Source organism: Manis javanica, chromosome 12 (assembly GCF_040802235.1).
Source record: "Manis javanica isolate MJ-LG chromosome 12, MJ_LKY, whole genome shotgun sequence".
Classification (NCBI taxonomy): Eukaryota; Metazoa; Chordata; class Mammalia; order Pholidota; family Manidae; genus Manis; species Manis javanica.
In genome coordinates this window covers 60854950-62008382 of record NC_133167.1, presented here as the reverse complement: position 1 = coordinate 62008382, position 1153433 = coordinate 60854950, and the positions used below count along the sequence as shown (strand labels likewise).

Sequence of the window (1153433 nt, the reverse complement as noted above, 5' to 3'; positions counted from 1 at the left end):
TTCTATTTCATTGCATTAAATACATCATGCCATTCTCTTCTGGCCTGTAAGGTTTCTGTTGAGAAGTCTGATGATAGCCTGATGTGTTTTCCTTTGTAGGTGACCTTTCTTCTCTCTCTGGCTGCCTTTAATACTCTGTCCTTGTCTTTGATCTTTGCCATTTTAATTATTATATGTCTTGGTGTTGTCCTCTTTGAATCCCTTTTGGTGGGAGTTCTGTGGGCTGCCATGGTCTGAGAGACTATTTCCTCCCCCAGTTTTGGGAAGTTTTCAGCCATTATTTCTTCAGGAACACTTTCTATCCCTTTTTCTCTCTCTTCTTCTGGTTCTCCTATAATGTGGATATTGTTCCATTTGGATTGCTCACACATTTCTCTTAATATTCTTTCATTCCTGGAGATCCCTTTATCTCTCTCTGCCTCAGCTTCTCTGTGTTCCTGTTCTCTGTTATCTATTCCATTAATAGCCTCTTGCACCTCATCCAGTCTGCTCTTAAGTCCTTCCAGAGATTGTTTTATTTCTGTATTCTCCCTCCCTATTTGCTCCTTTAGCTCTTTCATATTTCTCTGCAGGTCCATCTGCATGTTTATGACCTTTATTTTAAATTCATTTTCAGGAAGATTGGTTAAATCTATCTCCCGAGGTCCTTTCTTGGGGTTTGTCTGGGTAATTCTGGACTGGACCAAAGTTTTCTGCCTTTATGGTGATTGAGGTAGCTGTAGGCAGGTAGCGTGTGTGTCAGTGGTGAGAACAGAGTCCTTCCCTGCTTGCTGGTTGCCTTGCCCTTCTCTGCTGCCTGTGTCAGTTACCCGCACTCCTGAAGCAGCCTCTGGGTTAATCCCCTATGCTGCCATGTGCAAGGTTGCCATCAGGGTAGCCCAGAGCCCTGTGGAAAGTGGCAGGCATGCTGGGTGTCCTTTCCTGTGACAGTGGCACCCCTTCATGCCTTGCCCCAGTTACCTCTGCCTGCATTGTGCAGCTGTGCACTGGCGGCGGCCTTGCATCTGGCCTGGGTGGCTGCACACCGGGAGGATATTCTGGGTGGCTGCTGGTGGCATGGCTGCTCCCCAGCTGTTCCACTGCTGCCACAGGCTTATGCGCCCAGTCCCCTGCTGCTCTGCCACTGGTGTGGGCATGTGCGTCCCCTCCCAGACTGCTCAATCGCTGCCATGGTTGTGCGTGTGCATCCACTCCCTGGCTTCTCTGTCACCACTGCGGGCTCACACGCCACTTCCTGGCTGCTTTGCCACCACCGCGGGCATGTGTAGCCACTCTCCAGCTAGTGGGCCGCTGTGTCAGGGTCTGCACTGGCCGGAGGAATGATTGGCAGGCTGCTTATCACCGTGAGGGGCTTCAGAGCTGTGTTGCCACCTAGGGGGCTCAGGCACCTGACATTCCTCAGGATTCCCAGCCTGCTGGGCTAAGTGTGCCAGGATGCTTCCATCCAGCTGTGAGGCCCCTGTCCCTTTAAGACTTTCAAAAAGCACTTGCTTTTCTTTTGTTCCAGGGAGCTGGTTGCGGGGACCTGCTCATAGATTTTGCTTTTCTGTTTCTCTAATATCCAGCACACCATGCAGTGTGTGTCTGTGCTCCTGGTGCAGATTACTGGGGCTGGGTATTTAGCAGTCCTGGGCTCCCTCTCCCTCCCTGCTCCGACTCCTCTCCTCCTGCTGGGGTGGGGGGAGCGCTCGGGTCCTGCTGGGCCATGGCTTGTATCTTACCCCCTTCGTGAGATGCTGAGTTCTTGCAGATGTAGATGTAGCCTGCCTGTTGTACTGTATCCACTGGTCTCTCTTTTAGGAATATTTGTATTTGTTGTATTTTCAAAAATATGTGTGGTTTAGGGAGGAGATTTCTGCTGCCCTACTCACGCTGCCATCTTGGCTCCTCCTCCCTAGGGAGACTTTTATTAAGAGATACAGTGAGAGGACAGGCAGAGCTTCTGGCTCAGGCCAGGAGGGTATAAGAGAGCCTGTAGTGGTGCATTGTGCAGGGGATTTATAGGTGGTTGAGAGACAGAGAGCTAGGGATGCAGACCCACCAAGTGGTCTCTAAATGTTTATTTTTAAGGAGACACTAAGTTTTTTGTCAGGTTTCTGGACTGTTTTTCAGAGTTAGCATAAAAAATTTACTGCTTTGATTCTTTCTTAGAATAGCAGGTTTTTGGTTTGGAAGCATACAATCAAGGCTGCTTGTTTTGTTTTCAGGGTGAGCTGACTTATTGTCTGTTTGCTAAATAGTAAATTAAGAATCTTACTTCTTAACTTTTTATCTTTAAGATGGAATCCTTCCTGCCCTTCACTATGTTGTTTATGGCTGGGCCTGCCTGTTAGATTAATTGCCCAGTTTATATATTATTTGAATAAGGGCTTGAGGGGGAAAAGCAGCATGTGGGTAAAGTTAAAGATAAACTGGGGTTTTTAGCAGGCTAAAGTAAATTTTGCAATAGCCTCCTTTAATTGACACAAATAAGACATGGTCTATGCTAAGGTATTTTCTTATCTGGGAGATGTTCAAACATTCCAAGCCTGTTAATTCCTGGCTTTTTAGTTTTAGCTAATCTTCCCTGAAGAATGCTTATATTCCTAGTTTGGTATTTTACTTTAGAGAATTAATGTGACTCTGACTTTGCTTAATTGTTTAATATGGAGTTTTGGTAGGGGTCTTTTTCTAGAGGCCCTCACTCTACTCTGACTACACCCATGGTCTCTGTCTCAGGAGGGAAGGTTCTGAGTTATTTGAGCATGGATTAATGGGGTAGGGGGTGGGTGAGCAGTAGAACCAATGGCAAAGCCTGGCTGAAGGGGAATTATAGCTGCTCTTGTCATCTGCCTCTCCGATCTTCTCCCCATAACACCTCTCTTTTTGCCATAGTTGGGAAAACTCAAGAGAAGTCTTGGGTTCCCAGAACAATGGGGATAACACCAATTTTCTCCTATGGCTGCTCTGATAGCAACACAGCTTATATGGTGGGCTGGGTAGGATGTGATTCTCTAGAGAAGACCTCCACACCCAGGCAGTGCATCAGGTGCACACACTTAGGTCCTGGTGCTGTTCTACCTGATGATGTAGCCCTTGTATCTATATTCACAGTCTTCATCACTTGGAGGCAGCTACGGAAAGAGCTGGTTCTAAAAAGGAGGAAAGGTGTGTAAGAGGTGGAGGTCTGAGGCCAGAGGAGGGCATGTCTCTCCACAAGCTCCAAGTACCAGGGCCTGTCTTAGTGAGAAATGTGCTGTGGCATCTATGAAAATAAAAATAAAAAATCTGCTGAGATTTTTGAAGAAAAATGGAAATTAATGGAGAACCATATCATGTTTTTTATTATTTTAATGACAAATGTTAGATAGATCTGCCTTCATTAACTACTTATTGCATTTGCACCATGTGCTATGGGCTGGAGATTCAATGGTTAAAACATAGATATGGTCCCCACTTTTATTATTTTACATTTGAATGACAGAGATGGATGAAAAAAGAATAAACATAACAAACTGTTTGCCTAAATACAGCTTGCAATAAGTATCTGAGAAAAATGGCCTTTCTCTTTGACTTCTGTGACAGATCTCCCTGACCAGGCCCTATTTAGTTTTCTAGAGTACCCAAACTTTTTTTGCTATAAATTCACTAATTATACCAAATTTATTGAATAAACATTGAGTGACAATCTAATTTAACTAATAAAATATGCAAGGTGGGTACCCTAAATCACCTCAGCTTTCAGTTATGGGGGTCAGAGTTCCTTGAGGACTGCGTTCTTTCCTTTAAAAGGAAATCTTTTTTTCTTTTTCCTTTGTGTAAATGCATTCTTGGATATGTCATGTGAAAGACAGGGGGGCTTGATTTTGCCTGTTGTCCCCTAGAGATAGAGCAGGACATTTCCAGTTTCGTACTTGCCGAGTCCTGAGAATGCAGTGGTATTTGACTCTGGAGACCGTTGCAGTTCTGTGGACTGCTGTTTGCCTCGAATGGCTAACAAGGGAAGGATGTAGTTTAAATATTTATGCATCATTATTTATTATACAAAATGCCATTAGAGCATAAGGGTGTTGAACTGACTATGGAGATGAATCAGTTTCCAGTGTATTTTCTAACATGTTTTTTCTTCTCCATTTATTACTGATCTCTTATACTTTTCAACTTCTTTATCCTCCCTGGTCACACCTTGGATGAAAGTTTACTGATTTCCTCTACAGTTTCTGCCGAGACCTTCCATCATCTTCTTTCTTCTGACCTGTCAAATTTTTCAAGGGTTTCTGTAGCTGACAGACAATGTCCACCTTCAGAGAGTAAAGGAAGAGGATGACCCTATTCTGCATGGGGTGTCCCTTTGGTGCTCTCTTTATATGGCATGCTAAGTACATATGGAATTAATTTTTCTTTTGAGGCTTCATGAATTGCCAACTGACACATTTGTTTCCTTAAGGAAGGTAAGTATAAGCCAGGTGTGGTGGTGGGTTAGGTCTTAAACAACTTTCTGTTTTGCTGCCGGAAGAGCTGAGGGTGCTCTGCTTCATCACGGGGGCATCGAAGAATCCGAGGACTGTTCTAAGGAGGAGGACTTACCTCTAGCTTTGCCTTCTGGGCCACAGGGAGAGCGCTATCCCAGGAAGCAGGGATTTGAATGATAAACTGTTTGAGCTTGATGGGAACTATAAAAACGTTCATTCCAATTCCTCCCTCTAATTAATGAAGAAACTGAAGCCATGAGAGGTGAAATGACTATCTCAAGGAGGTACTCAATTTTCAGCTCGATGGTGTTCCCAGCACATCTTAGCATCTGTTACAAACTTCAGAAGCTGCTAGTGGAGTCCACTAGTGATCTGAGTGGAGCACTCTGGGGGCAGCCCTCTTCTGTTGTACAGAAATGAGGAAGTTGTATGGCTTCTATTTTCCTTAGAGATGGGAGAATGATTCATCCTAAAGTCACAAAGACACAGTGACAGATTCCTAAAGCTGCACACATCCATGAGAAGACAAGCATATGAGGTGCTAAAGCAGAAAAATGCTCCCAGTGATACAGCTGTAAAGACAAAAATGCCGTACATGTTTAGGCAGGGAAAACACTGATTTCCTTGGAATAAGTGTGTGTTCAACTTCAAGTGCTTCAGGAGGGCCAGAGTAGAAGGCAATCTAAGCCCTTTACATTTTTGGCAAAAACTTCAAATCTCCAGGAAAGTTGAAAGGATGATGAAATTAACACCTATGCATCCTTCGCCTATCTTTACCGACTGCTACCATTTGAAAATTGTGGATATTGTGACATTACTTCAGCATGCATCTCTTGAGAATAATGACATTTCCCCTACATAACCATAGTATCATGATCACACCTAAGAAAATTAGCAATAATTCTGATGTATAATTTATATACAATTTCCCCTGTCTTTTTACAACTATTTTTTTCAATTTAAGATTCATTCATTATATTTAGCTGTTATGTCTTTAGTCTCATTTAATGTAGAATAATTGTTCCCCTTCCTTTTTCCTGACACTAGATTTTGAAGAGACCAGGTCGGTTGTCTTAAAGAGTATATAATATTCTGCATTGGTATGGTTTGTTTCTTAAATTACTTTTAGGGAAACATTTCTGCCAAAATACTAGAGATGAGATTGTGTGTCTCTTTTTGCATCATGCCAGGAGGCACATAATATGTGGTCACTCAGTGATCTGCCAGATAGGGAGGTGTCCCCATATCCTTCCATTCCCACCTTTGTAATTAGTAAGTCCTCTGTGCAGTAGTATTTTGAGTCCACTTGAATATACTGTTCCCCCTCTAGATTTAGTTTTCATTGCTTGAATTGATAATTACATCACAGGTTATAAAAATAATCTTTTTCTAGTCCTGTCAGTCCTGTATTTATTAGTTGATATTCTTTTGTAAGGAAAACCTCTTTTTATCTCTTTTGAGTATCATTGGAGACCATGGATTTTTTAAAAATAATAATTCTTTATCATCATAATTCCATTATTCTTTTTGCTGCTCAAGGCTTAATATTTTTCTGTTTTACTCTTTGGCACAGGGTGGGGACTGCATCTGGTGTGTATCTGTGGTGTGACTACCTGGAGGTGAAGTGTATCTTACCTGAGAGGTAGGAGCCCACGAATAACAACCAGACTGGAGTATAGGTGGCCAGGTTTCAGCCTGGGGGAGGCTAGGGTCTAGGTTACCAAATCGAAATGGTCAGCCTTTAACTAGACATGGATATGACCGGAGGAGCCAGTCCAAGGGCTGGTCACCAAATTTGGTGGTGGTGGTGGGAACTGGAGCTTACAACCAGGAATGGGTAAGTAACCAATTCATGGTAGTGTGGCAAAGGAATAGGCAGGGGTGCAACTCCCTGTGGCCAGGAAAATGTGTGTCTGGGGGCAGACGCAAGGAAGGTCTAACTTTGTGTGCCTTCCTCTGGGGCCTCTCCTCTGCTAGTTCCTTTAGCATCTGTCTGACGGGAGCAGGTGGTGTGGTGCCTCTAGAAAGTGCTAACACAAAAGCTTCAGCAGGTGCAGAACATAGGCCTCCCCTAAGTTTCTTACCCAAAACCAAGGGCACCCTGCCCTCAGTGACCATCTACCTCCTGGACTGCAGTGTCCAGACTTCTCTGAGTAGCTTTATAAACAATTATATGCACTTGGCACTGTTAGGGGCACTGGAGATAAATGAAGAACAAGATCGACAAGGACCATAAACTTCACTCCTAAGTCTAGATCAGAGGCTTGCAGTGCCACACTGAGGGTACAAGGGCGCAACTTACCCCAATGGCTCATTCAGATGTGTTGTTGCTTTGTTTGTTTGTTTTTTTGGTTTAGTTTACTGGGTTTTTTTTTTAATGGAAGTTTCTAATAGTTAATGCTTTAAATAGTAACTACATACTAGTCCCAGACACATCCTTTGCTTTACCATAGATAAAATGAGACTGGAGTTATGATAATGAGTCATACATTTTTTTTCGTGCAGGTTTTTCATTTACTTTTTAAAAGCTAACGTGTGAGATAATAGGAAACTGAAAACCCCAAGAAGCAAAGAACAAAGTCATCCATAATCACAAGCATTTCAGTTTGATGTGTTCTTCTAGGTCCCATGTGTGAATCTATACAACTAAGCATCCATTTTTATGTAATTAAGATTGTAGTTATGTATCATGCTTTTTCACACATCATGAATATTTAACATTTTAAAGCCCCCAAACTATGTATTTTGATAACCAAGAATACACTATACCAACCTAAACTGAAAGAAAAAAAAAACGTATCCTGCCTTTTCATAAAACAAAAATGGCAACAGGCTTCTAGATAAAGATATTGGCAGAGTTACAATTAAAATGCTACATTCCCTTATTGTTCAATTAAAAATTAGACATAAAGCAAGAGAGTATACAAAGCATAATGCTTCTAAGAAAATTCATTGTCCAATCTATACTATTAAAATATTTAGCATGGAGGTTATGTTTTCACTGAATTAACAATGTATTCCTACAACACAGCCATAAGAGATGCACACTCATCAATGGTTATCGCTGAAATGTAAATATGAACATATCTGCATACATTCCTTTCAATACTTCCTCTGCCCCTCAGCTGCCAACCTAATGAACAAATCTTGACATTTTTCATGGTGTGAATTCCATGTCTAAGATGCCTCTTTTCTATCACTTAAAGCAAAAAAATATCTACAAATTGGTTAATTCACTAGTTCTACTTATCGTAATGCTGTCACCTCACGATATCTAAAAAGCTTAATGACATCTAAAAAGCTTAGATGTTGCAAAATAATAAATGTACCTTGTTCACAATAAACACAGGTACTTTATAAGAAGTAAAGATAGACCTATGATTATAACCTAAAAATATCTTTTAAACATGGAGATACTAGCAAAGAGCCCTTCCCTTTACCCTTCCTCTTCACCTTCCTCCACCATTTCAACCACCAAGTACAGGACTACATCTAGCTTCAAGAGGTGGATTAACAAAGTAGCTCACAGAAGACAGTCCTTCCTAAAAACTAACAAAAAGGCTTTTATAAAGGGATTATTTTACTACCTCTACTTTTATTATACTTTGCAATTAGGCCTTGTGTATCTGTTAATGCACAGTAATTAACTAAAATGTATAGACAGAACAATGATTAGACAATCTGATTTGTCTAAAGACTCACCAGGCACAGAACTCCTCTGCATTTCTTTTTCTGCCCCCTCCCCCACCACCCAGTGAAGAGTCAGCACTCTCTAAGACATTGTTTAACACTCTTAACAATCTCCTACTTTAACAATTCCATTCCCTCAATACAACCATTCCTTATGAATTAACAGAAAAAAATACTGTAAGGGTGTTACTTTAATTCCCTACTTTAACATATGTTGCGTACTTCTAAACATCTAGAAAGACTAGATGTTTCAAATAAGGGTTTAAGTTTTTCCACCATACACATAGTAGTAACTTGAATAAACTACACACAAAGGCTATATATAATCTGAAAGTACCTTCTAAATAAGAACATTCCGGCCTGAAACTTCCCCTTCTCATCTCTATCAACCTGAGAGACAAGTATAACAAGCACCTGTAATGCTTAGAGGGGATGTGAACAACTACATTTCCTCAAGCTGTTTTCAGAACAGTCCTATGAATTTTAATACAAAGTGTACACATATATTTGTTTACTAACTCTACTTTTGTCATACACTGGCAACCTCTTTAACATCTAGAAAAACTAGATGTTGTAAATTAGGACTTTTGTCCTTTATATACAATATATATACAACTTAGTAAAACAAAATGCAGACATATGGGACAAGGGTTAATCTTGCATTACTATAAACATACTGGTATAAAGCCCTTTGCACATTCTTCTTCCTTCCTAAACCACCAGATACAATGTGTACTGCTCAGAGGTGGCTTGATAATTTCTATCATTCCATTTCTAAAAGACAGTATTTCATATGAATTTTAACAAAAGGGTATCTACAAAATGTGTTATTTTCCTACCTCTACTTTTAACATACTTTGTGCACTTCTAAACATCTAGAATGACTAGATGTTTCAAATAAGGACTTGTTTGTCCACTATATACACAGTAGTGTTGAATAAACTACACATGTGTAACAATGGTCATATCTGAAAAGGGTCTTCTATGTAGGAACATTCTAGTTTAGAACCCTTCACTTCTCCTAACTCCTCCTCTCCATCACCACATGGGTGAGTACAGGCACATATCATTTAGACATGATTTTACAATTTCATCTCTAAAAGTCCTTTTCAGAAGACAGACTTTCAATGAATTTTAACAAAGTATACAAAATGTGTTAGTTTACTAACTCTACTTTTGTCATACATTGGCAACCTTTTTAATATCTAGAGACTAGATATTATAAAATTAGGAACCATATACACAATATATACAGTAAAGTTAAATGAAATGCACATCACACACAGGGCAATGGATAAGCTGAAATTTCTAGTACACACTAGCAAAACATGTTTTGCAATTTCTTCCCTCCCATCTCCCTCAAACCAATGAACAAGTACAGAGAATATACTGTTCAGAGAGGTGGCTTAACAATTCCACTTCCAAAGACAGTATTTCCCATCAGTTTTTAAAAGCTATTTACAATAAGTGTTACTCTACTAATACTTTTACATATATTAAGCACTTCTAAATATCTAGAAAGACTAGATATTGTCATGTAAGAACTTACTTGTCCACTATGTACACAGCACTGTTAAATAAAATTGCACATGTGTAACAAAGGCTATAATCTGAGGTATCTTCTAAATATTACCATTTTGGCCTGGACCCTTCCCTACCTCACTTCCTTCCACCACCAATCCAAGTACAGGCATGTGTAATGCTTAGAGGTGGTTGAATAAATTCCTATCTAAAAGTCATTTATGAAAAAGCTTTGCTATGAATTTCAACACAAAGTATACAAAATGTGCTAATTTTACTAACTACTTTGTCATACACTGGCAACCTCTTTAACATCTAGAGACTAGATGTTGCAAAAGTAAAGGACTCATTTGTCCAATTATATACACTATATACAAAGGAAAACAAAATGCACATCAAAAAATGATTTTGTCTGAAAATGTCCAAGTATGAACATGTGAGCATATTACCTTTTGCAGTTCTTTCCCCTCCCACTACTTCTTCCAAACCACTGGACAAATATAGGTAACAATACTGTTCACAGAGGTGCGTTTTAACAGTTCCATTCCCAAAGGGCAGTATTTCCTATAAATTTTACCAGCAAAGATTATTTACAAAGTGATATTTTACTACCTCTAGATTTAACATACATCGGGCACTTCTAAACATCTAGATGGACTAGATGTTTCAAATACAGACTCAGTTTGTCCACTATATACACAGCAGTCTTGAATAAACTGCACACATTTAAGTTATAATTTGAAAATGTCTTCAAAATATGAACATTCTAGCCAAGGAGCCACCTTTTCCTTCTCTCCACCAAACCCAACAGGCTAAAATGCTCAAATTTTCAGAAGACAATCTTTCCTAGGAATTTTAACACAAAATGTACAAATGTTATCAGTTTACTAACTCTATGTTTTGTCATACACTTGGCAACCTCTTTAACATCTAGAAAGACTAGACGTTGAAAATTTGGACTCATCTGTCCATTATATACACTATATACATGGTAAAGTAAAACAAAATGCACAACCATAAAGAACAATGGTTAATTCTGTCTCACTATAAACAAACTGGCAATAGAGCTCTTTGCGCTTACTTCTCCCTCCTCCCTTGAACCAGTGCATAAACACGATGTGTACTGTTCAAAGAGGTGGTTTGGCCATTCCCCCCAAACAAACATATTTGCTATGAATTTTCACAAAAAGATATTTACAAAATGTCTTTTTACTATCTCTACTTTTAACATATATCAGGCACTTAAGAATATCTAGAAAGACTAGATATTTAAAAAAAATATTTTTGAGTATTTAGTATTGTCAACTATATACACAGTAGTGAGGAATAAAATGCACACACAAAACAATGGTTATAATATGAAAAATGTCTTCTAAATATGAAGTCTGGCACAGAACCTTCTTTTCTTCCTCATCAAAGTCTTCTACTCCACGTCCTCTAACCCAGAGCACAAACCTGGACGTGTGTCGCTCCAGATGTAGCTCCTGAAGTGGTCTAACTTGCATTTCAAAAAGTCATTTCCAGAAGACAATTTTATTATTTTTTAAAAAACAAATGGGCATTTACAAGACGAGTAGTTTTCGAACTCTACTTTATCATACGTTGGCAACCTCTTTAACACCTAGACGGCCTAGATGTAGTAAGTTTTCTTTTAAAAGGTTGGGGGGAAAGTTGAGAGCAGCTTTTTCATATTATATACACAGGCCTCCTATAAATGGCCAGTAAATCTTCTCAAAGGACACTGGGCACTTCCTATTAGCCAAATGTGGTACGTAAATCTACCATTTTTTTCTTTCCATTAACAAGGTCTGGTAGAACGAGGGCCAACCGCCCGATGTCCTGGTTAACCGTTCCACCGGTCTTCGATCGGGGCCTCCGCTCACCTTCCGGGCCCGCTAAGGCCTTTGTCCATCGTTGTCCGGACAAGGTGAGGTCTTGTCCAGTTGGGACGGATCAGTCACCCAGTTCCCGGATCTACGCGGCTCCAAAGCCTAAGGATGGCGCAGCCTGCGTCCACGTAGACCAGCCTTTGAGGGCCTTCAAAGGCTCTAAAGGACTTCTGCGGCGTTCGGAAGGCCGCCATTCTTCTCGCCCTACCACGCCCAACGTCCCAGCGCCTTGGCGAGGTTTCGCCTAGGCCCCGCGGGGTTGGGCCAGGAGCGCGGGCAGTCGCGCTGGGTCAAGGCTCGGAGCGGCTGCTGCCGTGAGGTCGCACAGGTTGGTGGGGGTGAGGAGGGGGTGAAGGGGCTGGAGGGAGAGGTTCGCCGCTGCGGCAAGGCCTGGGTTCGGTCAGAGAGCAGCCCCGGCCAAGGTTCTAGTTCTCTGCAGGACAGACCCCGCGACTTGTGCCCGCGCCCCCCAGCTCACCTGCCAGCGTGAGGCCGGAGGGCCTAGGGGGCCCAGGGCATAGTGCCGACCTTCGCTTCTCACCGTGTTCTCTGCCGGAACTGAGTCATACATTTTTAACATTATTCTGTAACAGAAGTTTTCTTGGCATCATTTATTACACATTAATACCAGGCATGATTATATGCTATACAAGTTTTTAAAAAAATTGAAGTGAAATTCACATAATAAAATCAATCATTTCAAAGTGAAGAATACATTGGCATTTAGTACATTCAAAATGTTGTGAAACCACCAACTCTATTTAGTTCCAAATCACTGTCATCACCTCAAAAGGAAACCCTGTACCTATTAAACAGTTGCTCCCATTAGCAACCACCAATCTGCATCGTCTCTATGGATTCACTTATTATGGACATTTGATGTAAATGGAACCAAAGAATATGTGACTTTTTGTGTCTGACTTCTTTTACTTGGCATAATGTTTTTGCAGTTCCCCGATTTTATAGCATATATCAATACTCCATTTTTTATGGCTGCATAATATTCCATTGTCTATGCATATAGCACTACTTGCTTATCCATTTATTGATGGACATTTGAGTTGTTTCCACCTTTTGGCTATTGTGAATAGTGCTGTTATGAACATACATGTACATGTGTACATGTATTTGAGCACCCGTTTTCAATTCTTTTGGGTCTGTTGCTTTGTTTTACGTCATTAAGAGGACACAGACTCTGCCTAACCTAGGTCCCTAATGCTATCAGCATTTGGGCATGTCATCCATCACTGTAATTGGGTAAATCTCTAGCCCTGAATAGCCCTTTACCTGTGCAAGCTTCTGGCCCCCAGTTCACTCTTGTCTGGGAGATGGGGTAGGCTGGGAGAGTCTTTTTTACATTTACTGGGATAGCACTTTTACATTTACATACATAGTTCCTGAGAAGATTAATTTGATTATTCATTTGGTCAATCAACAAATTTCTTTTGAGCATCTATTCTGTGAAAGGCACTGTACCAGAACACTTGGAGGATAGGAAGAGATCTAAATCATGGTCTTTGTTCACCAGCACTGTGTTAGCCAATGATAAAGATAATACCTGCATACAAAAAACTCTAAAACAAGTCACAAGTGTCCTGTGCCAAAAACAGAGGGAGGGAGTCCTGGCTAGGGTGACTAGGGAGGCTTTATTTAGGTTACATTACTCAAAATGAACCTAGGTTATTAACAACTAACTAGTAGGGGGAAAGTGTTTTTCATGGCAAAAGTGTGGCAGTAAGAAATTCAGTGAGTAGATGAGTTTGGCTGAAGCAAGGATTGATGTAGGATAGGATTATTGCCATCGGGGAGGAGGGCAGGGCAGTGGGTGAAATAGGTAAGGGTGAAAAATTACTGAGAATGTTGGATATCTCGATCTGGGTGGTGGTTACATGTGTGTATACACATGTCAAAATTCGTTAAGCTGTACACTAAGATTTGTGCATTTTATTGTATGTACTGCAATATAAAAAAATCATTTAAAAAGACAGAATAAAGTTTCAGAAAAACAAAACTGGGTAAGAAGACTGATGGAAATTCGGGCGGAGCCAAGATGGCGGCGTGAGCAGAGCAGTGGAAATCCCCTCCCAAAAACACATAGAGCTATGAAAATATAACAAAGAAAAATCTTTCTAAAATAGAGCCCACAGGACACAGGACAACATCCAGACCACATCCACACCTGCAAGAACCCAGCACCTTGCAAAGGGGGTAAGATACAAGCCCCGGCCCGGCGGGACCCGAGCGCCCCTCCCCCCAGCTCCCAGTGGGTGGAAAGAAACCGGAGCGGTTTTTTTTTTTTTTTTTTTTTGGCGAGTGCTTTTTGGAAGCCTTAAAGGGACAGGGACCCCGGTGCTAGGGAGGCAGGGCGGCGGGACTGGTGAGCGGGTGCCTGGGACCGGTGCCTGAGGACAAAGAATATCCCGTGTTTTTCCCTGCGGGACCGGTGGGCGGGTGCCTGAGACCGGCACCTGAGGACGGAGGAAATCGCGCATTTTCCCCCTTTTTTTCTCTCTTTTTGGTGAGTGCTTTTTGGAAGCCTTAAAGGGACAGGGACCCCAGTGCTAGGGAGGCAGGGCGGCAGGACTGGTGAGCGGGTGCCTGGGACCGGCGCCTGAGGACAAAGAATATCGTGCGTTTTTCCCTGCGGGACCAGTGGGTGGGTGCTTTTTGGAAGCCTTGAAGGGACAGGGACCCTGGTGCTAGGGAGGCAGGGCAGCAGGACCAGTGAGCGGGTGCCTGGGACCGGCGGCTGAGGACAAAAAAAAAAAATCAAGTGTTTTTTCCTTTTTTTTTTTTTTTCTGTTCCCTCTCTCATTGTTGCTGTTGTTGTTTTGGTTTGGAGAGTGCTTTTTGGAAGTCTTAAAGGGGCAGGACAGGTCACTCAGACCAGAGGCAGGGAATCTGGGGATTTCTGGGCACTCTAATCCCCTGGGAGCACAGAGGCCCCTTACGGAGATAAATAGCCTCCCAGACGCTCCCCCTCCAACGGAGCTCCACCATTTTGGAGGAGCAGCCCCAGCCAGGCCACGCCCACAGCAACAGTGGAGATAAACCCCATAGCAACTGGGAAGGAAGCAGAAGCCCTGTCTGCACACAGCTGCCCTGCACAAGCCACTAGAGGTCGCTATTCTCCCAGGTGAGGAAGGCCAAAAACCAACAAGAAGGGAAGCCCTTCAAGCGGTAACTTGTACCAGCTCTGCACACTATCTCTATCACCATGAAAAGACAAAACTACAGGCAGACAAAGATCACAGAGACAACACCTGAGAAGGAGACAGACCTAACCAGTCCTCCTGAAAAAGAATTCAAAATAAAAATCATGAACATGCTGACAGAGATGCAGAGAAAAATGCAAGAGCAATGGGATGAGATGCAGAGAAAAATGCAAGAGCAGTGGGATGAAGTCCGGAGGGAGATCACAGATGTCAGGAAGGAGATCACAGAAGTGAAACAATCCCTGGAAGGATTTATAAGCAGAATGGATAAGATGCAAGAGGCCATTGAAGGAACAGAAGCCAGAGAACAGGAACGTATAGAAGCTGACATAGAGAGAGATAAAAGGTTCTCCAGGAATGAAACAACACTAAGAGAACTATGTGACCAAGCCAAAAGGAATAATATTAGTATTATAGGGATACCAGAAGAAGAAGAAAGAGGAAAAGGAATAGAAAGTCTCTTTGAAGAAATAATTGCTGAAAACTTCCCCAAACTGGGGGAGGAAATAATCGAACAGACCCTGGAATTACACAGAACCCCCAACAGAAAGGATCCAAGGAGAACAACACCAAGACACATAGTAATTAAAATGGCAAGGATCAAGGACAAGGAAAGAGTTTTAAAGGCAGCTAGAGAGAAAAAGGTCACCTATAAAGGAAAATCCATCAGGCTAACATCAGACTTCTCAACAGAAACCCTACAGGCCAGAAGAGAATGGCATGATATACTTAATGCAATGAAACAGAAGGGCCTTGAACCAAGGATACTGTATCCAGCACGACTATCATTTAAATATGATGGTGGGATTAAACAATTCCCAGACAAGCAAAAGCTGAGGGAATTTGCTTCCCACAAACCACCTCTACAGGGCATCCTACAGGGACTGCTCTAAATGGGAGCACCCCTAAAAAGAGCACAGAACAAAACACACAACATATGAAGAATGGAGGAGGAGGAATAAGAAGGGAGAGAAGAAAAGAATCTCCAGACAGTGTATATAACAGCTCAATAAGCGAGCTAAGTTAGGCAGTAAGATACTAAAGAAGCTAACCTTGAACCTTTGGTAACCACGAATCTAAAGCCTGCAATGGCAATAAGTACATATCTCTCAATAGTCACCCTAAATGTAAATGGACTTAATGCACCAATCAAAAGACACAGAGTAATAGAATGGATAAAAAAGCAAGACCTATCTATATGCTGCTTACAAGAAACTCACCTTAAACCCAAAGATAAGCATAGACTAAAAGTCAAGGGATGGAAAAACATATTTCAGGCAAACAACAGTGAGAAGAAAGCAGGGGTTGCAGTACTAATATCAGACAAAATAGACTTCAAAACAAAGAAAGTAACAAGAGATAAAGAAGGACACTACATAATGATAAAGGGCTCAGTCCAACAAGAGGATATAACCATTCTAAATATATATGCACCTAATACAGGAGCACCAGCATATGTGACGCAAATACTAACAGAACTAAAGAGGGAAATAGACTGCAATGCATTCATTGTAGGAGACTTCAACACACCACTCACCCTGAAGGACAGATCCACCGGGCAGAAAATAAGTAAGGACACAGAGGCACTGAACAACACCCTAGAACAGATGGACCTAATAGACATCTATAGAACTCTACATCCAAAAGCAACAGGATATACAATCTTCTCAAGTGCACATGGAACATTCTCCAGAATAGACCACATACTAGCTCACAAAAAGAGCCTCAGTAAACTCCAAAATATTGAAATTCTACCAACCAATTTTTCAGACCACAAAGGTATAAAAGGAGAAATAAATTCTACAAAGAAAACAAAAAGGCCCACAAACACATGGAGGCTTAACAACATGCTACTAAATAATCAATGGATCAATGAACAAATCAAAATAGAGATCAAGGAATATATAGAAACAAATGACAACAACAACACTAAGCCTCAACTTCTGTGGGATGCAGCGAAAGCAGTCTTAAGAGGAAAGTATATAGCAATCCAGGCACACTTGAAGAAGGAAGAACAATCCCAAATGAATAGTCTAACATCACAATTATCAAAACTGGAAAAAGAAGAACAAATGAAGCCTAAAGTCAGCAGAAGGAGGGACATAATAAAGATCAGAGAAGAAATAAACAAAATTGAGAAGAATAAAACAATAGCAAAAATCAACAAAACCAAGAGCTGCTTCTTTGAGAAAATAAACAAAATACATAAGCCTCTAGCCCAACTTATTAAGAGAAAAAGAGAATCAACACAAATCAACATAATCAGAAATGAGAATGGAAAAATCACAACAGACACCATAGAAATACAAAGAATTATTAAAGACTACTATGAAAACCTATATGCCAACAAGCTGGAAAACCTAGAAGAAATGGACAACTTCCTAGAAAAATACAATCTCCCAAGACTGACCAAGGAAGAAACACAAAAGTTAAACAAACCAATTACGAGCAAAGAAATTGAAACGGTAATCAAAAAACTACCCAAGAACAAAACCCCAGGGCCAGACAGATTTACCTAGGAATTTTATCAGACACACAGAGAAGACATAATACCCATTCTCCTTAAAGTGTTCCAAAAAATAGAAGAGGGAATACTCCCAAACTCATTCTATGAAGCCAACATCACCCTAATACCAAAACCAGGCAAAGATCCCACCAACAAAGAAAATTACAGACCAATATCCCTGATGAATGTAGATGCAAAAATACTCAATAAAATATTAGCAAACAGAATTCAACAGTATATCAAAAGGATCATACACCATGACCAAGTGGGATTCATCCCAGGGATGCAAGGATGGTACAACATTCGAAAATCCATCAACATCGTCCACCACATCAACAAAAAGAAAGACAAAAACCACATGATCATCTCCATAGATGCTGAAAAAGCATTTGACAAAATTCAACATCCATTCATGATAAAAACTCTCAGCAAAATGGGAATAGAGGGCAAGTACCTCAACATAAGAAAGGCCGTATATGATAAACCCACAGCCAGCATTATACTGAACAGCGAGAAGCTGAAAGCATTTCCTCTGAGATTGGGAACCAGACAGGGATGCCCACTCTCCCCACTGTTATTTAACATAGTACTGGAGGTCCTAGCCACGGCAATCAGACAAAACAAAGAAATACAAGAAATCCAGATTGGTAAAGAAGAAGTAAAACTGTCACCATTTGCAGATGATATGATACTGTACATAAAAAACCCTAAAGACTCCACTCCAAAACTACTAGAACTGATATCGGAATACAGCAAAGTTGCAGGATACAAAATTAACACACAGAAATCTGTAGCTTTCCTATACACTAACAATGAATCAATAGAAAGAGAAATCAGGAAAACAATTCCATTCACCATTGCATCAAAAAGAATATAATACCTAGGAATAAACCTAAGTAAAGAAGTGAAATACCTATACCCTGAAAACTACAAGTCACTCTTAAGAGAAATTAAAGGGGCCACTAATAAATGGAAACTCATCGATGCTCATGGCTAGGAAGAATTAATATCGTCAAAATGGCCATCCTGCCCAAAGCAATATACAGATTTGATGCAATCCCTCTCAAATTACCAGCAACATTCTTCAATGAAATGGAACAAATAATTCAAAAATTCATATGGAAACACCAAAGACCCCGAATAGCCAAAGGAATCCTGAGAAAGAAGAATAAAGTAGGGGGGATCTCACTTCCCAACTTCAAGCTCTACTACAAAGCCATAGTAATCAAGACAATTTGGTACTGGCACAAGAACAGAGCCACAGACCAGTGGAACAGATTAGAGACTCCAGAAATTAACCCAAACATATATTGTCAATTAATATTTGATAAAGGAGCCATGGACATACAATGGCAAAATGACAGTCTCTTCAACAGATGGTGCTGGCAAAACTGGACAGCTACATGTAGGAGAATGAAACTGGACCATTGTCTAACCCCATATACAAAGGTAAACTCAAAATGGATCAAAGACCTGAATGTAAGTCATGAAACCATTAAACTCTTGGAAAAAAACATAGGCAAAAACCTCTTAGACATAAACATGAGTGATCTCTTCTTGAACATATCTCCCTGGGCAAAGAAAACAACAGCAAAAATGTGCAAGTGGGACTACATGAAGCTGAAAAGCTTCTGTACAGCGAAGGACACCATCAATAGAACAAAAAGGAACCCTACAGTATGGGAGAATATATTTGAAAATGACACATCCCATAAAGGCTTGACGTCCAGAATATATAAAGAGCTCACATGCCTCAACAAACAAAAAACAAATAACCCAATTAAAAAATGGGCAGAGGAACTGAACAGACAGTTCTCTAAAAAAGAAATACAGATGGCCAAGAAACACATGAAAAGATGCTCCACATCGCTAATTATCAGAGAAATGCAAATTAAAACTACAATGAGGTATCACCTCACACCAGTAAGGATAGCTGCCATCCAAAAGACAAACAACAACAAATGTTGGCGAGGCTGTGGAGAAAGGGGAACCCTCCTACACTGCTGGTGGGAATGTAAATTAGTTCAATCATTGTGGAAAGCAGTTTGGAGGTTCATCAAAATGCTCAAAACAGACCTACCATTTGACCCAGGAATTCCACTCCTAGGAATTTACCCTAAGTAAGCAACAATCAAGTTTGAGAAAGACAGATGCACCCCTATGTTTATCGCAGCACTATTTACAATAGCCAAGAATTGGAAGCTACCTAAATGTCCATCAGTAGATGAATGGATAAAGAAGATGTGGTACATATACACAATGGAATACTACTCAGCCATAAGAAGTGGAAAAATCCAACCATTTGCAGCAACATGGATAGAGCTGGAGAGTATTATGCTCAGTGAAATAAGTCAAGCGGAGAAAGAGAAATACCAAATGATTTCACTCATCTGAGGAGTATAGGAACAAAGGAAAAACTGAAGGAACAAAACAGCAGCGGAATTACAGAACCCAAAAATGGACTAACAGGTACCAAAGGGAAAGTAACTGGGGAGGATGGGTGGGCAGGGAGGGATAAGCGGGGGAGAAGAAGAAGGGGGGTATTAAGATTAGCATGCATGTGGGGGAGGGAGAAAGGGGAGGGTGGGCTGCACAACACAGAGAGGACAAGTAGTGACTCTACAACATTTTGCTAAGCTGATGTACAGTAATCGTAATGTGGTTGTTAGGGGGGGACCTGATATAGGGGAGAGTATAGTAAACATAGTATTCTTCATGTAGGTATAGATTAAAAATTAAAAAAAAAAAAGAAAGAAAGAAAGAAAGAAAAGGGGGATTACTCCTTGATAGGATAAAACTATTGGTAAATCAAAGATCAACGCATGCTTTAAATATCCTTAATGTTGATCACTTAAAGGGTGTCCGATGATCAGCTATGGAGGTATTCTTTTCTGATAATATTCCTTTCTCTTATTAAAAAAAAAAAAAAGCAGTTACTGTGTGCTGACCTCCAATTAGTTCTGCACAGTGGTATACAGGGCATGTCAAAGTGTGGGCAAAGGGTCTGTTTGTTTCTATGCAGAAGATCAAGGCCTAGCTTGGATACCCAGAAAATGAACTAAGATATGATATGAGGAGGAGCTTCCAGCATCAGCACTCTCTGGAGGACTTGTGCCAGGGGATGATCATCAAAAAGCCTCCACAGGGATCCGGACGATGCTGCGGTTGTGGCTGCATCCACCCCACCGTCTCCAGGACTTGCCATAGGAATGAGGAGGGAGATGTCTAGGCTGGCATGTGCATACAGTGAGACAACGAATTTGACCGGATCTGTACTGTTGGAACTCAACCAGGAGTTGGGAGGGGTGCAAGGTGTAGCACTCCAAAATCTTATGACTATAGACTATCTACAGTTAAAAGAACATATGGGATGTGAACAGATCCCAGAAATGGGCTGCTTTAATTTGTCTGATTTCTCTCAGACGGTTCAAGTACAGTTGGACAATATCCATCATATCATAGACAAATTTTCACAAATGCCTAGGGTGCCTAAATGGTTTTCTTGGCTTCACTGGAGATGGATGGTAATTATAGATTTGCTTTGTTTATGTCACCGTATTCCTATTATGTTAATATGTGTGTGCAAATTAGTTAGTAGTTTAAAACCTATACATACGTAAGGTACTCTACAAGAAGATATGTCAAAGAAATAATCAATCTTCCCATGTTTCCTTCCATATGCTACATCTGTAGCTTTTCTTCTTTCTTCCTAACTACAACCCTTAAATAGAATTCGTGCCTCATATCGAATTTACCGAGTATCATAATTCCTCCAGGTGGTAAAGATACCTCGAGACAAGTGCTGGGCATAGAAGCCACAGGGCATAAATCTGCAAAGAAGTAAAAAGCTAACCTTTTCAAACAATATGGCTTCTCTCTCACTTACCAACTTTACATTTCCCTGTATGGCCCCGGAAGATGACTGGTTAGCCAGAGACGGGTAAGATTCCTCAAGGGAGGAACAACCTAAGACAGGCACAGTCGCAGGGGGGCCATCAGGTGAGAATTTGGGGATCAACAGAGGTGAGGCTCAGAACCTCACCCCCCCTGCTTTGAGAGAAATCTGCATCCGTGGATGTTTTGCTGCCCTTGTCTAGCCTGGATTAATACTTAGTCCATAGGCACACACCTGATCATCTGATCATCTACATTTGCTCTCTTACAGCACTAAACTATGTTTTCTACCTTTATCTTGCATCTACCTACCACTTCAGCATTTTATTAAAAATAAAAATAATAATAATAACAAAGGGAGAAATGTGGGATCAACATATAAATCAAGTACAAAAATCAAACGAATATTCATATTTGACCTGATTGTTTATAGTTCATAATGCGTGATCAAAACCGAAAGTTTCTGTGATGAATGCCCTTGTGCTGTTCACCATGTAAGAATTTATTCACTATGTAAGAATTCGTTCACCATGTAAGAACTTGTTCGTTATGCTTCAGAAGATTGGAGACTGACGAGAATTAGACCTGAGATGGATTAATGATTGTATATTGAGCATTGACCCCCCTATACTGAATGTTATTGTTGTTAACAACCATTTGATCAATAAATATGAGAGATGCCCTCTCAAAAAAAAAAATAAATAAAGAAGACTGATGGAGGCTTGGTTGCAAAGGATTGGGAATTTGTACTTTATCCAAAATGGAACTAAAATGGAGTCTGGAGGGAGGCAGTCTAATCACTGGGTATAAAACTTTTTTTTTAACTTTACTTAGTGGGGTGTATTGTAATGATAACCTGGGAAATAAGCAAGAAATAGTTTCAACCACCAAACATTCAGGCCTCAAGAAGACTGCAACGTATAAGCCTTAATTTTATTACATTTTATGGCTGTATGATGATGATCTTTTTTTAATTGAAGTATCATTGACATTCAATCTTAAATTGGTTTCAAATATACAACACAGTGGTTCAACAGTTACCCATATTATTAAATATTCACCCCCTCCAGTGCAATTACTATCAAACAACATTGAAAGATGTTACAGAATCATTGACTCAATCTCCATGCTGTACTACTATCCCATAATGTGTGTGGGAATTACTGTGCCCCTTTAATCCCCTCATCCTCTCCACCCACCCATCCCAACCCCTCCTCCATGGTAACCACCAGTCAATTCTCGGTGTCTATGAGTCTACTGCTATTTTGTTCCTTCTGTTTTGCTTTGTTTTTATATTCCACAAATAAGTGAAGTCATATGGTATTTGTCTTTCTCTGCCTGGCTTATTTCACTGAGCATAATACCCTGTAGCTCCATCCATGTTGTTGCAAATGGCAGGACTTCTTTTATTTTTATTGCTGAATAATATTCAATTTTGTATATGTACTACATCTTCTTTATCCATTTATATACTGATGGACACTTAGGTTGTTTCCATACCCAGGCTATTGCAAATAGTGCAGCGATAAACATAGGGGTGCATATGTCTTTTTGAATCAGGGATTTCATCTTCTTTGGGTAATTTCCTGAAAGTGGAATTACTGGATAGAATGGTATTACTATTTTAGTTTTTTGAGGAACCTCCATACTGCTTTCCACAGCAGCTGCACCAATTTACATTCCCACCAGCAGTGTAGGAGGGTTCCCCTTTCTCCACATCCTCGCCAACATTTGTTATTTGTCTTTTGGATGGTGGCCATTCTAACTGGTGTGAGGTGCTATCTCATTGCAGTTTTGATTTTCATTTCCCTGCTGATTAGTGATGTGGAGCATCTTTTCATGTGCCTCTTGGTCATTTGTATTTCTACTTCTACTTGGAGAAGTGTCTGTTCAGGTCCTTTTCCCATTTTTTAATCGTGTTATTTGTTTTTTGGGTGTTGAGGCATATGAGTTCTTTATGTATTTTCAATGTTAACCCCTTATCAGATGACTTGTTTATGAATATATTCTCCCATACTGTAGGTTGCTGTGATGATCTTTAATAGTGATGCATGGTCAAAGTTTAGAATAGCTACACTTGCCAAGTGTTTCAGAGCCTTCAACTGTTCAGTCACCAATTTTAGCTTCTCTGATTATTGATATTCTTTCTGAGGACCTGCCCAGCAGCTGTGCTGTAACTGCATTCTGTGGAACATCATTTCTTTGATGTGAGCATTTCCTAAATTTATCTGTTGAATGGTGGCCCAGCCCCAAAAGATAGTTCCACATCAAATGGAAACTGTGGATGTGACCTTATTTAGAAAATCAAATGGAAAGTGTGGATGTGACCTAATTTGGAAAAGAATCTTTGCACGTGTAATCAAGTTAAGAATCTTGAGATGAGGTCAAGTTGAATAATGTGAGTGGGCCCTAAAGCCAATGACAAGTGTCTGTGTCTATACAAGGGAAAGGTAGAGGGAAATTTGAGATGAACAGAAGAGAAGGAAGACAGAAGAGAGATTATGTGCAGACTGAGGCAGAGGTGGGGGTGATGTGGCCATGAGCCAGAGAAGCCAAGGGTAATTGACAGTTACCAGAAACTGGGAGGCAAGGAAGGATTCTTTCTGGAACCTGTAGCAGAAGAGCAGCCCTGCTGACACCATGATTTTGGTCTTCTGGCCTTCAGAACTGTGAGGGAATACACTTTTTTTTTTGTTTAAGCCACCCAGTCTGTGGCAATTTTTGCTGTGACAGCCCTAGGAAATTAAACCATTTGCCCACAAAACTATTTTCTAAAAAAGCTTTCATGGCACAGCTGTTGTGTATGCTTAAATATGAAGCAAGATTTTCTTCTTTCAAATTGTCCCTCATAGATATTTAAGATATATAATATAAGGTGGAATTTCCTTATATTCAAGGGCTTCCAAGATTCTCCTATTTCAAGCCATTTTTTTAATTGCTTAATTTTGAACACCTAAATACTATATGGGCAAAATTTGATCCTGGAACAATTTTAATTAATGCTAATTTCAGTTGCTGATAAAGGCCATCTGATGGAATTGGTTAAGAAAAAAGAGAGGACAAATAAATATAACCAAAATTAATAATTATTCTAGGGGTTATGGGGCAGATGCTATGGGCTAGCTGGTTCATTATCTATTCTAACTATTTTTTTCTGTTTTCCTGTATTGAAGAAGCTGGAAAGCTAAAAATGAGGTTTTCTGGACTCTGCTGCACTGAGAATTTTGGATGTATATTTTAGGTTCCACAGTCAGATTCATTTGCATACAACTTGACTTAAGAGTGAGGCAATCACTTTGGTTTACAGATGGTGGCAGAGATGACACGCAGCAGCATCTCACCCAGTCCGCGGCTTCCTGATTACAGCGGAGGCGGTACCGTGCTGTGTGCTGCAGCAGCGGAGCTGGATTTGGCTTGTGGCTTCTTGTTTTCTGGCTAGTCCTATGGCTGTGGAATTAGTCCTGGAAGCTCAGTTTAGAGTTTGTTTCTTGCCAAACGCTCCCCCTACCCCCACTTTAGCGATTCTGGAAGTTATATGATACTCTGGAACAAGCCTTCTCTTAACTAGCCAGACCAGATTCTGTTCTCTGAAGTTTAGACCCTTACTAATGACTTCCTTATTCAAGTTTTGGGTGTGTATGTAAATAGCAATGATTAAAAAGCATGACAGTTGGTAAAAGGTTGAAGAGATCACAAATAAAAACGTATAGCACAAATTTGGAAAAAAGAACAACCTAATCTATATAATTATGGCTTGGGATTAAAAATGTCCAGTGACAGCACCATATACGGATTTAAAAAATACTATATGTAAATAAAATTAACTGTTAGATGCTTTAAGAATACTCTTGGGATGACTGAAAGATACTGAAAAACTAAAGGTAAGAGTTCAAATAAAATTGCTTCATACAATGCAAGAGTGGAAAATAGAGCAGCTTTATAGAATCAACCCACCATTTCACAATTGTAATTTAAACTTTTATGTGTAACTAAGTGAATGAATTCGATCCTATACACATTTGATTATCTTACCTATTGCCAAATAATTTTTATTTTCAGCTTAGCCCCAAACCCCCCAAAATCTCAACCTTGTTTTTTGAAAGTCTTTTTCCCTTGCAAATATGAAATCATTATATATTGAGTTACTTGGTATTCAAGTTGTATGATATTAATATGGCCTGAAACTAATGTGCAAGGCGCGATATTTGCCTATTGGATCAAGGCTCAATATATAACAATTTATAATATAAAATACGAAATATATAGAATATAGGAATATATTGCAATAAACTAAGTGAAATTTGTGTGTCAGTGTTGCTGTTGTGACACAGCTTTTTTCTTCTGTTGCTAATGTCTGTATGGCTTCTGTCCCCACCCCCAGCACAAATGAGTAAGATACGGTCTTTGCCTCAAGGAGCCTGTAGGGTTCAGTCACGGGGATGACGGGCAGATTCCATTCATAGCGGAGAGAGTCACACAGGCCTTGACAGCAAGCAAGGCGACACTTGTACTTACTCAAACCAGAGGCTGATTTCCGGAAGGAGGTGGCATGTCGGTTGAGCCTGCTTATAGTCAGTCCTACCATCCATAGATTTTGCTAGATCCTGAGTCACCTTTCAGATAAAGATTGACAGCTCGTTTTTTGTACTTAATAAATTACCAGTTGTTTGGAATTCTGAAAAAAACCCGCGTCTCTCAAACCAGAACTTTCCGGCAAGTGGACTTTCATCCAGTGTGTGTGAAATGCCAAACTAAGACCTGGGAGGTCTGGCAACATTGTCCCAGCAAACAGGTCGACTCCCTGCATTTTCAAAGGAGGCAGGAGACTGCTCCCGTCAGTCTTTGGTCGAAGACCACAGCGGGTGAGAGGCGGTGACTCTCCCGGTCTCACCCCCCGGGTTTCCAGCGGTGGCCGTCGGGCGCAGTTTCCCCGCGGCCCGCTGGGTCGCACTGTGGCCCTACGAATGCGCGCCGGGGCCGGGCAGGGACGCCCCGGACGGAGGGGGCGGCGCCGGGTCAGGGCTCAGGGCCCGGAGGAGAGCTTTTCCGAACTCCAGCAAAGTTTGCGCGAGGCAGCCCTGCGTCCCCCTCCGGGAAAGGCGGGAGCTCCGGCCGACCCGGCCCGCCCCCGGCCCCGCGTCCGCGGAGTTTGACGCCGCGATTTGAGGTCGCCCCGCTCGGCGGGTACAAGCAAGCGGTCGGGAGGGGAGAGGGCCGGGTCCGGGGGCGCCAGGCGCCGTCTGCACAGCGGGTGTGCCTCCGGCGCGGCCCCGCCCCTTCGGGCGCGTCGGGTGCTGGTGGAAAGCGCTGCTCCAAAGCCGTCGTTGCATTGCCTTAATTTTCTTTATTTCTGCACGACGTTTTACATTTTAATTTAAAAAAAGTTGTCTGCCTTTTTTCCTCAGGATTTTACTTTTCGTGGGTATTTATTGTTTGGGTGGGATGTGGAAACCCCTTCCTCCTGACATCAGAGTTCGAAGCACTGTGGATTCCGTGGCCCTGCCTAAATATTCGTTTAATGTTTATTTAAAGTAATTAGCTAGGTTTTAAAATATAAAAGTAATAAATGCTTATAGCAGAAATTGCCCCTTTACATAGTCTAGAGCCGCCTTCTCAGAGACAGCTACTGGTAATACTTTTGATTTCTTTCAGAGCACAAGTATATACATAGCTAGCTCCTTTTCAACGCCCTCCTTTACACAAAAACTGGGTCATCTGCTCCCCCGCCCCCATAACCCATCTTGGAGAGGGCCTTAAGTCAGAGTGTGTGGATCCCTGGCATTCGAGAACGGCTGCCTCCTGTTCTCTTATGCAGCATATCATAACTATTCAATCAGTCCTCTATTGAAAAATATCTAGGTTGTTTCCAGTCTTATGCTGTTACAAACACCTCTGCAGCGAACAGCTATGTATATGTGTTTTGGGCCATGTGTGCAGCTATTTCTACAAGATACATTCCTAGCAGTGGAGTTGTCTCCTTGAAGAGTATTTTTACTTTTAACTTTATAGATCTTTCCAATGAAAGGTACTACCAAATCATAGTCTCATCAGTGATTGCTCCCCATCCCTCACCTCCTCAACACTACGTTTATTGAACTTTTAAAATATTTGCCAATGGGAAAGGTTAAAACGTAATAGATTCATTGTTTAAATTTGCATCTTTTACATTTTGAGTGAGGTTTATTCTTTTTCACATGTTTAAAACTACTTGACAGACTCACAGAACCCAACAATGGACTAACAGTTACCAAAGGGAAAGGGACTGGGGAAGATGGGTGGGAAGGGAGGGATGAGGGATAAAAGGGGGCATAACGATTAGCACACATAATGTAGTGGGTGGGGGGACACGGGAAAGGCAGTATATACAGAGAAGACAAGTAATGATTCTATAGCATCTTACTATGCTGATGGACAGTGACTGTAATGGGGTATGTGGGGGGGGACTTGATAATAGGGGGAGTCTAGTAACCATAATGTTGTTCAAGTAATTGTACATTAATGATATAAAAAAAACTATTTGAATTCTGTGAGCACATGGTTCATCTCCTTTGCCTACTTCTGTTGGAATGTTGGACTTTTTCTTATGTATTGCAAATACTCTTTATATATTAAAGAAATCAGACCTTTGGCTGTCATATTCAGTATTTCAACTTTGTTTACAGTGTTTACCATTCATAAATTTTAATATTTATAGAGTAAAATTGATTAGTCTTTTACTTTATAGATGCCAACTTTTTAATTTTGTTTAGAGAGATCTTTCTGATTCAAATATTACATCTAGATGCTCCCAGATTTTAGGGTAACAATCTCTCCAAAGAGACCCAGATAACATGAAGAGCTTACTGTATGTGAGAACAGAAGAAGGGGAACTGTATTTTTTCCATAGGAAAAATATATGATTTCATGCCAAGCAAGTAGTTTGTCTTTTAAAAGATAACATTCCCCCCTGTTTACAAAAATTATATATTTTCATTGTAGGAAATTTGGAAATGTATAATATATAAAGAAAGAAATAAATGTCATCCATAGTTCTACCAGTTAGAGATAAACAGTGATTTTATATATATATATAAAACTAATATACAGATAAATAATATAATACATATTTATACCATTTATATTTTGTAACCTACTTTAAAAAATATAGCAATATTCTATGGAGTTTTCTCAGGATATTAAATATTCTTCTAAACATGATTTTAATTGTTGAATAATTTTTATTGTGTAAGTAACTTTCTGTGTTTAACCCACCTTGGTTGTAGGCTCTAAGCAGTTCCTAATTTTTCGCTGTTGTAAGCAAGTAAAGATAATATGCATGTCTCTCTCTTTTCTTCCTCATTTAACCAATTCTATAACTGTACCATGCACATTAAAGAAAGGAGAATTTGGATTTAGCCTCAGGATAGAGTTTGCCTGTTCCTGATTATCTTTTTTGCACATGATCAGTTCATCTGTGGTTATAATGTGCCAGAACCCCACTGATTCAGTGCCTTCCTTTAGTATCTTTTGGGGAAGTATTTGTGCTTCTTGTGCATGAAGAGAGAAGCAAGTCAACACTCCAGTTCCTTACAGTTTCATATTGCAGCATTTGCTTGATAGGCTAAAAATTGAAATTTCCTTTTAAAACATACATATAAAATCTCTGAGGGTCAGAGTGAGAAACTTTAAGTGGTATTATTTGTATGTCTAGAAAGGAGGCCAGAGACCATGTAATCTAATCTCTTCATTTATAGATGAGGAAGCTGAGGCTCAGAGATCTTTGGTGCCCTGTCCAGGACTCACAGCTCAGCTGTGTGAGGTGGCAGGGGACGCATTGGTTTTTCTGTTGTCTGTTGTCTGAATTGTACATTCTTTCTTTAAAGTGCTTTTTAAGATGAATCGGCCTTTAAAAGCTGTAATTACAGAATTTCTGAATTTGGTACACGTCTGTAGAATCCTTGTTGTACCAAATGCCTGGCTTCAGAGGAAATGTCAGTTCCACATAGAGTTCTTATCTTCTAGCTCTACCACTTGGGCTGAAGAGGTTCCATTATGAATTTCCTTTCTTGTCCACCATTTTCCTGCTGCAAAGAGTTTAACCTATTCTGGGTTTTTGCCTTGGCTACACATCAGGTTTTTATTTTACTTCTCATTGAGAAAGCAAAACTTGCTGTGAACTCTTCATAAGAGTTTCATTTATACAATGAAATAATGCTTTATGTAAACATTCTGAAAGCCTGGAGTTTTTATCTAATTGACTTGAAGATAAATATAATTAAAAACACTTGGATATACACCTTCTATACCTCAGTTGTTGAGAATTTTTTTGGGCAAGAAATCAGCAAGGTTAGTGTGATCAAGTTCAGCTGGCTGGGAGTTTGAGGAACTTGAGGTTGGTTTATTTTGGTACTGTCTCTTCTACTGAGACATCAACAAAACAGGATCCAGCGCCCCCCCCTTTTTTAAATTTAATTGAAGTTTTATTTTTCAGAATGTAGTTGTGGGACCTCTTCATGCATCTTCACCAGCAGCTGGGGCATTTCCACCCTTGGTGTTTCTGGTGTAAATCACTTGAGCTCTGTGGTTTGAAAGCAATTTAATAAGGCCTCTCCTACGGTGCTCCTGAAGGGCTACCCTGTCTGGGGAACCGTGAGTCTTCAGTCTCTGAGGGACAGCAGCTGGAGTTAGCAGCTTATAGTTGGGAACTTATAGAGCTTGTCTTAAGTTGCTTTGTCAAACAAGGCTGTAATTCTACTCTTTGGCCTTGTCCCCAGATTTGTTCCCTGGATCTTTGTCTCTCTTCGTTGACTTTCTGGGATCTTTCTTCTTCTTGCCATTGTTGGACAGCATAATGAAGCTCAGAGAGCAGGGCCAGCACTGCAGCCTCACTAAAATGTTGGACAAAAAGCCAGAATTCATCTCCCTTTTCCTTCCCTTAGTAGGTTTTGCAGGTAGCTCTCTTCTTTGCTTTTGACACATAATAAAACATCTGTTTTTTTAAAAGAAAAGGTCTGGGAAATTATTTTTGCTCTGGACTTGGCTTCTGAAGGATTGTATGACCCTGGGTGGGGGGTGGTGTGGGGGCGGGGAAAAGGAATTCCATGTGGAATACTCCTTGTACCTCCTTCTCTTGAGGAATAAATAAGATATCCTACCTAACAATAGCATTCAGAATATTAAAATATGGACTTTAATTTTAGATCTTGTTTGTGGCTGATAGTCAGTCATGGAGTGGGTTGTTAAACCTCCAGTGAGAAAATTCAATATTAATTAACTAGGACACTTTAGGTTGTAAGGGAGAAAACAAACAAAATCTACTTTCAAGCCACAAGCGAGCATGTGTTGATTATACAAGTGGAAAGTCCAAGAGTGGAAGCGATTTTGTCTTCAGATATGGCTGAATCCAGAAATTGAAGTGGTGCCTTCACTCTCCATTTTCAACTCCGTTTACCTCTGCCTAGCTTTATTCAAGCCTTTATGGTCTTTACAGCTCGAGGTCCTGGAATAAGAGAGACAACATTTCTCTTTGTTCACATGGCAAATCTTAGGGAAGATTGGTCCAGCTTAGGACACTTACCTATGTCTGAAGGAATAACTGTGGCTGGGAGAATGGGGTGCTCAGATGGGCCAGCCAACGTTGTGAGCCCATTCCTTTGGCAGAGGGAGGTTTGGGGCACCATCAGGGACAATCCTACCAGGATCCCATAGAATCACATGAGGTAGTCCTACTGTTTCAAAGAGGAAATGGATGCTAAACAGGCCAAACCAATACCAAAAGGCCTTTGAATGAAGTGTGAGCGCCTTAGCTATAGATTTGTTCAGTGTTCAGACATGTTTATGTCTCTTTCCATATATAACTTATACATACACTCACATTTAAACTAATTTCACTATAAAGCTTAAGCTTCACTGAACAGAAGCAGCACCATAGCAAGCCTGGCAAAGATGCAGTATTAATATAGGAATGGTATCAGGTTAGAGAGATCTAAGGAAGAAGATAATTTTAAAGCTTCAATTAACACAAAGACATTTTATTTATAATAGTTCTCCTTAGCCTCTTTCATCATATAATTTACAAAAGTATTCAAAGTATTTTCTAAATTATGAAAGCACAAAAAGATATTTAAAAAAGTGGAATTCTCTCCTACTCCCAGAAATAGAATAGTTTCTTTTATATCATTCCAGAAGCTTTGCATGTATTTGCAACAATATATGTATGTTTTATATAAACACATGAGATGAATTTATATGTGTGCTCTGAAGCTTGCTTTCTTCACCTAGTGCCCATCTTGGAAATCTTGGAAATATCTTGGAAATCTTCCTTTGTCAGTACAGATAAAGTTCCTTTATTCTCTTTAACAACTGCACAACTTTCCACAATATGGATGTTTAACTCATCCTCTTAGCAGAGGATTTTAAGGTGCTTTACAAAGCATTACTCTTTGAGCTCTCTTTACTGCAGGAAACTGGTGTGGCTGGAGGACCTGCGGCCCATGGTAGATGCAATCAGAGGCAGCAGTGTCATCAGGGATTTCCCAGAGGGAGCAAGATTCTTCCAGGGTGAGTTAGAACCAGAATCTGGTCTTATCTGCTCCACCTATTACCCTGTCTGGGGTTAACCAGGAAGAAAGCCCAGTGTTGAATAGTTTGATATGTGTCTGAGAAAACTGCAAGGATGTAATGACTTTTCTCTAGCTTGTTCACACACACAAGGGGACTGACAATAATTTCACAGGATTGCTGGGTGGCTTCTGTTCTCTAGCTCCCGAGTGGGCTCTTTGTTGTCCTTTATCTGTTTGCAAATATCAGCACATATTCCTGAGTCATGGTTGATCACAGGTAATTAATTTACATCTGGTTTGGGAATGTTCATATCATATGTAATTTCCCCCAGTGTCTATCCATTTCTTGCCACCAAATTACCAACACTGTCTGTCCTAAAAGGCAGGTAGGGTTGGGGAAATGTGACCTGGATAGGTCAAGAGGGTATCTTGAAGGCAAATGAGTAAGGAAGCCACCTTCAACTCAACTGTCTAACTAAGAAAAAGCCTCTGGTCCTCCTCTTTTCCAAACTCTGCCCCCTGATATTCCTTCCCATGCCCCTTCCTGCTTCACTCACGTCAGCTTCTGTGGAAAAGGAAAGGCTTCCTTAAAAAAAAAAAAAAAAAAAGAACTGCCCTCACTGCTGGATTCTCACAGAGTAGCAATGCCCTAGGAACTACAACTGAAGACTAGAAGGTGTCTCATCCTCTCGTTTTCCCTTGGACTTCTCTCTCTGCCATTTATTGCCATTGCGTAAGTCTTTGCCTACTGAAATTCTTATCCTCTAGGCGCAGCTCTGAGGCTACTGTGAAGGGGTCTCTGGTTGTCCCAGTGAGAGGAGGCCCCTCACTCTGCTGCATGTACCAACTGCCCATTGTCTTCCCCACTGGACCCCTGGATAGTCCTGAAGCCTTTGTCTTGGAGGTGCAAGGGTAGGCAAACTTGTTCTCCTCCACATCGGACTGTCCACCTTCACCCTCAGGGCTCAGAAGGTGTAGGTATTGTATTCTTAGCAACTAGCACCATGCCTGCCCCACAGTAGGTACTCAGTGTGCCTGTGGAAAATATGAACCTGTTTAGTTCAAGATCTGCTTGGACTTACTTCTATAATTAAATCATTAGCATCTTTTTTGGGGTCACTGTATTTGTTCCCTGTGTCAGTGTTTGAGTTCTGGGAATGCTTTAACATTAAAAAAATACATATTTATGTTTTTAAATAGAAACTTTCCTTCATTTTAGTTCCCTAGTATACCTCAAAACTATCAAATCCTAAAGGAAGTAACTGCACAGGAACAGGCTCTGAATTGTTTTATAAATTCTAATGTCAGAGCAAAAAAAAAAAAAAGAAAAGCATAAAAAGAAAAAGACCCCAGGAAATAGCATCTTGCAATGCAAGGTGTGGGGCACGATCCCCATCTTGCCACGATATGTTTTTGGACCCTTAGAAACCCTTCGGAGTTTCTCTCCAACATAAGGAAGAACCTGCGATCACAAGCACAACGGCATTACTCTACCTCCCTAGGGTGGCCCGGGCGCAAAGACCTCAGAGAGGCTCACGTGGGCGCTGGTTTGTGGGTAGAGGAGTGTGCCCTGAAAAGCACATTTGTTTTGTTTCTTGACACAGACATAAATGGCAGCCTCTGAGGCCTTTGTTAAAGTGTACATTTACTCCTTAGGTTTTCCTGTTCTGAGGCATCAATCACCTCCTCCTTCCTGGATCATGGCGATTGTGACTCAAACATGCTATGGAAGCCATCTCTGGCTTTTTATTGTCTACTCTTAGGGGAGTTTTCAGGGCCCCACAAGGCCAACTCTTGCTCTGATAAGTGATTAGAATGGTAAGCCTAGAAGCTGTAGGAGAAGCCATCTCCCATTTCTAAGTGGAAAGGATCAGGGTTTCTCTTATTTTTGAAGACTACTAGCAAAATGTTGGTAACCTCTACTTGGTGACCGGTTTTTGTTTATGACAGCTCTCTCCTGAGGGAAGTCCTGATTGACTTTACCATTATCATTTCCCTTAGGAAGCTCATCATGTGGCCTAGGGATTTACCTTTTTATTTATTCTTTTCAGTCTTTATAAGTAATTAAAAAATGTTTTCCCATCTGAATAAAATGTATGTTCATTGAAGAAAATTAGAAAAACACAAAAAACTTAAAGAAAATAAAAGTAGCCTTAATTTTTCCTGCAAGATTAAAAAAATATATAAAATGTTTTGGGGTATTTTCTTCATGCATGTTTATATCTTGATTTTTCCTTCCCAACTTAGGTTGATATTGAGAGCATTTTCCTACATCAATGATTATTAATACTTCAAATGCTGCACAAATATTGAATATATGAGAAGTTGTTTGTCTTATTTTAAACTCTCCCCTTTTGTTATAAATTTAGACAGTTTTCATGTTGGCAACTAAATCTTTTGTCTGCATTTTCTATTTCCTTAAGGTAGAGTCTGAAAATGGAATCACTAGTTAAGAAGGTACTGCCTTTTTTATTGTGGTAAATATATACAATGTAAAATTTACCATTTTAACCATCTTTAAATGTACTGTGTAATGACATTAAGTACATTCACATTACTGTACAAGCATCATCATCCATCTCCAGAACTTTTCCATCTTCCCAAACTGAAATTTTATACCCATTAAACACTAACTCCCATTCCCATCTCCTTCCAGCCCCTGGTAATCATCACTGCACTTTTGTCTTTATGAATTTGACTACCTCGTATAAGTGGAATCATAAGATATTTGTCCTTTTCTGTCTGGCTTATTTCAATTAGCACAATGTCTTCAAGATTCCTCCAAGTGGTAGACTTTTATTCTTTCTAAGGCTGAAAAATAGTCCATTGTATATATACACCACCAGTAGACAATTGGGTTGTTCCCCTTTTGGCTAATGTGAATAGTACTCCTATGAACATTGGTGTACAAGTATCTGAGTCCCTTTTTTTCAATTCTTTTGGGTGTATATTCAGGTAGGATTACTGGATCAAATAATAATTCTATGTTTAATTTTTTGAGGAACCCCCATATGATTTTCCATAGTGGCTCAGTCATTTTACATTTCCACTAGTAATGTATGGGGGTTCCAAGTTCTCAACATCCTTGACAATATTTGTTATATTTTACTTTAAAAAAAATCTTAATCCTTTGATGTACAAGTTTTAAATTTTGATGTAGATTAGTTTATCTATTTTTTTCTTTTGCTGTCTGTGTTTTTTGTGGTGTATCCAAGAAATCACTGCCAAATATAATGCCATGAAGCTTTCCTCCTATGTTTTCTTCTAAGAGTTTTAGCTCTTATGTTTAGATAATTGATTTTGAGTTAATTGAGTTAGTCTTTATTTTCCATTTCAATTATTGAATTTTTCAACTCTAGTGTTTCTATTTGTTTTTTTTTAAAATATAATTTCTATCTCTTAATTGATATTCTCTATTTAGTAAGATATCATTCTCATACTTTATTTCAGTTCTTTAGACATGGATTGCTTTAGTTCTTTGAATATATAAGGTGCTATAAGGTGAGGGCCCAACTTAATTTTTTTGCTTTTAGCTATCCAGTTTTCCTAGCACCATTTGTTGAAAAGACTGTCATTTCTCTCATTGAATAGTCTTGGCACCCTTGTTGAAAATCATTTGACCATGTATGCAAAGGTTTATTTCTGGGCTTTCTATTTTATTTCATTGGGCTTTATGTCTGTCTGTATGCCCAAACCACACTATTTTGATTACTGTAGCTTTGTTATCTGTTTTGAAATCAGGAAGTGTGGAGTCCTTTAACTTCTATCTTCTTTTCCAAGATTATTTTGGCTATTCACGATACCTTGAGATTCCATATGACTTTTAAGATTGGGTTTCTTTTTTCCTCCAATTTTGAAGGATAGTTTTCCTGGATATGGAATTTTTGGACTGTGGCCTTTTTCTTTCAGTACTTTATATAAGTCATCCCATTGCCTCCTGGCCTTCACAGCTTTTGATGTGTAATCAGTTATATATTATCAAAGACCCCTTGTATGTGATAAGTTGCTTCTGTCTTGCTGCTTTCAAGATTCTCTCTGTGTTTGTCTTTGGAAAGCTTGATTATGATATGTTCAGGAGCAGATCTCTTGGAGTTTATTTTACTTGAATTTCATAGAGAATCTTAGACGTGTAAGTTAATGCTTTTCTTCAAATTTGGGAACTCTTAGTCATTATTCCTTCAAATATTCTACCTGTTTCTCTCTCTTCTCTTCCTCTGGAAGTCCCAATATGTGTATATTGGTATTTTTGAGGTCTTGAGGTTCTGTTTATTTTTCTTCATTACTTTTTCTTGCTATTCCTCAAAATGTGTAATTTCAGTTGACCTATCTTCAAGACTGATTCTTTCTTCTGCCTGCCCATATCTGATACTGAGTCCCTCTAGTGAAATTTTCATTTCAGTTATTGAATTTTTCAACTCTAGGATTTCTATTTTGTTCTTTTTTAAATATAATTTCTATCTCTTTATTGATATTCTCTATTTAGTAAGACATCATTTTCATACTTTACTTTTGTCCTTTAGACATGGCTTGCTGTAGTTCTTTGACTATATTGAAAACAGCAGAATTAAAGTATTTATTTAGTGGTAACTCTCAAATTCCTCAGGGACAGTTTCTACTGACTGCTTTTTTTCTGTTTATCTGCCATACTTTCTTGCATCTTTGCGTATCTGATAATTTTTCTGTTGTTGAGAGCAGACATTTTAAATAATAAAATGTGATAAGTTCGGAAATCAGATTTTTCCTCTTTCCTTGAGCTTGTTGGAGCTGTTTGTTTAGTGACTTTTCTGAACTAGTTCAATGAAGTCTGTATTCTTTGTTGTGTGTGGCTACTGAAGTCTCTTCTCTGTTAGCTTAGTGCTCAACGAATTAGCAGACAGAGATTTCCTTAAATGGTTTGAACCAGTAAGTCTCTAAACCTTTGTTTTGCATGTGTGGGTTTTGTATGTGTGCTGGCATATGCCTTAAATGCTCAGGTGAGTATTTCACATTCCTGCCTCAATCCTCACTTCTTGCTTGTGCAGAGTCTCAAGGTCAGCCAGAGGTAAGAACTTAGAGTTTTCTTAGTTCTTTCCTGGTCATGTGCACAGCTTTATGCACACGTGTGACTTTCTAGATTCCCAGGAATATGTTGAAGATTTCCAAAGTTCCCTATGAATATCTAATTCTCCAGCTTTTCCTTTTTAATTTTTTGGGGCCACTTGTTGATCTGTTGCTTGTCCCAGTCGTTAATCACTGCTTCAGATAGCTGTGATGTTAAAAAATTGCTACTGATTATTTTTGACAAATATAGGCTGGGGGAAAAAGGTTATCTGCACTAGGTGACATCTGGGACTGGCCAAATTAAGACTAGACTTCTGAGTTTTTCCAGGGAACTGTTAGGTAGGTCAAATAATGCCAGTCATCTGTGAGTTGGGCTTTGAAGGAGCTCCAACCTTGTTTTGTGTCCTTTAGAGGCTACTATTGTGGGGCTGATGGTTTTCAAGGTTACCTTGGGCTAGGGTTACCTTGGAATGGGACTAGAGCAGGTTAAAATGAAATAAAAGCTTGCTGTTTTTACCGAGATTCAGCTGTTTTATTACATAAATACTCCCCAGATTTTTGCAAGCCTTTGGTTAATTTCCAGGATTCTGAAAAGTTGATTTTGACAATTTTTGCCTGTGTTCTTGTTGTTTTTATGGAGGAGTTTTCAGAGGTTCTTACTTCGCCATTTCTGCTGGTGTCACCTCTTCCATTGCTTCTTGAGTCTGGTTTTGTCAACAGGAAGTGAGATGTTAATTTGTGTTTTGTTAATTTTAGACACTCTGTTTTTAGGTATTGTGAAATTTCATCATAATATATCCAGGTTGATCCTTTCATTCCAAGGATATGTGTACTTCCTCAGCTCTGAGAAATTTTCTTCTTTTGTTTCTTTGATGGACTCCTTTCTTAGATTCTCTCTTCTGGATATGCCCTCATGTCTATTTTATTTCATTATCCTGTTATTCTTTCTGGGAGAATTTTTCTACCTAATCTATCAGCTTTCTAAGTCTTCTTTCTAAGTCTTCTCCTGTGTCCATTCTGCTATTCAGCCCGTTTACTGGCATTTTAAATATGTGATTTTTTAAAGGGTTCTTCTCTTAGTTGTAATTGGTGTCTCTCTGTCACAGTCTGAAAGTTTGTGATTGTGTTTTCATTCTGATTTGAAAGGCTCAGATTGTGTGTCTGAGGGTGTGTTATCCCCTGGTGGTGGGGAAGAAGTGAGATGTGGGGTGGGGCAGGTTGGGTCAGGAGAGTCTTCTCACCAAGATGCTTCCACTCCTTTTGGGTGAGTCCATCTACCAGAATTGGTAGATGCTTTGATTCTCTGGTCAAAATTCTGGCTGAAAATATGCCTCTGGAGCTTGCCGCTCCTATAGCTTGTGTGTGTGTGTGTGTGTGTGTGTGTGTGTGTGTGTGTGTCTGTGTGTGTGTGTGTGTCTGTGTGTGTGTGTGTGTGTGTGTGTGTGTGTGTGTGTGTACCACCCGCCTGGCTTCTTCTACAGTGATGGTCCAACCAGTTCTGATGGTGGCCCAGGACCTCCCTGTCCACACAGACTCCCAACAGTTTCTCCCTCTAATTTAGGACCCCTTGGAGTCATCTCTACTACTATGTGTTTGGGGTTCATTCATCTGATTCCACCTGTCTTGTGTCTTTCAGGGATCACTCAATATTTCTAGCCATAGAGGCTGCTTTCTTTGTTTACTGTCATTGTTCCTGATTTATTTATTAAATTATTTTCTATCATTTCTAATGATTTGGAATGGGAAGGGTAGGCTGGAGCATGTAGCTTTTTTAATCCAGTCTACTCAGGTGATTTTTTTTTCAGTCAATGAAAGTTTTCCTGTGGACTAAGAATTCAGAATTGATAATCAGAGGAGGAAATAGCTTGATATATATACCTCCCAATATCTCAATAGGTGTTGGGAATTTAAAACCTAGATATAGAGGAAGTATGGTTTTGACCATCTACTTGACTATAATCCAAACTTTCTTTTTTTATAGTTAAGGCTGCTTTCCCTCAGAAACTGCTGTCTTGACTCCTGCCAACCTTGTTGCTGGAGAATTCAGTGGCCTAACCTGAGACAGCATCTCCTTGGCTGGGGGCACTGTTTCAAGGCTCTGCAACTTTAGGGAGTGGTCTGGGTGGAGTGACTTTCCAGGTGCACCCTTTAACATTTCCCACATACTGGCAATGTTGATAGGTGGTGCTGTCTGTGGCTCACTGTTCTGGCCAATGAAGGCAGAAGAATTGCTTGTGTTGTGAAAGAGTTGACTCACCCAGCAGCCTCTGGCTGTGGTTTACTCACATGGGTTTATGGACCTCTGGGGCTGGCATTCCTGTGAATTCTTTCAAGCTCATTCGTGTTCCTTGGGCTCACCTCTTTACAAGTGCTTTCTTGTCCTGCATGCCTAGAATGACAGAAGGACATCAACTCCACATGGTAACTTGTTACTTTTTTCTAGATTTTCCTGCACTACTGTGTTATCACATCCATGTCTGTGCAACATAATACTAAAGATACTTTGCACTTCTATAGAGCCTTTACCCTGAGGAACTTTTGAGTGTCTGAAGACAATAGTTTTGTGATCCTCATAATTTTTCAGTCTGAGGTAAATGTTCCTTTGTTAATTTTTAAGGCAATGACTATAACTGAAGATTGCACAGTGGGCTTTTAATTTTACTGCAGAACAAAATAAATCTGTATCCTAGGCCTGTGTAGCAATATGTATTCTGTACTTATCAGGGAGTAGATATATGTACAGACATCTTTCACTTAACAGTATTTCAGTAAAGTTGATGATGGGCTATTTGTCACAAACTTTATTCTATTTCCCCATGACTTTTGGATATGATCTTAGAGATTTACTTTTCCATAGGGAAAAATTCTAACAGAAAATTTCCAAATTTTGTGAGAAAGGATTGAGGAGAAAGTTTAGCTCTCTGATGTCCAGAATGGTAGTTCTTAACCATGCCTACACAATAGAATCACTTGGGAAACTTTTAACAAATACTGGTGCTTGAAATCCACAGAGACTGGAAGCAGCCCAGTGGTGCCTAGGACTGGGATGAGAACAGGGACTGGCACTGGGGAGCTTTTTTGGGGTGAAGGGAAGGTTCTAGGCTGGATTGTAGTGGTGGTTGCACAATTGTGCATATTTACTAAAAAATCATTACATTTACAGTGGGTAAATTTTGTGGTATGTAAATTATGCCTCAACAATGTTCTTTAAAAAATCCTGCCTGGTATTATTTCAGACCAATAAAATCAGAATTTCTGGAAGTAGGACTCCATCTATGTCCATACCATCCTTAACAAGCTGATCTCATCTGGAAGTAGGACCCTAGCATTATTTTTAAAAAGCTCCCCAACTGATATTAACATTTAGTCATGGTGAAGGACCTAAACCTAGTTTCTTTTAGTAGGACAATCCTGCCCCAGGACCAAAAATCTCCCAAACAGTATTACTTAGTAATGAGACTGGGTTTCTTTGCCTATCCCTTAAAGAAATAAAGGCTCATAAGACTTACATATAAAGATGGATGCTGCAGCTGGGCTGCAGTACAGGACTTTGAATTTAGGTGGTAGTGCTATGTTGGAAATATAAGTGAATGACTACATGAGTTATTGCTATTTTGGGGGAAACCCCAATCTTTGTATGTCTGGTGATTCCCTGTATGTCTAGTCAGGGCTAGGGTGAAGGTAATGCTAGTGAGACACTCAGCTTGGGCACAAAATTTAACGGAGCACCAAAGAACTCAGGAATCAAGATAAATGCTATTTTAATGCAATTAAAAATATAAAATTTAATGCAAAAAAAATCCATGATGAACAGAATATAAAAACTTTAAATAAACAGGGCAGAGCCAAGATGGTGGCATAAGTAGAGCAGTGGATATCTCCTCCCCAAACCACATATATTTATGAAAATATAACAAAGACAACTCTTCCTAGAATAGAGACCAGGGGAGACAGGACAACATGCAGACCACATACACATCTGTGAGAACCCAGAGCCTCGTGAAGTGGGTAAGATACAAGCCCCGGCATGGCAGGACCCAAGCGCCCCTCCCCCAGCTCCCAGTGGGAGGAGAGAAGTCAGAGCGGGGAGGGAGAGGGAACCCAGGACTGCTAAACACCCAGCCCCAGACATCCAGACCAGAGCGCAGACACAGTGCATGCATGGGGTCCTGGATACTAGGGAAACAGGACAGCAAGACCTGTGAGCAGGTCCCTGAGGCTGGCGCCTGGGGACAAAGAAAAGCGAGTGGCTTTTTTTTTTTTGAGAGTGCTTTTGGAAGTCTTAAAGGGACAGGGACCCCAAAACCGGACAGAAGTGTCCTGGGACACTTAGTCCAGCAGCAGGGAATTGGGGTAACTCTGGGCACTCTAACCCTCTGGGCAGCAGGGAGCACGGAGGCTCCTCATGGAGATAAATAGCCTCCAGGCTGCTCCCCCTGCAAAGTGGCTCCACCATATTGAAGCAGCAGCCTGAGGTAAGCCATGCCCACAGCAACAGCGGAGATAAACTCCATAGCAGCTGGGCAGGAATCAGAAGCCCTGTCTGTGCACAGCTGCCCAGCACAAGCCACTAGAGGTCGCTGTTCTCCCAGGAGAGGAAGGCCACAAACCAACGAGAAGGAAAGTTCTTCCAGCTGTCACTCATGCCAGCTCTGCAAACTATCTCTATCACCATGAAAAGGCAAAATTACAGGCAGACAAAGATCACAGAGTCAACACCTGAGAAGGAGACAGACCTAACAAGTCTTCCTGAAAAAGAATTCAAAATAAAAATCATAAACATGCTGATGGAGATGCAGAGAAATATACAAGAGCTAAGGGATGAAGTCTGGAGGAAGATTTCAGATGCCTGGAAGGAGATTACAGAAATGAAACAAACTCTGGAAGGATTTATAAGCAGAATGGATAAGATGCAAGAGGCCATTGATGGAATAGAAACCAGAGAACAGGAATGCATAGAAGCTGACATAGAGAGAGATAAAAGGATCTTCAGGAATGAAACAATATTAAGAGAACTGTGTGACCAATCCAAAAGGAACAATATCTGTATTATAGGGGCACCAGAAGAAGAAGAGAGAGAAAAAGGGATAGAAAGTGTCTTTGAATAAATAATTGCTGAAAACTTCCCCAAACTGGGGGAGGAAATAATCAAACAGACCACGGAAATACACAGAACTCCCAACAGAAAGGATCCAAGGAGGACAACACCAAGACACATAATAATTAAAATGGCAAAGATCAAGGACAAGGAAAGAGCTTTAAAGGCAGCTAGAGGAAAAAGGTCACCTATAAAGGAAAACCCATCAGGCTATCATCAGACTTCTCAACAGAAACCTTACAGGCCAGAAGAGAATGGCATGATATATTTAATGCAATGAAACAGAAGGGCCTTGAACCAAGGATACTGTATCCAGCACGATTATCATTTAAATATGATGGAGGGATTAAACAATTCCCAGACAAGCAAAAGTTGAGGGAATTTGCCTCCCACAAACCACCTCGACAGGGTATTTTAGAGGGACTATTCTAGACGGGAGCACTCCTAAAATTAAACAGATGTCACCAGAGACAATAAAATCACAGAAAAGAACACAGACCAACCAAATACTAACTAAAAGCAAAAAAAAAAAAAAAAAAAATCAACTACCCACTAAAAGCAGTTAAAGGAAACATGAAAGAGCACAGAATAAAACAACCAACATATAAAGAATGGAGGAGGAGGAATAAAAAGGGAGAGAAGAAAAGAATCTCCAGACACTGTATACAACAGCTCAATAAGCGAACTAAGTTAGGCAGTAAGATACTAAAGAGGCTAACCTTGAACCTTTGGTAACCATGAATCTAAAGCCTGCAATGGCAATAAGTACATATCTTTCAATAGTCACCCTAAATGTAAATGGACTGAATGCACCAATCCAAAGACACACAGTAATAGAATGGATAAAAAAGCAAGACCCATCTATATGCTGCTTACAAGAAACTCACCTCAAACCCAAAGACATGCACACAGACTAAAAGTCAACGGATGGAAAAACGTATTTCAGGCAAACAACAGAGAGAAGAAAGCAGGGGTTGCAGTACTAATATCAGACAAAATAGACTTCAAAACAAAGAAAGTAACAAGAGATAAAGAAGGACATTACATAATGATAAAGGGCTCAGTACAACAAGAGGATATAACCATTATAAATATATATGCACCCAACACAGGAGCACCAGCATATGTGAAACAAATACTAACAGAACTAAAGGGGGAAATAGAATGCAATGCATTCATTTTAGGAGACTTCAACACACCACTCACCCCAAAGGATAGATCCACTGGGCAGAAAATAAGTAAGGACATGGAGGCACTGAACAACACACTAGAACAGATGGACCTAATAGACATCTACAGAACTCTACATCCAAAAGCAATAGGATATACATTCTTCTCAAGTGCACATGGAAAATTCTCCAGAATAGACCACATACTAGCTCACAAAAAGAGCCTCAGTAAATTCAAAAAGTTTAAAATTCTACCAACCAAGTTTTCAGACCACAAAGGTATAAAACTAGAAATAAATTCTACAAAGAAAACAAAAAGGCTCACAAACACATGGAGGCTTAACAACATGCTACTAAATAATCAATGGATCAATGAACAAATTAAAATAGAGATCAAGGAATATATGGAAACAAATGACAACAACAACACAAAGCCCCAACTTCTGTGGGATGCAGTGAAAGCAGTCTTAAGAGGAAAGTATGTAGCGATCCAGGCACACTTGAAGAAGGAAGAACAATCCCAAATGAATTACCGAAACTGGAAAAAGAAGAACAAATGAGGCCCAAAGTCAGCAGAAGGAGGGACATAATAAAGATCAGAGAAGAAATAAACAAAATTGAGAAGAATAAAACAATAGCAAAAATCAACGAAACCAAGAGCTGCTTCTTTGAGAAAATAAACAAAATAGATAAGCCTCTAGCCAAACTTATTAAGAGAAAAAGAGAATCAACACAAATCAACATAATCAGAAATGAGAATGGGAAAATCATGACAGACTCCACAGAAATACAAAGAATTATTAAAGACTACTATGAAAACCTATATGCCTACAAGCTGGAAAATCTAGATGAAATGGACAACTTCCTAGAAAAATACAACCTCCCAAGACTGACCAAGGAAGAAACACAAAAGTTAAACAAACCAATTACGAGCAAAGAAATTGAAACGGTAATCAAAAAACTACCCAAGAACAAAACCCCAAGGCCAGACGGATTTACCTCGGAATTTTATCAGACACACAGAGAAGACATAATACCTATTCTCCTTAAAGTTTTCTAAAAAATAGAAGAGGAGGGAATACTCCCAAACTTATTCTATGAAGCCAACATCACCCTAATACCCAAACCAGGCAAAGACCCCACCAAAAAAGAAAATTGCAGACCAATATCCCTGATGAATGTAGATGCAAAAATACTCAATAAAATATTAGCAAACCAAATTCAAAAATATATCTAAAGGATCATACACCATGACCAAGTGGGATTCATCCCAGGGACACAAGGATGGTACAACATTTGAAAATCAATCAACATCATCCACCATATCAACAAAAAGAAGGAGAAAAACCACATAATCATCTCCATAGATGCTGAAAAAGCATTTGACAAAATTCAACATCCATTTATGATAAAAACTCTCAGCATAATGGGTGCAGAGGGCAAGTACCTCAACATAATGAAGGCCATATATGATAAACCCACAGCCAGCATTATACTGAACAGCGAGAAGCTGAAAGCATTTCCTCTGAGATCGGGAACCAGACAGGGATGCCCACTCTCCCCACTGTTATTTAACATAGTACTGGAGGTCCTAGCCATGGCAATCAGACAAAACAAAGAAATACAAGGAATCCAGATTGGTAAAGAAGAAGTTAAACTGTCACTATTTGCAGATGATATGATACTGTACATAAAAAACCCTAAAGACTCCACTCCAAAACTACTAGAACTGATATCGGAATACAGCAAAGTTGCAGGATACAAAATTAACACACAGAAATCTGTAGCTTTCCTATACACTAACAATGAACCAATAGAAAGAGAAATCAGGAAAACAACTCCATTCACAATTGCATCAAAAAGAATAAAATACCTAGGAATAAACCTAAGCAAAGAAGTGAAATACCTATACCCTGAAAACTACAAGTCACTCTTAAGAGAAGTTAAAGGGGACACTAACAAATGGAAACTCATCCCATGCTCATGGCTAGGAAGAATTAATATCGTCAAAATGGCCATCCTGCCCAAAGCAATATACAGATTTTATGCAATCCCTATGAAATTACCAACAACATTCTTCAATGAACTGGAACAAATAGTTCAAAAATTCATATGGAAACACCAAAACCCTGAATAGCCAAAGCAATCCTGAGAAGGAAGAATAAAGTAGGGGGGATCTCACTCCCCAACTTCAAACTCTACTACAAAGCCATAGAATCAAGACAGTTTGGTACTGGCACAAGAACAGAGCCACAGACCAGTGGAACATATTAGAGACTCCAGACAGTAACCCAAACATATATGGTCAATTAATATTTGATAAAGGAGCCATGGACATACAATGGGAAATGACAGTCTCTTCAACAGATGGTGCTGGCAAAACTGGACAGCTACATATAGGAGAATGAAACTGGACCATTGTCTAACCCCATACACAAAGTAAATTCAAAATGGATCAAAGACCTGAATGTAAGTCATGAAACCATAAAACTCTTAGAAAAAAACATAGGCAAAAATCTCTTAGACATAAGCATGAGTAACCTCTTCTTGAACATATCTCCCCACGCAAGGAAAACAATAGCAAAAATGAACAAGTGGGACTATATTAAGCTGAAAAGCTTCTGTACAGCAAAAGACACCATCAATAGAACAAAAAGGAACCCTACAGTATGGGAGAATATATTTGTAAATGACAGATCCAATAAAGGCTTGACATCCAAAGTATATAGAGAGCTCACCCACCTCAACAAACAAAAACCAAATAATCCAATTGAAAAATGGGCAGAGGAACTGAACACAGTTCTCCAAAAAAGAAATACAGATGGCCAACAGACACATGAAAAGATGCTCCACATCGCTAATTATCAGAGAAATTAAAACCACAATGAGGTATCACCTCACACCGGTAAGGATGGCTACCATCCAAAAGACAACAACAAATGTTGGTGAGGTTGTGGAGAAAGGGGAACCCTCCTACACTGCTGGTGGGAATGTAAACTAGTTCAACCATTGTGGAAAGCAGTATGGAGGTTCCTCAAAATGCTCAAAATAGACTTACCATTTGACCCAGGAATTCCACTCCTAGGAATTTACCCTAAGAATGCAGCACTCAAGTTTGAAAAAGACAGGTGCACCCCTATGTTTATCACAGCACTATTTACAATAGCCAAGAATTGGAAGCAACCTAAGTGTCCATCAGTAGATGAATGGATAAAGAAGATGTGGTACATATACACAATGGAAAATTATTCAGCCATAATAAGAAAACAAATCCTACCATTTGCAACATCATGGATGGAGCTGGAGGGTATTATGCTCAGTGAAATAACGCCAAGTGGAGAAAGAGAAATACCAAATGATTTCACTCATCTGTTGAGTATAAGAACAAAGGAAAGCTGAAGGAACAAAACAGCAGCAGAATCACAGAACCCAAGAATGGACTAACAGTTACCGAAAGGAAAGGGACTGGGGAGGATGGGTGGGTAGGGAGGGATAAGGGGGGTGGAGAAGAAAGGGGATATTATGATTATCATGCATAATGGGGTGCGGGGAGAAAGGGGAGGGCTGTGCAACACAGAGAAGACAAGTAGTGATTCTACAACATTTTGCTATGCTGATGGATAGTGACTGTAAAGAGGTTTGTGGGGGTGACCTGGTATAGGGGAGAGCCTAGTAAACATAATATTCTTCATGTATTTGTAGATTAATGATAACAAAAAAAAGAAAGAAAAGGGGGATTACTCCCTGATAGGATAAAACCAACTGCAAATCACCGATTAGTGCATGCTTTAAATATCCTTAATTTTGATCATTTAAAGGGTGTCAGATGATCAGCTATGGAAGTATATTTTTCTCATAATATTCCTTTCTCTTAAAAAAATAAAGCAGTTCCTGTGTGGTGATCTCCAATAAGTTTTTCACAATGGTATAAAGGGCATATCAAAGTGTGGGCAAAGGGTTTGTTTGTGTTTATACAGAGGATCAAAGCCTAATTTGGCTACCCAGAAAACGAATTAAGATACGATATGAAGAAGAACTTCCAACATCAGCACTCTCTGGAAGAGTCATTCCAGAAGATGATCATCAAAAAACTTCAACAAAGATCCTGGCGCTGTTGCAGTTGTAGCTGCATTCATCCCACCAGTTCCTGGACTTGCCATTGGAATGAAGAAGGAGATATCTAAGCTGGCCTGTGCATACAGTAAAACAACAAATTTGACTGGATCTATACTGTCAGAACTCAACCAAGAATTAGGAGAAGTGCAAGTTGCAGCACTCCAAAATCTTGCGACTATAGACTATCTACTGTTAAAAGAACATATGGGATGTGAACAGTTCCCAGGAATGTGATGTTTTATTATGTCTGATTTTTCTCAAACTATTCAAATTCAGTTAGACAATATCCATCATATCATTGATAAGTTTTCACAAATGCCTAGGGTGCCTAACTGGTTTTCTTGGTTTCACTGGATATGGCTGATAATTGTAGGTCTGCTTTGGTTATGTAGCTGTCTTCCTATTATACTAATGTGTGCACGCAATTTAATTAGTGGTTTAAACCTATGCATGCTTATGTTACACTACAAGAAGATATGTCAAAGAAATAATCAATCCTCCTATGTTTTCTTCCATCTACTACTTCTATAGATTTTCTTCTTCCTTCCTAATTACAACTCTTAAGTAGAATTCGTGCCTCATATCGAAATTACAGGGTATCATAATTCTTCCAAGTGGTAAAGATACCTCAAGACAAATGCTGGGCATAGAAGCCACTGGGCATAAATCTGCAAAGAAGTAAAAAGCTAACCTTTTCAAACAATATTGCTTCTCTCTCACTTACCAACTTTACATTTCCCTGTATGGCCCCGGAAGATGACTGTTTAGCCAGAGACGGGTAAGATTCCTCAAGGGAGGAACAACTTAAGACAGGCACAGTCGCAGGGGGGCCATCAGGTGAGAAATTGGGGATCAACAGTGGTGAGGCTTAGAACCTCACCCCCCCCCTGTTTTGAGGGAAATCTTCTGCATCTGTGGAGGTTTTGTTGCCCTTGTCTAGCTTAGATTAATACTTAGTCTATAGGCACACACCTGACCATCTACATTAGCCCTCTTACAGCACTGAACTGTTTTCTACCTTTATCTTGCATCTACCTACCACTTTAGCATTTTATTAAAATAATAATAATAATAATAACAGAGAAATGTGGGATTCACATATAAATCATGTGTAAAAATCAAATGAATAATCATATTTGACCTGATTGTTTATAGTTCATGATGTGTGATCAAAACCGAAAGTTTCTGTGATGACTGCCCTTGCACTATTCACCATGTAAGAACTTATTCACTATGTAAGAACTTGTTCACCATGTAAGAACTTGTTCGTTATGCTTCAGAAGATTTTAGACTGTTGAGAATTAGGCTTAGGGTTGATTAATGATTGTGCATTGAGTCCCCTATACAGAATTTTATTGTTGTTAACAACCATATGATCAATAAATATGAGAGATGCCCTCTCAAAAAATTTTTTTAAATAAAGACAGGATTCTGCTAGTCTTTCCGATGAGGCTTGGTTGTCTGTCCTCTCTTGAGAGTCAGGACCACATCCAGCTGGTTCCGTAAGAAGGAAGGCCTGACGATTGTCTGGGAGACTTACACCTATCCTGGCTGCTGCTTTTGTACCTACTGGGTGCACAGATGTCTTGTCTTTCCTCTTGTTGGACAAGAAGGAAGCCAAGCACTGGGGACCCATGGATTCCTGAGTGTGCACTGAGTCCTACCTGGAGTGGTGAGAAATAACTCCCAACTCTCCTTCTTTCCTCCCCTGGGGCACAGGAGAGTGGGAGTGTCCTTCAAGGTTGCCTCTGCTGTTGTCCAAATTTCGTAGGCTGGTGATTCTCTGCTTAATCTCCAAATCTGGTGCTAGAAAATGAGTCTTTATCAGATAAATTTATGGTTTCATCCAGGGGTAGATCCAGGTTTTGTGGAGTCTGAAGCTTATACCACTTTGAGGGGTCTTCCTTAAGAAAAAGAATACAAATTTATAAATACAAAATTAAATTTAGATCTTTAGAAGAGGCCCCTTGCAACTGAAGGACAATTATGCTTCATTAGCTTTGATAAAATTGTCTCCAGTCTCAAATTAATATTTCATTTTCCTTATGCCTTTGCAAGATCTCTCTCTGATATTTATTAGTTCACAATGCCCACAGACTGTAGGAGTATATTTCAAGTCTCATATTCCAATTTCATACTTTGAAAAGCCTCAGATTATTTTTCCTTTGTGAGGTAGTAAAATGATTAAGAAAATGAATTCTAATGTCAGACTGGCTAAGTTTGGATTCTGGCTCTGCCAAACTAGTTGTATGACTTGGGAAAGTTAACTGGCCTTTTTGCCACCATTATGTCCTCGATTCTTACTTCACCGGGTTTGCTGGTGGAGGACTAAATGGGATAATGCATTTGTGGCATTTAGTGTGATGCTGACACATAGAAGGCAGTCAATAAATGTTATTTAGTGCATCAGCCAGGATTCTTGATAAGCAACAGAAATTTACTCTACCTTAAATGGAAAATAATTTGTTGGAAAGATGCTGAATGGTTCACAGAATTGACAGCAAGTTGGGAAAAGCAGATACTGAAAACAGGTAGAAGTAAAGGAAGCCAGACAGCAGAAATAACCTGATGAGTACATCCTGTTCCTGCTGCTGGACCCAAGCGCACTGCTAGATTCTGCTGCCCCTGTGACCCTAATTTACCGGTCCCTCATCTTGGGCTCTCTTTAGATTCAAAATCACTGTGGTCCTGTCTAATTGGCTGAGCACAAGATTAGGGAGGGGAGGGCCTGGCCAGTTTAGCTTCTACGGTAGAAGTTGGGACTCTTACAGTGGAAGATTACATCCAAACAGGAAGAGGATTTGGATGTTGGGGAACAGAAAACTCTCAAACTAACATTATTGTTTCTGTTGTGGTTATTTTTATTAAACTTAAAAAAAATGTTTGTTTAGGAATACAGTTGGCAATACATTATTATACTGGTTTCAGGTATATCCAATAAATATACACATTAACTAAATGCTCACGACAGTGACTGTAGTTACTCCTCCTACCATATCAAGATATTGCAATATTATTGGTTATATTCTCTATGCTGTACTTCCATTCCTGTGACTAATTTACCTTATACTTGAAATTTGTGCCTCTTTTTTGGTTGTGATATTTTTGGTTTACTCTTTAATGTCTAATAGAACAGAGTTGCAGTATGAAATCCTGCCAGTAGGTGCCACCCTTCGAGTGTGTACCTTAACCTCTAACTTTAACCACTCAGAAGTAATCTGCTATGTATAGAACACGATGATATTTTCCCACTAAAATCAAATGCTAATGGTCAACTATGAGGTCACAGAAAATGGATTCACTTCTTTCAAATGAAAGTTTGTCATCCATAGTTTATGATAATTCTTTGGTACTTGTTGCTATTTATCTGATGATAAATATGAGCATCTAATAAGTTAAACTTAATGGGAATACATCATCTTATTAGGCTTTGTTTATGATTTTTCTTTTCACAGTGTATTTTCAGGATTGTAGTATTATGTCGTCTCTATGTAAAATACTATTATTTTCTGCTAGAAGTATTTTCCTAGGATATAATAGAATTAGATGGGTCAATAAAACATGGCATCTCCAAAGGCCAGGCTTGGAGTGATGCTATTCAGGAGCAATGCTAGTCCATAGTTTCCCCAGGGCCAGGTACTCTATCTTTTATTTATCAGTGCGTACTAAGCACAATTCTTGATACAGGTATTTCTTCAGAGGAAGGAAGGAATGGGCATCACAGATTGCAGGAGCAGTGCCACCTGGAAAGTCCTTAGCCCTTAAATTTGACTCCAGTTCCAGTTTACAGGTGTGATTTTTCTACATCATTTTCTATTTGTCCAGTATCTTAAGTGAAAATACGTGGTCACTTATCATACAACAGCACTGTGCTAGGCGTAGCTGTGAGGATTTGCCGGCAGATCTCTTGTCTTCATGAATTTCATGTTTGAGATAAGGATGGACACAGAAAGAGAACTGTAAAACTTAGAAGCCAGCCCGGTGATAAAAATATTCACATAGAGCAGTTTGGAAGAAGGACACCTCCCCTAGCTTGGGAGGGTCAGGAATGGTCTCCCAGAGGATAGAAATCTAAATTAAATCATAAAATTCTTCAAAGTGTCCAATTTGCACATAATTCAATGGATGTACATTGATTGATCTAATAGGTTTGAGATACTAAGCATCAGTAAGAAGTGAAGAACTTAGCACAGTGCCTGGAATATGGTAAATGCTCAATAATAGCTGTGGATTCATTAATTGGTTTAGGAATATTTTACTATTTAGGCCGGTCTAATCCATAGCATGCTGTGAAACATAGGATTGATTTTCTAGTAACCACAAATTGAAACTCATACACTTAATTCCTGCATCAGTTGGTTACTTACGCACACAGGAAAAGCTTGTTTCAGGTCATAAATTGAACTTCAAAGCCCACTTGATCCCCAGGACAGCAGCAGGGATGTGGCAATGGCAAACTGCCGATCCATTTTCCCTGACAGGAGAAGTGAGAAAAGCTGCATCCTGTGCCAGATGAGTGCCCAAGGGCTGTGTACATGTTCCCATACCTGTCAGGCTCACAACCAGCTGGGCGTCTGTCAGGACGGTGTTCTTTATTTTGAAGACAGGAAACTGACTAATAGCTGTGTAAGGAAGGCCAAAATTAGAAAATTTATTAATTAGATTAAGATTAAGTTTCTATTCCCTCCAATGACTACTTCCATCCATCCCTCATAAACTCCCAAAAGAAATCTTTTCCCCATGGGAATGTGACTTAGAATGTGTTCCCAAAAGATATCTTGGTTCAAATAGATTAGCATGTGGACATGAATTTGCCTTGCTGCAATACTGCTTGAGTTTTAGAAACTTATTTCACAAAATGAAAAGGTTTGTCTTAAAAATTTTCTTTTAAAATAGAAATGTAACGTTAAGTTTTATAACATTTCTATGTTGTTCTCTGCTTATCTACAACACTACAACCTTGGTTTGGGTCATAGTTTGGTGAGGCTTAACTTGTAAGTAATAACTGGGGGATGGGACTGGGGGTGGAAGGATTTAAGGAAAGGATGTAGTGCAAGATGTAAGGAAAGGAGTAAAATTCAGACATGGCTGGTGTAGGACTGAGACAGCTGTGTTTTGTGAAGGAAGTCATGGCCCTGCCCTTGTGTGATCAAGGGGCTGGCTTTCCTTATGCTTCTTGAGCATTGCCTTTTACCTCTTATTTTTGAAAGTTTTGAGTAGAAAACTTTACACTATGTGCAATAAACAATGAAGACCCACCTACATATATAAAGTTCATTGCTGTGATTAAATGAAATTTACAACCCAATTAATCTGATACATGTTCAATGAACAAAAAAAAGATTCTGGAGATAATTAGCACTTCCCATAAATGAAGGTACTTTTTTTCTTTAAAAAAAATTTTTTTTATTAAGGTATGATTGATATACACTCTTATGAAGGTTTCACATGAAAAAACAATGCGGTTACTACATTTACCCGTATTATCAAGTCCCCACCCATATCCCAATGCTGTCCATCAGTGCAGCAAGATGCCACAGATCCACTATGTGCCTTCTCTGTGCTACACTGTTCTCCCTGTGATCCCCCACACCACGTGTACTAAACATAATACCCCTCAATCCCCTTCTCTCTCCCTCCCCACCTGCCATCCCACACCCCTCCCCCCACACCCCTTCCCTTTGGTAACCACTAGTCCCTCCTTGGAGTCTGTGAGTCTGCTGCTATTTTGTTCCTTCAGTTTTGCTTCGTTGTTATACCCCCCAAATGAGGGAAATCATTAGGCATTTGTCTTTCTCCGCCTGGCTTATTTCACTGAGCATAATGTCCTCCAGCTCCATCCATGTTGCAAATGGTAGGATTTGTTTCTTTCTTATGGCCGAATAGTATTCCATTGTGTATATATCCCACATCTTCTTTATCCATTCATCTACTGACGGACAGTTAGGTTGCTTCCATATCTTGGCTATCGTAAAAAAGTGCTGCAATAAACATAGGGGTGCATATGTTTTTGAATCTCAGAAGTTGTATTCTTTGGGTAAATTCCAAGGAGTGAGATTCCTGGGTCAAATGGTATTTCTATTTTTAGTTTTTTGAGGAACCTCCATATTGCTTTCCACAATGGTTGAACTAGCTTACATACCCACCAGCAGTGTGGGAGGGTTCCCCTTTCTCTGCATTCTTACCAGCATTTGTTGTTCTTAATCTTTTTGATGCTGGCCATCCTTACTGGTGTGAAATGATATCTCACTGTGGTTTTAATTTGCATTTCCCTGATGATTAGTGATGGGGAGCATCTTTTCACGTGCCTGTTGGTTATTTGAATTTCTTCTTTGGAGAACTGTCTCTTCATAGCCTCTGCCCATTTGTTAATTGGGTTATTTGCTTTTTGTGTGTTGAGGTATGTTAAGTTATTTATATATTTTGGATGTTAACCCCTTGTCGGATATGTCATTCACAAATATATTCTCCCATTCTGTAGGATGCTTTTTTATTCTGTTGATGGTGTCCCTTGCCGTACAGAAACTTTTTAGTTTGATGTAGTCCTATAAGTTCATTTTTGCTTTTGTTTCCCTTGCTCTAGGAGATGTGTTCAGGAAGAATTTGCTCATGCTTATATTCAGGAGATGTTTGCCCAAATGAAGGTATTTTTAATAGCCAAACTAACATTTCAGATATTATCTTCTTCTTACTCTATTTGCCTAGACTTGTAATATCCCTACTGCCCATCTTTTCTCTGACACTCCGTACCTTTTAATGAAAAAGATCTCACATTCATTCTTGTACATCTTAATGCAGAGGCCCCACGTCTGAGACTCTAAGCTGAAGCTCTCTGGTCAGTCACCTGCCCCAATCCTACTCCCAGAACTGATGTGCCTTGGGAACCCCCTTTGTGTTTCTAGTGTGACTTGGTTGGATACAGGCAATGATGGAGTAGGTCTGGCCTAGAGGAGGAGGTGGGCTCACTTGGGGGAAGGTGCGCATGAGAAGGGAAGGAGTCCAAGCCTCTGGGACCGCCAAGTCCCTAGTTCTCCATCCTCCCAAAGGCCTAAAGGGGTGACCTGAGCCTCCCTTGCCGGTGTCGGCCTACTCTGGCTTCCCTGCTTCTGTCTCACCCGGACCTCTCACATTGCTCCTAGGGGCGAAGTTCCAAAATGTGCAGATTTGGGAAAGAGAAATCCTCTTGTGATCCCTTGGCCTGGCCACTCCTTTTGTCTGGAAAACTCTTTACCCAGGTGCCCCTGTAGCTCTTTCATCACTTCCTTCAAGCTTTTGCTTGAAAGCCCAATTTTCAATGAGGCCCAGGTTGCATGGGGTTAGCAAGCTACACATTGTCAGGAGCCACAGGTCCCTTTGTTTTTACAGTAGCTTGGAAATCACTTGGCGCTTTTGGCCCCAATTAATACACTTTTTTTTTTGTTGGCATGAGAAGTGTTTTTGCAAATAGAGTTCTCTGAGAGGAAGTCGTTCATGAGGGAATTCTGTGGGTTCTCTCCATCTGTTTCATCGTAACTCAAGTGGAAAAAGTTTAGACAACCATAAAATAGCCATGCCCTCAGCTGACAGCTGCTCGGTCATCATGAGGCCCCTCTCTTCCCACCTCAGTAAACGTGTGTGAGGGGGCTGGGGAATGGAGGTCAGTGGGCGAGGGCAGTGTGGCCTTGTAACCTTGCCCTGAAAGTAAGCTCTGATCCATTTTTAGAGCAAAGTATTTCTACTCCAGAGAGTTCTGTAGCTCTCTGCCCTCTCCCTTTCCACACCAGCAGGAAGGATTTAGATGGTTGAGCCAGGTTGGAGCCCTGACTTACACCCTGATGTGCTTACCCACTCCTGTTTCTCCTTGTTTCCTCACTGGGAACTTCATGGGGGTCTGTCTTTGTAGTTTGATGTTCCAGGTGCCTCTTGTATGGGAATGATTAGTATCTTCTTTCAGTATCCATTAGTTTTCATTATTCTCCCAAAATGGAGAAACTATCTTTCACACTATTTCCTGCAAGAATGCCTCCTTAAAATATAGACTCATGGACATATGCAGGGATCCCCTTTCATCCTCATTTCCTTATCTGATTTTCTTTCCAGGGGCAATACCCACCTTCCTCATTTACAGATATCAATTTCCACTTACAGTTATATCTATTTTTAATTTTTTAAATTTTGGTATCATTAATGTACAATTACATGAGCAACATTATGGTTACCAGACTCCCCCCTTTATCAAGTTCCCACCACATACCCCATTACAATCAATGTCCATCAGCATAGTAAGATGCTAGAAAATCACTACTAGTCTTCTCTGTGTTGTACTACCTTTCTTGTGCCTCACACCCTACATTTGTGTGCTAATTATAATGCCTCTTTTTCCCCTTATCCCTCCCTTTCCACCCATTTTCCCCAGTCCCTTTCCCTTTGGTAACACTTAGTCCATTCTCTTAAGAGTGTCTTGTAGTTTTCAGGGTATGTCTTTCACTTCCTTGTTAGGTTTATTCCTAGGTATTTTATTTTTTTTGATGCCATATGGTCAATTAATATACGATAAGGGATCCATGGATATACTGGGGGGAAATGAAAGCCTCTTCAACTGCTAGTTGTTCAAATGCTGAGTCTGCTGCTGTTTTGTTCCTTCAGTTTTTGCATTGTTCTCATACTCCACATATGAGTGAAATCATTTGGTACTTGCCTTACTCTGCCTGGCTTATTTCACTGAGCATAATATCCTCTAGTTCCATCCATGTTGTTGCAAATGGTAGGATTTGTTTTCTTCTTATGGCTGAATAATATTCCATTGTGTATATGTACCACATCTTCTTTGTCCATTCATCTACTGATGGACACTTAGGTTGCTGCCATATCTTACCTATGGTAAATAGTGCTGCAATAAACATAGGAGTGCATATGTCTTTTTCAAGCTGGGCTGCTGCATTCTTTATTTTATTTATTATTTATTATTTATTTATTTTTATTTTTATTATGGTATCATTAATCTACAATTACAGAAAGAACATTATGTTTACTAGGTTCCCCCCTTCACCAAGTCCCCCCCACATACCCCTTCATAGTCACTGTCCATCTGCATAGTAAGATGCTGTAAAATCACTACTTGTCTTCTCTGTGTTGCACAGCCCTCCCCATGCCCCCCACACACTATACATGCTAATCATAATGCTCTCTTTCTTTTTCCCCACCCTTATCCCTCCCTTCCCACCTATCGTCCCCAGTCCCTTTTCCTTTGGAAACTATTAGCCCATTCTTGGGTTCTGTGATTCTGCTGCTGTTTTGTTCCTTCAGTTTTTCCTTTGTTCTTATACTCCACATATGAGTGAAATCATTTGGTACTTGTCTTTCTCCACCAGGCTTATTTCACTGAGCATAATACCCTCTAGCTCCATCCATGTTGTTGTGAATGGTAGGATCTGTTTTTTTCTTATGGCTGAGTAATATTCCAGTGTGTATATGTACCACATCTTCTTTATCCATTCATCTACTGATGTATATTTAGGTTGCTTCCATATCTTGGCTATTGTAAATAGTGCAGTGATAAACATAGGGGTGCATCTGTCTTTTTCAAACTGGAATGCTGCATTCTTAGGGTAAATTCCTAGAAGTGGAATTCCTGGGTCAAATGGTATTTCTATTTTGAGCATTCTGAGGAACCTCCATACTGCTTTCCACAATGGTTGAACTAATTTTACATTCCCACCAGCAGTGTAGGAGGGTTCGTTCCCCTTTCTCCACAACCTCACCAACATTTGTTGTTGTTTGTCTTTTCGATGATGGTGATCCTTACTGGTGTGAGGTGATATCTCATTGTGGTTTTAATTTTCATTTCTCTGATGATTAGTGATGTGGAGCATCTTTTCATGTGTCTGTTGGCCATCTGGTTTTCTTCTTTAGAGAACTGTCTATTCAGCTCCTCTGCCCATTTTTTAATTGGGTTATTTGCTTTTTGTTTGTTGAGGCATGTGAGCTCTTTATATATTTTGGATGTCAATCCTTTATCAGATCTGTCATTTATGAATAAGTTCTCCCATACTGTAGGATACCTTTTGGTTCTATTGATGGTGTCCTTTGCTGTACAGAAGCTTTTTAGCTTGATATAGTCCCACTTGTTCATTTTTGCCTTTGTTTCCCTTGCCTAGGGAGATATGTTCATGAAGAAGTCACTCATGTTTATGTCCATGAGTTTTTTACCTGTGTTTTTTTCTAAGAGTTTTATGGTTTCATGACTTACATTCAGGTCTTTGATCCATTTGGAGTTTACTTTTGTGTATGGGGTTAGACAGTGATCCAGATTCATTCTCTTACATGTAGCTGTCCAGTTTTGCCAGCACCATCTGTTGAAGAGACTGTCCTTTCCCCATTGTATGCCCATGGCTCCTTTATCATATATTAATTGGCCATATATGTTTGGGTTAATGTCTGGAGTCTTTATTCTGTTCCACTGGTCTGTGGCTCTGTTCTTGTGCCAGTACCAAATTGTCTTGATTACTGTGGCTTTGTAGTAGAGCTTGAAGTTGGAGAGCGAGATCCCCCCCTCCCCCGCCACACTTTATTCTTCCTTCTCAGGATTGCTTTGGCTATTCAGGGTATTTGGCGGTTCCATATGAATTTTTGAACTATTTGTTCTAGTTCATTGAAGAATGCTGCTGGTAATTTGATAGGGATTGCATCAAATCTGTATATTGCTTTGGGCAGGATGGCCATTTTGACGATATTAATTCTTCCGAGCCAGGAGCATGGGATGTGTTTCCATTTGTTAGTGACCTCTTTAATTTCTCTTAAGAGTGTCTTATAGTTTTCAGGGTATAGGTCTTTCACTTCCTTGGTTAGGTTTATTCCTAGGTATTTCATTCTTTTTGAAGCTATTGTGAATGGAATTGTCTTCCTGATTTCTCTTTCTATTAGTTCATTGTTAGTGTATAGGAAAGCCACAGATTTCTGTGTGTTAATTTTGTATCCTGCAACTTTGCTGAATTCCGATATTAGCTCTAGTAGTTTCAGAGTGGAGTCTTTAGAGTTTTTTTTATGTACAATATCATGTCATCTGCAAATAGTGACAATTTAACTTCTTCTTTACCAATCTGGATTCCTTGTATTTCTTTGTTTTGTCTAATTGCCGTGGCTAGGACCTCCAGTACTATGCTGAATAGTAGTGGGGATAGTGGGCATCCCTGTCTTGTTCCCGATCACAGAGGAAAAGCTTTCAGTATGTTGTTGGCTGTGGGTTTATCATATATGTCCTTTATTATGTTGAGGTACTTGCCCTCTATACCCATTTTGTTGAGAGGTTTTATCATGAATAGATGTTGAATTTTGTTGAATGCTTTCTCTGTGTCTACAGAGATGATCATGTGATTTTTGTCCTCCTTTTGTTGATGTGATGGATGATGTTGATGGATTTTCGAATGTTGTACCATCCTTGCATCCCTGTGATGAATCCCACTTGGTCATGGTGTATGATCCTTTTGATGTATTTTTGAATTTGGTTTGCTCATATTTTGCTGAGTATTTTTGCATCTATGTTCATCAGGGATATTGGTCTGTAATTTTCTTTTTTGGTGGGGTCTTTGTCTGGTTTTGGTATTGGAGTGATGCTGACTTCATAGAATGGGTTTGGAAGTATTCCCTCCTCTTCTATTTTTTGGAAAACTTTAAGGAGAATGGGTATTATGTTTTCTCTAAATATCTGGTAACATTCAGCAGTGAATCATTCTGGACCAGGGATTTTGTTCTAGGGTAGTTTTTTGATAACTGATTCAATTTAATTGCTGGTAATTGGTCTGTTCAGATTTTCTGTTTCTTCCTTGGTCAGGAAGATTGTATTTTTCTATAAAGTTGTCCATTCCTTCTATGTTATTCAGCTTGTTAGCATATAGATTTCATAGTATTGTCTAATAATTCTTATATTTCTTTGGTGTCTATCATGATTTTTCCTTTCTCATTTCTGATTCTGTTTATGTGTGTAGATTCTCTTTTTCTTTTAATAAGTCTGGATAGGGGCTTATCTATTTTGTTTATTTTCTCAAAGAAACAGCTCTTGGTTTCATTGATTTTTTTCTATTGTTTTATTCTTCTCAATTTTATTTATTTCTTCTCTCATCTTTATTATGTCCCTCCATCTGCTGACTTTGGGCCTCATTTGTTCTTCTTTTTCCAGTTTCAATAGCTGTGAATTTAGACTATTCATTTGGGATTATTCTTCCTTCTTAAAATAGGCCTGGATCGCTATATGCTTCCCTTTTAGAACTGCCTTCACTTTGTCCCATAGAAGTTGGGGTGTTGTGTTGTTGCTGTCATTTGTCTCCATATATTGCTTGATCTGTGTTTTAATTTGGTCATTGATCCATTGATTATTTAGGAGCATGTTGTTAAGTCTCTGTGTGTTTGTGAGCCTTTTTGTTTTCTTTGTACAATTATTTCTAGTTTTTGTGATCTGAGAAGTTGGTTGGTAGAATTTCAATCTTTTTGAATTAACTGAGGCTCTTTTTGTGGTCTAGTATGTGGTCTATGGTGGAAAATATTCCATGTATACTTGAGAAGAATGTGTATCCTGAAGCTTTTGGGTGTAGAGTTCTGTATATGTGTGTTAGGTCCATCTGTTCTAATGTGTTGTTCAGTGCCTCTGTATCCTTACTTATTTTCTGTCTGGTTGATATGTCCTTTGGAGTGAGTGTTGTGTTGAAGTCTCCTAAAATCAATGCATTGCATCCTATTTCCTCCTGTAATTCTGTTAGTATTTGTTTCACATATGTAGGTGCTTCTGTGTTGGGTGCATAGATCTTTATAATGGTTATATCCTGTTGTTGGACTGACCCTTTTATGATCATGTAATGTCCTTCTTTGTCTCTTTTGACTTTCTTTGTTTTGAAGTCTATTTTGTCTGATACAAGTACTGCAACACCTGCTTTTTTCTCCCTATTGTTTGCATGAAATATCTTTTTCCATCCCTTCACTTTTAGTCTGTGTATGTCTTTGGGTTTGAGGTGAGTCTCTTATAGGCAGCATATAGATGGGTTTTGCTTTTTTATCCATTCTATTACTGTGTGTCTTTTGATTGGTGCATTCAGTCCATTTATATTTAGGGTGATTATTGATAGATATGTACTTACTGCCATTGCAGGCTTTGGATTCATGGTTACCAGAGGTTCAAGGGTAGCTTCTTTATTATCTAACCATTTAGTTAACTCACTTATTACACTATTATAAACACAGTCTGATGATTCTTTGTTTCTCTCCCTTCTTTTTCTTCCTCCTCTACTCTTTATATGTTAGGTGTTTTATTCTGTGCTCTTTTGTTTTTCCCTTGACTGATTTTGTGGATAGCTGCTTTTATTTTGCCTTCAGTTAGGTTTTGTTTGGTCTACTTTCTTTACTGTGGTTTTATTTTCTCTGGTGACAGCTATTTAGCCTTTGTGCACTTCCATCTAGAGCAGTCCTTCTAAAATATCCTGTAGAGGTGGTTTGTGGGAGACAAATTCCCTCGACTTTTGCTTGTCTTGGAATTGTTTAATCCCTCCTTCATATTTAAATGATAACCATGCTGGATACAGTATCCTTGGTTCAAGTCCCTTCTGTTTTGTTGCATTAAATATATCATGCCATTCTCTTCTGGCCTGTAAGGTTTCTGTTGTGAAATCTGATGATAGCCTGATGGGTTTTCCTTTGTAGGTGATCATTTTTCTTCTCTCTGTGGCTGCTTTTAATACTCTGTCCTTGTCTTTGCTCTTTGCCATTTTAATTATACGTCTTGGTATTGTCCTTCTTGGGTCCCTTGTGTTGGGAGATCTGTGGACTTCCATGGTCTGAGAGACCATTTCCTTCCCCTGATTGGGGACATTTTCAGCAATTATTTCTTCAAAGACACTTTCTATCCCTTTTCTCTCTCTTCTTCTCCTGGTACCCCTACAATGTGAATATTGTTCCATTTGGATTGGTCACACAGTTCTCTTAATAGTCTTTCATTTCTCGAGATCCTTTTATCTGTCTGCCTCAGCTTGTCTGTATTCCTGTTCTCTGATTTCTACTCCATTAACAGTCTCTTGTACCTCATACAGACTGCTCTTAAATCCTTCCGTTGTTTGTTTCATTTCTGTTATCTTCATCTGGAATTGATCTCTTAGCTCTTGCATATTTCTCTGTAGCTCCATCAGCATGGTTATGACTTTCATTTTGAATTCTTTTTCAGGAAGATTGGTGATTTCGGTCTCATCAGGCCCTCTCTGATGTTTGAGGGATTTTGGACTGAAGAAGGTTCTTTCGCCTTTTCATGGAGATGAAAGTGATCACAGGTGAGTGGCACGTGTGTCAGTTGGGAGAACAATATCCCTTCCTGTTTGCTGGTCACCTTGCCTGTCTCCCCTGCTTGTGCCGGTCAACTGCACGCAGGGAGCAGTGTCTGGGTTGGTCCCTGAGCTGCTGTGGGCAGGGCAGCCCTTGCAATATTTTAGGGCACTGCCAGGGGTTGCAGGCAAGCAGTGCATGTTCAGCGTGAGAATAGACCCCCTACATGCTTCCCAGTCTCCGCGCTGGTTTCCTCTGCCTATGCCAGTCAACAATGTCCAGGGGGCAGCCTCTGGGTTAATCCCCTGAGCTGCTGTGGGTGAGGCACTGGCGGGCGTTCCAGGCGAGCAGCACATGTTTGCGACAAGAATAAAGCCCCTTTGTGCCTTCTGGACTCTGTGCCGGTTTCCTCTGTCTGTGCCAGTCAACTGCAGGCAGGGGGTAGTCTCTGGGTCTGGCCCAGTTAGCTGCATGCTGGGAGAAGCCTCTGTGTGATTGCTGTGGCAGGGATGCTCCCCAGCTGTTCTGCAGCAATGGAAGGTCTGCCAGTTTGCTTGCAGTGCTGGTGGGTGGGGGGGAATGAATGGCAGGCTGCTTATTGCTGTGAGGGGCTTTGGATCTGTGTTGTCACCAGGGGGCTAGGGTGCCTGAAGTTCCTTGAAAAGTTCCTAGCGTGCTGGGCTGAGTGTGCCAGGACGATTTTGTCCACCTGTTAAACCCTTGTCCCTTTAAGACTTTTAACGTGCCTGCTTTTCTTTTGTCCCAGGGCAGCCGGCTGTGGGAACCTGTTCGCAGTCTTAGTCTCAGAGTTTATTTTTCCGTTCCTCTAATATCCAGAGCACCATGCAATGTGTGTCTGTGCTCCTGGGGCAGATTACTAGGGCTGGTTATTTAGCAGACCTGTGCTTCCACTCCCTCCCCACTCTGATTCTTTTCCTCCTACTGGTGAGCTGGGGTGGGGGGAGCACTTGGGTCCTGCTGGGTCACGGCTTTGTATCTTAGCCTTTTCATGAGATGTTGAATTCTCACAGATGTAGAAGCCTGGCTGGTGTACCATATCTTCTGGTCACTCTTTTAAGAATAGTTGTATTTGCTGTATTTTCAAAATATGTATGGTTTTGGGAGTTGATTTCTGCCACCCTACTCATGCTGCCATCTTGAGAATCCCCCTGAAGTTATATCTTATGCTGTCTTACAAAGGCAGGAATGGGCTCAGTTACCATCTGTTTTCTCCCCCAGATAGGTGGGATAGGTAACACAAAGTATTTCAGTGCCTTCCCTTCGTGAAGGGTTTGGCAGACCCACCCTAGGCCTCCTGGTTAGAAGGAGGCATACATTCTCCATCAGAGTTCTTAATCTTGAAGAGGCTGTGGACTTCCTTTTCTCTAGGCCATGGTAAATAAAAGATCTTACTGATTAGGAATGTGTGCTCCTCCCTGAAAGCTGGAAGGAGGCTTAACGAGCCTTCTTGTGGGGGCTGCTCCACTGTGCCTCTTTTTATTGTTTTTTAACTTAAGGGAGCTAATATTGAGTAAAGGCTGAGGTAGCAGAAGAATCTATTTATAGAGCTTTGGTTGTGAGAAACCGAGTTAGAGGAAGAGAAGATTCTCTCTTCTGGGAGGCAGTTTTCAAGGCTATCCATTGTGAAATAGCCTAAAGAGGGAAGTGGCCTTGGTCTGATCCATATCTGACCCTCCTTTCCAAGCTCACAATGGCTGATGAGCCCAGGATCAGGGCTAAGGATGATTTTTGACTTTATGGCTCAATTGTGAAATATTTTGTGCAGGTTGCAGGGTGTGCCGGCTGCAGCTTCTGACCCTCCCAATTCCATTCCTCACTCTTGCTAAATAGTCTCAGAGAAACACTGGAGCACAAAAATGATAAACCAGAGGAAGACATACACTGCTGTGTAGTAGGATATTAATAGAGGATAGAGCAGGAATTAATATCATTTAGAGAGATTTTTCTCTTTTTTTTTCTGTACAAATGCTTTATTAATGGAGACCACATATTATGTACTTTACCTAAGTGTTATGACTTAAAATTTAGGTATCTAATTTCTCTCTGATGAGAAAGGCTTCTCAGTGCAGCTGTTACTTGATTTGCAGCTGGCTGGCATTTTAATTTTTTTAAAAATTAAGGTATAATTGATATACAATATTATGGTCAGGTTTCACATGATCAACATTGTGGTTACTACATTCCTCCCTATTATCAAGTCCCCACCACATACCCCATTACAGTCACTGTCCATCAGCATGGTAAGATGCTATAGAGTCACTACTTGTCTTCTCTGTGCTATACTGCCTTCCCCGTGCCCTCCCATATTATGTACCCTAATAATAGTGCCCCTTAATCCCCTTATCCTTCCCTTCCCACCTACCCTCCCCAGTCCCTTCCCCTTTGTTAACTGTTAGTCCATTCTTGAGTTCTTTGAGTCTGTTGCTGTTTTGTTCCTTCAGTTTTTGCTTTGTTTTTATACTCCACAGATGAGTGAAATCATTTAGTACTTGTCTTTCTCTGCCTGGCTTATTTCACTGAGCATAATACCCTCTAGCTCCATCCATGTTGTTGCAAATGGTAGGATTTGTTTTCTTCTTATGGCTGAATAATTTTCCATTGTGTATATGTGCCACATCTTCTTTCTCCACTCATCTACTGATGGACACTTAAGTTGCTTCTATATCTTGGCTATTGTAAACAGTTCTGCAATAAACATGGGGTGCATATGTCTTTTTGAATCTGTGATCCTGTTTTCTTTGAGTAAATTCCAAGGAGTGGAATTCCTGGGTCAAATGGTATTTCTATTTTCAGTTTTTTGAGGAACCTCCATATTGCTTTTCACAATGGTTGAACTAGTTTACATTCCCACCAGCAGTGTAGGAGGGTTCCCCTTTCTCCACAACCTCGCCAACATTTGTTGTTGTTTGTCTGTTGGATGTTGGCCATCCGAGGTGGTGTGAGGTAATATCTCATTGTGGTTTTAATTTGCATTTCTCTGATGATTAGCGATGTGGAGCATCTTTTTATGTGCCTGTTGGACATATGAATTTCTTCTTTGGAGAATTGTCTGCTCATATCCTCTGCCCATTTTTTAATCGGGTTATTTGCTTTTTAGTTGTTGAGTAAACTCTTTTTCTTAATGATATTTTGGAGATTATTCTAGCCCTTATCAATCTAATTAATTCCTATTAGCCCTTACTTAAACTTTTTATTTGTTTTTATATTATAAAACTAAACATTTGTTCTGAAATATTAAACCAAGAAAAAATGAGTAAGAGCCTCCTCTTCCTTGTCCAGTCTATCTCTTTATCACCCAATAAACTGGTCCATGGGAAAGGCCTACTCAGTGGTGTGGGACAAGTTAAGAGAGGTTTGAAATAATCTGAGCCTGGGATAGTGAGGTCAGGGGTAGGAAGGATTTGACCCTGGCCTTAATGGGGAAGATTTGTTGGGAAGAAGTTAATGGGGAGAGCCTTTGCAGAAAAGGGAATGTCTAAGCAAAAGCACAGAAGTGGAAAAACACAGGGTTGATTTAGGCAATAATGAATGGCTGAAAACAGTGGAAGATAAGCCTGGAAAAGTAAATTGGGTCAGGCAGAGGGTTTCAAAGACCAGGAGTTTGGCTTTAGCAAAAACTGGCAGTAACAGCCAATTAGAGGTTTTTGAATAGGAGACTGCCTCTGTGGTGTGCAGTCATGTCACGTATGGTGCATGATTGCCAAGGTTCCTTCCTTCCCTGTACGCATCTATTATTCTTTCCCTCAAGACATGGAGTCTACTCACCTTGGCCTAAAATCTGGGTTGGCCCTAGTGACTTACTTGACTAACCAAATGTTGTAGAAATGACACCCTGGGCTTCTAAGGCTTGGTCAAAAGAAGCCTTGCAGCTTCCTCCTGAGTTCTTTTGATACTCAGACTTGGGAGCCTCCCTCTTGGAACCCAGACACCATGTGAAAGTTCAAGGCACATGGAGAGGCACCGTGTTCATGTACTGGTTGGGAGCTCCAGCTGAGCTGAGCTCCCCATGTATTAGAGCAGAAAGAGAAGCAGAGCCCAGATCCCTGATAATATAGTGGTCACTAAATCAGATCCAACTCTGACTTTCAGTTATAGCCAGTTTTACTGTTTTTAGCCACTATGAATTTATTTTTCTGTTTCTTACCATAAAGTGTATTCCAAATGATGCAAAGGACTGCTGGATAAGAACTCGTTCCTGTTATCCCCTCTTAGCTGTGTAATCAGAGGTACTGCCTCTTGGCTGACTTCCTTATTACTGCATCTTTCAGGGATGCTGCATGTGGCTGGTCTTCAGGCTGCCATCAAGTGTCCCATTGCTTTTGCTCCAGATAAGAGCATCCCTCTCTACTGGACCTTGTTCCATGCATACTGAGAAGTTTCGCTCCTTGAACTGTCAACTATCTTTACATTTTAGAACCACTTTCTTTCCATTTGCTCCACACATTAATTTCACATACAATATTTGCCATAGCATTCTCAATAATGCAATTTTTACTTAAAAATCTATCCGTATAAAGGCAGTATATACAGAGAAGACAAGTAATGATTTTATAGCATCTTACTATGCTGATGGACAGTGACTGACTGTAATGGGATATGTGGGGGGGACTTGATAATAGGGGGAGTCTAGTAACCATAATGTTGTTCAAGTAATTGCACATTAATGATATAAAAAAAAATCTATCCGTATAGAGGAGGGATGTCCTGGTTAGAACCTGCCAATGTTAAGTCATAGGAAAGGTTTTACTCAGTTTAATTCAATAAATTGGCTCTGAATTAAAAATCAGCATTGACAGAGTTCAGGTAGAATGAATATTTTCCCTTGGGCCTACTTACTTATGATTAAGCTGACTTCTGAAATTCTGAATTTGCAGCTCTGGCACAATCCCCTAATCTGTGAAAACTGGCCAAGATGATACTTAATGAGACCTTGGAGCAAAAGAAGAAGAAGTCCCAGTAGTTGCTTTGTAGCTTATCTGTACACCATGCTAGAGACCTGGCAATTATTTGGTTAATTTGATGTAGACAGATGTTAAGATAATTATAAAGAGAAACATTAGCTGTGGGACATGATTTACCCAGATTGAGTGTCTAGGGTGATCTAATTATTAAGCTAACTAGCAAATCTTTATTTCACTCAAGGCTGTAGAGAGGTATAGCTGGTCTTATATAACTGGGAGCATTCTTAGAAATACAGAGTACATTTCTGGTTTAGTGCTAGAGGAATTTTTTTTCATTCTTTTTTTTTTTTTTGAGAGAGCATCTCTCATATTTATTGATCAAATGGTTGTTAACAACAATAAAATTCAGTATAGGGGGGTCAATGCTCAATGTACAATCATTAATCCATCTCAAGCCTAATTCTCGTCAGTCTCCAATCTTCTGAAGCATAACGAACAAGTTGTTCGTTACATGGTGAACAAATTCTTACATAGTGAATAAATTCTTACATGGTGAACAGTACAAGGGCATTCATCACAGAAACTTTCGGTTTTGATCACGCATTATGAACTATAAACAATCAGGTCAAATATGAATATTCATTTGATTTTTATACTTGATTTATATGTTGATCCCACATTTATCCCTTTGTTATTATTATTATTTTTATTTTTAATAAAATGCTGAAGTGGTAGGTACATGCAAGATAAAGGTACAAAACATAGTTTAGTGCTGTAAGAGGGCAAATGTAGATGATCAGGTGTGTGCCTATGGAATAAGTATTAATCCAAGCTAGACAAGGGCAGCAAAACATCCACGGATGCAGAAGATTTCTCTCAAAGCAGGGGTAGTGAGGTTCTGAGCCTCACCTCTGTTGATCCCCAATTTCTCACCTGATGGCCCCCCTGCGACTGTACCTGTCTTAGGTTGTTCCTCCCTTGAGGAATCTTACCCGTCTCTGGCTAACCAGTCATCTTCCGGGGCCATACAGGGAAATGTAAAGTTGGTAAGTGAGAGAGAAGCAATATTATTTGAAAAGGTTAGCTTTTTACTTCTTTGCAGATTTATGCCCTGTGGCTTCTATGCCCAGCACTTGTCTCGAGGTATCTTTACCACCTGGAGGAATTATGATACTCGGTAAATTCGATATGAGGCACGAATTCTATTTAAGCATTGTAATTAGGAAGGAAGAAGAAAAGCTATAGAGGTAGCATATGGAAGAAAACATGGGAGGATTGATTATTTCTCTGACATATCTTCTTGTAGAGTACCTTAAGTATGTATAGGTTTTAAACTACTAACTAATTTGCACACACATATTAACATAATAGGAATACAGTGACAGAAACAAAGCAAATCTATAATACCATCCATCTCCAGTGAAGCCAAGAAAACCATTTAGGCACCCTAGGTTTTTGTGAAAATTTGTCTATGATATGATGGATATTGTCCTATTGTACTTGAACAGTCTGAGAAAAATCAGACAAATTAAAGCAGCCCATTTCTGGGATCTGTTCACATCCCATATGTTCTTTTAACCGTAGATAGTCTATAGTCATAAGATTTTGGAGTGCTACAACTTGCATCCTTCCCAACTCCTGGTTGAGTTCCAACAGTACAGATCTGGTCAAATTCGTTGTCTCACTGTATGCACATGCCAGCCTAGACATCTCCCTCCTTATTCCAATGGCAAGTCCAGGAAATGGTGGGAAGGACGCAGCCACAACCACAGCATCGCCCGGATCCCTGTGGAGGCTTTTTGATGATCATCGCCCCGCACGAGTCCTCCAGAGAGTGCTGATGCCGGAAGCTCCTCCTCCTATTCTATTTTAGTTCATTTTCTGGGTATCCAAGCTAGGCCTTGATCTTCTGCATAGAAACAAACAGACCCTATGCCCACACTTTGACATGCCCTCTATACCATGTGCAGAACTCATTGGAGGTCAGCACACAGGGACTGCCTTTTTTTTTTTTTTATTAAGAGAAAGGAATATTATGAGAAAAGAGTACCTCCATAGCTGATCATCTGACACCCTTTAAGTGATCAACATTAAGGATATTTAAAGCATGCGTTGATCTTTGATTTACCAATAGTTTTATCCTATCAAGGAGTAATCCCCCTTTTCTTTCTTTCTTTCTTTCTTTTTTTTTTTTTAATCTTTAATCTACACTTACATGAAGAGTACTATGTTTACTATGCTCTCCCCTTTATCAGGTCTCCCTTAACAACCACATTACAGTTACTGTCCATCAGCTTAGCAAAATGTTGTAGAATCCCTACTTGTCCTCTCTGTGTTGTGCAGCCCACCCTCCCCTTTCTCCCTCCCCCCCATGCATGCTAATCTTAATACTCCCCTTCTCCTCCTCCACCCTTATCCCTCCCTGCCCACCCATCCTCCCCAGTTCCTTTCCCTTTGGTACCTGTTAGTCCATTTTTGGGTTCTGTAATTCCGCTGCTGTTTTGTTCCTTCAGTTTTTCCTTTGTTCTTATACTCCTCAGATGAGTGAAATCATTTGGTATTTCTCTTTCTCCACTTGGCTTATTTCACTGAGCATAGTACTCTCCAGCTCCATCCATGCTGCTGCAAATGGTTGGATTTTTCCACATCTTATGGCTGAGTAGTATTCCATTGTGTTTTTGTAACACATCTTCTTTATCCATTCATCTACTGATGGACATTTAGGTTGCTTCCAATTCTTGGCTATTGTAAATAGTCCTGCGATAAACATAGGGGTGCATCTGTCTTTCTCAAACTTGATTGCTGCATTCTTAGGGTAAATTCCTAGGAGTGGAATTCCTGGGTCAAATGGTAGGTCTGTTTTGAGCATTTTGATGAACCTCCAAACTGCTTTCCACAATGGTTGAACTAATTTACATTCCCACCAGCAGTGTAGGAGGGTTCCCCTTTCTCCACAGCCTCGCAAACATTTGTTGTTGTTTGTCTTTTGGATGGCAGCTATCCTTACTGGTGTGAGGTGATACCTCATTGTAGTTTTAATTTGCATTTCTCTGATAATTAGCGATGTGGAGCATCTTTACATGTGTCTGTTGGCCATCTGTATTTCTTTTTTAGAGAACTGTCTGTTCAGTTCCTCTGCCCATTTTTTAATTGGGTTATTTGTTTTTTGTTTGTTGAGGCGTGTGAGCTCTTTATATATTCTGGACGTCAAGCCTTTATCGGATCTGTCATTTTCAAATATATTCTCCCATACTGTAGGGTTCCTTTTTGTTCTATTGATGGTGTCTTTTGCTGTTCAGAAGCTTTTCAGCTTAATGTAGTCCCACTTGCTCATTTTTGCTGTTTTTTTCCTTGTCCGGGGAGATATGTTCAAGAAGAGGTCACTCATGTTTATGTCTAAGAGGTTTTTGCCTATGTTTTTTTCCAAGAGTTTAATGGTTTCATGACTTCCATTCAGATCTTTGATCCATTTTGAGTTTACCTTTGTATATGGGGTTAGACAATGGTCCAGTTTCATTCTCCTACACGTAGCTGTTCAGTTTTGCAAACACCATCTGTTGAAGAGACTGTCATTTTGCCATTGTATGTCCATGGCTCCTTTATCAAATATTAATTGACCATAGATGTTTGGGTTAATTTCTGGAGTCTCTAATCTGTTCCACTGGTCTGTGGCTCTGTTCTTGTGCCAGTACCAAATTGTCTTGATTACTATGGCTTTGTAGTAGAGCTTGAAGTTGAGGCGTGAGATCCCCCCTACTTTATTCTTCTTTCTCAGAATTGCTTTGGCTATTCGGGGTCTTTGGTGTTTCCATATGAATTTTTTAATTATTTCTTCCAATTCATTGAAGAATGTTGCTGGTAATTTGAGAGGGACTGCATCAAATCTGTATATTGCTTTGGGCAGGATGGCCATTTTGATGATTTTAATTCTTCCTAGCCATGAGCATGGGATGAGTTTCCATTTATTAGTGTCCCCTTTAATTTCTCTTAAGAGTGACTTGTAGTTTTCAGAGTATAAGTCTTTCACTTCTTTGGTTAGGTTTATTCCTAGGTATTTTATTCTTTTTGATGCAATGGTGAATGGAATTGTTTTCCTGATTTCTCTTTCTATTGATTCATTGTTAGTGTATAGGAAAGCTACAGATTTCGGTGTGTTAATTTTGTATCCTGCAACTTTGCTGTATTCCGATATCAGTTCTAGTAGTTTTGGAGTGGAGTCTTTAGGGTTTTTTATGTACAGTATCATATCATCTGCAAATAGTGACAGTTTAACTTCTTCTTTACCAATCTGGATTCCTTGTATTTCTTTGTTTTGTCTGATTGCCGTGGCTAGGACCTCCAGTACTATGTTAAATAACAGTGGGGAGAGTGGGCATCCCTGTCTGGTTCCCGATCTCAGAGGAAATGCTTTCAGCTTCTCGCTGTTCAGTATAATGCTGGCTGTGGGTTTATCATATACGGCCTTTCTTATGTTGAGGTACTTGCCCTCTATTCCCATTTTGCTGAGAGTTTTTATCATGAATGGATGTTGAATTTTGTCAAATGCTTTTTCAGCATCTATGGAGATGATCATGTGGTTTTTGTCTTTCTTTTTGTTGATGTGGTGGACGATGTTGATGGATTTTCGAATGTTGTACCATCCTTGCATCCCTGGGATGAATCCCACTTGGTCATGGTGTATGATCCTTTTGATATACTGTTGAATTCTGTTTGCTAATATTTTATTGAGTATTTTTGCATCTACATTCATCAGGGATATTGGTCTGTAATTTTCTTTGTTGGTGGGATCTTTGCCTGGTTTTGGTATTAGGGTGATGTTGGCTTCATAGAATGAGTTTGGGAGTATTCCCTCCTCTTCTATTTTTTGGAACACTTTAAGGAGAATGGGTATTATGTCTTCTCTGTGTGTCTGATAAAATTCCGAGGTAAATCCGTCTGGCCTTGGGGTTTTGTTCTTGGGTAGTTTTTTGATTACCGTTTCAATTTCTTTGCTCGTAATTGGTTTGTTTAACTTTTGTGTTTCTTCCTTGGTCAGTCTTGGGAGGTTGTATTTTTCTAGGAAGTTGTCCATTTCTTCTAGGTTTTTCAGCTTGTTTGCATATAGGTTTTCATAGTAGTCTTTAATAATTCTTTGTATTTCTGTGGAGTCTGTTGTGATTTTTCCATTCTCATTTCTGATTATGTTGATTTGTGTTGATTCTCTTTTTCTCTTAATAAGTTTGGCTAGAGGCTTATCTACTTTGTTTATTTTCTCAAAGAAGCAGCTCTTGGTTTCGTTGATTTTTGCTATTGTTTTATTCTTCTCAATTTTGTTTATTTCTTCTCTAATCTTTATTATGTCCCTCCTTCTACTGACTTTAGGCCTCATTTGTTCTTCTTTTTCCAGTTTCGATAATTGTGATGTTAGACTATTCATTTGGGATTGTTCTTCCTTCTTCAAGTGTGCCTGGATCGCTATATACTTTCCTCTTAAGACTGCTTTCGCTGCTTCGCACAGAAGTTGGGGCTTTGCGTTGTTGTTGTCATTTGTTTCTATATATTCCTTGATCTCTATTTTGATTTGTTCATTGATCCATTGATTATTTAGTAGCATGTTGTTAAGCCTCCATGTGTTTGTGAGCCTTTTTGTTTTCTTTCCAGAATTTATTTCTACTTTTATACCTTTGTGGTCTGAAAAATTGGTTGGTAGAATTTCAATATTTTGGAATTTACTGAGGCTCTTTTTGTGAGCTAGTATGTGGTCTATTCTGGAGAATGTTCCATGTGCACTTGAGAAGAATGTATATCCTGTTGCTTTTGGATGTAGAGTTCTTTAGATGTCTATTAAGTCCATCTGTTCTAGTGTGTTGTTCAGTGCCTGTGTGTCCTTACTTATTTTCTGCCCGGTGGATGTATCCTTTGGGGTGAGTGGTGTGTTGAAGTTTCCTACAATGAATGCATTGCAGTCTATTTCCCTCTTTAGTTCTGTTAGTATTTGTTTCACATATGCTGGTGCTCCTGTATTGGGTGCATATATATTTAGAATGGTTATATCCTCTTGTTGGACTGAGCCCTTTATCATTATGTAGTGTCCTTCTTTATCTCTTGTTACTTTCTTTGTTGTGAAGTCTATTTTGTCTGATATTAGTACTGCAACCCCTGCTTTCTTCTCACTGTTGTTTGCCTGAAATATATTTTTTCATCCCTTGACTTTTAGTCTGTGCTTGTCTTTGGGTTTGAGGTGAGTTTCTTGTAAGCAGCATATAGATAGGTCTTGCTTTTTTATCCATTCTATTACTCTGTGTCTTTTGATTGGTGCATTCAGTCCATTTACATTTTGGGTGACTATTGAGAGATATGTACTTATTGCCATTGCAGGCTTTAGATTCGTGGTTACCAAAGGTTCAAAGTTAGCTTCTTTCGTATCTTACTGCCTAACTTAGCTCACTTATTGAGCTGTTATATACACTGTCTGGAGATTCTTTTCTTCTCTCCCTTCTTATTCCTCCTCCATTCTTCATATGTTGTGTGTTTTGTTCTGTGCTCTTTTTAGGAGTGCTCCCATCTAGAGCAGTCCCTGTAGGATGCCCTGTAGAGGCGGTTTGTGGGAAGCAAAATCCCTCAGCTTTTGCTTGTCTGGGAATTGTTTAATCCCGCCATCATATTTAAATGATAGTCGTGCTGGATACAGTATCCTTGGTTCAAGGCCCTTCTGTTTCATTGCATTAAGTATATCATGCCATTCTCTTCTGGCCTGTAGGGTTTCTGTTGAGAAGTCTGATGTTAGCCTGATGGGTTTTCCTTTATAGGTGACCTTTTTCTCTCTAGCTGCCTTTAAAACTCTTTCCTTGTCCTTGATCCTTGCCATTTTAATTACTATGTGTCGTGGTGTTGTCCTCCTTGGATCCTTTCTGTTGGGGGTTCTGTGTAATTCCATGGTCTGTTCGATTATTACCTCCCCCAGTTTGGGGAAATTTTCAGCAGTTATTTCTTCAAAGAGACTTTGTATCCCTTTTCCTCTTTCTTCTTCTTCTGGTACCCCTATAATACTAATATTATTCCTTTTGGCTTGGTCACATAGTTCTCTTAGTGTTGTTTCATTCCTGGAGATCCTTTTATCTCTATGTCAGCTTCTGTATGTTCCTGTTCTCTGATTTCTATTCCTTCAATGGCCTCTTGCATCTTATCCATTCTGCTTATAAATCTTTCCAGGGATTGTTTCACTTCTGTGATCTCCTTCCTGACATCTGTGATCTCCCTCTGGACTTTATCCCATTGCATTTTTCTCTGCATCTCATCCCATTGCTCTTGCATTTTTCTCTGCATCTCTGTCAGTATGTACATGATTTTTATTTTAAATTCTTTTTCAGGAGGACTGGTTAGGTCTGTCTCCTTCTCAGGTGTTGTCTCTGTGATCTTTGTCTGCCTGTAGTTTTGCTTTTTCATGGTGATAGAGATAGTTTGCAGAGCTGGTACAAGTGACCACTGGAAGAGCTTCCCTTCTTGTTGATTTGTGGCCTTCCTCTTCCTCTGGTGGCTTATGCTTGTCAGCTGTGCACAGGCAGGGCTTCTGCTACTTGCCTGTTTGCTATGGAGTTTATCTCCGCTGTTGCTGTGGGTGTGGCCTGGCTGGGGCTGCTCCTCCAACGTGGTGGAGCCCTGTTAGAGGGGGAGCTGCTGGTAGGCTATTTATCTCCATAAGGGGCCTCTGTGCTCCCTGTTGCCCAGGCGGTTAGAGTGCCCAGAGATCCCCAGATTCCCTGCCTCTGGTCTAAGTGTCCTGCCCTGCCCCTTTAAGACTTCCAAAAAGCACTCTCCAAACCAAAACAACAACAGCAACAATGAGAGAGGGAACAGAAAAAAAAAAAAAAAAAGGAAAAAACACGCAATTTTTTTTTTTTCCTCAGGCGCCAGTCCCAGGCACCCGGTCACTGGTCCTGCTGCCCTGCCTCCCTAGCACCGGGGGTCCCTGTCCCTTCAAGGCTTCCAAAAAGTACCCGCCCACCGGTCCCGCAGGGAAAAACGGGCGATATTCTTTGTCTTCAGGCGCCGGTCCCAGCACCCGCTCACCAGTCCTTCTGCTCTGCCTCCGTAGCACTGGGGTCCCTGTCCCTTTAAGGCTTCCAAAAAGCACTCGCCAAAAAGAGAGAAAAAAAAGGGGGAAAAACGCGCGATTTCCTCCGTCCTCAGGCGCCAGTCTCAGGCACCCACCCACCGGTCCCACAGGGAAAATCCCGCGACATTCTTTGTCCTCAGGCGCCGGTCCCAGGCACCCGCTCACCGGTTCCTTGCCCTGCCTCCCTAGCAACGGGGTCCCTGTCCCTTTAAGGCTTCCAAAACGCACTCGCCAAAAAAAAAAACCACTCCGGTTTCTTTCCACCTGCCGGAGCCGGGAGGAGAGGTGCTCAGGTCCTGCCGGGCCAGGGCTTGTCTCTTACCCCTTTCGCGAGGCGCTGGGTTCTTGCAGGTGTGGGTGTGGTCTGGATGTTGTGCTGTGTCCTTTGGTCTCTATTTTAGGAAGAGTTTTCTTTGTTGTATTTTCATAGCTCTATGTGTTTTTGGGAGGAGATTTCCACTGCTCTACTCATGCCACCATCCTGGCTCTGCCTCCTTCTTTTTTAAGAATTGTATTTACCAAAAACCCCATATCTAATTTCTAGGCCTTCATTGTATTTCCATCTGAGATGTATAGTTTTGACATTGCCCATGCATTTAGTTGGTGTTTTCTGACACTACTACATATATATTTTTTTTATTTAACACAGCTGGCTTTATTTAAAATTCCCCATAGCAGACATACAGTGGCATGAAAAAGTGCTACAAAGGGTTAATAATGCTAGGTTACATATGAATTCAGTAGAAAGGGAGACATAAACCTGGGATCTTCCTTATCCTGACAATATTTTACAGCTTTGGGGGGAAAGCACACAAGAGTATTTGATAAAATGTTAACTCATTACAGGATTTAATAGAAACAATTCCCAGTAATGCTCCTCTTTCTTTCTTACCTAAATTTCAATGCTGACTTTAAAAGGCCAGTCTCAGATAAGACAAGAGGGAAGTTGCGAAAACAAAATAATCTTGGAATGGACAGAAATTTGAGAAATCATTTATCTCAATGGGCAAAGATTTGGAGCCACAAAAAACTTCCACCAGTACAAGGCAGCATACATAATCTGACTCTCAATGCACGGTCTCCTAAACACACACAACTGCTTTCAAACTGTGGTGCCAGGGCTCCTGAATAAACCCAAGTAAGCCTGCAGGATGGTGGGTACTACCACATATTTTAAGCTCCCCCTCACCCTTCTTTCATTAGTGATGAGAAGATTACAGCCTATAGTCACAGTCATCATAAAAAAGGAAATTGGCTGGTTCTTGTCTTATTTATTCACCATCTCAGACTTCCTAAATTTCCCAAATTACTTTTTCGGTTGTGTGCCCACTGGGGTGGTTACATTATGTTGATGTGGGAGTTCACTTCCTACTCACTGGCCTTCTACCTGGAGTGCCATTGCTTTCTTTATACTATACCTCTTAGAGCAGTCCAGCTAAGAGTTGGAGTAATAGACTGTGGGCCTGACTTGCATTAAACTTAGATTCACTGCAGCTACATGGTCTCTGATGATAAAATGGCAGCCCAGTATCCTAAGGGTTGGGGAAGCACAGCAGAAAGCAGCGACATAAAGTAACTCTGCAGTATATTGTTCTCAGGGCAAAAGGCTGTCAAATCTAACAGCACAACAAAAGAGTGAAGAGAAAGTGCTTTTCGCAAAATTCTTTGCCAAAATTCCCCTTTACCTGGAAAGGATGAAGAATTTTTATGAGGTTGAAAAAAAGGCGAGTCCCTATCGCTCCCTTCCCATGTCAGGCCTGCTGTTCCCCGGGGTGCGCAGGAGGGTGCTCATGCGCATCCAACCAATTACAGAAAAGAGGCATTTACCGGCCCTAGTGAGGCATGCTTGGAAAAAACATACGGCCTTCCTTTCCCCCAAGTATAAAATGATAGTTTGGTAGAGGGGAATTTGTTCATTTTGACAGGACAGTAGTAGCAGTGTTCTAATTTCCATTGTATTCTTGCTTGAAATCACCCTCCTTTAATAATAAAAGCCTTCCTGGTACAATGAGTACCATATAAAAATAGACACTAGAAAGACTGTAGATTTCAGATTGTGGGAGATCTGGGATTTAAATTCAAATTCAGGTTATTCAGGTTATTAGAAAAAGACCAATAACAGGTTTCACTTGAAATGGTCTTTTCCCCCCTGCACAGTGATTCCCAGAATTTACCGACATCAGAATCTACTGGAGGGCTGAGCCCCACCCTCCATAGTTTCTGTTTGGTGGGACTGGGACGGGGCCTGAGAATTTGCATCCTAACAAATTTGCAGGTGGTGCCTGATGGTGCTGGTTTGGGAGCCACCCTTTGAGAGCCACAGGTAGAGCAGGGTTAGTTAAAGTGTCTAAAACCCTGCCCTGACTCACATCAAATCTGGTACAAAGCAAAAAGTTGGGTTTTTGGCCAGGTGCTTGTGAGTAGATCTTAACAAGTAAACTGGTATGTATTGGTCAGGATGCTGGATTTGGTTCCACTTGTGCAAGACAATGTCAGAGGAATGATTCTTTTATATACCTTGGGGAAGAGAGATGAAGGAGAAGTGTACAGGGGTTTTGAGGGTGGTAAAGAATACAAACTGGCACAAAAGCTTCACATAGATCTTGTGCAATAGAATATTTTTCTTGTCCTAGTCTTCCCTTCATAATTCTGAATTATTTGAATCTACAAATAGTTTATTTGTAAGGAGGCTTGGATTTGAGGGTATATTCTATGCTGCTCATAGGGTAAGCCTTGTAGTCTCTTGCTCTTAAATGCCTCTTCAATAAGCAGAAAACTGTTCTGCACCAGATTTCAAGAATTTCGAGATTTTTACCTCTGGCTCAATGTAAGGTGGGCAGCAAACATGTCAGAATCCAGTCTAATACAAATGCAAACCATAATAATATCATAGGAGGATAGAGGCTGAAGGGGACTTCAAGGTCATCTCTTGCAATGTGCTCCTTCTTCAGATGAGCAGACCAGCTGACGTGTTGGAAGGAGGTGATGGTGGCAAACTGCGCAGGGTAATGTGGCTGCTGGAGATGTGTCTGGGTGGGGCTGGGCTTCAGGATAAAGGTCCAGCATGTCCTGTTGCCCTGCTTCTGTTGGTGCCACACTGGACGTGTGGCCATGCCCGTGACTTGGCACATGGAGGCAAGGGATTCAGGCTCTGTGAAGAGGAGGACATCATTAGATCTGGCAGCTAGACCCTGAGACCATCATCCCTCGGATTCCACTGAGTCTGTCGTCTCATTGGGAGGCCAGCCAACTTGCTGTCTGCCACTGAGTGTGGGCGAGGAAGTGGGAGGAAAGAACTGGTTGATGAGAGAGTAGGAGGACAAAGAGAAACGTGGAGAAAATTTGTGAAAGGTGGTGAGGGAAAAGCGAGTGAGGAGCAAGAACCCCAGTTTCAAATACACAACTTAAAGGACACTGCCATTTATAGCAGACCAGGCCCTTTGCACTAGTCATCACTTACTCCCTGTCATCCTGCGCTGGCCCTGAGCCTGTTGGCCTCAGACGTAGGTCCTGCTTTGTGCCACAGGAGAGCCAGCTGGTAGGGTGTGTTTCCCAGGCTGCATTTTGATGGCGTGTCCTGTAGAAGGCATTGTTAGGATTGAAAGGTGAGGGGAAGGGAGAAGCCAGAGAATTCTTTTCTCCTGCTTCATCTCTGCCTTGGGCTTCTGGCAGCAGCTGCCAAGTGTGCCCTGGGTGCCCAGCTTCCTCGGTGGCCCTGGGCTTCCATCATTTCACCTCCTCTCTTTGTCTTCTGCCCCAGAGTCGGTAGTGGCTTCCTCCCTCACAGCTCCCCCTTCATCTGTGGAAAAAGTTCCCTGCATTAAGCTCTTTTTATTGAAAATATTCAAAAGTGGTTTCTGGTTTATTGGTTAGATCCTGACTGATACAGGTTAGAATTATTATCCTAGTGAACCGATGAGTAAACTGAAATTTGTATAGATTAAAAGACTTGTCCAAGGTAATCACAACTAGCAAATGATGAAAATGATATTCAGAATGTAAGACTGCAGAGCTCACACTCTTAACACAATACTTGGCATCTCAGATTGAGTTTGAAGAAATTAAGAAAAAGGAAGAAAAGAAATATTTTCATGTATGAAACAGGAGTAATAGTGTGAAAACTTTGCTTTGACCTCAAGGAATTAGGTGATTTCTGTGTTTGAGTAGGTGTGTGTGCCCTGTATTCTGCAATCCTAAACCTTGGTGAATTAATTCAACCCAGACACTGGTGCTAGTCTTTCATTATTCCTTGTTTTCTTGGTTGATCACAAGAGATTACTTATTTCCACTCGTCTAGCTGCAGTTTGTGAAAATGTGGTTTGAGCTTTGCTTTGGAACTCAGGTTACTATAGAAACCCTTGCCTGGAGTGGATGGATCACAAAGGTTTATTAATGAGAGTTTACTCGTTCTATGTCTGGGCTCAGTCTGTGTGAAAATCCAAGAAAGGCTCATTAGTTTTTGTGTTAGTCAGCGTTCTCCAAAGAAACTGAACCAATAGGATGTATACAGCTAAAGAAAGAGATTTATTTTAAGTAATCAGCTCATGTGATTATGACAAGTCAGCAAGCTGGATATTGGGTAGAGTGATGGTGTGGCTCCACCCTGAGCACTGGCAGGCTTGACAGTCACAGCAGATGTTTTATTTTGAGTCTAAAGGCAGGGAAAAATGATGCCCCATCTCAATGCAGTCAGTCAGGAGTTCCTCCTTCCTAGGGACAGGATCAGCCTTTCTGTTTATTCAGGCCTTCAGCTGATTAGATGAGGCCACCCATTTTAGGGAGGCCAACCTGCTTCAATCAGTCAGCTGGTTAAATGTTAATTTCATCCAAAAATATTCTCACAGACACACCCAGAATAATCCTTGACCAAATGTCTGGGCATCCCAGTGGCCAAACTGACACATCAAATTAACTCTCACAGTTTTCATTAATGAAGACTAACTTTTCAGCCTAATTGGTGATCGAAGCTGATCTCTCGCCAATCAGCCCTACATAATGCTGAACTTTAGGCAGCAGAGGAGAGTGTATCTGTGATTTGATTGCTGTCTGGCTCCTTCCGCAGAAATCTATCTTGAATTGATGGTTATCAGAGAATCACCTAACATTTCAAACAGGGAGGGCAGGGCCTCAAGAGAGTGGTCCTGGCAGCACCAGCATGTGTCACTTAGAGAATTTTTAGGAATGTGAATTCTTGGACCCCACCCCAGACCTACTGAATTAGAAACTCTGAAGGCAGGGCCCAGCAATCAGGGGTTTAACAACCCTTCCTGGTGATTCTCATACATGCTCAAATTTGAAAGCCAATGGTCTAGGCTACGGCTCAAACTGCAAGCCACGTAGCCTCTATGGGTCAGCAAATGTATTCTTGGGGACATGAGATTTTGTTAAGAGATTAAAAAATGAAATGTCTTGGAGGTGGAGCCAAGATGGTGGCATGAGTAGAGCAGCAGAAATCTCCTCCCAAAACCACATATATCTATGAAAATATAACAAAGACAACTCTTCCTAAAATAGAGACCAGAGGACACAGGACAACATCCAGACCACATCCTCACCTGCGAAAACCCAGCGCCTCACGAAGGGGGTAAGATACAAGCCCCTCCCAGCGAGAGGAGAGGAGTCAGCAGGGAGGAATAAGGAGCCCAGGACTGCTGAATACACAGCCCCAGCCATCCAGACCAGAGTGCAGACACAGTGCATGCGTGGGGTCCTGGATACTAGGGAAACAGGGTGGCAGGACCGGTGAGTGGGTGCCTGAGGCCGATGCAGGAGAACAAAGAAACGGGAGTGGCCATTTTTTTTTTTTTTTGGCGAGTGCCTTTTGGAAGTCTTAAAGGGATAGGGACCCCAATACTAGGGAAACAGGGAAGCAAGACTGGTGAGGGGGTGCCTGAGACCGGTGCCTGAGGACAAAGAAAATCGTGCTTTTTTCTTTTTTTAAAAAAATCATTTATTTAATTTTTTTTGTTGTTGCTGCTGTTGTTTTGGTTTGGAGAGTGCTTTTTGGAAGTCTTAAAGGGGCAGGGCAGGATACTTAGTCCAGAGGCAGGGAATCTGGGGATCTCTGGGCACTCTAACCCCCTGGGCAACAGGGAGCACAGAGGCCCCTTACAGAGATAAACAGCCTCCCGGCTGCTCCCCCTCCAACGGTGCTCCACCATTTTGGAGCAGCTGCCCGAGCCAGGCCACGCCCACCGCGAAGTGGAATAAACTCCATAGCAGCCGGGCAGGAAGCAGAAGCCCTGTTTGCGCACAGCTGCCCAGCACAAGCCACTAGAGGTCGCTATTCTCCCAGGAGAGGAAGGCCACAAACCAACAAGAAGGAAAGCCCTTCCAGCTGTCACTCGTACCAGCTCTGCAAACTATCTCTATCACCATGAAAAGGCAAAACTACAGGCAGACAAAGATCACAGAGTCAACACCTGAGAAGGAGACAGACCTAACCAGTCCTCCTGAAAAAGAATTCAAAATAAAAATCATGAACATGCTGACAGAGATTCAGAGAAAAATGCAAGAGCAATGGGATGAGATGCAGAGAAAAATGCAAGAGCAATGGGATGAAGCCTGGAGGGAGATCACAGATGTCAGGAAGGAGATCACGAAAGTGAAACAAACCCTGGAAGGATTTATAAGCAGAATGGATAAGATGCAAGAGGCCATTGAAGGAATAGAAATCAGAGAACAGGAACATATAGAAGCTGACGTAGAGAGAGATAAAAGGATCTCCAGGAATGAAACAATACTAAGAGAATTATGTGAACAATCCAAAAGGAATAATATAATATCCATATTATACGGGTACCAGAAGAAGAAGAGTGAGGAAAATGGATAGAAAATGTCTTTGAAGAAATAATTGCTGAAAACTTCCCCAAACTGGGGAGGTAATAATCGAGCAGACCATGGAATTACACAGAACCCCCAACAGAAAGGATCCAAGGAGGACAACACCACGACACATAGTAATTAAAATGGCAAGGATCAAGGACAAGGAAAGAGTTTTAAAGGCAGCTAGAGAGAAAAAGGTCACCTATAAAGGAAAACCCATCAGGCTAACATCAGACTTCTCAACAGAAACCCTACAGGCCAGAAGAGAATGGCATGATATACTTAATGCAATGAAACAGAAGGGCCTTGAACCAAGGATACTGTATCCAGCACGACTATCATTTAAATATGATGGCGGGATTAAACAATTCCCAGACAAGCAAAAGCTGAGGGATTTTGCTTCCCACAAACCACCTCTACAGGGCATCCTACAGGGACTGCTCTAGATGGGAGCACTCCTAAAAAGAGCACAGAACAAAACACACAACATATGAAGAATGGAGGAGGAATAAGAAGGGAGAGAAGAAAAGAATCTCCAGACAGTGTATATAACAGCTCAATAAGTGAGCTAAGTTAGGCAGTAAGATACAAAAGAGGCTAACCTTGAACCTTTGGTAACCACGAATTTAAGGCCTGCAATGGCAAAAAGTACATAGCTCTCAATAGTCACCCTAAATGTAAATGGACTTAATGCACCAAACAAAAGACACAGAGTAATAGAATGGATAAAAAAGCAAGATCCATCTATATGCTGCTTACAAGAAACTCACCTCAAACCCAAAGACAAGCACAGACTAAAAGTCAAGGGATGGAAAAACATATTTCAGGCAAACAACAGTGAGAAGAAAGCAGGGGTTGCAGTACTAATATCAGACAAAATAGACTTCAAAACAAAGAAAGTAACAAGAGATAAAGAAGGACACTACATGATGAAGGGCTCAGTCCAACAAGAGGATATAACCATTCTAAATATATATGCACCCAATACAGGAGCACCAGCATATGTGAAACAAATACTAACAGAACTAAAGAGGGAAATAGACTGCAATGCATTCATTGTAGGAGACTTCAACATACCACTCACCCCAAAGGATTGATCCACCGGGCAGAAAATAAGTAAGGATACACAGGCACTGAACAACACACTAGAACAGATGGACCTTATAGACATCTATAGAACTCTACATCCAAAAGCAACAGGATATACAATCTTCTCAAATGCACATGGAACATTCTCCAGAATAGACCACATACTAGCTCACAAAAAGAGCCTCAGTAAATTCCAAAATATTGAAATTCTACCAACCAATTTTTCAGACCACAAAGGTATAAAAGTAGAAATAAATTCTGGAAAGAAAACAAAAAGGCTCACAAACACATGAAGGCTTAACAACATGCTACTAAATAATCAATGGATCAATGAACAAATCAAAATAGAGATCAAGGAATATATAGAAACAAATGACAACAACAACGCAAAGCCCCAACTTCTGTGGGACGCAGCGAAAGCAGTCTTAAGAGGAAAGTATGTAGTGATCCAGGCACACTTGAAGAAGGAAGAACAATCCCAAATGAATAGTCCAACATCACAATTATTGAAACTGGAAAAAGAAGAACAAATGAGGCCCAAAGTCAGCAGAAGGAGGGACATAATAAAGATCAGAGAAGAAATAAACAAAATTGAGAAGAATAAAACAATAGCAAAAATCAACGAAACCAAGAGCTGCTTCTTTGAGAAAATAAACAAAGTAGATAAGCCTCTAGCCAAACTTATTAAGAGAAAAAGAGAATCAACACAAATCAACATAATCAGAAATGAGAATGGAAAAATCACAACAGACTCCACAGAAATACAAAGAATTATTAAAGACTACTATGAAAACCTATATGCAAACAAGCTGAAAAACCTAGAAGAAATGGACAACTTCCTAGAAAAATACAACCTCCCAAGACTGACCAAGGAAGAAACACAAAAGTTAAACAAACCAATTATGCGCAAAGAAATTGAAACGGTAATCAAAAAACTACGCAAGAACAAAACCCCGGGGCCAGACGGATTTACCTTGGAATTTTATCAGACACACAGAGAAGACATAATACCCATTCTCCTTGAAGTGTTCCAAAAAATAGAAGAAGAGGGAATACTCCCAAACTCATTCTATGAAGCCAACATCACCATAATACCAAAACCAGGCAAAGACCCCACCAAAAAAGAAAATTACAGACCAATATTACAGACCAAAATTACAAACCAATGTAGATGCAAAAATACTCAATAAAATATTAGCAAACCGAATTGAACAGCATGTCAAAAGGATCATACACCATGACCAAGTGGGATTCATCCCAGGGATGCATGGATGGTACAACATTCAAAAATCTATCAACATCATCCACCACATCAACAAAAAGAAAGACAAAAACCAGATGATCATCTCTATAGATGCTGAAAAAGCATTTGACAAAGTTCAACATCCATTTATGATAAAAACTCTCAGCAAAATGGGAATAGAGGGCAAGTCCCTCAACATATTAAAGGCCATTTATGATAAATCCACAGCCAACATTATACTGAACAGTGAGAAGCTGAAAGCATTTCCTCTGAGATTGGGAACCAGACAGGGATGCCCACTCTCCCCAATGTTATTTAACATAGTACTGGAGGTCCTAGCCACGGCAATCAGACAAAACAAAGAAATACAAGGAATCCAGATTGGTAAAGAAGAAGTTAAACTGTCACTATTTGCAGATGATATGATACTGTACAAAAAAACCCCTAAAGACTGCACTCCAAAACTACTAGAACTGATATTGGAATACAGTAAAGTTGCAGGATACAAAATTAACACACAGAAATCTGTGGCTCTCCTATACACTAACAATGAACCAATAGAAAGAGAAATCAGAAAACAATTCCATTCACCATTGCATCAAAAAGAATAAAATACCTAGGAATAAACCTAACCAAAGAAGTGAAAGAACTATACCCTGAAAACTACAAGTCACCATTAAGAGAAATTAAAGGGGACACTAACAAATGGAAACTCATCCCATGCTCATGGCTAGGAAGAATTAATATAATCAAAATGTCCATCCTGCCCAAAGCAATATACAGATTTGATGCAATCCCTATCAAATTACCAGCAACGTTCTTCAATGAACTGGAACAAATAATTTAAAAATTCATATGGAAACACCAAAGACCCCGAATAGCCAAAGCAATTCTGAGAAAGAAGAATAAAGTAGGGGGGATCTAACTCTCCAACTTCAAGCTCTACTACAAAGCCATAGTGATCAAGACAATTTGGTACTGGCACAAGAACAGAGCCACAGACCAGTGGAACAGATTAGAGACTCCAGACATTAACCCAAACATATATGGTCAATTAATATTTGATAAAGGAGCCATGGACATGCAATGGCTAAATGACAGTCTCTTCAACAGATGGTGCTGGCAAAACTGGACAGCTACATGTAGGAGAATGAAACTGGACCATTGTCTAACGCCATACACAAAAGTAAATTCAAAGTGGATCAAAGATCTGAATGTAAGTCATGAAACCATAAAACTCTTAGGAAAAAAACATAGGCAAAAACCTTTTAGACATAAACATGAGTGACCTCTTCTTGAACATATCTCTCCGGGCAAGGAAAACAACAGCAAAAATGAAGAAGTGGGACTATATTTAGCTGAATAGCTTCTGTACAGCAAAATGTACCATCAATAGAACAAAAACTAACCCTACAGTATGGGAGAATATATTTGAAAATGACAGATCCGATAAAGGCTTGATGTCCAAAATATATAAAGAGCTCACATGCCTCAACAAACAAAAAACAAATAACCCAATTAAAAAATGGGCAGAGGAACGGAACAGACAGTTCTCTAAAAAAGAAATACAGATGGCCAACAGACACATGAAAAGATGCTCCACATCGCTAATTATCAGAGAAATGCAAATTAAAACCACAATGAGGTATCAGCTCACACCAGTAAGGATGACTGCATCCAAAAGACAAACAACAACAAATGTTGGCGAGGCTGTGGAGAAAGGGGAACCCTCCTACACTGCTGGTGGGAATGTAAATTAGTTCAACCATTGTGGAAAGCAGTTTGGAGGTTCATCAAAATGCTCAAAACAGACCTACCATTTGACCCAGGAATTCCACTCCTAGGAATTTACCCTAAGAATGCAGCAATCAAGTTTGAGAAAGACAGATGCACCCCTATGTTTATCGCAGCACTATTTACAATAGCCAAGAATTGGAAGCAACCTAAATGTCCATCGGTTGATGAATGGATAAAGAAAATGTGGTACATATACAGAATGGAATACTACTCAGCTATAAGAAGTGGAAAAATCCAACCATTTGCAGCAACATGGATGGAGCTGGAGAGTATTATGCTCAGTGAAATAAGCCATGCGGAGAAAGAGAAATACCAAATGATTTCACTCATCTGAGGAGTATAAGAACAAAGGAAAAACTGAAGGAACAAAACAGCAGCGGAATTACAGAACCCCAAAATGGACTAACAGGTACCAAAGGGAAAGGGACTGGGGAGGATGGGTGGGTAGGAAGGGACAAGGTGGGGGGAAGAAGAAAAGGGGTATTAAGATTAGCATGCATGGGGGGAAGGGAGAAAGGCAAGGGCTGTACAACCCAGAGAAGACAAGTAGTGATTCTACAACATTTTGCTATGCTGATGGACAGTGACTGTAAAGTGGATTATAGGGGGGACCTGGCATAGGGGAGATCCTAGTGAACATAATATTCTTCATGTAAGTTTAGATTAAAGATTAAGAAAAAGATAGAAAGAAAAGGGGATTACTCCTTGATAGGATAAAACTAAGTGTAAATCAATGATTAATGCATGTTTTAAATATCCTTAATTTTGATCACTTAAAGGGTGTCAGATGATCGGCTATGGAGGTACACTTTTCTGATAATATTCCTTTCTCTTAAAAAAAAAAGCAGTTCCTGTGTGGTGACCTCCAATGAGTTCTACACAATGGTATAAAGGGCATATCAAACTGTGGGCAAAGGGTCTGTTTGTGTTTATACAGAGGATCAAAGTCTAATTTGGCTACCCAGAAAATGAACTAAGATACGATATGAAGAAGAACTTCCAACATCAGCACTCTCTGAAAGAGTCATACCAGAAGATGATCATCAAAAGACTTCAGCAAAAATCCAGGTGATGCTGCAGTTGTAACTGCATCCATCCCACCGGTTCCTGGACTTGCCATTGGAATGAAGAAGGAGATACCTAAGCTGGCCTGTGCTTTCAGTAAAAGAACAAATTTGACTGGATTTATACTGTTGGAACTCAACCAAGAATTAGGAGAAGTGCAAGTTGTAGCGCTCCAAAATCTTACGACTACAGACTATCTACAGTTAAAGGAACATATGGGATGTGAACAGTTCCCAGGAATGGGTTGTTTTAATTTTTCTGATTTCTCTCAGACTGTTCAAGTACAGTTGGACAATATCCATCATATCATAGACAAATTTTCACAAATGCCTAGGGTGCCTAACTGGTTTTCTTGCCTTCACTGGAGATGGCTGGTAATTATAGATCTGCTTTGGTTATATAACTGTATTCCTATTATGTTAATGTGTGTGTGCAATTTAGTTAGTAGTTTAAAACCTATACATGCTTAAGTTACTCTACAAGAAGATATGTCAAAGAAATAATCAATCCTTCCATGTTTTCTTCCATCTGCTACCTCTATAGCTTTTCTTCTTCCTTCCTAATTACAACCCTTAGATAGAATTCGTGCCTCATATCGAATTTACCGAGTGTCATAATTCCTCCAAGTGGTAAAGATACCTCAAGACTAATGCTGGGCATAGAAGCCACAGGGCATAAATCTGCAAAGAAGTAAAAAGCTAACCTTTTCAAACAATATGGCTTCTCTCTCACTTACCAACTTTACATTTCCCTGTATGGCCCCGGAAGAATACTGGTTAGCCAGAGACGGGTAAGATTCCTCAAGGGAGGAACAACCTAAGACAGGCACAGTCTCAGGGGGGCCATCAGGTGAGAAATTGGGGATCAACAGTGGTGATGCTTAGAACCTCACCACCCCTGTTTTGAGAGAAATCTTCTGCATCCGTGGATGTTTTAATGCCCTTGTCTAGCTTGGATTAACACATAGTCTACAGGCACACACCTGATCATCTACAATTGCTCTCTTACAACTGTTTTCTACCTTTATCTTGCATCTACCTACCACTTCAGCATTTTATTAAAAATAAAAATAATAATAATAAAGGGAGAAATGTGAGATCCACATATAAATCAAGTATAAAAATCAAATGAATATTCATATTTGACCTGATTGTTTATAGTTCATAATGCGTGATCAAAACCGAAAGTTTCTGTGATGAATGCCCTTGTACTGTTCACCATGTAAGAACTTATTCACTATGTAAGAATTTGCTCACCATGTAAGAACTTGTTCGTTATGCTTCAGAAGATTGGAGGCTGACAAGAATTAGGCTTGAGATGGATTAATGATTGTGCATTGTGCATGGACTCCCCTATACAGAATTTTATTGTTGTTAACAACCATTTGATCAATAAATATGAGAGATGCCCTCTCAAAAAAAATAAAATAAAATAAAATAAAAAGAAAAAAGAAAAAAAAGAAAACAAACAACAACAAAAAATGAAATGTCTTATTTTGACCCAAATCCAAAAAAAGCTAATGTAAATATATCCTAAGTTGCCTATATGATCAGTTTGTAAACAAATATTGTTATTATTTCTTTGTCCCTAATTTGTGTCTGTATTAGTTTTTTTGTTGTTTTTAGTATAGAGTGTAATTCCTTTGCCACAGGTTAATGAGATGCGTTTGTACTAAGCAAAGACTGGGTGAATTGTTGTAGAAATTTGAACCTAGAAAAGTGATGAGGAATTGAACTGTCACATGGTATGATACTCAATGCATGTCAAACCCAAGGTATCTGTGCTTTAGCAGTTAATGCTTATTCAAGTGTGATTCAGTTTCAGCAAATGGCATCATTTCCCACATTGATTTAATCTTGATAACTTGAATTTGATTGGTTTTGTAATTTTGTTTGTATTTAATTTGTAAGGTTGTTTTTGCTTTATAGTTGTTTGTATATATAAGCCCAAAGACCTTAAATTGAAATTTATACTTGTATATATATAAGAAACATAATAATGAAAATAATTTATATTAATTTTGGGGTCTTTTAAATTTGTGATCCTTTTTTACTTTTAAAAGGAATTTGTATTTTTGTATCAGAAAGGATAGGTGAACTTACACAGCAATAAAACATATCTGTTATTGAACTCAAAAGAAGTTGAGGGGTTTTGCTAATTGAGGTCACTTAGGGGCCTAAGCTGATTGAAGCTTTGTTTTGACCTTAGCATTCTTTAAAAAAAATTTTTTTATTGACACAAAATTCATACATCCTCACAATACACCATTTAAAGAGTACAATTCAGTGGTTGTAGTGTATTCATATAGTTGTATTTCAGCCCCGGGCAAGTTCACTCTTGATTCGGTGAGACCAAAAAATGACAATAGAATGTTCTGTGGATGAAAGGGTTATACCCAACTTTATTCCCACAGCGGCAGGTCAGTCACTAGAATCCCCTGCAGTCAGAGCGAATCTGAAGGCAGCAAGCCCGTCTCTGTCTCTGGGTCTCTCTGTCCCTGCAGCCATCTCAGTCTCTGTCTCTATCCTTGGTGCTGCCACCACTCCAGCCTCTGCTCTCCCACAGCTACACATCCCAGAGCATGGGGTGGAGCTCTTTATATAGAGTCAATAACAACGTGTTGCCCACATGTGGGCAGTGAGCAAGCCGTCCAGGTCAGGTGAGAATCCTGGCCATAGGAACTTCCATTTTCTCTACAGTAACCATCACTACTACCTAATTTCAGAACATTTTTATGACCCCCCACAAGAAATGCTGTACCCATTAGCAGTTATTTCCCCTTTTCCCCATGTACCTGGCAACCACTAACCTACTTTCTGTCCCTTTGCATTTACCTATTTTGGACATTTCATACAAATGGAATCATGCAAATGTGGGCTTCACTCAGCATGTTTTCAAAGTGCATCCATCCATCTTGTAGTATGTATCAGAACTGCATTCCTTTTCATGATGAATAGCATTCTATTGTTTGGATATATCACATTTTGTTTAGCCATTTATCAATTGATGGACAGTTGGTTTGTTTCCACCTTTTGGCTATTGTGAATAATGATGCTATGAACAATCATGTATAAGTTTTGTGTGAACTTAAGATTTTAATTCTATTTGGTATATACATAGAGTAAAATTGCTGGGTCATAAGGTAACTCTATGTTTAACTTCTTGAGGAACTGACAAACTGCTACAGTGTCAGCACCATTTTACATTCCTACCAGTAGTGCACAAAGCTTCCAATTTCCCCCACATCCTCCTTGTTATTGTCTATCTTTCTGATTATAGCCATCCTAGTGGGTATGAAGTGGTTCTCCTTTGGAAAATGTCTGTTCAAATCCTCTTATTTTTCAATTGGGTTGCCTTATTTATTCTCGAGCTGTAAGATTTCTTTATATAGTCTGGATATTAGAACCTTATCAGATATATGATTTACAGACATTTCTTCCCATTTTTTTGGTTGTCTTATCACTTTCTTGTTAGTGTTCTTTGATGCATAAAAGTTGTAAATTTTTGTGAGGTCCAATTCATCTATTTTTTTTTCTTTGGTTACTTGTACTTTAGGCATCATATCTAAGAATCTGTTGTGAGCACCTTTAATGACCACAGCAGTGACAAATTCTACCCAGTATTTAAAACTTTCACCTGGAAGTTCCACCTATTACTAATAGTCACATTTCACTGGCCACAGAATGTCACATGGTTTCACCCAACTTAAGAGGACAGAGAAGTGCCATTTTACTATGTGTTTGAAAATGGGGAAAATAAGAAATATTTGGTAAATAGCACTAATGATCACTACAATTTAACTTACACTTGAGAAACACCAAACTTGGGGTCACTAAAAGACAACATAATGTGGTGTATATTAGAACCAAAAGATCTGTCTTCACTGCCTTTTCTCAAGACTCTCTATGAGACATGGTCAAATGAAAAAGCTTTACATCTTTAGCAAGTTTGGGCCAAATTGTATTGTTTGTTATGTTACTTGGTGGCTTTTGCATAAGGAAATGCATGGTTATTCTTAAAATTTAGTAACAGGAAGACTTTTATTTCTAGACAAACTTATGTGCTTCCCATTTATTTTGCAATGGGAAATATGCTTCTATTTTTACTTTTGTTGCTAGGAATCTCAGAGCTGAAATTAGTGACCATCTCATCTCCTCCCAGAATAGCTAACACTCTGTTTTTCAAATGCTAAGATTTTTTCCCCCCATAAATGTTTATTTTAGCTGTCTTATGTCATGTTTTTTTCTTAACTACCTCATTTTTTGCCAGGCAATTAGGAGATAAATTGTAAATAAATTGAATATATTATTATAATTTTCAAATACAGCTCTTAGGGAAATGTTATGCTAAATTTTCAAATTTTGCAGATCTTTCTGCCATGTTCATGCATCAAAACTGTGAACCTAAGGTGCAACATGACTAAGGGGTTGAAAAAATGGGTGAAGCCAGGGTTTGCTTGGAGTAGATAGTTTGGTAATTACACAATGCTCTCAATTTACACTTTTGTGGGAAGGTGGCATAGTAATTATATCACAAGCCTAAAAAATGTGCATACTATTAGACTGAAAATTGAACTTCTAGGTATTTATACTAAGAAAATAATTTGGGAAGTGTGCAAAGATTAATAGCTAATGCTTTTTAAGCTTGTGGTTAGTGCTTTATATATATTATCTCATTTTAAAGATAGGCACCAGTGTTAACCCCAGTTAATAGACCAAGAACCTGAGGCTTAGAGAGGTTAAATGACTTGCCTGGGATTACTTAGAGCTAATAAGGGCAGTGTTTGGGACTCAAACCAAAGTAGTCCAACTCAAGAGTCCGGAATTCTAATTATTATTCCTAGGCAGACATGGAATTTAGAAATAATAAAAATGTTCAACAATAGGGATTTGTTAAATGAATTAGGTCATACATTGGATTATCATGCCACCACTTAGAGTGTCGCAAAATTGATTTATTGATATGGGAGGTCATTCGCCATATATTGAGTGAAAAAGGCAGAAAATAAAATAGCATGCCAGGTAAGACTTAAACGTGTGTGTGTGTTAGTGTGTGTGTGTGTGTGTCTGTGTGTGGGGGCAGGGTTAACACATTGAAAAGTCCTAGAGCAATGATTTCCAACCTTCCCTGAGTCTTAAAATTCCCGGGAGAACCTTCAAAAAATATGATGCCAACCTAGTGAAATCTGAATCTTTGGGGGTATATCCCAGGCTTCACTATTTTTAAAAAGTTTCCCAGATTATTCTGATATCCTGCCAAGATTCAGGATCAAAGGTAGAGTTAGAAGTCCATTAGGTATTAGGAGTGGTTGTCTCAGAGTAGAGTGGGGATATGCTCTTTTCGTTTTTGTAATTAGAAAAAAATTTAATTTGATTCAGAGCCTAGGAAATAAAATACCTTGTTCATTTTATTTTCAACTCACTTGTATAAACCTTTTAAATAACTTTTTTTCTTGAGCATGTAAATATATTTACAGCAAGAGATACCTACCTGTCTGTATGGGTTGTGTTCTTTCATGGTACCTGCCATGGAAGGAAGGGGCAGGGCCGAGTAGACTCCTTCAAGCAACTGAACTGTGGTATAGATGCCTGGGGGACCAAGCCCATTATAACAATCCTGGTTCTCTAGACAGCCTGGGGAGGTAAAACCTTGGCCTGCTTAGGTCCCCCAAGAGCCATCAATTTTCACAGATTGCCTCTCACAGGTAGGCACAGACACATGTGTACACACACACACACATGTACACACAGTGTATCTTTTGCTATAAATGTATTTATATGCTCAAGAATAAAAGTTATTTGAAAGGTTTATATAAGTAAGATGAAAATAAAATGAACAAGGTATTTTATTTCCTAAGCTCTGAATCAAATTAAATTTTTTTCTAATTACAAAAACGAAAAGAGCATATCCCCACTCTACTCCAAGTCAACCACTGGTTTGAGCCCTGAAAGTCTCAAATCCCAGGAAACTCCTCAGTCTTGAGCAAATAGGACGGAGGGTCCCCTGTTCTCGCTCTGCTGGACACCGTCATCCCTAGTCTCACACTCCGTCTCTGAGCCACAGCCCTGCCCCCTTCCAGGCGGCAGCTCCTCATAACCCCCTGACCCAACACGGGCAGTGGTGGAGCAAACCTCAGCAGTGTTTGTGCCAGAACTGGAGTGCAAATGAAAAAAATATATTTCGTTTTTCATCTGCCTTTTGCTTGGAAGAAGGATGTCTCTAAGGCCAACACACCAGGACTTACTCTCTTTGATTCGTTCTCAGCCTTGAACATGCTCAATTTTCTAATCTATAATAGGAAACCTATGGCATTCCTCCTGAGTAGTACATTTCTTGAATATTCCTAAATCATAATACATTTCTAGGGTATGTTAGAAGCCTGTCAGTCAGTCCCTCATTGTGACTTAATTTAGGTCGAATTTTGTAAAAAGCTGGCCTTGATTCTGCTTAGATGACTTTAGAAATGGAATCCATCAAAACAATCTCCCTCTTTTAAATTGTTGTTTAATCTTGTCGTATTCTGCTAAACCTTGAAACCTGTTTCATATTGCACATCACTCTTTTTATATGTTTGACTAGTATAACAAACCCTCCTTATTTGAAATCCACACAGTACATCAAACTTGATTGGTTTCTTATAATATCTGTAGTGACACCATTTCATACATATTATTCTTTTTTCTTAAACTTGGTGCATCAAAATTTCCTCACTCATTTGCTCAAATGTCATTTTACCCATCAAATCCCACTGAATAGTGGCACACAGCTGGCCCAAACCAATTAAACCTAAAGTGTCTTTGACATATTACAAAGGGTGAGATATTACAAAATGGAGGTATTACAGAGCTCCATTCCCGAGTTGCAATAAGGTCTAGTTCATTAGCTAGAACTGAAGATTTGAAGCCAAGTTTGTGTTAGGGATGGTAGGGTTGAATGTTTTCTTTATAAAAATGGAGACTGGACATCATTATAGACCAGAAGTAGGTAAACCATTTACCATTCTTCCATTGTAGTGCTCACTTAGGAAAAACTGATTTCGTTAGGCAAAATTTCCCTTAGACCCCTTTCCCAATTCAGACAACCTTGAGATATTACAAAATTGTTTCTTTTACAAGAGACCAAATAGCTAGTTTTTCTCTAAAAATTGTAACATTTCCTCCAAAATGTGAATGGAAGATACTCCCCCAGCGTCGATTTACTTAGCAGGCATATTGGTGAGTGTGGGACCAATGACTTTTCTCTTTCTGTAAACACCTATCTGGTTACAGACAAATAGGAAGAAAATAAGATAAATAGAACTTGCTTTCCATCCATAATGTCATGGTGGGGCCATGCCCACCTCTTCAGTTGTGAAGACACACTTTCCTTCCAGACAGGTCTGGGGAGTAGAGGGGCCAGTATCCGGGGCCTCTCTTTCAGGAACCTTTGGACCATTGACTACCTTGCACATCTCCCTCCTGTGCCATCAAGAAACACTTCTGTTACATTTCCATTTCTTTTTGGTGAAATGCCATTGTTTTAATATCAATAATTCAGCAAATGTTAGCTCCCTTCCTTAGTAAAGGATGCTTTTGTTCCTTTAATTTCTAAAATTATTTCCCAAAGTTCCCCCCTCACCCCTATAGCAGGGATAGCTGTGTTTAGAAGAAATACTGGGCACTTTCTAAATGTGCGAGATATACTTCACTTCTTTAGTCCTCACTGCAGAGGACTAGTCTTCCAATTCTTGAGACTGAGGCTACCTAACTGCTGTCTTCCTACTCACCTCAAAATCTCTGGGTTTTTACCCATCTTCTCCTCCCTCCCCATATCACAGAAGCAGAAATGTCCATAGTTTCCACTGCTTCTTACATCCCATCTCCTCCTGGCTTTTCTGGGACATCGCATTGTCCCCTTTCTCTTGTATCTTTAATCCTGTGTCTTCATTATTTTCTACTGAATTCTTCGCAACCTATGGACATGTTCCAGCTTCCTCCTTTTAAAAGAAGTAACCTAGCCTAGTTTCACTGCGCTTTCAAGCTACTCTCTTTCCCTTCATTGCAGAACCCCTCCCTGCCTTACTTCAAAAATCCAAACCTTCCCATCCTTCAAGATCCTGCTCAAATGCTTGATGACCTCCAGGTAGGAAGGACCTTGCTTCCTGCCCTCTGCTCCCCAAATCTCTCTCCTAACACAGGAGAGACCTTATTGTCAGAATAACTTCCCCCTCTCCCCAGTCCCCACGACAGGGTGCTAAACCAGAGAAGTGAAACTCCAATCGAGTTTTCCCTTAGTGTAGCCACCACTGAGGACAGTAGTCAGACTGATCCCTGCATTGGTTGACTTGTTAAAGTTAAGTATCTTCCAAGGACAGACAGAAATTGAGGATGAGGGTGGTGAATAATTAGCCTGAAATCACATTCAGAAAATAAATACTGCCACCTTTAGCAAGGAGCCTAGTCCTGTTTAGGGGAGTTACTGGGTTTCCATTACTATGTGGCTTAGCACTTAGTTTCCATCTGTTTAGTTTTTATCTTCAGCCTGGTTGGGGGAGTCTATAAGTTTGCAAGAGCAGCTACATGTCTGTACTAGACCTTTTATTACTCAAAGAAGGGCCCTGGCATTCCATCAAATTTAAGGTTCTTTCTGTTCCATTTCGTTTAATGTTTCTCAGTGAGGGTCCTATGGGTAATATGTCCAGGGCAGTTCTTTGTTGACTGCTATGTAATGTTAAGATCCTTGCTTCCTCTCATGTCCCAATGACCCTGGGGGTAGGGGACCACTGTCAACAATGGCTGAGAAAACACTATTTTTACATAAATGCATACATTTTATGGCAGGCAGAATTCCAAGATGACTCTCAGTGACCTAAATACTCCTCTAGTTTCCTCTCCTTGATGAGGGCAGAACCTGTAAACCCACTGAGATACCATGATTATATTATGTGATATGACAAAAGGGAGATTACCCTCGTGGACTTGACCTAATCAGGTGGGCCCTTTAAAAGCAGAGAGTTTTCTCTGGCTGGTTTTAGAGAGGAAGTCAGACATTTGAACTAAAGGAGGATTCTCTAAACCCTTGCTGACTTGAAGGGGAACGCCATGGGGCAAGGAATAGAGGTGGCCTCAAGGGGCTGAGAGCAGCCTGGCTGACTGTCATGGAGGAAATGGGAGTCTCGCTTTTAAAACAGCAAGGAAGCTGTTCTGCCAACAACTTGAATGAGCTTGGAAGAGGACCCCAAGCTCCAGATAACCCACAGCTGGACCCCAGCTCTGGCTGACACCTTGATTTCAGCCTGGTGAGATGTAGGCAGAGAACCCTGACACTCTGTGCCTGTGCTTCTCACCTACAGAACTGTGAAAGAATCATTTTGTGGAGTTCATTACACAGCAATAGAAAGCTAATACCCATGTATTTGTCTTTAAAAAGTATCTAGATTTCCCTAATAAAATACAATATTCTCAATTATAGGAATGGTACCTGCTTCCTCTTGGTGCTACCACCATGCTTAGGGGGATCCCTCATTGTGGCAGAACTTAATTAATGCCTGTCTAGTGGATGAATGATGTTGTCAGGTTCAGCTTAAAGGTGGAGGGGAGGGAGAGAGAAATAAGTGTTCTTTATAAAGATATCTGAAGTCAACAGAACAACATTGATTTAGTATTTACTTCATTTAAAGCACAAACCTAATGCTGTTATGTAATGATTTCTTTCAGTGGCTGAAATAAGTCAGTCAAACTTGATTTTTCCTTAGTTTCCTTGCTTGGCAAAGATTTAACAAGAAAGAGCCATGTCAGCATACAATTTTATTAGTGTTATCCTATCAACAACCTGTAGCATGTGTATAAGCTATCAGCCTTTTGGAAATGGCAAGGTAATAACTTAGATTTTATAGTTATTTTTCCTAATTCCCAGCATAGTTTCAGGTCCCTGTGGCAGGACAGAAAGCCAGTGGTGTCTGAGGCCATGGCTAAGCACAGGGTTGGCCATCCTAGTGTTCTTTGTCTGTGGGCATGGTGTGAAGTGACAGTGAAGGTGTGACTCTGGTCAGAGTGCTTGGATTCAAGTTGCGGCCCCACCCCTTATTGGTGCATACCTCCATCTCCCTGCTTGGCCAAGAGGATGATAATAATATCTTGTGGGGTGGCTGAGGAATAAACAAAATAATGTATGCAAAGTGCTAATGCCTGGTGTTGGGTAGCTCTCAAATATTAGCTAGTATTGTTACTACTAAATGTGAAAGATTGATTCCTGTAAGTTTGAAGAAATGTTTGTATCTTCCCTTCTGTAGTTTATATTGTGAAACCAATAGTTTTCCAAATACAAAATGACATACTATTAATTATGCTTTTTTTGAATAAAACATCTTCCTGGATAGTCTCATTATGCTTCTCTTGGGGGGCAAATTCCTTTGCTGAGAAATCTCAGTTTCTGTCCTGGACACAGACAAGAGTAAATGCAACTGCCCCAGGGTTAAGTTAAGGTCACAGGTAACCCTGGTCTTTCCCTAGGCTTGGGGCTCAGACTGTTTGAACCAAACTGTTAGGAAAGCTGGAGGAGACTTCCTTTTACAGATGCAGGTAGCCTGAGTGGTTTCGGCTTGTCCAGAGGAAGCTAGGTTCAGGCTGTCGGTCCTAAGTTCTTGCAAAATCAGGTGTCGCCTTTTGTGGATGAATGGCACCGATGACTGAGAGTTGAGTGGTAGGAGAAGCCATACAGAATTTTCATTTCAGAAACCAGGGCAGAGCTGCTTTCCTGGTAGGTTTGGCCCTAGATTTCTCAGGCGAAATGAAAAGGCTTTCCATAGAAGGTGATGTGGAAACACAGAGCTGTTCTCTGTAGGGCTGGGAAGAAGGGAAAGAATTACAGTGAAGAAGAATTGCCAGTGAAACACACTTGCTGTCTTTCAGAATCTTGCTTTGAAATGGTATCTAGGTTTCAGCAACATGTTTGCACTTGAAAAACGAAATCTTTGGGCAGAGCTGGTGCTCACGAGTGTGAACTTGCTCTGGCATCCAGTGTAATTTTTTTTGGCTATGTAACCACCATTCTTCCCATCTGCTCCCTCAAGCAAATCTTTGTGAAAGAGGAGTTCCAGCTGGGGAGATCTTAGCTGCTTTGTTAAAAACATGCTGCTGGGTGAGAGGGAAGGGGTTTCCCTGACTCCAGCAGAGGAGAACGTGACACAGACACTACCCAAGAACAGGAACCAAGGAGAGAGGAGCTGTATATTTGTGACCACGAGATCTCTTTAATACTGATTCATTTACTTTTCCTGGGATACTTAGGGATCAGAAGTGCTTAGCTCAGGTCCCTCCTGGTGGGAAGATACTCTCACCAAGCCCCAATGGAGGACTCCTCTTGTAGGTGCTGTAGGGATTCTCTGGGTCTTAATTCAGGGCCTAGATGGCTGGTTACATCCCAATCACCATCTATGTTATAATTCCTGACTTTCATCAGCACTTCTTTTTGAAGAGTAGTGCTGTACTGGGAGCCCATGCAAGGGTTGTCAGGTAAAATACAGGTCCCTGGGATTTGAATTTCAGATAAACAGCAAATAATTTTTTAGAATAAGTATTCACAACTATTGTATGGGATGTACATTAAAAAGATTCTTGTTTATCTGAGACTTGAATTTAACTGGGGTCTTATTTTGTTCTTTTGTGTTTTGTTTTTGCTAACTCTGGCAACCCTAGTTCACAGGGCCTGGCGACCTGAGCTGAAGTGAGGCAGCAAATGCCAGAGGGACAGTAGGGTTCATTTCCTGGTGGGTTTTCATGGTAGCTCGTGATGACAAAGTAACACCAGGGACTTGTGTCCTCAAGAGGGCTGGTAAGCAGCAGAAAGCTGTTTGGAACCAGGAAGGAGCTCGTCACCTGACTAAGAGAACCAACCCTGTGTTCCCTCCTCCTCAGACTGGCCTTTACTTCTCAGAGGACCAACTCCACCAGCCTCGACCAGTTGTCTGATGGCCTGGCATCAAGTCATAATGGTGCAGGGAGCTGCTTAGCCTACATTTCTGACCTGGGAAATGACTCCCATGCCTAGGCATAGCACCAGAATGTCTTGCTGTTTTGAGGGCTGATCATAGTGAATTCAGAAATCCAGTGTGAAGATGATGTCATTGGCAGCTGTGGCAGGCTGTGTGGCAGTGAGGGACACTTTACGGCCTGGCAGACATGGGTCTAAGACCTGGGGCTGTCGCTCGCTAACTAATGGCTCTCAGGACTGGGGTCAGTTTCCTCACCTTTCAAAAGAGGTTGATGGTGAGTGACATTTCCCTTGCAAGGCTGTGGTGAGGGTGAGGTGAGATGGTACATCAAGGCCTTTAGATAGTGTGTGTTCCTTGTAAGTGCTCAGGGAGTGACAGTGTTTATCGCCACACCCACATGGTCGTCCGAGCCATTCGGCACTGCCCATGTTTGTCAGAACCATCCTCCCCCTTAACTCTCGCTTGTGCCATGGAAATGGGATGTATTAACGTGCCTCCTTTTGACAGAAGAAAGTTGGCTGGCTGGCTTCCAAGGCTTCTTCTAGAAAGGCTCTGGGGTTTCTAGGCACCATAATCAATGGCTGCACATGGCTGATCAGCTGCAGCTCCAAGGTGCGGGTAGGGTTTTGGAGCGTCTCGTGATTTCATGAGCTCCTGTTTCAAACTTTTCCACATCAACATCAAATCTAAGTAAACACACTGTGTTTGCTCCACAAAGCCAGCTTCAGACATGTCTGTTCCCCCAGTCAGACTGCAGCCCAGGGTCCTGTGTGAGACCTCCAGAGCCGCTTCCAGGACGGACCTGGGAGGCAAGCAGGAGACCAAGTGCACCGAGTGGCCCCACCCTGTGGAGCTGCTTAGAGCGCCGGCTCTGTGAGAGGGCAAGTGAGACAAATGAGACCTTCTGAAATTTCAGCATTTGGGAGACAGATTCTCTATGAATATCACGTAGCTGGCTATGTGCCTAGTGGAATGTGCTAATGTATATAATGCAATAGAGAAAACATGGGTAGGTTAAAGGGTAGCTTTAAAGGGATTGGTAGGCTTTTAGAAAGGACATTAAGGGAAAGTTCCAGTGACATTTTAATGCAACTGATTACACATAAGGAAAGGGGAGGCTTATTCTGTGGGCTGGAGCATAGATCATGGGCCACAGAGGCTGGGACTGCCAGAGAATTTGGGCTCTGGGAGAGGACTGGGCCAACGCAGTGCCCTCCACCTCATCTGGCTTGTTCTCCTTAGCCTGGCAGCTGGGGCTGGCCTTGCTGCTTGGTTTGCTGCTACCCTGGAGAGTCAGCTGGCTGGTGGGTTGGCTGACAGGGGTGGTGTGTGCTGAATTCCCTTCCAAGGAAGGGGAGGAGATGCCAGCTACTCCATACTTCACCCTCTCCACCTGCCAAGGAGGCGGCGAGATGCTGCTGCGGAGAGAACAGCTTTTACTCGTTCCTTTGTATTTGGGCCTGAATAAGAGCCCGAAGCAACAGGGTTTGGTTAATAGGTCAGTTGCAAATCATGCTAATGGTAGTGCTATAATCTGGAGCGTTTAGGGCTGGGGAGCACGTGATTGAATGCCGAGACTTTTAGGGTGGTTGTTCCTCCTAAGGTTCCATTTGTGGAGCTGTTCTGGTGTGATCACTTCATCATGGCTGGTGTGAGTGGCCAGCTGTGACAGGGAGGGACTGGCCAGGGTCAGGGTGGCAAACATTTTGAAGTCTTTCTATAATGTGATCATTGTGGGGTTAGCAGGGAACAAGCTGTTGCTCTGCTTGAGTAGTGAAGATGGAGGGCAGAGACATTTTACCTTATGCACAAAGATAAAAAAGCACAGACATTATGAATGACACCCCCAAACACAATCAGACGTTGCTAGGTTGGGTTTTCTTGTTATCTTGTTACCTCTCAAGATGGCCAGATTAAATATTACACTCAGACAAATGACTCACCATGTTCGTGGGGAATTCTTTTGTCCTGGGGGCATTGGGGTCCGACATTGTTTCCCCCATCTGGCCTTGGTGTGTCCTGGTCCTCGTGCTCACTCTTGGCTTGGGTCTGAGTTTCATGCTGCTGCTCCCGTCCGCCCCTATTTCTCCCAGGCATGCCATTACCCTCCATGATGCCGCTGACATCCTCCTCCATGCGGTGCTAGTGGGGCTTGGTTTCCTCAGTAGAGGGTGGGCTCTGCTGAGCCCAGCAGAACTGCTTACGGGGAAGTGTGCAGAGGTTATCAGGATTTTAGCTCCTGGTTTACACAAGCCATCACCATGAAAATTTGGGCTGTCATTTCCACACGACTGTCCAAATGCCTCTCCTCTCCCACCCTGCCCCAAACATACCTGCACCCCTCACTAACCCCTTCTTTCCCCAGATAACTACTAAGTTTATGAGTTAATTATACTTAAAAGGGCCTTAGTATTTTTTAAGCCATGGTGGTAAACTAGCTTCTCCCTACGGCCTGCCTTCCTGAGTCATTGCCCAGTCCAGCTGCCAGTAAGAGTTGGGAGGAGGAGGGAAGGGTGACTAACACATGGGAGAATCTATAGCCTGGAGAGTGATTTCGCTGCTTTCTTTACACCAAGTCATTGTGTGGAAGGAGTGTGTGTGTGTGAGTGTGTGTGTCCGTGTGTGTACATGCTGGAACCTTGTCCAAAAGTGAGTGCTTTTTCAGTACCAACCGCGGCCCTTGCTGCCAGAGGGCGCTCTGAGGTCACGCTTTGTTTTTCCTTGTAGACGTACTTGTGGAGTCCAATGTTAGTTTTGTCCTTGCGTTCAGACAAGGAAACAGACCCTGTAGAAGTCATTTTTTATCATGTTCAATCAGTGTCCTTGGCTTGCTAATCCTAGTGCCTTCCTTGGGTAGATCAAAGGTGACATGAAGTATTTGAAATCCTTTGCATAGGTCTTTTCCCCTTCTTTCAGATTTGTTTTTTCTGAAACTGTAAAAATGAGCATTACTCCTTCAAAATGGAAATCCTTCCACAAATGACTCTACTGAAATAGAAACTAAAATCCTTCAGCAAACTCCTTGCTTCCTGGGCCCTCAGAGAAGGGATCAATGTGGGGATCATGTACTCAAACATTCATCCCATGCACCCTGAAAAGAGGATCTGTGCCTTTATTTATAATGTATTTACACAGCTTGGTGGCCATTGAAGAAGTCTGTTTAATGAAATGCTGGACTTGTAGTTGGATGGGCCTGTGGAAATCATTATGAGTAAACGTGTAGAGATTTATTTTCCTTCCCCCAGAGGTCTCTCCAAGGTCCCTGAAGACAAATATTTGCATGGTGTCCAGTTTGTATTTCCCCAGCTGAGTATGGTGCTGAGGTAAGTAGTTTGCCTTCTTCCACCGAGCTCACTGTGCACAGAGCTGTTCTTCTTCTCCGGGCAGTGACAGTCTCACCCTGCCTCACAGTGCCTAGGCACCAGCATTCCCCCGGCCTAGAGCGCTGGTGCAGGCCAGGGCCTGTCGCTGTTTGAAGCAACCGCAGGCCACTGCGGAGTGGCAATGGCATTAGAGGGCAACCAGCTGAGTTTCGCCTTGTGTTTGGGAATCCCGGTCTCCTCTCCTGTGGGAGTCTGTGCTGCTGCCCAGGCATTCTGGAATTCCAAGGCAGTGGCCATAATGCTCAAGAGTCCTGCGCAATGGAAATCTCTTAAAATTTTAGTGTTCTCTGTGGGAAGCTGATTTGACCTTCCTTTCAAATCATTTTTTTCCTTTAGACCTTTATTCATATTCTAAAACAACCCAGGAGATGTTTTGTATTTCTAAGACCAGGATTAAAACATTTTTTTGATGATTGGTTTTTGTCTCCTTTCTTGGGTAAGAGTGAAGGGAGAAGGAATTAGGGTTAAATGCTTTTAAGATACGTTTTATTTATTTAACTACAAATTAGGAAAGTAGGCCTGAGGTTACTCCACAAAGGATGTAACTGGTTACTTTAGAGTGCATCATTAGCATAAAATGGGGTTAAGGAAAGCTCTGGGATGATTCAACTTATTTTATGGCTCCATGCTTGAAAATGGCAAAAGTCTTAGAAATTGGTGTCTAAATAAATTTAGGAAATACCATCTCAGACTCAAAATATTCTTTACTGTAAGGTATTGATAGTACTGTGACCTATGAAATACTGTATGCTCATGTCTGTAATTTTGAAATAAGCACTCGAATGCACAGACAGGCTTGAGGAAGACTGAAGTCACCTTTCAGGGGCTTGTAAAAGTATAGACAGTTTGAATTCAGCCTTTGTACATATGTCAATCTATGTATCTGTTGCCCAGCAAGCATGGCTGCTGCATCCTGCAAGGTTCAGCAATTGATGTTTTTAAGATTGTTGTTGGAAGTTAAGGTCTGAACGCTATTGTGAAACCCTGCTCCTTGGGTAGCTCACTGTCCACTCTGTGTGAATTGTCCCAGCATGAGCGAACTGAGGGCAGGAGGCCAGTAAACTTCTTGAGAAACTGGCAGCCTGGGAGACATGCTGACGCCAGCAAGACACCAAGGGGACTGACGGTCTTTGTATCGGGAAGAAAAGGCTTCTTCCGTGAAGGAGAGGGAGCCCTGGCACTTGAAGGCCCCTGGTAGGAACTGGGTAGTGAAACTTGGCGGAAGGGCCAGGAGATTGGCAAGTTGCTGAGGGTACAACAGAGGGGGAGGTTTGGAGCTCTCCGGCCTTAAACATAAAGGATGTAGCAATGGCAAGGGGGCGGGGAGAAGAGCTGAAAGCGTCTTTCAAGATGTGTCCCTTCTTGTGGAAACCCCCTCCTGGATTCAGTAAGATCTCTCAGGAACTGCTTCATGCCAGGTTATTTTAGGAACCAGGGAAAGGGCTGCATTCTGCTCTAGGGGAGGTGGAGGAAGCAAGTAACAACGGTCTGCAGACACAGGGGTCAGGCGGACAGGAGCCCCTTTGAGAATGAGCAGGATTGTGGGGGAGGTCTTTGGGTTTTCGTAGACCTTAGACCTGGGGGCTTCACCTGGACCTTACAGGGCAAGGAGATCTGCACCTCACATCTGGGTCACAGCTTTAATAAAGTCCAGATGAGTATTTGCTCTTTAAACTCGTGTCCTATGAGGCTTGCCCATCGACTCGGTCTGAGACGAATGCGGAATGGAAGGGAGGTTCCCAAGGAGCAACCTTTGGAAGCGGCCCGCCCGCCGGGGGGTGGGGGTGGGGGTGGGGGTGTGCCGCCTCCGGCGGGCGGGCGGCCAGGGCTGAGCGGACGGGCCGCGGCGCGGGGCGGGCTGGGGACGCTGGGGGCTGTGGGCGGCGCCCGCGCCGCGCGCTCGCGGGCAGCTGGCGGCTCAGCAGCAGCAGCGCTGAGAGCGGTGACAGGTTCTGCAAATAACAGCTGCGGAGCAATCTTTGTTTGGACAACGTGGGAAGGGCTATTGTTCATAAATTGGTCCTTTCGGCAACACCTGCACGCACAGATAATAATCCATTGTCGGTCTCGGGCTTTCAAAGACAAAAGACAGCCGCGGAGGGAGGGGCGAGCAGTTACTGGTGATAGAACAAGTTGTGAGTCGAGGAGAGTGCAAACGAGGACTCCAGGTTCTGTTCCTGGAACCACCGAGGACAGTAAATCACCGTGGGGTTCTCTCTTTATTTGCCGGTAGTGAGCGTCACCGCTTTTACCCTTGCAGACCACCGCCGCAGTCACCATTTCCCAGGCAGTGGCAAAGCGTGCTTCCGTGCACATCGGCGATCAGTACTGGAAAGGTGGCCCCAGGATAGAAAAGGTCACATGGAAGCAAGGCGCACATGCAGTCTCTCCCTGCAGCTCCAGGAGGGCCTGATCGTGACCCTCTCTTGATTCTCCAGTTTAAAATCGAGTGGTGGCACCAGATGTGGCAACCGTATTAGCCGTGCGTCCAGTATTTTCCGTTTGCTTAATACTTTACAGTTGAAGATTAGTCTTTTTACTTGAATTTTCTCATTTTAGCCTCATAATGACAGTGTGAAGTCTTTGGTGAGTAACAGCCCCATTTTAACAGAAGAAGAACTAGAGGGGCCAAGCCTCTACTATTTTGTCCACTATACTGTTTGACACAACGACAGTATACATTAGGTTATTTGGATCTTATTTTATTTTTTCCTTTTAGTTTTACTTTATTGCACAGTTACTATCAGGCCCAAGATTAGGTAAGGCACATAGCGACATAGGAAATGTATTTCCATCCTCATTGCTCCATATGACAGGGTGCCACTAGCCACATGTTGCTATTTAAATTTAAATTTTAATTAAATTGAAATAAAATGTGACATTCAACTTACCAGTTGTATCAGCCACCTTTAAAGTGCTTAACAGCTGTATATGCCTACTGGATACTGTATGGACAGAGTACAAAGTTCTGTTGGGCCGAGTTGTCTCTAGAGGCTAATAATCTAGTGAAGTTGAAGAAAATCTTCTGTCCTATTTGCTATGTTCTTGGAGTTCACTTGTCTCTTGATGAATATATGCTTCTTACTTTCTAAAAGATAGCATGAACACCTTCAGTTTCTCATAAAGAGGTAAAATATATATGTAAAAGATGTACTCATTCTGAGGCACAGTTTAGTGAATTTTGGTTAATGTAAGCATCACTGTAGTCACTGCCATTATCAAGACACAGAGTTTTGTATCTTTCCTAAATGTTCCCTTCTGCTCCTTCCCAGTCATTCCTCCTCTTAACCTTTGCTCCCGAGGTTTCTCTCCTACTACATTAAATCTGTAGTTTTTAGTTTGATACAGGTGGAATCATACAATACTCATTCTTTGTCTGCCTTCTTTCACTTAGTTTGAAATTCTTCCATATTGGTGCATGTATCACCTTTTTATTGCTGAGTAGTGTTCTTTTAAAGGAATAGAGCAATTTGTTTATCCACTCACTTGAGAGACATTTGAGTTGTTTCCAATTTTGGCTGTTATGAACGTTTGCATACCTGTCTTTGTGAGGGCATGTTTCCATTTCCTAAAAGTGGAACTTCTAGGTCATATGATCAGTATATGTTTAACTGTATGCAAAACTGCCAAACTGTTTTCAAAGTGACTATACCATTTTGCTTCCCATTTAGCATGGTTGCAAGATACAAGGTCAACATATAAAAATCAATTCTATTTCTACATGATAGTTATGAATAATGAGAACTAGAAATTTAAAAAGTGCCAGTTATAATAGTGTAAAATATGTAATATTTTATGTTAAATTTAGCAAAAATTTGAACATTGTATAATTTGAACATTGCAAACTACAAAATACTGCTGAGAGAAATCTAAAAGGACCTAAATAAATGGAGAGATACATACTGTGCTCATAGATTGGGAACTTAATCTTGTTAAGATGTTTTTTCTTCTCAACACTTTTTTTTGTAGAAACTGACAAACTGAAAATAGAAATCCAAAGAATCTAGAATAGTCAAAACAATATTGAAAAGAAGAACAAAGTTGGAAGATTTACATGACTCAATTTCAAGACTTATTTTAGAACTACCATAATTGACATGGCATAGTTCTGGTACAAAGCAATTCTGGGTAGAAAATACTGATGAAGGGCTGGAGCAGAAAAAGATTTAGGATAAAATTTATGGGATAGGGCCAAAATAGTAGCTTTGGGTAAAAGAGGAATTTGTGGGGAAAGCAGGAAAATCTAATGGAGATTTTTATTAATGTGTTTGCTGTCTCGTATATGATGTAATTCTTCCTCAAGTAACAACCCTTTATCTTCAGTAAAGTTCTTAAGCTCAGAGGATGTTTGGTTTAAATAAATTCTAATAGAAAGCTGCAGAGGGTAGAACCAAGAGGGCGGACTGAGACGGAGGAGAGGAGTTCAGGGACAGAGATTGGCAAGAGGACATAGCAAGAGCCAGGAGTAAGTAAGTAGAACACAGTCAGTAAATATGTGCAGTAAGGTCGGGCATTTCGTGAAAGGGTAAGGAAAGCTTTTGGGTGCTTCAAGTTGTGGGAATAGGGCTCAGACCATAGTCAGCCAGGTTCTCCGTACCCAGGTAAAGACATTTCCTATGTGAAGGAGAATTTCTGAGTCCAGTGGTTGTATATTGTACAACTCCAGAGGGCACCCAGTTTTCATGTTCCCGGAATTCTCAGTGGAGGCTGGTCCCCAGAGTTGTACAACCTAACTTAGCAGCCCTCATTGATTGAGTCTGAAACCAGCATCTAAAAAAAGGCTATGGGAGTGTGAGGTTTGCAGGATAATCTCCACAATTATATATTGTCTCTTTTGTGTTCCTCAGCTGTGTCCCTAAAATATGTTCCTTACTTTCCAAACTTCTTATATAAAGATCAGTTAGAAAGGACAGACAAGCCACACAGAGTGAAGCCATATTATCAAATGGGACTCCGAAAAGAAATTCTTTCTTCTCCTTCAATCTTCTCTGATTTAGGGAGTCAGAAAAAAGAAGGAAATGTCTTATTCACACAGCCCAGATTAAACTGCATGTCTAGTTCTATTCTACCTAGGTTTCAATTTCCTATTTCAAACCACTTACAAAGTCCTCTTCATTTAGGTATTCCTGAAAATCATTAGGCGTGTTCAAAACAGAAGAAAAGCTCTTTTCCTGCTTTTTAGTATACGACATCCATTTCCCCTTCCCTAGTAATGGTGTCCTGATTTCCCTCTGGGGAATCATCCTCTCCTTCTCTGTGGGTAGAGCTGACTGTTCTCCCAGGACTGGGGCAGAGCATGCCACTCTGTCCAAGACAAACTTGGCATCACAAAATATCCAGGTTTTCTGATTGGTTCCCTGGTGAGGCGCATGACCTAAGTTGGGCCAATCTGCATGAAACTCATAATGTTGGAAAAGGCTTTCTTCTAAGCCATGCCTAAAGTCAGAAGTGTTGTTAAAAAATCCTTTAGCCTCCTTTAAGTTAGTTTAGGTCATGTTTTATATTACCTCAGAGCAAAACAACCCTAAGTGAAACACTGAATTTATTATCTCATTCTCTAAACCTATCTTGACTTCCTATATTTGTTGTTAAGGTGACACGACTATAGTTTCAGGAAAAATTAACTGCTACAACAAATGACTCCAGAGTGTTAGTCACTGCTATGTGAAGCCCAGGTGGCATTCCTGTTCGGCAGGCAGCCCTCCATGTAGTCATTCAGGGACCCAGGCTCCTTTAGTCTGCGGCTGTGACTTCTTTACCTCTTCATTTATCAGGAGGATGGAGAAAGTGGATGGGAAAGCACACATGGGAGTCTTCTGTGTTCCTCAGCTGTGTCCCTAAAGTATGTTCCTTACTTTCCAAACTTCTTATATAGAGACCAGTTAGAATGGGAATGGGGAGCACATTACCTCTCTTGACATTCTTTGCTCAGAACTCAATTACATGGTACTCCCAACTGCAGGGAGACTTGGAAAGTTGTTCTAGCCATGGAAGAGGAAGAGAAAGCTATACTCAAGCTCCAGGTTTAAAAAGAGTAGTCACTTGTTTATTCTTCTCCTTGAGTTACTGAATAGCCACCAAGTCCAGTTAGTTTTTATTTTGCAAAATCTCTCATCTCTTCTTTCTCTCCATTTCTCTCTGCCACTTCCTTATCCAGCCCTTGGGTTGAATCTTGCTCTCCTCTGCTTCATCCATTCTGCATTCCTCTTTGCCAGGCTCCTCAAAGGTAGATGCTGCCTTTTCCAACTTTGTATTCTTAGTCCTACAAGTACCTCATAGGCATCAATAAATGTTTGCTTTGTGAAAAAGAACCTGACAGACTAATCTTTCATATGCACCAATTTCAGCATATCATTCCTTACTCAGAATCTTCAGGAGATCTTGTAGCTTTCCGCATCAGTCTTGCATTTATCTGCTTGCCTTCAGCCAGCCAGGTGCTTACTTCTACCCTGATCCACACCCATGTTGTCTGCTCTTCAGGCCCAGCTCCAGCCCGGGTGGGTCCTGTCTTCTGGATGCCTAGAGACACTATGCCTCTTTTCCCGCCTCTCTCTCTTTCCAAGTACTATATTCCCTCAAGGTCTTTCTAAGCCTGCCTCCTCCATGAAGCTTTCTCTTTCCGCTCCTGCCCTTCCTGCCCTCTCCCTTCTCTGAACTCTGGCTACTGTACTGTTGATAACCAGGGTGACCTATGTCCTGGGTCTGAGGTCCTGAATGACCATGATCTGTCCTGCTGTCAGACTCATTGGACTCAGATGCTGGACATGAAAAATAGAGAAAGAAGGAGCTGCTTTGTTGGAAAGAGGTAGGCAGAGATCAGTTCTGTAGCACCACACACCCTGCACCAGCATCTTCTTGCAGCCCTTTGAGGAGCAGAGTTTAAAACCCATTTGTCAACTTCAGTCCCTTCATTTTACAGACGAGGACACAGAAGCACCCAGAGAGGCAGACTTGACTAAGATCGTCGCTGGTCAGTGACAGAGAAATAACCGGAGACCCCGGTCGTGACCCCCTACCGCCGGGTCTCTTCCCCAGCACCTGCCTCCTGCCCGCTCGGCCTTGCTTTTTTTTTTTTTTTTTGAGAGGGTATCTCTCATATTTATTGATCAAATGGTTGTTAACAACAATAAAATTCAGTATAGGGGGGTCAATGCTCAATGTACAATCATTAATCCATCTCAAGCCTAATTCTCGTCAGTCTCCAATCTTCTGAAGCATAACGAACAAGTTCTTACATGGTGAACGAATTCTTACGTAGTGAATAAGTTCTTACATGGTGAACAGTACAAGGGCAGTCATCACAGAAACTTCCGGTTTTGATCACGCATTATGACCTATAAACAATCAGGTCAAATATGAATATTCGTTTGATTTTTGTACTTGATTTATATGTTGATCCCACATTTCTCCCTTTATTATTATTATTATTTTTATTTTTAATAAAATGCTGAAGTGGTAGGTAGATGCAAGATAAAGGTAGAAAACATAGTTTAGTGCTGTAAGAGGGCAAATGTAGATGATCAGATGATCAGGTGTGTGCCTATGGACTAAGTATTAATCCAAGCTAGACAGGGGCAGCAAAACATCCACGGATGCAGAAGATTTCTCTCAAAACAGGGGGGTGAGGTACTGAGCCTCACCTCTGTTGATCCCCAAATTCTCACCTGATGGTCCCCCTGGGACTGTGCCTGTCTTAGGTTGTTCCTCCCTTGAGGAATCTTACCAGTCTCTGGCTAACCAGTCATCTTCCGGGGCCATACAGGGAAATGTAAAGTTGGTAAGTGAGAGAGAAGCCATATTGTTTGAAAAGGTTAGCTTTTTACTTCTTTGCAGATTTATTCGGCCTTGCTTTTGTCTCTGGTACAACTGCTCAGGAGATAAAAAAAAACTACTGGGCAACACTTGCCCTCCTTGTGTCTGAGGTTTGAGTGCTGGTAAATGCTCAAGTTATGTTTATATTACCTTGAATTCAATTTCATATCAGAGGCTTTGAAATCTAGTGAAATTAGCCAGGATCTGTGACTAAAACTATGAACCTATTATGAAATATATGGACAAAGATTAGAAGGGAACGCAAGGAAATGGAATTTAATTTGACGGCTGACAGGACTATTGGTAGTTTCTTTTATTTGTGCCACATGTAAGGATGATAGTCTAATAAAATTAATGGGGTCCAGCTATCTTCTATGCTACTGTCAATGCACCTGAGAACAGCTTCTTTTCTCATTTTTTAAAAAAAAATCTTTTTCCTAATTTCTCTTTTTCTAATTTCATGATTCCAATGTTTTATCTTGTTTGTAGTTTCCTCTAATCTTTTTTTTCCATTCAAAACCATTTGAGACTCTAATTCACACCAAGAATTTATTATGAATAATATTAGTGAACTGAAACTGTAATTATATACATTATGATTTTAAACATGGTAGAGCATGTGCAGAAGTGTGGACCTTGCCTGAAGGGTTGTAATGTGCATTCTGCAGGTTGATATGAAGCATATTTAGATAAGATGACTTTTGAATCTCACAGGCAGAGAATTCTTCAATTATGTTTAATAGTAATATAAATCAATTTTTCAAAAGGAGACTATTCCCAAAGGACAGAGAACAAAGGCAAGAAGGAGACTGCTTTGAAGAAAGGCTTGAAAGAGATGTGGGGTAGGCATGGCATGTGGCGAGGAGCGGCCCAAATTAAAGCAACATAGGGTCTGAAGTCACTGGCATCTCAGAGCTACCATCCTTTGAAAGGAAGGATTCCATGGCCTCTCCTGACGGGAATAAGGGAGGAGGACCAGGAGCTGCATGTGTGTGAGAAAGACTAGTCTGATATTCTTATTTCTCAACTCTAAAGGCCTGGGGGGAAGATTTGAGCACCATTATTAGCAAAACTTACCAGATCACAATCTGGTGCAAAGAGAGGAAATAAAAGGCTGCTTTCAAAAATTTTAAATCACAAGGAAATTGCAGTCATCTACAAGTACCTCTTATGGGCCTTTTTGGAATCTTGTTGTATAAACCTTGTGGGATGGGAGGCAGGGCTTCCCCATAAGGCTGGGCAGTTTGTGCACTGCACAAAGGCCCAGGCTGAAGTAGCAAATCAAGCCTGTCTCTACCTACTGGGCTCTGCATTGGCATGAGGCTGTCTCAGTCCAAAGGAAGGGCATTTTTTCTAACTTTTCAAAGCTGGCTTGACAAGCCAAGTGCCCAGAGGTTGTTTCCTTTTCTAACTTGCACAAAGGCACAGAGTAGGCTCATGATGGCCTGGAAAAGTGGGGAGGAGAGGCTGAAAAGAGAGGGTAACAGTATAGGAAAAAGCTAACATGGAGAGAGAATTTGAGTTAGGAAGACAAACATTCAGAAAATATTATATCATGTTATCATTGAAGCATTGCTTCCCAGATTCCATTCTTTTATTTCTACTCTGCTCCCTACCCTCTACCCTCTACCCTCCATCCTTGATTTCCTTCAAGCCCATGGCTTTAACCTCCACTTAGATGCCCAAGACTCCCAAATTTCTATGTCCAGCTCTGACCTCTCTCCTTAACTTCAGGATAACTTGTCTGAAAACCTATATTGGAAATATCTACCTGGGTAGCCTTGATGTGTCTTAGGCTCAACATGTACTAATCTGTATTCATTATCTCCCTGCACTCCAAACTTGTTCTGTATTCTTGGTTTTTCAAACCCACATTATCCTCTTTAGTTTGCCTGCCAGTGCCTCGGTTCAGGCTGATCTGCCTGCTGTTACTTGCTCCTCAGTTTAAAATGTCCTCCACATTTCTGTCAGAGTGATTTTCCTGGAAGGAGAATCTTTTTATACCTCTCTCCTTCTTGAAACTCTACTGGTTCCTTCTTTGAGGCATAAGAGCTTCGTGATCTGGTCCCCGTCCTCCTCTCTCCATCCTCAATCCTTACTTCTTCCTATCATGTCTTACCATGTCTCTGACTCAGGCCATAGTCCGCCCCACCTCTTCATGCCTTTCTCCTTGCTGATCCCTCTGCCCAGATGTCTTGTTCTCCTTGTCTACCAGTTAAACTTGTTATTCACCACTTTGTTTCCCTGAGGAAGCCTTCCCTGACAGAGTTACTCATTCTTTCTTTTGGGCTACTTCAGAGCCTTGTAGTGTTTTTGGAACATGTTTTTTTGTATGTCAGTCTTCCCTCCCTTTATGTGTCATTTTGACTGGGTGAAGAGATGCCCAAATAGCTGGTAAAACACCATTTGCGGATGTGTTTATGAGGGTGTGTCCAGAATAGACTAGTTTTAGCATTTGAATCAGTAAACTGAGTAAAGAAGATAGCCCTCACCTCTGTGAGTGGACATCATCCAATCTGTTCAGGGAATCTAACAAAAAGGTACAGAGAGAGTGAATTTACTTTTTATTTGAGCTGGGAAATTGATTTTCTGCTTTCAGACATCAGTGCTCCTGGTTCTTGGGCTTTTGGACTTGGGCTGGGACTTATACCTATGGTTCCCCTAATTCTCAGACCTTTGGACGAGGCCTAATTACACCACAGTCTTTCCTGGCTCTCCAGCTTGCAGACTACAGTGTGGGACTTCTTGACCTCCCTAGTCACATAAGCCAATTCTAATAATAAATCTCCTCTTATCTTTCTCTCTTTATGTACATCATATTGGTTAAGTTTCCCTGGAGAACCCTGACTACTATAAGCTCCAAGATATCTGGGGTGAAGTCTTGGTCATCTACCTGTAACTGATACCTGTAAGCTTCTGGCCTCATCAGCCTATGCTTTCTCCAAAAAGTCATCTAGTTATGTCCTGTTTTATACCCAAATGGGAATGACACAAATCCTCTCCTGCCATCTTGCCGGAAACAGGCTTTCTTTCAAATGGCCCATCAGTTCTTTTTGATGGTCTTCCAGGAGATTGCTCCACTCTTGCCCACACTGTGGTTTTGGAGTGAAGAAGACCCACACAAACACTAATTTCCAACTTCTACCTGAAATGATCATCCTGAGAACTTCAGGTCAAACAATCTCAGAGCCCCCATCAAATCCCTGTGGGCCTCTATGTGGAGAATCTCTCAGCATCTCCAAGCTAGTGATGGGCTATTTGACCTAAGATCAAGCCACTATAGTCTGGTCCAAAAAGTTTACATGGGAAAGTCAGGTGTTCTTATTTGGGAATTTGAAGTTCAAAACACTGAAAAAAGTTGCCAGATGGTAATAGAGGAAAAAGATGAAAGGATGCTTGGTGGTAGATCTAGGACCCTAGCCAGCCAAACCATGGATGAATTGCCGAGGTTAGAAGCCAGACAAACTATGAGTGAACAGGGGAGGATAGCTGGTGGAGATGGAGAGAGAAACAAATGTCTGGAGGGTAACAGCTCTGTTAATGGTGGGGCACCAGCAGAGGGAACCTGAGACCTTCTGCTGTTAATGCCTCTAAAGACACCTCGAATCCAGAACACCCTGACCCTTTAGTTGCCATGAGGACTGCTGTACTATGGCTCAGTATCAGATCCTGTGACATCCTTGTCTCCTTCCTCACCTCTTATTCATTCTTAGAGAGTAACCCCAACCCCACCCATGAGTAAGACTGAGCAGATCTCTGTTCCTCCCTCCCCAACAATATGGCTCACAGCAGGAGCCTGATTAACATTGACGGAATCACAACATAGGAACATAAAAAGAGATATCTCAGTGTAAGTTGCTGTGGTCAAGCAAGGCTTCTTGAAAGAACTAGAACTTTAAGGATGGCGGGTAGATAGAGGGGGAGATATTCCAGGCCTGAGATGAGGTGCACAGTAAATAATCCCAGGTTATGCCAAGGAAAAGGCTGGTTAGAGAGCAGTAATTTGGGATTGTGTGGGAACACTGAAGGCATGAGAGTCCTCTTGTGATTTTTCAGGCTGCCAACAACCCCCACCCGCCAACTTCCCCAAGTTATCGTTTGGATTCATCTGACCCCAAAACTTGGGAAAGACAAAGAACGACTACTAAAGAAATCACACTATGCCATGGAAGATGGAAAGGTGAAATTGTGCTGTAATAATCCCACAGACAGAATAAATGTTGTAGTGGATTATTATGTTGTCTAAAGACAGTCTTTTTGAATGGTGAATGACACTTGTGAAATTTTCAGCTACTTGCTTTGTAGTGCTTCCCTTTCCATTCTCTCTGGAGTGATGGTCTCTCTTTTCCAGTGCCTCCACTCCTTCTTTGTCGTGGCCGCGGGAAATACCTTGACAAGGTGCATTCAGGAGCTCCTTCAAGGCATAGCCACTCAGAATCCTCGAGACTTCTGGAAAGTTGCACTTCTTCAGTTGTGTTAGTGTGAGGGTGCATGTGTGTGTGTGAGAGAGAGAGAGATGAGGAGGCGGGAGAGAAAGAAACACACACACACACAGAGGAGAAAGAGAGAGAGAGAGACTGAATAAGAGACACAAAGAGAGAGAGGCCAGTTGCCTTGGAGACAGACATAAATGAAGAGGAATTTGTGCAGAAATAGCCCAAGGGTTGAGGACATACTTGAGGATAAAACAAAATCCTTTAACATGCTTGAGCTTTGCAAAACACACCTGCATAGATGTGGCTTAGGCACCCTTCTAAACGTGAAGTTTTACAGCATTTTAAATTAATTTTTAGTATTTCATTAATTTTTTTAAAACAGGTAATATACCATGGTACAATATTTAATATTTACATGAGTGTTTATAGTGAAAATCAAATCACTTTCTCACTTCTATGCCCCAGGCCATTAAGATCTTTTTTTGGAGAAAACCTTTCTTTTTTTACCTGACTTCCAAAGATAGTCCATGCTTTAACCAGCATATGTATAAATAAATATCTTCCATCTTCTCCTTTTAAAGGCAAATGATAGCATGTCATGCACACAATTCTATACTTGAAATTTTCAGTAATTAATATATGTCCTGGAGATAATTCCAGGACATATAATTTCAGGACTTAGCATGTTGCCTTTTTAACAGCTCTATGGTATTTTATTATATGAATGTGCCATCATTTGTTTAACCAATTTTCTATTGGTGGTGATATGGCTGACCGTGTACCCCCAAAATTCACATGTTGAACTTCTAACTCCCAGTACCTCAGAATGTGATTGTATTTATAGAGAGGTTCCTTACAAAGGTAATTTAGGTGCAGCGAGATCATTGGGGTGGGCGCTCACCCAATATCACTGGTGTCTTCATAAGAGAGGAAGTTATGACAAAAACACACAGAGAAGGAAGATGTGAGGACAGGGTGAAGCCCACCACCCACAAGCCAAGGAGAGAGGCCTCAGAGGAAACCGGCCTGGATCTTGGCTTCTAGCCTCCAGAACCATAAGAAAATTAATTTCTGTGGTTTAAGCCACCCAGTCTGTGGATCTTTTTATGGCAGCCCTATCAAACTAATATAGGTGGGTATCTAGGTTGTATTCAGTGTTTTGTTATTACAACTAAATTTTAAAAATTAATTGTTTACATATCTGTAGGATATATTCCAGAAGCAGAACTGTCAGATCAGAACAAACCTGGAGTAAAATACAAACTCTCTTATTTGAAGAATTATATGAAGGGAATTCAGAAAGTAGATCAACCTGTTTTATTATATACGTTGAAGCTATTTTCAGTAAAAAAAAAAAAGCCTCCCAAAAACAGGGCATAGGAAAAAAGAGGTCATAATAGACCATAGAATGTTACAATGGGAAGACCTATAGAAACCATCTAGTTTTAATCTGTTACACACACAAGGAAACTGAGTCTTTAGAATATCACAGTGTGAGCAGAGCCTGGGGTGGACTGCAACACGGCACAGCACAACATGCCTGGGTCTCCTGATATCCTCTGGGCATGATTTTTCACTATACTTTAATAAATAACCTGAAGTTTATTTGGGAACATAAAGGACAGTTTTTGGCGAGAAGGTGGTTGAGATACTACTGAAGAACCATCCTAAAATTAAGTAAATTAGCCCTTCCAAGAGGCTATTTATCGATCTGAATTTCAAGCATCATCATTTAAACTAAGCAATATATTCATCAAGTTCAAAGCCAAATTTCTAGGAACAAATATAACAGCTCATCACTTTTATAATAAGCATAATAGCTGCCATTTGTCAAGCCCTGACTAAATGCCAAATAACAGTAGGTCCTTAAATATACTTTTTCTTGACCTACTTACCCCTTAAACTCTCATTTTTGGTTCTTCATCTGTGAACAGGAGACTGAAGAATGCCTACTTCATCATAAGGTTGTTGTTAGTATGGAATGAGGTAATCCACAGAAAGTACTTACCAGTGTGGTTGGCAACTCTTGGTGCTTCTTAAGTATTAGCTATTATTATTGGTATTTCACTTATTTCCTAAGAGAATACAGTGAAGTAAGTATTTTTGTTCCCATTTTATGGAAGTGAGTTAACCAAGACTCAGAAAGTCAAATAACTTTCTTATATTGTCTATGATTCATTTTTATAACTTCATTATAAACAGTGTGATGCATTTGTGTATGTGAGATAAATTTCATCAACCTGACCTCCTGAGGTGGTTAGTTAACATCTAAGGTGCTCCATTAGAAACCTACTCTTTAAAGGTGGCTATCAGCAGGGGCTTCAAATATCATTGTATCTTCATCAGGCCTTCTGTCAATTAGTGGAAGAGATATTAGAAATAGGTTTCCATTGGTGAAATGAGTGGCATGAAGAGGCCTGTAAGATAGACAGACTGCACAGGCAATTCCACCCTTGTAGGAACAAGGTGGAACAAAGTAAAAGAGCTGGTTTGGCAAACTCAGTGTCCTGACCCTTCTGGAACCCCACCTCCATCCCATGCATAATGAATGGAAGGTCTGTCCCTGGGTCCATGAGAAGACTGGCTGGTCCTGACTTCTGAAGAAGGTTGAGTTTGCTTTGAGTGAAGCAAACATTTTGAAGGTGCATCTAGGGACATCATGCACCTTTTTTGGAACAGACCATAAGACTCCTTCTGTATGTTTTACCAGGAATGTCTGTGTGTCTGAGAGTTGCTTCGACTGAAACATAACACTGCGGGTAGGTTACTGTGGGAGATGTAAGCTCCTGCCCACCTCTAAGAGTGGCAGTCCCCTGACACCAGAGCAATTGCTGAATGGTCAGATTACCTCAGATTGTTGGAAATTGCACAGATTGTGCAGAACTGGAATTAAAACCTCAGCCTGCTTGACTCCAAAGTGTGTGTTCTCAGCCTCCTCATTTTATTACCTGATAGTAGAAATGACTGAGGATACTTTTGATTATTCTGTTCAGGATACTGGCATATCAAATGGCAAAAAAAAAAAAAGTATTGTAAAGGGTTGTTAGTCTCTCTAAGTCAGGAGTTTCTCTACCTGAGAATAATAGATCTTAAGGGACTAGGATAAACTTCAGGATTCTGGGAATCCTGAAAATTGTATGTAACTTTTTTTGAGTTACATGAATATGTGGAGTTGTTTTTCATGATCAACATCCATAACTTTTCCAGAGTCTCAAAGGGTCTCTCTGCGACTGTACTGCCTAGAAATGTGTGAAAACATTTTAGAAAAGCAGTTATAGAATTTTATCTATTTTATCCTCTAAAGACATTTTTATAGATAACAGCACCTGAATTTTCTCAAATAACTTATAGTTAGAGGCAAATGGGAAGTTATCATTGTCCTCATTTTGCTTAACCAGGGATGGAAGTGCCTGCAGAGTCGAGATGGTTCGGGGCTGGGTATCCTGCCTTGTGGTCCAGCCCTGAAGCCGCTCTGGAAGGAGGCCCTCTTGAGGGGTCTGTTTTCTCTGACTGTAGCTCCACGATTACACAGCTGATTTTCTGGCCCCTAACTCTTCCCAAGAGTGCCTCCCGTGTTTCTGCCCGTATGCTGTCTGTTCTGCTACTTGCTTTGCCTGGAAACTTTTCAACACTTCTCAGCCTGCAAGGCCCAGGCAGAACTTACCCCTCTGAGCCGCTTCCCCAGCTACCCGTGCAGAAATTGCTCTTCTCTTACTCTGTGCAGGATAGTACTTAAATCGGTGTAAGCTGTTGAAGGTAAAGCATTTTAACCATGTACTTTGAATTGTTTCTTATATTCTTGTTTTCAACTGTTACCTTCATCCTGTGTTTGTTAACCAGGGTTTGCCAGACCACAGTCATCTGGGGTGTTCATGGAAAGGTAACAATCAGTACTGTATTTCTTAGCCTTTGTCCTCACCTGGTGGGGCAGGTCCTTCTATCTCCCTTGAGGTCACCCTTGCTGTTTCTGAAAGTCTTCAGGGTGGCTCATGTGTTGCCTGAATGCTGTCCTCGCCCTCCTGCACTAACTCTGCCAATGGTGAGGAGCCCTGTGGGGCCCCATACTCACAGAGGCTCTGAAAATCTGCTGCCCATGACGCCTGCCAAGGCCCAGGGGCCCCTAGGAGCTGAGATGCTCTGCATCTCTGTGCAGTGCAGGAACCCCTCAGGGGCTGGCCTGAACTGGCCCCTTGGGTAAGTTGTGGGGAGCCTCTGATTTTCACCTCCACGCTGTTCTTTTGTTCATGAGTCTAGAGCAGTGGAACGTGCTCAATGGCTTGTGGATTGTTAGCTCAATAGCTCTTCCCATTTTATGTGCTGTCCCTTCCTCCTAGAACGCAGCAAGGAGTCCCTGAGGACTGTACCCTCTAATTCTAGGCTACTGTCCCTGATTCAAATTAGTATTTGCTTAACTCTCTTTTAGGTTGAGTTCTTTCTAGGAGACCTCTTGGTAATAATAAGCTGCATGCAGGCACGGACTACCTTCTCCAACAGAACTCTTGCAATTACCTTATGAAGCTGGTACTTCTGTGTCCAGATGAGAAGCTAAAGCTCAGAGGAGTGAGAAGCTTACTAAGGTTGCCCAGAAAATTAGTGGTAGAAACCGGGCTCCCTGATTCCCTGCCTAGTGCTCCCTCCTCAGGTGGGCGGCCTTCCAGCTGTCTCTTTTTTAAAAACTCACTATATCCCTTTCTTCAAATGAAACCATTCAAGAAGCCCAACATGTAAAGTAAATATGGCTGGAGCTGCTCTAGAGGAAACTAAGGTGGACTTGGGGGGTCCTGCAGCTCGGCTGTCCCTTCCCCAAAGGCCCTGAGCTCTGTCTGAGGAGGGACTCCCCAACATTGTTCCCAGAGCACCCAGTCTCACCTGGAACACAGATGAGCTACCCAGTCCATCAAAAAGGGACTTTTCCCATCCAGAGGGGATGTAAGTTCATTTTTACATAGGCCAACAAGAAACGCAATTTTAACTGGTAGTGCTTTAGTCTTCCTCCCTCCCTGCCTCTTCTCTTGAATTACGTCCCTGGTGCTCTGTGTGTTTAACCTCTCCTGTGTCTCTTCCCCGCTGGCTTCTTTAGCTGAGACACTTTCATCCTGGCAGGTGATTGCCACAAGCCTTCCAGGAGTGGTAAAATGAGATGGGGAAGTAGGCAGAGGCGCTAAGGCTGCTTTTGGTGATGCTTGTCCCGCCTCACCCACTCTCCCTCCGAGCTTCAGGTTTTCCACGCAGGCTCATGAATGCCACACCTGGGGCGCTCCAGCTGAGTTCTCTGTAGCTGAGCCAGAGTTTGCAGACAGCTGGGGAAAAAATGTGCTGAAGAAGCAAGACCTCCATGCCCTTATCCTGTTGGGACTCGTCCCGGTAGCCTCGGTCAGGTCTTGCATGAGCAGGCGCTGAAACGGTCTACCTTGTGTAGTGAAAAGTGTGAGAGGAGCTAGCGGCTCCCAGAGCCAGTAGCCTCTCTCCCCCTCCCTTCCTGAGTTGGGAATGACTGCAGAATGAGCAAGCATCAAGGGTACAGGATAGATTGCCAAAGTGAGAGAGGTATGTATGAGCCATTTGAAATGACTCATGAGATTTCCACCTGATAAAGGAATGTTGGCCCTTCCTGGACATGCTCAACCTTAGAAAACCCTTCCCAATGCCACAAACTCCAGACTGTTTCTGTTTTCCAGGTAGGGAAGAACAAGACTATGGAAGGGAAGCTAAATTCCAAAATGCCATTTAGAGATACCTCCTTGTTTCAGGTGTGGATTCTGGTTTAAATGACCATTGGTCCTGGGAGACTGTTCCAAGAGTGTGGCCACTTATCTTTTCCTGAAATTGCATATTCCATGGCCAATAGCTATTCCTATGGCCTCATTCCAGATGGCAGCTCTGGGGGCCTTGATGAATAATCATAAGCCATGTTTCCATAGCAGTTTATAGTTCTAGAAGCACTTTCCCATATATAGCAGACAGGGTTCAGTGCAGTAACAGGACCAATTTAGTAGTTTAAGCAGAAGAGATTTAATATAAAGAATTAGCTGCTTACAATGAGCAGGCTTCAGCCTGGGCCACCAGGTATTCTCAGAGCTGTATCCCAGAACTGGCCTGCCCAGAGAGCACCTACACCTGACACAGTCAGAAAGCCACAACCAGAAATCTTGGCTCCAAAAATATATTACCTTCGTTATAATTTGGGGACCCAGCACCCTGTGACTCCAGTTTTGATCATTATTAGCAGAATGCTTACCTCATGTCCACCCCTCTCCATTCTTAACTTTCTAAATTTAAGCCTTGTGCAAGGATACCTGATTTGTGGAACCTAAATAACATCTGGAAACATAGCTGCAAGGGAGTCTAAAACTAGGTTTTATCTTTCCAGCCTCAGCAGTACAGGAAGGCACACTAGAAAATTGCAGTAGACATCTATTCTGTATCTGCCATCCTGTACTGTACTCACTTAATATTCACAGGAAGTCTGAAAAGTGATGAGAAGGAGACATGGTAGCCTCATTTAGCACAGGAGGAAATGGCACATGATGATGAGGCTACAGAGAGAATAACAGAGAGATGGGGAGGCTGGTGGCTGTTGCTCTGAGCATGTGAAGTTTGTGTGGAGGTGTAAAGAAGGCTAGATGAAGGGCTGAGCAGGAAGGAATGCCAAGGAGGAATGGCATTGTAACTCCGTGGAGAGGAAATCCCGGGGCAAAATACTCAGCTGAAACCGTAATCAGTCAAAGGGAGAAATGAAGTTTAAAACCCGCTTATTGCTTACAAACTGGTCTGGGCCATTTCTCTGGCAGAAGCAATCAAGACCTCCCCCCAAACATCTTAGGTTCAGATAAGCCCTTGGTCACCCAGGTAACTATCCATTGAGATGGAGATGAACTGCTTCTCTCACCCCTTAGAAACGACTGTTCAATATATAGATGCACTAAAACCAGGCGAGAGATTCTGGAATATTACAATTTTACCCACAGGCATGCATAAAGATTTGGAGACTGGGGGGAGAGTGATACAACTGCAGAGCTATAAAAAGAGGGGGTATACCTGTGGGGCAGTGAGAGAAGGTTGTGAAGTGAGGCTGGAGAGGCACCAGGCACCAGGCAAGCTCTGTGGGCCACATTAAAGAAGTAGGCCTTTGTCCTAAAGCAATTCAAGGTTTTTATGGAGGGAGATAGTAGGGAGAAGTGTGCATGGGACATGATCATATTTAATTTTGAAGAGGTCACTGGCTGTAGTGTGTCCTGACACCATGCCTGTGTTTGCTTACTGCAGTTCAGTTTGCCACCAGATTATCACTGTCCTGTATTACTAAAGGAGTTCTTTTTTGCAAAGTTCCTGTTCTTTTACTCCAAGCCATAGGAGGAAAAAAAAAAAAGCATGCAAAAGGAGATCGCAAATCTGGGAAGGCATTTATAGGGGTTTTTACATTTGTATAAATAAAAGCCTCTGGGGGAAACCATTAATTTCCTTTGTAGGTGTTTTGGGATGTTAGGGGGGGCCATTCAGTGTGACCTATTTGAAATGCTTCTGCATATTGTTCTGTGGGTGGAGACCAACAGGGTGTGGAAGTGAGTCAGCAGGCAAGGATTCCGACAGTGCCTCTGGTCCCCTGGAAATTGGCTGGTGCTGAATGCCTGGTGGAGGTTGTGTCTTCTCTCACTGAAAGGCCACTCAGGGGTTTGGTGGCATGTGGTTGAAGCCTGCTTCAAAGAGATCAAAGATCAGAAAATTCAAAAACTGTCTGATGTGACTGTACTCCAGAAAGGCTGCATGTTTTAACTGGGTCCTGAGAGTCCCAGAACTCAACTGCCCCCAGAAGCCTTTCTTCCCAGAAGAACCCAAGTCTGCTGGCACTTTCCCCCAGCAGGTATGAATGCCAGGGCCTGCAGGCAGTCTCTCCTTGATGGAGACCTGGGCTCTGAGTCTTAGCTTCCTAACCAGCTTGTGAACTCCTTGGAGGAAGGGATCACACTTCATGTCTTTGTATTTCTTATAACATCCCTCTTGGTTTGTTTAGGGAATGACACTGGTGAATATCAAACTATTCACTAGGTCTGAGATTCTTGACTTTACTTGGGTCATGGTGGCCATGGGGTAGGATGTCCATGGGCCCCAGGTCAAGAACTTTTGCTTACACTTGCTTACAAGGGCTGCTTAGAAACAAACTTCTTTTGATTCTCCTAAGCTTATACACTGAGGTTGTCCATGCTGGCCTTGAGACCAGTGACCAGGGGCAGGAAGTGTGCTTACGAGGTTCCACCCGGGACAGCAAGCGGAAGCAGCTGCAGTCTCTGTAGGCGGGGCTGCCCCTTCCTGCAGAGGTGTGCAGAGCCAGAGGTGGTCTGCAGATGCACTTTGAGGCAGAGGGTTAGGAACCGCTTAGTGTCTGGGCCAAAGACATCCATGCTCATTGCTTGCCCTGCTTTTCTTCCACTGATTTTGCTAAGATATTTTCAAGAAAGGGAGCCCTATGGATGTGATGTGGCTCATATGCTGCTTTTCAAAGCCACTGTTACTCACTGTTACCCTGAGGAGAGCCCTGAGTTGTGGTAAACTAGTATTCCTTTGTATAAAACCACGGTGTGAGGGGTTGGCACTCTTAAGCCTTTTTACTCAGTTGCAGCACCCCTGGGCCTCTCTGCCTCTCTCTATAGCTAACCAGTAGGAATAGAAACTCCAGAGAATCATTTCCATTTAGGTTTAAGAGCTACTGAAAGAAAGACACCAAGAAGCCAAAGCATTACCCATTTTTTTCCATTAAAAAAAGATAAAAATGAAGTGATAAACAATTAATGGAGTAACATTGACAGTTTAGTCAAATTCATAGAGACAGAAACCACAGTATGGCGGTTACTAGAGGGGAGAAGGGAATGGACATTTAGTGTTTAAAGGGGACAGTTGCAGTTTGAAGAGATGAGAAAGTTCAGGAGATGGATAGTGATGATGATCGTACAACAGTGGGAATGTACTTAAAGCCAGTGAACTGTCCACTTAATGGTTAAAATGGCAAATTTTATGTTATATACATTTTGCCACAATAAAAAAATTTTTTTTAAAACCCGTTTGGACATCACTGTCTCAATGAGGAGACACTAAGCTTGTGGGCCCTTAGCTCGGGTGCTCTGTGTGTGGGGGTGTTTATATTAAAAGTAACCAGTTTCCTGCACACATAATCTACTCCTGGCCGAGAGACTCTTTTCCTGCGCTCTTGTGCATCCTGAACTGTCTCCACAGTGTGCTGTCCGGAAGTGGGTGACTCACAGGGCCTTTCTGACAAGTCCCTGAGACACACACACACACACACACACACACACACACACACACACACACACACACACACACACACACACACACACACACACACACACACACACACACACACACACACACACACACACACACACGAGTGAGTCACACCCCTGCAGGCTTTAAGACAGGCAGTGATTTGGATGCCAGAGAAATGTGCTGGGGGCATGACGGGAGGCCATTCCAGGCACGCTCCAGAGCAGCCTGTCCTGCGGCTTCGTCATGAACTGAGGCTGTGGACAGAGCTCCCAGTCCCGGGCTCAGCCTGACCTCTGTCTCTCCGCTCCTGTTTAAGACCCCTCTGAATGGCGGTGGCAGTGCCGAGCAGCCAGTGCGGGAGTGCCTGGAGTTAACCGGGCACTGAGGCCAACCCTGTTCCCGGGGCCGCTGCGCTCTGCTGGGAGTGCTGCAGGCTGCAGGCATCCAGAGCAGCTGGTGTGTGGTGGCTGCCATGTCACAGAGCAGCTGGTGTGTGGTGGCTGCCATGTCACAGAGCAGCTGGTGTGTGGTGGCTGCCATGTCACGCTGATCCCAGGGCTGGTCTGACAATTCCCGGTGGCCGTGAATCAGTGTGGGAGCCGCTCAGTTTGGGAGTTACATGAACAGACGGAAGGCTGAGCTGGACATTAGGAAACCTGGTTTTTAGTCTGGCTCTGCCGCTAGCTAGTGTGGTCCCTGTGGTAAATCAGTGAGCTCTACGGCCTTGGTTTCTTCCTAGGTCAGAACTGGCTGGCACACCACTCATGTACTCTGTGCCCGTCCTGCACCAGCGGCAGACATAGGTCACTGCTCACCGTACTCTCTCCTTCGGAGCCCAGGTACCAGTTCAAGGTCCTTCTCGGACAGCCCTTTCCTACCACTTTCAACAAAATTGTAGTAGATGTTTCAAATGACAGCCATTTGCCTGCCTAAAGCTAAAATTTCTGGTTCTCAATTCAAACTATGCTTTAGAGTCTCTGAAGAGTATTTACAGAATAATCTACCCATGTGGATTCTGATTTAATTGGTCTAATAGGGTGAGACTTAGATATGGATATATTTTACATTCTCCAGGCACCTCCATTGCATAGCTAGGATTGAGGGCCACTGAGTTAGATGATCACTAAGGCCTCTTTCAGAGTTCATGTCCAATCACTCTGCAAACAAGTGTTGGCATTAGGATGGCAGGCATGAGTAGGCCAGCTGGGCCATGTTCTCATAGCAGGAACATGAAGTTGAGAATCAGGAGACCTGATTATTATTTCTAGTTTTCACTCCTAATCACTTGTGATCTTGAATGAGTGAGTTATTTATTCTTCTTGAGCTTTAGATTCCACATGTATAAACTCAGAATAGTAATCTCTTGAGCTTCCTATTTCACATTTTAGGATGAGATGGTAAAAGATGTATGAAGAAAGTGCTCCATAAATTATTCTATTTTCATAACACAAGTGCCCCCAGATACTTTTAAAAAAATTTGAAATAAAAACTTGCATCTATCCCTTATGGGGCTTTTGTGGAGCTGCAGTGAGGTAGCATGCAGTATGTTGCCTGGTAGGTGTGCAGGAAACATTTGTTTAAAAATTTTGATGGAGATTACTGCAACGATAAGTTACCAGTGGAGTTTTATGGGCCTTCAAAGGAGGATAAGCTTATATCTGTGGTTGCTGTGCTAGAACTGGTACTTTTGTTTTTATTTTTCTAAGGAAAAAAATTATGAATGTTAGTACCTGAAATGTCCTCATTATAAAATATGCAAGTGATAGAGAAATAAAAAGGGCATTTCCCCCACCACACTCCTCGCCAGAAGTAATCCCCAACAGTGATTGAAATGTATTTGTCTAGGACTCTTTCTATGCATTTACAGCAGATCCCCCTGTACTGCCCTCTGTCCCAACACACATTAAAAACTTCTTTTTTTTCTAACAGAAATAGTATCCATTTAATATTCTGCAGTTTGCTTAACAACGTGTTTTAGGGGCTATTATGTGAGTTCTGGCAGGTCATGTAATCTCCCCATGCCTTAGTCTCCTCATCCGTGAATGGGATAATGACATAAGATTGTTATAAGAATTGATAGTTAATATTTATAAGCACTGAAAATAGGGCCTAGCATTTTTCTATGGTAAAGCTCATAGTAAATATTATAGAAATACTTTTCACTAAATTAATGTTTATTGTATAGCAGTTTAAACCTACAAAATTTTTTGTCTCTGTTTGTGCTGAACTTAGGGTTGATTATAAAAAAATCCCCCCCCCCCACAAGTTGAAATTTGGTTAAAAGGCTATTTTGAAAGTGTGTACATCCTTTACTGCCCCTTCATATTTCACATAATCAGTGATGGGCACTAGGGCCCAAGCTTGGAGATTTCAGTGATTTTTCTCTTAATGGTCATTCTGATCTCAGCATTTTCATTCCACTTCTGAGCCTCAGTTTCTCTACCAGAAAGCTAGGTACAGTATTTTCCCCCAGGAAAGAGGTGATGGGAAGAAATGGACTAGAAGTGGTTATAGCTCATGGTAGTTTATGACATCCCAAAGTGTTTGCTTGCATGGCTTATAAGCACTAGGGCATGACCTTGTCTTTAACTTCTCTTGGGCTTTGTGAAGGAAGGTACAAGGGAGGAGAAGGTGCTGGCATTTTGCCTGTAGGAAGAATTTTGATTAAGGATAAACATATTCCAAGATGCTGTGAAGCTGAAGTCACGTGAATGCTAAGTGATTTCTTGGCATCAAAAATCTTTTTCATGTCAGTCCTAAAAAAAAATAAACACTTTTACCTCTTTCCGTACCTAGAATAGCCAGGTTGGCTTCAGCTCTTACAGCAAAAGCTTTTAAAATAATTATTTCTAGAATACGATAATATTAATGATTAGCTTTGTGTTAAAATTGAAGAGATAAGTAGTTAAATACTTGGAATAATAAACCTTGGAAGTGTCATTGTGTAATAAGTTTGCCCTTTAAAAGTATCATTTTTCAAGGATTTTGCTCATAGTGAATGATTCGGGAAAATTAAATCTCTCACTAAATAGTTCTTTTTCTATGATTTAGGTGATTTCTTAAAATGATCTTTGATTTTAATACATTAGAGTCAGACCCTTCAAAACAACAGACTTTTAAAAAGTAATCACACACTTCTTTCGAGAGTGCTAGGCACTGTGCATGAACAATTTCGTGGACTCTGGGGACAGCCCTGTTGAGCGATGATGCTTATTATCACCCCGTTTTAGAGATTCAACAACTGAGATGTACAGAGGTTAAGTAACTGGAAAAATGAACATAACACATAAAGACAGACCTGAGATTAATAGCCAGAGATGTCTTTTATAATGAGGCTAATAACCGCAGGGGGTTGGATGTTGTACAGGTCAAATGGACCCCATGCAACATCAGTGGTATGTAGAGTAAAAAGTGTGTGCATGCACTCGTGCGTGTAAGAATGTGAAGGATAAATGGGGTGACAAGAAAGGGAATCTGGTGGGCTTATAAAATATAGCTCTTGGCAAAAGCTCTTTCAGTGACTTGTTTCTGCCTAGGCAGAGATTGACCTGTAGAGGTTCCATTCTGCTGGGAATGTCAGTTTTGTAATTAAATTAAGAGTAAGGGGGGCTGTACTGAAAATTCTGCTTGGTGGCTCAGAACTTAAACTTCCCATTATTGCTGTAACTAGTATAATAAAAATCAGAATTTCTTTTTCTCTTTTCTTCTTAAAGACACTTACTAAATAAAAAATTTAAAAATCCACATTTGCTTTATCTCTCCCTCTCTTTCTCCACACACATGCACAAAATCATTGTAGACATGCTAAGACTTCACCCGCTATGCAGCACAAATTAAAATTTCCCACTTGTCCCCATATTGTCCTTTATAGGATTTGTAAAAAAATTCTGATCCAAGATCCAATCAAGACTCAAGCTTTGCATTTATTGTCAAGTCTTTTCAGCCTCTTTTAATCCGAAACAGCTCCTCAGTACTTTTTTCCTCTTTTTTATGGCATTGACATTTCTGAAGTGTCCAAATGAGTTGTTTTGCAGAATGTCTCTTAATTTGAGTTCAACTGAGAGTTTTCTCATGATTAAATTCACAAGACCCAGATGATAAAGTCAAGTGATGAGTCTGGTATTTTAATATTATATTTATGTATTATCTATATTTACATGCAAATATAAATATATACATATTACAAAAGTAATATAATTGCATAATTGGAAAACTTAAATGGCTTTAAAAAGTACAACATAACAAATACAGTTCCATGTCCAATTCATTTCCTGAAGGTAACGTTATTTAAAAATTTTTGTTTCTATTCTGAAAAATATTTATGCATATGCTGGCCTATCCATCTCCATGTTTATATGTGCCTTTTTATTTACACAAAAGGAGTCCTACAGTGAAAGCTCAGACCTTTGCACCACTTGAGTGTTTCAGTGGAGGAAAATTCCCAGGGTGAAGTGAATTTTACAGTTTTCCCTGGTTTGAGACAATCTTCTTGCAACTGCTTCCCATTGCCTCTGTGAGAGGCCTTCACGGGCTTGCCTTCTGATCCAGGTCAGTGGGTGCAATAGTTGTCTGCCAGTGGTTTGCCTAATCAGATCATTTCCTTATGGGTTTGATTGGGAAAAACTGATAGTGAATTAACTCAGGGAAGGCTTTAATAAGGTTGAACTCAGGAATTAAGGGTATGAAGTCCTCTGCTAAAGATGATGGTTAGAATGGCTTTTTTTTTTTTTTGTACCCACTCATTGGGCTATTTAAAAAAAAATACGGTAAACTTCACATAGCATAAAATTTACCAGTAGTGATATTTAATACATTCACAATGTGGTGCAATTCACTATTAAATAGTGAATTTAATAAATTCGCTATCTAGTCCAAAACCACTTTCATCACCTCAAGGGTCCCTGCATTCACTCACAGTCACTCCTTACTTCCCTCTCTCCCCAGTCCCTGTAACCGCTCATCTGCTCTCTGTCTCTATGGATTCGCCCGTTTGGAATATTTCATACAGAGGGAATGACACGAGAGGCGGGCTTTTGTGGCTTCTTTCACCTAGCATGATGCTTCAAGCTCTCCCTGCATTATTGCATGTATCAGTACTTCATTCCTTTTTACAGCTAAATCATATTCATTGCATGGAGAGCCACATTTAAAAAAATCTATTCATCCGTTGATGGCCCATTTTTAAATATCACAGCAAACCCCTTGGATGGAAGGTCCCCTCCTGCATGGGACTTCTGTAAATTGTGAAAACCATAAATTCTGTCAATGATTTTCTTAGGTCAAGAGTTTAGTATGCCAAATAAAGTGTTTTAAAATCATTAGGTAGCTGCCACCTAACAGCTGTTAAGTCTCTGAAAGGTAAAAGATAGAACGACTTCTTGAGCACAAAATAGAGCCTGTGAGGTTTATGATGACAGTTATCTGCCTTTTACTTTACAGACCCTTCTACGGCTGCCCCTCTTGGGTGACAGACCCCGAGACCTCCAAGCTACTCAGATAATCGCCTGATCGTGAGTCAGACAATTGAGCAGCCCAGTCGTTCCCTGCAGGGCAGCTTAGGGATGGGACGGCCACAGCCCCACTGGCAACGCCAACCCTCTAGTTAACACCGAGGACTGCTTCCCTTGCATCTCGTTTGCTGCTTACTTGAAAAACTCCAGGAAAAATCCTTTCCTTTGAACAAAAGATTTCAGAACTTCCGCTGCCAATAAAGTACTGCCTGCTGTTTACTCTGACCTAAATCATCTAAACTGTGGCTGTGTGTGTGTGTGTCTAGAATCCCATGGGTAGGGATTAGCAAGAAACTCCTTAAGAATTCATTTGATGGCTAATGATGGAAAATCTCAGGACTTTAAAAGGGGGTGGGGGGGAAAGCCAGACTTGCTTTCCAGGCAGATACAAAACATTCACCTTCCCTGTAATTAAAGTCTTGAGCCCTACAGCACGATGAGGAGAGAGGGAAGTACAGACCCCTAAAGAGCAGGAAGATGATGTCAAACTGCCGATCCCTGGGTAGCTCTGAGCATTGTTTAAGAGATGGAATCTGCTGAGGAATAATCAATGTCCCCTCTCCCCTTCCCAGCTTCTCTCAGGCTTTTCCACACTTATCATTTTAAAGACTTCAGCCAGAAAGGGCGTCCTGCAGGGAGCATCCCGCGTCCTGGAGGGATGCCCCAAGACCTGCCATCCGTTTTTTCTGTGGTGTAAATCCTGCTGCTCCACAGAGATCGTTCCTCCTCCCCCGGCCAGCTGAGCCCTCCTCGCTCACTCCCATCTCTCTCTCTTTTCATTTATCCTCCTCTTTTCTGAGCACCTCTTAGAATCTGACAGTCACATGCTTCCCTAGTGATGGCGCTGTGCCAGAAGGCTGGGCTTGCTTTCTGCATGAGCGTGGGCTGCCCATGACTGAAACATCAGGCGCTGCGTCTACACGAAGCCTCTGCATCAAGGCCAGCTGACAGTAGGAGGGAGGGATTTTGCTTTTACATGGAGTGGCATTGAAGGTTCTATAGCATGTTGAAAACAAATGCAACAGCCTTTTTTACAGCATGTTTTTGAGACCCACTTGGGAATTTGGGTGGGGTTGGAAGGAGACAAGTGTCTGGCCTATCCCAGGAGATATTAGTCACCCAAATTATGTTTCAGGATTTAAAAAATATTAGACATGTTTGTACATGGCAGCAAGTGTCAGACTGGCCACTCCTTACTGAAGCTTGAGGTTTTGGAATTCTGATCTGTTTTCTCAAACAATTTGTTTTTCAAAAGTAAAAAGGTCAGTGGAGAAGGATCCTGCATACTTTTAGAAATGATATTTCCTTAGGAAGTGTAATAACAGTTAAAAAAAAAAAGGAAAGTGGGGGGCATGAAAAAGGTAAGCATGATTAAAATAGGTATAAATCCCAAAGGTAACCTCCTCACTAAATCGAGTGCCATCTACCATTGGACTGCTGAGTGCTGCCTTGGTCCTTGTGCATCAGGAGGGACTGAAAAAAATGGCTGTAAGAGGCAAACACTGAGAGCAGAGGGACTTCAGGCTGTGCAAAAGCAACTGTACTGTTACAGTCTTGGGTCCGTGAAAGGCTGGGTCTCATCACGAAACAACTGGAAGGCCCCATTAAAGGACGGTGGAACACGTCAGCCATTGCCCCAGGAAAGCTCAGGAAGGGTTCACAGGCGTTCATTCACCAAATTCCAGGAGATCAAACAGGGAAGTTCTGATGGGACTAGCTCTGGCTAATTAAAAAATTTTCTGTGTAAAAGGCTATGAAAATGTAGAGGAATTACCTCCAAATAATTGGGCACATTGAAGAAGAGCACATTCAAGCCATGGGTGATAGTTTTCTGTCCTCTAAAGAGGAAAGAATAAGGAAAAGTGGCTTTTATTTCAAAAACAAACAAAAACAAAAACAAACCCTTAGAGCCTCCAAAGTCAGCCCAGGGAAGTGATATTGGGTAGTTACCCTCCTGCCGCAAATCTTCACCTTCCTCTAGACTTGTGGGTCCAGAATGGAAGCCACTGGCCACATGTGGCTATTGAGCACTTGAGATATAGTTTGTTGTACACTTTAAATATATATAATAATATTTATCAATTGTTCTAAATCATTCCTTAATAAAGTTAAAAAAAAAGAAGTGTAGGCAATTTGATTTGAGATGTGCTCTAAGTATAAAATACACACTGGATTTCAAAGACTTAGCCTGAAAAAAGAATATAAACTATCTGATCAATAATTTTATCATATGGTTATGCTAAAATAATAATATTTTAGGTATATTGGGCTAAATAAAATAAATTTGAATTAATTTCACCTTTTACTTATTTTAATGTGGCTACAAGAAAATGTAAATAGTAATAGTCTTACATTTGTGGCTCACATCTATTTTTATTGGAAAGAGTTGTTTAGAGTGTTTTGCGAATAGTCATGGCCATGATCATGCTGAAGGGGGTCAATGGCATGGCTGGAATGTCCAAAAATCAGGTCCTGAAGATCAGAGAACGTTACCAGGGCAGAAGCTCAGAGAATCTGGTTGATGAACACAAAGTTTTTAAGACTTTTCTAGAGCTGTTTTCACTGGGACCCAGGTCTGCGACCTGGGGCCATCTGCTGATAGAGTGCCTTCTTTAAGGCACTCATGACAAGTGCCATACACACTTGTATTACTCATCCTTTTCTTGTGTGACAATGAGTATCTTTAAATAAATGGTTTCTCTGACACTAGTAGTATTCCTTTGTTTTTGCCCCAAATTTTTAGTGTAAGGAATGGTGGCTCCTGCTTTGCCCATCTACCTGCTACAAGGGCCTGCCACTAATTGGGCCTGCCCCAAGTGGTTCTTGAACTGATGGTGAACTCTAGACCCTCTTTCTAAAGAATAAGGCTTGGATATGGTTTGTGGCTCCCCATGGCACTCTCTGGGTGTCTGGGATGCGTTTTATTTCTGGGGCACCTACTTACACACTGCGTGTCATCCCCAGTCTCATGTCCCTCGAGTCTTGCCAGGCTCCTTGTCCTTGTGTGCTCTGGACACCTTGCTCATGGTGTCTGTCATGCTGTGGTTATCCCTTTAGCTGAAATTGTCCTGCCACCCCACCACATAGTCCCTGCTCATTAAATGGGGTCATATTTAATGGCAATTACTTAAAAGTGATAAAGAAATTTGGTTTTGAGCCAGCTACTCGTAACTGCGTAGTGCGGATCTCAGCCATTCAGCTACTTTTAAGATCATCTAGATCAGTGGCTCTGAGCAAGGGAAAAACTTCAAAATGACACTGGGAGCACTTTCAAAGAACACATTCTTGGGATCTATTCTAAAAAATTATGATTTAGTGGGTCTGAAGTGCAGCTTTGACATTTGTACTTTTAAAAAGCTCCCAAAGTGATTCAAGTGAATATATTTGATTGAGAACCACTAGCTAAACAATAATAGAAACAGGTATTTTCCTACTATCATGTTTCCTACTATCAATTGGTATTAACCAATTGATTTATTTGATGTCAAGATTAGATGGCTAATCTTTCAGTGCAAATTTCCCAGGATGACCATTTGTAGACATTTATATAAAATGTTTGTGTGTGGGAAGGAGGGATACTTTTTACATTGTGCATTCCCAGCAAGTAGCACAATGCCTGGCACAGAGCAAGCTTTAGCTAAATGATTGCTGAATTGATGACTATGCATATTGAATACATATTTGTAGAGAAAATATCTTTAAAATGTATTTCCTGAAATATTTTTTCAGATATCTCAAAAGTATATTTAAAAATGTATTGAAGGTTTCCATCATATTTCATGTATTTTGAATAAATGAGAAACGTGTATCACAGGAGTCTGGCAGGTAGTCCTGTGGAGAAAGCTGACTTCAGACTTGGAAGAAGTAGTTCATTCATTTTTGAATGCACGGAGGGGTGCAGCTGCAGGCATGGCCTTTGTTGACAACCAGCTTGTCTGTGTGGCAGTTACTTATTGTGTCCTTCTTGCCTCAGCAAAGGCAACAATGGATGGAGACTCTGCTGTTTGCACCCTCCAACGGGCAGTGTTTAAGGTGGTGGAGATCCAAGAGGCAAGGCTGAGGGCAGGTCTGCCAGTGGAAGCCTGGTCTGTGGGTCCCCCTGCCTCCAGGAATGGTGTCTACAGGTCAGCCGGCCCCGTGGCCTGCCCCGAGGACAGCTTTTGGCCTCTTCGTGCGGCTGGCCTCCTGTGACCTGTGGCCCTCCAGCCCCAGATGTTCCTCAGTGGTTAGGTCTGATGTTTCTGTAGGCACCTTTGTGCTGCCTCTGTACCCCATATAGCCACCCATTTCTTAGATTTTTAGAGAAGAAATAATCCATAAGTCTACCTAAAAACAGTACAACTGTTGTGGAATTCTAAAAATGATTGAAGAATAATATTTATAGGATATGAGCCTGTGTCCAAAGCAGTGTTTTTAAGGGCCCTGTGGGAAATCCACACCCACATGGTTGGCTAATTCATCCTTTTTAACTATATTAGATGATATTGACTTGCTTTTAATTTAGCAAGAATTGGTTAAGTAGCATTCCACTTTCATCACCTCTGTCAGGAAGAAGGGCCATGTTTTTAAATTGTGGGTTCTTTTCACTCTTTGATAAAAGTTCTATTGTCTTGTTCACTTTCTTCCCTGCTCAGGCAGAATCCTCCTCTCCCCAAGCCCCCATGAGCCTTTGTAGCTGTGGGAAAGGAGGAGCACAAATAGTTTGAGCGGGAGGTCAACAGGGACAGGAAGAGAGAGGAGCTGGGGTGCAGACTTGGCACATGTCTGCGCTTTGCATGACTCAGAGCTGCACCTTCACCACCAATGCCCACTGAGGTTTCACTGCTGATGAAGACAGATCAGTGCAAAGTGACCGAGGAACCACAGGGTGCCCCAGGGACTGCTGCCATCTGTGGCCCAGCTGAAAATCATTCTCTGCTGGGAGTAGACAATCTGCAAGCATGGATGGAAAAAACTAGTCTCAGATTCAGAATGTGAGAAGGAGCAAGCAAGGAAGCCTTCACAGATACAAAAGTCCTGGGAACTGGAGACTTACAGATGGGGTGTGGGAGCTTTCTTCCTCTTAGTGCTGGCATTGTCACTGTAGGAGGAACAACTATTCAGTCAACACGTGTCTATTGGGTATCTGCTATCAGTCAGGCCCTGTGCTAGCTGCTGGGGGCACTCTGGTGAGCACGAGGCCCACTGTCACAGAGCTGTGAGCAGTGACACCAAACACTGGTCATTGCACATCCCTACAGGGAAAACTGAGCCTATCTGTGCTGTTTTTATTTGTTTATACATTATGTATTGCTGTATTACGTACATTATGAAATGGACACACAAAATAAATTGAGATAAAAAAATGCAGGTATATATAGAGGTACATTCTAATATTTTTTTCCCACCCTCCAATGGCAGGCACCCATTATGGAGACTACAGATGGGGTTAAAAGTGTGATCTACAGTCAGATTTTCTGGCTCCAGAACATACTTTTTGTGTGACCTAGTAGTTGTTATTTAATTTCTGTAAGCCTCAGTTTTACCATTTATAAAATGAGTGTTATAATACCTTCCCCAGAATTGCAGTGAAGATTAAATGAGATAATCCATGTCAAGTGCCTAGAAGGTTTCCTAGTATTTGGAAAGAGCTGAATAAATGTTAGTTATTATCATAATATTACAGTCTCCTTGGGGAGAAAAACATTAATTAACCAACTAAGCCCTAATTTCAACTGTGGTGAGCACCTTGAAGGGCAAGAATGAGATGCCAAGAGGATGTGCACAAGGAGGGCTTCATCTAGTCAGTGCTGAGCTGAGTTTTGAGTTTAGGAGGGAGCCAGGGTTAGAGCACTTACAGAGTGTTCCCAGCCGAGGGAGCAGGAAAGGACTTATCCCACTGGAGGAGGGTCCAAAGGCCCCAGGAGAAGGGAAGAACACCTCTGGATGCAACAGGAGAATGTTAGGCAAGGTTCAGGAGCGTTGGGTCTCTCTTGGACCTTAGTCACAAACAACAGAACCCACTCAAAGTAGTTTAAGCAGAAAAGGACTTTATTAAAGGATATTAAAACACTCTCAAAATGTCCAGGAGGGCTAAGGAGTCAGGCTTGGAGGTCAGGAAGCCAAAACAATTCCCAGCCCAACAACACATGGAAGCAAATCAGCACTGGGCCTCCGCTGCTACCTCTGGGTCTGAACTCCTCTACCATTCTTTCTAGGAAAAGGATTCTGCACAGCTGGCTTCCCCATGTGGCTCATTTCTGAATGAAGCCTTGTGTAAGAACATCTGATTAGTGGAGGTGAAGCCTAGCTGCAAGGGAAGCAGCAAAGTGTGTTTTTGTTTTTTGTTTTTTGTTTTTGCTTTTACTGAGAAGAGGTGAGCTCCCCTAGGGTGGGACATTCTCCAGATGTAAGAATGACGTCAAGAATTTTGGACTTAATGGCTTTTACATCATCGGATATATGCTTTGTTGTGGTCAGGAGGATCGGAGAGGGGCAGAGAGATTCAAGGGTTCTCTTCGTAGAAATGGAGGAGAAAAAACAAGCCCCAAACAACCAAACTCCAAAGCCAAAACCATTTAGGAAATAAAAAAATTGCTACCTCCTGGAAAACTTTGTCCGTTTATTTGCAGTAAGTTTAACAAATCCTTCTTAAGGAGTGTGTGGAAGGGAGCTAGTGCATAAGTTTGGATGTCTATGCAGCCAACACTGACAAGCAGCCCTGGTTACAGGGTATGTCCTTCCTATTCAGTTTCTCTCAAGCCAATTGCAGGTCTTTTCTCTCAAAGTTACAAACTGGAAAGGCCTGACTCAGATGCCAAAGTTAGGTTTTTCCATGGGGTTGTGGATCACGGACTAGAAGGAAGGACCTGAAGGGATGGAAATTTGAGATAAAAGCATTTTGCATGTCTAAGGACAATAGATCAAGAAAGTAAGATGAAGGTTGAATAGAGAAGGTACTTTTTTAAGAAAAGCTGCTTTTTTTTTTTTAAAGTAACTCCTAATGATATCATTTTTGTTGATTCAGGAAGCTGGTTGAGCTGGCAGAGCTTTTTTATGTTAACAGAAATAAATTATTGCTTAAATTCAAGTAATAAATAATGCATTTCTAAATACACAGCAAATATATTTAAAAAAAACAGCTGCAGGAAAAAAGGTCAAAATGAAACTGAGATAGGATGATTTCTGTGCAGCTCATTATTTTCTGTTTAGTAGTCTGACAGAAGGCCCAAAATAGGATTCTTTCTCAATTGTATTATTCAAAATAAAATGGTCCAGTACTTTAAAAATAAAAGGTTGATAAATACTCTAGTATTATAATACAAGCTATTTTAAAGAAATAAACCATAGATCATTATTTTAATGATTTAATAATAATCAGAAATTCTTAACTGATCATTTAACAAGTTAAAAAATTACAAACCAGTTAAACATAATGAACCTCTTCTTAATCACACACAGACACACACAAATCTTTTTAAAAAAAGAGTGCTCCTGTGGTTGGAAAAAAACTTTGACTATGTTTTTGGTATTAGCATCTTCCTGAGACTTGTACTAGTTTTTGTTTCAGAGCTTTTCTCCCAAAACAGTGGTTCTGAATCTTCTTGGGGGACTCATAGGTCCCTTTAGTATTTGATGAAAGTTATGGATTCTCTGCCTAAAAAAATGCAGTCTCATCTTTCTCCTTCAACAAATTGGTGTGTAATTCAAGGAGTTCCAAGAACCCAGGTTAAACTTCTGCTTTAAACTCTGGATTTATTCCCATAAGCCATGAGGAAGGGAGACAGGAAGCTCAGAGTGACGGCGGGTGATGTCTGAGCTGAAGGCATGGCGGTGGGCTGGTCTTCTTGTACATAGTCCCTTGTAACACCAGATTTGGTGGTGCTGGCTTAGTGGCCAAGAGGAACTTTGCACAAGGAACTAAATCAACTAGTTTTTATTAACTGCACCAGCCTGGGTAGAAGGGAAGTGAGAATGACCACCACCAGTAACCCTCCGGCTCCTTAGGACCCTACCTCCATAAGCAAAAATACCATGCCTTCCTCCCAGGAATCCTGCAGTTGTTTTGCTTTCAAATAAATGACAAAGAATAGCTTTCTTATTGACTTTCTACTTCCAGGTAGACACTTGAGTTTGAAAGGAAAAGGACTTTAATGTCTCAACTCAAAGGGGTGTCCTCTTTCACAGGTCTAGTTGGGGGACTAGGGCCCAGGGCAGAGTTTGGGGATGGTCTCTCTGTCAAATTCCTAAAACTCCTGAACAGAAGACAGAGCCTTTTGATTGTAAAATTACTCAAAAAGGTGAAAATGAAATACTTTTTTGGATGGTTAGCAGGAAATGTAAATTTCTACAAGGAGGAAGTGCTGATACAGTTCTTTTCCAAAGAGGCAAGTAGTAAGACTTCAGGATTTACAGTAAAAAATGTGGTTCTGATCCTGCCTCTGCATCTTACCAACTCAGTGGGGATAGGGGAGTTTCAGAGCTACTCAAAAAGTGACTCCACTTAACATGCCCAGGCCTCATTTTGTGGCTTCAAGTTTTGAATATTGCAGGTGAAGCCAAGGCAGCATTATTAACCCAGAAGGTTTAATTTTGGGCAAACTTCTCCACTTCCTGAGCTCAGTTTCCTCATCTGTAAAATGAGTGTGATAACAACTACTTCACAGTGTTGTTATGTGGAATTAAATGAAATAGTATGTACTATGTATTTCACCAATTCTGTATACACATACTCTTACCTTGCTTCTCCATCCCCCATTAAAAAGTTCCCTGAAATTGAGATGGCATCCAGGAGGGGGTACAGGTTTTATGGGTTCTGAACCTTATATTATTTGAGGACCTTTTTAAAAAAGAGAATGTAAGATAATGAATGCAAAATTAAGTAAGAATGTGATTACTTGTTTGGATGAGAAAAAAATCACAGTCTATTAGAAATCTTAAAAAGCTGACATAAATCATAAATATCATAAAATCTAAAGCACCATAATATTTTTATTAATTAACTTCCTGACACACTTCTAATACCTCTTAGAGTTCTGTGGAGAGAATAGGCAGACAGTTCAGTCTTCGTTCTTTATGGTTGATAGAAGTCTTTTTTTTTACTATAGGTAATTTAGAAAAATAATTTCCAGCTTCACCACTTGTTTTAGATAATGTCAGATAAACGTTTCAGATTGTTGTCAAATTTGGGAAAAACTCTATGAAGTTCTTTCATATGTGAGCTATAAGATTTGGAAGAATTTTCCACAGATTCATTTTTGGCTTCTTACACTTCAAGCTTAATTAAATCTCAGCTAACATAAGTGCACTGATGTGACTGTGACCACATAAACATATCCTACTGAGTCCAGATGAAATGTACCCCCAACTCAACTTCCCTTTTAGAAGGCCCCCAAATTGCCCATGGCCCCTCCTGTGCCAGCCAGCACAGGGGAAGTGTGACAGAAGGGGAGTCAGAGTGGAGAGAGATGGTGGTCTGACTGCAGTTAAAATATCTTTTGCAAATGTTACACAAACATATGTCCATGTGAACACATTTGGGGGCTCCTCTGGCAGCTTGGGAAGGGTCCAGGCAAATGTGGGGCCTTGAGGCTGTTAAGCTTCCTTAGCTCACAGTAAATACACCTTGGATGGCCTCTTTCATGCAACTGTCAGGGTGTTTGCTTTGCTGATGGTGCATGAAATAACAGGTGTATTGCATTTGTAGTGACTTAGATTCCGTAAAATGCTTGTAAAGCATCCCACATAGTGCCTAGTGCACACCAGGGGCTCAGGAAGTGTTCCTTCCTTCTTTCTCTTAGAGAAGAAAAAAAACAACAGAGCTTCATCACTGGTCAGGGGCTATGCCCTTCAAGAGCATTTGTTATTGAAGAATCAGCTTTGTATAAGTTGATATACCATTAGGTTGCCTATAAAAATTTTAAATTGCAGGTTTTAAATTCATGGATCTTGGTTCAAAATCAATAAAAAGTGATTGATGGGTAACCAGCCAGTCCACGGGGATTGAAGAAGTCCTTTGCTTTGTCTGTGGTCGATGATAATGTACTCATTTCCAGCTAATCACAAATGAGGCAAGCCCATGGCTAAGAAATGGGAAAAAAATGGACTACAATGTATTGAAGAAACTGGGCTTTTGCAAAGGAGAGTTTTCCCCCGAGGCCTGGACTGCCCCTCCACCCTCCTGAAGGGCATGGGCAGGACACCTGAGCTCAAACACAGAATCAGGACACAGGGAAAGTCATCGTTTTGTTTTCCTCTCCACTTCCTTCCTCGTCCTCCCTTTGCCTCTTTCCTTTCCTCCGCTTCGCCCACTCTCTCGATTGCTTACTTCTTGTGAGTTCCTGAAAAGAGAAAAATGATTCCACTTTCCCTTGTGTTAGTGCTCTTGAGTATGCTGTCTGAAGACTCCCCACCCCTAAAGCTGTTAATAGATAGACAGACAGACAGATACAAAGGATTAGGGCTTGGTGTGCTGAAATACCAGGAAGCCCCTTTCTGGGCTTATAAATATATTTTTCCTCTGGCACCACTTAAATTTGCCATGATTTTGGGTATGCCTACATGTTTTATGTGTGACTGTATGCTAATGTTGCTCTTAAACACAGCACCCATTTTTTTCCACAGCATAGGTCAAGATAAAATTAGGACAGTGTTATTTCAAGATAAAATTAGAACAATTAGAGGGATTGTGAATAGTTAAGATTCATTCTAGAACGAGCAAGGAATTTATTGGAATAAAGGGATGTAATAAAAAAAAGCCACGTTCAATTTCTAACAAGGAGCTCGATGTGCTTGTAATCTGATTTTGCAACAATTGTTTTCTCTAAAGTAATCTGGATGTTACATTAGTTCTAACTATTATGATATCCTGCTTAGAACCCAGATACTTTCTTGATATGTCCCCAATAGTGTATTTCTGGAAATGACTTCAACCAATTACATTAGCTCTTATTCCCTTCGTGTCAGTGCGGTTGACCAGACAGGAACCAGGCTGTCCAAGTGTGCAGCTCAGATATGCGAGGCAGTGGGGACAGTTTAAAATTACACTAAGGTGCTGTGTGGTCTGAGGTGAAGAATGTGGTACAGCTGAGAACTGGGAGGGGGGCAGGTCTTTGATGTCTCAAATGTCTTGACCAACTGGCCTTTTAGGGATGATGTTGATGATTGTATTTCCTCTGCTGCCAAGTCTACTTCTCGGGTTTGACTGGTAAAGGTGACAGAGATGACAAACGATGATATAAATTATCTTTAAAAAATTTCCCCTCAAATGTGGTAGATGTAACAGTTTTAGGACAAATCTGAGTAGAATCGTTATGGTCTCCTTAAATGTTACTACTATTATAAACTATAAGGCCTTATTTGCAAAGCCCTTTCCCCACAGCAGGTATCATTCTTCCCATTTTACAGATGCTTAAATTGAGGCACAGAAGTTCAGGCATGGATGTAATGTTGCTTACAGAGTAAGCAGTGGAGATGGGATTTCGCCCCAGTCCCTTGACTGCAAATCATCCTATTCTTGCTGTGTGTCCCCCAGGGACATGACACGCCATGCAGCCGTGGTGGCTGGGGTTCATGGGAAAATGACACCGGTCTTCCACCTGCTCTGGGTACCCTCTACACTCTGTGAATCTGCCAGGGGAGCAGCATACTGCGAGACTATCCATAAGGGTGTGCGCCCTCTCCCTGGACCCATATTGGCTGTCAGAGGACTGAGGAAATTCCATATGAGAGGGATTTTTATAATACAGGCATTGACCCACTCAGAGGTCTGGAGGCATCGTCCGGCCACACAGAGTAAGTTGGGATTTAAGGCATTTAATGTAGAGAAAACATATTATTCTCTAGAGTCAGTTTCAGCCATTGTCTGTAGTCTTAACTTTAAAACAGGAAAGAAGAGGGTGAACCTACTGTGGGCCAAATTTAGGTGTTTGTGTATGCATGTGTTTCTTCTTTTGTCCCTTCTGAAATCAAATTTAGTAGCTTATCTGGCAGTTGGCCATTGGAAAGCTAATGGCAGTGACAGGAACCAAAGACAGGAGGCCTCTTCCAGGGTGTCTTGCTCTCGTGCTGCACTGAAGAAATGCACTGCGGGGGTCTTACAGAAAGATTCAGCCTCTGAGAGTACAGAACCAGGGGAACAGGAGACTCAGGAAACAGGGATATCTAAAACCCCATTTGCTAAAACCCATGGGTTAGCTATCCCCCAACCTCCATCTGCACTTTGTAACAGGACACAGAGCTGAGAGAAATTTGTCCAGGAAAGAAGTGGTTATTTACAGCACAGACAATAGGCTAGCAGGTTTAATTTCCCCTCAGTTCTATTAAAGAGCATGTAACTTGAAACTGGTTTAATGAAATAACTCGCAGCTTTCAAAGGCTGATGACTCTGGGCAAGAATGCCTGAACCACCACAGTTACTAAGGATGAGGTGGACAGGGGGCTGGTAACCCATAGGCTGTGGTAGCTGTGGCCGAGGAGTCCTCTTTAATGACCCCTGCAGTAGTGCTCTCCTGGGCCTCCGAGAAGGCCACCAGGGCCACCATGAACCACAGCTTCAGTTCGTGTGACTGTGCTCTGCTCTGGAATCCCAGTTTCTGATGCCATGGACTGCTCAGTGTGAACTGTATAGCGGGTCTTCCTGTGCCAGAGCTGCTGGGGAGGCAAAATGAATCCTTTGGGATTTGAAGCTCAACAGCTTTGGTTTAGGTGAGGCTAAGAGGTCTCCGGATAGAGTCAAGTCCAAGTGTTCATGTGTGGGCGAGGAGTTCTCACTTGGAACAAGTGGTGCCCCTGCTCCGCCTCTCTCTGCTCTTCTGAGGGCACAGAGGGTCCTTGGTAGAGCGTGCTGTTGGTGATAGGTGAGACCCAGGACTTTGGAGTCAGATTAACCTACTTAGTTTCAAATTCTGCTGCCCTCCACGTATTCTGTGCCTCCACAAACTACTTGACTGTGTTTGAACTATCATTTCTTGAACTATCATTTCTTCAAATGGAAAATGGGGGTAATAAGTGACTTTGTAGAATTTCTGGGAAAATGAAATGAAATAAGGTATGTCATATATTGTCAAAAGTAGGCACTTGATCATTTTGGCCATGGGGAGAAAGTACCTGCCCAGCTGGCTGAGGTTTGCCATACACCTTGACACATTAATCTTTGATAGAGGAAATTGGGGAGCAGAGTGTCAATCTCAAATTTTGCATTAATTCAGTTTATCTGACATATATTTTAAGTGTCAGATATGCCAGGTGCTGAGGACCCAGAAGTGAATATGGCAGAGCTCTGCCCTTAGTAAAAGTACCTTCTAGTGCAGTGGGTTTCAAACCGTTTGACTATGAGTCATGGTAGGAAATATCACAATGCAGTGCACACTCACACACACACAGTGTTTACAGGAAAATGGGGATACTAGTTTATTGAAACAATACTTGCTCTTGTGTGCAAAGCACTCTGATATTTTTATGTTATTTTATTTCATTAAAAAGATACTGATGGTGACTCACAAAATTGATTTTATGCCCGCTTATGGGTCACAATCTTCAGTTTGAAAAAGGCTGAGTCTGATCTTCCTTGTAAGCAGGGCTGGCGTGAGCCCTTGTGAAAGCTGTATGGGAGTATATGCAAGTGACCACTGAGAGGGGACAGGAGTGGACCTGGTTCTTGATTATTCTAAGTCAGTCCTGAATTCCTTCCCCTTTACCTGTGATTATTGGTTTAACAATGGACATGACACAGTTCTAGCCAATGAGAAAAGAAGGGATATCTTTGGTGGGCTTCCTTGGAATCGTTTTTCCTACTCTACAAAAGAGGCAGGAGGGAGTGGCACTCCTTTTCTCTGACCCTGGCTGCTGTTGTCTACATGTGCTGCCTGGATCTGGGGCAGAACTATGATTATGTCTGATGACACGACACGTGGACTCCACTCCTGGCCATCGCCGAGTGTGGTGGAAAGGGAAAGCCTGGGCTCCTTAGTGGCATTTTGGAGCCACTGAATCAACCAGCTTGGGAATTGCCCTGCTTCTGGACTAGTCATAGAGAGAATACATTTTTTTATTAAGCTTTTTTTTCATGAGGCCTCTATTATTTATATTACGAATAACAGACTGGTAACTGTCTCTTGCATTTGGAGCTTGTGTTATGGATTTTTAACTTTGAGTCCCCTGGGAGCCAACAGAATCAAATTAAAGCCACTTAATTGTCACCTTAATTATGGTGCTTAGTGGCATTCACATCATATAAAGGGATAACTTCTAATTGTAAACTGTGGAGTGACTGAATTGATCTTAAAATTTTAGGTAACCAATGCATCAAGTAATTCATCTGTGTGATTCTAGGTAAGTTACTTAACTTCTCTTTGTTTCCATTTCTTCATCTGTTTATAAAACAAGAGTATTAGACTTGAGATCATTTTCATAGCTAAGATTTTGTGATGTCTTAGGGCAGTTGTCTGAGTGAAATTCCACAGAGAAAGGAGTTTGCTTCAAGTGGCTTCTGTAACTAACAATGGGACCTTTTTGGTTGAATAGGAAGTTTTATTTTGGAAGTTGTTGGTGGGTTGTTGGCGGTCATGTCCTGAGATATGACATGACAGGTCCAGCAATCACAGGATCTTGATTTAGGTACTGGCTCTACTGTTTGGTGATCATTACAAACCTCATAGGCTACTCCCTTCCCCATGGATAAAGCTGCCTTGGACACTCTAATCTCTATGAGCATCTGTTTTCCCTTCCATAAATTGGAGATAATTGTCAGTACCTTATCTGCTGACTTGTCAAGGTGTTATGAGAATCAAACGAAGGACTATAGATAAAAGCACTTGGTCTGCCATTCATGTGCTATGCAGAAGGTTTAGTTGTTCTGGTGATTTAAACCATATGTGCACATTTAACTTGTAAAATTCTGTGCTGTGTTTCTAATGAACTCTCAGAAACTATTTCGATCCCTAAGCTGGAGGAATAACTGTGCTCCCTGGCTGTGCCCTCTGGCTCTCCCTTTCCTCCACACCCACCTAGTCTCTAAAGAACTAACGGTTTATGGCTGAATAGCAGACATAGTCGGCTGATTTTATTCCACCGCTTTTCTCATTTGGTAATAAATAACTTCCATTGTTTCTATAACAAGGGAACTGAGCAAATGACTTGACGGCTGCAGAGGTATAGTTTCAGGTGAGTATAAACCCGCACAGAGTTGGCTTTCTTTTAGAAAACCCAAATTTTCATTTAGGTGCAGCACTCAGAAACCAGAATACCTAGTGATTCTCAGTAGGCAAGTCAATGAATTAGGCATAAACAAACAAACAGGTTGATCTGTTGTCCTCTGTTAATGTAGTCTGGTTTTAAAATAAAAGGACAATAATTAATATTCCAAGTTAACTATGTGGAGTTAGGTTTATCCTGCCTTTTTTCTCCCAATATAAAATTCTACCAGTCTTACTCACCCTTGTTGGTGATCTAATCTGAAATACTGAGATTAAATGATTTCTCTGACTGGTGAGTGTCTCTCACAGAATCCATCATGAGAGTTGGGGCCCAAAGCCTGGGCTCTGCGCCTAATGACCGAGCCACATGTCTCTGTAAATAGACTGTTACTCAATGCTTTTTTATCAGACTTGGATTGGACAACAATCATGACTCTTAATTTCCCTTCCTTCCCTCTCATCTGATTTTAAATTATCTCTGGGATTCAGGATATGATAAGTCTACTGTGTTCAGAGTTCAGAGCACAATTTTTCCAACATAAGGTAAGCTAGAAATACATATTTTGGACAAAACATGGAAATCCTACCAATTGGTGGTGAATTCCTTCTGAGTTTCTCTCTTCCCTCTCAGGAAATGTGGCTTGGTTCTCCTGTCCTTGTTAACACCAGCCTCTTTGGTCTGGCTCTAAATCATTACCTTGGCAACGCCACTTCCCATGGTCCACTAAGCTTTGGACGGCCAGTCTCTGTTCTGCCTTTGTCTCCTATTCATTGGCCAGTAGGGTACAGAAGCCCGTGACCCTGCTCATCCCAGCTTTGCTTTGTCCAAAGTCCTTTGTGCCAAGAGGAAAATCAGGATTTTGAACCACGCTCTGGGCTGAGCCGGCACAGTGCACTGCAAAATAAATCCTAATTCCTGCATTTTAGGTCATGAACATGAGCACTTCCAATAATAGGAGAATCTGGCCAAAACAGCACTGAGTTGGGACAAGGTCATCCTTTTAGAATGCTGATTTTGGGGTGAGAATACTTCTCTGTTTTTATGTGTCATGAGTTCCCTTCCCCTACAGGCAGTTGCTGAGATGAAGGTGTTTCTGCAGCAAGTGTCCTACTCACATCCGCATGCTGAGCGCGTGGATGGGCAAAGCCTTTCCCGCATTGGAAAGGCTGACTTATCATTAACACTGCAAAAGTCAGGATAGGAGGTTTACTTTAATAAAGTGAATTAAAACCTGAATACAACACAAGTTTATTACTGACAGTTTCATCTTCATTGAGCAAGGCTTTACCAAGTGGTTGCAGAGGAGAAAAGGACTAACATTTATTGAGAACCCACTGTGTGCCAGGCTCACTAACTTCTCACATCAACCCTATGAAGCAGGTACTATATTGCTTCACCCCCACCCCTTTGGGAGTTGTGCCAGGCATGGTGGTGGTGGTGGGTGTTGATGCAGGCAAGTAGCAGGAAAGGGGTTTCAAAAGCAATGCCTGTATACCACTTAACTGTCCTGGAATTTACTCCTGGATAAGTGGATGTAACCAGCAGGACTTTGGTGCCAAGAGTACTGACGTAACTTTCCACATGCACTTGAGGAAACATACTGTATAATCACATGGAACTACACCAAACGAAACCGGTGCCTAGGTTGTGGGATAAAGTTGATTCAATCTCCCATGTCTTGCAATAACCCATTTTTGTTTTGTAAGACCTGTTATCTTACTCAGTTTGGGCTACAATAAAAGAATACAACAGTCTGGTGCTTTAAATAACATTTATTGCTCACAGTTTGGAGGCTGGGAAATCCAAGAATAAGGTACTGGTAGAGCCTGTCTCTGCTGAGGACACTTGTACTAGTTTGCAGAAGACCATACAAAGTACTTACAGTATGCTCACATGGCTGAGAGAAAAATCATCTCTTTTGTGGTTTATAATGATATAAGCCCATTCATGAGGACTCTGTTCTTGTGACCTGGTTTCTTCTCAAGGCCTCGCTGCCTAATACCATCATATGGGGGGTTCGGATTCCAGTATGAATCCTGGAGGGCAGGACATGAGGATGTGGTTTCCATGTCTCTGAAAATATCCGATTAATTTAAAGAGCTTGAGTACTTGAGTGCAGATGCACCTAAGGAGACTGACTTTCCAGTTTGTCTGGTTGGTAACAGCTTAGAAGGTAGGGTAGGGGAGGGAATTTTCCTCCGCAGAAAATTTCTACACCCAAGAGGCAGTAAGGTATAGTGGCTACAGTCACAGATTTGGGACCCAGACTGAGGTTTATTATACAAATTCTCCTATTTATATCTTGTATGATGTTAGATAAGTTACTTAACCTCTTGACGCTCAGTTTCTTCATAACAAAGCATCAACAGACTGGTTGGCTTAAACAATAGAAGTGATTTTCTACTAGTTCTGGAGGCTAGATGTCTGGGATCAAGGTTGGGTTCCTTCTGATGGCCATGAAGGGAGGATCTGCTCCAGGCCTCTCTGTGCGGCTGCAGACGCCTGTCTCCTCTCTGTTTGCATTCAGTCTTCCTTCTGTGCATGTGTCTGTGTCCAAATTTCCTCTTCTTATAAGGACTTCAGCCACATTGGATTTGGGCCCACTCTAATTACCTTATTTTGACCTAACTTCCCCCTCAAAGACCCTATCTCCAAATAAGTTGAGGTACTGGGTGTTCAGAATGCAACATATGAATTTTTGAGGGACACAATTCAGCCCATAACAGTGCCTATACAGGGTTCTTGGTGAAAATCACTTTTGGGGTATATTTTATTCATATAAAGCTGCCTGTTTCTTTTTCCTCTCCTTTTTTTTTTTTAATAATCATTGTAAATGTTCTGTCTTTCTCATGTTATTTTCTACTTACAGACTTAGAAAAGAACCTATTTAAGTATCTTTCTTGGCCAAAGTTCTATGGACAGTGGACAGGACAGATTCAATGGTACCTTGTCCCAAGAGAAAACCCATGGAAATATAGGTCAGGCAGGAACTCAGTACCTAAATTTTTGGTAGCTTTTTTTTGGTGGGCTCAACTGTATTATTTTATTATTGAGAACTAACCATGAACTATCATTTTTTTCACTTGATTGTCATTAGTTAGGAAATATCATGTCAGTCAAGTCCCAAAATGCTGAAGACTGGCACAAAGAGGTACCTCTGTGTGTGGGCTGGGACTGGTCGGGCATGGCTGAGTGCTGGTGGGATTCACTGGGGGGCTGACTAGTACACAGGATGGGTGTGTTAAGTAAGATTCTTTGGGTGGCAAAGATCAGAAACCAACTCCAGGCAGCTTAAGTAGAAAAAGGGATAAACTGGGAAGATACTGGGAAAACTCCCTGAGGCCTAGAAATCACTGAATTTCCAGGTTTCAGGGAGGTTAGGGACCAGGGTGGGAGTTCTAGAATTGTGCTAGGTCTTCCCCATTTGCTCCTTCATCTACCACTTTCCATGTCATCTTGCTCAGTGCTTCTATGAACTGCATCCATGGGCTCTGTGGACTACATCAATGGGTTCCTATTGCCTTGACTTCTGGTTGGGTTTGGCCAATGGTGTATGCTGTCAGGAGATCAGAGGAAGGAACAAGAGTGAGGTCAGAATGTTCCCCCTGCTTACCTCTTACCTTGTGGAATGCCTTGGCTGGACCACATGTCTTGGCCAGTAGTTGCAGGTCATCTTAAGGTGGGCTTCTCAACATGACTCTGTCCTTCCAAGTTCTTTTGACCCCTCTTGCCTTTCTCCCTTCTGTCTTAGTTGTGGTAGCAGCTCTGCTTTTACCACCTCCAAGGAATTGTGCTGCCCCTTGTGGTTTCTCTGCACCTTGATTAGTGCTGTGCTCCGCCACATTGGAGTTTGAGGCAAAAGGAAATACCAGTAATACTGATCCTGTCTTCATTTAAAAGTTGGTATTTTGCTCATCATAGACTTTTTATGCAATAATTTTTATTTTTAAATTATTGTATTAAAATATCATTTATCTTGCTTACTGGGATTTTTGTTGCCCTATTAAATTTTGTACCTAAGGCCCAGTACCTCACTTGCTTTACCCTAGTTCCAACCCTGTACTACATTTTCATAAATTATAAAAAAATCTATATAAAACCCTCCTCCTGAGCAAGGAATTTGGGTCCTGATTTAGATACCTTCTTTCAAAAGCATAAATCATTGGCTTTTAGGCAGTATTTTACCAAAGACATGATTTATTTGCTCAGTATAGTTTTGAAATTTAGTTGACAGCTTAAAAAATTGGAAGACCTTTACAGAAAAATGTAGATTTCTGATTTCTCTTGAAAAAAAAAAAATCAAACAAAGTGATGACACTAGGTCCCTCTTCTGCAAGGCATGGCAACAAATGGCTGGAGCTGCGTAGCAGCTGAGTAGCTTTAGGCTGGCATGTCTCTCCTGTTGGACAGTCTCCTCCACTCCCTATTATCATCCAAACACAGTCTTAGTGTTAGTTGCCATTAATTATCACAGTGACACTGGTGTTTTTATTACATTTGACCAGTTTGCCCAGCTGACCCCTGCATGGTATTGATTTTGAGATGCCTGCTTTAGCTCTGTGTTGTTATGACTCAACTCCCAACTCCCAACCTCTGAGACTTTCAGTTCAAGTATGAAATTTTCAAGAGAATGGATAAGACTGGTTCAACCTGAGGCAGGTAGCCACCTTAGCACCAAGCATCTGTGAGCAGAGGACAGGTTCTTGTGGTTGGGCTCTTGCTGTGGGCCCGTCCCAGTCATGGAGAGTGGGGATTACCAAAGAAGAGGAACTGCTTCCAGAGAAGAGGGACCTACTACACTGTAATGCTAGCTCTTGAGCCAAATATCATTGCACATATTTTGTATTTTACTTAAGCTTTAATTGTTCAGAATACTTAAAGATGTTCCATTCAGTGAATTCTGCAGATTAAATGCTTTGAAATGCAAAAAATGGCAAAATGAATGCAATTTGAAATTTATTCTTTATGTAAGCAGTGTCTGTGGGAATGGAGTAGGGACATGTCACCTAGCCACAGGCTGGTGTTCAAAAATTCCATATAAGACACAGATCTGTGGTGATCTAACACAGCTCACACACATCTGAAATCCCAGGCTAAAGATGGCAAAAGTTTGAATTCATGACTCTGTCTCTTGCCTGGCCCATGGCAGACATTGCTAATACACTGCAGAACTCTTTCTGTTGAGCTTCAGAATCCTTGTCAACACAGCTGCCTGGGAAGCCTGCACTCAGTAAGCAGGTGGCATGTGAGAAACACCAGTTTGCCTCTGTTGTCCAAGAGGTTACCTGGGTGACTTATCAGGGAGCCTCCTTGGATTTCCGAGCCAGCGTTTCATCGGCCTGTGTGGAGGTTTAGATGGAGACTGTTGTGGCGAGCAGACTGGAAGCAGGATGCTCTCAAGTCATCAAGGCAAGTCCACCATCTATAGTCTGTTACAAGCCCAAGACAACCCGTCTAAGCCCACTCTTCTGAGAAGCCTCCAACAAAGGCTACTTCTTACTTAATTTAAGGCAGATACTGATTCTGTTGGGTCACATTTGAGAAGGTAAGGGAGCGGTCACAGGCCTCTGGAGTCAGACAGGCCCAGAAAGGACTCCTCAGAATGTCCAGAAAGCATTTCTTCCTGGGTCCCGAGCAGGGGCCGGCTGAGGAGAAGCCATCAGAGGAGCCTGCTTCCCTCACTGCCAGGCTCTCCGGCCTTCACCTGCAGCAGTGCAGTGGTTGACGGACCCGACAGGCTTCCAGACACAAATATCTCATAGTCAGTTATGAAACCCAACCTGATCTCTTTATTTATTCCCTCCTGCCTACTCCCTGTTTCCTGATAATAAGCAAATAATCAAATGTAGATTGATTTTGTTTGGATGAAAGCCTCAGAATTAAATGCCTGGTCCCCCTCAGGACATTATGTGCCCTGTTCCCTAGGGCCGCCTCCTGACTTCATGATCCACTGTGTCAGTCGCTCCTCAGCTTTGAAAGGCTCTGGAGCACACAGATGTGAGGAGATTTGGGCTGTCCCCATCAGGTTGGGCCCCCCCTTCAAGGGCCCTTGCTTCTCTAGGCATCAGTCGTGTTTCAAATCTGGGGCTTGGACTGGTGATTAAGTTCCCTTTCAGCTCACACAGCTATTAAGCTCTAAGCTATTACTTTAAGTTCTTAATAATAATAATGAACAATTATTGAGACTGTGTGCTTAGAATGAAGCTAAGTTTTATATACATTCTCTCATTTAGTTCTCACAAAAACAGGTTGAGGTTACTGTTTTTAATGTTACCCCATGTATCAGTTAATACTCATTTCAGCTACTTTTATACAGAAATGTCCTAAACAATAGAAGCTTAAATAAGATAGTTTTCCTTCTGGGTAAAGAAAAAATCCCAAAATATCTGGAAGTTGGCCAGGCCACTGTTGATATGGTGTCAGCAAATATCGACCTTCCTGCTTCACGATCCTCAGAGTATGGCTTCAAGGTCACTTCAAAATCCAATATAGCTGCAATTGCTCCAGACATCACATCTCTCTTTCAGGCAGCAAGAAGCAGGTAGAAAATGTGAAAGAGCCATATTTTTTTATTCCTAGAAATCCCAACAATACTTCTTCTTACATTTCTTTAGTCAGAACCTACTTTCATGTTTATTGCTAGCTGCAAGGAGGCTGTGAAATACAGTCTTATTGTTTCCCAGTCAACAATGCAAGTATTTGAGTTCTGTTCTAAGGAAGAAGTTGAGAGTGGATATTGAAGTAAATTCTCAGTTTTTTTCACATCATGCTTCATCAGTGGGGAAGCAGGGCAGAGAGTGGTTAAGGCCTAAAATACAGAGCTGGCTGTTGATTGAGGCAGGATTTAGACCCAGTGCATCTGCACCCAGAGGCTGTACTCCCACATGCTGGGCTACGAGGTGCCCCCTGGAGTTCCCTTGCTACTTTGCTCTCCTTCCTATCAGCAGCTTCATGCAGTCTTTGGCTCTAAGTGTTAGTTCTTTTTCTCTTTCTGGAAAGCCCTTTATTGAGGATTCATGTTCGGTCACCTTCAACATACAGGAAGCTAGGCAGGGCTTCAAGTCCAAGGCCAGACTGCCCTTCATAAAGGGTCCTCTGGTTACCACGGAAGGCACAGTACAGCTGTGGGGTCTCCTCTGGTCCCAGGCTCGGTGCTCCAATCATCCTTGGTCCTTCCCATCTCTGCATCCCTTAGCCTCCTCCATGGTGTCCCAAATACCCCAAATGCCCATGGTTCCTGTCCTTTCCAAATCCTGGGATAAATTGGTATCTCTCTTTCTGGAGTGTTCATGGACTAACTTTTTACTATAAAATTTCAGGTGAGTTTTTCCACACACCCCCACTCCCATCTGCCAACTTTTGAGAAGTGGGAGGTCTTTCCCAAGCAAACTGTGCTACAAAGGTACAACCTCTGTTGACTCCTAGTCAGGTTGGTTTGTCCCTAAAGCTACCAGGAGCTGTCATCTCCTTCTCATCTCTTCTTGTCCATTTAGTGTGGTCTAGGAGTTAGACACTCAAGGTTTGTCAGAGGAGCAGCAGCATGGGTATCCTCTAGGAATTGTTAGAAATGCCCTTAGACCCCACCTTAGACCTACTATATCAGAATTGAATTTAACAAGGTCCAGAGAATTCTTATACATGTCACGGGCTGCCAAAGCTCTGACCTAGGAAAACTGAGATGTGGAGTTTCTAATGAGTGATTATGAATTGAAGAACTTCACCTAAGTAAGAGTTTACTTATTAAATACATTGCTTAGTTTAGAAGAAACCAGACTGTGTAAAAGAGAACAAGTAAAAATCAGGTACTGACATAAATAATTACCATTTTTGGCACAGCTGTGGCCCTTATAGCTATCCCGTGCATCCTGCAAACATCAACAGTTCATTGATTGATTGATATATTAGAAGGGAGAACATGACAAGAGGAGATAAAAATTCTTATGCTTAGATTTCTTCTTAAGATTTCCTTGAAAATGTATCCAAATCAATGCACTTAGGTCTCAAATGGCTTTTGCAAAGCTGATAAGCTTGGCGTTTTGGGTTCACATAATTGGCCAGTTTTGCTAAGAGGTTGCCAAAAGCCCCGTTGTCTAAACAACTATTTTAGTTTAAGGATACAATCTAGGTTTAAAAGCCAACATGTGACTCACTTTCAGACTGTTAAAAGCTCAGAGGAGAGAGTGGTTGTACTCTCAATCTCTTTATTTTTATATCCTATACTAGTTCAGACACCTGGAAGAATACAGAGCTATTTATTTCTATGAGCCCAGGCTTAAATTGTGAAGAGCCTAAAAGAATTTCATGTTTGGCACTTAAAATATGCCCCCTTCCCCCATTCCTGGGTTCTTCATGAACAGAGAGGTTCATGAAGAGATTGTCACTTAAGTAGGCAGCATGACTAAGTGGCTAAAAGTGTGGGCTGTTTGACCATCTGGGTTCAAACCAAACCTTCACCAGCTCTGTAAGGTGGGGAAAATAGCCTGCTACCTTTACAGGGTTGCCATGATTGCTGAGGTAATAAAAGTAAAGGCTCAGAATAGGGGCTGACATGTAGTAAGTGCATTTACTGTTACTATGTCTTCCTATGATACATAAACATCTGGCTCAGGCTTTTTATCTTACAAAAGAGGATATGGAGACCTAGAGAGGCTCAGGATCTGTCTGCTGCCTGGCCCAGGCTGGGGAACCTTCCTTGCCTGCCCTGCTCTCCAGGGGCAGCTCTGTGCTGGGTCAGCGCCTAACCCAGTAGCTGGGTGGAACATTTCATTTCTCATAGGTGCCCTGGGCGACCCAGGTGAGGGTCAGTGGCTAGAACAGAATTGGAGATTGAGTGAGGTCCTGAGATTCTTTGTATGTTGATATCTCCTCTCATAGTCACTCAGCCATTTTCACCTTTTCACCCCCAGCCAGGCATGTATGGTCTACGATGTTGCTGGAAACAAAGCCGGTCTGTGACTTCTGGGAAAAGTGCTACCTCAGCTGCTATTAACAGCAGAACAGTTTTAAGACCAAACTCAAAACTATTCCTTCCCCAGGGTTCTGATAATTTCTCCTGCCAATTACAGCACTTTGCTGAGATTAACTAATTAATCCTCACCGTATACCAAGAGATGAAATTAAAGATAATTCTTTCACATGTGTAAAGAACCTTTTATCTAAGGATTACTAACACGGATGCATTTGTCTCCCATGACAACATTGCAAGTTTCAGAGATGACAAGGAAAATCATTACCATTTCAAGAACTGGGAACAAAGAAAACTCCCCCTCCAGGACACACAGGGGGAGATGGGGGTCGCTGAATAGATACACAATGGCAAGATTGGCCCTGGAATACTACACCCATGTTCTGGGGTCCGGATGGGGACTTCCAGGTGGGGCTGTGACCCCCATCTGTTCATCTTTTTTCACATTGCTCACAATTCTCCAGGGATCGTGGCTGAGAAAATGAACAAGAGGTGGTTCCATGCAGGTATTCGAGCTGATGTTTGCCTTCCTAAGGAACCTCCCACTTGTCTCCTCTATTTGCCAAAGTTCTGCTTGTGATTAAGATGAAATGCAGCCAATAGTCAAATGCTGTGGGGAGGAAAGAACTGGAAAATTATACTGCATGCTGAGGACCTCAAAGAGAAGAGGGGGTGGGCGGAGTGTGAGAGGAGCAGTCAGCCTGCTAAAGCTCTGGGAACAGCTTCTGGGGCAAGAGAAGGAAAAAGAGCGGTGTGAACGATGTGAACCGACGATAGGTTCACTGTTTCTCTGCAATTCCTTTGGCAGTGGACTGACTGTATCTGACCTGGTGGCACAGATGGCTGCTGAGCCCCAGGTGTCGTCGTGAGTGATCCACAGGGGGAGGGTGGCTCAGAGACAAGGCAGACACAAAGGGTCACTTCTCCCAGAAAGGCCAAGCAATTGCATTTCTTCAAAGCCTTAGATTATTGGTACAGGCGACATCCTGGGAACAATTTGCTAGTTTCCCTTACTATTGACAGCTGCAATTCTGGAGCTCAGAGCTCTGGACTTACAGGATCTCACACCCCTGATGTTGCTGCAGCTCCCTCTAGGCCTCTGAGGAGTAGGGGTCTCAGAAGGAGAGGCTCTTGCTTGCCTCTAAATTCAAGGAAGAGAAAGTAAGACCTTTACATTAACAGGGATTTAAAAGAAACTCCTGTAGATGCACGGCCTTATTTAAGTCTATGACAAGCACGTAAAGTTAGGCAGTGAATGTGCACCTCTTCTTTTGCCAGCCCAGCATCCCTTTCTTTGGGAAACTGACTTTTCTCCAGTTGTTGCATTCTGATGGGGCTGCCCATCCCACCTTTCCAATCCCTTTTGCTTTCCCACCTCCAATGTTGGGCGCATGGCTCTAGCTAGGCCACTTGGCTCTATACTGGAGATTTGAATCTTGTTGGGGGAGTCCCCGGGGGAGAAACTGTAAGTTGGAGCTGTGTAAAGAGACTGCCTGTGGTTTCTGGTTACCATGACCCCCAGGGTGGCCCAGAGCTGCTGTTCAGCTCTTCCTTCTATCCTGTGAGTTGTTTCCTCCCAAGAAAATTGTCTTTGGTTTATGTTAGCTAGACTCTACCAAAGAAGCCTAAACTATAAACACCCCCTAGTTTCCAACTGCTAGGAGTCAAGCCCAGGTCTTGTCATCCTAAGCCAGTAACTTTTCATCACACCAAGTAAATGCAAAGTTGCACAGCAGCTCTAAGAAAGGAGAGAAAGCGGGACGATGGCAGCTAAGCAGCTTTTCTATAAACCCGAGAGGCTGTGCATCTTTTCCAGTTGCATCCCATTAGGACCCATCCCTGAAAACGCACTTTGAGTTTCACTGCAGCTGTGTGGCTGGCACATACCCACATTCACCCACAGCCGACATGGTCAGGCAAAGCCTTTTTAAAATTGTGTTCTTGTACTTTCATGGCTTTGCTGGTAGGCTGATTCTTAAGTGTATTTGCCTACTTTTGCCTTTTGTAGACCCAATTGCTTTGGCAAAGAATTAGAAGTGGCGGGTATAGTTCAGATGGAGAGAGAAGGAGGTCAGTGGACGTGGTTAGAAAATAACCACGTGGTATAGTTTTGGCAGGTAGGAAAAATCTTTTCAGGGTAGTATATATGTATGCTAAGACATATGATCCAGCTTTTTACTACTTCATACCAAATAAAATTACAGAATCAGTACTTATGGACACATAAAAGCTTGCACTAAAGCACAAGACTCACTCCCTCTTGAGATTGTTCTTGAGCTTTCTGCAGTGGCATTAAATTAAGGATGGAGTATCTTTTTCATGAGCTGGATCTCTTCTAGATAAAACTAAGAAGTACTGAATGCCTGAACTCAATTCCAGTACGGATTGAGAAGGGGGTCAGAGCAGTCCTAAGACTTTTGAAGTTTCTTATGCATGTAGTTGAATGATTGATTGAATGGAATAGAGTTGGAGCGATCCTAGAGACCTGGAGTGCTAGGTCTGAAAGGGAACCTGATGATTACTCAGTGCAACCCTGCCTTAGTTATCTATGTCTACATAACAGATCTCTCCCAATCTTCTATTTTTTCTCAGAGTTTCTGTGGGTCAGGAGTTCAGAGAAACCGGGATGGATGCTCCTGGGTCAGGGAGCCTCATATGGTTGTGAACAGATATCGCCTGGGCTGCAGTCATCTGCAGCCTTGCCTGGGGTGGGAAGGTCTGATTCCCAGGTGGCTTACTCACATGGCTGGCACTTTGGTGCAGGCTGTTGGTGGTAATTTTCAGTTCCTCTCCCCAGGGGCCTCTTCACAGAGCTGCAAGAGTGTCCTCCAGCATGGCAGATGGCTTCCCCTACAGCAAGTGAGGCAGGAGAACAAGGTAGAAGTCACAATGCCTCTTATGTGACTTCCAGTAGCAGAAGTCACACACCATTACCTAAGGGAAGGAACTACACAAGGGTGTGAATGCCAGGAGGCTGGGGTCACTGGGACTACCTTGGAGTCTGACTAAAAACGCAGTTGAAAAACTTACCATGAAATATTTTCCAACACATAAAAAAGATAAAAAATAAACTGGATGCTTACCTACCACCCAGTTCAAGAATAAAATAGTATCAATTCAAGTGACATCCACTATGTACTTGTCCTGCCTACATCCCCCTCTCCCCCATTCCACTGCTCTTAGAAACTGGCATTCTGAATTCCATGGTCATCTGTCCATGCATTCTTTTGTATTCTTACTACAAATTTTGTGTCCTTAAACAATATGTGGAGTTGTTTGGCATATTTCCAAACTTTATGTGTGGCATCATCTTGTGTGATTTTTTGCAACCTGCTCTTTTTTTTCAGACATTCTATTTGGAAATCCATCTGTATTAATCTTCACAGCTCTAATGCATTTATTTTAGTGACTCTATAGCACTCCATTGTGTTAACGCACTGTAATTGGTTTACCTGTTCACCAGTTGATGGGCATTTGGGTTCGCTTGTAACTTTTTTATTTTTGCTATTATATGCAATGTTGTTATGAGAGTTCTTACAAATTTTCAAATGGTCTGTGTGTCCAGGAGAAAGAGATTTTCCAGGGTATAAATCTAAAGGGGGAATGGGTAGATCATATGATACGTGCATTTCAACTTCACTCAATAGTGTAAAATTCTCTAAAACAGTTACATTAATTTATACTGCTACCAACAGTGATGAATTCCTTTTGCTCTTTATTCTATATTGTCAAATAAAAAATTTCATGCAAAGCTGGTGGATGTGGAATGGTATCTAATTACAGTTTTAATTTGCCTTTCCTCAACTACTCATGAGACTGATTTTTTTTTTTCACTTGTATTGGCCATTTGGGTTTCTTCTGCTCATGGCTTATTCACATCTTTTGCCAATTTTTCTACTATTTATCTTTTTCTTAATGATTTGAAAGAGTTTTTCATAGATTCTAGATACTAATTTTTGTCAATTACATGTGTTCCTAATATTTTTTTCTTGTCTAATGCTTGTCTTCTTTACCTTTTTCTTGTCTCTGTTGAATAGAATTTTTAAGTTAATGTAATTGAATGTATCAGTCGTTTCCCTTCTGGTTTGTTTACTATGGCAGAGACTGCTAACTGTCCACTAATGTTGGCACCTCCTTTCTTTTCTAGTAACAGAGTTTTGTGGCTGGTTGTGTTATATAGTGTCTAGAGTGACATGTACAACATCTGCCTCACTTGCTTCAGAGGCAATTCAGAGATGTCTGCTCTCTCCCCCGGCAGCAGGCCAGAATGGCAGCAACTGGAGAACCTGGAAAGCCTCACCCTGGAGTCAGCAGAACTTCTGCCTCGCTAGCTCTGTGAACACCTGAAACTCTTAGTTATAGCATCTTAGCCCACTGAGGTCACAAAGGTATTTTCTGTGTTTTCTTCCAAAAGTTTTAAAGTTTTCCTTTTTACATTTAGATCTGCTTGGTGTTGACTCTTACGATTGGTCACAAATTATATACTTTTTTCATATGGATAGCTAACTGTTCCAATACCTAAACATTTTTCTTTTTTTATTCCCTAGGTGAATGGAGTTCAGAGAGGTCAAGAGACTCAATCAAGGTTACACAGCTAATCAGTGAATTACTGGTTGTGTGGAGAGCTAGAGTTTATAATGTTCTTCCCTAAAGCCCTACAAAGTAGGAAGTATCATTATTATCTCAATTTTACCTCTGAGAAATGAATGCTACACTGCCAAGTTGTGTACGTCCTCTCTGTGCCCTGGCTCCTTCTGCTCTGCCCTTTGACCCTGTTATCATGCCATTAGAGAGAAAATGCAGCCTAATCAAATCCAACAAATATTTAATAAGCACCTCCCATATCAAAGCTGTGTGCTAAGGGCACACCAAAATGAGTGAGATAGTGACGTGGCCTCTGGTCTAAGGAGCTTACAGTCTGGTCAGGGGGCAAGACAGGCTGACATGAGGGTCAGGGTATGTGTGTGTGTGCACACATTCTGCTGAGAGGATAAGAGTATCAGGAAAATCTTCATAATATTTGAGTTTCCATCAGGCATTCTGGGGGAAGGGCTTTCTAGCAATGAGGAACAGTTTAAACAAAAACACCCAAGCTGGAAAGCACAGGGCATGTTTAGGACATGGGCAGAGGTTGAATTTGTTTGGAGCAAGGTCAGGTGAGTGGCTGTGACAGATGCTGTTGGACAGGTCTAGTTGGATCCTCCACCACCCAGCTGTTTGTGGGGAAGAGCAATACTGGTGACTAGGTGTGGGGGTGCAGGTTACAGGGACTGCAGGGAGAAAACTCGTGGCAGTCAGTTAAAATCATTCCTGCCTTAACTGTCTTTTAAAATGTTAACAAAGTCTACCACTGTATTCTGATAGGGTTTCTTTTCTTTTTTTAAGTATATTTTTTTTTACTGAAGTATAGTTGATATACAATATTATATCACTTTCAAGTATACAACACAGTGGTTCAACAGTTACATACTTATTATTAAATCTTCACTGCAACAAGTGCAGTTACTGCCTATCAGTATAGGAAGATGTTACAGAATCACTGGCTATATTCTCCATGCTGCACTATCATTCCTGTGGTCAACTTATATTATGATTGAGATTTTTGTGACCCTTTATCCCCCTGATCCACTCCAACCCCTCTCCCATAGTAGCCACCGGTCATTTCTCAGTGTCTATGAGTTTACTGCTATTTTGTTCATTTTGTTTTGTTTCTAGATTCCCCAAATAAGTGAAATTACATGGTATTTGTCCTTCTCTGCCTCGTTTATTTCACTTAGTATAATATTGTTTAAGTGCATCTACGTTGTCACAAATGGCAGGATTTCTTTCTTTTTTTATTAATTTTGGTATCAACTTTCTTTTTATATGGCTGAACAATATTCCATTATGTATATGTACCACCTCTTCTTTATCCATTCACCTATTGATGGATACTTTGGTTGCTTCCATATCTTGGCTATTGTAAATAATGCAGCAATTAACATAGGGGTGCATATGTCTTCTTGAATCAGGGAGTTTGTCTTCTTCCGGTAAATTCCTGGAAGTGAAATTACTGGGTTACATTGTACTTCAATTTTTAGTTTTTTGAGGAACCTCCATATTGCTTTCTACAGCAGTTGTACCAATTGATATTACCACCAGCAGTGTAAGAGGGTTTCCCTTTCTCCATGTCCTTGCTAACACTTGTTACTTCTTGTCTTTTGGATAGTGGGCATTCTAACTAGTGTGAGGTGGTATCTCACTGTGGTTTTGATTTGCATTTCCCTGATGATTAACAATGTGGAGCATCTTTTTATGTTGGCCATCTGTATTTCTTCTTTGGAGAAATGACTGTTCAGTTCCTCTGCCCATTTTTTAATCAGGTTATTTTCTTTATTGGTGTTGGGTCTTGTGAGTTCTTTATCTACTTTGGATATTAACCCCTTATTGGATAAATCATTTATTAGTATATTCTCCTATACTGTAGGGTTCTTTTTTGTTCTGCTGATGGTGCCTTTGCTGTACAGAAGCTTTTTAGTTTGATGTAGTCCCACTTGTTCATTTTTAATTTTGTTTCCCTTGGCTGAGCAGATGTGTCCAGTAATTTTTTATTACTCATGCTTATGTTCAAGAGATTTCTGCCTATGTTTTCTTCTAGGAGTTTTATGATTTCATGTCTTACATTTGGGTCTTCAATTCATTTTGAGTTTACTTTTGTGCATGGAGTTGGACAGTAACCCAGATTCATTCCCTTGCATGTAGACGTCCAGTTTTCCCAACAGCAGTTATTGAAGAGACTGTCTTTTCCCCATTGTATATTTATGGCTCTTTTATTATATTCTAAATGACCATATATGCATGGGTTTATTTCTGGGCTCTATTTGGTCCCATTGATCTAATCACCCTGTGCCAGTACCAGACTGTTTTGATTACTGCAGCTTTGCAGTGTAGTTTGAAGAGAGGGAACATAATACTCCCAATTTTGCTCTTCTTTCTCAGGACTGCTTTGGCTCTTTAGGGTCTTTTGTGGTTCCATATGAATTTTAGAATTATTTGCTCTAGTTTGTTGAAAAATGTTAATAGTTGTTTAATAGGGATTGCATTGAATCTATAAATTGCAGGATGGTCATTTTGACAATATTAATTCTTCCTATCCATGAGCATGGGATAGGTTTCCTTATTTGTGTCCTCTTTAATTTCTCTCACCAGTTTCTTACAGTTTTCAGAGTGCAGGTTTTTCACCTCCTTGGTTTATTCCTAGTTATTGTATTCATTTATTATTATTTTTTTGGCAGGCTAAGTTTTATTTTTCCTATAAACTTGATTCCTACTACAGAAGCAAAATTCAGAGCTATCTATCTATCTATCTATCTATCTATCTATCTATCTATCTATCTACCTATTTTAATTTTGATATTGTTAATGTACAGTTACTTGAACAACATTATGGTTAATAGACTCCCCCTATTATCAAGTCCCCCTCCACGTACTCCATTACAATCACTGTCCATCAGCATAGTAAGATGCTATAGAATCATTATTTCTCTTCTCTGTATATACTGCCTTCCTCATGTCCCCACACCCCTGCATTATGTGTGCTAATCATAATACCCCGTTTCCCCCCTTATCCCTCCCTTCCCACGCATCCTCCCCAGTCCCTTTCCCTTTGGTAACTGTTAGTCCATTCTTGGGTTCTGTGAGTCTGCTGCTGTTTTGTTCCTTCAGTTTTTTTCTTCGTTCTTGTACTCCACATACGAGTGAAATCATTTGATACTTGTCTTTCTCCACCTACCTTATTTCACTGAACATAATACCCTCTAGCTCCATCCATGTTGTTGCAAATGGTAGGATTTGTTTTCTTCTTATGGCTGAATAATATTTCATTGGTATATGCACCACACCTTCTTTATCCATTCATCTACTGATGGACACTTAGGTTGCTACCATTTCTAGGCTATTGTAAATAGTGCTGTGATAAACATAGGAGTGCATATGTCTTTTTCAAACTGGGCTGCTGCATTCTTAGGGTAAATTCCTAGGAGTGGAATTCCTGGGTCAAATGGTATTTCTGTTTTGAGTTTTTTGAGGAACCTCTATACTGCTTTCTACAATGGTTGAACTAGTTCACATTCCCAACAGCAGTGTAGGAGGGTTTCCCTTTCTCCACATCCTCACCAACATTTGTTGTTGTTTGTCTTTTGGATGTTGGCCATCCTAACTGGTGGGAGGTGATATCTCATTGTGGTTTTAATTTACATTTCCCTGATGATTAGCAATGTGGAGCATCTTTTCATGTGTCTGTTGTCCATCTGAATTTCTTCTTTGGAGAAGTGTCTGTTCAGATCCTGTACTCATTTTTTGATTGGATTATTTGCTTTTTGTTTGTTGAGGTGTGTGAGCTCTTTATATATTTTGGATGTCAACCCTTTATTGGATCTGTCATTTATGAATATATTCACCCATACTGTAGGATGTCTTTTTGTTCTACTTATGGTATCCTTTGCTGTACAGAAGCTTTTTAGTTTGATATAGTCCCATTTGTTCATTTTTGCTTTTGTTTCCCTTGCCTGGGGAGATATGTTCATGAAGAAGTTGCTCATGTTTATGTCCAAGAGATTTTTGCCTATATTTTCTTCTAGAGTTTTATGGTTTCATGACTTACATTCAGGTCTTTGATCCATATTGAGTTTACTTTTGTGTATGGGGTTAGATAATAATCCAGTTTCATTCTCTGACATGTAGCTGTCCAGTTTTGCCAACACAAGCATTGAAGAGGCTGTCATTTCCCCATTGTATGTCCATAGCTTCTTTATCATATATTAATTGACTATATATGCTTGGGTTTATATCTGGACTCTCTAGTCTGTTCCACTTGTCTATGGGTCTGCTTTTTGCCAGTACCAAATTGTCTTGATTACTGTGGCTTTGTAGTAGAGCTTGAAGTCAGGGAGCATAATTCCCCTGTTTTATTCTTCCTTCTTAGGATTGCTTTGGCTATTCGGGGTCTTTTGTGGTTCCATATGAATTTTAGAACTATTTGCTCTAGTTCATTGAAGAATGCTGTAGGTATTTTGATAGGGACTACATTGAATTTGTAGAGTGCCTTAGGCAGGATGGCCATTTTGACAATATTAATTCTTCCTTGCCAAGAGCATGAGATAAATTTCCATTTATTAGTGTCCTCTTTAATTCCTTTTAAGAGTGTCCTGTAGTTTTCAGGTTATAGGTCTTTCACTCCCTTGGTTAGGTTTATTCCTAGGTATTTTATTATTTTATTCCTTTTGATGCAATTGTGAATGGAATTGTTTTCCTGATTTCTCTTTCTGCTAGTTCATTGTTAGTGTATAGGAAAGCAACAGATTTCTGAGTATTAATTTTGTATCCTGCAACTTTGCTGAATTCAGATTTTAGATCTAGTAGTTTTGTAGTGGATTCTTTAGGGTTTTTTATATACAATATCATGTCATCTGCAAGCAGGGACAGTTTTAACCTCTTCCTTGCCAGTCTAAATGCCTTTTATTTCTTTGTGTTGTCTGATTGCCATGCTCCAGTACGATGTTGAATAGAAGTGGGGAGAGTGGGCATCCTTGTCTTGTTTCCAATCTTAAAGGAAAAGCTGTCAGCTTCTCACTGTTAAGTATAATGTTGGCTGTGGGTTTGTTATATATGACCTTTATTATGTTGAGGTACTTGCCCTCTATACCCATTTTGTTGAGAGTTTTTATCAGAAATGGATGTTGAATTTTGTCAAAAGCTTTTTCAGCATCTATGGAGATGATCATGTGGTTTTTGTCCTTCTTTTTGTTGATGTCATGGATGATGTTGATGAATTTTTGAATGTTGTACCATCCTTGCATCCCTGGGATGAATCCCACTTGGTCATGATGGGTGATCTTTTTGATGCATTTTTGAATTCTGTTTGCTAATATTTTATTGAGTATTTTTGCATCTATGTTCATCAGGGATATTGGTCTGTAATTTTCTTTTTTTGTGGTGTCTTTGCCTCGTTTTGGTATTAGAGTGATATTGGCCTCATAGAATGAGTTTGGAAGTATTCCCTCCTCTTCTACTTTTTGGAAAACTTTAAGGAGGATGGGTATTAGGTCTTCACTAAATATTTGATAAAATTCAGCAGTGAAACCATCTGGTCCAGAAGGTTTGTTCTTAGGTAGTTTTTTGATTACCAATTCAATTTCATTACTGGTAATTGGTCTATTCAGATTTTCTGTTTCTTCCTAGGTCAGCTTTTGAAGGTTGTATTTTTCTAGAAAGTTGTCCATTTCTTCTAGGTTATCCATTTTGTTAGCATATAATTTTTCATAGTATTCTCTCATTCTTTGTTTTTCTGTGGTGTCTGTAGTGGTTTTTCCTTTTTCATTTCTGATTCTCTTTATGTGTGTACTCTCTTTTTTTTCTTGATTAGTCTGGCTTGGAGTTTATCTATTTTGTTTATTTTCTTGAAGAACCAGCTCCTGCTTTCATTGATTCCTTCTATTGTTTTATTCTTCTCAATTTTATTTATTTCTGTTTTAATATTTATTATGTCCCTCCTTCTATTGACTTGGGGCCTCATTTGTTCTTCTTTTTCTAGTTTCATTAATTGTGAGTTTAGACTGTTCATTTGGGATTGTTCTTCTTTCCTGAGGTAGGCCTGTATTACAATGTATTTCCCTCTTAGCATGGCCTTCTCTGTGTCCCACAGATTTTGTGTTGTTGAATTATTATTGTCATTTGTCTCCATATATTGTTTGATCTCTGTTTTTATTTGGTCATTGATCCATTGATTATTTAGTAGCATGTTATTAAGCCTCCATGTGTTTGTGTGCCTTTTCATTTTCTTTGTATAATTTATTTGTAGTTTCACACTTTTGTGATCTGAGAAGGTGGTTGGTATGTTATTGCATTCTTTTTGATGCAGTTGTAAATGGAATTGTTTTCCTGATTTCTCTTTCTGCTAGTTTATTGTTAGTATATTGGAATGCAACAGATTTCTGCATATTGATTTTATATCCTGGAGCTTTGCTGAATCCTGTTATTAGTTTAATAGTTTTTTTTTTGGTGGAGTTTTTAGGGTTTTATATGTATAGTATCATGTCATTTGCAAATGGTGACAGTTTTACTTCTTCCATTCTGGTAGGGTTTCTGCACTTTGTTGAATCTCATATGAAAGCAATTAAGGAGGTTGCAAAAAAAAAGATGTTTTTATCTAAGGATTTTTTTTCCAAAGCCACCTTTTCTTGTGGAGCTGGTATAGTGAATATCTATGTACAGACCCTGAGAGACATGGCTATAGGTCTCTGGTTTGATATCAACTACTCTCAACAAAATTTCTTAGCCCTCTTTGAATTTCTCCACCAGCTTATGCTTATACACTGCTTAAAGTGGTCAGCCTTCTCCAAAAAATCTTCAGAGATTGAGACTTTGCCTTATTCATTGTTATGTTCCCAAAGCTTGGCTCCATGCCTGGCACATGGCAGGTGCTCCACATACATTTGGAGGACATTGGGAGGGAATTAAAGAATGAATTCCTCAAAGCTGCACACAGTGGCTGTTGCAGCACAACTGTGCACAGGACAGCCAAGGAGCCCAGATAGCTGCCTTATGTTGACTTGAGAGGTAGCCAGGAAAAGTTCTTAAAACTCTGTATTTATTAAGATATAGTCTCAGCTGCTGTTAGCGAGACCCAGTTTATACAAAATAGAAGTTTATTTTTCTTGCATGTAGAAGTCCAAGCCAGTATGTGCTCATTTCTATACAGTCATTGGCCCCAGGTCTTTCTGTTCTTTCTCCACCATCTCCAGAGTGCTGCCTTCTACACAGGTTCCCCATTGCATCCATATTCTAGGCAGAGGGAAGGAGGAAAGGCAGAAGGGACAGGCATGCTCCTTCTATTTAAGGGCACAACTTGGAAGTTACAAATATTTCTTCTAATCACAATTATCCAGAACTTAGTCACAGGGTCACACCTAGCTGTAAAGGAAGATGGGAATGTGCAGTCTTAATCTGTGGCCAATACCAAGTTAATGATCATACAATTCTATAGAAAGGGAAACTATCTTTTGGCAAACAACTTGACATTTCTGCTACAAGCTGCTTTCACATAATGTAGCATAGATGTGAGACACAATAGCAGACAGATGACCCTGGTGATCCACAAATAGAAAGGATTTATTTTGAACAAATGTGTCAATATTGGTTCTAAAAAGCCACAGCCTGCAATTATGTGAGCACAGCACCAAGAAATAGTGCTGGTGAAAAATGCAGAGAACCATGGCACGTTCTCCTAAGTTGTGTTAGTCATTATGAACCCTCCATCTACTTCTCAGAGGAGAGGAAGTGGTCACTCAGATATTCTTCTGTTTACAACCATAAGAGCAACAGGACATGAAGGGGAAAAACAGTGCACCAGATTTGTGTAATTGTGTAATTGGACATATACTTTTTCAAGTGATCAGCCCTCTGTCACATTTTCTATTTGAAGAGACACATTATGGCCGGTATTAGTAATTGCCCATCAAATCTGTCTTCCCCTTCTTCCTGGGTAGATGACTACACTGTATTTTCCCACTCCCCTTGCATGTGGTGTGGCAGTGTGATCAAGTTCTTTCCAATGGAATCTGAGTATTGTGTGACATTCTCAGGCCTAGACCAGAACACTGTGCTGCTTCTCCAACACTCTCCTTTCCCTTTGCACCATTTGCAACAGTGAAGTAGAGGCAATTTAGTTTTGACCAAATAGACAAAGATGCTGTAGAGAGTATAGAGCAATAGCTGGAAGGAATGTGGGTCCATGACTGACCTCATAGACCAGAGGTGCCCACCAGGCTAGTCTGCTCGTACCTCAACGTCATATGAGAGAGAAATAAACTTTGTTCTGCACTCCATTGTATTGTTAGGTCTTTTGGTTGTAGCAGCCTAGCCTTTTAGTTTAACTAGTACATACTCCATACGAGATCTTTCACTACCTACCCTGTGAAATATGGGACCATGGATAGGAAGTTGTCCATCAGGGCTGCATTCTCTATTTCCATTAGCACAGAAATGAGGTTGTTCTTCATGATATACATCACAAACTTCTTCCTTATTCTGTCCAGCTTTTTCAATTGTATCCTTAAAAAAACAAAAACTCACAAATAAAGAATTCATAATAACAGTAGGAAGTAAAATTCTTTGGAATAAGCATCTTAAAAGAAATGTACAGAATCTGTATGAGGAAAATGGTAATAATGTTTTTGAAAGACATAAAAGAGCTCTCTAGATTTAGAGACATACTATTTTACAAAAGATTCATTTGTGAAGATATACATTCTTTACAGGTTAATTTGTAAATATTAATTATTTCAATAAAAATACTATGAGATTATTTATGAATTATGATAACAATGGTTTAAAGTTATAGAAAGAATAAATGCAAGAGAATAAATGAGAATGTCTAGAATACTAAGAATTTGGAGGAAGGTTTTCCCTACCAAATATAAAATTACTAAGATGCTCAATTGATATTATTTCAAGTGTAGACTCACAAATTAATAAGCTAGAAAATCCTGGTGATTGTGTACCGAAGCACACACAAACATATATGAATTTTGTACATTACAAATATTAGTAGGAAAAGTTTACACCACTCAATTAATGATCACAGGATGGTAACTCATTGGCTAAATAGAAAAAGAAAGTTATATATTTATCCCATAGACAATAGGAATTTTCTTTAAGGAAACCATTTTTATAATAAATAAAATATAGGAAGATATTTGATACTGCAATGAGAAAGCAAAGGATTAAATCACAAAAGAAATATTGATAATTTGACTCCCTAAGAACTTAACAATTTAAGTAAAAAAAATAAGCAAAGCTTAAAGTTAATTAACAACTGGGAAAAAAACAACAGCAAATAAATAGATAGTCTTTAAATATAAAGAGCTCTCCAAATCAATAAGAAAAAACTTCTCCATGAAAAATGGACAGGACTGGATCAGACAATTAATAGCCAAAAAACATATGAAAAACTCCAAGTTCAGTAGTGATCAAGTAAATGATAATTAAAATAACAATTTAGTAGAAGTCTTCATTTATCAAACTGTCAGAGATTTTTAAAAGTTGTCATATGCAACAGTGAAATGGAAATTCTTATACTTTCAGAGTTATAATTTATCAGTCCTTTTCTGGACAAATTTGGCACTATGTATCAAAAACCTTTTGCATATTTATATTCCTTGATTAATTGCACTTCTAGAAATTTATTGTGTGGACATAGCCAGAGATCTCCCAAGGATTTATGTGTTTAGCAATAGATTTAAGCATCATTCTATTAATAACAGAAAAATAATCAAAATAACAATAAAGAATATTGTTTGAATACATTATTGGTCCACGTGGTGGAATTTTATGCTGTTGATATAAAATTATGTTTTGGAAGAATATGTAATAAAGTAGGGAAAAGCTCACAAAATAACAATAAATGAAACAAAACAGGACAATAGGGGCCTACAGGCCTTCCATATCTGACTCCCCCCAACTCCAGCCCCATTCTGACCCTCTCTCTTCCACTGCCCCCACCCTCATTCCACCCCAGCTACCCTGGACTCCTGAGTGTGCTTCCAACATGCTTGGTGTTTTGGGCGCCAGGACTTTGCTCTTGCTCTTCCCTCTGCCTGGAATCCTGCCCGGGGATACAGCTGCTTCTTCAACTTCTTCAGTCTGTGGTTGGCTCTCCGCTTACCAGCCAGATCATCCCTGGCTACACCAAATAAAAGCAATCACCATCTTCACTGCACCCACTGACACCCACTGCTTCCTGTCTCCTACCCTACCTTACACTTTTCTCTATAGCATTTCCTGCTGCCGGCAATAGTGTATTTTCATGTTTATGTATTTATTGTGTTTCCCCCAGTGGTGCACACCCCACAAGGGCAGGGAGCTTGTCTGTTTTGCTCATTGCTGTGTCCTCAGCACATAATAAGCCATCAATAAGTATTTGTGAGATGAATGAATAAAATATCCAACTATACCAACAATATTATATGACTTTAGTACAAAAATCTTAGGTGATAGGTGGATATAGTTCAAAAGGACAAGGAATGGTACACCAAATATTAGCTGTGGTTATTCTTGAATGACTGACTTGCTGGTGATTTTTTTTAACCTCCTTTTAAAAAATTATGGTTGATATACAATATTATATTGGGTTTAGGTGTACAACAGGGATTAAACACATATACATTATTAAATGCTCACCATGTTAAGTGTAGTTGCTTTCTGTCAAAGATATTACAATATTATTGGCTATATCCCCTGTGCTATAATTATATATTTTCACTGGAAGCTTATACTTTGTCTCCTTCACCTGTTTCACCCATACTCCCACCCTTCTCTCCTTGGTAATCCTTCTCTGTATTTTGAGTCTATTTCCATTTTGTTTGTTTGTTCATTTGTTTTGTTTTTTAGATTCCACATGTAAGCGAAATCATATGGCTTCTGCATTTCTCTGCTGGTGGTTCTGATTATTTTTTTAATACTTTTCTGTGTTTTTGCAACCTTTTACTGTAAACATTTATAAGAGAGAAAACAGTGTTGTCATCATTTTAAAATTCCAAGATTTGCAAACATCATCCACTACCTGAGCTGGCAGAACAATTCTATTTTATTAAAAGTTCTCACTTTTTCCATTTTACAAAGCTGGTGGCTCTTCTATGGGACTGTGTTTTATCAGCCACTGCCTCCTGGCATTTCCTTCCTCTGCCTTTCCCACTTCAACAAGCACCTCAGTGGGGTGGAATTTCTTTGGGGGCACTTCTCAGTTTACAAAAGCCACTATTACTCTCCACATCCATTGCCCTCCGCTCAGGGTTCGCTTGCGAATTGCCAAACCTTCTTGCTCCCAAACCAGCCTTTTCCTTGAGTTCCTCGCGGGCCCTGAATCAGGTGTCCTGAGGCCTGGGGGTGTGGCCTTCCCTGGGCTCTCGGGCCTCCTGGGGAAGAAGGTTACTTAAGGGTAATTACAGAGAGCCGAAGAGCCGGATTTAGGGAGACGGGTTTGTGAATCACAGTAAGGAGACGACTTTGCAGGACTTAGCTCCAGAGGCCCACCCGGGCCGGGATGGGCCGCTAGCGCTTTGAGAAAGCCCTGTGCCAGCAGCCAAACTGGCCAGCAGGGGCCTAAGCTGTTTCCTTAGAAGGAGGGTAACGCTTGGTCCCAAACCTTAGCGCTCCTTTTATTTGTACTCTTTTTTCTAGTCTGTAAGAGAGTGCAGTATCTAACTGCACAAGGTGCATGAGAAGTTACCACCCACGACAGGCACCATTGTTTCACGTCCATAACACCTCACTAATTACTTAAAGGAAATTTTCCAAGTACAAAGAGTAGCCATTCTTGAAAACCAGAAGCACACTCACAGTGACCAGTGGGTGTACAGGCCTGGGCTTGAAGAAAGGAAGTCATCAAAACATGACAGGGTACTGCTCCCCGCCAGGGCACTGACGGCGGCAAGCATTTCCAAGGTGAGGTGGATGACATTCAGTTATTATCTGTGGACTCAGTGGGGAGGGCTGGTGGGCTGCAGGGAAGCCACACAATCAGAGGCAGCACCTGCTTTGAGCACAGACAACTCTGCTGGGTGGCAGAGAGAGAGGCCGGCCACAGGACTCCAGGCAGGCCAGCTGCTCCAACACCTGCCCAGGGCAGGGCTTCCTCTTGGTGGCTCTTAAATTTATGGGTTCCAAGAGTGGTAGTTGCACCTTCTTAGAATGTGCAGCAATGTGCTTAGCAGTCCTTGGTATTTCTGAACCACAACTGCCCTGAGAAGAACCTCAAATGTACCCACTGTCCATTGAAAAGACTAAGAACAACAAATGCTGGCAAGGATGAGGAGAAAGGGGAACCATTCAACCATTGTGGAAAGCAGTATGGAGGTTCCTCAAAATGCTCAAAATAGAAATACCATTTGACCCTAGAATCCCACTCTTTGGAATATACCCAAAGAATTCAATTTCTCAGATTCAAAAAGACATATGCACCCCTACGTTTATCCCAGCACTTTTTACAATAGCCAAGATATGGAAGCAACCTAAGTGTAGATGAATGGATCAAGAAGATGTGGTACATATACCCAATGGAATATTATTCAGCCATAAGAAGAAAACAAATCCTACCATTTGCAACAATATGGATGGAGCTGGAGGGTATTATGCTCAGTGAAAGAAGCCAGGGGGAGAAAGACAAATGCCAAATGATTTCCCTCATTTGTGGAGTATAACAATGAAGCAAAACTGAAGGAACAAAATGGCAGCAGACTCACAGACTCCAAGAATGAACTAGTGGTTACCAAAGGGGAGGGGTGTGGGAGGGCGGGTGGGGAGGGAGGGAGAAGGGGACTGAGGGGTATTATGTTTAGTACACATGGTGTGGGGGATCACAGGGAATACAGTGTAGCACAGAGAAGGCACATAGTGGACCTGTGGCATCTTGCTGCACTGATGGACAGTGACTGCATTGGGGTATGGGTGGAGACTTGATAATATGAGTAAATGTAGTAACCACATTGTTTTTTCATGTGAAACCTTCATAAGAGTGTATATCAATGATACCTTAATAAAAAAAAATGCACCCACTGTCCTAAGTCAGTCCCTACCTCTATTTAAAAATCTTCAGACACCCAAACTGGGCTGTCCTCTGGACTTCCTGAACGTGCTGGGCATGCCTCTACCTATTACCATATATGAATGATCTATTCATTTGTCTATTTCTCCTCATAGATACCATGTCTTAACTAATATTTGTAGGTCTGGTGTCTGACACATGGGAGGTGCTCGATCAGTATTTCATGAACCTATTTTCGGAGTCTGCCTTTGAAAGTTTGTTTTAAAACACTCCAAACAATGGTGATTCCTTGGGAAAATTTTTCATTTAGGGCAAGACTCATGGAGATACTTCTTGAGACTGGCTGTTTCTGAGTCTTCAAATGCTGAAAGGGGGAGGGGCTCTTGAGGGCATCAGGGACACTCAAGTTTCTCAAATTGGGTTTGTTACTATTTGATACAATGATTGTCACAATAGAAGACTCTTATGTGTATCTAACATGTCATAATTTAAAGCCTTTCAATTTTCTTATCTATTATGTTTGGATCTTTAAGGGCATACTTAAAAATCTTATAAAAAGTCAAATATCCTTTGTGATTTATCTGACAGCCTTATATTTAGAAGTAAGCACCATTTTTCATGTATTCAACACACACTTGTTGCACTTCTGTTATGTGCCAGGAACTGTATAAGGCACTGAAGATACAGAGATGAAAAGTCACAATTCTTGCTTGCATTAGAGGCATTGACCCAAGTGCTAGGAACGTTGTGTGAAAGGCTGTTGGGAGCAATGGGCCAGAGCGCTCAGCTCTGCCTGCAGAGAGGTTGGGGGAGGCGTCAGGCCAAGAGGTGGTGATGTTGAGAATGAGGATGGGCTGGTGGTCATGACGGCATCATCAACAATATTTGGCTCACCGTGTGCCAGATGCTCTTCTGGGTGCTTTGCGCATATTAATTTACTTAATCCTCACAACCACCCTCTGAGGTAGGGGTTCTTATTATTTCCATTTTAAAGATGAGAAAATTGAGGCATGCAGAGATTAGGGAATTTGCTCAAGGTTGTACCAGTAGGTGGTAGAGATTATCTATTTCTTGGGTTTCTGGATCAAAACCAACAACAGTAATACTGGCAAAGATCTGCTCCTGCAGACCCACTTCTGGCCACCTTCCTGAGGTCCAGCGCACTTATTTCTTGAGCCAGTCTTTGGACTGGGCAGTATATTGAGGGCCTTCCTGTGCAGGTGGTAAGCCTGGTTGTGACCCTGGCCCCACACACCCAAACAGCCACCATGGAGAAAGGGTAATGGTTAAGACATGGGATTTCAAATCAGACAGCCTTGGGCTGTACTTCTGGTCCTGTCAATTCTTAGCTATTGACCTCTGAGCCTTAGGATCCCCACCTTTGAAATGGGGATAACACCTGTATCTACGCCTCTGTGGCCTCATATGTCAGCCACTGCTTGTTCACCCAATCCCCCTTGCACAAGATGTGGCCCCTGAACCATGCAGATGCTGAAAATGTCCTGGCGTGACTGCAGCCGTTGTTCTGTTGGCAGGGACGGGAAGAGAGAGGGCTTCAGTGCCTTCTGCAGACATCTGCCTCAGATTTCCTCTGCCTGGCTGTTTGGAGACATAAGCTTTTCCTTCAGAGGCTGAAGCAAATGTAGTTGAAATGAACTACTTCATGGAAACAACAGATGTGACGGTTGGAGGGCTGGCAAGAGGACTGGAAGTGGGCTTAGCCTGGGGTTGCATCCCTGGGGTACACCTCAGAGAAGCCTTGGGGCCAACAGTGTGCTCTCTGTTTACTCAGGGGTTTCCTCCCTGAGCCTGCTGAGGAAACAGGTTTGTAAGGAAAGGAAAAACATGTGGGGTGGAGAAGGCACTTAGGAGGCCTGGTGGAGCGCAGTGGCTGCCTACAAATTGCCTCCTATTTTAGCTCTGAGGGGGCGCAGACTCCAGTCAGTTCCTGCCCCACACGGGCTGAGGGTCAGTGGTGCAGCTCCAGGCCCCCTCAGAGGGGCTGGCCTTATGGCAGCCACCTCCTGAGTGCACCTGGTACCTTTCAGGGAGGGCCATTAACTCTTCCAAGTCTTCTGGCCTCTTAAGTAATTTCTGAGAGGAAGAAACTTGCTTGTTTGTGACAGAACTCTGTCTTTTCACCCACTTTCTTCCACCTCACCATAGTGGAAGGGGTTTTTGAAATGGTTATAATATTAGCAGAAAGAGGTTTTTTTGCCTAATGAGGGCTCCACTTGGAAAAAAGAATTTATGCAGCTCTTTCAGAATGAAGGGCAGGCTCCATAGGCCTCACAGCTCTGGGGCCTGGTGATGCTGGTGATGGAGGTGCGTGGAAAGGAGGAGGGGAAACTGAGGAAGCAAGAACTCAGTTACATTCAGTCATATTCTGTAGGGTAACTTGATTGGAAGTAGTTGGTGATCTTGTTTTCTGAACTATCAGCTCCCTGTGATCAGTAATAAGAAACATCATATTCTTTCTGGAATTGGATTGTGGTTTTAGGGGAGAGTAAAACAGCGTGGTCTACCTGAATTCCACACCCCAAGTATCTCCTGTGTGCCCGCACTATGCTTTCTGCAGAAGGGAGACCAAAGGACCTGTGGGTGCCACAGGAACTCTGCCTAAGGATCATAGTCAGCAGTGATCGGTTGGCAAGCAGTCTTCTGTGGGTGGTAGTCAATGGAGGTGTCCCTGTGGAGGCAGGTCTTCCCTGGCCTTTAGGGATGGCAGGATAGAAACAGGAATGGGAATCTGGGCCTGGCCAGAGACGCAGCATTCCGGGGTGGGCTTTTTCAAGGTCTTTGAGGGAAAACTTATCTTTGCCTTGAGATCCTCCTTCCCACCAGGGATTATGGGACTCTGATCAGTCAAAGCATACTGGTCAGGACTCAGTTACACTGAAGGGCCTGGTCTCTCTGGGCTTGTGGGCTCAGGGGATTATCTGGACTCTGGGGTCTTTGGCATCCTGCAAAAGAAGCATGAATTATACATATATACTGGAAAATAAGGGAAGCTGAGGAGACACTGACAGGAAGCTTAAGAAGTTCTTGCTGGCTGCAGAAATAAGGGTGCACTTGCTGTGAGTGTATAGCCTCTCCCCAGAACCTTGCTGGAGAAAGTTACAGCTGAGCAGAGAGCAGGTGGCTGCACTGGGCTGGGCTGTGCTCCAGTATGTGGCTCCACTCGAACAGGATCTGCTGGTGCCCACATGGCTTCAGAATGCCTAGTAAAGCTTTCCAGCTCTGATATTCAGGTTTCCTGGCCCCTCGTCCAGGGACTTCTCCCAGATATAGCATTATATGACCTGGGGTCTTCTACCCAGGACCAACCCAGCTCCCCACCCTGTCTTGTTTATCTGACTCTTCTTCCCATGGGCACATTAAACGTCCTAGAAATGTGTTTGCTGCCTCCTCCCCTCTTTGTAACTATTTAAAAAATGTTCTCCTTTTTATTTTCTCCTTCAAGAATTTCATAAGAAAGAAGGATCTCAGAATGGTTGGTGCAGATAATGAGAAAAGCAGGTTTGGGTAGGTGGTTACAATGCCGGGGAATTTGGAAAAAGAAATACTTGTTTCCCAATATCATTGCATCCATTAGAGATACAGTCTCAGCTATTTCAAGAAATGTGAACAATGCAGAGGGCTTTCTGCGCTTAAATGCTGAAGTGCATCACATTCAGTACCTTATATTCATGAGAAGATTTTATACATAATCAACAATCTCATTTTGAAACCAGAAAAAGGTGTTAGGGATTGATCTTAGACTGTTGGAGGCCTACAGTATACAAGGCATCTTGTTAGAGCTGAGAATTTTCTGGTCTATAGCAAGGGGAAGGATCCAGAGAAGAACGTTTTTTTCACAAATTGAACAGCAGTCCTTAGGATTCATTGCTTTATTCTGCTTTAGAAGACCATTATTGTCATATTCTCTTACACTGTGGACTGTTGAGAATTTTTTTACACTTTTAGAATATCATTTAATGTGTGCTCTGATACCAGATTATTCTATTTTCAGATTTGTTTTTGAGATCTGAGTGCATGTAACTCAAATTATCTGTGTAGGGTCTGTGTGAAGGCCATGGATATTTAGCATGTTTATTTTTTATTTCCAACTGGAAAATCATAGCAACAGAATCTTTTTTCTTTCTTTCTTTTTCTTTTTTTTGGTCAAAACAGCCTTTTCAGTCAAAAAGTTTCAGCAAAATAATGACATTTTCCATTTTTACATAGTACTGGGAGCACACATGTCTTGATACTGGCTCTGCATTTCAGATGCATGGCAGCTACCATAGTTCAGCTCCTTATCATCTCTGCCTTTTATTATTGTAATTATATAACTACTTTACTTAACTCCACTCTTATTCCTGTCTTATCCATTAATCACACAGTACTCAAACTGAAATTCAAAGTACAGGTCTAAGAAAGTTGACACATAGGCAAGGATGTGTGGAAGTGGGCAGTCTCAGAGATGCTAGGGGTGTGAATGGCTGCAGCCTTTTTGCAGGGAGATTTGGTCATGTCTATCAGAGTCACACGAACAGACACCTTTTGCCTCAAGATTCCACTTCCAGGAATTTATTCTATAGATATCCCTGTACATGCAAAGGTGTAATGTGTGACGACATCAATCATGGCACTGTTTATAATGACAAGATATTGGAAACAAGCTAAAGGACCCTTGGTAGAAGCTATTGGAATGGATGATGGACATTGGATGATGAGATTTGTGAAGGCCGTTTGCTGGTTGCTACCCTGGAACCCTGCTCCCTTTGTCCCTTTCTGATGGTTAGTTGGTGTTGACGCCACTCCCACCTCCAGAGACCCAATCAGTGGAAGCCAGTCAGTCCATCATATTCCCCTGGACTCAGAACTGCTCCATGTAAAATGAAATCTTGTAGAGTCAGAATGAGTCAGAATAAATATAAGGCTTGGAACACCTACTGCCGTGAAGGGCAGGCCTGGGGCTCCCCGGAGCCCTGAAGATGGGAGCTGAGGGAGGAGCCAACCCAAGCGCATCACTGGAGTACGGAGCCTGCTGACACCAGCTGGGAGGCTGCCGAGGGCCCTTTGGGCTCGGTTCTCACTTCAGCTGGTTTGTTCTCAGCTGGTCCTTTCCTTGCAGCTTTAAGGATCCGAGGTGCTAAAGAATACCAAACAGCCATGAGGGAAAATGAGGTACATCTACTTTGGTCCATGTGAAATAGTCTCTGTGATGCTTTGTAAAATGAAGGTGTTATACAATGAATATAGGATCTATCCCTTCTATATAAAAAAAGCTGCGAGAATGAATGAGAGCCTATACAGGTGTGTGTATGTATGTCATGGGTATAAATGGTCTTGGCTCACCCATGCAGTCAGTGCCTTTGTATAAATTAGGATAAGATGCCTCCTCTGGTATATGTTACCCCATGCCTGTACATGGTCTGTTCAACACTGTGCTGTGGCCTGTTGTATACATGCTTGTATATGACATGCTGGTAGGATACACATAAAACTGGAAAGAGAGGTTGCTTCTTGTGAAGGGGAGACTTGGAGTTTGGTGATGGTGGGCAGAGAGGAGCCTCACCTTCTGTACTGCTCTTGGGGAGTGTCTGACTTGCTACCATGTACACAAATTACTTTTCAAAATTAGTTCATTTAAATAAGCAGGTAAGAAAGCAAACAAAACACAGATTTGATCTCATTTACTCCTTTGCTTAAAAAAAGCCTTCAACATATCCTCATGGAGAAATTCCAGGTATGTCAGCCCATCAAGCAGCGGTTAGAGCCGGCTTCAGCCTGCTGCCTCCCCCCACTGCACTCGGCCGAGGCCGGACTGCCTGCGTCCCAGCTCCCAGGGCAGCCGGCGGGCCTCTGCCTGTGCTCGCGCGGTCCTCTCCGCTCTTCCCCACGCGCCGCCCCTCTCCAGGGCTTTCCTTCTTAGGCGAGCCCACAGTCCTTGACGCTTTTCCCTTTCTGGCTGCTACTACATTTTGTTTTAACTATTTGTTTACACCATCCACCCACTAGTCTGTGAGTGAGGGACTGGTGTCTAACCGGACCCAGGACAGTACGTGCTCATGACTTGCCGGGAAGAGGCGCCTCATAGCTGTTCCGTGAACAGATGGAGGCAGGTCAGGTTCCAGCTGGCTTTTTACTAAACTGTTCAGTTCTTTTCAGATTTTTTTTCTTTTGTGGCTGCAAATTCTTACCTGTTCTATGTCTCTCTGCCCAGTAGCAATTGGCCAGGTTGTAGCAGAGCTGGGGTGGCCTGCCCAGCCCATGTTGCATTTCCTCACTTTTAGCAGCTCTGGGGGTCCTTTTGCTTCACCAAGGATGCACCTGAGATTCACAGCAGGTCCAGTGAACTGCTTTTTATCTGCCCTGAGACACTCACTCTGTCATGGAGTATTCATCCAGTATATAAAATTTAAAAAGTTACAGACAATAGAAGAGAAAAGAGTTTATAAAATACTGTCTGTCACTCAGGCATCTGTCCCACCCAGTAGGCTGCTCATCGGTGAGCTTGGTGACCTGGAGACTTGCACAGGAGTGATTCCCATGGAACCATCATTCCTGTTAAATACGTGCCAAGCCCAGGAGAAATTTACCAGATCCACACATAAAATCAATGCAGCAGAGTCTTTCCAGGGAGGAGACGCAGTGCGGCAGCGTGTGCTCCTCGTCCCCACAGACAGCTGCCCCGCCTCGGGGCTGCCCCTGGTGGGGCACCATCGGTGCCCAGGAAAGACCTGGCTGGCATGGACTGGCTAACGAGGCACAAGAAAAGGGATGAGCCATCATCCCCACTCCTGGTTTCTGCTTCAGGAGCTTTGAGGGTGTTGACTGTCGGGGTCTGGTATGTGATGACTGACACCCTGGACAGCAGATTCAAGGCCATTGTTGGCCTATATAGTCTTTGTCTGAACCAGCAAGAAAAGCTCCCCCATGGGCTGGCACAGCCCCACACTAGGGCACAGAGCTTCCAAGCTGGAACTGTCTCTATCCAAAGAAAGAGTTTAATTGCTCTGGATGGGCATGGACCTATGCCAGGTACTTGCATCTCAGCTCCCACTTGCCTTCTCAGCTGGCAGTCATGATGCAGCACATGGATTCTACAGCCATATTTGTGGCCTAGAAGGCATAGCTTTGGGGGCTTTGGAAAGGAGAGGTGAGAGAAAAGCAAGCTGATAACTGATGGCTCTACCCTTATTTGGGTTTTTTTCCTTCAAAGTATGGAAATCCCTAGCAGAATCACCTAAGGTACTTGATAAGAATGCCTGTTATTGGGACCTATCTCAGAACAGCCGAATTAAATTCTCTGAAGGGTGAGGCCCAGCAATCTGCATTTTGAACTAGCCTCCTAGATGATTCTAATGCCTGCTAACACCAATGCACTGCTGGCTTAGCAACTGGTCCGTCAGAAGCTCCTGGGACCTGCATATTTAGGAGTCTAGAACTACGTGACTGGGTAGAGCAAAAACAGGCCATGTATTCTCTGAGTTCTGTGCTGTCACCGCCTTGTGTGTCCTGGAGGTCTCCTGAAGGCTGCTTCTCTAGGGTTTGGAGCTCTGAAGTCATTGTTTTTCTTGGCACCACTGCTTTGCTATTTCTAAGAAGCACTTTTAACAGTATCAGCTTTTAGGATAAAAACTCTAGGAATCTTGAAACAAAGAGTGGGGACTCTCAGATAATTTCACACATTTGTCCTTCCTCCTCTGCCTCAGGCTTATTTCCTGCCTCCTGGTCCTGTGGTGGAGAATGTTTCAGGCTGAGTCCTTTTTAAGGAAGTCTTCTAGAGACACCATCTTTCCATTTTATATGAAGATTAAATTACTTTATCCTAAATTCCAAGGGGGATGCTGATCAGTTTGCTTTGTTGAGCAAAGCAACATTCATTTTGAGTGAAATATGAATGTGGTTGGCCCATATTCGGCCACCCTTCTTTTATTTAGAGAGTTTCACTGGAACAGAATTTTACTAAATCTGCATGTGCCTCCTTATGTCATACATTACAGATACCCATTGCTCTGGGCCCCAGGCAGGGTTTAACTTCCCTGCCTTGGGGGATGAAGTCATTCATACACGTCATGCTATAGAAGAGATGTTTGTGTCGCCTCAAAATGCATATGTTAAATCCTTACTTCCAGCATAATGGCATTTGGAAGTGGGCTTTTGGGAAGTGATTAGATAATGAAGGTAGAGCCCTCCCGAATGGGATTAAAGCCCTTGTGAAGGAGAGATCCTCGAGCCCCTCACCCCTTTCATCACGTAAGGACACAGCGAGAAGATGGCCGTCTGTGAACCAGGAAGCCGGCTGTCACCAGACGCTGAATCTGCCAGAGCCTTAATCTTGTGACTTCACAGCCCCCAGAAGTGTGAGAAATAAATGTTTATTGTTTAAGCCACCCTGCCTATGGAATTTTTGTTAGAGCAGCCCAAACAGACTAAGACATTCACATGGTTGCTCTTGTGCCATGCACAGTGCAGGATACAATAAGTTGAGCCCCTGTCTTGCCTTCAAGAAGTTTAATCTAGACCACCGCTGTCCAGTAAGGTAGCTACAGGCCACATGTGGCTTTTGGGCACCGGAAATGTCTGAATGGAGTTGTGCTATTAAGTGTAAAATACCACATTTCAAAGACTTTGCATGAAATATCTCATTAACAATCGTTTTATATTGATTCCATGTTGAAATAATATTTTGGATATAGTAGGTTAAATAAAATATTCTATTATAATTTATTTCCCCTGTTTCTTTTTACCTTTTTTTAATGAGGCTGCTAGGAAATTTAAAATTACATGTGTCTCTCATCATATTATCGTTGGCTGGTGCTGTGCTCGAGGTCAGAAGCACGGGTGATTGACGGATGACCAGAAGGCAATGTGATTGCTGTTAGGGTAGGGGGAGGACAGGGTGAGCTAGGACTGACCCAGCTTAGCCCCGGGAGCTAGGGAAAGGCTCCCGGGAAGAGGCTGTAGGTCATGAGACCCAGAGCTGAGTAGGAAGGAGGCACAGGATGAGGTGGTGAGAGGGTATGCAGGGGGCGGAGCCGTGTGTCTGGGGAGCTGCAAGCAGTTCAGCAAGGCTGCCGTTGAGTGTGGGGGGAGGTGGAGAGAAATAGGCTCGAGAGGGAGGGAGGGGCCCGGATGTGGGCAGAGGAGACTCTGCTTCTTTTTGTGAGGCACAGCTATGACCTCCTTTTCCTGGAAATGGAACTGGCGGTGTTAGAGGTGAATGAATATTTGGTTTCCTTTCTACCTGGGGTGGATAGTGGAGGAAGGAAAGAGATGCTGGGGGTAGTACTGGGGGTAGGAGAAAAATATTTAAAGCGTTGCCCCTTTTGCCTAGTGAGGAACTGATGAGCTAGAACAGTTCATACCAACGAGATTGCATATATGAAACTGCTTTGTAAATGTAAAAGTCCTGTATGAGCAGCAGTTTATTTATTATGCTTAATTGGACTGTGTTCTTACCATAAGAATATAGAAATTATAAATTCTATCTTTGGAAAAGTTGGAATATTTGCTTCAGATTTTAGCCTATTTTATTTTTAGAGATGATTTTCAATAATAGCAATCTTACAAGGATAATAGGATCGTTAACAATCTTAACAACTAGTCCTTTTTAAAGCAGAAGAACCTGAACGGAGTAACAGTTCTGACACTGAAGGTTCAGAATGCTATAGGAATGGTGCAGCTCAGGCCATAACCCAAGGATACTGCACCTTTTTACCTTTTTGTAGGGTGCAACGCATTCATAAGGTAAAGGCTAAAGATTTACACATAAAACAATCATCAGAAGCTCTTTCTTCTTGAATGGTACGTCTGTACTCAGCTGGCTATTATCATAAATTGCAATACAGCAGTAAACGAAATGCTTGGCGTGGGATGTTCAGGAAGTTTCACTTCTAAGGGTGGTTTGGCTTTGCTCTTAACACACAGTGAAATTGTTAGCATCTGCAAGTACACTTATCTGGACATGGTTAGTTTGCACATGACTTTCTTTGCCTTGGGCTTTCTCTAGGGATGCAGGAAAGGCCAAATTTGTCCAGAACAAACAATTTTCTGCAGATAAATGTCCTTTGACTTCCTAGAAGGCTCAGAATTGGATTACTTCTTCCAAGAAAAGAGATTCTCCAAAGAAAGGGGATGATTTTGGATATTTTTTCATTCATTCTTTCCATTTATTGAGCACCTACTATGTGCTAAGGATGGACTGTACTAGTCACCAAAAATGGATGAAGGAAAAAGAAGCTCTTACTTGGATTGAGCTCATAATCAGGTCAGAGTGCGGGACATAAATTCAAATAAGTCAGCTGTGATGTGGTTTAATGACACTGTAAAGGTGAGTACACAAAGCTGTGAAAACCAGTGAAGGGAGGAAGGCGTTCAAGTTCTGTCTGCATGAGGGTAGAAAGGGCAGGAGAGCTTCCTCCCAGGAGGTGATGCTGAACCTGGGCTTTGAAGAGGAGCAGAAGGTAGAGAATGTAAGAGGATATTCTGGGTGGTGTGGAAGTACCTGGCTTGCTTGGGGAGGAGCAGTGGCTGGTGAAGAAGGCTTATGATAGTGAAAGTGCTAGGACAAGATAAGCAGGTCCAGGAAGAACTTGATCTGGCACTCCTGGGGGTGTAGACTTCTTTCAAAAGGAGTGACAAGATCTGGTCATCTTAGAAGAACTACAGCAGTGTTAAAGCCTAGCTTGGAGGAGGGACTGCTCCATAGGCAGAGTCTGGGTGAGCTGGAAAACTACAACTGTCTGCATTTCATTTTCTCCTCCCGGAATATGTCCAGCCAGCCCCTTGGACCACTAGGCAGAGGCAGTAGTGTCTTAGAGCAGAAGAAGCCTCTAGCTTCTTATGCAGGGCATCCGGGTATATGTCGCAGAGATTCAAACAAATTGCCACTTGCCTCCTCATGATGAATTTCCTTCTTGGCTCACATTCTTGCTTTAGAAAGAATGCAAGCACCAAGTGGGGGTGTCTCATTGAGTCAGATCGTCCAGCCTGACACAGCAGGGGTTGACTAGCTGGTGGTTTGAGGATCTGGCTCCTTCCTGGTGCTTGTGACTCTAGGTCTGGCTGGGAGGCTAGACTATCTCTACTGCGTGATGCTGGGCCTAGGGGATCACTGTAGAAGGGTAGGAACCTTGGTGAAATGTGAGTTTCCGTTGGCCACCTGCCACTGTTCCCACTGCACACTCCACCCTGAGGCAGGATGCCCTGCCCTGCAGAGCAGTTGGAAGTGATAAATACATTTGTTTTTGAATTAGAACCTTTCCTGGCACTGGTGGGGGTGGGGGGGTGGGAAATGCATCTGTGGCCCGCCTGGCCTCACGGCTCCTGGTGGTGCTCTACACAGCCTGCTCTCTGGCACAGTCTGGACCTGTAGGTAATGATTACATGGGCCTGCCTGGGCCCAAACCTCCAAGGACGGGGCATTGAGATGAAGGGCCCTTGGTCAGCTTATCAGCGTCAAAGGCACCCTAATCACACCACTCCAGGTAACCAGGCCCAGCTGGGCCTTGCCCCTTATCTCTTTATTATGGCAATATGCTCTGTTTATCTCAACCCTGTGAATGGCAGGTTGTCAGATTGCTCTGTGGTATCCTGAGGCTGCAGGCTGGGCACTCAGGTAGTAAAGGAGCATTTATTTTCTTCACCTGCTCAGGTAAGTCAAGCAGTCAGGTACATTTAAAAAATTCTCCAAGTCTGCCGTGAACTCCAAACCCCAGGTGCAGCCCTGAGACTAGAACTGCCCCTGGCAGGAGCAGGCTGGCCAGAAGAGATGGGCCAGTGAAACAGGAGGGGCTCCAGGGGCTGCTCTGCAGGGCAGCTGGCCCTGCACTATGAACATCCTTGTGCAGCACACCTGTACACAGGTACCTGCTGAGTACCTAGATGTGCCACGTGTTGTTCTTGTTGTATGAGCAAGTTTTCATTTAAGCTGCACTGTATGGTAATAAGCAGACATCTGTCTGGATATCCAATTCTCTTTGGTTGATATGTTTTCTATAATGTCTTAGGAGGGAGAATGGTATTGAAAATCATTTTGTTCTTTATTGTCCCAAGCTGGTAAGATATGTTATTCTTTGATAAAAAAAACAAAACTCAAAGGTCTCCCCATAGTTTTCCAAGTCATGGTTGTTCTGTTTAAGTACAACTTAAAGAGGGCCCAAGGGCCACAGATTTGCCAAGTCAGCAAACAGTACAGAGCTTAAGAACATTCCATCTGAGGGCACACTCTCTAGGTCAGATCTTGCCAAAGCTGTGTGACCCTGGACAAGTTACTCTATCCCCCTAAGTTCAATTTCTTCCTCCGTAAAAGGGACAAACAGACTACCTGCTTCATAAGGCCATTGTGGGGATTAAAAAAAAAACCCAGGTGAAGGTACTGAATAAATATTCAGCACTATTGTTAAGTGCCCTTTGTGAAAATCCTGTGCTAGGAGTAGCTGAGTAGAATATGGCCCCTGTCTACAGAAGCTCCAAGTCTAGTGGGGGCAGCAGGAACTGACACATATACTAAGCATGGAAATACAGTCATGTTCAAAGTGCTGTGGGACTCAGGAGTATCCACTGGGTAATCAGGGAAGACTTCACAGAAAAGGCAACCTTTAGCTGATCATTGAAGGATCATCAGGAGTTCAGCAGGTAGACATAGATGGGGAAGAACATTCTGGACAGTGCCAGCAGCTTGTACCAAGAGAGGCAGGAAAAAGCATGGCCCAGTCGGAGAAACTTAGGAATTATTTTAAAAGAATAAACTCTGACTTCCATAGAATTATAAACTAGAGTGTCTGTCAAAGGTTTTATTTAACTCATTGGTTAATGAGGAAAGCAGTAAGATGTTACAAATGGTTCAAAGGAGAATTCAAAGTACATTCATATGTAAATGATCAGAAATGCTGTAAAGAATGTATGAGTAGAAGCAAAACTGGTCAGTAGCCACAGGGCTGTAGTTTACCTCCAGGGACACAATTGCACTTCTGTGGCCAAGAATCACTTGCATCACTTTTGCTAGTGTACAATTTATAGAAATAAAATATAAAACAACTTATAGAAATAAAATAGCTCAAAACAAGGAATGATAGGACAGTAACCTGGTAGAGTACCCTAAACAGGATATCCAGTAATTTTTTTTGGCCCATTAAAAAAATGTTCACAATTTTTCCTGACAGAGTGGATTAATTTTATTGGAGAAGGAGAGGGGAGGGTGCGAAGTAGATGAAAGGGAGATGGGGCCTGAAGCGTAGGCCGGAACGAGTCCCAAAGGGCCTACTCTGCCATCCTGGGCAGTCTGAGCTCCACACTCTGCAGCCTACGGTGTGAAGGACGGACTGCGGCAGGCAGAGGCGGGGAGGCGGGAGCCAGGGGAGAAATTGGGTGGTCTTGAACCGTGGTGGCGAGAAGAGAGATGAGGCATGGGAGTGAAATAGATGTGAGATGAAGGGCCATCTGGCATGACCCACGTTCCAGGACAGAGGAGGCGATGCAATGAACTGAAGAGGCTCTGTAGGAGGAACCTTCGGTATGGGCACCCAAGGGCGATATTCTCTTGGGAGGTCCTCATTGCGGCAGTGGGAGACGTGGACCTTTGACTCAGACCTGGCTTCTCAGTTAAAAAGATTTCAAACAGAGAGCTTTCTTGGGAGAGAATGCATACCTTGATTTTTCTCTCTGGATTTTCTAAATCTCTGATTCCCAAGATGTAGTTTCTTAGATTCTTATGAATCTTCTCTCCACAACCCATTTGGATTCCTTGATTCTCTCGTGTAAACGGATGGCCATTTTGCTCGTTTTGCCTCTGACCACCCTGTACTGCACCGCCTTTCCCCCGCCCGTTCTCCCTTCCCTGCCCTGTCCCAGGGGAAGGCTGAACTCCCCACCTGTATCCCCTGGCTCCCTTGCCCTCCACTCTCTGGTTGGGTGTAGTGCCCAGAGAGGGGATGAGAGGTTGGAATATTTATTTCTCCGGCCCCCTCCCTGCTTTGGTGCAGCCAGGTGCTGCTGTGTCATCATGCCAACAGCTGTTCTTGGGGTTCAGCTCCCAGCAAGGCTTTCTGATACCCGTTCCCTTTGCTTCTCCAAGACCAGGAGTGTGTTTTGGGTTGAATTGTGTCCCCCTGAAATTCCTATGCCTAACCCCCAGGACTTCAGAAAGTAACCTTACTTGGAATGGGGTCGTTGCATCTGTTACTGGTTAAGATGGGGTCGTACTGGAGCAGGGTGGGCTTCTGATCCAATATGACTGCAGTCCTTCATAAAAGGGGGAAATTTGGACACATATGCACACAGGGAGAAGCCATGTAAGGACTGGATTTATGCTTCCAGAAGCTAAAGAACAACCAGAATCTAGGAGAGGCTTCGCTAGAGCCTTCAAAGGGAGCAATGGCCCTGCTAACATCTTGATTTCAGTCTTCTGGACCCCAGAGCTGTGACACAGTCAATTGCTGCTTTTAAAAGCCTCCCAGTTTGAGGTAACTTAAGATGGTTGCCCTGGTAAACAGCAAACGAATATAGGGTAGTAACAGCTTTCTGCTGTTGCTGGTTCCTTAACCCCACCCACACCTTCAAGAAAAAACGGTCCCTTCATTAAAAAGTCTCTTCAGAACTCCCAGCCGAGGGTGTCATGTTCTGGCCAGGACATCACTGCAGCTTCCCTGCTGTGAACGGGTGTTGTGCCCCCTTTCCCGTTCGCCTTCCTTATGAGAAATGTTATGTTCCTGGTCTTTATATGCTCTTCTGAGTTGTTTTGTATTGGAATTGTTGTGTGGCAAAGTTGGGAGTATTATTGCAGAGAGCATTTGCATTTTCTTAGCTTCCACTTCTGTAAGCGGCAACATGCCAGAGGAAAAGGTGGCAGCTGGTGACACACACACAGCTTTCTTGGTGATTTACACGGTGGCCAGACTCCTGGATGTTAACGCCTACAATCTGGGAGACTTACTTGGCTAGGCCCTCAGGCCTCCATTTCCATATTGGGATCACGTCCGTGTAGGGGTCTTCACCTTAACCTCCGGGAAAAGCAATATCAGACTGAAATAGAAGCACTTGTTTGTGTCTTAGTGTAGCAGAAGGGCTTGTGTGCTGTGGAGTGCTGTATCCCGTCTGTCCCTGCGAGATGGAAACACAGATATCTTTTTATCCAGCAGCCCTTTCCTCTCTTCATGTGAGTCTCTGAACAAAGGTCAGCCTGTATTCTTTGGCAGCATTTCCAGATTTCTCCTCTTCCCAGCACAATGAAAAGATTTCTTCTTAGCCCAGTAGTCTTATTTATTTTTCTCCAGGCAAGACAAGACACATCATCAGTTATTATCAGGGGTGATAAAGTGACACTTAAGCAAGGGCATCCAGATGGCAGATGTCCATACTGCTAATTTTCTCAGACTTGAAATACCAGCATCTATTCTTTTAAATGAGAGTGGCACTTCTGTATTTAAAAGCCTGTTTGATTTATCCCATTCTGGAGCTTTCTCTCCATAGAATATTGTGCCAAACAGGTGGACTAGTGGCCTGAGAATCCTCACAGCAGTGCAGTATTAAAGTTTATAATAATAAAAAACTACTTCCATATTGTTGATCTTTCCCAGTAGTTTTCAAAGTGGTTCTAGTCCTAAAAACTCTCTGGCCTATCAGAGTAGAGTTGATCCTGCGCCAATTTGCAAACCACCTTTTCCCTGATATATAGTTAGGAAACAGGTAAACCTTTTTAATTTTAATATTTTAATTGTTTATTCACAGAAGCCGATTCTGGCTTTCCATTTTGAGAAGGTTATAAAGCTGCTGTTTAAAAAGCACAGGAGACGTGTAAATCTGACAAACATTTTTGAAGGTGGAATAACCAAAAAGTGTAGGAAATCCTGGTTTTTGAAAAAACAAATGATTCCTCTCTCAACAAATAGATCCAGCTCCCCACAAGGATTTTGCTGCAATCCAAATAAAAGTGAAAAAGAAAGAAAAGTCTGAGGCTTTTCCCTTTGCCCAGCTTTACTGGATCTCAGTGCCTGAACACAGGAGCAGTTCTCAGGGCTGTGGCTGACCTGCTCAGGTGGAACTTAGCATCTCATAGGTGCATTCAGAGACCCACCCACCCACTGGTCAGGGCACCTGTCAGCAATCCAGTATGTCCTCATCTGAACTTGATTTCATCTGTAAAGACGTTATTTCCAAATAAGGTCACATTCACAGGTCCTGGCTGTTAGGACTTCAACTTATCTTTCCAGGGCACACAGCTCTACCCAGTAAACGTGGTAACTAGAAGCTATGGCATTTTAGAATTGAAGAATGATGCTTAGGCATTCCAGCATGGCCAAGAGTCAAATCGTGGCTCTCCGCTCTGTCTGTGTGAGCTGTTGATGGCGTTCCATCTCTGTCTCCTTGTCAGCAGTGCGAGAGGATCACAGTAGTGCCCATCCCAGAGTCTGTGTGGGGATTAAGTGAGATAATCCGTGTGAAACAGTGCCTGGCACAGAGCAAGCTGCAGTGAATGTCATGTGACCTTACACAGCCTCTGTATATGTCTAGTTCACTGCCTATGAAATTAGCAGTTGTTAAATAGGATCTTTGACAATAAAAATGACACTTTCACGTTGATCTGGAAAATACAAGTAAACTCTGGGGATTAAGAATATGTGCTTATGCATGGTTATATTTGGATGTGAAAGAATGACCCTTTTGATGGTTATACAACACTGTGGTTTCTTGTATAAATTGTCAGAATATCTTCTATTTGAACAAGGCCTCTCAGTTTTCAAAGTATTTTCATTTGATTCTCACACAAACCTTGAGACATTGGCAGGATAGGTATTGATAATCCTGTTTTATGAATAAGGAAACTGAGATAAGGGTTAAGAGGTTTGCTTTAGATTAGCGAGTGTACCAGAGATGGCTGGCTGCCCACCCAATTTTTATTTTCTTTTTCCTTGGTAACAACACCCCTGTATTGTTCAGATAGTGATATGTCCAGCTAAAAAAGAAAATACCAAGACCCTTTTTCTAAGAGGGTGGCCGGTGAGTGACATGTAAGCAGCAGTGGGGCTAGGGGAGCTTCTAAGATAACCCTTTAAAGAAGGTGAATTCACCTGGCAGGGGCCCTTTTGCAGCCAACCCATCACCACTACCCAGGGGTGGGTGGGTGTGTGTGTGTGTGTGTGTGTGTGTGTGTGTGTGTGTGTGTGTTCATCTCCATCTAAACCCAGGGCTGACTTGGTTAACATTTGAGTCCCTAATCAGGAATCCATACCCCAGGGCACATGTAGGTACTCACGGAGGGTCCTGGTTGGGGGTCTACTCTCCAAAGGTGGCAGAAGACAGCCACCTGAATCTTAACTAGAGAGCCTGTTCATTGCACAAGGATTTTCGTGGGTGAAACATAGATTGGCTAGAAATACTGTCCCCTTGCATTAGTGTGGTATTAGAGTGAGCCCACCAACTTCACCCCCACCCCCCACCTCAGAGAGGTGCTAGGTTGGGGGCTTTGGTGAGTTTTGTACCCTGATGTGCACTGGAGGATTCAACCACAAACTCCACTGTAAGTTGAATGGATTCCACTGTTGGACACTGCCACTTCTACCTTCTTGCGTGACTTTCCACGCAAGGTATTGTCAGTTGCTACTTCTGTGAGCCTATATGCGTAGGTGGTATGATGTTTTTGTGCCTGCTTATTTGCAAAGGTTCGTAGATGTGGCAGAGTTCTTCATTCGGCACACTTCCTTCAGAAGGAGGTGTTGAGGAGGGGAACTATTACTCCCACATACCCCTGACCAGTGGGGTCACCATTATCTACTGAAAGGAACCTGGCAACTGTGAATGGCCAAGCTGACTTAGGTCACTTGTCAACACCCTGTGTGTCATGTGTGAATGAGTGACTGTGCCGCTGGTTGTGGCTGCTTGGAACCAGGACTTTTCTTCTGCGACTTTGGAATTAAGACTGAAAAATACTGTCTCAGACTCTATTTGTTGCTAGAATTGAGGTAATGCAAACCAGGCATGGTGGGGAGGCCATGTAGATGTACAGGGAAGAAGGAAGCTCTGCCAGATGAAAGGAGCAGGGCGCACATGAACAGAGGCAGGGGAAGGGACCTCGTGGCCCCACAGTGTGAGGATGGAGGATGCAGAGGGTGAGTCTGCAGGGAGCTTGCTGGGTTCACAGTGGTTGGCTAGTTCTGGGTTTCAGTTCTTTGGGAATGTCTGACAGATCTTCTTGTCCTGAGGTTTCAGGGTATGCCTTTGTATTTATAATACATTACGCCTTATTACTGCTTATGTGAGTTTGAAGTGCTTTCTGTTACTTCAACAAAAGGACCTTAATACAGTTCAATATCATACTAGAATATATAAAAATACCTTCTTAAAAGGTTTGGAATATCCATTCCTCCTAACCCCATTAACATACATCTTGAACACACACACAATGCATGCGTGCAAACACACACACACACACTGCACTCTTATGCTCAGTTCAACTACCAGATTGCCACGTCCCACATGCCTAGGTGTCTTAGCAGCACATTTATTTCTCAGCCTCCATAATACACTTGACCAGAATTTAAGCAGACAGAATAAACCAAGAAAGATTACTAAGTTCTTCTTTGAGGTGAATCCCACTAATTTAAGTACATTAAGTTCAAGGCCAAGTTTGCCACAGACCTCCCAGCACAGCTCCTGGACTGATTCCAGTCCTTTACCACGCAAAGCCCACACAAGTCACGCGTTAAGAAAGCTTCTGTTCATTTAGTCATTCCTTCATTCCACAGGTGTTTCCTGAGCCTACTGTACCCTCTGCTCCTTGTCAGCTGCCGTCTGTCCAAAGATGAGTGAGATGCAGTCCCAGTGTCAATCATCCTCATGGTGACTTCTTGAATCTAAAGTGCTACCTTCTTTTTCCAGTTGTATTTTCTGGTTTCCCAGTTTTCCCAAGGCACTCTCCTGCCACTGTTACATAGTCTGTGCCTCTAGGTTCTCACTCTTTCTAGAAGTTTTATTTTATTTTCTGGGTCTGCCTAGAGTTGGGGAATGGTAACTCTCTTTTACTCAGGATCCGTTCCCCAAGTACGTCACCATCAGGAAGTGGCATTACCTTAAATAGAACAGGCACGCTGTCACTTGGGGACCTTTGCCCTGGGTATTCCCACTCTGGGGAAGCTTGTGGTGACTCCCTGGGTCACTCCCTCACCCTCTCCAAGTCTTTGCACAAACACCACCTTCCCCTGTCCATCTGGCCTCAGCACTCCCCATCGCCCTTACTCTGCATCTTTTCTTTTTCCACAGCATCTTCTGAACATGCTGTATGATTTACTTATTTTTTTAATGCTTGTTGGCAAGCTCCCCGAGGGCAGGGGTCTTTGTTTTGCTCATGCTGTATCTCAAGGGCCTAGAACAGTGCTTGTCACACAGTAGGTTCGTGGGGAATGTTTGCTGAATACATGAGTAAATGGTGATGTGGGGCAAATCCGTTTGGTTGAGACACAGAAGCAAACAATTATAATCTGCCTACAGTCAGGTGTTGGGATCCGAACTCACTTAGGTGGCCCTGACGAAGCAGCCCTAAGATCAAACTGCACCAAGGGTAGGTGGGCTAAGTTTGTCAAATTTGTTAAATGAGTAAAGATTTTGTAGGACACAAAGCAGTTGGCATCCTTGGGCAGATAATCTGCAAACCTGTGACATGCTTTATGAGGGAATAAATTGATGGAAATATGGATGGAGATCAGTTTTGATTGGATATTATGTTAGGGTATGTACTTAATCTCTAATATTTAAGGCACTAGCTTCTTTCCTGTTGATGTAATTAGCTATCAGGTTTGTGCTAAACATTATTGTTATTACAAGAACAGCGTTTAAAAAGAAAAGAGAAAGTTGGGCAACATGGCGAGAACACAGAAAATAGGCTGTGATATGGCCACGAGATACTGAACATCTGTTCTGGGCAGCATGGCAGAATGGAGGGCACCACTTCTGAGCTGAGGCCAGGTTTTGGCTTGGTCTCTTCCATGGAGTCTTTGGTAAATAATTTCACCTTGTTTGGGTTTGTCTAGATCATCTGTAAAGGAAGAGTGTTGGATCAGATAAACTTTAAGATCTCTTGTAGCTCGTAGGGTGCTGTGCTGTGTCCTGTGGTCAGTGGAAGAATGAGCCAGTCCCAAGCCTTCGTGGAGTTCAGTGTTCAGCAGGGGAGATATGAAGCAAACCTTACTTTGTTTACAAAAAGGCAAAACACTACAGGAAAATATTTCACTCTCTTGAATAAGTATTGACTTAAAAATGCATCAGGAAAAATGAGGCCATTTTAGGTTGGAAACAGAAGTTGATCATCTAAGGAAAGATCATCTACAGTAAAGGTAAGGTAAGGACACAAAGAGAACTAGAATGTCCTCTCCTGCAATGTACTGAATGTGTCCCCGCAAAATTCGTACATGGAAATCTAACCCCCCAGTGTGATGGTATGTGGAGGTGGGGCCCTTGGGAGATGATTAGGTAACGAGGGTGCAGCTGTCAGGAATGGAACTGGGGCCTTATATAGGGGCCCCCCTTGAGAGCTCCTGCATCCTCCTTTCCTCTGTGTGAAGACACAAGAAGTCTGCTGCCTGGAAGAGGACCCTCACCAGACCCCAACCATGATGGCATCCTGATCTCAAACTTCCAGTATCCAAAACTGTGGGAGAAATAAATTTCTGTTGTTTCTGAGCCACGTAGTTTATGGTACTTTCCTACAGCAGCCCAAACAGACACCCGAGTTTTCCTTCCTTGTATGTTCCTAAAGATGATCAGGTAGAACTCTTTTTTTGTTTATTTTTTTCCCCTAAATCACCGCATTTAACTTTTCAAACTAAAGAATCGTCTATTTAATGGACAATCAGGATTTCACATGGAAGATGAAACATAGTAAGATGAGAATCAGGTCACAGGGCACTCCCTCCTGCATGGGGTCAAGGCCACTTTCTGGTAGAACTCATCTGGACAAAAGGGTGCCTATGTAACCACCCCATTGGGTTCTTCTTATGCTTATCATCTTAAACACAATAGGCAATTTAATTCTATGCTAATAATAATTTAACAATTTACCAAAAAAAAAAAAGCTAATACACAGAAGCTGTCCCAATTTTTACATGAGGAATGAGGCCCAGGGAGGTGAGCCAGTTAACACAAGGACACACATCTGGTACCTGGCAGATTTAAGGTTAGAATCTCCTACTTTAATTAGCTCAGGGAAGCCCACCAGTCCCTGTGGAATACAGGGAAGCAGAGGGCTTGTGGTTAAACCCAACAGACTGAAGAATTTATTTTCCAAACCCCAACTAAAAATTCCAGTAGGGGAACAAAAACAGATATCCTGGAAGGGGACCTACATAGATTTTGAAATGGCAACACAGATTTGGCAGATGGAAAGCATATGGAAAGGTGGCCACTGGTTTAGCTGCAAAAGGGCTGTCCAAGGAGGGCCAGTCTAAGTGAGTCCGGACGGACGAAGACACCTTAGTGTTGGGCTTTCCCCTCTGCAGTCTCCAAAACGCTGAGGTTCCACGCCCCCAGGTGTGCAGGAGGCAGGGAGGAGCTGAGAAACTGAATACAGGGGATTGCTTACAAGTGTGGGTTTAGATTCCCAATGTCCTCCCCTACCCATCCAACCAGACAATGTCTCACCCTCCCTTTTTCTGCCACATGCTTGCATAAGGCTAGAAACTTTTCTCTAGAGGTGTTGAATCAAAAAGACCCAAAGACCATAGCCACTTTACCCAAAGCGAAGAGCAGTTACTACGTTTGGCGCTGATACTGGGGAAAGTGAAAGTCAGCACTGATGAATCACTGAATGGTGGTAGTTCTACCACTGGGTCCCTGACTCTGCTGGCAGCCAGGCATTGTCCTCTCTGGCAGGTGGGCAGGGATTCTGGCCAGAGGGAACTGAGTGGCTGCAGAGAAGAGCCCTCCAAAGAATGCTGTTTGGGTCCCACCCTGAAAAGGCTGGCTCTGTTCTCGGTTTCCATCAGTGAACTTCACGAGCGGAGAAGCCCTGCCCCCCACACCCGAGAGCAAACCAGCCCTGAGACAGTCGGCTCTTAGTCTTCCCTAGGAATGGGCATCCAGGGGTCACTTGATTCTGGAGGAAAGTCTTCAACATTAAAGAGACCAAAATCATTCAGGCAGGGAAAAAGATTTAGGAAGAAACAGAAACAATGCAAGGGAGCAGAATAAAACTTCTCAAACGCACAAAAAACGAATACCTAATATTCTTTGGTGGTAAGAGGAAGTGCTGCACCCATTAATCAGAAGCAGGAGGCTTTATTCAGGAAAGATCAAAGAATAAGAAAGAAGATTCCTTAGAAATTAAAAATAGAAGAGTTAAAAAAAGATTTGGCAGATAAAGTGGGAAAATCTCCCAGAAAAATGAACAAAAAGATAAAGATGGCCAATAAGGAAGAAATGATAAGAAAATTAAAGGTTGGTCCAGGAAGGCCAACATTTCCCTAATAGGAATTCTAGAAAGAGAGAATAAAGAAAATGAAGGGGAAAGAATTGGCAAAGAAGTAATATGGGAAAATTTCCTGTGAATTTGGAAACATCCACACCAGGTCACACCACTTTGAAATTTCAGACACTGTAATAAAGAGAAGATCCTAAACGCTTCTCTCAATGGATCAAACAGGTTCTGTGCAAAGAAACAGGAACTGGAGTGGCACCAGACTCCTCAAGAGCAACATGGGAAGCCAGAAGACAAGGGGAATTAAATTATAGTTATAGTTCACTTCTCTCCTCAGCAGTGAGCAATATCTAATAATGTAAACACAGACTGTTGATTTAACAAAAAGTTATAACTTATATGGAAAGAATAGGGGGAGGCAAAATAGGGAAGAGGTTGTAAGAGTCTTTTAATATAACAGAAAACCAATAAATAATGTCCCATATGGATAAATCACCAGCAGTATAAGCTTATTATTTAGAAATCTGGAGGAAAATTTAAGAAACAGCTAGAAGCATACTTATCAGGAAAGAGGAGTGGGAGACTGTCCCTTTCATTATAGGACTTGGCTATTAGACTTTCTAATCTACTTGCAGGTACGAAACAATAAAGTGCACAGGAGGACCTTGAAAAAAGATCCTATTTCCTTTTTCCCATTCCCTCATCTGGTTGCTCTGCTTTCTCAGAGAAAGAGGCCTGACCGTGGCCACCTCCTAACTCCCTCAATGTCTGGGGATCTGGGTTTCCCCTGCTTAGGTTTACGGCCTGTCTTGTGGAAGCGTTGTTACATAATGTGGGAGAAAAAGAAGTTTCCAACATGGCTTTGTGCCTGAGCTCACATGGGCAGATAAAATAAGTGAATGAACATTGTTCTTTGTTTTCATGGCAATATTTATGCAAAGTCCTTCTTGGTGTTTATCTTTTGGCCGGGATTGTAAGGACCAGAATGGACTCAGGTGGTGAGTAATGGCGGAGTCCCACTGTTCCTCCCCTGGTGACCCCACCCTGAGCCTAAACCCAGCAACAACGGTGTGAGTGAGTCTGCTGTCCAATGGGTAAAGCCATCCATGCCTTCTCTGTCTTATGAGTTCTAAGAAATTTTTCCCCTGATAGTAGCATGAATTTGTGCTTGCAAAAATTGGTACAAGACAATTATGTCATGAAGAACTAGAGCTCATCAAGTTAAATGCAATGGAAATAAATCCTTGAAACATGGGATGAAAGGAGGAAGCTAGATTAGGCAACAGACTTGTGGTTCTCCATGGCTTGGGGTGTGTGTGGTGGGGGTGGGGTGGGTGTGTTCTAAACTCAGAGAGCTCTTTGATTTTAGATTATAATGGACTCCACCCCTTGGAAGTGCTGTATAGCTCAGGGGTAGAATTAAAATATATGCTGTAGGTCCTTATCTCTTCAGGGTGTGTGTTCTCACACCCAGGGATGTTTCCCTCCTATAAACTACAAATTTCTAGAGTGCCTTTCGAAAGAGGCTGGTTCCCTGGAGCTTTTCTTTGGTGGAGAGGCTATGTGGGCAGCAGTGTGTGCCACTTTAGGTTGGCGAGGAAGATGTTGCCAGCAGTGGCTGCCAAAGATCAGTGGCCCTCAGGAGTGACTGGGAAGTCTGCAGCCCTCTGCCAGGGCAGTGGGATGGTTCTCCGCCAGGAAACGGTGATTCCTTCCCTCAGGGCTTCCTTCTGCTCCCTGAAGGGCTGAAGGTCTATATTCACCTAGCCAGGTTCAAGAGAACACCCCAGGCCATTTCCGCTCCCTGCAACCTCTCTTTTCCATTCACTCTTTCTGTTTTCTCTCCTTTTCTTATACAATTTGATGAAATTTTCAGCTAAGTGCTGAATCATTTGGGCAAAATTGCTACATGCATGCTTGTGTGTTTGCTGGGACTGGGGAAATGAGGAATTTATATGTCCTAAATTTGTCTTATTAACAATCTTCTTGGTGACTCAAAAGAGAAAAACGATTTTTTTAAAAAATTGGAATGTCTGCTCTTGGATAAGATCCTCACTGGGTTTAATCAAGTGAACTCCAGTCTCCCAGTCTCGCTCAGCCTTGAACTAGGGTGTGTGGGAGGAGAACTCACTGGTGAAAGCCACATTTATCTGATTAAGAACATTCATTAACATTTGAAAAGCAAATCCATGCTCTGCTCTGCTTCTATTTGTCTGACTTAAAGCTTGCCCAGGCCCTGATTTTCTCTTCCAGAAGATTCCTCTCATGGTTCTGTTCCTGCACTTGCCCATGAAATCACTCACCCTCATACTTATACAACTATTCTAGAAGATTCTAGAAGTTGCAAACAAAAGGCCAGCAGTAGCCCAGTCAGGGGAAATTTAGAGTAAGTTTTAACTTGTCCACTCTGAATTATCCTTCCTCTCTGGGGCTTCAAGTCTTCTCAATAATAGGCTCAGCTTCTGAGGTCAAGGAGGCCTTTTCTGGTCTCTCCCATATAGTAAGTTTGCTTTCTTAAGAAAAAAAGGAAAGTATGTACTACTTTCTTACCTGAGGGGTGAAAGGAAAGGAGTGACACACAGCAGCAATTCACCGGAGAATTCCGCTTTATTAGGGAAAGGTGCTGGGTTATATAGGAAGGGGCATGGGGTGATTGTGGTGTTACTTCTACGGGGCTGGTGGCTATTGGCTAGGTGCTGGGATTGGGAGGGGGGCGAGAGGTGATTGGGCTTCAGGTGGCGCCAGCGGGAACTGAGGACCCTGAAGAGAAGCCGGAAGTTTGCCATCTTACTGGTGGGGGCCCTTCATTCCCCCCTTTCTCCTCTATGGGGTTGTGGACGTTGCTTTCTCTCTGACTGCTTCCTGCTGAACGGGGGCGGAGAAGGGAGTAAGGGCTTGAGGATTGGGAGGAAAGGGTTGATAGGACTCCCCACAGTAAGGATGAGTAGATGTGGACTTCTTCAGGTTGGAAATCAATGAAGGTTTCCTGTAACCATAGGTCGAGGACCTGTTGATTCCAATGGTGCCAAGAGGATATGGGTGTCAGGAGCCAGGTGTCTGCGGCCATTGTTTCCAGGAACAGTTTCCAGTGGAGAGAGGGGTCCATCTCAGCGTGTGGTGAGGAGGTCACGTGAGGGTGAGGGATCTTCTGTCGCCAGAAGCTGGTAGTTTCTGAGTAAAAGCTGGTTGAATGCTTGATTAGAGATTTTTCCGACTTGGAATTTGATGAACTTTATTATACAGGGTAAGAAGAGACAGGTGAGAAGAATGATTATTATGGGGCCTGCAATGGGCCAGACCCAGGTAAGGAGGGGGTTTGTTAGTATTGAAGAGAGAATGGGTTGGAATTGGAAGCAGAGTGGAGACTGGAGGCAAGGTCGGTGAGTTTGGTGATGTCAGTTTCTACAATGCTGGATTCGTTGATGTAATAGCAGCACTCTTTCCGGAGGAAGACGCAGGTGCCACCCTTCTCGGCTGTAAGCAGATCTAAGGCCCGCCAGTTTTGAAGGGTGACCTTAGCTAGCGAAGTGACCTGTCTTTGGAGAGAGGCTAGAGAATCGGCAGTGGATGTCAGGGCTCCCTCAAGTTTGGCGTTGAGATCTCTAACTGCCCATAGAGAGTGACCCAAGGCTCCTCCCGAAAACCCTGCCCCAATGGCTGAGGTGGTCAAGGAGATACCGACCATGATGGGAAGGAAAGCAGCCCTTTTTGTGCGCGAGGGCAAGGGAGGTTGGAGCTCAAGAAATTCTGCCATGCTGTAAAGTGTAAGCTGTGGGATTAGGGTGACGAGAATGCAGGGTGTATTGGAGTTGAGAGGCAGTAAGTTAAAAGACTGTCATTACACCAAAAGAAGTGTCCCGGTTGCGTAAAAGTCTTAGAGCCGGAGGTAGGGGTGTAGATAGAGAGGCAGTGAAGTGCGCTGGAGGGGGGTGGAGTTGGGCCTACACAGTGGTGGATGGTGAGATTATCTGCATATTCTGGTTCCCATAGGGGTATGTCTGCCAGGGGGAAGAGGGGTTGTCTTTCTGCATGGAAGGAGTAGTTGGAAATATTAAGGGGCATGGCGGCCAGCAGTGGGCGCTGTAGTGATGCACACAAGAAACAATTGGCGGTGTTGAGGGTGTGGTTGAGAAAGATGGTGGTGTCTTGAATGAGCTGTTACTAAGAGTAGGAGGAATAAGAAGATGAAGAGGCGCCGTCAAGAGTTTGGATAATGACTTTTTTGGAATGTCTGATATCTGATGCAACTTGAGAGATCTGGGAATGAGAGGGAACATACTCTCGAGAGATATGAAGGGTACCGTGGGGGGTCAAGGACCCCCTGTAGTACACTGAGGCTGTGACTCTGGTGGCCCATCGAGAGTCCCAGGGATCTGGGATTGATAAGGAGAATGAGCCGTTGGGATATTTCATGAAACGGTTGGAGGAGTAATACTGTGGGTACTGGAAGTTACCCATGTAGTGAATGGCGCAAGACCAGTAGGGACATCTCCCGTAGGTATCTGGCCATCGCCTGCAATAGGCTTGTTTTTGGTCATAGAGGAAGCAGAGGTAGGGAGAATAAAGGTAGCTGTTAGTGAACACTTCAGTGGAGGGAGGAAAGTGGAGGTATAAAGGCTCAGAGCAGCCTTTCAGAGGGCAGTCTGATGTGGCAATGAGGGCAGTAACTTTTGTTTGATGCTGTGTGTAAGTCTGTCTGACTTTGAATCGTCATACAAAGGAGGCTGGGGTGGCGGGGAAGACAATAGGAATGAGGGAAAAAAGCGAGACAGCGATAAAGGAGGAAAAATCCATGATTCGGGTATGGATGGCAAAGAGGGTGAGCAGGATTTTGGAGGAAAGAGGACAGTAAGGTCAGGAGTCTGGAGGGAGGGAGAGTCTGTAAACTTTTGTAGGTTGAGAGATCTTTTAGGTGATGTGGGGACAGAATGGTAAGGGGTACCCTGAATGTTAGTTTATGAGCTTCCCTGTCCAGTGGCTAATGCCCGTAGGCAGGGGGCCCATCCCCAAACTGTGGGATCTAATTGCTTGGAGAGATAAGCTACTGGGGCAAAGGATGGGCCATAATATTGGCCTAGGACTCCTAGAGCTTGACTGGACCTCTCATGAATGTATAATGAGAAGGGCTTCAACAAATCAGGAAGATGGAGAGCTGGGGCTTCCACAAGGGCTTGATGGAGCTTAATGAAGGAGTGTCAGGGTGAGGGGGATAATGGTTCTTCAGGGGGGCCCTTGCTGAGGTCATATAGGGGTCTTGCCAACAGGGAGAAGTTAGGGATCCATGCTCTAAAATACCCAGCCAGGCCTAGAAAGGAAAGGATTTCTGTCTTGGTTTTGGGAACGGGCAGGTCAGAGAGGAGCCGTTTTCTGTCTAAGGTAATGGACTTTCTTTGTTGAGATAGAAGGAATCTGAGGTAAGTGACAGGAGGGGAAGAGATTTGAGCTTTGATGGGGGATACTCGGTAACCTCTGGAAGCTAGAAGGTTAAGTAGGGAGGCAGTGTCAAGTTGAGACTGTTCTCACGAGGGACTGGAGAGTAGAAGATCGTCTACATATTGTAATAAGGTGGACTCGGAGTGATCATGATGAAACTGTTTGAGGTCCTGAGCTAGGACCTGTCCAAAAATATGGGGACTATCTCGGAAGCCTTGTGGCAAAACTGTCCAAGTGAGTTGTTCAGAATGTCTTGTGTATGGGTCCGTCCAGGTGAAGGTGAAAAAATCTTGGGAGGAGGGGTCCAGAGGGATAGGAAAAATGCGTCCTTGAGATCTAGGACTGAGAAGTGGGATGCCAAGGCAGGGATCTGTGATTAAAGGGTGTATGGATTTGGAACTAAGGGATGGATAGGGACAACGGCCATGTTGATGAGGCGAAGGTCTTGGACAAGGCGGAAAGATCTGTTGGTTTTTTTTTTAACAGCTAATATGGGGGTATTAAATGGGGAGTGAGTGGGTCTGAGGTCATTTTTGTTTAAGAGATCTTGAATGATGGGTTGGAGGCCTATGAGGGCTGAAGTGGTTAGGGGATATTGGGCCTGACAGATATACTGAGAGGGGTCACATAATTTGATAGAGGCAGGGGGACATAGAGCTATGGAGGGGCTTGTAATATCCCAAACTTTGGGATTTACAGGGTGTATGAGGGCAGAACCGGAGCTTTCATTGGGTAGAGGGGGGTCGTCGGCTATGAGGGCCATCAGAAAGGGAGTACTGGGGGCTGTGGGAGTGGATATAGTTATGGAAACGTGGAGGAGAGAAAGGATGTCTCGTCCTAGTAAAGGGATGGGACACTGGGGCATAACCAGGAAGGAGTGGGAGAAAGGTATGGGATTGTCTTGGATTGTGCATAAAAGGGTGGGTGGGGGGTTTAATGGGAAAATCTGTTTACCTCCTACTCTGACTATAGGAGTAATGGCTGGTGTGGTAGGGCCCCGGTATTCTCACAAGACTGAGAAGGTGGCTCCTGTATCTAGGAGGAAGGAGATGGGGTGACCGTCTACTGTTAAAGTAACCCTGGGCTCCTGTTTGGTGATGGAAATGGTCGGGTGAGAAGCCCCCGGGCCCCATCAATCTTCTTCTGCCAGCCCCACTACGGCGGGCTTAGGATGGGGGTTGTTCGTCCAGCCTCCCCTTCGGGTGGTTGGGCAATCAGACCCCCAGTGGCCCTTTTTGTGGCATCTGGGGCATGGGGTGGTAGGAGATCTGGGGGAGGGGCACGCCCTTGACCAATGTCCCTCTTTTCTGCACTTGAAACAAGCTCCTGGGGGGGGCTTGTTTGTAGAGGGGCGCCCAGGTTGTGGTTTTATCAGCTGGGCCAACATCTGGAAATTGGCCTGATCAGCCTTTTGTTTACGGCATTCTTTCTCCTCCTCCCGCTTATGGAAGACTTTAAAGGCCACTGTTAGTCTCAGTCTGTGGGGTAGCGGGGCCCTGTTCTAACTTTTTGAGTTTAGCTTTAATGTCGGGGTAGCCTTGAGCTAGGAAGTATGTCATAAGGACATGTCTTCCTTCAGGTGTTTCTGGGTCTAGGCTGGTATACTGTAATAGGGCTTGAGTGAGTCTGTCTAAGAACTCGGAGGGGATTTCATCTCTCTTTTGAATTATATCTTGGAGCTTTTGAAAATTGACTACTTTACGAGCTGCCTTTTTCAGACCTGCTATTAAGCAGGAGGCAAAAATATCTTGAGAGCGGAGACCCATGGCAGTGTTATAATCCCAGTGTGGGTCTTGTTCGGGGACAGCAGTGGGGCCAGGGGGATAGGTGGGGTCAGTCCTGTGGGTTTCGGTAGCATGCGTTTGGGCGAAGTCCCAAACTCGTCTACGCTCTTCAGGGAGGAGAGTATTGGCCAGGAGCATGAAAATGTCATGATGTGTGAGGCTGTAAGTCTGGAGGGTCCATTGAAACTCCCTGATGTATGTCGTGAGATCAGTGGAAAAGGAACCTAGGCGTTTCTCTAGTTGGGCTAAATCTCCTAAGGAGAAAGGGATGTGAACGCGCATGATGCCTTCAGATCCTGCTACCTCCCAGAGGGGGGCGATAATTTTGGGAGGCCCTCAGGACCGAGTCTGAGGGGGACTGAAGGGTTTTGGCTCAGTCTGTGGGGGGGGAAACAGGTGATGGGGGCAAAGACGTGATAATTTTGGGAGGCCCTCGGGACTGAGTCTGAGGGGGCAAAGACGGAGAGGCTCCTGGAACTTAGTTAGAGGGGGGCTGAAAGGCTCAGGCTTGATCTGCGGAAGGAGGGGAGGTGAGAGGGATGGAGGAGGAGGGGTTGAGGTGGGGGGGGAGTTGGTGGTGGAGGGAGGGGAGAAGGGGGAAGGGAGAGGATGGGAGGCTTCTGTGGGGTGGAGGCAGCAGTGGTGGCAGCGGTGGTAGAGGAAGGGGGAGGGGCTGTTGTAGGAGAAGAGGGGGAAGGAAGAGGACGGGAGGCTTCTGCGGGGGTGGAGGCAGCAGCGGTGGTGGAGGGTGGAGGGGTTGTATCAGGGGAAGGGGCCGAAGGGGGAAGCCTGTATGGCGGAGGCTCCTCAGGTGGGTCAAAGGTAATTGAAGAGGGACTGGGAGTGTGGGGAGGGGAGGGAGAGGGCTTGCAGGCTAGGAGAACTTGGAGCGGGGAGCAGGTGGTGCAGAGGCTGGGATTTTGAGCTAGGAAGTGAAAAGCTTCGATATAGGGAATCTCCTTCCATTTTTTCAGGCACTGGCAGTAGTTAAAAAGATCGCGAGTGATGTTAGGATCAAGAATTTCCCCTGTGGGCCATTGGTTGTTATTGTCTAGGGGGTATGTCGGTGAATCTTGGGAGCAATATTTACGGAGAAGTTTTGGTTTTATATCAGGCATCAGGGAGAGGGTAGCCAGATGCTTAAGTAGGCATTCAAGAGGTGAACTTTCAGGGAGGGATGAGGAGGCTCCCATGGCTAAAGGACAGAGAAGGAGATAAACAGGGGAAGACGAACGGAGATCCTTGGACTGGAAGCAGACCGCAAGGAGACAAAGGGCATCCCCGATGATCCTTGGTGGTCTGTGGAAACTCGTACACGAGTCGGAGTTTCTTAGGAAGTGTGGGTCGTCACCCAGACTTCCCTAAGAGGCAGAGTGCCGGAGTCACGAGGTACCTAGTAGTAGGAATTTTCGGCAGACAGAACAGATTTCGGTGGATGGAACAGAAGGAGGAGGGGGGAAAAAGGGAGCGTTCTCATCTGCAAAGGAGTCTCCTCATTTATGGCTGTTGGAGGGGGGCCTGAGGGTCCACTGCAGCCATGAAGGCCTGAGGTGGGGAGAGTTCCCTCCCCGTCCCCGAGCGTCAGGGCCTTGCCGGATGATCACGGTCAATGGCACTGCGATAGCTTGGGGTAGAGTGGCCCACCCCGCGGAAATTTTGCTTAAAAAGTTTTCGCACTGATGGAAGGGACGGTGAGTGTGTTTATGACTGTCAGAGGAGGGGCCTGAGGGTCCGCCGCAGCCGTGAAGGCCTGAGGCAGGGATTTATGGCTGTTGGAGGAGGGGCCTGAGGGTCCGCCGCAGCCGTGAAGGCCTGAGGCGGGGATTTATGGCTGTCGGAGGAGGGGCCTGAGGGTCCGCTGCAGCCGTGAAGGCCTGAGGCAGGAAGAGTTCCCTCCTCGTCCCCAAGTGTCAGGGCCTTGCCGGACGATCACGGTCAATGGCACTGCGATAGCTCAGGGAAGAGTGGCCCACTCTGGGGGAAAAACTTACCTAAAGGCCAGAGAGGAGTGGTGAGTGTGATGAGCCAGCGCCGGAAAAAGAGGACGAGGGCAAGCTGTTGCTGGTGTCAGGGGGAAGATGGGGCCCAGTTGGGGTGTCCCATCTCCCGGGTTTTGGCACCAATGAAAGGAAAGGAGCGACACACAGCAGCAATTCACCAGAGAATTCCGCTTTATTAGGGAAAGGTGCTGGGTTATATAGGAAGGGGCATGGGGTGATTGTGGTGTTACTTCTATGGGGCTGGTGGCTATTGGCTAGGTGCTGGGATTGGGAGGGGGGCAAGAGGTGATTGGGCTTCAGGTGGTGCTGGCGGGAACCGAGGACCCTGAAGAGAAGCCGGAAGTTCGCCATCTTACTGGTGGGGGCCCTTCAAGGCGAAAATAAACATTCAGTTTGCAATCTGGGTAAAATAGTGTGGATTTAAAAGAAATTTTACAGTTTTACATTGCATTTCCACAGTATTGCCCACAGAATGCAAAAATTTCATTATCCTCTATGTAAAGAAACTGAGGACATTCAGTTCTTAGGACAGTGTTCTTAAACATAACTGGCATCAAGATAACTGGGGAACTGATAAAATGTAGGTTACCAGGTGCCCAGCTGCTGTGGGGCTGCATTTTGAGAAATACCCTTAGACTTGTGACTTACAGTATCACAAAATCGGACAGGCCCTTAAAGCGCAGAAGTTCCAACCCCTCATTTAACAGGGAAGACTGGTTCAGAGACCTGCAGAAATCCTCCCCAGTTTCTGCCACTTCCAAAGCTCATACAGCTCCTCAGGTGGAATGAAGCCTGAGTCTTGGTCCTGGGCTGGGGCTCTCTGAAGACTCTGCCCTGCCCAGTAGCCCTGATCATCCTGTGACCTCATCTATTTCCCTCTCCCCACTCTCCCATTCCTGCTTCTTCCCTTGTGTCCATCCTTACTCAAACCAGAATTTTTAATGTGGGTCTGTCCTTCTCTCTGATTTTATCCTACCCCTGGCCCTGCCCTCCTTACCATCCTTCCATATATTCTACTGTTGTTGGGCAGCTGCATCTGGGGAGGTCTCTCCCTGTGCCCTAGGTGAAACCTCAACCTGGACTGGGGAGGGTTTTCAACTGGTGGAGAAAGAATTCTCAGACAGGTTGGACAAGGGAGGGTGCTTGACTGAGATCAAGGAAAATATCCTTGAACAGGTCAAAAGGGCATAGGTGAGGAAGGAATTCATTAAAGCAAAAGTAGCAGCGAATGGCAGCAACCATGCAGGCAGCAGAGAGCGAGGAAGAGCAGAGGGAGGGAAGGGAAGCTCACTGAACTCCCGCTCAGCACGGGGTAGCAGCCTTGCCTCACCTGGGGACCTGGTGGCCGCTTGAATCTGCACAACATGTGAACTAAGCCCCTACCACCCCAGGATTTGGGGGAACCATAGAGCACTGGATGGAGTAAGATTATGTTCTGAGAACTTTCCAAAGGCAAAGAAAGGAGATTTTCGGGCAGGCTACTAAAGAGCATGGTCATCCAGCACAGTCCTGTCTGGGTCCCCCAGGTGGCGGGAACTTGCAGGCTCAAATCAGAGATCTCAGTAGCCCTTCCCTACTTGTCTGAAGTAGGACACACAGAAGACTAGAGCTTAAGTCTAGAAAATTGAATGAAATAGCGAAGTAACAAAGACGCTTACCACTGGAAGAGACAAAATGCAGTAAGGTGAGCAGTGAGAAGTCTTTATTTAAGGCAAAATATACACTCAAAAAAGGGGAGTGTGTGCAGCATCAGAGAGAGAGTGCACTTAAAGGCTTAGGATTCTGTCTTTTAAGACTTTCAAGAGTGGGGCAAAGGGCTAGGAATGCTTAAGCTTGACATGTGGTTTCATGATGTCTGTCTCTGGTGACCATCCATAGTCTGTCCGCTAAATATTCTGTCAGATAAACTTAAAACAAGGAATTTATTGATCCTCTTCTCCAAGATAGTGGTTGTGTGCTAGCAGTGGGAACATACCTTTTAGACTGATTGCCCTGCCTTAAGATAGGGTTGGTTCTTGGCTGATTACCATGAAATATGTTAGGAATCTTACCTCCTAACTCCCCGGTTTTTAAAATAGAATCTTAGAATCTCAGTAAGATAGAGTCCCTGCTGTTCTTACTATACTATTCATATCTTGGCATTTTTATCATAGTCAGGAAAAATTAATCATGATGCTTGTCCCATGTCCCTGGCTCTACACTACCACTGCCAGAAAGGACCTCTTTTCCTTTACCTGATGAGCTCCTACTCATTCTTCAAGACCTGACTCAACTTTTATTTTCTTCAAGTCCTTCTGAGACCCTATAATAATGGTATTTATAGAGAGAGCATTCAACACTATGTATTTAATTAATTTTTATTGGCTTGCCTACCTCCTCCACTAGAGCATAAACACTTTGAAGGTAAAATCCTAATTAATAGATCTCTCTGTCTTTGCATCCACTGTGCCTCACTATCCTGGCTATCACTGTGAAAAAAAAATGCCCCCAAAACATAGTGGCCTAAAACAGTGAAATTATTAAATTTGCTCATGAATCTATGACATGGACAGAGTTTAGCAGGGACAACTCATCTCTCCTCTAGGGTGGCTCGAGCTGACACTTTTCCAATTACAGCTCGCTCACATGGCTGGCAAGTTGATGCACAGTCAGTTCCTCTTCACATAGACTTCCCAGGGCAGCTTGGGCATCCTCACACAACAGTGTCTAGATACCAAAAATAAGCCTTCTAGGAGAAGCAGGTGGAATAAGCTGTCTTGCCTTTTATAACCTGGCCTTGGAAGTCAAATAATGTCAACAAAAGTTGGGAAAGGAAAACAGAGGAGGTGAATTTCAGAATTACATTGAGAAAAGAGCTGGTGGGATGGGAAATATTGGAAAATGCACTCTCTCACACTAGCCCAGGACCCAGGACTCAATAAAAGGTCAGGAGATGAATGAAGAAATTTATGAACAAGTAAATGGCTAAGTAGTCTCAAATCCTTGCAGCATCAGAAAAAGCAGTGGCTCCTGAGGGGTTCTAATGGGCATTAGTTATTTAGGGCTCTCTTTTTTGGGTAAATATGATTTTCTCAACTGTTTTGGATGTATAGAAATTTTCATATAATTGGGAAAGGAAATGGATGCAGAGAATCTCCAGATACACTCCTTTCTGAATTTTAAGTTCTCAAGCTGAGACACGGGGTGTCCAGGGTCTAGGCATGGGAGGAAGACTTATTTTTGACTCTATCCTCTATTGTACACTTTGGATTTTGAATCATGTAGAAATTATGTACAAGTATATATTCTTTAAGTGTTTTAATTCTAAATGAAATTTAAATTTATTATAATGGGCATCATCACCAACTTACTCTCAAATAATTCAGAAAAAAGATGGAAAGAGAGAGAATGGTAAAACAAATGGGCAAAATGTTGACAATAGGTGAATCTGGGAAAAGGGTAAATGGATGTTCTTGGCATTATTATTCCTTGTGCTTGCACCTTCCCTGTAAAATTTGACATTTTCCAAAAAAAAGTTTTTAAAAATCCCAGTGGGTGAACATAGGCTGAAGCTTAATGCATTAACCAGCACAATGGCTTATTTTTTGGGAGGAAGTCTCCTAAGCCATCTTCTTTGTTGCTTGCTAATGCAAATTTAGGTTTTCATTCATAGACCCTCTTTTAATCATTTCCTGGAATAATCCTTTAGTGAGTCTAATAGAAACAAAATTGGTGAGGAAATCATTGTTAATGTAATGATGTGTTCGGTAAGAATAGGTGGCACCAAGTTTAGTGGATGGCGTAACAGACAGTTCTGTAAGCTTAGTGTATTGAACGTTGTCTTCCTAATATTTAAATTTAAAATTCTCTAAGAGAGAAAAGGGAAAGAGCAGGAGAAGGGTGCTGACATTTCCTTTCCCCTTCCTGAGTCAGACACTATGCAAGGAGTTCTAAATGCATTATCTTATTCACTGCCCTCAAATCCCCAGGAAGCACGTTTTACTTTCCCTCCCTTGTAACCAAGGAAACTGAGACTCACACAGTAGTCATGTGCATTCTGAGGCCCTTGGCTTCAGGTAAGAAAACTCCAATTTGATGGACTCCAACAGCAATGCTATCTATTATCTTTCACTAAGAGGCTGGGAGCAAGAAGAAAGAACCAATTATGAGCCAGGGATTCTGCTAGTCCTGAGAATATAAAGACGTGAAAACCCAGGTCCCTCTCAGGGGAACTCACAGTAGTCATAACACTGGAAAGGCAGACTATGGATTTGCTCTGTGTTGGCCGCCAGCAGGGATTCTGTATTTATGTTACTAGGCATATGTGACTATTATTAATGAACCCATGCCTTTCAGATAGATATTAAGTAAGTCATTGCTTCTAAAGAGAAATATTTGTGCCTCAGATTGATAACATGTTTTCTCTCCAAGATTAATATTATTACAGTTTATTTATATATGATTTTATTGTCTTACATTTTGTGTAATCTGAAATCATTTTGACTCTAGGTTTCATACTTAAATTTATATACATTTTGAGTTAATCTTTTTACATGGTACAAGATAGGGATAAAAGTTTATTTTTCCCACATGGATATCCAATTGTTCCAGTATTATTTGTTGAAAAGATGATCCTTTCGGTTACATGACAATCTAGCTCACAGGGCTTTGATGAGTCCATTACATTCAAGGCCTGTACAGCCTTGACTACCCACTTAGCAGTAGTAGAAGCAGCTGCACATGTCTCATCCCAGCCCCACCTGATGCCATTTCATACCAACTGGTATAAGAGCTTCAGTATTTGTGCAAAGTGCAGCATAAACACTCTCCAGTAGTTGAAAAGACCCAAAAACTCTTGTAATACTGCCACAGTGGTAGGAGTAGGGAAAGCCTGGACCTTGTGTATGACTGCTTCACGAACAACTTTAGTTTTATCCAACCAGACAACCCCCAAGAACTTTAGAGACAAACCAGGTCCCTGAACCTTGGTGCTGTTCACAGCCCATCCTTTCTCCTGTAGACATTGCAGCAGTCTAGGAACTGCCCTTTCTAAATCTTCAAGAGAATCAATCTTGAGCATAGTATCATCAATGTAGTGATACAGCCGCACTGTTTGCAGTTTCTTCCATGTGGCCAAGTCCTGGGCTACAAGTCTGTGACAGATGGTGGGACTGTGGAGGTATCCCTGTGGAAGGTTGGTGAATGTCCACTGCTGGCCTTTCCATGTGAAGGCAAACTGTTCCTAGCTTTCCTGTGCTGGGTCAATAGAGAAGAAAGCCTTAGCAAGGTCCACAACATAACGATATGCCCCCAGTTTATGACTGAGTGTGTCCATAATGGCTGCTATAGAAGGGACAGCAGCATGCAAAGGGGGGTGTGACTTTATTCAATTCCCTGTAGTCCATGATCATATGCCAGGAGCCGTCTGGCTTTTTCACTGGCCACACTGGGGAATTAAAAGGACTATGAGTGGGCTTTATGATGCCCACCTTCTCCATCTCCTGTAGAGTTTCTCTGATTTCCTTGTGCCCGCCAGGCAATTTATACTGTTTAGCATTTGTTACTTGCTGAGGTCCAGGCAGAGCTACAGGTGGGTGATTAGCATGTCCCCTCAGAACTGCCTTTACCACACGTACCCTCAGTCTGAACTCACCTGCAATGGTCTGTAACCACAGGCTCTGCAGGATATCTACCCCCAAAATATATTCTGGGATGGGAGAAATGCACACAGTGTACTCCTTTGGGGGTACATACCCTATCTCCAATGGGATTTAGACTTTCTTCACTCTAATTGCCTTACCCCCATAGCCATCTATCACAGCAGTGGTCCCAGGAAAACGCTCAGGGTTACCATAAATCAGAGAACACTCAGCTCCTGTGTCCACCAGTGACAGGACATGTACTTTCACGGGGGACCAATGAATTGCTAATTCTACATGTGGCCTATGATCCCCACCATGTCCCCCAAGGTGGGGGCCTTGACCCTTCTCTCAGTTGAATTGTTGTCCTGTGGGGGTGAGGGCCCAGGCAGATCCTGAGTACTGTCCCTCAGGAAGTCTTGCAGGGAGACTGGCTGGACATGGGGCTTTGCCTCCGGCTTCTGTGTCCTGGGCCTCAGTGTCTGGAACTGCTGCTCTGGCTCTAACTGGTGTCACAGTTCTAACAATATCCTATTGGGCTGCCCATCGCGTTTTTCTTTCACTACCCGTTTTTATCAAATCAACCCACATCTGGGTCCTCGAGATCTTCACAGGGCCCTTTGCACCTCTCCTTTCAGTCGTAGCTGGTACTTCCTTCCATGCCCTTATTGTTTCAACCTCCCCCAGATCTGCTAAAGTACGAGTAGACTCACTTATGGGTTGTCCTGTACAGGGGCAAGAATAGTCACAAGGGACCCAAAGGGAGATGGGGAAGCTGTATGGAGTACCAAATGCCTCATTCTTATGGTGAACAACTTTTCATTGGGGCCCTGGGTGTCCACACTATAGATGATATTTTTCATGCCCAGTTCCTGTAACCCCTGGTGGAGCTCTGAATGTGTTTTCCAGCTAGTGGGTAAGTATGGTAAATCACCCTGATTAGGCCCAACTGCCCTGATGGCTGCTGTGAGCCAATCCAGAAGCGCCCGATTCCCTGAGGTGTGATGGGCACTTTGTATCTGCTGCCAGAGAGAAGGGTGAGTCATCAGGGAAGCTGGTCTACTCATTTCAGAACCCAACATAAAAATGTTTTCTGCCCCCATAGCCCAGAGATGCAAAAGCCATGTAAGCAGAGATTCCAGTGGCTTCTGCCGATACCGGATGCTCATGTCCACCAGCTCATCCTGGGTATAGGGGCAGAGCATGGAGTGCTCCACAGCCTGGGGAGAGGCAGCTTCTCTCCCTGAGGAGCCCACGGTTGTTGTGTTTTTACTTTCTGAATTACAACCAAGTGGGCCTTTAATGCAGGAGAGGCGGGGGCCTCAGGCGGTGGTCTTGGCAACAGAGCAGCCCTTGGCTGCACCCCCTCATCCTCTCTGCACACCCCCTCTACCGTCTCCGAAGGCACTGCTCTTTTCTCCCCCTCCCCCACAGCCTCCTGCAAAGCAGATTCTCCAGCTGCCTCCTCCCTCACTGCTAACTTATCTTCCAGGAGTGTGACTGTCTTCTCAATAACTGTCTTTCTTTCTTAAGAGCATCCCGTAGGTCATCACCCAGCTCCTCCAAGCAGTGCCCAAGTGTGTCTCTCTCCTGCTGAAGTCTCTCTCTCCTCAATAATGCTCTCTTTCTCCTCAGTAACCCTCTCTCTCTCCTCAATAATATTTTCCACTATCTTGACAAAAAGAGATCCTACAGTCCCAGGTGATTCATGGCCATTCAGGGTCTCTAAGCAGTCTTCTATCTGACAGAGGTCTAATTCTGCAGTTTCTGGTATCTCCATGCTTCCCCAAGGCCCTACCCCTCTAGGAGGTACTTTAGACCAATTCCCCACTAGGGGTTCCCAATTGGAAGTCCCACATATAAGGGGTTCCCAGGTGAGGCTACACCCTCTACCACTGCAGCCACTGGGACCTCCCTGCCATCCTTAGAGTCAGGCAGCCTGCCCGTTGCACCCACGTAGACAGATTTTGGGTTCAGAGATCCTGCCAACTACCACCAGATGTAATTTTGGAGGTGGAAATCCTGGGGGCAAAACACCTTTGAAACCAAAATAAGTCAAAGGGAGAAATAAAGTGGGAGAAATCGGTTTATTGCCTACAGTCAGTCATCCTGCATTTCTCTCGACCCAGCTGCAGAAGAAGAGAGAGCTCCACCAAACCCCACCAGTCCAGATAAGCCCTCACTTGCCCATGTAATTACCTGTTGATATGGAGATGGCTACTTCTATCCACCCTTTGGAAACAACTATTGATATGGAGATACTAAAGCCAGGTGCAGATTCTGGAAATATTGCGATTTTACCCACAAAGGTGTAAAAGATGGGGAAAAGGATAGGGAAATGGGGTTACCTGTAGGTCAGCTTCAGTTGCAGACTGAATGCCCTAAAGATTGAAATGTTCTGAATAGCCGAAGGTACAACTTCATGCGGAGGGGTTCTCTGACCTGAGGAGTAAGTCACTTAATTAATTTCTGGAATTCTGCTGTTACTTAAGCACTCTACTTTGGAAAAATAACATGCTCCTTAGCCCACAAAAGGTTTATTTGGAAATCGGGTGGATAACTGCCTTCCTCCACAACAGAAGACACACAGAGACAGATGAAAGTGCTGTGTGTTCTTCAGAGTGAGACACAGGCACAAAGTGGGGTGCACTGTCAGCCTTCTACTATGGTTAGAGCCAGACTGCAGACTCAAAAGCTATCTCCACCTCTGTCAACAGATGAGGAGTCACCTTTGCCGTGAGAATAAGATTTCCTTTAGTTTCACAGTATTTTGGCTGGCATTTGGGTTTTGAAGGGAGTGTTGCCATCAGCGTTCCTGTGTGCATCTTCTAAAACATAAAGCTGAAATTAGTTCTCAGTATCTTCATGTTATCTTGTTTTCCAAACAAGTAAAATGGAGGACAATGGCTACCGAGACCTTTGCTACACCAAAAGGAAACCATAGATTTGTGCCACCAAAATGGTCACTGAACTTTGAAATTGATCTCACAGGATGGAGTGGGGGCCTAGAAATTCTGTGTAGAGATGGGAATGTGTAAGTCTGGGGAGAGGAAATTCTGGGGCAAAATACCTCTAAAAACTGAAATCAGTCAAAGGGAGAAATAAAGTTTAAAATCTGTTTATTGCTTAAAAACTGCAGCCCTGGGCCGTCTCTCTTTCCTGCTCCAGCAGAAGCAAAACCAGCCCTCCCCTGACCTACAAACTGCAGTCTGGGGCCATCTCTCTCCTCTGCTCTGGAGAAAGCAAGCCAGCAAGCCAGCCAGCCCCCTCCCCTGAACCTCTCAGGTTCAGACACGCCCTCGGTTGCTGCAAATGCCCTAAAGCCATACTTCTCTCCACCCTTGAACGTCTGTTGATATGCAGATATACTAAAGCCAGGCGAGATGTTCTGGAAATATTACAATTTTACCCACAGAATGGAAGGTCCATGAGCCTCTGGTTTTAGGTGTCCAACGGCAATCAGCCTGTCTACTACTGGGACTTGAAGAGGTGAAGTCAGAGATAACAAAATGGATTCCTTCCTTTCTCCAAGAAATAATAATCTTAATAATTAAGTTGACATGTTCAAAGTTCTTTTTATTTTTTTTCACAGATGTTCAAAAGAAAAGACTGGAGGGCGTGGGGAGCAAAACCACAGCAGAGTGCAGATGGGCCTGGGCCGGACCCACACTGGGCCTCGCAGCAGTACTGTGTGTCACGTTCACCTGGGGTGCTTGTCACACAGGCAGATGTCCAGGCCCTGATTCAGAAAGCCTGTAATGGGACTCAACCTTCATTTTTACCAGGCACCCAGCGTTTCTGAGGCAGACCTCACTTTGGGAAACACTGACTGAGGTCTGTTAAGCTAGTCAGTGATTTTACTGATGGTTCAAGTGTTTCTCAGGAAAGAAGCTTTTCAGGGCACAGGAGAACTATGATAATTGAGTCACAAAAGGATAGTTAAAAAGAGCCAATGGACAGGAGAATGCGGATGGTGACCCTGGAGAGAGAAGCCTGGAGCTGAGGCCTGGAGCAGAGGCCTGGAGGCTGCTGCTGCCTCTCCTCCCTGGTCACCCAGCCTCAGGCCCTGGGCACCCTAGGCCCTAGGTGACGAAGTGTCAGGGCAGTGCAGGCTCCACAGACATTCGGGGCACAATGCCTGTGTTGGAACAGTAGGATTTGGAACCTGACCGTGCTTATCACTTTGGCTGAACACGTAGGAGCCCAGCTCGTACAGCTCTCCCACAAAGAGAAGGGCAGCAGGGCCAGCCAGAGAGTCATGGGAGAACCCTGCCTGCAGATAAGGAGCCAAGGTGGGGCCTGAGCTTGGCAATCTCTCCTCTGAAAATTTGTGAGGCATGTTGCCAAGACCTCGCATGCTAGGGCTGCAGCCAGGCCAGGCTGACCTGTCCTATTAGATTGGGAGACAAATAATAATATGGCCAAGGCTAGGGCATCTTTGGTCTAGGATAATTTTTTGAAACCATACTAACCTTGGGTTTCATCTGGAAGTGGAGGGCGTTGTACTGGACGGGGGCTCCCTGAGGTGCTTTGACAGCTCCTTGTTTTGTGATTGAATGAAGTCATCGACATGACAAAGTCCTTATAAACTGAAAGCTGGTTGCATCCAGAAGATGCCAGACAGGGTCCTTGGGCACTGTGTATTTAATAGGTCCATAAACTACTTAAGCTGTAGGTGTTGGGTGGCAATGAGGGGGACTCCAGGGGAACTGGGGACCTGTAGTCAGTGTGCAGCACTGTTGGGGGGGGTGCCTGAAAGTGTATGTGAAAGTGTGGATGTGAGAGCGTGTGAGTGTGTGCATGTTTCTAACCTAATTTTACTCCTGGGGGAGCTGCCAAGAGGAAGAGGAAGGGATTATTTTGCCGTGAGGAATGCTTGGGTTATGCGAAGAAATCTCTCCTAATGCAACTGGTGGACTGTGTTTCAATCGGCTGCCCTCCCCAGCCTTTGTCCTGGCCCTGCAGTGTTCCCACCACACCTGCACCCTGCTCAGCACTCTCCTGCCAGACAGACTGACGGCTTGGCACCTTATTCCTGTGCAGCCTCAGTTTCCTTTCTACATGACTCTTCCATGGAGACTTTTGAACCACACTGGAAACCCTCACTGGCCAGGAAGCCAGCCACCCAAGCATCTTCTCTTACTTCTCTTTTAGGCATTATTTGTTTTATGCATCATCTGAAATGTAATGGTAAACCCTTTTAAAAAGAATCAAGGGGTCTTCTTGCCTCCTGTACTACCTTCTCAGGCTGTCATCTTTTTCGCTTACTGTTGTCAGGAAGAGACCTTAAAAAAATGACCTCCACCAAAAGGTGAGACACGCTAAGCTGGACACAAGGGAGGTGGCTGTGGGCCTGCTGGGGAGGTGGAGGTTGGGAGCACAGGTGCTTACTTGTCCTGTAAGGACCAGAGAGCGGAGAAGAGTGGAGGCCACCGCAGGACAAAGGAAATGGACAGCCTTCGCTGGTCTCTGTCAATCAAGTTAATATTTTTGTGGGCTTGTATTTTTGTTGAAGGTGTTATGAATTCCAGCAATTTAAGCATATCCATTTCATGATGTCCTCCAGAGTAAAAAATGGCTTTGGGATTAATGGCTATTTTGGATCATCTGTAGATTTTTATAAGATGAGGAACAGGTTAGTGCTCAAGTCCGCTTCATGGCTGTTTTGAATGTAAGTGCCTAAGGCAGTGCAAGGAGAAAGGGGAAATTTCACATAGGAAACAGGGACGTTTGGGCAGATAGGAATTCTCAGGGGCCCCATGGGGACCTGGAGCCAGAAAAGGGAAAGTCACGGGTGGCCTCGGCAGCACACAGGGTCTGGAGCCTGAGCCTCCCCGCTCTCTTTCCCCTCCTGCAGTGCCTGCATTTATGAGTGCCCTGAGTCACGGTTCCAGATTCCCAGGAGAGAGCATTTGGCTCAGCCTGGTCAGGTGTCTGCTCCTGGTTCAGTCAGCTGTGGCTGAAGGGCAGTGACTGCGTGTGAACATGGCTGCGGGTGCGGTATCTGAGGGAGGGCAGTTCTCGGAGAAAGCAGGTCTGTGTCCGCCGTAGGCTGGACAGACGGATGTGCCTAATGTAGCCATTCGTATTTTATGTGTAACTTATGCATCCCTTTTCCTTTCTCCCCTTATACCTGTATTAACCATCTGTTCAGCTCATTTCTCCTTCACACTGAGAGTTCCTGGCGACTAGGGACGTAGCCTACTCAGTTGTATAAACCAGGGGTTTGTCTCGTACAATGTCCTGCATTTTACGAGGGTTGCCGTAGAGAATATGAGCAGGATATTTAACATCTTCCCAAACTTATGCTTCACCAAGATTAGAAACACTGTTCTGTTCTAAGACTTAGAATCAGTAGAATTTTAAAAGATCTGTGATTACCAGAGTAACACCTATTGTCCTTAATCCAAGGGTAAAATAATATTGAGTGTTATTTTATTAATTAAATAAAATTAAAGCTGGCTTCTTTGACATTAACCTAGGGAAAACAGCAACTATTAGTAGAAAGGAGTTTTCAGGTTTCCTCCTGGTGGCCAGATTCATGGACCCCACATTAGAAGTTATACACACAGAGATTAAGTCATGGAGAAATCAAGAAGTATGGTTTTGGGGGCAGTTGTTGGCAGAACTGAGGCTCAAATGAGTCCCTCTGCTCAGATCCCCAATCCAGGCTTTGGTCTGCCCCTCATGAGCTGCTGGTGCAGAAGTGACTGTGTTGTGTGATGTTGCTGGTAGACACAATGCTCTGAAAGGCAAGCAAATGACCTTTGGGGCTGCTGATGCTTGCAAACTGTGTGACCTTTCCAATTCCATACAACCTGCAAGCAATTGGAGATCCATTTTTAGAAAAGAAACCAAATAACCACTGCCTTTCTTACTGGATTGTTTTGCGCTTGGTGTTAGCAATAATATATCACTGACGTTTACTGAAATTATTTGACCTTTAAGTATTTGTTCCCTAAAATCACTTAAAATCCACAAGATACTGGAGGAATGAGCTAAGGTCTGCATATCTGAGAATAAATCAGCAGAGTTGTTAATGGTTTATTTTTTGTCATTGAGTGGTCATTCTGCAAGTTGCTTGTGTCTTAAAAAAAAATGGTTTTGAATTCTAGTATTTGAATTGCAGGCCTGGCACATCAACCCTGCTAAAGAAGATTAATACTTATCAGTTCCATGGAAGGCAAATACCGATTTATTTAGTCTTAGGACAGATTACATCTCTTGAAACATAACTATATATAGTGAAGGCTGACATCAAACCCTTCACTGATAAGGCAGGTGTCTGTCCTGTACCCCAACCAGTCTGATGTCTGTGACCCCCTAAGTGCACTAACCTTGGGAAATGACGATTCTCACTCCTTCCATTACCCAGCTCTCCAATGTGACCCTAGTGGTGTTTGCTGCGCTCATAATGAAGATACCTGTCCCTGCCTGACCCTGTGGCACTCTGGAAAGCCACAGATAGTCTTCAAAGCACCAAGAGGTGGCAGAGGAGCAGCACTGGCATGTTGTCATCAGCTCTTGGTGTCTTAGGCTCTCTCCTTCCTTGCCCCTCTGGTCCAGGCTTGAGTCCTTCACACAATTTCTCATGTTTGGCCCCACTGATAAGGGCCAGAAGTATTGCTGTTTTCATTCAGGCAATTCTAAAGCATGGTAAGAGGGATTCAGGCTGTTGCCACTGACAGGAGATAGTGACAGGAGTAGTGTGTGAGGTGCTGACTGTGGGGTGTGCAGAGTAGGAATGTCCCACAGCCTGTGGACTCAGGCAGTAGAATGGGAAGATGAAACAGAGGTCACAGCAGCCCTCTCTGACCATGTCTCCATCTCTCTTACATCCTACCATCCACATAGGAGGAATTGGAGAAGGGCCTGAAATGTCATAGAGTTCAGTGACCCACCTGCCAAACACATTGCCTTCAAAGCTGATCTGTTTCACCCCTGCAGTGGAATACTGCCAAGAGTGGCATTGGCTATGCAGCTGTTAAACTGGACATGACCCACACGTCCAAGAACAGGGGAATGGTTGGATATGGAATAGACATTATGCAGCTGCTGAAAATTGTATTTTGAAAGAATTTCAAAATGTTAGGGAGAGATACTCAAAATACTAGGAAAAACAGGAAATAAAACAATTTACCACATACATATGTGAAAACTTACGTGTTAGCATAGGTATTTATATAAACATGTATATTTGCATTAAAAAGACCAAGATAATTTATTGGCAGTTGATTTACAGAGGATTTTGTTGTGGCAGACACTATTGAGGGCTACTAAAAAGCTATTCTATTTTCCCTTGCCATCCTCACACTACCTAGGCTGAAAAAGCTAGATATTCCTTTTCAGACCCTCTTGTGGGTAGAATTTGTCATACAACCCAGTATGGCCAATGAGATATATGAAGGAACCTGAGAAATTATTTCCTCAAAAAAGGACAAAAGGACAGAGCCATTAAGGACAAATAGCTTTTTGTTACATTGGCTGCTCCCTCACCATCACCCTCCTCCCTTGCTGATTTGTATTGTTAGAGCTTCAGCAGCCATCTTGTGACCATGAGGCAACAGATAGGAGTACAAAACCAGTGTTCTGAGGATGGTGCAAAGGAAGATTGGAAAAAGCTTGAGGCCTTAACACAGCCTACTTCTAGGCTTTTTTTTAAGTAACAGGATTTTTGTTGTTTTTGAAGCCATTATTAATCAGGTTTTCTATTATATCCAGTTAAACAAGTCCTAATGGATCATTTATTTTCTTCATTATATGTTATTCCAGTTTCTCCCTGAAGCAGCCACCTACTGTCCTGGTTTCAGTCTTAAAAATCATACATTGCAAGCCCAAACCCTCTTTCACAATGCAGAATTTTAAATACTTACAGAGAATTTCTACTTTTCCCTTGATGCTTCTCTAGCTGAACAGCACTGTTTCTGCCTTACGTGCTTTGGAGCTCCCTGATCACGATGTCACTCATTCTCTCCAGTCTGCTTCTTTCTTAATGTACAGTGGGCAGACCTGAAGCTGATATTCCAGGGGGCTAGCCAGGAAGAATGAACTTGATTGCCTACTCTGTCCTTTGCATTCTGATTTTCTACCAGAACAGCTTCAGACCCCGATCTGCTTTTAGGGTGCCCTCATCAGAGTCAAACTCCTGACCCTTTCCACATGCTTTGTGCAGATAATTTTTTTTTTTAGAGGGCATCTCTCATATTTATTGATCATATGGTTGTTAACAACAATAAAATTCTGTATAGGGGAGTCAATGCACAATCATTAATCAACCCCAAGCCTAATTCTCAACAGTCTCCAATCTTCTGAAGCATAACGAACAAGTTTTTACATGGTGGACAAGTTCTTACATAGTGAGTAAGTTCTTACATGGTGAACAGTGCAAAGGCAGTCATATCACAGAAACTTTCGGTTTTGATCACGCATCATGAACTATAAACAATCAGGTCAATTATGATTATTTGTTTGATTTTTATACTTGATTTATATGTGAATCCCACATTTCTCCCTTATTATTATTATTATTTTTTTTTTTTAAATAAAATGCTGAAGTGGTAGGTAGATGCAAGATAAAGGTAGAAAACATAGTTTAGTGCTGTAAGAGGGTAAATGTAGATGATCAGGTGTGTGCCTATAGACTAAGTATTAATCCAAGCTAGACAAGGGCAACAAAACATCCACGGATGCAGAAGATTTCTCTCAAAACAGGGGGGGTGAGGTTCTAAGCCTCACCTCTGTTGATCCCCAATTTCTCACCTGATGGCCCCCCTGTGACTGTGCCTGTCTTAGGTTGTTCCTCCCTTGAGGAATCTTACCCGTCTCTGGCTAACCAGTCATCTTCCACGGCCACACAGGGAAATGTAAAGTTGGTAAGTGAGAGAGAAGCAATATTGTTTGAAAAGGTTAGCTTTTTACTTCTTTGCAGATTTATGCCCTGTGGCTTCTATGCCCAGCATTTGTCTTGAGGTATCTTTACCACTTGGAAGAATTATGATACTCGGTAATTTCGATATGAGGCACGAATTCTACTTAGGGGTTGTAATTATGAAGTAAGAAGAGAAGCTATAGAAGTAGCAGATGGAAAAAAACATGGGAAGATTGATTATTTCTTTGACATATCTTCTTGTAGTGTAACATAAGCGTGTATAGGTTTTAAATGACTAAATTGCGTTGTGCAGATAATTTTTTGGTGGTGTTTTGTTTTCATCTCAAGTGCAGGTCATTCCCTTCATCCTTATTAAGTTTCCTCTCATTAAATTCACGCTGGCATTCTAGCTTGTTGAGACTTTCGTGGATTCTAATTATGTATTTGCTGCTCCTTTCGGCTTCCTGCCCTCTACAAATCTGATAAGCATGCCTCCTGTGTCTTCATTTCAGCTCCTTGATAACAAGTGTAACCCAGATATCAGTTGGTGTCACCCTGTTCTTTGAGATCTAAATGCGATTAACTCAAGCCCCCTATCACACATCCTGTGGGAAGTCAGACAGCCTTCCAGAGATCTTTGCAAACTTCCAGGGCTTTCATGAACACTTGCATTTCCACATTCCTCTTCCTGCTGGCCTCGGACTCAGCTCATGCATATCCCACCCCTGCAGCTGCCCTCTCCTTTCAGGCCCATGCCAACCAGGCTCTTTCTCTGATTTCTTTACAGAAACAAGACACTTAGGGCTGTGGCAGATTTTGCTCAAGACTTGATGGGATATTGTAAGGTAGGGGAACAAGTACTCTGATTTAATAGGTCTCTTGTTCTGTCCTTGAAAATCTCTCAGCAATATCACCACTAGGACTTTCTTCCTGGCATCCTTTTCCAGCATGTGTCTCAAAACTACCCAGAGAACCAAGGTCCCGGGATTTCCCATTAACAGCCCTTGTTCTCGCCAGGGTTGGTGGCAGAGACTGGGGGATGGGGAGATGTAAGGGCAGATGCTGGGCAAGCTTGTGAGGAGTCAAAGTGCATTTAGATGTCCCCACCCTACCTTTTTAATTTAAATTTTAATAATGTATTTTATTTATTTAATCCTAAATAACCGAAATATTATCTCACTATGTATTATGGGCTGAAATGTGTTCCCCTAAATTAATGATGAACCCTGTCTCTCAGAATGTGGCTGTATTTGGAGATAAGATCTTTAAAAAGGGGATGTTAAATCAAAATGAGGCTGTTAGGATGGGCCCTAATCTAATTCTGATTGATGTCCTTATGAGAAAAGGAGATCTGGACACACTAGAGAGACATCAGGGATATGTGCACACAGGAAAAAGACCCTGGGATGAGGCAGTGAGAGGATGGCGACTGGGAAGCCAAGGAGAGAGGCCTCGGGGGAAACTAACTGCTGGGACTTTGATCTTGGATCTCTAGGCTCTTGAACTGTAAGAAATAAATTTCTGTTGTTTAAGCTCCCCCTAATATTTTGTAAGGTAGCTCTAGCAAACTAATACACCATGTTATCAATATTAAAAAATTATTAAAGAGTACAGTGGGTTGAAAGGTGGTTCCCTAAAAGTTATGTCCATGTCCTAATCCCTGGAACTTGGGAATGGACCTTACATGCAAAAAGGTCTTTGTAGATGTAATTAAATTAAGGATCTCGAGATAAAATCATCCTGGATTATCTGGGTGGGCCTTAAATCCAGTGACAGTTGCCCTCCTAAGAGACAGAAGAGAAAACATAGACAGAGGAGAAAGCCATCTGGCTACAGAGGCAGAGATGCAGCCATAAGCCAAGGAATGCCTTGCACTTTAAGGAAATGTGGCTCTGCTAACACCTTGTTTTTGAACTCCTGGCCTCCAGAACTATAGAAGTGTAAGGCTGGAGGCACCGGAGGGAGGAAAGCGAGGACAGTGCAAGCGGAACAAAGACAGCACCAAGTATCTCTGTGCCATATGAGGAAGGAATGGACAGCTCTTCCGGGATTCCAGTCCTGTGATGTGCTGACAAACCCCGGATGCAGACCCCCTCCATCCGGAAGGAGGAGACCTCTGGCTGTCCATCACCGGAACCTGAGCCAATAAAAAATTCCCCACATACCCCTAGCCTGGCCCACTTCCCCTCCCTTCCCTGTTCTCTTAAAAACTCCCGCCTCCGCTCCTGGGCTTAACTTGCCCAGCCTGTGTTTCAGACTGGTGAGCCTCGCCAGGAGTTGCGCTCAAATAAACTGCCTGGCCCTTTGTTGCCTCTCATCACCCGCTTATTTTGGCTAGAATTTATCTTACAAAAGAACACATTTCTGTTAACTTAAACCACCAAATTTGTGGTGATGTGTTAGAGCAGTCCTAGGAAATTAACATAAGGAGGTACTTTATATTCTTTTTTCACACTTTGAAGCATGATGTATATTTCATATTTCTAAATGTGTATTTAGAAATATATTCTGAAATACATCTTGTATTTCAGTTCAGAGAAGCCTGAGTTCGTGCCAGGTTATTTGGGAAGTGTTCCTAGACAGTCAGAGAAAGGCAAGGGCTAGAGGGTCAGGAAGGGGGTAAGACGCATCCTCAAGCAGGCCACCACTACACGCTCCCTTCCTCCTGCATCTGAAGCTTATATCCTTATGCCGGTGATGGTCAGCACCTTCCAGGTGCCAGCTGACTCCCAGGGTCCCCACTTCTGCCTGACGTCCCTCCCAGGGCACCCACCTGGAAACTGACCACGACCTGTGTGGTCCTCTCAGGGCGCTGGAGCCCTGCGCTGAGCCGAATGCCTGGCCTTCTGTGGGGTACTGTGAAGCGACGTCCCCACGCTGCCCCTCCCACCGGTAAGGCGTCCACCTTCACGCTCCCCATAGTTCTTTCCCCCTCGTGTTGGTGTGCTAAGGCTGCCATAACAAAGCACCACAAACTGAGGGCTTAAACAACAGGTATTTATTGCCTCACAGTTCCGGAGGCTAGAGGCCCGCAATCAGAGTGTTGGCAGGCCTTTCCTCCGGGGAGCCGTGAGGGAGGGGTGCTGCAGGCTCCCCTCCGTGGCCTGTAGGTGGTTGCCTTCTTCCTGTGCCTCTTTACATTTTATTTTTTCTATGAGTATTTGCCTCTGTGTCCCAATTTCTCTTTCTATGAAGACAGTAGTCATATTGGTTCAGGGCCCACCCTAATGACCTCTCTTTAACTTGATTACCTCTCTAAAGACTCTATGTCCAAATAAGGTCACATTCTGAGGCACTAGGGATTAGGATTCCAACATATCTTTTTTTGGGGGGAGATAATTCAATTCAACAACTCCTTTATGGTCTCACTTCATTATTAGAACTTGTGTCCTTACATCTCACTTGTCATCTATGGGTCACTTTATTTCTCTGAATCTAAGTTTAGTTCCCTCATTTCTAAAATGGAAACAATAATATTTGTTATAAAGTGTTGTAAGGGTTAAATGTGAAAAAATACAGGAACATGTTATACAATATGACTGGTGACATTATTACTTCCCACTACCACCCCTGCCCTCCATTTACCCTGATCAAGGGGAACGATGCCAGTTGTCTTTGGAACCTGTCACCAGCAGTGTGACATGAATCTGTGACAAAATTGGAATTTTTCAAAAGGAACTCTACTATGGAAAAAAATAACACACAAGACACAAGATCACATAACAGAGGAGTGGATAGCATGCCTAAAATGATCCTAATATAGGAAGGATCACCCTAGACTGGAATGGCTGGGGCATGGCTTATAAAGTGGCACCTGACAGCCCTTCCCCTCTGCCATAGCAGGACTCCTTGGCCGGCGCTGATGGCTCAAGAAAAGCCCAGTTCTCCAAACCTGCAGTTTGCGCCCCCCCCCCCCCCCCCCGCCCACTGAAGGCATTATCCTCAGTATGGATTGGCGCCCCAGCTGGGCTCACTCCTCACTTCCTCCCTGGACCTGGGTGCACCCCTCAGAGGCCTCTGGTCCAGCCCAAGGGGGTTCCAGCAGAGCCTACTTTGTGTGGATCTACTCTGTCTAGGTTATTCTCTTGGGTGAATGGGGAAAATAAAGTCTTATTTTCTTCATCACTGGGGAGTCTCAGGACACTAGTTGTGTTGAGAATATACTTTCATAATCTGTCTAGAGAGGGGAGACAAGAGACAGGGTTACTACTAATAGATGTTTGTCAGATATTCTCTAATGAAAGTGTTGGGGGCACTTACTGTCATGCTTATGTATTTATTTTTATTGAGATGAAATTCAAGCAACATAAAATTAACCATTTTAAACGGAAAAATTCAGTGGCACTTAGTCCATTGACAGTGTTTTACCTCATATGAGGAAGTATCTTCTCTGAAAGGGTTGAGTTGCTTCACCTCCTTTGAGATTGGTTAGAGAAGAAAGAACTGACTTTTCTATTTAGATTTGTTCATGGGGGAATTCATTGTATCACAAAAGCACAAACCTTTGGCCAAATTAAGCTTTTCTTAATTTGATTAGGAGCCTGGAGTTCAACATCATTTAGAGCTTATTTTACAAATGAATAGAAATGTGCTGAACTTCAGCTACATAATAGAACAAATAAAATGGTATTTTACTAGGCAAATACATCACAAGAAACAAACCTGTTTCCTTTTGGGGAACTTAGAGATTTGTGATTCAGAGTATTGAGCCCAGATGCTCATTCAAATTCTGAAGAACCAGTAACAGCAGATCACAAAGAGATCAGAATCCAGAGAATGGAGCACACCCTTTCCCAAATTCATCCTCTGCTCTTTGTTTACTACATCTGGAACGCACCAGTTCTGACGATGTTTTTATAGGATTGGCTTGAAAGGCAATAAGCTTACACCATTTGACTTTTACTGTCCAAACTATTCCATCTAGAATATATGTAAAAAGATAGGGTGAGCTGCATTCCACCCCACCTTCCCAACCCTTAATTTCCTTCCTTTCTCATCAGTTAATAGGTCCCAAGAGGTTGCTCTAAGACATTATGTTCAGAAGTTCTCAATTTTGTTCATTCCGTTTGAAACTTTTTTTTTCTCCCAATCCACAATATCACCATTTCACAAAAAAGGCAAAAAGTAAAGTACAGCAATGATCTTACTTTAAAAAGAAAGAGGAATGAGTGGGGGCAAAGGTGGGGCAGAGAGAGGGCCCTTGGCCTTGAAACTTAAGTGAAAACATGTGGTCGATGTGGATTTACAGACCGGCAGGGTGGGCACTCCCTGCACAATCCAGTCTCCATGAGTCACCCGCACCTCTGATCAATAGAGAAGAGACATAAATGCCTGTTGTGAAACTCCTAAAAACTGTACCTAAAGGGCCACCTAGGACTGGATGTTGGTTGACTATTGATACTGACTTTCCAGAATCACTCTTTGGAGAAGGAGGGTGGACAGATGGACTCAGCATATGAATGGGTATGAGCCTGGAACGCCAGGCTGCCGAACACGGCACTTGCCATTCACAGAGATTCTTAGGCAAGGGAACCACATGCCACCTCAACTATGGATTTCCCAGTCTTGAACAACCATGGAGGCGACGACTGTTGTTTGAACATTTATTGATTAAATAGGCTACAAGGAACTCCCAATGGCCAAAACTATCTGGAAGTTTTGCTGTCTTTTTTGGTAAACCCAACATTCAAGGACAGTTTCTATTCTCCCCTGTGTGCCCTGCTCCGGCCGCACCGGCATCCTCGTTGTTCTTGAGCAAAGCAGGGAGGCTCCCACCCTGGGCTTTCACTTGACCTTCCCTCTGTCAGGAAGCCCCTTTCCAGACAGCTACATATTTGCTCCATCACCAACTTAGGTCTTTATTCAAATGTTACCCTTACAGAGAGCTCCATCCCTCCCAACTCCAGGGCACCTCCTTTTACTCTGCTTTATCTTTTATTTACACATTTGTTTATTCTCTCTCTTTCTTCCATAGCATGCAAACTCCCTGAGGGCAGAGAGTTTTGTCTTTTTTGTTCACTGTTCTATCTTCATCACCTAATTGGTGCCTGATATATAGTATATGCACTAAAGAAGTATTCATGCAATGACTAAATAAATGAATGTCCTCCTAAGCCACTTTCCTTGGGGGAATGACATTTCTTCATGTTATCAGCACATCTTTAAGGAAGTTATCATCTAGGGCCTCTAATGTGCTTTTGTTATTTCCATAACCACCCCAGGTAATGAACATAAAACATATCTATTTTCTGGATGAAAGTAACAGAAATATAGGAAATTCTTTTAATTATTTAGCATTCCTTCATTAAATACTCACTTTATGATAGGTCCTCTGCTAGGTGCTGGAGATTTAAAAATTACTTAAGACAATTGTTGCTTTCAAGCAACTTCTAATGGGGAAAGAAAAACAATCAAAGAAAAAGCAAATGATATGTAAGGGTTACAGTGGAGACTGGGCTCTCCCAGGGTAACAGGCTAAGCAGCTATAACAGACTCAGCAATTCCATGGCTTAAAGAGAAAATGAATTTATTTATGTCACATAAGAATGAGGGTGGGTAGGCAGGCTGACTGCTCTACATGGTCACTTAGGAATCCAGGTTCCTTTCGGATTGTTTACCTTCCATCCTGGAACTTTATCATTGTCTGCGTGGTTGAAGTAGATTAGATTATTATTCACCAAAACCTCTGTGCGAGGTGTACTCTGCTTCTCCCCTTGAATTTGGACTCCATCATGTTACTCACTTTGGGCTAAGTTAGAATATCAGTAGGTGTGGCTCAAGCAGAAGTTGGAAATGAGCTTGGGTGGTTAGGTTTGCCCTCCTGTATCTGTGCCATGACAATGAGTGTTCCCTGTATAGCTGTTGCCCCTCCAGCTTGGATCCTAGAATGAGGGGCAGATCAGACTTCAACCCCAGCAAGGAGTCAGGCCCTGCCAGAACCACAGCCTGAAATCCAGCCACCTAGCCAACCCTCTGAGATATCAAATGATCAGTGTTGTAAGCTGAAGCTTTGGGGTGGTTTGTTAAATAGAGACAGTTCACTAATACAATGACCAAAGCTGGTTCATGGTGCATTCATGTTCCAGCCTGCACATAGGAGCTAGAGCATAGAGGAACAATGCATTAAGGCTTGGGAGCAGACAAATCACGTCGGCTCATGTTCTCCGCATGGTCCCACATAGCTGCAAGCTGGGGCTGGAGCTGGGAAAGTCTAGCTACCATTCTATTTGTATTGAAGAAAGGGCAAATGGAGTAGAGGGGACAGCTAGCAGTGTCCAGTACATGGAGACCATAAAAGAAATGCCTTCTTCTGGAGAAGGGAAAGGAACAGTCAGAAAAGATTGTCTGGAAAAACAAAGTACTGAGCTGAAGTTTGAGGAGCTGAGTAAGTTTGCCAGATGGAAAAGGCAGAGAAAAGCACTCTAGACAGGAGAAACAGTATATACAAAGGGGAAGAATATATGGGAAACCCTGGCTTCACCATGGGGTGGCAGAGGGATGGGTGTGATTGGTATGTCTCGGGTGCTGTTGAAAGACGGATGGATGTTAGCACGGTCTTACTATGACTAAAATGTTTGGTAGCTGAGGGAGCACATGGCTTGTTTGACTTAACTTTCTATCCTAATAGAGCATTATGATTCTTACAATGTTACAGAAAAACAGAGGCATAAGTTCTACAATTTATAAGAGCTAACTGTGTGTATTTTTTCCATTCTGATTTTTTCCCCCTAGGATATGGGGAGTTGGATATGTGCTCTCACAAAGATGCTCCAGTGACTTTGACATGGTCTGTATCCTGGGGCTTTGGGAAGCCTCAACACGTCTTTCCCAAACCTCTTCATTCCCATCTCTTCTTCTCCAGGTGCTGTATGGGAAGCACATAGATTTTGTCCCTACCTTGCAGCCCCTGACTTCCATGTAGAAATTAAATTAAGCTGAAAGATTACCCCTAAACCAAGAAATGGGGTTTATCATTTTGAATACTTTAATTCTTGAACAGTAGAAACATGTTATAATGCAGCTTGTTACAGGGGATTCGTTGTATGGAAATCATGTTCCCACCAGCTAGCTGGATTAACACTTTAGTCAATTATCCAGATATGAGTCCTATCCCCTGTACATCCATTATAGTGGGCTTCCTTTGTTTTGGACTCTATTTCTGCTTGCTGTCTCTCCCAGGCCTACTTAACAGAAGCCGGAGCCATGTTTTATGTGGCTTCCTGATCTTTATTCCTTTTAAGTGCTCTCCAGGGGGAGAGCTTTATTGAGAGATGAAATTTATGTAGTGTCACCAGAATCCAGTCCCAGATGCCCCCAAGGCTGAAGGAATTCTATAAGGCAGGTGTGGCTATATGTCTGCTTCACTTTGGTCTGATAAATTGCAGATGTCTTAACATCTGCAGCCATCAACACGAAGTCCAGACACGATTCACTTTGGATTCCTGAATTCATCTTCTTAGCACTCTTATAAAACTGCCCAACTTTCAGTACACTAAGCCAGCCACATTAAGTAAATGGGAAAAATCAAAATTCCTTATAAGCACATTATTTCTACATGAAAGCTCATTCTCCACGTGAATTTTTTGAAAATTTTCCCCATGACATAATATGCCTGCAGCAGCAGCAGAAAAACAGCCCTGTTCTCAGTGCACTCTGCATGTGCTGGGAAGACACGCTTGGAACCCGGCTTTCCACAGCGCTGTCAGATGGCTTCCTCTGATGATTCCACTCAGTGCCTGAGGAACCGGAAAAAGGTGGGTGGGCTTCTTGGGGCTGATGTTGCTGCAGTGGCAACATTAGACTTTCTGTCCTGGAAATGTCCTAGTGGCTGGCAGGCCTGGCAGAGTGATGAGGCAGACAGGCAGCCCAAGGTGGCTCTCAGCCTGTCGCTGATCTGCTCTGCAACCGGTGAGAGCTGATTGGACTAGGAGAGGCCCCTCCCAAGGGTTGCTAACCTACAGGCTGGCCTGGCAACAGCATTGACACAATGGGGACAATGATGGAGACTAACTGGTCCGTTCAAGGTCTTTTCCTCTCAGGATCTGAGTATCAATCATAGCTAAGAGTAACGACTGGGTAAAGAGAACAAATCTGGAAAGAAGTAGAGACAGAGTGAGTGAAGGAATCTCATGACTCTTGGAATCTTGGAGGAGGAACCAATGAATTTCCAAGACTGAACCCACAGAGAAATCATCTGGTCCCCAGAGCTGCACAATATTCTGGTCTAGGGCTCTATCTGCAAAACGAAAATAGCAAATGCTTATACAGGACTTGTGTGCTAAGCACAGTTCTGAGCACTTTACACATCTTGCCTGATTTAATTCTCACAATAATCCCGAGGTAGGTGCTTTTATCATTCTCTCCTAACAAGGAGGAAACTGAGACACAGATCAGGATTAGAAATGTGCTCCAAACCACAGAGTTGGGAAGTGGCTGGAGAAAGATCGGAGGCTTGCTTTCTGTCTCTTAAACCCATGGGTTTCACCATCCCACGATGCTATTAGTCAGTCTCTGGAGGCTTTAGTTTCATAAGCAATTTTTTTCCTATTGCAAAGGTACTATATACATGTTTAAGAGACAACATTCTTTGATTGCAGACAAAGAAACCAATTCTACTAGCTTGAACCAAAGGGAAATGGTCCAGGGGGAATGAGGTAGCTCAGAGAATGTAAGGAAAAACTGAAGACTCAGGCTTGCCCCCCCCCAGAGAAGCCAGAGAGACTCAGATATCTTGGTATCAGGACCAACTAGATGCTGCCGTGGTGGGCTGAATGACCTGACACTCTTCTGTTCTTGCAAATCCCGGGGAGAAAGACCCAGTGGTCTAGCCTGAGCCCCATACCCACTATTTGAACTGGGAGAGCAGGCTGCACAGTGATGGTCCCTCTAAGACTATACACATTTGGGGAACAGAGATTTCCCAGAAGGAAATCAGGGAGCCTTTTCCCTGGAAAGGGAATACACATTGAGTAGGCAAAATCAAAATGTATCCGGTACAGGACTCATTGTAGTGAAGAAGCTGAAAATTAAGGACATGAAAGTCTCTTGAAGTACCACAATACCACCAATCAGAAAGAATCAAATCATAACATTTTGGTTAATATTTTTCTCCTAACTCCCATGTGCAGTTTCATAAAAATGGTAATCACTTGTGTCCACCCCCTTTCTTACTTTCTACCTCTCAGGTCCAGGACCTCACAAATGCTGCTGATCTCTCTGAAGTTTCTCCTTGTCACTGCCTCTAGTTCAGTGTTTCTCCAAAAACAGATACATAATACATAAAGTACATTCTCCAATTTTTAATTAGATTCAACAGACATAAAATTACTCTGTTATAAAGCTTTCTAAATACTCTCAATTTCTGTACTTACCTAAGGAAGACTGTTCACAAATAGACTGAGTGGACACTTTGAGTAGTAGCATCATTCTGGATAATTCCAATCCTTTGTTTCTGTCTCAGCTAAGACATCACTTCCTCCAGGAACTCTTTCTGACTACCCTCCTCCAGCCCACATCTGGCTAGCTTGTCTCATAGAATTCTGTGTGTCTCCTGTTGGAGTACTCACTTAACCAAGCTATGTTTTAAATGAATCTGTTTGGCCGGGCTTGGGGTGCTGCTGGTTACCTCTGAATTAGCAATCCCTTGCAAACATTCAGGGCTCCAAAACCAGGGGCGCTGCCACGATCCTTTCAGCATGTCAATTGGTCCAAGGAGGAAAGTTTGTGTAGACCTGTTTTCATAAGTGAAAAAGACATGCTGTGTGTTGTTAAATTTAAGATGCCATGAATTGTAAGATGCATTCTTAGTTCAGTTATATGAAAAGAAGAATTGTAAGAGATGTCCAGATTTCAGAAGTGGTAAAATGTGGGAATAAGTGTCTTTGATCTGATGAAATGCTGTTAAAATCTCATGTCTATCTTCTGAGTAATGGAAGTCTCAATTGTCTCTGTAGAGAGAAAATTTTGTAGAAAGGAAGAATATACATAGTGAAGCATATTTACATTTCTGACTGTGAATATTCCTGTCAAAAAGAGGTCATTTGTGGCTTCTTATGATCATTTGCAAATCTCGTCACTAATCTCACCTCCATAACTCCAAATTATGTTATGTAGTTGGTATTCTTATTTCCTCATCCTCTTCCCATCAAATAAGTAAAGCCCTGGGTGGTTAAGTTAGTTACACAAGATGTTGTGGGGAGTGACTCAGTGGGGAATGGAATTTCTGTTCTCCTTACTCCCAGGTAACATTGCCTAGAGCTATGCTGGGAAGATCATAATTCAGGAAACTTAGTTAACTGGACGGATCTGCTCTGGCTCCATTTTGTTTTTTTTCATCTTCCAATGGATGTCTGATGAGTAAAGGCAATGATAGAGGAATCCATATTGCCTAGTATGGGAAATAATTTCTTTGAAAGTTCATAAATTGATCTATGATGATTAATGTTTCAGGACTAAACAAAAGCCACAGCTTACAGGCTCCAGTGATATATAAACATAAGTGTATGTTTGTTTAAATGTAAAACTGCCCAGAAATCTCTTTGTGGTCAAATTTTTATGTATTTTTGCTCATCTGTGACAATCTTATAGCTTCTTTAATTACTGTGGGCATCACTGTGTAGTAATTAAAGTGTATTTCTGTACATTAAAATATCTATTAACTAAAATGATTTGGGATTCACCCAACTTGATCCAAAATCAAGTGTGATCAGGGCATTGGGATATTGATATGTAAATAGTTTTTATTAATGTTTAAGATGACAACAAATGGCAGTAATAGTGCCAAGCATCCCAGGGAGAGAAGTGATGCCAGAAGCAACAAAGCAGTACAAAAGCAAGGAACATTTAGAAAATGTGGGTCTGAAAATGTCAGTTCCTTGATACTAGAAAAACATTGCCATAAAAACAATATTAAAGAGACAGCTAGAGTCCCAGGGCTTCCCACAGATACTGTGTACCCAAAAAAGTAGCCACTCTCTTATCCTGGTAACACCATCCTGATTTCTGGCAGCTGGGGATCAAGAAGAGGAAAAAGGAGAGAGAAAGCATTTGCTGCAGACCTTCCTTTCTTCGTGTCCTTCACTTCAGGGACCCCCCGCCACCACCATAGACAGCAAGGTTCTCAAGCTGCTTTATCAGGATCTTCCCCAGGCTTGCTCAATTTCCTCCTGGGCCTTAGCATCTCAGTCACTTCCCTCTCTTTTGCCCAGACAAAACAAAACTCTCATTTTCTCTTAACAACTAGAAGGCAATCTGATTGAATTGATTGGTACCAGTTTGTGTTTGACCGATCACCCCAATACTAGTCTATTTTCTATGTTTGCATTTAAAAAAATCTTCTTTAAACTCTATCCGGTGGGTGGACTTCAGGCACTGAAACAGACAGAAGTGAAAAATACTCAGTGTGTACAGGAGGATAATGTTTAAACACATACCCATAAACATATATAAATAAATATAATGTAAATGCATATACAGTTGTTTTCTGTATCAGTTATGATTCTCAGGTGTCAAGCAGGAGAAACGAATTCTGACTAACAAACAGAAAAGGCATTTACTTGATGGCTGTGGAGTTACTCATAGGATAAAGGGAAAATTGAAGAAGTAGACTTAGGAAGTAGACTTGGGACAGGCAGGAACTGCAAAGTTTGAGTGGAAGCAGCATGTGTCTTCTAAGCAGCAGAGTTGATGGATGCTATTGTATTAGGAAGAATTGGCTTCAATTTAGTTATTTTGTCACTTTGTGTAAAATTTAGATTCCTGAGAGAAACATCTAAATTGTCTCACTTGGGTCAGAGACCCTCTCCTTGACTGAGGGTAGGCAAGGTGCCTTGACTGATGGTCCCAACCAAGGAGAGAAAGTAGTTCAGTAGGGTAAAATCAGGGGACTGCTTCCAGAAGAGTGGACAGACAGTGGTTAGAAGGCCCACCATCTGCCAAGTATCATAGGTGCCAAACTCCTTGACCAGAGATGCCTAGGAATGTGTCTTTGGGTTTAGTCCCCTACTCTCTAGTTTTCACAGTTCTTTCCATTCTTTTAGCACCCACAGCTTCCTAAAAGACTCAAATCAGTTCACACAATAACTCTGGCAATAACAGCAGCTCTGATAAAGTGCCTGGTCAGCCTCTCAGTTCTTAGTTCTTAGTATGTACAGGTCTTTGGAAAATCTGACACATTCCCATGAGCCCAGGGGGAAGGGCTAGGTTGGTTTCCAGGTGCAGCACTCTTCATTCTGGTCCTGTGGCCAGTGTTCCAGTTAAAATGAGAAAGCCAGGATTAAATCCAGTGACATTCCCATCACCCCATAAAACCAGAGTCTTTCATTTGTGACTGCCAAGCAGCTGGCCTCTTAGAACGTGGAGAAGCCCTTGCTTTGTTTAAGGTAGCCTTCCTGGCAGGTGACTCTAGGAATTATTTATTTAAACAAAGTCTAATTAATGCCCAACGGCAGGAACAGCACCACAGATTAATATTTAACTAGTTGGAAGGAGTAACGGAGTGCATGGGGCTTAGTAACAGCTCTGCAGTGCAGGCTGACTCAGTCTGTAGCTTGTCAGCCTCCCTGCTCCCTAACCTGCATTCTCCCCTCGTCTGGCCACTCTCTTTCCCTGCGAAGAACCTGGGACAAACATGGAAGGTGAAGCCTCAAGCTGTGACTTGCTAACCAAAGGCGTAGCTGAATTTAAATTTAATATTTACTCAGCCAGGAAAGGCTCCAATTAATACTAGCTCTTAAATCTCGAAGCCCCACCCTACAAGACAGAAAAGACTTCTCCCAAAGGGTTCTGCCCTGGGGGGTGAGTAATCCCATTAGACAGATGTTCCTTCCAAGACTGAGTAAGAGCATAGGAGCATAACTGGGATTGTGGACTGAATTTTCATGGGATATCCAACGGCTTCCAGAATTAAGAGCTAGCTGTGTAGGTCTCCAGTAGTAGATGGCAAGAAAGAAAATGCCTGCCTGCCTGCCTGCCTTCCCAAAAGTTTTAATCTAGGGTTTCTTTGTTTTTGTTTGCCTGTTCTAATATCTTTATTAATTAGAACTCTTGGTTGCACGTGACAGAAACCAACAAGCATAATTTTGAGGGAAGGCAGGGAGCAGTAATGGTCAAGAGAGAAGTTGGTTAGCTTATGTAGCTGGGAACTGAGACAACTCGGCTAGATCCAGGGAGTCAAACACAGATGCCATGGGCTACTTATTGTTCCCAGAAGGATGGAATACTCTACTTTGGCAGACATGGGTCATAAAGCCAATTGTGTGGTCAGGAGGACTGGGTCAATTACCAAAAGAAGTGTGTACATAAAATTTTTGGACCAGAAGAAAATATGTGACCACAATCTACTACATGAAATAATTGATCAGTGAGAATTAATCCAGCCTCTTCTTTTAAACTCTTTGATCCACAGTCAAGGATATTTTCGGGCTACAGAAATATATTTCTTTGCCAAAAATTTAGATACATAAAGAAAAGCAGTGTTCTCTGATGAGCTGAAAGGTTCATACTAGAAATCTTTGTGCTAGGGTGTGGGGTCAGCTAAGGTGGAAGTGCCTTTTCACTTTCAGTCTGACATTAATCACCCAAGCTCTTACAGCGTCTTGAATTTATACTATGACTTTTTGGGGATCACTCTGGACTCCTGATCACAGCCAATTTTTTGTTCTATCCACCAGGCATTCTGCTTTACTCTGGAATTCTTTTCAAACTCAAACTTCAAAGGCAAAGGCTCTAGTATTGGCACACTCCTTGACCCACAAAGTTTATACTTTGACAAGACTGCAGTTATATTCCATGTGCACACGTGCACATGTGTACATAGAAACAGACACACATGTTGGTGTGCTAGGGCCAGCTCCTAAAGGCCAAGTATTAAATTTTCAGGAACTTTACAAGCCAACAACTAAATACAGTTATTACTAAAATTTATATAAACATAATTAAATATTTTGAAAGCAAAGAAAATAAATACTAAAAATCATCACTTCCTATTTATTTATGTCTATTATATCTGTATGCTGGGAATACTGTATGTTTCCCAGTTTGTTTGTTCCATGTATATCTTCTTTACTGAACTGTGTTCAGTAAAGTTGGTTGGTAGCCTGAAATCAGCCATAACGGGAATATTTACTCATGGAAATTTGCAAACACTACAAGGGCTTTTTATTTCAGAGGTTTGGTTGTTAAACATTTACCAGCATACTGCTATGCACACACCCACACTCACACCCTCCCCCAGTATAGACTTCTTCCATATCCTTTTTAACACAGGTATTACCACCTTTATGTCTCAGTACAACACAGCAAGGAAAACCTTTTCATGCATCAAAGTATTGTGATATATTGCGGTCTGTTAGATGTGTATGTTCAATTGCAGTTTGCAAAAAGCAAGAAATTACATCAGCCGTAAGACTGTATTTATTTCGATTTGATCCTATTTGGGGTTTACACTTGGTTTAATTGTACAAAGCAAGGAAATAATATGACAGTAAAGCCACTGAATTCATAAATATATTTCTATTAGTGAGAAAGGCCAAAAGAGTTATCCAATGAGGATTTCTTACCAAGATTTTGACTTGACTTCTTATTGTGGCAAGTGGATAAACAGTACTAGATATCAGAGGGCTTATTCTCTCCCTGAACTCCCTTTAAAGGATTGCAAATTGTGAGTGGCCTCACCCAAATAAGATTATCTGCATCTACCTTTGTAGGGGTAGCATTTTTCCTCCTCTTATAAAACTGCATTTAAGAACACTGCTGGCACAGCACCAGTAATCTTGCCAATTTCCCAAGTCCTTGAAAGACTAATAACTCAGTAGCCAAGGGTAAATTTACATTGGATAACTCTTTTGGCCTTTCTCACTAATAGAAATATATTTATGAATTCAGTGGCTTTACTGTCATATTATTTCCTTGCTTTGTACAATTAAACCAAGTGTAAGCCCCAAATAGGATCAAATCGAAATAAATACAGTCTTATGGCTGATGTAATTTCTTGCTTTTTGCAAACTGCAATTGAACATACACATCTAACAGACTGCCATTCAGGAGGCCAGACAATGCTGTAGACTTTTAATCTACTTAATGGGATAAAGGTTAGGCATAATTAAATATCTTTGAGCTTGGATCTCTCGGTGAAATAAGTAAATGACTTTGAATTGAATTTATTCAGGAGATAAAATAAAAACATTTATCAAGGTAGTAATTTTGAAGGAATAACTCTCCTTCTAGTCAAACTTAAAATGGCTTGGTGCTTTGACCAAATGCCTGAAAAATATGTATCAGCTTTAGCATACTCCTCACAATGGCACTCAGAGAGAGTGGATGGAAAGATGAGCTACCTCATCTCAGTTTTCCCTTAGCCCCAGGATTTCCCTTGTTTTTTCTTTCAGTTTCCATATTGTCCTCTGAACTTTCTGGAAGAATGTTGGGCCCCTGACAGAGCAAGTGTCTTGGACCAGCAAAAGCCAAGCATTCTGACAGGGACATTGAAGATTTTCCTACTTGTGAACAAAAAGGCAGCATTGAAGACAGGCAAGGCTCTGCTTTGAGATAATGTGTTCCTGGAAGAAAATGCTCAGCTCTTGAAATGGTAAAGGACTCTCATGGTTCCTGAAGCAGAATTTCAGTGAGATGCTTACAGGCATGACATCCTGATGTTTTATTTTATTTTATTTATTATTATTTTTTTACTTTGGTATCATGAACATACACTTACAGGAGCAACATTGTGGTTACTAGATTCCCCCCATTATTAAGTCTCCACCACATACCCCATTACAGTCACTGTCCATCAGCATAGTAAGATGCTGTAGAGTCACTACTTGTCTTCTCTGTGCTATACAGCCTTTCCCGTGTCTTCCCGCTACATTATGTGTGCTAATCGTAATGCCCCTTTTCCCCCCTTATCCCTCCCTTCCCACCCATCCTCCCCAATCCTTTTCCCTTTGGTAACTGTTAGTCCATTTTTGGGTTATGTGAGTCTACTGCTGTTTTGTTCCTTCAGTTTTTTCTTTGTTCTTATACTCCACAGATGAGTGAAATCATTTGATATTTGTCTTTCTCCACCTGGCTTATTTCACTGAGCATAATACCCTCTAGCTCCATCCATGTTGTTTCAAATGGTAGGATTTGTTTTCTTCTTATGGCTGAATAATATTCCATTGTGTATATGCACCACTTCTTCTTAATCCATTCATCTACTGATGGACACTTAGGTTGTTTCCATTTCTTGTCTATTGTAAATAGTGCTGAGATAAACATAGGGGTGTGTATGTCTTTTTCAAACCAGGCTCCTAGATTCTCAGGGTAAATTCCTAGGAGTGGAATTTCTGGGTCAAATGGTATTTCTATTTTGAGCTTTTTGAGGAACCTCTATGCTGCTTTCCACAACGGTTGGAGTAATTTACATTCCCACCAGCAGTGTAGGAGGGCTCCCCTTTCTCCACATCCTCACCAACATTTGTTGTTGTCTTTTGGATGTTGGCCATCCTGACTGGTGTGAGGTGATATCTCATTGAGATTATAATTTGTATTTCTCTGATGATTAGTGATATGGAGCATCTTTTCATGTGCTTATTGGCCTCTTCTTTGGAGAAGTGTCTGTTCAGGTCCTCTGCCCATTATTTAATTGGGTCATTTGCTTTTTGTTTGTTGAGAATGCATGAACTCTATATATTTTGAATGTCAACCCCTTATCAGATATGTCATTTATGAATATATTCTCCCATACTTTAGGATGTCTTTTTGTTCTGCTGGTGGTATCTTTTGCTGTACAGAAGCTTTTTAGTTTGATATAGTCCACTTGTTCATTTTTGCTTTTGTTTCCCTTGCCTGGGGAGATATGTTCATGAAGAAGTTGCTTATGTTTATATTCAAGAGAGTTTTGCCTCCTACATTTTCTTCTAAGAGTTTTATGGTTTCATGACTTACATTCAGGTCTTTGATTCATTTAGAGTTTATGTTTGTGTATGGATTTAGACAGTAATGCAGTTTCATTCTCTTACATATAGCTGTCCAGTTTTGCCAACATCAGCTGTTGAAGAGGCTGTCATTTCCCCCACTGTATATCCATGGCTCCTTTATCATATATTAATTGACCATATATGTTTGGGTTAATAACTGGACTCTCTATTCTGTTCCACTGGTCTGTGGGTCTGTTCTTTTGCCAGTACCAAATTGTGTTAATTGCTGTAGCTTTGTAGTAGAGCTTGAAGTTGGGGAGTGAGATCCCCCTGCTTTATTCTTCCTTCTCAGGATTGCTTTGGCTCTTTGGGGTCTTTTGTGATTCCATATGAATTTTAGAACTATTTTTTCCAGTTTGTTGAAGAATGCTGTTGGTATTTTGATAGGGATTGCATTGAATCTGCAGATTGCTTTAGACAGGATGGTCATTTTGACAATATTAATTCTTCCTAGCCAAGAGCATGGGATGAATTTCCATTTATTAGTGTCCTCTTTATTTCTCTTAAGAGTGTCTTATAGTTTTCAGGGCATAGGTTTTTCACTTTCTTGGTTAGGTTTATTCCTAGGTATTTTATTCTTTTTGATGCAATTGTGAATGGATTTGTTTTCCTGATTTTTCTTTCTGTTAGTTCATCGTTAGTGTATAAGAAAGCAACAGATTTCTGTGTATTAATTTTGTATTCTGCAACTTTGCTGAATTCAGATATTAGTTCTAGTAGTTTGGGAGTGGAGTCCTTAGGGTTTATTATGTACAATATCATGTCATCTGCAAATAGTGACAGTTTGATTTCTTCCTTACCAATCTGGATGCCTTTTGTTTCTTTGTTTTTTCTGATTGCTGTGGCTAGACCTCCAGTACTATGTTGAATAATAGTGGGGAGACTGAGCATCCCTGTCTTGTTCCCAATCTTAGGTGAAAAGCTTTCAGCTTCTCGCTGTTGGCTGTGTGTTTGTCATATATGGCCTTTATTATGTTGAGGTACTTTCCCACTATGCCCACTTTATTGAGAGTTTTTATCATGAATGGGTGTTGAATTTTGTCAAATGCTTTTTCAGCATCTATGAGAATGATCATGAGTTTTTTTGTCCTTCTTTTTGTTGATGTGGTGGATGATGTTGATGGATTTTCGAATGTTGTACCATCCTTGCATCCCTGGGATGAATCCCACTTGATCATGGTGTATGATCCTCTTGATGTATTTTTGAATTAGGTTTGCTAATATTTTGTTGAGTATTTTTGCATCTATGTTAATCAGGGATATTGGCCTGTAATTTCCTTTTTTGGTGAGGTCTTTGCCTGGTTTTCATATTAGAGTGATGCTGGCTTCATAGAATGAGTTTTGAAGTATACCCTCCTCTTCTATTTTTTGGAAAACTTTAAGGAGAATGGGTATTATGTCTTCTCTATATGTCTGATAAAATTCAGTGGTGAATCCATCTGGACCAGGGATTTTGTTCTTGGGTAGTTTTTTGATTACTGATTCAATTTCATTGTTGGTAATTGGTCTGTTCAGATTTTCTGTTTCTTCCTGGGTCAATCTTGGAAGGTTGTATTTTTCTAGAAAGTTGTCCATTTCTTCTAGGTTATCCAGTTTGTTAGTATATATATTTTCATAGTATTCTCTAATAATTCTTTGTATTTCTGTGGTGTCCATCATGGTTTTTCCTTTCTCATTTGTGATTCAGTTTTTGTGTGTAGATTCTCTTTTTCTTTTAATAAGTGTGGCTAGTGCTTTATCTATTTTATTTATTTTCTCAAAGAACCAGCTCTTGGTTTCATTGATTTTTTTCTATTGTTTTATTTTTCTCAATTTTATTTATTTCTTCTCTGATCTTTATTATGTCCCTCCTTCTGCTGCCTTTGGCTTCATTTGTTCTTCATTAATTGTAACTTAAACTATTCATTTGGGATTGTTCTTCCTTCTTTAAATAGGCCTAGATTGCTATATACTTTCCTCTTAGAGCTGCCTTCACTGCGTTCCACAGAATTGGTGCTTTGTGCTGTTGTTCTCATTTGTCTACATATATATTGCTTGATCTCTGTTTTAATTTGGTCATTGTTCCACTGATTATTTAGGAGCATGTTGTTAATCCTCCATGTGTTTGTGAGCCTCTTTGTTTTCTTTGTACAACCTATTTCTAGTTTTATACCTTTGTCATCTGGGAAGTTGGTTGATAGAATTTCAATCTTTTTGAATTTACCGAGGCTCTTTTTGTGGCCTAGTATGTGGTCTATTCTGGAAAATGTTCCATGTGCACTTGAGAAGATTGTGTATCCTGCTGCTCTCGGGTGTAGAGCTCTCTAAATGTCTATTAGGTCCATCTGTTCTAGTGTGTTGTTCAGTGCCTCTGTGTCCTTACTTATTTTCTGTCTGGTGGATCTGTCTTTTGGAGTGAGTGGTGTGTTGAAGTCTCCTAAAATGAATGCATTGCATTCTATTTCCTCCTTTAATTCCATTAGTATTTGTTTCACATATGTGGGTGGTCTTGTATTGGGTACATAGATATTTATAATGGTTATATCCTCTTGTTGGACTGACCCCTTTGTCATTATGTAATGTCCTTCTTTGTCTCCTGTGACTTTCTTTGTTTTAAAGTCTATTTTGTCTGATGCAAGTGTGGCAACACCTGCTTTTTCCTCCCTATTGTTTGCATGAAAGAACTTTTTCCATCCCTTCATTTTTAGTCTGTGTATGTCTTTGGATTTGAAGTGAATCTCTTTTAGGCAGCATGTAGTTGGGTCTTGTTTTTTTTATCCATTCAGTGACTGTATGTGTTTTGATTGGGGCATTCAGACCATTTACATTATGGTGATTATCGATCAGTATGTACTCATTGCCATTGTAGGCTTTAGATTTGTGGTTACCAGAGGTTCAAGGCTAACTTCCTTACTATTTAAGTGTCTAACTTAACTCACTTAGTATGCTATTACAAACACAACCTAAAGCTGCTTTTTTTTCCTCCTCCTTTTCTTCCCCCTCCATTCTTTTATATTAGGTATCATATGCTCTACTCTTTGTCTATCCCTTTTTATTACCTCTGGTGACAGCTATTTAGCCTTAGGAACACTTCCATCTATAAGAATCCCTCCAAAATACACTGTGGAGATGGTTTGTGGGTGCTAAATTCTCTCAGCTTTTGCTTAGCTGGAAATTGTTTAATCTGGCCTTCAAATTTAAATGATAATCTTGCCAGATAGAGTATTCTTGGTTCAGAGCCCTCTGCTTCATTGCATTAAATATATCATGCCACTCCCTCCTGGCCTGTAAGGTTTCTGCTGAGAAGTCTGATGATAGCCTGATGGGTTTTCCTTTGTATGTGATCTTTTTTTCTCTCCTGCTTCTTTTAATAGTCTGTCCTTATCCTTGATCTTTGCTGTTTTAGTTATTATATGTCTTGGTGTTGTCCTCCTTGGGTTCCTGTGTTGGGAGATCTGTGCTCCTCCATGGCCTGAGAGACTATCTCCTTCCTCACACTTGGGAAGCTTTCAGCAATTACTTCCTCAAAGACACTTTCTATCTCTTTTACTCTCTCTTCTTCTTCTGGCACTCCTATAATTACAAATATTGTTCCATTTGGATTGGTCACATAGTTCTCGCAGTATTCTTTCATTCCTAGAGATCCTTTTTTCTCTCTGTGCCTTAGCTTCTTTGTATTACTGTTCGCTAATTTCTATTTCGTTATCGTCTCCTCCACCTTATCAAATTTGCTTTTAATACCCTCCATTGTGTTCTTCAATGATTGGATCTCCATCCTAAATTCGTTTCTGAGTTCTTGAATATTTTTCTGTACCTCCATGAGCATGTTTCTGATTTTTATTTTGAAATCTCTTTCAGGAAGATTTATTAATTCAGTCTCACTTGATTCTTACTCTGGTGTTGAGATTTTGCTTTGAACCAGGTTCTTTTGACATTTGATATTTGTATGTGGCACCCTCTAGTGCCCAGAAGCTCTACTCTCTAGAGCTTCTCAGCCCCTGGAATGATGTCATTGGTTGCAGGGGAGCAGTGCTGGTGCCTGGGGGTGGAAAGAGGTGTTTCCTGCTTCCTGGCTGCTATACCTGTCTCCACTTCCAGGACCAGTGGGCCAAACACACAGGTGTAAGCCTCTGTGCTTTGTGTTTGTAGCTGCCATAGGCGGGGCTTCCCTTTGGCCTGACCCCAGAGCAGGGGCTGCTGGTTTGCAAACCAGATGCAGGATAGCTGGGAGGAAGATGCAGCAGGCTGCATATCATGGTGGGGGGCCTTGAAGCTGTGTAGCCAGCCAGGGGTATGGAGCACCTGAAGATCATTTAAGTTCCCAACCTACTGGGCAGAGTGCACCCAGACAATGTTGCCTACCTGTCCTTTCTCCTGAGCAGTAAGCTCTATGCAATCCTTGCCCCTTTAGCAGCCCTCTCTCATTTAGGAAGTCTCTCAGACTGCCCACCCAGATCAGCCAGATATGAATCCCTGTTTTCCACAAGCAACTGGAATCTCTGTCTCTCCAGGTATTCTTCCTGTCTTAGCTTTCCAACCCCACTAATCACCATAGCACCATGCAATGTAGGTTTGTGCTCCCAGAGGAGATCTCCAGGGCTAGGTGTTCAGCAGTCCCAGGCCTCCACTCCTTCCCTGCTCTGTTTCTCTTCCTCCCACAGGTGAGCTGGGGTGGGGAAAGGGCTTTGGTCCCACCAGGTCACAGCTTTGGTACGTTACCCTGTTCTGTGAGGTCTGCTTTTTTCTCCAGGTGTATGCAGTCTGGTGCAGCCTTCTTTCCTGTTGCTCTTTCAGGATTAGTTGTATTAATTATATTTTAGTATTATATATGGTTTTATGAGGAGGTTTCTGTCTCATCTTTAATACTGCCATCTTTAATCCAATCAATGACATCCCGATGTTTTGGATCCTATCTAGAACCACCACTCCAGTTAACACGGGATCCTCAGTGCTGGTGACAGCCACCATCCATCACTCCCCCTTGCTGCTTTGCCTGAGAGGACTGTGGTCAGAATGTCTGCCTCTGCACACACAGTTTTGCATCCAAACTGAATGCTATTATCTCCTGCCTGTTGACCAGAAAATAATTCATCTGCTTGGTGTCTGATTAAAACAAACCAGGTAAGCAGGATTCATTGCAGATAATTTCCTAAAATAGTCCATGCTTGTCTGCAGAGAGATCTGTGCCTTTATGAACAGTGACATGAAGGCTGGAGGAAGGGAGTTAGAGTGGAGGGGAAAGAGAGGTAAGGGGTTGGGTACACAGGGTCCTGTGTGAAGACAAATCACATGGTATCATGGGACGGGGAAAAGAATTCCCATTAGCTGTACTGATGCCCTTGTCTCTAATGTACCAGAGGGTCCCTCTAGCCTCAAATTTTAATCTTGAGGGCCATTTCTTTTCTTTTTAAAATATATAAGGAAGTGGAGGAGAAAATGGTGGCCAAGAGTTCTTACCCCACCTTCACCTCCATCTCTTTATGCATATACATGTATGTCTGGGTGAGCATACGTATGTGTATATGTACACACATGCACTCACAGATCTGCACTTGTGTGTTTGTATGTGTAAGCTATGATATCAGCTTGTTTGTGACCATGTTTTTAACAGATATTTGAACATATTTTTCTGGATCTCTGTTTTAAGAACATTGCATTTCACTTTTAAATTATAATCTATGTTCAGTACCTTTCACCTCTATGAGTATTTTGAGCCACTGATGCTTAGCACAAGTTTTTAATATTCTACAGTTTAAATTCTATCAGTGTACTCCATGGAACAAAACTTGTTTGGGCCCAATACCCATAAAGAGAGTGTTTGCTTAACCATTGAGCAGATTCTGTTTCCTGGTTGACTCACTTCAAGACTTAGGGAGTGGAGCGCCTTGCCTTCACAAGCTCCCTGATAACCATCAGAGTCACCCTATTTGCCTAGGGGGATGGGAAGTGGATGCAAGAAGAATATGGTATTTAAGCTCTGATGACCAAGTCAAGCCCTCAGTTAAAACTATCTAAGAGAAAATTCTCCCTGAGGAAATGCAGTGATAGGAATTTTCCATAAGATCCAAAGGAAGAAGAAGTGAGTTCATGATGGACAAATGCTGCAGAGGACAGACAGGACTACAGTTTGAAGGAACTGGGCCAAAGACAAGGGCTTCTTGGGTGAGGGGCAAAGTAGGTGAGGGGCAAAGGATGCTCTGCTCCTTTCACCAGCATGGGAGCCCAGTGATGCTGCTTTCCGCCCACTCCTAGACCAGGTACTTCCTACAGGCAGCCCCTGTGATGGCACCATCTTTGAATCCTACTTCTGGAATGTCTGCCCAGTTTCCTGCAGCCTGGAGTGTTTCCCCACCTGCGTTGAAGAAGTATAACAAACTAGTCATCTCGTCTCCTTTGGAGCATTGGTTCTGAAGTAATGGAAATGAAACTAGGAAAACTGTGTGGTTGACATGGTGCCAGAGGGTCTCCATGGCTGTGGGTACCTTTGTCCAGACAAGTGGACATTGATTCTCCTCCCCTGAAGCCTGAGATTCTTGTGACAATGTCAAAGGTGGGACCCCTAAGAGATGGGCCCAGAGTCTGAGATGCAGAGAATTCAGGTGGCAGTGACCAGCTGAGAACCTGAGTTGGTTCAGAGGCTGTGAGATAGAAGGTTGTTCGTTCCCAGAAACAACTTTCACAAATCTGCTATCTTTTAAGAAAAAGCAGATGAAACTCAAATATCTGGGCACTCTCCTGCACAGTCCCGCAAACCTGTGCAGCCCTTCCCTACAGGTGCCCCACTGACAGGGCTTTGTGCTAGGAGGTGATTTCTATTTAAAGGCAAACCCCAGACAGAGAAATCTTTGCCATAAATCATTACAGCAATGTGACATCTGGCTTTGCTGCCACTGTGGTCACTCTGCCATAGGCCTCTTACTTCCTTCTCAATTGCTGTTCATTCCAGAAGGCATCCCCACTTTCAGTAATTCTTGCGGTGCAGAACCACCCACCCAGCTATTTATGTCTGGTAACAACCAGGAGAGTTGTGATCTCTTACATGTCCACACAACAATCTGAGTCTTGGAAGGCTTCCAGAACTCCCTGTCTCCCTCTGCCTGACCAGGGCCTCTTCCTTCCTAAGTGTGACAGATCAGAGTTCAGCTGCAGGGATGTCCTGCTGTGTAGGGTCTTTTTGGTCACAGCCATGTCAGACAGATTCATTAACATAGAAATCCAAGGAGAGTAAAGAAGGCAGAGCAATTCTGGTGAATGCTGAGCCTTGTTCTAAATCCTCAAATCCTCATATAGAATCTTGATAGGCCTGCCTGTGAGGGCTTTGAGGCACTGCTTTGCAAAAGAATTTCAGAGCTGAAGGCATGGGAATGGAGCCATCAGGAAGGAAAGCCACGTGTTGCAAAACTGTGTTGCAAAACTGTATTGCAAACAAGCTTAGCTCTGGGGAGAGGTCTTAACTAAAAGAACAACATGCGGTGGTCAACAAGTTGCCTAGCTTGCAACTCCATTCCAGCAGATGAAAGTATTTTTAAATTTTGAATGAAGGGACGAATTTCTTTTCTCTTCACTGGTGGTTCTGTTAGTTATTCTTTGAGAACACAGTGCCCTTTCTCCAGGCCTGTCTTTCAGAATCAGAGGACCTCCCTGACCTTGCAGACATTTCAATAGTTTTTGATGGGCTCACTCTGGCATTGAGGGTGGAAGCAGGGTGTGTCAGTTAAAACTCCCAGGGGATACATTTCTTGAGGAAGCAGTCCTGAGAGTGCCTACATCCATTCCAGTTCTTACTTTGGATGTGACCTGCTTGTGAGCGGCCTTCTAGACAGGTATCCCTAGTCGGTCCGCATGGTGACCTGTGAGGTTTTGTCTGCCACGACCCTGGGGTATCCACAGCCAAGAGAGAATATTGGCACATAGGGTCCAAACAGTGGATCATCTTGAACTCATAAGAACATTTCTGGGAACAAAAACTGTGCATAGAGATTTAAAGAATTCAGCATCCAGATAAAAGAACAACAATGCTGTGGGTGAGGGCAGGACTCTGCTTTTTGCCCCACCTACTTTTTTTGGCTACAAATTGCTGAAAAGTTTTGGACTTGCTTATTTTAAAAGCCTCAACTGGGAAAACATTTCCCAGTACTATAGACCATTGCTAGCCACTTTCCTGTGAAAGGATATACTTTACAAGTACTAGATGTAGAACTTAAAAAAAAAAAACCAACAAACCAATCACCTTTCCCAACTTTGTGACTACATATGATCAAACACACTAATAAGTTGCATTTTTGTTTTTGAAGTTTCCCTATTTCTTTCTGTTTACAACTTGTTTTGGTAATGAATTGCTGTAAATGATAGATTCATTTGCACTGGACTGATTTTTCCTCCTTAGCAGTCCAAGATTCTTTTGATCAGAGAGCAAACTCAATAACCTGGAGGAATGGAGCACATGAATACCTGCCTCTGGTCCCTCTCTAGGAAGTCCAACATCACATGCCTCTTACTCAGAAGGAGGAAGAGCTGCTATTTGTTTCCAGCTAAAGGTCATGGTCAGTTTATGCTACTGATCTGGGTCCCTCTTATGTCACACCAAAAGGGTCCATAATGGGCGTGGGGAAACGGGGGCTGAGATGCCTTTGGTGTATGAAAAGTGATCAAGTTGGGGAATCTCTTCGAAGTACAGTGCAATGGCACAGGTTGGAGGCACAGGGCTTGGGAAGGGCCCAGGGTCTGCTGATGCTGAGAGAATATGTGTTCTTGCTATGGGGCCTCCTAAAGGGCTACTCATACAACACGGGGGGCCCCATTCACCTGGGAACTGTGTAATGCTGGCCACTGCTTCCTTCCCAGCCTTGTTACCTGAGGGGATGAGGTGACAGGCCTGGGCAGACCTGTGACCCTTCCCTGACTCCACCTGCCTGTGCCAGCGAGCTTTCATTTGGAGCCAGGAGGCTGACCATGGGTCTCTGGGGTGGGGTTGGTTCATCAGGCTCTGAGGACTGGGGATTCTCCAGGCTGCCTCAGATAATAGGGGATGTTGTTAAGGACAGACACGTCGGTGCAGGAGGCAGGGGTCCAGCAAGAGCCCGGACTAGAGGACAGAGGGTCCTTGTGGAAGAGGAAATGGAGCTCAGCACCTGGGAAGATGTGAATTTCTCCAGGGCCTATTTAGCTGCTCCTTCAGGGCACCCCGTGGGGTCTCTGTGCTCTGGTGGCAGAGGCCTTCGTGCCTTCCCTCAGGTTTCCCAAGGACCACCCACCACCTGCATCAGGTTGCACCCTGCGTAGCTTTTTCTTCCCTACATCAGGGATTTCTGCTAGCTCACTGCTCAAGGGCGTTCTTGACTTCTGCTCGCTCCTGCCTGTGGCTCACGTGTGGACTCTGACTGCTTACTGTCCATAAGTGCCCTTGCATCTTACCTGCAAATGGCCCAGATTTGTCACCAATAGGCTTCTGAGCCATGCACCAGTCTGCAGATTGCCTGCTTAGCACTGTCCCTTGAGAAGGGGCTTGGGGTGTTTCCCCCAGCAGAAGACTGTGGGCTAGCAGCACCTGATCCCTTCCAGAATGTAAGAGAAAATATGAAGCAGAAGAAAATGAAATTTTCTGTGACTCCCCAACAACCTGAACGCACCCTGCTGAGGAGGCCTGTTGGGAACCTGCCCTTAACGTGGTCCCATTCCATAGATGGAATTCCTACCAACAGCAGAGCCTGCAGGTTGCTGGCTGAAAAGTAACAGCCAGTCATTAAGCCAGTTAAGGCCCTTTCATAATGCTCATTTTCTTTCTAGGGGCTGAGAAAGCCACTCAAGCCAGAGACAGATAAATATCTTACAAGCACTGAGCATCAGGCTCCAGTATCTCTCTACTGACTTCCCTGGATATCTTCCTGCCATTTTGTAAAAAAAAACAAAACAAAAACCCCCAAATCTTTGCTCAAGGCTGTGAATACTGAAATTTGTCAAAGGAAGTGGTGGAAACTGCATTACTTAAATCCTTTCAAGATTGCTTGAATAAAGCATTTCACTCAGACATTAGGAGAATAGTCTGGCACTGACCCTGCAGGGCATCCATAAGATGACCTCAGAGTGTTTTCCTGTGTCTGGTTTCATTGAAGAGAAAGACTGGAGCTGAACCAAGGAAACAAAGAAGTAAGTTCACACTCCAAACTCTTTAATCTTTAGTTGGGTTCTGATTCCAGATTGTCTCCACCAAGGAAGTTTTAAAAGCATCCATACATAACGTCATCTAAAATATTATCAGGTCATCCTTTCCACTTTCAAGAGAGAATTCATTTCAAAAAGCTTTTCCTGTTTCCATTTCTTCTTCTATAATTACTGCAAATGCTGTCATAAGTGGACTCTGAATAAATCTCCCAATTCCCCCTGGTGCCTTAAAAGGCCCTCCACCTTACAGCAGTCAAATAGAGTAAAATGTTCTCTTGCATGGCTTTGCTGCATCCATCATGGAGTAAGAGCTGTTTGCTCTTTGAGATCCAATTAATCACAGGGCAGCTTCTCAGACAACAGCTAGTATAAAAAAGTAAAAGCAAGGAATGGACATCTTTTGCAGAAGGTGTAGCTTTGCCTTCTTTTCTTCTTTCATTCATTCTTTGTTTAAAAAGCAGGTAAGAAGGTATTATTTATTGAGAAGGAAGAGTGTGCATTAGCTACTATGGTAACTTATGTTACTATTGGCACTGTCCAGGCCAGTTAAGGCCCTTTCATAATGCTCATTTTCTTTCTAGGGGCTGAGAAAGCCACTCAAGCCAGAGACAGATAAATATCTTACAAGCACTGAGCATCAGGCTCCAGTATCTCTCTACTGACTTCCCTGGATATCTTACTCTGCACAATGGAGTTGCAATTATTCCAAGACTCTGGGAGGATCCTGGGCCCTGGACTACACGCCCAGCTCTAGCTGTGGGCAAGAGACCTCCTTTAGCAGGGGTCAGTCTTGCCTCCATACCCTTCTGCACCTGCTGTCCAGTTGCTCTCCGTTTAAATTCTGAGCCTCACTTGTCTGCCTGTGTGGAATCTCCCTTTCCTGGGCTCTTTGACCAGGCCATTGGTCCCTGCTGTCATACTTTTTTGGTGTTTGGTATGTGGCAAAATCAGATAACTGCTTGTCTGCTGGTGTCTATGCATTTATTCACTTACCCATCTACCCACTCATTTACCCAAGCATCCATCCATTTATACCTTCCTACTACATGCCTGCTGCTGTGTTTGGTAAAGGGGATGCATAGTTTCTGTCCTCAAGGAACTTACAGTTTAATGAATGAGGCAGATAAATAAGAAAGCCAGTGATTTTATAGATAGATAAATAAAATTTACATCATATGAAATGTTTACAGTGAAAATAATTCATTTCCACTCCTGTTGTGCAGATCCTCAGTCCCCTCTCCACTAACTTCAGCCAGTTACTTGAAATCCTTTCAGGGATATGTGCATAAGCACATACCAGTATCAGGGTTGGGTGGGCATACAGGGGTGCCTCCTGGACATGGGAACTCATGCAGAGTCACTCTAGCCGGGACCCCATGGAGCTATGTCCCAGTCCTTGTATACTGGCAAGCACACCTTCGTTCTTTTCAACTCTCAGTTGTACAACTATGGGTTAACCTTCCCAGGCTACCATGGTACTGATGGTGTATATCAATCCCTAATTGCCTGCTGATATGAATACTTAACTGTTTCCTTAGCTACGTTTTTGGAGATGGCATGAGGCACCCTAAAACTTGCATTCAAAACCTTACATGAGCCACTTCCGTTACTTCTTGGGAGGCCCAACGTCAGTATTTCATATTTTATTGGCCATGACAGGTGTTCACCATAATGTAAAATAATGGGCAGAAAGAAAGGCCACATCAGGTTAAAAAATGTGGAGGTTACACTAGGGAGTGTAGCTGAGTGCAAGTGGCTCCTTATGTGGAGAGAGTATACACTAATAGAAGGTTTCTAGTGGATACATTTTGTATATGTTCAGCACTCACATTCATCTAGTGTGCACTAGACAGCTACACTGGCTGTTAATAGATAGCGTATTTCTGAGTAGTTGGTATCATGCCATACAGACCAAAACAATTTCAGTGATTACTAGTGCTCATATAAATAGGTACGTCACTGGACAGTTTTAAATGAAGAATGCTTGTATTTTATGTATAATCAATTAGACCTAATAGGCCTGGGATTTTAAAAGCATTTTCTGAGCTCATTTAACCTTTCTTTAGAAATTTCTCAGGGAGAGCTTGTTGGGTAAATAATGGGGCCAAGCAGGCGGGACCTTGGGTCTCCCTGTGGTTGCCTGCACATCCTCAGACCACCTACTCTTTTGTACTGGGTTCTGAGTAAGATTTCTTTTGGGGGGCGAGGCATGGATTGAGGAAAGTTTTCTATAAAAAAGAAAGACTCCTGAGTGTATATAGGGTGGGGTGGGGATGATTCTGTACCTTCCAGGCAAAAGTAGCCACATGTGGAAAGTGCCAGAAGCAAGTCAAAGAAAGTTTAGTTTCTCCAGAAGAGTTGCAAGGCATTTAATGTGGCTTGAGTATTTGGTTTCAGACATGACTGAAGAGGTGAGCTGAGGTCAAACCTATATTCCAGCTTATTCTACTTTGCCAGTTTTACATTCTTCAACCATGATCTGTGCCTCTGTGGTGCCTCCCAAACTATTTTTTTTCAAAAATTTTTTATTAAGCTATGATTGATATACACTCTTATGAAGGTTTCACATGAAAAATCAATGTGGTTACTACATTTACCCATATTATCAAGTCCCCACTGATACCCCAATGCAGTCACTGTCCATCAGTGCAGCAAGTTGCCACAGATCCACTATGTGCCTTCTCTGTGCTACACTGTTCTCCCCATGATCCCCCACACCATGTGTACTAAACATAATACCCCTCAATACCCTTATCCCTCCCTCCCCGCCCGCCCTCCCACACCCCTCCCTTTTGGTAACCAATAGTTCATTCTTGGAGTTTCTGAGTCTGCTGCCATTTTGTTCCTTCAGTTTTGCTTCATTGTTACACTCCACAAATGAGGGAAATCAATTGGCATTTGTCTTTCTCTGCCTGGCTTATTTCACTGAGCATAATGTCCTCCAGCTCCATCCATGTTGTTGCAAATGGTAAGATTTGTTTCTTTCTTATGGCTGAATAGTATTCCATTGTGTATATATCCCACATCTTCTTTACCATTCATCTACTGAAGGACACTTAGGTTGCTTCCATATCTTGGCTATTGTAAAAAAGTGCTGCAATAAACATAGGGGTGCATATGTTTTTTTGAATCTCAGAAGTTGTATTCTTTGGGTAAATTCCAAGGAATGGGATTTCGGGGTCAAATGGTATTTCTATTTTTAGTTTTTTGAGGAACCTCCATATTGCTTTCCACAATGGTTGAACTAGCTTACATTCCCACCAGCAGTGTAGGATGGTTCTCCTTTCTCTGCATCCTCGTCAGCATTTGTTGTTCTTAGTCTTTTCGATGCTGGCCATCCTAACTGGTGTGAAGTGATATTTCATTGTGGTTTTAATTTGCATTTCCCTGATGATTAGTGATATGGAGCATCTTTTCACATGTCTGTTGGCCATCTGAATTTCTTCTTTGGAGAACAGTCTCTTCATATCCTCTGCCCATTTGTTTATCAGGTTATTTGCTTTTTGGGTGTTGGGTGCCTCCCAAGCTCTTGAACCTAACAGCTCATGAGGGTACCATCTGTTCTTCCCTGTTCTTTTGGTGCTGCTGAGCTTTGACCCCAATTGCATTCTCAGAACATGTGTCCCATGTGACACTGCCTGAGAGATTAGACATTGAATCCAGTCAGCTAATGTGTACATTCACTTTTTTGCAGTTTGCACATACCCATCAATTTTCCAGATTCCTGAGCCCTGTCAACCCCAAGGCCTGATTTGTCAAAACCAAGATCTGTATTTGAACCAGCTATGCCTAGTTTTCTAGTTCTCATTTGGTTTTTAATCAAGTCTTTGGACAAGAATCTTGCAGGAGAATGATAGATGCTCAATACTGTACAGCAAGCACGTGTGGCCCCTTTGGGAAGCCAGCGTTGCTTACCGTTTCAGTCTAGATAACCCTCAACAACTATTGTGTTCTCCCTCCAGCTTGCTAAGGTGTCTTGTATACCAGATTATAGTCCAGTTTATGACATTTTAGCTTAAAATCAAGATTCCATTTGTAGGACATATTCCATTTTCTCTTCCTCACATCATACTTCTATTAGTCAAAGATGATGTCCAACTTGTGAGAATTGAAAATGCCAGAAATTTCCTCCCCTTGTGCCCTCTTGAGAACCATGATGGCTGCCAGCAAGGGAACTCTGGGCTTGCCAAATCAAAGAGCTCAGTTCAGAGTCTTTAAGGCACTGTCCTTTTTGGTGGGGAAACCATCGTGTTCCACACTGCTTATTATGGTCTCCAAATTGTTGATTGTGACAAAGCAAGTTTTGTGTACAGGAAACAACCACTTCCCTTCTTCCTGTGAAGGACCTAAAGAAATTTGATCTTAGATAAGAAGCCATAAATAATCACATAAACAATTACTCAGCCTTCGCCTTCTTTCCTTTAATCCTAGAATGGTCCTTTAGCAATAACAGCAAACACTACCATTTCTGTTCAGTTTTCACAATGAATAAAAATAGGAAGAAAATTTAGATATTTTAAGTACTTGGTCTTTAAGACTTTCTTCAGTTGTGAGAAGACACTTTTATTGTTGCATTAATGGTTCCCAATTTGCTCACCGAGCATGACCACACAACTCAGTGCAAGTTTTTTGCTTTCCCCAAGCAGAGAAAAGGACCGTTTTTTATAATATGCTATTGAGGACATAAATTTTCCAGCTATATACAGTGCTTAGATTAAAACTATGCTTTTAGATGTGAACCATAGCTCCAATATTTAGTTTGAACTATCTAAACTTTAAGTTCTCCCAAACCATAAAGATGCTAAAAGCCAGGCAATCTGTAAACAGAGGTTAGGCTTTCTAATATATTGTTATCTTTTATGAGACAAAAAGTGATGGCAATGTTTCATAAATGTTAAGCTGGCTCATACTATGTAGCTGTCCTTGGGAAGTTAGGAATGTGACCCATCAATGTGAGCAATAAATATTTGCCATGTACGTAATGACATATTAGACATTTACTGTCTGGAAATGTTCTGTAAAAAGAAAAGGAGGAGCCATTTTATGATGAAGAATGACTATCCATTATCACAGGAAAAGAATTTCCTGGATTTGAAATGACTCAAAACAGCTGATACAATATTTAACATTAGTATTATATACATTTTTAATATTTTATAACCACAGCAATACCTGCTTATAATTTGATTGTTGTAATGCTGGATAATACACTGTGACTTGTAAAGCTTGTTCTATGAAAATTATCAGGGTGGAAGCTTCATTTAATGCTCTGAGGTAGTTGTATAACTGTATCTTTTATTCTGTTAAGTCTACCTGCCTCATAGTAGTGTTTGCACAGACACACTGCTCTCTGCTTCCCTGTGATGCTTTTGTCATTCATTCATTTACTCTATTTAAATCATTCATTATTCATTCATTCTACAGTAATGCCTGTTGAGCAGCCACTGGGGCCAACCCACTCTGGAAGAGGATTCCCGATTGGGAGATGAACGGGACCTGGTCATTGCCTTCCAGAAGTGAAAAAACAAGTGGAACAGAATGTTTGACATGCTTTGACTCAAGTGTGAAGAGTGCAAAGGACCATGGAGGGAGGGGCTGATCAGATAGACGGAGGCTTGGTCTCTGCAGTCCTACAATGCAGGATTTATCCATGAAAGATGAGAAGGTGTGAAATAGGCCCTGCTTTGGGAATTAGAAGAACTGTGTTTGGTTTCTTGTCTAGGTATTTGATAGATTTGTGATCCTGGGCAATTCACTTCAACTCCCTGAATTTTCTCATCTACAAAGTAGAAATAACAATAGCTGCTTACTCATCTCACAGATTGGGGGTTTTAGGCTCAGATGGGCTAGTAAAAATTAAAATCTTTAAAAAATATATAAAAATACATATATAACATATATACTAACAAATGATTTCAGTACAGTTACAGGATACAAGATCAATACACAAAAAAATCTGTTGTCTTTGTGTATGCTAATAATGAACTATTATAAAGAGAAATTTTAAAAATAATCCTATTTACAACTATATCAAAAATAATAAAATACCTGAAATAAATTTAATCATGGAGGTGAAAAACCTATATATTAAAAACCATAAAACATTAATGAAAGAAACTGAAGAAGACACACATAAATGAAAAGATATTCCATGATCATGGATTGGGTGAATCAATATTGTTAAAATCTCTATACTGCCCAAGTGATCTAGAGTCAATGTAATCCCTATTCATGTTCTAATGGTATATTTTACAGAAGTCAAACAAATAACCCTAAAATTTGTATGGAACTACAAAAGATTCCACAGAGCCAAAACAATCTTGAGACAGAAGAACAATGCTGCCTGATTTCAAACTATATTATAAAGCTAGAGTAATTTAAAAAGCATCGTATTGCCATAAAAACAGACACATAGATCAATGGAACTGAGTGAAGAACCCAGAATTAAAAGAAGCCTGCATGTGCATGGCCAGTTAATATGACAAAGGAGCCAAGAATACATGAAAAGGGAAAAAACAATCTCTTTAGTGACTGGTATCAGGGAGACTGGACAGCCATGTGAAAAGAATGAGACTTGACCACTGTCTTACACCACACACAAAAATTAACTCAAAATGGATTAAAGACTTGAATATAAGACCTGAAACCATAAACTCCCAGAAGAAAACAGGCAGTAAGCTCCTTGGTATTAGTGATAAATTTTAAAATCTGACACCAAAAGCAAAGGCAACAAAACCAAAAATACACAACTGGGACTGCATCAAACTAAAAAGCTGCACAGCAAAGGAAACCATCCACAAAATGAAAAGGTGACCTCCTGAATTAGACAAAATATTTGCAAATCATATACCTGATAAGGAGATAATATTCAAAATATATAAAGAATTCATACAACTCAACAACAAAATAACAATCTGACAAAAAATGGGCAGAAGATCTGAATAGACATTTTTCCAAAGAAGACATATGGATGGCCAACAGACACATGGAGAGATGCTCAGCATATTACTCATCAGGGAGATGAAAATAAGCAATGGCATATCACCTCACACCTGTTAGAATAGCTATTATCAAAAAAACACAAAATAACAGTGTTGGCAAAGATGTGGAGAAATGGGAACCCTTGTTTGCTGTTGGTGGGAATGTAAACTGGTGCAGCCATCAGAGGAAACAGTATGAGGTTTCCTCAAAAAATTAAAAATAGGACTACCATATGATCCAGCAATTCCACTTCTGGGTATTTATCTGAAGAAAACGAATACACTATCTTGAAAAGATGACAGCACACCCACATTTGTTGTGGCATTATTCACAATAGCCAAGATTTAGAAACAACCTGTGTCCATTGATGGGTAAATGGGTAAAGAAACTAGATAAACCTGCCTTGTAGAAGGACTGTGTAGACCAAGCCCTTATCTATCTTGCTTTTCCTCTCTCTCTATCTATAGATATATGTGGATATAGATATTTTCTAATGAAATATTATTCAGCTGTAATAAAGAATGAAATCTGGCCATTTTCAACAACATGGATGGACTTCAAGTACATTATGCTAAGTGAAATAAGTCAGACAGAGGAAGTCAAAGACTGTGTGACCTCTTTTATATGTGGAATCTAATAAAAAGCCCGAGTCAAAAAAACCAACCAATGAAAATCTAAGCTCATAGACATGATAAACAGATTGCTGGTTTGCCAGAGGTGGGGTGTGGGGAATGGTAGAAATGATTTATGGGGGTCAAAAACAGAAAAAAAGAGTGTATATATGTATATATATATATATATATATATGTATATAATATTATTTATTTATATTATATAATTACACACACACATATGTGTGTGTGTGTGTGTGTGTGTGTGTGTGTGTGTGTGTATAATGGACATTGGTGTTCAATTTCAAGTATTATCCTACTTTTGGACTTCATAATGAGAAAGGGATATGGATGTTGGAAGGGACTCAGAAGAGATGGATAAGAAGGTAAAAAAGGAATAAAATAGGAAACCTGAGACCAGCATGTGCAATAAACACAGGAAGGGCTCCAGGTGCTTCCTATCTTTACCAAGAACCAACGAAGAAGTGGATTTAAATCCCAGCCTGAGGTATTTAGGTTAGGAATGAGGATGATTTTATTTTCTCTGAAGAGCTGCTAAAACACTGACATGGCCAGTACAGGAAGGCTCTGGTTTCCCTCCTCTGGGAGTTTTTAAAAAAAGAAAGAATAGAGCCATCTTATGACGGTGGGTCACTGTTCAGCGCAGAGAATATAAACTGGTTTCTAGTATAGGAAGTGCACGGGTGATGGTTGGACCATGAACAGCTTTAAATTATTCCTTTTGGGGAAGACCAGAATCTGGAGAGCCGCATTGGGCTGGAGCGGCTGGAAGAGATACGATTTCTCTTCTGCAGACCTCCATTACTCTTGGTTCCCTTCTTTGTGTGGCTTCAGATGTGTTACGGCCTGAAGGCCACAAAGCTCATTTGCTTCAGGACCAACCAAACATACAGTTGTTCTTCTTAAGCACTTGGGTTGATCCTCATCCATGACTGGGTTCTGTAAGATCATCCTGGTGCCGTGTAGAGTGACACTGGGTTAACTCAAGCCTCTAAGTTACAGCTCTTACCTCAGTGGAGTATATTCCAGGGATTCCTGGTATGTGGTTGGCAGGAAACCAGGTGCTTTGGAACCTAAAGATCATACTTAGCGTGGTTATAAAACAGCCAGTTACAGACCTAGTCTAGGCAAGGGATAGTCTGCAGAACAGCTCAAACATATTTCAAAGTAACCATTTGCATTGTTGGAGTTGTTCTGGAATGTTCTTGAACCTACACCATGACTGAACTGGGCTTCCACTCTCAAAAGAGAGGAGAGCTTGCATATGAGCAGAAGTCTATGTATGGTTAAGTGTGCCGCTCTGGCTGTGGGTTAATCCCACCATTACTCCTGCCTCTGCCCTTTGGCTGTGAGAGGAAGAATTCAGGACCAGTCAGCAGGCCAACGGGTCCTTTGCTTTCCTGGTGTGATATTTGGGTCATAGGCATTTCCCATCTGATTAGACTGTACCTTGGAGTATGTGCTGCTTTTTCCCCACCCTTTATGATTGGAGTCTGCCTCTGTATTTGTATAGCCAACAGGGAACATGGCAGTAGTAGGAGGGAGTTTCTGCTGTAACTGTCTATTTTTAGTGGCTTATAAACTTCTCAATATTCCTTTGGCCTGAAGCTACACATGCTTGGTCTCAGCCCAAGGGAAGTTATTTTGGAATGTTTGAGCAAAATCCTCTCCACTGCTGCTTGGGCTGGTAAGGGAGATAAAAAAAAAATGGGCTTTTGGAAAATCAGGTCTGTAACTTTGGTGCTGGTGTGGACTGGCCCTTAGAATCCTACCTGGTCCATTCCCCACCCCTCACTCCGTTAGAAGCAAAGCTGTCGGACTGAACATGGGGTCCTTTCTCAGGCCACCTTCTAGTCACAGGGAGGTGGCAGCACCATTGCCCCTAGGTTAGGGCTGAGAGCAGGACTGCCAATGGGCTACCCTGTGGTATGAAAGGAGAAAGAACTGGACTCAAATGCAGGAAATTCACAATCTGCCTCTTACTCATTGTGTGGTCTTGGACAGATCTAGTCCCTTCCCTGGAGGTCCTCTACAAAAGGAAGCAGCTAGTCCATCTCTCAGTTCTAACTGCTCTGGAGCAAGATGATAGAAGAATACTTCTTCTCGGGATGGAAGTACTCAAATAACTGGGGGGGAATTATCTCCATCCTTGCCAGGCACTGCTGGTAAGAAGCCACTGAGACCAAAGGCAGGCTTTCCTGTTGCTCATATTGGGGAATATCACCAATTGAGGCTCTAGAGTACAAATACACAGAGGACTTCTTGTTTGTGGAGGGTGGAGATGCAGGAGAGATATAAACACAAATGAAGTGATGGTTTTTATGTGGTCATTCCATGTAGTTGATTAGAAGTGAAGCTACTTATCCATCAAAGCAGATGAAGGTTAAACTCAATTTCCTTTCCTCCAAAAATGTGAAAAAGTTCAATTGTTTATTCATCTGTTTATTTCTTCAGCTAATATTTATTGAGTGCTCAGAAATGTTCACCCTCTCCTCTTGGAGTGAGACAGGAAATGGATGGGGGAAGCAAAAGGTGAAGAAAAAAACCAGCAGACTGTCTGGACCCAGAAGGTGGACTTGGGGCCTAGGGAGTACACTGAACGGGACAATGATGTCCTCCAGGGAGGGCCTAGAACATTGCTGAGCAAACAGTGACCAGTTGCGTAGATGATGTTTGTGCTTCCCATGTACTTCCAGGCTTTGGAGGGAAACCCCTTCTTTGACTAGCAGAGAGGCTGCAGCTCTGTACTCAGGGGCAGGTGGCAGGAGGCCATCCCACCTGCATCAACCTTCTCGCTTCCTTGCTCTCTCATCCATTCCCATGAAGCACTGTGTTCCCACGCATCCTCAGCCAGGAAGGTCAGCATGGATGCATCTGTGTGTACCACAGCGTGTGGCTGATAAGCACCAGCTGCTGGACCCTGCTTGGCTCAGAACACCACATCCTTTTCCATATCAGCTACTGCAACAAAACCACAGACACCATCCCATGAGCCTGATCACAGCCAGCTTTTAAGAAGGGAGGAAAGAAATAGTGCAGGGGTGTGGGGTGTTGACTGGGTTTCTTGCCAACTAGGCAAGACCTGGTGCTGGTATGATGCTGTCAGAAGCAGCAGAGGGGGAGTGGTGGCATCCCTTTTCTGAGGCTTTTGCCTGAAATTGAGAGAAAAGAATGCTTATATGCTTGCCAACCTGAAAAAAATGAAACCAGAGCATAGAGCATCTTTATCAAGCTTTCATGTGCATGCAGATCACCTGGGGATCTCGTTATAATGCAGCTCCTGAATCAGCAGGTCTGAGACAGGGCCTGAGAATTTCCATTTCTAACAAACTCCTAGGTGATGCTTATACTGCTGGTCCCTGGACCACACTTTGAGTAGCAAGGCTTTGTTTTCTTATCCCCAGCAGCCCCTCTCAAGGGTAGAAACATGAACATGAACCCAGCTGCACCAATGATAATATCTTAATACAAGTCAAGGGGTGGCACATGGCCATTGTGTGGTCAGAGTTTTTGCCCTGTTTAAAATTGGGGGTTGGGGGGACTTGATATGGAACTGAGAGAAGGAAACTCTATCCTCTCTAGTTGTCAAAAATCAAGCCTGAGCTGCTGCTAGTAATGATTCCCATCTCACAGAAGAATTGGTCTGAAAAGATGCAGCAGATAATGTGGGAGAGTGAGCAGGGGAACAGAGAGGATGCTGGTGTGCTCAATGTCCTGGTTCCCATTGTCCCTAAGGGCAGCAGCACCTGGCCCTTCCTGTGGTTTTCCTCTGTGAGCCTGAAAATTATCCTCTATTGCTAAACCAGTCAACCTGCTACCCATTAGAATCTGATGCAGCAGCCCCTAACCTGGGGACTCTGATTCAGTCGGTCTAGGATAGGACTGGGGCACAGGTGGTTGTTGAACCTCCCCAGGTTATCTTAATGTGGTGCCAGGGCGAAGACCCACTGAGTCACAGCCATTCAGGCTGGGTACATCACGGCCACACCGAGAGAGTCTTGGAATGGGTCCCTGGGAACCCCCAAACTAGAAGAGTCAGACTGAGCAAAGAACTAAGAGGATAGCTTCTACAGAGGGCTGGATGAAGGGAGGCCGAGGACCGCATTCCAGCCTTCAGTGACATCTCTGCTCCCAGCTCTGGGTGGGCCACAAGATACCATCTCTGAATTATGTGTGGTGCTGTCTTATTTTGGTCTTTGTTTGCACAGGGTCAGTTCTTGTTGCTGATTGTATGCTCTTTCAGGGCAGGAATGGCATCTGATGTCTCATTCATCTCTCTCAAAGCACCAGCCACTGCACCTGTTGGCATTCTCAAATGCTAGGTGATTAATGGGCATCAAGTATGTGCCATAACTGGTTGGCCTCATCTTTCAAACCCAACTCTCCCCCACTTCCTCTTTGATTGTGAAGAATTCTTGGGCTGTTTGCTATGCTCTCAGCATGTGTTTTGGAGGCGGAGAGGGGAAAATTCATCAAGTGCTTATTTTATAGTCCAGACCCGTTCCTTAGTCCAGAACAGATGGAATGTGCCAAACTGGGGAGATCAGGGCTTTGTGGACTCTCTTGCCACTTCAGGTTCCACAACTTGTTCTCTTGAAATAGAAATTGCTGCTAGTTTTCTGGGGGGTCCCCCCACCCCCTGCGAGGTCAGGCCCTGTTCTCAGAAATGCAGTTGCCTGTGGAAAACTGACACTCCCTAATGAGTCCTAAACAGCTGTCAGTCCCACAGTAATTATTCTGCAGGCGTCTTGCTAAATTCCAGTGATGGTGTCCTCCGGGGCCTGGAAACACCTGCACACAGAGGGTAGCGGGAGTTAACGGAGCTCTTTGGGTGGTATTTGCTTGCTCCCTTCAGGAGGACTTGCCCTGGGAGGCTTCCAGAGGGGCGTCACAGCAGATGGGAGGAGACTGGGGAGCGTGTGCTGAGCTCTCAAGCTGAGCCCTAGGGCTGCTGTCCCGGACTCAAAGAATCTGAAGTGAAAAAAAGGCTTGAGAAGATAGCTAGGAAGAGAGACAAGCCTTGCCAAACGAAAAAGAAAAAAGAAATGTACATGAAAGTTTGTTAATGTGCAGAAAATCTTATACAAGTGTAAATACTATCATTCTTTCTTCTTTGTTATTATTGTATGAGTAAGAGCCATAACATATATAAGATCTGACCAAAGCCCTTGGATAGGAGTCCAGAGCTGACTGCAATCCTCTAAGCCAACTTCCTTTAACTTTAAATTAAATAATTTAACTTTAAATTCAGTGAATTTGTTTGAGCCTCAGATTTCTTACAGCTGGATATCTACCTGTTCTTCATTTTTACAACTTGGCAAATTATTCACTAGATATGGTGTCAGTGGTCAACAGCCTTCAAATAATGTGTGTGGGAAACTAATTACAATTATTGGCAAGAATGTTAGGGTGCTATTTCCATGTGATTTAAATCCACATAGGATTGTTAAGTTGTGTATTTTGTGGAGATGTGGCCAAAATAAAAAGTGAATTGGAAAGAAGTTGTAGCCTTGGTATATTAAATGGGTCCTCTTTGGCTTGTGAGATAGAGAATTCATTTTTCTGACTCATTTGAGAAATTCTGCTGTGCTGTTTCTTTCTCCCTGCTCCTTCCGCCAGATTCAGTGACTTCCATGGGGATTTTTACTGGAACACCTGAGAAAGGCATGGGGATCTGGGGCTGTCCTAGTCTAGTCAGCTACTGCGTACAGCACAAGCTAAAAGGGCTTTCTGCAGAGTACGTACGCCTATCCAGAGAGCTGCCTCTCCCGGGCCATTCCCGTGAGATGGAATCTGGCCAGTTCTTCCCAGCTGGCTCCAAAATCCAATGTCTCAGTGATTGATTTCACCATTTGACTCCAAAGGACTTGCATGCTGGGGTAAAAAGGACATATCTCAAGAGTCTGATAATCCACACTTACGAGTATGGTTTCCAAACACCACTCTTCACAGTTTTTTTCTCACTTGGTTGTAGATCTTTCTCTTAAATCTGAAAAAAAAAAACCCTCAATGTTATGATGAAGTGGGTTTTGTACTTTTTATTTCTAGAATGGAAGGGTCCAGAAAGCATAGTTTCCATCTTTCATGTGCCCATGGCACTTTGTGCATTGTCCTGGGTTGCCACAAATCATACTGTAATTATTTGTGTACTTCTTCACTTAACAATGATCTCAAGGGTAAAAACTGTGCCGTATTTATTCCTATAGACTTGGTAACAAACAGCACATAGTTCTTAGTACATAGTATGTATTAACTAAATGTTATTTGACTGCTTTGCCTGACTACAGTGGTGCATTTTAGTGATTTTTTTAGGCACAGGTTTTAATACAGTTTCTGGCCTCACATTATCCTCGTGTCCCCAGATTAGGGCAAATGAGCGGTGCCAACTTTAAGGACTGCTTTGTTGCTTAGGACAGGAAGACAGGTGATGCCACACCTTCCAAGTACAGGGAGCCACCATCTCTGTCAAGGCAAGGCTGAAATTAGAGTGGAGTGAAGACGAGACACACAGTGCAGGGTCCAATCCCTTCTTTATCTGAAATTTTGCTATTTTATTTATTCTGGATTTTTTTCATTAAAATATTAATTGCGTTGATTGCTCACTTCTTTGGCAACCCCTTAAATTTTGACCAAGTCAACAATATTTTAATCACAAGTACTGTCAGATCAGTTAGCTATTGAGTTGTTTCTTTGATAGTCTCAGAACATACCAGGGCCCTGGTACTTCTATAATGTCACAGTGAACCATATCTTCTGAGTTAACATAAAGTAACTGTTCAGTGCAGGTGGGAACTCAACAAGTATATGTTTTTTCTTCCACCTATGTGTGTAAATTTCTCAAAGCTTGAGGGAATCTTCACCATAATTAATATGTTTAAAGTGAATGTAGTAGGTAAGCATGCCTGCAGTCTACTCTTCACCTAAAATGGAAGGGCTGTGTTTACTTCTGACGATAGGAAGCTGTTGGCTTCCTCCTCTGGGCTCCCACAGCACTCCCTCTCTCCTGGATCATAGATCTTGTTCACATGTCTGTTTCTCCAGACTGTGAGTCTCCCTGTGGAGGGACGCTGTCTTACTCTTTCTCCCTAACACCATGCACAGTGGCTGGCTCCAGATCTGCTCATAAGTATTTATGGAGTGAAGGAATAAATTACACAGTGTTTCTGAGTCATGCAAAATATTTTTGGGAGACACCTAGTACAGTGCTTTTTGTTGCCTTTTTGAACTGGAAATTCTTTAATAAATCAGAACTGAGTACTTTTTGTGAATGCTTATCTAGCTCTTAATTTCAATATTTCCATTTGTGAGAGTTCAATGTCTGTAGAGTCTAGTCATTCAGAGAAGTCCTTAGCAACTGGGAGAATGTCTGTCACTTGAAAACATTATTTTTAGTGACTGAAAGTTTTCTTGAATTAACAGGGACCTATTGGGTTGCAAGCAACAGACTCTAACTCAAATGAGCTCAACTGAAAATGGGAATTAGCTCAAAGAACAGAGAAGCCCAGGGATGGACATCAGCTCCAAGAACTGAAATGATATGTCAAGACCCCATCTCTCACCACTGGGGGTAATGGCTTCCCATATCCCGAGGCTCACACGTGCTTGTTGCAGCCCCCAAGGAGAGAGAGCTCCTTCACCCGAACTCCACCAGGAAGGTGCAGGCAAAGCTGCCTGCTCAAGCTACATGACATGCGTGCCGGTGAGCCCATCACCAGGCTCAGCAGGCAGGGCTGCCTCAGATAGGCCTGGGTCATGTTCCTATGGCTGGGGTGGAGGGGGAGCCGGAGGGTCAGCCTCCTCTGAACCACATTGCTGGGGGCCCTCTCAGGGGATGGGTCTGAGCAGAAACAACAGATGCCCACTACACTTCTTACATTGGATTTACTCATTGTCCATTTAGTTTTCATTTTTCCATCCAGTCTTATTCTCTTATCATCACATAAATTATGAATCAGATTATTATTGGAGCAATTTCATGGTTTGATCTTTACCTTTTCTTTTTCCCTTAGGGAAATCTTTTCAGACCTTTCCCAAGGCGGCCTGTTTTCTTGTTTTCCAGCCTCTATCTGTGGTCTGCTTTTCTTTATTTACTAGTCTTTCCCTTTTTTGTCCTTGGCACTGGGGTTGGTTTTCATTGTCCAGGGTGTGTTTGGGGCCTGTGGTATTAACAGCAGTGTTGAGTGTGTGTGTAGCTTCCAGTCTTGACTATCTTCAAATGTCACTTCTGATGGCTTCTTGATGGTTTCAACAGGCAGACCACCTCATCTCACAGGGCCTACTCTGATAAGCCCCACAGAGCACACATGGCCTGGTGCTCATGGGGTGTTGGTGAAGGCGTGCCAATTTTCCTGGCTATGCACTGTGCTCTCACCCCACCAAGTATCTGCATGTACTGCTATCTCTGTCTGAAATGCCCTCGCCTGGTCAATTTCTACTTGTTCTTCAAGTGTCTAATCAGGAATCACTTCCTCCAGGAAGCTCCCTGGTCATTCAGACTGGGCTGAGAACAGGATTCTTTCATAATCAGCCAGTGTAGCCATTTATGGAGCCAATTGTCTACTGCTGGAGTCAGTTCTGATTGGTCAGGTATGCATCTCAAGTACCTTTGGTTACAGCCTGTTCTCTGAGTTCCATTGCATGCCACGTGTAGCCCTACATGGCCCTGTACTACATCATTTGGTACTCATCTGCTCATTTATCTTGCTCTCCTAGTAGAGGGTAAACCCCTTAAAAACAGGAACTACCTTTTAACTCTATTCCTAGTGTGGGGAACACAGTAGGTCTTAGAAGTATTTGGAGAATGACTCATTCCCTTCATCAGAGTCCCTTCAGCTCTGCTGCAGGTGCTTGCTCTTCCCAGGGCACATCTGGGTGTGCGCCACAGCTATTTGTTCACATGTCTCATTTCTCCTATTGCATCGTACATTTCCCTGGGGTAACTGACTAGGTCTTTATTCATTTCTGTTATCTGGTGCCTAAGCCAATGACTGGCATATGTAGTAGGTGCTAAATAAGTGTAGAAAAATATTAAAACTTACACCGCCTTATTCAAAAGTTTCAAATTGGCAGACTATTATATACCCATTTGTTTTATCTACTGAAGTACTTAGCTGTTTTAATGTGAAATAAACCATGTGATTTTTGTCAACACTTGATTTGGATGTTCCTTAAATGTCCTCAGGTCTCAGACTGTTAAGTAGCATGACTAGACTTCTCTTATTCTTGATATTAGAATGAGAACAAACTCTGATAGATCATGAGCACAGTCTAGACATTCTGTGCATCCCATAGTCTTATTTACATACTGGGGTGTTTTTATTAGCCACCTTGCAGAGGGGGCCCAAGACTTAGACTGAGCTGGAATTTTAAGACCTCAGGCTGGTAATGGAGGTGAATAGGGCTGGAGTTTGTGTCCAAACATGAGTGTAGGGGTAGGGTTGGGAAGTCACACTGATTGGTGGAGTGCAAGAACTTAATTCCAAGTAGAGAATCCAGAAGGGAGAAGAGCTAGAGAGGCCCCTGAAAGGAAGTACTGGAAAGATTTCCAAATGCAGCAAGGACCTTGTCACTGCATGTCTGCAGCTGAGCCCGTGGGTACAGAGGGATTGTTTGGGGTAATGGGTGAGCTCTGAAAAAGATAGAAAGCAGTTGGCCTCTTGACTTTGTGCAGCCACGAGCTGGAGGACCACCACAGACACACCATGTGTGTGTCAGAGGGCCTGGTGTAGACAGGGCCACCTAGACGAGTGTGCCCTGAACCAGTCTCAGCCAGGCTACCTTTGGGACCTGAAGCAGTGGAGTTGCATTTGGAAAGAAAGGCTACAAGATGATGGTGTTATTTTTTAACTGTTCTGAGCAGCCCACATTTGGACAGGAAAAGCTCCTCCTCATTCTGGAAGGAGGTAGAATCAGCTTAAATAAATAGGACCAGTAATGTGTGAGAAGCAGTCCACATAAAGCAGCTCAGACACAGGCCAGGTTACCCTGAGTGGTGATTCACACTAACTGAGTGGCAGTGGGCTCACAGCCTGGACTGGATAACTGAGGGGAGACTGGGATGGAACTCCAGGGGAGAGAAAAATGGAATGTTTGCTTCTACTTTTTTTTTAATTGAGGGAAAATTGGTATATACCATTACATTAGTTGCAGATGTAAAAGTAATAATTCAATATTTGTATACACTAAAAGTGGTCATACTAATCGAGTTCAGCAGGATTAAATATGGAGAAAACAGACTTGATCCACTTTCATCTTGGAAGGAGCCACTTTCTTTCCTAGCCAGCTTACGTCAGAGTAGAAGATGAGGATTTGATAAAACAATGTCTTTATTTCCTATGTATATTTCTTTGTTCCAAAAAGAGCTCTGATGTGTTTTCATGCTGGGTTCAAAGAAGAGATTGTCCTGGAAAATCACATCACCCTTTGGAAGGGCAATTGGGACATGAAACACTTTTCTTCTAAATCTTCACCCTATTAAGCTGAGAACTGAATTTCCTGAACCAGGGTGAGCTCTCTGGTTCACGTGGTTTTCAATTAAAGCAATTTATATTCAAAGAATGTGCACACATGCAGCCTCACACAAAAGCAATGAAATCAAGAGAAGAAATAGAAAAAACCCACTAATGTATCCAAGAAGCATGTATGTGGAAAGGCAAAAAGAAATTTTTTTGTGTTTAATTTCTGTTTAAAATATTTGTATATATAGCCTCATTTCAGCCAAAATTCTAAACATGTTGCACACTATTTTCTATTCTCCCCTTCCCTCGCTTACCACCACTCCTTCCGCATCAAAATAAGGCTGAATTTTATCCTAGACTAGGCATTGCTCTTTGTTTTCCTTACATTTAAACAAGTATGAAGTTTGAGTGCCTGCAAATCACAGAACACTTTGCTGCCACTGTCCTACACCAGCTCAGTGGGAATGAGGTATTAATAAGAGTGTCCCCTTAAACAAGCTGCACAGTTCTGTCATTTCCATGAAGCTTGCTGGCATAGAAATATAATCCCACATTCTTTTATGAAATACATAAATGCAGTAAAATAGTTGCTTTGGTTCTTTTCTGGAGGCAGAAGGAGAAAAATGTCAGACTCTCATTGTTCAGTGTTTCTAACAGACCCCTTTTGTAAAACTGCTATGACTTTCCAACACAAAGTTCCAAACTGTAGATAATAGCTTAAAAGACTATCTGAACCCATTCTGTTATATAGATGAAAGGAAGTCTTTAAAATTAATCTATGGCATCTCTGAATAAAACAGAAGGGCACTCATTCAACTCATTTCCTTGGGCCAAAGCAGTGAGCAAGCAGAACAAAAATGCCAAAATTCTGCTGCTCAAAAACCAGAGTTTGACATGGCACAAGCACAGAGATTAGCAACTAGGCTTTTGCTTCTGACTCGTCACTGTTTGGAAATATGAAACAGTGTGTTATTATTCAATGTTATCACTAAGTTAAAGGTTAATGTAAACCATCTGACTAAATAAAATGAAGCTTAAAGGTGAGGAATCTATTAGATTGTTGTTTTATATAAAACGCTTTAGAGAGATACATATTTAAAAGGAGATAAAATAATGCTTATTTAAAAATTAAAAGACTGTCTATTAGAAGACCATCTAAACCATGGGACACAACTGAGAAACAATGTCAAATTGGAATGAACATAGTGGGAACTGTGCATGACACATCATCCTAGAGAATCAATTTTATTGATAAAATTGTATCTCCAAACTTATTTATATTACAACAAATGCTATATTAAGGAATAAATGCAAATATTGGTGAAATGAGATCTAAGGAAATTTTGATTGAATAACTTCAAATAAAATGGCATTGGTCATTTGGGGCATTCAGGTGGAAAGACTTGAAAGTACTCAATTATTAGAATTAATTAATGTTTAGGGGGATTAGTCACAAAATAATTGTGCAGATCAGTAATCTTCCTATATGTATAAGCAATAAATGGAAAATACAATAAAAATACAGATACCATTTACAGTAAGACCTAGGTATGCACCAAACATAAAATGCACCAAAAATAGAAATATGCTAGACCTATGACTAGGAAAAAAACCAATTCCTTTTTGAAAGATTTAAAAGAGGATTTAAATATATGGAGAAACATATTCTATATTTCTACCATTAAAGTCATAGTATTAATAATAAATCAATCCCCTAAATTAAGCTCTGATTTTGAACACATTCAGAGCTTGATAAAAATGTTCTAGGTTCATCTGAAAAAAAAAAATCCAGGTAAGAGTATCTAGGAAAATCCTGAAAAAGTAGAATACAATGTAAGAGTTGCCCAGGTTTAAAAATGTATCATAAAGTTATTTTGATTAAAACATGGTGCTATCACAGGAATAGATAAACAGGACTGAATAAATAACATATTTGGTCACTCTACCAATTGGGCAGATACACTGAGATGAATACATATAGTTGGGGTTTTTCTCCCCAGAAAGGCTTCTCACCTCCCAGGTAAATAGATTTCTACTTATACATTTCTTCAGTTTATCACCCACGCTGTGAACCCCAAAGGTAAAATACTATTATATTCCTCATTCTCATTTCTGAATAGTGCCTGGAGGTATTTAATGTCTGTTGAATGGATAAGAGAATATGTGGGTAAATGTGCATTGACAAAGGAAACTTTGAATAATATTAGGAAGATCCACTAGCTTTAAATCTCTGCCAGAAAGTTGTTACAAAATTATTTTATAATAGCCAACATTAGAATGATATTTTCTATTTAATAATCAAATCCCAGCTAATGCCTTAGTTCAATGTTTTTCAAATTAGATTAACATATAGACTGCTTTTCATGGAAAAAAGTCTTATTAGCCCAAGTGATGACTCAAATTATTTTCTTAAAGTGACATTACTTAATTATAAACACACACAAACTAGGTATATACTTCTTAGGCTTATGACCCTTCAACTAGCATAATATCAATATATATTTTTCAATTAAACATCCATAATTATAAAATCAGTAAAATTAAAATGAGCAACAGATGGTATTTCATGGAAAGAATTGCTGATGCTGGGTTTAATGATAGGAAGATGTGTTTTACATTTCACAGGTTAATTAGATTCTTCTGATCTTGAATATGATGGACTTTTATTTGTCACTGCCATTATTTTAAATTTTTAGTTGGGTTTTTATCTATTGATCTGTAATACTGGTTGTCCGATCAATTCAGCACATTGTATACAGTGTGTACACAGTGTTGTACACAGCACAGAAGGCTTAGCAACAGGTCTCTTGGAAACACAAATGCAGATGCTGAACTCAAGACACTGTTGGGTCACAAAGTGGTCATTCCAATGGTCCAGAACACTCTTAAATTACTTTTCTTAGATCATAATCCAAAGGAAAACCCCAAATTAAAAGATTCTTCCACAATTTGTGAATCTCAGTTTAAGAAACATTGCACCAGCTTATTTCAAATAATAACCAGGGTAACAAGAAACTGGGTAATCTTTTGTGATTGTTATGAATGAGATTTTTGTGGCCATTGACTGGTATTTTCAACACCCATGTTGGGCATGAACTAACTTGTCCTCCTTTGGAGATAGGCACTGCTAAACCTATTTGGCAGATGAAGAAACAGGCAGCGAACAGCACTCAGGGGGCACAGAGAAAGATGTGGTAAAACTTAGATTAGAGGTCAAAGTTGTGCCTATTGAGAGGAAAAATGAGGAGTAATCACACAAATTGCTCAGCATTTGGCTTCCTCCTACAATCATTTAGGCTTTATCTTTTTTCTTTTTTGGGCTAAACAGGACTCATTGGTATCTCGGACCACAGTGCACAGAGCATCATCAAACATATGTGCTAAATATGCACTCCTTGTCCCTCCCTTGTGTGTCATTTAGCTATAAAGGACTAAATGAAAGCTAATCGTTTGTCTGAGACCATGAGAACCAGCAGTCCACTTGCAAGGTAATGGCAGCTGCTTCTAATTATAGGCCCAGAAGGGGTAAATGCTTCCCATGGGGAAACAACTCTTTTCTCCCTTCTTCTTGAGCAGCTGCCTGGTGCTCACCATCTTGGGAGCCCTTCTGATAACTATATCTGAGGTCACACTGCCTCAGATGTGGCATGTGCAGACACAACCCCCAGATATTTGGGCATGGACTTGTGTGGGTCACAGTGAGACTGGGAAGAATGTTCCTTCAAATCAGACCAGGTTATAACCACCTCCCCAAATATCAGGGGAAAGAACATCACCCAAACCATAGTTACTGTTGTAATTGAAAGAAATTACTGGAGAACACAGAACACCAGAGATGTTGTGCCAAGTGGATTCCTAAACAGTATTAAATAAGATGCCATTTGGAGGCGGAGCCAAGATGGTGGTGTGAGTAGAGCAGAGGAACTCTCCTCCCCAAACCACATAGAATTATGAAAATATAACAAAGACAACTTCCTAAAACAGAGACCAGAGGACACAGGACAACATCCAGACCACATCCACACCTGCGAAAACCCAGCGCCTCACGAAGGGGGTAAGATACAAGCCCCGGCACGGCGGGACCCGAGCGCCCTTCCCGCCAGAGCTGTTTTTTTCTTTTTTTTTGTGAGTGCTTTTTGGAAGCTTTAAAGGGACAAGGACCCCAATACCAGGGAAACAGGGCAGTAAGGCCGGTGAGCGGGTGCCTGAGACCGGCGCCTAAGGACAAAGAAAATCGTGCGTTTTTCCCTTCTTTTTTGGCGAGCGCTTTTTGGAAGCCTTAAGGGGACAGGGACCCCAATACTAGGGAAACAGGGAAGCAAGACCAGTGAGCGGGTGCCTGAGACCGGTGCCTGAGGACAAACAATATCACGTCTTTCTCCCTTTTTTTTTTTTTTGGCGAGTGCTTTTTGGAAGCCTTAAAGGGACAGGAACCCCAATTCTAGGGAAACAAGGCAGTAAGACCAGTGAGCAGGTGCCTGAGACCGGCGCCTGAGGACAAAGAAAATCGCGTGTTTTTTTCCTTTTTTTTTTTTTCCTCTTTCGTTGTTGCTGTTGTTGTTTTGGTTTGGAGAGTGCTTTTTGGAAATCTTAAAGGGGCAGGACAGGACACTTAGCCCAGAGGCAGGGAATCTGGGGATCTCTGGGCACTCTAACCCCCTGGGCAACAGGGAGCACAGAGGCCCATTACAGAGATAAATAGCCTCCAGGCCGCTCCCCATCCAACGGGGCTACACCATTTTGGAGGAGCAGCCCCAGGCAGGCCACACCCACAGCAACAGCAGAGATAAACCCCATAGCAAACGGGTAGGAAGCAGAAGCCCTGTCTGTGCACAGCTGCCAAGCACAAGCCACTAGAGGTCGCTATTCTCCCAGGAGTGGAAGGCCACAAACCAACAAGAAGGAAAGCTCTTCCAGCTGTCACTCGTACCAGTTCTGCAAACTATCTCTATCACCATGAAAAGGCAAAACTACAGGCAGACAAAGATCACAGAGACAACACCTGAGAAGGAGACAGACCTAACCAGACCCCCTGAAAAAGAATTCAAAATAAAAATCATGAACATGCTGACAGAGATGCAGAGAAAAATGCAAGAGCAATGGGATGAAGTCCGGAGGGAGATCACAGATGTCAGGAAGGAGATCACAGAAGTAAAACAATCCCTGGAAGGATTTATAAGCAGAATGGATAAGATGCAAGAGGCCATTGAAGGAACAGAAATCAGAGAACAGGAACATATAGGAGCTGACATAGAGAGAGAGAAAACGATCTCCAGGAACGAACCAACACTAAGAGAACTACGTGACCAATCCAGAAGGAATAATATTCATATTATAGGGGTACCAGAAGAAGAAGAGGGAGGAAAAGGGATAGAAAGTGTCTCTGAAGAAATAATTGCTGAAAACTTCCCCAAACTGGGGGAGGAAATAATCGAACAGACCACGGAAATACACAGAACCGCCAACAGAAAGGATCCAAGGAGGACAACACCAAGACACATAATAATTAAAATGGCAAGGATCAAGGACAAGGAAAAAGTTTTAAAGGCAGCTAGAGAGAAAAAGGTCACCTATAAAGGAAAACCCATCAGGCTAACATCAGACTTCTTGACAGAAACCCTACAGGCCAGAAGAGAATGGCATGATATACTTAATGCAATGAAACAGAAGGGCCTTGAACCAAGGATACTGTATCCAGCATGACTATCATTTAAATATGATGGCGGGATTAAACGATTCCCAAACAAGCAAAAGCTGAGGGAATTTACTTCCCACAAACCACCTATACAGGGCATCTTACAGGGACTGCTCTAGATGGGAGCACTCCTAAAAAAGAGCACAGAACAAAACACACAACATATGAAGAATGGAGGAGGAGGAATAAGAAGGGAGAGAAGAAAAGAATCTCCAGACAGTGAATATAACAGCTCAATAAGCGAGCTAAGTAAGGCAGTAAGATACAAAAGAGGCTAACCTTGAACCTTTGGTAACCATGAATTTAAAGCCTGCAATGGCAAAAAGTACATATCTCTCAATAGTCACCCTAAATGTAAATGGACTTAATGCACCAATCAAAAGACACAGAGTAATAGAATGGATAAAAAAGCAAGACCCATCTATATGCTGCTTACAAGAAACTCACCTCAAACCCAAAGACAAGCAGAGACTAAAAGTCAAAGGATGTAAAAACATATTTCAGGCAAACAACAGTGAGAAGAAAGCAGGGGTTGCAGTACTAATATCAGATAAAATAGACTTCAAAACAAAGAAAGTAACAAGAGACAAAGAAGGACACTACATAATGATAAAGGGCTCAGTCCAACAAGAGGATATAACCATTCTAAAAATATATGCACCCAACACAGGAGCACCAGCATTTGTGAAAGAAATACTAACAGAACTAAAGAGGGAAATAGACTGCAATGCACTCATTTTAGGAGACTTCAACACACCACTCACCCCAAAGGATAGATCCGCTGGGCAGAAAATAAGTAAGGACACACAGCCACTGAACAACACACTAGAACACATGGACCTAATAGACATCTATAGAACTCTACATCCAAAAGCAACAGGATATACATTCTTCTCAAGTGCACATGGAACATTCTCCAGAATAGACCACATACTAGCTCACAAAAAGAGCCTCAGTAAATTCCAAAATATTGAAATTCTACCAACCAATTTTTCAGACCACAAAGGTATAAAACTAGAAATAAATTCTACAAAGAAAACAAAAAGGCTCACAAACACATGGAGGCTTAACAACATGCTACTAAATAATCAATGTATCAATGAACAAATCAAAATAGAGATCAAGGAATACATAGAAACAAATGACAACAACAACACAAAGCCCCAACTTCTGTGGGACGCAGCGAAAGCAGTCTTAAGAGGAAAGTATATAGCGATCCAGGCACACCTGAAGAAGGAAGAACAATCCCAAATGAATAGTCTAACATCACAACTATCGAAACTGGAAAAAGAAGAACAAATGAGGCCTAAAGTCAGCAGAAGGAGGGAGATAATAAAGATCAGAGAAGAAATAAACAAAATTGAGAAGAATAAAACAATAGTAAAAATCAATGAAACCAAGAGCTGGTTCTTTGAGAAAATAAACAAAATAGATAAGCCTCTAGCCAAACTTATTAAGAGAAAAAGAGAATCAACACAAATCAAAAGAATCAGAAATGAGAATGGAAAAATCACAACAGACCCCACAGAAATACAAAGAATTATTAGAGAGTACTATGAAAACCTATATGCCAACTAGCTGGGAAGCCTAGGAGAAATGGACAACTTCCTAGAAAAATACAACCTCCCAAGATTAACCAAGGAAGAAACACAAAAGTTAAACAAACCAATTACGAGCAAAGAAATTGAAATGGTAATCAAAAAACTACCCAAGAACAAAACCCCGGGGCCGGACGGATTTACCTCGGAATTTTATCAGACACACAGAGAAGACATAATACCCATTCTCCTTAAAGTGTTCCAAAAAATAGAAGAGGAGGGAATACTGCCAAACTCATTCTATGAAGCCAACATCACCCTAATACCAAAACCAGACAAAGACCCCACCAAAAAAGAAAATTACAGACCAATATCCCTGATTAATGTAGATGCAAAAATACTCAATAAAAGATTAGCAAACAGAATTCAACTGTATATCAAAAGGATCATACACCATGACCACCATGACCAAGTGGGATTCATCCCAGGGATGCAAGGATGGTACAACATTCGAAAATCCATCAATATCATCCACCACATCAACAAAAAGAAAGACAAAAACCACATGATCATCTCCATAGATGCTGAAAAAGCATTTGACAAAATTCAACATCCATTCATGATAAAAACTCTCAGCAAAATGGGTACAGAGGGTAAGTACCTCAACATAATGAAGGCCATATATGATAAACCCACAGCCAATATCATACTGAACAGTGAGAAGCTGAAAGCATTTCCTCTGAGATCAGGAACCAGACAGGGATGCCCACTCTCCCCAATGTTATTTAACATAGTACTGGAGGTCCTAGCCATGGCAATCAGACAAAACAAAGAAATACAAGGAATCCAGATTGGTAAAGAAGAAGTTAAACTGTCACTATTTGCATATGATATGATACTGTACATAAAAAACCCTAAAGACTCCACTCCAAAACTACTAGAACTGATATCGGAATACAGCAAAGTTGCAGGATACAAAATTAACACACAGAAATCTGTAGCTTTCCTATACACTAACAATGAACCAATAGAAAGAGAAATCAGGAAAACAATTCCATTCACCATTGCATCAAAAAGAATAAAATACCTAGGAATAAACCTAACCAAAGAAGTGAAAGACTTATACTCTGAAAACTACAAGTCACTCTTAAGAGAAATTAAAGGGGACACTAACAAATGGAAACTCATCCCCTGCTCATGGCTAGGAAGAATTAATATCGTCAAAATGGCCATCCTGCCTAAAGCAATATACAGATTTGATGCAATCCCTATAAAATTACAAGCAACATTCTTCAATAAATTGGAACAAACAATTCAAAAATTCATATGGGAACACCAAAGACCCTGAACAGCCAAAGCAATCCTGAGAAAGAAGAATAAAGTAGGGGGGATCTCACTCCCCAACTTCAAGCTCTACTACAAAGCCATAGTAATCAAGACAATTTGGTACTGGCACAAGAACAGAGCCACAGACCAGTGGAACAGATTAGAGACTCCAGACATTAACCCAAACATATATGGTCAATTAATATTTGATAAAGGAGCCATGGACATACAATGGCAAAATGACAGTCTCTTCAACAGATGGTGCTGGCAAAACTGGACAGCTACATGTAGGAGAATGAAACTGGACCTTTGTCTAACCCCATATACAAAGGTAAACTCAAAATGGATCAAAGACCTGAATGTAAGTCATGAAACCATTAAACTCTTGGAAAAAAACATAGGCAAAAACCTCTTAGACATAAAGATGAGTGACCTCTTCTTGAACATATCTCCCCAGGCAAGGAAAACAACAGCAAAAATGAGCAAGGGGGACTACATTAAGCTGAAAAGTTTCTGTACAGTGAAAGACACCATCAATAGAACAAAAAGGAACCCTACAGTATGGGAGAATATATTTGAAAATGACAGATCCGATAAAGGCTTGACGTCCAGAATATATAAAGAGCTCACACGCCTCAACAAACAAAAAACAAATAACCCAATTAAAAAATGGGCAGAGGAACTGAACAGACAGTTCTCTAAAAAAGAAATACAGATGGCCAAGAGACACATGAAAAGATGCTCCACATCGCTAATTATCAGAGAAATGCAAATTAAAACTACAATGAGGTATCACCTCACACCAGTAAGGATAGCTGCCATGCAAAAGACAAACAACAACAAATGTTGGCGAGGCTGTGGAGAAAGGGGAACCCTCCTACACTGCTGGTGGGAATGTAAATTAGTTCAACCATTGTGGAAAGCAATATGGAGGTGCATCAAAATGCTCAAAACAGACCTACCATTTGACCCAGGAATTCCACTCCCAGGAATTTACCCTAAGAATGCAGCAATCAAGTTTGAGAAAGACAGATGCACCCGTATATTTATTGCAGCGCAATTTACAATAGCCAAGAATTGGAAGCAACCTAAATGTCCATCGGTAGATGAATGGATAAAGAAAATGTAGTACATATACACAATGGAATACTACTCAGCCATAAGAAGAGGAAATATCCTACCATTTGCAGCAATATGGATGGAGCTGGAGAGTATTATGCTCAGTGAAATAAGCCAAGCAGAGAAAGAGAAATACCAAATGATTTCACTCATCTGAGGAGTAAAGAACAAAGGAAAAACTGAAGGAACAAAACAGCAGCGGAATTACAGAACCCAAAAATGGACTAACAGGTACCAAAGGGAAAGGAACTGGGGAGGAGGGGTGGGCAGGGGAGGAATAAGTGGGGGGAAGAAGAAGGGGAGTATTAAGATTAGCATGCATGGGGGGGTGAGTGAGAAAGGGGAGGGTGGGCTGTGCAACACAGAGAGGACAAGTAGTGATTCTACAACATTTTGCTAGGCTGATGGACAGTGACCGTAATGTGGTTTTTAGGGGGGACCTGATATAGGGGAGTGCATAGTAAACATAGTATTCTTCATGTAAGTATAGATTAAAGATTAAAAAAAAAATCAGTTCCTGTGTGCTGACCTCCAATGAGTTCTACACAGTGGTATAGAGGGCATGTCAAAGTGTGGGCAAAGGGTCTGTTTGTTTCTATGCAGACGATCAAGGCCTAGCTTGGCTACCCACAAAATGAACTAAGATACGATATGAGGAGGAGCTTCCGGTATTCAACACTCTCTGGAGGACTTGTGCCAGGGGATGATCATCAAAAAGCCTCCACAGGGATCCAGGCGATGCTGCGGTCGTGGCTGCGTCCATCCCACTGTTTCCTGGACTTGCCATTGGAATGAGGAGGGAGATGTCTAGGCTGCCATGTGCATACAGTGAGACAACGAATTTGACCAGATCTGTACTGTTGGAACTCAATCAGGAGTTGGGAGGGGTGCAAGTTGTAGCGCTCCAAAATCTTACGACTATAGACTATCTACGGTTAAAAGAACATATGGGATGTGAACAGATCCCAGAAATGGGTTGCTTTAATTTGTCTGACTTCTCTCAGACTGTTCAAGTACAGTTGGACAATATCCATCATATCATAGACTAATTTTCACAAATGCCTAGGGTGCCTAAATGGTTTTCTTGGCTTCACTGGAGATTGCTGGTAACTATAGAATTGCTTTGTTTATGTCACCGTATTCCTATTATGTTAATATGTGTGCACAAGTTAGTAGTTTAAAACCTATACATACTTATGGTACTCTACAAGAAGATATGTCAAAGAAATAATCAATCCTCCCATGTTTTCTTCCATATGCTACCTCTATAGCTTTTCTTCTTCCTTCCTGATTACAACCCTTAAATAGAATTCGTGCCTCATATAGAATTTACCGAGTATCATAATTCCTCCAGGTGGTAAAGATACCTCGAGACAAGTGCTGGGCATAGAAGCCACAGGGCATAAATCTGCAAAGAAGTAAAAAGCTAACCTTTTCAAACAATATTGCTTCTCTCTCACTTACCAACTTCACATTTCCCTGTATGGCCCGGAAGATGACTGGTTAGCCAGAGACGGGTAAGATTCCTCAAGGGAGGAACAACCTAAGACAGGCACAGTTGCAGGGGGGCCATCAGGTGAGGAATTGTGGAAAAACAGTGGTGAAGCTTAGAACCTCACCCCCCTGCCCTCCTGTGTTGAGAGAAAGCTTCTGCATCCATGGATGTTTTATTGCCCTTGTCTAGCTCGGATTAGCACATAGTCTACAGGCACACACCTGATCATCTACAATTGCTCTCTCACAACACTAAACTATGTTTTCTACCTTTATCTTGCATCTACCTACCACTTCAGCAGTTTATTAAAAATAAAAATAATAATAAGGGGAGAAATGTGGGATCCACATATAAATCAAGTATAAAAATCAAACGAATATTCATATTTGACCTGATTATTTATAGTTCATAATGCGTGATCAAAACTGAAAGTTTCTGTGATGAATGCCGTTGTACTGTTCACCACGTAAGAACTTATTCACTATGTAAGAATTCGTTCACCTTGTAAGAACTTGTTCGTTATGCTTCAGAAGATTGGAGACTGAAGACAACTAGACTTGAGATGGATTAATGACTGTGCTTTGAGCATTGACCCCCCTATACAGAATTTTATTGTTGTTAACAACCATTTGATCAATAAATATGAGAGATGCCCTCTCAAAAAAAAAAATAAGATGCCATTTAGTATTAAATACAGCTTTTCTAGGCTTGAACCCTTTCTGCAACTCAGCATACTAGCATTGGAAAATCATTTCAGTTCAACAGTTCTTACTATAAACTCTAGGAAAAACTGGAGTCCTATTTTTAAATTACCAGATTTGACTGATTTGCATGTTTGGTGTAACCTGCCCAAACTAAACCCAGAGAGCCAGGTTGCCATCTTCTGTACTTATATTATTGTTATTATTATTTTTAGGAACCCCAAGGTAGCGTTAATGTATTGTTAAGTGAGAGTTTGACCTATGATCTTTAATAAGGAGCTTCTTAGTCAAGGTTTGAAAGTCAAATATTTATAAACATGTTCCTACATGTATTTAATAGGGAGGATGTAAACCACACTGTTAATAATGATTATCTCAGGGGAGTGGTACTGGACAGGGTGGAAAACGTCACTTTATGTTTTATACACTTGTATTGTCTAAATTTCTTTGTTTAATACTGAGTATGTGACTCATATTTCAACTTTTTGAAAACATTGTTTTTACTTAGAATAATTTTAATCACTTATGAAAAATTAAACTGGATTCACATTCATGTTACAAGCAAGCAGATTCAAGACATATTAGAATAACCTGGTTTTGATTGATTGACTTAAGCAGGAATTTATGAGGATGACACAGCCTGGGATAGAGCTTCTTCTATGAGGAGGAGGGATGCTTTCTCTTAGTTTCTTCTCATCTGAATTCCTGGACTAGAAATAGTATGAGACCAGTAAGACTACAAGGCCCTGCGTGGAACTTGGGTGCCAGTGACTGGCAACCGTCCTGCTGTTACAGCAGCCCCAGGATCTAGCCACACCCAGTGGGTTGTCATGCCAGGACACAGTCATGGGATTGCCTCGGCCTCAGCCAAGTGTTTGCTCTATGACTTTAGGATTTCGCAGTAAATATACCTTCCATGGTTGTGTTCTACTGCAGAGCCCTGTGAATTCTAGTGTGTCAGGTCATTGTTGAGAGAAAGGACGTGCCACTGCTGTGCCCATCTGGTCTGCTGGGGAAAATACTTGATGAGGGAGACTCAGAATTCAATTCTGATTCTGCTCCCAGAGCTCTGAGGGCCTCAGTTTCCTCAACTCTACACACATGAGAAGAGTAAATGTCACATCATCCCTAAAGTCTCTTTTAGCATGAAAAGTTTTATGCCTTGAAAGTGGTCCATGAACCAAGAATTTTGGGTAGTGAGTACTGTACAGTTCCTCTCTCATTCTTTTTTAGAAAAGCCCAACTTTAAGCACAGCAACTCAGTCAGATACAACTATGGTGTATGTCATATGTAGTATGATGTATCAGTCAGAGAAAAGTCAGCCTAACCTGTTTTATTGGAATGGAAATGGGAGAACCGAGAGAAGTGGTGTGTGCACGGTTTCCCATGAAGTAAGTAGGGACTTGGGGTTAGGACAGAGCCCTCCATCCTCTGACTTGGAGACAAGCCTCTTCATCAGCACAGTACCTTAGAAATAAGAACCACGTCGCCCATTCTCCTTCCAATTACACCTTCACCAAGGGGGAGAGCGGTGCACAGCACAGGCAGGGTAGGGGGGCACTGTAACTGATACTCTGAGGACCAAAGCATTAACATCCCTGGGACTAGCCCCGGCCTCAGCCTTCGTCTGGAGCCTGCCAACACACTCTTCCTCACCGTCATCAGCAACGCTTTACCGAAACTTATTCCTACTTCTATGAATACAAGATCTAGTTGTGATTAAAACCTTCCATATTCTTGAAGACAGTAAAAAAGTCACTCCTTAGCTTTCTTATCTTTAGGCAAAATAGCCCCAATTCCTTGTACCTTTACTTTTAAGTCATACTTTAAATTTTTAGTTATTCTTGGAACCCTTGCCACGAGCTCTATATCTTCTTTTAAAGGGGTGGCTAAAATGACTCTGTGTGCTAAGATTTGATTAAAATAAACAAGAGAGTTTTTGAAGAATCTAGCTCTTTAAAAAATCATGATATATATAATAAATTCCTTTTCATATAAGTCAATATTATATTGGGTTTTTAAACAATGGTTTCACATGAGTAAATTATTCTTAATTTGGGGTCATTTTTATTTTCGTTTTTGCACATTAGTATTTCCCAAACCTATTTTAGAGTAGAGGAATTTTGTCCAAAAGTGAACTGCTTTTCACTCATCTTATTTTGGGTTAGGCTCTTCTGTTTGTGAGGAACAAAGACACCCTTGAGTCACCTGAGGCCATGAGGCCAGTAAGAGCCCCTGCGGACCGCAGGTGAGCCCAGGAGCCGCCTCAAGTGCCCAGCCGCTCTCTCCGCACCGCCACCCACCCGTGCGTCCTTCCCCCTGTCTCGTCACTGTTTTTCGGTCTCCCTCTCCTCTCTGACCTGGCCATCTTGCTCTGCTTACCAGAGTTTCTGCTCCCACATAGCTTTGCTCTGCACCGCACATGGCCACATGGCTTCTCGTTTCTCTGCAGGGTAACTTCTCAACTGCAGTTGCTGTTGCCAGCCGGGTCATTCTGTTTCCCAAAGCAAACTCCCAAGCGTGAGGGTCCAATAAACCTAGCTTATCTTTTCATTCCAGCACCCCTGGGTCAGGTGTTTCCCCATATGCAATCATCTGTGCTGGGAATGTAAAGTTGTCATTGAAGAACATGCAGCAGAGAGTGGTTGATGGGGCACTGTGATCAATAAACATCTCTGGCACATTGAAAGTGAACTGAATAGGGTTTTTTTTGTTTTGGTATCATTAATATACTATCACATGAGCAACATTGTGGTTACTAGATTCTCCCTGTTATCAGTCCCCACCACATGCCCCATTACAGTCACTGTCCATCAGCGTAGTAAGATGCTAAAAGAGTCACTGCTTGTCTTCTCTGTGCTATACTGCCTTCCCCATCCACCCCGCTACATTATGTGTGCTAATCGTAATGCCCCGTTTCCCCCTTCTCCCTCCCTTCCCACCTACCCTCCCCAGTCCCTTTCCCTTTGGCAACTGTTGGTCCATTCTTGGGTTCAGTGAGTCTGCTGCTGTTTGTTCCTTCGGTTTTTGCTTTGTTCTTATGCTCCACAGATGAGTGAAATCATTTGATACTTGTCTGTCTCCACCCGGCTTATTTCACTGAGCATAATACCCTCTAGCTCCATCCATGTTGTTGCAAATGGTAGGATTTGTTTTCTTCTTATGGCTGAATAATATTCCATTGTGTATATGTACCACCTCTTCTTTATCCACTCATGTAATGATGGATACTTAGGTTGCTTCCATTTCTTGGCTATTGCAAATAGTGTGATAAACTTAGGGGTGCATATGTCTTTTTGAAACTGGGCTCCTGCATTCTTAGGGTAAATTCCTAGGAGTAGAATTCCTGGGTCAAATGGTATTTTTATTTTTAGTTTTTTGAAGAACCTCCATACTGCTTTCCACAATGGTTGAACTAATTTACATTCCCACCAGCAGTATAGGAGGGTTCCCCTTTCTTCGCATCCTCACCAACATTTGTTGTTTGTCTTTTGGATGTTGGCAATCCTTACTGGTGTGAGGTGATATCTCACTGTGGTTTTAATTTGCATTTCTCTGATGCCTAGTGATGTGGAGCATCTTTTCATGTGCCTGTTGGCCATCTGAATTTCTTCTTTAGAGAATTGTTCATATCTTCTGCCTATTTTTTAATAGGGTAATTTGCTTTTTTGGTGTTGAGGCATGTGAGTTCTGTATAGATTTTGGATGTTAACCCCTTGTCGGATATGTCATTTGCAAATATATTCTCCCATACTGTAGGATATCTTTTTGTTCTGCTGATAGTGTCCTTTGCTGTACAGAAGCTTTTTAGCATGATGTAGTACCATTTGTTCATTTTTTATTTTGTTTCCCTTGTCTGAGGAGATGCATTCAGGAAAAAGTTGCTTGTGTTTATGTTCAAGAGATTTTTGCCTATGTTTTCTTCTAAGAGTTTTAGGTTTCATGACTTACTTTCAGGTCTTTGCTCCATTTTGAGTTTGCTTTTGTGTATGGGGTTAGACAATAATCCAGTTTCATTCTCTTACATGTAGCTGTCCAGTTTTGCCAACACCAGCTGTTGAAGAGGCTGTCATTTCCCCCTTGTATATCCATGGCTCCTTTGTGAATAGTTTTTAATAGAACTGTTTTCCCCATTTTCTGTGCATTAGTTTGAATTTTCATTGTCTTCCAGATATTAACAATTTCACTAAAATCATTATCATATAAAAATTAAGAGTGCATAGTCTAACTCTTTTAATCTACCTAATAAATACTGATGTTGAACAAAATAGATTCTAACAATGAACCCTATGGGATTTTCTTCAGAGCAGCAAAGGTAGACACTCTTCCACTGAACACTACTACCTTGTGAGTTCAACCTGTAAGTCATGACTTTCATATGAAAATACAGTCAAAAGATAATACTTTTTCTTGATTGATAACTTAGAGTCACATATTGTGAGAATCAGTTGGATGCAGAGATCATGCATGCAGGCTCTAGAGCCAGCCTAATTGGGATCAAAATCTGGCTCCAACACTTCTAATCTGTGTACTTTGGGGAACTTTACATGACCCTGCTGCTCCTGACTTTCCTCATGCAGAAAATGGGAATATTTATGATACAGGTTATTGTGTAGATTAAAAGAATGAATCAATATAGAATGTTTGCTAGGAATAGTACCTACTACAGAATCAACATCCCATGAATGTTAGTTATTATTGAAAGGAAGGAGCGACACACAGCAGCAATTCACTGGAGAATTCCGCTTTATTAGGGAAAGGTGCTGGGTTATATAGGAAGGGGCATGAGCTGATTGTGGTGTTACTTCTACGGGGCTGGTGGCTATTGGCTAGGTGCTGGGATTGGGAGGGGGGAGAGAGGTGATTGCGCTTCAGGTGGTGCCGGCGGGAACTGAGGACCCGGAAGAGAAGGAGGAAGTTCGCCATCTTACGGGTGGGGACCCTTCAATTATTGTCATAATTACTTCCATAGCCTCTGTTGAATACCAATTGTACAGCTTATGCTAGTTTCAGGTGGGATTCGGTGAATTTTACAACCATGATGGTCTTTATTAGGAAAATGCAGGTGGGTTTCCTGTCAATTTTTACCAGTCTATGTGGCCATAATTTTATTGTAAAAAGAAATTAGACTGGTTTGTTATGCCAAGCTTTATATAGAATCACACTGGTAATTTTCTGTCATCCTCATACATATTCTTTCCTGAATTTCCTGAAGTGAATGTTTTCAGTTTCCTGAGATCAAATTGAGAGCAATCACATGATTTTTGCTGTCTTCCAAAATATGATATTTAATTTAATTTATTCCAACTAAAGTTTCTTTAATATGAAATATTTTACAAAGCTAATCCTTTGAATTTTGTAATGAGATTTTCTTTGCATTTTTTCCCATTTTACTTCTGGATATAGTGACTTGAAGCTGTGAGTATGTTTGTGTGAGAAGTCTATTAGTGAAACAGACACAAGAGGTGAAGGGTCCCCACCAGTAAGATGGCATACTTCCGGCTTCTCTTCGGGGTCCTCAGTTCCCGCCGGTGCCACCTGAAGCCCAATCACCTCTCACCCCCCTCCCAATTCCAGCACCTAGCCAACAGCCACCAGCCCCGTAGAAGTGACACCTCAATCAATTCATGCCCCCTCCTATATAACCCAGCACCTTTCCCTAATAAAGCGGAACTCTCCGGTGAATTGCTGCTATGTGTCGCTCCTTTCCTTTCATTGGTGCCGAAACCCGGGAGACGGGACACCCCAACTGGGCCCCGTCTTCCCCCGACACCAGCAGCAGCTTGCCCTCGTCCTCTTTTTCTGGCACTGGCTCATCACACTCACCACTCCTCTCTGGCCTTTAGGTAAGTTTTCCCCCCGGAGTGGGACACTCTTCCCCGAGCTATCGCAGTGCCATTGACTGTGATCGTCCGGCAAGGCCCTGACGCTCGGGGATGAGGAGGGAACGCTCCCCACCTCAGGCCTTCACGGCTGCGGCGGACCCTCAGGCCCCTCCCCAAACAGCCATAAATCCCCGCCTCAAGCCTTTATGGCTGCGGCGGACGCTCAGGCCCCTCCTCCGACAGTCATAAATCCCCGCCTCAGGCCTTCACAGCTGCGGCCGACTCTCAGGCACTCCCCTCCAACAGCCATAAATGAGGTGACTCCTTTGTGGATGAGAATGCTCCCTTTTCCCCTCCTCCTCCTTCTGCTCTGTCCGCTGAAAACGCCTAGCGCTAGGTACCTCGTGACTCCGGCACTCTGCCTTCTTAGGGAAGTCTGGGTGACGACCCACACTTCCCAAGAAATTCCAACTCGTATACGAGTTTCCGCAGACCACCAAGGATCATCGGGGACGCGCTTTGTCTCCATGTGGTCTGCTTCCAGTCCGAGGATCTCCGTTCGTCTTCCCCTGTTTGTCTCCTTCTCTGTCCTTTAGCCATGGGAGCCTCCTCATCCCTCCCTGAAAGTTCACCTCTTGAATGCCTGCTTAAGCATCTGGCTACCCTCTCCCTGATGCCTGATATAAAACCAAAACTTCTCCGTAAATATTGCTCCCAAGATTGGCCGACATACCCCCTAGACAATAAAAACCAATGGCCTGCAGGGGGAACTCTTGATCCTAACATCACTCGCGATCTTTTTAACTACTGCCAGCACCTGAAAAAATGGAAGGAGATTCCCTATATCGAAGCTTTCCACCTCCTCCTCTCCCTGCCCGCTCCCAAGTTCTCCTAGCCTGCAAGCCGCCACCCCTGCAGAAGCCTCCCGTTCACTCCCTTCCCCTTCTTCTCCTACAACAGCCCTTCTCCTTTCCTCCCAACCATCTCCTCCTCCATCTCACCTCCTCCACCTTCATTCCCTGCAGATTAAGCCTGAGCCTTTCATCCCCCCTTTAACTAGGTCCCAGGGGCCTCCTCCGTCTTTGCCCTCATCACCTGTTTCTCCCCTGTTAGGGACCGCCTTTGTCTTCTCACATGTTTGTAGAGAGAATGGGAAAGCACCTCCCCCCATGTCTGAACGCAGCATGGGAAAGCACAAGCTAGAGAACAACCGGTGCAGTCCTTAGAAGTTATCTGTCCACAAAAACATATCTTGCCAAGACTCCTCACTCTGAAAATAGGGAGACCTTGAAGATGTGTAGAAACACCGCCCCTGCTTCTAGCTATGCCCTTCCCCCACTTGCCGATGTGGCAGGAATAGAAAACAACGCATTCCATAAGCAATTAACTGGAGCCCTGCTGCAGCTCAGTAGAGCATGGGACTCTTAACCTCAGTCATGAGTTCAAGCCCAACTAAAGCAGCAGACGCAAGCAGCTGGGCTGCTAGCTGGCAACATGTGGGTCCGATTCTATCTTTCTTTATTTTCTTTGCCCCCCTTCTGCACTTCAGGACCTGCTCGACTAGACACGGCTAGACCGCGTCACTCCCCCACAGACTGAGCCAGAACCCTTCAGTCCCCCTCAGACTCAGTCCTGAGAGCCTCCCAAAATTATCGCCCCCCTCCGGGAGGTAGCAGAATCCGAAGGCATCGTGCGCGTTCACGTCCCTTTCTCCTTAAGAGATTTAGCCTAACTAGAGAAATGCCTCAGTTCCTTTTCCACTGATCCCATGACATACCTGAAGAGCGTAGATGAGTTTAAGACTTCACCAAAATGCAGGCTACTGAAACCCACAAGACTGACCCCACCTATCCCCCTGGCCCCACTGCTGTCCCCGAACAAGACCCACACTGAAATTATAACACCGCCATGAGTCTACGCTCTCGAGATATTTTTGCCTCCTGCTTAATAGCAGGTCTGAAAAAGGGCAGCTTGTAAAGTAGTCAATTTTCAAAAGCTCCAAGATATAATTCAAAAGAGAGATGAAATCCCCTCCGAGTTCTTAGACAGACTCACTCAAGCCCTATTACAGTATACCAGCCTAGACCCAGAAACACCTGAAGGAAGACATGTCCTTATGACATACTTCCTAGCTCAAGGCTACCCCGACATTAAAGCTAAACTCAAAAAGTTAGAACAGGGCCCCGCTACCCCACAGACTGAGACTAACAGTGGCCTTTAAAGTCTTCCATAAGCGGGAGGAGGAGAAAGAATGCCGTAAACAAAAGGCTGATCAGGCCAATTTCCAGATGTTGGCCCAGCTGATAAAACCACAACCTGGGCGCCCCTCTACAAACAAGCCCCCCCAAGAGCTTGTTTCAAGTGCAGAAAAGAGGGACATTGGTCAAGGGCGTGCCCCTTCCCCAGATCTCCTACCACCCCATGCCCCAGATGCCACAAAAAGGGCCACTGGGGGTCTGATTGCCCAACCACCCGAAGGGGAGGATGGACGAACAACCCCCATCCTAAGCCCGCCGTAGTGGGGCTGGCAGAAGAAGATTGATGGGGCCCGGGGGCTTCTCGCCCGACCATTTCCATCACCAAACAGGAGCCCAGGGTTACTTTAACAGTAGACGGTCACCCCATCTCCTTCCTCCTAGATACAGGAGCCACCTTCTCAGTCTTGTGAGAATACCGGGGCCCTACCACACCAGCCATTACTCCTATAGTCAGAGTAGGAGGTAAACAGATTTTCCCATTAAACCCCCCACCCACCCTTTTATGCACAATCCAAGACAATCCCATACCTTTCTCCCACTCCTTCCTGGTTATGCCCCAGTGTCCCATCCCTTTACTAGGACGAGACATCCTTTCCCTCCTCCACGTTTCCATAACTATATCCACTCCCACAGCCCCCAGTACTCCCTTTCTGATGGCCCTCATAGCCGACGACCCCCCTCTACCCAATGAAAGCTCCGGTTCTGCCCTCATACACCCTGTAAATCCCAAAGTTTGGGACATTACAAGCCCCTCCATGGCCCTATGTCCCCCTGCCTCTATCAAATTATGTGACCCCTCTCAGTATATCTGTCAGGCCCAATACCCCCTAACCACTTCAGCCCTCATAGGCCTCCAACCCATCATTCAAGCAGACCCACTCACTCCCCATTTAATACCCCCATATTAGCTGTTAAAAAAACCAACGGATCTTTCCGCCTTGTCCAAGACCTTCGCCTCATCAACATAGCCATTGTACCTATCCATCCCTTAGTTCCAAATCCATACAGCCTCAGCATCCCACTTCTCAGTCCTAGATCTCAAAGACCCATTTTTCTATCCCTCTAGACCCCTGCTCCCAAGATTTTTTCATCTTCACCTGGACGGACCCATACACAAGACATTCTAAACAACTCACTTGGTCAGTTTTGCCACAAAGCTTCCGAGATAGTCCCCATATTTTTAGACAGGTCCTAGCTCAGGACCTCAAACAGTTTCACCATGATCACTCCAAGTCCACCTTATAATACATAGACAATCTTCTACTCTGCAGTCTCTCGTGGGAACAGTCTCAACTTGACACTGCCTCCCTACTTAACCTTCTAGCTTCCAGAAGGTACCGAGTATCCCCCATCAAAGCTCAAATCTCTTCCCCTCCTATCACTTACCTCAGATTCCTTCTATCTCAACAAAGAAAGTCCATTACCTTAGACAGAAAATGGCTCCTCTCTGACCTGCCCATTCCCAAAACCAAGACAAAAATCCTTTCCTTTCTAGGCCCTTTCTAAGCCTAGCTAGATATTTTAGAACGTAGATCCCTAACTTCTCCCTGCACCCTGTTGGCAAGACCCCTGTACAACCTCAGCAAGAGCCCCCCTAAAAAACCATTATCCTCCTCACCCCGACACTCCTTCATTAAGCTCCGTCAAGCCCTTGTAGAAGCCCCAGCTCTCCATCTTCCTGATTTGTCGAAGCCCTTCTCATTATACATTCATGAGAGGTCCAGTCAAGCTCTAGGAGTCCTAGGCCAATATTATGGCCCATCCTTTGCCCCAGTAGCTTATCTCTCCAAGCAATTAGACCCCACAGTTCAGGGATGGGCCCCCTGCCTACGAGCATTAGCTGCTAGACAGCTCTTGCAGAAAGAAGCTCATAAACTGACATTCAGGGCGCCCCTTACCATTCTGTCCCCACATCACCTAAAAGATCTCTTAACCTACAAAAGTTTACAGACTCTCCCTCCCTCCAGACTCCTGACCTTACTGTCCTCTTTCCTCCAAAATCCCGTTCACCCCCTTTGCCATCCATACCCGAATCATGACTTTTTCCTCCTTTACGGCTCTCTCGCCTTTTTTTCCTCATTCCTATTGTCTTCCCCACCATCCCAGCCTCCTTTGTATGGCAATTCAAAGTCAGAGAGACTTACACACAGCATCAAACAAAAGTTACTGCCCTCATTGCCACACCAGACTGCCCTCTGAAAAGCTGCTCTGAGCCTTTATACCTCCACTTTCCTCCCTCCACCGAAGTGTTCACTACCAGCTACCCTTATTCTCTCTACCTCTGCTTCCTCTATGACCAAACACAAGCCTATTGCAGGCGATGGCCAGATACCTACAGGAGATGTCCCTACTAGTCTTGCACCATTCACTACATAGGTAACTTCCAGTACCCACAGTATTACTCCTCCAACCGTTTCATGAAATATCCCAACAGCTCATTCTCCTTATCAATCCCAGATCCCTGGGACTCTTGATGGGCTGCCAGAGTCACAGCCTCAGTTTACTACGGGGAGTCCTGGACCCCCCACAGTACCCTTCATATCTCTCGAAGGTATGTTCCCTCTCATTCCCAGATCTCTCAAGTTGCATCAGATAGCAGACATTCCGAAAAAGTCATATCCAAACTCTTGATAGTGCCTCTTCATCTTCTTATCCCCACCCCTCTTCCCATTTCTCCTACTCTTTGTTACAGCTCATTCAGGACACCACCCTCTTTCTCAACCACACCCTTAACACAGCCAATTGTTTCTTGTGCGCATCACTACAGCGCCCACTGCTGGCCGCCGTGCCCCTTAATATTTCCAACTACTCCTTCCATGCAGAAAGACAACCCCTCTGCCCCCTGGCAGACATACCCCTATGGGAACCAGAATACGCAGATAATCTCACCATCCACCACTGTGTAAGCCCAACTCCACCCCCCTCCAGCGCACTTCACTGCCTCTCTATCTACACCCCTACCTCCAGCTCTAAGACTTTTACGCAACCGGGACACTTCTTTTAGTGTAATAGCAGTCTTTTCAACTCACTGCCTCTCAACTCCGATACACCCTGCATTCTCGTCATCCTAATCCCACAGTTAACACTTTACAGCATGGCAGAATTTCTTGAGCTCCAACCTCCCTTGCCCTCGCGCACAAAAAGAGCTGCTTTCCTTCCCATCATGGTCAGTAGCTCTTTGATCACCTCAGCCATTGGGGCAGGGTTTTCGGGAGAAGCCTTGGGTCACTCTCTATAGGCAGTTAGAAATCTCAACGCCAAACTTGAGGGAGCCCTGACATCCACTGCCGATTCTCTAGCCTCTCTCCAAAGACAGGTCACTTCGCTAGCTAAAGTCACCCTTCAAAACCGGCGGGCCCTAGATCTGCTTACAGCCGAGAAGGGCGGCACCTGCGTCTTCCTCTGGGAAGAGTGCTGCTATTACATCAACGAATCTGGCATTGTAGAAACTGACATTACCAAACTCACCGACCTTGCCTCCAGTCTCCACTCTGCTTCCAATTCCAACCCATTCTCGTCAATACTAACAAACCCCCTCCTCACCTGGCTCTGGCCCATTGCAGGCCCCATAATAATCATTCTTCTCGCCTGTCTCTTCTTACCCTGTATAATAAAGTTCATCAAATCCCAAGTCGGAAAAATCTCTAATCAAGCTTTCAACCAGCTTTTACTCAGGAACTACCAGCTTCTGACCACAGAAGATCCCTCACCCTCACGTGACCTCCTCACCACACGCTGAGATGGACCCCTCTCTCCACTGGAAACTGTTCCTGGAAACAATAGCCGCAGACGCCTGGCTCCTGACACCCATATCCTCTTGGCCAACCTATGGTTACAGGGAACCTTCATTGATTTCCAAACCTGAAGAAGTCCACATCTACTCGTCCTTACTGCGGGGAGTCCTATCAACCCTTTCCTCCCAACCCTCAAGCCCTCACTCCCTTCTCTGCCCCTGTTCAGCAGGAAGCAGCCAGAGAGAAAGCAACGTCCACAAACCCATAGAGGAGAAAGGGGGGAATGAAGGGTCCCCACCAGTAAGATGGCATACTTCCGGCTTCTCTTCGGGGTCCTCAGTTCCCGCCGGCACCACCTGAAGCCCAATCACCTCTCGCCCCCCTCCCAATCCCAGCACCTAGCCAACAGCCACCAGCTCCGTAGAAGTGACACCTCAATCAATTCATGCCCCCTCCTATATAACCCAGCACCTTTCCCTAATAAAGCGGAACTCTCCGGTGAATTGCTGCTATGTGTCGCTCCTTTCCTTTCAAGAGGTGCTCTTGAATCCAAGTTCATGAACTGTGAAAAGCCTAATAAACAAAGAAATGTGGTATTGCTAGTGGTCATCTTGAACTAGGCTGCAGAAGTCCTGCTCCAAGATACTGTCACACTAAATACACTTGTCTTGCTAAGTATACATGTCAGATTCACCACCTCTAAACAGGCAGCCTCTCTTAATCTAGTGGTAAACATTTTGATTAGCGAGAAGTGTTTTCACATCTGCTTACTTCAAGCATAAGTGCTTTACTCCTCACAGGAAAATTGGTATAAGGCAAATATCATCATCCCCATCCATTTCCACTTGCAGTTTCAGCTAGGATGTAAATACAAGGCTCAGAGGATCAGAAAAATGTCTCAAATTAACAGTCTTATTTCTGCATTGCCCAGTGCTAAGGAGTGACAGGAAACTGGCATTCCTCATGGAGCTGTGGTGAATGTTCATTTTTCCATCTGAAAACTAAGCATATGAGATTTAAGAAATTGAAAACTGGTGTGACTTCAGTGCTAGACTACATAAACTTTACAATCTTGAGAGTGTAATTCACATTAAAAAATGAATGTGTTGATGTAAAAGTGTACAAATGAGAACTAAATTATTTGATGAAGCTAATTAAGTCCATTTTTTAGAGGTAACTTGGGGAATAACCATGTTAAAAAAATTCATGGGTGGGGATGCAGGACCAAACTTTGATCACTATTACAAGGGGCCATAGAACTTGGAAGTTCTCTGCTCATTTCTCCACAGGATTCCAGTTTCAATAAGAATTGGCAGGATTTCCTTAGAAATTCAGAATATTGAGGAAATGGAAAGAAATCAGTAACTCAAAGACACACCTTATGCAATAAGTAAAATCCTGTAGTTAGAGCTTGGAGTGAGAACCTCCCTGGGGGTTGGGAGCTCCTTCCTCTGTGAGAAGCGCTCTCTGGGTATTAATGGGCTTGGCTTTATATCTCCAACTGTTCTGCACAAATGAACCAAACTGGGAATCAGTTGGAGTCAGTGAAGCTTAACACAACTCCAGCTATTGTTTGCATGGCTCCCATGAACCCCCTGTGCCAAACTGATTAGATTTACAGTTCATTCGATAAGCTTTTCTGCTCATGGTACATAAGGCAGTGAACCTTTTCACAAAATGAAACTAGAGCTGGAGAGGGAAAAAAAAATCAAAGCCTTTAATGAAGAGGGAGGCTAGAGACTTTGGTGGGGGTTCTTTATAAGGTTTTCAAAAGCCTCCTTTACGCTGGGATTCTTATGCTCAGTGTTGGAATGACAGTTTGGGATCTGCCCTCCTGTTTACCAGAAACTCTGCAGTGCCATTTAAAAATTCGTTGTGATACTGGATATGTGTAAAGCTAATGGAAAGTAGGGTCTCTAAAAGACTCTTAAAGATGAAGTGGGTCAGGGAGCACCATCACCAAACATACAATGCTGGACAGAGTGGCCTTCTGTTCTTCCCCTGCCCCCATCCTAGAGGCTGGGGGATCTGTGTAAAGCCTATCCAAGCTGCACATGCTTTGGAGCTATTAGTGAGCCATTGGGAATTAGTCATGGAGTCATGAAGTCATCACCCTCAAAACTGTAGTCACCTTTCAGTAAGTATAACTGATCTCATTTCTGCAAGAGCATGACTCTAAAGCTTTGCCAACCAAGGCCTGGCTCTGTGGACTTGCCCCCAGGGAGAAAGAGGGCAGAGGAGGGGCCAGCTGATGCCCAGGACCAGAGGGGTCCCACACGGGAACTTTATATTACGTCTGTTTTGGTTATCTACTGCTTCATCAAAAACTACCCTAAAACTTAGTGGCTTAAAACAACAACCACTTTATTAATATCTCACAGTTCTGTGAGTCTGGAATTCAAGCAGTGCTTGGCCAGGTGATTCCTTTGCTTCATGTAGTGTCAGCAGGGATTCCTTGGTGGTATTCAGCTGTGGCTGGGGAGGTATGAGGGTCCAGGTTAGCTTCACTCCCAGATCTGCCACCTTGACATGGCTGGCTGGAAGACTGGGCTCAGCTGGACCTTTCTCTCTCCATGTGGCCTTACAGTTGTTCCACTATGGAAGTTGGATTTACATGGCAACTCAGAATCCAGGAATGATCGTTCCAAGGGTCCCAGGAATGAGTTCCTTATGTGTTAGTCTGGAAAGTCCCAGAATGTCACATCTGCTTATTTTTATTGGTCTAGTCACGAAGGCCAGTTCAGATTCAAGTGTAAGGGAAGTAGATTCCACCTCTTGATGAGGGGAATCTCAAAAAAATCTGTGGACATCTTGAGTCTGCCTGAAAGACTTTTTCATAACCGTGGAGAAAGAATTCAGTATTACAAGCCAGGTAAATTCTCAAATCCCTCACCTAATAATGGAAAAAAAACAGACAAAAATTATCAAGAAAGCCTTATGCATACACTGTGTACTTTTAGGAACAATTGAGAGATCCATTAAATGGAGTATATGATTAAGAGTAATTGCACAGGTTTCAAATAGATAACTCCTATCTGACAATTTTATTGTCAACCTTGAATAAATCATGAAGAAAAATGATGTTTATGTAAAACAATATAGTCTGTAAATATTAAACTCTGAGACTCACACATTAGATGCCTTTTCTCATTGTTTACCTCATGGTCTGTCATTTTATTCCTGTAATCATACTCCTCCACACAAACACCCAAGTCTCCAGAATTCTATGTGGCTTTGAATCACATCATACCATTCTTGCAGGTGCAAACAGAGGCACTTTAGTCTTTTAATTTGCATTTCAATAAAGTCACATCTGGAGTGTTGCTTCAAGCTCATAAGCCTCAGTCATGTCTGCTATGACACTCAATGCACACCTTCTCCCAGAAATCTTTTCCTGAGACGGCCTTGCTGGCATTAAGTTTCCTCCCATGTAGGCATGCGCAGTTGGACAGGAGAGAGGGCAGGTGCAGAGACTGACCCAGTTACAGAACTAGGGGGGTGGACTGGTGGGGAAACAGGAGGTTCAGGAAGTCTTCATCACCTGGACTCTTTGTGCTTCACATCACCATGTCTTCCTTCTCTTAGTGACCAAAGGATGAGGTACACTCCAGTTGGTAGCATTATGAACACTGTGGGACAGTAGACCAAAGAGTGAGGAAATATTTTTCCAGTTTAGGCCATCTAGCTCTCCAAGACCATTGCTGCTCTATCTGTTCAGAGGACCTCTGGATTTGCAGCCATTATGCCCCGCGCTCTGATTCACCTTCCTCCTCTCCACTCTCTCTCCAAGCTCCCCAAAATCCTTTGCTAAGAATTTCCACTCAGATCATGCAGGTCACTTTCACTTTTTCCTAGCTGTCTTTGAATTGTTAGCGGAATTATAGCATCAGAGACCTTGACTCCAAAATGGTGCCTTGGTAATTGGCTAACTTGATGCAGTGCTTTTTCATTTCCATGAGAGGTACTGATCTTCAGAGGAATCTGGGTGGGGACGTTGTGCCCTGTGAATAAAGTGCACTGTTGGGTATGCTCAGTTTTAAGCATGCAATACAAAGGTGACACATTTTCTAAAAAACCTCCAACTTCAAAGCAGTCTACTGCCATAGAAGTCATGATTTGTGAAAACCCTTAGATACCACAGTCGGTCATTTTTTAGTGGCCTCTGTGTTCCAGGCCTAGTTATTGGTACCGAGGATACAAAGATGAATAAACCATGCCCCTACTTTGAAGGAACTAACAGTTTAGTAGCAGACAGTTATGTAAGTAGATAAGTCACAGGCTCACTCAGTATGAAGTAGGAGAGAGGTGTTTGCAGAGTACTGATGGAATGTGAGAAGGTGCCTGGGCAGATGGATAGGTGTCTACTAAATGCTACTCTCCCCCTTAAATATTTGTCCTAAGTGGTCAATGACTGGAATCTATATATCTATATTTATGTCTATATAACCTTTTTAATTAACATTTGCAAATATCTCAACTTTGGAATATATTTTACAAATACACAACACTCACACTACTTCTCTTGCATTAGAATTACTTTAAAAAATACAGATTGAAACCATCATAACCACTAAAGCCATCGCTAGATAACTGTAGTCAACACATAAAGAACGTCTCAGAGAAATAGATGCATTTTGGTTATTTACAGAGTGTAAATTAGGAAAGTCTAATAGCCCTTGAAAATCTAAGAGCCCTTGAAAATCCCATACTCTCTTACTTTGTTTTCAACCAACGTGGCATTTACCCAACCATTTCTGTAACCAGCAGCAACCCGGGGTGGCTTGGCTACTTGGGGAAAGTAAACTTCTCGAGCAATGAATGGGGTGGAGATTTTATTCCCTAGTAGGGCCAATGGCTGAAAAAATTCACCCTGGTTCACTGGACTAGGCAGGGCCCAAATCCCTCTCAAGAGCCTTTCTGTCAGCAGGAAGAACTGCAGCACATGTTTATGCATGAATGCCTCCACCTAACTGATAAAATGTTCCTGGTAGTCTTTTCTGGCCAGGGAACAACTTTGATCAAGATCACACTTCCTGAGTTGCTACAATTCCTTATTTGGGAGGCAGGAACTCCGGTTTCGGTGGACTCTTTGTCAGCCAAGGCTGAAGAAGGGTATGAAGGTGTGGTCGCAGTTATGAGATCAGAAGTCGGGATATTCTGGGTCTTAATTTAGTCAAAGCCCCTGACATTTTCTCTTTTGGGAAGTTCCTGCTTGAATGTCTCCAGATACAAAATTAGGACAGTGGTTTTTGCCTTGTGAAGATGCTCTGACTTTCTAAAGATTTTAAAAATGAAATGTCTAAGTATCAGCCCATTTTTCTCCCTTTTCATATTCTGGAATGTCCAGAAATACATTGTATAATGCAGAACTCTTTGGCCCCTTACTTGGGATCATGTGACCTGCGACAGCAAAGCCATTGTTACAGAAACATTCTCAGCTATTAGTTGGTCCAAAATTCTGCATTTTTTTTACTTCTTTCTTTGTTATTTGTTCTTCACAGAGGTATGCTCACAGGGCATAATTTATTAGATTGCCTTCAAATGTCTTGTTAATGTGCCAGGAGAAGTGACATGTTAAATATAGTGAGTACTTACTTCTTCAAGTACAAATGGCTTGCTCTTGGTTAAAAATATTCAAAGAAATGTTGAAGTTCAGGGTCTGATTTCCCTATTAAGTAGCATGTTCTCCTAACTAACCCGCCAATTTACATTAAGTAATACAAGCTGCTTTTATATTAACAGCAAGATGTATTCAGTAAGATAAATCTTCAAACAAAAAACAGTGATTTTCAAGTTGGCCATACATTTAGATAACCCTTAGCATTAACTCTCCCCCTGGCTGAGCAGACTGTGGCAAGAAGAAGATAAGAAGGTGTTTGGAAATATCCTTCAGCTTTCATAGTTTCCTCCCACTAGGCCTGTGAGCTGGATAGTCTTCTGTTTTTCTCTTTTAAATGAATGATACCAAGTCTGGGACTCATTGTGGCTTCTCCAAACACTGCCAAGAGGTGGAAGTGGTCCAGAGCCAGTGTGAAGCACAGACTTGCTTCCACCCAAACCTCAGGCCCTGAAGAACTGTGATATTACAGTGATTAGTTGCCAAGCTATAGGGAAGGAATGGCTTATGCTGACCATCTCCATGAAGTGATTACAGGGTACAGGTGACCTCATTTGTTTATTCTCTCTCCCTGTGTTTAATGCCCATTATCTGAAGCCCTCTCTTGTTTTATTTTCTAGTATGTTTTCTTCTCTTTCATTTCACAGCCACCATTTTATTCAGCACATAATTAATAATAGATACTGTGTTACATACCTCACATATATAATCTCATTGCATCCTTATAACAACATGATGAGTCGAGAATTCTGGCCACTTTACAGATTAGAAAATCAAGACCTAGAGAAGTAATGGAGGAACTTGCTCCAGGTCCTCATTTGCTAAGTGAGTGAGACTGGCGTGCCTTTCCTGAGTGCTTGCTTAGACCTGAATTGATACATTCCAGAGATTGCTGGTTTAGGTCCTGACTCACAGTCAGCTTGTTTTTTTTTTTTTTAACTGAAGTTATTTTTACAGAAAGTAAGAAAATTTTTTCTTTGAAGAAATTATTTTTGAAAATGTCTGCTATAAGTTGGCCTGCCAAGACTGCATTGTGCATGGCATGACACACACAGAGCTTCATGTTTATTTCTGATGATGTGGACAAAAAACACATATTCAAGGTGAGGATTAGGAGCTCAGTTTTAAATTTAACCTAATTCATTTAAGGTCTGAGTTTATTTCTGGATGGCTTCCTGGCTGAGAAAAGTTCCCTCAAAACAAACTTAAAAATAAGAATCCCATCTAAAATGGCACTCGACAACACTGTAATGAGCTAACTGTAAGCGAGTTAGAAACATTCAAATGGAATTTACTCTAAAACAGACCTTGGGGAACAACCTAAGTGCCCACTGATGGATGAATAGATAAAGAAAATGTGAGATGTATTTGTAATGGGATATTATTCAGCTATAAAAAATGAAGGAGTCTTTCCATTTGCAATATAACATGGATGAAACTTGAGGACATTATGCTAAGTGAAATTAGTCAGACAGAGAAAGACAAATACTGTATGATTTCACTTATATGTGAAATCTAAAAAAAAACTGGACTCATAGAAACAGAAAACAGATTTGTGGTTACTAGAGGTGGGTGTAGGGTATGGGGGATATGTGTGAAGGTGGTCAAAAGGTACAAACTTCCAGTTCATAAGTAAGTTCTGGGGAGTTAGGCACAGCATGGTAACTATAGTTAACAAAACTGTACTGTATATTTGAAAGTTACTAAGACAATAAATCTTAAAAGATCTCATTATAAGAAAAAAAATTATAACTGTGTGAGGTAATGGATGTTAACTTACTGTGATGACCATTTCACAATATACACATATACCAAGTCATTATGTTGTGTACATTTAAGTTATAGAATGTTATATGTCAATTATATCTCAGTACAACTGGAAAAATAAGTAAATAGATCTGTGTGTTAAAATAAGGTATTGCTGGCAATTGGATTCTCCTGGTGCCCACCAAACGCAGGACTGGCCCTATAAAATGTACTGTGACTTAAAGCAAATAAACTGTCAAAACAAAAAGCATCAAGGGTCAGTGTGGAGACAAAGCCCTGAACACCTGACATAAAGGGACAACAAAGCAATATGGAAAAACTTGATTTCTTTTTCTGAAACAAAAAAATCTGCCATTGAATAGAAGAATCCCTATTTGAAACAGTTTACTATAAATATATGTAGTTTACAAAGCTATAGGTATAGATACTCACAAAGCTAAAGCTATAGGGATTATAAAGCAAAGGTATGGTTCAATGCATAACTCATAAAAGCAAAATTTTGGAAGTCGGTACACAGGTGAAGCTCTCATTTTGACATAACATTCTAAGTGCTTCAGATAACATTAACTTTATTAATCTTTAAGATAGATTTCTTAATCTACCCTTGGGGGTAGATGTTATCATTATTCCCACTTCATAATAGGGGAAACTGAGGTGAGGAGAGGTTAAGCAACTTGTTTATGGTCACCTGGCCAGTGTAAAGCAGACGCAGGATTTGAAGCAAGGGACTTGGGTTCCACAGACCATGTGCTAATCACTTTGATATATGGTCTTTCATTAAAGGGCTCCAGCGAATACATAAAAACTATTGGTATAATAGAAGGAGAAAAATGTTTTCTATTATAGCTGATCTCTTTTTTTTGCCTAAAAGCAGCAAATGCGATATTCTTCGCAGTTGGTGATGATGAAGTCCATGTAACAGTGAACCTGAGAGCAGAACGAGTAAAGTAGGTCCCAGGAAATGGAAAATAGACCAGGCATGACAAGAGTTCCTTAGAATTCTTCACAGGTGACCAATAGTTAAAAAGTATTTGAAAAGCTCCCTAGCAAAGGGGAGATATAGAACAAATAATTTTCTTTTGAAAAGTGTATTGATAAAACATACAATGTAAGAACTCAAACACACTCATCTGAGCAAATGCCTCTATTCACAGTTTTCACTACCTTTTTAAAATTTTCAGTTTGTAAAAGTTTCTTTTGTGATATAATAGTGTTCTTAGGTATTTTTTGTTTTCTAATCATTCTTTTTTGGAACATGATACACTTTTGTCATAACTGGATTTGTAGACCCTTCTTGCTAAGTACACATCTTGTTTTTTTTTATACGCATGTGTGCGTGTGTGTGCACATACACACACATCTCCCATACCCTATATGGTCAGCACACCCTTATCAAGTATTCTTTCTCCTTTTGGTTCCAGAGAAGTGTCTTCATGTCCCAGATTTTTTTTTGTTTTAACTAAAACTATGTACTGCCCTCTCCAGATCTTCACTTCATAATTTTTAGGTTTCTTGATTCTTTCATTCCTTTGGCCCCAGAGACTGATGTCCTCAGCAGATTCTGAAGGACCCCTAAATCTCCCTTTTGTAAGAATCTTCTCTCTTATATTGGCCTATCTCTAACATGGAAATGACAACTGATTCATAAAACTTGATTGTTAAACTTAGTCAGGAAGAGCTGACAATCTTCAAAGAGATTATTGTTAAGAGTCTTTGAGTCTGGCTCAACTTCCAGTATGTCTGGCATTCTAGGTAGGAGACAGGTGCAAGGCAGAGGAGTGTAGTTGATAAGGTTTTCATCTGTGATGGGCACTTGGCACACTGCAGAACAAGTCTCTGATCCTTGTTTTTTCTTTATCCTTTCCTTCTCCCACACAAGCATCATTCAGTTTAGTAGCACTAAATATTTAGTTGCTATATCTAAATTTAATGTGATTTAAAATTTCAATTTGAACACAATCAGTATTTGGGATCAAATAGATAACTGGATATTCAAACATCAACTAACTAAACATATCTTTGGAAGGAAGTGATGAATGGTACATAGAATAACTCTTGGAAGTAAGGGGTGCTATTCAGTCTAGTTAACAACTGGCATGACATTGGGCACACCCCATTAGAAGTAGCTTTTGCAGTGTTAGAGGTTAAGCCTTAAACCTTTAGTTGCCAGATTGTGGAAAAGTGGGTGGGTCCTAGGAGAGTGGCTAGGTCAGGGGCAGTAGATTTAGGGGAGCTCAGGGCAGAAAACTTTTATCAACCAGTTCAGATGTATTTCAGCAACCTTTATAGCCACACCCAGGGACTCCCCCTGAGTACTGGCCTGCAGTGAGTGAGGTTCACTGTGCTCTGAGTGTAATTGTTTGGACCTGTCTCTGTGGAACAGTCCATGTTTAACATGAAGAAGAAAAGCTAACTTGCATGAAAAATCATGTTGCAATTCTTTCTTAGTTTATTAGATTACAGTCTCCAACAGTTTCTCAACCTTATCAGGGCTCTCATGCATTCCTCAAAACAGTGTGATCTCCAAGTCTGTCTAATGAATTTGAACCCTCTGCTCCCCACTTTGGACTGTATTTGGAATTATAAAATGGCAGAGAAGTGGGACATATACCTACTGTGCTGAGGGACTCACTTTGGCAGCTGTTGATATTGTGGACTCTTGATGACGTTCAGGCGGCTTTTCTGTTGTGGCACAGGCTGCTCCCTTGCTACAATACCCACTGAGGTAAAGGGGCACACTACACCCGCCCCCACGGGCCCATGCAGAGCTCCAGCTCTTTCCTGGGAAGGCACTCTGCTTCTGTTTCCAATGCAGGGATGTCAGATTCCAAGGCAGGTTCCCCAGGGCATGTCAAGAGCCTTCAGGCTAGCACTTTTTAATCTTTTTTTATGCCAAAGGGCCCCTTTGGCAGGCTGCTGAAGACCACAGGGTTCCTTTTCAGAGCAAGGTTTTTAAATGGGTAAAATAAAACACATGGAATTACGAAGGACATCAATTACAATGAAATACAATTAACACAATGTTAAAATTGTGCTATGGCAATATATATACTTTTTAATTGTTATATTAGGTAACAAAAACTAGTGAGGGTCTATCTAATAACTACTGTAACAAGTTATCTGCAACAACTGTGATGTAAAAACCTGTGGGTTCTACTGGAGACTGTCATAGATACCATCCTTCTGCCTCTGTGGAGTGTAACCTATGTTCATAACAGAAGGAAATGCTAAATGCCAGCTGGAAGTTAAGTGAAAATAAAAATTTTATTTTTTCGTTATCCAAATTTCAGACTAACCCTGCATTCTCTCACTCTTGGTTAAGAACTCCAGGGGTCACACCTAACTGGAGGCCCCGCCCTGTGGTCTGGAGACAAGAGTGTTTAGGCCACCCACACAGCTCAGAGCTGCCTCTCGCTGGGAAGCTCTCCTTCCAGCGACTCCTGGGAATTTGAGGGTGGGAAAGAAGGGCTCCTGAGCTCGTGGGTGCCATTAAACAATCCTTTCTTGACTTTTGAGAGTCTTCTTGGTCTCAAAGTGCCTGGAAATCAAGGTTTTAAATTGCTGGAACCACTGTGACCTCTCGGGCGGGCTCTCCTTTTTACCTGGGCACTGATTTCTGGGTGTCCTGGGGCAGGGCTGTCTCGGTTTTCTCATCTGCAAAAAGAAAATACCCACCTCATCGACTTGTTAGGAAGATTAAATAATAACTCTGAGATAAATTGTACAGCACTATCAAAATCTGTGCTGTTCTCATTTTTGACGATTAGATCTTTGAGGGCTGAGAACAATTTATGCAGACCCATTCCGTAACTTTCTGGCGAGAGTTACCGCTCCACAAACATTTGTGGAATGAATGAATGAAGCCTGCATTTGCGCGTGAGCCTCTGTCTGTGAGAACACGCTTCTGAGGACATCCGGGGCCATATCCAGCACTTTACTGACAGGTAGTTAAACGCCTTTCTGGCTCTGTGCCGACCGGCAAGCACAAGCCAAGGGCTTCTTTCCCGGAGGACCCCCGGGATGGGGCTGCCGGGCCGGGAGCTCGCCCGCCGGTCCCCCGCGCCGCGGCTTCCGGGCCAGGTAAGCAGCGGCGGGAGGGCTGCGCCCGCTGGGGAGGAGCAGCGCCGGGACGCACCGTTTGCCCGGCCGGCCGGCGGGCGCGCGAGGAGGGGCCAGAGGCCTGGGGCGGGGCGGGGCAGGCGTCCTCGTCACTTGATAAAACGCCTGCGAGTCTCCAGAGAACAACGGGCTCATTCAGCGGCAGGGAGCTGCCCGCGAGGGGGAGCGGCCGGGCGGAGAGCGCGACTCTTCCCGGGGGTGGGTGGGGTCGGGCGCGGTGGCGAGAGGACCCGAAGGTGGCCGCAGCAGCAGCCGCGCCGCAGCCTCGAAGCCGGCCCGGAGCGCAGGGCGGTCGCCGCAACTCCCGGCTCCCCTCCCCGTGCGCCCGTCCATGGCGGCCGCGGGGCAGCTCTGGCTGCTCTACCTGTCCGCTGGGCTCCTGCCTCGGCTCGGCGCCGCCTTCAACCTGGACACCCGCTCGGACAATGTGATCCGGAAAACGGGGGAGCGCCAGAGCCTCTTCGGCTTCTCGCTGGCTATGCACCGGCAGCTGCAGCCCGAGGACAAGCGGCTGTGAGTTCCCCGACTCTGCCCGCCCCCACCGGGGCGCCGGCCCGCGCGCGAGGAGGGGCGAGCGCGCGCCGCGTTCCCGCCCGCAGCCCCACCGCTGCCGCCGCCCCCCACCGGCTCCGCCGGTCTCGCCGCCCCGCGCTTTGGCTCCCCGCGCGCCGCCGCGCCTGCCCTCCTGCGGCACGGGGACGAGGACCGCGGGGCCGACCCCTGTGGACGGCGGCCAGGCTGCCAGGCGGGGCTGTTCCCGGGCTCGAGAGAGTTTACTTTTTTCCTTTTTTAAAACAAAATGCTTTCCGGCCGCCCTTCCCTCAGGGCGTGTTTGCTGGGAACCCGGCAGGTGGCTCGCTTTGCTGAGCTTCAAGTGTTTGGGGCGGGGGTGACGTGGGGATGTAGGTGGTTCTGTCGTCGCTGTGGGGTTGCTGGGAGCGTTCAGGAAGATCCAGGCCTCCCCCGACCTCACGGAGCACCCAGTCCCCTCGCAGACCCGCGCGCCCCCGGAAGTTGGAAAACCATTTACCCCGCGGCCTGCGTGGCTTTCCTCGCTGGGCGGACGCTCCTGTACGAGATACTTTAGCCACAGCCCCCCACCCACCTTTTTTTTTTAAGTTGGAACTAAGTAAGCACCTGTTCACAGGGCTAGATCAGCTGAGAAAACAAGGCCCTCAGAGTGTTGTGCCCAAGCCGCAATGCGCCCGGAGGCACCCGAAGACCCTCTGGGCACCTTGCATTGGGCAGACGCTCCTCGGCGTTAAAGCAACATGTCCGATCTGGGCTAGGGCTTTGCAGACAAGGTTTGAAGTGACAACCCCCCACTTTAGCATAGCGGTGGTCCTCCCAGGAGAAAGTGGAGACCAGCACTCTTATCTCTTTTTCTTTCTTAGTGTTTGGTTCCCACATAATCAAACCATTTGGACTAGAAGAGGGTATTTGAGAGCTTAGTGGCCTTAATCGCAGTGGGGGCCGCATTCTTGATCTGTGCTGCTGAAAAATAAACTCACAAAAGGCTCCCAACCCCCCAAGGCCTTCAGTTGAACCGGGTTCCTTCCAGGACCAACAGACTGGAGAAAGCAAAGTGCAGCCACAGGAAAGAGGACTTTGTGTTTGAGACGAGAGTGGGATTTTCGAGCTGGAGAAGAGAGACCACTTGATTTCAGCAATTAAAGGACTTTGGAGTTGGTGAATAGTGTGGGTCTCTGAATCTTAGATTTTTCTGATAATACATGCAAGTGAAGCAAAGAAATTAGCCAGGGATGGGGAGGCTGAGGGTGGTGGTCTTCAGGCCTAGCCAGCTGCTTATACTCTGCTTTCTTTCAGTAGAAATAATTGTTGAGCTGTAAATCTGAAGTGAAAGGTGGTTTCTGTTAACTCAGTTAATGGATGACATTTAGTGCCTGAATACTTAAGAGTGTGAATGTGTGTCCACCCATATGGAGAATTTGAACCTGTTAGTGCAGAAATGACTGTGGGCCAGCAGAGGGAATGGAATTGTCTTTTCACCATCCTACTGAAGCTGCTGGCTTTCTTGAAATACTTGCTTTACAAACATTGTGAAGGGCGAGAAATGAAGACTTACGAACTGTGACTTGAGCCAGGAGTCTGTTGTCACTAAACAGCATGCTTGCTAAAGCTTGGTCCTGCTGGTGGGCTTCTCTGCTGTTAGACATGCTGCAAGTCTTCCTGAGGCTAAGAATAAGCCTGTGATTGGGTCTGTTGCTTTCTAGACACACTTCCTTAGGGACAGACAGGGATGTGTGGCTGATCAGACCCTCAGATGGGGAGAGGCCCACCTTAGGGGGACTGTATCTTTCCTTGTAGCTTATAGTGTGGCAGTAACTGTATTCCAGGGGGTTGTGGTTGACGCCCAAGGCTGTCCTCCCAGTTTGGTGTATTCTGGCTTCAGGAGCTGCATTGGTCCTCCCAGAACTAGCACATACAGGCCACATACCACATCAGTTGTCAACTTTTTCTTTAAAGGATGTGTGTATAAAAAACAGCCAGTGACATCGAGACTCCCCAACTTCTGGTTCAGCTTCCTGAAGTCTGCACTTTGTAGAAAAGCTCAGTTGAAGTATTTCAGGGAATTGGTGAGAGACCAAATTCCTAAGCTCAAATTACTTTTTGGCAATTTAGCAGTTGTTAATTTACTTTGAGCCTTAGTTTATCTGTAAAATGAAGATACTGCTGCTTATAGGGTGGTTCCAGGGATTAAGACAGAATGTGTAAAGTGCTTAATTCCTGCCTGGCTGGGTACTTGCTGACTGCATAGTAGCTGTAGAAGCAATACTTGAATTCCTACTTAGTACCAGCTGCTGTACAGGCATTAAACATTCTGTGATTCTGATTGCCACAGAGGAAAGCCAAAGGTTATTGTAGTTTGGGTAATTGATATTTTCAACTATTATTCACATTTGTGAAACTCATGTGCAGAGCAATTTAACTTTAATTAGTTTTAATTAGACATAAAAGTAAATTTACTGAACAAGGGACTTATTGAAGTAGAAGCAAATTATCAAAGATGTGTGGGAATATCAAATGAATGTGCTATGACAGAATTGTCAGATTTTTGTGGGTTAAATTTTCTGAAATTTATTTAAATAATAAGTAGTTACTGCCACATTCTATTTAACACTATTTAAATATTTAGAAACATCTTAAGCTCTAGTTTAAGGTTTTATAACAAAAATATTGTATCTGAGAGCCTTAAAACATGTTGGGTGTTCCTAAAACTTTGGGTCTATAAAACTGAATTAGAGACTGTAAAACTGCACTCAGGGTTTTTAGGCTGTGTATTAAGGAAGTCTGACTCCAAGCTGATTAGGTAGTTGGCTGAGCTGCAGATGTCAGGGTGAGAGCTCCTTGCACTCTTGCATTTCTCTTAGGCAGTAAAGATTGAGTCACCTCCCCTCCCTGCCAGGTAGATAGTATGGGATGATGTCTGTGGGTATGTCCATCCTATGAGTCATCACTCTTAGCTCTTCTGGGAAGAGACAGATTTATATATGACTACAGGGAAGAACATGGAAGAGATCTCTAAGTGATATTCTCATGGAGCAATTCCAGATTTCTCCCAGTCTCCATTACCTTCTTCTGGGGAACTTTCTGATCATCATTGTCTTGTAGAGGTTCTCTAGGCCCACTTTCACTTCTGTTCTGACTCTGTGATGTTTGCTCTTGATTTTTTTATGATTTGTGATGCTCCTGCTTTTTAAAGTCATATTTATTGAACTAGAGATCATCTAGTCCAACTGGGCTTCCTTTATGGATGAAGAAACTGAAGCAGAAAGTTAGGAAATGTCTAAAGTCTCACAACTGTTTCAGCAGAATCTTACCAGAATCTGGATTTGAATTTGCTCTTTCTGACTTGTGCTCATGCCATTTCTAAAAGGGAAAGTCAGACATGCCCTTCATACCTGGAGAAATTGGCCAGCATCTGAGTTTTGGAAATGTATTATATTATGTTGATTTATTACACTATTTCCCATGTGAGTCAGGGCTCTATTTAAACATCTGCTCCTGGACCTTCTTCCTGCTGACCCTTATTCCAGCTGGCCGTGGGTCAGCTTCTGGGTCCTTCTTTCTTTGCCTCTCACTCCCTCCCCTTCTGGAAAGCCCAGTGAGGGGTGACTGGAACCAGCCCAGGAGCAGAGCTGTGTCCAAGATGTGTATGCACCTAAGCACTTGCTTCCTTGTCTTCAGAGTGCCGTGTGGCCTAGGGCCATCGTCCAGGGACTGTGCTCAGTCACCTTGAGTTCTGAGACTGTAGAATAAGCTAAAATGGGCAGAGAAATTTAGAGGAACTCTTGGGACTCTGACTCTGCAAGAAAGCGGAAATAGATAAATTTAATTTTAACACAGGCTCTTGTAAGACCATCCAAGTAATGACTGAGGGTTGAAAAAAAGGTCAGAGTATTAGTATGATAAGAATAATTTGTTGGGAAAAATCAGGTTAAATGCTCATATAGTAAAATTCTCTGTGACTGTAAGGGAGCAGTTACTCTGTGTGCTTAGTTTTGTATACTACTCTGTTTTAGCATAACAATGAGATTAAGATTTAATTTAAGCTTTAGTAACCAAAAGAGTACAGGAACTATGGCACATGGTTCTCTAGGACCTTGGTTCAGCATATCACTGTAGACAGAGTTGGCTAGCGAATTATTTGGCGTTTTCAAGAGGAATAGTGGAAATACAATAGAGAATACTGTTGTTAGCTTAGATGATGGGGTCAGTTTTACTTGGAACACCGATGGTCTCCAAGTAAGCCTGTTTTGAGAAAGGACATAATCATATCTCAAGAATCAGTTTAAATTTCTCCATGAAAGCCTTTTGAGCCCAACCTACACCACAGCAACTTCTTCCTTTGAACGTCTGTAGCATTTAGTATCATGTGTCTGACTGTCTAATGGTTTTGTGTTTAACTGTTACCTACAATTTTTGGATGAGTCAGTCTCTCCCAACTGAATTATAGGTTATGTGAGGGCAGGGGTTGTATGTTCATTTCTTTGCCCTGATAGCACCTAGCATATGTCTTGCAAATACAATGGAGTCATGCCATACACTCAATTTAACTTGTCAAATCAACTCTTCCAGCTCAGGGTCGAGAGGGGGGAAACCCCTTTATTAAGACTTTGCCCTGAACTGCCGAGTAGCCCTTGATGTCTGCTGCCCCCAGGGAAAGGGAAGCTATAGCTGAAACATCTAAAACATTAATTCTTGGTTTCTGAGTTTTCAAGAGCCCAGGTTCCAGCTAATGGATTTTCATGAGTGATTTTTAATTACACTTGACTTTTGCCTTAAAGGCAGACTTAGAGCTTAACCCCAGAAATACTGGCTGACCTGCACTGCGGTAGGTACTCAGGATTCGTTGGTTGTTAATAATGAGACTAGATTGAGGATGGCTATAGAATATGATTCTGAGAGCAACTTTACCAGGGCATGGGGGTCAAAAGGGAGTAAGCATGTGAGGACACTTGTGAATTGATTGCTAAGGCTTTAGTTATTCGAGGATAATAGGGAAATCGTGGATATATGAAACTGTTCAGGTGGAGTGGTGGGAAAGCTCCTACCCCTCCAGTGTGAGATGTCGAATGGCGATCTGGGTGACCACATCAGAACCAGTTTCAACCATGACCTCCTGCAGAGGATGGTCAGAACTGAGCCCTGTTGTAATAGGCGCCAGGGTCAGGGCCAGCCCCCACCGCTTGTTTTAGCTTTCTGTGTTTGGGTACAACTTCAGGATCAAATAACTTTATATTTGCAAGGGAACTGAGAGATTCTTAAACCTCATTGGTGGTCAGGGAAACATGGAAGATCTCTTTATGAAAAGTACAGTTTTAAAAAACTCAGCCCACATCTGTTGCACCAGTTTCCATAAACGTGATCCAAGAATCTATCCTTAAAATTTTCTGGGTTTGAGCTAGATAAGCTTTCCTTTTCTACATAGAAGATAGCATAATGTAGTGGATAAGAGCAGACTCTAGAGGTAGCTGGGGTCAAATCCTGCTGTGCCGTTCACTAGCTGTGACGTTGTACAGGATACCTACCATTCTGCACCCAGGTCCTATGTATGGGGGATTTCCCCAAATACCACCAAGCAATTTTGGACACCAGCTGGGTGTCCTACGATTTAACTCAATTCTGACACTGTTTACCTGGAGATAGCATTGGATCCCACAGGTTAAGGGCTCAGTCCTGTAAGACTGCCCCCACCACCTCCCTCAGACACCAACTGCAAGTTCAGGCCGTCGCTTGTGCATGTGATAAATGAGCTGTAGATTGGAGGTTCCTATGACTCTCTCCTTGGGTCTCATTAATTTGCTAGAGTGGCTAACAGAACTCAGTAACATTTTACTTATTAGGTTACTGGTTTATATTATAAGAAGATAATTCAGGAATAGCTAGATAAAAGAGATTCATAGGGTAAAATATGGGGAAAGGGTTCAGAGTTTCATGCTCTCTCTGAGCTTGCCACTCTCCCCAAATCTACACGGGTTCATCAACCTGGAAGTTTCCAGACTCCATCCTTTTGGGTTTGCATGGGGGTTTCATTACATAGGCACGAATGATTTAATCACTGGATGCTGGTGACTGAACTCCACCTCCAGGCCAGCAAGGTGGGACTGAAAGCTCCAACCCTCTAATCAAGGAGGCTGGTTCTCCTGGCAGCCAGCCCCCATCCGTTAGTGTGTCCAGAAGACACCTCATTAACATAACACACCTTTATTGCTCTCATCAATTATGAAATTCCAAGAGTTTCAGGAGCTCTGTGCCAGAAACAGTTGACAAAGACCAAAAATACATTTATTATATCATAGTACCTAACCTCTCTGGGCCTCCCTTTACTCAGCTGTAAAGTGAGGGTAATTGTCCTTACACTACTCCTGGCCCAGAGTAAACATTTTGTGTTTGTATGATATATGTGGAAACCAGGGTTGTAAGGGGCAAAATGGCCCTGGCATGTCAGGTAAGTTGGATCTAAGTCCATGTCTTCCATGCTTCCTGCTCTGTGTGGTATGTGTGCTGTTTTGGAGGGAGGTGGTGTGATTTGATAATGTTTAAGTGTACATCTTCCCTTTTTAAAAATTTCATTCTACAATTACTGTGTTTGGAAAGTACATCTCAGAAGAACCATGCCTTTTGGTAGCTGCTGGGTGGTAAGTAAACACCAGTGGGGCTTCAGTATGTGGAGGAGATGAATGGCAGACTAGTGCCTGAAGATGAGGCTCTAGCTGGTGGTAACTCCATGCACAGGGTACCCATGGGGCATGGGTTGTGCAGTTATAGGGTGGAGTTATTCATAAGGATACCAACTATCTGGTGTCCTGATCTTCCCAGACCTTTGTAACTTTGAAAGTATCCCCCTGTCATCCCTGGGAGGCTGAGCAATTTGTACTCCACCCAGGACAGGGATGATGAAGACTTATTTTTCTCAGTCTTTTGTTTGGAGCTAATATCTGGTGGGAAGATGCTGGGCAAAGCTGGATTTGATTGCCGATGACAAAGCTGCCTGAGGTTGGAAGCTGCCCAGGTGAAGTGTGGAAGCAGTGTTCCAGCAGATTTCCGTTTGTTTGTTTAACTGGCATTTGGTATTGCAAGCAGTGATCTCTTGGGACTAAGTTAAGAGGCCAATTGTTAATTAGTCTGGAACTGGGCAGGTATATTGGCTCACCATCAGCATCAGTCTGTTTTCCTAATAACAGGGTGGAATGATCACCATGTAATCTGCTGCTGTCTGGCTTTTCTGTTTAGATAAATAAGGCAAGATATTTCCAAATCAGTTTATCTGTTGCAAGGTTGGACACCTGTGCAGAGTGACACCTCTCACAGGCCACAGTATAGCAGCAGACTTTCCCTCCTACACTGATCTGTTCCCCCATCTCATGCACACACATGCTGAATCCCGATGTTGGATGCTAGTGCTATCACAGCACCTAATCTCAAATCTGCAAGAAGACTTTAGAAAACTTTTAAGTCTCTAAAACCAATTACATGATCTAGACTTCTAAATTAGGGGGAATGGGGAAAGTGCCACTCAAGCAAGAGCAAGTGGCACGGAGCCATGAATGTCTGCTTACATTTTATTTGCCAACTAGCTAGACACATTTTGCATGTCATATAATCTGAAGATTACTTCTTTTGAAAAGTCATTTCAGATGTAGTATAGGAAAAATCTTTTAGAGAAATATGCTTTCTAAGTATAGCGATGAAAAGAAACTTTGGAATAATTTGAAAGGGGCACATACGGAGAATAAACAAAGCACAGGGTAATGCCTGCTTAACTGAGGTCTTGCTTGGTTTGCTTGGTGAAACCTGTGCCACTACAGTTTCTTCATTTTGAAAAGGGCATTCATTTGTATTGAAGTTGTTTTAATTGTATGTTATTTTACAATGTGTCATACAAATGATGGTAAACTTTTCAGACTCAGCAGGTAGACTCACTGAATTGTGAGTCTCCTGAGCCAAATAACCTCTTGTCTTTGCAGAATCAGAGTTCCTTCTCTTTAGGATGTAGCTGTTGATCAAACGGTCACAGTCTCCTGTGGTCCTCATAGAGCAGAGGGGTATAAAGCTAAGTAGAGGATCCTCATCAGAGTGAGTCACAGTGTGAAATGGTTGCTCCCTGGTGTGGATGGATGGCCATTGGGCTGCATGGGAGTTTGAAGTTCGGTTTTCCTTCCTCGTTGAGCAGAGTAAGAATCCTTCATAGATCTCTTTCCTATCGAAACATTGTGTATCAGTGTAAGGTGATTGCCTGACTCCCGCCTACTGACAGTGTAGTTTTGTCTGTCTTGAGAACAAAGGTATTTTGAAATAATGAAATAGAAGTGCTTAAAATTCTGTAAGGCTTTGGAGAGGTTGGAGACTGCTAGGAAAAATACATGGGGTGAATGTGAGGATTGAAAACCAATGGATTGGGGCTTAAGGTATCCAGCTTTGCTGTGACACAAATGTCAGAGTTTTCAAACAACCAGTATAAAGAGGTTCAGATGTAATTAGGTGGATATGCAGAGATGTAATTCTAGGAAAATCACATTTGCCACTGAGGCCTCATGACTGCTAATGAGACTAGACTCAGGTGCCAACCTTGGACCATACTCAAAAACAGTTGTGAGCTGGCTTCAAGGTCTGGGTGAAGAAGAGGTCTCACATGGATCCACAAGTGCAAAAAGATATGAGCCTGGTCACTGTTGGGCCTTCTAGGGGCTCAAGGATGGAGGCCCTAGGGAAGACTGAAAGAGAGGCCAGCTAAATTAGATGGTCCGAATCTCACGGGAGGACTTGGGGGGCCCACTGGAGAAATGTTTTAATGCCTAGGAAATGGTAAAGCCATATCAGATCAGCCAGTTTAGAAAAAAAAAATACTTTCCAAGCCTTGTATTATATTTAGAAGGGGTTCAAGGCTGCTCAGATACCAACTGGGAAAGGGTGTGAGAATGTGGAGGAACATCCTGGAGACCCTCACTCAGGATGATCCCGGGAGGGAAGTATTGAGAGATAAGGATCCCCCAAGCTTAGCAGAACCACTAGCCAGAAGGTTTTCACTATCATAGGAAAAAAATTGTCCTTATGTGTATATATGCACAAATAAATGTATATTTTATATTTCAGCCTGAAAGAAGTAGGAATATGTATCCTTACTTGAGCACAAGGAACAACTAAAAACTTTGGAGGGGAATGTGCTCAGGACCTGCTAGAGAAGCCAGCCTTTTGGGGGTTTTCCTGTAGAAGGTTAGTTCAGGAGATATTTGCCTTACTGTGCATTAGACACAGTTTCAGTTTTAGTCCTAGATGTACAGTAGCAAGCAGAATAAAAATCCCTGCTTAGGTTCTGATGGGGGAGGCAATAAATAGGGAGATGAACAAAATAGATAGTGGTCTTATGATAGATGGTAGCAAGTGACACAGAGGCAAATAAAGTGGAGAAAGGGACTAGGGCATGAGAATTCAGTGGGGAGGGTTGGTAGTGGGTCAACCAGGGGAGACTTCACTGAGAAGATGAAGCTGCAGGCCATGTCTTTGGAGCAGGGAGAGTATTTCTGGCAGCAGAAATAGCAAGTGCGAAAGTCCTGAGTCAAAACTAGCATGCTTAGAAACAGCAAGGAAGCCTGTAGTGTCCTTGGAGGCAAATTGTGTAGCACCTTTATAGGTCCTTGAAAAACTCTGGCTTTCCTTCTTGAATGAGATGGGAAGCCATAAAGCATTCTGAGAAAAATGTGACATGTTCTGACTTAGATTTTAAGTGGATTTCTCTAGCTGCTAGTTTGAGAATAGACTTTATGAGGGCAAGGATAGATGTAGTGATGTTAATTAGGAGGCTCCAGTAATAAGAGATGATGGTGGTTTGGACCAAGGTAGCAGTGAAGATAGAAGTGGTTGCATTCTCGATGTATTTTGTATTTTGTAGGATCAACAGAATTTCCTATGGACTAGGTATTAGGTGAGAGAGAGTAGAATGTCTCCAGCGTTTTTGGCCTGAGCAGCTGGAAGGGTGGAGTTGTCATAGGATGGTTTATTGAGGGCTATAAACAGAAGATATTTTGGGGGAAGAGGAGGAGTTTGATTCAGACATGTTAGGTTTGAGATGGCTAGTCATTTGAGTGGAGTTGTTGATTAGGTAGCTGAATAAGGGTCTGAAGTTCAGGTGGGAAGGTTTGGATTGGAGATAAAAATTGTGGGGCCCTGGGCTTTCTGGGTTTTATTTGGAGTGATGGACTGAATGATGGAGGTCATGAAAGGAGTGAGGATAGAGACTAAAGACAGAGCTGTAGGGTACTCCCATGATGAGTCAGGGAGCTGAGGGAGAACCACACCGGGAGAGGAATGGCTGGTAAGGTAGGAGAACCAGGACGTGTGCTGTTGTGATGAAGGCATTTTGGAGAGGGAGGGATAGGTCAGTTTTGTCAAATGACAGTGAGAATTGATACTGGACTAGCAATGGGAGGCCACTGGTTGTGGGAAAGTGGGAGCGATGCCTGGTTGGAATGTGTTAGTGAGAGCTTGGAAGAAGAAGTGGAGACATAGAATGGGAACTCTGAATTTTGTTGAAGGGGGGAGCCGAGCAAAAGCTGGAGGGGAAAATGGAATCAAGAGGGAATTTGTTATTTTTTTAAGATGGGAGAAAATTCTCATTAGCTGGTTTGTTGATTAGGATGATTCAGTAGAAAAGCAAATGTAGGAGAGCAGGGAATTGCTGGTGTGGTGTCTGCAAGCAGGTGAGAGGGATATGCCCGTGGAGGAGTTAGGCTAGTTATGGGAGCACACCTAGCCATCACACCACAGAATAAAGGGGCACTGATCCCAGGGGTAGTTGTCCTGGTGGGCGGCCGTGAGATTGTTCTGGTTGCTTCCAGTTTCTCAGTGAATAATAGAAGATCATTAGCCCTAAGTTACTCAATACCTTGAAGGAGTGAGAAGTCCATGCTAGAGGCAGAGGAATGTGGAGTTGAAACCTGCTTCTTCACGTTCTATTGATTTGACCTTGGCCAAGTTACTTGTCCTCATCAGTAAGATGGAGGTACTGAAAGTATCTACCCCACAGGGTTGAGGAAATTAAAGGTGGTGAGTGGAAAGCATTTAGCATAGTGCTCAGCACATCCCGTAAACATCTGCCTTTACTGTTGTGGGTGCCTTAAAGTAAAAAATACGAGTATATTTCCCTGACCAGGGGAGTTTTTGTAGCTATCTTGTCTTTACAGCAGAAGTGGACAGCAGAAGTTCCCCTATGGGGTCAGGTCAGAGGTGAAGTTACCTCATGGGTGGGGCTACAGCCAGAGTTGAGAGCAGTTCACAGGCAGATGGGGTCCGTAATGCTGCCTTGAAGAGAGGAAGGGAACGTATGGGATTTGGAAGAAGGAAGAGAAAATGGCAACACATCCAAGCCCTTTAATGATCTTCAGTTCCATACATTATATTTGAGCTACAGAGAACCACAGCTTTTTATTTTATTAAATTCTTACAAGGCCCATTTTAGGTGTTGAGTGAACATTTCCCATGTGAGAATATCTGCAGCCCCAGGATCTGGTACTGCCTTGGATGGCACCGTGTCTGTGTGTCCCCCAGGGGGACACCTGAGGACATCACGGTGTTGGCTGGTGGGGTGTGCTGTGTGGGGTGGAAGCACCTGGGAACCCGGATGGAGCGCGCCAAGGCCTTGACTCCTGCTTCTGGGGCCTCATGGATTGTTTTCTAACACTAGTCCATGCATCTAATATTTCACTGCATGTATTGAGTAAAATTGACGTGTGGACTTGTGGAATTGTCAGGAATGTGGAAAACAAGGCCAAATAGCATTTAGGTTCTGAGACATTGCCAATTTTCAATCTCTTCTTTCAGGGTACATGGTCTAGGCTGAAGAGGCAGCTTGAGGTAAATCTGAATCTGAAAGGAGATAGAATATCTCAGAAATTATGCAAGAGAAAGAATCATCAGGCCCTTAGCATCATTGTCCTAGGTGTAGTGCAAATTAGTAACAGAGCTTCTCCCTGAGGTAGCACGGTGGTGAGTTATTTAAAAAAAAAGTTATCTCATTATAATGCAGAATGAAATATATATAAGTTTTTAATATAAAACACAAGACTTTCAGAGTTCAAGCTTGTGGTGATCACTGGGCTATGCTCCATACACATTCACTTCCTCCGTCATTCAAGGCTTTTATAGAAATGGTTAGGAAGCACTCACCAACCCAGCCTTTTCTCCATAGAGGGATGCCTGGAAACCCAGAAAAGTCAAGTGACATCTAGGTAGTGGAAATGTGGGCCCTGAAACCTAGCTGCCTGATGCCCAGTCCACCCAGTGCTATGCCATACACATCTGCCTTTTGGTGAAGTAGCCCATTCTTGGAATTAAACCTGTGCTTAATGGAACAGTATCTCAGTTTTTAAATACCTCCCTGAATAATGACCTGGACTTGCAATAGCAGATACACAGCCACTGTTGCCCTTCCCCCACTGCTAACATGCCAGATGACCACAGTGCTTTTTTTTCAGCTGAGTCTCAGAATTCCCCAGGTCAGCACTGTTAGATGGGTGTTTGCATGTAAGACAATGCCGGTGTGCCCCCTCGGCCTGGCCAAATCCCTTGCGTGTGGAGGGCACTTAATGATGTCTGCCTGGTGGATGTTATCCTTGCTGGCTTGTGAACTTCTTAGGAGCAAAGCTTCCACCTTGCATAGCACACGCCTACCTGCTGACGCCCTGAGGTCCTTGGGTGTCTACCCTGGAGGACAGGCTTGTCCATTTTTGGTTCAAATCTAATAGACAGAAATGGGTACTCAGTAGGTGTTTGTTGAGCTCTTTGAGTTGATTTAATTTCCCAAATGCATTAAAAAATTGAAAATGGGCCATTTCTTTAGAATGATCCTTTACTCCTTGGTACTACTACTTTTTAAAACATTGCGGTAAAATACATGACATAAATTGACCATCTTAACCAGTTTTGAGCATATAGCTCAGTAGTGTTAAATGTATTCTCTTGTTTGTGAACTTGCTGGTACTTCATAAACTTGTTCTGGAGTGCCCAGAAATCAGGTTGTCCTTATTATGAAGCCATGAAATACTGATAAACTAAACTTAAAATAACTAAATGTAGAATTGTACTAAATCATCTGATATGATATTCTAATGTAAATTAGTGGCAACAGAATGAAAGGCTTAACAAATTTATGGTACAAGTTAAGAATTCCATCTCATAGCTCATTCTCATTATGCATTCTGTAATTTGGTGAAGGACTACCTCTGGTTGAATTCAGGGGCTATGCACCTGACTGCACTTGTGGAACCCCAGCATTCCTCATGTATCTACTTTGAGAAACCAAAGCCATTCGTCTTAGGTTTTTGACTCTCAAAAGAAAAAATTGCAATGGACAAAAAGCCAGCTGTTTTCATTTGTTTCGATGTCTTCTGCCCTTACTACCTGACTCCTAGTAGCTTTGAAATGAAATAGCAATTTCAGTGCCACACTGAGTTCAGGTTGGAGCTGACGTTTGCTGTGACAGTGGCACATCTACGGGTCGGAGTCTGAAAGGAAGTGTTTGTTCAGGGAACGTCAGACTAGACTACCAGCCGTAGTAGGCCATCTGTAGCTCATCTGGAAACACTCGCTCATCATGCACTCCCCTCCTCACCCGTTCCCCGGCTTCCTTTACAGGCCTGTGCATCTGTTACCTGGGCGCAGCTTTGCTTCTCGGCTCCTCATCTCTGATTTCTTGATGACTAATTTCTCTGTTGCCCAGATCCTGTTGAGTTTAGTTTAATAGGCACTCTTTATTCTCACTTGTCATCATGCTGTTTCTAATCTCTCTGGGAGCTGTCAGAAAAGAAGCCCTGTGGGCCCCCTGAAGGCAGGGTGTGGGATCTGATATATCTGTGTGTGCCCAGAGCTTTAACATGGGGCCTGACATGCATCATCACTTAAAATTAAAACAAAATTAAAATCATTCCTTAAAATAAAACAAAAACGTACTTTAAAAGAAATCTCAACCCCATGTGTGAGCCAGAAGTGTTTTTATCTGCACTAAAACAGTGGCTGTATTCTGGTAATATTACCCTGTAATGCTTTTGTGGATTTCTTTACCATTGAAAGTATTTGCCACCTGCACAAGTTAGGAAAGAACCCAGGAAATGATCTAGAAAACCATCTTGCCCTTATTTTATAGAGCAAGAAATGGAGGCCTAGTATTTGTTGTAGATCACACAGCCAACTGCCAACAGAACTACACCTACATCCCTCCTACCCCTCGTGTCCAGAGGTCTTACTCCACTTGAACTCCTGACCTTCACCTCCAGTGACCACCCCTCAGCAGTGCCATCTGAAGCTTAGCAGGTCTGTTCAGACTTCACCAAACTTCTCTGAAAATCTTTCCTCATCAAAAAAAGTTGCCATCCTTAGTTCCTGGGATAAGCCTTTCTCGATGAGGAACCAGGCCTGGATTTGTCTTTGATCACAGATCCAGGAGCAGTTGTGCATTCCCCGTGTGGATTCCCACCTGCTCTGTTTCTGAACAAGGAGGCCTGGCTCCTTCCGTACCTCCCATTCATGGCTTAGATGAAAGGTGAGGTGCCTGATTCAGGCTGCGACTCGCCTTGGCTCCCTGCAGCAGGTGGGTTCCGAGGAGGTGCTGGGAAGTGTCTATACCACCTGAGGCTGAAGCATTTGAACCCTGTGACTTTTAATAAATGCCCCTCACTGCACCTTAGCTTTGCACATTGGGATGGCCCCAAACTGGACAGAGTTATTTCCTTTTAAAGAAGGATGTGAGGGGTTGTGTTGAAGATGAGGATTTTGTGTTGATGTTTTCCTGTTGCTAAGATGTTCCCCTGAATGCTGTCAGCGCTGTGGACTCTCACAGTGAAAGGGAGAGTTCCCCTCTCTGATGTCATTGCATTTATTTCTGCACCTCACTTGACCACGGTGGAAAGCTTGAGAACCCTCTCAGCTGTTTGTATTTCCTTTCCTCAGTATATTTCAACCTCTGCCCTTCATTTGCACTTCATTATAATGCCCAGATGGTCAGCACAGTGTCCAGCATATGGTAGGTACGGACTTATCTGCTTCTTTATTTGATGTGTTATCATGCCTCTGGAATGTGCTGTAAAAATCAGTCTTTAACTTCTGCCTGCCTGCATCTGCCTTCATAAGATAGCATGTGTGAGCTTGTCTTACACGATCATGATGATGGTTCTTCATGACTTCTGGGCACTGATGGTAACCTCCCTGATCATTTCTGTCATTTTGTCTGCAGTGTCCACCAGCTGACATTTTTAAACTACATTTAAAATTTATTTTTTACTACAGAATATAGTCACAAGGTACATATACAAAAACTACTAAAAGATGCAGAGTTAAAACTTCCACCCTCCCCCACCAATCACCCTAGTCTTCCTGGAGGAAACCGTTGTTTTTCCAGTTTATTGTGAATCCTTTCAAAGGTACCTATACGTTCATAAAAAAATATGAACATACACACTGTTTGCACATGTGGAAGCATGCCGTGTGTATTGTTCTGCACCTTGCTTTTTTTTCTCTTGGCATGTTTTAGAGCTTGTTAATGTTGTAAAGAGCTTCCTAAGCATTTTTAATGTCTGCATAGTATTCAGTTTTAAGGTTGAAGCATGATTTGTTTAACTAGTTTGGATATTCAGATGATGACTAACCTTTGCCATTAAAAGCAGTGCTGCAGTGAAGAACTTTGTATCCCCCTCATTTCGCCATAAGCAGAGTATCAAATCCTAGTGTGGTGGCTTGCTCAGTGTTGTTTCAGTGATCATGGCTGATTCTGGAGGAGTGACAGCTTGTTCTCTGTGACTTTCTCTCTCAGACTATGTCTGTCTACCCTCTGTTTTATCACAGGCTACTCTACTGGTGGGGTTACTGGAGTCCTTTCAACAACTAGGGTTGACAGTCCTATATACCCAAGCTGGTGGGTTCCTGATTACTTCAGCATTTGTGCCCCACCTGTACCTACACTTGTTTAAAAAAAAACAAAACTTGTTAAAATTAGAATGGCTTGTTGGAATGTGTGTTAACTGGATACTGATAAGAACATGTGTAGTGCTTCATAACTGCATTAGAGTTTACAAGGTTGACATTTTTTCATTTGATCCTTGCAGCACCCTGAGAAAATTTAGATAGAACCATTTAACAGGTGACACCTAGCTAATTGATGGCACAGCCAGGGCCTGAACTCACAAGGCCTTCTTGTAATTCCCTCAGTATTTCTGATTATAGGTTTGGCTTGCCAGTCTGTTATGGAGCAGATAAAAGGTGTGAACTATTTGGGGCTAGTAGCTGCTATAAGCACTGTATACCATATTATCCCAATAATGAGACGCCCAAGTCAGCCAGTGTATACCATCAAAATGTAGTACTAGTTGTTTAAACTATTGAAATACTTCTGGTTGGTACATAGCTCTACCCTAGTTCCCCTGAGTGTGGCCTGGCCACTCTTTCTGTATGACCCTGCCCACCCCCCCCCACACATACATATTCTCCACATTCCAGCAAGTAAAGAGGAAATGTCCTAATACAACGGGGCCTCTGGGATGCAGTTCCATTACTATATCACCATCTATGGTGATTAATGTTCTCCCAAGCCATATTGCTCACTAAATATTTTCAAATACAGCTGCACCTTGAACAATGTGGGGATTAGGGGTGCTGTGACCCCTTGTGTAGTTGAAAATCCATGTATCACTTTGGACTCTCCAAACACTTAACTACTAATAACCTGTTGATGTGAAGTTTTACTGATAACATAGTCAGTTAACATATATTTTGTATGTAATATGTATTATAAACTGTATTCTTGCCATAAAGCAAGCTAGCAAAAAGAAAATGTTTTTCAAATTGTTGCAAAGCTCCAAAAATCTTTCTAATATATTTGTTGGAAACAACCTATGTATAAGTGAACTTGCGCAGTTCAAACCCATGATGTTCAAGGGTCGGCTCTATCATCTTTAAATGCAGGAGTGGAGCCATAAACAATGTAAATGTTTATGAGTGTAACTTCTGTAAATATTGTATATATACATACACTTTCAAGCCTTTTTTTCCCCATAATATCCTATTTCTAAACCTTTTCTTTCTTTTTTTTAACCTGGAAGATCTCTTTTGATTTTGTTTTTAGTTTTCCTGTTACATAAAGGTTTGGGTGGCTGGTGTGAGGTGTCAAGGACCCAGAACTCATTCTCTTTGTTTTGCTCTACCACAAGTAGCCTCAGCCTCACAGTGCAAGATGGCAGCGTCAACGTGACAGGTGGGACAAAGGGACAAAGAAACCCAGGGCCAGAGGCACATGGCCAGAGGCACTGTCTTTTTTTTTTTTTTTTTTAGAGGGCATCTCTCATATTTATTGATCAAATGGTTGTTAACAACAATAAAATTCAGTATAGGGGGGTCAACGCTCAATGTACAATCATTAATCCATTTCAAGCCTAATTCTCGTCAGTCTCCAATCTTCTGAAGCATAACGAACAAGTTCTTACATGGTGAACGAATTCTTACATAGTGAATAAATTCTTACATGGTGAACAGTACAAGGGCATTCATCACAGAAACTTTCGGTTGTGATCATGCATTATGACCTATAAGCAATCAGGTCAAATATGAATATTCGTTTGATTTTTGTACTTGATTTATATGTTGATCCCACATTTCTCCTATTATTATTATTATTTTTATTTTTAATAAAATGCTGAAGTGGTAGGTAGATGCAAGATAAAGGTAGAAAACATAGTTTAGTGCTGTAAGAGGGCAAATGTAGATGATCAGATGATCAGGTGTGTGCCTATGGACTAAGTATTAATCCAGGCTAGACAAGGGCAGCAAGACATCCACAGATGCAGAAGATTTCTCTCAAAGCAGGGGGGGTGAGGTTCTGAGCCTCACTTCTGTTGATCCCCAAATTCTCACCTGATGGCCCCCCTGCGACTGTGCCTGTCTTAGGTTGTTCCTCCCTTGAGGAATCTTACCCGTCTCTGGCTAACCAGTCATCTTCCGGGGCCATACAGGGAAATGTAAAGTTGGTAAGTGAGAGAGAAGCCATATTGTTTGCAAAGCTTAGCTTTTTACTTCTTTGCAGATTTATGCCCTGTGGCTTCTAAGAGGCACTGTCTTTTAAAGAAGATTCCTGGAAGCAATGATGTGCCACTTCGCCATACATCCCATTCAGCAGGACTGAGTTGTACAGCATGTCCAGCTGTAAAGGGAGGCTGGGGTGATTAGTCTTTATTGAGGGTGGCCTATGCCCAGCTAAAAATTCTTTTACTGTGGAAAAAGGAGAGAATTGATACTGGGCAGCAGCCAGCAGCCTCTGGCAGAGCTACTAAACCTGTTGTTTCAGTTATCTCACTTAGAAAATGAACTGTGTGATCATATTAATATCCTTTTCAAAACAGAGAGAAATTTGGATTTCCTACGTTATTGAAGTAGTAAAATGGATATGACCACCTACCAGGTGTGTGCTTTTGAAATATACCCTTTCTCTTTCTGGTTTTTATTAAAAATGTTTTACTGAAAACTGGAAATTAAAGTCACTCTTTTCCTTCGCAAATGAGCTATTTGATAACAGCTTTTAAGAAACGAGTCTTTTTTTTTCTGTTAAGAGTTAGCACTGGTAATATTGATGCTCGGTACACTTGTCATGTAAAAACCTGCTAGGTAACAATATACTCGAGTTTAAAGTTACTAAACACGATCAATTAATTATAAAATAAACTTAATTTTATAGAAATTTACTAAGCACCTACTACGTGCCAAGTACTGTGCGAACGTCAAGGATGGAAGGGTGGGCTCACTGTTCATGCAGGTTCTTAGATGGTTCCTTGAAAGGACAGTTCACTAGAAGGACAAATGTGATTTGATTTGCAACTAGAAAGTCAGAAGCACAGGACAGATCAAACGCCTCATTTTAATAAGGTCTGGCAGCTGCTTTGTAAAACTGAAAGAACAAGATTGTTTAGAGACTTTCATTTTTCCTTCTGCAGTAGATAACAGCACTTTTATATATCTCTTTGATGTCTTCAAGGCAATGAGTTGCTTGGTCAGATGAAAAAGCCCTTTTCAAGGACTGATTTTATTTTTAAAATGAACTGGCTATGTATTTATACCTATACTTATCAGGTTTAGTTGAAATTCTTGGGAATTTTGAATGTTCGCCAGTGTCCAATTGTGTTTTTTTACCTTTTGGGTGCTAATTGTATTGTGTTTTTCCTTGAAATTATTTTGAAGCAAGTGTTGAACCAAGGTCAGTCCAAAAACTGATACCAGGGAAGAACCAGAGTTCCTTCCCCGCTCCCTTCTCCACGTTGCTGATCTGATGATTCTTATTGGCATCCCATTTAAATAGATGAAATTAATGCTGTGATTTCAATTTTTTTTTTTCTGGTAGATGGTAGAGGTTTCTGAGCTGAAAGAGGAGTGAACGTTGTGGATAATAAAAACATGCTCTTCTTTGGGCGTTCCTTTATTGCCTGAGCTCCTTGGTTCTTGGTCAGACACACCCCTAGTAAACTGTACTGAGTCAGGTAAGAACTGGAACCCTCAGGCACAAAACGTTACAGGAGTTTCATAGTCCCTGGAAACTGGGTCTAGTTCCAGCATGTTTCTCTAAGGAGACATGCAAAATGTCTCTTGTGAAATTTTAGGAAGGTCAGGATAAGATTACTGGTTTGTGATCCACATAAAGGCAACATATTCTTTGGCCCCTGTGGCATTGATCTCAAAACGCTTTATAGACCTTAATTATAGCCAGCCACACTCTTGCAAAATAAATACTTCTTTTTCAAAAAGGTGATAGATCAAAGTGTTTTAGTGATGTTATCCAGTTAAGCAGAATGGAGACTTGGGTGTAATGGTTTAGACAAAAGGAGGGAGTGGTGGGCATAGCTCCTATTTTATCACTTACCAGCTGTGTGACACTGGACAAGTTACTTGTCCTCTCTGAACCTGCATCTGCATTTGTAAAAGGGTAGTGGTAACCGTGTCTACTTAATGAGCTCATAGCTGTGTGTCTAATATATCTAATATATTACAAGAGCATAGGAGCTGATAGGTGTCAGTGCATTATTAACAATAGCTTGTTTGCTGTATGTAATATGCATGTAAGTTGTATATGTATCATGTGGTTTCTTGGAAAGTTATTAGAAATCTAGTCTTTTGAAAGTGAGATTGTAGTTTCTAGAGAAAAAGGAGCCTCAATCTTTTCATCACCATTCTGTGTAAACATGAAGACCAGAGTCTAGGAAGTGAACAGATTTGTTCCACTGTGAATTTTAGCTCATAATTGCCCAACTGGATCAGCCAGTTAAGTTAGTTAAATAGGGCTGTGGTTTTTCTTGGCCAAATACCCTTGAGGTTACCAAAAAATGGGACCAGATTCTGCCCTCAAGGAGTTTATAGCCTAATTAAATGGAACTGGGAGAAGTCCTTGCCCAGGGACATTTACTTTGGAGAGGTGAAACTTGAGTGCAGAGTCTTAAAGACAAATTTTATATAAATCCTGGGTCTGGAGTTTGGAAATTGTTGGTGAAGAGAGCTTTGGTGGAATAGGGACAGGAAGGCAGGAAACATGTAAGTAAGCAAAGGCGCCAGGGTCTTCATGTGCTTGGGAGTGAGGGGAGTAGGGGCACATCCTGGTGGATGGCTAGGGTGTGACCAGATGGCTGTGGGATGGCCCCAGCTGTAGGGGAAAGAGTGTGGCATGTGGGAAAGATACTGGCCTTGAAGCCTTACTTAAGTCAGATAGTAAATTTGGTGAACGTGGGAATTCACTCTGACTAGTTATTTAGCTTAAACAACATTCCAAGGCCATTAAGTAGCTTCTTCAAATTAACTGTGAAGCTGCTCAAATGCCTGGACAATCACTGAAACTAACTTTTTCTATGAAGGTCTTGTACTGTAGTTTCCAAGGGTGTTTTGCTCAGGTTGCAATAACTTGGTTGGTTTTGTTTATTTCTAAGATGCAGATACCCACCTCAGATTGCTGATGCATTTGAATAAAAGTATATATGAAGGACTTTGTAATTAGTGTCCTACAAATGTGACTACTTTGCTTCCTACTTAGGTTTGCTGCCTCCCTTGCTAAGAAAAATACTGGGATGCATGAGCAGTATCTGCCTAGGGTAGATCTAGTCAAGCTGCGTGTTGAACGCCAAGGCTCTGCCAGGTCCTGAGCTAGAGAGCAAGAGAAGAGCTGCTACACCCACGGAGCCAGTAGCATTTGGTGGAGGAAAGATGGGCAGTTGACACAAACAACCAAATGTAATTTCAGCTACTGAATAAGGGCTGTGAAGGTTATTAAATAGGGTGAATGTGGAGAGTGACTTCGGGAGAGTTCTGGCTAGGGTGATCAAGGAAGGACCTCTCTGGGGTGGTGACTTTTGAGTTGAGCCCTAAGATATGTGAAGGATGCAGCAAAGATCTGAGGGACACGTGTTCTAACTGAAAGCAACAACCACAGAGATCCTGAGGTGGAAGCCAGGTTGGGGTGGCAGAAGTGCACACCTGAGCGGGGATGAGGCTAGAGGCGGAGAAGGAATAGTTCACATGGGGCCTTGTAGAGCATGGCAGGAATTTGAGTTTCCTGCTAGTGAGAACCCATCGGAGGGCTGTAAGCAAAGGAGTCATATGAGGGATCTTAAGTTGTAGAAAGAAAAGTGGTTGCCTGGGGAGGGTGGGCTGTGGTAGGACAAGAGTAGAAGCAGGTAGACTGGTTAGAAAGATACTACAGTTGTCCAAGTGTAACCTGATGGCTTGGACCACCCTTATAGCAAAGGAGCTGCTGAGAAGTAGGTCAGGGTGAAAGGAGGTGAGCTGAGACAAGGTACTGATGCGTTGGACGTGGGGTATAAGCAAAGTGAGGAATCACAGATGACTCCTAGATTTCTGGCCCAAGCACCCTGCAGATAGTATACATTCACCAGCATAGTGAAGGCTTGTGGCAAGCATGGTGTTTGGGGAAGCTGAGTCTGTTTTGAACATATTAATGTGGATGCTGAGTGGAGAAATCTAATGGGCAGCTGGGTGTCTGAGTGTGGGGCCTAGGGGAGAGGTCTGGGCTGTAAGAGATGTCTTGAGAGTCATCTGTTAATGGCAGGTGTTTCCAGCCCCAGGACAGGAGTCTAGCTGGATACCAGGAAGGAGTCTAAGATCTGGTACAAGAGGAACAGCCAGTAAGGGAGGAGGATAAATCTGCCAAGTATTGGATGGCTCACAGACCCTGCCACCCTTTTTCCAACGGCCAGCCCAGTCTAGTGCCTAATCGGACAGGGTTAGGGGGTCAAAACTGAACTAGACATGGAAAGTCAGACTTATCAGCCCCTCTCCTCTTCAGTAAAGGAAGTGAGCACACAGTGGAAAACTCTTGTGGGGCAATATAGGAATGATCATAGTGGACACAGTTCTAACCTTGAAGAATATACAGATAATGGACACACTCAGTTAAATAGAGGGAGAAAAGGGTACTCTCCTCCAAGAATTATCATTTAAAGCTCTAACAGTGAAGAGGAGCCCCCAGCACTTAATCTCACTGCAAGATTGTGGAGGAATTCGATATTCTGGGGATTCCTCTCAAATGATGTAATGACATGTGGTTTTAGAATTTCGTTCACAAAGAGGAGGAATGTAGTCAGTATCCTGTCGGGCTTTCCTGACCATCTAGTTCCTCTTTCCAGGAGATTCATTGTTTTGACTCTTAAGGTGTTACTTGCAAGCTGCATAGTTGACCATGCGACCTGGGCAGGTCCTCTTTGCACCTCCATCCTTGTTTCCCTAACATTAAGGGTTCAGTGAGATTAAGCTGAGCTCCTTGAGCTCCTCCAGGAAACCAGGGACTGGTGGGGGTTGGTGAACAGTGGGTGCATCCAAAGGGGTGCCAGGGCTCAGGGACAGTACGTGTGGCAGTCAGCGCCTGAGGAGGCAGAAAGGGCTGGGCTTTCCTGGCAGAGGTGATGCTCAGGTGGAGATGTAGGGTGGACTGGGGACTGGGGACACTCTGGGGATTGGCTGACATGCGCAGAGCGTGTAAGTGCTAACAGAGAGACCTTCAGAGGGTCTGGTTGAAGTCTAAGTAGGACTTGGAGGGGAAAGTGACAGGGACTGGCTCCTGTTTGGTGACCCCTTATATAGGAATAGGGTGATTCTCCTATTTTCTCATCTGTAGGTAGCCATGTGGAACACCCATATGGATCAAGACCTTCAAAAACATTAAGGCAGTGAATCAGATCTGCATGTTTAAAACCAAAAACAAAGTTCAAACTTCATTTGACAAGTAGAAGTTTCTAAAGCTTTCTCTCAAAACTCATCTAATGAGTTCATTTTGGTGTTTGGTGTTACAGTGGATGAGGTACAGATAAGGGCATTTATGTTACCTAAAGCTACATTTTGAAATCTCTGAGCCCCTCTTGTGGCTTTAAGCCCTACGTGGTGGGGGTGTTTGGTTGACGCAGACTCGCTGTTTGTACAAGGTGTTGCTAAGCATTCTGTTTTGAGACCAGTTCCTGTGTCTCTTCTGAATGCATTTACCGGTAGGAAATTTCTGGATATTAGAACCACTGCCTTCTCCAGTGGGTCAAGAGGAGGTGGCCCAGTCACACCACAGGGCAGAGCTCTCACTCATCAAGGAGCTCCGTAACCTCTGCTGAAGGAGTGAACTGGTGATTGAACAGTGCTGCTCAAACTGGCAGCCGGCGTTTCCACGTCATTTCACTCTGAGGTTTGTTCCAAGGCAGAACGTTTTTTCGGTTTAAAACAGTTTCATGTTATCAGTTATAGTTTAACTTTTACATACATTAAAAAAATCACAGTACAAACAGAAAGTAAACATTTTTTCAGAAACGAATTAGAGTCCTCAGAGGAGTGTCTGCCTCGCTGGTGTCAGGCCTGAGGACACAGGGTGTGGGCATCAGCAGGCAGTGCCCCCTTTTCCTTTTCCTTTAAAGGGCTACTTGTAGAAAAGGTTGAAGGTTGAAGGTTTCTCAGAGGTTAAATCTGCTGTGTTGAAATTATTAAAAGTGAACTCTGCCTTTTAAGTATGTACATTGTTATAACAAACGTGGTTCATTTGTTAAAAATACCTGTTGAGTGTCCTTCAAGTGCTAAGGACCCAGCTGGGTGCTAGAGGATACAGCAGTGGACAGATGTGGCCCCTGATCCCACAGAGTTGACCCTCTGCACAGGCAGTCATGTAATGATTAACGACGGTCATTGCTGTGAAGGAAAGGTAAATGAGAAATGACAAGAGGTAGCACCTGACCTCTTCTGGAAGGTATGGGAAGGTTTTTAAGCAGTGACCCAAAGCATCAGTAGGAGGATTCTGGGAAGAGAGGGGAACATGTGCAAAGGTCCTGAGACAAGAGGCAGCATGGTGGTTGAGGGCTTTGAAAGAAGCCCAGTGCAATTGAAGGGTTGAGAGTGAGGGAGAGGGTTAAACCCAGGGTGTGTTTCTCAGAACTACTTAACCTAAAATGTTTTTGCTGAGGCTGTCGTCAAAAATTCAAGTTCTCAATATCTGAGTACAATTTAATGTGAATAAGAAGGAGACAGTTTAGGCTTCCTGCTATGACCAAATAATGCCTGCAAAGGAGGCTAGGTCTTAACTCCCCAAACCTGTATTAGGTTAAGTGGCAAAGGGGAATTAAAGTTCGCTAAACAGCTGATTTGAAGATTGGGGAGGTGAGCCTGAATGGCCCAGGTGGTCCTGCCATAATCACAGGTCCTCACATGCGGAAGGAGGAGGCCCAAGAGAGACTGGGATATTCTTGCTGCCGGCCTTGCGGATGCAAGAAAGGGCCATGAGTCAAGGAATATAGGCAGTTTAGAAGCTTGTAAGACAAGGAGACAGATTCTTCCCTGGGGCCTTCAGAAGGGAACTGCTGACATCTTGATTATTTAGCCCAATGAGATCCATTTTGGACTTAGGAACTACAGAAGTGTAAGCTAATTTGTGTTCTAAGGCACTAAGTTTGAGGTAACTTGTACAGCAGCCAAAGAAAACTCAAGGTCTCATTGCATAGATGGCTTGCCACCTAGTCACTCGGTAGTGACCACCTCTGGTCCTTCCTTTGCTGATCACAGAGCAGCGGAGAACGGCTCCTACACATCGTACCTTGAGCTGAGCTGTGATTCTTCTTCAGTGAATATTCATTGCATGTTACCGTGTGCCGGAGCCTGCTCTGGAGCTTGGGATGAATCTGCAGTTAGTGACAGCAAGACTTATCGAGCTTCATTCTGGATGCCTCATAGCCCCTACTTATGCAGAAGGCTGGCGAGGGCAGAGCTTTCGTATCTGGACACCCACCAGACAGTGGGGCGCTGCCGAGTGGTTGTGAACAGCAGTGACTTTCCCTGAAAAAGAAGAGAGTTTCCTTAGCTGAACTACTTCTGGAGAACTAGAGTTTTATCCTACATACTTATATTTAGTTTTCCTTTCCGGTTTTGAATGATGAAGCAGTTTTGAAATGATTCTTTAGGACTGATAAAATAGGACACATCAACTATAATATTTGCTAATGCATAGCTCACTACTGCTGGATGTAAATTTTTATGAGTGCAGAGTTCTGATTTTTTTTTCAGATCTCCAAATAACCAGTTACCATAAGGAAAATAGTTTTTAAAATTCCATAACTAAATATTTTGGTTGGAGAGCCTAAGACAGGGTGTTCGTCTGATAATTGACTGCTTTTTCAGGTTCCAAAGGAGAAAGAAGCAGGCCCTGAAGGAATATGACTCAGAGGCAGAGGTGCTGAGTTCAGATACAGGGACAAGCAAGCTTTAATGCCCCCTTACCTCTCTTCAGGTGGCGAAGGGGTGGGAGGAGGATCCTTAACTAAAGAGTGGAGGGAAGGACACACAACCCAGCCCTGGGCAGGCTAGAGGTTGGCTGGTGGTAGGGGTGAGGGGCGGGTTGGAGGGTGGAGGGGTGTGGACCTTCCATGTTGACAGCTGGTACTTGGCAAGCAGGTGCTTTCCCCTCCAGCCAGAGGGCTGGACAGTGCTTTGTCAGTGGACACATGGAGGGTCTACCTGCCTGGGGAAGAGGGGCTCTCATACAGAGCTTTCCTAACCAGACAAGCTGCCCTGGTCATGTGGAGATTGATTGTAGGGCCTCCCAGGTCAAAAGAACTCACCAGAGCCTGTGAAGCCATGGCTAAGTCGAACCACACAGCTGGAATTTCAAGCATAGTATTTTTAAATCAAGTTGTTGAATTAGTCAATTTTCATTGCTAGTTTACATCTGAGGCTGGGGTGACTGCACAATTTGTTTACCAAACCGGACATTTTTGAGAGTGAAAGAGGGCCCAGGATAGTGGGTGTGAACCAGGCGTGTCCTGGAGAAACCTGGACCTCTTGGCAGCTGAGCTGAGGGGCTGGAAGCTTTAACCACTTTGTGGATGGTCTTGCCAGAAAGGACTCAGTAGGACATGTCCTTTGTGTGGAAAGGCCTAGACCTTCTGGAAGGAAAGAGGGTGTGACCCAGGGGCCTTCCCTAAGGTGCCTGTCAGCAGCATAGAGAGCTCTCAGATGTGAGGGTCTTGAAGTGCTGTTTTCTTTATACCCTTGAATATGATACAAGATCTGTTTTCATCCCCAAATGATTACACCTTATATTTGAGCCCTTATGAAATCATTCACCAATGACAGCTGCTCTGTTGATTATTTCAAACACCAAATTTCCATTGTTACAAACACATTAGCCTAAAAGGACCTCAAGCGTTTATAATTGCGGATGCTGATAGAGGTTAAATTTAGTTTTAAAATATTTTTAATAAGTTGATGTAAAGGAGGCAAGTTTAGCTCACATTTACTAATAATTCCTGAGTACTTGACACTAATTGTAAGTCTTACATGTTGTTATAATCCTTAAAATGTCCCAGAAGTGCTCTGGAAAACTGGGTTAGACATTGCTTTCAGAAAGTAATGTCAAAGAAGCATTTGGAGTTTGAGTAAAATTGCTTCATGAAATACAAATGAAAATACTTTTAAATGAATGTTTAATATGTTATTTAAAATGATCAAATGTCAGTTGACTGTTTCATCTATATTCATAAAAACTTAAACATATAAATTGACCAAAAAGCCTTTAATTTTTTTTTCCATGCAAGGAGTCTTGTATGTAGGCATACATAGTATATGAGGGGTGGTAGTAAGAAGATATGTGGTAACAGTTGGAAGAAAAACAATCACCTTCAAACTGTAAGGAAATAAGGCTGGGATAAAAATCTGATTCCTTCAAGAAATGACTGGATTTTTGACTTATGGTTCGAGGTGCCTGGCTAGCTGTACAGGTTTCTCTTCAGGTGCAAGGCTTCAGATGGCTGAGAAATAACTAAAAGGCAGACAGCAGATGGGGCCTGGCCTTCTGACCTTAGTGAGGGAAGGAGCCACAATCTGGAGTTACATCATGCAGGGACCTGGGAAAGGGGGAGGTGGTCTGCCCTGTGTCAACCCTGGAATCATCAGGGTAAGGCAGGAACTGGGAATGAGGCGTGGATCTCGAAGTGAAGGTCTGACTGCAGGACCACAGATGATACCGTCATTCCCCATCTGTACAGAGTATATAGGCTGCTGGCGTTTAACACTCTGGCCCCAAACAAAACAAAATCCCATAGCACTTTTCTGGGGAGGGTAAGGGGTACAGGCATGTTGACAGGTGCATGTATTACAAAGCTTAAATTGATTACAGGTCAAAACTAAAGAATGGATCATTGTAGAGGCAGACAGGGCAGTTATGGCATTTTTTTTTTTAATTTAAGGCAAAGCTAGGGCTTCTAGTGTGAATGCTGGTACCTCAAGAATTCAAGTCTTTCTCCCCATTTCTTCAGCATTTGAAGAGTGGTTTGCAGTCTGACAATAGCTCCCTACCCACTCGGCCTAAAGTGACTCCTACCATCAGCAGACCCCACCCAGAACTCCCTTTCAGAATTCCTGCTCAGGGTGAGACTGAGCCACAGGTGGAACTTTTTAGATAACAGCAAAGCCAGAGAACCAAAGATTAGCCGTGTGATGAAAGCTAGAAGCATAAAAGAGAATGGCTTAAGTAAACCAATAGAAAAACTGAAAGAAACAATCCAAGAACAGAAGGAGAAATGAGGGGAAAAAGCTCAGGATTTGGGAAACGTGTTAATCCACAAAATAAGAATAAAGTGTGTTATGGAAAAGGCATGATCAGAGCTTTTGAAGATTGCAAATATACTGAAATTTAAAATTTCCAGTTAGAAGTTCTAGAAGATTAAGTTAAAACCTCAGAACTATAGAGAGGGAAGGAAAATGAGAGAAAATTCCAGGAGGTCCAACAGCTGACTAGTTAGCAGAGGTTCCAGAAAGAGAACAGAAAGCGGCAAAGTGAAGTGATCAATGTGCCATACGAGTTTCCTGGAAATTAATGTTCTTATTTTACGGACGAAAGAGGCCATGCAGTGCACAGTGGAGTGAATAAAGGCTCTCATACAGATGTACTGTCATGCTGTTCAGAGCACCTAGGGTCAAGTGGAGAGCCTAAAAGTTGCCTTCAAATACATGAAAATTGGAGTTACATCAGAATTTTAATTGGCAACACTGGATATTAAATAAATTGCAGCAGTAATGTCAAAGTTTTGAAGAAAATGGTTTTCGACCTACAGTCCTACACCCAAACTATCAATTAAGGGTGAGAGCAGAATGGCAGTTTGTATACAGAGGGAATCAGTTTGCCTGTCAGGTACTGTTGCAAAGGATGATATTTAAGAGAATCAAGTAAGAGGAAAACATGGGTTCTCAGGTCAAAGCAGATGAGCCCAGGAAGAAAGGAAAGGGCAGGCCTAAGATGGCCCTGTAGAGCAGGCCCAGAGCAGTCCGTCTGTGTAGTAGCAGGGGGCCAAGGGACTCTGGGAAGGATTTCTGAGCAAAGAAGAGATCTTGATTTAATATGAGGTATGATGGGGAGCTTCGAATGATTGAGGCTAGCATAAAAGCAAACAGTGTAAGAAAAAAAGCAAAGAGCCACCAAGAAAAGCAAAAGTCATGGTCCAGATGTGAAGTGCATCAAGCCATTGCTAGAATGTAAGAAAGATCTGTTTGACTTTGATGCTAGGAACAGTTTTCTTTGAGGCCAAGGGCTTCTGCTCTGGTTCCTGAAAGGAGGAGGATAATTTCAATGCAGTTTGGTTCAGCACTGAATAATATTTACCTGGCTACATAAAAGACCGGATGACCCAACTGTGGTTCCAGGACAATGGGAGTGGTAATAATAGCTCTGATAATAGTGTAAAAGTATAGGACTTGGAGAAACCAAGAGGAAAGTTTGGGGAAAAAAGGTTGGAGTGCTGGTAGTTTTGTCTCACCAATTGGGGAATGGAATTTGTCAGAAGCTGATGTAAAGAGAGATTTAAATAGATTATTTAAAACTTGAAGAACTGAAGCAATACAGTTATTAAATGCAGGAGGAAAAATAGCAAGTAGTGTAAGTTATCACCTTTTCATGGTCTGGGGTCAACAGTTACTGCCTAAAGCTGATAAATCAAGAAACAGAAGTACAAGCATGACATCTAGAGTTAGATAAGTAAATCCAGATAAAAAAAAAAGTATTTTCCCAGAGAGGGGGCTTGTGATAAGTCTCGAATCTGTGGCTTCCCACCATAAGTTCTTTCTTCCTTTTTGGTTTCTTATTTAACAAAAATTAAAGTTGACTTTGAAGTTGGCTAAATGTTAAGGTGACATAACTGCCATTGTAATGCCATCTTCTAATTTTTTAAAGCTTGGTTTGGACAAACTAAGAAGACTGTGTTTTAAATTAAGCAATAATAGTGTCCTTGTTCTAATGAAGCAGTATCTCACATTTCCTGGGACAAAGTTGCATAGCTAGAGGCAGAATCTTTAATCCTTGAGGAAATGAATTATTGCCAAAGACAATGAAGCAAAGCTGCTATTGTCTTTAGAGTTCTAAAAGTGACCCAATATTTAGAACTTTTGGTTGAAGTAGTTCTGCAGAAGTATGTTAGCTCTGTTTGGGGGGGCCTTGATGGTAGGAACCAGGAGTGTGGCTTATTTAAAGAAGTTTTAAATAACTTGTGGTTAATAGCATGATAGTGGGGCCTGAATCTTTGCCAAGAATTCTAATCTAGACTCCAATGACCTGAATTTATATTATAAAACCTCAGTAATACCACACTTGTGTAGTTAGCCTTTTACATTCTATTTTACTCTTTCGAATTTTATTTCTTATCTTTAAAGGTGACGTTGTTTTGCAAGTTTTGAGTTTTGTATTTGAAACATGGGTTTCGAGTCTGCTGGACTCCCTGGGCAGTTTTTATGTCAGTATAGCTTCAGAACAGTAGAAGTGATTGTAATCTAAATTAACTTTATTTCAAACCCAGATTCTTACCCGTCCTTGGTACACTTGTTCTTTTGGCCTGGTGTGGGGATAGGCTTCCTACACCCTATTCTGTTAATTCCCACTGCTTCTCTGTGCAGGTCATAATTTATACCCCTTGGTCTCTGTCACTTTGAATATGGTTGTTACTGTAGTTCTGAATTCCTCTATGCATACTGGGAGAATCAGTAACAAGAGCAGCTGCCATCTCTGTTTTTGAAGAGAAAACAGGCTGGTAAGCAGCCTGGCAGCTGCCGCCCCAGCCCTGGGAGCTGCAGTGGGGCCCCGGGCCGTGCCTGGAGAGTGCCTGCTGCTCTCACTGAACCCCGCCCCCCGGACACAGGCACAATGGGAAGAAAGCCGGGATTTGAGCAGAAACTGGATTTTGGTGTGGCCTGAGGGTCCCCTCGGTGTGGACTGCCCCTCCTGGAGCTGTACTCGCTCTGCTAGCCCAGGAGCTCGCTGCGTTTAGAGTGGCTTCGACTGGTGCCTGGGTCCTTATAGGACTTAAATTAGGAAGGAGATGGGTTGCACCAGGGGTGGTGTCATTGTGTGGCTGGGCACAGCTCTGGTTTTGATTCTTTGTTCCTGTCAGCCAGAGCTTCAGCTAGTGGGCTGTGATTAAGGCTGGTTCTGAGCAGAATTAAGTTTATTTCCTGAGCCAGAGAAAGTCTTTTTACCTGGAGGAATAAGACATCTACCAATTGTAGGGTTTGGTTGGGGCTACCGTATTCTGCCTTCTGAAGGGGTCTTCTTACCTTTCCTATGACTGATTTTTATTTAGCTCTGTCCCCCAATTATTGTTTTCCTCATTTTCCTAAAGCGTGGTTGCCAAGAACCAATGCAGCCAGAGCAGGGGTTATCCGCCTCAGTCGATCTGTGTCTGTTCCTCCTCCCTGGCCGACTGTGGGGCCTGAAGCCACAGACAGGATCTGCCAAGGGCCACAGAGAACCCCTGCCTCCCTCCACCCAAAGTGGGCAGAGTGCCAAGAGGGCTCATTTGCCCTCTGTCCAGGCACCCAGGAGGAAGGGTGGTGCTGGGTGCGTGAGCAGGCAGAGCCCGCAGGGAGGCGGTGTGACAGCTCCTGTGTGCTGTCTCCCTGGCGCTGCCTGCTGCTGCCATCCTTCTGAATGGTTGGCTTTCATCTATGGGGGCTGCCACAGGTAGCATGGGAGACTTCCACAAGAGCTTGGCATTTTTATTTTTAGCTCATGTGAAATTGTGTTGCTATAGCCTCTATGACCAGCTAGCAAACTGGAGTTAAATGTCTCTTTGTCACGTGCTTGTTAAAGGCCTGCCTTAGGCATGGAACAAGAGGCACAGGGAAAGATGAAGGGTGCCAAGGAGAGAGACACCCTGCCTGGCTCTGGCAGCCAGGAGAAAAGGGACTGGAGGAAGCGGCCCGCTCTGTAGGGCCGTCATGGAAGTGGAACAATCTCCGCAGCTTTTTAAACAACAGGAAGTACCATCCCCGGCAGCGTACAATGGTCAGCGGAAGCCAGGGGCTCTGCAGGTGTGCATCTCTGGCCCTTTGCTCAAACCCAGGCAGGGCTCCGCAGACCCGGCCACCTGTCCCCAACCCCTGTTGCTGCATCACCGACCCCCACTCCTCCACATCCTCTGGCTCCTTCCCTCTCAGTCTTTGCAGGGGCCGAGCCCCTCACCCAGCCGCCTCTGGCTCCAGTCGCCCCCAGGTGACCCCCTTCCTCGCAGGCAGGTCTTGGCATCCTCCTCGGGACGGCATGCTGTGTGCCATCCTGCCCTCCAGGGACCTCTGCAGCCCTGTGGTTTAAGGACCTGCTTGAGGAGCCGGCTCCCTCAGGCCAGAGGTGGGAAGGGCAGCAGTCTGTATTCATACTAAGAGGTTTTTGAATGTTTGTGGAATGAGTAAGTGAATGAATGGGCAAGCAGCATACACAGGAAATAACAAGCCCAGTACCTGCTTTAGGTAGCTTAGGCCGCCTTGGGTGTGGGTGAGGAGGAGAGGAAGTGGTCCGAGAAGGTACTGTCATGACCTTGGGTCTCCTGGCTGCTCTTTATCGCCTTCCCTCTAGAGCTGGTAACCTCTGTTGGCAGTCTCTTCCTGGACCTTCACCCCACCCGGCTGCAGTAACGCTTTGACTCTGCTTTCATTCCACCTTATTTTTATCTTATATTTGTCAGTAAACAGAACAGTTCTTCTTTCACCGTTTTATTTATGTAGGTTTTGCCCTTTCAGCTAGGTTGTAAATGCCTTAAAATTCTGGGATTATTTCCTAGGAAGCATTCTAAACAAACGGAAAAAGCATTGTTCCAAAGTAATTTTTGTTCTGGCTACACACTAGCTGTGAGATCTGGGGGGCAGAGTAATTATCCTCTTTCCAAAGGCCTCTGTTTTCTCATCTGTAAAGTTAGAGGACTTAAATGCGCACTCTGGTGCTTCTAGCACTCACGTCCTTTGATTCTGTGCTTCTGGCCCCAGCACCTTGCTGATCCCTCCCAGTCCCTGGGACAGGGTTCCATCTGCCAGGCAGTCGAACTTGCTTACAGTCTGTCTAGCCTGGTTCTCCTCTCAGCTACTTGTTGGAGCTCCTGGGATCAGGGCCAACATTAGTGGAATAGATAGGTGTGCAGCAGCCCTTGGGAGACCCCTGCAGCCCTTGGCCTTGCCTCTGTTCTCTGCCAGGGAGTTCCAGGCAGGCACCAAAGATCCCGCCTTGATCCTGCTGGGTCTCCCTTCCCACCGGCTTGTGCTGTTCCATCCCTTTGAATGCAGGGTGGATTCCGAGGCAGAGGCTGACCATGCCATGCCTGCCATCCAGGGATCTGGAAGGAAGGGTGATGCTGGAGACTCATGTTCACACGCCAGCCAGCCCTGTTTGGTCATACTTTGCTTCACTGACTCTCCCTGGGCAGAATCTGTCTCCCCTCTGTGTTTTCTGAGCATATTTTCCTCTTTTTGGATCCACCGCGTCACATTGGTTTAAAAACATATTAAATCCTTTACTGGGATCCCAGCAGAGACAGAGGTGGTAGGGACTGTTGCGTTTGTGGGTTTGGGTTTTGTTTTCCTTTTGCGTCTTTGCGGGCTTCCTGAAGGCCAGGAGTGGCTTGTGTTCTGTGGGGAGTTTGCTGTTCATTCACATTCGTGCCCCAGCCCTTTGCTACCGCTCTAGCCTCCTTTCTCTCTGTCTGTCAGGTATGTTTTCTTTCTCTTTTTCTTTTCCTAGTTGCCCCATCAATCAGGCAGATCCAAAGATGGTGTAAACCTGATGGTGAGTAAAGAGCATTAGCAAAAGGAACCCCACAGAGAAGTGGTGGGTCTCTAAAGATCCCTTCTGGCTGCTAAGTCGTGAGATTTTAAGGATTGTGGCTTGGTGTTAAGGACTCTTACAGGCACCCAGGGAGGTGGGAAGAAGGAGTATTAGGATGTCTAGTACAGAAGTGGCAGCACCAGATCCTGCCGAGATCCTATGTGTGAGACTGAGTGATGGTGGAGGAGCTTGCTGGGAGGAGTGTGCCCAGAAGTGCAGGAGCAAGGCCCATGCTGCCGAAGAGAGTGATTTGGGCACTGTATTTTGGTCGAAGGTTAGGTTCTAAATCAGTACTGTTAAAAGATACACTGAGGCATATTTTTAAATATGAATTTATTTGAGGAAAAATCTATTTGAATCTGGCACCCCAAACTAGAAGTGTTTGGGGGTGCTCTGCCAACAGGAGTCGGGGGAAAGACTCTTACAGATAAAGTAAGGAAGCAAAGAAAGGAAATTGTTTGGGGCTTTAGTTTAAAATTGACTTCTGTGAATGATTGTCCATAGGGTTTTTGTAACCTTGAGACATTTACAGGTTCAGATTTTTGGCTTATGTAGGCTGCCATGGTATTAAAGCCACATCAGCCTGATGGCTTCCTTGTTTAATTAATTTAAAGGTATATACATATGCTGCAAATCCACAGTATAGTCAAAGTACTCTTGAAATACCTCAGGTTGACATATTACTGCTTGTTACGTTTAATGTGACCATTTTCTGCCCCCAGTGTTTGTTTTGTCTGTTGAGTTCCATATGTCCTTGGCTTAGGTTTAGGGGTCAAGGTTTATAAAAAGTGCCTTTTAAAACTTCAGAGTCATACTCAGCAGAAAGCTGCTGACAGTATGACATGTGTGCATGCTTTTCCCTTTGTTTCAAAGGCCCTTCTTCTTGTGCTTGACCCGGGCAGTTGTGTGTGTGTCTATTGCATGAGCCAGTCACAGGCAGAGACTGCTCCCCTTCACCACCTAAACTGGCAAAGAATTAGCAGACTCCTCGGCAGAGAATAAGCCCACTATCTCTTGGTTCTGACTAATTGAACTGTTAAATGTGCATTAAACTCAAGTGTCCAAATTCTGCTTTGTCAACAGGTTGCTCGTGGGGGCTCCCCGGGCGGTGGCCCTTCCGCTGCAGAGGGCCAACAGAACAGGAGGCTTGTACGAATGTGACATCACCTCTGAAGGGCCCTGCACTCGGATTGAATTTGATAACAACGGTGTGTTCTTCACTCAGTGTTCACCTGACCATCTCGCCTGTACCCTACTTGCCCTTACCACGAAGAAGGAAAAGGGAGTACATGCGGTTATTTTTGGAGAGAGGGCCTCTTTAATTGCATCAGCCTTGACTGTTTCTTGTTTGCCTGAAGACATTTGCTTTCTAAGTCACCTTGGGATGCACTTTCCTGCTGTCCACCCCAGCCAACCCCGCCTGCTTTCTCAGCTGAGACCGTGTGTTGATGTTGCCACCTAGTGGTGTTTTGTGGTTCTACAGGAGGTGGTAGAAAAATTGTATTCCCAGCTGTAAAGAAAATTGAATGTGCATGTCTTGTACTCAGCAGTCAGAAGCTGTCACTTGCTGTTAAAATATTTGGGAGAAAGGCTATTTTCAGTATCAGATCTCTATGAAATGAGAGCTGGCCGACATGGGTAAATTTTGCCCAACTGTCTCAGAGAGAGGCTTGTTTTGTGAGGATTCTCTATGTTGGGCAGAGCAATTAGTGTACTGAGAAGCTCCAGCCAAACCTAATTTGACATACGTGGTCTAAGTAGATTTTCAGATTCATGTTTATGTTCTTGCATTTTCATCTTTTAGAAATAACTTTTTTTCTTCCTGATTAGAAAATAATATATTGATTGTAGGGAACTTGTGAACAGAATTGACCTTAAAGAAAAAGACAAAAAGCCCACTGTAATCTAGACATAATCACTCTTTATTTAACGTATTGGCATTTTTTCCTTCTGTCTGTTTAAAGTTGTTTAGTTTTCATATTTTTTGTAATCCAGGATTGAAAATAATGCCTGCCTTGCTTCTCACTGAGGAAGGCAGAAAGTTGGGTATAGTGTCTGTCACACAGTGGGTTCAAACTGATACTGACATGAACACGTGGTGGTCTTTGTGGTCTCTTTCTCTCTTTTTGTGGGGAAGGCAATAAAAGCAAAGATATCACTTTCCTTTTTGGCACTGATAGAAAGATACAAAGTGAATCTGAGGCCCTGTCCTCCCATCTCCAGTAAAGAACAGTAAAGAACAGTTCATGCGGTTACGTGCATATTGGCAGTATGCAGAGAAGTGGCCTATTTTGTTGGTTGGGCTAGTAGTTTTGAGCCTAGAAATTGGATTTTCCTGTTGTTGCTGTAGGAAGCATATGTTGAAGGGCAACCTCTTCATCTCGCTATTTTCAAATGCCTTTCTGTACTCAGGACACTGGGGACTGGGGTAAAGGCCCACCAAGTAGAGCTCTGTATTTTATGTGAAGAAATTTATGGAAGATTCCTGCTGATGACCACTTACCCATTTTCTTAAGATGAGAAATAGTTTCTCTGGATTGAGCAACTGAATTACTAAGTAGCAAGAATTCAGGTCAAGGCAATTAGAAGCCATTTCTTGTGTTTGTGTTCATCTATTGGTTCACTGCCTGTTCCAGTCACTTTGAAGCTCTAACTGTGTGTGTGTGTAACGTGTGTTGCTTTCCACAGCTGACCCTTCATCAGAAAGCAAGGAAGATCAGTGGATGGGGGTCACCGTGCAGAGCCAAGGTCCAGGGGGCAAAGTTGTGGTAAGTGTACAGAAGTGTGTCATTCCACCATGTCTGAGTGCCTGTTAGCGTGCCAGCACCTTACAGCAGTGAACAAAACAGGCAGAGCTCCAGCCCACATAGAGGGTACATTCTAGAAAACGAACTGCTTTAAAGCAGGATTTGATGTCAAGAAGAAATCAAAAGATTAGTTTCCCTGTGATTCCTGATACACTTTGAAGCAGCCATACAACTTGCTTTTCTTCAGAACTTTCAGACTAAAAAACTTACTAATAAACCTTCATTGAATATCCTTAAGTATTTTTAACCTGTGTTATGTGGAGGGTTAGCCGATATCCTGTGAAATTACAGAGATTATTTGATCTCTTCTTGTAGTATAATTCTGCCTTTTAAAATAAACTTAATTTTCAGAGTTTAGAGTATAAATCAGGACTGATTATAAGGTAATAGTATGTGTAAAAGGAAAATGTCTTTGTGTTATCTGTGTTTGCGTGATCTCTTTGGAAATATGTCCATATTCTTCCCTTTGGTACAAAATTACTTATTTTCTCAAACATACTGATGTGAAAATTTATATAGCCATTTTCAGTTAGTAAATGAAATATTTTCCATTGTTTATGTGACAAGTTAATTGACAAATAAAGTTGCCTGTGGGTTATAGATGGGCATTTAATATTTGAATTTGACCATTATTCTCTGGATGAGAATAAGACAGAAATCTTAGTTTCTGTATGCTAGTTTCTTAAGTGCCACTTGGGGGAAGATTTGGTGATTTTGGATCCAACCCCAGGATGAGGACATATTTAATATCCCACTTAGTATTAACCTCTTTATTATTGACAATTTTATCAATTTGTAATGAAAAACAAAGGTTCATAGACCTGAAGGGGCTACTTTATTCCATCTGTTTGCAGACATGTGCTCATCGATATGAGAAAAGGCAACATGTTAATACAAAGCAGGAATCCCGAGACATTTTTGGAAGGTGTTACGTCCTGAGTCAGAATCTCAGGATTGAAGATGACATGGATGGAGGAGATTGGAGTTTTTGTGATGGCCGACTGAGAGGCCATGAAAAATTTGGTTCTTGCCAGCAAGGTGTAGCAGCTACTTTTACTAAAGACTTTCATTACATTGTGTTTGGAGCCCCAGGCACTTACAACTGGAAAGGTATGACGTGTGTGTTTATGGAAAAAGAAATTCACATAACTACATAATTTCTATTATATACACAATGATTTAGTACATTTTAAGTTAAAACAATGTATTATAAGCATTTGTATATTATAGAAGCAGGGTAGGATATTAAAATCTCTAAGTTACATGATTTTTAAGAACAGTGGTAGAAATGTATGTTTAAATGTTTTTTCTCTCTACCAGTAATTTACATTAATACAAGTAGTTGACTTTTTGTCTCTAAGAATATAGTAATTAATATTAGTAGTTTTAACTGTCCTATATTTGCCTGTTTCATGACGTGGAGAGTTTTAATTTTAGGGTAGTGATCTGAAAATGAGCAGAATTAAATGGTGTTATGCACATATAGACAATTCTTTTATTATATGTTAAAAGGCCATGTTTAGCTATCAAAGCAGTAAAATTAGAAAAGCAGATGACAAATAAGGGCATTTGAGATGGCAATTGTAGATAGCTTGTGGGAAAGTTGTTTAATTACTATTGTGATGCTGGTAAAACAGAGAGGGAGGGAGGGAGGAGAATGGCCCATAGTTCTGACTGATCAGCTTGGTCAGTTCTTGTAATAAACTTTAACTCCTTTAAAGAAACTTAGCAGGTTTAGAAAACCTCTGAGTTTAATAGACAATTAACCTAACTCTAATCCATAATGAAGATCAATGCATCTGATTTGGAAATAAAAGTCTGCCTTTTTTGTATGACATACAATAAATACTATGTCATAACATTTTCATTGGTAAGGAAAACTTAGGAAAATTTACCCCTTTTCATTAAAATATTTCCAAATTAATTCCTATTAGAAGTGACCCTTGGGAACACCTCCCTCTGCATGTCGTCATAGGAACTGTGGGAGTTCCTTCCTCTGGCTGCCCACCCCTGAATGGCCCACAGAGCAGTATTTGTCAGGTTATTTTGATCTGTAACACACTGAATTTAGAAAGAATTTTATTTTAGCAAGAATAGATGCCATATGTAATAAAACAAAACAACAAAAGCATCCATCAATTATGTATGTTTTAGTGTGAAACATGTCTTACCTGCTTTATAAACCTGATCTTAAAGTGTTACCATTTTTCAAGTCGTACAGTGGGCTTACTGTATGAAATCTTCTCTTCTTAGTTATTGTGAAAATTTTAAAAGGTGAAATCTTAGTAAAAGTGATTTGAAGATCAAAATGTTAATTTCACTTTTATACTAAGAAGGTAAATTGATTTAGGATAACACATATCAGTTATATGATTTTAAAAATTATTTTCTGTAGGTTTAGTTAACCAAGTAAACATTTCATTTTCCATCTAGGTCCATGGTATTATATAGATAATTCATGAAAATACATGGAGCATTGTTTTTTTAATCATTAAAACAAATTTCTTTGACATAAAAATTTATATGAACATGATTTTTTAACTTAATTACCTCAGAAGTCACCTCTTTCCTCCGCTTTTTCTTCCCCCAGACCTTCCTGTCCTTAGTGATGGCATGAGGAAGGTTTAGTAGGAACCATCTGTTTTGTTTTGCTTCATCTTCATTCTCTTGTTTTTACCATTTCATTCCTTTAGGGATTGTTCGCGTAGAGCAAAAGAATAATACTTTTTTTGACATGAACATCTTTGAAGATGGGCCTTATGAAGTCGGGGGAGAGAGCGACCATGACGAAAGTCTAGTCCCCGTGCCTGCCAACAGTTACTTAGGTAGGAGTGGGGGCGGCCGCCGCGCCTCCCGCCCGGGGCCCCGGACCTCCGCCGAGATGGGCCGGTGGGCCGGGGACCTGTGGCCGCGCTCGCTGCCATGGAAGGCTTGGCAGTCCTGAGGCTGCCGGACTGATGCTCGCGGCCCTGCCTTCTGCCCGCGAGGAAGGAGGGAGCCCACTGTCCCCTGAGACTGCCCGTCTTCCACGTGGACGTCTGTGTCCTAAACGAGTTCGGCCTCCGTAACCTGACAGGCCACTCATGCAGCTGTGAAAACACAGTGCGCTGAGCTGCCTTCTCTCCGCCTTCAGGGCCTCCTTCTGGAGATGCTCTTGTGCGCTGCGTCCATGAAGGTGCTTACGTGGCCGGTTAAGGCCTCCAGGCCCCTCCTTTGTGGTCGCCGTTCTCCACGGGTCGGCCCTACTCCTGGATTTGGGCCCCCGGGTCACAGGGCCCCCGGTGGCACGGCCGCTTGCCAGCTGAGACTGAGTAGGACCGCTAACGCAGCTTTAAGGACATCCAGATCGCGTCTGAGTGCCAGCTCCTTAACTCCTAAGGCTTGTTTGCACATTACTAATGGTGTCCTAAATTATTCGTGTGCATTACGGTAATTACACAAAGGCTTTTAAAAGCTTTAATTCTTGGTATGAGTTGACATAAAGAATAATTACTTGCATTTCTTGGGAAAAAATGTAAAAAATCTCCTAAACCTGTTTAGGGACCTGTTTTTTCTAACCATATGCTAGAGATATTACTGGAATAATGGAAGGTACAAAAGGTAAAAAGAGGCATAGATATAAGAATAATTCTACATCGCATGTAAGTAAACATATTCTGAAACAACAAATAATGTGTATGAAAGGCACTGTTAATTAAAAACTTGTCAGACCCTTCCCCGTCCCCAAATTTAACCCTGACGTGAAGGCAGAGGAGCGAGAAGACAAGTCATACATCCTACTTGTGAAGCCGCCGCAGGGCCAGGGGGGTCACACCCCCCACGTAACTGCTGCCCTGGTCTTGTGTGAGCCTCCCAACAATATTATAAAACAAGCATCATTGCCCCTCTTTTGCTGATGACAGGCAAATGATTTAGGGGGATTAATTGCCTACTCCCAGGTCACACAATTAATAATCTCCCAGTCAAGGGAAGAAGTTCTGGTGGAAGTGGCCAGGGCGGGGTGGGAGGCACTGGGTGTGTGGCTGCTGCGGTATCAGGAGGGGAACACAGCGCCGAGCAGTTGGCAGTCTCAATTATTAAATACGGTTTTTCAAAGTAAAATCCTTTTCAAGGTAAATATTGTCAACAAGCCAGTATTTTATTTGAATATATTTAAGCAACCTCTCTTCAAATGGATTATTTAGGGGTTACTTATGATGAGAAGTATTTGATGTTAGTGGTTCTGGTCAAGAAACTAACACTTTGGTATTTAAGGTGATGCCTATGGAGTTTATAAACATAGTTGCTATCGAATCATTAACAAATAGTATATATTTTTTGTTAAACACATTTGTACTTTTAGACAGATTTCTTCAAAAGTGTGTGGATTCCTAAGAAAGTCAAGTTCGTATTGTTACATTTTTGTTGTCTATGCTGCCCATGCTGCCATTTCAAAACACCAGTGGGTTTTAGCAATAAAATGACCTGCTTCAAGTTTTGGAGCTGGCAGAGAGGGAGGGTGGCTTGCTGGCTGCCGTGGTGGCCTCGTCATCCAGAGAGAATGACTGTAGCCGTGGTGCCTCTTACCAAGCGTAATTGCTTTTTCTTCAATCTCTTCCATCCCGTGCATGTGTACAGGCCTGCTGTTTGTGACCAGCATTTCCTATACAGATCCCGATCAGTTTGTTTATAAAACACAGCCTCCCAGGGAGCAGCCCGACACATCCCCTGATGTGATGATGAATAGCTACCTAGGTTTGTGACCTCTGAGATGACAAATAAATTGTCTTGCTCATGGTCATTTAAAAATTTTTTTTGATCCATACAGAGCATAAATCTTTTTATTTTCTATTTCATTTCAAGTGAAGCACACATAAAAAGCCTGCCATGGATGAGGCTCTGCTGCCAGAAGGCATTCAGAGCTGGATTCGATTATATCACCCTGTTCTAGACTTACAGCTCATCGTGTTTTTCAGCTCATTTCACAATTTGAGAACTGCAACAATAGTGGTGAAGCTTTTCATAAATAAAACCCAATAAAAAGGGTGAACTTACACCATTCTGCGCTTGCCTTGCCTTTATATAGCAAGCTTTGCTCAATTTGAATGGTTTTGATGTGGGCATTTATATTTGCTTACCACCAGATCTCAGTATTTGTAATCTGACACCATGCTTTATAATAGGTGTTCCAACATTTTCTGCCCTCTGAACAAGTATGTAATTGATATTGGTGACAACTTGCTCACCTCTATTGTTTATACTAGGTTATCAAATACTGTATCTCATTATTCATGGTTTTGTATGCATGTTTTTGCTGAGAATGAAGTGCCCATATGGTGATGCTGTCTGTGGTATGTTAATGATGTTAGCATTTGTTCTTGCCTGATTACCAAGGAGACTGGTAAATATGGGAGTGACTAATCATTACATTATAGCAGAACCCTAAAAAACAGGCACTCAGGTGTGCTATGTCAGGGTGTATCTTTGTGTATATTTCCCCGTGATACTTCAGTGTCTAGCTTGGTCTCTTTTTATCACAGTTCTAGTATTAAAATGGAGTTTGAACTGGTTCTTAAGGTGCATGAATGCTTTGTGATTTAAGTTACACAAATGCTAAACAGTATAGGTGCTCTTCTGTAAAAGTCTTAATCTATTTCCACAGAAATGTATTTTTTATATTTCTACAAAAGCAATGAAATGGCCCACTTCTTTGGACTTGGGTCAAACCCAGTAGCACTGTAACTCTTTAATATTATAAATCTGATAGTTGGGACAGAGGGTCAGAAGGAGAGGGGGTGGAAGCAAAAGGAAAGGAGAGAGATGGAGTCACCAGTGTTAGATACCTCCTGAAATACAGGGTTGATGTAAACTGTGTTCTGTTTTTCTAGGCTTTTCTTTGGACTCAGGAAAAGGTATTGTTTCCAAAGATGACATCACCTTTGTGTCTGGTGCCCCGAGAGCCAATCACAGTGGAGCTGTGGTTTTATTCAGAAGAGACATGAAGTCTGCACACCTCGTCCCTGAACACATATTTGAAGGGGAAGGGCTGGCATCTTCATTTGGCTATGATGTTGCAGTGGTGGACCTTAACAAAGATGGGTAAGAGCGTTTTAGGTGATTTTATATTTCAAAGAAATCATTGCTGCTTTGATTTTTGTAGGTCTTGAGAAGAGCCATTCTTTCAGGTTAGTTGATTCAAAGAATATTTTTGCTGCCAGATCTTTACTATCCTATCACATCTTCATCACTTGTATTTTGGCAGCAGACATTCATTACCCTTCTCAGGGTGTAGGATTACATTTCAGTTTTCATATTTTACTCATGTCTTGGGATCATGGGTCCATGAGAATGAAAATTTGGGAAAAAAAATTAACACAAAAAATGACACCTACATGGTTCTGTTCTTTGTTTCTTAAGAGGCTGTTGGAGCATCCAAGATGTCCTTTTGAAAGTAGGGATTGGTGACAAAGTCCTTGCATGAATCCCTGGATGGTGGTACCAGTTTGGGGTGGGGATAGCGTCTTCACTGGGAGTCTCTCTGCATTGTTATTCTAGCTTGAGGAACTGGCCTCAAGTTCTTACCTGTGATATGTTTCTTTGGGTATTTATTACAGGCTATCTTGGTTTTTTAAAAATGTTTTAATTGATGAGATATAAATTCCAGATTTGAGGTCCTTTCTGTTTTATCTCTGTGTCTTACTACCAGGGCTGGTGGTATTCTTCCTGAGCTGACTGGTATTTTAGCTGGTGGCTCAGTTTTCTCCCTCATTGTGTTTTTAGGTGGCAAGATATAGTTATTGGAGCCCCACAGTATTTTGATAGAAATGGAGAAGTTGGAGGTGCAGTGTATGTCTACCTTAACCAGCGAGGCAGATGGAATAATGTCAAACCAATTCGTCTTAATGGAACCAAAGATTCTATGTTTGGTGTTGCAGTAAAAAATATTGGAGATCTTAATCAAGATGGCTACCCAGGTAGGTAATGGATTGTGAAATGGTTGTAATTTTTATAGGTAATTTGATTGTCTAAGATAATTGACCACTATGGCATCTTATTTTAAAACATTGTGTTGGAATGTATTTAACATGTAATGTTTGTCGACATGTGATATTATCAACAGATATTGCAGTTGGAGCGCCCTATGATGGTAAAGGAAAGGTTTTCATCTATCATGGATCTGCGAATGGAATAAATACCAAACCAACTCAGGTAACCCGATAACCTGGATTTCTATAATAAGGGTCTCAGCTTTTTGCCATGTAATAGAATACTGAGGTATATGTGAATTTTCATGTTGATCATGTTTTACTTGCAAATTGTTTGAATTTTGTTTTTTTAATATTTATTTATAATTTGGTTTATTTATAAATGAACTCTTAAACTTCAGTTCAAAAGAAACTTGTGTGTCCTTTTCAAAAATAGAAGAGAAGCTCATTTTGGTGGCCCAGTGTCCATTCTGATACCCTGTTCATTTCAGGTTCTTGAGGATAGCAAGTCAAATTATTTTGGATATTCAATTGCTGGAAATATGGACCTTGATAGAAATTCCTACCCTGATGTTGCTGTTGGTTCCCTCTCAGATTCAGTGACTATCTTCAGGTATATTATCTCGGACTTCACTCAATCAGATTACACTAAAATTTTGACCTCTTGAATTAAAATTTGTAACATATACTTCAGAGGAAAAGGCTTGTTTGAATTTTGAAGGTTTTTCTTTTGAGAGTAGTGTAACAATGTAATAAAAACCTATTTTGTAAAATTGTATTTTGAACTGAGAAAAAGGTCAGAATTGGTGAAAATTTTTACTTCGTAAAAATATTAAAACCTTATATTTTCATAAAAACTGAAACACATAATATTTGACAGTAAAGAATATAAAGAAGGAAATAAAAATGCCCTATATTTTACTGTCCATTATTAAACTCGAAAATTTTGGTTTATATCCTTCTAGTCTCTTATTTTCTGAGAATATGTACATATGTTTAACAAAATTAAGATTATAATGTACATGTTGTTTCGTAACCTGCTTTTGTCAGTTTGTAACGCCAAGGGCACTTTGTGCATGTGAGTTTCTGACACACAGTGGGGCTTTGCCATTGAGTACCGTTCTGAAGTGACGTGAATGGCGGCCTCTGAGGCCCCCACGACTAGGGCATAGTTAATTTACAGTGTCATTGGATGTTCATGTTACTTTCCAAGTTGTTTTTTTTCCATGGTACGCCAGGCTGTGGCAAACATCCATACTTTGTTCGTGTTCTGGATCATTTCCTTATGATAAATTCCTAAAAGTTGAAGTTGCCGAGTTGAAGGGCATATGTTTTTTAAGACTTACTTTAATTCAGGTTCACCAAAATGACCTCCAGAAAGGCTGTAACAGTTGCCTACCATCTGTGTTTTCAAATCTCCTTTTCCCAGTGATTTCATCATTGCTTTAAAAGTTGTCTTTTAAAAGAAATTTTAAAAGTAGCACCTTCTTGTAGAAATAAATAAATAAATAAATAATACCAAATTGGAGAAAGTGCAAGTTCCCCAATATTCCTATGCACTTCCAAAAAACAACTTTTAATAGTTTTGAGTATTTCTCTACTTCTAGGGTGTCATCAAAAGGCCATAGCTGTTCTCTAATCAGACCCTTAACAATGTAATCTCTTGAGTTGTCTCTCCTTGTCAGTGCTGTACAGTATAAATCAATCTTATTCTTCTTAACAACTTAATAGTATTTCATTATATGAATTTAATTATTCCTCAGTTGATGGAATTAATAGAAAGGCTCTGACCTTGAGCTATTATAAATAATGTATCTATGTAATAGGGTTGTTATTTTTGTCTTAAGAGACATGCCTAGAAATAGAATTCTTGGGATACAGGTTTACGCATTTTTTTTATTAATACATAATACAGAAAAGTTGTAATACAGAAAAGTTGTAACAGTTTATACTCATAGCAGCAGCCTATGCAAATGCCTGCTTTCTTACCCCCTTACCAACAATGAACATGATGAATCTAATTTATGCCCACATGCAAAGAAATCAGCATTTCTTTGATTGCTAGTGAGAAGGAACCATTTATTTTGTTTTTAACAATTTGGCCATAATCAGTATTATCTTAAAGAATATTTTTAAAGAAATGGGCAATAATGTATAGTGAAACCTTAATGAAAAGAGAAAGTGTGTATGTGTGCACACAGTGCCATCATTACCCTGTACATTTCCAGAAGGGTGCCAGGTGTAGATGTAGCCGCAATATTTAATATATAATCCTAAGCAAAACCCCTGGGGATAAGAAACCAATAGACTAGGTTTATAGCATTATGAAGAGAATGCTATAAAAATTAGAATATAGGGTATGTGTGTGTGTGTGTGTGTGTGTGTAATATATGCAATTTAGCATAGAATACTATAGAAAAAGTTGCTTTTTAATGGAAACCTTGCTGAAATAGTTGGTTTTATATATACTCTACCTTCTAAAGACATTGAATATTTTTAGGTTAATCCTATATGATTGTAATATATGCAATTTAGCATAGAATACTATAGAAAAAGTTCTCTGGATAAGTCATTAATGTGACATCTAAGAATCACAGAAGTTACAGATGGCAAAGTAGGAGGTGTGAAATAAATAGAGAAGACTATGTCTGAGATGTGAGTGAGGCTAAGAAGATAAAGTGCAGTCTACTAAAAACATGTGTCTGATTGGGGAAGGGTAGTGGTCAGGGCGATATGGATAGGTCAGCCATGGTTTGTGGTTGGCGATCTCATCAGCCCCAGGAACCTCCCGTCCTTCCAGCTGTTGCCCTGGGGAGTGGTGTCAACTGTGTGCCTCCAAGGCTTTATAAAGTCAGTCTTAGTTCCTTAAAGCTGTCTGTTCATATCTGAGTTTACACACGTGTCTCTCAGGTATGACGTTCCAGTCAAAGCCTTGGTAATATAACCAGTGTTTTTAATTGGTCCTCTTACAAGCAAAGCATTCAGTCTGCATTCTGTCTGGTGACTCTCAATTACTGCCTCTGTATGCCTGTTTCTCTCTGTTCGTATAGGATTAACCTAAAAATATTCAATGTCTTTAGAAGGTAGAAGAGTATATATAAAAACCATTCAACTATTTCAGCAAAGTTTCCATCAAAAAGCAATTTGAACTTCTGGTCCTAATTTGAGGTGTGGTCCTCAGGTATCATGAAGACTTGACATCCTGTACCAAAATTTGGTTACAAAGTCTTTCCCAGCAGATAATCTATTTTTAGTCAGTTAAATATTTGCTTTTGTATGTAATTGACATTTTAATAAACTTTTCTGTTCTTACAAGTAGGTTTACTATGAACCCTGTAAACATGTTCCTTCTTCCCTAATAGATAGTACTGTAAGATAAATTTTAGCCGAAATAAGCAGGTGAAGAGAGGCAACAAAGGGCCAGGTAGTTTATTTGAGTGCAACTCCCGGGTGATGTTCCGCGGTCTGGGTGTTACAGGTCGGGGAAGTCACACCCTGTCAGGGAGGTGGGGGCTTATAAGGGATTAGGAGGGGGAGGAGTGGGCAAGCTATCCTAGGGGGCGTGGAGAGGTATGATTGGCTAAAGGTGACATAATAGACAACTAGAAACTTTTTTCCTTCCAAGAGGGAGGAGGCTGACATCTGGGTCTTAGTTGGCACATCAGAAGGATGGAATTCAGGAAGAGCTGTCCCCTTTCCATATAAGGAACAGACCTTGGGGTCTGGTCTGTTCTCCCCCTATGGCATCTCTCTGTTCTGTTTGCATGTCCTTGTTTTTCCTTCCTCCAGCCTAATATTCCAGCCTTTTGGTCATAATGGGCGATGACTTGATCTGGCTACTTCCAGCTGACCAGGGGCATCGGGGTTTGAGGCTGGTATTAGGCCGAAGGAGGGGGTTCAGTGGGAAGAGGTGCATAATGTTGAAGAAACATCTGGTTGGTGGCGACCCGGGTCTTCTAGGTTAGCTGCTGTTGGAGGAACCTGAGGACACAAGGAGCAACTAAGAGTAAACTACAAACTGTTATTAAGGGGCTCAGTAGGGGCATTAGCCAGGCCATTATGGGGGACTGTAATTCTGGATTGAGTTTACATCTCAATGACTAGTATTGGGGTTTAGTATAGATAAGACTGCATTATTGAAATAATACTTGTCTCTAAAATTACCCTCGTTTTTATTAGAAGTAGCTAGATTAAGAAAATAATTAACAGTTGGCTTGATTATTTGCATAAGTGTAGCAAGAAGAGCAATTGATTATATAGGCTCTTTGAAATATGCTTTGCTGGAACTTTTTATAAGGAATTTCAGTTTGGACTTTTAAAGACTTCTTGAGGTCAGAAAGCCAAGCCAGACTTGCCATCAGGTTGTGCCTGCAGTACCTGTAGATTTGGGTGAATTTCTCTCTTCTCTGAGGTTTCCAAAACATTCTTGAGGTTCCTGCATCTGCCTGGCAGTGACCTTCCTTACTCACCTGGTAAGGCTGCTGGGAACTCTGTAAGCAAGGTACCAGGCCAGTTCTTTTAAGGGGCTTTGTTGGCTTTATAAAGTCAGTCTTAGTTCCTTAAAGCTGCCTGTTCATATCTGAGTTTACACACGTGTCTCTCAGGTATGACGTTCCAGTCAAAGCCTTGGTAATATAACCAGTGTTTTTAATTGGTCCTCTTACAAGGAAAGCAGATTCTTATTGAACTTGTGCAAATAAACATACTGCCATGAAATATAAAAATAGTCACTGAAAGTTTTTAAATTCTGGAGGGATCAGGTAGAGAGAAAGATAAAGTTTCAATTCTGCTTATAAAGGCAGTCATTTACTAAACTGTTGTCAGTTTAAGAGAAAAAGCTTAAAACACTTTATCAACAACATTTGAAACAAAAAACCACAAAATCATCTTTATTTTACTTAATTTTATGTAACTAATACCTGTTCTGCTGAAATCTAGTCCTTTACTAGCTTAAGAGTAATAAAACAGTGACTATAAATAATAAAAGACTTACAAATGACAATGGTTAAAGATTTGACGAGAGCTTACTGTAAGACAGTTGACATAAGGAAATTCTGATATTTCTGTAACACAAAACATTTAGTAACAAAGTTTAGCATTATTCTTTTTGACAGTGCTTTCTAGGTAATTAAGCAGGTAATTATATATCAGATAAATTAGCTAAATTAGCCACATACTTTCTCCAATGAGAAAAAGTTCTTCTGACATGTTCCAGGGGCCCTCTGGAAAATATCAGAGTTAACTAGAGGTAAAAGCACCTTTTGAATTTGATTTTGGGAAGCTGTTAAAAGTTTTAAGGCACTTGCTTAAATAGGATTATAGGTTGCTATGAAGCAATACTTATCTATTTAACCAGAATGACAACAAAATACCTCAAAGGCAAATAAAAAAGGTTACACAGTTGTTAGCAAACTTTAGCTTTTAGTCCTTTTAACATTAAGATCTCATTTTCTTAAATACTCTGACAACTCATTGAGACTTTAAGCATGAGAAACTGCTTTGATAAAACAATTAGAGAACTTTTTGCAATTTTTCAATATTAATAGCAGACTAACAGTTAAGAAAACTTTGTCTTTTTAACTGAAAACAAAATTCTAATTTTGCTGTGTACTGTATACCGAGACTCATTTGCTTTTATTTTATGTAGCATGACCATATTAAATTCTTCTACAAACTTACTACAACGTTTTTTACATTTAGATTTCTCCCTCTAAATAAATAGCTGTACTTTAGAACAAAGTTACTTTCTTTTATCAAAAGACACATTATTTAGCATGCAGAAATCTTTTCCTTATTACTTTAAGTAGTTTTAATTAGAACTTAAAACTATTAGGTACCTTAATTTTTAGTGAACACTGAGAAGTAGGCTATTATAAACTGTTATACTAGCATTCTTTGGATTGACAAATTTATGAACATTTTATAATTTCTGTTAAGTATGAGCTTTACAACACAATCTCTCACTAAGCACAAAGTATATCTTTTTAACTTAGCAAAACTTTAAGGTTTTAGGTTACCACAAAGATTTCTAGGCTGTAGATAGGTATACACACTGTAACACACAATTAAAAAGGTGTTCACTTGCCACACTTATTTAGTTCACTCATACGAATGAGTGACATTCTATGCTAGATTACTTACAAGACCTTTACTGAATATTAGACAAAGCCAAGCCTTTAAGCATTTTATTCTTAAAAGATTTAGCAGATAACATCAACTTAAATGACCTTAGGTAAACTTAGGCAGCTGATAACTACAAGGACATGCCCGCCTCAGCTAAATCCAAATTAGCATTAATGCTTAACATTTTTTATCAGATTTTCTGGAAGTTTTAGAATGCCTAATTTTCACAAGCGCTTGTTTTTTAAATCAATTTTTATTAATACCATCCAGAGGTAGGAAAATATTTTTCATCTACACACCTAGACACACAAACATACAAACTGAGACACAACGACTACAGTCAGCAACATTTTTTACACAAAAACATATACACAGACAGACAAACCGATAAAAAGACTTAAGTCACTGATATCTAACTGCTTTCCTTCTCTGAGCATGTTCCGGTAGGGGAAGAGGGCAGTGAAGGCGGAAGGAGAGGGGGAGGGGGTGGTGCAGCCACCGGAAGAGGAGAACAGGACGACAGCATAGTTGAGAATGTAGGACTTTAAGACAGCGGCGACACGTGTGAAGACAAGGGACTTAAAGATGGTGGTGGAGAGAGGGGGAGGGGATTGCGAGCTGAGGGAGGTGGGAGATCAAGGTCCTCTGGTGAATCTGAAAAGGAAGAAGGACTGAGCAGAGTAAGAGGCTGACAATCTTTAACTGGAGATCCATAAAGGTCTGGATGGGAGTGCAAAGTCCAAAAAGCCTGGACATATGGGATTTCACTCTACTTTCCGCTCCAGTGGCAATAATTAATTAAGGTGGTGAGGAGGCCAAAATGTAAAGTTCCCTCAGGGGGCCAGCGAGATTGATTGTCCAAGGGATACTGAGGCCTGGCCTCAGAGCAAAGAAAGACTAGCTTCTATTTGCAAATTTCTTGGGACAAATATAGAGCAGCCAAATTAGAAATGAGACACCGCAGCGGGGTCTGAGCCTCTGCTTTTGAGGGCTGGTTCCCCATGTCTGTGCCACTCCCCAACTAATCCCACTGAGAGGAGCGCCCAGCATCCCAAGCGCACCAAGTCAGGGGAGATGGCCTGGGTGAGGGATGTCTCTCCCACCGCAGGGCCAGGGGCGGGTATCCCGGATGCCCACAGATGTCCTGGGACCTGGGGTAGGGACGTATCCCCTACCACAGGGCTAGGGGCAGGACGGATGCCCTCAGACATCCTGGGGCCTGGGGTAGGGATATCTCCTGTACTGCAGGGCCAGGGACAGGCCAGATGCCTGCAGAGGGTGGGCCAAATGCCCCACCTGGATGTACATACAATTTCTAACGGACCAGATGAAATGGAGTTAGGGAGGGAAACAGACCAGGGGAAACTGAGGGACTCACCGGAAAATAGTCCATGCAGCAGAGAGCAGGCTGAGGTCCTGGGTCGGGGAAGGAGGGGGTGGGGCCGCTGGTGGCCGGTCGGGGCTCTGCGCTCACGCTCCTTCCCGGGATTTCGGTACCAAATGTAAGATAAATTTTAGCCGAAATAAGCAGGCAAAGAGAGGCAACAAAGTGCCAGGTAGTTTATTTGAGTGCAACTCCCGGGTGATGTTCTGCGGTCTGGGTATTACAGGTCGGGGAAGTCACACCCGGTCAGGGAGGTGGGGGCTTATAAGGGATTAGGAGGGGGAGAAGTGGGCAAGCTATCCTAGGGGGTGTATGATTGGTATCCTAGAGGTATGATTGGCTAAAGGTGACATAATAGACAACTAGAAACTTTTTTTCCTTCCAAGAGGGAGGAGGCTGACATCCAGGTCTTAGTTGGCACATCAGAAGGATGGAATTCAGGAAGAGCTGTCCCCTTTCCATATAAGGCACAGACCTTGGGGTCTGGTCTGTTCTCCCCCTATGACATCTCTCTGTTCTGTTTGCATGTCCTTGTTTTTTTTCTTCCTCCAGCCTAACAAGTACAAAAGTAAATTTCAAAATCCTTTGATAAACAAGAGAACTGTCTTGTTTTACAAATAAGGAGATGGAGGCTTGGGACTAACTTGAACTTTTGAGGCTGGATCCTATGAGGATCCCAATTACAGTCATGGGCATTTTTTCTACTAAAGCAAGCTAGTTTATCAGGGTATTTAGTAAAAATGCCAATTAAACACAAGTCAACAGAGCCAGTAAGATTTGCTTTATATGTTATGACACATATTTCATGATTCATATATGTGCTTCAAAATTGTATGTATGCTGTATGTTTAAAAAACAGAAAAATAGGTTTGGGGCAGAAGTGTGTGTTAAAATATTTCCTTTTGCAATTGTGCCACATTAAAACCTTAATACTATGATATGTAAAAACACTCTAGCTTTAGCAATTGGTTTTGAAATATTTGTGAGCTTTGGCCTTTTAAATATGCTCTCAAAACTTTAGGAATGTTATCTAGTTAGTATCTCAGGAACTAGCAGCTGTCTAAATTGTAGAATAACAATATAAAGCTGAACATTTGAGATAAAAGGACATTAAGAGATGGGGAATGTGGGCAGCCTCGGCCCTTTTCTTGGCTCCTACGTCCCCCACGGAAGTACTGGTGCCCTCCCTAGCCTTCTGACAGACTGATGCCAGAGGGCTGAGCTAGCTGTCTGGGATTTGGAATGTATTTTCCTATCAAATCACTGTTCTCCAGGGTGGCTGCTTTCACCGCAAGCCTCCCACAGTCAGTCTGACGGAATCTGTGCATCAAGGAGACCCCGGAGGCCACACTGAGTTCTGGCTGGGGAGAGGCGCACAACCTCCTCATGCCGTCGGGTCCCTGGCCACTGCCTCCCAGGCCTGGGGCTTCCGGCGGGCACAGGCTGGTGGTGACCCTGCTGGCTGTGGGGAGTAGGGGAGAATAGGTAGGGAGAGAAGGGCTAACAGAGTGGGATTCTAGCTTGAGTGTTCACGAGGTTGGGTTTGGCAGAGCAGAGGCAGGAAAGGTTAAGGGATTCGTGTGTTTGCTTCCAGAGAGGTTTTGAGGGAGAGAAGTTGTAGGCATTTCTGGTAGCAGGAGGTCAAAGACTTCAGGTTGGGGATGGGAGGTTCCGAGGGAGGATAAGGGCGGGCAGGTGTTTGTGAGATGGAGACCTGTCGGTTGAGGATTACTTGTGTGCTAGAATTACATGTATGTAGAGACCCTGGCAGTGAGCACCACAGTTGTTCCATGTGTGTCAGTGTGACCTTTTTGGAGAGTATTTAGGCAAGATCACTCATAGTTAAATATGCACATACTCTGAAAAATTCTGCTAGAGGTTTATCGTACAGTAAATTCAAATGTGTACACATTTGATGCATGTACAAGGATGTTTGTCAGAGCTTAAGGTCCAAAAACAACATAAATGTCTACCAATTAGGGACTGGTTAAATAAATGTCACACTGGCACAATGCAGCACCACCAGCTGTGAAAAACAATGACCTAGACTTGTGCACGTAGATATGAGAAGACGTTTGAAACATTAATGAAGGGGAAAAGTAATATGCAGAATAATAAGCATGAAAATCTCCCATTGGAAAGATTATATGTTTTCATGCTTTAGATATTTTAAACAGAACACACAGGCTATACCGTGTGTCTGAAAGGGCATGCAGGGCTGCCTGGGGATTTGGGTAGCAATCAACTTTCACATCTTGCACTTGTTACTCTTTCAATTTAAAAACTCTCAAACTATGAAATATTTTGTGATTTTAAACAATGTTATATTTAAAGTTTTTAAATATCAAATAATCAGGATTTAAATTATACCTGTTAACAGTTATTTAGCTGTGGGGGACCTTTTTTTTCCATGTGGCTATGTGGTTTTTAAAACGTAGTGGGCAGCCGAGGATGCTCTTTAGTATATGAATTCCTCTTATACTCAAGGTAGCAAAAGGCTGAGCTTGTTTTCACTCACTTTTGTTTCCAGATCCCGGCCGGTGATTAACATTCAGAAAACCATCATAGTAACACCTAACAAAATTGATCTCCACCAGAAAACGTTCTGTGGGGCACCTAGTGGGATATGGTGAGAGTCTCTGCTGGATCCCTGTACTCCCTCCGGTCTCTGCTGTATGATGACCCTGTTGCTCAGAGAAGCCACAGGGAAGGTTAAGACAGAAACGGGCAAAGGGAAGAAGAATCTTGTCTCATGAGTATATAATATTTTACTCATCACTGGCAGTGGCGGGATTTCGAGAACTGGGGAACACGTTGGGTTGTTTCTGCTTCAGTATGCGTCTTTTAAGAAATATGTGTTTGATTTTTATATACAGCCTCAAGGTTAAGGCCTGTTTTGAATATACTGCCAAACCCAAGGGTTACAATCCTTCAATAGGTAAGTACCTAGTACATTTAAAAATTACATAATTTCTGTCTGCATGTTGAAAATTCTGCATGAATAACAAAGAAATGAAACTGCAATGGCCAAAATGTGCCCGTAAATTCTTGTTCAAAGAATTAAGTGTATCTGTTACCTTCTCTTTCATCAGGAGGATGGAGCACAGGAGGGAAAAACTCTCAATTTGGTTCCCATCTGAATTTTCCAGAGCAGATGGTTGAGGACACAATGCCTTAGAAAAGTACTCATTTGCCGCCACAACCGCTTCTTCCATTACTGCCTTTGACAGCAGTGTAGAAAATTGGTTTGTGGTTGTAAGGTGGCACATGGTGGGTGGTGGTAGTAGAGGGGTGACTGCAGGGGCGGGAGCACTGCCCAGTTTGTCCCCTCCTTGCCCCTGGCCCCCCTCAGAGGCCTCTGGGGCCCAGAAAGCCCAAGCGGGTCCCCGCGTGCAGGCCCCTGGGGGGATTTGAAGGCTGGCCAGGGCATTCAGAGACTTGGGCTCTGCCTTGGGTTCCAGCTTTGATGCTGATTGGCCCTACAACACAGAGCAAGCCCCTTAACACTTGGGTTTTTATATTCCCATCAGTTAAGAAAACAATTCCTCTACTAGGAATTACCATATAGAGTTGTGGTAGAGATCATATGATAATGTGGGGAAAGCAGTGTGTCATTTATTTGTAAGGCATTCTTCTTCCTGTCTACTCATCCAGACAGGATTTTTGAGAGAGAATGGTGCTCCAACAGTAGTGCTTATCCCCACGGCCACCTCTGGTAGGTTTTAGTGGCAGTCATAACCCTTGCAGGTGTAAGCTGCCTGCTCCAGAGTGATGCCGTGGGCAGAACATCTTTTCCCCAAGAAGGAGGTACAAAGAGTGAGGGTGCTTCTGTGTTGGGCCAGGGCCCCGGTGGCTTGGCATTCTGGTGCGGCACCCCCGCAGTGGAGGCTTTCTGGAAGGATGGGATGGTTCTGTCCTCCTAGTTTTCAGTGTTTGCTCCACCTTGATGCAGTGAGTTCTCTTAAGGTTTCTCCTTGTTGCCTAAAGTATTACTTGGTTTTCTCTATTAAAAAGGCATCCCTTTTAAACATCCCAGAATTGCGTGTCTCCCTTCACCCAGTTAACACTGTCATAGGGCTGTTTATCCCCCAACCTTCCAGATGTAAGCTGTCCTCACGCCGTTTCTTCATCTCCCTGACCTTTTTAGGCTCTTGCTTGGCCATCTGCTGCGTCACGTCCCTGTGGGGTCTGCAGTCTTGCAGGAAGAAGGCTTGGTGTCGGTGTATTAGGCCTCTGTGCTCAGGGTGGGGGGTGGGGGGTGGCCTTACACTCTGCTTTTTGATGTGGCTTGTGTTTTATTGAGTATAGAAAGCCATTGTTTGTGTGACTCAATGACAAGAAAACGTCCTCCATGATTTCTCACCTCTGTTATCCCTTTAGTATCGTTTGTGTGGTTTTTACTCAAATGTAGTGCCTTACATTTGCCTGCTTGGATGGCAGGCCTTGTATCATTGTGTGGACCATTTGGAGGTAGACTAGAGGCAAGGAGAAAGTGATTCTTTGACTAGGCAAGGAGAGGAAATGGGAAAACACTTTTATTCTGTTAGTTTGTCATTTTTCCAACCACTCTCAGTTTGACTGTAAATGTGAAATCTCATCCAAGCGCTCCTTGTCTTCCCCCAAATCAATCATTTATTTAAAATAAATTACTTTTTCTAGCTTCAGTGTGGCATTTGACACCATGTATATTAATTTTATATCCATTAACCAAGTGTTTATTGATAGCCTATTATAGATAGAACTTTTTTCTCTGAATACATTTAGATTAAAAACTTTTTCATTGCTTGTATTTTCATGATATTAGGAAATTTTAAATCAAACACTTCTACAAAATTGCCTAAGTTAATACATCTAAAGTCTGTTCCTGGTGTGTGAGAATGTGAGCTTATTGTTTGACCAGGCTGTTTAACTCAGCAGTCCTCAGATATGGTGTTCCACATATACAGATATTTATAATTGAGCCTTAATTGAGTATTCTACTTGGCTTGCCTCTCAAAAGGTCAGCAAAGGTGGCCTGCAAGGATTTTAAGATGATGTGAACTGTCTGGAGGGTTAGGGAAGGTTAGAGTGGGTTTGGTAGATAAACGGTTTTAATGAGCCCACACCCTCCCCTGCTTTGGCATTTAGGGGCACTCAGCATGTGAGCCTGTCTGACTCATTGTGAAGTTAGCAGGTCACTAATAAATGGATGAAGTCAAGGCTACAGAGGGCCTACAATGGAGGCCCATTCCATTTGGCAGAAATTACAATCAAAACTGTCAGTGTTTCTAAATTTTCATCTTACATATATGAATAGCTATTGTTTCATCATGAGAATAACATCATATCTGTGTGTGTGTGTACAAACATATTTGTGTGTAGTGTGTGTGCTGGTGTGGTACCTGTTATTCCTGCTCCTGTCCATCTATTCTGCAAGTCACATTGTATGAAGTATTGTGCCATTGCTGGGGAGTAAGTGGCAAGTGGATGCATGTGGTCCCTGGCCAGACTTTGCCTGGGGACGATGGTCAGGCAGTTACAGTGCAGTGGGCCAAGTAGTGGCTGAGACATAGAATATTGTCAGGTCTTCCAGGAGGGGCCAGGAAAGGCTTCCTGGAGGAAGTGAAGTCCATGCTGAGATCTGAAGCTGTAGGTTAGCCAGGCCATCAGGGAAGGTGGAAGAGGTGGGGACCCACTGGCAGAGGAAGAGAGCAGCTCACGGCCTAGAGGAAGTGGGAAGCTGACATCTAAGAGGCTTTATAAAGCAGATGTCTTTTGTGTTTCTCACAGAGACTTAGAAGGTGGTGCTGCCTCTTTCCTTCACTGTATGACCCTGCACCAGTCACCCAGCTCTGTGGCTTTCCATTCCCTTATCTGCAAGAAGAGAGTATTAGAAACTCTGGAAAAGTCTCTTAGAAACTCTACTGTGAATATTAGAACATGGATTTTTCACTTTCTGCATGTCTGGGGGTATGTCCCTTGAGGCCTGCCTTCTCTGGCCCTGCACATGCCATGGTTTGCTCCCCTCTGATGGTCAGTGAGTTGATGCATGCATGTGAGTGATTTAAGTACTGGCCTGTAAAGAAACATAGCAGCTACATTCAGCAGAACAGCAAAGAGCGCATTTTGAGGGCAGGAAATGAGATTGTAATCATCCAACCCCTGGCTTGCCTCTGGGCTCCATGGATATAGATGATCACGAGCAGGCTATGCCTTCTAGGGCTTGGGAGGTGAGGAACTCTGGCTGTCGGAGCTCGCTTAGCCAATAAATGGGCCCTTTAGCCACTGGGAGGAATATGTTCTACCTTTGAATTATTATTATTCTAAGTGAGAAGTCTCATTTTATCGTCAAAAGACTCCTCTGTCTCTCATAAATATCATTCCTCTTAGATAACTATCCTTTATTAGTGCTTCTTAAACTTCAGTGTGTCTAAGAACCACTTGATGATCCTGTTAAAATGCAGGTTCTGGTTAAGTAGGTCAGGCTGGGGCCTGAGGTTCTGTATTGCTGACAGACCTCAGGAGACACTGCTGCTGCTGGTCTGGAGGTCTTTTTTCTGAATATCCAGGTGCTAGAGCATTTAAGCCTGGGACTGTTGAATGGGGAAGTGTTTTAGGCTTTTAGTGGGTGTTGAATCCCCTTGTCTTATCTTTAGTCCTGAGTTCTTACAGTTTAGCCAGAGACTGATTCTTATTTTGACTTACTCTCGAGCTCCCCCAGGTGGCCCAATGGAAATTTAACTTTAAAACACTTAACAGTAACAGGCTGGAAAGGACAGCTTGATTTGAAACTTCATAAATCAGTCAAAATTTACATTACAAGGAGATAGGAGGAGAAACAATGGCAGTGGGAAAAACTGTTCTGCAAGGAACTAAGATATTTTAAAAAGGAACTCACCATACTTCTGGCTGACCTGTGCATGAATGTGCTTTAAGTTCATTTGATTTTGTTCATTTTATTTAGCCATTCTGGGCACAGTGGAGGCTGAAAAGGAAAGAAGAAAATCTGGGTTATCATCAAGAGTTCATTTTCGAAACCAAGGTTCTGAGGCCAAGTATACTCAAGAGCTAACTCTGAATATGCAGCAGCAGAAGGCATGCATGGAGGAAATGCTCTGGCTACAGGTGAGGGCTGCAGACAAGTCAAAGCAGTTTTTTAAAGGGAACCCAAAGTTAGGTGTTATGGTGGCATATGTAGATTCCTGAAATTTATACAAGCAACCCATTTTTCAATACAAAATAAAAAATTCTCTTGGAGTTCCCCAATAGCATTTATACCATGCTTAACTATCTCTACATACTTTTCAGGAAAATATCAGAGATAAACTGCGTCCCATTCCCATAACTGCTTCAGCAGAGATCCGAGAGCCTAACACTCGGAGGCGAGTGAATTCACTTCCAGAAGTTCTTCCAATTCTGAATGCAAATGAACCCAAGACAGTACATATGGATGTGAGTCTTTCTGTGTTTTACCAAAGCTTTTGTTATATTATTCTGCTAAATCAAGTGTCTTTGAAGGCAACAAAACTTATGATTTGCTTTAAAAAGGCCATTCCTCTGTATTAAATATATTTCCATATTCTTCACTAATTTGGGAGATGTGTCCCAAATTAGCGAGGAATATGGAAATATAGGGAATACGATTTGGAGCCAGAAAGTGTTTTTCCTCATAGTTTTTGGCCACTGCAACGTATTGAAACTATAATTAGTAGAACTTACTATCCTTACATCAAGTTTCTCCTATAGCTGTATATAGAAAGAACACATTGTCTTTTACCATTGAGAACATTAAAATGTAGGAAACAAACTGTTAGTTTGATCATTAAAATCAAGGAATATCAAAATTCAGTAAGGCAAAAAAAGATTAGCAATGAAATAGTCATGTAGTGCCTCATGTAGCCTAGGTAATCTTAGGAAGAAAAATCTTTATTATATGGCTTGCTGTGTGTACCTCATATGAGATGGGGTCTGTTTGCTAGAGTTCAGGATGGTTGAGATGCAAGATGAGGGTGGGGAGCTGTGACGTCTTGATCTGGCATTAAGTACTTGCTGTTAAAGTCCAGTTGGTGCTAGAGTGCCGGTTCTGGGGCTTCTGGTTCTCGTGGCCCACTGAAGCAGCTTTTTGGAAGTGAGTACTAGCTGCATTAGGCTTAGGGTCTGAGACCTAAATCTGTACATTGTCACCAATAAAGTTCCTTATACTTTTGTATACTTTTTAAATTATACTTTTGATGTTATCCCATTAACATATCTTATGTATGTTTCCAGCTCTGTGTTCATCCTCCTAAGTCTGTTGTGAGGATTAAATGAGTTAAAATACATACTCCTGTGTTAGGTAGCACCCTTCTTATTACTGGCAGTTCTATAGTAGCCCTATACAGTAGGGTGGTGACATGCCCATATTCCCTATGGCGAAACTTAGACTCTGAAAGATTAAGTGACTTGCCCAAAGGCGTGCAGCTACGTGAGTGGCAGAGCCAGGTTTGGAGCCAGGTCTGTGTGGCCTCAGGGCCCCCACTGTACTGCACAGCATCTCCGTGCCCTGGTCAAAGTGTTCTTAAAACAGTTCCATTAAAGGGTAGAGTGGGCATTAAAGGAAATGGTAAAGTATGTTTGAAGCTTGAATTCTGCTACGGTAATTGTTACTCAGGGAAACGAATGGTATGGGATCAGCCAGACCCCTGTGTGGAGTCCTAAACGGCCTAAACTACACTGGTTTTGTCTTCCTACAGGTGCACTTCTTAAAGGAGGGGTGTGGAGAGGACAGTGTGTGCAACAGCAACCTTAAACTAGAATACAAATTCTGTACCCGAGAAGGAAATCAAGACAAATTTTCTTACTTACCAGTGTAAGAATCGCTCTGTAGTACCAGCAAGAAGGTCTGGCTTTGCAGTGACTTTTTGTTAAGAAAGGGTTACTGAAAATGTATTGAGGACTTTGGTTTTGTTTTTTGCTTTCTTATAGTCAAAAAGGTGTGCCAGAACTAGTTCTAAAAGATCAGAAGGACATTGCTTTAGAAATAACAGTGACAAACAGCCCTTCTGATCCGAGGAATCCCACGGAAGATGGTGATGACGCTCATGAAGCCAAGCTTCTTGCAACTTTTCCAAACACTTTGACTTACTCTGCATACAGAGAGCTGAGGGCTTTCCCTGTACGTATTTTTAGAGACCAGCTGGGTGGAGAAAACCAACACTGTGTGGCAAATGAATGTATTGTGACCTAATGTGTTTTTCTGTTACAGGAGAAACAGTTGAGTTGTGTGGCCAACCAAAACGGCTCACAAGCCGACTGTGAGCTTGGAAATCCTTTTAAAAGAAATTCCAATGTAGGTGATGTCTTCACATACTGTGCTTTACTGTTTAAATACCATTACATTATAGATATGCTTGGCCTGTGTTGACAGCTATTTCTATTTTTTAGGTTACTTTTTATTTGATTTTAAGTACAACGAAGGTCACCTTTGACACCACAGATCTGGATATTAATCTGAAGTTGGAAACGTAAGGGTTATTTCAACCTTTCCATTCAGTTATTTCATGAAAACACAGCCAGTCAATGAATTGGCCTCAATCTAATTCATAAAGCAAGTTTAATTGTAATGAGAAAACTGACTGTTAAAATAAAACCCTATTGTTTCCTTTTTCATCTTAAGAACAAGCAATCAAGATAATTTGGCCTCAATTACAGCTACAGCAAAAGTGGTTATTGAACTGCTTTTATCGGTCTCCGGGTAAGTGTTGTGTTTAGCATAACAAATCAGTGTTTGAAAGAATCATTTACAATCCTCACTAAAACTGGTGTTTTTTAATTTAACAGAGTTGCTAAGCCTTCTCAGGTGTATTTTGGAGGTACAGTTGTTGGTGAGAAAGCTATGAAATCTGAAGATGAAGTGGGAAGTTTAATAGAGTATGAGTTCAGGGTAAGTGGAGCAGTTGGTCCTTTTATTATATATACTGGAAGCTAACATATGCTATATAAAGTCTTGAATATATAATTTTAATAAAAGAAGTAATAATAATTAATAATAAATAAGCATGATAAATGCTCAGTTAAAAGTGAATTTACCAGTTTTTAAACAACCTACTGGCTTATAGTAAAACTTCCGTCCTCTGGGATGGAGAACAGCTGTCTTTCAATAGAGGATTTTGTTTAGAATCCTGTTCAGTTTGGTCTTTTTTTTAAATTAGAGTTTTAATGTACATGTGGTGTAGAGACAAGAAAATACTTGAGTTTTTTTCCCCCAGAGTTTGTCTATAAAACAAAAACCTCAATGTATGTTTGACTTTAGAATGTGTTATGACTTATTTCTCCCTCGATCAGAAGGTCATCTTACTGCTTACGGTAGTAAGAATTAAGGTTCACTTGCCTCTCGCAAGCCTGGCTGTGTGAGGGCGAGTGTGGCTGTGGCATATGACAGTCAGGAAGACCTATGTGGTGTTCACTGGGACTCTCAGTCCCGCTGAATGAACGTAAACGCATGGTATAGAGTTGGCTCATAACTCACACGTGGGTTTGCGTAACCACATTCCTGAAAGCATAGCGACCATCGTTGGAGAGAAAGTCTGAAGTGGCAAGAAGGCGCCTACCCCTCCCTCCATCCAGTAGGATGGAGCTCCCCTCTGTGTTTTTAGCATGACAGACACAGCAGTGACAGGTAGTGGTGGCAGTCACAGCACCTGGCAGGCATGGCTGGCGAAGTCGGGGGTTTCCAGAGCAGCCCTGCACACGAAGACACTCACATGTCTTCTGATTCTGCTCCAGGAGGTTGCTCCATCTCTAGCGTGGCCGTGGAGATTCCTGGCTGCCAGAATGGTTTTCCTCAGAGGCACTGCTCTTCGAAGCTTCCGCTGGGTAGTAGAGGACGGAGGCAGCTTCGTTTTCGCGGCAGGTGGGGTTTCCTGGAGGCAGGTCACTGTGCAGCACAGGCCTTGCCAAGCAGGATGGTGTCAGAGCAGTTCGTATGTGTGGCTTTTCCCAGGGCATGTGGAGGGCATGGCACATCTGCATTGCCGATTCTCTTGCACCCAGCAGTTGTTCCTGGACTGAATGAGCAATCATTTCTCTTTGACCTTTTTTTTCCCTTTGTTTTTGACAGAAATCATTAGGTACAAATCTGTTTTGAATACCCTGTCTGTAGTCCATTTTTGGAGCCTGTACTTTTAATTGTGAGATTATGCCAGATACTTTGTTTTTTTTCCCTTGGCAGTGGGAGTTGCTACCTTTTACATTAAGAGAATTACACTGAGATAATATGTATTTTTTTCTAACAGGTAATTAACTTAGGTAGACCTCTTAAAAATATCGGCACAGCATCTTTGAATATCCAGTGGCCAAAAGAAATTAGCAATGGCAAATGGTTGCTTTATTTGGTGAAAGTAGAATCCAAAGGATTGGAAAAGACAGCTTGTGAGCCACAAAGTGAAATAAACAGCCTGACCCTAAAGGTATGTTGGTGGGTTCATCTCATGTCTCCATGGATGTAAATAAGAAAAGCTGACTTTTGAGGGGGAAAGCAGTGCCTTACTCAGGAAACTGACTTCCCAGCACACTGGCTTTCCTTTGGCATCACAAAAACTTGCCTTCTGTAGTTGCGTAACCGAGTCAGGATGAGGATTTCTGCCGATCATTGACCATTAAGGCACATCAGTCAGAGTCCTTCAGTGTTTGCTGAAGCCATGGCCTTTTCTGGAGTTCTTTGTCCCAGGATGACACACAAGGAGGACCGGGATGTGCTGCTGGGGTAGGCCAGCCAATGTGAATTCCTGGTGGAACAAACCCATTATAAAAGATATTGATACCTTGAAAGCTTTTCATTCTTATTTTTTGAAATAGTAAATATTTATTGAGCATTTGCAGTGTCTTAGGCATTGTGCTAAGCACTGCTTGCATTTTCTCATTTCATTCTCTTGATAGTCCTCTGAGATATTTTTCTCTTCCCCACCATTTCATAGATGAGGAAATTGAGATCCAGAGAGATTAACTTTCTTAGACTCACTCAGCAGTTAAGAGACAGAGTCTGTGTTCAAGCTCAGCTCTGCCTGCTTCAAAGCCTGTGCTCTAAATCCTTCTCTGTACTGCTCCACACCTGTGTGACTGGCTCATCAGTCATGCTCCAATTTGATAAAGATTTGCTGTCATGGCGTGTCTTTTTCTTTTATTTAAAATTCTAAGGTGACTGGGCATACCCAGTGTTCATAGTTGGTGGCTTCTAGAATGATCCTCTGTTCATCAACTTTAAAAAAACAAATGGTCCACTACTCCTTATTTTAAGGAAAATGCAGTTTTGAAACATCTTACATGGCCTAGTTTTCAGAATACTCCCTCGAGTAAGTCATATGCAAGCTCTTTTTGCTTCTTTCCCTGGTCTTTAGTGTCACTTATTTATTCAAGATGTACTGACTTGGGGCCATGTGTTAGGTCCTGAGCCAGGTGCCAGGGATGTGGGAAAGACACTAGAACCTTGGTCTCAGGACGCTCACGGTTTGGTGGGGAGACAGAAAAACAAAGAAAGCCTCTTTCTCTTTTCCTGAGTTTTAAGGTCAAAGTGTAAATAAATGATCTTAATAAACTTGCAGTAAGGTTGGTAATGACACTGCAGATTTTACACTTAAATTAGGTCTGCTCCCTTGGTGATGGGAAAGGGGAGATGTTAATTGTCCCTTGTGTAAATTTGGTGTTACTGGGGAGGGTGTGCCTGAGAGGCTTGTACAGTAGTGTCAAAGAATCGCATTACATGAAACTACTTTGGATATAATTCTTTTTAGGAGTTTCACAGCTCAAGAAAGAAGCGGGAAATTGCTGAAAAACAGATAGATGATAGCAGAAAATTTTCCTTATTTTCTGAAAGAAAATACCAGACCCTTGTAAGTATTTTTCAAGAGTTGTGAATATTTTGAGAGGATGGGAGGAAGGTCCCCCTCAGACTATTGCACTTACTTCCGCCTCCTCTTTCTCCAGAACTGCAGCGTGAACGTGAACTGTGTGAACATCAGCTGCCCACTGCGAGGGCTGGACAGCAAGGCCTCCGTGCTTTTGCGCTCAAGGCTATGGAATGGCACGTTTCTAGAGGTGTGGCCCTGCCCTGAGCCTGTCCCCTAGAAGTCACTTGCCACCTTCTAGGACATTTCTTACTTCTCTAATACATTCAACAACTTTGTCTCCAAACAGGAATATTCCAAAATGAACTACTTGGACATCCTTGTGCGGGCTTCCATTGATGTAACTGCTGCCACTGAGAATATCAAGCTGCCAAATGCAGGCACCCAGGTGAGAGGTTGCCGGGTCTTCATTCAGTTCAGAGCAAATCACTCTTCCCTCTGCCCCAGGGCCTGCAGACAGGCTACTTGGCATTCATTTCCCTCACAGCACTGTTACCCCCTTGAAGGGAAATTAGATAGTGGCTTATGGTGCTGCCACCCCAAGCTGTGTTTTAATCAAAGCATTAAAAAAGAAGTGAATCTAGGCTTACCTAGTTGTGCAGTGCACATGGTAATTTGAGAGCTATTGGCTCCATGAAAGAATGCATGTACCTCCCAACTGTATGGGCACTCCATGTCTTACACTCTCCCTGATGCTGTAGCGTCTGTTGGAATTCAGATGTAGTGCCCCCAAGGATGGTATCTTTGCTGCAATATTAGGTAGCTCATGGCATGTGTGGCCAGCTGCAATTATTAGAAAAGATCTCTTCGTATACGAATCCAGAATTCAGTCTTACAAACTCAATCCCTGGTTATGCCTGTGAGAACAAGTCCAAAATATGTACCATGTCTTGGCCATGTAGCAGTCTTTGACATAATGGAAGTAAACTGCCGTGCTTCCTTGGACATGTCTTTCCTGTTTTCTGCAGAGCTAAACATCCAGGTCTTCAGTTATCTGCCATGCCAAGAGAGCAAAGCTGAACTGGTTCCAGCCTCTCACCTTACTGGGCCACCCCTGTCCAGGCATGACTCCCAGGGGGGGACAGAGAGCTAAGATGTGATCTGCCTAGTTCAGCTCACCCAGAGGCCATTGCCTAACAGTGTCTCAGCCCCACATTGTTGTCAGTCCAGCCTAAAATTTGTTTTTTAAATGTTTGCTGAGAATTGTGTTTGCATTTTTAGAAGTTACTATTTTTGTGTTTGTGTCCTGCTGAAACTTGGGAGTGTTTCATCACAGTTTGTTGTCAAGATATCCTTGAGCAATTTTTAAAAATCTTAATTCATGCCATTAAGTGTATCCTCACATGTTATGTGATTTGCTTTTGGTTGTTTCTGTTTACAGTTATTCTGAGTCTTCATCATTTGCCTTCTCTTTAACTTTTTATCCTTACAATAATAGGCTTTATCTTTTTTCAAAACTGAGAAATGTGCCTTCTATGTCATCAAGGTAATAAAAAAAATATTGAACAGGCCTAGGAATGAAAGCTTGTGGTGGTAGTGAGGAGTGCCTTGTTGGGGGTCTGGAACCTAGGGGTCTCATATCAAGCTCATGAGGTAAAACTAAAATGACTGCATGTCACAGATCAGAACGTTTTGCAAAAGAAACTGAGTGGAGATGAAAGACTGTGAATTATAGTTGCTGTGTTGAAATTGATCTGCTGATCTGATCTGCTTATGGAAATATTCTGGTTTTAGTTGTTTAGTTAGCTGAAATTCAGTGAGTCTCCTCGGTCACTCTGAAACCTAATGACCCTTAACTGTTACAGTTTATCATCTGAACCAGAATAAATTTGGGGCAAATGCTAAACTGGTGGGATGCTGAGACAAGTGGTGTAAACCAGGACTGTCCCAGGCTCACCAGGACATATGGTCACCCTGGCCTTATATCATTTCTGCATGTTACTCCAGCCCACCTTTCTACTATCAATAGGGCTTCATAAAGTAGGAGCCTATTAACTTCTAACTAAACCACAACCTCCCTGAGACTCCTTTCTGTACCTCTCCCACTGAAGACAGCTGCTATGGCTTTCAGTAACTATGTCAGCAGCCTTGAGAATCACTGAGTTTTTAGAGCTGGAAAGGGAATAAACACTTTAGAGGGAAGGGACTAATATTAACAAAGCATTGATAAGTGTACAGTTTACTAGCCATTTTACCTATGTGCTCTCATTTCAACCTGAGAAAAATGTCAAGGTAGACACTTTTTTTTTTTCACAAAAAAGGAAGCTATGGAGAGGGATGTCATTTGGGGTCCTGAATTGAAACCTGTGGCAGTCTGATTTCAGGGCTCCTGTTCTTTGACTGTATAATACTTGCTCTCCATTAAGTCCCCAAATCTTAAATTCAGATGAGCAAACTGAGTCCAAGGAAGTTCCTCCCTCTCAGGGCCACAGGGCCACGCAGACAAAAGACCAGGCCTTGTTTTCTGGAAGATGACGGAACAAGCGCCCTGGCATCCAGTCTGGTGACTGGGCCACAAACGACAGTGAGGTTCTCTTGGGCATTTCTTAGGACTTGGAGAACTCATGCCTGCTAAGTGGGAATTGGAATCTTTGCTGTGATTCTACTTGATCTAGTAACTGGTAGGTTTGTGAATGGATTGCTGGTGTCATATCTTAAGAAGCCATTTCTTTTGAAAACTGAAATATTTTTCTCTAGTCTTCTGATAGCTCTTTAGGTAACAGTGATTTCTGAGATACAGTAGCTGTCATCTACACATTTCTTTAGTGTTTTAAGGTACAGTTCTTCTGGGCCTACAGATTTGTACTGAATTCAAGTGTCAGGGGACCTTTTTTATTCCCTCACTTATTGTTGTTTTCAGTCTCACCTTTATGTTGGTTCATTTTTCTTTGCAGATAGAGGCAAAGGAGGTTGAGTAGTTCAGTTTTGTCTTTTGGTCTTAATATTGAAGCTGCTGCTTTTTATTCTAATTCTAACTTAAAAAAGAAGAACCCCTTCTTGTTTCCTTATAACTCAGTTTAAGGAGCTTTGTGTTCATCTCTTAATAAAACACCATGAAGATATTAGTGTAACAAAGTCAGAGAAGTTCACCTAACTGAACCAATAACATGGTTATGTTTTAGCATCAATTAAATTCAGTCTGTCCAGTTAAAAAGCACTTATTAAGGGCACACTGTGTACCTTCCATGCACAAATGCTAGAGAAGCAAAGTTGAATAAGATACAGAATCAGTTATTGAGAATTTCATGGCTAGATGATAGTGAAACGAAGAGAGAATTGTTGACTTAAGCCAAGGAAGGAGGGGATCATTTATTGCTTGTATTTATATACCCCCACTTCATTCCTAAGGAAATAGGAAGAGACTACCTAAGCATCCTGGCTGCCAAAGATAAAAGAAAATATAGTAGATAAAAGCAGGCACATTATTCATTCTTCAGGGGAATAAGGAGTTTCTTGTTTGTTTGATTTTGGTTCTAAATTCAGAGAACTTGAAATGTGGATCCTTTTATAAGATGGATTTTTGGTATGAGGAACAGTAAGGGGATAGTCTAATAGAGTTCTATAAAAGATCTGAAAATGCCTTCATCAGATCTCTTATACTGATGCTCTGATGAGAGTGGAGGGTATTATGTTACAGAATGATATGGGGAAATGATTTTGGCAGTGGACAAGCTAATGTGGTCTTAGCCCTGTTCACTGGTGGTGGAATTTAATGCATTAGGTGCACATAAGCCCTTTTCCCTCTTATGGGCACATGATGGATGAGGTTCACATGGACAGGTCATTCCTCTGGAAATGCCTGATTTTAATGAAACAAGCAAAAAAATGTTTTTGGAGTAATTTCTGCTCACCTTAACCTGTAACACCTGTAGTGACAAGACGGACAGGGCTTCCCAGAGCTCTGGAAACTGAAGCACACAGTTGGTCTCCCCTTACCCAGTTCTAAGGCCAGCTTCCCACTTACTCCGAATTCCAGCTAGAGAATGACTGTCCTACAGAAACAAACAATGAAATCTTGCTGACTGGCCTCCCTGGGCCTGTCTGTACTGCATGTGACCTTGCACATACACTGGTTTGCAGAGCCCCTCTGCCCTTAAATGTGTGGCCCAACCCGCACTTCAGTCCTCCAAGTTTGATGCCCAGTGGGTTTTACAATTTCTTAAAGGCTCCAAGATTGGGTTTGAATGGTAGCCACACCTGGCTTACAGCTGTCAGCTGGGTTCCCACCCACACCCTCCATCCCATCGTACCCCATTACATTGATCAGGTGTTTTGCTTAGCAGCAGCCATTCTGGGAAGTCATTTCCCCCTCCTGTCAGCCATTTAAAAGGCTCTGATACACAGTGTGATTATAAGGCTGATTCCCCCTGCCACAGACCAGTCTCCATGATCAACTTCCAAATTTATTAAGAACTTACTCTTAAAGATCAGGATGGCCCTTCCAGGCTGTCGCCTTTCCCCCAAGAACCATCAAGTGCCATGCCTGGGCTAGCAAATTTAAATGACACAGCCTGGGCTCATTGAAATAATCTCTTGGTTTTGCTTTAGAGTAGTCAAGCTTGCCAGTCACATCAACTCCATTATTTCTTCCCTGGTCTCTCACCATTCTCTTTTCCCTGCTTCATGGGTACTCCTGTGCTGTGACTAGTAATCTCAAGAAAGGGTTGTTTTAGTTCCCAGCTGGGACACTTGGCCAGGGGACTGGCTGTGAGAGTACGTGAGCCATGGGGCTCCTCTGGGGCTGGGAACCTTGGGGGAAAGAAACCTCAGAGAGCATAACAGGAAGCAGAGTAGCTGCCAGAGGTGTTTGTGCCTGCCTGTTACAGTCACTACAACAGGATGAAGATTCTAAATGTGAATTCGTTCCTATTTAAGTGGTTGAAGAACAGCAGTTCTCTTTATGTATATTCTGTAAGTCTTGAGATGCTGTTTTCTAGTGTAAGTAGAAAGGGAAGTATTTTAACGAGATTTTTAAAAAGAATTATGGAAGTATTGAAGCACAGTGTAGACATAGCAGCATTTTTAGGTAGCATTGAGTTCACTAATGTAGACTACTTGACTACAAACACTTCTCAGAAGTTAAATGCTCTCTTTAAGTTTTGCTTATCCATCACTTTACATTCTCATAATTCAGAAATATCAGAAACTTCAAACTGGTAGATCTCTAATCAGTGTAGCTTACAAAATTATATTAGTAGAAATCACCAGGTCTCTTACATGCTTTGAAAAGTCTCCTGGCATCACAGAAATCCACTTGAATTCTAAGCCTGTATAACCAACTTTTTGTGCATAGTCATAAGCAACTTTTTAGATTTCATTTCTATTTAATTGGTATTTGCCAACTATCAAATGTTTAGAGCTTAAGCTTCTCATCAGCTGCTGCCTAAAACCCTAAGCTGTTTCTGAAAAAAAAACCAGGGTCTAATTTGTCTGCATACATTGTTGTAGAAGATGGTACTAAGCCATTTCAAGAAATTATATTGTTTATGAGGGTCCTTATTTGATATCCTAAGGAAAATTTAAAATTATATCAGTAACACAGCTCTATCCCTACTTGTAGATTTCACAATATCTTTAAGCTCTGAGTGAGGAATGTAGGCCAATTGTGCATAAACTAGCCCTTTTATTTCCACTGCTGAAAACTAAGTAAGAGATGTTGGTGAAACAGAAATGAAAGCAATTTTGGCCATATATTGGTAATTGTTGAAACTCTGACAAGTAAATGATAGTTCATTATTCTCTACTTTTGTTTATTCCAAAATATTTAAAAAGATAGCAAAGAAATAACCATTCTGTGAAAACACAATCCAGGGGGAGGAGCCAAGATGGAGGCATGACTAGGGCAGTGGAAATCTCCCAAAACCATATATATTTTTGAAAATACAACAAATACAACTATTCATAAAAGAGAGACCAGTGGACACAGTACAACAGCCAGGCTACATCTACATCTGCAATAACTCAGCACCTCACAAAGGGGGTAAGACACAAGCTGCGACCCGGCGGGACCTGAGCGCTCCCCCAACCCCAGCTCCCCAGCGGGAGGAGGAGTCAGAGTGGGGAGGGAGTGGGAGCCTAGGACTGCTAAACACCCAGCCCTAGTCACCCACACTGGGAATGCAGACACACACTGCATGGTGTGCTGGATATTAGAGAAATGGAAAAGTAAAATGTGCAAGTGGGTCCCCACAGCCGGTTCCCCTGGGACAAAAGAAAAGCGAGTGCTTTTTGAAAGTCTTAAAGGGACAGGGGCCTCACGGCTGGACGGAAGTGTCCCAGGACACTAAGCCCAGCAGCTGGGAATTCTGAGGAACTTCGGGCACCCCAGTCCCCTGGGTGGCGATGTACCCCTGAAGCCCCTCATGGCTATAGGCAGCCTAGCAGTTGTTCCCCCGGCCGGTGTGGCTCCGACACAGCGACCGAGCAACCAGAGAGCGGCTGCATGCACCCACGGTGGTAGAACAGCCAGACAGCAGCCGTGCGTGCCCGCAGTGGCCAAGGAGGCGAAGAGTGGAGTGCGCGCCCGCACGGCGGAACAGCCGGAGAGCAACCACACATGCCTGTGGCGGTGGAACAGCCAGAGAGTGGCCACGGCCACAGCACTGCCCAGAATCTCCTCCCGGTGTGAAGCCATCCAGGCCAGACCCAGAGGCCGCCGCCGGCACACAGCTGCCTGGCGCAGAGGAAACCAGGGCAAGGTTCAAAGGGGTGCCGTTATCACAGGAGAGCACACACGGCATGCTGGCCACTTCCTGCAGGGCTCTGGGCTACCCTGACAGCGACCTCACCCACAGCAGCTTAGGGGATTAACCTGGAGGCTGCTCCAGGTGGCCGGGTAACCAACACAGACAGCGGAGAAGGGCAAGGTGACCAACAAGCAGGAAGGGACTTTGTTCTCCCAGCTGACACACATGCTACCTGCCTACAGCCACTGCTATTGCCATGAAAAGGCAGAAGAATTTGGTCCAGTTCAGAATTACTCAGACAACTCGGAGAGAGGGTCTGGGGAGATAGATTTAACCAATCTTCCTGAAAATTCAAAATAAAGGTCATAACCATGCTGATGGACCTGCAGAGAAATATGCAAAAGCTAAAGGATCAAGTTGGGAGAGAGAATACAGAAATTAAACAATCTCTGGAAGGATTTAAGAGCAGACTGGACCAGGTGCAAGAGGCCATTAATGGAATAGAAATCGGAGAACAGGAACACAGAGAAGCGGACGCAGAGAGAGATAAAAGGATCTCCAGGAATGAAACAATATTAAGAGAACTGTGTGATCAATCCAAATGGAACAATATTCGCATTATAGGAGTTCCAGAAGAGGAAGAGAGAGAAAAAGGGATAGAAAGTGTTTTTGAAGAAATAATTGCTGAAAACTTCCCCAAACTGGGGGAGGAAATAGTCTCTCAGACCATGGAAGCCCACAGAACTCCAAACACAAGGGACCCAAGGAGGACAACACCAAGACATATAATAATTAAAATGGCAAAGATCAAAGACAAGGACAGAGTATTAAAGGCAGCCAGAGAGAGAAAAAAGGTCACCTACAAAGGAAAACCCATCAGGCTACTATCAGACTTCTCAACAGAAACCTTACAGGCCAGAAGAGAATGGCATGATATATTTACTGCAATGAAACAGAAGGGCCTTGAACCAAGGGTACTGTATCTAGCATGATTATCATTCAAATATGAAGGAGAGATTAAACAATTTCCAGACAAGCAAAAGTTGAGGGAATTTGCCTCCCACAAACCACCTCTACAGGGTATTTTAAAGGGACTGCTCTAGATGGAAGCACTCCTAAGGCTAAATAGATGTCACCAGAGAAAATAAAATCACAGCAAATAAAGCAGACCAACCAAATACTAACTAAAGGCAAAAAATAAAATCAACAACTTACAAAAGCAGTCAAAGGAAACAAAAATGAGTACAGAACAAAACTCCTAACATATAAAGAATGGAAAAGGAGGAATAAGAAGGGAGAGAAATAATCATCAGGCTGTGTTCATAATAGCTTAATAAGAGAGCTAAGTTAGATGGTTAGATAGTAAAGAAGCTACCCTTGAACCTTTGGTGAACACGAATCTAAAGCCTGCAATGACAATAAGTACATATCTTTCAAAAATCACCATAAGTGTAAATGGACTGAATGCACCAATCAAAAGACACAGTAACAGAATGGATAAAAAAGCAAGACCCATTTACATGCGGCTTACAAGAGACACACCTCAAAACCAAAGACATATACAGACTAAAAGTCAAGGGATGGAAAAAGATATTTCATGCAAACAACAGGGAGAAGAGAGCAGGTGTTGCAGTACTAGTATCAGACAAAATAGACATCAAAACAAAGAAAGTAATAAGAGATAAAGAAGGGCATTACATAATGATAAAGGGCTCAGTCCAACAAGAGGATATAACCATTATAAATATATATGCACCCAATACAGAGGCACCAACCTATGTGAAACAAATACTAACAGATTTAAAGGAAGAAATAGACTGCAATGCATTCATTCGAGGAGACTTCAAAACACCACTCACTCCAAAGGACAGATCCACTGAACAGAAAATAAGTAAGGACACAGAGGCACTGAACAACACACTAGAACAGATGGACCTAATAGACATCTACAGAACTCTACACCCAGAAGCAGCAGAATACACATTCTTCTCAAGTGCACATGGAACATTTTCCAGAATAGACCACATACTAGGCCACAAAAAGTGCCTCAGTATATTCAAAAAGATTGAAATTCTACCAACCAACTTGTCAGACCACAAAGGCATAAAACTAGAAATAAATTGTACAAAGAAAACACAAAGGCTCACAAACACATGGAGGCTTAACAACATGCTCCTAAATAATCAATGGACTAATGACCAAATTAAAACAGATCAAGCAATATATGGAGACAAATGAGAACAGCACAAAGCCCCAACTTATGTGGGATGCAGCAAAAGCAGTTTTAAGAGGAAAGTATATAGCAATCTAGGCATATTTAAAGAAGGAAGAACAATCCCAAAAGAAAGGTCTAAAGTCACAATTATTGAAACTGGAAAAAAACAAATGAGGTCCAAAGTCAGCAGAAGGAGGGATATAATAAAGATCAGAGAAGAAATAAATGAAATTGAGAAGAATAAAACAATAGAAAAAATCAGTGAAACCAAGAGCTGGTTCTTTGAAAAAATAAACAAAATAGATAAGCCCCTAGCCAGATTTATTAAGAGAAAAAGAGAATCTACACACATCAACAGAATCAGAAACAAGAAAGGAAAAATCATGACGGACCCCACAGAAATACAAAAAATTATTAGAGAATACTATGAAAATCTATATGCTAACAAGCTGGAAAACCTAGAAGAAATGGACAACTTAGAAAAATACAACCTTCCAAGACTGACCAAGGAAGAAACAAAATCTAAACACACCAATTACCAGCAAAGATATTGAATCAGTAATCAAAAAACCACCCAAGAACAAAAGCCCTGGTCCAGATGGATTCACCACTGAATTTTATCAGACATATAGAGAAGACATAATACTCATTCTCCTTAAAGTTTTCCAAAAAATAGAAGAAGAGGGAATACTTCCAAACTCATTCTGTGAAGCCAGCATCACTCTAATACCAACCAGGCAAAGACCCCACAAAAAAAGAAAATCACAGACAATATCCCTGATGAACATAGATGCAAAAATACTCAACAAAATACTAGCAAACTGAATTAAAATATACATCAAGAAGATCATACGCCATGATCAAGTGGGATTCATCTCAGGGATGCAAGGATGGTACAACATTAGAAAATCCATCAACATCATCCACATCAACAAAAAGGACAAAAACCACATGATCTCCATAGATGCTGAAAAAGCATTCGACAAAATTCAACATCCATTCATGACAAAAACTCAACAAAATGGGTATAGAGGGCAAGTACGTCAACATAGTAAAGGCCATATATGACAAACCCACAGCCAACATCATACCTAACAGCAAGAAGCTGAAAGCTTTTCCTCTAAGATCAGGAACAAGACAGGGATGCCCACTCTCCCACTGTTATTCAACATAGTAATGGAGGTCCTAGCCACGGCAATCAGACAAAACAAAGGAATAAAAGGAATCCAGATTGGTAAAGAAGTCAAACTGTCACTATTTGCAGATGACATGATATTGTACATAATAAACCCTAAGGACTCCACTCCCAAACTACTAGAACTAAAATCTGAATTCAGCAAAGTTGCAGGATACAAAATTAATACACAGAAATCTGTGGCTTTCCTATACACTAACAATGAACTAGCAGAAAGAGAAATCAGGAAAACAATTCCATTTGCAATTGCATCAAAAAGAATAAAATACCTCGGAATAAACCTAACCAAGGAAGTGAAAAACCTATATCCTGAAAACTACAAGACACTCTCAAGAGAAATTAAAGAGGACACTAACAAATGGAAACTCATCCTATGCTCTTGGCTAGGAAGAATTAATATTGTCAAAATGACCATCCTGCCTAAAGCAATCTACAGATTCAATGCAATTCCTATCAAAATACCAACAGTATTCTTCAACGAACTGGAACAAATAGTTTTAAAATTCATGTGAAACCACAAAAGACCCCGAATAGCCAAAGCAATCCTGAGAAGGAAGAATAAAGCAAGGGGGATCTCGCTACCCAACTTCAAGCTCTACTAAAAAGCCACAGTAATCAAGACAATTTGGTGCTGGCACTAGAACAGACCCACAGGCCAGAGGAACAATAGAGAGTCCAGATATTAACCCAAACATATATGGTCAATTAATGTATGATAAAGGAGCCATGAACATACAATGGGGAAATGACAGCCTCTTCAACAGCTGATGTTGGCAGAACTGCACAACTACATGTAAGAGAATGAAACTGGATCATTGTCTTAACACCATACACAAAAGTAAATTTGAAATGGATCAAACACCTGAATGTAAGTCATGAAACCATAAAACTCTTAGAAAAAAAACATAGGCAAAAATCTCCTGGACATAAACATGAGTGACTTCTTCATGAACATATCTCCCCGGGCAAGGGAAACAAAAGCAAAAAGGAACAAGTGGGACTATATCAAACTGAAAAACTTCTGTACAGCAAAGGACACCACCAATAGAACAAAAAGGCATCCTACAGTATGGGAGAATATATTCATAAATGACAGATCCGATAAAGGGTTGACATCCAAAATATATAAAGAGCTCATGTACCTCAAGAAACAAAAAGCAAATAATCCAATCAAAAAATGGTCAGAGGGAGCTGAACAGACAGTTCTCCAAAGAAGAAATTCAGATGGCCAACAGGCACATGAAAAGATTCTCCACATCACTAGTCATCAGAGAAATGCAAATTAAAACCACAATGAGATATCACCTCCCACCAGTAAGGATCGCTACCATCCAAAAGACAAACAACAACAAATTTTGGCGAGGATGTGGAGAAAGGGGAACCCTCCTACACTGCTGGTGGGAATGTAAATTAGTTCAGCCATTGTGGAAAGCAGTATGGAGGTTCCTCAAAAAAATCAAAATAGGAATATCTTTGACCCAGGAATTCCACTCCTAGGAATTTACCCTAAGAATGGAGCAGCCCAGTTTGAAAAAGACATATGCACCCCTATGTATAACGCAGTACTATTCGCAATAGCAAAGAAATGGAAGCAACCTAAGGGTCCATCAGTAGATGAATGGATAAAGATGTGGTACATATACACAATGGAATATTATTCAGCCATAAGAAGAAAATAAATCCTACCATTTGTAACAACATGGATGAAGCTAGAGGGTATTATGCTCAGTGAAATAAGGCAGGTGGAGAAAGACAAGTATCAAATGATATCACTCATCTGTGGAGTATAAGAACAAAGAAAAAATGGAAGGAACAAACAGAAGACTCACAGAACCCAAGAATGGACTAACAGTTACCAAAGGGAAAGGGACTGGGGAGGATGGATGGGAATAGAGGGATTAGGGGGGTGGGGGAAAATAAAGGGGGTGTTATGATTAGCATGTATAATGTGGGGGGGTACAGGGAGGGCTGTGCAAGAGAGAAGATAAGTAGTGATTCTACAACATCTTACTAGGTGGATGGACAGTGACTGTAATGGGGTATGTGGGGGAAACTTAGTGTTGCGGGGAGTCTAGTAAACATAATGTTCCTCATATAATTGTAGATTAATGATACCAAAAAATAAAAACATAAAAAAAAAATAAAAATGAGCTGAACAACAACAACAAAAAAACACAATTCAGTCTTTTCCAGTTCCAGGTAAAGATCTCTAAGAAATTCCTCCTGGAGCAATATTCCATTATTAAAGGAAAGATCTTGCATCAAAAAGGCCTCTCCTCTGTCCACAGGCTTCATTGTCCAAAATGTGTCTAGAAGCAAAATTAGAACTATAAATTCTTTGTATCGATTCTTATACCAGTTTATAACAATGTTGCTTTCTTTACACCCCTTAGGTTCGTGTGACTGTGTTTCCTTCAAAGACTGTAGCTCAGTATTCAGGAGTACCTTGGTGGGTCATCCTAGTGGCTATTCTTGCTGGGATTTTGATGCTTGCACTATTAGTATTTTTACTATGGAAGGTAAGTCATATCTGACATTTGAGTCTCATGATATAAACCTTATTTTATGTTTTAAAGTGTGAATTAACACTGATAGTATTACCTTTTGTTTTTTCATTGCTTTTCCCCAACATGTTAAACTTTTCCAACATACAGCAAACTTCACAATTGTACAGTTGAATACCTGTATATCATCTACCTAATGTTATTTGTTCATTATAAGGAGTTTCTTAAATATATCCATTTTGTTTTTCACATATAACTCAGTGTGTTTGGCAAATAACAATTCTAAAAATTTTACAACTTTAGCATTTTCTTCATCTAAGCCAAATTTTTGGGCATCATATTAATCTGAATCTACATCCCTATTTCAGCTTCTGTGAAGAAATGTTCATTGGGGATTGTTACAGTTGCAGCTGGAGTAGGAGTAGAACAGCATGAAATTAGTGACTCCACCTCAGGGATGGTCATCATAACTTATCAAATGTGATGAAGATTTGGGCTCAGTGTGATGTACTTCATTAAAATTTGGTCTTACAAATACAATTTAACTTCCTACTCTTAAAAAGTCTACATTACAAAAAAGTGCATATGACACAGATGCATACTTTTTTGCCAAAGTTTATGACTTTTAGATTGTGGATTCTCAGGGAGTAATGGGGGTTCACAATCCCTTATCAACAATTCCAAACTGCAAAAAACTCTGAAAACTAAAAGTCTATAATAACTTATTTGGCAGCAAAAAAACTTCACATCTTAAGAGAGGCTATAATCTTTATCCTTTATTATTTAGTATCACTGAGGAAATATCAATATTTTGATTACAGTGGCATTGTGTAGGCAGTGTATTACTTTTCTAAAATGTCAAAAATGGACTTCCAAACATGTCTGTTCCAGGATTTTGGATGAAGTATTTTTATGAACCTCAACCAACAATCTGTACAATCAAACCATTCTTATTTTCTTGGATCTGCAAGTATAATGGACAAGGTTTAGGCTATTCTCACTTTCAAATATTGGGCATTGCTTTTTTGCTTTATTTTTTCAAGTAACCTCCTTTTGACAGTGAGATAATTTTCTGGTATCCTCCAAATGTGTGACTGAAACTTGGTATCTGCTCGTGGCAAGATTCCTTCATGCAGGGGATATAAGCCAGTCCTGACTACTAAAGGCAGTAGGTTTCTCTGGTTAAGCACAGCCAGCCAATATAGAAGATGCTCTGAAAACTACTTTGGTATCAAAAACTGAATTTGAGGATGGCCTTGCTTTTTGTAAGAGGTCACCAGAACTACTCAGAGCAGGTATTATGGGCAGTCTTTAATGAGAGTGATACATAGCAGTGGGTTGAGAGTTAAGACATCCAAAGCTATGCCTGGGCAAATCATTTCACCTCCCTGGGGCACTGGTTTGTCTTAACTGTTTAATATGTGGGTTGGACTAGATGATCTCAATATTTTTTTTGAAGTTCTAAAGTATACATACAAGAGGAACTCTAATCAACTTCTATAGCCCACACATGAAAATCATTATTACTTTATACACTCCTTTCTGAAAAAAGAACTATTTGTTTTTATGTGTTAAAAATCATAGGATTTGAGGTCCAGAAAAGACTACACAGTTCATCCTTTTGAATTGGGTTTTGCACATCCGTGTAAGCACCAATATTAAGCTAGGTGGGCAAGGGCCAATATCCCCACTTTCACCAGAGCTGATTTTATCTGCTTTAAATAAAGCATTCTACATAGGATTTTGGGGGGAGGTAAAGTCCTATGTGCTGATCCAGTCACATTTATCTTCATGCCCATGGATATTAAGAATGTTGCCAAGTTGGAGGCAGGACTGGGACTCCTGGTTCCTGACTTATTCCTTTTCCCACTTTATTGACTCGCATGAGTTATTGAAAGTTGGCTGGGTGTGTTCACTGTTTTTTGTTTTATTTTTTCAAGTAACCTCCTTTTGACAGTCTGAGATAATCTTCATCGAATTGAGAGTCACAGTTATCAAGATAAATAGTTTAGATCAACACTGCCCAGTAAAATTTTCTGTGAAAATGGAAGTGTTCTGAAGCTGCACTAGTCAACATGGTAGTCACCAGTCCATGTAGCTACTGGTCACTTGGACTACAGCTAGTACAACTGAGGTGTTGACTCTTTAATTTAAATTTGAGTAACTATATGGACAAAGCAGATCTAGATTTTTATCTTTGTGAGGTGCCAGACTAGCTAGCAGAATTTTCTAGGAGGGCAGAGAATTATTCAACCAAGTTGTATTTCAAAGGGCAGTTCTGTGACCCTTATAAACTAAATAAAAGTAAATAAAGTTCTCCATTGTTGAATGAAGGAAATTACAGTAGAAAGCAGAATCATACTTTTACACTCCTTTAGAGTGACCTAACCTGAGGAGCATAGGTTCCTACCACTTAAGGGTTACAGAATTTGGTGGTTCAGAATTTGGGGAAGTGACAGCTTAAGACAAACCAGTGCCCCAGGAAGGTGAAATGATTCTTTCATGATGATATATTTGAATTTATACTGTGATTTACCCCACAAATCCAAAGTATGGCATTTGTTTCATAAAATCTACCATGAAAGGCAGAAAAATACAGTATTTTATTTGGATCTGTGCTAAACTTAAAGTACACTTTAACCTTTGTCTCAGTAAGCTGCAAAAGTCAACCTTTTGCCTGAAGTCCATATTCTCCTACAAGAAGAAACTACCCAAAGAGCTATAATCAGATGTGTATATATTCTCCCTTTTAGGATGATTTTTGGCTTCAGGATTTCTGTTACAAATAGAAAAATCAATTAGCTGATTAATGTCATCCATATAAATATCTGACCAGAGACACACGGTGCTAGAGCTGGGTGGGGTGATTGTCACAAAATAACATACTGCAGTGGCTGCTCACTTTTGGTTGATCCATAGTAACCTCTTTGTAAACAAGCTATAAAATAGAAAATAGGTTCAAATCTGAGATTTTAATTTGTTCGCTCTTATGCACAAAACTGTGAAACTGACTAAATACCTTGCTTCCTTGTAGTGTGGTTTCTTCAAGAGAAATAAGAAAGATCATTATGATGCCACATACCACAAGGCTGAGATCCATGCTCAGCCATCTGATAAAGAGAGGCTTACTTCTGATGCATAGTATTGAGCTACTTCTTTAATTGGTAATTGATCAATGTTTTTAATTGCTAGCTGTGGGACCTGCTGTGGTTGTGGTGGCTAACTTTAAGAGCAACAGCTTGCTATGTGTGTGTCCCATTAACAGATGTTTCCAAATGTCCACACTGGCTTGCCTTGCTTGGATTTATTTTATTTCATTTCAAGGCTCAGTTTTTTGAAAAATGCACAAAGAATCTTTCATTGCAGGTGAGTTATTTTGTTAGTTGTTAAACATCACCCACAGCGATGAAGAAAACTGCCATATATTTCCACACCAAAGGAGGCTTCAGACCTCCATAGTGTACCTGTTTGCCACATATTGTGAATCTATTATGTAGCATCCCAGTTGGAATTTCAAAGATGCCTTGAGAAGTCATTCCAGATTTCTTTTCCATTTGGAATTTCCCACAGCTAGAAGTTTGTGTTGACTGTCTAATTAACCTATTGCATGTTGGAAACACTGTTTCTTTTGATGAGAAGGCTTCCTCACTGTCATCTTTTTGATCTCCTTGCTATAAAGTGATGGTGGAAGGCTTGGAATGCTTTTGTTGCTCAGAAATTGTCTTATGCTACCTAAGCATGCAACTTCCTTTTCCTGCATATCTATTATAGGTCAAAGACCATTGCAACAAACTGACTATTGGCAGGTGGACATTATGGTCAATTTCAGAAGGTTCTTTACCAAAGTGACTTTCAGTATACAAAACTAAGATAAAAATGCTCTGGTCAGTTTTTATTTCGGTATGTTGTAATGGAGCTTGACCTTGTTTCATGTTCCCAGATTTTATTCAACCTTGGGTCTCAGTTGATTTTAAGCTCATGTTTTGCTTCTCTTATGTGTAAATCCATGGAAACAGGAATTGGCAATGAGTCCATTTTCCATTTCTGTGGGCATAAGAAGATAGAATTACTCCTATAATCCCTCACTGTGGTACTGCTATGATGAATCCCATTTCCTTTCCAGTTTTATATTTTACCTTTGATTTACTCCTTTGATTAAATGGGGGAAAAGCCATATTTTTTTAACAGATAAAGGAGTCTAGCAAGTAAAAATGGCCGTAGAACAAAATTTCTTGGTCCATTTTCCTATTAATTTAGTGATAACTATGCATATTTTATTTTGCCCCATGACATTTTTATACCATAATATCATTCAACATAAATGTCCTGTTCCTACTGTTATATAATACACATATTAATCATCCATTTCATATACCCTCTTCATCATTTTTTTAAAAATATGTACATTTTATCATTAAAAAAATCAATCTGATTAAGAAATTTCCAGATTATGTTCTCAGTAAAAACCTACTTTGGATCAGATTGAATAAAAATGAAATACACATTCATTAATATAGTAAATGTCTTTCCTTTTGCAAAACAAGAAATTAGGGGATGCTCTGAAATTCAGTATAGTGATCCTTTCCTAAGTTCTCTGCAGTACATGGTTGATTTTATTGCAGGACACAATTATATGATTTATTAATTTGGAAGCACAAGAGCAAATCCAGGTAGTTTAAATTACCTTCTAGCTAATGAGGGATAGGTACTGTAGCCTTGGAGGAGAGAATATTCTTAAACTGACCCATTTGAGCATGGCATATTCAAATAGTAATTTGTAAAATATTTATGACCGTATTTCCATTTTGTTAGTGGGAAAAGGGTATGCAGTATCTTTGGTTTATGGCCTTTAAAAAATTTCTTTAAAATGACATGCTAATAATCTGAAAATTAGACTTCACATATAAGTAATGATTATAAATCAAAATGGAAGCACTGTTTCATTAATTCAAATTGTTAGTAAAGAGGTAGCCTATCTACACTGTTATCAAATGTGAAAACAAGAAAAAAGACTTTTCTTTCAGTTTCACGGTGTTTCTATACATCCCCACTGGCTGTTATTTCTTTTTGACCTATTAGTTCCTTCTTAAAAGCACTACCATTTTCCTTTGTCCAAAGGTAGGCACAGCTGAACAGAAAGCTTAGACATTCTCCAGGGGTGCACTCACTTTTCTTGAGATTAATTTGTTTCTCTTTCCCCCTTCTTCAGTGTGGATTCTTTAAACGCTCCAGGTACGATGACAGTGTTCCCCGATACCATGCGGTAAGGATCCGGAAGGAAGAGCGCAAGATCAATGATGAAAAATATGATAACCTTGAAAAAAAACAGTGGATCACAAGGTGGAATGAAAATGAAAGCTACTCCTAGGCGGGTGGAGGGGCAGAAAAGCTTCGCAGTACCTATGCTGTTTTTTTTTCCCCCAACTCAAATTCAAATGGATTTAAAAGCCTGTTCAGTACCTGAATATTGAGTTCAGCCAGACTACATACAGTATGAACCTACAGTTTTAACTATGGATATCGTTATGTGGCCCGAGGTTCTGTTTTGCACAGCCAAATTTCAGACTGTTGGAATGGATTTTTTTCTTTAACTGCCTTAATTTAACTTCCCAGTTTGCCTTTGTCTTTGTCGTGGCTGACTCCCCTGTGCTGGGGAAGGGCTTGCCGCCTGCACCCAGTCACTGCGCTCCCAGAATGGCCGTCCCCACCCTCAGCACTGCCCTTGTGAACACTCTTTCTTCCCAGAGGACTGAAGACCTACCCATTAACTGTCCTGCGTCTCAAGACTCTGCCGTCAGGGTAACTGTGTCTCAATGTAAAGTGCTTTCTTAAATGTGCAATAGAAGGTAACATTGCCATCCCGCGATCTTCCTCCATTTCCTAGATGTGTGAATACTTGTTCACACCAGATACGTACAGGTTTCATTCCCCCTTCTCACCAAAACACACAGGTGCAAGAGACTTGAATGCTAGTTAAACTTATTTGTATATGGTATTTATTTTTTATAAATCATTTTGTTATTGACTAACAGGCCAAAGATTCTCCAGTTTACACTTTAGGTTGGATTAAACAGTCGAATTAGAATATGGAAGTCACTGGTTTGACCTAACCTATTTACTGCAAAAAAGAATATTCTTTATAAATATACACATAAGTTATTAAGACATCACCCTTCACGACAGTCCTCACCTCCTCCCTCCAACCCAAAAGGTTTAAAAAATAGGATTTATCCATAAGATGTTTAATTCTTACCAGACATCGGGTATTTTTTAGGTTAGAGCCCTGTGTGATTTCTGAATTTCATGCTGTAACAATCAGGAGCTCTTAGAAATAATGGTGTGTTTGTTGAACTTCAGTGCTGTTTAGTTGCTGCTGCAAATACTATATCTTTAGGACTTGAAGGAAATGGTGAGTGCCCATGGTGGACCTGAACCGATCTGGTATAAGACTACTGAGTCACATAGAACATCATGGCTTTTAAGTTTTTAAATGTTCCTGGAATCATTTAATCAGTGAGTTGATGTGCTGTTTTTTGTTCTGTTTCTCCCCCATCTGGGCCCCCGAAACCACTTTGGGACTGCTCCAACAAGTACTTTTAATTGTTTAATTGTAAAAATGAAGGTGGTGGGAAGGCAGACATTCTATACATTAAATAGACATTGAATAGATATGAGGGCTGAATTTTAATTATTGCATTTCCAAATATTAAGCTATATTAGGAGCAACAGCAAACGGGCTAATTTGGATATAGTATAAGCAGCGTCTCAGCCACAGCTGCATGTGCCGTTTTGCTTTGGAGGATTTTTCTTTTTTTTTCCAGAAATCTTACTGCCCTTAAGATACTTAGGACATTTAGTTGTAATTTGGTATGTTCATGCACAAAAATTTCTCCAAGATAGGTCATAACAGTGTTTAAAATCTCAGTTCTATAAGTAACTTGGAGCCTACTGCACTGGCTCTACAGGTTGCTAAGAAGCTGGTATTGTGAAAGTGCTTATAGACCTCTGTTATAAAAACAAATGTCCTGAAAAGTGGGGAGTGGATGGTTCAACAACAGAAATAAGAATGTAGTGATGTTTAAATTTAAACATGTCATCTCAAGTCAAATCACTGGTCTGTTTGCCTTTGATACATTTTTATACTAACTAGCATTGTAAAATTATTTCATGGTTAGAAAATACCTGTGGATATTTGTATGGAAGTGTGAAATAAATTTTTTTATGAAAGTGTTCATTGCTTAGTAATAGCATTACATATGTGAAACGAACTCTAAAATTATGAATAACCTGAGCTGTCTTTATTTCATCAAACCAAACAAGTTTTTGATGTTGTTATTCTTAGTGTCCCATATGATCTCAGATCAGCCAAAGGCGTTAGTGCCCAACTGAAATGTAAATGTGATCAGGTTTGTTTTCTTTTTGGCTCTACCATTTAGTTGACACTCAAATCTTAAAGATGGTTTACTCAAGATACTTACAAATTGAGAGAGATCTGTTCATGATGATTCATCTGCTTCAAAGGCTATGCCTGGGAAGGACAGGGTATTATACTTAGTAATGGTGCCAGGGCATGAAGCATAAAAGTTCTTATGGTTAAGTTGCTTTCTCCTTAGAACACATTTTGGATGTGAGAGCAGCCCAGCAGTGACGTGTCATTATATTGGTCTCCAAGACTGATTTCGTAGAATTGACTGATCAGAAAATACTTGCTTTACCTCAGGAATTTTAAATTTTTATGGAACTTCTCTAGCTGAATTATTACAATAAATGAAGATAAGGCATGTATGTAGTGTCCCCTGGACCGAATAAGTTTCCCATGTAAAGTGTATTGTTACCATCCAAAAACATGTATGACTGGTACTTTTTAATGACGTGACTGTGACTTTTTTTTAGCCACAGTCTCACCTCGTGGGTATATCCAGGTTAAGTCACTACAGCAATGTGTAATCACTATAACCCCTGAGAGTGTCACTAGCTGTGGCCTGGCCACGGCTATGGCATAAGTGACCTGGGCTGGGGTGCAGGGCCGTGCTTTATGTGACTCCCATGGTTCTTCCCGTCTCTCTCTCTCAAAAAATCACACAGGAAAGCCTTGGAGTGATAGTGGTATGGCTGACACTTCAGTACCAGTTGTCTATTACTTGCCACACCCTCACAGTGGGTCATGCAATCATGGCTTATAGTCATGTCCTTCTGGTTGAGAATATTTTAGAATGTGAGGCAGATGTAGATGGGAAATGCTTTCAATTTTCCAAACCAGAGAAGTAAGGAAAAGACTGAGATTACTACCGTAAATAAAAACATCTTAATGAAAAACTGATTTCTAGGATGCTAACCTGTGATAGGACAATGGACAGTGTGGAAAAAGACATTGGAATTGACTGGTTTCAAAGGAGGAAAAGAGTTAAAATGCTGTATGTGGTTGGGTTCCACATAAATCCGTCCTCAGGCCTGAGAGAATGGGAATGTGGAAAAGTAGTTTGAATGCTATCCAAGCTGATGAAAGGCAGCTCCTTCACACCGAAGGACAGGGTCCCACTGCTTGCATTAAGCAGGCAGGTTTACAGAAGAGAATGAACAGAGTGATGTCCGAAGAATGGCTACTGCAAAGAAACATGTGGACATCTGCTATTCCAGTAGTTCCTGACTATAGCCAAAGGGCAAGTGTTTTCTTTCCCTCTAGTACCTTACAAAGCATGTTTGCTGACTGAGAAGACACTGGATCCAGCCATTAGAATGTGGGAATCCCATATACCAGTGTCTGAGGCCAGGCCTGCAGAGGTGTTAACAACAGACCTATCTAGAAGGGAATTTACAAAGTAATTCACAGTTAAGTCCTCTAAGTGAATGTATAAAGCAAATCAGAGTGAGAAAAGTGCCCTAGTTCAGTGCAAGCATGGACCAGGTGCCGCCAAGGACAACACTAACCAGGTAAGAGCTGATGATTACCCTGGAAAGAATTTCTGTGGCAGCACAGCTCAAGTGCCTCGGTCTGCCCTTCACCCCTACCCTGGCCATCTCAGCCTGTGCTGGGGGCATGGAAATGGGCGGAGATAGACACTTATTATCAGAGATTAGATAAAATTTCTCACATGCTATTCTTCTAAAATATCCACTACAAATCCCAAGAAACTATGGGGATAGATTGTGCTTGCTCTGGTTATCCAGGAGCCTAGCAGACAAGTATTCAATTCACCAAACCAAGCTAGACAGACCTGAGTGTTTAAGATCCTGTCATTGTGAAATGGAGATTGTTTCCAATCAGAAATAAAATTTCTAGGGATGGTTACTAGTCTCTGGGGATATACATACAAATAAGATCTGGCTTTGACCTTTTATAGGAAGCAACACGAAGGAGCCTGAATCCATTTCCTCCCAGGTATGCACAGAATCTATACCTACAAACACAGCAGTTCCTTCTGAGAAGAACTGAGGGTAGAATGAAGAGCTGCTGCACACAGGGATAGACCACATTAAGAAAATAGCAGGAGAGATGGAGACAAAATAATGGTGGGAGCCCCATCCCCAGTGCTGTGACCTGCAGCACAGAGGGACATCAGTGATGGAGCTGCGAGTGGACTCACCTACCCTTGGGTATGGAAAAGACCCTACAGTTTAACAGGCAACTAGACTATGTGGAAGAAGCTGGTTTTCAGAACTAGAGCACCTGCCAAATAGCAGGAAAACTGCTAGAACTCTAACTGGGAAACATTTATGTTTCCCTCCACCCCACCCCAAACAGTGACAGCAGTGACAAAAGCAGGGTCTGGAGGCCCACACTACCTCCAAATGTACCTTGAGACAGCCCCACCACACACACCCCAAAACTCAAAAGTGCCTGCCCATGAGCCAGCAGTCCCACCAAGGTGGCATCAGTATGGCACACAGTCTCCACCCACCCACACCAAATCAGTAGGAAGAAGTAAAATTGTCACTATTTGCAGATGACATGACATATATAGAAAGTCCTAAAGACTTCACCAAAAGACTGAATTAATCAGTAAAGTTGCAGGATACAAAATCAATATACAGAAGTTTGTTGTGTTTCTATATACAAACAACAAACTAGCAGAGAAAATAAGAAATCAGTTCCATTTATAATTGCACCAAAAGGAACAGAGGTGAAACACTTGCATACTGAAAACTATAAGAACATTTATGAAAGAAGCTGAAGATGATACAAATAAATGGGAAGATATTTTATGCTCATGGAAAGGAAGAATTAAATGTTAAAATGGCTATACTACCCAAAGCAATCTACTGATTCAGTGCAATCCCTATCAAAACACTAATGGCATTTTTCATAGAACTGGATAAAATAATCCCAAAATTTGTATGGAACCACAAAAGGACCCATATAGCCAAAGCAATCTTGAGAAAGAAGAACAAAGCTGGAGGTATCATGCTCCCTATTTTCAAACTATACTACAAAGCTACAGTAATCAAAACAATGTGGCACTGGCACAATAGACAGGATCAATGGAACAGAATAGAGGACCCAGAAATAAACCAACACTTATATGGTCAATACAGGACAAAGGAGGTAAGTCTATACAATGGGGAAGAGTCTCTTTAGTAAATGGTGCTGGGGAAACCAGACAGCTACATGAAAAAGAATGAAACTGGATCACTGTCTTATGCTTTGCACAAAAATAAAGCTCAAAATGGATTAAAGGCCCTAAAGGTAAGATATGAAACCATTAAACTAAAAGAAAATCGGCAATAAATTCTTGAACATTGGCATTAATTTCTTTCTGGATCTGTCTCCCCAGGCAAAGGAAGCAAAAATGAAAATAAGTGGAATTATGTCAAACTAAAAAGTTTCTGCAAAAGAAGCCATCAACAAAAAGGCAACCTACCAACTGGGGGATATATTTGCAAATGATATATCCGATAAAGAGTTAATATTCAAAATAGATAAACTAACACCAAAACCCCACAAATACTCTGATCAAAAAATGGACAGAGGATCTGAATTGACATTTTTCCAAAGATGACATCTAGATGGCAAATAGACACATGGAAAGTGCTCAACATCACTTATCAGGGAAATGCAAATCAGAACCACAATTGAGGTACCACCTCAAACTAGTCAGAATGGCTAAATAACAAGATAGTAAATATGTGTTGATAAGGATGTGGAGAAAAGGAACGCTTATACACTGATGGCGGGAATGGAAAGCTCTATGGAGGTTCACTCAAAAAATGAGAGATAAATACCATATGACCCAGTGATTCCACTTAATGGGAATTTAACCAGAGAAAACAAAAAACAAAAAGACACATGCGCACCTATGTTCACTGCAACATTGTTTACAATAGCCAAGACACGGAAGCAACTTAAGTGTCTATCGATATATGAATGGATGAAGAAGTTACGCATGTACACAACAATATTACTCATCCATAAAAAGAATGTTGCCATTTGTGAAAACATGGATTGACTTAAAAGGGTGCAGAGAAAGACGAATACCATATGGTTTCACCTATATTTGAATCTAAGAAACAGATAAAATAGAGACTCCTAAACACAGAGAACAAACTGGTGATTGCCATGGGGGATGGGCAAAATAGGTGAAGGGGACTGTCTTGCCAATGGGTTTCAGACCCGGACAAGTTAACTATGGATTCAGTGAGACCAGAGAAATAACAGTGGAATGTTCTTGGGGTGGAAGGGTCTGTACCCAACTTTATTCCCATGGTGACAGGTGAATCACTAGAATCCCACCCACTCAGGGCCAGTCTCCATATACCAAGCCGGTCTCTGCCTCTGGACCTCTCCACCCCTGCAGCCGTCTCAGTCTCTGTCCTTGGTACTACCACTACTCCAGCCTCTGCTCTCCTGCAGCCTTGCAGCCTTGCCACCGTGTCGTGCAGAGCACTGGGTGGAGCTCTTTATATAGAGTTAATAACAATGTATTGTCCATGTGTGTAGTGAGCTAGCCAACCAGGGCCAGGTGAGAATCCTAGCCATAGGAAACTTGTCTTTATTCACAGGGATAAAGAAAAACAAACTTCCAATTATAAAATAAAGTCATGGGGTGGAGAGGGAGCCAAGATGGCGGCGTGAGTAGAGCAGTGGAAATCTCCTCCCAAAAACATATAGAGCTATGAAAATATAACAAAGAAAAATCTTCCTAAAATAGAGACCACAGGACACAGGACAACATCCAGACCACATCCACACCTGCAAGAACCCAGCGCCTTGTGAAGGGGGTAAGATACAAGCCCCAGCCCGGCGGGACCCGAGCGCCCTTCCCCCGGGCTCCCGGCGGGTGGAGAGAAACCGGAGCAGTTTTTTTTTTTTGGCGAGCGCTTTTTGGAAGCCTTAGAGGGACGGGCCCCCGTTGCTGGGGAGGCAGGGTGGCGGGACCGGTGAGGAGGTGCCTGGGAACGGCGCCGGAGGACAAAGAATATCCCGCGTTTCTCCCTGCGAGACCTGGGGGCGGGTGCCTGAGACCGGTGCCTGAGGACGGAGGAGGTCGCGCGTTTTTCCCCTTTTTTTTTTCTCTCTTTTTGGCAAGCGCTTTTTGGAAGCCTTGAAGGGACGGGGACCCCAGTGCTAGGGAGGCACGGTGGCGGGACTGGTGAGCGGGTGGCTGGGACTGGCGCCTGAGGACAAAGAATATCCCCCGTTTTTCCCTGCGGGACCGGTGGGCGGGTGCCTGAGACCGGCACTTGAGGACAGAGGAAATCGCGCGTTTTTCCCCCTTTTTTTTTTCTTTTTTCTGCGAGTGCTTTTTGGAAGCCTAAAAGGGACAGGGACCCCGGTGCTAGGGAGGCAGGGCGGCGGGACTGGTGAGCGGGTGCCTGGGACCGGCACCTGAGGACAAAGAATATCCCGCATTTTTCCCTGTGGGACCGGTGGGTGGGTGCCTGAGACCAGCACCTGAGGACGGAAGAAATCGCGCGTTTTTCCCCTTTTTTTTTCTCTCTTTTTGCCAAGTGCTTTTTGGAAGCCTTGAAGGGACAGGGACCCCGGTGCTAGGGAGGCAGGGCGGCGGGACTGGTGAGCGGGTGCGTGGGACCAGTGCCTGAGGACCAAGAATATTGAGCGTTCCTTCCCTGCGGGACCGGTGGGTGGGTGCTTTTTGGAAGCCTTGAAAGGACAGGGACCCTGGTGCTAGGGAGACAGGGCAGCAGGACCAGTGCGCGGGTGCCTGGGACCGGCACCTGAGGAAAAAAAAAAAAACCGCGTGTTTTTTCTTTTTTTTTCCTTTCTGTTCCCTCTCTCATTGTTGCTGTTGTTGTTTTGGTTTGGAGAGTGCTTTTTGGAAATCTTAAAGGGGCAGGACAGGTCACTTAGACCAGAAGCAGGGAATCTGGGGATCTCTGGGCACTCTAACCCCCTGGGCAGCAGGGAGCACAGAGGCCCCTTACGGAGATAAATAGTCTCCTGGCTGCTCCCCCTCCAACGGGGCTCCACCATTTTGGAGGAACAGCCCCAGCCAGGCCAAGCCCACAGCAACAGTGGAGATAAACCCCAAAGCAACTGGGCAGGAAGCAGAAGCCCTGTCTGCGCACAGCTGCCCAGCACAAGCCACTAGAGGTCGCTATTCTCCCAGGAAAAGGCTACAAACCAACAAGAAGGGAAGCTCTTCCAGCGGTCACTTGTACCAGCTCTGCAGACTATCTCTATCACCATGAAAAGGCAAAACTACAGGCAGACAAAGATCACAGAGACAACACCTGAGAAGGAGACAGACCTAACTAGTCCTCCTGAAAAAGAATTCAAAATAAAAATCATGAACATGCTGACAGAGATGCAGAAAAAAATGCAAGAGCAATGGGATGAGATGCAGAGAAAAATGCAAGAGCAGTGGGATGAGATGCAGAGAAAAATGCAAGAGCAGTGGGATGAAGTCCGGAAGGAGATCACAGATGTCAGGAAAGAGATCACAGAAGTGAAACAATCCCTGGAAGGATTTATAAGCAGAATGGATAAGATGCAAGAGGCCATTGAAGGAATAGAAGCCAGAGAACAGGAACGTATAGAAGCTGACATAGAGAGAGATAAAAGGATCTCCAGGAATGAAACAACACTAAGAGAAATATGTGACCAATACAAAAGGAAAAACATTCGTATTATAGGGATACCAGAAGAGGAAGAAAGAGGAAAAGGGATAGAAAGTGTCTTTGAAGAAATAATTGCTGAAAACTTCCCCAAACTGGGGGAGGAAATAATCGAACAGACCATGGAATTATACAGAACCCCCAACAGAAAGGATCCAAGGAGGACAACACCAAGACACATAATAATTAAAATGGCAAGGATCAAGGACAAGGAAAGAGTTTTAAAGGCAGCTAGAGAGAAAAAGGTCACCTATAAAGGAAAACCAATCAGGCTAACATCAGACTTCTCAACAGAAACCCTACAGGCCAGAAGAGAATGGCATGATATACTTAATGCAATGAAACAGAAGGGCCTTGAACCAAGGATACTGTATCCAGCACGACTATCATTTAAATATGATGGTGGGATCAAACAATTCCCAGACAAGCAAAAGCTGAGGGAATTTGCTTCCCACAAACCACCTCTACAGGGCATCCTACAGGGACTGCTCTAGATGGGAGCACCCCTAAAAAGAGCACAGAACAAAACACACAACATATGAAGAATGGAGGAGGAGGAATAAGAAGGGAGAGAAGAAAAGACTCTCCAGACAGTGTATATAACAGCTCAATAAGCGAGCTAAGTTAGGCAGTAAGATACTAAAGAAGCTAACCTTGAACCTTTGGTAACCACGAATCTAAAGCCTGCAATGGCAATAAGTACATATCTTTCAATAGTCACCCTAAATGTAAATGGACTTAATGCACCAATCAAAAGACATAGAGTAATAGAATGGATAAAAAAGCAAGACCCATCTATATGCTGCTTACAAGAAACTCACCTTAAACCCAAAGATAAGCATAGACTAAAAGTCAAGGGATGGAAAAACATATTTCAGGCAAACAACAGTGAGAAGAAAGCAGGGGTTGCAGTACTAATATCAGACAAAATAGACTTCAAAACAAAGAAAGTAACAAGAGATAAAGAAGGCCACTACATAATGATAAAGGGCTTAGTCCAACAAGAGGATATAACCATTCTAAATATATATGCACCCAATACAGGAGCACCAGCATATGTGAAGCAAATACTAACAGAACTAAAGAGGGAAATAGACTGCAATGCATTCATTGTAGGAGACTTCAACACACCACTCACCCCAAAGGATAGATCCACCGGGCAGAAAATAGGTAAAGACACACAGGCACTGAACAACACACTAGAACAGATGGACCTAATAGACATCTATAGAACTTTACATCCAAAAGCAACAGGATATACATTCTTCTCAAGTGCACATGGAACATTCTCCAGAATAGACCACATACTAGCTCACAAAAAGAGCCTCAGTAAATTCCAAAATATTGAAATTCTACCAACCAATTTTTCAGACCACAAAGGTATGAAAGTAGAAATAAATTCTACAAAGAAAACAAAAAGGCTCACAAACACATGGAGGCTTAACAACATGCTACTAAATAATCAATGGATCAATGAACAAATCAAAATAGAGATCAAGGAATATATAGAAACAAACGACAACAACAACACTAAGCCCCAACTTCTGTGGGATGCAGCGAAAGCAGTCTTAAGAGGAAAGTATATAGCAATCCAGGCACACTTGAAGAAGGAAGAACAATCCCAAATGAATAGTCTAACATCACAATTATTAAAACTGGAAAAAGAAGAACAAATGAGGCCTAAAGTCAGCAGAAGGAGGGACATAATAAAGATCAGAGAAGAAATAAACAAAATTGAGAAGAATAAAACAATAGCAAAAATCAACGAAACCAAGAGCTGGTTCTTTGAGAAAATAAACAAAATAGATAAGCCTCTAGCCCAACTTATTAAGAGAAAAAGAGAGTCAACACAAATCAACATAATCAGAAATGAGAATGGAAAAATCACGACAGACTCCACAGAAATACAAAGAATTATTAAAGACTACTATGAAAACCTATATGCCAACAAGCTGGAAAACCTAGAAGAAATGGACAACTTCCTAGAAAAATACAACCTCCCAAGACTGACCAAGGAAGAAACACAAAAGTTAAACAAACCAATTACAAGCAAAGAAATTGAAACAGTAATCAAAAAACTACCCAAGAACAAAACCCCGGGGCCAGACGGATTTACCTCGGAATTTTATCAGACACACAGAGAAGACATAATACCCATTCTCCTTAAAGTGTTCCACAAAATAGAAGAAGAGGGAATACTCCCAAACTCATTCTATGAAGCCAACATCACCCTAATACCAAAACCAGGCAAAGACCCCACCAAAAAAGAAAATTACAGACCAATATCCCTGATGAACGTAGATGCAAAAATACTCAATAAAATATTAGCAAACAGAATTCAACAGTATATCAAAAGGATCATACACCATGACCAAGTGGGGTTCATCCCAGGGATGCAAGGATGGTACAACATTCGAAAATCCATCAACATCATCCACCACATCAACAAAAAGAAAGACAAAAACCACATGATCATCTCCATAGATGCTGAAAAAGCATTTGACAAAATTCAACATCCATTCATGATAAAAACTCTCAGCAAAATGGGAATAGAGGGCAAGTACCTCAACATAATAAAGGCCATATATGATAAACCCACAGCCAGCATTATACTGAACAGCGAGAAGCTGAAAGCATTTCCACTGAGATCGGGAACCAGACAGGGATGCCCACTCTCCCCACTGTTATTTAACATAGTACTGGAGGTCCTAGCCACGGCAATCAGACAAAACAAAGAAATACAAGGAATCCAGATAGGTAAAGAAGAAGTTAAACTGTCACTATTTGCAGATGATATGATACTGTAAATAAAAAACCCTAAAGACTCCACTCCAAAACTACTAGAACTGATATCGGAATACAGCAAAGTTGCAGGATACAAAATCAACACACAGAAATCTGTAGCTTTCCTATACACTAACAACGAATCAATAGAAAGAGAAATCAGGAAAACAATTCCATTCACCATTGCATCAAAAAGAATAAAATACCTAGGAATAAACCTAACCAAGGAAGTGAAAGACTTATACTCTGAAAACTACAAGTCACTCTTAAGAGAAATTAAAGGGGACACTAATAAATGGAAACTCATCCCATGCTCATGGCTAGGAAGAATTAATATCGTCAAAATGGCCATCCTGCCGAAAGCAATATACAAATTTGATGCAATCCCTCTCAAATTACCAGCAACATTCTTCAATGAATTGGAACAAATAATTCAAAAATTCATATGGAAACACCAAAGACCCCGAATAGCCAAAGCAATACTGAAAAAGAAGAATAAAGTAGGGGGGATCTCACTCCCCAACTTCAAGCTCTACTACAAAGCCATAGTAATCAAGACAATTTGGTACTGGCACAAGAACAGAGCCACAGACCAGTGGAACAGATTAGAGACCCCAGAAATTAACCCAAACATATATGGTCAATTAATATTTGATAAAGGAGCCATGGACATACAATGGCAAAATGACAGTCTCTTCAACAGATGGTGCTGGCAAAACTGGACAGCTACATGTAGGAGAATGAAACTGGACCATTGTCTAACCCCATATACAAAGGTAAACTCAAAATGGATCAAAGACCTGAATGTAAGTCACGAAACCATTAAACTCTTGGAAAAAAACATAGGCAAAAACCTCTTAGACATAAACATGAGTGATCTCTTCTTGAACATATCTCCCCGGGCAAGGAAAACAACAGCAAAAATGAGCAAGTGGGACTACATTAAGCTGAAAAGCTTCTGTACAGCGAAAGACACCATCAATAGAACAAAAAGGAACCCTACAGTATGGGAGAATATATTTGAAAATGACAGATCTGATAAAGGCTTGACGTCCAGAATATATAAAGAGCTCACACGCCTCAACAAACAAAAAACAAATAACCCAATTAAAAAATGGGCAGAGGAACTGAACAGACAGTTCTCCAAAAAAGAAATACAGATGGCCAAGAGACACATGAAAAGATGCTCCACATCGCTAATTATCAGAGAAATGCAAATTAAAACTACAATGAGGTATCACCTCACACCAGTAAGGATAGCTGCCATCCAAAAGACAAACAACAACAAATGTTGGCGAGGCTGTGGAGAAAGGGGAACCCTCCTACACTGCTGGTGGGAATGTAAATTAGTTCAACCATTGTGGAAAGCAGTATGGAGGTGCATCAAAATGCTCAAAACAGACCTACCATTTGACCCAGGAATTCCACTCCTAGGAATTTACCCTAAGAACGCAGCAATCAAGTTTGAGAAAGACAGATGCACTCCTATGTTTATCGCAGCACTATTTACAATAGCCAAGAATTGGAAGCAACCTAAATGTCCATCTGTAGATGAATGGATAAAGAAGATGTGGTACATATACACAATGGAATACTACTCAGCCATAAGAAGTGGAAAAATCCAACCATTTGCAGCAACATGGATGGAGCTGGAGAGTATTATGCTCAGTGAAATAAGCCAAGCAGAGAAAGAGAAATACCAAATGATTTCACTCATATGAGGAGTATAGGAACAAAGGAAAAACTGAAGGAACAAAACAGCAGCAGAATTACAGAACCCAAAAATGGACTAACAGGTACCAAAGGGAAAGGAACTGGGGAGGATGGGTGGGCAGGGAGGGATAAGGGGGGGGAAGAAGAAGAGGGGTATTAAGATTAGCATGCATGGGGGGGAGGGAGAAAGGGGAGGGTGGGCTGCACAACACAGAGAGGACAAGTAGTGACTCTACAACATTTTGCTAAGCTGATGGACAGTAACCGTAATGTGGTTGTTAGGGGGGACCTGATATAGGGGAGAGCATAGTAAACATAGTATTCTTCAGGTAAGTGTAGATTAAAAATTAAAAAAAAAAAAAAGAAAGAAAGAAAAGGGGGATTACTCCTTAACAGGATAAAACTATTGGTAAATCAAAGATCAACGCATGCTTTAAATATCCTTAATGTTGATCACTTAAAGGGTGTCCGATGATCAGCTATGGAGGTACTCTTTTCTGATAATATTCCTTTCTCTTAAGTAAAAAAAAAAAAAAAAAGCAGTTACTGTGTGCTGACCTCCAATGAGTTCTGCACAGTGGTATAGAGGGCATGTCAAAGTGTGGGCAAAGGGTCTGTTTGTTTCTACGCAGAAGATCAAGGCCTAGCTTGGATACCCAGAAAATGAACTAAGATACGATATGAGGAGGAGCTTCCGGCATCAGCACTCTCTGGAGGACTCGTGCCGGGGGATGATCATCAAAAAAGCCTCCACAGGGATCCGGACGATGCTGCGGTTGTGGCTGCATCCAGCCCACCGTCTCCTGGACTTGCCATAAGAAAGAGGAGGGAGATGTCTAGGCTGGCATGTGCATACAGTGAGACAACGAATTTGACTGGATCTGTACTGTTGGAACTCAACCAGGAGTTGGGAGGGGTGCAAGTTGTAGCACCCCAAAATCTCATGACTATAGACTATCTATGGTTAAAAGAACATATGGGATGTGAACAGATCCCAGAAATGGGCTGCTTTAATTTGTCTGATGGTTCAAGTACAGTTGGAAAATATCCATCATATCATAGATAAATTTTCACAAATGCCTAGGGTGCCTAAATGGTTTTCTTGGCTTCACTGGAGATGGCTGGTAATTATAGATTTGCTTTGTTTATGTCACCATATTCCTATTATGTTAATATGTGTGTGCAAATTAGTTAGTAGTTTAAAACCTATACATACTTAAGGTACAATACAAGAAGATATGTCAAAGAAATAATCAATCCTCCCAAGTTTCCTTCATATGCTACATCTATAGCTTTTCTTCTTCCTTCCTAATTACAAACTTTAAATAGAATTCGTGCCTCATATCGAATTTACCGAGTATCATAATTCCTCCAGGTGGTAAAGATACCTCGAGACAAGTGCTGGGCATAGAAGCCACAGGGCATAAATCTGCAAAGAAGTAAAAAGCTAACCTTTGCAAACAATAAGGCTTCTCTCTCACTTACCAACTTTACATTTCCCTGTATGGCCCCGGAAGATGACTGGTTAGCCAGAGACGGGTAAGATTCCTCAAGGGAGGAACAACCTAAGACAGGCACAGTCGCAGGGGGGCCATCAGGTGAGAATTTGGGGATCAACAGAGGTGAGGCTCAGAACCTCACCCCCCCTGCTTTGAGAGAAATCTTCTGCATCCGTGGATGTCTTGCTGCCCTTGTCTAGCCTGGATTAATACTTAGTCCATAGGCACACACCTGATCATCTGATCATCTACATTTGCCTTCTTACAGCACTAAACTATGTTTTCTACCTTTATCTTGCATCTACCTACCACTTCAGCATTTTATTAAAAATAAAAATAATAATAATAATAGGAGAAATGTGGGATGAACATATAAATCAAGTACAAAAATCAAATGAATATTCATATTTGACCTGATGGTTTATAGGTCATATTGCATGATCAAAACCGAAAGTTTCTGTGATGACTGCCCTTGTACTGTTAACCATGTAAGAATTTATTCACTCTGTAAGAATTCGTTCACCATGTAAGAACTTGTTCGTTATGCTTCAGAAGATTGGAGACTGACGAGAATTAGGCTTGAGATGGATTAATGATTGTACATTGAGCATTGACCCCCCTATACTGAATTTTATTGTTGTTAACAACCATTTGATCAATAAATATGAGAGATGCCCTCTCAAAAAAAAAAAAAAATAAATAAAAAAAATAAAGTCATGGGATGAAAAGGAAAACACAGGGAATATAGTCAATAATTTTGTATGGTGACAGCTAACACCCACACAGTAACAAGCATTTCATAATGTATATAATTGTTGAATCACTGTTGTACACCTGAAACTAATATAATACTGTCTATCAACTATACTTCAATAAAAAAATAAAACAGATGGTACTGATAAATACAGGTGAATTCACTTACAAGTAAAATGCACTGAGGTTGAGACTGCTTTAGAGGTCGTTGGATGGCCTGAACATTTATGGTCAGGTATCGACACTTGGAAATTCTTCATTTCTGCTTGTGGTTCTTCCACTGCACCAGTAACAAAAGCTGAGAAGCTAGAGGCGTATTTGCAATAAAGGATTAATAATAGTACCCATCTCATAGGTTTTTGTAAGGAGCAAATGAGATAATCTGTAAGTGCTCATTAAATGTGAGCTATTTTTATAATTGTTATGTAGAAGCATAAAATGTTACAATAGGAAGGAAGCATGGAAATCTAGTTCTATTTCCTCATTTCACAGGTGGGGAAACAGTTTATTTTTATTGCCATTGATGTTTGTCTCTTCACTCTTCAGTGTCTCTCATACCCCATGACTTACGAGTGGGTGTTAGAGCTACTATGTGCAAGCTAGTGCCCTTATTAACTAACTAGAAAACACTGTGAATCTCACCTATAAATGTAAGTAGCTTAGCAACATAGGTAATTTTGTACAACAAGATTGACCTTATTTCTATTTTAAATTGTCTCAGCCTTTATTACAATGGCCATAATGCAGGTTTGGGTTGGGGCAGACACAGAAAGTCAGTGTGTAGATATCTTGTCCTGACTCTTCATTTTTTTTTTTTGTCTTTAATGGAAGAGTGTATGTAAAAAGAGCAGACTCTTTTTTGAACCGTTTCTAAGTTCTACACACACACACTGTCAATTCTCTGGTTCCCTTAAGTGGAAGGTGCACTGCAGTTTTCTACTGCTAGGTAGAAGAAGCAATACTCAGAGAGTCCACCCTGTGCTTGAGTTAAATCATGTATATTAAGCTAGAGTTTATCATCGGAAGAAGTGTGAAAACTCCCCACTTCTCCCTCCAACATGTCACAATGCATTGACTAAAAGACCTGTTAAAGGCAAAAAAAAAAATTACGCTTTTCCCTAGGAACACTGGGGCCTGTTGATTCCAAAGTGTCACCAAATTGTTGACAGAACTGAAGTCCTAGGGCTCTTCCCTATCTGAGGAAACCCCATGTGGTTAGAAAGTCTTAACAGAGTGCTTATGAGCAGCCCTCTTTGTCCTTTAGCATACCCAAGAACCACCGAGGGCTTGTTTGGATGCAGTTCTGATTCAGGCAGTCTAGGGCACTGAGTCATTTTTAACAAGCTGCCGGTGCTGCAGTGCAGCTGGTCCATGGGTTACATTTTGGGTAGTAAGGGTCACTGGAGTCTCTTCATTTAAGTTACTTCTCTGCCACTTACTACTTGAGTGACTTCGGGCAAGCTTAGTAGCCCTTAATGGTTTGATTTTCTGTAAAACGGAATATGGAATAATCAGAATTATAGCCTCGGCTTCTAGGAAATAGGCACCATCCAACTCACATCTACACAACTTCCAACCTCCTAATATCCTCAACCAGTGGATAAAGAGCCATCATGGCACATTTTAGACTTTGTTACATCTGAATATATAGCTTTTAGTTCTGACAGGATAGATGACAGTAGTCTTAGACTACTCTTGTGGGCCATGCCTCCCCTGCTAGAAGCAAAATCCATTACAGTGAATAGCATTACACCTGAAAGGGAACCAAAATGCCTGTTAACAGCAGCTGACCCACAGAAGCTTATGTTGGTTTGGTTACAGTGACTTCTTTAAGTTAGTAACAAAACAAAAAGATTGAAATATACAGTTCAGGCTGATTCTAAGGGTTAAGCTTTTGCCATTTGCCATTTCCTTTCTCAAGCAGCAACTATCCTTCAATTTTCCTTTGTACATTCACAGCACAAACAACCCAACTACACCTGCCAGAAAACAAACAAAAGTAAATGGAAAAAACACCAAAGCTGTGGGGGCAGATCCCTGTGGATTGGCTTGCTCAACCTCTATTCTAGTAGGAAGACCTGAAAAGCTAAAAGAACTTTTTCCAGATGCCCTTGCACCAAGGTTTTTCATATGAATTAGATTTTGTGAATTGCATGCCTTCATTTGAGATCTGAAAGGTGGACTCATGGTGGGTATTTCTACCAGCAAGCATGGTTATGGACACTTAAGGTTCAGTATTGTGTTTTCTAGCTTTCTGAGTATCAGAGAATGATTAACTGGTGGTGTCCTCCTAATCCCTTTTCCTGACTGGAATGAAGCTACAAGTAGTTGCCTTTAACTCAATTTCCAGTGACTACCCCAGAGATCTCCAGGTGGGTCATTACTCTAGAGATTATCTTCAGAGCCCCAGCCTAGGCCCCATTTATTCTTTTTTTAGTCTCCTGAATTAAATCCCTTCATGCCAATATCTCAAGTGGCTTCTATTTTATGCACTGATCCCGACTGATATGGTCATTTACCCCCCAAAATGCTAAAAGATCTAGGAAACTAAAAGAGAAAATAGGAAATACCTGCCTTCTTCCAGTTAATGCTGGATTCAGAATACTTTTACTGCCTTTAAGATCAGCTTGATTCTCTAAGACTTATATTCAATAACTTCATATCAAGGTGAATCTTGGTTCCTCATTTTTCCAAATCTCCTCTAAGAGAGGCTGGTAATATCTATGTACATCACTTGATTTAAAACAATCAGGGAGAGAGGTCCGAGCTGGCTGCACAGAATGAGTCTGGACCCACTTCCACCTACACACTGAATCTACTGTACCTACACACAGAGCAGTTCCTCCCGAGGAAGTACCAAGGCCTGAGTGAACACCTCCTGCAATGAGGGCTACAAAGACCAGACTGAGAAAACAGCAGAAGAAACAGATACAGTGATGGTGGGGAACCTTAGCCACAAATGCTGTGAACTGCTATAAGGAGGGACGTCACTGAGGGACTGGAACAAGGATTTGCCTGCCTGAGGACATGGGAAAAAACCTGTGATTTCAGGGGCATCTAGACTACAAGTGAAGGAAGCTGATTTTGAGAACTAAAGCATCCACAGATGGCAGAGGGACTGTCAGAACTCTCTGGGATAGGATGTGCTAATGAGCACCATTATTTATGGTCCCCCTGCACATTAATAGTGCAGACACATATGAGCTCCAAACTCAACTGAAGTTGGCCCGCACCTGCACCAACACACCCTCACTGGTGATCTGGCAGTCCCACCAAGACAGCACTAGAGTGGCGCTCACATGGATTTTCTCTTGTCCACCTGGGAGACCCCAAAACAGCACCCCTCTGCTACAGCCACAACTGCTACCCATCCGGGAGCCCCCTGACCATACCCCTCTACAGTGATGATCTGGGAGACCCCTGAACAGTGCCCATTTGCCCCTGGCTGTGTCACCAGTCCAGATCCAGCCAACACACACACAGGAGACTAGCAGAACATGCTCCCAGCTGCCCTAACCAGTGTGGGCCCAGCTGGCACCAACACAAGAGACCAAAGACCATGCCCCTCCATCCACAGCCACTCTGCCAGTGCAGCGCTGGACCAGTGCCCACACAAAGGCTCTCTAGATCATGTCCTGGGAGCCACAGCACCAAGACACCCTGGGCCATGCCCACCCAGCCTGCAGCTAGCCAGCCAAAACAAGCAAGAACACACACTCCATCTAGGGGACATTCCTATGCAAAGCCCTGACTTCAAGATTAGGAGAGGTAGTCCTATCATCTAACCATAGAAATAAACAGAAAATCAAGCAAAGTGAGGAGACAGAAGAATATGCTCAAAACAAAAGAACAAGTAAAAACTTCAGAAAGTGTAGTGGCACTGTTAGAATGCATTCAAACACAGGTGACTACCAACACAACAGACTGCTATATATTTAGGATGTCATATATGAACCCCATGGCAACCAAAAACAAAAAACAAAAAATAGATATACAAAAAATAAAGAGAAATGATCCAACCAAAATACTAAAGAAAGGCATCACATACAAGGGCAGTTAGCAAGAGAAGGATCAGACATGAACAAAAATCACAAAACATTTAACAAAATGGATGCAGAGAAAGGGGAGCCCTCCTACACTGTTGGAAGGTAAATTAGTTCAACCATTGTGGAAAGCAATACAGAGGTTCCTCAAAATACTAAAAATAGAAATACCATTTGACCCAGGAATTCCACTCCTAGGAATTTACCCAAAGGAAACAAGATACCTATTTAAAAAGACACATTTATCACAGCACTATTTACAATAGCCAAGGTATGGAAGCAACCTAAGTGTCCATCAGTAGATGAATGGATAAAGAAGAGGTGGTACATATACACAATGGAATATTATTCAGCCATAAGAAGTAAACAAATCCTACCATTTACAACAACATGGATGGAGCTAGAGGGTATTATGCTCAGTGAAATAAGCCAGGTGGAGAAAGACAAGTACCAAATGATTTCCCTCATCTGTGGAGTATAACAACGAAGCAAAACTAAAGGAACAAAACAGCAGCAGACTCACAGACTCCAAAAAGGGATTAGCAGTTACAAAAGAGTTGGGAGGCTGGATGGGGAAGGAGGGAGAAGGGGATTAAGGGGCATTATAATTAATACACATAATTTAGGTAGATCATGGGGAAGGCAGTACAGCATGAAGAAGACAAGTAATGACTCTATAGCATTTTACTATGCTGAAAGTGACTACAATGGGGTGGGTGGGTGAGGACTTACAACAATATGGGTGAATGTTGAAACCACAATGTTGCTCTTGCGAAACATTAAGATTGTATAGCAATGATACTTAATTTAAAAAAATGTGTGAAGGTGGAGCCAAGATGGCGGCGTGAGTAGAGCAGTGGAAATCTCCCAAAAACACATAGAGCTATGAAAATATAACAAAGAAAAATCTTCCTAAAATAGAGACCACAGGACACAGGAAAACATCCAGACCACATCCACACCTGCAAGAACCCAGTGCCTTCCGAAGGGGGTAAGATACAAGTCCCGGCCCGGCAGGACCCGAGCGACCCTCCCCCCGGCTCCCGGCGGGTGGAAAGAAACTGGAGCGGTTTTTTTTTTTTTTTCTTTGCGAGTGCTTTTTGGAAGTCTTAAAGGGACAGGGACCCCGTTGCTAGGGAGGCAGGGTGGCGGGACCAGTGAGCGGGTGCCTGGGACCGGCACTTGAGGACGGAGGAAATCGCGCATTTTCCCCTTTTTTTTTCTCTTTTTGGCGAGTGCTTTTTGGAAGCCTTAAAGGGACAGGGACCCCGGTGCTAGGGAGGCAGGGCAGTGGGACTGGTGAGTGGGTGCCTGGGACCGGTGCCTGAGGACAAAGAATATCCCGTGTTTTTCCCTGCGGGACCGGTGGGCGGGTGCCTGAGACCGGCACTTGAGGACGGAGGAAATTGTGCATTTTTCCCCTTTTTTTTCCTCTTTGTGGCAAGTGCTTTTTGGAAGCCTTAAAGGGACAGGGACCCAGGTGCTAGGGAGGCAGGGTGGTGGGACTGGTGAGAGGGTGCCTGGGACCGGCGCCTGAGGAGAAAGAATATCCCGCGTTTTTCCCTGCGGGACCGGTGGGCGGGTGCCTGAGACGGGCACCTGAGGACGGAGGAAATCGCGCGTTTTTCCCCTTTTTTTTTCTCTTTTTGGCGAGTGCTTTTTGGAAGCCTTAAAGGGACAGGGACCCTGGTGCCAGGGAGGCAGGTCGGCGGGACTGGTGAGCAGGTGCCTGGGACCGGCGCGTGAGGACAAAGAATATCGCGCGTTTTTCCCTGTGGGACCAGTGGGTGGGTGCTTTTTGGAAGCCTTGAACAGACAGGGACCCTGGTGCTAGGGAGGCAGGGCAGCAGGACCAGTGAGCAAGTGCCTGGGACTGGCGCCTGAGGACAAAAAAAAAATCAAGTCTTTTTTCCTTTTTTTTTTTTTCTGTTCCCTCTCTCATTGTTGCTGTTGTTGTTTTGGTTTGGAGAGTGCTTTTTGGAAGTCTTAAATGGGCAGGACAGGTCACTTAGACCAGAGGCAGGGAATCTGGGGATCGCTGGGCACTCTAACCCCCTGGGCAGCAGGGAGCACAGAGGCCCCTTACGGAGATAAATAGCCTCCCAGCCGCTCCCCCTCCAACGGGGCTCCACCATTTTGGAGGAGCAGCACAAGCCAGGCCAAGCCCACAGCAACAGCGGAGATAAAAACCCATGGCAACTGGGCAGGAAGCAGAAGCCCTGTCTGCACACAGCTGCCCAGCACAAGCCACTAGAGGGCGCTATTCTCCCAGGTGAGGAAGGCCACAAACCAACAAGAAGGGAAGCTCTTCCAGCGGTCACTTGTACTAGCTCTGCACAATATCTCTATCACCAGGAAAAGACAAAACTACAGGCAGACAAAGATCACAGAGACAACACCTGAGAAGGAGACAGACCTAACCAGTCCTGCTGAAAAAGAATTCAAAATAAAAATCATGAACATGCTGACAGAGATGCAGAGAAAAATGCAAGAGCAATGGGATGAAGTCCGGAGGGAGATCACAGATGTCAGGAAGGAGATCACAGAAGTGAAACAATCCCTGGAAGGATTTACAAGCAGAATGGATAAGATGCAAGAGGCCATTGAAGGAATAGAAGCCAGAGAACAGGAACGTACAGAAGCTGACACAGAGAGAGATAAAAGGATCTCCAGGAATGAAACAACACTAAGAGAACTATGTGACCAATCCAAAAGGAATAATATTCGTATTATAGGGGTACCAGAAGAAGAAGAAAGAGGAAAAGGGATAGAAAGTCTCTTTGAAGAAATAATTGCTGAAAACTTCCCCAAACTGGGGGAGGAAATAATCAAACAGACCATGGAATTACACAGAACCCCCAACAGAAAGGATCCAAGGAGAACACCAAGTCACATAGTAATTAAAATGGCAAGGATCAAGGACAAGGAAAGAGTTTTAAAGGCAGCTAGAGAGAAAAAGGTCACCTATAAAGGAAAACCCATCAGGCTAACATCAGACTTCTCGACAGAAACCCTACAGGCCAGAAGAGAATGGCATGATATACTTAATGCAATGAAACAGAAGGGCCTTGAACCAAGGATACTGTATCCAGCACGACTATCATTTAAATATGATGACGGGATTAAACAATTCCCAGACAAGCAAAAGCTGAGGGAATTTGCTTCCCACAAACCGCCTCTACAGGGCATCCCACAGGGACTGCTCTAAATGGGAGCACCCCTAAAAAGAGCACAGAACAAAACACACAACATATGAAGAATGGAGGAGGAGGAATAAGAAGGGAGAGAAGAAAAGAATCTCCAGACAGTGTATATAACAGCTCAATAAGCGAGCTAAGTTAGGCAGTAAGATACTAAAGAAGCTAACCTTGAACCTTTGGTAACCACGAATCTAAAGCCTGCAATGGCAATAAGTACATATCTCTCAATAGTCACACTAAATGTAAATGGACTTAATGCACTAATCAAAAGACACAGAGTAATAGAATGGATAAAAAAGCAAGACCCATCTATATGCTGCTTACAAGAAACTCACCTTAAACCCAAAGATAAGCATAGACTAAAAGTCAAGGGATGGAAAAACATACTTCAGGCAAACAACAGTGAGAAGAAAGCAGGGGTTGCAGTACTAATATCAGACAAAATAGACTTCAAAACAAAGAAAGTAACAAGAGATAAAGAAGGACACTACATAATGATAAAGGGCTCAGTCCAACAAGACAACATAACCATTCTAAATATATATGCACCCAATACAGGAGCACCAGCATATGTGAAGCAAATACTAACAGAACTAAAGAGGGAAATAGACTGCAATGCATTCATTGTAGGAGACTTCAACACACCACTCACCCCGAAGGATAGATCCACCGGGCAGAAAATAAGTAAGGACACAGAGGCACTGAACAACACCCTACAACAGATGGACCTAATAGACATCTATAGAACTCTACATCCAAAAGCAACAGGATATACATTCTTCTCAAGTGCACATGGAACATTCTCCAGAATAGACCACATACTAGCTCACAAAAAGAGCCTCAGTAAACTCCAAAATATTGAAATTCTACCAACCAATTTTTCAGACCACAAAGGTATAAAAGTAGAAATAAATTCTACAAAGAAAAAAAAAGGCTCACAAACACATGGAAGCTTAACAACATGCTACTAAATAATCAATGGATCAATGAACAAATCAAAATAGAGATCAAGGAATATATAGAAACAAATGACAACAACAACACTAAGCCCCAACTTCTGTGCGATGCAGCGAAAGCAGTCTTAAGAGGAAAGTATATAGCAATCCAGGCACACTTGAAGAAGGAAGAACAATCCCAAATGAATAGTCTAACATCACAATTATCAAAACTGGAAAAAGAAGAACAAATGAGGCCTAAAGTCAGCAGAAGGAGGGACATAATAAAGATCAGAGAAGAAATAAACAAAATTGAGAAGAATAAAACAGTAGCAAAAATCAACGAAACCAAGAGCTGGTTCTTTGAGAAAATAAACAAAATAGATAAGCCTCTAGCCAAACTTATTAAGAGAAAAAGAGAATCAACACAAATCAACATAATCAGAAATGAGAATGGAAAAATCATGACAGACACCACAGAAACACAAAGAATTATTAAAGACTACTATGAAAACCTATATGCCAACAAGCTGGAAAACCTAGAAGAAATGGACAACGTCCTAGAAAAATACAACCTCCCAAGACTGACCAAAGGAAGAAACACAAAAGTTAAACAAACCAATTACAAGCAAAGAAATTGAAACGGTAATCAAAAAACTACCCAAGAACAAAACCCCAGGGCCGGACGGATTTACTCGGAATTTTATCAGACACACAGAGAAGACATAATACCCATTCTCCTTAAAGTGTTCCAAAAAATAGAAGAGGAGGGAATACTCCCAAACTCATTCTATGAAGCCAACATCACCCTAATACCAAAACCAGGCAAAGACCCCACCAAAAAAGAAAATTACAGACCAATATCCCTGATGAATGTAGATGCAAAAATACTCAATAAAATATGAGCAAACAGAATTCAACAGTATATCAAAAGGAACATACACCATGACCAAGTGGGATTCATCCCAGGGATGCAAGGATGGTAGAACATTCGAAAATCCATCAACATCATCCACCACATCAACAAAAAGAAAGACAAAAACCACATGATCATCTCCATAGATGCTGAAAAAGCATTTGACAAAATGCAACATCCATTCATGATAAAAACTCTCAGCAAAATGGGAATAGAGGGCAAGTACCTCAACATAATAAAGGCCATATATGATAAACCCACAGCCAGCATTATACTGAACAGCGAGAAGCTGAAAGCATTTCCTCTGAGATCGGGAAGCAGACAGGGATGCCCACTCTCCCCACTGTTATTTAACATAGTACTGGAGGTCCTAGCCACACCAATCAGACAAAACAAAGAAATAGAAGGAATCCAGATTGGTAAAGAAGAAGTTAAACTGTCACTATTTGCAGATGATACGATACTGTACATAAAAAACCCTAAAGACTCCACTCCAAAACTACTAGAACTGATATCGGAATACAGCAAAGTTGCAGGATACAAAATTAACACACAGAAATCTGTAGCTTTCCTATACACTAACAATGAACCAATAGAAAGAGAAATCAGGAAAACAATTCCATTCACCATTGCATCAAAAAGAATAAAATACCTAGGAATAAACCTAACCAAAGAAGTGAAAGACTTATACTCTGAAAACTACAAGTCACTCTGTTGGCAGCCGCGCTCAGAAAATAGCGCCCAATGCAGGGCAGCCGGAAGGCCCCGAACTTCCTAATGACAAATCATCCCACACCACTAAACTACATGCTAATTGCGCCTTGGCATAAGGACCAATGAGACCCACCAAATGGTTATGCTAATAAGGCATATGGAGCCGCACCAACCAGGTCAGAGCATGAGAACTATATAAGCAAGCCTCTCCTTCCCCTCTGGGTCCTGCCCAACTCATTTGTTTCACAAAGAGCTGAAGAATAAAGCTTTCTGCAGAAGAATCCTGCTGTTGTTGCATGCTGTTCTTGCCGGCGAGGACAGGGCACGCGACAAGTGGTGCCGAATCCCGGGAACCAGAACATCACCGGCACAGGGAGGACCCTTCAGACATCTGGAGAGGATTCAGAACTGCAGGTCAGAAGAAAGCCCGGAGGGGTAAGTTCCGAGAGGCCCCTGCTTTTTAGGATGATGGTTGATGGTTCTCTGTAAATAAGGAGGCACCATGGGGAATGCACCGTCATTAGTCACGGCGCTGCAGACAGCTCTCAAAGAGCGAAACTTGAAGGTCTCCAGCAAAGTCTTAGGATCTTTTGTGAAGGAGATAGACCGTGTGGCCCCCTGGTTCATTTGTTCAGGGTCCCTCTCAATCCCGAGCTGGGACAAACTGGGGAAAGATCATGATAGAGAGGAGGAGGAGGGTAGCCTGAGGGGAGGCACCAGGCCCCTCTGGAAACTGATTAGAGCTTGTCTACAAGATGAGAGATGTGAAAAGGTAATAAAAGAAGGTCAGAGAGCATTGACAGATATCCAAGAGAGCATGTCAGAAACGGAACGGGAAACAGAGAGCGCGCGCGGCCGAAAAAAGGCCACAAAAACGAAGGTAAAGAACCTTCAGAGTGAGGGAGAAAGCCCGCCTAGGGCAAAAGCGAAAGAGCCCCGAGAAGCGAGTGACGATTGCCTCGGAGAAAATAGTAAATACCCCTGGAAAGAGTTGAGGGACCTCCAACTCTCCAACAGGGAATCTGAGGAGGAATTAGCATCCGCAGAGGAAGGGGAAGGAAATAGAACCGCAGAGTGTAGAAGTAAGGGAACCAGCAAAGTTGAAAAGCGGACCAAGGAAAAAATGAAAGCAGGGTGACCCCCGACGCCCGTTGCCCCGCCACCTTACGTGAGTGGCGCACTCTCCTTTTGCCACCCAGATACTCTTCAGGCAATTAGACAAATGTTTCCTGTATTTGAGGATAATGGCGTACGCTCTCACCAGCCCCTGAGCCATAAACAAGTTAAGGAGTTAGCAGAATCCGTTCGGGCTTATGGAGTCAGTGCTAACTATACCATAGCACAAGTTGAGAGATTAACAGAGACAGCCATGACACCCGCAGACTGGCAATATGTAACTAAGGCATGCCTTTCTAGTATGGGGCAATACATAGAATGGAAGGCATTGTGGCATGATATCAGCATGACCCAGGCACGCGCAAACGCGGCCGAAGGACAGCCTGCGTGGTCATATGATATGCTGACGGGCCAAGGACAGTGGGTAGCCAACCAGACCGCCTTCCCCTTACAGGTATACGCACAAATAAACACGTGCGCCGCCAAGGCATGGAAAGCCCTCACCAACAAAGGAGAAGTATCAGGCAATTTGACAAAAATTATTCAGGGGCTGAGCGAGCCATTTTCTGACTTTGTCGCTCGTATGATGGAGGCTGCAGGCAGAATATTTGGAGATCAGGAACAAGCAATGCCCCTAGTGGAGCAATTAGTATTTGAACAATGTACCAAGGAATGCAGACAGGCGATAACACCCTGGAAACAAAAAGGGATACATGCCTGGTTGAAAGCCTGTAGAGAAATAGGAGGGCAACTCACCAATGCGGGCCTAGCCGCAGCCATATTACAGAGCCACAAACAAGCCAGGATCACTAACAGAAGTATCAAATGCTTTCAATGCGGGAAATTAGGACATATAAAGAGAGAGTGTAGGAGCCCAGCTTCAGAACAAACAACCCAAAAGACCCCTGGGTTGTGCCCTAAGTGTAAGAAAGGCAGGCATTGGGCCAATGAGTGCCGGTCTATTAAAGATATAGAAGGGAAACCCTTAGAGTTGCCAAAAAACGCCCAGAGGGGCTCCCGTCACCAGGGCCCGCAAATATATGGGGCAACCAGCACGCAAGTGTCATTCGGGAACAACCAGGCCCCCCAAGGAGAGCCACTTCAGGTTCCGCGGGATTGGACATCCGTGCCACCACCAGAATAGTGTTGACTCCACAGATGGGAGTTCAGCCTATCCCTTCAGACTTTAAAGGCCCCCTACCACCAAATACCATTGGGTTACTCCTAGGGCGCTCTTCTGCTGCATTGAAAGGCCTGGTAGTTCATCCCGGAGTCATAGATCAAGATTATGAAGGACAGGTAAAAATCATGTGTTCGGCTCCCAGAGGAATCTATCCTATATCCCCGGGAGACCGCATAGCCCAGCTCTTAGTTTTACCTAGTCTCCACGCCAATTATCCTGCTACCAACACGGAGAGGGGAGAAAGGGGCTTCGGCTCCTCTGACTGGGATTCAGCCTTCATAGTATTAGATTTAGCAGACAGACCAAAATTAACTCTTCAAATAGAGGGAAAGAGCTTTGAGGGAATCCTAGACACTGGAGCAGATAAAAGTATTATCTCTGCAACCTGGTGGCCCTCCAAGTGGCCTGTGACCCAATCCTCACATTCATTACAAGGTTTAGGATATGAGTCAAGCCCTTCAATTAGTGCCAAACCATTGAAATGGCGAGCCCCTGAAGGACAAGAGGGTACAGTCACCCCTTATGTACTCCCTCTACCGGTCAATTTATGGGGGAGGGATGTCATGAGAGACTTAGGCCTCAAACTCATTAATGAATACTCCACCCCCGCCCAAGGCATGATGATGGACATGGGATACATCCCTGGCAAGGGGCTGGGGAAACACCAACAGGGACACATAGAGCCCATCCTGCCCAAAGTAAAGAATGACCGTCACGGCCTGGGTTTTTCATAGGGGCCATTGAAGATGCCATGCTCATACCTTGGCTCACAGAGGAGGCCGTATGGGTTCCTCAGTGGCCCCTATCCTCTGAAAAATTAGAAGCAGCTCATTGCTTAGTGCAAGAGCAGCTCCAAGTGGGACACCTAGAACCCTCTGTGTCCCCATGGAACACACCCATATTTGTAATCAGGAAAAAGTCAGGATCATGGAGGTTGCTTCATGATCTGAGAGCAGTAAATGCTCAAATGAGAATGCTTGGACCCGTACAACGGGGACTGCCACTCCTCTCTGCCTTACCCAAAGAATGGAAAGTGCTCATAATAGATATTAAAGATTGTTTCTTTTCTATACCTCTAAGCTCCAAGGACAGGGAAAGATTTGCTTTTACTTTGCCAGCTATTAACCATGAACAACCCGATGCCAGATTTCAGTGGAAGGTCCTCCCTCAAGGAATGGCAAATAGCCCCACCATATGTCAACTGTACGTTCAGCAAGCGCTAGACCCAATTCGTAAGACCTATCCCACGCTAAAGATCATCCATTACATGGATGACATCCTTCTTTGCTCCCCACAACCAGCGGAAATAGAAGAAGCATATATAGATCTCACTAGATCCCTAGAAAATTGGAGACTGAATATAGCAAGCGAGAAGGTCCAAAAATCTAGTGTTAGCAAATTCCTAGGAGCAACCATTTACACAGATGTAATTTGCCCCCAAAAGCTTGAGATAAGACATAATCAATTGCGAAATTTGAATGACTTCCAAAAACTCCTAGGGGATATTAATTGGTTGCGCCCATACTTAAAGATACCCACCACTGAATTGACTCCACTATTCAAAACCCTAGAAGGAGACCCACAACTAACGTCACCGCGCTCCCTCACACCTGAGGCATTACAAGCCATTCGCAAAGTAGAACAGGCTTTGATGACAGCACAATTAAATAGAGTGCAATCGAATGAACCCTTTGAGTTGTGTGTCCTTCCCACCCCAGAGCTGCCAACAGCAGTCTTATGGCAGCACGGCCCACTGATCTGGATTCATCCCCAAGCCTCTCAGGCTAGGACAATAGAGTACTATCCAGCAGCCGTGGCCAAACTTGCTTTGAGAGGAGTAAAAACCTCCATGACACATTTCGGAGAGGCTCCAGCTAAAATTATAACCCCTTACAGCGTAGAACAGATACAAGTATTATGTGCTATGAACGATGATTGGGCCATACTTGCTTACAGTTTCTCAGGAACCTTTGATAATCATTTCCCTAAACATCCCCTCATCAACTTCGCCAAAAATCATCTCCTAGTATTCCCTCGGGTCACTAGCCTAACCCCGCTGCCTCATGGAAAAACAGTTTACACGGACGGGTCTAAGACAGGCACAGGTGCCTATGTCCATGATGGCAAAGTTGTGACAAAAGGCTACACGCCTGACACTCCACAAATAGTGGAATGTCGCATAGTCTTAGAGGTCCTACAAATCTTTCCTGAACCTTTAAATATTGTGTCTGACTCCTGTTATGTAGTTAATGCAGTCAAATCTCTAGAAGTGGCCGGGCTAATTAAAGCGTCCAGCCCAGTAGCCACTTTGTTCAAACAGATACAATCAGCACTACTTCATAGGCAATCTCCTTTGTATATAACTCATATCAGAGCACATTCAGGCCTTCCCGGGCCTATGACCCAAGGCAACCACCTGGCAGACCTCGCAACCAGAAGCATAGCCTTTCCCCTGCTAGACCCTGTCACCACAGCTTCAAAATTCCACACACAGTTTCATGTCACTGCCGAAACGCTGCGCAGGCGGTTTAGCATAACCAGGGCCGAAGCTAGGAACATTGTCCTTAGCTGCCAACATTGCTGCAGCTTCCTTCCCACACCTCATGTTGGGATCAACCCCAGAGGTATTAGGCCTTTACAAGTTTGGCAAATGGATGTGACGCATATTTCGTCTTTTGGGAAACTGAAATATGTACATGTATCCGTGGATACTTGTTCAGGAGTCATCTTTGCCTCCCCATTGTCAGGAGAGAAAGCTTCCCATGTCATCCAGCACTGCCTTGAGGCTTGGAGCGCATGGGGGTTACCACAGATTCTGAAAACAGACAATGGCCCAGCCTATACCTCTACAAAATTTGCTCAATTTTGTCATCACATGGGGATAAAACATATCACTGGCCTTCCCTACAACCCACAGGGTCAAGGGATTGTGGAACGCGCGAACCGCACGCTCAAATCCTATTTACTTAAACAAAAAGGGGGAATTGAAGATATACCCCCCACACCAAAAACTGCCATAGCCCTAGCACTTTTCACTATAAATTTTTTGAATCTGGATGCTCAAGGCCATACAGCAGCGGATCGCCATAATCAGTGGCCAAAAGACCCACAAGAACTAGTAAAATGGAAGGACGTGTTATCTAACCAATGGAAGGGCCCGGATCCAATCATAATCAGATCCAGGGGAGCTGTGTGTGTTTTCCCCCAGGGTGAAGAAAATCCCTTCTGGATCCCGGAGCGCCTAACGAGGAAAGTCCTAAACAAAGGAGATGACTTCGCTGTACCTCCTGACCCTGCTCCTGACACTGGAGACCCCGACTCAGGGAGTATTGAGATGGGGAATCCTGTCTGCCTTTCCTAAGCCTATGCCTGTCCATTTCAATGCAGCCGTTTTTCCCCGCTTTTTCACCACCAACTCTAGTATGAACTTGCCCTACCTAGTTAAAGACACCCTAGTAGCTCCCCTGGGAGAAAACCGATCCTTCGTAACTAATGGGTCATTATGCTTCACCACTCAGAATCTAGCTGGCTGTATCTCCCTGAAACGGAGGAAATACGGATGGTTCAGTGACATAATTCTAGAGGCCAGTAGCCTCCCCGTTATGTCAGCTAAATTTGAAGGGCCTAATAAGGAAGGGAGCCCGTCCTATAAGAACATGACTATCCACCAGATGGTTCTCTGGATCAATGGCACATTTGTACACTCTCCCAGGAACAATTCCACCGAAAGGCCTCGTCAACCCAAATATGCCTCCCATTGTGTGGGCGACTATGAGGGAGAGCTGTGGCCCTGGACTGACTGTCAGTCAACTGTAGTAACGTGGGCAACTGAGAGGCAGGAGTTTACCATCTCCCCAGATATGGAGGGACGGCCAGCCAATGAGGCTTGGTGGCCAGTAAAGGTGCTCGAAGGCGAGTTTCGTCAGCAGCTGAGCATGAACCCCTTCCATAAATGGATGCTGTGTGGAGTCAATGGCTCGTGTACCGACCTCTCCCCCTTTTCCGCCCTCCAGGGTGGGGGAATCGGTGTAAAAAATATCACCTTTTGGTGCGAGAATAACCACATGCGCGCACACTGGAACATGATCATGACCCATAACAACGAGAACTACACGTGTTCAGCAAAATCAGGTCCAGAGTCACCTAATTCCCTTTTTCCACCTTCTCCAGTATGCGTATACCCCCCATTTCTGTTTATCTTATCCAATAGTAGCTTTGACTCCTGCTCCAATGAAACCTGCTTTCTGTTTCAGTGTTGGGATGCGCGTAACTTTACCAATGCTTTGGTAGTCCGCATCCCCCGTTGGGTCCCTGTTCCTGTAGACGCCCCTAACACCATGACTCTGTTTCGAGAAAGGCGCGATTTCGGTGTTACAGCTGCCATAGTGCTCCTGATCTCCGTGACCGCGGTCGCAGCCACCGCCGCTGGTATAGCTTTAGACACCTCCATCAAATCGGCTACAGAGCTCAATAACCTTGCAGCCTCAGTAGCTTCTGCCCTGGACCAACAGTCCACACTTGATGGCAAACTGAAAGGAGGAATAATGATCCTCAATCAACGCATAGATCTCATGGAGGAACAAATAGAGGTGCTCTGGCAAATGGCCCAATTGGGATGTGAGCGGAAATATCGTGCCCTCTGCATCACTAGCATTCAATATAAAAATTATACACGGGCAGCTAATCTGTCACGAGACCTGTCCCAGTATCTTTCAGGAAACTGGTCCCAAGACTTCGATGGGACACTAGAAGAGCTGCGGCGAGAAATTATCCACATCAACTCCACCCATCTAGATATCTCCGTAGCGGAAGGACTCTCTTCCTGGTTCCTCAGAGCTCTCTCCCACATCAAGGAGTGGGCGGGCATGGCTGGGATGGGCGTGTTCCTGCTTGGAGGTCTCATGCTCTTACTCTGGTTGTTATGCAGACTCCGCAACCAACACAAGCAGGACAAGGTGATCCTTGCTCAAGCCCTAATGGCGATAGACATTGGCGCCTCTCCCCAAGTGTGGCTCAACATGCTTAAGAAGGAAGCTCGGCTTTAGCTTGAGGTAGCTCTTGCACCCTGAGCCCATGTGGCACTGCACCAGGCCCGAGTACCTCAATGCTTAATCACAGCTTTCTTTAAGAAGCTCATGGTGCAAGAGGGTTGAGAAAAAGGGTCCAAACCCTTTGTACCAAGCGGTCCCAACGCCAGCCAGAGGATGCGAGGCAAAGCACTGCAAGAGGTCTTGGACCCCTCTGAGAGGCATGCCTGACTGCATAGGGGTAGATGCCCAAAACCCCTCTCCAAAAAGGGGGCATCAGGAAGTATGATGGAGGTCAGGCCTCTGTCTCCGCCTCTGCTGGCAAGTTCCGCCTTGAGCTTCTGTTAGACAAAAAAGGGGGAGATGTTGGCAGCCGCGCTCAGAAAATAGCGCCCAATGCAGGGCAGCCGGAAGGCCCCGAACTTCCTAATGACAAATCATCCCACACCACTAAACTACATGCTAATTGCGCCTTGGCATAAGGACCAATGAGACCCACCAAATGGTTATGCTAATAAGGCATATGGAGCCGCACCAACCAGGTCAGAGCATGAGAACTATATAAGCAAGCCTCTCCTTCCCCTCTGGGTCCTGCCCAACTCATTTGTTTCACAAAGAGCTGAAGAATAAAGCTTTCTGCAGAAGAATCCTGCTGTTGTTGCATGCTGTTCTTGCCGGCGAGGACAGGGCACGCGACATCACTCTTAAGAGAAATTAAAGGGGACACTAATAAATGGAAACTCATCCCATGCTCATGGCTAGGAAGAATTAATATCGTCAAAATGGCCATCCTGCCCAAAGCAATATACAGATTTGATGCAATCCCTCTCAAATTACCAGCAACATTCTTCAATGAATTGGAACAAATAATTCAAAAATTCATATGGAAACACCAAAGACCCTGAATAGCCAAAGCAATCCTGAAAAAGAAGAATAAAGTAGGGGGGATCTCACTCCCCAACTTCAAGCTCTACTACAAAGCCATAGTAATCAAGACAATTTGGTACTGGCACAAGAACAGAGCCACAGACCAGTGGAACAGATTAGAGACTCCAGACATTAACCCAAACATATATGGTCAATTAATATTTGATAAAGGAGCCATGGACATACAATGGCAAAATGACAGTCTCTTCAACAGATGGTGCTGGCAAAACTGGACAGCTACATGTAGGAGAATGAAACTGGACCATTGTCTAACCCCATATACAAAGGTAAACTCAAAATGGATCAAAGACCTGAATGTAAGTCATGAAACCATTAAACTCTTGGAAAAAAACATAGGCAAAAACCTGTTAGACATACACATGAGTGACCTCTTCTTGAACATATCTCCCCGGGCAAGGAAAACAACAGCAAAAATGAGCAAGTGGGACTACATTAAGCTGAAAAGCTTCTGTACAGTGAAAGACACCATCAATAGAACAAAAAGGAACCCTACAGTATGGGAGAATATATTTGAAAATGACACATCCGATAAAGGCTTGACGTCCAGAATATATAAAGAGCTCACACGCCTCAACAAACAAAAAACAAATAACCCAATTAAAAAATGGGCAGAGGAACTGAACAGACAGTTCTCTAAAAAAGAAATACAGATGGCCAAGAGACACATGAAAAGATGCTCCACATCGCTAATTATCAGAGAAATGCAAATTAAAACTACAATGAGGTATCACCTCACACCAGTAAGGATAGCTGCCATGCAAAAGACAAACAACAACAAATGTTGGCGAGGCTGTGGAGAAAGGGGAACCCTCCTACACTGCTGGTGGGAATGTAAATTAGTTCAACCATTGTGGAAAGCAGTATGGAGGTTCATCAAAATGCTCAAAACAGACCTACCATTTGACCCAGGAATTCCACTCCTAGGAATTTACCCTAAGAACGCAGCAATCAAGTTTGAGAAAGACAGATGCACCCCTATGTTTATCGCAGCACTATTTACAATAGCCAAGAATTGGAAGCAACCTAAATGTCCATCGGTAGATGAATGGATAAAGAAGATGTGGTACATATACACAATGGAATACTACTCAGCCATAAGAAGTGGAAAAATCCAACCATTTGCAGCAACATGGATGGAGCTGGAGAGTATTATGCTCAGTGAAATAAGCCAAGTGGAGAAAGAGAAATACCAAATGATTTCACTCATCTGAGGAGTATAGGAACAAAGGAAAAACTGAAGGAACAAAACAGCAGCGGAATTACAGAACCCAAAAATGGACTAACAGGTACCAAAGGGAAAGGAACTGGGGAGGATGGGTGGGCAGGGAGGGATAAGGGTGGGGGAGAAGGGGGGTATTAAGATTAGCATGCATGGGGAGGAGGGAGAAAGGGGAGGGTGGGCTGCACAACACAGAGAGGACAAGTAGTGACTCTACAACATTTTGCTAAGCTGATGGACAGTAACCGTAATGTGGTTGTTAGGGGGGACCTGATATAGGTTAGAGCATATTCTTCATGAAAGTATAGATTAAAAATTTAAAAAAAAAAAAAAAGAAAGAAAGAAAGAAAGAAAAGGGGGATTACTCCTTGATAGGATAAAACTAGTGGTAAATCAAAGATCAACGCATGCTTTAAATATCCTTAATGTTGATCACTTAAAGGGTGTCAGATGATCAGCTATGGAGGTACTCTTTTCTGATAATATTCCTTTCTCTTAATAAAAAAAAAAAAAAAGCAGTTACTGTGTGCTGACCTCCAGTGAGTTCTGCACAGTGGTATAGAGGGCATGTCAAAGTGTGGGCAAAGGGTCTGTTTGTTTCTATGCAGAAGATCAAGGCCTAGCTTGGATACCCAGAAAATGAACTAAGATACGATATGAGGAGGAGCTTCCAGCATCAGCACTCTCTGGAGGACTTGTGCCGGGGGATGATCATCAAAAAGCCTCCACAGGGATCTGGACGATGCTGCGGTTGTGGCTGCATCCAGCCCACTATCTCCTGGACTTGCCATAGGAATGAGGAGGGAGATGTCTTGGCTGGCATGTGCATACAGTGAGACAACGAATTTGACCGGATCTGTACTGCTGGAACTCAACCAGGAGTTGGGAGGGGTGCAAGTTGTAGCACTCCAAAATCTCATGACTATAGACTATCTATGGTTAAAAGAACATATGGGATGTGAACAGATCCCAGAAATGGGCTGCTTTAATTTGTCTGATTTCTCTCAGACTGTTCAAGTACAGTTGGACAATATCCATCTTATCATAGACAAATTTTCACAAATGCCTAGGGTGCCGAAATGGTTTTCTTGGCTTCACTGGAGATGGATGGTAATTATAGATTTGCTTTGTTTATGTCACCGTATTCCTATTATGTTAATATGTGTGTGCAAATTAGTTAGTAGTTTAAAACCTATACATACTTAAGGTACTATACAAGAAGATATGTCAAAGAAATAATCAATCCTCCCATGTTTCCTTCCATATGCTACCTCTGTAGCTTTTCTTCTTTCTTCCTAATTACAACCCTCAAATAGAATTCGTGCCTCATATCGAATTTACCGAGTATCATAATTCCTCCAGGTGGTAAAGATACCTCGAGACAAGTGCTGGGCATAGAAGCCACAGGGCATAAATCTGCAAAGAAATAAAAAGCTAACCTTTGCAAACAATATGGCTTCTCTCTCACTTACCAACTTTACATTTCCCTGTATGGCCCCGGAAGATGACTGGTTAGCCAGAGACAGGTAAGATTCCTCAAGGGAGGAACAACCTAAGACAGGCACAGTCGCAGGGGGGCCATCAGGTGAGAATTTGGGGATCAACAGAGGTGAGGCTCAGAACCTCACCCCCCCTGGTTTGAGAGAAATCTGCATCCGTGGATGTCTTGCTGCCCTTGTCTATTTTGGATTAATACTTAGTCCATAGGCACACACCTGATCATCAGATCATCTACATTTGCCTTCTTACAGCACTAAACTATGTTTTCTACCTTTATCTTGCATCCACCTACCACTTCAGCATTTTATTAAAAATAAAAATAATAATAATAATAGGAGAAATGTGGGATCAACATATAAATCAAGTACAAAAATCAAACGAATATTCATATTTGACCTGATTGTTTATAGGTCATAATGCATGATCAAAACTGAAAGTTTCTGTGATGAATGCCCTTGTACGGTTCACCATGTAAGAATTTATTCACTACGTAAGAATTCGTTCACCATGTAAGAACTTGTTTGTTATGCTTCAGAAGATTTGAGACTGACGAGAATTAGGCTTGAGATGGATTAATGATTGTACATTGAGCGTTGTCCCCCCTATACTGAATTTTATTGTTGTTAACAACCATTTGATCAATAAATATGAGAGATGCCCTCTCAAAAAAAAAAAAAAAATATGGGTTCAATAGGAGGTCAGCCTTGGGCACAAATGGATGGCTCTCCATAGCAAAAAGGGGAAAAACATCAGCTTGACATTTAATTATAGGGCCCCTTGGAATCTGGAGATTCTGAGTACTGTTAACTGGAGGGTTATGAGCTGATCTCAAAGGACTGTTGATACAATGAAATCTTTTAATGTTAACATTTGAATATTAAGAAAAAGTAAATGAAAATCATGTAATGCTTGTACTGTAAAAAAAAATATGATCTTTATGTCTAGAGGTATTAAAAAAAAAGCAGTTTACAAAAAATAAAAAATAAAAAATAAAAATAATAATAATAATAAAGGGAGAAATGTGGGATCAACATATAAATCAAGTACAAAAATCAAACGAATATTCATATTTGACCTGATTGTTTATAGGTCATAATGCGTGATCAAAACCGAAAGTTTCTGTGATGAATGCCCTTGTACTGTTCACCATGTAAGAATTTACTCACTATGTAAGAATTCGTTCACCATCTAAGAACTTGTTCGTTATGCTTCAGAAGATTGGAGACTGACGAGAATTAGACTTGAGATGGATTAATGTTTGTACATTGAGCATTGACCCCCCTATACTGAATTTTATTGTTGTTAACAACCATTTGATCAATAAATATGAGAGATGCCCTCCAAAAAAAAAAAACAATGACTTTGCAAATTTTAAGTAAAAATAATAAAATGAACATTATTCACCAAAAAAAAAAAATGTGTGAAATTGATGTGGACAGACTTGGGTTGGAATCAAGGCTTTTCTCCTTTCTGTGTAACTTTGAGTTGCTTGTCTCCAATGACTATGGCTCTTTCTTTTACTGAGCACCTTTTATGGTATAGGCACTAACCAGTGAAATAGTTATTTTACAGAGGAGAATGCTGAGGCTATGTAAACCGTGGAGAGAATGTGTGTTTAAGTTAGACCAATGGCAAATCTAGGCAGGAAATTGAGGAAATCCCTACATGATAATTTACATTTTTTTGTGAAGAAGGAGGCACCACATAGCTGAAGCTAAGGAGAAAGGTGACCAACTGTCCAGTTGGCATGGTATCATGTCAGTACCTACAGAGTCAAAGTCTAATAGACAGCCCAGCTGTCAGCACAGACAACTAAGGAAGAAGGCTCCTTCCTGGGTGACCATGAGCCATACTGCCCACAACTCACCATTGGCTGCTCTTCCCCTCTCCATTCTCCATCAAAATTGTCTCAGTCTTAGGATGGAAAGCCTCAGCCCTCCATTTTGGGGGATGCCCACGACTGGAGCCCTCTGTGTACCAAGCATCTTCAGGTATAGGGGCTTTTCCCTCCTGATAAGGAGTCTTGGCTACCAATGGCTCAAAATCAAGTTCTTCCTGCCTTCCACTGGTATATGTCACTGGCCCCCATAAGCATTGGAGTTCTCCACTTAAGGGGCTAGCGGAAAGGGCACTGTGCTGCTATAAAGCTGCTGTAAATACATGCCCTGCTTGGCCAGTGTAGACATCTATGTCATGTCACTCTTGGGGGTTGTCTCGTCAGGTAAATCTTAAGTTATCCCAGAAGCAGTCATAGACAAGGCCCAGGCTTTCCCCACCGCTGCCACTGTATTACAAGAGTTTTTGGGTAGCTTTTGTACTACTGGACACCCAGTAGTACATCCTGCACTTGGCACATATTCTGAAGCCCTTCTACCGGCTGGTACAAAAGAGCATCAGGTGGGGCTGGGATGAGACATGTGCAGCTGCTTTTACTGCTGCTAAGCGAGCAGTCAAGGCTATACAGGCCTTGAATGTAATGGACTCATCAAGGCCCTGTGAGCTAGATGTTCATGTGATCGAGGATGGTTATGGATGGGGTCTTTGGCAGTGGTTTGAATGGACGTGCCAACCTATTGGGATTCTGATCACAACTATGGAAAGGAGCAGAGGTCCAGTACACCTTAACAGAGAAACAACTGGCTGCTGTGTACCATGCTGTGCTGGCTATGGAGTCCATTACTGGAACACCTCCAACCATCGCGGGGTGGGTGGGAGACTGGATCCAAAGGCTACAGAGTGGAGAAACCCATTGAATAAGCCATGTAAAGAAGTTCAGAACAACCAAATGTTTAACTTCAAAGATTTGTCTCCCTACAATTTCCACCTACAAGTCTTCTATCTGCTGTGCGGGCCACTCAGAACAAACCTAATCCTTCATTCACTATGCAGGTTTTCTAATATTTGAAGATATGGTATATAATTCTTCTACCATATTGGACCCTATAACAAATGCTTTGCAAAAGCAGGCAGATCTGAAAGGGATCCTGTCTGAATTGCATTTGGCTTTACTTCCAGCCACCTAGAACATTACCTGGTACCTATAGTAGGCATTCAACGAACATTCATAGAATGGATGAAGGCAGGCCAGACTGGGAGGGTACAGAGAATGGATGGTGGGGCAGGAGATTACTTTCTCTATATATCTCAGTGTTAGATTCATACTGTTCCCTGTAAGATATTTTTACCAAAATTTTAATTGCCACATTAACATACCTGAAAAAAGAGGTACCACTTCTGGAGCACATGTTTAAGTGCAGCATCCACTCCATTCCCTCAACTACTTACACTGTTTCCACATGGTTAATGTTCTTCACACTAAACTTTTGGGACTAATACACCCTAAAAAGAGACTCTCTCATCTCACTCTATACGGATCTTATTTTCATACAACCCAAGATGGACGACCATGGAGAAATGAAGTGTTACTCTATACCAGTTATTGTGGATACATATAATAAACTACTCATGGAAAAGTAATTCTGTTGCACCTAAGACATACCAAAGCTATAAGAGGTGGCAGTGGAGATTTTCACAAGACTGTGGCCTTTGCAGCCCTGTGGTCTCGTCTTGTATTCACTACGTAGAAACCTGGAAAGGATGGAGCAGCCAAACTGCGATGCTAAGACAGAGAGAAGGGCAGTCGGAGAGGAGGGACCCTTTAAATACAGTGCGGATTCTGCAGCAAGCTGGGCCACCAACCGTCCTGCCCGGGACCGCAGCTGCTGCTACTATGAGGATCGCTATCACTTAGCACTCCTCGGTGCTCACCGATTTACAAACCACCGCTGGGCAAAGGTCGGCTCCTGAAGCCCTCTGGGGCTTCAGTTCCCTCATCTACAGTAAGTGGGGCTAGAATGGCAGACGACGGTTCCCGCACCCACGCTCTCAGCAGGACCTCGTGTTGTGCGGAAGTGGAGCGCGGCCCGGTCCTGGAGCCTTTTGGCTGAGGCCGGCAGGGCAGAGGAGGCAGGAAGGTGACGATTTGTTTCAAAAAGGCGAGGGACGGGGGCGCACCTCACCGCGAGCGGAACCTAGCGGCCCACGGCGCTTCCGGCGGGCGGCGGGCAAGGCCCAGGCCCAGGGGGCGGCCCGAGCCGCCAGGCCTCGCGGCCCAGTGGGCGGTGCCCGGGGTCGGCCTGGCGCCCGCCCCCCGCGCTCGCCCGGGCCCTCCCGGCCGCGCTCCCTGGGTCCCGCCCAGCGGCGCTGACAGCCGCTCCCCGCCCCCCGAGGCCGCCACGTCCCTCACGTAGGGCCCCGCAGAGGCGCAGAGCGGCGACCTGGCGCCGGGGCTCCGGCTTCTCCGGCGGGGCTCGGCATGAGGCTGGCGCGGCTGCTGCGCGGAGCCGCCTCGGCCGGCCCGGGCCCCCGGGGGCGCGCCAGCAGCAGCCTCACCTCGGATTCCGGCTCCGGCCCGGCGCCGGAGCTCGGCGTTCCGGGCCAGGTGGACTTCTACGCGCGCTTCTCGCCGTCGCCGCTCTCCATGAAGCAGTTCCTGGACTTCGGTGAGTGCGGCCGAGTGCCGGGTCTTGGTGCGCGGCTGCGGCCTGGAGCTGCGGCCGCTGACCCCGGCCGAGCCGCGCAGGTCCCGGCGCCCCTCCTCCCCCCTAACATCGCCGCCGCGGCGCCTGAGCTGCCCCTTCTGCCCTCGCGCACGGATTTTTCAGCTCTGCAGGTGCGGGCGCTGGTAGGCCGGGTAAATAACAGGGGGCACGTGCCTTTTTATCACGATTGTTAAAAAACAAGCCTGGAGTGCCGCCGGCAGGATGACCTCCCGCCTTTGAGCGCACGAGTGCAGATCCGCGCTCGCTGCCAGGCCCTTGCCGGAGAACCGTGCTCGGGAGACCCGCAAGTGTGTGGACACCCGGGAGTCGTGTTCGGATTCTGCAGTGCTAATAAGTGCTCAGTTTTGCATACGATGATTGCATAAAATTGGCGTGATGATAGGGGAAGCAGGTTAAACAAGTGTTTTATAGAATGTTTCTCTTGCCACTTGCGTAAGATTGTTTCCACCAACAGCACGTTCATTTCATGAGCAGCAAGTAAGTCTTGAGCACATGTAAAGTGCTTGAATAAAAGTGGCTGTGGATGTTTTTCACATTTCACCCCTTTGGAAGCGATGATTCACTTTCTTCATCCTGATTGTGCTTATTGGTTTTCTCTAGAAAGGATGCAAAGTTAGGCATTTAACTGACTTTTCAGATGGGTCACTGAGGGAAAAAGGGAAAACTAATAAAGTAATAAAATTTGAGTAGAAGAAAGTTTTCTTCTGCATTGAGAGTGCTGTTAAGTCACTAACGGATCACTAGTGAGCTTCAAAGATAGCAGCTTGCTGGCAATTTATCTAAAAAGTGTGGTTTACTGTGGCATTTTTTTTAGGCTCACAGCCCTCGGTTTTTGTTTCTACTTTAAAATGACTCATGTGGTGAAGGGATGATTTGCCGTCATTGACCAGAATGCCATTAAACTTTCACAAGAAAATGTTTTCCTTTAATACTGTAATTCCTGCTATCGACAATCTAATTTTTGCTAAGGTTGTCTCTTGTTATTTTAGCAAGATTAAATTAGTGAGTACAAATGCATTGCTGAAATAATGTGACTTTCTATTTCAAATGGAACTGCTTCCCAAGGGATATTATACAAACGTGCCGTGCCTAGCATCTTTATTCAGGAATGGAGGAAGAGCAGGCTGCTTCTCAGGAATCAGACTACTGAATAGAGCTGCTGAGGCATAAGCTTGTAAATGGTTGTTGAACAGGCATTGGTGTTTTTTGTTTTTGTTTTGCCTTCAGTTGCCTGAAAAAAACCAGAAAGCCCTCCTCTACATTTATCCTTTGTTTATAGTATTTAGTACAGTGGTTCCCACGCGCATGTCAAAATTTTGTTTCTTAGATACTCACTAAAAACCTAGAGTTAGGAAACAGATTTTCTAAAAGATATCAACAAAGGGTTGCATAGATCAGCTTTTACAGGTCCTACTGTTAATTAGGCCCTGCACCTTGCTCAGACTTGCTCAGGAGCTTAGTTTTGAGATAGGTGATCACAGTAAAGATGCAAGTAATGGAGACAGGGAAGTATCTTCGTTGCTCTTCAAAGCTATTGAAATGCCAGGAATTGGAAAGTCATTCAGAATGATGCCTCACAACCCTAGAGATGGGTTATGGCATCCCTTGCCTCCTCTTTCTTGCCCTGTTATTATAGTGATCCTACCACTCTGACCTCATCAAGTAACCCCCTGTGTTCTCCCTGCTTCTCTGCTTCTGCAGCCTAATTTATGGCTTCCACTTACTGCCGTTCCCACCGTGTTTGGTTTCAGGATCTGTGAATGCTTGTGAAAAGACCTCATTTATGTTCCTTCGGCAAGAGTTGCCTGTTAGATTGGCAAATATAATGAAAGAAATAAGTCTTCTTCCAGATAATCTTCTCAGGACTCCTTCAGTTCAATTGGTACAAAGCTGGTAAGAGTCCTATCTTGTGTTTGTAATTTTGATAACAGTTGCGGACTTTACTCAAGGTTAAAGCAAATACACTTTTTTACTCTTCAGTAGAATCTTGAGGTAGATTCTACATTCCTCCTTTTACTGGGTTGGGTGTGTCTGGGCTTGTCCCTTGAATCCTGGACTCTTACAACTTCTTGGTTTTGAAACAAACAAAAAAAACTGTACAGAAATTTAAGATTTATGTTATTAAATCTGCAGGGATGGGTTAGCCTATGATTTAATAAAAATATCTGCCATTTGTTAAGCCTGAAGGATTTACATGCATTACCTTTAATCCCTTCAACAGCCCTACATGGTGGTATTATAATCCCCATTTTACAGATGAGAAAACTGAGGCACCTACAGGTTAAGTTCTTTGCCTAAGGCAGTACCACTCATAGTGGAGCTGGGATTCATACTCAGATTTGTTTCTGCTACCACATGCTGTAGTCAGAATGATGAAATTTATATTTTAATAAACTTATTTTATTGGACTATATCTTTATAAATCACAAATTTAAAGTCTTTATCTACCATTTTAAAAGAATTAGTTACTGGAATCATTTAGAAGCTATGTTCTCTCTTCCAAAAATCGATAGTAGAGGTATATTGAAGGTGTGCATACATATGTGGTCACTTATATACGGCCTTTCTTGTCAATGTTCTTAATTTAAAAGTGTTACTTTCTTAAGAGTTTGTCAGAGTTCAGTCTAAGGTGGAAGAAATACAGCTATAATATGTTTCCCAATTAAGATCCATGGAGGTCCTAGCTTTCCTAGCATTACAGTTTATGGGAGAAGCTGATCTAATATCAATTTAAAAAAAAAAGTTTGACTGCTGTCTGCTAAAGGTACAGATACTATCTAGTCTAAGCATGGAACAGTTATAACAGGGTTTAAGGAAAAGGCATTTGTCGGGGAACTGTGATGGGATTTAAAGGAGAACATATAATTTTCTATGGAAGTTTATTCCATAGAATAAATTCTTCATTAAAAATAGAATATGCTGCATTTAACAATCTGATCTGTCCCTAACACTTTGTAGGTACTCAAATATCTCTGGAATAAAGAGCATAGTTTTTTTTGCCAGTGAAAAGAAAAACAAAGGGTTAAAACAGAACAGTAGGTATCAGAATCACTTTACTTTGGAAAGCTTTGGACTAGAGGGGCCTATTGCTTGTTGGGAACAGCTTTCTAAGCCAACATACAGATGTACAGATATTTAAAACACTCGCATTGCCCTTGGACGCCTACTGAGTTAGAGTGCCAGTAGACAAGCCAAAGCAGACCTTACACTGTTGAAGGTCATGGATTGTTGTGAGGTGTTTCTAGCTTGGGCACTGCCCTGCCATTGTGCTTGGCAGCATGACCTTGAGAAGCTCATTTGGCGTTCCCCATTTTGCCCCTCTCTTAACAGGGGATTTGCTCCTTGTATTGTTATGGAACTTAAAAAGCTACATTTTCATGACTTTTGGTTTTGTCCAGTTCTGTTTAAAAGAATTATGTAGAAAATTGTAGGTTTTGAGCAAATATTTGTTGACTGGACATAAACATTTAGGTATTAAAGCAACAGGCATTTAAGTTAGATTCTTAGACCAATGTAGGCTGGACTCCACATTTCACTGAGACTGAGACAGTTAAGTCATTGCCCCAGGTAATATAGTTATTGGTGACAGGCTGTTTTATGACAATCAGCATTTATGCTGTAACGTAAAGTAGCAAATTTATGAAATAGAAAAACTCTTTTACAGTATAGAACTTAAAAGTAGGGAATTAAAAATTCTTAAATTTAACCTATGTTTTTAGAAGAAAATTTGCAGCTTCTGCTACTTCATGTCAGACACTTTGCTCAAATCTGAATGGGTATAAAAATCCTATTTCAATCATAATTTATAGTACTACTCTAAAAATTAAGAGATGTTACAAATACTTTTTGATGTTTTTCACAATATTGAGCTTTCAAAATATAAAAGAACAAATGTCCCCATGGAATTGCATTTTAGGTATATCCAGAGCCTTCAGGAGCTTCTTGATTTTAAGGACAGAAGTGCTGAAGATGCTAAAACTATTTATGAGTAAGTACACTATTTTGACTCTATTCTGTACAGAACTTTTATACTCTAAGCATCATATAGAAAGCATCATGTAAATGTCTTAAGCTTAAACCCGTTACTGGGTGATTTTAGGGAAACTGATTAACTTTTAGTTTCGTACTAACTCTAGAACAGATAGTAGTTTATTTGCCCCAAGCAGCTTGTTCAGGTAAGCAAGTAACGTGAGCCAGTAAACTGGGCTGCGTGTAAGAAATGCTCCACGTTCCTCTTATACCTGCCATAAGGGAAGACACAGTTTAAGTGTGATGATCAGTAGAAATCTTAGCTGTAGGTAGGGGACAGGTGAGGACTGTCACCTGTGAGTGCATGCTTCTAAAGGGCAGCCGTCTTCAACTCTAGCTGATCATTGCCATACAGAAATGTTTCCCAGATCATCTGATTTTTTTGTGTGCGTCTTAGGAAAAGCCACAAGTCTAGATTTTTCATGTAAAATCTCTCAATTTTGAAAGATTGAGACTAATTAAAATTTTTTTCAAAACACTGAAAACCTATAAGAATATGACTGTAGGTCTCAGTTCATGACCTGTAGGTTCTAAGATAATGTAAGTAATATGACCAATTTAATAACCAACATACCAGAATTAATAAACTCATGCAGTCCCCTCAGGCAGTTACCTGCTTATTCCAATTGATGTTGTTCAAAACTACCTTTTCTGTTGTCCTTAGAGACATTTTTTGACTGTCTTAAAGATGATGGCAACATTTTACTTTTTAAAGATGATTTTGGTCTGAAAATAACATCAAGAATTTACTCTTTGCCTACATATGGAGCACACTTTACATGAACGATATTTAATCTTTTAAACAACTCTATTGAGATAATGATTGTGCACAAAGAAGTAACTTAAGCTGGCATTAAGGTCACATAGCCAGCAAATCGTTGACCAGGATTTGAATCCAAGCAGTCTTACTTAAAAGTCAACATTATACTGTAGAAGCTTCTGGAAATGGTTAGTCACTCAGAGCTGACTCTAAAAAATAATGTGATCAGTCAAGAGAATAATGTTTTAGATTTAAAAAAAATAGGTGAAATAAATGAAAGAGGTGACTAGAAATGAGTTGTTTGTTGTTTCTGAGGAGTTTTATTGTTTATATTCTGGATTAACAGTTTGATTTTGAAGCCCATCACAAACTAGGAATTCCAAAAATGTTCTGAGCAGCAAGAGCATCATTGGAGTGAGTTAATAGTACTCAAGATACGATGACTTTGAATGGGAAAGCACTCATTCAGAAGTGTAAATTCTGATATGCGTGTTACAAGATGGATTTTGTTATTTCAAATTAAGACTTCTTCCCTTTCTTATTTAGTTCTTTAGAATTAGCTGTGGAGTAATGTCTCCAAGGTGAATGAAATTGGAATTATTTTTTGCTTTTCCAAGTGTTTCTCTGTCTCTTGGAATCCTAGGGAATAGTCCCCAGACAGGCTTTACGGGCTCATTCAACTTTGTGTCTTACACAGTTTGTGCTCCTTGGTGGGTGCTCTGTCTTCTTTTATGCTGAAAACCATCCTCCTAGTGGGCGCCCAGATGACTTTACTGATATGGTTAAAGAAAACCCTTAACATTTTTAGGATCATGTTTTCTGGCAGCCTTACTGTAGGAGTTCCACGAAAATAATTAAGTTTCAAAAGTTTCATTTAGGAAGTCATTATACCTTTATAGATTCCATCTATTTTATAATGTCAGATATATTTAAATATGTGTAGGAAAACATGCACTGATGCTCCTTTTACTGAATTAGGGATTTCTTGTCTAGTATAGTTGGTTAAACTTAGATTTTAGTATTAAATTCGCTTGTCAAAATATTTGGTTTTTTTGATGGATAGGTTTCTTTAGGTTTACAGATGCTGTGATCCGGATCAGGAACCGACACAACGATGTTATTCCCACAATGGCCCAGGGTGTGACAGAATACAAGGAGAGCTTCGGGGTGGATCCTGTCACCAGCCAGAATGTTCAATACTTCTTGGATCGTTTCTACATGAGCCGCATTTCAATTAGAATGTTACTCAATCAACACTGTAAGTGTCTCAAGTCCAGAGAAGCAGCTAAGTAAAATGTGTTGGCATATTTTATTTAGGAAACTTCCCTTTAGTAAACATTTAATTTTATTTTTTTGAAAAGTATTAAGAAAAGCAAATAGACTGCCATACAAAGGTATTTTTGTTGAATGGAAAATACTGTATGTTTAAGGAAAATACTCTACTGTTTGGTACCATTTAGAGAAATGGTAGAGGAATGGGCATTCAGTAGTTTAGTTCATTTTGCTTGTTTTTGTTTTCAATTTTTTGATAGCTTTATTGTTTGGTGGGAAAGGCAAAGGAAGCCCATCTCATAGAAAACACATAGGAAGCATAAATCCAAACTGCGACGTAGTTGAAGTCATTAAAGGTAAATACTTACATTTCTCTTTTCAGAAAGAATGCAAAAATATAAATTGTTGAGTTTTATTTCTTGCTTTTAAAACAACTCTTTATCCCGAGATAAAAGGCTAGGAGCAAATGCATGGATTTGAAAATAATTTTGTTATTGTGCATTCTGTATAGGATGAATTTTTTTTTATTATAATGCCTTGTTAGGCAAAGTATGGTGACCTGTTTCACCTCACAAACTTCAAGTTTCCCCTCCTTTCTAAGTCCCTGTCCTATGAGCCATAATTCATAATAGTTTGGTTTGTGTCTTTCCACCCTTTCCTGTTTATGCTATGTACAAATTTACAAACATTGTACCATGTTCAGTACATAGGGTTATACCCCAGGTTTTTGAATGGCTGTTATGTATGTATCTATGAATATATAAATCCACCCTCTTGTTGATGCATATTTAGGTTTTTAAAATTATTTTTGTTACCAACAGTACTGCAGTAAACGTCTTTAGGTATGTGCTGACTTTTGCTAGTATTTTATTTTAGAAGGCAAGATTCCTAGAATTAAAGATATATAAAAAGCATTTAAAATTTTGATAACTCCAAAAAGGTATCACAAAAAATGAAAACGCAATGAATGAACATGTCTAATTCCTAAACCCTCCCCAACTCTAAATTTTGTTATATGTATTGTAAATGTTTTCTTCAGCTTGCTGTTCTTCTTTGAACTTTGTTTATGGAGCCTTTTTTCATATAGATGTTTTTATTTTTTGTAATCATATCATTGTTTTTCTTTTATGGCTGTTAAGCTTTGCCTTCTCTTACTTACAGACCTTACCTAAACTGTTAAAGCATATTTTCTTCTGTAGAGAGTTTTAAAATTTCATTTGTCAATACAATTACCATCTTAATGTGTAAAACAGAAGTTAATTTATTTAATGCTTTTTTGTTTTGATTCATACTAGATGGCTATGAAAATGCTAGGCGCCTGTGTGATTTGTATTATATTAACTCTCCTGAACTAGAACTTGAAGAACTAAATGGTAAGCCTGATGTTGCTTTCCTCAATGATTACTGTTATGATTATCTGAAAAGGAATGATAAGAATTTAGTTTTGTTTTAATATAAAAAGTTTTCATCAACTTGTTCTTTGGATACAAAAGCTGAGAGAGAACAATCATGTTAAAAATATGTGTGTGTGTGTGTGTGTGTGTGTGTGTGTGTGTGTGTGTGAGTTGGATTCTTTCTGAAAAACATTTTGGCTTTTTCTTCCCCATTTTCCTTATTTTTAATTGGTAACATTGGTTCTTTGCTTAGTTTGATTTTTGTGGTTAGTCATAGCGAAAAATGATGCCAAGAAAATTACAGTTGACTTTTATATGCACTTCAATAATGTAAGGTTTATCCTTTACCATTTCTACTTTCTGAGATGTAAATCATTTTTTACTGTGGAAGCAAAAAGACTGGAGGTGTTAAAGAGGAAAGAGCTCACCTATTTGAGAACTGTTTATCTCTGATGGTCTTTTCACCCTGTCTAGTACCTTTTGGATCAAAAAGGTTTAGAAGCCTTGGAAGGAGATGGATGAGTCTCATTGTATTCCTAGAGGTAGGGTAGCTTGGTAGAGGGCAAAATATTTCATAAGTTAAGATGACCCTTTAAGAAGAATAAAATTAGATAGGCATTCACTGGATATTTCTAAATAGTGGTATACTGGACCTTATAGTGGGACAGCAGTGGAAGAAGTTACCTAATTAAAAATAGAACCACTTAGTGTTTTCCTAAAGTCATCTTAACTCCTTTAGTCCATAATGGTGCTGTTCAGTAAGTAACCCAATGCCCAGGTGATAGTTTTGGAACCTGAGCTGCTGTCAGCAGCTTCCAGATGTTCCATCTGTATTTCCAAGGAGCAGTTATGCATAGGAGAATCCAGTTTATTGGCTGAAATAGAATTCTAAGGGATGGTGAGTCTTACTCTTTTACTAAAAGTTCTGTTTTACACTCTGTCCACTGTCCTCCATCCACAGCTGGGCTCCTATTAAATGTTTAAATGTAGAGTCAGTGTCCCCTTGAAAAACTGATGCTAGCTTACATTTTAAAATTCAAATCTATATTCATAAAACAGCTTGAAATAAAACAGAAAATGCTCTGCCTGGGTAAGACATTTAAAAAACGGCTTTTATGAAAAGAATATATTGATGTGAATTGGACCATAGAATTTACAGACTAGCACTTTTTTTTGGAAAGCAAAATTCCAACCTTAAGGGTGAATGTTCTTTAAAAGATGCTCTGTCATAGAGAATAATGGGAAGATGTTTGGTTAGATTATTATGCAGGATTGCAGGAATGACTACAGGACTCATGTTGTCACCAGCAGTTACAAATCTGTGAGCGTGGGCTCAGAAACTAATATAGTGAAGAACTGGTGTGCAGTTCTCCCCTAAGTAATACTATCTTCCATAATAAATGTTTCCTTTCATCACTACACAATATATTCTTAAAAATGCTGTAAGTACATCTCTCTGTACGTTTATATTTTTCTCTTCTGCTCTATAGCAAAATCACCAGGACAACCAATACAAGTGGTTTATGTACCATCCCATCTCTATCACATGGTGTTTGAACTTTTCAAGGTTTGTAAAATGGTATTACATAACCTTTACTGGTCCTTTCCTGAGGTTAGGAATCTTCTGTCAAAGTTACTCTACCGGTTTTCCCTCCATTTCATTAAAAGATGTCATTTCATGTTCAGTGTCATGTCACATTGCTGGAGGTCAGCCTTTTGTCAACACTGATGGGCTCCTCAGTATAGTGGTAAGCTCAAGCATGGAATCAGAAAGACCTGGGTTTGAATTCCAGTTCTGCCACTTAATCTGTGTATGACCATGGGCAAATCACTCAGCCTTTTTGAGCCTCAGTTTACCTTCTGTAAAATGAGGGTAATGCTACTATCCAGGTTATTTTGAAGATTGTAAATAACATTAAATGTCCAATGTGGTGGCAGCACACTAAAGGTGCTCAGTAAAGTTATACATGTACAAAACAAAATATTTAAAAGAATAACTCCCAACTTTCTGCCCTTAAAGGATCAAAGTATCATTGTTATATGTTTTTTTTGAGAAAATAATTTATATTGACTTACACAGTTTTTGCTGTTATATTTGCTCTTTAAGACAAAATTTGAAAACTAAATAAAAGTATGCTACTAATATTATGTTAGTAATGTCTTCTCCTTAACGTAAACTAATTAATGTATGCTAGTAATGTTGAGGGTCCTTTTTTCCCAATAACACTCCTCAACACTTGTTGGTCAACAGGAAAGTGAGTGATGAGGAGATACAAGTCCCTGTGGCTGGAAATCACTGCCCTAAACCAAGCCTATTATTTGTCTTGCTTTAGTTACTCCATGTATTTAGTCAGTTGTAAACTAGAAGAGAGAAGAGGTAGCTTTCAGCCTGATCATGAAAAAGAAAATACACTGAAACACAGAAAAATTCACTGAATATCTTAGAACAGCAAGTGCTAGTGAGGGAGGCTCTTTTACAGTAAGAACATATCTACTATGTTAACAAAAATCTATCCAAGTGGTTAAAAAATAAGTGATTGGCACTTCATTAAAACTAATTTTTCCTTGAAATTTCAGGCACATAAAGATCTTGTTCCCTTGATGCTTACTGAAAAAAAAAAAATTACCATGTTATGTAATAGATTTTATATCTGTTGCCTAATGTGAAATGGCTTCTGGCAGAGATGATAGGTCTTCTCAGGGATTCTCAATCCTGACTGGTGTGCTAGGGCACACACTCTTATTTTCAAATTCAGTCCTGTCTTTTGTCTTTTTAATTGAATCTAGTCTTATCAATTTCTACTCCAACAAATTTCTACATGTTATGTTGTCCTTTAGTGCTTACTAATATGTTGGCATTGTGTATGCTATAGCCTTTAGAAATTGATCAAAACAGTTTTACAATGTATATTTCCTTAGTTTCTAACTAGTGGTAAATTGAATTTGTTTCTGCATTATAATAGGACCATTGCTGTTAATACTACTTGAAAATATTTTTTCTTGAAGCTATTTGTGACAATTAAATGGTTCATAAAACTAGACAAAACTGTTTTCAAAAATAAGGTTTGCCTGTAATCCACTAAATTATAAAACTTTCTGGATAGAATTTTCTGCTTAATGTAAACTAGTTAAAAGCATCCAGACATCTGGTTTTGGAAATATGAAGAATTTAGCTGGACTTTTAAAATCAAAATACCTTACAAGTCCTGCAAAACTAACTTAATAATTTTATTTTTAAAGGAATTCTTTAAATATGGTTATAAGAATTATAATTCTTTGGCGTATTTCCACCAAATCAAAAAAACTTTAATTTCAAGTAGTACATATATACTTGAAAATTATAATTTGTTTCTTTGTCCTTTAAGTTGTATTTTTTATATAGCCCTAATGTATTTCAGAATGCAATGAGAGCAACAATGGAACATCATGCAGACAAAGGTGTTTACCCGCCAATTCAAGTCCATATCACACTGGGTAATGAGGATTTGACTGTGAAGGTAATGCTTTTGTTTTTTAATTGATGTACAGGCATTCACATAACTTGTAGGAGACATAATTTATTCTTAGAAATTCTACCCCTAATAGCTGGTAAGCACATAGCTGATATGCTGATCTGGCAGATGATGGAATTATCCCTTGAGTCTGTTTCTATTCCAGTTCCTAATGATTGAATGTAAAGTAAATCTAGGAGACAGACAATTTAGCAGTAATCATGAATATCCAACAGAGAAGTCCTTAGATTCCTTGCTCAGTTTTTTAATTGCCTTTTTATTGTTGGATTGTAATAGTCCTCTCTTTATATATTTTCTGTTGCAGGTACTAGTCTCCAATGAGATATATCATTTTGCAAATGTCTCCTATTGTGTGACTTGACCTTTCACTTTCTTGATAGTATCCTTTGAAATACAAAAGCTTGTAATTTTGAAGAATTTTAATTATTTCATTTTTTCTTTTATTGTTAATACTTTCATGACACATCTAAGAAACCATGGCCTAATCCAAAATCATGGAAATTTACACCTGTGTTTTCTTCTAAGAGTTTATCGTTTTAGTTCTTACATTTAGGTCTTTGATCCATTTCAAGTCAATTTTTGAAAATGGTTTGAGGTAGGGATGAAGTTTCTTTTCATGTAGCTGTCCAGCTGTCCTCATACCATTTGTTTAAAGACTGTTCTTTCTCCATTGAATTTTCTCCTACCTTTGTTAAAAATATACATGTATTTTTTTTTTAACTCTCAATTCTATTCCATTGGTCTATATGTCTGTCCTATGCCGGTCTTGATTATATTATAGCTTTGTTATAAGTTTTAAAATTGGCAAGTGTCGGTCCTTCAACATTTTTTTTCTTTTTCAAGATTATTTTGGTTATTGTGGGTTCTATGCATTTTCACAAGAATTTAGTATCAGCATGTGAATTTCTGCAAAAAACTGGCATTTTAATGGGGATCACATTCCAGGTGAGGATGAATTAAGTCCTCTAATTCAAGAAGAGGCTTTTTGTCCAATTATTTAGGTCATCTTTAATTTCTTTCAACAGTATTTTGTGATTTTCAGTGCACAAGTCTTATACTTCATTTGTTATGTTTATTCCCAAGTATTTTGTTCTTCTTTTTGGGCTACAGTATAAATGAAATTGTTTTCTTAATTTCAGTTTTGGATTGTTCTTTGCCTGTGTATAGGAATATAACTGATTTTTGTGTACTGATCCTGTATCCTGCAGCTTTATTGAGCTCATTTATTAGTTCTCACAATTTTCTGTGGATTCCTTAGGATTTTCTACATATAAGATCATTTCATCTGCAAATAGAGATAATTTTACTTCTTTTTTCCAATGTGGATTTTTTTCCCCTTGTCTAATTGATACAGCTAGAACCTCCAGCACAATCCTGAATAGGAGTGGAGATAGGAGACATCCTTATCCTTTTCCTGATCTTGGGAAGGTTTCAGCCTCTCACCATTAAGTATGATGTTAGCTGTGTTTTTCCTAAGTACCATTGATCAGGTTGAGAATGTTCGCTTTTATTCCTAGCTTGTTGAGTGTTTTTATCATGAAAGGATGTTGGATTTTGTCAGATGCTTTTTCTGCATAGATTAAGATGATCATATGGCTTTTATTCTTTCTTCTAGCAGTTCATGTATTGCATTGATTGATTTTTGTATGTTGAACCAACCTTGCATTCTTGGGATAGATCTCATTTTTTACATTTTTTGTTTGTTTATAAAGGATTTTGTATTGATATTCATAGGAGATACTTATTGTTGTCTTGTGATGTCTTTGGTTTTGATATCAGAAAGGTAATATTGGCTTTCTAGAATGAATCGGGAAGTATTCCCTCCTTTTCTGTATTTTAGAAGTTTGCAAGAGATTGGTATTGATTCTTGTTTAAATATTTGGTAGAATCCACCAGTGAGGCCATCTGGATCTGAGATTATTTTTGTGAGATTTTGATTACTATTTCAGTCTCTCCATTTGTTATAAGTTATTCAGATTGTTTTTTCCTGAAACAGTGTCTGTAGTTTGTGTCTAAGATTTTGTCCATTTTACCTAGGTTATCTAATTTGTTGACATACAGTTCTTCATAGTATTCCTTCATAATCCTTTTAATTTTGTAGGATTGGTATCAATATCCCCAGTTTAACTGGTTATTTAGGAGAGTGTTATTTAATTGCATGTATTTGTTAATTCCCCACATTTTTTTCTGTTACTGATTTATAATTTCATTCCTTCATGGTCAGAAATACAGTTTGTTTGATTTTATTCCTTTTAAATTTATTGAGACTTGTTTTATGGCCTAACATAGTCTGTCCTTATACTTGAGAAAAATGTGTATTCCACTCTTGTTGGATAGAGTATTCTATAGATAGATGGTAAGTAAGCCTAGTTGGTTTATAGTACTGTTCAGATCTTCTGTTTTCTTGTTGATCTTCTGTCTAGTTGTCATCCATTATTGAAAGTAGGGTGCTAAAGTCTCCAGCTGTTATTGTTGAATTGTTAATTTCTTCCTTCAGTTCTGTCAGTTTTTGCTTTATGCATTTTGGAGTTGTTAAGTGTTATAAGAGATATATGTGTATAATATTAATATTTTATGTTTTCTTGATGGATTGACCTTTTCTCATTGTAAAATGTCCTTGTCTCTATTAAGAATTTTTATCTTAAGGTATATTTTGTCTGATAATAGTATAACCATTTCAGCTCTGTTTTTGTTTCTGTTTTCATGGTATATCTTTTTCCAAGGTTTTACTTTGAACCAGTTTGTTTCTTCAAATCTAAAGAGTTTTTTTTGTAGAGGGGGTAAGGTTAGATCATGTTTTTTTATCCATCCTACCAATGTTCATCTTTTCATTGGTTTGTTCAAGCCAGTTACATTTAGCAAAATTACTGTTAATGTAGGATTTATGTGTGCCATTTTGTATTTGTTCATATCTTTCGTCTCTTTTGATTCTTTATTTTTCCATTATTGTTGCCTGGTTTGTTAAAATATTTTCTAGTGTACTATTTTCATTTCTTTCTTGTTTATTTTATTTCTTTATTTTCTTCATGGTTGCCCTGGGATTAAAATTAGCATCTCAATTTATTTATACCAACCTAATTCAGATTAATAACAACTTAATTGCAGTAGTATGCACTGACTTTGTTCCTATATAGCCTCATTCCCTCCATTCATCTTTTGTGCTCTATTGTCATAAAATGCATCTTTATACATTGTATGTCCTTCTATACAGATTTATAATTATTGTCCTATGCAATTGTCTTTTAAATAAAAGTTTCCATTTGTTATAAGTTATTCAGATTGTTTTTTCCTGAAACAGTGTTGTAGTTTGTGTCTAAGATTTTGTCCATTTTACCTAGGTTATCTAATTTGTTGACATACAGTTCTTCATAGTATTCCTTCATAATCCTTTTAATTTTGTAGGATTGGTATCAATCCTATGAAAAGATGAACATTGGTAGGATGGATAAAAAAACATGATCTAACCTTACCCCCTCTACAAAAAAAACTCTTTAGATTTGAAGAAACAAACTGGTTCAAAGTAAAACCTTGGAAAAAGATATACCATGAAAACAGAAACAAAAACAGAGCTGAAATGGTTATACTATTATCAGACAAAATATTACAAAAAAGTTACAAATAAAAAATACATTCATACTATCCTTTATATTTCCCAGTGTAGTTACTTTTCCTGGTGCTCTTTTATTTTCTTCATGTGGATTTGATTTACTGTCTAGTGTTCTTCCATTGCATACTAAAGGATTCCCTTTAGTAGTTTTTGGTAGGGCAGGTCTACCAAAGATGAACTCTGTTTTTGTTTATTTGAGAATGTCTTAATTTCTCCATCATTTTTTAAGGGTCATTTTGCTGGAAATAGAATTCTTAGTTGATAGTCTTTTCTCTCAGCACTTTGAATATCTTTTTTTTTTATTTTTTTATTTTGGTATCATTAATCTACAATTACAGAAAGAACATTATGTTTACTAGGTTCCCCCCTTCACCAATTCCCCCCCACATACCCCTTCACAGTCACTGTCCATCTGTGTAGTAAGATGCTGTAAAATCACTACTTGTCTTCTCTGTGTTGCGCAGCCCTCCCCATGCCCCCCCACACACTATACATGCTAATCGTAATGCCCCCTTTCTTTTTCCCTACCCTTATCCCTCCCTTCCCACCCATCGTCCCCAGTCCCTTTCCCTTTGGTAACTATTAGTCCATTCTTGGGTTCTGTGATTCTGCTGCTGTTTTGTTCCTTCAGTTTTCCTTTGTTCTTATACTCCACATATGAGTGAAATCATTTGATACTTGTCCTTCTCCGCTTGGCTTATTTCACTGAGCATAATACCCTCTAGCTCCATCCATGTTGTTGCAAATGGTAGGATCTGTTTTTTTCCTATGGCTGTGTAATATTCCATTGTGTGTATGTACCACATCTTCTTTATCCATTCATCTACTGATGGACATTTAGCACTTTGAATATCTTAATCCTACAGCCTTTTGGCTTCCATGGTTTCTGATGAGAAATCACCTATTAATCTCATTAGAATCCTTTGTATGTGATGAATCACTTCTCTTACTGCTTTCAAGATTCTTTCTTCTTGGCTTTGACAGTTTGATTATTATCTTAGCAGGTGTGGATCTCTTTGAGTTTATTATACTTGCAAGTGATGAGCTTTTTTCTTTTTTTTTCCCAAAAATGGGAAGTTTCAATCCACTTTCTTCACATATTCTTTCTGCCCCTTTCTCTCTTCTCATTCTGAGGTTCTGAGTACATACATGCTGCTACACTTGATGGAGTCCCACAGGTCTCAGATGGTCTGTTCTTTTTTCTTCGTTCTGTTTTCTTCCTGTTTCTCAGACTGGATGATTTCAATTGACCTGTCTTTACTATTACTGATTCTTCTCCCACATGTTCAAAGATGCTGTTGAGTCCTTCTAGTGAATTTTTCATTTCAGTTATTATACTTTTTAACTCCAGAATTTCTGTTTGATTCTCTTATATAATTTGTATTTTTTAAACTGTCTTTAGTATTTGGTGAGCCCTCATCTCATACTTTTTCAGTTCTTTGAAAATATTTAAAAGAGCTGATTTAAAGTCTTTATTTAGTAAGTCTGTTTTCTGTTAGTACAGTCTCTATTGATTCCTTTTTTTCTCCTGTGTATGGTCCATACTTTCTTACTTCTTTGCATGTCTTATAATCTCTGTTGAAAATTAGACATTTAAAATGATATAATGCGACAACTCTGAAGATCAGGTACTTCCCCCCTCTCTAAGGTTAGTTACTGTGGTTTGTTTAGTGACTTTTTACAGTAACTCTGTAAAGTCTGTTTGTGTGTGGTCACTGAAGTCTCTGGTTAGTTTAGTGGTCAAGTAGTGATTGTACTGAAATTTCCTTAGGTGCCATCTTTCAAGCAGCTCTATGTGTATTGGGGCACACCTTCAACACTTAGCTAAGTAGTTGACAACTTAGACTTAACCCTTAGGTCCTACTTGTACAAAGCCTCAAGGTCAGTCAGAGGTGAAAGCTTAGGACCCTCTCAGGTTTTTCCTGAATTATGAGCATAGCCCTGGGCATAAGCATGCCTTTTTAGTTTCTCAGAAAATCCTTGAGCTCTATGCACGTCTGATTCCTTAGCTTTTCCTATTAAGCTTTTTGGTTAGCCTATTATTTGCCTTAACTGTTGGACATTACCTCAGGCAGCCCTCAAATCAATCAGTTACCTCTAATTGTTTTTGACAAATGTTTCTGAGGATGTGGGTGGGTGCACTGGGTATCTTAGACTCAGATCAAAGAAAGTTTTCCCAGTGGCTGCCAGGCTGTTGCTTCCACTCTGATTCCATGTTGTTGATGGGAGTGAGGATGGGGGTAGAATAAGCCAAATTAAAGCATCAAAAAGTCCATTGTTGTTTTTCTTGACTAAACCCTCCCCAGATTAATTTGAATTTCTAGAGATCTGAACAAAGTTTATTCTGACAATTTTTGCCATTTTCTTGGTGCTTTGATGGAAGGGAGACTTTCTGAGTTCTTGCTGTTTTTGCTGACATCACTCCTATTCCTTTTGAGAAGACTTACGCTCATTCCGCTTCCTATACCTTTGTATGCAACCAATTTTAGGTGTCATGCTTTGTTGTTTTGAAATTTCATAATAATGTGATTTGATGTGGGTCTTTTTTTTATTGATTGGGTTAGGCCTCTTAGAATTTTCTGTTTTCCTTAATACTTTCTTTCCTATTGTTTTTCTCTCTGATAGTCATATTTGGAGGATGTTGGACTTCATGAAATGCTCCTCTGATCTTTATCTTTTTAACTTTCATTCTACTCTATGAGAGTTCCTCAACTTTGAATTCCCAGACTTTCTATTGAATTTTTGTTTCCATTACCTTATTATAAATTTCCAGGGACTCACATTTTTTATTACTCCTTTTATTATAGTACTCTGTTCCAGTTTTATCTTTTATCTCTGAGGACAGATAGTAATGATAATTGTTTTTTTAAAAAAAATTAATATGTCTTAGCTCTGTGCACTGTTTCCTCTGAATTTCTTTTTTCTCTCTCCCTTGGCTGTTCATTTAAAAGAATAAGGCACAAATAAATACATGGCAATACCATCTGTTTGCTGAAAAAGTAAGGTGAATGCATCACTTTTCCCAAATGCTAATTTTGTCTGTTTTTTGGTTAGTTATATATCAACTACTTGCTTATTAAGGTTTGCTTGATTGAAAATAAGTCCATATGTCTTCTGCTTTGGGGCTTCAGCTCTGCTCCAACATGGTCTTTTTCATACCTTTTTCTGCTTCTGTTTATGTGCTTTAATGGTGGTCTGCAAGCTGCTTTCCATTACTTGTGGTCATCCATCCCTGCATGGATCAAGGTTCACTGAACAGCTCTTAGGTATGCAGCAGAGACTTGTTCTGTGCTGATGGACAGGCTTTGCTTAAGGAATTGCTTACCTATTTAAAGAAAAGAAAGATTGATAATAGCCCAGCAGTTCCACTCCTAGGTATATACACCAAAGGATTGAAAATAGGTATTCATGCAAAAACTTACACATGAATGTTCATAGTGGCATTATTCACAATAGCCAAAAACCAGAATCAACCCAATATTCATCAACTAATCAGTAAATGAATAAAATGTGATATATCCATACAATGGAGTATTATTTGGCCATAAGAGGAATGAAATATTGGTGAATGCTACAACACAGATGCCACAACATTGAAAATATGATAAGTGAAAGAAACCAATCACAGAAGGCTACTATCATATAATTTGTATATGTGCAATGTCCTCAATAGGCAAATACATAGGGACAAGAAATAGATTAGTATTTTAATCAATAAAGAATCCAGGGTTTCTTTTTGAGGTAATGAAAATGTTCTGAGATTGACTGTGATAATGGTTGTACAGATTTGTGAGTATATTGAAAAACATTGAGTTGTATACTTTAAATGGGTAAATTATATGGTATGTGAGTTATATTTTAATTAAGCTGTTCTTTAAAAAAAAAAGGCTCATAAGGGTCTTGAGCAGACTGTTCTAGAAGTCCTTATAAAAGCCCTACCTGTTTTAGGGTGTGCCTCTACCTATTGTTCTTCCTTCATTTTTCTAGAAAGTTGTCCATTTCCTTTAGATTATCTGGTTTGTTAGCATATAATTTTTCATAGTATTCCCTAATAATTCTTTGTATTTCTGTGGTGTTTGTGGTGATTTTTCCGATTCTGTTTTTGTGTGTACACTCTCTTTTCTTGATAAGTCTGGCTAGAGGTTTGTCTGTTTTGTTTATTTTCTCAAAGAACCAGCTCATGCTTTTATTGATTCTTTTTGTTGTTTTATTCTTCTTGATTTTATTTATTTCTGCTCTAATCTTTATTATGTCCCTCCTTTTACTGACTTTGGGCCTCATTTGTTCTTCTTTTTCTAGTTTCGTTAGTTGTGAGTTTAGACTATTCATGTGGTATTGCTCTTTCCTGAGATAGGCCTGTATTGCAATATACTTCCCTCTTAGCACAGCCTTTGCTGCATCCCACAGATTTTTGCGGTGTTGAATTATTATTGTCATTTGTCTCCATATATTGCTTGATCTCTTGTTTTTTTTTGGGTCATTGAAACATTGGATGGAGCAATTGTTAAGCCTCCATGTGTTTGTGGGCCTTTTTGTTTTCTTTGTGCAATTTATTTCTAGTTTCCTACCTTTGTGGTCTGAGAAGCTGGTTGGTATAATTTAAATCTTTTTAAATTTACTGAGGCTCTTTTTGTGGCCTCGTATGTGATCATTTCTGGAAAATGTTTCATGTACATGTGATAATAATGTGTATCATGCTGCTTTTGGATGGAGTGTTCTGTAGATCTCTGTTAGGTCCATCTGTTCTAATGTGTTGTTCAGTGCCTCTGTGTCCTTACTTATTTTCTGTCTGGTTGATCTGTCCTTTGGAGTGAGTGGAGTGTTGAAGTCTAAAATGAATGCATTGCATTCTGTTTCTCCCTTTAATTCTGTTAGTATTTGTTTCATATATGTAGGGTGCTCCTGTGTTGGGTACATAGATATTTATAATGGTTATATCATCTTGTTGGACTGACCCTTTTGTCATTATGTAATGTCCTTCTTTGTCTCTTGTTAATTTCTTTGTTTTGAAGTCTATTTCATCTGATACAAGTACTGCAACTCCTGCTTTTTCTCCCTATTAATTGCATGAAATATCTTTTTCCATCCCTTCATTTTTAGTCTGTGTGTCTTTGGGTTTAAAGTGAGTCTCTCGTAGGCAGCATATAGACGGGTCTTGTTTTTTTATCCATTCAGTGACTCTATGTCTTTTAATTGGTGCATTCAGACCGTTTACATTTAGGGTGATTATTGATAGGTATGTACTTACTGCCATTGCAGGCTTTAGATTCATGGTTACTAAAAGCTGGAGGATAATTAACTGTCAGTGATTTTTACAAACTTGACATGGAAAAAACTGTTGGTAAGAGACTTGAGGAGCTCTAGGTGAGTTCAGAGTTAGTAGATTTCCTGCCTTCAGAGCTCTCATCCCATTAGTGGTGGTTCATTTCCCTTGAGCCTGAAACTCATGAATGAGCCCAGAGAGCCCAGTGTTACAGGGAACAGAGAGTTGGCGTGGCAGGTCTTGGTTAGATGACACTGGGAAATGGTGATTTCATGCACTGAAGAGAAACTTTTAAAAATAATTGGCAAACTTCTCTTCCTCAGCCTTCTTGATATTACTCCTTATCACCCATTCCCTTCATAATCACTTTCCTTTTCCTTGACATAGACTTATGTTCTCATGATTCTACAATTTTTCTTCAGATTATCTTAACCTGAATTTTTTTGACTTTCATATGTCTTTCTCCATATATTTGTCATCAGAGTGCCATTTTTGTCTTAAACATATATAGACCAAATGTCTCTCTCTCTCCTGTTAATCCCTCCTTCCCTTTTCTTAAAGAACTCACATCCTGTGGTATATCATCATCTGATACAACTCTTCTGACTGCTTTAAAAGTGTCTTCGTTCCAGTTTATGGTGTTTTTGTTTGCAAACCAAAGGAGGTCACCTTTATGAGTTTCTAACTATACTCCTGTGGCTTAGCTTACCCCCTTCACCTCTAATAAGATAGCTCTTCTCAGAGCTGTTGCCAACCTTTCTGCTCAGCTCTCTGCTTATCTAATACTACCCTACAGCTAGAGGTCACTTCTTGTTTCACACTTGGCTGTATTGCTATAGTCTTCCTGGCCAAAAGGTTAAGGAAAACCAGGGAATACTTATTGAAGTCTATCTGTTCATATTAATATGTAATCTAGTATGTTGTTTACTTACTTAGTATTTACACAGCATCCATACTTCTTACGTTACCAGAAAATGTGCAGCAAAGCATTTAAGGATAAATAATTAACATGTTGATGGATCTCAGAAAATGCGCAGAATACTCTATAAATCTCACTAAAATAAATCTTTTCACAGGGCTTTGAATTCAAAGCCAAGAATAATTTCAAGCATAATGCTACATATAAGTTGTTTAATAAAGTCCTTGCATATTTTTATACTGTAATTATCTAATTGTAGATGTGTTATAGGCAAGTCTTCAAATGGTATTTCAAAATAGATTTTAATTTTAAAAATTAAAAATTGCTGTGTAATTTCCATTATGAAATCATTATATATACTTACTATAGAGATGTTTAGACTTCATAAATACTGAACTATTATTAGCCATCCAATTTATTAACTTTTTAATATAGCATTTAACATTATTTTCTCTCTGTATATATTTCTATACATATATTAAAAGCAGATTTGTTTGCATTTGACAACTATATTAATGTTATAAATAGTGGAATTGATTTAGATTTTGTGACAAAAGGAAATGACTATAGTAGATTAGAATATAAACTGTACAATAGGAAAATAAGTCTATATTAGCTATGAAGGAAAACAGAATGAAAATAGTCTGTAAATAAACTACTAAATTGATCCTACCTCATGATTTGAGTTGGAAAATGACTTAAGAACAATATAAGGTCCTCTATACTTTACAAACTCATCAGGAAGTTGTCTGAGGGGCAGTCTATGCTACTTAACAATATTTTGTGGACATCTTTAGTGCGAATACCTATAGTTCTACATGATATTTAATGGCTAAATAGGATTCTGTTTTAGAATGTACATTAGTTTACTATTTAAGTAACTTAAATAGTATACTATTTAAGTCCCCTGTTTAGGTTGTAATCCAGTTTTAGCTTTTCTACATAGTACTGTCATGGATATTCTCATACTTTGCATACTTTCCTGTTTTCTTAGGATTGACATTCATGGGTCAAAGGCTTTGTGCATTTTTTTAATCTGATTGGCAAACTGTCCATCCAGAACAAATTTATTGTTTGATCTAAGGTAGACTAGTTTATGCCCCATTCTGTACTATACTGCACTGTTAGTGTGACTTCTGCAAATATATGAAGCCACAGCATTGAATTTATAGTATGATGGAGCTTATTAGAACTCTGCATATTAGAGGAGCAGCGTTAGGACCACCAGTGAGGGAAATGTTTACATTTGCAACTTGGATTGCATGGTATTCATTTTGAAAAGCAGTACTCTTCTGTCAGCAGTTAAACTGTGACACTATATGTATTGGTATTTGCTGTTTATGGGACTTGTTCATAGGGCAGGATTGTTTCTTATCTTAGATGAGTGACCGAGGAGGTGGTGTTCCTTTGAGGAAAATTGACAGGCTCTTCAACTACATGTACTCAACTGCACCCCGGCCTCGTGTTGAGACGTCCCGAGCAGTGCCCCTGGTACGTGTTCAAAAAATAATGGTGTGTTTTTGTAAATTGCCAGAGAAGTATATCAGTTACCAAATAAGTGAGTTAAGCCATTGTATAGGGTACACAAGGAAGGGAAGCTATTAGAAAAAAATGCTTTTCTCTAAATTTAAACAGCCTCTTGGCTCCGTTTTTCTTTTGATTGAAAAGAGCACGAGACGGAGAGTATGGCTGTAGAGTTCTTGTTGCCAAGCTTGATGGTGATAAGCTGTGGTAAACAGCCTTCCTGCGGTAAACCACATTTTGATAGTGTTTCTCACATGAAGACTAAATTACAGGTTTTACTAGTATTTGGTCAACACTGATTTAATCTTCAGTGTTGATTTTTTTTTTCCTTAAGGTTATATAATTAGAAATTACTAGATGTTCTAACTGAGAAATAAGACTAGAGTTCTGATTAGTTGAATCACCAGCCTGGAAATGGCTCAAATTATAATTATTTTGATGGAATTCTTTATTGATCTTAGTCACCTATTTTCAGGTTTAATAAAATTTGCTTTTGAATTGGTTCTATCCTTTGCCTCCTACCCCCAGAAAAGCCAAATCTTTGACCTGAAATTCTAGAAAATGTACTCTTTCTAGGCTTTGAAACTTCTCTGGCATATGGAACACTAGGGTTATACTGTAACATGATGAAATACAGAATTAAATGGATCTTGTTTTGGCTTCTTCCTAGGAAGTTACTTGAAGGACTTCATTCTAATAGCTTTACCTATAATAGCACAAATTCTGTGGCTACAACTGTAATATGGGTCATATACTACCATACTTTATAATGATTAGTAATATGCTTCTCAAATTGAAGTATGTGACTCCCAGATTAGGCATGCAGGTGCTAAGGCCTGCAGGCAAGGTCAAATAATAAACATAAGCATCTTCTTAGATTCTGATTTTACCCTAAGAAGTAAGGGGAGAGAAGGGATATACAATAGTTCCCCCTTGTCTGTGGGGGATACATTCCAGAACCCCAGTGGTTACCTGAAACCACAGATAGTACCAAACCCTATATATACTATGTTTTTCCTATACATACATACCTGTGATAAAGTTCAGTTTATAAATCAGGCAAAGTAAGAGATTAACAACAATAATAAATTGAACAATTGTAACAGTATACTCTAAAAGTTATGTAAATGTGGTCTCTCTCACTCTCAAAATATCTTACTGTACCATACTCACCCTACTTGTGATGTTGGGAGATGATAAAATGCCTACGTGATGAGATGAAATGAGGTGAATGATGTAGGCATTATGATGCAGTGTTAGGCTACTGTTGATTTCCAACAGTCTGTCAGAAGGAGGATCCCCTGCTTCTGGACTGCCACTGACCAAGGGTAATGGAAACCGAGCAAAGTGGAACTGTGGGTAAAGGGGTACTGCTGTACTGCTTCTGGAGTAAACAGATATTGTAGGATTTTTGTGGAGAGTGGCATAGTGTTATAGTCCAGACTAAATCTAAATGGTCTGGTTCCATTCCCAAACCATTATATCCTAGCTGTGTCACTTTGGGAAAATTATTGACCTTCTAAAACCACACTTTCCCCAACTTTAAAAATCAAGTGCAGATTAAGTTAATATATACATAAATACTTTTTATAGTGCCTAGCACATAGTGAATGCCACATATTGTGTTGTGCTGTTCAGGATACAAAATTTTTGTGAATTTTTAAGAAAACAGGTGTGGCATGGCAGGCTCCACTGTATATCTATATAGACTTACCAAAGATAAGACTTTTTAAGCTTTACAGAGTATCCTTCCTGACGTCATGACCACATTGTAAGTGGACCAAGTAAGGAAGCACTGGGCAGCTGGAGAAAGGCGACTTGACTTGGATAATAGCGGTTGTTTTGTCCACCTGATTCCTGAGAGCTTCCTCCATGTGGCTGCCTTTGGTGGGCATTCAGAGAGGACCATCCACGTTTATCTCTTCCAGACTGCCTTCTCATCAGTTACCAATTTTATTCTTTCCGAGTCCCCAACCGAGCAGCCAGCCTGCCTGTTTGCCAGTGCCCATGAGTCTGTGAAGGTCTATCACTTCAAGTTCTGCCCCTGCAGGATTTACTTTCACTCCTATCTTTTAGGCTTGCCCCTGAGAGAGGTTATAATGAAAAGGCAGTCCATATTTGGCTGGTGCTGGCACACTATAGATCCATCAGTGGACAAGCCCGTGCTGTTTTTCTTCCCTGTTAACTCTTTATAGGAGAAGCCCCATAAGTCCATAGGTGTACTTAAAGGAGAGGCAATGGTAAAGTAGATTCAGGCCCTACTGCACCTGCTCATGGTTTTCTTGGGGCCATTTCTGGAACCAGTTAACTTATCAGGCTCCTAACAGGAAAGTGATAGCTCACTCAAATTATGATAGTTCAAGGAAGGCTTATTTGTGAAGAGACCAATTACCGAGCTATAGGTACAGATAGTATGGGGATCCAGGGCTAGCAGCAGTAGGCTCAATTCTAGCAGGCTAGAATCAGTAGAATCAGTCAGGCTAGTGCCACCCTGAATCAAAGGGAGAAGGAGCAGTTAGCAGAACCCAGAGGGAAGGAGTTGCAGAGCAGCTGCATACACTCATGGGGCCCACCCAAGGGGAGCAACCTCAGCAGGAAGGAAGCAGGGGAATGAATACGTGACTTGACTGAGTTCCCCCCTGGCTGGACCCACTGGAAGCAGAGGGCACGGGACTCCATTAACATCGTCCATTCAGGTTAGCCTCCCTGGGCAAGGAGAAATGTGTAGTAGTAGAATGGGTAGTGGATTTTGAGGGGCAAACAGCAACGCTAGTGGAAGTAGATGGTGGAAGTAGGTAAAGCCAGAGCCTGGATTTGTTAATAGCACTCTGATTCCTGAATCCACATAAGCTCTTAACTTAAAGTGTTATATGGAATGTCATTGAACATCTGACTTGGTGATAAAAACGGTTTTTAACATTTATCCAGGTGTTTTGCTTTGCTATAAAGAATTTGTAAAATTTATCCAGGTAAAGAAGGCCATTCCAGATACTGGGAACAGGATGAACAAAGACACAGAGTGAAAAATAATGTTTGAGTAACTTAGAAAGCAGGAGGTTTAGTTCAGCTGAACTAGAAAGTAAGAGGCAGAGACCTGATCTTACCAAGTCTTGAAAACTCTTTAGAAACTTGGATTTGTATCTCAAGGCCAATGGATTGAGGATGGTGGTGGGGCTGAAGGGGTGGGTGGGAGTGGGCATGTGCTCCAAAGATTTTATAGCAAGGAAGTGACCTGTCATTGAGTAGGAAAGTAGACCTATTAAGCATCTCTCCAAGTTCAGAACACAGGCTGGAAATTCATGGTGTGAAGTCATGAGATAACATCTCTTTAGCTGCAACAGGCTTTTTCTACTCTTGCTCCTAAAAAAGAGAACGTGTTTATGTGAAAACTGCCAAAAGCAGAATTGGGATGCTCTAGAGTAGGCCAATGAAGAAAAGCAACATGCTTCTTCCAAACCCCCACAAGTCCTCTTATAGAAAAGAGAAGAATGGGGAGCTTTAAATGACCAGAGGGGAGTTAGTGTAGTACTCATCTTGGCATCGGCTTAGTAGATCCCTTAGATCTGGACGTATTAGTGGATCCCTTAGATCTGGACTATGATAGCCTGAGGTACTCAGTAGCATTTACTTTAATTAGAGCAGTACTTCAATGTGTGGCATTCTGAATCGAATTTCATTTTTCTCATCAAACAGGCTGGTTTTGGTTATGGATTGCCCATATCACGTCTTTATGCACAATACTTCCAAGGAGACCTAAAGCTATATTCCTTAGAGGGTTATGGGACAGATGCAGTTATCTACATTAAGGTAATAACTATAGTTGTCTTAATTAATGATACTTTCTTCATTATAAGAAAAAGTGCCAATATTTAACTGTTAATGAAATTTTCCTCTACCTCATGCTGTGAAAATATATGAATATAGGTTTTTTTACATATCTCATCTATTTTGATAAATGATCTCTAACTGTGGGAAAAGAAGTGTTTTTATCTGTAATGATCAAGACTGTGGTCATTAATAGAAAAAAAATTGGGTTAAAGCGAGGAAGATATTTATCTTACAAATTTAATTTTAACATGAAACACATGAAAGGACATTGATGCACCAATCAATCTTTAATGTCCTGCCAAGGCCTTTTCTTCATGCATGGGTCTGCAGTTTGAAGTTGCAATAGTCTTTCCTGCAGAAGCTATACTTACAATGCATTGTTTTGGTTTTTTTAAACAAAGAAATAACCAAATGCAGAATCCCCCTTGATTTTTATGCTGTCTTTTACAGCATAAAAGGACTGATTTAACCTAATTATTTAGTGACTCTAGTTTCTTGTTCTGGCCACCAGATGGCACCTATTTTATACGAAATACTGAAGACTTTATATGGGAAAAAAAAAAATTTGATGGAAGAGGTTAAATTCCTTCAAGATAACGTTCTTTTGTTTTTTTAAGCCATCTGAACCATTAGGAACTTAGAAAAGACAATATAAAGGCAGTTTTCTTATCACCAAATGGAATATTTTTAGTCTAGCCTATAGATGAAGGGGTTCTAGCATTTTGGGCATATTTAAAGAGAATATATAGGTGAAAGGTTTTTAGTTCCATTTTGGAAAAAATAGAAGGCAGGAAGTCTTCTAGAATCATTAAAGTCATCATTAAAGACCTTCCTTACTGTTATTAGAATGAAATTTCTTATTCAGTATTTTCTATACCTTGGGGAATGTCTGTGGCTTAAGGTTGAAATCCTACTGACATATCCTAACTTGAAGATAGCAAAGAGCATAGTTTATCTCAGGTTCTAGTGATTTACAGGAAGCTGAAATAGAACAGACAATTAATGGTAATGATGTGTTGGAAACATGAAATTATGCATGATGCAAAAATCACAATGTTTGTAACCAAAATTGGTGGCTTTAATGGCAGGAGAAGAAGACACAATGCCCAGGATCAAACCCAGGTCCAAGAATTTTTCAGGCAAAAGCCAAGATGTCTTAGAAATAGTTTTATGTTTATTGACAATGATATTAATATGATGACTTTTTTAAAGTATAGTGATTATACTGATAAAATATTTCTTCTAATAAATATTTCATTAAATGATGTACAATTACATATGTTGAGGTACATATTTCAACTTTTATGCTTTTACACTTTTTCAATTGTGTATGAAATTGAATTGAAATATGCCTGACTTTTTTAGTTAACCACTTTCTGTCCTGGGTTGTGATTTATAAGAAGTATCTATCACACCTGTGTAATATTTCGATCCAGCAACTTCCAGGCCAACAGGAGAATTACTGCAAGCAACAAATTTGGTCATTGTGCACACCAAGGAGTGCCGTAGACTTAGTGAATATATATGCTCTTTTAAAATGTATGTAGATGGTATTATGAGGAAGAAAATGAATACCCAATAAAGTATTGTTTAATTGTAATAACCATTTTGCCATTGTATATGTTCTCAAATAATGGATTCTAAAAAAATGTCACACTTAGCTCTTGTTTTTTCTTTCAGGCTCTGTCAACAGAATCAATAGAAAGACTCCCAGTGTATAATAAAGCTGCCTGGAAGCATTACAACACCAACCATGAGGCCGATGACTGGTGTGTCCCCAGCAGAGAGCCGAAAGACATGACAACATTCCGGAGTGCCTAGATATACTCGGAACACCTGGAAAATCCCAGCATTGCTTTTGTATTAGATTTGGAAGGGATGGTGTTCAGAAGTGTATTATACCAAATACTTAATGTGTCATCTTCACAATTAACTATTTAGGTAGAGTAAAGGAACAGTGAATTCCATTTATGCCTGTTAAACTTTGTAGAGGATGAAACTCTACCTATTTTACACTTGTATTTTCACAATTAATTGGACATGTTTTTAAACAACTTGTTTTGGTCAACCTTCCTCTTCATGGTGGCCTTAAGAAGTGCAGAAGGCTTTGTGTTTCTACGGGAAGCTGTGTAGCTTTCAAAAATACTTTTATGTCTGCTAGAGACATTTTCTTACTAATAGTGATTAGCTAGTTAGCCATCTTTTTGTTTTTTTGGAGGATGCTACCATCATTTATTTAGTAATGACAGGCATAATAATGTGGTCTTCAGATTTGCCAGTGACTAATTACAAGTAAGGCAGAAAACAATTGCCCTGTAAGTGTAGAACCAGCCACCTTTCAGCATCTACATGCATTGTTTTCACTCTGAAGTGAATTTATCATTTTAAACTTTAACTCCAAAGGATTTTAATGACTAGTTCCCTGTTGAGCTAAGCCAGAATCATGGGCAATCTACTTTAAATGTGCTTGTGATCATGCAAGGGGAAATTTTTATAATAAAAACGAACTAGCAGCTCCTCATTTCTAGAGAAGAAATTGAGGGCAAAGCAGTAGTGAGTCCCAAAAACTGAGCTATTGATTGTTGAGATTATATAATGGAGCTTTTGAGAAGCAGAGTTTTTTTGGGTCCTACTCCAGACATACGAAATCAGACTAGGACTGGAGCCCAGGAATCTCAGTTTTTAGAATGCTTCCTAGGTAAGTCTGAATGCTTACCTCGTTAGGAAACCACTCTTTTAAAGTGAGAAATGGTGATACTACATTTGCTAAAGTAATAGATCTTTAGGTTTTGGTTTTTACCTATTGAAAGTTCAGACTTCTGGACTCCAGAAGAGAAAAAGTGAATTTCAGGCCTGATGCTATTAGCATAATTAGAAGGAGGAGACAGATTAACCTTCGGAACCATAAATGCACCAGTATTGACAAAGAACATTTTTAAAATAGCTAGATCTTTGTTATTAGGAAAAAGTTAATTGGGGCTAGCACAACAATCCTTTGCATTCATATGGTGATTTGTACTTTACAAATATTTTGGTATAGTATGATGCCTCCCTTGAACTTTAAAATGGAGTATGCAGCAGGTGGTATCATCCTGTTTTTGAGACTCAGAATGTGGCCCAGAGATGCACAGAATTGGATCTGGAGCCCAAGCTGTAACTGCTGGTCACTGTCACCTGCCATGTCTGGGAGACCATTAAGTTGGGAGACTGTGTTGTTAGGCATACCTCATCTTTTAAGGTGACAGAGAAATACACTGAAAATAAATTTTAAAGTACGATTTTAAAAGTTTAAAGAACAGATTTACTACTTAAATAGGGAAACTATTTATCTGGAAAATACATTGAATTGAAACACCTCATTCTCAAAAGGATTTCATAAGCCTAATAATTCTATGTAAATGTATTCATTGGAAGAGATGTTAAAGGGTAGTTAGTCCAGGCTCTTTATTTGAGAGATAATCCCAAGACTCAGGATATGTGGTTTGCCCAGGACGACTTAGCTAATCCAACCAAATGCTTGAAAAAGAGATCTTTTACTTAATCTGTCATTCCTTAATTATGGATTTTGTGAAAAACAATAGGACATGCTAGTGGATGATTTATATTGATTCAATGTATAACAAGTTTTTAGCTTTAAATTATACTTGTGAAATGATGAAATAGTTTAGAATTTTTTGAATCAAAGTATTCACTTTCTTAAATGAGACATTTGTATAGCTGACATAAATTTGATGTTTTTACTTATGTTAGCCTGATGGGTTTTCCTTTATAGGTGACCTTTTTCTCTCTAGCTGCCTTTAAAACTCTTTCCTTGTCCTTGATCCTTGCCATTTTAATTATTATGTGTCTTGGTGTTGTCCTCCTTGGATCCTTTCTGTTGGGGGTTCTGTGTATTTCCGTGGTCTGTTCGATTATTTCCTCCCCCAGTTTGGGGAAGTTTTCAGCAATTATTTCTTCAAAGTGACTTTCTATCCCTTTTCCTCTTTCTTCTTCTTCTGGTACCCCTATAATACGAATATTATTCCTTTTGGATTGGTCACATAGTTCTCTTAGTGTTGTTTCGTTCCTGGAGATCCTTTTATCTCTCTCTATGTCAGCTTCTATATGTTCCTGTTCTCTGGTTTCTATTCCTTCAATGGCCTCTTGCATCTTACCATCCTTCCAGGGATTGTTTCACTTCTGTGATCTCCTTCCTGACATCTGTGATCTTCCTCCGGACTTCATCCCATTGCTCTTGCATTTTTCTCTGCATCTCATCCCATTGCTCTTGCATTTTTCTCTGCATCTCTGTCAGCATGTTCATGATTTTTATTTTGAATTCTTTTTCAGGAGGACTGGTTAGGTCTGTCTCCTTCTCAGGTGTTGTCTCTGTGATCTTTGTCTGCCTGTAGTTTTGCCTTTTCATGGTGATAGAGATAGTTTGCAGAGCTGGTACGAGTGACCGCTGGAAGAGCTTCCCTTCTTGTTGGTTTGTGGCCTTCCTCTCCCCCTTCGTGAGGCGCTGGGTTCTTGCAGGTGTGGATGTGGTCTGGATGTTGTCCTGTGTCCTCTGATCTCTATTTTAGGAAGAGTTTTCTTTGTTATATTTTCATAAATCTATGTGGTTTTGGGAGGAGATTTCCACTGCTCTACTCACGCCACCATCCTGGCTCTGCCCCCCTGTTTTTACTTATGAAACCCTCTTCTCCCCAACCAAAAAAAAAAATTAAAAGTTTTTCACTCTTTGAAAGCTAAGAAATGGTATGTCTTAGGGAAAAGTGAAATATTTTCCTTTAGCTTCTAAGGCATAATGGCTTTTTTACTTTATTGCAGTAATGGACAGAAAATTGCATATAAAAATATTTGGAGGGAAACATTCTCCCTGTTGGTTTTAAATCATTATACTAACCTGAAAAGTTTTTAGATTCTTATACTGTTTTGTCCACCAGCATTTAATGTGATGCCATTTAGATATAAAATTATAGTGAAGGATAAGAAGTAGATCCTAAGTGGTTTTTTATAACCTGAACATTTAAGGAATGTGCTGACATTTTTTAGGAAGAATTGCAAAAATCTTCTACCCTATACTTTCTTACATTGTGAAGTTTTACATGAAGATGTTGAGCAGAAACCTGCCATATTTTATGAAATGTGTGTATGGCAAGAAGCTGAAAATACAGATAAACTCTTATTTTGAAAATAAATTGGGTCAATTTAGGCTTTTAAAAATATAATTTTGTTTTTTAAATTAAAGTCTCTTCCATCATTAAGGGCCAGTGTTCTATAAACATTCAAAAAGTTGGACCTCTGTGGCTCATGCTAAATCTCACCATCTTCAGTGGAGGAAATGTTTGCAACTTAGGTCTCCAATGTGTATGTTCTAATAGAGAAAGCGAGAGGTAGAGTTTGTATGGTTTACGTAGAGTTATCCTAGGTATTCGTTATCCATACATCCACAAATGACTGATAAATGAAGATCTGTGTGATTATTGAAAGGTGAGAACAACGCACCCTTTGAGTAACTCTTCACAGTATAAGTAATTGTAGGAAAAATTTATTTACCCTCTGTACTAGTTGAAAGTCAGAACTAAGCTCCTTTAGTTCAAGATTGATTTCTATCCTATTCCTGATCAATGGAATATGACAACTTCCTTCATTGTTAAAGGCAACAAGTTCCATAACGAAACATAGGTAAGGAACTGCGGAAACAAACTGTTAAGTGTTGAACAGTCCTTTTCTGGCCTGTGAATGGCTAATCAGAGAGGAAGCTAAAAATTAGTCCCAATTACAGTTTATGTTTTCAAGTGCTGTGACATAAATATGAAGCTTTAACAGTTGGGTAATCGGAGTTGAGTTAGCTGGTTTGCAAGCATGACTTTTCCTGGAGGAACTTTTCATCACATATGATCTAACTTCTGGCCCCAATAATTAATTTTCTTACAGTCAAGTCCAGTGCCCTTGAAAACATAATGGTGTGAAGGATTTTATGTATATTAGAAAAACAACACACCAAAAAAAGCAAACACTAGTTTGCTTAGGTCTTCCATCCTTTTGTTCTATTCACATGTTTGGAAAGAACAGGACATATTGCCCACTTTTATCTAGTGTCTTCGCATTTCTTTAACGATCACTAACCTTAGGCTTTTAACAGCAGAAAATAAGACTGCCAGCTTTTTAAAAAAATTTACAACATGAAATTTAATCTGTTCCTACATTCACACGCACACAGAAAAAACTGCCTGTCACATAGTAAACACAGTATAGGTGTGTATTATCATTGTCATTAACACTTTCCTCACTGGGACCAATAATATAAATAGTCCAACTGTAATTCTTAAAAGTTCTTCAGAATAGAGGTTCCATTTTAGTGGAGTTTGGAGTGTGTTTTAAGATCCCTTCATTCTGGTGCAAGATGGCCAGTTTTGCTGCAAAACAGCCTTAGCCTTTATTTTTTTGTCTTGGACAAGCTGTTACTTATATTGGTGGATAGTGACAGCTTTTACTTTATTTAGACATTAAGCAAAAATACACAATTACATTTCAGCAAGCTAAACCAGAGAAACTTCCATTTGAGAGTTATATTTATTCAGGAGTTACATTCTGAAAGTCTAGAAGTGTACTTCCTGCTATTGTCGCATAGAATATTGTCATAAATTTTGTAGTTCTGAAATGTTATCTGTTCATAATAAAAATGGTGAAAAATTTCGTTAGGAAACAGCTTATGAGGCCAGGAGATTTTTTTTTTTTTAAGGAAGACGTAAAATTGTCATTATTTGCAGAAGGTATGATATTATATATAGAAGAGCCTAAAACTCCATCAGAAAACTATTAGAATTAATAAATGAATTCAGTATAATTGTAGGATACGTAGTCAATGCACAGAAATCTTTCACATTTTTTTTCTTGAGAGGGCATCTCATATTTATTGATCAACTGGTTGTTAACAACAATAAAATTCTGTATAGGGGGGTTAATGCTCAATGCACAGTCATTAATCCATCTCAAGCCGAGTTCTCTTCAGTCTCCAATCTTCTGAAGCATAACAAACAAGTTCTTACATGGTGAACGAATTCTTACATAGTGAATAAGTTCTTACATGGTGAACAGTACAAGGGCATTCATCACAGAAATTTTCGGTTTTGATCACGCATTATGAACTATAAACAATCAGGTCAAATATGAATATTCATTTGATTTTTATACTTGATTTATATGTGGATCCCACATTTCTCCCTTTATTATTATTATTATTTTTATTTTTAATAAACTGCTGAAGTGGTAGGTAGATGCAAGATAAAGGTAGAAAACATAGTTTAGTGTTGTACGAGAGCAATTGTAGATGATCAGGTGTGTGCCTGTAGACTATGTGCTAATCCGAGCTAGACAAAGGCAATAAAACATCCATGGATGCAGAAGCTTTCAACACGGAGGGGGGGGGGGTGAGGTTCTAAGCTTCACCATTGTTGTTCCCCAATTTCTCACCTGATGGCCCCCCTGCGACTGTGCCTGTCTTAAGTTGTTCCTCCCTTGAGGAATCTTACCCGTCTCTGGCTAACCAGTCATCTTCCGGGGCCATACAGGGAAATGTAAAGTTGGTAAGTGAGAGAGAAGCCATATTGTTTGAAAAGGTTAGCTTTTTACTTCTTTGCAGACTTATGCCTGTGGCTTCTATGCCCAGCACTTGTCTCGAGGTATCTTTACCACCTGGAAGAATTATGATACTCGGTAAATTCGATATGAGGCACGAATTCTATTTAAGGGTTGTAATTAGGAAGGGATAAGAAAAGCTATAGAGGTAGCATATGGAAGGAAACATGGGAGGATTATTTCTTTGACATACCTTCTTGTAGAGTTCCTTAAGTATGTATAGGTTTTAAACTACTAACTAACTTGCGCACACATATTAACATAATAGGAATATGGTGACATAAAGCAAATCTATAATTACCAGCCATCTCCAGTGAAGCCAAGAAAACCATTTAGACACCCTAGGCATTTGTGAAAATAAGTCTATGATATGATGGATATTGCCCAACTGTACTTGAACAGTCTGAGAGAAGTCAGACAAATTAAAGCAACCCATTTCTGGGATCTGTTCACATCCCATATGTTCTTTTAACTGTAGATAGTCTATAGTTGTAAGATTTTGGAGCACTACAACCTGCACCCCTCCCAACTCCTGATTGAATTCCAACAGTACAGATCCGGTCAAATTCGTTGTCTCATTCTATGCACATGCCAGCCTAGACATCTCCCTCCTCATTCCAATGGGAAGTCCAGGAAACGGTGGGGTGGACGCAGCCACAACTGCAGCATCACCCGGATCCCTGTGGAGGCTTTTTGATGATCATCCCCCTGCACGAGTCCTCCAGAGAGTGCTGATGCCGGAAGCTCCTCCTCATATCGTATCTTAGTTCATTTTCTGGGTAGCCAAGCTAGGCCTTGATCTTCTGCATAGAAACAAACAGACCCTTTGCCCACACTTTGACATGCCCTATATACCACTGTGTAGAACTCATTGGAGGTCAGCACACAGAAACTGCTTTTTTTTCTTTATTAAGAGAAAGGAATATTATCAGAAAAGAGTACCTCCATAGCTGATCATCTGACACCTAGGAGATTTTTAAGTTTAACTTAAATATACCAAGCCACAGTATTCTTGCCTTCCTATTATACTTTGATGTCTTCCATTAAGAGATTCAAAATATAGCAGTTGTACTGTAACAGGACTGTATGAAAATATCTATTTGGTCCAAAAACTTCAAAGTGAGTCCATCTGATTGTATAACTGACATAGAATGGGGGAGAGAAACAGTGTCACTTATTTCACTGTATTACAATATAAAAACATTACTGATTTAATATGAATTATTTTTATTCTTTACTCTCAGTATTTCCCATAAAACCCAGCACACTTATAACTATGTTCTGTAACTGCCTAATGAACAATGAATTTAACAATATTGTGTCCTTTCTCAACATGATAACTCAACACAAAAAATGCATCAGCACCGTTAAGTAAACTATGGATAGTAACCAACACAAGAAACCTAGCAAAGGATAAAATACAGAACAAAACAATAGGAGCAAAACAGCATTACTAAAACTATGGATTTATTTTAAAGTATAAAGAAGTAAATAAGCAAACACTGTTAGAGTAGGTAAAGCCCATAGCCACAACAGCAGGTGGCAGGTTGGCAGTACCCTGAGGAACACTTTCTAGGCTGCATCAAGCGTTACTTCAAGAAAAACCTCTAGCAAGGACGTATATAAATAAAAACAAGAAGATATAACTACAGGGATTGAAAATAATTGCAAGAATACCATTATGAAGAGAGGTGGAGCCAAGATGGCGGCGTGAGTAGGACAGTGGGAATCTCCTCCCAAAACAGGTATTTTTGAAAATACAACAAATACAACTAATCCTAAAAGACCAGAAGACACGACAACAGCCAGACTACATCCACACCTGCGAGAACCCAGTGCCTGGTGAAAGGAGTAAGATACAAGCCCCGGCCCAGCGGGAGCCCAGCGCCCCTCACCCCAGCTCCCAGTGGGAGGAGAGGAGTCAGAGCAGGGAGGGAGAGGGAGCCCAGGGCTGCTAACCACCCAGCCCTAGCCATCCTCACCAGAGTGCAGACACAGTGCATGTGTGGAGTGCTGGAAACTAGGGAAACAGGACAGTAAGACCTTTGAGCAAGTCCCAAAGCGAGAGCCCCTGTGACAAAGAAATGTGAGTGCTTTTTGAAAGTCTTAAAGGGACAGGGATGCCACAGCTGGATGGAAGCATCCTGGGTCACAGTCCAGCAGCTGGAAATTCCAGGGAACTCCGGGTGCACTAACCCCCCGGGCAACAGCTCTGACACCCCTCATGGAGGTAAACAGCCAAACAGCCCCCTGTCCATTACCCCTCTGGGGCCCCGCCATAGCAGAGAAGCAGCCTAAGGCTGGCCATGCCCACAGCAAGGGAGCTTCCTCCATACCGGCCGGGCAAGATACAGCGACCCAGTCTACACGCAATTGCCCAACACAAGCCACTAGGGGTTGCAGTTGTTCCAGTAAAGAAAGGCCAGGACCAAGTGGAAAGCCTTGGCTCTCCCAGCTGACAGAAAGTCAATAGCTCACCATTGCACCTATCAACATGAAAAGGCAAAAAAAATTTGATCCAGACAAGACTAACCCAGACAGCTTTGGCATCTGCTACATCTTCCCCTGAGAAGGAACCTGGGGAGATAGATTTAACCAGTCTTCCTGAAAAAGAATTCAAAACAAAAGTCATAACCATGCTGATGGACTTGGAGAGAAATATGCAAGAACTAAGGAGGGAGAATACAGAAATAAAACAAGCTCTGGAAGGACTTCAAAACAGAATGGATGAGATGCAAGAGACCATTAATGGACTAGAAAACAGAGAGCAGGAACGCAGAGAAGCTGATGCAGAGAGAGATAAAAGGATCTCCAGAGAGCTGAGTGACCAATTGAAATGGAACAATATCCACCTTATAGGGGTACCAGAAGAAGAAGAGAGAAAAAGGGATAGAAAGTGTCTTTGAAGAAATAATTGCTGAAAACTTTCCCAAACTAGGGGAGGAAACAGCCTCTCAGACCACAGAGGTACACAGAACTCCCATGACAAGGGATCCAAGGAGGGTAACACCAAGACACATAATAATTAAAATGGCAAAGATCAAAGACAAGGACAAAGTATTAAAGGCAGCCAGAGAGAAAAAAAAAGGTCACCTACAAAGGAAAACCCATCAGGCTATCATCAGACTTCTCAACAGAAACCCTACAGGCCAGAAGAGAATGGCATGATATACTTAATGCAATGAAACAGAAGGGCCTCGAACCAAGATTACTGTATCCAGCATGATTATCATTTAAATATGAGGAGGGATTCAACAATTCCCAGACAAGCAAAAGTTGAGGGACAAACCACCTCTACAGGACTTCAAAACAGATACAGCGACCCAGTCTACACGCAATTGCCCAACACAAGCCACTAGGGGTTGCAGTTGTCCCAGTAAAGAAAGGCCAGGACCAAGTGGAAAGTCCACAGGGACTGCTCTAGATGGGAGCACTCCTAAAAAGAGCACAGAACAAAACACCCAACATATGAAGAAGGGAGGAGGAGGAATAAGAAGGGAGAGAAATAAAGAATCATCAGACCGTGTTTATAATAGCTCAATAAGCGAGTTAAGTTAGTAAGATAGTAAAGAAGCTAACCTTGAACCTTTGGTAACCACAAACTTAAAGCCTGCAATGGCAATAAGTACATACCTTTCAATAATCACCCTAAATGTAAATGGACTGAATGCACCAATCAAAAGACAGAGTAATAGAATGGATAAAAAAGCAAGACCCATCCATAAGCTGCTTACAAGAGACTCACCTCAAACCCAAAGACATGCACAGACTTAAAGTCAAGGGATGGAAAAAGATATTTCATGCAAACAACAGGGAGAAGAGAGCAGGTGTTGCAGTACTTGTATCAGACAAAATAGACTTCAAAATAAAGAAAGTAACAGAAGATAGAGAAGGACATTACATAATGATAAAGGGCTCAGTCCAACAAGAGGATATAACCATTATCAATATATATGCACCCAATACAGGAGCACCAGCATATGTGAAACAAAAACTAACAGAATTAAAGGAGGAAATAGAAGGCAATGCATTCATTCTGGGAGACTTCAACACACCACTCACTCCAAAAGACAGATACACCAGACAGAAAATAAGTAAGGACACAGAGGCACTGAACAACACACTAGAATAGATGGACCTAATAGACATCTGTAGAACTCTACATCCAAAAGCAACAGGATACACATACTTCTCAACTGCACATGGAACATCCTCCAGAATAGACCACATACTAGGCCACAAAAAGAGCCACAGTAAATTCCAAAAGATTGAAATCCTACCAACCAACTTTTCAGACCACAAAGACATAAAACTAGAAATAAACTGTACAAAGAAAGCAAAAAGGCTCACAAACACATGGAGGCTTAACAACATGCTCCTAAATAATCAATGGATCAATAACCAAATCAAAATGGAGATCCAGCAATATATGGAAACAAACAACAACAACACAAAGCCCCAACTACTGTGGGATACAGCAAAAGCAATCTTAAGAGGAAAGTATATAGCAATCCAGGCATATTTAAAGAAGAACAATCCCAAAAGAAAGGTCTAAAGTCACAATTATTGAAACTGGAAAAAGGAGAACAAATGAGGCCTAAGGTCAGCAGAAGGAGGAACATAATAAAGATCAGAGAAGAAATAAAATTGAGAAGAATAAAACAATAGCAAAAATCAGTGAAACCAAGAGCTGGTTCTTCGAGAAAATAAACAAAATAGATAAGCCTCTAGCCATACTTATTAAGAGAAAAAGAGAGTCAATACAAATCAACAGAATCAGAAATGAGAAAGGAAAAATCATGACGGACCCCACAGAAATACAAAGAATTATTAGAGAGTACTATGAAAACCTATATGCCAACAAGCTAGGAAGCCTAGGAGAAATGGACAACTTCCTAGAAAAATACAACCTTCCAAGACTGACCCAGAAAGAAACAGAAAATCTAAACAGACCAATTACCAGTAACAAAATTGAAGTGGTAATAAAAAAAACTACCAAAGAACAAAACCCCCAGGCCAGATGGATTTACCTCAGAATTTTATCAGACATACAGAGAAGACATAATACCCATTCTCCTTAAAGTTTTCCAAAAAATAGAAGAGGAGGGAATACTCCCAAACTCATTCTATGAAGCCAACATCACCCTAATACCAAAACCAGGCAAAGACCTCACCAAAAAAAGAAAACTACAGACCAATATCCCTGATGAACATAGATGCAAAAATACTCAACAAAATATTAGCAAACCGAATTCAAAAATACATCAAAAGGATCATACACCATGACCAAGTGGGATTCATCCCAGGGATGCAAGGATGGTACAACATTCGAAAATCCATCAACATCATCCACCACATCAACAAAAAGAAAGACAAAAACCACATGATCATTTCCATAGATGCTGAGAAAGCATTTGACTAAATTCAACATTCATTCAGGATAAAAACTCTCAGCAAAGTAGGTATACAGGGCAAGTACATCAACATTATAAAGGCCATATATGATAAACCCACAGCCGATATCATACTGGACAGCGAGAAGCTGAAAGCTTTTCCTCTGCAATCGGGAACAAGACAGGGATGCCCACTATCCCCACTGTTATTCAACATACTACTGGAGGTCCTAGCCATGGCAATCAGACAAAACAAAGAAATACAAGGAATCCAGATTGGTAAAGAAGTTAAACTGTCACTATTTGCAGATGACATGATATTGTACATAAAAAACCCTAAAGACTCCACTCTGAAACTACTAGAGCTAATATCAGAATTCAGCAAAGTTGCAGGATACAAAATTAAAACACAGAAATCTGTGGCTTTCCTATACACTAGCAATAAACTAATAGAAAGAGAAATCAGGAAGACAATTCCATTCACAATAGCATCAAAAAGAATAAAATACCTAGGAATAAACCTAACCAAGGAAGTGAAAGACCTATATACCCTGAAAACTATAAGACACTTAAGAGAAATTAAAGAGGACACTAACAAATGGAAACTCATCCCATGCTCTTGGCTAGGAAGAATTAATATTGTCAAAATGGCCATCCTGCCCAAAGCAATATACAGATTCGATGCAATCCCTATCAAATTACCAACAGCTTTCTTCAATGAACTGGAACAAATAGTTCAAAAATTCATATGGAACCACCAAAGACCGCGAATAGCCAAAGCAATACTGAGAAGGAAGAATAAAGTGGGGGGGGGGATCTCACTCCCCAACTTCAAGCTCTACTACAAAGCCATAGTAATCAAGACAATTTGGTACTGGCACAAGAACAGAGCCACAGACCAATGGAACAGAATAGAGACTCCAAACATTAACCCAAACATATATGGTCAACTAATATTCGATAAAGAGGCCATGGACATACAATGGGGAAATGACCGTCTCTTCAACAGATGGTGCTGGCAAAACTGGATGGCTACATGTAAGAGAATGAAACTGGATCACTGTCTAACCCCATACACAAAAGTAAATTCGAAATGGATCAAAGACTTGAATGTAAGTCATGAAACCATAAAACTCTTAGAAAAAAACATTGGCAAAAGTCTCTTAGACATAAACATGAGTGACCTCTTCTTGAACATATCTCCCCAGGCAAGGGAAACAAACGCAAAATGAACAAATGGGACTATATCAAGCTGAAAAGCTTCTGTACAGCAAAGGACACCATCAATAGAACAAAAAGGCATCCTACAGTATGGGAGAACATATTCGAAAATGACAGATCCAATAAAGGCTTGACATCCAAAATGTATAAAGAGCTCACACACCTCAACAAACAAAAAGCTAATAATCCAATTAAAAAATGGGCAGAGGAGCTGAATAGACAGTTCTCTAAAGAAGAATTCAGATGGCCAACAGACACATAAAAAGGTGCTCCACAGCACTTGTCATCAGAGAAATGCAAATTAAAACCACAATGAGATATCATCTCACACCAGTAAGGATGGCTACCATCCAAAAGACAAACAAAAACAACAGCAAATGTTGGCGAGGTTGTAGAGAAAGGGGAACCCCCCAGCACTGCTGGGGGGGATGTAAATTAGTTCAACCATTGTGGAAAGCAGTATGGAGGTTCCTCAAAATGCTCAAAATAGAAATACCATTTGACCCAGGAATTCCACTTCTAGGAATTTATCCTAAGAATGCAGCACTCCAGTTTTAAAAAGACAGATGCACCCCTATGTTTATCGCTGCACTATTTACAATAGCCAAGATATGGAAGCAACCTAAGTGTCCATCAGTAGATGAATGGATAAAGATGTGGTACATATACACAATGGAATATTACTCAGCCATAAGAAAAAAACAAATCCTACCATTCGCTACAACATGGATGGAGCTAGAGGGTATTATGCTCAGTGAAATAAGCCAGGCGGAGAAAGACAAGTACCAAATGATTTCACTCATGTGTGGAGCATAAGAACAAAAGAAAACTGAAGCAACAAAACAGCAGCAGAAGCAGAGAACCCAAGAATGGACTAATAGTTACCAAAGGGAAAGGGACTGGGGAGGATGGGTGGGAAGGGAGGGATAAGGGTGGGAAGAAAAGAAAGGGGGCATTACGATTAGCATGTATAGTGTTGGGGTTATGGGGAGGGCTGTGCAGCACAGAGAAGACAAGTAGTGATGTTACAGCATCTTACTATGTTGATGGACAGTGACTATGAACGGGGATGTGGGGGGGACTTGGTGAAGGGGGTAGCCTAGTAAATACAATGTCCTTCATGTAATTGTAGATTAATGATACCAAAAAAACAAGAATACCATTATGACAAATTTTTAAATTCATATTATTATCATTAATCTGCAATTACATGAAGAACATTATGGTTACTAGACTGCCTCCTTCACCAAGTCCCCCCCACAAACCCCATTACAGTCACTGTCCATCAGCATAGTAAGATCCTGTAGACTCACTACTTGTCTTCTCTGTGTTGCACATCCCTCCCTATGCCCCCCCCCACATGATACATGCTAATCATAAGGCCCCCTTTCTTTTTCCCTGCCCTTATGCCTCCCTTCCCACCCATCCTCCCCAGTCCCTTTCCCTTTGGTAACTGTTAGTCCATTTTTGGGTTATGTGAGTAATATTCCATTGTGTATATGTACCATATCTTCTTTATCCATTCATCTACTGAGTGGACATTTAGGTTACTTCCATATCTTGGCTATTGTAAATAGTGCAGCAATAAACATAGGGGTGCATCTGTCTTTTTAAAACTGGGCTGCTGCATTCTTAGGGTAAATTCCTAGAAGTGGAATTCCTGGGTGATATGGTATTTCAATTTTGAGCTTTTTGAGGAACCACCATACCGCTTTCCACAATGATTGAACTAATTTGCATTCCCACCAACAATGTAGGAGGGTTCCCCTTTCTCTGCAACCTCACCAACATTTGTTGTTGTTTGTCTTTTGGATGGTGGCGATCCTTACTGGTGTGAGGTGATATCGCATTGTGGTTTTAATTTGCATTTCTCTGATGACAAGCGAAGTGGAGCATCTTTTCATGTGTCTGTTGGCCATATGAATTTCTTCTTTGGAGAACTGTCTGTTCAGCTCCTCTGCCCATTTTTTAATTGGATTATTTGCTTTTTGTTTGTTGAGGTGCATGAGCTCTTTATATATTTTGGATGTCAACCCTTTATCGGATCTGTCATTTATGAATATATTCTCCAATACTGTGGGGTACCTTTTTGTTCTATTGATGGTGTCCATTATGACAATTTTGAAAGTGTAGAAGAAAGAAATTGATATGCTTTTAGAAAAACAAGTATTACTGAAATTCATCTAAGAGATTTTGACTATTTAAATCAACCAATAACCACCAAAGAAATGGAATCACAACTGTACCTCACCAAAGGTAAGCTTTAAAGGTGGATTTTATCAAAGTATCAAAAACTGATAATTCCTATCTTACAGAAACTTTCAGGGAATAGAAAAGAAAGCCACCCAAACCATTTCATAATAAAATCTCAGATCTAAACCTCATCAAGGACAGTATGAAAAACTAATGCATATACTAATCTCACTTGTAGACATAGATGATAAATTCAGCAATAAAATGGTGGTAGATTCATAAAATAATGCATAAAAAGTAATGCATCATGAATCAAGTAGGGTATTTCACAGGAATCCAAGGATGTTTCACGACCTGAAAAAAATCTGTGAAATTCATTGTACTAGTGATTAAAAATAAAAACCACGAGATTACATCAACTTGGAAAATTCAATATCCAGTTACTATTTTGAGACAGAGTTTAGTTGTAATTGTAAGTGCTTAACTTACACAGGTCATGGGTGGATGTTACAATAAACCTTGGATGGTGTAAGAGGCAGATGTAAGTCGGATACAGTGGAATTGTCCGTTGGGGTGGGTGCATGTTAGCTCTGCTATGGAAAATGTGCTTAGTACTATGTCCAGAGCTTCACCATCTGTCAGGTAAAAGTTACTGGCCTGGAGATTTCTCCTAACTCTGGCCAATACTTTGAGACATAGAGGAAAGGAACATCTGATGTCTTTGTGTTGGATAAATGTAAGGCTTATAAAATGGCCTAGTGTCTTTGACAAGCACATTTGTTTGATAAAGCCTAGCTTTTCTTGCTTTGAGGTGGCAAATCCTAATCATTCTGGAGAAAAAGGTTCCTTTGTCTCCTAACCAACCCTCAGTGACCAAAACAAGTAACCAGTGGGAACAATCACCAATTAGGGAACATCAGGCCATTGCTCCTTTTCTCTGGTGCACAGTTGACCTTGACTGTTGCTCAGGATATATCTTCACAAGGCCAATGGGAAACTAGTTAGGAAGTAGTTAAAGTCCTTGTAGTTAAGTAAGCCCTGCTTCTCAAACTTCAGTGTGCACGTGAACCACCTAGAGATCTTGATGAAATGCAGATTTTGACTCTGAGTGTCTGCAGTGGAGTTTGAGATTCTGCCTTTCCAGCAAGTCTCCAGGCAATACTGATGCTGCTGGTTCATGGACCACACTTTGAACAGTGAGAGTTTAAAGGTTGTGTGACAAACTGCTATCAGCCTCCCAAAGGACTAACTGAAAAGATCAAAACCAGTTGCAGTATGAGTGGGGAGCCAGGTAGATCTGGTAATCTGATTCCTAGAGTACTAAGAAGGGCCAGGAGGGATCCATTCCCGATTCCCAGAGTACTTCATGGGTGTATCCATGACCTCGAAATCCAGATCATATTAGTTAACTCATCTTTGGTGAAATCTGGGTTTAAGGATCTTACTCAATGGGACATGTAACTTGTGGAAGTCCTGGTTAATGCAAGGAGGTGCTGCCCGTGTGTGATGTTTATCACCGGGTCCATTTCCTGGGAGGGTCATGGGCCATGATGGCAAACTTTGGTAGATAATGGTAGCTTCACTAACCTTATTGTCTGCACTAGGCAATAAAAACGTCTTCTGGTAGTGGGAAATAGGACCCAAGACTGAAAGGTCGGCACTTTACAGCAGTGTGGGGTAGGCAGGACTTGGTATAGGTCCTTTTATGAAAGTCCAAGTAATGGTTTCTCAATGTGGATCCCATCCCTAGCGGACAGATCCTGACAGGGCACACCAAAGTCAGTTGTAAGATCTCCTGCACCTGTGAATGGAACACTTCATTAATGTTTTACAATAATCTAGCAGATGACTGCAGTAATTTAGCATACATCTAATACATGGTTGATCTGTAAGTGGGCAGCTGGGATAGTTGATGTTCTTGTCACTACTAATGGGCAAAGATATTAAAATCAATATCTGGGAAAATCCTGCTGATTTTTTGATTGTGTTAAATTTGTAGATCAGTTTGGGGAGAATTTACATCTTTACATTTACATCTTTAAATTTACATTTAAAATATTTTTGTTTCCAATTATTTATTGCTAGTATGTGTCACCTTCAAATCTCTAGTACATCCCCTCTGAGCAAATCATGGCTTCTGGAGCTTTCCTGAGGACTTAGGATAACTGACCAGTTCCTCCTGCCCACCCTTCGTTGATGTGGCCCTCACCGCTGTCCAGTCCCTGTCATGCTGCCCTGGACTCGGTCATGTCTGCCCTTCCAGCCTCCATCTAGACTGCAAGTTGTTTGACTTTGCTTGGGAGGGTCAGCTGCATAATTTCACTGTCCCCACCAGGGCTGTTTGAATTTTCTTGTCTGGTGCCACAGTATGGCGTGGCCAGGCCAATCTCTTGTTTTTAACTGAGATTATTCTGGAACTTTATATTGATTATATCCTTAGCCACGCCTCTTCCAGGTCACTGATCTCTGATGCCCTTCTGTCACTCATCTCCAAGGTGAAGATAGGGGATGGCTCAGTCAGCAAGCCTAATCATGCTCTCAGCCCCATAGTCGTATTTATTGGTTTCATGCTTAACATTCCTGAGTCTGTCAGAGGAAAGTTTTGCCCCATAGACTCCCCTCTTTAAAAAGGTGATGTGGGACTTGGTAGGCCCATTTAGTTACTGAAACACCTATCTTCCTCTCCTCAGCATCTTATTCCAGCCCATCCATTTGCATCTGCGTCAGTCTTCTGTCTGTAAGTGAGGGTCTAGTTAACAGGAGGCGTGGTTAGAATGCTGTAATGCCCCCTTCCGTTCCACTCTGAGTGGTCAAGGATGCTAAAGGCCTTTGTGCACGATGCACATGCTTTCAGGAGCCTCGCAGCTTAAAGACGTCAGATGGATCTTATAGAGTGCCCACTGATCCACCCGTTCCTTCTTGAGTCAGGGCACTGTGCTCATTAAAGCTGCACCTAACAGGTTTCTTTAGATTTTAATATTCATCTTTGCCCCATTAATGCCAATACTGCTGGTTAGGAAGTAAACTCACCCACTTTGCTTCTCTCTGGCAACACGGGTAGGAAGTGTGGAAAGACATCTACCATCTGTTTGAAAAGGTGTAGATGCATATGAGCACGTTGATGTTCACCACACCTATTCCCCTCAAGAACATGGTATATGCTATAATCTATGTAGCCCAGATCACTGTTAGCCCCAAACCCTGTGAGCCAGGTTATATATGTACTATGTGTGACCATGAACCTCTACATTATTAAAGATATAAAACATTTAATTTTTTGGATAACTCCAAAGGTGGCATGTCCAGTAGCCCTCTTAGATACCATAGCCAATACATCTAAATGAATCAACAGTTAATCACACTTCACAGGAATGTGATGCCTGGGAGAAGAATGCAGGCCAATTGAAGAATAAAGAACAGATTTGAGTATATACTCCAGTAATGATTGAAATATAGTGATGTCAAGCAGAAACTGGTGCTATAGCAAAACCAAGCTTTTGCTTGCCTCGTCTGGGGAGTCAAATATGCAAAATCTTCTCTCTCATAGAGCTGAATCAAATTCTCAGTCAGTATCCACAATATCCACATGGCAAGGAGCATGTAATGAATACTTACCATCTTTGCGACAGCCTACTGTCTCTTGAATGGCCTTTCTGTATTTTAGTACACCTCCATGTGAGTTTTGCTTTCTCAGGTCTCCTTTGCTGCGTGCACACAGACAGTAACTTGGGTATTGGCAGTTAGAACATCTGCACTAAGCAGCATGAAGAGCAGCTTTTGCACAGTTTCCCATAAGCTGGCCTGAGTTGTGGCATATGTATCTGGTCTTCAGAGGGCCTCCCGGTTGGCATGTCCGCTCCTGAAGCAGAAATGGTGTCAGTATTAGTGCTGGCAGATGCTGCAGCAAAGTCAAGTTCCCAGATTTCAGTGCCCAGTGGGGGCAAAGAGAAGGGTGGTGATTTATTTTTTCCCTCCCCTACCCCCTGTTTTTACCTTTTTTTCTTGTTGACTTAAACTAACCATTTTAAAGTATAATTCAGTGGCATTCAGGACTTTCACAAGGTTGTGCCACCACCACTACCTAGTTCCAACATCACTCCAAAAGGAAACCCCACACCTACCCAGCAGGGGCACTGTCTTTCTCCTGTAATTTTTGTAGCATGGTTTGGAATATTATTCTTGGGAACTTATCCTACAGTTGTTTTCTACAGAGGTATAATTATGTAAGTGTGAAAATATACAAGGGTAAACCTAAAGAAACAGTTTGTGCCTAAATTATTTCTTGGACATATTGTCTTCAAAGGAATGTTTTAAACCAACCAAAGGCTAACATCCCCATGCTTACACTGGGAGTTCATTTTAAATTAAAATCGCAAATAGTACATGATTGGTTTTTTATTATTTTGGAGTTCAAATCAGACCATTGTGAAAATATAATGCAGTAAGCTATGTGCGCAGTTCTTTCCAAAACCCCTACTGCTCATACTTTTCTCTAAGATGTAGTTGAACCAGTCAAGGATTATGGCTTCAACATGATTCCAGTCGTCTTGCCACCCCTGGGCTCATGTCAAACCAAAATAAAAGGCGTCATCACCCCGAGGCAAGGCAGCTCTCACTGCATTGGCAGGGCCATCGCTGCACGCAGGCTGTCCCAGTGCCCACTCGCGCTTCCCGACCACTGGATGGACAGTCGTGGGATGGCGAACCGCAAACTGTGGCGCTAGGAAGAAGGTTGTCCGAATTCCAAGCAGCGGCGGGTCCTGTGCCTGGCTGCAGCAGGGCCAGCCCTAGGGGAGCAGCTCCAGCAGCAGCCGACCTCAAGGACCCAGCAGATGGCAGGGAAAAGCATAGAAGCAGTGGGTGAGGGAGCTCCTGGGAGGGGAACAATAGCTGGCAACTGACATCTGGGATCTGCAGCTTCCAGGTCAGCCAAATGCACCATATCCAGTGTGTACTTACTTTCCCATATGTTTCTTGGGCAATTATCTAGAAAAAATATTTTTAAAAGGAACTGTGTTCAGTGTTAGACTATCTTTGTCCAAGTGATCTCAGACAGTATGTGGTTTTTGTACTTGTAAAGCAAAAATCTGAAAAATTAAGGATTACTATTAGTAGCCTAGCAATACTCTGAGGCTGAGACTCCTGATGCAAAAAGGTGAATTAAAAGGTAAGTTTAAAAGTTCCATCATGCTAAATTGTACATGTTTATGATTCACTGTGCTTTAGGTCTATGTGAAACCAAATCCATGGATTGACCAATGGCCATTTTACCACCTCCAAACTTATCTTTTATTGTTTTGCATTTTATCTCTTTGTTTACTTCACTTTCTTCTGTTTGACTGCTATCTGTACTATTCTCCTCTATCATATATCATTCATCTTTGTGTGAGCACCTAGACCCTTTGAAAAAAGCTTTTAATCTATTTAACTAGTGATTGCTTATTTATTTAAATGTATTTGTGATGTGAGTGCCTACTGTATACCAGGCATTATGAAAGGCACTGAGACTAAAAAGACAGTAAGACAAGGACCATACTCAGAGAGCTTTTCTAGGCCATAGAATTACATTTCTTTTTCCCTGTATCATTTAACAGACACTCAGTTGATTAGGTTCTGTTTTTATTTAAAAATTTGGAGTCTTATAGATAACTGGTATTTTTACAAACCACATTAAATTGCATATATAAGTTTGAATTTTATGATGATAAATTATTTAAGTTCCCAATCTCAAAGGTTACTGTGACTTATTACAATAGGCAAAACTAAAAATATATTCTTGCCTGAGAACCTGTCTTCTACAGAGATAAAATAAATAATGGTGTTTTGAGATAGCATTCTAAATGCACTTTAATTTCCAATCAGCAGATAGTAGCACTTGATTTCATTTCAAAGAGAAAGTTACACTGGAGTTCTGTGTTACATTATGACAAGTACACTCAGAGCTTCCAGAAAATGATCCCTAAAGTGAAAACCAAACATACTCAAATTGCAGATTCTCTGGTTTGTCTCAGAAGGGGGAACATTGTGGTACTTTGGTCAAGTATTTTTAATTTAACAAGGTAAAGGGCAGCCTTTACTGCTCCTCAGTGTAAACAAGTGGCCTTTTTCTTTTTGATTATCATACTAAACACAATCTGAAATTTTACTTACTATAAAGGAAATAGATTTTATGTTTTTCTCTGATTAACTTTTCTCAGGAGCATTTTAAGTGAAATGAATTTGATTTATGCTAATTTCTACTATTATTGCTGCAGGCACTAAATTATCTGCTACATTCTATAAAATAAAGACCACACAGAAGAAATTCTTCCAAACAACCAAAAGTAAAGAGAAACATTCCTGCATACTAGGTTTATAAAATGGGTATATGTATTTTCTTAAATGCTCATCATGATTGGAAGGCATGATTATCCTGCTGTTTGTATTGTAATATTATCCCAAAAGGAAACAGAACTGTCCATGCAACAAATGTAGCAGGCCCTATACTATAGTTCCCAGATGGTGAGCACAAGTCTCTGTAGACATTCACTTTCAGTTTGTAACTTTGTAGCTGAATTATCTCTTGACCATATATATTCTTTAGTGTGATTTTGTAATGCATTATTTCAGGTTTCGGTCCACTCAACAGGGGCTCTTCTTGATTTGTCTTGTCTGGAATGGACCTAGTATGTCACTGCCTAGTTGTCCCTCTTTTTCTAGTAGTTATCATTTGACAAATAGGTGTCTAGTGTGTCTAGGTATCCAGGACCAGGCCCCTGATGCCCCCTCAGAGCCTGAGCGCCAGCCACATGACACCTCCTTGGGGGTTCCAGAACCAGCCACATGTGCTCCTAATGGTACCTGAGCTTCTGTGTATCACATCTTCCCTTTGGTTCTCCAGTCCTGGGTGGACTGATAAATTATTTTGCAGTTATTATTGTTTGGGTTCCTCTTTTGTTCTTTCAGTTTTCTACCATCTGTTTAATCAAGTCCCTGCATTAAATCTCCTCTGTTTGAAATACTTAATTTCCATCTTATTATTCCTGACAAACAGAGGTATAAAAAAGCAAATGCATGTCTAAAGTATTATTTCAACAGCAGAAGAAGGTTTTTATTTTCTAGATTTCATATATGATTTCAAGTGAAATACTTGTTAGGGTCTTGGAGTTTTGGTAGCATAAAAATTGAGTCATTTACTTTCAATAATCCAAAAATAGAGCCAATAAAATCAGAAATTTAGGGTGGATGAAGATAAAACCCCTCAACATTGCACTTGGTAGTGCTTTAGATTCATGATTAACAGTCCATAGTTAAACGCTGAGTATAAAATACTTTATACTTCTTTGCCCTTCTTATGAAATTACTAAGAAGAGCTCCATATTATATGTGACCCTCTCAATGAATGTTTTCCTCTCTCCCTTCAAAACAGCCAGGAGAAAACCACAAAATAACAAAACTCAACCGGGGAGAACTAGATAATCTGCAAAGGCCTTTAACCATTAAAGAAACAGAATTTGTAATTTAAAAATTTCCATAAAAAATCACCAGACCCAGATGGTTTCACTGGAGAATTTTACTAAACATTTAAATAAATTAACATCAGTTTTATGCAATCTCATCCAGAAAATGAAGAGCAGCAGACACTTCCCATCTCATTTTTTAAGGGCAGTATTACTCTGATATCAAAACCAAAGACAGTACAAAAAAACAAAACTACAGACCAGTATCTCTCATGAAGTTAGATGCAAAAGTCCTTAACAAAATATTAACAAATCAAGTCTACCAATGTATTTTAAAAGTATATACTATGACCAAGTGGGATGATTCCATATGTATAAGGCTGGTTCAAATTTTTAAAAATCAATTGATGTAATCCAGGGAAAAGAAGAAAAATCATATGTTAATATTAATTGACACAGAAAAGTATTTGACAAAATCAAACCCCATTCAAAATAGCCAGGGGTCCCTACTTTGGGATCTGATAGTGTTGACTACACCCTCAGGCACTTTTCCCATCTTTGATACTCCCCTATGTAGGACTAATGCTTCTCACATCTCATTTGGTGAAGCAAGGGACCAGATTTTAAAAGAAATACATGGACAGAAATGTGATAAATCAAATGTAGTTTATTGTTTCTTAGTCACAATTTACTGTTTCCAAGCCACAATTTTAAAAATGTATTTTCTTATAAAGAAAATAGTACTTTTCTAAATAAATAATGTAGTTGGAAAGTTCATAATTACTCCCATGGTAGACACTTTACTGGACTAAGCTAATAAGTACCTTAACAGTCCTGTACCCAAGATCTTCCATTATACATTAATATTTGAATTCATACATTCATTATATAGTCAGGATAGCAATTTCTAGATACAGTGCTAATGTACTTCCTGGCTCAAGCTGAAATACTTAAGAGCAATGAACTAATTCATGGATTAATATTGTTTAGATATCAGCCTCTATAATTAAATAGGATAATGTAAAATGCTTAGCACACTTCCTGCCATAGAGTCATTGCTCAATAAATGATAGCCATTAGAATCTGCATTATAAACTAATGATATCATGAGGCCTTCTACATTGATTACTGCCATGGGTAATTTTTTTTAAAGAAAATCATTTTCAAGCTATTGGTAAATTTTTCAAATGCAAGATCCTTATGTGGTGGAAACATTGTTATGCTTTCAAAAGTCCAATCACAACTCTATTAATCTAAAGTTCGATTACCAATAGTTTTTCCCTGCCATGGATTTCAGCCATATACCTGCTGTCTATCCAAGTCAGTTAAAAAAAAAAGTGCTGCCATCTAGTGTTAAATTAAAGCCTCTGCTACAGAAAAGTTGTGTGAGTTGGATGCTCTGGGGAGCATTATTGAGGGAATACTAGAACAAAATTTAATTTTGTTGATGAATTGTGGGGGAAACAGCATAGGCCGAGAGAGCGTGAGACTATGACACAGGTCTCCCAGTCTTGCCTAAGATAAGGAGTTACTCAGGAGCAAAGAGTGCCATGAGGACCCCTCCCTCCGGGCAGGAAGGGCTGGTAGCCACCCTGAACTCAGTCATTGGCTGGGGGCAGCCTGGCAGAGTGGCCTTGGCTTGGAAGGTAAACAGAGCCTGAGCACCCACAGATGGAGGTTGTTGGCTATTTGCACTCTATAAAGCTAAACAGTAAGTTCTCTTTCGAAGGGAGACCTGGGCAGCACACCTCCATGACTTGCTCAGAAGAAATGCTGGAGAAGACATAGAGAAGTAAAATTCCTGTTTGACCTATTTTGCTGCCAATTACTTTTTTACCTATCCAGACTCCTTTAAGAAAGGTGGTTTTAAAATCACGCTTCTGTGAAACACACAACAGCTAAAACTATGTAATAATAACCTATTTCTAATTTGGAAACATTTAGAACAGTAATTCATAGAAATTAAGGCAATGGATAGAATTTTCTCAATATTAACTTTTCTATTAATTTTTCATAAATTTGATACCTTATATGACTTATTTGCCTACAAGTGTTAGTAAACAAGAGTGACAAAACAAGTTGTTTATACTTTTTCTGGAACACAGTTTTGTGTATGTGATTTTATACTATTTACTTACAGTGGTCATTTTCTGTTAGAAAAAATATTGCTAATTTGTTTGTTGGAATTATATAGAATATTTCATGTTTTTCTGAAAAAATGCTTAATATTCTGAAAGCAGCAACACTGTTTGCATTGCTTAACCAGTAGAATAAAATTTACAACTCCTCTGTTGCCATTAAAATGAAATAATAGAAGCAGGGCACTGTTTCCCCAAAGATAACTAACGTCTCACAGAAAATCATCTTTAAGATTATATGAACACTTTAAAGAAACAGGTATGCTAAAGAACTGGTTCAGTTATCAATTAGCTACACTAAACTGGCTATATGATTAAAGTTTATTAAACTACAACATATGAGAAATAAGGCCTGTGGACCACTGTGGTTAAACATCTTCTTAAATTAATAAGTCCACCTCCTAAGCCTTATTTTGCTATGTGGGGATTCATTCACTTATTCAACAAACATTTATGGAGTGCCTACAATGTAAGATGTATACAGCTATGAACAGGTGCTTTACAAAAGAAAAGCCCAAGTGGCCATATCACATATAAATTAAGTGCTCAACCTCCTTAATAAACAAAGAAATGCAAATGAAGAGCACATTGAGATACTATTTTATATCTCTTACATTAAAAATCTAACAAAGCCAAGGGTGATAATGTGAATCAATGTGAACTCTCAATGCATATTATGATGTATATGTGAATTTATAAATTACGTCCAAAACCAATTTGACAGTGTCTTGCAAAGTCACATTGACATCTGTGACATAAAATTCTGCTCCTAAATATATATGCTAGATAAACCTGCACATGTATTTGAATGCTTTTATCAACACTTTCTGTAATATCAGAAAAAACTGGAAATATTCCCACAATCCAGTGACAGGAAATAAATGAATTTTGATGTATTCTATTTATTCAATAAAGTAATATACAGCAGTGAAAGTCAGTGAACTCTAAGTATACACATGGATGAATCTCAAAGCATAGTTTTGAGTGAAAAGCAATTCCCAGAAGACTCATACTATATGATACCACATCTAGAAGCTCAAAACCAAACCAAATAAAGCAATGTGTTGCTCACGGTTAGAAATGTAAAGCTCAGACTGATGGTTACAGGGATGAGATGGAGGAGCATATGACTTATTGTTAAAGTTGAAAGTTTTGTGCTGGATAACAGGTTCATTATATTATGCCACATATTTTACATATATGGTATATATGTTCTTTTATAATTTATGAATATTTTTAAATTATTTGGATAGATTTAAAAGCAATAAAATAATTCTCTCAGTAGACCTGACAGTGTAATCCATATTTTCTGTATCTCAGGCTAGTGGTCTTGGAAATTCCACTTCAAAGCAAGTAGAAAAACAGAACACAACATCAAATACTATACTTTCCCACTAAAGTATTCTTTTCCTTTCTTTTTAATTCATAAAAGTAATGATTTGTTATAAAAATTCAAACAATACTTAAAAGTATTAAATGGAAATAATTTTCCCCTCTGCACTTCTCAACTCCTTCAATTCCACTGCCCAGATAGTATTGTTAATACACTTATGCATTATTTCTGACATTTCAATGCATATACAAACATATGTATATTTATATACACACACCAAACATGCATCCTTTTAAAAATAAAAACACAAAACCTATTTGCCTATAAATATTCTTCAAGAACTTATTCTTTCATTTAACATTAACATTTTTCATGTCATGATTTTACCCCTAAATCACCCTGAATACTTTTAAGGGCTATATGGTTTTTAATCATAATGTATACATCATGATTTAATTTAAACACTCACTCAATGTCAGGTTTATAAGTTATTGCCAGTGTAACAGGACATTCAATGAGACTCTTTCTATGTCAATTTCAGCTGAGGCTTCCAAGTCTACAAATAAAACAAAAGGTGCCAACTACCTGTACTTTCTAAAGTAAGACATGACACTACTTAGGTAGAACTTACAAAGGAGGTCCCTATAACCTGGCTGAGATCATGAAGTCAGAATCTATCTTACAATATAAAATTATGGAAGCTTATAAGCTCGAAGAAGAAAAGCTAAAACTTTAGAATGAGATGAGATTTTGAAAAATGCTGAAGACAAAGCAGGGGTTCCTCTTTAGTTTACTCAAAAGAAGATGGCCAAAAGGTACACATCCAGTTATAAATAGTAAGTCATGGGGATATAATGTACAGCATAGTGACTATAGTTAATAATAATGTCTTATATATTTGAAAATTACTAAGAGAGTAGATCTTTAAAAAAAAAGAAGGTGGCTGAGGAGACATTGATCCATTATTTGGACAATGATGGTCACAAGCAATACAGTAAAGGTTAAAACACTCCATTCCTATTTTCATTTCACTTTCATAATCACTATCAGATAGGAAAGGGTAGAAATGAAATTGATATGAGAGAACTGAAGCTCAGGATGAGTAAAAAGTATAATAGGGCACCAAGAATTTATAAAGTAATTTATCCTCAAATCTGGAAAAGTTATGTTTGAAGCAGAATTATGAATTCTCAAGTTACAAACTCAGGTGTGTAGATGTCTTAGTTGGATTCCCTGGAAACAGAATGCAGGAAAAATTAAGTTAGAACATTGATTGGGGAGCGTTCTTGGTAGATAAAATGGGAAGGAAGTGAGAGAGGCAGGACTGGGCACAGCAGGAAGCTTTCCTGCTACATGATTACCACTGAGGTCTCAGTCAATCATTTGGAGAGTTCTGGAACATGGATGGCTCTTCAGGGTTGCCTCAAACTGCGGCGAGAGGGCTAGGCCTTGTTATTCTTGCACCAATCAGTCAGTTGTTGGGCACAGGCCACCCTTCTGGCAGGGGCGTGTTAACCTCGGGTGAAACATTTAAGGTCTGCAACTAATATTCTCAGCAGCAGGCGTGGTTAGAGGAATTGGCACTAAGGAGAGAATTGGGCTGAAGTAACGTAGTATCCACTACAACAACAAAATGTGTATTTTTTCCTTTCTAGTACTCTTTGATTTCTGCTTGCAGTCTCCATTTTAGCATGACTTGAACAACTTCTGTGATACTCTCAGGCTCATAGGGAATCATTCTGCCATTCCCCAAGCTGCACCGGAGAGAGTAGGGATGTGGGAAGTCGTCTTGGGTCGCCCAGATTCATCACTTAGACACTTGCCCTCACCCTGCTCCTCTGAGTATGAGGAAACCGCACGCCTGGCCTTTTTTTCCAGGGGTGCCCACGTTCTCTTCTATTTGTGGATTTCCAAATGTACTGAGCATTTCTCTGGTCTGAACAAGTACACATAGCGCAACAGACCGCAGGTGGAGACAAGGAAGTGGGAGGCATAACAGGATCAAGAAAAGCAGACTCTCACTGCAGATAACACAATTTTTCCTCATCTAATTTTTATAACTTGAGTTCCCTCTACACCTCGGTATTTTTATGTCCAAAGGCATAGCTCAGAAATTTTAAAAGCCTTTTTTTTTTTTACTTTTCTCATGTAACAACCTTTCCCTGAGGAAATGAACATGTTGACTAAATGAATAAAGAACAAAGAGTGAAAGAAATTCAGAAAAGAAAGTCTTAGGTAACATCTTAAAATATTATCTTGCCACGATTATATCCAAGAATCTTAACAGAACCTGTGGACGAGATCAATGAAGCTTTGTTACAGTCTTTGATGGTTTAGGGAGAAGGGAAAAGGAGTAAATGATCAAAGTCAAGGAAATGTCTCCATTTTTTTTAAGATGTAAGAAAGAGAATGCCGGAAACCATAGATTGGTAACCTTAAAGTCCCACACAGGGAGAATTTCGCACAAAGCTTATCTCATTCCCTCTTTTTGATAGTTTCTCTTGGCCATGCAAAGGACTTGAAATAAGCTATCTGGACTCCAGCAAATAATTTAAGTCCTGAGATACCACTATGAATACAGTACATAAATGGGGCCCAGAAAACACAAGGGCTAGTCAATTTATAATACGATGAACAACCATCCCCAGTGAGAACTGGAACATAGCCAAATTCAAGTGGTCCAGACAGAGGTGACCATGTGTAACTCCAGGGGGAAAGTACTCTCCCAGCCCGGGGCAAAATACCTTTGAACTGAAATCAGTCAAAGGGAGAAATAAAGTGGGAGAAACTTGTTTATTGCTTACAAGAAGTTGTCTACTTCTGCTTGCCCGTGTCTCTCAAACTCTGGCTGCAGAAAAAGGGCCCCCACGCAACCTTTCTGGTCCAGATAGGTCTTTGCTCGCCTGTGTAATTACCTATTGATATGCAGATGGACTACCTCTCTCCACTCCTTGGAAACACCTATTGATATGGAGATGCACGAAGACCAGATGGGAGATTCTGGAAATACTGCAATTTTACCCACATCCACCCCTCCAGAAATATCACCACAGAGTCCACTCATTCACCATCTTCTGTAATGACCCCTGTGTGAGAAAACCGGAGCATTGTAACCAGACTAATGACATACAATAGCAACAGCAATAAAATCATTATAATCCTCAAACTGGAAGATTCAGCTAGGTTCAAAGTCCTATGCAGATTAAATCTACAGCTCCCCCATTCCACAGGCAGTCAGTAGCTGAACAGGTAGGGATTTCAGAGCAATCATCACAGGGTAGCTGCAGCCAGGAGATGGGTCCAGGCCATAGGCACTGTAGAAGGAAATAACCTTAAGGGAGATAAGATACATGTTCTAATGACACCAGCATAGGCAAGTCTTGTTCATCAGGTAGGATGCATGCAAGACAGTGATCCTGTGACAGGACAGTGACAGGAATGGGATCTCATCCTGGTCTAGAATACCAGACTTTCACCCCACTCCCTGTGGGAGTTACAGATGGGTCAATATATAGGGCTACAAGAGGTACATGCACTGGCCATAAACATAAAACAAAACTTCCCCGTAAGATGTTCTTACTTCCTGGACGTTTTGGGTACACTACCGTGATCTTTGGGGGCCACTCTGCTGTTACTCCAGGAATACACACAAGGTCAGCTTCCAGGCCTTGTCCCCAGGGTGCCAGAAGGGTGAGCCATCACTGGTCCATGTGTCAAAATGTCCAGGGCCACATCCAGTCAACAATGTCTCCAGGGTTTAATGCAGTTGGGGCTGACAGCAGGATGGTGCTCTGCTGGCCATATCCTGGCTCCCATAACTCCTCTTTGGTTTGCACATACAGTTGTATAGGAGAGGCAGCAATGTGTATGAGAATGCCCACAGGGCTCAAGGCTCCTTTTCAGGGCTTCTCATTCAAATGCCATAGTACTGTCCATAAATGAACTGACCAGCCCCATTGACTATTGGTGTCTGACTTCAGGCCAGATTTCAACAAACCATTGTACCTCTCTATCATGCCTGCCCCAGTAGGGTTATATGGTACATGACACTTACACTTTATTCCCAATTGCTGCACCCATTCTTGTAACACATATCCAGTAAAGTGGGTGCCTTGATCACTCTCAGTCACCTGCAGCTGGCCATAGGCTGCAAAGAGATGCTCCAGGCACCTTTTGGTGGTTTGCTGATCTGTACAACATGCAGGAAAAGCAACCCACAGCCCAGTAGCCATGTGCACACAACTCATGGCATACTAATGTCCTTCTGATATGGGCAGAGGCCCAATATAGTCTATCTGCCACATGACAAAGTGTATCAGTCCCTTTGCTATTGTCTCATGTTGCTGCGGGACTCAGTGTTAAGTCCCTCTTAGAGCACACAAGGCACTCCTTCCTGGCTTAGCTGACTTTTTCAAAGGTCAATGGGAAGCCCCACCTATGGGCTGCAGCCCACATTGTCTTTTGCCCCACATGCAACAAATGCTGATGTAACCATTGGGCTACATCAGAGGCAGGCTTTCCTTCTAGCCAGCGCACCTGGGCCAGTGTGTCTGCTTCCTCATTCCCCGGGGATGCCAAAGGCAAATGGCCAGTCACATGATATACAGTAACTGTTTTAGTCTGACCAGAGGACCATAGGTCTTGCCACAACTCTTGCCCCACAGGGCAGGTGACCAACCATCCAGTTGGCATGGTACCATGTTGGTACCTACAGGGTCAAAGTCCAATAGAGGGCCCAGCTGTCAACACAGACAACTATGGAGGAAGGCTCCTGGATGCTCATGAGCCACACTGCCTGCAACTCAGCCCATTGGCTGCTCTTCCCCTCTCCATCCTCCATCCATATTGTCTCAGTCTTAGGATGGAAAGCCACAGCCCTCCACTTTGGGGGTTGCCCATGACAGGAACCATCTGTGTACCAAGCATCTTCAGGTATAGGGGTTTTTCCCTCCTGATAAGGAGTCTCGGCTACCAATGGCTCAAAAGCAAGTTATTCCTGCTTTCCACTGGTATAGGTCACTGACCCCAATAAACATTGGAGTTCTCCACTTAAGGGGCTAGCAGAAAGGGTGCTATGCTGCTGTAAATATGCACCCCATTTGGCCAGCGTAGGTGTCTGTGCCATGCCACTCCGTGGCCTTTGGGTCCAAACTCGCACCTACCCCATGATGGGATAGGTAGTTATTAATTTGGTCAGAGCTGTTCTGGTGATGGGCTCTGTAGCCAGCAAGGTGTGGTGCACGAGTCAGTTGCTTCTCTGTCAAGGTGTAGCTGACTTCTGCTCCTTTCTTAGTCGTGAGCAGAATCCAATTGGTTGGCATGTTCATTCAAGCTGCTACCAGAGACCCCATCCATAACCATCTTCTGTTACATGAACATCTAGCTCACAGGGCCTTGATGAGTCCATTACATGCAAGGCCTGTATGGCCTTGGCTGCCCACTTGGCAGCAGTAAAAGCAGCTGCATGTCTCATCCCAGCCCCACCTGATGCCTTTTGTGGCAACTGGTATAAGGGCTTCAGTTTTTGTGCCAAGTGCAGAATAAACACTCTCCAATAGCCCAAAAGACCTAAAAACTCTTGTAATACTGCCACAGTGGAAGAGGTGGGGAAAGCCTGGACCTTGTCTATGACTGCTTCTGGGAGAACTTTAGTCCTACCTGACCAGACAACCCCCAAGAACTTTACTGACAAATCAGATCCCTGAACCTTGGTGCTGTTCACAGCCCATCCTTTCTCCTGTAGACGTCGCAGCAGTCTAGGAACTTCCCCTTCTAAATCTGCAAGATAATGAGATGCGAGCATGATATCATCAATGTAGTGAAACAGCCACACAGTTTGCAGTTTCTTCCATATGGCCAAGTCCTGGGCTACAAGTCCGTGACAGATGGTTGGACTGTGGAGGTATCCCTGTGGAAGGACGCTGAATGTCTACTGCTGGCCTTCCCATGTGAAGGCAATCTGTTCCTGACTTTCCTGTGCTATGTCAATAGAGAAGAAAGCATTAGCAAAGGTAATAATGATATGTCCATAGTTCATGACTGAGAGTGTCCATAAGGGCTGCTATAGAGGGGATAGAAACATGCAAAGGGGTGTGTGACTTTATTCAATTTCCTCTAATCCACGGTCATATGCCAGGAGCTGTCTGGCTTTTTCATTGGCCACACTGGGGAATTAAAAGGACTATTGGTGCGCTTTATGATCATGCCTACCTTCTCCAACTCCTGTAGAGTTTCCCCTATTTCCTTGTGCCTCCCAGGCAATTTATACTGCTTAGCATGTGTTATCAGACAGGTACAGGCAGAGCTACAGGTGGGTGCTTAGTATGTCCCCTCAGAACTGCCTTGACCACACATACCCTCAGTCTGAACTCACCTGCAATGGTCTGTAGCCATAGGCCCTGCAGGATATGTACCCCACAAATATATTCAGGGATGGGAGAAATGTACATGGTATATTCCTTGAGAGTAAATGCCCTATCTCCAAATGGCATTTGAGCTTTCTTCACTCTAATTGTCTTGCCCGCATAGCCATCTATTATAGCAAGGGTCCCAGGAAAATTCTCAGGGTTGCTGTAAATTAGAGAACACTCAGCCCCTCTGTCCACCAGTGACAGGACACATTGTACATTCATGGGGGACCAATGAATTGCTAATTCTACATGTGGCCTCTGATCCCCACCACATCCCCCAAGGTGGGGGCCTTGATCCATACCCCCCTCAGTTGAACTATAATGCCCAATTGTCATCCTGTGGGGTGAGAGCCCAGCGAGATCCTGAGTACTGTCCCCCAGGAAGTCTTGCAGGGACACAGGCCAGACATGGGACTTGACCTCCAGCTTCTGTGTCTTCAACCTCAACAACTGGAATTTCTGCTCTGGCTTTAATTGGTGCCACAGTTCTAACAAGATCCTACTGGGCTGCCCATCAAGGTTTTCTTTCACTATCCCAGTCTCTATCAAATCAACCCACATCTGGGTCCTCGGGACCTTCACAGGGCCCTTTTACCTCTCCTTTCAGTTGTAGCCTGTACGTGCTTCCATGTTCGTATTGTTTCAACCTCCCCCAGATCTGCTAAGTACGAGTAGCCTCGCTTATGGGTTGACCTCTGTGGGGGGCAAGAATAGTCACCACAGACCCAAAGAGAGATGGGGGAGTTGTACGGAGTACCAGATTTCTCATTCCTATAGTGAACAACTCTTCATCAGGACCCTGGGGATCCATATTATAGATGATGTTTTCCGTGACCAGTACCTGTAACACCTGCTGGAGCTCTGCATACGTTTTCCAGCTAGTGGGTAAGAATGGTAAATCACCCTGATTAGGCCAAACTGCCCTGATGGCAGCTGTCAGCCAACCCAGAATTCCCTGAGGTGTGACGGACACTTTGCAACCACTGCCAGAGGGAAGTGTGAGTCGGCAGGGAAGCCAGTCTTCCTATTTCAGAACTCGACATCACAATGTTTTCAACCCCTTTATCTCAGAGACATAAAAACCACATAGGCAGAGGTTCTGACAGTTTCTACACATACTGGACACTCATGCCCATCAGTTAATCCTAGGTAAAGGGACAGAGCATGGAGTGCTCCACAACCTGGGGAGGGGGCGGCTCCCCCCCCTGAGGAGCCTGTGGTTGTTGCATTTTTATTTTCTTAATTTCAATCAGGCGAGCCTTTAATATGGGAGAGGCTGGTGCCTCGGATGGTGGCCTCGGCAACAGATGGTCCCTTGGCCCCACGCCCTCATCCTCTCTGCTACCATCTCCAGGGCTGAAGTCACTGCTCTTTCCTCCCCCTCCCCCACTGACTCCTGCAATGCAGATTCTCCTGCTGCCTCCTCCCTTGCTGCTAATGGATCTTCCAGGAGCATGACCCATCTTCTCAATAACTGTCTCTCTTTCTTACAGGCATCCCATAGGTCATTGTCCAGCTTCTCCAAGAGATGCAGAAGTGTGTCCCTTTCCTGCCAAAGTCTCTCTTTCTCCTCGATAACCCTTTCCACTATCTTGAGTAATAGACATCCCACAAACCTGGCTGCTACACTGCCACTTGACCTCTAAGCAGTCTTCTATCTCACGCAGGGCTAATTCCACAGCTTTCCATGTCTCCACCCTTCCCTAGTTTGGCGAAGGCCCCACGCCTCTAGGAGGTGCTTTACCCTAGACCAATTCCCCACTAGGGGCTCCCCAGTTGGAAGCTCCACAGATAGGGGGCTCCTGGGTGAAGCTGCATCCTCTACCGCGGCAGCCACTGGGGCCTCCCCATCATCCATGGGGGTTCTGGGCATCTCCCCACTTTCTCTAGGGGCAGCCCACCCAAAGGTCACACCCATGTAGACAGATTTCATGTTCAGAGGTCCTGCTGGTACTGCCAGATGTAACTCCAGAGGAGAAATAATACCTTTGAACCGAAATCAGTCAAAGGGAGAAGTAAAGAGGGAGCAACCTGTTTACTGCTTACAAATAGTCCTCCACTTCTGCTCACCCATGTCCTCTCCACCTGGCTTCAAAAAGGGGTCCCACCCATCCTCTCAGGCTTAGATATGTCCTCACTGCCCCTGGGCCCCACCCCATAGTTACCTATTGATATGGAGATTCAGTACCTTTCTCCTCTCCTTGGAAACACCTATTGATATGGAGATGCATGAAGGCCAGGCAAGATATTCTGGAAATGTTGCAATTTTACCCACACTGTGGAAACCATGACTCATGAAGAAAGTTGGACAGAACTGGGTACATGAAGCTAGAAGGGAACCAATGATTATATGAAAATGAAAAGTTTTGCACCCATTATGTGTAGGCTAATTCTATGGGGCTGAAAAGGAAAAGAAAACTAGGGAAAATTTTTGATAGGATTTGTCTCAAAGCAAGCACAATTGAGTAACAACAAAAAATCCCCAGGATGTTGTGAAGCAGTAAGTTTGCCAGCAGCGTTACATGGCGGAGATTCATTCATGCCACTAGATGTACAGATTGCCTACTTGCAGCTCACAGAGAAATGCAGAATGGGACTAAAGAAAGAGTGACTTCTAGGAGCGCCCACAGTTCTGAGCAGCTACAATTCGACTCTTAAAAAATGCAAAACCAAAACCAAGTGAAATGCCACTCTTTTACAAAAATGTTTCATATGATTTACAGAAAAACTAGTGATTCAGAAAGAGTTTTGTAAAAGCCTGTGAATACACTCAGAGTGATTTTATGGCTCATGACTGACAATATTAGTGGAAGCACTAATAAAAGTCAGGAGATATAGTAATAAAACACATAAGCATGGACTCATAAATCATATTCCAACAGAATAAGGAAGGCCATTTTTTCTCTACAATTTAATACAGAGTAAGATTTTACATTAAACTTAGCTTTCCACAGGAGACCTATGAATTTCAGTGTAGGCTAGAGCCTGAGATTAAACTGCTGTTTCAAAGATAAAATAGCAATGAACATATACGTATGAAAAAAATGTGACATTCTAGATTTATGAAGTGGAGATGGTTTAGTCACTCCATCTGATAGCACAGAAGCACAGGATGTTGGCTGCCCATTGGGCACTCCTAACTTCAGCTTCCATATGTTGACTCTCTCCCATTCAACTCTACCAAGATTCTAGAAGGTTGATGAGGAAGTAAAACTTATACTAGGCTTTGGTCACAGCTGTTGTTTTTGCAGCTCAATGACTTACCCCTGCCATCTTGTATCAGAGCCACCCTGTTCCACTCAAGAACTACTCCTCTGACACCTGATGTAGTAGCCAATCATAAGACTTTACCCCACTGCCGCTCAGGCTGGCCAAAGTTCCCATCCACCTTGTGATAGTTAATATTTTGTGCCAACTTAACTGGTCTAAGGGATGCCCAGATAGCTGGTAAAAGATTATTTCTTGGTGTGTCTGTGAGGTTGACTATGGAAGAGATAAGCATTTATTTTGGGAGATTGTGTAAAGAAGGTGGTCCTCACCAAGTCAGGTGGTCATCATTCAATCCTCTGAGAGCCCAAGTAGATCAAAGAGGCAGGGTAAGGGTAAATTTTTTCTCTGCTTGAGCTGAGACATCCATCTTCTCCTGCCCAGAGACATTAGTGCCCCTGGTTCTTGGGCTTTTGGACTCAGACAAAGACTTGTATCATTAGCTGCCACCCTCCCCCCACCCCCACCCCCACAATTCTCAGGCCTTTGGACTGAACTGCACCACCAGATTTCCTGGTTCTCCAGCTTGCAGGCTGTAGAGCATGGTAATTCTTAGCCTCCATAGCTACCTGAGCCAATTCCTATGATAAATCTCTTATATATATTTATCTCCATATATGTCATTGGTTCTGTTCTCTGGAGAACCCTGACTAATAACACTGACTTGCCTACTGAGCCCCAAGTCTGAAACAAATAGGTCCAGAATCCTTTTTCAGAGATTTTCTAGGGATGCTAAGAGGAGGCTTATCTCCTGAGATCACAAGCACTAGAGACTGTTTGAGCCTGCAGAAGCTGGGGACCCATCCGTGAGACAAGGAAAGAACCTTCCTGGGAGTAAACCAGTGGAGATAAAAAGAAGACACAGACCTAATAATATCTTTTGAGTCCCTGACTCCAGGTATGATTTGTTTAAAAACTTTTTTAAATTAAATTATTATTGATATAAACTCTTATGAAGATTTCACATGAAAAAACAATATAGTTACTACATTTACCCATATTATCAAGTCCCCACCCATACCTCAATGCAGTCACTGTCCATCAGTGCAGCAAGATGCCACAGATTCACTGTTTGCCTTATCTGTGTACACTGTTTTCCCTGTGACCCCCCACACCATGTGTACTAAACATAATACCCCTCAATCCCTATCTCCCTCCCTCCCGATTCAACCTCCCACACCCCTCCCCTTTGGTAACCATTCTTGGAGTCTGTGAGTCTGCTGCTATTTTGTTCCTTCAGTTTTGCTTCGTTGTTATACTCCAAACATGAGGGAAATCATTTGGCACTTGTCTTTCTCCCCCTGGCTTATTTCACTGAGCATAATATCCTCCACCTCCATCCACGTTGTTGAAAATGGTAGGATTTGTTTCTTACTTACGGCTGAAGAGTATTCCATTGTGTATATGTACCACATCTTCTTTATCCATTCATCTACTAATGGACACTTAGGTTGCTTCCATATCTTGGCTATTGTAAATAGTGCTGCGATAAACATAGGGGTGCATATGTCTTTTTGAGTCTGAGAAGTCGTATTCTTTGGGTAAGTTCCAAGGAGAGGGATTCCTGGGTCAAATGGTATTTCTGTTTTTAGTTTATTGAGAAACCTCCATATTGCTTTCCACAATGGTTGAACTAGCTTACATTCCCACCAGCAGTGTAGGAGGGTTCCCCTTTCTCTGCATCCTCACCAGCATTTGTTATTCTTAATCTTTTTGATGCTGGCCATCCTAACTGGTGTGAGGTGATATCTCATTGTGGTTTTAATTTGCATTTCTCTGATGATTAGTGATGTGGAGCATCTTTTCATGTGTCTGTTGGCCATCTGAATTTCTTCTTTGGAGAATTGTCTCCTCATATCCTTGGCCCATTTTTTAATTGGGTTATTTGCTTTTTGGGTGTTCAGGCATGTGAGTTCTTTATATATTTGGATGTTAACCCCTTGTCAGATATGTCATTTACAAACATAATCTCCCATACTGTAGGATGCCTTTTTGTTCTGTTGATGGTGTCCTTTGCCATACAGAAACTTTTTAGTTTGATGCAGTCCCATGTGTTCATGTTTGCTTTTCTTTCCCTTGCTCAAGGAGATGCGTTTAGGAAGAAGTTGCTCATACTTATTATATTCAGTAGATTTTGGCTTATGGTGTCTCCTAAGAGTTTTATGGTTTCATGACTTACATGATCCATTTCGAGTTTACTTTTGTGTATGGGGTTAAACAATAATCCAGTTTCATTCTCTTGCATGTAGCTGTCCAGCTTTGCGAACACCAGTTGTTGAAGAGGCTGTCATTTCCCCCATTGTATGTCCATGGCTCCTTTATCGTCTGTTAATTGTCCAGATATGGTTGGGTTTATATCAGGGCTCTCTAGTCTGTTCCATTGGTGTATGGTCTGTTCTCGTGCCAGTACAAAATTGTCTTGATCACTGTGGCTTTGTAGTAGAGCTTAAAGTTGGGGAGCATAATCCCCCCAGCTTTATTCTTCCTTCTCAGGATTGCTCTGGCTAATCGGGGTCTTTTGTGGTTCCATATGAATTTTAGAATGATTTGCTCTAGTTCATTGAAGAATGCTGTTGGTATTTTGATAGGAATCGAATTGAATCTGTAGATTGCTTTAGGCAGGATGGCCATTTTGACAATATTAATTCTTCCTACCCATGAGGATGTGATGTGTTTCCATTTATTGGTATCTTCTTTAATTTCTTTCATGAGCGTCTTGTAGTTTTCAGAGTATAGGTCTTTCACTTCCTTGGTTAAGTTTATTGCTAGGTATTTTATTCTTTTTAATGAAACTGTGAATGGAATTATTTTCCTGATTTCTCTTTCTGCAAGTTCATTGTTAGTATATAGGAATGCAACAGATTTCTGTGTATTAATTTTGTATCCCACAACTTTGTTGAATTCAGATATTAGATCTAGTAGTTTTGGAGTGGATTCTTTAGGGTTTTTTATGTACAATATGATGTCATCTGCAAACAGGGACAGTTTAACTTCTTCCTTGGCAATCTGGATTCCTTTTATTTCTTTGTGTTGTCTGATTGCCATGGCTAGGACTTCCAGTACTATATTGAATAGTAGTGGGGAGAGTGGGCATCCTGTCTTGTTCCCGATCTTGAAGGAAAAGCTTTCAGCTTCTCACTATTCGGTATAATGCTGGCTGTGAGTTTGTCATATATGGCCTTTATTATGTTGAGGTACTTCCCCTCTACACCCATTTTGTTGAGAGTTTTTATCATGAATGGATGTTGAATTTTGTCAAATGCTTTTTCAGCATCTATGGCGATGATCATGTGGGTTTGTGCTTCTTTTTTGTTTATGTGGTAGATGATGTTGATGGATTTTCTAATGTTGTACCATCCTTGCATCCCTGAGATGAATCCCACTTGATTGTGGTGTATGATTCTCTTGATGTATTTTTGAATTCAGTTTGTTAATGTTTTGTTGAGTATTTTTGCATGTATGTTTGTCACGGATATTGGTCTGTAATTTTCTTTTTTTGTGGTGTCTTTGCCTGGTTTTGGTATTAGAGTGATGCTGGCCTCACAGAATGAGTTTGGAAGTGTTCCCTCTTCTTCTACTCTTTGGAAAACTTTAAGGAGGATGGGTATTAGGTCTTCACTGAAGTGTCGATAAAATTCAGCAGTGTAGCCATCTGGTTCAGGGGTTTTGTTCTTAGGTAGTTTTTTTCAATTTCATTGCTGGCAGTTGATCAGTTCAGATTTTCTGTTACTTTCTGGGTCAGCCTTGGAAGGTTGTATTTTTCTAGAAAGTTGTTGATTTCTTCTAGATTATCCAGTTTGTTGGCACATAATTTTTCATAGTATTCTCTAATAATTCTTTGTATTTCTGTGGTGTCCATAGTGATTTTTCCTTTCTTATTTCTGATTTTGTTTATGTGTGTAGAATCTCTTTTTTTCTTGATAAATCTGGGTAAAGGTTTATCTATTTTGCTTATTTTCTCAAAGAACCATCTTTTGCTTTCATTGATTCTATTGTTTTATTCTTCTCTATTTTATTTACTTCTGCTCTAATCTTTATTATGTCTCTCCTTCTACTGACTTTGGGCCTCATTTTTTCTTCTTTTTTCTAGTTTTGTTAATTGTGAGTTTAGAGTGTTCATATGGAATTGTTCTTCTTTCCTGAGGTAGGCCTGTATTGCAATATACTTTCCTCTTAGCATGGCCTTCACTGCACCCCACAAATTTTGCAGTGCTGAATTATTGTTGTCATTTGTGTCCATATATTGCTTGATCTCTGTTTTTATTTGGTCATTGATCCATTGGTTATTTAAGAGCATGTTGTGAAGCCTCCGTGCGTTTGTGGGATTTTTCATTTTCTTTGCATAGTTTATTTCTAGTTTCATACCTTTGTGGTCTGAGAAACTGGCTGGTAGAATTTCAATCTTTTTGAATTTACCAAGGCTCTTTTTGTGGCCTAGTATATGATCTATTCTTGAAAATGTTCCATGTGCACTTGGGACACTTGAGAAGAATGTGCATTCTGCTGCTTTTGGGTGTAGAGTTCTGTAGATGTCTATTTAGGTCCATCTGTTCTAATGTGTTGTTCAGTGCCTCTGTCTCTTTACTTATTTTCTGTCTGGTTGATCTGTCCTTTGGAGTGAGTGGAGTGTTGAAATTTCCTAGAATAAATGCATTACATTCTTGTATTTCCCCTTCTAATTCTGTTAATATTTGTTTCACATATGTAGGTGCTCCTGTGTTGGGTGCATAGATATTTATAATGGTTATATCTTCTTATCGGATTGACCCCTTAATCATTTTGTAATGTCCTTTGTCTCTTGTGACTTTCTGTGTTTTGAAATCTGTTTTGTCTGATACAAGTACTGCAACTCCTGCTTTTTTCTCCCTATTAATTGTGTTCTTTTTCCATCCCTTCACTTTTAGTCTGTGGATGTCTTTGGGTTTGAGGTCAGTCTCTTGCAGGCAGCATATAGATGGGTCTTCTTTTTTTATCCATTCAGTGACTCTATGTCTTTTGATCGGCGCATTTAGCGTCCATTTATATTTAGGGTGATTATCTGTAGGTACATACTTGTTGCCTTTACAGGATATTTGTGGTTACCAAATGTTCAAAGTTAACTTCTTTATTATCTAAGAGTCTAACAACTCACTTAATATGCTATTACAAACACAATTTAAAGATTCCTTTTTTCTTCTTTTCCTTCCTCGTCCATTCTTTATATATTAGGTATCATATTCTGTACTCTTTGTCTTTCTCTTCATTGACTTTGGGGATAGTTGATTTAATTTCACATTTGCTTAGTAATGAACTGTTTTACTTTCTTTATTATGGTTTTATTACCTCTGGTGACAGCTAAGCCTTAGGAACACTTCCATCTATATCAGTCCCTCCAAAGTACACTGTAGAGATGGTTTGTGGGAGGTAAATTCTCTCAGCTTTTGCTTATCTGGAAATCATTTAATTCATCCCTCAAATTTAAATGATAATCTTGCTGGATAAAGTATTCTTGGTTCCAGGCCCTTCTGTTTCATTACATTAGATACATCATGCCACTCCCTTCTGGCATGTAAAGTTTCTGCTGAGAAGTATGATGTTAGCCTGAAGGGTTTAGGGTTTTCCTTTGTATGTGATCTTATTTCTCTCTCTGGCTGCTTTTAATAGTCTGTCCTTTTCCTTGATCTTTGCCATTTTAATTATTATATGTCTTGGTGTTGTCTTCCTTGGGTCCCTTGTGTTGGGGGATCTGTGCACCTCCATGGCCTGAGAGACTATCTCCTTCCACAGATTAGGGAAGTTTTCAGCCATTACCTCCTCAAAGACACTTTCTATCCCTTTCTCTCTCTCTTCTTCTTCCAGTATCCCTATAATACGAATACTGTTCCATTTAGATTGGTCACAAAGTTCTCTCAATATTCTTTCATTCTTAGAGATCCTTTTTTCCCATCTGTGCCTCAACTTCTTTGTATTCCTCTTCTCTAATTTCTATTTTATTTATCATCTCCTCCACCGTATCTAATCTGCTTTTAATGCCTTCCATTGTGCTCTTCAACAATTGGCTCTCCTACTGGAAGTCATTCATGAGTTCTTGAATATATTTCTGTACCTTCATGAGCATGTTAATGATTTTTATTTTGAAATCCCTTTCAGGAAGATTCATGAGGTCGATTTCATTTGAATCTTTCTCAGGTGTTATATTCATAATTTTACTTTGAACCAGGTTTCTTTGGTGTTTCATATTTGTATATGGCACCCTCTGGTGCCCAGTAACTCTAGTCTCTGGAGCTGCTAAGTCTCTGAAGCAATGTTAGGGGTGACAGGGGAGCAGTATTGATGCCTGGGGGAGGAAAGAACTGTTTCCTGCTTCCTGGCTGCTATGCCTGCCTCCACTGCCAGAACCAGTGGGCTGAGCAGAGAGGTATAAGCCTCTATGCTTTGTGTTTGTAGTTGTTGTAGATGGGCCTTCCCTCTTGCTGGCCTAATGCCAGGGTTGGGTGTGCCAGTTTGCAAGGCAGGTGGGGCTGGCCAGAAGAAAGGCACAGTAGGCTGTGTATCATGGAGGGGGTCCTTCTAGCTGTGTAGCCAGCCAGGGATCTGGAGCACCTGAAGATCGAGAAAATTCCTAACCTGTTGGGCAGAGCCCACCCAGACAATTTTGTCTACCTGTCTTTTCTCCTGAGCAGTAAGCTCTGTGCAATCCTTGCCCCTTTAGCAGCCTTCTTGATGTTAGGAAGTCTCTCAGACTGCCTGCTTTTCTTTTGCCCCAGAGCAGCCAGATATGGATCCCTGTATTCCACAAATGACTGGAATCTCAGTGTCTCCAGGTATTCCGCCTGTCTTAGCTTTCTAGCCCCCTAATCATGAGAGTACCATGAAAGCACCATGAAATGTAGGTTTGTGCTCCCAGAGCAGATCTCTGGAGTTAGGTGTTCATCAGTTCCAGGCCTCCACTCCCTCTCTGCTCCATTTCTCTTCCTTCCACCAGTGAGCTGGGGTTGGGGAAGGCCTTGGGTCCTGCCGGGCCATGGCTTTGGTAAGTTACCCTGTTTCGTGATGTTTATTCTCTTCTCCAGGTGTATGCATTTTGGTGCAGTCCTCTTTCCTGTTGCTCTTTTAGCATTAGTCATATTAATTATATTTTCATATTATATGCGGTTTTAGGAGGAAGCCTCTGTCTCACCTCTCATGCTGCCATCTTTAATCCAAAGTCCCTTACTTTATCCAGCTATGATTTCATCCATCGGAAGCTCTGGACTTTTCAGATTCAGAGACATCAATTTTTTCAGCTGGAGTCAGCTGCTTTTCCTCTACCTCCCAACAGCTCATCAACCAACTGTCTTGTGGATTTACCTTTTACATAAATCCTCTTTCTCTACCCTTGCTGCATTGCTGTAGTTCAGCTTTTTTGGGGATTCTGGACAGATTTTATAGTTCTCCATGCTCACTCTATAGGCAGAATGATATTTCTGAAATGTTCACCTAACCATGTCATGCTCCTCTTTGTAACTTTCTCCCTCCAGCTTCATGTCTTGTTAGTCCTTGCTATGCCTCCCTGTGCCTGGAATGTATTCCTCTTATGCTCTTGTTTGCTATAGAACTGAGGCATCTTTCAGGGCTCTGTTTTAATATCCTTTTACTCAGTAAGCCTGACTTGAATCTCTAGTCGAATCTAGTCAGATACCTCTGCTGTCAGCTCCCACAGTGCTCTTTACTCACCTTAGAGGAGCACTTGTGACACCTTATTTAAACTGTTTACTTGTTTCCCCTACCTGGATTGTAAGTGCTATAAGGGCTTATGGATATTGCAGTCCCAGGTTCTAAAACAATGTCTGGCACATAGTAGGAAGTGTATAACAATATGTCATACATATGTGTATATAAATACGTTATACACACATACACACACACATATATATATATGAGTGACCAAGACTTGGGAGTCGAGTCATCTGAAGGCATGTTCACTTGCATGTCTGGAAGTTAATGCTGGTTGTCAGCTAGTTCCTCTTTACATGAGCATCTCTGTGTAGATTGGTTTGAGTTTCCACATTGCACAGAAGATGAGTTCCAAGGGCATAAATATGTCATATACACATATTGATGTACTTAATGACATGAATGAATCAATGACAAAAAAACAAAGCAAAAAAAAAGAAAAAACCCAAAACCCACAAAGATCCTTCTCCCATGTAGTAAGTAATGTCTAACTATAGTTAGCAAGCCTGCAGCAGGTAAAAACATATCCTAGAAATATTTCAAAGCTCAGTCATGTATTGGATTCTCTTCAGCACTCTTTTCTTTCCCTGGCTTGGGTTATGCAAAATAATTTTGTCAATTCAGAAACTAAGTTTTCTTTTTTAAGTCTGAAGTTGATTAATTGCTGAGGCTCTATTCTCTGAAATGTTAAGTCTTTAAAATTTTTCAATAGCCTAAGTCATATATATGCTAAATTTGATTTTTTTTGGAGGTGGGGTGATAATTGATAATAATGGGAGGTAATGAAAATAGATTTGCATACCCAAAATTTCTGTGAACATATCATATTGCCAGTATTCAAGAGGCGTACTTATTTTGCAGAACAGGAAAGCTTTCTAAGGAATGAAATGAAATAACTGCTCTTCTGGCTGTACTTTGGAAATCCATATGGACATTAATTTCCATAACTTTAAAGATATACTTTGAAACTGAAGCATTACATATTATTTTTGGGGAGGTCATTAATTTATTTAACATATCAATTAAAAAAATAACCTAATTTGCAGAGGTTGTGGTAATAACTTATAGCAGGTGTAGTAAAATACAACATTATCCAATCACTTTCTTTTGCAGCTCTAAACACTTTTGAATTTATTAAAGACTTATAAGATCAGTTTCTACATAAAGAAAAAACCCCACAAATCCATTCTCACAAAATTCTAACAGAGAATCAGAAAAAGCTCTTCAAAGTTGCCATAGAAATTAATCCCATACCCAGTCACATAATTATGCAAATTATTTCAGGTGCAGAGAATTAACAAAACACTTGGCTGAGAACCTTGTCTGAAAGACCAATATGTAAACCTGCACCCGGAGCAGCCACTGTAGGCTCCATAAATTGTCACCAGCTTTTTTCTTTTGGGTCCTTTCACTCTTCAGTTCTTATCGTTGCAATTCAGATTCAGATATTTTCTGCAGTACAGGTTTCACAATGCATTATGTTTTTTAGGGGAATACTGGAGTGGAACATAAATAAGTCTGTTGTACAAAAGCAATAGCAGCTTGGTGGAGTTCACAGAAACCAGTAGAGCCCAATATGAGTTATAAGCATGCTTGTGTTTAAAGCAAGCACTGACATAAAAGAGGCAGCCAAAGACAAAATGTGCCTCTATTTAGCTCATGAAATATGCCCGGTATCAAGAAAACCACAGATGGTGATTAGATGATCCAGGACTTTCAGGTACCGGCCATATTTTGCTGTTCTGTCCTTTGTACAACAGTTACAAAGAGTTAAGATAATCATATTTATTAATTATGGCATATTATCATCACTATTCTTTGCAGCAGCCCTCTCTTTTTCTTCCCTTTAACTTCCCTTCCACCCTCCCTCTCATAGCCACCGAGAGTGATCTATTTAATATTTGTCCTTGGATATGTAAGCATCTTGAAAAATATAATACTGTTTCTGTGTGAGTTGATGTTGAAAATATACATTAATAAGATTATCCTACACATCTCAATCAGCTTCTTGCCTTTTTCATCAAAGACTGGGTTTATAGCTCTGTCTATGTTGCTGTACATAGTTCTGGTTCATTGTTTCTGACGGTAGTCAGAAATGGACTATGTCTCCCCTGCATTTTAATTCTCTATTTCCACCATGATGAATTTGCAAAGCCTCTAACTCTTTACCACCATAAGCAACACTGTGATGGACATGCACCTTGTTGATGACCTAGGGAAAGTGAGATGGACTGATTGGTTATTTGATATACACATCCTTAATTTTACCAGATTGTTTTCCAAAATGCTGCATGAGTTTATTCCCAACTTTCAGCAGTTAATGAGTGGTGCTTTACCTCACATCCTCACCAACACTTGGTATTTTATGATTTTCTAAATTATGGCATTATTATTTTATGATTTGTTTTCATTTTTCCAATTATTTGTGATTTTGGATATTTTCATACAATTGTTAGCTGTTTGGGCCTCCCTTCTGTCAACTTATTTATATTTTTATACAGGAAAATCTTATATTTTTGTTGCTGCTTTGCTAGGATTCTTTGAATATTTTAGTTCTGCACTGCTCGATAAGGTAGCCACTAAACCACATGTGGGCATTTAAATTTAAATTTAAATTAATTAAAATACACAAATCAAAGACTCAGTTCTCAGCTACATTAACCCCATTTCAAGTTTTCATGTGGGTAGTGGCTACCCTATTAGAGAGCACAGGTAAAGAACATTGCCCATCATTACAGAAAGTCCTATTGAACAGCAGCACTGTTAAATTGTAATCTCTTGTCAACTTTCAACATTATAAATTTCTTCTCCAAAAGGCCAATTGACTATGAATCTTACCTATTGTGCCCTTCACTGAATAAAAGTCCTTCACATTCATGTAGTCATATGTATTTTTTTACACTCTTATGGAATCTTAAGAAGTCTTCCCCCACTTTTACAAATTTTTCTATTCACTTTATAGCTTTACCTTTCACACATAGGGTCTTTTATCCATTTGGAAATCACCTTTATATATGAGGTGATGTAAAGTTCCAATTTTATTTTTCTCTGTGCAATGGGCCAGTTTTCCCAATACCATCTCTTAAACAATCCATCCCTTTCCTACTGATTTGTGGGGCCACCTCTAACAAGTTCCCATACACATGGGGTCTATTTGGAGCATTCTATTCTGTTATTCTATCCTATTCTATTCCAGCACAGCCCAGCCTGGCCCATCTCATACTATTGTGTTCTGTTCCATGGTCAACTGGTTTGACTTGTGCCAGAAGTACTCCGATGGTTTGCTTGGTTGTTTGTTTATTATTAGAAGAATAAGTCCTCCCTTAAAGCAGACCCCTAATTACCTAGTCAATATCCATTCTCCTTCTCTTTTTTATAAACTGAACTCCAGTTTTCATTAGCACAGCAATATTCCTAGCCAAAAATATTCATATTCACAGCCTCTCTTGCAGCAAGGGTTGACCACATGATACAGTTATGAATGATGAGATGGAGGCAAAACTCTCAAAGGACAGTTTCTTTTCCTAAGTAAAAAAAATTATTATAAGAAAACCATTCATCTCCTTCCCTTTTTCTTGCCTCGACTGTAGATACAAGGCCCAGAGGTAGAATCCTCTGAGGTGCAAGCATAGGGACAAAGGTCTACAAATTAAGAATGACAGGAAAGGAAAACTGAAACAGCCTGGGTCGTGAAGAGCACTCGTCAGCTGTCAATATCAACCCTAGACAGCCTCTGGGCTTGATGTGTGGTCAAATCATCCAACATGTAAGCTCCTATGGTAGGTTTTTCTGATATTTGTATATGAAAATATTTTCTATTGGTCTATTGGTACAGACTTGCTTCCTCCTTTTTTTTTTTTTTTTTTACAAAATTTGCTTAACTTAGACTTTGTTTTTTCATATGAACCTTAAAATAAGTTTTCAAGTTCCTTAAAAACCTTCTCTGGAATTTTGATTGAATTGCATTATACTTATAGATTAATATGGGGAGATGTAGAATCTTTATAATATTGCCGTTCCAATCACCAAAATGGTATATCTCTCCATTTATTTGGGCCCCTTTTATGAAAGAGTTTTAACTGGTTTTAATATATTTTCCTAGTAAAAGTCCTGTGCGTTCTCTGTTGGGTTATTTTGTGACTGACCAGAACACCAGCTTATTGCATTTGGCCAGTCCTAAGATGTACTGCGTTTTGTTTTGCTTTACTTTGAACATCTTTGCCATCTGGATTCATCTTTGGATTGGTGATGCCTAACAGCCATAATTGGCAATTCCCCCCTCTACCTTGCCCCCATAGTGGTACATAAAATTGATCTATAGAGAGTTTCTTATTCCTAGAAATATAGCATATATTTTTATTTAATATTTTTTACTTGTTGCTTCTCTTTCCATTGGTTTCACTTGTCCACTCCTTTGGAACTCTCAACTGTTCAAAATCAAAATTTACCACCGTTAGGAAATAATCATTAACTTTCCAAATTATTACATGCACTCTTTATTCTAATAATTGATGATACTAAGGGCATTTATACATTTTTGGTAAATAAAGTTAATCTATTTTCTTGTTTTGCTTGTAGTTTTTTTAATGAAAAGTTTCCTAAAAAGTGCAACAGATAATATAACAAACTTTCATAAGCCAGCCTCCCACATGAACAAATGCTGACTTTTTTTATTTGGTTCAATTCAATTTCATCTTTCCTTTATAATTATAAAATTTCTATTTTTTTTACTGATTTAATTTATTTTATTTAATCAGTAACATAATTATTATTACAGACAAAGGTAAAGTTCCCTGTTTTCCCCTTTCTATGCTCATTTCTCACCCTCCTCTGAGAGAGCCACTCTCTTGAAGTTGGAGTGTAGCCAATCCACACTTGGTCTACTTTTATTATACATGACTGGATTCACAAGTAACATAGGATATTGTGTTGTGGATTTAAAATTTTTACCTATCTCACATCCATGGTACATGGGATTTCTGTAAAATTTTCATTCAGTATTATTTCTAAGTTCCTCCTGTGTTTGTGCATAGAGATATAATCTATTTCAATAGATGGAAATACTTTTTTGGGTAGTATTTCCTTTTGTAAATTTCTTTACTGAGAGACACTTGGGTTTTTTCCATTAATTCATTATTATAGTCAGCACTGTGATGAACTTTGAACATATTTCCTTGTTCATGTTCAGGTATAAAGAATTCCTTAACCACATTTATTTCTTCAATAAAGGCAATCTGTTCTTTAAAAGAAAAAAATAGATAAGTTCTCTTACTCTTTTCAAAAAGAAAATATAATTGACAAAAGCTCTAAGGATATCTTTCCCCTCTTTGTAAGAACTAACTACAGTCCGTTAGTGCATTATAATGAAAAGATGGTCATTGTAGTTACAGTCCATGGAAGGTCTTATCAGAATGTCAGCTTTCTTTATTCCACTGGAAATTTTCTTTTTTAAAACTTCCTTTGTGCTTTTCCTCCCCGCAAAAGCAAGTACAACCTAATCATTTTCCATAGGATTCCTTTGGCAAACAGACTTGCAAAACTGTTGCATTAGAAATACTGAAACTCCCATTATGTACTTAAGTCTATAATATCACTGCATTGTTCAATATGTAAATCTAGTATGTACTTGAGCATTTACATTACACCCACTTCTGTAGCAACAGGGTAGATTTATAAAATTGTACGTGAGTTTCATTGTAATCATTTTAAGAACTTGAAAATAGACCTGGCACTGTTTTCTATGAAAAGCAACTTTTTACATAACTTTATGAAAATGGTTGGTGTTTCAAATTATTTCTTGGTCCCACCTTGACCAGCTGCAGAGTAGCTTCCTGTCATCAACAGTTAAGCACCTGTTATGGAGCACACTTTCTAATGAGTGGGTCCCTGCCGCTGTGCTGGGACATACTACTGCTGGATCTCCACACAGATCATGCATTCTGCCAACTTCCCTTCATTGGCTGTTGTTTCAGTGTCTACCAAACTTCCAGGTGACCCCACACTCAGTACACCATAACCCCCTTAGAATGTACTCTTTTCTCAAAAATGAATAAAGGTTGGGACTTTTTGTTCTAGGAAATTCTTTATGATTCTTAGGCAACTTTGAAATGGTATCAATCAATATTTTTGGTTTGTCCCCATTCACCTCTCTAACTTTACATTTTTAAATTTAATCAGGTGAATATAATTTAATTGATTTTAAGTAAATACATAAGTTGGTACTTTTCATTATGATCTGTCCCCTTTTCTATTTCTACATCAAAAGTCTGCATTTATCCTTTAAAAATGGTTTAAAAGAAAAGGCTGATAAAATCAACATTAGGGTAAAGAAAAGAATTTATTAATATTTGGATTTTCATAATTGTTAACTGCATATTTGTTAAGTGTTCATTGTTAACGGTCATGCAGGGAATTGGTTGCCAATCAACAATCCCAACCATGGATCCCAAGAAAGAAACATCATGGACTTCTGGCATGGTCATGCATGACATTTTTGTTAAAAAGTGAATTCATGAAGAAAATAGTACTTCATAATCATGTATGGATTGCCTTGGGTGATGTCAACCATTACTGCAAACCAAAAATAAAACGCATAATAAAGCAAATAAAAACCAACCTTTAATTGCCATTTTACGTTTTTGCTCAGACATTTCCAAAGACAGATAATTCTCCCTCCTGTGATGTCAGTAGGAGAAAAAACTCTTTCTAAAAATTATTAATTTAGTCCAGGAGAAATATTAACAGGCAAATTATATTATTTCTTTGGTAAAATTAATCATACAGGCAATCTGTGTAATGGTTTTTATGTACAGAAGAACTCATAGCATGAAACTAGAAAATATTCCTGCTAAAATCTTATTAATAAAAGTTTGAGTGACAATTTGAATTTTAGCTGTAATTTATCTATAATACTGTATTTCTCTTTTCAATTACCTGTTGTCCATTACAGTTATCTTCTGTAGTCATTCATTTATAAATTGAAAAGTCATTATCTGAGGGCAGAGGAAATAATTTCAAGTTCTTAAATTCAATCCATGTGCCTTCATTTTTCTCCTCTTCCTCTCCCCACTCCCAGACTGCACCCTCTGCCCCAGCCCTGAGGTGACCTGGTACAAAACCCAGAAGAGGAGCATCTGAGTCTCTCTCTCCTAGTTAGTTAGGTGGAAATGTAGAGAGAATGGTTCAGTTGGCATCAGGAGAAGAAGTTAGAAGAAATATAGAGAAGGGGCTATGAAAGACCATGTGTACACATTGGAGTTAGGACTAGGTGAAAAACACCTACCAACAGAGGGTGAGGTAGTCCCTGGCTGCAGCAAGAGCAAGAACAGCAGACATAGCTGGTCCCCTTGTTTAAAATGAGTCACTGGTTCCCACTAGAGAGGGGCCAGGGCCAGCTCCATGAACATGTGACGATGAACCCAGCCCAGTGCTTGATTTAATGTTCAGCTGTCACTGTCTTGAAATTTTTATTAATCTTATCTTTGATATAGCTGTAATATGCATGTCTGTCACTCCTTACAGCCCCATTTATAAACAGTGTTCATGATGCCCCATGAGCAGAGAATTCTAGTGGACCCATGATACACAGGGGTGCAGAGACTCAAGGGGACCACAAGGGAAGGTGGTATGCCTGAGCCCAGTAAGCAGGACTCTCACAGCTCCACCAGAGTGCATCACACCAGAGGCAGGGCCCGTTTTGAAAACACAAAGCATAAGACGTTGTAAGTCTGGGGAGAGGAAGTCCTGGGGCAAAATATCTCTGAAAACCAAAATCAGTCAAAGGGAGAAATAAAGCTTAAAACCCGTTTATTGTTTACAAACTACAGTCCAGTGCTGTCTCACCCCCTTGCTCCAGAAGAAGCAAGCAAGCGAGCCCCTCCCCTTAACCTCTCAGGTTCAGACATGCCCTCAGTTGCCTAGGTAATTACCCATCCACATCGAGATGAACTCCTCTCCAGCCCTGATGATATGCAAATGAACCAAAGCCAGGTGAGATTTTCTGGAAATGTTACTATTTTATCCACAGGCCACCCCTCCAGAAATCTCACCTTCCAATGTACTCATTCCCCTTCTGCCACAATAGTCCCTGGGTGAGAACACTGGTGCATTGTGACCAGACTAATGACATAACAATAGCAACAGCAATAAAATCATGACAATCCTCAAGCCAGAGGATTCAGCTAGGTACAAAGTCTTACTGAGATTAAATCCACAGCTCCTCCATTCCATAGGCAGGCAGCAGCTGAGGGCTCAGAGCAATCACCATGTAGCAACTGCAGCCAGGGGGTGCCTTCAGGCCACAAGGACTGTAGGAGAAAATAACCTTAAGGGTGATAAGATACATGTTTTAATGACACCAGCATAGGCAAATCTTGTCCATCAGGTAGGATACATGCAAGTGAATGGTCCTGTGATAGGACAGTGGCAGGAATGGGATCTCATACTGGTGTAGTATACAAGACCTTCACCCCCTACCTGTGGGAGTTACAGATGGGTCAATATATAAGGTTTAGGAGGTACATGCACAGGCCATAAAGATAAAACAAAACTTCCCCGCAAGATGCTCTTACCTCCTGGATGTTTTGGGTACACTACCGTGACCTTTGGGGGCCATTCAGCTGTTATCCCACGAATACACAGGAGGCCAGCTTCCAGGCCTTTCCTTTCCCCCAAGGTGTTGGAAGGGCCAGCCATTGCTGGACCATGTGTCAAAATGTCCAGGGCCAGGTCCATTCAACATTGTTGCCAGGACTTAATGCAGCAGGGGCTGGCAGCAGGATGTTGCTCTGCTGGCCGTATCCAGGCTTCAATATCTCTTCTTTGGTTTGTACGTACAATTGTATAGGACAGGCAGCAAGGTGTGTGAGCATATCCACAGGGCTCATAGCTCCTTTATGTGGCTTCTCAGTCAAATGCCACAGCACCGTCCATAGGCAAACTGACCAACCCCATAGACTATTGGGTTAAGTCTAACCCCAACCAGAACCATCTTCTGTTACATGAACATCTAGCTCACAGGGCCTTGATGAGTCCATTACATGCAAGGCCTATACAGCCTTGACTGCCCGCTTGGCAGCAGTAAAAGCCAGATTTCAGCAAACCATTGTTCCTCTCTATCATGTCTGCCCCAGTAGGATTATATGGTACATGAAATTTTTGCTTTATTCCTAATTGCTGCACCCACTGTTGTAATGCATGTCTAGTAAAGTGGGTGCCTTGATTGCTCTCAATCACCTGAGGCAGGCCATAGGCTACAAAGAGATGCTCCAGACCCTTCATGGTGGTTTGCTGACCTGCATGAAGTGCAGGAAAAGCAACCAGTAGTCCAGTGTCTGTGTCCACACAAGTCATGGCATACCGATATCCTACTGATACGGGCAGAGGCCCAATATAGTCTATTTGTCACCTGACAAGGGGTATTGGCTCCCTTATTATTGTCCCATGTTGCTGTGGGACTTGATGTAAGTTCAGAGATACAAGGCACTCCTTCCAGGCTCTGCTGACTTCTTCAAAGGTCAATGGCAAGCCCCACCAACAGGCTGCAGCCCACATTGTCTTTTACCCCGTGTGCAACAAATACTGGTGTAGCCATTGGGCCACATCAGAGGCAGGCTTTCCTTCTAGCCAGTGCACCTGGGCCACTGTGCTTCATCATTCCCTGGGGATGCCAAAGGCAAATGCCCTGTCACATGATATACAGTAAAAGTCATAGTCTCACCAGAGGCCCATAGGTCTTGCCACAGCTCTTGCCCCAAAGGGCCAGTGACCAACCATCCACTTATCATGACACCATGTGTGTAGCCACAGGGTCAAACCCCAATAGATGGCCCAGCTATGGGGGAAGGCTCCTGGGTGATCACAAGCCACACTGCCCACAGTTCAGCCCACTGGCTGCTCTTCCCCTCTCCATCCTCCATCTGCATTGTCTCAGTCTTAGGATGGAAAGCCACAGCCCTCCATTTTGGGGGATGCCCATGACTGGAGCCATCTGTGTACCAAGCATCTTCAGGTATAGGGGCTTTTCCCTCCTGATAAGGAGTCTCAGGTACCAAGAACTGAAAAGCAAGTTCTTCCTGCTTTCCACTGAAATAGGTCACTGGCCCCAGTAAGTGCTGGGAGTTCTCAATTTAAGAGGCTGGTAGAGAGGGTACTGCACTGCTGTAAATATGCACCCCATTTGGCCAGTGCAGGCATCTGTGCCACACCACTCTATGGCCTTTGGGTCCAGTCTCGCACTCACCCCATGATGAGATAGGTGGCTATTACCTTGGTCAGAGCTATTCCACCAATGGGCTCCATAGCCAGAAGGCATGGTACACAGCAGCCAGTTGCTTCTCTATCAAGGTGTACTGGACCTCTGCTCTTTTCCATAGTTGTGACCAGAATCCAATAGGTTGGCATGTCCATTCAAACCACTGCCAAAGACCCCAACCAGAACCATCTTCTGTTACATGAACATCTAGCTCACAGGGCCTTGATGAGTCCGTTACATGCAAGGCCTATACAGCCTTGACTGCCCGCTTGGCAGCAGTAAAAGCAGCTGCATGTCTCATCCCAGTCCCACCTGATGCCCTTTTGTACCAACCAGTATAAGGGCTTCAGAATTTGTGCCAAGTGCAGGATAAACACTCTCCAGTAGTCCAAAAGACCTAAAATCTCTTGTAATACTGCTACAGTGGTAGGGGTGGGGAAAGTCTGGACGTTTCTATAACTGCTTCAGGAACAACTTTCGTTTTACCCAACTGACAACCCCCAAGAATTTCACAGACAAACCAGGTCCCTGAAACTTGGTGCTATTCATAGCCCATCCTTTTTCCTGTAGATGTTGCAACAGTCTAGGAACTGCCCTTTCTAAATCTGAAAGAGAATCAGACATGAGCATAATATCATAAATACAGTGATGCAGCTGCACTGTTTGCAGTTTCTTCCATGTGGCCAAGTCCTGGGCTACAAGTCCATGAAAGATGGTGGGACTGTGGAGGTATCGCTGTGGAAGGACAGTGAATGTTCATGGCTGGCCTTCCCATGTGAAGGCAAACTGTTCCTGGCTTTCCTGTGCTATGTCAATAGAGAAGAAAGCATTACCAACGTCTACTACACAATGATATGTTTCTAGCTCATGGTTGAGGGTGTCCAGAATGTCTGCGATAGAGGGGACAGCAGCATGCAAAGGGGGTGTGACTTTGTTCAATTCCCTGTAGTTCACAGTCATATGCCAGGAGCCGTCTGGTTTTCTCACTGGCCACACTGGGGAATTAAAAGGACTATGAGTGGGCTTTATGATATCCACCCTCTCAACTCCTGTAGAGTTTCTCCAATTTCCTTGTGCACCCCCCCAGCCAATTTATACTGCTTAGTATTTGTCACCTGCCAAGTTAAAGGAAGAGCTACAGGTGGGTGCTTAGCATGTCCCCTCAAAACTGCCTTTACCACACATACCCTCAGTCTGAACTCACCTGCAGTGGTCTGTAAATCACAGGCCCTGCATGATATCTATCTTCCAAATATATTCAGAGATGGGAGAAATGTACACAGTATACACCTTTGGGGGTACACACCCTATCTCCAATGGGATTTGGGCTTTCTTCACTCTATTTGCCTTACCCCCATAACCATCTATCACAGCAGGGGTCCCAGAAAACACTCAGAGTTGCCATAAATCAGAGAACACTCAGCTCCTGTGTCCACCAGCGCCCGGACACATTGTACATTCACAGGGGACCAATGAATTGCTAATTCTACATGTGGCCTCTGGTTCCTACCATGTCCCCCAAGGTGGGAACTTTGACACCCCCTCAGTCGAACTGTGATGCCCAGTCATCCTCCTGTGGGGGTGAGGGCTCAGGTGAATCCTGAGTACTGTCACCCAGGAAGTTTTTCATGGGCACAGGCTGAGCTTCAGGCCTTGACTCTGGTTTCTGTGTCCTGGACCTCAGTGACTAGAACTGCTCTGGCTTTAACTAGTGCCACAGTTCTAACAGAATCCTATTGGGCTGTCCATCAAGTTTTTCTTTCACTACCCCGGCCTTTATCAAATCAACCCACGTCTGGGTCCTTGACACCTTCACGGGCCCTTTTGCACCTCTCCTTTCAGTCGTAGCCCATGCTGCCTCCCGTGCCCTTATTGTTTCAACCTCCCCCAGATCTGCTAAAGTACAAGTAGCCTCACTCATGGGTTGCCCTAGTGACTACTAGGGACCCAAAGAGAGATGTGGGAGCTGTATGCAGCACCAGGTTTCCCATTCCTATAGTGAACACCTCCTCATTAGGGCCCTGAGAGTCCATATTATAAATTACATTTTTCAAAACCAATTCCCACAGTACCTGTTGGAGCTCTGCATACATTTTCCAACTACTGGGAAAATATGGTAAATCACCCAGATTAGGCCAAACTGCCCTGATGGCAGCTGTCAGCCATTCCAGGAGTGTCTGATTCCCTGAGGTGTGACAGGCATTTTGCAACCATAAGGGAAGCCAATCCACTCATCTCAGTACCCGACATAACAATGTTCTCCACTCCATATCCCAGAGACGTAAAAGCCATCTAGGCAGAGATTCTGATGGCCTCTGCATATACCAGACACTGATGTCCACCAGCTCATCCTGGGTGTAGGGGCGGAGCATGGAATGCTCCACAACCTGGGGAGGGGCTGCTCCTCCCCTTGAGGAGCCTGTGGTTGTTTCATTTTCATTTCCTTAATTACAACTGGGTGGGCCTTTAAAACAGAAGAAAATGGTACCTCCAGCAGTAGCCTGGGTAGCAGATCTGCCAGTGGCCCCGCCTCCTCCTCTTCTCCCTTGGGCCTCTCCACCACAGCTCCTCCTCCACCATTTCCGGGGCTGAAGGAACTACTCTCTCCATGGCCTCCTGCAATGCGGCTTTTCCTTGCCACTAAGGAGTCTTCTAGGAGTGTGACCTGCCTATCAGTAACTGTCTCTCTTCTTTTTTTTCTTTTTTCTTTTTTGTTATCATTAATCTTTAATTACATGAAGAACATTATGGTTACTAGGCTCTCCCCTACCCCAAGTCCCCCTGACAAACCCTATTACAATCACTGTCCATCAGCTTAGTAAGATGCTGTAGATTCACTACTTGTCTTCTCTGTGTTGCACAGCCCTCCCCTTTCCCCCACCCCCCACATTATACATGCTAATCATAATACCCCCTTCCTTCTTCCCTGCTCTTATGCCTCCCTACCCTCCCATTCTCCCCAGTCTCTTTCCCTTTGGTAACTGTTAGTCCATTCTTGGGTTCTGTGAGTCTGCTACTATTTTGTTCCTTCAGTTTTTCCTTTGTTCATATACTCCACAGATGAATGAAATAATTTGGTATTTGTCTTTCTTCGCTTGGCTTATTTCACTGAGCGTAATACCCTCTAGCTCCATCCATGTTGTTGCACATTGTAGGATTTTTTTCCTTCTTATGGCTGAATAATATTCCACTGTGTATATGTACCACATCTTCTTTATCCATTCATCTACTGATGGACACTTAGGTTGCTTCCATTTCTTGGCTATTGTAAATAGTGCTGTGATAAACATAGGGGTGAATCTGTCTTTTTCAAACTGGGCTGCTGCATTCTTAGGGTAAATTCCTAGAAGTGGAATTCCTGGGTCAAATGGTAAGTCTATTTTGAGCATTTTGAGGAACCTCCATATTGCTTTCCACAATGGTTGAACTAATTTACATTCCCACCAGCAGTGTAGGAGGGTTCCCTTTTCTCCACAACCTCACCAACATTTGTTGTTGTTTGTCTTTTGGATGGTAGCCATCCTTACTGCTGTGAGGTGATATCTCATTGTGGTTTTAATTTGCATTTCTCTGATAACTAGCGATGTGGAGCATCTTTTCATTTGTCTGTTGACCATCTGAATTTCTTCTTTGGAGAAGTGTCTGTTCAGCTCCTCTGCCCATTTTTTAATTGGATTATTTGCTTTTTGCTTGTTGAAGTATGTGAGCTCTTTATATATTTTGGATGTCAAGCCTTTATCGGATCTGTCATTTATGAATATGTTCTCCCATACTGTAGGACACCTTTTTGTTCTATTGATGGTCTCCTTTACTGTGCAGAAGCTTTTCAGCTTGATGTAGTCCCACGTGTTCATTTTTGCTTTTCTTTTCCATGCCCAGGGAGATATGTTCATGAAGAAGTCACTAATGTTTATGTCCAAGAGATTTTTGCCTATGTTTCTTTTTAAGAGTTTTATGGTTTCATGACTTACATTCAGGTCTTTGATCCATTTTGAATTTACTTTTGTATATGGGGTTAGACAGTGATCCAGTTTCATTCTATTACATGTAGGTGTCCAGTTTTGCCAGCACCATCTGTTGAAGAGACTGTCATTTCCCCATTGTATGTCCATTTATTGAATATTAGTTGACCATATATGTTTGGGTTAATGTCTAGAGTCTCTAATCTCTTCCACTGGTCTGTGGCTCTTTTCTTGTGCCAGTACCAAATTGTCTTGATTACTATGGCTTTGTAGTAGAGCTTGAAGTTGGGGAGTGAGATCCCCCCCCACTTTATTCTTCTTTCTCAGGATTGCTTTGGCTACTCGGGGTCTTTGGTGTTTCCATATGAATTTTTGAACTATTTGTTCCAGTTTGTTGAAGAATGTTGTTGGTAATTTGATAGGGATTGCATCAAGTCTGTATATTGCTTTGGGCAGGATGGTCATTTTGACGATATTAATTCTTCCTAGTAAAGAGCATGGGATGAGTTTCCATTTGTTAGTGTCCTCTTTAATTTCTCTTAAGAGTGTCTTATAGTTTTCCGGGTATAGGTCTTTCACTTCTTTGGTTAGGTTTATTCCTAGGTATTTTATTCTTTTTGATGCTATTGTGAATGGGATTGTTTTCCTGATTTCTCTGTCTATTGGTTCATTGTTAGTGTATAGGAAAGCCACAGATTTCTGTGTGTTAATTTTGTATCCTGAAACTTTGCTGTATTCTGATATAAGTTCTAGTAGTTTTGGAGTGGAGTCTTTACTGTTTTTTATGTACAATATCATGACATCAGCAAATAGTGACAGTTTAACTTCTTCTTTAACAACCTGGATTCCTTGTATTTCTTTGTTTTGTCTAATTGCCGTGGCTAGGACCTCCAGTACTATGTTAAATAACAGTGGGGAGACTGGGCATCCCTATCTTATTTCTGATCTCAGAGGAAAAGCTTTCAGCTTCTCGCTGTTAAGTATGATGTTGGCTGTGGGTTTATCATATATGGCCTTTATTATGTTGATGTACTTGCCCTGTATACCTATTTTGCTGAGAGGTTTTATCATGAATGAATGTTTAATTTTGTCAAATGCTTTTTCAGCATCTATGGAGATGATCATGTGGGTTTTGTCCTTCTTTTTGTTGATGTGGTGGATGATGTTGATGGATTTTCAAATGTTGTACCATCCTTGCATGCCTGGGATAAATCCCACTTGGTCAAAGTGTATGATCCTTTTGATATATTTTTGAATTCAGTTTGCTAATATTTTATTGAGTATTTTTGCATCTACATTCATCAGGGGTATTGGTCTGTAATTTTCTTTTTTGGTGAGGTCTTTGCCTGGTTTTGGTATTAGGGTGATGTTGGCTTCATAGAATGAGTTTGGGAGTATTCCCTCCTCTTCTATTTTTTGGAAGACTTTAAGGAGAATGGGCATTATATCTTCTTTGTATGTCTGATAAAATTCCGAGGTAAATCCATCTGGCCCAGGGGATTTTTTTCTTAGGTAGTTTTTTGATTACCACTTCAATTTCTTTGCCAGTAATTGGTTTGTTTAGATTTTGTGTTTCTTCCTTGGTCAGTCTTGGAAGGTTGTATTTTTCTAGGAAGTTGTCCATTTCTTCTAAGTTTTCCAGCTTCTTAGCATATAGGTTTTCATAGTACTCTCTAATAATTCTTTGTATTTCTGTTGGGTCCATCTTGATGTTTCCTTTCTTGTTTCTGATTCTGTTGATGTGTGTTGATTCTCTTTTTCTCTTAATAATTCTGGCTAGAGCCTTCTCTATTTTGTTTATTTTCTCAAAGAAACAGCTCTTGGTTTCATTGATTTTATCTATTGTTCTATTCTTCTCAATTTTGTTTATTTCTTCTCTGATCTTTATTATGTCCCTCCTTCTGCTGACTTTAGGCCTCATTTGTTCTTCTTTTTCCAATTTTGATAATTGTGATGTTAGACTATTCATTTGGGTTTGTTCTTCCTTCTTTAAATATGCCTGGATTGCTATATAATTTCCTCTTAAGACTGCATTCGCTGTGTCACACAGAAGTTGGGGCTTTGTGTGTGTCCCACAGAAGTTGTTGTCATTTATTCCCATATATTGCTGGATCTCCATTTTAATTTGGTCATTGATCCATTGACTATTTAGAAGCGTGTTGTGAAGACTCCATGTGTTTGAGAGCTTTTTTGCTTTATACAATTTATTTCTAGTTTTATACCTTTGTGGTCTGAGAAGTTGGTTGGTAGAATTTCAATCTTTTTGAATTTACTGAGGCTCTTTTTGTGGCCTAGTATGTGGTCTATTCTCGAGAATGTTCCATGTGCACTTGAGAAGAATGTGTATCCTGTTGCTTTTGGGTGTAGAGTTCTATAGATGTCTATTAGGTCCATCTGTTCTAGTGTGTTGTGCAGTGCGTCTGTGTCCTTACTTATTTTCTGTCTGGTGGATCTGTCCTTTGGAGTGAACAGTGTGTTGAAGTCTCCTAGAACAAATGCATTGCATTTTATTTCCTCCTTTAGTTCTGTTAGTATTTGTTTCACATATGCTGGTGCTCCTGTGTTGGGTGCATATATATTTAGAATGGTTATATATTGTTGGACTGAGCCCTTTATCATTATGTAATGTCTTTCTTTATCTCTTGTTACTTTCTTTGTTTTGAAGTCTATTTTGTCTGATACTAGTACTGCAACACCTGCTTTTTCCTCATATTGTTTGCATGAAATATCTTTTTCCATTCCTTGACTTTTAGTCTGTGCATGTCTTTGGGTTTGAAGTGAGTCTCTTGTAAGAAGCATATAGATGGGTCTTGTTTTTTTATCCATTCAATGACTCTATGTCTTTTTATTGGTGCATTCAGTCCATTTACATTTAAGGTGTTTATCGATAGGTATGTACTTATTGCCATTTCAGGCTTTAGAATCGTTGTTACCAAAGGTTCCAGGTTACTTTCCTTGCTATCTAAGGGTCTAATTTAACTCACTTAGTATGCTCTTACAAACACAATCTAAAGGTTGTTTTCTATTTCTCCTCCTTCATTCTTTATATATTAGATATCAAATTCTGTACTTTTTGTCTATCCCTTGATTGACATTGGGGATAGTCAATTTAATTTTGCATTTGCCTCACAATCAGCTCTTCCACCCTCCCTACCATGGTTTTACTACCTCTGGTGACTGCTATCCAATCCTAGGAACACTTCCATCTATAGCAGTCCCTCCAAAATAGACTGCATAGATGGTTTGTGGGAGGTAAACTCTCTCAGCTTTTGCTTATCTGGAAATTGTTTAATCCCTCCTTCAAATTTAAATGATAATCTTGCCGGATAAAGTAATCTTGTTTCCAGGCCCTTCTGCTTCATGACATTAAATACATCATTCCACTCCCTTCTGGCCTGTAAGGTTTCTGCTGAGTAGTCTGATGTTAGTCTGATGGGCTTTCCTTTGTATGTGATCTTATTTCTGCCTCTGGCTGCTTTTAACAGTCTGTCCTTATCCTTGATATCTCCCATTTTAATTACTATGTGTCTTGGTGTTGTCTTCCTTGGGTCCCTTGTGTTGGGAGATCTGTGGATCTCCATGGCCTGAGAGACTTTCTCCTTCCCCGTATTGGGGAAGTTTTCAGCAACTACCTCCTCAAAGATACTTTCTATCCATTTCTCTCTCTCTTCTTCTGCTGGTATCCCTATAATGCAAACATTGTTCCGCTTGGATTGGTCACACAGTTCTCTCAATATTCTTTCATTTTTAGAGATCTTTTTTCTCTCTGTGCCTCAGCTTCTTTGTATTCCTCTTCTCTAGTTTCTATTTCATTTATCATCTCCTCTACCGTATCCAACCTGCTTTTAATACCCTCCATCATACTCTTCAACAATTGTATCTCTGACCTGAATTCATTCCTGAGTTCTTGGATGTCTTTTTCTACCTCCATTAGGATGTTGATGATTTTTATTTTGAACTCCATTTCAGGAAGAGTCACGAGGTCCATATCATTTAAATCTTTCTCGGGAGTTGTATTAATAATTTTACTCTGGACAAGGTTCCTTTGGCATTTCATGTTTGTATATGGCACCCTCTAGTGTCCAGAAGCTCTATTCTGGAGCTGCTCAGTCCCTGAAGCAATGTCGGGGGTTGCAGGGGAGCAGTACTGGTGCCTGGGGGGAAGAAAGAGCTGTTCCCCGCTTCCTGGCTGTGTGTCTGTCTCCACTGCCTGAGCCAGTCACACAGGTATATTTTTGTTCCAGAGAAGCTGGGTATGGATCCCTGCTTTCCACAAGGGCTGGAATCCCAGTCTTCCCAGGAACTCTGCCGGTATTAACATTCCAACCTGGTAGTCATGTGAGTCTCATGAAAGCACCATGAAATGTAGGTTTGTGCTCCCAGTGCAGATCTCTGGAGCTAGGTATTCAGCAGTCCCAAGCCTTCCACTCCCTCCCTGCTACATTTCTGTTCCTCCCAGTGGTGAGCTGGGGTGGGAGAGGGGCTCAGGTCCTGCAGAGCCACAGCTCTGGTACGTTACACTGTTCGGTAAGGTCTGCTCTTTTCTCCAGGTGTGTGCAGTCTGATGCCATCCTCTTTCCTGTTGCTCTCTCAGGATTAGTCGCACCAATTAAATTTTCTAATTGTTTCCAGTTTTAGGAGGAAGCCTCTGTCTCTCCTCTCACGCTGCCATCTTTAATCCCATCTCTATAAATGTGGTCTGTTTCCTACTCTTAATATGTTTCTACATCTATTTTAGTTACTGTACATGTACTTATATAAGAGGATAGATTATGCACATATGCTAAAAGAAAAAACAGTTTAGACTGTGCCTAGAATACAGGGCATGGAGATTGTTGTCACTGTAGCCATCAAATTTGGAGCAGTTACTGTGACCTTCTCCATCTCTACCAGACTCCTGTTCATCTTTACTTGCCCCAAATTTTGCACAGCATCTGGCAGAGTGGATGTTTATTGGTTAAGTAATTGAGTAGATCAATTGGATTATGCAGTAATAAACTAATGCATATTATTGGTTATATATCACATAAAAAAGTAATTTTTAGAGGATGTAACTGGTTGACTGAGTCAGGCTACTGTGGGTAAGCCTGGTCAAAATACCCATTATTATCCTTTCCTTTCTCTCGAAGCATCTACCTTTAATAATGAAGCAAATAACATCTAATTTTAAAATACTAAATGTAATTGCATAATTGCACAGTGTGTACTACCTCAACTGGGTTATTACAATTTACTGTGGGGCTTGCCATGATAGATATAATGTACACACTTAATAAATTAAGGCACAAAAGGAAAGAAGACTTCTTATATATGTATGTCAGAGAGTGATTCTCATTGAACAAAAAGACTTTCAATTAAATGACATCTTAATTCTCATTTCCACTATGTTTTGTGTGTGTGTATGGAGTGTGTGTGTGTGGGGGGGGTAGTGTGGTGTGTATGTTGGTGTGTGGGTGTGTGGGGGATATTGTTTCTTCTGTGGGGCAGACACTGGAAACCAAAGTAAAACATCGGTAGCGCTCTGTGTCAGAACATCTGTCATTCCCTGCAAACAAGAATCCAAAATTATCCCCTCTGATTTGACAGCCTCCTAGAGGTGCTGACTCATATGTGTGGAACAATTAGGATGATGCCCGAGAAAAAGACAGCACTGGATTATGGGAATCTTGAGGAAAGCACATCCTGGGGTAGGTGCTTTTGGTAGGGTTTAGTCTGGAGGGCTGACCTGTGTTCACTTGCCTATGATTTTTACCAACTACAATATAGTATGTTTGCAGCACTTTTCACATTTCAGCATATATAAGAATCCCCTGAAGAGCTCATTAAAATGCTGATGCCTGGGCCCCACCCCAGAGATCTTGCTTAAATCTGAATGAGGCCCAAGAACTTTGATTTCTAACATGCTCCTCAGTGATGCTTCTGCTGCTGGTCTGCAGACACGCTTTGAGCAGCACACTTAGAGGCCAGTAAGGAATATACCCCCATAAGCTGTGGACTAGAACAGTGATTTCCAAACATGGCTGGCTTTAGAATCATCGCCTAATGAGTTTTTTACAAAATCTAGATATAATCCCAACATCAGACCTGCTAAACCAGAATCTCAAGAGGTGGAATATGATGCATCTGAGATACTGCAAAGTCAAGAGGCTCCCATCTACTTACTTGTAGGAAACCACGTGTTTCATTAGGGCAGATGAAACCACATCTGGAGCACATGGTAGAAGGAGGCAAACCATAACATTCAAGTAGAAACTGCTCAAAAAATAATGGAGGCATGTCAAAAGGACACAAGAGCCAATCAATGGCCACAACAATACTAATTTTGGCAATGAAATAAATGACAACATTCCCTTATAACCCTCAGAAAAAAGTTAAATATCCATGAATCCATGTGGGCATAAATAATTGAATAAATAAGTAAATTAATTAATTAGTTAATGGAAGAGAAAAAAGAATGCTTTCTTAAAGAAGAATCCCCATTAATAAATGTAAAAGGAATGAGAGAAATGGAAAATCACAGTTTCTATGTTGTAATGTTAAGCAAACATTACAGCAATAATTATTGCAGGCAAGATTCGCTGATGGATGCTAAAATTAGTACATGAGAATTGATGAGATACAAGATATTTGCATAGTCTCAAAGTATTTCCCCACAAGATATTTATTATTTTCTTAGGAAATACAGTAACTTTACAGCAGAAAGACGCAGCAGACACCTCCCTAACCAAGTATCAAGGTCACTATCACCAGTCATAAGATATTATCATGTATCCCCTGCTATCATGCACTGAGAAGAACATATCATTTCTATTATATTTGGGCATAAAATGCTTTATTGCACTCTAATCATAAGAAAATATCAGAGAAACCCAAAATGAGGTTATAAAATAACTGTCCATAATCTTCAAAATGTCAAGGTCATAAAAGACAAAGAAAGTCTGAGAAAATGTCACAGATTAGAGAAGACTAAGAAGTAATGAAAACCACATGCAACGCGGGATTGGATCCTGGGCCAGAAAAAGGACATTAGTGGGAAACTTTATTTTTAAATCTGTGCAATTCAAATAAGGCCTATGGTTTAGTTAATAGTGTTGTAATAATGTTAATTTTCTGGTTTCAAATCATTGTATTCTGGTTATATAAGATGTTAACATTAGGAGAAAGTTGGTGAAATACACATGTGGTAACTTTTTTTACTAGTTTTGCAACTTTTCTGTCAGTGAAAAATTATTTTGAAATAAAATTTAAGATTTCAATGCTCTCTACCTTGTGAGAACCAGTCACCTGAGCAGCTTGGCCGCACAGGCCCTTAGACGGCAGTGCGGGTATTCCCCTCATGCTGCTGTTTCATTAGGCAACTGATTGTTCGAAGTCAAGCTCATTCATTTCCAGGGGCTGCATTTTTCATTGCCCCTTGATATTCCTAGTAATAGGAACGCTATTTGATGCCCTCTGTTACATTTCTCATTTGCACAGACAGGCTTATATTTTGTCTTACTTAACTTTCCCTACACATAAGGAGGCTAAAAGGTGCCAATCATATTTTCCAAGGTATGGGACCATTTGCTGGTCATTCTGGGAAAGTGGCGTGATGGAGGAATTAGAGGAGGTTGTGAAGATAGGTTAAATTGGGTTTGATTTCTGCCTCTGATGTTTACTAATGGTCTGACCTTACACAAGTCATGTTCTGAGTCTAATGCCCTCAGGTACAAAACTAGGCAAACGATACATATAAACTGTTGAAATTATAATGAGAATTATATGAAATAATTTAGGTGTAGAATTAAAAATTAGCCTCTCACTTATTGGATATAATAAATAATATCTAAGCTTCCTTTTTGCTCAGACTTATTGAAGAAGGGAACATCTAAGAAAAAGGAATCTTGCAGAATGAAAGTTGCCCTGGGGCCCACTTGTACTTTACTTGTGCAAATGATCTGCCGTCAGTGGCCTTTCTTTGAGCCCAAACAGGAAGCTAAGCCAAGAGCCAGGTTCCAATGAAACCAAACTTAATCATTCTTTTTGATTCCTGCCCAGCCCGACTTTGGGCAGGGACATACCCTGCAGGTGCAGGGACTCGGCCGCAGCACACTAAGCAGCCCAGACCTGAGTTTCAGCCGACGCTCACATGCTGGAACGGAGGTGGGACAGGAATGAGCGCTCTTTGCGATCTTGACTCTAGGGGATAGGGATGTAGACAGCTTTGATAAAGGCATACAAGGAAAGACAAAGATGAATTCCTACCGGCCTTGGGGATTGAGTGTGTAGGTGGTGGCTGTGCGGCCCTGCAAGATGAGGGAATTAGGAGGTCAGGAGCTGAAGAGACACCTCATCCGGAGTGAGGGACCAGTTTGATCAGCAGCTGGGGCTGGGCCTTATGGTCTTCAGTTTGAGGCAGCTGTGCTATCGGGGTCCCAGCTTCTTTCAGCGGGCCGCGGTGTGCTGGGGTTGGCCAGCTGTGCCATTTTCAGGAATTCTCAGTCTGTGCAAATGCAACACAGCCATTATCCAAACTTAAATTATATATGAATATTATATAAATTATATACAAATTCTGTATACAAATTATATATACATTAAATTATCTAAAATTAAATAAATTAATTAAAAAGAATTTAAAAATATCAAAACTCATCACTTCTTAATTGTCTTATCACATTTTACTACCACTCTTGAGGTTATTGAGTACCTGTATGGAGAAAAAGTCACACAATGGTATGTGCTATGCATCTCTGCCCAACTCCACATTCAGTAATATCACACTGGTTCTTGAAATTGGCCATGTTTGGAGTATCTACACCATGGAAATCAGCAAATGCTACAAATCAGGCCTTGACTTTCTATTTTTTGATTGTCTAGACTTACGAAAACATTGTAGAAGGTGTTAATAATGCAGATTAAACATAAGTGTGCCCTGCTATAGCCATTACAATGTGAATGACACACAAAAAATGAAGAAATATTCTTCCTAATTTCAAAAACTATTTGATTCAGGCAAAGAAGTCACTCACATCACTGATGAATGACTAAAGTTTCAACATATGTTTTCATTGTCTTTTGTCTTATTCATTAAAGTAAATGAAAACCCCAAGCAACATTCACGGTGGAACTATACTCAGAGCTACATTTGCCAGCCCACCACTGTTAGGAGGCTGCGATTCACTGTAACATCTCAGTGCTGATTAGCTCTGCCCTGCACCACCCTCTGTGGATAACAGGGTGCTTTTGCTCATTGTAGAAAATCTTAAATATGTGTAGACAAGCTAAAGTAAAGAAAAAATCCCCTGTAATTTCCCTATCCAGAAATAACACTCATATGTATAAACATTTTAAAAATAACATATGAGTATAGTTTTAAGTGCACACTATTTTTCCAATCCTTTCATGTATATGTGTGAAAACAACATTTGGAGAGCATCATCTCATGTCATTAAGTATCCTTCTAATGTCTCAATTTTAATTATTTCATAGAAAGCCACTGTATGGATTATCATAGTTTATTTTACCAGTCTTCAATGGCCAATTATTTAGTTTGTTCCCAATTTGTTGAGATCAAAAAAACACAACCCTAAAAGAAAAAATAAAAGAGCAAGAAAAGAAAAATAATAAAACAAATAAATAAATACAACCTTGCAAGGAACTTCTTTGTAGCTAAATAATGGTCCCTCTGTTTTCCTTAGGAGAACTTTCTAGAAGTAAGGCATGCATACCAGTAAGGCTTGAAAACATCTCCCCTAACAAACTGGAAGCTCTATGTGAGTAGGACTGTGTCTGCAAGTTCATCCCTGTATCCTCAACCCTTGGCCCAGTGTCTGATGTGTGAACACATTCAACATATACTTGTTGAATTTGAGAAGAAGAGAGAAGGGGTTGGTGTATTAGTTTGCCTGGGCTGCCATAACAAAATACCACAGACTGGGTAGCTTAAGCAATAGAAATTTACTTTCTCACGATTCCAGAGGCTGCAGGTCTGGTATCAAAGTGTTAGGCAGGGTTGCTTTCTTTTCAGGCCTCTCACCCTGGCTTGTGCACAGCAGTTTTCCCTTTATGCCTGCCTGTCTGTGTCTCAACTTCCTCTTCTGTGAGGATCCCAGTCATATCAGAGCAGGAACCCCCAATGACCTCACTTTAAATTAATTCCCTCCTTAAAGATCCCATCTCCAAATATAGTCACATTCTGAAGTACTGCATTTAGGAATTATATACATGAAATTTTTCTGGGGTGTGCATACAGTTCAGCTCCTAACAGTTGGGTAGATGGCCACGGTGATAAGTTAGAGCCAAAATGGATCCATATCTTTAGATACTAAAGTAACAGATAGTTAAAGAAAGGTGATGATAGTGGGTTGGTGAGAGTGGAAGTTAAGTGCAGGAAGAGAATAGGTATACTTTTTTCTGAGTGGAGAATTAATGCTTTAAGTCAGGGGGTACTTTAATTAAAAAGGAAAAAACACTTACCAACAACAACAACAAAAAAAGCTTTGGGCTTATAAATTTGACCCTGGCTCTACTGTTTGTCATGTTTGTAAGGGCAAACCAAGTGCCCTTACATAAGGGCATAAGTTTTCCTCAGCTCTATAATAAAGATTGTAATGCCTACTCCCTTTCCCTCACAGGGTTTCTGTAAATCAAAATGAAATCATTGATGTGAAAGTGCTTTATAAAATGCTATAAATTTTATAGATTTTGATAAATTCTGTGTTTATTCCTAACATGAGTCTTTTTTCTTTAAAAGAAAAACAAAAACAAAAACAACATCTACACAATATAGAATTATTCCTACCAAGAGAAAGCTACTTACTATGGTTCTTAAAAAAAAAAGGAATGGACCATCTACCATTAACATTCATTTTATTCATGCTTTTGCTTGATTTTATATTTCTAGAAATAAATCTAGTATCTTTGATTATGTTAGTTGTGCTTAAATGGTTTGTAACTGGAATAATGATTTGTACTTTGGGTAATAAAGAACAAGCTATCTGTATTGAGAAGGTTATAAACCAAAAGTTGTGCTATTGCCAGAGTAGTGATTTAAAATAAAATTTCTTCCTTCTGCTGGAAATACAAATGACATTAGCCTGACTGGTTGTCAATCAGTGAAACAATCTTCACCAAGGTTGTTGACATCTGGTTGCAGCCTGCAGAGCAACCATCCAAAGAAGCCACCATTTCCTGTGAGGTGTAAGATGAGAGATGAAAATAATTATTAAAACAACAGTTTAAACACATTCATACCCAAGTTTCTATCTGTAGCTAAGCAGCAAGGGTGGGCCACTTGAGTTCAAAATTAAATCATGAAGGGTGTATACAGTTTATTTAGTTGAAGAAAAATAATAATCATAGAACTGAATCACAAGGTTCATGACTCACAGATAATTACTGTTTTGCTGTTTTAGGCAGTAGAGATATAAGAGGCACATGTGGGAACTAATAAAGATACGACCTTGAAGAATTCTTTGGGTCTCTTAAACTCTGTTTTGTTGCCAAAAAGTGGAGAGACTGTCATCCCAGGGGGCTGGGATTTCCCTAATTGCTCCAGCAGCAGCTGGCTTACAGTTGTTATTGATTCTTAGGAGACTACCAAATGTCTAGATTTTGATCAGGCTTCCACGATTCATATTTGGGAAGTAACAGAATAGGACATTGCAAGTCCTGAAGGTAGAAGTAGAAAAGACTCTTCCTGGGACATCCCCTAAATCCCCCAGAGTCAGTCTTTTTGAATAGGCTAGTGATTTCTGACCAGAAGTGAAATGATTTTTACCTAAAGTTTATTATTTAGACTTTCTGAAGACTAGACTTTCACTCCAGTCCAAGTATGATCTTATTGTACGATAAATTCTAGCCCAAATAAGCAGGTGACGAGAGGCAATAAAGTGCCAGGCAGTTTATTTGAGCACAATTCCTGGGTGAGCTTCACCAGTCTGAAACACAGGCTGAAGGTGGGGAGTTTTTAAGAGAACAGGAAGGGAGGGGGAAGTGGACCCCACTAGGGACATGTGGGGAATTTTTATTGGCTCAGGGTCGGGTGATGGACAGCCAGAGGTCTCCTCCCTCTGGATGGAGGGGATCTGCATCCGGGTTTGTCGGCACATTATGGGACTGGAATCCAGGAAGAGCTGTTCATTCCTTCCCCATATGGCACAGAGCTATTTGGTGTGTCCTCGCCCTTCTCCCTCCAGTGCCCCCAGCCTTACATTCCAGTCTTTTGGTCATAATGGGTGACAACTTGATCTGGCTACTTCTGGCTGACAAAGGGCGTTGTGTCTGGGGGGTTTCCTAGCATATAGTTACATTGCTCTGACTGCAAATATCCTGCCTTACTTTCTTCAGAGGCTCTCACCTTATTCTGTCTAAACCTATGGTCCCTGTCTCATTCTCCCCTCTGCAGATAGAGACTCTAGCTGCTGCTAGTGAAAAGGGGTGGCGACTGCTCTGGCTGCTTCATGCTGAGAGGGGGTGCAGTAAAGGGTGCAGTTAGGTTTCCATCACTGGTCAGTTGAGAGGGCCTCAGAAGGTTGGTGCTTCTATTCTGGGTTTCATTTCTATTGCTATTGCAGTTTTGCGGCTTCTAGGCAAGATAGAACAAATTGTGTTATTAGGTTAAGTAGCAACATCTGGAGTAGGATTTTCTATTCTGGAAGGACAAACTTGATGAGATTAAGAATGCATGGCTGAATATGAGAACTAGAAATATGGAAAGTCTAATTGAGAATCATAGCCAGGTATTACGGGGAAACTAGAATTCTGGATCGAGTTTACATCTCAATGACTAGTATTAGGATTTAGTATAGATAAGACTGCATTATTGAAACAATACTTTTCTCTAAAATCACCCTCATTTTTATTAGAAGTAGCCAGATTAAGAAAATAATTAACAGTTGACTCGATTATTTGCATAAGTGCAGCAAGATGAGTAATTGATTACATGGGATCTTTTAAATGTGCTTTGCTGGAACTTTTTGTAAGGAATTTCAGACAGAACTTTTAAAGGCCTCTCAAGGCCAGACAGCCAAGCCAGACTTGCCATCAGGTTGTGCCTATAGTACCTGTACACTTGGGTGAATTCCTCTCTTCTTGAGGTTCCCAAGACATTCCTGAGGTTCCTGCACCTGCCAGGAAGTGACCTTCCTTACTCACCTGGTAAGGCTGCTGGGAACTCTGTAAGCAAGGTACCAGGCCAGTTCTTCTAAGGGGCTTTGTTGGCTTTATAAAGTCAATCTTAGTTCCTTAAAGCTGTCTGTTCATATCTGAGTTTACACACGTGCCTATGTGCTGTCTTTCCCCCTTCAGACCTAATGAGGTGATTTGCAATCTGGGCAACTAATAATGGCAAGCAAACCCAGCCATAAACAACATGGCTTGCCTCCTGGAGGACAGGGCCCCACCCCAGGACTGGAGGCAAGTGGAGGTGACACCTGAGGCAGTAGGGGTGGCCCTTGGTATAGTAAGCAGATCCTTTGAGAATCAGTGCTCACGAGACAGCAGGAACTGTGTGTTGGTTGCTTCTCACAGTATTAAAAAAGTCTACAGAGGAGACCCAAGAAATGGTGGCATGAGAACCCGAGCTGCAAACTTCTGTGGATTCCCTGAAGAAAGAGATGGCATTGATACAAGAACACTGGCAGCAAGGTGCCATTGGAGACGAGACGGCAGTGCTGCCAGGTGTTCTGAAGGAGGAAGAGGCCATCAAGGAAAAAGATGAACTCTTGAGGGAAGCACAGGCGGAGGTGGTATAAGAACATCAGCTGTAAAGTATTGAGCTGAAGGTAAGAGACCCTCTGAAGACTGAGTTGGCATTGCTGTGAGGCACTGTAGAAAAGGTAAAGGTTGTAGCAGAGGAGGGACTCAGGGGAGGGGAGGGAAAGGTGCCATCAGCCCCAGAAATGGAGGAGCTGGAGAAGGACAAAGCATAGTGCCCTCTGTAGTAGCCCCTTGAGTGAAGAACTCCAATGCTTGTTGGGGCCAGTGACATATACTAGTGAAAAGCAGGAAGAACTTGCTTTTGAACCATTAGTAGCAAAGAGTCCCTATTGGGAGGGAAGAGCCCCTATACCTGAAGATGCATGGTACACAGATGGCTCCAGCCATGGGCAGCCCCCAAAATTGAGTGCCATAGCTTCCCATCTTAAGACTGAGACAATATGGATGGAAGATGGTGAGGGGAAAAGCAGCCAATGAGCAGAGTTGAGGGCTGTGTGGCTTGTGATCAGCCAGTAGTGCTCCCCTATAGTTGTCTGCACTGACAGCTGGGCTGTCTATCAGGGCTTGACCCTGTGGCTACCAATCTGGTACCATGCCACCTGGCTGGTTGGTCACTGACCCCTTTGGGGGCAAGAATTGTGGCAAGACTTATGGGCCTGTGGTCAGATTAAAATAATTACAGTTTACCATGTGACAGGTCATTTGCCACTGGCATCCCCAGGAAATGATGAGGCAGATAAATTGGCCCAGATACATTGGTTAGAAGAAAAGCCTGCCTCTGATGTAGCCCAATGGCTACATCAGCATTTTTTGCATGCAGGGAAAAAGACAATGTGGGCTGTGGCCTGTCAGTGGGGCTTGCCTTTGACCTTCAAAGAAGTTAGTAGAGCCCGGCAGGAGTGTGTCGTGTGCTCCAAAAGGGACTTAAACCGAGTTCCACAGCAACATCAGACAATAGCTAAGGGGCCTGTACCCCTCATCAGGTGGCAGATAGACTATATTGGGCCTCTGCCTGTGTCAGAAGGATTTCGGTATGCAATGACTTGTGTGGACACAGCTACTGGATTTCTGGTTGCTTTTCCTACCTGCTATGCAGACTAGCAAATGACCAGAAGAGGCCTGGAGCATCTCTTTGCTGCCTATGGCCGACCACAAGTAATTGAGAGTGATCAGATCACCCATTTTACTGGACATACACTGCAGGAATGGGTGTGACAGCTGGGAATCAAATGGAAGTTTCATGTGCCATACAATCCTACCACAGCAGGCATGATAGAGAGGCACACGGCTTGTTAAAATCTAGACTAGAGTCAGATACCAATAGTCTGTGGGGATGGTCAGTCTACTTATGGACTGTGCTATGGCATTTGAATGAGAGACCCCGAAAGGGAGCCCTGAGCCCCATAGACATGTTAACACATATGGCTGCCTCCCCTATACAACTGCAAGTACAAACCAAGGAAGAATCACTGAAGCTGAGGTTTGGCCACCAGAATAACATGTGGCTGCTAGCACCAACTTCACTGAACCCCAGAGACTCCATGGAGTGGACGTGGCCTTGGACTTTACGACACATAGACCAAGAATGGCTGGCTCTCCTGGCACCTTGGGGACAAGGCCTGGAAGCTGGCCTGCTGTGTATTCCTGGAATAAGAGCAGAGTGGCCCCCAAAGATCACAGCAGTATATCCTGAACAGCCAGAAGGTAGGAGCATCTTACCAGGCAGTTCTGTTTTATCATTATGGCCAGTGCATGCACCTCCAGTAGCACTATATATAGACCATTCAGTAACCCCCACGGGGAAAGGAGTAACAGTATGGTATACTAGACCTGGAAGGGACCCCCTTCCTGCTACAGTCGTATCACAGGACCACTCTATTGCATGCATCCTACCTGACGGACAAGATTTGCTTATGTTGGTGGAATTAAAACATGTGTCTTATTACCCCTAAAGTCTTTGTGGATTGAGAACTTCCTCTGGCTTGAGGATTATTATAATTTTAGTTATTTGGTACATCCTCTGGCTTGGGGATTATTATAATTTTTGTATCAGAATCTTGCTGTATCTTAATTTTTATTATCACTAAGTTGTTGTTATCCTCTGTTGCTATTGTGGAATCTGGTTGAAGTGCTCCAGCTTTCATGTACAGGGACCATTGAGGAAGATTGAAAGCATGTAGATTGTAAGGCTAGAATCCTGGAGGGGTGGAGTGTGGGGAAGTTGGGGTTCCTATGGCCAGGATCCTCACTGAACTTAAACCACCTGATGATGTAACTGGACTGTTGCTGGGCTGCTGCTTCCACACCTTTAGGCCATAAGCTATTATTGCGCTACATAGAGAGCTCGGCCCAGTGCTCTGGGCAGAGGCAGAGATGCTAGTGCTCGACCTACCAATGGAGAACAAACTGGGCAATAAACCCTTTCACCCCAAAGAACGTTTTGCTGTCAATTTCTTTGGTCACATTGAATCCATAGCTAACTTGCTTGGGGCTGAAACCCATTGGCAAGACAGATGAATTTCTGTTTACTAGTGTCCTCTTAATTTCTCTTGATTGTCTTGTAGTTTTCAGAGTATAAGCCTTTCATTTCCTTGGTTAGGTTTATTCTTAGGTATTTTATTCTTTTTGATGCAATTGTGAATGGAATTGTTTTCCTGATTTCTCTTTCTGCTAGTTCATCATTAGTATATAGTAATACAACAGATTTCGGGGTAGTAATTTTGTATCCTGCAACTTTTCTGAATTCAGATATTAATTCTAGCATTTTTGGAGTGGATTCTTTAGGGTTTGTTATGTACAATATCATGTCATCTGCAAACAGTGACAGGTTGACTTCTTCCTTACCAGTCTGCATGCCTTTTTTTTCTTTGTTTTGTCTGCTGTGGCTAGGACCTCCATTACTATCTTGAATAAAAGTGGGGAGAGTGGGCATCCTTGTCTTGTTCCTGATCTTAAAGGAAAAGCTTTCAGCTTTTCACTGTTAAGTATGATGTTGGCTGTGGGTTTGACATATATAGCCTTTATTATGTTGAGGTACTTACCCTCTATACCCATTTTGTTGGGAGTTTTTATCATTAATGGATGTTGAGGTTTGTCGAATGCTTTTTCAGCATCTATGGAGATGATCATGTCCTTCTTTTTGTTGATGTGGTGGATGACGTTGATGGATTTTTGAATGTTGTACCACGCTTGCATCCCTGAGATGAATCCCACTTGATCATGGTGTATGATCCTCTTGATGTATTTTTGAATTTGGTTTGCTAATATTTTGTTGAATATTTTTGCATGTATGTTCATAAGAGATATTAGTCTGTAGTTTTCTTTTTTTGTGGTATCTTTGCCTGGTTTTTGTATTAGAGTGATGCTGGTTTCATAGAATGAGTTTGGGAGTACTCCCTCCTCTTCTATTTTTTGGAAAACTTTAAGGAGAATGGGTATTATGTCTTCTCTAAATGTCTGATAAAAATTTCATGGTGAATCCATCTGGTATGGGGGTTTTGTTCTTGGGTAGTTTTTTGATATTCCAATTCAATTTCATTGCTAGTAATTGGTCCATTTACAGTTTCTGTTTCTTTCTTGGTCAGTCTTGGAAGGTTGTATTTTTCTAGAAAGTTGTCCATTTATTCTAGGTTATCCAGTTTGTTAGCATATAATTTTTCTTAGTATTCTCTAATAATTCTTTGTATTTTTGTGTTGTCCATCATGGTTTTTCCTTTCTCATTTCTGATTCTGTTTGTGTGTGTAGATTGTCTTTTTTCTTGATAAGTCTGGCTAGTGGTTTATCTATTTTGTTTATTTTCTCAAAGAAGAAGCTTCTGCTTTCATTGATTCTTTTAATTGTTTTATTCTTCTCAATTTCATTTATTTCTTCTCTGATCTTTATAATGTTCCTCTTTCTACTGACTTTGGGCCTTGTTTGTTCTTCTTTTTCCAATTTCAACAATCATTAATTTAGACTATTCATTTGGGATTGTTCCTCCTTCTTTAAATAGGCCTGGATTGCTATATACTTTCCTCTTAGAACTGCCTTTGCTGTGTCCTAAAGAAGCTGGGGCATTGTGCTGTTGTTTTCATTTGTCTCCATAGATTGCTTGATCTCTGTTTTAATTTGGTCATTGATCCATTGATTATTTAGGAGCATGTTGTTAAGCCCCCATGTGTTTGTGGGCCTTCTTGTTTTTTGGACAATTTATTTTCAGTTTTATACCTTTGTGATCTGAGAACTTGGTTGGTACAATTTCAATATTTTTTAATTTGCTGAGGCTCTTTTTATGGCCTAGTATGTGGTTTATTATGGGAAATGTACCATATGCACTTGACAAGAATGTGTATCCTGCTGCTTTTGGGTGGAATGTTCTATAGATGTCTGTTAGGTCCATCTGTTCTAAGGTGTTGTTCAGTGCCTCTGCCTCCTTATTTATTTTCTGTCTGGTTTATCTGTCCTTTGGAGTGAGTGGTGTGTTGAAGTCTCCTAAAATGAATGCATTGCATTATATTTCCCCCTTTAATTCTGTTAGTATTTGTTTCCCATATGTAGGTGATCCTGTGTTAGGTGAATAGATATTTATAATAATTATATCCTCTTGTTGGACTGACCCTTTTATCATTATGTAATGTCCTTCTTTGTCTCTTGTTACTTTCTTTGTTTTGAAGTCTCTTTTGTCTGATACAAATACTGCAACTTCTGCTTTTTTCTCCCTGTTAGTTGCATGAAATATCTTTTTCCATCCCTTCTCTTTTAATCTGTGTATGTCTTTGGGTTTGAAGTGAGTTTCTTGTAGGCAGCACATAGAAGGCTATTGCTTTCTTATCCATTCCATAATTGTTTGTCTTTTTTTTCATTCTCTAAGATTTTTTTGTGTCATTAGTATACAACTACATGAGCAACATTGTGGTTACTAGATTTCCCCCTTTTTCAAATCCCCACCACATACCCCATTACAGTCACTGTCCATCAGTGTAGTAATATGCTATAGAATCACTACTTGTCTTCTCTGTGCTAAACTGCCTACAAAGTATCCTCTCCTACATTATTTGTGGTAATTGTAATGCCCTTTTCCCCTTATCCCTACCTTCCCACCCATCCTCCCCAGTATCTTTCCCTTTGGTAACTGTTAGTCCATTTTTGGGTTCTGTGAGTCTGTGGCTGTTTTGTTCCTTCAGTTTATGTTTTTTGTTACACTCCACAGATGAGAGAAATCATTCAATACTTGTCTTTCTCTGCCTGGCTTATTTCACTGAGCATAATACCCTCAAGCTCCATCCCTGTTGTTGTAAATGGTAGGATTTGTTTTGTTTTCTTCTTATGGCTGAATAATATTCCATTGTGAATATGTACCACATCTTCTTTATCCATTCATCTACTGATGGACACTTAGGTTGCTTCCATTTCTTGGCTATTGTAAATAGTGCTGTGATAAACATAGGGGTGCATATGTCTTTTTCAAACTGGGCTCCTGCATTCTTAGAGCAAATTCCTAAGAGTGGAATTCCTGAGTCAAATGGTATTTCTATTTTGAGTTTTTTGAGGAACCTCCATACTGCTTCCCACAATGGTTGAACTAATTTACATTCCCACCAGCAGTGTAGGAGGGTTCCCCTTTCTCCACATCCTCGCCAACATTTGTTGTTGTTTGTCTTTTGGATGGTGGCCATCCTAACTGGTGTTAGGTGATAGCTCACTGTGGTTTTATCTTCATTTCTCTGATGATTGGAGATATGGAGCATCTTTCATCTGTCTGTTGGCCACCTGAATTTCTTCTTTGGAGAAGTGTCTGTTCAGATCCTCTGCCCATTTTTTAATTGGATCATTTGCTTTTTGTTGAGGTGCATGAGCTCTTTATATATTTTGGATGTCAACCCTTTATCAGATATGTCATTTATGAATATAATCTCCCATACTGTAGCATGACTTTTTGTTCTACTGATGGTGTATTTTGCTGTATAGAAGCCTTTTAGTTTGATATAGTCCACTTGTCCACTTTTGTTTTTGTTTCCCTTGTTCAAGGATATGGATTCAGAAAAAAGTTGCTCATATTTATATTCAGGAGATTTTTGCCTTTGTTTTGTTCTAAGAGTTTCATGGTTTTATGACTTACATTCAGGTCTTTCTTTGATCCATTTGGAGTTTACTTTTGTGTATGGGGTTAGACAATAATTCAGTTTTATTCTCTTACATGTAGCTGTTCAGTTTTCCCAGCACCAGTTGTTGAAGAGGCTGTCATTTCCCCATTGTATATCCATGGTTCCTTTATCATAAATTAATTGAACATATATGCTTGGGTTAATATCTGGGCTCTCTATTCTGTTCCACTGGTCTATGGGTCTGTTCTTGTGCCAGTAGCAAATTGTCTTGATTACTGTGGCTTTGTAGTAGAGCTTGAAGTTGGGAAGTGAACCCTGCTTTAGTCTTCCTTCTCAGGATTGCTGTGGTTATTCAGGGTCTTTTGTGCTTCCATATGAATTTTAGAACTATTTGTTCCAGTTCATTGAAGAATGCTGTCAGTATTTTGATGGGGATTGCATTGAATCTGTATATTGCTTTGGGCAGGATGGCCATTTTGATGATATTAATTCTTCCTAGCTAAGAACATAGGATGAGTTTCCATTTGTTAATGTCCTCTTTAATTTCTCTTGAGAGTATTTTGTAGTTTTCAGGGTATAGGTCTTCACTTCCTTGGTTAGGTTTATTCCTAGGTATTTTATTCTTTTTGATGCAATTGTGAATGGAATTATTTTCCTGATTTCTCTTTCTGCTAGTTCATCATTAGTGTATAGGAATGGTATAGATTCCTGTGTAGTAATTTTGTATCCTGCAACTTTGCTCAATTCAGATAATAGTTCTAGTAATTTTGGAGTGGATTCTTTAGGGTTTTTTTATGTACAATTTGTTATCTGCAAGTAGTGACAGTTTGACTTCTTCTTTACCAATCTGGATGCCTTGTATTTCTTTGTTTTGTCTGATTGCTGTGGCTAGAACCTCCAGCACTATGTTGAATAACAGTGGGGAGAGTGGGCATCCCTGTCTTGTTCCCAACCTTAGGGGAAAAGCTCTTAGCTTCTCACTGTTAAGTATGATGTTGGCTGTGGGTTTGACAGACATGTCCTTTATTATGTTGAGGCATTTACCCTCTATACACGTTTTGTTGAGAGTTTTTATCATGAATGGATGTTGAATTTTGTCAAATTTTTTTCAGCTTCTATGGACATGGTCATGTGGTTTTTGTCCTATTTGTTGTAGTAGTTGATGATGTTGATGGATTTTCTAATGTTGTACCATCCTTGCATCCCTGAGATGAATCCCACTTGATCATGGCATATGACCCTCTTGATGTATTTTTGAATTCAGTTTGCTAATATTTTGTTGAGTATTTTTGCATTTATGTTCATCAGGGATATTGGCCTGTAGTTTTCTTTTTTTGTGTGTGATGTTTTTACTTGGTTTTGTTATTAGAGTGATTTAGAGTGATGCTGGTTTCGTAGAATGAGTTTGGAACCCTCCTCTTCTATTTTTTGGAAAACTTTAAGGAGAATGGGTATTATGGCTTCTCTAAATGTGTGATAAAATTCAGTGGTGAATTAATCTGGCCTGGGAGTTTTGTTCTTTGGTAGTTTTTTGATTACCAATTCAATTTTGTTGCTGTTAATTGTTCTTTTTAGATTTTCTGTTTCTTCCTTGGTCAGTCTTGGAAGGTTGTATTTTTCTAGAATGTTGTCCATTTCTTCCAGGTTATCCTGTTTGTTAGCATAAAGATTTTCATAGGATTCTCTAATAAATCTTTTTATTTCTATGGTGTCCATTATGATTTTTCCTTTCTCATTTCTGATTCTGTTTATGTGTGTAGATTCCCTTTTTCTCTTAGTAAGTCTGACTAGGGGTTTATCTATTTTCATTTTCTCAGTGAATTAGCTCTTGGTTTCATTTTTTTTCTATTATTTTCTTCTGCTCAATTTTATTTATTTCTTCTTTGATCTTTATTATGCCCCTCTTTCTGCTGACTTTTGGCCTCATTTGTTCTTATTTTCCAGTTTTATTAATTGTGACTTTAGACTATTCATTTTAGATTGTTCTTCCTTCTTTAAATAGGCCCTGATTGATATATATTTCCCTCTTAGAACTGCCTTCCTATGTCCCACAGAAGTTGGGGCACTGTGCTGTTGTTTTCATTTGTCTCCATAGATTGCTTGATCTCTGTTTTAATTTGGTCATCAATCCATTGATTATTTAGGAGTATATTGTTAAACCTCCATGTGTTTGTAAGTCTTTTTACTTCTCTGTAGAATTTACTTCTACTTTTATACCTTTGTGATATGAGAAGTTGCTTGGTACAATTTCAATCTTTTTTAATTTGCCGAGGCTCTTTTTGTGGCCTAGTTTGTGATCTATTCTGGAAAATATTCTATGTGCACTTGAGAAGAATGTGTATCCTGCTGTTTTTGGGTGTAGAGTTCTGTAGATGTCTGTTAGGTCCATCTGTTCTAGTGTGTTGTTCAGTTCCTCTGTGTCCTTACTTATTTTCTGTCTGGTTGATCTATCCTTTGGATTGGGTGTTGTGTTGAAGTCTCCTAAAATGAATGCATTGCATTCTATTACCTCCTTCAATTCTGTTAGTATTTGTTTCACATATGTAGGTGCTCCCCCATGTTGGGTGCATAGATATTGATCATGGTTATATCCTCTTGTTGGACTGACCCCTTTGTCATTATGTGATGTCCTTATTTGTCTCTTGTTACTTTCTTTGTTTTGAAGTCTATTTTGTCTGATCCAAGTACTGCAACACCTGCTTTTTTCTCCTTATTGTTTACATGAAATATCTTTTTTCATCCCTTCACTTTCAGTCTGTGTATGTCTTTGGGTTTGAGGTGAGTCTCTTGTAAGCAGCATAAAGATGGGTCTTGCTCTTTTGTCCTTTCTGTTTCTCTGTGTCGTTTGATTGATGTATTCAGTCCATTTATATTCAGGGTGATTATGGATAGATATGTACTTATTGCCATTGTAGGCTTTGGATTTGTGGTTACCAAAGATTGAAGGGCAGCTTCTTTACTATCTGTCTAACTTAACTTACTTATTACACTATTATAAACACCATCTGATGATTCCTTTTTTCTCTCTGTTCTTCTCTTTGTCCTCCATTCTTTACATGTTAGTTGTTTTATTGTGTACTTTTTGGGTATCCATTGACTGACTTTTTGGATAGCTGATTTAATTTTGCATTTAGTTATTCTACTTCCTTTGCTGTGGTTTTATTTTCTCTGGTGACAGCTGTTTAGCTTTAGGCATACTTCCATCTAGTGCAGTCCTTTAAAAATATACTGTAGAGTTGGTTTGTGGGAGGTAAATTCCTTCAACTTTTGTTTAACATGGAATTGTTTAATCCCTCCTTAATTTAAAGGATAATCTTGCTGGATACAGTATTCTTGGTTCAAGACCCTTCTGTTTCATTGCATTGAATATATCATGCCATTCCCTTCTGACCTGTAAGATTTCTGCTGAGAAGTCTGATGAGAGCCTTATGGGTTTTCCTTTGCAGGTGATCTTTTTATTCCTCAGGATGCTTTTAATACTCTGTCCTTGTTTTTGATCTTTGACATTTTAATGATTATATGTCTTGGTGTTGTCCTCCTTGGGTCCCTTGTGTTGGGAGATCTGTGGACCTCCATGCTCTGAGAGACTATTTACTCCCCCATTTTGGGGAAGTTTTCAGGAATTATTTTTTCTAAAACACTTTCTATCCCTTTTTCTCTCTTCTTCTTCTGGTACCCCTATAATACTAATACTGTTCTGTTTGGATTGGTCACACAGTTCTCTTAATATTCTTTCATTCCTAGAGATCCTTTTCTCTGTGTGTTCCTCAGCTTCTCTGTATTCCTTTTCTCTGATTTCTAGTCTATTAACAGTCTCCTCCACCTCATCTAGTCTGCTTTAAAATCCTTCCATTGTTTGTTTCATTTCTGTTATCTCCCTCCTGAATTCATCCCTTAGCTCTTGAATATTTTTCTGTAGCTCCATCAGCATGCTTATGACTTTTATTTTGAATTCTCTTTCAGGAAGATTGGTGACTTCAGTCTCACTGAATTTCATTTTTGGTGTTTGATGGATTTTGGATTGAACAAGCTTCTGACTTTTCATATCAATGGGAGTGGTTGCTGGTGAGTGGTGCATGTCAGCTGTGAGAACAAAGTTCCTTTCTGCTTGCCAATCACCTTGCCTATCTCCACTGTCTGTGCCAGTTAACCATGCACAGGGAGCATCCTCTGGGTTAATCCTCTACTCTGTCATGGATGGGACAGCCCTCGGGATAGCCTAGGGTACTGGCAAGTTGCAGGCCAGCAACGCATGTGTCTGCCACAAGCACAAAGCCTTTTTGTGGCTCCCAGCCTCAGCACCTGTCTCCATTGTCTGTGCTAGTCAACCACATTCAGGGAGCAGCTTCTGGTCTAATCCCCTGAGCTGCCATGGGTGGGGCGACCCTCAGAATGGCCTATGGCACTGGTGGGGGCCGCAGGCCAGCAGTGCATGTTCTGCTGCAAGAATAAAGCCTCTTCATGCCTCCCATCTTCATTGTCTGTGCTGTTCAACCACACGCAGGGAGCTGCCTCTGGGTTATTCCACTAAACTGCCCTGGACGGGACAGCCCTCGGGATGGTATAGGGCACTGGTGGGGCTCGCAGGTGAGTGGTGTGTGCTCTTCGATAAGAAAAAAGCCTCTCCATGCCTCCCAGTCTCCACGGCCATCTGTTCTGTCTGTGCCAGTCAACTGCATGCAGGGAGCCGCCTCTGGACCTAGGCCTGTTAGGTGTATGAGGAGAAGCCTCTCTGTTAAGCTGTGTGGATGGTGCAGATGGGGCTGCTCTCTGGCTGGTCTGCAGCAATGGCAGGGACAGCTGGCTTACTTACAGGTGCCAGTGGGGAGGAAGTAATGGCAGGCTGCTTATCATGGTGAGGGGCCTTGGAGCTGCATTACCAACCATTAGAATAGAGTGCCTGAAGCTCCTTAAAAATCCCAGCCTGTTGGGCTAAGTGTGCTAGGATGATTTTGTCCACCTGTTAAACCCTTGTCCCTTTATGGCTTTTAAACACTTGCTTTTCTTTTGTCCCAGGGCAGTCGGCTGTGGGAACCTGTTTGCAGTCTTAGTCTTGGATTTTGCTTTTCTGCTCCTCTAATATCCAGAGCACCATGCAATGTGTGTCTGTGTTCCTGGGGCAGATTACTAGGGCTGGTTATTTAGCAGTCCTGTGCTTCCACTCCCTCCCCACTCTGATTATGTTCCTCCCTGTGGTGAGCTAGAGTGGGGGGAGTGCTTGGGTCCCGCCAGGTCACAGCTTTGTACTTTACTCTTTTCTGTGAGATGTTAGATTCTCACAGATGTAGACTGGCTGGTGTACTGTTACTTCTGGTCACTCTTTTAGAATCAGCTGTATTTTCTGTATTTTCAAAATATATATGGTTTTGGGAGGAAATTTCTGCCACCCTACTCATGCTGCCATCTTTTCTTCTCCTAATGTTTTTTTATATGAACCAAAATGTTCCATACTATCAGCAAGAGGTTGTATCTGAGTTCTTCTATAATACTGATAACCTATTCTATTGGCCTTGACAATAGGTTTCAGCCCCAGGCAAGTTCAGTCTTGATTTGGTGACACCAAAAAATGACAATGAAATGTTCTTGGGGTGAAAGGGTTTATACCCAACTCTATTCCAATGGTGGCGGGTCAAGCACTAGAATCCCATCCACCTCGGAGGAAGTCTGCATGCATCCGGCTGGTCTCTACCTCTGGACCTTTCCAGGCCATCTTAGTCTTTGTCCTCAGTCTCTGCCACCACCCCAGTCTCTGCTCTCTGGCAGCCTTGCAGCCCTGCAGCTGTGCAGTAGCCATATGGCCATGCCACCGTGTTGTCCAGATCACTGGATGGAGCTCTTTATATACAGTCAGTAGCAATGTATTGCCCAAACGTGTGTAGTGAGCAAGTTGACCAGGGCCAGGTGAGTATCCTGGCCACAGGAACATGCACTTTATCCACAAATAGGTTGTGAAATTGCAGCTCATTCTTTCGCAACATATTTGTCCTGTAAGTTGAAATTATTATGGAAAAAAGGGGGAAGAAAAAAAATGAGACTGGCAGGAAAACAGAAACAAGAAAGAAAAGAGGTTAATAACTCAGGCTGAACTAACTCAGGCTGGAACCAGGTTGAGCTAACATACCTAAGTTGATCTTATTCATTAAAAAAATTTCCTGCTAAAAACAAACACAAAAAAATCACTCTTCTTAACCTAAAACTTTTTTTTTTCTCAGTACTCAAGGAAGAACTTATATTGCATCCATTCTTACTAGAGTTACACTGTGAAGCTTTCCTTGACCTTCAACTGTGTCCTCTAATACACCAAATTCTGGGGGCAGGTGCTTCTCCTGTGATTAGCATCACAGACTTTATCACTCGTATGTAATTGTCTGTTTACTTGTCAGTGTCTTTCACTAAATTGCAAGCTCCAGGAAGAAGCTATTTTGTTCTGTTCATCATTGAATGTCCCACACTCAGTTCTTGGCACATAGTGGGTACTCATCAATATATCCTGAATAAATGAATTTTGTTAGTCTTTTTACTTTATATCTACAGGAGCCACTGTCTCTGGAAACATGCACTCACTGAAGATTTGACTCTGACAATAAATTCGTGAATTTGGCAACTATCAAAGCTCTCCAGCCAAAGGGAACAAGATAGTGGGCATTGTGATAGCTTGCTTGTATTTCTCCCAGCTTAGAGGTACTTAAGGCAAGTCTCTGGAGCAACTCCCAAGAGGCTGGGGCTAATCAAACAAGGATAAAACTAGGATTAAGTTAATGCATTGACATCATTCTTTCTTTTCAGTGACTTAGCTCATTGTCTAAACTGTGAAGCAACTCAGGGGAAATATAAATTATGGCAAGAAACTGCACAATATCCTTCACTTGGCAACAGCCTCAGTGATTCTGGCTTATTTCTAAACTGGTATATGCTGCCCAGATATTCTGATCTTTCTCTTGCTTCAGATTGTAATGGCCATGAGAGTTTCTCATTCTTTTTGGTAACATTTCATTAGCAATCATTTAGATTAGTCACCATTAATTGATTTTATTGGGGGAGGGAACTATTTAATTTACTGGGGGAGGAGGTGGTGGCCACAGGGAAAAGGAGTTTAAAAGAAGGGTAAGTGATGCTCTGAGCCAGGAACAATGCCCTAATTTACTACATAATGTGCCCCAGTGCCAGTGAAGATGACACTTCAGCTCACTAGTAGTAGACATGTACATTATTTAATTTTGACTATTTTTGTTATTGTGGTGGGGATAGACTTGTATCAGTCTATTGGTTTTTCCTTTCTTGATTCCTTTTGTGAGATTTCACATACATAGGAGGTAGTAGTTCCTAACTATGAGATAGGACTTGAGTTATCAGCACCTACAAGTATTGGATCCCTCTCCTGGCTTCTGCCATTCAACAAATATTTATTGAGAATCTATTATCAGACCAGCCATTATTCTAATTGCTGGGAAAATAACAGTAAATAAAAGATAAATTATATTTTAGTTCAGTGAGACAGACAATAAACATTAAATAAGTAAACTGAATAGAATATTCAAAGATGGTAAGTGATAGAAAAATCATGGTGATTGTCTTGCCAGTGGGTTTCAACCCTGGGAAAGTTCACTATGGATTCAATGAGACTAAAGAATGACAACGGAACATTCTTGGAGTGAGAGGGTTTATACTCAACTTTATTCCCATGGTGGCAGGTCAGTCACTAGAATCCCATCCACTCTGAGTGAGTCTGCTTGGAGCAAGCCGGTCTCTGCCTCTAGGCCTGTCTTGCCAATGGGTTTCAGCCCCCGACAAGTTCGTTATGGATTCAATGAGACCAAGAAATTGACAGCAAAACGTTCTTTGGGGTGAAAGGGTTTATTACCCGGCTTGTTATCCTGGCAGTAGCGCAAGCACTAGCATCTCTGCCTCTTCCAAGAGCACTGGGCCAGCCTCCCTATATAGTGCAATAATAGCTTATTGCCTAAAGGTGATGAAGTGGTAGCTTAGCAAAAGGCCAGTTACATCATCAGGTAGTTAAAGTTCAGTGAGGATCCTGGCCATAGGATCCCCAACTTCCCCACACTCCACCCCTCCAGGATTCTTGCCTTACAATCTACATGCTTTCAATCTTCCGCAATGATCCCTGTGTGAGAAAGCTGGAGCACTGTAACCAGATTCCACAATAGCAACAGAGGATAACAACAACTTAGAGATAATAACAAGAATTAAGATACAAGAAGATTGTGATACAGGTAACAAAAAAATTATAATAATCCTAAGGCCAGAGGAAGTTCCCAATCCACAAAGACTTTAGGGGCGATATGACACATGTTTTAATTCCACCAACATAGGCTAATCTTGTCCATCAGGTAGGATACATGCAAGAGAGTGGTTGTGTGATAGGACTGTAGCAGGTCTCTTCCAGGTCTAGTATACCATACTTTTACTCCTTTCCCCATGGGGGTTACTGAAGGTCTATATATAGTGCTACTGGAGGTGCATGCTCTGGCCATAATGATAAAACAAAACTTCCCGGTAAGATGCTCCTTCCTGCTGGCTGTTCAGGATATACTACTGTGATCTTTGGGGGCCACTCTGCTGTTATTCCAGGAATACACAGGAGGTCAGCTTCCAGGCCTTATTCCCAAGGTGCCAGGAGAGCCAGCCATCATTGTTCTGTGTGTTGAAAGGTCCAAGGCCACATCCACTCAAAGGAGTCTCTGGGGTTCTCATTGCTTCAGCTTCTCCTAAGTCTGTTACTGTATGTGTCATCTCACTTATGGGATACCCTAAGTGAAGGGAAAGAATGAGACAGAGACCCAAAGAGGGATGTGGAGCCTTTTGAAACACAATATTTCTCATCCCAGTAGTGAAAATCTCTTTGTCGGGGCCATAATTCTCTGGACTATACATGGTATTCCTTATGCCTAACTCTCATAACACCTGTTGGAGCTCAGCATATGTCTGCCATCTAACAGGAGAGGATGGTAGATTGACCTGATTGGGCCATACAACATGAAGTGCAGCCATAAGCCAATTGAGGAAGGAGTGACTCCCTGGGGTCTGATGTGCATTTTGTGATCGCTGCCTCAAGGCAGGCTGCATTGTCAGGGAAGCCAGCTTTCCCATCTCTGATCCCAACAGAAAAATTCCATCCACCCCTAAGTCCCACAGATGCAGGAGCCAAGCTGATACTGACTCTGAGGGCTTCTGCCTAAACCAGGAGCCCAAATCCACCAGCTCAGCCTGAGTATAGGGACAGAGCATAGAGTGCTCCATGACCTGCGGAGGGGGCTGCTTCTCACCTTAGGGAACTTTCAGCTGCTGGGTCTTTATGTTCTTTACAACCACTGGGAGTGCTTTCAATACAGGAGGGGCCAGTGCCTCTGGCACCATCCCTTCTTTCTTCCCCAGCTCCTCCATTTCTGGGGCTGATGGCACCTTTCTCTCCCCTCCCCCGAGTGCCTCCTCTGCTACAACCTTTACCTTTTCTACTGTGCCTCGCAGCAATGCCAGCTCAGTCTTCAGCAGCTCTCTTACCTTCACCTCATTGTTTCACAGCTGGTATTCTCGGGCCACCTTCCCCTGTGCTTCCCTTAGGAGTTTATTTTTCCTTGAGGCCTTTTCCTCCTTCAGAGTACCTGGCAGCAATGCCATCTCATTCTGTAAGGAATCTTTTACTCTTCAATGGCGCCTTGCTGCTGGTGTTCTTATGCTGCCTCCTTTCACATCAATGCCATTTCCTTCTTCAGGGAATCCACAGAAGTTTTCAGCTTGTGTTCTGGTGCCGCCATTTTTTGGGTCTTTTTCAGGAGCATGTCCTTCTCTTCTGTAGAGTTTTTTAATACTGTGAGAAGCAGCCAACCCATAGTCCCCACTGTCTCACAGGCACTCTGTCTCTCAAAGGACCTACTTACTATACCAAGGGCCACCCCTACTGCCTCAGGTATCACCTCCACTTGCCTCCAGTCCTGGGGTGGGGCCCAGTCCTCTAGGAGGCAAGCCACCTCAGACCACATACCCATTGTCTCCCCATTTGCAGGGGCAGCCTGCTGAAGCACCCCTCCCATAAGGGCAGCCTGTCTCTTTCCTTGGTCAACAATGAACACTGCTGACTTCACCAATTGTCTTGCCAATAGGTTTCAGCCCCAGGCAAGTTCGCTATGGATTCAGTGTGACCAAAGAAATGACAGCAAAATGTCCTTTGGGGTGAAAGGGTTTATTACCCGGCTTATTCTCCTGGCAGTAGGTCGAGCACTAGCATCTCTGCCTCCACGCAGAGCACTGGGCCGAGCTCTCTATATAGCGCAGTAATAGCTTATTGCCTAAAGGTGTGGAAGCAACAGTCTAGCAAAAGGCCAGTTACATCATCACGTTGGTATAAGTTCAGTGAGGATCCTGGCCATAAGAACCCCAGTTTCCCCACAGGGCCTTTCTGCTCCCACAGCTGTCTCAGTCTCTGTCCTCAGAGCTACCACCACTCCAGCCTCTGCTCTCCTGCAGCTGTGCAGCCCAGAGCACCAGGTGGAGCTCTTTATATAGAGTCAATAACAACATATTGCCCACATGCATGCAGTGAGCAAGACAACCAGGGCCAGGTGAGAATCCTGGCCACAGGAACCTTCATTTTCTCCACACAAGGCCATTGTATTTCAAGTGGAGAAAGTGAGGGGGACAGTAGAAGGAAAAGAGATTTAGAGAATAAGGCTCAGATGGCACAGGGGCTTGGAAAGCCACTGGGAGGGTTTTACTGTGGCTGGAATGGGGTACCCCTGGAAGACTGTGAGCAGAGGAGTGATTGTATCTGAGCTTTGTTCAAAAGTCGGGCTGCTCTGTTGGTAATGAACTCTAGGGACTATGGTGGAGAGGCCATATCCATGGTCCTTCTGCAGTGTAGAGGTGTCATAGGAGGAAGCTGGCCAACTGGGACCACATTTCCTACCCATTTAGCATGCAGGTGTGGGCATGTGACTAGGAGACAGCAGAGCAACCATTGGCCTGAGAACTGAACGACTGTGTGATGGAGAACTACTTTGAAGACATGAACCTAGCCCTTGACTGCTACATAAGAAAGAAACAACTTGTTCTTTAAGCCACTGAGATTTGGGGGTACATTTGTTATGGCAATCTAGCTTACACTAAGACAAAAGTCCAGTACAGAAAAAGGAAGATCTATCAGGTGGTTATTGCACTAACTTAGGTGGGAGATTGTGGTGGTTTGGCAAAGGTGGTAGGAATGGAGGTAAGACAAAATGAAATCCAAGATATATTTTGAATTTAGAACCCACAGCATTTCATGACTGATTGGGTATAGACTATAGGAGATAAGGGAAAGACAAGTTTGATTTCATGATTTGGGGGCTGATACATTTCAGTTTGGGAAGACAGTAGATATAATAGATTTGAAGGAATAAATTAGAATTGACTTGTGGATGTATAAATTTGAGATGATTTTTAGTCTCTAAGTGAAGATATGAAAGAGATATGTAGATGTATAAGCTTACAGTTCAGAGATGTCTGGCCAAGGCCTTAATTTGGAATCATCAGTGTGTAGAATACATTTAAAAGATGGGATTGGATGAGATCACCATTGGATGATAGTTAAAAGAAGAGGCCAAAGGACTGAGCCTTAGGGCACTTCATCTTTAAGAGGTTCTGCAAATGAGAAATCAACAAAAGTGAGTAGGTGTGGGTGAAATAGCATATTTCCAGAATTTTTCACATGGCTTTAGTGCATCTGCATATCAACAGGTATTTCCAAGGGGTGGAGAAAGAGGGAGACGGGATGACTGCATGTAAAAAATAAATGGGTTTCTTAAACCTTATTTCTGTCTTTGACTGATTTCAGTTTCAAAGGTATTTTGCCCCAGCATTTTCCCTCCAGAGTTACAGTTGGAGAAGTGGGTGAAAAAGAAAGATAAGCAGGAAAGTGTTGTTAGCTGGAAAACACTGACCTACCATGCTTAGATGTGCAGAGCTCCCTGCTAAAGATCAAGGCCCAAAAAATGGTTCCTTGCTTCTCAGGAGCAGGAGAAAGACATGTCAACTAGTAAGATTATGACAACACGCCTGGAGGCCTAACAGGAAAGGGTTTACAGGGTGTAGAATGTCCTAGAGGCAGTGGTGGCAGGTTGGAAAATTTCTGGATTCTATTCCTTGAAAGGGAAGAGGGAGATAAAAATATTTTTTGAGCAACAGTGATAATCAGTTCTATATTTTACAGAGACAACCTGTGGCAAGGAGAAGGATGTATTTTCAGGGAGAAGATGAAAATGTAGGTATTTCCGTGATCAGTAAACTAAGCTTGAGATGAGTCAGTCATCTCAAGTGGCCTTGAGATCGATACCCCAGTGACTCTAATCAAGCTTGGATTAAGGGATTGACTGTGAGTGCAATCTTCCCCTCTAGACCTAGTCCTTCACCTGTGCCCTTGATCTCAGTAAATGGCCTCATTATCTACTCAGTTGCTCACAACAGAACCTGTTAGTTATTTTTAATACCCTTCTCTCCCTCACCCCATGTCTAATCAGTTGCCAACTGCTGAAGATTTTGGCCTCCTAAGTATCTCTCAAATTTGTCTACTCCCTCCATCCATGACCACCATCCTCCCACCTGAACCGCCCCAATAGCCCCCTGATCAGTCATGTGAAAACAGCCCCTGAGGGGTCCCTCTGTTTACTGGAGACAGCTGGGCTTTTAAAAATGGAAATCTTATAACATCCCTTCCCTGCTTAACCTTCCTCCTGGGTTAAAATCTGGAGGCTGACCTCCAGGGCTCTACATTGTCTGTTTACTACCTCCCTCACCAGCAACACACAAAGGAACATTTGCTGAATGAATGAATGAATGAACAAAAACTAAACTATAGCCTCAGTCTGTGTAAGTCACTTAAATATTGTAAGTCTCAGTTTCCTCATTTGTAAAATAAGAATGATAATAGTTTCCTCCTTGGAATGTTGATAAGTTAAACAGTAAAACACCACACTAATAAAATATGTTTAACATTGTGTGATACATTTGATAAAATGAGCCAGATCAGCACTTAGCATAGTCTGATGCATATGTCCAATACATATCTTTTGTTCATGATAAATTAGTGCTTTGTAATTATCTTGGGTGAATTTTTATTTCTTTAAATATAAAATTACCTACAAAAAAATTACCTACAAAACTCCACAGCACCTCATTTGATGCTGAGCAGACAGCTGGACGTGGTTACTTGCATCATATTGCTGCTCAAAAACTCTTCATTATCTCCATTGACTGTGAATTCAAGTTCAAATTCCTCAGCATGACATTCACATTTCCAATCTCTTCAGTATATATCCTGTGCTCCTGAGAAATTCATTTCAAACAAAACTTTGAGTTTCGAAAGTATTCCAGAATCTGTTAAGTGCTGGATGTTTAAATTAAACTATTGAAGCCTTATATACTCAAGCACCATTGCATTTAAATAATGAGTCCAAATTGGCCAAAATATTGTTATAAGGAGTTTCATTCTTTGCACAGGTCTCTAAAAGGATGTTAAGAGGAATCATGATCCTGGACACACCTCCTATGGCCTGTGACAGCCACGGAGGTACAATGCTCACATGTTCATTCAAGAGAACCTGCTGCAGGAAGCATAACTGACAGCCTCCAGCTGCCAGAGTTACGGGTTCTGCACAGTGTTCATGATGAGGCCACCTTTTGCTGGGCTGCTCTCAGTCAGTGAACGACCAGGAGGGAGTTCTGAGTGGTGCACGGAGGGCCAAGTCTCTTCCCCTAGCTTTCTTCCGTTCTCAGGAAGACGTGAAACTTCTCTCTGCCTCCTTCTCCTCTCTCCTCCTACATCCTTAAAAGGCATTTCCCCCAATTCATCCTTTGCACATCCAATTCCATCTTAGCATCTGCTTCTTAGAGAACCCAAACTAACACAGATTGTACCACAAGTGATTCAAGACAACAACTGGTAACATGGGGCTTTTATATCAGAGAATTCTATATGGTACTGTGTGCTCAAAGGGAAAAATGCATGAAAGCAAAAGTAACCCCGATAGACCATCATTCTTTTTTTTTTTTTTTTTGAGAGGGAATCTCTCATATTTATTGATCAAATGGTTGTTAACAACAATAAAATTCAGTATAGGGGGGTCAATGCTCAATGTACAATCATTAATCCATCTCAAGCCTAACTCTTGTCAGTCTCCAATCTTCTGAAGCATAATGAACAAGTTCTTACATGGTGAACGAATTCTTACATAGTGAATAAGTTCTTACATGGTGAACAGTACAAGGGCAGTCATCACAGAAACTTTCGGTTTTGATCACGCATTATGAACTATAAACAATCAGGTCAAATATGAATATTCATTTGATTTTTATACTTGACTTATATGTTGATCCCACATTTCTCCCCTTATTATTATTATTATTTTTATTTTTAATAAAATGCTGAAGTGGTAGGTAGATGCAAGATAAAGGTAGAAAACATAGTTTAGTGTTGTAGGAGAGCAATTGTAGATGATCAGGTGTGAGCCTGTAGACTATGTGTTAATCCAAGCTTGACAAGGGCAATAAACAATCCACAGATGCAGAAGATTTCTTTCAAAGCAGGGGGGATGAGGTTCTGAGCCTCACCTCTGTTGATCCCCAATTTCTCACCTGATGGCCCCCCTGTGACTGTGCCTGTCTTAGGTTGTTCCTCCCTTGAGGAATCTTACCCGTCTCTGGCTAACCAGTCATCTTCCGGGGCCATACAGGGAAATGTAAAGTTGGTAAGTGAGAGAGAAGCCATATTGTTTGAAAAGGTTAGCTTTTTACTTCTTTGCAGATTTATGCCCTGTGGCTTCTATGCCCAGCACTTGTCTCGAGGTATCTTTACCACCTGGAGGAATTATGATACTCGGTAAATTCGATATGAGGCACGAATTCTATTTAAGGGTTGTAATTAGGAAGAAAGAAGAAAAGCTATAGAGGTAGCATATGGAAGAAAACATGGGAGGATTGATTATTTCTTTGACATATCTTCTTGTAGAGTACCTTAAGTATGTATAGGTTTTAAACTACTAATTTGAACACACATATTAACATAATAGGAATACGGTGACTTAAACAAAGCAATTCTATAATTACCAGCCATCTCCATTGAAGCCAAGAAAACCATTTAGGCACCCTAGGCATTTGTGAAAATTTGTCTATGATATGATGGATATTGTCCAACTGTACTTGAACAGTCTGAGAGAAATCAGACAAATTAAAGCAGCCCATTTCTGGGTTCTGTTCACCTCCCATATGTCCTTTTAACCATAGATAGTCTATAGTCATAAGATTTTGGAGTGCTACACCTTGCACCCCTCCCAACTCCTGGTTGAGTTCCAACAGTACAGATCTGGTCAAATTCGTTGTCTCACTGTATGCACATGCCAGCCTAGACATCTCCCTCCTCATTCCAATGGCAAGTCCAGGAAATGGTGGGGTGGACGCAGCCACGACCGCAGCATCGCCGGGATCCCTGTGGAGGCTTTTTGATGATAATCCCCTGGCACGAGTCCTCCAGAGAGTGCTGATGCCGGAAGCTCCTCCTCATATCGTATCTTAGTTCATTTTCTGGGTATCCAAGCTAGGCCTTGATCTTCTGCATAGAAACAAACAGACCCTTTGCCCACACTTTGACATGCCCTCTATACCACTGTGCAGAACTCATTGGAGGTCAGCACACAGGGACTGCTTTTTTTTTTTTTTTAAGAGAAAGGAATATTATCAGAAAAGAGTACCTCCATAGCTGATCATCTGATACCCTTTAAGTGATCAACATTAAGGATATTTAAAGCATGCATTGATCTTTCATTTACCAATAGTTTTATCCTATCAAGGAGTAATCCCCCTTTTCTTTCTTTCTTTTTTTTTTTTTTAATCTTTAATCTACACTTACATGAAGAGTACTATGTTTAATAGGCTCTCCCCTATATCAGGTCCCCCCTAACAACCACATTACAGTTATTGTCCATCAGCTTAGCAAAATGTTGTAGAATCCCTACTTGTCCTCTCTGTGTTGTGCAGCCCACCCTCCCCTTTCTCCCTCCCCCCATGCATGCTAATCTTAATACCCCCCTTCTTCTCCCCACCCCCTTATCCCTCCCTGCCCACCCATCCTCCCCAGTTCCTTTCCCTTTGGTACCTGTCAGTCCATTTTTGGGTTCTGTAATTCTGCTGCTGTTTTGTTCCTTCACTTTTTCCTTTGTTCTTATACTCCTCAGATGAGTGAAATCATTTGGTATTTCTCTTTCTCCGCTTGGCTTATTTCACTGAGCATAATACTCTCCAGCTCCATCCATGTTGCTGCAAATGGTTGGATTTTTCCACTTCTTATGGCTAAGTAGTATTCCATTGTGTATATGTACCACATCTTCTTTATCCATTCGTCTACCGATGGACATTTAGGTTGCTTCCAATTCTTGGCTATTGTAAATAGTGCTGCGATAAACATAGGGGTGCATCTGTCTTTCTCAAACTTGATTGCTGCGTTCTTAGGGTAAATTCCTAGGAGTGGAATTCCTGGGTCAAATGGTAGGTCTGTTTTGAGCATTTTGATGAACCTCCAAACTGCTTTCCACAATGGTTGAACTAATTTACATTCCCACCAGCAGTGTAGGAGGGTTCCCCTTTCTCCACAGCCTCGCCAACATTTGTTGTTGTTTGTCTTTTGGATGGCAGCTATCCTTACTGGTGTGAGGTGATACCTCATTGTAGTTTTAATTTGCATTTCTCTGATAATTAGTGATGTGGAGCATCTTTTCATGTGTCTCTTGGCCATCTGTATTTCTTTTTTAGAGAACTGTCTGTTCAGTTCCTCTGCCCATTTTTTAATTGGGTTATTTGTTTTTTGTTTGTTGAGGCGTGTGAGCTCTTTATATATTCTGGACGTCAAGCCTTTATCGGATCTGTCATTTTCAAATATATTCTCCCATACTGTAGGGTTCCTTTTTGTTCTATTGATGGTGTCTTTCGCTGTACAGAAGCTTTTCAGCTTAATGTAATCCCACTTGCTCATTTGTGCTGTTGTTTTCCTTGCCCGGGGAGATATGTTCAAGAAGAGGTCACTCATGTTTATGTCTAAGAGGTTTTTGCCTATGTTTTTTTCCAAGAGTTTAATGGTTTCATGACTTACATTCAGGTCTTTGATCCATTTTGAGTTTACCTTTGTATATGGGGTTAGACAATGGTCCAGTTTCATTCTCCTACATGTAGCTGTCCAGTTTTGCCAACACCATCTGTTAAAGAGACTGTCATTTTGCCATTGTATGTCCTTGGCTCCTTTATCAAATATTAATTGACCATATTTGTTTGGGTTAATGTCTGGAGTCTCTAATCTGTTCCACTGGTCTGTGGCGCTGTTTGCCAGTACCAAATTGTCTTGATTACTATGGCTTTGTAGTAGAGCTTGAAGTTGGGGAGTGAGATCCCCCCTACTTTATTCTTCTTTCTCAGGATTGCTTTGGCTACTTGGGGTCTTTGGTGTTTCCATATGAATTTTTAAATTATTTGTTCCAATTCATTGAAGAATGTTGCTGGTAATTTGAGAGGGATTGCATCAAATCTGTATATTGCTTTGGGCAGGATGGTCATTTTGACGATATTAATTCTTCCTAGCCATGAGCATGGGATGGATTTCCATTTATTAGTGTCCCCTTTAATTTCTCTTAAGAGTGACTTGTAGTTTTCGGAGTATAAGTCTTTCACTTCTTTGGTTAGGTTTATTCCTAGGTATTTTATTCTTTTTGATGCAATGGTGAATGGAATTGTTTTCCTGATTTCTCTTTCTATTGGTTCATTGTTAGTGTATAGGAAAGCTACAGATTTCTGTGTGTTAATTTTGTATCCTGCAACTTTGCTGTATTCCGATATCAGTTCTAGTAGTTTTGGAGTGGAGTCTTTAGGGTTTTTTATGTACAGTATCGTATCATCTGCAAATAGTGACAGTCTTCTTCTTTACCAACCTAGATTCCTTGTATTTCTTTGTTTTGTCTGATTGGTGTGGCTAGGACCTCCAGTACTATGTTAAATAACAGTGGGGAGAGTGGGCATCCCTGTCTGGTTCCCGATCTCAGAAGAAATGCTTTCAGCTTCTCGCTGTTCAGTATGATGCTGGCTGTGGGTTTATCATATATGGCCTTTATTATGTTGAGGTACTTGCCCTCTATTCCCATTTTGCTGAGAGTTTTTATCATGAATGGATGTTGAATTTTGTCAAATGCTTTTTCAGCATCTATGGAGATGATCATGTGGTTTTTGTCTTTCTTTCTGTTGATGTAGTGGATGATGTTGATGGATTTTTGAATGTTGTACCATCCTTGCATCCCTGGGATGAATCCCACTTGGTCATGGTGTATGATCCTTTTGATACACTGTTGAATTCTGTTTGCTAATATTTTATTGAGTATTTTTGCATCTACATTCATCAGGGATATTGGTCTGTAATTTTCTTTTTTGGTGGGGTCTTTGCCTGGTTTTGGTATTAGGGTGATGTTGGCTTCATAGAATGAGCTTGGGAGTACTCCTCTTCTTCTATTTTTTGGAAAACATTAAGGAGAATAGGTATTATGTCTTTTCTGTGTGTCTGATAAAATTCCGAGGTAAATCCGTCCCGCCCCGGGGTTTTGTTCTTGGGTAGTTTTTTGATTACCATTTCAATTTCTTTGCTCGTAATTGGTTTGTTTAACTTTTGTGTTTCTTCCTTGGTCAGTCTTGGGAGGTTGTATTTTTCTAGGAAGTTGTCCATTTCTTCTAGGTTTTCCAGCTTGTTGGCATATAGGTTTTCATAGTAGTCTTTAATAATTCTTTGTATTTCTGTGGAGTCTGTCGTGATTTTTCCATTCTCATTTCTGATAATGTTGATTTGTGTTGATTCTCTTTTTCTCTTAATAAGTTGGGCTAGAGGCTTATCTATTTTGTTTATTCTCTCAAAGAACCAGCTCTTGGTTTCATTGATTTTTGCTATTGTTTTATTCTTCTCAATTTTGTTTATTTCTTCTCTGATCTTTATTATGTCCCTCCTTCTGCTGACTTTAGGCCTCATTTGTTCTTCTTTTTCCAGTTTCGATAATTGTGATGTTAGACTATTCATTTGGGATTGTTCTTCCTTCTTCAAGTGTGCCTGGATTGCTATATACTTTCCTCTTAAGACTGCTTTCGCTGCGTCCCACAGAATTTGGTGCTTAGTGTTGTTGTTGTCATTTGTTTCTATATACTCCTTGATCTCTATTTTGATTTGTTCATTGATCCATTGATTATTTAGGAGCATGTTGTTAAGCCTCCATGTGTTTGTGAGCCTTTTTGTTTTCTTTGTAGAATTTATTTCTAGTTTTATACCTTTGTGGTCTGAAAAATTGGTTGGTAGAATTTCAATATTTTGGAATTTACTGAGGCTCTTTTTGTGAGCTAGTATGTGGTCTATTCTGGAGAATGTTCCATGTGCACTTGAGAAGAATGTATATCCTGTTGCTTTTGGATGTAGAGGTCTATAGATGTCTATTAGGTCCATCTGTTCTAGTGTGTTGTTCAGTGCCTGTGTGTCCTTACTTATTTTCTGCCCAGTGGATATATCCTTTGGGGTGAGTGGTGTGTTGAAGTCTCCTACAATGAATGCATTGCAGTCTATTTCCCTCTTTAGTTCTGTTAGTATTTGCTTCACATATGCTGGTGCTCCTATATTGGGTGCATATATATTTAGAATGATTATATCGTCTTGTTGGACTGAGCCCTTTATCATTATGTAGTGTCCTTCTTTATCTCTTGTTACTTTCTTTGTTTTGAAGTCTATTTTGTCTGATATTAGTACTGCAACCCCTGCTTTCTTCTCACTGTTGTTTGCCTGAAATATGTTTTTCCATCCCTTGGCTTTTAGTCTATGCTTGTCTTTGGGTTTAAGGTGAGTTTCTTGTAAGCAGCATATAGATGGGTCTTGCTTTTTTATCCATTCTATTACTCTGTGTCTTTTGATTGGTGCTTTAAGTCCATTTACATTTAGGGTGACTATTGAGAGATATGTACTTATTGCCATTGCAGGCTTTAGATTCGTGGTTACCAAAGGTTCAAGGTTAGCTTCTTTAGTATCTTACTGCCTAACTTAGCTCACTTATTGAGCTGTTATATACACTGTCTGGAGATTCTTTTCTTCTCTCCCTTCTTATTCCTCCTCCTCCATTCTTCATATGTTGTGTGTTTTGTTCTGTGCTCTTTTTAGGAGTGCTCCCATCTAGAGCAGTCCCTGTAGGATGCCCTGTAGAGGTGGTTTGTGGGAAGCAAAATCCCTCAGCTTTTGCTTGTCTGGAAATTGTTTAATCCCACCGTCATATTTAAGTGATAGTCGTGCTGGATACAGTATCCTTGGTTCAAGGCCCTTCTGTTTCATTGCATTAAGTATATCATGCCATTCTCTTCTGGCCTGTAGGGTTTCTGTTGAGAAGTCTGATGTTAGCTTGATGGGTTTTCCTTTATAGGTGACCTTTTTCTCTCTAGCTGCCTTTAAAACTCTTTTCTTGTCCTTGATCCTTGCTATTTTAATTACTATGTGTCTTGGTGTTGTCCTCCTTGGATCCTTTCTGTTGGGGGTTCTGTGTCATTCCATGGTCTGTTCGATTATATCCTCCCCCAGTTTGGGGAAGTTTTCAGCAATTATTTCTTCAAAGAGACTTTCTATCCCTTTTCCTCTTTCTTCTTCTTCTGGTACCTCTATAATACGAATATTATTCCTTTTGGTTTGGTCACATAGTTCTCTTAGTGTTGTTTCATTCCTTGAGATCCTTTTATCTCTCTCTATGTCAGCTTCTATACGTTCCTGTTCTCTGGCTTCTATTCCTTCAATGGCCTCTTGCATCTTATCCATTCTGCTTATAAATCCTTCCAGGGATTGTTTCACTTCTGTGATCTCCTTCCTGACATCTGTGATCTCCCTCCGGACTTCATTCCATTGCTCTTACATTTTTCTCTGCATCTCATCCCATTGCTCTTGCATTTTTCTCTGCATCTCTGTCAGCATGTTCATGATTTTTATTTCGAATTCTTTTTCAGGAGGACTGGTTAGGTCTGTCTCCTTCTCAGGTGTTGTCTCTGTGATCTTTGTCTGCCTGTAGTTTTGCCTTTTCATGGTGATAGAGATAGTTTGCAGAGCTGGTACGAGTGACCGCTGGAAGAGCTTCCCTTCTTGTTGGTTTGTCGCCTTCCTCTCCTTGGAGATTAGCGACCTCTAGTGGCATATGCTTGTCAGCTGTGCGCAGACAGGGCTTCTGCTACCTGCCCGTTTGCTATGGAGTTTATCTCCACTGTTGCTGTGGGGGTGGCCTGGCTGGGGCTGCTCCTCCAAAGTGGTGGAGCCCCGTTGGAGGGGAAGCAGCCGGGAGGCTATTTTTCTCCGTAAGGGGCCTCTGTGCTCCCTGTTGCCCAGGGGGTTAGAGTGCCCAGAGATCCCGAGATTCCCTGCCTCTGGTATAAGTGTCCTGTCCTCCCCTTTAAGACTTCCAAAAAGCACTCTCCAAACCAAAACAACAACAGCAACAATCAGAGAGGGAACAGAAAAAAAAAAAAAAAAAAGGAAAAAACACGGGATTTTTTTTTTTTCCTCAGGCGCCGGTCCCAGGCACCCGCTTACTAGTCCTGCTGCCCTGCCTCCCTAGCACCAGGGTCCCTGTCCCTTCAAGGCTTCCAAAAAGCACCCGCCCACCGGTCCCACAGGGAAAAACGCGCGATATTCTTTGTCCTCAGGTGTCGGTCCCAGGCACCTGCTCTCCGGTCCTGCTGCTCTGCCTCCCTAGCACCAGGGTCCCTGTCCCTTTAAGGCTTCCTAAAAGCACTCGCCAAAAAGAGAAAAAAAAGGGGAAAAACGCGCGATTTCCTCCGTTCTCAGGGGCCGGTCTCATGCACTCGCCCTCCGGTCCCGCAGGGAAAAACACCGGATAGTCTTTGTCCTCAGGCGCCGGTCCCAGGCACCCGCTCACCAGTCCCGTAGGGAAAAACGCGCGATCTTTGTCCTCAGGTGCCGGTCCCAGGCACCGCTCACCGGTCCCACCGCCCTGCCTCCCTAGCAACGGGGTCCCTGTCCCTTTAAGGCTTCCAAAAAGCACTCGCCAATAAAGAAAAACGCTCCGGTTTCTTTCCACCTGCCGGGAGCCGGGGGGAGGGGCGCTCAGGTCCCGCCGGGCCGGGGCTTGTATCTTACCCCCTTCGCAAGGTGCTGGGTTCTTGCATGTGTGGATGTGGTCTGGATGTTGTCCTGTGTCCTCTGGTCTCTATTTTAGGAAGAATTTTGTTTGTTATATTTTCATAGCTCTATGTGTTTTGGGGAGGAGATTTCCACTGCTCTACTCACGCCGCCATCTTGGCTCCGCCTCTCGACCATCATTCTTAATGACCCACTGTGGGATTATGTGCTTTCTATCACCACAATTCTAGACTCTGCAAGGTTGGAAGACAGTTCCTAAAGGAGGTGAATGTCCAAGCCATCACTGCTGCCAATGACCTTTCAGCTCTGGGTTCATGGGCCTGTAGGAAAGACAAGGAGTCACTGTCTCATCAGGGGTGACTGACCCTTATCTGAGGGAGAAGGTAGGGCTGCTGCTACACAATGTAGATAGAGTATGTGTGGAACCTAAATTATCCATTTGGGCACCTTGTGCTATTCCCTTGCCCAGTGGTAACTGTTTGTGGACATTTATAGCAATCCCAGCCAGAGAAGAATATGCTAAACCAAGGGCTCAGACTCCTCAGGAATGAAAGTTTGTGAAACACCACCATGTAATCTACCACCTTGCTGAGGAGATAGCTGAGGGAGAAGGGGACTTAGGGACTTAGAATGGATAATGGGAAATGAAGAGGGTGAGAATCAAGATGCCACCCAGACCGACTGCAGGGACTTCCTCTTCCTAAGCTTCACCTCAGGAAAACTTGGAGGACACCCTAAAAATGTAAAAAAACAGGACACATATTGAGAGAAGCGTTTGTAATGCATTTAACTGACAGAGGAATCAAACCCACAATATATAAAAAAAAATTTGTTACATCTGTAAGACAAAGGGTAAGAACTTCCTAAAAGAAGAGTAGGTTCTGAGGATCTAACGTACAGCATGGTAACTATAGTTAATGATACTGTGTGTGCTTGAAATTTGCTAACTGGGTAGATCTTAAACATTTCAATAAGAAAAAAAAAAAAGCCCAAAAAGTAACTATGTGAGGTGATGGATGCATTAATTAACTTGATTGTGGTAATCATTTCACAATGTATATGTATATCAAATCATCACACTGCACACTTCAAATATATACAATTTTATCTCAATAAATCTTCGAGGGAGAACAAGAAGCAACCTAATAGAAAGATGGGAAAAGACAGGAACTGGTATTCACAGAAGAAACAATATAGGAAATAAACATGAAAAGATGACAATCCTCATTAGTAATAGGGGTGCTTCCAATTAAAATCAAATCAAGTGTATTTGGGGGAAAGCAAGAAATAGTTTATTAGGCCATAGTATTCTCTCTACAACTTCTACATACTATATACTATTACTAGTCTACATGGTATATTACTGCCAAACAAGTTTTAAGACTTCTTGTGGAATCTCAGTTATACATATATGTGCTTATATAAATTATTACAGAAGTGCATACATTATTCTCTTCCTAAAAATATTAACTCTGACTTTAAAAAATACTGAATTTTCAAAGGTAAGTCTCTGATTTTAAAGAGGAGGTCCAAAACAGATGTTATGTGATTATAAAATCTATTTTATCTATTTAACAATTACAATCTTATTTGGGTCATGATAGATACACAGATGATGATGATGGATAAATAGGTAGGTAGATAGATGATAGATAGATAGATAGATGATAGATAGATAAATTTAGATCAAAAGACATTGGTGAAGTTACCCCTTGGTTTACTTTTAAACAGGTAGATGGATTCCTCTGCTCACCAAATACACACACACACACACACACACACACACACACACACACACACACATGCACACACACAAAGCTTTGGCAAGAATTCTACTTTGGGTACTGAAAGGAGTCGATGACCCTTCATACCCAGTATGTCCTTGCTTGGAGAAAACTGATACAGGCACCCAGAATCACCCAACCATTGGTGGGGTGGAGAGGGATGTGCCTGAGAATAAGTGTACTGGGGCTTTAAGGCATTAGAAATATTCTATGTCTTAATCTGTATGGAGAAAAATAAAAGTTCATTTTATTATTCTTTATATGTTATGTATTGTATTTATGAGGAAATATGCGATAAAAGCACATTTTGGAAAAGACTCAACTACAAGGCACTGCTGGCCCTGGAATCTTATAATAATACTCTACGACCTCTTTATGTCTGCCACACTTTCAAAATTTAGAGTTCTTTTCTGTTCATTTGAAGGTCTATCTAAAGACACTAAACTAGTCTGCGAGACTCACAGCCCCATCACTGCTCGCGTCTGACGGCCTCGCAGAGCCTGCCAGAGCATCTGCAGGCAGCGCGCCCTTCTCCAGGCCGCCCTCAGCTCACGCGGGGGCCTGCCTACAGAGCTGTCCACCGTCCCGACGGGGTCCTTGCCTCGGGCCATGCAGGACCTTCCTTGAGGACCAGCCTCATACTTTAGTGAGCCTCTTACCTTCTGCCACCTTCTTCTCTGCCCTCCTTCAGCCCATCTGACACACCACTGCGGTGGTGGGAAAAATACGTTTTACTCATGAGTCAGAATGTGGACGCAACCTGGAAGTGTCAGGGGCACACTGGCTGGAAGCCATTATTTTACAGAAAAGGCTGTGGAGTGGAGGGTTAGGAGGATCTGCTTTGAATGGCGCTACCCAAGTTTAAATTCTGGCTTTGCCATTTACTGTTTGGCTGACCTTGAGCAAGATACTTGACTGTGCCTCAGTTTTCTTCTCTGTAAAGTGGGAATAATATTAGTACACCTACTTGTAAAAAGTAAGTGTGTTGATGTATGAAGGATACTTAGAAGGTACCTGGCACGTGCTGCTTTATGAATGTTAGGTCTTTTCTGTTTCTATAGGAATAGAGTAGCTCCCCCTAAGTATGTCCCTTAGCAGCCCAAATGGCACAGTGTCAGTTCAGGGTTGTGGGAAAGGATAGAGTTGTCTTTCCTTTTTTATGTCTTGATGAAGATGTAATAAAGAGGATGACTTCTTTTGACCACTGAGAGCTGTCGAGCCTCACCCCGCCTCTTTCTCTCTCATCCCACATTGGGGGCAAGCAGCTAAGAAAGCCCATCCACTCCTTCTCTTGGTGCGTCAGGCAGTTCAATTCATACTAGCCCCTTCGAGTGGAAACCCTGTCTAGCTCCACCTCTTAATTACAATAGAAACCAAAGCCAGTCTCCCTTGATCTCACTGAGCCATTTTTAGTCCTGCTTGGAAGCCTGCCCTGCTTTCCCCGGAAGGAAACATACAAGCATTTGCATGCTCTGCCGGTGCAGCCTCATCAATCCAGACACCTGAACCAACTTTGCGCGAGGGGTCCATCCACCTCTGCAGGGTGACCACAGCTGAGAGATAAGAAGTTAGGAGACAGGTGAGGGCAGAGGATCTGGCTAGATGTTTCTTTTCTTGCCTTAACTCTCTTTACCTTCAACTACAGGAAATGAATCCCCCAGTCTCCAGGTAAAAGCTGCCCTGACCCATAGCACTAAGTTGAGACTATTGTATTTTGCACTACATTCACTAACCTAAAGCTATATTCTCAAAGGGGAAGACCAGAGACTCCTCCAAAAATTTAAGAATTTAGCATCTTGATTTTGTTTTTTTCACAGAAGCCATCAGGATCCTGTTTCTTTAAGGAACTAAAGAAGAATGGAAAGGTAGGAAATAAAAGAAATTCTCTATCAGTCTGTGGGGGAAAGGGAGGGGACGGAAGGGGACAGAAGAGTTAACTGTTGGGTATTAAGGGCTACTATTTTCCAGGCTCTGTATCCTGTTATTTAAATACAAACAACGGCCTGTGGGCTAGAGATTATAATTCTTGCTTCACACATAGGGAAAAAGAAATGCAGTCAGGTTAAATAAATTACCCGTGGGGGATGGACTCTAAGGTACCTCTCCATTTCCCATCTTCACCATGATCCTGTTTCCTTGTGTTCACACTTTTCTGTAATCCTCTGTCTTGGAGTGTGGATGGGATCTGGGACTTGCTTCTAACCAACAGAATATGGCAGAAGTGATGGATGTATTCCTGTAATTATGTTATATTATATAAGATTCCAACTTGATAGCCGACTTGATCTAGACACACTCCTTGTGGGCTCAGTGAAGTAAGCATCCATTTGGACAAAGCCCAGGTGGCTTCTAGTTACTGAGGACAGCTGGCTGCACAAAGCTGGGGCTCTTAGTCCTACAGCTGCGAGGACATGAATTCTGCCAAAAACCTGAGGGAGCTTGCAAGAGCACTCTTCTCCAGTTGAATCTCCAGATGACAGCAAAGCTTGACTGACACCTTGAGTGCACAACTGTGAGACCCTCAAGCAGAGGACTCAGCTAAGCTGTATCTGCACTCCTGACCCAAGAAACTGTGAGAAAATTGTGTTGTGTTAAGTCACTAACTTTGTGGTAATTTGCTGTGTATCAGTGGATAACTAATACATCGCTCAACTTCCAAATAGGTTTTTACCATCTTCTCATTTTTTAGTATATAGAATTCCACATTAACAACCTACAAAGTGTTGATAAAAGCATTACTATAGAATATCTTTGTGGTCCGTTTTGATTTAGTTGCTCTAACAATCCGCTTGAGAGCTTGATTGTTGAGAAAAGTACATAATGATCATAACATGCATTAATAAGTTCACACAGAATCATTCACATATGAGAATTAAATAATATCCTTATTGACTTATTTTCTTCCTATTCATACATTCCATCTATCTGTGACATTTCTCCAATTTCTGTACAAAGATAAAACTTAATTTTATTGGAGTGTTTTTTGTATTGCTAAAATTATTCCAGCCACCTGGTTTCTCAATATCCTCCACAAGACTACTTAGTAAGACATTTAAATATCCTTGTATGTATAAAATTATTCTAGAGTATTACACACCTTCAAAAATAAATACTTTATAAAGGAAAGGAAAAGTGCTGACATTTGTACAAATCAACTAAAAATTCACAAGTTATATACTACATTCTAATTTATCCCTATATTTCTACTCCAATTACTATATTTTTCTTTTATATTTTATAAAAATATTTTATTTTTTCTATTTTTAAGTATTTTTACCGAAAGCATTTATACTTGGTAAATTTGTTACAGAAGATGTTTCAAAGTATATTTCCCAATTTATCCTGGCAATAACATTATCCTGAATAGAGAGGGCTTCTTGTGTTAATGCTACTCATTTTCTGCCTTAAGGAAATCTAGTTCTCTCATTTGCCAGCTCCAGCTGGGAAAACCCACTGGGACAATATCATTAAGCCAACAAATAATTCTGTGACCAAGTCCCCAAGATCTCTGTCCCTATCTGTATAGTCCAGAGAAACACCACAGGAAGCAGTAAAGATTAAATATTGCATTTAGTTTTAAGTTTGCTGGCAAGCGATCCAGGAAGATTCCTGCCATTATTTTCTCCTGCCAATATCCAGCTTTAACAGGCCTCTGATGTCTCAACAATATTTTTTCTGTGGATTTTGATTATATCAAGCACAGCACTCATCATAGTAATCATGGATTGAGCAACTATCCTCATTATCTTTTGAGTATGCTGACTACTGATGCTCTAGATTCCAAACTCAACTCCAAATGTGTCTGCTAATTAAAGTACAGTCTTCTGAGATAAAGATGTTAATTAACCCCAACAATTAAATTAGATTCTCCCCAAGATAGGGGATCTACTTAAAAACAATTTGTGACCTTAATCTTTCAATAAATATGGGTAATCCTTGTCTTGAGACCGCATGATGGAGGAAATGTCCCCATTCCCAAGGCACTAACTCCACTCAGCAGGAGCTGAGCTGCCTCTATGCCTCCATTTCTTTCATATTGCATGTGGTCTTAGTTATTATTTTAGCAAAAGCTGCACAGTGGAACTTCACCATGTGCTACTTGCTAGTGAAAAGAAATTAAAATACTGTCCAAAGAGACTTACCATGGCAACAATTAGAGTGCCACATTGGAAAGCTGAAAGCCCTATAAAATGATCAGAATTTCAGCATTTGTTCATCCTGAAGTACTGTCCATTCATCATGAGATGAATGACCCTATCTTTGTCTGAAGGGACTCCCGGTCTACGTGCACTTTTTATGGTAGAGAAAAAAGTCCATCGGGGCCTCTCTTAAAGAGCTAGATGAAATATTTCCTAAAAGCAGCCAACTTACTTTTGCATTCTGTTTATGCGTGTCTACATGCAGGAACGGATGGTGCTCTCCCACTTGGTGCTACCTAACATTAGAGCTCCTGATTTCATGCTTTCCAGATTTCTGATCATATTCCTGCCCCTTCCTTTTCTTTCTCCCAAGAAACTCCCTCATCTCAAGCAAAAATACATAATATAGGTTCAGACTAGTTTGCTAGTGTGACTCATTTTATCAAGGTCTGATGAGTTGGGGGTAAACTTGTTACGGATAATCCTTGAACAGTGCAGGGGTTGGGGTACAGGAGTTGGAAATCCCTGTGTAATTTTGCCTCCCCCAGTATTTAACTATTAATAGCCTACTCTTGACTGGAAGGCTTACTCATAAACAGTTGATTAACACTTATTTTATATGTTATATGTATTATATACTATATTCTTAGAATAAAATAAGGTAGAAAAAAGAAAATGTTTTTCAAATTATTGCGAATCTCCAACAGTTTTTCCAATATTTTTATTGAAAAAAATACACACATAAGTGGATCTGCACAGTTCGAAGTCATGTTGTTCAAGGGTCAACTGTCTATAAAAAAATTGTCTTCATCAGGAAGGTCTGCTCTTGCACTCAAAGTACTACAGAGCTTCCTGCACTCCAGGAAGAGAGCTCAGCTGCTTCTGTCCATCCTCATTCCTTACCTCCATTTTCATGACAGTTTCTGTTTTTACGTTCTCTGGTTCAAAATAACAGGTTACTGAGCTCCTCCCGAATTTGCGATTCCCTGGGGTGGGGTGGGCCTCAGGATTTGCAGAGGTAACAAGTTCCCAGATGGTGCTGATGCTGCTGGTCCAGAGTTCACTCTGAGAACCACTGTTTAGGTGATGGTTCTCAGGCCTGACTGCACTAGAACCATCCAGGGACATATTTAGCAACACACATGACCAGCCTTCCCCCATGAACCAGGAAAGCAGAATCTCTTAGAGGTGGGTCCCAGGGACTCTTTTGTGTTTTCTTTGGTTTTGTTATTGGTTGTTGCTCTTGTTCTAGTAGAGGAGTGGTGCAACAGAGGACTGGTGTTAAACAGAAATGCAAGCTGGGGTGAGATTTGGAAAATTGCCCTGACTCAAAATCTCCTTTAAAGACTTTGTCTTGTAAGTGAAGAACACATATTTTAGAAACATTTAAAATATTTCAAAAGCTACTACACATTAGTATATGTGTTATTCAATAATAAATATTTATAAATAATTATAGTGATCCTAATAACAGAAATATTTCACTTCTGGTTGCTGTAATTCGGTGGCTAGAAATTTGATTGTGCAATTCCTTATGGTAAAATAAATTTACCATTTTCTGTGAACGAACACAAATTTGCAAGATAGGAACACAGCAAGAACTTAATAAATGGCATGGGAAACTTATTATAAAGAGAGTAGTTATCAGGAGACCTCCACTGAGTAAAATTAGGTTTTCTCAGAGAATCTGACATGTAAATAAATTTGGACTTGGAAACATCCCCTAATTCTTACAAATAGTCAATTGGGTCTTTCACAGATTTTCTAAAACACCTGATTTCAAATACAGACTGTGGCTGAATTATTTTTAATGCTCTGATTGTAAAAGTTAAAAACTGCACTGAACTCTCATTTCATGAGACCATTCAGATTCTGTGGGAGTGATTCAGGCAGCTGTAACCTATATGCAGGCATGACTTCAGTCTTTCCTGGTTTGTTTTCCTGGTACCTAGCACAGCACTTGTCACATAGTAGATGCTCCACAAATATTTACCAAACTTAACTGAATATTGTTGCCCTACTTCCAAGGACATGAATGTAATATTTTCTTTTTCTTTTTTAATTTGATTTTTATTCCTAATGAAGTGATAGCTTTACATGGTTTAAAAAGTCATGGCTTATAATTAAAAAAAAGTCACTTGTTCAATTCTCTATCAATCCTGTTTCTGCTCCCCAGACTAAAGCAAATTCTGCTCTGCCAGCTACTGCTTCTGATATTTCCATCCATACTTGTGTGACAAAAACTGTCAAGATAGAAAACTCATAATCTATTTTTATTTAATGGAAAAAAGCTGACTTTAATGGAAACTTGTCAGGCAGATGGTAACTGTCCAAATGAATTCAGTCAAATGAGTTCCCTAAGGGCTCGAATACCTGGGTTGCATAAGGGTAGTTTTGGAGGCAGTTTAGACAGGAGTTAGTTAGCAAGTGGAATCTGAGCAGTGGAGATCTGTACCTAGCACATCCTAGGTAACTGGTCAGGTACCCCTCTGAGGTGAGGCTAGTTGTTGGAACTGTGTGGGTACAGTGTATTCTTCTAGAGCATGTGAGTCCCAAAGAGCTGCTGTTAAAGGAATTCTTTGAGATAATGACATGGAAAAGGCAAAAATAACATGCTGGAAGCAGATCCAAACTTAGAAATGAGCCAAGGTGTAGAAAAGATGCTTGTTTCTTATTGAAAGTTCTACAATGAAGAAGGCAAGCACTGTTCAAAGTACTCCTGGTTTTTGTTTTTTTTACAAAGAATAAAACACTTTAACCTCAGTATTTTTAATTATAATGTACAAATAAATACTAATTTTATTATTATTCTATTTCCCCGTATATGTATGACTGACAGTAAGGAAGTTTTAATATTTTGACAAAATTTTAAAGATCATGGAGAAATCATAATTTTACCATCCATTATTAAGATTGCTCTGCACAGTTGCAGCTTGCATGGCCATTGTTATGGTCCTGCACTATGAGGACATGGCAAAGTAGCAAAGCGACGCTGCCTGTAAAGGAAATTGAGAAACGCGCGTTTCCTCTCTACCTTAGACCTGCCTGCCCTCTGCTGGAGGTGCCAAAGATCAGCGAAGCTGTCCAAAGACTCAAACTAGGCATAGGTGATTCTCAATCTTTTATTCTGCCCTGCCCTAGCTTCACTGCCTCCCCTGAGAGATGCAAAGCATTCCCATCAGCAGCAAGGATGCGCTACTCTCAGTTGGAGTATTCATTGTATCCACAGTGTAGAGAAGACTGATGCCGTTAAGCAATTACCATCATGTAACTAAATTCTCTTCATCTAATTCCGTGCATAGAGTGTGTAACCTTCTAACATAAGCCTGTTGTTGGAAGAGTCAGAAGTTATTTAGTCCAGCTGCTGGTTGATGTCTGCTTAACTAAAATTCTTACTTTTAATGCATAACTAAAACTTTTTCTTCCTATGTTGTAAATATGAACTCACAGATAATCATCTTTAAGCCTAGACTGGATTTTTGACTTATGCCAAATTTCACTTGACATTTCCTTATTTTGTTCAATTTCCACAATGTCCTCATTGACTGGACAATTACTCCCAGAAATCTTTATAGTAATAGCTACTGAAAGATGTCTCTTGAGACTGAGATTAAGAACTATACAGTCTTCCATTTTCTTTCCAGAACTTCCAGACTATTTGTGTTCCAAGATACTGTCTTCTTTCCCCTCAATGCTATACCCACCCCAACAGTTCACATCCCATATAAGGTGCTACACTTCTCTGCCTAGTGATTTAGCGCAGGCTAGGTCCACAGGAAGCGCTGACTAATTTTTTGTTAAATGTGTGAATAAAATAATATATATCATTTCCTTAATGAAGAAACCATTGTTAGTATCACTTGATAATGGAAATAGGAATTAAGGTGCAGGCAAAGTATATATCTATAAACTTGTGGAAGGTTGTTAAGAACTCTTCTTTGCTCAAAAAGAGGGCCAGGTATTATAGATTTATGAATATGAACTTTTAAAATTCTTTATCTGTCTATCTCATACTTTTGTTGTTGTTATGTGTTATATATATGTGTGTGTGTTTATTTGTGTAAAATATAGCCATGTTAAGGCAGTTAAAGGGAATAGGTTTAAAAGATAAAGTTAGAAGCTATTGTCTTAAAGCTCTGAGATTCTTAATTATCTCTTTTGTTAGAACCCTTGGACAGTAGCCAGTCATTTATTTTCAGATTTCTCTATAATAAAGTCTAACAAATATAAAAGGACAAAGTAAGTGAATGTTTTTAATTCCAACCTGTCAGTAGTTCACATGTAACTTAACATACATCGTTTATTATTCCACACATTTTTTTTCTTGCAAGAATTCCACTGAAATATCTGAGCACAAGGAAAGTTATTATCATGCCCATTTTACATTTGTTGAAATAAAAACAAATGGAGAAATTAAAGAAATGCCTGATTTTACAATAGATCTGGGGACAAAACACTGAGGCCAATGATTTATTTTATTTCATTAGAATGGTGGTTCGCTCCCTCCCTCCTTTCCGTTCATTTGCTTGTATACTTACTAAAAGAGCTTTGAAAAATGATGTGCCTTCTCACACACTTTTATGTTAACATCTGAAATTTTTCCTTACAGATTTAAGTAGTAGCAAAGATGTAATCATATTGTAAATATTTACACTTTACAAAACCTATTATATCACTCTTCTTAATGCATACAATATAATTACAGGGGCAAATTTATATGCGCAGTTATTACTTTAAAAAACATACGAACATGCCACTTGCAACAACACAGATGGATCTTGAGGGCCTTACACCAAATGAAATAAGTCAGAGAAAGACAAATATTGTATGAGTTCACTTATAGGTAGAATCTAAATTTTTTAAAAAATGAGCTCACAGATACAGAGAACAGATTGGCAGTTATCACAGGCTTGGGGGGAGGTGGGAAAAATGCATGAAGGTGGTGAAAAAACACATATTTCCAGTTATAAAATAAATAAGTCCTGGGGATGTAATGTGCAGCACGGTGACTATAGTTAATACTGTATTGTGTGTTTGAAAATTACTAAGAGAGTAGATCTTAAAAGTTCTCATCCCCCCCAAAAAAACTGTAACTATGGTGACTGATGTTAACTAGACTTACTGTGATGAACATTTCACAATACATACAAGTGTTGAATAATTATGTTGCCCACCTGAAACTAATATGGTATTATTGTTAATTATATATCAATAAAAAATATGAAGTCTCTTCTAACATTAGGAAATTTTACATTGTTCCTCTTTCCCCTTGAACTTGAATTTCCATTTCAGTTTACCCACATAGTTTTGTTCTTTATATTTCCAAGTTAAAAAAAAGTCATCCTATACATTTATGCAATAAAAATATGTATATGTTGAAATTTAAAATATATGCTTCCTGTATTGATAAAGCTGAGTGTTAAAATTTCTTCTGTATTGTTATAATTCCAGTTTTTAGTATACAATTGAACATAATAATATAAACGCATTATTAAATTTGATAATTATTAAACATGACATGTAAAAGATTACTGGAACTATATCTTTTAATGAGATGGATGGAGTTCTTTTCCTTTTTTAATTAGCCCATGTACCAACAGGTATATATATTATTTATTACTAGAATATGACTAGATTCTGTGGAAATTGACAGCAGAAACAAATTACTGGCTATTTTTTGTGTAGGGCTTACAAAAATAGTATTAATGGCTATTTCCAATAGAACCCAAAATCCATTCTCATAAAGCTACTATATGTCTAATAAGTACATCCTAGAATAAATGGGTAGAAAGTAGTTGACCAATAAGAACAAGCAGGATATACATCCAAGTAAAAACTCAATTCCTTAACAAATTATCTCCAGGAAATAGTTAATTACACATTTTCTCTTATGAGTTTGAGTGAATATTTAAGAAAATATAAAACATGGACTCAGTTCCAATGTTTATTCCTAATACTCGAAAAATGTAATATTAATCACTGGAAGTACTTATGGGAGTTTTTGTCTCTTCTTCCTTGAAATCATGGGGCTGAGACACAAGTGCTTTGTCCACGGCTGCTTCCCTGGAGTCAGGCCCCATCATAGGATTCTAGATGAGTGGGAGGCTTGTGTTTATTTTGTGGAGTAGGGTAAAGGTGACTGGGAATGAGGAGCTGGAAAGAGCCCAGCACAGCGCCTTGAAGGAAGTATGCATTCTCAGGCAGATCGGATTTAAATTTCAGTAATAAGGAATTTGAAGACGTGGAAATTAATCCCCTTAAAACTATCTAATATACTCAACTCCCACATCAAGTTTGAAGACCAGCATAGAGACCTCTGAGATTCATAGTATACTTTAAGTTTACCTAAACTTTTTAGAAAGCCCATGGACACAAAGCCTGGCTAGGCTGTTCTGTAAGAGATCGTCACTTAAACTTGAAACATTATGTGACAACTGCCTTCCTCAAAGAACTACAAGCGTTCTGACTAGACACTGAACCACTAGGGTAGACACAGGACAAACAAAACATGATGGAAGACTAGTCAGTGCTTTTAATACCTTCCCATCTTTGAGTGAAAGTTTATTTCCATAAGGGAAAAAAAAAGTTTGTTATATGGGAACTGGCTGTCCAACATGTAGTATAACAGAAACCAGAAAGTAATGGAAAAATTCAGACAAGGTCATTATTGTCTCAAAGATCCTTTGAAAGGCTGAACTTCATTGGTTAAATAAGCATTCATTTTAGCAATAGAGAGATAAAATAAAAGTACCATGCTGTTTTTCCTAAGGTACTTAACAAATGTGTATTTTAGAGTATCATAATAATGATGAATAATTTTTAAGGAATTAAAGAATGTTTCATTATATCTTAATGATTTTTAGTCTCTATTTCAAAATTGCCTCAAATTTATAAGGCATTTATACATTAAAAAAAAAATTCAATCCAGTAGCAAAACTAAACAAAACTGAACATCTGCCCTGGAGATTAAGGAAGTGAAGAAAGATGAATATGTAGCTAGCATGTTAATTAATAATAAGAAGGTAGAGCTACATTAGAAACAGTGCTATAATTTTTAAACTATTTACTTGGCCTAAACATTCAGCTTGATTTTTCTCAGTGTATACCATTTCTATGTTTCACTAAAATATACACATTACTAAAATAATTGATTAAGTTGACCTAATCATCTGATTTAATAAACTGTTTTCTTATGGCTAAAATTCATATACAAGTGTATGTTCAAAAAGTGTGTTTTTCAGATTTACTCATACCTATTATCATGTTAAATGGGTCTTATTCACATATAACTGTTGAATAAATCTAAAATACGGAGGTCAAAAGAGACATTGGATAAACTGTGATTCTGAACCTAATGAAAATGATATTTTCATGTTGCTAAGAAACAGTTTCCATTTAGTTGGAACCAAACTTCATCACTGTTTTCTTTTTCTCTGAGTTCTATGAAACAATTCTTTACAGATCATAAAATTACAACCTGAGGATGGGTTAGAGTACTTGTATTTATTTACAAATGCAGAGGTCCCTGACTGGTCACCAGCTTCAGATGGCACCAATACTCCCCACCTCCTGTCATAGCCAGTGGTCCCCTCCTGCATCATACCGGGGTTGGCCAACAAAATATGGCAGCTGAAAGTCTGTTACTTCCAAGACTATGTCAAAAGACACTGCTTCAGCCCCCTCTCTCATCACTTGCTCTAGGCTAAGCCCTGTTGTAATGGCTTTTAACACTGAACTAATGTTCTGCTCCTGTGAGTGAGTTTAGAAGTAGATCCTTAAGCTCAAGTAGTGTCTTGAGATGGCATAGACTTGCCTACAAGCTCATGGGCAACCCCGAGCCAAAAACACCCAGCATTTTTTCAAGGCAGTATACTAGAGGATTGAAAAAAGTTTGTAAAGCAGTTTGAAAGGCAGAAAAAAGTTTGTAAGGTAGTTGAATATAGTTTGCTACTTTACTATCATACCTATTATATTTTTATGCAATTGTTTAGTGTACAATTCTATGAATTTGTATAAAAGCATAAAGATGTACTACTACCACTACCTTAAAGATGTAGAACAGGACTTAGAGATTTTCTCAAGATGGCTGCATGAATAGGGTGGCAGAAATCTCCTTCCAAAACCATATATATTTTGAAAATACAACAGATGCAACTATTTCTAAAAGAGAGAACAGAAGAAATAGTACAACAGCCAGGTTACATCTACATCTGCAAGAACTCAGCATCTCATGAAAAGGGTAAGTTACAAAGCCATAACCCAGCAGGACCCAAGCACTCCCCCCACTCCAGCTCACTGGAGGGAGGAAAAGAATCAGAGTGGGGAGGGAGTGGAAGCACAGGACTGCTAAATAACCAGCCCTAGTAATCTGCACTGGGAGCACAGACACACATTGCATGGTGCATTGGATATTAGAGAAATGGAAAAGTAAAATCTGAGACTGACACTGCAAACAGGTCTCCACAGCTGGCTGCCCTGGAACAAAAGAAAAGTGGGCACTTTAAAAGTCTTAAAGGGACAAGGTTTAACAGGTGGACAAAATTGTCGTGGCACCCTCAGCCCAGCAGGCTGGGAATTTTAAGGAACTTCAGGTGCCCTAACCCCCTGGATGGCAATGCAGCTCCAAAGCCCTTCACAGTGATAAGCAGCCTGCCATTCCTTTCCCCCCGCCGGCACTGCAAGCAAACCTGCTGACCCACCATTGCTGCAGACCAACCAGGAGCAGCCATGACCACAGAAACCACACAGAGTATTCTCCCAGCACACAGCTAACCAGGCCAGACCCAGAGGCTGCCCCCTGCATGTAGCTGCCTGGCACAGGCAGAGGAAGCTGGAACAAAGTCTGAAAGGCAAGAAGAGGCACAGTTCTCACAGGAGAACACATCTGGTATGTCTGTGACCCCAGGCAGTGCCTTAGGCAATCCCGAGGGCCACCCCACCCATGGCAGCTCACAGGATTAACCCAGAGACTGCTCCTTGTGTGTGGTTAACCAGCACAGGCAGCGGAGAACAGCAAGGCAACCAGCAAGCAGGAAGGGACTTTGTTCTCCCAGCTGACACACATGCCACTTGCCAGCAATCACTTCTATCACCATGAAAAGGCAGGAGAACCTGGTCCAGTCCAAAATCACTCAAATTCCAGAGAAGGCCTGGGGAGACTAATATAACCAATCTTCCTGAAAAGGAATACAAAATAAATAAAAGTCATAGCCATGCTGATGGAGCTGCAGAGAAATATGCAAGAGCTAAGGGATAAAGTCTGGAGGGAGATAACAGAAATGAAACAAACAATGGAAGGATTTAAGAACAAACTGGATGAGGTGCAAGATAATGTTAATGGAATAGAAATCAGAGAACAGGAATACACAGAAGTTGAGGCAGAGAGGGATAAAAAGATCTCTAGGAATGAAAGAATATTAAGAGAATTGTGTGACCAATCCGAATGGAACAATATTATCATTATAGGGGTACCAGAAGAAGAAGAGAGATAAAAAGGGATAGAAAGTGTCTTTGAAGAAATATTTGATGAAAACTTCCCCAAGCTGGGGAAGGAAATAGCCTTTCAGACCATGGAAGCCCACAGATCTCCCAACACAAAGGACCCAGGAAAGATAATGCCAAGACATATAATAATTAAAATGGCAAAGATCAAAGACAAGGACAGGGTATTAAAAGCAACCTGAGAGGGGAAAAAAGATCACTTACAAAGGAAAACCCATCAGGCTATCATCAGACTTCTCAACAGAAACCCTACAGGCCAGAAGAGAGTGGTATGATATATTTAATGCAGTGAAACAGAAGGGCATTGAACCAAGAATACTGTATCCAGCAAGATTATCATTTAAATTTGAATGAGGGATTTAAAAAATTCCATGATAAGCAAAGGTTGAGGGTGTTTACCTCCCACAAACCACCTCTGCAGGGTAGTTTAAAGGGATTGCTCTAGATGGAAGTACTCCTAACACTAAATAGATGTCACCAGAGAAAATAAAACTACAGCAAAGAAAGCAGACCAACCAAATACTAAACAAAGGCAAAAAATAAAATCAGCTATCCACAAAGCAGTCAAGGGAAACACAAAAGAGTACAGAATAAAATGCCTAACATATAAAGAGTGGAGGAGGAAGAATAAAAAGGGAGAGAAATAAAGAATCATCAGACTGTGTTTATAATAGCATAATGAGTTAAAGTTAGATGGTTAGATAGTAAAGAAGCTACCCTTGAACATTCAGTAACCATGAATCCAAAGCCTGCAATGGCAACAAGTACATATCTATCGATAATCACCCTAAATGTAAACGGACGGAATGGACCAATAAAAATACATAGAGTAATAAAATGGATAAAGAAGCAAGACCCAAGTTGGATTCAAGATGGCGGTATGAGAGGTGAGACAGAGAACTCCTCCCAAAACTGCAAATAGTACAAAAATATAGTTAATACAACTCACCCTAAAACAGTAACAGGAAAGAAGGTTAAACCAGGCTGCATATGGACCTCACGAACAGAGCAGACCTCATGAAACAGGGTAACATACCAAAGCCTTGATCCAGCAGGACCCAAGCCCGTCTCCCACCCCAGCTCACCAGAATGAGGAAGAGAAACAGAGCAGGGATGGGTTGGAAGCCTGGGACTGATGAACACCTAGCCCTGGATATCTTTGTGAGCAGAAACCTACATTGTGTGGTGCTCTGAAAGTTGGGGAGCTGGGAGAGGCAGAGTGCTTGAGAGACTGGGATTCCAGCTATTTGTGGAGTACAGGATCCACACCTGACCACTCTGGGACAAGGGAAAGGCAGGCAGTCTGAGAGGCTTCTTAGCAGCTAGAGGGCTGCTGAAGGGGTGGGGTTTGCACAGAGCTTGCTGCACGGAAGAAGGGAGAGCTGGACAAGGTTGTCTGGGTGCACTCTACCCTGCAGGTTGGGAACTTTGAGGAGCTTCAGGGACTCCATCCCCCTGGCTGGCTGCTCAGCTCCAAGCCTCCCCATGGTGATACACAGCCTGCCAAGCCTTTCTCCTGGCCTGACAGCACTGGCTCACAAATTGGCAGTCACTGTGCTGGCATCAGACCAGCCAGAGGGAGGTCCCACCTACAACAGCTAGAGACACCAAGCACAGAGGCATACACCTGTGTGATTGGCCCACTGGCTCTGATACTGGAGACACGAACTACAGATGGGAATCAGGAAACAGATCTTTCCTCCCCCCAGGCACCAGCTCTGCTCCGCTATGATCCCCAACCTCACTCTAGGGGCTGAGCAGCTCCAGAGACTGGACCTTCTGGGCATTAGAGGGCACCACATAGAAATATGAAATGTCAAAAGAACATGGTTCAGATCAAAACCTCACAAACCCCAGAAAAAGGGATAAATGAAACTGAACTCACCAATCTTCCTGAAAGAGAGTTCAAAATAAAAATCATAAACATGCTTATGGAGGTACACAAAAATATTGATGAACTCAGGAATGAATTTAAGATGGAGATTCAATCATTAAGAAATTCCATATCTGAAATGAAACATAAAATGGAGGGATTTAAAAGCAAATTAGATGTAATAAAAGAAATGGTAAATGGAATAGAAATTAGAAAAGAGGAATACAAAGAAGTTGAGGCACAGAGACAAAAAAGAATCCCTAAGAAAGAAAGAATATTGAGAGAGCTGTGTGACTACTCCTAATGGAACAATATTCATATTATAGGGGTACCAGAAGAAGAGAGAGAAAGGGATAGAAAGTGTCATTGAGAAGGTAATTGCTGAAAGCTTCCCCAGTCTGGGGAAGGAGATAGTCTCTCAAGCCATGGAGGTACACAGATCTCCCAAAACAAGGGACCCATGGAAGACAACATCAAGACATATAATAATTAAAATGGCAAAAATCAAGGATTAAGACAGACATTTAAAGGCAGCTAGAGAGAGAAAAATCACCTATAAAGGAAAACCCATCAAGCTATCATCAGATTTCTCAACAGAAACATTACAGGCCAGAAGGGAGTGGCAAGATATATTTAATGCAATGTAGCAGAGGGCCTTGAAGCAAGAATACTCTACCCGGCAAGGTTATCATTTAAATTTGAAGGAGGGATTAAACAATTTTCAGATAAGCAAAAGCTGAGAGATTTTATCTCCCACAAACCACCTCTACAGTGCATTTTGTAGGAACTCCTATAGATGGAAGTATTCCTAGGCTAAATAGATGTTACCCAAGGGATAGAAAAAGAATACAGTATATGATTCATAACATACAAAGAATGGAGGAGGAGGAAAAAAAAGAACCTTTAGGTTGTGTTAGTAATAGCACATGAAATGAGTTAAATTAGACTGTTGGGTAGTAAGGGAATTACCCTTAAAACTATGGTAACCACAAATTAAAGCCTGCAATGGCAATGAGTACATACCTATCAATAATCACCCTAAATGTAAATGGTCTGAATACACAAATCAAAAAACATAGAGGCACTGAATGGATAAAAAAAAAAAGACCCATCTATATGCTGGCTACAAGAGACTCACTTCAAACCCAAAGATATACATAGTCTGAAAGTAAAGGGATGGAAAAAGATATTTCATGCAACTAACAGGGAGAAAAAAGCAGGAGTTTCAGTACTTATATCAGACAAAATAGACTTCAAAACAAAGAAAGTAACAAGAGACAAAGAAGGACATTACATAATGATAAAAGGGTCAGTCTAACAAGAGGATATAATTATTATAAATATCTATGCACCTAACACAGGATCACCTACATATGGGAAACAAATACTAACAGAATTAAAGGAGGAAATATAATGCAATGCATTCATTTTAGGAGACTTCAACACACCACTCACTCCAAAGGACAGATCAACCAGACAGAAAATACATAAGGACACAGAGGCACTGAAAAACGTATCAGAACAGATGGACGTAATGGACATCTACAGAACCTCCATCCACAAGCAACAGGATACACATTCTTCTCAAGTGCACATGGAAGATTTTCAAGAATAGATCATGTACTAGATCACAAAAAGAATCTCAGTAAATTTAAAAAGACTGAAATTCTACCAACCAGCCTCTCATATTGCAAAGGTATGAAACTAGAAATAAATTACACAAAGAAAATGAAAAAGTCCACAAACACATGGAGGCTTAATAACATGCCTCTAAATAGTCAATAGATCAGTGACCAAATAAAAACAGAGATCAAAGAATATATGGAGACAAATGACAACAATAATTCAACACCGCAAAATCTGTGGGATGCAGTGAAGGAAATAAGAGGGAAATATATTGAAATACAGGTCTACCTCAAGAAAGAAGAACAATCCCAAATGAACAGTCTAAACTCACAATTAATGAAACTAGAAAAGGAAGAACAAATGAGGCCTAATTTCAGTAGAAGGAGGGACATAATAAAGATTAAAGCAGAAATAAATAAAATTGAGAAGAATAAAACAATAGAAAGAATCAATGAAAGCAGGAGCTGCTTCTTCAAGAATATAAACAAAAGAGATAACCCCCTAGCCAGACTTATCAAGAAAAAAAGAGAGTCTACACACATAAACACAATCAGAACTGAGAACAGAAAAATCACTACAGATACCACAGAAATACAAAGAATTATGAGACAATACTATGGAAAATTATATGGTAACAAACTGAAAAACCTAGAAGAAATGGACAACTTTCTAGAAAAATAGAAACTGCACTGTAAAACTACTAGATTCTACCTTCTAATGCTGAAACTGGAAGAAACAGAAAATCTGGGTAGACCAATTACCAGCAAAGAAATTCAGTTGGTAATAAAAAAACTACCTTAGAACAAAACCACTGGACCAGATGGCTTCACTGCTGAATGTTATCAAACCTCCTTAAAGTTTTCCAGAGTAGAAAAAGAGGGAATATTTCCAAACTCATTCTACGAGGCCACCATCACTCTAATACCAAAACCTGGCAAAGAAACCACAAAATAAGAAAATTACAGACCAATATCTCTGATGAACAAAGATGCAAAAATACTCAATAAAATGTTAGCAAACCAAAAAAAAAAATGTTAGCAAACCAAATTCAAAAATACATCAAAAAGATCATCCATCATGATCAAGTGGGATTCATCTGAGGGATGCAAGGATGGTTCAACATTCGAAAATCCATCGACATCATCCACCACATCAAAAAAAAAGGACAAAAACCACATGATCATCTCCATAGATACTGAAAAAGTATTTGACAAAATTCAACATCCATTCATGATAAAACTCTCAACAAAATGGGTATAGAGGGCAAGTACCTCAACATAATAAAGGCCATATATGACAAACCCACAGCCAACATTATACTTAACAGCTAGAAGCTGAAAGCTTTTCCTTTAAGATCAGGAACAAGACAGGGATGCCCACTCTCCTCACTTTTATTTGACATAGTTCTGGAGGACCTAGCCATGGCAATCAAACAACACAAAGAAATAGCAGGCATCCAGACTGGCAAGGAAGAAGCCAAACTGTCTCTGTTTGCAGATGATCCAATATTATATACAAAAAACCCTAAAGAATCCACTCTAAACCTACTAGATCTAATTTCTGAATTCAGCAATGGTGTGGGATACAAAACTAATACACATAAATCTGTGGTATTCCATCATTCACTAATGATGAACTAGGAGAAAGAGGAATCAGGAAAACAATTCAATTAACAATTGCATAAAAAAGAATAAAATACCTAGGAATAAACCTAACCAAGGATGTGAAAGACATACTCTGAAAACTACAAGACACTCATGAGAGAAATTAAAGAAGAAACCAATAAATGGAAACACATCCTGTGCACATGGATAGGAAGAATTAATATTGTCAAAATGGCCATCCTGCCTAGAGCAATCTACAGATTCAGTGAAATCCCTATCAAAATACCAACAGCATTCTTCACTGAGCTAGAGCAAATAGTTATAAAATTCACATGGAACCACAAAAGACCCCAAATAACCAAAGAAATTCTGAGAAGGAAGAATAAAGCAGGGATGAATATGCTCCCTGACTTCAAGCTCTACTACAAAGCAACAGTAATCAAGACAATTTGGGACTGGCACAAGAGTAGATCCATAGACCAGTGGAATAGACTGGAGAGCCCAGAAATAAACCCAAGCATATGTGGTCAATTAAAATATGGTAAAGGAGCCATGGATATACAGTGCGGAAATGACAGCTATTTAACAGCTGGTGTTGGCAAAACTGGACAGCTACATGCAAGAGAATGAAACTGGATTATTGTCTAACCCCATACACAAAAGTAAACTCTAAATGGATCAAAGACCTGAATGTAAGTCATGAAACCATAAAACTCTTGGAAAAAAACATTGGCAGAACTCTCTTGGACATAAACAGAGGAACTTCTCCTTGAACATATCTCCCTGGGCAAGGAAAAGAAAAGCAAAAATGAAAAAGTGGGACTATATCAAACTAAAAGGCTTCTGTACAGCAAAGGACACCCTCAGTAGAACAAAAAGACATCCTACAGTATGGGAAAATATATTCATAAATGACACACCCAATAAGGTGTTGACATCCAAATTATATAAAGAGCTCATGCTCCTCAACAAACAAAAAGCAAATAAGCCAATTAAAAAATGGGCAGAGGAGCTGAACAGATGCTTCTCCAAAGAAGAAAGCTGGCCAACAGGCACATGAAAAGATGCTCCACATCGCTAATTATCAGAGAAATGCAAATTAAAACCACAATGAGATATCACCTTACCCCAGTTAGAATGGCCAATGTCCAAAAGACAAACAACAACAAATGTTGGCTAGGATGTGAAGAAAGGGGAACCCTCCTACACTGCTGGTGGAAATGTAAATTAGTTCAACCATAGTGGAAATCAGTATATGGAGGTTCCTACAAAAAACTAAAAATAGAAACACCATTTGACCCAGGAATTCCACTCCTAGGAACTTACCCTAAGAATGCAAGAGCCCAGTTTAAAAAAGACATAGTACTCCTATATTTATTGCAGCACTATTTACAATAGCCAAGAAATGGAAGCAACCTAAGTGTCCATCAGTAGATGAATGGATAAAGAAGATGTGGTACATATACACAATGGAATATTATTCAGCCATAAGAAGAAAACAAATCCTACCATTTACAACAATATGGATGGAGCTAGAGGGTATTATGCTCAGTGAAATAAGCCAGGTGGAGAAAGACAAGTATCAAATGATTTCACTCATCTGTGGAGTACAAGAACAAAGAAAAAACTGAAGGAACAAAACAGCATCAGATTCACAGAACCCAAGAATGGACTAACAGTTACCAAAGGGAAAGGGATAGGGGAGGATGGGTTGGAAGGAAGGGATAAAGGGGAAAAGGGGGCATTATGATTAGCACACATAATGTAGATGGGGGCATGGGGAAGGCAATACAACACATAGAAGGCAAGTAGTGATTCTATAGCATCTTACTAGGTTGATGAACAGTGACTGTAATTGTGTATGTGGTGGGGACTTGATAAAGGGGGGTGTCTAGTAACTATAATGTTGCTCATGTAATTGTACATTAATGATACCAAAAAAATAGATACTTAGAATAGAATTGTAATAACTTTAGTGAGATGAATAATTACTGTGATGGAAATAAAGATATGGAAGCATGAAGAAATATATATAGAGAACAGATCCCTCACCCCAAAAATTCCTTTCTTAGTCAGGACCTCCACCAAACCCCAAACTTTAGCAAGCTCCAATCTGTTTTCCATCTTTATTGTTTGGCCTTTTCCAGAATGCCCTGTAAATGGAATCATATAGTATGTAGCTCTTCTAGCTTTTCTCCTTTTACTTAGCATCATGTATTTGAGATTTATACAAGTTGCTGGGTATACCAGTAGATTTTTCTTTTATTGCTAAATAGAATAGATATACCACAATCTATTTACACATTCACCAGTTGAAAGACAACTGGACTATGTAGAGTTTTTGGTGATTATATATATAGTCACTATACATATTCACATACCAGTTTTTGGATGACTATTGCAAGTATACATTTAACTTTATCTTTGAAAAATTGACTTTGGGTGGGTGAAGTCCTTCTTCCTGGTCATCCTTAAAATGATCTAAGAGCCAGTTTACTTCACAGTGCTTACATACATATGATTCAATCACAGTCTAGGGCATTGTTATGGATGTGATGTGAGGACTTGATATTTAGAACTGTTGCAACCATCTAACCACCATGAGACCACCAACCAGAGGGGGAAAAGCTCATGTGTTGAGGAGACCAGAGCAAAAGGATCGAAGAACCTGGGACCTGGATGACATCACTGAGCTGCCACTGAGCTCAGTGTGGCATTCAAGAATTGGTGCCAGCTCAGTGGCATAAGAAGAAAACAAATCCTACCATTTACAACAACATGGATGGAGCTAGAAGGTATTATGCTCAGTGAAATAAGCCAGGCAGAGAAAGACACATACCAAATGATTTCACTCATCTGTGAAGTATAAGAACAAAGAAAAAACTGAAGGAACAAAACAGCAACAGACTCACAAAACCCAAGAATGGACTAACAGTTACCAAAGGGAACCCATCCTCCCCTATCCCTTTCCCTTTGGTAATTGTTAGTCCATTCTTGGGTTCTGTGAGTCTGTTGCTGTTTTGTTCCTTCAGTTTTTTCTTTGTTCTTATACTTCACAGATGAGTGAAATCATTTGATACTTGTCTTTCTCCGCCTGGCTTATTTCACTGAGCATAATACCCTCTAGCTCCATCCATGTTGTTGTAAATGGTAGGATTTGTTTTCTTCTTATGCCACTGAGCTGGCACCAATTCTTGAATGCCACAGAAATACCTGCCTAACATCTATAAATAATTACAGGGTGGAAAAAGATGGCAGAGTAGAAAGAAAGGCAGAAGCCTCCTCCCCAAAACACACAAAACATGAAATTAGAGCAAATACAACTAAACCTGAAAATGACCTGAAGACTGCAAAACAGACCACCTACATCTGGAAAAGAAGAGAAGACCCCACAGAAAAGGGTAAAATGGCAAAGCTGACCAGGGGGGACTCAAGCCCTACCCTGACCCCAACCCATGGGCAGGAGAAAGAGGAACAGAGCTGGGAGGGTATAGGAGCCCAGGATCACTGAACACCTGGTTTGGAGATCTGCTCTGGGACTACCAGCCCACATTACATGGTGCTCTGGTGATTAGTGGGGCTGTACAACAAAGAGAGGCAGAACATTCAGGGAGGCTGAGATCTCAGTTGCTGGTGGAGAACAGGCACACTTCACTCATCCCTTGAGACAGAAGCAAAGAAGGCAGTTTGAAAGACTTTCCAGCAGTGGGAGGGGTGCCAGAGGGGCAAGTGTTGGACAGAGCTCTCTGCTCAGGAGAAAGGGCAGGTGGATGATATCTCCCCAGCCCGCCCTTGGCCCAACAGGTCAGGAACTCCTGGGAGCCCTAGACGTTCCATCCCCCTTGCTGGCAAAGCGGCCCTAAGGCTCCTCACTGTGCAAGCAGCTGGAAGACAACCCACTTGGCCTGGAAGTATTGTCAGACTTTGCTTCAGGGTCGGCAGAGAGAGACCTTCCCAGCTTTCTCAGCTCCATGTAGCCCAACTGTGGAGGTGCCTGCAGGAGCCAGCCCCAAGAGCTCCACTCTCCCGGCAAGCACAGGGTCCTGTGCAAAGGGCCTAGGAAGAAACACATAACAGCCCAGCCACCCCATTAACCCTTCAGCTCCAGCCATTACTGCAGGTGAGGCAGAAGGTGGCCCCACCCACAGCAATTCCAGCAGAGACTTCTGTGCTGATCACAAAGGCACAGCCAAAGCAAACTATCCCCTAGAATCAGACCACTACAAGCCAGACAGAAAGATGGCCCTGCCCACTGCATATTAACAGGAATCCTGCACTGGAAAGTACAGAGTCTTGAGTTTCTGGGCACTAGACGGTACCTCCTTCATAAAGTTATTATTCCATAGGAAGGAACACAGAAACCTGACAAAATGAAGAGGCAGAGGAATATATTCCAAACAAAACTACAAGACAAAACACCAGAAAGAGGGCTAAATGAAACAGAAATCACCAATCTTCTTGATAAAGATTTCAAAGTAAAAGCCATAGACAACATGCTCACAGATCTACAGAAAAATATTCAAGATCTCACGGAGGACTTTAACAAAAAGATAGGAGATCTGCAAAAGAGCCACTCAAAGCTGAAGAATACAGTGTCTGAAATGAAGCATACAAAGGAGGGATTTGATAGCAGATTACCACAGAAGAAGCTATAACTGAAATGGAAATTAGGGAACAGGAAAACAATGAAGCCAAAACACAGAAAAAGGGTCTCTAGGGATGAAGGAATAATAAGCGAGCTATGTGACCAATACAAACAGAACAATATTCACAATTATAGGGGTACCAGAAGGAGACAAGGGAGAAAAAGAGATAGAAAGTCTCTTTGAGGACATAATTGTTGAAAACTCCCTCAATTTGGGGAAGAAAATAGACACTCAGGTCATGGAAGCACAGAGATCCCATAACAAAAGGAACCCCAGGAAGACAACAAGATAAATAATAATTAGAATGGCAAAGATCAAGGATAAAGAGAGAGTATTGAAAGCAGCCAAAGAGAGAAAAAAGATTACTTATAAAGGAAACCCCATCAGGTTATCAGCAGACTTCTCAACAGAAACTCTACAGGCCAGAAGGAAGTGGTGTGATATATCTAATATCCTGAAACAGAGGGGCCTCCAACCAAGAATCCTCTACCTGAAAAGATTATCATTTAAATTTGAAGCAGGTATTAAACAATTTTCAGATAAACAAAAGTTGAAGGAATTTACCACCACTAGGCCAGCCCCACAGGATATGTTACTGCTGTAGATGGAAATGTTCCTAAGGCTAAAGAGCTTCCACCTGTGAAAATAAACCCATTGTAAAGGTAGTAGACCAATTAATTACTGAGCAAGTACAAAATTAAAATGAAAGAAGCAAAGACAACTGCTCACAAAATCAATCAAAGGATACACAAAAAGTGCGAATTATGACATCTAATACAATAAAATGTGGAGAAGGAAGAAGAAGGGGAGAAAAATACCTTTAGTTTGTGTTTGAAACAGAGTAATCAAGAATTTCAGATAGTAAGGAAGCTATCCTTCAATCTTTGGTAACCATAAAACTAAAATCTAAAATAGATACACAAAAAGGAAAGAAAGGTGGGGGACAGAAAGAGAGAGGGAAAAGAAGGAAGAAAAGGAGGGAGGGAGAGAGGGAGGGAGGAAGAAAAGACTGAAGGAAAGAAAGATCCAATCACAACACTAAAGAAATCCATCAAATAACAAGAGTATAAGAGAGGGAAAAAGGAACAGAGAAGAGATGTAAAAACAACCAGGAAACAATTAATAAAATGGCAATAAATACATATCTATCAATAATCACTTTAAATGTAAATGGAATGAATGTGCCAAACAGAAGACATAGCATGGCAGAATGGATAAAAAAAACAAGACCCATCTATATGCTGCCTACAAGATACTCATTTCAGACCCAAAGACATACACAGACTAAAAGTGAAGGGATGGAAAAAGATAGTTCATACAAATAATAAGGAGAAAAAAGCAGGAGTAGCAGTACTTGTATCAGACAAAATAGACTTCAAAACAAAGAAAGTAACAAGAGACCAAGGACATTACATAATGATAAAAGGGTCACTCCAACAAGAGGATATAACCATTATAAATATATATGTACCCAATATAAGAGAGCCTAAATATGTGAAATAAATATTAACAAAATTAAAGAGGAAAATAAACTGCAACATATTCATTTTAGGAGACTTTAACACACCATTTACATCAATAGACAAATGAGCCAGACAGAAAATAAGTAAGGAAACACAGGCACTGAACAGTACACCAGACCAGATGGGCTTAACAGATATATACAGGACATTCCACCCAAAAGCAGCAGGATACACATTCTTCTCAAGTGTACATCGAACATTTTCCAGAATAGATCACATACTAGGCCATAAGAAGAGCCTCAGTAAGTTCAAAAACATTGAAATTGTGTTAAGCAGCTTCTCAGACCATTTGGTAGGAAACTAGAAATAAATTACACAAAGAAAACAAAACACCAACAAACTCATGGAGGCTAAACAATCTGCTATAAATAATCAGTGGATCATGAACAAATTAAAACATAAATCAGGCAATACATGGAGACAAATGAAAACTCAACAGCCCAAAACCTGTGGGATGCAGCAAAGGCAGTTCTAAGAGGAAAGTACATGGCAATACAGGCCTATCTCAGGAAACAAAACAATCCTAAATAGTCTAAACTCACAATTAATGAAACTAGAAAAAGAAGAACAAATGAAGCCCAAACTTAGTAGAAGGTGGGTCATAATAAAGATCAGAACAGAAATAAATAAAATAGAGAAGGAAACAATAGAAAAAAATCAATGAAACCAGGATCAGGTTCTTTGAGAAAATAAACAAATAGATAATCCCCTAGCCAGACTTATCAAGAAAAAAAGAGTGTACACATATAAACAAAATCAGAAACAAAGAAGGAATAATCACAATGTATATCATAGAAATACAAAGAATTATTAGAGAATACTATGAAAAATTATATGCCAACAATTTGGACAAACTAGAAAAAATGGACAACTTTGTAGAAAAATACAACCTTCCAAGGCTGCCTCAGGAAGAAATAAAAAATCTGAACAGATTAACAGCAGTGAAATAGAATTGGTACTCAAAAAACCATCTAAAAGCAAAACGCAGGTCCAGATGGCTCCACAGCTGAATTTGTTCAAAGATATAAAGAAGAGCTAATACCCATCCTTCTTAAAGTATTCTAAAAAGTAGGAGAGGAGAGAATACTTCCAAACTTATTCTGTGAGGCCAGCATCACTCTAATACCAAACCAGACAAAGACACCACAAAAAAAGAAAATTATAGACCAATATCCTTGATGAACATAGAAGCAAATATCCTCAACAAAATATTAGCAAACTGAATTAAAAAATACATCAAAAAGATCATCCATCATGATGAAGTGGGATTTATTCCAGGGATGCAAGGATGTACAATATTCATAAATCAATCAATATCATACACCACATTAACAAAATGGACAAAACTCACACAATCATCTCAATAGATGCTGAAAAAGCATTTGACAGAATTCAACATCCATTCTTGATAAAAACTTTTAACAAAATGGGTATAGAGGGTACATGCCTCAATATAATAAAGGCCATATATGACAAACACACAGCCAACATCATACTTAATAGCGAAAAGTTGAAATCTTTTCCTCTAAGATTGGGAACAAGACAGGGATGCCCACTCTCGCCATTTTATTCAACATAGTACTAGAGGTCCTAGCTACAGCAATCAGAAGACAAAAAGAGATAAAAGACATCCAAATTGGTAAGGAAGAAATTAAACTGTCACTATTTGAAGATGACATAATGACATGTTAAACATAGAAAACCCTAAAGACTCCACAAAAAAGCTATTAGAACTAATAACTGAATTCAGCAAAGTTGCAGGATACAAAATTTATACAAAGAAATCTGTCACATTCCTATGTATTAACAATGAACTAGCAGAAAGAGAAATCAGGAAAATAAGTCCATTTACAATTGCATCAAAAAGAATAAAATACCTAGGAATAAGCCTAACAAAGGACGTGAAAGACCTTTACCCTGAAAACTCTAAGACACTCATGAGAGAAATTAAAGACACCAATAAACGGAAATCTATCCCATGCTTATGGAAAGAAAAAATTAATATTGTCAAAAGGGCCATCCTGCCCAAAGCAATTTAAAGATTCAATGCAATCCTTATCAAAATTCCAACAGCATTCTTCAATAAACTAGAAGAAATTGTTCTAAAATTCATATGAAACCACAAAAGACTCAGAAGAGCCAAAGTAATGCTGAGAAAGAAGGATTATGGGGGATTATGTTTCTGACTTCAAGCTCTAGCAAAAAAACACAGAAATCAAAACAATTTGGTACTGGCACAATAACAAATCCATAGATCAATGGAACAGAAGAGAGAGCCCAGATATAAACTCATGCATATATGATCAATATATGGTAAAGGTGCCATGGATATACAATGGGAAAAAGACAGCTTCCTCAACAACTGGTGTTGGCAAAACTGGACAGCTACGTGCAGGAGAATGAAACTGGATTATTGTCCAACCCCATACACAAAAGTAAACTTGAAATGGATCAAAGACCTAAATGTAAGTCATGAAACCATAAAAGTTTTAGAAAAAAACATAGGCAAAAATCTCTCGAATGTGAGGATGAACAACTTTTTCCTGGACACATCTCGATCAAGTGAAACAAAATAAAAAATGAACAAGTGGGACTATATCAAACTAAAAAGCTTCTGTACAGCAAAGGACACCCAAAACAAAAAGGCACCCTACAATATGGGAGAATATATTCATGAAGGACTCATCTGATAAGGGTTTAACATTCAAAATATATAAATAATTTACAAGCCTCAACACCCAAAAAACAAATAACCTGTTTATGAAATGGGCAGGGGACCTGAACAGACACTTCTCCAAAGAAGAAATATAAATGGCCAACAGGCACATGAAAAGATGCTCCACATTGCTAATCATCAGGGAAATGCAAATTAAAATCACAATTAGAGATCACCTCACACCAGTTAGGATGACGACTATCCAAAATAAGAAATAACAAATACTGGCAATAATGTGGAAAAAGGGGAACCCTCTTACACTGTTGGTGATCATGTAAATTGGTGCAACCATTGTGGAAAGCAGTATGGAGGACCCTCAAAAACCTTAAAACAGAAATACCATTTGACCCAGTAATTCCACTCCTAGTAATTTACCTGAAGAAAACAAGAACACAGATTTGAAAAGATACGTGCATCCCTATGCTTATCACTGCAGTATTTGCAATAGCCAAGTATGGGAGCAACCTAAGTGTCCATCAGTAGATGAATGGATAAAGAAGTAGTGGTACATATGAACAATAGAATATTATCCAGCCAGAAAAATAGAAGAAATCCTCCCATTTGCAACAACATGGATGAATCTAGAGGGTATTATGCTCAGTGAAATAAGCCAGGCAGAGAAACACAAATACCATATGATTTCACCTATTTGTGGTGTATAAAAACAAAGCAAAACAGAAGGAACAAAATAGAAGTAGACTCACAGACACTGAGCATTGAATGGTGGTTACCAAAGGTTAAGGTAGGGGTGGAGGGAGGGTGAAGGGGATAAAGGGGCACAAGAGTTCATAGTCACCATATAAGTTTTTCATGGGGATGGTAGTATAGCACCGAGAATACAGTTATAATGATTCTGTGACATCTTATTACATTGATAGATAGTGACTGCATTAGAGGGGGTGAGGATTTAACCATATGGGTAACTATTGAACCACTGTGTTGTATATTTGAAACCAACATAAGATTGTATATCAATACTTTAATTTAAAAAAACGCTGCCAACTGTATTCTAAAGTGTCTGTATTATTTTGAATTCTTATCAGTGATGTGGTAGGAGATTTTTGATGGCACTGGTACAGAATTCTGAGCTCAGCACTGCTCCCAGTCTTTCCAGCAAAGATTGGGTGTATGTTTTATTTCTCCCTTTTCCTAGTTGCAGTGAGTCTTCCCTGGCCCTGTATGTCATTCGTAAGAAACACTGTTCTAGGCCCTTGCCATTCATGTGCAAGTGAAGTTGAAAAGCTAAAAATGAGATGAAATTTAGAAAACTATTTTTTTTCTATTAAGCATTATAAAGATCTCACCTCTGTATCTACTTTAAATTATTATTAGTGGCTGCCTTCAGTGCTGTGTTGGAAATTTTCTGAGGCAGTGTCCAGGCTAATAGAAAAGAACCACTATGATTAATTAGCAGTAGCTGTCACAGGCAAGCGAGGTAAGAGTGATGGCATGATTCAAAACTTCATCATCCCTGGGATTAAGCCAGTGCCCTTGGATACATTCAGTAGGCTGTTCCTAGAAATATAATACAGATTTGTAAGTATCAGGTAAAAGGCACTTACCATTCAGACAACTCTTATTTGTATGAATTGCGTGATTTATTGGCTGCCTTGACAAGCCAAGTTATAAATGAATTTAGACTTTACTCTGCCTCGATTCTGCTTATTAAAGTCAGAAATCAGGTATTTTCAGGGCTCAAAAATTCTAGTAAAACAATTTTAAAGGCGCAAGTGTTGCTATCCCCTGAGCAATGTCTAAGTGTCGCGTGCCCTGTCCTCGCCGGCAAGAACAGCATGCAACAACAGCAGGATTCTTCTGCAGAAAGCTTTATTCCTCAGCTCTTTGTGAAACAAATGAGTTGGGCAGGACCCAGAGGGGAAGGAGAGGCTTGCTTATATAGTTCTCATGCTCTGACCTGGTTGGTGCGGCTCCATATGCCTTATTAGCATAACCATTTGGTGGGTCTCATTGGTCCTTATGCCAAGGCGCAATTAGCATGTAGTTTAGTGGTGTGGGATGATTTGTCATTAGGAAGTTCGGGGCCTTCCGGCTGCCCTGCATTGGGCGCTATTTTCTGAGCGCGGCTGCCAACATCTCCCCCTTTTTTGTCTAACAGAAGCTCAAGGCGGAACTTGCCAGCAGAGGCGGAGACAGAGGCCTGACCTCCATCATACTTCCTGATGCCCCCTTTTTGGAGAGGGGTTTTGGGCATCTACCCCTATGCAGTCAGGCATGCCTCTCAGAGGGGTCCAAGACTTCTTGCAGTGCTTTGCCTCGCATCCTCTGGCTGGCGTTGGGACCGCTTGGTACAAAGGGTTTGGACCCTTTTTCTCAACCCTCTTGCACCATGAGCTTCTTAAAGAAAGCTGTGATTAAGCATTGAGGTACTCGGGCCTGGTGCAGTGCCACATGGGCTCAGGGTGCAAGAGCTACCTCAAGCTAAAGCCGAGCTTCCTTCTTAAGCATGTTGAGCCACACTTGGGGAGAGGCGCCAATGTCTATCGCCATTAGGGCTTGAGCAAGGATCACCTTGTCCTGCTTGTGTTGGTTGCGGAGTCTGCATAACAACCAGAGTAAGAGCATGAGACCTCCAAGCAGGAACACGCCCATCCCAGCCATGCCCGCCCACTCCTTGACGTGGGAGAGAGCTCTGAGGAACCAGGAAGAGAGTCCTTCCGCTACGGAGATATCTAGACGGGTGGAGTTGATGTGGATAATTTCTCGCCGCAGCTCTTCTAGTGTCCCATCGAAGTCTTGGGACCAGTTTCCTGAAAGATACTGGGACAGGTCTCGTGACAGATTAGCTGCCCATGTAAAATTTTTATATTGAATGCTAGTGATGCAGAGGGCACGATATTTCCGCTCACATCCCAATTGGGCCATTTGCCAGAGCACCTCCATTTGTTCCTCCACGAGATCTATGCGTTGATTGAGGATCATTATTCCTCCTTTCAGTTTGCCATCAAGTGTGGACTGTTGGTCCAGGGCAGAAGCTACTGAGGCTGCAAGGTTATTGAGCTCTGTAGCCGATTTGATGGAGGTGTCTAAAGCTATACCAGCGGCGGTGGCTGCGACCGCGGTCGCGGAGATCAGGAGCACTATGGCGGCTGTAACACCGAAATCGCGCCTTTCTCGAAACAGAGTCATGGTGTTAGGGGCGTCTACGGGAACAGGGACCCAACGGGGGATGCGGACTACCAAAGCATTGGTAAAGTTACACGCATCCCAACACTGAGACAGAAAGCAGGTTTCATTGGAGCAGGAGTCAAAGCTACTATTGGATAAGATAAACAGAAATGGGGGGTATACGCATACTGGAGAAGGTGGAAAAAGGGAATTAGGTGACTCTGGACCTGATTTTGCTGAACACGTGTAGTTCTCGTTGTTATGGGTCATGATCATGTTCCAGTGTGCGCGCATGTGGTTATTCTCGCACCAAAAGGTGATATTTTTTACACCGATTCCCCCACCCTGGAGGGCGGAAAAGGGGGAGAGGTCGGTACACGAGCCATTGACTCCACACAGCATCCATTTATGGAAGGGGTTCATGCTCAGCTGCTGACGAAACTCGCCTTCGAGCACCTTTACTGGCCACCAAGCCTCATTGGCTGGCCGTCCCTCCATATCTGAGGAGATGGTAAACTCCTGCCTCTCAGTTGCCCACGTTACTACAGTTGACTGACAGTCAGTCCAGGGCCACAGCTCTCCCTCATAGTCGCCCACACAATGGGAGGCATATTTGGGTTGATGAGGCCTTTCGGTGGAATTGTTCCTGGGAGAGTGTACAAATGTGCCATTGATCCAGAGAACCATCTGGTGGATAGTCATGTTCTTATAGGACGGGCTCCCTTCCTTATTAGGCCCTTCAAATTTAGCTGACATAACGGGGAGGCTACTGGCCTCTAGAATTATGTCACTGAACCATCCGTATTTCCTCCGTTTCAGGGAGATACAGCCAGCTAGATTCTGAGTGGTGAAGCATAATGACCCATTAGTTACGAAGGATCGGTTTTCTCCCAGGGGAGCTACTAGGGTGTCTTTAACTAGGTAGGGCAAGTTCATACTAGAGTTGGTGGTGAAAAAGCGGGGAAAAACGGCTGCATTGAAATGGACAGGCATAGGCTTAGGAAAGGCAGACAGGATTCCCCATCTCAATACTCCCTGAGTCGGGGTCTCCAGTGTCAGGAGCAGGGTCAGGAGGTACAGCGAAGTCATCTCCTTTGTTTAGGACTTTCCTCGTTAGGCGCTCCGGGATCCAGAAGGGATTTTCTTCACCCTGGGGGAAAACACACACAGCTCCCCTGGATCTGATTATGATTGGATCCGGGCCCTTCCATTGGTTAGATAACACGTCCTTCCATTTTACTAGTTCTTGTGGGTCTTTTGGCCACTGATTATGGCGATCCGCTGCTGTATGGCCTTGAGCATCCAGATTCAAAAAATTTATAGTGAAAAGTGCTAGGGCTATGGCAGTTTTTGGTGTGGGGGGTATATCTTCAATTCCCCCTTTTTGTTTAAGTAAATAGGATTTGAGCGTGCGGTTCGCGCGTTCCACAATCCCTTGACCCTGTGGGTTGTAGGGAAGGCCAGTGATATGTTTTATCCCCATGTGATGACAAAATTGAGCAAATTTTGTAGAGGTATAGGCTGGGCCATTGTCTGTTTTCAGAATCTGCGGTAACCCCCATGCGCTCCAAGCTTCAAGGCAGTGCTGGATGACATGGGAAGCTTTCTCTCCTGACAATGGGGAGGCAAAGATGACTCCTGAACAAGTATCCACGGATACATGTACATATTTCAGTTTCCCAAAAGACGAAATATGCGTCACATCCATTTGCCAAACTTGTAAAGGCCTAATACCTCTGGGGTTGATCCCCACATGAGGTGCGGGAAGGAAGCTGCAGCAGTGTTGGCAGCTAAGGACAATGTTCCTAGCTTCGGCCCTGGTTATGCTAAACCGCCTGCGCAGCGTTTCGGCAGTGACATGAAACTGTGTGTGGAATTTTGAAGCTGTGGTGACAGGATCTAGCAGGGGAAAGGCTATGCTTCTGGTTGCGAGGTCTGCCAGGTGGTTGCCTTGGGTCATAGGCCCGGGAAGGCCTGAATGTGCTCTGATATGAGTTATATACAAAGGAGATTGCCTATGAAGTAGTGCTGATTGTATCTGTTTGAACAAAGTGGCTACTGGGCTGGACGCTTTAATTAGCCCGGCCACTTCTAGAGATTTGACTGCATTAACTACATAACAGGAGTCAGACACAATATTTAAAGGTTCAGGAAAGATTTGTAGGACCTCTAAGACTATGCGACATTCCACTATTTGTGGAGTGTCAGGCGTGTAGCCTTTTGTCACAACTTTGCCATCATGGACATAGGCACCTGTGCCTGTCTTAGACCCGTCCGTGTAAACTGTTTTTCCATGAGGCAGCGGGGTTAGGCTAGTGACCCGAGGGAATACTAGGAGATGATTTTTGGCGAAGTTGATGAGGGGATGTTTAGGGAAATGATTATCAAAGGTTCCTGAGAAACTGTAAGCAAGTATGGCCCAATCATCATTCATAGCACATAATACTTGTATCTGTTCTACGCTGTAAGGGGTTATAATTTTAGCTGGAGCCTCTCCGAAATGTGTCATGGAGGTTTTTACTCCTCTCAAAGCAAGTTTGGCCACGGCTGCTGGATAGTACTCTATTGTCCTAGCCTGAGAGGCTTGGGGATGAATCCAGATCAGTGGGCCGTGCTGCCATAAGACTGCTGTTGGCAGCTCTGGGGTGGGAAGGACACACAACTCAAAGGGTTCATTCGATTGCACTCTATTTAATTGTGCTGTCATCAAAGCCTGTTCTACTTTGCGAATGGCTTGTAATGCCTCAGGTGTGAGGGAGCGCGGTGACGTTAGTTGTGGGTCTCCTTCTAGGGTTTTAAATAGTGGAGTCAATTCAGTGGTGGGTATCTTTAAGTATGGGCGCAACCAATTAATATCCCCTAGGAGTTTTTGGAAGTCATTCAAATTTCGCAATTGATTATGTCTTATCTCAAGCTTTTGGGGGCAAATTACATCTGTGTAAATGGTTGCTCCTAGGAATTTGCTAACACTAGATTTTTGGACCTTCTCGCTTGCTATATTCAGTCTCCAATTTTCTAGGGATATAGTGAGATCTATATATGCTTCTTCTATTTCCGCTGGTTGTGGGGAGCAAAGAAGGATGTCATCCATGTAATGGATGATCTTTAGCGTGGGATAGGTCTTACGAATTGGGTCTAGCGCTCGCTGAACGTACAGTTGACATATGGTGGGGCTATTTGCCATTCCTTGAGGGAGGACCTTCCACTGAAATCTGGCATCGGGTTGTTCATGGTTAATAGCTGGCAAAGTAAAAGCAAATCTTTCCCTGTCCTTGGAGCTTAGAGGTATAGAAAAGAAACAATCTTTAATATCTATTATGAGCACTTTCCATTCTTTGGGTAAGGCAGAGAGGAGTGGCAGTCCCCGTTGTACGGGTCCAAGCATTCTCATTTGAGCATTTACTGCTCTCAGATCATGAAGCAACCTCCATGATCCTGACTTTTTCCTGATTACAAATATGGGTGTGTTCCATGGGGACACAGAGGGTTCTAGGTGTCCCACTTGGAGCTGCTCTTGCACTAAGCAATGAGCTGCTTCTAATTTTTCAGAGGATAGGGGCCACTGAGGAACCCATACGGCCTCCTCTGTGAGCCAAGGTATGGGCATGGCATCTTCAATGGCCCCTATGAAAAACCCAGGCCGTGACGGTCATTCTTTACTTTGGGCAGGATGGGCTCTATGTGTCCCTGTTGGTGTTTCCCCAGCCCCTTGCCAGGGATGTATCCCATGTCCATCATCATGCCTTGGGCGGGGGTGGAGTATTCATTAATGAGTTTGAGGCCTAAGTCTCTCATGACATCCCTCCCCCATAAATTGACCGGTAGAGGGAGTACATAAGGGGTGACTGTACCCTCTTGTCCTTCAGGGGCTCGCCATTTCAATGGTTTGGCACTAATTGAAGGGTTTGACTCATATCCTAAACCTTGTAATGAATGTGAGGATTGGGTCACAGGCCACTTGGAGGGTCACCAGGTTGCAGAGATAATACTTTTATCTGCTCCAGTGTCTAGGATTCCCTCAAAGCTCTTTCCCTCTATTTGAAGAGTTAATTTTGGTCTGTCTGCTAAATCTAATACTATGAAGGCTGAATCCCAGTCAGAGGAGCCGAAGCCCCTTTCTCCCCTCTCCGTGTTGGTAGCAGGATAATTGGCGTGGAGACTAGGTAAAACTAAGAGCTGGGCTATGCGGTCTCCCGGGGATATAGGATAGATTCCTCTGGGAGCCGAACACATGATTTTTACCTGTCCTTCATAATCTTGATCTATGACTCCGGGATGAACTACCAGGCCTTTCAATGCAGCAGAAGAGCGCCCTAGGAGTAACCCAATGGTATTTGGTGGTAGGGGGCCTTTAAAGTCTGAAGGGATAGGCTGAACTCCCATCTGTGGAGTCAACACTATTCTGGTGGTGGCACGGATGTCCAATCCCGTGGAACCTGAAGTGGCTCTCCTTGGGGGGCCTGGTTGTTCCCGAATGACACTTGCGTGCTGGTTGCCCCATATATTTGTGGGCCCTGGTGACGGGGGCCCCTCTGGGCGTTTTTTGGCAACTCTAAGGGTTTCCCTTCTATATTTTTAATAGACCGGCACTCATTAGCCCAATGCCTGCCTTTCTTACACTTAGGGCACAACTCAGGGGTCTTTTGGGTTGTTTGTTCTGAAGCTGGGCTCCTACACTCTCTCTTTATATGTCCTAATTTCCCGCATTGAAAGCATTTGATACTTCTGTTAGTGATCCTGGCTTGTTTGTGGCTCTGTAATATGGCCGCGGCTAGGCCCGCATTGGTGAGTGGCCCTCCTATTTCTCTACAGGCTTTCAACCAGGCATGTATCCCTTTTTGTTTCCAGGGTGTTATCGCCTGTCTGCATTCCTTGGTACATTGTTCAAATACTAATTGCTCCACTAGGGGCATTGCTTGTTCCTGATCTCCAAATATTCTGCCTGCGGCCTCCATCATACGAGCGACAAAGTCAGAAAATGGCTCGCTCAGCCCCTGAATAATTTTTGTCAAATTGCCTGATACTTCTCCTTTGTTGGTGAGGGCTTTCCATGCCTTGGCGGCGCACGTGTTTATTTGTGCGTATACCTGTAAGGGGAAGGCGGTCTGGTCGGCTACCCACTGTCCTTGGCCCGTCAGCATATCATATGACCACGCAGGCTGTCCTTCGGCCGCGTTTGCGCGTGCCTGGGTCATGCTGATATCATGCCACAATGCCTTCCATTCTATGTATTGCCCCATACTAGAAAGGCATGCCTTAGTTACATATTGCCAGTCTGCGGGTGTCATGGCTGTCTCTGTTAATCTCTCAACTTGTGCTATGGTATAGTTAGCACTGACTCCATAAGCCCGAACGGATTCTGCTAACTCCTTAACTTGTTTATGGCTCAGGGGCTGGTGAGAGCGTACGCCGTTATCCTCAAATACAGGAAACATTTGTCTAATTGCCTGAAGAGTATCTGGGTGGCAAAAGGAGAGTGCGCCACTCACGTAAGGTGGCGGGGCAACGGGCGTCGGGGGACACCCTGCTTTCATTTTTTCCTTGGTCCGCTTTTCAACTTTGCTGGTTCCCTTACTTCTACACTCTGCGGTTTTATTTTCTTCCCCTTCCTCTGCGGACGTTAATTCCTCCTCAGATTCCCTATTGGAGAGTTGGAGGTCCCTCAACTCTTTCCAGGGGTATTTACTATTTTCTCCAAGGCGATCGTCACTCGCTTCTCGGGGCTCTTTCGCTTTTGCCCTAGGCGGGCTTTCTCCCTCACTCTGCGGTTTCTTTACCTTCGTTTTTGTGGCCTTTTTTCGGCCGCGCGCGCTCTCTGTTTCCCGTTCCGTTTCTGACATGCTCTCTTGGATATCTGTCAATGCTCTCTGACCTTCTTTTATTACCTTTTCACATCTCTCATCTTGCAGACAAGCTCTAATCAGTTTCCAGAGGGGCCTGGTGCCTCCCCTCAGGCTACCCTCCTCCTCCTCTCTATCAAGATCTTTCCCCAGTTTGTCCCAGCTCGGGATTGAGAGGGACCCTGAACAAATGAACCAGGGGGCCACACGGTCTATCTCCTTCACAAAAGATCCTAAGACTTTGCTGGAGACCTTCAAGTTTCGCTCTTTGAGAGCTGTCTGCAGCGCCGTGACTAATGACGGTGCATTCCCCATGGTGCCTCCTTATTTACAGAGAACCATCAACCATCATCCTAAAAAGCAGGGGCCTCTCGGAACTTACCCCTCCGGGCTTTCTTCTGACCTGCAGTTCTGAATCCTCTCCAGATGTCTGAAGGGTCCTCCCTGTGCCGGTGATGTTCTGGTTCCCGGGATTCGGCACCACTTGTCGCGTGCCCTGTCCTCGCCGGCAAGAACAGCATGCAACAACAGCAGGATTCTTCTGCAGAAAGCTTTATTCTTCAGCTCTTTGTGAAACAAATGAGTTGGGCAGGACCCAGAGGGGAAGGAGAGGCTTGCTTATATAGTTCTCATGCTCTGACCTGGTTGGTGCGGCTCCATATGCCTTATTAGCATAACCATTTGGTGGGTCTCATTGGTCCTTATGCCAAGGCGCAATTAGCATGTAGTTTAGTGGTGTGGGATGATTTGTCATTAGGAAGTTCGGGGCCTTCCGGCTGCCCTGCATTGGGCGTTATTTTCTGAGCGCGGCTGCCAACATCTAAGCAGACAGTTTAATCCTCTAAGACTGCAACCTGGTTTATTTGAATCTATGACCAGCTGACTCCCTGCTTGGCCTGCAGACTGGCCTGACAAATACAAGCAAAGAATAGGAAACATTCCTTTGATAAGGACAGTGGTGAGTGGCTGAAAAGCAGATAGTTACTTTGCTTTGCCCAAAAATAGTTACCCTACATTGCTTTCCCCGCTGCTGTGGGAATTAGTGCTTGGATTTCTTGAACTACATGGTCTTAGTTACTGTTTTCTATGTGGCAAAATGGCGAAGTTCAGATACACAAACCTGAGTCCAACTAATACTTCACCCAAACACAATCTCAGCTTAATCTTTAAAACAAACACATTAAAGATTTTCTATTTTTACAGGAAATGGAAAGAGCAATATCTTTTCATCATAAAGAAAGATTGATAAAATTAGCTGACATTCAGGTAGTTTCTAACCTTGAGGAAATAGTCTAATATCCAAATTAAAGGATATTCTGCAAAATAACTGGTTTAGAGTCTTTTAAAAATGTCAATATCATGAAAGAATTTAAACAAACCACTGTTGAGGGGTTACGATCCAAAGAGACTAAAGAGATATAACAACTAAACTGAATGTGACTTTCGATTGAATCTTGGATAAAATAGAACAAACAAAAGACAAAAAAGATTTTATGGTTGTGGGAAAAACTGCAGTATTTCCAGAATCTCTCACCTGGCTTTAGTGATTCTCCGTATCAACAGGTATTTCCAAGGGGTGGAGAGAGGTAGCTATCTCCATATCAATAGGTAATTACATGGGTGAGGGAGGGCTTATCTGGATCAGAGAGGTTTGGGGGAAGGAGAGAGAGAGAGACACAGCAGGAGAGATGGGGAACGACTACTTCTAAGCAATAAACAGGTTTTAAACTTTATTTCTGCCTTTGATTTCCGTTTCAAAGCTATTTTGCCCGGGATTTCCCCTCCCTGGAGTTACAATGGTTAAGTGGAGAAATTTGAACATAAGGTTTATATTAGATGAAAAGATTATATCAATGTTAAGTTTTTCGAGTGTGATATTTGGAGAAGGTAGAAGATTGTCCTTGTTTTTAGAAGATACATGCTATAGATTTAAGACCATGGTGTCAAAATGTCTGTCACTTACAGATGGTTTAGAAAAAAAAAGTGTGTATATTATACATGGGGAAATAAAACAAATGTGTCAATAGTTGGTGAACCTAGATGAAAGATATACAGGCATTTATTGTCCCAATTTTACATCTTTTATCTAAGTTTGAAAATATTCAAATTAAAAAGCTGAGAAAAATAAATGACTTGAAAAAAATTAAGATGATGTACATCTAATTTTCATTTTACAAATTCAATATCTAAGGTAGGAAGGGCAATTGGTAATTTTAGATGTTTTAATTATAAATTCTAAAAATGTACACTTATAAAAAATATAGAGAAAATTTGGAGATTGGGGAGGGAATTTATGCACTAGCCAACATTTCTAATACTAACAAAAGATACATCCTTTCCAATCCTCTGTAAATTCATAAATGGCATCACACTGTAACAATTTTCATCTGGTTTTCCACTTAATATTGTATCTTAAGTATTTCCTATAATATTGTTGGATTCCCCTGAGGAAGGCGCCGCCCCAAATCACTCACCAAAGACGTTTCTTGATGCAACAAGCAAGAGGAATTTATTCAGAAGCCAACTAGCTGGGGTCCACGTCAGCCCGTCGCAGCGGGTCTCAACGAGGACCCCGAGCACACTAAGGCAGAAGGTTTTATAGCATTTTCAAAAGGGGTAAAATTTTCCATAATCACAATACAGAGTTTTTTCTATAGGCTCATAAATCTTTTGCTGGCGCCACATCCTGGGGTCTGATTAGATGAGATCACCTACGGAATGTCTAGGGTGGTTCTAGTAAGATAAGCTAGGCGTGTATGATTAACTGATTTATGGTTAGCTAACTAAAGGTCACTACAATTGACACAGAAAGGTCACTACAATTGACACAGGCTAACTAGCTTGTTTTTCAAGATTCTAATGATTTTGCTTCTTCTGGGTTAGGGGGTGGTATTTAGGCCTTAAGATGGCTGTACTTATGCTAACTTTTGATTCTTCAGATCCTACAATATTATATCTTAAGCAACTATAATGACTACTTTTAATAATTTCTTGGTCCTCTTTTGAGGGAATATGTATTATCTTTAATAATTCCACAACTTAGGTTTCTAATAAACAATCTTCAGTGAGCATCTTGTATGTAGCTTTTCCCATATTGTGGATTTAATCTTGGTATAGATTTCCACAGGTGAGGTTGCTGGATACAACGACCATTTATGGAGGGCTAGAAACATTCTATTGTGATTTGTTCTTTTAAACTGTTAGTGAGGTAGTGGGAGCTTAATAAAAGTGACTGTTTCAAACAGTTACATTTCTTTGAGCCTGAGTACCTTTAGATTTCTAACACCACTTCCTTGTCCCCCAACCCTTGCAACTAGTTGTGGGACCTTGGGTCTCTCTTTTCTACCATCTATTCCTTTAGATGAGTTTTTTCAAACTGAGATTGTGGGCATCAAGAGGTCAGTGAGAGCCGTAGGGGGTCTTTAATCTTTTCAACATTTCATCAGCCTAACTAAAATCATACATTTACTCACAATGGAGCACATGTGAGTGAGCTTAGAAGTGTAGTCCCTGGCCCCAGTTGAGCCTTACTATGATTACAACCCTGGCCAAGATCTCAACTGTAACTGAGACCCTGAGCCAGAAGCTGACTAGGCTACTCTCAGGTTCCTGACTCTCGGACATAATGTGAGATAATAAAGGTTTGTTGTTTTCAGCTGTCAGGTTTTAGAGTAATTTATTATCCAGCAATAGATAACTGATACCAATTTTGGAAATGAAGCGTGGCCTTAAAAAAAACATAAAATGTGGACAAAAGACTTGAACAAGTACTTCATAAAAGAAGATATCTAAGTAATCAATGGGCATATGTGAAGGAACTCATCTTTAGGTATCAGGAAAATACATATTAAAACCACAATGAAATGTCACTACACACACACAAGAAAGGCTAAAACTAAAAAGACTCACAATTCCAAATGTTGATGAGGAGGTGGAGTAACAGACTCTAATACACTGATGGTGGGAATATAAAATGGTGCAATCATTTTGAAAAATTAATAAGGTTAACAGAAACCTACCCCTATTGATCCAGAAAGTATACTTTTAGGTCTATACTAAGAGAAATGATTGCATATATCCAAAATGTATGTACTTAGAGCTTCGTTCATTATAGGCCTAAACTGTAAATAACCCAAATATTCATCAACAGGAGAATGGATAAGCAAATTGTGATATATCCAGATGATGGAATACTACACAGCACTAAAAATAAGTGAAGTATGCATACAACAACTTGGTTGAATCTCAAAAGCATTATTTAAAGCAAAAGTAGTATGTAGTATATGGCTCCATTTATGTGGTATTCATAAACAGGTAAAACCAGTCTATAGTGATAAAATTGAGGGAAGTGGTTACTTTAGACTTGGTAAGTTGTATTGATTGGAAGAGAGGAGGGAATTCTCTGGGGTGATGAAAAAGTTCCATATTTTGATCTGGGTAGTGGCCATACTGGATGTAACATATGTGTCTGTGTCATAGTCCATTTGGGCTGCTGGGTAGCATATAAACAATGGAAATTTATTTCTCACAGTTCTAGAAGCTGGAAGTCTGAGATTAGGGTGCCACATGGTGAGGTCCCTCTTCTGGATTGCAGACTACTTCATGTATTTATCCTCACATGAGAGAAGGGGGCAAGGGAGCTCTTTGGGGCCTCTTTTATAAGGGCCCACATCATGAAATATCCACCTTTATGATTTAATCACCTCCCAAAGGCTCCCCCCACCCCCAATCCTAATACCATCACCTTGGGGGTTAAGTTTTAACACATGAACTTTGGGAGACACATTCAGACCATAGCAATAGGTAAAAAAAATTCATAAAACTATACTCTTAAGATTTGTTCATTTTACTACTATATGTAAATTATATCTCAATAACATGTTAAAAAAAACAAAGTCCTTTCTGTGGACTTTTAGGTTATTACAGTGGGCCTTCAGGACACCAGTCATACCGGATGAGGGCCCACTCTAATGAACTAAAAACCGAAGTCCTTTCTGTGGCCCATAAGGCCCTAGGTTCCCTCTTTGACTTCATCTCTTAACAGCCTTCCCCTTATACACTACTCAAATGTGCTGGTTTCCCTCCTGTTGCTGTAACACGTCCACTTTTAGGGCCTTCACATAGACTCTTCCCTGTGTCTGTAATCTCTGTCCTCAAATATCATCTGTCACTGTATTCAGATCTCTTGTTGTCATAGTCACAATTTTCTGGAAAACAGCCTCAGGCAAAGACTGTCTGTGCTTCATTTGGGAGGTGCAACCTAACACAGCTGGTTGTCGCTCAGTGTATTAGTTTCCTAAAGCTGCTGGAACAAAGGACCACAAACTGGAGGGACCTGAAACAATAGAAAGGTATCGTCTCATAGTTCTGGAAGCTAGAAATTGGAAATCAAGAAGTTGGTAAGGCCTTCCTCTGAAACCTGTAGGGGAGATCCTTGCTTCCAGCTTCTCGTGCTTGCTGGTAATCCTTGGTGTTCCTTGGCTGGTAGAGGCATCACTGCAATCTCTGTCTCTATCATCACATGGCCATCTTCTGCTTGCATGTCTTTGTCTTTTCTTCTTCAGGACATCAGTCTTACTGGATGAGGGCCCACTCTAATGACCTAAACTTAACTTTATTACAACTGCAAAGACCGTATTTCCAAATAAGGTCACAGTCACAGGTACGGGGGGTGGTTAAGACTTCAACATCTTTTTGGGGAACACAATTCAACCCATACTACGCAGTGGCACCCAGGCATGGTCACTCAGTCAACTCTAGACAGGCTGTATAGAGAAACTATGGACCGGAACAGTCCATCAGAGAGGAAAAGGGAGAGGAAGTTTATTTGCCCAGTATCTTCCAATCTCTTGTTTCCCACTAGTCACAGTTCATCCAGAGGGAACTAAATCCTCTGTATTTCAGGGTTGTGTCGTTCAGCCCCACTGACAGTTGCTCAAGAAATAACACCCAGCAGTTGGGCATTTCATCTGAGTTTGGTAAGAAGAGCCAGATATTTAAGGCCTATGGAGGCTGATCCTCAGGCAGGGAAACTGCAGGGGCCTGCATGAGTCTGTTAGCAGCTGTGGTCGCTGAGGAGGAATAAGCAGTAAAAGATGAGGCAGGTGGCGTGGAGATGGGTCCCATGCTTTGCTCAGATGTCACCTTTTCAGGGAGACTGTCTCTGACTGCTTTACACCAAGTAGAAGCCCCCTCTCTACCTCTGTTTTCCCTTATTTTGATTACTTGGTTTTCATAGCATTTATCCCTGCTGAGCATATGATATATCTATGTGTTTATTTGCTTCTCTCTCATTTTACCCACTACAGCAATGCTCCTTGCAAGTAGAAAATTCATCTGTTTGTCCTCTGCTCTTTCCTCATTGCCCAGCACAGTGCATGGCACATTTGTAGGAGCTCAATAACTATTTATTGACTTGAGTGATGAGCTAAACTAATGGGTGTAAAGAAATGAAAAAGGCCCCATTTCTACAGTCTGTTGGTAGGTAACTGAATGAGTGGCACCAGGGTTACCTTAGGCACGGGCAGTCCTATCACAAGTAGGTCAGGACCCAGGTCCACCGAGGGGGGAGGCTCCATTTCTAGGGTTTAAATTGTGCAGCACCAGAAGGAGGCACATTGCTGCTGGAATGAGGGCTGCAAGGCCACTAGGTCATCAAGCAGAGGAAAGAGCTGACAGAGTTGGAGTCTCCCTCAGGTGAACTTGAGAGGACTGGAGGGCTGTGGTCCTCCTTGCCTGCAGTCACAGTGGGTAAAAAACCCTATCGTTGCTTCTTGACCTTTTCCTAAACTCCTGAGTTATTTACTACCTGTGGAATTGAACTAATATACTTCTAAATCCAGAAATGCCAGAAAATGTATCTTCTTCAGTAATGTGGCACTACCATAATTTTTATGTGAAGATTAGTGCCACCTAAGCAAAAGAAATCAACTCTTTATTATATTATTGCCTAGTCAAGATTTTAGATATGTCTCACTTTAAATGAAAATTCTTTGTCTTAGTTCTTTCAAGTTCCACATGCTCTTGGTTTAATATAATCAATATGATTTTTAGTCACATTTCTGTGCTTATTTTCTGTGTGGAATCTCCTATTTAGAGTAATCTAATTTTCAAATATGCAGAAGTCCATATTGGATGACAGATGAAAGAAGTGAAATTGTAACAAAGGCTAGGTGGCTATAATTCATGTGAAATTGTTTTTATGGTACTTTTCTCTATTAATGTGAAAAGTATGTATAATAACACAGGTAGAGATTTGGTGAGTTGAATAATGTACTATGCTTCTCTCACACAGTATCAAGAGCAATGATATTTTGGTGAAATAACAAGCAAAGGCAGCTTGTTATTTCACCAAAATAGATGCACTCCAGTAAAAAATAGGCCTCAGACTAATGGAGTGACATGGTGACAATTTCCTCACCCCAAATTATTTATCCAAGTTCATCACTACCACTTTACCAACTTAACTTCAAGAAGCAGCATGCAGAGCACTTGAGCACATAAGGCAGAGTCCAGAGAGGTGGGAATGCTTCAGCACGGGTGGATGCTGGGCCTGGAGAGTACTTGCGCCTAGTTGGATCCGAGTGATTTGCATGTCAATGACTCTCACCATTCTTGGTTCTAGAGGAACTGTTCCTTCTGGAAAGGTGGCCAGGTGAACATCCAAGCTCTATCACAGCCAACTCCTCCCAGGCAGGGAGTTCATTTTTAAATGAACTAATACAAATCACCTCTAGTTTTCTTATAGAGGTCAGTATGCTTCTATAGAGCAGAAGATATTTTCTTTTAGGACTTGCTTCCATAGTAAGTCACAGATTTTTACTCTGTTAGGAGAAGGTTCATTGTAACTGTGTCTCCTGACTGTATACTTTATCCTCCTGTAAAACAAGGGACTATAACTACACACAGACTCTTTATAGGGAGTATAAAAACTGACAACTTAAAACATTACATTAGTCCTTTATGAATATGGCAATTGGAAGGCAGTTATTAGATAATCCAAAACCTATTTTTTTCTTGCTTTAATAACATTTTTTGCTTGCTTTAACTGCAGTGTCCCCAAGTTGGATATATCTAAAGTGCAATTAAAACTGCATAGCTAATTTTCCTCTATTTGTTTGTTTTTTTTTTTTTTTAATTTCTATAGATGCCTTTTATTAATTTTTAAGATTAAGATATAATCACATGCCATAAACTTCACCAGTTTAAAGTATACAATTCAGTGATATTTAGTTTATTCACAAGATTGTGCAACTATCACCACTATCAAATTCCAGAACATTTTTATTTCAAAAGAAATCCCATATCCATTAGCAGTCATTCCCCAGTGCCCCTATTTCTATTCCTTGCCAACTACTAATCTGCTTTTTCTAATGGATTTGCCTATGCTACACATTTCATATAAGTGTAATCACACAATATATGGCCTTTTGTGTCTATCTACTTTCACTTAGGATGATGTTTTAAAGGTTCATCCATATTGCAGAATGTATCAGTAGTTCTTTCATTTAAATGGCTGAATAATATTCTATTGCATGGAAATCCTATATTTTACTTATCCATTCATCAATTGATAGACAGTTGGTCATTTGATTCTTTTGGCTGTTACAAATAATGGTGCTATGAATATTCATGTACAAGTTTTTGTATGAGCATGTATTTTCATTTCTAATGAATATATCTCCAGAAGTGGAATTGCTGAGCCATATAGTAATTCTATGTTTAAGTTTTCCACAGTGGCTGCACCATTTTACATTTCCAACAGCAGTGCATGAGGGTTCTGATCTCCACATTGGAAATTATACATATATATATTTAACAATCAAAATAAAGGGATTAAGGTAAACTTTGACTTTCTTTTATTGATGTCAGACATTTTTTTCAGTAGCTTGAGATGATTGTGAATCCTGGTTCTCCCAATCTTATGTTTTTATTTGGTTTATTGATGAATATATTATATAGAATATCAGCCTGATTGGAACTAAATGGGAACCTAATCCATACTCCATTACTCCCACAAAAATATCATGATGGATATCAAACACATGCTTATATAAACAAACTCTAGATCTTCCAAATTCTCCAGACTATAGTTACAATATATAGTTATTATTGATATAGTTATAACCAGATCATAGTTAAAACATAATTCACAGAAAGGAACTTAGGAATCTAAGGAATACATACCAAGGTCACTAGGTAGTGACAGAGACAGTACCTGAATCCAGTTCCATTTTTCAACCGGTTATGCCTGTTGTTCTTCATAGTGTCACTCATAGCATAAGTGAAGGGAACAGTCACTAGACTGTTGACAGGGAACAGACATTTAGTTTGCTGGCATAGCAAACATCTCTAGTTCTTCCCTCTATATCAGAGCCACACTCAGCTATGGCATACCATTTCTGGTGAACCAATTCTGGTTTCATCTATCACAAATATTACTTTAAATCTTAAAAAAAGAGTATGACATTTTAACTTTTTAAATGTTAATAAACCATCTTTTTAATAATGTATTTTAAAACTTGTGAACAGAAAACTTTACTAGTCTGTGTTTTCTATAACCTACATTTCCCCTTTTATTTATTTATTTATTTATTTATATTTTTTTATTGATATTGGCATTTATTAAAAGGCTTTAATGATGAGGTTAAATGCTTATAACGTTTGGTCAAGATTCAATATTTACAACTGCATATAAGAAATGGTCTCAAGTATGTAAGACACATGACAAAATAAGCAAAAGTTATCTCTGCTACATAATGATTATTTTCTTTTCTATATTTTTCTGTACTTTCTAAAATGAGGTATGTATTCCTTTTACAATCAGAAAAAGGTATATTAACTTTTTTTTTTTTTTTGAGAGGGCATCTCTCATATTTATTGATCAAATGGTTGTTAACAACAATAAAAATCAGTATAGGGGGGTCAACGCTCAATGTACAATCATTAATCCATCTCAAGCCTAATTCTCGTCAGTCTCCAATCTTCTGAAGCATAACGAACAAGTTCTTACATGGTGAACGAATTCTTACATAGTGAATAAATTCTTACATGGTGAACAGTACAAGGACAGTCATCACAGAAACTTTCGGTTTTGATCATGCAATATGAACTATAAACAATCAGGTCAAATATGAATATTCGTTTGATTTTTGTACTTGATTTATATGTTGATCCCACATTTCTTCTATTATTATTATTATTATTTTTATTTTTAATAAAATGCTGAAGTGGTAGGTAGATGCAAGATAAAGGTAGAAAACATAGTTTAGTGCTGTAAGAAGGCAAATGTAGATGATCAGATGATCAGGTGTGTGCCTATGGACTAAGTATTAATCCAGGCTAGACAAGGGCAGCAAGACATCCACGGATGCAGAAGATTTCTCTCAAAGCAGGGGGGGTGAGGTTCTGAGACTCACCTCTGTTGATCCCCAAATTCTCACCTGATGGCCCCTCTGCGACTGTGCCTGTCTTAGGTTGTTCCTCCCTTGAGGAATCTTACCCGTCTCTGGCTAACCAGTCATCTTCCGGGGCCATACAGGGAAATGTAAAGTTGGTAAGTGAGAGAGAAGCCATATTGTTTGCAAAGGTTAGCTTTTTACTTCTTTGCAGATTTATGCCCTGTGGCTTCTATGCCCAGCACTTGTCTCGAGGTATCTTTACCATCTGGAGGAATTATGATACTCGGTAAATTCGATATGAGGCACGAATTCTATTTAAGGGTTGTAATTAGGAAGGAAGAAGAAAAGCTATAGATGGAGCATATGAAGGAAACTTGGGAGGATTGATTATTTCTTTGACATATCTTCTTGTAGAGTACCTTAAGTATGTATAGGTTTTAAACTACTAACTAATTTGTACACACATATTAACATAATAGGAATACGGTGACATAAACAAAGCAAATCTATAATTACCATCCATCTCCAGTGAAGACAAGAAAACCATTTAGGCACCCTAGGCATTTGTGAAAATTTATCTATGATATGATGGATATTCTCCAACTGTACTTGAACCATCAGACAAATTAAAGCAGCCCATTTCTGGGATCTGTTCACATCCCATATGTTCTTTTAACCATAGATAGTCTATAGTCATGAGATTTTGGAGTGCTACAACTTGCACCCCTCCCAACTCCTGATTGAGTTCCAACAGTACAGATCCGGTCAAATTCGTTGTCTCACTGTATGCACATGCCAGCCTAGACATCTCCCTCCTCATTCTTATGGCAAGTCCAGGAGACGGTGGGCTGGATGCAGCCACAACCGCAGCATCGTCTGGATCCCTGTGGAGCTTTTTGATGATCATCCCCCGGCACAAGTCCTCCAGAGAGTGCTGATGCCAGAAGCTCCTCCTCATATCGTATCTTATTTCATTTTCTGGGTATCCAAGCTAGGACTTGATCTTCTGCGTAGAAACAAACAGACCCTTTGCCCACACTTTGACATGCCCTCTGTACCACTGTGCAGAACTCATTGGAGGTCAGCACACAGTAACTGCTTTTTTTTTTTTTTTTTAATTAAGAAAAAGGAATATTATCAGAAAAGAGTACCTCCATAGCTGATCATCTGACACCCTTTAAGTGATCAACATTAAGGATATTTAAAGCATGCGTTGATCTTTGATTTACCAATAGTTTTATCCTGTTAAGGAGTAATCCCCCTTTTCTTTCTTTCTTTTTTTTTTTTTTTTTAATTTTTAATCTACACTTACATGAAGAATACTATGTTTACTATGCTCTCCCCTATATCAGGTCCCCCCTAACAACCACATTACGGTTACTGTCCATCAGCTTAGCAAAATGTTGTAGAGTCACTACTTGTCCTCTCTGTGTTGTGCAGCCCACCCTCCCCTTTCTCCCTCCCCCCCATGCATGCTAATCTTAATACCCCCCTTTTTCTTCCCCCCCTTATCCCTCCCTGCCCACCCATCCTCCCCAGTTCCTTTCCCTTTGGTACCTGTTAGTCCATTTTTGGGTTCTGTAATTCCACTGCTGTTTTGTTCCTTCAGTTTTTCCTTTGTTCCTATACTCCTCAGATGAGTGAAATCATTTGGTATTTCTCTTTCTCCGCTTGGCTTATTTCGCTGAGCATAATACTCTCCAGCTCCATCCATGTTGCTGCAAATGGTTGGATTTTTCCACTTCTTATGGCGGAGTAGTATTCCATTGTGTATATGTACCACATCTTCTTTATCCATTCATCTACCGATGGACATTTAGGTTGCTTCCAATTCTTGGCTATTGTAAATAGTGCTGCGATAAACATAGGAGTGCATCTGTCTTTCTCAAACTTGATTGCTGCATTCTTAGGGTAAATTCCTAGGAGTGGAATTCCTGGGTCAAATGGTAGGTCTGTTTTGAGCATTTTGATGCACCTCCATACTGCTTTCCACAATGGTTGAACTAATTTACATTCCCACCAGCAGTGTAGGAGGGTTCCCCTTTCTCCACAGCCTCGCCAACATTTGTTGTTGTTTGTCTTTTGGATGGCAGCTATCCTTACTGGTGTGAGGTGATACCTCATTGTAGTTTTAATTTGCATTTCTGTGATAATTAGCGATGTGGAGCATCTTTTCATGTGTCTCTTGGCCATCTGTATTTCTTTTTTGGAGAACTGTCTGTTCAGTTCCTCTGCCCATTTTTTAATTGGGTTATTTGTTTTTTGTTTGTTGAGGCATGTGAGCTCTTTATATATTCTGGATGTCAAGCCTTTATCGGATCTGTCATTTTCAAATATATTCTCCCATACTGTAGGGTTCCTTTTTGTTCTATTGATGGTGTCTTTCGCTGTACAGAAGCTTTTCAGCTTGATATAGTCCCACTTGCTCATTTTTGCTGTTGTTTTCCTTGCACGGGGAGATATGTTCAAGAAGAGATCACTCATGTTTATGTCTAAGAGGTTTTTGCCTATGTTTTTTTCCAAGAGTTTAATGGTTTCATGCCTTACATTCAGGTCTTTGATCCATTTTGAGTTTACCTTTGTATATGGGGTTAGACAATGGTCCAGTTTCATTCTCCTACATGTAGCTGTCCAGTTTTGCCAGCACCATCTGTTGAAGAGACTGTCATTTTGCCATTGTATGTCCATGGCTCCTTTATCAAATATTAATTGACCATATATGTTTGGGTTAATTTCTGGGGTCTCTAATCTGTTCCACTGGTCTGTGGCTCTGTTCTTGTGCCAGTACCAAATTGTCTTGATTACTATGGCTTTGTAGTAGAGCTTGAAGTTGGGGAGTGAGATCCCCCCTACTTTATTCTTCTTTTTCAGGATTGCTTTGGCTATTCGGGGTCTTTGGTGTTTCCATATGAATTTTTGAATTATTTGTTCCAATTCATTGAAGAATGTTGCTGGTAATTTGAGAGGGATTGCATCAAATCTGTATATTGCTTTCGGCAGGATGGCCATTTTGACGATATTAATTCTTCCTAGCCACGAGCATGGGATGAGTTTCCATCTGTTAGTGTCCCCTTTAATTTCTCTTAAGAGTGACTTGTAGTTTTCAGAGTATAAGTCTTTCACTTCTTTGGTTAGGTTTATTCCTAGGTATTTTATTCTTTTTGATGCAATGGTGAATGGAATTGTTTTCCTGATTTATCTTTCTATTGATTCATTGTTAGTGTATAGGAAAGCTACAGATTTCTGTGTGTTAATTTTGTATCCTGCAACTTTGCTGTATTCTGATATCAGTTCTAGTAGTTTTGGAGTGGAGTCTTTAGGGTTTTTTATGTACAGTATCATATCATCTGCAAATAGTGACAGTTTAACTTCTTCTTTACCAATCTGGATTCCTTGTATTTCTTTGTTTTGTCTGATTGCCGTGGCTAGGACCTCCAGTACTATGTTAAATAACAGTGGGGAGAGTGGGCATCCCTGTCTGGTTCCCAATCTCAGAGGAAATGCTTTCAGCTTCTCGCTGTTCAGTATAATGCTGGCTGTGAGTTTATCATATATGGCCTTTATTATGTTGAGGTACTTGCCCTCTATTCCCATTTTGCTGAGAGTTTTTATCATGAATGGATGTTGAATTTTGTCAAATGCTTTTTCAGCGTCTATGGAGATGATCATGTGGTTTTTGTCTTTCTTTTTGTTGATGTGGTGGATGATGTTGATGGATTTTCGAATGTTGTACCATCCTTGCATCCCTGGGATGAACCCCACTTGGTCATGGTGTATGATCCTTTTGATATACTGTTGAATTCTGTTTGCTAATATTTTATTGAGTATTTTTGCATCTACATTCATCAGGGATATTGGTCTGTAATTTTCTTTTTTGGTGGGGTCTTTGCCTGGTTTTGGTATTAGGGTGATGTTGGCCTCATACAATTAGTTTGGGAGTATTCCCTCTTCTTCTATTTTGTGGAACACTTTAAGGAGAATGGGTATTATGTCTTCTCTGTGTGTCTGATAAAATTCTGAGGTAAATCCGTACGGCCCCGGGGTTTTGTTCTTGGGTAGTTTTTTGATTACTGTTTCAATTTCTTGGCTTGTAATTGGTTTGTTTAACTTTTGTGTTTCTTCCTTGGTCAGTCTTGGGAGGTTGTATTTTTCTAGGAAGTTGTCCATTTCTTCTAGGTTTTCCAGCTTGTTGGCATATAGGTTTTCATAGTAGTCTTTAATAATTCTTTGTATTTCTGTGGAGTCTGTCGTGATTTTTCCATTCTCATTTCTGATTATGTTGATTTGTGTTGACTCTCTTTTTCTCTTAATAAGTTGGGCTAGAGGCTTATCTATTTTGTTTATTTTCTCAAAGAACCAGCTCTTGGTTTCGTTGATTTTTGCTATTGTTTTATTCTTCTCAATTTTGTTTATTTCTTCTCTGATCTTTATTATGTCCCTCCTTCTGTTGACTTTAGGCCTCCTTTGTTCTTCTTTTTCCAGTTTTAATAATTGTGATGTTAGACTATTCATTTGGGATTGTTCTTCCTTCTTCAAGTGTGCCTGGATTGCTATATACTTTCCTCTTAAGACTGCTTTCGCTGCATCCCACAGAAGTTGGGGCTTAGTGTTGTTGTTGTCATTTGTTTCTATATATTCCTTGATCTCTATTTTGATTTGTTCATTGATCCATTGATTATTTAGTAGCATGTTGTTAAGCCTCCATGTGTTTGTGAGCCTTTTTGTTTTCTTTGTAGAATTTATTTCTACTTTCATACCTTTGTGGTCTGAAAAATTGGTTGGTAGAATTTCAATATTTTGGAATTTACTGAGGCTCTTTCTGTGAGCTAGTATGTGGTCTATTCTGGAGAATGTTCCATGTGCACTTGAGAAGAATGTATATCCTGTTGCTTTTGGATGTAGAGTTCTATAGATGTCTATTAGGTCCATCTGTTCTAGTGTGTTGTTCAGTGCCTGTGTGTCTTTACTTATTTTCTGCCCGGTGGATCTATCCTTTGGGGTGAGTGGTGTGTTGAAGTCTCCTACAATGAATGCATTGCAGTCTATTTCCCTCTTTAGTTCTGTTAGTATTTGCGTCACATATGCTGGTGCTCCTGTATTGGGTGCATATATATTTAGAATGGTTATATCCTCTTGTTGGACTGAGCCCTTTATCGTTATGTAGTGGCCTTCTTTATCTCTTGTTACTTTCTTTGTTTTGAAGTCTATTTTGTCTGATATTAGTACTGCAACCCCTGCTTTCTTCTCACTGTTGTTTGCCTGAAATATGTTTTTCCATCCCTTGACTTTTAGTCTATGCTTATCTTTGGGTTTAAGGTGAGTTTCTTGTAAGCAGCATATAGATGGGTCTTGCTTTTTTATCCATTCTATTACTCTATATCTTTTGATTGGTGCATTAAGTCCATTTACATTTAGGGTGACTATTGAGAGATATGTACTTATTGCCATTTCAGGCTTTAGATTCGTGGTTACCAAAGGTTCAAGGTTAGCTTCTTTATTATCTTACTGCCTAACTTAGCTCGCTTATTGAGCTGTTATATACACTGTCTGGAGATTCTTTTCTTCTCTCCCTTCTTATTCCTCCTCCTCCATTCTTCATATGTTGTGTGTTTTGTTCTGTGCTCTTTTTAGGGGTGCTCCCATCTAGAGCAGTCCCTGTAGGATGCCCTGTAGAGGTGGTTTGTGGGAAGCAAATTCCCTCAGCTTTTGCTTGTCTGGGAATTGTTTAATCCCACCATCATATTTAAATGATAGTCGTGCTGGATACAGTATCCTTGGTTCAAGGCCCTTCTGTTTCATTGCATTAAGTATATCATGCCATTCTCTTCTGGCCTGTAGGGTTTCTGTTGAGAAGTCTGATGTTAGCCTGATTGGTTTTCCTTTATAGGTGACCTTTTTCTCTCTAGCTGCCTTTAAAACTCTTTCCTTGTCCTTGATCCTTGCCATTTTAATTACTATGTGTCTTGGTGTTGTCCTCCTTGGATCCTTTCTGTTGGGGGTTCTGTGTAATTCCATGGTCTGTTCGATTATTTCCTCCCCCAGTTTGGGGAAGTTTTCAGCAATTATTTCTTCAAAGACACTTTCTATCCCTTTTCCTCTTTCTTCCTCTTCTGGTATCCCTATAATACGAATGTTATTCCTTTTGTATTGGTCACATATTTCTCTTAGTGTTGTTTCATTCCTGGAGATCCTTTTATCTCTCTCTATGTCAGCTTCTATACGTTCCTGTTCTCTGGCTTCTATTCCTTCAATGGCCTCTTGCATCTTATCCATTCTGCTTATAAATCCTTCCAGGGATTGTTTCACTTCTGTGATCTCTTTCCTGACATCTGTGATCTCCTTCTGGACTTCATCCCACTGCTCTTGCATTTTTCTCTGCATCTCATCCTACTGCTCTTGCATTTTTCTCTGCATCTCATCCCATTGCTCTTGCATTTTTCTCTGCATCTCTGTCAGCATGTTCATGATTTTTATTTTGAATTCTTTTTCAGGAAGACTAGTTAGGTCTGTCTCCTTCTCAGGTGTTGTCTCTGTGATCTTTGTCTGCCTGTAGTTTTGTCTTTTCATGGTGATAGAGATAGTTTGCAGAGCTGGTACAAGTGACCGCTGGAAGAGCTTCCCTTCTTGTTGGTTTGTAGCCTTTTCCTGGGAGACTAGCGACCTCTAGTTGCTTGTGCTGGGCAGCTGTGCGCAGACAGGGCTTCTGCTTCCTGCCTAGTTGCTTTGGGGTTTATCTCCGCTGTTGCTGTGGGCTTGGCCTGGCTGGGGCTGTTTCTCCAAAATGGTGGAGCCCCGTTGGAGGGGGAGTGGCCACGAGGCTATTTATCTCCATAAGGGGCCTCTGTGCTCCCTGCTGCCCAGGGTGTTAGAGTGCGCAGAGATCCCCAGATTCCCTGCCTCTGGTCTAAGTGACCTGTCCTGCCCCTTTAAGACTTCCAAAAAGCACTCCCCTTTGCAAGGCGCTGGGTTCTTGCAGGTGTGGATGTGGTCTGGATGTTGTCCTGTGTCCTGTGGTCTCTATTTTAGGAAGATTTTTCTTTGTTATATTTTCATAGCTCTATGTGTTTTTGGGAGGAGATTTCCACTGCTCTACTCACGCCGCCATCCTCTCCTCTATTTGTTTTTTACATGCTTATAATGATACAAATACCAAAAACAAACAACTCTGTTTCTAAAACTCAGAAAGAAACCTAATACTGATCCTCTAAATATGGGTCATTGGCAATTTTGCCTTATTGATAAAATTAAAAACAATATTTGTGTTACTCTAAACAGAATTTTAGCCACTTTACTATGACTGCTTATTGTTGTTTTAAGATTTTAATGCAAATATACTCCCCCCAATTTGACAAATCTTCAGTGTTAAATCAAAACCACGGAGTTTTTACATTATAACTCACAAATTGGGCCTCTCCTGATCAGAGAATTTTAATTACGCATTTCTTCTTTAGAAAGCTCCAGGAACCATGTGAACTATACTTTCCTAATGAACATGGGTGAATAGCCCTGCCTAGAAAAGGCAATTGTCTTGGTTGAGTAGGTATTAATGTTGGAAAGTTATGGAAAATGAAGTTGACTTGATCAGTTTCACCAGCCTGTCACAGATGCTAAATTCGTTTCACCTGAGGTGTTGGATTCCCCTGAGGAAGGCGCCGCCCCAAATCACTCACCAAAGACGTTTCTTGATGCAACAAGCAAGAGGAATTTATTCGGAAGCCAACTAGTTGAGGTCCAAGTCAGCCTGTCGCAGCAGGTCTCAACGAGGACCCTGAGCACTTACAACTAAGTGGTTATATAGGATTTTCTGAGGCATTCAGCCCTAGAGGATTACCATGGTTACAGATTGTGTTGTAGTAACAAGATAACAATACTACATAGCAAGATAACAATACTACAGAGGCAGTAATTTTTCAAACCTACGATTTCTGGGTTAGTGCCACGTCCTGGGGGTGTAGCAAGGTAGGGTCGTCATTTATGATTAACTAACCGAGAGATTAGCGCTGCCAGCAGTCATGATTGATTAACTTGTTTTTCCAGAGGAGTTACCTGGTTTCAGTTGTTCCCTCTGAGTCATATATCAGAATGGCTTTTTGGGCTTCAAGATGGCTACTCTTAGGCTAACTTATTTCTCAGGGAGGTTGGGGTCCTACATTCCCCACTTCTTTTTCTGAACATTCTAATCATGGAATGTTGGTGTCTTCTTGATGTGTGAGGGTATGATACTGTTGTCTCAGCATTAGCACCTGCACAGCACTTACTCTTTCTCTAATAAAGGTTATTACTCGATTTAAAATGCAGGGACCTAAGGTGAGGAGCAATATAAAAATAAGCAGGGGTCCTGCCTAGGTGGATATTAGAGTTGTAAGCCATGGGGATCTAGAAAACCAGGATTCAAACAGGCTCTGGTTAGCTTCTCGTTCTCGCTTTCGCTGATCTAATCTTTCTCTCAGTTTAGACATTGAGTCTCTTACTACTCCAGTATGGTCTGCATAGAAGCAACATTCTTCTTTTTGAGCTGCACACAATCCACTTTCTTTTAGAAATAGTAAATCTAACCCTCGTCTATTTTGCAGCACTACTTCAGAGAGAGAGGTTAGGGACTTTTCAAGTTTAGAAATAGACTGTTCTATAGTTCTCAAATCTTCATCGATAGCTATTCTTAGTCCTTCGTAATGTTGGTTTCCTTGTATAATTGCAGCTGCCCCTGGTCCTACTCCGGCTGCGACTCCTACTCTTAGTAATACAGCTAGAGTGAGTGAGACTGGCTCTCTTTTATACCTTAGTTTAGGTTCTAATTCTGCCACGAATGATAAGTCATCATGATACATTAGTCTGGGTACTAACTGGACCATGATACAGAAATCACGGGAGGAGTTGAAGGCAGAAGTAGAGACACATGGGGTCACTCCAGTGTTACAAGCCCACTATCTCTTGGGAGGAGGGATTAAATACCTGTTTTTACCAGGGAAGGCTATGGGTATGGTCTCATTCTTTCTTCTACAGATAGAGACTCTAGCTGCTGCTAGGGAAAAGGGGCGATGACCGCTCTGGCTGCTTCGTGCTGAGAAGGGGGCGCAGTAAAGGGTGCAGCTAGGTCTCCATCACTGGTCAGTTGAGAGGGCTTCAGAAGGCTGGCGCTTCTATTCTGGGTTTCATTTTTATTACTATTTGCAGTTTTGTGGCTTCTAGGCAAGATAAAACAAATTGTGTTATTAGGTTATGTAGCAACATCTGGAGTTGGATTTTTTATTCTGGAAGGAGGCTACATTATTGAAACGATACTTCTCTCTAAAATCACTCTCATTTTTACTAGAAGTAACTAGGTTAAGAAAATAATTAACAGCTGGCTTGATTATTTGCACAGGTGCAGCAAGAAGAGCAATTGATTACACAGGCTCTTTTAAATATGCTTTGCTGGAACTTTTTGTAAGGAATTTCAGATTGAACTTTTAAAGGCCTCTTGAGGCCAGACAGCCAAGCCAGACTTGCCATCAGGCTTTACCTGCAGTACCTGTAGATTTGGATGAATTCTTCTCTTCTCGAGGTCTCTGCACCTGCCAGGAAGTGACCTTCTTTAGTCACCTGGTAAGGCTGCTGGGAACTCTGTAAGCAAGGTACTAGGCCAGTTCTTCCAAGGGGCTTTGTTGGCTTTATAAAGTCAATCTTAGTTCTTTAAAGTTGTTCACATCTGAGTCTATGCACATGTCTCTCAGGTACGACATTCCAGTCAAAGCCCTGGTAGTATAACCAGTGTTCTTAAGTAGTCTTCTCACAAGGAAAGCAGATTCTTATTGAACTCGTGCAAATAAACATACTGCCATGGAATACAAAAACAGTCACTGAAAGTTTTTAAACTCTGGAGGGATCAAGTAGAGAGAAGGATGTTTCAATTCTGCTCATAAAGATAGTCATTTACTAAACTGTTGTCAGTTTAAGAGAACAAGGTTAAAACACTTTACCAGCAACATTTGAAACAAAAAGACACAAAATCATTTTCTTTAGTTTATGTAATCTTATGTAACTAATACCTGTTCTGCTGAAATCTAGTTCTTTACCAGTTTAGGGATAATACTATAAATGACAAAAGACTTACAAATGACAATGGTTAAAGATCTGATGAGAGCTTACTGTAAAACAGTTGACATAAGGAAATTCTGATATTTCTGTAATACAAAACATTTAGTAACAAAGTTTAGCATCATTCTCTTTGACAGTGCTTTCCTGGTAAATAAATATATATATATCAGATAAATAAGCCAAATTAGTCAAATACTTTCTCTAGTGAGAAAAAATTCTTCTGACATGTTCCAGGGGCCCTCTGGAAAATATCAGAGTTAACTAGAGGTAAAAGCACCTTTTTGCATTTAATTTTTTTAGAACTATCATTACACATTTATTGTCTATATACTCAGCACAGTAAACGAGGTATCTTAAAAAGTGGGGCAGCAGGGGAGACTGCTGCTGTCAATTTTTAAAGACAACATACAGAAAGTCAAACTAATTCTAGGTTACTAAGCATTCTTGAGAGAATGGTAGCAGATGGTAGATTCTTCTGCTTTCATCTTCAGGAGGGGAAAAAAGCTACAATAAGAATTCATATTTAGCTGAAAGAACTGTCTAAACTCAAGGCAGAGTATAATATCACCAGGCATACAAAAGACTTGTTAGAGATACATACAAAGAATGAATATGGCTATAGTCAAATTCAACTTAAAAGTTTAAGCAGAATCTCAAATTTAAATGTCTCTTTCTTTCACACAGATTTTCAGATATGACCAGAAATATGATTTGAGATGAAAGAGATCAGGCATTTTACTTCTTCATTTAGGGACTGAGAAATGATGACCTTTGGCTTACAATCAATAGCTTACAAACAGTGAAAATAATAAGAACATAACTCAGCATAAGTGTCTAAGACCAGATACAAAAAAGCAGAGAAAGTGCTTAAGTTTACAGGTCTTCCCTGAAAGCTTCAAGAATGTTTTACTCTTTAATAGTAGATATAAGCTGCTATGCAAATTCTATTAAAAGCTCTAAGATTATTTGCATTAAAAAATATGGAGAGTCCCCCATGTTTTTTTTTTAAAACATACAGCATATAAATTAAACAAGAAGACCTGGTGGTTCTCAAAAAATCTATTACAACTTTTCTCAAAAGTGGTCACACGTTCGTCTATCTAAACTTTTACAGTGAAACCTGTTTTTCTGGGAGAAACGTCTAGATTCTACAGTTTAATAAATTTTGGTTTGTTAACTAAGTGCATTTAATCAGCTGAAAAAAGCTTTGTTACTATTCTGCTTAGGAATTCAATTTTTCAGGCCATGCAATCAATTTTAATAGCAAAATATTTCAAAGGCAAATAAAGGTTATACAGTTGTTAACAAACTTTAGCTTTTAGTCTCTTTAACATTACGACTTCATGGCAACTCACTGAGACTTTAAGCATGAGAAACTGCTGTGATCTTTCAACATTAAGAGCAGACTAACAGTTAAAGAAAACTGTTTAACTGGAAATGAGATTTTAATTTTGCTGTGCACTTGATATCAAGACTCACTTGCTTTAATTTCACTAGGCACGACTATATCTGTAAGAATATAGTAATTTATTCTTCATTTGCCCCATGGTCCCAAGCACATAAGCCGGTGAGAATTATGCCTGGGCTTGCCTGCGGCTTGACTGGGTTTATCTCCCTAACCCTTCCCCCAAAGCAACAGGCTGAGCGGATCTTCCACAACAAAAGGCACCACGCTGTTTTCTCTCTTTGTCTCTCTTTAAATAAATAGCTGTACTTTAGAACAAAGTTACTTTCTTTTATCACAAAACACATTCTTTAGCATGCAGAAGAGTTTTCATTTTTTATACTTTTTCTTATTAAAACATGCATCTTCTAGCATAGAGAAATGCCCTCTCTATCACTTTAAGCAGTTCTAACCAGAACTCAAAACTATTAGAAACTTCAAGCTCCAGTGAACACTGAGAAGCAGGACACTGCAAACTGTCAAACTAACATTTCCTAGACTGACAAACTTACGAACACATTCTACAATTTCTGCAACCATGAGCTTCACAGCACAATCTCCCAGCAAACACAGAGCACATCTTTTCAACTTAACAAAACTCTAAGGCCTTAAAGTTACTACAAAGATTCTCAGGCTGCAGGTAGGCATACACACTGCAACACACAATTAAAAAGGTGTTCACTTGCCACACTTATCCAGTTCACCTACCTGCAACAACTATGCTAGCCTACTCACAAGACCCCCACTCAACACTAGACAAAGCCAAGCTTCTAAGCATTCTATTCTTAAAAGATTTAGCAGATAACATGACTCAAATGACTCTAGGTAAACTCAGGCAGCCGACAACTACCAGGACATGCCCGCCTCAGGCAAACTCAAATTAGCATTAATGCTTAACACTTTTTTATCAGGTTTTCTGGAAGTTTTAGAACACTCAATTTTCACAAGCGCTTGTCTTTAAATCAATTTCATTAATACCATCCGGAGGTAGAAAGATATATTCATTTACACACTTAGGGGGTTGTCTGAGTCTGTCCCATTGTGAGTATAACAATTATTAGGCACATGAAAGACACAAAAAACAGAGACACAGATTAGACACACAGCGGCCGCTTTTTGTTTTTTCTCAGATTTTCAAACAGAAACCGAAAGGAATCAGAGGGTTGATATTCCTGGCGCCTGAAAATCAACCCTATCTCATCAGATTCACCTTGCCAGAAAAACAGACGGGAGGCTACCAGGCGTCCCTGGCCTCCCAACCTCCCCAAGGCGTCCCCCAGGGTTGCAGCCTGCGGTGCTCCTAGTACGTCTACCGACCGCAGTCTCGACCCCTTTACGGGATCGGGACAGCTGCCAGACAGTGGGTACCCCTTTTCAGAATTCTGACCGGTCTCACTGAAAAACAGAAGACAGAACACAGACAACTCAAGGCGCCACTAATCTTACCTCTTCCTCCAAGAGCGACTTCGGGAGTGAAGCGGGGTGAGCGCATGATCCCGGATGAGCCCCCAAATGTTGGATTCCCCTGAGGAAGGCGCCGCCCCAAATCACTCACCAAAGACGTTTCTTGATGCAACAAGCAAGAGGAATTTATTCGGAAGCCAACTAGTTGGGGTCCAAGTCAGCCTGTCGCAGCAGGTCTCAACGAGGACCCTGAGCACTTACAACTAAGTGGTTATATAGGATTTTCTGAGGCATTCAGCCCTAGAGGATTACCATGGTTACAGATTGTGTTGTAGTAACAAGATAACAATACTACATAGCAAGATAACAATACTACAGAGGCAGTAATTTTTCAAACCTACGATTTCTGGGTTAGTGCCACGTCCTGGGGGTGTAGCAAGGTAGGGTCGGCATTTATGATTAACTAACCGAGAGATTAGCGCTGCTAGCAGTCATGATTGATTAACTTGTTTTTCCAGAGGAGTTACCTGGTTTCAGTTGTTCCCTCTGAGTCATATATCAGAATGGCTTTTTGGGCTTCAAGATGGCTACTCTTAGGCTAACTTATTTCTCAGGGAGGTTGGGGTCCTACAGAGGCACCACCATAGCATAAATATGAAATTCCAGAGTGAGGGCAGACTTTCAATCAATATACCAAGGACCAGTTTTATGAGCCTAAAACTCCTCACCCGATGAGGAAATAAAAGTGTCTAAGAAGTGGAAACTGAAGGAGGATTTGGGGAGGAGTATTTTCTTGGTCAGAGCTGTGCTGTGTTTCCTATCTCCAAAGGTAGGGAAGGCAGGGCTTCATCTGGCCATGCACAGAGCAGTTCCTGTCTTGCCAATGGGTTTCAGCTCCCGACAAGTTCACTCTGGATTCAGTGAGACTAAGAAATGACAGTGGAATGTTCTTGGGGTAAAAGGGGTTATTACCTGGCTTTGCTATCCCAGTGATAGGCTGAGTGAGCACTAGAATTACGTCTGCACCTAACAGTCTGCAGGTCTATAATCCTCCTCCATCTCTGCCTCCACCCAGAGCACCGGGCAGAGCTCCTTATATAGTGACTCAGTCAATAATTGCTTGCAGGTGTGGAAGCAGTGGCCTAGCAGTAGGTCATTATATCATCAAGTAGTTTAGGTTCAGGTGAGGATCCTGACCATAGGAACCCCAATTTCCCCACACCCTCCAGGATTCTCGCCTCACCATCTACATGCTCTCAGTCTTCTGCAATGGTCCCTGTGCAACGAAGCTGGAGCATTGTAACCAGATTTCACAAGAGCAACAGAGGTAATAACAAAAATTATGATACAGCATTTTTATATAGGTAACAAAAATTACAATAATCCTCAAGTCTGAGGAGGTTATTTCTGCTACATTCAAAACCAGTTCTACTCAGATGAGTTCACTCACACTTAGTAGTGGTACAGATAGGGAGCTCCATGCATCCCAGAGAGTAACAGTTTTTTTGCTAGGTATGTGTCCAATCACAGGTGCTAAAGACCTTAGAGTGATAAGACACATGTTTTAACAACACCAACATAGGCAAATCTTGTACATCAGGTAGGATGCATGCAAGAGAGTGGTCCTGAATTAGGACTGTGGTAGGAAGGGGGTCCCATCCAGGTCTGGTATGCCATACCTTTACCCCTCTCCTTGTGGGGGTTACTGAAGGGTTTATATATAGTGCTACTGAAGGTGCATGCACTGACCATAAAAATTAAACTCCCTAGTAAGATGCCCTTACCTTCTGACCATTCAAAATATACTACTGTGATCTTTGGGGGTCACTCTCCTATTATTCCAGGAATACACAGGAGGTCAGCTTCCAGGCCTTATCCCCAAGATGCCAGAAGGGCCAGCCATTGTTGGTCCATGTGTCAAAAGGTCCAAGGCCATGTCTACTCAATGGAGTCTCTGGGGTTCAGAGCAATTGGTGCTGGCAGCAAGGTGTTATTCTGGTGGCTGAACCTCGGCTTCAACAATTCTTCCTTGGTTTGAGCTTATAACTGTACAGGGGAGGCCGCAATGTGCATTAGCATGTCTACAGGGCTCAGGGCTCACTTACAAAGTTTCTCTTTCAAGTGACATACCACTGTCCGTAAGTGGACTGACCATACCCATAGACTATTGCTGTCTGACTTCAGGCCAGATTTTAACAGACCATTGTACCTGTCTGTCATGCCAGCTGTGGTAGGATTACATGGCACATGAAACTTCCATTTGATCCCTAACTGTTGCACCCATTCTTGTAGTGGCATGTCCACTGAAGTGGGTGCCTTGATCACTCTCAATTACTTGTGGTTGGCCAGAGGCTTCAAAGAGATGCTCCAGGCCTCTTTTGGTCATCCATTGGTCTGCACAACATGTAGGAAAAGCTGTGTTCAGTAGATGTGTTATTTTTTTTTTTACAACCACTGGTATGCTTTCAATAGAGGAGGGGTCAGTGTCTCCACCATCATTCCTTTGTCCTTCCCCAGCTCCTCCTCCATTTCTGGGACTGATAGCACCTTTCTCTCCCCTCCTCCAAGTGCCTTCTTTGCTGCACCCTTTACCTTTTATACAATGCCTTGCAGCAATGCTAGCTCAGTCTTCAACAGCTCTCTTAGCTTTACCTCAATACCTTGCAACTGGCATTCTCATGCTGCCTCTTCCTGTGCTTCCCTCAGGAGTACGTACTTCTCCTCCATGGCCTTTGGATCCTTCTGAGCACCTTGCAGCACTGCTGTCTCATTCTGTAAGGAATCTTTTACCTCCTCTACTGGACGTTGCAGCTCACATTCTCGCACAGCCTCTACTTGTGCTTTTCACAGGGGTCTATCTTCTCCTTCATGGACTTTACCTCTTCCACAGTACCTCACATCAACACCAGTTCATTTTTTAACAGATCTTTTATTTCCTCACAGCACCTTGCAGCTGGCATTCTTATGTTGTGTGGAGAAGTTGGGGTTCCTATGGCCAGGATCCTCACTGAACTTAAACCACCTGATGATGTAACTGGCCTGTTGCTAGGCTACCGCTTCCACACCTTTAGGCAATAAGCTATTACTGCACTATATAGAGAGCTCGGCCCACTACTCTGGGCAGAGGTACAGATGCTAGTGCTCAACCTACCTCCAGGAGAACAAGCCGGGTAATAAACCCTTTCACCCCAAAGAACGGTTTGCTGTCAATTTCTTTGGTCACATTGAATCCATAGCAAAATTGCCTGGGGCTGAAACCCACTGGCAAGACAACTGGCAATATCAGCAGGATCCATTGTAGTCTGAACAATGGAACAGGCTGCCCTGATGGGAGTGTTGCTGCCCCTATGAGTGGGGAGACATCGAGTGTCCCCCAGTGGGCATGTGCTCTGAGGTGCCTTGCCTCCTAGAGGGCTGGGCCCCACCCAGGACTGGAGGCAGGTGGAGTTCACACCTGAGGCAGCAGAGGTGGCCCTTGGTATAATAAGGAGGTATGTTGAGAAACACAGTGCCCATGAGGCAGCGGGGACTGTGGGTTGGCTGCTTCTCACAGTCTTAGAAAGGTCTACAGAGGAGACCCAAGAAATGGTGGCACAAGAACGCGAGCTGCAAACTTCTGTGGATTCCCTGACAAAGGAAATGGCATTGATGTGAAAGGAGGCAGCACTAGAACGGCGGCACATGGTGCCATTGAAGAGGTAAAAAGGATTCCTTACAGAATGAGACAGCAGTACTGCCAGGTGCTCGGAAGTAGAAAAAGGCCATCAAGGAAAATGACAAACACCTGATGGAAGCACAGCAGAGGTGGCATAAGAATGTCAGCTGCAAAGCGTGAGGTGAAGGTAAGAGACCTGATGAAGACTGAGCTGGCATTGCTGTAAGGCACAGCAGAAAAGGTAAAGGTTGTAGCAAACGAGGCACTCAGGGGAGGGGAGAGAAAGGTGCCATCAGCCCCAGAAATGGAGGAGCTGGGGAAGGATGAAAGGGTGGTGCTGGAGGCACTGACCCCTCCTGTATTGAAAGCACAGCCAGAGGTTATAAAGAACATAAAGACCCAGCAGCTGAAAGTTTCCCAAGGAGAGGAGCAGCCCCCTACCCAGGTCGTGGAGCACTCTGTGGTCCACCCCTATACTCAGGCTGAGCTGGTAGATTTGGGCTCCCAGTTTAGGCAGAAGCCCTTGGAGTCAATATCATCTTGGATCCTGCATCTGTGGGACTTAGGGGTGGATGGAGTTCTTCTGTTGGGATCAAACATGGGAAAACTGGCTTCCCTAACAGTGCAGCCCACCTTGAAGCAGCAATTACAAAATGCATATCAGACCCCAGGGAGTCACTCCCTCCTCAATTGGCTTATGGCTACACTTTGTGCTGTGCAGCCCAGTCAGGGTGATCTACCCTCCTCTCCTGTTAGATGGCAGAGTATGCTGAGCTCCAACAGATGTTACAAGAGCTAGGCATAAGGAATGCCATCTATAGTCCAGAAAATTATGGCCCAGATGAAGAGATTTTCACACTGGGATGAGAAATTTTGTGCTTCAAAAGGCTCCCACATCCCTCTTTGGGTCTCTAGTGACCATTCTTTCCCCTCACTTAGGGCATCCCATAAGCAAGGTGACACATACAGTAGCAGACTTAGGAGAGGCTGAAGCAACCTCCTAAGGAAAGAAGATCTGCTACTCACAAGAAGAATTTACAGGGCTCCATGAAGGTTATGAGGATCCAGATGTGGGTTGATTTAATACAGGCAGGGGCAGATGGAAGGAAATTAGATGGGAAGTCAGATAGGATCTTACTAGAGCTATGGCAACAACTAAAACCAGAGCAGCAGTTCCAGTCATTAAGATCAAAGAGGCAGAGGTCAGAGACAGAGCCACGAGTCTGGCCTGTGTGTTTGTAAGACTTCCTGCTGGAGAGCGAGCCAACCTCACTTGAGCCCACACAGGAAGATGATTGGGGAACACGGTTTGACTGAGAGGAAGGTCAAGGTATCTGCTCTGGGGGTTCAGGGGGTGACCAGAGGCCACATATTGAAATAGCCATCCATTGGTCCCCAGTGAACATAGAACATGTCCTGGCTCTGATGGACACAGGGACTGAATGTTCACTGATTCATGGTAACCCTGAGCGGTTTCCCAGGACCCTCACTATCATAGATGGATATGGGGGTAAGGCTACCAGAGTGAAGAAAGCCCAAATCCCTTTGGGAATAGGGCATCTACCCCCAAAAGAGTATACCGTGTATATATCTCCTATGCCTGAGTATATTTTGGGGATTGATATCTTGCAGGGTCTATGGTTGCAGACCACTGCAGGTGAGTTCAGACTGAGAGTGCGTGTGGTGAAGCAGTTCTGAGGGGACATGCTAGGCACCCGCCCATTGCTTTGCCTGTGCCTCAGCAGGTGACTAATACCAACAATACAAACTGCCTGGAGGGCATAAAGAGATTGGAGAAACTCTCCAGGAGCTGGAAAACATGGGTATTATAAAGCCCACCCATAGTCCTTTCAATTCCCCAGTGTGGCCAGTAAAAAAGCCAGATAGTTCCTGGCATATGACTGTGGATTACAGAGAACTGAATAAACCCCCTATGCATGCTGCTGTCCCCTTTATTGCAGACCTGATGGATACCCTCAGCCATGAAGTAGGAATATACCATTTTGTGGTAGATCTTGCTAATGCCTTTTTTTCCATTGACAGTGAGCAGGAAAGTCAGGAAAAGTTTGCCTTCACTTGGGAAGGACAGCAATGGACTTTTACCATCCTTCTATAGGGATACCTCCACAGCCCCACCATCTGTCATGGACTTGTAGCCCAGGACTTGGCTACATGGGAGAAAATGCCAACAGTGTGACTGTACCATTATATTAATGATATCATGCTCATGTCCAATTATCTTTCAGATCTAGAAGGTGCAGCACCTAGACTGCTACAACATTTACAGGGGAAAGGATGGCCTGTGAACAGTATCAATGTTCAGGGACCTGGTTTGTCTGTCAAATTCTTGGGGGTCATCTGGTCGGTTAAGACCAAAGTTTTACCAGAATCAGTTATAGATAAAGTCCAGGCATTTTTGTACTCCTATAATTGTAGCATTGCTATGGGAGTTTCTGGGTCTTCTAGGCTACTGAAGAGTGTTTATCCCACACTTGGCACAAATTCTGAAGCCTTTATACCAGTTGGTATGAAAGGGTGTCAGGTCAGACTGGGATGAGACATGTGCATCTGCCTTTACTACAGCAAAATGGACAGTCAAGGCTGTGCAGTCCTTAAGTATGATAGAACCATCAAGGTCCCATGAGCTGGATGTTCATGTGACTGAAGACAGTTATGGCTGGGGTCTCTGGAAGCAGCTTGAAAGAATTTGCCAACCTATTGGATTCTGGTCACAACTCTGGAAAGGGGCAGAGGTATGATACACTTTGATAGAAAAACCACTTGCTGCCATGTATCGCACCTTGTTGGCTACAGAACCCATCACTGGAATGGCCCCGATAAAAGTAATAACCATCTATCCCATCTTGGGGTGGGTATGAAACTGGACCCAAAAGTCAAGGAGTGGTGTGGCACAAATGCTCACACTAGCCAAGTGGGGTGCTTACCTATAGCAGCATAGTGCCCTCTCTAGTAGCCCCTTGAGTGAAGAACTCCAATGCTTATTGGGGCCAGTGACATATACTAGTGAAAAGCAGGAAGAACTTGTTTTTGAACCATTAGTAGCAGAGAGTCCCTATCAGGAGGGAAGATCCCCTATTGTCACGACCCTAATCTCTCACGGCGGTTACAGCAGTTGTTGGGAAGCTTCTCTCCTTCCCAGCGGGCTCCCTTATATTCAGTCACCCAACCAATCTGGGACAGTATCATGCGTGACCTTTAAGCGGATAGGTGTCATGCGCCACTCTAAGCGGGCAGCACGAGCTGTGCACGGGTACGGAAGTCTGCTGGGCCAATCCCCAACAGGGAAGAGGGGAAAGGGTGGTGAGCAGGAAGCAGGCGCCATCTTTAGGGTGTTGTCCAGCTAGAGTGGGGCTCAGCCTTGGCCGTAGGCCAGGCCCCCACATCTCCCCCTTTATTGTTTTATAAGCAAAGGTCTGTCGGGATCATGCCTGTCTTAGGTCGTCCGCAGTCTGCGGCATTCTTACCCGTCCTCAGGCAACAGACAGCTTAGGTCTGCGCCCTGTCTTAGGTTGATATGCGCAGCTCCCGATCTTACCCGTCCTTGACTACTGATCCAGCATATACTCTAGGGGAGATGCCTTCCTCTAGCGCTGCCATGGCCTGCAACAGGACCTTCCGTTCTCCCTGTTGCTGTTTTTGTATGGAACAGACTTTCCTCCCAACCAGGAGGAGGCCCACAATTAGCAATATTCCTATGACACCTACACCTGACCAGGCTTTGGTGGCGTTTAACACAGCTTTAGCTATTTGAGCTACGGAGAGCATCTCTACCTTCTGGAGCTAACATTCAAAATTTCTAACCATAGCTGAGTGGTGAGCTTGTCAAGCTCACTGGACCAATTTGTGGTTAACATCTTGCCTAACTGTCTGGACAAGTTGGCAGCTTTAGAATAATTATGACCAGTAATACACCCCCGTATAAGAATGAATGCAGCTCACAGACAAAACCTCCCCCAAGAGGTCTAATTGTTCTTGAAGAAGGTTCATGCATTGGTTGACTAAGGCCATCCCATTCTTAAAATGGCCGTTGATGACGTTCTGCATTGTCATTGCCGAGGCAGTGGCCTGGGACAGACCATTCAGCGTCTCTGCCATAGGAATGGTGATAGTCAGCGCGGCGGTGGCTGCAGCTGTAGCTCGGCTCTGCCGTCGCCTGCTGTAGGATCCATGGCAGGAGCAGAAGCAGTGCGATCATCTTGTACCTCTGCTCTGGGGTTTTCCACTCTGTGTATCAGACGTTCAGGCACCCAAACGGGGTTCTGCTGGTCCTGTGGAAAAACACAAACCGAGCCTCGGGTCCAGATTATCACTGGGTCCGGGCCTTTCCATGTTCCTTCCAACACATCTTTCCACAAAACTTTAGGCATGTGTTTTGGATTGGATTGTTGGCCGTGCCACTCTGCTGCACTGCGGCCATTTTTGTCCAGTGCTCTAAAATCTTCTCTTATTCCCCCTTTTTGTTTATATAAGGCATTCTTGAGGGTGAGGTGGGTGCGTTCCACTATACCTTGACCCTGAGGGTTGTCTCTAGCTCCCTGCTGCTCTCATGACACAAAAGGATGTCATCCATATAATGATAGATGATTATCAGGGGAAACTGTTTCCTGACAGTTTGTAAGGCCTTCTTTACATACACATGGTGGGGCTATTAGCCATGCCCTGTGGCAATAAACCTTTGACAGAAACAGTCTTTGATATCTATCACTATTGAATTCCATCCTCTGGGCAGGGCCACAGGGAGAGGAAGGCCTAATTGTACAGGTCCCATAAGCTCTATCTGTCTGTTCACTGCCCTGAGATTATGGAGTAATCTCTACTTGCCAGACTTTTTCCTAATTACAAAAATAGGTGTGTTCCATAGCGAGGTAGAGGGCTGGAGGTGACCAGCTGCTATCTGTTCTTGTACTAAAGTGTGGGCTGCTTCCTTCTTTTCTTTGGTGAGGGGCTACTGAGGTACCCACACGGGCCTTTTTGACTGCCATGTTATTTCTATAGGCTGTTTTCCCTCAGTGGCCCCGAAGAAAAACTCAATCTTGGTCCTCCGGGCCCTTTGGGCGGTCTCCCTGCTAAAAGGATTGGTTGTTCTTTCCCTTGGAGATCCTTCCCTAGTCCTCTAGTGCCTGCGTATCCCTGTTTTTTCATTATGGCATTAGACTGCTCACTGTAAAAAGTCTCTGTGGTTAGTTTAACTCTGCTATTAAACCTGTTCTCTAGCTCGTCCCCCAAAAGTTCCCCATCTTCATCCTCATCAGATGGCAGTCCCTGTTCAGATCCCCCTTCTGATGCCTTTGCGAAGGCACGCTCTTCTCGTACTGCCTCTAATATTTCCTCCCCCTCTTGGATGGCCTCTCGGCAGCTTGGCTTCTGTCCCTTCAGGCAATTTTTTACTCGACCCCAAATAGGGATTGTCCCTGGTGGAAGGGGCTCCCTCTTGTCTGCCCGGCGTAGGTCATCCTCCAGCCTGTCCCATAAAGGGCTGGTGATTTTTCCTTCATCTAAGAACCATGGGGCATGATTCTCTACAGTGTTCAGGAATGCCTTGGCAGTCTTTGTTTTCAAAGGGGTTCTATTAGCTCTAAGGAGCACTTTCAGAGGTTCCTCGGCCCTAACCCTAGAGGCCTCCGTCCCCATCCTCTCTCTAAAGGGGCAAGTATCCTAGTTATGATTTAGATGGACTACGTCGCTAATTCCGCGAACCTTTTGATTTCATCGCCGCTCTGCGAATCTTCACTGGCGCCTCCTCATTCCATATATTATAATAAACAAGGTCACAAACACTAACAGGACACACACACTACACATAAACACCCACCACAACTGCCTGCTGTCTGCCCTGCCACGTATACTTTCAGTTTGCTCGCCAATCCACTCACCCTCCTCGGTTCCCTCTCCCAGTCTGGCCAGCCAACCGAACGGCGTCCAGCGACGTTCCTGAAGAGTTACAAGCTCTACTTCATCAGCAGGCGCCAGGGTCAGCGGATCAGGTCGCGACGAGGTTTAGCAATTCCTGGGTTTCGACACCACTTGTCGCGACCCTTCAGGGACTGAAGCAACACGCCCAAGGTCTTGATTCTTCTCTAGGCTTTATTGTCTAATCTTTTACGGCGGTTACAGCAGTTGTCGGGAAGCTTCTCTCCTTCCCAGTGGGCTCCCTTATATTCAGTCACCCAACCAATCCGGGACAGTATCATGTGTGACCTTTAAGCGGATAGGTGTCACGCACCACCCTAAGCGGGCAGCACGAGCTGTGCACGGGTACGGAAGTCTGCTGGGCCAATCCCCAACAGGGAAGAGGGGAAAGGGTGGTGAGCAGGAAGCAGGCGCCATCTTTAGGGTGTTGTCCAGCTAGAGTGGGGCTCAGCCTCGGCTGTAGGCCGGGCCCCCACACCCTATACCTGAAGATGCATGGTACACAGACAGGTCCAGCCATGGGCAGCCCCCAAAATTGAGTGTCATAGCTTTCCATTTTAAGCCTGAGACAATAAGGATGGAAGATGGTGAGAGGAAGAGCAGCCAATGGGCAGAGTTGTGGGCTGTGTGGCTTGTGATCAGCCAGGAGCCCTCTCCTATAGTTGTCTGCACTGATGGGCTGTCTATCAGGGCTTAACCCTGTGGCTACCAACCTCGTACCATGCCAAATGGCCGGTTGGTCACTGACCCCTTTGGGTGCACGAATTGTGGCAAGACTTATGGGCCTGTAATCAGACTAATAATTACAGATGTGACAGGTCATTTGCCTCTGACATCCCCAGGAAATGATGATGCAGATAAATTGGCCCAGATATGTTGGTTAGAAGGAAAGCCTGCCTCTGATTTAGCCCAATGGTTACATCAGCATTTGTTGCATGTGGGGCAAAAGACAATGTGGGCTGTAGCCCATCAGTGGAGCTTGCCTTTGAACTTCATATGGCCAGGATCCTCACTGAACTTAAACCACCTGGTGATGTAACTGGCCTGTTGCTAGGCTACCAGTTCCACACCTTTATGTAGTTCAAAAATAGCTTATTGCCTAGAGAACTTGGCCCAGTGCTCTGGGTGGAGGCAGAGACACTAGTGCTCAACCTACCACCAGGAGAACAAGCTGGGTAATACACCCTTGCACCCCAAAGAACATTCTGCTGTCAATTTCTTTGATCCCATTGAATCCATAGCGAACTTTCCCAGGGCTGAAACCCATTGGCAAGACAGTTGCCTCCTTTCATATCAGTGCCATTTCATTCTTCAATGAACTCATAGCACTTTGCAGCTTGCATTTTCGTGCTGCCATTTCTCGTGTCTCTCTCAGGAGCATGTTTTTGTCATCTGTATACTTTTTTAATATTGTGAGAAGCAGCCAAACCACAGTCCCTGCCGCCTCATGAGCACTCTGTTTCTCAACAGACCTCCTTATTATACCAAGGGCCACCTCTACTACCTCAGGTGTCACACCCACCTGCCTCCAGTCCTGGGGTGGGGCCCAGCCCTCTAGGAGGCAAGCCACTTCAGAGCACATGCCCACTGGGGGACACTCGATGTCTACCCATTCATAGGGGCAGTCTGCTGAAGCAACACTCCCATCAGGGCAGCGTGTTCCATTGTTCAGAGTACAATAGATCCTGCTGACATTGCCAGTTGTCTTACCAATGGGTTTCATCCCTGGACAAGTTCAGTATGGATTCAGTGAGACTGAGGAATGACAGTAGAACATTCTTGGAGTAAACAAGTTCAATTACCCAGCTTTGTTCACTGGCAATAGGTCGAGCACTAGAATTCCATCTGTATCCAATAGTCTGCAGGTCTGTGATTCTCCTTCATCTCTGCCTCCGCCCAGAGCACTAGGCAGAGCTCTTTATATAGCGACTCAGTCAATAATATCTTATTGCCTACAAATTTGGAAGCAATAGCCTAGTAGTAGGCCAATTACATCATCAAGTAGTTTAGGTTCAGGTGAGGATCCTGGCCATAGGAACTTTGATTTTTCCCATAATGCTCTATAATTGAGGGCACAGGGAATTGATGTCTGATGACAGCACTGGAATCTAAAGATCAGGAGAGAGAGGCTGCTGAGTTTCTTAGGCAATGGGGAGAAGTGCTGTTGTTAGGACTGCTCTGTACTCTCAGTTTATTGCAGCAAAGTAAACATGAGTGTTTCTATGGGCCAGATGTGGACACTCAGGAGAGAACCATCCTGAAGCCTCATTAAGTCCTGTTCCAGAAGACAGCTGGCATGTGGGTGGTGGATAAACTGGGACTCCTATAGAGGGAGGCAGTTTGGAGGGGACCTCAGGAAAGCAGCTCTGAATGGGGAGCAGGGAGCCAAAATAGAGGCACTGGCCTATGCTGAAGGCCAGAAAGGAAGCTGCCCAAGAACCATGAAAGCACCCACAAGAGAAAGAGTTGGCTTGACACATATGCCAGGCCTGGAAAATATGGGGCTATCTTACAACTCTCCCAGCCAAGCAAGAACTTTCCTGCCCTCCTTTTCTCTCCTCCCTTCCTTACTCCTCTGATTTGCAAAGGGTATAAGCCAATAGGTATTAGGTAGGGGCACAGATGAGAAAAGAAAAAAGCTGACCACATCCTCTTTCCTAAAGACTGGAGGCTTACCTGTAAGCAGCTCGGTAGGAGAGGAGGAGAGGACTTTCATCTTTGAAGAAAGACAGAAATATTTAGTAATATATTGGTTTGGACAATCCAATAGAAGGATTATAGTAGTTTCTATTACGTATACATAAGTCAAAAAAAAAAGCTATATCCAGTGGCAGGGATAGAATTTAAAGGGATAGCAAGAGAAAACATTAAAGTTACTGTCTTGCCAATGGGTTTCAGCCCCGGGCAAGTTCACTATGGATTCAATGTGACCAAAGAAATTGACAGCAAAATGTTCTCGGGGTGAAAGGGTTATACTCAACTTTATTTCCAGCTGGCAGTTCAGTCACTAGAATCCCATTCATTCAGAGTGAGTCTGCATGCAGCAAGCTGGTCTCTGCCTCTGGGCCCCTCTGTCCACACAGCTGTCCACTGGGCCTCTCTGCATAGTCGTCCCACACAACTGTCCTCTGGGCCTCTGCCCTCGGTGCTGCCACCACTCCAGCCTCTGCTGCTGTCCTGCAGCCTTGCAGCCCTGCCACTGTGTCATGCCCAGAACACTGGGTGGAGCTCTTTACATAGAATCAACAACCATGTAATTCCCACAGGTGTGCAGTGAGCTAGTCAACCAGGGCCAGGTGAGAATCCTGGCCACAGGAACTCTCATTTTATCCACAGTTACTTTAATTTGTTTATTTATTTAAATGAGGTATAATTGACATATAGTATTATATTGGTTTCAGGTATACAATATAATGATTTAATGTATGTATTGTGAAATGATGGCCACAATAAGTCTAGTAAACATCCATCACCATATATAGTTACAAATTTTTTTCTTATGATGAGTAAAATTGCTTTCATAATTTCATTGTAGAAGTGCTGCTTCTTAATGAATTGGTTATATCAACCAGCAGTAGTGATGGATGCATTTTTATAATCCACCTTCTAGTGAGGTACCCAAAATATGGTGAATTAGATTCTCCCCATACCCAAATATGGATGAATGCCCAATCTATGATAGAATTCTCAGGGATGGGAAAATGTAGGGCTCTATCCTGCTTCTATCACTGTGCTGTTGATCTACATATTAAAATAACTACCCAGTGGGTATGTACTTGTAGCTCTCAAATGAAGAATGACAGAGCTAGGTAGGTAGGCATAGAGTCAACAGAGGAAAGATTGTGAGACCAAGTCTTGGAAAACTTTAGTGTTTCTCCGGGAGGCAGACCTATCCTTGTATCCTATACAGTCAAAATTGCAATTTACATATGCCAAGGCCCCTTAGAATAAGAGATCTCAAATGATTGTCATAAGGTCTCTGTGAAATGCAGAGGGCAGATACTATTTATCTGCATTGTACAGAGAATAATAATAATAACAATAGCTGAGAGTTACTGAGCCTGGCACTTATGCTAAATATCCTACAGGCATCATATTCACATATAATATCAGTGATTTCTCCACTTTACAGAAGTTGAAACAGGGTCTTCAGCTAAGTAATTCATTTGAGGTCAAATAGTAGAAAGTGGAGCTGTGATTTATCTTGGCTGTCTGTCTCCAAATTCCTACCTTTGAACCTCTGCTCAGATGAACAAAATAGAACTTGCATATTATGAAAGCCATTCAGGGTTCTACAGCTAGTAATGATTGGCATTAACAGACCTGGGTCTTGTGCCTTGCGTTCCTCATCTCATTGGAGATCTTGAGTGTAGATGTTTAGGTCTCATAGAAAAAGAATTCATGAAACTATAGGAAGGAAATAAAATAGGAATAGTTCTGCCAATAAAAGAAAACAGTCCTCAAAAGAAGATAGTTTAAGAGAATTATAACCATAATTAGGATATTTTGTAGCCATTACAAATTTTTAATGAGGACTTTTTAAATATGTAAAGTGTTTTCTCATCCCAAGTAGAAAAAGTAGCCTATAAAATAGTAATGCTTTCAAGTCTGTATGAATGCGTGTATCTAAATACAGGTATACATAATTGAATGTAAGTAGCAAGTTATATGCATGCTTTTATGTGTGTATATATAACTGTATCTTTTTAAAATAGAAAATTTAGACTGAAATGCACTAAAATATTAGTAATGTTATCTCTAGGTAGTATAATTATGTGTAATTTTACTTTTTCTCCCATGCTTTTTTAATTTTCCCCCAAAAGATCAATACATGTTCATTTACCCCCTACCAGACAGCTTTATTTTTACTTTTTGACAGTTTTATTTGAGATATAGTTTGCATACCACAAAATTCACTCATTTTAAATATAACATTCGATGATTGTTAAATTTATAGAGGTCTGCACCCATCACCACAATCCAATTTTAGCACATTTCCACTGCTCTAAAAAGATTCCTTGGGCCCATTTGCAGTCACCTTCCATTCCCACCCCCTAGACCTAGCCAATCCCTGACCTGCTTTCTGTCTTTATAGACTTGCCTTTTCTGGACATTTTATATAAATGAAATCATAAAATTTGTGGTGTTTTCTGGTCTGGTTTGATTTTCTTTTAAAGAAAGAAAAATAATATTCTGTGGTTCTTTGCTTTTCCCATAGAAACTAAACAAAATCCTTCATTTCATTGATCTTCATAACAGCATAATCATCCAATAGCTTCTCCTTTACTTGTGTAGTTTCTGACTAACGATCAAATCCCTTTCAGACCATAAGAATAATTTGTAGAACAGTAAAGGTATTTCTGACATTTCAAGGATCTCTTCTATCTGGATTCCTCAAGTTTTCCTATTTTTACAATTAAAAAAAAACAATTTATAACCATTTTGTTCTTATCAACTTGCGTAGTCATTTTTGACATGCTTTTACTTTCATTCTATTGACAAAGGTGCAAAGGGCTTTGTTACAGATAGAACCAAATCCAGTACAGGGTCCCCCACTCCAGGAGCTGGGTCTCAAAAGCAAGATACTGTCCTTTCTGGAGGCTCTGTGTCTTAGTGAGTACATTGAAGTTACTGGTACCTACCTCCAGGACTGAACTGGGGACATGTGTGGGCTCTGAGTGAGCTAATAATCATTGGTGCTCCTTTGAAAGGATGTTCTTTAAATAAGTCTTCAGTTTCTATTTAGAGGATAGGCAGGGTCCCCACACAGTAAAACAAAGGCTTTGTAATTCCTCAGACCTATGATCCTTAAAATGCATATTAGAGTTCTTGGGCTTTCACTCCCATCCAAGCAGCTCATTGACATGTTCCTCCAACCCAATCAACACTCTCCCTGAAAGTACTGATAAAATAATTTTCTCCGTTTCATTACATTTTCAAAGATATTTGTCCCTTCTTGTGGAGTAGTCCTGCTGGCTCTTCAGAATATTCTGAAGGTTGAGATAACACAAGTAGATAACTCTACAGAATCCTAGGATTAAAGGTAGAGGAATAGGAAGGCAGATGGAAACCTCTTCCCAAAAACACATAAAAGAGGAAAATACAGCAAATGCAACTAGACCTGAAAATTACCTGAAGACAGTAGAACAGACCCCCTACACCTAGAGAAGAAGAGAGAATCATACCAAAAAGAGCAAGGCAGCAAAGCTGAGATCGAGTGGGACCCAAACCCTCCCCGCACCCCAGCTCAAGGTGGGAGAAAGAGAAATGGAGCAGAGATGGGGTAGGCGCCCAGGAGTGCAGCACACATGGCCCTGGAGATATGCCCTGGGAACATGAGCCTACATTACAATGGGTTCTGGTGATTATCAGGGCTGGACACCAGGGGCAGGCAGAACACTCTGGGAGGCTGAGACTCCAGCCAGTGTGGAGGGCAGGCATGCTCCACCAGTCTTGAGGCCTAAAGCAGAGGCAGCAGTTTGAAAAACTTGCCAGCAGTGGGAGGAGTACCAGAGTGGATGAGGGCTGGACAGATAGAACTCTCTTCACAGAAGAAAGGGCACATGGAGCATACCTCCTCAGCCCTTCCTGGGCCCAACAGACCAGAAACTCTTGGGAGCCCAGATGCTCCATCACCCTTACTGGCAATGCAGCCCCAAGGCTCCTCCCTTTGTGCACTGTTGACAGACAACCCACTTGGCCCAGTGGCACCATCAGACTTTGATGCTTGGAAGGCAGAGGAGACTCTTCCAGCTTGCTTGGCTCCATTTCAGTCCAACTGGAGAGATGCCTGGAGGAGCCAGCCCCAAGAGCTCCTTCCTCCCTGTGAGTGTCCAAACCTGGTGCTGCACGTCAGATCAGGGTACATCGGGCCACACACCCCATTAAATCTGCAGCCCTGCCATTGCTGCAGGCCAGGCAGGGGCAGCCCCACGCACAGCAAGCACAACAGAAATTCCTGAGCTTATCACAAAGACAGAAGCTCAAGCAAACTTCCCACCAAGACTTAGACCACTACAGAAGCCAGACAGAAAGGAGCCCTGTCCATGGCATGCCAACAGCTGGGGCCTCCACAGAACAGAATGAGGAACTAGAGAGCAAATAATCTTAAGCTTCTGGGCACAATAGCACACCTTCATCATAAATATATTACTCTTGAGACCAGAAAGTATAGCAGAGACATCTAATACAAGGGAATAAACAGAATCCATGACAAAATGAGGCAGAGGAATTTGATCCAAACAAAACCATAAGATAGAACACCAGAAAGAGGGATAAATGAAACAGAGATCACCAATCTTCTCAATAAACATTTCAAAATAAAAGTCATAAATATGCTCACAGATTTACAGAAAAGTATTCAAGATCTCAGGGAGGATTTCAACAGAGAGATAGAAAACCTGAAAAAGAGCGACTCAGAGCTAAAGAATACAGTATTTGAAATGAAACATACAATGGAGGAATTTAAAAGTAGATTAGATTATGTAGACTAGAGAGTAAATGAAATAGAAATTAGAGAATAAGAAAACAAAAATGAGGAACAGAGAGAAGAAAGGATCTCTAGGAATGAAAGAATATTGAAAGAATAGTATGACTAATCCAAACAGATCAATTTCGCATAATAGGGGTATCAGAAAGAGAAGAGAAAGACAAACAAATAGAAATTCTCTCTAAGGAAATAATTGTAGAAAACTCCTCCAATCTGGGGAAGGAAATAGACACTCAGGTCATGGAAGCTCAGAGAACCCCTAACAAAAGGAACCCCAGGAAGATAACACCAAGACATATAATAATTAAAATGCAAAGATCAAGGATAAGGAGAGAGTTTTGAAAGAAACCAGAGAGAGAAAAAAGACTACTTATAAAGGAAATCCCATCAGGCTATCAGCAGACTTCTCAACAGAAACTCTACAGGCCAGAAGGAAGTGGTGTGATATATCTAATGTATGTACTGAAACAGAGGGGCCTCCAACCAAGAATCCTCTACCTGGCAAGATTATCATTTAAATTTGAAGCAGGGATTAAACAATTTCCAGATAAACAGAAATTGAAGGAATGGCCACCACTAAGCCAATCTTATACAATATGTTAAAGAGATTGTTGTGGATGGAAATGACTGTAAAGCTAAGTAGATTTCACCAGTTCAAATAAACCCACAGTAAAAGTAGTAGACCAACTAATTACCAAGCAAGTATGAAATTAAAACAAAGCAAAATCAAGTGTACATAAAATCAGTCAAGGGATACACAAAAAGTGCAGATTATGACACCTAATATGAAAAATGTGGAGGAGGAAGAAGATAGAAAGAAAGGTACCTTTGGAATGTACTGATTGAAGTAGAGTAATTAGCAATTTAAGATAGACTATTATACTGTGTCCTTGAACCTTTGGTAACCACAAAACTAAAGCCTATAAGTACACACATACAAAAATAAATAAATTTAAAAAAGAGAAATACAGCTACAACACTACAGAAAACCATCAGTAACAAGTGAAGAGTATAAGAGAGGAAAAAAGGAACAGAGAAGAGATATAAAAACAACCAGAAAACAATTAATAAAATGGCAATAAGTACATATCTATCAATAATCACCTTAAATGTAAATGGATTGAATGCACCAATCAAAAGATGTAGAGTGGCAGAATGGATAAAAAAACAAGACCTGTCTATATGCTGCCTACAGGAGAGTCATTTCAGACCCAAAGACATACACAGACTAAAAGTGAAGGGATGGAAAAATATAGTTCATGCAAATAATAGGGAGAAAAAGCAGGAGTAGCAGTTCTTATATCAAGCAAAATAGATTTCGAAAGAAAGAAAGTAGCAAGAGACAAAGAAGGACATTACATAATGATAAGGGGGTCAGTCCAACAAGAGAATATAACTATTATAAATATCTATGTACCCAATATAGGAGCACCTACATATGTAAAACAGATACTAACATAATTAGAGGAGGAAAAAGATTGCAACACATTCATTTTAGGAGACTTTAACACCCTACTGACATCAATAGACAGATAAACCAGACAGAAAATAAATAAGGAAACAGAGGCACTGAACCATACATTAGATCAAACGGACTTAACAGACATCTACAGAACAGTCCACCCAAAAGCAGCAGGATACATATTTTTCTCAAGAGTACATGGAACGTTTTCCAAAACAGATCACATACTAGGCTACAAGAAAAGCCTCAATAAATTTAAAAAGGTGGAAATTGTATAAAGCAGCTTCTCAGAATGGTATGAAACTGGACATAAATTACACAAAGAAAACAAAAAAGCCTACAAGCACATGAAGGCTAAACAACATGCTTCTAAATAATCAGTGGGTCAATGACCAAATTAAAACAGAAATGAAGCAATACATGGAGACAAATGAAAACAAAAACACAACAGCCTGAAATCTGTGAGATGGGGCAAAGTCAGTTTAAGAGGAAAGCATATAGCAATACAGCCTTACCTCAAGAAACAAGAACAATCCCAAATAAACAGTCTGAAATCATAATGAAAGAAACTAGAAAAAGACTTAAAAAACCCAAAGTCAGGAGGGACATAATAAAGATCAGAGCAGAAGTAAGTAAAATAGAGAAGAATAAAACAAGAGAAATCCACACAGTATCTGACACCCAGTGGATGTTCAATAAATGGCAACTATTATTAGTATCATGGCCAATAACTATGGTAGCTCTGAGCTCTGTACAGCCACTGTACAAGTCATGTACAGTGTGTTTCCCTCTAGTTCCTTACCTATACGCATTCTCTGACTAAAGACATTTTGAGAAAGCATTTGGCGACTTTGAAAAGTTCTCAAGAGCTCTCTGATGCCTTTATAAATGAATCTTAATAAATATAGGATACCCATTTCCTCATACAGACCTCTATCCTACAAAAAGCGGCAACAGAATTACCTTTGGTAATCTTTGTATAGTATAACATTTAAAATATTATTTACCTTAAGCATGATAGAAGTGGACAGGATGGAGGTCATCTGGGGGACAGGCACTGAGTGGGGAAGTGTTGCTGAGGAAACATGGTGACAAGTCTGTAACTAGATCCTGGCTAGTGAGCAGAGGGGGAAAGGCCTATTCTTGGGAGGAGTGTTATTAAGACGAAAGCATCCCCGAACACACCTTGTGTTTCAACCTCTCCAGTGTCCTTGAACCTCCTAGGAGCAGGGGAGTGAGGGGAGGGAAAACAAAGCGAGGTGAGCGATGCGTCTCTTTATTCACTGTCTATCGTATGCACATCATAAATATCAAAGCAGCTCTCCGTAGTAGTAGTCTGCAAGATTTAAGCTGTCCCCAAATTCCTAAACAGCAATTTGAACATAATGCGATTCTTGGCAGAGTGTAACAGAACAACTTCTAGGCATAAAATTTGTTGTGCACACCTAGCAGGCAGGCAGTAGTGACAGCCCATTCAACACTCCAGCCATGAAAAGAACCGTCTGCGGGACCAAGCATCCAAGTTAAACCAAGTGCCTCGGGATCTTGGCCCTCAGTCACCAAACCTCGGATCTGCCTGTGGCCCCACTACTCCTTGTTCCTAATTGTGTTTCATCATGCAGCCCAAGTAGGCCCAAGGTTCAAGGTCAGACTTCAGTTTGTCACCCCCTCAGTGGTCTCCGTCACTGTTTCGGGCCCCTCCCTATTTCCAACCATGCCTGCACTGCCGCTGCATTCCATCCCGGCCCTTCCACACTCTTCAGGAGAAACTGCTCGGGACTGTGCTCAGTACCCATCCCAAGCCATGGTAGCCTCCTCTGCATCCCGTTTCAAAGAGAAAACAGGAAGGTGAGCAATAAACTGCCAGCAAGTTTGACAGCTGCTGAGGAAGATTAATGGGTTTCTAAGGCAACAGAGAAGCAGCAGCCATTTTAGTGGCATTTGCTGTGTGAAAATCATATAGACCCCGACACCCCCTTCCATCCCCCAAACTGGGGCCCATTCCTCCCCCCACGCTTCAGAGGCCCGAGGTGAGGGGTGTGGCCCAGGCCCTCCAGAGACGCAGCGCCCTCTTGCCGCAGGTGGCCCGCTACCCCGCGTCGCCACTTAGCTCCCTCCCGCAGCGGGCGGGCCGCGGGACTCCCCACCCCCGGGCGCCGCAGTGCAGCGCGGCGGGCGGCACGGGCCCCACCGGTCCCCCGCGTCGCGGGCCCCCCGCTCGGCAGGCCGCGAGAGCCCGCAGGGAGGGCGGAGGGCGGAGGGCGGGCCCGTCGCGGCCGCGCGGGTCGCGAGCGGCCGGTGGGGAGCGGGTCTGCGCTGCTGGCGAGGCGGAGGCGCAGCTAGCGCGGGAGGTCGCCGCGGCCGGGGGGCCCGCGCGCCGCTGCCCACCATGGTTGCTGCGCACACTGCCCATTCTTCCTCCTCGGCCGAGTGGATCGCCTGCCTGGATAAAAGGTAGCTCGGCGAGGGCCCCGCGCGGCCGCCGCTCTGCACCTTTGCCCCTGCCGGGAGCCCGCCGGGGGCACGGCCGCCGCGCGCCGCAGCCCCGCACCTGGGCGCCGCCGCCGGGGCTGCGGGAAGAGGGTCCCCGGCGGGGGAGGGGGCTGGGGCCCTCGTCCGGGTTGAGGGGGACACAGACCCCTGCCTCTCGCGGGGCTACACCTGCGCGAGATTTTTACACGTGGAAGAGAAAAGGTAGCGCGGTGTGTGGGGGGCACCACCTCTCCTGTCCCCACCTTCGCATTCCCTGCGCCCCTCACCCACCCGCGACTCCAGGCGCAGCTCTTCGGTGGGGGCTGATTATCTCTTGGCATCACGGGACAGAAGAATCTATTCATACCCTCTTCCGGTTGTTCAGACCTTGGGGGTAAATGTAATTTAAGTTTCAGGAGAGGTGGGGGGAGAGGCAGGTGCAGAGTAATATTCTTTTTTTGTTCCCGAAAGCCAAGTGTGAGGGACCCAGCAGAGCTGTCAAGTGCCTTGCTGAAAATTTCAGCTTCTGCCCCCGCAGTCGCTTGCTCAAGGTCTGTGGTAGGAAGGTCACGGGGGCGCTTCTTTCGGCCTAATAACCGCTCCTCCGGAGAAGATCCTTACTCTAAAAAAATTAAAACCTTAAAGCCTTGTAACTGCCGTCGACAGCCCTATATAGGGAGGTTGTTGCGTGTAACTGCGGACTGCAGTTTCCAGGCTCTGACAGCATAATTTTCTGTTTGTCCAGATTGTGGGTTGAGCAGTAAACATTACACAGTATGTTAGCAATTACAGTTTATTACCCTTATTAAAAGGTGATACATCTGAACTTTCAAGAACTGAGCGAGAATCTTGCAGAGTGAACTGCCTCTGAATTTTTGAGTTTAATGCAGCAGGGCAGTGATTCATGTCTTGCAGCTATCTGCATGACAGCTCTATTTGCATTTGTGTGAAATATTTTGCGCTCTGCCATATTGAAAGTCTTACAATTAGCAGATTCGTAACCAGATTAAACTTGAAAATCTTGTGTGACATGCTCTGCATACTTTATTATAGGCCCTTGTTGAAGGAGATTAAGTATTTTGAGAAAAGCTAAATGTGGCTCATTTGAAAAATTAATATATCTGAGTAATAATCTACTTTCAATTACCACACAGTAGCAAGATTTTTTGGCAGGCAGTGCCCTATTTATGAAAATGATTTTTACTAATGTTAGAAGACTTGCATGCAATAAAATGTAAGAAAACTGAAGTGATGGTTAAATCATACAGAATTATGAAGAGGAATTACAAGCATATTTAAATGAAGAGTCTGTTAATGTGATAAGTAATCTAAATTTAATACTTTAGGAAACATGAATTATGAAATAAGAGAAAATCAAGCTCTTGTACATAACCAATAAATAGTAGTGCTAACTCCAAAGTGAATTTTTTAGATAGTAGATTACATATTTCTATTTGCAGAAATGCATGGCCTGCCATTTTTTGAACATTCAATAATTCACTAGAAACCCTTCAGTCAGTAAGTACTTACGGCAAAATCATAGAGCAACACTAACACCAGTGGGATATATTTGTCTCTTTCTTTTCATAATGTGTATCTGCCCAACAGATTTTGTCTGAAATGGATACTTAGAACATAGTGCCACAGTCTAATACCATCATTCATAATAGGGAGAAAAATCTACTGGGGGATGAAAAAACATCCCTTCAAAAATACTGAACCTAGCTTTCATGGCAAGCAGGAGAGTGGACAGATCAATAAGTTGAGGGCTTTAGGCCCAGAGCTGTCACCAGCTCTGATCTTGGACATGCCACTTTGATTTCTCTAAGTATTTGAAAAATAAGGATAGAGCTATGGTATCTGTCTTACCAAGGTTTAGTGGACCAGATGGAAACAAAACAAAACAAAACAGGAAAGTACTTTGAATTGTGAGGTGACATGTAAATATCTTATTTTGTGGTGTTAAGAGAACCTTGCATTTTCCAGTGTTAATGCTAGAATTCCTTTGAAAAACAGTTTAAAAGTAGCAATCTCATTGTAAGATGGCCTTGGGATACTTGTTTTGAAGTTGCATCTGTACTTAGATTGTCCATTAATTTTTGTGCAGAGAAGGAAGATGAAAGGTGCTGATGGAAGTGGGCTGGGGAAGCGCCATGAAGTCACTCTTTAGTGGGACACTGACTTCGGTATTTCCAGGAAATGCAATCTGACACCCTGCTGCAGGCACTGTGTTGGGCACTGGGATGTAAGAAAAAAGATTAGAGTTGCTGTTGACCTGGGGGGTGGGACAGCTACATAAACAACTAACCACATGCAGTGGTAAGTGCTTTCATGGAGACGTGTGAAGTACTTTAGGAATGCGAAGGAGAGTGGTCAGCTCTGCCAGGCAGGGATGGTCCCCACAGTTTCCTGCCTGAACCTTGGAGGTTGAGAGAAATCTTATCAGGCAGAGAATTTGGGCTGGGCAAGCCAGGCAGAGGGAACAATGTGAGCAAAAACACACAGGTGTGGCATATAAATATGCTAATTTCTTCCCAGCCACAGATTCTTCCTGTGACCAAATCTAGAGGATAGGAATGTATGCTGTTTTTCTAAAACTTTTGAGTATGGACATTTTAAAGCATACACACACAAAAAAGAGGGAATGGAGCAGCAAACCCCTATGTACTTTTTGGTGATAAGATGCTGGGACCTTTTCCATAGCTAGGAAATGTAGTTTGGATATAAACTTCGTGCAAATGACCATTGTTGGGGACAGCTAGATAAAGGGAACCAGGAGTTGGAAATAAGTAGGGGAGTTAAAGTAGAAAGTCTGCAGGAATAAAGTACACAGTGAAAATTGAAACAAACTAGAACAAGGAAAATAAAGCCTTAGAAATGTTTGTTAGGTGAGCCGAGCAAGTTGTCATAGACAGGCAATGCTATATAAACTGGCACATGGGGAGGGGATTGAAAAATATGTAGATATGTGGGTTAGGTTAAAGAAAGGAAATCTAAAGTTTTGTATGTGTCAGGCATCCACTTTCTTGGACTCTGGTAGGACCAAGGAAATGAGAGTATATGGATACTGATCTTAAAATCAGAGAGACATTGAGTATTTGGATGGATAAAAAGACATTGAAAAGTGTATTGGCAGATATATATTATTAAAGCAAAACAAACCACTGTCTCATTGACCTCACAGTTTTATCTGAGCAGAGATGGTAACTAGAAATGTAATGCATCATACCCACTATTTGTGATTTAAAATATGTAAAATGTCTTTTTTCTTTTTAGTGTGCTGACTATTGTTTAATTTTAGTGAAAATACTTTTCCTGTAAGATTTTAAGTTTGAATTAAAGAATCACTTATAGGTCATAATTCTCATGGTTGGTAAGGGAGTTATGAAGGGGCCACACATTTACGTGTGTGTAGTAAAATTGCTGGTATTCATCACGACTAAGCAGCAGTTGGCAAACAATGGCCTGTGGGCCAGATCTGGCAGCTACCTGGTGTCTCCTGAGCTAAGAATGGTTTTTACATTTCTCAATGGTTGGCAATAAACCAAAAGAAGATTAATGTTTCATTAGCCATGAAACATACATGAAATTCAAATTTCAATGCCCATAAACAAAGTTTTATTGGGACACAGACACACTCATTTGGTTACATGTTGTCTACGGCTGCTTTCACAGCACAGTGGCAGAGACAAGTAGCTATAAAGTAGAGTGTGTGGCCCACATAGTTTGAAGTATTTACTATGCAGAACTTTGAAGAAAAAGTGTGCCATCTCTGTCAGAGATCAAAGGCTAAGTGATAGAGAAACCACTGGAGATGAAAGAAATTGTCTTCGTCTAGGATGAAGAAATTGGTTTCTTGTTTTGCAGTTAGGAAATGTAGCTTGGTAGGGAGGTCTTCAGTTGATTGACTTATTGGGATCCCTGGTGATCACAGGCCAAAGCAGAAAATGAAGTTAACATGGTATATGGATGGGTAAAAAAGGTGATTATCTTTCAGCACAGCTGAGGAATTTTAGAAATCATTAATGTCTCATCTTAAAAATGCCTCTTACATAGTATCATTGCATTTGATTTAATCCCCAAATAGATGTTAACTATTTTGATGTGATTGAATGAAAGTGAAAGAAAGCAAGGAACAAATCTGTTAAAAACCGAAATGCTTTGTAGCAGACATGGTGAGAGAGGACAACTCAGATACCAAAGAAGCATCAAACACAATCCCACCCTTGAGGAATAGAAAAGATCAAAGAAGCATGTAGAGCAGAAGGCTGTGACTGGGGAAGGCTGGTGTCTACCCAGCAGGTTCCAAGGGATGACATTTCCATGGTGAATTCTCAGGCTTCAGGCTGGTCTTGCAATCTCAGAATCCTGATTTGTGAGCACATCACGAATTAATACATTTTTTCAGGGTCACGTATACAGACACCAGACTCTCAGAGACTGTAAAAACCAGAAAGACAACTCATTAATTTGAAAATAATATCAGAGAAGTAGTCACTCACATCCTTTGGGTAATGTATTTCTCCCCTAGGGAAGCTGTGTGGGGAGTCCAGTTGTTACCAAAGTCCATGTTGTGCATGTACAATGAGAAGCAAACCTACCAGGAGATCAGGAAACTTAACTTCTGGCCAGATCATTCTCTTCCTAGAGTGACACAGTCCAGGGAATTGAATTATAATCAGAAAATAGTTCTGGGATTCCTTCAGGACAGCTTGGCCATCACCTCTTCCAATTATATGATAGCACACTTTGTCCAACACTGTAATAACACAGGTCAGACTCCATCGCAATTGCTTATTTACTTCTCTTTTTATATCACTTGACGTCAGTTATTGTGTTTTATTCATCATTTAATCACCAGCTTCAGTGCAGTGCCCTGGTGGTGGAACGTGCTTCTGGGATCAGAATGAGACGGCCAGATGCATTCCCCTGGTCAAGGCTGGAGTGCCCTCAGCAGTCTTGTAGGTGAGCCCTTTCAGGGGCCCCCTTTGCCTCAGCAAGGGCTTGGGTGGACATCGTTAGCATCTGTCTCTGCAGCTCCTTCCGTTTCCTCGGCTGATGTGAACAGTTTTTTAAAAAATGACATTGTACAGCCCTATTCTAATCTATTATTCAAAAAAACTTACTATGGAAAATTTCAAATACATAAAAAGAGGAGAGAATAGTATAATAATTCTCATATTGCCCCTCCCTTTCCAGCTATCATGGAACTCACAGCAATCTTGTTTTATTTATACCCCTGTTCATTCTTCTCTACCCCCAGGGTTGTTTTGATGCGAGTCCCAGGCATAATATTATTTCATCTGTAAAGGTTTCAGTATATATCTCTAAAAGGTAAGGAATCTTTATAAGGAAAACAGCACCATTATCACACATTTAAAAATCTGATATTAGTTCCCCAATATAACCAAATATCCACCTAGTGTTCAAATTTCCTCATGTATCTCATAACTTTTTCGTTTTTGCAATTTCATTTTGTATTAGGATCCAAATAAGTGGTATTTAGCTGATATGTCTGTAAGTCTTTTAAAATTTCTGGTTTCTCCATTTCTCTTTTTCTTGCTTGTAATGAAACAGGGTTTTTTTTCATAGTTTGAATTTTAATTATACTTGTATGGTGTCTTTGAATACATTTCCTGTAAGTTGGTATTGTATCAGAGCTTGATTAGGTTTACATACGGGTTTTTTTTGGCAATACTTTACAGAAGTGTTATATACTTGCACCATGAGGCACATAATGTTAAGTGATCTGTTTTTGTGATGTTAGCAATGCATTTTTTTAAAGTCTAATGCTTGCGGCTATTTTACCTGCAACTTCTTGGGGCACATCTCGTTGTAGCCACAAATATATGGGAGCACATGGCACATATATATATAGTAATTGGAGGACAACACAACCTAATACATAATCAGGGTTAAATTCTGTGGTGCTAATTCTACCTGCCTTAGGATGTTAGGAAAAGAAAGGTTCAACCAGAGCTGGTGTCCCTTGGACTGGAGGCACATGAAGGCTGGTGTGTCCATAGGGCAATGCGCCTGAGAGAAAGGTGCCTGGTGCACCAGACCCTTGGCCCTACAGTCTGGTCTCCTGGTGCATGTGGACTGTTATTATTTGTAAAATTTCATTTAGTACTTTCTTCATAAGAGAAAGCCTGGGAGCCTCAAATTTCTGCTCCATTTAATCCCACACACAAGCTTCCCGTAGAAGCAGTCTTTGTGTCTGTCTTGATTAACCAACCACCCCACCTGCAAAGCCCAAAAGAGTCTTCAGCAGAGGAGTGGGGCTTGGCAAAGCAAATTCTGCTTCCTTGTGCTCAGTCTGGGTCCTCCTGCATGGAATGCTGGCTCATCCGATGAGGGTGGGACTGGGAGATCTCTTTTAGTCTGAATTTCCTATAAACTTCCTATGAATTTATAGGATTTCATAGCCCTTCCATAGTAGCTTCTTATTCTCCTGGATCACCTTTCCTAACCCAGGACAGCTAGTTTCTCTTTAGTCAGCCAGACTTGTGGAGGAGATTACATCCTCATTTGAGAGCCAAACACAGACATATGTCTTAAAGGTGGTATAACCCTTCTTTGTTGTAAAGTGGGGGCAAGGGTGTATTCTCAAGGAGGAATGTTGGTGCCACTCTGACACGTAGACAAGTGGTGGTCAGAGACCATGGGTTATGCCACAGAGCATGGCCCCTTTCATTTTTAATATGGAAATAAAGGAACATGTATTAATTGTACTGAAGCAATCTTAAAATGAGTGATATAATCTGAAAATTCTTTCATGAAATAAAATTATAAAATGTAGGCATATTAAATAAGATGACCTGTCCTATAGGAGTATAAATTGGGTTTAAAATTTAAGAACTTCTCTTTTATTTAATTAAATGGGGAAATAATTTTAAAAGGCCATTAGAAAAGGCTTAATTGTTGGAGATGTTGAAAACAATTAGATGTTGGTGGGAAGCAGACATTACTTGGAACTTAATCATTTGATTCTTGGTACTGCATTAGAAATTTCAATTATTTTTAAACCTGAAATGAAGGCATTAATTTCTTGCCTGGTCTTCAGGCTATCACGGACTTGTTCTTTTAGTCATTTATTGGTTACTTGTTGAACATGCTACAGAAAAAGTTGAGTTCTTGAATCTTGTACATTTTCTTTAGTTGAGTTCTTGAATCTTGTACATTTTCTTTATTAACTTTTTAAAACAAACTTGGGCTAAAGGAAGTCCTATCTTCAGTGTCCTTTGCTACTCTTTTGTCACTCTTTTACCTGTCTCCCTCTCCATATGTCATGTTCTCTTTCTCCTTCTTCAACCCAAATGTGCTATAGGAAAAGGAGCTGGCCCTAGTCATCTTTCCTACTGTTCATTCATTCATTCATTCAGAGATTTTGCTCTCTGCTTTACATGTGCCATTCATTCTTGCTGGGGATAGGTTAGTAAAAAAAACTGACAAGGCCCCTGACCTCATGGATTTAAATACTAACTGGGAAGACATTAATTCAGTCAATTCTGCAAAAAACACTATTGAGTACCTATGAGGTGCTAAATACTATTCCAGGTGGTATGGAATACAGTGGTGAACAAACAGGAAGAGTTAGGTGGTACTAAATGCTATGAGGCCAAAGGTAAGAGGATGTGAAGAGATGGAGTGGGAGAGACAGGCAGTTCTGTACCTCAGTGTCAGGTAAGGGTAAGAGCAGCGAAGGAAAACAAAGCAAGGGAAAGGGGAAGAAACCCAGAGGTGTTGCTATCTTAGAGATCAGACCTTTCTGCAGAAGTAATGTTTGATCAAAGACCTTGAATGAACTGACAGGCCACCTAGTATGAATTTAAATCAGTGTAATCCACACAATACTACACAGGCGAGTGAGGTATTTTAGAGAACATGGGTCAGGCTAGTGTCTTGTGATAAGGACACAAGCTGAGTAAATATGGTACCACCCTTTTTTTGAGTAACAAGGCTTTTCTTGAGAAAGTCCCTAGAATTTATTATTGCTCTTGTTGGTGTAATAGAAAAAGGCAATTTCAGAAAACGGTGAAAGGGATATATTTGGAAATTTTGGTTTATCCTTTAAGTATTATTTAAAGATACTTAAAATACTGTTCATGTTAGTTTTTCTTTATAATAGTTTTTGAGGAAAAAGAAAGCTACCTCTAGAGAATTGATGAGTGTCATACAGATCAGAAAAAGTACCATCAGTCAAATGATGTTAAAAGGATATTGTGTGTGTGCTTTTGACTGTGGTTGCTGATGACTGATGGATGGTGGTATCAATATCCCCATCAGGCTGATGGACTTTTGGGTTTCATATTTAGTCAGTTTAGTTTTATCAGTGATGAATCTGTTTGGTACTTCTGTGGGGGGTTGGTGTTCTTAAGAGAGTCCCCTCAGACAAATGTACCAGTGCAAAAAAATGGTCCTGGTTACCTGGAAACCCTAACATGTTCTCATTCTGAGGATTTGTTAATACCTTAAGTAACTTTTCTTTCATCATTCTACCCTCTGTCTTTTGATAATGTTTTTATATTGAATTCTTATAATATTTTCCTCTCAACAAATTAAATGTTATGGCAATATGTTTGTAAACTATTTCATATAAAAAACTGAAGACAACTTGACAGTAGTCTCTGTGGTGATGTTAAGGAACCATGTGTGCAGTGGACTCATTTTGCATATTCCCTGGTGGTATTTAAAGATCTGATTTGTAGAGTTAGAGTTACGTAGTTTTACATTTTATTTACTGAAAATAATTTAAATGCTTAGACAAGGAGTCCTGTTTAATTGTTCAAATCATCAGATCATAAACAAGGGAGCTCTCTATTGATAGAAAACAGTGCAGTTACAGAAAATAGCAATGGGACCATATAATAAGCCAGATCTCGGAAGCATGGACAAAGCTGGATGCCAACAGGTTGAATGAGAATAGAATACAATTTTAGTGTGCTCTTCCATCTCCTTGTGCTGGACGTTATCAGCTTGTGAATGTGCTTATCTTTTCCTCAATTGAATTTTACATTATCTCTGCTGCTTTGCTTCCTACCTTTTTAGCACTTTATTGGATATTTATCTTAACAATGTTGAAGGTTCACTTTAGAACTCAATACTCAACAGGTTATGGATATCAAAGTAAAGCACATTAAAAAAAACCCCTTTGTGTTTAGATGACTAATATTATCTTTTGTCTCTACTGTTAGAAATCCTAGCCCTAAATATCCACAAGAAAAATGGCAAATTTTTCCCTACTGCTCCTCAGAGGAGCTTACAGAAATCAAAAGTGGTTACTACTTAAGCCTGGTACTGTTCTGTATTATATGAAAGAGAATCAAAAGTAGTTAAATAGCAAACTTGAAATCATTTTCAAATATGTATGTTTTATTCATCACTTTTAGGGAAAGAGTATAAATATTAGGGAGCAGACAAAGTGAACATTAATAAAATAAAACAATAGGATGGAATGAGTTTTAAAATGCTGGAAAATGATCTAAAAGCAAGCTTCTCTTCTTTCCATTTTAGTTGAGCTAACTTTTTCTTTTACTTACTGAGTTTCCTTTTGAATTTATTGATTTTACTGTTGAATTTTGTCATCCAATTCTGCTTCACAAGAATGCTGTACAAATAGAATAGCATTTGAATCTATTTCTTTTGAATCAGGACAAGAAACTTAACGTATAGTTGATTTTATGTGCTGAACTCTACTTACTTCTGTAATTATAGCAGAAACTTCATTAATGGGAGGTTTATCTCCTAGGATTATTCTGAAGGAATTCAAAGAGATTTTAAAAAATGAAAATGAGTAATGAAAGAAATTATAGGGGACAGGGAAAACATAAAAAGAAAAAAGCACTGTTTAGATGCTGAAACAGGTATCTGGGACACCAGCAAAGCTCCTTAGCACCGTATGTGCCATGGCTGCCACTGCCACATCCCTTTCTCTTCCATTGGTTTGTGAGAGCTGTTGCTGGCTTGCAGCTGAGCGCTGACAATACACACACACACCCTACTTCCTTCTGAGAGTGTTCCTTGATGACATGTGTTGACATATCTTTCTTCATGCCTCTTGAAATGAACATTATAGGATGGTCATTTCATAGGTTAATAAAAATTCTTTGTGAATGTAATTTTTATTAGCTTAAATCATATGGATCATATGGCTTAAGTTTTTCCTCATTGGACAATTAAAGACATTTAAAAATGATTGCTCTTGTTATCAGTCATGTTATAACATTCTACATTAAATTTTTCTTATGTTTTAGATTACTTCCTTAGGTTAGAGATAGCCATGAACTAAATTAAGTAATGTGTGAAGAGATTTAAGATTTTTGATACATATTTTCAAATTACTTTTCAGGAAGACAATAAGATAGCTGCTGTTATCTGTATTTTACAAATGAGGAAACTGAGGTTTAGAAAAATTAACTTATTTGCCCAGGGTCACACAGCTGGTAAGTGCCAGGGACCAATATGGGATGGAACTCTATTCCCTTTGCGCTCTGATGTGTTTGCAGTTTGTTCTTTGTAATATTAGTAGATAGCGCAAGGAAAAAAGGACTCATGATTTAAAAAAATCTGAAACATTTCAATTTAAAATTAAGTAAGATCTTTTTAAAAGGCCTCAGAGCCCTGGGCATCACCAGAAAGATTATCTTTGGCTGCAGAACGCTGGAGAACTCTGTGCTCCAATGCCCCTCCCTGCAGCCCTCTGCTCTCTCACTGCATTCTGTCTCACCTCTCTGTGCACCCTTCAGAGACCTTAAGAACCCTGGGGTTGCCAGGACGAGAGTCTCTTCTCTTACCCTTAGCACTGCTCTTCCCACTGTGAGTGATCTTCCAGGCCATGCACAGAGCCATTGTCAACCCAAGTGATTTGCCCAGGTATCCCCAGTGGATGATTTCTGATCTCCTTCTCTGTCCAGTCTCTTTGGGTTGATATTTCTCCCCTGAGCTCTATCTTCTATCTCTCTTGGAGGCCAATCTCTGAACAGGATGAACAGAACAGACACCTTGACCTACATCTGAAGGTGGGCACAGAATGATAGGACCCTGTACTTCTCTGCCTTGTATCTGCTTCTGCAGAGCCTGACAGTCACAGGCTTCCTAACCATTGATAAAGTAATTTGAGCTAATGTGTTAAAGAGGTGAATGTGCTATCCATCATGGAAATGTTTATATTTTAATAAACAATTCTTAGCAATGTCAAAATTTTAACCCAAAGGAAATCAGGATGAAATTCACACAGTGAGAATATATGTCTCAGGGTTTTTCTAGGTCACATCCTCCACACGTGCACCTTCCAAAGTAGCCCTGACTCTAGCACACCTACAAAGGGTATGCCATTTCTCTAGCATTTTGGCCAATTAAAGATTTTCTGCACATGGTTTCTAATAAGAATCTCATGTTACCCAGAGTGCTGAAAATCTGCTGAAATCTTCAAGTTGATCAGGCCGCTCTGTTTTAGATCACAATATTAATTTCTGGATGCACAACAATAAACAAATGGCTATGCCAGGGTGGTTATTTATAGTGAGTCTTTTGTTATCCAGCATCATAGAGATGTTAATGTCATACAAATTTATCCCAATTAATCCTCCAAACTTGATATAATTTAATAATACTGGTAGAAGAAAGTATTTAATGGTATGTATAAGTAGTATTTAATATGATTGCTTTTCTAAAGCATACTGAATATCATTTTTCTTTTACTTCATGATGGAGGCTCAGTGTCCTGAACATAAAGTAGTGTCCTGGGTTACAGTATGGTGATTTTGAAGTATATGGATGATCTGTTTTAACACCAGATGCTCCCAGTGTTGCTTTTTTTTTTTAAGTTCTGCTTTTGTTTTATTTGCCTGTCTCTTCCTTATTGCCCAGAAACTGTCACTCCTTGCTTGCTGTCTCCCAGGTGTCTGTTCTGTCTCCTTCTCTTGCACAACTTGAATATCCTGCTTCTAATCCTTTGGACTTAGAAACCAGGTTGAGCAAGCTTATGGTGTTGTATGTATAATATGAGTACATGCATTTTGCCCCTAACAATTTCTCTTTTGAGCAGTGTATGAATTTCAGAGTTTTAGTATTTTAACACCTTCATCTTGGTTACACAAAGCCTTTTAAATTAACTGACATCTATGGGTTTTTTTCTTAGTAACTGAGATTTCAGATAAATATTCTCTGAATAGTTGAAGTATTACTCTAATGAGATTAATTCCTTTACTCAACTAATATTTACTGAATGTTTAGAAAACACCTTCTTCCTTAGGATTCTCCAGTGAGCAAAACAGAAGATCCCTGTTCTCCTAGACCTTACATTCTAAGAGGATAATAGATAACATTCTAAGAGGAAATAGATAAAAGACTATAGATGTAATACACAAATATGTTACAGGTTATGTTTGAAAGTAATATGTGTTATGGAAAAAAAACCCCAAACAAAACAAGTAGAGCTCAGTGAGAAATCAGGAGGGATAGTGGGAATGGTGAAGATTGTAATATTAAATAAACCAGTCAGAATATGTTCACTGGGAAAGTGTGATTTAAGCAGAGGTGAGGGAATTAGCCAAGCATATGCTTAGAATAAGAATATCCTGGCAATGGGAACAACCAGTGTAAAGGCCCTGGGGTTGATGCATATATAGATGGCTCAAGCAATACTAAAGATGCTATTGTGGCTAGAGTGAAGTGACCAAGGGAAAGATTAGGAGAGGAAGTCAGAAAGAATGAGGGCAGATCATGTAGGGACTTGAAAGCGCTTTATGGACCTTGGCTTTTGCTCTATGTAAAAGGGAGCCACTGAAGGGTTTTGAGCAGAGGAATGATTAACCTGACATATGCTTTCACAAAATCACCAAAAACAATGTTGAGAAGATGCTGTGAAGGAGGGAGCAGTGGTGGAAAAATGAGTATCTTTTAGGAAGCTCTTTCAATAATCCAGGTCAAAGATGATGATGGCTTGGATCAGAATTGACAGTGTGGAGATAATGAAAAGAAGTAGGATGGATTTTAGAGGTAGAACCAATAGGACTTGCTCATGGATTGAATGTGAACATTTGTGAGAGAGGAGTCAAGGATAATTCTAAGGTTTTTGGCCCAGGCAATTGAAAGGATTGTGGAACCATCTGTTATATCATAACAGGCTAGAGACAAGGCATGATTGAGGGGAATGAGGAGTTCAGTTTTGGACATGCTGAGTTTGAGATGTCTATTAGACATTCAGCTGGAGATGTTGAATAGGAAGTTGGATATGTGACTCTGGAGTTTGAAAGAATGATCTGACTTGAGATATAAATATGGGAATCATTAATATATAGATGATATTTAATGCCATGAGGTTGGAGAACATCAAGGAAGTGAGTATTAAAGAAGACCAAAGATTAAGCCCGGCCATCCTCTAAGAAGTATTCAGGGGTAGGGGGCATACCCAGCAAAAGAAGTTGCATAGGAGTGACCAATAAAGTAGGAGGAAAACAAGAGAATATGGAATATGTCTTGAAAGGCAAGTGAAGATATTTCCAAATATTCAAATAGTTCATATCATGTTGAAAAAACAATGGGAAGAAGAAAGACCACAGTTCAGGTTTGCATTTGAAGTTTTTATCTTGCAGATGGCATGGCAAGTAGGTCTACTTTTCCAGCCTGGTTGACAGTTGGGTGAGTTGCAAACTCTGTGCCAGGTCTTGGAATGTTGTTGTGAGGAACACAGCAGGGCTGAAAACAAAAAATAAATATTTCACACACAAGGTGCAGGGCAAATGCATAGCCTGTGGTGTAAACTAGAATGAAATTATCCATCTAAAATTTGGGTAAATGGGAAAGTCTAGGTAAAGAAAGATAAAAAATCAAAATCTGTCAGGGTACAGAGGTATAGAGAACAAGAGATAGAATAACATGAATGCAGTTATGAAAAAATAGGATGTTATATTTCTGTAACAGATGGAGAAAAGAACAGGGAGTCAACATCATCATGATAAATACTGAACAGCAAGGCAGCAAACTATCACAGCTGAGGCATGCAGACCGCTGAGAAACTCAGAAGTGATATTATCAATAAAGCCAGAGTTGGCAAGTGATTAACAAATAAACAACATATGGCTCATTGGTTGCTATGTCCCTCAAAACATCTCCTCTCAGGAGATAGTGTGCCTCTATAAATGAGTTTCTGGTTGGTGCACATTTGCTTTCGATACATAAGGCAGTTGTGAAATTGTAACTAACTAGCTCACCTAAGTAAAAATGCTGCTAGAAAGAAGACTGTAGAGTTCTGGTTCTGGACAAAGAGACTCAGTTCTTCCCACTTCTCCCACTAAATACAATTAAAATTTCTGGACATTTTATATAAAACAGAAAATGGTTCTGAAAGATGAAGAACGTAGACTGGCTTGGGACTTCTCAAGCTGAAGAATGGCAGAGTGGTGAGTTCCTTAAGTTTTCTTTTTGCCTCCTCTGTCCCAGACTGTTTTCTGGAGTGGACAGCAACCCAGAAATGCTAATTGACAGACAAAAAAGGCTCAAGAAAAGCCTGTTCTCTTGAGGACAAGCAAAGGGGCAGTCTGGCAAAATGGAAAACTTTAGATAATAATTGTTCTACTTTAACCAAATACCACAGCAGACACTATAGGCTTACTCCCATCTCTATCATAGAAGACTGAGTTGGAGCCTAAATTTTCACCTTACCTGACTGTAATGAAGCAGCCCTTCCTGCCTAGATTTTAAAGTAGCCATCATAAAAATGCTTCAGTGAGCAATTATGAATGTGCTTGAAACAAACAAAGAAATCAGATGTCTAAGAAAAAAAGTAGAAATCCCTAGGAAAGAAATACAAGAAATTAACAAGAGCCAAAAATAAATTTTAAAACAGAAAAATGCAATAACTGAAATTAAAATCTCAATGGGTGGCTCAACAACAGAGAAGATAAGACAGAGGAAGGAATCAGTGAACTTGAAGATAGAACAATTAAGAATTACCCAGTTTGAGCAATGCAGAGAAAATAGACTGAAAAGGAACAGAGACTCAGGCATTGTGGGACATAACAAAAGACCCAATATTCATGTCCTCTGGAGTCCTGAAAGGTAAGGAGAAATAAAGTGGTGCTGAAAAAGTAGTAGAAGAAATAATGGCTGAAAATTGACCAAATTTGGCAAAACAAATAAAGCTACAGAATCAAGAAGCTAAGTGAACTCACAATAGGCTAAACTCAAAGAAATCCATGCCAAGATAGTCAAATGTCTGAAATTAGAAAGAGAAAAAATACTTAAAAGCAACAAGAAGGAAATGATACCAATCCTATAGGGGGAAAGCAATTAGAATGACAGTGCATTTCTCATCAGAAGCCATGGGCCCATAATGAAGTGGAACAACATTTTTCAAGGCCTAATAGAAAAGAATTGTCAACTCAGAATTTTATACCGAGTCAAAGCCTTCAGGAATGAAAGGGAAATCGAGACATTATTAAATAAAGGAAAACTAGGTTTGTCATTAGCAGATAGACCTGCACTAAGAGAATGGCTAAAGGAAGCCATCTTAGAATATCAGGAAGAAAGAAAAAACAGTGGAAAGAGTAAAAATATGAGGCACAGGAGAGAAAAGAGATTGAATGACAACTGCACAATCTGCAAAACAAATGCACAAGGAGATCAGTGGACAGTAGGATGATAACTCTTAATGCAAGTGCCCTCCTATTTTATACTCTCTTTCTAAAACATGCTGTTTCCTCCTATTGCATCAGAACTCAATATTTTAAAAGAAGCCACCCCAAAATACTCTTGCACCACCTACTTGGGAGAAGACTGATGTTAAATGATGAGTGTGTACAGTCTCTTCTGTTTCCTGTCGTATCCAGCATTTCTCTCTCTTTAGCAATCCTGCCAACCCACACATAAACTTCACTAGCACATAGCTTATCCTCATCTTGGTCCCTGCTATTTCTTCTGACAGACTCTGATGAGAGTCACACCTTGATCACTTCGAATTATTTATAGAGTCCTGAAAGTGCTTTAAAAAGTTACTTGGTTAGCAGGCATCCCTTCGATTCAACTCTCATTCTCATTCTCCCTCTTTAGGTGATAGTATTTAATTATTAATTATCTGGGATTTTTGGAACCCCAGAGGCTGAATTTGTCTGTATAAAGAAGCCTTCCTTCTGGGACTGAGAAATTGTCACCTACTAGGGACAGAAAACAGAAGAAAAAGAGGTGGCCAACAATATTCCCTCCCAGCTTCTGAGTGACAACTCCATCTCCCCTGGCTTCAAGCTTCCTCTGTCCCTTCCTTGGATTTGGACCCTATCACTGTCTAACACAAGGCCGTAAATAGGAATCACAGGTGTATGTTGGGGAGTGGACATCTTGGCATGTGCGTGGATTCACTGTCATAGCTGATGTGCATAGAGAAGGTAGGAGTTGACCAGTGACAAAACATTAGCTCTGGATGTGCAAGCCTCTGCTCTGAGTGACTTTGGGATGTGTGATTAGGTAACAATGTACTTATGAGACCGTGGAGACCAGTGCGCTTGCTATGGGAGTCAAGTGGTGAATGTCAATGTTGCCTTCTAGTTATTAAAAAAAGAAAGGCCTTAACTTACTTTTTTGAAACCAAGATCTCCAAGAAGAGAGACTGGTGTGATTTTATGGGTGGCAAGGTTAACCTTATTCCAGCTGGATGAGCCAATCAGTTGAAGAAATGCTGGAAAGAAATGAAGACCTCAAATCCCAGTACCTCACTTTGCCCTCAGGTCTTCCTCAGTAGTGTACATCCTCTTCTGTACACATGTAACATTTATATTGCTGTGACAGACTAAATCAGGTTATGAGAACATACAAATGGGTGTCCTTGGGAGATCAGATCAAATTTCCCCAGAGTAGGTGGAATGAAAGGGGTAAACAGAAGCAGGAGTAGTTGAGAAAAGAGCAGAGTGCCATACGTATTAAATACATTTGATTATCATCTCATCCAGATGATGAATTCTCTGCTCTTGAGAAGCCCTCATTTACCTAGGAACATATAAATTATGAATTGATTATTTGACTGAATAATATATGGATTAGGAAAAAGTGACCTACAAATTTCTGTGGCTAGAGAATATAAGTAGGTCTTTTGAATGTATTTGATATAAATAATTAGTGCCTTTTCTAGTTTTATGTAATGAAAATATTGTCTAGTTCATCCTCTTTTTAAAAACTTTTGTATGCTGGTATATGTTACAAAATGTTTAGGGTATACATACTCATATTTCCCTTTTTGATTTTTTTTTTACCATGCTAAGAAGAACCTTTGTACACAAATTAGTAAAAACATTTGTAAATTTGTAATAACTAATGCTATCATTTCATAACTCAAGTCTTTCTTATTCACCAGTGAACACACTTTTATCTCCTTATACATTTCCTACATAAAGTAGGTGCCACATTAGGTTTTGTTTGATGGTTGAGTAAACATAGAACCTCCAGAAATACCATCCAAAAATCATACTTAGATCAGTAAATTTTCTGCTTTTGTTTGGCTTTTCAATGGAAATTCAGTCAAATGACAATAGGTGAAATGGGTGTGGCAGGTGGAAGATGTGATCTCATCTGTCCAATAAAAGGACAGCAGTCAGTCCAGCTCCTGTCAGACACAGCAGGAGCATCCATGGCTGAACTCTGGAGAGCAGGGACCTTTTGTGGGGACTGCTTTGGGGATATGTACTCTATGGTGTGTGGACACAGCTGCCTTCCTTCTTGGTTAAAGAGACTAACCCAAGGCTTTCTAATCTGTCTAGAGTGCTTCCAGTTTCATGGAAGAAACCCATCTTTGAAAGCCTGGCCCTGGGCAGTTTGGTAGCTTTATCAAAGAGCTGGAGCCAAGGGCTTAGAATTTGTGCTGGAATGGTGAATTTTTATGTGACCATGTATTAGTTTCCTACAGTTGCTGTAACAAAGCACCACAAACTGCGTGGCTTAAAACAACAGAAATTTATTTTCACACTATTCTGGTGATTAGTAGTTCAAAATCAAGGTGTCCACAGGGCTATGCTCCCTTTAAAGGCTCTATGGGAGGAAGGATCCTTTCTTGATTCTTTCTGGCTTCTGGTGGTTGTAGGCAATCCTGGGCATTCCTTAGCTTGCACTGCAACTCTGCAGTTTCTACCTTCATTGTAACATAGCCTTCTTTCCCCTGGTCTGTGGCTATGTAGATACCAATCATATTAGATTTAGAATTCAGCCTTTTATAGAATGACCTCATCTTAACTAGATCTGCAGAGACACTATTTCCAAATACCATCACATTCTGTATTTGAGATGGACATGTAAGTTTTTTTATTTTGGTATCATTAATCTACAATTACATGAGGAACATTATGTTTACTAGACTCCCCCCATGATCAAGTCCCCCCCACATACCCCATTACAGTTACTGTCCATAAGCATAGTAAGATGCTATAGAATCACTACTTCTCTGTGTTGTACAGCCCTCCCCATGCCCAACCCCCAACATTATGCATGTGCCCCCTTTCTTCCCCCACCCCTGTCTTATCCCTCCCTTCCCACCCCTCCTCCCCAGTCCCTTTCCCTTTGGTAACTCTTAGTCCATTCTTGGGTTCTGTGAGTCTGCTGCTGTTTTGTTCCTTCAGTTTTTTCTTTGTTCTTATACTCCACATATGAGTGAAATCATTTGATACTTGTCTTCTCCCGCCTGGCTTATTTCACTGAGTATAATACCCTCTAGCTCCATCCATGTTGTAAATGATAGGATTTGTTTTCTTCTTATGGCTGAATAATATTCCATTGTGTATATGTACCACATCTTCTTTATCCATTCATCTACTGATGGACACTTAGGTTGCTTCCATTTCTTGGCTATTCTAAACAATGCTGCAATAAACATAGGGGTGCATCTGTCTTTTTCAAACTGGGCTCCTTCATTCTTAGGGTAAATTCCTAGGAGTGGAATTCCTGGGTCAAATGGTGTTTCTATTTTTAGTTTTTTGAGGAACCTCCATACTGCTTTCCACAATGGTTGAACTAATTTACATTCCCACCAGCAGTGTAGGAGGGTTCCCCTTTCTCCAAAACCTCACCAACATTTGTTGTTGTTTGTCTTTTGGATGGTGGTGATCCTTACTAGTGTGAGGTGATATCTCACTATGGTTTTAATTTACATTTGTGTGATGACTAGTGATGTGGAGCACCTTTACATGTGTCTGTTGGCCATTTGAATTTCTTCTTTGGAGAAGTGTCTGTTCAGATACTGTGCCCATTTTTAAATTGGATTATTTGCTTTTTGTTTGTTCAGGCATGTGAGCTCTTTATACATTTTGGATGTCAACCCTTTACCAGATCTGTCATTTATGAATATATTCTCCCATACTGTAGTATGCCCTTTTGTTCTATTGGTGGTGTCCTTCACTGTACAGAAGCTTTTCAGCTTGATATAGTCCCACTTGTCCATTTTTGCTTTTGTTTCCCTTGCCCTTCATGTTCATGAAGAAGTCACTCATGTTTATGTCCAAGAGATTTTTGCCTATGTTTATTTCCAAGAGTTTTATGGTTCCATGACTGACATTCACGTCTTTGATCCATTTCAAATTTACTTTTCTGTATAGGGTTAGACAATGATCCAGTTTCATTCTCTTACATGTAGCTGTCCAGTTTTGCCAACACCAGCTGGTGAAGAGGCTGTCATTTCCCCATTGTATGTCCATGGCTCCTTTATTGTATATTAATTGACCATATATGTTTGGGTTAATATCTGGACTCTCTATTTTGTTCCACTGGTCTGTAGGTCTGTTCTTGTGCCAGTATCAAATTGTCTTAATTACTGTGGCTTTGTAGCAGAACTTAAAGTTAGGAAGTGAGATTCCCCCCTGTATTATACTTCCTTCTCAGGATTGCTTTGGCTATTAGGGGTATTTTGTGGTTCCATATGAATTTTAAAACTATTTGTTCCAGTTCATTGAACAATGCTGTTGGTATTTTAATAGGTATTGCATTGAATCTGTAGATTGGTTTAGACAGGATGGCCATTTTGACAATATTAATTCTTCCTAGCTAAGAGCATGGGATGAATTTCCATTTGTTAGTGTCCTCTTTAATTTCTCTTAAGAGTGTCTTATAGTTTTCAGGGTATAGGTCTTTCACTTCCTTAGTTTTATTCCTAGGTATTATTTTATTCCTAGGTATTTTATTCTTTTCGATGCAATTGTGAATGGAAATGTTTTCCTGATTTCTATTTCTGCTGGTTCATCATTAGTGTATAGGAAAGCAACAGATTTCTCTGTATTAATTGTGTATCCTGCAACTTTGCTGAATTCCAATATTAGTTCTAGTAGTTTTGGAGTGGAATCTTTAGGGTTTTTCATGTACAATATGTCATCTGCAAGTAGTGACAGTTTGACTTCTTCTTTACCAATCTGGATTCCTTGTATTTCTTTGTTTTGTCTGATTGCCATGGCTAGGACTTCCAATACTATGTTGGCATCCCTGTCTTGTTCCCAATCTTAGAGGAAAAGCTTTGAGCTTCTTGCTGTTCAGTATGATGTTGGCTGTGGGTTTGTCATATATGGCCTTTATTATGTTGTGGTACTTGCCATCTATACCCCACCACATTTTATTGAGAGTTTTTATCATGAATGGATGTTGAATTTTGTCAAATACTTTTTAAGCATCTATGGAGATGATCATGTGGTTTTTGTCCTTCTTTTTGTTGATGTGGTGGATAATTTTGATGGATTTTCTAATGTTGTACCATCCTTGCATCCCTGAGATGAATCCCACTTGATCATGATGTATGATCCTCTTGATGTATTTTTGAATTTGGTTTGCTAGTATTTTGTTGAGTATTTTTGCATGTATGTTCATCAGGGATATTGGTCTGTAATTTTCTCTTTTGGTGGGGTATTTGCCTGGTTTGCATATTAGAGTGATGCTGGCTTCATAGAATGAGTTTGGAAATGTTCCCTCCTCTTCTATTTTTTGGAAAACTTAAAGGACTATGTGTATTATCTCTTCTCTATATGTCTGATAAAATTCAGAAGTGAATCCATCTGGCCCAGGACTTTTGTTCTTGGATAGTTTTTTGATTACTGGTTCAATTTTGTTGCTGATAATTGGTCTGTTTAGATTTTCTGTTTCTTCCTTGGTCAGTCTTGGAAGGTTGTATTTTTCTAGGAAGTTGTCCATTTCTTCTAGGTCTTCCAGCTTGTTAGCATATAGATTCTCATAGTATTCTCTAATAATTCTTTGTATTTCTGTGGGGTCAGTCATGATTTTTCCTTTCTCATTTCTGATTCTGTTGATGTGTGTAGATTCTCTTTTTCTCTTAATAAGTCTGGCTAGGGGCTTATCTATTTTGTTTATTTTTTCAAAGAACCATCTCTTGCTTTCATTGATTTTTTTCTATTGTTTTATTCTTCTCAATTTTATTTATTTATTCTCTAATCTTTATTATGTCCCCCCTTCTGCTGACTTTAGGCCTCATTTGTTCTTCTTTTTCCAATTTCAATAATTGTGACTTTAGACTGTTCATTTGGGATTGCTCTTCCTTCTTTAAATAGGCCTGGATTGCTATATACTTTCCTCTTAGAACTGCCTTCACTGTGTCCCACAGAACTTGGGGCTTTGTGCTGTTTTTATTAGTCTCCATATATTGCTTGATATCTATTTTAATTTGGTCATTAATCAACTGATTATTTAGGAGTATGTTGTTAAGCCTCCATGTGTTTGTGAGCCTTTTTGTTTTCTTTGTACAATTTATTTCTAGTTTTATACCTTTTTGGTCTGAGAAGTTGGTTTATAGAATTTTAATCTTTTTGAATTTACTGAGGCTCTTTTTGTGGCCTAGTATGTGGTCTCTTCTGGAAAATGTTCCATGTGCACTTGAGAAGAATGTGTATACTGTTGCTTTTGGTTGTAGAGTTCTGTAGGTGTCTGTTAGGTCCATCTGTTGTAGTGTGTTGTTCAGTGCCTCTGTGTCCTTACTTATTTTCTGTCTGGTTGGTCTGTCCTTTGGAGTATGTGGTGTGTTGAAGTCTCCTAGAACAAATGCACTGCATTCTATTTCCTCCTTTAATTCTGTTAGTATTTGTTTCAAATATGCTGGTGCTCCTGTATTGGGTGCATATATATTTATAATGGTTATATCCTCTTGTCAGACTGCCCCTTTATCATTATGTAATGTCCTTCTTTATCTCTTGTTACTTTCTTTGTTTTGAAGTCTATTTTGTCTGATGCAAGGCCTGCAACCCCTGCTTTTTTCTCCCTATTGTTTGCATGAAATATCTTTTTCCATCCCTTAACTTTTAGTCTGTGCATGTCTTTGGGTTTGACGTGAGTCTCTTGTAGGCAGCATATAGATGTGTCTTGCTGTTTTATCCATTCCATTATTCTTTGTCTTTTGATTAGAGCATTCAGTCCATTTACATTTAGGGTGATTATTGAAAGATATGTACTATTGCCATTACAGGCTTTAGATTTGTGGTTACCAAAGGTTTAAGTTAGTATCTAAGTGTCTAACTTAACTCACTCATTAAGCTATTATAAACAGTCTGATGATTCTTTATTTCTCTCCCTTCTTATTCCTCCTCCTCCATTCTTTATATGTTAGGTGTTTTATTCTGTACTCTTTTGTGTTTCCTTTGACTGCTTTTGTGAATAGTTGATTTTATTTTTTGCCTTTAGTTAGTATTTGGTTGGTCTGCTTTCTTTGGAGTGATTTTGTTTTCTCTGTTAATGTCTATTTAACCTTAGGAGTGCTTCCATTTGGAGCAGTCCCTTTAAAATATCCTGTTGAGGTGGTTTGTGGGAGGCAAATTCCCTCAACTTTTGTTTTTCTGGGAATTGTTTAATCCCTCCTTTATATTTAAATGATAATCATGCCGAATACAGTATTCTTGGTTCCAGGCCCTTCTGTTTCATTGCATTAAATATATCATGCCATTCTCTTCTGGCCTGTAAGGTTTCTGTTGAGAAGTCTGATGATAGCTGGATGGGTTTTCCTTTGTAGGTGACCTTTTTTCTCTCCCTGGCTGCCTTTAATACTCTGTCCTTGTCTTTGATCTTTGCCATTTTAGTTATTGTATGTCTTGATGTTGTCCTCCTTGGGTCCCTTGTGTTGGGAGATCTGTGGGCTTCCATAGTATGAGAGACTATCTCCTCTCCCAGTTTGGGAAAGTTTTTAGCAATTATTTCTTCAAAGACACTTTCTGTCCCTTTTTGTCTCTCTTCTTCTGGTACCCCTATAATGCGAATATTGTTCTGTTTGGAGTGGTCACATAGTTTTCTTAATATTGTTTCATTCCCAGAGATCCTTTTATCTCTCTCTGCCTCAGCTTCTCTGTATTCTTGTTCTCTGATTTCTATTCCATTAATGGTCTCTTGCACCTCATCCTGTCTGCTCTTAAGTCCTTCCAGATATTGTTTTATTTCTGTATTCTCCCTCCTGACTTGATTCTCCCTTAGCTCTTGCGTATTTCTCTGCAGATCCATCAGCATTGTTATGACCTTTATTTTGAATTATTTTTCAGGAAGATTGGTTATATCTATCTCCCCAGGCCCTCTCTCAGGTGTTGTCTGGATAATTCTGGACTGGACCAAATTCTTCTGCCTTTTCATGGTGATAAGGTAGTCACAGGCAGGTGGCATATGTATTAGCTGGGAGAATGAAGTCCCTTCCTGCTTGCTGGTCACCTTGCCCTTCTCCACTCTCTGTGTTGGTTACCCGTACACCAGAGCAGCCTCTAGGTTAATTCCCTGAGTTGCCACAGGGAGGGCAGCTGTCAGGGCAGCCCAGAGTCCTGCGGGGAGAAGCAGGTACACCAGGTGTGCTCTCCTGTGAGAACGGCACCCCTTCGCTCCTTGCCCTGGCTTCCTCTGTCTGCACCGGTCTGCTGTGCACTGGTGGTGGATTCTGGGTCTGGCCTGGGTAGTTGTGCACTGGGAGGGGTCTCTGGGCAGTTGCTATGGGTGGGGCTGCTCCCTGGCTGCTCTGCTACTGTGGTGGCTCAGCACCAGCCATGGGAACAAATGGCAGGCTGCTTATTGCCATGAGGGTCTTCAGAGCTGCATCGCCACCAACAGGGCTGGGGCACCTGGAGTTCTTCAGGATTCTGAGCCTGCTGGACTGAGTGTGCCAGGATGATTCTGTCCAGCTGTGAGGCCCCTTTCCCTTTAAGACTTTCAAAAAGCACTCTCTTTTTTTTTTGTCCTGGGGGAGCCGGCTGTGGGGACCCACTTGCAGATTTTACTTTTCCGTTTCCCTAGTATCCAGCACCCCACGCACTGTGTCTGCACTCCTGGTGTGGATGACTATGGCTGGCTATTTAGCAGTCCTGGGCTCCCACTCCCTCCCCGCTCTGACTCCTCTCCTCCCACTGGGGAGCTGGGTAGGGGGTGCTCAGGTCCCACTGGGCCAGGGCTTGTATTTTACCCCCTTCGTGAGATGCTGAGTTCTGGCAGGTATAGATGTAGCCTGGCTATTGTACTGTATCCGCTGGTCTCTCTTTTAGGAGTAGTTGTATTTGTTGTATTTTCAAAAATATATATGGTTTTGGGAGGAGATTTCCACTGCCATACTCACACCACCATTTTGGCTCCTCCCCCTGGACATGTAATTTTGAGAGACACTTTTCAGCCCAGTATAGACCCTGGTAGAAAAACTCAGAAAATAGTTGACCATTTGCCTGAACTCTTTTGAAGACCAATGTTTTAATACTCTGCAAACCCAACTTTTGCCTCACTTCTCAGGAGAGAACCAGGATGGTCACTTTGTCCCTGGTGCCTTGCCATCTCTCAGATGCAGAGGATTCTGAACTAACATGGCCCTGAGGGGCCTGGTAACTGAGATCAAAGTGATTATGCCTGTGCTGAGTATGTAGTGCTGGATGCCAAAGTTCTATGCATATATGAGTCAGGGGTCCATGACCAACGACTTTCTCATATTTTCTAATGACCTGAAGAGCATCAGATGTGGGTATGTCCAGCAGGATCACAGCAAACCCAGAGATATTCATGTCTTCTGCTTGCATACTGGGTTCCCTTCTCTTCAGATCTGGCTGCCACTATTAGGAAGTGGAAGTGGGAGAGACAGCTGAATGGGCTGTTGATATTTGCAGGGAATCTGCATATTATTAAGGAACTTTCTTTGTACCTTCAGACTTTGGGTTCTGGATTGTGAGCCTCAGGGAAGGACATGAAGTAGATGTCACTTCTTGGAGAAATGCGGATTTTACCAGACTGTGATCTGAAAGTCATTTTGAGTGTCATATGTGAATTAGAGTTCTTGTACCTTAATAGTGGGCTCATTATTTCTAATTAAACAAGATATTTGCAAATTTGTTATCCTTTAACATATTTTAGTTCAGTTGAGAAACTGACTTCTGACTTTTGTGTTCATCAACAGCCTTATTGATGTAGTAGATCACACAATAAAGTACATATATCTAAATTACATAATTGAGTAAATTTTGGCTTGTGTATCACATGTGAAACAATCACCACAATCAAGATAGCAAACATATTCATCACCCCTAAATTCTCTGGTGCCCCTTTATATTCTCTGCTTCCAGCCCTCCCAACTCTCTCTTCCTCAAGCAGCAACAACTCTGCTCTTGTTACAGATTAGTTTGCATTTTCTAGAGTTTTATACAGATGGCCTTATATAATAGGTAGTCTTTGTGGATGGCTCTTTTCACTCAGCATAATTGTTTTGATATTTATCATTGCTGTTGTGTGTTTCAACAGCTAACAGCTACCTTTTCATTTCTGAGTAGTATTACATTACATGAGTATACAGAATTGGTTTATGCTAACATCTGTTGATGGACATTTGGATTATTTCCAGTTCTTGGTTGATACAAATAAAACTGCTGTGAGCATTTGTATAAAAATATAATAGACTATTATATATAAATAATATATAAACATATATGAGGTATATATGGATATACATAATACATTTATATAAAGAAAAATATATAAATATAAAAATATAAATATTCCATTGAGAAGTGCAAAAATAAAGAATGTACATATAAGGACCCATACCATTCCCACTTTTCCACAGAACTTCCTCTGGCAAAGTTACCTTTGAGCTAGTAACTGCTGAATCCTGCTAACATGGGTACGTCTTACGTCACATCACCTCTGTAGCATTGGCCTGTTGATCATTCATTCCTGCAGACCACTCCACAATTAGTTCCGTCCCTTTGTTTCTTCTAACTCTTCTTTAGCCAGTGTGAACTCATTCCCTGTCTTCATGCTTCCTAAAATAGGTGTGCTGCTTTGTTTTCTTACATTTGGTAATTTCTTCTTTTAGTGTTTTAAACTTCTTGTCACTGACTACTGCATTGTCTTTCTTTTCCCTGGTTTGTGTTTGGAATTCATTGATAGCTGACTTTGAGATAGTATTTTGAAAATTCTTGCACCTTCCATGCCTATGGATTCTTATTTCTAAGGTGTTGGAAATAAAATAAAGTGGGCAGCATGACCACCTGTCTTTTCTGAGAAAGCAGAAAGTTCTCTGGGTTCCATTTTCAGCTTGATTTTCTTATCAGTCAACTTCCTCTCTCTGAACAATCTCACCCTCCTCAAGGACGCAGCTGGTGTGCGTGTTGATTCCTTGCCAGTGGGAATCTCCAGCTCAGCTCTGCTGACCTCCAGGCTCCTTCCTGGTAGTTCTGCTGTCTGTCATTAAAGTGTGTGCTGTTGAAAATTCATAACCACCTTTGGTTTGTTTTTAACCCTTAGTTGCTGTCCCTGTGAATATATGTTTAGTCTATACCATGAGAGGTATTTAGTGGAAATAATTTATGTTCCCGCTTTTATCCAATTGCTTGATAAAGAACCATGTTAACCTCTGTCTTTCAGCCAGGTCAGCCATGCTTTTTGAGTCTAACAAAATTTTCCTGTTTGATGGAATTGTTTGACAGGATAGTCTTTTCAGCTTGTCTGTCTCTTTTTTAGCCAAAAAAAGACTTGGACATAGATGTTGGGTTCTCTGTTTTTACCCTTTTTTTCCTGTCCTGTGAGTTTTACCTTCCAAGACAATTCTGAAACCATCTTCAAGGAAATAAACAGGCAATTTCCATATTTTTGGCTTTGGTTTTGTTTTGACTGTCTTACTTCTAGCCAAGTCTTTAGCTGCAGAAAATTCTGGCAACTTTCCTTCAAAATGTGCATAATTGGCTTTTGGATGTTGTTGTAAGAGTTGTATTTTTGTATAGTTATAGCTCAGAATTTTCTCATCCTTGATATAAAAAGTCTTGGGCTCATTTTTATCTACACAAAGATGAAACCTGTATCTGAAATGAACATACAAGTGTACCCTATACTTTTTAAATCTACTTTTGCACATACTACCAAATACCTGTGGTCAGTTATGCCAGCATCTTCACTGCCAAGTTCACTGTGAGAAGCTTGAAGAGTGACTCTAGGTGTCATGGTTTTCGGTGATTCATGTTGTTTTGATGTATGAGTTTTTTATTGATTGGGACAAAATGTGTGTACTGCATGTGTACAGATAGGCCCAAGTCTCTACTAGGTGAAATCCCAGATGCTATAAAAGTCAAGATCATTGAAAGAATGAGTGCAGCAACAGTCACTCATACAGGAAGTGCATTGCCAATTTGAACATTAAGAAGAAAAATACATCTAACATTAAAAAAAAACCTCTTAATTTTGATGGGATTTATGTTACAGAGACACTCACTAAAACAGAAAATGGAGGTATTTATAGTCTTGTGTTTGAAAACAAACATCTGATTTATCACATTTTTGAGTGATTCCAGTAGGAAGTTGAACTAGTTTGTGGGAGCCAGTAGATTTTTTGCAGCCAAAAGCGGATTGTTTTGAGAAATCACACACTTCTATGGATTCATCAAGAAATCACACTTCCTACCATGAATTCTCAGCGGGAGAGCACCAGCTGTACTCTACTGGTGATGTTAGCATAATCAGTTCTTGCCAGTGACATTGCTGGCTGTTTCTGCACGGCAGTGCTGACTCTGGGGATTCCCATATCCCTGTAAAGTACCAATGTGCAGGGTTTTTACTGCACAGAAAAATGTTGTGTCTTCCTGATTTTCATGAAAAAACTTTGACATTGGCCAAGAGAGAAAATCAGAAATCTTATGCATATTGCTGGTGCTCTAGGTAGAAGCCTTTGCTTCTTGATGGCACAGCTCTCGTATTCTCACACAGCGCTGGGTGGCAGCCGGATGGTGAGCAGGCGCCTTGAGAGCACAAACATGGCAGTGAGGAGCACAGGCTTTGGACCACCCTTTCCATTTCCTGCGTGTAAATGTGAAAAGAATCTTGATATTGTGGAGGAGGTAGAACCAGAGCTGGGCTAAGCTGAGACTTCAAGGCAGTTGTCTCAGGGTACCAATCTATAAGAGGTTCTAAAACCAACAGAAATAAGAGAGGGAGAAAATTGGGCTTACCTACGTTTCTCAGATAAAATACAAGATAACTCAGGTAAATTCGAATTTCAAATAAATGACAAATAATTTTTAAATATAAGTATACTCTGATTATTGCAATGGGACATAATTAGGCTAAAAATTATTCAGATGTAAGTGTATGTCCTGTATTTGTACTTGCAAAATCTGGCAACTCTAGGCTTACCACTCTCCTCACCAAACAGAATGGTGTTTAGGGACGGGAGGTCCACTCTGATATGGTGCTAAGAGAGTGGATTAAGAAGGGCTCTTGATGAACCGCAGATAATGTAACTCCTTTGGCAGAGGGGGCACCGACCACTTTCCGGGGGAGGTTTTGCTGGTATTGCTGGCAACGTATGCACAGAGCCGGTTTGCGTGTGTACTGAGCAGGTGTGCCAATCTGGACCGGCCCGGAGCTGCTTGGGGAACACAGGAGGAGCCGAGAGTTTACCTGGTCTTCTTCCTCTGCCTTCCCCTCCGCTGCACTCAGCCTCTCCGCTGAGGAAACAACGAGCTAAGAGCCAGAGAATGTTTGAAGGGGCCCTTAGTTTTCAGCCTGCCTGGGGCAGTCACACATCTCTGTGTGGCCCTGAATAAAAATATGGTGGGCAAGAGGGCAATCAGTGCACCAGGTTCCAGCTCTGGTGCCAGGCACTGTGCTAGGCAACCAAAGTATCAAATGGGGTCCCTGTGCTAAAGTTGTCCATGGTCAGGGGGAAGAGTCAAGCTTATTTTCTTATGAAATATTTTGTGTTTGTTTTTTATTTGCACTAGTTGTATTACAAACCTAGAATTACTCATTTAGCATAAGCACCCAGGCCATTCAGGAAATGTCAGTAAGCACTTCCCTATCTCTTTCTTGGGGCAGGCTCGTCAGGCTGACTCCCGCCTGCATGGCTGCAGTGTTCTCCTCTCATTCAGTGGCCTTGGCCCTCCCAGACATGCAGCCACTATTTGCACATTTATAGTGGCTCTGACAGATCATGCCTGTTGGCTTGGCATTTTCTTTCTCATAAAAGTTCATAGGTATCTGAAAAATCCAGAGCTTTTACTGTATAAAATGATGTATTATATTAGAAGGGATCAATATTATAAGCAAGTGTTCATGCTGCATGAGTAACAAACCACAATTATAAACACATATGGAGAGTTTATTATTATAACCAAATGAAGCTACAATAAAAATGACCTGGAACCTTTCATGATTTACATATTTGTTCTTGGACATCATTGTAATTAAGGACAAATGGTTCATATGATGATCGAATAAATGACTATAATTAGGATTACTTTCATACAGTCAAGCCACATTTTTAGTTTTCCTCATACCATGTACCCTTTCATCTTCTTCACACACCCACTGACACTTGCAGATGAGAAAAGACAAAGGTCTGAAATCTTACTCATCAGTAGCTTACTCATCATAGCCCTGTCGTCCATCTCTCCCTGCCCCTAGTGTCCCTATGTCCTCTTCCTGTGCCTCCTCTGCTGTCCCAATGTCCCCTCTCCAACACCAGCACTTTTTCAGTCGGACCTGTGTCTTGCTCTGCTCCATGGTCCTGGAGCTGCAGAGCAGCAGACTCTGTAAAGCAAATGAATGGGGATTACCTAGTGGCGTGGGGAGGGAGACCAACCACCACATAATCACTGTTCAGTGAGGGAGGGAAGAAGGCTGTGAATTGTATGAATTGGCCCCACATCCCTGATATCTAGGAGAGCACCTGCAAAAAGGGGGAACAAAGAAGGCTACCTAAGTAAGGTGCATATGTAATATATTGTCCAAGTCGGGATACTTTTGAGAGTGAATGGGAGATTATTAATAGTTTCACCATAACTATAGGATTAAGCCATGACTATCCCAGGAAAAACTAGATTTAGTGTCACTTGACTTCTAAATGGACATTGGAGAGGAGAAGAGAGTTAAGGCTGTTGTCACACCTGAATGAACATGACATATGGGGCCCAAAAGATCTGTCCTAATTAGACTCCGTACCTTTTGTTCCTTTCTCCAGTTCATTCCCTGCTAGAAGACTAATTTTCCAAAATGATGGCTCTGGTTTTCTCTGCCTCCTTAAAAATCTCTGCTGGTCCCATGGTTAACAGAATAAAGTCTATATGCCTTCGCTGGCTGGCATTCCAGCCTTGTACCTGTAGGGTTCCAATCTTATTTCTCAGTTTTCCTCTTTGAGAAATAATTGGAACCTCAAACCATTGAAGACTACTCTTGGCCTGTAATTTCTTACCTCTGTGTCTTTGCTCATGCCTAGTTATCTTGTTACCTGGAAACCTTGTACCCTCTGTTTGTACTTAAACAATTTCTGCCCATTCTCTATGACCCAAAATGCTGTGGAAAGCTGAAAATTGAAAGAAAAAAAGTTATCTGTGAAGACATCTTTACTCACTCTTGCCTTTTCTAGCTCAGAACCCCTGGGAATTTTTGCATAAACTTTTGTGTACTTTTCTGTGGACCCAAGCGACTGCTTTCATCCTTGCATTATTATCATTTAGATCTCTTTATAGATCAGAAGTTGTTTTCAGACAGAATCAAAAACTTAATCTTTCTGTAAATCTCAAAAAACTTTTCACTGTACTTTGCACTTAGACAACATGCAACAAACTTTTTGGATGAATGCAATTAAAGACTAAAATTCAGAACTCTGATACCCTTTATCTCTGATTGGGCAAATAAGAGCTGTGAAACAAAGGAGTTTCCTGCTTGGCTTGCTCAGAGACTTGGGACTGGGACGGGTGTGAGCATCAGATTCTTGCTGGTCCTGGAGAGTGGCTCCCTATTTCCCCTAGGAGGGCTAGAAGAGGTGGGCCAGCTTCTGGTGTTTAAGAAGTCTGTTATCATCTGTCAAACTAGAGCTGCGTCTTCAGTGTGGATGGGGAGTCACAATATTCTATTACTAAATGGGCCATTATGATAGTGGTATTGGTCCGTCACTGGCCTTCTGGGAACTCTCTAGGCATCTTATTACCTGGGTAGTTGTAAATTCTGGATGCAGTAGTTCAAACTGTGCCTGAAATTATATGCAAGGCTGGGTCTTTCCTTTTTAAAAAGAGACACCAGCCTACCTAGCCTGGACTGTTAATTCTGATCACTTTGAAAACCAAAATGACTAACTGTAAAAAGAAAGGCTGTCTAATTGAATCTTCATCCCTAACTTATAATAATCCCTGCCATATGTCCTTGGGCTGAATCATGTTGCTGCCTGGAGTGTTCCATTGTCTGTAGCGAGAGTGCTGGAAATTTATGCTGTTGAGCACTGCCCTTGGCATTTTCCCTCTGAAAATGTTACCAGAAATTGTTTCCAAAAAGAATGAAATTCATGGCATCTGTTTCCCCTGGCATTTATAGTGTTGAAACTATGGAAATGAGGTGTCTTAAACTTGGTGGATATGGGAAAGGTTTTAGTCTAACAAAAATTTATCAAACAGTCATATGCAGTATTTTCTCTATTAGCCAACTCTAGATTTATTTAACAGTCTATTCACTATTAAATCCTAAGAACTGTGGGAAAAAAGAGAATTTGACTATATCTGCAAGAATGTATCTTACCATACTCTAACTAATCTTTAGTTTACTAATGACTTCAGCTGGTAGAACCCTAGACTATTTAATCTTTAGTTTATAGGCCATAGCCAGGTATGCTACAGAAACATCATTCCAAACAAATTCTTGAGTATATTTTGACTTGCGATAGATCTGGAAGGCCTGGTCTCATTTTGATTAAGATACTTAGATATTGAGCTGCAAAGTAATTATAGGGCAACACTTTGGAAGAGCACCCTTATTTATTTTTATTATTTATTTATTGGCTCAATATATAATTCCTCTTAGAACATAGACTTTTCTAAAGGTGGACTGAATCTCAGACATAATATAGCCCTATGGTTCCCTTTTGGATATGAGGAAACCAAGGCCCAGCATGATTAAGCAACTTGTTCAAGGCAGTATAGCTTGTTAGTGACAGTACTAACGTAAGTGACTTAGTATCATTTCTACCACATTCTATTGGTAACAGGGCCAGCCTAGATTCATGATGAGGGAGAATAAGTCCCACTTCTTGACAGAGATAATGACAAAACATTTGTGGCCATCTTTAATATACCACACTACAAAGTAGAAATTTTGTTTCATAACATTTTAGACTCTTCAGAGTATTTACTGCCTTTTTTAATGGGAAAAATTTCAGCAATTCTTCACATCTTTTTCTTTCCCATTTTCTCTCTCTTTTCCTCCTGAGATTTCAATTATATGTAGATTAAATTCTTGATACTATCTCATAGATCATTGAGTTTCTTAATCTTCTTCTTTTCTCTCCATGCTCCAGTTTGGATAATTTTCTACAGGTTGCCTTAAGATATACTGATTTTTTTTTTTTTGTAGTGTCCAACCTACTCTTAAGCCCAACCAGTGACTTTTTTTTTTCATTTCATATTTTGTATTTCTCTACAATACAAATTGTTTTAGAATTTCCATTTGCTTCTTTCTTGATAGTACCCATCTCTCTTCTGATATTTCATCTGTTCACTCATTATGCTAATCTTTTTTATAAGTCATGAAACATATTGATAATGGCTATTTTAAAGTTTTTTGTATTTTCATTATCTTTGTTATCTCTGGGTCTGTTTCTATGGATTGTTTCTGGTTATGAGTCACATTTCCTGTTTTCTCACATATGTTGTAATTTCTGGTTGTATGCTCGATATTATGACACGGTGATAATGATAGTCTAGAATTTGGTCTTTTTCTTTAAAGCATGTCAACTTCTGTGTTTATGGCAGACAACTTACTGACCAATCAGCTTGATTCTATTGAGGCTATCTTTAAGCTTTGTTAGGGAAGTTCTAGGTCTTGGACTACAGTGCCTTTTTGGAGTCTCAGTTGAATGTCCAGGGTGACTGATAAGTCTGTCTACTCTGGCTGCTCAGAGCTGCTGTATCTCTCAGATTTGTGTCACCTCCAGAATCTCCATTCAGCTTCTACTCTGAGGAGCTGTCATCTGCTAGGCCTCTCTTGTAGGTAATGTCTGAAGAAGACCCCCATGCTAAATTTTGGAGCTCTTTCTGTGAACAGCTCCCTTGTCTTTGGTTCACTTCACTGCATCCCAGCCACTTTAGCATCCCTGGATTCTAAATGTTGCCCTACCAGCCCCATGAGACCGCCATGCTCTGCTGGCGCTCTCCCTCCCTGCCTATGTTCCAGAGAGTGTCTCCAGGCAGAGTACCATGGTAATTGTGTGGATTACCTCTTGTGTTTCCCTCTTTCTGGGATCATAGTCCTGTGCTACCTGTTTTCCAATGTCTGAAAGCAGTTGCTTCATGTATTCTGTTCCACTGTTAAGTGTGGGAGGGTAGTCTGGTACCAGTTACTCCATCATAGTAGAAGTAGATGTTCTTTTCTTTTTATATTGAAATAATAGATTTTTTTAACAAATAGAAAATTCCTTATGTTAAAAAAAAATGCCATTGTATGCAGTGCTTAAGTGACCAATCTACAGCATCATATATAAAAGTGATTCTGCCTGTGAACTAAAGATGTCTCTTGGGATTTCTTTGACTATTGCTAAATATAATATGTGTAGTTCAACAACAGGTTGGTGAGCTATTGAGATAAATTCTAGTTGAAAACCCTTGGTGAAAATGATGACTGACCTTGACATCTGAAGTTCATTGTTCTGTCCTCTCTTAGGTTCTTTGCTAGAAGCCTTGAAATTGCTCATTATTTAGTCCTTCTGCCTGAGTTTTAATTCCTTACAAGAACTAATTACTTAAGCTTCCATATTCACATCACTAATCTAGAGACCTGTCTTTACCCAATGTATCAATATGCTAACTTTTCTATTTCTGTCTGTTTTTTATCAATTAAAGTAAATTCAGGCCCATCTTCCCCCAATTTAAATATACTTATATCCATTACAAGTATTATGGGGTAGAAGAGATTAGTTATCACAAGAATAGCCTGATTATCTCCATGAAGGAATAATAAACTCCCTTGTATTTGTTGGTGCTATGTCATATATTCTAGTTTTGAACCATTTTCAATTTGGGCCTAGTTTAATGGATTTCTTTGAGTATTATCTTTTTAAAAAATGGTACCTGCCCTCTTTGTGTCTGGATATAGCTTTAGAACTGCATTTTTCCATTTCTCATATGGTTTTTACCTTCACAAAAGGCTGAGTAATAAAATGTTTTTTAATATTTGCATTTACTAACGTAGTCATGAAAGTTAACAATGAGGGAAAATATGAATGGATCCCACAAGAAATTTTGGTGTGTATAAGTAAGCTATTATTAAAAAAATTAAATGATTCTATATATTCTTTCATTCAGAACATTGGTAGTCTGAGGATTCCTTATTACTCTGATTTGGTAAGTGTGATAGGGAACAGCAAAAATTTTGCAGACAAAGTTTCTTAACCAAAAAGTACTCTGTTTTTCTTTGTAATACTACTAGCTTTCAACAGTAATACATTCACATGTACAAATACAAAAGGCACAAAAGTATATTTATTCTTTCAACAGTGTTCATTGGGCACCTCCTGTATGTCAGACATTGTACAAGGTACTGGAGATGCAGCAGGAAGCCAAACAGGAAAAAAGTCCCTGCCTTCATGGAGCTTACTTAGTTGCTAGTGGAGGCAATCATTGAAATAAAGAAGTAAATCATTGTTATTATAAATATTTTGTTAGGAGGTGTGGAGTGTTATGGAGAGAAAAGAATGTGGGCAAAAGTAGGTTAGGTGCTGCTGAGAGGACTGGGAGGTAAGTAGGGTGGTCAGGGTAGGTTTCACTGGGAAGAGAGTTTGTGCTCAGCCTGTGAAGGGGGAGTCATGCAGGTATCTGAGGAGGAGCCTGCTTGGCAGAAGGAACAACTATCACAAGGGCTCTCGGGGGCTCAGAGGCCTTCAAGGTGCAGCAAAGGCATGTGTGGCTGGAGAAAAGGGAATGACATGAGAATAGCAGAGGAGTTTCCAAAGGAAATAGGTAACAGGTGGGACACAGGGGCCAGGTTATCCACCATTACAGTCTCATACCCACTTCTCTTTTGAAGCCAGGGACTTTCAACCTGCTGATTTAGAGAAGGGAAGGCTCAGAGCTCCCCTGCGAAAATGTGCTTTCGTCTGCTGCTGCCGGATCCTGTCCTCAGGCGGGTTGTGATGGATAAAAGGTTGAGAATCACTATTCTAGGTGAAGCAGCACAGCACCCCCATCCTCAATATTCTTCCTTTTTTCCACTTTCTTTCTCCTTCAAGGATCTCCTAGTTGCCCAAGAACAGAGATGACTGAGGACAGATTACCAGAACATCTGACTTAAGAGATGACCATTTTCTAGTCCTCACAACCCAAGGCCCTAAGGGCTCTCCAAACATTTAGTTGTAGCAGTGGCAATTTTTTGAAAGGAGTCTTCTCAGATTTGAGTGTAGCATTAAGTACTATGGAATGATTTTGGAGAGGCTCTGCTTGCTATGGTGAGAACTACAGAGGGAAAAAAGTCACTAGTTCAAACTTATCTGGAAAACATTCAAAAGAAACATCAGTTATCTGAGTCATCCCAGAAGCCATTCTAAAAGTTTAAGGAGCCAAAAGAAATTATTTTTAACTTAGTGCTCGTAGAGTACATGTATTACCTAGGGAAAGTTATGATAGAGGTCTACTTGATGTGATGTTTGGGGCCAGTAAGCATCCCAGTTTGGCTGGGGTCTGGGGCCCTGTGGCTGGGCACGTGCTGTGGGGAGACTTTGGCTCAGCTTGGTGATCCTGTACTGAGTTTACATGTTCATGTACAGAGAAGATTTTTGAAAAGGGCCTGTTAAAATTGGACAAGGCTGTACTTTGACTTTGTATTTTTGTTTTAATTGTAATAAGATAAATTGCAACACACTGAGCATGGTCAAAAAGGTTTCCCTCTCACTTTTCGCTAACAAATGCACGGTCATCATTATTTAGATATTGCAGGACTATTCCTGCCCTCTGCCTGAAGGCAAGCTTTTTCAACTCCCAAATAACGCTGTGCCCCAGGCATCAATCTGTGCCACAGGACAGATCACAGAGCACTTGTCTGACCCCTCCTATTGTTCTGCTAGGGCCCAAATGGTGGTTCATAGTGACCTCTGGCCACAACTGTCTTATCTTATGTGGGATCCCAAGGAAGCAGTTTTCTCTTCACACTTACAAAGACATAAAAGCAAGCAGGCATGATTTCCAAACAGGGAAGCCTAATGGCCGTTAGTTTGCTGAAATCACACACTGTTCTCTGGTGGCAGCTGTGTGTGTGGCCATATTTTGGAAGGGGCACAGAAGTCTTGGAGCACATTGTGACAGTCAGTCTCAGCTGTGAGGATAGAAAGCTGTTGTTGTTTCTGGGATCTCCACATCCGTCAGGGGAATTTTTCTGAGTCACCTGGAATGTTGGCAGAATCAAGAGCTGAGAGAGAATGTTAGCAATCAGTTGAGTTGAGGAATGTGTGCAAGTGTGTGTGTGTGTGTGTGTGTGTGTGTGTGTGGTTAAAGAAAAAATATTCACTGAACACTTTTCAAAGAGGGTAAGCAAACTTTATTCAGGACCATTGCCATACGTATAGGGACTTTACACTGCAATGGGATTTTACAGTGTGGGGAGAGAGAGATTGGGCTCCACTGCAAATACAGTAGAAATGTATAGCCCAGGAGCAGAGTGGTAGGCCAGGGGATGGAAAATTACTAAGAGAGAACATTGGGGTAAAGAGGATTCTGGCTGAACTGACCTAACAGTATTCTTTTTGAAGATGATGGTGATCACCTGGGGTATGGTAGGATGAACCCAATCAGATGTTGAGGGTGAGCAGTTCTGGTTAAACTGACTTAGTAGAGTTATTGCTAAAAATTCATTTTACAAGGAAATGCACAGATGGGCCTAGGAAAAGGTTCAGGAGTCTTGACTAAAGCTTGGTTAACAAAGAATCTTTGTCAGTGTGTATGTCTGTGTTTGTGTGTGTGTCTTTGTGTATGTGTGTGTGGTTGGGAGGTGGTGGATAAAAACCTCATAGGGAGAGGAGCCATAGTGATTAACCAAATTTTTAGACTAAATGACCAAACAATGGTGGTCCTGTAATCATAAGAAGAGACATGAGAAAGAACTGATTTTAGCAAGAATTTACAATAATGCCTTCACATAGTCTTCATGGAACTTTCATCCACAAGTGATGTCTGTTCATTTTCTGAATTCCTATTCTTTCCTTTCCTATTTTAAGTGTGCTTCTCGCCACATTTCACCTTGATCACTGCTGTACACAATCTCTCTAAGTCAGTCTTAATTCCTCCTGTTCAGGAGCACTCTTGTATCACCAAAGTGCTTTATTTTCTTCTTGAACGGATACTCAGTAAATAGTTGCAGATTGAATGAATGTTTCTGAATTTTGTTGACATTGTTGGGAAAACTTGTAATCAGTAAAGAGTAAGCATTTCAGTATTTTAAGCGGTTAATAATCATATAATTAAAATGACAACATGGTAAGTGGTAAACATCTTGAGTTTCAGACTTTTGATATATCCTTGTCATCATTGACATTACAAATACACATGATTTTAGCATACTAATACTCACCTAAGACTGTGTCAAATGTTTTTTGCTGGTAAAATAGGGTTCATAATAACTGCATCATCTAACAGAGCTGTGATGATCAAAATTTTCAAAGCCCTTTGAAAAGTTAATAGTGTTACAAAAAGGCTGAGATTGTCATGGGAGTGATATCTCTACACTCTTGCCGTGTTCTGTTGACTAAAAGCAATTTCAGCTTCTGTTCACACTCAAGGGGATTATACAAGGGTGTGGGAGTCCACCAAGGATTCTGCATACCACAGTATCTTCTTTCATAAATGATTTTTACTGTTATTTGAACATGTTTTAAATGTGACGTTTTTAAAAAAGTGATTTAAAAAATGGGCCCTAGGTGTCAGATGCTAGGCTAAGGAAAAGAACTTCTCTGAACTTGGAGCTTTTACTTACTTTTATTTAGGGGACAAGCTGTATGCAATCACTAAGGGAATGTAAAGAAACCTAGAGTGAGTTATACTTAAAGAAACCCACATCATCATTTTGAAATACTTCAAGAGCTTCCTAACTGGTCTCTTGGCTGCTGGTCTTCACTCTTTTACATCTGCCTATGTGCAGTCAAGGAGATCTTTCCAAAGTGTACATCCAGTCATGCCTCTACCCTGCTTAAAATTCTTCTGCTGACTATTAGATGAAATCTGTGCTTTCCAGCCTCCTAGGAAAGGACTGCTGATCAGCTTCATGTCCTAACACATGCTTCCTGTGCCCTTCATTCACACTCAATTGAAGCATTTGGCAGGCGGGGTAAAGAGTGGGGGATGGATTTGAAAGACATTGAATAGGGAGAATGTCCTGGATGTGGTGAGGGAGTATGAGCCTGCTCCATGCATGGGACCGAGGAGTGCAGGTGCAGTAGCACAAGTGGGAGAGAAGATGAATTCAGCTTGAGGTCACCATGGAACATCACACCCAGTGAATTTTTACATGTTTGGATCTCTACTGGGTACTATGGGATTTATAAAGCAAGTGCCAGGCATGACCTCTACAAAGATGAGAATCTTTGTGGCATTGGGAAATTATAGTACACCAGAGAAGAGGGACAACACAAAGATTATCAACAGTGGGGTAGTAAAGATAGCTGAATGCAATTTCCCTCACTCTATAAAGTATCCAGTAAAAGTAATGACAGGTAAAACATTGCATCTCGTTGCTTCCATGGCTTAAAATTTGTGTGTCTATTTTAACAGTGGGACACATTATTAGGACCTAATCTGGGGATATCCAAAGAAAATATCAGGAAGAGAGGTTTCACAGTTGTCCTGGTCATTTCAAATTGACTTTCCCTTTTCAAATGTCTTTTGTTACTTAGCGTCACACAACCAGTTACACATCTTGAAGTTCTTTTGTGCTTGTTTTGAACTGTTTGGAGGTGTGTAAGTTTTTTTTCTGCTATTCTGTTTCTGAGTCATTTCTTCTGTAGCGTGTTGGGCCAAAAATATTTTTAAGCTGCTTTGGTTTGCCTTCCTAACAAAATGGGGTACTGCTTTCCTTCTTGATGAAAAATGGATCCTAATCTCCACTTCTCATTTTCTCTGTAACTAAGTAGAATCCTCTATATCAATGTCCAGTCAATGTTGGATGCATCTGGTCCTTATTGTTCCTCTGATGGTCATTTAAATGCTGCCTTTGCTTTGGGCCTGCGGGCTAGTGCCAGTGCGTGTGGCTACACGTGGCTCTCTGCTGGCATGCCCTGCTGGCCTGGCTTCTCACTGAGGGGCACCTCTGCCAGTTGCTATTGACCTTACTGCCTATGAAATTCCTTCCAACTGGGAACACAAAGGCTCTTGTTGGAAGTGTCTGTGCCCCATTTTTAAGTGCTGAAGGTCTAGCCCCTGACTCAAAGCCACTTACCTTTGAGAATGTAACTTCTGTCAGGGAGTTTATAAAGTCCTTCTGAATGGCTGGTAGGTGGAAAGAAGCCCTGGTACTGACGTGCTTGCCCTTCCCTGACAAAGCCTGCAACCCTCTCAACTCTTTCAGGCCCTTGGTCATCTCATAAATGGGCAACTAATACATCAGGATTTCCCCTCCTCTTCCACAGTAAGCAGAATCCGAGCCCTTTCAGTAGAAAAGTGAGTTAGAAGGCTGGCCATGGTTATGGGCACATACTTTGAATCACTTTTCTTGGGCCTGAAAGTGTGATGTGGACAGTGAGGACCCTGCAACTAAACTAATGAAAGCTTGTGTATAGGGTCTTCCTCTAAGTGACAGGTCATCTGCTCATGTCCTCCAAAAACGTTCATCTCTCGTGGTGGTATCTGTCTTCCTCTGACAATGTCCCAAGTTCCTTGGGGCTCTGGCACATCTAGTCCTGGCCTCTGTGTTAGTCTAGCTGATGTTAGGTGATGCTGCGGTAACAACACTCTCTTCCCCACATCCAGATCTCAGCTTCACACAATGGTGGTTTATTTGTCACTTACACAAAGTCCCCAACCTGAGACTATAGTGTCTGAAACACATGCCTTCTGTATTAATTTCCTAGGGCTACTGAAACAAGACACCACAAATGAGGTGAATTAAAACAACAGAAATTTATTCTCCCATGGTTCTTGAGTCTGGAAGTCCAAAATCAAGGTGTCAGCAGAGATATGTTCTACTGCAGGCTCTAGGGGAGGATCCTTCCTTGCCTCTTTCTAGTTTCTGAGGATGGCCAGCAATCCTTGGCATTCCTTGCCTTGTAGAAACCACTCCAGTCTCTACTTCTCCACCACAAATAGCCATCTTCCCTTTGTCCCTTTTTTTGTCCAGATTTCCTTCTTCTGTGGATACCATTTCTTGGATGATGGCCCACCCTGATCCAGTATGACCTCATCTTAATTTGATTATAGCTGCAAAGACCCTATTTCCAAATAAGGACACACTCACGGGTGCTGGTGTTATGATTTCAACAGTTTATTTGGGGGGGACACAATTCAACCCTTAACACTCTATGAAGTTGTGGTTGAGGAAGAGAGAGAAGAAAGATACCCCCTGGTTCTTAACAGTCTCAAAAGTGACACATGCTAGTTTTGTTCATAATCCACTGGCCAGAACAGAGCTCCAACATAACTGCAAGGGAAGCTGGTAAATTCAGGGGAGCACAGCGGTGTTCAGTGAGAAATACCTGTCTTGATCACATCCTTGCCCAGCTAATTTCCTTGAATCCTAGAATGCTCTGGGACACATGCAAAGTTAGATAGTTTCTGTCTAATGTGAAATATCTATCAAGGAACATTATATGAGCCTGCAAAAGCATGTTGAAGAGAGAGACTTGAGAAGCTGCTCAAAGAAAAAAAAGAAATTCGTTTATATAATCTGTAAAATGATCCCATTTTAATGTGGTTCTTTGGTTTATCTTAATCCAAAGAACACAAAATGGTGGTCAATAGGTTGAATCTAGTGCATAGATGTTTCTTGTGTGACCCACACAATGTTTAAGAAATGTGATCAAACATCTAGACATCTTTCTTTGAACAATTAGAAGATGTGACAACTTCTGGGCCTATGTTTCCATGCAAAACAATAATAAGGAAAATAGCCAAATAAGGTCTGTCCCCTGTAGACAGCCCCATTCTGCAGTTCACTGTGATCCCCACTGTCCCTAGAGTATCACCAGCACTGAGGCTCTGTATCAGTTCTCGTCTGTCTGTTTGCTTTCACCATTGCTTTAGTATAAGAAATTTTTTTCCTTGAATTTGGCTCTTTCCTCACTGTATCTGATTGGCGGCATTTGTGTATGTGACCTCAATTTTAAGTAAAATCTGCATTTTCATGCACCTTCTCACATCCTGGTTTCCTAATGGATTAAACACTACCTAAAATCATCTCCTTAAACTCATGACTCTCAAGCTGATTCCTTCAATAGCCATCTGTAGAGGAAAACCACCTCCTATGTTTCCTTTACTCTCACACTACCACACCTCCAATACCGCTGACACTAGGTGTGTGGGTTTTCCACACGTCAAGCAATTCTGCAACACCAGTAGGTATCCTACAATTCAACTTAATTCAGTTCAATTCAGACACTACCTGGAGGTAGCATCAGATTCCACATGTTACGGACTCAGTCCCACAAGACTGTCCCCGCCCTCACCCCTCCACTTCAGATGCCAATCATAAGTCCAGGTTGTCACCCATGCCTCTGAGAAACTAGTATTAATCAGAGAGGTTTATACCATCTTCTTCTCAGGTTTGAATAATTCGTTGGAGTGGTTCACAAAACTCAGGAAAATAGTTTAGTTACTGGATTATCCATTTTGTGTAAAAGGATATGATTCAGGAACAAGCCAGATAGAAGAGATACATGGGGCAAGGTATGGGAATGGAGACAGAGCTTCCTTGCTCTCTAAGTACACAAGTCTTCTCAGATCTCCCTGTGTTCACCAACCTTGAAGCTCTCCAGACCCTATAGTTCAGGGACTTTTATGGAGACTTCATTATATAGGCATGATTGATTAAATACTTGGCTTTTGGTAATTGAACTCAATCTCCAGCCTCCTCCCCAGAGATTGGGGGTGGGTTTGAAAGTCTGAACCCTCTCTTCACATGATTGTTTCCCCTGGCAGCCAGCCTCCATCCTTAGGGGCTTCCCAAAAGTCACCTCATTAATAAAAACTCATACAACTCATAAGCTAGCTGTAGTCAGAAAGCGCTAGTTATGAACAAGAAGACACCCATTTCATCTTTATGGCTCTGAAGCATTTCAGGAACTGAGGACAAAGATCAAATATTACAACAAAGGATGCCCATATGGCTCTTATATAGGAAGCTATAAGTTCTAGAGCTATGTGCCAGGAACAGTGGACAAAGACCAAATATATATTTCTTATTATTTATCACAATATCACACAATCTGCAGTAGTTGTGATTGAAGGAGAATAGTTGACAAAACCCTGGATACCTGTGACGGGATAGGTGGATAAATATTAGCAATGAGATACTTCAATTGGGATAGTTGCCTTAATTTGAATATAATTAGAATAATGCACGTTAACTCAAGTGAATCCCTACTGATACAGCTTTTTGTGTCTTTTCTCCCCTTCATAGGCCATTGGAAAGATCCAGTGAAGATGTGGATATAATCTTCACACGGCTGAAAGAAGTTAAAGCTTTTGAGAAATTCCACCCAAATCTCCTTCATCAGATTTGTTTGTGTGGTTATTATGAGAACCTGGAGAAAGGAATAACGTGTAAGAAATGCACCTCTAGTTGTGTATTTCATGTATGGTTTGTGCTCATTTGTGGTCCTCCTATGGCTGTCTATATCCTGTAGACAGAGGGGGCATATTTGAGCTTCACCCAAAAGTGTTAGGCTGATAGTTTCCCCTGCTCTATCAGCTCCAGGAAGGCATTTCTTTAGCTCCTTTGTTCACAGCATGTAAATGGTTTTTTTAGGGTGGCCTGCTTTCCAGGTGGAACTGGAGGAGGTACTGACTTATATATTCAGCTATACCTTAAGAAATTTAAATAATTGTTTTCTCTAACCCAAGAAATTTGTGAACCAGTAGGATATTGAACAAAGATAAAAAAAAAAAGACTCTTAATGAATGCTAATAGTAAGTTTTGAATTAACCTGAGTGATATTGTCTATGCTAGGTGTGAATAAGGGGCTGAGGGGATGACAGCTGCATAAAAAAATAGTGACTTTTCATTAAAAAAAGTTAAAAATTCTATCTGTTGGGATGACTCTCATCTAATTGGCCTGAATAATCAATTACTCCTAACAGGAGGGAAAAATCAATTACTCATATACAGGAAGTCCTGAGACAGGATGGCTCCAGAATTAGTTAATTAAGTGGTTCAGACATTACTAAGGTCACAGGTCCCTCCCATCTTGTTTTTGTGTTTGTTTTGCAATGCATTCTCAGGTGCTGGCTTTTGCTCAGACTTGACCCAGATGATTTTAAGATAGCTACGGGAAACCAGACATTAGCTGGGTTTGTCACAACATCGCTGTAAAAATTTAGAAGAAAAAATAAAAATCACATACAATCCCCAAACACAGAGATTGCTATTAACACTTTATATGTATCCTTCAAGATGTTTACCCATGTGTGTACCTGCAAACAGTCACATTTCTATTAAACGAATTATTTTCTAACCAATATTATTTTTTTACTGATATCAGAAACTTCATTCTTTTGGGGATGAGACTATTTTCTGTTTCTTAAAGCAGTTTTCAAAATGTATCTTCTGTGATATGTACGTGAATTTGTTTGGCAAGTGTTAATGTCTTTTGGGGCCAAGTTCATGAAAGGCAAAACCTGAACTCTAAAATAAGTCAGATACAAAGGCTAGGAGCAGCAGAGTTACTGAAGAGGCCAGTTGTAAACTCATCCATCTCCTATCTTAAGCTTATCGTTGTACTTAGTGGGGTGCCATTGTTGTTCTTTGCTTTTCCACAGCAGGCCTTAGGGAGCTGAGAGCAACTTGTCATTAATCATGGCTCCCAGAAGCTCGCTTGTGTGCAAGCTAGCCTTGCCACACTGAGCTGTCCCACTGAGTTACATGCAATTTTTTCACTGAGTCACTTGATCTCTGACTCTGAGAAAAGAATTGAACAATATCAGATCATTCCAACTAGTTATTTAAATAGGGTATCTAAAAGGATAGTTTTGTGTGAAATTTTTGAACCAGTGTTTCAGAATAATTATCCAAAATCCTGGGCTTAACATGATATGGACACTAAGGTTCTATCTGAATGTTTTCTCTCTGAGGTCACAAAAGTAAAGCAAAATCAGCTTCAGAAATTTCTGATGAGAGTCATTTCCAAAAAGTATTTAACTCCTAATGCCTAAAATTAATGAATTTATAAAACAAACAGGAAAATAGACAAAGACAACATAGTACAATTTGTAAAGCAAATTTTATGTTTCTTAATCATTTATGAAGTTATCATTTAGTTAGCTTTAAAGGAGAAATTCTTTTCTAGGAAATATATTGCTTTTAATATGAATAGACCTGGGAAATTGGGTAGTGGACTGGTATTTTGCTAAGTCAAATAACCTTATTAATATGTACCCCATCTAGAGTATTAATTTTTCAAGAATCACAAGACAATGAAATGTATTTAAGATAAATGACATAGAACATCAGTCATGTTGAAAAGATCTTATAGCAGTAAGGGTTATATACATCCCTTATTACTGCTCTATACATATAGAAGGGTTCTGTTAATAGAGTTCCACTTCATGGAATTTTGAATAAATAGGACATAGCTTTGTTGATAATGAGGAAAACAAAAATATGTCATGTTCTTGTGGGAACAGATAGAGGAAGGGTGGTAAGCTCAGCTAGGTCCAAGTCATGTGTTTAATAACCAATGAGAAACTATTAGGTCATATGGTGAAGCCCACGTATATTTAGTATATTTACCCTGCTGTTTCTTTTTCAGTATTTCGCCAGGGTGATATTGGAACCAACTGGTATGCTGTCCTGGCGGGGTCTTTAGATGTTAAAGTATCTGAGACCAGTAGTCATCAGGTAAGATGCCTTATTCTTTTTTTTTTTTAATTTTAAAGTGGGATTTATAATTATTTATTAAAAAAATTTTTTTTGTGGTTCTTGCCATTTGTTTTTTGTTTGGTCTTTTTTTGCTGTATTCTTTTTTTTATTGAGCTATAATTGACATATAACATTATATTAGTTTTAGGTGTGCAGTGTAATGATTAGACATTTGTATACACTGCAAAATGATCACTAGAATAAATTTAGATAATATCCATCACCATACAAAGTTACAAAACTTTTCTTATTATGAGAATGTTTTTTTTTTTTTTTTTTTTTTTTTTGAGAGGGCATCTCTCATATATATTGATCAAATGGTTGTTAACAACAATAAAATTCAGTATAGGGGGGTCAATGCTCAATGTACAATCATTAATCCATCTCAAGCCTAATTCTCGTCAGTCTCCAATCTTCTGAAGCATAACGAACAAGTTCTTACATGGTGAACGAATTCTTACAGAGTGAATAAATTCTTACATGGTGAACAGTACAAGGGCATTCATCACAGAAACTTTCGGTTTTGATCATGCAATATGACCTATAAACCATCAGGTCAAATATGAATATTCATTTGATTTTTGTACTTGATTTATATGTTGATCCCACATTTCTCCTATTATTATTATTATTTTTATTTTTAATAAAATGCTGAAGTGGTAGGTAGATGCAAGATAAAGGTAGAAAACATAGTTTAGTGCTGTAAGAAGGCAAATGTAGATGATCAGATGATCAGGTGTGTGCCTATGGACTAAGTATTAATCCAGGCTAGACAAGGGCAGCAAGACATCCACGGATGCAGAAGATTTCTCTCAAAGCAGGGGGGGTGAGGTTCTGAGCCTCACCTCTGTTGATCCCCAAATTCTCACCTGATGGCCCCCCTGCGACTGTGCCTGTCTTAGGTTGTTCCTCCCTTGAGGAATCTTACCCGTCTCTGGCTAACCAGTCATCTTCCGGGGCCATACAGGGAAATGTAAAGTTGGTAAGTGAGAGAGAAGCCATATTGTTTGCAAAGGTTAGCTTTTTACTTCTTTGCAGATTTATGCCCTGTGGCTTCTATGCCCAGCACTTGTCTCGAGGTATCTTTACCACCTGGAGGAATTATGATACTCGGTAAATTCGATATGAGGCACGAATTCTATTTAAGGTTTGTAATTAGGAAGGAAGAAGAAAAGCTATAGATGTAGCATATGAAGGAAACTTGGGAGGATTGATTATTTCTTTGACATATCTTCTTGTATAGTACCTTAAGTATGTATAGGTTTTAAACTACTAATTTGCACACACATATTAACATAATAGGAATACGGTGACATAAACAAAGCAAATCTATAATTACCAGCCATCTCCAGTGAAGCCAAGAAAACCATTTAGGCACCCTAGGCATTTGTGAAAATTTATCTATAATATGATGGATATTTTCCAACTGTACTTGAACCATCAGACAAATTAAAGCAGCCCATTTCTGGGATCTGTTCACATCCCATATGTTCTTTTAACCATAGATAGTCTATAGTCATGAGATTTTGGGGTGCTACAACTTGCACCCCTCCCAACTCCTGGTTGAGTTCCAACAGTACAGATCCAGTCAAATTCGTTGTCTCACTGTATGCACATGCCAGCCTAGACATCTCCCTCCTCCTTCTTATGGCAAGTCCAGGAGACGGTGGGCTGGATGCAGCCACAACCGCAGCATCGTCCGGATCCCTGTGGAGGCTTTTTGATGATCATCCCCCGGCACGAGTCTTCCAGAGAGTGCTGATGCCGGAAGCTCCTCCTCATATCGTATCTTAGTTCATTTTCTGGGTATCCAAGCTAGGCCTTGATCTTCTGCATAGAAACAAACAGACCCTTTGCCCACTCTTTGACATGCCCTCTATACCACTGTGCAGAACTCATTGGAGGTCAGCACACAGTAACTGCTTTTTTTTTTTTTTTTTTTAATTAAGAGAAAGGAATATTATCAGAAAAGAGTACCTCCATAGCTGATCATCTGACACCCTTTAAGTGATCAACATTAAGGATATTTAAAGCATGCGTTGATCTTTGATTTACCAATAGTTTTATCCTGTTAACGAGTAATCCCCCTTTTCTTTCTTTCTTTCTTTCTTTTTTTTTTTTTTTAAATTTTTAATCTACACTTACATGAAGAATACTATGTTTACTATGCTCTCCCCTATATCAGGTCCCCCCTAACAACCCCATTACGGTTACTGTCCATCAGCTTAGCAAAATGTGGTAGAGTCACTACTTGTCCTCTCTGTGTTGTGCAGCCCACCCTCCCCTTTCTCCCTCCCCCCCATGCATGCTAATCTTAATACCCCCCTTCTTCTTCCCCCCCCTTATCCCTCCCTGCCCACCCATCCTCCCCAGTTCCTTTCCCTTTGGTACCTGTTAGTCCATTTTTGGGTTCTGTAATTCTGCTGCTGTTTTGTTCCTTCAGTTTTTCCTTTGTTCCTATACTCCTCAGATGAGTGAAATCATTTGGTATTTCTCTTTCTCCGCTTGGCTTATTTCACTGAGCATAATACTCTCCAGCTCCATCCATGTTGCTGCAAATGGTTGGATTTTTCCACTTCTTATGGCTGAGTAGTATTCCATTGTGTATATGTACCACATCTTCTTTATCCATTCATCTACAGATGGACATTTAGGTTGCTTCCAATTCTTGGCTATTGTAAATAGTGCTGCGATAAACATAGGAGTGCATCTGTCTTTCTCAAACTTGATTGCTGCGTTCTTAGGGTAAATTCCTAGGAGTGGAATTCCTGGGTCAAATGGTAGGTCTGTTTTGAGCATTTTGATGCACCTCCATACTGCTTTCCACAATGGTTGAACTAATTTACATTCCCACCAGCAGTGTAGGAGGGTTCCCCTTTCTCCACAGCCTCGCCAACATTTGTTGTTGTTTGTCTTTTGGATGGCAGCTATCCTTACTGGTGTGAGGTGATACCTCATTGTAGTTTTAATTTGCATTTCTCTGATAATTAGCGATGTGGAGCATCTTTTCATGTGTCTCTTGGCCATCTGTATTTCTTTTTTGGAGAACTGTCTGTTCAGTTCCTCTGCCCATTTTTTAATTGGGTTATTTGTTTTTTGTTTGTTGAGGCGTGTGAGCTCTTTATATATTCTGGACGTCAAGCCTTTATCAGATCTGTCATTTTCAAATATATTCTCCCATACTGTAGGGTTCCTTTTTGTTCTATTGATGGTGTCTTTCGCTGTACAGAAGCTTTTCAGCTTAATGTAGTCCCACTTGCTCATTTTTGCTGTTGTTTTCCTTGCCCGGGGAGATATGTTCAAGAAGAGATCACTCATGTTTATGTCTAAGAGGTTTTTGCCTATGTTTTTTTCCAAGAGTTTAATGGTTTCGTGACTTACATTCAGGTCTTTGATCCATTTTGAGTTTACCTTTGTATATGGGGTTAGACAATGGTCCAGTTTCATTCTCCTACATGTAGCTGTCCAGTTTTGCCAGCACCATCTGTTGAAGAGACTGTCATTTTGCCATTGTATGTCCATGGCTCCTTTATTAAATATTAATTGACCATATATGTTTGGGTTAATTTCTGGGGTCTCTAATCTGTTCCACTGGTCTGTGGCTCTGTTCTTGTGCCAGTACCAAATTGTCTTGATTACTATGGCTTTGTAGTAGAGCTTGAAGTTGGGGAGTGAGATCCCCCCTACTTTATTCTTCTTTTTCAGGATTGCTTTGGCTATTCGGGGTCTTTGGTGTTTCCATATGAATTTTTTAATTATTTGTTCCAATTCATTGAAGAATGTTGCTGGTAATTTGAGAGGGATTGCATCAAATTTGTATATTGCTTTCGGCAGGATGGCCATTTTGACGATATTAATTCTTCCTAGCCATGAGCATGGGATGAGTTTCCATTTATTAGTGTCCCCTTTAATTTCTCTTAAGAGTGACTTGTAGTTTTCAGAGTATAAGTCTTTCACTTCCTTGGTTAGGTTTATTCCTAGGTATTTTATTCTTTTTGATGCAATGGTGAATGGAATTGTTTTCCTGATTTCTCTTTCTATTGATTCGTTGTTAGTGTATAGGAAAGCTACAGATTTCTGTGTGTTGATTTTGTATCCTGCAACTTTGCTGTATTCCGATATCAGTTCTAGTAGTTTTGGAGTGGAGTCTTTAGGGTTTTTTATGTACAGTATCATATCATCTGCAAATAGTGACAGTTTAACTTCTTCTTTACCAATCTGGATTCCTTGTATTTCTTTGTTTTGTCTGATTGCCATGGCTAGGACCTCCAGTACTATGTTAAATAACAGTGGGGAGAGTGGGCATCCCTGTCTGGTTCCCGATCTCAGTGGAAATGCTTTCAGCTTCTCGCTGTTCAGTATAATGCTGGCTGTGGGTTTATCATATATGGCCTTTATTATGTTGAGGTACTTGCCCTCTATTCCCATTTTGCTGAGAGTTTTTATCATGAATGGATGTTGAATTTTGTCAAATGCTTTTTCAGCATCTATGGAGATGATCATGTGGTTTTTGTCTTTCTTTTTGTTGATGTGGTGGATGATGTTGATGGATTTTCGAATGTTGTACCATCCTTGCATCCCTGGGATGAACCCCACTTGGTCATGGTGTATGATCCTTTTGATATACTGTTGAATTCTGTTTGCTAATATTTTATTGAGTATTTTTGCATCTACATTCATCAGGGATATTGGTCTGTAATTTTCTTTTTTGGTGGGGTCTTTTCCTGGTTTTGGTATTAGGGTGATGTTGGCTTCATAGAATGAGTTTGGGAGTATTCCCTCTTCTTCTATTTTGTGGAACACTTTAAGGAGAATGGATATTATGTCTTCTCTGTGTGTCTGATAAAATTCTGAGGTAAATCCGTCCGGCCCCGGGGTTTTGTTCTTGGGTAGTTTTTTGATTACTGTTTCAATTTCTTTGCTTGTAATTGGTTTGTTTAACTTTTGTGTTTCTTCCTTGGTCAGTCTTGGGAGGTTGTATTTTTCTAGGAAGTTGTCCATTTCTTCTAGGTTTTCCAGCTTGTTGGCATATAGGTTTTCATAGTAGTCTTTAATAATTCTTTGTATTTCTGTGGAGTCTGTCGTGATTTTTCCATTCTCATTTCTGATTATGTTGATTTGTGTTGACTCTCTTTTTCTCTTAATAAGTTGGGCTAGAGGCTTATCTATTTTGTTTATTCTCTCAAAGAACCAGCTCTTGGTTTCGTTGATTTTTGCTATTGTTTTATTCTTCTCAATTTTGTTTATTTCTTCTCTGATCTTTATTATGTCCCTCCTTCTGCTGACTTTAGGCCTCATTTGTTCTTCTTTTTCCAGTTTTAATAATTGTGATGTTAGACTATTCATTTGGGATTGTTCTTCCTTCTTCAAGTGTGCCTGGATTGCTATATACCTTCCTCTTAAGACTGCTTTCGCTGCATCCCACAGAAGTTGGGGCTTAGTGTTGTTGTTGTCATTTGTTTCTATATATTCCTTGATCTCTATTTTGATTTGTTCATTGATCCATTGATTATTTAGTAGCATGTTGTTAAGCCTCCATGTGTTTGTGAGCCTTTTTGTTTTCTTTGTAGAATTTATTTCTACTTTCATACCTTTGTGGTCTGAAAAATTGGTTGGTAGAATTTCAATATTGTGGAATTTACTGAGGCTCTTTTTGTGAGCTAGTATGTGGTCTATTCTGGAGAATGTTCCATGTGCACTTGAGAAGAATGTATATCCTGTTGCTTTTGGATGTAAAGTTCTATAGATGTCTATTAGGTCCATCTGTTCTAGTGTGTTGTTCAGTGCCTGTGTGTCTTTACTTATTTTCTGCCCGGTGGATCTATCCTTTGGGGTGAGTGGTGTGTTGAAGTCTCCTACAATGAATGCATTGCAGTCTATTTCCCTCTTTAGTTCTGTTAGTATTTGCTTCACATATGCTGGTGCTCCTGTATTGGGTGCATATATATTTAGAATGGTTATATCCTCTTGTTGGACTAAGCCCTTTATCATTATGTAGTGGCCTTCTTTATCTCTTGTTACTTTCTTTGTTTTGAAGTCTATTTTGTCTGATATTAGTACTGCAACCCCTGCTTTCTTCTCACTGTTGTTTGCCTGAAATATGTTTTTCCATCCCTTGACTTTTAGTCTATGCTTATCTTTGGGTTTAAGGTGAGTTTCTTGTAAGCAGCATATAGATGGGTCTTGCTTTTTTATCCATTCTATTACTCTATGTCTTTTGATTGGTGCATTAAGTCCATTTACATTTAGGGTGACTATTGAAAGATATGTACTTATTGCCATTGCAGGCTTTAGATTCGTGGTTACCAAAGGTTCAAGGTTAGCTTCTTTAGTATCTTACTGCCTAACTTAGCTCGCTTATTGAGCTGTTATATACACTGTCTGGAGAGTCTTTTCTTCTCTCCCTTCTTATTCCTCCTTCTCCATTCTTCATATGTTGTGTGTTTTGTTCTGTGCTCTTTTTAGGGGTGCTCCCATCTAGAGCAGTCCCTGTAGGATGCCCTGTAGAGGTGGTTTGTGGGAAGCAAATTCCCTCAGCTTTTGCTTGTCTGGGAATTGTTTGATCCCACCATCATATTTAAATGATAGTCGTGCTGGATACAGTATCCTTGGTTCAAGGCCCTTCTGTTTCATTGCATTAAGTATATCATGCCATTCTCTTCTGGCCTGTAGGGTTTCTGTTGAGAAGTCTGATGTTAGCCTGATTGGTTTTCCTTTATAGGTGACCTTTTTCTCTCTAGCTGCCTTTAAAACTCTTTCCTTGTCCTTGATCCTTGCCATTTTAATTATTATGTGTCTTGGTGTTGTCCTCCTTGGATCCTTTCTGTTGGGGGTTCTGTATAATTCCATGGTCTGTTCGATTATTTCCTCCCCCAGTTTGGGGAAGTTTTCAGCAATTATTTCTTCAAAGACACTTTCTATCCCTTTTCCTCTTTCTTCCTCTTCTGGTATCCCTATAATATGAATGTTTTTCCTTTTGTATTGGTCACATATTTCTCTTAGTGTTGTTTCATTCCTGGAGATCCTTTTATCTCTCTCTATGTCAGCTTCTATACGTTCCTGTTCTCTGGCTTCTATTCCTTCAATGGCCTCTTGCATCTTATCCATTCTGCTTATAAATCCTTCCAGGGATTGTTTCACTTCTGTGATCTCTTTCCTGACATCTGTGATCTCCTTCCGGACTTCATCCCACTGCTCTTGCATTTTTCTCTGCATCTCATCCCACTGCTCTTGCATTTTTTTCTGCATCTCTGTCAGCATGTTCATGATTTTTATTTTGAATTCTTTTTCAGGAGGACTAGTTAGGTCTGTCTCCTTCTCAGGTGTTGTCTCTGTGATCTTTGTCTGCCTGTAGTTTTGCCTTTTCATGGTGATAGAGATAGTTTGCAGAGCTGGTACAAGTGACCGCTGGAAGAGCTTCCCTTCTTGTTGGTTTGTAGCCTTTTCCTGGGAGAATAGCGACCTCTAGTGGCTTCTGCTGGGCAGCTGTGCGCAGACAGGGCTTCTGCTTCCTGCCCAGTTGCTTTGGGGTTTATCTCCGCTGTTGCTGTGGGCTTGGCCTGGCTGGGGCTGTTCCTCCAAAATGGTGGAGCCCCGTTGGAGGGGGAGCAGCCAGGAGACTATTTATCTCCGTAAGGGGCCTCTGTGCTCCCTGCTGCCCAGGGGGTTAGAGTGCCCAGAGATCCCCAGATTCCCTGCTTCTGGTCTAAGTGACCTGTCCTGCCCCTTTAAGATTTCCAAAAAGCACTCTCCAAACCAAAACAACAACAGCAACAATGAGAGAGGGAACAGAAAGAAAGAGAAAAAAAAAAAAGGAAAAAAAAGGAAAAAACAAGCGATTTTTTTTTTTTTTTTTTTTGTCCTCAGGTGCCGGTCCCAGGCACCCGCTCACTGGTCCTGCTGCCCTGTCTCCCTAGCACCAGGGTCCCTGTCCTTTCAAGGCTTCCAAAAAGCACCCACCCACCGGTCCCGCAGGGAAGGAACGCTCAATATTCTTTGTCCTCAGGCACTGGTCCCACGCACCCGCTCACCAGTCCCGCTGCCCTGCCTCCCTAGCACCGGGGTCCCTGTCCCTTTTAGGCTTCCAAAAAGCACTCGCAGAAAAGAGAAAAAAAAAAGGGGAAAAACGCGCGATTTCCTCTGTCCTCAAGTGCCGGTCTCAGGCACCCGCCCACCGGTCCCGCAGGGAAAAACGGGGGATATTCTTTGTCCTCAGGCGCCGGTCCCAGCCACCCGCTCACCAGTCCCGCCACCGTGCCTCCCTAGCACTGGGGTCCCCGTCCCTTCAAGGCTTCCAAAAAGCGCTCGCCCAAAAGAGAAAAAAAAAAAAGGGGAAAAACGCGCGACCTCCTCCGTCCTCAGGCACCGGTCTCAGGCACCCGCCCCCAGGTCTCGCAGGGAGAAACGCGGGATATTCTTTGTCCTCCGGCGCCGTTCCCAGGCACCTCCTCACCGGTCCCGCCACCCTGCCTCCCCAGCAACGGGGGCCCGTCCCTCTAAGGCTTCCAAAAAGCGCTCGCCAAAAAAAAAAAAAAAAAAAAACCGCTCCGGTTTCTCTCCACCCGCCGTGAGCCAGGGGGAGGGGCACTCGGGTCCCGCCGGGCTGGGGCTTGTATCTTACCCCCTTCACAAGGCGCTGGGTTCTTGCAGGTGTGGATGTGGTCTGGATGTTGTCCTGTGTCCTGTGGTCTCTATTTTAGGAAGATTTTTCTTTGTTATATTTTCATAGTTCTATGTGTTTTTGGGAGGAGATTTCCACTGCTCTACTCACGCCGCCATCTTGGCTCCGCCCCGGTGCTTCATGAGAATGTTTTTTAAAGGATCTTTAAGATCTGAAATATACTTGACATATAATACTATATTAGTTTCAGGTGTACTGTTATGAGAACTTCTAAGGTTTACTCTCTTAGCAACTTTCAAATATGCACTACAATATTATTGACTATAGTCACCATGCTGTACATTGCATCCCCAGCGTATTTATTTTATAACTGGAACTTTGTACATCTTGACCCCCTTCACCCATTTTGTCCACCCCAGAACCCCACTCCTCCCTGGCAACCACCATTTTGTTCTCTGAACCTATGAGCTTTGTTTGTTTTATTTGTTTTTTTTTTTTTGCTTTTTTAGATCCTCCATATAGGTGAGATTATATGGCATTAGTCTTTCTCTGTTTAACTTATTTCAATTAGCATAGTACCCTCCAGGCTCACCACATTGTTGCAAATGGCAAGATTTCATTCCTTTTTTATGGCCAGATAATATTCTTTATCCATTCATCCATTGATAGACACATAGGTTGTTTCCATATTTTGGCTATTATAAATAGTGTTCTATATGGAAAATACTGTTTTCCATAGTAGCTGTACCAGTTTACATTCCCAACAACCATGCATGAAGGGTCTCTTTTCTCCATATCCTTGCCAACACTAAGTATTTGTTATTTCTTGAATTTTTGCAAATAGCCACTTCTAACAGGTGTGAAGTGATATTTCATTGCAGTTTTGATTTGGATTTCCCTGATGATTAGTAATGTAGAGTATCTTTTCATGTGCCTGTTGGACATCTGTATGTCTTCTTTGGAAAAAAATATGTATTTAGATACCCTGCCCATTTTTAATCAGATTGTTTGTTTTTTTTGCTGTTGAGTTGTATGAGTTCTTTATATTTTTTGGATGCCAAACCCTTATTGGATATATGATTTATAAATATTTTCTCCCATTCAGTAGTTCAATAGGTTACCTTTTCATTTTGTTGCTTGTTTCCTTTACTGTGCATAATTTTTAGCTTGATATAGTCTCACTTATTTATTTTTGCTTTGTTGCCTTTGCTCTGGAGTCTGATCCAAAAAATCATTGCCAAGATAGATGTCAAGGAGCTTGTTGCCTACATTCTCTTCTAGGAGTTTTATGGTTTCAAGTCTTACTTTCAAGTCTTCAATCCATTTTGAGTTAATTTTTGTGTATGGTATAAGACAGTAGTCTAGTTTCCTTCTTTTGCATATGGCTATCCAGTTTTCCTATCTCGATTTATTAAAGAGGTTGTCCTTTCATCATTATATATTCTTGACTCCTTTGAAATAAATTAATTGATCATATATGCACAGGTGTATTTCTGGGCTCTGTATTTTCTTTCATTGGTCCATGTATCTGGTTTTTCCAATGCCATACTGTTTTGATTAGTGTAGCTTTGTAATATAGTTTGAAATCAGAAGTGTGACGCCTCTAGCTTTGTTCTTTACCAAATTGTTTTGGCTGTTCAGAGTCTTTTGTGATTCCATACAAATTTTAGTATTGTTTATTCTAGTTCTGTGAAAAATGCCACTGGAATTTTGATAGGTATTGCATTGAATAAGTAGATTGCTTTGGGTAGTACAGACATTTGAATAACTCTAGTTCTTCCAATCCATGCACATGGTATATCTTCCTGTTTATTAGTTTCTTCTTCAGTTTCTTTCATCAGTGTCATAAGTATACAGGTCTTTCACCCTCTTGGTTAAATTTATTCCTAGGTATTTTTTTTATGCAATTGTGAATATGATTTTTAAAAATTTCTCTTTCTGATTGTTAATGTATAGGAATGCATCAATTTTTTTAATGAAGTATGGTTGATATACAATCTTATCTTGGTTTCAAATTACTACTGTGGCTCAACAATTACCCATATTATTAAATCTCACCTCCTCTACTGCGTTACTATCAATGTAGAAAGATGTTACAGAATCTTTCACTATATTCCCCAATACTGTACTACATCCGCATGACCATCTTATATTGTGATTGCAAATTATTGTGTTCCTTTATCCTCCTCACCCTTCCCCCCACCTGCCCCAAACCCTCTCCATGGTAACCACTTGTAACCACTAGTCACTTCTCAGTGTCTATGAGTTTACTGCTGTTTTATTTCTTCTAATTTTGCTTTGTTTTTATATTTCACAAATAAGTGAAATTATACAGTATTTGTCTTTCTCCACCTGGCTTATTTCATGGATTATAATACTCTAGATCCATCCATGTTGTTGCAAATAGCAGGATTTCTTTCCTCTTTATTGATGAATAATATTCCATTGTGTATATGTACCACATCTTCTTTGTTCATTCATCTACTGATGGACAATTAGGTTTCATATCTTGGCTACTGCAAATAGTGTGACGTTAAACATAAGCGGGACTATATCTTTTCAAATCAGGGATTTCGTTTTTCTCAGGTAAATTCCTAGGAGTGGAATTACTGGGTCAAATGGTATTTCTATTTTAGTTTTTTGAGGAACCTCCATACAGCTTTCTACAATGGCTGCACCAATTTACATTCCCACCAACAGTGTAGGAGAGCTCCCTTTTCTCCGCATCATTGCCAGTATTTGTGATTTCTTTTCTTTTGGATGGTGACCATTCCGAGTGGTATGAGGTAATATCTCATCGTGGTTTTAATTTGCATTTCCCTGATGATTAATGGTGTGGATTTCATGTGCCTGTTGGCCATTTGTGTTTCTTCTTTGGAAAAGTATCTGTTCAGGTCCTCTGCCCACTTTTTAATCAGGATTTTTGTTTTTGAGTGTTGAGGCATATGAGTTCTTTATATGTTTTGGATGTTAACCCTTATCAGATAAGTCATTTATGAATATATTCTCCCATACTGTAGGATGCCTTTTTGTTTTGGTGATGGTGTCCTTTGCTATATAGGAGCTTTTTAGTTTGATATAGTCCCACTTGTTGGTTTTTTATTTTGTTTCCTTTGTCTGAGGAGATGTGTCCAGGAAAAAATTGCTCATGCTTGCATTCAAGAGATTTTTACCTATGTTTTCTTCTAAGAGTTTTATGGTTTCATGACTTACATTCTGATCGAACTCAATTTTACTTTTGTGGATGGAGTTAGACAATAATTCCGTTTCATTTTCTTGCAGGTAGCTGTCCAGTTTTCCCAACACCAGTTGTTGAAGAGGCTGTCATTTCCCCAGTGCATATTCATGGCTCCTTTATCATGTATTAATTATATGGTTGGGTTTATATCTGGGGTCTCTATTCTGCTCCATTGATCAATGGCTCTGTTCTTGTGTCAGTACTAAATTGTTTTCATTACTGTAGCTTTGTAGTAGAGCTTGAAGTCAGGGAGTGTAATCCATCCAGCTTGTTCTTCTTTCTCAGAATTTCTTTTGCTATTCAGGCTTGTTGGTGGTTCCATATGAATTTTAGAACTATGCATCAGATTTTTGTATGTTGATTTGTATCCTGCAAGTTTACTGAATTCATTTGTTAGTCCTAACAAATTTTTGGTGGAGTCTTTAGGGTTTTCTTTATAAAGTAGCATGTCATCCACAAACAGTGAGTTTTACTTCTCCCTTTCAATTTGGATGCTTTTTATTTTTCTTGCCTAATTGCTGTAGCTAGGACTTCCAGTACTACGTTGAATAAAAGTCATGAGAATGGGTATCCTTGTCTTCTTCCTGATTTTAAGGAAAAGTTTTCAGCTTTTCACCATTTATGAAGTTATCTGTGGATTTGCTATATATGGCCTTTATTATGTCGAGGTATATTCCCTCTATGTCTACTTGGTTAAGAGTTTTTATCATGAATGGATATTGGATTTTGTCAAATGCTTTTACTGCATCTCTTGAGATGATCTTATATTTTTAATCTTTCATTTTATTAATATGGTGTTTCCTGGCAATTGGTTTGCAGATGTTGAACCATCATTGTATCCCTTGAATAAATCCCACTTGGTCATGGTGTTTGATCCTTTTAATGTATTGTTGAATATGGTTTACTATTATTTTCTTGCGGATTTTTGCATCTGTATTCTTTAGGGATATTGGCCTATACTTTTCCTTTTTTGTGGCATCCTTTGCCTGCTTTTTGATATTAGGGTCACACTAGCATTGTAGAATTAGTTTGGAAGCATTCCCTCCTATTCAATTTTTCAGAAAGTTTGAGAAAGGTAGGTATTAAATCTTTATGTGTGGTAGAATTCACCAGTGAAATTGTCTGGTCATGAGTTTTTCCTTGTTGCAGGGTTTTTCTTTGCTGACTCAATTTCCTTACTAGCAAAGTTTATTCACATTTTATATTTCTTGATGATTCAGTCTTGGAAGATTGTATGTTTCTAGGAGTTCATCTATTTCTTGTAGGTTGTACAATTCATTGGCATATAATTGTTCATAGTACTCTCTTATCATCCTTTGTATTTTTGTGGCATCAGAAATATAATTTCTTCTCTTTTATTTCTGATTTTATTTATTTTAGCCCTATCTGTTTTTCTTGGTGAGTATATCTAAAGGCTTGTCAATTTTGTTTATCTTTTCAAAGAACCAGCTGTTGTTAGTTTCACTGATCTTTACTATTGTTTTTTTAACCTTGATTTCTTTTCTTTTTTTTTTTTTTTTAGCCATTGTACTTTTATTCACATTGCATAGTTTGCCATTTTCCAGAGGACAGAGAAGAGGCAAGGTGGGAGAAGGACTGAGGCAGGAGGGCAATGGGGATCCCTATCTCCCCCACATCCCTCCTTGTCTGACCACACACAGGCAAACACAAACGGGATTGGAAGGCACGGATGCTCCTTCTATGGAAGAGGCTGCACAAAGCTACACCCACACACATTCACACAAACAAGCGCCTCTCCACACCAGGGGCCAGGCAGGATTACACAGAGAAGCAGAGTGCTGTGGATTCAGGGGGGTGGGGAAGCAGCAAAGTCTCCTTACAGACAAGTGCTGTCCTGTCCTGTCCCCTTCTGGTTCTATCCCCAAAGTTTCTGAGTGCCTCCCTCTCCCACTTTGCTTGGCCAATCTCCTATGGCCTCTAGCATCTTCCCTGCTGCTGGAGACCTAAAAAGGGTACAGAACAGGGGATGACATCAATCCTGCAACCCCTATCCCTTATGCCAAGTCGTCTGTCCCCTGTCCCCACTGGTAAGGGGTCAGGGCAGGCTCTTAGCTGGCCACTCTTTGGTAGAAGTAGACGTAGCCCAGGTCTTTGGGCTGCTTCGCAGAGGCACACACTTTCTGGTCATTGCAGAGCACCCACCTGCCTTCCTTCTTGATGTGGTAGAGTTGCCATGTGATTAATGAAGGCAAAGAATTGATACTTACTAAGACTATCCTGGACTTTAGGTCTTACTGGCAAAGACTCAGAGATTAAGTTGGCAGCTGATTGGCCCTCCAAGATGTCCATGGCAGTTTCTGCATGCCATTTGCCTCTGTCCCTGAAGAAAGTCCCAACAAGGCCCTGCCCCTCTGGTAGATGCTTTAAGATTAGTGAATGAGTCTCTTTAACATATAGTTTAGGTGCTTTTCAAACTTCAGGTTTTGTGCTGGGGCTGGGGATGAGTGAGTCTTTGTGCCAGCTCTTTCAAGAAAAGTATCTCAGTTCTCTCCAGCCTTTGGGTCTCCTGGATGTGAGCTAGTTGGTTTTCAAAGCTGGATGTTTTGGGGGTTTGTGTCTCTATTGCAAGGCCCAAGGGTTGGGGTGCCTAATATGGGGCCTGCACCCCTCAGTCCTCAGGGAGAAGTTCTGGATTCATGAGTTCCCTCACGTCTGTCCCTCACGTCCATCACAGAAGCAGGTTTTTGGTGAGACTGCATCTCTATCTCTCCTACCCACCTAGATGTGGCCCTTTTGCCATTTGCTGTTCAGCTAGTTTTCAGGTCTTTTTCAGATGGAAGTGTTCCTTAGGCAGCTGTAGATTCACTGTGTCTGTGGGAGGAGGTGCATTGAGGATCTTCCAATGCCATAATCTTGGACCCACCCATTCTATTATTATTATTTTTAAAGACACATGATGTTTTTATCTTTTATGCCATCAAAATAACATTTTCAAACTCATTTCTTCTTTCCCATGGAAAGGAGTTCAACAGGTGTTTGTTGATTTCCTTTATTAAGTTATTCATCAAACATATATATTGAATGCCTTCCCTGATGTGAGTGCGGTGCCAGGTGTTAGAATACGGGATGCAGGAACACATTGCCTGCCTTCTAGGAGCTTGCCATCTATTGAGGAGTGCAAACAATTTGATTGCAGTGTGATAAAGTGCTGTTGTATGAGGTTAAATGTGAGGAAAGGGGAAGGAAAAGCAAATCTTCCTAGGTTTCCTCTCAGATTGTTCCTCCATCTAGTATAGTGGTTTTACTTTGTTCTAGCAGTGATCCCTTCGTGAGGCTTGTAGGAGATCCAGTGACACAGGGAAAATGGGTGGACACAGTCCCCCTAAAAACTGTCATTACTTTTCTACCTCATTTTTTCAATGTGGAAGGGCCCATAGTGTGTGTGTGTGTGTGTGTGTGTGTGTTAAAGTGCAGTACCAGCCTCCTTCATTTTCGTTAGTCACCTCTGAGGAGCTTAGCATTCTAGTAAATAAAACCCATATTCTCTTTTCCCCCACAATATTTGTGAATATTGAAAATGGGACCCAGAGACTCCTTTCACACGTGCTCCATCTTTCCTCCACGTGGCCTAAACATGCAGAGCCCTGCTGTTCGGAGAAAAGAACTGCAATTCCCAAAAGGATGGTCCCCAAAGACCGTCTTCACACCTCAAGGTGTAAATGGTCCAAGTTTTCTATCCACATACTCAGGATCCAGATAAAAACTGAGAGAAGAGAATAGGTAGTTGCAAAATTAGAAAGAATTATTGAGAAAAAGCAAAAACTCAGTTAAAGGGACAGATAACCTACAGCCAAGCACCACGCTGAAGAGAGTGCTCCCGAGCCTTTTTCATATGTAACATACTTCGGATGTGAGAAACACTTGTGACCCACTAAATTTGAGATTTAAATTTAGTAGAAATGTGTACATATTGGAGTTGTGGGAGGCCAGCATCTTAAAAATGGAAAAGTATCACAAAAGATCATTTGTGAGGTGCACATGTGGAGTTTGAAATGTAATCGCCTGTGTTGTTCCCATTGTCAGGGTAGGTCAGAGGCTCAGGCCAGAGCCCAAGTCCTACTGGGCCCACTGTGTACTTTTTCTATGCACCACTTCCCTTAGAAACTGTCCAGAGCCTGGGCCACCCAGCTTTGGTGGGGCTGTCCTCTTCCCCTCTTCCCCTCCGTCACAGCGCCAGTTTTCTTGCATCTCAGAGAGGGCTAAGGTGATTCTCGTGAGCTGCCTCAGCCTCCCAGTAGGACTGGGAACAGCGAGTGGTCCCTGGATGTCTGCAGTGTGCGAGGCAGTGTCCTCAGCGCCCCACAGGCATTGTTTCCTCACAGCGACCCTCTGGGATAGGTCACACGATTCTTCTCCTCTTACAGACAAGGAGACTAAGGCCCCAACTAAATGGTTAAATATTTTGCCCCAGGCAACGTGTCTAGAAATGAGAGGAACCAAGATAAAAACCCAAGCAGCCAGGTCCCTGACATGGGCTTGCAGCCATGCTGGGCACCTTCGACTCAAAAGGAACATGGTGACATGTGCAACTCCCCTCTCTATGCTGTTTGCCATCCTTCCCTAGGATCCCATGTCCCTTATCTCCGCACACCTGCCTGCAGACTGCTGTCCTGGGGGGTCCCCGGGCCCCTTTGCTCAGAACCGCCCCTGGGGCTCACCAGCTCTCCCCTCGTGGCTGTGTGGAGGACCAGGGCCGACAGGATGATTCTCCCTGCTCTCCTGGGTGGTCCTGAATCATTAATGGTGGAGAAAGTGGAAAAAGTGAGAACAGAAGGGTGAGCAAGGAGAAGGAAGGTGAGAATGAAGGAGGAGGAGGATGAGAAGGAAGGGGAACACTGGGAGGGAAGGTGGGCAGTATGAATGTAAAGGCAGAGCAGATGCCCCTGCGGGACGACAAGCAGTGGCAGCCTCCATGTGCTGGTACACGGATGCATGAGCTGCATGAGGTTTTGATGGTATTAAAATAGTATTTGGCTAGAGGCTCACAGGATATTGGCCTGAACTAATTATCTCTCACCACGGGGTCCTAGCAAAGAATTGCTGACTAACACTTTGTTATTACCTGTGGGTTTTCTTAATTTTAATAGACTTTTAAGTTTAGATTTTAGCTGTGGTTTTGACCTCAAACCCAATGCAGAGAACTTCCTTCAGCTGGGCTCGGTCTTCTCTTAAGTTTTAAGTATTAGCCTCACACCAAAGCTGGCTAACTGTCTCCTCTATGTACTTCATCTCACATTTTCCAACCAGGGTTTTCTGAATAGATTCATATTACTAAGTATTACAAGGAATTGAAAGCACCTTTTCCTCTGTATCCTCCAGCCCTCCAGAGAGTAGCCTGAGACAGACAGAGGGCCTAGCTGTCTAGTCCGCTCTGATGTGCAAGATGTGGTTGCAGCCACATGGGAGGGAGAAGCTGCAGAGAATGAACAAGGTGACTGAGCCTCCTCCCATGGCAAGTTGCATGAGAGGGAGAAACAAAAAAGCCATTTCTACCTGTGCTTGTCTGGGTCTCTGCCCACTAGAAACGTGGCCAAGTCAGGGTGAATAGTTAGCCAATCAGCAGTACACTCTGTAAGTCAGGGCTTTCCAGATAAGTGGTACAGATAGGAGATGGGTAGATAGATGGATCAGGGTTTATTTAAAGAAATTGGCTTATGTGATTGTGGGGGCTGGCAAGTTTAAAATTTGTAGGACAAGCGGCGCACTGGAGATTCAGGTGAAAGCCGATGATGAAGTCTGGATACTCAGGCAGAATTTCCATGTTGCCGTCCGGAAGCAGAATTCCCTCTTTGGAAGGGTAGTCTGCTTTGCTAAAAGTCTACTGATTATAAATGGTAAACATATCTAAAAAATACTTTTATAGCAAAATGTGGGCTAATGTTTGACTTAACAACCGGTCACCATGGGCAAGGCAAGTCGACACATAAAATTGATCATCAGTCACTCCAAGAGGGATCGAAATGGGGTTTGGAACTCCTATCCCTGGAGCAGGAACAACACCGTAAGTGCCTTTGCAGGGTCCCCCCTGCCGTGGGTTCCGTGGACATTCGCTGACCTCGTTTTTAGGCATTCACATCCTATTTTGCAATCGGGTTTGAAAACAGGGCTCGGCGACATTCGGTACTTTGTCCTGGGCCACACAGGTGTGCACAGCCAAATTAAGGTCTGAATTCATATCTGGCATACTCCAAACCTCATGTTCTTCCTCATGCTCCCCCAGGGAGGACGGTGAGCAGGGGGCAGTCAAAGAGAAAGGAGAAAAGTTAAAAGAAACCAAGAGAATTAACAAAAGGGAAAAGAGGTAACAGCGCCAACTGAGTCTTTACAAGGGGGTAGAGCAGTTTCCTGTTAGCCTGTCCTTCTTTCCTTTGCCTACCTGCGTGTCTGTCTTCTCATTCGAAAGTCAGAAGTCCGAGATGGTAGTGACAAATTCCAAACTTATCTCTGAGTTTCAGCCCCCCAGGGAGCCAGAAAGGTAGGAGCTGGAATAGTGACTGGTGACGGAGCGCCCCCTACAAACAGCTATGTGAAAAGCACCTTCTGACCATTATTTCACTGGCTGTTCACAGCCTGATGGGCTCTCCCTTTTTAAGTGCTGTTATTAGTTTGATTTTACAGGTTGTATGTTAAGTAACCTGCCCAAGGTCACACAGCCATCAGGTATAGAGCCAGTTCTTTGTGATTCTAGGGCTCAATTTCTTGACCATTATGGTTGTACAGGTGCCATCTAGAGGGAGTAATGCCTGTGGGAAGGTGTTTTTCCCTCGCAGCTCCAGCAGCCATGCTCCTGCAGTTCTGATTCCGGCTCAGAGCACCACATCTTTCACCTCCAAGCCCACCTCGCAGGTGTTTGGAGAAGGCCTGCTTCTCACACTCTGCTGGGCTGGTGCAGGGGTGAGGGGCCCTCCTTCCACCACCTTTTAGATCTGGAGATACACAAATGAGCATGGTCCATCCCTTCAAAGGCTCCTAGGTTAGAGGATGGGAGAGGTAAGTGTGGGTGATAAGGGAGGGAGATTGAGGCATGGTATGTACTAGTAGAGGTGAAATGGTCAGGATGGGTGTTGATGGGATATATGGGTAGTTGAGAGAAAGGGGGGGTCCTGAACTGGATGGAGGGGTGGGTGGTGATGCCACTGATTGAGATGAGGAACAGATAGAGAAGAAAGCTCTTCACAGATTCTGGTGTAGTATTTTTATATCATACATTTATTAGGTATTGTTGATTTGATGGAATTTTTTTTGTGAACAGAATCACTCTATTTATTTTATATGGTAATAGGAAGATGCAAATGTATATAACTTTTAAGAATACATGGGGCATAAATATTTTATTTGGCTCATAAATTCATGTTACCTTCCTGACTGTTTTAATATAATATTAATTTTTCTCCCTTTCCTTCATTCCTTCATATGTGTTTGCTCACTGGCTTAAGACAACACAGCTTCTTACCCTCTGTGTGATTAGTGTGGCAGGTTCTTTGGACTCTAGGTTGAGGGTCACATTTGTCTCTAATTGGTGATATTCTACAAGCACAGTAGTAGTAACATCACTTACAAAGCATTGCACTTCCCCTCACTCGAGCCGCCCTCTCAGGTACAGGCCCAGCCACGTTGTTTCTTGCTCAAGCCTCAGCTGGACGAGTGACCTGCTGAAGATGACATAGCGGGGGCCCGTAGAACTGGAAGTCTCCATGATTTCCTCGCCCAGGCCAGCGTGCTCAGTTCTGGTCCTTGGTGTGGGTCAGCATGTGTGCCCCTTGGCCTGGGGGCCAGTTAAGGGCTCTGGAAAGGGTGTGTGCTCCCAAGTGCCTCCAGTGTCCATGGCGGGGGTGGTGACGGTGGTGTGTGGGTCCTTCTTTGCCTCTCAGATCACTGATGCCTAAGATTCTTAAAAAGAAAGCCATCAATTTTACATTTGGGAGAAATATTAAAATATAAACACTCTGGTGAGTGGTAATATAAACTTCAGACCCTTTCCTGGGAGGGGAGAATGGAGAACAAAAGCCCCTGGGCTGTGGGGGCCAGTTGGCTCACCTCCCCGTGTCGCTGCAGGTCGCCCGCCCGGGCAGTCAGGAGTCACAGGTCTGCCAGCTGGGGCGGCACGAGTTGGTGGGAGGCCTCCTCATCTCGTGGGTTGGCCCCTGGCTCAGAACACCTTGGTACAAAATGCTGCCAAGGGCTGGTGGGAAGTGACTCCTCTCCCTCTCACACAGTGAGGCTCTGCCTGGAAGAGGGAGTCAAACTGTTCTGCTTCCCTGCCTTCCATTTGGCTGCATCTCCCCTGTGCAAGTCCTCAAGCCTGTGGGCAAGGAGAGGGTAAGGGCCTCCCCATCAGTCCATCCCTGAGGAGCTGGTGTGCTTTGTTCTCCTTTCTTTTCTTACTGCCTTAAACCTGGGTTTTTGCTAAGAATTCTGGGAAATACATAGACTATTCTGTTCCTATTATTTTGATGAACTCTGAGAGACTGCTATCCTTGGAAGTATCTTCCTTTATATCATATTGATACCACTACTTCATAAAACAAAACCAACTTCCTTCTCATCGTGACCCTGTGTAATTGTTCAGAGGCACCTCTGCCAGCTTCCAGACACTTCTCCCGCCTAGACCATTCTTTGTCCTACCCCATGATACTTAGAGGGGGCTGGCCCACAGGCCACTTCATCCCACGGGGTCCAGCTGGTTCACCTGCTCCCATAGATAAACACTTGGCAGCACAGATTCTATCAAAGATTAATCCTTTGGTTCCCTGTGATACCTGTCCCCACCCTCAGTCTCTTACCTAAGCTAACAGCCAGGACTCATGCACCTTCAGATACTCACAGCTGAACTCTTGTGCTTAAGCACCTGCCTGTCTTGGGTATCTATTTAACTTAATGTGCTAAAAGTTAGAGATTTTACATCATTCCCATTGGAATGAATAATACTATGGGTATACTCTTTTCTCATTAATATTTAGATGGATATCTAGCATGAGAAGTGAACATTGGAACAAGAAATAAACCACACTATATCAGACAACAATACCGAACTCTGTGTGTGTGTGTGTGTGTGTGTGTGGGTGTGTGTGTGTTTAGACAGAGACAAGGTATTTTTTTTTTTTTTTGCAGATTTTACAGATGAAGGACCTTTGGGGCATGTTAAGTATTTAAATCCTAGAAATATTTAAGGTTTCAACTTAATTTTTACAGCAAAAAAATATAGTATTCCAGTCTTATGAAAGAATTTCTGATGTTTACTGAGTGAATAGAAGCTCATGCTGCAACATAGAGACTGGGACAGGGTATGAATTCATAAAACTTCTGTATTCTTATAACAGATGCTTATTTAAATGCAACACACAGTGGTTAAAACCAGATCTCTTTTGAAATCCTCCCTGACCTTAATTTGCTGTGGGTCTTACCTATAAGTTGGGGATAATAGTTCCAACCTGAAATGAGTTTCTCTTACTGTTTCCAGAAAGAAAAATTAGTAGCCTAGAGTGGAAAGCCATCGGTTGCAACCCCTGCAATGCTGCTGATTTATCACAAGAGGGCAGTGCTAGCATAGAAAAAGCAGGAAACGTACTCGGTGTGAAATGGCAAGTTTAGCAATATTGTTCAGCCATTTCGTGTGATCACAGAAGCTGGGCTGCATTTGGTATTTGCACTTTATCCATCCTCTCATCTGTCTCTGTGAAAATCTCTGGCAACTTTTAACGCAGGTTTGGAAAACAGTCTTTACTGGTATTCCCCCAAAGTAAAAAGTGCTTTTATTTACTCTCTCTTTGTCTCCATGCCAGAGATGGTTTTAAGTGTTGCATTTTTGTTGATAGAATTTGAAGACAGGCATGTTTCTCCATCATGTGGATCTCTCTTTCTCTATCTTCCTGCCTTTGCCAGTCTGATTCTTCCAATAAGTCAGATTATTTTCAGACAGAGAACGTTGCCATCATGAGGAAACGTTTCCTGAACACATTTATAGGGCCTTTAATACGTGAAAGGTGCCAAATCTGCAGTGGTTGTTTGTAATGTCTTACTATTTGTCTCTGTCGAGGGCGTGCCATTTGTTAGGGATCGACCAGGAGTTTATTTCCCAGTCTGCACCATGCACCTGCATTCTATATTTAGTTTTGTTGCCATGAAATTCTTCATTCGAGTGGATGCAAGACGGAGCCGCGATGCAAGACAGACCGGCTTTCCGCTGAACTTGGGGCTGGCCTGCCTGATTCGGTTACGAGAACGCTAGCGCTAGTTCATGCCCAGCAAGCCTTCCCGCAGCCCCAGCCGGCTTGCCTGATCTTGTTCAGCTGTGTCACCTGATTCTAGAGAAGTGCTGTAAAAGTAACAAAACTTGTCTTTGCTGTTTGTTAGGAAAAAACAATTAGACTTAAAAGTGTTTTTGTTTTTGTGCTTGGCAATAAATCCTTTTAGACAGCACATACTAATGTCTTGGACAAATTCAAAGATGAGGTTCCATTAAACTTTTATTTTTTTTAGAGCAGTGAATTCCAGTACTAAAATCAAGCTCATGAAATAAACCCAAGCACTTAAAGGCAAGTATTGCCTATAGTTCTAAAATAAAAATTGTAAACATATTTGCTTTGTACGAATTTACAATTTGGGGTTTATGCAATCAAAAGACCAGTTTGTTCTTTGATGTTAACTCAAAAAACAGTAAATATGCTGTGAGCCAATAAACTTCTTGAGTCATTAATATGGAAGTGAGTTAAACACGCATACCCCTTGAAGTTACAGGACAATTAAAAAAATAATCTTGGTATACTTACCACAGAGAATTCTTATGTCTATTTTACTGATGGTTAGGTATTTTCAATTTCATCAGGCTATTTGTAACTTGTGTAAGTTAGATTTCAGGGGTTGCTTATAGGCACATGTTTATTAGCTTGGCTATCAGTGACACATAACCATTGGCTTTTTTCACAGTGTTTCCATTTTCACACTGTAGCTATATTTATAATGAAACAAATAAAATGCCTTATACAAGAAAGTCTGCTTTAAGAAAACCCAGTATACCATAAATCAGATGCACAAAGCAGATAAAATAAGGGGCAATTGTAGCAGTGAAAAGGATTCTTTGACTTACAGCAGGATTCATCAGAAGGGTTCCATTGAATACAAGCTCCCCCAGAGAGCTGAACTGTTTTTTAGATCATTCAGACCGCTTGACATCCATACCGGGGGACAGAGAGACTGAGAATTTAAGTGTTGGAAAGCTATTGTTAATTGAAGATTAACAAAACCTGAATATAGGGATTCTATTATTTAAATAATCAAAACTATAATTTGTTAGAAATGTAGATGACCTATATATGCATATAAATATAGCCAAATCAGAAATCATATTTTCCATTATTTATGGAGTATGTACTGTGTGCTAGAAACCATACAGAGCTCTTCCTGTATATTATTTAATTTATATTGATTCCTACTAATTATCTCAAAAGAAAGATTGGGGCCATTTCACAAACGATGATGCTGAGGCTCCAGGAAGCATTCTCCAAAGCCACAGGGCTGGTGGCTGTCAGAGCAGAGTTGGGGATCTGGGTCTGCAAGGCCAGCGCTCTTCTTACTGTGCTGCCTCCTGACGGCTGTGCTGCTTGGCAGGGGCTGTCCTGACCCCGGGCATCTCCGGGTGTGCTCCTTGTCTTCCATCGGGGCAGCTTTGTTGACATCCTTGTTAACTTACCAAGTATCAGCTTTTATGCTCAGAGCTAACCAGACCGTTCCTCTCCTACTGAAACGCATACTGTGCCAAGGTATCGTTCATGACTTCAGTGAGTGCTTCGCTGGGCCGAGAAGCAGCTGTGAACTGGGGGTGCCCGGGCTGGAGGTGGAGCCATCTGGAGGATGTGTTGCAGCAATGCCGGCAGGAGGTGGGGAGCAAGATGAACGTCGGAGCAGCACAGCCCCTGGGCCAGCATGGTGAGGCCCCGGCAGGTCTCAAGGGGTGACATGTTAGGATGTGGCTTACTGATGGGCAGGCAGGCAGGCAGCAGCCCCAGTGATGGAAGTGGGCGGCCAGGAGGGCTGATGGAGAGGCCTGGTGACAGAAGGATGCCTGAGGGCCTGTGCTCAGGGAGGTCGTCAGAACAAGGTGACGGGCCGTCTGCAGAAAAATTAGGATATCAGGCAGGTTATCAAGGCAGAGTTGCAGAAAGACAGAAACTCAACTTCTCCAACTGAAGTAGGAGCTTCATTATTAGAACTACGATCAGAGTAAGAAAGACGGATATACTAATGTGACTTTAGTTTCCGGCCTAGGATTGCTTACATTTCTCCTAATGAGTCAGAGGATTGCTGCCTCAGCCTGGAATGGACTAGATCCTCTAGGTGAGAGTCAAGTGGACCCCAGTATTGGATTGGAAGGTTAGAGGGGAAGCAATACCAAATGTTTTCTATTTTCCTGGTGATGGTGACATATTCGGTTTTCAATAAATATATAGATAGGCTGATTGAAAAAAGAACCTGTATGGATTTAATTATTATAAGTGATTTTCCTCCTGAGCTTTGAGGAGTTACATTTTCATATGACTGAAGAGGTATATGGAGGGGTAATTACAATCACTACTTTCTTGTCTCAACTTTAGCCATTTTGGGGCAAATTCCTGAGTATCTTTGAGCCTGATTGTCCTCAACCTATAAAATAGCAATAATAATAATACTGATGTTACAGGATTGTTTTAATACTATGGTCAATAAGAATATCCATAATTTCTTAAGCACTTTTGAGTCAGGCATTGTGCAAAGCAGTTGAAATACATTATCTCATTTAACTGTTGTGGGGAGTGAATGAGGCATCATAGTCAAGACACCTGGCTCAGTGCACAGCACAGTGCTCCACTCACACCCGTGGGGATCCACATGTACACTGATGCACAGTAGGAAGTGTATTATTAAGGGTCAGTGTGTAAGTAAGTGTTTTTAGAGGGTAGGAGGTGGAGTGATCAGGTAGACTGAGAGATGAGAGAAAGCCAGATCAGGTTGGCGGGAGAAACTAGATGGCGTGTCAGTGACATGCCATGGGTAATTCTTTTTTTGAGAGTCCATCATCTCTAGTTACATAGTAGAACTGGTCTCAGAGACCCAGTACACTTTACGAACACGACGAGGTCTTCCCATGTGTGTCACCCAAGCGATACTGCCCTTATGTGTGATGCCGTGCAGTAAGGGGTAAGCTGGTCTCTGTCCCTATTACAGACATCCTTTGGGGAATGCTGGTTCGACCCAGTATCTCTCCAGAGGTCTCAGTGTAACTCAGGACTCCTGGCCATGTTGGCTTAACCCATTCTCTTGTTTGGGGTTTACCAGATGTGGAGACAAGGATTTTGCTGCAAGTGGTTTTTTTGGAGTTGATCCCAGGAAGCACTGTAAGCAAATGGGGAAGTGAGACAAGGAAGGAAGAAAAGCCTATAAAAGTTTGTTGAGAGGAAGATTTCCATGGTGGGTGACTGGGCTCACTCCTTCAGGGACCTTCTGAGAAGCTGTGAAGGGTCTGGATCCTGTCGTACCTCGTTGGGGGAGGTTGCATTTTACAGGCATTAACTGCCCAGCACTCTGCCCTCAGGTGGAATGATGAAGGTGCCCAAGAGAGGAAGCCATAGGTGTGTATGGCAACTGTCCCGAAAGCTGCACGTGCCTTTCCAGGGAGAGGTGGGGTAAGGGGGTTGGTGGGGGGACTCTGGTAGGACCCCAGCAGCATCTGCTAAACCCACCTTCATATATTGAAGACATTCAAGTTTTTAAATCTTCTTTTCCTATTTGAAAGTCCTTAAAATAAACTGCCATTTTATCACAAAATAGGGCATTCCTTCACTCTTGTTAATACTTCATATTCCCTGAGTAGGTGCTGTTTGCCTTCTTCAGTCTCTAGTCGCTGTAAATATTTTCTTTCAGGTGGCCTTTCTGAACATTAATCTGCAAATGAGCAGAAAAGAAAGTCTGAATAGTCTCTATTAAAAAGTATTGAGGCATGAGCAGATCTCTGGAGTATGTAAGCCTAAAAGAAATAGTAATATTACATTCAGAAATGGACATTTTCAGCGAAAGGCAAAGGCGTGCACTAAGCATATGTCCCGGGGTTCCAGCTTGAAACTCGGGCTGGAGGGATCCTATTAGACGTCAGTGTCGGCACAGAGTCCTGCTCGCGTTTACCCTGCCTTCCAACCTGTGTACTAGGCAACAATGTTGGTTCTGCTAAATGAGAGAACATTTGATTGTAAATTTCTTTATTTGATGATTATCTTCTAAGCACACTGCAAGGACTCTGGGATTCATTGACTTTAAAGATAGTGATTAATCTTTAGAGTGAAAATGTTCTTGTGAGGACCTTCTTTCCTGTGCACAGTTGTCCCAGTACCCAATCCATACTTGCCATATCCATTCAGATTTCTAAGTTTATTTGTCCTAAAAATAATCTAACTTTGCTGAAAGTAAGGTTTGAACTTGCAAGTAAACCTCCTTCTACTTGAGGTTTTACAGTCCTAGTTTCAAGATCATGTCTTGTATTTGTGAATCCCTGTTCTTAAATTTGGGAGGATCAGGTATGAAGGAAGAAATGAGAGAAGGGCGGACCCCATACTCAGTCTGGTGGGAGAGTGTGGGATACTGGACATGAGTTGCTTGATTCCACGGCCAAAGCAGGCTACGTCCCCTTACAGGGGTCCTGTTGCTGGGACACTGAGAAGGGCACTGGGCAACATAACAGGACTAAGCTTTGTTCAGTGTGGTATGCATGGGTAATGCTAAGCTCTCCAGGGGAAATCCAAGGATAATTTCAATCTTTTGTCTTTTTTACAAGACCTGTTCAGTAGCAAGAAGACTGGCTCATGGGACTTTCACAGCCTATGTCTTTCATTGTATACCTTTTGGTGACACGCTACCTATGTCAGGGAGAGGAGGTGAGAAAGGAGAAGACTGTTTATCCCTAACAGTCTGCAACTAGCTCATGGAGAACAGATCTTCATAGTTGTTTTTCATTATACTTTGTGGATAACTTCAGATGTTTACAGACCTTCATAGTTACTTTTTCATTATACTTTGTGGATAACTTTAGATATTTAGGCTTTGTGGATAGTGACAGGCGTAATATTTGTGGCCCATTTCTGTCAAGTTTCAAAGTAGAATTTTATACTAGAAAGTACAAATTAGGCAAAAGAATTCTTTCTGAAGGCTTCAGATGATAAAAAAATGAAGTAAGCTGGTGGGATTCTCAAGGGAACATGATGTTCTAGAGAATTTGTGAAAGGCTGTGATTTGTCATAATCCATTTTGTCTTTACTAGAATTTGAAAATTACTCAGAGTTACCCAGCTTGCTGAGTATTGATATTTCACTTCTGGATATATTTTTTTGCACTGAATTTGTTTACCAGTGCCTTTCCGGAATATTTATTAGTAGGTTTTGTTAACAATTCCCTCTGACATGTAATATCTCTTTCATTCCTTTCTGAGATATTATTGATTTTATTTTCCTGAACACAATTTTATATGGTAATATCTGTGCAGAAGCAATTTGCCACGGTTCAAGGAACTGGATTCTTATGGACATTTGTCTTAGTAATGTGGCTACAGAGTCACTAACTTGATCTTAATAACATTTACCTACTACCATGTATTAGATGTATGAAAGGAAAACTGTGCTTTCTAACATAGAGGATTACCCTTGTGTATCTCCCTTAGTTGATAATGGTCTGCAAAATTAAATGTCCAGGTGATTTTGAGTGGCTATTGGCATTATTTGAAACTAGCTAGGATTAAATACAAGTAATTATCATCAATGTTGCATGCAGAGAGGAAATTACTTTCTTAGAACAACTCACAAAACTTTCAAATCATTGATTTGCAATATTTTGAGCCACACTGTACTTCATCTGATGCTGTTTTTACTCTGTTGTGGCTGCAGGAGGCAGCATGATACAGAAACTCAGAAACTCTAGTAAAACAGCCCTGGTTAGAATCTCACTGAATTATTCATCGTCTGTGTGAACTAGGGCCGTGTTCATCAACTAGCCTGGCCCTCAGTTCCCTCCTCTCTTCAAGGCAGCCTGACATAACAGCATCCATCCCTTTTCCTGTTTCCTATTTAAATATTGTAACTGCATCCTCTCATTGAAAAAACTCATTTCATTTTCAAAGTATTTCCCCTGTTTTTCTCTTAAAGCAGACAGTATTCATTTAAACAGATAACCCTGTCTACAAAAAGACTTGCACAAGATTATTGCTAGCAGCTTTACTTATGATATCCCCGAACCAGAAACAACCTACATGGTCACCAATAGGACAATGGATAAGAAAACTGTGGCATGTCCATGTGATGGAAAATTACTGGTCAGTAAAAGGAAAAAAACTACTGATCATCCACAAAATGGATGAATCTACAGACTTTATGTTGAGCAAAAGGAGCCAGATACCAAAGGGGGCATGTCTTTTTACATGCCTTTCTAAAACTAGCAAAACTCCTTTAGGGTGACAGGAATAATCAGAACACAGGTTACCTCTAAAAAGAGGGTCTTGACTGGAAAAGAGTGTGAGGGAACTTTTGTGGGTGAGAAGAATGTTCCGGGTCTTGACTTGGGGTCTGCATTTCTCAGAACCTGTTGGACTGTGCGGCTGAGTGTTGTACTGTGTACAAATTATACTTCAATTCGTAGAAAAGACAACTCACCTGTTGGTTCAATGTTTCATTTTCTAATGGCTAGCTTTTGGGATTCTCAGGACGCAGTGACCATCTGTACTCTGGGGATGGGGACAGCCTTCGGAGAGTCCATCCTGGACAACACGCCCCGCCATGCGACCATTGTCACCAGAGAGAGCAGCGAGCTGCTCCGCGTCGAGCAGAAGGACTTCAAGGCTCTCTGGGAGGTGAGCCCCGGGGCTTCTCTGTCAATTAATGTAGCTGCAGAAAGGAAAAGGGGCCGCCCACGGACAATGGCATTACAGTCAAGCCTTAATGTGTACTCTTCTGAGCCAGTGGATGGAATTTAATTTTAATAACTTGTTTTTGAAATGAGTGAGTGAAAAAGCCATTTGACACAAGACATTCCCCCCACTTTTTTTTTTAATTTAGTGCTTGCTCAATTTTCTGTAGTTTGACATACCTTGTAATTATTTCTTGAATGACCACAGAGTGTTTTATGTATTTCCTCCCTCCTATTCCACAGATGTATTCTTAACCAGGGAACAAAATACTTTGACATTTTCTTTTACATTTTAAAAATCATCACTGACATGTTCTCTGGTACAGTGGAATGAGTGGGGTTAACATCTGCTTCATTTAAATGCTTTTTAAAATGAAGTGCCTGTAATAAAGTATAGGAAATGAAGGACATAAAGGCATCTGGGTACTTGCCAACTTCAGAATGCAGAGGTGGCACAGCAGTGGGTGGATACAGCCGGTCCTGGTGGCTTTTGCATTTCCCGCTGCTTCCCGGAGCCCCTCAGAGCTGTGCGCTCATTTACAGGAAGTCCAGGGAGTAATTCATCTTAGAAGCAGTAATGGCAAATGGAGCACTTAGAAAGGCCCACTAAACCTTGCATTTTTTTCACTCATTCCTTTTCAGTCCTTCAAGCTTCTCACAGGAGCCTGCGGTCATTCCTCATGCATGTCCTTGGCTCAGTGTGTCCAAGTGTTAGCCCATCGGGCTGCAGGCCACCACTTGTCCCAGTGTGGCCAAGATTCCAGACTTGATCTGAAAGAATTTTGTGTAATCAAATAGTTTCCTCCAGAGACAAATAAATGACAGATGCACTAAGGGAGCAGACCTGCAGGTGAATGAGCGATGCTTTGGCTTAAAAATCCTGCAAAGCCTTGGAAGGCCTTGGTGGTGAAACCTGTTACTTTTATTCTTGGTAGTAGTGAATAAATTGCAGGGTTACTTGTTTGAAATGTTCCTCTTAGAAAATATTAAAGAGCTCCAACTGCTCTGCAAAGTTCAGAGACAAAGCCTAGTTTTAGGAAGGCAGAACTAATGCAGGTTTGCACGAGGTGTGTGTGGAGAGGTTTTCTGTCAATTAAAAGGGGCCACGCTTGAGGGAAATAAGCCATTTGTTCCATCTTTTATTTTAAAAGGTAAACTGAAAAGTCTGTTCCAAAAAGAAAATTTGGATAACTGTTTTAAGAACAGAAATGATTCCTACCTGTGATATATGTCATTATAACTGCTTTTGTGTGTGACTTATTCAAGTTGCTGATTGAGGATGGTTTGTGGAAATATTTAAGTTTATTTTAATTAGAAGCTCTCAGTACTGTGAAGGAAGGTCCTGAGAAGTTGCAACCAGTGAGCATTAAAAAAAAAATCTATTATTAAAACATTTTTCAAACATACAGAAAATTGAAAAAGATAATACAATGCACATTCGTATACCTACTTAGTCCAGCAATCACTAACATATAGCCATATGGGTTTCATCTTTGTTTTTTGCTGAACTACTTTAATATAAACAACAGACATCATGATGTTTAGTTATAGCTCCAAAAAATTAGAATATCCTGCTATATACCCATAATTCCATTATTTCACCTGCAAGACTAAAGATAATATCCTAATATCTAATATCCCTTCCACAGTTCAAGTTTCCTCACAAACATCCACAAATAAATATTTATTTATTCCATAAATATCATATCTGTTTTATTTCAAACCAGGCTCAAATAAAGAACCATGTCTTACATTTGCCTGTTGTATCTGCCAGTCTCTCTCTCTCTCTCCCCAACACCCTTTGTCTCTACTCTGTTTCTCTCTCTGAGGTACTGGCTGACTTGTTAAAAAGGCCAAGTCAGTTTCTCCCAAATTCAAGATTTGTTTGATTGTTGTCTCATGGTATCTTTTTTGTACCCCTACCCCAGGGTTTCCTGTAAATTGAAGTGAGAACTAAAAGTTTGATTAGATCAAGTCTAACATTTTGGGCAAGAAAATGTCAAAAGTGATACTGAGTACATCTCTATTGGTGATACATTAGTTTGATTAGTTGGATCCCTTGGTTAGATTTTATCTGAGTTCATTTTAGGCCTATTTTCACAGATATTTCCCTTAGAGGAAAATTACTAAATGAAGGTGTCAGTATTGAGGCTGGTCCTTGGTATCCCCAACGCTGCCACATGATTTTGCAGCTCTGTGGGTCCAAGCCCTCACTTGTAACCTCAGAGGATGATTACTGATCTTTCCTGGCTGAGAGTTAGTGATCTTAAAGGATGGATAGAGTTTTTAGTCTGATCTTTTTATTTTACAGGTAAGAGATGGAACCTCCTAGTGAGAAAAAGATTAGTCAGATGCTCATTTTAGTTTCCTGTTCATGCAGCTAAGCACACAGTGCAAATTAGGTGCTCAATCAACATTTTAACTGGCTAAACTGAAAATGCAAGGAACTCCATTATCTAGCAATCCATGTTAGTCAGAACTTTATTAATGGACACACTTGTGTATATATAGTACATGATAATCCCAAGAAATCATAAAACTAAAAATAACTTCTGAATAAAAAAGATTCGCTTATGTTTATTCTATTGTTCAGTTTTCCAACACATAAGTATCGAGCATTCCCAGTGAGTCAGACATAGCTATGGCAGTGGAGACTGCCAGCGGAGTGCCTGCTTTTTGGGTCAGGGCTTTTGTTCTACTTGGAAGAGTCAGAAAATAAACTCACAAGTCAGTAATACTATTTCAAGTGTAATGTATCATTATCACTAAATAAATTTTATTTCTATTCTTGGAATATGGGTAATCCATTTATAACATATGTATCACTACTCTGCTAGCAAAATAACTGATAACCAGGAAACCTAGTCCTTGATTTTATCAGATAATAGAGTTTATAATTTAGCCATTCATTACACTGGCAAATAATAATCTGTTAACAAAACTAACCCAGGCTCATATTATTAGCTGAAATCCAAGTTAGGTCCGTTAGCCAAATATCTGAAGGGCAGGATTATGTAGGGAAGGATTACATAGATTCAGGAAATCAGGTAGAAGCCTCACTGAATTGTGAGATAGCAGGAGGAAGGCACACAAAGGTAAGATGGATAATGCCTCTTTCACTGGCAAGCTAAGGAGCTGTGTGTTAGGATATAGGTTTGAATAGTAAAAATTAGATAATCTGAATCATGGGTCTAAATTGTATATTCATCTCGTTTGACTGCTTACTTTTACGCAATGTCATGGTGGACCCATTGTATAGCAGACACCCCCATACTTAGCTTTGTCTCCTTACCTGTGTCCTGATGCCACCCAAAGGGAACAAAGAATAAGACACCAGGACCAGGATTCAGAGTTACTTCTGACTGAAAACTTGGTCCCTAATCACAAACTGTAGCTCTTTGATAGGCTGAGCTAATAGTCTGCTTTAAGTCTATTTTAAATCACTGTGACTTCAATGGTGGCACAAAGCAGGGGAATCCTGCTTCCTTTTCTGACCACAGGCATGGCTCCTAGGCTCTTCTGCAGATATACCTCAGAGAACTACATGTGAGATTTTGAAATCCTACTCAACTTCATCTTTAATGCCTCTTACTCTTTGTCATGTTGTGAGTCAAATTGGTAGCACCCAGAGTATTAAAAAAAAACTATCATCAGAAATGTGACCAGAAGCATTACTCAGTAGTTTCTACAAATACATCAAATAAGGTAATATTCCCCAAGCTGTAACTGAAGTAGCAGCTCGATGCTGTTCTTTGTGTCTATATCTCTCCTAAGGAAGATCACTTTCTTTCCTCCTCCCTTTCCGTGTTTCAGTGGCCAGTCAAGGGTCAGATTTGGGGGCACTGGCTTGCTCCGTCTTAAAGCCAGGTTATATTTTCTTAGCTTAAATGAATTACAGTAAGTTTATTTAGAGTTAGTCAACAGTACTTCCCTCTTTTCATGCCTCTTTGATATTAAACTTAATAAAATATATTAACTGGGTATAAAACATCTTATTTTTCAGGTAGTATCTGAGGGTAGTATCAGAGAGAGAGGACATAGTTATGTTTCTGAATTTCACTCAGAATAAAATTAATTAAGTCTTGAATACCATTTTTAGTTCTTGAGACAGTTATGATTTAAACTCCTGACACTAGTAGCATTGTACGCCATCAGTAAGCATGTTAAATGGCAAAGTAGTCAAGTGTAGGATTGGGAGTTTGAAGGCAGTTATCAATATTTCTTCCAGGATTATGGGTATTTATGATTGCTGGTGGTTCTTGGGATACATAAAGGACTGATTTACTGTCTAATTCCCTGAATTTCTTCTCAGTGCAGATGGTATAAGAAGGTTTCCTATGGTTAGAACAGCAATAGTGAGGGGTATTTTGGTTTTCTTTTTGACTTTTTGCCTAACATTGTGTCTGTCTGAAGATGCTTTCAACTTTCTGGCATGTGTTGACATCTTTACATGGATTATTCCAAATACATGAAATTGAATGAGATCAGTCCAGTGTTTTCAGAGTAGATTAGAGAGGCACTCTTGTTCAAATTCATAATAGACACTACTGAGAGGTCCTTGAACTAGTGGTCTACTGCCATTGTACTTGTGTTTCAGTCATATGATCCTCATTTTCTGGACAAAAATTTTCTTTCACTGAGCCACGTTTGAGCATGTTTACAATAATAATACATATATATGAATAAGTTATTTAAAATTCAAAGACTACAATAAAATTAGTCTTTAAAAATAAAGGCAGTATTTTAAATCTGTAGTCTGACCCATGCCAAAATAAAAGTTGTTTTGTGGCTATAATTGTTACCCAGAAACTTCTCGTTTCATATTGATCCTAAGCAGAGCATCCCATATCACAGAGAACCATTGCTTGCATGTAATGCTTGAAATAGTAAAGTTTATTCCCCAGATGTGTCTGTGGCCTCAGCAAACATTGTGAGCTGACCAAAACAATTTATTTCATGCTTTATGGGATATAAAACTGAATGGTAAAATCAGAAATAGGTACATGCTTCTGTCTTAGGAAAATAATGCAGTTTGTAAACAGGAATATTTCTAAAAGTAATGAATATTGTTGAAAAAATATATTTACATCTATGTATCTCTATTCCCTATTTTTCAGAGTGTTTTATTTCTCAATTCTACCAGATATATATTGGCCATCGTGGGACTGAAAAGCTTTTAGTTTCGTCTGTTTACTGCCTCTTTTAGAGTACACAGGGAGAAAAAAGCCCTTTTCCATTAATAATCTTTCCAGCCACTAGGAGAACAGGAATTACGGAAATAACAACAGCTTAGTCTTAGCTGATGTGGTTTTAGAATGATAATTAGAATAATATACTTCTCAGGGGCATCTGCTCTGCTTGAGTAGACTTGATGTTCCTATCTGTCGTGGACTGTAATAAAAATTAAAACCAAATACTTAAAACATAATATCCCAGAACATAAAAATCCCAGAAGTCCTTTGGGTGAGTTTTATTACTTTATTTAGCATGCAAACAATTTCAGGTTGTTTCACTCTTACATTAATGGTAGGCCTTCCAGGTGGACGGGTATTTCAGGTGAATGTTTAGTGGCCCTGGGTATTGAGGGGGGACTGTGTGACCCCTCCTTAGACAGGCAGCCCCTTGCCTGCCTGTTGATGTACAGGGACCCACACCCTTATCTGAGGAGTAACTGGAGCCTGAAAGCTAAGGGACCTGCTTTCTCCCAAGTTAGAAGCCTGCCTTACTTTTTGCAACTTCGGAGCTAGTCCTGTAGGGTTACTTCCCAGGCCAGAAATTTGCATCAAAGGGCTAAGAAAAATACATCCAAAAATAAACATGAAAGTCAAGACTTCATGCCAGGAACTCCAGCCACACACATCCTGTTGGCTGGTTCTCTTGCCTCTCTCCTCACAGTTCTGATTCTTTTCAACCAAGCGGAAGCCTGTTCCGATGACTTGGATTTCATGTCTGTGCCAGGGTCTCACGTCTCTGTCCTCAACTCAAGCTTTTCCATGTAGTGGTGAAATGATTCAAATCCAGAAAGGAAGGGAGTGAAGTTATTTGCAGCTAACCAAAGTTAAAAATTATATATTTAGAAGTCTTTTCCTATTACCTTTGGCTGCCTGAGCTTCCTTGGAGAACCACCAGCACTGGTTTTCTCTCTGTGGACTGAGATCCTCTCAACAATAACAGATACGAACAGGGAATTATCGGCGATGAAGGTGCATTTTGCTGTCCAAATAAAGGACAGATATTCGCTGGATGTCTGAGAACTCTGAGAGGCAGAACAAGGAGGGCGCGTGCCCTACAAGGTCAGGAGGGGTCTTTTCTTATTCTTTAGTGGGGGAGCAGTATTACATGTCACAGTTGGAAGTATGGTTTGAAGAATTATACTCTGAAATGTCTCTGGTTTTTCTAATTATGTTCTACCAGACCTAAATATTTACCATGGCACTAACATAATTTGATTTCATCTTTATTTGTGGTGTACTGGGTGGGTGGGGGCGTGTGCAGTGGCAGCTCATCTTTTCTGATTGTGAAGGATATGTTTGTTTAGGCTGATGATCTTAACTATGTTTCCAGAAGATAAACAAAGATAGTTGTGTAGGCAGTGACATTTATCACATTAATATTAAATATATGTATTTATCTGGTGACATATTTGAATAACATATATTAAAAATGAATTTCGGGCAAGGAAACAGATTGGGAGTGATGGTATTTCAGCCCCTGAATGTCCAATAGGTTATCTTGCCTGCTGCTCTCAAACCATATGAAGTCCTTAATGTTTATGGGGATTCTGTTACATTATTGATGACTTAAAGTCCCACCAGCTTGGCAAGCTATGCTCTCACTATTCCTCAGAAGATGAACGGGGTCTGAACAGACCACAGCCTGGCTGGCAGGTCCCAGGAATACCCAGATGTTGATAATGGACTTGTTGGCAGGGCACTGCGAGCAGAAGTCATTCCCTCCTGGCCATCGGGCATTCATTACAGGGGTGTGCCCTGGATACTTAGGGCTTTTAGGAGTTGCTGTTAGCAGAGGTTTGAAATTCGTCCCATGGTGGTGCACCTGGGGACACTTCAGCTACACAGCCCCTGCACCCTGGTTTTGCAGGGGCCCGCTTCACTCTGCTTGCCTGCGAGGCTGTGTGCCTGCTGGAGTGTTGCTCCACTCAATGTCAATTGATGCCACTTTGAAAATTTCATCTCTAAGAAACTTTGTCATATTCAACAAATGTACTTGGTTCTTAGCATGTAGAGGTACAAAACTGTACTAACTACATCTGTCTTTCTGGTTTACAATCTAGTGGAGAAGACAGACAAACATAAATGCAAATCACCCTGAAACAGGACAAACTGAGAAGGTCTAGGGTAAAGGTACAGTGTGCTGAAGGACCTACCGGGGAGGGTGAGGAGAGATTCATTTCCACCCAGGGTACTATTTCATCCAAAGACAAAGTGATCTGGTTCTGAACCCTTGTGTGGCTAACAAGGCTGTTTTTCAGCATCCCTAAAGGATTGGGGTCAGTTAGTCAAATTACGGCATTTGAGGCAGCCTTGTTCCAAAGGGCTGGCTGCACTGAGAAGCATGGGCTTCTTCCCTCTTGCTGTGCTGCGTTCTGCCTTCTCTTCCTGTACCAGGCCTCTGGGCAGGCTGGGCTAGGGGTCTGCCAGCCCCGTGAGGGTGTCATTGCATTTTCAAATGCCTGGCATTGTGTCTTGTTTGTTCAGCCATCATCTGGAGAAATCTGCTTTGTGGGTGAATGGGTCCCCTGGGGCAAAGGCAGTTACAGTTGGGAGAACTTTAAGAACTTGAGACTTTTCAGAAGGAACTTGTGGTATGGACTGGGGGATACTGTTAAGCTCTTCATGTATAGGAAGCCTTGTAGTCATGGGATTTTCTTGCTCTTATCAAGGCCAAATTCTACTCCTGTGTAGTCTCCAGGCTGCCGCCGAGAGGTTAGAGCAAAGTTACTGGGCAGGGCATCTGACACCGAGGAAGGAGCAGCAGGAAATTCTGTCACAAAGTCAGCCACTCGAATTCCTACAGTCCTGCCTGTGTTGATCTCACTGACCTCAGTACTGTGAGCCATCTACTCCAAACCAATACATGCAAGACAAACCCTCTAAAGAAACTACTGATGTGACAAGTGGTCTGGCCTGAAATTCTGACCTATTTCTGGTTCAACCCAACTCTGCTAGATAACTTTTTGGAAAACTCTCTAGCTTCCCCAGTCACCTATTTGTAAAATAAAGCTACCTTTACTTAAACCTGCCTTCATGTTGGGGAGTGGTTCAAGTTCATGGTGATTGATTACTTAGATACCTTATGAGTTGAAAGATGTAATGCTCCCCTCCCCTTTTGGTTTGCAAATTCAAGAAGGCAAAGCCACAAATTATGTGAATGGAAAGGATAAAGTATAGGGCAACAGTTGAAATTGCATCAAAACATATTATTTGAAGGGCAAGAACTTTTGTGTATCTTTCATCATTTACTGTTGTAGTTCTTAAAACTAGTTTCACAATAGAATTACCTGGAAAGCTATTTAAACCTTCACAGGTGTGGGGTCCCCTTAGAGCTATGAAGCCAGAATCTCTAGAAGATGGGCTTGAGTGTCGGCACCTTCTTAAAGCTCCCCAGATGGGTTTACTGAGCAGCCTGCCCTGAGCACCTCTGTCTTCCAGCAGTGGCCTTTGATAGGTGGGCACTGCACTTGCTCCTTCTGTATATACCTGGTATCCTTTTCTTTGCCTTGTGCTAAGGCTAATCACAGAGTTCCTTAGTGTTGCTGGGCAGCTGCATCTGGGGAGGTCTCTCCCTGTGCACTAGGTGAAACTTCAACCTGGTCAGGGGAGAGTTCTTAACTCTGATGGAGAAAGAATTCTTGAGCAGGTTAGATGAGTGTAGGTAAGGAAGGAATTCATTAAAGTAAGAATGCAGGGGACGGTAGCTACTTTGTAGGCAGCAGAGAGCAAGGAAGAGCACAGGGAGGAAAGGGAAGCTCATTGAACTCCTGCTCAGCATAGGGCAGACCCCGTGCCAACTCCTAAAGCCAGGGTCACCTGGCGTCCCATGTCGCTTGAATCTGCATGGCATAGGAAATCGGCCCCTACTTGAATCTGCATGGCATGGGAACTACCCCAGGATCTGGGGTAGCTGCAGTGCACTGGATGGAGTGAGATTATGTTCTGAGAACTTCCCAAAGGCAAATAAAGGAGATTTTTCAGGTAGGCTCCTAAAAAGCATGATTGTACAGCTATAGTCCTGTCCAGGTCATCTATGGGAACTTGCAGGCCCAAATCAGAGCTCTCAGTAGCCCCTCCCTAGTTATCTGAAGTAGGACAGAGAGAGTGAAGAATTGTGCCTAAGTCTAGAAAATAGAATGAAATAGCAAAGTAAGAAAGATGCTTACCACTGAAAGAGTGCAGAGACAAAATGCAATAATTTGAGCAGTGAGAAGTCTTTATTTAAGGGAAAAATTACACACTCGAAGAAAGGGAAGTGCAGGCAACTTCAGAGAGGAGGCACCCTTAAGGGCTTAGGATTCTGTCTTTTAAGGCTTTCAAGAATGGGGTCAAGGGCAGCTGGGTGGGGGTGGGGCAGGGTAGGCTTGACATGTGGTCTCATGATATCTTTCTCTAGTGAGAGACATTGTGTCCCCATCCACAGTCAGTCCTTTAGATGATTCTGTAAGATAAACTTAACACAAACGTATTGAGCCTGTTCTTCATGATAGTGGTTACCCTCAAGCAGTGGGGACATATCATTTACGACTACTTGCTCTGCCCTAAGAAAGGATGGGTTTTGGCTGATTACCAAGGAATATGTTAGGAATCTAACCTCCTAACTCCCTGGTCTTTAAAATGGAGTCATAGCCTTAAGATGGGGTCCCTCCTGTTCTTACTATACTGTTTATAACTTGGCATTTTTCATCACAGGCAGGAAAAGTTAATCATGCTATCTGCTCTATGTCCCAGCCCTACTTCATTACTAGTCTGTGTTAAATCTGCTAGTGTAGTTTTCTCTTTCCTCATTTTGACATTCTGCTTCCAAATGGAGGTTTCTACCAAATATAAGTGATAATGGCAAGTTAGTACTTCAGAGGCAGAGTGAGTAGAGTTTATTTGAGGCTTGGTGATTAGAAGTTGCCTGTGTAGTGTGGTTGTTGGAAGTGGTAGAATAAGGTGGAAAATCATGCCCAAATCCCACCATCCTGTGATCCATGTTCTCTGCACTGTTAGAGCTGTGGTGTTACCACACATCGTGGACCTCCTGGAAAATCCCACTGCTCACTTGTGAGAAAATAAGAGTGAAAAGGAGAAGCAGTGTCTTAGTATTATTATGAAAGAGTTTTAAGCTCATGAACCCCTGAGGATGCTGAGATTCCCCACCTGTCCTCAGACTACACTGTGAGAATCACTTCTCTAGGATATAGTCCCGAAAAAGGAAATACTAGATTGAAGAGTATGAAAACTTTCATGGCCCTTGATAAATATGATCACATTTATTTTCAGTAGTTTATATGCTGCCGTCAAGAGTATTTGAGCATGCCTATTTTATCCAGCGGGACTATTTTATACATATTTTTCCACTATAACAGGCCCTGTTGTGTCATTGTGTTTCTCTGATTGCTGCTAAGATGGTTGAACTTTACTTATATATTTCTTTACTGATTATATTTTTTCTTTTAGGATGTGTTATTCATACCTATATTGGCATTTCTTTATCAATTTATATTATGCTTTATTTGATCAAGATAGTAACCCTTTGTTGTAATTCCTGCAAATACTTTATTGTGGTCTGTTTACTCTTCACTTTTCATAATATTTAATATACATAAATTCTAAATTCATTAAATCCACCACAAGTCTGGCAATTTTGTGATTTAAATATTTTTAAGTTTGTTTTATAGAGGTATTTATCCTACTTTCATTCATAGCTGATTTGGAAAAATCATGATATAGGCAATAATGTGTTTTAGTCAAAGATGCTGTCTGCATGAATTGAATGAGTTTTTTTTAACTTTTTAAATTGCTTCTCTGTTTTGCTTCAATTTTTTGGAAATGCTCTTACAAATTCATATCTTGCCTTCATTTATTTCTTATAACCTTTATGTGAACCTTATTTTAGCACCTGCAACAATATTTTCCTAAGACATCTTTCCTGGATTTTCGCACCTGATCTGTGTTCCCTCCACTGCTCACCTTCTTGCGTTTCTATAACGCTTCCAGTGATTTGGTGGTGGAGCATTGCTCTAAGCTTGTCTGAGAGAAACATGAGTAGTACTAAGATGTCTTCTGAAGTTAATAAAGTAAGTCTTCTTTTTTGTGCATCCATAACTGTTTTCTCTTTTCCACTGTCCAAACTCGTATCTACAGTAGTCCCTCCTTACCCACAGGGGATTCATTCCAGGACCCCCAGTGGGTGCCTGACACTACAGATAGTACTGACCCCTATAGACACTATGTTTTTTCTATACGTAGAAACCTATGGTAAAGTTTAATTTATAAATTTGGTATAGTAAGAGATTACAAACAAGAGTAATAAAATATAACAATTATAATATAGTGTAAATAAACTTATGTGAATGTCATCTCTCAAAATATCTTATTGTACAAAAGTACAATAAATATTGTACTGAACTCACCCTTCTTGTAATGATGTGAGATGATAAAATGCCTACAAGATGAGATGACATGAGGTGAGTGATGTAAGCATTGTGATGGAGCATTAGGCTACTACTGACCTTCTGACTATATGTCAGAAGTCATCTACTTTCAGATCATGGTTGACCACAAGCAACTGAAACCACAGGAGGCAAACCTCAGATGAGGGGGGTGACTATACCTCTTTAATTGTCCTGGTGAAGGCACAGAAGCTCTTATCGTAAGTGCTAATGATAATAGATTTTCATTTTTAGGCCTTTCCTAATTGTTGTGGGTTTTAGTTTATTTGTTGGTGGGCATTTTTGCCCATGCTTCACTTTGTTTAAAATTCATAGAATTTCCTGGTACAAATATTCTGAAAAAGAAAAGAAGTCTCTATAATAAAAACATATGTATAATCCCTGTTAAAAGCATTTTGGAACTTGAAAAAGGGAAATGTAGTAAAGTGATCAGACACTAAATTTAATAAGAGATCCACCCACTCAGGAACATATACAACTTTGTGAACAACACTGTAAAAGTATTTGCTTATCAAAAAGGTATAAAGTTTTTAGTTTTAAAAAAATGATAGTGTTTTAGTTCTGCGAAATCTGTACTGATTATGCTGCCTCCATCAACATTTTCTTCCCTTAATAACCAAAAGATTTTTGGAGAAAGACAAGTACCAAATGATTTCCCTCATTTGTAGAGTATAATAACGAAGCAAAACTGAAGGAACAAAATAGCAGCAGACTCACAGACTCCAAGAAGGGACTAGTGATTACCAAAGGGGAGGGGTAGGGGAGGGTGGATAGGGAGGAAGAAGGGGATTAAGGGTCACTATAATTCACAATCACAAATATAGGTAGATTATGGAGAAGGCAGTACAGCATGGAGAAGTCTAGTAATGACTATAGAATCTTACTACACTGCTGATAGACAACGACTGCAATGGGGAGAGTGGGATGAGGCCTTGATAATGTGGATGATCGTTGAAACCACAATGTTGTTCATGTGCAACTTTTGTAAGATTGTATATCAATGATACTTTAATGAAAAAAAATAACCAAAAAGTTTCACCATAAATAGCAGAGTATTTAACAAGGTGATAATTAATGAATTAAAATTAACAAATTAAAATTCTTCTATGACTACCTGATAATGATAATTGTAAACATGAGAATAAGTCTAAATGGGTAAGTCTTGTGTTAATAAATTTTTAAAGAAGTTTTAGCACAGTTGGCAATTCATCTTCCTAAAATTCACTTTCTTGCTTTCTGCTTGTTGCTTTATGTTTTCTTTGCCCTTATCCCAGCCCCTTCTCCAGCCTTACTTAGGTCTGAAATGTCAGACTTGTCTTTTTTCCTTGCAACTTTTTGTTCAAACTGTCAAACATTCAGAAAAATTGAAAAAACAGTTCTTTCTGTTTCTCTCCCTCCATTTATGTATTTATTTATATTTGTGTGTATACACACACACACACACACACACACACACACACACGCACATATACACATATTTATTTGTGTGCCAAACCATTTGAAAGCATGTTGTGGACACCATTACACTTAACCTTCAATATTTTAAGTGGGCCATTTCTCCTGTTCCTCTTTTCCTAACCAGGCTCCTTTTCTAATCTACTGTATGTTTATCTCTTTCTTTTCAATTCCATCCCACCAGCACTGTTACCTTCCTTCTCTCCTCAAGTCCAGCCAGAGACAGGGTGGCTGTGTAGTTTTTAAAGATGATGGCCTGTAATCAGCCAGATCACAACAGTAGTCCTGGCCCTGCTTCAAACCAGCTCTATGACCTAAACCTAAACCTCTGTCCTCATTTGTGTAATGGGGGTAACAATAATCCTATCCCAAATGACTGGGAGGAAGAAATGACAGGATAAAGTCAACCAAATCCTTATAGTTCAAAGCATCTACCTTGGCATTCAAAGTTTTCTTAAATTTGTCTCACATCTTTTTCCACTATATTGCACTTATTACGTTATACAAATATTTTTATCACCCTAAATCACATCAGCAAGCATTAGTTGAGTATCCAATAAATGCCAGGTGCCATGCTGGGCACTGGGGACACAGACATGAACAGCATGTGGCCCTCAAGGAACACACCATGTAATGAAGATAGATAAGTGAAAATAAATTTTTAAGTGTGATAAGCTATGGACTGCAGCAGAGGAGCACACAGGGGCTGGAAGTGGGAGGAAGAGAGAGTAACAGGCAAGGAGAGTCAGAACAGCTTCCAAAGAAAGTCCCTGTCTGTGGGTTGTCATCATAAGACTGGCGGGAATGCAACTGACAGAAAGATGCCAGCAGACGGAGGCAAAGGATCCAAGCGCCACTGATGGGACTTACCTGTGTTCTGGCAGAGCACAGAGTGGGGGGTCATAGTGCCCTTCCCGGTGCCAGGGCAAGCTTCTGTCATCCTCAAGTTCTTCATGGAGACAAGAGCCCATCAGAGCCTCCTAACCTTTCTTGAGAACAGAAGATTTTTTTCTCCTTCTTTCCTCTCTGTGAAGCCCCCGCCTTAACTCTTCCCGAGGCTGGCTTTGTACATGCCCGCTCCCTGAAGCAAAAACGCATAATAAGCATGGAAGTGTTAGCCAAGAATCTGAAGTTTGCATCCTCAGTGAAAGACCCCCCAGCAGACCCCAGCTGGGGCCTGCTAACTCCTGCCTCTGCCTTCCCTCTTCGCTAGTGTCTCCTCTGTCATCTCCCAGGCTGTCTCTTCCTGATCAGGTGAATAACATCAGGAAGGTATGATGGCAGCCTGTTAGCATAGGTGTTACCTCTTGGCAATTCATTTTTAAAACCAGATCTGACTGTGGATGAAAGGCTGGGAGGAGGCTGAATTTTCTCATGAGGAGATGAGGGTCCAAATGATCAAAAAGAAAATGACCCTGAGAAATACACTGCAGTCAAAGCAGGAGATAGGGGTTGGGAAGGCTGACATCTGGGATTGCTAAGATACATGAAAAATGGAGGCCCACAGAACTGCTGTTCCTCTGAACAGACCAAGAAACTGGGAAGCTAAGAGATCCTGGGGCTGACAGAGCTCAGCGCAGGAGGCCAAATGTTGCTTCAAAACTGACCTACAAGAAACTCAACACTGTTACAGACATGCTTCGGGGATCCATTTGGTTTCCACAGATTTGGAGGCCATTAGGTCTCTATCAGTGGGGGCTTTCAGCAGACACCCTACTGATGCTGGTGCAGCAAGGGTCCGGTCCTAGCAGCTGTCAGGCTTGGGGCTCCGGTCACAGAAGGCATGGAGAACTCTACATTACTCCCCTCCATCTCTGTTCCCCTTAGGACTTGGGGGAGTCATCTCTGACCTCAAGTAGAAGGAAGGTGAGCATCCTAGAATATCCCATTTAGGAGGTCCATGACATATTCTGTCTAAAGGCCAGATTTGACACATCCTGGAGATTTGGATTATACATTTACATGGTGGGTCTCCGTATATGAATAATATGTAACAATGCAAGAGGAGTTTTATTGCTGGAAGTCATACTAAGTGCTGGAAGTCATTCTAGTGTTTTTTTTTTTCAAATATGAAATGCTTCATGAATTTTTGTGTTATCTGTGCACAGGGGCTATGCTAATCTTCTCTGTATTGTTCCAATTGTAGTGTATATGTGCTGCTGAAGTGAGCACATCATTCCAGTCTTTTTACACATATTAATTTGTTAGTACTAAGTTATACCAGCTTAGTTTCAAGAGTATATTTTAAGTATTCAGAATTCAATTATGGGAACTTTTGGAATAAAAAGAGGTTTTTGTTTCCTTATGAAAAATTTAGGATTAGACAAAAATGTTAGCATTTGCCCTGTATTTACAGAATAATTTATTTCCTTCATTGGCAGATAGGTCCATGTGTAGTGTCAGAGAAGAGGACTGGCCCACAACAGGTGCCTCTAATACATGCTACACGAGCCCCGAAGAGTTCGTGGATCAACTCCTGAGAAACCGCAAACCTCTGATATTTTTTTTGTGTGTGTATTTTTCTGAAAAGAGTGCCCATAGCTTTTAGTCTAGTCTGAAAGGGGTCTGTTATCTCCCAAAAGATTAAAGACCATTTTCTATAGAATCAGAAGGATACAAACCACATCTAGCCTGTTCCCTTTAAGTGGGAGAATATTGAGCATTTACTCCCCATTTAACACAGCTGTACAGAAATTGTGATGGTGAGAATGGAAATGATAGAAAAATACTTTTTATTGTGGCTTTCAGGCAGAGACTTGTATCCAGAAACTCTTTTTGTAATGAAAAAGAAATCATGAGGAAAAACGCCAAGTTCCAGGCTCAAAACAGAAACGCATTTCAGTAAGAGGTTCTACCAAAGCCTGTTTTCAAATAAATATTCTAATTTATGATTCCATTGCTCCTCTAAAGAGAGTACATTTGAGTATTTTGTATCCAGTTCCATAGTGACTGAACTTTAATGGTGAGTTTTCATGGAAATGTGGCTTTGTATTTTCAGTTCCTATCCGCCTACCCCTAAAACTGTCCACCTGTAATAATGTCCACAATGTTAACTGGACAACTTCAGACAATGGTACTTTTAAAATAGGCTATAGCACAGCCCATTAGGCAAAGCAAGAATTGTCTTCACTTTTATTTTAAAGAAATAATTTATTGAGACTAGGTAATGAATGCATTTGATAAAAAATTTTAAAATAGGGTGTATATATAATGAAAAGTATGCTTTTCTCCCATCCCGGCCTCCAACCACAAGCTCCCCTTGCCAGAAGCAATCCTCTGTTACTGGCTTCTATAGAGTATTTTATGTAAAATATTCTCCTTGATTGGTTACTAGGCAAGACTTCCAAAGCCTACATTTGACTCTTTTTTTCAACCTATACTTGAGAAAGAAAAAACAAAGTTTAAAGTTCTAACAGTATCAAGACATTTTGAATCACAATTTTCACACAAATTAACTCTAACATACCTTCCAGGGTTTAGTTTACTTTTTTTCTGCTTTACTATTGCTCTAAATTCCAACAACTTGAATCTCCTGTCAGTATTGCCTGATGTAAATCTGAGAATATTATTGCAGATTGTGACTATGTTTCAAATAGAAAATTCCAACCAAGCATATATAATTTTAATTCTTAGTTATTAAGAACTAAAAAATTTGATTAAAATTCAAAGTAATATGGTATGGTTAGCAATATTAAAGGTACAAGAGGTAAATATAAAAATAATAACCAACTTCAATTTCAATAGAAATGTTTAGTCATTGTAGCTCTGGTTATAGATCTCATGTTGATACTCTCCTAGTCAATAAAACATGGGATAATCTTTTGGCATTACTTTTTCTAAGAAGTTATTCCTGTAAATAACCTCTGCGTATCTCCTACATTTCCTGAGCTGATATATACAACCCAATCAAGGCAAGCATTCCTGTGGTGTAGATGACCTTGCATCCGTGGCCCTTGAGAGAATAAATATTTATGTTGACAATGAGCTATCATGAATTGAGTTCATAAAATTGGATTTGGGCTTTTTAATCTGACATATTATTCTTGCTTGACTTCATTGTGCTGACTATGGTTCCAGTGCTATAAATCAGGGAGAATGTTTGCCCATGAAAGAAAATGAGAGCAGGATAATATGAGAGCCTTTGCCTTATGAAAGTGTTTCTTGTTGGGGTACCTGTCTTCTTTCAGCTGGATTCCCTGGATCTTATCATTATTTTTTGTAAGTTTTTTTAAAAACTAATCTATGATGATTGGACATAAGGGGTAGCATAAAGCTCATGAAACTTAAATATGAAATAAATGAATTTAGGGGGTGTGATAAAGAGTTATTTTTTAATACAAAAAAATAGGATATAGATATTCAAACAAACAGTAACCACATGCTTTGTAGGGCCCAGTACACAATAAAAAGCTAAGGTCCCTTGTTCTCCCTAGAAGAAAAAAAGTCATTAATGATACTAAAACAAAGCTTTTTCCCTTATTCTGAGTTTTATATCTCAATGCATCATTTCTTATTTGCTATTTAATATTGTTCTAAGTAAAGAAAATTTTAAATTTAAATTTAAATTATTAGCATAAATGTATCTTGTCTTTCTATGGTGTGGTGCCAGTTTTAAATGCAAATATAAGAGCATTTAACTTGTATGTGGAATCATCTGTGTTACATCATTTGTATTTCCTAGCTTGTACATGCATATGTATTTCATTCTTACCAGAATGGTAGAAACCAAAGCCAATTCAACTGCATTTCAGTTTTTGATGCAGACACCTTCTACCCCTACCGTGTATTTTCAGTTACAGGGAATAAGGAAGGACTGGAAGGAAAGGAAACTATGGGCTGCCCTGGCTTTCCTCTCCCTTTATATCATTCATTAAAGTGTAATGGTTGGCTAAAACAGGGCAGGAACATGAATAAGAGAATATGATAGATTTCCTTTATCAATCCCATTGTACTCTTTCTATGTTTAAAAAGTAAGTTCTGGTTAGAACAGAAAATGGGGCCTTTGGAGCGGTCAGCACCTGGATTTGCTCACTGGAAGATGTGACATGATCCCTTGTCCTTGCTTGGAGTCGTTCTAAGCCCCCATGCATTATGGATCCGCCACATCCTGTCCTCGTGTGGCACTGTGCCTGCTGTCTGGGTAGGTGCCAAGGAACAGTGGATGTGAATGTTGCAGGGTCTCCTCTGCTCATACACATACTCCACTGACCCATTGGACTTCACTTAGAAAACACATGTTTCAAAGATAAAATTATTAAGAATTTCAAGATGGTGACAGCAGAGCATTAAACCAAAGGCTTGGGGCCCTCGTGCATGGGCCCTGTGTGACTGAGCAGGTCTCATGCCCTGAGGGCAGCTCTGAGTGTAGAAATGCATGAACTGAAAAGTAAGTTTCTTGCTTTTCCTTCCCCACTCACATTCCCAGCTCCTCTCCCGAAGAACTTATTTTAATAGTCTCTTCAATAACATTTCAGGTACTTAAAAGATGTATCTAGCTATGGATAGCTAGATATGTAAATATATAGAGCGGTAGATTAAATATGACCACAGATTCTCTGCAGCTTTGTCAATCAAGAGGTGGAGTCTGCTCTTCTTAATCCAGAGTGGTGCTGAGATATGCTTTGATCGATAGAATTGAAGCACACTGGGAGTGACTTTGTTTATCTTCTAGTGTTGGCCTACGGAGACCCTGCAGGTTCATTCTTGCCCTCTGGGAGTGTTCCTCCCACTGTGTGAAGACACCTGAGATTAAGATCCATGTGCTTCATTCCAGTCTTAGGCATACCAGTTGTGGACCCAGAAAAATGAGTCCACCTAGCCTCTCCCACCCAGCACCTGCAGACTGAGCCACCTGAGTGCGCTGAGGCAACACCAGCAGAATGGCTTGGGAAGCCCACAGAATTGTAAGAGTTAATAAACAGGCATTGCCTTATTCAACCAAGTTTTCGGGTGTTTTGTTATGAGCAATAATTATATAATGGTATGTACATTAAAACATTTAAACCTTTATCCTTCCATAAATGGTCTTACATCATTCATATTGTCTATATTTTGCTTTTCTCCTTTTAGTTTTTCTTAGAGATCCTCCTGTCTGGGTCCTTTCAGATTAACCACATTATGTATGCTACAGAGTTTTCCGCTGTAACTGGATTCCTATAATTTATTTAACCTATCCCCTATTGATGGGCAGTTACATTAGTTTTTGGTCTCATAAACAGTGCTGCAGTGGACGTTCTTGTACTCGTATCTTGATGTACTTTGGTATTTTTAATTACACTCCAGAAAGTCTGCATAAGTTTATACTCCTCCCAACAGTATATGAATATACTTGTTTTACTATTTCTTCAACAATAGATGATTTCAAACTTAAAAAATTTTTCCAACTTAAAAATAAAATGGTATCTTACTGATACTTTGTTTACCTAATAGTGAGTGAGGTTAAGCATCTTTTAAAATATTTCCTGGCAGTTGTATAGTTTTGTCTGTAAATGGCTGGCTTATATCCGTTGTCTAGTAGTCTACTGAGTTGCATCTATAGTTTATAAGATTATATGAGCTCCTTGTAAACTAAAGAAACATGTCCCTTTTGTCATATGTATTAAAATGTCTTTTACAAGTTTTTGAGCTATATTTTGTAACCATGCATTTAGGACTGGAGAAACATTTACTGACCTTGCTTATGATTTTCTCCCCCAAGACATTCCATTCATTAATTCTTTTCTTCTAATCTCTTTCCCTTGAACTATGGTCCAGTTACACATCCCTAAGGACATAGTATATGAAACAACTCTTTTAAAAAGGCATTTTGTTGTCTACCACTTCTTCTGGAAATTATTTAAATTCTTCCATTTAATGATGTGGAAACATTTCCTTTTGCTATTGGGAAGATGTTACTTAAGGAGGTTAATCCTTAATTAGTTAGTTGCTGGCTACAAAATACAGTTCCCAGCAGCAATAATTCATCCTTATTTATTTGGGGGAAACTAAAGGGAAGAATATATTTTGAAATGATAACACATGCTGTTTTTCTTGGCCAGATCAATGGCTTAGCTGTTCAGTACACGGTCTCTCATTCTCTTTACAGATCAGATACTGTTAGTGGGACTGTCTTGCAGGGTTGATGCTAAAGAACTCTGGATGCAGAGACAAAGTAATTCCACTTTTGTGCCTGGATCTAATCATTCCCAGGTACTCAACACATTGCTCTCCAGTGGTTCTAGAAAAACAGGATATTCCATGTGTGGAAAAGAACGGAGGCAGCTTCAAAAATCCCGGAGGAAAGAGACTGAAAGGAGTATCTAGGACGAGGTGCATGCTGTGAAGGTAGAGGAGAACTGCTTTTAATGAAACATTTGATTTGGAGCTCATGCTAAAACTGTGGGCAAAGGTAAATGGTGGTAAATAGCAAGACGGAGCTAGGGGGCTCCTCTTCCAAAAAAGCTTGGTAACCTCTTTTATACACAGCATCCCATTACAAATAAGTAGGACGTTTATTTGTCAGAAAACAAGCAGACCTCTTTCATATGAGAAGCTCTTCAAAAGATTGGTTTTCAATAAAAGAAAGTATTCTTCCTTAAACATAAAAACATTTTTGGAAGAAATTTTTATCAATTGCATTATGTTCTACTTCTCCCACTTTTTCTTAGGTAAAATATCAAATTTTGTTTTTTTCTGACACAATGACTGTCATCCTTATAAGCTTACCGTCTTATTCTGTGCTTCAGCTAACTGATACTCTCAGGGGCCTCTGGGCTGGTAGTTTGTACCCTACTAAATGGCACCAGTATAGCTGAGCATCGAACAACGTGGTGGTTAGGGGTGCTATTGTGAATCTGTGTACAATGTTTGACTCCCCAAAAGCTTCACTACTAATAGCCTTCTGTTGAGCCGAAGCCTTACTGATAGCATAGTCTATTAACACATATTTTGTATGTTATATGTGGTATATGTTGCTTTTTACTATTAAGTAAGCTTAGAGAAAAAAAATGTTTTTCAAATTGTTGCAAGTCTCAAAAGAATTTTCCAATATGTTTATTGAAAAGAATCCATGTATAAGTGGATCTATGCTGTTCAAACCCATGCCATTTAAGGATCAATTGTATTTTATGAAATTCCTGTAGTTTTTGTTTTACTCCAAACTCCCAGCTCTCACTTTTCACGAAAATCAATATTTTGTCTCTAGAAACTCTTGTTTTGCTTTCCCCTGGTGCTTTTTCTCTGTTAGATGTTGTGACACAACACAGCTGCCTTTTAGCGTGGTGTCTAGAGCAGGAGTAAATAGACCCTGAGGAAGTGAGATGTACAGCTCATCGTGGTGTCATTTACCAGCTCTGATGTAGAAAATAAATGTCACTTCCATTCTGGTGGCATAAACGACTTATTTACAGCTTCTGTGTACAAGAGACCTCTGCATTAGGGATGTAGTGCTGAGGTGAGTTAAGTCTGTATAAACATTATTTCTAAGTTGTTCATTAAGCTACAAACATATCCTACAATATTCAAGCTCATTCTTGTAGAGAGGGCAATTTCTAAGGTGGAAAGCACATGGTATGGGTGTCAGACAAATTTGTGTCAAAAGGAGATTTTACTGCTTCCTGGCTGTATGATATTAGGCGAGAGGCTTGTTACCCTAGTTTTCTTGCCTATAAAATGAGGTAAAATATAGCTTGCAAGTAGACATGAGACTCTAGCATGTAGGTAAACAATGAGTGAAAGAATATCATTAAATGAGAACAATTTTAGATATATATATAACTTGATATAACTTAAATAGGTCTTATAAATGTGAATCATTAGTATCTATTCTCAGTATTTATGATAAATTAATCTCTTTCCTTTAGTGATACATAAATAAATATGTAATTATAAGCTACCTTAAAAAAACCTTGCACAATTGTGTAATAATAAAACCCTTAACCTTACCATTTCCAATCCAGAAGTCAAATTCTCAGGGGCAGTGGAAGGTCGGGTCATGAAAGCTCTAAGGCTAAACAGCTTTTCATTCCTCTGAGGTATTCATCTCCAGACTGGAATGTGGGTCTAGGGCTGGAGAAAGGATGAAATTGTTCTTCACTCTTCCAAACTGTCCCTGGCCTTGAATGAAGGTGATATTTCTGGTCACTGCAGACTTTCTGAATGGAAGTGGGAGGTGAGGTAACTTCTGACCCATTATAATGGAAATAGAGAGTCTCCTTGCAATTAAATATGTCACATCTCAGTGTCATCTTATTTTGAAAAAATAGCAAACAATCTTGGCCAAAAAAAAATTCGCTTTGTGTGCTAAAAACTTCTTATGTATGGACATGTATGTTTGCATAAATGACTATCACTTCCAAGAGATGTGCCAGAATAAGCTGAAGGGGGCTTAGGTACTCTGCTTTGAGGTTAGAGATTTGGTGCTTTGAAGCCACCAGAAGTCAGCTGGGTATGAGGTTGGTCAACAAGCTCTTGGAGGTAGCTCTTTGCCGCATAGGGTCTGACATGTGAGACTCCAGTGTGTATTCACAGGTCTCACCTTCATTTCTGCTGGTGTGATTAAACATGCTGTGTTTGGGTGTTGTCTGGGATGAGAATAATACCCTGCTTGGGTAAGAAAGGCATTGTCCTGAGGTGTGGCGTCGTTTTGACTTCCTCCGCCAAATGGAGCACTTCCTGCTTTCCAGCTGGGTGATGAGTCATGTGAAGGGACTTGAGGATGTGGCACAGGAGATCAGTCAGGCTGTAATTATTTGAATGGCATGGGTGACAAATCTGCTTTCTGCACATATCCCATCCAGGTAGAACCAGGAAATGCAGGAGAGGCTGGAAATAGCCCGTGGCTACATGGCAGCATCCTCAATGCCCATCATTTAGTGCTTTCAGTGTCTAGAAGGGCCAGTCGAAGGAATCATGTTTACCAGCATTCTCATTGCAGATCTGAGCATTCTGCGGCTTAATTCTACTTTTTGTGATTTTTGACAACTGGGAAATATTTTTTGAGTGAATTAAGAGTGAAAGATTCATGAAGTATTTGGTATATACCAGAGATAGACCAATGTATGTACTCTAGGAGAACCATCCAGAGAGAAAAGCTCCCTGAGGGATACAAGGAAAGTGGCTCATATTCTATATTAAATCATGTTCTTCTGTAACATGAGTATTGACATTGATTATCTGTCAAGCACCATGTTAAGTAGTGTTCTTTTTTATTTCATCCTATGACTTTATGAGATAATAATAATAATAAACATAAAATTAGCGATATGCCTAATGCTTACTCTGTGCTTGCCATTTTGATAAGTAGACACTATATATATATATATACATTGTCTCATTTAATCCTCCTAAAATCCCTGGCCAGTAGGGATTATTATCCCATTTTATAAGTAAGAAAACTGAGACTTGGAGAGATTAAGGAACCTGTCCAGGGTTGGATGGCTAGTAAAGTGAAGGAGTTACAATTAAGCTAGTCTTGTCTGACTCCAGACCTCATGATGTTTGTACCACATTATTTCTCTCTCCTACTGTCCTATGACCACACTTAAAAGCAACAAATCAGCAACCAACCAAACAAGCCAATAAACAAATCAACAAACAATAAAAGCTCAGTTTCAACCTCCTTTAGTGGAATATATGTGAGGAAGATACTTACATTCACTTGGAGAGCAGTAGCCCAAATATGGTATAGGGTACCATTCTCACTGTCACTTAGAAGAAATTGGAACCTATAATATTAAGTTAAATTCAACAAACTTGAAGTGCCTACTGTGTTGATCATGCTTCTTATGAGACCCTGAAGTGAAAGATCAAGAGATTCTTAAGAGAAGAACATCCTTTTACACAAGAAAGCTTCTGTTCTTATTTTAACCCCTCATGTTATTACACATCATTTCCTGTAAGAAGTGGCCTCTTGGAGGATCTTCCCTCTGAATTCCTGAGAGATGATCCCTGAGAGATTTCTCCATACATATCACGATATGGAAGAACATCCTCCTAAACATGTCTTCCCCACTCCGACCTCAGCACACTTCATACAGAGATCCAAGTCATGGTAACGACCTGTCACGCCAAGATGATCAAATAGCCCAGCCTCTAAGTGCACTGGGAAATAAGGCTAAATAGGAATCTACCATTTCCTACCTTTGTTTTTGTTTTAAAGTGACTGACTTAGAGAAAATGAAGTAAGTTAATATTATATGAGTCAGTGTTTGGATATTTCATTTATGGCCACAAGGAAAGAAGAATCCAGAGGCAGCTTTGTCTAAGGAAATCTCATGGAAGGAAATAAAATGAATGTCTATAAACTGAGATCTTTCTATGTATACTGGTGATGAGGTCCACGTCTAGCTCTTTTTACTATGTAGGCATGTTTTTTATTTTAAGATCTCTCTTGGTGTGGAGACTTTGTCTATACATTTTTCATGTAATTTGAAGATATTGTGCATCCCAAACACATTTGCTGCCCTAGGTGTTTTTTTTCACATATGTCTAAATTTATCTAAAGCCCAGAATGGTATGGCACATACACAGTACACCAAACACACAATCATGGGGGTGGTCAGGAGGAAGAACTGCATGAAACACTGGAGAAAAACAAACCCCGTTTATTTGTACCATATGCTGGTTTTTTTTACGGCACTTATTATTTCTTAAGAAGCCCAAATTATTTAGCCACAATTTCCAAATATGGGCAATAAGATTGTCTCCTAACCTTTCCCCTGACACCCACACACCAAGCAGAGAACAGCTTCCTCATTGTATAGACTTAAATGCCCCCACCCCCAAATTATCAGCAGCAAACTGAGGATCTCCTTTTTTACTTTTACTTTTAATGAAATATATTGAAGAAATAATAATGGAGAGTTAAAAGAAATTATTCAGCTTCCTTTAAAACTAGATCATCGACTTTACCACCATCTTAGGCTTTAAGGAGAAGCTTCCATTTATTCATTTATAGAATATTTAGTAGGGACATATCATCATTCAAATGACATGCAATAAAATATAATATATGGGCCTTAGGCCCAAGGAGGTGACTGTCTAACTCAAGAACTAAATCATAGATATATGAAAGATTGAGTATTAATATAAAAGTTTAAAAATATTAACATTAGGAAGAAATTTAATGGGCCAAAGAATGACAAAATGATCAATTTCTTAAATGCTGAAAACCTGTTCTTTTCATACTTTGTCTTGTGTTTCATCTGTAAATGAGAGCTTTTGTAAAATCTTAACTTCCTCCATTGAAACCTTTGAGCATGAGGAAAATTATTGTCAGACTGCCTTTGGATCCAAATTACTTATTATGTGTCTTCCTTTCCATAAGCATCTGTGTTTGCTTTCTTTGTGTTTGTTTATGACCCTATTCCTGTGAGAGTTGGTTCAGGGATTCTGAACAAGAGTGTACCTAACAACATGTCTTTAAAGAAAGACTCTCCTTCTGGTAGGAAAACTGTTCTCTTGATTGAACATGCAGTTCTGGGAGGCGAAGGAGCCATTGGACACCCACCTGATAGGACAGATCAGCCAGGTCCACCTGGTTATCAGTGAAGTGCTATGTGGCTCGTTCATCTCCTGCACAGCTCCTCTTCTGCTCACCTAATGATGGATCACTGGTTTTTTTGGTCCTCTGTGCCATTCTGTTTTTTTTTTTTTTATTAAGGTATCACTGATATATACTCTTATGAAGGTTTCACAGGAAAAACAATGTGGTTACTACATTCACCCATATTATCAAGTCCCCCCCATACCCCACGGAAGTCACTTTCGATCAGTGTAATAAGATGCCACAGAGTCCCTATTTGTCTTCTCTGAGCTACACTGTCTTCCCCATGACCCCACACACACTATGTGTGCCAATCATAATACCCCTCAGTCCCCTTCTCCCTCCCCACCCACCCTCCCCCACCCCTCCCCTTTGGTAACCACTAGGCCCCTCTTGGAGTCTGTGAGTCTGCTGCTGTTTAGTTCCTTCAGTTCTGCTTCATTGTTATACTCCACAGATGAGTGAAATCATTTGGTACTTGTCTTTCTCCGCCTGGCTTATTTCTTTTCTTTTTTTTTATTTAAATTTTTTAAATTTATTTAATTAATAGAAGTACAGTAGTTGACACACATATTGTATTAGTTTCAGGTGTACAACATAGTGATTTGACAAGTATATACACAAGTATATTCGGCAAAATGCTCACCATGATAAATGTAGTGACCATCTGTAACCATACAAAATTATTACAGAATTATTAACTATATTCCCTATGTTGTATTTTCATCCCCTTGGTTTATTTTATAATTGGAAATTTGTACCTCTTAATCCCTTTCATCTATTTCACCCATCCCTCTACCCTTCACCCCTCAGGCAAACACCATTTTATTCTCCGTATTTATGAATCTATTTCTGTTTGTTTTGTTTCTTGGATCTCATGTATAAGTGAAATCATATGGTATTTATCTTTCACTTTAAATTCTTAACCACAAGCCTTAAAATGGCATTAGACTTTTCCTCGAAATCTTACTGAATTTCCCTAGTTAGTTCACTTTCCACTTGCAGAAGTAGTGTATTTCATGCTTTCTCCATTCAACTCCTGCACCTTCACTCACTCCACCATAACTAATGACTTCTCATTTCTTTGAGAAAATAAAAATCATTGGAGAGGAGCATTCTCATCCAACTGGAAAGCCACAAGCCTATTGCATTGGTACCCATTTTCTCTGTCTTTCTTTCCTGTAACCATGAAAGATGTGTCTTTGCTCCTGTCAAGGGGCAAACTCCCACTAGTGCTATGGATCCCACTCCTCATGCCTTAAGAATTTTCCCATGCTGATCATCAACTATTTCTACTGGATCATTACCATCTTAAAGATAAAGTCTTCCCCTTATTCTACCAGCTCATTTCTTCACTCCTCTTTGCAACGAAACTACAAGTTGCTACTAAAACTCTCCATTTGCTCACCTTAATTTCCTTTTCAAAACATCCCAATCTGTCCACCCTTCTCTTAAACTTGCCAAGAATACCAATAATCCATGTGTTGCCAAGTCAATAAACACCTCTCTACACTCATCTCTTTTTACCTGTTGGCAACATTCAATGCAGACAGTATCACATCCGTCATGAAACACTTCTTGCCGACCCCTGTGATGCCACACTCTCCTGATTTTCCTGCTGTCTCAGTGACCTGTCTCTTTGCTGACTCCTCCCTCCTAGGGCCTCTGACTGTTGAGATATTTCTGGGCTCATTTCTGAGCCCTCTTTAATAAGCTCTCTCCTTACCAAAATCTCTTCAAGACTTCAAACACCATCTAAATGTTAATAATCTTCAAATGTGTATTTCCCATGGTGTAGTAGATCTCTGAGTCCCCAACTCATATATCTAATTATCAGATATCTTCACTTGGAAGTCTAGCTGTCATATAAGATTTAATATGTCCAAACTGAAGCTCTTGATTTTATCAACCTAACTTGTTCCTTCCCCCAATTTTCTGCAGCATAGTATCTGCCTGGCTTATTGCACTGAGCATAATACCCTTTAGCTCCATCCATGTTGTTGCAAATAGTAGGATTTCCTTTCTTCTTATTGCTGAATAATATTCTGTGTGTATATGTACCATATCTTCTTTATCCATTCATCTACTGATGGACACTTAGGTTGCTTCCATATCTTGCCTATTGTAAATAGTGCTGTGATAAACATAGGAGTGCATATGTCTTTTTGAATCAAGGATCTTGTTTCCTTTGGGTAAATTCCTAGGAGTGGAATTCCCAGGTCAAATGGTATTTCTATTTTTAGTTTTTTGAGGAACCGCTATATTGCTTTCCACAATGGTTGAGCTAATTTACATTCCCACCCGCAGTGTAAGAAGGTTCCCCTTTCTCTCCATCCTTGCCAGCATTTGTTGTTCCATGTCTTTTGAATGTTGGCCATCCTAACTGGTGTGAGGTGATATCTCATTGTGGTTTTAATTTGCATTTTCCTGATAATTAGTGATGTGGAACATCATTACATGTGCCTGTTGGCCATCTGAATTTCTTCTTTGGAGAATTGTCTGTTCATATCCTCCGCCCATTTTTTAATCGGGTTATTTGTTTTTTTGGGTGTTGAGGTGTGTGAGTTCTTTATTTATTTTGGATGTTAACCCCTTGTCGAATATGCTGTGTATGAATATATTCATTCTCTCATAGTGTAGTATGCCTTTTTGTTCTACTGATGGTGTCCTTTGATGTACAGTGGCTTTTACTCTGATGTAGTCCCATGTGTTCATTTTAGCTTTTGTTTCCCTTGCCTGAGGGAAATTGTTCAGGAAAAAGTTGCTCATGTTTATATTCAAGAGATTTTTGCCTATGTTTTCTTCAAAGTATTTTATAGTTTCATGACTTACATCTTTGATCTTTGATCTTTGATCCTTTTCGAGTTTACTTTTGTGTATGGAGTTAGACAGTAATCCAGTTTCATTCTCTTACATGTTGCTATCCAGTTTTGCCAACACCAGTTGTTGAAGAGGCTGTCATTTCTCCATTGTATGCTCCTTTATCATATATTAATTGACCATATATGCTTGGGTTTATATCTGGGCCCTCTAGTCTGTTCTGTTGATCTATGGTTGTGTTCTTGTCCAGTACCAAATTTTTCTTCGTTACTGTGGCTTTGTAGCAGAGCTTGAAGTTGGGGAGCATAATCCCCCAGCTTTATTCTTCCTTCTCATGATTGCTTTGGTAATTTGGGATCTTTTGTGGTTCCATATGAGTTTTAGAAATATTTTTTCTAGTTTGTTAAAGAATGCTGTTGTTATTTTGATAGGGATTGCATTGAATTTGTAGATTGCTTTAGGCAGGATGACCATTTTGACAATATTAATTCTTCCTATCCATGAGCATGGGATGTATTTCCATTTATTGGTATCTTCTTTAATTTGTCTCATGAGTGTCTTGTAGTTTTCAGAGTATAGGTATTTTACCTCCTTGGTTAGGTTTATTACTAGGTACTTCATTCTTTTTGATGCAATTGTGAATGGAATTGTTTATCTGATTTCTCTTTCTGCTAGTCCATCATTAGTATATAGGAATGCAACAGATTTCTGTGTCTTAATTTTGTATTCTGAAACTTTGCTGAATTCAGCTATTAGTTCTAGTCATTTTGGTATGAGTTCTTTAGGGTTTTTTATGTACAATATCATGTCGTCTGCACATTCTGTTTGTTTTTGATAGTTTTAGTGTCTATGCCACCTCCTAGACTTATGTGCAGCATTGGGTGGACTGCTCAGCAGTGGCCAAGTCATAAAGGACTGTGTAGAAAGTCCATCACCAGTGACTGTCACATTGTGGGCACTCAATATTCACCAAGTACACTATTGTAAATTCTTAGATATAGATTGTAACCAAAATTAGTGTTACAGTTCTTTTATAGGAAAAGAAATCCAATGGAAAAACAGGAGCTCCAATAGTGCTCTCCCTCCTCTTCAAGGCCATTCTTGGGGAAACTGTCTGGTTAGCTCTAGTGCATCTCCTGTTTTATAGTTAAGAGGTCCAAGAGTGGCTCCAGAGAGTTTATTTATATTACAGTCCCCAGGACAACCATGTGAGGCAGTGGTGGAGCCAGACTGGCCTGGATATTTCCCCATTGGAGGCCCAAGCCATCTCCCTTTTGTTTAAAAGGTAGTTTTTAACTAATGGGTGTTAAAATCAAATGTAATAGGGTAAAACCTTGGTTTAACTGTGTTTCCAAAACCATTTTGAGAATCCACTGAAAATTATAGACCCCTTCCTTAGAAAAATGTATATACAAAACAGCATTTTTTATATAATTTCAGGCATGTACTTCACAAATTTCATACTGTGACAACCATCCCCATTTTAAGAAGTCTTGATACAGATGGTATTTGACAAGGAAATATTCTATTTCTAAACCCTCCCGTATTCCAATTACACTCAACTAACTGCAAGACTGTTGAATGTGGATAGTTTCTGCCACTTCTCAAAAGGCACAAAAGAAGCTAATTATTATTGAGGGACGAATTCCCAAAGTGAATGTCCAGATCTCTGTGTTGGCTGAAGACACACAAATACACACACACCCTATTCACACCCTCTGTACATCCACTCCTAAATATAAACTGTTAATTTAAAGAGCATCTACTTTACTCAATATAAAGACTTGAAAAGTTTGAATTTCCTACAACTACCTAATCCTCCATTTAAACATATTTATCATCCCTCTTCCTATCATATTTTTTTTATTAAACACCTGTCATCATGTGTATCATTTTTTAAGTACCTACTGTGTACATTTTACTCTAGAGGCTAGAAAATTAGTTATCCAGCAAGTATACATAGACCATCAATGATGGGAAAGGGGTCCCAGAAAGATACAAGCATGGTCTTTTCTCTCAAGGAGGTTGTAGTGTATCTTTATTGAGTGCTATGCAAGCTTCAAGCAAGAGAGAGACCAAATTTCTCTTGGGTGAAGCTTAACATGATGTAGGAAGGAGGTGAGGTCTTTAATAGGCTTTGAAAGGTAGGTGGGATTTGAGAAGGCCAAAGAGGAGAGGGTATTCTAGTCAATTCCACTTATCTATTGCTACCTAACAACTACCCTAAAATTAGTCACTTAAAACAAGCACACTCTTATTTTGCTGTCAACTGTGCAATTTAGATAGGGCTTGGCAGTGGGTGGGGCTGAGGATGGGAGGGAACAGCTCATCTCTGCTCTACTTGGGATCCTTGGGGGCAGCTCAGGATAGCTCTGGGCTGGAATCAGTTGAAGGCTCACCGTCTGTCAGCTGGTACTGACCAGCTGGAGGTGGTCACCAGAACACCTGCTCATGGTCTATCTTCCTCCCAGCAAGGACACTGGTAACAAGAGCCAGTGTCCCAAGAAAACCAGGCATAAACTCCTTCAGTTGTATGATCTACCTTATAAATCATCCATGGCTACTGTCGTCATAGTCACTAGTGTACCAGATCCAAAGGAAAGGACACTGGCTCCACCTTTAACATATTAGTCACATTGTAGGAAAAGCATGTAGGATGAGAGATCGTGTGTGGCCGTTTTGGAAAACACTGCCGCACCGTCCATGGATTTATAGGAGTGAGGTTGCAGAGGTGGTGAAGTTAAAGGCATTTAGGGAATCAGTTTCGGAGGAGCAGAGAACTTCTGGATAGGAGCCTGGGGAAATGGGTAGGAATCTAAGCCAAGGAATCTGGAGTTAGACCTGCTGACACTGCAGTCTTTAGAATTTTTGACATAATCACAGTGATTATTAGCGAGGATGATCTGGCTATAGAATGCAAGATAGCTTGAGGGGGAGGTGGAAGGAGGCACATTAATTGAGAATTTACTATTGGGAATTCACTACAGCAATCTAGATATGCCATGATAAAACCTTACATAGCAAGAATATAGACTGGAAAAGGTGACAAGTATGAGAGACATTGCCCAGGAATGTAGGATAGTAGAAGTAATTATGTAAGAAGAGTAAAGAGGGAAGAATAAGAGAGGGATAATATCATTCTTTTGAGCTAAGAAAAAATATAGATTCTGCTCTTAAGGACATGAGGCTATTTATAGGCCCTATTTATCCTAGCTATGTGACTATTCATATAATTCATGGCAGATATTTTGATTTTGTGTTTGATTTTGTGATTGTGGACATGAATCCCCATTTTAGAGATGAGGATACTGATGCTCAGAAAATTAAGTCATTTAGCCAAGGCTCCTACGCTAGTATCTCATATCTGTCAAGGCGTATCTGTGAAGTCCTTCTCTGTGACCACCAACTCAATCTCGAAACCTGTACACATGAAATATTTGCAGAAACAGGTCTTGCTCTGACACTGCATGGCTAGTTTACCTCTGACAGTTGCTGGTGTTTTTGCCATTAAATTGTAAATCTTTTTAAGGCAAGGTCTGTGTAGTAATTGTGTTACCTGCTTTCATACAGAAGAAGCTTATTCTTTGAAGTTGACTGTAACTGATATAAATGCAAGGCAAAATCTCCTTCTTGCACATACCCCCAGTGAGGCTGTATTTTACAGTTGGTCAGTAATGCACCAGGCAAGTCTGTGCTATGTCTGTTTCTAGCTCCCTGGGAATCTGGGAACAGACACAGTCTCCCAAGGGCAGAATAGCTGTGGCCTCACCCTGTTCTTTCTTGGCAACCTCACGTCAATGTCCTAAGCAGGGCCTGTGAGACCTGGGGCAGAGGCCAGGGTGTCTCTAATGCCTATTGATGGTTTTCCAGCACCACATGAGAGAATGGGCCTTGGAGAGTGAGGCACTGGGGAAATGAGGACACACTTCCACCTCAGGCTTTTCTGTTGTGAAAGCAGGAGAGAAAAATCCTTCTGGACCTCTCTGTCCGTCTCCTGCCTCTGTTTTCTCCGGTACCCTACGGTGAATCGGGTAGGTGCTCTCAAGCATGAGATTCAATTCATTTTATTGCTAGGCTTGACTATGATTGTCTTTAGTGGTCAGAAAATTATCCAGCATCTAAAAAACACAATAAAAAAATTCAGCTCCAGTGTGTCCCTGTGAGTTTTGGCTGCCAGTAAAGAAGTGTTTCCTCTGAGGAGCCCTTTTGACATTTGGCCTTTAATACTTCTCTCCAAATTTTATTTCACAAATGGAAACCTGAGGGGTTCTTTTGTAGTTCACTCAATAACAGGTGTATTTTAGTCAATCCCAAAATGGAAAAATCAGTTTAATGTCATCTTGGAGGTACAAAATATTTTATAGCTGATAATCCTTACTTTCTAACATGAAATTTACCATTTTAACCATTTTAAGTGTACAATTATGTGGCATTAAGTACATTCATAATGTTTTGCAACAGTGACCACTATCTGATTCCAGAACTTTTTAATCACCCCAGAAGGAAACCACATACCCGTTAAGTAGTCACTCCCCCACTCCCAAGCCTGGCAACCATTAGTCTGTCTGACTTCTATCTGTAAGCAGACTTTTGGGAAGGAGAGTGAAAGGCACAGAGGTTGGGAATTAGGAAATGGAGGGGGGTGTTTCCAAGTGTCTTTGTTTTTTCCAACAACATGGCAGCCCCCCTCAGAGCAGAAGGAGAACAAACCTGTAAGTTATGTCTCCCTTTGCAAAATTTTAGAAAAACTTCATTAAATTGTATTTATATAATATCTACCCATTTCAAGTGTACATCTCAATGGTTATCTTTGCAACTATTACCATAGTCCAGTTTTAGAACAGTTTTCATCCTCCTAGTAAGATTCCTTGTGTCTATTTACAGTTAACCCCATTCTACCCCCAGCCCCAAGCAATCACTGATCTACTTTCTGTCTCTATAAAATTGCCTTTTCAGGACATTTCGTATCAGTGCAGTCATATGCTGTGTGGTCTCTGTGTTTGGCTCCTTTCATTGAACGTGATGGTTTTGAATTTCATCCCTGATGTAGTATGTGTCAGTAGTTCTGTCTTTTTAAAAAATTCAATTGCCAAATAGTATTCCATTGACTGGGTAAAGTACATTTTAGCTGTCCATTCACCTGCAAACATTTTTTAGGCCCAGCACACTACTGCATAGCTCTGCTGTTCTGTGCAAACAACTTAAAAGAAGTGTCTTGTCTGTAAATTCTAGAGGGTGAATTTTTAGATGACCTCTAAGATCCTCAGTGGCCAAGATTCTGTCCAAAACAAGTCCCGGGGCAGATCCAAATTCTTTGATCATTCGTTTATTCAGCAAGTATTTCTGGAGCCTTCACAACATACCAAGCTCTGTACTAAACCCAGGGAGTATGGTCCAGCACTCTTGGACCCCATTCTTTGCCTAATGTAAGAAGTAAAGTTCTTTCCACACCTCCCAGCTCCCCTCTGGCAGGTCAAAGGAGGAGACACAGCTAGTGGTACTGCTGCTGTCCACCTGCAGGCAGCTTCTCGGCCCCCTCCCCTGACCTTCTCATCCCCCAGATGTTCTCTGCTCCCCCAGCTTGCTCTCATTCCATCCTGAGTTGCCAGCAGCTCTGTGTAATTGTTTGTTTGCGTGTCTGTCCTGTCTATGGAATGTCAGCAGCATGAGGACAGGCTGGTCTCTTTCTATGCCCTGAACATGATCCAGGGCTGGCATGTCTAGAGTGCCCAGTGGTTATTTGATGAATGAATCAGTGAACCCCATGCTGGCAAGGGTCAGGAGCAGGTAGGAGAGACAGAGGCACACCTCAGGTCTCCTGAGCTCTAGCCAGCCTTGCTCTGCCCTCTCTGGTCACAGTGGCAGCAGCTGCTTGGCTGCCACTCCCGAGTGCAGGCACGAGAGCAGGAGAGGAAGCGCAGTGATCTGGAGTTCTTTGGGCTCCTTGGAACACAGGCTTGACACAAACCTCATACCACTGTCGTTAGTATTTTGATAGTATGCCTAGGGTCACTCTGAGGGCAGACTGTTCAGGGAAACAGCATGAAAATGGTCTTGTGTGGCAGGATGAACCAACCAGAATGGCTTCTGCAGCCTGTCTCCAGGCCCCTCCCCACTCCCTCCTGTCGCCCCCTGGCTTATGCTCTTCGTGTCCTCCTTGGCTCCACCCCTGGGTCATCCTGCCTGACCAGAAAGCCAGGAGCCAGGGGGCAGGGCGTGTCGTGTGTATTCCTGTGGGACACTGGGCTGGCGGTGAGGGGGGAAGACCCAGAAGGCTAAAGTGGGAGCGGTGCTTCGTGTGCAGAAGACAACAGGTGCTTCTGCGAGGGCTTTGCTGCCTGCCAGTGCTGGTGGCTGAGATCTAATCAGAATTCCATTAAAATTACTGGGACAAAACATTAAAAAGGGAAGAGACATGGATATGTCTAGTTTCAGAGATTTCTTGAAGCTTGTAAAATAAACCATAACTATTTTAAGATTATATTATTCTGTAGGACTAAATGCAGATGTGTGATCTGCTTGAATAGGACCATGTTTTAGCCTTGTCCATCTTGGGACTACCAGAGGTCTTTCTCCTTCCATGGGCACATTTATTTAGATGATCATTGATTGGGGACCATTGGTTGGTCCATCATACAAATGTATTCCATGGGTGGTGGACGTCTAACATCTGTGGAGGGTCTGCTATGGGTCATTATGTCCCTCCATTCCCTACAGAAGGATTCTTAATCCCTGGGTAGGCAGAGAGTGATTGAGATGCTGGTTGGAGAGAAATTACCTTGGGTTTAGGTTGATTCTTTTTGCTAAGCATCTTTACCACTTAAAATGTGCTCATGCTTGAGGTACCCCAAATATAGTCTTTCAATTCTAAAATTCATGCACAGAGATACTTCTCTCTGAGCTAGCTCTAGTGAAAATTCAGAAACACTTGGTCCTAATATTGTGAATCAAAAGTCAGACTGTGCATTCTCTTTTCTCCTTCTTGAAACTTTGCCTTTTAATTCACACTGGATTACTTCTGTTGAGTTAGTAGTTTCATTTTTAGTATAGAAATCAAGTTTAATTAAAGCTTACTTGCCATTTAAAATAATTTGTTTGATTTAGCATTCTTAATTACTTTGAGTAAATTGCCTTTAGAGGTGCACCCAATTCATTTGTTTGTTCAAATTATTACTGTCATTTGCATATTTTGAATGACACCACTTTAATGAAATACTGGGGTGGAGTCAGGGCAGGTGATACTTCCTATGGCAAATGCTGAAGAGATGGGCTTCCGCCCTTGTCTGTTCAGCTGGAAGGTTTTTATCATCTTACTGAGTTTTTGCAAAAGATCAGCATTTTTAAAAGCTTCAGTGTTGGAAAAATAATTAGGAACGAAGTGTCTGGGAGGGATGTCAATATAATAAATATGAGTGGCATTCAGATCCAACCAGGGCCTGCCACTTAGACATCTCCTTTTAGCTTCTTACAATGAATGCTCTTGTGCCTCTCCTTAACCCCAGATATATTCCTGCACATTTGAGGGTATGTGTAATGAGATCATATTTTTAATGCATTTGAGGAACTTACAATAATTGTTAGAAGGCTTGTCTGTTATTAATGAAAAAATGTGGTATTGAATAAAGGCAATAATTTTATTCTGAGTACATTATAACCACTAATTAGTGTTAATAAATAACCACTTAGGGGACTGGGGTTTAGAGAACTTAGACTGAGAAATAGGTAAGAATTATTTCTGATTTGCATATCAATTACTTTAGGTTTTATGTATGGGTTTTAGCTCATAATCCTTGATGTACTATTTTGACTGCTCTTTGGAAGTTCTCCTTTACTAACAGAGAGGAATGAGGAATATCTTCACAGTTCTGGACAAGTTTGCAGGACAATATGACTGAATCCCCTCTGTACCTGGTCGAGCCTGCATCCTAATATACTTTCCTTGTTCATGAAGGCACAGACCCTAGTCCAGCATCAATAGGGCATGCTCTTTTAGACCCTCTGTCTGTAGTTAACAGAAAGGATGCTTTCCTGAGGCTTGAGACCGACTGTGGTCACTTAGTTACCTTGTGATCTTGAGCAAGTTCCTGCTCTGGACTTCAGTTTCCCTACCTGGAAAGTGGTTGTCTGTATATGAATTAGACATTTGCTATGGTCATTCTAATTAAAATTCTCTGCATCCAGGGGTAATGGATTGTCTCTGATCCATATTTTTCTCCATGGTGTCCATGCTGTAAGGTGGGAAATGGGGAAATCAATTCCTGGAGTTAAGGTGCAGTCAGCAGATGTGAATTAAAAGTGAAGCAGAAAGGTTAACAGGGTCATCAAGCCCTCTGTGTTGTCAAGTCCTCTGGGTTCTGATGAGCCTGCCTGTAATGACAGACTTATACCTTTCACCTGACTGGGAGTAGAGGAAGTAGGCATGCTGGGAAGGACCTTGCAGACAAAAACATCTGGAATATGCACCCCTATGTTTATCGCAGCACTATTTACAATAGCCAAGAAATGGAAGCAACCTAAGTGTCCTTCAGTAGATGAATGGATAAAGAAGATGTGGTACATATACACAATGGAATATTATTCAGCCATAAGAAGAAAACAAATCCTACCATTTGCAACAACATGGATGGAGCTAGAAAGTATTGTGCTCAGTGAAATAAGCCAGGTGGAGAAAGACAAGTACCAAATGATTTCACTCATCTGTGGAGTATAACAACAAAGAAAAAACTGAAGGAACAAAACAGCAGCAGACTCACAGAACCCAAGAATGGACTAACAGTTACCAAGGGGAAAGGGACTGGGGAGGATGGATGGGAAGGAAGGGATAAGGGGGAAAATGGGGCATTACAATTAGCACACATAATATAGGGGGGAGGACATGAGAAAGACAGTATATACAGAGAAGACAAGTAATGATTCTATAGCATCTTATTATGCTGATGGACAGTGACTGTAATGGGGTATGTGGAGGGGACTTGATAATAGGGGGAGTCTAGTAACTATAATGTCATTCAATTAATTGTACATTAACGATATCAAAATAAAATTTAAAAAAATGAAAACAAAAAGACTCTAAACATTGTGACTTATAAATGTTGATATATTTTTTACATTTATAAGGGGTTTTCCTTATTTTCTAAATTTTACAATAAAAATATCAACTGTTAATAAAAATTTAAATTATAAGCAAAAGGTAATAAGTAAAAGAAAATCCTTTTTACTTCCACTATCTAGGGCCATTCACTATTAACACTTTTGATAATTCCAGGCATTTTTCTATGCATATATCAGTGCAATTATCATACATGCATATCTTTTTTTCCTTTTTTTTTAATGAAATTATCATTGATATAAGATCTTATGATGGTTTCACATAAACAGCACTGTGGTTTCAACATTCATCCACACTGGAAAGTCCTTTCCCCCTCTATTACTGTCAGCATAGTAAGATGCTGTAGAGTCATTATTGTTCTTCTCCATGCTGTACTGACTTCACCATGACCAATCTATATTGTGATTATAAATTATAGTGCTCCTTAATCCCCATCTTCCTCCCAATTCTCCCTAACCCCACCCTTTTGGTAACCACTAGTTCCTTCTCCATGTCTGTGAGTCTGCTGCTATATTGTTCCTTTAGTTTTGCTTTGTTGTTATACTCAACAAATGAGTGAAGTCATTTGGTACTTGCCTCTCTCCACCTGGCTTATTTCACTGAGCATAATACCCTCTAGCTCCATCCATGTTGTTGCAAATGGTAGAATTTCCTTTCTTCTTAAGGATGAATAATATTTCATTATGCTTATGTGCCATATTTTCTTTTTCCATTCATCTATTAATGGACATTTAGGTTGCTTCCATATCTGTGGGGGTGGAGCCAAGATGGTGGTGTGAGTAGGACAGTGGGAATCTCCTCCCAAAAACATATGTATTTTTGAAAATACAACAAATACAACTAATCCTAAAAGAGAGACCAGAAGACACAGGACAACAGCCGGACTACATCCACATGTGCGAGAGCTCAGCGCCTGGTGAAAGTGGTAAGATACAAGCCCCAGCCCGGCGGGACGCAAGCGCCCCTCACCCCAGCTCCCAGCAGGAGGAGAGGAGTCAGAGCGGGAGGGAGAAGGAGCCCAGGACTGCTAAACACCCAGCCCCAGCCATCTGCACCAGAGTGCAGACACAGTGCATGCGTGGGGTCCTGGATACTAGGGAAACAGGGCAGCAGGACCGGTGAGTGGGTCCCAAAGCTGATGCCCCTGTGACAAAGAAAAGCGAGTGCTTTTTGAAAGTCTTAAAGGGACAGGGATGCAACAGCTGGATGGAAACAACCCAGGTCACAGCCCAGCAGCTGGAAATTACAGGGAAACCTGGGTGCACTAACCCCCTGGGCAACAGCTCTGAGACCCCTCATGGAGGTAAACAGCCAAACAGCCCCCCGTCCATTACCCCTCGGGGGCCCAGCCATAGCAGAGAAGCAGCCTAAGACTGGCCACACCCTCAGCAAGGGAGCTTCCTCCATACCGGCCGGGCAAGACACAAAGACCCAGTCTACATGCAATTGCCCAACACAAGCCACTAGGGGTCACAGTTGTCCCAGTAAAGAAAGGCCAGTAGCAAGTGGAAAGCCTTGGCTCTCCCAGCTGACAGTCAATAGCACATATCAACATGAAAAGGCAAAAATATTTGATCCAGACAAGACCAACCCAGACAGCTTCGGCATCTGCTACATCTTCCCCTGAGAAGGAACCTGGGGAGATAGATTTAACCAGTCTTTCTGAAAAAGAATTCAAAACAAAAGTCATAACCATGCTGATGGACTTGCAGAGAAACATGCAAGAACTAAGGAAGGAGAATACAGAAATAAAACAAGCTCTGGAAGGACTTCAAAACAGAATGGACGAGATGCAAGAGACCATTAATGGACTAGAAAACAGAGAACAGGAACGCAGAGAAGCTGATGCAGAGGGAGATAAATGGATCTCCAGGAATGAAAGAATTCTAAGAGAGCTGAGTGACCAATCAAAACAGAACAATATCCACATTATAGGGGTACCAGAAGAAGAGAGAGAAAAAGGGATAGAAAGTATCTTTGAAGAAATAATTGCTGAAAACTTCCCCAAACTAGGGGAGGAAATGGCCTCTCAGACCACAGAGGTACACAGAACTCCCATGACAAGGGATCCAAGGAGGGTAACACCAAGACACATAATAATTAAAATGGCAAAGATCAAAGACAAGGACAAAGTATTAAAGGCAGCCAGAGAGAAAAAAAAGGTCACCTACAAAGGAAAACCCATCAGGCTATCATCAGACTTCTCAACAGTAACCCAACAGGCCAGAAGAAAATGGCATGATATACTTAATGCAATGAAACAGAAGGGCCTTGAACCAAGACTACTGTATCCAGCACGATTATCATTTAAATATGAAGGAGGGATTCAACAATTCCCAGACAAGCAAAAGTTGAGGGAATTTGCCTCCCACAAACCACCTCTACAGGGCATCTTACAGGGATTGCTCTAGATGGGAGCGCTCCTAAAAAGAGCACAGAACAAAACACCCAACATATGAAGAAGGGAGGAGGAGGAATATGAAGGGAGAGAAATAAAGAATCATCAGACCGTGTTTGTAATAGCTCAACAAGCGAGTTAAGTTAGACAGTAAGATAGTAAAGAAGCTAACCCTGGACCTTTGGTAACCGCAAACTTAAAGCCTGCAATGGCAATAAGTTCATACCTTTCAATAATCACCCTAAATGTAAATGGACTGAATGCACCAATCAAAAGACACAGAGTAATAGAATGGATTAAAAAAGAAGATCCATCCATATGCTGCTTACAAGAGATTCACCTTAAACCCAAAGACATGCACAGACTTAAAGTCAAGGGATGGAAAAAAGATATTTCATGCAAACAACAGAGAAAAAAAAGCAGGTGTTGCAGTACTAGTATCAGACAAAACAGACTTCAAAATAAAGAAAGTAACAAGAGATAAAGAAGGACATTATGTAATGATAAAGGGCTCAGTCCAACAAGAGGATATAGCCATTATCAATATATATGCACCCAATACAGGAGCACCAATATATCTGAAACAAATACTAACATAACTAAAGGAGGAAATAGAATGCAATGCATTTATTCTGGGAGACTTCAACACACCACTCACTCCAAAGGACAGATCCACCAGACAGAAAATAAGTAAGGACACAGAGGCACTAAACAACACAGTAAAACTGATGGACCTAAAAGACATCTACAGAACTCTACATCCAAAAGCAACAGGATACACATTCTTCTCAAGTGCACATGGAACATTCTCCAGAATAGACCACATACTAGGCCACAAAAAGAGCCTCAGTAAATTCCAAAAGATTGAAGTCCTACCAACCAACTTTTCAGGTTGCTTCCATATCTTAGCTATTGTAAATAGTGCAGCAATAAACATAGTGGTGCATATGTCTTTTTGAATCAGGGATCTTGTTTTCTTTAGGTAAATTCCTAGGAGGGGAATTCCTGGGTCAAATGGTATTTCTATTTTTACTTTTTTGAGGAATCTACATACTGCTTTTCACAATGGATGAACCAATTTACATTCCCACCAGCAGTGTAGAAGAGTTCCCTTTCTCCACATCCTCACCAGCATTTGTTGTTCCTTGTCTTTTGGATGTTGGCCATCCTAACTGGCATGAGGTGATATCTCATTGTGGTTTTAATTTGCATTTCCCTGATGATTAGTGATGTGGAGCATCTTTTTATATGCCTGTGCATTTCTTCTTTGGAGAAGTGTCTGTTCAGGTTGTCTGCCCATTTTTTAATTGGGTTATTTGTTTTTTTGGGTGTTGAGGCATGTGAACTCTTTATATATTTTGGATGTTAACCCTTTATCAGGTAAGTTGTTTACGAATATATTCTCCCATACTGTAGGATGCCTTTTGTTCTGCTGATCATGTCCTTTGCTGAACAGAAGCTTTTTAGTTTGATATAGTTCCACTTGTTCATTTTTTATTTTGTTTCCCTTGCTTGAGGACATGTGTTCAGGAAAAAGTTGCTCATGTTTATATTCAAGATATTTTTGCCTATGTCTTCTTCTTAGAGTTTTATGGTTTCATGATTTACATTCAGGTCTTTCCATTTCATGTTTACTTTTGTGTATGGAGTTAGACAGTAATCCAGTTTCATTCTCCTACATGTAGCTGTCCAGTTATCCCAGCACCAGTTGTTGAAGAGGCTGTCTTTTCCTCCTTGTATATTCATGGCTCCCTTATTGTATGTAATTGACCACATGTGTGTGGGTTTATATCTGGGCTCTCTATTCTGTTCCACTGTTCTTGTGCCAATACCAAATTATTTTGATTACTGCGGTTTTGTAGTAGAGCTGAAGTCAAGGAGCATAATTGCCCAACTTTGTTCTTTTCTCTCAGGATTGCTTTGGCTATTTGGAGTCTTTTTTGTTTCCATGTGAATTTTAGAACTATTTCTTCTAGTTCATTGAAGAATGCTATTGGTATTTTGATAGCAATTGCATTATATCTGTAAATAGCTTTGGGCAGGATGGTCATTTTGGCAATATTAATTATTCCTAACCATGAGAATGGTATACATTTTCATTTATTGGTGTCCTCTTTAATTTCTCTCATGAGTGTCTTGTAGTTTTCAGGGTATAGGTCTTTCAGTTCCTTTGTTAGGTTTATTCCTAGATATTTTTTTTTATGCAATTGTGAATGGAATTGTTTTCCTGATTTCTCTTTCTGCTAGTTCAACATTAGTGTATAGGAATGCAACAGTTCTCTGTGCATTAACCTTGTATCCTGCAACTTTGCTGAATTCAGATATTAGATCTAGTAGCTTTGGAGTGGACTCTTTAGGGGTTTTATGTACAATATCATCATCATCTGTAAACAGTGACAATTTAACTTCTTCTTTACCAATCTGGATACCTTTTATTTCTTTGTTTGTCTGATTGCCATGGCTAGGACCTCCAGAACTATGTGGAATAAAAGTGGGGGCAGTGGGCAACCTTGTCATGTTCCCAATATTAAAGGAAAAGCTTTCAGCTTCTTGCCATTAAGTATAATGTTGGCTTTGGGTTTGTCATATATGACCTTTCTTATGTTGAGGTTCTTGCCCTCTATACCCATTTTGTTGAGAGTTTTTATCATGAATGGATGTTGAATTTTGTCGAATGCTTTTTCAGCATCTGTTGAGATGATCATGTGGTTTTGTTCTTCTTTTCTGTGGCTGTGGTATATGATATTGATGGATTTTTGAATATGGTACCATCCTTGCATCCCTGGAATAAATCTCACTTGGTCATGATGGATGATCTTTTTGATGTATTTTTCAATTTAGTTTGCTAGTATTTTGTTGGGGATTTTTGCATCTATGTGCATCAAGGATATTGGTTGTAATTTTCTTTTTTTTTATGGTGTCATTGTCTGGTTTGGTATTACAGTGATGTTGGCCTCATAGAATGAGTTTGGAAGAATTTCCTCCTTTTCTACTTTCTGGAATATTTTAAGAAGGATGGATATTAGCTCTTCTTTAAATGTTTAATAAAATTCAGCTGTGAATCCATCTTGGCTAGTTTTTAGGTAGTATTTTGATTACCAGTTCAATTTTATTTCTGGTAATTGGTCTGTTCAGATTTTCTTTTCTTCTAGGGTCAGTCCTGGAAGGTTGTATTTTTCTAGAAAGTTGTCCATTTCTTTGAGGTTTTCTAATTTATTGGCATATAGTTTTCCATAGTGTTTGCTAACAATTCTTTGTACATCCGTGGTATCCATTGTGATCTTTCCTTTTTTCAATTCTGATTCTGTTTATGCATGTTCATGCTCTTTTTTTCTTGATAAGCCTTAATCGCAGTTTGTCTATTTTGTTTATTTTCTCAAAGAACCATCTCCTGCTTTCATTGATTCTATTTTCTTAATCTTCTACATTTTATTTATTTATTTCTGCTTTGATCTTTATTATGTCCCTTCTTCTACTGACTTTGGGCCTAATTTGTTCTTCTTTTTCTAGTTTCATTAATAGTGAGTTTAGACTGTTTATTTAGGATTGTTTTTATTTCTTGAGGTAAGCCTGTATTGTTATATTCTTTCCTCTTAGAACTGCCTTCACTGGATCCCACAGGTTTTGGGCTGTTGAGTTGTTGTTTTCATGTGTCTCTCTATATTGCTTGATCTCTGTTTTTATTTGGTCATTGATCCATTGGTTATTTAGGACATAGATCCATTGGTCATTAAGCCTCCATGTGTTTGTAGGCTTTTTTGTTTTCTTTGCATAATTTATTTCTAGTTTCATACCTTCATGGTCTGTGAAGCTAGTTGGTACAATTTCAATCTTTTTGAATTTATTGAGACTCTTTTTGTGTCCTAGTATTCTGGAAAACATTCCAAATATACTTGAGAAGAATGTGTATCCCGCTGCTTTTGGGGTGGAGAGTTCTGTAGGTGTCTGTTAAGTCCATCTGTTCTAATGTGTTGTTCAGTGCCTGTGTCTCCTTTCTTAATTTCTGTCTGGTTGGTCTGTCTTTTGGTGTGAGTGGTATGTTAAAGTCTCCTGAAATGAATGCATTGCATCTATATCCCCCTTTAATTCTGTTAGTATTTGTTTCACATATTTAGGTGCTGCTGTGTAGACATTTATAATGACTGACCCCTTTATCATTATGTCATGTCTTTCTTTGACCTCCAGGGCCAGGTTTCCAGCAGCCCTGGGCTCCTACTCCCTCCCCACTCTATTCCTCTTCCCTGCCTGTGATCCAGGGCTGGGGGAGGGCTTGGGTCCTGCCACATCATGGCTCTGCCCCTTTACCCCTTCTGTAGGCTCTTCCCTTCTTCCCCAGATTAGGTGGTCTGTTCTGAAGTCTCAGGTCAATTTCAGGCCTAGTTGTATTTGCTGTATTTTCATGTTCTATGTGATTTTGGGAGGAGGTTTTTGCCTTGCCTTCCTACACCACCATCTTTTCCCCTGTGCATATCTTTTTATATAGAAAAATCGTAAGGAGAGTAAAATGGCAATTGAATTACACTGTAAATACAATTATGCAACTGATTTTTGTTTTTCATACTTAAATGTCTTTCATAGATATTCTCCCAGAATACCTATGAATCATAGCAAGATTATGTTCTTTAAAACAACAGTTAGATTTGTTATGATAACTATGTAGACATATTCGATCATATATAAAGGCAGTAGCTCTGTAGACAGTGTCTCACTGTAATACATTTGATCTTTCTATTTTAGGAATGTTGGTGAGAACTGTCCATTCTCTAGGTATTCTGATGTTACTTGCCTTGGACTTTTTCAGAACTTGAGCCCAAGAATAAAGATAATTTTATTCCTTAAATTATCTTTCTATTAGCTATTCTGATGAATAATCTGTATTCATTGTTGGTTAGCTATTATGTAATCCTTCCAGATTGTATTAACTTAATAGTTATATAGTGCTTACTGTGTGTCAGGCACAGTTCTAAACACATTTCAAATTTAACCTTATATGATTCTTATAACAACTATGTGAAGTAAATATTATTTTCTCATTATAAACAATCATGTTATTGCACATAATGGAAGTCTTATTTCTTCCTCTCTCAACTTTATGCACTTCATTTATTTTTACTTCCTTATTGTTCTGGTTAAGATCTCCAGCAAAAGGGTAAATAGAAATGATTGAGAGTGGACATCCTTTCCTTGTTAGTGATAAGGGGAAAACATTCAATATCACCATTAAATATGATTTTTATTGCACATTGGTGAAATCCCTTTGTAGTTTAAATTTTCTGAGTTTTCTATCATGTATTGGTATTGAATGTTGTCAGATGCTTTTCCGGAATGTAGTCAAATTCTACATGATATTTCTCTTTTATTATGGTACTATGGTAAATTATATAATTGATTTTAAGTGTTAAAACTGTGTTATATTCCTGAGATAAACCCTGCTTGGTTATGATGTAAAACAGGATGATTATGCTCTTTATATATTCCTAGATTTCATTTGCTAATATTTGTTAAGGATTTTGGTGTCTATATTCATAATATTGAGCTATAATTTTCTTTTCTTACAATATCTTTATCAGACTTTGGTATCAGGGTCATGCTGGCCTCATGAAATGAATTGTTCATGGAAACAGTAAAAATAATGTATTGTAAGTCAGTCTCCTAAGTGACCACTCTCCTTTGGTTTCTGACTACTCTTGGTCACTCTCCAGGGTCTTGAGATAGTTGTTGTTTTTTAATATCTTATCCAGAGCTTATAATTGTTAACTATGAGAAGGTTGGTCTGATATGAATTACTTTCATGACCAGAAGCAGGATTCTCTTATACTACTTTACAGATGAATTTAAACATGCTCACACTACATTAAGTTACTCACCAAAAGTCCTTCAACTGGTAAGTGGCAAGTCTGTGATTTATATACAGTCAGTTTGGTTCCAGAGTCTTAAGATTTCTTCTAAGGGGAGAATTTAATGGTGTGAATTTTTAGGACAACAGCAGGAAGTATAGAAATACTCTGGGACTTGTAGGGGCCTTATGGTGTCAATTCCTTATGCACTGGATCAGTCTCAAGATCTCATTACTCAGTGGATATTTCACATGTCTTTGGGTGTTTACATTATTTTATGTATCATTTACATACAAGTTACATTAAAGGATGTGTTGTTCTTGGTTAACTGCAAAGTAGATCTTTAGTTATACAAAATCCCTTATTTTCAATGGGTCCTGCATTGTTGGGCTAGTTGGGACATCTTTTGCAGAAACTGGTGATGCTTATCATGTGGTTCTTTTAGTGCTTAAAATAAAGACAGCTCTTGAGGAAAAGTAATATCAACAGTAATGTAATATAACATATAAGAATTGTTTATTGAATAAGCATTACCACAATTATGAGATAGTTGACTTTAGAAATGGAAGTCTAAGATTAATGTAGCTGGCATGAACCACAGACCTTGGAAGCATAGCAGTGGGACCAAGCTCGAGCAGTTCTTGCTTTAGAGTTGGCTCCTTGTCTTCCTTTGTCTCTTCTAGTCAGTTTTAGTTAATGTTCATCAGATGATTCATTTCATCTTATCCTCATACTCTTTGATTTTATCTCTGCTTTGCATTTTCAAGTCTGGCTTGCTTCATATTGATTTTGTCATAGTTGCTTTGTAGTAAAATTTTATTCATGTATATTACTTTCAAACCAAAGGGAAAGACCTATGTATTTGCTTTTGGAATTCTCTCAGTATCCCATACCAGTTCTCAAATCATACTCAAGCTGACTGGCTAGTAGAGAATAAGGGTTCAATGCTTGATTGATTGATGGTTCTGAATCCCAGCCAGTCAGTTCTGGAAAGGTGGGCTTATGTTCCGAGTGAAATAAAACCGAGTCCTTGAAGACCATGATAAAGATTTTGGCTTTCTTCCTAAGAATAATGGGAAGCTATACAGAATTTTAAGTAGGTAAGTGGCAAGCCCAGATTAAAATTTTAAAATAATTATTCTGGATGTTTGTGGAACATTTCAGAATAACCAAGTTCTAGAGTGTAGAAATTAATATGAATGTTTAAAATTTAGCCATGGATACAATCTAGAAAAACTGATACCCTGGATAGTCTTTACGTAGCCCTGCTGAGTATTATATCACCCAACTGCAATGCTAAAAAAAGAGAAGCAGAAGGTTGAGATTCAATTTTTGGGGGAGTGGGTTGGGGGGGACAGCCAAAGGCCTGGAATGTATTTTGCATTTCTAATAAGAGGCATTTGATTTTTATAATGAAAAATTGAAGCAACGCAAATATCAAAGAATTAGATAATCGAATATGATAAAGCTACTAAAAATGGCAAGTGTAAATTTTATGCCTGTATGGAAATGGATGTCATAATGTATTACTTTTAAAAAGTAGAATTAAAATCATAATTTGCAAGTTTAAAATTATGAGAACAATTATGTTTTCTCTTAACAAAAATATATAAAAATAGTGATGAAACTTATGCTTTATTATCCACCATATTCTGTTGCTTAAGTTTAAAGTTTTGTTAAAAACTCTTAAAAACGTTGCTTAAAATGAGAAACCAAACCTAATATTATTTCAGTAATCACTGGAAATCTGAGTTAAAGGCATATGATGCTACTATGACAGCAGAATTTTTAAGATACTAAAAACTTTCATATGGAAGTGAACTCTGATGTTTCCTCTTCCCAAAGTGTGGAGATTGAGGAGATTTTAAATGTGTCTCAAAGAAGTGAATGACAAGTCCTGAATTAAACTTAGCTTTCTTTCCTGCTTCAACTGCTGTCTGCTGATGGAAGGTTACTACATTAATGATGTTTGATTTCCCCCCAGTTTTTATAAGATTTTATGCTTCTCGGATGCAACATGCCAAATCACAGCATTCGTATTCCTCATTAAAATTAACGTTAAATTATGCATATGTAAAACAAACACTGGTGGAGAAAGGAAGAGATTTCTCAGAGAAAAAAAAAAAAAGGCACCAAAAGGTGCACTGCACTGAGGGCAGTAAGTAGAGGATCTAGTTACCCTGTTTTTATGAATAGTGTCAGCTCTGTATTCTTTGCTGAAAACTGGCAGATGACGGCTCTTTCTAGTATTTCTTAAAGCCATCTGTACTGTTTTGAAGAATAAATCATAAATAGACCTTTGAACTGAGAAAGTCTCGCTGGACCTATCCTTTTGCGGCTGACTTCCAGTCTCAATGGGATGCTGAAGGGGAGGCTCAATAGAATAAACAGTAGAATCCTTGTCCGGGAATGACTGCCTGGCAATTGTTTCATGGAAAACGGGAGGGGAAGGGGACAACAGCCCTGCTCTGTTCCCTGGCTCTTTAATTTAGATCACCAATGATAACGCCGGGGCTACGGCTAAAGAAAGGTAGGATGCATACGCAGAAACATTAGCGCTAATATGCTGCAGAAAGACAAGATAAATCAGCCCAGCTCTCATACATCACTGAGGGAGAAGCTGATTGCAACTTGACCATGTGCCTGAGTATCCCCATCAGTGAGAAGAGCAGAACATGGATTAAAAAAACTAGAATATACTGTTAGGGCTACAGCCGTGCTGGACCTGGGAGAAGTGTCGGGTGTAAGTTTCAGCTTGTTTTATCCACCTATTTAGCAGTGTGTTCCCACGCAGGGAGCTTGTTTCTCCTGTGTTTTCATGGAAGCTTCAGGCATGTTTATTTACAGTTGTAGACTTCATTTTGTATGCCTGTAATATCAACCTAAAAAAGTTCTTAACAGAGGACAGTTTAGCTAAGTGTTCATCCAGGAAAGAAATGTGAAAAGTGGTGGTTATCCTTACTGTCTATAGGAAGCCTGTGGGTGAGTTTTGTTTTTTTGTTTTGTTTTGTGGGGAGGTGAGGGCTAGTGGGGTGGATTTTAAACTAAAAACTCAGTTATTTTGCCATTCATTTAAAAAAATATATTGGTAACCCAGCATTTCACTCCTCCTGTGGTCTTTTGTTTTGAAAAACTGTGTTTGCATATGTAAACCACACTGCTCGAAATGTGTTATATTTATTAATGGGGTGTTTGTATTGTTTCATATCTGTTATTAGACAAAATAATCATAAAGGGTGTTTTCTATGGACCTTTTTATATTCCAAAATTAAGTACAGATGGTAATTTCCAGCAGTTTTAAAATTTGACAATTATTTAATTTAGCATCACTTAGGCGTCTGCACAGGGAGAAAAAGCTGAGATGATACAAAACTGAATAGCATTGATTGCTCGTCTGAATTGCATCCTTAAAGTTTTTGCCTCAAATCTCTGATTTCACAGCTTATTTTTACTAAATTAGATTATCATATTTCATTATGGAGACTACGAATGGGTGGAACTTAAATACCCTTACATTTCCTGTTAGAACAGTGAGAAAGTGAAGCACCTGCTGATTGTTACTCTGAGGGAGATTCTCATGCCGGCTTCCTGAGAAGATTGCTTAAATAATGCATGGGCAAGCGCAAGGCAAGATGGAATTTATGGCCCAGACACTGGGTTCGGGCTATTATTCAGAGGAGAGACTACATAATTGTGAGCATATAACATTCTCTGAGACTCCAGGAGAAGGGTGTAACCGAGTGAAATGAGTGGTCACATGGTGCTGTTCATATGTTATTTCAAAACGAGCCTTAAAACAGCCCAATGAGACGATAGCATGGTTTGAGGGAGGGAGGAAGTGTTGCAAAAGAGAATCCCCTGATTGAGAACTCCAGAAGACAGACACATGGGGTGCTGGGTGGCCTTAAAGAGAGTGGATGTTTGACTGATGAAAAGCAGCATGGCAGTCTGGTTTAGGGAAGATGAAACCTTGACCAAACTGCAGCATTCTATATACTATGTCTTCCGTCTTGTCCTAATTAGAGGAATGTGTCTGCTGAATCCTAATCTCCTTAATTGTTGATAGAGCAAGCATGCGATTTGCTATAAATACACATGAGCATTCATTTCTGAAATAATGGCTGTTGCCAAATATATTAGACCGACAGGAGTGCTGGCCTAGGGAAGGCTGTGCTGAATAGTTGAGTTTTGGAGGTAATGGACCAGTTGAGAATCATTGCACAGCTGGGCCAGCAGCTGCACCCAGTGCTCTGTCAAGTTTGGCCTCTAATTTCCTTGAACTTGTCCTTGTTTGCCAAAATGATGAACGTAGCAAGAACTTGTTTTAAATGAGCCTGCTGCAAGCAAAAAAGAACCTTCCTAAGGAGTCTTTGCAGAGGTGTGTCGTCAATAGCAGCAGTGGCCAAATGATGTATTGATAAGGAAATGGGAAGTCTGAAGAATCAGAAAAATAAAAACCAATGACAAAGTTGTAGAATGAGGTGAACTGGCAGGAGACCAGAGTACATTAAAAGGCTGCATTGGATCATCACTGTCCTAAGTAAAGGACATATGGAAGAATTCCATAATAATATCCAACAATGATTATCTTGTAGTTAGGAAAAAAATAAATAGGCCTGTGGGTTGGAAGGAAGCCCAGTAATCACAACGCCTTTTTTCCTAACATTGTTCTGATATTCTTTGGGAATGGGTCAGGAAGAAGTGTCAGAGAGAGTATTTTATATTAAGAAGCATCCTATGATTAAACTGCAATTAGTGGCAAACCAAAATGAGAGCATAGGAAGGACTTTTCTTCCATTTCTTGGTCCTGGCTTGAGCAGGTATTTATTTAGCATATATTATGTATCTAGTATTTTCTAGATACATACTTTAACCAGCTACTTTCTGAGAGCAAACACTTGGATTTATACTTCTTTTGTATAACTCCCATCCCTTGAAAACTCTTGGCCTTGATATGGTAATGATAGCAAGTCTGCCTACTTCCTTGACGTTGAAGAGATTAAATATCAAGTCTTTGTTAGGCAAATGATTTATTTTCCTGTTACAACACAGAAGACTCTTCAGATTTGAGGGTTAGTGGCTTGAACACTTACAAGCTGGGTGATTTTGGACAAAATACCCAATTTCTGGGAAAGTCAGTTTCCCCATTTGTGAAGTGAAGAAAGTAAGATGCATCAGGCAGGATGGTGAGACTTCAAAGAAATGTGCCTAAAAGCGCAGGAGGTACTTTCCTACCCTCACAGGGTGTAAGCAGGATAATTTACCATATGGATTGAGTGTGTGGTGGGGTAGGGGGTAGGAATGGGGAGATAATAAGTAAGGGTGAGAGCAAAGTTGGCTGGAAGGATGTAACAAAATATGACCTGAGACAGACAGAAATTTGGAGAAATGAATGAATCTGAAATATGTTTTAAAGGGAAAAATTGGCAGAATATGGCAGTTAATTATATAAAGCACAGTGAGGAACAAGAATGAAGATTATAAAGAGCTAGTCATGATGCTGAGGCAAAAGATTATGGATTTGTGACAATGGCAAGGTGTGATGTGTGTATGTGCGTGCGTGTGTGTGTGTGTGTGTGTGTGTGTGTGTGATATAGCCCTTCAGGGGCTTATAAACTACGGAAACATAAGAGAGAAGAGGATATTGGAGTGTCTAGTTAACTTATGTAAGGGAAAGAAAAAAATCAATGATAAGCCAATAATATAGGACTATTGCTGACAATGGAGTGAGAATTCAAAGGATTTGCTTATAATGGCAAATCTATCTTTGGAGTTTTTCCCGGACAATCACCAAATAATAAGGCTCTTCTGCAATCTTGGAACTTATTTAAGCTTTCCTGAGTTAAAAAATGCCACTGAGGGAATACAAATAGTGTAAGGATTGGGATGAAAAAGAGCATGAGGAATAGAAATTCTCAAAATAGCTTGGTTTAAAGCGGAGATGAGAGCCAAAGGCGGCCGGTCGACCTTTCAGGACATAGCCATTCATTATGACTTGTCAGAAAGCTTGACCACTGTTATTCCTTAAATAACTCATTGTGATTTTTCAGGAAATTCAAACAGGAGTCCAAACTATCCCAAACTCCCAACTGGCGTATAGGTGTGGCCCAAAAGCTCATTTGCAAATCCTTATCAGAACAACATTGTAATGGGTTTGGGCTATTTTTCAAAAGTCTAATCAACTCACTGCAGAAATCACATATATTTGCCTTAAAATACTGTAACTCCAGGGAGAGGAAATGCTGGGGCAAAATACCTCTAAAACCGAAATCAGTCAAAGGGAGACATAAAGTTTAAAACCCGTTTATTGCTTACAAACTGCAGTCCGGAGCCGTTTCTCTTTTCTGCTCCAGCAGCAGCAAATCAGCCCTCCCCTTCACCTCTCAGGTTCAGATAAGCCCTCAGTCGCCCAGGTAATTACCCCCTTGGTATGGAGATGAGCACTTCCTCCACCCCTGAGGGATGCCCTGTTGATATGCAGATGAACTAAAGCCAGGCGAGATATTCTGGAAATACTACAATTTTGCCCACAAATATTAAGAGACAAGGGAGGTTGTTACTGAAAGTTCCTTGAGAAATCAACCAAAACCAAAAGAGGGAGCTAATCTCAGAACACTTAGCCAGATTTCCTAAAAATTGTTACTACACATCTTTCCTCATGGCAGCTATCAATTTATAGACAGTCCCCAATGTATGATAGTTTGAACTGTGAGCTTTTGACTTTATGATGGTATGAAAGTGATATGCATTCAGTAGAAATTTTGGATTTTGATCTGTTCCTGGATCAAGCTGTTGCCCCCATTCAGCCTCAGAATATGAGGGTAAATAACCAATACATTGAACAACCATTTTTTCCCCACTTCCAGTATAATATTCAATACATTACATGAGATATTCAATACTTTATTATAAAATAGGCTGTGTGTTAAGTGATTTTGTCCAGCTAGCTGTAGACTAATGTAAGTGTTCTGAGCATGTTTAAGGTGGGCGAATCTAAATTGTGATGTTCAGTAGGTTAGGTGTACTAAATGCATTTTCAACCTATTGTATTTTCAACTAATGATGGGTTTGTCGGGACGTAACCCCATCACAAGTCAAAAGAAGATCTGTATTCTGTACCTCTCTCCTCCTTCTCTGCCTCCTCCCCTGCCCCCACACTAATTCACCTCATCTTCTTTCTCCTGTCTGTCTTCTCTCATCCCTTCATAGGTAGAGCAACTAGTCTATCTTGGTGTCTGTCATTTTCCTTGCACCCTTGACTTTAGCACAAGTCAGATAATTCAGCAAGCAAATTATCCTTTTTCTGAGTGAGATGAGGAAGGTATTGCAAATATTGGTAATTTAATATGTATGTATTTTTAAATTGTCCGTTTCTATTCATTCCATCTTTTCTCAGGTTAAAATAGATTTTCCTCTCCTAATTCCTCCACCTTTGTTCTGTACCCCATTCACTGCCATCTTCTTGGGGTGCTTGCTTTATGCACAGTTTCCTCTATGTCCGTATCTTTTACCTCTTTATCTCTAGTGGATCCTCCGCATCAGGTCCTCCTCATCAGGGTTGCAGCTACTCCAGTCTTAAAAATAAGACAAAACAAAACCTTCATCTTCCCCACATACTGTTTCATCTACTCTCTGACATTTTTCTCCCCTTTTATAGCCAAACTTCTTAAAGGGATTGCCTACATTTTTGGGATTTATTTCCTCCCTTCTGAAACATGCCTTAACCCACTATTATTTAAATTCTACTCTAAACACTTCATGAAAATCCTCTAGCTAAAGTCATCCACTGCCTGTTTGTTCTGAATGTGAAAGGAGGTTCTCATTCCTTGCTTTTTCTACCGCAGTTGACATTATAGGTCAGCCTTTTCTTGAAACAGCTTTCCTGTAGCTTCTTTGTGCTTTCCTATGTCTTGGTCTCTGCGGATTTATCTTTCTTTACAACTATTAAAATATAGATGATACTCAGGGGCACTGTTCTTTTCTGACTTGAGGAGGAATAGGGGAAGGTTCCATGTACTCGATGATATGGACTTCCCATGCTTGTGTCACACCAGTCCTCACCTCAGGAAGTAAGACACCGATTTCTGCTTGGAGGTCCCTCCATACTCAACCAAGATTTGACCTCAGGATGTGGCAGTCAGAGGGTGGGCCTCTTTCTCTGACACGTACCAATAAGTTGCTGAATTGTGCTTCTCTCCCAAAACATCTCCCTCAAACATATTCCACCACCATCATCAGTTTTGTGGTACTGCTCTCTTTTGAGGCTGAAACACTAACTCTGAAATCTTCTTACAGTCTTTCTAAGTCTATTTTTTATAGTATAAACTTCATGGAATTTGTCTTTCTGAGTAACCCAAAGATTTGAACTAAAAAGGCTTGTCTGTCCCCAAACTGGTTATTAAAATAAGAAATGCTTTCATCTCTTGTGCTTTGGATTTAAAAAGAAAATCTGTTTAGACACTCATTTGGCTATTTTGTCTCTTTCTGGTCTTTTGTGTTTTTGGGGTGCTTGAATGATCCTAAGGCAATGCAGGGGGAGGGGGCAGAATATCATAGAGGCAAAAAGTTACAAACTCTTTAATATTTAAATCTACACTGGTAAGTAAAAGGGAAATGAGTTGGTTTTCCTTGTGGTCCAAGGAACCATCCAAGAGAAAAGATTCTTGAACCTCAACTGGAAGACCCAAGAAAACAGCCCTTTCCTTATCTAAATAGTTTTCTCATCATCTGAAATGGATCTATATCACTTTAAATTCAGAAATGATCAGAAGATTCTAAATTTTCAGTACTTCATAAGTAAGATGAGTTTATGACTGAGGATATGGCTTTGTGGTGGGTCTCCATATTAAATTGCGGTAGAAGAGAAAGAACTTAATCTATTGGTATTATCCAGTTTAATCCTGCTCAAATAGGCAGAGACTAATGTTCATCTAAGCCAATCTATAAAGGTAAAGGGGTAACATTTAAGAACTTGTTTTAAACCTTTGAACTCTAACTACATTTTGGAAAGGTTTCAGGTGACATGGAAGAAGTCTAGTGATTTGGATCAGAAAAATAAATTTTTACATTGCTTATTTAACATTTTTAAGCCCATTTTTGTTGAAAATACAGAATATATTTGAACTTTCATGACAAAAAGAAAGTTGAATATGTTTTATAAATTCAAATCATGTCATACCTAAATTAATCCAAATTTTAACTGTTAATCAATAACGGAGAAACTGGAGAAGGTGTGACATACTTCAGTTGTTGGTCTCTTATCCTCCAGGCATGCAATTGCATTTTGAACAGATTGGAATCAATGAACAGATTATTGAACCACCTAACAAAACAGGCATCCCAGTAATCAATCTATGAAATAATAAAAGCATGAATTAAATGTTTTGATCAATATTATTCACACAACTCATATCCTTAATAATAATGCTTAACTGAAGAAAGACTTTGCTTCAGGTTCATTTGCAATTCACAGAGAACTCTAAATTTGGTTTGACATCCAGTGCTTCTGTATTTCATTTTGTGCAATTAAAACAGACTGCATAATAATCGTATTAGCACATACCATCTCTACTTTTTCATTCTAAGTTTTAATAAGAGAAAACGTAGAAGGGCAGGCAGAGGGAAAGGAACTTTGGGAGCAGGGGAAGAGCCATGGTATGATTCTCTCCTTTTAGTTGCGCTTATGCCCTCTTTAAAGGTGTGCCTCTTGCAGAGATCCAAACACCATAGGCAGCTATTTGCCTGAAGCTGACCCTTCCTGTTAATTCAAGGATAAAGTTATAGTTCTAGCTTCATCTTAACTAAGTGGGCTTCTAGAGTTCTTTTCTCTTCTAAAAGGAGAACATGGGAAGTGCTTTAAAGTCTTAAAAAAAGAAACTTTAATTCTAATATTCAATGGTGGAGTTCCTATTAAGTCATCTTTGGAGCACTGCAGAAGGAAAGGTCTGTTGACCTGGTGTCAAGGCAAAATACTAGTGTCAAGGCAGATCCATCAGCAGCCTCAGGTCTCTCTGAGGCAGAGTGGCATGTTAAGCTACAAAGACAAGCAACTTGTCTCCGCCACTTATTGTTTCTGCAAAATTTATTTAGCAAGGTTGCAAAATGAGTCCTGTGGTATTCAGCTTATTCGAGACCTCTGGTAAAGATGGCAATTCTTCCAGAGACCTGAACAATGCTATAATCATTCACATCTGTCATTTTGCCTTTAGAACTAACTGTGATCCTTCACAGGGGTTTTTGAGGTTTGTTCAGAAATTGGAGAACCATTTTGTTCAAGTTCATCAACAGTTGAAAGCTGGTCTTAAGTTTGAACAAGACAGAAACACATTATCCTGTCTTTAATTAACCATAACTAGTAGCATAAACCTAAGATCCTTAATTTATTTTGTCACTCTTGAGGCCTAACAGACACAGTGTTCCTAGCTAATAGTATGTAACTCCAGGGGGAAAATATTTTCCCAGCCCAGGGTAAATTACCTTTGAAACTGAAATCAGTTAAGGGAGAAATAAAGTGGGAGAAACCCATTTATTGCTTATAAGCAGTCGCCCACTTCTGCTCACCCATGTCTCTAGCTGCCCTGTTGCAAAAAGGGACCCAACCCAACCTCTCTGGCCCAGATATACCCTAGCTTCCCCTTGTAATTACCTGTTGACATGGAGATGGACTACCTCTCTCCACCCCTTGGAAACACCCACTGATATGGAGATGCACTAAGGCCAGGTGAGGGATTGAAGAAATACTGCAGTTTTACCCACATAGTATTAGCCAACTAATTTCTTTCAGGTGTGAGGAATGGCATGGCATCTTTGTTCTTTGAGATATCCCTCAGTCTTGAAGGGACTGACTTCAGATCTACCCTGTGTTTCTTAAATTATTCATTCATTTATGTGCGTCCATTCATTGACTCCTACTGTATGCCAGACATTCTGGGCACAATCTTTAGAGCAGTGAGTAAGACAGATCCCTGATTGTCCCGACCCGCGGGATTAACGTGGAGTGTAGCCGGAGACGCCTGCAGAAATGAACAAGCAAGGGACACAAAGAACGACCAGCAAGACAGGGTGTCTGATCAAGCTGGCGCAGTTTATTTGCAGCAGGCTTAATTTATACCGATCAGCAAGGAAGGGGAGGGTCGGAAGATGATTGGTCACCAGGTGGTGCTAGCAGGAATGTGTACAAGGGTGATTGGGTCTCGGTGGGCACTGGCGGGAATAGCAAACCCGGAAAAGAAGCAGGAAATCCGCCATCTTGTGGGTGTGGGCCCTTTTGGTCTCCGGCACCTGATGATGGTAAAGTGTACACCCAAGAAAGCCTCTTCAAAGGCATTGTTACTAACACAAGAACTCAATATTGTCAGTTTATATTGTCCATAGCTTTCGTGGAAACAGAATTTTTTCTTCAGCTGAATCATGGACAAAGAAGGAACAGGAGGTTTTGGATCCTTGGTTTTTAAAGTCCCCAAAGTGCTTCTTCAACTTGTGGCTACATGACACTTAAGTGGCACAACCTAGATCTCATCCTTGTTACTCATTCTTTAACTTGTAGGACATGTGAAAGAGCTTAGAGTAGCTTAAGGAAGAAGAACAGCTCATAGGTAATTTTCTTCTAAAAGCATGGGTATTTACTTTCAATACAGTTGAATATCATTACTCTTAAGTTTGCACACTTTAGAAAAGCTTGACTTCCTGCTAAAGTGTTTGCCAAAAGATGAAAAGTAATGCAAGGAAAAACATCCAATCAAAGGCCTGGCATCTTGTGGCTGCTTAATAAATATTTGTGTCCAGAATCTGAAGCCAACAAGGTTCTTAATCAGAAGCCAAAGGTTAAGTTAATCAACAAAAAAACAAGAAGCCAAAGGTTAAGTTAAAAAACAAAACAAAACTGACATTCCTCCATTCTAAGTGAATCTCTAGAATGATTCATTTCCTTTTCTGTAAAGTATGAATACTAATCCTTACCTCACAGGGTTTTTAGGGAACCTAAATAAGATTAACACGGGAAAGTTCTTCATAAACAAGTTCTATCCAAATAGAAAGTTAATCATGTAAAAAAAAAAAAAACCCAAGGCCTTGACAAATTCTTAGGTATTGTGTTCTTGTTGAATAGTGATGAGCTGTTTCAAGTTTTTAGAAAGAAAAAACATAATATGTATTATTTTAAACCTCTCAAATGAAAATATTGAAAATCTTTTTGTTAAAAGTTCTTTACCTGTGGTTAATTTTATACTTGTATACTTTGGGGAAAACAGTAGAAAGCAAAAGAAGTCCTAAATCTTGAATAGAGTTAATGCTAAATTTTGTGTATTGAAAATCACAAAAAGTTAGTTTCTGATATTTCACTGTACTTCACGCATGCAGCTGTGTGTGGAACATGGGTTGGGCACAGACACAGAGCAACTGGATACGATCCTTAGGTTGTCAGCCCCATCTCTAAGCCCATTTGGCCCCTCACTGCATTTGGTGATTTTTATTAAGTTACACCATACAAAATTGCTGTTTATTCAACCACTTATTTTTTATTAAGGTATTATTGCTATACACTCTTATGAAGGTTTCACATGGAAAATATTCACCCATATTATTGAGTGCCCCCACATACCCCATGGTAGTCACTGTCCATCAGTGTAGTAAGATGCCACAGAGTCATTATTTGCCTTCTCTGTGCTACACTGTCTTCCCCATGATCCCTCCCACACCATGTGTACCAATCATGATACCTCTCAATCCCCTTCTCCCTCTCTCCCCACCCATCCTCCTACACCCCTCCCCTTTGGTAATTGCTAGTCCCTTCTTGGAGTTTGTGAGTCTACTGCTGTTTTGTTCCCTCAGTTATGCTTCCTTGTTATACTCCACAAATGAAGGTAATCATTTGGTATTTGTCTTTCTCTGCCTGGATTATTTCACTGAGCATAATACCCTCCAGCTCCACCCATGTTGTTGCAGATGGTAGAATTTGTTTCTTTCTTATGGCTGAATGGTATTCCATTGTCTATATGTACCACATCTATATCCATTCATCTACTGATGAGCACAGTAAATAGTGCTGCGATAAACATAGGGGTGCATATGTCTTTTTGAATCTCAGAACTTGTATTCTTTGAGTAAATTCCTACGAGTGGAATTCCCAGGTCAAATGATATTTCTGTTTTTAGTTTTTGAGGAAACTCCATACTATTTTCCACAATGGTTGAATTAGCTTACATTCCCACCAGCAGTGTAGGAGGGTTCCCCTTTCTCTGCATCCTCACCAGCATTTGTTGTTCTTCGTCTTTTCGGTTGTTGAGGCATGTGAGTTCTTTATATACTTTGGATGTTAACCACTTGTTGGATATGATGTTTACAAATATATTCTCCCATATTGTAGGATGCCTTTTTGTTCTGCTGATGGAGTCCTATGCTGAACAGAAGGTTTTTTGTTTTTTTTTCTCTATTTTGATTTGTTCATTGATCCATTGATTATTTAGGAGCATGTTGTTAAGCCTCCATGTGTTTGTGAGCCTTTTTGTTTTCTTTGTAGAATTTATTTCTAGTTTTATACCTTTGTGGTCTGAAAAGTTGGTTGGTAGAATTTCAATATTTTGGAATTTACTGAGGCTCTTTTTGTGAGCTAGTATGTGGTCTATTCTGGAGAATGGTCCATGTGCACTTGAGAAGAATGTATATCCTGTTGCTTTTGAATGAAGAGTTCTATAGATGTCTATTAGGTCCATCTGTTCTACTCTGTTGTACAGTGCCTCTGTGTCCTTACTTATTTTCTGTCTGGTGGATCTGTCCTTTGGGGTGAGTGGCGTGTTGAAGTCTCCTAAAATGAATGCATTGTATTTTATTTCCCCCTTTAGTTCTGTTAGTATTTGTTTCACATATGCTGGTGCTCCTGTGTTGGGTGCATATATATTTAGAATGGTTATATCCTCTTGCTGGACTGAGCCCTTTATCATTATGTAGTGTCCTTCTTTATCTCTTGTTACTTTCTTTGTTTTGAAGTCTATTTTGTCTGATATTAGTACTGCAACCCCTGTTTTCTTCTCACTGTTGTTTGCCTGAAATATGTTTATCCATCCCTTGACTTTTAGTCTGTGCATGTCTTTGGGTTTGAGGTGAGTTTCTTGTAAGCAGCATACAGATGAGTCTTGCTTTTTTATCCATTCTATTACTCTTTGTCTTTTGATTGGTGCATTCAGTCCATTTACATTTAGGGTGACTATTGAAAGATATACTTATTGCCATTGCAGGCTTTAGATTCGTGGTTACCAAAGGTTCAAGGTTAGCCTCTTTAGTATCTTACTGCCTAACTTAGCTTGCTTATTGAGCTGTTATATACACTGTCTGGAGATTCTTTTCTTCTCTCCCTTCCTATTCCTCCTCCTTCATTCTTTATATGTTGGTTGTTTTATTCTGTGCTCTTTCGTGTTTCCTTTAACTGCTTTTAGTGGGTAGTTGATTTTATTTTTTTGCCTTTAGTTAGTATTTGGTTGGTCTGCTTCCTTTGCTGTGATTTGAGTTTCTCTGGTGACATCTGTTTAGTTTTAGGAGTGCCCCCGTCTAGAACAGTCCCTCTAAAATACCCTGTAGAGGTGGTTTGTGGGAGGCAAATTCTCTCAACTTTTGCTTGTCTGGGAATTGTTTAATCCCTCCATCATATTTAAATGATAATCGTGCTGGATACAGTATTCTTGGTTCAAGGCCCTTCTGTTTCATTGCATTAAATATATCATGCCATTCTCTTCTGGCCTGTATGGTTTCTGTCGAGAAGTCTGATGATAGCCTGATGGGTTTTCCTTTATAGGTGACCTTTTTCTCTCTAGCTGCCTTTAAAACTCTTTCCTTGTCCTTGATCTTTGCCATTTTAATTATTATGTGTCTTGGTGTTGTCCTCCTTGAGTCCTTTCTGTTGGGAATTCTGTGTATTTCCGTGGTCTGTTCGATTATTTCCTCCCCCAGTTTGGGGAAGTTTTCAGCAATTGTTTCTTCAAAGATACTTTCTATCCCTTTTTCTCTCTCTTCTTCTTCTGGTACCCCTATAATATGGATATTGTTTGAACAGAAGGTTTTTAGTTTGATTTAGTCCTATGTGTTCATTTTTGCTTTTGTTTCCCTTGCTCAAGGAAATGCATTCAGGAAAAGGTTGCTCATGTTTATATTCAAGAGATTTTTGCCTATGTTGTCTTATAAGAGTTTTATGGTTTCATGACTTATATTCAGGTCTTTCCATTTCAGGTTTACTTTTACTTTTGTGTATGGGGTTAGACAATAATCCAGTTTCATTCTCTTACATGTAGCTGTCCAGTTTTGCCAACACCAGTTGTTGAAGAGGCTGTCATTTCCCCATTGTATGTCTGTGGCTCCTTTATCATATATTAATTGACCACATGTGCTTGGGTTTATATCTGGGCTCTCTGGTCTGTTCCATTGATCTATGGGTCTGTTCTTGTGCAAGTACCAAATTGTCTTGATTACTGCAGTTTTGTAGTAGAGCTTGAAGTTGGGGAGCGTAATCCCCCCAGCTTTATTCTTCATTCTCAGGACTACTTTGGCTATTTGGGGTCTTTTGTGGTTCCATATGAATTTTAGAACTATTTGCTCTAGTTCATTGAAGAATGCTATTGCTATTTTGATAGGAATTGCATTGAATCTGTAGATTGCTTTAGGCAGGATGGCCATTTTGACAAAATTAATTCTTTCTATCCATTAGCATGAGATGTGTTTCCATTTATTGGTATCTTCTTTAATTTCTCTCATGAGTGTCTTGTAGTTTTCAGAGCATAGGTCTTTCACTTCCTTGGTTAGATTTATTCCTAGGTATTTTATTCTTTTTGATGCAACTATGAATGCAATTGTTTTCCTGATTTCTCTCTCTACTACTTCATCGTTAGTGTACCAGAATGCCACAGATTTCTGTGTATTAATTTTGTATCCTGCCTTTTTGCTGAATTCAGATATTAGATCTAGTAGTTTTGATGTGGATTCTTTAGAGTTTTTTATATACAATATCATGTCATTTGCAAGTTTAACTTCTTCCTTGCCAATCTGAATGCCTTTTATTTCTTTGTATTGTCTGATTGCCTTGGCTAGCACCTCCAGAACTATGTTGAATAGAAGTAGGGAGAGTGGGCATCCTTGTCTTGTTTCCAATTATAAGGAAAAGCTTTCAGCTTCTAACTGTTAAGTATAATGTTGGCTGTGGGTTTGTCATATATGGCCTTTATTATGTTGAGGTTCTTGCCCTCTACACCCATTTTGTTGAGAGTTTATATCATGAATGGATGTTGAATTTTTTCAGAAGCTTTTTCAGCATCTATGGAGATGCTCATGTGGTTTTTGTCCTTCTTTTTGTTGATGTAGTGGATGATGTTGATGGATTTTTGAATGTCGTACCATCCTTGCATCCCTGGAATAAATCCTACTTGACCATGTTGGATGATCTTTTTGATATATTTTTGAATTCAGTTTGCTAATATTTTGTTGAGTATGTTTGCATACATATTCATCAGGGACATTGTGTATAATTTTCTTTTTTTGTAGTGTCTTTGCCTGGTTTTGGTATTAGGGTGATGCTGGCCTCATACAATGAGTTTGGAAGTGTTCCCTCCTGTTCTGCTTTTTGGAAAACTTTAAGGAGAACTGGTGTTAGGTCTTCACTAAATGTTTGATAACATTCAGCAGTGAAGCCATCTGGTTCAGGGGTTTTGTTCTTAGGTAGTATTTTGATTAGCAGTTCAATTTCATTGCTGGTAATTGGTCTGTTCAGATTTTCTGTTTCTTTCTGGGTCAGCGTTGGAAGGTTGTATTTTTCTAGAAAGTTGTCCATTTCTTCTAGGTTATCCAGTTTGTTAGTGTATAAGTTTTCATAGTATTTTCTGATAATTCTTTATATTTCTGTGGTGTCTGTAGTGATTTTTCCTTTCTTATTTTTTATTCTGTTTATGTATCTGGACTTTTTTTTCTTGATAAGGCTGACTAGCGGTTTATTTAACTTGTTTATTTTCTTAAAGAATCGGCTCCTGCTTTCATTGATTTTTTTCAATTGTTTTATTCTTGATTTTATTTATTTATGCTTTAATCTTTATACTAACTTTGGGCCTCATTTGCTCTTCTTTTTCTAGTTTCGTTAATTGTGAGTTTTTACATGTTCATATGGGATTGTTCTTCTTTCCTGAGGTAGGCCTGTATTGCAATATACTTTCCTCTTAGCATGGCCTTTGCTGTGTCCCACAGATTTTTGCGGTGTTGAATTATTGTTGTCATTTGTCTCCATATATTGCTTGATCTCTATTTTTATTTGGTTATTGATCCATTGGTTATTTAGGAACATGTTGTTAATTCTCCATATGTTTTTGGGCTTTTTCATTTTCTTTGTGTAATTTATTTCTAGTTTCATACCTTTGTGGTCTGAGAAGCTGGTTGGTACAATTTCAATCTTTTTGAATTTACTGAGCCTCTTTTTGTGACATAGTATATAATCTATTCTAGAAAATGTTCCATGTGCACTTGAGAAGAATGTGTATCCTGCTGTTTTGGGGTATAGAGTTCTGTAAATATCTGTTAGGTCCATCTGTTCTAATGTGTTCTTCAATGCCTCTGTCTCCTTACTTATTTTCTGTCTGGTTGATCTGTCCTTTGGAGTGAGTGGGGTGTTGAAGTCTTCTAGAATGAATACATTGCATTCTATTTCCCCTTTCTATTCTCTTAGTATTTGTTTCACATATATAGGTGGTCCATGTTGGGTGCATAGATATTTATAATGGTTATATCCTCTTGTTGGATTGACCACTTATTCAACCACTTTTAAGCTACAAAAATGGCAGTTTCATATATTTGGCCAAATACAGTTATATTTCTCTTATTAAGTGGGCATTTATTTGTCTGCTCAGTTTGACATAGACGTATGGAGGGCAGGGATTGTATCTGATATCTAAATTGAAGTCAGGAAGTCTGAGCTCTCACAATGTATAATATGAAATGTACATACCATAAAAAGTCTTTTCATGTGAGCTGCAGATACTATTACTGACACCTTTTCTGGAGGCAATGCAGCGGAACTCATGGGTTCTTCATATTTGGGGACACCGCAGAGGTAAGTGCCTTGTTTCCAGGGAGTGTTCAGCTCAAAATGAACAGCCCAGACTAGGAGCAATCCTGAGTCACCTCCTCATTCCTCAGTCCTACTTCCTTCCCTCCATCCCTTGCTTCTTCTGTTATTGTCACCACTGTGCAGTTACTTCTGCTTTGACCTGCAGCTCACCCAGTTAGAAGGATTGGGGTACCCCACTGTACTGCTTTTCAAGCCTTTTTTATGGTCCCCATAGTGTGGTCACCCATAGGAGGAATACATTTTACATGAGGACCCCATACACTCTACTATAATCCATATGTATGTATATGATATATTTATGTCTTATGCACCAGCCAATTCCCAGTTTAGAGAAGTTATCCCATAATGTCTTCTTTGAAATGAGCATCTAATTAAATCTGTGGAGACTTTTATGCTTCATGGGAAGGAGAAAAATGTACCAGCTCAATCTTTAAGCTTTTTATCCCTCCTAAGCAGCTGTGGTCTGTATTGGTTTATGTCAGGATTTGTTTTCCTATTCCCATTTCTGAGAGGCCACAACCTTACAGACAAGCCCCAAGATGGGGCTATGGCTTCAGTAACAAAACTTTGGAACTCATATACTGAATTCTCGGTGGTAATGGCTCATTCCAGTTGCTGTGAAATAATTTAAAATGACCATGACTACCACTAGCAATCTGCTGCTGTCCACATGGATATTAGCTGGGTGAGATTATTTATCTTTATGCCTGTTTATTATTCCTAAGATGACTTTATGATTTTATTTGAGCTATAAGTTAAGATTAAAATTTATCAAAAAATCCTATGAAAAGTCATTTAACTGAATGTAGACTAGGGGTTATACTAGTGGAATCAGCAGCTTGAGAATATTTAGGTTTTGATCAAAACTTTTTAAATGTCTTGAAAAGAGCTGAAGGACATTTAGCTCAATTTTTAAATTTGGTATAAAATTTGTATATTTATTTCTATTAGAATTAAGAAAAATAAATACCACTTGCCTACTTTAAGATTCAGATACCTACTTAAATGTGGCTTTTCTAGTGACCCACTTCTTTTAATTCACAGAGAATCACATATATTTTCTAGGAGGAAAAAAGGAGACAGCTACTTCTTACAAGGCTCCATAATTGTCAAACTAGACTGTATCATATCTGGAACCCTAATCAGGCAGGAATGCGAAGCATGAATAAGACTTTCTTATTCAGGTGACTTCGGAATGGATTCAGATGTTGCTCAAAAGGGAAACTTGTGAACTCACCTGCCTTCCATTTTCCCTGATTTCTGAGGTGTAGAGGCTCTCAGCAGAGTATTTTGATGGGATTGACATGCTGTCCGCCAGTGAGAGAGTCGACTCAAGTGAAATGTGGCAATCATAGGAAATTTCTTTACAAGAACTCAAGAGAAATGCCTCACAGAGCCCAGGGTTAGGTGGAGTGCAGTGGAGGGCAAAGCACAAAATCTAGATGATTTATCTCAGCTTCTGACCTGTTTTATATCCTTGAGCAGACCGCTTAATCCCTCTGTGCCTGGACTTTGCACTGTAAAATGGAAATAAAGTCCCCATTTTCTAGACCTCAAGAACAGGGATAGTATACATTTTGGCAAAAGGAGGAGACTGATTGCTTTTGGCACCAAAAGCCATTCTTAAGGGGAGTTATAACAATATTTTGATATGACAGCATTATTGAAATAAGCAAATGTCCATCCTATGCAAATATATACTAAAACTAAGCAAGAAAAGTCCTTCACATCCAAAAAACATTCATTGGGAAGATATTCTGCGAGACACTTTCCAGTTTACTCTTACATGGTTGATTCATCCAGTAGTGCTGGGTGGCAGTTGATTATTGTTTTACTTATGATTTTATGAATAAAGAAATGGAGGGTAAGAGAAGTAAGCAACTTGTTTCAAATCACACAGCAAGGAAGTAGCAGAGCCCAGGTCAAGTCTTCTAATGCTGGGTCCATCATTCTTCTCAGGGTACTTTACGTGCTTTTGATGTCATATTAAAAGGTAATGGAACTTCTCTGTCTAAAATAAATCCAGTTTCTGAGAAAACTGGATAATCGAAGTACCTATATTTGGTTTCTAACTTGTATCTCAATTTCCAAATTTGCTTCATTCTCTACCAGAGTCAACTGTGTATCTTTGATGTATAGATTTTCATGCTGTTTCAGCCTTCTTGTTTCTGTCAAATGCATCTGTTGTTAATGATTTTTACTAGTACTTTTAGTACTTGTTACCAAAGCTCTTCCGGGGCGTATATATGCAATACTATTATCCCTTTTCTAAATATATGACTGACTGACTTCTGGTGAGCAATCTTCACAGCATTGTTATGCCTATGTTTATAATTTATAACTTCGTGGTTAAGGAGTTTTCAAGCCACTGCAGAGCCTAGTTTCCAAGCCCTAGTTACGTATATTCATGATCTGTGATTTAATATTTGTGGGGGTTCTGATGCAATCATACTGTCTGGCTCAAGCACGTAAAAGCCATTGTTTCATCAAACATGCCCTCCCTTTGCCACAAGTTAGACGTTGTGTTTTAAAAATCTTGTCTGAGAGGATTAAAAGCTGAGCAAATACCTGCTTTCCCTTCCAGCTTTGCAAGCAGCAGTGGTGTTGCAAATCCCATCTCACTCAAGCTCTCTGCTGGGAACAGGTTAGACTGACTGGAACACATTTATTGAATGCCAGTTACTTGGGTGCATTAGTCAAATGCAATTGATTGTTGTAAAACACCCCCAGCTCAGGCAAGGTAATCGGGATCTTTAATTGAAGATGCTGCTTTAGAGGATAGAGTGTAAATCATTGAACACAAAGTCCAATAATTTTTTCACAGTGAATATAAAGTGTCTTGGGTTGCTTCCTCAATATAGCCAGACCAAAGAGAGATGGCTGATATTCAAGACTAGGCATTGGGAGATTCCTAAGAACCCTTTCAAGACTCATCCTATTTTGATCTTGTCTTGAATATTCTCATGTTTCCTACTGAAACCTTGGTTCAGAGAGATGCCACTGTATATGTACATACATATGCATTTAAGATTACAATTAAAATATAAGATAATGTATTAGAGGATACTTTGGAAACCAAGACATCTCAGCTGTTATCCATTTGTTACAACCTTGGCATAGTGTTGAGACTGTATTTGTAGAAAATATCAGACCAGTTCCAAGTCTTTCCTCTGTGTTCTTTTAGCTGCTACCCTTTCTTTCCTTATTCAACAATAATATGGAAACATTCAGCATTAACTAAAATTTGTACAAATGCAATAGTTTAAATAAAGGCCTTCCTGTTGTTACCACTGAGTTTAAAGAAGAGTTTAAAATCCGGTCCCAGACCTGGACCACAAACTGCTCCCTGTTTCTGCCAAGCCTTGTTCTTCCAAGTTCTTTCACCTTGCTGGGCTATGGCACCAACGGGACCCAACCCTCCTACACACCCTGGACCACCTTCTCAGATTAAAGACATTTCCCTTCTGCCCTCTCTTCCTGCACCCTGGGAAACACCCAGCCAAGTGCGGGTCTGAAGCCGTTCCTTCAGTACCTGCTCTTACAACCCTGGACACCATTAGATAGAAGGGACCTTCTGCCTTGGGAGAGCAGTGAATCTCCTACCTGTTGAAAGATGGTGCTGTATGATGCCAAACATACTAAAATCTACACTATGAATAAACATTATTATTTTTTTTTCTTTTGCTCTGAGATGATTCCTAAGAATAGAGTCAAATAGACTCAGAAACTTTGTCTGTGACCCCTCCATGACTCAGCTAGCATTACTAATTGGCTGTGGGAGTCGAGGCTTTCAATCTGTTAACAAATTACTGAAGTTGGTGCTTTTTGCATTAGAATCTGCACTTTAAGTGAATTAATTTTGCACTACCTTGTGTGAAAAGCAAAGCATAGGGTTAGAGAGGTGGTAAACTGGGCTAGAGATGGGCAAATGACACTAAGGCTATCTCCCTCCATCATTCTTTTCTAGGTCCTTCCCTCCCAGCCTCCTTGCCTGTCGACAAGATTTCCTCTCCACATCATTTTCTTTTCCCTTTGTCCCCACTCATCCACAAAGTGATGATGCATGGTTGCTAATGGGCCCACTCACATTCTCACCTTTTTCTTTATATCAAGACATTCTGATGTCCACATGAGCTTATATCCACAAGGATTCTCTGTGCACCAGCTGTGAGGGACTAGTCTAGTCTGTTTATTTCCAAGAAGGACTAAAACTACAGCTAGGCTACATGGCAGCTTTCTAGACTGTGGTGTAATTATGCCTGTGATGACATCCAAGGTTTGCATCCCCTGGAGGAGAAGTCTTACACATTAAATTTTCCTCTAAAATAAAAAAGTCAGGCATCTTATCAATCAACAAGGAATGGCCACAAGCTAGAAAAATAGGCAAACAGTATGTACTGGTAATTCACAAAAGAAGAAATATAAATGGCCAATAAATATATAAATATCACTGGTAATCAGAAAAACATGCAGTAAAACCATTAGATGTGCCCACTTTACCCATCAGATTAGTAAAAATGGGAATAATTAATAAATATCCTATGGTAAAGAGGCTGTGGGAAAATAGGTATTCTCATCTATATGTGTGGGTACAAATATGAATCACATTTGCTAGCTGACTTGCTAGAATCTAAAAAAACTTAAATACACACAGCATTTGGGACAAACATTTCTAAGGTCTAGATATCTATCCTTCAGAAATACTTGTACATGTTCACAAAGATACATGTATAAGGGTTGTCTTGTCAGTATTGTTTGTAAAAGAAAATCATTGGGGAAACCCTAAATGTCCATCAGTGAATTAAATTATAATTTAATTTAAATAAAATTAAATTAAATTGTAATTCATCTAAAACTTGAAATACTATACAGCTATTTCAAAAGCTAAGGGAGGTCTGTATATAGTGATATGGAAAGATCTCCAGGCCACATTGTTAATTCAAAAACAGATAACTGCAAGACAATAAATACTGGTACAATTCCATTTATTTTTCAAAGTAAACCTAAAGTCACAGATCTATGTAGTTACTTAGATATGTAGGTAAATGTTCTGAAATAATATATACCAAACTGTTAACAGTAGAGAGAGGAGAGGGATTGAGGTGAGGAGCTGAAGTGGGACTGTTACTTTTTACTCTGCATATTTCTGATCCTTTGATTTTTTTTACAGGGCGAATGTATTATTTGTAATTCATAAACATATATAAAAATAGGAAAGTTGCAACTATGTTTTCTGGGAAAAGTACACTGAGTTGTTTCCCAAAGAGACTGTTCAGGAAACCAAATGTGGGTGGAATGGAAGTTTTTCTTATTTTCTTTTTGTAGCGGTTGGTCTATTTATATGATGAGTCAGGAGAGAGGTTTTTTCCATGTAGTTTTTAGGAAACATACCTGCATAACCTGCAGATAATCAGGCATCATACAGAGCTGGCCAAGGCAGTTGCTTACTTGCAGGCTGAAGAGAGCTGAGGGTCTCATGCCCACCTGCTGACTAGGACTGTCAATAAATATGGATAGACATATGGATAGATATGTCCATATCCCTACCTGCTGCCTCTAGAGCTTTGGTGTACTTAGAATCAGTGAAGCTTACAGAGGCTCAAGGGGCAGGGCAATTATTAGTTTCATTAGAGCCCAGGCTCTATGAAAAGCCCTTCTCTAGGCTCCTAACCACCAGGCATGCCACTGCATCTGCCTTGACACCAGGGTCTTAACTTCCATAAGCACACATTGTACAGAAATTATTTATATGTCAGCCTCCCTCTTTATCCTTTTAGCTAATTCAGGGCAGGAGTTGTGTTTTGATCATCTCTACCCCAGCACCCTACACAGTGCCTGGCAGTTAATGTTCAAGAAATGACTGTTGAATGAATGACATGAAGTACAAATTCCAAACCACTGATTTATAAATGAACTTTGGATAACTGGGGTTTTCCTGTGGTTGGATATAAGAGAAAGGCCAAAACACAGCAGTTATAAACAGGTACAGTTCAATGCAGAAGACTAATTGGCTCGGTGTTTTGGCTTTACAGTGAACAGCCTATGTTCCAATCCTGGCACCTCCAGTTACTGCCTGGTGACTTGGGCAAGTTCCTTAACCTCTCTGTACCTCAGTGTCTTTCTCTCTAAAATCGAGATACCCTAATTATCTGCCTCCTAGTCTGGTTGTTAGGCTTCAGTGAGAAAATTAATGCAAGGCTTTAACAGACACCTCACTCATTCTTGCTTAGCAGTTGTTACTATACAGAACCTTTGAGATGTGATTCATTCTAGCTGGTCAAGTTTTCTGAATACCCTTAAAATGCCAAAGTGTTCTTATTTAACTGATTTTGAAATATATATTTTAAAAATGGCTTCTGTTTCCTGAAACAATATAATGAGCATTTTAATCTTTAATGCAGGAACATTGTCATAAGCCATCACTATTGTCCTTGGCTTATCACAGAAACACTGCCTCAGCTTATGGAGGTGTGTATAGCTGTCCTGCTTTTTACGTGCTCTGCTTTTCTGTCTGACCTTCCTAAATGGTCAGCTATCAGTTTTTACTCCTCTCAATGGCCTGCTTTTAGTACCTTCTCTCACCTTTACAGTTTTCTTTTCTAATCTGCTACCCACTAGGAATCACACGGCCAAGCTTGTTTCCACTGTGTATAAACAAGAGTGAGTTGATGAGGCTGTTAATGAGCTCTCTAGTGAATAAAGTGAGTGATATCTGCAATTTCCATACTGGTTGTGTTACCTCCTATTTGCCATCAGTACTCCATATAGTTAAGGCAGATGACATCTGACCATACATGAAAATTTTTTATTCTATTTTCTGTTCTGTGGTTTTAACTGGAATGCAACATAATGCCCTTGGACTGGACTAGAGCTTTTAGTACTTCCTCTAAACAGAAGGAAGCAGCCTGTGCTCTTGGGTTCGAATCCTGGATCAGCTACTTAATTTCTTCTTTCACAACAAAGAAAGTAAGACTGGCTCTCAATTGTCAGTAGGACTTAAATGACATAGGTATATGTTAATTTAAGTAAAAGTGCTTTGTGACTAAAAAAGTGTACTTACCACAAGCCAGAAGCATTTTTAGAAAATATGGCAGGGCCTGTATTCAGCTGGTTCATACCTGTTGCCCTGAAAAGGTTTTAATGCCAGGCTTCACTCTGAAAGGTTGTGCCTTGGCTGTTGCGCTTGCTAAGTGTGAGCGTGGCCCCTGTGACAGGACGTTCGTTTTGTTAGATAGAATACATGTGAAACATATGCATAGTTCAGCTCAGTAGACTTCAGTCTTTGACAAAAAGGGAGACTTTTATTTAGGAAATTTTGACAGTTTTTGGAAATCATTTGTATTTTCTTGCTTTTTCTGTTTATTTTGTAGTAAACCCTGCTGATGCCCAATCCCATAGCCCCTTGGTCCATTTCTGAATTCATCTGCAGTGCAGTGGCCTGTTTGCCTGCCCTGGACACCTTCCCCCTCCAGCACCCGTGTCTCCCTGCTTCTGCCTGCAGATTTCCTTTGGTGCTGAGGGGTCTTCATGGCCCATGTGCCAACTGAAGAGAGGCCAGGATCTGATGCCCCCAGGGTGGCATTCAGCAGATGAGGGGTGAGGGCTGGAAGATAAACACCCTGGCTTCCACATCCTCCTGCATGACAGTGTTGAGGTGCACTGTGTTCACTTCCTCAAGTGGGCCTCCAGTGGGATAAGGGCCCAGTTGCCCACAGCAGAAATCCACATATTAATACACCCCTGGTTGGCTTTTCTGTCTTCTCTTTCCGCACTTTCCCCACTTCCTTCCACATGCTTCCTGAGCTCACCTTCTAAATACAGTCTCTGACCCCAAAACCTGTGTCAGGTCTGTCCTCAGGTGGGATTTTTCCCTGACCTATGGTTTAGGTTCCCAGCTGGTCTCCCTACAAGGCCTCTTGCACCCACACCTCTGAATCTGTTAGAAATGCCAATAGATCAAGTCCTTCCTCAGCTCCAAACCCTGAATGGCCCCCTGGACCGGGGGTCCTCTTGGCTCCTCATTCCCCCCTTGCCTCTGCTCCCTTGACCTGCGGCTCCTCTGGTGGGCTTGTTCCTGCCCACACCCTTGTTTACTATCCCTTCTGGCTCTCAGCCTCACAGGAGTCTTCTTGGACCTTTCCAGCATTAGTCCAGTTCTTCTCCACTGAATCCATCTGCACTTACATTTTCTAACGTGTTTTCCTAGACTGTGCTTGTCCTTCATGGAGCTCTGCATATTTGCAGTGGTGTAACTGATTTCCAGTTCTGTAGTTTATGTTCCTCTGTAGTCCCTAATGTAGACTAGGCATCTGCAAACAATCATGGTTGTTTTGGAACACAGCCACACCCACTTATTTACATGTCATTTATGAGTGCTTTTGTGCTACAGCCAGAGAGCTGAGTATTTACAACAGAGACCATATGGATCATAAAGTGTCAAATATTTACTATCTGTACCCTTACAAAAAAGTTTGCCAGCCCCTCTAGACCCTGTACTCTTTGAGTACAAAGGCTCTCACTCTTGTGACCTGGCACCCAACACAGTCCCTGACAAAAAACAGCTAAAAATAAATAAATATACTTATTTTTTTACTGTCTGACTAAACAAAGTTTCTGTGGCTGCTGCCCTTCTTCCTTCCTATTTGCCCTTTCCCTTAGGGCTTCTGCATGTGCCTGTCATGGTGCAATTCACAGCAAATAAAACCTTTCCAGACAGACCAGTAGGTGAGTAGGTAGAACTGCCTCCTTACAGCTCTATTAGACATAAGTCAGATTCCTGTTTCCATGGTAACATTACTAGTTCTATAAGCAATACTTTTACTGAAGAGGTAAAGATTTTACTGTTTTTTTGGGGGGCCAGGAGTTTCAGACCAAGTGGGACATGATGTCTAAAAGTGTTTTCTAGATGCTTATTTGGTTAAAAATAATCCCACTTCATTTTCTTAGAAAAGCATGCCCTAGCTAGTTTTAATTTTAGCGTATCAGAGTACAGTGAAATAAAGAAAGACAATAGCTTTTATTTTAATGATACAGGGCATGAGAATATACATACTCCATACTGCTATTATTGTTTTTAGCACAGAAATTTTATCATCTTGCTTTTTTACTTTAACTATTTCCTGAAGCATCTCTAATACACAGAGGAACTTCAGTCTGGTTCTAACTTACCTGCCTGTGTAATTTTATGTCCTGTTATGCTCTAGGATAGTGGATGTAAAGCTATGGGGTGTGGGCCAAATTCAGACTGCTGCCTGCTTTTGTAAATAAAACTTAATTGGAGCACAGCCATGCTTGTTTACTCGCATATTCTTTCCATCTGCTTTTGTAGTATAGAGGCATAAGTAAGCAGTTGCCATTGAGACTGTATGGACTGTAAAGGCTAAGGTATTTCCTTCCTGACTCTTGACAGAAAAAAAAAAAGTTTGCTGATCCCTGCTCTAGGAAACCCCTTATAAAAACCATGACCATCTGCTCTCACCATTTTCTCTGCTTGCCATACTTTTTCAGTCCTCTGAGCCTTTGTATGTACTGTTCCCTTTGCCTGGAAGACCATTCTCCTTCTGCTTTGAAACGAGCTATCAATGTCCTGCTTGGTTTTTGTCTCCTTTACAAACTTCTGAATTTCTCCAAATACATTTCTTCCTTTTCTGAGCTCCCACAGCACTTTGCACAGATGCTTGTTTGTATCATACATCCTAGTTTTGCGAGTATTTCCTAATAGAATACGAGCTGTAGAGGCTGGGACTCTATCCCTTTATTTGGTGCATCACCCGGGTGCTGGGCACCAAGGAGATACCAGAAAGGGACTGATTGATACTAGAGTGTTGCATGTTATTCTCTAGTGCACAGGAATGGTGTGGGGTTAATCAGAGACACAACATTTGGAGGAATTACAGAATTTTTAACTGTAAAGTATTTAGGAATGATTTTGTCCTACTTTTTCCCTGTCCTGCCTTTACAAATGGAAAATAAAGGTGAGGCTCAAGGAGGGGACTAGCCCAAGCTGCCTGAGCTTTCCTGAATCTCAATACATTGCTCTTTCTAAGTTGTGTGGCACCACCTCACAGAGACCTTTCAGTGCAGATTGACTAGATACAGTGTGTTAAGTGGAGAGTTAACTCCTTAGTAAAATTATTAGTACTTATTTCCATGGTGAAGGAAGCAGGGTTTTTGATGGTATACTGACCTCCAGGAGCAGAAATCAGATTGGAGAATTTTAATATTAGCTCCATTTTTCATTTGCAGACAAATAAGTTGATTTTCTATCTCCCTCAATTTTTTGGTTTGCAAAATAAGGCTAATTCTCAGTCCCTGATGTTGTCTCTACTTTATCTGTAAATTAAAAAAATTTTTAAAGCTGCTTTGAATCCATAATGACCTTGCAGTAGCAGATTGATGACCTGGTTGCCTTGATCAGCTTAATATTTTTCTTCTCTTCTATGAAAGATTGAACTCAAAATGGAAAGCAGCATTTTTCAAGAGTTTCCCATATTTATTTAAGTGATAGTGATTTCATGTTACTAGAGCCAGTTCACTGCTGGGTGCATCAGATTCTCCAACTGCCTAATGGAGGGAATTGGATCTGGCAAAGCGCCCAGTTGTCCATCTTCCAGGGTCTGGCAACCACTTACGGGGGAGCGAGGATGAGCTTTAATCGACTTCCTAGACACGTCTTTGCTGAGGGAAAGAGAAGAGGAAAGGAAAGACTGAAAGCTGATAAGCAATTTCCAAGATTGATAGGCAGTTTGGACCTAATTTTAAATACCAGGAAAATCATATTTGTCATGTCAGAGATCTATCTGAATGAGAATTCACAAAACAGAGCCTCTTTTTTAATTTTTATTGTTATATTTTAGGAGTCTTGGCATTTATTTATTTTCCCTTACTACTTAGTCAGCAGAGATCACATGACAATGTCAACTTTCAAGTTAATGGGCTTTTAACATCTTTTAGGCATGTTTTCTAACGAAAGACATCCATTTTTGCTGTACTTTCATTGTTCAAGCTTTGGCAATAATATTATGAATAGTAATAATGTCAGTAAAGAGGTCTTGTTTGCTTACAAACAGATTTCAGTTGTTGAGAGAAAAAATTATGTCCTGTTGCTAGAAACATGGGCAGTATTTGGTCTCTGTTCATCGAGCTACTTTGTAATTAGGATCATGTCCAAATAACAAGTGCCTCTTTTCCCATGGAGGTGAATTCAACTTGCAATTTCCACTGACAGAACAACTTTTCATAAGAGTACATATCTATACACAAGGATGAAATTAATCAAATACATATGTGTGTACATATATTCAGGGCAATCAGTGCATCTCTGTTTGTGTCTGGCTTATTACTTATTAATGTCAGTCAGCAAGGAAAATTTTAAAAATATGGACAGATATTTTGTAGAATTCAGGTCCAAGCCATATTTAAATTTCTAGATAATAAGTGGATTCTCTTAACAGATTTTGCAGAAGAAAATTTACTACCACATGCAAAACTCTTTACGGTTGGTCTGTATATCTGGGGTTGCATCCACCAGTTTTGGGGAATGCCTCATGGTACAGTGTTTTTTGTCTATAGCCCTAGGAGAGTGTATGCCTCAGTATTTTACAGCTGTCAAGCTAAAAGCCACTAGGGCCAGCTCCTGCTGGATTGAAAGCAAGACTTGAACAAACACCATACAGGTAAACATTGAATCGGGAGCATGTAAGGAAGGTAGGTCTGACATGAACTGAAAGTAATTTAGAGGGTTTTTGTTTTGGCAGCTGAGCTTCTGACGCCAAATCCCTGATACTGTCCTAGGAAAGTTAGTGGTGACATTTGTAGTGCCTCTATTTAAGGAGCAGAAGTTCGATGACTGATAAGAGCCAAGGCTCAGAGTCAGGGACTGGACGGCTGACGACAGGCATTTCCACGTTTGTCTTTGGGTACTCTTGGAAGACTTTTTGGGGCCTCTTCTGCCCTGTTTTAGGAGACAAGACTTCTAATCAGGCTATACTGTAGGAGACTCTGAAAGCACTTCCTTCACAATGAACTTATATTTTATATAACTGACTATTATTTTGAGGTAGTATTTTCCCACTTCTGCAAATAAGGAAATGCAATGAATGGGGTTTAGAGTCTCCTCCATTTAGAACTTCATCAGTAAGACTTCCTGCTCTCAAAGCTGGTTCAGCAGGGTACCAAGTCCTTCCTGCATCCCCCTGCCCCACACATCAGTTCTCTGACTGCATGTGACAAGGCACACAGAAGTTCGAGATTCCTAGCATCTGTAAGCTAAGTAAGCCTGTGCAATGTGCATCAGTGAGAAGCACTGGAGAATGACCCTGCTTTGATACTTTTTGGCTATGTTTTGGCCTGCAAAGGAACAATCTTTTCATGAAATTCCTGTTCTTTTCCTCAAGACTGGATGTATAACTTACGGGGATCCAAAGCAAAATGGAAACATGGGACCTTTGCTTAAAAATGGTTAAGAATTTCAAGATGTAGCAGCTGAGCATTAAGCTAAGCAGCACAGGTCACACATCCATGAAGACAGCCCTGGTTTTATGTTCTTCCTTATCATCTTTATTTAAGATCTTACCTGATTTTAACAAATATTGCCCTGTGACACCTGACAGACACTAAATTTCAGGCATGTGTCCCTGCTATTTTCTGATTTCTTGCAATTTCTTGACATATGCTATATCTCCTTTTCCTCCTATTCCTTCTCTTCTTTCTTTTCCTATTTATGAGTTTTTGAAATAAACCTTACTTTTTAGAGTAGTTGTAGCTTCATAGCAAAATTAAAGGGAAGGTTCAGAGACTTCCCAAATATCCCTTGACCCCCATATACATAGCTCCCCATCATTATCAGCATCCCCCACTAAAATGGTGCATTTGCTACCATTGATGAACCTTTATTGATACATCATTATTACCCAGAGTCCATAGTTTACATTAGGGTTCCCTGTTGTTGTTGTGTATCCCATGAGTTTGGACAGATATACAATGACATGTATCTACTATTATGGTATCATACAGAGTATTTTCACTGCACTAAACATTCTCCATGCTCCTCCTACTTAAAAGGCATTTTCTTTAGAAGCCAGCTTTGATTTCTGCTTCTATGTCCCTTTTCCTCCTCTCACTGCCATGACATCTGCTTATCTCAAAATTCTGGGCCAGTATTAAGCTAAAAGGCTCATGTTAGAAAAGTGAGTCTGATTGCAAGAAATAAAGAGCCAAATTCATTGGCAGTCCTTCTGTGTGGTGGGAGCAGAGGCAGGTGGGAGCATCTATGGGGGGCACATGTGGGTCAGGGAGGGGTGGGGAGGGCACTCAACATCATCCTTACCAAATAAAGAAACAGTGCAGCACGGAGACTCAGGTAAAAAAGTACAAAGGCACCGCAGTTGGTCTGTTGTCCTCTTTCTAATTGGCGTAGAAAAGTCTGGTAACAAGAAGCACAAGGAGCCTTATCAAATATAATTGGAGAAAACTAAGTGTGTAATTGCTGTCATTTGTAGTAGGTTCCCCCAACATTAAGGTAAATGGAATTCTTCCTAATCAATCATCACAACCTAAGAGTGGAGAGGAAGCTGTCTGTGAATGATTGAACTTCCTCAGATCAGCAAGTCCCTCCTTCTCTCCTCTTTGCTGTGTGACCATCAGGCCCATTGACATGGTGCGAACAGGCTGCCATGCTAAGGAAGAATGTATGGCAGTTCTCAGCTGTTTGCTTGCCCTGTGAATGGCCGGGGATGGGAGGAAGGTAGAGGGTGAGAATCAGGCTGGTCGGGGTGGGGAGAGATGTGTAAATCTCGGTTGTTACTGAGCGTGAGCCAGCAGTCACCCGTTCCCCCAGGAGCCCCGTCCCCGAGGTCCAGCTAGGGTAACATTCCATTAAGCAATTTCTTTCTATTGATTAATGGGTTGTATTTTGGATCAAGTTTTTTATCTAGCCATATAATCCTGGAAAATATGATGTAGGGCCTTAATTATTTATGTTTGCTGCCCTTTCCTTAGCAATAGCTGATGTGTGCCGTGGCCTACCTTCCATGTCAGCTCCATCTGTCACGGACAGTTCCTGTGCACATCAGAGCCCCACCTCATTTATTCCATCTTCCCAGCTTCTCTGCTGTGGGACTTCTTCCTCAATCCCAATAGCTTATACAACCTAAATTCAGGATAGCTGGTAAGTTTGGGGGGAGTTGGTGCCTATGGAGGTACCCTCCCAATAATGGGGGATGGGAGTCTCAGATAAATGCCCCCATCTCCTATGCTTTGGAGGCGGAATTCTGAGATGCACTCTCTAAGAGACCCCAGTGGGTTAGCCCAGTGTTTGGTGCCTTTTCTTCCTTCCTTGTTTCAATTTTCCTGCACTTTGCTCCTGCTTTCTGAGAGCACCTCCCCAATGAGTCCAAGTCCTAGTTTCCATCTCTTCTTTCGAAGGAATACAAATGAAGAGATGTTCATAAAATGAAGAGCACGCAATGTTGGCCAGGCTAGCATGCATGTATGCCAACCTTCTGGTGTCCTGGGTCAGCTGTGGCATTCCTTGGAGCACAGGTCTTTAAACTTTGAACTGAAAACTTAAACAAAAAATTAAAAATATTCTTATGTTGAACATTTTTCCATTTATTTATGGCATGTTGTCACACATGCAGTCAACTTAATCAAGGTCCCTCTCCCTCAGGCACCCTGCTGCAGGCTGGTGCCAAACAGAGAAAGATGGTTATGTTTCCTACCTGACAGGGAGAAAGGGGTCTGCTGGAGAGGTGATGCTGGAAGTCTGCACAGAGTCTAATGAAGGCGCAGTGGTGTGGCCATTTGTGCATCTAGAGTTAGGAGCTGTGAAGGGTAATGAGTGAGAGCCAGCGGGGCTGGCAGAAGAAGGGCATGAAAGACCAGAGGAGGCCTGAGCAGGAGACACACTTGCTGGGGGGCATGAGCAGCTCAGGCCTGGGGGAGAACCACAGGCAGTTGGAGCAGTTTGAGGTTCACTTAGAATCAAGAGATGAAAGCATCTACCTGCCATCCTGTGTGAAAGACAGTGGAAATTGGCAAGGGGCCGGGAGCTTCCCTGAAATGCAGGACCCTAAGGCACCTGCGTTCTGCGGCAACCTGCGCTTTGTAAAGCAGGTCGCAGATGGCTGCGCCTCACCCAGGGAGTTGAGCACAAAGCTTTTGCCTCAAGATTCTAGATTCTTTTTTTCTTTTTAATGTTGTGGCAACTTAATTTTTCTAAATGAGTTTCTTGATTTAGGGTATAGGACATTAGCCTCTGTCATAGTCAGTATGATGCATTTGTTCAGGGCAAATCTCAACCTTCTTTGTCTTCTTCAGAAAAAAAGGCTCCAGGAATGCCTAAAAGGCTTGAAGAAATGTGACACTAAAGCACCTTTCCTGAAACCTGGTTCCTTTTAGGCACTGTGCCAGATTCCCTGCCACCACCAGTATGCTTTTCTCTTCCAATTCACTTCCAGTCTCAGCCCTACTCATTGGAATTTTGATGTTTACGATGCCTCAGTCTGACCCCTTGGGTCCAGGCCAGGGGAAGATGCTGCCCCAGTCCTCGGCAAAGATGCCCTTGACACTTCCTGTTTGACTTCGTTATTCTGCGCAAAGATCTCTTCTTCATTCTTGAATTTAAAGACATTAAAAAAATCAGAGAAAGCTTCTCTGTGCATCCAAAGGACGCACTATGGGAAAGACCTGTCACAGCTGTACAGAATTCCCAGGGTGGTAAGAGCCCTGCTGCCATAAGCCGTTGCACACCTTGTTTTGCTTCATCCATGACCCAAGGAACGTGCCCATTGCCCGTTCCCTGTGGGGCAGTCTGTGGAGGACTGTGGAGTCTGAAGGGCTCCCTGAACAGGTGTGTGTACAGGCCTTTTTAAGTTCATTTACAGCTGCATCATGGGTATTGCCATGTAAAAATGGTCGCCTCACGTTAGTACACACGCGGCCAGAGAGTCTGGGCTCTTCATGCTCTGCAATATTGCTTTCCTGTAATGAATTCCAGGTTTTAAACTCTGCTTTACTGCAAGGCTTACAGTAGAGAATTGGGGCTTTGCTTTATAAAAGTTTCAATTCTAGTTCTTACACCTTTCTTCCTTTGTGTTTTTATTCCAAATGAAATGATTTAGTGGTAGAGAGTAGAAGAGTGATTTCTAAAAAAAAAAATGAAGATTTATTTTGGAAGCACACATAAGTGACTCTGTCCGGAGAAACAGGAAAAAAAAAACATTCATTTCAGTCTGAATAGGGATTTAGTCTGCCATGAGCTTTTAGACTGACTGCAAGAATGAGCATTTAATGAGAAGAGAAAATTCACCTGTGGCTGCGAAAAGTGGGTGCTGAAATCTGTCTTGGTTCTGAAGGGGCCTTTCAGAGAAGCCCAAAATAATGGTATTGACGTCTTGCCATCTGTTTTCTTATTCCAGTTTGTACCAACCTTTTAAAAAACACTCACACTTACATAGGCATCTGCACACACTACTGTGGCCTTTGAAGCAGGCAATGAACATTGCATAATAATTGTTGCAAAATTGGAGTTGAACTGTCTTGAACTTTCTGCGTGTTCATCGGCTGATTGATGCTTTGTACATTGAGTGTCTTCAAAGAATACCAACCAGAAGAACTGTTTTTTGAATTTTCTTTAGAGAGCTCCCTATAGCTTCTGGTATGTGAGGGAAGGTGGTGGCGCGAGGAGTGATTTGTCGTCACTTTCCGGGTCTGTTCTAAATGCTCCCTTGGCAGCATTCCTCCAACCCTTTTGCTTTAATGTCTTCTGATCCTCTTTGTTTTTCATCTTTTTGAGACAACAGCTGGATTCTGCTTTTAGTACCTACTCTCGATTTCTGTCCTGTTGTGAGCCATTCTGGTGGTTTTTTTTTTTTTTTATAAAAAAGCATGCAGCATCCTACTTTTCCATAATATTTAATTAAAAGTTTGGCTTTTTGGAAATTGTCATTGGCAGTTGCTAGAAAATGGAGCCAGTGAGTATTTCCAAGGAGTCTCAGATCCTATTTTACCCAGGCAGCCTCCTATCCAAGGGTCGAATGCCTTCAGCCAACTTCCTTCTTTGGGTGAAAGTTCACATTGCACACTTTACCTGAGACAAACTGCATTTGTACCTTACATGAACATGCCCCAAAAGGCATGTTTTCTGAGTTATTGTTTGCAGTTCTCTGTGATTTTGGTTATTACTAAAATGGTTTAATTTTATATACAGCAAATCTACTTCTAACATCATTCTTGGAGACTGCCAATTCTGAATTTTATGAGGACGTAATTTGTCCCCGAAATATATATGCTTGGGTCACCAAGGGCATTCAGAGATGAATATCTCATTTTTTATACGGGAAGGAGGTAGTTAGGAAAGCAAAGGGATAAAAATAACACTTTCTCAAAAAATAAGTAAATAAAACTAACAAGAATTTACCCCAGAGCCATTCCAAATGATTGGCTTGTCCAGATAGTGAATTTATAGGATGAGCTATATATTTATGACAATTTAAAAAATTAATCCACTTTTGATCAGATTTCTCACAGTCCTCATTGCCACGGTATCTCCTCTATCACAGATTTACTTAGAAAATTTATAGTGAAAATGGAGCTTTTCTGGGAAATAACTCAAAAGTGAGAAAGCGACACCATTAAGACATTTTCTGAGGAATCAAACTTTTAAACATTTTTTTCAATCCTCCATTTTTATGCCAGGTTATATGAACTGCTGAACCTCACACAGAAGTTAATATACAATAAGAAAACAGAACCAATTGAAACTGTCAAGATTTATTAACCTTCCTTTTGAGGCCTTTGATTCTAAATGTCCTTATGGAGATAGGACAGAATAAAATTACCCAGTGAATGAAGCATTTTTGGATTTGTGAGAAAAGTTATCTTAATCAGCTTTTAATCTTTTTTTTTGAGATAACACAATTTTCAGGATAAATCATTATGGCACATTGAATTATAATCTACAAATTAGAATATAATTGTGCAATTTGTGTTTAATTCTCTTGCTCACATTTTATATTAAGCTTATTTCTTTGCAGACTTACAGTATTGTGAGTTTTTCATAAACAGCTATTTAAATCCACTTACATAATCAAAATAATATTTATAGATATTCAGAAAATGATTAATCTTAGGATTGTGGCAAAATAGAAAACCTTACTGTGTGGGTTTGCCACCTCCCCCAACAAAAAAATTCAAGTTTTGGTTAAGTTCCCTGATTGAATGTAGTGAAAATTAGTTTCTTTTGGAAAGATCATACAATTGAAAGACTAATTTAAATTGGGAGGGCACACTGGGCTTGGCAGAGGGCGTTGTGAGAAAGCAAAGCATAATTTTCCTCCAAACAAAGACAAGCTTGTTGGAGAGCATGCTTTATTGCCTGGAAATTCTATATATATGCAAAGTTGCTCATCAATTCACTGTTGGGTTTTATGTGCTTGGTTTCTCCTTTTGTCTGGAAAAATCAAATGCTGAGAAAAGTAGGCGTAGCTCTGCATGCTATAGGCACAGAGAAACCTACACATGCCAGTTCGCTTGGAGTGCAGAGTTGCTGCGTGGGGAGCTGCCTAAGGGGGGGATGATCGGACTTGGGCTTCATGCAGGTAAATCAGGGTATATGCTTCCGCAGAGCCCACCCAGAATTTCCAGAAAATTACTTTCCAGCATCTTTTTCTGATCTTCCCTCTAGTAGCTAGGTGGATATAGTAGGTAACTTAGGCTTACATCCTGAAATCCACTCAGTGTTTTCCCTTTTAAAAAACATCTTTATTGAGACAAAATTCACATACCATACAGTTTTCCCATTGAAATTCAATAGCTTTTAGTATATCATCATAATCAATTTTGGAACTTTTTTTTCACCCCAGAAAGACTAACCATACCCCAGTTAGTGTTCTGCTGAGACCCAAATTTAGGCAAATTAATTCAATGCAAGGAATGTGAATGTTCTGTAGGGTGCCTTTACATGGGAGTTCTCATCTTTGGAATTACCTTCTTCACTCTGTCTTACTTTGCTGGCATACCAGCAACATTCAGTACCTATAAATAGATATGCGCAGGGCTTTACAGTGTGCAAAGCACTTCCTATTGAACTGTAACTGAGAGGCTGGACTGGCAGCCTGACAAGGTTGGGGGCAGGAGATTCCCAGGTGACTGGCCTGGAGGAGAGGAACTGTAATGGGGCAACATCTGAGGGCTGGGCCTGCGGGCTGGACCCTGGGCGTTTGTGCGGCTGGAGCACAACTGGGTGGGGTCTGTTCTGTGGTGGGGCGGCCAAAGGAGGCTCCACGCTGAGAAAAAGGATGTGGGCACCAGGAGAACTTCCACTGCAGGTTTGGGGGTCAAACTCCAAGGCAGAAGACTCTTAAAGCAGGGACAGGATCTGAAACGGAAGTGGAGTTCGTAATAAATATCCAGATGGGGATGAGGTCCCATGGCTGAGGAGGGAGAAGCTGGAGTGGGCACAGCAGAGCCAGGAAGAAATCCAGTGCAGCTGCTGCACCCTGCACCCTGTAAGTGAATCCCACCTGCCCACACAATAAACACCTCACACTCAGCATTGCCCAGACCACTTCCTCTTTGCTCTGAGTAGTTCTAGGTCTTGCTTTTTGCTTTCCAACCATCCCCATTCCTTTCCTCAGGCCACCTCACTCTTTGGACTCATTGGGGCAGGCTCCTCTGTCAAAATTCTCTCTTAGACTCAAATCCTCTCCTTTGGCCAGCTCCTTACATGTGTAGATGCAATGAAGGGGCACCTAGCCAGGCATCTAGCTCCCTGGGATACAGGTAGGTGGACTAGCCCGCTTGCACCTGGAAGAAAAGGCAGAGGACGAACCAGCATATTATCATTTGGAGGGGTTGGAGATGGCTGGAGAAGCATCAGACAAGATTCCTGTGAGAGCTGGGGTCCGGATTCAGAGTCTCTCACCTGGGTTCCCTACTCCTGGGTGTCCCCACGTCTGCCCTTAAAGGTGTCACTTTCAGGTTGACACTTTCACTGAAGGAGAGAGAATCCTTTTTGTCCACATTAACTGTGTACCATGTTAGAAAGTAGCTGGCAATATTTCCTGTTCCAGTGAGGCTTCTAAGGAATTTTTAATAAGGCACTCCTCTACTCCCTAAAGTTTCCTCCTCCAGATTGTCCTGACTCTCTGATGCAATATGCTAGATTTTCCCCAATTTAAATATATATCACTGTATTCAATAGATGTTGCATAAAGTTATAGAGAGAGAGGTTTGGAGAATAGGTAATATTATTTTGAAAACATCAGGAATTTCATTTAAATCTCTAATAAAAAATACCTGTACATTACAAATATTGGCAAATGCACATTCATCTTTTATACTTTGGGTTTTCATAGGCATGGCACACCTGTATCTTTTTGTTTAGATTTTTGTGGTGACTGGTAGAAAGGTTTTTCTTTCCTAGCCACTATAGAGATAACTTTTAGGAAAGTCCAATGTAACTGTTTTCTGACTTGGAAACTGATATTTGAAGTTGAGTTTCTAGATTGCAGCAGAAACCTCTTTCTGTGTGTGATCAAAGGTTAATCTATGCAGGACAGTTTGACTCTTCAGCTCTGTTAACATTGGAGATGGGACATCTGGTGTCCTTGAGCCTCAAGGCAGCCCAGTATGAAGAGTGCAAGGAAGCCAGAATGTACTTCCCAGAAGACCTAGTTACAAAGGCTGTAAGGGCAGTGGCCTACAAACAAAACAACATGCTAGAAGAGCCTAGAAAATCCTGAGTTGATATAGGATGGCATTGAGACCAAGGGGATTCTCCGGTCTGGTGGGTAGGGCCTGGAGAACAGCTTTGCTGGCAGTGAAAGAACAAAACACTGGACTAGGCGAGTGCGCCACACTTTTGGCTCACCTGTGAAGGGTGCACATCAGTTCAGGTGAGAACTAGGGGCAGAAGGGACCAGAAATATACCGTAGGGAAGAGAGGCACACAGGGCAGGGAAAGGTGTGCACTGCTTCGAGGGCCAGCACAGGAATGGACACACTTGTCAAGGAGTTAAGGTCACAGCCCAGGTGTGAGCGCCCAAGCACATGCGATGGGTTAGAGGAAACCTGTGGCCCTGAGGTACTGCCTCTCCACCCTCCTCACCCCCCACCCCACATGCCAGGTACCGGAACACGTGGTGCCCAGGGGCAGCCCTGGACCTTCCTGTTGGTGGGGACAGAGCTCCCACTGATAAGGACTTGCTGGAGAGGCAGAGGCAGCCGGACCTGCACAATGGGGACAGAGCCTGTGATCGAGTTGAGTTGGAGAGGCACATGTGAGAGACACCTGCATCAAGGGCAATCATCTGAAGTTTCGACTCCAACTCTTTTCACCTGTTGGTAACTTTTAATCATCTTATAATTTTAAATATACCCAGGAAGGCTGCCAAAAGAGTATAGAGAGCCCTCCCCGAGAATCTTTCTCTGATTCCAATTGTTTACATTTTGCCCCATTTGCTTACTGTCTCTCTCTCTCTCTCAGAGTCATTTGCCAGTTGAGGCATTACACTCCTTCATCCCAAATACTATTTCAGGGCATACTTCTTAGAACAAGGACATTTTCATATATAACCACAACACAGTCATCAACATCAGTAAACCTGTCTCCTTTTAACACTAATAATATTCAAACACCATCCATCATGTTTTATAATTTCCATCATATTATTTTTAAACTGTCAGAGATTGAAATTTAATTAAATCTCTTCTTTCTTCTTGCACTATTGGAGAAGAGAGCACACACAATATTTTTTCTTCAGATGTATTACTTGGGAAGCCTTTGCCAAATTTGCAAAAATACAGTTGGCAGTCAATGGAGTTACAACATATAATGACATCATTAGATAAAGTCATCAAAGAGATCAAAGAAATGTTCCGAGTAATATGCTTGCATATTTTTAGCCTTGGAATTAAATTTTATAGTACAATCTCATTTTTAAGAATAAAACTGAAATCACCACTTCATAAGACCTGTGTATATGATCCTTATCTTTTTGCATTAAACTCAGGGAAGACTCTTTGATGATATGAATTCAATGTATTTTCCAGATTTCCCTCTGTTGGGTTAAATGGGTATATGGCAAAAAAAATGAGGCATCTTAACAAGAAAGCAATAGTGAAATGTGTTCTGATAGCAAAACCTACTCAAGATATATTATTAGAGAGAAAAAGAAGGTTAAAGCACCATGTGCCATATGATCCCATTTGTTTAAAGCCAGTTGAGATATCTCTGTCAGTGTGGCATGCAAACATTCCAGAAGCTACAGAGGAAATGAGTGTCAGCTGTGGTTAACTTGGCAGGGGGACTGGGTAGGTCAGTTGGTTGGATGGCAGCAAGGAGAGAGAATTATTATTATTATTATTTTTTTTTTTTTTTTTAGATTTTCCCCCCTTTTTCTTTTTTTCTTTCTTTTTTTTTTTTGAGAGGGCATCTCTCATATTTATTGATCAAATGGTTGTTAACAACAATAAAATTCAGTATAGGGGGGTCAACGCTCAATGTACAATCATTAATCCATCTCAAGCCTAATTCTCGTCAGTCTCCAATCTTCTGAAGCATAACGAACAAGTTCTTACATGGTGAACGAATTCTTACAGAGTGAATAAATTCTTACATGGTGAACAGTACAAGGGCATTCATCACAGAAACTTTCGGTTTTGATCATGCATTATGACCTATAAACAATCAGGTCAAATATGAATATTCGTTTGATTTTTGTACTTGATTTATATGTTGATCCCACATTTCTCCTATTATTATTATTATTTTTATTTTTAATAAAATGCTGAAGTGGTAGGTAGATGCAAGATAAAGGTAGAAAACATAGTTTAGTGCTGTAAGAAGGCAAATGTAGATGATCAGATGATCAGGTGTGTGCCTATGGACTAAGTATTAATCCAGGCTAGACAAGGGCAGCAAGACATCCACGGATGCAGAAGATTTCTCTCAAAGCAGGGGGGGTGAGGTTCTGAGCCTCACCTCTGTTGATCCCCAAATTCTCACCTGATGGCCCCCCTGCGACTGTGCCTGTCTTAGGTTGTTCCTCCCTTGAGGAATCTTACCCGTCTCTGGCTAACCAGTCATCTTCCGGGGCCATACAGGGAAATGTAAAGTTGGTAAGTGAGAGAGAAGCCATATTGTTTGCTGGAGGAATTATGATACTCGGTAAATTCGATATGAGGCACGAATTCTATTTAAGGGTTGTAATTAGGAAGGAAGAAGAAAAGCTATAGATGTAGCATATGAAGGAAACATGGGAGGATTGATTATTTCTTTGACATATCTTCTTGTATAGTACCTTAAGTATGTATAGGTTTTAAACTACTAACTAATTTGCACACACATATTAACATAATAGGAATACGGTGACATAAACAAAGCAAATCTATAATTACCATCCATCTCCAGTGAAGCCAAGAAAACCATTTAGGCACCCTAGGCATTTGTGAAAATTTATCTATGATATGATGGATATTGTCCAACTATACTTGAACCATCAGACAAATTAAAGCAGCCCATTTCTGGGATCTGTTCACATCCCATATGTTCTTTTAACCATAAATAGTCTATAGTCATGAGATTTTGGAGTGCTACAACTTGCACCCCTCCCAACTCCTGGTTGAGTTCCAACAGTACAGATCCGGTCAAATTCGTTGTCTCACTGTATGCACATGCCAGCCTAGACATCTCCCTCCTCATTCCTATGGCAAGTCCAGGAGACGGTGGGCTGGATGCAGCCACAACCGCAGCATCGTCCGGATCCCTGTGGAGGCTTTTTGATGATCATCCCCCTGCACAAGTCCTCCAGAGAGTGCTGATGCCGGAAGCTCCTCCTCATATCGTATCTTAGTTCATTTTCTGGGTATCCAAGCTAGGCCTTGATCTTCTGCATAGAAACAAACAGACCCTTTGCCCACACTTTGACATGCCCTCTATACCACTGTGCAGAACTCATTGGAGGTCAGCACACAGTAACTGCTTTTTTTTTTTTTTTTTTAATTAAGAGAAAGGAATATTATCAGAAAAGAGTACCTCCATAGCTGATCATCTGACACCCTTTAAGTGATCAACATTAAGGATATTTAAAGCATGCGTTGATCTTTGATTTACCAATAGTTTTATCCTGTTAACGAGTAATCCCCCTTTTCTTTCTTTCTTTCTTTCTTTTTTTTTTTTTTAAATTTTTAATCTACCCTTACATGAAGAATACTATGTTTACTATGCTCTCCCCTATATCAGGTCCCCCCTAACAACCACATTACAGTTACTGTCCATCAGCTTAGCAAAATGTTGTAGAGTCACTACTTGTCCTCTCTGTGTTGTGCAGCCCACCCTCCCCTTTCTCCCTCCCCCCCCATGCATGCTAATCTTAATACCCCCCTTCTTCTTCCCCCCCCCCCTTATCCCTCCCTGCCCACCCATCCTCCCCAGTTCCTTTCCCTTTGGTACCTGTTAGTCCATTTTTGGGTTCTGTAATTCCACTGCTGTTTTGTTCCTTCAGTTTTTCCTTTGTTCCTATACTCCTCAGATGAGTGAAATCATTTGGTATTTCTCTTTCTCTGCTTGGCTTATTTCACTGAGCATAATACTCTCCAGCTCCATCCATGTTGCTGCAAATGGTTGGATTTTTCCACTTCTTATGGCTGAGTAGTATTCCATTGTGTATATGTACCACATCTTCTTTATCCATTCATCTACCGATGGACATTTAGGTTGCTTCCAATTCTTGGCTATTGTAAATAGTGCTGCGATAAACATAGGAGTGCATCTGTCTTTCTCAAACTTGATTGCTGCGTTCTTAGGGTAAATTCCTAGGAGTGGAATTCCTGGGTCAAATGGTAGGTCTGTTTTGAGCATTTTGATGCACCTCCATACTGCTTTCCACAATGGTTGAACTAATTTACATTCCCACCAGCAGTGTAGGAGGATTCCCCTTTCTCCACAGCCTCACCAACATTTGTTGTTGTTTGTCTTTTGGATGGCAGCTATCCTTACTGGTGTGAGGTGATACCTCATTGTAGTTTTAATTTGCATTTCTCTGATAATTAGCGATGTGGAGCATCTTTTCATGTGTCTCTTGGCCATCTGTATTTCTTTTTTGGAGAACTGTCTGTTCAGTTCCTCTGCCCATTTTTTAATTGGGTTATTTGTTTTTTGTTTGTTGAGGCGTGTGAGCTCTTTATATATTCTGGATGTCAAGCCTTTATCGGATCTGTCATTTTCAAATATATTCTCCCATACTGTAGGGTTCCTTTTTGTTCTATTGATGGTGTCCTTCGCTGTACAGAAGCTTTTCAGCTTAATGTAGTCCCACTTGCTCATTTTTGCTGTTGTTTTCCTTGCCCGGGGAGATATGTTCAAGAAGAGGTCACTCATGTTTATGTCTAAGAGGTTTTTGCCTATGTTTTTTTCCAAGAGTTTAATGGTTTCATGACTTACATTCAGGTCTTTGATCCATTTTGAGTTTACCTTTGTATATGGGGTTAGACAATGGTCCAGTTTCATTCTCCTACATGTAGCTGTCCAGTTTTGCCAGCACCATCTGTTGAAGAGACTGTCATTTTGCCATTGTATGTCCATGGCTCCTTTATCAAATATTAATTGACCATATATGTTTGGGTTAATTTCTGGAGTCTCTAATCTGTTCCACTGGTCTGTGGCTCTGTTCTTGTGCCAGTACCAAATTGTCTTGATTACTATGGCTTTGTAGTAGAGCTTGAAGTTGGGGAGTGAGATCCCCCCTACTTTATTCTTCTTTTTCAGGATTGCTTTGGCTATTCGGGGTCTTTGGTGTTTCCATATGAATTTTTTAATTATTTGTTCCAATTCATTGAAGAATGTTGCTGGTAATTTGAGAGGGATTGCATCAAATCTGTATATTGCTTTGGGCAGGATGGCCATTTTGACGATATTAATTCTTCCTAGCCATGAGCATGGGATGAGTTTCCATTTATTAGTGTCCCCTTTAATTTCTCTTAAGAGTGACTTGTAGTTTTCAGAGTATAAGTCTTTCACTTCTTTGGTTAGGTTTATTCCTAGGTATTTTATTCTTTTTGATGCAATGGTGAATGGAATTGTTTTCCTGATTTCTCTTTCTATTGATTCGTTGTTAGTGTATAGGAAAGCTACAGATTTCTGTGTGTGAGAGAATTATTTTTTTCATTTTATATACCTTGTAGCTTAAATTTTTTATCAAGTGCTTTTATTTTTTTTATAGAAATAAAAATTTTTATACTAGAGAGAGAGGGTGAGAGGGAAGGAGGGAGACAGAGAGAGACCGGTAATTAGAACAAAACAAAAAAGCAACCTTATTAAATATAATTTGGCCTGGAAAACAACAGCAATACTTGGAACTTGGAATTATGAAAAAATAAATTATGTATGTGAAATGAGTCATTTTCTATCTTCAGCTATTTATATGTGGCTGCCAATTTTTTCAGCAGATTCATACCTGGGTCTCTTACCGCTGAATTCTCACCAATAGGTGTATTTTGGTTCTAGTTTTGGTAGAGCAGACTGTTCTATCCCTCTGTATTTCCTTTTAAATTACAAAATTGATTAGTATTTATAGATTTTGATTATTTAGATTTAGGTTTTGTTTTTACCAGCATCAACTGATCTGCATGTTTCAACTGTCCCTCCGAAAGAAAGAAGCTTAATAAAGAGCAAACAAAACATGTATTTCATATGATTTCAAATAGTGCTTTCATCATATTTCCAAATCATTAGATTTATTTTTGTAGATCTTCCTGCATTAGACTTGTTTTTCTTTCAGGTATTAATTTTTTAAATGGAAATGTGCCACTTGGCAGAACCAGTATGAGAAGAAATCATGACGTAGAGGGAATGGGAACAAATGTTTATTGTGTGCCCAGTGGGGAGGAGTTTACCTGGGTTAACTTGCCTAGTCCTTCCATCAACCAGGAGGGCAACAGGATAATAGTTCTGGTTTGTTATTGAAGAACCTGAACCATGGAGTGGTTAAGAAATTCTATCAGTAATTCATTCTCGCTTTCTCATTCACTCGACAAATATTCATTGAAAGTCTGCTGTGTTCCCAGCCCCATGCTAGGTTCTAGATATGCAGGGAAAGAGAATATAGATGTGGTCTCTGCCCTCTTTTTGTCTGCCATGGAACAGAGGAGAAGGTCATTGAACCAGCACACTCTCACATATAGTACATAACCACACATTACCTGGCCACAGTGAAGACAAAGAGGCAATGTTAGGAGAGAGAATAACAAGATACTCAACATAAACTGGGGACTCAGGAAAGGCCACTCCCAAGAGAACGTGTATAAATGCAGTGAGCAGAAATTGGCAAGGCAGAGTGGTGGGAAATGTATTCCAAAGAATAGGAGGCCTAGAGTGGAAAGTTCAGGTGCTGGAGGAGCTGCAGTTCTTGTATGGTTGGAAACAGTGACCAGGGGAAGAGTGTGATAGCTAAGGCTGCAGTAGCCGGTAGGGATCAGGTTGTGGGAACACTCACAAGTCTTGACAGCACCAGTGGAGGTTTGCAGAACTGGATGCAGAAAAAGTTCACATTTGCCTGAATCTCGAAGCATGTATCCCTTCAACTCTTTCAGCTTTGCACTCTCTCATCCCTTGTTGGACACATGGCACTATAAGGTTCTTTTCCACCTTATTTTCCAGAATGGTCAAAGCACCACTTTCATTATTGACACCTTGGAGTTTTCATGCTTGGAGAAATGGGCTTAAACTGTTATTTGATGATATAGAGGGGAATTAGAAAGTACACACCCTGCAGGGAAACCTGAGTTCAGATTATCTAGAGTGGAGAGATGATAAAACCGGGAACTATGTAGAGGATTATGCAATAACCAGAAGCTTCCAAAACACAGAGCTTCCCAAACCACATCACCATGATTCCCCAGGTAAATGTAGGTACATGTTGGATTAGCTTGACAAGAATATTTCAAGGTTGTTTTATGGCTATATAGAGCAGAAATAATAGAAATGTTGATGATGAATGGGGAGGAAGAAAGTAGGCACAAACAACACATGTGGGCAGAAAAGTGTAGGAGTTCAGAACGAATCAAAGTGAAAAGTCTCCAAGTCAATAATGGTTGAAGTTAAGAAGAAGCCTACTGCAAGCTGTTGAGTTCCATCAATGTACAAAACAGATAAAAGTCGCTGCCTCTCTATAGTTCCCATTCTAGTGGCCAGTGTGCCTGACTATGGCAGAGGCTGGGATAGTAGGTACCCACTGGAGGTGACAGGGTTGGATTGGAGTTAGGGAGATAGGACAGGTGAGTCATAATATGGATATAGATGCTCTAGAAACACCTGGTCAGAAAATGACCAGAGAAATGCATAGTACCTATGGCCCAGTGGTTTCTTGAGGAACAAAATCAGAAACGAAAGCAATATCTCTTTACAGTGGGAACTTCAGATCCTACTTGGGCCAGGAAAGTCTTCCTAGCCCCCCGTCTTAATCTTTTGGAGCTGCTATAATAAAATACCACAGACAGAGTTGCTTTTAAACAACAGACATTTATTTCCCACTGTTCTGAGGGCTGAAAGTCTGAGGTCAGGGTGCCAGTGTGGTTGGGTGAAGGCCCGCTCCTGCATCGCAGACTCCTTGTATCTCCACGTGGCAAAGGGCAGGGGGAGCACTGTGACATCTGTCACATGAGACTGGCCCCATTCCTGAGGGCTCCACCCTCATGACTCAAGCACCTCCCAAAGGCCCTGCTTCTTAATGCCATCAGCATATGGATTTAGGGACGACACAGCCAGACCATAGCACCCCCTGAATCACTACTCGCTGTCCCTCTCCTGCTCTACATACTCCCTTTGTAGAGCAGTACATTGAAGAGCAAAAAGGCAAAAACAAGAAGTTTGTAGTTTGCTCTAATGGAATGACAGTCATGGGCCATTAATTTAGATTTTTAAATGATGGAAGCATCCTAATTCTGTATTACCAATACTTAAGCACTCTTTTGAAATTTGCATGTTTCCATAATATGTATTACTGATGTTTCCAATAGTTTATAAGACCTTGTCTTGATCATTTTAATTCAGAACAATTATACTTAGTATCCATCATACTTTGAAGAGATATATGGTTAACAAAATGTCAATCAGTTGTTTTTTCTATGAACAAGGAGGCAGCAGCTATTTTCTTCTGTATTCATGGTTGCACTTGCACATCACATGCACTGTAGTAGGTTTAGGTTTAGCTAAAAGAGAACTATTAGGACTTGCTATGCAATAATAGCTCAGGAGCAAATTATCCAACTAAGTAGCATTGACCTACTATGTGTGTGTGTGTGTGTGTGTCTTGCTTTCAGTTTGAGTTTCTCTGGGAGAAGCTCATGGTTAATTTAATTACTTGAATATGCAGAGTGTGCCTTAATTTAAATTTTAATCATTCCCATGAGCCCCCTGAAATCTCTGAACATTTTAATCATATTAAAAGTATGTATGTGTTGACTGTGCTTCAATAAAATATCAGAACCTTAATATCTCTAATGGTGTACAGTTGGAGATTGTTTTGCCCCTAGGGATGAAGTGTCTTTATCCCCTACTACACATCTCTCTCTTCTCTCTCTCTGAGTCCAGGCCCTGTAAGGGGTCACCTTCAGGCCTGCCCTCCTCATCAGGCCCAATGGCTTGCTTATTTCTCCTTCAAAACAGCTCTCCTCGCAAGCAGACAGAAGGATCTTTTAAAAGCACCTATCCATTCTGTCACTTCTCCACTTAAACTGCTTCCCATTGCACTAGAATGATGTTCAAAATCTTCATCGTGACCAGCTAGGCCTTCTGTTCAGCCCTGCTGAGCCTCACTGCCTCCAGTCCTGACTCTCTCTCTGGACTTGCCTTGTCTCTTAACACCACACCTGTTCCCTCCCCACCTGGAAGGCTCAGTACCCCTGCCCCCTGCCTCCTGCCCCTTACCCGCTAGAGTCCTCAGCTCTGATTCCATGTCTGCACCCTCGTTCCCTAGTCTGAATTTGTCCCACCCACCACCACATGATTGCATTTTCAGTGTGCCCCATACTTTTCCTTTCTAGTCCCCAGCACCTCTGCACTGAGATTGTATAATCACATGGGAGTGACTGCCCCTCCCTAGGCATGGCCCCAGAGGACCCTACTGTGCAGACTCCATCATGCTTCCCTTGTCACCATGACTGACTAAGTGAATGTGTATTTATTCTCCTGTTCCTTCAGGGTTAGTCTGACTTTTCTGACTGGGTAAGAGCGGGCTGAACAATTATTCTTGGCAGTGAGTATTCCACTCCCACTTGAGAGTAATTTAAGGCCCCTGCACTTACAGGTTGGAACCTTGACACCTTCACAGGCCAGTTGGAGAAAGAATGTAAAACAGGTGGCTTTTGAGTGAGACTTTACTTGCTTACTTGTAGCATCATCCCACTTGGGCTTTACTCCAGGATTCTTAAAGTACTTGGGTTTGGAAAACTCTGGCCGGTAGAGCTGTAGTTGTGATGATCACACCCCTAGCTACAGCTTCTGCAGGTTGGTCATGAATTAAAAATGGCCAGCAGTTAGCAAGCAGTTTTGCCACCATTTAGAAATATCTATATTAGGGTCAAAGGATGCAATTAAACATCAGTAAAGATGTGGTGATGGATGTTCTTTATGTTCTGTTATGCTGATGCTACAGAAATCAAGAAACAAGAACATGGAACAACTTGGCATAAGATGTAAACTCGGTCTAGCCAGTGATCTGCTGTGGGACAAGCAGTACATCTGGCTTTAAAGGGGTGAACAGGAAAATTCTGCTTGAAGGTTTCCATTAACTTTTTCCTTCTTTTCTGTGCTTCACATGTTTAAGAATTCTCTAGCTCTCTTAGATTGCAGAGCCATGTGTGTTGTCCATTTGCACATCACACAGGCACATCATACAGAATTTTTGAAAGAACTCTTGCCAAGAAACAGAAAATAGGGGCCTACACCTTCTATCCCTATTTTAAGCTTTTTACCATACCAAAGCATAATCAGAATGCTTTCCAAGAAAGTACAGATGACCTGTTTGTCATTACATGTTTTGAGCTTGACTTTAATAGGTTGGGAGAACCTAGTAAAGATGTAATGAATGGGGCATTATAACAAGGTATGTCCCAAACTCCCAGAACAGTCCTCTTTTATTCTTCCCCAATTCTGGATGCTGCCCACCATGAACTCTCATTACTGTGTCCCTGCTCTGAGCACAAGCCTCCCCAACCCAGGGGTTCACAGCAATGCCTGTCAATCATGCTCATGGCTTCCTGTTTGTAATGCTTTTTTAGTGCTGATATCCCAACCTAAGGATATTATTTTTGCTTTTCCTGCAGCCTGATGAGCATCTAGGCAGAGGTGGGTTGGGGGAATTGGCAGGGGGACTGTTGCTGGGAAAGGGTGTGCCCAAAGCCCAGGTCTCCACATGGCTGCTTCTGGCCAGGCAGGAAGGTGGCAGCTGTCACATGCTGCACTGGACTCCCCGGGGAGGCCCCTGCTAGCAGCCTGGACAGATCTTGGGAGTGAGCAGTAGCTTAGAACACTCAGAAAAAGGTCTCATAGGAAGACCTTGGCCTCCAGGGCAGAGAGTCCTGCTCTGTTGGGACCCTGTTTTCTCTTGTCATTAAGGTGGACATCCAGCTAGAGTTCAAGCTGCCAGCCTGCCTTTATTCTGTTGGTCCTGCTTTGCAGAGACTGGCCTTTCAGAAGGTGACCTATCTGTATTATGTCTCATCCCCCAGCAGAAGCCACCCAATTTTTGTTTTCCAGTTCCTGGGCTGCAGCTGGGCAATATGGAGCCTTTGTGCAAATTAGGGAAAGGGACTCCAGCTCTGGGCGGGAGCAGCCCCAGGTGGGGGCTCAAGGCCATGGAGCCAAGCTGGATTTGCCCCCAGTGCCCCCTCTGCCTGGTGGTTGCTCTGCCAGTCTTCCACAGTGGCCCTGGTGGGGCCAATGAATGGGATGAGAAATAGATCCTGTTTTAAGTTTTCTGAGACTGTCATCTTTTGATTGAAGGACAAGCATCTGACCTCCGTAGCCGAGACGCCTTCCCTCACTTCTCTCTCTCCCCTCCCCTCCCCACCAATACTGACTTCCCTCTTCCTTCTATGTTGAGCCACAGGCACTGGCTTTGCTTTATAAACTGACCAGTTGTAATTTACATATTATTAATATTTTTAGTACTGTTAGTAATATTCTGTTAGTTCTAATGGCCAAAAGACTTTATTTTTATTGAATTATTTCTGAGCTTACCTATTATCTTGTGTTCTTCTTTTCTCCTTGGACTGTTTTACCATGTGAATATAAAAATAAGTGATATACTATGAAATTACTTAATAAAGTTTATTATTTAAATTCTTTTTTCTCCATAGCCCCATTTAATAGATAGGTTAATGGATGTATTGTTGGTCCTTATATTGTATGGATATCAACAGCCTCAGTAATGGGAGGTTGTCCTATAATGTTCTTTCCTAAAGCTGAAGACTTCTGTTTGGGAAATGTCATCAAATATACTGTGATTATCTTGATTAGCCCTTGGCTTATTATTATTATCAGCAACCATCTAAGTGCCTAATGTGTGCTGGGCACCTATAGATTTTACTTCTCATCCTTCCAATAGTCCTGAAAGATGGGTGTCATTGATCCAAGGTTCCTTACCCAGGAAACTGAGGTTAGACACTTGGCCCAAGTTCAAATGGGTAGTGTATGGTGGAATCGGAATTCAGGCCCATTGTGTGATTCCAAGTTCTGCACGCTTTCCATAATGTCAGAGGTTCTTGTTTTTTTCCACTGAAGTTCCCTGAATGCAGAGGAAATCAGTACATACTGCCCAAGATCTAGACCCTTTGTAGCTAGAAGTAGCCAGCAGCAAGCTCAAAATTTCTTTGAAGTCTCATGCTTTAATCTTTAAAATGTATGCAAATTTAGCTTTCTACTCCACAATGTAAGAAATATTAAAGTAATCCTTTAAACTACTTGACATAGAATAAAATTTAAGTTCCGGGAACAGCTCCATCTCTCTTTCATCCCCTCCTGCCCTGCTGGCTGTGAGGGGGTCTGCACACCTCACTTTGAAAAGGTGGTGCATCTCAGTCAAACTCTGAGTGCCACTTCCATTGATAAACATTCCAGGTACAGAACAACCAGTCTCTTGGCCAGTCTGCAACCACAGAAGTCTTCCTACAGAGAATAAAATCCCTCATACTTCCTATACAAACCCTAAACTGGTCTTTACTGATTCTTCCTGGAGATCTTTGATTTACATCTGTCTGGCTGGAAGTTTAGAGATTATTTCATTTTATAGTTCGTAACCTTTTATTTTTTAGAAGCAAAAGTCATCTTTCAAATGAAACTGCCTCTAGAAATCTAATTTATAAACCAGATAAAGATGAAGGTACTGTAGTTGCCATAGGGGCTCAAAGCTCTACTTGCTCAGTACCCTTGCCTGGGGGTCCTCCAAGGAACCCAGGGTTCTGCAGAACAAGGTTCGAAAACCTCAGATCTAATTCAGAGCACCCATTTTATGGACGAAAAGACTGAAGCCAGAGAGCTTGGAGGCCTGTGCTTGAGGGGACCCAGCTGATTAGTGACAAAGCCAGGAGCAGCTCTGAAGAATGAAGCCTGCCCAATTCTTCCAAGACCCTTGAGGGTCCCTGTGGTCTTTCTTGTCACATGAATAACTGATTTCCTAACTGCCCTTAGAGGTCCTGGAGGGTTGGGGAGTGGGAACACTGAGGCGTCCTCCAGCCAGGGGCCTTCCACAGTGCGGATCTGCATCTGTGGCTGTTAAAGGCACAGTCCTTTCCCCAGTGCATATGCAATTTAATAATGGTTGAGGGAGGCCACTGAAACTATTGAGGTGTTGGAGTACATTGGGATCTAGGAAAAGGCTTTGTCGGCAGCAGTCAAGCAGAACTCCAAAGAGAATATTTTCAAGGGACTCAGCCAGGCCATGTGTACCCCAGCAGCAGGGGGTAGGAAGTGTGTTGGGTGACATTAAGTAACCACCATAAAAATATGCTGGGTCACCTCTGAAAAACCACCAAGCTCAGGGTTAAGCCGGCCTTGTACTGACTTTCCTGTGGGGGTCTTATTAAGCATGGCTCTGGTTCATTACCTTTAGTTTTATTCTGTTTCTCAGAAAGCTTCCAGTGACTTTTAAACTTCTATGAAGATATGAACTGCTCCACCATCTAGGTTTACTAATTTCAGTCATCTTTCATTTTTAAATTCCTCACTGAAGCCCCAATATGCCCTATTACAAGGTAGCCCTGTATCTAACTCCCCAGTTTCCCCACCTCTGGAAGATTTTATAGTTGAAGGGAATTATTTGCACTTCTACATGTGAAACTAAGGGAGAAGGGCTGTTTGCTCATAGCAGTGCCATCTTTATCCCCTGCCACCAGGCCCCACACACTGTGATGATTGACACTGAATGCCCTGGTAGGCTAACCCTGCCAGTCCAGCTCCTGACAAGCAGACACGGGTGATCCCGTGGCCTCAATGTTGGCCCAGCCAAGGATGAACTTCCCCTTGATCCTCAGCCACTCAGATCTCTTCCCCAGAGGCAGCTTTTGTTACTATTTTCTTGTGTATCCATCCAGAGACAGTCTAAGCATTTACAAATCTTTATGAATATTCACATACACATTTCTATTCTCTCACCCTACAAAATGGCAGCAGACTGTACAAACAGTGCTTTTGAAAAATGTAACCAGGTATTGCAGAGGCCAATCCATGGTGACACAGCCAGAGCTGCTTCGGTCTTTTTCACGGCTGCATAATATTCTAGCATCTGCTTACCAGGGAATAATCCACTTCATCTGTTTATGAGGTGGTAACTCAGATGCCATCTACTTGTGGATGTTTGGATTATTTCCTGTTTGTTGTTCTGTTTGCTGTTACAGGTGTTTGTACAGATTGCTTGCAAATGTATTCAGGTATTTTAGGAGGCTCTGCCTCTGCTGTCTAAGAAAGGTTCCTTGCTCAGTAAAAGGAAATAGACATTTTAAAATGTGATAGATACTTCCAAATTTCCTTTCACTGAGGTTGTACAATTTTAAACTCACATAAGCAATATATGAGAGAACCTGTTTCCCCACTCTCACCAGTAGTGTGTTAGCAAACTTTTCAAACATTCAGGGGTCAGGAAAGTACTTTCCTAGAGTCCATGGGAACTGACTTTGAGGTGCTTGAGACAAAGAATACTTGCCACATCCCAAACATTTCTAGGCAAAACAAAATCACTCCTTTAATTTAACATTAATTATTTTTTAGGAGCCTGGTAAGGAGTTGTTTACAGTAAGAATAACTTCAAAGACTATGGGGGTCACAAAACCTGCTTAGCACATAATCCAGGCCCTGTCTGCTCCCTCTGTGCCTTTGTTCAGAGTCCAAAATGACATCATGCTCAGAAATGTGCTTAATCAGTGTTCTCTCTTTCTTCATAAGAAAGAAGAAAGAATCAGAATTGGGAAGTTATCAAAGGAAATGTCAGGAATTCAGGGTGATAGATTAGTCCTGTGGGTATGTTTGAGTGATTAGTTAGCTCAGAGGCAGAGAAAAATCATGATTTTTAATGTTTGCATGCAGGTGTTAGTATAGTTGCCTCAGAATGAGAAAAATAAAGGATTTCAAAAAAAGCTAGTCACATCTTGACTAGAAGAATCCTCTTTTGAGAAATTGTCAATGTTGTATTACAAGCACCATTCAAATCTACCAAATGGGCCAGATGGTTGCTCCATTACTGCATGTTGCCAGCTGCCCATTGCTACAGATGGAGTCTTTTCTGGTGGCGCTTGTGTAACCCACAAGCACATCAGAAGGTGTTCTTTTGATGCTGTTTAACATTTATGTGTCATCATAATTATAAACCATAAATATACATGACACCATGAAATAAATAAAATTGCCCAGCTTTCATTTTGAGAGGGAAGGAGGCTGTATGTATCACCTGAGAAGAGAGGATGTCTGATACTCATTTTCCATTCTTTGTAAATGTCACTTCTCTCTCCTTAGACGCTCTAGAATGCTTTATGATCATCAAGTCTTATCTCTTCAAAACAGCACAGACTCTGGGGGCTAATATATATCACAGTGGCCCAGGTTTTAACACATGCGTGGACCAAAAGTCAGGGGTTTATGACTCAGGGGAATCCAAATAGTTCTAAGTGAGATCAAGCTGTCCTATTTGGCAAAATACCTAAAGTTCTTGGGAGGTCACATAACGGGCAGGTGTACAGTTTAAAAGGAAGTAGTAAATAGAAGTGAATCAACTTCTTTCAAAACAGATACTTTCTGGGGAAGCATTTCTTCTTGCTTTGAAAGAAAACTGATTCAGTGCCATTCAACTTTGAAGAAAGTGGCACATTTATTTGTATTTGCATCTATAAAAACCAAGTGCCTTCTCCCTGTACAAAAACCTGAGCATGTGTGTTTGCAGGAGTGAGAAGCAGGGCAAGAGGTGGAGGGAGGGTAAAAGCCCATGACCTATTAACTTGTGTTAATGGTCACAAATACATGACCACAATGGCTGAGGGAGGACCTACTCCCCAGGCAGGGGGCACTTTCAGTACCACCCAGGAAGACCTCTTTAGAGCACAGCATCTTTATTTTAGACCACAGATCCCAGACAGCATGTTTCATGGCTCTGTAGATACAAGACTCAGATGCTTCCTGACACCCAACGTTTCAGCTTTGCAATGTGTAAATAAATGAATGCTCAAAGTGAGTAAATGTCTGTATATTGAGTTTACAATCTTGTCTTTTCAGAAATATCGACAGTACATGGCAGGACTTCTGGCTCCTCCTTATGGTGTTATGGAAACAGGCTCTAACAATGACAGTAAGTGAAAAATGGGAGATCTTGCATTTGAAAATTTGTTGTGTGCTGTGTGTTTTCATGTGACAAAAGAATATGTCCTACGCCAGCTTGATGGAGTAAGTCTCCAGACTCTTTTGTGGATAAATAGACCAGGCAGCCCATACTTGAGTAATTGTTAAAACTGTTAATATGGTATGATTCTGTGGTCTTAGCTGATAGAGGGAGGTATGCCCAGCATACTTTGAATGCTTTCTCTAAATCTCATCATTTTGTAGTGAAATCCAGTGTTGTTTTTGTGCTCTTTCAAAAATGAGGTTTGTGGACTGTATTTGTTTTGGTCACACATAGACTCCTGGAAGCCCCACCTCCTGCTTTGTTGATCAAGGAAAGAAGCACCATGAGTCATGATCTATTCTTCTTAAATCCTGGCCTCTTCATATTCCAGGCCTTTTATGAGACCAGTCTCTGTCTCTGGCTGATTGTAACAGAAAGGAATTTTTTTCTCTGCAATCCTCTTTTCTAGTGCCAGCCCACTAGACTCAAAGAAACCCACATCCTGTGTCTGTTTCTGTCTTCATGGGTGCTGGGGGCATCTCTGTAGAGCACATCGCCGTCCCCAGGGGCCGCGGCTCTGAGTCCTCTTACCAGCACTGGTACCCAGCCGTGCAGCGAGGTGCCAAGGACTGGGGTTTTGAAGCTGCATCACTTCAACAACTCGACCTGGTGATGGATCAGCAGCACTCCAAGCATCCTCAGCCAGTCACTCTTCAAATCCCCTTTCCAGCTCCTTAAATTCTCACTTTCACTCCCAGACCTGTCACACTCTATAGGCAACTCTTTCCGCAGCTTGACCAGGGTCTGGCATGAGCTTCCTCACTGTCTTTGTTTCCCAATTCCAGGCAGCCTCTGCTCTCTCTCTCTCCATTTCTCCCTGTCTTTCCTTTCCTTTCTTCCCATGTTCTTGATTTTTCTCTCCTGGCTGATCTAGGGGCAACCAGCTCATAAGGAGTACCTGAGCTGAAATCTCCACTGTGCCATCTCCTAGCTCTACAAACTTAGGCAAGGCACTTAGTCTCTCTGTGCCTTGGTTTCCTCCCAGGATTGTTGTGAAGATTAAATGTGGCAAGACATGTCAAGGGTGTAGAAAGGTGCCAGGCATATAATAAGCACCCAAATTATATTAGCTATTATCTCCTCAGCACCAGTCACCGTCGAACCTCTCAGAGTCTAGCTTCTGCCCCATACTTCTTGACTCAAGCCATCTAAAGTTTCTAGTAACCAACCAGCAGCTAGACTTCGTCGTTACTGTCTCCCATTCTCTCTGACTTGAATAATAAGACTTAGCGTGTTCATAGTCCATTCTCTGGTTCCTGGGCTCCACTGCTTTATCTTGGGTTTCCCATGTCTTTCTGGCCACTAGTATTATTGTCTCTTTTGAGATACTTCTTCCCCTCAGCCAAAAGCTTAGGTATTTCCCAAGAGTCTAGCCTGGGCTGCTTTTCTCTGTTGCTCTATATACTTTGGTCTCATCCATCCTTTCTTCGAACTGATACAAATACTTCCCAAACCAGTTCCTCTGCTTCCTCCGAAGGGCAGCCTAGCTTTCCACTTGACTCCTGATTCTCTTCCCACCTGGATGTCCTACTGGCCATTTGAACTCAAAATGTCAGTAACAGAACACATCCTGATTCCCACTGAACCCGACCCCCTCCTGAAAGCCACATTTCTGTCCATGACTCTGCCGCTCTGCTCCCAAACAAGGCTCCCGGCCTCAGTCATTTTGGAGTCCCCCGCTCCACCTCCACCCACCACAGTTTATTGTCCAACACATCCTTCCTGCAGGGCACGTATTCTTTCCTCTCTGTCACCTCTGCAGCCGCCTCATCACTCTCGACCTCAGGGCAAAAATGACTCAGCTGGCTCCGCACCTTCAGCATCATCCTTGGTCTACCTACACCTGACTTACACAAAACTTTCCAAATTTGCTTTTTATAGTGAATAAAGCAATTTCAAACATACAGAATGATAGTTACCAGTTACCACCCATCTCTTCATCACTTAGATTTAATTACTATTAGTATTTTTATACCTAAAAATGATGTTTATTACTAATATCAATATGTATTTTAATATTAATATTTTGTAATATTTCCTTCTTCTAATCACATACACACATTTTACCCCAAATACTTCAGCAGGTATTTTTTGAAAATAAGGACTTTTCCATGCCTAACTACAGCACCATTTTCACACGTAATAACTGGTATACTTTTCCTTAATAACATCTACTACTCAGTCCAAATTCATATTTCCCCAACTGAATGTTTATATGGCTGATTGCTCACACTGAACTTCAAGGATCATGCCACTGCATCTGGTTTTTATGTTTTAAATATTTTTTTATTTCAAACAGTACCTTCCCTCCTTTTTCCTGACATATCACTCGGTTGTTCAAAGCCTTCTCGTGCCTGCCCATGGCCTGCATGAAGGTGGAATTCCAAGGCTGCCAATGGCTTAGCCAACTCTGAATTTTCTGCATTGCCCCAAATCACTTTTTCCTACAGATAGCCTAATTTCCAGCCACTCAGATATGGGGATTTGTGCAACTGTGCATTTATTTTATTGAAACTCTTAGAAACTGAGCTTCTGTTATCTTCCTTTATCTTCTGTAATCAACTTCAGTCCCTTCAAATGGTTGTTGAGTGGATGGGTGGAAGGGCTCAGAGTGCTGCCATTAGTCCACCTTTGCTCTTTCTGACAGATGGGGGACGTGATGGCAAACAGGTTCATTAATACTCTGTTATTCATTAATGACTCTCTCTGTCCCCTGATTCCTGCCTGAGCTTTTATGTCCTGGTACCATCCGAGTTTGGTTGTTAAAGTTTAATTAGGGAACATTTCTAAATAGTCTCTTCCATCCTTACCCTTTCTGTGTGCTCTACTGCTGCCTATTAACCTGGACATTCAGTTCTTTTAATGCCAGTGTTGTAAATCTATGTGGCCCCTTAATAAACACAGAATGCATTGTTCGCTCAGAATTTGCACATATCTTATTTTGACATTGCAAACCACCTCTAACTGCCCCAGTGGTTGGAAGCTAGAGGCAAGCCACACATAAAAATCACCTGGGCTTCTGTCTCTCAGTGTAAGTCCACTTGGGTCCAATGCACTGGGGACATTAGGTTCTGCTGGGGCTGTGGTCCTTCCAGTATGGCCACCCTTACCATGTCAGTCAGAGTACAGCACCAGAGGAAGGGCAGAGGACCAGGACCTGCCCGTAGCAGATGCTCATGCAATGTTAGTTAAGTGAATGAACAAATGAGTGAATGAATGAATGATTAACTTTTTCAATAGGAAACTGAAATAGCCCTGGAAACAGCCACTGCTGTGCTAGGACCTGGCTTGGTGACACCAGGAGTTTGCTTTGCTTCAAATGGAAGTTGTGTTCTGGTGGTTTTATTTTATATTTATTGTTTTTTATACAATTTTTTTATTAAGGTATTATTGATATACAATCTTACAAAGGTTTCACATGAAAAACAATGTGGTTGCTACATTCACCCATATTATCATACCCCATACCTCCCCCATACCCATTGCAGTCACTGCCCATCAGTGTAGTAAGCTGCCACAGAGTCACTACTTGTCTTCTCTGTGCTACACTGTCTTTCCCATGATCCCAACACCATGTTTACTAATCATTAATATGCCTCAATCCCCTTCTCCCTCCCTCCTCCCCCACCCTCCCCCACCTATTCTCTTTGGTAACCACTAGTCCTTTCTTGGAGTTTGTTAGTCTGCTGTTATTTTGTTCCTTCAGCTTTGCTTCATTGTTATATTCCACGAATGAGGGAAATCTTTTGATACTTGTCCTTCTCCACCTGGCTTATTTCACTGAGCAAAATACCCTCCAGCTCCATCCATTGTTGTTGCAAATGGTAGGATTTGTTTCTTACTTATGGCTGAATAGTATTCCATTGTGTATATGTACCACATCTTCTTTATCCATTCATCTATTGATGGACACTTAGGTTGCTTCCATATCTTGGCTATTGTAAAAAGTGCTGCAATAAACATAAGGGTGCATATGTCTTTTTGAGTCTGAGAATTTGTATTCTTAGGGTAAATTCCTAGGAGTGGAATTCCTGGGTCAAATGGTATTTCTATTTTTCGTTTTTTGAGGAACCTCTATATTGCTTTCCACAATGGCTGTACTAATTTACATTCCCACCAGCAGTGTAGGAGGATTCCCCTTTCTCTGCATCCTCACCAGCATTTGCTGTTCTTAGTCTTTTTGATGCTGGCCATCCTAACTGGTGTGAGGTGATATCTCATTGTGGTTTTAATTTGCATTTTTCTGATGATTAGCAATATGGAGCATCTTTTCATGTGCCTATTGGCCATCTGAATTTCTCCTTTGGAGATGTGTCTATTCATATCCTCTACCCATCTTTTAATCAGGTTATTTGTTTTTTGGGTGTTAAGGCATGTGAATTCTTTATATATTTTAGATGTTAACCATTTATCATATAAGTTGTTTACAAATATATTCTCCTATACTGTAGGATGCCTTTGTCTGCTTATGGTGTCCTTTGCTGTACAGAAGCTTTTTAGCTTGATGTAGTCCCACTTGTTCATTTTTGCTTTTGTTTCCCTTGCCTGAGGAGATGCGTTCAGGAAAAAGTTGCTCATGTTTGTATTCAGGAAATTTTTGCCCATGTTGTCTTATAAGAGTTTTATGGTTTCATGACTTACATTCAGGTCTTTGATCTATTTCAAGTTTACTTTTGTGTATAGGGTTAGACAATAATCCAGTTTCATTCTCTTGCATGCAGCTGTCCAGTTTGCCAACACCAGTTGTTAAAGAGGCTGTCATTTCCCCATTGTATGTCCATGGCTCCTTTATCGTATCTTAATTGACCATTTATGCTTGGATTTATATCTGGGCCCTCTAGTCTGTTCCATTAATCTATGGGTCTGTTCTTGTGCCAGTACCAAATTGTCTTGATTATTGTGGATTTGTAGTAGAGCTCAAGTCAGGGAGTGTAACCCCCCAGCTTTATCTTCACTCTCAGGATTGCTTAGGCTCTTCAAGGTCTTTTGTGGTTCCATATGAATTTTAGAACTATTTGCTCTAGTTCGTTGAAGAATGCTGTTGATATTTTGATGGGGACTGCATTGAATCTGTAGATTGCTTTAGGTAGGATGACCATTTTGACAATATTAATTCTTCCTATCCATGAGCATGGATGTATTTCCATTTATTGGTATCTTCTTTAATTTCTCTCATGAGTGTCTTGTAGTTTTCAGGGTATAGGTCTTTCACTTCCTTTGTTAGGTTTATTTTTAGGTATTTTTTTAATGCAATTGTGAATGGAATTGTTTTCCTGATTTCTCTTTCTGCTAGTTCATCATTAGTGTATAGGAATGCAACAGATTTCTGTGCATTAACCTTGTATCCTGCAACTTTGCTGAATTCAGATATTAGATCTAGCAGCTTTGGAGTGGATTCTTTAGGGTTTTTATGTACAATATCATTTTATCTGCAAACAGTGACAATTTAACTTCTTCTTTACCAATCTGGATGCCTTTTATTTCTTTGCATTGTCTGATTGCTGTGGCTAGGACCTTCAGTACTATGTGGAATAAAAGTGGGGAGAGTGGGCATTCTTATCTTGTTTCTGATCTTAAAGGAAAAGCTTTCAGCTTCTTGCCATTAAGTATAATGTTGGCTTTGGGTTTGTCATATGTGGCCTTTCCTTATGTTGAGGTTCTTGCCCTCTATACCCATTTTGTTGAGCGTTTTTATCATGAATGGATCTTGAATTTTGTCGAATGCTTTTTCAGCATCTATGGAAATGATCATGTGGTTTTTGTCCTTCTTTTTGTTGATGTGGTAGATGATGTTGATGGATTTTCGAATATTGTACCATCCTTGCATCCCTGGAATAAATCCTACTTATCATGATTCTTTTTTATGTATTTTTGAATTCAGTTTACTAATATTTTTTGAGTATTTTTGCATCTATGTTCATCTGGGATATTGGTCTATAATTTTCTTTTTTTGTGGTGTCTTTGACTGGTTTTGGTATTAGAGTGAGATGGAATGAGTTTGGAAGTATTCCCTCCTCTTCTACTGTTTGGAAAACTTTAAGGAGGATGGGTATTAGGTCTTCACTAAATGTTTGATAACATTCAGCAGTGAAGCCATCTGGTTCAGGGGGTTTTTTCATAGGTAGTTTTTTGATTACCAATTCAATTTCATTGCTGGTGATAGGTCTGTTTAGACTTTCTGTTTCTTCCTGGATCAGTCTTGGAAGGGTGCATTTTTATAGAAAGTCCATTTCTTCTAGGTTATCCAGTTTGTTAGCATATAATTTTTCTAGTATTCTCTCATAATTCTTTGTATTTCTGTGGTGTCCATAGTGATTTTTTTCCTTTCTCACTTCTGATTCTCTTTGTGTCTGTAGACTCTCTTTTTTTCTTGATAAGTCTGGCTAGGGCTTTATCTATTTTATTTATTTTCAGAAAAAAACAGCTGCTGCTTTCATTGGTTCTTTCAATTGTTTTATTCTTCTCAATTTTATTTATTTATGCTCTAATCTTCATTATGTCCCTCCTTCTACTGACTTTGGGCCTCATTTGCTCTTCTTTTTCTAGTTTCATTAATTGTGAGTTTAGACTGTTAATATGGGATTGTTCTTATTTCCTGAGGTAGGCCTATATTGCAATATACTTCCCTGTTAGCATGGCCTTCGCTGCTTCCTGCAGATTTTGCGGTGTTGAATTATTGCTGTCATTTGTCTCCATATATTGTTTGATCTCTGTTTTTATTTGGTCATTGATCCATTGGTTATTTAGGAGCATATCATTAAGCCTCCATGTGTTTGTGGGCTTTTTCATTTTCTTTGTGTAATTTATTTCTAGTTTCATACCTGTGTGGTCTGAGAAGCTGGTTGGTACAATTTCAGTCTTTTTGAATATACTGAGGCTCTTTTTGTGGCCTAGTATATGATCTAGTCTTGAAAATGTTCCATGTACACTTCAGAAGAATGTGTATCCTCTTGCTTTTGGGTGGAGTGTTCTGCATATTTCTGTCAGGTCCATCTGTTCTAGTGTGTTGTTGACGCCTCTGTCTCCTTACTTATTTTCTGTCTGATCTGTCCTTTGGAGTGAGTGGAGTGTTGAAGTCTCCTAAAATGAATGCATTGCATTCTATTTCCCCTTTTAATTTTGTTAGTATTTGTTTCACATATGTAGGTGATCCTGTGTTCGGTGCATAGATATTTATAATGGTTATATTCTCTTGTTGGACTGCCCCCGTTATCATTATCTAATGTCCTTCTTTGTTCCTTGTGACTTTCTTTGTTTTGAAGTCTATTTTGTCTGACAAGTAATGCCTGCCTTTTTCTCCCTATTATTTGCATGAAATATCTTTTTCCATCCCTTCACTTTAGTCTGTGTATGTCTTTGGGTTTGAAATGAGTCTCTTGTGCATATAGATGGATCTTGTTTTTTTACCCATTCAGTGACTCTATGTCTTTTGATTGATGCACTCAGACCATTTAGATTTAGGGTGATTATCGATAGGTATGTACTTATTGCCACTGCAGCCTTTAAATTCATGGTTACCAAAGGTTCAAGTGTAACATCCTTACTATCTAACAGTCTAACTTAACTAACTTAGTGTGCTATTACAAACACAATCTAAAGGTTCTTTTTTTATCCCTCCTTTTTCTTCCTCCTCCATTCTTTATATATTAGGTATCATATTCTGTACTCTTCGTCTATCCCTTGACTGATTTTGGAGGTAGTTGCTTTAATTTTGCATCTACTCTGTAATGAACTGTTTTACTTTCTTTACTGTCATTTTATTTCCTCTGGTGACAGCTATTTAGCCTTAGGAACACTTCCATCAATTGAAATTTTTCCAAAATACACTGTAGAGATGGCTTGTAGGAGGTACATTCTCTTAGCTTTTGCTTTTCAGAATATTGTTTAATCCCTCCTTCAAATTTAAATGATATTCTTACCAGGTAGAGTATTCTTTGTTTAAGGCCCTTCTTCTTCATTGCATTAAAATTATCATGCCACTCCCTTCTGTCCTGTAAGGTTTCTGTTGAGAAGTTTGATGATAGGCTGATGGGTTTTCCTTTGTATGTGATCTTTTTTCTCTCTCTGGCTGCTTTTAATAGTCTGTCCTTAACCTTGATCTTTGCCATTTTAATTATCTTGTTATCTTCCTTGGGTCCCTTGTGTTGGGAAATCTGTGCACCTCCATGGTCTGAAAGACTATCTTCTTCCCCAGATTGGGGAAGTTTTCAGCAATCACCTCCTCAAAGACACTTTCTATCCCTTTTTCTCTCTTCTTCTTTTGATACCCCTATAATGCAAATATTGTTCCATTTGGATTGGTTGCACAGCTCTCTCAATATTCTTTTATTCCTAGAGATCCTTTTTTCTCTCTGTGCCTCAGCTTCTTTGAATTCCCCTTCTCTAATTTCTATTCTATTTACTCTCTCCTCCACTATATCTAATCTGCTTTTAAATCCCTCCATTGTATGTTTCATTTCTGATACTGTATTCTGTAATGATTGACTCTCCATCCGGAATTCTTCCCTGAGTTTTTGAATATTTTTCTGTACCTCCATGAGCATGTTTATGATTTTTATTTTGAAATCTCTTTCAGGAAGATTGATGAGTTCAGCTTCACTTGACCCTTCTTCTGCTGTTTGTGAAATTTTTGTTTGAACTAGGTTCCATATTTGCATGTGGCATGCTCTAGTGCCCAGAACCTCTACTCTCTGGAGCTGCTCAGCCGCTAGAGCAATGTCAGAGGTCACAGGGGAGCGGTGCTGGTGCCTGGGGGTAGGAAGGAGCTGTTTCGTGCTTCCCAGCTGCTATGCCTGTCCCCACTGCCAGAACCAGTGGGCCAAGCACACATGTGTAAGCCTCTATGCCTTGTGTTTGTAGCTGCCATAGGTGGGGCTTCCCTCTGGTTGGCCAGATGCCAGTGCAGGGGCTGCCGGTTTGCAAGCCATTGCAAGCTGGCTGGGTGGAAGGTGCAGCCAGCTACGTATCATGGTGGCAGGCCTTGGAGTTGCATAGCCAGCCAGGGGGATGGAGTGCCTGAAGCTCCTGAAAGTTTCCAACCTGAGGGGCAGAGTGCACCTGGACAATTTTGTCCACCTTTCCTTTTTCCTGAGCAGTAAGCTCTGTGTAATCCTTGCCCCTTTAGCAGCCCTCTCACTGTTAGGAAGTCTCTCAGACTGCCCACCTTTCTTTTGTCTCAGAGCAGCCAGATGTGGATCCCTGTTTTCCACAAGTGGCTGGATTCTCTGTCTCTCCAGGTATTCTGTCTGTCTTAGCTTTCCAACCCCACTCATCTCCAGAGCACCATGCAATGAATGTTCATGCTCCCAGAGCAGATCTCCAGGGCTAGGTGTTCAGCAGTCCTAGGCCTCCACTCCATTCTTGCTCCATTTCTCTTCCTCCTGCCAGTGAGCTGGGGTGAGGAAAGGGCTTGGGTCCCACCAGATCATGGCTTGGTACATTACCCTGTTCTGTGCTGTGTGTTCTTTTCTCCAGGTGTATGCAATCTGGCACAGCCTTCTTTCCTGCTGCTGTTCAGGAGTAATTGTATTAATTATATTTTCAAACTCTATGTGGTTTTGGGAGGAAGTCTCTGTCTCACCTCTTGTGCCACCATCTTTAATCTCTCTGGTGGCTTTATATACAGCATGAGCCCAGGTTCAAATCCCTGAGGCAGTGTGACCTAGTTCAAAATGTAAAAATACAGTATATGCAACTTATGAATTGATGTGTCTCCAAGATTCTGAGTATTCTGGTGCCCAAAGCAGAGGAATTACATGTGTAAATGAATCAGGGATGGATTTTTACCTCTGGGAGACAAAATCCTATGGTAGAAAATAAAAATAAACATGAGATTTTATTGTCTGGCACACAGCCCTACTCCTGATTCACTTAAGTATTTATGTTACAGATTTTGGTGGGTGCTGCTCTTTTTCTAAGCAGCGTTATGTAAGTGTTTATGGAAACACAAGTTGAAAACTCCAAATTTTTTCTTGGTTTGATATAGCAAAGGATTTCAGTTCCATTTTACATGTTGATATTACAATTTGTGCTCTCTCTTTTTTTCATCTTCTAGGAATTCCTGACATGGAGAACGTGAGTAGCTTCTCTCTGTGCCTACCTTCTAAAAACTCTCCTAAAGTAAAAAATAATCATGGTAACCCTACCAGCAAAGAGAGCTCTTCATCCACATTCAACAGAGCAAGAAGTATTTTTCTAATCTTTTCTGGTATCTTTGGTGAGTCACTTTGCAATATAAAGGGGAGAAGTTTGAATCCTCCAACATTATCATTACATTTTCTTGATATTAACTAGTCTGAAGAAAGGTTATTCTAGGGGTGAGCAGTACTATTGTTAAGTGTTTGCTTCTTCCCCAATGCACACATGGCAGTAGACCAAATCATTAGTTTATCAGCATATAGGAAATAAGTTGTTTTTCCTTAGTAGGAATACAAAATATGAAATTCAGGGTCAGTTGATTATACAATTGTATCCAAGTGCATTAAAGTAAAAACCTCTCCTTGGAAGCCAAAAATAATTAATTGCTCTAATTGTTCAGGGCAAACAGGTAAGGGAGGGAAGCTTTAAGACAAACCTTTCACCAAGAACCAGTGCCAGGTAAGCATGCTAAGAATGGTAGTGGTGGAGTGGCATTGTCTTTGCATGCAAATAATATTAACTGTATTAACTGGAATCTAAATGTAGATAACAACATGAAGGGGTTAATGGTGGAAGTATGTAGTGGTTAATCTGCAGTGTTCTTGGTGGCTCTCAGAGGCATCACCTTGTCACTGTGTGCCCTAATCACTGTACCCAGGTGACAATGTTACAGAATTGTTAACTTTCATTTCCTTTTCCTGCTTTTGGTTCTGTGTCTGTGAGCAGAGACACCGTCTTAATTATATTCAGATGATTTCTTATCCCTTTTCAGAGAGCTTACTCTACCTTTCTTCAGGTCTTCCTCTTCCTAAAGGGCTGGTTGGGAATTCTTGCCCACTGCTGTACCACTTCGGATTTGGGTTCAAGACTTAGCAATGTCACTTGAAATACCACACAAAAATTCACTTGGTTGGTTGAGCAAGGGATTTTAGTTCCTAGCTGTGGGACTTTGCATGAACTACTTGACTTCTCTAAACTTCCTTGCCTCATCTTTAAAATGTGACCACCTCAAAAGGCCATTATAAATATTGAACAAAGTGATCTGAGGAAAGACCCCAGTACAATAGAGCTCAGTAAATGTTAGACTATTATTGTGATTACTGTTTTCTCAAGCCTTATATCATTTTCTAGCTATCTTTTGTTCTCTGAAAAATGTCCTACCCTTTATAAAGTAACTGTCTCTTTCCTCTTACGACTCTCCTTAAATGCCTTTCTTTAACAAACCTTTCCATAGAGCTTTTGCTACCAAAAAAGATCTTTGTTAAATAAAACTCCAGATAGTCAGGTTCATGGAGGTTCTAAAGAAGTAGCCTTTAGAGTCTAAAGTAACAAACTGATCTTGCCACCGTTTTAGATGCAAATGTCCCAAAGCACACTTTAACAAATAATATACAGATCACTAGCCAAGTAAAGAGAATAAAAGGGCCTCATGCTTCCTCATGTGCTTCCCTCAGTGATGTGGGTAGCACACACAGAATGGCCAAACCCTAGGAGGTTGAAGATGTTCTAAGCTTCAAAAGGAAGCTCTGTTTCTCTTGGGCCCCACAATGACCTTTAGGTCGGACCTCCTTGCAGTGGGAGATGCCTTGCAGGCAGAATGTTCTAAGCAGAGAGCCTACCAGCTGTCATCATATGACAAAATAGGAATTCGAAGTTTGCAGGAAGTTAGAGACAATGAGCTGTTATCAGCATGCTGTTCTGAAAGATTTAGTGGGCAGGGCAGGCTGTCTCTCCAATACTGGCTATAATGTATACTTATTTGTATTTGTGTGGGCCATTCTATGTCAAATTCTCTAGCAAACAGAAAAGCACACTTTTTCTCTATCAGCAAATAGAGTTGATGTAATGTCACCATGCATGGTTAGGAAAGCTCTCCAATGCCATCAAAGAAAACCAAATGAGATGAAAGGCATTCATGAATAGAGTTGAAGCTCTAGAAAGATAAAAAGAAGCCTAAGAGCCTTAAAGTGGTGCTAATTAAAATTTTTCCTTTATAAGAGATAAATTGTGTTATGATGATTTCTTTTATCTTCTACCTTCTTTAACTACATGCTGGGCAATATTATATTCCCTTTGTGTTTCTAAATAGCATAATATGCCTGTGAACTGAAATAAAAGCACTTAGACTATTGTTTCAGTGTCCAAACAGATTCTTTGTGGAAAGAATATATTTTTTCCAGCTCCTACTCTTGATTTTGTTAATCACCATGTTTAACTTTTAATCAAATATGCAGATGTCAGTAAGTGGTGTTTTTAGCTGCTTTCCCAGTTATATTTTATTTCTAAACCCAGCCTTACCTTGCATAAAAAGAACTTTCTTTTCATAAACTGCAGTTTTATAGAAACAAATGGGCTGGTAATTAATGTGCTAGATTATTTTGTCTACTGCTTAGTGTAATTGTTAGGGACATCATTTAATTTTAGATGACAAAGAATCCTGGAGCCTATAAATTAATTGATAAAGATATTACAAAAATGACCATAGAGTCAAAAACAAGTAGACTATTTTGGTAGGGTTGTGATCGGTTGGGGCTGTTGGTTTTCTTTTTGTTTTTGTTATTGTTTTTATTAAGGTATGATTGATATACACTCTTAGGAAGGTTTCACATGAAAAAACAATGTGGTTACTACAATTACCCATATTATCAAGTCCCCACTCATACCCCAGTGCAGTAACTGTCCATCAGTGCAGCAAGAGGCCAGATCCACTATGTGCCTTCTCTGTGCTACACTGTTCTCCCTGTGATCCCCCACACCATGTGTACTAAACATAATACCCCTCAATCCCCTTCACCCTTCCTCCCCACCCACCCTCCCATACCCCTCCCCTTTGGTAACCACCAGTTCATTCTTGGGAGTCTCTGAGTCTGCTGCCATTTTGTTCCTTCAGTTTTGCTTCATTGTTATACTCCACAAATGAGGGAAATCATTTGGCATTTGTCTTTCTCCCCCTGACTTATTTCACTGAACATAATATCCTCCAGCTCCATCCATGTTATTGCAAATGGTAGAATTTGTTTCTTTCTCATGGCCGAATAGTATTCCATTGTGGATATGTACCACATCTTCTTTATCCATTCATCTACTGATGGACGCTTAGGTTGCTTCCATTTCTTGGCTATTGTAAAAAGTGCTGCAATAAACATAGGGGTCTATATATCTTTTTGAATCTGAGAAGTTGTACTTTTTGGGTAAATTCTAAGGAGTGGGACTCCCGGGTCAAATGGTATTTCTATTTTTCTTTTTTTGAGGAACCTTCATATTGCTTTCCACAATGGTTGAACTAGCTTACATTCCCACCAGCAGTGTAGGAGGGTTCCCCTTTCTCTGCATCCTTGCCAGCATTAGTTGTTCTTGTTCTTTTCGATGCTGGCCATCCTTACTGGTATGAGGTGATATCTCATTGTGGTTTTAATTTGCATTTCCCTGATGATTAGTGATGTTGAGCATCTTTACATGTATCTGTTGGCCATCTGAATTTCTTCTTTGGAGAACTGTCTCTTCATATCCTCTGCCAGGGCTGTTGGTTTCTTTTAAAGAAATTCTTTGATTTGTTTAGGCTGTATTTTTCCATGTTCCATATGTGCCATAGCTAACTGACCATGTTTAACAGAAGCTAAAAATCACAATTAAAAAAAAGCTTTATCATTGAATGTTATGGTTGCCTTTTGAAGGAATGAATTTGTCTATAATTTTTGTTACTTAAGTAGATTTTGTTGCTAATTGTGATCTATCCTTTATAGTCAATTGCTGTGTAGGTTTATAGTTTTAGAAGTTTACACTTTTATTCCTCACTGTGAAAGGATCCACACAGACTCAGGAAGATATTACAAAACAATCCCATTTCCTTATTTACAAACATCTTGTTTCCAAGAGGATCTTCTGAGGTCCTCATTTTTTTAGACAATTATAGAATTGATAGCATGATTAGCAAGCTTCTTGCTAAATATGGAAGAGTACTTTCCCAATATAAAATTCTGTCATCAGTTCAAAGCTCAAAGGTTTCCCAGGCCCTAGAATTGATGCTACCAATTAGTAATACGCAAGCTTGGGGGTCTTGTAAAACTATTTGGTAGGTCTCATTTTAAGAAGAATACTTTTAAAGCAGGAGCTTCTCAAACATTTAAAAATCAGGGGTCACTTAACATGAAGAACATTTCTTGGAAATTATTATAAAGACATAAGGTTTTAAGTGGCAAATAGAAAAAAATTATTTACACAGTTTGCAAAATTCTCATTAAAAAGAGGGCAATAGAATAATGATAAGCAAGTGACTATTAGGGTGAAAAGGTTAGACATTTTAGGTGTCTTTAGGGAATATAATAACACATCTGTATTGCTGGTCTTTTTCAAAGTTAAAGAAAACAAATTACATTATTTTCCACCTATTAAATGACAACATCTTATTTTACTGTTATAGATTGGCTACAATTCTGGATAAGATAAAGGAAAAGGAAATTTTGTTTCCTTGTACAAACTTAAAATATAAAAAACTTAGGTAACCCCATAAATGCCCTGTAAAACCTTTCAACTCCAGCTTTCAAATATCTACCTTGTACAAACTTAAAATATAAAAAACTTAGGTAACCCCATAAATGCCCTGTAAAACCTTTCAACTCCAGCTTTCAAATATCTACTGAATTCAAACCAATGGCTTTCTGTGAAACAGTGTTTAAAATCATGCTTTAAAGCATGCCTAATACATGTCCAGAGCTTATCAAAACATGCTGGCTATAATTCCCAGGTTACCGCGGGCGGCTGCTTTCCTCTGTGCTACTGTGACCGTAGTTTACCTAAAGCTGCCATCACTCTGAAACACGTACATGTAACTGGCTGAAGGTGTGAAGCTCTGTCTAGGACAGCAAACCGACCAAATGAGAAAACCCTGAGCCCGCTCATTTCAATGTTGGAGGACACATTGCTTATAGCCCAAGTGAAGATTAGATGTAGCAACGTGCTGGCCCCATCCTGCGAGTCGTGTGGTGTGTAAATACTCATTTGTTTAGCTGGCTTATTAGAACGCATAGCTCAGTGAGCCAGCACTTAACTCTGCCCCACCTCCTGGAAAACAACAGCGAGTTAGTGTCGGAGGTGCAAAGCACTGCTTCAGCTCTCAGTCTCTGAAGAAGTATTTGTTTTTGTGTTTGTGAATTACACATTTTATGGGGCGGAACCTTGCGGAGTTTCTTCCTGCTTTTCTTTTTGTCTGTTCCTCTATAGCGTTACAAAAGCTGACTGTACTGTCTTCCTCTGTAGCTTCTATACTGGTATATTGACTGAATTTTTAAAATGGCAGGTAGCTGTCCTTATGTAAATAGTAAATAGTAAATGTGAGTAACATTCTAAAATCCGGACACCTCTGTTGTCAATCAGGCCCTAAGTTTTTTCCCTTGGACCATTCTCAGCGATGTTCACAGAGCCGGTTGATGGTGAGGTTGCCTGGGGAAAGAAAGGGTGCACAGTGGGGTGTGTTTAGGTGATGATTTGTGAACATACTTTAGAATTCTTTCTGTAATACTATGAATTACATTTGCTGATTATTTCAGTGTTCTAATTTTGATTTCTCTACATTTAAAACATTTCTTTAATAGAATAGACCTTTTTAATGTTGCTGACATGCTTCTGAATTATAATCCTGCTTTGAGTATGTTCTCTCAGTCTTTTCCGTAATCAGAATTTGACTTGGGTAGTATTTAATTGTTTAAAATAATAGTAATGAAAGAAACGAGGTTCTTGAATTGCTCTAGCCAACAGGTGCTCCCTCTTCTCATTTTAAAAAATGACATGGCCTTGAGGTAAGGCTGCTCAACATGGGCTCTGCTAATGAGAATCAGTTCCACTCTCAGCAGAGGCAAGGAACATAATTTCATGTTGATAGTAATAAACTCTACGGCTGATTCCAAAGTTATGGGAGAATATATTGCTGTCTTCAGAAATATTTTATCCTGTGCTGCAGGCAATAACATTTATCACCAGTAACTTTGGGCCACTAGCATGTTATCTCAATTGACTGTGAAAATAAAATAGATAGTATCACTTACATTCGATGTATTTAAATTTTTGTTGTTTTGAGAAAGTGAAACCAAATTATTTGCAAAATATTTCTATGTTTAGGAGTGAAAACTGTAGTGTTTTCAGATTAGATAATTAATATAGTGATTACATGTCATTTAGGATCTGGATTATTTTCTAGTAACCATTCTGTGTTAGGCTCCCCTGAGTCCAGAGATTCTAAAATATTCTGTAGTCATTTCTTTACTTTCAGTAAAATTATGTTGAAGATAAGTAGATGATAGATGCACATGTAAATATGCTAAGTATACATACATATAAGTCATATACATGTGTACACATCTATTATATATATGTATATATATATATATTTAACTCTTTTCATTCTTTAAAATTTCCAGAAAAGGAAATTATAAAACCACCTTTAATAATATGATACGACATTGTTCAGAATTCTCACTGCCAGTGCTTATAAATGTTTAAATTCGCTTCACTTTAACTTGGCTTTATTTTCTTTCCTTTGAAGGATGACTCAAAAATACCCATAGACTAAGCCACCTATTTTCTTGAAGAACTTTAATTTAATGAATATGTATTACTCAATCCCAGGCCTCATGTGAGGCTATGAAAATAGATAAAACATGGTGCCTTCCTTCTGGAAGCTGCAGCCAGTGCGTGGAGGCAGATGTGTGAGCACAGAAGTGCAGGGAGGTGTCGTGGGTGTATGCAGTCAGCAGAGCCCGGTGTGAGGACCTGGGCTTAGGAGCTCTTTGGGCTCCAGCTGAAGTCCCAGCTTTGCCACTTCCTAAAGATGTGAAGGTAGACACGTTAGTTAACCTCCTTACTCCTCTGTTTCCTCATATACAGAGTGGGAATAGTAGTAGTGTCTTACCCCAGGGGTCCTCCAGGAGGGTCAATGAGATGATGCTTGCAGGTACTTAGTGGTATATCCTCTCAGGAGAAGCTGTGGGGGTCTGTATCTGCAGTTGCTGGGGGTAGGAAATGCCTGTGTGCATTCCACATGGAAGGTAGATGTTACCCAGTTGGAAGAGAAAGGATAGTGCAGGCCACAAGCAGTGAGTGAACATAGAAAGGAACAGATTATTAGAATTTTCTTTTTTGAGGCTAATTTCATCAGACCTAAAATTAAAAGGTTTTCATTATTTTGGACACTCTGCTTTCTAGGATCTCTTCCAAACTTATCAAAACCTGGCATCTAAGCTTCAGTCATTTCAGGGTCCCAGCAAAACACTATATTTTCTTCCCTAAAACAAGATCTGTTTTGAATTAGATGGAGAATTAGCTTGCATTTCTTCCCATTTGCAGCCTCCTCGTATCATGCATCTTCCTTAAGGCGACACCTGTAGATCGCTGCTGCCCTGAAGCCTGTCGCTCACTCAGCCCCCCGGCGCTGCTCTGCTCTGGTGGCCCTGTCACTGCTCCCTCAATTCTGTGGCTCTCCTGTGTTTCCTCCCCATTTCTGAATGAATCACTCTGCAAAGCTTTCTGTTAAATTTTGTCCTTTTTCCTTTACCGTTTGTCAAGGTCATTTTAAATGTTATTCCAGTTCTCCTAAGAACCAGCCACCCCTACCCAATTGAGTATCATTGTCAGATTTAATAAGAATGCTTTTGATTTCATACTCAAGGCATTAATAAACATGTTAAATCTAGCAGCGTTCAACAGAGGACCTAACCTTGTGGAATTTGTTTGTACTAATTTATTTGCACACATGATAAAATTACCCTGTATGGATATGAAAAATAAACCTAGAAAAACATACCTTGAAAATGCTGGGTAGAACAAGTGCTGAGTCATTCAGTTCACTTCTGTCATGATTTTTCCCTCATTTGTAATGTGAGGGAAAAGGAAGATGGTAATTTTCCTTCTGTCTCAGAAGACATTAATATGACTGAACTCAATACTCTTTCACCGTTACAGTCCATGTGCCCATCAGTTTCTGCCTCTGACACTTAATAGCCAGTGACTTCGAACAAGTCACTTACCTCCCATTTTCTCACCGACAAAACGGTGGCCCAGACTCACCACAGTAAGAGGATTGTTGGGAGATCAAATAGGATAAAGCAAGAGTAAGATTCTGAAACTTGATACTGCTTTCAAATTTAAAGCAGTGTCTTAAGCTCCCCAGGAGCTTAATTCTAAATAAGATCACACCTTTGTCTGTAACCTCAGCCCCAGGACATTTATCCAGCCTTAGTGGGCAAGGGGTGGTCACGAAGGCAGGCCAATGGATTCTGTTTTACATGCATACTGGGTCTGGAACACGTTATAGAGGTCCTCTTGAATCCTGTTAGGACTTGGTCCAGTCCTCAGTTCTGGGAAGACTTCAGGATGCCAAATGGAAAGTCATTCATCTTAATGTCCATATAATTTGGCTCAGCCAGGAGAATGAAAAATTCCCTGTCACACCAAGTACTCACGTGGCACTGTAATCAGACAGCTTGATCCCAAACAAAGCGAGGAAACCACACCCAAAGTCGACCCCACAGATGGACCAGGATGGAGAGTAAGAGCAAGCGCAGGAGGAGAGCTGGAGAGAGCTCCTGGCTTGTTGGGGGGCACAGCAGAGAACCATGGATGTTATCACAACAGTCTACCCTGGACCTCCTAGTTTTAGGGTATGTGAGGTGTTTTAATAGTATGTTTAACCAATTTTCCTCTTTAAAAGGTGCCAAAGCTTGCAATGCACAACTGCCTGGCAAAGGCATTTGTGACATAAATGCTAAGAATGGCTCTGTCATTCAATAAGATATCCTTTTAAATGACTGAAACGGGTATAGTACCTCTGCCCCAATTCCCTTATAGTATTTTGTTTGTGGTGGTCTGGTCTCTTCTTTGGTGTCTGTTGTACTCAGAAAAACACTTGGGCTCCCTCTGGTGGCCCTTCCCGTGTTTCTGCATGTCTAATCTTGAAACTGAAGTTCTTGTTACATGCCACAAAAATGTTTGGATGAAAGTGGAAATAATGGTAAATGTTATTTTATTTTGTAAAATGCCTAGTGCGTGGAAACCTCCAAATTAGCCAAAATATCCAGTTCATTCATTCTTTCATACATGTACGTGTCTTCTAATCTAATGTATTGTTGGTATTTGGCTTTTCTAAATGAAAGGGTATGTGATCTGCAAGTCCGTGGAAAGATACTGAGTTCCAATTCTGTAAGTCAAACAAATTTTTCCAAGAAATGATTCTACTAGTTTTTATAGCATGCTTACTGTGTATTAGACCAGAGTTAGGCATCATGAGAAACAATTTGTTACCATTTTTAAACTGTATGAACAAGGTCTTTAACAGTTGGCAGTGTTGTAGCATTTCTTTTCCTTCTTTTAAATAATATTCCTGTTGTATTTCCCCCATAGAATTTTATCCTATTAAATTCTTTTTTTCCAGGCCAGATTACCTTTAAATTGTGTCAGTTAGTAGTTGATATAGAGATTCAGCTACAATAACAAAGACCAAAACATAACGGTATCTTAAAAGAAAATGATTTTTCCTTCACGTTTAACTGTCTAAATGTGAGTTGTCCAGGGTTATATGGCACCTTCATGTTTTAATGCATTTTATGGTTGAATGTCTCTTATTGAACACCTGTTTATACATTCATGTATCAAAAGAAGTATACAAATATAAATCTTACTATTTTAAAGCCTCTTGTGGACATAAGTCTTCATTAAAATTTTTTCTTCTGGACTGAGTTATGACAGTCATAATACAAACTGTCAAAGTAAATAGGTATTTTATAGATTTTTAAAATAATTACTAAATATTAAAGTAAATTATTATTGGCAATGCCTCATTGAAGCACATGAATGCCTTTTAAAAATATATCTGTTGTCTGTATGTAATAGGAATTTAATATTGATTCTTTTCCTCTTCTTGGTTACACATGTAAGTGCTGGGAAAGTTCACTCACATAAAATACACCGATCGGAATGGAGGTAGTTTTAAATAGCAAGGTCACTAAATTTTCTGACTCCTAGGCAGCTAGGGTGGTCCCTCATGGAGAGAGAGAGATGATGGTACTCACAGTGGAGGTTGAGGGAAGGGTTGTGTTGTGTTCTGGATGGATTTTGAAAAATTTTGAAAAATGTTTCTGATGGATTAAAGGTGAGGTGAGAGAGGAGAGGAGAGACGACTGAGTGCATGCAGGGCTTTGGCCTGACCACGTGGGAGGATGCAGTTACTAAGAAAGGGAAAGCTGGCAATAATGTAGTTTGGAGACCTTGTTTGAAGGTGATTGTAATGGGTAGTATCCAGGAATAAGGTGTAGTTAGTCTTTTGTATTGTACCTCTGTCCAGTCAATAGTTGCAATAATGAGACTGGATGTTTGGTTTTATACTGAGTAGCATGTGTCTGGAGCATGAATAAAATTAGAATGTGTCTGAAAGAAATAAAAATGAGACAAAAATCAGGAATACTTGTATTTGGTTTATCTTTCCACCTCTGCTGTATTTTGTAGATTTTAAGAGGATTTATGTTTGTAAGTCAACTCTATGTATAACTGCAGAAGTCACCTTTTGAATTAAAAGGTTGATTTATGGAATATATCAAATACAAATAATAAATGAATCAAACTAAGAAAGTGTTGCTTAATAGATATCCTCAGGGACCTGACTTAATGAATAGTTAGAGGGATGTTATTTGTAACTTAGCCCACAAATTATTTCTATATGAATCAGTGATTTTATATGGCTACACCTGCTTGAAACAATTTGTTTTCTTAATTATTTTAATCATTCTCCTTATAGTTTCTTATACTACTAAGTGGTTTAATAACCTCTTTTTTCTTAAATAAATTAATTTTTCCAGTTTACCTACAAATTTCCAATTAATAAAGTTTGAAGGTATGCAATAATTCTGTAATAGGAAAAACGATCATATTATTTAATCCTTTTAAAATCAACTAACATTTTTAAGTAACTATTATGTGCCATGTAGTGTGTACTCTGGCACTAGAGATACAAAGTTCAGTAAAACTAATTCTTGACTTCAAAGAGCAAACAGTCCAATAGCGTAAACAGCCCAGGAGAGAGAGGTAAATGGATAATTAGATGGGAATGTGAGAGACATTGGAGGCAGTTGTTAAAATACTTCATGCACTGATAAGAGCTGCAGCACTTGAACACAAAGGATTTCTGAGAAAAGAATGTTTCACTGTTCACCCTGTTCATCATCAGAATGCAGAGTTACTAAGTTAGTTACTGTGTAACTCCAGAGTACGTATATTTCAGGTGGCCCAAGCTCATATGAAGCCCGGCCTCAAAAGTAAACAACAGAGGAAGTTGAGGACTCCCATCCCTCATGCACAGGAAGAGCAGACACAGGACTGGCCTTTGGCTAATAGAAGCCAAGGGCTCTCCTGTTTCCAACTTCTCCCCAAGCCTGGAAACATGGCCACCACCACTCCTGGTTCCTCCCCACCAGCTACAGTTAGAAAACCTTGGGGAAGGGCACTGACTAATAGTTCATGTGGTCCCTGCATCCCAACTCTGAGCTAGTATGGATGAAATACCACTGTGGGCTCAGGTCTGAACATGGGGAGAAGGCCTGTGCCTAGGAAAAGGGGAAATGGGAGCTAGCAGTGGCTCACTACTGTTACACAGTAAGGTGCACTCAGCTGACTGCTAAAAAAAACAGTCTCCTTTGGTGCACCCAGATAACATCATAATGCAAAGCAATATTTCATTTGAGGTTAGTCTTTATCCCTTGTTTATGAAGAAAAAGGACAGAAGTATTTACAAGAATAATGTTGATATCACATTTTGCAATAGCTTTGACATTGTGTTTTAGAAATTCCATGCCTTTTTTGCAATCAGAACTATAATTTCTTTTTCACTATCTTCTTAACATGTATGGTGTGTAATTAACAAAATTCGATCTTATTAAATTAAGTCTTTTGAGCTACTTAGATGTGGGTTCTTAACCAGAAGATGACATAAGCAGTACTACTTGTTCTAGAATATTATAGGAATTCTTTTCATCTATTTAAGTCTTTAAACTCTCTGAGCCAAATTTACATTCAGATGAGTCATTGAAGCTTATATTGTGTGCCTAAAAGGAAATGTTTATGCCAAGAGTCTAAAATGAAGTCTAGCGAGACACTGGATTTTTAAAATAATGACTGTTTTTTACTGATCATATATGTAATAGTGCTTATGTTGAATATTTGGAAACATTAAAGTATTTTTTAAAATCTCCCATAAATGTCACCACTCAGAGCTCCGTGTGTTTTCTTATTTAACATACAGAAGCAAATATAGAAACAAAATTTAATTCACATTGTATGTATAGCTTCATATCCTGCTTTTTCAATTAGGTTTTTTAAAATACTTTTTTTATTATTTAATATTGTCTCAACCATAGTAGAGAATGAATTTGCTCTGCAGTAATTTTTTTTCAAATAGCTATATAGATCTTGTCAAAGTTAGACTTTACACCATCTCCTTCCCATTTCTAGAATTACTTTCGGTTACATTGCTGTTCTTCCTTCATTTCTGATCTTTTAAGTTTCCGTCATTTCCCTTCTATCTAAAGAACTTCCTTTAGAAATTTTTGTAGAGCAGATCTGGTGGCTATGAATATTCCTAAATTTTCCTTCATTTGAGAATGTCTCTATTTTATCTTCATTCCAAAATGATATTTTCACTGGATAAAGAATCGTGGATTAACACCTTTTATCTCTCAGCATTTTTTAATGAACCAATATCGATACATTATCATTAACTCAAGTCCACTGTTGATCCAGATTTTCTCTGTCGTGCCCTCCTGCCCTTTTCCGTATTCAGTGGGCATGCTCTTCAGGCTCCCTTCGGCAGTCACGGTTCTTCGGGCATTCCTTGTTATGATGACTTTGACAGATTTAAGGGACACTGGTCAGCTGTTTTGGAGAATGGCACCCCTCAACTGGGATTTGTCTGATTTTTTTTTCAAGATTAGACTCAGATCGGGTTTTGAGTAAAAGACCACAGAGGTAAAGTACAGTTTTCACCACATAATATTAAGAATACATACTATCAATATGACTTATCACTCACTATTGATGTTGACTTCGATTACCTGATTAAGGTAGTATTTGCCAAGTTTCTCCACCTGTAAAATCACTCTCCCTCATGCCCTTTCCATACTGAATGCTTTGGAAGGAAGTCACTAGGCACAGCCCACACTTCAGCAGGGAGTTATGTTCCACCTCCTCAATAATGAATACCTATGTAAATTATTTGGAATTCTTCTGCATAGGAGATTGGTTTCTTCTCCTACATTTATTTATTCAATCATTTATTTATATCAATATGGCCTCATGGTATTTATTTTATACTTTGGGTTTTAATCCAGTACTGTATCTATTTTGTTGCTCAAATTGTTCCGGTGTTGGCCATTGACAGCTTTTCCGACTGTCTCTTGTTTTCTTTGACGTACTCCCATCGCTGTGTTTCATTTTTTTATACTTTCTTACTTTCTGACACAACTAGATGCTTGTAAATTCCCTGTCCCCCTCTTAGCAACAGCCATTTTGCCAAGGATTCCTTGGTTCCTTTTATGAAAGAATGGAAACATAAACCAGTATCTGGGTGGTATGCATACTTGTTGCTACTGGGATGTCATTGCTTCTAAGCCTTTTCAATGAGTAAGCTAGGAAGCATGCGGGTATACCAACCCATGCACATACATACACATATCTATTAATATGTGTGTGTGTGTATTTAGCTAAGTGTGACCTAATACTAGCTTCTCTTACTTTATTCCATTACCATGTGGATCATTCTAGCCTTTTCTCCTTGCAACTTCTCACTCCAACAGTGAGAAATTTGAGTCACACTGTCTGCTATTTGCCTAATTCCATTGTGTATGTATAGTGGTTGTGAGAAGCAAACTTTATCCCTAAGAATAGAATACTTATGTTCAGTGTTTTTGCCTTTAGTCTTATATATTCCACTCAGTTCCAAAGTGATTTGGTAGCACCTTCCCCAACTCCCTTGCCTCACTCCCTTCAGTGAGGTTATTTCATGAATTTTTAAGATAGTCTAATTCTTTTTTATCATCTGCATTCCATCCTGAGATTCCCAACCTCCTAAGTGACTTTTTAAAAATCTACATATATTAATTTTCACTTCTTGTGCTATAAAACTTTGTGAATTTTGACAAATGCATGATGTCATGTATCCACCTTTGCAGTATCACATAGAATAGTTTCACTGCCCTAAATAACTTGCTGTGCTTCACATATCCATCCCTCCTCCATATATGAAGCCCTGGTAAACACTAATTTGTTTATGCTCTAGAATTTCACCCTTTTCAGAATTTCATATAAATGGCATGATACAGCATGTAGCTTTGTCAGACTGGCCTCTTTCACTTAGCAATATACATTTAAGATTCAATGTCTTTGCATGGCTTGATAGCTCATTTCTTTTATCACTGAATATCACTCCACTGTATAGATGTAGCCCAGTTTGTTTATTCAATATCATATTGAAGGACATGTTGGTTGCTTCCATTTCTTGGCAATTGTAAATAAAACGGTTATAAATATTTGTGGGCAGGTTTTGTGTGAACATACATTTTCACATCAGTTGGGTAAATACTCAGGAGTATGATTGCTGAATTGTAGTGTAAGACTATGTTTAGCTTTGTAAGAAACTACCAAACTGCCTTCCAAAGTAGTCATAGCATTTGGTGTTTCTATGAACAATGAGTAATTGTTACTTTGCTCTACATCTTCACTAGCAATTGGTATTGTCTTTTTCCTGGGTTTTAGCCATTCTTATACGTATGTAGTACTATCTCATTCTTGTTTTGATTTCCATTACCCTACTGACAAATGATGTTGAGCGTCGTTCATATTTTATTTGTCATCTGTATATCTTCTTTGTTGAGGCATCTGTTAAGATCTTCTGCCCATATTTAAATTTTTTTAAAAATTATTTTAAGGTGTCTGTGCATTTTGCATACAAGTTCTTTATCACATGTTTTGCAGATATTTTGCTCCTAGTCTGTGGCTTATATTTTCATCTTCTTAACAATGACCTTCTCAGGGCAGAAGTTTTAATTTACATAAAGTTCAACATCATTATTTTCTTTCATGAATCATGCTTTTGGTATTATGTCTAAGAAATCATCACCAAACTGAAGGTCATTTTGATTTCTCCTGTTTTCTTCTAGGAGTTTTTTGGATTTGCTCTTAATTTATGATCCATTTTGAGGGGTTTTGTTGTACTGTTTATGAAGGTGTATCGTCTATGCTTAGGTCCATTTTTTGGCTTCCAGGCATCCAAAATTGGTCCCTTTGTTGAAAAGACTATCTTGTTCCATTGAATTGCCTTTGCTCCTTTAGAAAATATCAGTTGGCTATATTTATATGGGCCTATTTCTGGGCTACCTATTCTGTTCCATTGATCTGTGTGTCTATTCTTTCACTAATAATACACTGTCTTAATTACTGTAGTTTTGATGTGACTTTTAAAATTGTGTAGTGTCAGTTTTAATAGTGTTTGCTATTCTAAATCCTCTTCCTTTCCATAAATTGTAGAATCAGTTTTTCAATATCTACAAAATAGTTTTCTGGGATTTTGATTGGGATGCATAGGATGTATAGACCAAGTTGAGAAGAATTGACATTTTAACAATATTGAAACTTTAATCCATGAACATGGAATATTTCTCAATTTATTTAGATCTTTGGTTTCTTTCACCAGTGTTTTGTAGTTTTCTACATATATATCCTATACATATTTTATTAGATTTATACCTAAGTACTTCAATTTTTTCTCTTGGTGCTATTGTGAGAGGTATTGCTTTTGAAATTTAAACTCCAATTGCTCATTGCCTATACATAGACAAGTAACTGGTATTTGATTATGACCTTATACCCTACAGCCCAGCTATACTCACTTATTAGTTGTTCCATAAGTTCTTTTATAGATTCTTTAGGATTTTCTACATTGACAATCATGCCATAGTTTCATTTCTTCCTCTCCAATCTATACACCTTTTACTTATTTTTCTTGTCTTGTTGCACTTTTAGGATTTCCACTATGATGGTGACTAGGAGTGGTGAAAAAACTTTACAATAGGTTTCTAGTGTAATCATTTTTACTGTGTATTTAAACTCTTCCATTAAACACTACTTATAATGGCTGCAAAATATCCCCCAATTCTGATGTATCATCACTTATTTTTTGACCATATGTGTAATGTTGCATATTTTGGTTGCTTTTAATTTCTCTATTCTTCAGTTTTATTATCTTTACAATATGCAAGACACCTCATGAAGTTCCTGTGAAAAGTAAACAAAATAACCCATGAGAAGTTCTTATTGCCATGTCTGACAAAAGTAGCATTTGATAAAGTGCTTTTTGGTTGTAATTATTATTAACACTTGTGAAAAATAAGTGATTAGGGAAGTTGGGATAGAGCCTGTGTTTATGGGCAGAAATTTCTCTTTGCCCTTTTGTGGAAGGTGTATTACGTAGGATTCCATAAGAGGAAATCAAACCCTTGGAGCCAGACTGCTGACTTTAGGTGCTGATTCTGCCACTTTTTAGCTATACGGCCTTGAGCAAGTTACTTCAGCTCTTTAAGACTCAAGTTCATCGTCTAAAAAATTGATTGATAACAACAGTATCTACCACGTAAGTCTGTCATGAGGATTAAATAAGAACATGCATGTAAAGTTCACATACCATGGTAACTGGCACATAGTGTGCACCAGCAAACATTATATTCTTTTAATTATGAATAAGATAAGGTTGATTTGCCTCATTTATATCTCTGGTAATATATTTGTCTTAGCCAAAACTCATCACTAACATCTCCTTTCTTCCATGCCAACATCAAGACTTAAGGGCCACATTCACATTTTATGCTAAAGGTGATAGTATTTTTGCTACTTTCCTTTTTCCAACTAACACCTACCTTTTGTTAGCGTCCGTTACTTTAATTACTCAACTAAGGCACCTGAGCCAGCTGCTGTCCTCAGCACTGAAGTACCAGGGGAAATAAACCAGACATGACCCTCTTTCTTAGATCTTATAATCTGATTTTTAAAAGTCAAATAGTAAACAAGTAATTATAACCAAAAGAAGTGCCATATCCCTAAATAGCACTGTCCAGTAGAAATACAGCACTAGTCACATGTAATTAAAAAGTTTCTAGCAGCCACATTTTAAAAATAAACAAGTGAAATTAATTTTAATGTTTTATTTAACCCAATATATCCAAAATATTCCCTCTTCGACATGCAACTAATGTCAAACATTATTACCAATATATTTTTACATTCTTGTTCTTTCACTTTGTCTTCAAACTCCAGCGTGTATTTCATCCTTACACCTGAATTCAGAGTAGTTACATTTCAAATGATCAGTGGTCATGTCCTTCTAGTGGCTTCCACGTTGGACGTCACAGTTCTAGAAATGTAAAGTAGCAGACCTCACACATTTTGCTGAGACTTGAAGGATGAGGAAGCCAGGAAAATCGATGGTGCGTGTTATAAGCAGAGGGAACAGATTGTACAAAACCTCCAAAACAGAAGTTAGGTGTGTTTGAGGGACTGGAAAACATTCTGAGCAATTGGAGCAAGGGGTTAAATACTGGATAATGAGGCTGGAGAGGTAGGAAGAGTAAAATTATGAAGAGCCTTCTAAGTAGTGTTAAGAAGTTTGGATTTGTTTCTGGACAAATGGGGAGCCACTGAAGGGTTTTCAGTAGAAAAGTATCGTGATCAAGATTGGCTTTTTAAAAAATCACCTCTGGCCTAACCTCAGAGGGAAGAGGGCAAGGACATTGTCCACGGAAAGTTAACTGAAGGATTTATGTGCCAAGCTATTATCTTCTAGCCATGTGACCCTTAGCCTCATTTTCCTCATCTGTGAAATGAGAATAATAAGGGTGCCTTCTTCAAAGGGTTGTGGTGAGTATTCAATAAGATAATTCGTGTGAGGCACGTAGCACACAGCATGTTTGTTCTTATTCTCTCCTGAGCCTAGAATAGTCTCTTGTACGATGAATCCACAAACCTTCCTTCTTCCTCTTCTTTACTGAGTTCCTATTCTAAAGCACCCTAAACGGATGAGATAAGAATGGATAGCTTCCCTACCCCATAGCTCAAGAAAGCCACTTTCACTGTTTTGCCCTTCACCCCAGTTTGTGATTGCGTTTAATATCCTGAGAACATAATATCCTATACCCTCATCTGTATTCTGGAGGGAACCCCTTTATGTAGGAAGAATTAAACTTCCAGTTCTCAAAAATTCTTTTAAGTGGTAAGACAATAGCATATTAAAAGTTAACTATTTACTTGGAAAAGAGATTTATTTTAAAATGCCTCCTACCCTTTCTTTAATTTTAAGGTGCACGAAGCAGATATTTCTAATATTCCCAATGCCAGATAGAGGTAGAAACAGGAAAATAGGTAAACAGTCTTCTCTTACCATCTTGGGGTGGGTGCCCAGGGTGGGCCTGTGTCAGCACTACTTCCAGTCGTGACTGCCTTCCCATACTGAGGTTGTTCTGGCTACAAAACCCAGCTCTTTCAGAATTTGGAGCCATTACCTACCTGTGTAATGGGAGCAGATGGGTTGAGTTACTTGGTGATTTTTCTGAAAACAGCCTGTTAATCCCCCAGTCTGACAACATTTAACCCCCATCTGCCTGAAAGTTGTGATCAAGGGGCTGTTGTAGCTTTGTTATATGCCACCTAACACTTCTCCGTCCTCAGAGAGATACTGTAAAAATCTCTTCTGAGGGTGAGCTGTAATCCTCATCTTACTTCCCCAAAAATTATGTCCACGTTGAAGTTTCTAGTCAGTAGAAGAGCACAATAACATTTGATTCCTTCTCATTGTACTTGCAGTTGTTTCAAGTATGTCTAAAGCTTTTCAAATTACTTTGATTTTAAAAACCGACCCTGAGGTAGAAATGCCAGGTTTCTTAAGTATGCTTAAGCCTCCATCAGCTTATTTCTCCCATAATGGTAAGGCTTTAAAATGTGGATATCTTCTTTTTAGGCACACTCTGGAAAATCAGAAAAATACAGAAAGGGAAAGGAAGAAAAATAAGAGTGTTATCAAATTTTGAAAGTTTAATATATCACACTATTATTTCTCTGGCCCTTAAAAATGCACAGTTTGCACATCAAATTGAAAACGTCATCTGCACTAGTGCAACTTGATGGTTAAGAAGAAAAGAGAAAGAAGCCTGTGTTTAGAGAACCTGGTTTCTGGGCCCTCTGGGAAGTGAGCGTGGTGTCTTCAGGCAAGATGCTACTTTTCTGCCTTGTTTTTTATACTTTCTATGATATGCCTTTTAGAACTTTGGTTGTTTTTATTTTGATGAGCTTTGTAAGGGCTTAAAAAGGTTTCTTGAAAACATTAACAGATTTTTGCTATTCAAGGAATTTTGCACAACATAGATCAAATACACTGCTATTCTCAGGCTCCTGAATCCCTCAAGGTTATCAAAATCATTTGTATGTTCTTGTGCTGTATTGGTACTAAAATTGTGTTTATTATATAGCTTTAGCCTACTGTGTTGTTTGAGACAGAAAAAAAATCTTTTTAAATTTCTAATCAATACAGAAAATACACCTACATGTAAAGACTATACAAAAGTCAATTTAATCCATGATTTTCAATTCAAGTGTAGGACAAAGAACTCTTTTTCATGGTAATTATTTCACCTTTCCCAACTAGGAGTTACTATGCTATTAAAATAATGGCTTAGGGCATTTTGCAAAGCATGCATTTAAAAGCTAAGAAAATGTATTTATGTTTTCCTATTGGAAATTTTTGTCTTAATTGATTAATTTGTTTCACATTAATATTTATTAGTCTTAATACACAAACCATTGGCTCTATCATTTACTACCATAAAATACACATAAATCTATTATAAAAAGTTAAAATTTATCAAAACTTATACATACACTTACAGACTGTACATGGCACCATTCGCAATTGAGAGAAATATAAACAAATTGTAAATCTCCAAAAAATTGTCCAATGTATTTATTTAAAAAATGACACCACAGTTGAGGTGCCAACAGAGGGCTATTGTTAATTAAGTATTTGGGGAGTCAGAAACCATACTCGGATTTTCAGCTGCACTGGAGTCAGCGCCCCAACCCCCCATGCTGTTCAAAGGGTCAACTGTATTACGTTTGTGAGATTTAACTACATGGTTGCATGTACCTGTAAATTGGTTTCTCTCATTCCGTTATGGGAATGTACAATTTACTGTCCCTTTTGTTGTTGACGGGCTATTGTGAATAGCTCTGCTCTGAACATTCTAGTGTATTTTTTTGGTGAATGTACACACATACACATCTGTTGGGCTTTTATCTAGCAGTGGATTTCTGGGGTGTTAGGGATATACATGTTCAGATTTAGAATATGTGTATGAACTCCTGGAATTCTAGTAATACCTGAAATTATAAGCAGAATTTTGGATGTGTGTATGTGCATCTTGAGATTTCCATCACCAGTGTGGAATTCTCAGAAGTATCCAAAAAACACTCAGAAATACTTACCAAACAGTGAAAACTCAAAATAGATGTTGTGTTTCTTGAGGAAATAATGAGAGGCAGTCAAGATGTCAGAGAGAGATGGTCTCACGTCTGCAGGACAATCTGCTTCCTAGGACTTCCTTGATCCAAATGAAATACAAATACCAACTTGAAAGTAATGTTTTGCCCTCCCAACCTAAAACACCTTAGTGTAAGTAGATTTGAACTGAAGAGAAATGTTGTTCCCAGGAAGGAAGAGGCAAAGGGAAAAATAGTCCATAAATTAATTCCAATACACAATAAACTTACTCCCTCCATATCTAACTATGAAGAGCAAAACTGGGATTTCAGAAATGAAAAGAGAAAAATTATTTCCACACTATAGCCAGGTAAAAGCTCCTCAGAGATTTCCTCACATATTAATCAAATAAATATTTAATGAGTGATCTCTATGAACAAAGCACTACAAAGATTCCAAGATACCAAAATGCAAGTTTTGATTTTAAGGAGCTCTTGCTGGTACTTGGAGAAAAATCTATGTAAATAACTGTGGCATAAGCTGTGAGGTATTGGCAGTGACAGAGACTCAGGAACTGCAGAGACTGAAGGTCAACCCAGGACACCGCTGACGTCTGCAGTGACTGCATTCCATAGATGCCTCAAAATCAAGAAATTCAGAAATACTTTTACCTGATCATTAATCTTCTCAAATGGTTCTTTAAATTGTTTCATCTAATGTGTTGATTATGAATCTTCAAAGCACAAAGGATAAGAAAAGTAATCTATAGTTGGCAGATTTTTTTAAAAAACTAGTTTCTATAGCTTCTCAATTGTATCAAAGTGTGTTTCTGTAATTGGGCCAAACTCATTTTTAAACATCTTGTGACCCAAATCTAGCATTATAACCCAAACTTAGAATCATTTACCAGAATAATTCCCTTTGAATTCTAATGAATCAGCTTAACACAGTAAACAGGACATTATCAAATATTCATCGAATATCTTGGTATTTACACATTTTTATTCAAAATAGAGTTGCATAACATGATAATTCATTATATGTTATATATATAGTATAAGTGTGTTGTTATGTTACATAATTTTAAGGGTTAATCTATACAAAATAGGTTTGTAAGAGTAATTGTTTGAAAATACTTCCAAGTTTCTAATAGGAAATTTGCTTTTCTTTGAGGATGTGTAAGATAACTGTAATATTGAATATAAATTACATAAATACACGTGTTTATATTTATAAATCTGTTCTTTACATTTAGATTTCAACAACCCAGGTTAGTAGCCATTTCTCCTGCTTTTTGGTGGTAAGGGAATGCGAACTTTGGGGTTTCTCAAGTCCAGTTTTTGAAGTCCAATCCCACAGTTAAAGCTCCAGCAGGTTACCCGAAACAGACTGCCAGTCTCCACAGTGTTTTGGTGAGGGTAGCAGGGGGGGTGCCGGTCTGGGGAGGAGCAGTGGCTGAGTTTCTGGGATCCATCGTTTATATTTTGTGAGTCTTGGTGATGCCCCGCATCTGAGGGAACCTGCGGTGTGATCTGGGCTTCATTCCTAACAGGCTCATTTCTCAGCCTGTTTCTGGGCCCTCCCAGAGACTGTCTTGAGTTTTTAATTATCCATTAGTTAATTAATTTTCTGCCTCAACCATCTAGAAAAAGGACACAGACTGAGGTACCCAGCAAATTCTAAAAATACTTCATGCTATTGATATTTAGATTCACATTGTAAGCAGTTTCTTTGTTTTCAAATACAAACCTCAGAATAGCCTGTGATTATTTGCCTTGGTCTCTGAGTAGGCTCATGTAAGGATTATGTTACATCTAGTGCTTGGAAACCTTATTAAATGTTTATATAATGAATTTGGTTGAGATGAGTTACTTGTAATTTAGAAATTTTGAGGTACATTATTTGTGAATCTTAAGTATATTATTCAAATACTAATTAGAGGCCAAGTATATTTTCTTTACTAAATTGTAAGCATTTAATTTTCCCATCAGATATTTGGGTATTCAAATATATAAAAATTAAAGTGATTTGGGAATGATTCCTTAACTTAGAATACAAGCTGGTTTATTTGGGTAATATGAATGTTGCTACAGTGATGACCTTACAATTTTATCAACTAGACCCAGTCTCTTAGGAAACACTTACATTTTAGTAAGGAATTATGCAGTTATAGATTCAGAAGCTGCTACTGGTAGTCACCTAATTCTCTGATGCTCAAAGTGTGGTTCACAGCAAACATCATTTTGCAGAAATGGAGAATTTCCAGTCACACCCCAGACCAAAGGAATAAAAATCTATATTTCAATGAGACCCCCAAGTACTCATAGAGATATTAAAATTTGAGAAGCATTGATTGTATTCCTCATTTTATACAGCACAATACTCAGTCCATTAACAAAACAAAAGGCATGACTTCATAGTTCTATCAAGAGGTCCCTACTCACTTGCAAGTCACTGACACTGTTTCTTCATGCCAGTGGCAAAGGGAACAGCCAGCCATTTTCTTCTCAGCACTCCTTCAGATACTGAACCTCCCCAACTCCTCACAGACCCTACCCTGAACACATGAATTATCCCTCACCAACTTCATAGAGAGTTTTCACTCACCCACAAATGCAGTCTGCCAGAATGAATGAATCAGCGAAGAAAATTTCTGTTCCTTCAGTAAGTGCTTGTTGAGTCACTGCTGTGTGCCAAGAGCTGGGGAAGAGAACAGGGGGCAAAACTGAGTGCTCGCCTTCATGGAGCCAGCGTTTCAGTGGAGAAGACAGGTAAACAAAGACATAAAACGCCAAGTGTGACACACACTATAGGAAGAGGGATAAAGAGCACCAAATGTGGGGCAGGGACGTGTGGGGTGGCCGAGCAGGCCTCCCTGCGAAGGTGTGTTTGAGCAGAGACCTGAAGGAAGTAAGGGTGTGACAGGTAGAAGGAAGAATGGGGAGCAGACTGAACAGGGTGGGTGGAGAGGGGAGAGAAGATCAGAGAGGACACACGAAGCCGAACGGATAGCCTGCACATGGTGCAGAGCTTAGCTTTCACTCTGAGTGGGAGAGGAGCCAGTGGAAGTTTTCAAGCAGAGTGACATGATCAGACCCATGTTTTTATAGGACCATCCTGGCTATGGGGTTGGGAATGGTGGGGATGAAAGCATGCAGACCTCTTAGGATACTATTATGATCCTAGACAAGAGGTGACCACAGCTTGGACAAGGCACGTGTTGCTATTGGCAACTTGAAACATAGCTAATAAGACCAAGGAATTTTCTTTTATTTTGATTGATTTAAATATAAATGGCTACATGTGTATGCCAATTTGGTGGCTAACATATTGGACAGCTCAGTTCTAGAAATCATAGATAATATCATGTTCTTTTCTCTCCAATATTAGTGTAGAACTGGGCAGATAGGCTGTGCTTAATAAGTGGATTAATGACAAAATTATTTCTCTGGCTCCTTCTAGCCCTAAAATACCTATGATTCTATGCACCCAAGATAGTTCTGAGTCCTTTCTGACATGACCCTTGTATTTTTTTTATGGCTTCCTTGCTATCTTGTATGACAAGACAGTCCAGGCTCATCTTATACATGTCTATCCCCTGGAATCAGCCATTTCTGCCAAGAAGACTTGAGTTCAAACCTCAAGATGTTCATTGCTATTGTTTGGTCATTGTTTCGAAGACTTAGATACATGTCATTTCTTCTACAGTGAGAATCCTGGGTTTTCAAAGACACAGAGTTGATAAAATTAGATTATTCCACATTTTCTCATTTACTCTATCCTTCACTGTGTATACCATAGACTCAGGTTAACAATGTTAAATCTCTATCCAAAAATGATTGTTGAGTAAATATGGCATTATCTATACAATGGCATAGCATGCAGCTACCCAAAAGTACCTCAAGCAACAAAAGAAGGGTGAGATAGCTCTATTCTGACATGAAAAGACCTCTAAGATACATTAAGTAAAGAAAGCAAGGTCAAATAAATGTATATACCATTTGTGTGGGAGAGGAGTTGGGGACAATATATATTTATATTGGCTTGTATGTGCCGGTTAATTTAGCACCTTCAGCACAAGAGCTTTTTTCTAAAATGTGTTTTATTTTCTCCTGCCTTTGGAATATACCCAGCAGGAGTCCGATCCCCTGGCTTCAGGGAAAGTAGATTTTCAACCATAGCATGTCTACATTCATTCTATTTTAAAGTATTAAATGTTTACTTTGAGTATCCACCATGCCCAGGTTTAAATTTGAGAGTATAAAAGGAAATGTCAGGTGTTTCATATCTTATATTAACAAGCACTAACCCATAGAAGTTTCAAGAATTGAACTATGTATCTAAATCAAAACAGACACTTTGTTGCCCAGAAGTGCTCAGCACTAGTCCCAAGTCTGGAGCAGGTGGCCAGGTGGCTGTCTCTGTTGGTGGTTTCTTGCACTGGAAGAGAGGGGGCATGATGAGGCCAAGGCTGAGACTTGTCAAAAGAGGAAGGCAAGGGGCTTAATGATCCATCACAGAGTTGTATGTCCATGAAAGTCGCAGTTGTGAGGGTAAGCATGTGATAGTGGACAGGGACCTTTGTGGGATATTTTGGTTGACTTTGCATCTCTTAGTTCCTATTAATAAAATGAACTTTTAACAGTAATGTGTTGGTGTTATTATTATAAGAAAATCTGGGCCTGGTCAGGCCAATTTATAGGGAAAAAATGAACCACTTTGTATAAGAACTCGAAGAGAACCATTCTGGCTCGTAAGAATGGGTGCCTCCCCCAAAAGTTAGCATGTTATTTTTTGGCTCCGGTTATCTGGCTTAGAAGTGTCTAATAGACATACAGACACACCTTCTAGAAAGGAAACACTCAGAAGATCCTATGTGTTAAAAGGAAGATTAGTGGCTAATTGAGGCTCTCTCTCACTACTGGAAGAAACCAGAAGTAATCTTTGTTGTAGATCAGGGCTTGACACAATCATTCTAAAAAGCATACCATCCAGCAGCATTCCATTAGGATATGACGAAGAGAAACTTGAGCCATTTGCTAGCAACTGCTAGAGAATGTGCTCCCAGACCAGTTAACAGAAGCACCTGGGCAGCCTTTTTCCTGTAGGCATTTCTTTGTTCCAGTTTCATGGACTCCCAAGGAACCTTTAGTACACTTAGGTCTCTTCTGATCTCTAAGCCTGACCAAATGGACTACAGGCTGAGACTAGAGACATCAGTTCCCACAATGTAAAGGCCACTTAAAAAAAAACATAAACATGTATATTCATTTGATTTGATAGCTCATTTCCTTTTAGTGCTGAATAACATTCCTTTGTATGGATGTACCACAGTTTATACACTTACATATTAAAGGGTATTTTGGTTTCCTGCAAGTTTTGGCAATTATAAATAAAGCTGCTATAATCATCCATGTGCAGGTTTTTTATGTGGACATAAGCTTTCAACTCCTTTGGGTAAATACCAAAGAGTGTGATTGCTAACTCATATGATGAGAGTATGTTCAGTTTTGTAAGAAATTGCCAAATTGTCTTTCAAACGGCTGCACCATTTTGCCTTCCTACCAGCAATTAATGAGAACTCCTGTTGTTCCACATCCTTGGCAGCATTTGGTGCCACATTTGGTCATCACTGTTTTGGACTGTGACCATTCTAATAGGTATGTAGTGGTATCTCGTTTTTTAATCTGCATTTTCCTGATGACATATAATGTGGAACATCTTTTCATATGCTAATTTGCTATTTGTGATATCTTCTTTGGTGAGGTGTCTGTTAGGGTCTTTGGCCCTATTAGGTTGTTTGTTTTCTTACTGTTCACTTTTAAGAGTTCTTTGCATATGTTGGATAACAGTTCTTTATCAGATGTGTCTTTGCAAATATTTTCTCCCTGTCTGTGGCTTGTTTTCTTATTCTCTTGATATTGTCTTGCACAGACCAGAAGATTTTAATTTTAATGAAATCCAACTTATCATTTATTTCTTTGACTGATCACATCTTTCGTGTTGTATTTATAAGGTCATCACCCTACCCAAGGCATCTAGGTTTTCTCCTATGTTATTTTCTAGGAGTTTTATAATTTTGCACTTTACATTTAGGTCTGTGATCCATTTTGTATTAACTTTTGTGAAGCGTGTAAGGTCTGTGTCCAAATTCATTTTTTTTGCATGTGATGCGCAGTTGTTGCAACACCATTTGTCACAAAGACTGTCTTTGCCCCATTGTATTGCCTATGCTCCTCAGTCAAACATCAGTCAACTGTATTCATGTGGGTCTATCTCCAGACTCTCAATCTGTCCCATTGATCTGTGTCTATTCTTGCACCAAGACCAGACTGTCCTGATTACTGTAGATTTATAGAAAGTCTTAAAGTGGAGTAGTGTTAGTCTTCCAACTTTGTTCTTATCTTTCAATATTGTGTTGGCTATTCTAGGCCTCTTGATCTCTATATAAACTTTAGAATCAGTTGTTAATATCACAAAATAACTTCTTTATTCATTTTCTAGACTTCTAGCTTTTGTTGGATTTGAATCTGTGAAGAGACTTGGCCAGAGGCTGTAAGGGTGTGGTCTTCCCTCTCCCACCCTGTTTCTGCTCCTCCTCTTGCTGGTCTGTGGAGAAAGGAGAAGGAGAACATTTCTTCCTTAGAGCTTCTATCCCTCTGCTTACATTACACAGTATATGTAAGATAAATTCTAGCCAAAATAAGCAAGCGAAGAGTGGCAACAAAGGGCCAGGTAATTTATTTGAACGCAAACACCCGGGCGAGATTTCCTCAGTCTACAGAAATAGAGGCTGGGGAATTCACACGCGTAAGCAGACAGGCAGCGAGTTTTTAAAGAGGGTAGGGGGAGGCAGAGCTTAGATTTACAGCGGTGCGAGGATTGGCTAACGTATCAGGTTGGGAGGGGGCAGCAGCCAGGGACTTTGACATGTCATCAGGGTCCGACGTGCTTGCTCCTCCCGTCAGTGCTCTCAGACTTACATTTCAGCCTTTTGGTTATAGTGGGCGCCGACTCGATCTGGCTACTTCTGGCTGAGGAGGGGCGATGTGGGGGGATTTAAGGCTGGTTAATGGCCTGAGGCTCAGTCAGGAGGGGTGAGTACTCGCGCAGCAACAGTTGATTAACTTTTATGTGTGAAATTTTGGCTATGCGCTGTTGAAGGAACTTGAAAACACACAGGGCGATTAAGAGTAAACCACAAACTGTTATTAAGGGGCCTAGCAGAGGCATTAGCCAGACCATTATGGGAGACTGAAACCACCCATAAGGGCTGCCTTCAGGTACTTGTGTTTTGTGGAGGTCTTTTTGTAATTCTTGCAGTTTTTTTACGCTTTGCTCTACGACCCCAGACTCCTTGATATAGCAGCAGCATTCTTCTTGCAAGAAAATACAGGTTCCGCCCTTTTCTGCAGTAAGCAGATCTAAGGCCCGCCGATTTTGAAGGGTGACGACCTGGGCAAGGGAAGTAAGTTGTCGCTAGAGGGAAATAAGGGAGGTTGAGGTTTCTCCTAAGGTTAGGCTCACTCTGTTGTCTAATGCTGCCAATTGACTTGCTAGACTTTGAGAGCTCATTAAGCTATGGTCTAACGCTCCTGCCCCTGTGGTGGCTGCGGACACTGCAGTAACTAGACTCACTCCCACCAGCACCAGTAGAAAAACTGCCCTCTTCTGTCTAGTGTTTTGATATATAGACCATTTGTCTAGTGCTTGTCTTACCTCAGGTTTGCTGTACAAAGTTAGTTGGGGCACCAGCATTACCGAAAAGCAGGGTCCTACCATGGTGCTGTTGATGCATTGGGTAAGTGTGCTGTTGCACCAGAAGAATCCGCCTCCTTGAAGGGAAATTGGAGTGTCTACAGTCACCCATCATCGGCATTGGCTTCCCATTGGCCATTCTGAGATAGTGGAATGCTGGGTCAGGTAGCAGGTGAGCGGGGATGATGGCTTTTTGTGCTGTTTTCTGGTGACCCCAGGCTTATGCCGAGCTTTGGGCTCAAGGCTTGTTTTCCACATCGGTACTTCACTTAAAGTGAGGCCGCAGTCTTTTTCAGAGTTTACTGGTTGAGCCTGGAAAAAACTAATGGGAACTGCAGCTACTGGGGGGGTGTTAGAGGGAGACACAGAGGAAACAATTAAGACACATTGTGGAGGATATGTGAAGCATTAAGAAACTGCACTGTTTCTCTAATGACTCTGGCCCAGGAAAGTTGTGTTCCTGCTGGTCCTAGAGAGTGGGGGTAGGGGCCTGACTGGATCCTCTGTTTTAGTGCCTGTTCTGTTTTTAAAATATTAGTTGATACCCATGCTTGGGTGTTTAAGACCTCCGTGAGAGTGGGGTTTACAGTGGTCCACTCTCTTTTGATGTCGATCATGCCCCGTGGAAAGGCTTGACCGCTTTCATACAGCTTGCCCTGTACTCCTTTTTCCCAGCGTTGGTCCCATGGATCACTAACTGTAATGTATAGCCTATTTTGTATCTTAGTAAACATTTTGTCATTGGTTTCCCTTGTCGTGTCTCTTACTGTATGGACTTTACATTTTTTGCTTCAGTATGGCATCCTCCATACATGTTGGACTGGAATGTACATGTACTAGAGGTCTGGTCGTAAGGTAAGCATAGCGTTGTGTTTGAGAAGTTATTTAAGATGTCTGTGTATATTGGTATTTGAACTGGTGCCTGACAACCTGCATGCTGGCAGTTTTGGGTGCCTACTTCTCGGGCCTCAGTTCCATGAGGAAGGGTTAGGTTAAGCCTGAATTTCCATGCCAAATAGCTCTGCCTGGAGACTATAGGGTCATCTATTTGGCTGGCTGTGCTTGACACGACTAACCCATAGCTTAAGAGGACCCATTTCACAAGACACCCACCCATCACGTCTGGGTAGCCATTTGAGCCTAGAAAGGTGATACCAGGAGGAGTGCCTGTGTTGTTTGGCTGCTGAGGGCGTAGTGAGGATTACTGTAAAGGCCCTGTCCAGCGGGGTTGGAGAGATTTTGACTGGAGTTCTCTTAGGAATACCTCGTCTGCTGGCTGAAGGGTCGCTACATCTCCTGGGTTGTTGGATGATGTAGGTTGAGGTAGGTGCTGGTCTGTGTGTTCCCTAAGAAGATGTCTCAACAGTGTAAAGTAAGGAAGGTAGGAGGCCAAAGGAGGAGAGGTAGCGGTCAGGCCTGTGTTCAGTAAGAGGGACCTGCCATACATCAGCTCAAATGCACTTAGTCTAGCTGGTCCCCGGGGGGCAGCACGCAGCCGAGCGAGAGTGATGGGGAGAAGATCGGGCCACGAGAGCTTTACCTCTAGAGACAGCTTAGTTAGTTGGTCTTTTAAGAGACTGTTAGCCCTTTTGAGCTTACCTGACGATTGGGGGTGGTAGGGTATATGGAGGTTCCAGGTGATATTGAGAGCCTCGGCTATTAGCTGGGTGACCCGAGAGACGAAAGCAGGCCCGTTGTCCAAATGTAGTGAGGCAGGCAGGCCAAAATGGGGGATGATATGCACTACCAATGTCTGTGCCACCACCAAAGCTGTCTCTTCGTTGGTGGGGAAGGCTTCAATCCATCCTGAAAAGGTATCAACCAGAACTAGTAAATACCTGAGTTTTTTATGTTTAGGCATGTGAGTGAAATCGACCTGCCAATCTTATCCAGGGATTGTTCCTCTCATCTGGTGGAGGGCCATCCGGATTTTTAGAGCACCTTGAGACGAGACGCGATGACAAGTAGTGCAGCCTTGGTGTACCTCATCTATGGCCTTGCGGAGACCATAAGGGGCAAATATGGGGGAGAGAAACTGGTGCATGGTTTCCAGCCCAATGTGTAGAAACTGATGAATTTTGGATATGACATCCTTGCCCTGGGCTTGGAGGAGGGCAGTTCATCCCCCGAGATATATCCATCCCTGATCTCCTAACACTCCCCCTTGATGTAGGAGCAGTTGTCGTTCATCATCGGGGTATTGGGGCAGCAGAGAGGAGGAAAGAAACAACACAGAGGGTGGGCTAGACCCGGATGTTAACTGTCAGGCTGTGGTGTCTGCCAATGCATTACCTCTGATTACCAGATCATTTCCAGTTTGATGTCCTTTACAATGCACGATGGCCACCTCCTTGGGGTCCTGTAGGGCCTGTAGCAGGCAGCCGATAGCCCTGCCATTGATGATTGGGGTTCCCTTGGTGGTGAGGAAGCCCCTTTCCTTCCAAATTGCTTCATGAGTGTGTGTAATCAAGAAGGCATATTTAGAGTCAGTATAAATTGTGGCTCTCTTCCCGGCTGCCAGCTGTAACGCTTGGGTAAGAGCTACTAATTCGGCTTTCTGGGAGGTGGTCCCAGACGGGAGTAGGTTTGCTTCTATCACTTGCAACAGAGTTACCACTGCATAGGCTGCCCTTCGCACCCCATCACTCCCCTTCACTGAGCTTCCGTCTATGAAAAAGGTCAAGTCAGGGTTTTCGAGGGGCATGTCTTGTAGGCCCTCTCTAGGTTTTCTAAGAGCTTCTACAGTCCCTACACAGGAATGAGTGGGCTGATCTGCCTGATAGCTGATGGGAAGCAAGGAGGCTAGGTTAAGGGGTGGAGAGACTTGTAGGGTTACCTGTGGATGTTCAATAAACAGGAGGTGAAATTCTTGCATTCTTGAAGGACTCAAGGAGGCTAGGGATTTATGACTCAAAAGATCTTGTAACTGGTGTGGGGAATACACAGTAATGGGCTGTTGGAACATTAATTTCAGGGCTTCTCGGGCCAGACTTCCCGCAGCTGCCAGGGCTCGGAGGCAAGGCTGCCACCCTCTAGCGGTGGCATCTAACTGTTTGGAGAGAAATGCAATGGGACAGCACCCTGGCCCCACTGGCTGTACCAGCACTCTGTTGGCCACTCCTGCCCTTTCTACTGTATATAGGGTAAAGGGCTTGGTTAGGTCGGGGAGCATCAATGGGGGGGATGAGAGTAATGCATTCCACAACTGATTGAAAGCAGAAGCTACCTCGGTGGATGAAGTTAGGGTCCCAGTAGGAGTCTCTGTGGCAGCCGCATAGAGTGGTCTGGCCAGAAGGGCAAAGTTAGGCACTGAGTGTCTGAAAAACCCCACTAATCCTAGGAAGGATAGTATCTCAGCTCCTGAAGTAGGTGGCAGGAGAGCTTTAATCGCAGCCGCTCTGTCCGCCATCAGGGCTTTAGTGGTGGGAGTTAGAGTCAGCCCAAGGTATGTAACTTGAGGTAGAGAGAGACAGCTGTGCTTTGGCCGGGGATACCCTGTACCCCATGTCTGCTAGGAAATTGAGAAGGGATGTGGTGTCTAGGACCGAGGCCTCCTTTGAGGGGCTGCAAAGTAAAAGATCATCCACATATTGGAGGAGAGTACTCTTGCCTGTTGAATGTCACGAGAGGTCCTCTGCCAGGGCCTGTCCAAAAAGATTGGGGCTATCTCTAAAACCTTGAGGTAGAACTGTCCAGGTCAGTTGTCTAGATCGACAGGTATCAGGGTCTTCCCAAGTGAAGGCAAATAGCAGCTGCGATTCTGAGTGGAGGGGTATAGTGAAAAAGGCATCTTTAAGGTCTAGTACAGTAAAATGAGAGGTACTGGATGGGACCTGAGATAGAAGAGTGTATGGATTAGGCCCACTGGGTGTAAGGGAATAACAGCCTGGTTAATTATTCGGAGGTCTTGAACGAGGCGGTATGCTCCAGAAGGCTTTTTTACTGGCAAGATGGGAGTATTGCGTGGAGAGTTAGTCGGTACTAAAAGCCCTTGCGAGAGTAGACGATTAACAATAGGCTGTAGTCCCCTTCGGTGAGCCTGCAAAATAGGAAATTGAGGCCGAGAAGGGAAGCAGGATGGGTCTTTAAGGCGTATTAAAACTGAGGTGTGGTGGGTTGCCACCACGAGGGTGGAGATGTACCACACAACTGGATTGACAGCAGTCTAGGGAGTTGGAAGACTTAGGTCTCTGTCGTCTAACTCTCCTTCGCCGACTAAAGCAATGAGGGAGTTTCTGGCATTTTGTAAGCATTTAAAAGGTGGGAGGGAAATAGAGACTCCTAACTTATAGAGCAAATCCGTCCTAACAGAGGAGTAGGACAGGAAGGCATGACAAGAAAGGAGTGAGTAAATGGGATGCTTTGAAAGGTGCAGGCTACGGGGCCCGTCTCCAAAGGCTTGGAAGAGGTTCCTATGACTCCAACTATGGAGACCTTGGCAGGGTATAGAGGCCCTTTAAAGGAGGGAAGAACAGAGTAGGTAGCCCCCGTGTCCACCAAGAAAGAGATGGACTTACCTGCTACCCACAGGTTAGCCCTGGGCTCAGCGAGGGTGATCAGGGTGTCCGAGTCCAGGTGTCTTCAATCTTCAAGGATGCCCAGCAGTTCTGAAGGGTAGTCCTTCGAGTGCGTCTGCCCCCCGCGGGACTCTGCTGCCGGGGGAGGACCACCCTCTAGAGGACAGTCTACTTTCCAATGACCTCGCTTACCACAGCTGGGGCATGGTTTGGTTGGTTTGTGTGGGTTGGGGCACCTTCATGCCCAGTGCCTGTCTTCACTGCACCAAAAGCAAGGGCCCAGAGGTTTGAATCGATCTTCAGGGACACCCCGACAATCTCTATGAGCTGGCCACAGAGCAGCTGTTATGGCACAAGTTTGTTCTGCCATTCGGGCAGCTGACTTCCTCTCGCTTTCGTCCTCTCGGGCATGAAAAACTTTAAATGCCATATCTACTAGGTCTCCTAGAGGGGTTTGGGGACCATCTTCAGCCTTTTTAAGCTTGCGCCTGATGTCGGGAGCTGACTGAGTTATAAAATGCATGGCTAGGAGAGAGGAACCTAACCCTGAGGCTGGGTCAATCTTAGTGAAAGCTCCTAGAGTTTCTTTGAGGTGCTTGAGGAATTCTGATGGGTTTTCATCAGGTTTCTGGGTAATTTCTCTAAGCTTATCGTAATTGATAGCTTTTTGGGCAGTAGAGTTTATACCTGCCAATAAGTAGCGAATCATGCAATCTCAGCATGCTTCACCCTTGGGAGAATTATAATCCCACAGGGGTTCTTGTAGAGGAAAAGCTTCTCTGCTCATAGGTTCCTGCTCATCTATGGCATGGGCTTCATTGGCACAGTGCTGTGCCGCTGATGTGACACGGTCATATTCCTCTGGGGTTAGAGTGGATTGGAGGACTACATGTACATCGTGCCAGGTGAGCTTGTAAGCTCGAGTAAGATATTTAAACTGTTTAGCGAACATTACGGGGTTGGAGGAAAAGGATCCCAATCGCTGTTCCACTTGGGACAAGTCTGCCAGGGAAAAGGGAATATGAACTTGCACCACTCCTTCAGCTCTCGCTACCTCTCTTAGAGGAGCTATCACGTGAGCCCAAGACCTCTGTGACTTAGAGTGAGTTACAGGAGGGCTAGGCCATATGGGTGCCAGCTGCAGCAAGTAAGACGGTGGTGGATTTGAAGGAGGGGACAGAGGAGGTGACTTTGGTAGTGGGGGATACAAGTTGGGAATCGGTGCAGAACTTGAAGGCAGGGGACTAGGATATGGGGGAGTTTTATCCGAAGTGGAGTCAGCACTTGTGGAGTAAAATGGTGGCCAGACTGGAAGAGAAGGGGAACAAGGCAGAGGAGAGACCGGAAGAGAAGGAGAGCAAGGTGGAGGAGAGACCGGAAGAGAAGGGGAACAAGGTGGAGGAGAGACTGGAAGAGAAGGGGAACAAGGTGGAGGAGAGACCAGAAGAGAAGGGGAACAAGGTGGAGGAGAGACTGGGAGAGAAGGAGAACAAGATAGAGGAGAGACCGGAAGAGAAGGAGAGCAAGGTGGGGGAGAGATTGGGAGAGAAGGAGAACAAGATGGAGGAGAGACCGAAAGAGAAGGAGAACAAGATGGAGGACATGAACAATGAGGAAGGGAGCTGGCCCCCACGGTGGGCCTGGAGGAGCGGGACCAGGGGTAGCCGAGATCCTCCGCCGAGCCTGTCAGAGAAGAGCCTCCCAGTAATAGGGGGGGGTAGAGATTGGCGGTCTTTGGCGGAGGCCTGGGCCACAAAACTTGGGAAGGAGAACACTTAACATATAGATCTGGACAGGAGCGCAAAGTCCAAAAAGCCTGCACATATGGGATTTCACTCCACTTTCCGCCCCGGTGGCAATAATTAGTTAAGTCGGTGAGGAGGCCAAAATCGAAAGTTCCCTCAGGGGGCCAGCGAGATTGATTGTCCAAGGGATGCTGAGGCCCGGCCTCAGAGCAAAGGAAGACCAGCTTCCATTTGCAAACTTCCCGGGACAAACATAGAGTAGTCAAATTAGAAATGAGACACCATAGCAGGGTCTGAGCCTCTGCTTTGGAGGACTGGTTCCCCATGTCTGCTCCCACTTCCCAAAAAAAATCCCGCTGAGAGGAGCGCCCAGCTTTCCGAGTGCACCAAGTCAGGCCTGAGAGCCTGGGTGAGGGACATTTCCCCCACCGCAGGGCCAGGGGCAGGTATCCTGGATGCCCACAGCGGATGGGCTGGATGCCCAGGGGCAGGATGCCCCAACCTGGACATAGCTATGATTTCAGAAGGACCAGGTGAAACAGAGTTAGGAAGTGAAGCAGACCGGGGGAAACCAAGGGACTCACCAGAAAATAGTCCACGCAGCGGAGAGCAGGCTGAGGTCCTGGGTCGGGGAAGGAGGGGTCGGGGCTGCCGGTGGCCGGTCGGGGACCACGCTCACACTCCTCCCTGGTTTTGGCGCCAAATGTAAGATAAATTCTAGCCGAAATAAGCAGGCGAAGAGAGGCAACAAAGGGCCAGGTAATTTATTTGAATGCAAACACCTGGGTGAGATTTCCTCAGTCTACAGAAATAGAGGCTGGGGAATTCGTGCACGTAAGCAGACAGGCAGCGAGTTTTTAAAGAAGGTAGGGGGAGGCAGAGCTTAGATTTACAGCGGTGCGAGGATTGGCTAACGTATCAGGTTGGGAGGGGGCAGCAGCCGGGGACTTTGACACGTCATCAGGGTCCAACGTGCTTGCTCCTCCCGTCAGTGCTCTCAGCCTTACAGTATATTCTTGCATGTTGTCTACTTTTTTATTAGTATTATTAATGGAATACTATTTCATACTTAACATATTAATCAGAATTAGTTTAAATTTCCCATCTGACAGTTCCAAAATCTGTGTCATATCTGCATCTGGCTTGATGTTTGTCTCTTCAGACTCAGTTTTCCTTGCCTTTTTAGCATTCCTTGTAATTTTTGGTGAGAAGCCAGACATGATAGATTGTGTTATAGAAACTGAGCTAAATAGCTCTTTACTGTGAAGTTTTATGTTAGTCTGACTAGGACTTGGACAATGTTAATGTTTGTGGTAGCTGTAGAGGTTAGAGGCTTCAGAGTCTTCTAAAGTCTTTGTTTTTGTCTCCTCTGCTGTGTTTGGGCTTCCCTAGAACTCTTCATTAGATAAGAGTCTGAATCTTGCAGCTCTTTTGGCTGTAATTCACTATTGTTACGCTGGCCTGGTGGGGGAAGGAAGTGTCCCTGTAACCTTCTCATTAAATCTCAGTAATTTGGTGGCTCTGTGACCTTCACACCTGTTTCTTAGTTTCTTTTTCCTCCCTTAGATGAGACAGGAAGGGCTAAAATCAGTGAAATGTCTTTCCCCCCAGGTGGTATAAAACTCCAGTAAACTTTTCCCTGGAGAGAAGGCATTTGTTACAGAGAATGCTTTGGGTATATTTCTCAGTGCTTCTCTTCCCCTCCCCCTGCCAGAGCCACAAAGAGATCTTCTCTGGCTCTTCACCCAGAGAACCTAGTGGGGTTCCAGGAGACAAAACTCATAAATGTGGGGGAGCTCACCGAAGACCACTATCCAGGAGTTTATCACTCTTAAGCTACTCCACATTCATCCTCCAGCTATTCATCAAAATTACCATTGTTAAAAGACAAATTGGGGCATAGTAAAAACTTTAAGAGTTCATTTGAACAAAAATTAATTTGAATCTGGAAGCATGGAACCAGAAGTGGTTAGGAGTGCTCTGCTGATGGGAGCTGAGGGAGACACTTGTCTATAGAAAAGGTGGAAGCAATGTAAGGAAATTATTGACTGACTGTAGCTACAAGCCTAGTTGACCGTTTGTGGTTGGTTGCTTTAAGTTTAAATTTCATAACCTTGAGGCATTTACAAGGTCGGATTTTGGTTTGCTAATGCAGGCCACCAGGGCGTGAGAGCCACATCAGTATAATGACTTCCTTATTTAATTAATTTAACACCACGTGAGTGTTCCAACCAGTTTGTGGCTTCTGTTCCAGGTAGGAACACCTCAGCTGTGACTCTCTGGATTCCCCATCTCTCCAGATTTCAGGGTAGCAGTTTGCTCTGTAACCTCAGTTCTTTAACTGACCCTAGAGAAGTCATTATTTTCACTTTGTTCAGCTTTTTCTTGTAAGGATGGATAGGAGTGACAACTTTCAATCTCCTTACATGTGGAAGCTGAAACTGGAAATCAATAGGCCAGTTTTGAACTAGGAAAGACTTTTTTTTAGCCTACAGATGGAAGCCAAAGAGCTCTATAGATGAGTTTTCTGTTATTTAACTAAGGGAAAACTTACGTAGCTATTTCAGAGTGATGAAATCTATGAGTTTGACTTAGTCCTTAATTACAACCAAAAAGTGATGACATTGATGATAATTATTACAAGCACGACCTTAGTTGTATTGTCCTGAAATGCCAAAACAAGGGAGTATAACCCTAAAAGTATACCATCTTCACCAAAATATTGAATATCAATCTTCCTACTTTCTAGAGATTTCCTCACCTGAAAGGAGCACGAGGGAATTTGAAATGCAGAATGTTGTTGCATTTATTTATTGATTCATATTTTCTAATTGCTTAACCCATACAAGTTTGCTTTCCCCAAAACAAGAACTTTTCCTAAAATCAAGAGCTCATTTACATGAGGTACTATATCAGACTCTTCTGCTTTAGCCTAACACATTGTTCTGCACACAACACACCTTCATTAAATACTTGTATTAAACTGGATGTGAATATAGATGACTTTTTATTGCACTGGGCTGCCAGCATTCTGCCATGATCCTTGTGTCCCAGTCTAGCTTGTTATTCTTATCTCTTGGCTTAAAATGTTACGCCTTGCAAAAGGCTTCTGTTGAGAAAATACTTGAGTGAAAAATATGCCCTTTCAAAAGGCCTGAATATGGTTTTTCATGAGGCCTATTACAGTGCCTTATACTTCATCATAACCTACTGGGGAGTTATTGTGCTTCCTGTAATGGAGGTTAAATTCATATTTTTATCACCTGATTAGTATTTCTAAATTGGCCCTAGTACCAAAAGGAATATTTTCCTTTACTGTTTCTCCTTTTCAGTAGTAATAGAAACATAATAAAAAGCAGTAGAATGCATCCCTTCTCCAGAAACAAACAAAAACCAATCACAGTCAGTCCTGAGGGAAGTCTTCAGCGGAGAGGGCCGAGAGAAGCAGAGAGAAAGCTGAATGCCTCTGCCTTTATCTGCTCTTTCCGCCTAGCTTTTTAGGATCGTGTTTTCACAGCTCATTTTGAATTGTTTCATGCCCAGGTAGGGAGGAAGAGTTTTTATACTCAACACATGATTGATGTGCTGAAATGTATGAAATTAAATCAGAGAGGGCTTCGTTCCCTTTAGGGCCCAGCTGTGATATGTTTTCTGGCTATTGGTCAAAATGTAAGAGCAGCCCTGTGAAACAAACAGGAAGCATTAGTGAAAGCTCGCTCTGTGCCAGCTCCTGTCCAGCTTCCTTGACTATAGCCCAGCAGCAGGAGTGCTGGGGAGGGTATGGAATGGTAGAAGTGGGGGAGGGCAGGGAGGTACACACGTGACCGCTGGTCCCCACTCTGTGGCTACTGCCACCGCCCTGCTCTGCAGGTCCTAGGTCTGTTTACCCAGAGAGCAATTCCTGCCCTTGCTGTGCTCAGCTGTGCATTGAAGGAGGCCAGCCTCTGGACAGTGCGCTTCCCAGGCTCCTCTGGCCTTGGTTTTGCCCTTAGGGCTAGTTTGCTTGCTTTGATCATCTCATTAATATCACCGCGCTACTTCTTTCCCTCTTCTGTTTAATCTGTTCATTTATAAAATGAACTTCTCCTTATTTCTCTGGCTCTGGCTGGGGGGAGATAGGCTGTGGAAAGGTCCTGCCTCCCTCTGGGCAGCAGGAGGGCGGGCAGCTTCCGCAGCAGTGAGTGTACTGCTCGGTCCGGAGCCCTGCCGGCTCCCCGCTCACCTCAGGACTCCCGGCTCAGGCTCTGGTAACCCGTCCTCCTCCCTCTGTCCCCTTAGCGAGGGCTTCCTGCTTGGCTAACATCTGGGTCACCTCCCAGGTGCCTGTTTGGCTTCTCAGCTCTTCAACTACCCAGAAAGCTCGTTCCTGGCATTAAATTCCCTCAGTGGTTCCACTCTCCTGATTAGTTGACTGCTATCCACATCCCTGGTATGTTTGTCTTGGCCCTGGTAGGGTAGTTCCTCAGTGTCCAAATGTTCTATTGTGACAAAGTTGCTTTTTAAAAAGTTAATTCAAACAAAGTATGATGCATGGTGCTAATAGGTCATCTCAGTAGGCTGCTGTGAATACTTATTGCTGGAAACTCATAAGATCAAGTCTGATACCTGAACCTAGTAGGGCTTAGATGTTCTTTTCTTACTGAACCTTAATAAACAGAACATGAACTCTACCAAATGGTGAAGAAAGATGCGTCTAGAAGAAAAGCACAGGTGGCATGGGATCATTGTACCTGCTACATAGACACGGGAATGAGAGAAACATGGGTTTAACTCTCAGCTTTTCCAACGATTAGCTATGTAAGCTCAGTCTCTGTGTGTCTCTGGCCGTAGTTTTCTCAAAAAAAAATAAATTAGAGGAGTAATAAGATAAACAGTTAACATGCATGAAGGCACATAAGCAGACATCATGTATAAGGGGGAAATGCTTGGTCTTGCTTTTAGGGTTACTTTTCTTGTTGATTGTAATAGTACATGCTATTTCTTTCCCTCACCTGTTTAACTTCATCATTTATAAAATGAGACATGTTTTCTCTCATTTCTCTAAAGCATAACTAAAGTGAATTCTCCAAAGGAACATCACTTGAAAACCAAGGGAAACCAAAAAGGAAATAAATAAGCAGATTCAAAAGTAATAAAGTCACACTCATAATGCAGGGGGCCCTGGACAAGTGCTGGCCAGTGACTTGCTTTCCCAGAGAGCTGGCCTGCCTATGGCAAATGCTGTCTGTCTCACTGCTTAGGCATCAAAGTAGTTCTTAGCACGCAGAATCTTGGCCTAATGGAATATAGTGTTCCTTTCAAAGACAAAGTCCCCCAAAATAAAACTTTCCCTGCTTTCACCCTGCCTGTGTTCCTTGTAATTTTTATTTAAATAAAAAGACTGTCCCCTTCTCAAAGAATATGTTTCCCCTAAACCTAAAATCTCCGAGCCAGGGAAGGATATGAGAATGCTGCCTTTCAACAAATTCAACAGCCTCTTGGTCCTGGAACTGGTGCTAGGGCTATCTAGCTATAAAACAACCTTGCATAAATTTAACCCCTTTAAAAGTTACAAATCAAAGGGACAATTCTGGATGAAGCCTGTTGCTTCCATAATACTTTTCTTTTCAAAGGGTTCCAGGAACCAAAAAGGGAAATATCCAACCAAATTAACTAACCCAGGGACTACTTGTTAGCATTTTGTTAAAATACAGCCATTTCTGTAGAAACAAATAAAAAGGTGCAACGTTCAAATTATGTTTCATTGCACCTACCAAAGAATAACTATTCATCAGTTAATCTCATATGTGGGCATCTTCTTTACCTCTAGTTCAGCCAGCCTCTCAAATATGACTTCAAAGGAAAACAGAGTTTGTCGTAGGAAAAAAAGGTTATCTCAGAAGCTAATCCCACATGCATCTAGACTAGACCACATATACCTGCACCTCTTTCTTCCAAGGCAGAAAGAAGAAATGGGTTTATCGTATTATTTTAAGAAGAATAACCAGAGGCTTCTATAATTTGCATACATAACTAGGCACAGTCCTAGACATAAACACCAAGCCATGTAATTTAAAGATGGGGCAGCATGAGCATGACTACTGAGAACTCAGAAATAGCATGCTTTAATTGCAAACATTTCCCTGGCTCTGGTGCCTGCTGGTCTTGTGCTTTTGAACATTTTTCCAGGGGAGTTGGCATCACAGAATTCTCTCTGTCATCTTAGAGGAGACGATACAAGCATGGACTCTGTGACCTCATGCCCCTGTCCTATCAAAAGGTCTGCTGTGAGGGAGAATGGGCTATCGCAGGGCAAAGTTGGTCTCTTGTTTAAAGCTGCTATTGAAATGGACCAGATCGATGTTCCCTAGTCTGTTGTTGGTTGTAAATAGTATGCTGTTAAAATACTATAGTACTGCTTGACACCTGTGCTCCAGTGACTTAAAGAGGAGGAAAAAAGTCTACTATATTCCAGAGAAGTGATAAAAAGGTTTAAGTAGGTTCAGTGAGATTTCATTCTAAATAAATCTGTATCTCATCTATACTTTTCTTAAAACTTTGTATTATTTTCTCTTTTTCCTTAATTCTATTATAATATTAAAAGCAGCAGCCCATCTGAAATTTATTGTTGGTAAAAAAGGAAGGTGTATGTTTATACACGTGTATTTGTATTTATGTGCATAAATTATTTTTAATTAATATTGACTTTTATTTCCCCCATTGATTATATTTTTTAATTAGGACTGGAAGGGAAACCTAATAATTTATCTTTAATGTAATGGCTCCTATTTTGCAAAAAGTAGGGTTTTTGCATAAAATATAATAATATCCATATTAGTTTTGTGACTGCTGTAATAAATTACCACAAGCTTAGTGGCTTAAAACAACACAAATGTATAACTTTACAGTGATGTAGTTTAGAAATCTGGAATGGGTCTCACAGGCTAAAATAACAGTGTTAACAGCTAGTTCTTTCTGGAGGTTCTAGGGGAAAATCCATGCATTGTTTTACCTTTTCCATCTTCTACAGGCTGCCCTCATTCAATGGCTTTTGGCCTCTTCCATCATCAAAGTGAGCAAAACCAGGCTGAGACCTGCTCACACTGCTGTCTCTCTGGTTGTAACCCCTCTGCCTCCCTCTTCCATCTTTTAAGGGCCTGTGTGATTACAGTGGACCCACCTGGAAACACAAGACTAATCTCCCTGTTTTGATCCATAACTTAATCACACCTACAGAGTCCCTTTTGCCATGTCTAATATAGTCACAGTTTTTGAAGATAAGGATACAGACATCTTTGGGGGACCAATATCCTGCCTGCTTCATAAGTAAACCTACCATCCTTGCATACCTTCTGGAAATGGCATAAATAGTGCTGTACTGATGGTTCTACCACCATCCTTGACTGGATATATCTTTGCCCTCCATCTGGAAACACCATCACCAAACATTACTGAGAAGTAGAGGAAAGTGGTTTGGGTAGGACTAGGTGACTTAACTGTATAGGTAGTATAGCAAGTCATTTCCCTGTGATTCTAGTTCAGCACCTTCACCGGAAGAATGTGGGTAATAGGAGCTTCACCTAGATCCCAGAGCTGGTCCTACAGTTGGGGAATCCTGACAGCTGTGTTCCACTTTGCAAATGAAAAGAGATGATACGTGAGCTGCTCCAGGGGATTCTAGGAACTTGAGTGCAGGAAACCACCAAGAAGCATCATTTAAAAATTAAAACTTTCTTTCTAAAAACAAAAATTCAGGAAAAGAACATCAAGTACATGAGAGAGGATGAAATTGCTCATTTCCATTCTAAATCAATACTTTATCCCTATCCCCTGAGCTAGGTCATTTTAATCTCTATTCATGTTTATCTTGTTTTTCTTTGTCCTCTGCTCTGATGTTTGTTATGCTTTGAGTAGATGATATTGATTCCCTTCTCATTAAGCCTACAAACATCTAATCATTCCTATTTTTTTTCATTTTTAATAATTTATATTTAAATTTTGGCAAATTGAATGATCTAATTTTGCCCTTTGAATGCCTATGCATTCAAGTTCTATAGGCAGATTTTGTGTCTTGTTTTTTTAATTCTATTTTGAGTTTCATAAAAATGGATATTTCTTATTATCCCCCAAACCATAATTTTCTTTAGTGAACTTTTTCTTTAATTTTCTTTTGCTTTAACATTTTATTTTTCAGACACCTCTCATTGAACCTCATGTTCCTCTTCGTCCTGCTAACACCATTCCCAAGGTAATGGGATGTAGGTGGGTTGATAAGCCATCGGAGCTAGCTTTTTAAGTAACCCCTGGAGGTGGTTGATATGTCAGAGCATCACATCAGGAAACCTCAGATACATTTTCTAGAGACAATAAATACTCAGTATGTCTCTGGTCTCAAATAAAACAGTGACATGTCACACAGTGAACAATGTAAATGTATGAGTGAGTTGCATTTTTCAAGCCAGAATCAAATTGGAAAGTAATTTAAGGATTCATCTGGTTTGGTTATAAACTCTCCTTCTTTCTTTTCCCCTCCTGCCACCTGATTAAAATCTAGGTACCTTCAGAGAAGATCCTCAGAGCTGGAAAAATTTTACGAAATGCTATTCTCTCTCGAGCACCTCACATGATAAGAGATAGAAAATACCACCTGAAGACATACAGGTATGGTGATAATTCTAAAAGCTGCAGCCCAGTCAGTTTCACTCATATTTCGTGACGTTGAAACAAACTTGAATTTCCCTGTTTTCCAACCACAAGCAGCATGTTTTCTAATGCCTCAGGTTCTAGAAGATCTAAGCTTGTCTTGGATCCCTGTATAACTTTAATTATCCTTAGTATTCCCAGCACTTACTCCTGAACTAATGTGCTTGGACATTGGCTTAATTATGATGAACAAAGAGAAGAAAATGTTTGTATTTCTGTTTGCTAGGTCTTTCAGAAAAATTACTATATTTATATGGGATTCCATTAACATTTCCTGAGCATTTGTTTATGCTTGAAGCCCTGTACCAGGCCATTTTCCATATATTATCTCACTTTATCGTTACCACAGCCCTGCAAAGATAGGTATATGGCCATTTTTCAGATGATAAAACTGAGGCTCAGAGAGATTAAACAGTTTTCCTTGTCCAAGTCACACATCTAGTAAGTGACAGAGTCAGGATTTAAACCAAGGGTTGGTTGATTCCCAGATTCAGGGATCTTTTCATTCATTCTGTCATTCATTCATTGTACAAACAGGCACTATTGTGTTCCAAGCCCTAAGGATACAGGAGTGAACATAATATGCAATGTCCTTTACAGAGCTTACTTTCTAATGTAGGATATCATTCTAGTTTGTATATGGTAAGATATGGAATCCTATATCACATCTTTAATCATACAGGATAGGATTCATTATCGTGGTCATTAGAGTTAAGAAATGATAAAGACCAGGGCTACATGATTTAGATGAGTTTTCATTAGAGTTGTTTCTAATGAAACAAACATGGTGGATCAAATAGAGATTCATGTCTAATCTTTAACTTTTGATTTCATCAATTCAGCAGGGCTTACAAATGACCTACATATGGCACACAAGCCTTCACTCTCTCTCCCCACAGCCATCATTCAAGCTCATGGCCCTCTTCCAGGCAGGCTCTCTCTCCCATTTAGCCCAGGCATGACCTCAGAACACAGAAGATGTGGCATGAGTCAAACCCATTCGATTCACATGAACCAGACTCATAAGGCACAGTGAAAAGCTAGAATACAAATAATAAAGTTGCTGTGATGGATACATATCTTTATGGGAACTATCGACTATGATAGAACCTGTAAAACTGAACCTGGTTCACCCTACAGCAAACTTTTGCATCTATGTGCCTCCAGATGCAGTCTCTTTCCCAAAGACGGACATGGAAAGCATTGCAAATTGTTCCTCCTTGGTTCACTTTTTCTGCACTCCATACAAACTAACACTCTTTTGCTTGCATTTGTTGTGAATCTGTTTATAAGATCAAACTGAGTTTATTTGCATTGGCCTCTTCTTAATAGAATTTTGGAAATGAGATGGGATTTGAGAAACACTCTAGTTTTATCAGAAGCACATTCTTCTTAAAACACATTCCCTCTCTTAAGACAGATTGTTCATGGAGCCCTTTCAATGTTGATATTTTCTAGCTAATATTTTGGATGATCACAATTTGAAGTTTTCTCCAACCCTGAATGTTCATTCTTTTTGGAGTCTGTGGTACCTACACACTGATATAATTTTAAGGGAAGTAAAGGTTAAAAAAAAAATCATGTGTCACATGTTCCCAGAGGGAGTTGAATCACTTTAACTCATTAATTGCTTCTTAAAATCTCATGGCTAAAGGACCTTTTTCTTTTTAAAATTTTATAATTTTTTCCTTCAAGAAGTGATTATGCTTTTTCAAGTGTTGACTTGCATTAGGGAAATTCCATTAAAAGATGTCATCTTTGGTGACAGCTAGTGGAAACTAGAAGTCAGAAATATAATCTTTCTTGCTCTGCGGTACTAAGGTTTTAAATCCCTGAAATATAGGTGTTATGTCTATTCCACACCCTATGACACAAATTAATGGTCTGCTGGTAATGACCCATGGATTCAACTGGAAGCCATGACTTCCTTTTCTGTAACACAGTGTGAGTTCTGCTCTGGATCTTTTACTTTCCAGTTCCATCCGCTCTCTCTTGTGCTCCTCACCCCCTTCTATTAGGCATTGAAGTATCCCCAGAGGCAGTACCGTCACCACCCCCACCCCCACCCCCCACCTAGCCTGCACTGATCTCTATTCCAGAGGTCTGCTGTCAGTTCTAAAGTGTCTATAGGTCATTAATGGGGAGAAAACCCAGCGATTCCATTAGCTACAAGTGGCCCAGCTGTGTGTCTTTGTTCCTTATTCTGACTGCAAGATTCTCATACCCTGTACAAGGGTCCAGGTACTCTGGAACCATCTCATTTCCTTTTAGTAAAGGTAATCATTGAATTAAAAGCCACATAAAATTGATTTTTTATACTTTTATAATACTTTTCTCATTAATAAATTCTCAAATTAGAAGAGGACTATTTGGATAGGTCATGTGTTCATCATAAATAATAACTAGGTGCATCTGCCCACTGAAGCTCTAATGTGTGGGTGTAGACTGCAATCTGAGCAGTCCTAGAATCCAGTGGCCTTCTCAGTACATCCTCCTTGTGAAATATTGTAGGTTCAGACTGGAATCAGGGCATTCCAAAAGTTGTGATAGATTTCAGAGTTCCTAAAATACTAGAATTAGAAATGGCCTTTGTCTTGCCAATGGGTTTCAGCCCCAGGCAAGTTCACTATGGATTCAATGTGACCAAAGAAATGACAGTAGAACATTCTTGGTGTGAAAGGGTTATGCCCAACTTTATTTCCATGGGGCAGGTCAGTCACTAAAATCTTGTTCACTCAAAGCGAGTCTGCATGCAGCAAGCTGGTCTCTGCCTCTGGGCCTCTGCCAGCACAGCCACAGCCATCCTCTGGGCCTCTGTCCTTGGCGCTGCCACCACTCCAGCCTCTGCTCTGCTCTCCAGCAGCTTTACAGCTGTGCCACCACGTCACTCAGAGCACTGTGCAGGGCTCTTTGCATAGAGTCAATAACAACGTATTGCCCACACGTGTGTAGTGAGCCAGCCAGCCAGGACCAGATGAGAATCCTGGCCACAGGAGCCTTCATTTTATCCACAGCCTTCAAGGCCATATTTTCCTCCTCCTTTTTTTTTTTTTCCAGAGAGTGGAAACAATATGGCCAAAGTCACATTGCTCCTAAGTAGCAGCCCTGTGCTGTACTTCATGACTCCTTCCAGGCTAAGCCCTTTCCTAAAGGTACATAGCACCAGAAATCTCCAGTTTGAACTAGAGAGGAGCTCTCTGAATTTAACCTGAGAGATGGCGTGATCCTTAGCATGGAATGGGAGGCCACCGGTGACTCAGACTCAGCTGCCTGTGACTCTGTGCACTGCCCCTTGGGGTTCATCCCTAGGACTTCACTATTCCATTTCCTCCCTTGAACCATCATTCCAGGAACACCTGCCCTTCTGTCTCATGCCACCCAAGGTTTCAATATTTCCTAATGTGTGTGTGTGTGTGTGTGTGTGCGTGTGTGTGTGTGTGTGTGTGTATGTGTGTGTAGAATTACATGTTTCCGAATTAATACATGTACTTGGCTCACCCCAACCATCTCACCACAGAGGGACATCTTAGGGACGAAGTGTGATGTACAAAAAGCACTTGGAGCTCCTCCTCCGACAGGCTCTGTAGATGTGCTGATGCTCACTACATGGAACTTTTTCAGAGATTTGCATCGCTAATTGTTTGTTTCTCCCAACACCCCTCTGAGGAAGGTCAGTAGTATTACTTGTAAACATAAAGTGCTATATAATTTTGTACTTACACAGCGCCTTTCTGGAGCACCTCTGAGTGCGTCACAAACATTAACTTATTCCTCACAAGGCTCAGGTGAAGGAAGTCAAAATTTTGCTTTGCCTTCACTTTATCCTAAGATTTTCTGGGACCAGCTCGAGATGGGAGAGTTTCAGTCCCTAGGATCAGCTTGCCAAATAATGCTCCCTGCTTAGCGGCCACTCAGTCTCCCCTGGTGCTGCAGGCTCACTGAACCAGCCTCGCTTAGCAGGTGCCTCATGACTGAGTGCCCTTACTGGTTCGTATGAAAGTTTGAGAACCTGAGGCCACACCATGGTACATCGTTTGCAGTGAGATCTCTTACAACAGAAGAGCATTCATCTCTTTGGGAGGGCCTCTCAAAAACCATCTCCCATCCTTCATCTGCATGGGGGTGACCCCCATCCTCTGTGTCCTGCCCCTCTGTAGACAGTGCTGTGTGGGAACCGAGCTGGTGGACTGGATGCTGCAGCAGACTCCATGTGTTCACTCCCGAACGCAAGCTGTGGGCATGTGGCAAGTGCTGGTAGAAGACAGTGTTCTCAACCGTGGTAAGATGAGCCACAGTCCCTGGGAAACCTTCAAGAAATGCTAAGTGCATTTCCCTGTGTAAGTTGTTGCTGAGCTCCCAAATACGCAAGAAAAAGTTATGATCCCTTAAGGGATCTTCTGTAGCAGTACAAAGGCAGCATGTGGTGCTAGTGATTGCTGTGTTCCACCATTGCACCTTCCTAACTTGGGAGAATGTATGAAGAGAAAATGAAATTGCAACCCAAGTGCATCAGTTCCAATTATGTTTATTAGTTTGCATTCACGGTTCATTGACAGTGTGATTATACTCTGAGCATTGCGTAGGGATCCTGATGCAAGGGCAGAATGAAGAGCAATGAAATGTATGGCTGGGCTGATGACATGAAAGAAAGTAATGAATTCAGAAGCTGCCTTTTAACAATTGTGCTTTCTGGGGGAGCCAATTAGTATACCCACAGGATGACCATATTTTAAATCAGGAATGTGCTCTGTAATTGCAGCTCCTGATATCCGCAGGGGCATTAATTGAGTTGAGTAGCTATTCAGGACCAGAGTGTAGCTGTGGTTAAACTACTCATGCCATTTGTTTTAAGTCCACTTTTCCAAACCAACAAATTATTAAAATCATTCATTTAACTTACTAATACCTGTGAATCTAATAATGGTTCTGCCAGCGTTTCTCAGACTTTAATGTGCATAGAAATCACCTGGGACTCTCCTTAAAATGCAGAATCTGGTTCAGCAGGTTTAGGATGGGTCCTGAGGCTCCGCATTTCCCACAAGCTTCCAGATGCTGTGCTGTTCGGGATCCCTTCTGAGCAGCAAGGATCTACCGCTTCTCCTTATCTTTTGACAGTATTGATGCTCCATCTTGAAAAGGGGCTTAAAATCTTGAAGACACACAGAGGAGGGATTCTGAGCCTAGTCCACTGACTTTGTCCTACTGAGATCTAAATCTTTTTATTTAAAAAGAACAAGAGAAAAAAAACTTTAAAAAATCAGAACCAGAAGGAAATTACCGTAAGATCCTTCTAGGCTTATATGACCTACAAGATTGATCTAATCAGTTTTGTTCAATTAATTTTATTCTAACTTTTAAAAAGTGCAAACCTGTTTATAAACAGTACATTTAGAAGGAAAAACATGAATTCTGACCTTTACAAAGTAGGGTTTTTTTAAGTCTGTACTTTCAAAAACCATTTACAGAGCATGATCTGGCAGTTGGTTGTTTTCCTGTCTGGGATTTATGTCCCGCTAGAAAATGTCACCAAGGCAATTTTTGCTGGTCAAGAGGTCTCATGTCAGAGAAGTTGGCAGGTTCTCCTAAGTCAGCATCCAGTGCAGAGAGTCCCGAGGCCGCCCAGGAGATGGGCGGGTCAGAGAGCTGGGAGGACAGGACTGCTGCCAAGGGCCTGGCTTCCGCCACCCAGCCTGGGGTGAGGCAGGCAGCAGGCTGAGGAGGCATGCTGCCTGGCCGCTACTTGGCTCTCTCATGGGACACCATCCATTTGCTTCTGGTTGACAGGGCTGTAAGGCAGACGTGCAACAGCTGATACTTGCCTCCATGTTTCCCGTAGTGGACCAGGAACACTATTTCCAAGACAAATATTTATTTTATCGATTTCTGGACGACGAGCTTGAGGATGCCCCTTTGCCTACTGAAGAGGAGAAGAAGGAGTGGGATGAGGAGCTCCAGGACACAATGCTGCTGCTGTTGCAGATGGGCCCTGACGCCCACTTGAGGATGACTCTGCGGAAGCCGTGAGTAGGGGCATGGTGCCCATGCCCTGCAGGCTGCTGGGCCACGGAGCTCACAGGCCCCCACACCCGGGCCAGGGGGAAGAGGCTCATTACAAAAGTCCTGGCCTTCACCCCAGGCCAAAGGAGAGACCCTGAAGGGTGACACTGCGGTGTTTGTCTTTTCCCTATTTTACTTTATTTGTAAGCCAGGTGACTCCATTTCCCTTCTGCATAAGGTAAAATTAAAGGGCATTTTAGTGATCGGCTCAGTCTGTCACAACTGAGTCCACATATTAAAGGACCTTTGATCAATGACAAACAGAAACTACTGTTTCTATGCCAGACAGAGACAGCCCCTTTCTTTCTAATGCAATAGGACAGAGGTTGTCAGAAGCACCGACCTCATGCCTATGCTTGCATTCATTCATTCAGCCCATCCTTTCAACCCATTCTGAACCTTACACTCTTTAGCTGAAAGATGCATCCCTAGGAGAACACCACTGCTCCATTAGCGCTTTGAGGCCTCCATTCAGCCAGTGAGGCACTCTCCATCTCAGCTGAAAGCATACACTGAGGGTGAAGACTCTGAAATATTTGCTCAGATCAATTCAGAAAGCATATACTGAGCTCCTCTTCTAGGCAGGAGCTCTACTAATTGCTAGGGGGCATACAAAGAAGCCTATGCCACAGCCCCAATCACAGGAAAATCTTTTTAGAATCGCGGTATTTTGAGTTCCCCAAGCCCTAAGGATTGGTGTTCATTTGAGTTACCTGAGGCCTAAGGTGGTGTTCATTTGAGTTTCCCAATGCCCCCTCTTCATATTATATTCTATTAACACACACTGCATTTTCCTTTGTAGCATGTTATGCAGCTGTGATAAAAATAGCTGTTTGCATAATTATTTGTCTCCTACACCAGATAGAAATAAGGAATGGCTTGCACTTGGTTCTGAAATCACCACACACACGTTTATGCTCTTCTGCAGGAAATGAAGCCGCTCGCCACCCCACAGCCAGTGCCGGCCAGCTGCGATGTCGACTGACTCACTGGCCTGGCCAGCCTCCACCTATGAGTGGGTCTCGACGAGAGTGTTAAACTTTGCATGTCTGTGTGTTTCCTGGGCACTTTCCAAAGCTGAGGTGCCCATCAGACCAGCTTCCCAGTTCTACCCCCTCACACCAGCTAACAGCGGCCTCCAAGTGCACTTTTATTTATTTCCTTTCCCTAGGATTCTTCTCCTTCACTTCCCCTTCCTCAATGCTGCAAATGCCTTCAACCCATTTCATATTTTGTCACACTGTGTCCTTATCAAAACTTTCTCTTGGCTCTTAAAGTCTCCCACCATGTGTCCCAAAAGGCCTTCCCTCATCCCAGCTGGCACCATCATCCTCAGCTCTAAGACCATGGATTTCAGCTCCTTTAGCCTCAAAAACCTTTCTTTAAACAAAAATTTTACTGGAAAATCCAAAATATCAAACAGAAAAACCAGTTTCACTGACCTAATCATGAGTAGCACTCAAGAAGCCTGCCCAGCCAATTTATGCCCTCTCTGCTCTGGAGAATTGTAGGGTAGAGGTGGGTGGCTGAAGGGGCTCAAGAGAATCCTAGGGCTTGGGGAACTCAAATGAACACCCTGTTCTAAGCCATGCTTTCCTTCCTGTCAGACTGCTTCCCCTCTTTCTTCTCCACACCCCCTCGTCCCGCTTCCCATCATTTTTTACTTCATCATTTCTGGATCCATCCCCTTCTTGCTGTTCTTGCTGCCACTTTGATTCAAGTCCATACCATACTTGGATGGTTCCGAATGATTCGGAAGCAGAGGTGGGAGAGCCCCCCTTGGGGCATTTGGAATTGTGGAGGATGTTGTGGTTGTCTCAGTGTATGAGAGGGCACACTGCTGGCATTCACTGGGCAGTGGCCAGCACCAAGGGATGCTAAACATTCCCCAGTACTTAGAACCTTACAAAATAAGAAGCTGTCCTGCAAATAACACCCCTGTTGACAAACATTGCTGTAAACTGTGAGTTTCCTAAAGGCAAGGACATATCTCATTTTACTTCATACATTCATTTATTCACTTAACCATATTTATTAAACACCTGTTTTGTTCTAGATACTGCTTTAGTTGCTAAGGCTGCAACATTGAACAAGAGGGTTGCACCTCCTTCCTGGAGCTTTCTGTCTGGTGCAGGAGAGAGACAACTAGTTATGCAAACAGCTATTTTTTCACAGCTGCATTACATGCTACAAAGGAAAATGTAGTGCGTGTTAATAGAATATAATGTGGAGAGGGGATATAACCTGGTAAGGAAGTTAGACAAGGCCTCTGTGCTTCACACCAAGTAGACCATCAAATAAACCTTTGCTGAGTGAATGACTGAACAAATGAATATATAGCCCCAGCTAATTTTCCCTCAGCTCTTAATTGCTTCAAGGGAGGCAGAAATTCCATTCAAGTCACAAAGATTTTTGCACATGTACCAAAGAGGTTTTAAAAAAGACTAATAAAATGGTTCCTACCTTTGGGGAGTTTATAATCGTATGGGAGAGGCATTCCCAAATTAGATTCAGATGCAGCAAACATTCAGGGCCTGCTCTGTACCTGGCACCATGCTAAGAACATTCATGCTAATTGATTCACCCTCACAAGAGCCTGAGAGCTGGTTTTACAAGCCACCCTCAGGATTAGGAACCTGTGCTTGTGCTTCTTTTCCCTACCACAAGGCATTGAATTGCACGATCCTTGGCAGCCCAGAGATTCTTCAAAGAAAACTGCCTTCCAAAGACCAACCTTTCCCAGCCTGTCCCTGGCTGTTGAAGCACAGGTCTCATCAGTATTCTGAGGCACATCATTTGGGGTGCTCTTGGGATTTTCCCATCTTTCCATGTTTTGTGGAACTGCAAACCCTGAGATTGGGCTGGTAGTTCTTCTGAGTCAGTTCTCTTAGATCATCTTTCTGATGGAATGACAGCCCCTAAGATACAGGGAAGTGAAAATTTTATGAGACAGACTGTTCAACTTGACACAAACACACTCTTATTAAAAAATCAGAGAATGACCTAGAGAGCTTCTATTTTAAGTGGAAAGAAAATAAGCTTACTGTTGATCAAAACTTGTCAGTATCACTACCATCCTTGCAGGGGCCGGCTAGGCACTTTGCCTTTGAAAACTGGACAGTATGTTCAAAGGTCCCAGAAATGCTGACTTTCTACTGCCCAAACAGCCAAGCCATTAAGAAATGTGGAGGCATGAGATGCACTGGCTCCGTATCGACCAGGGCAGGACCCCCCAATTTTTTAACTCGGCACAGCTGCATTTTATAATAGTCACCACTGCCAGAGAGGTTGCAGAACTCTGATAATTACTGGGAAAGAAATAACACAATATTCTTTGATGAGAAGATTACTTTGAGAATTTGATTGTATAATGAAGATGTTGCTTTGAAAGGTACTTCCTATTGTTCTGAATCTGAGACTCGCTAGCAAAAAAAAAATGTCACTTGTTTTGACAGGCTACTTAGAAAAATTCTCTGTTTATTACATTAGCTGCAGCATTTTAACTGTCAAACTATAAAAGAATGTTCTGTAGTTTAAAAAACAGAATAGAGCTTCAGGGGAAATTTTTTGGCACACTCTTGTTGCTATTGGTATTGAAAAAAAACATACATTCTGAATGTGAAATTAGCTTTTTATGTGATGGCAGGCAGAGTGACTCACAATGCCCATCCTGGTTTCACAGGTGCAGACCTGGATGGCATTTGGGGGCAAGTGGTGTACAGCAATGACACTTTGACGGCACTGCTGTTGCAGCCCACAGACAGGACCATTAAACCTAAAATGAGCTCTTGGAGCTTATTGTTTTGATTTTGCTTTGTTTATAAGTCTAAAAACAAGAGGTTGCCCTACAGCAAATAGACACAATGGAGACCTTACCAGTAGAAATGTGCATTCTGCCTACCTTTGAGCAGATACTTTGGATAGGGGGCCATGGACAAAATGATGTGAAGTGACCAGGTGAACAGAATGTTATGAATGGGAAGCTAGCTGGATGAAAAAAGGCTTCAAGGAGACAAAGAGCTCTTGCCTTAAAAACCTCCTAACCTCTTCTTCCAAGTAAAGTGAGGCATAATGCTCCACTGTGATTTAGAATTTAGAATGGTCTTTCAGAAACCAGCCTAAAGGTGAGAGGGAAATGAAATAGATGCTCTTTCCCAAATCTAACTCTAGGTAGGTCTGCAATTCTGAAATTCCCTAAAAGCCTAGAAGCTTAAGTAGTTTAAAAAGAGATAAGTTAGTTGGGCCTTAGCAGAAGGAAAGAGAGAGAGAGAGAGAGAGAGTGTGTGTGTGTGTGTGTGTGTGTAACATAAGCAAATTGTTGGCAAGTTCTGGACTTTTTTCCAATGGGCCAGAAACTTGAGTTCATTTATTTCATATGATAAATGAACATTTTTAACATACATTATGGGGTATAATGTTGAGAGGAAACCAAGCAGGGGTGGGAGTGTATATCAGTCGTTTGGCTGCACTGACAGCCCACCCCTGCTGCTCTATACACTTGCTTCTAGAGGGCATTGGAGAAGCCGTATATTGTCTCTTCATTAGCGAGCCTATGCTCTTTTTGGGGGTGTGAGATTTGAAGTCCTAATAATTATAGAGAAATTTGCTTCCTCAGAAGAATCCAGATTAGCAAACCTAAAATCAGTGGAGCCTAGGGTTTTGATTTCTGTTGGGTTAGGCCAAGAGAATGTTCAAAGATGTAAAGTCCATCACCAAATCCAAGTCAGATGAAAAGAGAAACAGAACTAAGAGAGCCTAATCTTCATGAAATAAGAAATTCACTGCGAACATTTCCCTTTCCTGCCTGACAAACTTTGCCTTTGTTTTTCCTGGAAATACTGCTGTGTACTGGAAGCAAGTACTGGAAGATATGAGTGTGTTAAGTGGGCCATTTCTTGGGTTTGGACTTGTTGCCTTCCTCCCATAAAAGCAGTTTACCACTCACCCTTCAGTTTGTATGCCCCAGAAACCAGACACTGGATCACTGCCATTAGGATTCAGACTTGGGAGAGGGGTGGACAGATGCAGCTGCTTATTTACAGTTTAAGGTTAATTATAAGATTACCTGAAGATTTTAATGACTTTTATTATTAAAATCAATCTGCTCATTTTAGAAAATTTGGAAACCACTGAAAAGAGTTAAAGAAGAATAAATAATGTCTGCAATCACATCTCCCAGAAATGATTACTATTAACATTTAGGTGCCTATCCCTCTAGTTATTTTTCAATTCCTAACTTTTTACACTTAATATGTCACAGCATTCTCCCCTTAACCTTAAACCTATTTTAAGGATGTAATAGATGCATAGTAGTCTATCCTCTTAGTGTTCCTAATGCGTTCAGTTGGTCATTGTTGGGTGTTTAGGTTGATTCTCAAGCCCTTTCTTCTTATTAGCAGCAAAAAAAGCACAATATTTTAGTGCTCTTCCTCCCAGAAGGGCTGCAGGGGTGGGGGAAGGGCCAGAAAGCTTTCAGGAAGTTCCAGCAGGGAACAGTAAGCTGTTCCAGGCTCAAGGAATGTGGAGACCAAAAGTGCTAAGAAACACAGCTGTGTCCTCCTCTGTGCACCTTGGATGTTATAGCCACTTGGGACATCACTGAATGACTTTAAAGGGAGCTGTGGTATGGTCGGCTTTCAGTAGATGAGTTTCTCTGGTCTCTGTGGAAAATGGTTTGGAAGGGCTGAGACTAAAGACAGAATCGAATAAAATGAAGTTTTATGAGATTAAAATTAATTACATTTTGGGAATCCTATGACTGCATTATGAAATACATGCATTTGACCCAGGAGTCTGCTAAATAAAGTGAAAGTAGTACTGAGCACAAGAGCCCTGAAGTCCAGTCTTATCTATTTACTAATAAGTCACCCAACATGTCCATCACAAATCTCTTAAGCTATAAAATGAGTTTAATAATACCTGCTTACCCTCTCCCAACTTTACAAGGGGATTGTAAACAGAAAAACAAATGCAATTGTATGTAATCATAGCCAGTATTTATTGAGCACACGTGTGCTTGGTACTATGTGCAACAATTACCCAATTCAATTCTTTCAATAGACTATGAGGTAGTTATTCATTTATCCTATTTTATGAATTAGGAAACAGGCTTGGTTTAAGCCACTTGCCTGTATTTATCCCAAAAGGGCTGGTCTCAGAATTCAGTCCAGGTCTGTCTGATGCTGTCCTTTACTATGGTCCACCACTTGTCAGGCCATGAAGGACTCAAAACAGCCTCCTGGCTTTATTTTTTGAGCATTGGTGAGGAAAGATGTCACAGAAATCTGATTTAAAAAATAATTATTACAGAATAATCTCATCTCATTCAATTATTACCATATAGCCCTGGAGTACAAGTATACCATCTACCATAGAAAAAATTTACATCAACCCACTAGCAGAATTACAAACAAAACTTAATAGCTAACATACGAATCACACTCTATCGTTTATTTAGTGACCTCATATACATCACCTCTTTTGAGCCTCAGAATTACTCTGTGAGCTCAGTAGGACTTAGGTTATTATTCACAATTTACAGATGAAGAAATTGGGCTTAGTAGAGTGCCTTCTTTAACATTGCACAGGAATATATATGTAGCTGAACCAAGAACTGAGCCCAAGTCAGTTTCCTCCAAATCCAATTTCATTCGTATTTTTTTTTTCATGGATAGTATTCTTTCCTCTCAGCTACATTGCCTCAACTTCATCCTCTCTGGTAGATTTACTGAACAAGTGGTGGAATCCAAAGAAATATGGATAATCCATCTATCCTTGATTAAGAATTAATTTTTGCAGGGAAAAAGTAATAATGCATCCACATAGCACTTCCTCAAGAACCATTTGCATTTTCCACCTGACATACATATATATGCCTTGTACACAAAGGCAGGTAGTTATTCCATCCCAATGTGTTTGTTTTTCTCAACTTGCTTCTTAGGTGGTTTAAAGGAAAAATATTTCTACTTGCACTTTTTAAAAATTATAATGTTAAACTTCTTGCACTGTATGTCCATGAAGTAAACACTTTTCCTGGAAGAATGTTGGGATGTATTCAGTTTCTAAACATGAAAAACCTCAAATCACAGTGTCTTATAAATACTTAACACTCAGGGCCATAATTATGGAACTCTTATCCTATATCCTAATGGGGATGACATCTTTTCTCAACAATATTCATAAAGCATTTGCCCTTTACTGCAGTCATAAACTGTATTCATTTATAACCTTACAAAGAAGGAAAGAATTGCCATGTACACAATCTTTGCTATTAGAACTGAAATATGCCTAATTGCATCTGAAAGCTTTAACATGTTCTTTCCTGGGTTAAAGATAAGGTGAAGGGTGGCGGCATGGCAGGAAGGCAAGCAGACAGAGCTGGGCAGGACACTTTGATTGTCTAGCCCAGCCTCCCAAAATGTCTTTAACACTTAAGATCTAATCCTTAAGGAGCAAGAGTCCTAAAATGTGAAGAAAAGAAACACATTTTGCTGGTTTGTTAGATAAGGAAGTAGGGAACCGCTCCAAATTTTCCTTCAGGGGCAGTGGAAGAGGTGAGATCTCAGGAAAACTTTAAGTAAGAGTGTTGTGAAAGGATCCAAGTTGGAGAAATGACTTGTAAGCAGGAGAAGCACTGGGCTGAGATGGAGTGTTGCATCAAAAATAAAGCATTCCTGCGCACTCCTGCCAAAAAAAAAATAAAGCATTTCCTTTATTTTGAAGCATGACAGTGCTTGCATAGCTGTTATACCACAGACTTTCCTGGGTGTTTTCCCCATGCCCAGGGAATAGGTCTACTAGGTGACGAGTCTAGAATAATGAGGTTATTTGCTTTCTCACCTGCATGTTTTACCGCTGGCCATGCCAATGTGCTACTTGGTGGCTGGACAAATCCCTCATTTTATCCACATTCCAATAACTGAGGAGCTCTGTCTCTGACCTTGATAAATTCCTTGATAAAACTGTATTTACCAGCAGCTTCCAATATCACCTGAGCCCTCCCACCCTTTAATGTATAAAGTACTTCTCCATCCATCCCCGTTTATTATCTTGTCTGTAACTAGACATTGCTGCCAGAATGCATTCTCTGCAGAAACTAGGCCTTTCCACAGCAGGATCCGGCAAATCCACATCAATGTGGCACCACGCAGATTTGTAAAGAGGCAGGGATGCCTAATCTCTCTCCCTGGGACATCTGGAAAAGGACAAGTAAGGACCAGGTCCATTCACTGGCTGCCACTCAGAGCAGCCAGAGGGTGAGTTCACTTCCCCAGGCTCGCAGGTTACTCTGTGCAGGTGCACAGGGCCCCTCCGCCTGCTCAGGCACAGTGTTCCCTGGACTCTTAAAAGCCCAATTGCCTTCAGTCCTTGGGGCTCTTTCATTACTGTTTGAACAGACTGGGCCCTGTTTTACAGGATTTCTTCCCCACTTTTTCCATCACCCCTTAATGTCTAAAGCATGTGCTTAAAACCACTGTTAGCCATGAGAAGCCTGCTTTTAAAATGCAACTTTGTTCAGTGATTGTGGTGGGGAAGGCTCAGTGTTAGATGTTATCGGGAGCTCTTTGCAGGGTTGGGTTAGATCAAGATCAAGGTAGAGAGATGTGTCTTTTCTGAGACACTAGGTGGCAGAGAGGCTCTGAGCTGTTGGCCTCAGGAGAGGCTGGCCTTGTTCTCTGTCACTAGTGTCACAGACACAGAGCCACTTGAGGTGGGAGAAGGGCCCATACTTGCATTCACCTCAGTGGCACAGGTTGGCCACACTGACTTGTGCTCCATCTGGACTCCTCCCTGCAACTTCCCTCAACTTTGAATTCCAATGTCATGTTCCCAGGGGAACGGTTAGTTCGCTGTGGCGATCCTCGCGTGAATGCTTTTGTTGCTTTGCTAACTGTGAATATACTCATTTTTAAAAGTAAGTCTCTTCACACACCACAGTCCTAACTTCCCTCACCTCATTAAAACATTTGATGCAAACAGGACAGCAAAGTTCATTGCTACCTAGGTGGAGTGCCAAATGACAGCAGCCTGTCCTGTGATTACAGTGACCACTGTAGACACAGGGTTGGGTTTTTTTTCTTGCTTGTTTGCTTTTTTCCTTTCATTTTGAATGTTATTTAGGACTCAGAGACTCAACTCTTTTTAGGCTTTGTTCCATTCTGTTTCAAACGGCTACCATGGTTCTCTCCGCAGCATCCCGCAAGTCCCTGTGGAAGTCTATTTCTCCGTAGCAGAGATCCATTGAAGGCCAGATGGCAGGGAGAGCTGCCACATGGGGTTCTGTGCAGGTGCGGCAGTCCACCCCGACAGAGCCACCCCTGAGGGCGGTGGAGACCATGTTCCCTGGCACACTTGGCTTTGGGAGAGGCACATGCAGGCAGGCTGATGCCCTCCCGCCCCCTTCCTCCCACCAATTGCCAAACTAAGGAGGATTTCCCAGAGTGGAGACCTTCTGGGTATTGCCTTCCCGGGAGAGCTACCTGCCCTTCTCCTCCTTGTGTCTGGCAGGAGGGCCCAGGGCTCTCACATGCTCGGCCCTGCTTCTCTGTCAGGCTTCTCCCTGGGCACTGTCTTAGACAGCAGGTCTCATATTTTAGCCTGGCAGTGAACTCTGTCCCTGCATGCTGCTCAGTGTGGGGCATGGGAGAGGGCACCCCACTGCCCACTGACCCAAGGGTAGCTGTCTTCTGATGAACTGCTCTCTCCAGCCTTGTCTTACCAGCAGTGCTTTCTTCTTCCTGCGGTGGTTTCTTCTGTGTTGAGCTGTGACTGCTTCCAGTCATTTCACACACATTTTATTCCTATCTGCTTTCTGTTGTCCAAGAATGCCTAAAACTCCCTCGTCTGCCAACAGTACTATTTTGTTGTCAGTGGTGGTGGTGCTTCTTTTCAATGTTGTTTTGGATTTTAAAATATCTTTCCTATCAGACCTTTAGCATGGCAGACAAAAATCTGGCCCCAAATGGCCAACAGGGGTTACTTGGTCTTGGGTGGTGACTTCTATCAAGGCCCCAACTGACCTTGACTTAGACTGAGTAACTTCAGCTGGTCCAACATGGTAGTTTCTTCCTCACAGCTGGATGAATAAATCTATAACCCTATGGAAAATACACATTTTCTGTATATTTTCTACAAATATTTGATGGGATTTGGAATAAGAGGAGAGGCCCAACATTTTCGTCCTATCTCCTCCTTCCTTAATAATTAACTATTTGCCATGAGACAGATATGTGCTGTACCAAGAGTAAGCAGTGTCATGGGCACCTTGTCCTGCTTGACCTTCAGGAGGAAGGATAACAGAGCCATCCCCCTCAGGCCACAAAGCAAGAGCCAGTCCCTGACACTGCTGCCATCTCCTTCACAGCCCCTGAGTTCAGCATTAATTGTGGGGACTCATTCACTGAGGAGCCCTATCGAACATCCACCCTGCCATCCTGCATTTGTGCCACATTTTCAGTGTATTAATGCTTCACGTGTATTGACTCATTGATCTTTTCAACAATCCTGTTTATTGTTACATTTTACAGATGTAGAAACCAGGCTTAGACTAATCGAGTACCCAGCAAGCTCATAATTTAGGTCTCAAATGCAGTGTCTGCTTCCAATCCCATGCTTTTTACACTACCAGATTTTGCTTTTCTTGAGAAGAACAGTCCAGAGTTATGGACATTTAAGCAAATAATATCATTCATAATATGTTGTAATTACACAGCAGTAGGACCATAAGCCATGGCGGAATAAAGGTTGAAGAACCGGTTTTACCTAGGAAAGATGACAGCTGAGGTGGGCTTGAAGCAGAAATAGAATATCCTAGGCAAAAAGAGGAGCATGTAGAAGCCTTAGATACATGGAAAAGTATGGCACATTCGTGGAGTGGGGAGATGTCCAATATGGCTGGGCAGAGAAGAGAGCCACAGGGAAGGTGTGAAGAGAGGGGAGATAGATAAGTCTGGAAAAGTAAACTGAGATCTGCTTTTAAAGAGTCTCATGTGAGGGTCGGGGAGCACTTCTGGGCAGACCGAGCTCATGGTACCTGTGGGTTATCTGGGAGGAGATGGTGGGAGAGCTCTTGCAGCTCAGGACGGAGATCTGTTTGGAGCTACAGATTTAGGTCTTGGCATTATACAGATGAAAGCTGGGGAGTTTTCCCAGGGAGAGAAGACAGCACAAAATGAGAACAGAACTGAAGGCAGAGCCTTCAGGCACAGCACAGTTCAGGAGGTGAGCAAAAGAGCAATGGACCAAAAGACGTGAGAAGAAATTTTAGGAAAGCAGAAAGAGAGCCAGGGGTGGGGCAATATTGGGGAGGGGCGCTGGGGCACAGCTCAGTGGTGTGCGGCCCCTGGAAGCAGTAGGTCTCACCCTAGCTTGAATGTTGCCATCTTTGCCTCTCTTCTCCCACACTTTGGTGCAGGTCTTTGGACTTCTTATAATGGCTCAAAGAGCAGTTTTGAGCCACTGGGTCAAATTTTTAGTATGCTACATTGAGGATCTGACAGAGTCCTTCATATGTTTTAACTCTTGGATGAAATATAATCATGTTTAATGTAATGGGATTTGTAGTTCTAAAGGCAGCATCTCTTTAATTTTTAAAGTGTTGATCAGTATGCATTTCATACTGATACTGGTAAACACTCCTAAACGCATAGAAATCTGCTTGCAAAATGCCAATTTTGAATCCTTCAAGATTTTAGAGCTAAATCCTAACCCTCTTCCCAGCTGAGCTTTTCTCCTCCCTCTTTAACAGCCCACCCCATGGAGGTGAGAATGAGATTTGACAACTGTTTTCTCTTTTAGCTAAGCTTCTAGGAGGGTCCATATTATTTGCAGCTCATGTCAAGTAGCAAGAACAGCAGGCTCCTCCTTGTGCTGAAGAGCCGTAATCCTATTATGCCTACCTTGAGACTTTCACATTAGCTGCCTCTATCATAGTGGATGGACTGAGGTGATTCAATTGACTTTTAAATCCACAAGGGTCCTAGTTTCAAAATTCCCATGTCTAAGTCAAGTAGTGGATTAGGCCTCTTGCTAAGAAGGCCTGCTCCTTCAGTGCCTCTGTAGCCATAGATTTTTCTTTGGTGTCTTGGGGCCTGTACTTCCTGAGTCCCACCATGAAGCACTGGATGGGTGCCCAGTGTGTCCTTCAGTGGTAATCCTTGGCAGCGGGTAAGCCAAAGTCCCTGAGTCGTGGACTTCCAACCTGTCTGGATAGTCAGGATTCAGAAATAGATCCTCCACTGATGGTATAAGAGAAGACTGATCATATTCTTTAGTTCATGTTAAATCTGTCCTTGAGACATGTGCAAGGTATGCAAAGAGTTTTCTTACTCCAGTAGCCCTACTTGATCTGTCAGCGACCCCATGTCATGTTATGGATGCAAAATTATTTAATCCAATTAACTACTTCAGAATACTTGTAATTCAATTTTGATTGCACAGAGTACTTATATAATAACTGACAAAGTTTTACATATAATTTGCTGGCCCAAATGTCATACTTTACTGATAAGTTTGGTTAACCTGTTAAGCAAAGTAGCAAGAACCCTGAGTTTTGAATGTCACTTTGCTGGGTTATTTTTACAAATAAATATACAGGTACCTTCACATTCACTGCTCCCTTTAGCTCTCGCATCTGTCTCAGGAAGGTATGCTTCCCAGTTTACAGATGAGACTGAGGCTCCAGTGTCACAGGCTGGTGAGTGATTGTACTGAGGTTAAAACTTGATCTTCATATTTGCGACCCAGCACTCTGTTCAGTACACCAACACTCTCCGAATTTATTTGACCAAGGAACGCTTCCAAAAATATGATGTAAGTAAGGGTGGAACACCATCAGTAGCTCAATAAAGTTTAAATGCTTAATATTAGTAACATTTAATAATACCATAAGTTGTTGATGTTTTAGGACAAAATGTACAAAATAGACTGATGACTGTGTAATAGGTCACATGCATGAGCACAGCGGTTAGCTAAGATTGAACGGTGCCTGTCCATCGGTGTGGAGATTGACTTCCTAGCACTTTCAGAATTGATAACCCATTTGTTTGTTTTTAAGTTTCAAAAACATATTAGTCAGGGTTCCTACTGTTGCTGAGAACAATTTACTGACCAATCATATCCATTTTCATTGGTATAAAATTAAACACTATTAGTGATTACAGAATAATTATAGACACGAAAGATGTTGAGAAATCCACCTCGTCCTCCCATGCCAAAATGTCCGTAACACCCCCATACTCCATGCTTTAAGGCAGATTATTAGTTACTGGTTTTATAATAATTAATTGAAAAAAACTTTAGATGGCACGTGGATTAACATCTCACTGAGCTCTAGTCACCTGTGGAATGGAGTTTGGGAAATAGCCCTGTGTGCCTCCGTTTTCCCTCTCTTACTGACTGAAGCACTGCTATTTGCCCTCTGCTCATCTCATGCTCTCATCTCCTTGAGGACAGATAAGGAAGTGTTTAGTCTGTATACATCCTTTATTTGAGTCCTATGGTAGAAACATATTACATAGCCCGGAACAAGAGTAATAGCAGGACTGTTATTCTAAGACAGCATGTAGGAAGCCAAGGAATTTGGATCAATCATTCAGTTGATGAAAACACTTATTCTTAGCTGTGTTAACAGATGAGTTTTGTTGTTGTTGATTAAAATAGTAATGAAAAGCAGGTTTTTAGAGCAATCACCAGTGAAGTGAGAACTAAGCCAGCCAATAACAAGGTGAAAGGGGATGTTCTCCCTGAGACGGGAAGGGAAAGGGCTGTGCACGTTTTCCCATCAAGAGACACATTCATCTCAAAAAACCCTCTGGAGATTATCATGGCACAAGCTCTCCCTCTGCCGATTATCTTTTTACAGGGATTTCTCCTAAGGAATCCCTTAACGAGGATACTGGCCCCTGAATCCATTTCTGTAGTTGAAGCTTTAGTGAATGTTTTCTCACTATTTCCTTGCTGCTCCTTTCACTGCAGACCTGGCCAGAGGACAGTGGATGACCTGGAGATTATCTATGAGGAGCTCCTTCACATTAAAGCCTTATCCCATCTTTCTACCACAGTGAGTTGTCTCATGGGGGAGCATGGTCAGGGGGACTTGAAATGCACTGTTAAGACTTGAAGAGAGTATTATGGTATGGGAGGAGGTACAGGAATGTCTGATTCTACCTTATAAATCACCCCTGCTCTCTCTCTGAGATGTTAAGGAAGTTACACCCAAGAACAGTCACTGAAAGGGGGTCATTATCCCATTAGTAGTAGTTGTCCTTATGCCCTAAACACCAAAGCAGTGTAGTGTGAGTAGGATTGGAACATGTGCCTCATCCTCAAAACCTGCATTTTGGAACCCACATACTCCGGCAAGACAGCCAAGTCTTAAGAGGGGCTCCAAGGCCCTTCCACAAACTGAAGAACCAGGGGGAAGCAGGAGAGAAATCGAAGTGTCCTGTCCTGGCCCAAGGAGCCAGCGTTGTCCAGGTCTGCTGCCTTATTGAGAAAGGATGCAGAAGGTTCAAGAAAGCAATATTTGAGATATATTAGGGCACAAAAGCAGTACCCACTGGTGAAAATGGCCCAGTAGCTGTATGTGACTCTGGCCTTTATGTGCCTAGGACATTTAGGAAGGCAAAAGACAGAAATTAGACCTCTGAATGGGAATAGAAACATTTCATTCCATAGAAGGAACATAGGAATATGATTTCTAGGCAACACTGTCTCCTATATGCTAATAATTCAGTAACAATAATAAAAAGAAGTTGTGTCTGTGTTCACAGATTATATACTAAGGCCCCTCAGCAATATCCACATGCCTAATTTGCCTTGTGTTTCCAGCTCATTAGGAGGCAAGCGCTGTCACATGGTAGTGGTGCCTGCATTCTGCTCTGGGGGACAGGGGACAGGTCTCTGCTGAGAGCAGGAAGGCATTTGCCACAGCCTCAAGCAGAAGGGCTCCAACCCTTTCCTCTTCAGTGCAGACGGAGCTGCCTTCAAATCCCACCCCCCACCACAGTGCTGGGGGTCCGGAAGTGTGCTCACAGACCTGGGGTATCCAGGGGTGCAATCCAGCCCAGCCTTCCTTTCTGCTCCCCACCACCCCTGTTATCCTCACTCTGCCCATGGGAGCCTCACCTGGGGAGCCCCTGGCACCCCACGAGCTCAGTACAGAGGGGAGTGCGGGAAGACCCCTCTTCCCTCCCTGTGCTGCAGGTCCCCAGCCTGGCCCCGTTCTGACTCCCCCAGGCTGGTGGAACTGGGAGGACTGTGGGCAGCCTCCTCTTCCATCTCAAGCCCTAGGTACCCAGGTACTGTGGGAAACCCTCAGATTAGTTAGTTCTTAGGAAAATTAGTTAGTTCTTAGGAAAATAGAGCCATAATTTGGGACCAAAATTGGAAATTTAAAAAATAGTTTAGCTACCTAGGAATATAAATTTGCTCACACATTTAGGCTTAATTATTCACCTTCAAGACATTGCATTCCCCACATGTGCACAGCGTTGCCTAGTGTGTGATGGAAGGAAGAGCCTCTGAAGCAGCACCGTCACAGGGCGCTGTGGCTGCTCTCGCCGTCTCAGCCAAGACGAGTCAGCCAGAAAAGTGGGCTACTTCATACGCATGAAACCATGTTTTAGATGGTCCCTGGGGGAATTGTCTTGCATTAATTAGCTTATAAAATAGCTTTTGTAAAACTTTTGAGAATCTGGTGGCAAATCTACTAAAGTGGTCTAGATAGGACTGGCAACAAGTGAAATGGGAGAGGGTCAGTGGGAGAGTGCCCATGGGAGAGGGTCAGTTGTAGAGAGCCCATGGGAGAGGGTCAATAGGAGACGGCCCGTGGGAGTGGGTCAGTGGGAGAGGATCAGTGGGAGAGGACCCATGGGACCGGGTCAGTGGAAGAGGGTCTGTGGGAGAGGGCCCATGGGTGAGGGTCTGTGGGAGTGGGACCATGGGAGAGGGCCCATGGGAGAGGGTCAGTGGGAGAGGGCACGTGGGAGAGGATCAGTGGGAATGGGCCAGTAGGAGAGAGTCAGTGGGAGAGGGCACGTGGGAGTGGTCAGTGGGAGACGGCCCGGGGAGAGGGTCAGTGGGAGAGGGCCCGTGGGAGAGGGCCCATGGGAGAGGGTCAGTGGGAGAGGGCCTGTGGGAGAGGGCCCGTGGGAGAGGGTCATTGGGAGAGGGCCCATGGGAGAGGGTCATTGGGAGAGTGCCCATGGGAGTGGGTCAGTGGGAGAAGGCCTGTGGGAGAGGGCCTGTGGGAGAGGGCCCCTGGGAGAGTTCCCCTGGGAGCTGGTCAGTGGGAGACGGCCCATAGGAGCGGGTCAGTGGGAGAGGGCCTTTGGAGAGGGAGTGTGGGAGAGGGTCCTTGGGAGAGGGCCCCTGGGATTGGGTCCGTGGGAGAGGGAGTGTGGGATGAAGGGCACTGGTAGTGCTGGGCAGGAAGAGAACAAGCCCATTCTGACTGTCTGGGTTTTCCCCATTCTCTCTTTTGTTCTCGTAGGTGAAGCGGGAACTAGCAGGTGTTCTCATTTTTGAGTCTCATGCCAAAGGAGGAACTGTGTGTAAGTGAAAGCTACACCCAAACATGGCACCTGGCCAGCCCTCTCACCAGCAGAGGCCACAGGAGCCTGACTGCAGATGTGCCCCTTTCTTGGGCCGGGGTCAGACCTGGCAGGATGTCATGTGGCACTCTTGTGTTTGGGGCCCTGTGTTTATTCTCAGTGTGTGGACATTATTCTGTAGCACCAGTTGCAGCAGCTGCCTGCCTGGGTCACCACGTCTTCCTACTTGCTCAAGATAGTGTTTAAAGAAGACAGAATGAAGTCACTGCTCCTCAGGCAGGACCCTAAGGAAGACTTTTCACAGTGGCCTCACTTCAGTTTGGCTTTAGAAGAATGGTCACTCTTGAGCTTGCTAGTTAAAATGATAAATTACCCGAGCTGCCTTTCCTTCTTTCACTTCCACTATCAGCTCCAAGCCTGAAAGAAGTTCTTTACCCCAAATACTTATGCAGTATTAATATATAGTACCTTTCCAGAACCCAATCTGTAGTTTAGTTCTCTGATCATATTTGGAAGCAAGAAATTGAAATTGATATTAATAAATATAAACAAAATTATTTAGACTGTCATTTCCCACAAGTTCTACCAAATCCTTCTTGACAGATGAGGTTAATGTGGTCTGCTGTGTCAGGAGATGCCGCCTGCTGTCATCTGTCTTGGAGAATCCTAAGACACATCAGCATGCTAAGGTTCTCCGAAGTTCTGCAATAAAGAAAAATGGTCACTCCATTTAAACCAAAACTTCCTAAACCCCTGTTAACTTTTCAAGAGATGTTCTTTAGAAAATCTGGCTCACTCTTCAGGCTGTGTTAGTCAAATAAGCAGGCAGAATGAAATGTAAAACAAAAGACAAAATTATATTTCAAAATGTTTTACTTTCAGTCATCAAAAGTGGTATTTCTGATTCTGATGTTTATTTTAGTAGGGATGGTCTTTCTTTTAATTTTAAAGATTCATTTTTTTAATATTTATGATCATGGATGACTTGCAACTTCCCTTTTATTCTTCTAATTTACACTTACTAGTTTTCATTTTATTATGAAACATTTAAATAGTTCAAATAAAAATAGATTATTACAAGCACCTTTTTAACCTTTGTCAAACACTAACATTATGCCACATTTTTCCATATTTTCTAAAGAATAAAATTATAGACACTATTGATAGCTCTTTTACCTCATTCTTTCCTTTCCCTCCCCACATGACTCTCATCCTCCGTGTAGTGGTTATTGTTCCAACACATTTTTAAAAAATATGTATATATGCATCCATACACAACCTGTGGTGCTGATTCCCATGTTTTCAAACTTCATATCACTGGTCAGATTACCCTGTTTTCTGTGGCATAATAAGTTCTGCTGAATTGTGGGGGAAAGTATATTGCTTTAAGAAATGGGTTGCTGGTGAACTGATGTCTAGTAAACACCTGTCTTTAAGGGCATAGCAAGTAGTGCAGTATTTCTGTTTCTTTCATGTTCTGTAGAAAAAAAATCATATTCCATCTGAATAAGTTAGTATTTGCCATTAATTTTTTTCCCTCTGGAATAAATGAGTAATTCTGGGGACTTAAAAATGACAATTTGATAAGCTGTAATTTATATTGATGTGCTTCTGTTCCTGTCATAAGTCTTTTTATCTTTTTGTATGTAGTGTTTAACCAGGGGGAAGAAGGCACCTCCTGGTATATTATTCTAAAAGGATCAGTGAATGTAGTCATTTATGGCAAGGTATGTATATCTTTTTCTTTTTGAAACTTTATTATGCTCCATTTATTAGTGTGGCTCTGAGTGTTAACAATGCAGTGCTACAGTTAAATTTGGAACAACATTGTTCCTTGATGTAGAAAAGGTATTACAGGGTCTCTAATAATAAATTATCTTAATTATTAAATTCAGAGTAGCATTGAACTTTCTGGTGCCCTTTTATACATTATAATATATATATGTAAATTAGGCCATAGCCCATATTCCCCAATGAAAGAAATGTGAGACATTATGGTTTAATTATGTAGCTCCCCCTGGCATCCCTGGGTATAGCCCATGTATGACCCAGTGTCTGAGGGGAAGTGGGGCTCCTGGTCTGCAGTGAGCGGGGACCTGCTGTATTTTGGGAATTGTCTTCATTGAATTTCCCATCCTCTCCAGGGCGTGGTCTGCACCCTGCACGAAGGAGATGACTTTGGCAAGTTAGCACTAGTCAACGATGCCCCGAGAGCTGCCTCTATCGTCTTGAGAGAAGATAATTGCCATTTCTTAAGAGTAGACAAGGAAGATTTCAACCGGATCCTGAGGGTGTGTCCAGAGCAAAGTGTGGTTGAGGGGCATCCCCTGTTTCCTTTTGCCAGAGAAGCAAAGATTTGACGATAGCATGAATCGAGCAGTGCCATGATTAACAAACGTTCTGAGAACCAAAAGCCTTGGGCACAAACCTGGTGTGTTCAGCGTGCGGTGTGAGTTCCAGGGGCCAGAGGTGGTATTCCAGTAAAGCTGCAAGTGTGGTACCCTCTACTGGACCAAATAGCCCTGCACAAACAGGGACTGGCCCTGGGGAACTGAAGAAAAAGTGGGATTCCCTTGGCAAAGCATCAAAGTCTGAGCTGTTGCTCTTTGGCAGTTCTATAGGCTTCCCTCATTCTTTCTGTCTCTCTCTCCTAGACCCTCCTCGCCTCCACCTCCTCTTGCTTCCCAAATCTGAATCTTTCTCATATATATCATCACACACTCTTGAATTATTGAGGGATTACTGTTAGTGGGAATTAACATCAATCATCGTTACCCCAAAGAAGTGTTTTCATTTCAAGTGCTTTATGTCAAATTGATTCATGCTAAAGGCATTTCAGACTTCAGCAAGTAGGTGAAGAATAACTGGGGTGGTAGAGAGAGCCATGGAATTGCAGTTGAAGTTGGTTCTGCAGATGAGCCTCAGGATCTAAGCTTCTTAAGGTATTTGTGAGAGTGGGTGATGTTTAGAAGAGATGGTTCCTGGTCTTTCTCCACCATGCCTGGTTGCTCGGGAGGGACGGCCCAGCTTTGGCTGGTAGACCTGATTGTGGACTGCTGGGGATGATGATGGTGTCCCATCACCCCGGCCTTTCAGGTGGCCTGTCGCACATCCTGCCTAAGCTTGAGTTCACTCAGGGAGACCATACCCTCTAGGGTCACTGGATCCCCTTTCTGCTTCCCTGCTGGCTCGCAGTGCAGACTCCCTTCTCTGCCTCTCCCAGTTTCAGCAACTCTCTCCCTCCTACCCTAACATCCCAAATGCAGCTTCTGTGCTTTCCGGTACACTTGCCATTATTTACAGATGATTTACAATATAATTTTCCATTCCTTAGGTACAGACACCTATATCTACACAGCCTTAAGCATTTGACTTTGGCGGAAAAATTTTCCTGCAGCAAAGTTTGTCTTAGGAAAGCATTCATTCTCTTAGTACAAAGAAAGTTAAATTAAAAATCACACATTGAATAATATTGAAAAAATAACATGCGATTTGACTTGGTTTTTATCTGATCTCTTTTAAAATGGGTACCAAATAATAAGAAAAGCACATTAAACATTTTTAATTGATTATTAAGATGATGTTGAAATTTAGAGGTAAGCTTTACTAATACTTTGAGGTTTACACACATGGAATTTATACTCTGAAAGAATTATTCTTTGAAAGAATCGGACCATTATCATTGATGCAGTTTGTAAAACTATTCGAAACAACTGAAAAATATTTTTGACTAATTTCAAACTGATTTTTTTAAATTAAGTCTTTTTATTAGAGAGAAAAAGGTACCACTCCTATGAAAACTGAATACCCTCAGAAGAAAATCAGGATGAGAAAACTTCTCTGAAGCTGAGTGTTATTTGCCACATATATTTATAAAGAATATGTGCATTTACTCCCCTACCTTCCTGCTATACCACACTCTCTAAAAGCTTTCTCTGAGCATAACCGTCCTCCTCTCTACTCTGCTGTTTTCCTGTATCTGGGGTAAAAGCAGTTTTAAAACCATATGCCTCAAACCTCATCTGATCCTGTCTCTGACCGTTCCAGCCCTGACTTTGAAAATGACTTCATTTGTAGATGCAACAATTAGCATCACAAGTGCCAAATGAGTTTCTGAAGCATCTGAAATTTTTTTCATTGTCTGAGAAAAATGGCAGCATCTGTATGTGGTATAATTTGTATTTGCAGGACGTTGAGGCGAATACAGTCAGACTTAAAGAACATGACCAAGATGTCTTGGTGCTGGAGAAGGTCCCAGCAGGAAACAGGGCTTCTAATCAAGGAAACTCACAGCCTCAGCAAAAGTAGGTTTGCCTCCAACACTGCAATCGCCAGACTATGATTAACCTTTTCACATGGTATCATCATTTCTACAATAGCATGTTCTCCCTTCCTGTGGAAGATGGCAGTGTGGGGGACTTTTTTCTCCCTATTGACTAATCACACATCTTGTGGAATATAATGTATCAGTTCTGGCACTGCCTTGAGCTTGGTGCTGCCTGGAGTAATTCAGGGAGTGGGGGATGTTCCCCTACTCTGAAAACGCTCTCTATATACATGGTTCAACTGTAATAGCTTTGCAATAGAAGGCATTGGTGAGCACAGTGGAAATAGAAATGCCAGGCAGCTCACAGGATACATAGGCCCTGGGTGACGAGAGCCTTTTTTTGCATATGTAGAATTTCTCAAGAAGTGTTTTCATCTTATTACCAGAATGAGCAACTTTGACAGAAACGTGGACTTCAAATATAGTGCAGTCTACTGATTGCATCCCAGAAGCATCCATTTGTCCTCATCCACACTTATTCCTGTTAATGTCAAAGGGGCATTTGCTTCACATCTCTCAGGGCCCCTTTTTAGCCTGAGCCTTTTTCAGTGTATCTATGTTCAGTTCCATCTTTTGCTGCAACTTCCCCCATTTTCATCAAGTGTACCAAAATTTGAATAGCAAGATAGGAGAATTAGGAAATGTAGCTCTAAGAAATTGTAGATATTAACAGAAGCTCATTTTTAAAATAAAGATTAATTTTCAGTCTTAGTATAATGAAAACACCAATTTTGTAGCAAAAAAAAAGTCACCAAATAATGTGTTGAAAAGAATACATCCCAAATAATTTTCCTTTGTTTGACACACAAATGGAGTGTTCTCTTTAATCAAGACACTCACTATGACCAATGAATTTGTATTGTTTAGACTAAAAGCCCAAGTAAGGCTCAGACATTTTCATCTGCGTGAATCTATATATTTGCAAAGAATACAGGAAGAATTGTAATATTATTGAATAGCCAAGATGTATGTTGCCTACTTAATGTAATCTTTATTACAAGCCCTTTTAACAGATGGAGAAATACAGGCTCAGCAAAAGCAAGTTACTTACCTGAGATTACAAAGTTTGTGATGGTAGAGCCGGGATTAAGTCCAGCTTAACCAGCTTCTATGCTTTTGCTCCTTCAGACTCACAATTCACTATGGCAAAATATGTAACTCAATGCTATCCAATAAATATTGCAAACCAATCTGTATTTCAAACGGGCTGACATGAAATGGACTATATGGAGAACTGTCCTGTCACTTACAAACCTGTAAAATTGCCATCCAGGGTTCTTTTTTTATTTTTTTGTTTCACTACTATTTATTCTTGAAAATGTTCTTGCTCAAATGGTTTCAACAGTTGTCCTTTCTGCCCACAGAGAAGGATGTGAATGAAAACATTTTTTGTGTGTAGGTTCAGACTACCCTCAGTGATTTTCTTTTGTGCTCTTAAATATAACTAGAGCATTTCATAGTGGTAATCTGCATTCTTTAATAATGCCTCAGATGTGTTCAGAAAACTTTGCTACCTGAAAGAGTGAGCCTTGAAAACTCTCCTTAACCTTGAAACATTTTGCCACAAAGTCCCCCTGAGGCCTCCTTCCTTCACCTCTTATACCATCGGGGAAATGATCAAAAGCATTTGCTTGTTACAACAGCTTCTATTCAGAAAGCCTTCCAAATATAGATTTTTTATTAAATCAAACTGAAGAGAAGAGAAAAGGAGAGGCCACGTGTATTCAATTTATTTTAGGCCTGGATCTGATTTCTGTTGTATCTCGTGTGTTCTGCAGACCAAATCCAGAGTCTTATATAATGCAATAACATGTGCATACTCACAGCAAACCATTTAAGAAATGTCAGTGAGTATAAAATCATGCACCACAAAAATCAGTTTCTGAAAGGTAAAGAGTCACTCTCTAACGGGGTCACTCTCCATGTTGAGGTTTCCCCGACCAGACCAGAGGTGAAAAAGGGGGTGGAACACGTAAGTGAATTTCGGCCTGATGTTCTGAATAACTTCAATAATAGGGCAACACAGTATTTATAGATAGACTTAAAAGTTTAGGAACTTTTAGGGCCTCTGTCTCCTCAGAAATTATTGTTTTTGAGCTCAGAGAAAGTCATGTTAGTGGTGATAATGTTATTTTTCTGATTTACTTTCTCTCTAAGAAATCCAGAATAATATATGTATACATTTTAAACTTTCAAAACTGCCTGACTGTGCCCAAGCCACTCAAATCTGAGTGTAATATTAAAACATAAATAGCCAGACAGTATTTCTTACGATGGCTCAACTATATGGAGCCCTCAAATATTTACCATTTTGGATATTTTCTTCTCTGTGGTTATCTGGTTTTAGAAGAATTTGAAATGGCTATTCTAGTTCTAGTTACTGTGTTGCTTTTTCCTTAGACTATCAATCACCCAATTGATCAGCTCCATCCTGTTGGCAGAAAGTCACTTTTCAGGGTCCCCTTTCACCCCTGCCTCTTGTGGTGCAAAGAGAAGTGTCTTCATATCCAGACTTGGTGTTAGGAAAAGATTTTCAGTCACAGGCTTAAAACTTCAGGTTGGATGATGTAACCAGTGGGCTTCTCTTTAGAGTAGCTCCTTTCTGCACTGAACTGAAAAGACCGTGCTGTCTGGTCTTCAAATCCCTCCTTTAAGCAGAAGTCAAGCCTTTGGTGCCTGTCAGTGTCCAGCCTGAAACAGAGCAGTAATGCAACGCTCCTGCCAAGCCTGGCCCTGCGAGCTGACTCACCACTGTGGCCCGAAGCTCCTGGCCCTGTCTCTTCAGAGTTCTCTGCCCTAAGAGAATGTCACCACCTGAGCAACCTTCTGTGTCGCTGAGAGGAGGGAGAAGGGTGGGGCGCGGCAGCCAGGGCAGCTGTACCACTAGAGGGAGACTTTGGTAGCAAAAGAAAGATCTGCCGGTGTCAGATGGACCTGGTGGGTGGAGTTCAGAGCTGCCACTGCTGTCTGGTCAGGTGACACCCAGGTCGTTATTCTTTTTGACCAGATGTAATACCCCAGCTCAGGGATGTCCAGACCAAGAACACTAGAATGTGAAGCCAACCCCTGTCACAGTTAAATATTTGACAAGGGAACAAATTTCCAACTGATCAATCAGTTCTGTAGTTCTTTTTGTCCTTTTTGAGCTTACAGTTTACTAGCATCTACGTAACACAGTTACACTCATATTGAAACAAAATTTGTTTTTAGAAGCAAACAGACAAACCAGCCTTCAGAGGGGATTTAAATCGCATGATGGACTTGCTGTTCAGCTGAGCTCCAGGAACATAAACGCAGCAGCCTGCGTCTGGAACACCTTGCTGTGGAGGCAGAGCAGCACCATAAGATACACGCTTGTCCTTCCAAGCCAGGCCTGTCTCACAGCAGAGTTCTCACATTTACTGACCTGTGACCGTGCGTCTGCTGCCTCCTTTTGCTGAGCACTTACCCCATCTGCAGAATAAGGATAATACTTAACTAACGGGAGTAAACGTGACAGCATTGCTGGGTGCCTGCCTAGCTGTCCAGGGCATAGTAAGCATTCAACAGATAGTGAATGCCCTCTCCAAGCCCGATTCCTTCTTTGGGTGGGTGCTATCAAAGTCATGTATCTCAGGACTTCCTGAAAGAGCTCAGCAAATTTCTCTACATAAGTGTGGCAAGTCTTTTACAGACATGCCCTCTCCTTTCATCAAACAGTCATTGCTGACAGGAGGAAAAGTTCTTCTACCTTATTTACTTTGAGAAAGGGGCATACTTTTGAGATTAAAGTAGAATAATTAATTTTATTCCCTCACTCCTCCTCTAGGCTCCAAAGCCAGGTTTTTCCTCCAAGATTTAACCCCGCAGCTTCCTTTTGGTCCCGAGTGCGTGCACACATACACAGGATCGTTCTAGCTAATGGCTACCTCTCCTTCCCATAGGCTTGTGTTTGCTGTACCTCATTCAGTACCCGGGTGGCTTCATTCACTCTCTGTTTTCACCTGCACAGGGTCCTGTGCTGAATTACCTCTTCACTCCCTCAGGCAGGAGGGTAAGACCCTGAGTTTTAATATATCAAGAGATATTCTTGGGATTCCAGCACATGTCCTGCAAGGTCTGAGAGGCAAGAAAAGGTGCTGGTGAGGAGACAAAGAAATGGGGAACTGAGTTATATATACCACTGCTTTCTGAACATAAGAGAATTTCATTTTCATTGTTGCTTTTCTGTCCTATCATTTTTCTTTAAGGGAAATGCCGAACAGAAGAGCAGAGTAGGAGTTTTAGGGTAGAAGCGCCCAGATCACCTTAATGTATTTTGCCTATAGTTTTCATTCACTGTTTTGTTAGTATCTTCAATACAACTTTGAAATAACCCACTTCAATTTAAAAAATAAATTCTCCCTTATTGATTGAAGAGCCCCATAGATGAGTCTTCTGAAATAATGACTAACCATCTCCCCAACACACACATACTCCAAATAATGTGTATTTGATAGTGAAATACATTACATCGGTTTCTGCTGATTTTTCTTTCCTGTTTAGATGTTCCTGTAGTGTGTTTCCTCCTTGGTGTTTAGGGATTTGTTTTTCTTTTCTCTTGTTTTATTCTTAGCTGCATTTCCAGAGCACATACCAATGTACAATTGGGAAGACAGAGCATTCCAGAAATAGGCAGGGGAATCCAATGTGGGACTGAAATTTTGCTACAAGTAACCCATATATGGATAACCTAGTTTACTGTCACTTCCCCTCTCGCCTGTTCCCTCTGCCTGACCCAAACTGCCCTGGGATTTACATGTTGCTCTTCATTCCCCTGAACAAGGTTGAAGTTGCTAGTTCTCAGCCTGACAGAGCCACTCTCTAAGAAGTTCACTTCAGTTCCATGTAGGGAAAAAAAGATTAACATTTTAGGCACTACTTTAGTTTGTGGATTTTACATCGTCTTCCTGTTGGACTTTGACAAAGTAGATGATCTCTGTTACCTTAAGGAGAATATGAATATGGGCTATAAATTAAGTCAGTATGGTTCCCTGGAATCTCAAAAAAAAACACCCAGAAACAAAAAAACCAGACGTATGAAAAGTTACTTATTAAGGCTTTGCCCTCTTTTGAAAAACTAATGATGTTTTTATTTCTTGTCCAGGTATACTGTTATGTCAGGAACACCTGAAAAAATTTTAGAGCATTTTCTAGAAACAATACGCCTTGAACCAGCTTTAAATGAAGCAACAGGTAAACACCTAGAAGAGTTTTATGTGCCCATTAAATTCATCCTGAACTGATTTTCAGTGTGTAGCCAAAACTGATTTAGAAGGGGGTTGTGTTTATTAACAGAGAGCATCCCTGTGTGGCCCAGTGGGGAGCAGTCCTTCTGACCCTCTTCTGCCCACTCCAGTCCTGGCTCTTTTGCAGATGGCTCAGTCTTATTCATAATAGGAATAGTCTTCCTTAGGCATCTCTTAGGTTATCATTTAAATCCCACCCTCCATAGACATCTGTTGGGTTATAATTTAAATTCTACCTATGCCCATAAAGGTTTTAAAGCTGACTACATAAAAGGTACAACTTTGCTCTAACTGGAAATCAGAAGTGGTTCTGTTTCTGCATGTACATTCTTGGGCTGACCCAGAGTATGACTAAACACTCACCTTTATGAGTTACCTAGGGGCTACCATAACAAAGTTCCACAGACTGAGGGCTTAGAGACCAGAAATTCATTGTCTCACAGTTCTGGAGGCTAGACGTCCAAGATCAAGGGCACAGCAGGGTTGGTCCCTTGCAAGGGCTGTGAGGGAGAATCTGTCCCATGTGTCCAGCCTGGCTGCTGCTGGCTTACCGGCGTTCTCCAGCACTCCCTGTGTCTACAGATGCATCACTCCCATCTCTGACTTCACATTCACATGGAATTCTCTCTGGGGCCTTCTGTATATCTGCCTCAGTGTCCAAATTTTCCCTTTGAGCAAGGACACCGGTCACTGGATTAGGGCCCACCCTAATGATCTCTTAACGATATCTACAAAGACTCAGTTTCCAAATAAGGACACATTCTAAGGTGCTAGGGTCTAGGACTTCAACATATCTTTTGGGGGGAACAAAATTCAACCCATAATAACACCTTATAGTGAACCAGTCCTTTTTTTTATTACTAAGACTTTTTTTTTATTACTAAGACTTTATTACTAAGGACTTTTTTTATTACTAAGTCCTTTTTCAAATTACTAAGACAGATTTGAGGATGAATGAGATGAATCTCACTAGTGAACTAAGTATTCAGAGTGATAATACTCTCCACTTCGGTTGCCATCCACACATGACTTTGAAACTGCCTACACTGTACTTTTTTTAATCCTATGCTCCTGGCCTATCTCAGAATAATCAGTTAATATTTTAAGTACACTGAGATCATAGGACATTTCTCACTGAAAGAAGTTCAAAGCTTCATCTCAAAAACTTAATGATAATTCAAAGTCCACTTACATGATGTTTACAATATACTAAGGTAAAGCTATCATTATTATTATATGTATTATATCACTGATTCACTTATTTTATCTCCTTATTCCAGTGTCTCATTTTGTAAATAGATTATCTGAGTTTTTTTACGTAGTTAATTCACTGGGGAGCAGTAGAGAGAGAAGCCAGGGTATCTTGCTCCAGGGGAGTTATTTTCCATTCAGTAGTTGTTGAGTATCTTGTTGGGCAGGCACTAAGCTGGTGGCTTTGGACTAGGCAATGTGAACAAGAAATCATCCTCCTCTCCTCACTAAGTTTATAACCTGCCAGAGGACCTAAAAGAATGTGCAAACCACTTGAGCATAGGCAGAATGTGGTCAGTGCTTCAGGAGCACTGACTGGCTAAGGTGACCCAGCAGTGTCTTGGAGAAGTAGCATTTGAAGTGCTCCTGAAGGAAGGCTGGTGACTAGTAACTAGAGGTTGGGGACAAAGCCTTCCATACAGAGAAACAACAGTAGTACTGACCTAGAAATGGACAAGGAAGCTCAAGTGGCCTGGCTTTGTTAGACTATCATATACATAAGTGGGAAAAGGAAGGTGAGGTCTAAGAATTTGGCCACAGATCTTGCAATGTCCTCAATGCAAAGCTAAGCGTTGGGGAATGGTTGAAGGCATCTGAGCAAGGAGAAGGTGGTAAGAGCTCTTCTTGAGAAAGGAAATGCTTAAGGGACCCATTAAGAAGGGATTACTTGCTTCCAAGGGGCAAATATAACCTCAAACAAACCAGATTTATGGAAGCTAAGGTCAGGAAAAATTCAGCAGGTTTTCCCTGTCCGATTAATTATTTGCACAGAATTGTGTGATTGTACAATTTGAGAAACTGCATCTTCTCTGAATTGAATGCTGCCTGAAAGGAAGATGCTGGTACATTGGGGACAGTGGCATCTAAGGAAGATCTGTGAGGTATTTACAACCTATGAAGACAAATATGTCCTTCCTTTCAAGCATCCTCTGAGGTGGGGACTACATTATTGCTTCTTTAAAAATTGAAGCTAGAAATTAGTGTGTTCTATAGCTGGCACATGGGATATGATTCTTGACCCTTCCATCTTTGATGTTAGAACTAGGTTAATATCTTAATTTATTATCGAACAACATACCTCACAGTCTTCCTTATTTTTATTTCTTATAAGTAATGTTCATGTCTTGGAGATAAAGAATAAGTCAGTATTTCTCTCATAGTCAAAAAATATGAATCTGCCCCACAGTCATCCTGGACCCTAAAAGTAATCCCATGAACCTCATGAATGAGGAGGAATTGGACACCCATTATATTTATGGATGTACCATACAGTGAGAACTGTCAGAGTAGACAGTGAAACTGGTTTACATCATAGAAATGAACATCCCTGGATTTGACAGTACATTGTCTTAATTTACTAAAACATCTATTTTCTGCCTAAGACCTATTAGTTTCCTAGACTTTTTCCTTCTATGACTAGCATTAGTCATTGAGTGACTTGGAAAATATTTTTAGTTGGAAATGAGTTTTTTGAATCAGTTCTCAAGAATTACTGCCTATGAGTAGAGAACAAGAAAGCCACACTGTAATGTGAATGCTAGCTGGTTACCATCCTAATTGCCCAGTTTGCCAGCCTCAAATCTCTGCTTGAACAAAATTTAAACTACTATTTGGGAGCCTGGTAAGTATTGCATCCCTATCCTCAGAGAATAAGTATCTGAAACAGATAACAGGGACCCTAGGTGTTAAAGTTAGGCCGAAGTCCTTTTGAACTTAAGGAAACAAGTTTTATACAGCTTCTGTCTGACACCTTCTCTGCTTCTCTGGGACTGAAAAATGGGATTGAAATGACTGGTAACACCTAGTGGTGTTACACTCATCACTGGTACTTATATGAGTACAATGGTATTATGTGATGTGAGAGAGGTGTTAGCTAACACTATGATGGAAGTCATACTACAGTATGTAAAAGTATCATAACACATAGTACACCTTAAAATTACACAAAGATATATGTCAATTATATCTCAATTTCTAAAAATGAGTGTAAGGGTTAAACCTTTAATCATGATTCCAACTTTGCCAATTTAAATCAATTTTAAAAAAGATGTTGGAAATCTAATTTATATAGTAAAAATTTTTCACATTTCTTACCATTTTCTATTATGTGGTAAGTTTCTACTATGAAAAGTTATATGAGTTTCACAAATCTCAGCCAATAGAGTTCATTTTGTCATTGAAAATCCCCTTACAGTTAGATTCCAAGTTTCAACGGAGTGTTCCTGAGGCCTTTAGATCTGCCTTCCTGTCCTCTCCCACCAAGGCTGACTCCACAGTGCTGTCTTTGCAACAAAGAACCAGCACTGAATCCAAAATGAAGCCAGTAATGCTTTTCCTTGGCATTGGCCCTGTCTCCCTTGCCATCTTCCTACTCTCCTGCCTACCAAGTAGCTTCAGATACTGGACATTCACTAATTTGATCTACCAGAGGGCTTTTGTTTTACTTCAGACATAGCCTTTATCCTGTCTTTTTTTTTTGTTTTCCTGCTTTTGTTTCTCTCACCAATTCTCTGCTCTTACCACCAGCTTTTTCTATAATTCCATTGTCTCCTAATGCTTCATTGTTCCCTCTGGAAATAGGAGGTGAAAAATAAATAAGGGGAAACAAATATTGACAAAAGACAAAATGTAAAGTAGACAAAGAAATGCCCATGTGTTAATTTTGCATGCATTGTGCTGTCCTGGATGGCTCTTTAATTATATGTATTTTTTTAATACATTGCAGCTAAGATGGCCTTCGGCATTTGTACAGGCTGCCTATTTTTAAATACTATGTTTTTTGTCCACTGTCCAGAGAAACTGAGTTTTGGTCTCAAGGTCTGTCAATGTTATTGTTTATATGCAGTGCTTCTACATACAGTAAAACCACAATACTCCAAGCCAACATATAAGAACCATTGGCCAAGAACAAATGAATAGACACTCTTGCTTTCCTAAAGATTTCTCTAAGAACCTAAGTTCCTTTTTTTTACTCTTTGCCCCCTGCAGATTCAGTTTTAAATGACTTCGTTATGATGCACTGTGTTTTTATGCCAAATACCCAGCTTTGCCCAGCCCTGGTGGCCCAATATCCTTTTGTTGTGGAAGGTCCCTATTCCTTTGAAGACACCCCACATGTATAAGGCCGTTACCTCATCTCATTCTCTGGAGGTAAGTTGTGGCCCAGGCTGAGCTGTGCTTTCTGCCTTGTCTAACCCTGAAACATCAGCAGTTCTGCCAGGCTCTCTCTGGCTGCTTTGGCCGTGCCATGTTCAAGGATTTCCTCCTCGGTACCCGGAGTAGAGGAGTGAGCCAGGTTACCACGGGGAGGTGATGCTGGTGAGAAAGGTCTGTGCCTGCGTGGTGGGCCAGAATAGGTTATGGAGAAGAGTATTATTAGGGAATACTGTTAGGGGTAGGTCCCTATCCTTGGAGACAGTTCTCCCTGAAGGGGACCTGTCAATATGGACTGTGTGTTCTTCCTCTGAGCTATAGTATGAATCAGACCAGTAACCTGCTGAGACATGTACACCTTATCATGTGGGGTAGCTTTTCTTTCACATTCCTTCTGGTCTATCCTCTCCTCTGGATACAAAATGTATTCCTCATTGCTGTTTTTATTGTCATCACACTGACTTAAAGACACAAAACTTGAAATTCTAATGGCAGTTCCTCTAGGCCGCTTGAACGCTGAGTTTGTTTGGGGCAGCTTTTCAGCAGTCCGTTGAACTGGCCGATTGCTGCAGGGTCTGGCACAGAGGGAGCATTCAGAAAATGTAAGCTGAATTTAACAAGTGAGTACCACTGACTTATACACTCAACTTTGAAGGACATGTGAAAGTGTATTTTCCAATTCCACATTATTTTAAAAGCAACAAAAATTTAGACCCCTAAACACTCTGGCTTCTTTAAGCAGTTAAATTATTGAAGGGAAATGGCTTTCTTTTTTCTGAGCAATCCAATCAATGTTGGCATGTTTTCCTTTTTCAGAATTATAATTGCCCTACCTGATTCTCATTTTCTTGTTCATCCATAATTCTCTTTGAAGTCAACAGAATGTGTGAGGATAGGAGATTTGAGTTGAATGTGTTATTCAGAAGGAGCTGCAAGAGTGAGATTTGGGTGTTTATTTCCCTGGAACTATCTTTCCAAGTAATGACAGCTTAATGAGACTTACATATATTATATATTGTTTCTGGCTTATATTCAGTTTTTCTCAAGTAAAATTAACACATTCAGGTTCTCTCTGTGTTTTCTTAACACCATACATGGTAATCATTATTAGATCTTTAAAATTTGTTGGAAGGATAAAGAAAGACCACCTTTGAGTTTAGACTAATTTTTTTGACAAGCTTAAGGCAAATGACACCACAGAAGAGTGAGAGAGCATAGTGGGCCAACTCATGTCATCTTTAAGACTCAAAACCACGAACACTAAGCTTGTATTTCTTTTTAAATTCTGGTTTCTTAATGTATTCACGTGTTCTCCTTCACAGTTGATTGAGAACATTCATTTCACTGGCCTGTGTTTTTAAAATAGAAGCTTCTAGAGGGAAAGTCCAAGTCATGCCAGGTAGGGAGGCACGGGGACAGTGCGCCTGGGGGAGGGGAGGAAGATAGGCAAGTGAGCAGTACAATCAGGGGAGGCCTGTGATATCCGATCCTAATTCTTTTTGCAGTAGGTGGAGGGAATCCAGGAGGGCTGTGCATCCTGTACACTCCCTAGTACTCTCAGACCACCTCCTGCATACCTAGCCCAGTGGCAACTTAGATTCTCTTCATTGTTCCATTTTGAATCAACTCTCTATGTGTCAGGCACAATGCTAAGAGCATTGACCCATATTATACCACTTTGTACAGGAGTCCATTGGGTTAATATTAACTTTATTTTAAAAATGAGGATTCTGAGAATCAAAAACCGTGGAGTGACATGCCCAAGTCAAGTGGCAGAGCCAAAATCCATCCAGGTCTTGGGATTCCAAGCCTGAGGTATGTCACTTTTTTTTCTTCACAGTTTATTTCTTTAAAAACTTATCCTTTAGAGTTTAAGAACAATTCTTGACAACGTATTGCATGATACACATTCATCTGTGCTTCAGTTGGCTAAAATCAGTGTAGGCCTAATTGTTTCAACCAAATAAATAAAGTATCCAATAGAACTTTTTGCAATCATGGAAATGTTCTGTATTTGTGCTAGCCCAGTGGCCACTAACTAGCCTTGAAGTTGGTTACTGTGACTGAGGAACTGAATTTTTTATTTTATTTAATTTTCATTCATTTAAATTTAAAAAGCCACATGTGGCTCATGCTCCCACATTGGACAGTATAATCTAGTCTTTAGATACTGGAAAGAAGAGCCTCCACCAAGAATTGCTGTTCTGTAATGCCGAGGGAGGGTGTCCAGGGTGGACAGGAGCTCATGCTGCTCAGGCAAGCTGACGGAAAGGGGTCCTCTCTGAAGGTCGTAAGCGTGTAAGTGGCCCTGCACTATGCTGAGAATTTCTAGTTGCCCTAGTTGTTATCTGGGCTCCTTACATAAGCAATGCTTTTTAGGTCACAGGGTAACTCAGAGAATTGGAGAACCCTTGAAGAGCCCGGGCCTTTGAAAGGGGTCTCTAGGGCAGCAACTAAAGACCCTGCTGTTGGGTAACCCTGCTCCGCATCCTGGGCCCTCACCTCGTTCCCACATCCCTGGGAAGAAGCGTCTAGTTGGCCCAGCTCAGGTCAGTGTTGACATCTTGGCCAAAGGAAGGCACACACTTTACTGAACAGTTTCACAGAGATTGTCTGTAAAGAAAAACCGAGAAAGCAGAGAGAGAGCTGATAACCAGGCAAAAACAACAAATATACATAAACAGCTGAACACCACATCCACAGGGACAGGGAGATACAATGTAAAACTGAACAAGTGTGTTACCCTCACGTTGTTGAGGTGGGTTATAGGAAGAATAAAATACTTAACTATGTTCCATTAAATCCCTCATGTTAAAACGAGTTGCTTTAGCTGAATGTGTTCAAAGTACTTAATATCTGTAACTTTTCCTAGCAGTCCTGTGAAGAAGTCAGTATTTCGCTGCTCTTTTTCCAAATCAATATACTAGGATAATGAAAAATTATGATTTGCTCAAAGAAAGGTAATTACTAGTACAGAAAAGATTTGAGCCCTGAGCCACTGACACCTATTTCTGTCCTTAGTCCACACTGTATGGCTCCTCCAATTTTGCTCTTAGCACAGAAGAAGATAGTAGAACTCTGTTTAACATTAATATTTCAGGCCTTTTATGTGCTAATGAGAGAGGCTTTCTATTCATTAGATGTGCTTGGAATGGTTTGACCTGATGAATACAAGTGCTTTATAATGAATTTTTAAAATTCTATTTGTTCAGTTTCTGTACTTTTCACCTCTAGTTTCTTCAGTCTTTTTTAAATCTGCACTTAAAATTCAGTTCAATTTTCCATTAGTCTTTAAAAAGAAGATTAAAACAACCTATGACCCCCACCAGATATTGCTATTGTTAACCTCTAGATATGTATCCTTCCAGTCTTTTTTCTTTACATGTAGATATATACTTTTAAATATGACTATGGGATCATACTATAAGTAATTTTATAGGTTTTATCACTGAACAATCTTTCTCTGCTGTTAAATACTTTTCCACAACATTTTTCTAAATATGATAGAATATGTTCATGTAACAGGATGTTGTAGATATCTTTTCAAACCAATCTATATGTAAATAAAACTACAGTTTTTTTCAGATAATTCTACAAACATTTATTAAATACAATGTGTCATACAGTGCTAGGCAACAAGGTAACAAGGATGCATGAGAAAAAATATGTATTGGAATGTATTATATGGTACATACAGTGCTAGGCAACAAGGTAACAAGGATGCATGAGAAAAAATATGTATTGGAATGTATTATATGGTAGATATGTCATAATTAATTTTCTTAGCCTCTTCCAACTGTATCTTCAGGTCCACATTTTTCCAATAACAAATAGAACAGATGATTTGGCATCATTCTAGTTAAATCTTTTCCCATGTACATGATAATTTCCTTTAAGTTTCTAGAAGTAGGCAAAGAATATGTAATATTTTAATGCTTTTGATGTTTATTGCCAAATTGCTCTCCTGTTGGCTTAATTTTATGTTTTATGATTAAACTCGGCCATATTTTTCTTTGTACAAATCAGTCAGGCCTTTGATTCAGTAAGTAATCAGAACTAAGTTAATATTATTTTAAATTTTAATAATTGCATCTTTGTTTTGGAGCATTTTCACATAATTTATTTCATCTTTCTAATGCCCAGTCCCCTCATATGAGGCAAAAAAAGAACTGTATGATTTTATTTCATTTTACATGTAGGAAAAATCAAGACACATGGAAGCCAAATAACCACCTAAGATTCTCTATGTGCTGGCAGACGTTTGGAGAAACTCCATGCAGCACTAGTATAATTCTAGTTGCAGTGGACATTGTAGTTAACTTCCAATGTCATTGCCATCTCAGTTGGTCTGTCTAGCTACTCAGAGTAATTGGCTGCCTTTGACCGTGATTGGTTCACAAATTACAGGCCAGTGAAATTCAAAGAGAAGCTTCCCTGGGCTTTGGGATGAAAGCTCTCCCAACATTTAAGAGAGAGAACAGGAAGGCTGTAGCTCCAGTGGCAAGCGATACCATTCTACAACCAGTAGGGGCATGAGCCATCTGACAAAGCTGTAATGAGTGAGAGTCAGGAAAACAATGGAGTCTATGATGATACTGTTGTACTTGGACCAATCCTGAAGCTTACTCAGCCAATCGATATCTCTTATGTCAACAAATGCAAGCCTTTGTTGTCTAGGACAGATTGTTACCATACCTGAAAGAATATTAGGTAATAAATTGCTTATATTTAAATTTATAAAAATTCAAATACAGCAGTAATTTTAGTCAAATATTTTGTCTTGGTATCCTAATTTCTTTAGGCTTAGTAGTCAACATGAATTCTATGCTTTTGGAATGGAAATTATTTAGTTTCTTGATTTAAAAAGAGAAAATAGAATACAGATTTGCCACTAAGTTTTAACCAGAACTGCCTTATATGCATTATGTCTCTTATACAGAAACAAATTAAGAACAGTTTCCCTTACTGAAAAGACAGGGTCGCCGTCATTTCTCTGTGAAATTAATCTGGGGATGTTCTCCTTACAGGTTGACTTGGGTCTCTAAGAGGAACTTTAACCAAAATTTGCTTTTCTTATTGATGAAAGAGTTACAAAACAGCATCAGGTTCTTATTCTCTAGATGAAGCCAAGTCTTTAGAAGTATTCTTTAACTTTCTAAGAAAAATTGTAAGCTTAAATTTTGTTGAAGCCAGATTTTACCATTGTAGTCCTCCAATTAGTTCTGAAAAGTGTGTGGTCCATATGTCACTGTGACAGCAGTTTACTTGTGCAGATATGCAATATCATTTCCAATAAGGATAATTTGATTTGATGATATAAATGTGGTATCCTCTTTCGAAGATAATGACTCTATTATCAGCTATTCTACCAAGTATTTCATATACATCTTCCCAGTTTCATATCAACACTATGGGTTATGTACTCCTTTTACGTTAAGGAAGTGAGACTGAGCAGGTAAGTAATTTGCTCCAAGTTATATAGCTAGGAAGTGTTACCCAATGTTTGAACGCAGCCGTGTATTGGATTATGCCACATCCTAACTGCTTTGCCATACAAGCAACTGATTTAAGATTAAAAAGAATATCCAAGAAGTAGAGGCTCCTAAAAACAGAGGATTCTGAAAATCGGTGATAAAAAAAATATTCTGAGCAAGAAATAGGAGGCACATAAAGAAGATAACAGTACAGAAAATGCCCCTGTGAACTCATAGTGAATAAACACCCATGAACATAGGAGCAGCTGTGTCAGTAGTAGGAATAGTATCACAGAGTTAAATCCAGAAATGACAGGCCTTATGAAAAAAATTCCAAAATTGTCCATTTAAAAGATTCAAAATTATTTCCAGAGGTGGATCAATAATGATGATGATAGCTAAGTTTTACTTAGGACCTAATAGTCTCAAATACTGTACTACTTGGTTTACCAGTACTGTTTTATCTCATCCTTAACGGCAGTCCTATGAAGTTTACTGATGAAGAGACTGAGGTCTAAATTGTCAGTTAACTTACCAAGGGTCTCCCAGCTTGTAAGTGGAAAAGGCAGAGTGTGAACCCAGGTGGTCTGATTCCAGAACTTGCATTCCCAAGCACATGTCACATCAAGGGAAGAATAGACTTGGTACTCAGGATGCTGAGATGCTCCACAAAGGCAAGCAGGGTAATAAGGAGGCCCCATAACATAGTGGGAAAAGCAAGGGCTCTGAAGTCAGAAGACCTGTGTTTAAGACCTACATCTCACAAGCTCTATTACTCAGCAATTATCCTTAGCCCCTCTGAACCCTGTCTGTATTATAGAGGTAATTATACCTGCTTTACCCACCTCACCAGGTTGTGAAGATCAAATGAGACTATGTGTGTGAAAGTACATTATAAATCTTAAAGTCCCATATAAATATTGCCTCATATATATAAATTATCGTACCATCACAAGAGGAATATGATAAATGCCAAGAATATACAAAAGCTTTGTCTAGTCATTGGGTGGATGACCCCCAAAGTTTGTTTTCAGCTGCAAGCAGAGATCTTGTATGCAAAGCAGGGTTTTAAAAAACAACAACATTGAAGAGTATCAGTTTGAATGTTGATAAGTGTTTTATAAATAGCTGCATAATTAGCATGTACTTACTGCAAAAAGTATACATAATATTTTAGTCCCTCTTGTAGGCTGTAATGAATCTGCTGTTTCTACATCCTAGGAGGTTTTCACTTACTTTCCCCATGATAATTTTAATACATGGAACCATTATTAACTGAATTAAGAATAAGTAAATGAGCAGTAAAAAAAAAATACAGAAAAATTACAGGTGCCTGTGGTGAGTAAGATAATAACTAGGTAAAAGTATATGAAATAATTACAGTGTTTGAACGGCAGAGCCGGCATGAGGAAAATGACTCAGTGGAATATTAAGCCTGCTGTTGGCAGTGTGGAAAGGCTGGAGCCTACACACTGTGGCCTCCACCGCTTCGGATTCTGAGCCCTAGTGCATCACTGAAAACAGATCTAATTTGTCCTCAGCTATGTTCATGTGATGCCAAAGCAGCTGGTCCAATTCACAGATGATTTAGCCATTTTGATTTAACTGTGTGATCCTGTAGATTAAATGCCCAGTAACTAAAAGGTTCTGTTTAAAAGACGTGCAGACATTTGACATCTGTGTAGATTTAGTGAACCTTGTGACACTGAGTCCAAACATTCTAGAGTGTATCTCTGATCTGTATTTGAGATCTCAACAGAAGGGACTTTCAAGTAATTTAGGTAAAGGATTTTAAACAACTGTGATTTTTTTTTTACTTTTTTTAAATTGAGTTATAGATAGAATTCCAGTGTTCTTGAATTGTTTAAGGTAAAGTCCATCAGTACTCATTTGAGGCTTATTGTTGCCTGTACCCAGTCCTTGACCAGAAAATGTATATTTACAATGAATTCAAGACATGGTTCCTGCTGTTAAGGATTCTGATTTAATGCTTCCATTGGGTGAAAATCTTATGACCATAACAACAGAAATCTCAAGTTAGGATCTGAATGGTCAGTAGATTTAAGAATATTTGGTTAGTAGTGGTGAGCTACAGCTTTCTAAGTTGATCAGTGTTGGACAAGAGAACTTGTTGAAACTATAGCAGAAAGAGTCTAGCTCAGACATGAGAAATCCCATACCTCCCTGACTACCAGATTGTCAAGGCTGCACCAGTGAACTCTTGATTTTCTGTAAGTGCTTTGTCTTTTTGAGGATTTGGGGGGAATCAATTTTTGTATCTCAGATGGATTTCCCTGTTAACCAACAAACTTCTAAGTCACCTACTTCTGCTACATAACATACATAAGCATAAATAAATCTTAACATCAGACAAAATACAACCGTATGGGTAAGCAGAGTACTGGAGAGAGAAATAAAAGAATTGAGATCTAGTCCTAAGAATTCCATTAATAAATTTGGGAAAATCACTTAGCCTCATTGTATCTCAGTTTCCTTACCTCTGAAATGGTGAAGCTGATTGCAACTCATAGATTTATGATTCTGTGAATCATCTAAAATCAGCTCAGTGTGTTAGTGATAAATTTGGCCACTTCAACAATTATGGTCTTTTCTTAATTGGGTTTAAAATAATAATTCTAAATTCTCTTTCAATTAGCCCTTTATGAATTACCACAACCATGTTATCTTCCTGTATCTTTTCTACCCATAAAAATTCAAGCATAACCATATTGCTTCTTACCTGAACCCAACTGTCATGTTATCAGGAGTCATGGCCTTATTTATTACAAGTATGTCCTGATGATTTGAACGTCATTGGATTATTATGTATTAATTTTCTCAACTAATCTGCTCTTCATATAGACATTGGCCCATATGTATTTCAGATACTGTTCTTCAGATATTAAAGTATCTTCTGTATGTGGTATGCACTGCTAATCCTTTCTAAATTGTTATTCATCCCGGAGAAGAGTTAGATTTTTATTCTATGTATGACTTTCTCTATCAAGTGGTTAATGCATTGCTCCAGTTTTAGCCAGAGAAGGTATAGTGGTTGCTGCAACCTTCCTGATGCGTTTGAATTTGTGAACATAATTATATTTGAAATGTTACTCCTTTTGGTTGCATTTTTGACATGTTAAGACCAGGGATCTAGTAGGATGTTCTTATTCTTTGGCTGCTATTTGAAGGGAATATAATTTTTTCTCTCTCCCTGCATTTTTTATAGGAGTTAAATAAAATCTGAAAAATTACATGAATCTTCTAAAGCTGGGAATATTGTCATGGGAACAAATAGAAGCCCCAGCCTCTCACCAAGTCCAAGTCAAGATAACCTGAAAGTAACCATTTCATGTATAATCACTTCCATAAAGCCTGTTCTGTGTCCCTTAAAAATCTGATTCAATAGACTGTTCAGGAATGGAACACTGTGTTCCCTGTGAAGGGCAGAATCCTTGAGCACATGCCTGGATTCAGATTTCAAAGTAGTATTACCCCTACCTTCAAAAACATCTGTAAGGGGAAAAGCAAGACTTTGTGAAACAAATCAGTGCCTACTTTTATTTTTTCCAGAGACAAAGCGATGAACTTCCAAGAGAAAAGAAAGCAAGCCTCTTCCTGGTCTCTCTGGATTAGGTCAGTTCTAGCTCTCAGGAGGCTGTGAAGTTGCTCATGAATAGCAGAGGGCACCCAGCGCTGGTTTAGGTACTGGTCAGCTCTCAGCTCTGGGAAACTTAGAACTTTGGGGGAAAAAAAACAAAAACATCTCTTCCAATGGGATTTTTGCTTTCCAGATGTAATTATTCCTACAATTTCATGAATTCAACCACTAATGTCTAAGTCATTGTGGCTATAGTTTGGAGTCATGGGGGTAGTGATAACAGAGAGAGCCCTGTCTGGATTTGTAAGCCCTGCCATTACTCACTGAACAACCTTGAGCAGATTTCTTCTCTCTGACCTGTTTCCTCATCTGTAAATATTTTCCCTACAGGTTTAGAGAGACCATTAAATGATCATGTGAGCACATTGAGCATATTTATTATAAAGCTACAAGCATTTGAAGTGTTATCCTGTTCCTCCTTCCAATCACATATTCTATCTTTTATTACAGACAAAAAACAGCTTTCCCAAGCAGGAAAGAAGTCAAGAAAAATCTTTGTCCCAACCCACAGAGATAATGTAGATTCAGTTATCCTATCGTATGGCCTTGCAGATTGGCCACAGTGTGCTGTTGATATCACTGTATCCAACACAAGCATTTGCATTGCTTCCTTGAGACCAAGTAAAGACAACCTGGAAAGTTAGAATGATATCTACTTGATATCAACACAATACTTCAAACCATTCCAATCTCATACAAGTAGGAAAGAATCAACCAATCTCTCTCCCACTCTCTCTCTCTGACTCTTGGGCAAACTAGTACAAATTGATTAGTTAAGAATTTTTCATTTGGTATTGCCATGTGCCTGATTATGCTGGTAGGTACCTTAAAAGATAGTGGTAAAATGTAGTGCCCAGCATTGTAATTCTTTGGAAAGAAAAACTGAGTTATGAGTGCATACAACCAAGAAAACAAAGAGTTAATCAGAAAAGAAATAATTTTCACATAATGTGATCTTTCTTCCCTTTTTTTTTATTGTAAGCTCAGAGAGAATTGTGGCAATACAGGTTGAGCAATTTTCTTTTTTACGAATCCTGTACTCAATCTATGAAAGCCATTTTGCAACCCATTTACATGCAGTAAACCTTTGCTTTAAGGTTCCTGTCATTTACCTTGATCGTGATTATTTATAGTCCCTTTAGGAAAGGCCCTTTACTGGTTTAGCTCTCAAGCACAGCACTGTCATGAGGCAGTTTTCTACAGTGACTTTTAAGTCATGGTCATAAGCTAAAGCACGGTCAGTCTTAGACCAGCCATGAGGCATTGGGGTGTTGTGTAATGGGGAAGAAAACTAGTTGGCATTGGGAGTCCTGGATTTGAAACCAACTCTGCCCTCCTGCTATGTAATCCTGGCCATTTATGTTTCTTTACTGTCAGTTTGCTCACCTGTAGAAGGGGAATGATGCTTTCATTACAAGACTATATATAAAGTAGAGCTTAATAAAGGTACTCTATATGCAATTACAATGTAATTTATAAAGAGGGAATTGTTCTATGCACTAATTGTCTATAATATGAATTACTATAAATCACTGAAAAAGGAATGGTGTATTTAATCTAAGATCTTTCTTGATATATTATCTCTACTATAATCCACATGAGAATGTAAATGAGAACAGGAACTTTTCCCTGACACATACTAGACACTCAACTGTTGTATTAATGGATAAATAAAATTTCTAGGTGAAAGTCACTGTGCACTTGATATGGTACAGGATACAAAGACAAACAAAGGAGCTTGTAGTTTGCTTAAGATGGCTAGCCATAAATTCACAGAAACCCATTATGAGTTGAGTTTGTGGTTCTAGATAGCATAAGAAGTTATGGTATAAAAAGTGTGTCTGAGTTTCCTACCAGATCAATGGAGCAGGAACCTTTCCTCTTCCCAGCACTGGGTGAGCTTATCTTCCTCCAGCCTCACTACCCCCACACCCCCACCCCCACACCCAACCCCATGCACTCTTTGTTTCAGTAATGGTTCCAGCAGGACTAGATCCTACTAGATCCCATTTGAAAGGGTTAATTGAAATGTACGTAATGAAGGGGATATAGAGACGTGTGCAGAATTATGGGAACCAGCCGGAGATGGCAAGGCACAAGCAACAACAGGAAGCACCACCCCTAGTGGCAAAGGGCGGGCGAGAGGGAAGGTGGCAGGGGTCACCACCACCCCTAGTGGCGAAGGGCGGGCAAGAAGGAAGGCAGGCAGGGAATGCGATGAGAGAGCCAGAGCTTGGCTCAGCCAGAATCCTCATCAACACCCAAGTCCAAGCAGAGCCGTGTGAGTCTAATTCCTTAGGCTACTATCAAGTTCGCAGCTATTAACAAGGATTGTATGCATTTGACCCAGAAGCTTTTTGTGGGTGGGGCTTTTCTTGAGAGTCTATCGGAGGAATTCCATAGTCCAAAAGACTGGCTTTCTGAAGCTGGAATCTGTCACTTTCTGCCTTTGCAAGCAGCACTGTGAAATGAGTGTGAAGTGGCTAAATGTCTTCCTTGACTCCTGGCACTTACCATGCACAGCCTTCACAAGGTACAGAACAGGAGAAAATGGATTATGCCCTCAACAATAAGAGGAGAGTTGTCCGCCTGGTTTTGCAGTGGGCCGCCATGTATGGAGACGTCCTACAAGAGGATGACGTGGCTGTGGCTTTCCTAGAGGTAAGTGGGAGTCATGCCTTCCAAGAGTGTATCTTCGTCTTACAACACAGGGACTTCCCATGGCCCCGCAGCTTCCCTGGTGAGACTGCAATTGCAAATCTAGACTTGTTAACATGTTCATTCATTGGAAAGGTACTATAAGAAAAGTAAAGAAAAGCATCATCCATTATCCTGCCATTCTGATTCAAGAACTGATAGCATTTTAATGTGTTTTCTTTTGGTCTCTTTCTCTTTGTATTTTTTCTGTAGTTGTAATCACATAGTATCCATTATTTTGCAGGCTGCTTTTTCCACTTCATATAAGGATTTTTCTGTGTCAGTACAGTCTTTCTAATAAACCTTCGAGTAGCTGTACCACAGATATACTTATTTGTTCCCATATGGTTGAATATTTACATAATTTCCAGTTTTTACCTTCCTAGAATGGTAATACAGTAAGCATTTTTGTGTAAGTAGGTCTGCCCTTGGTTACATTCCTTAAAGTGGTATTACTAGATCAAATAATAAATATTTTTTAGGCAGAGGACAACAGATAATTCGGCTGACGAACCACTAGGATCATGAGGTAGTTCTGAAGGGCCATGGTTCATTTCATAAACACTGCTTTAAGCTGAACTTCCCTTTTCCTTCCCATAGCTCCAGCCCCACATTGCAGCACTGACCCTGACATTTAACCCTGAATGACTCACTCTGTCCTCCAAAACTTAGATGAGGACCTTACCTCTATGCAGCCAAATGTAATATGGCTTGTACTTCAAACTTTACCAGTCTGTATGTTCAAGAATGCATTATCCAAAAGAAACGTACCCTCTCTTCCTTTTTTAATCATACTGCTTGGCAGGCAGAGAGGTGAGGAAGGGAGGAAAGGTGGACCAGGAGTGTCCCTCCAGACTGTGGGGTGAAGAACTCTGACAATATAAAGGAATAATAGCTTGGGTCATATGCTTCTGACTCATGGACTCTACCTATTAGAAAGGGACCATTTGCAGATGAACCAAAATGGTTTGTAGTTAAGCTCATAGTGCGAACAGCTCTCCTCTCCTGCCGGTGGGCCCTGCTGCAGAAAAGCACACATAGTTGTTGCTGATGCTTGGTGGTCAGGACAGCAGCAAAGAGTCCTGAGCTGGTGGCACAAACTCCGTGTAGCTTCAGTACAGGGCTGGGGACCATGCCTGCATGTTTACCACCAACAATTAACTACAACTTGTGGTAAATATTAAATAAACAACAAATACTAAAATAATATGCAAAATAAATATTAAAATTTCCCTGAAAAAAATATTGAGTTGAAAAAAGTGCTCTTAACACACAGACTATAAAATGACCTGTTCCAAAACATTGTATTACATGCCATTCGTTATAAATGGTATATAAATAATTTATTTTCAATTAAAAAAATTTTTTTTGAATTTTTTATTGTGGTGAAACATCAAATATAAAATCTGTCCTTTTAACCATTCTTAAATGTACAGTTCAGTGTGCATTAATTACATTCACAATGTTATGCACCCCTCACCATGTATTTCTAAAACCTTTCTCATTTGTAATTTTGAATTTAGACATATTGTAATGTTTTTCTTTTTCATCTCTAGTCCCTGAAACCATGGTCTAGAGATGCTAGTGAAGCAGATGATATAGGGACACATCTTTATTGCTCTTTACAGAATTGTGTGTCTTTTGCATTCTTGTTAAAAGTCTGTGACTTTTGCCAATTACAGGAGTTTTATGTGTCTGTATCAGATGATGCCCGGATGATTGCTGCCCTCAAGGAGCAACTGCCGGAGTTGGAGAAGATTGTCAAGCAAATGTAAGGAAGGAAGGGCTTGGCTTTGGGGTGTGCTTTCCTCAAGTAAGTGCCTGCTTACAGTCAAAACATCCTCTATAAAGTCCTTTGCTCTCAAAAAAGTGAAAGCTGGCTTTTCAGCAGTAGAAGTGTTCTGATTTGAGTGGACTGAGCCTCTGCATAGGTGATGGTGTGATGGACAGCTGCCAAGAGGAAGTATAGAGAAGCACAGATTGTCCTCTGGGATGTCTAAATCAATAAACTTGGGTCCCTTTGGTTCAAGGCAGTGAATCCAGTAATAAAACGGTCAGTAGCAATTAAAAAAAGTTTGAGGGGAATTACTTATACCAAAAATTCACTTTCTGCTGTCAAAGCTGTTGATAGTGAATATTTGTGTCCTCTCAGTAAAAACTTGAAGGTTTTCATATGCCGTTCTTTGAGCCATTGATTAAATACTGACAAGAATGTATGCTACTAGATAGACTTTTAAAGCTGGAAATCCTGGCTTTTAACATCAGTTCCTCTTGCCTGTGACAGGAGCTGATCTCTTTGCTGTTCCCTCCATACTTTGGTCACTTGGTATTAAAATGAGGAGGTTCATATTGCCTCCTGAAGGGATGCTGTGGTTTCATTTTCTAATGTAAGAGTAAAGTTTACATGCGAATGAAGACATTTAAAATAATAGTACTCACGGTAATAAATAATTTGCTTTCTCTATTTCTTGCAGTTCAGAAGATGCAAAGGCTCCACAAAAGAAAGTAAGTGGCAATGGATTAGGATTCTCTAATTATCTTTGTCCAATGGAATGAAAATTCTCCAGAAGTATTTTTTTGCAAGAATAAAATTGATGTTTTTGCAAATGCAAAACATGTTTTCTTCATTTCTTGATAGCTTCCCAGGTTTGTTTCCTCTGAGTTGCAAATGTGCATTGATCATTCTCCCCTTATGGTAGTTGCTGTTGTTTTTATTTTTACAGCACAAAGTTCTTTTGCAACAGTTCAACACAGGTGATGAGAGAGCACAGAAGCGCCAGGCTATCCGAGGCTCTGATGAAGGTGAGAATTCCCTTCCAACTCATGGTTGTGTGATTAAAGTCAGCATAACATCTTCCCCCTGGGAATCATCACTGTAGACCCACAGAAGAGCTTTCCTTTGCAGTCCAAATAGTTTGTTTGGAAGTGCCCTTTTGCATTCCAGTTATTTATGCTCTTGACCTCTGTGCCTAGAGCTGAGGAGCTTATCCACATCTCCGTGGCTCTGCCTGTCCCCTGCTACTACCTTTCCTTGAAGGAAAGAAAGGTTATCATAGAAACCAGCTGTCAGGTTTGCCTACCTTGCGGGAGAGCTGGCACGAAGCTGGCTGGCACTCTGCAATGTCTTGCAGGGGTGGAAGGCCAGGGTCACCTGCAAAGCAGGACTTCTGCCTCGGGAGAGTGCTCTGGCCCTCAGCACATCTTCACCAGTGGCCATCAGGGAGGTACAGGTGCTGGCTATTAGTGGTTGGTTGGTTAAGAGTTAGTTCTCCAAGTATCACAACCAACATAAAATGAATGATAAAATTTTCATTTTAAGCCACAAATGAATCTTGTAACTTAGGAGTACCTCTAAACCCAAGAATTATAGTAGCTGGAATTGTTTCCAGGATTTGTGTGTTCAGAGTTAAGTGTGTGGGTGCCATATATGGGTCTGCTGAGCTAAATACCACCCAAGCTATATGACCCAGCACCAAAGTACACAAACCAAGGAACAAGCGAGCAGGAATGCCAGCGTAGTTCCTGGTCCCGGGCGAAAGCACTCCTGTTTGCAGAGGTGTTAATATTGGCTCCCCACCACCACACCAGACAGCAGTAATACAGTAATCAGCCCACAACACAGCACTTCCTGTACTGTGGAAAAGAAAAGCTTGCAGACAAGGGCTGTCCCAGAAAATTAGCCTAAACTTACTTTGTCTTTTTTCCATTACCTGTTTATAGGTTTTTTCAAAAATATCCATTGTTGTTTTTTTAATTGGGGATGTCAGCCCCGTGCGTACCTATCCTTAGACCAGCACTAAAGTGAGGAGTTTTATGAGGGGCACAGACACAGACCGGTGCAAATAAATACAGTAGTGAGAATGGCAAGATGAAGCAAATTTTTGAGGATGTCTAAACATTTTGCATAGTTTATGGTTTTTTTAAGAATTCCCAAAACCAACTTACCATATTGTTCTGCCTTCCCAATAGTTCTGTTTAAAGTCTATTGCATGGACCACACCTACACAACCATTCGGGTGCCAATAGCCGCCTCGGTGAAGGAAGTGATCAACGCAGTTGCCGACAAACTAGGCTCTGGGGAAGGCCTGATCATTGTCAAGATGAGTTCCGGAGGAGGTAACCACCTTAATTAGTACTGTGGGCTTCTACAAAATAGAATATCCCATCCAGAAACCCCACCAGTAGTTAGTATGGCCCTTCCAAGCTGATCTGCAGGGACAAATTGGTGCTTGTGCTCCCACAAATAACAGAAATAACATAGTTATTGGTGACCTGGGTAAGTGTCTAATATGCCCTGTCTTAGGTACCCAGTTTAAAGCAGAAAGAGGTGAAATGATCAATCTGAGGCAGCTAGAACTGAGGGCTCGGTACGGATGTCAGTCTGGAGTTCTTTCCATATAAACCTGAAGCAGAAAAGCTGCAGGCCTTGGAGCTCTGAAAAGCCTGGACCCTTAGAGGGCATCTGGCTTGACAAGCTAAAGGCCATAGGTTTCCACAAGTTAGAAGTCAGAGGTGGTCACAGGCTATTTCTTTTCAACGGGTGCTGTTTTCCTCCTTACCTGGTACAGAGGGCAGGAATCCAGCTCATGGAATGAAACAAGGACTGTTTTACCCCATGGGATCACTTGGTCACTCTGTGCTTTCATGAGGTGTCATTTACTCATTCACCATGTATTTACTGGTCACTGAGTATGACTGTGACAAGAGAGGATGTGTTAGACACAGCCTGTGCCCCCAAGTTACTCCCAGCCTGGTGAGGAAGTAGACAGTAAATAACAATTAACAATAAACAAAACACAATTAACAATCCATGATAGCAAGAGTTTTGGAATGTGTTGCAGTGAGAGCCTAGAGGAATGGAGCAATACAGTTATATTATCCAGGAATGATTTGATAGCCATTGGGGGATCCGCCAGGATCAGGTGAGCCATTTCTGCCATGTTTATAGGCAAATGGTTTCACTGATGTAGGATTTTAAATACATCTTGGGTTCCTAAGATCTCCCCTTCGATTTCTGCCTGAGTCACAGGATGCAGGATATCTGTCCCTGCTCGTCCTGCTGGCACATTCTTCCCAGAGCAACCCCATGTCCCTTCCTCACTTTCTTCAGGGCTTCACCCACATGTCAGTGTCCCACTGAGAACCCCTCCTTCTTTTCTTTGACTCCCTTTCTAAATTCATAACTTCTCCCGCTTATATATGCTGCTCCCTGCTGTATTTTTTTCTCCTTATCAATGCTCACCCTCTAATCTATTATCTTGTCCACTGTCCACCTCCCTCACTATGATGTAAACTCTTTGGGGACTGGGATTTTTTTTTCTTTCCTTCTCTACTGTATCCTCAATGCCTAGAGCAGTGTCCAGCATATAAAAAATGCTAAGTAGATATCTATGAACTGAATTAATTTTTTTTAATATAGGAGGCTTAATCTAGGTAATTCAGTTGCTCTCCAAATTAGGGAATAAGTGAAAAATAATAATTAATTTTACATCTAAAGTCATGTGGTATCTCAGAAAACCCCTCAGTTTTCTAAAAGTGATCTTTCCACCTCCAAAGTACTGAACATTTTTACCACATGGAAAAATAACTTGTTATATAAATAGAAAATGTGGTTTTTGTATATAATTCTGGTGGCAGCACAGAACTGGGTGAATTAACACTCAGATATTTCCATTCCTGTTTTGTGGTCATTCCTGATGGCATCCTGCATGTCGTGTGCCTGCGTGAATCCTGTGTCTTTTTTATTCAGTGGGTCCTCTCAGTACTATATTTTATGCAGTCTCTCTGTGTGTTCCAGTAATTCACTGAGCTGGCAATTTGTTGGTGTGATTAGAGAAGTGCAGCAAATCTCAGATGCATTTAATAGGCAATCTCATGCTTTTTATGTTCACAGAAAAGGTGGTGCTCAAACCTAATGATGTTTCAGTATTTACGACGCTCACCATTAATGGACGCCTATTTGCTTGCCCACGAGAGCAGTTCGATTCACTGGTAGGTGTGGATGGCCTCCTCAGAGCAGTGTCTGCAATCAGAATAACTTGTCTGGAGCTTAATTTTGCAGTTACGTTGAACCTAGTTGCAAAAAATTTCTGGAACACTACTTGACTTTTTCTTTTCCTGTGGTCTATTAGGTGAGCCTCAGGTGTTCATTTGATGTGCTCTGAGCTTTAGATTTTCTTTTGCAGAAATTAGCCAAGTAGCACCACTATCAGGGCATGATTCACCTTTCAGAACTCTTTGTAAATCACCTCCTTGCAATGTTCCCAATTTAAATATTAATATTAAAAATCTGAATACTTAGACCAGAATAGAAATTTTTTTTTAAGACAAGATACTGCAATTTATCATACTCCTTAGGAGATTGTAGAAATGTTTCGGTAGCAAAGCCACTCTCTGGTTTAAGAAAAATGCTGTTCCCTGAAAGCACTCCAGCTTGTGTAGGAAATATCAGAGACCAGCAGTCTTCCCTAAGGCTCCGAGACACTTGTTCCCAACCTCACAGAGCTCTCTGTGGATAAAGGATTAATTGGCCCATGCTAATAATTGAGTAGCCTACTCTTCTATGCAAGGGGAAGGGTTCATTTCTATTTATCGTATAAAAATTAGACACAGACATAAGCAGTTATTACAGTATCTTTGAAAACCTGTGGGGCCAATTCAGAGGGTAGAGGACTCATTTTTTCCATCTTTGGACACAGAGCTTCTTTAGTAAGAAAAATGCAACTCAAGAGCTGGTGGTAAACCTAGAGTTTACCTACATAGGTGCTGCATGAATGTGTTCAAGTTTAGTCAGTTCAGGCCTCATAAATAAATCAAAATTCTTCTTGAACTTGTTAGAGTTTGTTTTAGTCTCATGGTAGTTCTGATTTTCTGGTTTTGTGTCATTTTGTGCACTCTAGTGCAGTCAAGCAGATTTTTGCACCGTCGCGAATTCATCTGGAGGGGACTTAGTGAAGGTGGTATCAGTGCTCTTAGCCTCATCCATTGCTGCCCATGACACCCTTGCCTCTCCTCAAGTATTACTGCTACAAGAGCTGAGTCTGCTCACAGCCCTTTTCATATATTTTTTAGTCATTTGTATTCATTCTTTTCTAAAAAATCAGTATTTCCCAGCATGGGAGGAATGGGGGGCAGGGGCAGGGGAATGTCATAAATGAGTGGTGCCGCCCTGTCTTGGAAAGAAATGCCATCCAAAGCCAGCTCAGCTGGAGCCCTGCTGAAGGCGTTGCGTGATGTGCTTGCCGCCAGCACTCAGGCCTCTCTCACCGGCTGGCTCACAGCTACAGTGCCGACAACACGGTGTGTCAGCAGATAGTGTGGACTGTCTCCAGCTCTGAGTGGGGCAAATACTGACATTTTAAGCCTCTGTTTATTTGTATGTCAATCTGCAGCCTTACAAATTCTTAGTCCTTGCTACTCTTCCATTTTAAGACCTGAGAAATTGAAAGGAACTCACTTGCAACAAATAGCTGGGCTATGAACCTGTTTCCCATCGTCTACGTGAGTGCTTTGTCATCCACTGGGCTGTGAGTTGTGTCATCTACTGAGGAATGGGCAAACCCTAGCCCTCTCTTAAAATGATAGACACAGAACGCCGTTTCTGGCTTCCTGAAGATTTCTTTAAAGACAGTCCATCTGGGAAGAGTTGGACACAGGAGGATTCTGCAGTACAGAATGTTGGCCAAACCCTTTGATCCATCAGCACATACTTATGAAATATGCTTTGTGCTCGGTGCTGTGCTATCTTCTATGTGAATTACACCAGTGTCTGGGAGCCTCTGTCCTTATGACAATTATGGTCAAGTTAGGGAAATGAGACTGACACGAACAACCCAGAACAGAACAAGTTATAGTGGTAAATTGGTTGTCTGGAATTAGTAGAATGCCAGCGGTTTATCCTCTTTGGTTAAAGGCTTGGATTCTGGAGCTTTACTCTCTTGACATTTTGTTTAAACATGTTAGTATGGAGCAAATTAAAATAAAATCCCATTGTACTGTAATTTGGTTCTACTTTTATCCATTCACTAGCTCCTTAGACATTTATTTAGGGCCTACTATATCATTCCAGGCATTGTAGTGTTTCTGGCTCTGGGATGGTCTTGAAGATAAATCCATCAAGATCCTTGTATCCCAAGTCACTCACAGTATAGTGAGGACACCACGGTGTAATGAGAATCCAGTGGGACAAATGCCATTGAGAGCCAGGCAAGACGGTATGGGAGCACGTGGAAGGAGGGCTGCAGGGGTGGCAGCTTCCTTCAGCCATCTTTTTGTCATTGACAATCAGTACATCTTTTTTATGTCTTTGTTTCCTCATCTGGAAAAAGGGAGGTAACAATGCTGTTCTCCCAATCACAGCCATCTAGGCTTAACAAAGAAGCCCGCTCTCAGGAAGAGATGAGTCTGTGAGAGTTCTGGGCCTCTGTGTAGGCAGTTTTCAGATCTGTCTGCAGCACAGATCCTCCATGAGCTCGGCCATGCCTATTTGTAGGAAATTTCCAGAGAGATATCTGTGACAAAATAGAGGAAGGAGATGCTTCCTATGGGACCCAGGGTCAGCATGTAAATGCCCACTTGAGAAGGAGGAGAACACGTGGCTGCTCAGACTGCCTGCTCAGTGGCTCCTGGAGGAAGGGGTCAGCCTGCATGTGGTCAAAGAGGGGAAGGCTTGGTGGGCCCTGCCCACCCAGCAAAGTAAAGATTCCATAGGGCCTTCTGTTATTCTCTCAGAAGGGATGCAGGAATGACAGATCACATCTGCTATTAAAAGAATTTTGTGTATTTCTTAAAATTGGCATCATCTTAAAATTGGCATCTTCCCTGTCGTTGTTGGTTAATTTCTTCATTGAAAAGCCATAAGGCATCATGAGAAGAGGTGGGAAGTGAGATAGATTAGGAGAGAGCAAATCCGAGGAATGGAGTGACAGGCAGTTCCACAGCAGGAGCTACAAGAGGGAGGGGAGAATGTGGAGAGCCCGTCTAAGCCTGAAAGGGAGTCCTCAGCCCTAGCATTTAAAAGCTTCCCCAACTTTAGGACCTAAGACCCACCCCACCTGAAGCCATTCTCCTTCATTGCTTCCATAAGCTGCTTGCCCATCCGTTTTAGGTTGGTTCCCTAAGCTTCAAAACGTTGAAATAATTGTTACTCTTCCCCTGCCCTCTGTCCCTTGCATAGAGTAAGTCCAAATACAGTGAACAGTACTTAGCTCACACGTCCCAGGGCTATACTGATCTCACTCTCCTGTGCAATTGCGTGGCTGCACCATGTCTAGGGAGGGAGCTGATTTGGAAGATGATAAGAATGGAGGCCTCCTCTGTGCCTGCTATGGTGCTTATATGCTATGCTTAAATTATTCCCATCTAATCTCCATAATGAGCCTGGGTACCAGGTACTATCACACCAACTTTCCAAAGCTAGAAACGGACATTCAAAAGATTAGGGAATCGATCCAAGTCTGTGTAGTTAGAGTGGGGTTTACATTCAGAGTCTGTGGCTCTCTAAGCTGGCATCAACCTGGTCTCTTACTAAACCCCAGCCCCTCACCCAGTACTCAAACACTTGCTAAAGCGGTCCAAGCTGTCCCTTTGGTTCCCCTGAGCTCTCTATTCCTGCCAAGCGGGTCTCATCACAGCTTCCTCACCTCCATGCCTCTCCTGCCATTCTTCAGCCTACAACAAGCTACCCTGGATGCCCAGGGAAAACCTTATTGTTCTAACCCACACAAGGCTGCCTATTTATGTATTAAAGCCCAGCTTCTTTCTCCAAACCTCTTTAGGCCGCACATTTATTCCAAATGTCCACTAACTCTCAAAAAGCCCATTATGTTCTGTCACCTATTTGTCTGTGTATCTGGCAACCAGGTGTGTGTTGATGCTCCTGTCTGCCCTGGTATGGTCACACAGGAACGCCGGCAGCCCACTCTCAATTCATGTGCAGGCAGGGCAGTGCCTGGTGGCTGGGGTCGGCTCCTCTCTCAGACTGTAAACTTGCAGAGACCACCTACATCCTGAATGTATGACTTCTTTAGTGCCCAGAATGCAGTGGGAATTTACAGAATGTAATTGGCTATGGGTGATGATGACAATAATGGAGATGATAGAACTTGTACAATATTAGTACTTCCACCCTAAATAGTGAATATACATATATGGTTAGCATGAAATTATGACAATTCTCTTTCATGTGACTTGTGTAACTTTGTACATATATTATAGATCCATAGGTATTAATGCATATGTTTCCAATGTATGTGGTGTGTCATGCATCTTACTAAGGAAAAGCACTCAAGGTTATTTCTCATAAATAAAAATGAGGTAAGTAAGTTGGGTAGAAAGTTTTGACTAGGGGTCTTTCAGAAAGTAAAAGTGTTTGGTTTTCTGATGCCTAGCCCGAAACACCATAGCACATGAAGACCGTTCCAGCTCAGCACTTCTCAGAGAGCAAAAGGACCAGACGTGGTCTTTGATCTCAGTACACAGAGCCCTCTGTCACCTCGTAACCCCAGGCAATGTGTGGTGAAAGATGGGGGGCCAGCAGCTTTCCTAGCCACCAGCTGCTACAGTAGTCAGTAGCCGAACCCTGTGGCTATCTACCCACTACTGCCATGCCTGTGTGTGCTTTGGAACGGCGTTAGTGGGAAACAGAAGGAAAAGTCTCCGGAACTCCTTGCATCTTTACCAGAGAAAAGAAATCATTTACAGGAATGTGGCAGGCCCAAGCAGAAAAGAAGCCTCCAGGGGTCACTAGTCAGTGAATCTTACTTGCCACGGTCCCCATTTTCAGTCCGTGGAACTGATGGTAGTGACAATGACTTACATAAAGATGGCACTGAAGCGAGTGAGCATTAAGAGCAAACACATCTTTCTATTCTGGGTTAAATAAATGTTTTGGGATATTCCCAAAAACATTTCCAGATCCTTTCCTCTCAGAAATGCCTTAAAACATTCAGCTCTAAGTACTTGTCTCTTTTGAGATTCTGATGTATTTTTGCACTATTGTTCATAGACTCCCTTGCCAGAACAGGAAGGCCCAACTGTTGGAACAGTGGGAACTTTTGAACTGATGAGCTCCAAAGATTTAGCATACCAGATGACAGTTTATGACTGGGAACTCTTCAACTGTGTGCATGAGGTAAGGTGCTCTTCAGAGAGCATTGGGAGGTGCCATAGCAATTCTGGATGAAGCCTGCTGGCGTTGTTCAATTGCAAACGTTAATGTGTGCTGCAATATAGAAACTACATGATAATTTTTTAAAATATTGAGCTTATTAATAAAGTCACTTATAAAGTGTTTGAGTGTTAAAGGAAAATCTTCATGATTCATAGTAAGCTATGTCTTCCTAAGTATGTTAAGTCAATAGCACCTAGTTTATAGTTACAAAATTAGCAAGCCTCAGTGAACCCCTTCAGACCTGTGGTACAACCTGGCCAGTGATTGTATTCACATTCGCTGACCGATGTCAGTTTGTCTGGACAGAGAAACCTCGCTGGTATTTTGATTTCAACATGAAGAAGTGAAATTGTTTTCCTTTCTTTTCTAGCTGGAGCTAATCTATCACACATTTGGAAGGCATAATTTTAAAAAGACCACAGCAAACTTGGATTTGTTCCTGAGGAGATTTAATGAAATTCAGTTTTGGGTTGTCACTGAGATTTGCCTTTGTTCCCAGCCCAGCAAGCGTGTTCAGCTCTTAAAAAAATTTATTAAGATAGCAGCCCAGTAAGTATCCTTACCTTGGGAGGAGATAAACGTTTGAGAGGCATTTTCATTTTGATCCCTTAGGCTATACCTTAAAAAGAAAAACAAGGTAAAGGATCTCCTTATGCACAAGGACCAACCACAGGTTCTTAAGAATAACCAAGCTCCTTCTTGTAAACCATTAATTTCATCTAGCTTTTGTAATATTTGGCATCAATATGCAAATTAACACCTTACAGCATAGATGCTGGAATCAAAATTGTGACCTCTTTTTGCTCTGAAACTACTCAGATTTTGTGCCTCCTCTGCTTCAGAGTCCTTTAGCAAACAAAGTTGTGTTTTAGAAAGTTGTAGAAAGCAAGCTGCAGTCCATGTCCAATGTGACACATTCTCGCCAGTAGAGGGCAGTGGGAACATGCATGTGCACCCGTACACCCAACTCAGCCAGAGTAAAATCGGTAAAATGCATAAAGGCGAGCTAACCTGGAACATAAAAATTATCTCCATAAACATCAGAAAAAGCAAGCATCTCATAGACATTCTATTTAACAGCACTTTATGGGGAACAATTTATTTACTGCAAGGGCCAGTTAGATTTCTCCCTGGCATGAGCTAAATCTTCTCCTGCTATTTAGATATGCCTGACAACCTCCTGTTTACTTCCATGTTTTTGGTATCACCACAATGCTAAAAATAAAATGCTAAATGCGGCCTGTGGCTGGGAGACTTCTTTCCTTTCTAAATGCAGGGTACTCTAGCCCAGGAAGGTGGGGAGCACAGTGACCCCAGCTAGGCAATTTTCTTGAGCCAAGTTGTTTCAATCCCATACAGTCTAATTTCCAGAGCTAAACAAAGAAGTAAATGCTGCTTGACATTCTATACCTACCAGCTTGCCAAATGCTTTAAATTGTTTTGCCGAAAATTTGAGGGTTCAACGGGACATCCAAATCATGTGGTTTAAAAATCTGGTGTCTCTTAATTTGGAAAAGCTGCCTTTTTAAAAAAAGATTTGATAAAATGTTGCTCATTAATTTCTTCTGGTTCACAGTGTAGCCAACTTTCCGTAGGAGTTTGAACAGCCTTGTTACAAGATGCCTTCACGTATTTGGAAAGAGATGATTATGGAAACTATGACATATGTGCTTTCCTGCCTTAAGGAGTACATTCTCCCTTCACCTTAGGCTGGCAGTGCCAAGGGCGACAAGGAAAGGGGCAATCTGCACAAGATTATGGGGGATCAGAAGACCGTTTGGGATTTAATCCTGCTATTTTATTGCATCAACGTAGGAGAGCCTTTCAAACACTCGGGAATTATTTTGAGGGTTTTTGCCTTATCTCTCATCCTGTGATTATGGGAATGAGTAGGTGGGTTAGGCCTTCAGCACAAACTGGTTTATATTATTTAATCATTATTAAGCTGTACTGGCCTATAGTGGAGCTAGATACATAGCCCAGCCAGAGAAGATTGTAGACTTTCAAACCAAGATGTCCAAGAATGAGATCTAAACCCACTGGCGATAGCATGTTTGCCTGAGATCTTTAGGGAACTTCAGCACAGTCTATTTTAGGTCTTTGACCTGCCCAGAACTTTGTGAAATTGGGGGTCCAGGTATTATCATCCCCTCTTACAGGTGAGCAGACTGAGGTGTGAATAAATTTCATGACTGACCTAGGGTGATAGAGGTCGTTATTAAGAGTGACCAGAAAGGAGGGCCTGCAATCCTGCATGAGCTGTCAAGATCATGCAGATAGGACAGAGGCAAACGTGTGTGCATGATCCTACTTTGCCTTCAGCGCCTGATCTGAGAGCCGCCACCGCAGCACAGCAAAGGCCTCGCTTGCTTCCTCACCAGAGGGCGAGACACACCATAGCTTCTCTGAAATCTGTTCTCCCATTTCTACATGGACCATTTAAGAATCATTCATTGTTACCTCTGCAAAGAGAACATGGGCAGCAGATGCAACAATTTAATTAGCTTTTTGCAAAAATGTTAATCCAAACAGAATTTAATTATGATGTAGTCAATTTAGATAGCCAGATTGATTTGGGTGAAGGATTTACGCTTGTTGCAAAATGAATTCTTTCCCTTTTCAAGGAGTCAGACTGAAGAAATGGGGGATTCCTTTTTTTTTTTCAAGTTAAACCAAGTACCTGGGCTAAATATTGCCATTCTAATAAGAATCTTTTATCTTGTTACACAATATTCTTATTCCCAAATATATATTCATGAAAGGTAATAGTGGCATAAGTACAAATTCAAAATGATCAGCTTCATCCACATTAGTAAAACAGAAAAAACAAGGTTATTTTCAGTCAATATTTTCAGTTATTTCTCAGCTCTATAGGGATCATGACTTGCAAATTGATATTTTCAACAGATTAGAAGCATGTGCGTGGCAGTGGAAGCCACAGTGGCTGCAGCAGTATGATTTCCTAAGTTCCCTCCCAAGCTGCCACAGGAGGTGCCCTGCTCAGGCTAAAAGTCTAGGAGTCTTCAAGGGCATTTTGCTCTCTTCCTAGCCCATGAGATATTTCCCTCTGGGTCCAACAAGGCTTTTAGCAATGGATGGAATTGTAATAACAATCCCTAAGATAGGTGTCCACATTCCTTCTCAAAACCTGAACCTAGATGGCCAAAACTAACCCCTTTCTAAAAGCACAGTGAGAAATCAAAGAGCAGAACACGGTCACCCAAGTGGAACTTACAGTGCATTAAATCTATCAGTGCCTGTTCTCATAAAGGAGTCCTGACGAATATTAATGACTACCAAAAAATAGAACTCTATTTTTTTTATCTCACTCAGAAGTGACATTCTACTCAAACACGCACCTCTTATGTTTCAGCTGTAAGGAGTATAAAAATCTGAATTCCTTTTTTGCCATCGTCATGGGACTAAGTAATGTTGCTGTGAGCCGCTTGGCACTCACGTGGGAGGTAAGCTTCAGCTGAGATCCAGCTGTGACTTTGCCTTAAGAATAAAAACACAAGCTCACTAGTCACTTTTTTAATAGAAATATCACTCACACTCATATAACAATGGAAAAGGTAGGACACTTTGAGGGAGGTGACCTGTCTCTTTTTTCCAGTTGCCTCAGTGTGAATTTGAAAAGGTATTCTCCTTTTGTGGATGGGGGAATGAGGGGAGTCCCAGTTTCTCTGTCTATACAATGCAAATAATAGTAAGTCTTGTTCCTAGGTATAAAATGAATCAACAGCATTGCACGGATGACTTCAAAGACTTCACTCATAGATTTCTATTGTTCTCTGGAATGTCTGCTTATTGCTTTTGCAGTAAGCCTTATCTATAATTAAGAAAGAACATAAGATCCATTTTCATCCAAGTAGTCATTTTGGTTCAGGGAGAATTAGCCAGAGTACTAAGTATCTCTTGGCTGCCTGGCAGACCTCTCTGTATGGAGGAACAACAGTTGGCTAGTATTCAGTTTGGGACAAAATATATGCAAGTGTGCTGTGAATTTATGTAGCAAATATGATTAGTGGTTTGTTGATAGTTGGCTATTTGTGCTAGGGAACATCTTCACATTCCATTAGCAAAATACTCAAAATGTGCCTGACCCCTTAAATGTGGTATTATAGTCAAAGAAATACTAGTCCCTAATAAAACATAGACACAGAAATAGTCTGTTACTAAAAATAAAAAAGTATGTGTGAGTGGGACACAAAAGAGGTCAAGGAGTAGATGACAGAGACTTAGTTTGCAAGATGCCTTAAAAAGGCACCAAAAGCAGCTGTTTGCATCTCTGAATGTTTTCCTTAAAACATTTCCTTCCCCACTTCCCTCTTGAAACTGTTTTATTACCCAGTCCCTCCTAAATGTTTTATTGTTTATAGGACAGGTCTTCACAAGTTCTGTCTTGGGTTTCTCTTAAAATTCCAGGAGATGCACATGCGGCAGCTCATCCCCTGAATATAGGAGTGAGGGAATTGGTGAGGCCTGCATGCCACCAGCTGTGTCATCTTCCAGCTAGTAAAGGGTGGAGCTGGTGCTGCCAACACACCTCAGCCACGAACGATGCCATAGTACCGGCCCCCCTGTCTTGTAGCCCTGGGCTCTTGGAGTCTCTGGGGACTTACGGTTCCCTTTCAGATAGTCTGTTTTCCCCAACCTGTTTCCAGATTCTAACCCCCCATTACCTTGGAGTCCAAATGACTTGATTGGCAAAATCAGAGAAGGTATAATGGCTCACAGAGGTCTGGGAAGGCCAGTTGTAGGGACCACATAGCAGCCAGACATTAAGGCCGCAGCACGGTCCCCTTTCCTGGTCTACAGCGAAAAAGAGGACTGCTTGGTGGGGGACGCATCAGCAGAGGGAGAGAGTTCATTGGCCAGTGCTTCAGCTTCATGAGGGCTAGAGAAGTACTTCAGTCTGGGAGCTTCCAGTCTCACCCTTGCATGTTGCTGAAAAGAGAAGATTGACCTTTCATCATTTATAAGCCCTTACTTTTTAAGTTGAAATGTAATTCTATCATTCTGTAGGAAGAGCTTTCATTCATAAGCAGAACTTCACTTTTGGTTTATCCACCTGTACTTGCTGAGAACCTCCCCAGGGCTTCCCATACCTGCCCAGGGAGGAGCGCGAGGGCTGCGTGAGCGGAGTGGGAAACAGTGTCTGCACTGGGGACTGTAGGACAGTGGGAGGCTGCGGGTGGCCTGAACAAACAGCAAAGTCAAACTGCACGGCAAAAGGAATGGTTCAAGACAGAGGGGAAAGGCCAGTCTGAGATGGAGCAAATGGGAGTGAAAACCTGGGGCAGAGTGTCTCAGCTCCCGTAGCATCGGCATCTGGGGCAGGACACTCCTTGTTGTGCTGTGGGGTGCCTGCAGCCTCCCTGGCCTCAACCTGCTCTGTAACACCTCTCACTCCAGCCCACCCCAGCTGCGACAAGAGGAAGTGTCTGCAGATACTACCAAATATCCCCTTGGGGGAGAGGGGGAGGGGGCTGTGAAATTGCCCCGACTGAAGTCACTGCTCCGAGCCATAGGGTGTAGGTAGATAATAATATTAAGTCCCACAAGATATTTTATTACCATATGCCTTCCTGCCTTTGACCCAAAGCCAGCTAAGTCAAGAAAGAGAACCAGATCTAATGAAAAAGTGAGACAGATCTCACTCCTGATTTTTAAAATGGTCTGTGTTCATGGCAAGCCAACACCTGATGGTGACTTGGGCACTCCATGTGGGAGGAAATCCCGGCCTCCCTTGATGCCCAGCCCAGCTTTCATCCCTTTGGACATTCCCTCCGAGCAAGGTTATCAGGTTTCCCTGAAACCTAACTGGAAAAGAGGTAGTAGGAAAATGAATTTGAAGGCTCTGCAGGAGACTGGTTCCTAGAAACAAAGTAAGACTTTTGTAAATGTTTCAATGAGAATATGACAAACTGATTCAGATAAGAGAAAGAAGAGAGGACTGTTTCTGTGATTACAGAGGCCTGATAGGTGCATCAGTCGTTGACAGTAGACTTCACTGCGCAGAGCAGACGGGGAGTCTGTGAGGCTCAGGACCTCATCAGTGCTAATGGGCTTGAGAGAAAAGTTCCGTTTTACTAAAAGCTCAGTACCTAAGCAAAATGAGATTGAAAGATGATTCAGTATTGATCTACTTGTGCAGATATATGGGGAATAGTCAGTAGTGTTGAATCATGTGCCAAAACAGAAATAGGAACTATCAATTTTTGTATTACGGCAAGGCAGAGGAATTACGCGAGAGACATGCTTGTGTAGAAAAACACAGCATTTAAGAGGCAGTAGAAGAGAAGGCAGGTGGTGTGAATTACAGAGGCTCTAAATGTCATCAGCTGTGTGACTTTGTGCATGTCATTTAAGCTGTGAGACTTATCTTCTTCCATCTATAAAATATCGGTTTGATCTATTCAAGCAAGTGTTTATTGAACACTGCTTAGGTACATGACACCCTTTTGTGTGCTGAGGATATAGCAATAAATGAAAATGATAATAAAAAAAATCCCTGTTCTCATATAGCCTTACATTGTAAGGGAGGAGGAGGGTTGAAAAAATAATAACAAATAGTTTCTCAAACTTCTAATCCTAATATTTTCTGGCTTAAATTCCTAATTGTGGGAATCAGAGAGTTTAAAGGTGTTGGGATGGATAATTCCAAACCACTTGTAGGCTGAGAATGCAGCCCTTTTTATGAATAATCCATCTCAGAAAACCTTATGAAAGCGTGAAGACCAAAGCATCTGTGCTTACATTTGGTTCAACGATGTGAAGACTTAAACGCAAGTTCTCTGTATTCCAGATTATCATCAAATGGCAAGCCAAATTAGTATGGTCTATTTTAGAGATGTTTGATTAAGAGCCAAAAGAAATACATTTCCCCTAGAAATGGTAACACGTGATACATATCTAGATATTGCATCTGACATTTGAGTGTGGCATTTTCATTTCATTAACAGAAACTGCCAAGCAAGTTCAAGAAGTTCTATGCAGAGTTTGAAAGTTTAATGGTAAGTGACAGGGGTTTCTTTATTCTGTTCTCTGTCTGCATTAATCCAATTTCTGATTAGCTGAATTGAAGTTCTCATTTCAGAAATTTTATCTGTCCTTGTATGACTTTAAGAAGTTTATGATCCCGTTTTAGTGCTGCTAAAACAAGCATGTCTGACTAATGAATGGCACCCTCAGGAAATAACTTAAAGAGGACTTATGTCCCACATAAGGTCAATTTGTGTAACTTAGAAAAGCAGTGTAATAGGATCCTCTCCATCTAGCACAGGTTGGCTATGGGTTGGAAGCTGCATTTACCTTGACTTGCCAAAATTATTTTTCCCCATTGGCTGGGAGGTGTTCCTGGATGGAAAAGGAGTGAGTGGGGCTTGACAGGAGGGATGGGGTGGTTTCAGAGAGGGCAAGTCCGGACTGGCTGTGCACAGCCACGGGAGGGTGGATGGACTGCCCGGAAGGAGGCCTTGCCTCCGGAGAAGGGCAATCTTGTGGGTGGGGTTCACCTTATATGTTTCATGTGTGCCCTCAGAGGGACTCACTCCCCTTTGACCCCTGTAAGCAAATCCTAAGGAACACTTCTAAAAAAGAAAGTAAACAAAAATAAATTATTTTCACGTCAAATGGGAAGTTGTTTTAAAACACAAAGTGCTTTGTTTAAGTCTACTTTTGTTTTGTAGCTATACTTGATTCAAAACTACTTTGTGGACACGGGGGCTGGGTGTCAGGGAGAGGGCGGGGGCCAGTGTGTGTCACCAGTTTTTAACCAGGAACTCTTTGTTTCTCTAAAGGATCCTTCGAGAAACCACAGGGCCTACAGGCTGACAGTAGCTAAGCTGGATCCTCCTCTCATCCCCTTCATGCCTTTGCTCATTAAAGGTATCTTTCTAAAGAAATGACAGGCCAGGCCAGGCCAGTGATGAGTATGTGGGGCAGAAAATGAATGAGAGACTAACCAGATGATCTCCCTGGAAGAGTGATCCCATCCTTACATCTTCTTTATCATCTTCTCTCAGTCCTGACTTTTCTGGAAGAGTTGGGAAGATTATTGGAGGAGTAAGGATCCATGATTTGGAAGCGTTGATAGTGAAACAGAGGGTTAGCTTGGCAGTTTTACTAATCTCAGGTAAAGTGCTTTAGAAAGTTAAACACCTGACATAAAAGGAACTGTTATCAGCTTTTTTCAACTGCAGTGTTATGCAAATCCTCCAGCATTATCTAATGGTGCTATTGTGGTTTCTTTGTATGACATATTTCTGTTAATGATTAGAATGTAACTTTTATTTCTTTGCAGATATGACATTTACTCATGAGGGGAACAAGACGTTCACTGACAATCTAGTAAACTTTGAAAAAATGGTACGTATAGTATTATAACCTTAAACGCAATGTTTTTTAAAAACGAAATTTGCATTTGCATTTGCACTAATAAAGGAAATAATTTTCATGTACACTGTGGTGTTAAAAAAGGTAGTTACACATAAAGGAGTTTTGAAATATTTGGTTCAAATTGGCTACCTATTTTAGTCTGCCAGTTCTCTTTTGTGGAATGAGTAGTAGTTGTGCAGTGGCTCACAGCAGCAGCCAGCTTTCATGCTGTGTGCTTCTTCCTTGGCTGCCTGTTGCTAAAATGTGCAAATGTTCCAGAGTGACTTCCATGTTGTTGTTTTGTTGTAAGGTTTTTGGAGCTAGACTTCCCCAGGATGCCTTTGAAATATTTATCTGCTGGGCCTATGACTTCAGGGCATGGAGGTAAAAGGTTAACTCTACAGCAGATCTTTATTATGGAGTATGAATCTAAATATGTAAATAAATGAAGTTCACCCAAGTTCAGAGAGAGACCGTGAAAATCTTTATAACCAAAATCAAAATCTTTTTTCAATAACAGATATGGAACTGGCACATATTCAGTATTTCTAAACTGCTGCTCCTCCCCCACCCCCCAAAAAAGTTGTGTTATCTGGTACTAGTTACTTTGCAGTTTATTTTCTTATCTTCTATGAAGCAATAAAGCAGATCATGCCAAAACCTATCTTTAGCTGCATAGTGCATGTTAATGGAATTCTCCATTGTCTCCTAACTTCTCTGGCTACAGCCTGGATAGGTGGGCTGTCACAGTGTTATCTCTGTGGGCAAGCATCTGCCCGGGATTTGGTGTGCGGTGGTGAATGTGGTCCTGCAGGAAAAGCTCAGGACTTGGAGTTCAGCAGACTGGTTCGGTGCTCAGCTTTATCACTGTGTAGCTGTCCCTTAACTTCTCTGTGGGTCAGTTTCTCCAACTGAAAATGGTGATCATGCCTGCAGCATCTGTCTCAGGAAGTTGCTGGTGCGTCCAGAGTACATGAGTATTCTTGAAAGCCATACAGTACTATGGAATTCTTATCAGAAAACTGTTCTTCTAGTTGTTTCTTGATATCCAGCTAGTGGGTATGACGACAGGAGAATTTGAAACATCTTGCAGTAATCCTGTAAGGGTCACACCATTCGTTTTGGGAATGCAACCAGCCTGGTAAAGAAGTATAGCAACTGCTGGGCAATAGGTTCCCAGGTCTTAAGCTTGTTAGGAAATAGCACATGAGTCCACACTCTTCAAAGACATTCTCTATTAGAGGGTAAAATATTTTCTCAGAAATCTTCCCCTCTTCCCCTGACCCCACACCAAAGGCAGGGTAAGAACATCTCTATTGCTGTGCCAATTTAATAATTCTTTGATCAAAGTGAAAAACATTCTTTGCTCACTTATTAGTATGGAGAATTAAACATATTTCTCTGATTTCTCAAAAGAAAACCTGTTTTCCAGAAATGAGAGAGCGGGCAAATCAAATAGGCAAAGAACCTTCCAGTTCACTTACGCAGAAGTGCAGACTGAGGGGTAGCTAAGCCAACTATTTGACTATTAAAATGTCAGGGTTTCGTAAGAAGCTGACTGGGCTTTAGAACTTTTGATCATTAAACATAACTAAACAGAACAAATAAGAAAACAGCAAAAATATCTGTCAAAGAGGATGCAAGTTGTTTCTTCTGGATTTCTAGATGCTGGTGTTACATCCATAACCTACAAAGGAAGAGTGAAGATCATATTCAGTGGCTATTAAGAGAGTCCCCTTTCCTATTTGCCCACAGCTAGGATTCTTGTGTACCTAGCAGTGAGGAAAGAGGTCTTTTACTCCTTGCTCTCAGGGGGCCTGTCCAGTTACCCTTACAAGCAACTGAGTAGCTGGGATAGCAGTTCAGCTTCAGTTACAGAAACTTAAACTAATGATGGCTTAAGCAAGATAAGTTTCTTTCTCACTTGAGGGTCCAAGTGAATATGGTAGCTCTGCTCCAAGGAGTGGTCAAGGTTCCAGGCTCCTCTCTTGCCATTCCACCGTCCACACGGTCCATGTTGGTGGGCCCATGACCTCATTCTAGCTGGAGAGAAGGGGAAGGGAAGTGGGGAAGGCGAGCTTCTCCCCTGAAAGCATATGACCTGAAGTTGCACACACCTCTTGGCTCATATTTTATTGGCCAGAAACTTCATCACATGAAAGGAAAGTTAGAATATATAGCCTTTATTTTGGTATCCATGTGCCCCACTAAAAATTAGGGATTCTATAACTCTGATGGAGAAGGGGAGAAAGGATGTGAAAGAGGAAGGAGTATTGTTAGTTCTCTGCTCCAGCAACTATAAATTTGATTTAATTTGATAAATCATACCATAAGAAAGTTTAATTTTACAATTGTCCTTCCATGAGTTAGGTGTTACTGGGAATTCAGAGAGATTTTATTACGTTTTTTAGACCTGACCAACTTGGCACTTGCTGCCATCTTCCAACCTTTTCTCCCCCTGCCAGTGCCTCTTACAACCCCCACTGGCGGCCGCCTTCACTACTCTGCATTTTGGGGAAGGACACAGCTCCCTCTTTAACATGACATCCCTGCTGTTTCCAGTCATTCGTCAGCAAGGCCAAGGTGGTGAGCAGAGCTGGCAGCCTTTGTGGGGCTGGTAGGCTGTGGCTCCAGAGGGAGCCTGGCAGGGCCGAGTCACCAGAGTAGCCAGGGACACGGGTACATTTTCTTGGTGGCAGCATTGCACAGTCCCAGCAAACTGCTGTGCCAACCCTAAGTATTTTTTCCTTTGAACCCCTTTACCCTTGAGGTATGAAATGGGGATTAGAGAATTCGTTGCATATTGGTTTTCAGGATTTATGAGTATGAACAAAAGAGAATTCACACTCTGATCCTTACGCAAAAAAAGGGCAGATGCTCTTGCATTTGGGGGGAACATAAAGGAGTATTCAAAAAACTGCTTGAATGAAGCCCTTTGTAGCTTTCTATGGTGTACATGAATATTTATAACATTTAGGAGGTGGAGTGGCAATGGATTAGAGGATGATATGCTGGCTGGCTGCCACTACCCCAGGCTGCACAAAGCATGCTGATAGCCACTGTTGCTACTGTATTAGGAGGTTGGTTCTATTTCAGACATACCCATATTTAGGTATATTTGTTTATGAATATTATTTTAAGATAGTCATTTTATTTGTACTGAAAAGCATGGGGAAAGCTTCTACATTTCTTTACGAAAGCATTATCAGAACTAATTCATTAAAGAAGAAAAATGTTTGAATCCTTTTATTTTTGTATCACTAATCATACCATTACACACTTAGCCAAAGTATGTTTTCTATCACCAATAATATTAATACAAGATTCTTACAGAGAGAGCACTGGACTTGTACTAAGCTTTGGAAAAAAGAATGTCCAAGCAAAAATCTAAATGTTTAAATTCATCCAATTCCAATACCTGTACAACACAATGGAAATCTATAAGAGAACTTTGAAAGTTTACTTCTTTATATAGAATTCACAAACTGAGCTAAATGCAGATTTTACAAAGCAGTATGATATGTACAGAGTGTCCAGGCAAAGAATTTTCCTGGGAAATAAAAAGAAATCCAAAAAGTACTCCTTGGCCTTTAGGAGATTTTATGCAGTTGAGAAGATAAAATATGAACACATGAAATATTACAAATCAACAAAAGATATAAAAATGAGTTTATAATAATAATAAAAGATGTCAAAAAGCAAACTGCACAGGGAGGTAACTTCATGCAGCTGTATCAGAGGAAAACAAAGCCATATTAAATACAAAAGCATAATGTAAGCAAATCCAGACTTGTTACCCTGAGCATATCCAGCCTCCTCTCAGACTTAGCTTCTCTGCACTCTGTCCAAGTTGGCATGACTAACATTTCTTTTCCTGCCTGCCTCAGGACCTTTGCACTAGCTGTTACCTTAGCCTAAAATTGTCTTCCCCATAGTCTTTACCTGTTTGGCTTCTTCTTATCATTCAGGTCTCCATTCATGTGTCCCCACTCCAGGTGGTCTTCTGTGACCACCTTTGAAACATTCTAATACCCTGCATACCCAGTCCTCTCAGGTGGATAACCTTGCCTTGATAACTGGTTTCACAATCTGAGATGATCTTTACTTGCCTCTTCATTGTCTGTCTTCCCCACTAAACTGGGTAGCTTATCTGTTTGGTTCACTGATACCTCTCCAGCACCCAGAAAGGTTTCTGGCACATCATAAGTATGCAAAAAGTATTTGTAGAATAAAAGAATAACCTAATCATATTCCAATGTTGGACTTGGTGAGATAGGACAGTATATGAAAGCATTTTTAAAGGATTTTATGTAACAACTTAATCCATAAGTATTTCCTATTTTATTAGAAAATTTGATTATACAGAATGTACCAAGCATTTTGCATTCCTGATACTTTCTGCAAAATGACTCCCTTAGCTTTCTGTTCCCAGCCGGACATTATTCTATCTCCCCTCCTCCCTGTGGTGCTAACTATGTCTGTCCTTCAGTGTTTTTCCCTGAGTGCAGAGATGCATAATACCATGCATGTTCCTGGACAGGCACCTGAATTGCCATGTCCCGTAGCCCTAACACATACAGTATACCCTGAGCATCAGGTGTGCGTGTCACACACCTCCTGGATATCACAGACCGAGAGCCAGGGGACAACGCTCAGGGTTCTCCCTCAGTGATGCATATAGCAAAGGCTGGATCAGCTCCTGGGCCTTTTTCTCTTTTCTCTCTTGTCCCTTGGTTACTGTCATGGGCACAATCTTCGTAGGTGAGAGACTATATAATTTCTATATCTTGTTGTGGAAAAAAATCCTGTCCCAAATATGTGAGGGTTTGAGTGAAATAATCCAGTGGTGTAAATGTGGTTTACACATGCTAAAAGATGAATAATTCAGATCCTGTATGTGATAGGCATACACACAGGCAGAGTCAAATTGACAGGGGCAGAAATAAGAAAGGAAAAAGCCATCAGGCAAAGCAAGGCTGGCAAAGATCTCAAGAGGCCGCAGAAGGAAACAGAAGCATTCAGGGCAGGCACTGAGGCAGGCCCGAAGCCCAAGAGCTGCTCCGCAGGGGTCCTGGCGCAAAGTGGCAGTGCAGCAATGCTGAGGAGGCTCTCTGGCAGTTGTCTGTGGGTGGGAGGCCAAGGTGACAGTGCAAGGTGGCACTGCCGGGATGGCCTGCAGGTCTGAACTTGAAAGACATAAAAGTTCATTTTTCTTCAACCAACCATGGAAGAGCTGCGGAGAGCTTGGACAGGGGGACGAGAGTCAGTTCAGTTCTGGCTAGAAAAGCTGCAGACAGTTGCAGAGTCCTGGTGAGTTGCTGACTGCCTGGGTAGGAGTAAAGGTGTAAGTTCCCAGCCCGCTCCTGAGGGGAAGGCGCCACCGGAAGGCAAACAGCATGCCCATCCGCCAAGGGCCCCATTTGAGAAGAAGCCCCTCTGATGCCTCAGTGGATTCAAGGGCAAGTGCTTGCATCAGAGCTTGAGGGAATTTGTGTTTGGGACTGTAGCCTTGGGGCCTCTTTCCTGTGCCGGGCTGGAGGGCAGATGGCTGGCTGCCCTTCCCCTGGACGGCACCTTCGCACTGGTCACTGTACATACAGCTCCGGCCCCGGGAAGGCCATCTATCTGCTTCTGAGGTGCTCTGTTTTCAGCTAGATAAAGAAGGACGTCCACAAAGGTAGTCATAGAGTCCTTTGCTTGCTACCTCATGTTTTCTTTCTGAGCTTCCGAAGTTATGTCTAAAGGGAAATTCATCAGCTTTTGGTTGGCCCCATTCTTAGCCCTGTAGGTGAGAAACTGTTTGAACATAGTAAATTTTGCAAATAAGCTCTGAAGACCTACATTTAGATTTTGTCTCAAAAAAAATGGTGGCTGTGTAAAATTTGAAATGTGGAATCCCAAGGGGAATCCCTGCATTCTAACTGTAGATTGTTCTTTTGGTCAGAAGTCAAAGGCACATTTACAGAGAAGGAAGTTGCATCCACACGGCAGCCAGCTCAGTGAAATAGGATTATTGGCTTAATTCACTCTTAGGTTGAATGCCAGTCTGATGAGCAGACTCTAAGGTGGTGATTCTCAACAGGGGCTGGTTGCTCATCTGGATCAGTTCAGGTGGACTCACAGCACTGATTCAGAGCACCTCATAAAGGATCATTTCTCCTCACTTTGCTCCTAAATTACAACTCACTCTTTTAATAAGCCGGTTGCTGAGGGGAGTGTTTCATAAACCTCAGGTTTGCTGGGATGGAACAAAAACGAGAAGCTTTGCTTTAGAGTAATCAGGTATTTTCCCACTGGCCTGGCATTACAAGGAAGTGGCCTGGCTGCTCCAGGCAGGCCGACTTGCTCTGGCAGGACTGTGAAGCCTAGGGTATAATTTTTGGCTCCATCTCTGCTGTGGCAGTTGAATAATAAAGCCTATGTCTCTTTAACCTTAGTTTCTGCCAACCTTAGCTGAGAACACCAATGAATAAATGGCTCTGTACCATCAAGATTACCATGTCAGGCTTAAGCCTGTGGAAGGATAGAAAGACTCTAACTAGGTGACTTTTTGTGGAGGTAAAGGCAAAATCCTCCAGTTTGGTCCAAGAAATCAAGTTCACTTCTAAACAGTGGGAAGCCAATGCTTAAAGGCAGACTGGGAAGCCAGTGGGCACCTTGGAGACAGCTGAAGGAGGGGACATCTGAAGTCTCTTTTGACAAGCCAGGAAAGGGCCTTGTCATTGGGTGTAGTTGTTAGGAGGTTTAAATATGGCCTGTATCAGTGGGTTCAGCAGAGGGCGTAGTCAAAATATCAAGTTGACCCTCCCTTGGCCTAGCGACAGTGTTCTCTGCGCTGCACTAGTGGGGTTCCCACGCGACTCACAGGGGTCCATAGCACGGCATGCTTATGAGGACCTCACACAGGAAAAGAACAGATCTCATTGCAAAGCCAGATTTGGACTTCAAAGTTAAACTGAAGTTATCTTTGAGTACAATTAAAAAGGATATGTCAAAATTAAAACCATTGTTAAAATTAATCAAAGATTTAGAAAGGTAGAATGAACTCCAGAGCTGGAAATTACTGATTTAAACAATTGTTCTCACATTTTAAACTACATAATGAGCTAAAAATTATGAAGCCTAAGAGTATAGCTGTAAAGAGTAGTCTACAACCAAAGTCAGAGTGAAATGTTTTAGCTTTCAAAACTAAAAAGCAGAACAATTACTCCCTACAAAATGGTATAGGAAGAGGTTTCTGACCCCTGCTAATTGTTTTATTATTCTTCAGAGGGGCATACTGGCAGCATTTCCCAGGGTTTTCAGTAATTACACTCCATTCAATATCTGAAGAATTACAATAATTCTACATGGAATATACTTGTGCCCTTCAGATGCAAAGCCTTTAGAGAAGTGAAAAAACAACTTAAAGTAAATTAGCAGGAAAATTATCATAGTTACTGTTTATTTCAGGGCTCCATACATCAGAGGCTAATTATACATTGTATGTTACATTTTCTTGGAGGTATTTGTAATATATTTCTCATGCTGATCAACAGACGTGCTGGTTTTTAGGATCCTTTATGAAAGTAAAGTTCAAACTTTTCCGATTATCTCTTTGTATTTGAGAAGTTATCTGGTACGGACACATGTCACTTAATGCTTACTAGAATCCTTCAAAGCAGTAGTATTCAGGGAAGTATTATGAATGTTCACATGTATATACTTATGAAGCTTTGACTCATCTAAGTTTTTTCCTGCCAAATAAGTTGATTCTTTTTTAACAGTATACTAGCTTTCTCAAAGTCATTTTCTATACTTTGGCAAGCCAAGGGTCCCTGAAAGGCACGGCAAGGGCTGGAGTTACATGGTCACTGCAAGATTCAGAAAGGCTCACTTCCCAGCTAGAGCCTTACAGGTTTCCTGCTCCTGTGAGGATTGACCCGCCATCTCCACAAGACCCCCTTCAGAGACTGAGCAGCAAAGGTGGCCTGGAACAGCACACAGGGGCTCGAGGGCCTGCCTGCTGCTGAAAGTACTGTGAGCAAGAAATGTACATCCCGGCTAAGAAATGGTGCTTGGGTCTCACTGATGTTTTTCCTCATGTTCTCTGTCTTTTTTTTTCCTTTTCTTTTCTTCTTTTGTTTTTAATTGAGTGCAATGGAAAAGAGGCCCTTAAAATTCTTTATGGCAATCAAAACCTCACAAAGAAATTAAGATCACTTAATAACACAATGAACAAATGTTCAATAAATTATAGTCCATCCATGTGATTGGATACTGACACGGTTTTAAATGTTTTAGAATGTAAATGGCATGGAAAATAGTCACAATGCATGTGAAAATCTTAAAACAAAAATGTGTATGTTAAGTATGACTTCAGTTTTTTGAAAAATATGCTTTTATGTATTTATCTTTAAAGCATTAGAAAGAAATGTACCAAAATATTAATGAAGTTACTCTGCGAAGTGATATTCTAAGTGATTTTTACTTGACTCTTAACATTTTCAGTATTTTCTGATTTTCTAAATTGTGTGTGTTAGGGTAATAATCAGAAAGGAAGAAAAGGGAAGGGATAGGAAGGAGAGAAGAAATCACATCATTAAAATGAACATTAAAACACTTTTGCTGGAAGACTAGAAAGGTCAGGAACGATAGAGAAAAGTGTGTAGGAGAATATTTTGGCTGTGACTGTTAAGTCAATATAAGCGAATGCCCCATTACTGAGCCATGTTTACTGCTGGGAACTTGACAAGCTAACTAATGCTTCTCCAAACATAAAATAGTTACAAAATCTCACAAATTCCCAGTGACCTCAAGAATGGATAGTGAAAACTAGTTCTGAGGAGTAAAGTACAGCTTCAAGAACAACAGACTGCTTTTTATGTCCTGAAGATCAAGCAAACAATTAGACTGGAGTAGGCCATTAGCATTCCTCCCTGAAAAATGCCTTGTATGTGTGAGGGTGTGTGCCTCTTTCAAGCAATTAAGCCAGTTATACATCAGTCAGTGCCTCCAGATAGTCAGCCTTTCAGAATGGGCTGTTTTTCGTGGTCCCGGGTGTTGCTGAAATAGGTAATGGTTTGTTTTCCTTTTTGGATTATATACTAAGCTTTCTTGCATTTCAACCTTTTCTTTTTTATTTATTCTCTTTAGCGCATGATTGCAAATACTGCCAGAACAGTGAGATACTGCAGGAGCCAGCCCTTCAGTAAGTAAAATGCCGCTGTACACTGCAATATGGATCTTGGTGATTAAGGTCTTTTTAATGAGGCTACTGAGACATTCTAGAAGTCTGGAAAATATTTGATTGCGTTAGAGACACTTTGGACCATGGATTCCATGGGACAGGAGCCTTGAGTTTTAGGACTCTCAAGTTGTAAAACTAGAAAATAACCATAGGAATATTATTTTATGAATGAACTTAAAGAGAATTAATTTGCTCTCTCCAGTGTGGCTAGAGATAGCTAAGGCATCATTGCCAACAAATCCTGCTTCAAACTGACTCTCTTTATGACTCACTGCTTGATGTTGAGAAATTCACATCAACTCTTGATTGACTCAGGTCTGTCACTGAGAATTGGGAAAGATAATATTTGTTGTCTCTTGGGGTGTTGCAAGAGTGCATTAATGTGTACAGCACATTTGTAAAAGGTCCCATAGCAGGAATTCATATCCTATCTTTAGTATTCCTGGTTGAATTTAAGGTGCTCTTCTTCAATCTGAACATATAGCACAATAACTGATATACTACAGTGCTTCAATATGAAACTATTAGTAATCATAAATAGCAATTTTAAACTGTTGAGAGTTAATTGCATCAGAGTACCAGATCATCAAGCTAGACCAGTGCTACTGTCTCCTCTCACTGGGACTTTGGGTCAGGTGTGGAGCTTGGGCTCCCTCAAGCTGGGCTGGAAGAAGGTGGCCCCTGGAAAGTTTTTCGCTAACTTCATTGTATGAGTCACTTTGAGTCATTTGGCTCATTAAGTCAACATGACAGTTTGATATGGACATGACTGTGAGGCTACCAGTCCCACTCTCTCCAGTAAACCTAGTGCCGAGAGACTAAAGGATTCTCATCTAATTCATTGGAGTTGCTGTTGTTCTTCCTGGCACAGGACAGGCCCGAAGTGAGGGTTTGCTAATCTGGGATGCTGGAACTGATTATGGTTCATTTTGAAGGTACAACAGGAAAATCTAGGGAAAATAATCTTAACTTGGGGAGCAAGTAGACCTCTAAAAAATTGACTCAAATGATTGGGCCTCCTCTTCCTTCCAAAGTGCAAATAGTCTTGCACATCAGCAGCCATTCCCCTCCATGTGGATGTGCCAGGATTAAAATGTCTCATATCACTTCCTCTAGTAATTTACTATATGTATAAAGGCATGGTCATAAAGCAGTTACACAAGTGAAAAGGAGACAATGTAAGTGATGCCAGTCTACAACAAGGGTTTATTATCTAGAATCCATGACCCTTCAGGGAGGTCTAGGAAATTGCTGATATTAAACAAAATTTTGTGTGCCTGAGAGGCTTATAGCTTGGAGAAGGTTTTCAGTGAGGGCCAGGAACCAAAGAAGAACCGTGATAGAATATGTTTTGTTCCATAAGCCACTTTGGAAGTAAATCCTACATTCTCCTACATCTTCTCCCAGAGAAGTGGAGGAAAAAATATATATATACAAAAAAAGTCTCCCCAGCATTTGTTGAAGTTAACAGTAACTGCTGGTAAACAACAGCTGCTCGGCTCTGAAGTCAACAATCTATAGATAAAGCTATAGGAATAGATTCATAAACATTGTGGGAATATGTACAATGTAATTACAGTATATTGTACATGTAGAGTATACTGCCAGTGAGAAGCGAGGAAATTAAACACTGTGGTATTATTTATATGTGATAATTATACTAATGAGTTTCTTCTTAGAGCAAGTGAGGGCCTTTGTATCTTCTCTCTGCTTGTCTGTGTTCAGACCTGCAACACTCCCCTTCACACTTCATGCAGATGGCGTTCAAATTGTCTTTAGAGTGGCTTATGGATCTAAGAAGAGCAAATGGGCTGCAAGGAGCAGTGTGCTACAGTGGAAAGAGCACTGGTGCAGAGTCCAGACTCAGGCTTGGCCACTCCCAGCATCCTACTGGTCTCGAGCCCCTCACCAGTAGTCCACAGAGCCACAGCAGAGGGATGGGTCTAAACAGAACGTTTTTTTCCCCCCATTTATTTTGAAAGAATGTCATCATTTAAAGACTGGGAGAGTTCATGGGAAGAAATCCGGATTTCTCATTTCTCTAGAAAAACAGGAAGATCTGGCAATACTGGGTGTAGGTTCTGAGGGGCAGCAGCATGCAGAAGCTGAGCAGTCAGGTCCAAAGGCACTTTTTTCCAGTTCACCACTGTCAAATTTGGCTTTCCTCATTCATGTACATTCCCTGGGTAGGCCTCTGAGCATTTGATTCTTCTTTCAGCCTGTCTTTAAGGAACGGTGCCCATAACTCTGTTGCTCGCGTGCTTGGGGAATGGCTGAGAGCAGAGTGGTAACTGAGATTACAGAACAAGTAGCATCAGAGAATGGGAGGTCTAGCAGAAGTCATGACTTCAGCTGTGAGTCGGGTTTTTTCCTGACTGGGCAGTCTCTAAGAACACACAATATATGCAGTAATGCTGTGTATTGTATGCAGGTAACAAGAGGAGTCAGACTTACTAGTCTCACTGGCGTGCTTCAGTTTAGTTCAGCCCAGGTGTCAAGAGCTTTTGCCAGAAGCCAATAAAAACTGTCTTTTGTGTTTAGACAAACATCTGGATCAAAGGGGCTGAGAGCAGAGTGTGAGACACAAGTGGGATTGTTAAGGGGAAACAATTTTAATGTACAACCAGGGGCCATCAGGAGATGCTTTCACTTTTATTTGGTGCCATTTTTTTTTTTACAACAAGCTATGCAAAGGAAAATGATCAAAATAGACCATTCCAAGGAAGGAAAGGGTAGAAGGGAGAATGGAACATCCAAGTGGAAACATCTCAGTGAATATGGCGTGTTGAGAGGCCTTGAAAGAACCTAGGGATCAATGATAGATGTAATATGTAGTTGGAGAAAATAAAGCTGTATCTTATATGCATGTATTACACAATGCCAATTCCGCTTTTTTCTCTTTTGACAGATCCTGATGCAGCTCAAGCTAATAAGAACCACCAGGACGTCCGGAGCTATGTACGGCAATTAAATGTGATTGACAACCAGAGAACTTTATCGCAGATGTCGCACAGATTAGAGCCTCGTCGGCCATAGACATTTAAAGTGCCCAGAACGATGTCTGTCTCCAGTCCACAGTCTTTCAGAAATGCCATTAATGCTACTACTGACTAATTGTCTCTCGAGATTTCTCCAAAACAAGCAAAAACACATCCTGAGACATCTCAGGACTACATTCAGCTTACCAGCATCATGACAAAAGAGGAAATTATTTGACTTGCATAAAGCTTGCACACTCTAGCTTAGGAATAGCCAGTTGGTAGTCACTCTACTTTATTTCCAGTTGTGCCATTTTCTTTGCTGAAACATAAGACTCACAGGAAAAGTTTATCGCAGAAATATCAGAGTCAAGACAAGTATCAAGCCCCTGACATTTTTTCTAAGGGTGTTTACAGGGTGAGATGTGCTGCAGATGGTATTTATTTGGATATATCAGTGGTGGTATAGCTTAATATTTTTTAATTCAGCATCTTGATTTGGAGCATGGGGTTTGGGAAGGTACTGAAGAATCCACTGAGTCCAGATTTTAGGCTTCATTCTTCCATCTTCACGGTGTCTGCCTCTGCAGGAACAGAACCTGACCAATTACTGTAAAACACTATGGTTATTTAGTAATTTTCAAAGGACTGGTCTGTAATTTCTGCAGGATATATAGAATACTGTTTCTGTTTACAATGTATTTTTTAAACTCAAATCAGGATTACGTACATAGGAATTCCACTAAGAAACTCCAAGGTTCTTAAAGTTGCCAGCATTAAGTTAAGAAAATAACATTTCAAAAGAGCACAAAATACACAAAACATTTTTCAAAATTAAAATATTTTCCTGGGCATTAAAAACCTTTATTATTGGCTAATTATTGTTACTGATTAAAAAAACTCATATTTTCTGGACTTAAATATTATTACAAACATCTTAATTTTCAGCAATTGTTTTGCACTTTCAAATAGATTGTAAATAATTCATTCAATCAATGATACAGTTATTTATTTGCTACATATGAAATATTGTGCCAAATAATTACTTTTTATTTATTTTATTTAGTATGTAATTTTGGAGTACATTTTTTCCTGTTTTCACAATTAGGCTACATTTAATGTGTAGGAATTGTATGTATATATATCTACTGTAAATAACAGCTGGTATCTTCATTAAACATAATTGTTGACAAGAAAAGGTTATGTTGTTCTCAAATCCTATATATGGGAGGGATGACCACTGGTGTGATAGGGTCCTGTATATTTTTTAATTGAATAGAATTCACATCCTCTAAAAGTCATCATTTTAAAGTATACAATTCAATGGTTTTTAATATATTCATAAAGTTGTACAACCATCATCACTATTAATTCCAGAATATTCTCATCACTAAAAGGAACCCCATAACCGTTAGTAGTCCCTCTTCATTCTCCTCTCCACACCAGTTCCTAGAAACCACTAACCTGCTTTCTGTCTCCATGGATTTACCTATTCTGGACATTTCATATAAATGGAATCATATAATGTGTAGCCTTTTATGTCTGGTTTCTTTCACTTAGCATAATGTTTTCAAGGTTCATTCATGTCACAGCCTGTATCAGTGCCTCATTCTTTTTTATGGTTGAATGATATCCCATCATATGGCTATACCTTCTGTTTGCTCATTCATCATTCACGGACACTTAGGTTGTTTTAAATTCTTGGCTATGGAATACTTAGGAATATTGCTGCTATGATGGGGTACTGGATATTAGAGCTGCCTGGTATGGGGCCTCATAACATTTCTCAGTGAGTTAAGCATTTGATAAATATTTGATGAAGAGATTTCTAAAATTTTAAAAATTCCAGACATGTATATTTTTTTCAGTTTCTTCATTTTGTTCATTTCATTTACTTTTTTATTGAAGTATATTTGATACACAATCTTATACTGGTTTCAAGTGTTCAACACAGTGGTTCAACAGTTATCCATATTATTAAATCCTCACTCTGATTAGTGCAGTTGACATGTATCTTTTTAAATGTCATAATTTTCCAGAGTATATTCCATGCTATAGTAGTCCCACAGGGTCACAGAATGTTCCTCCAAACCCAGACATACAGCTGCAAAGCAAAAAAGGAAACCAAGGTAGTATCTTCAAATAAGTTTAAAAACCATTGCATAATATACCCCATTCCTTGAAATGATTCCCAGCATTCATTAACATCTTAAGGGCTCTGAGAAGTCCTGCTATCATCCCTTTTAGCATCCCATAGTCAAGCCTGCTTTGAGAAGTGCTAAAGCAGGCTAATTAATGCCTTTATGTATTCCATTGCATAATACTTCAAAGTTCCCAGGGCCAGGGGTGTTGTTTTATGTGGTGTTACAACTCCTACTCAGACTTGAACACAATGCCTAAAATTTACTGGAGACTTTTTTTTTAAGTCACTGAATGAATTTTCTTGAAATTGTTGTTCAACATTTCTCTATCTGGTAGACCTTAATATCAGCTGCAAAGTTTTCACAATTATATAGTTTCCCTTTTTTAGATAATTTTAAAAGCTGGCAAATGAAGCTGATAGTCTATCCTTCGGTCATCCTTGCTCTTGTTTCCTGTTTACTCCTACCTTGGCCTAAAAGCTGGTATCCTGTGTCTGACAGCTTCTTTTCCCCAATTCCTTGGTGACTGACATCTTATGATCTTATTTAATTTAGTTTCAACAGTATTCAAAATTAATACATATTCCCCCATATATATTCCCCTTGGTCTTCCAAATGAGATTTACTATTGCTATACTTTATAATAAAGATGAGATTTTTAATTATCTCTGGCTTCTTTGAAAATGCATTAAACTCCATTATTCAAGGTAACACTGGTGAGGTAAAAGAATTCACACTCTGGAAATGTATAGTAGTAGCCAAGCAACCATTCCTGAAGCAGGATACACAGTTAATATTTTTAAACTTGCTAACAAACCAAAAGAAAATGAGATGACTACAGGGTCACAGGAAAGATAATGAGGTTTGCTGGAAGATGCGAAGAAGAAAAAAGAGTGTTTTTACCAAAAACGTCTGTAGAAAATTATACATTTAAGTGTTTAACATACCTGCTTAGCAAGGTCACTGGCATGGTGTACAGGAGCTAAGCTTTTCCAGCAATTTCGGAACACCATGCAGGTTAAATAGATTTCTCCTGAATTCAGTGGCATTTCCTCTTAAATACGTGTGCAGATCAATGACTACCAGTGTGTGAAAATTAAATGCCATTCTGGTTTCAGTCTCTGTTTATAATATATTTTTTTAATCAGCATAGAATACACACTGTGGTAAAAATGAACCTCTCCTTTGAATAGCTTTCCTTTTACTGGCAACTTAGAATATATTACTCTCTTGCTTCAGAATCATCTTAATTTTCTCTATTTGTCCTACATGGAGAAGAGTGTGGTATTAGATGGGCAAGTTAGGGCACCATTGACTTACAAACTGGAAAAGAACCCTTCCTGTAATTAGATATTGTTAGTTAACTTTTTATTCATTTCATAGCAAATGCCAGGCCATCTTTGAGCTCAGGATGCAATGGCGAGAAAAACTAGATAGTCCTGCCATTTTGGAGCTGGAGGCCGCTGCAAGGGCCTGGCCAGGCCTTTAAACTTCCAAGGTGCTTGCTTCACATGGCTAATACAGTATAAATAAACACAGCTGAGCCTGGAGACATCAGAAGGTTCTCTCATTAAAGAAAATAAATGTCCTAAAACAAAACAAAACAAAACTAGATAGTCCAATCAGAGTGGGGGAGAGAGAAGAGTAATCAAATAATATAAAACACTTCCAAGAAGGAATGTGGTGTTGTAAACACATGTAGTAAGGGGATTCAAGCTGATCTGAGGTGAGGGAATGTTTCCCATGGCAGCTGCAGTTGACCTGAACGTTGAAGCATGAGCATGCTGAGCAGAGAGAGAAGAGTGTGTCTAAGCAGGAAATAACCCTGGCGTGTGAAACACCAGAAGCTCCCTGCAGGGGAGCCGAGAGAACGGCGACATGCTGCACAATGTGCTGGAGACCTCAGTGTGCAAGGCCTTGCAGGCCTTTCTAAGGAGTTTCATCTTCTACCCCAAAGCAGAGGGCAGCCGGGAAAGTGGTTGAGGCAGGGGTTGCATTCCCAATGGTAGAGCAGGGCAATTGCTTTCTGTCACCACACTACAGATGAAGCCTGGCATCATCCCTAATACCTTAATTATTTTATTATGCAGGTTTAACAGTGGGGCCGAGGGAATTGCAGATATGGCAAATATTAAAAAGCATTGGTGGACCCAGATACCAGCCCAGAGTCAAACACCATCCCTCCTCCTGACTTAGTCCACACTGGGCCAATTTTTAATTTTCTGTTGTGGTAAAATACACATATCATGAAATTTATCATTTTAACCATTTTCAAGAATACAGTTCAATGGCCTCACCACTATCCATCTCCTGGACTTTTCATCAACCCAGATGAAAACTACCTGTTACACAGTGACTCCCCACTTCCTGGTAACCACAATGCCGCCTTTGGCTCTGTGAATTTAGAGATTACCGCACAGGAGGGGAGCTGCACGGTGTTTGTTGTCCTTTTGTGTCTGGCTTGTTACAGCACATTTTCAAGGTTTATCCATGTTAGAGCATGTGTCAGAATTTCCTTCCTTTTTAAGGCTGAAAAATATTGCATTTCATGGATGTACTACATTTTGTTTATCCATTCATCCATCATTTGGTTTGTTTCCACTTTTTGGCATTGTGAATAATGCTGCTATGAACATGGGTGTACAAATATCTGTTTGAGTCTCAGCTTTCAATTCTTTGGATATGCACCTAGAAGTAGAACTGCTGAATTGTATGGTATACTGTGTTTAATTTTTTGAGTGACTGCCATACTGTCTTCGACAGTTGCTGCCTCATTTTATGGGCTCTATTTGACATAGCCCATGCTCACCTACATCATCTCCTTGGAGACCGAGGCTGTCGATGTGAGGCATAGCTGCTGGGAAAAGCAGTGGCCAGGGGACCCAAGGTTCAGTATGTGAATGTCCAAGCACGGAGCAGAAGCTGCTACTTGGAACTGCTCCTTTAAGCCATGGCAGCCCTCAAGGCAGTAACAGCCCCAGAACTTTGATTACCCTTGCTACCCTGTTGGTTATTATATGAGACCACCATTGCCTGTAGCCTGACACTACAGGAGGGGAGGACTGGAGGAAATGTTACTAACCCCAAGAGACTAAGGGCATGGGAATGGGGAAATTTCCTGTCTCACTTCAGTTCCTTTGCACAGGCTTGTCTGGCAGCTAAAGAAATTCAGGGGTGATGTTCTGGGAAGCCATGATCTTTGTTCTTGGGGCAATTTAAATTTGGAAAGATTGGAGCCATAGCCCTGCTCTAAAGCTAGGTGATCACTAGGCACTCTGAGCTCATGGGTGCTACTGGCATGGGCACACCTGGGGAAGAGAGAGAGGCTGGGGCTAGAGCATTGGAAAGCTGCCCAATTCTGTAATAGTCTCCTGTCCTCAGCACTTGCAGGGCGGAGTCAGACCCTTAGGCAAGGAGAGTCAAAAAAAGTGGAATTCTACAATAGCAGGACCAGCATTGGAGAATAATTGGAGAAATGTCAGCATAAAATTCTTTAGAACAGGTTTTTGCAGCTCCTGAGAATAAAGATGATTGGAAGACCCTCATGAGGTATCCATTCACTTAGCCAAAGGCAGGTGGCAAGAATCTCTAGCATGATAATAATAGGGACCTGGCATGAATGGAGGAGAACTGATGGTTCCAGTAGTAGTCCTGACATTTTAGGACCCAGAGGCAGCCTCTAGTGATTCAGCCTCCCCAGAGGAGAGGAAGTCTCCAGGCAAGGAGACACAGCAGTTCTGGGGATAGGCTTGTCCTGCACCAGCCAAGGTGCAGCAGCTTTAGGAGGGTGAAGAAAGAGGTGGTTCAGTGAAAAGATAAACCATATTAGCAAGTGTTTCTATCACTGTGTGCATTAGAGATGGTTCTCTGGAGAAACAGCATCAATAGAATGTGTGTCTATATTGAAGGATATTTATAATGAGGAATTATGGATTCTAGAGAGTCCAAAATCTGTAGAGTGGAGACATAGGGGAGTCAATGGTGCAGATGAAATCCAAACCAGTTAGCTTGAGAATTCCCTCCTGCATAGACAGGCCAGGTTTTTTGTTTTATTCAGGTTCAACTGATTGAGTAGGGCCCACCCAATCATGGAGAGTAATCTGCTTACTCAAATTTCACCAATTAAAATGTTAATCTCATCCAAAAACACCCTCTAAGTTAACACAGAAAATTAACCATCACACTGTGTAACAAACCACCCTAAAATTAGCGCCTTAAAGCAACAGCAGTGACTCTGTGGGTCAACTGTTCAGTCCTGTCAGCCTGAGCCAGGCTTGGTGGCTCAGGGCTGGGTTCCGTCATGACCTGCCGTCAGGTAGAGGATGGCCTCAGATGCAGCAGTCCATGTGTGCTCCGCATACTCCCTCACCCTCCAGTAGGCTAGCCTGGGCTTGACTAGGAAGGGTTCCAAAGGAGTGCATATAAGCAAGAGCTCTTGAGGCCCAGGCCCATCCCTTCCACAGCACTGTGCTGGCCAAAGTGGGTCCAGAGGCCAGCCAAGACTCAAAGGGTAGAGAAATAATTCTGTCTCTTGATGTGCAGAGCTTCAAAGTTGCATTACCAGGATTGTGGATACAGGGAAAGGAAAATTACTGCCTTTTCCCAAACAGTCTACTAGAGGGTAATACATAATGTGCATGGCTGGAAGGTGAACTTCTTTAGTTTGAGGAGAGTTTTCCCAGGCTTGGTGCTGGCTGGTGTTTGTAAGTGCTTCCCTGAATCTAGTAGCACCAGGGGAAGGGACGTGAAATAGCAGAAAGATTATGGGCTTTAACATCAGACAATCTGGATTTGACTCAGTCAGGGTCACCTCCAGTCTACAGAGCAGTTCGTGTGTATTGAAAAAAAGGCCACCCTTCACTCCAGCTGGCACTGCCTCCCAGAGAGCACCCCCTTCAGCCAGGCTTCCTGTGTGTGCCACGGCCTGCAGCACGGTGCCAGAGCCCTTGGCTGTGAACACTGACCAATGTACTCAACTTCTGAGCTGCAATTTCCACTCTGCTGATGGGAATTATAAGACCTCCACACAAAGGCTGTGCGCAGATTCAATGAGTTGAGGTATATAAAATGCCTAGCACATGGAGGGCTTGGCACTCAAGAAGCATTAGTGCCATTCCTGCCTCTCTGCTATAATGAGAGGCCAGAGTAAAGAGTACTTTAGAACATTCAAGGACGCTGGAGAGTCTTCAGCCAAACCAATTCTGAAAGAATGTAAAAGCAAAAAAAAAAACTTATATGGGGGCTTTGTCATTGAAACTAACTTGGGCTGGAGAAGCAATTCGAAAGGCCTGTCTTTTACCCTCATCCTTTGCCCCCAAACTTATACCAGTTTTGCAAAGTTCCTGCTGCAATAATTGACTCTGGATACCATTATCCTGTATAGTTCCAATTTAAAAGTCATTGGCAGTGGAATAGAAAGCATTCCAAATTATTTAGGGAGAGAGGGGAGAGGTGGCAACAGAACTAAAAGACTCTTTCTTCTTACCCATAGATAAAATGTCCACATATGAAAGAGTAGGTCAGAAATGAGACCAAGGCGTAACACAAGCCCCACATACACAGATCCCCTACGAGTCAGATTTTAACCTAACCTGCATGTTCATTTACATGCTTAGTCTATGTAGCCTGGAAACAATTATGCAATGTTATGAGAGTCCCTCTAAGAAAGTATCTCTTCATCAGTGGTTCTAATCTTCTCACCTGATGCTCACAGACCATTATAAAAGCCATTTATATTTCTGGCTCCAGAAATTAAATTGAAGGTAGGAGAGCAAAGGTGTACGTTACATTAAGGATTATTGTTTGTGGCACTCTATGTGAGCCAGGTGATTCTAGGCCGTTTTAATTAAGAATTCATTTTCAATAACAACACAAGCAAATGAATAACATTAAGTCAACACTGAAACAGTTGTTGGTGGGGTATTGTGGGAATAACCGCGATACGTGGTTATATTACAGGCTTACTGTGCAGAGTTCACTTATGCAGTAGGAAAAACATCTTTGGAGCAACCGAATAAATCTGTCATACAGATCATGGAAATCTTTCGAGCACCAGGTGGAGATGATTGCTAGGGGAGAAAATGGAAATTCTGTCATTTCTATTTAAAATTAGAAGAAAAACAAGACCACTAAAGAACACAGAGCCTTAAGTACAGAGTTTTCTGAATGGTGACTTTGGAAGGGAGTTTTTTAGGATAGATTGGTTCAATAATTGTGCTTTCTGCCTGTCAGTTCACCTGCCACTTATAGGACACCTACTATGTGCTAGGTACATACACACAGTACTTTAGTGTTCTAAATACTAAAGGGATGAACAGTCTCACTCTTGATGCACAAGGAACCACCTAGAGAAATGACTTGCTCAAGGTCACTTGTTTAGATTGTGGCAGAGTTGGGGTTTCCAACTAAGTATATATGATTCCAAAGTATATGTTGTTAACTATGAGGCTGCACTGTCTGCCTCTCCTTTTTGTCCCTAAGAAGATTGATTTTTCAGGCTTTTGGGTCCAGAAACTAAAAATAACAGAAGGATTTTTGGAACCAAAGCATGAGATTAATATTGCCAAAATATTGGCAGTTAAGTTTAGAAAAGAGATATGAGGGTATTTTTCTCTAAAGTTTTGTCTTTAAAATAGAAGTATGTGTGTCCCTTCTTTAATATCCTATATATCGTATATACCATGCAAAGCCTTTATTTTCATAGGATATACCATTTCTCTGCATTCAGCATAAAGAATCCACACATATTCAGGAAGGAGCTTCCTTGTACTTGAAATGATTTATCTCTTAAGCTGAGTGGTTGTTTTCAAATGTATTTTCATATTATTTTCTATGCTTTATTTCACTAAAAATTGCTGAAATCAAAGCATTTTTGAACTATGTAGATGTACTGACTACTTTCTAGAAAAGATGGAGACTTGGGGTTTCATTTTTAAAAATCTTCATTGAACATATCTTATCTTCCAAACCTTTCTTTTTTGCAGCCCATCATATGGTCTTCTCTTTCTACCCCCAATTCTCTCCACCCCATTGGGTTTGCAGATCATCGTTGGGGACCCTAAGCCATGTTTTCTTTTTTATGTAAATCAACTTAATTTTCTTATAGCTCTAGCTCCACACTTGAAAATCTCCACTCTGACTGAAGATGAAGATAATGTTTGTCTTGAGCAAACAGAAGACCCCCTTGTTCCTAGAGTTGCTCTCTTTAGAAGGGTAGCATAAGTGACCAAAAATAGCAAAAATTGTAATAATAGGGAAAAGAGTCATTTAAAACCCAAATTGTCTGCAACTCCTTCTGCCTCCTAAGGGTGGGTTCATACCTCTTATCTGGGGAAAGTAAACCTCTCTCCTCTTCCTTTTCATTTCAGAAACTAGCAAGGAAGAAAGAAGGAAGGACTGAGACTTCAAAGCCTTGCCCAACGCCACAGTGCCTGGCACACTGCCAGTGGGGGGTATGAGTGCAACTAGGAACCTGGCCTTACTGTGCCGAGATAAATTCCCTGAATACACGTGCACCTCAGGCTTCCTTTCCCTTAAAATCCCTGAAGTCATAATAAGCTTAGGGGATAGTTTTTTTCCCTGCTGTTTTTAACAAATCCTCAGAGAGTGCAATGATATTTTTGATCCCCTTCATAATATCAAAGGATTTCCACCAGTTCCTAATTTTTGCCTGATCTTTACCTTCTTGATCACTGACCTCTCAAGCTGTAGCAAAATTTTCACTTAACTACCCAGTGGGCTACTCCTCCTGGGTACTTTTGGTCACCTCTAGCACTACCCCTCACTCATTTCATTTAGCTGTCGTGGGTTATAACTTCACAAAATGAGAAAGAAACAACCCGAGGCAGAGAACACTAGTTCTGTGGTACAGGCTGAGCCACCTGGGAACACATGTGCAAGTTACCTGTGTCAGAAAGCCAGCCTGGCACTTTCATGTACTCAGGTTCCTGTAGAACCTTCCTACTCAGGGAAGTGTCGTAAAGGAGAAAAACCTACTTCACAACAGCAGAGGAAGTCCATGCCAGCTACCTAAAATGGTCAGCACAATCCTTTGTTCTTTAATATAAACCGTAGCTATTGATCATCAGAGATGCCTGAGGAAGCTAGTACCATAAAAGAGAACAATAAAAAGAAATAAAGAGAAAAACTGACTCCAGAGGAAAGAAATAATTCAGGTAACTGAATGATAATAGTAACAATGAATGATACTAATCTAGAAAATGTTTAGCATGTGAAATATGACCACTACCAAGAATAATAATAATATGTATCATTACTGAACACTAACCCTGAGCCAGGTCCTGTTTTAAACACTATATATATATTGACTCATTTAATCCAAACAAAAACCCTATTATTATCCCTATTTTACAGATGAAGAACTGAAGCTCAGGGAGGCTGAGTAAAATACCCAAGGTCACATACTTCATAAGAAGCAGACCTCCATATAGGTCTAAGTCCAAAGCCCAAGTTCTTACTCCCCATGACTTTGAAGTCCTCATTAACATTTGTCTCAAGGGATTCATCAAATTATGTATAAGACCACTCAAGTTCCATCCTGACTTGCATAAGAGTCTAGGAAAGGGTGAAAGCTTGAATTTGGTCCTTATCTACATATACTAAAATCAGGCCTATAACTTCAATATTTTTGAGCTTCATTCTATAACAGGATGTCAACACTAACACTTGTTGCATCCAGATTCTTCAGGACCAGAAAGAATCTGATTCATCTGGAAAAGTAACTTCCTCCAGAGACTGGGGTTATTGGTCATAGATTTCAAGCTGTGCAGTGTAACACTTGGAAACTTGTTAAAGAGGTTGATGCAATTCAGTTGCATGGCAAAATGATGCAGAAAAACTGGTTGTCTTGACAGGCCAATGTTGGGTAAGTGAGCCTGAATTTTGATTACTCAACTGAAATAATTCAGTAAGATTTTGCAAATCTCATTTACAATTATTTTGAAATGTCTACCACAAAAAATTCAGTAAGGCTTATTTTATATTAATGAAGTAAAACACTAAGACAAGTATACAGTTATTTCAACTCTTATTTTTTCCTGACATCCAGTATAAGAAGAGTTTTGATAAAGATATTTAAATAACTGAGCAAAAATTTTGTATGCATATGAGTCAGGGGAGGGGTTACCAGTTGCATGACCATGCTAGATAATCTCTGCCCTCCACCTCACTGTGACAGAACATTGCTTCCACTGAAGTACTTCGTATTAGTCAGCTTGGGCTGCCATAACACAGTACCACAGACTCAGTGGCTTAAACAACAGAAGTTAATTTTTTCATAGCTCTGGAGGCTGGTGGTCTGAGATCAGGGGGCCAGTGTGATTGGGGTTGATGAAGCCTCTCTTCCTGGCGTGCAGACTGCCGCCTCCTCCCTGTGTCCGCGCATGGCCTTTCCTCAGTACGCACGGGTGGAGATAGACAGAGATAGAGCTCCCCATTCCTCTCCTTATAAGGCCACCAGTGCTACAGGAGTAGGTCCAACCCTTATGACCTTATTTAATCGTAATTGCTTTCTAAAAGCCCAAATACAGTCACATTGGGGGTTATGGATTCATTAAATTTTAGGGGGTACACAATTTCTACAGCAACTTCATACCATGTACTTCTGTGTCTACCACTCTGATGATACATTCCCTCCATTGAAATACTTCTTTCCATGTTGCTACAGGTCTTGGTTTTTTTACTCCCTGTCAGGGAAAGGCCCACCGTAACATTGTTAGATATTTTTAAAGAAAAATATTGGATCATTTCTACAGAAAAAGTTGAAAGTAGAATTATATAGAGATTTATCATTCAACATGATTGGTAATGAAAAGAAGGGTAAGTGGTAAGAGATTGAATTAGTGAGAGGAGAGGCTGACTGGTAGCGTCCTTCTCAAGAATCAACTCTCACAGAAGCTCCAGAAATTTACATACAACTAATTGTCCTGGGTGGAAAATTAAATTAATAAATAACCAAATTAATGTTTTCAGACAAAGTTTAAGACTTCTAAAGTAAAAGAAAAGAATGAAATACAGCTTCCCATAGGAAAATGAATTTTACTTGTTTTTTTTTGATGTCTTGCCTTTTTTAACTCAAAGGTTTACTATGGAATTATTTATGAACCTGGAATATAAAATTCTATGTTGTTTAGTTAGGGAAATCCTACAATGCAGATATTTTTCTCTTAAAATCTTAGATTCAGTGGCATTGAAAGTTAGTTTTAGAAGTAGAGCATGTCTTTTCCCATAAAAATGGACATTTACTAAAAGTTCAACATGGAAAATCTTCTGGAAAAAAAAACACAACTTTTATTTCTTAGTGAAAGCAACATCTTGTACTTGCCTTTATGATGTTTCCATAAAAACAATACCTTTTGTTTTTATATCACATATAAAACAATTTGCCTAAACTATCTCATTTGAACTTGACAGTGACGCTGAGATGAGCAGGCAAGTCATGAAGGACTCCTCATAGATGGGGAAACATTTAAAAGTCAAACAAATTTCTCGGTGTAGAAAATTAAAGACATTATCATGTATTACATTCAGTTACTACTCAGGGACAAAAGAGGAATTGAGAGGAGAGGAAAGAAAATATTTCCTGGAAATATTATGTGGAAACATGAAAACTAACCTCATGCATAATGATTTAAAATTGCAATTCGTGAACATAAGTACTGAAGTGGCATATGGGAAGCCTCATCTCATTGGAAAAGAAAACTGACACTGGAGAAGGCCTAATAAGTAGGGTGATGGGTGACACAAAGTGAAGCAAAAGCTTAATGAATCTCATTCTTGGATTTGAAGGTGGCATGTCTAAGTCTATTATGAAAAACAAAGTCACCCCAGATTGTTTAGGAGTCAAGGAGTCAGGGAGCAGATTTATAAGAAAATAAAATATATACATACACACATACCCCTAATATATATATATATATATTATAAATTTATTAACTATATATTTATATAACATAAATGTGATATATATATATACACACACATATATATCTAGAATATATATCATTTTGGAACCCTGGTACCATGTATAGAAAATCAAATATTACAGTTATAAAATAATTTTTAATGTATAATTTTTTCCTATCAGTGGAAGAATACCCACTGAGAAAAAAGACTTAATTTCCTTTTGTAAATAGCTGTGGTAACAACAATAGTTCTAACTCTGCTATTGCTGCACATTTAAAGCCAAGATGATGACTGTATTGAAAAAGAGGAAAGAGAAAAATCAATAGATTATTGCTTCAATGGAGCTCACAACAGTGCTGATTAGAGAACACAAATGGATTGCATAATAGTAAAATAACTATCAACTGGGTATGGATTTAGGCCTATGTTAAGACCATTCTTAACTGCATTGTATCTTTAGAAAACATGCATTGAAATTACAACAGCAAATTAAATCTCTTCGACCGCAAAATTTAATACATAAGAAATGGCATTTATTAATGATCTGGAAGAGGGAGTAAATAGCATGTTAATGAAATCTGCAGCTGATACTAAATTGGAAGGTGTTACAAACAACAATGAGGACAGGGACTTAATACAAATGGACCTTAAAAAGTTAGGGGAAAGCCAGTGGTGGCAAAAAGAAAAAAAAAAGTAGAACTTATGAAAATATTCATTGAGAAATTTCAACTCGAGGAACAATAATATAATAGAAATATGGGTGGAAAAGTGACTGAATTTTGATCAGGATTTTCTGTTTGAAAGTCTCTGGCCAGCTACTGGGAAGTAGTCACTCTTTTACTCCCCTGTCCTCTCTCTCGGTAGACCAGGGTTGTAGAGTTCAGAGACAAGCAAAACGTAGAAAACAGAGACCAGGTATGTCAGTTAAAAAACCTGCATATTGAAGAGAAAAGAATGATGATTGAAAACACATGATTCTGTATTGGTAGAAACATTATCTAATGGTGTTTATCATAAAGAGGGGCCCATGAAAAATCTACAGATAACCTGAAAATCTTACATAAAAGATGGTTGATGCCACTTGTTGTTTATGAGCACTTGTTAATTGCAACTAATAATTACTTTATGAAATATAATTCTTGCTTTTCCAGATTTTAGCACATAGAAGAATTCTCCTTCCTAATCACATGTGCCTAAATCCAAGAAATTGGTAATATTCTGAATGTCATATGAGATGATATTGTGGGCCACCTTAGAATGTCTGGACATTTGGGTCTGAGAATTTTGTTTATCCAAAACAATGTCAAGATGTGTCTCCTGGAAGCTCTAGAGAATCTAAGAAACTAATGTATGTATAATGTTTTACCAACTCACCTGGGGTAAGATGTAGTTTTCTGGGGATAAAAGCTCATCTCTTTTTCTTGGATCTGTTAATCAGAAACCTCAATTTCAGAAACTTGACTATTTTCATAACATTTTATGTTTCCCTTAGATTTCAGTAACATTCTCTGTGAGTAGAATGTGCCACTGCCACAAGTGATGGAGGAGGAGTGTGGTGTGTAGCCAGGTGGCCAGGCGTGAGGATGAGACTGCGAGGGAGGTGAAGGTGCTGGGGGAGAGCAGTGCGAGGCCCATGAAGATGCGAGATAACACTGGGGAAGAATGTTGGGGTTAAATAATGGAGGGTGTCGATGTGCCCTCAGGATCTGGAACTTCATTTAGTAGACAGTAAGGTGTCAACAAAGGTTTTGGAGTTTTGATATGATTATTCTATTTAATATGTTAGGTATTCCTTTCAAATATATTTTACTTCCTAATTAGATGGACACGCCACTGAGGTCTTCTTCCACGTTACAGAAATGTTGAACAGGACAGGACAGAAGAGAGCCCAGCAACATACCACCTCTGTCAGGGAAGCTGCCCCCGAAGCAACAGCGGCACTTTGGGTGTATAACCTTCTAGGATATTTTCAGTCTAACAACAGTTGGCTACATTGTACTGTCATCAGTTAAAACCCTTCCTGATTTATAAAGTCGTCATGAGAAGCTTTGTCATGTTTCACTGACAAAAGTCTTTACTGTCTCCCCCATAATCCTGGTAGAGAAAACCAGGTTTGCCTGGTACATCTTGATTTCAATGAGTCCACACTGGCTTCTAGCATCCACATTCAAAGCGATTACCAGCTCTTCATTTAATAATAACTCTAGGATCTTCCCAGAAAGTCACATCTTTTGCAAAGAAGCAAATCAGGTTCTTGGAATGAAGTAGGGCTAAGGGCAAACAGGGAGTATGGCAATGCTCGGTGCTCCAGGGCTGTGACAGACTCAGCTTTGATTCCATCCAGATTCAGAGATAGGACTGTAAAGAACAGCATAGCAAACAAGGACAAAGGGTAAGTGGTGCCTAGGACCCAAGACTCTGATAAGTAGGCCTTTATCATCCCACACAACCATCAGGCAGTATGGTCCCAACTAAGTGACAGCTAGTTAGGGACTGGGCTGGTACCACATCCCAGATTTTGTGATGTCTAGCAAAGTGCTCTCTTCCCTGCTTCACACAGCCACCCTGTGGTGCTGCTTCCTGAAGTAGAGCACAAGGTCACTGCCTGCCTGCAGCTCAAGGAGCACCTATGAGTCCCTAAAATAGCAGGTCTCAAAATGCAGTCTGGGAACCCTATCAGGAGGTCTGCAAGGTCAAGTCTCCTCATAAAAATACTAAGATGTTATTTTCATTGTGCTGTCTTATGACTGTACAGTGGAATCTCCCAAAAGGTACATGTAGTGTGATACTGGAGTAGAGGAAATGCAGAAGCAGATATGTATGACAGGCCAGCTGTCTTCTATTAGGCCAGACATTAAAGATATTTGCAAAAATACAAAAGAATGACACTCTTCTAATTTTTAAAATTTTGGACAGTATTTTTCTTTGAAATATGTTGTTCATGCTAACATAAATGTGTTTACTGTCACTTTTAAATTAAACGAGCATAAGATTTCAGTTTTAATTTCTAATATGACCAGTTTCAATAGGTATAACCTACATAAACAAAAGTTATTTGGTTTTCTCAAGCTAAGGGATTTATTGCTTGAATTTGTTGAATGCTCTTGGGCCTTTGTTCTTGTGCCCTTTGCCTGTAATACCAGTCCCTCTTTTATGTCCAGCAAATTCTCTTCGTTCTTCTCGTATGGACTTAGAGGTTCTTTGCCTTGGAAGCCTTCACTGACCTCCCCAAACAGTGTTAGGTGTCCTGCTGTAAACTCCCCCATTTGCCCCCTTAAGAGCACACTGCAGTATAATTGCTTTGTCTTCTCTGGCTTTTCCACTGCACTCTGAAACCTGTGAGAGCAGGGACAGGTCCTGGTCACTGTTATAATCACAAAGCTTAGCATAGACCCTGCCATTCAGTAGATGCTTATTGAATACATTTGCGGAAGTCTCCAATTTCTTTTCTTGCCCTACTGTTCCTTTCATGCCCTGGCACCCTAAGCTGATTTTGTATCCAAAATATACTTGGGAATTCTTTGGCTCTCAAGTTAAATGTGAAAACTAAGCTGAAACAATGACCTGGGCTTCGTTGGTGATTTTTAAGTTCATGGCTACTTACTTAAAGGATGTTTGTGTATCTTAATTTTCCATGGATTTAGAGTTATGCAGGAAGTAAAGCATATCTTTGTATAAAAGCTAGTTAATTCTTACTTATGAACTAGACACAGACTACTCACAATCTAAGAGGGAGAATTGAGATAGCTAGAGAAAATGCTCTTGAGTACAGCCTTGCACCATAGCTCTCATCACTATAAAGGGAGGGAAGGATAATTATAGAATGCTTTCTTCCTTTTAAGTTGCATTTCTTTCTATCCTTAATAGAATTCATGCCTGCATTTCTCTGATCCACCGATAGCTGGTGGCAGTGCCAGAATTTCTATTTAAAAGGAAGTTAGGGACAACAATCTGATTGGGGGGCTAGGAGACTTGTTCTTTAAGCCATATTTGCATAGCAAATGCACTCTTTTTACTTACATTGCATGTTTATTTTGGAGGGTGTTCTTGGATATAAGAGGGTGCTAAGGACTCCCAATCCACCCCACTGCTGAGAGTACATCTATTTTTAGTGTGGAGACATTTGAAGTAAAGGAATAGGAAGGCTTGATGAGAGAGTTTTGACTAAGTCTCTTTTGTTATTGCTATTTACATTTGTAAACCTATATGGTGAGAATTAACCAATATGCTTTCAAAAAATCTGAAAGTTTGAAAAGCAGTCAGCCATAGGAACAAGCACTGGACTATATTTATTAGATCTGGGGCCTAAGAGATCATTACAGGAATAAGGAAACAGGCCCGTTAACCAAAGAAGAGGCAGGCTAAGGCAATCAGTTTATCACACAATTTATCAGCTTGGTCAGTTTATCACCCAATTCAACTATGGACAGAAATAATAGAATATAAGATATGACTTCAAGGAGCTTGCAACATAAACAGGAAGAGATGAGAATGCCTACCAGATTATCATTTAAGCATGTCTGTGAGACTGCTCTTTAGTGTTCACTGTCCCTGCTGGTTATTCGCCTAGCCTGATTATGTGGGGTAAATAGAATGAAGGAGAAACGGATGGGAAGGAAGCGGAATGCGGCTAAAAACATTTCAGGGCAGTTACAATTGTAAAGCTGAAACCTCTAGTGAACATCTAATTGGGCCCTCTTATTTTTGCAGAGGAGGAAACCCAGGCCTGTCTAGTCTAGCAAAGTACACTAGCTGATAAGTGGCAGGACTAAGACAAGAAGCCACGTTCTCTGATTGCCAGCCAGCCTAGTGTCCCTTCCGTCACAGTGTAATGCTTTTGAAGGTAAGGTAAAGTGACTGGAGTCACCTTATACCTCGGTCTATGCTAAAGAGCCTCAGTGTTTCCCTTTGATGTTTAGATTTTTTTAAGAATTATTTGATTACCTAAATTAGGATTTTTTTTTTAGCTTGACAGTTTTCAGCAATCCTAATTTCTCAGTTACTAAAACAGAATCCATCAATGATAAATTCCTAGTCCTTGTCCAAGGGAAAATTAAATAATCTGAATAACAGACTTGGACGTTGTTCTTTCACCTTTATTTACCCATCCCTCCACTTTCATATCTTTAACTATCTGAATGATTTACAATTGTATTTTCCTTCTGACCTCTTCTAAATTTGTTTCATTATTTCAACTGTTGCATCTCTACCTGTTTTTCCACCCATGACCTCAAACTCAACAGGAAGCCAGCTTTTCTTCCACACACCCCTATTTCTGTCCGTGACACCATCGTTCTTCCAGTTACCCAGGTCGGCAATCTTGGCATCATCTCTGACTCCCTCTCCTCTATATCTGCTGGGTCATCAATTTCTGTGGCCTCTTCCCGAAACATACCTACAAACTCCATACCGTCTTTTCTAATTGCATTTGTACACTCTTAACTCAACTCCTCACAATCCCATTTCCAGGTAGTGACAATAATTACCATTAATGCTGCTTCCCAGTTTTGCCCTAGCAACCCATCCTACAACCATGTGGACCGCTCTCTCTATAAATCACCATTAAAACAAAAACACGAACCCTCCTTTATCTCTTTGATTCCAGCTTTCCACAGTTCCCCAGTGTCCACAGATGACAGAATCCAAATGCAACCCCTCGGTAATGTTGCAGCCTCATTTAACTTTGCCCCTAAGAGCCATCCTTCCCAGCCAACAATTACTTTTCTCCCCACTGCTTATCTCCACCTTTTGCTCACACTTGGGATGGATTCTAGTCTCCTCATGTGAACTCAGCTTGTTAAAGTCACCAACCAGGGCAGTAAACCATGACCCCTCCTCAAACTTGCGTAGATATCTACTGGTAGTTCCACCGAGGCAGCCTTCAGCTCTGCCTCCTTAGAAATATCCTTACCGGTCTGTCCTCTTCCCAGCTAGATAATTAACTCCTGTAGCGGGGGAAGCAGCCTTGCATCTCTGTATTCCACAGGAAATGTTTGTTGGTAAGGGCTGAGTTGAGGAAATAAGTGGTGTTAACTCGTTCAAAAGATGTGAAGGTGCACAGCGCACAGAGCCACCCGCCTGAGCCCCCACGGCAGGGCAGGTGCCACCTGAGGGCAGGCGCACCCGGGAGGACCCCGGGGAGGCCCGGCGCCTTCCCCAAGCCCCGCGCGCCGCCCGGCCGTTCCGCGCTCGGAGGTAGGTGGTGCTGTTGCGGGCACTGTCTTCCTCATTGGCGCTGGGCGGAGAGGCGGAATGTTCAACTCCTGACTCGGGCGGAAGCGTGGGAGCCGCGCGGGCCGCCGTCCTCCCGACCCCCAGTCGCCGCCCCCGGCTGCTGCTCGCGTCCGGCCCGGGACCCAGGTAAGGGCCCGGGGCGGGGGCCGCCGGGCGAGAAGGCGGGAGGGGGCCCGCAGCGCTCGCGAGGCGCCCCGGCGGGTCGGGGCCAAGGTCCGGGAGCCCGCCGGCCTGCGGCTCCCCGTGGGCTCCGCTCTCCGACCTCGGCTCCGGGCAGGCGGCTGAGGCCGCAGCGAGCCTTCCCGGCCCCGGCGCGGCCAGGAGCGGCCGGGGAAGGTCGCGCAGCCCCCACGCACAAGTTGGCGCCGGAAGAGCGGAGGGCCTCCGGCTTTCTCGGCTCCGCGCGCGCGGCCGGGCAGCCCTTCCTGGGCCTCCGCTGGGCCTCTCCGGACGCTGGGCCCCCGCCGGCGGAGCCGCGACCTCGGGGCGTGCTCGCCGCGGCGCCGGCCTCGCAGGGAGGGCCCCGCGCACCTCTCTGGAGGCGAAACTCGAGGCTTCCGAACCAGGGTGGGGTGCGGGCCACTTTCGCGCGGACGTCTGGGCTTGCGAGGAGGGACCGTGACTTCTGCCTCTCCGCCGGGCCTGGCCGGCCGCGCGCGGGGTCTCTCACCAAGGGCTGCCGCCCCCTGCGCTCCGTCGGGCAGCGTGGAGCTTGCGCCCACCGGCACCCTCGAGCGTCCCTCTTCCTTCCACCGGAGCGTAGGTGCCCCCGCAGTCTACCGTGGGGCGCCCCCCACTCCCCGGTACTGTGCTCTGAGACCTGCCCCCAGGCCCCGAGGTGAGCGCCGAGGCCGCCGCCACGCCTCGCCTTCTCCTGACAGCTTGCGGGAGAACTGTAATACGGAATTGGCGAGATGACATCGAATTGCCCAAAATAATGGGGCAAACATTGTTAGACTGCAGAAACTCTGTTTCTGATGCGCCTTGAGACCTTGCATAAGCACTGTTTATGGGTGACTTAATTACTATTTTTGTTAGTTTCTTTAATAATGAAAGCAGTACCATTTAGTGGCCGTTCCAGTGAGATTACAGCAAGCAATTCTCTCAATAATGGTGTATTAGAATCGATTTACATAATTAATTTGAGGGTTATTTAACTTAAAATGGTTGTCCAAATATATTCCTGTTTTAACCCTGAAGCTGTTTTAGGAGAGCCTTGCTTTCCTGACCTCATTTGAACAGCTAGGATTCAGTGGATCTGAATCTACACACACATTTTAAAGACAAGAATAAACAAGTGGTTCAAGACAGTTAATATCTTCTTTCTAGTAGGCTCATCTTCACAGTGAAATTTCATGTCTTTTGATTTTCAAAAAATAGGTAATGGCTGCATTTTAAGTATGGTTTTGGTCATTTGTAGAGCCTTTGTTTTAAACTTCTGCAGATTACAAGTGAATGTAAATTTAGTGTGAGATTTGGCAGATTACAAGTGAATATAAATTCAGTGTGTTTGGAAAGAGAGAACTAAGATAAAGAAAAATGGTCTTTTAGAGCAAAGGTACAGTTGATTTTTAAACTTTAGCAACTTAATTCCTACTATAACTTTTTTGGGAAATAGGGATTATTCTAGAATTTTTTTAAACTGGAGAATATTGTTTCAATCAGGCTTTAGTTGTAGTAATTGTAAAGGATCATAATGCAATGGAAAGCACATTTTTTTCTTAGGTCTAAGAATGCAAATAGATGATTGATCTCTTTTTCTTATTCTTTTAGGGAACACATAGGACATGTAAAAAAGAGAGAGAAATATTCAAATATTAAGCATGAAGATTTAGATCTAAAAATGGATAGTCAAAGATCTTGGGAACTAAGGGCCCTTCTTGCCAAATAAGGAAACTTGGCAAGCTGTACTGTGTATTTTGAGTTAGCACAAGAGTAAGTGTTATTGGCAATATATTGACTGAGTGCCTATCTGAAATGGGCAGTGAAACTGACTTTGATAGGGCTACAACATTATAAATGAGTTATGAGGGGCATGGAGTGAGTAATCTAGTTATCAGAGAAAACACCAAAGAAATTACAGTGACGTTTGGTGAAAAGAGGTCAGGCATAAAGTGAAGCTATTAGTGTGGATTGAAAGAGAAAACAGTTGATTTTAGGAATTGATAGATTCAGAGAATAGAGAGGAGAGACTAAATGATTTTTTTTAAACCAGAGCAAGGAGTTTGTGGTGATATAGTACTTGGAGAAAGACAACATTATATTCAGAGATGTTGGAAATAAAAATCAGCTTGGATCATTTGTTTCCATTTTATTCTACCCAGGACAGATTGACAGGGAGGATGTCTTATCTATCTAAATGTAATGGGAACAGATACGCCACCTTTTGGTCTTACTGCAGGGAAGATTTAGGCTACCTTTTTTGTGGCTATTAACCTTGCCCCGCTACACAAATAAGCAGAGTTCTAGCTGTGACCCAGAAACTGTACCTGTTAAGGAAAGAGAGCTACAAATGCTGGAGCTTAGATTGGATAGACTGATAGATGGGTCCTTTTGTGTCAGACCCTCCTACAGACAGCTGAAGCATTGATTATGTACTAATAGCGGTTACATAATCCCAACACGGTAGAAGATTCTGTGAGAACAAAGCAGCCACACATGTAATACCCTAACGCCAGTATTACGATCGCTAATAGGAATTTAAAGCCTCAAAGTGAACTTTAGGTGGAAGGTAAGCAGTCTAGTGACATTAGGTATTAGAAGGAGGAGACAGAATGATGCCACGGAAAAAAGATATGGTAGAAGAAATGATACCACTCTGAGTCAGACCTGAGTTTGAATCCCAGTTGCATCACTTGTAAGGTAGGTAGTTCATTTGGGCAACTTTCACAGCTTTGATCCTCAGTTTCCTCCCACGTAAATTGGGGACAGTAATACCTGCTTCATAATCATAAGTATATGAGACAGCATATGGAAATGCTTGAAACAGTGCCTGAAACCTCAGCTGCCATAACTGGGTGGTAGAGAAGGGTGTGTTTCCACATTCCTGAGTTACACCTGGAGAAAGCTGCTTGTCTTCCCTCTTCCCATCCACGGCTTGCCCTTGGGCGCTTGCCCTGTTCCTGTGTCATACTTAACTTGTGTATGTAGGGATTGGGAGGATCTTACAAGTACTCGCCTGATTTTAGTTTTCCTTTCACCTGATTTAGTCTTCCTTTCTCAGTTCTCATGGGTTGAAGTGCCCATGTTTGAGGAGCATGGATCTGGTTCTGCTTAATGGTACTGCACCATCAAGCTCTGTAGCCCGGCCCGCTGTGTGCAGTATTGCATTTCTGTTTTGCTGAGAAAGGAAGAGAGGTAAATCATCATTCAAAGAGTTTTTCTTTTCTGTAGTTATGCTCTGGTTTTCAATGTGAACAGAGTTCTTTGCTTTGGAAATAGGGAAGAAGAGGAGAGAGGAAAAGATAGTTGTAGGATAGAAATCTGGAATATGACTCTCACTTTCCTAGCCAGTTTGGGAGGGGAAAGTTAGGAGGATGGTCCAGTCACCTCCATTATCGCCATCACTGATGCTGATCACTGCTCTCCTCCACAACGTCAAGGGGCTCTTTTTGTGAGGTTCATGACTATGTCCTTGAGAAGAGAAGGGTGACCATCCATACTTTATAGTAGAATACTTACAAGGTTGGAGTGAATCTTCAAGAAAACACCCATTCATTCTGTTCTAGCTGATGCTGGAATCTCCTCTACATGCCCAACTCCCATTGAACATTCTCAGTGATGAGAAAGTCACTACAACACAAAGTGACAGATTTTGTTAGGCAACTCTAACAAGGAATTCTTTCTGCAACTTGTATCCACAGATACCTTTGCCTCTGGATCAGCGATGCATAATATAGGGTCGTCCTTTGGTCTTTGATAGTTTTAATATCCCAATTTCCTTTCATTTTACATTGAGGTTACCAGGTTTTAACCTTTGTATTTACCCTACTCAGCCAACTTTATTCTAGGTAATTAGTCCAAAGTAGTACCTGTTCGTTAGCAGCCATGATGGTCAGATACTTTCTATTTGACAGGAAATGATTCAAGGGTAGAGAGCTGAGGAGTAGCAGGACCTAGTGCTGGGTGGGCCTGCTGGAAGCCTGGTTTATTCCTGAGCAACTGCTCTCTGCCCCTGCCCCTTGCCCCTCCTCCCCCACACCTGTGAATTCCTCTTCTAGCTGCCCAGAGACACTGTGCCCTCTCCTTGCTCCTTTACTTTATTCAAACTCTGGCCCAGTTCTCTTCCATATGCCTCCAATCATTCAACACAAACCCCCTGCAGTGACCCATGTCATGGATGGTACCTGCTTTGTGTTCCTAGTTGAGCTTCTGTTTGAGCACAGACACATTTCCACACAGCATTTCTGTGGCATAAGTGCCCCTACCCCTACATTCCTGTTCCACTTACATTTTGCCTCTGGTAACAACATTTCTGGGAAGGAAATGTGCCATAAAAGTTTATCTTCCTTAATTGAAATATTAAAATACAAATAAAAATGTTTCATTTATCTCATTTTTAACCTTTGCTCTAACTATGGTTATATGGTAAAGCATAGAGTAAAAAAAATGAAACAATAGTCCTTTTTAGACTCTTAAAGTCAGCTTCTCTCAGATATCCACGAATAAAGATCCTATTCACCGAGCCCAGCCAATTATATACAAGATACACTGCTTTCCCATGGCAGCTTTGGAAGAAAGGAGTATCTATGGTAAACATAGTACTCGTTAGTTCTGTTTGTATACCTACTCTCCTCCAACTAGTCTTACAGATCTTATCTGTTTTGAGTGGTTTAAAAATAAAGATAACAGTACCACAGAGGGCCCATGTAGGAATAGAATCTTTGAATCTTTGACCTTGGTGTTAAGAACAAGTACACCAAACCAGAATGGAAGGGATTTCAAATTTTTTACTTAGTGGATCTGGAAATGTCATTAGTCAGAAAATATTCGAGGTTCATGGTTACTCAGAAGTGAAGACAGAATTCAAACTCATATCTATCTAATTCTAAGCCTTGTTTTTCTGTGTTAGAATGTTAGTGGTGTCTGTTTTGTTTTTTCTTTTTAATTCAGGACAAAAGTATTTTTTTTTGGACTAGAAGGCTAGAAACTTTAGAAAGTAAAATAACTCGCTTTATTTGTCTCTACCTCCACATGGTTTCACTCTTGATGATTAGCTGATAGTGTTAACATATATTTGCTTTCAGCAGTTTAGTTAATGGTTGAAAATTCTTTTTTAATTTTAAGGAAATTAAAATTGTTTTACTACTCAAGTACTCATGATGGAATTCAACCATGTTAGTGATTTTCAACATTTTCAGAATTTTTGACATCCTGTTATACTTTGATTTTTGTGATATCCCTGTTCTACTCACTTTTCAATGCTGTATAGTAGATCCTTACTATTAATATTTAAAGCAGTTTTGAGAGTTTATGAAATAGAAGTTAGAATACTACAAAATTTGGGACTTGTTGCATGAAGAAACATTTTTGCCTTTCTTGTGTAAAAGTAATTATTTTCACCTGATGGGATGAAATTTGACTAGGTATATGATGTAAATACATTTATACAGAAGGCTCATTATTACATTCTGGTGTATTTACTGGAGCACATGTCTAACATTAGAACATAATTTAATCAGGTAGCAGTTTCCCCCAATATTCTCTAAATGTGATTTCTCAGTAACTCACATTTTCTGTTTTTCTGGTCATAAGTTGATACTCTTAGAAAAATAATTTTAAATTAAAGGAGAGAAAGCTCAAGGGGGAAAATAAATGCACAAGTATTCCTGCTTTTCAAAAGTTTACATTAAGCCACTTTGCTTTTATAAAAGATCTGCATTAGCACGTATTTTCACTAACTGAAAGAAATCTAAAGAGGATTTTTTGCTTTTATGAAAAAGGTGAAAAGTAAAAATAATGTGCAGTGTGTGTTTTGCAGCAAGCTATTATTCCCATGAACTAGATTCAGCATCTTCAGCACCAGCCTGCCATAGCCTTGAACTGTGGCTGCGAGAATCTATGCTTTATCTGAATTTATTTTGTGCATCGGTTAGTAGTACGTGTCCTAAGGTATCAGAAAAGCCTAAAAGAAGCTATTTTTTTGGATCCAGGAAAACTTAAAACATTTTCCATATAATTTAATGGTAATATTTTTTACTTCATGCCATTTAGGCTTTGAAAGGTTTCTTAAGAATGCTCTACTTTTGATAGCAGGAGAAACCTGTGTGTTGTCTGACACTCATTTAGATGGCAGTGGAACTCTTAGTCAGGTTTTTTTGGCTAAGGCCATGATGCTTTGCCAAGCTCACTGAAGTTACAGCCTGTACTTGTACACCCCAGAATTGTTAGTCTCTTTGTTAATCGGATGGAGCATATTTTTTTAATGGTTTCAATAAAAGATTCAAGTAATTACATAGTTCTGTTCATATATAGCCACTTTCCAAATGGCAAGATATATTACAAAGTTAGTAACAGTGATTCTGGGAAGAACATGACTAGTTGCTTCATCTCCAAAGGTGAAGGTCCTGGAGAACTATACTTCTCAAAGGGCAGTCTTCTAGCACTCTTAGGTCAGTTTCATATGTGACTGACTCTACCTCAGTTCATCCCTGACTGGCTCTGCACCAGAGGGTTTAGATGTATTCATAGTGACCTCATCCTGTTTCAGATCTCTGTTTTTCTCCTCCTCCTTCAGACTTAGAGACACCCAATCCTTGAGGTCCCAGACATACTCTCCTTGGCAGCAGTTTCCAAATCAGGACGTGCCTCAGAATCCTCTAGGAGGCACTTGCAAAAACTACAGTTCTCAGATTTTACTTACTCTTGATTGGGATTTTTCCAGCTGCAAAAGGTACAATGGAAGAATAGATAGAAACTATTTATTCACCAATTTGGTCATTCATTCATTCATTCAACAATATTTTTGAATGGAAAAGGTACATTGTTCCTGGCTGTGTACTGGGTGCTGAAAATCCAGGAATAGTAATGAGGTTTGCCCTTACAGAATTTATAATCTGGTGGGAAGTTACAGGGAAAGATGATGTGTACAGAAAGATGCTCTGGCACAGGAGGAGAATTTAGCTCTGCTCACGAGGCTCAAAGGACAGGAGTCTGCTGGACAGAAAAAGGCATTTTAGTCAGACACACTAGCTCTGTGCAAAGGCATGGAAATGTGAAAAGAAGTCAGCACGGAAACTGCAAGCAGTTCCTCAAATGTGTGTAGAGAATGAGACAAGAAGTGAAAGTGGCTGTAAGTGGTAAAAGAATAAAACAAGAAAATTTCCCAGAATTAAAAGACATGCCTGAGACTCAGACTGAGAGAGTTCAGTGCGTTCTTTCAATGAATGAGAAAGATTCACTTTTAAGCATATCCTATTAATTTCAGGATTCCAGAGGTGAATATAGGATCCCAACAGCTTTCAGAGAAGAAAAAAATAATATAAAACAGATTAGTTACCAGAGTAGCATCAGACTGTTTTGCAGCCACATTAAAAACTAGAAGACTGAAGTAATACTTTTGAAATTATAAGGAAAATTATTTCCTACCTAGAATTGAATTGCATATCCAGCCAGGCCACCAGTCAACACCTCTTAAGACTCACAAATTCTCAAAAAAAATTATGCTCTGGGCATTCTGTTCATGTAGCTAATGAAAGATGTGCACTGTTAAAACAAGGCAATAAACTAAGAAAGAGAAGCCAAGAGATCCAAGGACAGGGGTTCCCACAGAGGAGAAGGCGAAGGAATTTCCTTAGGATGATGGTGAAGGGAAGTCCCAGTCCACATAAGGCCTAGAGAGCAACCATTCCAACCAGATTAAATCAAGATGCAGGGTATAGGAGGAATGTCTAGAAATAAAAGGTGAATCTGCCCCTCCTCCCAAGAAAAGTGACCTGTTTTAACTTTATTGAGAGGACTTTTGCAGCGCTTGGGAGAGCTTGATGAGGTTAAATGTTAGGTGCATAAAAAGCTAAGCAAACAACAAAAACAGAACAACCAATAACTCTAGGAGAAATAAAAAGTTATCCGAGAAAGGAAGTCATTGAATTGAAGCCTACATAGCACTCATGAAAATAATATTTAGTTTGTTAGACAGCTATAAACCCTGAATGTAGACTTAACTAAATGTTACACTATAGCTGGAAGCTGGGAGGATTGGACAAGTGTAACATATTGTATGCAAAGAGGTAAAGGGCGCACTATGAGAACTAAATCCTTATCTTCCACAGGAAGAAGGGAATAGGTAGTATCCAAAATGGAACAATCAAGGAGCAGCAATGTAAACACATTATTTAGAAATACGGAGGTAAATTCCAGAAGAAAATGCTAAAGGAGTTGAAATTAGTTCCCTCTGGAGAGAGAACTGGGTGTGGGGAGGAGTGAGAGAGGAGAGTTCTATTTTTTATTATATAAGCTTCACAGTCTTATTTTACTTTTATACTTTGATAAAATAAAAATGATTAATAAAAAGAGAGGTAGCATCTGTAATCCTGAGGGAATCTTGCAAATGGTGTTTGTGTTTTGTTGAATATACTTTTTAGCTTGTATATTCTATGTACCTACCTTTGGCACATTCCTCAATTTTATCTGAACTTTCTTCTTTTCTGTGATTGACAGAGTATGAATTGAATCAAAAGTTACTAAGGTAAATTGCTGACTCAAATATGTGTATAGATTGTGTCTGGATACTATGGTTTTTCACCCCTGTATTTTTATGTAGACTCTAAGCTAGCTTTTAAACTTAAGAGGATAAACAAATAATCTCTCTTGCCTTCTCCCAAAGTAGAGCAGTTTGACTCTGCATAAGAAATCAGCATTCTTCAGTGACCTGATGTTTCTAAAATGGAATTGCTAGTCAGCTGCACGGTAAGATCTGTGAGCTGACTGTGTACATCACTCAGCAAAGCCTAAAATATTTCTGAAGAAATTTTGTCAATTTATATAGATACAACTGCACGCTCCACCTTCTTGAAAATAATCAACTCCCCCCCCCTCAGAAAAATGGGAAGAGTAGTAAAATGCCTACCCATGTAACTTTCACCTAGATATGCCACATTTGCTTCCTTTTTCTCTTTACCTACACACTATTTAAGGAGGGGGAGGGGGAGTTGAACCATTTTAAATTAAGTTACACATAGCCCACTTTAATACATCTTCCAATCTATCTCCAAAGAATAAGGACATGCCCCTCCCTATAAAACCAAAACAGTATTATCTTCCATTTATAAAATAATATTATATAATATGTAGCTGTTATTCAGATTTCTTTAAAATCCCAATAATAACTTCTGTAGATTTTTTTGATCCAGACTCCAGTCAATGATCTAGCATTCCATTTAGTCATCTTATTTCTTTCAGTGCTCTTTAAAGCTAGAAGTTTCCCTGCTTTTTTTTTTTTAATCTTCTATGACATTGACAATTATGAGAAGCCCAGGGTTCTGTAGAATGTCTTGTGCATATGGATTTGTCTTTTTGCTCCCTCATTATAAGATTCTGGCTTACAGTATTGGCAAGGATATGTATGCATACTTTTTTATCCACTTGTTTATGCAGGTTCAAAATTTTAGTCCTTTGTTTTCTTGTTTGTATGTTTTTGTTTTGTTTTTCCTGCTAATTTGTGCTTTGGCATGGGGTATGAAAAATGACCACTTACCTGAATAGTAAAACTCCTTAGACTGCAGAAAATATCACTGTAATAATCTCTGGGAGGGGTAATCTGTTCCTCTGGAAACAAACATAATATTTTTTTTAAACATTCTTGGTGGAGTTCTTTGGATGACTTAATATATTATAATCAAGGGCAAATTTTCTACTCTTTAATTAAGTTCTGCTACAGTATACAGTCCAGGGAGCCACTTCTGGAAAACACTTGGCCTATTTTTTTATCATCCCTCGGCTGAACATTTTCTTTTGGAATTTAAACACTGAATACATGTTTAGTTTGCAGCATTTTGGCTCTCCTTGTGCCCGGATGTTCAGTTGCTTAGGTTATGTGTATTTTGTGTGAAGTGAGCACAATGCAGAGAGATGGCATGCCTCAGATGCCAGAAGAGCTGTTCAAGCTTGCTGTTGAAAGCATGCTTCCCGTTCGTCAGGGCTTCCGGATAGACCTGGTGACACAGTAGCCTTTAGGCAGAGCTCCTCGGGATGTGCAGGAAGTGCAGCTGTAGGTTTTGTCAGGGGAGAAATCGGAGCCATTTCTCTGTGGACAGCTGTGTTTCAGTCTGCACAACTTGCTTTTGAATTTTGCACGGGCTGCCAGGGTAAGTGTTTTCATTTTGATATTTATAGTCTTGCTTTTCTTTCTCCTAAGTCATCAAGGTTCTTTCTGGAAGTTTCACAGGATTGTTACACATTATCTAAAGTGGGATTCAGAGGATTCATTTTAATATATTTATAATCCAATTATTTTCTTTCTCTGCAGATTTTGTGGAAGTATAATACTTTGTCATTATGAGATGTCGTCTCTCGGTACCTCCTTTGTGCAAATTAAATTTGATGACTTGCAGTTTTTTGAAAACTGCGGTGGAGGAAGTTTTGGGAGTGTTTATCGAGCCAAATGGATATCACAGGACAAGGAGGTGGCTGTAAAGAAACTACTCAAAATAGAAAAAGAGGTAAGGTCTTTTCTTGCTTTCAGAAACAGTCACAATAGCACTTAAGTAAGTTTTTTAAGCTAGAGTCAGAGGTCACAGGCTACTGGGGACCAGGCTTTGGGGCTGATCCATGAGGCGGTTTCCCAATTTCCATTCTGGGAGCCCCATAAATAGAAATCACTGCAGCGTGTGCTTTAGGGTTGAGTTCTACTAGGGATCATCTGAACTGAGAGGATTTCTTTCCATGGCATGAAAGACCAAATGTTCTCTGAGCTCTTCTCTCGGGAGGGAGAGATTTCACACGTTTTGAGGCTTCAGGCTTTTCTTTTCCCTAGGTCAGCCAAGAGGGGTCAGTAAAGAGTAATGTGTAAAGTTTTCATTCAATTTCCATTTTCTGTCTATTTGTGATCAAAGAGTTGTCTTTTAAAAAAGAAAAACCAATTATTTTTCTACTGAAACATGGGCAATATTTCTAGTGAAAAATAAGCAAAAAAAAGAAAAAATCTTTTTAGATTTCACTTCTACTTGAAGCCAACAGTGATGGACTTTGTTTCATGAAGAATTAACAGGGACTAGCCAGAGAGCTACCCTACTTTTAAAATCAGAAAAGTTTCTTGGCTTTCAGAGTCTGGAATTTATGCTGATCCTTGTCAAGCTCTAAATTCATATACAGGCCCTTCATCTTTTTTAGGAAGATAACACAATATCGTCACCACATTCAGTTTGATACCTGGAGAATAAAACTAATTGGGGGGCTGACCTGCAGGGGCTCAGTGGCATTGATAACGTTTAATAGCTACCCTCTGGAGCTTGTTTTGGTCATTTCTATTTACGTCCTGTTTTGGCTAATTGTAGTTCTTTTCAATATCTTTTTAAAGTGAACTTTTCCATAAATATCTGTTAATCTCCTTCACTTTTTTCATTAACTGCTGCCAGTGAACCATAGGAATTGATTAGAGAAAGAAACCCAACCGGTGGCGCTTTGCGGCGTCACCTCCCATCAATGCTGTGTGACTGTGTGATCACCAGCTGTTTCCAACTGTCAAGCCAGATTGGAAGGACTAAGCTATCTCTGTCTTGGGGTATCTGTAGATTGTGGAGAACATGAAGAAGTGACAGCTCTTAAACCCAAAGTGTGTAAAACAGAAGGGAACCATGTAGGAAAAGTTCCGTCCCCCTCATAACTTGATAAAATTTTTAAAATAGTAGCCAAGTAATAAAACCATTTATTTTCTCTAGCGGACTTTTAAGTCTTGTATATGTAGGCATTATTGTGTCTATTTTATAGACTGGAAAATAGAGCTTTGAGAAGTGTATTAAGCTGCTCCAGGAGGGGCAAGTGAAATTCAGGGTATTAGACCTTCTGTTCTTTACTTTTTAGCTCTGAAATCTCTAGTTGACCAGTTAAGAATTGAAAATAAACCAATTCCATTAAATTTATATTCAAAAAAGTATATAAGTCTGCTTATATACCTACATCTTCTTATATACCACATCTTTAAGTGTTAGGTCATATAACTTCAGTACAGCACATGATTCAGTACATGATTGTTGGATGTGACAGAGACTTTATGAGACATGAAATAGATATGATAGGAAAATAATAATTACAACTCATGCACACCACCTTCCACCTGTACGTAATACCTTTTTTACTATCTTTGAGAAAGCCAGGAAAATGATATAGGAAAGTGCAGGGTGAAAGCAGAACTGAAAACTACCAGGTCCTGCTCTTGGTAGTTATTTAACCTGAGTGGATATTGTTCAGAAATTGAGTTGATTACAGTAAACTGCAGAAACGTAACTCATAAATTACCAAGTAGGAAAAACAGAAACCCATTTCAGCTTTGAGGTTTGGTCTAGTCAGTGATTGTCAATGATTAAGAGACATGGTAAATTATTGCAAAGCATACCCACACTTAATCATAAGATATAGAAAATTTTGGCTAGGGGTTGGCAGTTATTGACAGCAAAACATGCATTTTTTAATGTAAATATTTCTTATACTTTATGAATTATGTGTTGACTTGCTGACTAGGTGTTTTCTAAGTGATAAGATGAGAGTAATAAGCTCTGGATTTTACCAGTTTGTGGATTCAGTGCTATGTCACTTGGTCATTTTTGCCAATAAGTCTTAGAAGCAATGGAACATTTAATATGTTTGTAATTTACTCATATAACACTTTAAGAATATCCTGATATTTGATTAAATATATATTTTATGAACTTAGTAAAAGTTGAAGAAAATATATACCAAGCTCTTTAATTTTGCCTATGTGAGAGGTAGAGACTTTATTTTCATTTTATTTGTAGACCTCTAGCTTAGTGAATATGTATTACTTTCTTCTGCTTTAGTGAGTATGTATTTTGCAATTTACAAAATAAAAGGAATATACTTAAAATCTTGGTAGTTCTCTAAAGCTTTATTTTGAAAAAACTTTTACACCTAGGGAGAACCTACAAAAATTTAGTACCATGAACTCTAGTGTACGCTTTCCCTAGAATCCCCACTTACTAACATTCTACATTTGTTTTCTCTCTGTATATTATGATTTATATGTATTCATACATATTTTGTTATTCTTTACTGAACCATGAGAGTAAATTGCAAATGTTATGTACCTTTATCCCTAAATATTTTAGCATCTCCTAAGAATTTGACCACAGTATAACTATCAATTTCAGAAAATTTAATATTGATAAAATAATATTACCTGTCTTGCAATCTGTATTCATATTTTCTCAATTGTCCCAATAATGGCTTTTTCTGGCAATTTTTTCCAACCCAGGATCATGTGTTGCATTTAGTTAATGTACCTGACTGGTATGCTTTACTCTGTAATAGTTGGTCTTTCTTAGTCTTTTAAACTTTGGTATTTTTAAAGAGTGCAGGATAATCTTGTAGAATGTCCTTTATTTAGGGTTTATCTGACTTTCACTCCCTCTTGCCTAATATAAGGTTATGTAGTTTCGTTAGAAATGCTACATAGGTCATGTGTCATATGTTAGTTGGAGACCTACAATGTCAGTTTGTTCTGTTTTTGGTGATAATAATTTTAAATCCTTGATTGAGAGGGGCTCACCGAATTTCTCCACATTAAAAACCCTGTTTTCACTTCATAGTTAATAATTAAGCTGATGGTAGGTACTTTGAGGCTGTGCAATATCTTTTTTCAACAAACATTACCTAGTGTTTTTAGCAGCCACTGGTGATTCCTGTTTGAGTCAAATATTATGACAGTTACTGTGTAGAAAGCAAAAAGTTTTAACATAACTGAGAGCCTTCCTTCTTTCCTTCCTTCTTGACTTAGTTATTCGTCCATTAATTAATTTATTTATTGTTTCATTGTAGGTATATGGGTTCTTTTTCAAATTCAAAATGTTATTGTTACTCACTTTCATGCTTAAATTGTCCCTGATTTAGTAAGTAATAGTCCCTTCAAGTTGAGTCTTGTGTTCTTTTGATTTGTGTCCATCATTTTTTTAGTATTTTCATACTTTCTGGCACAAAAAGATGTTCCAGACTCATCTAATTCCTGCCCCACTCCTCAAGACAGCCTATTTCTTCAAGAAGCCCTGATTCAGGGTACCTGATTTGGAAGTAAGATATTTAGAAACCATGATTTGGGTACTAGGTTTGCTTGTTGTAGACTTTTAAAAAAAAAAACCTTCGTTCTTCTGGGAGAGTGGTTATAGATAAATTTTATTTATGGAAACATTTAAGTTAAAATTTAATATCATTTGTGTAGATAGCTATGATCTGTGATATGCTCTTGTTAGGAATGCAGATTGGTAAAATTTTTGGTGAAGATTTTAGGAAAATGTACCAAAAATCTTAAAATAATTATTTCCTTTTGTCCAGACATTTCACTTTTAGGACTTTATCCTAAGGAAATAATCAGAAGTGTGCAGAAAGATGGATGTAATAGGCTGCTCATCTCAAATATATAATTGCAAAGAACTGAAAACAACCAAAGTGTCCTATAACAAATTTTCTTTTAAATTATGCTATATCTTACACATATAAACACAAAAGGTAAATATGGAAGGTTGACAAATGTGTTAATATGATTATAGGCATCCGTTCACAACATGTACATGTGTATTAAAATCATAATGTACAATTCAAATGTATTAAAATTTTGTCAATTATACCTCAGTAAAGCCGAAAAAATTATGCTATATTTGTATAATGCAATTCCATTGCATTTGGAAGAATACTTAAAGAGCTAGGAAAATGCTTATAATATATTGTTGAGTGGCAAAAGCAAGCTACAAAATATATATAACATGATACCAAGTGTCAGTTTGGTGCCTCTATGGGTTTTTGTTTTTCTTATATTTTCCTTTTTTTAATGATGATTTTGTATTTCTTTTTCCCCCAACATTTTCTTATGGACGTATTCAACATAAAAAAAAAGTTGAAAGGGTTTTATAGTGAACATCTGTATATCTACCCTCTAGGATCTGCTGTTAACATAAATACTTGCTTTATCATATATATATATATATATATATATATATCCATCAATGTATCCTTTTATCCATCAGTTAATTTTGATGCATTTCAAAGTAAATTGCAGGCTTCAATACATTTACCCTTACATACATCAGCATGCATATTATTATCAGAGTTTGGTATATGTTTACAGTTTTGGGTTTTTTTTAGGTAAAATTTACAATGAAATACACAATATACATTTTGACAAATGTGATCACTGTGTGATCCTGTATATATACTTTTATTATCAGAAAAACATAATTAAAAAATGTATAGCTCTGATAATCTGTGCCACTTTCTAAGGATGGTCAAAGTGAACTGAGTTTTAGAAACCTCTTTAGTATGCCAGAAATGACTAATTTTCTGCTCTACCTCTAAAATGCTTACTGTTTACTCTTCCATTGCTTTTCCATAGCAGTGCTAAAGGATTTTCAATGGTGATTTAGCTTATTTATGTTAATTGTAGATTTAGTTACAGGGCACTGTTTATTTGTTTATTTACTTAATTTTTTTATTGACATGCCATTGATATACAATCTAATATTGGTTTCAAATGTAAAACACAGTGGTTCAGCAGTTACTCATCTCATTAAATCCTCACCCAAACTATTGGCCAACATAGAAAGATGTTATAAAATCATTGACTATATTCTCCATGGCATACTACTATCCCCATTAACAACTCATATTAAGATTGAGTAGAGCACTATTTATTTTTGTTAAAAAAAAATTAGTTTCAACAGAAAAAAGTAATATGATCTTAGGGATATATACCAAATACAAGAAAAGAAGCCATTATCATGTTTTTTTGATGAATTCCAGCAAGCTGAGATCAAAGCAAACTGCTGGCAGAATTAAAGCAAGGAGTGGAGGCATAGAAAGACATTGTAGACCAGTGTCTTCTTTTCAACTACTGATGGAGAGAAGAGCCCCCACGTAGCACGTAGTTCATCAGCTTCACAACGAGAACTCTTAGACGGGGTTAATCACAACATCTTCATTTAAATCTTATAATATATTTGATGATATGTTGAACTAGATTTGTCCTTGGTATTTTTTTTTCTGTCTGAGATATGGAAACTTGTAAGCATTTGTGTTAAGTTGAAAGCTGTTGATATTCAACTGATTGTAGGGAACCAGATTTAAGTACGAAATACATGAAAGAAACATGACTCCTTGTTATTTCCACTGAAGAACTGAAAGGAAGCAGAACCCTCAAGAGGTGAAATAGGAGGTCTTTTCTTCATTTTTCCTGCTGTTTTCAAGGCACTACAGTCTTTATTTAAAAAAAAAATCCTACCAAATTGGCTGTAGAAATGTTGAAAGCCAGATAAATTCAAGTTTTGTCCCATGTTGCAAATGTTTATAGATAAAGAGAGAAGATTAAAATGTCAGAACTGGTCATAAGAACAGGAACTGTCAATAACTTTTTATATAAAGGGGGAAATATCCATGTGAAATAGAAAATACAAACTTGTAATTGACAAGTCAGAAAGAGCTGAAACTTAAAGCTTTTATTTTGCAGATTTTATCAGCATGACAGAATTTACTGCTTCATAGAAAGCTAGGTAATGTTATCACTTTATTAGGTCATGGGAGATACTTTCTCTTTGCAGTTCTGTAACTGACTTCTTATTAATGAATTATTTGCATTTGCACTACTTGTAGAAATGCTGTTTTAATATTATTCCTTGTCCCTGAGTGCAATAAGGAATAATACTACATTTTTCTTTCATTGATAGGACCAAAACAAAAATTAAATTACTTTGGGTCTTCACTTTGGCATCACATACAGTAAAACTGGAACAATACAGAGAAGATTAGTATGGCCCCTGCTCAAGGATGACACTCAAATTCTTGAGGTGTTCCATATTTTTAAAAAAGTACTTTTAGATTGTGTTTGAAATAGAGAAATCAGCAACTGAATAGTCAGACTGTTATATAGTCAGGAAGCTATCCTTGAACCTTTGGTAACCACAAACCTTAAAGCATATAGTAGATACACAAAAAATTTAAAAAAAGAGAAATCCAAACACAACACTGAAGAAAACCATCAAATAACAAGAGAAGACTGTAAGAGAAGAAGAAAGGAACTGAGAGGAGCTATAAACACGAATAGAAAACAATTAATAAAATTTCAGTAAGTACATACCTATCAATAATTATCATAAATGTAAATGGATTGAATGCACCAATCAAAAGACATAGAGTGGCAGAATGGATAAGGAAGCAAGATCCATCTATATACTGCCTATAGGAAACTCATTTCAGACCCAAAGACATACATAAGCTAAAAGTGAAGGGTTGGAAGAAGGTATTTCATACAAACAATAGGGAGAAAAAAAGCAGGAGTAGCAATACTTATATCAGACAAAATTGATTTCAAAACAAACAAAGTAACAAGAGACAGAGAAGGACATTACGTAATAATAAAGGGGTCAGTCCAACACGAGGATATATAGTAACTGTAAATATCTACTCAGCCAACATAGGTGCACCTAAATATGTAAAATGAATACTAAGAGAATTAAAGTGGGAAATAGATTACAACACATTCATTGTAGACTACTTTAACACAACACTCACATTAGTAGATCAACCAGACAGAAAATAAATAAGGAAACAGAGGCACTGAAAAATAAATTAGATCAGATGTACTTAACAGACATATGCAGAACACTCCACCCAAAAGCAGTAGGATACACATTTTTCTCAAGTACACATGGAATGTTCTACAGAATAGATCACATACTAGGCCACAAAAAGAGCCTCCATAAATTCATAAAGATTGAAATTGTATGAAGCAACCTCTCAGACTACAGTGATGTGAAACTAGATGTAAATTGCACAAAGAAAACAGAAAAGCCCACAAACACATGGAGGCTAAACAACATGCTTCTAAATAACCTATGGGATCAATGATCAAATTAAAACAAATCAAGCAATACACGGAGAAAAATGAAAACAAAAATACAACAGTCCAATATTTCTGGGACACCTCAAAGGCCATTCTAAGAGGGAAATACATAGCAATACAGGCCTACCTCAAGAAACAAGAACAATACCAAATAAACAGTCTAAATTCACAAAGAAACTAGAAAAAAGAACAAAAGAAATCCAAACTTAGTAGAAGGAGGGACATAATAAAGATCAGGGCATAAATAAATAACATGAAAGAATAAAACAATAGAAAAAATTAATGAAACTAAGAGCTGGTCCTTTCAGAACATAAATAAAATAGATAACCCTCTAGCCAGACAAAATGAGATAGTACACAAATAAAATCAGAAACGAAGAAAGAATAGTCACAACAGATACTACAGAAATACAAAAAATTCTTAGCAAACACTGTGAAAAATTATATGCCATAAACTTGGACAACCTAGAAGAAATGCATAATTTTCTAGAAAAGTACAGCCTTCAAAGAAGAAAACAGGGAATCTGAACAGACCAATTACCGTTAACAAAATTGAATTGTTAACCAAAAATCTCCCAACAAACAAAACTGCAGGACCAGATGGCTTCACAGCTGAATTTTATCAAAAGTTTAAAGAAGAGTTAATACTCATCCTTCTTAAAGTATTCCAAAAAGTAGAATAAGGGAGAAAGTTCCAAATTCATTCTATAAGGCCAGCAAGGCCAGCATCACTCTAATATGAAAACCAGGCAAAGACACTACAAAAAAAAAAAATTATAGACCAATATCCCTGACGAACATAGATACAAAAATTCCTAACAAAATATTAGCAAACTGAATTAAAAAATATACCAAAAGGATCATCCATCACAACAAAGTGGAATTTATTCCAGAGATGCAAGGATGGTACAATACTTTTAAATCAATCAATATTGTACACCACATTAACAGAAAGAAGGATTAAAAACCTTATAATCATCTCAAAAGATGATGAAAAAGCATTTGACAAAATTCATCCATTAATGATAAAAACTCAACAAAATGGGCATAAAGGATACATACCTCAACATAATAAAGTCTATATATGACAAGCCCACAGCTAACATTCCACTTAATGGTGAAAAGCTGAAATCTTTTCCTCTAAGATCAGGAACAAGACAAGGATGTACACTTTCACCACTTTTATTTAACATAGTGCTAGAAGTCCTAACCATGGCAATCAGACAATACAAAGAGATAAAAGGCAAGAGCTCACATACCTCAACAAACAAAAAGCAAATAATCCAATTAAACAATTGGCAGAGGATCTGAACAGAAACTTCTCTAAAGAAGAAATTCAGATGGCCAACAGGCATGTGAAAAGATGCTCCACATCGCTAATCATCAGAGAAATGCAAATTAAAACCACAACAAATTTTGTCGAGGATGTGGAGAAAGGGGAACCCTTCTACACTGCTGGTGGGAATGTAAATTAGTTCAACCATTGTGGAAAGCAATGGAGGATCCTCAAAAAACTCAAAATAGAAATATCATTTGACCCAGGAATTCCACTTCTAGGAATATACCCTAAGAATGCAGGAGCCCAGTTGGAAAAAGACATATGCATCCCTATGTTTATCGCAGCACTATTTACAATTGACAAGAAATGGAAGCAACCCTGTGTCCATCAGTAGATGAATGGATAAAGAAGATGTGGTACATATACACAATGGAGTATTTTCAGCCATAAAAAGAAAAGAAATCCTGCCATTTGCAACAACATAGATGTATCTAGAGGGCATTACGCTCAGTGAGATGAGTCAGGTGGAGAAAGACAAATACCATATGATTTCACTTATTTGTGGAATATAAATATAAAGCAAAACAATGAACAGAACAGCAGACTCACAGACACTGAGAAGTTACTGGTAGTTACCATAGGGGAGAGGTAAGGTGGGTGGGTGGGGAAGGTGAGGGACTTAAAGGGGCACAAAAATTCTCAATCATAATGTAGGTCTGTCATGGGGATGGTAGTACAGCATGGAGAACATAGTCAGTGATTCTGTAACATCTTCCTATGTTGACAGATAGAAGCTGCACTAGTGGGAGTGAGAATTTAGTAATATGGGTAACTGTCAAACCACTGTGTTATAAACTTGAAACTAATATAAGACTATCAATTTAAAAAAATTAAATATTTTGGGTGTTGAGAACTGCCATTGAGTTCTGGCAGTTTCTGTGATAGTTTGTATAAAATGGTACTGAAGAGTAGATTCTTAGTATTTTCAAGCCTCAAGAGAGCATACTTCACTATACTGGAGCTAACATTTTAAGTTACTACTTTCAAGTGTCTGTATCACAGTGCTTAACTTCTATGTTATAGTATCTCCACATAGTCTCTTCCCCTCCTCGAAAGTCTTTTCACAAGTTATTATTTAAGACAACCCCATGAAAAATTTTTCTCTCCAGTCAGAATTTACCCATTCTGGATTCTATTCTTTTAGGTTAGTGATTCTCAAAGTGTGCCCCTGGACTGGTAGCATTAAGCATCAACCTGGGAACTTGGTGGAAATGCAAATTCTTAGGCCTCATCCTATACCTACTGAGTCAGAAACGCTGGTGTGTGGGTCCTGGCAATCTGTGCTGTAACAAGCTTTCCAGATGTTTCTGGTGCCCAATAGAGTTTGAGAACCACTGACTTAGGTGGTTCCTAGCCAATCATATGTCAGATACAGATGGTCAGAATGTTTATTTCAGTTTAGAATGTTAGCTACCTTGTCAAGCTGGTGGTGGAGAGATTTTTGTTATTAGAGGCTTTTAAAAAAAGACCTTAATGTACATACTCAGGAGGCCACCTGTGCACAGGCCCTAGTTGGCAATGTCTCTGCGCATAGTGAACTAAAGACTGACTTAGGAATGGCACACACACATGAAGCTTCAACAAGCACTTTCAGATTCAAGATCTTCCCACTCTGGTTCTTGCCTGACTTTCTAGCTTTGTCTTTTATTTTCTGACCTGAACTCCCCACTGTGTCCAACTGTTCTACTGTCCCATTTCTGTAACCTTGTTCACAGTGATACCTTTGTCTTCTCTGCCTGGGCAGACCCTACAAGCATAACTTTTTTCTTTCTCTTCTGAATTATACAATTTATCCACATACCACTAATTTGACATGTGGTTAAAACTGCCACACCACTCCAGTATTACTGTTAAGTATTGCCAGTTACTGGCAACTTTTTGTATGAACATGCCATGTTTTCTCATCTGGAAAGGGGGGCTTATAACAGTACCAACATCATGGAGTGGCTGAGAGAATTAAATGAGATAACATGCAAAATTGGCAGAGGAGTGCTTGATATACAAGAAGTTATGGATAACTGTTGACTATCAGTTGTATCTTCACAACAGTACTTTAAAGCCAGGATAGCAGGCAATAAACTTACTCCAGTAAAAATGCTAATTCCTGAAAAACTGGTGTTATACAACGCTAAGCTCTTGTTGCTACAGGGAAAATAGCATGAAGCATGAATCTGAATTTCTGAGACACTCAAAGCCTATTATACAGAAAACAGTTGAAAAATTGGAAGAGAAGAACCATCCATGGGTGTTTCAGATAATTTAAAAATAGATGTGATTAGCTCTTAGTCTTCAGAATGAAATTATCTCACTTAGGTGTTAAAAAGGTGCCTAGAATTTTCTTTTCTGCTTTCTAGTGAAGTTAGAGAGTCACTGACATGAAATTCAAAATAGAGACCATTTTACCTTTTTCTTTTTCCACTCGTGCTTGATTCCTACTCCTGGTTAGGACATCCAGTTTCTGTTTGAGCACTACCATTGCCAACATGTGAAATGCAGGTTGTTCAATTCTGTAACAGTTTAAATCTTAGAAAGTTATTTATAATACAGCCTCCAGCCATTGATACTGATCACAGTTTCTGAGGCCACACAGAGCAAGCCTTAGCCCTCTCCCACATGGTAGCTTCTTGAGCACAGGAGCTGTATTTTTTACTGATCTTTGGATTTTCTGAGCTCTGCATGGTACCTGGCCACACTCACTGTAAGCAATCAATAAATACCTAGAGCATATAAAACAAAATAGTAAACATGGTGATCCATATCAACTCTCCTTCTATAAAATTTACAGAAAAGTTTTGCTGTTCCTGAGTATACTGAAAAGAATATAGCTTGGCATTCCTAATCTACTTCAAAGCCTTTTCTTTTCCATGTTTGGCTGATTTTTTGAGTTCTTAATATTATTTGTCTTTGAATGAAAAGTTCTGTTCTATAGCATCTAGGAAGGGTCTTCCTGGACATAGTTCTTATCTGGTTTGTTTTTTTAACATGTTTCTAAAATAGGAATCCAGGGGGCTTTTCCTTAGCTCTATTAATATCAGATGTTCACTTATTCATGACCTGAAAAAAATTAAGGTGTCCTAAATGAAATCAGACTGCCAGAATCTTAATGGCTTGAAAATGTGACTCCTATCTGCGATACTGTTCTTCAGGAAAATCGTGCTTAGTAAAAGTAACTATGTTAGGGCAGCTACACTGAAAGGAGGGAAATGTCTGGTAAGTGTTTGCAGACTGATAAAGAAGAAGGGGTCTGTAGGACTGCTCTGCTTTCAAAGAGAGACTATATTAAGCAATTAATGAACAAAATAATGTTGGCTCACTGAATTTTACAAGTGTGCAGACCAGTGTTTCCTTTAGTGGGAAACAGAATCTGCTTCTGTTATTGGAATAATAATCATAGCATCTACATCAAGAAGTATAATTCATGAAATTTTAATCATTGGATGGGCATTAAAAAATAATACATAAATTAATTAACACCTAAACTAACTTCTAAAGTAATTAGCTGCTGAACAAATCTTTAAAGTTATGAAAGTGGAGACTTTTTCCCTTTAAAATCTCAGGATACTTTCTTAACCACAAAAATAAGGCCCTTAAGTGTGACCTACATTCTTCCTTGGGAAAAATTTTATACTCAAAGAAATCTGGGAATTGTGGTTAAGGGCAGGGTAACACTGTCAGAACAGTGAGGATATGTGGGAAATCCTGATTCTAGATAAGACTTAACTTCAAGTGCTGATCAGATCAGGAACAGATTTTTTTTTAAAGTAAGATCAAGAAATTAACTGGATTTGGGGTGTGAAGTGTTAAAAATTTATATTCTGCCTTGTTTCAAAACTAATTTGAGATTGTTAGCAGGTAGAATAAGTATCTTTTTGAGGTACCAAGGAAGGTCCTCTGTACCCTCAACATCTCTCTTACTGTAGAGTAAGGAAATAGAAAATCAACATTTTTTACAGCCACTACTATAAGCAGTTTGTGTATATTCTTTACTTAATCTCAAATTTAGCATATATCTCAAAATATCTCAAATTTTAGCATTGTAATTTCAAGTTTCCCCTAATAAAACTGCAGATCTCACTGAAAAGAGTAACTCAACATGCTAGTAATACCTCAGAGTGAATGACATGAGTGATTTTTTTTTCTTGAGCACATACTTTTCTAGAGGGGAGATACTGTAGGAAACTATGACCTGAACAGATTTCTAGGAAACCTCCTTCTCTGAATTCTGTCATCCAACAAATACTATTACATGCTAGGTACTATTCTAGACACTGGAGTCACACTGGTAAATAAAATAGACAACAATTTTAGAACTTCTCTCCTAATGTGGGAAGTAAAAAAATGAATTAAATAGTATATTAAAACATTATAAAGACCCTTACCCTCTTAAATATTAAATATGAGCTTAGTGACTCATTCATGAAGATTAGAGTATAGAAAAAAACTTAATAACTTTACAGTGTATGAACCTGGCAGACACTATCTTACCCAAGTGATCAGGGTTAACATCACTGGCAGGAAGACATGTTGACAGCATGTATCACAGAAATGATGTGATGAGAAAAGCACTCCATTTCTATGATCTTTTTTTTCCAAACCAATAACGTCCATCTAGTCTTGAGGAAAACATCAGATAATCTCAAACTGATGGGCATTCTACAAAATACCTGGCCAGTACTCTTCAAGGTTGTTTAGGTCTTGTGACTGGGAAACTGTGGCAGCCCAGAAGAGACTGAGGAGCTGTGATGGCCAAATGTAAAGCAGTGTCTCCTGAACTGGGCAATGGACTAGAAGAAAGGGACATTGGTGGGAAAAATGGTGAATCCAGATAAAGTCTGGAGTTTAGTTAATAGTAATGTACCAGTGAGGGTTTCTTAGTTTTGACAAACCTATCCTGGTGATGAAACATGTTAAAAACAGGGTGAGAGGAACTATCTGCATTATCTTTTCAACTTTTCCATATATCTAAAATTACTCCTCAATAAAATGTTTAGATTTCATAGCAAAAGAAACCATTAACAAAATGAAAAGGCATCCTGCTGAGTAGAAGATATTTTCAAATGATATAACTGATAAGCAGTTAATATCAAAAATATATTTTAGAAAACTCAACTTTAAATATCAAAAAACCAAACACTCCATTTAAAAGTAGGCAGAGGACCTGAATAGATATTTTTCCAAAAAAGACATATAGGTGTGGGAGAATATATTCATAAATGACAGATCCGATAAAGGGTTGACATCCAAAATACATGAAGAGGTCATGCACCTCAGCAAACAAAAAGCAAATAATCCAATTAAAAAATGGGCAGAGGAGCTGAACAGACAGTTCTCCAAAGAAGAAATTCAGATGGCCAACAGACACATGAAAAGATGCTCCACATCGCTTGTCATCAGAGAAATGCAAATTAAAACCACAATGAGATATCACCTCACACCACTAAGGATGGCCACCATCCAAAAGACAAACAATAACAAATGTTGGCAAGGTTGTGGAGAACGGGGAACCCTCCTACACTGCTGGTGGGAATGTAAATTAGTTCAACCTTTGTGGAAAGCAGTATGGAGGTTCCTCAAAAAGCTCAGAATAGAAATACCATTTGACCCAGGAATTCTACTTCTAGGAATTTACCCTAAGAATGCAGCAGCCCAGTTTGAAAAAGACATATGCAGCCCTTTGTTTATCACAGCACTATTTACAATAGCCAAGAAATGGAAGCAACCTCAGTGTCCATCAGTAGATGAATGGATAAAGAAGATGTGGTACATATACACAATGGAATATTATTCAGCCATAAGAAGAAAACAAATCCTACCATTTGCAACAACATGGATGGAGCTAGAGGGTATTATGCTCAGTAAAATAAGCCAGGTGGAGAAAGACAAATACCAAATGATTTCACTCATCTGTGGAGTATAAGAACAAAGAAAAAACTGAAGGAACAAAACAGCAGCAGAAATCACAGAACCCAAGAATGGACTAACAGTTACCAAAGGGAAAGGGACTGGGAAGGATGGGTGAGAAGAGAGGGATAAGGGGTGGGGGAGAAAGAGGGCATTATGATTAGCATGTATAATGGGGGAGGGCACGGGGAGGGCTGTGCAACACAGAGAAGACAAGTAGTGACTCTACGGCATCTTACTACACTGATATACAGTGACTAATGGGGTTTGTTGGGGTGACTTGGTGATGGGCGGAGTCTAGTAAACATAATGTTCTTCATTTGTAGATTAATGATACCAAAAAAAAAGGACATATAGATGGCTGACAGATATGAAAAGATGTTCAACATCACTAATCATCAGGGAAATGCCAATCAAATCCACAATGAGATATCACCTCACAGCAGTCAGAGTGGCTAGTATCAACAAGACAAGAAATAACAAGTGTTAGTGAAGATGTGGAGAAAAGAGAACCCTTGTATGCAGTTGGTTGGAGTGTAAATTGGTGCAGCTGCTATAGAAAATAGTATAGAGGCTCTTCAAAAAACTAAAAATAGAACTACCATATTACCCAGCAGTTCCTTTTCTGGGTATTTATCCAAAGAAAAGGAAAACACTAATTTGAAAAGTTATATGCAGCCCTATGTTCATTGCAGCATTATTTACAATAGCTAAGATATGGAAGCAACCTAAGTGTCATTGATAGATCAATGTATAAAGAAGATGTGTGTACACACAGACACACATACACATCACATAATGGAATATCGCTCAGCCATAAAAAAGAACAAAATCTTGTCATTTTTGACAACATGTATTAGAAGGTATTATGCTAAGTGAAATAAATCAGACAGAGAAAGACAAATACCATATGATTTCACTTATATGTGGAATCTAAAAAACAAACCAACCAAACTTACAGACACAGAGAACAATCTGATGGTTGCCATAGGGAGGTGGTGGGTAGCAGGATGAGCAAAGTGGAGGAAGGGGATTAAAAGGTACAAACTTCCAGTTATAAAATAAGACATGAGGATACAATGTACAGCATAGGGAAGGTAGTTAATAATATGTAACAACTGTATATGGCGACAGACAGCAGCTAGAGTTATCATGGGGATCACTTTGTAGTACATAAATGTTGAATCACTATGTTGTACTCCTGAAACTAAAGTGCATGTCAACTACACTTTAATAAAAAAAAAAGGTTTATATAAAAATGTAAGGAAAAACATAGAGCAGAGTAAGGGAGATACCAAGAGGGCCAGTGTGGGGCTAGAGTTGCAAATTTAAACAGGTTGGTCCAGGTAGGCCTCATTGACAAGATGAAATTTGGGTAAAACCTTGAAGGAAGTAAGGGAGAGAGCCATATGCTTATATGGGGTTAAAACTTCAAGGCAGAAGGACCAGCAAATGATAGGTGGGTGCTTAATTGATATGTTGGAGAAATAGTTGGAAGGCCACTGTGACAGAAATAGAGGGAGGGAGGAAATGCAGGAAATAGGACCAGAGAGGTAACAAGGCCAAATAATATAAGGTCTTGTAGGCAATTGTGAGACCTTCTGATTTAAACTGGGAGGAAATGGTGAGGAATGGAATGCTTTGGAGTAAGGAGTAAAATTATTTGATTTATGTTTTCCTATCTGAATACTCTGTTAAGAAAAAATGAAAGACTGTATGGGGCAGAGGCAAGGGCAGTTAGGATTATAATCCAGATGAGAGATGTGTGTGGTGGGGACAATGAAGGTTGCAGTGGAAACAGTAAGAGGTGGTTGAATTTGGGGTGTATTTTAAAAGTGGAGCCAGCCAGATTTGCTCACTGATTGGACATGCTGTGTGAAAGTCATCAAGGAAGTCTCAAAGATTTTGCATGGAGGAGATGGAAGGATGTATTTGCCATCATGTGAGATGGGGAAGATCATGGGTGGAGCAGGTTTGTGAGAGCAGATCAAGAGTTCATTTTTGATACATGCAAGGAACAGTGGGAATTAGCCATCTAAAATAATACTGTTTACAATGCAACAAAAATATGAAATAGTTGGAAACAACCCAAATGTCCATCATCAGATGGATAAACAAAAAATGAAATATTCACACAATGGAATAGTATACATTCCTTAGAAAGGAATGAAATTCTGATACATGCTACAACATGGATGAATCTAGGAAACAATATGCTAAGTGAAAGAAGCCAAACACAGAAGAGCAAATAGTGTATGATTTTACTTTTACATGAGGTACCCAGAATGGGCACATTCAGATACAGAAAGCAGAGTAGTTACCAGGGGCTGCGGAGATGGAGCAGTTACTGTTTAATTGGTACAGGGTTTCTGTTTGGAATGGTGAACAGATTCTGGAAACAGATGGTGTGAATTTAATTAATGCACCATATACTTTATATAAAGTTCTATTTCTTAAAAAGTATGAAGGAATAGTAAGGAATAAATTTAACAAAAGATTTGTGCAAATCCTTTACACTGAAAACCATAAAGCAATGCTGAGAGAAATGAAAGAAGGCATTCATAAATGGAGAGATAGATGTACTGTGTTCATAGGTCAGAATATATGCTGTTAAGATGTCAGTTCTCCTGAAATTGATTTGTAGGTTCAGTACAATCCCAATTATAACACCAGCTAGTTTTTGGTAGAAATTGATAAGCAGATTGTAAAATGTATATGGAAATGTAAAGAACCTGGAATAATCAAAACAGTTTTGAAAAAGGAGAACAATGTTGGAAGACTTACTACTTACTATAATGCTACAGTTATCAAGACCGTGTGGTAGGTATCATGTCTAGCTAGACCAGTGGAACAGAACAGAATCTCTAGAAGTAGACCTATACATATTTGGTCAATAGATTGTTGACAAAGGTACCAAGGCAATTCAGCAAATAAAAATAATATTTTCAACAAATGGTGCTGGAACCATTAGTATCTCTATGCAAAAAATTGAGAATCACTGATAAGGGAAATGTAGTATGGTTTCTGGGCAGTGATAGTGGTGTGTGTTTTCTCTAGCCATATTCAGCTCAGCAGGCATGGAGTTGGATAAGACAGGAGTGGAGTGGAGCAGATAAATTGGATTTATTCAGAGTTGTGGTTTTCCTGAGTACAGTGAAATAAAAGCAGAACAAAGGAGCTAAGGATGGATGCAAGGAAAGGATTCTCTGATTTGCTGTGGAATGTAAGCTAGGTGAGGAGGGCAGGAAGACATTGGGGAAGAGTGGGGCACTGAAAAAGAACAGGAATCGGTTACTGCAGGTGAGGGCTTGTTGAAGTTCAGGTATGAGGAGGGAACTGGAAGCAAAGCAGGCATAGGAAATGGGCTGGATGGATTCTGGATTATAGAGGAGTGCGGCTATTGGTAATGCAGCATCTAGGGTGTAGCCAAAAGAAGGCACAGCTGAAGTGTGGTGAAGGATTAGGTCCTTGAAGGGGAGTTCAAGGACTTGAGAGGACAAATATCAGAGGCTGGTTTATGTGCATGTAAACATTCCCACACTATGAGACGTGAGTAGTAGTTGGAGAAAATGACAGCTGGGGCTAAAATCATCTAGAAATGAAGGGGAGCTATCTGGAATTGTTGGTATATGTTGGCAACAATGAGGATAATGGCTGCTGCAATCTAATGACATAAGAGTCAGCTTTTAGGAAGGAGGGAGGGAGAGCTGTCCAGAAGTGGCACTGAGGGTCAAGGAGGACACCTTGCTCACCTGCAAGCCCAATGGAACAAGGCCTGAAAGAGACAGACTAGCTGCTGTTGAGAGGCCTGCAGAGGACAGCCTGGCTTCTGTCAGAGCAGATGAGGAGAGTTCAGAGAAGAGGTTTAGAAAAGATGGGGTCTAGCTGATGAGGGAATGTGAGGGCTCAGTGGCAGGTTTCAGGAATTGGGGAAAAGTGGGAATAGGTTCTAGATGGGATTAACATGTGAGAGATGAAGAAGGGGCAGCCTGGGGCCTGGGCTGTCCTGTGTTGGCATAAATGGGGACAGTGGGTACCACGAGATTATTTCTGGAGTTCTCAAGGCAGATAGCAGTGGCCGGGCTGTGGTGGTAGGAAGGAGTAAGTGTTAGGGCCCTCCTGGCCTTGGGAGTTGGGCATAAGAGACTACGGGAGGAGCATATTGACTATGAAAACCTATTTAACAGAAGAGGTTTTTCTTAACTTCAGGTTGTATGATTTGTGTGATCTGGAAACTCAGTGGCTCTCTAAGCAGGTAACTGTCTGAGAAGACGACCATTCTGGAGAAACTAGGAACCTACAACAAGGAAAAACTGTTTGTCAGCATGTCCGTAATGGGGGAAATCAATCTACCAACAAAGACAGCAGTCAAAATATTTATGAAAAGTACAGAATGAATTTTCATCTGCATATTTTAGACAAAGCCTGTTGTCTTCTGTTGAAAACGGAGGCATTCATTCCCAGAGAGCTGTATAGCTTGGAGTTCAGAGCTTGTACTCTAGAGTCAGCCCATGTAGATTTAGATCTGGCTGCATGACTCATTGGCTGCATGGGCAAGTTACTTAACCAAGTTTTAGTCTCCCCTTCTATAAAATGTAGATAATGATGGGGCCCTCATCATAAGGATGCTGTGAGGACCAAATGAGGGAATGTTTGTAAGCCCATTCAGCACACTTTCTGGCACCTGGGCAGCTGTCAGTATTTGTAACTGTTGTGATTACTATTATTTCAGCAACTTACAGCCAGAACACACCCATGGTTTGTACTCTTGTCTGTGGCTTGTTAGCACATATTTCGGCGTAGCTTTCTTTTTTAAGACCTGTAGATAACTAGCTGCTTACATTATCCTGTAGTATGTTTCCCAATCTTTTGAAATGCATGTTTTCTATGGTGTTTTTTCATCCTGTTTTTTCATTTTCTCACCAGCCAACAATATTTTATTATTTATTGAGTGTATTTTGTTATGAACTAGGACACTGTAACCTTTCTTTGTATATATTCCCACCCTTCTCCCTGTCCTCCAGAATTCAGTATCTTCTCCCAGTCAAGAATCAGTGTCATAGGATCCTTCTGATTGTATAAGAGAACAGTATGGAGCTCTGTCCCACATAGAAGATTGGCAGGGTGAGACGGAATAATAATACTTAGTGCTGGTGAGGGTATGCAGTCATGGGCATGCGCAGTCCTTCAGTGTAAGGCAGCAACAGTGAAGGATAATGAATAAGGCAACCCAATGATATAAGATTCAGTTTTAAAGGACGAGGTAGGGAGAGCTGTCTGGAGGTGAAAATGAGGGGCAAGAGGGCAGGCACCTTGCTCACCTCTGGGCCCAATGGAGCAAATACTGAAAAAAAAACAGACTAGCTGCCATTGAGAGGCCTGCAGAGGACAGCCTGGCTTCCTTCAGAGAAGATGAAGGAAAGTTTTGGGAAGTTTAGACTTTTGGTGGAAGTCTAAAGTGGCATATAGCCTTCTGGAGGACAGTTTAGGAGATAGACAAAGTCTTAAAATGAGATGCCTTTGAGCCATTACCCTCACTTTTAGGAATCTGTTCTAAGGAAAGAATTAGAAAAGTGCACATGCATGTGTTAGAATTGTGTATGACCATGAAAAATGGGAAACAGTGAACATGTGCTACTTTTATAATGAGACAAAAACAACAAAGCTGACCAAATACATGTAATTGCACTTAGAGCCTAGAGATGTGAAACACATCTTTATAACTTAGCTGTTTTGTACACAAAGGCAGTTCACCCCATGTTTAGTTTTGAATTATCCAAAGTACCTTGACTCATATGCTTTTGACATTTTCTGCTTTAACTCTCCTAGAATATTAATGATGGCTGAGAATTTTAATTTCTTTGTTTATCTTAACCACCCCCCCACCTCCAATTTCCTTGTTATTATGAAGATCTGCATATATGTAGTATAAAGTAAATGTGAATCTACTTAAACGTTTCTCTAGGTCTTAGTTGATAACTGAAGAAATACTGTATACATTTACAGTTAAATGTAATTTGAATTTATCTGGGCACTTGGCACCTTGTTTTATTATTGCCTAGGAATACAAATGGAACTTTTGGTTACTAACCAGTAAGGCCTTAGAATTTTGCCTTTGTTTGTAGCTTGCTCCACGTCTGGTAATTCTAAGGGGAAGAAATGTGTATTTGCTCTGTAGTTGAAAACATAGAATATATAACCCAGTATTGGGTGTCTGAAATATGTCTTTTTCTTTACTGTGGTGGATTTTTTTTCTTTTTTCTTTAGCAAACTCATAAAGGTTCTGGGATGTTTACCCGCAGCCATTTGTCAGGATGAGTTAGAAAGAAATTTTCCTTTTTAAGGTCAGTATATAAACAAAGAAAAACATTTCACACCTGCTTAGCTTAGCAGGGCTGCAGAGAGGGGGGCTAGATTCTCCATTAACCCTTCTGTTCACAGAGGAGTCTAGAAGAGACACCTTGTCAGATTTGGATAAGAGCGCTCAGAGCCAGATGGAGGGGCCCACCATATGCATCTACAAACAAAAACCTTTCCTAAATTTCTCATTTCTCTTTTTTGAGTTCATCTTTACAGTTCTTTGAACTCACCTAGCTAAACTGTCTGTGTTCACAAGATACTTCTATAATACATTTTCAGAACCACACTTAAGGGTTTAGAATTATTTCTTTAATGAAAATAGACTTTCAGTTTGATCCTATTTGATGCAGTAAATGTCTCTTTCTTTCTAGTATATTAAGAAATGTAGGTGGGGGTGTGGTGTGGTATATTTCTCTTGTCTAAAGGAGTGTTTGATGATCTTTTTAAGATACTGTTAATTCAGTTCAATAGTAAGATATAATAAGTAAAATCAATATCTTTTTATTTTAAAAAGGAGCAAAGTTCTTTTTTATATAGCTTCTAAATCAGATTAAATAGTGTCCTCTTTGACTGAATTGTTCATAAGCTATGTAAGAAAATTAGTCTATTTTTTCATTTGCTGCCACCCCTTATCTCTTTCCTCACAACTAATTAAACCACTTAATTTTGCAGACATTCCACCTTCCTTGATTTCAGTACCTGCTTCAGTTATTATCTCTGACCTGCCTAGGGCCATGATCCTGAGAGGATTTGTTAACCCCTTTAAGTACTTCTATCATTACCACTTCTGTGACTTTCAGCTCCACTTCCTTTTAGCCACTTTGGGGGAAAACCTTCAACATCTCCTAGCTTAGACCTCTACCTTCAAGTTAGCCAGCCTGAGCTTCCCTTCTCTGCCCAAAATGTATCTTACTGTTTTTCTTCATCCTTATCATGGCATCTAGCCTTTATTCTGCAAGCTCAACACTCCTTTTTGGATTCATAGGCCTCCAAGCCTGCAGTTTCCCACCATGAACTTATTTCTGTGCTCACCTTCTAATCCTGTTAAATCCCTTGTTATTTCCTTGACCTCCTGTACTTGAGGACAAAGACAGTGACTCTGTGCATCTGTGCATCACCTGGCTCAGTGTTCATTCTTTTATTAATGGGCAAATGAATGTTAACATAGCTATTCATATCTGACTCTCATCTGTGTCAAAAATTAAACCTACAATCAGAGGACAAATATTTACAACATCGAGGAACCCAACTAATAGAATTGCAGGGCCTGTAGTTTTAAATTAGGGCTGCAGAGTCTGGAGTCTACATACAGCAATCAAAGGAGTGAAGTCAGCCAGGCACCGCCAGAGGGGAAGTGGAGAGAACTGGGGGACTCAGCGTCCCTTATGGAGCCCTGAGGGGCAGTCACTGTTCAAAACATGGTATAAACTAGTAGCTCCCGGGTGTATCCGTCTTGCAGATGGGTTCTCCTTGGTCCAAATAGTATTTAACTAAAAAAAAATTGTCAATGTTTAAAACTCAAATGGTTTCACATGAAAATTCAGATTTCCAGTTTCCTTGAAAAGAGAAGCAAACTGAGTCTCTTGTTGAGAGGTGACTCCAATGGCTTCATTGATGAGGGCAAGCCTCATTTGGAAGTATCCATTCTAAAATTTAGTAAAGTACTATAATTTTATAAGTGTGTCTTATATAATAGGATGCAATTTTTATTAGTATTTAACAATGTCAGTAAGGTAAAAGAATTGGTCTTAAAAAAAAAATTCCTGTGAAGTATATTTGAAACTCTGAGGAATATTAAACTGAATCTTTTAAGAATGCCGAAAGAGTTTCTTTTATGAAGTAGGGATATGTTCCTTTAGATTTCTAAAGTTTCTCATTTTTTTTCCTAACAAAACATACTAAAATTAATTCTTGGAATGGACTTTTAGAACAAAAATTTTAAGTACCAATATAAAAACACAAAACATAAAAAACATGAGCTGAGATGTATATTTAAGCTGGGAGTAGCTTTCTGAATTACAAATATCATGTCCATGTTTCCTGAATCATTTCTGATCTGATAGCAGTACATTCCTTACCTCTGTTCGTTTTCCCAAACTATAGGCACAGATGATTATTTTTACATGGCAGAGTGCTAATGTGGTGGTTCCTTTGTTCCAGCCCCACAGTCGCAATAAAGGAATGGGACAAAAACCAAGAACAATGATAATGGAAAGATCACTGTCTCTTTTCCATTTTCTTTATCTCTCTGAAGCTCTCTTTTCAATCCTTAGCTCTGAGGAAAGCTACTCTAAAAAAGAAAAATCTTCCCTTTGAAAGTTCTGGAATGATCAGGTAGTACATACCTCTCTTGTTTTTTTACTTCTCTGCTCCTATGACAGCAGAAAAATAAAACATGTAACATTTTATACATAATAGAACAGTATATTAACTGGCATTTCCATTCCGTTTAAAGACTTCTCCGACCCCACATCTTTTGGAAGTTTTTCCCAAAATATAAGAAGAGTTAGTGTGTTGGTTTATTTAATTTTTTAATTCATTGAAGAGAAGGTTTATTAAAAATGAAGTTTGTGACAATAAAAAGATAATGAGTTGGCTCCTTGATGGTTTACCAAAATGAAAATAATACCAAGGCTCTTGTACATCTTACCTATTTTGTTATTTATTTTTTTAATAAAATTTCACCCTTAGATTGTAACCTATCTTTCATTACACAAGAAGAACTTGTTAATAATTTCCAAGATTATGTAATACAGAAGAGAAAAAATGTTAGGATGGTCTTAGAGGAGTGATCTGGAAAATGCATCTGAATGAGGCAAACAGACAAATCATTTTTGTCTACAGAAATTTTTGTTAATCTCTTCTGGCACCTAATACCAGAGACACTCCCCTCGTTCCTCCTAAGGTATATTAGAAAAACACCTAAGTTATATAAAGGACTTATTTGCTCTGTAAGAGTGATGTACTTGCCATTCCTAGGGAGGGTGGGAAGCTGGTGGCAGATGCTTGGGGGAATGGAAAACAGAGAGAAGTGACAAGAATACAATATCTAAATCCCTGGTCTGACGGGAGACTTGCTCCAAGGGGTTTTCTGTTCTTTACACAGAAAATTTTCTGTTTATCCTTTAGTCTATTAATTATTTTTCATCTTTTTTCTCTTTGTAATTCCATTTTCCTCCAATCAAGTCAGAATATTTCTTAGTTTATTATATTATTTATATTTAAAGAGATAAAATCTTTCTTTAAAAAGAGATGCCCAAAAGAATAAAATCTGAAATTAATAACATTAATGAGTCTAGTTGGGGGAACAGGAACTAACCAGAGTTTTATGGACCTCTTAATTTAAAAAAATTACTGCCACAGTCTCATCCCTGTGTCATGGGTTTGTGGTAGGGGAGCAGTTCAGAAAAGCAGCAAGTAAAAAATATAACATATAAAATCTTATGTGTTGCCTCCTTGGATTGACTGTGTGCCTGATTTTGATCCCTGTGGCTGTGAACACTCAGGAACCACATGTACAGGCATATACACACAACAACACGTTCCCCCTTAGGTCGTCACAAGACTTGTTCCAGACACAGTGATTTCACAATGTAAAGCATGGAATGGAGAATATATTTGACAAAGAGACTTACTGGATCCCTTGAAGGTGAGAGAGTCCTTCATGGCAGGTTTGACTTAGAACTTGGTAGTAATTATATTGCCATAATTTTTTACATCTTCATCATGATGGTATATTGGACTTCATTTCAAACTACCTTCTTTCAAGAAATGACAACTTCCAGTTTTTACTTAAAATATTATCAAAATAATAGTTTTAGAAATACCTGTAACTAAGTTTTAAAAGTGTACAGTTAGTAGAGTTAGTAAATCCTGTCCAATGGGTAACACCATGATATAGGACATGCTTTAGTTTGAAACAGTAGATGATGTCAGTCAGGCCCAGTCAGGAGACAGAATCCACACCAGTAATTTGAACAGTGAAAATTCAATATTATATTGTTAACTAGCAAAAGGTCAACTACTATTAACTAGGAAAAACCTCTAAAGAAGGTAATAGCAAATGTAGGGGTTAGCTGCCACCTCTAGAGCTCAGGAAGAATGTTACAGGAAGGAACAGACTTGCAGGATAATCCCCAGGCTGAAAGGCAGACTTCACTGGGAGCACATGGCCTGCAGCTCTGGGCAGTGCGGGGGTTTGCCGTGGGTCACTGCTAGAGCTGGTCACAAGAAGCCATCTTCTGGGGTCCCAGGGAAGTTCTCAGGGGTTCAAGTTTCAGTCAACCAAACAAGCTATTAGAGACGTATCCAGCTCATGGGCTAACATTAAATCTGGAATCTCTAGTAAATGCATCCATATCCATAAAATCAGCCTGATCTGTTGTATGTTCCCACCCTCTTCTACCTAACACCATTGATATTTACTGCCACATATATTTCCTGGGTTTTTTCAATGTGTGGATTTTAACAAAATCTTGCAGGGGTTTTTTTTTGGCCTATAAGCTATTTCCTTCTGGGTGGTAACTGTTAACCTGACTCCCTGGGGCATGTTGAGATTTGGGAACATTGAGTGGCTAAGGTAGATTTGGAGGAGAATGAGCATTCCCTTGCAAGGCATTGACTCCAGGTGAGGCTGTCCAGCAAGTATCCCAGCAAAAGGACGCTAGTCTCAAGACATAGAAAGGCAAGCTATTTCCATAGGCAAGGGAGCCCCAGAGTGACTTTGGGGTTTGAAATTGTCAGCTGCATCTTGAATCCAACCATATGTACCACCTTCCAGGTTTCAGATCCCATTCTTTCCCAATCAGTACACTAACTTTAATATAAGGAACTTGGTTAGGTGAATTCAACTGATTTTGTAATTCAGCAACACAGTAAATTTTGTTCTTGATTTCTGGAAATAGTAGCCCTGTGGCTACAGGAAATGAAAGATCCCATTAAAGATGCTATGGAAGATCTCTGTTTCTTAGCCCATGGCTTGGGCTGGGGATTAAAGGACCTAAACTTGTCATTTTCTTTTGGCAAATATGTCATTGCAATCAAAATAATTTATAATAAATAATACCCCTACAATCCTTTTACCCTTCATTACTGATATAACTTTGACTTTCAGGCCTTCTTTCAATTGGCATTTCACTGCAGTTAATCACAGATGATAGCATGATTAATTTTGATACCACTTGAGGCTATGGATTTTACTAGCATCCTATTTCCCTATTGTCAGGGAACTTAGCACTGCACTCCAGTCCAAGCTCATGACCAAACTGTAACCCTAAAATCCTATTTTTGAGGGTCTGTAATTTGGAACCACACTTGGTACTAATTCTGTTATCAGTTAAGAAAATTAATGCAAAAAATTATTAACTAGTAGTTAACTACTAAATGGGTGAAGGGAGACTTAGGAGTACATGAATAACGAATACATGGGGGATCTACGAGCCCTAAAACTGAGGGAGAGTGTTCAAGGAAGGAGCAGACTTGGGAGAGGGCCTGCCCCCCAGGCTGTGATTGAGACTCATGGAGAGGCTGCAGCTGTGAATAGATGACAGAGGAGTTTTTTGCACTTCCATGGGCTGGAGTAGGTTCACCAGGGGGCAACCTGCGGAGGTGTTGGTGAAGTTTGATCTATTATCATAGGTTGGAATTGTTCCACAAGCATGCGCTCTCTGGTTTACTTGTGGGCCAGAGCTGGTGTCTTGCTAATGGGTTTCAGCCCTGGGCAAATTCACAATGGATTCAGTGAGACTGAGGAATGCCAATGGAATGTTCTTGGGGTGAAAGGGTTATACCCAACTTTATTCCCCTGGTGCCAGGTCAGTCACTAGAATCCGGTCTACCCAGAGCAAGTCTGCAAGCAGTAAGCCGTTCTCTGCCTCTGGGCCTCTCTACCCGCGCAGCCATCTTAGTCTCTGGTCCTCGGCGCTGCCATCATACCAACCTCTGCTCTTCTGCAGCTTTGCAGCTTTGCAGCACAGAGCACTGGGTGGAGCTCTTTATGTAGATTAAGTAACAACGTATTGCCCACACGTGTAGTGAGCCAGCCAACCAGGGCCAGGTGAGAATCGTGGCCACAGAAATCATCACTTCCTTCACAGCTGGTGAACATAAAGCCACCTACTTGGGTGCCAGTGGGCCAGAGCTGGTAGGTAGGAAACTGCCTACTTATGGGGTGGCGTGCTAGAGCTTGTTCTCAAGAATCCAGCTGCTAGGATGCGAGAGAAACTTGCTGAAGTTTGAGTGCCCCCAAATCTCCTGCCATACTGTGGCAGCTGTATTACAAGACGGAAAAAAAGAGCACCAAGGAGCCAAAAAGAGAAGCCCCTTCTTCTGGTGCGCCTTGCGGCGAGCCTCCAGTGCCTCCATTAGCAAAGCCTAAGACTATATCGACTGACTAAGAAATGTGTACAGGGTCCAGCTCAAGTATTACAAAGGAGAGCAAATTGTGGGAAAGAGCTGAGAGGCAATTAATTCATAACTGGCACATATTCTTAAGGTATTAGTCATTCTGAGAAGAAATGGATACACCATTTTTCCCTACATTGAAAAGCAACTGCCTAGTCCTTAGTTTATGTATTTTGTGAAAGATATATATATATATGTTTAATTCACCTTTAAATATATAGCCTTTGTAGGTCTCATAGATAATACCTCCTAAAAGAAAGAACTTCCTCAGTGCAATAAATTCTTGTACATGTATTTCAGATTATTAATATATCCATGAGTCCTGGGACTACAAATAAAGAACATATATTGTTTTTTAGCTTTTTAGCTGGGTGAGACTGCTCATCACAGCAAAACAAGGGTCTCAGATGACCTTTTTTAGCAATGTTACTTGTGTTTTTCTGCTGGATGTCTTTACCTTACAGTTAGAAACTAGAAAAATGAAGTTAAATTTCAGATATGTTCTTTAAAAATAGAACCTTATGTTATTGAATATACTAACTTTTTTTTGAGAGGGCATCTCATATTTATTGATCAAATGGTTGTTAACAACAATAAAATTCTGTATGGGGGGGGTCAATGCTCAATGCACAATCATTAATCCATCTCAAGCCTAATTCTCGTCAGTCTCCAATCTTCTGAAGCATAACGAACAAGTTCTTACATGGTGAACGAATTCTTACATAGTGAATAAGTTCTTACATGGTGAACAGTACAAGGGCATTCATCACAGAAACTTTCGGTTTTGATCACGCATTATGAACGAATATACTAACATTTCTTATCCAATGCTAAAAATGTCAGGACACTGGGGAATGGAAAAGAAGATGCATTTCATTCCAGAGAGGAGTTTTCTCAGGCTTTCTTTTCTTTTATTTCCATTTAATTTTCTAAATTGAGAGACATATACTTTCCAATTCTGTTTTGTAGTAATCTGTACATTATAAATGAGCAGAAAATTATACCACAAGGATGATTTAAAAAAATGCTTTTAAGCAATATAATTAAGTTTCGTTATAGAATTTTAGTATGTTTAATCGAAAGAATGAGACATTGTTTCTAAATACATGTATTTTAAAAACACTGTGTGTGATATTTTTGCCTCCGGCATTTATATAGGATTTATATAAATTAGGGCATAGAATTTTGGGTTTTGAACTATATCTTTTAGACAGGGAAAAGAATGAGCAACAAAAGGGGAGAAAGAGATAATGGTCTAGTATTCTAGTGGTGGTGTGGAGGGGAGGGTGGCATCCAAAATAATAAAGCATTCTTTACAAAGACAATATTGATTTTCTGTCTTTATTGTCAGTCCAGAAGGAAGGAGATTGAGAACTGCTCAGATTGCAAAATGCTCTCAAAGACTTTTGGACAGTAAGGTTTGCTTAGAAAAGCAGGATAAATATTCAGGTGGGCAGCTTCTGAATTAAACATAGTTTACCTCTGGTGTTGGCACTGCAACAAGTAGGAAATTTGTGTTTTCTGGATTCTTTTAAATAAAGTGGAGCCTTGCAAGTCTTGTTTACGTACGTGACAACCATGTGGTTTTGGAATGGTCGTTTATTTTCTTGCCAAACCACAATCCTATCTCGGTTGGTTTTGTGGTTTTCTTTGAAGATGCAACTGAAAGTTGGGACTAGCATTATGACCACTCAGTGAACATCAAGATTTTGATTGCAAAATGAATAAAACAGAATGAGGAAACAAGTTTCTACTGCAGAGGACCACCCAGTGGTATTTCCCCCTAACTTATTTCGGTGAGTCTAAGAACAAATGAAATGATGAATGAATAGATATACACCGATTATAAAATCTCTGGAGGTTAGGTTCCCATTCCTGCATTCCATACCCTATCTCATTTAAACTTTCTGTTTAAATTTAAATAATTTAAATAATGACTTACTACTCTCTTATCCCTTCTCTTAAGATTTGCTCTGCTCTTCGTAATGAGGGAGAGAGAATAAATGTACTTTTATAAATAATTTGTTTAGAAACAAATTCTAAAGGATTCTGTTAAAAATCCTTTAGAATTAGCAGCACTGTTCAAATTTATGAACTCAACTAAAAGCAAGCATGTTCACATTTAGAAGAGTTTTTGACAGGGAAAAAGGTTGGTGGAACTGGTATGAATATGAGGGAAAAAAACTGAAATGTACTATACTTTAAGTAAACAACCAGACTTTCTTGGAAAGCTTTTAAAAAAAATTGTGTAATTCTTACATGAAATGGGTATAGGGATGGGGAGGAAGGTGCTAACCCCAGAAACATGTATGTTGGTTTGGAATGTAATAGTAAAATTGATCCTAAATTAGGGCAAAAGATATGAGATGAAGTCAGAAGCCTTATAATTTACACATATCACCTTGTAGTAATACCTGCAGTCCTTTATTGAATTCATCCCACGTGTCAGTGCTCTGTATGCAGAGGGTAACACCCCAGTGAGTGAAGTGTTATCATCAGTCTACAGGGGAGAAATGGAGAGAAGTGCACTTACATGCACAAAGACCCATAGTAAGTGGAAGATCAAGAATTTGAATGCAAACCATCCTGGTTCCCATGCACACATTCTTTTAACACTACCTCTGTTAACTGAAGCATACTTTAAACTGTCCCAGAGCTAGTTATAAATTTTTTTCTGACTTTAACAAGAGCACTATAATGAATTAATATTGAGGCAAAAACTAATGAAAATTACTGAAATAACAAGAGAATGAAAGTTGTCTTTTCCTCTAATGCGAAGTTTGCGTCACACTCTTCCTTGATGCTTTCTTCAGTTTTTTTCATGACAGTTTTCTAACTATAGCTCCCAAGGAGCAGCAGGCAGCCCTGGTTTGTGTTTATGCATCTGCAAAAGATCTTGTGACAGAGCAGCAGATGGAAGACATGATTATACTGACTTTAAAGTTGCCATGCTGTTTTTTGCATTATTCCTCTCATAGCTATTTGGAAATTTTGCTTAAGATCATGATATTAGGATGTTATTAAGCTGATTCTTTCCTGAAAGTGCAAAGTAATTGTTTCCTGCTCAAACAGAATTTCCTTTAAATTCCTTTCAGTAAGAACCTATGTTATCTATGATCATTTAAAAATGAAAAATTTTGAAGTATTTTATAATGAAATATGCTTCAAGGAACTTAAACATTTTCCAACCCAATTTTAGATATCTTAAACATTGAAAACAAAATTATAAGATGCCTTTGGTTTAAAATGAGCCCTTATTGTAGGCACCACTAAGAAAGAAAAAAAGCTGCCAATGAAAACTGTAAGATGACATCAGTTGTAATACAATGTTAATTTCAGTGATACCTGAAAAAATTAATGAACATCTTGGGAGTCATGAAATACATTATTATCAGTTTTACATATCAGTAAACTGAGACACAGAGAATTAAATAACTTGCCTAAGATCATCGAGCTTATAGGTAGCCAACTTGGGATTAGAGCCCACATTTCTTGACTATAGGTTTTATATTCATATCTTACACTTGTGCTTCCACAAGTACTTTAGGGATTTGGGAGTATTTACAAGGGAAACTTAACTGGATAATTGATCTATATTTGACCTATTAAGTTGAAATTGCCTTTTCAAAATTTATGCACAATGAGAAATTATCACTGAAACTCTACTAAAGCAAAGTCAAGAATTGAGGGCTCAATACACTAACAGAAACAAGGCATGAAGAGATATTTCACAAAAAAAATAGACTATTTACTGTTGATTAAAAACTAATGCAAATTCTCACCACTGCTGAGGATTGGGAAAATGGATACTCTCTCAAATTGTTGGCAGAAATGTAAGTTGACATAGTTTTAAAGTGCTTCTTTGCATTATGTATCAAAATGTACCTACTTTTGACCCAGGTTTTTCACAGCCAAGAATATATCCTAAGGTTATGGGAAAACAAGACCATCTGGTAAATGTACAGTGATGTTTTTATAGGCATGAAAAATTAGAAATAACCCTAAATGTTCAACAATATAGGACTGGGTAAATACCGGTATTCCCATTTAGTGAAAATTAAGCTGTTATGGAAAATGAAGCTTTTGTTCTATCAAGGAGAAAGGAGCATTCACATTTTTATCCTAGACTCTGGAATGAGGCCCTTCAACTCCCTGGTTCCTTCCTTTGTAAAGCAAGAGGGGTAAAAAATAGAAAGATTAGAATCTTTCCAATTGTAAAGTTTAAATGCATAAGCACTCAAGAGCAGAATTAAATATGGCCTGAGAATGTGTTGGATCCCAAATAAAGTGCACTAATTAATAACTGAGGTGCCAAGTTACGGTGTGATGGGGCAAGGACAAGTGCTGAGCAGGTAGCTAGGGAAAGTGCTGGAATGGACTTGCATTTCTGTTGCCTGCCTACTTTGTAGTAGATAAAATGAGATCAGCATGAGAGAGAGAGGCTAAGTCAGGCTGATGGCTGGTACTGCTGCTGGGGTATCATCATATCAGTGTAAAATGAGAACTTTAACTGCACCAGGATTTGGAGTTTGGTAAGATTTTAGAGCCTACCAAAATTCTACTGAAGCATGTGGCTATGACTAAAATGAGATGCTTTCAAAACAGATTTTGACTTTTCTATCAGCACCTTTGAAGACAATGTGCATGCACTTTCTTAGAGATTATAATTACTTCTCAAAGCAGTGGCATTTGTATAGAGTTTTTGTCTGAGTGGATAAAACCTTTGGCTGTGTCTTGTAACTTGTTGAAAAAAGCTGAACCAATGGCAGCCCAAAGATCTTAAATCATCCTTATGCATATACCCATTTTGTTTTTCTGCTCTTTGACTGACTAGAGGGGATAATGCATTGTCTCCAGGGAATTTAGAGACTATCCTATGTGCCTTATAGAATATAAAGGAGGTTTAATAATACACACATATGAAGTTACATCTATAGTAATTAACAAATGCAACATTAAACAATGAAATGCCACAGTATACCAGTTCTTCAAGACATGTTGCCATGGATACTCAGTGTGATGGAGATGGGGAAAGAGTTGCTAAGGAATTAAATGATTTCATTTTGAGATGGAATGAAAAATAAACTGTCCAGAGATAGGAACCATTAAGCCAGTCATATATACAAATAAGCATTTTCAAAATTGTCAACTAAAATGTAAACATGTTTCAAATGGAGTATCACTTAATGACAGCTGTTTATATTGTTATTTTGTAAGCCAAAAGGCTGGGCTGATTCTTCATTTCATCTAGGAAATATGTGGCAAGTACGTATTCCTAAGAGAAAATGTTTTGATTAGAGTTGAATAAAACTCAAAGAATCAAGTGTAGAAATACAGAAGGGTGGCAGTAGGATAGTAGGAGGCAAATTGTCTGAGTGTTCAGATGCACTCAGTATCACGAACTGCCAGGTAGCCTTTGGATTGATTACACAGCAAAGATTTGGGAAAGGGGTAAGTTTTAAGAACTAATAAGATGTGATTGAAAAAAGAACTAATAAGATGTGATTGAAGCAGTAGAAGGGATGGCAACTAACTAGTTTGATGTGATTTCATGTTCTCCCCTGTGTCTCAGTAGTTTTCAACCTGGACTAATTCTGATCTTTGGTTTCCTGGCACTATCCTTAATCTTACTCCAACCCTCCCCTGTGAAATTCTTATCTCTCATTGAGTGGATTCCAGAACAAAGTCCATCTAGCTATCTTCTTAACCATGTAAGTTTTATTGACAATCAAAAGAACTTTTAGAATTGATACTCTTTTATCTCCATCTCTGCTTCCCTTTTAATTTCTCCTTCCAGCATCCGGCTGTTTTCCCTTTCTGGTCCATCTGCCATATGGACACCAAATTAAAAAAATAAATGAAAAGATCAGTCAGTAATATTTCAATTTAAGAAAGATCAGATCATGCTATTTCTGCACCAGAAACATCTGATGGTTCTCCATCACCTATAGAATAAATTCTAACATTAATATGACATTAGGCCCTTTAAAAAAAATTTGCCCCCAAAGAAGCTTTTCACCCTCTTCTCCTGCTACCTTCCCTTTATGCAGGCTATGTTCTAACTTCATGAGAGGACACAGTGTTCTCCAAATGGCAGTGTACTTTTCTGCCTCCAGCTGTGTTGCATCTTTACCAGCTCCCAGTCTGTCTTAAGCCTGTTGTCCTTAAGATACCCCTCCCTAAAATATCTTCTAGCCCCCTCCCCTCTCCCCAGTAGAGTTGAATTTCCCTCCATGTTTTCATAGAACTCTGTTTCCACATCTACTGAGCAGATGGCTTGGGTTGCTTTTGAAAGACTTTCTCCTACCCATATCTAGATGTGTAGTGGTTAGAAGTTCAGTGGTTAGAAGTAGTGAAGGAGTTGAAAGTACAGTCTCAGAAGTGGTTGTCCTGGGTTTGAATCTAACTTTGTGACCCAGGGCAAGTTGCTTAGCCACTGAGCCTCATTTTCTTCATTTGCAAGCTGGAGATAATATTGAAAGCTCTCTCCTAGCTTGTTAAAGCAACTGGAAGGTGACACACAAGAAGCATTTAGAACAGTGCCTAGCACACAGTTATGTTAGAAATATGTACTGTGCATATCTTTTTCTCTCCTACCTCCCAGCTCCCCACATGTAGCAGGTGCTCAAAAATATTTATTGGTTAACACTAGCTCGTTTCTGCAGGGTTCTCAGGAAGTGTTTCTCTACTATGCAGGTGATGGAGATGTATAAAATTTAGAGAGCAAAATTTTTAATGCTTTACCTAAATATTTGTGTATTTTAAGAGGGGAAGTGTGAAGAATACGTATTTTATATGTAACTCCTAAATTTTTTAGCAGATTTAATAGCAAAGCAATGTAAACTTTTAAGCCCTTTACTGCAGAACTGATGTCATTGTTTTTATCCATGGTAATTAAAGTGGGTATGATCTGAAAACAGATTGGGTAACATACAGAGAGATGACACAGAATGTGGAAACTCCAAATTGACACTGACTTCCTGGAAACAGTGCTCTCACAATAACCATAGCAGAAAGGATGCTGTGAAAGGGGAGACAAGACCAGAGTTTGCTGTAGAGAATGAAGTTCATTCAGGGACTTTAGCAATTTTTAAGTTTTAGAATTTTAAATCCTTCATAAAAAATGAGACACAATTGAGAACATGCCTTCAGAAACTTACAGGAATTTAATGTTTAAAAAGACCTCACAAGTTCAGTTTTCCTAATTTTGGCCACATGTCAGAATGATCCTGTGGGCTTGTTAAAATGTACATAGATTGGCCCTACTTCCAGAAATTCTGATTTATAGTTCCAGAATAGAACCTAGACATCTCTCTCTCTCTCTCTCTCTCTCTCTCTCTCTCTCTCTTTCTCTCTCTCTGTGTGTGTGTGTGTGTGTGTGTTCAACATTTATCCTGATGTAGGAGATTAGTGAACTGACACTTGGGAATCACTTATCTACTCTAACCAGAGATTCTCACTGTGGGTTTATTTTCTGCATTATCTGATTACCTGGATATTTTAAATACCTCTGGTAATACCAGCCTTATATTTAGACAGTGTTTTCCTTTTGCACTGCTCTCTTTTAAAGGCCTTACTTGCTTTTAGTTAAAATTTGCTATCCTTAACTCTGCCTGTTGGTTCTATTACCATCCGCTTGTGTCATAGAACTTTGGTTCTGACACCTCCTTCATCTGGCAGCCTCCAGATATTTGGACACAGCTATGATGCCTTTCTAAAACCTTTTATTTAGGTTGTAGAGCCCTCTCCACCCTTTCTGTGCTGTGGTTTCTACCTAATTCAGAAGCCATTTATTAAGTACTGCTGTATGCCAGAGTTCTGCTCGAAGTTGGAGGAGCCGTGGGGTCTAGTAGTGGAACTGGGGGAGGTAACCTTGTAAGGAAACACCTTGCCTGCAGAGGTATGTGTGTCTTGGAGTCACACCTATGCTGGGATCCCTAGCTGGGTCGCTTGACCAGCTTAGCATATAGGCAAGTTATTTGTGCTCTGCTTTCCTCATTTCTAAAATGAGGATACCAATAGGATCTACTTCAGAGTGCCTTTGGGGGAGTTAAAGGTTTTCAGCATGATGCTTGGCATGTAGTAAGTGCTCAATTTATTTTGGCTAAGAAATATGCTAAAGATTCTAATAGTGATGGGAACAAAGAGGATGAATTACTATTTGGAAGGCAATGTTTATCTGGTACTGAAATAACATACCCATGTAGAAATTAAATGAATCTGTATACACTTTAAAAGTATATAAAGAATACTAATCCTTGTGGAATTAAATTAAATTAAACAATTTCACTCATGTCCTATTCAACACATTAATAATTTAGGTAACATCTGATTTAGTTAATATAATCATGGGAAAAGTAGTTGGCATGTTAAAAGGCACAATGATAAAGTAGAAAGAGAAAAAGAGAAAAAAAAAAGGCACAATGAGAACAAGAACCTGAAATGATTTCAACAGATTAGAGCAATGAGCCAATAGATGGAAATGAAAAATCTTACACATAAACTGTGTAAAACAGAGAGAGAGAAAGTGTGTGTGTGTGTATTTAGAAGTTGAGAAAGATAAGGCTTAACAGAAGGATATTTTATTTTTGACTTATTAGAATTAAAATGTGATATGATATATTTGCCAGAAAAGCTAATATGATTTTCAAACTCTGATAAGAGAAATTTAGGATCCTGAATGATGGTGATCATGCCCTGTTCTTCTGTTTAAAGCTCTGGATCAGCCGTTGGATGTAGGGCAAGTCAGCTAACCTCTCTGGAACTTAGTTTTTTCACTTATAAAATGGGGTAACTCCTGCCTGCTTATATTTCCCTCTAATTGTAAAGATCAAATAAATGCAAGTGGCATTGTCACCTTAGAGAATTTTGTCTCATTTTCTTCTATGATTCTAAACCTTTTTTTCCCTGAAAAGACTGACAACATCACTAGGTCTTATTAACCATCCAGAATTTTGACTAACTGAAATTTAACTAAAATCAGAGAGATTTTAGCATGTACATTATTGTTCATCTTGCTTTACATTCAGTAGGAATATAAGCATCGAAGTGGTTGGTTAATGGTGAATTATTTTTTACCTCATTTAGTTTGTATATTCACACTGACAAACTTAACCAAGGTATTTTAGAATAATGACCGAGGTATTTTAGAATAAACTATACTAAACTGACCGAGGTATTTTAGAATAAACTATACTAAATACCGTAACAGCATCAGTGCTAAGATTGACTGTAGCAATAACAGCATGAACCACCTCATTGAATAAGCCTGTGTTCCACTTTTAGGGGGAAAAGGATACTCCAGGAATACAGGAAAACAACAGTGGTAATTTCTTTCATAGTATTGCTGCTGGTGACCTGTGCTTTCTTGAGAGGAGGGGAGAAGGCTCCTTTTTCCAGTTCTTTCTCTGTCTCTGTCCCTTTCTTATTCAACTGTTACCACAACAAAAGTGCATAATGTGGAAATCAAGATCCTGCAGATTACAGTTCTTTCTAACTGTGTTTTAAACCCAAATATGAAAATTAGAATCCTTTTACACAGAATATGACAGTTTTCCATCAGCCTTAAATTGGCATTTTGGATTGTGTTCTCTGTAGCTGCTAGAGAGCCTCAACAGAGAAGGAAAGAGACAGAGGTTGAGAAAGGAAGATTCTAAATGACAGTCTTTTGAATAGTGTTAAGTTCAATCCCTAAAACAAAAAGCAAGATCTTTTTTCCCCTAAATAATGTGCTCTCCAGCTTCACCTTTCATCCTGAGAAACATGAAAGAGAAAGTAAAAGAGGTGACCCAAATCACAGAGTGCCTTTGATAGGAGAAATTCAGCTGTTTTGAACACTTACAATCAAAGGAAGTGGTTTCCCTAATTACATGAACTATGTGAAATCTCTCAGAATAGCTCTTCCACCCCAGGATTCCTTGCACTTTAGAAGTTTGCATAAAAGCTCACATGGAGAATCAGATGCAAAGTGTTTGATTCAGATTTTATTAGGCAGAAGAGTGCCCACATCCATCCTGCAGCTTACCAGCTGCTCAGGTTAGGACCAGTCTACCTGGTTCTGATGTGGATATCTTTCAGACCTGCAACATTAAGACCTTTGTTCTACCTTTTTCTTGTAAGAAGCACCACTTTTCAGGGGCAGTAGCTGTGAAAATATTCGGAAGATTGGTCTTCCTAATTTCTCTCTCAACCCAAAAAAAAAGGATCTCTAGCTATGTTTGTGAACTTTGCATGGGAAAACATGATTTCCTGTGTTTGTTATTGAAGAGTGTTAGTGTTAGATTTTATTAGGCTCTTTGTTATATTTTTCATATTTTAAATACAATAATGATTTGCCATAAAATTTATATGCGAAATTCCCCATTTTACTCTCAGGATCTAGACTAGAAATCTGCCAAACCACTTGGCCTAAGGAATAATAGTGATTATGGCTGTAGTAAATCTTTCGTATTTTGATAGTCACTTTGTTATTGAGGCATACAGTGTGGTACAGGTGAGTAAGGAAGAGAATTATAAATATCCTACATTCTCTGTTTGGTGAGGCAGACATCAGTATGAAGGCACAAGAAGACAGAAGCATCCATTTTAATTAAAACATCAGCTTGAGAAGATTTTTTCTGGATGAGCAATTGTATATGTAAGGGGGATTGTCTAGTAATTATACGTAACAGTAAAAAAGTGTGTGTGTTTTCTTTTGTCTCTTTCAGTGAATAAGTGTGTTGCTATTATTTGTATTTCATATTCTTTTGAAAATTTGTGGGTCCTAAGATAGAAATGAGAGTCCCTGAGCAGAAATATGAGGAAATTAATTGTGTCAAATGTTTAAAGTACTGACTTAAATCGTAACCCAAATAAAACTTCCTCATATTAGGACTTGGACAGCAAGATTTAAATAAAGTGTTCTTCAACCTACCAAACTACAAAAACCTCTTTAAGGAAATTAGCAACTTCTTTCTACTCTAATAATCTTCATTTATTCCAGATAAATAGCTTATTTGAAAAGATACATAGATTAATAAATATTTGTAACTTTAGGGAAAATATTTAAAATCTGAAAGTCTTCATGATTATATCCTGTGGGATCTTTTCCTTTTTGTGTGTTGCGAACTCCTAATTTTGGATGGGTCAAGATCTGGCTATTTTGTACATAGTGACATCAGTATAATAAAGGAGATTTGAAAGGTAATGGAGGATTGATACTGTGGTGGCTTTTTTGCTTAATGAATAGGTTTGTACATAATTATGGGAAGGTCTGTTATCTTAGAAATCTAATGTAATACTCAAACTGAAATTTTAATAACTATTTTAGTCCAAGAATCCCAAACCCCTACTTAAAAAAATCAGTAATTTGAAGTTCAGAACAGTTATGTTGGACGGCAGTAAATTCAGTTGTAGGGCCCAGGTATTTGGTTTGCCAGTTTGGAGCTTCTTATTAGGAACACACTGTCAGGGTCCTACTGTGTCTATTATTTTTAAAATGACATTCATCTGCCTACCCTGTGCTTTTAAGAGAGAAAGTTAAATATGCTTGAATGATAGGCATTTGATAACACTTCAACATTAGCAGTAAAAGGTCATTTCACTTTTCTTCTTTATAGTATTTCTATCAGCTAGGGAAATAGTGCTGGATATACATCACAGTTCAGCTTCTTGTTGTAGATCAAGATTATATCTAAATCATCCCAGATACTCAGAACTACATATCTTTTGTTAAAATTCCACAGCCTCTCTGGAAAGATGGATTCTATAATCCTTACCATTCAGAAGTCTGCTTAATGGCTGGCTTAAATCATTCTATTAGGGTTTTAACCCACTATTTTTTGCATTATCCTCAAGTGATAATAAATAATATTTATATAGTGCTAGTCACATATACAAAGCACTGTTACTTGTATTATTGCTTTACAAATGATGAGACAAGTTTAGTTATGATTCCCAAAATTATACTGAAGAAACCAAAGCTTAATCTTAGGTTTTCTGTCTGCAGATCCAGTAAACTTTACCCTTTTTAGAATTTCAGTTTTGGAAAAGACCTTAATTGACCGTATTTCTGATGCCAGAATTTCCTCTGCCATATTCCTGCCACAAATGGGTATTTTGCTTCTGCTACAATTCTGATTACTTATGATGGACAAATTACTTAATGATGGAGAACTCACTAGCCTCCTGGGATAATCCATTTCACCTTTGGAAACCTCTAACCGTTAGAAAGTTCTTTTCAGAATTATTCTGAGTGTATAGCACCTGCATCTTGGACCAAGCATAAAAGGAATAATGTAATACTACAATGTGATTCTAAAAAAAATTACAATTATACTCCTCAGAAGATTCTTAACAAAATATAAGCTTCGTAGCTTTTTGGATTTCTGTGAAACTTTAAAGTTTTTTCTTGGTTTTTGGAATCTCTTCTTTAGTTTTAAAAGTGACCAGTTCTTACATAAGTAAAGGAACCTAATTTGGACATAGCATATTAATAATAGACAAGTAGGTTCATAAATATATTTCATTTTATAAACTTTAGTATCTTGCCTCTTGTGTAAGTTTCTGCCTTAACTTACTTGTTCACTGGGACCCTGTTATACTTACAAAGATATTTCCATGCTATGTTTATTTTACAGATTTTATTTTTTCTGTTTAAAAATGATGCATGTTCGCTGTAAAAAAAAAATTAAGCATTTAAGCAGTTTATTAAAGCAAAAAAATGCAAAAATTTTCTCCCTGAAATCCTATACTCTATACTTAGCCATTCCTAAGTAGTTTTCCAGATTGACATTTTTCTCTGCACTTAAAAATACACCAATAACCACCAAAGACCCCTAATAGCCAAAGTGACCTGAGAAGGAAGAATAAAGTGGGGGGGGGCTCGCTCCCCAACTTCAAGCTCTACTACAAAGCCACAGTAATCAAGACAATTTGGTACTGGCACAAGAACAGACCCACAGACCAGTGGAACAGAATAGAGACTCCAAACATTAACCCAAACATATGTGGTCAATTATATACGATAAAGAAGTCATGGACATACAATGGGGAAATGACAGTCTCTTCAACAGATAGTGCTGGCAAACTGGACAGCTACATATAAGAAATGAAACTGGATCACTGTCTAACCCCATACACAAAAGTAAATTCGAAATGGATCAAAGACCTGAATGTAAGTCATGAAACCATAAAACTCTTAGAAAAGAACATAGGCAAAAATCTCATGGACATAAACATGAGTGACTTCTTCATGAACATATCTCCCCAGACAAGGGAAACAAAAGCAAAAATGAACAAGTGGGACTATATCAAGCTAAAAAGCTTCTGTACAGCAAAGGACACTATCAATAGAACAAAAAGGTATCCTACAGTATGGGAGAATATATTCATAAATGACAGATCCGATAAAGGGTTGACATCCAAAATATATAAAGAGCTCACATACCTCAACAAACAAAAAGAAAATAATCCAATTAAAAAATGGGCAGAGGAGCTGAACAGACAGTTCTCTAAAGAAGAAATTCAGATGGCCAACAGACACATAAAAAGATGCTCCACATCACTTGTCATCAGAGAAATGCAAATTAAAACTACAATGAGATATCACCTCACACCAGTAAGGATCGCGATCATTGAAAAAACAAACAAGCACAAATGTTGGTGAGGTTGTGGAGAAAGGGGAACCCTCCTACACTGCTGGTGGGAATGTAAATTAGTTCAACCATTGTGGAAAGCAGTATGGAGGTTCCTCAAAATGCTCAAAATATAAATACCGTTTGACCCAGGAATCCACTTCTAGGAATTTACCCTAAGAATGCAACACTCCAGTTTGAAAAAGACAGATGCACTCCTATGTTTATCACTGCACTATTTATAATAGCCAAGGTATGAAAGCAACCTAAATGTCCATCAGTAGATGAATGGATAAAGAAGATGTGGTACATATACACAATGGAATATTACTCAGCCATAAGAAAAAAACAGATCCTACCATTTGCAACAACATGGATGGAGCTAGAGGGTATTATGCTCAGTGAAATAAGCCAGGTGGAGAAAGACAAGTATCAAATGATTTCACTCATATGTGGAGTATAAGAACAAAGAAAAACTGAAGGAACAGAACAGCAGCAGAAATCACAGAACCCAAAAATGGACTAACAGTTACCAAAGGGAAAGGGACTGGGGAGGATGCGTGGGAAGGGAGGTGTAAGGGCGGGAAAAAAGAAAGGGGCCATTATAATTAGCATGTATAGTGTGTGTGGGGGGCACGGGGGAGAGCTGTGCAACACAGAGAAGACAAGTAGTTATTTTACAGCATCTTACTACGCTGATGAACAGTGACTGTGAAGGAGTATGTGGGGGGGACTTGGTGAAGGGGAGAGCCTAGTAAACATAATGTCTTTCATGTAATTGTAGATTAATGATACCAAAAGAAAAAAAAGAAACGAAAAAAAATACACTAATACTTTTCTCCTAAAAAAAAGTAGATCATACAAAAAGGGTAACATGAGGGAAATTTGGATGGAAGTGTCTATATCTTGGCTGGGTAGTCATCACTTGAATACATGTATGATAAAATTGTGTAGAACTAAACACACACACAAGTGCGTGTAAAACAGGTGAAATATGAATAAGATCTGCAGATTGTATCATTAATTTTATGGTTATGATATTGTACTACAGTAATGCAAGTTGTTACCATTAGGGTAAACTGGCTAAAGAGTATATGGGACATCTCTGTACTGTTTCTTAGCCTTGCATGTAAATCTACAATTACCTCAAAATAGAAAGTTAAAAAATTGTATCATGCTATCATATCCATACACACACACACACACACACACACACACACATACACATACACTATCTTGCAACTTGGGTTCTCAATTTAGTATATTGAGGCACCATGTGACTTATTCCTTTTATCGTATATATGGACTTATTCCTTTTATGGTATATAAAAGGAATATACCTTATTCCTTTTAATGGTATTTATTTTGTGTTTAAATAGTATTTATTTGTTTACCCTTACTTTATTGTACGACATTATATTCTTGGCCAGCGTGCAATAAAAAATTACTAGACGTGGAGAAACATGAAGATGTTTCAGTGGTAGCAACATGAGATGACTCAGATGTTGTAATTAGACAAAGACTCTAAAGAAGCTTTTATGAACATGTTCAAGAACTTAAAGGAAAACATGATTGTAATGAGAGAACAGAATGGGATATTGAGCAGAGAGGTGGAAACTAAAAATTCTAGATCTGCAAAACTGCAGCCTCTGAAATGTAAAGTTTACCAGATGGAGCTTAACAGCAGATAGCGGAATATAAAAGGAAGAGTCCATATTTGTGAAGACAGATTAATAGAATGTATCCAATCTGAAAAACACAAGAAAAAAAAAAAGACTGAAAAAAGTTGAACACTCAGTTGTATGAGACAATGTCAATCAATCTAATATACATGTAGTTGGCATTTCAGAAGGAGAGAAGATGGACAGAAAAAAATTGAAGAAATGATAACTTAAAATTCCCCAACTTTGGTCTAAAACATTTACTTATAGCTTCAAAAAGCTGAGCAAACTCCAGCCAGGATAAATTAAAAACAAAAATCAAAGCAAAAAATACAATACCCAGTCACATCAAAGCTTAACTAATACAAATCAGAAGTAAAGAGAAAAACATCAAAAACAGCCAGAGAAAAATGATACATTACACAAAGGGGAAGAATAATATAAATTTCTGATAACTTGTCATTAGAAACAGTGGAAGCCAGAGGCATATTTAAAAAGTGCTGGGGGAAAAAAAGAACTGTCAACTTAGGATTCCATATCCAGTTAAAATGGTCTTTAAACTGAAGGTGAAATAGAGACATTTTTAGGTAAATGAATATTGAGACAATTGCCAGCATATCTACACTACAAGAAATGATAATGTTACAGTTAATGTGAGGATAAATATTAAAAAACCATCTTTTTATTCTGTGAATTTCTTCAAAAGACAGCTGTTTAAAGGAAAAGTTGTAATGTTATGGATTTTATAATGTGTGTACATTGAAGTATATAACACAATGGCACAAAAGATGACATAAGCAAACTTCTTGCATTTTATTTATAGCATAAAACTAAATCTAAGTAGGCTGTGATAAAGGTACATTTTGAATTCCTAGAGCAACCACTAAAAGAAAGAAAAAAGAGGTATAGCTAAAAAGCCAATGGATAAATGAAAATTAAGCTGGGAAAGAGAAAAAGAAGACCAAAAAGCAAATGGAAAAAATTACAAGATAGTAAACTCAAACCAACAACATGCATAATAACATTAAGTATAAAAGAATTAAGTGCCCCAGTTAAATGTCAGAAACTGTCAAACTAGATTAAAAAAAGCAAAACCCAACTATATGCTATTTGCAAGAGATGTATTTTAAATATCAGGCACAGATCTGTTGAAAGTAAAAAGATGAAAGTGGAAAGTGTAATAAAGGTAGTGAGCTTATTTTAATCAGAATATAGACTTCAGGAACCAGGAGTATTAGCAGAGATAAAGATACCAATGTAATAATGCTAAAAGGATCAATTCCTTAAAAGATATAATAATTATAAATAACCAATAACCAAACTTCAAAATATGTGAAACAAAACCAACAGAAGTAAAGATAGAAATAGACAAATTCATCATTATATTTGTAAATTTTAAAATCCTGCTCTGAGCAATTGAGAACAATATACTTAACTACAACTTATACACTCTCTTCAGGAGCATAAAGAACATTTTCCAAGATACCCTATATGCTTGGCCATAAAATGTTTGAATAATTTTCAGTCTTATAAAGGACTTCTACCAAAAACCCTACAGCTAACATCATAACTCAACAATGAAATATTAAATGATTTTCTCCCTAAGATCAGGAATAAGGCAAGGATGTCCGCTTTCACCATTTCTGTTCAGTATTGTACTATAGAGGTCCTAGTCAGTGCAGTAGGACAAGAAAAAGAAACAAAAGGCATAAAGATTGGAAAGGAACAGGTAAAACTGCCTTCATTTGCAGATGAAATGATTTACATAGAAAATCTTAAGAAATCTCAAAACAGCTACTAGAACTATAAATTCAGCAAAGTTACAGAAAACAAGTTGATTATATTTCTATAAATTAGAAGCAAACAAAAAGAACAATTTAGAAAACACTTTTGTTTGTAATAGCATCAAGCAAAATATACTTAGAAATAAATTTAACAAAAGATATAAAAAAATACCTTTATGATGAAAACTACAAAACATTGCTGAGAGAAATTAAAGATCTAAATAATGGAGAAATATATCATATCCATGGATTGTAAGACACCATTGTTAGGATGTCACTTTCTCCCCAAGTTTGATTTGTAGAAGAACATAGTTGAAGGATGCACACTACTTGATTTCAAGACTTATTACAAAGGCCCGGTAATTGAGACTGTGGTATCGGCATAAAGACAGAAAATATATCAATACAATGGAATTTTGGATATATACCCAATCAGTTCTATTTTAACAAACATGCCAATGCCAATTAAATGCAGAAAATAAGATGTTTTTAATAAACAGCTTTGGAACAGTAGGATATACACATAAAAAGTTAGCCCTGTTCCTACTTTACACCATACACAAAAATTACTTCAAGATCCATTATAAATTTAAAAGTAAAAATTATAAAGCTCTATGAGAAAATAAAGGAAATATTTTTACAAGCTTATTGTAGACAAGTATTTCTTAGACAAATCTCAAAAATGCTAATAAAATAAGTAAAGTTAATAGAGTTTTACCAAATTTAAAACTTCTGCTCATGAAAAGAAATAATTTAAAAAATAAATAGGCCACAGGGTGGGAAAAAATATTTATAATTGATTTATCTGTCAAAGGACTTGTATCCAGAATATTTAAAGAACTACAAGTCAATATGAAAAAGATAAATAACAAAATTTTAAAATAGAAGATTTGAGCAGTCATCTCATAAAAAAAGATATATGTGGGTAATCAATAAAGCTTGTGTGAAGGTGCTGAATAGCATTAGCCAGTAAGGAAATGCAAATTAAAGCTACAGGGAAATCCATTTCCCATCTATGAAAGTGGCTAAATTTTAAAAACCAGCAACAACAAATGTTGATAAGAATGTGGATCAGCATATTCTCATAATTTGTTTAGGAGTGTGAAATACAACTACCTTGGGATGTTTTTTGGCTTTTTCTTCAGAAATTAAAGAAGCACCTACCTGTGATCTAGCAAGTCAACTTTTCAGATATTTACCCAAATAGGAGATTAGAATGTATATTCAAAAAAGACTAGCATATGAATATTTTGAGCAGCTTTATTCATAACAGCCAAAAATTGTGAATAACCCACGTATTCATTAACAGGAAAATAAACAAATGATATTGATAAAATGCAATTCTAAATACCAATAACAAGAATGAACTACTGTAAATGTGACAACATATAGGTGAATCTCAAAAATATAATGTTGAGAAAAGTCACACATACAGTATGATTCTGTTTATGTGAAGTTAAAAAGCAAAACTAATTTATGGTGGTAGAAAACACAACAGTGCCTGAGAGGTGGTATTGGCAGGAAGGCACATGGGAAGATGGAAACATTCTATACCTTGATTGGGATGACACATAAATGCATACATTTACCAAACGTCTTTACATTGTTCACTTAAGATCTGTTTATTTTTGATATATAAACTATAACTCAGTTAAAAAAAAGCCTGTTTTTTTTCAAAAAGGCAAAAGAATAAATCTGTTGTCTTTTAAAGGACTTCTCCCAAAGCACCAATAATTTCATATGTATATATACATACATATGGACATGTATATGTATATTTTACATATATGAATGAATATATATGTAAAATTGTAAAATCAAATTCAATACCATGTAATTCACTTAAAACATACAATTAAGTGGTTTTTAGTACATTCACACTTATGCAGCTATCACCACAATCACAATGCATTCCTGGACCCCAGTTCCAGGGTGGAAAGGGTATTCCCCACACAAACAAGCAATTCTCAGACACTAGTAGAGTGTCCTGCAATTCAACACAATTCTAACACTATCTGCCTGGAGATAGTATCAGGTTCCATAGGTTAAGCACAACGTCTGGTCGCCTGCCACTCTTCTTCAGATGGAGTCGCAAACCAGGGCTGTACCTGTGCTTCTGACCGACTGTCATTCAGAGGTTCTCACCAACATGCGTTTGATTAATTTGCTAGAGTGGCTCACAGATCTCAGAGAAACATTTTGTTTACTAGATCACTGGTTTATTATAAAAGTATATAACTCAGGGACAGATGGAAGAGATTCATGGGGCAGGGTAGGTGTAAGCAATGTGGAGCTTCCATGCCCTCTCCAGACACACCACTCTTCCATTCCTCAGTGTGTTCACCACTCCAGAAACTTGCTGAATTCCATCCTTTTGGACTTTTATGGAGACTTCATTACATAGATGTAACTGATTAAATCACTGGCCATTGGCAATTGATTTGACCTCCAGCCCCTCTCCCTCCCTGGAGGTCAGGAGGATGGGACTGAAGTTCCAGTGCTCTAATAACTTGGCTGGCTCTCCCGGCATACTGACCCCATCCTTAGTACTTTCCAGCAGTCACCTCATTAACATAATAAAAGACTTTTATCACTCTCATCATTTAGGATATTCCAAGGGTTTGAGGAGCACTATGCCAGAAACAGGATGAAGACAAAATATGTATTTTATCATTATGCATCATAATATCACATGCTTTATTCCTTTTCATTGTCTAATATTCTGTCATATGGACAAACCACATTTCATTTACCCATTCATCAGTTGATAGACCTTTGGATTGTTTCTACTTTTATGCTCTTACAAATAGTGCTGTTCTGAGCATTTGTATACAGACATATGTTTTTAATTTTCTTGGGTATATAGCTAGGACTAGAATTGCTAAATCACATGGTAACTGTGTTTATTATTTGAGTAACTGTGAGACTTTTCTGAAGTGGCTATACCATTTTACATCCTGCCAGAAGGTTGTAAGAGTTGTAATTTCTTTACATCCTCACCAACAGTTGTTATTCTGAAAAAAAAAAAAAAAAAAAGCTTTTTCTTCTTATAAGCATTCTAGTGGGTATGAAATGGCATCTCATTATGGCTTTGGTTTGCATTTTTCTAATGAACCATGATCTTGAGCATCTTTTCATGTGCTGCTTGGCTATTTGTGTATCTTCTTTGGGGAATTACTCTTCATATTTTTTACCTGTTTTTAACTGGGTTATTTGTCTTTTTATTATTGAGTTTTATGTATTCTAGATACAAGTACCTTTTCAAATATATGGTTGAGAAATATATCCTCCCATTCAGTAAATTGTCTTTTCATTTTCTGTATGGTGTCTGTTGAAGCAGAAATATTTTAAATTTTGGTAAAGCACAGTTTACCTATATTTTTCTTTTGTTGCTTGTAGTTTTATGTCATATCCAAGAAGGCTTTGCCTAACGCAAGCTCCTGTAGATTTACTCATATTTTCTCCTGGGAATTTTATAGTTTTAGCTGTGATCCATTTTGAGTTAATTCTTGTGTATGGGGTGAAAAAAGGATCAATTTCATTTTTTTTTTGTATACGAGCAGTAGCTTCTTATATGTTATTAGCTAGAATTGTCTCATATGGCCACATATAGCTGCAAGGGGGGTTGACAGATGAAAGTTTGGTTAGAGGCACTGCTGCCCTAAACAAAGTAGAATGCAACCAGAAGCAACTGCCATAGCATGTACTTGTACTTTTCTTTTTCTGATATCATTAATGTAAAATTACATGAGCAACATTATGGTTACTAGACTCTCCCCATTATCAAGTCCCCACCACACACCCCATTACAGTCACTGTCCATCAGTATAGTAAGATGCTCTAGAATCACTATTTGTCTTCTCTGTGTTGTACTACCTTCCCTGTGCCCTCCCCCACTGCATTATGTGTGCTAATCATAATGCCCCTTTTTTCCCCTTATCCCTCCCTTCCCACCCATCCTCCCCAGTCCCTTTCCCTTTGGTAACTGTTAGTCCATTCTTGGGTTCTGTGAGTCTGCTGCTATTTTGCTCCTTCAGTTTTTTCTTTGTTCTTATACTCCACAGATGAGTGAAATCATTTGATACTTGTCTTCCTCCACCTGGCATATTTCCCTGAGCATAATACCCTCTAGCTCCATCCATGTTGTTGCAAATGGTAGGATTTGTTTTCTTCTTATGGCTGAATAATATTCTGTTGTGTATATGTACCACATCTTCTTTATCCATTCATCTACTGATGGACACTGAGGTTGCTTCCATTTCTTGGCTTTTGTAAATAGTGCTGCGATAAACATAGGGCTGCATATGTCTTTTTCATACTGGCCTCCTGCATTCTTAGGGTAAATTCTTAGGAGTATAATTCCTGGGTCAAATGGTATTTCTATTTTGAGTTTTTTGAGGAACCTCCATACTGCTTTCCACAATGGTTGAACTAATTTACATTCCCACCAGCAGTATAGGAGGGTTCCCCTTTCTCCACCATCTCACCAACATTTGTTGTTATTTGTCTTTTGGATGGTGGCCATCCTTACTGGTGTGAGGTGATATCTCATTGTGATTTTAATTTGCATTTCTCTGATGATTAGTGATGTGGAGCATCTTTTCATGTGCCTGTTGGCCATCTGAATTTCTTCTTTGGAGAAGTGTCTATTCAGCTCCTATGCCCATTTTTTAATTGGATTATATGCTTTTTGTTTGTTGAGGTGCATGACCTCTTTATATATTTTGGATGTCAGCTCTTTATGTATTTGGATTATGAATATATTCTCCCATACTGTAGAATGCCTTTTTGTTCTATTGATGGCGTCCTTTGCTGTAAAGGAGCTTTTTAGTTTGATATAGTCCCACTTGTTCATTTTTGTTTTTGTTTCCCTTGCCCGGGGAGATATGTTCATGAAGAATTTGTTCATGTTTATGTCTAGGAAATTTTTGCCAATTTTTTTTCTAAGAGTTTTATGGTTTCATGACTTACATTCAGGTCTTTGATCTGTTTCAAGTTTACTTTTGTGTATGGGGTTAGACAATGGTCCCCATTCTCTTACATGTAGCAGTCCAGTTTTGTCAACACCGAGAATGGGTATTATTTCTTCTTTAAGTGTCTGAAAAAATTCAGCAGTGAATCCATCTGGACTGGCGGTTTTGTTCTTTGGTAGTTTTTTGATTACCAATTCAATTTCATTGCTGGTAATTAGTCTGTTTAGATTTTCTGTTTCTTCCTTGCTCAGTCTTGGAAGGTTGTATTTTTCTAGAAAGTTGTCCATTTCTTCTAGGTTATACAGTTTGTTAGCATATAGATTTTCATAGTATTCTCTAATAATTCTTTGTATTTCTGTGGTATCTGTCATGCTTTTTCCTTTCTCATTTCTGATTCTGTTGATGTGTATAGATTCTCTTTTTCTCTTAATAAGTTTGGCTAGGGGATTATCTATTTTCTTTATTTCTCAAAGAATCACCTCTTGCTTTTACTGATTTTTTTCTGTTATTTTATTCTCCTCAATTTTATTTATTTCTTCTCTGATCTCTTTATGTCCCTCCTTCTGCTGACTTTGGGCCTCATTTCTTCTTCTTTTTCCAGTTTCAATAATTCTGACTGTAGACTATTCATTTGGGATTTTTCTTCCTTCTTTAAATAGGCCTGCATTGCTATATACTTTCCTCTTAGAACTGCCTTCACTGCATCCCACAAAGTTGGGGCGTTGTGCTGTTGTTTTCGTTTGTCTCCATGTATTGCTTGATCTCTATTTTAATTTGGTCATTGATCCATTGATTGTTTAGAAGCATGTTGTTAAGCCTCCATGTATTTGTGAGCCTTTTTGTTTTCTTTGTACAATTTATTTCTAGTTTTATACCTTTGTGGTCTGAGAAGTTGGTTGGTAGAATTTCACTCTTTTTGAATTTACTGAGGCTCTTTTTGTGGCCTAGTATGTGGTCTATTCTGGAAAATGTTCCATATGCCCTTGAGAGGAATGTGTATCCTTCTGTTTTTGGGTATAGAGTTCTGTAGATGTCAGTTAGGTCCATCTGTTCTAGTGTGTTCAGTACCTCGGTGTCCTTAACTTATTTTCTGTCTGGTTGATCTGTCCTTTGGAGTGAGTGGAGTGTTGAAGTCTCCTAAAATGAATGCATTGCATTCTGCTTTCTCCTTTAATTCTGTTGGTATTTGTTTCACGTATTTCGGTCCTCCTGTGTTGGGTGCATAGATATTTATAATGGTTATATCCTCTTGTTTGACTGACACTTTTATCATTGTAATGTCCTTCTTTATCTCTTGTTACTTTCTTTGTTTTGAAGTCTATTTTGTCTGATACAAGTACTGCAACACCTGCTTTTTTCTCCCTATTGTTTGCATGAAATACCTTTTTTCATCCCTTGACTTTTAGTCTGTGTATGTCTTTGGGTTTGAGGTGAGTCTCTTGTAAGCAGCACATAGATGGGTCTTGCTGTTTTATCCATTCTATTTCTCTCTGTCTTTTGATTGGTGCATTCAGTCCATTCACATTTGGTGATTATTGATAGATATGTACTTCTTGCCATTGCAAGCTTTGGATTCATGGTTACCAAAGATTCAAGGGTAGCTTTTTACTATCTAACTGTCTAACTTTACCTTACTTATTATGCTTTTATAAACACAGTCTGATCATTCTTTATTTCTCTCCCTTCTTTTTCTTCATCTTACACTCTTTATATGTTAGGTGTTTTATTCTGTACTCCTGTTTCCCTTGACTGATTTTGTGGATAGCTGATTTTATTTTGCCTTTAGTTAGTATTTGGTTGGTCCAGTTTCTTTGCTGTGATTTTATTTTCTCTGGTGATATCTATTTAGCCTTACAAGTACCTTCCATCTAGAGCAGTCCCTTTAAAGTACACTGTAGAGGTGGTTTTTGGGAGGTAAATTCCCTCAATTTTTGCTTATTTGGAAGTTGTTTAATTCCACCTTCATATTTAAATGATAATCTTGCTGGATACAGTATCCTTGGTTCAAGGCCCTTCTGTTTCATTGCATTAAATATATCATGCCATTCTCTTCTGGCCTGTAAGGTTTCTGTTGATAAGTCTGATGATAGCCTGATGGGTTTTCCTTTGTAGGTGATATTTTTTTTCTCTCTGGCTGCTTTTAATACCCTGTCCTTGTCTTTGATCTTTGCGATTTTAATTATTCTATGGCTTGGTGTTGTCCTCCTTGGGTCCCTTGTGTTGGGAGATCTGTGGATTTCCCTTTTCTGAAAGACTATTTCCTTTCCCAGATTGGGGAAGTTTTCAGCAATTATTTCTTCAAAGACACTTTCTATCCCTTTTTCTCTCTCTTCTTTTTCTGGTACCCCCATAATGTGAATATTGTTTCTTTGGATTGGTCACACAGTTCTCTTAATATTCTTTCATTCCTAGAGATCCTTTTATCTATCTCTGCCTCAGCTTCTCTATATCCCTGTTCTCTGATTTCTATTCCATTAACAGTCTCTTCCACCTCATCCAGTCTGCTCTTAAATCCTTCCATTGTTTGTTTCATTTCTGTTATCTTCCTCCAGAATTCATCCCTTAGCTCTTGCATATTTCTCTGCAGGTCCATCATCATGGTTATGACTTTTATTTTGAATTCTTTTTCAGAAATAGTTTACTTCTGTCTCTCCATGCCCTCTCTCTGCTGTTTGAGTGATTTGGGATTGAACCTGGTTCTTCTGCCTTTTCATGGCGATAAATGTGATCGCTGGCAAGTGGTGTATGTGTCAGCTGGGAGAACAAAATCCCTTCCTGCTTGCTGGTTGTCTTGCCTGTCTCCGCTGCCTGTGCCAATTTACTGCACACAGGGAGCAGTCTCTGGGTTAATCCCCTGAGCTGCCATGGGCAGGGCAGCTCTTGGGATGGCCTAGGGCACTGGCAGGGGTCACAGGCACGTGGCATGTGTTCTGTGAGAATGGTGCCCTTTCATACCCTCCGGACTTTGTGCCAGCCTCTTCTGTCTCTGCTAGTCAACTGGGTGCAGGGAGCAGCCTCTGGGTTGATCCCTGAGCTGCCATGGTCGGGGTGGCCCTTGGGATGGCCTAGGGAGTTACAGGTGAGCACCGCGTGTTCACTGCAAGAATAAAGCCTGTTTGTGCCTTCCAGGCTCTGCGCTGTCTCTCCGCTGTCTGTGTCAGGCAGCTGCACAGTGGGAGAAGCCTCTGTGTGGTTGCTGTGGGTGGGGCTATGCCCCACCTGCTCCACAGCAATGGCAGGTCAGCTGGTTTGCTTGCAGTGCCAGCAGGAGGGAATGAACGGCAGACTGCTCATTGCCGTGAGGGGTTTTGGAGCTGTGTTGCCACCCAGGGGGTTAGGGCTCCAGACGCTTTCCTACATTTAATTCTTCTCAGGCAGCTTGGGACTTAGTCACTAACTCCACTGTCAGGAGAATGGGTTGCATGAGTAACAGGGATCCTGGCTGACCTTTCTCTCAGGCAAGTTAACAAGCTCAATGCACTGAAGAATGAGGAAAACCGTCACTTCCCTGCTTTCCCCTCACTGCAGGTCACCTTATTTTTTTTTTTTTTCGTTCATTTGAAAATCAACTTCATTACTTTTTATTGATGTATAGTTGATATGCAATATTATATTGGTTTCAAGTATACAGTGTAGTGCTTTGACAGTTACCTACACATTATTAAATGCTCACCCCCACTAGTGTAGTTACTATCTGTCAACCTAGAAAGATTTTACAAAATCATTGACTATGTTCTCTATGTTGTACTTCCATTCCCATGACTAATTTATGACTGATGATTTATTGATAATTACTAATTTATAATTGATATTTATAATTCCTAATAATTTATGTTTGAGATTTTTGTGCCTCTTTATCCCCTTCTCCTATTTCACCTACCTGCCCCAACCCCTCCCCCAGTGGTAACCACCAGTCACTTCCCAGTGTCAGTGAGTCTATTGCTGTTGGTTCATTTTGTTGTTTTGTGTCTAGATTACACATATAACTGAAATCCTATGTTTTTATCTTTCTCTACCTCCCTTATTTCACTTAGCATAATACCCTGTAGGTCCTTGCACATTGTTGCAAATGGCAGAACTTGTTCCTTTTTATGGCTGAATAATATTCTGTTGTGTGTATATACCTTTTCTAACCTCATGGTGCTTGGAAGCTGTGTACAGATTAACAGGAAATGTGTAAATGTTTGTGACTTTGCTGATTTCTATGGAATGTCCCCTCTTGAATTTCATAGCTCTTTGGCTGCGGAGCTCTGTCACAGGACCAGCATTTGATGAGGTGAAATCTAGGTGGCTTCTGAGGTTCCCTTAATGTCTCTTCCTTTACTTGTCTTCCTTTTCTTGGCTTTCCAGCTCTCCTAGATTGAGGAACTAGAAGAAAAGCTCTCCTTTTGCTAACTCAGTTGTGTAGAACAAGGTGGTTTTGAAGATTTGGTCAAGGGCTAACTCTAGAAAGCTGACTTCCTACAGAGAAAATAATATCTGTAGCTGTAGAATTCTGAACCCCAAGCAACTGTTGAAGACTTGGAGGATTGATTACAATGTAGGAGAGGTAGAAATATTTATAGTGATAATGCTAATAACCAATATTTGGAGCTAATCTGTTCCAGTCAGTTTTCTTGGTGCTTTACATGTATGAACACACTTAATGCATACAATAGTAAATTACATTCTGTTGCTCCTTTTCACTTCACAAAGTGTTTTCACATTTATTGGATTCTTATTACAGCTCTGCGATATGAGGCCAGAGACATGACAGCCAAATGTGATATGGAGTGGGTCCTCAAACACAAAGAGGACGTTAGTGGAGAAACTGGTGAAATCCAAATGAAGTTTGGAGTTTAGTTAATAGTAATGTACTATAGGAATATAACAAGTTAACTGGGTGAGGGCTAAAGATTCTCTGAATCCAAATGTACTGTAAAGCACAGCTTTTCTCTGATTCTAAAAATCATTCCAAAACAAAAAGGTTACTTTTTTAAAAGTTTACGGAAAATGTTTTTATTATCCTCCATTCCACAGATTTCTAATGTTCTAAAGGCTAAATACCTTGCTGTATAGCATACAGAGGATTTGGTGCAAACCCAGGTCCAAAACCCTAGTCCTCGCATTCCTGGCTTGGTTCCTGTGTTCAGTACTGGCTCAGTAAGAATGCATTGCTTCCCATGTCATCCTCCCAATGGCCTTTTTAGAATTGGGAGATAGTATCCTCATTTTACAGATAATAGATTATGATCTATGTTTGCTACTGGAAAAATAACTCAGAAGATTTTTTCCCATTGGCTTCAAGTTAGTAGTCCTTCCATGTTTGAATGGAGACTACACTCATTTATTTTGGGGCTTATTTGATTAAACCAATACCACAGAAACCTCATTATGATGAATGATAGCCCAGATCAAAGACAGTTGTTCTGAAGAAGAATGATGGGCAGTGTGGTCTTCTGTGACCTCTGGGACAGACATCTGAGAATAGGCAGCAAAGAGAAACACAAGAACTGTCCCATCAAGTTCGGATTTGTTCTGCGATGCAGTGATTGTGGGGCTAATGATGGTAAGCCAGATTCCTTAGCCTGTACGTGGGAAGGAGAAGTAGTGTTCAGTTTCCTTCAGCTTGCCACTTCAGTGACTTAGGCTTGAACAGCCTGAGGCCATCTAGGTATATTCTGTTCTTTGAATTTAGAGATTCTTCTACTGCTGGGGGTGGATATTCAGGATGACTTAGGCTGGATGTCTTTTCCTGTCTGCATTCACCAGATTCCCTCTGGTCTGGGTCAGTGTCCTCACAGACCTGTGTTTTGGCCTCTTTTCTCCTTCAATGAGTGTCACTGTGCTTTTGTTGTCAGTCTTTGGATCTGTTTTCCAGCAATTCATAGTTGTAGTAGGTGTTGTTATATATGACTTCAGTTCTGTATATCTTAAAAATTTTTTTTTCTTTGCTCACTCCACGTATACTTTCTAGTACCTAACATTCATTGAGGAAATCCATGTGCTAGTGCTCACCTTGCATGTAAATTTGGTTCTCACAACTGTTTAAAGTAGATGCTAGTTTTCTTATTTTATAGATGAAGAGCGAGCTCAGTGATATTAAGAAACTTACAAGACAACACAGCTCATATATTATAGAGCTGAAATGTAGCCCTAGGGTTTTCTGACTCCAAAACAACTAGGCTACAGTTTAGCTTGCCACAGACCTACTCTTCAGACTAGTAGGTCTAAACTGGGTCTGCACATCAGACTGACCTGAGAAGCTTCTAAGAAGCCCCCATCCCTGGGCCCCACTCCATACCAATTAAATCATATTTAAGTAAAAGTGTTAGAGTTGAAGAGACTTTAGATCAGTCATTCTGTCCTTCTTACTTGCACATTTTGACACTTTATTATATAGGTAAGCTGAGCCCCCAAATCACGCAGCTATCATCTAAGAACTAAAGCTAGTAGGTAGGTCTTTAGATTCTGATTCTAGAGTTCTTTCCATACTCTGATCAAATAAATATGAGTACTTCCTATGTAAAAAGTCCTACATGTATGTGTGGTCACAAGTGACTTTGTTTATCCATATGTAATATCTAGACGTGTGTGCACATACATCTGTGCCCATGCATGAACATGTACATCTGTGTGATTTTGAAAATTGATTCTGATTTATGAGAGAGGCAGTATTGTGTTCTGGTTGAAATCATAGGCTTTACAGCCAGACTGACTGGTTTGGATCTTGGCTTTACTACTTCTTAACTATCTGACCATGGGCAAATTACTTAACTTCTTTGTTCTTCAGTTTCTTAGAGATAAACTGGAGACAATAGTAGTACTTAACATAATGGGTTTATATATAGTGTGTATGTGTGTATATATATACATATATATATATATATATATGATGAGACAGTGTTGATACATACGAAGCCCCCCCATAAACATTTGGTAATATGTGAATGAGGGTGTACTTAGCTTACAACTCTTGCAAATCAATAGTTATTACATTAATTGATTGCAAAATGAATATTGTAGTGACAATATTTATGTGATCTGGTTCATCTGTGTCATATCTCCCAGCCTTGAAGAAATCTGTATGCCTTGTTCTAGGCCTTTCTGTAGGCCCTCTATACTCTCATGCTTCATAGCCCACAGTCTCTGTCTCCTGGAAAACATGCTGATATTTTAGTTTATTTTCTTCTCTTACATCTCAGCTATATTCAGCAATGGCTTTCTATGTATTTGTTAATAAATATCTTGGACTGCCAGAAATGTCACTCTGATGCAGGTTGATGTATGCCATCAGTCATCTCCAGATTTATATTTGTTTACATGAAAAATGATTCTTACCTCTTGGAGGTCCTGTGCAGTTGATAAGCAATACAGAAAGTCTTGAATTATTTTTTCTGACACTTCTAGTAGTGATAATAGTCTGTTGTTTAAGAAGAGTTACACCTAGAGAACTCAGACTATAAACTGAAGCCTGTGTCTGCTCTCTCCAGGGTTCTAAGCATTGTTGCAGGAAATAAAAGGAATCTGTTACACAAACACTACTCCAGACAACAGACATGGAAGAATGGATCCAGTTACTCTATATGTTATTAAGTACCATTGGTTAAGTACTTTTAAAGGGGCACCTTTTGTTTCATTTTGCTCAGAAGCATTAAGTAGAGTCACAGTTAGATTAAGGATACCAGCTGACTCTTGAGGCAAAGAGAAAAATGAGAATTTGGGGTAAAGCTGTATTTGGAGATGAGATAAAAATCTGAGCTGAAGTAGATATAGCAAGCAAGTTCTAGTCAGGAACACAGGAAGTTATGTAAGTCAACTGTAGTAATTTGAGAAAATAAAATACACTATTTTGAAAAGTGGTTTCCTACTACAGGAGATCTAAGGCTTCCAATGATAGATACAGTGAAGGTACCTCCTAGGGAAGCTGGTACTGCCCAAATAGGTCCACAGTAAGGGAGCTCCTGCTTTACATAGTCAGGAATTTCATCTTAAGAGTTCAGAGTTGAGTGGACTCAGGATGCTAAATCACACTAAGATATTTGACTGCGACTGAAGGATAAAATCACCTTGCTAATTTTAAACTTTTCTATTTGTAGATGAGTTATAAGGGAAACAAACCTAAAAAAGACATTGCCTCACAAATGTGGATTCAGAGCAAGAGGAGTAGTAATGGATTTTGAATATGTTCTGATCCTGATTTTCTGCTGATAATTTGGTCTATCTACCCTTCAACAGAAGGACCTGCCTCAGTGGGGAAGTTATTAGGCTTTATTCCCCTATCCCCCACCTCTTCTCCCTGCCAGTACTTATTACCTCTTTCCCATTTTTCCAGGCCATTATGGCTGACCATCTCTAACTACCATTAAATACACACATATGCATGCACACACACACACACACACACACACACACACCTTTATTAAATGTTACTACTTTCAATCAATTTATCTCCTATTATCCTGGCCTGAGGATCTTTAACTTTAGGGTGACTGGACATATCTCTGCTGTCACCCACTTAGATCAGCCATTTCCAAATTCCCAGCAATACATCATTGTTTCCCTGCTATTAACCTGTCATTGAGGGTGGGATGCCTCTTTCCTAGAGTATTACTGAGGGGGTTACTTCGTTAGAAGGACAATTGGAGCAGATGACCTTTAATTTACAACTGGTTGTAAGTTAATAATTCTTTTGCCTCTGTAGGCTTTATTAATCCTAGCAGGTCTCTTTGAATCTAGCTTTCTCACTTTCTAGGAGGCACTTTTACTGAAATTCAATATTAAAATTAGCTTGGCATGTGTTCTCATATTGCTGTATGTTAGTAATTCCATTACCTACCTGTGTTCTCCCACATTCACTCCACATTCCAACCAAATAAAAGTGCTGCTGTTTCTCACGCATGCTGTCCCATGCTGCCTTCTCCCCCAAAGCCTCTGCTATTCGCTTGGCTTGGAAGACAAGCCTCCCCCAACTCGCAGTCAGAAGGTAGCCCCTTCCTCATGGTCTGCCTGAAGCATTCCGTTTCCCCCAAGTTCACTGGATCTCCGCCGGGACCCTCCACTGCACTTTGTACTTCTGATGGTGCTTGTGTTGCATCTTACTATTAGGAACTTTTATTTTCCCCTTGATATTGTGTTAAGCCCTTGATGGCAGTTTATTTACTTCTATATGACTTACAATGCCTGCCTCATCATTGTTTTTATTCACACTAAGAACAATAATACAATATTTAGGGGAGGCATAGTTATTAACTATTTAACTTATTTAACTAAAAAACTGAGAATAGGACCTATGTAGGATATTTAAAAGAAAAGATCAGAATTAAGAGTTAGCTACAGGAACTTTAACAATAAAAATCAGCCAAATATAATGGGATTAAACAGTGAATACAAAAGTGAGGAAATATAATTTAGTTTAAACTACTGTTTCTAGAAGTTTTGATATTCAGGAAGGTAGTTTGAGAAGGAAATGAGGGTGAAACTCAAGTATTTTTGTGGGCCTATAGGATAGAACTAGAATGAGATGAAAGATTCTGAAAGGATACAATCGATGGGGCACGATATCCTGAGAGAAGAAAAGGAGATATAAAAAGCACATGTGCCAGGGGAAAATCTGGGGGAAGGAAGGGCACCTTTTCATTGGGGACAGAAAGAAAGGCAGTGAGTGTGAGGAAGGGGCCCTGAGGGTAGCTGTGCCTGTGTCCTGGTGTACGAGAGCATAACACTCATAGTGATCTGAGACTGGGAAAGGCAAGAGCAGTGAGGACATGGGAAGAGGCAAGGTTTATTGTAGCTGACTCACAAATCATCTTACTTCTTGATGACATCATCATCTGTCTGCCCCCACTGAACCTGTAAGCTCCATGAACTCAAGGGTTCTCCTATTTTGTGCATCACTATTCTCAGCACCACAAATTGGTGCCTGGCACATAGTGAGGCACTCAATAAATATTTGTTGGATGAATGGAAAATGATAAAGGAAGCTAACTGGAAATTCTCGAATTATTGCTAACATTTTTTTAGCTTTTAATGAATATGCAGACCATAAATATACCATATTAATTGTCTCAGATCAGTTCTATCATAAAAGCTTATCTAAAGCAGTGAGGAGCATAGAATGGCAATTACTGTATTTTTCCATACTTAAAAATTAGTAGGACAGGACTATAGCTTTAGAGTTTTGTCACTGTGTGACCAAGGAGTGTAAAATGATGTGCAGCACTCTAAAGACCCTTTCATTTGACAGAGTCTTAATCATCGGTAGCATGGTAGATAAGGCATGAATAACTATTAATTGCCTGTCTGATATATATTCTCCTTGTCTTCCTTAGGATTCAGATATTGTTAAATGTGCCACTGTAATCAGCTTAAAACTACGTTTCCCAACCCCCCTGAAAATATGTCTTTCTAGTGAGGTAAAAGCAGAAATCATTGGATGGGACTGCTGACACTCCTTCCTCCTTCTTGCTGCCAGGAATGTGAATGTAACTGCTGGGACCCTCGGGGTCCAAGGTTATATTGTGACCATTGGGTAACCTTGAGGATGCAAACCAATGCTAGGGATGGTGGAACAGAATATAATTGCCCTTCCTGCAGCCTTCATATTTTGAGACAATAAAAAATATTTTGTTAATAAAATTATTGTTACTTTGGATCTCTGTTTCTTTCAGTGAGCCCAGATGAATAGAAAGGAAAAACTGAAAGGAATTAAGGGTTAAGAAAGTGCAATGTTGCCAGCCAAAGAGTAGGTTTAATGGGAATAAGAAGAAGTTGTGATCCCAAAGGGGTTCCTAAGTTTGGGAAGGGTGGATAAATGAAAGAATCCTAGGGATGGTCATAGTTTGCTGAAGTAGAATGCTGGTGAAGGCTCCTGGAGGGAGAAAAGCAAAGAAATGGTATTTGTATGCACAGATAGGTACCCAAGAGGTAACCCTTCAATTAAACTAGTGTTTCTTTGAATTTTGACTTCATGGGCCACCAAGGACCTGTCTGTGGACCAGGAATCTTACCTTAAGTACTCCAATTTGAGATACACCACAAAATGTTATATTATTGTATGGATATTATTTTGTATGGCCTTGTTGTTATAAGATATAAGGCAGCTAATGAAGACACAAATAAATTGTGAGATTAAATAAATTAAAAGTAGGAAAATGATACAAAGGGAAAATAAGGTGAAAAAAATCAAATGGAAGCAGGAAGGAAGATAGTGTGATAAAAACACATCCATGAGGTTCTCTATACTTTATAGATATAGGCAGCAAATTTGGGTTTAAGATGTCTAGCAATCTACTTGAAAAATGTAATATGATAGGTTGTTAAACAATTACTGGAGCAGTGGGATTAAAACAAATTTGTTATTCAGGAAAATCAGAAATACTCCTTTTACTAAGACTATTTTACCTAAATTATACTTTATATGATTGAATTAAAGAATAGCATCAAAATTTTTCTTTTAGATAGGAGGAATATAAAGTGGGTTTTTAGGGGAACCACAATCCCCCAGTTTATACCACACCCCAATATCAGAGTGAAAAGTGAATACCTTCAGTCAGGTGGCTCTGCCTAATTATTTGAATATGTCTTTGGAATGACTGATGTCTTTGCATAGATGTAGGTAACAGAGCCAAAAGACTGAAAAGTAAGACATGTAAAAAAAATTGATAAGAATTAGAATTTTTATGCTTAGGAAAAACAATAATGTGATATAGAAATTAACCTTCAGATGTTATATTTTACTATCTCTACTGAACACAAAGACTTAGGTTTCAGCGTGAAGGTTAGTGAAGAGAAAGGTGCTGGTGCTTGGTGGTGACGGCTGTTAGGTTTTAGAGAGCCCACTTGAGTGGAAGCCAAACCTTAGGAGATAATCTTCTGCCTTCGAGAGTGGCATTGCTTTAAGGCGGGGCTGTAGTCCTGGACGAGGAAGGGAAAGACTGGAAGATTTAAACTCCCTTCCGTTATTCAGGGTTTATGATTCCAGGTTGTTTTTACTATGTATTTGTTAAGGCAGGGTACTTTTTAAAAAACATCAGTAGTCCAGCAGACATCACTTGCATGCTTTGTCATCAATTACTGTTTGAGTATGCTGGCAGAACCCAGAAATAGTAAAATCATCAATTTAGCTGAAGAATCCAGGTATTTAGGATACCTCCTAATTGAAGTCTACAAGATGCTAAAGGACTTTTCAGACTGTTTTAAAATTAAATTTGCCTGAATTCTTCTAAATGATTTTGCAGATTTCCATAATAAATGTGGCAAACATTTCTCTTATGGGATGTAAATAATCAAACTCTGTTGCACTGTGGAGTAATATTATAAAGCACTTAGCTAATCAGATTGTGAGAGTCGCTCAAAATTCCTAACCATGTAATTTTTGCATAGAGAGAGGGTGCTTCATGCTGTGCAATTAACTGGTTTTATTAGCTATAAATTTGGTTGTTGCTAGCTGGCCTGATGGCTTAGTGCCTTTAGAGAATTAGATCTTGGTTCTTGACTTGATCCCGCACAACTGAATGTCAGGAAGGCAAAGAAATACTGTAGTGGGGGCAGTGGCTGAGGCTCTAAGGGAGAGTCACTGAGGAGCTGTTTCTCACACTTCTCTAATGAACTGAAGAGCTTTAGAATTTGCTAGGCCTGTTGTAATTTTTGCATCTTCTATAAGCTAACGTTCCATTCTGTATTCAAATTAGGTTTGTAAAGTGAAGTGGGATAGTTTAGTGATCATAAACAGGGCTTTGACATCAGATTACCTAGGTTAAAAACCTGGCTTAGCCATTCACTGTGGCCTTGAGCAAGTTTTAAAATTTGTCTGTGCCTAGGTTTCTTCCCTTGTAAAAGGGTAATAATAGTAGGCCCAAGGCTTACGGTGTGCTGTGAGGATTTAAAGGTTCAGTCTACATGAAGTTCTTGGCCTAACTCATAATAGGCACTCAATAAATGTTAGGTATTATTATAAAGGAGACTGCAAATTGGAATCTCTTTGAGTAAGGGCAGTTTTTTAAAAATGTTTAGATGAAAGGACATATTTTTATTGTACTCTTTTTTTTAAAGTGGGAAGTAGAGAGGGAAATATATAAAATGAGGTAGAGGCATGGGACTTAGACTCAAATTTTATTTCTAACATAAACTAGGGTCCTGGAAAGTGAGCTTGAAAAACCAAAGACCCAGTTTTCTTAACTCTGAATATGATACAATATCTAACTTATTTATGAGGCTCAAATAAGATAAGTGTTTTGAAAATATTAAAGTGCATATTTAGGTAAAAACATAAACATGGTAAGTCAAATATAATGAATACATGAAGCTAATTAAAACTAGTGAAGTATGAAAGTAGAACCCATTGCTAGAGATCTTAATTAGCTCAAAAGCTTGACTCTGAATGATAAGTTGATTATAAAGGAAGGAGAAAGTTATCAGAGAAAGGAATCAGTGTTGGTTGAGCACCTGGCATTTGCTGAGCACTGGAGTGAGATTATGATCCCATTTCACAAATGAGGAGACTGAGGCCCAGAGAAGTTAAATATCTTTCGAAGTCTCTTAGCTTATAAGTGGCAGAGCCAATTCATGCTCAAGCCTGTTTGACTCCGAGGATGTCTTAGTACACTATTATTAATTACCTCAATTCAGTTTATCAAATATTTATTGAGTATTCACTCTGTGGGAGATATGGTTAATAATAGTAATTTTGTTTTTTTCACAGAAATAAATAGGAATTTAAAAACAATGAAGGAATATGAGATGTAATTTTTTCCAACCAAATCATTTTCTAGGAAGAAAACAAGGTCCACAGTGACTAGGTGGCTTTAGGGCCATCCATTTTGGAGCTAGAATTTTAATTTCCACTCACCTCATGTAGTATTTGATTAAATTATATTGTTACTTGGTTTTTAAAAGGCCTAATCCTTCATTAGTACATACTTTAAACTTTGCTGAAGGGCTTTCTTTGGGGCAGTGTTCTGAGTAATTTTAGCACCAAGCGATCTCTTTGACCAAGTTTTATAGGATGTTTGGTGGAAAGCTGGATGCTTGTATGTGCTTTGTCACCCAAACTGAATGCAGATTGTTCACAACATATTTGACTTTTTCATGTCATAACAGTGACATTCTGTTGTCAGCATGAAGAATGTAAAATCTCTTAGCCTTTTTATGTTTGCAGATTGCTCTTAAATCCCTTTTCTTAAATGTTCACCTTTTGTTTCCTTCAGTATTAGCTGCGCTTCCAGCCCACCACGTTAGTCTGCCCCGGTTAGTCCGCCCCCATTAGTCTGCCCCTCATTGGGCATGTACTTAACTAGAAAGCAGCCTGATCCACAGAAGGCCTACCTGTGGCGTGTCTGCTGCAATCCACCGGGGAACATGTTGAGAGCAGAGACTTCCTGGCACTGGTAATGCTTGTAATAAATCTTGCATGGCTCCATCTCATTGTTAATGAAGAGTGAACAGAATGACTGGTTTACTTTTTCTTAGTATTTCCAACTGTTTTGCTTCACAAAAAGTCTTTGTAACATCAAGCTGCATTAGGAACCCAGGCTATATTTTGTTATGGAACCTGAATTCAGTTCATTTATCCTTTATTTTCCTGAAACCCTAAAAGACAGCATTTGAAAGAGAAACTAGAGAACTGTGAGGCTTGCTGCTTGACATGTGACTCCTGTTGAATGGGTCTCATTAAGCCTGAAGTGACTCAAAGAGCATGACCTGTGTATGACACTTTGGTGATTAAATACGGGATTAAAAATCATCGAAGCCTATTTTTTTTTTGGTATCATTAATCTACAATTACATGAGGAACATTATGTTTACTAGACTCCACCCATCACCAAGTCCACCCAACATACCCTATTACAGTCACTGTACATCAGTGTAGTAAGATGCTGTAGAATCACTACTTGTCTTCTCTGGGTTGCATAGCCCTCCCTGTGCCCCCATAATGCCCCCTTTCTTTTTCCCCCCTCCTTATCCCTCCCTTCCCACCCATCCTCCCCAGTCCCTTTCCCTTTGGTAACTGTTAGTCCATTCTTGGGTTCTGTGAGTCTCCTGCTGTTTTGTTCCTTCAGTTTTTTCTTTGTTCTTATACTCCACAGATGAGTGAAATGATTTGATACTTCTCTTTCTCCACGTGGCTAATTTCACTGAGCATAATACCCTCTAGCTCCATTCATGTTGTTGCAAATGGTAGGATTTGTTTTCTTCTTATGACTGAATAATATTCCATTGTGTATATGTACCACATCTTCTTTATCCATTCATCTACTGGTGGACACTTACGTTGCTTCCATTCCTTGGCTATTGTAAATAGTACTGCAATAAACATAGGGCTGCATATGTCTTTTTCAAACTGGGCTGCTGCATTCTTAGGGTAAATTCCTAGGAGTGGAATTCCTGGGTCAAATGGTATTTCTATTTTGAGTTTTTTGAGAAACCTCCATACTGCTTTCCACAATGGTTGAACTAATTTACATTCCCACCAGCAGTGTAGGAGGGTTCCCCTTTGTTGTTGTTTGTCTTTTGGATGGTGGCCATCCTTACTGGTGGGAGGTGATATCTCATTGTGGTTTTAATTTGCATTTCTCTGATGACAAGCGATGTGGAGCATCTTTTCATGCTTCTGTTGGCCATCTGAATTTCTTCTTTGGAGAAGTGTCTGTTCAGCTCCTCTGCCCATTTTTTAATTGGATTATTTGTTTTTTGTTTGTTGAGGTGCATGAGCTCTTTATATATTTTGGATGTCAACCCGTTATTGAATCTGTCATTTATGAATATATTCTCACATACAGTAGGATGCCTCTTTGTTCTATTGGTGGTGTCCTTTGCTGTACAGAAGCTTTTCAGCTTGATGTAGTCCTACTTGTTCATTTTTGCTTTTGTTACCCTTGCTCAGGGAGATATGTTCATGAAGAAGTCACTCATGTTTATGTCCAAGAGATTTTTGTATATATTTTTTTCTAAGAGTTTTATGGTTTCATTACTTACATTCAGGTCTTTAATCCATTTCAAATTTCCTTTTGTGTATGGGGTTAGACAATGATCCAGTTTCATTCTCTTACATGTAGCTGTCCCATTTTGCCAACATCAGCTGTTGAAGAGCCTGTCATTTTCCCATTGTATGTCCATGGCTCCTTTATCATATATTAATTGACCATATATGTTTGGGTTCATGTCTGGAGTCTCTAATCTGTTCCACTGGTCTGTGGCTCTGTTCTTGTGCCAGTACCAAATTGTCTTGATTACTGTGGCTTTGTAGTAGAGCTTGAAGTTGGGAAGTGAGATCCCCCCTACTTTATTCTTCCTTCTCAGGATTGCTTTGGCTATTTGGGGTCTTTTGTGATTCCATATGAATTTTAAAACTGTTTGGTCCAGTTTGTTGAAGAATGCTGTTGGTATGTTGATAGGGATTGCACTGAATCTGTAGATTGCTTTAGTTAGGATGGCCATTTTGACAATCTCAGTTCTTCCTAGCCAAGAGCATGGGATGAGTTTCCATTTGTTAGTGTCCTCTTTAATTTCTCTTAAGAGTGTCTTGTTGTTTACAAGGTATAGATCTTTCCCTTCCTTGGTTAGGTTTATTCCTAGGTATTTTATTCTTTTTGATGCAATTGTGAATGGAATTGTTTTCCTGATTTCTCTTTCTGCTAGTTCATCGTTACTGTATAGGAAAGCAACAGATTTTCTGTGTATTAATTTTGTATCCTGCAACTTTGCCAAATTCAGATATTAGTTCTAATAATTTTGTAGTGGAGTCTTTAGGGTTTTTTATGTATAATATCATGTCATCTGCAAATAGTGACACTATGACTTCTTCTTTACCTATCTGGATGCCTTGTATTTCTTTGTTTTGTCTGATTGCCATGGCTAGGACCTCCAGTACTGTGTTGAATAACAGTGGGGAGAGTGGGCATCCCTGTCTTGTTCCCGATCTCAGAGGAAAAGCTTTCAGCTTCTCGCTGTTCAGTATGATGTTGGCTGTAGGTTTGTCATATGTGGCCTTTATTATGTTAAGGTACTTGCCATCTCTACCCATTTTGTTGAGAGTTTTAATCATGAATGGATGTTGAATTTTGTTGAATGCTTGTTCAGCATCTATGGAGATGATCATATGGTTTTTGTCCTTCTTTTTGTTTATGTGGTGGATGATGTTGATGGATTTTCAAATGTTGTAACATCCTTGCATCCCTGAGATGAATCCCACTTGATCATGGTGTATGACCCTCTTGAGGTATTTTGTTGAGTATTTTTGCATGTATTTTCATCAGGGATATTGGTCTGTAATTTTCTTTTTTGGTGGGGTCTTTGCCTGGTTTTGGTATTAGAGTGGTGCTGGCTTCATAGAATGAATTTGGAAGTATTCCCTCCTCTTCTATTTTTTGGAAAACTTTAACGAGAATGGGTATTATGGCTTCTCTAAATGTCTGACAAAATTCAGTGGTGAATCCATCTGGTCCAGGAGTTTTGTTCTTGGGTAGTTTTTTGAATACAGATTCAGTTTCGTTGCTGGTAATTGGTCTGTTTAGATTTTCTGTTTCTTCCTTGGTCAGTCTAGGAAAGTTGTATTTTTCCAGAAGTTGTCCATTTCTTGTAGGTTTTCCAGCTTGTTAGCATACAGATTTTCATAGTATTCTCTAATAATTCTTTGTATTTCTGTGGGGTCTGTCGTGATTTTTCCATTCCCATTTCTGATTCTGTTGATGTGTGTTGATTCTCTTTTTCTCTTAATAAGTCTGGCTAAGGGCTTATCCATTTTGTTTATTTTCTCAAGGAACCACCTCTTGGTTTCATTGATTTTTTTCTATTGTTTTATTCTTCTCAATTTTATTTGTTTCTTCTCTGATCTTTATTATGTCCCTCCTTCTACTGACTTTGGTCCTCATTTGTTCTTCTTTTTCCAGTTTCAATAATTGTGACTTTAGAGTATTCATTTGGGATTGTTCTTCCTTTTTTAAATATGCCTGGATTGTTATATACTTTCCTCTTAGAACTGCCTTCACTGCGTCCCACAGAAGTTGGGGCTTTGTGCTGTTGTTGTCATTTGTCTCCATATATTGCTTGATCTCTATTTTAATTTGGTCATTAATCCATTGATTAATAGGAGCATGTTGTTAAGCCTCCATGAGTTTGTAAGCCTTTTTGTTTTCTTTGTACAATTTATTTCTAGTTTTATACCTTTGTGGTCTGAGAAGTTGGTTGGTAGAATTTCAATCTTTTTGAATTTACTGAGGCTCTTTTTGTGGCCTAGTATGTGGTCTGTTCTTGAAAATGTTCCATGTGCGCTTGAGAAGAATGTGTATCCGGCTGATTTTGGGTGTAGATTTTCTGTAGATGTCTGTTAAGTACATCTGTTCTAGTGTGTTGTTCAGTGCCTCTGTCTCTTTACTTATTTTCTGTTTGGTTGGTCTGTCCTTTGGAGTGAGTGGTGTGTTGAAGTCTCCTAGAATGAATGTATTGCATTCTATTTCCTCCTTTAATTCTGTTATTATTTGTTTCACATATGTAGGTGATCCTGTATTGGGTGCATATATATTTATAATGGTTGTATGCTGTTGTTGGACTGAGCCCTTTATCATTATGTAATGTCCTTCTTTATCTCCTGTTACTTTTTTTGTTTTGAAGTCTATGTTGTCTGATACTGGTACTACACCTGCTTTTTTCTCCCTATTGTTTGCATGAACTATCTTTTTCCATCCCTTGACTTTTAGTCTGTGTATGTCTTTGGGTTTGAGATGAGTCTCCAGTAAGCAGCATATAGATGGGTGTTGCTTTTTTATCCATTCTATTACTCTGTGTCTTTTCATTGGTGCATTCAGTCCATTTACATTTAGGGTGATTATTGAAAGATATGTACTTACTGCCATTGCAGGCTTCAGATTCGTGGTTACCAAAGTTCAATGGTAGCTTCTTTACTATCTAACCGTCAACTTTACTTGCTTATTAAGCTATTATAAATACACTCTGATGATTATTTCTTTCTCTCCCTTCTTATTCCTCCTCCTCCATTCTTTATATGTTAGGTATTTTATTCTGTACTCTTTTGTGTTTCCTTTGACTGCTTTTGTGAATAGCTGATTTAATTTTTTGCCTTTAGTTAGTATTTGGTTGGTCTGCTTTCTTTGGTGTGATTTTATTTTCTCTGGTGACATCTATTTAGCCTTAGGAGTGCCTCCATCTAGAGCAGTCCCTTTAAAATATCATGTAGAGGTGGTTTGTTGGAGGCAAATTCTCTCAACTTTTGCTTGTCTGGGAATTGTTTAATCCCTTCTTCATATTTAAATGATAATCTTGCTGGATACAGTATCCTTGGTTCAAGGCCCTTCTGTTTCATTGCATTAAATATATCATGCCATTCTCTTCTGGCCTGTAAGGTTTCTGTTGAGATGTCTGATGATAGCCTGATGGGTTTTCCTTTGTAGGTGATCTTTTTTCTCTCTCTGGGTGCCTTTAATACTCTGTCCTTGTCTTTGATCTTTGCCATTTTAATTATTGTATGTCTTGGTGTTGTCCTCCTTGGGTCCCTTGTTGGGAGATCTGTCGGCTTCCATGGTCTGAGAGACTATTTCCTCCCCCAGTTTGGGGAAGTTTTCAGCAATTATTTCTTCAAAGACACTTTCTGTCCCTTTTTCTCTCTCTTCTTCTTCTGGTACCCCTATAATGCAAATATTGTTGTTTGGATTGCTCACATAGTTTTCTTAATATTCTTTCATTCCTAGAGATCCTTTTATCTCTCTCTGCCTCAGTTTCTCTGTATTCCTGTTCTCTGATTTCTGTTCCATTAGTGGTCTCTTGCACCTCATCCAGTCCGCTCTTAAGTCCTTCCAGAGATTGTTTTATTTCTGTATTCTCCCTCCTGACTTCATCCCTTAGGTCTTACATATTTCTCTAAAGATCCATCAGCATGGTTATGACCTTTATTTTGAATTCTTTTTCAGGAGATTGTTTATGTCTGTCTCCCCAGGCTTTCTCTTGGGAGTTGTCTGGGTGATTGTAGACTGGTCCAAATTATTCTACCTTTTGATGGCGATAGAGGTAGTTGTAGGCAGGTGGCGCGTGTGTCATCTGGGAGAACAAAGTCCCTTCCTGCTTGCTGGTCACCTTGCCCTTCTCCGCTGCCTGTTTCGGTTACCTGCACACAGGGAGCAGCCCCTGGGTTAATCCCCTGAGGTGCTATGGGCAGGACAGCCATCGGGGCTACCCAGAGCCCTGCGGGGGTTGCAGGCGCACCAGGTGTGTTCTTCTGCGATAACGATGCCCCTCCGCTCCTTGCCCTGCCTTCCTCTGCCTGTGCCGGGCAGCTGCACACCAGCACCGGCCTCTGGGTCTGGCCTGGGCGGCTACGCGCCAGGCAGCTGCTGTGGGCGCGGCCGCTCTCTGGCTGCTTAGCCACTGTGGCAGGGCAGCGCCAGCCAGGGGAACGAATGGCAGGGTGCTTATTGTCATGAGGGTCTTCAGAGCTGCACTGCCTCCCAAGGGTCTGGGGTGCCTGAAGATACCCGGGATTCCGAGCCTGCTGGGCCGAGTGTGCCGGGACGCTTCCATCCAGCTGTGAGGCCCCTGTCCCTTTAAGACTTTCAAAAAGCACTCGCTTTTCTTTTGTCCCAGGGGAGCTGGCTGCGGGGACCCACTCGCAGCTTTTACTTTTCTGTTTCCTAGTATCCAGCACACCATGCAGTGTGTGTCTGTGCTCCCGGTGCGGATTCCTAGGGCTGGGTATTTAGCAGTCCTGTGTTCAACTCCTTTTGCACTCCAACTTCTTTCCTACCTCCAGTGAGCTGGGGTTGGGGGAGCACTCAGGTCCCTCCGGGTTGCGGCTTCTATCTTACCCCCTTCATGAGGTGCTGAGTTCTTGCAGATGTAGATGTAGCCTGGCTGTTTTACTGTATCCTCTGGTCTCTCTTTTAGGAATAGTTGTATTTGTTGTATTTTCAAAAATATGTATGTTTTTGGGAGAAGATTTCCGCTGCCCTACTCACACCACCATCTTGGCCTAGAGTTTTCCATCCAAGCCTATTTTTTAAATTGTTCTTATAGCACTGCATTTTTAGAAGGAAAGGGACTGGTTTTCTATCTTGCCATATGTGTAAGAATCAAGTTTATATTTTAGGAAAGTGCCTCTAGCCATGATATTCTTGGGGTTAAAATGCAAAGAATTAAACAGGATTTCCTTGTTTTTGACCCTGGTTTTTGTGATCTGATGCATATAAATCTTTTGAGACTGAGCATTCTGACTCAGTCACCTTCATAAACAGAGCCTGCAACAAGGATCTATGCCTTGCCTCAAAGACCCAGACCTAACTGTTTTGACCCTGCAGATTTGTAAATACTAGTATGAGTTTTTAAATCAATAAATTCCCTTTTTATTACCTTGCTGCTGAATACAATCTTTCTGGGCTGTGTGTGTTGAAGATAGGAGGTGTGCTATACAGAGAAAACCGGTAACTGTCTTCTCAACCATACCCTATTCATGAAAGAACTGGTTCAGTTGCTGACTTTTATGGCACTGGCTCAAGCCTAGGAATAGGAATGTCTTAGTCTGTTCAGGCTTCTGGTTTGGTAACAAAATACCAAACACAGTGTGGCTTATAAGCAAGAAACATCTATTTCTCACAGTTCTGGAGGCTAGGAAGTCTGAGACTAAAGCATGAGAAGATTTGGTTTCTGGTTTCAGGTGAGAGTCTGCCTGCTGGTTCAGAGGGCCATCTTCTTGCTGTGTGCTGTCATGGAGAAGGGGGAAGGAGCTCTCTGGGGCCTCTTTCATCAGGGCATGAATCACATTCAGGATGTCTCCACCCTTACAACCTAATCATGTCTCAAAGGCTCCCCATCCAAATACCATCAGGTATCAACCATCAGGGGATTAGGTATCAACATAGGAATTTGGGGGGAATACGAGCATTTAGTTGGTAGCAGGCAGCCTGTTGATGTGTTTTGCCTGGCTGCTGGAATCAGGACCAGGTACGTGTCCACGATGGCAGAGGAGGTCTGCTGCAGTGTTCTGCCCACACTGCCGGCAGGAAGAGTGCAGACTGACAAAGGCCAGCCTCCCTGCAGAGGTGAGTTTGGAAATAATGGCAAGATGTATTGGGGAGAAAATTGAAAATGGAAGATTTAAGACTAAGCAGGCTTCTGCATTCTGCATCTGAAAAAGTACAATGGCAAAGCAAGGACGTGCTTGGAGAACAGCAAAGCAGGGAAGGTCTCTCAAGAAACTGCACTCATTTGATTACTTTGGACTGCAGAGCCTCCAAGAGGCGAAGTCCAGGTCTGCATTCTGGAAGTTTAAATCAACAGTGAGCTTGTGAACATAAATTTCAAATGAGGCCTCTACTGTGGTTATGTATCGATTGGCTGTCACTCTTAGGAAATAATAGCCTTTGCAGTAATAATAATAATAACCCGTATGCAGGTAAAGGAACATAATGAACACTGAAGCAGCCAGACTTCGGCATTTTACATTTCTCCTTGTGTTGTTTAGAGTAAACATTTACTAGCACAGACTCTCTATAGCAGTTGTTTAAACACACTAAATATCATTATCATCAAATACTGTTTGTTAGTTTATCCTTCAAATATTATTGAGTGCTTCCTGTATATAAAGTATTTGACCCTTCTCCCTCATGTGGTGTTACACTAGACATTTTACAAGATGAGCAAAGTAGAAAAGCCTTTCCTGGGGGCAGCAGGACACAGGAGTCAATGTAAGAAGGGAGAGAAGATCATTTAATAGAATACTGAACCAGCTACTAAGTAGGTTGAAACTGATCTAGAGTACACTCAGTTTCCAGTACCCACATCTCTGGTCTCATGGCCTTCTTCCAGAATAACCCAGGCAAACACTAGTTTGTTCCAGAACTAGTCAGGAGAAACTCATAGCTCAGAAGTTAACTAAACTGGTTTATTTGTGCCATGGCCAGTCCTGGGAAGATAAGGAAAGAGTTTTACTTCTTCATGATCCAGTCCTAGGGAAAATCAGAATTTCATTGCAAATAAATATTTTTCATTTTATATTTACATATTCTGGCTATATATATTACATGCATATATTGCCTTTTCTGATGAAAAAAATCATATAAACTTATTGTAAAGAATTTGGGAAATACATTACAATTTTAAATCATTCATGATTCTTTCTGCTACCTAGAAATAGCCATATTTAATGTTTCATTTCTTCTCAGTATCTCTTCCATCTATATATATATATATAGATATATATATATATATATATATATATATATTCCCTTTGTCTTACTTACCTTGCTGCTATATATATTATATATATATAATTTTTATTTTTTAAAAATGTGGAATCATCTCATATCTTCTTGAATTTTGAGGGGAATATTCTAACCCTGGATCATACTGGTATATTTGGTATTTCTTTGGAGAAAGCTTTGACCTTGAATGCACAGTACAATAAGGAGACTGCTTCCTCTGAATGACTGAATGAGCCACACTTTTCTTTCTTTGACTGTCATACTTTGATGGAATCATACAATCTTGGAATTGGTGAGAACTTGGAGATCAGGATCCTTGGTGTAGTGTTTTAAATACTACATGCCTCAGGGGAAAAAAGGAGCAATTGAATTTGTAAACATAGAAGTATACCTTGTATCTTTCTACATCTACTGTCTTTGTTGTCAGTACCACATCACGGGCACAAGGGTGGACCCTGTGTGGCACAATCCTCCCGTTATGTTGAGGGTAACAGCTGTTGACAGCAGGGAGAAAGGCCTATTCCCAATATAAGATATAAGTAGCGCCTGCCAGGCTAATGATGTGGGTCTTCATAAACTATTTCTTTCATTAGAGTACTGTTGCTAGATCAATAAACAGTAGATCAATTGAAGGCTATCAGTGCCTTTACTTTCACAAAAGGGATTGAATTGAATTTTATTTATCATATATTTATCATAAATACATAGAGACTATATATATATAAATATACAAGCTTTTAAAACAGAATCTTTAAGGATTTTATGGCAACTCTCCAAAATTAAAGAAACAAATAGAAATTTGGAATTAGGTTGGAAAAATTTCCACTTATCAGATAATAAATCAAGGGGTTGTAGTATACAGCGTAGTGACTATAGTTAATAATACTTTATTGTATAGTTGAAAGTTGCTTAAAGAGTAGATCTTAAAAGTTCTCATCACAAGAAAAAAACTTGTAACTATGCATGGTAACGGATGTTAACTCTAAGACTTACTGTAGTGATCATTTCACAACATACAAACATTGAATCATGTCATACATCTAAAACTAATATAATGTTATATGTCAGTCATATATCAATTTTTAAATAAATTACCAAAATAGAAAAAGAAAAGGTTTGCGTTGAAGAAGAAGGATTGCTCTGAAAATGAAGACACTCATTAATTTAAATCTAATTTAAAAATTTTTGAAAGTTCTTTAGAGGAAGAAATTAAAATTAAAGTAATCTTATTTTATTATATTTTATTATTAAATTCACTTAAATTTATTTACAAGATGATATTTAGTTTAATTTAGTTAAATTGTATATAACTTCTTACTCTTTCTGACTGAATCAGTCATTTGGAACCTGTGTGCTGGTTTACTTCTGGAAACATGGCAAACCGCTAATGGCTCATCTCCCCTTATATGTGTATAGATATGCCAAATAATGTAAAATAACAAAACCCCTACCTTCTCCCCAGCTCTAATAACAAACTAAAACCCCTGTAATTTTTCCTATAAAGAAAGAAGTAGAGAGGGAGGGAGGGACAGAGGGAGGGAGGGAGGGAAGGAGAGAGAAACTGGCTCCAGCTGAAACAATAGGTACTGTCACATATCTTAGACCAAACACAGTAATCCGAATAGATATTTCTGTGCTCTGATAAGGATATTATTATTAGCTCTTTTTATGGGTAGACCTGTGGTTACTCAAATTGGGAGGGACCCTTTATCCTATGGAGAACCTTCGGGCCCGAGTTAGAATTGATGGAGTTTATCACAGTCTTGTCTTAGAACCTTAAGTCTTACTCTGGAAAACTACTTATTTATCCCAAGGATATTTAGACCTTGGGTTGTGTAATTTGGGAATAATTATTATTTTATATATGTATATGAGAGAGAGAGGCTATATAACTATACATAAATCCTCATTCCTTCCTTTCTCCAACCCCTGGTAACCTCTAATTTACTTTATCTCTGAATTTGCCAACTAGAGATATGTCATGTAAGCGGAATCATGTAATATTTGTCCTCTGGTGTCTGGCTTACTCACTTAACATAATCTTCTTAAGATTCATCCAGGTTGTAGCATGAATCAGAACTTAATTCCTTTTTATAGCTGAATTAATACTCTACTGTGTTTATGTATCACATTTTTTTAAGTCTGTTCATCAAATGATGAACACTTGGTTTGCTTCTGTCTTTTGGCTGTTGTGAATAAGTTGCAGTGAACACTGGCACTCAAGTATCTGTCTGAGCCCCTAGAAAAGCATTTTGCAAACTGAGAAATGTACAGATTCTTTTTTTAGAAATGATTGGTCATCTGAATTTCCAATGTTGACTAAAATTATTTCAGTGTAACTTGAATATACACAAACATAAAACTAAAAAATTCTTATGCTATTGCTCTTGTAAAATCAAAACAAACTTTTTAATTGAATAAAAATAAAACTATAAAGTGAACAATTTTCATAAAATTATATTTACTGAAAATAAATGGATTTTGTTTAATAGTGTAAAAAGAAAAATTTATGTTTTTTGGCACAGTGGACCATTATCTTAGCCTTCATTATTATTACATTTGCTTTTTAACAGTGAACTTATTAAACCACTAACACATTATTTTGATGAGCAGTCTATTTGCAAGAGTGTCACAGAATATATATCTGGAAGAAAATGGGGAAACAACAATTTAAGGAAAAATTATTTGTATATTTACTACAACAGTTTCATTAATGAACTGTTGGCAGGTTCCTATAAAGGCAAATCCACAGAATATATCCACTTTCTATGAGGTAGTAGCACAGTGTTTTAGTGCAGAATTTGGTTAATTTCACTGTTATTTCTATTGGAGTTTGCTTGAATTGTGAACATCATGATATCATTTGGCTTTCATTTATTGCAAAGACCACTTATGTATTTAGTTTACTTCTGTTTACTATTAGCCCATTTCCCTGAATCTAGTACAGAACTCTAAAGTAGTATGTTGTTTTCATGATAAATCAAATTCTTAGTTTATTAAATTAGAATGTAAATTCCATAAAATATCTTTTACTTGCAAATTATACTGCAAGAGTGTAGTTTTTCATAATTATGAAAATTCTTAAATGAGTACATCAGTGGGACACAAGATAATGGTTGTTATATTGACATTAGCCTGTGCCTACTCAAGAGCTATTAGATATGCTTCCTAGCACTTAAAAAGATAAATTCTGTCTCTCCCAAGTTAGCACTTGGCATTATCTTAAATGTAAACATGCAAATTAACTAGTACATTGAAAATCCCATGTCATACAGAGTATAAGATGCAATCCAAGGATTCAGAATATTCTTGCATTTTTTCTTTTTTGATATAAACATTTTTAACAGTCACAGCTTAGATACCCCAAATATACCAGAACATCCCAAAGATAACATTTCCCCATTTTGACAAATGCTGGTCCAAACATTAATGCTTTATTCACATTGAACTCTAATGCTATATGCACAAAGAGTTGCTCTGCCAGTTAAAAATGAGGACCTTATGAGTTTCAAACTTCATTTAGTAATTCTTGATGAGAAATAGATTTTCCATACAGATAAATAATCGCACTGCTTAATTAATGCATTTTCTTCCTACTTGGAGAACTAAGTATGAGAAGAAGCTTGTTTGATGGACACGGAACCTCTGTACACAGTAAACACTCGGTGAGGGAAGGTGTCATTTTGCTACACCAGCTTCAACACCTGTGTTACTAAAAGAAAAACATTGTCAAATCTGGATAAATGTCTCATCCAAAAAGTGGTAATTTTCCTTTCTCTCTATTCCACATTGACTCTGCCAATCCTCACACTTCTGTTTTCTACTGAGTTACACCACCTAAGCAAGCTTCATAGTGTTTTTACTAAGTTTAGTAAATATAATTTCTTTTTTTACCATGTCACCCTGCAGGACTATTTTCTAGTATTTAATACATTTCAAAATGTAAAGTATGGCTTCCCAGTCAAATCACCACTGAAGGTCAAGAATCCACCTTTATACCCTTTACAGTGCCTTGCATGTAGTACAAGAGCAATAATTTACTTTGAATGAATTATTAGATAAATAATATAAATGGATACTACCTGAATCTAACTAAATTTTGTCATGACGACTCATCCAACTGATAGAAGTTCAGTCTTCCTGAAGTTAGGGACATTATACAGAAAAATATATTTGACTATCAGGAAGATAGTAAATATGGTATCTCCTCTCTTCAGAGATCCTCCTCCACTACTAGTCACATCCCGCTGGCTTGTGAGTAAGCACCTCTGTTGTTGCCACTTTAACCCCATTTCCTTTTTCAATTTTCAGGAAACTTCAATAGAAATTATTAAACTTTCAAGAATACTGCTAGGCAGCCAACTCACAGACTCCAAGAAGGGACTAGCGGTTACCAAAGGGGAGGGGCCGGGTAGGGCGGGTGGAGAGGGAGAAGGGGATTGAAGGGCATTATGATTGGCACACAAGGTGTGGGGGAGATCATGGGGAAAACAGTGTAGCACAGAGAAGACAAGTAGTGACTGTGGCATCTTACTACACTGATGGGCAGTGACTGCAGTGGAGTATGGGGGGGACTCGATAATATGGGTGAATGTAGTAACCACATTGTGAAACCTTCATAGGAGTGTATATCAATGATACCTTAATAAAAAAATATATACGTCACATCATACTATTCTTAGTTGTAAAATCCTCCAGTGGCTTTTGAATAAACTAAGGATGATGTTTAAAAAAAAAAATCTAAACAGTGCTGCTAGGGACAGTTTGCAGCATCACATACATGTTGAGCACATATGTATCTTGTAAATGCATGTAAAAGAAAACTGAATAGGAGAGCTATTGCATAATATTTTTATAAATGTGAAATTTCATGCAATTTTGTATTTGATTTTGGTGCAGGCAGAAATACTCAGTGTCCTCAGTCACAGAAACATCATCCAGTTTTATGGAGTTATTCTTGAACCTCCCAACTATGGTATCGTCACAGGTAGGAACTCATTATTAGATTGTTTCTTTCCCCAATTACCTAGCTTTAGATTCCTTGATATGGTAAAATGCTTAATATTAGGTTCAGTAATGAATTGTGTGCTACCGTCAGATACCACTTTTGTTGCTATAAAGCATTAATAAAACTGATTATATCAATATAATTAAGAATAGTGTTTCCACTTCTACCCATGTTTAATTGTGCTAATTATATCTGTGTAAATGCTATTTAAATGCACTTGCAGCTGCAATACCAATATTTAAAGGTGTCGTTTAACTAAAATTTCATTTAATTAGTTGAAATGAGTGATGTTTTTTGTAACTCTGTGACCTTTTTACAAATTAAGATTTCTTGAGCTATTCATGTCATAATTCTTTATGAGGCATTTTAATCCCATTAGAGCATTTTTTCTGCAAGGTCTCTGACATAAGAACAATATTTTTCAGGTTTGGTCATCTGGGTTGGTAATGACCTTGAGCTAAATTGTCACATAATTTGGAGCAGCAGTTTATATCTGATGGAAATACCCTTTCCAAGAAGGAGCACACAGAAAATTTTACCATTAGAAAAACATGGAAAGACATATTTTTAAGACTTTATACTCACATTTGCACAATCCAGTGAGCAGCTTTGTCTATACTAAATACAGTGTTCGCTTTTACAATAAATAACTTTAAATAGGTTCTTTATCATGGCAGTTCATTTATTAAAAAACAAACAAACAGGAAAACCTTAAAAGATTAACCCTGTCTTCTACAGTACTGGTAAGAATTTGGATTGTCTTTTCTTCTTCTACAGTAGTGGTAAGAATTTGGATTGTCTTTATAGCAAATAAAAACAAAATACCCTCAATAAAAAGGATTGGATTAGGCATTTTCTTATAAATTATCTCATCTAATACTTACAGTAACCCTATGGGAAAGGTAAAATAATTTCTATTTTACAAATAAGAAACTAGAACTCTATACTTAGGTAACTTTCCCAAGGTCACCCAGCTAGTGCTGACCCAGAATAATATAAATTTCTCAGAAGCATTTTTATACAGAAGCTCTTCTTATATGCAAATAGGTCCTAGAAAGCTGGGAGCATGTTGTTTCTTAAGCTTGAAGCGATATGGTTGCTGTTGCTTCTATCTTCTGATGGCATGCAGTTTGACATGCTTTTACTCTGATAACACTTTTACCTAAATTCTTAAATGGGTGGAGTTTTATTCCCAGTTAGCTGTCTTCAGATCAATGCTAAAATAGGGTATGTGGGAGTTTTATCTTGAGCCTATACATTTCCTGTTGACGTGAATTCCAAAGAATGGGTTATATTGTTAGGATGTAGACAATGTTTAACTTTTTAGGCCGTATTTCTGATTTAAAGCTAAACCCTTACTCTGATCCAGTTACCATATTGCTCCTCCTTTCCTGTCCATCGTATGTACTTTTTATTGGTTATTTCTCTCTACCTTACAAATCTTGAGTCCAGCCTTCTGATCATCATTTGTGGCTTTAATTATCCCTCTCTAGCAGATGAAAGACAGTGTGGCCTTCCAAAGAGAAACTCTGCTTCCTGTCTGTACTCTTGATGTTTAATCCTTTACAAGGGAAGATTTTAGCTTTAACTAACTCAATGGACTATTCATCTAAGATTATCATTGTAATTTTATGCCATTGGACTGATAACTATTATATAACTTTGATACCAAAATAAAAATTACACAAAAACATAAATAAAAATACAATTCTTATCCCCTGTGATAATTAATATTTTGTTATGAGTATTAGTATTTTTCCCAAGGAATAGTTTCTCACGATAGCGTACATTAATTACATGAATTGCTTTAGTTTCAGAGGATCATTGCTACACCTCGTATTGTTACAGAGAGAAGAAACTTTATAAAGCTATTTGTTGAGATCATATAGATGTTACCATTATTATAAGTCATTAAAGATAGAATGGGGTAATTTTCAGCCTCCCAAAATGAGATTCATTTGTAGAACATCTTTCTACAAATTGGCCTTTAATATATAAAATGGAATTTTCTGGAAGGGACATGCAGCTATGGATGAATTAGGTCAGCAGATCCTCTCTCTGAAAGCATCTATAAACCTGCACAAAATTTTTGGCACCCTGGAAACTGACCAAACACATATATCAATCTAGGAAGTGTTTATACTTTAAAAACTGCTAAATTTTGGGCAATAATAGTGGGATTCAGCAGTGCTGCTATCTGGGATCTTTCTTGTTCTTCTCCTACTCCCACCCCGCCTCAGCAGGAAGGGCAGGCTGTGAGGATGGGCGGCTTTGTTGCCATAGTCAGTGTGTGCTCACTGGATTTAGAACAATGAGTAACGCCCACATCGCAGCATTGTTAAGAGAAGTAACAACCCTGGTGGCCGGTGAGCAGAAGGGCCAACGACTCTGTCAGCCTGAAAAGGGTTGTGATTGGGGCAAATATATTCCAGGCTGAGGTCATACATATGCAGAAAGGATAATGAAGAGGGCCCAAGCTGTCCATACACCCTTGTCAGCCCTGAGGCTACATGAATATGAAAAGGAGACAGAAAAGGTCTGGTGGAAAGTAAAATCTAGGGTGTATTTTAAATGTCCTTCCACTACTTAAACACAGATCCATCAACCCAGGCACAACTTCTTTATAATCATCAGCTTATTATTAACCTGTGTAGATACAGGACAGCGCCTATAAAAGGCCAGGCTTTAGAAATAAGATTAAAAAATAAGCATAGAAATGTGTGGTCCATTGTAGGGAAGACAGATTTCATAAACTTAGCCCAAGCAAGTATTATTAGCAAACAAGAAGCAGAAAACATCAAGAACAACTTTCAGGGAAAAGTCAAAAGCCAGAGTTGCTATATACATTATGTGAACTGTACAATTTTTTATTTTAATTATAAGACATGTAAAGAAACAGAATGTTTGACCTACGTTCAGGACTAAAGGCCCCAGATACTGGTTTAACATATAAAGATTTCAAAGCATCAATAAGTTCAGAGAACTAAAGGAAAACAATGAATCAAACAATAGGGAATCTTATCAAGTAAATAGAAATTAATTTTTTTACGAAAGGACCCCATGAAAATTCTGAAGTTGAAAATGACAGTAATTAAAATGAAAATTTCTCTGGAGTGATCTAACAGCAGAAGGAAAAAAAAAAATCAGTGGACTTAAAATTGGGTCAACAGATATTACCCAGTCTGAAAAAGAGAAAAAATCTGAAGAAAAATAAATGGAACTTCAGAGACCTATAGGACATCAGTATACCAGTTAATGTATAATAGAGAGGAGAGACAACAGGTAGAAAAATATACAAAATGAAAAAAGTAGAAAAACATTTGAATAAGTAAAGGCCAAAAAAAGTCCTGCATTTGATAAAATACATTCATTTACTTACTTGAGAAGATCAACAAAATCCAAGTAGGATAAATGCAAAAGAACCTACAACTAGACACATAGTCAAACTGTTGACCTTTAAAGACAAGTGAAAATCATGGAAGTAATAAGAGGGAAACCACTTCTCACATACAAGGGAACACCAATATGATTAATGGCTAACTTCTCATCCACAACAGTAGAGGCCAAAAGGCAGTAGACATTTAAAATGCTGAAAAAAAATGTGTCCAGCAAAAGTATCTTCTAAAAATGAAAAAAAGTAAAAACATTCTTGACTAAAGATGAGAGAATTTGTTGCTAACAGTCCTGCCTTACAATAAATAGTAAATGGAGTTCTTTAGACTGAAAGAAAATGAAAACATGTAATAGTGCAAGTCCATGGGAAAAAAATAAAGGGCACTGGAAATTATAAATATGTGGGATAATATAAAATTCTCTGTAAACATATCTGTTCTCATTTCTTCTTTTAACATCTTTAAAAACATAAGATTTCATAAAGCAATAATTATAATGCTATTTTGTTAATTTTAAAACATGTGGAGATATGTTTCATAGTAATAGCATAAGCAGTGAGGGAGAGAATGGACCTATGTTAGAGAAAAGTTTTTATATTTGACCATAATTAAATTAGTAATAATCCTAAATAGATTGTGTTAAATTAAGATGCATTTTATAATCCCTTAAGCCACCACTAAGAAAGTCCACTCAAGAAATACAAAAAAAAATAAACTGAGAAATGAAATGATAAATAAAAAATATTAACACAGAAATGGGTGGTAAAAGAGGAACAGAGGACTGAGAAGGACAAGAGACATGTAAAAAACAAAATGGCAAAAGTAAATCCAAGCATATCAATGGTTACATCAAATGTAAATGGTTTAAATGCCCCAGTCAAAAGACGGAGATTATCCAGCTGGATAAAAAAGCAAGTCCAACTATACACTGTCTATAAGAGACACACCTTAGATTCAAAGACAAATAGTTTGAAAGTAAGAAGATATTAAAAAACATATCAAGCAAGCAATAACCATGAGAGAAATGGAGTAATTGTATTAATTTCAGACAAAATAGACTTAAGACAAGAAATATTACTAGAGACAAATAGAGTCATTTAATAATGATAAGAAGATCAAGACTTTAGGAAGATACAGCAATGGTAAATGTATATACATAACTAATAATTGGTCCTACAAGTACATGAAGCAAAAAACTGTCATATAAAGGAGAAATTGGAAATTCAGCAATAACTAATTTCAAATATGCCACATCAAATAATTGATAGAATGAGACAGAAAATCAACAAGGTATGTAAGATTTGACAAATACTGCCAACCAGCTCTACTTAACTCAAGGGGGCAAAGAAAAAAATCGTAATGGATTTTGGAATATTTTGGACAGAGAGAAAATTAAAATTCAGCATATAAAAATTATAGAAGGTAGATAAAATAATACTTGGAGTGAAATTTACAGCTTTAAACACCTTTGTCCAAAAATGTCTGAAACTGACAATCTAAGCTGCAACCTTAAAAAATTACAGAAAGACCAAAATGAATGCAAAGCAAGCCAATGAAAGGAAATAATAAAGACTAGAGCAGAGCACAATAAAATAGGAAGGAGAAAAATAAGAGACAAAATAAATGAAACTAAAAATTTGGTGTTTGGAAGTATAAATAAAACTGACAAACCTTTAGCTAGATTGACCAAGAAAAAAAAAGAGAATATACAAATTAGCAAAACCAGGAATGAAAGAGAAGACAGTACTATGGCCCTTACAGAAGATTAAAAGGATTATAAGGGAATTGTTATGACCAATTTAATGTCAACAAATTAGACAATTTAGATGCAGTGAACAAATTTCTAAAAAGATACAAATTATCAAAACTGACTCAAAGAAACAGTAAATCTGAACAACCTATATAGTAATTAATTTGAATTGGTAATTAAAAATGTTTCCATAATGAAAATACCAGACCCAGATTATTTTACTGGTGAATTCTATTAAATGTTTATAGATAACACCAGTCCTTTCCACTCTTTATCAGGAAATAGAGGAGGAAGGAATTCTGTGAGGCCAGTATTATCCTAATACCAAAGCCAGGCAAATAAGAAAACTATAGATTAATATCCCTCATGAACATAGATGCAGAAATATTTAGCCATATATTAGCAAACTGAATCCAGCCACCCATAAAAAGGATTATAAACTATGACCAAATGGAATTTATCCCAGAGATGGAAGATTGGTTTACCATCTGAAATCAGTTAATGTAAGGCACCATAATAGATAATAGAATAACAGAGAAAAACCTTTTGGCATACTGTAGCACTCATTTATAATAAGAAATTTCAACAAGCTAGGAATATAAGGAAATATTCGCAACCTGATAAATAACATCTACAAAACCCCACAGCTAATATACTTAATGATGAAAAATTGAATTTTTCCCCTAAAATTGGGAACAAGGCAGTGAGGTTCTGCTCTTATCACATCTATTCAACATTGTACTCAGTGTTATAACCAACACAATCAGGCAAGAAAAAGAAAATAACACATCCAGATTCGAAAGAAGCAAAGCTGTCTTATATGACAAGATCCTGTATGTAGAAATCCCCAAGGAATCCACAAAAATCTAAAGCTTATAAACATGTTTAGCAAGATCACAAGGATTCAAGATCAGTACACAAAGATCAATTCTGTTTCTATATATTGGGAATGAACAGTCTAAAAATGAAATCAAGAAACATTTCCATCATAGTAATATCAAAAAAGAATAAAATAGAAGAGAAACCCTCCTACACTGCTTGTGGGAATGTAAGCTAATTCAACCATTGTGGAAAGCAACATGGAGGTTCCTCAAAAAACTAAAAGTACAAATACTATTTGACCTGGGAATCCCACTCCTAGGAATTTACCCAAAGAATATAATTTCTCAGATTCAAAAAGACATGTGCACCCCTATGTTTATTGCAGCACTATTTATAATAGCTAAGATATGGAAGCAACCTAAGTGTCCATCAGTAGATGAATGGATAAAGAAGAGGTGGTACATATACACAATGGAATACTACTCAGCCATAAGAAACAAATTCTGCAATTTGCAACAGCATGGACAGAGCTGGAGGATATTATTCTCAGTGAAATAAGCCAGGCAGAGAGAGAGAGAAGTACCAAATGATTTCCCTTGTTTGTGGAGTATAACAACGAAGCAAAACTGAAGGAACAAAACAGCAGCAGACTCACAGACTCCAAGAAGGGACTAGCGGTTACCAAAAGTGAGGGGTAGAGTAGAGGGAGGGAGAAGGGGATTGAGGGGTATTATGATTGGCACACATGGTATGGGGGGGATCATGGGGAAGACAGTATAGCACAGAGAAGGCAAATAGTGACTCTGTGGCATCTTACTACACTGATGAGCAGTGACTGCAATGGGGTATGGGGGAGACACGATAACAGGGGTGAATGTAGTAACCACATTGTTTTTTCATGTGAAACCTTCATAAGAGTGTATATCAACAATACCTTAATTAAAAAAATGGAAAAAAAAAGAATAAAATAGGCATAAGTTTAACAAAAGTGTAAGATTTATATAATGAAAAGTACAAAAAAAACTGCTGAAAGAAAATAAGGATCTAAATAAATGGAGAGACATGTGTTCCTCATTTGGAAGATTCAATGTTGTCAAGATGGCAGTTCTTCCCAAATTGATCTATGAATTCAAAACAATTTCTATTTAAATCCCAGCCAACTTTTGTAAGAAATTGACAAGGATGATCCTAAAATTCATATAGAAATGCAAAAGACTGAGAATAGTCAAACCACTTTTTTTTTTTTGAGAGGGCATCTCTCATATTTATTGATCAAATGGTTATTAACAACAATAAAATTCTGTATAGGGGCCTCAATGCACAATCATTAATCAACCCCAAGCCTAATTCTCAACAGTCTCCAATCTTCTGAAGCATAACGAACAAGTTCTTACATGGTGAACAAGTTCTTACATAGTGAATAAGTTCTTACATAGTGAACAGTGCAAGGGCAGTCATATCACAGAAACTTTCGGTCAAACCACTTTTAACAAAGAACTAAGTTTAAAGACTTCGACTGCCTTATTGAAAAATTTATTATAAATTTGCAGTAATCAGCATCATGCGATTTGGAACAAGGACAGGCATATAGATCAATGGAACAAAATAAATAATCTATGGGAAAAAAACCTTACATTGATTGTCAGTTGATTTTCAACAAAGGTGCCAAGACAGTTCAGTGGGTAAAAGGGAGTCTTTTCAACAAATTATGCTGGGACAGTTCAAAATCCACATGTAAAATAATGATCTTAGATCTTCACCTCGAGTCATACACAAAAATAAACTCAAAATAGGTCATAGACATAAATGTAAGAGCTAAAACTATAAAACTCCTAGAAAGAAAATAGTAGAAAAACTTCATGCTTTTGGGTTAGGCAAAGAGGTGTTAGATATGATACGAAAATCACAATCCATAAAAGAAAAAAAATGAGAAATTTGACTTCATCTAACAAGAATTTCTGCTCTTTGAAAGATGCTGTTAGATAATGGACAGACAAGTTACAGATTACAACATTCCTGACACCTGATGCCATGGTGTATTTCTTCCCTACTGATATGTATAACAGTAACAATATATACACAGCAGTTACAGTAGTATGACTTCATTTGGCACCTGGACCTGATTCCAATGTATATTAATATGTGAGAGGGGATTTTCCCACACATACTTACACCAAGCAATTCTCAAACACAGCAGGGTGTTGGAGAACTTAACTCAATTCTAATGCTATCTGCCCGGAGACAGCACCAGATTTCCAGGTGAAGGGCTCCGTCCTACAAGACTGCCTCCACCCCTGACTCCAGACACCAGTTGCAAGCCCCAGGCTTCTGTCCTACTAGCTACAGACTGGAGCTTCCCATAACCTCTCCCTTAGGTTCAATTAATTTGCTAGAGCAGCTCATTGAACTCAGGAAAACACTTATCTTTACCAGTTTACTAAAGGATACCATAAAGGATACAAGTTAACAGCCAGGTGAAGAGAGACATAGGGCAAGGTCCCCGATAAATGAGCTTCTATCCTCGTAGGGCTTGGGGCCTGGCTCCGTGGCACATGAAGGCAGTCTGGTTCCCCAAGCATAGAAGCTCTCTCCGACCAAGAAGTAGAATTCAACTGAGCCAAGCAGGCAAGGCAGAGCACAGAACAGAGTGGAGAGAGAGCAGAGCTCTTCTCTTAGGTTTTTGTGAGGGCTTCATTGCATAGTCATGATTGACTAAATTATTGGCCATTGGCTGATACAACTTCCAGCTCCCACCTTTGGTCCGGGGTCCAAAAGTCTCTCATTAATATGACAAAACACCCAGTTCACCTTTAAGACTCTGCAGTCTTTTCAGGAATTGTGCATGAAGACCATATATACTTGGGAAAAATATATTTGGTCATAAAAATGATGAAATATGTATTTCTTACAACTTATTATATCATACTGTCTGTGAGAAAATATAAACATAAATCTGATAAAGGACTTGCATCAAGAATAAATAAGGAATTCTTAAAACTCAATATTAATAAAGCAACCCAATTTTAGAATGGTGAAATGACTTCAGTTGACATTCTGGCTAAGAATATATACAAGCGGTAATAGGCACATAAAAAGATGTTCAAGTAAAACAAATACTAACAGATCTAAAGGGAGAAATAGACTGCAACTCAATAATATTAGGGGACAGATCATCCAGGCAGAATATAAATAAGGAAACAGATGCACTGAACAACACATTAGATCAGATGGACTTAGCAGATACATACTGAACATTCCACCCCAAAGCAACAGGATACATGTATTTCTCAATTGCACATGGAGCATTCTCCAAAATATATCACATACTAGGCCGCAGAAGGAACTTCAATAAATTCAAAAAGATTGAAATTGTATGAAGCAACTTCTCAAACCACAATGACAGGAAACTAAAATTACACAAAGAAAAAAAAACCCTACAAACATGTGGAGGCTAAACAGTATGCTTCTAAATAATCAATGGAGCAATGAGAAAATCAAAGTAGAAATCAAGCAATATAAATGAAAACAAAAATACAAGAATTCAAAATTGTGGTATACCACAAAAGTAGTTCAAAGTGCAACACAGGCCAACCTCAAGGAACAAGAACAATCCCAAATAGTCTAATCTTACAACTAAAGAAACTTGAAAAAGAAGAACAAATGAAACCCAAAGTTAGTAGGAGGGACATAATAAAGATCATACCAGAAATAAATAAAAAGTAAAACAATAAAAATAGTCAATGAAGCCAAGAGCTGATTCTTTGAGAAGATGAGCAAAATAGACCAAGCCCTAGCCAGACCTATCATGACAAAAAAGAGAGAGGACACAGATAAACAAAACCAGGAAAGAAAAAGGAATAGTCATAACTGACACTGCAAAAATATAAAGAATTAGTAAAGAATCCTATGAAAAATTATATCCAATAAATTGGACAACCTAGAAGAAAAGGACAAATTCCTAGAAAAGTACAACCTTCCAAGACTGATCCAGGAAGAAACAGAAAATCTGAACCGACCAATTACCAGTAACAAAATTGAATTATTAATGAAAAAACTCCTAACAAACAGCCCAGGATTTGGACTTTATCTTTTTCAGCTAAATTCTACAAAACACTTAAAGAAGAGCTAATACCCATCTTTCTTAAAAGTATTCCAAAAAGTAGAAGAGGAGGAAATACTTCTAAATTCATTCTATGAGATCAACACCACTCTAATACTGAAACCAGACAAGGACACTACAAAAAAGAAAAATATAGATGAATATCCTTGATGAACATAGATGCAACAATCCTCAATAAAATATTAGCAAACCAAATTAAAGAATACATCAAAAGGATTATCCATCACAACCAAGTGGGATTTATTCTTGGGATGCAAGGATGGTACAATATTCTTAAATCAATCAGTCTGATACACCACATTAAAAAAAAGAAGGGTAAAAAACCACCCTTTTTATGATCATCTCAATAGATGTTCAAAAAGCATTTGACAAAATTCAACATCCATTGATGATAAAAACTCCCAACAAAATGGATATAGAGGGTACATACCTCAACATAATAAAGGCCATATACAACAAACCCACAGCTAACATCATACTTAATAAAGGCTGAAAGCTTTTCCTCCAAAATCAGGGACAAGAAAAGATGTCCACATTCACCACTCTTATTCAACCTAGTACTGAAGGTCCTAGCTACAAAAATCAGGCAAGATAAAAAAAACATCCAAATTGGTAATGAAGAAGTAAAACTGTCATTATTTGTAGATGACATAATACCATATATAGAAAACCCTGAAGACTCCACCAAAAAACTATTAGAACTAATAACTGGATTCAGTGAAGTCACAAGATACAAATTAGTACAAAGAAATCTTGTATTCCAATATACTAACAACAAACTAGCAGAATGAAAAATCAGGAAAACAATTCCATTCACAATTGCATCAAAAAGAATAATACCTAGGAATAAATCTAACCAAGGAGGTGAAAGACCTGTACTCTGAAAACTATAAGACACTCATGAGAGAAATTAAGAATACACAAATAAATGGAAATCTATCCCATTTTCATGGATAGGAAGGATTAATATTGTCAGAATGGCCATCCCTCCCAAAGCACTTTACAGATTCAGTGCAATCTCTATCAAAATACCAATGACATTTTTCAATGAACTAAAGCTAATAACCCCAAAATTCATATGGAACCACAAAAGACCCTGAGTAGCCAAAGCAATCCTAAGAAAGAAGAACAAAGCTGGGGGGATTACACTCCCTGACTTCAAGGTATACTACAAAGCTACAGTAATCAAAACCATGTGGTATGCACGAGAGCAGACCAGTAGATCACTGGAAAAGAATAGAGAGCCCACACATACATGGTCAATTAATATATGACAAAGGAGCCATGAATGATAAAATAGGGGAAATGCAGTCTCTTCAATAACTGGTGTTGGGAAAACTGGACAGTTACATGCAAGAGAATGAGTTACTGACTAACTCCATATGCAAAAGTAAATTCAAAAGGGATCATAGACCTGAATATAAGACATGAAACCATGTAACTTTTAGAAGAAAACACATGCAAAAATCTCTTGAACATACGCATGAGCAATTTTTTCCTGGACACATCTCCTCAGGCAGTAGAAGCAAAAGCAAAGATAAACAAGTGAGACTACATCAAACTAAAAAGTACTGTACAAGCTGGACAATATCCATCATATCATAGACAAATTTTCACAAATGCCTAGGGTGCCTAAATGGTTTTCTTGGCTTCACTGGAGATGGATGGTAATTATAGATTTGCTTTGTTTATGTCACCGTATTCCTATTATGTTAATATGTGTGTGCAAATTAGTAGTTTAAAACCTATACATACTTAAGATACTCTACAAGAAGATATGTCAAAGAAATAATCAATCCTCCCATGTTTTCTTCCATATGCTACATCTATAGCTTTTCTTCTTCCTTCCTAATTACAACCCTTAAATAGAATTCATGCCTCATATCGAATTTACCGAGCATCATAATTCCTCCAGGTGGTAAAGATACCTCGAGACAAGTGCTGGTCATAGAAGCCACAGGGCATAAATCTGCAAAGAAGTAAAAAGCTAACCTTTTCAAACAATATGGCTTCTCTCTCACTTACCAACTTTACATCTCCCTGTATGGCCCCGGAAGATGACTGGTTAGCCAGAGACGGGTAAGATTCCTCAAGGGAGGAACAACCTAAGACAGGCACAGTCACAGGGGGGCCATCAGGTGAGAATTTGGGGATCAACAGAGGTTAGGCTCAGAACCTCACTCCCCCTGCTTTGAGAGAAATCTTCTGCATCCGTGGATGTTTTGCTGCCCTTGTCTAGCTTGGATTAATACTTAGTCAATAGGCACACACCTGATCATCTGATCATCTACATTTGCCCTCTTACAGCACTAAACTATGTTTTCTACCTTTATCTTGCATCTACCTACCACTTCAGCATTTTATTAAAAATAAAAATAATAATAATAATAATAAAGGGAGAAATGTGGGATCAACATATAAATCAAGTACAAAAATAAACGAATATTCATATTTGACCTGATTGTTTATAGGTCATAATGCGTAATCAAAACCGAAAGTTTCTGTGATGAATGCCCTTGTACTGTTCACCATGTAAGAATGTATTCACTATGTAAGAATTCGTTCACCATGTAAGAACTTGTTCGTTATGCTTCAGAAGATTGGAGACTGAGGAGAATTAGGCTTGAGATGGATTAATGATTGTACATTGAGCATTGACCCCCCTATACTGAATTTTATTGTTGTTAACAACCTTGATCAATAAATATGAGAGATGCCCTCTCAAAAATAAAAAAAGTGCTGTACAGCAAAGGACACCATCAGCAGAACAAAAAGGCAACCTACAGTGTGGGAGAATATATTCATAAACAATTTATCCAATAAGGGGTTAACATCCAAAATATATAAAGAATGCATACAACTCAACACCAAAAAAGAAAAATTAATAATAATAATAATAATAATAATAATAACCCAATTAAAAAATGAGCAGAGGACCTGAACAGACATTTCTCCAAAAAAGAAATAGAGTTGGCCAACAGGCACATGAAAAGATGCTCCACATCACTAATTATCAGGGAAATGCAAATCAAAACCACAATGAGATACCACCTCACACCAGTTAATGACCACCATCCAAAGACAAGAAATAACAAGTGTTGGCCAGGATGTGGAGGAAAGGGAACCTTCCTACACTGTTGGTGGGAATATTAATCAGTGCAGCCATTGTGGAAAGCAGTATGGAGGTTCCTCAAAAAACTAAAAACAGAAATACCATACAACCTAGTAATTGTACTTCTGGGAATTTACCTGAAGATAACAAATCCCTGATTTGAAAATATATATGCGTTACTATGTTTATTGCTGCATTATTTACAATATGGAGGCAACTGAGTGGCTATGAATAGATAAATGGATAAAGAAGAAGTGGTACATGTACACAATGGAATATTGTTTAGCCATAAAAAACAAAGTCGTCTTGCCATTTGCAACAACATGGATCTACCTAGAGGGTATTACGCTAAGTGAAATAAGCCATGCAGAGAAAGACAAATACTATGTGATCTCACTTATTTGTGAAATCTAAAAACAAATTAAAACAAAATGGACAAAATAGTAGTAGACTCATAGACACTGAGAAGTGACTGGTAGTTACCATGGGGGAGGGGTTGGGGTTGGTTAGTGGGGAGAGTCAAGGGGATAAAAGAGCAAAAATATTAATCATAATATAAGTTAGTCACAGGGATTGTAGTACAACATGGAGCTAATACAGCCAATGATTCTGTAATGTCTTCCTGTGTTGACAGATAGCAACACACTAGTATGGGTGAAGGTTCAATAATATGGATAATTGTTGAACCACTGTGTTGTGTATACTTGAAACCAATAAAATATTGTATATCAACTATACTTCAATAAAAAATATATAAATAAATAAGTTTTAAGAAAGAAGTGGTACATATACACAGTGGAATTCAGCTATAAAAAAGAAGGAAATCCTTCCATTTGTTGGATACACCTAGAGGGTATTATGCTTAGTGAAATAAGCCAGGCAGAGAAAGACAAATACCGTATGATTTCACTTACTTGTGGAATCTAAAAACAGAAGGAAAAAGAAAAAATGCTCGATGTCATTAGTCACTAGGAAAATGCTTATTAAAAATGAGATACCACTAAACTTATAACCACTAACATGGTTCTAATCAAAAACATAGAAAATACCAACTGTTGGTGAGGATGTGGAGAAATTGAAACCCTCATAGATTGCTGGTAAGAATATAAAATAGTTCAGCCCTTTCTGGAAAACAATTTGACAGTTTCTTAAAAAGTTTAACTTAGAAACTTAGTATGTTACCCAGCAGTTCCATTTCTAGGAATCTAGCCATGAGAAATGAAAATATATTTCCTTGCAAAGGCATGTACACAGATGTTCATAGGAGCATTATTTATAGTAGCCAAAACTAGAAACAATTCAAATTTCTAACAGTGAAGGAGTAAACTAAAACAGGAAGTCCATACAATGGAATATTATTCAGCAGTAAAAAGGAATGAAGTACTAATACATGCTACAACATGAATGAGTCTTGGACATGTATCTGAAGAGAAAGGTGTCAGACACAAAGGCCACATGTTGTATGATTCCATTTATATGAAATATCCAAAAAGGCACATTTGTAGAATGAGAAGACATCATAAGCTGGAGTTGAGAGTAGTGTTTAACTGTAAGTGGGCTCAAGGGAACAGTTTGGGATGATGGAAAGGTTCTAAAATTGGATTGATGGTTCCTCAATTCTATAAATTTGTTTTCAAAATCATCAAATTGTATATTTATAGTACATAATTACATCTGAAAACCTTTTGTAAAGGAATTTTCACAACCAAGAAAGGCGTTTTATGCTTAAATTTTGAGGGTTCTTCTAAACCCTGATGCAACAAGGATTGATTTGTTTACATTGTCACATAAACCCTCTGACTTATGTGTTTAATCTTACCTGACTCACAAGAATAATAATCTTTAAAGAAATAACTATTTACATGCCAGCCTTTGTATCAAACACATTCTTCCAACACCTTTTTGTGTTTCTTAGTTCTACATAAATGGCTTTGGATTTCATCTTCAGCTGAAGTTTTGCTATTCATTCTGTTAGTGGTCTTGTCTTTGACAGATTTCTTACCAGGATGATACAAACTTTTAAATGGAACAATTTTTATATGCTTTTAATGTCTCTGGTTAAATTCTTTGATACACTTACCAATGAAAATGTAAAGTCTCATTTCTGAAATGCAGCTTCGGTTTTACTTGTATGTTTATCTTTCCTTTAAAAATAGAATATGCCTCTCTGGGATCACTCTATGATTACATTAATAGCAACAGAAGTGAAGAGATGGACATGGATCACATTATGACCTGGGCCACTGATGTAGCTAAAGGTAATAATGCTTCATATATTCTTATAGAATTGGTAGAGACTATTCCCATCCTGGCATGGTGACTTCAGTTAGATTTGTTCTTCTGTGTCTTTAAATGTTCTCCCTTTTTCAGACCAAAAGCAGCAAGAAGTCTGCAACTTACTGTATAGATAATATTTTAGGTAATTTCCTTTCCACTCTTGCATTCCTTTTCTCTCTTTCCTTTTTCTTTCCCTAAACTAAGGCCCAACAAAATCAGTGGCTCAAAAGCAGGCATTCTTGACACACTTTGTGACACTGAAATTGACCAGCTTGTTTGACATTTTAGATGGAAAGATCATAACACTGTTGATCTAAAGGTCTCCTTAGAATTAATATCCAGAAAACATGATTTATTGTAGGATTAGTTCTACTCATTTTGTATACATAATAATATGTTAAAAATAGTAATCACTTACAAAAACAAAGTTTTATTTGTCCTGCCATGTAAAAGCAATTCAGAATTTATTTTATATTTAATGTAAACTTGGAAATCACCCTTGGAAATGAAATATTTTTAATACACAAAGTCCCTAAACAAGATGCCCAGTTCTTTTTCTCTCATAAATTCCTGTATGGACTAATGCTTTTTAAAGCAATTTAAATTCCATTTTTTTTAATCTTTTTTTCCCCATTTTCTAACTGATCATTTATGAGTTCTATTTATAGCTAAGTTGCTTTGGAAACAAATTAATCTAAATAATGAACACTAATAGTTACATTTGTATTCTAGCAACCCCTAGAAAGTAAGTTTGTCCAAATATTACTTTTGCAATTAACTCCTTTGCATTTTGATACTCCAGTCTCTACAGGCATCTCTTTACAAAGAAATTGAAAGGGTATTTAGCACTCAATAAGGAGAGCAACTCATACTTTGCTTTCACTGAGAAGTCACACAGTGACTTTCAAATGTAGTCATCTTTCCTTTGGAGAGTTATCTTGTCTCTGTTCTAAGTTTCATCAGCACCTGCTAAATTCTTCAAATAGAGAGAGTGAATTTTTTAAGTTTATACTAAATGCTTCTGTTGAGAGATACTTCATTACCTTATAAGACTAATAAGCTGTATATTTTGGATGGTGTACTTAGGGCTTTGGCTGTGTTAATTAACTTAATTGTGTATTCATTCATCAGCCCTTTCAAATCAGCCTTAAAATTTCGCATTCTTCAAGGCATTTTCATGTAACATCATAGTCATTACTCTGCATGTCAGTACAACACAGGGACCACTTGTTTGTAGTAAGCAGAGTGATGTGCTGTTACTGGGAACTGCCTGAAGCATTGTGAAAATAATTAACATAAATGTAAACATACACAAGCAACTTTGACTTAAAGCACTTTACCTTACAGACATCTGCGTTTAGGGTGCTCAGCCAATTACACCCATTTTATTACTTAATGGCACTTAGGATTAGATAGACAACAAACAAATCAACTGATATCAGTCACTCGTCTTCCTGTTGTGCACACTCTACTTAAGCTTCCCTGGCCCCCAGCCTGTAAACTGTGTCCCTCCTGACCCGTTCCCCTGCAAGAGTCTCTGTCTGAGGAATGAGCCCCTTAGCTCCAGCTCAGTCATTCCTGGGGTTTGTCAAGACTACTTGCACTCTGATCAGAAGGACAAAGAAGAGAAGGAACAGTACTAAGTAGCAAACTGGAACTAGGGATGGGGAGAATGGGAGTAGACCATGGGACAGTGTCCAGAGCTACAAGGTAATAAAATCACCTTTTTGTGGCTGGTGAATTGATTTGAAAGGCAAATTCTAATGTGCTTGGCCTTAGAAGAGTGAGGCAGAGAAGAGACTTGTTTGTTTATAGTCATCAGTAATACTTAATATTTAAAATGACCTATACAAAGAAAAAGAAATCAATGCTATTAGAATGATTTCAGCCTTCTCTGGTAAAGCCATGTGTAGAACTTGGAGATTAAATAGGAAGGCTTGATTTTTGTTGTTTCTGTTTCAAATTCAGCTACATACCTTTCTGACCATTATTGAAGCCACTGAAGCAACAAGATGTTGGGAAATCAAAGAATGAATAATTCATTTCAAAATAAGAGTTGATTCATGAATTTTGACATAGGCATTGCTTGACATCACTGCTCAGAGAATACTTCCTCAAAGCCAAAAAAGCTGCTTTTCTTTCTGGGTGGAAAGGGAAGGGAAGGGCTGACCAGCAAGTTTATCTGAAATGGCTGCCAGTCAGTCAACAGCATGTAAAAGGAGCCGCTGAAGCAGGTGCCCCCAGCTTCAGTCTCACAGTGGTCATCACTGGATCCAGATCTCTCCCAGATGACCTGTCAGATCTTTTAGGAAATGCTGAGTCTTAAAACCAATGAAGGTATTTTCAGCCTTTTGAACTATTTGCAATAAAAATTAGGCAAAATTATAGATGGTTCTATAAAAACATAAAATTTCATATGAGTGTACTATGATTATATACACTAAATATACTGTGAAAGTATGCTATAGACAGATAATTTATAGTACTTTTTTTCATATCTGCCATAGGGAAGAAAAGTGCCTATATTTAATACTTGAGTGTAGTTTCTTTAAATCCTTACTTGCCAACAAGTATAAAAATTGTCTAGCTCTGCCTCTATAGTAATTAAATTCTACCTGAAAAGTTATTCAGGAATTTGATTGATAAAGCCAGAGAGAGGTAACTATGAAATTCAGTCATAAAAATTAGTAAGTTATACAAGTTGTAGCTATTCAATTGTCACAGTTTGTAGTATGTAGAACTTCATATTAGAAGAAAGATTTCCTTTATTCCAATTACATCTTGTTTAAGATCATTTAAATTACTAATATATGTTAACTTGACTCTTTTCTGTAATATCCTTATGTGGCAGGAGTTTATATGTTTTTATTTTCTTTGCTCTTTTATGATTCTTCAATATATAATAATCAGAATAATAGAAAAATAATCATTTTAAAAATTAACCTTGTAAAATTGATATTTTCTATGTACTTAAAAAAAGGAACCAAAGCCTAGTTTAAATTATGTTTAATAGATAGTTCATTAACAGAATGAGCCTGTTTTTGATTTGGGGCAAGGGGCTATTTCTCCCATTATTTAGAAAAGACAACTTGTGAAATAAAGGGAGAGAAAATATTTCAGTAGAAAATGTTCTTTTTCTTTATTCTAAGGCTGCAGGCAAAACATAAATATAGAAAAAGGGGAACGAACATGTTAAGGAGATAACTGAAATACGTGTCTTTTAAAGTATAATTTTTTTGTTCAAAAATAATGAAACTCTACTTAATGTACATCCAGTTTACTGGAGTAACTTGATGTACATTCTATATACGTTGGAGAGAATTTTGGAGTGCATTAACATAGATTACCTGAAAGATTTATCCATGTAAAAAGAAAAAGTATTTTGTAACTACAGTATATTTTTCCATCTGAAGATCATAACCTCAGCTAATGAATCTGACCAGTTCTCCCCACCCTGCCCTGCCTCCTTCCCAGGGCCTTACTGGAGGGAGTACTGAGAAAGTAAGCCCAGCTGCAGCTGCGTAACTGCAGACATCCAAATGCAAACCAAGCACCTGCTCAGAGCCTTGACTCTTTGGGAAGTGGTGGTAGTGAATACCTTAGTCACTGGAGCACTTCTTCAGTTGTAACTGCTATTTCCGTGCAGACTCCAGAAAATTAAGGTGCCCTTTTTACGTATTGTAAGAAGTTAGCTTTGCCCACAACCAAATTCAAACTTCTAAGAGAGTAAAGCACATAAATTTTCCTTAGCATTAAATTTTCCTAATGTAGACATACCTTGTCTCTATTTTATCAATCATGTGTGAACAGAACACATATATTTTAGTTTCTGCAATTGAATGCTTTGCAAAGATATGAAAAGTAATACCAATGCAGTATTAAAAAATGGTACTAATAGGCCTTTCTTCCTTCTTGCATGAAAAGGAATGCACTATTTACATATGGAGGCTCCTGTCAAGGTGATTCACAGAGATCTCAAGTCAAGAAATGGTAACGTAGTCATGTTTTCATTGTACCTAATGTATTAAAAGTACATACACCTGTGTATAGAAATAAGCATCATGCTTTCCATATCTTTTGGAACCTGCTGGTTTGACTCACCACTGATACCATGAAAATCTTTTCCACTGTTAATGAATATCAAAATTCTCCATTTATTTCAAGAAGATGCATAGTATTCTGCTGTATAAATAGCACAGAAATATGGACAGTTGGTTTGTTTACATTTTTTCTAGGATTAAAAAGGTTGAGCTTAATACTTTTCAGCAAAATTTTTCAATACATCCTTAATTATTTCTCTAGAATTATTTTCTGAAAGAGATAACTCTTTCATAGTCTGTAGTCATTTATTTCTAGTCTCCTGTTTTTAGATGGTTCTCTGTACTAGCACTTTTGAGTTTTGTTCTTACTACTTCTGAATTCTTTGGTGTAAATTTTTGTTTGTCATATTACCTGGAGTAGTATGCAAAAATGATCAGCATATTTAGAAGTCTGAAAAGTTAAGGCTTTCTTTTTCTTCTTTCTCTTCTTCTGTACTCTTTAAAAGTTTGTTAATGGTCCCATCTTCTATAAGTTGGAGATTGAGCATTTTAAAATGACTTGCAGGATTAGAAGTTACTGAAGGGCCCCCACCAGTAAGATGGCAAACTTCCGGCTTCTCTTCGGGGGTCCTCGGTTCCCGCCGGCGCCACCTGAAGCCCAATCACCTCTCGCCCCCCTCCCAATCCCAGCACCTAGCCAACAGCCACCAGCCCTGTAGAAGTGACACCTCAATCAATTCATGCCCCTTCCTATATAACCCAGCACCTTTCCCTAATAAAGCGGAACTCTCCGGTGAATTGCTGCTATGTGTCGCTCCTTTCCTTTCATTGGTGCCGAAACCCAGGAGACGGGACACCCCAACTGGGCCCCGTCTTCCCCCCGACACCAGCAGCAGCTTGCCCTCGTCCTCTTTTTCCGGCTCTGGCTCATCACACTCACCACTCCTCTCTGGCCTTTACGTAAGTTTTCCCCCCCGGAGTGAGCCACTCTTCCCTGAGCTATCGCAGTGCCATTGACCGTGATCGTCCGGCAAGGCCCTGAAGCTCGGGGATGAGGAGGGAACTCTCCCCGCCTCAGGCCTTCACAGCTGTGGCGGACCCTCAGGCCCCTCCTCCGACAGCCATAAATCCCTGCCTCAGGCCTTCACGGCTGCGGTGGACCCTCAGGCCCCTCCTCTGACAGCCATAAATCCCTGCCTCAGGCCTTCACGGCTGCGGCAGACTCTCAGGCCCCCCCCTCCAACAGCCATAAACGAGGTGACTCCTTTGCGAATGAGAACGCTCCCTTCCCCCCCCTCCTCCTTCTGCTCCGTCCGCCGAAAACTCCTGCACTAGGTACCTCGAGACTCCGGCACTCTGCCTTCTTAGGGAAGTCTGGGTGACGACCCACACTTCCTAAGAAATTCCGACTCGTATACGAGTTTCCGCAGACCACCAAGGATCATCGGGGATGCCCTTTGTTTCCTTGCAGTCTGCTTCCAGTCCGAGGATCTCCATTTGTCTTCCCCTGTTTGTCTCCTTCTCTGTCCTTTAGCCATGGGAGCCTCCTCATCCCTCCCTGAAAGTTCACCTCTTGAATGCCTGCTTAAGCATCTGGCTACCCTCTCTCTGACACCTGATATAAAACCAAAACTTCTCCATAAATATTGCTCCCAAGATTTCCCGACATACCCCCTAGACAATAACAACCAATGGCCTGCAGGGGGAACTCTTGATCCTAACATCACTCGCGATCTTTTTAACTACTGCCAACACCCGAAAAAATGGAAGGAGATTCCCTATATCTAGGCTTTCCGCCTCCTCCTCTCCCCGCCCCCTCCCAAGTTCTCCGAGCCTGCAAGCCACCGCCCCCGCAGAAGCCTCCTGTTCACTCCCTTCCCCTTCTTCTCCTACAACAGCCCTTCTCCCTTCCTCCCCCACCATCTCCTCCCCAATCTCACCTCCTCTGCCTTTGTCCCCCGCAGATTAATCCTGAGCCTTTCAGCCCCCCCTTTAACTAGGTCCCAGGGGCCTTCTCTGTCTTTGCCCTCATCAACTGTTTCTCCCCTGTTAGGGACCGCCTTTGTCTTCTCACATGTTTGTAGGGAGAATGGGAAAGCACCTTCCCCCATGTCTGAACGCAGCTAGGAAAGCACAAGCTAGAGAACAACTGGTGCAGTCCTTAGAAGTTATCTGTCCACAAAAACATATCTTGCCAAGACTCCTCACTCTGAAAATAGGGAGACCTTGAAGATGTGTAAAAACACTGCCCCTGCTTCTAGCTATGCCCTTCCCCCACTTGCCGATGTGGCAGGAATAGAGAACAACGCATTCCATAAGCAATTAACTGGAGCCCTGCTGTAGCTCAGTTAGTAGAGCATGGGACTCAACCTCAGAGTCATGAGTTCAAGCCCAACTAAAGCAGCAGAGCCAAGCAGCTGGGCTGCAGGCTGGCAACACGTGGGTCTGATTCTATCTTTATTTTCTTTGCCCCCCTTCCGCACTTCAGGACCTGCTTGAATAGGCACGGCTAGACCGCGTCACTCCCCCACAGACTGAGCCAGAACCCTTCAGTCCCCCTCAGACTCAGTCCTGAGAGCCTCCCAAAATTATCGCCCCCCTCCGAGAGGTAGCAAAATCCGAAGGCATCGTGTGCGTTCACATCCCTTTCTCCTTAGGAGATTTAGCCCAACTAGAGAAACGCCCAAGTTCCTTTTCCACTGATCCCATGACATACATCAGGGAGTTTCAATGGACCCTCCAGTCTTACAGCCTCACACATCATGACATTTTCATGCTCCTGGCCAATACTCTCCTCCCTGAAGAGCGTAGACGAGTTTGGGACTTCGCCCAAACGCACGCTACCGAAACCCACAGGACTGACCCCACCTATCCCCCTGGCCTCACTGCTGTCCCCGAACAAGACCCACAATTTAATTATAACACCGCCATAAGTCTCCACTCTCGAGATATTTTTGTCTCCTGCTTAATAGCAGGTCTGAAAAAGGCAGCTCGTAAAGTAGTCAATTTTCAAAAACTTGAAGACATAATTCAGAAGAGAGACGAAACCCCCTCCGAGTTCTTAGACAGACTCACTCAAGCCCTATTACAGCATACCAGCCTGGACCCAGAAACACCTGAAGGAGGACATGTCCTTATGACATACTTCCTAGCTCAAAGCTACCCCAACATTAAAGCTAAACTCAAAAAGTTAGAACAAGGCCCCACTACCCCACAGACTGAGATCCTAACAGTGGCCTTTAAAGTCTTCCATAACCGAGAGGAGGAGAAAGAACGCCGTAAACAAAAGGCTGATCAGGCCAATTTCCAGATGTTGGCCCAGCTGATAAAACCACAACCTGGGCGCCCCTCTACAAACAAGCCCCTCCCCAAGAGCTTGTTTCAAGTGCGGAAAAGAGGGACATTAGTCAAGGCATGCCCCTCCCCCAGATCTCCTACCACCCCATGCCCCAGATGCCACAAAAAGGGCCACTGGGGGTCTGATTGCCCAACCACCCGAAGAGGAGGCTGGACGAACAACCCCCATCCTAAGCCCGCCGTAGTGGGGCTGGCAGAAGAAGATTGACGGGGCCCGAGGGCTTCTCGCCCGACCATTTCCATCACCAAACAGGAGCCCAGGGTTACTTTAACAGTAGACGGTCGCCCCATCTCCTTCCTCCTAGATACAGGAGCCACCTTCTCAGTCTTGCGAGAATACCGGGGCCCTACCACCCCAGCCATTACTCCTATAGTCGGGGTAGGAGGTAAACATATTTTCCCATTAAACCCCCCCCCCCTTTTATGCACAATCCTAGACAATCCCATACCTTTCTCCCACTCCTTCCTGGTTATGCCCCAGTGTCCCATCCCTTTACTAGGACGGGACATCCTTTCTCTCCTCCACATTTCCATAACTATATCCACTCCCACAGCCCCCAGTACTCCCTTTCTGATGGCGCTCATAGCCGACGACCCCCCTCTACCCAATGAAAGCTCCAGTTCCGCCCTCATACACCCTGTAAATCCCAAAGTTTGGGACATTACAAGCCCCTCCGTGGCCCTATGTCCCCCTGGCTCTATCAAATTACGTGACCCCTCTCAGTATATCTGTCAGGCCCAATACCCCCTAACCACTTCAGCCCTCATAGGCCTCCAACCCATCATTCAAGATCTCTTAAACAAAAATTACCTCAGACCCACTCACTCCCCATTTAATACCCCCATATTAGCTGTTAAAAAAACCAACGGATCTTTCCGCCTTGTCCAAGACCTTCGCCTCATCAACATAGCCGTTGTCCCTATCCATCCCTTAGTTCCAAATCCATACAGCCTTTTATCACAGATCCCTGCCTCGGCATCCCACTTCTCAGTCCCAGATCTCAAGGACCCATTTTTATATCCCTCTAGACCCCTGCTCCCAAGATTTTTTCATCTTCACCTGGACGGACCCATACACAAGACATTCTGAACAACTCACTTGGACAGTTTTGCCACAAAGCTTCCGAGATAGTCCCCATATTTTTAGACAGGTCCTAGGTCAGGACCTCAAACAGTTTCATCATGATCACTTCAAGTCCACCTTATTACAATACATGGACAATCTTCTACTATGCAGTCCCTTGTGGGAACAGTCTCAACTTGACACTGCCTCCCTACTTAACCTTCTAGTTTCCATAGGTTACCGAGTATCCCCCGTCAAAACTCAAATCTCTTCCCCTTCTGTCACTTACCTCAGATTCCTTCTATCTCAACAAAGAAAGTCCATTACCTTAGACAGAAAATGGCTCCTCTCTGACCTACCCATTCCCAAAACCAAGACAGAAATCCTTTCCTTTCTAGGCCCTTTCTAAGCCTGGCTAGATATTTTAGAACGTAGATCCCTAACTTCTCCCTGCTCCCCGTTGGCAAGACCCCTATACGACCTCAGCAAGAGCCCCCCTCTAAAAAACCATTATCCTCCTCACCCCGACACTCCTTCATTAAGCTCCATCAAGCCCTTGTAGAAGCCCCAGCTCTCCATCTTCCTGATTTGTCGAAGCCCTTCTCATTATACATTCATGAGAGGTCCAGTCAAGCTCTAAGAGTTCTAGGCCAATATTATGGCCCATCCTTTGCCCCAGTAGCTTATCTCTCCAAGCAATTAGACTCCACAGTTCAGAGATGGGCCCCCTGCCTACGAGCATTAGCCACTAGACAGCTCTTGCAGAAGGCAGCTCATAAACTGACATTCAGGGCGCCCCTTACCATTCTGTCCCCACATCACCTAAAAGATCTCTTAACCTACAAAAATTTATAGACTCTCCCTCCCTCTAGACTCCTGACCTTACTGTCCTCTTTCCTCCAAAATCCCATTCACCCCCTTTGCCATCCATACCCAAATCATGACTTTTTCCTCCTTTACTGCTCTCTTGCTTTTTGCCTCATTCTTATTGTCTTCCCCGCCACCCCAGCCTCCTTTGTATGGCGATTCAAAGTCAGAGAGACTTACACACAGCATCAAACAAAAGTTACTGCCCTCATTGCCACACCAGACTGCCCTCTGAAAAGCTGCTCTGAGCCTTTATACCTCCACTTTCCTCCCTCCACTGAAGTGTCCACTAGCAGCTACCCTTATTCTCCCTACCTCTGCTTCCTCTATGACCAAAAACAAGCCTATTGCAGGTGATAGCTAGACACCTACAGGAGATGTCCCTACTGGTCTTGCACCATTCACTACATGAGTAACTTCCAGTACCCACAGTATTACTCCTCCAACCGTTTCATGAAATATCCCAATGGCTCATTCTCCTTATCAATCCCAGATCCCTGGAACTCTCGATGAGCTGCCAGAGTCACAGCCTCAGTTTACTACGGGGAGTCCTCGACCCCCCACGGCACCCTTCATATCTCTCGAAAGTATGTTCCCTCTCATTCCAGATATCTCAAGTTGCATCAGATAGCAGACATTCCGAAAAAGTCATTATCCAAACTCTTGATGGCGCCTCTTCATCTTCTTATCCCCGCCCCTCTTCCCATTTCTCCTACTCTTCATTACAGCTCATTCAGGACACCACCATCTTTCTCAACCACACCCTTAACACCGCCAATTGTTTCTTGTGCGCATCACTACAGCGCCCACTGCTGGCCGCCTTGCCCCTTAATATTTCCAACTACTCCTTCCATGCAGAAAGACAACCCCTCTGCCCCTGGCAGACATACCCCTATGAAAACCAGAATACGCAGATAGTCTCACCATCCACCACTGTGTAGGCCCAACTCCACCCCCCTCCAGCGCACTTCACTGCCTCTCTATCTACACCCCTACCTCCAGCTCTAAGACTTTTACGCAACCGGGACACGTCTTTTGGTGTAATGGCAGTCTTTTCAACTCGCTGCCTCTCAACTCCGATACACCCTGCATTCTCGTCACCCTAATCCCACAGTTTACACTTTACAGCATGGCAGAATTTCTTGAGCTCCAACCTCCCTTGCCCTCGCGCACAAAAAGAGCTGCTTTCCTTCCCATCATGGTCAGTAGCTCTTTGATCACCTAAGCCATTGGGGCAGGGTTTTCGGGAGAAACCTTGAGTCACTCTCTATGGGCAGTTAGAGATCTCAACGCCAAACTTGAGGGAGCCCTGACATCCACTGCCGATTCCCTAGCCTCTCTCCAAAGACAGGTCACTTCACTAGCTAAAGTCACCCTTCAAAACCGGCGGGCCCTAGATCTGCTTACAGCCGAGAAGGGCGGCACCTGCGTCTTCCTCCAAGAAGAGTGCTGCTATTACATTAACGAATCCGGCATTGTAGAAACTGACATTACCAAACTCACTGACCTTGCCTCCAGTCTCCACTCTACTTCCAATTCCAACCCATTCTTGTCAATACTAACAAACCCCCTCCTCACCTGGCTCTGGCCCATCACAGGCCCCATAATAATCATTCTTCTCGCCTGTCTCTTCTTACCCTGTATAATAAAGTTCATCAAATGCCAAGTCGGAAAAATCTCTAATCAAGCTTTCAACCAGCTTTTACTCAGGAACTACCAGCTTCTAGCCACAGAAGATCCCTCACCCTCACGTGACCTCCTCACCACACACTGAGATGGACCCCTCTCTCCACTGGAAACTGTTCCTGGAAACAATGGCTACAGACGCCTGGCTCCTGACACCCATATCCTCTTGGCACCATTGGAATCAACAGGTCCTCAACCTATGGTTACAGGGAACTTTCATTGATTTCCAAACCTGAAGAAGTCCACATCTACTCATCCTTACTGTGGGGAGTCCTATCAACCCTTTCCTCCCAATTCTCAAGCCCTCACTCCCTTCTCTGCCCCTGTTCAGCAGGAAGCAGCCAGAGAGAAAGCAACGTCCACAACCCCATAGAGGAGAAAGGGGGGAATGAAGGGCCCCCACCAGTAAGATGGCAAACTTCCGGCTTCTTTTCGGGGTCCTCAGTTCCCGCCGGCGCCACCTGAAGCCCAATCACCTCTCGCCCCCCTCCCAATCCCAGCACCTAGCCAACAGCCAACAGCCCCGTAGAAGTGACACCTCAATCAATTCATGCCCCTTCCTATATAACCCAGTACCTTTCCCTAATAAAGCGGAAGTCTCCGGTGAATTGCTGCTATGTGTTGCTCCTTTCCTTTCAGTTACCTTCAAGTAGGAGTGTTAACAGAATGCTTCTTCGATTGCATCACTTGCAAGTTAATAGGAACAGGCAGTGGGATTATTTAGCTAGCCAGCAGCAGCTAAAGTAGACATCAGAGTACGCTACTTAAAAAACTATCTTCCTGTCAATTCATACATGCTTTAATTATTTACATGCTTTCTTAGTGATTCTTCTAAGAAAGGAGGAGGAGAGCCATTTATTTGTAAAAAATCTTAAATTACTGTGGTTAACATGGGTATTTTGTACTAATTTTAGTAATAATGCAGTCCTTCGAATGGGTAGTCACGGTAAGCAGAGGAAGAGGAGGGAATGGACCAGCTGCCTTTGCTTACATGTCAGGACTGGGAGTTTTGTGGGGGTAGAGAAAGGGAAGTTAGGGGCAGCTGCCACTCATCAGTAGTCTAGGTTGGACCACCAGCTTGACACCACCAGTCAACTCTGGCTGATTGTTCTGCCTTTTTTCTAGGTCATCACTTACCACTGGCTCTTCGTAGACATGCTTCCTGGAGCTAAACACATCTGATACAGCTGGCTAACAGGAGCTAATCTAAAACCTGTCAGAGTTTTATGACTTTGTAAATTTTCAGTTTATGCTCAGAATTTCAATCTAAACAATTTATTTGATTTCTCTCCTTTTTATCCGCTTTATCAGTATATCCTAAATATCACAAGAGGAGAATGATTAAATTATGGGTTTATCCATGTTGTCCTGGAAACTAAGTAACAATGGAGACTGTCCCCATTTTACAGAATTACAACTTACATAGTTACTTGATGAGAAAACACATCCATATTGAAACAAGATAGACCTAACTTTCAGCAATTTTTTTTTTCTGGGATGGGGAATAACAAGACTTTTGTTTTCTATGTTAATACATTTTTAAATGTTAGATTTTTTTATATAAATTAGCACTTATTAATCTAATACTGAGAAAAAAGTAGTAGACATATTTTTTTAAATAACTGAATATAGTATTAACAATATTTACATTTTTAATTGAAAAAGTTTATAGGTTATTATATATAGTATCACATTTACCTTAGGCTATTTCTATATATTAGATCATGCAAATTATTTTCCCCACTTATCAAAGTTGTTAGAAGCAGCTGATAAGCATTGATCATCCACCATGTTTAAGGCACCTTTTGGCTTACAAAAGAAATGCCAGAAACAGTTCTTCATGGTTCTGTCCTTGGCCTCCTCATCACCCACTCCCATGAAGACCACATCTACATATTAACATTTCCCAACAGATCTCAACTTCAGAGCTATACATTTAACTGCAATTGGACATGGCCACATAGGTATTTTGAGTGACTCTAAAATGTATCCAAATCTGTATTTTCATCTTCTCTCTGTCCCCTAAAAAGTTATTCCTGCACTCCCTTTCTCAGTGAGTGGTAATACCAGTTGTCTGAGCCATAAATTCAATTAAAAGGAATCAAAGTTTGATCCCAGAGCTCCTGTTCTAACCATTATGCTGTATTGCCTCTTTGCTTGGTTTCATCCTTGGGTCCTCCTGCCTCTCCCCTCATGTCTAGTTATTCAAGCCCAGTGGATTCTGTGCCCAAGTGTTTTCTGACCCTGTCCAATTCTCTCCTGGCCTTCGCCACACAGCCTTCTACGTGTGCTGATCACTCTTGGACTACAACTTGTGTGCACAATGATCTTCTTGCCTCCAGTTCTCCTCCTCTCTAATATACTCTCCCCTCTGTGCATTTGACCATTTTCATTTCTCCATTTAAAATTGTTCATTGACTGCATTTCTCACAAAAACGCTTCTGGACTTGGCCCCCACCTTCCAAAACTGTGTGCCTTTTCCTCGGTTCCTGGCTTTTCCAAGGCTCTTTCTTCTGCCTAGAAAACTCCTTTCCTTCCCCAGCTCTCCTCTTTTTGGCTAATTCCAATTCATTCTTCAGGCTTTTTAACGTAAGCATCATTTCTTCCAGGAAAATTCCTCTGCTTTCCTTAGACTTAGATATCCCTTGCTCTTTGGTTCCATGGCAATCAATCTCTATGTCTCTTGTCATGGAATTTATCCCGCTTTACATGGATATTTGTTTCGTTGTCTCTCCCCTTACACTCTAAGCCCATGAGAGCTGAGGCAATCTCAATCTTGCTCACCTTCCTCTTCTAGAGCATAGTATATGGTCTTGCCCATTGTAGGTGCTCAACAAATATTTGTTAAATGGATGAATGTACAAGTAAGTGAATGAATATATATTGTCCTTGCCTTCAAGAAAGTTACTCCTCAGTTGGGAGGAAGAACCACATACACCGTGAAGTGCGCTAATGACTTCCTCGGTAGTCTAGAGGCAGAATCCAAGTAAAACTTTGGTTCTTCTGACCACTCTTAATCTCTACTACTACTGGACAGTGCTACTATGTTTGATTTAAGCAAATGTCCTGAAAGCCTCCTTATTCAGCAGCTTATGGGATTCGTTTTTTGTTTTTGGTTTAATATAAATTCCTTTTTGCAAAATCTTCAGTGCACTAAAAACTTCAATTTTACTTTTCATAGTACCGTAAGGAAGATAGAAATTAAAGTTTATGATTTTTTTCAGCATAAAATAACTCAAATAGATGATTCTGGTAATTGATTTATGATTTCTGTTTGTTTTTTTTTTAGTTGTCATAGCTGCTGATGGGGTATTGAAGGTAGGATTGTTTCTTTTAATTTTTTATAACCAAAATTATTGATTTCAGATATAGGCTTTTGTGACTGATAATTCTGTTATTAGTCAATAAGGAGAAAGTTAGTACTTGTTTTTCTTTTCTCAGATCTGTGATTTTGGTGCCTCTCGTTTCCATAATCACACAACACACATGTCTCTGGTCGGAACTTTCCCATGGATGGCTCCGGAAGTCATCCAGAGTCTCCCTGTGTCTGAGACTTGTGACACATACTCCTATGGTGTGGTGAGTTCATTTCTTGTTTTTGTTGCTAAAGGAAATACAAAAAGCAGACAATGTACATAAGCAGGTTACAATTTAACAGTTTTAAGACAGTGATGCTGTTTCTGGGGAGATGTCCAGAGCAGTGGTGATAAAGAGAATACTTCCCATTTGCTAGAATGTTTACTTTGATCACTTCTGTGCTTCTGAGTTCTCTTGTCCTGTGTTGAGAAGAAACCAATGGCACTTCAAGAAGCAAATTAGGTAGAACCTAAAATAGTGTTAGGCCTGATGTGCTTCTGTGAAGAACGTGCTTTCCTGGATGGACATACATCTGTAGAATATTTCTGTAAGTCAGTGGAAATGTGGTTACTTGGAACAGGCCTTCATTATAAGTTGCTCAAAAACACCAATAGATCTGCCAAATGAGTTAATTAAGAAGAAATTTTTGAGTATCAACTATTAAACTGATTAGTGAGTTCCTGGAGAGAACAGAGGCAAATGTACTTAGCATTTAGCACATGGCCTTGCCCATGTCTGCTTCAAGTCCTACAAAGGAGAAGTGGCTGTCTGAGACATGAACCTAAGGTGTCATGTAAGACTCACAACAGAGCAACATAGTTGCAAGAACAGTAATAGGGGAGAGGGTGTGATGCCCAAGGAATAGAGACCACAGGAATGAATCAGTTAAAGAAGAAGCTTATAGAGAAGTTTTGAGACAAATCGTTCTTATTTTCTTTTAATTGAAGCATAGTTAATATACAGTCTTATACTGGATTCAAATACACAACACAGTGTTTCAACAGTTACCATAGCACAGTCCTCACCTCCACTAGTGCAGATACTGTCTGTCAACATAGGGAGATGTTACAGAATCATTGGCTGTATTATCTTCTGTGACCAACTTACATTACGATTGAGAAGTTTTGTGCCCCTTTATCCCCCTCACCTTTCCTACAACCCACCCCAACCCATCCCTCATGGTAACCACCAGTCACTTCTCAGTGTTTGGGAGTCTACTGCTGTTTTGTTTCTTCTGTTTTGCTTTGTTTTTATATTCCACAAATAAGTGGAATAAGTTCTATCTGACTTAGCAGAGAAAGAAGTGGGGGCAGGGGGGTTGGAGGGGAAAATGGACATTTATTTGTTGCCCTTTTTTGAGGATAGGTTTTGTTTGTTTTTTCTCTAGGGGATAAATTTTTTAGCTCTAAAAATATAGTATATGCTTTAAAAGGTCCAAAATAATATTTGGAACACCCCGTGTTCATGTCTCATCTCCCAATCATACTGCCTCTCTATTATTATTACTACTTAAAAGACATTTTCATAATGGGTAAAGAAGTTGTTTTGACCTTAATCAACATGCCTCTATTACTGAACTTCTGTTTTCGACTAAAGATGATAGCTGACCGTACAAGAGAAATCACCATTTTCAAGCCCATTCCTTTTCCTCTAGAGTTCACCAGTCTCAGTATTTATTGCTGGCTTAATGACTTAAGTTTTGGGCTTGTTTCAGTTGGCTAGCTAGTTCTAAATAAATCATAATACAGCTTACATATACCAGATTCATTTAATATAATGAGATGAGTTTTGTTGGCTATTGAAAAAAATCATTTCAAGAATGAAATACATGTTTTTGGCCAAAGTCTAGAATTTTAAAGGTTGGAAGACAGCATTAGTATCAAGCTGAATATGTTATTTCCCTTAATTCTGTGTGTTTCTAAGAATGAAAGCTATACCTTATTAGAAACAGTAATCAAATAATTCTCATTGAAAAAGGGAAAAAAGCCATAAGTTCCTGAAAAGACTAGATTCCAAAACAGTTTCCCTATCTCAAAAGTTAACTACATTTTGGTAATTCTACAAATCATCTACTGGGGAGTCTGAAAAAGGGGGGGTTTATTGCAATATAAGACTTTTTGTGAGGTTTTCTCTTATGAAGTTATGTTCCTTCATTCTTAAGCAAAAATCTATTGTGTGAGACACTGTGCTACTAGAGCAACTTAGGGTAACTTAAATTTACTTTGCCTGTTCCTTGGAACCAGTGTCTTATTTTTTCCTGTGGAACAGGAAAACCGAACTTTTTCTGTAAAGAACCAGATAGTAAATATTGTAGACTTTGAGGACCATTTAAAGCCTCTTTTGCATATTCTTTTGTTTTTTACAACGCTTTAAAAATGTTAAAATCACTCTGTATTCTGCAATAGCCTGTAGTTTGCAAACCTCTCTGTGTAACAAGAGGGATGGGAAGACAGCATAGCTAAGGAAGGTCACAGTATTTTAGCAAGAGACTACCATTCTCTCTCCTTTCACTTGTGTGTGCATATGGATATATATAAACATACTTACACGATTATAATCTTTTAATTATTGTGCACATTTACATGAGGTAGAGGATTGTTGAGGCTTATTTTAGAGCTCTACAAGTTTGTGTACAACGCTTTTGCTTTTAAAATTCTCCCCAAGTCCTGGAATTTTCCGATCTCAGAAATTTTGACCTGAAAACACAACTATGAGTTATGTATAGAGTAAACTTTTGGTTTCAGTACTATTTCATTTATGAAAACAAATTTCACACTTCCTTCTTCCAAAATCTTGCAGTTGTCAGAGGTGTGAAATGCACGCGCTGCTTTTCCTAGCTGAGGGAGAATCCTAGCTGCAGAAACCAAGAGTGAATCCCTTTTCACACGTAAAAGATGTTAGAAGGTGACTTGTTTACAGGTCTTAAATTTTTTTCCTGTATCTTTCACTCATTACACATTGACTCCTCATGTTAAACATAATTGGAATCAACCTTTCCAAGCTGTCAATGTTCAGTTTTATTTTACTAAAAAGCTTTTCCGTCAAGTAAATGTGTACTACTTTTTAGTCAGTGGGCCTGAACATTTCTCTTTATGAATTAGGTTCTCTGTTTACTCGTTTACTGACCTTGTCCTTGTTTTGTTTTAAGGGATTTAACAAGTGCTTAACAAGTCATTCTATAAAGTAATTTAACTTACAGCAAGCTTTATAGGCAGTTGCTGAACATTTCCAGTGTTGCTCTATATTTACACACCAGATGTGGCTCTTCAGAACCTGTTTGCCCCAGTCACATGCTTTTGAATATCAATTTTACATTTATATCAGTCTTTTTTTAACTGGTGAAAGCAGAAATGCCTTTTCAGTGAATCTGTTTGTTTTAAAAGAGTGTCTGCTTTTTTCTGTATCACTGGGAATGCCAGTTATCCTAACCCTATCCTGTCAGCAGAATTCCACTCAGAAAAGTGCATATAGGCTAATTTAATTATAAATGAGAATTCTGTTCTCAATAAACATCGTTAGTGAAAGAAAAGGTACAAGGCATGCTTTCCAGAGCTTTTTTGTTTAAACAATCACAGATTTTTTTTGTATCATTAATCTACAATTACATGAGGAACATTATGTTTACTAGACTCCCCCCTTCAACAAATCCCCCCCACATACCCCATTACAGTCACTATCCATGAGTGTAGTAAGATACTGTAGAATCACTACTTGTCTTCTCTGACAATCACAGATTTTTTAAAGATGAAGAAAACATTACATAGTCAAAGTAGGTATCCCCTAAAAGAGAAGGAAAGGACAGTTGTTAAGGTAGGGGCCATGTTAATTTTCAAAGTTTGTAGTCCATGAGCTTTGTAAATGGTACCTATCTAGGAAAACAATGTGATTATTTAGAATCTCTGATGTCCTTTTAAAAATAAGTGAGTAGCCAAGACTCATTTGTCAGTAGGAGCTTTCTTTGTATGAAATATCCCATAGTTCCTTTTTAAAAGTCTGTTCTGTTAGTTGAGCCCCACGTACAGAGCAGTCACACACAGATGAATAAGACCACTAAAAAGAAGCTGTGCTTTTTTGAAACAGCCCCACAAGAAAAAACAATATACTTTTGCTTTTTATTTTTCTATTTCCTCAAACTTGCTGTAAACATTTAGACCCTGATTATTATCAATGTACGAAGCCTTCCCCAGCCTGATAAGCCTGTGTGCTTCTTAACACATGGAAAAACTAATAAGCATGGTACAGCCTTAAAATAAATGTGCTACAAATGCCAGGCATAGATCTTGTGATCCTTGCTTCTAAGATGGTAAACTTTGCTAGGCAGGAAATTATTTCTCACTCCGTGTTGTAAGACAGGAGATTTTCCTATCCCGTATGATGACTTCCCTTAAAGGAACAAGCCAGAGTGGTGGTTAATGTTATCCACAAAAAAGAAAAGGGTTAAGGAAAATAAAAATCATTGGAAGAATAAGCCATCTATCTGAGAATGAAGGGCTAGCCACTCTTTAAAAACAAAGTTATCCTAATAACAATGCAGAAAGGATCACCTTCTTAGAACCTTCTCAGCCAAAACCAGCTTTGGAAAACAGAGTGGCTTAAGAGAGAGCATCACTGCCTTATTTGTCTGTGAGCCTGTTCCAGAACATGCCCAGCTCAGGTAATGGCTTTCCATTGTTTGTAAAAGAAAAGGCAGGAAAAGTACACAGGCTTGTCCAAGTTTCTCTTCTGTAAACTGAAAATAGAAATTTTCCTTTTGAGCACAATTTCAACATGAGGATGTTTCAATACAAAATGAGTTGGGAAATATTTTTAAGATGAAAGGTCACAATCACGTTTGGCCTGCATCCCCATAACTAACATTTTCATATTCATAGGCATAGTTTAATGTATTTTTAGATCTCCAAATGACTTCCTCAACAAAGCTAGTTTTTTATGCCAAATGTCATTGTTTTTAGTGCAGGAAAAACTGGTGGTATCTTGTACCAGCTACTTTTTGATACATTCTTCGGTCTGACAAATCAATAACAGGAAATCGTGAGATGTGCTGACGTAGAAAGAAGCTAAGCCCTTTGGGCCTCAGAGCCCAGTGGCTAGTGATGCCATCCCTGACAGCCTTACCTCCCTGCAGTGGCCGCCTCAGCAACAGCTGAGACACAGAGAGCCAGTAAAATGAAACTATTATTTTCCAGTGTTAGAGCTCTTAGAGAAATTCGACTTGGATCTTACTAGACTTTGAACATTTCCCAACTGAATATTTTGGAATGAATGACATACATCTTTCCTGTTGTTATTTCCCTGGTTCTTAGTGTTTGATTTTACCTCTCAAAACGCAGTCCATCTTGGTGTTGGTCTTACTGTGCGCCAGGCCAAACTCGGAAAGGAGGGGTGCAGTGTAGAGCTGCTCATCTGAACGTTTTGGGGTCTGGAGCATTTGATTTAATTGAGGCTGATTCACTATTCCCATTCTCCTTAGGAATGCCAAATCCATTAATTCACTTGCTCTTCATATCCTCTCCCTTCTCCAGCCGCCGCGCCCGGCAGGTGGGGGGTAATTGCACCAAGTCAAGGGGCTTCATTTCCTGCCATGCCACCTCCCGGCCCCTGCCCTGTGCAGGCGGTGCTTCGGGTGATGGCATACCTGTTCTGGTTCATGCCCTCCCTTTGCTTACAGTGTTCATGAGGACGGTCCCCTTCTGAGATGCCCCTTACCTTTCCCTAATCATTTCTGTGACTCAAATAGAATTATTCAGCAGCTCTTCTAAAAGAAGTACCTTACACACTTGATTAAAAGCCCAAAGAGGCTTCAGTGAATTTTTTTCTCCTGCTTGAGCAGCATCTGCCAATTTCCCTGATTTTCCTGCTAATTATCTTCATATTAGCCAGAATTTATTTAACAGGTTATGACTCAAATAAGACTGAGCTCTGGTTGAGGAAATAGAAACAGAGTTAAAGATTTTTAGGATTTGCTTGAATAAAGTATGTGTCCTCAATCCACATTCTTACTTAGAACTGGGTTTTTGTTTTTATAGCAAGAGAAATCGAAATCACAACTGCTGAATTCATTTGCTCCTCACTTCTGCCATGGTTTCATACTTAAGAGTGCGGCATGTCACATTGTCTCTCGTTTTGCTCCTTTTCCCTTCTCTAGAGTTACATGCGGTTGAGAGCTTGATCTTCAGGGTGAGAGCACAAGTTCATATTCTAGCTCTGCCACTTGATAACTGAGTGTCTTTGGCAGGTTTATTAACATTCTTAATCAAGCCTTAGTTTCCTCATCTATAAAATGAGGATAATGTAGTCCAATGGAATTAATATTAATCATGGTAACATATGTAAAAGTTTTAACAGAGTATCTGGAACATAATCAGTAAATGATAGTGGTTATTGCTCTTATTGATAAAATTATAATTGTTTTTGCACTTCATAAAGTATTGGTAGACTCAAATTTTGATACTTCCTTGTAAAAATAGAGAAAGTAACTGAGTGTAAAAATCTCCATTACTCGGTATTTAAAAAGAACCCAAAATCATTGGCTGTTACGAGCATTCCCAGCATCAATTTGCTTTCTTTGGGCATTCCAGTGCAGATTTATTAATTGTGCTGATCTTAAGGATTTCAGAAAGAAGCACACAGATAAATTCACACACACAAACACACACTCAGCCTATGTATATGTACATAAAGTGTTTATTACATTTCAGAATACAGTACAATAACTTATATGCAGATGGAAGTGAATTCCTTAGGCTAACTCATTTTGAGAGAGATTTCTCTACAGCACGAAATCTGAACATGATCTACCATTATGGGATAAGTAGTTTAGCCAGTGATTTGGATTTGGGGCTCGATTTTTTATTTACTTATTTTTTTTCACATGAGACCATTATTGAACCTTTGAAAGTATGGTTGAATTGCCAGTCATTATCTTATAGAGAAATTTATCATAGATTAATGGTGGAAAGAGTTTGACTAACAAAATATAAAATCTTAATTTGTGGCAATATGTGAGAATTTCTAATAACAAATGAAACAAAGTTAAATCACTTAGGGCCACTGGTTTCATACAATTTTAAGTCTGGCTGTAGATGTTTTAATTTCTAAACCAGATTTCTTTCTTTATAAAAAAGAACAAAAAATGTATACACATAATATTTGGAAGAGGTTCTGTGCATGAATATATACCTTTTGCCCAAGTTCTGTAGATGGGGTTGGTTCTGTCTGGTATTGGATACAGTTATGTGTTAGATAAAGTTTCAGTAATATACCAAAAATACAAAGTACAAGAATAAAAATTCCATTTTCTTTTTGTTCCAGGTTCTCTGGGAGATGCTAACAAGGGAGGTCCCCTTTAAAGGTTTGGAAGGATTACAAGTAGCTTGGCTTGTAGTGGAAAAAAACGAGGTAAGACTACGATACTCCATTCAGGTGCATAGATCAGAAAACAGTATTGGGGTTTTGCAAAAGACTTTTTCATCTTCTTCAAATTGAAAGTAAGTTCACGCTTATGGAAAGATTAGCAGTAGGAGCTAACACAAAGGGTCAAAGTGATGTTATTCCTCATGAATGGACCCTTTACATCTAATTGTTGCAGCTTCACGTCGTGATGCTGTAGATCAAAAATTGTACAAGTACTGTACTAGTTTCTCAGTCTCAATTGTAAAACCTAGGGGTTTGTTCTTAGTGATGAAAGAAGCCATTGCGTCCAAGGTAGGGGAACAGTTTAACTCCATCTCCTGCGTTTAGGACATCTTTTTTACTGGCCGGGAGTTGATATATCTGTAAGAGACCTTCAGCTACTTCAACTTACCTCTCCCAGCAGGAGTCACTATAGTACAAGAAACTGTCGCTTAGATGAGAATTTCAAAAATAAAAGAAGAAAAAATAGTTTCAAAAGAGGGAAAAATTACAGTTTTGCCACCTACGTTGAACACTACATTGAAGATGAGCTCCTCGCTGGAATCGGCGAGGCAGTGGCATAGCTGTTCCCTTCCTCATGCAGAGCTTTTCCACTTCAAAAGAACTTCAGTGGCGTAAACACCGTTTGTGCTGTGTCCCCAGCCTCGCTTTTCTTCTTCCCACAAATTGAGGCTTTCAGTTAGTTGGACCTATGAGCCTACATCAGAGAACATGGTACATTCATATCAAAGAGAGCAACTACATTTTGAAAGGTTTAAAATTGTGACTGAAATGCACAGCCATGGAAATTCTCAGCATAAGAATGAAGCATCCAATAGCAAGGTATTATGAGAACTTAGATCAAGTAATGGAAGCATGCAGTTGTCTTTGCAATGCAAAACAACTTTATTTCACAAAACTTCTTCATTTCCAGATTTTATCTGTGCCCTCCGCAAAAGGTAAGAGAGCAACCTTAGGATAAAATAATTTGCAAAAAGGTGAATATATAGAGATATTCTCTTTTTAATGCTTTAAAAGAATTAGATTGATCTGTTCTCCATGTGAGTACAGGAACAATCTAGACTAATCAAAAAAACCACTATTGACCAAGAGAAACCAAGTTTCTATATTTTAGATCATATAATCCAGAGTTACCTTATTAATTTGTCCTCATGAGCCATTGAGAATGGATGAAATGTTCATGACAGCTGAACTTGATGGGAGAGAGCTGCCAATTTAAGAAAAATGCAAAGGAGTTATATTTAAGAATGTGTCTTCCTCATTGTTTCACAGGAGCTGTTCTGTTTTAATTTAATGTGGTAGTTATTCCTGGTGTACTGTTAGATCAGACCTCCCATGCAGGAGAACTGATGTGTTCATGAAGCCAGAACCCACTTGTTACTGTTCTGTTTCTTTTGCCAGTGAGATGATTAGATGTTTGGTTCTGGGTTTACAAATGAGAGTGAAGAAAGCTATTGACCTTCTGTTGACTTGGGAGCAGACCATCAGTGTAATTTTTTCCCTCTATATCATTTCAAGATAAACTAAAAGAAAGGGTTTTGTTTTGTTTTGTTTTAAGCTAACTGGACCCTCCAAATACATATTAAGACAGAATAATTTATTATTTGAAGTGCTATTTCATTGAAAGGATGGCAGAGAATACGTCTGAATCTAAAACACTTCCAATATTTTGGCATATCCATCAAGGATTGTTAAGGCTGATGAGAAAAATGAATTCACAAGCTGCCTTTGGATAGTTGACTCAAGGGCTGGGGATGGCCCATAAATAACCTTCAGAACCCGCTCAACATGTATTTAAGGAGGCTGTCTCCCCCTTTCCCCATGGATCCCCTTAAGTAGAGTGTACTGTTTTATCCATGGTGTGATCTGATGATCAGCCAGTAAGTGATGGAGACTATTCAGATGCCTCCCATACTGTATTTGTTAACTATAAGAGTAAGTTGAAATGGTGAAATAAGTTTTCTCAGTTTTCAAATGAACTTAAGGAAAATTGGGTATCTTAAGGATATTTATCCATCTATTCTTATTCAGTACAATATTTATTTGTCAAAAATATGGAAACCAAGTTTAAACGTAGTTTCTGTTGTTATCATTCAAGATGGTTGTCTTCATTTCACCCCATAAATGGAACTTACTACCAAAACAAATTCTGTTGCTCTAACATTGAAATAACCCTCAAGGAGTTTTCTCATTTCATAATAAAATGGAGGCTTTGACTATAATTTATAAAATTCCTTCAACATCTTATTATTTTATTTTATGTATTTTTACTTTGGAATACCTTGGGTTATTGATTTGAAAACAGAAAGCTGTATTTTTACAGGCCTCATTTAATATCTCATAAAAAATGGTGTGTTTAAACTTTCTGGAAGACATTTTAAATGTGAGCTAGTCACTCTAGAATGCACCTATTTTGAAATAGTAGGTTTTTCTTTTCCTTATATAACTTTCTATTCTGAAATAATTACAGACTCACAGAAAGCTGCAAAACTATTACAAAGAATTTTGTATACCCTTCACCCAGCTTCCCCCCACTGGTGAGATATAAGTATGATATAATGTCAAAACAAAATTGACACAGATACATTATTCTTAACTGCTCTAGACCTTACTCGGTTTCACCATTTAGGATTGCTCTTTGCATCTGAACCCTTAATAATGAAGTAAGACCTTCAAACATTAATTTTTCCTAACCTTAAATCCTATTAAAAGTAGATCCTTAAAGCACTGTTAAACTTAACAAAGCAAACAGTGAATGCTTACAGAAGGCATGAATTAAGAGGACATTTACAGATACGTAGATTTGCCTTTGTAATTTCCATGGAATTCATTTAGTGGTCATTCAGAATGTTCTGGCAGCATTATTTCTATCTTTGAAAGTACTTAGATTCTCATATAAAATGTGTTTTGTTGTACACAGCAAAACTACTATTCTTGGGTAACATAGAAATTCTTAAAACACTTCATCCATTGTTCTTGACTGTAGAAAAAGATAAAAAACTTGACTTAAAAAATAATTTTTGCATCTTATGTAGAAAATGATACAAAAAGGAATATGTTCTTCACAAAATGTCATGCTAACTTAACCACTAACCTAACTTAGTGGTTAGGAGGTATTTTAATTTTAAATTGGAAATTGTTTTACTTTAAATTATTTAAGTTTTAAGTAGTGTTGCAAACCCAGTGCTGATACCTGGTTATTTCAGAATGCTTTAATGCATTAGGAATGTACACAGTTATGTAATCAATATTTTAAGGTTTTTTTTAAAGGTATTTCTTAATGTACCAAAGTAATCTCCTACATAAAGTATCTGAGTCTAGATTTAACTGATATTTGACCATATGTCAGATAAATTAAAATAATCATGTCTCCTCTTATAATGTCTCAGATGTGGTATCTAAAAAGTTTGTCAATAAGAAAAGATGATAGAAATGACCAGCATCCGTATTCATCCAGTTCACATTTCAATTCTTGGAAAAATGTGAGATAAAGTTATATACAAAATGTAACCCTTTTTGGAAGCTATTTTTCATTACACATGGAGGACATTCAGTTGCATAATTGCAGTCACTGTCAGTTTTTATTAGTTGCCACAACCATATTTTTAAAAATAAACACCTGATTTTTCTTTTGACCTTCATCAAAAGGTTTCTAGTTCACATTACAGTAAGATATAATATAGTTTACTACATCTTGCTCTATTCATAAAACACAAAACTATAAAGTTTAAAATTCTTAGCATATTCTCTAACTTGTTTTGTTTTTCTTAATTTTGAGGTTTTATTTCTTTTGATTGATTTTAATTTTATCTGTGTTTCCAAATACAGATCATCTATTTCTTGCCAAGGCAGCTATTTTTCTAGTTTTACACATAGCCTCTCCCAAATCCAACTTAGTTTTAAGGGTTTTATTTGCAAAGCTTCTTTGGCAAACAATACTGTAGAATAAATCTTAGTACTTCTTGATACAGTGGTTCTCAACTCTGTCACACCCAGTGCCCTTTTTATAACAACTGTCTAAAGGCTCCTTCTACTTCCCTCACATGGAATTTGGAGGTTGTACAACTTACCTGTACACAACATATTGGAAGTCAACATAATGCTCTAACCATAATATAAAGAAGAAATCAATGAAATGTGTATTACTGTGTACAGGTGCTCAGGTATGACCATGGTGGAGGGGATAATGGGACAGTTTTAGATGCTTGCACCTAAGGACAAATAGAATTCAACAGCTACAAATGCAGAGTAGAGTTGGGTTGTGTTAATGATTCCAGTACCATGAGCAACACTGTTGTAGGTGACATTTTCCAAAAATCAGAGTAAGGTTATAAACAATGCAAAATCAACCTGCCCTTGATTTATTTTATTATTTAAAAGTTCAGTGCATTTTTAAACTGTTCAGAAAATACTTTTATTTATTTATAAATCAGAGTTAGATTCCAAGCTCAGAGAATTATAAAGCACCGTTTGCTTATTTTACTTACATGAATGCACACGGGGCATTTGAAGTTTGGTAGAATACAAGAGAGTTCTTAATTAGGGCTTTACAATATATTGAAGGATATCTAGCATTCTTGACCTGCTCCAGGTGCAAATCTCCATTTTAAAATAAACAAAAATGCCTGCATAGATTTCTAGACAGCCTCTTGGGGTATTAAGTGTTCTGTGAGAACCACTACTGTAAAATGGTAGAACAGGATTCATCCTCACATTATGATCTTTGACGTGTGTCAAATCCTTACAGTGTATGGGTTTGACCAGAACTAAGCCATAATGAGTCATACATTCAGAACATCTTATTTACCAATGAGAAAATGCACACTTCTTTAAAATTATCTCTGTGATCATCTGTGCTAAAGATGTTCTCAGAGCTGTACACCTCCTGCCAAAGCTGAACTGGTTTCCTAGTTGCCTGGCCTGTTTGCATTTTTCATAATAGCCTATAAAAGTGCAGTGATAGATTTGTGGTTTTAGAATTTAGTGCTCAAGTTCCAACGTGCCCCTCTTCTATTGTAATTTCTTTTAGACTTGGTTCTGTATTTTGTTGCCTTTGTTGTGCTGAACCTGATTTCTCCGTCCACTGTGATTCCTCTTTAGAGGAAAAGTGTGTCTTTATTATGATTATTTCTAGATACTATGAATCTAAATATAAATTCTCACCTGTCATATATTAATCCATGGAGGCTTTAAATTTCATGTCTTGTTTATGCTCTTAAATTAACTCTTCTGTGGCTTTTCGGTTAGTATTTGTTTACCTTAATGAGAAAAATCCATGTTTTACTTTGGGTTGGTTTTTCCTTTCTGTGTTGTAGAGATTAACCATTCCCAGCAGTTGCCCCAGAAGTTTTGCTGAACTGTTACATCAGTGTTGGGAAGCTGACGCCAAGGTATGTGTGTGTATATATACGTGCTGCTGTTGTTATTATTCAGAATTCTGAGATTTCATTTGTTTATTTGGCTTTGAGTTTTTAAAAGGGGTAATAAAACTCATTACAAAATGAGGCTGGATTGAATGTTCATTCCTGTGAGCCCCAGACTGAGTGAGTGCTAAGGCTTTCTGTTGACACCTGCTTGTCTTCATCCCTAAAAATTCATTATTGGCTTGTTCTTCCAGTACTCTGGCATTCTTGATTCATTAAAGAGAATTTTGTTCCTCTGTTTTTAATCTTTTTTAATAACTATTATATGTTATGTTATAAAAATTGCCAGCACACAGTGCTTATTATATGCCAGGCACTATTCCAAGCACTTTATATATATTAACTCATTTGTTCCTCAGAATATCTCTGTGAAATAAGTACTGTTATTATCCTCATCTTACAGATGAAGAATCAAGCCACAGGGAGGTTAAGTAAAGAGCTCAAGGTCATGGAGCTCGTAAGTGACAGGGCTGGAGAATGAACCCAAGCAGGTTGATATACATCCCTGCTCTTAACCACTACACCATGTTGCCTTTCTAACCAAAGACCAGGCAAAAAGTAGAGCACCTGTAGACAGTCTTGGTATGTACTCCCTGTCCAGTTGCAGGAATGTTTTTTAAGATACCACGATAGAGTTAAGAAAATTCCAAAATTTAGGCTTTCATGTGGTTATCACATTCAAACATGAATGACCTATTTTCTTTCCCTGCAAAGATCATTTTGAAAGACTTATGTATATATGGAAGTATTTATAAATAAGATGATAGGCAAGTCTTAAATTTGCTTCAAAGTAAAGTGAGTGGAAATGGATGACAGTATACATTAAATAAGATAGGCCATGATAATTTTTGAAACTGAGTAATAGGTATACATGGAAGTTCATTATATTGTTCTCTCTACTTTTGTGTGTGTTTGTAATTTCCCATATTAAAAAGTTAAAAAATAGAAAAAGATCCTCAAAAATTAAACATTAAAGTAAGAGAGATGCACTCAAGAAAAGAACTAAAATTTTATAGTTCAAATTTGTCCAGTTTCTCATGGAAACACACATTACAAACTGACCTTTCAAATAGAGATCTAGGAAGACTTAAGAATGGAATTTCTTCCTTAATTTAAACCCAGTTCCAATTTGACACCCAAGAGGAATGAATGATGATGACATGTAGTCTGTTCTTCTACAATATATTTCTTTAGTGGACTGATTCATAAATGTTTGGTGGGTATGGGAGCTGTGTTAATATAGCACAGAGATCACATTAAAGCATGCACAGTGTTATCCACCACTTTGTTCCACACACCAAGAGAGAACAGCTCAGCACCAAGTGCAGCGGTGCATACAAGAGTACGGCCAGGAGCACGGCCAGGGACATGGTCTCCGAGGCCCCGTGCTCCACGCGATCCCAGCAGGCTGGCGCCAGTGCTGTGATTGGAAGCTGGCTGCTGGTTCTCTCTGGCCTTGTACATTCCATTTTTGCCCTGATAACCAGCAGCCTTTGCTTTTACTCCTATTATCAAACTACCTTCACCCTTTTTTACAGGGTAAGTTTTGAATGGTCTGCCCTAATCCTGTTTAGGTCCTCTCATTTTAGTGTGTGATTTTGCAGCATATGGGGATTTTCAAGCCTTAGGAGAAATGCCTGCATTTTTGACTAATCTAATAGAGACTGTAAGTGGCTATTCGCAAGTTTGCTCCAGGACATTTATTTTATACTGTTATAATGGTATCATACTATCCTTCCTACGAATTACTTGTTCATTGTGGTATATATAGTAATTTTAGCAGTACTTTTCCCTCTGATACTTAAGTAGAAATTTCATGTGAATTTCTTTGCATTTTATTAGGTTAATACAACTAGAGCTCTATAATTATAATTATATTTCAGTATGCAAAGCAGATTTTTAATTTCCTAATTGGAAACTCTTTACTATATTAATTAAAATTCTAAGATATACATTTATGGTGTATAATTAAATGGTAGTGTAAGCACTTCACACAACAAGGACATTGAGTGTTGAGCCATGAAGTTGGCATGTCTTTTACAACATGTGGTAAGTTGACCTTCCTTTAGGACCAGAGGAATTTTGTGTTCTAGCCCAGAAAAGTATAACAAATGCTAAAGATTGATTTTTATTTCCTAAATTCATGGCATTTTATTCTAATACAACTAATACCTGCTCCCTGTATTTGATTTGTATTCATCCAGCCAGAGCCCACATTTCTAACTCCTGTTGCTGATCTCCCCCAGATGCCCCTTTCACACCTTCAGTCCCGGAAGTGCTGTCTTCTTGTCTTTTCTCCCAGATCATGTCATCATCGGGCCTTCCTCGGTTATTCTGCTCACCCCAGCCAGTCCTTGGTACTGCTTTCCTTAAACCACAGTCTGGGCTACTTCCCTACCTTGCGCCTTTGTATTTTTTTTAAGTATCTTTTCTTTCTAAATGGATGGCAGCTCTATGAGGAAATAGAACCAGTTTTTATATGTTTCCCATAGCACCTTACATAAATTTAGTAAGTAGATGCCCAATTTTTTGTGAACTAACATAGCTAGACCAAGGTTTATTTCCTGAGAGGCACATTTTAGTCCTCTGGCTGGAAGTATGTAGCAGTTTTTACCAGAAGTTGGTACCAGTCCTGTGCACATATGTAGAGCAATAATTAGTTTAAAATTTTTCTTCTTTTTTTTTTTCAGTCCTTAGGCTTTAGAGTATTAACATAGATTAAAATATTCAGGTCACCTATAGAAATATGTTCTTTTGCAATGAGGAGGGGGCAATGTATACAAGAGACATCTGGTGTTAGGTAAATACCAAGTCATTCCAATGACTTCCACCAAGTGATCAAAATATTTTATTGAGGAAAAGAAGAAAGTAAAGGAGGGTATTGGTTCAGGTTCTAAAATGATATTTCAAATAAGGAAAAAATAGTAGTTAAAGCCCTGAGTTTAATAGGAAGTAGTATCTTAACCTCATAAAACATTTTGAAGTATTTAAAAGCATAGTCCCTGGTTCTGTAACTTGCTTCCTGGGTGATATTGAGCAATTCATACTTTTATGAGACTGATTTTCCTCATCTATAAAATGAAGGTAACAAAAATAATGTTGTAGATGCCTAATAAATGGTCCTAATTGTGACTTTGAGTAAGCAAAGTCTACGTGATACCTAAAAGGAACATAAACCCCTTCAGAGGAAGTTCCTAGACCAAATATAATCTGTAACCAAAATATTCATAGAACATTATTACCACAGAATTACATTGTTACTGCCTTTTGAATGTTCACTTTGATAGTTTCCATCTGAGAGCATATTCTACCTATAAAATTGACATTTTTCTAGGAATATTGTCACCCAGTTACAAAAGAGTTTCACCTTATTTCAAGAATGATTAAATATAGGAAAAATATTCTTCAAAAATTCATTAGCTCTTCCTGCTGCTTTTCCATGCAAAAAGGAAATCATATATTTATGATATAATTAACTTCCTCTGCAAACAATTAAGACATTTTTCCTTTTGCGACCTAACATATGGTGGGAGAAATTAAAATCAGAACAGTTAAAAGAAGACAGAATATTTTTAAATTTCCTACTTAGGCATTTTCCTCTTTCCTTATTAGAAAGCTTAAAGTACATCAGCAACATTTAGCTACTTATGCCTTCTTCTTAAAATACACACACACCGTTAAAAGAATACAATAAAGGCAAAATACAGAGTAAATGTCCCAGTTTTACATCCCTCAGAAATGGAAAAATTGCCTTTGTTAATGTAGGAAGCACTCAAATCCTAGGAGCAAGCCACCCTCGACATTGCTCCTTCTTGTTTTTGTGCTCCTAAATTAAAATGCATATTTTAATTGCTGCAACTGTAATTTGTTCAGAAATGGTATAATTATGGGGCATGATGAGAGAACATGCATCATTTTTTTATTATCTTTTTCCATTTTTGTTGTAACCTTTTGTTTCAACCGTGGGTAGAGTCTAAAGAGACAGACTTGTGTAGTTACTAGTAGCTAAAGAAATACCCCTGACCACTGCTTTTCCAGTTTCTAGCAAATAGGAAACTCTAGCAAAGAGTTTCCCAGCACCAAAGCTAGTTACAATGCGGAGTAAATATTGATAACAATGAAGTTATGATGACTTTTAAGATTGGGGAATTTTTCTCTGAGCAATCGGTTTAGGAAATTTTATTAGTTCTGATAGATTTATATGTTTTTGACTATTTTATTATAAAATTTTACTATAAAACATTTTGTAGTAAAAAAAATTTCAAACATGTGGAAAATTTGAGAGAATTTGACATGGCACACTGGTATACCTACCACCCAGAAGCTACCATTAACTTTTACCATACTTGCTTAGTCACATAAATATTTTAAAGGATTTAATGTTTTCCTTTTAGGAGTCCTTAGACATACCCAAAAACAAGAATTAGTACTTCCCTTATCTGGTGGAAAAACTGTATTATTATTTATCCTTAGGCCACATGATAGAAAAACGACATGTAAGTCTATTCTTATGACTAATTGGCTGAAAATAAGGAATGTGGTTCCCTAAACTATGCAGCCTCATGGTTGTAAATTAACTATGTCAGGACATCACATCATATTTCATTTTGTTAAGACAAGTTGAGCTTATTATTACACTGATTATTTCTTGAAGATCTACTTTCTTAAGTCCCAGTGAGTGATTATTAATTTTGTCTTCTTCAGAAACGGCCATCTTTCAAGCAGATCATTTCAATTCTGGAGTCCATGTCAAATGACACTAACCTTCCTGACCAATGTAACTCGTTCCTGCACCACAAGGCAGAGTGGCGGTAGGTAAATCTCTCACCAGAGTCACAGCCTCTGGCCCTAAAGGGCCATCACAAGCTTCAGCAAAGAAGAGAACCAGAGAACTTGACAGTTCTGATAGCTTAGAAATTGAGGCTTTTTGTTTTTTGGTTTTTGTGTTAAAAACAACAAAGAAAGTACCTCCAATCTTGTTGCCTTATATGTTTTAAATATTTGTACAGAATATTGAAATCTTATCTTCTGAAACAAAAGATAGTTACCAGACATTTCTCAGTACTATACACACCGTGTTAGGCAGCTTTGGCTTCTATTCAGTGAGAAATAAAAATATAGTTTGTCTGGAAATTTGCAGAGTACTCTGTTGATGGAGGAGGTAGGCTGACTATAAAAACACTTTTAAAAGAAAACTTTTGATGTTATAAATCCTCTTAAGTTTTGTCAAGTGTAAAACAAAATAACAGTAATGAGAGAATTGTATTGTGTGAGTGGAAGAAGGCAGCCCAGGATGAGACAGTTGAGCTAGGTCCCATGATACGTGAATATAAATAGCGCGGTCAGAGCCCACATTATTCCTCCCTGACTCAGCAGAGATTTAAGTAACTTACCTCTGCTCCTGACAGCCATGGCGGTAACATGATGCCTTACGCCACCTGCTGATGCCGAATGAACACTGCATGCACTTTAAAAATGACGGAGTTGTTTACTCCTATTATTAGATGTGTCTTTGGACTTTGCGTTTCATTGGTGTTTCACAATAACCTTATTTATTTTATTTATTTTTAAAATCTCTAGGACCAGTGAGTTAAGTAAATTTTTATTTAGGGATACAAAAGTAGTACTGTCTGCTGGAGTCTAGATGTGAGATGTGAGGGACTTTGTTCTGGGCTGAAATAATTAACAGAACAAAACATGTAAGTAATACTTGTTTACTACAGTAAGTGGTCAGTGGAGATCTAATCAGATTACTCCACTTTTAAATCCCTAGAAGGGACTCCCAGTACTCTAGGACAAAGGCCAAAATATCTAACAAGGCTCCTGAGACCCTCTGTGCTCTGGCCTCAGCAGCCTCATCTCAGGAGCATCATTCTGCCCCTTAATTTCTGGGTTGATCCCTCAACAGATGCATATTCCTCCCTCATCCAGTGTACTTGCAAATGCAGTTTCTTTGTAAAACTCATCCCATTTCAGCAGCACACTACCCCTGGCTCCCACTTCCAAAGTGGCTCCCATTTTTTATTCAGATATTAGCTAAATAGCATGTCTTCAAGGAAGCATTTCCTGACCCCAGACCAGATGAGGTTTCCCTTTATGTGTGTCCTGAGAGCATCTTTTACAGTCTTTGCTGCTATGGAATTAAAAAGGAATTTTGCAGTTTGTTATTTAATGCATGTCTCATTAGCTAAAATGTAAGAGGGTCAGATAATCTCTTTTGTTTATCACTGTACAGCATCTAGAAGGTACCTTGAACACACCAATTGATCAATAAATATTTGGGGAAGGAAATACCATGGTGGTATTAATGCTGCAATACGTAACAATTTTACACAAAAGAATATAGACATGTAAGCTAATTTGTTTGCTATAACAAATGTGCTTATATTCATTCATTCAGATATTCATTGAACCTCTACTGGGGCAAGGTGCCCTTCAGGTATTGGGCTATGGTGATGAGCAGAACAGTCCCAGTGCACATGGAGTATCCAGTAGTGAACTACTAGATGTAATTGTAAAAATAACTATTTCATTACTATTTTGATAAATATTATGTCAGAGAAATACTGGAGTCAAAGAGTGTCCAACCCAAAAATCTAATCTAAAGACATAATAGAAGGATTCCCTGAAGAAATGCTGTTTGATCTCTTTTCCTAAAGCTTAGCTTAGTAGGATTTTAATACTACTATTAATATCCTTGAGATAGGCAGTCTTTAAAGTATGCCAACAAAATCAGAAAACAGGAAGAAAGTTGGTAAGTTTTCTATATAAAAATGTAAAACCTCTCTATGGCCAAAAGTAATATCCATCATAAATTCCCAAAACAAATACCATTCTGTAATAAGTATTTTTTTCCTTCTATGGTAGGTCAGCAGTTCTAAAAGTTTTTGGTCTTAGGACTCTGTTACAGTCTGAAAAGTTACTGAGGACTCCAAAGAGCTTGTTTAAATGAGTCACATCTGTCAGTATTCACCACATTCAAAATTAGAACTGATGAAAAGTTTAAATATGTATTTATTGATTTAAAAAGCAATAATAAATCCTGCTTCTGGATTCAGCCTACGGCGTTATTACATGTCATGATGCCTTTGGAAATGTCTGTATACTTGTGAAAGAACGAGGGTAGGAAAGACAAACCTCTTACTGTTATTCTAAAAACCAGTTTAACCCTCACATCCTTTGAGCAGCTCTTGTGGGCCTCCACATCACACTTTGAAAACCACCATGAGAGACAGAGTTATTGTCTTCAAATAGTATTTTAATGAAAATGTCATACTACAGGACATGAAAGGGCATTTCACAGAAGGAGAAATCACATGGCCAATAAACCCAAGAAAAAGATCCAATCTCATTTGACAATCAAATAAATAGAAGGGAAAATAATTCATTTATTGTGTTGGCAAAATTTAAATTATTAAATACCTGAAATTATAAACTTTCTCACACTTTGCTGGTGGGAAAATACTACCTTTCTAGAGGACAATTTGGCAATATAGACCTGACTCTACCACTACCACTTTATTCCTAAGAAAATAAATGGAAAGGTTGTGCAAGAATGTGTGGACATTTGTTTCTCAAAGCATCATTTATAATTATAAAACTGGAAAGCTCAGAAAGTACAATAAAAGGAGGGTTTTTTGTGCTTTTTATGGCCTTAAATATTATGATACCTCCATATACAGAGTAGTACGGAGCCATTCATGATAATACAGATCTGCTAAGTGATTTAAAAATAGAGGCCACAGTTCAGTATGTTTAGCATGATTCTACTTTTTATAAAATAAACATTTATATGTATATTTATGTGTACATAGAGAAAAGTGTCAAAAGTTCATTGTTATCATTGGGTAATGAGATTATTGGAGAGTGTGTTCTAGTTTATCTTTATTTCTACAATAAGCCTGGATTAATTGAATAATTAATTTTCTAAATGCTTCAAGATGAAAAGATGAGGGGAATAAAGTTAGTAATATGTTAATATATTTTCGTAAAAGGCAAACAGTTGCCTAGGGGGCTTACTTATTGGCTGTCTTTCAGGAACTAGTTAATCCTTAGAGCTGAAGAAGAATATTTATCTTCGTCTGGACCTCTAAACCACAGTTTGAAATGCCACAGAGCTGTTTTAACTGAACTTGGCAAATGGTTAAAAACATGGGGAATAGTAAAAATATTAATTAGAGTGACAGTAATTGACACAGCTATCATTTATTACATTCTAACCAGATGCCTGTGCTTTGTTTTTTTATTATCTTTTTAAATCCACATTGCAACCCTAACATATCACAGATGCAAAACCCAAAGCCTGCACAGGTTAGGTAACCTGCCCAAGACCATCCTGCCTGCATGGGACCCAGGTGGTCTGAGCCCACAGGCCTGCTGTGGCTCATGCTGTGTGGAGCTGCTCCTGGACTTGGGGCCAGTACTATGCCATCCATTCATTAGCATGCAGTGTTCACTTGACTCAATTCCTTTTTTTAGTAGCTAAGAGAAATATTACGGAGAATGATTGGTTTAAATTATCGTTAAGGCAAAACAACTATCCCACTCAATATGCAGGTGCTGAAAACAATTACCTGTTTTGTCAGATCATGTGGCTATTCAAAGGACAACACATTCAGACTCCTCCTCTCTTTCCCTGACTTGTGTTTGGTGCTGGAAACCATGTGACTAGGGCCCAAAGTGTGTATAGGAAGTTAGAGTCACATTGAAATCTGATTCCAGTCCTGCTCTCATGTTTCTGGCAAATGTGTGTTTTTTGGTAGAGCTTCTTCTATTTATAGACCAGATGGAATATCTAGTTTTAGAAAATAAATGATTATTCTGAAAATTCTTTTTGAAACTACATTATTATAAACCACATCCTTTGACCAACTAACGATAGGAAAGAAATCTAGTGTCAGACATTTCCTCATTCAACACATCTCCAGGCTGTTTCTCCTCCTATTATTAGCAATAATGGCAGTGAGCATTAAGAAGAGAAACTGTGTTATCTGTTGGTCACGTATTCAGTTCTCATTGCTTCATGTGATTGTCTGCAGACTTGTGATCTGTAGTGAGGGAGCTATGCAGTGCTATGATGGGGCATTCAGGTCTGGGTCTCTTGGCAGAACCCTCATTGTGTTCTGTAGTGATGAAAATGCTCTCATAATGGCAAACCTTAAAAACAAAAAAAAACCAGAAAATTTAATCATTGCGAACTTGAATATTAGCACAAATTGTTTGATATAATATATAACACAAAACATATGTTTATTATATAATAATATATAGCTGTTCTGCAAACTGACCTTTTATTTCAAAGGAAGTTTAGAATAAAAGAAGAAAATCACAGTTCATTGGCTGTTTTTGACATCTGGAAAATAGATACTAATGAAGTCAAACTTAGTTGGATTTGGCTTAAGGGAAAAATCATAATTTTCATCGAACTAAACGCACCATAGTTTTAGAACAAGAGAGTTACATTAGGGCATCAACAGATGTGTTTGATATAAAACAATGAATTAACAAAAGCAGAGGGAACTGCAAGAGGAGCGGCTGTCTTAATGCTGCCCTCTCTATTTGGGTTGTATCTCCTGCGTACGAACCTCCCACACGACCATCAGGTCCCCGGGAGCCTAGGGGGCCAGTGCTGGGAAGCTGGGCCTGAGCGCACAGATTGAGCAGCATGCTTCCCCCATCACTGCCTGTTTGTCGCAGCTCTCAGCTATCTGAACTGTTGACACGTTTCCCAGAAGGGCTCAAAATCACAGCGGGCAACCAGAATTGAAACTTAAGATGAATCCTTGGCTCAAGTTGCAAGTGAAATTGAATGTGTTGGCCATTTATCATGATCAAAAAAAGCCACCAGTGAGATAAGTCTCGCTGGCAGGAGGTCTGTGACTGGCTTGGCAGCAGCATTGCCTAGACGACAGCCAGGTCCCTGCCATCTCGCCGCAGAGGGTGCCCAGCTCTGCTGCCTCCTACCCTCGGACCCTCTCACCTCTGAAGACGCTTGTGTATTGATTCATCTGTTACAAAAGCTTAAACCAAGTATTTCCCACACTGATTTTCTTCCTCAATCCATTTGAAAAATAATAACGTTTATGCCCACTTATAGATGGGCATAGTATCTTTTATCAGAAATATCAGGGCTAAAATTTCCATTTTATGATACAGTCAGTTCTTCAAGTCACAGATAGCTGACTTGGTGCCTTTCTTTAGGGTCTATAGTGTGACTTAAATTGTTTTGTAATTTTAAAATGGTGCCAAAGAAAGAGATGGAGTGTTGCAGCAGAGGCTTCCAGAGTACCTCCCTCTCTCTGAAGGTACTTTCAGACAACCAGGCAAGTTTGGTTGGGACCAAATCCAGACCCACACCAAAGCTGTGCCCTGAATGGGGTTTTGTCAGTTACTACCCAGAACCTTTTGATTTTCATTCATTTACTTCCATCTGCAGTATTGGAATAACTATCCATTTATTCTGATTTTTCCTGGAAATAAAAAGGCAGTTTTTGGCTACTTATATTCACTAACTTAGATCTGAGGGCTTCTGCTTCCGTAGTCAGGGTCTCAGCCAGGCTGTTGCAGCCAGTAACAGGGGTCTGTCTCAATGGCACCTGGAAGCAGCTGTTGGCAGCACTCAGCAGCTAGTCCACGATGGTCAGCTATCGCCAGGCCTGCGCTCCCGCCTCCCGCTCTCCGGGGCCTTCTCCAGCCCTGCTCTCCCCAGGCTCTCCCCGCCTCTGCTCCCCTTCTGTCCTCCTCTCCCTCCAGTCCTCCCTCCCTCCCTCTCTCTTTCTCTTTCACTTTCTCACTTTCTCTCTTCCTCTCATTACTGTTGGTTCCCTCACAGACCCTTCAGACACTTAAGGGAAAGAACTTCCAGCTCTCAGAGCATGAATGTGGATTTAAACGTTGTGACAGCCCTGAAGGAGAAAGAGAATTACACTGAGCCATGTTACCAGTTTCAGTTTCCTTAAAGGACAGGTTTTTATAACTGGATGTATTGTTCCAGGTGGTGGGGTTGGAGACTAAGGCCTATAGAGACTAAGGAAGGAAATGTCTTTTAAAATTATTAGAGTTAAAAAGAACCTTAGAGCTCATCTGGCCCAAAATTTCCTATACTTCCTGATTATAAAAATCGCCTGGGTGTTCTATGAAATATGGAAAATTCCTAGGCCCCCACCCAGCTCAACTGAATCACGAGTTCTGAGGAAGGGTCCTAGGAATCTGTGCTTTGTTGTGGGGTTCTTTTTTCTTTTTATCAAGCTACACAAGTAATTGTTAGGATCAGGCAATTTGAGGAGCCCTGATGTTAGATAAGCACCACCCCTAAAAACAGGAATCTGAGTCATTCAATCGATTACTTGAATAACTCAGCCAAAAATAGGCTAACATGAATTTATTAATGATGTGCTCATTATCACCTAAGCTGAATATCATTTTCCCGTCTCTGTCTGTATACGTGATTAGTACCTGTTTCTTGGTGCTATTAGGAGAATAAGATGAGATATAATAGAGCTTTGTAAACTCTAAAGAGCTAGATAAATGTAAGCATTTATTAAGTGGCTAACCCAGGACACCAGCTGCATAGCTTAGACTCCACCCAGTAGTTCTTCAATGCTTTGTTGAAGTATTTTGAGCTTATTTTTCCAAACTAGAATAGAAAAAAAGGCTCAGACTTGTGGTTACCAGAGGCAGGGTGAGGAATAGGGGAGACAGGAGAAAGGTAATCAAAAAGTACAAACTTCTAGTTGTAAGATAAATAAATACTAGGGATGTGATGAACAGCACGGTGACTATAGTTATCACTGCTATATATATATATATATATACACACACACACACACACGTATGAATTATATATATTAAGAGAATAAATCTTAAAGATTTTTTTTTATTGTAGCTATAGGAGCTGGTGGATGCTAGGTAAACTCATAATGGTGATCATTTCACAGTACGTGTGAGTTAAACTGTTACGCTCTACACCTTAAGCTTATAGTGATGTATGTCAATTATATATCAGTAAAACCAGGAAAAAGTTAATGAAAGACAAGTTTTGGCCTTTTACATTGGTTAAGCATTTCTGATGGACCCACTAAGTGTTTAATGATTCTTGTGAGAGTTGGGACTTCAACCAGTTATCCCTGTGCAGGTGTGAAATTGAAGCAACTCTTGAGAGGCTGAAGAAACTAGAACGGGATCTCAGCTTTAAAGAGCAGGAGCTCAAAGAACGAGAAAGACGTCTGAAGATGTGGGAGCAAAAGTTGACAGAGCAGTCCAACATCCCAGTGAGTGCTCCCCACAGGGTCACCCCTCCCCACACCGGGAAGACAGAGCTGAGCATGGCAGCATGGCGCCGCCCTCCTTCCCACCCACCGCCACCTCCTCACTGCCTGCCTTATCCCTTCATATTAAGGGGCCTGGATTTATACTCAAGTAGAGCTCATATCTAATTTCAAATAACAAAATGCCGGAAATATAAGAGAAACACGCTATTTCTGGCTCTTTCCTTAAGAACTGTTACTTTCAGTGTGTTTGTGTATTCAAATTACAAAAATGAATCCAGTGTATTTTCACACCATCTGTTAGATCCCTGGAACATGTGCCTAAATGCTGGTGATCTTTACAGTCCATCATAATGATTGATAAGTGTAATACAAAGGCAGCTAGCTGTCTAAAAAGTCTTTGATGTGTCAGAACTTAACCAAGTTTTTCTTCTAAAAGAGAGCTAACTTAATAACATGTAAATGATAAGCACTAATAATCCTTATTCAGCATTATCATCATGGTAGCAAAAGATTGGCAGAAGACCTCTCCTGGGACAAGCTTCTAAAATTTACTATACCTAGAAAATATCTTGGTTTTTTTCCAAGTCTTGTATTTAGGGAAGGATGAAAATTCTCTTTAAAGATTTCACTATTTATACATTTACCTTGAGCTTGTGATAACCATTAAAATCTGATCAAATTTCATCATTCTTCCCTATTTGAAATGATTTGTCATTTTGAGAATTAAGTATAAATTTATCATTATTTTTCCAGGGGTTTTAGTGGGTAATATTTGTCAACTTTAAAAATCACCAAAATAATGGGAATATTAAAAGTATACTTTGTTATATATTTTAAATTCATTGTTATAGCCACTACAGCAGGTATATTCCAAAAAGAGAAAATATGCCCTTCACTTTGCGGTCTTCAGAAAGCTTATTTTCAGAAGCCTTACTCTCCATTAAGCATCCTGTCATCCAGTGCCCAATTACAAAATATTTTCCAGTGTCTAGAGAATAAAGTAGATTGCCTTGTTTTCCATTTTATGTGGAAAGGCAGCCTGATAGCCAAAAAAGGGAAAATCAGTGAAGTTAAATGTTTATTATCCTATTTGACTTCTTCAAAAATGCCTTTGGTTATCCAGGAAATTGCAAAGTAAGAACTGAATTTCTGTATGTAAGACTATCATGGAACATTTAAAAAGTAGCCCATTTTCTAAGTTCAGTGAATTTAACTTGGCTCTCAAGAAAGCAGTTGAGGAAGTGGCCTGTTCTGGTTGAATCGCCCCCAGCAGGCGGTCTCAGAAAGCATTACCCTAAGCATCTGCGAAGAAGCACTGCCTCTCCCGGAGCTGCTGAGAAGCAACACTATGGCAGTCTTCTGAAGTCTAAAAATTGTGGGTTGTTTTGATAAGTACATTGAAATCTTAAGCTAAAAGCACTGCATGGCTTGACTCTTTCTAAGTGTAGCATTGTAAGAAACAACTTTAAACTACCCATTAGAGTATGCTTTAGAACCTTTCTTTCGTTTATTGGCATGAGTTTTGCTAAGAAATCATGGGCTGCCTTGCACATGTTATTGCTTTTAGTAACATAGTTGTGTAATAAATAATGAAACAGTACGAGTGCTCAGTAGGCTGTATGCTTGTGTTTTAACTCCAAAAAACTTCTGTGAAGGACCTGCTCTGAAGTCTACTATCTAACAATGGACAGCATGAAGCATGATCTTAAAGATTTTCTTCCTTTTTTTACTTATGAGGACTGTTTTCTTTCTTTACAGTACTTGCTTTTAATGTCTCTCCTGCTTAGAGCTGGTATTTCTGAAGGAAAGAAAGTTTGTGTTCAAGTATTTTATAAGTTGATGTTTTCTTTTATCCTCTCATCAGTTTCTAGTTGACTTTAAATGAGGTTTCTGAGAGAAAGATAAAATAAAACTTTTTAAAAGGAAGTCAGTCTTCTGGAGGCTTAGGTTTTCTGCATATTTTCTGCATGTAGCCTTATCTCAATTATAAAAGTGTAACATTTATGTAATTTCATCAAAAATTGTATTAATTTATTTCAAGGAAGGACACTATTTTGTTTCCTGAAATTAAAATATTAGTTAAAGATATTTGGGAAGACGAAGTCACCATACATAAATATATACAATGTCTGTTTTTTAATTATTATAGCTTTCTTTTAAAAATAAAAGCTTGAGACATTTGTGGAGATCTTAGCATAATGTTAGGAAAAACCCAAGAAATAATAAAATAAATAAGCAACAAAGAATTTTTCCTAAGAGTATCTAACAATTGAAAACAAGTTTGAGAAGCTGAGAAATTTGACTACAAGCAAAATAATGTCCTGCTTCTAGTGTTAAAAGGTCTAAAGCAATAAAGATCTAAAGCAATTTTTTTTCTTCCATATAAGTGGTCCTTTTTGCTGAAGTGTGTGTGAAGTTCTTACTGAATAGCGAGTCCAGAAGTCTTTTCCTTACAGAATAAGATATTTTTTTTTAAACTCAGTCCCAACTTCAATTTAGAAAAAAAAAAAAAGAAAAGAATAAATAAATAAATAAATAAAAGTTAGGATATTAGCCCTAAAAGTAACTTCACACCAAAAATGTAAAGCTCATCCCAGAATCCTATTATTTGTACATTGTTTATCATAAATTTACCCATATTTAAACTATACCAAAAATATAAACCTTAATTTTCTTGTTTCTCCAAAGAAGAGGCAGGAACACTTTTCAGATGCTAACAGTCTTACCCCTACAATGAATATGACCGACATTTATGGGAATAGATTGGCTGTTTGGAATAGTCACAGAAGGTAGAAAATAAATGTCTGTATTCACTGCGAGAAGGAGAATTCCACAAACAAAATTCTACTAAAGAAGAAACCTTATATAGTAGAGAGTAGAGAAAAAGGTAACAATCTAAGTTAATACTCATTTCCTTTCCTCCCAACATGTATTTACATAATTGTTTGTAACTTAAATGTCAGAGACAGAATCTAGAATTTGTTCACAAGTGAATTACTTCATAAATGGAATAACTAGTGTTGTATCTGACTGTATGGAAACAAGTGAATTCTAGATTCATTTTTACTTTATAGGCAGATAGTAACCAGATAAAAGTAGTTCATGACTCAGAACTTCCTAGAACTGTATTGACCACTGAACAGTTTTCACGTTTCCCCTAAGCTTTTCTTCTCTGGTATAACGTTTCTTGATTTTTGCTTGAGATTTAACCTCTACTTAATATAATATAATAAGTTAACTAAGTGTTTCTGTGTGAAAGTGACATTGGGAAAAATTAAGAGAAATCCTAAAAGCTGTTTTATTTTAAGCAACATGAGGACTTAAAACTTTCCACTTCCTTCCCATTTGTAATTTGGCTTGCTATGGTGCTTTGCAAACTTTTGGTTGTGCTTTACTCTCTCATTTATAAATTATGGCAAATATACTGGAGCCAAACCTGCCTTTAAATAAATACTCACAAAATTCCCTACATTCACTGGTTTCACTAATCTTTTGCCTTCCATGCAATACCCACTAATTTTGTAGTATCTGTTTCCTTTTTTTAAATTGTTCCTAATTTCTCTTTTTACTTCTGTCCTTTCTTCCCTTATGATAGCTTCTCTTGCCTCTTGCTGCAAGAATGTCTGAGGAGTCTTACTTTGAATCTAAGACAGAGGAGTCAAACAGTGCAGAGATGTCATGTCAGATCACAGCAGCAAGTAACGGGGAGGGCCATGGCATGAACCAAAGTCTGCAGGCCATGATGCTGATGGGCTTTGGGGATATCTTCTCAATGAACAAAGCAGGAGCTGTGCTGCATACTGGGATGCAGATAAACATGCAAGCCAAGCAGAATTCTTCCAAAACCACCTCTAAGAGAAGGGGGAAGAAGGTCAACATGGCCCTGGGGTTCAGTGATTTTGACTTGTCAGAAGGTGACGATGATGATGACGGTGAGGAGGAGGATAATGACGTGGATAATAGTGAATGAAAGCAGAAAGCCAAGTAATAAAATTGAAAATCTTCAGAAAAACAAAAGAAACTTGTTATCTCAGTCTGTACAAAAACTAGTAGAGAAGTAGAAAACCAAGCACTGCATTTTGAGGTCACTCGCACTTACATGGCAGTCATTTCTTTATTAAGTATACTTTCGATCTGGTCTTGCTTACAGAAAAGTGGGGGAAATATTAAGCCAAAAATATATATTTAATGAATCAGCAAATGTGGTGCCTGATTATAGAAATCTGTGATTCTATATATAATATCGTATTTTTTAACTAATGACATTCTGGCTTTTTTTTTTTTTTTAAGGAATATAGTTTATATGTGATTTGATTTGATTTCACTTATTCAATTGCTTAAGAAAACTTAACATTTTGAACAAGTATTCTTGACTTCTAATTCTTTAACATTTGATTTTCTTGCAGCACACGACATACTTTTTCTTATGGCAATACACTATACTGTCAGAAATAATTGATAGTGACTGCAAAATCAAGTAATAAAACCACTGACATGAAAGGAGATAACAGATACTTCTTCAGAAATAACTAAATGCCAAGAATTTTCAGTACTTAATAGCACAACTACTCAAAGTAAAACATGAGAGATGTGCTCAATAGTGCATTTGAAGGAGAAACACTCTCATTTGAAACCAACAGAAGTTGCAGCTTTTCATACCTGAAAGATGCTTAACAACAACATACTGTCATCTAAAGCTTCACTTATACTTCATTCAGAGAGAAAGATAGAATCTTAAGAGGGTACTTCCAGGCAGTGTGAGTGTTAACGCCAGCCCGCTCAGCCCTCCCACTAAGTGTATGTGTGTGTGTTTGTGGTCCGGGAGAGCACAATAATCCTGTTCTAAATATATGTATTGGCATTTTGAAGAGGGAACTCAATTTTAGAAAAGGAATAGCAGAGATAATAAGTTATCCTCACTTAGGCAGAAGTAAAGGATGAAGGGTCCTTTTTCTATCAAATCCAGCCTTCCAGAGTTGTCTTTTTTTTAACCCTGATTCAGCTATGCTGGTGGGAAAAAGAAGAAAGTATAAGTGCTGCTCTGAAAACCTAGCTAGCCAGAGATATATTCTCTGAACGTTATCACATATCTGTCATGCTCATTTAAACTATAAAACACTGTTTAAAAAAAAATTTTTTTGCAGTTACAGTTTTATACACACATACATAGAAAAGCAAAAGAGCAAAGACTATTTTTCAGCCTAAATTAGAAACCAGTGCCATTTATTTGACTATTAAATTATTTTCAGTGGTTCTTGTTATGGAAGATTTAAGAGAAGATATCATATTTCCCAGTATATTCAATCATAAGAAGTCTCTTAGAATTTGAAGCATAACATGCTTCTAATCTCCATTAAGAGCTGGAAAATACCACAAAATGAGCAGAAAGCTGTGCCAGCATTATTTGGAGAAAAATAACAAAATGTTCTGAGTGTGAAATATAGAAAAGTCTATGTACATAGTGATAATTCAAAACTGCTGTGCAATCTTGGGCAAATTACTTAGCCTCTGTGTGTCTGTTTGTTCATTTTTAATGTGGGAATGATAATCTTACTCAAAGGATTATTATGAGGATTCAGTGACATCTACCTATGCAGCACTTAACACAGCACCAGGTCCATGGCAAGTGGTCAGGTCATGTCATGTAACATTAATTATGCCAGTGAAAGGATACTGTAAAATAAGTGGCTCCAGTCACCTTCTGGAAAACTGAGCTGTCAATTTCAAGTGATAGATACTGAGTAGTATGAAATGAAAGTTAAAGTAAATAGCTTTCAAGAAAGATAAAGAGCACATTCTTAGAATACAAAGTATTTAAGCAGACAGATTTAACCTGCTATTCTTTGAAGACCATGCATCAGTGCCTAGGTTTGTCTAGTCTGAGGTATTTGCAGGCCTGGCTATCACACGCAAACTAAGGAAACACAGAAGGAATAGGTCAGACCTTCCCTAGAAGTGGGGTTCCCCACATACCCAATCTGACAGACTTCCTATGTCAATGCAGACATAAACAGATACATGCACACCACAATACAGGGCTGGTGACAAACAGATTCAGACATAAATAGGCATCCTGTCTGTGCTCAGACATGGAGAAGTACTTACTCCCCGATTCAAGGCACATGGGGGTGTCTTGTGGATTTTGAAGTGTGGTTAGGAAAGACCTAACCAATAAGAGAATCTCTGTGAGCTGATTTTGGGATTTGTACACTTTATGTAAGAATATAAACATTGGCTCTTATTTAAGAATAATCAGCAATAAATTTAGAACATATAAAATGAATGAATCTGACATTTTTCTTAATTTACATGTAAATCTATTATGATTATACATAAAGTTTTGGGGTATTAATAAAAGCAGCTAAGCAGGGCCAGAAGAAACTCAATGCCCAGACCTAGGCTTACCATTATTAACTAGACAGTATCACTCTAAACTCTACCACTGCTGTTTCCTCACCAGTATTCCAGAAATGGTCATAGCTTAATACGCCACCATCAAGAAACAGCAGGGATTTAGCATACAGCAGAATTGATAACCTCAGTGATAAACCTGAAATTGTTCTCCTCCTAGAATTGTACTATAGGTAATTACCATATGACAATAACTATTTTACTTTCTGTTCTAAATCAGTGTCTCTCTAGGGTTTTGAACATCCCTAAAATCTGAATCATATAAACAAAATTTTAAAGTGGTCTTACTCTATCTGTAAAGATTATTTAGAAGACTTTAAACTCTATTATTAGTTTTATTACTTTAAAAATGTTAAATTTTTTTATACATATGCAGAATTTCTGATGACAGTGTTAATTGTGCAGCTTTTAATCACTTTTCAGATCAGTTTTTGAAATGGCAAACTTATTGGTGGTGGATTTATTTCCAATTACCTGACTTATAAAACTGTGTTTTTATAAAGACAAGAGTTAAACACTGAGAAATCCAACAATTTAAAATGAGAATTGAAACTTTAAATTGTCATAATAATTGTCAGAGCTATACAGCTGAAAATATAGCTACTCTTTCATCTTTTTTTCTTTATTCATAAAGTTGGTCATGTGGAATTTGCTGACACCCTACCACTGGTTCTCAACCTTGGCCGTCCAGTCACCTGATAGTGTTTGGGAGCAGCGGGGCAGGTTTTTGGGTGCCACAGGAACTGGAGGTGTAATACATAGTGTCAAGACAGGGTGTGCCAATGTCAAAAATGGTAACATCCTGCATGCCAGGAACAGCCCCATCCAAAAAAGAATGCCATCCACAATAGCAATAGTGTTGTCCCTCCCCCACTGAGAAACTTGCTAAACCTGGCAGTTTTAGTTAGATTCCCACATCAAGTTTTTTTTCCCCAAATGAAATTACCCAAGTCAAAATATACATTTCCAGATTACAACTACACCCAACCTGAACATTATGAAACTCTCCTGTTATACTCAGTACACAATAAACAAAAAAGAAAAACATCTCTGAGGTAGCTATACTTCTGTGAAGTAGCTGTGTTTAGTTTAAAAGGACTCTTTTCCTAACAGTCTTTTTTTTTTCAGCAAAATCACAGTAAAATTTTAATATTTTACATAAATAACCAATGAGAAGAGGTTGAAGGCACATCGTACACTTGGCTGGGATGCCCTGGAAATGTCGAGGACTGGTTTTTAGCCAGTGGTTTTTAACATGCAATAGACTCGTTAGACTTAACTCCAGCTGAGGTATTCAAACTTCACCCCCAAGGAAGTGGGGGTGAGGGAAAGATTTGGGAGAGCTCCAGAATGACCTCTCAAGCACTATAATATGTGTAACTTTCTTTCTCAGAGTTTTCATTGGAGTGGTAAGACTTTCATGAAAGATAATTTAAAACTTACTCTAGGTTAAATACTGATTTTTTTATTTTTGATACACTGGACTTGTTGGCAGTCTTTTCACACTTGCAGTCTTGCCATGCCACGTTTATGATAGAGCACAATTTCTATGTGATCAGGCACCTTTGCTGCTTTTGAGTGCGACCATTTTCCTGTTTAGATTGCCAGAGAGAAGAATCTGTTCTGTTCCTTTGAGTATAACATAGCCTGATAGCTCTGGACACAGCATTTCCATGATGAAAACTGAGTGGCTACCAGGAATTCTGAAGGACTAGCCACGTTTCCTCAGGTTCCAACTTAGTTTGCACTCTCTTGCCTGTGCGGGGCTTTCCGGCATTTGACTGTTTACTTCAAAACTAGAGTTTCAAGCAACTACATTAATTATTTTATATCATGTGCAGAATAGTATATCTTTTAATGGCAGATACAGTGCACTGCACAGATTGCTTTTGCACTCTCTTAAACATTTTGTACTAAATAATAGAGAATATTTATATCCTTTGAGTGTGAGCTTTGACTAGATGGCATTATCACTTTATTGTTTTTTTAACAAAAGCTTTTTCTCAGTTATTCTATTGCAGTATTATTCTGAGCAAATCTTATACCAAATATGTTGTATAATGTTTGTATGGAAGATTAAATTGTACTCTTGTGTGGTAAGACTACTCAGTTACTGACTTCACGGTTGGAGTTTGATATTCCAGCACAAAGTCCACGATGTATTCAGAAATCCAAGTTGGTATCATACATTTCATTTTGATGTGAACTTTTCTTTGCTTTCCTTTGTTTTAAGACTCCATTTTGCAATAAACGTTTTGACATTAATTCCTTTGTTGCGTGTGGCTGTGTATATCAGATCTTTGTTAGGTTGGATTCCCAAAATCCTTTGAAGGAATCACTGTCATATGCATGCACGTGAGTGTGAGCTTTTCACTCCTAAAATCGGTTGGAGTTTAAATAATGGATTTGTAAAGTGATGGGATAGTCATGAGGAATTTGTTTTTATCCTCAAAGAAAAAAACGCTTAGAACTCACTCTACAACAGATTTACTGGTATGTTAACAAGGTATAGAAAACATAAAGGAAATGGTAAGCCACTGTGTGGCTGGATATCATTAACTCTTTCCCATCTTGCCAAATTCAACCTGTCTTGAAGCAGTGCCTAGCTCCAGCCTTCTTCTCAGTGATCTTCGCAGGCACCCTGCAAGGATGCTGCTGGGCTCGTCACACTGACTCCCGTGCCCTTCCCGTGGCGCCATCTTCATGAGCCATCCCAGAGCCCAGGGTGCCCCTACCCTCCTTTTGACATTAAAACCAAAGATATTGATTTTGACTAGTTTCATTTACAACCCTTATTCTATTCAAGAAATACTCATCAATTTTGTTTAGCACAATATTTGGGAATTGTATAAAAATCAAAACACTACACATTCCCGCACTCCCTATAAAAGCCAGCCTTGATGCAGGGAAATACTTCTGTAACTCACTCTGCTATTTCTTGAGCTAATCAGAAAAGTTCCTTATTTTACATTTGTTCTCATAATGGAGAAAGGGAAGAACATGTATCTACGGCTATATTCAGCTGCCCAATGAAGAAATAAAACTTGCCATGTATTTTCTTTGATCCAGTTCAGTTTTAGATTATATTCTTCAAGTCATTTTCCTTTCTACAATTTTGAAGCAGGTGAGTGCGTGTAATGATTCCTGCATAACATCAGGTATCTCAGAGAAGGAAAGGGGCAATCCTGAGGGCCTCGGAGCACGTAGGGGTAGCAGAGCATATACAGAACAGGAGCAATTTATGCCCTTGCAATTTATCTATAATCTCTACACATTCATAGTTACTGTAACCAGTAGATATTTTTTAAAATTCTGGTTGGCCCCCTAGAGATTTTAAGCATTGCCAGAGAGAGGTGAAGCATTTTAAGTCTTTGCCCTTTATCCTCTGCCATGCACACACCTCCTCTGGTGCTCAGGCCCATGTGCCATGCGCTCTGCCTTGGTGCTGCCCTTCGCCTGGAATCCCTTCTCTTTCCTTGCCTGCAGTACCCAGCTCAAGCTACCTTGCCTTCCATTCCCCCATTTTAGTCTATGAAACCGTCCCTTTTCCCTGGTATACCCCTACACATTGAACTCTATGCCAGAGAATTTAGCATTTAGTAAATGCACCCTTCAGTTTTATTCATTCAACAAAATTGTGCAACAAAAATCTACCAGGTATTGTATGCAAAGCACTCGGCTAGGCACTGAGTAAAGCAAGATGAAGACCGCCTTGAACTCCTCCATGTATAATCCGTATCTGTTTCACCCCCACTTAAATTAAAAACTCCTTCCAGGGAAGGACATGCATTTCCAAGCAGTTTCAAGAATGTGACAAAATACTTGCAGATTAGAAGGATTAACTCACTCACCCTCTACTTTTTATACTAATAGTAAAAGCAACTAAATTCAACTTCTCTTTTTTAAACTGACTCCCAAAAAACGATTATTTGTATCAAGTTGAATGACACTTTGCTGTGTTATCTCACAAGCAATCCAACCATTTTGGCAAGTTACATTAGTTAAAGCTAATGACTATAGCAAAGTCTTGATCAAGTCACAGAACACACCAGATTTTCTCATATTATGAACGCATTTATCATTTAGTCTATGGCCAGGGAGCATATATGGCTCTGAAAATGGTGCAGGCTGAAGTCCTCCTGCAAAATTGTATTTCAAGTCTGTGCACCTGATAGGGAGGGAGGTTCGTTTACAACTTGCAACCTGGGTTTCTTAGGAAAGTTGCAGTCTCACTTGTCCTTCTTCACCTAGGAGTCCTAATATTTAGTTTTAAGAATATAATGCAAGTGAGGTATTTAGTTAAATACTTCCAAATTGTCCTGTAAGAATAAGCATGTAAGTCATATGGTTGCCAAGTGGTTGCTTTGGAATTTTCATTAAAAATCAAACGATCCTCAACACAAATGCTGGGCATAGAAGCCACAGGGCATAAATATGCAAAGAAGTAAAAAGCTAACCTTTTCAAACAATATGGCTTCTCTCTCACTTACCAACTTTACATTTCCCTGTATGGCCCCGGAAGATGACTGGTTAGCCAGAGACAGGTAAGATTCCTCAAGGGAGGAACAACCTAAGACAGGCACAGTTGCAGGGGGGCCATCAGGTGAGAAATTGGGGATCAACAGAGGTGAGGCGTAGAACCTCACCCCCCCTGTTCTGAGAGAAATCTTCTGCATCCATGGATGTTTTATTGCCCGTGTGTAGCTTGGATTAACACATAGTCTACAGGCACACACCTGATCATCTACATTTGCTCTCTCACAACACTAAACTATGTTTTCTACCTTTATCTTGCATCTACCTACCACTGCAGCATTTTATTAAAAATGTTAATAATAAAGAGAGACATGTGGTATCCACATATAAATCAAGTATAAAAATCAAACGAATATTCATATTTGAACTGATTGTTTATAGTTCATAATGTGTGATCAAAACCGAAAGTTTCTGTGATGACTGCCCTTATACTGTTCACCATGTAACTTATTCACTATGTAAGAATTTGTTCTCCATGTAAGAACTTGTTCGTTATGCTTCAGAAGATTGGAGACTGACGAAAATTAGGCTTGGGGTGGATTAATGATTGTTCATTGAGCATTGACTCCCCTATACAGTATTTTATTGTTGTTAACAACCATTTGATCAATAAATATGAGAGATGCCCTCTCAAAAAAAAAAAAGTACAGACTTCCAATTGTAAAATAAATAAGTAACCAGGATATAATGTATAGCATAAGGAATATAGTCAAAATATTGTAACAACTCTGTATGGTGATAGCTGGTAGCTAGAATTATCATGTATATAAATGTTGAATCACTGTGTTGTACACCTGAAACTAATGTAATACTGTGTGTCAACTACCCCTCAATAAAAAATAATTATCTACAAAAAAAAAAAAAGAAAAAAATCAAACAATCCTCACGTAGACTGAGAATTCCGAGGAAGGTTCTAGTATCTGACAAAAGTCAGAAATTATTTGACTGCCAAGCTCTATTGTGGAATGTAAAACTACTCTTGGTGTGCTCAGGGCCAAGAGAGAAAAATCTATGATGTACAGAGTCCCACGGCAACAGCTCACAGAGTGCAATGAATTTTTACTGGAAGGTTGATGGATTCTGTAGGCAAAATTCCTTGGGGCACTGAGAAATTCCTCTTAAGGTCAGAAGAATGGTTTTCCATTGAATCTAACCTGCAGGAGGACCCAAGCCAGAGCAACAGCCAAAAGCTGAAATAGACAAGGGGATAAAGCAAAAAGACAATGATAATATTCCTTCTCTTTTTCATTTCATTCATATTTCCCATGCAGCTGCTGCCTTCCTTTGAGATTGGCTCATGGACTGAAGATGATGTGGTAAGCTGCTTCTGCTAATGCCTCATTTTACCTGGGTGGGTATTTCACAAGTTAAAAATGCAGGTAGAAGGGTTTGGGCCTTAGGAATGTCTAACTAGGAGAAGTTGACAAATTCCATGTTTTTCTATTTCTAAGACAGTAGCATTGTAAAATAAGGCCTCGAGCAAAGCAAGTATCTCTTCAAACCTTACAAGCGGATTCCACCTCCGCATTTGCTCTGGAAGGTATTTCAGAATATGATAATGAATACCAGTGACAAAGGGGTGATTCAGGATACCAAATGAACACACTTGAAAAAAAATTGACCCCAAGTTTTCCTATAATATCAGAGATGGACTGAACCATGGTGTTGAAAGATATGGTAAGGCAGTGCTAGACTGGGATTCTGCCAAACTGGGTTTCCTTCCTGCGTTAGGTCTGTTTGAAAGTGACAGGTTCATCTTACCCTGGCCTTTACTCCAAGGAAAGAAGGACATGAGCTCCCAGACATTCTCTGAGGTCTGGAGCCCCATGTTTTTGAGAGGATTGGACAGACTAAGTCCAAAGCAAGTCCTACACTCTGCACTTGCATAGAGACCCTGAAGAACAATCCTTTAGCCTGTTGGATCTCTATTATCTTTCCTTAGTGAAAAACAGGTCTGAGAATTCTTCATCAAAGAGCTCAGGGTCTTGTGCCTGTCCAGGTCCATTTTTTATAAGCACAAGGTAGCATTAAATAAAAAAGAAAAAAAGCTGTAATGCCAGCCGTAGCACTACTGGAAACTCTGGGGAAGGTCTGTTCACCTAATACAACCTGGCTTCTGGAGTGAGGCATTTGCCTCCTGCTTTCTGTGTTCTTGTGAAGTAAAACTGCTCACAACAAACCTTTTTGGCTTCTACCAGGTAAGAAAATTTGGCACCTATTTCTTCCCATTCACTGAGCCCTGGTGATTCTAAAGTTCCTGCCAGCCCTGCTTAGCAAGAAAAGAGAACTTAGGGTCTCCTTGATTCATGAGCCTGAAGATAATCCCTTTGCATCTCACTGCAAAGTTGACCCATCTCATTTAAGAAGACATTTTTTAAAAGGCACTGAACTCTAGCAGCTAATTTTAGTGTTTGCCCTGAGGTTGAGTGGCTTTCAAGCCATTTAAATAAAATGCCAGAGTCAAGGGCTCCTCCAGAGAATGTGAGAGGCTACCAGTAAACATGTGCCAAGTGAGTCAGGACGAGGGTCCCTGGGTCCAACTCATTCTATAGAGGAAACTCCACACTTTAACTTAAGCCACACCGTTCCTTCCTGACCAGGCCTAGCACAGAGGACGCTTTCTACCCATTGTGGTCCCTGTTACAGATACAACTCCTGCATAAACCGGTACCCCTCAACAACCCAAGGGACCACCAAGCAACACGTAAATAGAAAAATCATTAAAAGTAAGACCTTTTGAAAGGACTTTTGTGAATATCCCAAATAAGGAGGAGAACCAATAGTCCCTCAAGTGTCCAAGACCCCCAAAGGGAAGAATATCTCCAGTGAAAGCTTCAAGTTTTAAAACTAAAGAGAAAGTCTTCCATTTTACCTTTGCAGTTGAGCCAAGAATTAAAGATATTTTAATCTGTTGAAAACAATGTGTTTTAGTGTGACCATGTATGAATCTTCCAAACCATTTATGTCCTCTCTTTCACAGTATTTTTGGGTTCAGCAGCTCATCAGAAAAGGCAAGTGGAATAACTTACCTTCTTAATTCATGGCATTAACTTTGCTTTGGACATGATGCAGTCTGATTTTATTCTGCCTTCCAATCACCTCCTTCAGGTGACTCCTCAGAAGAGATGAGTGTATATGCAAGCTTGTTTAAGGAAAACAACATCACAGGAAAGCGACTGCTGCTTCTGGAGGAAGAAGACTTGAAAGACATGGGCATTGTCTCCAAGGGGCACATCATTCATTTAAAGGTACCTCGGAATGGGAGCATGTTCAGTCAACATGTCTTCACTGAGCACCTACTGTGTAGCTGATCACATGTTGTGTTAGACTCTGGGGAGGGAAATATGCTGTTCTCGTTGTTACAGTGCTGAACTGCTGATAATTAACTGCTGCCCCTGTGGGACCCCTTCCCCCTCCTCATAATCCAACAACCAAAGGGTTAATACCCGGCACAGCAGAAGTCACCCAGATACACTTGCCTGTCACCCCTTTCCCGGTGGAGAAGACAGGAAATAATCATGTGATGAAGGGAAACCGATTTCCGTACACTTGCTCCCGAGGAAGGAAGGACTTGAGACCTGAAGGACAAATAGGTGCTAACCAGGGGGAGGGGCAGGAAGGAGGTGCTGTGGGGAGGGGAGGCACCCCTGGGAGGCAGCTCAGTGTGCCCTGGACCCAGAAGAAGGCCCGTGATGCCCACAGAACTGCCCTCCTGGCCAGAATAGCAGGAGGTGACTTCTTTTAACGCCAAAGGGGCTAGATCATTAGGATTCCCTAAGGATGCCAGAACTTGTCTGTAGACTGAGTGAAACCTAGGCCACTGCAGTACCTAAGAATCACAGAAATGTGTGTTCAATATGCAACCTTGGTGATTTTGATATGCAACAAGTACCACCATATGTGTAGCCTAATCTCTCATTTTCTCAGGAAATCATGGCATCTCCCCCAAAACTTCAGTCTTGAACAGTTTCAAAACTGTTCAATTTTGGTTTTGGTTGGTGGTGGTTTTTATGTAGTTTAGCAACCAGATCCATTTTTTTGTTTTGTTCTGTTTTTTAGTTACTCCAAACCAAACAAGATTACTGGCATCTGTGTAGACATTTTTATTAATCAGAAGTTTGTTTTAAGAGATCTTAGGATAAAATCAAGTTTGCTCTCCAAAACTCCTCAGCTTCAGTGTGGGTAGACGGAGGAGTGGGCTCAAGTTAGAAAGAAGACCAAGAACCTCAGAAGGGAATGTAGAGAAAGCAGCTTTCTATCCAGGGCTCTACCGACATGACAACTACTTTTCCCCAGACCTCAGTTAGAGCTCCCAACACTGGCCTTTCTAGGGAAATCTCCCTCAAGTCCAAAGGGAAGTATCTGTTCCCTTCTGTGGGCCCTGGACCCATGTGCAGAACACCTTGCAGTCCCTCCACACCCCTTGGATAATGGCTTAGCCTCAATCTTACCATCTTTTCTCTCTCAGAAGTTGGGCATGGAGACTTAATGCATGAACATATACCTCAAAGACTGGCAAATAATTTAATCTCGACCTCTGGGTGTGTGCAAATCCATCCTGAAAGGCTGTGCTGGCTTAGATGAGCTACAGCAGGACAGTGACTTCTCCAGTGCAGAGAAGTCTCAGGGTTCCGAGAGAGAAAAGTGGTAAATTGTGTCCTATTTGGCAAATGCCAAATGATATGCTCCCACCCCCCCTTCCCCTCTGCTGCCTTTGAAAAAGGACCAATGTTCCTTAAGGAACAGTCAGGAGGAAAAAGGGGTGGCAAGCTGAGATCCCTCCCCCAAAGCCGTAGTTATTTAAGTATTCCTAAAGTGACCTCTCCATGCTGGTTGGTAACATTAAGGCAAATGGCCAAACTTCTTTATTATTGTTCAACAAATCCAGTGAATGCCTAATAATTGCAAGACTGGGACTGTGGAGACACAAAGGCAAATCCTGTCCTTAGGGAATTTAAGTCCCAGAGAAGAGAGAAACATGTACATAGAGCTTTTCGTAACACAGAGTCTTGGCAGTTGGGAGGAAAGGAGCTGTTCCTTACCTCTGCTCAGGAGGGGCAGCAGGGGAAACAGAGGGGACACTTCATGGAGTGGGTGGTCCTGGAGCTCGCTCTTGGAGGAAAGACAGAATTTGGAATATAGACAGGAGCGGAAAAGGAAAGAACTGTTGGTCTAGACAAAAAGAGTGAGAAGGTAAGAGAGAAAGAGAGAAACAAAGGAACGTAAAGACACAAAAAGTTGGCTTTGGTAGAAGGCACAGTAAGTGGCTTTGATGGAAGCACAGGTGCACATGAGGTGGAACGGATGCCACACAAAGCGGAAGGCTCAGTCAGGCCAGGGACTCGGACTTTGAGCAGCTATGGGGGATGTTGGAAGTTTTGAGAACTGACATGTTTAAAACAGCTTCTGCAAGTTGTAAAGTGGATTAGAAAGGAGAGGCTGGATTCTGAAAGGCCAATTTGGAGGTTATAATACAGAAAAGTCATAAGGCCCATAAAGTGAATGGAAGGGGAGCATAACACAGGCAAGAGACCCGTTTGCAGGTTCAAGAAGGAAAGCCCAGTGAACACGGGCTGCAGCATGGAGGAACCTCAGAAATACCATGCTGAGCCCAAAAAGCCAGGTGCAAAGGGTCACACACTGTATGATACCCCTCGTGTGGAATAACCAGAACAGGCAAATCCAAAGAGACAGGAAACAGCTTAGCAGTTGCCAGGCCCTGGGGGCAGGAGGGAACCGGGAGTGACTGCTCATGGGCTCCAGGCACAGGGTCCTCTCTGAGGAAGATGTAGAAGTTTTAGAACTAGAAGGAAGTAATGGCTGCACAACACTGTAGAGGTACTGAATGCCACTGTATTGCACACTTTAAAATGGCTCATTTTAAGGTAATGAATTTCACCTCAATAAAGAAGTAAAAAGAAGGAAAGCTCAGCTACGTGTACACGCCTGATGATGAAAAGTCTTCCAACAGAGAAGCTTTCTCCGTGTGATGGACGTGATGTGCCTTCAGAAAGGATGTATGTGGCAAGGGGAGGTCACAGGAGCCTGGGCAGGAGAGAGGAGGGAGAGGGTCACCCACCCAGGAAGTAGGAAAGCTGGGAAAGAATGGACCCTCGGAATCCATGTGCATATGTAAACACATGCATAGAGAAAAAGCCCTCAATGGAAGCAGCCCGTTGGGTTGGGGTCACGTCCTGTGCTCAGGGCACAGTGTCTGCCCTGAGCTCCAAAGGAGGGGGTGGCCAGTGTGTGTGGGTGGGCCAAGAGCTCCCGTGAAACTCCTGGATGAGTCCGCATGTGCACATGACAGGTGACCTTCAAAAGTCAGGCATGTGGACCCTCCATCTCATCGCCAAAGCCAAGGTTGTTAGTGGCCACCAGTGGGGACTCAGCCCATACGTGACAGCCTAGTAAACTCAGCCGGGTTGTGGGTCTTTATGACATAAGCTTATCTGAGAGAGAAAAATTAAGGGAAGAGGGTGTTAGAAACTTGCTCTGGGAGGGCCCTGCCTACACTCTTGAGGCAATTAGAACAAATAATGCTTCAAGCCGGACCTTACAGAATGGGACGCACGCCAATGAGCACCTCCACACTAGGAGCCCTCCTGGTGCTTGTCAAAGTGTCTCGCTCTCTCACACACTCGCGCGCGGTAAGGATGTACCCTCCCTTCTCTGCTCTGTCACAGTCGTTATTGCACACCTTCTCGAACAGTCAGCCCATAAATGGGAGGCCAGGATACCCGAGCCTGGGGCTGCCTTTCTCATCGCCCTTTGCTACACGGCTGCCCCTTCAGGCCGGTGTTGGCTCCCTTCCCCCCCGGGCCTGGAAGCCCTCGTGTGGAGGGCCCTGCGGAGGACTAGGGCTGAACATCCAGGAAGTGCCCATTACATCGTCAAATGTCAACAGCTTTCATTTCACCTTTTAAAAACGCATCTAGTTTTTCTCACATTGGCACTTTTTTCACTCTCTATGTGATGTGTTCACAGAAAAGCTGGATTATACCTGATGAGTATGAAAAAAAATCATGATTTAAATTGTCCTACTTTCATTACAAGTTTCTTTGCGCTTCACTGGGAGAGGGAGTGCTGGTCACATACCCATAGAAAAGCCCTCACCACGCAACACAGCCTTCCGGGAGATCCCAGCCTTAGTGAACGTGTTCTTTGTTATTTTTCCCACAGTTACTCAGGGTGGCAACTGCATTCTGCAACTGAAACATTAACTTGTCACTGCTGTACTCTACCAGTGTTTGAAGAACGGCTTTATTTATTGTTTAGTCGGAGATTTAACATCTTTAAAATATCTTCCTATTCTGTTAAATAATTACAAACAACCTGTAAATACAATAGTTTATTCTCAATAGATGTTGGATATTAACATCTCCAAGATATATTATGAGCTACATAAATAAAGAATGCCTTTATATGTGCACAATAACTTAAATCCTCTCTTGGCATAATCAGATCATTAACAAAGTCATGTGATTTTTTTTTTTACAGTCAGCCATTGAGAAGTTAACCCATGACTACCTAAACTTGTTTCACTTCCCACCACTCATTAAGGTAAGGGAGGCTTTTTCTTACTGAGAACATGCTACTGTTACTGACCTATGCACCTGCTGCACCACGCCTAAACTTGCCAGTGTCGGAAACTGTTGTTTGAAGTGAAATGTAACCACATCTGTCTAACAAAAGGCCTTTTGAATGAAGTTTAGGATGTGCATAAATTGAACACCCTGTTCCCTGAGAGTTGAAATATTAACAATATGTTCATGATAAGAACAACACATGTCACCATAGTGGCTAGGGGACATGGGGCTAACATTATAGGTGAGGGCCTCTAGCCTCCCACCTGGCTCTGGAGACCTTTGCCCAACACACAGTCACTGAAGGAATTTGCACACTAAATCTCTGGATTTTTACTTACATTGGAGGTGCGAGGTTGGTTTATTGTTTGAATAACTTATTTGTATATTTGGCATACTATTTTGAGTATAGTCAAAAGGTATACTTTGTTATAAAATGAGTAGATACTGACAGTCAATACACAGAATTCTTTTTGTTCACTGACAGCTATGTTTTTCCCTCTCTAAGCCCTTGAAAGTTCATTTGGTTCCCTTGCTTGGTTCCCCACCCACATCTGCTCTAGGAAGTGTGTAATTCCTCTTTGAGAGTAACCTGCATCTTCAGTTCTTCAGTGGGGCAAAACACTCAAGGCAAAGCCTCACAGAGCATCTCCAGGTGCTCCCTGCATTTCTTAGGGGCAAGTGGCACCTTGCACAGTGAGACATGTAAAGCAGTGACATTCAGTTTGCAGCACATGAGATAAATCATTTGGAAAAGGTCCCAAAGGCTTAAGATGCCATTTCTCTTGTGTTAAGTATTTGCAATATATAGCTTAATCCAAAATAACCAAAAGTTAAACAATAGGTTAGAATGGAAAACTAGTGCTGAGAAATCATGTCCTCTACCTGAGAAGTAAAAACAAAACCATGATCTAGAATGAACGGTGCTTGGTTTTCTATTTTAGGACTCAGTAGGTGAACCTGAAGAAAACAAGGAGAAAACAGTGTACCTTGAACTTGTTTTTGGTTTTCACTTGAAACCAGGAACTGGCCCACAGGTAAATCACATTTTTAAATCCTTTGGATAAACTTCAATCTAGTTTATTCTTTTCTTCTCCTGGAACTCCATGGTTTATATGCCCACCCTCCACTCCCCACCATCTGGTAACTCAATTTGAAGTGTATGGACTTTATAAAATAGAGCTTAGGTGCAAGGCTCCCAGCTGGCTGTGTAACTGAATCTGTCATTCAGCTGAAGAGTCCTGTATAAGGCCCCCAGACCCTCAGAGAAACTCGTGGCAAAGCATGGGGTGCTGGTGCAGTGGCCTCACAGTGCTGATGCCTGTTTGTGTTTTATATACTGAGAGTAAAACCACACTGAGACCAGAACTGCCAGCAACACAGACCCCCAGATGGTCAGCTCTGAGCAGGGCCGCGGGGCGCTTGACCGGCACTCGTCCCACCAGGCTTGCTCTTTATGTTGCTTTTAGGGCGCAAAAAAATTATTTGACCTAGGTGGCAAATGAGTAGGAATCGTAATAGGTTTGTGTCACTGTGGATCACCATAAGTAGATACTAACAATGGTAGCTTCTACTAACTGACCACTTATTATGTTCAAGGCTACAGGATTAAGGTATAGATGCTCTTTTCCCTCATTTTACAAGTGCAGAAACTGAGGTTTGGGAAGGTTAAATAACTTGCCCAGGAGTTCTATGGCTAGCAAGTGGCAGAATAAGGATTTGAACCTGGGCCTTTCTGAGCGCAGAACCAAGCTCCTAACGATACTTGTACCTTTCCCATGAGGCAGCCGAGAGCCTTTGTTAACACAGCTCCTCGCAGCTGCAGCCGGTTCCTCTGGAAGGGCTAGTGCAGGCTCCGCTTACCGCCTGCCCTTCCCTAACTGAACCACACTTACCCAGGCTATCCCTGCCACCAGTGCTTGGAGCTGCCTGGGAATTGTTGTGAGGGGTTGAGTTTCACTCAAGGCTTCAAAAGATGCTCTTTCTAAACACCTGCCAGAGTGGCTCACCTATACCGCTGCTGGGGTGTTGAAGCTTCTGCTGAATGGAAATCTTTGTCTCCCTTCCTGTGCCCACGAAACTGGGTTAAATGAAAGCTGCTGTGATTCCAGAGTTCTTGTATATGAAACTTCTTTTGTTTCTGCCATGGGTCACTGTCTACTCATTCCTGTTGTTAGAAGCAGCTGCAGAAAGGGGGGCAGGACAGTGAGTCCCTCTCTCCAGCAGCAGTGAAGACCCCTGCTAGCCCCGAGATGCTGTCACTGTGGGCACCACCAAGCCTATCTGATAGTAAACAAATCACGTATTTTAATTTGCCTTCTTTGGTACCAACTCTATGGTACCTAGTTTATGTGTAGTCTTTTGTTTAACCCTTTTTATGGCTTGTAGGTGGTGAAAGAAAAGGGAAGAATTTTCTTGAAAGAGTCTTATCAAGAGTATCTCAGCCAAGGAAATAATTTTCAGCTAACAAAGAAATGATTTGTTGATGTAAAACACCGAAAATGTACTTTTTAGTAAAATCAGAAGCTATAATGATATTTGAGACCAAATACAGTGGTCTGTTTTTTACCATAATTGTGCAGGCTTCTTGAGTCATAGGTTATCAACAAGGCCTAAAGTCACTGAAAGTTTTGATAGTCTGCCAACCCATTGTTGTCCCTCAGAGCACTAATTTCATCCATGCATTCAGCAGACATTTACCGAGGACCTGGCTCTGTACTAGATGATCAAAATACACAATTAGAAAGTAGAGTCCCACCTTGCAAGGAGCCCATAACTGACTGGAAGAAATAGATGACATCAATGAATGGTTTTAGTGCAGAATGATGCATTGTTTTTACAGCATCACACACATCGTGCAGCAGGAGCACACAGTGTGAGCACTGGACGCTGACGCAGAAAGGAGTCAGAGGCCAATCTTGAAGTCTTCTTGGTAGAAGTGATATCTGAACTGAAATTTGAAAGCCACCAGGAATCATTAGGTAGGAAGAAGACATGGAAAGCAAAAGGAACAGCATGTGCAAAAGCTCAGAACTACGAATCCAGGAAAACACAGGCTGCTCTTCTTTGGCCTGATTTCTCTGGGACGTCACAACTCAACCCAAGCATCCGTGCCCCCAGGACAGCTGAGCACGGAGCAGATGGTGAGAGGCAGGGCCAGGATGGTGGCTGATGGGCACAAAAAGAGCAGTCTTCTGTGGTAAGCTAAAGCGTTGGCAGAGTTTTAAGCAGGGAGTAGATAGGATCAGGTTTATGTTTTTAAAATATCCCTGGTGAGCAGAGAGGAAGGTGAATTGGAAAGCCTGGCCCCTTTCCAGGCTGAGCGTGAGAAAGAATTGAGAGCAGGCAGTGCAGCCAACCAGGTGAGAGGGGACGAGGGGCTAAGGCTCTGGCAGTGCCATGCAAGTGACAGGTCCAAGGCAGAACTGGTGAGATTGTGTCCCCCGCTGGAAGATGGAGTGAGTGGGAGGGAGGAGCTAGGGTGGTGCCAGGGTCGTTGGTGTGGGCAGCTGGCCAGACGGTGTTACTCGTAATGAATCAAAAGGGAAACATAACAATGTTGGTGGAATACCGAGGTGCTAAACGTCTAAAACAGTGACTGGAATGGGTGACGTTAATCAAGAAAAGCTTTTCTGGAAGGGGTGACTTTTGAAATGGGGCTTGAAGAGGTTCATGGTCATTTGCAAATTATTTCTTAAATATAATGTTTAAGCTTATGTATCGAAAGCATTTCTTTCTAAAGAGCTCAAGTTATTTCATAGGTGTCATTTCATTTATCCCCTTGGCATTTCTCTGAGATGCATGACGTACAGTGTTGTCATTGCTAATTAGGAAACAGCAAGAGAAAGTGTGTGACCAGCCTCAAGCAAGGCGAGGACAGAGCTGAGACCAGAAATGACATCTTTATTATGGCCTTTGTATTAAACATGTACTATCTCTCATACCTGACCCATGCTATTTATGCCATCCATAAACTTTCATAAAATACTCCTAGAATAAATTACTGGTCAGTTCTAAAGTACCCAGTCATGTCAACCTATTATGTCCTAGCATTATGAAATATTTTCTCAAAATGTGCTTTGAATTGAAGTTCCAGTTCCCCACATGAAAACCTTGTTACCCTGACCCTTAAAGGTAGAACCCAAGAAAAGAAGTCATCCTTTAAATCCCAGCTGAGTTCTCTTAAACCCATCTTCATGGAAAAGGTGAGGCCTTTACACCCATCTCCATGACTAGAATTAGTCACCAGAGAACACTGGGGCCTTGGAAGTTCTCGCCAAAACTGAGTCTGCCTATCAGGGAGATTTGCTGCATCATTTCACCTTTTCTCTTACAAATTAAGTGAAAGATGTGCTCTAATTACAGCCATTTGGGAATGCTATATGACAGTAACTTTTTCATGTAGATAGTAGCTACTTTTGCCCATCACATCTAAGACGAACCACCAGCTCATGAGCACTTAAAATTGTATGTCATTTCAGTACCTGGCCTACTAACAGGAAATGATGAAAATATGACCTTATACAGAAATATACAAAGATAAGTAGAGGAAAAATCCTTTCATCATAAGACCGGTCAAACTTTTGTTCTAAGGATTCAGATCAATTCTTCTTTTTAGCCTCTCTTTACTAAAATGGATTATGGCACAAAAGTGAGGCTGATGGGTCCAACTGAGAAAGGCCCTATGCACGTGTGAGTGATGCACCTGCTGTAGGGGCCAGGAGCCGCCCTGTAGCTCCTCGCTGGGACCCCAGCCTTTCCTGCCACACCTCTTTGGATAAGCAGGCCCTCGCCACGCTATAGCCCCACGTCACTTCAAGCGTTCTCTAATAAAGTATCCTCTTTTCTTACTTTTTTGGACACAACCTGGCAGGGAAGGTATGATTGGACCAAAAGGCAGAACTGGCACTTGGAATTAACAAGAAGTGAGAATGGGTTTTACCCCTTTACTCAACCTGTTTCTAAAGAGTGAAGTCATTAATTTAAATAATGTATGTTGGGGCAGCCTTGGGGTTATGACTGTGGAACTGGTCCTAATGGGGTCTTTCTTAGTAGAAAAGTTTCTGGTGCTAGGGGCTGGAAAAGCTTATGATAATGATTATTATTTCACACCTCTGCCAGACACTGGTAGGTACCTCACAGATGTTTCCCTCATGTGGTTGTCATAGCCCCCGTCATGGGGAGCCCTAACCCCACGTCATCCCCAGGAGGAAGCTAAGGGGAGGGGTGCATGCCTTTCCAGAGCCATCACCTGTGCAAAGACCCGCCACTGTCAGACTGCCTCTTTTTGGAAAGTATCATTGTCCCCCAAATAGTTATTGGTAATAAAAAGACAAAAAATTTTGGTCACTTAATACTAAATGACCACTATCTTTGTTTCACATGGCAAGTGCCTTCTGTTTTGGAATCTAAGACCTGTGACGTGGCCCAAGAGGAAAGGCGTGTCCAGAATCTCAGGCAGCTTCATGCACTCCCCAGGGTGGCAAGCACCCTTTTTTACTGAAATGCTCAGCTCCATTGAGTTCACTATTACATTTCTTATAACTCACCGGTCAGTAATATTGATTCTCAAATTACCAAGGAATAAACCATTAAATCACCCAGCAGTTTTCTCCCCAAGACCTTTTTGAGACTTTGTGTCATAAAAATTCAAAAGTAGAGTTGCAAAGGGACAGTTTGGGGGGGATGTCCATTCCTTGGGAGCTTTGGACAGGCACAGACTTTGTCCCTTGTGTCCGTGTTCCCTCCTCTCTATGGGTCTGAGCCAATTCCCTGCTGTAGCCGAGGGGCTAGACTAACCTCAGAAGCAGCACCCTGTCTCTCCCAGCACCCTGGTACAGCAGACACTGAAATAGAAGCAGACTTCCAGACTCCAGTACCTCCCTCCAGAGGCCACTACTTCCCACTTCCTTTGAGGGGTGTTTGCAATGGGCAAGGGAACCAGGGAGAGAAAACAAGAAGGACATTTCGCCGACCTGGAAGCAGAACTGACTCCCCATCAGAGCAGAAGGCTTCTCCCATCCACCTTCTCCTCTTCCTGCTGCCACCTCTGCAGCTGCCAGTTGGCACCTAGCTCCTCCTCCCAGGCCCCCCTGGAAGCAATTCAGTCAATACTTCTGCTTCTCTGGTTATTTTATCTGTAGGTCAAAAACACCGCTTTTTACAAGTACTTCCCATTTATTATTGTGCTTTTAGGCTTTATTAGATTGCTTATAAAATGTTGCATTTAATAAACTTAACTGAATCTCCAGGTCCTTTCTCAGAGCACTATAAATATCAAGAACTGTCAAATAGGGCTTTTTTTCCTATTGTGCAATTTTTATAAGTGGATAGATAAACATGAATAAAATAACAGGGCACAAAGAAAAGGGTTTTGTAAGGAAGTAAAAAGCCAACACCTTTTGTAAATTTCAGAACAGCCAAAAGGAGTGCTTTTCTTTACTTTGATATATCTTGCATTTATTAAAAATTCAGTGTAGGGAAGTTTATTTCCTGTGATCAACTATTTTGAGGGGGAAAATATATGTGGTCATATATGTGTTTGTGTGCTTAAGCATATAAGCTTGCAGTGGCAGGGTTCCATAAAGAATACAAGTTTTAATTGACAGCAAGGGAGAAAATGCAGTTCAGAATCTGACTACATGACTTGCTGCTGATTCCTAATTAGGGAGTGGCAACACTTCATCAAATGGGTCAGGCGGTGCCTCTAAGAACTAGAGCAGAACTGGGAGAGGTGTTCAGTACATATTTGATGATGGATTGGTAGTTGTGTAGAAACAACATGCCAGGAAATGTCTAACATTCGGAGAAAACAGTCCTGACTTACAATGTTTGCAGATTTCCATGGTGTAAATACTCCCACCATGGTGATTTCAAGTTACCAATCTGGTATCACTGAACTTGAAGTTGGGAAGAGATGTGAGCAATCAGCTCATGAGATCCGGCTCCAGCACACTACTGGATCACTTAGTCTTCTCAATCAAGATTATGAATTCCTTTTTAAATAGCAAATAGTGAGCAAAGGTGTAGGACAGCCGTATCAGTCCTGAACGTTAGGATTTGGACCAAGAATAGCTCAATTGGTGAACAATGCCTTCTAAGTAGGCCAGTGTTTGTTCAAAAATCATATTTCTTGGAGTCATCTCTATAGTCATGGGAGGTGGGAGGAGAATTTTGAATAAATGACAAACACATTATTGTGGTCTCCAGCTATAATAGTATGCATAGTTAATGCAAAGAAAGCGCCAGTCTCCCAGTGAATCCATTGTTGGCTCAGGTCTCCCTGGGTTGCCACTGGCTCAGATAGGTACACTGACCGTATCTTATGAATCAGAAATTAGGATTGGAGTCTGGGAAGAGTAAGGATGTATTTGTAGAAACAGAAACACAATGTAAATTTGTGATTGTCTTTTTAAAAATGTTAGAAGATCCATAGTTGTTGACTCCATGGTGACAGGCACCATTGATAATGACAAAGGAGAACTTTGCTTTTAGATGCAGGTTTTCTAAAGCCTCTGGGGATCACTGTAAGTTCTGCAGAGAGAAGACCTTGATAACTCACAATGACTTGTGTTTCTCAACCCAAAATTAGACCTCGAGAATAATCAGCTAAAAAGGAGCAGATTATTTGAAGTGCAATTAAAAGCATATGTTAAAAAGCAAAGGTGTAGGACAGTTGTATCAGTCCTGGATGTTAGGATTTGGACCGGGAATAGCTCAATTGGTGAACAATGCCTGCTAAGTAGGCCAGTGTTTGTTCAAAAATCATATTTCTTGGAGTCAATCTCTACAGTCATGGGAGGTGGGAGGAGAATTTAGTCAGTAGAAGCTGTTTTTATTTTTTGAGGGTCCTGGGTAAAAGTTTATTTGCAGCCTACTTTCCGGTATTAAAAAAAATTTTTTTTGATAGTAATTAGGCAAGTCAAACTACCTTCTATATTGGTTAAGAAACCTAGTCTGAGGTAGAATAGAATTCTTAATTATTCAAATATCAGTAGCAAGACTTACTATTCTTTTTTGCCAAAATGAAGACCCAGTGCCTTCCAATTTCATACAGTTTTAAAAAAAAAGCCTTTTCCAAACATGTCACCTAACATCTGAACCATTTCAAGTAGTCAAGTGTGTAATGCATCACTTGAAAGTATGTCTCACTTGATTAGTTTCACTTTATTTTAATATCATCCCTAAAGTCCCTTTTTCACACATAACTCACATAACAGCCCCAAAAAAGGCAATATAACAACCTTCTCTCCACTAGTGTCTAGTTGGCACCAATCTGCCCTGACCTTAGACACAAGCCATTGTTAAGGGTATAACGCATTTACATATTTTGCAATAAAACATCAGTTATTTGCATTACTGTGTCAAGTTTTATTTGATTCTTTCACCTAAAAATGACTCATTTTCCTTTCTTGTATTTTAAAAACCAACTACTCTAAGCTTGTTTGAGAATAATCAAAAATTGCCCATTTAGCTAGAAGTCATTTTCTTTTCAAAAGGCAAATGTTATTTAATCTTTCAGCTGTTCATTGTGCCATCATAAATACTTTCTTTTCAGCACAGTTGTGGGGACTGAAATGAGCCCACTAATTGCCTCCCATTTCGACTGACATGTGGTGGTTTAGTGGAAAGAGAACACAGCAGGGAGAAGGAAATAGGAGGCTGAGAAAATGAGAGCTAATTATTTTCACTGCCTCATGTCAGGCTCTGTGTCAGCCTTGTTTTTACAAACTGGAAGGTTTAGCACTAAATAAAACAAACTGGCGTCATGTTTTTATATACTGGCAGTGTCATGGAAGCAGCTGCACATCTCAAAGACAATATAATGCCTGCGTTCGCATGGACACCATCTGACAGACACTGTGAGCCACGGCTAATGAGGACATCACAGTGGTGCCAAGTGAAAGGTGCTGAATTATGTATGATTCTTCATCAGTACAGCAATAGTCCTGTACATCATTATGAGACATTGTTTTGCTGAAGAGATTAAAACATTCTTAGTTCCAGACCCTGCAACCTATACACGCTGAAAGAGGTTATTAATGGAATTTTTAGGGAGAGTTTCTTGTGGATATCTTTTTGGTTGAAAAACAAATCCTGTGGGACAAAGCCGCGATGGGTCACGACACTGTACAGATAAAGAAGAGAAGCAAATTAACCGCGCTGCATCATCTTCCTTCTAAAGACAGCATAATAAAATCGAGTGTAGCAGGGTTATACCTAATGATAAATAACCCAGGTGCTATCACGGGACGCTCCACTCTCCTGCCTCTAAAACAGCAGGTTTCAGCAGCTGAGCTAGATAATAGCGACGCATGTAAAGGAGCCTTCAGAGGCCTAAATCATCAACATCTTACTCCTTTTAATACCAGCATGACCAACATTTCTGTCGTATTTTTATTTCATCTTGTGTTACTTCTTACATTTTGCAGCAGTCAGTCGCCCACTATGAAGCTGATGCCCAGTTTTTTTCCTCTCTTTAAACTTAAAAAGTTTATTCCGACCTCTGTATTTTGTATTTTAAAATGTTTCCTCAGTACAGGCCTTTTTAAGGGGGAGGGGCCTCTTGGCTAGAATCCCGAGCATTCTCTGGCGACTTTACTTTTTCCTCCACTCATGGCGGAAGGGGTGGCATGATGATGGGAATTTTAAAATCCAGCATCTCCACCATTAAATCCAGGACTTAAATTCCAGGGCCCGTGCAGCTGTGTGAACTTGCTGCAAATCTCTACATTTTCTGAGCCTCAGTCTGCTTGTCTGTAAAATGGGGACAGTGCTACCTAAAACAGGGTGAAGCTGTGAGGAATAAATATAATGAATAAACCTCAAAAGCATTATGCTGAGTGAAAGAAGCTGAACAAAATACAAGTACATACTGTAAAATTCCGATTTTGTGAAGCTCTAGAGCAGGAAAAAATTAATCCATGGTGATAAAAATGGGAAGAGTGGGTACTTCAGGTTGTGCAGTGGGGGATCAACTGGAAAAGGGCATGAGGGAACTTTCTAGGAAATACCTTGCTTGTTTGGGTGTTTATATCGGTATATACATTTGCCAAACTTTATTGGACTGTGCACCTAAAAATCTGCATTTTATTGTATGCAAATTATACCTCAATAAAAAATACATCAAAACAATTTTTGTCTGTAACCATCAGGTAAAGGTGATCCGTAGGAGGCTGAAAGCCTAATTAGGGGTCCATTCCTTCTGAAATGTCCTAAAAAATCTTGGCCCTAGATTCCTTAAGATTTACCTATGGTGTTCTTATTTGCAATACAATTTTAGCAGGAAAAAAGTAGAGAGAGATATTTTTGTTTCTGAATTGCCCAGATCTTAAAACAATATTTTTGTGCTACCTTCCATCCCTTTTTCTATTTGGAAAATTTACCTCTATCTTGATTATTTCTTTTTAGTCCTTCCCTTCCTTCCATCCTTTCTGTGTGAACGTGGGTGGGTAGGTGGGAGAAGGAATTTCTGTGTTTGACATCACTTGCACTAGCTTGGAACTCCAAAGAATTTTAGACAGCTTGCAAAGAATGTAATAGTGATTTCTCACAAAGAGATACTTAACTTAGTATTAACTGAGTGTTGTTTAGGATTTTACTTCACAGTGTTAAGAGTTTTTGTTTTACTTGACTCTTACTTGAATCTTCAGAAATTTTTTTCACATAATTGGCAATGCCAGAGTAGTTCAAGCGGAATGCTTTCTCATTCTCCACTAAACCACACACTTGTTCCTAAAATTATCTAGGTATGTCAGCAGCTGCCCAGAGTAATAGTACAAATCTCAGCCATCCAAAAGAATTGTCATCCTTTTCATCAGTTTCAAATGCAAAAATTTCCCTCTGCCCAGCAAAGTATAGATTTTGATGAGAGGCAGATGATCTAGCTAAGGGAAAAGTTGGGGTAACTATTTTTCACTGCTCAAAGCAAAGGACTTCCCAATGCTCCTACGCCAGTGTCTTTCTCCAGTTGACTAGTAATTAGCATTCCCTAGAAATGTGCATCATGATACAGATTTGAACAGTGGGAAGGTCCTTTTGGGGAAGAATCTAGTTAGGAAATAAAATCCATGGCAGTTAGGACCTGACCCCATGATTTGCTTGTGCGATTAGACAGAATCAGGTTGCTCCTGGTTTGGAAAGCAGAATTCATGCCTAGCTGCAATGCCTGAGCCATAGCTTGAGGGAAGTGTTTGTGATTCCAAATACTGATGAGATAAGTTAAGAAAAGAAGCATACAACACATAATGTGTGTGTTGGGGGGGTGGGGGGAGCACAGGGAATGCAGTGTAGGTGTAGCACAGAGAAGACAAGTAGTGACTCTTACAGCATCTTACTACGCTGACAGTGACTGCAATGGGGTGTGTCGGGGGGGACTTGATAACATGGGTGAATGTAGTAACCACAGTGTTGCTCATGTGAAACCTTCAGAAGATTGTATATCAATGATACCTTAATTCTAAAAAAGCATACAGACGGTGGAGTGGCACCATATGCACTTGTAACAATGATCATTTTCAACAATGAAGGGGAAAATTGGCTCTTTGGGACTTATTAGAGACTCAGTATTTCAGTCTCTGCCATGGAGCCCTATAAAGGAATTCACCCAGATAATTTGAACTAGTTGATACCCATGGAAGATGGTCCTGTGTACTATAGTCATACTGTTGTTACCCCATAACAGGGAGAAGTTCAGGATTAGGAAAAGACGTAGGTGAAACCCGCTCTTCATAACACTAATAGACCAGCTTGGTTCACCACTGAACCCCATCACTTGCTCTCTGTGTGATCTTAGTCAGATTACCTCACCTAAGACGAGGCTCTCTGCTGTCCATCACAGTCCATAGCCATCTGATGGTTCCAGCTGGTAGAGCTGCATCCAGATTCGTTGAAGTAGGAAAGGGTAGAATTAGTGTTACATAATCCATCTCTATATGGAGATAAAAGTTTATTCCATCCTCTATTTATCTATAAAACCAGCCATTGTGTTGCACCTTCTTGTTTTTAACACTGATTCCCAGGCGCCGCAGTCACTCACTGCCCTGTGGATCCTCAGCCTCCTGCCCAAGTAGCTGCTGGGGCCCCGCCTGCCTCCTCCGGCTGGATCCCAGGTCTAGACACTCTGTACCTCCCTGGCCGGTAAAGGTCACTTACCTTCTGGTCCATTCCCTTAGAATGCTTCTAGAGGATGGGTTGACTAGTCTAATAAACTAATCAGAGCTGTGTTGGTGACCAGTATGGATAACAATAATAATTACTCCATTTTGAGCTCCCAGTTCGGTGTTAGCGCAGTGCTGGGCACTTCATTCACATTGTCTCATTTAAACCTCAGACAGCACCGCCACCCGTGCATGAGGACCACTGACGTTCAGCCAGGTTACACAGCTTGACTAAGGCGGGGGCGGGGGCGGAGGGCGACGAGGGAACTGCAAAACTGGGATTCAGGCCCAGGTAGTTGGACTTTAAACTTCTGATCTTTCACTCTGTCCCCTGCTGCTCCCCCAGTAATGGCTTCAGGTGACTCCTTTTCTATATTGTTTCCATTTTAACAAGAGTCATCAACACCTTAAACCAAATGAGTGAATAACAAGGCCATTTCAAACTGCCCAGGGGTAAAATCCTTTTGGAAAAGAGCCCTTTGAGGCCTACCTCAGAATGCAGAGTTATCTGCTTTTGATTTCTGCCTGTCAGAATGAAGAGTTATTCACAGATGTCCAAAGTGACTCTTGAATGTGTCCAATTCAAAAATCAATACCCGCGTTTCCGCCACTCACATCAAACCAAAATCAATAGTTCACCCTGGTACAAGTGAATGGTCTTCAAATCACATTCCCACTGCCTGGTCCCTATCACTACTGAGAAAGTGAAGAGGTAGAAACAGTACCTGTAAAATTCTGTTATCAGGCCTCTACTTGTATGGAATTGTTCCGTTTAGTGATACGATTGATAATATAATTCATCTTATTTATTATGAAATTATTTCCGATGGCTACTGGTTAAGAACTCATGAACATGGCATTCTGTCTGCAGTTGGGTCCTCTGGAATTCAGCAACTTGTTTATATCCCGAGAGTGGCGAATGCTCCTTGATGACTTTTGACTCACTGTGTAGCAAAACTGCCAGGAATACCTGAGGATAATTAGAAATTGAGCAGAATTTAAGGAATCCCAGGACTTTTTTTGTGGATTACTCTTCTTAACTAGGCAACAAAGAAATCTAGATGCCCAGAACAAACCTAGGAGATCTGTCAGGGCACTGACAGATGAATTCCCTCATTTCTCACCCAGCTTTGCAACAAGCAGTACCTACCTTTCCCTGAAACAGATAATGTCTCCCTTGTCTAATAATTTATTTGATTATAGCTTTATTGCTTCTGTAACTCTCTTCTTTTATGACTCCAGTAAAAGGCTTTCTTCCAGATAAGAAAAAAAGAGAATTTAAATAATAAAAGATGTGTAACCCTATTTTGTGGGCCCTTGTGTTTCCAAACTGGACTTGGGGAACAGGGAAGCAGTTGCTGCAGGGGAGCACCTGTGGCCACTTGCTTCTTTGGCTGCATTAGCAAATCTTCTCTGGTCCTTCTGCCTCCTACTATGTAGTCTGGAAATCGCCCAGCGAGCCCATCCTGCCGCCCCTCTCAGTTGCCCTTCCCTACTGTGTCTCCAACTTTGGCAGCCCTGTGCTGTTATAACCCCACCTCCACCACTTACTGTCCAGGAAACCATAGGAAAATTCCTTAATCTGAGCCTCATTTTTCTCTCACCTAACAGGAAAATAAGCCTAATTTGAAGGTTATAGATATCAAATACAACAGCAGGGTGTGAGTACTCAGCAACATGCCTAGGGCACAGTAAGCACTCCACAAATGTGAGTTTCCTCCTGTCAGCCCTTCTCCATGCAGAGCTCTCCTGGGCATCCCTGTGTAAGGACCCTAGTCAGGGCAGAGGGTCTCAGAGGAGTACTCAGGTTGTGAGATGGGAGAGGGAAGCAGAGAGAAGCAGGCATTTGCACACAGTTCAAGGTCTTTCAACTGTGCTTTTGACTAACCTAATTCCAAAACGTGACAGGCAAAATAAACAGAAGTAAACGTGTCTTTTCTAAGGGTTTTTATTCCAGCCGGGGCCTTAATGAGGCTCTTGACCGTGACTCCAAACAGTCATTCTCCTGCCCACTTATCTCAGGGCCCAAGTTTCTGGGGTAGCAATGGCTCCAAAACAAAGAAATACTGAGAGATTTGTCAATTTTGAGTGACTAATTTGACTTACGTTAGCCAAGAGCTAGGTTTTCATGTTATTGAATAGACCTTTTCCTTCACTACTTAACTCTCCATCTTGTGAATGTGGCTGGTCAAGGGGGCCACTCCCCTCAGGCAGGGCCTTGCTTCTTTCTGCAGTTCCCCCAGAAGCTTTCCGGGAAACAGCAGGCTCCCCCAGTTTCCTACTGAAGCCAACAGGTTTTCAACAGCTTCTTTGTTAGTGCTTTTCCATGTGATATTGTCTGAGCTTGCTCGGGAAACATTCCAGGTTTGCTCCTACAAGAGCATTTTCTAGTTGTAGCGTGTAACATGCTCAGTACTTTATCCTTAATTTCTCATAACCCTTCATTCTTCAAATGATAAAAGAGAGAAGATCAGCTTATGGTCCAGGGGTCACATTTGGTACAAACACATGGTTCTTTACTTCTCATTGCATACACAGTGTTTATCCCCCAATATTTTTATTATTAAATCTTTCATACAGCAAAGTTAAAAAAATTGTGTAGCGATCCCTTGCATAGCCACCTACTAGATGGAATTGTTAACATTTTACTCGACTTGCCTTATCACGTATCTGTCCATCTACTACTCTTACCACTATAGATCCTTATTTTTTGATGCATTTCCAAGTAATTTGTAGGCATCAGTATACTTCCTCCTATACATTCCTGTGTGTTTGAGTTCAAATAGAAATACATCTTAAGTATATATTTGCTAAGTTTTGACAAGTGGATACACCTTTGTAACCCAAATCCCTATTAGCAGAGCATTAGCAGTGCCGGAAAGTCTCCTCATGCCCTTTCCAGGCAATCCCCATCTGCAGAAGCAAGCACTCTTCTGAATTTTTTCCACTGTAGATTGGTTTCCTCTGTTCTAGAATGTCAAACAAATGGACCCCTTAGTATTTTTCTCTTTTGTATGTGACCTCTTTCACTCACTATGACATTTTGGAGATTTACCCACATTGTTGCATGCATTAGTAATGTGTTCCTTCGTATTGCTGAGTAACATTCCATTCTATGAATATAGCACAGTTCATCTATTCTTCTGTTGATGAACACTTGGCCTGGTTTTAGTTTTGGCACTTAACAATAAAGCTGCTCAGAAAAATACTGTACAAGTCTTTTATCATTTCTCTTGGGTAAATACCTAGGAGCTGAATTTCTGGGTCATAGATTAAATATTTGTTTAGCTTTATAATGGATTGCCAAAACTTTACCCCAAGCGATAGTACCATTCACACTCCTACCAATAACCCAGGAGCCCCTAATCCTGGCCACCATTTGATGTTATCAATCTTAGCCAACTTGTGGGTATATAAAAGGGTATCCCCCCTCCGATGGTAACTAACAACATAGGACACTTTTACATTACATAGTGATTTTACTGAAAATTTAATTAACATACCATCATTTAAAAATTTTTAAGTCTTAAAATAAGAATCCAGGTATCCAGCTTTTTATGAAACATTACAGAACTAACAAGACTGGGCTCAGTCCCTCGTGGGAACAATCAACAGAAACTGGTTGGTGGCTGTCCCTTTAGATCTGCCCTTGAGATCCCCAGAAACCCTACCCCAGAAACTCCCCAATATATAGGCCAATTATCAGTTGCCATACAGCACATTTGCAGTATTGTTTTCCTTCCTATTAAGAGGAAAGTGAGCTCTTTCTTGAACTCATGTCATTATCAATAATGGAAAAGTGGAAGATGGATCAAGAGAGCCTAATATTTCAAAGTGGGAAGACTACATTTCTTTGTGTCAATGAACAAATATTCCTACAATGTTTAATATGTAATTAAATGGGTTTTGAAAGATTTTGTATTCTGAAAGATTATGATTTCATTATAATATAACAAAATTTCCTGGCTTTACTCATTTTTTATTACCTACCTGACCCCTTTTGGATTTTGAGTGTGCATCTCCTGTAACAGAACATTAAGCTGATACGTTATGTCTCAAGATTGCACCAAGTGGGGGTTATTTAGATATAGGAAGAGATCTAATTTCATGTCATTTTATTGAAAAGAGGAAAAGAAACACTCCAATAATACTTCTTTTAGAGTACTTCATATGTTATGAAACATTGAGACTAAAAAAATTTGTTTCACTCTCTCAAATTCTATAATTTTGCTTTTAATTCCAGGATTGTAGGTGGAAAATGTATATGGAGATGGATGGAGATGAAATTGCAATAACCTACATCAAAGACGTTACATTCCACCCTAACCTACCTGAAGCTGAGGCTCTGAAGATGACAAAGGTAGGGTTCTATTTACAGTGTAAAAGCTTTTTGAATTCATAGTGTCAAACAAAGACATTAAAATACCCCAGCAGTGTGCTTTTGTGCTTGTGATGCTTGCATCAGCTCAGCCTCAAGCTGGCTGTTGAGAGGCCCATTTTATTTAGCAGATTGAGATCATAATCGTTTTCTGTTAAAATTCCATTTATGTTGTGTGAACTAAAAGGTACTACAAAAAAAAGTGTCATTTAATTTTTTTGTTGTTGTTTTCTTCTACAGTTCTTTATGCCTATTCTGTCATATATTTAAGGAAAGAAAATGCTAATGATAAAAATGCTTAGTTCAAATTTGGGGTCCTTTTAAACTTTGAAAAACGTGTAAGGAGGATGGCTTTCTCAGTTGTGTTCAATTTCTTGAAGGACTGAGTTGATGTTATTCATGAGGCACATATTGAAGTCTTCATGGCTTCCTTGAGTTCACATCTCTGAATTCCTGGAGTGGCCAGAGAACATCTTACTACTTTAGGGTCAACAGCAGAAGCAAAACACTGAAGACAGAGAAATGCTTGGCTTCTCCTCAAAATGGGAAAAAGAAATTAATTCTGTCCCAATCATACTGAAAAAATACATACAAGACTTCAATCGTAGAAGTTCAATAACTCAGGTAAATAACCATGAAGTCAATCAGATGCTCGCCCTAAACTTCCTGTGCACCTTTAACTCTAGGACACTGTGCTGTGTATTTGGTTTCAGAGAAGAAAATTGGGCTGGTAGCAAAGAAGAACAAGGTTACAAACTCAAGTGGAAGTGAAGAGATTTTCAAAGCCACAGCGTTAGGCTGGCAAATGCCCTTCCAAGGCATAAGATTGCCAAGCACCAAGTCTGTCTGATTTACAAGCGCATCATCAAGTAGACTGATCTGATGCTCATTGTTGGACTCCCCTACATAACTGGGAGTTATTTCAACAGCACTATGTACCTGTAAAGTTTAGGATCCAGTTTTAACTTACTTGTTTTGTTAGGACATGCTATGCTCGATGTCTTAAAGACTGGACAGACTTTCTCTTCCCTCCCCACCTGTTCCTTCTCTGATTGCAATAGCTGCTCATTGTTTCAGTGTCACTTAGAAGCAAAAGCCGAGTCATTGCCTGCTAACAGAAGGAAGTTGCTAACAGCAGAAATAACAGAATGGAGTTATAAAACCCAATACAGGTGTTTCTGCTATACTGCCCTATATGCGTTCAGAGGACCTCATCTTCTGCAATATCACACACCAATATTAACAGGGCTTATAGGAAACATAGGGTTGGAGCAGACCATTTCAAATCTGTAGAACTTTTTATCATCAATAGAAACAATAATAATCCTGTTTTATTTTAAGTCCAGTTAAATTTCTGCTGCACTTGCTTTGTACACGTCTCACAGCCAGTCAGTCATTTGTGGCCTTAAGTCTGGAATGAAGGAATGAAGGGAGTGAGATTTACTTCTAAATAAAGACCATTTTCATCAAAACTGAAGTAGGACACCAGGTGTCAGGGTGGAAAAAGTTTCCTTTTACCCTTCTAGGATCTTTGGGTGGTCTAATAATTAAATCGACATAAGACAGATTAGCAGGAGGAAAACTGAATTTTGTGCATACAGGAGCCCTGTAAGTATATGGCAGTTGAGACTTACACTCCTTCCTGAGCTAAGGAATGAGATAGGGGCCTGGGGCTTCACAGGGGCAGAGGGAAGTCCCCAGGAAGGTAAGAAGAGTGGATGTTTGGCCATCCAATGTTTGCCCTGCTCTGCAGGTAAGTCCTTCAGGTAAAAAGGTATCTCTGCTAAGAACTCTCTTTCTGTGCTAGGCTCTCTCTCTAAAATCTTTAAGGCAGTAAAGGAAGAGGTAAAAGTTTTTCCTGCATCTATGGGTCTTGATTGCCATCAGTTCAAAATAATCTACATGCCAAAGTGGCACATTTGGGGTAGCATATCCTGCTCCCCTTCAAAGGCACAGGCATCTTCATTAACCCATGGTTTTAGTATCATGGGGAATGTCCCACAGTCTCATCTGCATGCCCAGCTTCGTGGCATAGCCTGATGAGCAGGGTGGTCATTGGAGCCACTAATCCAGTCAGTCACCGCTTGCGCTCAGAGAGGGCACTTCTGGGGTTTTTATTGTTGAGGCTTTTTTTTAATTTTAAGGAATATTGCTGATGATGCTTCAAAATATTAAATAGCATGATTTAATGACCTAATGATAGAGTTGAGTAATATATCCAAAAAGAGAAGATTGTGGGAGACGAAGAGTAACTGTATACGAAAGGGTGTCTTAGTGAAAACCAAAACCAGAGCATAAGCACGTCGTGAGTAACCACATGTGAACCGTCTGACATTGTACTATCGCTTGTCGTGCATGGCACAGCCGGCCTCAAGGACACATGTGTTAGAGCAGGGCAAGCTGTATCATGACACTACACCATCCTAACTTCTGTTTTTCAGCCCCCATTTGTCATGGAGAAATGGATGGTAGGAATGACAGAAAATCAGACTGTAGAATGCACCATCACATATGAGGTAAGCTCAGGAGCACAGTAGGGGGGTGCTGGGGGGTGTTGTTGGGGTGGGGGGGGCTGGTGGCTTTACCATCAGTTTCTTAATAGGGATTTATTTGCTCCCTTGGAGCTTAAGATTGAAAGGGAAATATTTAACCAACATGCATGTGGAAAGATCAGCATAATACTGTAACAAAGTATTGGGGAAAGAGAGCAGGCTGCCCCTACTGAGGTAGAGATTGAGGTAGTCATTTGCTCATTCACCAGTGAACAGCTGAGCGCCCTGTGCATGCCGTGCAGTGTGTTGGATGCCGGGGATGCCAGCAGACCCGAACACAGCTTTGCCTTCTTGGTGCTTGGAGTACAAGGGTAAGGGCGGGTCAGTGCTTCTTCACAAGGACTGAGCACAGCTTCTGCCATCAACTGGTGGGAAGGGGGGTCCATTATCAAAAACACATTCTATGGATTTTATATATGGAATAATAGAAAAACTTACACTTGAAGAAAATGTGCTATTAAAATCAAAATGTATACATTTAGCAAGCACCCACTGACAGGTACTGTTCTGTAATTGGGATAGACTAAATCAATGCCCTCTTCAGGCTTGTATTCTAGTGTGGGCAGAGAGATGATAAACAGGTAAGTGATATCAGAGGTGGTAACTGGTAACCAGAAAATAGTAAGACTCAGGGCATTAGATCAGGTGGTCAAGGAGGGCCTCTCTTCTGAGGAGGAGGCAGCGCAAAGCCATGGAGAGAAGGCAAGGGCAAGCTGCTGAGGCCCAGAGGACAAAGCTCAAGAGGCGGGCGGGCTGGTCACCCACCCCCACAGTGGCCCCAGTGAGGAGTTTGGATTTACTATAGGCACAATAGGAAGCCAGTGGGGTGGTTTAAGCAATTTCCTGTTTTAAACCATCTGATGTGTTTTTAAAAATCAGCGAGATCTGCATGGCTGGTGGGCAATACACTTTACAAGGTAGAGAAACCCTTCGGGAATGGGGTCGGGGAACAGTTATAGAACAGTCTTGGCATACATGGAGATATTAGTATGCATCTCCCATCACTAGGACATGCACTTCATTCATTCATGCAATTATTCATTCAAGAAACATTTAGTAAGGATTTACCATGACCTAGGCACTATAAAAGGACTTAGACCTGTTTTATCTCATTATCCTGGTGTAAATACTGAAAGATTGGTAGCGTTATCTTCATTTGGCAGCTAGGGAAAATGGTTTGATGAGACTAAAGGGAGTATGAGGTTTGGGGTAGTCAGTGAAGTGCCTGGAGTCACACCCATCTCCTTTGACTGTAGTTGCTGCTCTTCCTCAGTTGTTCTGAGCTGCCTGGGTCTTTTCATTATTAGAAATCCACACTCTGACCAGCGAGCGCACTTTTCCAGGGGGACCTGATGCTGGAAGCCACGAAGCATTGCAGTGGTTACTAGTCCTCGGCAACCAGGGTGCACAGCTTGTCAGTGATGAGGCACCTGAGAAACAGCAGAAATTGTCGGTGTTGCTTGCAGGGCATAAACCTAAATAAAAGAAGTTGATTGGTCTTGAGGAACTTAGAATCTAGACTAGTCTGCAGTCTGCTGACCAGTCCCCACTACCCAGGAAAAGCCCCCATTTTAGGTAACCAGACAGCCAGATTTCATCTCTGCCTGCCTGAGTTCTGGGGACATGCCACCCCAAAGTCTCTCCTTCTCCTCCTCCTCCCTCTCCTGCCTGTTCCTCCTCTTCCTCCTCCTTCTTCTTCTCACGCAGGGTGATAATGTTACTTGTTTCTTTAATGGTCACTTCAGGGTTTTTTAAACATATTTTCATAGTCTAATAACATCCCGAAAGGTTCTTCGGTCCTATCCCGTTTGTGACACCTGGTGAAGAGGGGTATTTCAGGACAAGGAGGTAGACTGTCCTCTCCCTTTTCTGACCCTTATTCTTGACTCTCTGTTCTGTCTGACCCCTCCATGGGGGTGATCAGGCCCACCCAGCTGCCCACGGTCACCCAGTTACCCTGATGATCACAGGCAATCCTGGGCAACATGATGGTCCGATTTTTATCTAGTCAACAAAATATCTGTTTTCAAGTACTGTAAACAGAAGAAATTGTTTTTCATTTCTTATTAAACAAAGAGTTACGTTGAGATTTGCCAAACATAATAAATTCTGGGAGAAGGCAACCATGTTTTTAACTACTATAATCTCTGAGGAAAAAAAGATTAAAATTTTCCTTTTAATCAAATGACCATATTTAGGCAAACTGTACAGATATTTCACCTCATGCATGATGCTGGTGCTCTAAGGAGTAAAACTGAAGTGATGTAATAACCTGATTTTCTTTCCTTCCTGTTTTATAAACACGTGTATGTTCAGTCATAGGTTTCTTTCTTTTTTTTACAGAGCGATGTTAGAGCTCCAAAAAGCACTAAACATGTGCATTCAATTCAGTGGAGCAGAACGAAACCTCAGGATGAAGTGAAAGCCATCCAACTTGCCATTCAGACATTATTCCTCAACTCAGAGGGCAACCCGAGAAGCAGGTCTGACTCAAGTAAGTTAGGTGTGACCTGGACTGGGTTCTACAAACTTAGGTATCAAGTTCTCATACTAGGGATAAGTGCCACTCTGTGAATAGACAGAGATTTCTAATATAGTACTTCCTTCCTCTATTTTTAGTGCATTGGTTTTACAAACAGATTATACAGAGAGTAGTATTTATGGACTTACAAATATGAGCATACATAATAAATTTCAATATTTGGATAACTATGATAAAAGGTGGAAATTAATGATTATGTTACATTGGTAAATAAAAATATGTATGTATATTTATACCCACATATATACATAGTTTCCAAAATTATAAATGAAGATATACATCTTCTTTTATATCCCACCAACATTCCTATGAAGCCACTGCTGTCACCAGGGCTTGTGCCCTGAACACGTGGATACATCAAAGGATAGGCATGAGAGGGGCAGGGAGGAGGAAACAAGACAGGGAAAAATAAAGGTAAAGGAGGATAGAGAAAGAGAAAACATGAAATGCATATGATGGATAGTGGTGATAATAATTACAGATGATATAAAGAAAGAATTCAGAAATAACAGAGGAAGGCCAGCTGACTTGCTGTTAAATTGTTCATTATTTGGTAGATTCAGGGAAGAGGTTCAGCCTCACCTTTGTAGGTCCAGAAAATCTAATACACCCCAGAGTTAGACTCTATGGGACTACAACAAACACATGGAAGATGGGTGCATAAAGCCCCATGCAGCTCACTTTTTACCATGAGAAATATACCTGCCAGACAAAGCAGAAATACATGTTTTCTGATCAGTGCATTTTTTTCCCAATAAGAAAACATACCTGAGAAGCCATATTGGCAAATTGTTTGATGGCACAGAAACACAGTTGCTCTGGCTAGTGTCACTGAGTTAGGACAGCCTTGCTTATATGTCTTCCACTGGAAAGACTGGCTTGCCAGACAGACCAGATAAATTAAGTGTCCACCAGCCAGGGGGCCTGGAGTCCTGGGCAGTACTTAAAACCCACTAACAAATTTTTTGACAGCCTGTTCAACCTGTTTCCCCTTGTGAACACAGTTAACCTTCTTTCACAATCACAAGACGCATTCTGACCACCATGACTGGACTAGAGTTTTTACCAAGACTTCTCAGCCACAAACACATTTTCAACTATCTCGCAGGGCATGCTGTTTCTGCACACGACTAACCCATGTAGTAGGTGTTGACTTCTCACTGGCTTCCCTCTCAGGAGGTACTCTAGTTCTAAGTTCTTTTATTTGCTAATTCAGCAACCTTGTCTGGCTCTAATACACCGCAGAGTTGGGCTCTATGGGACTACAACAAGCTAACAAACACATGGAAGATGGATGCATAAACCCCCATGCAGCTCGCTGATCGGTGCATTGGGGTTTATGTGATCAGTATGTAAACCTACTACCTTTCGTTTAAGGACTTCTTACTATAATGACTTTTCCTCTCCCAAATCATATTTATAGGCCACTTTTTACTTCTGTAGGGCTTTAATAGCCATGATCCCATTTGATCCCTACAGTACCCTTGTGAAATCAGTAGGGGTCTTCTCTCTCCACCTCTGTTGTATTTTTCCCTTTTACTAAAAGCTGGTTTTCAGCTTCCCAACCCACATGATACAAAGTAGCTGCCAACTGCTTCCAAGCTTTATATAGTTCAAATCCCACCACTTTGAGAATCACCAAAAAGTACTTTATGAGCCCCAATTCCAGATTCCCTGGGATAAGACTTACTGGTGCTATTTTTTTTCAAGCATCCTGCTCTGAATCAATTGGGTACATCTACAGGAGATTGTGGGGGCTGGCAGTGCCCATGCGGTGGGGTGGTGAGTACGTGCTGAGCAGCTAACTGTCACCAGGTCGAGAGATGGTCCCAAAGAGGGCAATGGACAGATATTTAATGGTGTGCATTACTTTTTTTAAATCCAAATATTTTGGGAGAAAGCAAACTATTTCTCTAAGAATGTACACAGGAAAAGTCACTACCCATCAGTCTCCCAGGGGAATGGCTTTGAGCAAAACTTTCCCTCCGATTATTGACTGGAGAAGTTGCAGGATAAAAGGAGGGATCGGCCTCCCTATGACTTACTCCAGTTTTAGCTAATTTGCCTCTCTTCCTTCTTCCTTGTATTCTTTTTTCCCCTTTGCTGTGAAAGCTCAGAGGACGTCACCTGGATCAGTTAGGATATATTTTTTAGCTGCAAATAACAGAAAAACCAAATTCAACTGGCTTCCTCCCAATGAACCAGTGTGGTCTCAGGACTCGCAGCTTCGGGATCTGAAGAAACTGGTTAGAAATGCAAATTCGCAAGCCCAACCCCTGACCTGCTGAATCAGAAACTGAGGGTAGAGACCAGCAATCTGCATTTTAAAAAGCCCTCCAGTGTTTCAGAGGCACTCTAAAGTTCCTGAACCCGAGTTTTAACTAATAAAAATTATTATCTTCCATAACAAAAAGCCCAGAGGTGGGCTGGGCTCCAGGTGCAGTAAGGTAAACTGGCTCATCCCCTTAAGGATGAAGACAAGCCTCTCCCGCTGTCTGCTCTGTAGCCCTCAGTGGCTGCCATTGCCTCTGGCCTAGCCCCTCTCAGGGCACAGCCATCGCATAAAGATGCTCAGTGCGCTCAGGATAAACCCGTCAAGACCTTCCCTTTGTCAGGTTTAAGAGTGAGAAAGACTTGCTAGAAACCCCCAGTAGATACCCCTCAGGCTGCTTTGGCCAGAACTGAGCAACCTGTCCATTCCTAACAGGACATGGCTATGTCTGGCTTGGACTAATCATCAAAGCCTACCGCTAGAGCCAGAATGTGGCCATCTTCCTCCAGGGCACGTGGCCCTGTGGACGGGGTTGGACACTGGACAATATCAGGGCTCTTTTGGAAGCTCAAGTTTCTGATAAGTCAAGGCAAAGGAAAAAAGGCATTGTGGTTAGATGAAGACTGAGGAGTATCTGGACGGGTCACTCACCTTAGAGATGGGGCTGGCCTGTGCAGAGCAGTGGGGCGGGGCCAGGCGGGGGTGGGGGCTGCTTGCTGGCAGAGAGAAGTGAGCACACCCTGTTCCTCTCCAGAAGCTCCATCGGACACGCAGGGCCACAGCAGCTCAGGGGGGACCACCAGGGAACTCAGTGGGAGCCACAGAGTTCAGGTGCAGGGAAAGACAGAAAGCACACTAGGTGGGAGGAACTTGCTAATTCAGTGAAAAGTGACTAAACAGATCTTGGTGTTTTACCATTTTCTTTCACCTTAACTCCCTCCTATTTGCCATGAAGCTTCATTTTTCTTGAAAAAACTGTCTTTCTTCCAAACAATCTCTAGCTGTCTCAATCATTGGAACCTAATTACTTTTATTTGCATTTGGGGTTCTTAAGGATTTAAAAGTGCTGGCTAGCAAAAATGCCTTTTGTTTATTAAATATGCACCTGCCATCCAAACACACTTCAACAGTTATTTCTGTAAGTGACAACATGGCCAAGTGCAAAGAAGATGGGATTTAGGTGCATAAGGACCTGGAGTTAGCTGAGTGACCTCGCCAAGGTACCTGACCTCTCCTCGTTTATAGAATAAAATTATTCATATTTGCCTGAGAATATTATTGGGAGAATTAAATGAGATAATGTAAGTAAAGCTTATGAAACAAAGCCAGACATATAGCATATATGCAGGAAGTATAAATGCCCTTATTTTTTTTAAAGTACTTATAATAATAAATGAAAAGTCCCTATACCTAGCCTAGAATTTCTATGAATGGTAAAGCTTAGAGCATCCCAAATGGGCTTGAATTATCCTGAGACAGGCTTATGAATGAGGCATGCAGCTTTACTGTGGCTTAGAAGATGCTCATTTCCATTTTTCCTGCAGGTGCTGATTGCCAGTGGTTAGATGCTCTAAGGATGCGGCAGATTGCATCCAACACTTCTTTACAGCGTTCGCAGAGCAACCCCATTCTGGGGTCACAATTCTTCCCATATTTCAATGATCAGGATTCCTATGCTGCTGCTGTAAGGCGGACCCAGGTGCCTCTTAAATATCAACAGATTACACCTGTAAACCAATCCAGAAGCTCCTCTCCTACTCAGCATGGGTTGACCAAAGACTTCTCTTCTCTGCATCTCAACTCCAGGGACAGTGGTCTTTCCAGTCTTACTACTGACAGCTCCTCAGAGAGAGGCAGATACTCAGACAGAAGCAGGAACAAATATAGTCGTGGTAGTATGTCACTCAATTCTTCTCCTAGAGGATGGTACAGTGGAAAAAGTCAGCATTCTACTCCTTCCAGAGAAAGATATTCTGGAAAATTCTACAGGTTTTCTCAGTCAGCACTCAATTCTTATCAGCCACCTGACTTCAAGAGAAGCCCGAATGACCATTGTCAACCCAGGACCATACCAGGGATGCCTCCTCACACTGAGACGAACTCAAAGGCCAGGGAAGAGGAGAGCAAAGTCAGTGAAGGAGGGTGGACAAAAGTGGAATATAAGAAACCCCACAGGCCCTCTCCTGCCAAGACAAGCAGAGACAGAGCTGGAGGAAACTACCGGGGAAGGAGAAACTTTTGATGTGTGGAACTACATGAGTTTTTCTAGCAGGCTTTTTTTTTTAATACAATAGATTTTGATAATATGATGCCTTCAGATAGGATTAACAAAAATACAACTTTTCCATTTTTGGATTTGAGAAATACCTTCTAATTGCCAAGGACAGTAATAACTATACTTATTTCTTCCCCTGAAATAACATTTTTAGGGGACGAAACATGCCATCTTATTATCTTAACTGCCACCATTCTGGTTCGGAGGGCCTGGACTAGGATGAGGTTAACTGGGGCATCTGTCTTGGGTGCAAAATTTAAGTGGGGCACCAAAATTTTCAGTAATCAAAATAAATAATATTCTCATGCAATATTTAAATAAATGAAAATTAATGCAAAAAATTCTGTAATATCAAAATTCTAGAACAAGACAAGATCAATATTACTGATTTTTCCTCTTGCCCAAGACTTGAATATGGCTTGGCAAGTTACTGATCCTATCTTTATTCAAAATTTTGATATTTTGTTCATCATGAATTTTTATAGTAATTTTATTTTTTAAAATTGCATTAAAAAATGTCATTTATTTTGATTACTGAGGTGTTTTCTTTTTTTGATTCCTCCTCAAAGTTTGTGTCCAAGGCAAGTGTCTCACTTGCCTTATCCAAGTCCTGACAATGTTGGTTAGTATTTATTTTGGTGAGATATTCAGATTTTTATCATGGTCAGAGCTGAACTGATTTGGCCTGTCATTTTTAGGCAAAAGTAATCATTGAACTTAATGCTGATTATAATGCATATCTCATTCATTAAGACTCATCAGAAGCCAAAGATTAAATCTCCTAAGAGATTCATGGTTCTTTCTTTCCCAAAGTTCCACTGTTTTTGAATATCATTTTCTACATTTTAACAAAGATGGAGTAAAGAGGGAAAAATAACAGTCCATAAAGACCTCTTGGGATGTCAGAAAATCTAAAATCTAAAAGAAAACAGACACAGAACAGGATAACAACATCACAAACTAAAAGCCAAAGAAATTTAAAATTACCAATATCCTTGCCAGAGCCAGACAGTAAGTACCATCCTTGCAGCAGGAAAGCTCTGAACATCTGGGGGTGAAGAGGTAAACAGTGTGGGTGGGACGAAACTACCTGCATCTAGGGCAGGAACTGTGGGATCCCACTTGTGAAAGTCTCCATATTTTACAAATCAAAATGTCAGAGGGCAACAACTTGTATGTCACATAAATAAATATTTCTTTCAATATATTCTGAGATTCTGCTCAACATTCACTGCCATGAATGTCAAGTGTCCTTTGCCTGGCACAGGATTCCCAATGCTCCGTAGAAATCCAAGTGATACACTGATAATTCTGTGGGGCTGAGTTCTCTTTTAATAGAAACCAGTCATCAAGTATGTGTGTAATATTCTCAGAAAGGCTGCCCTGTTCTAATGCAGTGTGTGGGGCCTGGTGGGGAAAACTGTATTTGGGTAGTATTAAAGTCATGGTTATAGAAAATGACCTTTTTTTACAAGGGAAACTGACTGAAACATTAATTCAGCAACTCAATTTTGTAAGTCCTATTGTTTGACATCTGCATTTATCAGCAAAAGCAATGGGAAATGGTGAAACCGGATGACAAGGTACTCTTTACCATCAAGGATAACCAACCTCTCTAAGATTTTAAGTTCCTCTGTGATTCTTTCTCACAAAGCTTTTATCAGCCGCATTCTGTTTCCAATCACTTTTCCCCTTGTCTTTCGTTTGTGTTTAAAGAAAAGTGGACATATACAAGGTATGCTACCTTAATAGCTGATGCTTCCAAATAAGCAATAAAAAAATTATGTTTGATTAGAATTTTTGGATAAGTAGCTGAACATAGAGAACAGTCTTAACGGAGTCACTCTGAAAGGAACATATAGTATGGCTTTAATTATTAAAATGTGCATTCAGGGAAATTATTGAAGACTCATTTAGAAGGTGTTATGCAAATGATTGCCTGTTTCCTGCTGTTTCCCCCAGGCCTTGCCACCTGGGCCACAGGTTAGAGAATACAGACTGACAGTAAAATTGCCTCAGCCTTTATTTAGTCTAGTAGCTGATCCCAAAGAGATTATTCCAACAGCCCACAAACCTGACCGCTTTGTATTATCTCATGGAAAATACTTGTCAGCATCAGTGCTCCCAGTCAAAACCCAAATGAGAACATCTGGAATCTGCCTCTTGGTTGTAAAGAAATAACAAGAGTTGGATGTCTTTTTTTCTTCCAATGATGCTTATTCACAAAAGTTTTTTGACAGGTTGAAAGATGACTGCAAATCAAGAACAGAGCAAGGATTAATGGGATTTTTTTTCCCATCAAACTAAATCAGTTGCCAACATTGAGGAACTATATAGCTTGTAGGAGGCAGGAGTTAGTATTTTTTCAGAAGGATATTTAAAAAGAAAAAAAGTATAGTAAGAACAAATTAAGAAGGTATAATTCGGGTTGGGCACCTCTAAAGTGAGGATTTGGTAATCCCTAAGAAGGCTTCTAATGCAGTCTGGAACTACTAAATCTATGTTAGCCCAGAAAAAGCAAGATGTTTTGCTCTTTGCACAAAGTCACTGGATTAGCAACTCTATAAAATTAACCTGAATAATTGAATAATCCTAAATATGTAACAGAGAACTGGAGAGCATTAATTACTTTAGCAATATAAACTAGCAATTGTTTTCAATCAATTCATAATGAGTATAGTTCATAATAATAATTAAACTGCAACATTTAAAGCTATTCACAGTAAAATTTACAACAGTAAAATCTGACCTGGGAAAATTAAGGAATAATGGCCACAAAGGAAAACTCACAGTGGCACAAGCAATAGTTGGTAAAATTTGGTATGAACTAATAAAATTTTGATATATTAAATCTTCATTGTAAAGTTTAAATCAAAAAGAATTGATTCCATGGGGAAAAACTCAGTATAATAAATAATTGAATATAAAAATCAGAAACCATTTTCTCTGTCGGATAGAAAAATAAGGAAATTAAACTGACATAATGACATTTACTCCATGAAATTCTTTCTTGACAAAAACATTTCTCAGTAGTTATATAGTTCTGATCAAAATATTTTATCCATAAATACAGAGTCAAAATGACCTGCAGTCAAAACAGTAAGATCAGAATGTCTCATAGTTCAATGGCAGAGTGAAACCATCCTGGACACAGCTCGGGCCATTCTGACTTAACTGAAAAATTTCTAGTTCGTAAGTACCAAATATTTTATAAGCTTTGTAAGTACCTTCTCTATAATTTATCATTTCACCTCAACAAGTTGGAGTGGATATGACATGCTTCTGAAATTCTGGCTCTCAGAAACTGCTCCATTATAAAATGCCGCGATTTGGTTCTGCCAACTTGTTCAGGATGCAACATGATTGAAATTTTAAATTATAGACACTGCGGTTAGGAGGCTTATAAAATCGCTTACCATCACTGGATTTCTGAAGCTCTAGTTAAGGCAGGATGCCCTGGGGAAGTCAGAGCCTAAGACCTGGACCCAGTTCTGTCTATTTGCTATTGCTGGAACTGGTTTACATGATTGTGGAGGTAGAAAAAAGACCGAATCCATGATAAAATTGTCAAGGCTATAGTGTAGCAGGCACCAGTGACTTACTCAATTGCCCTTTCCCTTTGACTCATCAGCTGCCCAGTAATGCATGACTGAATCAGGAGAGTTAAAGAATGAAGTAGACTTGTGACCTCATAGTTCATTCAAAACTAAAATCAAGATTTACTTTCCATAAGGAACATTCCATTTACTAAAGTGTTGCGAAGAAATGTCTTCCCCACGCCTAGGTGAATCTCACTCAGCCCTCAAGGTCTGGCTGACATACTGCTTCCCCGAAGGCCTCCCCCCACTGTTCCAGCCACTTTCCCCAGTCTCTACTCCTGTTGGGGGCCCTTTGTCACACACTCCCTTGCACCATTTCTTAACCCTTGCAAACCACTCCCTGAAGGTGCTCTGTGAGAACAATGGAGTGCTGCCCCAGAACCTGTCCATAGGGAGGTTAGACTACACTCAGGATTCGTCAGTGGGATGGCCGCAAACTGCAGTACTTCCCAGGCCTGAAAAACATGTTTATAAATCACACCGGAGCTATGAGGCAACCCAAGTCTTGTAGAGCACGAGTCTTGTAGACATGGTGGGAGAGTCACAGAGAGGGCTTGGAGACAGCCATAGACCGTCAGCCTCGGAACCCAGAATTAGGGACACCACAAAGGAAACGGTTAGCCATGGTGTTCACGCCAGGCCTTTGCACAGGGCACCACCCGCCCAAGCACGCTTGGAGGCCCATAAGTAGGACAATATTGTCCTCAGAGCCCCTCCCAATGGACGTGAGAATTCACTCACTCAGAGATGGTCACATGATCCAGCTCCTGCTTTGCCATTTGCCACTTTCCACAGCAATTAAATATGACACAGTAAAGCCACAATGGATTGCTGCCGTGCTGTCTTGTCTTCAAAACTTTTAGTCCCCCCATCCACCTTCCCCTGTATTGCCTGGCTAAATCATCCTTCAGCTCTCTGCTAAGACATCACTACCTCTAGGAAACCCTCCCTCATCCCCACATCTGGGTTCCCCCTTCTGTTATGTTTCCGGTACAGCCTTTTGGTTTCTCAATCACATTTATCCCTCTTTCTTATGATTGTCCCCAAATTTGCTTCCCTGTGTTCCTCATTAGACTATCAGCCCTATGAAGGCAGAGATGGTACCTATCTTGACCAACAATGTATCTCCAACATATCGTTGGTACTCAGTCTATTTACTGAATGAATGCATGAATTATTAATCAAGTCAACAGACCATCAAATCTTCTGAATTCTTGTTCAAATCTCATGCTCATTAAGCGACCCGAGCAGGAGTCTCTAATCCACTTTAGAGTTACATTTCTAGTGTAAAAATAATTGCCGTTCTGATTTTACACATCAGCCTTCTGTGAGCTTTGCCAATGTGAGTTAACCCCTGGAGAACAACTCTGAGACACTGATTATATTTGGCAGCTTATCACTGAGCAGTTTCTTGGTGTGCCAAGGCCACCCAGGGAAAAGCCAGCCTGTTTTTCCCAAGAAGCAGCTCCTTGTTATCGTGAACTGTGCTTATTTTCCATTTTGAATTTCTATACCTAGTATGGCCCTATAAATGCAAGGTCTCAATAAATGCTTGCCACAGGAATAAAAAAGAATAGAAATACTATGTCTGCTCAAGAAATTCACACATAGACTTTGTCCTTTTAGATATTTGTCAAGTCTCACTCTATGGCTTTCCTCTCCAGAGGCCAAAAGTTTTGTGTTTTTAGTATCAGTTGTTCCTAATCATAGTGCCCTCTACAGCCCTGCTGTGGCTGCTTCTAAAAGTACACAAAGCTGTACGAAAAGTCTGACCTGGCAATTTCCCTTTCTCTAATCCAAAGGCACCAGGCACACTCCTGATGCCAGATGATGCCTGCTCTGGCTGGGACTTGGGGAGGCTTAGTGTTCATACAGGGACAATTCAAGATTCATCAGCTGGTGGTGGCTGATTAGCAAGATGTCCAAACTGGCTTCTTTGCTATGTGTAAGCAATTTAATTTTGTGCCTAATTTTAATCTGCAGTGTACTGTATGTGTGCATCTGCTGTGTTAAAGCATTCATTAGCATTTAAAGGGGGAGCTGATGGTATTGATCACTCTTATTAAAACCAAAAACAATAATGCAGCAGTAACTGATGAGCATTCTT

The 1153433-nt window shown here is 40.7% G+C and overlaps 7 protein-coding genes, 5 long non-coding RNA genes, 2 other non-coding genes and 1 pseudogene across 43 annotated transcripts; 8 read left to right on the top strand and 7 right to left on the bottom strand.

The window, feature by feature from the left end:
- Nucleotides 1-26227: 26227 nt before the first annotated feature.
- Nucleotides 26228-113795, top strand: LOC140844767 (uncharacterized). Its single transcript, XR_012123257.1, has 3 exons — nucleotides 26228-26333; nucleotides 61313-61415; nucleotides 113666-113795. It is a non-coding gene; the product is annotated as an uncharacterized lncRNA (long non-coding RNA).
- LOC118971361 (small ribosomal subunit protein eS25 pseudogene) lies at nucleotides 29657-29995 on the bottom strand (annotated as a pseudogene).
- Nucleotides 113796-148219: 34424 nt separating the features above from the next.
- LOC140844766 (uncharacterized) lies at nucleotides 148220-156143 on the bottom strand. Its single transcript, XR_012123256.1, has 3 exons — nucleotides 156057-156143; nucleotides 155716-155823; nucleotides 148220-148431 (listed from the first exon to the last, which is right to left on the bottom strand). It is a non-coding gene; the product is annotated as an uncharacterized lncRNA (long non-coding RNA).
- Nucleotides 156144-226515: 70372 nt separating this feature from the next.
- LOC140845065 (uncharacterized) lies at nucleotides 226516-253365 on the top strand. Its single transcript, XR_012123701.1, has 4 exons — nucleotides 226516-226989; nucleotides 234036-234235; nucleotides 240504-240707; nucleotides 251172-253365. It is a non-coding gene; the product is annotated as an uncharacterized lncRNA (long non-coding RNA).
- Nucleotides 253366-299189: 45824 nt separating this feature from the next.
- Nucleotides 299190-383127, top strand: ITGA6 (integrin subunit alpha 6). Of its 3 annotated transcripts, none has more exons than XM_073218697.1 (26): nucleotides 299190-299525; nucleotides 334240-334364; nucleotides 335845-335924; nucleotides 336818-337073; nucleotides 338657-338788; nucleotides 340581-340697; nucleotides 341831-342041; nucleotides 342723-342916; nucleotides 343063-343151; nucleotides 343420-343541; nucleotides 352966-353064; nucleotides 353312-353373; nucleotides 357379-357539; nucleotides 357723-357866; nucleotides 359147-359262; nucleotides 359379-359568; nucleotides 359659-359742; nucleotides 359838-359917; nucleotides 360070-360147; nucleotides 360234-360336; nucleotides 361688-361861; nucleotides 363182-363280; nucleotides 363375-363485; nucleotides 363585-363683; nucleotides 375785-375910; nucleotides 381105-383127. In XM_073218697.1, exons 1-26 carry the CDS (start codon nucleotides 299344-299346, stop codon nucleotides 381261-381263), a joined length of 3393 nt encoding a protein of 1130 aa, XP_073074798.1. In that variant the 5' UTR covers nucleotides 299190-299343; the 3' UTR covers nucleotides 381264-383127. The 3 variants fall into 3 exon arrangements, with proteins under 3 accessions (XP_073074798.1, XP_036868361.1, XP_036868362.1); XM_037012467.2 differs by lacking the exon at nucleotides 340581-340697 and adding an exon at nucleotides 378930-379059 and having other exon boundaries at nucleotides 299197-299525; XM_037012466.2 differs by lacking the exon at nucleotides 340581-340697 and having other exon boundaries at nucleotides 299196-299525.
- LOC118971354 (uncharacterized) lies at nucleotides 379773-422138 on the bottom strand. The gene is made up of 4 exons (XR_012123700.1): nucleotides 421911-422138; nucleotides 383374-383423; nucleotides 381064-381209; nucleotides 379773-379939 (listed from the first exon to the last, which is right to left on the bottom strand). It is a non-coding gene; the product is annotated as an uncharacterized lncRNA (long non-coding RNA).
- On the top strand, nucleotides 406530-421725 carry LOC140844837 (uncharacterized). Its single transcript, XM_073217766.1, has 4 exons — nucleotides 406530-406960; nucleotides 412033-413529; nucleotides 421103-421313; nucleotides 421408-421725. Exons 2-4 carry the CDS (start codon nucleotides 412094-412096, stop codon nucleotides 421723-421725), a joined length of 1965 nt encoding a protein of 654 aa, XP_073073867.1. The 5' UTR covers nucleotides 406530-406960; nucleotides 412033-412093.
- PDK1 (pyruvate dehydrogenase kinase 1) lies at nucleotides 421733-451932 on the top strand. 2 transcript variants are annotated; one of them, XM_017651094.3, is made up of 11 exons: nucleotides 421733-422020; nucleotides 423832-423973; nucleotides 425997-426068; nucleotides 427943-428127; nucleotides 428402-428497; nucleotides 429437-429514; nucleotides 431026-431102; nucleotides 432934-433032; nucleotides 444217-444327; nucleotides 448054-448167; nucleotides 449869-451932. In XM_017651094.3, the coding sequence occupies exons 1-11, from the start codon at nucleotides 421834-421836 to the stop codon at nucleotides 450007-450009; spliced, it is 1302 nt and encodes a 433-aa protein (XP_017506583.2). In that variant the 5' UTR covers nucleotides 421733-421833; the 3' UTR covers nucleotides 450010-451932. The 2 variants fall into 2 exon arrangements, with proteins under 2 accessions (XP_017506583.2, XP_017506584.1); XM_017651095.3 differs by having other exon boundaries at nucleotides 421888-422020; nucleotides 423782-423973.
- A 16310-nt stretch (nucleotides 451933-468242) lies between these two features.
- Nucleotides 468243-500987, bottom strand: LOC140844854 (uncharacterized). The gene is made up of 4 exons (XR_012123332.1): nucleotides 500952-500987; nucleotides 499837-499895; nucleotides 497278-497330; nucleotides 468243-468480 (listed from the first exon to the last, which is right to left on the bottom strand). It is a non-coding gene; the product is annotated as an uncharacterized lncRNA (long non-coding RNA).
- A 79343-nt stretch (nucleotides 500988-580330) lies between these two features.
- Nucleotides 580331-588270, bottom strand: LOC140845063 (uncharacterized). The gene is made up of 2 exons (XM_073218696.1): nucleotides 587840-588270; nucleotides 580331-582767 (listed from the first exon to the last, which is right to left on the bottom strand). The coding sequence occupies exon 2, from the start codon at nucleotides 582704-582706 to the stop codon at nucleotides 580931-580933; it is 1776 nt and encodes a 591-aa protein (XP_073074797.1). The 5' UTR covers nucleotides 582707-582767; nucleotides 587840-588270; the 3' UTR covers nucleotides 580331-580930.
- Nucleotides 588271-631018: 42748 nt separating this feature from the next.
- On the top strand, nucleotides 631019-941530 carry RAPGEF4 (Rap guanine nucleotide exchange factor 4). 18 transcript variants are annotated; one of them, XM_073218681.1, is made up of 32 exons: nucleotides 631409-631773; nucleotides 636653-636756; nucleotides 674824-674966; nucleotides 677171-677259; nucleotides 705874-706020; nucleotides 806741-806813; nucleotides 816961-816980; nucleotides 859788-859841; nucleotides 860148-860254; nucleotides 864454-864575; nucleotides 866133-866316; nucleotides 880328-880412; nucleotides 882846-882906; nucleotides 884557-884633; nucleotides 885051-885197; nucleotides 887095-887210; nucleotides 892359-892447; nucleotides 896740-896818; nucleotides 908547-908697; nucleotides 910416-910504; nucleotides 911208-911238; nucleotides 911457-911535; nucleotides 912703-912849; nucleotides 914627-914724; nucleotides 919739-919864; nucleotides 920274-920452; nucleotides 923277-923367; nucleotides 926872-926922; nucleotides 927709-927796; nucleotides 928212-928276; nucleotides 937421-937475; nucleotides 940423-941530. In XM_073218681.1, exons 2-32 carry the CDS (start codon nucleotides 636698-636700, stop codon nucleotides 940548-940550), a joined length of 3030 nt encoding a protein of 1009 aa, XP_073074782.1. In that variant the 5' UTR covers nucleotides 631409-631773; nucleotides 636653-636697; the 3' UTR covers nucleotides 940551-941530. The 18 variants fall into 18 exon arrangements, 14 of the variants coding, with proteins under 14 accessions (XP_073074791.1, XP_073074786.1, XP_073074779.1 ...); XM_073218678.1 differs by lacking the exons at nucleotides 631409-631773; nucleotides 636653-636756 and adding an exon at nucleotides 631149-631167; XM_073218680.1 differs by lacking the exon at nucleotides 636653-636756.
- Nucleotides 721269-721379, bottom strand: LOC118974127 (U6 spliceosomal RNA). The gene has a single exon (XR_005063725.1). It is a non-coding gene; the product is annotated as a U6 spliceosomal RNA (small nuclear RNA).
- Nucleotides 941531-953555: 12025 nt separating the features above from the next.
- On the bottom strand, nucleotides 953556-960711 carry LOC140845275 (uncharacterized). Its single transcript, XM_073219271.1, has 3 exons — nucleotides 960461-960711; nucleotides 959468-960298; nucleotides 953556-954489 (listed from the first exon to the last, which is right to left on the bottom strand). The coding sequence occupies exons 1-3, from the start codon at nucleotides 960709-960711 to the stop codon at nucleotides 954477-954479; spliced, it is 1095 nt and encodes a 364-aa protein (XP_073075372.1). The 3' UTR covers nucleotides 953556-954476.
- On the top strand, nucleotides 959728-1148934 carry MAP3K20 (mitogen-activated protein kinase kinase kinase 20). Of its 10 annotated transcripts, none has more exons than XM_073218693.1 (20): nucleotides 959728-959751; nucleotides 970256-970448; nucleotides 1047961-1048048; nucleotides 1063422-1063523; nucleotides 1067467-1067532; nucleotides 1077845-1077873; nucleotides 1077997-1078134; nucleotides 1085224-1085310; nucleotides 1090641-1090715; nucleotides 1095453-1095559; nucleotides 1102882-1103017; nucleotides 1115236-1115280; nucleotides 1116945-1116975; nucleotides 1117073-1117212; nucleotides 1121465-1121527; nucleotides 1122495-1122587; nucleotides 1137952-1138068; nucleotides 1140528-1140602; nucleotides 1142982-1143132; nucleotides 1146997-1148934. In XM_073218693.1, exons 2-20 carry the CDS (start codon nucleotides 970290-970292, stop codon nucleotides 1147692-1147694), a joined length of 2400 nt encoding a protein of 799 aa, XP_073074794.1. In that variant the 5' UTR covers nucleotides 959728-959751; nucleotides 970256-970289; the 3' UTR covers nucleotides 1147695-1148934. The 10 variants fall into 10 exon arrangements, 9 of the variants coding, with proteins under 9 accessions (XP_073074794.1, XP_073074792.1, XP_017513392.2 ...); XM_073218691.1 differs by lacking the exon at nucleotides 959728-959751 and adding an exon at nucleotides 959785-959916; XM_017657903.3 differs by lacking the exon at nucleotides 959728-959751 and adding an exon at nucleotides 959986-960628.
- LOC118974125 (U6 spliceosomal RNA) lies at nucleotides 976699-976805 on the top strand. Its single transcript, XR_005063723.1, has one exon. It is a non-coding gene; the product is annotated as a U6 spliceosomal RNA (small nuclear RNA).
- Nucleotides 1148935-1153433: the final 4499 nt, after the last annotated feature.

Coding starts and splice junctions, on each gene's coding strand:
- PDK1 (XM_017651094.3), top strand. CDS start 421,834: ATGAGGCTGGCGCGGCTGCTGCGCGGAGCCGCCTCGGCCGGCCCGGGC. Junction 431,103..432,933: donor TGGTGTTTGAACTTTTCAAG/GTTTGTAAAATG, acceptor AATGTATTTCAG/AATGCAATGAGAGCAACAAT. Junction 448,168..449,868: donor ATGCAGTTATCTACATTAAG/GTAATAACTATA, acceptor TTTTTCTTTCAG/GCTCTGTCAACAGAATCAAT.
- LOC140845275 (XM_073219271.1), bottom strand. CDS start 960,711: ATGTCATCTCGCCAATTCCGTATTACAGTTCTCCCGCAAGCTGTCAGG. Junction 960,299..960,460: donor GCAGGGGGCGGCAGCCCTTG/GTGAGAGACCCC, acceptor CCTCCCTGCGAG/GCCGGCGCCGCGGCGAGCAC.
- ITGA6 (XM_073218697.1), top strand. CDS start 299,344: ATGGCGGCCGCGGGGCAGCTCTGGCTGCTCTACCTGTCCGCTGGGCTC. Junction 340,698..341,830: donor GATGATGAATAGCTACCTAG/GTTTGTGACCTC, acceptor CTGTTTTTCTAG/GCTTTTCTTTGGACTCAGGA. Junction 359,743..359,837: donor CTTTTAAAAGAAATTCCAAT/GTAGGTGATGTC, acceptor TCTATTTTTTAG/GTTACTTTTTATTTGATTTT.
- RAPGEF4 (XM_073218680.1), top strand. CDS start 631,709: ATGGTTGCTGCGCACACTGCCCATTCTTCCTCCTCGGCCGAGTGGATC. Junction 885,198..887,094: donor ATTTCAACCGGATCCTGAGG/GTGTGTCCAGAG, acceptor TTGTATTTGCAG/GACGTTGAGGCGAATACAGT. Junction 910,505..911,207: donor GAGAAGATTGTCAAGCAAAT/GTAAGGAAGGAA, acceptor TATTTCTTGCAG/TTCAGAAGATGCAAAGGCTC.
- LOC140845063 (XM_073218696.1), bottom strand. CDS start 582,706: ATGACTTCGCTGTACCTCCTGACCCTGCTCCTGACACTGGAGACCCCG.
- MAP3K20 (XM_073218693.1), top strand. CDS start 970,290: ATGTCGTCTCTCGGTACCTCCTTTGTGCAAATTAAATTTGATGACTTG. Junction 1,063,524..1,067,466: donor GGCCACTGATGTAGCTAAAG/GTAATAATGCTT, acceptor TTGCATGAAAAG/GAATGCACTATTTACATATG. Junction 1,103,018..1,115,235: donor CAGAGCAGTCCAACATCCCA/GTGAGTGCTCCC, acceptor TTTCCCATGCAG/CTGCTGCCTTCCTTTGAGAT.
- LOC140844837 (XM_073217766.1), top strand. CDS start 412,094: ATGACTTCGCTGTACCTCCTGACCCTGCTCCTGACACTGGAGACCCCG. Junction 413,530..421,102: donor CTGTCACGAGACCTGTCCCA/GTATCTTTCAGG, acceptor TTCACTACGTAG/AAACCTGGAAAGGATGGAGC. Junction 421,314..421,407: donor CAAACCACCGCTGGGCAAAG/GTCGGCTCCTGA, acceptor CCACGCTCTCAG/CAGGACCTCGTGTTGTGCGG.